Source organism: Neofelis nebulosa, chromosome 8 (genome assembly GCF_028018385.1).
Source record: "Neofelis nebulosa isolate mNeoNeb1 chromosome 8, mNeoNeb1.pri, whole genome shotgun sequence".
NCBI lineage: Eukaryota > Metazoa > Chordata > Mammalia > Carnivora > Felidae > Neofelis > Neofelis nebulosa.
The window spans coordinates 50,070,767-51,151,441 of NC_080789.1; the positions used below are offsets into that span (position 1 = coordinate 50,070,767).

General features: G+C 40.6%; 6 protein-coding genes, 4 long non-coding RNA genes, 2 other non-coding genes and 3 pseudogenes across 25 annotated transcripts; 9 read left to right on the forward strand and 6 right to left on the reverse strand.

Moving 5' to 3' along the window:
• Nucleotides 1-62,068: 62,068 nt before the first annotated feature.
• LOC131483805 (small ribosomal subunit protein eS24-like) lies at nucleotides 62,069-62,559 on the reverse strand (annotated as a pseudogene).
• Nucleotides 62,560-82,404: 19,845 nt separating this feature from the next.
• On the forward strand, nucleotides 82,405-767,176 carry GRIP1 (glutamate receptor interacting protein 1). 12 transcript variants are annotated; one of them, XM_058742097.1, is made up of 25 exons: nucleotides 360,512-360,869; nucleotides 579,581-579,661; nucleotides 612,455-612,590; nucleotides 615,461-615,606; nucleotides 622,896-622,979; nucleotides 627,691-627,766; nucleotides 629,940-630,085; nucleotides 664,189-664,336; nucleotides 666,444-666,613; nucleotides 672,110-672,265; nucleotides 672,940-673,095; nucleotides 681,751-681,937; nucleotides 682,520-682,665; nucleotides 695,357-695,437; nucleotides 708,193-708,262; nucleotides 710,272-710,417; nucleotides 723,533-723,677; nucleotides 725,788-725,927; nucleotides 726,082-726,276; nucleotides 739,861-740,017; nucleotides 740,987-741,098; nucleotides 741,220-741,264; nucleotides 745,732-745,965; nucleotides 763,243-763,389; nucleotides 765,379-767,176. In XM_058742097.1, the coding sequence occupies exons 1-25, from the start codon at nucleotides 360,737-360,739 to the stop codon at nucleotides 765,604-765,606; spliced, it is 3,465 nt and encodes a 1,154-aa protein (XP_058598080.1). In that variant the 5' UTR covers nucleotides 360,512-360,736; the 3' UTR covers nucleotides 765,607-767,176. The 12 variants fall into 12 exon arrangements, with proteins under 12 accessions (XP_058598088.1, XP_058598080.1, XP_058598087.1 ...); XM_058742100.1 differs by lacking the exon at nucleotides 360,512-360,869 and adding an exon at nucleotides 491,527-491,662; XM_058742105.1 differs by lacking the exons at nucleotides 360,512-360,869; nucleotides 579,581-579,661 and adding an exon at nucleotides 82,405-82,508.
• LOC131484119 (U6 spliceosomal RNA) lies at nucleotides 118,063-118,169 on the reverse strand. The gene has a single exon (XR_009248030.1). It is a non-coding gene; the product is annotated as a U6 spliceosomal RNA (small nuclear RNA).
• On the reverse strand, nucleotides 290,122-291,598 carry LOC131519253 (uncharacterized). Its single transcript, XR_009265557.1, has 2 exons — nucleotides 291,244-291,598; nucleotides 290,122-290,572 (listed from the first exon to the last, which is right to left on the reverse strand). It is a non-coding gene; the product is annotated as an uncharacterized LOC131519253 (long non-coding RNA).
• On the forward strand, nucleotides 308,527-309,359 carry LOC131519252 (large ribosomal subunit protein eL33-like; annotated as a pseudogene).
• On the forward strand, nucleotides 505,906-505,990 carry TRNAR-UCG (transfer RNA arginine (anticodon UCG)). The gene has a single exon. It is a non-coding gene; the product is annotated as a tRNA-Arg (tRNA).
• Nucleotides 674,921-677,676, forward strand: LOC131519254 (uncharacterized). Its single transcript, XR_009265558.1, has 2 exons — nucleotides 674,921-676,618; nucleotides 677,004-677,676. It is a non-coding gene; the product is annotated as an uncharacterized LOC131519254 (long non-coding RNA).
• A 3,357-nt stretch (nucleotides 767,177-770,533) lies between the features above and the next one.
• HELB (DNA helicase B) lies at nucleotides 770,534-802,604 on the reverse strand. 2 transcript variants are annotated; one of them, XM_058742109.1, is made up of 13 exons: nucleotides 802,340-802,604; nucleotides 800,461-800,871; nucleotides 799,377-799,546; nucleotides 796,202-797,080; nucleotides 792,356-792,533; nucleotides 791,033-791,174; nucleotides 788,392-788,546; nucleotides 784,690-784,771; nucleotides 784,137-784,196; nucleotides 781,611-781,839; nucleotides 780,682-780,825; nucleotides 774,479-774,964; nucleotides 770,534-770,868 (listed from the first exon to the last, which is right to left on the reverse strand). In XM_058742109.1, the coding sequence occupies exons 1-13, from the start codon at nucleotides 802,521-802,523 to the stop codon at nucleotides 770,764-770,766; spliced, it is 3,225 nt and encodes a 1,074-aa protein (XP_058598092.1). In that variant the 5' UTR covers nucleotides 802,524-802,604; the 3' UTR covers nucleotides 770,534-770,763. The 2 variants fall into 2 exon arrangements, with proteins under 2 accessions (XP_058598092.1, XP_058598093.1); XM_058742110.1 differs by having other exon boundaries at nucleotides 802,269-802,465.
• Nucleotides 802,605-802,669: 65 nt separating this feature from the next.
• On the forward strand, nucleotides 802,670-819,584 carry LOC131519257 (uncharacterized). The gene is made up of 3 exons (XR_009265559.1): nucleotides 802,670-803,062; nucleotides 804,693-804,775; nucleotides 819,454-819,584. It is a non-coding gene; the product is annotated as an uncharacterized LOC131519257 (long non-coding RNA).
• Nucleotides 819,585-833,749: 14,165 nt separating this feature from the next.
• On the reverse strand, nucleotides 833,750-896,606 carry IRAK3 (interleukin 1 receptor associated kinase 3). 2 transcript variants are annotated; one of them, XM_058742113.1, is made up of 13 exons: nucleotides 895,770-896,606; nucleotides 879,253-879,435; nucleotides 873,817-873,875; nucleotides 873,138-873,192; nucleotides 871,724-871,875; nucleotides 867,814-867,878; nucleotides 861,203-861,317; nucleotides 860,271-860,389; nucleotides 847,003-847,201; nucleotides 846,672-846,734; nucleotides 846,413-846,577; nucleotides 844,122-844,652; nucleotides 833,750-835,363 (listed from the first exon to the last, which is right to left on the reverse strand). In XM_058742113.1, exons 1-12 carry the CDS (start codon nucleotides 896,074-896,076, stop codon nucleotides 844,137-844,139), a joined length of 1,998 nt encoding a protein of 665 aa, XP_058598096.1. In that variant the 5' UTR covers nucleotides 896,077-896,606; the 3' UTR covers nucleotides 833,750-835,363; nucleotides 844,122-844,136. The 2 variants fall into 2 exon arrangements, with proteins under 2 accessions (XP_058598096.1, XP_058598094.1); XM_058742111.1 differs by lacking the exon at nucleotides 833,750-835,363 and having other exon boundaries at nucleotides 843,725-844,652; nucleotides 895,770-896,605.
• A 17-nt stretch (nucleotides 896,607-896,623) lies between these two features.
• Nucleotides 896,624-901,923, forward strand: LOC131519260 (uncharacterized). Its single transcript, XR_009265560.1, has 2 exons — nucleotides 896,624-900,212; nucleotides 900,398-901,923. It is a non-coding gene; the product is annotated as an uncharacterized LOC131519260 (long non-coding RNA).
• Nucleotides 901,924-908,755: 6,832 nt separating this feature from the next.
• Nucleotides 908,756-928,382, forward strand: TMBIM4 (transmembrane BAX inhibitor motif containing 4). Its single transcript, XM_058742114.1, has 7 exons — nucleotides 908,756-908,934; nucleotides 912,466-912,574; nucleotides 913,975-914,080; nucleotides 918,209-918,242; nucleotides 921,168-921,285; nucleotides 927,251-927,296; nucleotides 928,111-928,382. Exons 1-7 carry the CDS (start codon nucleotides 908,838-908,840, stop codon nucleotides 928,315-928,317), a joined length of 717 nt encoding a protein of 238 aa, XP_058598097.1. The 5' UTR covers nucleotides 908,756-908,837; the 3' UTR covers nucleotides 928,318-928,382.
• Nucleotides 928,383-936,054: 7,672 nt separating this feature from the next.
• Nucleotides 936,055-942,027, forward strand: LLPH (LLP homolog, long-term synaptic facilitation factor). The gene is made up of 2 exons (XM_058742115.1): nucleotides 936,055-936,300; nucleotides 941,410-942,027. The coding sequence occupies exons 1-2, from the start codon at nucleotides 936,096-936,098 to the stop codon at nucleotides 941,586-941,588; spliced, it is 384 nt and encodes a 127-aa protein (XP_058598098.1). The 5' UTR covers nucleotides 936,055-936,095; the 3' UTR covers nucleotides 941,589-942,027.
• Nucleotides 942,028-992,745: 50,718 nt separating this feature from the next.
• LOC131519262 (large ribosomal subunit protein uL22-like) lies at nucleotides 992,746-993,364 on the reverse strand. The gene has a single exon (XM_058742116.1). It carries the CDS (start codon nucleotides 993,333-993,335, stop codon nucleotides 992,781-992,783), a length of 555 nt encoding a protein of 184 aa, XP_058598099.1. The 5' UTR covers nucleotides 993,336-993,364; the 3' UTR covers nucleotides 992,746-992,780.
• A 49,374-nt stretch (nucleotides 993,365-1,042,738) lies between these two features.
• LOC131483806 (protein Dr1-like) lies at nucleotides 1,042,739-1,046,729 on the forward strand (annotated as a pseudogene).
• The last annotated feature ends 33,946 nt before the right edge of the window (nucleotides 1,046,730-1,080,675 follow it).

The window sequence follows — 1,080,675 nt, forward strand, 5'->3', positions numbered from 1 at the left end:
AGCCCAGGTGATCACTTGTGCTTCTGACCAACCGACTATACATTGAATGTTCCAATGACCCTCTCCTCAGGTTTGATTAATTTGCTAGAGTGGCTCATAGAAATCAGGCAAACATGTTTATCAGTTTATTGAATGATATGGTAAAGAATACAGATAAACAGCCAGATGAAGAGATACAGAGGGTCTGGTCTGGGAGGGTCCTGAGGATGGAGCTCCTGTCCTCATGGAGTTGGGGTGCATCACCCTTCCAGTGTGCATGATGTATTCACCCACCTGGAAACTCTCAAATCCAGGAGGATTTGGAGGCTTATAATGTAGGCATGATCAACCATTAATTCAATTTTCAGGCCTTTGTTCTCAAGAGAATGTGGCTGGAGGTGGCAGGGGAGGGGGCAGACTAAAAATTCCAAATTCTAATCATGGCTTGGTCTTTCTGGTGACCAGCCATCATCCAGGAGCCCTCTAGGAGCTCACCCAGAGTTGCCTCTTTAGAACAAAAGACAGTCCTATCATCCAGAAAATTACAAGGGTTTCAGGAGCACTGTGCCAGGAACCTGGGGCAGAGATGAATATATATTTTTTCTATTATCTCACACGTGGTATCCACCATATTTAAATAAGAGTAAGAGAAATTGGAGCAGAATGAAAGGGTATTCTAAAGCCAGGTTGGCACATGTCTTCTGGCATAGTCCAGCCTCAAGGACCTTGCAAATATGACCTCATCCTGAGCGCATGTTGGTATGTTGGAATTTATACTCCTTGATTTAAACCAATCACAGGGGCTTCTAGTAATAGGATATTGATCCATAGGTTGGGGGTAGGATTATCTCCATGGAGACCTCACTTGATGCACACCAGCAGAAGAAAGATATTTCTGAACAGGAGAATGCAATGGGCTTTAGAACCATGCACAACTGGGTTTGAATTCTAGCTGTACAATTGACTGGCTCTGTGACTCTGGGACTTCACAAATTTTGGTTTCTTCATCTGGCAAATGGAGATAATATTTATCTTGCAAAATTCTTGATAAGATTAGATGAATATATATACATACATACATACATATTAAAATAGACGAGAATATATTTAATCCTGGCATATTGGGTTGTCTACATCATTAGTTTGCCTTCAACTAGAAAATGAGAAGATTCAAATTCCCATGCTCTAATTTCTGCCACCATATCAGAGCAAAATGCTTAGTATACTTGCCAGGGTTAATAAAAATCATCATTATTTTAAAAGGGATACTTATATTTGGTTATTGGCTTTTATATTATTCCCTAGACATATGACTTCTTTCCAGTTAAGTCAAAATTGTTTGCTTTACCACTATAGTCTTGCTTAAGAGTTTTATTTCAAAGGAAAATTTTAGCTCTTGCAGATCCTAACAGAACAGAATAAATGTACCTAAAAATTTATTTCCAAGGACCTCTCTTCAAAAAAGTTTTTTTAAAAAAAGTAAAATGCTAAAAATACGCAATATAAAATGGATTGGCTACTTGAGTTTTACAAATACAATAGAATTTGCATCACTCGTGACACTCCTCCAGTTTGTTGCATGGACAAACCATTGCCTTTTACTTATAAAATTAGATTCAAGGAATAAAAATTTATCTATTCAGCAGAAATTCTAATTCACTGCTTGTGATAGTTGAACTTTATTCATTATAAATAATTTTCAGGTGTCTCAGTGTTGTGAATATTTTGGCACACATTTTCTACTTCCTTGCAAGGGGAGTCAAAACTGAATGAATATTCTCTTTAGTCTTATGAAGATAACCCAAAGACAGCTCCTGGTGGAGTTATCTCTGTAACATTTTCTGTGTTAGATGCGATTGCTCTCCTATGGATGTATTGCTATATTTGGGGAATTTTTCCCAACAATGTCAATTTCCTTCCGTACATTTCAGTTAGGAGGTTGCCAAAAGATTAAAAGAACATTGGGGTAAAAAAAAAAACAACTCACTAAGATAGAGGAGCTTTTGTGCTTTCTGGATTGAGGAAAGTATTGAGTTTTAAGCTCACTCAAACAATTATTTTCTCAAAACTCTGGTATAATTTCGCTTAAAAACTATTGTGTATTATTGCAGTTGATTGGATTATTTAATCTGTAACAGTGAATAAAAGACTTAAAAATGCAGTTCTTATTAGCTGGGTGATTTATAAATTCTTAATTTTGTAGGAGTAATGATCACTTTTTTTCTTTGTGGTCAATGTTGATTATTCCATTATAATATGTGATTCAGCAAGCATATTAACCATAATGATGTTTGATAGTTAATCAGTATCTTCCTCTTGGGGAAGGTTCCAACCACTCTATAAAGTTAAGAGAAGGGATAAACAAACCTCAGAGATCACAGCATTCACTCCTAAAATGTCTCCCCTAGGGTGAAATTGCCATTGCTTAATAGTGCAGAGTGATATTTCACGCTGTTTAGAGGAAGTAAGCAAGAAAGAAGAGGCCAAGTCCCATTTCCAGGCAACTGAATAAGAATTCCTTATATTTCAGTGACATATCCAAAATTTCTGGAGTATCTCAGGCTATGACTCAGGTTTCTATCCTTTGTGTCCAATTGAAATGTTATAGATATCAGAGCTGGTAGAATGTCAAACCTATATTAAAGCAAAGCTTTATCTAGGACATGAAAGATGAAATCTACTTTGAGCCCATTTCTAGACTGGTAGAGCCAAGATGGAGAAACCAATTCATTAGATGGACAGAAAAAAATTATTTGGATATTTTAGAACAAACTTCTTAGGTAAACATTATTTTCTTACTCTGTTAGTTTTGAAGAGAAAATAGTCTTCCAATGAAAATGAAATCACGATGCAATACCACAGTATATTCACTCTGGCTAACAAACTCTGAGATGACTCCCCATGATCCTAACCTCCGGGTGTTTACATCTTTGTATAACTCTTTCCCCTCGAGTGCAAACAGGACTTGTGATATGCTTCTAACTGATAGAATATGGCAAAGATGGTGGGATGTCATTCCTATCATGTTATATAAGACTCTGTATAGACATGCCTCATTTTATTGTTTCATTTTGTTGTGCCTTGCAGATAAAAATTGCATTTTTTTGCAAACCGAAGATTTGTGGTGACCCTGTATCAAGCGGGCCTATCAGCACTATTTTTCCAACAGCATTTACTCAATTTGTAACTTTGTGTCATGTTTTGATAATTCTCACAATATTTCAAACTTTTAAATTATTATTATATTTGTTATGGTGATCTGTGATCAGTGATCTTTCATGTTGCTATGTTGTAATTGTTATGAGGTGCCATGAACTGTGCCCAGATAAGATGGCAAACTTAGCTGATAAATGTTGTGTGTGTTCTATTTCACCAACCGGCCATTCCCGCACCTCTCCCCCTCTCCTTGGGCCTCCCTATTCCCTGAGACACAATAATTTTGAAATTAGGCCGAGTAAGAATCCTACAATGGCCTCTAAGTGCTCAAGGGAAGAGTTGCATGTCTCTCACTTTCAGTCAACATCTAGAAATGATTAAGCTTAGCGAGGAAGGCATGTTGAAAACTGAGCCTCTTGTGCCAGAGAGTTAGCCAAGTTGTGAATGCAAAGGAAAAAATCTTGAAGAAAATTGCAAGTGCTACTCTATGAACACACAAATGATAAAAAACCAAAGCAGTCTTACTGCTGATATGGAGAAAGTTTCAGTAGTCTGGATAGAAGATCAACCTCACCGCATCTCCTTAAGCTGAAGCCTATTCCAGAGCAAGGCGCTAACTCTCCTCAATTCTATGAAGGTTGTGAAAGGTAGGGAAACTGTAAAAGTTTGAAGCTAGCCAAGGTAGTTTCATGAGGTTTAAGGAAAGAAGCCATCTCCATAACATGAAAGTACAAGGTGAAGCTAATGTAATTCTACATTAGCTGGTGCTAATGTAGAAGCTGCAGCCAAGTTGTCCAGAAAATGTAGCTAAAATAATCAATGAAGGTAGCTACACTAGACAACAGATTTTCAATGTAGATGAAACAGCCTTCTGTTGGAAGAAGATTCCATCTAGGATCTTCATAGCTAGAGAGGAGAAGTCAATGCCTGGCTTCAAAGCTTCAAAGGACAGGCTGAGTCTCCTGTTAGGGGCTAATGCAGCTAGTGACTTTCAGTTGAAGTCAATGTTCATTTACCCTTCTGAAGATCCTACGGCTCTTAAGAATTAGGTTAAATTTATTATTTCTGGGGCGCCTGGGTGGCGCAGTCGGTTAAGCGTCCGACTTCAGCTCAGGTCACGATCTCCCGTGAGTTCGAGCCCCACGTCGGGCTCCGGGCCGACGGCTCGGAGCCTGGAGCCTGCTTCCGATTCTGTGTCTCCCTCTCTCTCTGCCCCTCCCCTGTTCATGCTCTGTCTCTCTCTGTCTCAAAAATAAATAAACGTTAAAAAAATTAAAAAAAAAATTTATTATTTCTGTGGTCTGTAAATGGAATAAAGCCTCAAGGACAGACATTATATATGTTTACAGCATGATTTATTGAATATTTTAAGACCACTGTTGAGACCTACTGCTCAGAAAAAGAGTTTGCTTTCAAAAGACCACTGCTCATTGATAATGCACCTGGTCACCCAAGAGCTCTGATGATGATGGAAATATGATTCATGCTGTTTTCATGTCTGCTAACACAACATCCATTTTGTAGCCCATAGACCAGGGAGTAATTCAACTTTCAGGTCTTATTGTTGAAGAAATACATTTAGTAAGGCTATGGCTGCCATAGGTAGTGACTCCTCTGATTGATCTGTACAAACTGGAAAACTTCTGGAAAAGATTAACCATTCTAGATGCCATTAAGAACATTTTTGATTCATGGGAAGAGGTCAAAATATCCACATTAACAAGAGTTTTGAAAGAGTTGATTCTGCCCTCATGGGTAATTTTGAAGAGTTCGAGACTTCAGTGGAAGAAGTAACTGCAGATTTGGTGGAAATAGCAGGTGAATTAGAATTAAGTGGAGCCTGAAGATGGGACTGAATTGCTACAATCTCATGATAGAACTTGAATGGATGAGGAGTTGTTTCTCATGGATTAGCAAAGAAAGTGGTTCCCTGAGTTGGAATCCATTCCTGGTGAAATCCTGTGAAGATTGTTGAAATGACAACAAACGATTTGGGATATTACATGAACTTAGTTGATAAAGCAAAGAAGGGTTTGAGAAGATTGACTCCCATTTTGAAAGAAGTTCTACAGTGGTAAAAATGCTATCAAACAGCATGACATGCTACAGAGAAATTGTTTGTGAAAGAGTCAATGGATGCGGCAAGCTTCATTATTGTCTTATGTTAAGAAATTTCCACAGCCATTCCAATCTTCAGCAACCTCCACCCTGATCAATCAACAGCCATCAACATTAAGGGAAGACCCTCTACCAGCAAAAAGATTATGACTCACTAAAAGCTCAGATGATGGTTAGCATGCTTTAGCAATAATTTTCTAATTAAGATTTGTATATTTTTTAGACCTAATGCTATTACACACTTAATAGACTACACTATGGTGCAAACATAACTTTTATATATACTGGGAAACCAAAGTTCATTTGACTCACTTTATTGCAATATTTGCTTTATTGCAGTGGTCTGGAACTGACCCTGCAATATCTCCAACATATGCCTGTATTAGCAGACCAGAAGTAATGTTGTGGGCTTAATAAAGTACGTAGCTGAGTTAGAGAAGCCTATGTAGCAAGGAACTGAGGGGGGACTTTCGTTATTGTGGACAACTTTAAGAACCTGAAAGCAGCCTCCAGACAGCAGCCAACAAAAAGCTAGGGCTCTCAGTCATACTGAGGGAAGGAAATGAATTCTTCCCACAAGTTGAATGAGATTGCAGGCAGATTCTGGTCCAGGCAAGCCTCCGGATGAGAATGCACCTTGGTTGCATTCTTGATTGCAACCTTGTGAGACTCTGAGCAGAGGACTCAGTTAAATTGCTCTCCTAATGCACAGAAACTGTGATAGAATAACTATGTATTGGGGGTTTTTTTTGTGTTTTTTTTAGTTTTTTTTTTAACGTTTATCTATTTTTGAGACAGAGACAGAGCATGAACAGGGGAGGGTCAGAGAGAGAGACACACACAGAATCTGAAACAGGCTCCAGACTCTGAGCTGTCAGCACAGAGACCGACGCGGGGCTCGAACTCACAGACCACGAGATCATGACCTGAGCCAAAGTCGGACACTTGACCAACTGACCCACCCTGGCGCCCCAACTATGTATTGGTTTAAGCTGCTAAGTTTGTGATACTTTGTTATGCAGTTATAGAAAAGTAACATACCCACCAAAATGGCAAGAAATGTAATGCAGAAAATACCAAGTGTTGACAAGGATTTGGCACAATTAAAATTTTCATATTCTACTGGAGAGAGTGGAAATTGATTCAGCTACTTCAGAATGGCAGCATCCTAAAACTGAGTATACACGAATCCTATGACTTGGCAGTTTCATTCCTAGATACATAACTGAAGTAAATGCATACACGTGTAACAAAAAACATGTCCAATAATGTCCTTAGTCACACTGTTTACAACAGTCTCAAACTGCAAACAATCTAAATATCTATGGCCAGGAAAATGAAAAAATAAATTGTTTATTCTTAAATAGAAGTCTATACAGCAATGAAAATAAATGAACTAAAAATACACACAATATGGAAATTACGAGAATAATGTGAAAAGAAAAAAAGCTGGTGGTTTATATAAAGTTCAAGAATAGGCAACACTAAACTATGCTGTTAGAAGCCAGTACAGTGATTATTCCGGTGGGGGTACGGACTGTAAGGGAACATGAGAGGAGCTCCTGGGTGCTAGTCATATTCTATTCCTTGATATGGAATCTATGATACATAAGTGTGTTCACTTTGTAATTCATTAAGTTACACATTATGTGTGTACTTTTTTTTCCCCCTGTATGAATGTTATACTTTAACTAAAATGTTCCCCTAAAGATAGTATTTCCTCTACATAGCCTCTCCAAACTTTTTATGGTTAGATTCAATTCACCTGTCCTTTTGTACTTAGGGTATAAAGGAAGAAAGTAATAGAGAAAAAATTAAAGCAACTAATTGGTGCTAAAACCAGAAAGCAAACCCATGTCCCACATTTGTCTAGTATAAGATGTCAGGCTTTTTTATATTTATAGGTCTGAGATATTAGAGTGTAGATTGTATACAGCATGCCTTTCTATCCCTACATACTCCCATGTGTTTTTTTTCTGAGACAATAGACTCTTACATAAACCACAGTATAGTTATCAAATTCTAGAAATTGAACATGAATGTAACACTTTTATGTAGCCACAGTCTGCCTTTTATCAATTTTCTTCATAATGGGCTTTACAGCATTTTCCTTCTCCTCCATTTATCTATTTACCTATTATCAGTATGAACTCTTGAGTTTCAGTGACTAATAATTCATTGTGATCCTTAATTATTTTCATGCCCAGTTTCCCCAGATTTGGCCAGTGGAAGTCCTTTCAAACTGCCATGTCTATTTGCTATGATCCGTAATTTTTGAGTACTTCCTTAACTTCTCACAAAAGATGTACTAGGCTTACATTATATTTTCCCTGCCTCAGACCTGAAATCAGGCTTTCTCCAAAGTACTTTGATTGCATTCAGTGGAAAGTAGTATTCGAAACCAAAATTTGGGTCTCAGGTGTGGTCATTGTTACTAGGGTGGTTTACTCCTACCCCTTTGGAGGAACAGATAAAGATGTATATACATACATATGTACACCTGTATGCACGCGCGCTCACACACACACACGCACACACACACACACACACGCACACACACACATCCATACATCCACAGACACTTGGAAGTGAGAGAGCATAACTGAATGAGCAAATAGGGCTTCCTGTCAGTTCTATTCCCTTTACTTCTGAATTCCGAATCTTGCCTCTAGTATATCCAGCTAGGTCCTTTCACCATACATAAATGCAATTATATAATACTTTGTAGTTTATGAGGCACTTTCATGGACATTACCTCCCTTGAGCCTCATAATCACCCTCTGATAGAGCCAGGGAAATATTATTGTCATTAACTTATAGATGAGAAAACTAAACCTCTTAAAAGTTAAGTGTCTGATTCAGATCACCTTGTTAATAAGGGCTAAAATCCCAAGTCTAGTGTTGTTTACTTTGCACATCTCTCTCCATACAGGAAAGTTCATTAGTCCTTGAACACGGCTAGACACTTCTTCAGCACAGGTAACATACAGAAAGTCAGGAGTTCCCTTCACATCTATGTGACTATTCAATTCCCAGCTTAACCCACACCTTTACATGTGATGTGGGAGAAAACAGCTGTTTCATCTCTAGGCTTGTATTGAATAATATAGCTTCTCTTCCTTACTTTTTGTCCAATATAATGTGGTAAGCAAGTAACATATTAAAATTCATCATTTTGAAGACTGTCAGAGCACCCTAAAGCTAATGAAAATATAGCATAAATGGGAATGCAGACAGTCTGCATCTTCACAAAGTTTTATCAGAAAGATTCCATGTTGAATCATTTATGAACTTAAGGAATTCCAGCCAAAAATCCAACTTGTGAAAATGTTAGTTTTTGGGAATAATCCCAGATATTTGGAAATAATAATTTTAGAGCATAGTGTTATTATAGAGAGCACATTTATCTATCAGACCTAATGTCCTTATCTCTACCCAAGTCATTTTGAATTTGGTCCTATATCCATGTTTACTTCTAGTTTTATAACCTTGATATGTACACGAAATAAAGAATTTTACATGACAAAATCATAACTTCTTATATTTGCATGACATTTCTCCTAAGAGGCAATCTCCCATGAGCATATGGGGCAACTACAAAATCCCTCAGAGCTTCTTATACAGAGTAGCTTAGCTAATAGGAGACTTACGGTTCTCCCCTGAAGGGGAAAGAAACACCTCATACCCTTTAAAATTGAGATAGCTACGGTATTTTAGGATTTCCTAGTTTATGATACTATGAGCCGTTGGCTATGATTACCCCATCTAGACTATAGGTAGTATGTATCACCACTTCCTGATTCCATGGCAGCCATTGTTAATCAGTTGTTTTTTCTGACTTTTTCCTACCTTCCGTCATCCTTTCCAAACACTCTCCCTCCACATTGTTAGTTCATATGCAGTCTCATAGTTCATAGAAGAGTATAGTTCAATAGGAAAAGCTTAGTATTGGGAGGCAGAAAACCTGGATCGTGTCTCCACTTTATCTAGAAATATCTGTGTCATGTTGAGCTAGTTCTCTGGGTTTCAGTTATCCTCTTCCACCACCATCATCCTGTTGTCATCATGATCTGAAGTTATTTAAGCTTCAAAATTTTGGTTTCTGTTTCAAACAGTATCAAACTAGTATAAAGGTATATACTAGTTTGAGGAATCAGTCCATTCTGCCTGATTCTGATAGGCATCTGTATACACATAAATATGCCCAAATAAAGCTGAATATTGTGATTCCCATTTAGGAACTAGGGCAGGGAGGCTAAGTGGGAACTTCATTCATTCATTCATCAAATATTTATTGAGATACCTCCATGAATCAGTTATTCTTCTAGGCATTGCAGATCCAACAGTGAATAAGAATGTTCAAGGACCCTGCTCTGTGGAAGATTTCATTATACAATGTGTAGACGGACAAACAATAAATACATAAAGATATTGAAGGAAAAATACAATTTCAAATGGTGAAAAATACTATGGAAGAACAAAAAAATCAGAAAAATGGGATGTAAAGAGCCAGGCATATAAGAAGGTACTTTAAAATGAATGCTCAAACAAGGCTTCTCTGGGGAGGTCACAGCTAAACTGAGCCCTCTGTCCCGTCATACAAAGATCCAGCTGCAAAGGAAGTAGCCTGTGTAAAGAAAGATTTTCCAAGATGGCTTAGTATGTTGGAGGAAAAGATTGAATGCCAGAATCATTGCAGTGTAATGAATGACGACTTATTGGACCTGAGGTAAGAGAGGTGAGCTGGGCAGATGAGGAAAGGAAAACACCTTTTCCACATGAGGCAGGAATGATGCTTGCAAGGCAGTGGTCTTTCTCCTTGGGAAAAGCCAAGAGTGTCACAAATGTGGCATCAAGTAACACCAGCTGTCAGACCAACAGAGTCAATCATTGATTTAGGACTGTTTTATAGAAATCCTAAATCCAATTGGAAGTCCAAAGGTAGAAATCCATGTTTCAATCTAAGACGTTCACTACATTTTTCCCCTGAAAATCCCATTATGCTCAGAAAAGGAAACTTCAACCTGTCCCTGAAAAGTAGGTCATGAAAATGAGAGATAGTAATTGGGGGAGAGAGAGAGAGACTACAATGACAGATGATGAAGAATTAAATCATGCAGCTCACTTGTTGGGAGGCTGGGAAAACACTTTACCTTTCTTGATGTCTGTTTTGACAACTGTCCAATGAAGGCCTTAGACAAGATATTCTTGAAGTCCCTTTCCCATTGTAAGGTGGAATTGTCTGTTTATAACTCTAAGATTTCTAAAATTGTTAATCACTTAAACAATTGCTATTTAAACAATCTCTGCTCTATCAGACTTAAAATTGAATAACAAACATCACTTTTTCTAAAGCATTTTGAAGTTTGTCTAGTCCCAATCCTGTACATAAGTAATTTATATTATTTAGGTGATTTATTTCCATTAGTACACATATTCTCATTAAATTTCATTATTTTAGCTTGCAACTCATATTTTGAACAGGATAAATTGAAGACTGAGTCCTATAGCAATCTACCAGAGATCAACATTTGGAGTCATTCAATAATAAGGGAATCTGCATATCTCCTTTATCATTATTGTATCATGAAAATTTGGGGTCACTCATTTAATCGGGTGGGAATCTATATACCTCCTTTATCACAAGTATAACGTGCAAATTCTACCTTTGTTTTCCCTTTTGTAAAACTCAAGGCAACATTTATCAGTTTTTTATCCAGAAACTCTCTTACTCTCCAAGATTTCTTAAAGATCAGCAATCTAATCCATCGTACTAGGACTTTGGCAATTAATTCAATAAGTCCCAAAAGGTTAAACTCATTTGAAAGTAAACTCTTGTAATTTCAGTAGGATTTAAATTGTTCCTACCAATGTTTAATCTACATTTTTGGTCTGGCATCAACCACCATCACAGAGTATATAAAGAAAGATCAATATATTCTTATTCTTCTCTTCAAGCTAGATCCTTTAAGAGTGCCCTTTATTACTTTCTATAAATTTCAATTCTTTCTGGACATTTATCTTTCTGATAATATCATAATTTGGTCTGTGCCATCCTTTAAGTGTCTTAAATTATGTGTTCTTCCTTTCATATTTTGTTTGCATTAAAATGTGACTTTATCTAGTAGGCAAAGGTTATCACATAGGCAGTTCACAAAAGGAGAAACATGGGAATACATGACGTATCTCACTATTAGTCAAAGTAATAAAATTGAAGCAATGAAAAGACATAATTTGTTCAACAAGTTGGGTAAGTTTAATAGCTAGTGTAGGTAAGGGTCAGGAGATATGGAAACTATCCTATTCTGGTGGTGGGAAAATAAATTTGCATAACTTTACCATAGGCAGCATTTGATATGTACTTTTGATGGGGCTCTTCCTTTTCAAATAATTTATCTTAAGGAAATAATCAGTTATGTGCACAAGACTATGTCCAAAAGGATTTTTTTTTTTTTTATGACAGGGCTGTTCATAATTCAAAGCAATCTAAATGTCCAACAGCAAGGATTATGAGTTGGGTTCCTCTCTCACTTGAGTCTTGAGTAAATTCTAAATTTAAGCCAATTCTGATCTCACAGTTCTCACCAGTGTGACTTAAGTAAAAGTATATGGGTATGTGTGGGAGTTACTTCTAAGAAAGTGGTTCTTTCTTTAAAGAATCACACTGGAAAAGATGAAAAAATAAAGGTCCTTTACTTTGACTGGATTTTATCTTTTTTGAATATGATACAGGATACCAGCCATTTGTGTCCATAAAAGAATGATTAACAATTTCCAGCCCTAGTCATTCTTTTGTGAAATTTGTGTTTCCGTCCATATTTTCCTTTTGTCTGAAGGACTTTAACATTTTTTATAGTGCATGTCTGCTGGAGATGAGATTTTTTAGCTTTTGTGTGTTTGAAAAGGTATTTATTTACATATATTTTTGCTGGGTATAGAATTCTAGATTGAAATGTTTTTCTCTCTGAAGATTTTTCTCCACTGTCTCCTAATATATGTTGTTTCCAACAAGAAATCTGTTGTTATCTTTATCTTTGTGCTCTGTACATAATATGTCTTTTCACTTAGGTTGCTTTTAAGATTTTTCTCTTTACACTGGTTTTGAGCAAATTACTTATGATGTGCCAGGGTATGGTTATCTTCATGTTTCTTGTGCTTGAGGCTCATTTATCTTCTTGCATTTATGGGTTTATACTTTTAAACAGTCTGAAATTTTTTGATCATTGTTTTTCCAAATATTTTTCTGTTCCCCCATCCCTTTCCTCTCCTTTGGAAAACTAGTGATATGCACATTAGGCTGCTTGAGGTTGTCCCATAGCTATTGGTGTTATGTTAATTTTAAAAAGTTTTCTTCTCTCTGTTTTTCATCTTTGATAGTTTCTATTGCTTTATGTTTAAAAGTCACTAAACTTTTCTTCTATAGTGTCTAATTTATCCTTAATCCTATCTAATATATTTTTCATCTCAGACACTACAGTTTGCATCTCTAGAAATTTTATTTGGTTCTTTTCTTTTTAATACCTTCCATGTCTCTACTTAACATTTTGAACTCATGGAATACAGTTATAATAACTCTTTTAATGTCCTTGTCTGCTAATTCTAATATCTGCATCAGTTCTAGGTCAATTTCAATTTATTGCTTTTTCTTCTAATCATGGGCCACATTTCCCTGCTTTTGCATGTCTGGTAATTATTTATCAGATGTCTGACATTGTGAACTCTACCTTGTTAGGCACTGGATATTTTTGTATCACCATAAATAATTTTGGGGACTTGTTCTCGGATGCAGTTAAGTTACTTGGAAAGACTTTGATCCTTTGGTTCTTGTTGTTAAAATTTGTTAGGCAACTCTGAACAGCATTTAGTCTAGGGGTAGTTATTCCTCGCTCTGAAAGCAAATTCCTTTGAGTACTCTACCAACGCCTTATGAATGACAAGTTTCTCCAGTCTGGCTGATGGTCACAGGCACTATTCCCACCTATGTGTTGGTAACGGTAATCATTCCCTCTAAGCCTTGTGAATGGTTCTTTCCTATCCTCAGGCAGTTTCCTCACACGTGTGTGCTGATCAGTACTCTGCTGGATACCAGCAGGGACTCTCTGTAGACCTCTGGAGTTTAATGTCTGCACTGATTTCTCCTCTCTGTTACTCTGTCTTGTAAATTCCAGCCACGTGAAGTCTGCCAAATCCTCACCTCAGTCTCCTCAATTCAGACTTTACCTGGGCTCCCCTTTCATGAACTGCTACCTGGAAATTCTCTCAAGGCAACCATCTGGGACAATCATAGGGCTTGGCTCATATTTTACCCATCTGTTGGGGATCACTGTCCGTAGTGGCCAGATGTCCAATTTCTTAAAAAAATTTTTTTAACGTTTATTTATTTTTGAGACAGAGAGAGACAGAGCATGAACGGGGGAGGGTCACAGAGAGAGGGAGACACAGAATCTGAAACAGGCTCCAGGCTCTGAGCTGTCAGCACAGAGCCTGACGCGGGGCTCGAACCCATGGACCGTGAGATCATGACCTGAGCCGAAGTAGGACGCTTAACCGACCGAGCCACCCAGGCGCCCCCAGATGTCCAATTTCTTAGAAAGAGCTTTTTCATATATTTTGTCCATTTGTTGGTTGTTTCAAGTAAGAGAACAATTTCAATCCTTGTTACTTCATCCTTTCATATTTTAAACATGTTCTCCAATAACTTATCAGAGACCTTTCTTTGTAGTCACACTGGTCTTTTAGATGCCTCGCACTTGTCTTCCTCATTTATAGTTAAATATTTCTGCAAATGCTCACTCTAACATTTAATGTAACTTCATTATAATTTTAGTATAATACCCTGAGATTAGAGGTGGCTGGGTGGCTCAGTCAGTTAAGTGTCTGACTCTTGGTTTTGGCTCAGGTCATGATCTCACAGTTTCATGGGTTTGAGCCTAGAGCCTCACATGGGGCTCTGTGCTGGCAGTGCAGAGCCTGCTTGGGATTCTCTCTCTGCCCCTCCCCTACTCGTGCTGTCTGTCTCTCTCAAAATAAATAAACTTAAAAAAATACCCAAGAGTATCTTCCATTTAATGTCATAGGTATCTTGACAGACATTTACTGTCTTCTGAATTTCCATTTGCTTGGCCACATATCTTTGTAGTTAGGGTGGACCATGAGACTACTAATAAATGGGTGACGAGTGGAAATGGCATATGTTGTTTCATGTCAAAGTTTTTAAAAGACTGAGTTCTCCATTCACCCTCTTCAATGGTACAGGGAAGGCTGAAATCACAAGTTGAGATAGCAGTACCAAGAAACAGTAGACATTCCATCATTCTAAGTTCTTGGAGTAGCTCCCTACCAAACTGCCATTCAACATGTAGTGTGACCAAGAATAAATGTTTGTTCTGTAAAACCACTAGGACCTGGGAGTTGATTTAGTAACACAGCAAACATGGCCTAATCTGCATAACACACTCAAAAATAATATACATCCTTTCTACAATCAAATATATCTCCTTTTTTTTTTTTAACGTTTATTTATTTTTGAGACAGAGACAGAGCATGAACAGGGGAGGGTCAGAGAGAGAGGGAGACACAGAATCGGAAGCAGGCTCCAGGCTCTGAGCCATCAGCCCAGAGCCCGACGCGGGGCTCGAACTCACAGACCGTGAGATCGTGACCTGAGCCGAAGTTGGACGCTCAACCAACTGAGCCACCCAGGCGCCCCTCAAATATATCTTCTTAATATCTAAGTTGTAGTAATGGAATTTCAAACAAATCTCAACTACTTGGAAATATTAATAATACATTTTTTAATCCCCTCCAAAATAATTTTGGAGCAAAGAAAATGCTATTTCAAACTACTTGGGAAATAATGACAATGAGAACACCTAATAAAACCTATATGCAAAGAATTATTATAGCTGATTGAATTTCATAGTAAAAAATGTACCATGACCAAATAAGCTAATTCAAAGCATGATTAATGTTAGAAAGTATAAAGCATCCACACCAAAAGGTTAAAGAAGAAAAATAATCTCCAAAGATGCTAAACAGAAAACTTTAATTTGATTTTAAAAGAAAAAAAAAAAACCTTTGAGCAAGTGAGAATTAGGAAGATGGTTCTTAAAAACTATAATGAAAAATATATCCCAAACCAACTACAAATATCATGCTTAATTACTAAACACAGAGATTTCTTATTTTGAAGTATGAAAGACAAAGACTTCCTCTATCAGCACTCTTACTTACCATTTTTCTGCAAATGTTGGCCATTATAAGACAATAAAAGCAAGAAAACAGAACTGTCAGAATCTGTTACCTAGAAAACTCAAGAGAATCAACTGAAAAGATTTTAGAAGCAATGAAAATGTTTAGCAATATGACTATAAGCAAATAAAAATTGGATTTTTTAATATGCCAGCAAAATCCAACTTTGAGCAAAGTCAGATTTCCAGAAAGCACACAAACAGGCCTCTGCAACAGTATTTATTGAGGAAACTCATAGAGATGGAAGCAGTAACATGGTCTGTGAGTTTAACATTGCTCTGCACATTCTGAAAAAGCGCAAAGAGATTTAGCAATGTCTGGGGTCAGATACTAAGAGAGGGTCTCTGGCCCTAGGAATATGAGTCTTAGAAATTGTTTGGGGGGAAACACCAGCCTCTCACCAAGCATGATCAAGATTCTGACAGAAGCTTATTCCTTATCACCACACTGCCACTTCAGCAGTTACTGTTTGGGAAGAATCAGTCCTCCCTTTGATATTATTTGGGGACTGTGGCAGATTCTGTTATCCAAAAATTGCCACAGCAATATTTCTGATCCCACATGCTCTTTTAGAGACTCGCTATATTCCATCAAGTATAGGGTCTATCTAGTATCTCCTTGAGCTAGAGTATACATGTGACTTCTCTGACCAATAGAATAAAGAGGAAGTGATACTATGTAACTTTCAAGGCTAGTGCAACAATAGGACACAGTTTCCAACTGGTGCTTTCTTTTTGAGAAGTTGCATTGGGGAAACCAGTCACTATGTTAGGAGAAAGCCCCAACTAGCCTATATGGAGAGACCACATGGAGAGGCCAATGTGGAGAAGAATGAGTCCCCCCCCCCCCGGCTCCCCCCACCCTGCAACCAACAGAAACGGGTGAGTTAACAAGCCTTCAGATAATTTCAGGTCCAACCTTCAAGTACTACAGCTGAGCCTCAGACATCAAGAGCAGAGAGACTGTACTCACTGTGTCCTGCCCAGATTTCTGATCCATGAATGCAGTAAGTGGTTGTCTCATGCTATTCAATGTCGGGATAATTTGTTATGAAACCTTAGTAACTCAAACAGCTACAAAAGTTTAAGTATTGCATTTGTAACTTATGTAACCGATGGCCTGATCCACCACCTCAATATTATGCCAGAATTGATTGCTTTCACACTTGACTTTATCCAGGTTTCATGGAGTTCTGTAGAAGGCCAGTTTTCTGGGAGACAAATCTCAGAGAATCAGTCAAGGTAACCATTACCTCTGAGCCAGATAGAAACTATAATGGAAAAAGGTCGCATTTATAATAACAGCAACAAAGTATCTAGAAAATAGCAAGATATTCGTAGGGCCTAAATAAAGAAAACAAATTTTCTTCTGAAAAACATAGAAGAGGGCTGGTTTATCTAGAAAGAAACGTTTAATGTTGAAAATATGTCAATTTTCATAGATTAATGTATAGTATTAATATAATCGTATTTGGAAAATCTAAAAGTGTTTTTTTCAACATTTTACATACGAATTCTAAAATTCATCTGGAAAAATACAAAAGAGGATTTATGAAATTTTTGAAAAAGAATGCTATCATTCAGGGTCCAATCAGGAGACAGAAGCAAAACAATAGTTAAAACAGGAACCATTAATGTTAAAAATTATTAACTATGAGGGAGAACTGGAGTAATGGGGGGTTAGCTAATAAGAAGTAAAAAGAGCTAAAGAATATAATAGCATATAGCCGCTAATTCCAGGGCTGCAGAAGAAAGAGCCTCTCCCAAGGGCTGAGATCTAGATTTTGTTGAAGGCACACCTGTGTCTCACTGAATGGCAAAAAAGTCACTATGGCATTGCACCCATGGAACTTGCTTGAAATTTGCTTTCTAACGTGCTGGAGAAAGCGGTTCACTGGAAGATGTCCTGCTGAAAGGATCTGCCCCAAAACTGCCAGAGGGAAGTGCTGGGGGCAGGTATCGGTTGTTGGGTACTCCAGACTGCTATGCCCTGCAGGAGTTAGGCACTAAAGAACCCACCCATGCCTGCTGCAGATTGGTAAGCAGCACCCCAGAACTGAGGATGGTCTCTTCCTCTTGCAATATCTCTCTACCGCCCCCTACTGACAAGGATTAATGTCGTGCCAGCTGGCAAAGGAAAATATTTAAAGGATTCGACTCCATTTTCCCGGAGCATTCAATGAAGGGTGAGTCTGGAGCTGAGAAGCAGTAAATTGATTACTGGCAGAAGGTGATTTGGATCGTCACTATCTGATATTAAAGTATACTTTAAAACTGTAATAATGAAAACAATATGAGAGTGGGACGGGACTAAGAAACTGACTAATGGGAGAGACTAAAAGAATAAAAAGCTCAGAAACAGGTATGTGTGTGTGTCTATATACATACACGTACAGATATGTGCATATACATAAATATATACAGTTAGCATATGAAAGAGGGAGCATTTCCAATCATTGAGGAAATTTGAGGAAATAAATTACTTGCTGAGAAAATAGCATAAGATTACCATTTCACACCGTACACAAAAATAAATTTCAGATGGACTAAAAAATTAAAGTTTGGAGAGCGTGGTCCTTTATGATTGCATCAATTCTTCCCGGTGCCACCAGACAGCTCACAGCACCATCTCACTTGCTGGCGTCTATGACAACAAGTAGGACTCTGATAGCGAGAAGAGTCTTGTTTCAATTCACTTGAAGGAGCTGAATCTGGACATCAAGAGCTCCACCAGAAGGAAGTTCAACAAGACACATCCAGGTTCGTGGGAAAACAATAAAGGTACACATAGGGTATGGAGGAGGATAACAATGATGCTGCTGGGCTAGAATATCATCATACAACCCCAGGAAAATAGGTGCCTTGTGGTTTATAATGATGCTAAACGTGTCATATATGAAAATATGGACTGGTGATCAAAAGAATGAAGAGGTTATGACAATAATATTTTTATGACATAACGCTTGTTAGGAACAGGAAGTATTTACTTCCTCTCCAGGCAGTCCCAAAAGATGAAACAAGAGGCTTCGCTGAAGAAAATCGTGTGTCATTCATTGAGACATCCACTTTAAATGGTACACAGGTAGAGTATTTACAGGCAATCCTTCCTGGGACATTCCATATTGTTTCTCAGAAATAAATGAAATAACCTTATAAACCTAAACAACTTTATAAACCTAATGATGTTTCACCAACCACTAACAAAAAGTTCAAAGGTACAATGAGATCATAACCTTCCCTTCTTGCCTAGTTATGATTTGACTTGCAGGTCATTTACAGTTGATCCTTGAACAACTTAGAGGGTGGGGGCACTGAAGTCCATGTGCAATTGAAAATCCACGTATAGGGGCGCCTGGGTGGCTCAGTCGGTTAAGCGGCCGACGTCGGCTCAGGTCATGATCTCGCGGTCCGTGAGTTCTAGCCCCGCGTTGGGCTCTGTGCTGACAGCTCAGAGCCCGGAGCCTGTTTCAGATTCTGTGTCACCCTCTCTCTGACCCTCCCCCGTTCATGCTCTGTCTCTCTCTGTCTCAAAAATAAATAAACGTTAAAAAAAAAAAAAAGAAAAGAAAATCCATGTATAACTGTTGACTTCTCCAAAACTGAACTACTAATAGGCTACTACTGACCAGAAGCCTTACTGGTAACATAAACAATTAACCACATATTTTGTATGTTATATGTGTTATATACTGTATTCTTAGAATACAATAAGCTAGAGAAAAGAAAATATTGAGAAAATCATAAGGAAGAGAAAATATGTTTATAATACTGTACTATATGTCTACCAAGAAAAATCCGTGTATAAGTGGACCCACACAGTTCAAACTTGTGTTCAAGGGTCCATAGTAGTTAAATATATGTAAGATTCACATAGCTAAAAAATGAGTTCAATTTTTAAAAGAAACTCTTTTAAAGTTGTTCAAAAATAAGGTTGAATATTTATCTGAATTCAGAGAGCACAGTGTCTTTCTGAACATAAATGCAAATAAAAAAAACAAAGAAAATATTTATATATTACCTAAAATTTTAAATCTAATAAAGACACCATGAGCAGAATTTTAAGGTCAAATTTTAGAAGAGAAATTTGAAAATTTCATGATAAATTTTGACTATCATTAATATGTAAAGAGTTCTTACAAATCAATAAGGAAATTTTAAAAGCCAGTAGAAATTATGCTAAAAATATTGTCAGGTATTTAAAAATAAGTCTAAGTAGCCATCAAGTTTATTACCTCATTAATAATCTAAGAAATATACATTTAAAGAAAAAAACGATTTTTCCTGCCAAATTGACATATTTTTAACTATATAATGTGTTAAAATTATTGTATACTCTTTCACTCAGCAATTTCATTTCTGTAACTTTTTCTTAAGGTAGTAAAAATAGATGTTCACAAAAATGTATGGTCAAAGTTGTTAAGGACATTATTTATAATATTTAAAAGTGTAAAACTTTTAGAAATCCAACACAAGGGGTGCCTGGGTAGCTCAGTCAATAAAGCATCTGACTTTGGCTCAGGTCATGATCTTGCAGTTCATGAGTTTGAGCCCTGCATCAGACTCTGTGCTGACAGCTTGGAGCCTACTTCAGATTCTCTCTCTCTCTCTCTCTCTCTCTCTCTCTCTCTGCCCCTCCCCTGCTCGCACTCTGTCTCTATCTCAAAAATAAATAAACACTTAAAAAAATTAGAAATCCAACAGTAGAAGATTGCGTTAAACTAATTTCTATAAATTCCTACAATAAGAGAAATACCATAATGTAGTAAAGGGCACAGACTAATTTTAAATTAGTGAGATTAAAATCTGAATTTTGTATTCTTAACTTTAGGGCCCTTGACAAGTTATTTATTTTACCTAAATCTCAGTATAAATGGGTAACCCTAAAAGTGCTTAACATAATTGAAATGATCATTAAATGAGGTAATCCAAAAATGCATCCTTTATGCAATGTTAGCACATAAAGCCAATGAAAATTAACTTGGTAATTTTTCTTAATAGAGTATCATGTAGATATTAAAATAACGTCTCAGTTGACCATGTAATAAAATAGAGATGAAATAAAATAGTGTTTATGATGTATTAACGAGAGAAAGAAGGAGTATAAAATTTTATATAAACTATATACAAATTGTATAACAAGAAAAGCATAACGGTTACTACATTATTTTCTCCTTGGTAAGTTTCTACATTTTCTGCATTCTTCTGCAATGAACACCTATTTTATAGTAAAAATAATAAGGGGTGCCTGGGTGGCTCAGTAGGTTAAGCATCCGACTTTGGCTCAGGTCATGATCTTGCGGTCCGTGAGTTCAAGCCCTGCGTCGGGCTCTGTGCTGACAGCTCAGAGCCGGGAGGCTGCTTCAGATTCTGTGCTTCCCTCTCTCTCTGCCCCTCCCCTGTTCTGCTCCCCCTCATCTCAAAAATAAACATTTAAAAAATTTTAATAATAAAAATATAATCAAATACATTGCTGAATACAGTCCAGCTTTTTTCTCCTTGACTATCACAAAATATTATGCAACGTCATTTTATTCTTCTAAAGTTCTAGCCCTTTTTCTTTATCAAGAAATTCTTTATTGTAGGCTAGGATTAGATTCAAAGCAGCATTTCCCCTTCACTGCTGTCCTTGTCATTTGGCAGATGGAATTATCAGGAATGCATGTCAAGAATGTATATTCCTGGTAATAGCTGATTTAACACTGGTGTCACATTTAAAGGGGTGTTTTAATTTTTTTTTCCCTTTGTACCCTGATAGGATTAAGGGTATAAAGATACTGTTGATATGCCAATATTCAGAAGAAATTTTTTTCATTTGTTAGAAATAAAGTCAATGCAGCACCCACTTGCACATTTTAATATAAGTGGCCTAAATAACAAATATAAAATGGTGCTGATAATAAAATGATAAGATTTTAAGTGCCAAGCACATAATATATGATCAACAAAAATTAAATAAAAGAAAACCAAAATAGGTATCAGCCACTGTGTACAAAGTATTCATATTGAACTTATTAAATTATTCTTAAATTTTAGAGATACTGTGTTGTTCACCATTTTTTTGGCAGAAGACTTCCATGAAACTTTTGCCTAGGGGACTTGGGAACCTATATTTTAATGCTGCCACTGGGTTAGTGCTAGCCAGGGCATGCTTGACAATAGCAGTTAGTGACATTCTTTTCTCCCCTTTATAATAAATGTCCCTGCGTTTTCTGTTCAACCTACAAAAGTCCCTGTTTCCACTGTTCATTCTCTTAGGCTTAATTCATACTCCTTATCACTGGTAGATTTCCTGTTCCTATCACTATCCACCTATATCAGCCAGGATTAGGTTTGGTCCAATATAACAGAAAACACAACACGAAGTAGCACTGGCTATTTTAGGAAAGTTTAGGTGAAGGAAATTAGAGATAGGCAGTCAGTGACCAGTAAGGGGGCTCCACAGTGTCTTCAAACGCTTCCACAAGGTTCGTTCAACTCAACATTCTGCCATCCCTGGAGGGTGTCTACTAGAAGGTGGAGAAGGGACAGTAAAGTGTTGTCTAGACCAGAAACCACTTTGAAACAGAAAAATGAAGAAAGCCACTCCATACCCTTTACACAGAGTTTTATGCGGGATAACTTACTGACAGAGGGGAGAGGGTGAGTGGAGGATCCAGGTGTTATGTAGCCATTCTCTGCCCTCCACATCAGGACCTTAATCCACAGCTTTTATAGAGTGGGGGGCGTTGTGGTGAGGTCAAAGGGTAGTTATTCAAAGTGGCACCATCTGTGGGACAGTTATCTCTACTAGCCACCTGAAGTGACCCCCCCTGTGTGCTACTTTAGGGAAAATCAGAACAAGCCTTCCCACATTCTAGTCAGGGCATACATTAACCTCTAAGGGCCCTTGGAGGGAACCCAGCGAGGGTCATTGCACGGGCATGAGCAAGAAGGAGGGCCCAAGATGGAGTCGGTGTTCTCAGCACTCCTAGAGAATCCTTGACTCCATGATCCAAGATAGCTGATGGAGCTCCCGCCAGCACAGGCATATTCCAGGCAGCATGACACATGATGGCTATGCTGCTTTATTTTAGGAGACTTTCTGTGCATACCTCGTGGCACTTCCTTAATACCTATTTTAGTTTTCTCTTGATGTGTAACAAATTATGCCAAAACTTAGCAGCTTTAAACAAAAAAATATGTGTTGTCTCAGAGTTTTTGTGGGTCAGGAATCCATGTGAAATTGAGCTGAGTACTTCTGGCTCAGGATTTCTCATGAGGTTGCAATCAAAGTGTTGTCTGGGTCTAAATCATCTGAAGGCTTACCTGGAAAAGATATGCTTCTAAGATCACTCATGAAGCTATTGACTGGGCTAGGGTCCTTTCTATGTGTTGGCTGGAGCCATCAGTTTCTTGCCATGAGTCTCTCTGTAGAGCTTCCCTCATAGCAAAAGGGTGTGAGAAGACACCACAAGATGGAAGCCATAGTCTCTTTCTAACCTGATCTTAGAAGAGACATTTCTTCACTTTTGTGCATACTCCATTCATTAGAAGACCCAGCTGATTCTCAAGAGAAGGCAATATCAAAAGGGATTTTTGGGAACCATTTTTTTAGAGGGAGGGTGCAAGTGAGAGAGGGGCAGAGAGAGAGAGAGGGAGAGAGAGAATGGGAGACAGAGAGGAAGAGAGAGAGAGAGGGAGAGAAAGAGAGAGAGAGAGAAAGAAGCGGGGCTCACCCGGCGTTCATGTTTTTACCTGAAGTGGGGCTCCAGCTCACCCAATGCGGGACTCGAACTCACCAGCTGTGAGATCATGACCTGAAGCAAAGTCAGATGCTTAATGAGTGAGCCACCCAAGTGCCTGGGAACCATTTTAAAAGCTGCCTACTACAAATCTCATTAAACAAAACATGGCCACATATACAGATCTTCCTCGATTTATGATGGGGCTATGACTGGGTAAGCATCACAGTTTAGCCTAGCCTACCTTAAATGTGCTCAAAACACTGACATTAGCCTAGAGTTGGGCAAAACCATCTAATACAAAGCCCATTTTATAATAAAGTGTTGAAGACCTCATGTAATCAATTGAATACTGTACTGAAAGAGAACAACAGAATGGTTGTATGGGTACAGAACAGTTTTAAGTGACCAGTTATTTACCCTTATGAAGGCTGGCTGACTGGGAGCTGCCCTGCATTACAAGACAGTATCCTGCCACATATTGCTAGCTTCAGAAAAGATCAAAATTGAAAATTTGAAGTACAGTTCCTACTGAATGTATATTACTTTCAGACCACTGTAAAGTAGAAAAAACATCGCAAGTCAAACCATCAAAAGTCAGAGACCAACTGTACCATAAGGTAATCTGGAAATGTAGTTTTTAGTCGGTTGCTAATAAGCTCAGATAAAATTCTGTTTCAAAAAGCAGACAGAATTGTTTGGCAACAATCATATTCTCTGCCACCTTCACTGATCCTTTGTTCTTCATCATATGATCTCCCTTTTTTTCTCCTTTCTCTTCTTCCATTAGTGTCAATCCTACACCATTTGTTCAACAGAGACCTCCATATTTGCTATTGAAAGGTAAGAATATTGGATGTAAAACACCATCTTCTTGACCCTTATTTATCAGGATGCTCAGGAATTAGCAATTTCACCCATTTACTCCATAAACCTCTCCTATAGATCTAACTAAGGTCAAAAAAACAAGCTCTTTCTTTGTAAAATCTCTCAGAGCCATGTCTTTCTTTTCATTCACACGGTAACTACCTTTACATGGTCGCTCAACATATTATATCTAAAGATAATTCCCTCCTTGCTTATAGTATCTCCTCCTTAAGTCCATCCTAAATGATCCTATAAGATGATAAAAAACTGAAGAAAGGCCTGATAGGAAGAGCTCTTAGATAGAATTTGGGGAACTTGGGATCTAGCCTTAGCATTGCTCCTCACATACTGTGTAACTTCACAAAACCTACAGACTCCTCTAAGATTGAGTTTCCTCCTCTGTGATTTTAAGACCAAGTCATAGTAGGAACACACTAAAGTTCCCCAGTGGTGGAAGGAATGGACATAGCATGCCTTGCAGCTTTCTCCTGCTCCCTTAGATCCCATACTCTTTTAAGTGATAACACAATTTATCTGGCTTGAATCCAGGTGAGATACATCCCTTGCCCAGCAGCTAGTGAAGGGGTAGGAGATGCCTCAATATTATAAAACCACTGTCTTCTTCTATATTAGAATGGTATGTATCTTGGAATCCCTTTCTCCTTCCTATTACTGAGTCATAGTCATTTCTAAGTAATATTTCAGACCTAGGGAGCTTTTCCTTCTAGGCTAGCAACAGAGTTTTGGGGCCATATTTTTCTGGGCTGATTTTATAACTGGTTTGTCTTTTTAAAACTCATTTCGAACTCTGCTGTTCAGTTACCACTGCACAGCAGTCTATAATCTACAAAATAACTTTCTGGGCTTGTTGTTCTAGTGTACAATCATTTGCTCCAAGGAAGTTCATCAACGGCCCCCTCAAGGATTCTGGGGATATTTGAAATCCAAAGAGAGAGAGAGAAGTATTCTGGAGACTTAGAAATGTATTCTAATAATAGCATCTAGGTCCCTTGTTGTAATGTCAGGCATGGGTGCATTAAATAGATTGAGTCCAACTGTGCCCAGTATGTACTTGTGCTTCACACCATTAATGATGGGCAAGAAATCAAACCAAGTATTTTCAGCAGCAACTCAACAAGCCATTCCACCAGGAAATCATTTCCTTCAGTCAATCAGGCACTGTGAAGTCATTTCAAGTATTTCTCTCACTCCTATTTCAGCCAAATGTTTCAAATTCTTCCAATAAACTCTTTCTGAAAAGATTTTAAGATACAAATTAGTATTTGAAGGATTAGACAGGACAGTGGTTGAACTCTGTGTTTAGCTTAGGTTCTACCAATCACTTGCTGCATGACTATCACAAGACACCCGACCACCCACACCTTAATGAATTAGAAATTAATGGCTTCAGGGAGGTATGTGCCTAAAAGAGTGTGAAATCCATGGAATGCTTTGAAGAGACTGTTATATAATTTAAGTTCATCACTACTCATATTAATCAGCCTCTTTTCTTGATGCATTATTCATGTCAACTAATTAATATAATTAGTAGGACTCAACTTTGTCTTTCACGGTGAACACAGCACTTCTTTTGTCTTTATTCTTTTTTTCTTATTTGCATTTAGCCTTTAACTTGGCAGTAATCAACCATATATACTTCACTTACCGAAAAAGCAACACATTAGTCATCACCAGTCATTAAATACATTCCTTTATTTTTGAGGGAACAATCCCTCCAGAACAATCCCTACTCTCTGCCATGTTTCAGTACCATGGATGTTGATCATTGTTCTTGCCACGTTTGCCCATAAAAAGCTGAGAATCTGAAAGCCAACGGCATGCAGTCACCTTTTTTTCTTTTCTTCTTCTCTTTTCTTTTTCTTTCTTTTCTTTTCTTTGAAACAGTGGAAGTGGGGAGAGGGGCAAAGAGAAAGAGAGAGAGAATCCCAAGCAGGCTCCACACTCAGCATGGAGCTCGATGCTAGGCTCAGTCCCATGACCCTGGGATCGTGACCTAAGCCAAAATCAAGACTCAGATGTTTAACTGACTGAGCCACCAAGACATCCCTCAGTCACATTTTTCAATCCTTATGCAACAGTTCTTTCGCCTTGAAAACACTAGGTTTGGCCTCAGTGATAAACTGAAAATTCTCTTCAGTGCAAGACTGAGGCACAGACATAGCCTTAGGCTGTTTCAGGTTTTGACTTGGAATTTACATCAAATGTTGGCATCACCACTTAGCTGGGAACTAGGGAAAGATTGGACCAAAAATCACATAGCGGGTAAAACCTTTGAATGCCACCCTTCTACCTCCTATTTTTATTCAATCTCAATAGTCTTATGCTGCCCATAGTTCCTGATTTATTCCCAGCTCTATGCCCCACTTGCTTTTTTCTCTTCCTCTGTGAAGGCTCTTCTATTCCAATATTACCTAGAATCTTAGAATCTTAGAATCTCAATGATAGAAAAGAACACAAACTTCTCTGGTTCAAACCTCTAGGCAGTGCATCAATCCTTTCTACAACATTTGTCAGAATATTTTCCAGTCTCTGCTTGAGATCTTCTGAAATGAGAAGGTAGCAGCCCCTTTCATTGTAAAAGATTACATTTTAATCTAATTGATTAAAAACAATTTTCCTACCAAACTAAAATCCTCAGTTAGTTTCTATTTACAGCATTGTATTCATTCATTTATATATTGAGGAGGGGAAAATTGGGAGAATTTTAAGGGCAACTCTTAAGGGTTTTCAGAAAAAGAGGGTGTCAACACCTCCAGGTGGATAGAGAAAGCAGAAAGAGCAGTAAGTGAAATATCACAGAAAACCTAGCTGCAAGCAGTTTGGGGATAGATGGCTTTATCATTTTTACCATATCCTTATATGTTTCTTTTTTCTTTTTTTAAAAATTTATTCATTTTTGAGAGAGAGAGAAAGAGAGAGAGAGACAGAGCATGAGCAGGGGAGGAGCAGAGAGAGAGAGGTAGACACAGAATCCAAAGCAGGCTCCAGGGCTTTGAATGACACGGGGCTTGAACTCATGAACCGAGAGATCATGACCTGAGCCGAAGTCGGATGCATAACCGACTGAGCCACCCAGGCGCCCTTGTTTCTTTTATGTCTTGAAGAATACTTCATCCTTTACCAACCACATTCTTCTCCAGGACCTTGTACTACCAGATATCATCTCTTTTTCTTTGGTGTCTTTGTCTCTCCTATATCCTTTCAATAATGTTTGAGTCTTTTCCAATATAAATGCCTTCCATTTATACTGCCTAGCCTCAAGTTTCTACCCTTCTTTTTCCTTCCAAGTAATCCATGATGAGAGTAGCCCAGTGTTCCTTAAGGTGTGGTTCATAAGCAATTCATACCAGAGTCACCCAAATCTTTGTTTAAAATGCAGCCTTCTGGGCTTTAACTCCAGAAGATGTGAATCAAAATCTGTGCAGCAATCTATTATTTTTTTTCTTTTTAAATAAAGCTACTCTAACATCCACAGAAATAGTCAATATTCCGTCTCCTCAGCACAATGTAAGCAAGCTCCCACCCCACTTTGCTACCAAAAATCTCAATAACCTCTGCAGCCATCACCTTCTTAAAAGTTCAATCTTCTTGTTTTCTGAAATCACCATCCTTTGGTGATTTCCTACTTTGCTTTTGTCTCCTCTTTCTCTGTCTTTTCCTCAGACTCTATTTGCTCATACTGTAAATGAAACTGTTTCTCAGTTGTTAATCCATGATCCTTTTCTCACTGCACATGTACTTCCTGAGTAACTCATGGCTCCAAGGACCACCTATATATGATCTCCAATACCTATGTCTGCTTTATCCCCATTTTAAACTTCCTAGTAGTTATAGAGAATCATCAAAATCAACATTTAAAAAGTAGAATTCTCTCCATAGTATCCCTCCCCTCAAACCTATGTCTTCATTTTGTAGTTAATATTAGTAAGGCTGCTTTCAACTTTAACTTACAGAAAACTCAGACTCAATTGGTTTGAATAAGAAGGAAAATGTATCGTTTCACATAAGGAGAATTCTAAAAATAGGTTAGTCTCTTGATTGGTTAACTCAGAGCTAAATGACATCAAGCAAGACCCAACTCCTTCTATTCTTACTTTTTCCCATTTTTAGCCCGTTGGCTTATCCTCAGGCTAGCCTCTCATTGAGATCACTGCAGCAGTGCCAGGCATCATATCAAGACAAATAATGTCTGTTGGAAGAACATAGGGACTATTTCTTTTCCTGTAGGTCTTCATATCAACAAAGAAAACCTTTCCCAAAAGCCCTTTAAGAGATTTCTCCACTTGGGAGGAGTTAAGGTGGTGGAGCAGTGAGGGGACCCTGAGCTTGTCTCTTCCCTAAAACATAGCTAAATCAGCATCAAACCCTTTTGTTTTTTTGTTGTTGCTTTTTTTTAAATTTTTTTAACGTTTCTTTATTTTTGAGACAGAGAGAGACAGAGCACGAACAGGGGAGGAGCAGAGAGAGAGGGAGGCACAGAATCGGAAGCAGGCTCCAGGCTCTGAGCCATCAGCCCAGAGCCCGACACGGGGCTCGAACTCACGGACCATGAGATCATGACCTGAGCCGAAGTCGGACGCTCAACCGACTAAGCCACCCAGGCGCCCCAGCATCAAACCCTTTTGAAAACCTAGGAAATTGATCTGAGGATTAACACAACAATCTGATTAATTTGAGTGAGAGATCTTGGCAGGTACACCATACGGTTCGGTACACCAAACTGGGGGAGAGAAAAGCCGCAGTGTGTCAGAGGTTAGGGAGCCATTTGTGCTGAAAGAGGACAGAGAGAGTGAAAGATAAAGGGGAGAGTGCAGCACGTCAGGATCATTCAAGATAAGCACTCCCCCTGAAAGTAGCTGTAGAAAAAGAGAGAGAAAGAGTAAAAACACTCAAGGGAGAATGGACAAGAAATCTGTTCCCCCAAAATCACTGATGGGGGGAAAGGAGACGGTTTAAATGCCAACAGGATTCTATAAACAGTGGAGCACAGAGTCTGAAGTTTTGGAGCTCAGCATCTGGTAGTGCTCCGACAAGGCCCAGGGTGCAGGCAGTGTGGTCTGAGAGGACTGGGTGCCCCACAGGAAGAAGCAGTTCCCTTGCTTCAAGTGCATTGGGTAGAGACGATACAGCCTCCCCACAGGCAAAAGTCCTAGTGGACCCTGGAGAGTTGCCATGTTTATTGATATTGGAACAAAGACACCAGAATGCAGCAAAACCTGGTGCTGGCTGTGTGTTGTGATTTACCACAAACTCTGAGCCTCTGCTGCTACCCGATCACACGAATATTTTCTGGGGCAAGCCAGCATCCAGCCATAGCACAACTAGACCCTCCCCAACAGGATCATCACAGTCCAAACTGCTTGGGTCTCTGAAGTGTGGGGTTTTGAAATACAGGCCCATCCGAGATAAAACTTTGGAGGAAGGTGCCACCTGGCAGATAGATAGCTTGGACACAGACAGGGTAAAGGCAGGGACTGAAGGAAGCCTAAGACAAAGGAGGGGTGATTGATGGCATGTCTTTGAGGGCATGAAATTCCTGTGCCACAGACTAGAGAGTGGGGTGAAGCCATTTTCACCTCTAGCACAATGACGCTAATTGACCCCAGTGAGCTAAGCAACACCACCTAGTGGAGAATGGAGCCATTACACCAATCCCCTCCAACCTCCTCCCTCCAGGCACATCCCACAGAGGACCAGCACAAATCCCTTTCACCTGCTTACTCTATGGACCATAGTGTGCTGCAAAGTTTCAGTTCCAGGAGAAATTGGATCTAGCTTCACTTGGGTTTCATTTTGTTTGTGTGTTCGTTTGTTCATTTCCTTTGCTTCTGTTTTTGTTTATGTTGTATTCTTTTTAATTTCTTCCTTTTATTTTGCTTTGTTGAATACAGAATTAGCAAATTTTGTATTGTACTTTATTTATTTTACTTTATCCTATCATTAACGTTTTTAACTTAAAAATTTTTTTAATTTTCTCTTTTTTAAAAATTTTTTAATATTTATTCATTTTTGAAAGGCAGAGTGAGACAGAGTGCGAATGGGGGAGGGGCAGAGAGAGCGGGAGACATAGAAACAGAAGCAGGCTCCAGGCTCTGAGCTATCAGCACAGAGCCTGATATGGGGCTCAAACTCATAGACCGCAAGATCATGACCTGAGCCGAAGTCGGCTACCTAACCGACTGAGCCACCCAGGTGCCCCTATTTTCTCTTTTTTTAATTTTCTATCACACTTCTCTCAATAAGCAGACCAAAATGGACCTAGGATCTAGCTTTATTTGATTTTTGTTTTGTTTTGTTTTTAGTTTTTTAATTTTAATTTTTTATTTTATTTTACTGATTTTTTTCCTTTCTCCAAAATGACAAGACAGAGGAATTCATCACAATAGAAAGAACAGGAAGAAATGACATCCAGGGATTTAATCAACACAGATATAAGTAACATGTTTGAACTAGAATTTAAAACCAGGATAATAGGAATAATAGCTGGGGTTGAAAACAGCATAGAAGACACCAGAGAATCTCTTTCTGCAGAGACAAAACAACTAAAATGTAGTCAAGCAAAAATTAAAAATTCTGTAACTGAGATGCTGTCTCAAATGGATACCATGATGATGAGGATGGATGATGCAGAGCAGCAAATTAGTGATATAGAAGATAAAATTATGGAAAATGATGAAGCAGAAAAAAAGAGGGAAACAAAGGAAAAGATCATGATACAAGACTTAGAGAACTCAACAACTTGCAATAAACCAGCCTTACAACAAAATTTTAAGGGGGACTCTTTGACTAAAGAAAAAACAAAACAAATGACCAAAAGCAACAAAGACTAGAAAGGACTAGAGAACGTCACCAGAAACACCAACTCTACAGACAACACAATGGCACGAAATTCATATCTTTCAGTAATCACTCTATATGTAAATGGACTAAATGGTCCAATCAAGATGTGTGGTATCAGAATAGACTTTAAAAAAACAAAAACAAAAACAAGATCCCATGGGGTACCTGGGTGGATTAGTTGGATAAGTCTCCAGCTTTTGATTTTGGCTCAGGTCATGATCTTACAGTTCATGGGATCAAGCTCTGCATTGGACTCTGCTCTGACAGCACAGAGCCTGCTTGGGATTCTCTCTCTACTTCTCTCTCTACCTCTCCCTTGCTTACCCTGTCTCTGTCTCTGTCTCTCTCTCTCTCTCTCAAAATAAATGAATGAACATTAAAAAAACAAGATCCATCTATATGCTGCCTACAAGAGACTTATTTTAGACCTAAAGACACCTGCACATTGAAAGTGAAGTGATGGAGAACGATTTATCACGCTCATGGACGTCAAAAGAAAGCTGGAGTAGCCATACTTATATCAGACAAACTAGATTTTAAAACAAAGACTAACAAGAGATGAAGAAGGGCATTATATCATAATTAAGGGGTCTATCCACTAAGAAGATCTAACAATTATAAATATGCCCCAATGTGGTGACACCCAAATATATAAATCAATTAATCACAAACATAAAGAAACCCATTGATAATAATACAATGATAGTAGGGGACTTTACCACCCCACTTACAACAATGGACAGATCATCTAAACAGAAAACCAACAAGGAAACAATGGCTTTGAAAGACACAATGGACTGGATGGAATTAACAGATATATTCAGAATATTTCATCCCAAAGCAGGAGAACACATTCTTTTTGAGTGCACATGGAACCTTTTCCAGAATAGATCACATACTGTGTCACAGATCATCCCTCAACAAGAAAAAAGACTGAGATCATACCACATGTACTTTCAGACCAAAATACTATTAAACTCAAAATCAACCACAATAAAAAATCTGGAAAGACCATAAGTACTTGGAAGTAAAAGAACATCCTACTAAAGAATGTAAGGGTTAACCAATAAATTAAAGAAGAAATAAAAAACTACATGGAAGCCAATGAAAATGAAAACATGACTGTCCAAAACCTTTGGAATGCAGCAAAGGCAGTCATAAGAAGAAAGTATATAGCAATCCAGGCTTTCGTAAAGAAGGAAGAAAGGTCTCAAATACACAACCGAACTTAATATCTAAAAGAGCTGGAAAAACAATCAGCAAATTAAGCCCAAAACCAGCAAAAGAAAGGAAATAATAAAGTTAAAGCAAAAGTCAATGATATTGAAATAAAAAAAAAAAACCAATAGAACAGATCAACGAAACTAGGAGATGGTTCTTTGAAAGGATTAACAAAATTGATAACCCCCTAGCCATATTTATCACAAAGAAAAAGGAAAGGACCCAAATAAATAAAATCAGAAAAGACAGAGGAGAGATCACAACCAGCACCGCAGAAATACAAACAATAATAAGAGGATATTACAAGTAATTCTATGCCAACAAGTTGGGCAATCTACAAGAAATGGATAAATTCTTAGAAAAATATAAACTACCAAAACTGAAACAGAAAGAAACAGAAAATTTGAAGAGACTCATAGCCAGAAAATAAATGGAATCAGAAATCAAAAATATCACAACAAACAAGAGTGCAGGGCTAGATGGCTTCCCAGGGGAATTCTACCAAACATTTAGAGAAGAGTTAACACTTTTTAAAAAATTTTTTTTAATCTTTATTTATTTTGAGAGAGAGACAGAATGTGAGCAGGGGAGGAGCTGAGGGGAGGGAAACAAAGAATCAGAAGCAGGCTCCAGGCCCTGAGCTGTCAGCACAGAGCCTGACGCAGGGCTCGAACTCACGAACCGTGAGATCATGACCTGAGCTGAAGTTGGACGCTCAACCGACTGAGCCACCCAGGGGCCCCACGTTAACACCTATTCTTTTGAAGCTGTGCCAAAAAATAGAAATGCAAGAAAAACTTCCAAACCCATTCTATGAGAGTAGCATTACTTTGATTCCAAGCCCAAAGACCCCACTAAAAAGGAAAATTACAGCTAATATCCCTGATGAAACTGGATGCAAAAATTCTCAACAAGATATTAGCAAACTGAATCCTGCAATACATTAGAAGAATTATTAACCACAATCAAGTGGGATTTATTCCTGGGCTGCAGTGGTAGTTCAGTATCTGCAAATCAATCAACATGATACACTATATTAATAATAAAAAAAAGGATAAGAGCCACATAATTCTCTCAATAGATGCAGAAAGAGCATTTAACAAAATACAGCCTCCTCTCTTAATAAAACCCTCAAGAAAGTAGGGATAGAAGGATCATATCTCAATATTATAAAAGCCATACATGAAAGACCCACATCTAATATAATCCTCAATGGTAAAAAACTGAGAGCTTTCCCCCTAAGGTCAGAAATATGTCTCTCACCACTGTTGTTCAACATAGTACTAGAAGTCCTAGCCTTAGCAATTAGACAACAAAAAGAAATAAAAGGCATGCAAATTGGCAAGAGAGAAATCAAACTTTCGCTCTTCACCAATGACATGATACTCTGTGTGAAAACCTGAAACACTCCACCAAAAAACTGCTAGAACTGATACATGAATTCAACAAAGTCACAGGATATAAAATCAATGTACAGAAATTGGTTGTACTTCTATACATCAATAATGAAGCAGCAGAAGGAGAAATCAAGGAACTGATCCCATTTGCAACTAAACCAAAAGCTGTAAGATACCTAGTAATAGACCTAACTAAAGAGGTAAAAGATCTCTGAGACTGCTGACAACTATAGAAAGCTTATGAAAGAAATTGAAGAAGATACAAAGAAAAGATAAAACATTCTATGCTGATGGATTGGAAGAACAAATTTTGTTAAAATGTCCATACTACCTAAAGCTATCTACACATTCAATGCAATCTCTATCAAAATAACACCAGCATTCTTCACAGAGCTAGAACAAAAAAATTCTAAAATTTATATGAAACCAGAAAAGACCTCAAATAGCCAAAGTAATGTTGAAAAAGAAAACCAAAGTGGAAGCATTACAATTCCGGATTTCAAGCTGTATCACAAAGCTGTAATCATCAAGACAGTATGGTACTGGGATAAAAACAGACACACAGATCAATGGAACAGGATAAAGAACCCATAAATGGACCCACAAATGTATGGCCAACTAATCTTCAACAAAGCAGGAAAGAATATCCAATGGAAAAAAGGACAGCCTCTTCAGCAAATGGTGCTGGGAAAACTGGACAGTGATATGCAGAAGAATGAAACTGGACCACTAACTCATACCATACACAAAAATAAACTCAAAATGCATGAAAGTCCTAAATGTTAGACAGGAAACCATCAAAATCCTAGAGGAGAAAATAGGCAACAACCTCTTTGATCTTGACTGCAGCAACTTCTTACTAGAAACATTTCCAGGGGCAAGGGAAACAAAAGCAAAAATGAACTAGTGGGACCTCATCAAAATAAAAACTTCTGCATGCTAAGGAGACAATCAACAATCTGTAAAACAACTGACAGAATGGGAGAAGATATTTGCAAATGACATATCAGATAAAGGGTTAGTTTTCAAACGTCTCTAAAGAACATATCAAGCTCAACACCCAAAAAGCAAATAATCTAGTGAAGAAATGGGCAGAAGACATGAATAGACACTTTTCCAGAGAAGACATCCAGATGGCTAACAGACACATGAAAAGATGCTCAACATCACTCATCATTAGGGAAATACAATCAAAACCACAATAAGATACCATCTCACACCTGTAAGAGTGGCTTAAATTAACAACTGAAAAAACAACAGATGTTGGCGAGGATGCAGAGAAAAGGATTTTTGCACTGCTGGTGGGAATGCAAACTGGTGCAGCCACTCTGGAGAACAGTATGGAGGTTCCATATACAAAATAGAACTACCATATAACCCAGCAATTGCACTACTAGGTACTTATCCAAAGGATACAAAAATGCTGATTCAAAAGAGCACATGCACCCCAAAGTTTTTACCAGCAATATGAACAATAGCCAAATTATGGCCCAAATTTCCATTGACTGATGAATGTATAAAGATGTGGTATATATACAATGGAATATTGCTCAGAGATCAAAAAGAATGAAATCTTGACATTTGCAACAATGTGGATGGAACTACAGTATATTTTGCTAAGCTAAATAAGTCAGTCAGAGAAAGACAAACATCATGTGATGGAATTTAAAAAACAAAACAGATGAACATAGGGGAAGGGAAGGAAAAATAAGAGAAAAACAGAGGGAGGCAGACCATAAGAGACTCGTAAATACAGAGAACAAACTGAGGGTTGCTGGAGGGAGGTGGATGGGGATTGGACTATATGGGTGATAAACATTAAAGAGGGTATTTATTGGGGGTTGCCTGGGTGGCTCAGCCTGTTAAGCTCTTGATTTTGGTTCAGGTCATGATCTCACAGTTCATGAGTTCAAACCCCACATCAGGCTCCACACTGACAGTGCAGCCTGCTTGGGATTCTCTCTCTTCCCCTCTCTCTCTGACCTTCCCAGGCACACTTTCTCTCTCTCTCTCTCTCTCTCAATCTCTCTCTCTCAAAATAAATAAATAAACTTAAAAAATATTTTTTAAAAAAGGAGGGCACTTGTTGGGATGAGCACTGGGTGTCATATGTAAATGATGAATCACTAGGTTCTACTCCTGAAACCAATGCTACACTATATGTTAACTAACTTGAATTTAAATTAAAACCAAAAAAAAGATTTCTCCTCTTCTCATTGGCCATAATTGTGCCACATACACTTTCCAAAATCATCTACTGTAAAATGGACAGAGAAGGGCCACGGTGGTAGGCCCACCTCTCTTGCACCATAATGTTACATTGAGGATGGTCAGTATGTGAGGAGAGTCAGGGTTCTGTTAGAAAAGAGAGAAGATAGTTGAATCAATCATAACTGGGTTTTTGGTTGCTGTTAACAAACACCCAAATTCAATAGTGGTTTAAATGTATAAAGAAATGCAGAGGCAGAAAATCCAGGACAGCTGTTTTAGTTCCATGAAGTTATGAGGGATCCATGCCCCCTCCAAGCTTTCTGCTCTTCGGTATGAGGTTGTCATGCTACAGTCCAGCCAATAGATCTCCAGTCTACACAGTAGTGTTCCAGAAATGAAAGAGAAGAACTCAGTCTCTATCTCCTTAAAGGAAACTTCCCAGATAAGATTTATTCTTAAATTGCAAGGCATCTGAGTGGCTCAGTTGGCTAAGCATCCGACTTCGGCTCAGGGCATGGTCTCATGGTCCATGGATATGAGCCCCCGGTCGGGCTCTGTGGTGGCAACTCAGAGCCTGGAGCCTGCTTTGGATTCTGTGTCTCCCTGCCCCTCCCCCACTCATGCTTTCTCTGTCTCTCAAAAATAAATAAATGTTAAAAAAAAATTTTTAAATAAATTGCAAAGGAAGACAATAAATGTCATTTTTAGCTTGATACACTGTCCAAGGCTTTGTTACTAAGGAAGGAGGAAGGTCTATTTGGAGGCATCCAGCAAAGCTGCTGTGGGGTGAGCATTCATGTGGGTAGCCAATTGTGTCTGGTGCTGTCACCATTTGTTCCCCCAAGCCATCGAAGCTGGAAACCAAGCATCTTCTTGCATTGTTTCCTATCATTTGACATATGATACGAACCCTGACGATTTTGTCTGCAATGGACTTAACAAACCTTGTCTTTTATCTCAATTCCCACTGCCCCTGCCTTTGATAAGAACTTCATAATATCTGGACTCTTGTAATAGCTTTCCTCCCCTCCTGTCTGTATCTAGACTTCTTATTTCAGTCTATTCCCCATGCTACCTTCAAATTCTTTCTTAAACACAACTGTAATTTACTAAAATAACTCCAATAACACTCTATTGCTTACTGAATAAAGTTAAATTGCTTAGTATGTCAGTCAAAACTCAACACAGTGACCCCAGACAATCTCCCACTACCCCCTGCACTTTTGTTACACAAGACCAAATCCTTTCAGGGCCATCCAGGTAACACTGATTCGTTTAGTGGTATTTGTTTTGCTAACAGATTACAACATGTGGTTAATATATATTTTTCATTTTTCCTCTTGCTCCCTAGGCTGCCAAATTCTTTCAGAAAATTATATCTCAGTGTGCTTTCCTAAGTTATTTTGTAGTGTGTATGGTTTATTTCATCATAGGCTCTCTGTCATCTATTTTCATAATCTAGCAATGAGTTGGGATCCATGATGGCTCACTAAAGGCACGCAAGTCACATTCTTGAACACATCATGATAGAGCAAAGGGAAAAATGACTATGGGAACTTAAAATGCAGGTTCCTTTTTGTTTGTTTGTTTGTTTTTCCAGTTTTATTGAGGGAAACTTGACAAACAAAAACTATATACATTTAAGGTATAAAATATGATATTTTGATATATGTATACATTATAAAATGATCACCATATTCAAGCTAATGAACATATCCATTACCTCACGTAGTTATTTTTTTGGTGAGAACACTTAAGATCTACTCTTTTAACAAATTTCAAGTATACAATGCAGTATTTTTTAAGGGGTACAATGTGATAATTTGATACAAGTATATATTACAAAATGATTATCACAATAAGGATAATTAACACATCCTTCACCTCACATAATTACTATATTTTGTTGTTATGCTGAGAATATTTGAGATCTCTCAGCAACATTCAAGTATACAACGCAATATTGTTAACTATAGTCACCTAGATTTACATTAAATTCCCAGAACTTACTCCCCTTATAATAGGAAACTTATACCCTTCGACCAAACTCTCCCCAGTTCCTTTACCCTCCAGTCACTGGTAACCACCAATCCACTATCTCTCTATGAGTTCAGTTCTTTAAGATTTCATATGTAAGTCAGATCATATAATATACATGCAGATTCCAAGACAGGGTCAAGACACCTTCAAAGAGATAATGAAAAAAAAAAGTAGCAATCCTCAGATAATTAGGAATTGATGAAAGTTCTCTGACATCTCAGAAGCACTATAATACTACTGCAGACCAGAAAGATTAACCATAACCATCTATTATTCAAGTGGGAAGATGCTTAGGTTGGCGACACGTCATGATTCCAGAGATTTGACAAAATAGCTGGTGGATGATACTGGAAAAACATTTTCCCAAATGTATGCGATGACATGATTTTGTTTTATTTTATTTTATTTTTTGAGACAGAGAGAGACTGGGGATGAGGCAGAAGGAGAGAGACAGAGAGAGAGAGAGAAGGAGAATGTTAAGCAGCCTCCACACCCAGCATGGAGCCCGACTTGGGGCTCCATCTCACAACTGTGAGATCATTACCCGAGCTGAAATCAAGAGTTGGGCACTTAACCGATTGACCCACCCAGGCTCCCCAACATGATTTTATTTCTAGGAATGCCTTTCATCTTCAGGTACTTATAAGTGAAAGCATATGTATTATGAAGCTGATAAAGCTTCAATATAAGGACCTCCACCAGTACAGGTCCTTTCTGAGGTTCCATGACAGGGCCATAGCTATACATTCATGTGGCTTCATGGGTATTTTTTAATAATTTAAAAATGACAGGAAAATTGCAAAAATAGATACATCACTATCATCCAGAGACCCAATTTGAGCTTTTCCAGTTGTCCCAATAAAGTGATTCAGTGTATGATTATGTATCGCACTAAACTCCTTCAGTCTGGAACTGTTCCTTAGTCTTTCCTTGACATTCATGACCTTGATGCTTTTGAAAATTATAGGCCAGCTATTTTGTAAAATGTCCCTCAGTTCAGGTTCATCTGATATTTCCTCGTAATTAGATTCAGCTTATACATCTTTAGCAAGAACATTACAGAAAGCTCTGTTCTTCTCATTGCGTCTCTTCAGGTAGTACATGATTTCCATCTGTCCAGTTAGTGGTGGTGTTAATTTCGATCATGACTCAGGTGGTATTTGCTGGATGTCTTTAAAGTTACTTTTCCCCTTTGTAATTAACTTATTTGAGGGAGGCTTTTTGAGACTTTGTGAATTTCACCCACTAGTTTTAGCATTCATTAATGACTTGAATTATTACTATAATGTTTGCCAAAAGATGATTTTCTAATTCCCTTATTCCTTCTACATTTATTAGTTGGTATTCTACTCTTTCTTCTCTCCATTTATTATTCACTAATTAATTTGTATTGATGTGAATTCATGACTGTTATTTTATTTAATGAGCAATAATCTGTTATTATCATATTTTATTTTGACCTCAAATTGTCCCTGATTTGGCCAGTGGGAACCCCTTCAAGCTGGCTTCTGTGAATTTTGACACATCGCCATTATTCTTTGAGTATCTCTTGCTTTCTAAAAGAGCAGTATTTCCAAGCTTATCTTACAATTTCCCTGCTCCAAACCTGCAATAGTATTGACAAACCAAGACCTGAGCATTAGGGGTGCTCACTACTTTGGGGTGTTGCCTTTCCCAAGCCTTCTCAGTGGAAGACCTAAGGAACATATACATATACACACGCTTACATCTATATTTATTTTTATATCTTCATATGTCAGTTCACACTGATCCCTCCTATTGCAGTCCAACACAAGGTTCACCTTAACTGTCTCCTTAGCGTATTTATAACTCTGTTCTCTGACAGTGAGAAACCTGGTTACCAAAACCTGGATTTATTTAACTATTGGAACAATTACCCGTTTCTCTTTCTGTAACCAATCTTCCCCCCAATCCCTGCCACATGGATGTCCCCCATCCCACCCCACACCACACTACCCCTGACCATGCACTGGCTTTCTCCTCATCCAAATAAGCCCTTCTCTAGGCTGCCTCTATCACCCAATCCTGCCTCACTCTGAGTTCAGATTCCCTCTTTACCACTATTGAACTCCAAAGTCCTCCATTGGCCTCATGGACAACCTCCTCATTCTTCTGGGGCGCCACCAGCCCACATCTACCCATTTCCAGCCCCACAGAAGATGCCATCTTCCTTCATCCCATTTGGTCTTTGATACATCATGCTGCTGTCATGACCACGACCGCTTCTAACAGGCACCTACTTCACTTGGTCCCAATTAGTGTTTTTTGGACTAAATTGTTTGGAAAATAAGGGTTGGAGGGAGGAAGGGTTTTAATGTTTTTATAAAATAAGGATATTTATGCTTTCATAAATTTGGAAAAGAAAGATATTTTTAACCACAATCAGTTAAGAGCACGGTCTCTTCCTATTGTAGCTTTTCTCCTGTCACATGACCCCTAGCGTCGAGCGGCACTGCAGTAGGCATAAGCATTTCTGGGATCTAGCTAATGAGAACTTGGCCTGGAGTTACGTTTTGTTTGGATATAGTGGAATATGTTTATGTGGAACAAATATTATATATTTATATTTAGCTTTATTTTGCCACCTGAAAAGAATTTATGTGTGACTTTATTTAACAAAGTGAAACAAATGTTTGATTATAACCTGCCACCAGGCAACATTTACAACCAAACATCATGACAACACAGCTGCTATAAAAGGTGAGCGAAAAGATCTCAATATTTATCATATTGATCACGTTTGCCCAATATGTGCCCTATGTAGCTCACTCCTTAATCGTGCTGTAATTAAAAAAAAAAAAAAAGTAACCCCACAGTTCCTGAGGTTGTTGATTGCTTTGATATTTGGCAAACGTTCAGTGTTTTCTGGTTCATCTCCCGGATATAGTATTTAAACCCACACACCAGGGGTGCCTGGGCGTCTCAGTCAGTTAAGCAACGGACTCTTGATTTCAGTTCAGGTCATGATCTCCCAGTTTGTGAGACCGAGCCCTGCGTTGGACTCTGCACTAACGGCACGGAGCCTGCTTGGGATTCTCTCTCCCTCTCTCTCTGCCCGTGCCCCGCACATGCTCACTTGCACATTCTCTCTTGTTCTCAAAATAAATGAATAAATTAAAAAATAAATAAACCCACATATCAATGTGGCTTTTTCTTTTTTTAACTTTTAGTCTAGATGTAACAACGTGATCTGCCCCTTATAAAGGTGTTCAAGACTTGCAACATGGACACAAATAAGACGCAAAAAGTTTATTTAAAAATGAGTAAAACTCAGGGCACCTGGTGGCTCAGTCAGTTAAGCATCTGACTTCAGCTCAGGTCACAATCTCACAGCTTGCGAGTTCAAGTCCCGCATCTGGCTCCATGCTGACAGCTCAGAGCCTGGAGCCTGTTTGGGATTCTGTGTCTCCCTCTCTCTCTGCCCCTCCCCTGCGCACACTGTGTTTCCCTCTAGTTCCCAAAAATAAATAGACATGAAAAAAAATTTTTTAAGTTAGTAAAACTCAAAAATACTCTTTATAATGCGGTAGCCATTTTATAAACACTTCAATAGAACAAGTGAGAAATTATAGATTCCTGATTTAAATGCATGTGAAGGGTACCTCCTTTTATTTTATTTTATTTTATTTAAGTTATGAAAGAAAAGATTGAGGTGAAATTAATAAAATGTGAAATGTGATAAAGATGAGTGATGAAATCTATAGAGATTGTTTTGACACCGAAAAGTCACTCAAAGGAAGAGATAAATTTTGAATAAAAGTAATAAAAAAGTCATGGATATTGTTTGATAATCCAATTAATGAAGAGTGAAGCATGTGACTACAGTTAAAAAAAAATGTTAAATTTCTTGCTGAATTGACATAAAATTACTGACATCAAGGAAGATAAAATAAAACCCACGATATACCACCATAATGAAAACATTAATGACAACAGGATGATAGTGTCATTAATTCAAAGAGAATTAAAGGCAAGTCACTGCCAAAAAGAAATTGAAACACCCTAAAATCTTATAGCATACATAAAAGAAACTCGACAGTATTTCCCCAAATTTGATAACAGCCCTAAAAAATTAACGTGGTATTAACAATAAAGACTTGTGAACTTGTAACATATTTTTTTCTCAGCTGGTAATAATAAAATTCAATGTTGGGAATGCAAGCTGGTGCAGCCACTCTGGAAAACAGTATGGAGGTTCCTCAAAAAACTAAAAATAGAACTACCCTAGGATCCAGCAATTGCACTACTAGGCATTTATCTAAGGGATACAGCTGTGCTGTTTCAAAGGGACACATGCACCCCCATGTTTATAGCGGCACTATCAACAATAGCCAAAGTACGGAAAGAGGCCAAATGTCCATCGATGGATGAAAGGATAAGGAAGATGTGGTGTATATATATATACATATATATATACATATATATATATATGTATATATATATATGTATATATATACGTATATATATATGTATATATATATATATATATATATATATATACATATATATATATATATAATGGAGTATTACTCGGCAATCAAAAAGAATGAACTCTTGCCATTTGCAGTCATGTGGATGGAACTGGAGGGTATTAGCTAAGTGAAATTAGTCAGAGAAAGACAAAAATCATATGACTTCACTCATATGAGGACTTTAAGACGCAAAACAGATGAATATAAGGGAAGGGAAACAAAAATAATATAAAAACAGGGAGGGGGACAAAACAGAAGAGACTCATAAATATGGAGAACAAACTGAGGGTTACAGGAGGGGTTGTGGGAGGGGGGAGGGGCTAAAGGGATAAGGGGCACTAAGGAATCTACTCCTGAAATCATTGTTGCACTATATGCTAACTAATTTGGATGTAAATCAAAAAAATAAAAAATAAAATTAAAAAAATAATAAAATTCAATGTTATCAAGCATCATAGAAAAATTATTAGCTTTCTTTTTTCCATACATACAATATTGTAAAGTTGTTGCTATATGAAGAGGCTACCAAAGAGTAGGAGAAGCACCCCATCCCCATTTCCACCAAATGATGGGGAGAGTATGGTAAGCAGTGAATTAATTATATTATTATCTTATTATTATAATATAATAACAAATTATATTATTTTTCCAGATTCCAGTGATATTTACCAGCTTTTACACTTATAATTTGTTGTCACTACTTTCTCATTCTAAATAAATCTTCATTTTAATATTTTATTTCATATTCATAATTTTTATTATCTTTATTAAAGAGGATTTCCAAATATATAATCTCCGGGCCTCACATAGTCTGGATCTTCCCCTCATAGAATTTATAGTATTCAAGCAGGGTTCTCAAGCCTTCCACTCATGCCGTTCCCAGTGCCTGGATCTGCCTCCGTCCATGTTTGTTACTTACTATTCAAGATTTAACTCACACATAGCCTTCTCTGTGAAACCTTTCAGCCTCCACTCCTACCCATCTCTCAAGCAGAGTGCTTTCAGAGAACATTTACATATCTTATTTGTAATAAGATAGATAATTATATCCTATGATAGAAAGGAGCTCTTTAAAGGCAAGGCAGGGCCACCTTGTCCCCAGCTCCCAGCCTTACACCTGTTACTCAAGAAGATATAGTAAACATTGGGTGACCAGTGACTTTATGAATGAGTTGCAATGTCACACAATATGGTAAAAATTTTAAGATGTACAGTTGCCAATAACCAGAGATAATATGGTGCTTCCTTTTTCATCTTGTTACTTCGATTTCTGGGCCTTTTCCTGAGCTCTTTGGTGCCTGTAATCCATCCAACTCTTATGGCAGGTCTTCTGGTGGTGGAGAAGCACTTTTATTTTTGTAAACTGTTGTTCAGGTGTCTTTTACAAACAAGTAACTTATTGGAGGGGAAAAGAAGACGAGAATGATGGGTCCATAACGCTCAGGGGGGACTTATCATTTCTTTGTATTGCGGACAAAGGAACAGAAGCCTCTGGAAAAAAAAATTCATTTCCTGATCTATTCAGCAATCTATTAACTTCCTTTCCCTCATACACAGTGAGCATTTTTTTTTTCTGCTTTTTTCCACTCCTTCCGTGGGCTATTTCATTTCCTCTCTAATATTTAGCACGTTAGCGCTTCTCAAAGTTTCAATTCTCTTGCACTGCTTAATATCAATGTGCTTAAATGCAGAACTCACTTCTCAGGCCTGCTTGCTGCTGTTTTTCCAATTTGTCCTCATCACTGGTTCATAGCCAAGGAGACTTGCACAAAGCCTTTGCTCAGGCCTTTGATGTATATTGTGTCTTAGAATGAATGCGCCACTAGGCCCAGAAGTTGCCTGCCTATCACCTTCTGCTGTGCATCGTAAAATTAGCTGGAGCCTCCATCACTCATAAACAACATGCTCCCCATGATATATGTCTCTGAACATTGTTTATTGAAATGAGGGCAGCCTATTATCATTGAGTGAGTTGTTTGATTATTGTCTTTCTGTTTGTACTTGGTATTCATTTATGCATTTATTTATTCAACAAACTATAATTGAGTGCTTCATGGGTATCAGGGACTATTAAGATATTGGTGGTACAAGTCCTAGAATTGGGTCTTTCCCCACCAACAGTTCTGTGTGAATTATAGAGTGACAGAAAGCAGAAGGGCTTTGAGTCAGAAAAGTTGGGTTTATATCCTGGCTCTGTCTCCAACTAGCTGTGAAGGGGTTTACCTGGAGTTCTTTAGTTTTTTCATATGTAAAACAGGGGAAACAATATCTTTGCTCTAGCGGTGTTATTTGCATCAAATGATACAATTTTCAAAGCTTCATTGAATAGTAGATTAGGGAAGGGAGGAAGAGGGCTAACATCCCAGGGTTTTCTCTGTTTTAGTTGGAAACACACCTCTTCCCCTTCAAAGGAAATGAAAGGGCTGGGGCTACTGGGCAGAAGCAGAGACAAGAGAAATGGTCCCAATGCCAGATCCCGGCCCAGCACTGGGAGGAAACACATTTCTGCTCCTTCCAAACCCTTCCCAACATCAGGCCCCGGGCCCAGAGCTACTAGTAGTGGCTGGCACTCAACAATGACCCTGACTGGGAGAAGCATCAAAGACAAAGAGGCTGTGAGAGCTGTCCCCAGCACCAGCACTCCTGACGACACCCAAGAAGTGGAGATTCTGAAGACAGGGCGGTATTCCTCAGATCCCAACGTCCAGCATTTAATGCAGTGAGCATGCCCTTGACATCAGCTCTTGACTGCTGCAGGTGGAGCCGATGACCTACCTCTTGATCCAGAAGGAGACACCGGGGTCTACGATTAGCGGTACAGGAGGATAGCTGGAGGCCAGAAGGATTCTTCTGGGCACTGTCAGGAACTGTTAGTATGACTGCACTCTTACATTCCCGATAACCAAACACCACTGTCTTTTCCCAATTTCATGGTTGAGGAGATGCCTGTCCCCGTGTCCAGAACCTCAATCCTGATGTATTGAATGCTTTCTATATGGCAGACACCTTATCAGATTTTCTGTACGTATTCCATCTTCACAACTCTTCGAGGTGAGTGTTATTCCCATTTTACAGGTGAGACACTCGAGTTCAGAGAGAAGATAAGTACCTTTTCCATAATCACACAGGGGAGAACTCGGGATTCTACCCGGGAGTCTGATGCACACGGCCAGACTGCTCCTGACTCCCACTTTGTAGGTGCTCGGCTTTATGGCATGAATTTTGAATGAAACTTGGGCCTGCCTCTCTCTTCACAGGGCTCAAGAGATTCAAATATAAGCACTTAAAGTTTTCATGGCTATTACTTACTTCATCATCTCCTGAGGAGGGCAATGGAACTGTGGATTATACCAGGGAGAATTGTTCACAGTGCTGCTCTATGACCTTGTTCCACTTCAGATAACTCCTTCTTAGTGTGTGTGTGTGTGTGTGTGTGTGTGTGTGTGTATACTATTGCCTGAACTAACATTGCACACAGGGGACTGGGATTTCACAATCATAAGTAGAAACAGCAAAATTCCTCGCCAGTGCCTTTATCGCCTCACTTCTTCCAAGAAACTTTTCCTGAGCGAAGCCACCAGGTCGTTCACTCCTGCGGCGGCGGTACGAAATGCTTTCTCTTAATTTGTTCTCCTTGTTTCATCCTGCTTCATTTTTAAAAAACATGTGGTGACTCCCAAACTAGATTAAAGTAAACATCGTTTCTCAGGTTTGCTCGTATCCACACTGAATGTTGCAGGTGCTCATTAAACGTCATCACTTCTGAAGCACTGTGCACGTGTCGAGGACGGCAGTGGGGAATGGAGGGGAGCAAGCAGTGAGAAGAGCGCACAGGTCACAGACATAACCTGTGTCTCCCCAGGTCCCACCAGCCTTGGGGATGCTAGCAAGGCAATAGGACCAAGAGATTTAAAAAGAAAATTGATGTTTATTTACTTTTGAGAGACAGAGCGTGAGTCGGGGGGAGGGGTGGGCAGAGAGAGAGAGGGAGACACAACATCTGAAGCAGGCTCCAGGCCCTGAACTGTCAGCACAGAGCCCGATGCGGGGCTCAAACTCACTAACTGTGAGATCACGACCTGGGCCGAGGTCAGATGCTTAACTGACTGAGCCACCTCGGGAGCCCCAGGATCAAGAGATTTTTCACCGAAGAGTATCTGCCTGGTCTTTCTAGATGAATCACAGGACGCTCCAGCCCCGTCTCAGGCCTCCTGGAGTGGCTAAGGAAATCCTTAGAAGTTGGGTCACCTCCTGGACTGCCAGATTTAATCCTCCTGGCTGTGACATGGGAGTCTTCTGCCGTCCTCTTCCCCAGTAGTTCTCACTTAGGTGTCGGTTGCTGTGCCCACATCCAGCAGCCAGGTGGCTGTGGTCCTGGCTCTTTCACTCATACAACATGGCCCAGGGGATTGTAGGTGGCTGCTGTGAATGACATCCCCAGCATGTAAGTGCTGTAACATGTGCCAACCGCCTTGAGGCTAAACTGAGGAATTTACCCCACCCTTCACTTGACTTATATTCTGTTACAGGCCACAGAGCCATGCTGCCCGACCTGTCTTTTACAATGATGCTGGTGATCAGCTTCTTATCAAATACTCTTCCTCCTGAGACTTGGGCACCGGTCTCGGGATGCAACGAGGGCCGGAAGGAAATATGAGCCACATAAACCTTGTAACCTCAGACTGCCCCTCCCCTCTGACAATGACCCATTGTCCTTGGACTGCGCTTACACACCTCTCCCTTCTTTGGGTGAATTCCTTCCCACAAGGCTCCATGGTTCCTCTTGTAAATAACTCCTTACCAGGCAGGCATGCCCGGCTGATCCTCCAGAACTGTTTGTGGAGTATCAGGATTTACAGCGGCTTCTCAGACCCCAGGTCTCACTCTGGAACTCTGCTAGGCGTTGGCTTCCTTTGGCCATTTTCAACGGTGAATTCTAAAGATGTCTGTGTGCCAAGGGTGCCGCACTCTCAAAGATCTCTCTTTGCTCCCTTCACCCACATCGGACTTGCCAGTGGGTTTGGAATTTTTTCAGGTTGTATCACAGGACTCGTGTTTACAAAACTATTTTGTTCCTAAAATTGTATTTCAAAAAGCAGCCCTTGAATTATTTAAGCAACTAATTCTTGATATTAAATTCATTGGACTTGCTTAACTATTTTATCCTAAATAGGTGTGAAATTAGATATTAGTAAGGGTTGTGCCATCTATGAAAAGAGTTGCTGAGAATTGGAAACTTGGCAGTCACCCAGGAGGGAACAGTACATTTCAGGTCTTTATTTTTTTCTTTTGCAATAGGGTCTAAACTCTGCAGAGTTCTCAAAAGTCTACTAAAAGGGATTAATGGTATTCCCATTGAGGCCAAGATGAGAATTGGAGAAGCATAATGATCTTTGAGAATTTTGAAAAAGTCTCCACTTTAGGAACACTACCAAAAGGAAAACTAAATTTCAATTGCTTCTCCTATAACTACAATATCCCTTCCCGTACTCCTACCCCCCAAAAAGAGAAAACTTATTTAGAACTATGTTTAATTGATTAAACCACTCTCACAACACACAAAACAATCACAAACACACAAGAAAACCTTTTTTTTTTCTTTTTTGTCTTAGTTTGGGAATTTTAAGGAGTTACCTTCAATTTCTGAAATATTTAAATTATGTAACTGGAATCTTGAATGTATAATCTTAGCTGTTATAATGTGGTTAATCTTGGTTAAGCTTGTAATGTGTTGCTTAGAAAAAGACAACTTAATCTTCTTATTTCTTATCCCCAAGGAGAAGTTTATGCATATGTAATCAGAATAATCCTGACTAATAATTAAACTAAGGGTCTTCAAGTTTCATGATATTGTGAACTTGTCCTAAATTGTTTCACTGTCTCAGGCAGTTCTCTTAATTTGGATCTTGTCTGTATGAAGTAAGTGTATACAAGTGAATCGTGTTACTTTGCATGAGTTTTTTCTTCAATTCGCAGGACTCATTTTATTGAACTAAATGAAGCAAAAAGAAAAATATACAGGTGACATATTTGTTTCAATAGCTTAGTAAAGGTAACCCTATTGAACAGTAAAAAAGGGCAAATGCCACGAGGTTGTAAACTCCGGTGGCTTTGTAAAACCACAGAAAACAGGCAGATGAAAGTCACCCTTTCAGAGAGACAGACAGAGAGAGGGAGGCACACTGATATTAGCTGATAGACACAAGACCTGAGGCTGATAGGTAGGCTGTCGTTACATTAAATAATTATTTGTAAGTAAGTTAGGCAAATTCAACTGCGTTTGCTTGGAACAGAGAGATGTTAAAATAGCACTTGCCTGCTGTCCCCTCAAGTGAACAGCCTCCCCAGAGCGGGACAAGAGACATGAATCTGCTATGACCTCGTCAACCTGAGTTCCCTTGTAATCCTCTCACCACGTTTAGACATTTCAGGTGGTGGCCCAACAGTGCAAATCTATTATTTTATCTGCTGCTCTACCAAGGACACAGAAAACTACTCTGATGCCAAAAGAAAACCTGGCAATGCCAAGTTCGTGAGAGTTGGTCTGCTGGTCTCCAATGGGCACTTTGCAGAGGAATTTTGTTTTGTTTTGTTTTTTTAACATTTTATTTTTGAGACAGAGAGAGACAGAGCATGAACGGGGGAGGAGCAGAGAGAGAGGGAGACACAGAATCGGAAGCAGGCTCCAGGCTCTGAGCCGTCAGCCCAGAGCCCGATGCGGGGCTCGAACTCACGGACCGCGAGATCGTGACCTGAGCCGAAGTCGGCCGCTTAACCGACTGAGCCACACAGGCGCCCCTGCAGAGGAATTTTCAAGGGTGATTTTCAACATTTCCATTAGGTCTTCAGCTGAAGGCAGAATGTCCCCTTTAAGTAATTTGTTCTTCCAGTGTATAATCATCTCTACCATTTACCCCCATCCCTGCTCCCATACCTTCTGGAAAAACCTGTGATTTCTCTTCTCTATTCCATACACACTTCTTTTTGGAGACGGAGTTGGAGGGAGATGGAGAGGGAATGGAATGTGATCTGTCTCCAGAACTCTCCTCAGCTAGGCCTTGACTCGTCAATGCCATCCAAACCTGGGCCATTGTTTAAAATGTCTATGCACTGTATTCTATGTGGTCCTGCTCAAGTTCGTCTAATGGAAACTCTGAATCCAGCTTCTTCAGGCTGAGACTCTGGTGCCACTTTTGCTGTGAGGCCTGCCCTGAGCAAGCTCTTTATTTATTTATGTATGTGTTAATGTTTACTTATTTTTGAGAGAGAGAGAGAAACTATGGGCACGAGTGGGGGAGGGGGAGAGAGAGGGAGACACAGAATCTGAAGCAGGCTCCAGGTTCTGAGCTGTCAGCACTAAGCCTGACGCAGGGCTCCAACTCACAAACCATAAGATCATGACCTGAGCCAAAGTCAGATGCTTAACCGACGGAGCCACCCAGGAGCCCCTTAGTAAGCTATTTAAAATGGTGATGTCACTTGTCAACATTCTCAGCACCTCTTGCCTGACTGTCCCTTTTCCTTTTTCTCGTGGCACTGTCACCTTCTCACTTTTTTTTTCTGGCTATTTTATCCTAACTTTTATTCTGATGCTTCTGACTCTCTTAATATCTTATTCTTCGTTTCCTGTCTACTGCTCCCCCCTCCTTCCCCGCCCCCCCCCCCCCCACCACTAGGAGTAAACTCTGCAAGGTAGGGATCAGTCTGTCCACTGATGCATCTCAACCATAGTGAACAGTGCCTGGCCCACAGTGTTTAATGAATACGCTGAATGAATATGTGAGGATTCTACATCTGAATTCCCTGGGCAGAAATAGTTTGATGGCCAGCTACTGGTTTAAAGCAGGTCTTACATCTGTGCTCCACTAAATTCTTTAATTTTATCACACTAAAAAGCAGCCATTGGTAATTAGCGAAATTTCCAGAAGCTGCTCATCAGTTACTTCATGCATGTGAAGACAGGTACAATGTCCAAAACAACTGACCATTTTTACAATATATCAAAATCCATTACTGCAAATATATTTGGAGCAGAAATTTGTATGACAGAAATGTCTAAATCTAGCCAGTGGCCCATTTATTTTAAATTAGGTTCTTATCCACAAAATCCTATTAGAGCAAAGTGATTTAAAGAGATTCTTCATCTTCTCTTTAATGTAACTTAACCTGGGTATTAAGAAGACTTCAATTAAATACTCTGATGAGGAGTCTACATTTTATAGACCATAAGAGTAATTTAAAACAAATGGCACTTTCTTAAACTCTGCTATTATGAAACTCTCAACAATGCCTGTCTCTTTCTGAAGTCTTTTTAGTTAGGGACACGGTCAAGACTTGACTGTTTACTTCCTCAATGTCCGTCTGCCTATGCCCTGCAAAGGTTTTAAAGGTTTGAAGAGTTACTTAAACACCGATCCACATTTTTCTCGACAACATTAGAAACATACCACTGCCTGCTCACTTTAGGTATAACCATGATCTATCTGATAGAATTAAATTAGTAAATCAATGAAGTGCTATTTCAGCACTGCTGGTCACAATTTTCTCTTTTTATTAAAAGTCTAGTTTGTCTAGACTCTCATTTTTTCATGTCCAGCCATTATAATGTGTACAGATGATTTGAGCTACAAATGGAGAGAGAGATCGAATTTTCTGAAACAAAAACATGCGGTAGCAATCCGGAAAATCAAACATACACTGGTTATTAGTCTGAATATACTACTCCCAGACTGGGCCTGACCATAAGTAGGTATGTTCTCTATCTATCCTCAGTTTCTTCATCCGTAAAATGAGTCTGTTCACACCCACTTTGCAGTATTACTAAAGTTAACCTTCCAGTAATATCTGGTACATGGAGGCTATGTGCCATGAATTGTAATTCTAATCATAATCATTCATTCATCTGACTTGACTATTTGAGAAATTTTATAAAGGCCTAAAACATAAATAAGTCTCTTTAAAGTATGTTTAACCAATTGTTTTCATTGAAAACATTGCAAGGAATCAGTGTTATCCTAAAAATCCAGGTCATGGAATCACTATCTTTATAGGTCCTGGTTCTCACGCAAGATCCTGGAAGTTAGTTCAACATTTTAGGAGGCCCTAACATCATTATGTGTCCCCGCAAAGGTGTGAGAGTTCTAAACCCCAACACCTGTCAATGTGACCTTATTTGGAGATAGAGCCTTTGCAGACAATCAAGTTAAGATGGGGTCATTAGGATAGGCCTAATTCAACATGACTGTATCCTTATAAAAGGAGGAAATTTGGACACAGAGACAGATGCACGCAGGGAGAACACCATGTGAGGATGAAGGCAGAGACCAGGGCGATGATTCTACAAGCCGAGGGAGCCAAGCCAAGTTACGCCGAGTATTGCCAACAAAATGCCGGAAGCCAGGGGAGAGGCCTGGAACAGTTTTCCCCTCATAGCCGAGAAGGTAACAACTCTACTGATACCTTGTTCTCAGACTTCTAGCCTCCAGAGCGCTGAGATACTACATTTCTGTTTTTTAAGCCACAGGTTTGGGGTACTTTGCAACAGCAACAAACTAACATAGCCCCCAAGCCACAGGGTGGCTGTTAAGGGAAGAGGGAAGCCGCATACCTGCCATTCTCGGCATTGTTGCTACTTGGGCGTGCTCACCTAGTTCTGAGAGGGTGAGCGGAGACTGGGGTGTCTATTTCACGGGGCAATCTAAACTTACCTTGTTGCCTGGCCCTGCGGCGGAGAGGGAGAGAAGTGAAGGGGGCAACCAGCAAGTTTGTTGAAATGTTGCCAAGAAGAAGGTAGTGACACAAAGGTCTTGAACGTTTTTCCTCGTCTCAGCCTCAGGCAGAGAAATCTGGCCACCATTAGGGTGGGGATTTTTTTTTTTTCTCTTTACCAAAAGAAAGAAAGCTTTAAGCATTCACCAGTTCCACAAGCTGTGTAAACTGAGCTTCACCAATAGCAGCTGAGCAATTGCTACAGGGCTATCCCTTATTGGCCAGTCTTAGCCTGCAAAGCACCAGCGGGGCTAGAAAGAGATGGAACACTTCGAATTTCCCCACCCCATTCAGGGCCCTTCTGTGGCTAATGTGCCTCTCAGAACCATCAGCTGTTGGTACTTTTCCTTAATCAACCAAAGTAGTGTTGGAAAGCATCCATCTGCCACACACACACACACACACACACACACCACACTTGGGATCTCTAAACAATGTAGTTACTAATAGTCATTGTTTATCAATTATGTAGTGTATGCTAAGACTATGCTAAGCATTTTGCACTCAGTATTTAGCAAACCTTCACTCAACAGTGGTGAAGAGACTACTATGTGCAAATCATTAAACTGGGTGCGGGACACAAAATGATGAATAAGACAGATACAATCACTGCCCATGGCAGACACTATTTTTTTGCTTACCAAATATACACTACACCTTTCCTCCCCAATTTAGACTATGCAAAATCTCACTGTCCTACCCTCCCTTGCAGCTTAGAGTTCTAAGCACCTAGTTATGGCCAAGCTCAAGAATGGAAAGTGTGCTTTCCTACTAAAATAACGCAGATGTGATTTTCGTCATTATTCTTCCTTTCTCCCAGCCTTGATTTGAATGTGATGGTTGGAGCTGTAGCAGCCATTTTGAACCACTGAAGTAAAGAGCTATCCTGCATTACCAACAATAACCAAATGTCCATCAACTGATAAATGGATAAAGAAGATGTGGCATATATATATATATATATATATATATATAAAAGAATATTATATATTATAATATATAATAGAATATATATAATATATATTCTATATATTATATATTCTATATATATACATATTCTATATATATTCTATATTTATAATATATCTATATATAATATATCTATCTATAATATATCTATATATTATATATATTCTATATAATATATATTCTATATATTATATATATAATAGAATATTACTCAGCCATCAAAAAGAATGAAATCTTGCCATTTATAATGATGTGGATGGAGCTAGAATGTATTATGCTAAGCAAAATAAGTTAGAGAAAGAAAAATGCCATATGATTTCACTCATATGTGGAATTTCAGAAACAAAACAGATGAACATATGGGACAGGGGTAAAGAGAAGTGAGAGAAACAAACCACAAGAGGTTTTTACTGATAGAGAACTGAGGGTTGATGGAGGGTGGTGAGTGGGAGATGGGCTAGAGAGGTGATAGGTATTAAGGAGAGCACTTGTGATGAGCACTGGGTCTTGTATGTAAGTGATGAGTCACTGAGTTCTACTCCTGAAACCAATATGTTAACAGACTAAAATTTAAATTTAAAAAATTGAGAGAGACCCTGATATAGTTAAGCCTTCAGAACATTACTAGCAGCTGCTACCTCTGTACTTCTTTTTACATGAAGAAGGTCAATCCCTATTTGTTAGGTTTTCTGTTACTTGTTGCTCAATGTGCTCCAAAACAGATACAACTTCCTTGATGAAGTTTATGCTCTATTTGGGGAAACAGACATAACCAATTTCCATCACGATAATTACTTAATTGGCATTGTGACAAGTGCTACGAAGAATTATAGGGCACCAAGAGCATGTATAACAGGTCTGTCCATTTCCAGAGTCTGTGCTTCCTGGGAATAGAATTGGGTACATTCCAGATTCTGCCACCTACTAGCTATATAACTTTAGGCAAATTACTTAACCTCCCTAAACCACAGTTACCTCTGTAATATGTCAAATTGTGAATATAATGTTCTCTCTCATAGGTTTGTTGTGAGGATTAAAGGATCAAATGCACATAAGCAGGTTTGTAAGATCCTAGAACATAGTACACATAATTATTATTATAAGTAACCATTATTGCATTATGTTATATGTCACATGTATGTCGATATTACATATGTATATTAAGTATAGAAAAATATATAATGTATATTAAAATCAAATTTTAAAATGCCCAAGATTCCCACTCCTTGACAGGCAAGACCTATAGAGACCCCTCCAGAGTCTGGACTGAACTTGTAGATCTCTGATATATCATTCCTGGGATTATATTATGGCCTTGATAACTAAAGGTTTTCAGGGTGGGCCTGACTTATTCAGATAAGCGCTTCTGTAGCAGAGCTTTCTCCAGATTGCAAACATCTGAGCAACAAGTCAGAAAGACATGCTCTTGACGGCCTGAGAGCAGCAGCAGCAGCAATTATGGTGCAAACTACCAATGGGGGCCATGTGGGAAGGAAGTGCTCACAGCCTCCAGGAGATGAGAGGGGTTGCTGGCCAACAGCCGACAGCCGGCAAGGAACTAGGGACCTCAGTCTAGAGCAGAAAGGACACGCATTCTGTCCATTACACATAGATGGGAAGGAGGGCCCTGAGGCCTGGATGAGACAGCAGTCCCAACTAATACCTTCATTTCATCTTGAAGAGCTGCTGAGCAGAGAGACTATCTAAGCGTGACCTGAAGACTGGTGACATCACAAACTTCTCTTGTTTATGGCACGAAATTGTTTTATGGCAATTTGTTATGTAACTGTAGAAAATGAACATGCATATATATATATATATATATTATCATATTATATTTTGTAGAAGGGTGTATTGCATAATATATTGCATCAGGACAAAGTAGAGGCCTTTTCCAATTGATCCAAAAGTACAGAATGTTTCTCTCATTCTGTTACCCTGACGATCCCCCAGAAAGAGCCCTGTCCTCATCAGAATCATCAAAGATGGGTCCTGGGCACATCTGGGAAGCGTTCAAGAGCCCAGGTCCAAAGCATCAATTTTAAGCAAATGATGCAGGTGGTATACTCACCACTTCCACTCACGTTCCATTTTTGAGAACTTAGTCCTGTGGCCACACTTAGTCTCAAGGGAGACTGGGAAATGCAGTCTTGAGGCTGGATGAGGATATGCACAAAAGAAAAGGAGAATGGAGTTTGGTCAGCAACGGAGAGTTTCTACCACAGATATGATAAAATAACAGTAATCACTATAATACACTGCCAAATTATTCTCCAGCCTTGCTCCTGCTGAGCACTTTGTTTTGATTACTTCTGAGAGAGCCAGATTTGATTGCAGAGGAGATACCTCACAGTTTTGTAATGCTGAATCACTCATTCGTGTGGCAACGTTGACCTCTGCCTGGAATAGCAGTAGCACTGACATTAACGACTGTGCTGCTCACCGCTCATTATTGCAATTCATAATCAAATGTACTTTTCTTGGTGCTTTGCAAACTGATACAGATACATTCCAATCGATAGGTTTTATCCACCTACCCATCCTCACCCGTGACATGGTGCTGGGCGGGGGGGGGGGGGGGGTGATAAAAAAAAGCAGAACACACATACCCCATGCAACAGCCTGGCATTTTCCCTACCCCTCATCTTTTCCCACTTTAGAGGATTACAGGAAGAAGAGTTCTACAAGATATGAGCCATTTTGCTGTCATTTAGTCAATGGGCTAAGAGGGTGTGTGCACTGCTGGATGGTTTTTTACTTGTGGTAAGAAAGGCCATGAAGGCAGCTTCAGATTTTCTTTTGAGGATTAGGCTGATCAAAACACCCTTTCTAGTGGGGTGCCTGGGTGGCTCAGTCAGTTAAGCATCCAACTTCGGCTCAGGTCATGATCTCATGGCTGTTGAGTTTGAGCCCATAGGGCTTTGTGCTGACAGCTAGAGGCCTGGAGCCTGGAGCCTGTTTTGCATTGTCTCCCTCTCTCTCTGTCCCTCCTCTACTCACGCTCTGTCTGTCGCTGTCTCAAAAATAAATAAACATTAAAAAAAATTTTTTTTAAATATCCCTTTCCTCAGATTCCTCCAGGGACTGCAAGAGAATGGGTGTTTTGCAGGCATGTGGAGAGAGTAAATTTTATTTGGTTGACTGAATAGACACACAATAAATGTTAATGATGCCAATCATAGTATATATACCAGTGTTATCCATTTTAAAGGAAAGGGGAAATTGTCTCACACATTTTCAGAATTCCTATCACAGAATCTTATTGATGGTTGATTTCCTTTTTTCTGAAGCTGGAGCTCAGCTTCAGAGTTATTTTTCAAAATATTGTGTATTTTGCTAACAGTATATAACTCCATATGTTATTTCATCCATAAAACTTGTTCCTAATGTTTTTTCCTGCGGGTTCTAGGTTGATGATACCACCAGGCCTTGAGGAAAAGTTAGCCTTCTGACAGGGCTGTTATCAACTAGCTAAAGTTCTAAGATTCTGATAACATCTTTTATGAAGGAACTCAAAGCATCTCCCCAAATGATAAGCCCCTTCTCTTATTCTGTTCTATGCTCCCACAGCAACCAGGCCATTTAGGTATTAGCAACATTTACATAGCAATATTTGGGGGTTTTTTTCTCCCAAGAATATTTCTCAGGTAGCAGAATCCATTTCACATCCTCACCCCAATTAATGGTCCAATTCTCCATACACTGAATTCAATCTGTGCAGAGGTAGAAAGCTGGACTTTGTAATTCCTGATTAGGACAGTCTTATATAAGAAGAAAGATCATGGACCTATGGGGTGACTCAAAGTATGGTTAATCCACTGCCAGAAAACCTAAGAAGAGGGCTGTGTAAGGCAGGATAAGGAGGAAGTAAGCAGTAGGACCCCTATTCCCATCTCTTTCCCAGCATTGCCCAGTTCCAAGGGCAAGGGATAGACTGCACTTTATTAAAATAATATGTAGGCACCTGGGTGGGCTCAGTTGGTTAAGATCCTGAGTCTTGATTTCAGTTCAGGTCATGATCTCACAATTTGTGAGTTCAAGCCCTGCATCGGGCTCTGCACTGACAGAGTGGAGGCTGCTTGGGGTTTTCTCTCTCCCTCTCTCTGCTCCTCCCCTTCTTGCGCTTGCTCTCTCTCTCTCAGAAAAAAAAAAAAAAAAAAAAAAAAAAAACTTAAAAAAATAAAATAATAGGCAATCATCCAGGTGAGGATATGGCTGCCAGCAGTGTTAGGTCTCTACTTGACCAGATACATAAAAAGAAGAAATGACTCTCTTTTCCTAATTCCTGCAAACACAAGCTGTGACAGGACATAGAAGGAGAACTCATTCCCATTATGGTTTGAGATTTCATCCAGCCCTCTGATGAGTTACTGAGGTAGGTCTGTTGGAGAACTGACTAACGATATCTTGAATTAGCATGGCCATTTGCAGTCTTCACATTTCACTTCTTTTGTCTCAGATGTTCCTCTTAGCAACTCACAGGAGTCAAAATAAAAGGAGCTCTATAATATAGAGCATTTACTGTGTGCCAAGTGTATATATTCCTGTTCATTGATTCTCCACAACACTCCTCAGAGTTAGGTTCTATTATGAATTTCATTTTACGGATGAGGCTTAGAGAGGTTGAGATTCCCAAGCTCAACCTTTGGTAAATGACAGGATCAGCTGCGTAAACCTAGGCAGTCTGGCTACCAGGTTCAGATGCTGAACCATGACACCATTGGCTTTACGGTTTTTAGAGAACTTAAGTGACCAGTAACCAGCAGCATTGGAACTAAGACCTACTTGTCTGCTTCTTTCTTATTTCAGCATTCTGCTGGTTTGGGGACCTCTGGGGTTTGTGCTCACTTAGATCCATTGTGGCTGTGTTTCCCAAACTCCCACCCCCCATGGCCACTCAAGGAATCAAACTTTTGTCTAAGGTCAAGTTTAGGATTTGAAACCTTTAATTTCCTTCCAGCTGACATTTTACCATTTCATAGTCCCCAAACCTCTTGCAGCTTATAAAGGAATGATTTCAGACATCTACTCCCCGCAGCTCTGAGAGCAATTCATTTTAATGTTGGGACATTGCCCAGAATTCAAGAAAACTAGCATGATCCTTCCAGTCTGGCTTTTCACTCTACCTGTTGTCTAAAACTCCGTTTATAGGCATAAACTACTAGGCTAGACATGGGGGAAAAAATTTTAGTGTTCCAGATGATAGTCTTAACTTTAACAAGAGGCCCAGATATTTGATGAGTTTCTTTATTCATTTGTATATTTGGGGGTCATGTAAGCAATGGAAAAAATATGTTCCATAAGGTTTTATCACCGTTTAAATAATAGTAGTAAAAAACCTTCCCCAATCTAATCATAATAAAAGTTGTTCAGCAGATCCAAAATAAGTCCATTGAGTCTAAGAAAAAGAAAAGTTTTAATTATCTGTGCCAGAGAATGGCTTTAGAAGATTAATGTTAGGGAAGGTTCTATAATGGTCTTTTGGGAACCCACAAGGACTTATAAAATGGAGACAACAAATACAGTGGAAATGTCTTCAGCAACTTAGCTTGAAATAAACAAAATTACAGCATTCTCCTAGAGAGTTGGTCTTGATTGGATGGCTATTGATCAAAAATGATGAAAACAATGTTAAAGGGGCTACTGAGTTAAACATTTATCTTTCCTGTTCCTTAAATTCTGTATCTTGGGGCACCTGGGTGGCTCAGTCAGTTGAGTGTCTGACTTCAGCCCAGGTAATGATCTCGCAGTTCATGAATTTGATCCCTGCATCAGGCTCTGTGCTGACAGCTCAGAGCCTGGAGCCTCTTCGGATTCTGTCTGTCTGTCTCTCTCTCAAAAATAAATAAACATTAAAAAAAAATTTTAATCTGTATTTTTACAATTGATGCCTTTTTAAAAAAGCCAAAATTTAGAGTTGTCAACAGCTAACCTAGTAAGATATTTAAAAGTAAATACAACAATGAACTTCTGTTCTATTAAACATTAGTCAAATGATCCTTTTAAAAATAAGCATAAAAGCCCATGACTCAAAGTCAATAACAATTCTAGATTGTGTGTCTAACTAGTCAGTTAAGTGTCCAACTTTTGGGGCGCCTGGGTGTCTCAGTCAGTTAAGCGTCCGACTTCAGCTCAGGTCATGATCTCTCGGTTTGTGAGTTCAAGCCCCGCATCAGGCTCTGTGATGACAGCTCAGAGCCTGGAGCCTGCTTCCGATTCTGTGTCTCCCTCCCTCCTTCTCTGCCACTCCCCCACTCATGTTCTCTCTCTCTCTCTCTCTCTCTCTCTCTCTCTCTCTCAAAAATAAACATTAAAAAAAAGTTTCAAATGATATCCTTGCCCTGCCCGAAGGAATCAACCTTTTGATATCACTTAGGTTTCTTGCTTCTTGGAGGTCCCATGCCCAATTGATTGGTAGTGTTGAAAATCATGGAAAAGCAAAAGATATAAATCTTTTGGACAAGACGGCATTGGTAGGAAACTCCCCTCCAGCTTTTATACCTCTGTGATGATGGGATGGGTTGCTCCTGGGAAGAGACTAGCCAAAGTATTGTAATATTTTGACTCATAAAATTTTCACAAAACAACTCTTTCCGAAACAAGTTGGACAGGTTGAGTATGTGACTTTCTTGGTATGGGGCTGCCACATGCTAATAAAACCTCCCAAGTGTCTGCTATCCTGCAGTCTATCTTATTTCCATTTATTCCAGGACCTCAAATGGTCAAAAACAGTTTTAAAAGGGAGAGTGGGGCTCCTGGCTTCTTTAATACTATATTTTATGGTCCATTTTAAATTTCATTTTCACAACAATTCTTCAAGATAGATAATATTCTGCTCATCTCACAGATGATAAAACAAGCACTAAAGGACAGGAAACTTGCCAGAGGCTAGTGAGCTGGAAAGAAATAAAACCAGGACTCAATCCAGGTGGGTTTGCCTCTAGAATCCCAAGCTTTCCCACGGACTCTTCCGTATTCCTCCTTTTGTATCCTGTTGGCTCTCCTCTACTGCTGCCTAAGCAGGGGATTGGCATTTAACAAGGGGTTGGGAGGGATGCCAAGACGAGAACGACACCAAGTGGATAGAACAGAACTGCTTGTTAGAGGCCTCTCCCTTATGCTCAGACTGTTAAATGAGCTGAGAGGCAGAGTGTGCAATGGTAAAACAACTGGTCTTGAGCTCAGACCGGGCTTCAAATTCCTTCTCCACCATTCCTGAATGATACCTACTGCCTGGGCTCAGTTACATGTGACACTAGACTCCTAGGAGACCACCTGACCAATGGACCCACAGCCTCTCCACTAAATCTGCTGTATCTCCCCGACCCTCCAAAGTATGTGTTCCTAACTCCTGGTCTCTGCTCCAATTCAACCTTACGGCTGAGCCTCTCCTGCTTACTAGGTTGGTTTCCAATGGGCTCTGACACCTCTTTTTAAGTCGTGCCGGGCCTGAGAAGTCTTTGTGGTGGCATCTTACACCCAAACTCCTGGTTTTCAGCCTTTAATCTTTAGCCAGAATTAGAATTGGACTTGTCATGGCTTGAACTTCCTGATTTAGGCTGTAGATTCCTCCCTAGGAATATGTCAGCCCCTTTGTTCTCAGTTTTCTCTAACTCTGTTCCTTTAGTGGCAGCTTTTTCTCTCCTCCCAGGAAAGGAACCATCAGCTACATGGCGGCGGCTGCCCAGATAATGCACTGGGCATTTAAGGGGACTTGCACTCACCTGGGACTTGCACAGATTGCCTCCAGTCTGGATCACCCCATTCCTTTCTACAGTAGTGAGGACAAAACAGAGATTCTCCATAACTAACGGATAAACCTGCCACTTCCCTAGTGAACACCATTCTTCCCACCCTCTAGTCACTCAATGTCTACATTTTAACAGACAGTAACATTTTCTGAAGCTTTTTGGAGGAAAAGGAGAAGAAAGTGGGTTAAGAGTATCACTATACTCCTACAGAATAGCTTCCATTTGATAGGCTATAATTTCTAGAATAAGCTTCTCTCTTGACACTGGAGTTCCTATGCATCTGCAGAGAAATGTATTATTTGCTGAATCTTTTGCTACTTTTTTATTATGAAAAATTTTAAGCATATACCAAAGTGTATAAAAATAGTATAATGAACTACCATCACCAGCTTCAAAACTTGTCAATTCATGGCCAATCTCCTTTCATCTTTACCCTATCCACATCTTCTGTCTTCTGGATTATTTTTACACAAATCCAAGAGTTTATATAACTATATCTATGAGTGTTTTATAATATATCTTATAAAGATAAGGATTCTTGGGGCACCTGGCTGGCTCAGTCAGTAGAGCAATGCGACTCTTGATCTTGGGGTTGTGAGTTCAGGCTCCATGTTGGGTGTGGATATTAATTTTAAAAAAATAAAATAAAAAAATAAAGAGAAGGATTCTTTCTAAAAAATAACCGCAATACCATTATTACACCTAAAATTTAATAAATAGTTCCCTAATACTAGCAAAAACCCAATCTTTGGATTTCTCTGACTGTTCCGTGAGAGATCTGTTGTTTACAATTGCTTTGCTTTGTTCAGATCAGGAGCCAAAATGTATACATTACACATTAATCTGTCTCCAAAGTTTTTGTAACATATGCGTATCCTTTGCTTTTTTGTTTTTCTTGTAATTTATTGAAGAAAGCAGATAATTTTCCCTGTAGAAATTTTCACATTCTGGATTTTACGGATTGCTTTTGTGATATCCTGTCTCCTGGATTTCCTAGACAACTGGCAGTTAGATCTAGAGGCCTTGATAAGAATCTCTTCCACTTTTTTATGAGAATATTTCACAGGGTTGTGTGTGTATATGTATATTACTGTGTGTATATGTTATTGTGTATTATATATGTACTGTGTATCTATATTATTGTGTATATATATTATTATCTATTAACAAACTCAGAGCGTTTATATATTTTACATATATAACACATTTCTATTTTACATATAAATGCTCTGGGTTTATTAATCTTCTCAAGAAAAATCTGCACAATCACCACAGATAGTCACTGCAGAGTCTTGACTCCTTCTTTTTGCCAATACCAGCAATGGCTTGTGCAGTCCCCCTGACTTTCTTCATTCTGGTCTTGCATTCCTTTGGCTGCTTCCTTGACGCCTTTTTCTTCTCATACAGGCCATGTCTTCCAAGTCTACATCTGGGTTCGTTTTTCATGACATAATCCGAGGGATCACGAATCATGCCAGAGCCAATTGTCTTGCCACCACCACAGTGAGTTCTGGATCCAAATATAAAGATGCCGTCTGGTGTAGTCTTATACATTTTGGCTAGCTTTTCCTGAATTTCTGTCGTAGGTACTGTTTGTTACCTTGCTGGGGTGAAGCATGTCAAGGACCGTGTGTTTCTGCTGATGTAGTCGGTTGGTCAGGAAACTCCTGGTCCAGATAGTTACTGTGTCGTCCATGATGGTGGCCAAGCTTCACGATGGTGGAAAAGCGCTGTCGTATAAGGAGACACAGAGTGTGTGGTTGTTTCTCTTTTTGTAATGTTAAACTAGATCTGTGGGTTTTGGTATCGTCAACTTGATCCGTTCTTTATAAAGCTCCCCATTAGTCTTTCACTTAATGGCCTAGAAGCTATTGATGGCCTTTGCCCAGATTCTTTATCTTGTTAGGGATTGCACAGTGGTGATGTTTAGATTCTATTGTCCTTTCTGCATTTATTAGCTGCAATTAAAACAAAACAAACAAACAAACTTTCCCTCATCAACTCTTTGGTTACTCTGAGATACAGTCCTTATGGGAAAAGCATGATAAATGCTTGATTCTGTCTGTCCCTCTCCATTTTGTTATCAGCTTCCAAGATGACTAATGAATACTTTTAAGTATTTTTTATAAACTCATGTATTCTCAACATATTTAATGCATTTCATCATGCTGAATGTTAGTTATTTCTAGATAGGTAATGTTCTTTAGACTGTAGGTATGGCATGCCATTACAGACCATGGAAAGGCAAGGGCTATATGCTAACCTCACTTGGGAAACTCTGAAAGTAATAAAAAGGACCATTAGCAGAAATGTGATCAAACTATGAAAAGTAGTCAACAACCACAAAAAGCCCTGAAAGAACTGAAGCAGAACAGACAGGACTATGTAGAGCCATCCCAGGAAGCAGGGACACTGGGTCAGGGAGCAGTGGGAATGTCACAGGGGAGGGGCAGACTGGAGAGAACGCAGAGCCACTGAGTCAGCATTCAGGGGGACGGCAGTGAGAATACTTTGAAACTGGAACTAAAGATGTAGAGCTGGGAGCCAGTGAGAGTCTTGAGTAAATGTGGGATAAAAGGGACGAATGTGAGCCAACAAACTCTGTAGGGAACCTTGAGAGGGAGTTTTTGAATAAGAGCAAAGGGGTTAAACTACAAAACCTCATTTAGGGTTAAACTACAAAACCTCATTTAAGTAAAAGCAACTGTGTATCTGTATATTGACCAACTGTATCTAGTATGTGAGCTCAGATGTGTTCATTTGTTATGCCCTCCTGCTGGGCCTGTGTCACTCCTTAGAGATATCAAAGCGGGGGGGCGGGGAGGGGGGGGCACAAAGAGGGGGAAGGGGATTCAAGAATAAAATCTTTGGAGTAGAAATTTTTCAGCGCTTCCTTTTTCTCAGGCAGCAACCCAAAGACACTCGGAAAGCTCCTTAGAGATTGCTTAGGATCTATATTCATCTCAATAGACGGCCATAGTTGACATAAATATTTTCATATTCTGCCCTAAGCTAATATAACAGTGAATTCTACTTAACAATTAGGATAAATATTTTTTACCTTTAATTTTAAGGGAAGTTATAATAAAATCATCAGAAATCATAGTTTAGGAAAGGATCTTAAAGGTCAGATAGTTGTAGTCCTAAATGAGAATACTAAGTCAAAATTCTCATTCCATAAAAAAAAACAAAAAACCAAAAAACAGTTGACATTTAGATGAACTAATTCAACAGAGAGCCAAGATCTTGCCTTCTGGGCATAGAAGAAATAACAGCTTTATGAAAGAGTTTTAATAATAAAAAGTAACAGGAAAAACAAACATAACTCTCAACTATTGTACATTTTTTTATAAAAGGTGTTCTCCTACTATATCAAAGTGCAGATTGCCTACTTGATTTCCTTTTTAGAACCAGTTCAAGCCAACCTGCAAAACATTAATATTGAATCCAAGATTCAGCATGAATACAAAAGTATTCTGAACTGAAATAGAAAATCAGATGTGAATTTGGGTAAGATTATAGCTACTTGATATTTGTCTTTTTATTAACCATAGCTTCAATAATCTACTTTTAACTAGAAGAGAGAAATTTTATGTTTTTAAAAAATGTTTGTTTTTTGGTCTTTTTAAATCTTTTATTGGAAATGCAATATTAAGGCCACTGAGAACCAAAGCTTACCAGACACAGTATATTTTCACATAAATATTGGGATCATTTGTAACATGTACTATGACAGAATGGTCATAGACTTAACTTTAGCCTGGTTCTTTTTGTTCCTACTTTTGAGCTGCTAAAGGAAGTATCTTTTACTTTCAAAATTGCCTCAAAAATTACTTTTAATGGTTAAAAAGCATAACTTTACTTTTGAAAGTACTTTCACTTTCTTAAAAAGGTAAATCCTCATTATTAATATTGAGTATTTTAGGGCAAGTTCACACATGAACTCACAGCTCTCTCTTTACCCACATTCCTCTCTAGATATGCAATCTATTGTTAAGGAAAGGCTAGAGGAATATCAATAAATGTATATATAAATCTGAAAATATGCATTTAAACATAACACATACTAATCAAAAGAATATATTTGGGGGGCGCCTGGGGGGCGCAGTCGGTCCTGGTCCGACTTCAGCCAGGTCACGATCTCGCAGTCCGTGAGTTCGAGCCCCGCGTCAGGCTCTGGGCTGATGGCTCGGAGCCTGGAGCCTGCTTCCGATTCTGTGTCTCCCTCTCTCACTGCCCCTCCCCCGTTCATGCTCTGTCTCTCTCTGTCCCAAAAATAAATAAATAAAAAGTTGAAAAAAAAATTAAAAAAAAAAGAATATATTTGGGACAACTATTTTAATGGATATCTCTTAAGGCAATATGACCTCTTCAAATTTTGTATATGTGTGTCTGTGTATGTGTATGTCCTCAGATGATACCAGAATAACCATTAAAATATTATGGGGTATTATTCTGAGAAAATAAATGAAGAATTCTGTAACTAGCCTCAACACAATTTAGAATTACTCTCCTCCCCTATAATAGTTCTAAAATACAATTTTAATTAGTCTCTGCATATACTTCTGAACTGAACTGAATGTTGCTCTTGCCTGTGTGTCAGACTAAGCCACAAATATTGAATGTTCTATTCAAATAGAAATGAGACAGCTTCTGAATGCCTCATTGTTCTTATTTTAACAGAAATCGTAATGTATTTTACCTACATCATGGGGATATTAAACCTCAGTAGCCAATGACTTTGAAGGAGTTTTCACATCTAGGTAAGACGTGACTTATTTATATATGAAATCTCTCTCTCTTTTTGTAAATGTTTATTTATTTATTTTGAGAGTGGGGGGAGGAGGAGCAGAGAGAAAGGAAGAGGGAGGATCCCATTATGACCTGAGCCAAAATCAAGAGTCAGACGCTCAACATACTGAGTCACCCAGGTGCCCCTAGATATGAAATCTCTTAAATGAGATATGACATATGTGTAGAAGATATGATTACAAAATAGTTACAAACTCCAACAGCCAAGCCTGAAAACATGTCTTATAATTGTCCTGGAGCTTTTTCTGAAGACCTGAGTTACTCTGTAACCACTGCCCACCTCCCAACACTGTTCTAACCAAAGAAGCTAGCATTCATTGGAAATTATTTGCTCTTGGGAATGATTCTTACACTCTTGGTTAAAGTAAAAAAAAGTTGTGTAAAAACTGACTGACCCAATTTAGATAAGAATTGATTCAAACTGCCCACTCTTCTTTACTTTTGTGGAGAGAAGCAAAATTTGTACGTATGTGTATGTGTGTGTGTTCCCGAAAGGTTACTTTAAACTGGAGATAAGGTTAGCGATTTTACAGAAAATAGCTCTGTGTTTTTCCACGGATCAGTGGTATGGTTATTTTTGACCTCTTGCGGCACAACTCAAATAATAAAAAATTCAAGTTCGATTTGCCATTCATTCTAAAGTTAAACTGACTTTCAGATCATTATCAGAAAAAAAAGCTCAGTAAACAAACTTTTGAACCATGAAACAAATAACTCCCAGGCGTGCCTCCTAGAGTCAGGCAATTCTAGCCTGCATTTTGGAAAAAAGAAAATGTTCCCATCGAAGCAAGCCTGTGTCAGCATCTCAGTTCTATCACCTCCTTTCCGTCTGCACTTTAGGAGTGTGCTATCCGAGTATTTGTTGGATGCCGGTAAAGCCTGGAAAACCCCCTTCCCTATGTTTATTGTTGTTTTAAGGTAGCCATAATCACTTCTAAATAGATATTGACTATCATCATGTAGCAATGTTTAGTTTGAGGGATGTGTAAGGAAGAGGGGCAGAGGAAATATTTTTTCCCTGCCTGCTTTATAGGGAGGTTTGGTCTAGTTGCACGTTTGAACTGTGAACCAGATTCTGGCTAGCAGAATCACCTTATCCCAACGTGCCTGTGCTTATTGGGTCTCCACCCAGCAATGGGGATTTAGCTGATACACAAAGCATGGAAACAAGCCCATCCCTTTCCGTCAGTATTCCCTGCAGTATGGGGATAGGTCTGCAAAATACCCATCGCAGACATTAAAGTGGTTCCCTACCGGCCCCTGCAAAGAAGATATAATCAGGAAATGTAAAATTGAAAGATGCTACTGTTTCACTGCAACTTCTGGCTTTATTTCATTGGCTACTCTATTTTATCACTACGTATAATTGTCTTGAGGCACTGGAAGATTAAGGACTATGTTACATGACTGATTTACATGTGATGCCATAATAATCTGTGCCCAGACTGATCTTTTAAATAAATACTGTAATGTTTTATTTACTAGTACTGCATATGTTTACTAATGATTACATATTCATAAGTTAGTCTTGTCTCCCCAACTTTGAGGTACATTACTTAAGGGAAAAGACTAGGGTTTATATGTCTTTTGTACTCATAAAGTCCCTGTCCCAGCACTGAATACTTTATAGTCATATCGTTCCTTGACTACAATTTATTTGTTTAGAAATTTTAGTGGTAACTGTCTCTATAATTATAATGTATAAAATCTTTATGTATCACAGAAGTAACTTCTAGTAGAATAATATTTAATTTTAAAAAGTGAGTATGAGCTGACTTACTATGTTCCAAGAAATACTGATATTATCCCCATTTTCCAGACAGAAAAACTGACGTTCAACAGGGTTTCACAAGTTCACACAGGTAGTAAGTGAGGGGCTGCAATCCAAAGCAGTTCTGTTGGATTCTATGCTGTTATTCACAATGCAATTCTTTCTTCCATGTTTACACATTTAATATGCTTCTAGTTTTCAACTTTAAGCTTTTCCAATTAAAACAAAATAAAGGATGAACTGTTGTGGGAAAGGGTTTCATAGGGGGAAGGAGTGAAATGGCTGTCAGTTGCTCTTGATCCCTTAAATTTAGCTGCTTAGGTTTGAAGTGTTTTCCACCTATGTGACTGCAATTTAAAGGAGCTTGTGAATATCAAGACTGCTCACCAGTGACGTCAGAGTGTACCAAGAAAGATCAGGTTGCAGACTTTTCAGCATGATCTGGGGCCCAGTACATACCAATGATTTTTATCAGATTAGAAGTCAGGCAGTCTACTGATATCTATATCAGAATTAAATGCAATTACCAACTTGTAAACAGCTGAAAAGAAAAAAAAAAACCCACGGAAATGTTATAAAGCTGTAGCTGATAATGTTTTGTCCTTTTTGCTGCAGACTTTGAATATTTTATTCAAAGAACTGATCCGAAAACAGTTGCCTCAGACAGATTGTGAGGAATGGGGTTAGTCTCTGTAGGGCCCTTGCAATATTAGCCGACCCTCCACTCTCTTGTTGGGTGGTACCCTCCGGCTGTCAGTTCAGGGACCTTCTCCAACCCTTCAGTGTAAGTTTGCTTACTGAAGAACAAACAATTCCATGTCTGCTTTCCTCTGTCTCCCTAGTCTCCTGGCAGTTTTTACCTGCTCGGCTGGTTGCTAGTTGGTGAAAATGCAATAAATCAATCTCTGATTGTGTCATGATTGATACTAATAAGGCATGTTTCAATGTGGATTTCATGGAGACCATGACTTGACCCAAAGATTCTCTTTCTAGGACTAGGAAGGGTAATCTCAGTAATAGAAAAAAGAATAACACTGCAGTGGTCTCACAGCCTGTGGGATTAAATTTAGTGGCAGAAAAAAAAAAAAAAGAATTACTGCTCAAAAAAGAGCACGGTTTGGTGCTTATGTCAAATGAGTGGGACCACTGAACAGCACCGGTGGAACGCAATAATAACACTTAAATTTCCTGACCCCAACTATACTTTCTTTAACAATTTCCCCCTTTAAAGACTAGAGCTATAGTGAATCTTTTGCAAGACTTTTTTCCCTTTTGGTATCTCAATAAGTCTGTGAGTATAGTATAATCACGAACAAAAAATTCTTACTCTTGGTTTAGAAGATGTAGCTTAATAAATTATATTCTTATGAGTACTCGTTGAAGCAGGAAAAATTCCTATTCTTCCATTCCAACTGAAAGCCTTCCCCTGAACAAGTTGTTAAGACACGTTCAGAGATGCCTATCATGGGAACATATACTAGGATAAATTGACTGTAGGAGAAGAAGGCAGAGATTAGTCACTCACAAGTTGGCAGCATAAAGACCAGGTAAAGAACTGCACACCAGCCTGACAATCAGGAGATAAACTGGCACCCTGCCCTGGTTTGGGTGGGCACTTACTTCTTAATGAATTAGTTAGTTTTCCATAGACTTTGTTAATGAAACTACAGAAGAAAGAAGTTTAAAATACATTTTAAGGGGCGCCTGAGTGACTCAGTCGGTTAAGCATCTGACTTTGGCTCAGGTCATGATCTCACGGTTCGTGAGTTCGAGCCCTGCATCAGACTCTGTGCTGACAGCTTGGAGCCTGGAGCCTGCTTCTGATTCTGTGTCTCCCTGTCTCTCTGTCCCTCCCCTGCTCTCTCTCTCTCTCTCTCTCTCTCAAAAATAAATAAACATTAAAAAATTAAAAATAAAAAGAAGTTTAAAATACAATTTAAAAAGAAAACTTAAAGAGTTTCTCCAGTCACAATGTATTCCTTAGGGATTATTAACTTCTTGACGAAGTAAACAATGATTTTTTTTTTTTAATTTTTTTTTTCCAACGTTTTTTATTTATTTTTGGGACAGAGAGAGACAGAGCATGAACGGGGGAGGGGCAGAGAGAGAGGGAGACACAGAATCGGAAACAGGCTCCAGGCTCTGAGCCATCGGCCCAGAGCCCGACGCGGGGCTCGAACTCACAGACCGCGAGATCGTGACCTGGCTGAAGTCGGACGCTTAACCGACTGCGCCACCCAGGCGCCCCAGTAAACAATGATTAACTCCTTTGGATGAAGTCTGAAACTATAGAAAGTGAACATGTCAGGTATCAAATGCAAACTTAATGGGCACAGCCTTGTTTCCTTATGCAATCGCTTCATTGCCTCAAAATACCTGGTCCAGAATAAATTCTTACTAGACAGCCATCCTGGTTTTCAAGCATCCGGTGATACCCAAGATAACCAATCTGCAACGTATAAGGCTACTTTATTTACTTAGCGTTTCTGAGATAAGAATTATGCTAGCAAATATTTGATCACTAACCCACCCCTGCTGGTGTGCCCATATCCCATGAATGTGACTGTGTGAGAGGATGGCGAGTTGCAAGTGATTTTAACTGCCCACGGAAGGAAAGGGTCAATCCGAGGCTGAAGGAGTTTGGAAGCCAGCACTAAATGAATGAATATTCAAAAAGGAAAATATTTCTTTCTGCAATACACATAGTGGAAGTGAATAAATGTGGAAGTGGGTATCCTTGAAATCCCCAATCGATTCAGTGTTTGCAAACACTGAACAATGCCAAACCTCCTCAGAATTATTGGTGTGTATATCGGGGGGGATATATTCAGAAGACTAAAGACAAATTACACAATGATCTTTTCTCTTGCCAGTCCTTTCTTTTTTTTCTCTCCTTAGCCTCGTTTAATCTGACAGAATGGGCTCCTAAATCTTACTTGGTGGCATCAGCCAGTACCCAATTCATTGTCCATTATGTCCACAAGGCTTGATGATTTTCTCCAGAATACATGTAAGCACAATATGGAACACAGAGGTATTTTCCATTGCCCCTAACACATACGCCCAATGACAAATTTCTCGTTAAAAGTCATTACAAAATACACAGACTTGTACGAATATGTTTGGTGTTTTGTTTTATGTCCGTAATGTTTTTTTTTGAAATCACCAGGAAAGAATGGATTCTAAAACGCAGTGGTTCGTCTCTCAGACCTCATTATTCTGTCCTCACAATGTGCATCACAATGAAATGACTGACTAAGGACTTTGAATACAAGTAAATATAGAAGCTCTATGTAAATAGGCTTGTCGAATCAGGAGAAAGAAAGAAAAGGCTCTGAGGAGTTGTTTATGCTTTCTTTCATCTGAAGTGCCATTTTCTCTGTACATCAGATAGCATATTGATTTTAGTGTACTTCAATTCTCAATTTTCCATAAACCATAAAAACCTTAATGGCTTCTCCAAAGCTCAAGTGAGAAACAATCAATTAATTTTCCCAGTAGTTCAACTCTGTCAAAATTAAAGTGCTATTTTAATGAATTTTTCAGACATTGAGGATCTACAGAGCAGCAGTTTAATGCCAAAAAGGCTTTCTTTTACTAAGGCAAGAAAAGTTTAAATATACACCAATTAAATAGAGAGTTCAAATGTTTTAACCTTTATTAAAGACATGAAAATGCAAGTCGCTTTTCCATGGCATTTTTCTAGGGTTTAACCTGACACTGAGTCCACAGCAGTTCTGAACAGAACTGTTGCAGAATCATCCATAACATAATAATCAAATGCATCAGCTACTACCCTGGGACACCATTCCTCTGTGTTGTGATTTGAAGAATAACAAAAGGGCTGTCCTACTTTCTCCCACAGGTCCGTATCAGACCTCAAATTCCCACTGCTAATACCACCTCTATGAAACAAGGCATTTTTTTTAAAGGCCACAGTAAAAATTCCTGGAAGGAGAAGAGGCTGGGGAACCAACATGCTTTCAGTTGCACAATAGTAAACGGATAGTCCATTAGCATAGATTCCTTTATCAGATTAGTTAACTGTCACATAGAAAGTGGAGATTACAATGGAGACAGGTGCAGTTTGGGAATGGTTGGTGAGGAGGTGGGCAGGTCTCTATCTTGAAATGACAATGTGGACAGCTCCCAGGAGACAGAAAACACATATTGATGATGGAAAAGAGGATGCTAAGAAGGGTCAGGATTTGAACAGGCTGTGGGCAGCCTCAAAGCAAAATTTCTTTCAGGCTGCTCTGAATAGGACGAAGAAGATAAAACACTAGAACAGTAATTGGAATGGTGAAATGAGTTGAAAAATAGACCTAAGTTACAGGCAGAGAGGACATCCTAGTCCATTTCACTAGTAGACTATGGACTGTACTTTGCTGAAGTAAAAGGTATGTGATGTTGATTGCTTGACAAAATTCAAATTCACTTTGTTTTGGATATGAGAGAATTTTCTGTGATCCTGAGAAGATGTCATCATGGTGTTTCATCTGGTGGCTGTTCAGGCTTTTTGTTCTGTTTTTGTTTTTCTTCCATATTTGATTGTTTCTTTTTTTTAATTGGGTTATAATGTAAAACTCATTTAATAACTTAATGAATTTAGGAAAGTTGTTTTGAGGAGTCTAACTTATTTTTTCATTTCTTTTTTTTAATTATTTTTAAAAATGTTTATTTATTCTTGAGAGACATAGAGAGACAGAGCATGAGCGGGGGAGGGACAGAGAGAGAGAGGAGACACAGAATCAGAAGCAGGCTCCAGGCTCTGAGCTGTCAGCACAGAGCTCGAAGCAGGACTCAAACTCATGAGCAGGGAGATCACCACCTGGGCCGAAGTCAGACGCTTAACGGGCTGAGCCACTCAGGTGCCCTGAGGAGTCTAACTTGTTTATAATTTCCTCCAAGACTGGATCTGTTACAGTTCCTTCACAAGAAGGAGGCACTTTCGTATACAACCATTAAACAGATTAATTTGCAATTTGGCCTATTTCCTGTTAGATTTCAGGGTGGCGGTAGATGGGCACATTTTTCGTTGCTCATCTAGTCTATTGTTTATTAAAATTTTGAAGTAATTCCCTTTTTCTACCTGTTAATCACCTATAGGCATTTCCACAGTACAGGTCTTTTCTGACTTCTTAGTGCTGGGGTAGCTTCTAAGTAAAGCCCCCGGGATTTCTGCTTCCCATTTACAGAAAGTGGGTTGGTATTTCTTCTTGGAAGCTGATCTGCCTCAGGGTTTCTAGGAGGGGCTACCTGTTGTCATTTTGAAGTAAGTAGAGTTATTTCTCTCCCACCTTCATTTCTAGCCACATAGTTTCTTAAAGCTTCAGCTACTGTGTGGGTGGGCAAATGGAAGGTGCTGATTATCTTTCAGGGCATAAATAAAAATCAGGAGGCAACCCAGTCACCGAGTGCAAGAAGGAAAATCACATCATAAATCTCAGAAGTTCTTTTCCATTTACATAACCAGTAGCAAATATCACTGTAGTGCTTAAATAATGTAAATATAAACTAGGAGTGACTTTATCCATGGATCTTAATGAAACATCGTGTATAATAAGTGCGGAATAAAAAGGCTCATTGAACAGATTTTTAAAAGTCAAAGAGAATATAAACAAATGCTCATACATGCATAATACATATGTGTCAGGCACTTTGTGCTCAATGCTATCTTAAGCTGGAAAAATAAATAGGCTTACAAATCCTTAAGGGACTTTTTTTTTTAAACCTTTTGGCACATTAGACAGAAACTGCTCTAAGGTTGGTGTTCCTGGGATTTCAATGGATTGGCTGGTCTGGGCCCCACAGCTAGTGTAGACATGAATGCTGGTTAATGATCGGTTAAAGGGGAGATAGACTTGTCTTCACAAAATGCGTTGTTCATGCTCTTCGCCGAAACTCTATGCAATTATGATATAATCTATTTATTTCATCCCAGATGTTCACTCACTGTTACTTCAAAGTAGGCAAGTGAGCATTATTTTATATTTCTTACACCTGGGAATATGAAAATTCTAGGAAACTCAAATCATTTGCAAATAGCTAAGGCTGGCAGAAGCAAGACTGAAACTCAAACTTCTCAAGTTCAATTTCTTAGCCTATTTACTTCACAATAGCTGATAGGTATTCCAACTCCAGAGAAGTTGGGGAACAAAAACCTCAAGTCTTCAAACATTTGTTTACACTATTGTTTTTAAAAACAATATTTATTAAGAAATTCCAATTAAAAATGTAATATTGCTTTTTACAGAAGTTGAAAAATACAAAAACGTATGAAAAGATGAGAATAAAATTCACAGATAATACCCAGAGAGAACATATGTTGATGTTTCTTTTCCTCTCTAAAAAAATTGGATTCATATTATATATATATGTTGTTTTTCATTAATCTAGTAAGTCATCTATATTAACATCTACCATAATTATATGTACTAGTAGGAAACAAGAAAAAAACCTGTCAATACTATGACACAATGCTTAACCACTTAGAATTATTAGTTTATACTTGTTGAAAGAAATTCCTTAAACATAGTTTTATCAAATATCTTGAGTTTATATAAATAAAAATGAAGTGAAATTAATTGGTTAGGTATTCCTAAATGTTTTCATATTTAAATTTCGACTCTTATGATTCACTCTGTGATTTAGACTTTTCAATGTGTGTGTTTTTTTACACAGTTATTTTCTGTCTCCACCAAGGTGTTGGTGATGTAGCATTTCTTGAAAGTATTATGCTTTTGTCTCTAGAACTTGCCTTAAAGCTGATGTCCCCCATCTGCAAGTTTTAATACGCATGTCCAGGCAATGAAACTACAAGGCATAGGACTTTAGATATGTAAAAATATGAAAAACTATGCCTCTTAGAATCTATGAAATATAGCATATATTTCAGGAAAAAAAATCCTTTTTTCCCTGAACTTTATATCATGAGAATTCACTGTTGTCTTTTAAATTCATGATTTTTAAAAAAAAATTTTTTTTTAACGTTTATTTATTTTTGAGACAGAGAGACAGAGCATGAACGGGGGAGGGTCAGAGAGAGGGAGACACAGAATCCGAAACAAGCTCCAGGCTCCGAGCTGTCAGCACAGGGCCCGACGCGGGGCTTGAACTCACCAACCGCGAGATCATGACCTGAGCCGAAGTCGGACGCTTAACCGACTGAGCCACCCAGGCACCCTGAAATTCATGATATTTAAGGCCTTTCAACAGTCAGTATAATTTATGTAAACAATTCCCTATTATTGGACATTTAAGACCTTTTCAATTTTTTGCCATCATAAAAAAAGATGTGACAAACATCTTTGAGTATGAACCTTTGCCTTCCTCTTTGATAATTTCCTTAAGAGAGAGTTCCAAAAATAGCATAACTAGGTAAAATGATATGTAGTTTGCACTTCCTATATATTGCCAAATTACTTTCCAAAATCGTGTATTAATCTGTAGGCTAACCAGTCGAATATGTGGGCACACAGGGTTACCTAATCAGTGGTTTTCACTATTCACTAACAGTACGTACAGGTTAAATCTTGCTTTTTGACCAACCTACCCTTTCCTTTCATTTCTTCCTTTATTTTTATTTATCACCTGCCAACATGATAAATAATTCCTTTCCGTTTTTAGTATTTATAACCTTTACTGATTCTATGAATCTCAACCAAAAAGTTCTTAGTCATTGCTTTGCCAATCTTAATTTTCCCTCTAAAGTCAGTTTCCTTAATCACTTCACTGCTCTAATTTTTTAGATACTCAAGGGGCTAAACCTGGATTCATTATTAGAAACTTTTTTTTACGAAGGTAGGAACCATCTATTTAATTTTCTTGATGAAATGCTTGTTTATGTCTAGAACTCTATTGAATTAGTCATTTTTGCTCTTGTCCATAATACTAATATTAATCCTAATAATAAAAATCACTGTTCTCTATCCTGACCTAAAAGGTTTCTTTTTGAAGAGTTGTCAAACCTTATTGAAATAAGCTAGGTAAAATTATCCAATGGTAGCACATTAATGGGCTCTGTCTTCATGATCATTGGATATTAATTTAGGAAGTGAAAACTATTTTTAATATTCATCTTCTCAGCAAGCCTCTATTGAGCACACACTATAACGTACAAATGCTTGATGCCTATGGTAATGCCAAGAAGCATAAGGCACATTCCTGGCCCTGCAATAATAATATGTAAAATCTATTAGATTCTCCCTGTGTGCCAGGCACTGGTCTGAGTCCTTGACATGTACCGACACATTTAATCCACTCGACAATGAATGATATGAGAGTAATCTTATTAATATCTGTATTTTATAGATAAGGGAACAAGGCTGGGAGAAGCAAGTGATTGTCCAGGATCATAGAGATGGATTTGAACTTGACTATTATACTTCAGAATTAATTGGCTTGTTTCACACATACTTTCCTATAAAAACTTACAGTATAGTAGGATAGACAGATTTACACATAAGTTACAATAAAATGCTGTAAATAAGATATGGTAGTGCCAAGGGTTGGGGAAATGAGAGAAACCAAGATGCAAAGAAGAGGTAGGATATGAATGGGCCTTGAAAGATGGAAACGGTATAGTTTGAGATAGAAATAAATTTAGCATGGGGTGGAAAGATGAACTCTAGACCCCAATACTCCTGGATTCAAATTCTGACTGCAGTCCATATTAGTTACAAGACAATTTCTCTTAGCTTCAGACACTCAACTGGTTTTGGTTCTAATGTGCAAAGTTATAAACATTTGGAAGTGTATGATATGTTGGGGGGTACTGGGGCAGCTCAAGGAACAAGGGAGGGAAGGAAGGGCAGGCATCTGTGGGGAGCAGTTGCAGCTGAAGACAAATGAAGTGGGTATGAGGAATTGTTAGATATCTGAGACAGAGGAAAGATAACTTGTCATCATGTTACGAAAATGGAAACAATAGCAATAAGGTTGGTTATGGTAAGGTTTGGAGCAAGGAGAGGCTGAAGAAGGGAACCCAGAAGAGGCTCACCTGGTTTGCCCAGGTGAAAGATAGCAAAGGCATGAATCAGGGCAAAGGAAGAAGAGAGATTCCAGAATACTTTCAAAGGTAGATTTGAAAGAATTGGGTAACCAATTGGGGATTTGGGATTGAGTCAAAATGTTCCTCAGATTTTCCTCCCAGGGGCCTGAAATGATGATAATGCCTTTCACAGAGAGAAATTGCAGTTAGTTTAGGAATGAATCAGAGTTGAAAACTTGGGTGTCAGCAGTATAGATGACTTTGCAAAGTTTGAATGTAAAGAGGAGAAGGTTGGAACTTTGAGTATCAGTAATCCTAAAGCTAATTTAGGAAGGTAAATCTCTTTTCGATTAATACTTTCTTTTATTCAGCAGAAAATATATATATATTTATTATGATGTCTTCTTTTCATTCTTATCAGGACCTTTTATTCTCTTTTTGGATTCTCTCAAAGGCATTCCTCTGAGAACTTACTGAAGACTATACACTTTCTTGTATCCCCAAGCGTGTATGTGCAGATATATGTGTGGAGGGAGGGAGGAATCATAAACATACATACACAATTTTGCATACAATTTTAGGGAGTTCTTGTATTTTTTGAGGCCAAGCCCATGAAACCCAAGAGTCTGCTCTGCATAATTTATTTTTTTTTACCAATGCATTAATATTTTCTCCAACTATAATTAACTACATGTCACTGTTGCACTAAGTGCCTTATCTATACCGGCTCATTTAATCCCCATCATATATCTCCATATAGGCATTACATTTCAAACAGGGGAGAACATAGAATTAGGTTAAATAAATTGCCCAGAATTATAAAGTTAGTATGTGGTAGAGGCAGGGTTTGGATAGGTCTCTATATGAGTCAGGTTTCTAGGAGAAACAGAACCAATAGGGTGTGTGTGTGTGTGTGTGTGTGTGTGTGTGTAAAGAGATTTATTCTAGTAACGTGGCTCATGTGATTATGGAAGCTGACAAGTCCCACGATTTGCAGTTAGGAGGCCGGTAACCTAGAAAGGTTGCTGTTTTAGTTCCAGTCTGAGTCTTAAGGCCTGAGACCCAGTGGTGTGGTTCCCATTCAAAGGCTGGCAGGCTTGAGACACAGGAAGAGGTGATGTTTCAGTTCGAGTCCAAAGGCAGGACAAAGCTGATGTCCTGGTTCAAAGGCAGCCAGGCAGGAGGAATTCTCTCTCAGTCTGAGAGGAGTCAGCCTTTTTCATACTATTTGGACCTTCAACTGGTTGGATGAGGACCACCCACATTAGGGAGAGCAATCTGCTTTACTCAGTCTACTGATTTAAATGTTAATCTCGTCTAAAAACACCCTCCCAGAAACACCTAGAATAATGTTTGACTAAATATCTGGGCACCCCTGTAGCCCAGTCAAACTGACACATAAAATTAACCATTGTTCTCTCTCTGACTCCAATTACTCTGCCCAGTACTGTCATTTTAAAACTTACTCTATTTTTCTTAGATGAACTTTTTTTTTTTTTGCTTTCACACAAGCTTTACTTAAATTATTCATGTTAGAGCTTCTTCTCCTATGTTTTCCCTTTCCGCAGTTACGTTCCCCTAACCAAAGATTTTAAAATAAAGAACACTTGGACTCATTCTGTTTGCTTTCTGCTCTTTCTCCCCCCAGAAGATAAACTATCCAAGGAAGCTTCTTCTTTCATTTTGAATGTTCAAAAAGGGTTTTGCAGCTAAAAGTGAGTTAACAACATCTAAAAGACTCCACGGGTACCCACTCCGAAGCGTCTATCAGGTGTGAAAAGAGTTTTCAAATGCACTGCATGCAATAGAAAGGATGTGTTAGGTTTGGTAGCAGTACAGAAACTTTCAGGTGGTTGCTTAGTATGCAGTGTGTGTGTTCGTGAAAGTCAATGCACGATTAAAAAAAATGTATTGTGGATGTTTTTAGGCCCTGGAGCAAATCCAGAAGAACAGCTGGGATTTTACATCTCCCCAGGGACTCCTCAAACTCATGAAATTCAGTCCCAAGAAGTCATAACACTCAGTTAGAGTGGAGGCCCCGGAGACTGGAGGCTCACTTGTCAGAGTACAAAGGTAATGAAAGGGAAGTTGCTCTTTGTGTCTGTCACACACATTGTCAATTCTTTAAGGGCCTGGGTGTGTCCACGTAAGCTGGAAAAGGCGATCAAACATGAAAAGTAAAGCTTTTGGTTTACAGGTTTTTCCTCCTTTTCTATCAGGTGAGGGAGGTTCTAGTAGCAAGAGGGCATGCCTTTTCTTCATTTTATTTTGAAGATGATAAATAGAAAAGTAGATAAAGTGAGGCTGCATTTAGGAATGTGTTCCATGGCCTGTGCAATCAGCTGTGCACAGTAACCAGTTAGGCAATGAAATGAAATGGAATTCTGTAAACGCAGACCGTGAAACCATTCAAACTGTACAAATAACTTGGCTGGACAAGTTTACGTTCAAAAAAGGAGCATAAATTCTTTTTTTTAAGTAGGCTCCATACCCAATGGGGGGCTTGAACTCAAGACTCTCAGATCAAGAGTCACATGTGCTACCAGCTGAGCCAGACAGGCACTCCCACAAATTCTTTTTTTTGAAATGTTTTTATTTGTTTTTGAGAAGGAGCATGTGAGCAGGGGAGGGATAGAGGATCTGAAGCAGGGTCTGTGCTGACAGTGAGCCCATGTGGGGCTTGAACTCACAAACCAAGAGACTGTGACCCGAGCCAAAGTCAGACACTCAACTGACTGAGCCACCCAGGTGCCCCCCCCTTTTAAAATTTATTTATTTATTTATTTATTTATTTATTTATTTATTTATTTAGAGCAAGAGGGAGTGTGAGTAGGGGAGGGGCAGAGAGAGAGGGAGAGAGAATCCCAAGCAGGCTCCATGCTCAGCACAGAGTCTGATGTGGGGCTCGAACCCACAAATTGTGAGATGACCTGAGCTGAAACCAAGAGTTCGACGCTTAACCAACTGAGCCACCCAGGCGCCCCCACTCCCAAAAATTCTTAATGTAAGTGAATTGATGTCTAGAAACAGACGTTGCATTGTAGTTGTAGTCTTTGAAAGGCACTGATTTTCATACTTGATGAAGGAGAAAAATACTGTATCATATCCTACTGGCTGGTAGATATCTTCCGTATGAAAGTCCCAGTAGCACTACAATTTCTTTGGAATAGATTTTTATATATAATGCTTGGAATATGAGATGACTTTAGACAATGGAACCAAATAAATATAACAGACTAAGTTTTAAATGATTTCGTTTTTTTTTTTTTTCCTGGTTTGATAGTAGCAAATGATCTCACAGTGTCATGAAAAGGATTCATTAGGGTCTGGGGTGATGTGCTAGGCATAGCTCAAGGGTGATTAAATACCACCATCATCAACCATCATCGACAAGTGCTTACTGTCCCTGGAATGGAGATGCAAAGAGGTAAGCCATATTTGCCCCTGACAGAGCTCAGGGCCTAACAGATGACTTACATGTACAATCAAAGATGATACCAGACACTGGATATTGATGAACAACTGTTTGGACAATAAGTACTTTGAAGAGTTTCTTTACCAGTCTCAGTTGTACAATCTGTAAAATAATATCTCACCCTAACACACAAATAGAATGTATTAAATTGATCTTCCACTTCTAAACTGTAATTTTCTTCTTGTATCTCTAGCCTTAGCCCAGAGTCTAACACATAGTAGGAATTTTGTCTCCCTGAGTTAAAATACTATTATTTTAACCGTTGTGAGCTGGAATTCCTTATCAACTGTAATCTGTTACTCAGCAGGACAAATGCACCACTGATTGTGATGTAACTATATGAGGATGATTCAATCCATACTTTAGCATACCGGTCTTCTGGGTTATGTTTGTTAGAGCAACCACACACTACATGGCTATTTAAGATGCCATTAAAACAAAAAGCAAGCACAGCCAATGTTGTGGTTATTTCTATGTTGTCAAAAGCTAGATCTCTGCCTACACACCAGCTGGCCTGGTTATGGCTGGGTTTGCCCTGTTCCTTTGGGGGGAATCAATGACAAATGCCTTTCTCTCCATAAGATTGGTGGTTCTAGATCTTGAAACAAGATTAAGACAAGACAAAAGTAAGCAAGGAGTCTTGTTTATTTCAGGATGGAGGGTGGACCATTTAAGAGTAACAGGTGCGACATTCGGATTGATTTTCTGGATTTTACTTCTCAAAGAGTCTGGAAAGAAGATTTAAGCAGCTCAGACGGGATTTCTACTGATAACCCCCTGGGATGGTTTGACGATGCCCTTCCTTTAGCTCTTCAATTCCTTTACCTTTGAAGCTCCTGGGCCTGAGCCTCTCCTTTGCTTAGGAGAGATAGCTGCTTGTCTTTGGCAGCTGGGCAGTTTTGTAATGACAGCTGGCCACCCAGCCAAGGGACAGTGGCAGGAGCAAACATCCCAGCCCGATAAGACTGCTTATGCAGAAGCAAGGGAGGGGGGGGGTGTATGTGGAAAAAAAGATCCTATCTTTACATTTTTTTTTTTTTTTTAAATTTGTGGTTCTCTGGCTGTAGGGTTATGTTTCCAAGAGAAGAGACAGACAAGGCTGGCAAGAACCAATGTCAGTTTGGGAGCGCGACCTGCAATTCCTTCAGAGGCCAAAATAAACTGCAGGACAGAGAGTCCTAACAGTGCAGTGGTTGGTCCCCAACAACCACAAACCAGTAGTTACAGCCTCAAGGGTGAAATTCTTCAGTCCACATCAGACACTCAGGAGGTGAAGACATAGGGATTATCTAGCCAGTCCCCCAGCTTTGAGGCAGATGGATGTCATCACCCCACAGGGCGGACAGTTGCCAAGTGTCATCTGGAAGACTGTCAGGAGCCCCTCCTAGCATTATGCTTTGAAATCACAAGCAAGCGCCCCCATGTCTGGGCAGAATCTTCCAGGCTCTACAGTAAGCTGTCCCCTCCCCCATATCCATTCTTACACCCATATTCTATAAGCCTATGACAAGGGAAAGAAACTAATCATAAAACCTGATCCTAAAAGCCTTCTGATACTTGCAGACAGCGATTACATATTCACTCAGCCAAGGTCTCCCTGCTCCATTTAAAACAAAAGAGGTTCTTCACTCACGCCCTTCCCACTCCACCAGAAGACGTATTTCTGGAACCAGCGCTGGCCATCCCGAAAGTTGCTATTTCCCTTAGTTGAGGGAGAAGTTAGCGAATCCGTAGCTACGAAGTCTCAACTCGGGGGAGGGGGCGACAGCCCGGGCGGGGGAGAGCGGCCAGGAGGAGGGACTAGAGGGAAGGACACTGCCCCCTACTTCAGCGAGGTCGCTGCCTAAGCCGCTGGAGCCGCCGGTCTGGGTTTTGGGAGGGAGGAGTGGCGGCCGTGGCGGAGCGGCGTGGACTCCGCACCCGCGGCTCGGTGCCAGTTCGGTACCTGGCGGGCCGGGCGCGCCTCGCAGGCCGGCCGCCCGGGGCGCGGAGGGTGTGAGCGCGCGCGCCCCCTCCGTGCCCGCTCAGCCTCGCGCGCGTCTCGGGGGAGGCTCCGCCGAGAGGCGCCGGGGGAGCCCGCAGCCTCAGTCCTGCCGCCGGCGGAGCTTTGTGCGGCGGCGGCGGCGGCGGCGGCGGCTCCGAGTCCCACCTGCTGGCGGCGGAGAGACAAGGAAGGGGAAGAAGAAGGAGGAGGAGGGGCAGGAGGCGGCGGCGCGAGCCCACTCCTCCCGCCGGCGCCCACCTCCCGGGGGCTCCGCAGTCCCCAGCTCTCGGCCTGCACGCGTCCCGCCCCCGGCCCGGCCCGGCCTCAGGTCCACGCCGCGGCGGCCGCTGCTGCAGCCCCGGCAGCCCGGCCCGGCCCGCCCGGCCCGGCCGCCGCCACCCGGAGCCGCCGGCGAGTTTGAGGCGAGCGCGGGGCGCCCGGCTCCGCCTCGATGTGCCCGGGAGCCGCCTCGGCGCCCCAGCCCCGCTGAGCAGCCCCCCAGCGCACAGCGGCCGGCCCGAGAGGGCGAGCGAGGAGGCGCGGCGAGCCCCGGAGAGAGGGGGCCAGCGAGAGAGGAAGAGCGAGCCCGAGAGCGAGCGCAGGGAGCAGACACCATGCCGGGCTGGAAGAAGAATATCCCCATCTGCTTGCAGGCGGAAGAGCAGGAGAGAGGTGAGTGAGGCGACGGGGCGGGGGAAGGCAGGGAAGGGGGGTCCGGGCCAGGGGCCGCCCCCGGTGCCTCCCTCTCCCCCAGCTCCCCCTGACCTGTCCACCCGCCGACGGGGGAGGGGCGCCGCGCCCTCCGGGGCTGCTGGCGGATAGAGGCGGCGCCGTGCGAACTCGGACCGATTTCTTCGGTGGGGGTGGGGGGGCGGTGCGGGAAGAAGGGGAAAGAGGGAGGGTGCGGTAGGCAGGGAACTTTTCGTTTGGGGAAAGATTTTTTCGAGGGGGGGGGCGTAGGGGGTACTGTAGCTTCTCCGGGGCCCGCTTGCACGTGGAACCCTGGGCGCCTGCCTGCGGGGTGGGCGCTGGTAGGGGGTCCTGCAGTGTTTTAAGTGACTTTTCAAACTTTCCTGCCTCTCCCGCGGCCGCCTTCGCGGTGTCCCTGCGTCTGGCTGGGCTCGATGGTGCTAGGAAGCCCAAAGTTGCTGGAGATTCAGGGACGAGGAGGAGGAGGAGGAGCAGGGGGAGGAAGAGCTTCGGGGCGGGAAGTGGGCGCTGCCGCAGGTCTCCGGAGGGGGGGAGGGGAGGAGGAGAATGCTGTCCCTAGGCTGGGGGTCTGGGGCTGGGAGCGATGCCTGGGAGATGAGTTATGCCCTAGCGCAGTCCCTGCTGTCAAGTTAATACCGCAGGACTGCGGGCTTTTCGTAATTACTGTCTATTTTCTTTTGTAAAGGCGACTGTCCGTGCCAGGTTGCTTGTAGACCTTTTGTTGCTTGACGAAGTGTGCTGGGCACGTTGCTTCCAAGTGACTTGAGAGGAAAGTTGAAGGGCCTTTGTACCTCAAAGGCTCGGTTCTGTTGAGGTCATTCCACGGTGGTTTGGATTGTGCAGAGGCTGGCCAGGGAGCTCAGCTCGGTAACCTGGATGTGATGTACTGAGTGCACCAGAATTTCCTATACAGGCCCCACGGGGCTAGAGAGGTGTGCGCCGTGACTCTGCTGGCATCCAGAGGGACCCTGGCTGGCAAGGTCCACCAGGGTTTATTCTCCTGCTCCTCCCACCCCTGCCGGCCTTGGCTTCGAGGAAAATGCTTTAGAATTGGATGTGCTTCCGGATGCTGGGTCCGCATGGGCTGTGGCAGCAGTCGGTGCTGAGGTTAAACGGTGCTGTGTGGGTGGGTGGGTGAGGAAAGCAGGGGGAGGCAAATCTGGTGCGTGGAGAAGGCAGAGTTGTCAGGAGAGCTTAACTCCGGCAGCTTGATGAGTTGGTATGGAGGGTGGTTTGGTTATTGGGCATGCCAAAAGTTTCAGGCTTTTGAAATAATGCTTACTTACTGAAGAGCCAATGTACGATTTCCAGTTTTTCTCTAGGTGGCACAACCTGTCTTTGGTTTATATCCTGTTTAATGACTCAGGGAATTCATCCCTTTTTAACCACTTCCTTATTAGATATGTGCATTCATTTTCCAGCACTCTTTCTGGCAGGGGACCTTATGTTTACCCATTCAAAAGGCACCCCTGCTTTAGAAATGCTCCTGGTTTTCCCTCTAGGAAATCATATCTTAAAAGTTGCAAATAGTGGTACTAATAATTTATAACCAGGTAAAAGCGCTAAATGAAAGCATTCTGTCAAGCATGGAGTGTCTGTCCTGTCCACTGAATGTCACGATGAACTTGGTGTTAAATGGATCTGTTTGCTAAAAACATCAAAAATCGTGGTACTTCTGACAAGTTTTATCAGAATGCTGAAATGGGTAGATTTTTGAATTGTGACAAAATGTACTTGTATGTCTTTTAGAAATGTATGGTAACTTTGAAAGATGATCACCTAATCTGCTTGGAGGAGATAAGACTGAATTTCCTCCAGAACATAAAAATCTGAGTCAGAAATGGGGTATTCTTTACCTTCTCCAATAGGAGAATACAGGCATGTTTGTTACTTGGTGTCTTTTTACACTTTAAAGATTTCTTCTTGCTTATATGATGCTTTTCTAATTAGCATTGTATCTGATTTGCTTGTGGCATTTCTTTTTGGGGTCCTGATTCACTGGGAATGCACAATTATATGTGTTTTGTTCTCTTTAAAACCTACCTGGTGTCTCTGTTTGAGTTGCGTGTGCGTGCACATATGTACATATATATTTAAATTAACTGCGCTGCCTGCATGATTTTTAATGCACATGTCAGAGGATACTGCTTGAAATTGCTTATTCTTTTGGAAGAATATTATTGGAACGAGTAGTTTTTTCTATATGCGTTTGTCATCGGCTTATATTTAGGGTTTTTTTCCCTTTGGAATTTACAATTTTAAATGATTCAAATAGTGTTGAATTAGTTCTTGTTAAACATAAACAAAAATGTTGAACTATCAGGTTGGTCAGGAAAATAATGAACATACAGGGAACAAATACATGTTACATTTTCTCTGGGGATAACATTGGACAAAATGCCATTTCTAATATCTTACCATTAAAGTCTGATGTTGGTTGTGCTCACATAACCATTGCTCTTTTCATATCCCCCCCCACCCCCCCCAACTCCAATTTATATTTAAACATTCTGAAACCCATCATGGAGACTACTCTAGCATAGCATTTTTTCATGCAGATTCTGTTTAGCTAAATCTCTTCCCGAAACTTAATGCAAATTAATACAGATTGCTAGCTTCTTTAAGGACTACTTATTTTTACAAGTATTTCTTAGCATTAATGTTTATAAAATATCCTAATCTCAACTCAAAGATTTAGGGAACCTGCCTTCTTGGTATGTATCACATACAAAGAGAGATTTGGCCAGTATGTCTAATTTCATGACATACCTATACACCATTCCTAACTTGGGTTCATCTTGAAGGCTTCTGTCAAGATGATATTGAGTGAACTATTGCTATTGCATGCAATGCTGAGCAGAGAAACTGTAGCATATGGGTTATTGCAGTTAATGCAGTTACTTCCAAAATGACATGTTAAGATTCACTCATGTACGATGACATACTATTAAAATTCAGGACACATTTCTCTACCTCCTCCCTCCTCCGATTTTCTGCCTGAGATGATAAACCCAATCCATTTAGAAGTCACCCAATACATTTTTGGCTAAATGTTTCAGGAGAAGAGAAAGGACTCTAAAAACTGTTAATTAACCCATTCAAATTAGATTAATATATTAGTTGTTTTAATCTGCTCATTAGTTTATCATGTGTAATAGAAATATAGTTGTTAAGGAAAATGTTAGTAATTAATGATGCTTCCTTTGGCTTGTAGCTTCCCTTCTGATTTCTGTGGCTTTGGTTAGTAAATATTCGTGTGTGTGTGTGTGTGTGTGTGTGTGTGTTTATTCACCAGGGGAAAATGTATGCATTTTGTATAGTTCCCTTTCTCCTGGTGTTTCTATTCTTCTCATGTGTTTTGGAGGTGTACAAATAAACTTGAGAACTTTCTTTTGGACTTCAGTAGGAATTATCATATCTGGGCTTTTGCTTCTGTTTTGTTGAATGAGAGTTTCTGGATCCCTTTGGATATAAAGACTTTAGTTTTTATAAAATATATGTGAGAAAGCACAGGGGGCTTAAGTAGTGTGCTTTATTATTGTCTTTGGTTTGTTTCATTTTCCACACCACAAGGAGATCTGTTGACCCTATTCTACACAGCCTGCTTATCAAAAATTCCAATTTGAAATTTGACTTTTGACTGGAGAGTGCTGTGGGGAAAAGAGAAGAAATCAAAACGCATGGAGAGTCTGCTATGTGTTGGGCATGGTGGTTGACACTTCACATGCATTATTTGGTACAATCCTTACCACATGCCCGTAAGGTAGGTATTATTATTTCCCCTGACAGATGAAGAAACTGATGCTCACAGAATGAAAAAAAATGCCTAAAGTTAAAAGGCCAAGACTTAGGGCACCAGTTTTTAAAGAGAGAATTCAAAAAAGAAGTTAAGTTGTATTTCTTGAGATGGAATTTTTAGCATTATACACATGCGTGCATGCGTGCGCGCGCGCACACACACACACACACACACACACACACACAAAACATGGATTTTTTGGACCTATTTAGTGGACACTAAATCTTTCATTAAGAATTTATAAAAAGAGTTTTTTAGTCATGGATAGTGGGACAAAGCTTCCAAAGTATATTTTGGGCTTTTGACAAATGACCAGATGGGTTTATTAACTCTAACAATAAGGATTGAAATGTCAACATATTTTTAAGTAGAATTATTTGGTTAAACTTAAAGACAGTCATTTAAGTGAATGGCTTTTCTCTAACTACTTGTTATAATTCCATAGTTTTCCTTGTTTTCAAAGAGTATTTGCCGTGAAGGCAAGAATTAATAAGAATTAAGTATTTTTCCTCACCGTGATGAACTGGGAAACTACTGTATCGTTAATAGCCATTGTGCATTTGCTCTTTTGCCAACATTTTATTTAATTAAAGCCATTCATCTGAACTCTCAGCCTAGCTATCTATCAGAAGGCCCAGTAGCCAAACAGATAATGCTTTCTTCTGTGGTAAGCTGATTGTTTTTGTTTTTTTTTTTCATGAAGAAAAAGAAGTACCAATTTAATTGGTAAAGAATATTGAGAATTGAATATCATAGTTTTTAAAACTGTTATATTAAATACTGCATGATGGCTGATGGCTTAAGGTTTTTAGGATTTGATCTGCTTACGTTCACTTAAGTTATAATAGTTTAGTAATATAAAAGTAATAGTAATACAAAGCAACATGTCCAACAGAGAACAATATTCAAATGCAAAAGCAAAACCTGACTTTGAATCTCTTGATTTATCTTTTGTTAAAGTCTATTTCTTCATAAATTCAAAGGTTACCTAAATATAAATATAAAAACTTATCAATACAAATTTCCTTATTTAAGAAACCTACTTGTTTAGGCATGTCAGTGACCAAAGGGTGCCGTCAGTTTTAAGGGAAAGTTAATTGTTCTTGAAATGTATCTGCTGAGGGGCACCTGGGTGGCTCAGTCCGTTGAGTGACCGACTTCGGCTCAGGTCATGATTTCACGGTTTGTGAGTTCGAGCCCCGCGTCGGGCTCTGTGCTGACAGCTCGGAGCCTGGAGCCTGCTTCCGATTCTGGGTCTCCCTCTCTCTCTGCCCCTCCCCCTCTCATGCTCTGTCTCTCTCTGTCTCAGAAATAAGTAAACATAAAAAAAAATAAATGTATCTGCTGATTAAAATGCACCTGATTGAATTTCTTACCGTCTTTCATTTCAACAGCGATTAAACTTTAAGCAGCAAATCAGGTGTTGAAAAGAATGTGAAAACGTGGTTAGTATTCTAGATAGATTCCTTAGCTCCACTCAGCACAGTGGTGGACAGCAAGATACTTAAAGTCAAACAACAGTGGGTTTAAATTCCATCAGCACTTCCTAGCTCTGTGCTCTTTTAAGTTCTCAAAGCCTTTGTATTCTCTTCTTGAAGATGAGGACAAATAACATCTACCTCTTGGGAGGAGTAAATGAAATTAACAAATGTGGAATTTATGATAGTACCTTTCATATAGTTCTGGCTCAGTAATAGCAACTCATTATTTTTATGATATCTTGATATAGATCTGTAAACTTAACACCTCAAGGTGTCCTGATGATAAAATGATAAATTTTTATTCTTTAAAAACTTTATAAGCCAGTAAAAAAAAGTCCAGGGTTTTGTGAAAAGCTATACTAAGCTGCAAAACTTTATGAGGTCATTGATAAAGTCGAGTCTAACTGTCACAAAGATGAAGAAAGTCCTAAGGCCACACTTTTTCATACATGCAGCAAACTTTTATTTACCACTAACTGCCATGATAGGTACCAGGGATGAGAAAATCATGGTTCCCATTTTCAAGAAGACTGTTATGGGTAGTTATAGAGTCATGGATGTGACAAATAACTCAGTACAGCCTCTCTTCTCCTGTAAAGATTAGTGCCAAGGGAGCAGAGAAGAGGGATTGACTGTATTGAAGAGGTGGCACAGAGGAAGTGTTAAGAGACTTGAAGGAAGGAGAAGAACTTAGAAGGTTGGATGGGGATGTGAGGATGGATATTTCAGGCAGCGGGCATGGTGTGCTCCAAAGCGTTGTAGAATAAATTATACCAGGAACCACTATTGGTTTCTTAAGGAGCCAAAGTGTAGAATAAGACCATGCATATGGAGTGTAGAATATGAATATTCATTTCCCCATGAGGTAGGAAAGCTGGTTGGAGAAGAGGAGCCTAGAGAGGGCCAGATTTGGAAGAACTTTAAATATGTCGGATGAAAGAGTTCAGATTGCATCCATCAGGTGTTGGGTGAATTGAAGGACTTCCGACAGAGAAGTGAAGGGATCAGATTTATATCTTGGAAAGGTCATCCTGGTAACAAGGAGAAAAGATTGGGGAAAGGGAGATTCTGGAGGGGTGGGGTCATGTAGGAGGCTACTGCCCTGTTTCAGGCCTGCAGAGATAGTCAGGAGGAGGACAGGTGAATGTAAGAAACATGGGGCATGTAGGTTTTTGGTTTAGACTGTGATTAGAATCAGACTGTGTCTTGAGACCCAGTGCCTTGATATAGACACTGGTATTTTTTCTACCTCATGTTGCCTTTCTTTATTTCCTCTTCATCAAGTTTATGTCGGGGAGGAGGAAGGGGGGGAATATAAACATGATCTGATAGAACAATGTGAAAATAGAAGGCCACCAAAGTGATTGGGTCATAGTGATAGCTTAATGTGCACAAGTTTTGTTTAGTTGTTTTTAATTATGTAAAATTCGTATACCGTCTAATCCTAAAGGAAAAATAATTATTATCCTGTGCATTAGTCTTCTATAACTAATTAGGAATTTTAAGTGATCCTTAAAAAAATTTATTTATTTATTTATTTATTTATTTATTTTTTAATTTACATTCAAGTTATCATATAGTGCAACAATGATTTCAGGAGTAGATTCCTTAATGCCCCTTACCCATTTAGCCCATCCCCCCTCCCACAACCCCTCCAGTAATCCTCAGTTTGTTCTCTATGTTTAAGAGTCTCTTATGTTTTTATATTATTTTTCCTTCCCTTCCCTTATTTTCACCTATTTTGTACCTTAAATTCCTCATATGAGTGAAGTCATACGATATTTGTATTTCTCTGACTAATTTCGCTTAGCGTAATACCCTTTAGTTCCATCCACGTGGTTGCAGATGGCAAGATTTCATTCTTTTTGATTGCTGAGTAATACTCCAGTGTGTGTGTGTGTGTGTGTGTGTGTGCGCGTGCGTGTGTGCGTGTGTGCATGTGTGTGTATCCATTCGTTTTTATCAATTCATCTGTTGGATATTTGGGCTCTTTCCATACTTTGGCTATTGTTGATAGCACTGCTATAAACATTGGGGTACATGTGCCGCTTCGAAACAGCATACCTGTATCCCTTGGATAAATACCTAGTAGTGCAATTGCTGGGTTGTAGGGTAGTTCTATTTTTACTTTTTTGAGGAACCTCCATACTGTTTTCCAGAGTGGCTGCACCAGCTTGCATTCCCACCAGCAGTGCAAAAAAGATCCTCTTTCTCTGCATCCTCGCCCACATCTGTTGTTGCCTGAGTTGTGAATATTTGCCATTCTGACAGGTGTGAGGTGGTATCTCATGGTTTTGATTTGTATTTTCCTGATGATGAGTGATGTTGAGCATTTTTTCACGTGTCAGTTGGCCATCTGGATGTCTTCTTTGGAAAAGTGTCTATTCGTGTCTTTTGCCCATTTGTTCCCTGGATTATTTGTTTTTTGGGTGTTGAGTTTGATAAGTTCTTTGTAGATTTTGGATACTAACCCTTTATCTGTTATGTCATTTGCAAGTATCTTCTCCCATTCCACTGGTTGCCTTTTAGTTTTGCTGATTGTTTCCTTTGCGGTGCAGAAGATTTTTATCTTGATGAGGTCCCAGTAGTTCATTTTTGCTTTTGTTTCCCTTGCCTTCGGAGACCTGTTGAGTAAGAAGTTGCTGTGGCCAAAGTCAAAGAGGTTTGTGCCGGCTTTCTCCTCGAGGATTTTGATGACTTCCTGTCTTATGTTTACACTTGATCTTAGCTAAAAGGCCGAGAAGTGATTCCCTGTCTTACGTTTAGATCTTTCATCCATTTTGAGTTTATTTTTGTGTATGGTGTAAGAAAGTGGTCCAGGTTCATTTTCTGCATGTCGCTGTCCAGTTTTCCCAGCACCATTTGCTGAAGAGACTGTTGTTATTCCATTGGATATTCTTTCCTGCTTTGTCAAAGATTAGTTGGTTATAAGTTTGTGGGCTCATTTTTGGGTTCTCTATTCTGTTCCATTGATCTGAGTGTCTGTTTTTGTGCCAGTACCATACTGTCTTGATGATTACAGCTTTGTAATACAGCTTGAAGTCTGGAATTATGATGCCTCCAGATTTGGTTTTCTTTTTCAGGATTGCTTTGGCTATTTGGGGTCTTTTCTGGTTCCATACAAATTTTAGGATTGTTTGTTCTAGCTCTGTGAAGAACGCTGGTGTTATTTTGGTACGGATTGCATTGAATATGTAGATTTCTTTGGGTAGTATTGACATTTTAACAATATTTGTTCTTCTAATCCAGGTATGTGATTTTCTTTTAATTGAAAGAGAAATATGGTAGTTATTATGTTGTGGAAATGTCTTTCCTACTAATAGAATAGGGTGGGGTTTTTAACATTATTATTTTCTGAAAACAACTAAATGCTCTGTGAATAATGTTTAAAAATAGTTCGTATATAGGACTCAAAATGACAAAACTGGGGTTCAAGTCCTCTCTCAGCCATCTTCCTGATCTTTTGGCCTAGTCATAGACTGCCCCCGTGAAACTCCGTTTTCTCATCTCTGAAATGAGGATGATTCTTGGCATACTGACCTCCTGGGATTATGTTATGGAGTGAAACCTGTTAATTTTACATGACAAAGGGGAGAAGTAAAAACCTTAATTCTCCGGGCACCCGGCTGGCTACTCTTGATCTTGGGGTTGTAAATTTGCAGCCCCCATTGGGTGTAGAGATTACTTAAAAACAGGAAAAAAATCTTCCAAAATGAAGTTCAGCTATGTTAGGCTCCCATTTGGTTGCAAAACAACTCAAATAATGCAACTAAATTACAATACATTCAAAGCTGCACCGGAAGACAGCCTCTTTCCTGGTTGTCCTTGGAAAAGTCCAGCTCAGACTAGGAGTCGACCTTGTCTCCTGCGCCCTGTTGTTCGGTTTCTTCTTCTCACCAGTCCAAGCTTCTGATCTCAACCCAATGTCCAAGGGACCATTACTTCTCAAATTGAAATCACGTATAGAACCTTTTTACAGGAGAAAAAATTTCTTGCAGATATCCACTGCTGACTTCATTTTTACTGTGCTGCTTAAATATGTACTAACATAAAACTAGGTGTAAATTCCTGATGCTTATAGCTCTCATACAATCACAGAACCACAACAGATTTTACAAGTGAAATACAAACAAAACTACTAAAAAATCAATAACTTTCAAATTAATGACATTTATTTCATGTGACTTGATATTGTTTGCCTGAAACTAAATCTCCTCTTGGAGCGTGAATATGGTACTTGCTGCTATGGAAAGTAACGTTGTCACATGCTGCTATGGAGAGTAATATTACCTTTTTCTTCCCCCCACTGGCTGAACTCCTTTGGAACCTTGGTTTTAACAATCTGTCGTTACTTGGTTGTTTTGGGCATGAACACATCATTTATATGTGAAGTCCTCCATTCTTTCTAAATTTTTTAATTTTTTTAACATTTATTTATTAGAGAGAGAGAGAGAGACAGACAGACAGACAGACAGAGCATGAGCATGGGAGGGGCAGAGAGAGGAGGAGACACCGAATCCGAAGCAGGCTCCAGGCTCTGAGCTGTCAGCACAGAACCCGACGTGGGTCTCGAACTCACGGAATGTGAGATCATGACCTGAGCCGAAGACAGACACCTAACCGACTGAGCCACCCAGACGGCCCTGAAGCCCTCCATTCTTACTGGTCTGCTTTATACCATGGTGATCCTAAATACAAAAGCCAGCATTGGCTTTGCAGCTGGTAGCAGCAGTGGGCTACATGCTGATCTATGTTAGTGCTTCTTAAACTATTCTGATGGAGGGCTCTTTTCATCCCAGTCTGGTAAGTGGTCCCATACAGCCCAGTGAGTGTACTAGGGCTCACCTGAGTTACCAGAGTCTGACCACATCTGTATATGTCTTTACCCTGTTCAGTGAGGTGAGCGCATTAATCCCAGACTGGGATGCTGGGGCGGTGACACATTGCTGTAGGAGTTTCTGAATGCCTGACTTCATTTTCAGTATTTATCTAACCATGGGCGAGTGATAAACAGTTTTCCTGACTGACACTGACCACAGACCACACTTTGGATAGTACTGGGTTAGAACATGTTTATGTGGCAGGGGTTAGGGAGGAAGGCTCGGGAGAAAGGTGTGTGTGTGTGTAAAAATGTACACAGTACGTTTGAGATATACAAATGAAACATAATTTGTTTTCTGTAGCTGCTTTCCCCTTGCCTTTGAGATCCCACTCATGTTGAAGATGGAAAACATCTGATCTTATTAATTAAGAGCATAGTAGTTTTCAGTTTAAACACTCTTTCTTTGGTGGTTGCTCTCTTTTCTCAAGGGTGTTCCTTCCCTCGTTCTCTGAAGGGGAAAGTTAGTATCTTCATGGCGCTGGGTGAAGGGCATTTGATTCACTGTGTGACCCTCACTTTGTCCCCTGCTCTGCACTTGGCATGCTTGGTGACTGGGCGCTGTGCCCTGGTCTCCACTGAAATGAGACTGTTCCCATTTGGTCTTTGAATGTCATCCTGGCAGCTGATTTGGACTTCCTGGACCTTGCCGTTGTGTCTACTTGTGAGATACTGTCGCCTGTGACCGTCTTGTCAAAACTATGCCTTTTTTGGGTACCAGTCCTGTCAGCATTTCTGTATCCCTCTTGGGCACTTAACTCTTTCCCTTGAATCATGGTGGAGTTTGTGGGATCTTGGGAGGTGCCCTCACCACCTCTGCAGATCTGGCACCTTCTGCAGATACTACCGCTGCTTTGCTCTCATGCCATGTTGAATGCTGTCTCTGCCAAATAACCATCATGCTGGGTGATGAGGATCACTCGTCAGAAAGTTCACTATTGCCCTTAAAGCTACACAGGTGTTTTTCTCTCTTTTTGCGCTTGTCAAGGAGTTTTAAATCCTTGCAGCATATTGGACACTTGTACCTGATTATTTGTCCCCCTGTCCCTTCCTGTTTTTCTCATTCTGTGCTGTATCAGATATCTAGAATGGCTTCAGTGACTTGAAAACTTAAAACTAGAAGGCACATGGGTCAAAAGGGTGAGTGAACACAAGGAACAGTCCTGTTTGCATCTTAGGTGGGTTCCTCTCCGTAAGATCGGAATGTCAGAGAAGAAAGAAAGAAATAACCTAGAGCTGACGTAGCCTGAAGCTGACTGATACCTTGTATTGCACACACACCTTTTTCACTTAATAGTTTTATTAGAAATCTGCCCTTTATATTTCATCAGCAGATGTGTGAACGTGAGAACTGACATAGTTCTCATGATTGGCAGTGTAATTGCAACGTGCATTAGCAATTAGATATTCATGTATTTTATTTATTTATTAAAAATTTTTTAACGTTTATTTATTTTTGAGAGACAGAGAGAGACAGAGCATGAGCAGGGGAGGGGCAGAAAGAGAGGGAGACACAGAATCCAAAGTAGGCTCCAGGCTCCGAGCTGTCAGCACAGAGCCCAATGTGGGGCTCGAACCCACAAACCATGAGATCATGACCTGAGCTGAAGTCGGGCGCTTAATCGACTGAGCCACCCAGGCACCTCAGATACTGATGTATTTTAAAGGTTTACTTTTTATTTTGAAGAAAGATGTTTAAAAGAGATCACTAGATATCCTTAAGACTTCTAGTATGAATTGATGCTAGAATTATTACTTTACTAGCCAAGTGTTAATTTAGTTTGTTTTCACAATTGTTGAATAGAGCAGACAGTATGAAAGTCTGATACAGAGTTTGACATCTTTTTATTAGCAGAGTCTACATCTTTTTAAGTACAGTTCATAATTTGAGAAAAAATTAAGGAAGATTGTTTTTACCTGTTAGTACATTAAACAGCAACACCAAAACAGTAGATAATAACATAGGTGAATAATCAGATAATAATGTAGTAGTATTTATTTGTTCATTTATTCTGATACATACTCTGTGAATAGTTTTCCTCCTTGATATCTTACGTTGTCAAGTATTTGTCTCTCCTATTACTGACCTTCTAAATGCCATTGACACAGACTGTGGAGTGTGCTAACGTGCTCACAAAGTCATACTTCGACAGTCAGGATTTCTCCGTTGCCCTCCTCAGAAGTGTCAGGATTGTTGACTAAAAGAGATTGGCATTAAAATTAGATTTTTCAGATGAATTCAAGTGTTTCTTTTTAAATGTATAATTTTCCAGTGTGTGCAGAGCACATTTTCATTAAATGAAAACCTTCAACAAGGCAATATAAATTTAGTTTCTTTGTTACTGTTTCACTTTTCTCCCCCCCCCCCCCCCCCATAATTTTAGTTAGGAGAATGAAAATTTGCCAGGCTAGAAGCCAACACCTGTAGTGCTGCATCTGCTGAGGAAGTACCTCATCTGGCTTTGGTCGTGCACTTGAATGCTGATGTATGTTTTATATCAGCTGATATATGGTGCTGGTGTGTGTGTGTGTGTGTGTGTGTGTGTGTGTGTGTGTGTGTGTGTAAAAGCCCTACCAATGAAGAGTAGTCTTACTTTCTCATCAAGAATCGATAATGTTATTGGGTGTGATCTGAGCCCTGCATTCAGTGACTACGTTTACTCAAAACCCCACCCTTCTTGCTTCGACTCATCATAGTGAAAAAGGAAGGAGAACGATGTATTAATTTTCTTGGGATTTCCTAACAAAGTACCACTGACTGGGTGGCCCAGACAACAAAAATTTATTTTCTCACAGTTCTGGAGGCTAGAAGTCCTTGATCAAGGTGTCATGTTAGTTTCTGGTGGGAGGTCTCTCCTTGGGCTGCCAACAGTTGCCTTCCCCACTGTGTGTGCTCACATGGCCTTTCCCTGGAATATGCATGAGGTGCAGGTGGAGAGAACTCTCTAGTGTGTCTTCATACAAGGACACTAATCCTGTGGGATCAGGGCCCCACCCCTGTGATGTCATTTAACTTTAATTACTTCCTGGAGGCCCCATCTCCAAATACAGCCATGCTGGGGGTAAGGGCTTCAACACAGGGACAGAAACATCCAGTCCATAACAGGCAGGAACAGAAAATCAGTCAATGGCATATATAATGTTTCTATACGTTTCATCTTTCAGCATCTGGAAACTGCTCCTTTTGCACAGAGGTTAATGTACTTAGAAGATGGTTTTAAAATACAGCCTCCAAATTTTTGTTTTTTGATAGTTTTCCCACCGAGTATCTGTGTCCCCTCCATTGGGATCTGGGCAGGCTTGTGGCTGCTTTAAGCAACAGGGTATGCTGGGACTGACGCTGTGTGACTTTTGGGGCTCAGGTACAACAGATGGTGTGGCTTCCCCCTTGTTAGCTGGAACACTCGGTTTGGAGCTCCGAGCCATCACTGGGCTCTCCTGCTTCTGGTGAGTCACCACACTGTGTGGAAGTCAGTTCACTTGGAGAGGCCCACATGCAGGTGCCCTGTTTGTCTATCCCAGCCTTCAGTCTTCCCAGCCTAGGTACCAGACGTGTGAGTGGATGAGCCTGTGGATAATTTCAGCCCTCAGCTGTTGAGTGCCCTGGCCTGTGACTCTTCCTAGCTGGGGCCGCAGACCATCATGGAATCGATACAAGCCACTGTGTCTGTCATGTCTGAATTCTTGACCTGTGGACTCTATTAGCATCACTAAATGGTTCATAAAAAGCAGCTACATTTCGGGGTAATTTGTTACATGGCAATGGTAAGTGAAACAGAGGCTGTATGGCCCCGTTTTGGATCCCTTATCTCCTGTTCTGTTGCACTCTCTGGAACTCGTTGTTTATCATCAGCAACATCCTTTATATCCTCAGCCTCCCCTGGAACTTCCCCTTCCCTTTCTCGATCTAACTGAAACATGGCTCTTCCATTGCTTCCTTTGTGTCCTCTCACGCGGTCCTACTCCTGGAGGAGGGACAGAAGGTCCTTTCTGTTCTTCTTTGCTGTTTCCAGTCAGTTTTCTTCCCCTCCTTTCTGAAAATTTGTAATTTTGAATCTCGTGCTATAGCACCCTACAAACCACTGCTCCTCTCTGTTGTGGTCACTTCTCTGCGGTATGTGACCATTTTAACTCCTGGCTCACTGCCACTTGTTCCAATGTGGCTTCTGTCATAGTTCTTATGACTTCAATATTCATATAAATGGTCCCTCCAGTTTCTTGGTTTGCTTCTCCATCCTGTGTCTTTCCGACTCTACCTCAGTTGCTCACTTCTGTGACCACATTCTACCCCAGCAGTTTTAAAAGTGAGGTCCAGTGGCCCCTTGGGGCTGCAAGCCATTTTCAGAGGGTCTATTAGGTCAAAACTATTGCCACAATAATACTAAGACATTATTTGCCTTTTTAATATCTTTGTCTTGGGAAAGCTTTCCAGAAAGCTGCGTGATGTGATGAACATCTTCATTCTGGCCACTAATGGAATACATACTTGTATATTCTGGTGTTTAAAAATTTTTGTTTTAATATTGATATTGTAAATATTAGTAGACGTACCTTGCATAACCAAACACTTTTTTAAGGTCCTCACTAGTGTCTGGGAATGTAAAGCCACGCTGAGACCAACGTGTTTGAGAATGGCTGCCCCGATACTTGTTACTAATGACTGCACCCTCCATTATCTCATTCTGCTCTCCAGTTGGCACCTGTCTTTCTGTAATCCTGACTCCAACGGACTTCAATTCCAGTAGGGCCTAAAATCCATCGGCTCTCCCCTCTTTATACGTACTGTCAACACTCCTCTCAGGTCTTCATTTCCCTTCTTTCCAGCTTGACTTTCCATTATATCATATAATCAGTCTTTTAGGAGGATTCTTAATTCGCTCATGCCTCTCTCATTTGGTAGGACTCATCTGGAAAACCCGGTGAAACTCCCTGCCACTCTAGTTTACTTCTGTAAAATTTAATGTGGTTGGAGAAAAACACTCAGCCAAGCTGACTGCTTTCACCTTAACTCTGTGATCACTGATCCCCAACGGGCCCTTAGTGCTGCTAGGTTATCAGGCTGCATTATCTTGGTCAATTCATTCATGCCTCTGCTCTCCCAGATGACTGATACCTCCCACTCTTCCCTGTTTCCTCGAACCTTCAACACCTCCTCTTCCATTCTCACCCTCAGCTGAAAACTCTGCTTCCTACTTCACTTAGAAAACAGAAGCAATTAGAAGAGCATTTCTGGGGGCGCCTGGGTGGCGCAGTCGGTTAAGCGTCCGACTTCAGCCAGGTCACGATCTCGCGCTCCGTGAGTTCGAGCCCCGCGTCAGGCTCTGGGCTGATGGCTCGGAGCCTGGAGCCTCTTTCCGATTCTGTGTCTCCCTCTCTCTCTGCCCCTCCCCCGTTCATGCTCTGTCTCTCTCTGTCCCAAAAATAAATAAAAAACGTTGAAAAAAAAATTTAAAAAAAAAAAAAAAAAAAGAAGAGCATTTCTGTTTGCCTCTCTGCCCATATATTTGGTCTTCACTCTTGTTACTGTGGTTGAAGTGTGTGCTCCTGTGCAAGGCCGGCTCTCTACTTGTACACACGATCCCATTCCCTCTTGCCCACTCCAGAACATGGCTCCAACATATTCTCCCCACCTCTCCAGCATCATCAGTCTCCCCCTCTGCTGGATTATTGCCATTATGCGTACATCCGTGGTATTATTTCACCTACTTTTTCACCTCTTTTGACTCTCAATCCCTCTGGTTACTGCTACAATTTTCTGTTCCCCTTACTACTGAAATCCCTTGAGAGATGTTCCTATGTTCACTCTGTAATATTTCTTTTTTTATTCTCTCTTGAACCTTGTCCAGTCCAATTTTTGTGCCCTGTTCTATCTTCTACCAAGAAAACCAATGACCTCCATATTGTTAAGCCTGGTGGCCGATTCTCAATCACCCATCTCCTGACCAGTCAACAGAATTTGACATCATTAACTACTCCCCTCTGGAAACACTTCATTCATGTGGTCACTGGTCCATCACATTGTCCTACTTTTCCTCGTCCCTCATCAGCTACTCCTCTTGGTCTCTTCTGTATTTTTTCCTTGGATCCCTGACATCTAAATATTGGAGTGCACTAGGTTTTGGTCCTTGTGCCTCCTGTTCTTTTGTGCTCCCCTCCAGTCTTACTGATAGGCTGGTGCTTCCCCCGTTTGTATCTCCAGCCTATTCCTTTCTTTTAATCCAAGGCTTCTGGATTCCTTGATTTTCAACAGTTCCATTTGACTGTCTGACAGGCAGGCATCTTACACCTAATATACCTCAAATCAAGTCCCTGACTTTCTCCCTCAAACCTATGCCTCATTTTGTTTCTGTCTTACTGCTTGTTCATGGCAAAGCCCCTGGTATCTTCCTGGATTCCTCTACTTCTTCATATCTCACCTCCACGGTGTTAGATCCTGGATCCTATGTGTGGAATCCTGTTGATTCCATCTTCAAAATATATCTAGAATCTGATTGTCATCACCTACCTCTACCACGTCCAATTCAGCTACCGGCATCTGTATTAGCTAGATCACCACATTTTCCTCCTAACTGGTTTTGTTTGTCCCCTTGTCCTTTGTTCTTACAACAGTTTTCTGTAGAACGGCCAGAGTGATCATTTAAAAACATGTCAGGTCTGCTCAAAACACTTTAATGTTGGCCCATCTCACCCAGAGTAAAAGCCAAAGTAGAAGGCCTTAATGACGAGGCCCTGTATAATCTCTGTTACCAATTTATTCTTATTTCTCTGTCCTAGCCCCCCTCATTGAATCTACTGCAGTCAGACTGGGCTTAGCAACACCCAGTTTACTCCTATCTCAGGGTCCTTCTTTGTACTCACTCTTCTCTTTGCTTGTAAGACTTCCTTCTCACCTTCTTCAAATTTTTGTGTAAATGTCACTTTCTTAGTGAGGTCTTCCCTTACTAGCTTATTTGAAATCACAACCTCCTCAACACTCTTTGTCTTTCTTGCTTTAACTTGTTCCTTAGGACCATATGACATACCACTTATTTTACTTATTTATTTGTATATTGTGTATGCCTAGTGTTTATTGTTACTGGAAGCACCCCGAGGGCAAGGATTTTTGTCTGATTTATTACTGCTATATCCCTAACACACAGAGAATACTTGGTTCATAGTAGGTTCTCAATTGAGTTTCCAAGTCAGTGTTACTCAGAGAGCAGGAGAAATGATTTTCGGATGATAGAGTAGTGAAGTTCACATGTAGGTTTCGTGTTGCTTTTCAGGGTTTATCTTTTGAACTTGAAGCATTTTGATTCTAGCAGAAGATTCTTCTTCCCCTGGATTTTCATACCGCCTCATTCCTGGTCTCCCCTATGGGGTTGAAGAATTGGGAGATCTAAATAGACTACTCCCACCTTAAGAAAGGTAGCTGGCAGGTGAGCAGGGAGTTTCTCTTCTATCACTGGCAATCCATGGACTGGCCTTTGAAAAAGTGCTCTTTCACGTTTAATACTACAAATATTTTCTGCTAAGATATACCTCTGTTGATGATATACTAGATGTGTTAAAGCGGAAAAATGATAGAGGAATGTTTTACAGTGGAAATCTTTTTCTTGATACTCTGAAATACGATGGTTACATCAGTGCCTGTGTGATAGTCTTATTTGTGTCCACCCTGCCCCCCATGGTGCAGGGCTCCATGTGGATACTTAATATTTTGTTAAATGAATGAGTAAAGGGAACAAGATGAGTTGACATTATGAAAAATCATGGTGGGAAAGAGATAGGCCTATCTTTCCCCCTCTATCTAGAGGCAAAAGCTACGTAAAAGTGAAGAGTACAGTGTATCACCACTTAGTATCTCTGAATTGTATCTCTCAATTGCTTTAAGTAAAACAAACAAGCAAACAAACAAAACAACCAAAACCAAACCGAAACAAAAAAAAAAACCACTTGTTTTTGATATTTGAAGAAGTTGTGCTAAAGACAAGATGATTTCTTTTATTATTAAACATATTAAACATTAATAGTAAACATTTTTACAATATTAATATTAATTACAAAAATAATATTTTACAATATTAATATTAAATAAAATATTAAACATATTAAAACAAATATGAATAGTTTATGTATTTCCTTATCTATGCTATTTTTTCTTTTCATTCTTGATTCTTAAAAAAGAACCGAAGGCAACGTCTTTCTAACGGCTTCTTTCTGGCCCTAGATGAGTCCAGTTGGTTTTGCTAGTATATAATAACATGCCAGTAAAATGAGGATTAGTGTATTTCGCCCTATTTTTTAAGCCAATTCATTGCACTCTAATGGAATGACGTAAAAAATGGCCTTTAATTGAATAATTTATTATGCCATTTGTTTTTTTCTTAAAATCAAATGCAGAAGTAGTACTTAATCAATTTCCTGCTTATTACTGCAACCAAAGGCTGCATAGTTATATGGCAGACCTATTAGGGAGTGTTTATATATTTTTTAGGGAAACATTTATAATGTTATTATATAACATTGTTCTTTGTTCTAAAGCTGCATTTCATATATACATGCATCCTAAACTACACCATTTTTTCTTTAGATACGGTTGATTGCGTGGTGGATAATCTCAAATTTCAGCATAATCATGAATCATACTTAGATTAAGGCAATTGGTTTAATGCAATAGTTTTTCTCCCCCAAAGCATCTCTTTAAACAACTAATTTTCCCAGGCTTCTGTTTCATGTAAACTGTCACTTGACTGTTTATCAATGCTTCTTTGTCTTCATAAGATCCGTACTCTATTTCTTCCTAAATTCCCAAGGTATCTGCTTGGTTTTCACCCTTATCCCCCAACAGTGGGATGTCAGAATAACAATCAATTCTGATACTCCATTGTGTTTTTTCGCAATGCCTAGCATGAGAAGTCTCAGGCATTCAATAAACACTTGTGGACTGATTGATCTAATCCCCAACTCCTCTCGGAGTTTAACCTAAGGAAGACTCTGAATGAATCAAAGGCCCCCCATGGATTCCTTATCCTGTCAGGTTTGGAGTGTATGCAGTAGGTGTGGTAAAAATATTCAGTGATCAAAAGAATACTTTCTATTATGGAAAAGCAATTTGGGAAACTTGGTTTTACTGCAGGATAATTAGAGATGTGAGCTCTTAGAATCATAAATGGATTTGAATGCTAACTCCTACCCCACTGGCTCTTTGGCTTGAGGCAAACTATTTGACCTCTAGGTTTCTTCCTTTGTAAAAGGACCCCATAATAACACCTACTCCTCAGGGTTATAGATTTTAAGAGTTATCTGTAAAAGTAACTGTCGGCTATATATAGAACTGTGATGGCAGCTATATATAGAAGTGTGAAATCCAGATGAGTGTAATAACTTACAAGATCCTATACAAGAGAGGTTGAGGTTTTCAGGTTGTTGGGGGATTTGCAGTTACCTGAGGACTGTTTTAGAGGGTGGGTTCCAGGATGTTTGGAAATCCCTGTATCTCATGAGAAGAGGGGACGTTCACACATTTCTCATGATAAAATAACTATTTGGTAATGTTAACAACTGGTTGCAAATATATTAAAAAAATAATTATGAACATAGCCTAGAAATTTACCTAGGCTAATTTGCATCAGCGTTAAGGGTCCCCAAACGCATAGAATTATACTATACCTAGATAAAAGGATTGATTATGAAATCACATGCTTCCGTTTATTTTGTGGCTGATACGTGGTTCAGACATCAAGCTCTTGAATAACAGTTTTTCATTTCTCTTCCTGTCAGTGACTTCATTTGAACAATAGCCTTGTGCAGCATACAGCTTTCAGTATATATTAAACCATGACAATCAAGTAAACATACCAACCAAACTACTGTCTTGCAGTGTAGGGAACCTGCAAAGATGTGATGATTTGGATTTTGTTTCAACACTTTTTCAATTAATGGCTTACAGATAAATACAGAACAAAACAAAGCAAAAAAAAACCAAAAAACAAAAAACCCACCTGGAGATGCTTTTTGACTTGAGGTTGTGTCAAACCTAACTTGGGATCTTGGGGATTCCTTTTGCCAGCTCAGTCCCCTTCTGCCACTGGAACCTTGCTTTATCTACAGCCACTCTGAGCTGCCTGGCTTCCCACGGATTACTAGATATACCTCTTTGACTCCACCTTGTTCAGTGTCTAGCCTAGTTCAGGTCTTCCAGGGGAACCCTTGCCTGGGGGAACTTGGTTTGTTATTAAAATCAGTGCTGATGGTTCCTCCCACTCTGTACTCAGTCCCAATCACAGGAGGTGTAAGGGATCTGCTGCGAGGGTACCAGTCCAAATGATGCTGCACATCACTGAAATAAATCAGGAATGTGGTGCAAGTTAACTCAGGCCTTCTATACCTCCTTCTATCCTAGTGGACAGACCCTCGAATGGAAATTTTTACAAGTTTCTCTGCAGGAATGTGCCCTGCCCCTAGTAAATGAATGTTGAATAACCAGGCTGCCTGGGAAGCAAATGATTGACATTCCTAGGAATCTCAGTGTATGTTGTGGTCCAGCCCAGCTCTTGGTGGTTGGGATTTACAGTATTGCCAAATCCTTTCACTCCATCTTCAGGCTCTGCCTGGGTTCCTGCTGCATGATGCTTATTTTTTACCCATACCACCACAAAGCCTAACTCCTGCCAATATCCCTGAACGACTCATGCCTGGTCCGTGTCTCCTCCACTCATTGGTCTTTTCCTGTGTCCTAAGTGTGTGCTTTGTCCAGGATCTTCCTAATCCCAGGATACTGATTTTAGCTTTTTACTAGGTCGGACCCAACATTTCCCTGGTTCCCTCCTTTCTGTCTGGGCACCCCAGAAAAACTCTGATCTTGATTTCCTCTCTGTATCCTTTGAAAACTGGTACCTGCAGAATTTCTAAGAATGTTCATGTATGCAGAAGTTCATTGTGCCTCTGGCGTGGGAGTGATTTGAGGAGAAGGGGTGAAGCTGTGTGCAGTGGTTGCTGAACTTGTTTGACTGTGGGACATTTGCTGTTGGAGCATCTTGGTGGTTGATAGTTCGTTCAGAACACACTCCGAGAAATGCTGCCAAGCATAGTAATTAGAAATATTTGGGGCTTGAAAAAAACGTTAAGAGCAGGTGCTATTCCCTCAACAACATAAGAATATCAGTGCTGTAGAGGGGCGCCTGGGTGGCGCAGTCGGTTAAGCGTCCGACTTCAGCCAGGTCACGATCTCGCGGTCTGTGAGTTCGAGCCCCGCGTCAGGCTCTGGGCTGATGGCTCGGAGCCTGGAGCCTGTTTCCAATTCTGTGTGTCTCCCTCTCTCTCTGCCCCTTCCCCGTTCATGCTCTGTCTCTCTCTGTCCCAAAAATAAATAAAAAAAAAAAAAAAAAAAGAATATCAGTGCTGTAGAATATTTGATTTTGAATTTTCTCGATGTTTTTTGTGTAGTACCGCAGCGTCACTCTAATTAAAAGCTTCCCTTTCAGTTTTGATGTTTGGTTACTGAGTTTGCCCTTACTGATTGCTCTTTTCTCTCTAACTGAGCAAATTCAGCATTTGTTGAGAACCTACTATGTACCATACGCTGTGCTAGTTGCCAGAAACGCAAATATAAGCTCTGCCCTTTAACAAACAAATTATAGTGTAAAATGAGCATTTTACAAAGCTAGTTCTACATTAAGCCAGTTATTTTGTTTTTCTTTATTTCAGGCCCAAGACTTATTTAACAAGGCTCTATTCTCTTTCCACTCCAGATGATAAAGGATCCCCTTAGGGTAGAAAAGGAATTTCTGAGCATGTTACAAAAAATAGAAAGTGGAATGAGTTGCATGAAAATTTAGTATTTCTATATGCCAAAACCTACCATAAACAAAATTCAGAGGCAAGACATTTGCAACGTAAAAGGCAGAAGTTTACCATCCTTAATAAAATGGGCACATAGTACTTTTTAATAAGTCATTGTTGAGTGAAGGAATGAATGAATGAGTGCATGAATTAAGTGAAAGCAGTAAGGGAAAAAAATCACCCATATAGAAATAGGAAAAAGATGTGAACAGTTGGCATAGTACAGGTCTCTCTCTCTCTCTCTCTCTCTCTCTCTCTCTCTCTCTCACACACACACACACACACACACACACACAGAAGTACAAATCCAAATATCAAAAATAAAGAACTGCAAATTAGAAGAAAATAACCTTTTAACCTATCCCTCATTAATTTGATAAATGCTTGTTAAGTACCTGTTATCACCATACTGTTAAAGTGCTTTGTAAGTTATATTATTTCATTTAATTTAAACAACAGTTCACCTGAAATAGGTATTATTATCTTCATTTTACCAATGAGCAAAGTTATGTCTTGTAACATAGTTAGGATTTTGGAGGCAACATTTGAACTCTTAGCTGTGTGTGACTGAAGTCCACACTCTTACTTACCAAAGTATTCTGTTGGCATTAATAATAATAATAGTAATAATAAAAAGCTATTTGAAGGTATGGAAAGTTGTTTATGAGAGAGCCTGGGTGGCTTAGTCGATTAAGCGGTTAAGTGTCTGACTTCAGCTCAGGTTATGATCTCATGGTTTGTGAATTTGAACCCCCATAGGGCTCTCTGCTGTCAGTGCAGAGCCCACGTCGGATCCTCTGTCTCCCTCTCTCTCTGCCTCTCCCTCACCTGCATGCACTCATGTGCTGTCTCTCTCTCTCTCTCTCAAAAAAAAAAAAACCCCACTTAAATAAAATATAGTTGTTTATGAAATAGAGTTAAGTAAAAAAATGATTACAAAACAGTTTGCACATATGATCCCACATATGTTCTTTTAAAAATGATATAGCACACAGCAAAACTTGGAAAGATATATACTAAAATGTGAACAGTGCTTATCTGGGACTTTTATTTTCTTCTTGCTTATACCTTTTAATTTTTCTATAATGTGTATATATTGTGTTATAAGCAACAATATTTAAAATTTTTTTTAAATATTTATTTTATTTTTGAGAGACAGAGAGTGAGTGGGGAAGGGGCAGAGAGAGAGGGAGACACAGAATCCGAAGCAGGCTCCAGGCTCTGAGCTGTCAGTGCAGAGCCCGACAGGGGTCTTGAACCCACAAACTGCGAGATCATGACCTGAGCCAAAGATGGACGCTTAACCAACTGAACCACCCAGGTGCCCCGTAAGCAACAATATTTTAAAAATCTTTCCAAATTTGTGTGTGTATGTGTGTGTCTGTGTGTGAACATGACAACATACTTGGAATTTTATAAGAAAGAGTTACTAGAACCAACTTTTTCCCCAAAAGAAGAATAAAGAGAAGGCACACCCAGGGAATAGAAGAGTGTGTGCTCCCCATGCAATACAGAGTGAATATGTACACTGATAAGTGATGTGACTAAACAGCTCAGAGAGTAGGAAGTACAAATGTCTGCTACATATTTGGAGAAATAGTCAATATTAGTAATCAAAGACCTGCGAGTGAAACCATGATGAGATCACTATTTTCATTGTAAGGGCAGGACAGCTTTTTTCAAAAGGACTGCAGAAACAGGTACTCCGAAGTTGCTGCTTTGGAGAAAGCAATTTGATGATAGCAGAAGCCTGAAAATTGTTTATATAAACCTTGACCCAGTCCGTAATCAACTCCTGGAATTTGATCTCAAGTAAATAATCCTAAATACTCAAAAATACTTGTGCACCAACATCTATGGCATTACCCATAATGGGGAAAAATGGGAAACAACCTAAATGTATAGCACTGCAGTCATGGGGTAATAAATGAGAGGATAAATCATGTATTGATTAATTTATTCAACAAATAACCATTGATTGCCTATCCTGTACCAGGCATTGTCTCAGTGCCAAGGTCACAGCAGTGAAGAGAGTCTTTTCCCCAAATAATTTTTATTTTTTTATGTAATTAAAAAGATTTTTTTATGTTTATTTATTCTTGAGAAACAGAGAGAGAGAGAGACAGAATGCGAGTGGGTTAGGGGCAGAGAGAGAGGGAGACACAGAATCTGAAGCAGGCTCCAGGCTCTGAGCTGTGAGCACAGAGCCCGACACAGGGCTCAAACTCAAGAACCGTGAGATCATGACCTGAGCCAAAGTCAGATGTTTAAGTGACTGAGCCACCCAGGTGCCCCATCCCCAAATATTTTTTAAAAAGAGGATTCCATAACATTTTGAGATAGTAGGTATAAAAAGTAAGATATTAAATTATAAGTGCATTGACTTCAATGGTGTGAAAAATAGAAAGGCCTGAAAGGAGGTACATGGAAATATTAACAGTTATTTTATAACTGGATTATGTATGAATTCTGAAAAATATTTTTCAGTATGTCCCAATATTTCTACAATAAAAACATATGTTTTTTTAAGTTAGCAAAATAAATGTGAAACTTAATTGCCATAATTTATTATATGTTTGCACTATCCTTTTTAAATAGGAAAAGAGGAACTCGTGTCTGAGCAATGATGGGAATTTAATAGATCTAATTAAAACTACCAGAATTTGTGATTTTATTGAGCTCCTAAAACATCTTTGGTTTTACTGATATGTTTAAAGCCTTTAAGATGCTACTTTCATTAAAGCACTTCTGTAGTAAATGGTAATTGTGTATTGAATAGATAAAAACTTACATTCAACAGATCAAAAAGTCCAATGCAATGTCAATTTGATTAGGTAAATGCAAATTTAACAGCCTAGTAATTCTTTAGTCTTCTTATTTTACATGCCATGAAGAGCGGGATAATATAATTAAAATTCTGAAAATGGCTGTTTAGGATAATGGTGTGTTTTTCCCTTTTCCTCTTTTAAAGTGAGATGAGGGAATTTACATTTCCACTCAAATGTTATTTCCTATAGTGAAGGATCCCACTACGGTGGTCTAAGTAAACTTTAATTATGTTCCATACTTATGTGTAAATTTATTTTTTATAATTGGTTTGTGTTTTGAAATGTTTTGGATAGATTCCCTTAAGTTTAGGAATTGTTTTTATACTTGGTGTTTGAAAATTGGTTTGAATTAAAAATAAAGATATTTTAAATTTAATTTAAATTGATGAAAGATGTCAGTAACAGCTTACAATCTTGAATATAGGTCAGAAAACTCTGAATTTTGGTTGTATCAGAATTTATTATGTCTTATGTAAATATACAGAAAGGTTTAAGATTCGGGGCTCAAAATTATGAAAATTAGCATGAAATTCAGACAGATGTAAAAGTTAGTGGTAAAGCAAAAACCCTTGCTAGGGGGTTAAGCCGGGTTAGGAGTCTTGGCAGATCGGATTTATCAGAATCGTTTCTGCACTTGAGAGTCCATCATGGAGACTCCCTCATGGAGACTCCATCCTTGGATTTTCTTAAGTCATGTGGCATGCAGAGGAGACAGCCTCTCTCCACAGCCACCGCTCCTTGCACTGTACCGCTCATGTGCCTGCCCCTTCTCGAGTGTGGCAGGAAGTGAAGCGTTCCTGGCTCTGATTTTGAGGCTGAACTCATTTGGGAAGTGGAGGTCAACTAGAGAGGGCACAAGTTGCTTTTTCTCCCCAGTTTTATGAGAAAACAAAATGGCAGCTGCCCCCTACCTGCATCTCTTCTCTGTGGAATGCTCTTCTCTCTGAAGAGCTTAGGAAAGACAGCCTCACCCCAGGGGTGTGCTTCAGACATCAAAATGTGTGTGTCCTGGAATTGCAAAGTTTTTTGTCTGTGTGTGAGGTTAACGTCCGCCTTCTAAGGAGCTCACCTACTCAGGCCTGGCCAGTGTGAGCACAGTCACGCCTGTGATTGGTGCAGGTCTGACTGCTGTCTTGACAGTGACCCATGTGCCAACAGCCCCGGAAGCTGTCACTAGCGCTGGACGGTGTTGGTGATCACCGTCCCAGCCCTCGGCTAGTGTGAGGTTCACACGCGCAAGCCCAGCCTCCAAACAGAGTGGTCTAGACTGCCCCACTGCCCCTATAGGCATCGTTTTGCCCTTTTTTTTTTTTAACTTAGGGACATCCGTGCGTTGCAACTTGAGACTAATTCCTTGGTATGCTTACAGTCCTGTTGGGTCTCACACTGGCTTCCTCAGATGCAGATTCCCCAGTGTAGACTTAGCCCTCCCCAGATCCAGACACATGCAGAATAGAATGGCCCACTCTTGCCCGTGTAGACACATCTTGATTTTTTTCTTTCCCCTGAAACAACAAGATTTTAAATCTCATCTCCTCTGTGCTGTTTGATTTCCTCCGTTGGCAGAGCAAAGGTGGGGTTGAGAGTCAGCCCCTGGAGATGGTCTGCTTCCATTCAAGTTCTGGCTCTGTCATTTGTTAGCTGTATGATCACAAGCAAGGCTTTTAATGCCTCTGTGCCTCAGTTTTCCTACCGGTTAAAATGGAGATAATAATGATACCTTTCTCACCTGCTTGTTGTGAGGATTAAATGAACTAACATACATAAAACACTTAGCACCTAGTAAGTACTCAGAAAGAATTATTGTGGTGCTGACCAACTCAGCATCTCCTTCTGGATTAATACAGTGCAAAATGTGTTTGAAAATGTGTCCTTAGGGCATAGGTTTTGTTGTTGACTTATTTGATTTTTTTTTCCTGTAGACTAGTATATATTACATGACTCTGGATTGGAATCTGTTTAAATTCTAACACAGAAACATTATGACAGTCACTAGAGGAGAATTAGAAGTAGCTAGTGTCAGCTTTTGCACGCAGCGGAATGAGATAAAGAGCAGTCGTGATACATAACACATCCTGGGAATCAACGGGAATTTTACAGTCATTATGATTATGACAACAGTTTTACTAGATTTTCACAGTAGCTTCTTATTTCAAAGATTTTCAGGGGAAATGTATAGCCGCTTAGGAAAATCTGTATGAGAAAAATGTTTAATCACTCTAATTTTGTATAGAAGGTGAATGTAAGCAAGAATATGGTTGAGTGGTTTCCCTGGGGAATAATACCAGATCGATCAGGGGTAAATCCAAGCAGCTTAATTTCTGATTTACTTCTTTAGTGTCTACAAATCCTAGTTCTCTCAAGATGGGAGCAATTTGCATGTGCAATTTAGGAGAAAAGTTCTTTGGATTAAATTCCTTAAAAGAATGTAACATGGTTTCCTTCAGCAAAGATATTTAACTGGTGGAAGAAATGTCCCCCCCCCCACTCCCTCCCTCCCCCCACAACCCCTCAGGAACGAACTGACTGAAATAGCTCTTGGGGAAATTTCCAGTTTTTTTTAGAGTTGAATATGCAGAATTTATAGGCAAATCCCTTAAGATTAAAACTCATTGCTCTATTATAAAGGATTCTCACAGGGTCAGTCTTACCCGTGGGTGGAGTGGGCCCTAAATAACTTGTTTCATTTCGGGCTGAGAAATGCCTTTGAATTCTCTCCAAATAGCTTATCTATTCAGTGTTTGAAATTCCACATTAGAGATTCTTCTATCTTTGCTTTTTTTCAGACTTCAAGTTTTCTATCTTCTGGAAATGCAGATATGGCAGGCATGTCTAAGTAATAACAGGCTCAGCCCCACAGTAGCATGTTTGTGAGTTTAGAAACTCTTTTCTGGGTTCTGTTTGACCGTGAATAAGAGTAAGGAGAGAGCATCGTGATTCTTGGTTGTTGGGGGAAAGGGTGGGAGAGTAAGACGGTGATGGCCCCACGGTGAAAATGGCGGTGGGGCACCATAGAAGAAGAGCTGGGTGACAGGAAGCCATATGTCACCTGCTTCCTCCTTTTGCTCTGGGTTAGGCCTTCTGTTTTGATCTTCGAGTAAACAAACAAAAATCTCTGATTTTATGCCTCAGTACTTTTAGTTGTATCTTTAAGAGGGGCTGATCTAGTTTGCTTTTTTTTTTTAGTTTTTATTTTAGAGAGAGTGTGCAAAAGGGGCAGAGGAAGAGAGAGAGAGAGAGAGAGAGAGAGAGAGAGAGAGAGAGAGAGAGAGAATCTGAAGCAGGCTCCACACGATCCTGGGATCATGACCTGAAATGAAATCAAGAGTGGGATGCTCAACCAACTGGGCCACCCAGGTGGCCTCCCCGCCCCCTTTTTTTTTTTGAGAGACAGAGGGAGCAAGTGAGCGGGGGCGGGGGAGAGATCGAGAGAGAGAGAGAGAGAGAGAGAGAGAGAGAGAGAGAGAGAGACGCACGCGCACACACACACACACACACACACACACACACCTCACCTGAAGTGGGGCTTGTGCTCACTGGAGGCAGGGCTCGAGCTCACCTGAAGTGGGACTCAAAATCATGAACCAAACTGTGAGATCCTGACCTGAGCCCCCCAGGTGCCTTAGTTTGCTTTTGATTAAGCACTTGGAATCACTTTCATCCTCTGAAAAGAAAGAAGATTTTTGGGGACTGAACAATTACAGTGTTAGGGAAAGTGGGAAGATTTTCAATTCTTTCCATGTTCTCGTTGCAGCTTTTGGGACTTTTTCCAGAGGTTAGCTATCCCTCCTTGCTGCAGGCTCCAGAAGATAACTCTATGGAATAAAAATGAATATGTAATTCTTGGCTTTTAAGAGGATGAAAACCAAAGGAAGAATCTATGCTTTATCAATTTCAATGATGGCAATGGAACTGCAAGGGCTCCCCAGAGGACCTCCCTCTCAGCTGCAGTCACCAGCACCTGCAGAGCCAGCCTTGGCCTCTGTCCGGGAACAGCACACACCTGCTAGCCTTTATCTACCCACACTGGTGAGGCCATTTAAAGCCAAGACAGCAGGCAGATGGCTCTGCCCTGGGATCCTCTGTCATTCCAAATTGTGCTGTCATGTGGACAAGTCCATTTGTCCCACGTGAGGCTCTTCCCTGACTGTTTCCTTGCAACTTGGCCGAAAGATGTATTCTGTTCCTGTCCAGGTTATTCCCCTGGACACTGACCCTTTCCTTCTTACTCATACTTAGAGTCTAACCCCATGTTCGCTCTGTCTCAGCCCCCATTTCTCTGGCTTCACTCACTCCTATGATTCACAGTCGTGATACACCTCTGCCCATCAGAACTGTCCCTCGAGTCTTCCAACCTGGTGCCTTCCTAATTGTTCTCACCATTAACTTGGCCTCTGTCCTGGACCCCCAAGCTCTTGCAACCTGCTCTCTCACAGACGTGTGTTTCTGATGATTAAAGAAGTAGAGGTATTTAAAGCCAAAAACCATATAGGAGACAGGCAATTTAGGACACACAACTATGAGAAATGAACAAGTAAAGAAATAAAATGCCTGGCAGAGGAATGAAGATATTTTTATGCTGTGAGTTGAAATAGAATGAAATTACAGGGTTTTGGGAAATCCTCTGACCCTCTGCTAAAGAAAAAATGTAAAAGGAGATTGTGAAAAATTTCATACTTCAAAGAAGTTTATAACCTTTCATAGACAAAGGGGTTTCATTTTATGATAGTTATATGAGCAAAACATAGGTCATAGAAGCCTTTGTCTACAAAATCAGTAGGCACTAAGTGAATAATCATGTTGTTAACATTACTGTTGTTTTGCTAGAAAGATGCAGGCATTGTATGTGCTCTTAAGGGGCTTACAGTGTAACATAAATACAATAGTAAAGCATATGAAACAATTTACTAATTGAAGATCTTTTGCCGTGGCTTTTCTTCTGTAAAATTTCTTATAAAAAAGAGAAACGGTAAAGTTGTCACCTTCACTTGCAAGTGGGTTTAAAGTGATGTTTCGGTACCAAGATACACTTGTATACTAGGTGAACTACTCTGGGACACATATTTAGAGATCTGGTTTTGCTGAGGATTATCCTATCCTTTCTTGATTTGAAGAAGTTTGAGGACATGATGCTTTTCTTCCTAGCTCCTTTGTAGCTGAAATTAGAGGATGTCCAGTGTATTTGATTTAATAGCATAATAATGATGGTGGTTATAAATAATTATAATAGTAACTGTATTATTAGTCAGGGTTTTCCATATATGTATGGAGAAGGAGAAAGAGAAAGAGAGAGAGAGGGAGGCAGGGAGATATATATATATATATATATATATAGAGAGAGAGAGAGAGAGAGAGAGAAAGAGAGAGAGAGAGACTGATTAGGTGGGGTGAGGGAGAGATTTTAAGGAACTGGGTTGTGAAATTTTGGAGGCATGGTGAGTCCAATGTTGTCTGGCAGGCTAGAGGCTCGGGGAGGTCTGCTGGCAGAACTTCCTCTTGCCTGCTGGGAGGTCAGTCTTTGTTGTCGTAAGATCTTCAACTGCTTGGATGAGGCCCGTGCACATTATTGAGGGCAATCTGCTTTACTTCAAATCCAATAATTTATTGTTTTCTCAGCCGAAGAAACAACTTACAGAAACATCCAGAATAACGTTTGACTGAATATCTGGGCACCATGGCCAAGCGAAGCTGACATGCAAAATTAATCATCACAGTGACCAACAACCTTTATTGAACACACTTAAAAAACATTGTTTGTTTATTTTGAGAGAGAGCATGCAAGCAGGGGAGAGGCAGAGAGAGAGGGAGAGAGAGAGAGAATCCCAGCCAGGCTCTGCACCATCGGTGCAGAGCCTGAGGCAGGGCTCGAACTCACAAACCATGAGATCATGACCCGAGCCAAAATTGAGTTGGACACTTAACCGACTGAGCCACCCAGGCACCCCTATTGAACACATTTTGAGTGCCACATCTCTCTGGACATTATCTCATTCAGGTCTTTTATTTATTATTCTTTATTATTATTAAAACAATTTTTTTAATGTTTATTTTTGAGAGAGAGACAGAGCATGAGTGGGGATGGGGAAAGGGCAGAGAAGCAGGCTCCAAGCTCTGAGCTGTCAGCACAGAGCCCGACGCAGGGCTCAAACTCACGGGCCGTGAGATCATGACCTGAGCCGAAGTCGGATGCTCAACCGATGAGACACCCAGGTGTCCCTCATTCAGGTCTTTCATAAACTCTGTCAGTTTGGTGTCTCCATTTCACATCTGAATACATACAATACATACAATAGTATGAATAGGGATGGAGTGGGTGAGTTACCTGCTCAGGGTCATCCAGGCAGTAAGTGAGGTTGACGGGGCTGACATTTCTTACCTTCCCTTTAAACATGAGAATGACTGGTGGGCTGAGAACTGCTGGGGGTCCTGTGAAGGGACATCAGAATTGCATTACAAAGAGTTCTTTATGCAAATTGTCTGTTCCCTTACAGGGATGGTGACTTGTTTCCACAATAGTGGGTGAAACAGGGATTTATGACTATGTGAAATGGAGCCTAGGGCAAGGCTCAGGAAGGTCTTTTGAAAATCTTATTGACAGACTAAGGAACAGAAGTTAGACAGGGTAGATTTTGTGTCCGAGGTTGAGGCAGATGCTTTCTCTAGTTATATTGAGTCAAGGATTATTTCAACTTGTTGAAGCAGGGACTGGCCATGTGCTACTGGAGCTCATGCATTATACCTTTCTGGAGATGGACAGTGTGTGGGATAGAATCCACATGGACTGTAATTACCTTGCAGGCATCTGGAACTTGGCTAGTAACCAGAGAGCATGCAAAAAATGCTCACAGATGCCATGAAAATCATGGATTGTAACCCGGGCCTTGAGTTGGCCTATTTGCTCTTACCTGAAATGTTGGTTTCTAAAGTTAGAGCAGTGCAAGAGGCTGTCTGTTAGAAGGAGGCAGGGAGAAGAGGTTCCACGGGGCAAACAGCTTGAGAGTAGGAAGAAACAAATAGCTGAAGAGAGAAGCTTCATGAAAGCAAACATAAACCTAAAATATACCACAACCAGGATCCAAGTGGCATAAATGAAAACATCCTTTTATACCAGAGGCCGTTGATATTAATTGGTGTTCATAGTGAGTCTCTAGGAGTTAATAGTGAGTCTCTAGGAGTTCAAAGTTCAGGTTTTCAACACTCAAGTTTAGAAGGCCTCAAAGTGTGCAGTGCATTCTAGAAGGATCCTTTGGAGAATTGGGAAGATGTTTTAGTGCTTGAAAGAGCAAGCCTTCAATTATCTGGAAAGAAGTTTCTCCATAATGTTTCACGCTCCTAGGGTTCTGGATAGCTATCTTCTTGAAATAATAATAAGCATTATGAGACTCCTTTGAATTCCTCCTATTGGTCCAGAACCAGTCAGTGTTGCAGTGCTTTTTTGGAGTTGGAGCCATCGGCTTTAATTGACTTTTGCCCGGCGCCCATGTTGGCTGTAGTTTAGGCAGAGTTAGAGAGCCCAGCTGTGCGGAATTCTTTTCCAGTGTTAGAACTCAAATTCCTACTGACTGTGCAGCAGCCTGACTGCCTTTTATCCTGTCTGAAACAAATTTATTTTTGTTTTATATGCTGTTAATAGAAAAGTCACTATTTAGAATTTATTATTTTTTTCTCCTGCCCATGTCTGGTAGAATGGAACATGTAAAAAAAAGACCAGGGCCTGCTTTCTTGTGTCTCAACATGTTTTTCAGATGTCTGAGAATAAACGTGATGTTTAAGCAATAATTGAATTGGAGTTGTGCTTTGGGAAACTTCCCAAACAGTTAAAAAAAAATATAGTATTCCACTCATCCCAAATATAAATCTTACCTAATTCTTGATTTTCAGTACGGTTGTTTATAACTTTAAATTTTCAGGACTTCTAGTTTTCATTTTAAAATTATTTTTGGGAATAAATGCCAAGAGTGTATATGTGCATATGTGGTTTGTGGCTTTTTCTTGTTATGTATTTATAGAGATTTGGGGTTGTGCATATTAAGGCCTTGCTTAGGACTTCAGGATATGTGTGTGGTATTGACTCATAGCAAGTGTAGAGCCATGCTACATTAAGGCATTGATCATCATATTTTTAAAAGTCAATAGTGGATCGTCTAAGGTAAAATGTGTATTTGTGGTAATTGAACTAATTCTGAGGTGGGGGGGGAATGCCCTTTTGATTTGTACAGAATTTGCCTTTGCTAAGATGGGATGGGTAGTTGCCTGTGTGATATTATTTCTGGGATTTCTTCCTCAAACCTTCCCTTTCACAACCGTATTTTGAGATTAAGTTTGAAATGCCTTGGTTGAGAAAACATACTGTATAAGTTTATACTAATATAGATATACATCATTGTTTTTCAAAATAGGTTCTGTGAGGCACTGGCTTGAAGGTTGTTAGTAGATAATGATGAAAAAAAGTTTTATGGGTGTACTAAGTTTCACAAATACTGCAGAGTTCTCTGATGCTTTATATTAATGTACATTGTGAAATTCTAAGGAGGGAGCATACTCTTTTAATAGTTAAAGATATTTATTCCAAGCCACAGACACCAACTGGAAATTAAATCTAAAAAAGACAGAGAATTTATTATAAGGACTCAGAGATGTCTCATGGAATGTGAAAGTGGGAAGGGAACTGGATCACAAGAATGGTCTGGAAAACCTTCAGGAGTTTCTCCCCATGTCCTTATATTTGCTTCTGTCAGTCCCTCTGCTCGATTTCTTCCCTGTCTCCATGTTAGCCTTTTGTAGTGACTCTCCTTAGAAATCCTTCTGCTTTTATTTTATTATTTTTTAAAGTTTATTTATTTATTTTGAGGGAGAGTAAGGGTGGGAGAGGGACAGAGGGAGGGAGAGAAAGAATCCCAAGCAGGCTCCATGCTGACAGCAGAGAGCCTGATGTGGGGCTCAAACTCACGAACCATGAGATCATGACCTGAGCTGAAGTCGGATACTTAACCAACTGAGTCACCCAGGTGCTCCGGAAGTCTTTCTGCTTTTAAAACAATGTAAGAAGATTTTAAAAGGTCATTGGTTAGTCTTTCATTAGCTAGGTTAGTACTGGGTAGTCAGGCAACAGTTACAGACAGATACAAGATGGCCAATGTGAATTGTATTGATGAGTTTATGTTTCTCATCAACTTATGTATTTAAAGTTGATAAGTGGCTTTTGCCAGTTTCAGTATATTTAGGATAGTACACACTTTAAAGTAGCTTTAGTAATATTAAATCCCCTCTTTGAAAGTTATTTAAAGAAAAACCTGTGTGAATTTGTAGATGACCTAATATTTAGCAATCTAGATCAGGTCAATATCCCACTGCCATGCTGAAATAGAATATGAAATCAAATTTATAATCTTAGCATTTTGTTTGAGAACAAAAGTTTGACTAAACTTTTCTGGTCATAACCCATGATAAATACAATTATACTTTAATGATTTAGGGCCTAGATTTAGTTTTTATACATAAATAAATGATAAATATCTAAAATATATTTAACTTTTTTTTTGTTTGGAATATAGCTCATTTTCTTTATATCTGCTTTTGCTTCATATGAAGAACATCATAATTCCTCTTTGTCACAATGCCATAAAGTTCCATTTATTCAGTATCCAAGAGCTCAAATAATCATATTTTCTTTCTGCAGCGATGTATGGAGAGAATCGATGTTCAAAGTAATGCCCTCCAGGCACTGCAAGAATTGGCTTCCGAATCTCCAAAAGCAGATTATTTGGTATAGCATCAGCATTAGAGTATTTTATTCTTATTCATAGAACATTGGTACAGTATTTAACTATGTGCTCATAGCCCCCAAACCATACTGGCTTACATGCTTGTCAAAGACTGCAGGGTTTTCATGCCTCCAGAAATAGATATAATGTTTATTTTGTGCATTAATATCTTTGGATTCATATTTCTGTGGAGTTTGGAAGAATATGGGAGGAGGTGGTAGGGAGATAACTTGGATATCTTGTTGAGAGGAGTGAAGGCTTCAGGGCTTGAAGTGATAAGTAGAAACGTTACTGGGAGCCTTGGACTAGATAGAGGCCTTGGATTGGAGGGTGTGGATTCAGAGGCCATCAGTTTATGAAAGAGATTTAATTATGATGCTGCAGCCGAGTGCTGCGAAGGTACAAAAGCGCTGACATCTTTATTCTCTATTATTGTGATTATACTCCTTTAGTAGAATATAAGGAAAGCGGGAGAGAACACTCATCATGATGGTTACTGCGACAGAACGAGAAAGTAGAAGTGTAAAGTTGGCTTCTAAATTTTTCACCGTAGTCCAGGCTAAATAATTACAAGCCTTTGGGCAAGTCACTTAGCCAACCCAAGTCTCCGGTTCCAGGGGTGGAGTGGAATTCGGTACCGTCCATAAATACTTAAATACTAAATGATTTTTATGAAAATTTTACATGAAGAAAAGTCATTTATACCAGGCTTTGTCACAGTGTATTGTCAAATGACAATTTCTGTCCATCTTTTTATTATTAATTTATTTAGTTTATTTATTTATTTATTTATTTATTTTTTAATATATGAAATTTACTGTCAAATTGGTTTCCATACAACACCCAGTGCTCATCCCAAAAGGTGCCCTCCTCAATACCCATCACCCACCCTGCCCTCCCTCCCACCCCCCATCAACCCTCAGTTTGTTCTCAGTTTTTAAAAAAATATGGAACGCTTCACGAATTTGCGTGTCATCCTTGCGCAGGGGCCATGCTAATCTTCTCTGTATCGTTCCAATTTTAGTATATGTGCTGCCGAAGCGAGCACTATTTAGTTTTTTAAATTGAAGTCTACTGGACACACAACTTCAGCAAATATTTTTTGAGAATCTGCCATGTGGAGAAAGGGGGCAGTGTTCTAGCATTGAGGATATAGCACCGTCCCTGCCGTCCGAGAACTTAACGTTCTATTGGCAAGGGAGGCACAGCACACACAAGTTTCAAAAACCTACTCGTATATATAATTTGTCAGGGTGAGAGAAGTGAGCTCTTTTAGACAAGGTGGTTAGGGAAGTCAGTAGGCAGTTTCCAGATGGAATTCAGTTTATTCACTCTCTCTTGTTTTTACGGTATTTTGATGTCCCCTTGGCAGCCTCGCGTCACTGCTAACCTCCCCACTCCATGGGATCACGTTTTCCGGCAAACACACCATGAGCACTTATTTAAATGCCTAATCACTGGCAGCAATGCAGCTGTGTTCATCATTGTCAATTCAGATTTGTATGATGTTCCCATCCAAACATACCTCAGGGTACATTTGCACATCTAATTACAACATTAAAACTAATAATAGCCTGATAAAATACTACTCAGACAAATGTCTAAGCAAACAGCTGGCTGTTTCATTGTGTCCTGAAGGACAGGCAGATTCAGACTTTGTTCCCTAACTTGAGGGCCTGAATTCCAAACTGCAAACCCTCCTCCAGAACACCCTGCTGAGGGAATGCTTAAGCAGGAAGTATCTAATTCAAAGGGATGTCCTTAGATAAAAGAGCCTGCATGAAGCCAGAGCTTTATGGAACTGCATGGAGGGGAAAAAGTGGCTTTCTTTCATTTCACCTGGGGAAGGACTGTGCCTACATTTCTTTTCTTTTTTTTAATTTATTTATTGTTTAATTTACATCCAAGTTAGCGTATGGTGCAACAATGACTTCAGGAGTAGATTCCTTAATGCCCCTTACCCATTTAGACCATCCCCTGTCCCACAACCCCTCCAGCAACCCTCCGTTCTCTGTGGCTTTCTTTCTATTCACCCAGGGAAGGACTGTGCCTAAATTAAAGTTGGACCAAAATACAACAGAATGTTGGAGAAAGTGTTATTCATGTGCCCACCTTTCTACAGACCTGGAAAGTTAATATTTAAAGTTTCCAAGAAAAGAAGGCTGAGGAATAATTTAATAATGCTTTTCAGATATTCACGGGAGTCATGCTGTTATCACATAGGAACCATGGCAAACTCCATTTTCCATGAGTGATTGGCTTTATGTCTGTTTCTGTTGAGAGAGAAGAAACCTGGTAATACTGTTTTTTATCTTACTGGCACAGGAAGCCTTCCTATTAGCCAAACCAAGTAAAGATGGAGTATTTAGGGGGCACCTGGATGGCTCAGTTGGTTAAGCACCCGACTTCGGCTCAGGTCATGATCTCATGGTTCTTGGGTTTGAGCCCCACATCAGGCTCTGTGTTGGCAGCTCACGGCTTGGAGCCTGCTTTGGATTCTGTGTCTCCCTCTCTCTCTGCCCCTCCCCTGCTCACTCTCTGTCTCTCTCTGTCTCAAAGATAAATAAACATTAAAAAAATTTATATATAAAAAAGGGTGGAGTATTTAGGACATAAAAATAAATCCTTCTTCCATGATGAGTTTCAGTGCAGGAAGCAGGTGAAGACCCTAGCCCCGTTAGGTAGTAGGGAATTCTTCCTCCAGGGCTGACATGTGTCCTTTGGCAGGTTCTGTTGGCCCGGGTGGATTGAAGCTAATAATTGAGCTCTTTTTTGGTTCTTGAAATGCTGACTGAAAAATGTAGACCTACAGGAAAACTTTTGGATTGTAAGAATTGTCCCTCATTGGAATGTATTGTTGAGAGAGGTCTTAAAATCTTTTCTTTAAAGCTGTTAAATAACAATTTAAAATTTCATCAGCCTTGGTAGATTAGGCATAATCCTCCTGAAGGGTAAGAATGGATTAAAATAAATCTCCACGTTGCTTCTTACCTTCTGATTCTATTATGTGCTACCCTTTTCAGATTCAACAGCATTTAGGATTGCAGGAACAAGGTGCCTGGTATTTTCACATATGTTCATTCATTTGAGGTAATTCTCACAAAAACACACAGAGTAGTTATCATTGTTTCTGTTGTAGATATAAAGAAAGCAGTGGTCCAAGAGGTGAAGCCACTCATTGAAAATTGCACATCTAGGAAAGGGTGGGGGAAGGGCTTGAAGACAGGACTCCAAACTTGGATTCTAGCTTTGACTTCCATTAATGAGCTCTGAGATCTCAAGCCAATTTCCAGTCCTGTCTAGATCCTAGTTTCTTTATTTGTGGAATGAAGGATTGGGATGAGAAGATTTGGAATAAGTTTGTCTCCCATCTCTATAATGTATGACCTGGGGGAAACGAGAGAGATCAATACTTAATGAACATGTTTTCGTGAACACTGTGAGAGCACCTTGTATAGGGCATATAGATACATGTTATATAATATTATAGATACTATTTCTGGGTTGGGAATTTGGGGTGTGGAGGGCATGAAGAAACTGGCATCTCTCTATGACCTAATGATTGAATGAGCTAGTGGAAGAGAATTCTCTTACAGCCATTTCTTGATTTTCCTTTTCTTTTTTCACATCTCCTTTCCCATCCCAAGTCCCCTATCATCTATCTCCTTTGAAATTTTCTGAGTTTATAACTGATCCTGAACTATGCTGCATTTGATTATAGCTATGAATAATTAGGAGACAAGAAAAGAGAAGATTTCTTTATTCTTGAAAAAGGAGTTCTCAGTGTAGAGAAAACTGTCTAGATCTGAGCTAACAGTAGTCACTATGGCTGTGAAGTAAATGAAGTGTGACTAGTCTGAACTAATGTGCTGTAAATATAAAATACATACTGGAGGTTGAAGACTAGGAGGAAAAAGAACGTCAAATATTTTAACAGTGACTTTTTTTATATTGGCCACGTGTTGCAGTGATAATATTTTGAATACATGGGGTTAAGCAAAATGTATTATGAAAACAAATTTAGTTTGTTTCTTTTTACTTTTAAGTATTGCTCCTAGAATATCTGAAATTACATACATAGTTTGCATTTGTAACTTTGATGATATTTCTGTATGATAGTACTGCTTGAGATTGGTGATTCTCAACCACAGGAAATCCTCCTACCATTCCTGCCCCGCCCCCCCCCCCACCCCCCCCCCCCCCCGCCAAGGTATGTTTAGTAATATTTAGAGACACTATTGGTTGTCACAGCTGGGCATGCTACTGCACCTAGTGAATAGTGGCCAGAGATACAGCTAAATATAGGACAGACCATCTTCTCACTCTCCAAAAAGGATTATCTGGTCCAGAATGTCAATAGTTGTTGGGGTTAAGAACCTCTAGTCTAGGAGGTTCAGAAAGGAGAAGTCGAAAAAAGAAAGACTGGGAACCAAAACTACTTTTAGGTTAATTTAATTTAAAATATTATGATGAATAAGTACTTAGCAGCATTAAAGAAGGACTGCTGTGGTAGAAAAGAGTAAGGAAGTTGGAAATGGCTAGAGGGTGAGCAGAAAAACAACAGGTTTTGGTAATTACTTCAACAAATATTAAGTGACTACTAGTTCTTTTGGGAACAAGAGGAGGGAAGATTCAATGCATGTATCCAGGCATATACAGATACCGAATTCTGATTGTATCCAAAGCTTCTACAGAGAAAATAAAGATAAATAAAGTTATGATTCCTGCCTTTAAAAAGCCTGTAGGTTAGTAGGAGATGGCATGAGAAGTACACTATCTTGCAAGGCGGCATCTGATGTTGGAAGAGAGATGGGAAAAACAGTAACAATAAAAATTACGGCTTCAAAGGAAAATGTTTTCCCATGTTCAGTTGGGGAAATCACGCAAAGGTTCATGGAAAGGGTTCTATTTGAAATGTACCCTCAATGAACAGGATAACAACCCATGGAGATGGTGGAAAGGCATACACAACAGAGGGAAGAGCATGGTCCATGACAAGGGGAAAGTGAAAGATGGGAGTGTGTTTGGGGAATATCCAATAGTCACCTTGGCTCAGAATCCCAGTGGGAAGTAGTTGAAAAATGAGGCTAGAAAATGAAAACCCCCAACAAAAGAAATAAATGCAAATGAGACTGAGGTCACATGTAACAGACTGGCAAGGTGAAAAAGCAAGAGAGTTGAGAGAGGCAAATAGAGGCAAATGTATTGGAGTAGGCAATTGACTGAGTGTAGGTTGGGGAGAGGGAGGAATCAAAGATGATCCTGGTGTTTTAAGCTTGGGTGTCTGGGGACATTGATTGGAATAGAGGTCAGGCGAATGGATTGGTTTAGCAAGAATGGAATGATGATGATGAGTTCAAAATTGTCTTGTTGAGTTTGGGGTAATAGTACATTATCTAGATGGTGGAGAGTTTGAGGAACCCCCTGGGAATCAGCTCTGGAGACAGAGAATAAAAATGTCTAGGAACAGAGATTTTAGAATCACCTCAAGTAAAGTGATCACTGAGGTTTTGAGAATGGATTTGAGCACTCAAGGAAGGGACTAGATAGTGTCCATCGAAAAGGACGTGACACACTCTTAGGTGTGACTGTTGTTTGGTGATGAAATGAAGAGAAGTCAGTGAAGGACATAAAAGATAAGGCAGAAGACACAAAAAAGGGATTTTGTATAATTTAGCATCGTAGAAGTTAAGAGAAACTTCACATGGGGATGTTCCACCATGTTGAATAGCTTGGCCCAGGATGGGAGGTGGAGCTGAAACAATATTTAGGACTTGGGTTTCACCATCAGAAGCCTGTCAGTGGCCTTCTAGTAATGGGGCCGGGGGCCGGGGAGCAGATGGGGTAGGATGAAGAAGTGAGTGGGCACATTGCTTTTGTGGGCCAGACTGTCCCAGAGCCTCTGGTGGGAGAAAGGCACATGCTAATTTTGTGACATGTTTTCTCTTAGGTCATTCATTCCCTCAGCAGATATTCAGTGAGCATATATTTATTATTTTACCTACCATGAGGAGTGGAATTGGGTATATATAAAGGGAATGAAGATATAATCTCTATCATCTCCACCTGTAGGACAGAGCTAACAGGGTCATTGCTTGGAAAAAATGATGGAAGGAAATTTTAGTAATTAGGCTCTTAAATCCCAGAACTTTGTAGTTGTCCATATTTCTTCTCTATAAAAGCTCTGAAGGCTCAGATATTGACATCCTAAGTAATGTCATGTCGAATTCTCCTTGCCCTTATTGCAGCTTTTGGCTAAGAACAATGTTTCTGATAAACAAACAAATTAGAAATGATCAGCCAGTGGAGGTGCGGGGGGCAGGGGTGGGAGAGGTTAAAAATAAATAAACTTAGCCCAGCATTGGTTGCCTTTTCATAGTTGGAAGTAATTTGAATTTTTAATTTTATCTGCTGTTTTCGGGTTTGGTGAAAGTGGAGGCCAGACTGCTCCATTGTAATATTTATTACTGAGAGGTTAGGGGAAATAGCTGAATAGATTTTTATGAATCAGAGAGAAAATAATAGTATAGTTCCAACTGGGAACTTTTTGCCATATTTCTATTAGAGGACACATGTTAGTTGGCTAATTTTGTTCTTTTCCGAATGAACCTCGTTGCTAGAGTTAAGGTAGTGCAACGAGATGGGTGTTTCTCAATCTGGGTTGGGTGGGGACGCTTTTATATCCTACCTTGAGGTTTGCATCCCTGCGTGTGCCCCAGCTGATGAAGCCTGTACTTCCCTGCAGCAATAATCTTTTAATGTCTTAAGAAAAGCTTATAGTAAAACTTCAGGTAAGATTTTGATTTTTTCCCATACTGTTTTAATTGGAAATAAGTGGGTGAAAACATGTAAGCAATTCACACTTGAAGAACTTGAATGTTTTAAAATATGAAAGTACAGAAAAACACAAAAATAGCAACACGATTGCTAGAAATTGCCAGCAGTATAAATAGTCAAGGTTTCAGTCAGCAGGACGGGTACACATCAGTTACTGCTTTTGAGGAACTTTTATTCAAAAAATAGATGGAAAAGTCAAAGCAATGTTATGTGGTTGCCAGAATTTCAGTTTGATAATCAAAATATATCCGCTTTCCTTCTGGATTTGCTAAAGGTTCATTATTAGGCCTTGATTAAATTTTATGTAAACCTATTTAATATTGAAGCCCAAGCTTCCATGTTTATAAAATGAGAATACCAGTGAATCTCATTACCAGCTCCCCAGTGATTAAGTCTACAGTGCTATCTTAGGAGCTACAAAAAAATAATTATGAAAATTTGAGAATTTCTATGACCAATGTTCTCCACAAATGGTATTGACTAATTAATTTGAAAAACTGATTTGTAAAGTATGGGTACTGTGAGATGTAAAAAAAATACATTTCCTAGGACTGTAGTGAACACTTACCGTAGGGATTACTCAGAGTACTCCTTGCTCTCTGCATTTGGGGTATATTACTTCTTAAATTATTGACATTAAAAACATGATATGGAGAAAAAGGAAGAGAGAGTCATGGCATTTAATCTTCTAAGTAAAAGATGTTGAAGAGGTAGAATCTATTGAATCAAAAGAGTTCTTGTAACAATACATGTATCAGCAAGGCAAAAAAAAGAGAGTCTTAAATGTTAGTCATAAATGTCTATCATACCTGCTAGCTGTACTCCGTGTGATAGCAGATAATAGGGACATGGGTGATGTTTCCTTTTTCAGCAACCTTTTCACAACAATTTCTACTTATATGAGAGCTGAAAATTGCTGATGTAATTACAACTATCCATTGGATCCAAAACATGCTTGTTAACAGACCACTAAAAATACATCTGTTTCAAAGTGGTTCTGTTCAAACACAGTTCTTTAACTGGCATGTTGAGTTTTTGGAAGGTAATAGTTGGAACCTCTGTGTTCGGTGGTTGGTGTAGACAGAGGCCCCAGTTCTCCCCAAATTCCTGGTGGAATGGTGGAAAGATAAAGAAATAGGGGGATCTCAGCATTAGCAAGAGAAACATGTAAAGGATACAGTTCCTGTGGTGGAAAGTAAGGCGAGTTTTTTGTTAGTGGTTCCTCGGAAGATCTGTATCGAAGGGTATCCCAGAGCCCCTTTCCCTCACTGGGTGACCTGAGTGATGGCAGTGTTCAGAGGTAAGGATGAGCTGAGGGTGTCTGGTGAACATGTGGCCACAGCCTCTTGTGATTGAAATGGCCTCTGCTTATCCCCCACATCCGTCTTGCCCTCTTCCAGTTTCTTCTTCTCACTCGACTTCTATGATCAAGAGGCAGGTCTGTCATATGATCCTTTGCTTAATTGCTTCCATGGGTTTGGACTATTTTTAGGATCAAGGCAGACATCCAGAATATGGACTTCTCCTGCCTCCCAGTCCCATGTCTACCGTGCTTTGGTGCGGTTGTCACACTGACCTCTTGGGATTCACTGGTCCTGGGGCCTTGCACTGGTCCTCAACTAGTTCCACTGCTTGGACATCCTTTTTGCTCCTCTTTCCTAGTTAATTCCCAATCACCCTTCAGACCTTGGCTCCATTGTTACTTCCTTAGGAGTCATGAGAGATCTTGCTTTCGTGGCACTTTGTGATTCTAATTGTGCATTTTCGTAATAATTCACTTAGTATTTGTCCTATTAGATTATGAGCTCCATGAGGGCATGAGTGGGATCTGGTTTCGTACACCGTTGTGTCTCTGGCATTTAACAAGCACTTGACACATATTTCTCAGTAAATATTTATAGAATGCAGGGTGCCTGGGTGGCTCAGTCCGTTGAGCATCTGACTGTTTGTTTCAGCTCAGGTCATGATCTCGCATTTCGTGGGTTCAAGCCCTGCATCAGGCTCCATGCTGGCAGTGTGGAGCCTGCTTGGGATTCTCTCTCTCTCTCTCTCTCTCTCTCTCTCTCTCTCTGTGCCCCTACCCCGCTTGCTCTGTCTCTCTTGAAGTGAATAAATAAACTTTAAAAATTTTTTAATATTTATCGAATGAATGAATGGATGGATGGATTGGTGGATGGTAACATTCAGATTTGAACAGCTACCCAGGATACCCCTGTCCTTTGCTCCCTATGTAGACTGTTGCCACAAGCAAAGGACCTGGAATAGTCATAGGAAAGCCCTGCTGGTTGCTCTTGTGGCTGTGACATCAGGCAGAGGTTCTAGAAAATGAGGTGTTTCCAAGGAATTGGATCCATGTTGGAGGTCCAGAGAGATATTCGCCTTATTGTCCCTTTACATGGGCTGTAACACTGTCTTCCTCTTCCTCTTCTATCTGCTCTAGACCATTTTCCTTCAATCCAGACAAACGTGTCTCTAAGAAAGATAAGAATAGGAATCCACACCAAATTTTGCCAGAAAGCAACTCCCCTCCTATTGGAAGATTATTTTATCAGAAAGTAAGGCTTTTCCATGGATTCTACTAAGAGACTGTTATTCAAAAGAAAGGAATCAGTGTTCCTAAGGCTTCAGAGAAATTGTTTTCTCAGTGGAGATATGAGACAGTCTTAGAAAAAATATATAAGTATTTTTTGCTTTCAACAACACTTGAGAGGATGCTGCATGTGTGAAACTATAGCTAAGCAGGCCATCAGGTAAAGGAAGAAGAGGAAGGATTACACAGAGTTGAAATATGTAAAAGCCAGCCTCCATAGAAATAATGACAAGAGCTAGTATTTATTGAGCACTTGCTAGGGGCCAGCCATTGTTCTAAGGGCCTACATGTTTTAGCTTGTTTAATCCTTGAGACAACCCTAGGAGTGATATACAGTTATTAACCCCATTTGGGAAGCCTTTGTAGAGGAATCGATAGAAAATGGGACGCTGAGAAATATCACAAGTGGTGAGGTAGAAAACAGACTTGAGAAAAAAAATTCAAACATAAGGGAAAAGGGATGAAAATGTAGAACTGGAGAACTGTGGGGACATGTGCAGTAGCTTCTAGTGGTATTATCTTTGGGTGGTGAGATTAGGGATTTTTTTTTTCTTTTAATTAGTTCACATACAGTGCAATATTGGTTTCAGGAGTAGAATTCAGTGATTCATCACTTACATACAACACCCAGTGCTCATCTCAAGTGCCCTCCTTAGTATCCATCGCCCATCTAGCCCATTCCCCACCCACCTCCCTCCCAACAACCCTCAGTTTGTTCTCTATAGTTAAGAGTCTCTTGTGGTTTTTTTCCCCCTCTTCTCTTTTTCAGGGTTGGGTTTTTTTTTGTTCTCCTTTATACTTTTCAGTATTTTTTAGCAGGAACTTTAAAAAAGACATTGTTCTTTTAATAGAGAGCAGAGTTGACAGAAAGCATCTGAGGTTTTCAATAAATAATCTTAAGTAATTCCAGGAAAATTAAATTGCGTTTGAGGTGGTGTCGAGGGAGTTGGGAAAGGGTGAAGCAGCCCAGGTAGGAAGTAAACCTCCTAATTGGGAGAAGGTGGAGAGATTCATGTTGCCCAGGAAGCACTGTGACTGTACACTCACATTCTCCCACCTGAACAAAAAAGGAGAAAAAAACAGCACTGGCCAGTTAAAAGAGTATTTTGAGAATTCAGATTAGAGTGCTGAGAAAGCACTGCTGTACGTGATAATTAGAAGCTAGTTATTAATTTATGCTTGCAATTTTAATAATTTATTTTTAAAAATAGAATGTGCATAATTGTCTGGATTATGTGTTTCTTCATTCATCCACACCTGGGGTACAAACCTAGCAGACTGACCCTTGCTGTCATGACCCAGGATACCACCTGGCGGCAGGTGTAGAAATTGCAAGGTGAAACCCGGGGGAGAAATAAATCTGTGAGGGTCCAGCCTTCGAAATTCCAATCTGTGAAGGGATCCTGAAGGTAATGAACATTTGAGAGTGCTAGGATTGTCTTATTTATTTATTCTATCCCATATTTGTATAGAAATAGAAGGCTAAAGTGTAAACCTGTCTAAAAGAATAAAATAATTATAACTGAAATAGATAATGGGACTTGGAATTCCTTACTTTCTCAGTTTCTCTTAGTAGTATTGTTTTTTGAATTGCAGACCTTTTTACCCTGGCCATGTGGTTGTTCTTTTTGCTCATTCTTCTAGAGGGGATTTTAGGCTTTCTAGTAGTCAAGTAGAAATGGTCTCTTTCAGAAATTGCCATGGGTTCTCAACTACATCTTTTGGAGGAATACCCTGGACTAAATTAAAGAAAAAAATGGCAGTGAGGAAAGTGCCATAATTTCTTTAACCTGAAATGAGTTTATGAATAGTGTTGGTAAGAGAACCATTGACTAAAAATAATTATGACAGACATTATTATAAAGATCTGTTGATTAAAATATATGTGTATGCATCAGTCATTTTATTTCTTTGATCGTCTCAGGAGTGAAGTCATATTAAATGTGGAAGAGTAGCCATTTGTATTTCTGATCTTCTGTAAGTCTCTAAGAGATACAGAGATCTTAAAAATTCCATATGTGAAGTGATCAGGGTCATAATACTTTTCCTCTCTACCATTTAGAATTTAGACTTTGCACTTAGGACACAAATTAAATAAGGGTGGTGAGAGATTTTCTTTCTAATGGCTGTTTTATTACAGAGGCAGCCCCTGACCTACAAATAAATCCTGTGTTGGTAAAGGCCTCTAGGAACAGTGCCCCAGTATGTCCTATTTCAGATATACTGCCTCTGCCAGGATTTCGTCCCTTTCTCCTTCACTTCCCCTTCATTGCTCTGGTTTAAAACACTCTTCCCTGTCTTCCCCTGTTCCTTTTGATGCTTTCCCCTCCTTAGTTTCTCTGGCTGTAGGTCTGTCCCTCTTCCTTCTGTTCTTTCTTGTGTTCGGACCAATGTTGCCTCAGCCAGAACTCCTTTGAGATGGTTTTCTCCTCAGAAATACACATGACTCTTCAGTTCTTTGGGCCATCACGGCTATCATTCTTTGTATTTCATCTTTTTCTAGAATTGTGGAAAGTGAAGAATGGGACAGTGATGAGTGATGGGAGGAAAATCCTATTTTTGATGATTTAATTTAGAAAGGACCCAAAGATCCCCAAATGTGGACATTCTCAAAAGGCCCTTTCAGGGGCCTGAGAGTTGGGAAGCTGTTGTGAACCTGGTTTCTGACCCTGGCTGGAAGGTACTGGTGTTAACAGTGGGAAGGGAAGCAGGGGAGCCAATCTATGGAAGGAATGAAGGGAGGGAGGGAGGAGGGAAGGAAGAGAAAAAGAGAAAAAAAATCAAAGAAAGGAAAGCAAAGAAAAAGGAGAGAAAAAGGCAGAAGAGGGAATTGGCTCTGGGCCCCTAAGGAGTCATACTAGTAGGAGCCACCTTACCTATCTGGTTGAATCTCCATCCCTCACCCTCTGGACCTAGTTTTGCACGGGTGGGAGGCTGGCAGGGAGGGAGGAAAGGATGAGAGTGGAAGTTCAGGATTCTACCACTTTAAATTACTTCTCTCTAGACCAAGCAATAGATTCAATGCAATTGCAATCAAAATCCTAGCAGATAGTTTTAAAAATAGAAATTGACAGACTGATTCTAAAATTCCTTTGGAAATGCATAGGACTTAGTATAGCCCGAAACAACCAAAAAATAAAAAAGAGTAAAGTTATATGATTAGCTAACTGAGTTTAGCATTAATTAAAAGGCTACACTAATCAAGGCAGTGTGATATTGGTATCAGGTTAGATGAATAAATCCATAGAAGAGAATGGAGAATCCAGAAATAGATCTACACGTATATGGATAGCTTCTTTTTGATGAAGATGCAAGGACAGTCATGTGCAGAAAAGAGTCTTCAACAAATAGGGCCTGAAAAATGGTTACCCATATGTAAAATAATGTGCTTCAGTCCGCACCTTATATCATAGTAAAAAAATGAATTCAAAGTGTGTCATAGTCCTAAGTGTAAAACCTAAAACTATAATACTTCTGTAAGAAAACATAGGGGAAAGCATTTATGACCTCGGGTTAAATAAAAATGTTTTAGATACATCACCAAAAGCACAATCTCCAAACAAGCCAATTGATACATTAAACTTTATAAAAAATGCCTGATCTTTGAAAGACATTGTTAGGACATGAAAAGACAGGCTACATACTGGGGGAAGTATTGGTGAGGTGTATATCTATCTTGTATCCAGAATATACAGAACTTTCAAAACTCATTAATAAGAAAACAACCCGGTTTTTAAAAATGGGCAAAAAATTTGAACACACAAAGAAGGTATATGGATTGCAATTAAGCACATAAAATGCTCAATATAATCGCTAGAGAAATGCAAATTAAACCCATGATGATTTATTCATATACACTTATTAGAATTGTTAAAATTAAGAAGACTGACCATACCAAGTGTGGGCAAGAAAGTAAAGGGGCTGGAACCTTCATACACTGCCGATGGAGTGTAAAATGGTATAATCACTGTTTTCACTGTGGAAAAGTTTGGCAGTTTCTTAAAAAGCTAAAATCTCACCTACTAAATACAACTCTCCAAGGTGTTTGCACAAGAGAAATAAAACCATGTGTACAGGCATACCTTGTTTATTGTGCTTCACTTTTTGTGTTTTCAGACACTGCAGTTTTTACAAAGTAAAAGGTTTGCAGTAACCCTGTGTTGAGAAAGCCTATGGGCGCCTTTTATCAAACAGCATTTGCTTAGTTCATTTCTCTGTTGTTACATTTAGGTAATTTTCTCAATATTTCAAACTTTTTCATTATCATTACATTTGTGGTTGTGATCTGTGATCAGTGAACTTTGAGGTTCCTATTGTAATTGTTTTGGGAGTCGCATACCATGCCTGTATGAGATGGCAAACTTAGCTGATACATGTTGCTTGTGTTCTGACTGCTCCATTGACTGGCCATTCCTCAATCTCTCTCCCTCTCCTTGGGCATCCCTATTCCCTGAGACGTAACATTATTGAAATTAGGTCAGGTGATAACCCTACAATAGCTTCTAAGCCTTCAAGTGAAGGGAAGGGTTGCATGTCTCTCACTTTCAATCAAAAGCTAGAAATAATTAAGCTTAGTAAAAAAGGCATTGAAAACTGAGATAGGCTGAAAGCTGGGGCTCTTCTGCTGAAGAGTTAAGTAGGTTGTGAATGCAAAGGAAAAGCTCCTGAAGGAAATTAAAAGTGCCACTCCAGTGAACACAGGAGTGACAAGAAAGCAAGACAGCCTTACTGGTGATTTGGAGAAAGTTTTAGTGGTCTAGATAGAAGATCAAACCAGCCACGACATTTCCTTAAGCCAAAGACCCCTTAAGCCAAAAACTAATCCAGACCAAGGCCCTGACTCTTCAATTCTGTGAAGGCTGACAAAGGTAAGGAAGATGCAGAAGAAAAGCTTGAAGCTAACAGAGTTTGGTTCATGAGGTTTAAGGAAAGAAGCAATTGCCGTAATGTAAAAATGCAAGATGAAGCAACGGTAAGTGCTGATGTAGAAGCTGCAGCAAGTTATCCAGAAGCTGTAGCTAAGATAATTAATGAAGGTGGCTACACTAAACAACAGATTTCAACGTAGGTGAAACAGCCTTGTATTAGAAGATTCCATCTAGGACCTTCATAGCTAGAGAGGAGAAGTCAATGCCTGGCTTCAGAGCTTCAAAGGACAGGCTGAGTCAGAGGCTAATGCAGCTGGCGACTTCCACTGGAAGCCAGTACTCATTTGCCCTGGACATCCCAGGACCCTTAAGAATTATGCTACATCTGTTCTGCCTGTGCTCTATAGATAGCAAAATCTGGATGACAGCACATCTGTTACAACACATTTTACTGAATATTTTAAGCCCACTGGTGAGACATATTGCTGAGAAAAAAAGGATTCTTTTCGAAAGATCTCTCCTCAGTGACAATGCTTCTGGTCACCCAAGAGCTCTGATGGAGATGGACAGTGAGATTCATGTTATTTTAATGCTTGCTGACACAAAATCCATTCTGTAGCTCATGGATCAAGGAATCAGTCAACTTTCAAGTTTTATGGTTTCGTAAGGCTATAGCTGCCATGGGTAGCAATTCCTCTGATGGGTCTGGGCAAAGTAAATTGAAAACCTTAGGAAAAGATTCACCACTCTAGATGCTATTGACATTCATGATTCATAGGAAGAGGTCAAAATATCCATATTAACAGGGCTTTGGAAGAAGTTGAGAGGAGCCCTCATGGATGACTTTGAGAGGTTCAAGACTTCAGTGGGGGAAGAAACTGCAGATGTGGTGGAAATAGCAAGAGAACTAGAATGAGAAGTGGAACCTAAAGATGGGACTGAATTGCTGCAATCTTATGATAAAACTTGAATGGATGAGAAGTTGCTTCTTATGGATGGATGAGCAAAGAAGGTGGTTCTTGAGATGAAATCTACTCCTGTTGAGGATACTGTGAAATCACAGCAAAGGATTTAGAACATTATATAAACTTAGTTGATGAAACAGTGGTAGGGTTTGAGAGGATGATTCCAATTAAAAAAATTCCTTAGTTGATTTCTTATCAGATTGAAAGGAAGAGTCAGTCAATCATTATTGTCTTATTTGAAGAGATTGCCACAGCCACCCCAACTTTTGGCAGCCAGTACCCTGATCAGTCAACAGCCATCATGATGGAAGCAAGACCCTCCATCAGCAGAAAGATTAGACTTGGTGAAAGCTCAGATGATGGCTAGTATGTTTTAGCAATAAAGTATTTTTTAATTAACGTATATACATTGTTTTTTTAGATCTAATGCCGTTGCGTACTTAATAGACTACAGTATAGTGTCGACATGGGTTTTGTATGCACTGGGAAACCAGAAAACTCATTAGACTTGCTTTATTTTGATATTTGCTTTATTGTGGTGTTCTGGAACTGAGCCCACAGTATCTCTGAAGTATGGCTGATTCAAAGACTTGTAACGTGAATGTTCACATGAGCTTTATTTAGAATAGTCAAGACTACAAACTACCTGAATGTCTGTCAGCACATGAATGGATAAATCGTGGTAGATCCATACAACAAACACTACTCAGCAATAAAAAGGAATACCCTGTTGATATGTGCATCTCAAAATAATTATGTTGAATAAAAGGAACCAGACACCCCTGCTTCTTTCCCTCCGAACGGTACATCCTATATGATGTCATTTGTAAAAATGCAAAAAGTGCAAGCAGACCATTATCTGCCTAGGGACGGGGAAAGGGAGGGACGGACGACAGGGTATAGTGGCAGGAAGCGACTAACGAAGTTAGGAGGAAACTTTTGGGGCGATGTTATTATGACTTTGGTGAAGATTTCTTGGATTTACACATAAGTCAAAACATATCAGATTGTGCATTTTAAATATATGCAGTTTATTATATGTCAGTTAAACTTCAGTAAAGTTGATTTAAAAAAAGAAAAAAAATATTAAGTTTAACCCACTAAGGTGGGTTTACTCTTACTGGTTTAAATGTGCTTTTTAAAAAGTTTCTGCTCTTAGGGTAATAACTTTCTGACAGTTTAAGTCGTTGACAATTCCTTTAGCATTAGTGATATTTAAATGTTTTTAGATGTTAAATGTTAGGCACAGGCTCAAAATAGCCAACATTGAAGGACTAAAGTTTCATGAGAGGAACTGTGAAATAAAGCAAGATGAATTACTTCTTAAATCACAACTTTCTCCATATAACATTGTAGAAAGTATAGTGTGATCAGTCCTCTAAGTTCCTCATGTTCATTTTACCCATAAAGTGCCAAAAAAGAGGTCACAAAAGAAGAGCTGACCCTAGGGGGGCTCTTCCCCAGTAGAGTGCTTGCAAAGGTGAGATTTAAGTACACATTCAAGTAAGCAACATGAAAGGACGATTTTCACTAAGATCAAGAGTAGGGTGGTTGACATTTGTTTCCTCTAATACTTCCCTTTTCAGGTATTGATTGAGAAACCAGGTTTCTTCTGCAGAAAATCATGACACTTTCTCATGTTTCAGATCTTTACATTAATCTTTCATGGGTATATATTTTACCATGAACCACCTGTCTATTTTAGTAAGTGGAGCTGAGGATCATAAGAGAATTTAACTCTACATTTATTTTCCTTTTTAATATATTTATCTAAGACCTGGCTTGAAAATTGCTCACGCTATTGCTGGCTTAGTCATTCTCATTGGAGACGAAACAGTAACATTCAGTGATATTAGCATTTTTTACAGACATTACTTCTTCAGTTGTGACGATTTTCCTTTTTTGATTCGTGTGAAGCTTGGAAACTGAAGGTACTTTCTGGAAAAGCATCTACCTCTTATCTTGCTCTTATTTTGAGTGGCTTTACGGTGACCACTTTTCGTGCTATACGTATGTCTTGAACACATTTCCCTTCTTTGCTTTGTATTTCGTTCCTTAGGGTCAGAAGAGGTGCTGAGCTGCTGTGTGCCTATCACTGGCCCCCAGGCAAGGTGGTTGAGAAGGAAGTGTCTGTATTCACATCTAGTCATCAGGCAGGGTCTCCTGAGGCGTCAACAATGGTTGCTTGCATTGTGCAATGACTAAGCAGGTTCTTGGCCTACCTGCTTCTCTGGGAGAGAGAAAAAGAGGCAGACAGACAGACAGACATATGTATGTATGCTAGCTGTGGGCAAAATTGTAAAGTAGAAAGTTTGTCTTTTTTGCCTGAACCATCATTTTTGAAATTATTTCTCTGTCCCCCATTCAGGGTCCCTTTTTACTTCTTTTCAGGCTCACAAGCTTTGTTATCATTAATACCTCTTGTAGGGGAAAAAAAAATCTATTATCAGTTCCATTTAATATAAATTTAAGTCAGCCTTCTCTTTTAACTATTTGCATTTTAAACTTTATCCCTGAGTATGATGTGCAAGTTTTGCTCTCCTGAGGATTTCAGGCTTTCGGGAACAAGTGGAGAGAAAGGTTTGGGGAAGAGACTGCCTGCTCGGTGCATCTGAAATTGGCTGGGGGTCAGTGGTTTTCCAAGTGTTTTTAGTTACACATCCCTTTCTGCTCAAGGTCAGTATATAAACTTGGTTTTTAAAAATGGAGCTGACTAGCCATAAAACAGAATGAAATCTTGCCATTTGCAACAACATGGATGGATCCAGAGGGTATAGTGCTAAGTGAAATAAGTTAGAGAAAGGCAGATACCATATGATTAGAGTCATATGTGGAATTTAAGAAACAAAAACAAACGAAGCAAGAAAACAAAGAGACAACTCCCAAAACAGACTCTTAACTGTAGAGAACAAACTGATGGTTACCTGAGGGGAGGTAGGTGGGAGGATGAGGATTAAGAGTACAATTATCTGGGGTGCCTGGGTGGCTCAGTCGGTTAAGCATCCGACTTCAGCTCAGGTCATGATCTCATGGTTTGTGGGTTCAAGCCCTGTGTGAAGCTCTGTGCTGACAGTGTGGAGGCCGGACCCTGCCTCAGATTCTGTGTCTCCCTTTCTCTTTACCCCTCCCCTGTTCGTGCTCTCTCTCTCTGTCAAAAATAAATAAACACTTAAAAAACTTTAAAAAAAGAGTACAGGTATCTGATGAGTACTGAGTAATGTATAGAATTGTTGAATCACTAAATTGTACGCCCGAAACTGATACAACCTTGTATGTTAACTATACTGGAATTTAAAATAAATGGAGCTGACTGGCTGAGACGGGAATGGAGGGTTCAGAGGCCTGTGTATTCACCTTCCCCTTTTCCTGGGTGCTGCCCTGAGACTCCTCTGTAGACTTTCCAGAAGTCACTGCATCACAATATAAAAAGCAACTAAGCACTTCTAACTTCTACCTGGTATGTAGAAACCTGACCCAGGAAGTAATATCCCAAATCATAACTTTTCTTAAGCCCATCAGAGAGCTGAGGTTGCAGGGCAACAGCTAGTATAAAATCTCCCAGGAGAGACTGAATGCAGACATTGGCTTATCTATTGTACAACTCAGGAGGCAAGAAGGAGGGTCTGCTATATAGAAGCAAGCAAACTGAATTCAGCTACACTTGTTAAATTTCAAGACGCTAAAGTGTGATAAGATAGAATCCCTGGAAGTCTTAGACACTCGGGGAGTTGGCACCCATTTTGAAGGCTCTCCTCCACGGGCCTCCCTGGGTGCTCATAACAAAGACTGAAGACCAGCCAGGAGATCTGAGAAGTCTCTTTTGGTGGTGTAGTCCTGGAGGTGGAGAAGAAACTGTCTTGGGCCAAAGACTTATAAGAGGTCTTTTACCACTGGAGGAGGGTCAGAATCATGGAGAAAGCCCACCTCTGAGACCCACGGACACAGAGCTTTCCTAAGATTGAGGCTGGACAGGACAACAGGCATCACCTACCTCAACAGCCACACCTTAGGCAAGTTTGAATTCCGATGTTTTAGTCACTCTGTTCCAGGTATCTGCTGCAGCATAGCAAACCATCTTAGAATTTATCAGCCTAACACATAAGCAATTTACTATCTCTGTAACCCAGGCAATAGGAGAAATTCTCTGTTCCACATGGGGTCTGCTGGCACTGAAATAACCACGATGGCTTTTGCATTCGTAAACTGGCACCTCTGTGGAGTTGTTGGAACTGCTACGGGTTGGTTTGAGAATGCCGTTTCCCCTTGCCTCTGTCTTTGGCTTTCTTGGTTGTTCTTTTCAAGAGCAAAAAACAGGAAGGTGCTCAGCCTCCTAAAGGCTAGGCCTGGATCTGGCACCTTGTTGCTTCCAGTGCATTCTAGTCGGGGCAAGTTAGGAGGGGAGCCAAGATTGAAGGGAAAGACAGGCCATCTGTTGATGGATAGAGCAGTATGCACATATAGGGAGGGAAAGAATCAATGGCAGCCAACTCAGCAGATTATACACTATACTAAATTTGCCATGTTTTTCTTTTCCTGCCTCTGTCTTTGGCTTCCTTGTTCCCTTCTTTCTATTAATATTCTCTTCCCATTAAAATATGCCCCATCCTTTAAGGTCCAGTCTAAGTTTCACTACCTTCTTGAAAAGGCTGATCATATAATCTGTCAAGCAAATTGGGGCACCTTTCAGAGGAAGAGGCCTCTAAAAGGACAACAGGCATAAACTGGGATTGTTCCTGGCAGACTGGGGTTTATAATAACTGTTCATGAGCCTCTTCTTGAATTTTCCATTCATGAATGATCTTTCCCTTCTGATGAATTTGTTTGTATCTCTGATGGGATACATTTCATTCTTCCTGGTATTTTGAGTGTGCAAATAAGTCTTAGTGCTCTCTTAAATTGTAAATTCCTAGAAAGTAGACTCACTGTCTTATTTATTTGGCTTTCCCAAAGCATTTGGCATAGCGTGTGCATATAGTAAGTACTCAGTTGTGAACTAAAGAAGAGAATGGAAGACAGAAAAATACCAACACTGATGTTATTAAGTCACTAAAAATGTCTTACAGAATTGAATAGCCACCATCAGATCGAATTTGTAGTAATTCCATACTCTTCACTAACCTTTCATATGTCCCTGGGCAAATGATTTAATATCTAAATATCTAAGTTTCTTCACCCCAAGAATGGGGGAAAGTATACCTGTGCTATATACTTTATGGGAATACTGTAAAATGCAAAGGAAATGATGTATGCAAAAGCACTTTGAAATACTATATGTGAAAGTATTCTTATTCCACTGTGTTTGTTTCTGATCGAGTGGTCCAGATAACCTCCTCATCAGCTGTTAAGTTCTTTCCAGTGGAAGTTCAGGTATTAATTCCTTTCCCCTCCCAAATTCTTAACTCCGGTTAAAATAAGGTTAAGGGGACAGTAGGTTAGCAGTAACCGGATACAATTTCCAGCCCAGCCATTTCCGTCTACTGTTGAGTGTGTGAGCAAGTCAGTCAGCTTCTTTGAGTCTGTTTCCATATCTTTAAAAATGAAATCATACCTACTCTGTCCAAGGGGACAGTGAGAGGCTCAAGTTAAATGTATGTGAAAGTCCTTCTGAAATAAGATAAAGGATCATAATATTAGTGATTGTTTCAGAATACTCCTTTGTTTTATGGCTTGCTGCCTTATGTTTGATTATCTATCTATCTATCTATCTATCTATCTATCTATCTGTCTATCTATCTTTCTCTCTAGCTAGCTCTCTTATCATTCTATATCTATCTATATTCTTTCTTTTTCTTTCTTTCTTTCTTTCTTTCTTTCTTTCTTTCTTTCTTTCTTTCTTTCTTTCTTTCTTTCTTTCTTTTTTTTCTTCTTCTTCTTCTTCTTCTTCTTCTTCTTCTTCTTCTTCTTCTTCTTCTTCTCTCTCTCTCTCTCTCTCTCTCTCTCTCTCTCTCTCATCTCCATCCATCCATTCATCCATCCATCCATCCATCCATCCATCCATCCATCCATCCTCCTATCCATCCTTATGTGTATATCTGTGAATTTGGAGTTACCAGATATTTGGAATTTTTGAGTGTCTTACATGCTTCAGTATCTGAAGTGTTTGGAATTTCTTCTATCTTTTTAGAGAAAGGAACCATTTTAACCTAATACCTTACATTTACACAATCACAAACTGAAGCAGAGTGTTATTTCCTCTCTCTCTTCAGGGATAGTCTCATGTGCCTCTTAAATAAATGCATTGACAATTAAAACTACTGTGATACAAGTTGGGTGGAGGACCTTAGCCCTTCCGGTAACCCAGAGTTGCATGGTTCCAGGTTTAAGTAATAAGTTGTTGTGCCCTTAATTCCTTACTTCAGCCTCTTGAGACACCCACAGAAGCAGAAGACATTAGCAGTGGTGCTTGGTGGTGGGCACACAGTGGTGAACCACAGCTGGGATTCCTGGTGGCCAGAACTCATTATAATGAACTATCAGGGTCATTTCTACTTCATGTCCTCATCTAATGGAACTTTGTTGTTGCCTCTCAGGTGGGAATGATACTGCTCCTGAGGCCCAGCATCAAATTTTCTGATTTTATGCTAAATGTTGTATTGTCAGCTGCTAACAGTTCTCCTCAAGGATGTATCATGATCCCTTCTCCTGTAGAAATTGAAGGGAAATTGCTCTCGGACCGTCACAGCTTGGTTGAAGCCCTTGGGCTGGATTGTTTACACTCAGCATTCATGGAGGATTATTTGTTTGCCTCCTTGCACGGCTTTGGGTATTTGATGCTCTAGTCAAGCCATGCATTCTCTTTCCGTTTTCACTCTCTCAATTTCATATGCCCAACATGGAATATCTGTCAGAAGTCTTTTTGGAGTGGTTCTTGAAAGCTCCGAGGACTTCCTGAATTATAAGAATTCACCAGGCTCAAGTGGTAGAGAAGATGCTGGTCTGTCTGCTGTAAGTAGGATTTATTTTAGGGCAACTCCAAAGCTTTTTGTTTTATTCTACTCAGAGTCAAGAGAACCCCTCTTGGGGACAGTGAAATATACTCTGTCACATTCCTCTTGAGCACATGTTTATATTTCAGCACGAAAGAGCCCCCTAAGCTGGCTAAGAATTTATCTAGCGAAGGTTGCAATTTCTCAAGTCCCTTGTAGAGTCATTCTGGTTGATATGACCTCTGGGATAATATACAACTTAAAGTGTTGGAGAATTTCAATCAGTTTACACATTTCTTGATCAGTGTAGAACTCTCTAGTCAGACATAATTACTGATGTGTGTGTGTGTGTGTGTGTGTGTGTGTGTGTGTGTGTGTTTTCATAGACTTTTTCTCTCCTGGGTAATAGGACCTGTACCCTTCAAAAAGCCATAGCACCTTAAAAGGTACTGTTTTAGTAATGTGCTAGAGATTCTGTTATTTACCATTCTTATTTAATTAGTCACTAGGAGAGGTGAGGTTTTTCCCATTTATTTATTCTTAAAATTTTAATCATTTTGGAAGGAAATCTTTCTAGAATATATTAAATACTTTTCACCTTTTAATTTTTTAAAATGTTTATTTATCTTTGAGAGAGAGAGCACAAGTGGGGGAGAGACAGAGAGAGAGGAGACACAGAATCTGGAGCAGACACCAGGCTCTGAGCTGTCAGCCCAGAGCCTGACGCAGGGCTCGTACCCACGAACCGTGAGATCATGACCTGAGCTGAAGTTGGACTCTTAACCAAGTGAGCCACCCAGGCGCCCCAATACTTTTCATCTTTTAAAATAAAAAACAGTACATGTAATTTGATGATTTATTTTTGGATGACTCAGATTCATTAATTTACTGACTATGGCTTTTCTCAAATTGGCGTCAGCAGAATAGTTATCTACTGCATATTAATAGGTATCTTAGAAAAACAATTCTCTGTGATCAGATAACTTGAGTAAATACTGGGTAAACAAAATAAGTAATTTTCTTTTTTTCAGGATGACTCTGAGCCCTTAGCACTTTCTTGTGTATTTTAAGTCTCCTAGGGAAGTTGTGGAATGGAGCTTTTCTCAATTATAGTGGACCAGAGAACCTCCTATATGTTACATTTGTTATAGTTCCTGGAGAATATATTTAGAACTTTTGGGGAAAATGATGTTTTAGTGTGATAGCCTCTAGAGCTTTCAATATATATGGGATTATTCGCCTTTACATCGAATGGCCCCAGACTGCTGCTATATTTTTATGTTTCCTTTTAAAAGACATTTACGTGCATTCTTATTTTTTTACTGTTAAAAGGTATCACTGTGAGTGTTTTGATCTCCCCTAACTGTCTAATATTCTCCCCTCATCCCACTTCAGTTATGATTTGGGTGCTCATATAATTGGTCATTCAAACCAGAACCAGGATACTTTGGGAAGTGAAAAGGAACTCTGCCAATAGTTCTACTGAGACAATAGCTGTAAACTACCAGGCAAACAAAGATTGTTATGACTAACTCAAAATCCAGTACATACTAATTTAGTTGAACAATAGAGGGTTTAATGGCTCATGTACCTGAAAACCTCAGAGATTGAGTTGGCCTCTGTGTGGCTCGATCAGAGATCTGGCTTCATTAACCTGGCTCTGTGTGTAAGGTTTATCCTTGGGCTGATCTGTATCATGGTGCAAAATAGTTGCAGTGTTTTTAGGTTTTGCATTTTGTCATTCACGTTGCAGTTTGCCATCAGAATAGAAGAACATCTTGGCTGAGAATTGTTAGAAATTCTGAGTTTTGCGTCGACTAGACAAACTCCTAAACCAATCCCCAAGGAATTTGAAGTGCTTATTGGTTTGGATATGATAACAGCAATTAGTGTGAAAGGGAGATGGGAATATTTTGATATTACCATGCTTATCAGAGAATATTCCTGGAGGTGGGACTCAGTCCAACGCAGGAAGAATGGCTTTCTCCCACTGGGGACCAGACAGAATGGACACTGGGGAGATAATCATGTTGTCTACTACATATCCCTTTTTGTTTCCCCAACTCTGTGAGAGATTTGGAAACCACCTCTCTGAGTTTATTAGAATTCCCTGTAAAATAATAAGAAGGGCTCAAAAGGTCCCCCTGTAATGAATGTGCATGAATACTGGACTCGTCACATCTATTTGGGCTGTTTAGAGGTTTGTTTGCCTTCTTCCTAATTCTCAGTTGTGTTCTGGGTAGATGAGGCCAAATAAATGAGTAATAGGTACATGGAGTAATTAAGAACGATTTGGTCAATAAAATTATGGAGAAAATATTAAGATAAACATCTCTTAATTGAATTGTTTTTGAACATTTTATTACACAAGTAATATATGTTCATCATTAAAAATATAGAAAAATAGAGAAGCAATTTGAAAATAATAAAGAGCATTTGTAATCCCACTGCTTTGACTTAAAAACAAGACTAGTTTTTGACCTCCTTCTGAAGTAAAAATTGCCTGTTTTTATATGAGCATTTGTATATGGGAATGGAAGGTCTATTCCATCTTTGAAAATCAGAAAAAGCAATATTTATTCTGTGATGTATCTGGTATTTTTTGCCCAACAAATATTGCCCAAATTATGTGATGTAGTAATTTATATTATTACCTAATATTTTAGCTATCTGTTTTCCCTTCTGTGAAGTGTAGGTTGAAAAATAATAGGTTTCTCACAAAGATGAAAATGTTTCTCTTAGACATAAATTATTTTCTATTTACAAAGCTGTTATATTTATTCAGCATATCTTAAAGGAAAATTGTTTTCAAAAATGACTTTCACGACACACATTTCTTTATCATTCCCTCCGAGCCCTATCATGAATTTGATGCAGACTACTTTTTGAGTGGCTTATCTTTTGGCTTTAAATATATAGGGACTTGTTAGGAATTACATGTTGTAGTTTGGGGGTGTAGGTATGGTGCTTGAGAAGGGACTGGTGTGGCCGGCGGGAGCTGTGGAGTGTGTGACATGAGCTCCTGGTCCTGGTACTGCCCCTTTACTTTCACATCTTTGAATCTCCGCTGCTTCTCAACAGCATGAGGATAATGCCACTTGAACCTGAAGGATTGTTTCAGGACTTAAATAAATCATGACACATAAAGCTCTTGTCACAAAGTCGGAACTTAGTAAATACATTGTTGCTCTTAATGAGCAGGTCCTGAGTGATGATTTAGACTCTTTAAGTTGGAAGGCATCTTAGAGGTCTTCTGGTCCAACCTCCTGTCAGTGCAAAAATCTGTCGTGGAGCACTCCTGATAAATGGGTCTTCAGGCTCTCATTAGATAACCCAAGGGCCCTGTTACCTCAGAAGGCAGCCTACACATGTTTCTGGACATCTCTAATAAGGGTAACAGCACACATTTTGTTTAGAATTTACAGAATGCTTTAATAACCATTATTTTAGCGAATCTTTATGGCAATTCTGTAACGTTGGTAGAAATTTTATTTTAAGAAGTTTTCCTTGGGGCGCCTGGGTGGCGCAGTCGGTTAAGCGTCCGACTTCAGCCAGGTCACGATCTCGCGGTCCGTGAGTTCGAGCCCCGCGTCAGGCTCTGGGCTGATGGCTCAGAGCCTGGAGCCTGTTTCCGATTCTGTGTCTCCCTCTCTCTCTGCCCCTACCCCGTTCGTGCTCTGTCTCTCTCTGTCCCAAAAATAAATAAAAAACTTTCGTTGAAAAAAAATTTTTAAAAAGAAGTTTTCCTTTACATTGAACCCAAATGTGCTGTCCTCTAACTTGTACTTACTGATCTGTAGAGCCCCATGGAGCAGACCTTATTGTGATATTCTTTCATATTGTGTCCATTATTTTTTTTTAATTTTTTTTAACGTTTATTTATTTTTGAGACAGGGAGAGACAGCAGGAACGGGGGAGGGTCAGAGAGAGAGGGAGACACAGAATCTGAAACAGGCTCCAGGCTCTGAGCGGTCAGCACAGAGCCTGATGCGGGGCTCCAACTCACGGACCGCGAGATCATGACCTGAGCCGAAGTCGGACGCCTAACCGACTGAGCCACCCAGGCGCTCCATTTTGTGTCCATTAAACAACTGTTTATTGCACAGCTGCTATATGCCAGGTACTTACTAGGCAAACAGAGATAGGGCAGTAAGAATAAAACAGTCGTATCTCTGCCTCCCTGGAAGTTATAGTTAGTGAGCGGTATCCAGCTACAGTCTTTAGTTCCAATCCAGCCCAAAGCCTATTTTCCGAAATAAAGTTCTATTGGAATACAGCCACGCCCGTTCTTTTACATATTGTCTCTGGCTGTTTTTGTGCTACAACAGCAAAGTTGAGAAGTTACAGCAGAGACCCTGTGGCCTGTAAATCCTAAAATATTTAGTTTTTTGGCACTTTATAGAAAAATTTTGCTGACTCCTGGCTTGGCAGATAAGGTATATATTATTCAGTTTTTGAATGTATCAATAAACATGTCATTTCAAATTTCTGCAGTGCAGGGTGCTATGTAAGAGCTAACAGGGAGAACCTAATTTCGGTTGGGCAGTAACTAAGGCCTCCCTGAGAAAGTGACATTTAAGCTGAGCCCTGGAGGATAAACAAAAGAGCTAGAAGATTATGAGGGTTTGAGGGACAAATAGGCAGAGAGACACCACGTATGAAGTCCTGAAGAAGGGAAAGAGGTTGGCATGTGTGAAGAACCGAAAGAAAGGCAGTGTGGCTGGAACCAAGTGAGGAGGGAAGGTAGGTGGTTTGAGGTCCAAAGAGAGAGGTAATCAGGAGCCAAGTCAGGCAGGACCTTTTAAACATGCTATTCTTTTCCTAAGGGCACTGGGGCATTACTGAAGGGTTTTAAATAGGTTTGCATTTTAAAGCAATTGGGTGAAGATGGAGAGAAATCATTGGATTAACTATTTGGCGAACCAGTTGCTTTGATGTGTGAAGGGGGCAGGGAATCTAGGGGTGACTCCTAGTCATCTAACTTAAACAACTGGTTGAATGCAGTTACCATTTATGGGGAACCCTGCAGGAGGAGCAGGCTTAGTGGGAGATATTGATGATTTGAGTTTGGGAGATGTTTACTTTTGAGATGCCATTGAAATACCTAAGTAGAAACGTCGAGAAGACAGTGGGATGTGCAAGTGTGGAGCTTTGAAGAAACGATGGGTGGTAGTGATAACTGGGAAGTCATTGGCATTTAGGGTTCCCTGAAGCCATGTTGGTGGGTGAGATTTCCTAGGGTGATGGGTACAGGGAGGAGAGTAGTGGATTCACTTTCTGAGGACTCTAACAATTTATAGTCTGGGTGGAGTTGGAGAGGGAGCCTCCTAGGGAATGCCGAGAAGGAGCAACTAGAGAAGTAGGAAGAAACCTAGAAGAATCGGTATTCTTATGCTTAGCAGGGAGTGTGTTTCAAAGAGGGTGGGTTTCATATGCCCCACGCTGCTGCTGCTGTAAGGTGAAGATTGAGTGTCCATTAAGATGGAAACATGAAGCGCACTGGTAAGCTTAGCAAGAGCAGCTTCAGTCTAGTGATGAGGGGAGAAACCAGATCAGGGTAGATCAAGAGGTACACGAGTAGGAATTAAGGATAAAGAGACATTTTTTCAAGTTGTTTGGCTGTGAAGGATAGGAGAGAAGGCAGCTGCTAGAGCAGGAGAGGAAAGGTAGAGAAGAAGTTTTGTTTGTTTTCAAGGTGTTGGGCCTCAATGGAAAGAGTAGGAAAGAATAGGGTGGGAGGAGTGAAGAGACAGGATTAAAGGATAATAGATGAAGTCTCTGATGTCACTAGTTAGGAGGGAACCTTGGGTCTACAGGGAAGGACTGGCTTTAGGTGGAAGGAAGCACACTGCCTCCATTATAACAGGATGGATACAGGTGCACATTGGTTTGCCTACGTGCTAGCAGAAGAAGGAGGATGTCCATGGGTGGCTTCTAGTTTCTCCTTGAAATATGAAACAAGGTCACCTGCTACAATTGGGAGGGGACAGATGTCAGGAAGGAAATAACATGACCATGCAGAACGTACGACATAGTTGTTACTTGTTGCTGAGAGAAGGAGAGCATGTTAGAGAAAGAAGTAGGATTGCTAGTTGTTTGGGGGTGACGATTATAACTTTATTGTGAATTAATCTGTGGTTTTGTGATTTTTCTGCAGGAGAGATCCATACTTGAGTTCATAAAAAGAGAAGCAAACAGGGAGGTTAGGCAGAAGGGTGAGATGGAAGGGCAAAGGGCAAGACAATTTATGGTGTCCCGAAGTGAGTTCACGTAATGATGGACTGTGGACCCTAATGTAGATAAGGAGGATAATGCATATACAAAGGGACACATGGGTAGGGATACAGGAGTCGGTGGGTTGAAGGTGCCCGTGAGATGTATGCATGCACATACATACACACACACACACTGTGTTGGTACTTGAGCTAGCAACCTGGAAGAATAGTTGACTACAGGCAGAGAATGAGATGTTTGGATTAGTGACTTTAATTTTGGTGATGGCGAGATCCAAGATTTGAGAGAAAAAAATGAAAAGGGGAGAGTCGATATGCAGTGGTTCAGACCAGACTCCCAACTCTGGTCCTAAAGCAAATAAGACTAGACAGCTGCAGCAGACCTGAATCTCCTGGAGATAGCCAGGTTTCTGCTCAGGTAAAGAGGTGAAGACAAGGAAGCAAAAACAATTGTTCAGAAAAGAGGCTAAGGATGTGGGTGATGCAGTGGTCTCTAGAGTTCCAGGGGCCATAGTTGAGAGCACAGGAGGGTGGGACAAGTGGTGGTTGGCATAGCAGAGAGCATTACTGTGAGTAGTGGGGGAAATGACAGCTGTGGTAGATTACACCATTAGTGGTCCCAATGAACCATGCCTCCCTGAATCATGTCCATGTACAATCCCCTTCCCTGGAATTTGCTCTGAGTCTGTGCCTTGCTTTAACCAATAGAACGTGGCAATAGTGAAGCAGCACCCATTCTAGAACTAAGCTTTTACTCTTTTGTAAGTCCTTAGATGCCATTAAAGAAGCCTGGGTACCCTGCTGGAGAGAGTACATGGAGAGTCCACATGGAGACAGCATGTGGAGAGGGAGATCACCTAACATGAGAGAGAGAGAGAAGGAGAGGGAGAGGGAGAGGGAGAGGGAGAGGGAGAGAGAGAGAGAGAGAGAGAGAGAGAGAGAGAGAGAGAGAACCCATCTCAGCTGAGCCCAGCCCTCAGGCATTCTGCCTGCTGAATGCAGCCACTGAATGATTGCTAGTAAGGTCAATAGAAGAATTGTCAGGCTGAGCTTAGCCCAAATTGCACAACCATGATTTTTAAAAAAGATTGTTTTAAGCCCTACATTTTTGGGGTGGGTTATTAATAACATCAGATAACTGGAGTAATATTTGGGAAGAGAGACCTGCATGGTGGGAGGTAACCAAGGAAAACAGAGAATGTAAGGCATCCTGGTGGATTTGGTTTTGACATTCCCCTAAAGTGGGTGGTTCCTAGGACATGAGATGATTCATCTGTGACCTGGACTGAAGGCTCAGGAGTTCTGGTTTGGGGCCCTATGTTCCCCATTTCTGCACTGAGCCCTCATTGACATTCTTGGGTTAACTACAATGAGGAGGCGAACATGTCACCACTGGCCTGTTCTTCCATCGTTTTTTCTTCTGGTTAATATCTTAATTTCCTTTAGTCCTTTTTTATATCTGGTTTTGGAACTCCTTAACTTTCTTATCACTTTCTGTAGGTGTGTTCCTGCTTGTCAGTGGCCTTAAATGTAGCACCCAGAACTGAACACATCAATTCGTGGTATGGTTGTAGCTGTTCATAATAGAAAAGGACGATTGTGTTTTCTTGCTTTAGGCACTGTTCTTTTTAAATTTAATTTCAGGTTGCTTTAGCTTTTTCAGGCAGCTGTAATACTATTGTCTCATATTTAGCTTGAAGGCAACTAAAATGCCTATATCCTTTTTTTTTTTTTTTTTTTAACACAAATTGCTATTAAGTCAAATCCTATACTTGTGGTGCAGTCAATTTTTTGAAACTAGGAATGGAGTGTTAAATTTAATCTCTATGTTTTGGTTCATTTATTTAATCTGTTGTCACCATTTTGAATCCTGTTTTTTTTCTTCTTTTGTATTATCTGTTAGGTTTGCATTATCTGCAGGTTTGATGAGTGTACATATATCTTTCTTCATCTGAATCACAGATGAAAACCATGGAAAAGAAGGTTTGGAGACAGTCCTGTGGTATACCCATGGAGATTTTGTCTAGCTGACACCAGACCATCAATAAACGCCCCATGAGGTGGGGATACATCTGCCTAGGACTACCTCCTTACCTTCCTTATACCTCTGCCTTTAGTAAAAACTCAGTGTGCAGATGTTATTTGAAAGTCAGGGGAAAAGTAATCACTCACTACCTGAGGGTATCATGAGAATGTGTTGAAATCCTGTTCCAAGTGATGGATCCTGAGATTTGTTCTTCAGCTACAGTTTCTTTAAGTTGGACCCAAAGTGTAGACTAAACTAATCAAAGGTGGCTTTCAGTTTTCCCCAGTTATAGACCCGCCATTTGTCTAGGTGCACATTCCAAATGTACAGGCTTCTCAGTAGGCTTCATTGAGTCTTATAATCTGTTTTGGATGAGGATTAATAGGTGGTAGTCCTTGTCAGTTAGATATTCACGACCAATGAAGGACTTTGACAAGATTGATCAATCTATCTGCGGTCAGTCTTTAATCCACAAGCAGAACTGTAATTCAGCATGAATTACAAGCTGTTAATTCTTCTAAAGAGTCTGTGTCATATAAAACCATTCTGAGAATGAGAGTGGGTAAGAATATTTGATCTTTGTAGATCAAATTCCAATCCTAAATAATATAAAGCAGAATTGTCTTTTAGCCATCTTGACTTCCAACAGCATTAAATAAGCCAGAGTAGCTTTTAGATGAGCTGTATGCATACCCTCCTGTCAAAGTTAATTGAAAGATAAGCATCTTCCTCCATGTTGTTAGCAAGGCAGGTAAAGGCAGTGGCTAATTACTCTCAAAAAGAAAGCTAAATAATCCTCTCTGTCAAAATCTTTAGCGATTAGATGTACAATATCAAGTAAATTACTTTTTTGTTTAATTCTCAGGGGAAACAGTTTCTAGCTAATTCAGTATGGGGACACAAGAGGATGCAGTTTTTAAAAATAGAAATCATAATTAAAGTAGCCAGCTGGTCGTTCCTGCTCTTAAAATATTCTAGACCAAAGTCATTGCTATCTGTTTTATGATGCAAAACTCTAGTGTCTCAATTGCTTAGGCCCTTGAAACAAATGCAAAATTACTTCCTGAATCACATTTTTCTCTTAGAGTTGCGGGTTTTCTTATTGGCCATCTTTGTGATAAGATGAAATGACTTTTTTCCTTGAGATGGGAAGGGGTCAGGTTCTTTAATTTTTGTACCTATATGGCATACACATTTGCGTCAGTGGAAGCATATAGATTTTTTCTTTTTTAAAATAGTTAATAAGGATGACGTGGCAGTTTGGAGAGTCCTTCTAACATCTTCTACTGTCATTACTAATTTCAAAATTAACAGGGTCTGTAGTTTTTTGAGCACTTATTATTTGAACCCAGCACTGTGCTGCCACTTTATTACATTATGTATGTTATTTTACATAGTCCCCTCAGAGGTAGGTATTATCATTCTAGTTTTACAGGTGAGAACATTGAGGACTGGGGGTGTGAAGTAACTTGCTCAAGGTCATACAGCTTGTAGTGGTCCCACACAAGTTGTAGTGGTCCCACCCTCTCTCTCTCCAGAGTCTGGGCTCATAACCACTGCACCAAACTGCTGTTTTTCCAGTCTTCGACATGACGTGCCTTTTATTGTACATTAAATCGAATTCCTTTTTGAAAGTAAGCAGAATGTAAATAATAATGTATTGAGTGGCCTTCTGTTAAAATAAACGTATAGCCTTAATTTGGGAAGTCCTGAAGACATATTTTTATACATAATATGGTGAATGAATGTGAGACTTGCTTTTCACACTCCACATTTTTCCTCAAAGGCGGCTACTTCTGCAGATTTTCTTTTACTTTTTAAATTTCGTGTGTGTGTGTGTGTGTGCGCGTGCGCGTGTAAAACTGTACTTTGAGCATTAAATCGGGCAGTACCCTTATCCTCCCCCGTCCCCTACCTCACATATGAAGAGGCAGTGGATGTTGTCAGCATTCAGACTGGCAATATCTTTTCAATGAATACAGAAGGATTTGATGATATTCTGTGGTTTGTCAAAAAAAAGTTTAAATACATGCTTATCATCCTGTGTCATAGAAGCCTTTATTATGATTGATTCTTTCTGAAGCCATATACTATGCAGATGTTTTATTCATGAATTGTTATTTCTGCAAAAAACTCTGTGGGTTCCTATTCATTTTCCTTGGCTGAATATGCCATGATTTGTTTTTTTTTGTTGTTTTTGTTTTTTTGTTAAATTTATCCTTATATAGGCAGTGTTATTTCTGAGATGTTAATGCACGTTGTAGCTAGAACACAGCTGTTTGTGAAACTTAATAATTGTTGACTGCGGTTTAGTCCCCATGAGTTTAAAGAATAGATATCAAAAAGATTGATTGTGCAAGAAAATCTCATCTGTGATTTTTGCGGCAAGACTGCTATTATACCATGACCCTAATTTCCCGTGGTGGCTGAGACGTTGGTGGGTATGGCATTGGAAATAAGAGGTGCCACTAGTAACAGTAACAAGAGGGATAAGGTATGTGAGTGAACTCATCTCTCTAATAAACTTTTAAATATTGTATATTTACATGTCTGAGTCTGCAAACCAATATCATATTTGCCCATCGTTCTTCTGTTGGTCATACTCTTCTTTTTTTGGGGTGGGGGAGGGATACGTCTTTGCGTTGCTTTCTGCTCATATAAGAAATGCAATGGATTATGAAAGATTTTGAAAGAAGAAGATAGGTTGCATCTGTTGGGCACACATATTTTGGATATTACTTTGCTGAATAAATGCTGAGTAGATTCCTTTACCTCTCTCATATGAATCTTGTTGCCCTGAATTTTGGCAGATGATCATATTGAACTCTGGTACAGAGTATCCTTGTGTGTGTGTGTGTGTGTGTGTGTGTGTGTGTGTGAGTGTGACAACAGGAAGAAAATCATAATTCAAGGCATTTTTTTCTTCTTCCAACCTATCACCACTGTGCTGTCTCCACTAAGTTCTGTTACCCATTCTAGACATTAAAGGGAAACTGACAAGGTGGTCAGTGGTTGCTCTAACTTGATCCCAGCTATGAATTCATAGAAACTAGAGGAAACATTTCCCTTGCATGTACTTGGCTTTACAAACCAAGGCAATGCGTTGTCTTTATGAAATTCTCATGGTAGATGAAAAAAAACAACACACACACACACACACACACACACACACACACACACACACACACCCTTTTTGGTTTACTTATTGCTTCTCTCTGCTTTGGACCAAATTATTTCCTCTGTCCCTCCATTTGGAGACTGCTCCCTTCGGTCTTTAGGTTTGTTCCAGCCAGCAGCTTCTTAAATGCACCTGAAAGTTGTTGTCTCAGGTGAAGGCTGGCATTGTGGCTTGTTTTTTTTCTTTTTGTAAATGTTGGTACCTACCTGACTGGATACAGGCAGCAGTGGGAAAGTGATTTTTGACTTGCTTTTGGTACTTGTATTTTTCCTGCCTTGTTTATGGATGCCTCTTTCTAGTCCTTTCCTCATATATACTTACTCCTAGAGTATCAAGTCATTAGAAAACCTGGCACTGTTTTTTCCCATTAAAATGTATTAAAAGTGATGATGCTACCCAATCCTTACCTTTGAAAGCTGAGGCATTGGCATCTGGATATTATGCACAGGAGTCCAGGGGGATGGATGTTTAAGGTAGTCAGCCCTCAATAGGCAGATTGGATGACTGAATTCCCTTTCTGTACTTTGTCAGAGAAAGTCTTATTAAATACAGCGTAGGTCACTAGCCTTTATTATTGGCATACTTGTCAAGGATACTTCCTTTTATATTTTCCTTACTGTGTTTAAATGCTGATCTACCTTTTACATAATGTTTTTGTGTGGCAGATTCCTTCACTGGGTTTAATAATGGGGACCTCCCTTCCAGGGAGTTTGGGAGACATGTCTTCATATTTGTGTAAGATGTCTTGGGCAGCGCCTGGCACACAGGAGACATTCAGTAAGTGATGGGTGCTGTTTATTGCACAGCCACAGCAGTCAATGAGAGTTCCACTCTGATTTAAACTCTCTGAGTTTGAATCCTAGCTCAGCTACTTTTGGTTTTGGAATCTTGACTTTCTTTTCCTTTGCTGTAAAATTTCCATGCAAATGGTACCCTCCTCATAGATTTTTTTTATGAGAACTTAAAGAAATCATCCAAGTTAAGTGCTTAGCACAGTGCTCGACTGGTCGCAAGCTATGAGTGAATGTCAGCTAATATTATCATTGTAATGAATTTCTGGTAATTCCCTTACTATCTTTATATTTCAGGGCTGTTACAGTTTTTGGGTTATCAACGCTATGTCTATGATGGCCGGAAGATGTTATCACCAGACTGCTTTCTCTCTAGGTTGCAGATTCAGATTAGATATAGAAGATGAAATGGAAGCATAGCTTCTGAAGTATTTGACTTTGTTTTCTGAGGTATTTGAATTTTGTGAAGGAGAGAGAGCAACAAATTATGTAAACATTCTAGGTGGTCTGAAGAATATCTCCCCATCTCCCACTTATGCTAAGACCACTTTAGCCAGATATTCATAAAAAATTAAAAATTCTTGCTCTCATACTTCCTTTCCAGAGTGATCAAAATAAATTGATAATTTGTCTTCCTTTAAAGTTTATGCAACAAGGCCAGCCTTTGACCTTTAAAAAATGCTCTCATGGTTTCACTTGAAGATGGCTTTTTTCCATTGCTTTTAATCCTTTGATGATAACTTAAATTCCTCTCTTCCCAGTATGCACACATTTCAAATGTCTACGATTTTTTCCTATCTTAGATGAAGCTTGACTAAATTAGTCATATACTCTGTCCAATTTTCTCAAAAATTAATTCCATTCCCAATTCTATTATACTTCTGTTCTTTCCCTTTAAGCTTAAAATGTTATTATTTGCTGTTATGCCGTGCTCAACATTTAACTCCTGGGTTTTCATGTGGTGTCCCAGATAGAATATTTTGTTGCTTCTTTTTCTTCATTCCCATCCAACTAGAGTGTCATAGGTGGATCGCATTTTAACATATTCTCCTCTCCATAGCCAGGTTTGTTGGTTTTGTAATAATAGAAAGTTACCTTATTCTTGGAGTGCCTTCTAAACTGGGGCTTCATCAAGTTCTGGGAGGAATAGTTTTATCCATTGAATGATTTCTTACTGTAGTCCAACTCTGCCATCCAGCTGCTTTTCCAGATCAAGAATCCTGAATCTTTTAGCTCCTAAAAGTGCTAGACTAAGGTTGACTGTTACAACTGGGGCTGGTTTAGTAAGAATGTAGTATTCACGATATCTGTATAATTGAAAGATAACGTGCCCTGGCTAATGGTTTTCAGCCAATGAAGATATTCTACATGTGGTACCATACTCAGAGTAGGTTGAATGATGGTCACCCAAAGAAATTTGGGTGTAATTTATACCTATTACTATATTTAGATGAAAGATCTTTGTAGATGTAGTCAAGGATCTCGAGATGGGGAGATTACCCTGGATCACCCAGGTAAACCCTGAACAACATCACAAGTGTCCGCATAAGAGAGGGTAGAGGGAGATCACATGAAAAGGGGAGAAGGCGGGCGGAAAGTAGAATGATGCAGCCACAGCCCAGGAACTCTGAGGCAGCCCCTAAGAGCTAGAAGAGGCAAGGAAGGCTTCTCACCTGGGCCCTGAGGACTAAGCATGGCCCTGCTGGATCCAGACTTCTGGCCTCCAGAACTGTGAGAGAATCCATGTTGTTTTAAGCTGCCCAGTTTGTGGTAACTTGTTATAGCAGCTTCAGGAAACTGATACACGTTTATTCTCTCTCTTGATAATTTAATGGTGAAAAGTGGGAAAGTGTGGCAGGAATTGTCATTTTTGAGCTGTCAGTATCTATTACAGAATTAGTAGCATAGAATTGCATATTCGAGAAGTTAATTGGAATAGTACCAGCACAGAAGACAAAACGCAGTACTCTAATTGCAACATATTTCTTTCTTCTTTTAGCAATAGTTTGCCACGGGGAATGTAAGACTGTTCAAGCAAATTGGCATCTTTGGGGTTAGGATGGAAAGGCAGCAGAAGAGGAAAAGAGGGTGATGTGATATGCAAATTACCAAGAGGTGGTGTTCCCAGTTACTATGGTACTTTTCTGTAAGTTGCAGGTTTCGGGTTGTAGCACATTTCTTTACAGGGGAACAAGGCAGGGTCTGCTTTTTCTGACCACGGCTACCCTTTCCTTCTGGGACATGGTGCTCAGAGAGGGAGAGAGTAGAAAGCAAGTGGTGTGGAGTTACCAAGGAGCTCATGGGCAGGTGGAGGCATGAGGGGTCACTGACTCTCTCCTCTTCAAATATTTTTTCCTGATGGCAGAAAGCCAACGGCAATGCCGATTTAATCCTAGTAGGGACAAAGGACGTTTTGCTTTAGAGATGTCTCTAAAAGTAAATATTAAAAGAAGAGGAAAAGAAAAAAGAGGAGGGCAAAGAAACTTAATAAAGAAAAGGAAAGTAGAAAACCATAATTCTGGTACAGTTCTACAGGCAAACGGTATGTCTGAGTTCTCTTAAAAATGACCACGTGACTAAAAATGAGAAGACAGGTACACGTACTGTGTCCTGAAATCATGAACCTAATTAATTATATGTGGTTGCTGTAATAAAATGGTTTCTTTAAACTGATTAGAGAATTTTTTTTTTAAGTTTATTTATTTAGAGAACGACAGAGACAGCGCAAGCAGGGTAGGGACAGAGAGAGATGGAGAGAGAGAGAATCCCCAGCAGGCTCTGCACTGTCACCACAGAGCCTGACATGGGACTTGAACCCACAAACCATGAGATCATGACCTGAGCTGAAACCAGGAGTCGAAGGCTTAACCGACTGAGCCACCCAGGTGCCTCTGATTAGAGAACTTTAATTTATTTTGTGGTACGAATTGCTTTGTGGTAAAAGCCGGTATCACCCCCTATTTAGCACTTCGGGGAACCAGAACCCTTGTGAGGTTGCAAGTCGAGGAAGTTTGCCACGGACACGTGAGACAATGCACTACCCCAGGATTGCGTTTCAGTCTGTTCAGTTTCCGGTGTGCAGTGCGCAACGATTGTTCTTTTGGTCGAATCTGTGGCACTGTCTCATTTACAGTCTTTGTGATATTTAGGTCAGTGAGTTTCAACCTGAAGGCTTGCTGATTTAAATGTTTTCCTTCAGGTTGTCTTCACCTTTTGCCAGATGGTACAATTCACGAACAGGAGATTTTGAGGAGGAAAATGAGTTGTGCTACCCTTCTTCTGAATGGGGCGTACTGGTCGCATTCACCGTTGCTCTAACGATAGGGCGAGTACTGCATCTGTGCCCGCTGAGTTTGAATCCAATACCGTTCACTTTATGTGCAGTACTGGCAGGATTTACGTTTCTTTCTGGCTTTATAACTTTGGTACCTATTTTCCTCAGGCTGTTTTTTCCTCATCTCATGTGCAAAACTCGATCTTGGGTTGAATTCAGATTTATTTTACGTCTGGGCAAACCTGGTCTTCTGTCCGGGCAGACATCGTACAAGGGACTAGTAGGCACAGTGCAAGGTTGGGACCTGCTAGGAGGGACATGCCTGAGTAGCTGTCTCTGCAGATGTGAAGTAGAAACTACAGTGGTTGGTCGTGTGGACATGTGAAAGGTGAGGGCTTGGCATGAGAGAGCATCCAATGCAGCCATGTGTCTGGTGGGATGCAGGTGAGACAGTGGGGGGAGGGGGGTGCGGGTAGGGTCTTTGGGGGTCTTGGGTACCTCTTCACTTCCAGTCTCTGGTTATCATCTAGCAAAGCAGGCTCAGAGTTGCTGGGTCCTTTTGTTTTTTTTTCAAGAGAAACCACAGAGAATTTTTAGGTAATATGCTGATTATTAAGTCTGGGTTATTGAAAATTCTAAAAAACTACCACAGAATCTTGAATATGCTGTCTACTTCTCCATGACTGAGGATGTATCTTTTTTTTTTTTTTTTTTTTTTTTTTAAATTTTAGTTAGCTGACATAAATATTGGTTTCAGGGGTAGAATTCAGCAATTCATCACTTATATACAACACCTAGTGTTCATCACAACACATGCCCTCCTTAATGCCCATCACTCATCTAGCCCCCCACCCCCACCCCCAATCAACCCTCACATTGTTCTTTATCGTTAAGAGTCTCTTATGGCTTGTTTCTGAGGATGTATCTTGATTATTTTTTTCCCTTTCTCTGCCCTGGATATCCTATACCTTCCTTCACTCATAATTATTCTCATGCCATTTTCATTTCAGGGCCCCAACTTTTTTCTTCACTCCCTCTCATTAAGTTTTTTCCAGATTGAAGAACTGAAAGATTTCTCTCCTTCTTTATTTCAAAGATTTGCTACAACTCACAGGCTCCTGGAGCCTGTGGAAGAGAATTTAGGCAGCTTATAAGTTTGCAGTATAATTTATGTTGGGAAACACTGGGAGAGACTTGGCTCTTTTAAAGCAAAGAGCTGAGCTAGAGCAAAGTCTGAAGAGATGATCAGAACTCATTTAAAAAAATCTCCAGTAGGAACAGAGCTAGTGCGAGCAGATACAGTAAGAGGGGGATAGATTGGATTAGCCAGGAAGCGTTTTACAAAACTACAGACCGGTTTAGGCAGTGCGACATCAATGGTAAGTGAAGATGGTTCCAGAAATACGGGAAGTCTGATTTCTGTCTTCTAGGGTAGAGTTGCCAGATAAAATACAGGACACCCAGTTAAATTTTAATTTTAGATAAACAGCAAATACTGCTTTTGTGTACATATGTCCTATGAAATATTTAAAAAGTATAAATAAGTGTGCCCCAAACACTGTAAGGGGCATCATTGTACTAAAATATTTGTTGTCGTTTTCTATAAAGTTCAAATTGAACCTGGCATCTTGTTTCTGTATTGTTTGTATTTGCTGCATCTGGTAACCCTACACTACAAGCCAGTGCAAAATTCAGTGTCTCGGCCAGAATATCCAAAATTCACAAGCTAGAATACAGTGAAAAATTGTAACAAATTCTCTCAACAGTATTTGGACTGATTGTCTGATGTTGAAGTGTCCTTATGAACTTGCTGGCTTTTAAAATGACCTTTACTAGGGACGATTCAGTTAAGCGTCTGACTTTGGCTCAGGTCATGATCTCACAGTTTGTGAGTTTGAGCCCCATGTCGAGCTCTGTGCTGACAGCTCAGAGCCTGGAACCTGCTTCGGATTCTGTGTCCCTCTCTCTCTTCTCCTCCCCCATGCATGCTCTGTCTCTTTCTCTCTCTGTCTCTCAAAAATAAATAAATATAAAAAAATTAATAAAATAACCTTTACTGGAACTGCTACAGGTGAGGAGGCAGACTGATCTATGCCTGTGTGGGGCTAACATGGAAATTTGGGGGAGAAAGCAGTTCAGATGTTTGGTCCATAATTGATCAAAGGTTCTCCAAAGGTGTGACATTTTTAATGATGCTTTGGAGGTTGATAGATATTTTTGGTCAGATTTATTAGCAGACACATAATGGGAAGTTACTAGATATTAGTAATGGCTAGTATTTAATTTCTATTATTTAGCTGCAAAAGAAATAAATCTGAGAAACATAGCTAATTCCTACACAACATATGTTCTGTAGAAACATGTATTCTTTTATTTTTTTATGATACTGTCATAGGTATTCGATAATTGAATATGTATGGTATTCTGCTTGCCTTCCACTATTTATCTAATTTATGTATAAAATACTGTGACAGGTCCTGAGGAGATAAGGAGATGTATGTGACAGAGTTGCACCCCCCCCCCCCAAATTTGGTCCCAGTTTAGTTTGAAGTAACAATAAACTTGGGAAAAGATCGAGTAATACATGATATAAATGTGTGCTGTAACATAGCTTGTTACCCTGTGAGTTGTAGCAAGTTTTTGAAATCAAGGAGAGAAATGTTTGAGTTCCTAAATCCAGAAAAACTCAATGGGAGGGAGGAGAAAAGAGTTGGGGCTTTAAAAAATTTTTTTTAATGTTTATTTATTTTTAAGAGAGAGAGAAAGTGAGAGAGAGCACTAACGAGGGAGGGGCCGAGAGAGGAAGACCCAGAATCTGAAGCAGGCTCCAGGCTTCGAGCTGTCAGCCTAGAGCTTGATGCTGGGCTCGAATTCACGAACCGTGAGATCATGACCTGGGCCGCAGTTGGATGCCCAACCCAGGCGCCCCTAAAAAGTGAGGGCTTTGAAATGACAACGGCGTGAGAACAGTTACGGGTGGAAGGAGGCATAGGACAGACATCCAGGGCAGTGAGTGTGCAGTGTAGCATGTGTGGTCACCTGTTACCAGAACACCTCACGTCACAACCAAAAATTAATAAGAATTGTGAGCAGATAGATCCATGATATCTGATTTTGTCTTGATTCTCTCTATATTTTTATTTTTTGCTGTTTTTACTACAAACTTTCTTTAGTATTTTTTTTTTCCTTTTAGCTTTCTCTTTTTGCTCCCATATGTGCCTTAATTATTTAGGCAATTCTGTACTATATTTTTCCTTACTGGTGGGTAATGCAATTTACCTTTATCTTATACCTTTTGTTATTTTCAAAGTTCACTTCCTTAATCTTCTTATTCTTGAATTATAATTTTGCTTTGTTTTGTTTTGTGATGCCTGGGCCAAAAACTTCATTCGGCAAACAAACAAAAGTATATTTGTATAGCTGTCAATATAGAGAGGCAGCATGGGCTCTGAGGAAAGCCTGCTTGGGCTTCAGCCTGGCTTTTCTACTTACCTCTGTGGCCTTGGGCAAGTGACATAACCTTCCTGGGCTTTAGTTTTCTGGACAATAAAATAAGGCATTAATAGTATGTTCCTCAAAGCTGTGAACATTGAATAAGAATTGTGTTTGGATCATGGCACACTAACTATTGTTATTTTATTATGGTTATTATTTGCTCCGCTGGAGATGTGGGGTATAAATCAGCAGACAAGGTCTGTAGAGATGGAACTGTTTTTTCTTCCTGATATAAAAGTGTTATGAAGAAAGCATCCTAACGTTATAGAGGGCATATGTGGGCATATGAGGTGTGGGTAGCTTTGCATAGGATGGCCGGCGAAGGGCACCTTGAGGAGAAATCATTTGATCGGAGACCTGATTGAAGAGGGAAGAAAAAAAGAGGTCATGTCTGGAGGGCACTTAGCGTCCAAACACTGTTTCTGTTCTTTTTCTTCTTCTTTTTTTTTTTACTTCAAAAAACCTGAAGTATATTTGACATACAACATTATATTAGTTTCAGGTGTGCAATATAATGATTCGATATTTGTATATATTGCAAAGTGATCACCTCAATGGCTAGTTAATGCTCGTCATCATACATAGGTACAGAATTTTTTTTCTGGTGATGAGAACTTTCTTTTACTCTCTTAGCAAGTCTCAGACATACAGTGTTATTAACTGTGGTCACCATGCTGTATGTTACATCTCTGAGACTTGTTTTATAACTGGAAGTTTGTACCTTGTGACCCCTTTACCCATTTTACTCACCCTCCAACCCCTGCCTCTGGCAACCACCAATTTGTTCTCTGTATATATGAGCTTGTAAACACCATTCGTTAAAAAGAAAGCTCTGGAGCCTATTTAAATGCTGGTGGGCAAGACCCAGTAGAGAAGAAGACATCAGTGCCGCTGGGGAGAGAGGAATAATGGCCTAAGTGCCATCTCTGAAGTGGACAGAGGGCCAAGGTACAGCTGAAGGGGTTGCACAGTCTTAGCCGCTGGGGCTCTTCGTCATTTGCAGAGGAACATGGACCAGATGCAGGTGGGTTCCTATGCAGTTGCTTTATTTTCTCTTTAAAAAAAATGTTATTTATTTATTTTGAGAAAGGGAGAGAGAGAGAGAGCACGTGTGAGCAGGGGTGGCGCAGAGAGAGAGGGACAGAGAGAGAAGCCCATGCTGGCTCTGCGCTGACAGCCCCAAGGCTGGGCTCAGACTCACGTACTGAACCGCGTGATCATGATCTGAGCCGAAATCAAGGGTCAGACGCTTAACCGACTGAGCCACCCAGGCGCCCCAGCTTTCTCTATGAAGAATGAGGTGATGTCTTTGGTTCAGAGGGACCTGCGGAGAGTGGGAGAAGAGAGGCGGGCAGGGAAGGGAGGGCTGAGTTTGAAAGAAGAATGTGTGAAGTGAACTTTTCCGGGATACAGAGCAGAATTCCAGGCAGTTCTTATTGTCCATTTGGGGTTTGTGGTTATGAATTTAAAATGAGACTGGTAAGCCAGGTTGTATGCATAGACAAGCCTTTTTCTCAGAAAGCTACAGGGACAGTATATTTTCTGAGATATGTAAAGGTCTAAAACATACTTTTGCTAACCTCAAACAGAAATTCCAACTTCTCCATGCAATTATTTGGTCAGGAACTTTTATTCAAAAGTTGATGGGCTAGCTTGATCAGTAGAACCTTCTGCAGTGATAGAAATAGTCTACATCTGTGCTGTCCACTATAGTGGCCAGTAGCCACGTGTGACTCTTGAACCCTTGAAATGTAGCTAGTGCCACTTGGGGACTAAAATTTGCATTTTATTTGCTTTCCATTAATTCAAATAGCCACATATGGCTGGTGGTTGCAGCATAGTTACAGACATTACTCCAATGTCTTCTGGCATTTATTATTACAGAGGAGAATCCAAACTCAGGCTTGCTTTCTTTGAGAAAACAAAGTTCATAAATGATTGATAAGGCTTTTAGATTTTCAATTTTTTTTTAACGTTTATTTATTTTTGAGACAGAGGGAGACAGAGCATGAACGGGGGAGGGGCAGAGAGAGAGGGAGACGCAGAATCGGAAGCAGGCTCCAGGCTCCGAGCCATCAGCCCAGAGCCCGACGCGGGGCTCGAACTCACAAACTGTGAGATCGTGACCTGAGCCGAAGTCGGACGCTTAACCGACTGAGCCACCCAGGCGCCCCTAGATTTTCATTAAAAAAAAATTTTTTTAAACATTTTCATTTATTTTTGAGAGACAGAGAGAGAGCACGAGTAGGGGAGGGACAGAGAGAGAGAGCGGCAGACACAAAAGCCAAAGCAGGCTCCAGGCTCCAGGCTCCGAGCTGTCAGCACAGAGCCCGACACGGGGCTCGAACCCACAAACTGTGAAATCATGACCTGAGCCGAAGTCAGACGTTCAACCGACTGAGCCACCCAGGCGCCCCAATAAGTCTTCTAGATTTTAAAAAACTGTTAACTTGCTGAGCACATGGCAATTGCTAGTCCTTTTTCAGGTTTTGAAAGTGTGACTGACAGTAACACACATTTAGGGGCCATACAGACCTGGGCTTGTATCCCAGCTGAAAATGCCTTAAGTTTTTTCAAAATTATTTTCCTGCAAGGTTAAAATAGACAAGTGTTTCATTTTCTCCCACTCCGATAAAATCATTTGCTTTGGTTTCTACTTCAAGAATACCTGTTATTCATAGGCAGGAATTCTGATCAGACTTTCCAAATGGTTACCCGTAGACTCATCCTTTTGCTCAACTTTGTTCTCCATCCTTACTCCGTTTTCTTTGGTGTCGAGCCTGTTTTATATTGCTTCTGGTTTGAATTTTACTTCCGCTGTACTTTTCATTTTACTGCTCGCTTTTCTTATTCTGCCTACTCTTATTTAATAGAAACGTCCTCTTGAATCTTGGTGGGAACAGCTCTGTGTATCGCATATGCTCTATGTATTACATGCCGGGTTGTAAAACCACTGAAGAGGAGGATTTTGCATTACATTCTTAGAGAAATGTCACTCTTGTGCTGCAGATTTTTTCAAAGTTTCCATTTTTAAAAGTTCTTGAGTAAAGGCAAAAACTCCAGTATTGGGAAAGAGTCAAGATTTAAGGATTCCCTCTTTTTGCTCGGTCAGTCTCTCTGTTCAGGAATTGCCAGGTGTATCTTCTTAGGTCTTCATGTGGAAGCTGTGTGGTGTATCTTCTTAGGTCTTCATGTGGAAGCTGTGTGGTGTATCTTCTTAGGTCTTCATGTGGAAGCTGTGTGGTGTATCTTCTTAGGTCTTCATGTGGAAGCTGTGTGGTGTATCTTCTTAGGTCTTCATGTGGAAGCTGTGTGGTGGAGCTAGAGCCACAATTCTTGGGACATGGCAGGTCAGTGCTGGTTCTTCCTTCTTCCTTTTACGTGGGCAGGTGTTAGTAGCTCTTTCTGGGAGTGAGGGTCTTTCTCAGGTTTGGAGTGAGCTGTGAGGGTGAGAGGGCCTCTGTCATTAGGCGGAATGTCACTCAAAGGAGTGGGAACGTGAGAGAAATCCACACAGTTCCAAAATCCAGAGAGGATAATACAAACAATGAGGTTATAACTTGTAGGGATTCCCTAATTTCACTCTGCTCTGTCTTCCAGCATGAGCTAATCTCTAGGTACCAGGAACTAACAGTTCCTGTACTTCATGCCATTTTTTTTTTTTTTCCACTCTGGTCAGGGGGAGGGAAATCAATAAATTTGGTCTGGGCTTTTCTATTCATGCATGTACCAAGGGAGTTATTGGTGAGGTGGCGGTGATGGTGGTGTGGAACGGATGATTCAGCAGGGCCACCCTCGTGACGCCAAGGCCATCAGGCAACATAGGCACCATCAGAGTATCTTAGCCGTACTGCTTTGGCTCAGGTGGTCGCTGGCCTCTAGAACTTTTGTATGTAGTCAGAGGTCTCATTTTTTTTTCCCATTGTGAACGAGTTTCAGATTGCTAATTCATATTTTAAGCTTTTTGAGGCATAATTTACATACACAATTCACCAGTTCACTCAAAGTGTACAATTCAGGAGCTTTAAGTATATTACAGAGTTCTGCAACTATCAACACAATCAGTTTTAGAACATTTTCATTACCCCCCCTCCTCAAAAAATCCCATCCTTATTAAGTCGTCAGTCCCCCATTGCCTCCCCACCAGGTTCTCAGCCCTTGGCATCCACTAATCTACTTTCTGTCTTTATAGATTTACCTGCTCTAGACACTTTATATAAATGGAGTCAGGCAGTATGTGGTCTTTTGTGACTGACTTCTTTGACTTGGCACAAGTTTTTCAAGGTTCATCCATAGTAGCATGTATTGACAGTTCATTCATTTTTATTGCCAAATAAAATACTCTATTGTTGGCATATACCACATTTTATTTACCCGGTCATCAGTTGATGGACATTTGGCTTGTTTCTACCTTTTAGCTATTATGAATAATGCTAGTATGGACATTTGTATACAAGTTTTTGTGTGTATTAACTCTTCCTTAAATATTTGGTAAAATTTACCGGTGAGGACATTTGGGCCTGAGCCTTCCTTTGGGGAGGTTTTAAAATTACTAATTCAGTCTTGTTATAAGTCTATACAAAATGTTTTTAAATTCTTGAATAAGTTTTGGTAGTTTGTATTATTTCTAAACAATTTGTTTCATCTAGATTTTCTAATTTGTTGGCATCCTGGTTTTTTGTAGTATTTCTTTATAATCTTGTTTATTTCGGTAAGGTTGTTAAGTAATGTCCTTGCTTTCATTCTTGATTTTAGTAATTTGAGTCTTCTCTCTCTTTTTTCTTGGTCAGGCTAGCAAAAGTTTGTAAATTATGTTGATCTTTTCAAAGATCCAACTTTTGGTTTTATTGATTTTCTGTGTCTTTTTTTTTTTAAATTATTTTTTATCTTACTGATTTCTGCTCTAATCTTTATTTCCTTCTTTCTGTTTGCTATTGGTGTGGTCTGTTTTTCTTTTTCCAGTGTCATAAAGTGAAAGGTTAGGTTATTGATTGGAGAGGATTCTTCTTTTTGATATAGATATTTCTAGCTATAAATGTCCTTCTATGCACTGTTTTTGCTGTACCCTGTAAATTTTGGTATGTTTCTTTTCTTTTCTTTTTTTTAAAGTTTATTTATTTTGAGAGAGTGAGAAAGAGTGCATGCATATATGCATGGGTGGGAGGGTCAGAGACAGGGGGAGAGAGAGAATCCCAAGTAGGCTCTGTGCTGACAGTGAGGGGCCTGATCCCACGAACCATAAGATCATGACCTAAGCCAAAGTCAAGAGTTGGTTGCTTAATGACTGAGCCACTCAGACACCCCTGGTATGTTTATTTTCCTTTTCTTTCATGTTAAAGTATTTTCTAATTTCTCTTGTGATTTCTTCTTTGATCCATTGGTTAATTGGAAGTTGTATTTTTTTAAAAAAAATTTCCACGTAATTTTGAATTTTCCAAATTTCTTTGTGTTACTGATTTTTACTTTCATTCTGTTGTGGGCAGAAAACATAGTTTGTATAATGTCTATTCCTTTAAAGATATTTGTAAGCTTGTTTTATGGCCTATCGTATGGTCTATTGTGGAGAATGTTTTCATGTGCACTCGAGAAGACTGTGGATTCTCTTGTGGGTGGAGTGCCCTATAGATGTGTGTTAGGTCTTGTTAGTTTACAGCACATGGTTTATCTTAAGCATTTGTGGAATAGATTTACCAGTCTTTTACTTGGGACTTATTGGTATTTAAATGTCTCTGAAAGAGCCAGCTGCCTGTTTGGTTGCACTTTCTTTCTGAGTTGACATATATCTGCATATACTGAAATTGAAATTGTCTTAAAAAGTTAAACAAAAGAAAGATGAAAAAAAAATTTACAATTACTGTTCTAGGATGCAGGCATTAGGCTTCCAGTGAGGTACATGGTTGCCAAATGCAGCCTGCTTATTCTTGTTCTATTACTGAATTATCTTAAAACTAATAGAATTACTGATTCTTTAAGAATTGTGCAACCCCAAGAATAAATTCACAGTTCTGGAGGAGGTTTGCAGGTTTCGATCAGCATGAATCATGCTGTAAGTTTTTGCACTCATTCCTGAATATCTGCATTAGCAGACCATGGCCCTTAGTGCATGGGATATTCAACTGAGTTCAATCTATGCCTAAGAAAACATACCCATAATATTCTTGGAAATGTGAAATTTCTGTTCATTTCAGTTCTATATTGAGTAATGTTTGAATGTATCCTGTTCAGTGGAAGCATGTTCTCTTTCAGGAAACTGCTAAAATTCAGGCCAAGAGCTCCCGTTACTGTTGTTAATTTGGAATCCAAATTGAGATGGGCTCTGGCTGAATACACCCCGGAGAGTCAAAAAAACAGCTCAGTTTGACAAATTCTAGTGTTCTTATTGATGTAGTTAGTATTGATTAAAATATACTTATTATTATCACTAAGTATACTTTGGGATGAATTGAATTGCTTTGTGCGGCTCTTATATCACCATTAAAAATCAAACTGGCTCTATTTCAACATTGCTATTAATATATCATTTGGCTCTCACAATATGACTTGTGAATATGCTGCCCATTATTGAAAAAGTTGGTTGTGCCCAAAGCTGTCTTTATGTTTTCCTTAGCCCTTTCATTCAGAAATAATAATTATTTACAGAAATGAGTATTTTAACTAATAATTCCATATTTTACTTTGACACTTGACATTATTACATATAACTCCTTGATTTCCCCTCACTCAGCTACATGGAAGAAATATTTCTTTCCTCCCCTACCTACCGTGACAATGCCACCTTCTCCCTAATTTGGAAATGAAGCCACATCTCTAATCATTACTGATCGATTTTTGTCTGTTGCAGATGTTTGTTGAGTCCACATAAATGAAAAAGCTGATTCTTCCTGAGCATAGTTTGTTTTACAAGCAACCCTTACCTTCCAGTCTGTTGTATATTGTATTTAGATATATTTGTTTGCGTAGTGGAAGGAACAGATAGAATGGTTTTAAATCCCAGCTTAACCACATTGCTACGTGAGCAAGGTACCCAATTTTTCTGAGCTTTGGTGAGTCCTGCATAAAATGGGGATAATGCTGGGAAAATGATGTAACATGGGAATAATTGTCCAAGTTGTTGTGAGTGTTTAATGAGTTCATGGCTACAAAGTGCCTCTTTTAATGCTTGATATACAGAATAGTCACACTTGTTAGCTTCCTTTTCCTTTGTTTCTCCTTTCCAGTAGTACATAAACTCCTTTATGTTGGTAGGCTTGTATTAATTTCCTCTGTGTTATTCAAACGTGGCCCAGAGCTGGAAACTTGGAAGTTTTAAATACTTTATTTTTACAACTTTAACAACATTTTCCCAGATATTCAAAACAAATCCATGTCTCCCTCTGTTTCTAACTGCACAACTTGAAGCGGTATTTCCCTCATCCTTGTTATGGGCCATGCTCTTTAATGAAATATATTTAACATATTACTAGTCAGGAACAGGCAGAATATAATGAGCTTAGAACTAGCAGAAATACTCTCATTTATTTTAATTCTATGAAAACTTACCAGAAAACATCTAACTGTACATTTGCAGTTTTATCATTTTCCCGTGGAATTTGTAGTTTCTTTTAAATCATTTGCACTTTTCTTCCCTGCCTCCCACATTGCCGCAATCAATAGAGTTGATTGTATTTACTTCTCTAGTTGTAACTAAAATTCTATGAAAGGCTTGGGTGCTGCCAGCCAGATCATGCTGGAGCCGGGGATCCCATTTCTCAGTAATCAACTAATATCTTCCATTATTTTTCCTTCTTATCCAAAGCAAACGTGAAGCTTAACTTTAGAAACATCGTATTTTAATTTGACCATATTAGACTTTAAAAAGTTCTCTAAGCGTGAGATAAAAAGGTTTTCTGTGTAATGATGATTAATAACCTATTTAGATGTATTCATCTGAGGAACTGAAGATAATTTTGCCATTAGGCCATTTGTATAAGGGCAGAAACAGATGGGTTTTATTCTCAACCCTGAAGGCAAACAGATCAGACACCCCTTTAATTGCTTGTTGCTTGGGGAAGATTTCCATGACCATGGCTCCCTCCCAAGGACACACTGATCTTCACTGTGACAACTCTCAAATTTGATAATTGTCAACAAGGCAAAAAACCTTACTGCATTTATTCAGTAAAAACTTCCTATGCTGTGCCACAACTGGGTACTCAGAGTAATAACAAAGAAGAGAGTCTCCAGTGAGTAAGTCTGCATTTTAATTGTGAAGCAGAAGCAAGTTTACATACAAGAATATCAGATTAACAAAAACTTAGAAATGTTAGAACATTGGTTAGAAATTGCTTATGACTCTTGGGAACGAGAGCTTTAAAGTCAGGAATTTATGATTCACAGTATAATTGTCTAAAACCTTTTGTGTCTTTTGTAATCTGTTCTATGGGACGAATAATACCTTTTTCAGAGGACTGTTTTGAAGGTGGGTTATAAAGCACTGATCCATAGTAAGTGCCCATCAAGCCATAGTTATGATGACATTCAGCTTATGGGTATATTTATAAATGAAGGTTCTGATCACCCCCTTGCTTGCCTAGCCATTACTGTAGTTCAGAGAGTTAAGCAAGTCTCAAAAACTGAGTATCTTCCATTATGAAGTAGTCAAATCAGTCATTCTTTATTGAGAGTTCATCAGTAATCACTTAGCTTTTTAACTGTCTCATGAATAACTAGATGCGTGAGCTAACCATGCAGTTTATCAGAATTTGGAACAAGAACCTACATTTCCAAACCATGGATGAAAACTCAAGGAGATATCATTCATAAATACAAGTTCTGGAATATCAGGGAAGCAGCACAAAACTTATGTATACAATAAGTGCCTAGTTATTTATTGGTCAAAGAAGTAAATGGCCATTAGATTACAAGACAGAGTTAACTAACGCCATTCTTTTACACTATCAGAAAGATTATTCTTTGGAGTGCCCTTGTTAATTACTTATTGATTCAAAGAATTTGCAACCTAGAAGAGACTATTAAGTTTATTTATTCTGACCTCTAGGGTTATGAATGAAGAAACAAAGATCCTGGGTGTTAAATGACCTGGCCATAGGTAGGTATCTAGTGACTGAGGCAGGCTTGGAAATCAGGATAGACTTACCAAGGGCATAAAGGACGAGAAAAAGCCCATCTGTGGCCTACCACATAGTTAGCGCTATTGACTGGGCATTTCTGAGAGCAGTAATGGTCATCAGGATGGGCAGAGAAAAGAGGAGCCGAAAGAAAGAGGAAGTTTCTAAGACTTTAAATGAAGGAAGAACCTCATTCTTACTAATTTGTAGTGGGTCCAGGGAAGAGCAGAAGATATGCAAGTATCACGCTTTGGTGACCACTCTGTGACCTTTTGACCTTGTAGAAGGCAAGTGAGCTTAAAAGACCAAGCTCCAGGTAATGCTCATTTCCAAAAGGAGCGGGGCTGCAAAGATGACCTGTTGTGTCGATGTGGACGAATTTCCTTTTGACAGATATTCCTTTACAGTGTCGTGGGGAGATGCAACTGTGTTCTTCAGCTCTCCAGGCAGGGAGAAGGTTAGCATCCTACTCTGGCTGAGGTTTGTAAAAAGGGAGAGAGATTGGGAGGTTGATAAGAAGACCCAGGTCTAAAGGACAGGGTCTACTCTCAAAGGAGTGAAAGCCTGGATTCCCATCTCTCATTGCATTGTATCTTGAGAATTACTACTATGTACTGATAAGGTTTTTTGGGGTGATAGTGGGGTTTGTGGGGTCTTGAGCCAATGGCCAAGAAAGAATTCTTGAAGATGTCTTTGGTGCAAAAGGTGGTTTTTTTTTTTTCTTTTTTTTCTTTTTTTTTTTTTTTTTTTAATTTTTTTTTTTTTCCCAACGTTTTTTTTTTTTTTTATTTATTTTTGGGACAGAGAGAGACAGAGCATGAACGGGGGAGGGGCAGAGAGAGAGGGAGACACAGAATCGGAAACAGGCTCCAGGCTCCGAGCCATCAGCCCAGAGCCTGACGCGGGGCTCGAACTCGCGGGGCTCGAACTCACGGACCGCGAGATCGTGACCTGGCTGAAGTCGGACGCTTAACCGACTGCGCCAACCAGGCGCCCCGATTTACAGTGCTTTTTAAAGGCAGGATGAAATGTTTCAGAGGTAGTAAGGTGTTACTGAAAATGAAATTTTATCTTGGAGAACCTCAGCGGCAGTGCTAATTTTTTCCAGTTTAACATGATGGAAAAATCCAAATCTTTCATGATATCAGTCGTCATTTCCCTGACTATTCCCATTAGAAAAGTGATTTAACCTCACATTTGGTCCCCAGGAAGTTGATATCACATACAATTAAGTTGTAAAATGAAATGGAGCTTTATAATGGAAATCTGAACAGTGAGCATTTTATTTTTAAAATAACTTATAAGGTGTTTAATTAGGACATTGTTGACATAACTTATTTTTTTATTTTTATTTTTATTTTTAGTTTTTGAGTTTTTATTTAAATTCCAGTTAGTTAACATTCAGGGGAATGTTAGTTTCAGGTGTACAATATAGTGATTCAGGACTTCCATACATTACCCTATGCTCATTACAACAAGTGCCTTCCTAAATCCTCATTACCTATTTCACCCATCTCCCCCCATCTCCCCCCCACCTCCCTTCTGGTAAGCATCACTTTATTCTCTATAGTTAAGAGTCTATTTCTTGGTTTGCCTCTCTTTTTTTTTTTTCTTTGTTGGTTTGTTTTTTTTTCCTTTAAATTCCACAGATGAGTGAAATCATATAGTATTTGTCTTTCCGTGATTGACTTGTTTCGCTTAGCATTATACTCTCCAGCTCCATCCATGTTGGTGCAAATGACAAGATTTCATTCTTTTTTTTATGGCTGAGTAATACTCCATTGTATTGTGGTATAAATACCACATTTTCTTTATCCATTCATTAGTCGATAGACACTTGGGCTGTCTATAATTTGGCTATTGTAGGTAATGCTGCTATAAACATTAGGGTGCATGTATCCCTTCAAATTAGTATTTTTGTATTCTTTGGGTAAATACCCATTAGTGAGATTGCTATATCATAGGGTGGTTCTATTTCTAACTTTAAAAAAAAATTTTTTTTAACATTTATTTATTTTTGAGACAGAGACAGAGCATGAAGGGGGGAGGGTCAGAGAGAGAGGGAGACCCAGAATCTGAAACAGGCTCCAGGCTCTGAGCTGTCAGCACAGAGCCTGACGTGGAGCTTGAACTCACGGACCGCAAGATCATGACCTGAGCCAAAGTCGGATGCTTAACCGACTGAGCCACCCAGGCGCCCCTATTTTTAACTTTTTGAGGAACCTCCATACTATTTACCACAGTGCCGCACCAGTTTGCATTCCCACCAACAGTACAAGAGGGTTCCCCTTTCTCATATCCTTGCCAACACCTGTTGTTTCTTGTGTTGTTGATTTTAGCCATTCTGACAGGTGTGAGGTGATATCTCATTGTAGTTTTGACTTGTATTATCCTGATGGTAAGTGATGTGCATCTGTTCATGTGTCTGTTGGCCATCTGTATCGTATTTATTGTATTTATCGTGTAGGCCCATCACATGTAGCTTTTGAAAAGCTATAATTCTGTTACCTTAGTGTGAATGATTATATTTTCCAAAGATGGCTGCCACGATATATCTCATATTGCAAGCTGTTGTTACATATGACATTGACACTCTTTCCATTGAGTGGTAGGATTCACGTCTCTTCTCTTTGAAGCTGAGCCAACTTTCTTATTGCCCTGACCAGTAGTTGGAAGTGATCCTATGTGACGTCTGAAGCTAAGTCATAGAAATGCCATGTATTATTCTGTTAGGATCCTTACTCTTAGAATCTAACTACCATGCTCTGAGGAGGCATGCCGATAGGTATGCTGGCTGACTGCTCAAGTTGAGGTCCTATGTGACAGCTGGTGATCAATTAAATGAGAGAGTGAGTTTTCAGATGATTCTGACCTGCAGGCATAGAGTCATGTTCCGCCCCAACAGCCTTTCAGCCACCTCAGTTGACACTGTGTGGAGCAGAGACATATCCTGCCCAGATTGCAGATTCCTGAGCAGCATAGAATGAATGATCGTTGTAATGTTAAGCCACTAAGTTTGGGATACTTTGAAATAGTCTATTCCTGGCAGTAGATAACCAGAATACATGGCTGGCCTTCCCAGACTTAAAAATAAGGCTTATTAATCAAATTTCTATCCAAGGGGCTGTTTACTTGGTTTACTCATGCTGGAGAATGATACCTTGATTCCAGCAGCCAGGTAGGGTCCAGGTGATCTAGCTAACAGATAACAACATCAATGTATTCTTAGTGTGGTGGCCTGAGGTAAGCCTATCTATATACAGCTCTATCCCCTCCTAGTTTATGGGAAGGTGGGCAGGTTACTTGATTTCTTTTCTTTTTTTAAAATTTCTTCATTTATTAATTTGGGACGATACTAATACACTTAACTCCTAGACGTTGTGAGGATTAAATGAATTCGTACACATAAAGCACTTAGAACAACACCTGGCGCTTAGTACTGTTAGCATCGTTATAATTCTGATAGTTTATGAGGACAATTCGAAGATTTGTTGAAAACAGTTGAACCTACAACTGATTATGACTATCTCATAATTTTCTAGATGTTCTTACATATGATAAATTGTACATGCCATATAATAGCTTTTGATATTAGTCCCTTCTTCTCCTTAGTACGGAGCCCTGGTGGGAGTCTATCACCACTGGGGACATGGAAATGATTTTGGTCCAGACTAGATCCCCCCTGTGCTTTTGCATCTGCTGAGATGCCTGCTTTCTGCTGTAGGCTCATTATAACTATCTTTCTCTTTTCTTATGGTCTTGCAATACAGTCTTTAAGTATAGGCTAGAGGCTTGATTTATCTTTGGATTTCTTAAGTGTGGCTTTGCTTCTCTTGAGTTTGCTCTGCAAATTGCTGGCTGTGGTCACATAATGCTGTATCTCTAACCTGAACATCCCCATCTGTGTTTTCTTTGCTGTAATCGATGTCTTCTGTGTGCTGCAAAGATAGAGGCGGGTTTTAAATCTCCCTTGGTGGGAAGAGGTGCTTCCTGCCTGGAGTCTGATTTGAAAATAGATACCCCATTGTGCAAAAACGCAGACACCATGAGACTTCCTGGGTAACACCATTAAGTATACCCTTGATGAGCAGCATCCAAGGGCAGTACTGTTTAAGTACTTCATGCACAATACCCTGTAAGTTGCATTGATGACACTGGCTGGTGAGGTATAGGTATTGAATTTAACTTGCTACTTATTGGGCTTATATTTCAGATCTTTTGTGAATTATTTAGAAAGCATAGACACGACCTCATCAAATCCATATATAGCATAAGGGAGAGATGTAAAACTTGGTGTTGGTTATATTATGGAGTTACATTAAATGAAACGTTTTATTATGATATAACTATTAAAATAATTACCTACAAATAATTTACTTTTTCAAAAGCTTATTAGTATGTTGATTTTTAAAATATTGCTGAGAGTTAAAATTAAATATTATCTATATGTTGTCAGTAATGTTCTACCTGGTATTGTCATTGCATATTAATATTTTCAATTCTTAAAAGTAATAATAATGCCTTATATTTATATTGCGTTTTATGAGAACAAAGCACTTCAATACACCTATCTAAAAAGGGGGAGATGTTATTCACCTCTGGTTTTATAGAGAAAACAGAAGATCCAGACAAAGCTGGAAAAGGCATAAATTAGAATCATATTTGACTCTAAATAACAATCAAATAAGGTTCTTTTTCTTTTGTAACAAAATGTCAAGGGGATGGCATCATAGAGATGCCCCAAGTTCTTTCCCTTTCTTCTCTGCTTTTCTTAGCATGTAGGTTTTGTGCTCCTGGTTACAAGATGATGGCTGCAACTTGGGGCATCACACCTACATTCCAAGAAGAAAGAAAGGGAAGGGAAAAGTGCCAAAAGCTCATGACAGCTGTTTGCTCCTTTCTATTAAGCACGAAGTAGTTTTTCCAGTAGTCCCATTCATTGGACTTCTACTTATATCTCAGAAGTCTTATAGTCCCTACCAGCTTCAAAGGAATGGTGTTAGTTGTCTATTGTTGCATAACACATTATCTTACCTTTGAAGCTGAAACCACAAATGTTTATTATCTCCTAGTTTCCGTGGCTCAGGGCAGAGGCTGAGCTGGCGGTCTCTGTCCTGACCCTTGCAAGGCTGCAATCAATGTATCAGTTGGGGCTGTGGTTTTGTATGAAGACTTGACTGGGGGAGGATCCACTCAAGCCCCCTCGTGATTGGTGGCAGGATTCAATCCCTAATGAATTGTTGGACTAATGGCCTTGGTTCCTTACTTTGATGACCAAAATTCCTCTGTTCCTTGCCATGAGAGCCTCTTCAGGGGTAGGGTTGCAACATGGCAGTTGACTGCCCTCAAGGTGAATGTGAGAAGAGAGAGGGTAGTCTAAAATAGAAGCCTCAGCCTTTTTAAACATAATTTTGTAAGTGACATCACTTCACCTTTGCCCTGTTCTACTTATTAGACGTGTCACTAGTTCCAGCTCACATCAAGTGGGAGAGGATTATTCAAGTACTGCAAGGTGAGAATCATGCAGAGCCATCCGAGAGCCTGAATGCTTTTAGTTGTGATCTTACTATAACACACAAAGTCAGGAGGAAGTGGAGAATGAATGTTGGGTAAGGCAGTTAGCTGTTGTTACGACAAAGAGTGGATAAAGGGTACCGAGTGTGCAGATAGAAAGAATTGGATTTGAGTCCTAAAACTGCCACTGATGAAATGAATTTATTAGCATCTTTGATCTGTTTCTTCCACAAAAGCACAGTATATCGTCCAAATAAAATGAGACAATATAGCTTAAAAGTGTGCTCTGTAAAATCTCAATGAGTATTAGCTCTTTTCTTTTACTATGTAGGGGCACTGGAACTAGAATCCGGTTTTTCCAAAGGTAAAAGGAGTGATAGCCCCCAATATAACACAATGCAGCCCAGACACACAAATGATAAGACTGAGAGTTAAGAAACCTAAAATATAGGCATTTTACTTATTTATTTATAGATTACCTTCTTTTTGAGTAGGCCATCTCACAGTCTAGGCAAATGTAAAGGACCTGTGTAAAGCCAAGCTGAGTCATGTCTGCCATTAGAGTACCTGCATCAATGTGTTTGTCTTTTTAAATAGAGTCTTTATTTTTTTAGCATGTCTTTGGGTTAGATAAAGGTAGCTCAAGACCTTGCTGCAAAGCTAAATTTTTGTCTTTTCTGCTTTTCAACCTTCAATCTAACTTACAGTTTTTATGATTAGATAGGAACCTGATTCTTTAGGTGAAATTCCTTTATATTGCTTTCCATGGATTGAATAATCAATTTATGTCTAGAATTCAGCATATTATTACAGTAGGATCACTTGCCTAATATCATGGCTGTTATATATTTATCTAGTTATTCATTCAGCAAATGTATTTTGAGCCCCTGCTTTATGCAAAGCACCAAGGAAATTGCTGTGGGGGAGACAGACATAAAATGTAGTTTTGACGTCAAGGAATTTGTAATGTAAAAAGGGAAGTGACACGTGAACACAAACAATTATAATAGAAAGTAGTTTCTGATAAACATCATAAACTAAAGCTTAAGGGGATTTAGAGAGAAGAAGGGACCACCTCCAGCTTGTGGATTTGGGAAAACCACTCTAGTGTACGGCCAGCTCCTGATTAGGCATTATGTACATTAGGCATTTGAAAGGAATACTCACGGACATTATCACCTTCTCTGCTTAAGTGCTTGAATGACATAAATAGGAGTTTTGTTTATTATAAATTCAATTGGAATAGCAGTCCTTTTAAATAAAAATACTTGGGGTGCCTGGGTGGCTTAGTCGGTTGAGCATCCGGCTTCAGCTCAGGTCATGATCTCACCTTTCGCGAGTTCGAGCCCTGCGTCGGGCTCTGTGCTGACAGCTCAGGGCCTGGAGCCTGCTTCAGATTCTGTGTCCCCTTGTCTCTCCGCCCCACCCCTGCTTGTGGTCTGTCTCTCTCTGTCTTTCAAGAATGAATAAACATAAAAAAATAAAAATAAAAATACTTAACCTCTCTGCCCTAGGAAAAGTAGGAAACTGCACATTTGCAGGAAGGGCTCAGCTCTGCTATGCGTAGGTCCTTTATACTGCCTAGTGGTAATTTGGCCAGTGCCCAAAATGGGGTAATGGAGAACAAGGCAGGAAGAATGGAGAAAGACAAAAGGCACTGAGTAGAAAGGGTAACGTGAATAAGCTAGGTAGTCACTTCATCCAGTGTGAACTTGTAGCAGGGACTCTTGCAAGCTGGCAAATGCTCTGGAGTCAGACTGTAGGGTGTCGAATTGTGGTTCTGCTGCTTTGTAACTATGGGACCTTGGGCAAGTGCATTTCTTTTTTGCCTCAGTTTCCTCATTGATGTAAGAAGGATAATAATACTACTATTTCATCGGGTTGTACTAATTAAATGAGGTAATACATATGAATTCTTAGAGGAGTGCCTGATGCATGGGAGACATTCAATATACGGTTGCCGTTATTGTTTGAAGTATGGCGAATGTGTAGAATGCCAGCCACTCACATTCAAATATAAGTACAAAATGCTTTGAAAAAGCAAATTAACTGTTTTCAGTATTGCATCTCATCATAAAGAACTGAGAATTGAGCACATTTAGTGCATGATAGTAGATGGTGACTCTTCTGATTGGAGTCTGGAGTCTTGTAAAACAAGGGGCACTTTAGAAGCTTTGCTGGCACTCTGCTTAATGTGCTCATCATACTGTATACTTGTTTCCTTGGGCTGCCACAACAAAGGACTACAAACCGGGTGGCTTAAAACAACATAAATAGGGGCACCTGGGTGGCTCAGTTGGTTAAGCACCAGACTTCAGCTCAGGTCATGATCTCACGGTTTGTGAGTGTGAGCCCCGCGCTGGGCTCTGTCCTGTCAGCGTGGAGCCTGTTTTGGATCCTCTGTCCCCCCCTCTCTCTGTCACTCTCCAGCTCTCTCGCTCTCTCTCTCTCTCTCTCTCTCTCTCAAAAATAAATAAAGATTTAAAAAACAAAGACAACATAAATGTATTCTCTTACAGTTCTGGGGGTTAGAATTCCAAAATCAAAGTGACAGCAGGGCCCCTGCCTCTGAGATTCTGGTAGAATCCTTTCTTGCCTCTTTCTAGCTTCTGATGTTGGCTGTCCATCCCTGGTGTTCCTTGGCTTGCACTGTCTTACTCTAGTCTCTGTCTTTGTGGTCACATGGCCATCCCTTTGTGTGTGTCTCCATTTTCATATGGCAATTTTCTTATATAAATCATATTGGGATAGGGCTTACCCTTATGACTTCATTCTAACTTGATTTACATCTGCGAAGACCTTGTTTCAAAATAAAGTCACAATGACATGCATAGGTACAGGTATATATCTTTTTGGGGACACAATTCAGCCCATAACACAGCATCTCTCAAAACTGAGGATTGCAGCCCTAGAACACATTGGGAGATGTTTTTATGAGTTCGTGAAGACAGGAGCTGTAGTGCTCTAACTTTTCAGTGCTGGTCATTACAGGCTCTTGCCACATAAACCAGGTTAGGAAGTCACTTTTACTCCTGGGTCCACTCATTGAGTTTCTTTCCAGCTTCCCAAAGTGTTTGAATTCATATCAAAGCAAAAGTAATTCCAGAATTATCTAGTGGTGATGGTACCTGCAAGATGACACATTTTTCTTTTGTTTTGCCCCCCCCCCCCGCCCCCACGCCGGTTTTTTAAATAGAAGAGAAGCTTTGGGGGTTTGGGGGTTTGGGGGTTTGTGCAAATCTTCAAGTGGTATAATGGGGATCAAAATGTTTGGGATTTATTGCTGTTTAGGGAGAGCAGTGCATTTTCTATTTAATTCCTTGGGAAGAGTCACACATGGGATCACAATGGGTTTAGTAAATCATGTATCTTGGGGCAGCAACCCAGATGGTGTAAAGCTACTGACCTAGCACAGACGAGTGGAGGCATGCGGCCGAAGGCATAAGGCTTGGCCGGCTTCTGCAGGCTGAGCTGTGGCCGTGTCACGGTCTACCACTTTGCCATTTGTCCCCGTGGATCCTGAAAACCGCAGATAAAATTTTCAAAGGCTTAGCTGCCTGTAATTTAAGAATGAACTTGGTTAGAAGTCAAATCAAGTTAAAGAAAATGAAAATGTCATTGCACAAGAGAAAAATGAGCAATCTGGCGGAAATGCAGTATTTTAAAAATAGAGGTGTTTGTTTTTCGTTAGTTGTTTTTGTTTATTTTTTATCTTAGCTTTTGAGGCAAATACTTTTCGGCTTTAATCTAGTAACGTTTAATGGTTGGGGAAAAATAGAAAACAGCTGGTCTGAGACAGATGCAAAAAGCAGTGCTGAAGTGTGATGCATGGAAGATGGAAACTCTTACAAAAGCATTGTGTCTTTGGGGAACATATGACCAGTTTGAGGAAGACTGGAGCTGTTAACATAATTACCCAAGGCAGAAGCTGATGCAGGACAAGGGGTGGTCATTTCAGATTACATAATCAAAAACAGTTAAATCAAAAAAAAAAAAGATGTGATTTTGATACACACGCATTGACCTATAATTTAGAAGTTTCTACAGTTCATTTCTGTAGAATTGCTTTTAAACCAAACTTTCAAGAGAACTTTAGAGAACAGGGCTTTATTGTTACTCTTTTTTTTTTTTTTTCAATGTTTATTGTTACTCTTTTTAAGGTAACGAAAGGTAGTTCCCTTTTTGTACGTGTGAATATGTACTTTACGCTATCAAAAAATCATCCTAACCCCTCCCCCTTCCCCACCTTTGAATCTGTTTATTAACTTCTGTTGAGATACTTACTGGATTGGAATTAAAAGTCTAAAATGTGAAACTTCATTGAAAAAAGAGCCCCACTGCCAAACTAACTATAGTGACTGAAGGAAGGCGTTCCTCGGTGATGTTTTACACAACTTGGGTGTTGGGGCTATTATTCTTTTTTTTTAAATTTTTTTTTTCAACTTTTTAAATTTATTTTTGGGACAGAGAGAGACAGAGCATGAACGGGGGAGGGGCAGAGAGAGAGGGAGACACAGAATCGGAAACAGGCTCCAGGCTCCGAGCCATCAGCCCAGAGCCTGACGCGGGGCTCGAACTCACGGACCGCGAGATCGTGACCTGGCTGAAGTCGGACGCTTAACCGACTGCGCCACCCAGGCGCCCCGGGGCTATTATTCTTATACGCAACAACATAACTAGGAGAAAAGGAAGCCTGATACAAAAAAAGTGTATATTGGATGATTCCCACTTATAGAAAGTTCACACATAGGCAAAACCAATCTATAGTGTTGAAACTAAGAATAGTGGTGTACTTTGGGGAGATGTAGTGGTGTGGGCTAGGCACAATGAGGGCTTCCCAGCTTCTGGTAGTGCTCTTGTCTCTTTAACTGGGGGTTGATGACCTAAGAGTGCTCATTCTGTGAAAATTCCTCAAGCTGAATATTATTCATTTTTGTATTTTTCTGCTACATTCATGTTACACTGTAAGTTAAAACGCTATGTTATAGAGCAATGGACTTTTCAGAACTTTTCTTAAGATAATTTTATCCTAAAGAAATTTAAATTTTGTAGGCTTGGTGATCTATCCTGATGAAAATCTGACCTGATCTGAAGCATGGGAGATTTGGGAATGCTAATGTTTATATTTTGTTTTTTCATAATTGCATCAAAATCGAGAAATCTTTCTCTGGGAGCTGTCCATTGATGTTCCTTGTAATTAGCAACCTGCTTCTGTTTCTGCAATTATATTTTCAGTCATCATCTAAGTGTATTCAAAGGCCCCAGTGGGGGGTCAGAATTAGCTACAATTTATGTTCAGCTCAAAACATAGAATTTGTTTCTCAAATTTCTCATTAGCTCACAGTTCATAAACTGCGAATGTATTTATATGTGTATGTGACTTTTAGGAATCTGAGGATTGGATGAAAGAGAAACATGAGAATATGGAGGAGGTTTGGGAGAGTTCAAGAAGAGTGGGGGTGAGTGGAAATAATGAAGACACAAGTCTTCTGATGTTCATTTAAAAACATGACAATGGGATGTGCTTTGGGCTGGACATACGATACATCCAGTGAGGCATTTGTATTTAACTCCTGTTGAGTGAATGAATTTAGCGGTTCAAACTATAGAAGTGGCAGTGGTTTAAGGAATTTAGATTTTGTTTTAAACACTGCTCATTTAAAATACTTTGGTTGAAGGGGAGTGAGAGGTACAGGCTTCCAGTCATGGGATGAATTGGTCATGGAAATTAAAGGTACAGCATAGGGAATGTAGTCAGTGACACTGTAATAGTGTTGAATGGTGACAGATGGTAGCTACACTTGTCGTGAGCATAGCATGACATACAGAGTTGTCACATCACTATGTTGTACACCTGAAACTAATGGAAGATTTTGTTTCAACTGCACTTCAATTAAAAAACAACAACTGTGGGTTCTTTCCTAGGTGAGGGGTATAAAATATATAATCTAATCTAATCTAATCTAATCTAATACAAAAGTCTGCTCATCAAAAACTTTTCCTGCCTATCAACAACTTATCTTTTAGTTGGAGAAACAAGGCATTTAGAGCTAAAACATTTAAATGAAATGTATGTGCAAGATAAGTCGTGTAAATACACATAGTAAGACTATTTGACCATGATAGAGCATTGTGTACCAACCAAGTGACAAAGACTCGTTTCTAATAGAAAAATGCAAAGGACTGGACCATCTATGTGGCAAACTTGAGTCAGTTTGGCTCCAGGACTTGGCTCACAACAGCTTTGCAGTGATTGGCTCAGGATGCATCACTGTATATGTCTGTTGACTGTTAACGACCAAAATGTTTTTGCAACTTTTTGCCCCCTCTCCTGCTGATATCCTGGCCTAAATCTCAGTCTTGTCTCTCTCAAATCATTGGCATGCCTCCTCTGTGTTTCACAATTGACCAGAATGTACAGATTATGTTTAGTAACATTTTTAGTAATTAATTTCCTGACATTTTTCTGTAATAATTTATTCCTTATATTATTTGGTTACTCTTTGATTGTCTTTTCATATGACACTGATTTTGTGTTATTTTCTACAAAAGCACAAGAAAGATAAAATTAAGTTTTCTAACATGGTAGATGGAAATTTCTTTCTATTAGTACTAGCTGGGATTCATAAAACTTAAGTTCACACACACATATATTTGCTATTTGTAGTACTACGATAGGTTTGTTGTATTTATAATTGAATGTACCCACATTACTGAATATATTCCAGACACAGGATTCCTTCCATTTAGTCTAGGCACTGATGAAAACTGAATTGAATCCTTCACTTACAATTTGAGACCCCTGATGATTGGAAGGATTTTCTACATATTCGTTTCTGGTTCTATAATTTCCTTCTTTCTTTTTCTTTTAAATGTTCATTTTTTTGAGAGAGAGAGAGTGAGCACAAGTGGGGTAGGGGCAGAGAGAGAGAGAGGGAGAGAGAGAATCCCAAGTAGGCTTCACACTCGGGGCAGAGCCTGACCTGGAGCTTGATCTCACAACCATGAGATAATGACCTGAGCTGGTATGAAGAGTGGGATACTTAACCGACTGAACCACCCAGGTGCCACGAGGTTCTATACATTTCAAGTCCTGTTTCTCCTCCACTACCCACATACTTCTGGTGCCAAGTTTAGCAAGAGGCATTCTTGTGCCATCACCTGTGTTGGGGGGAGGTGAGTTGGGATAATGGGCAGTAGGAATATTCCTGGGCATTTCTAGTCTGGAATAGCTATCACTGTCTTTGGAAGTGACCTCAAAGTCCATATATAAACTAAAGTAAACTAAAGTAGAATTCCCAACTCAGTTTGCCCTTATTGGCATCCAAAAATGCCCATGGCTATTTCAGAACCACTCAATACAAGGGGAAGTTGGATGAAAGGGAAACTGGAGTGGAAGTCAACAGCAGTCAGAACAGGTGCAGTTAAAGATCTGATTTTTACAAATTTTATAAAAACATATGGTCATGTGAATATAATTTGGGAACTCTTTTCATGTCTTGGAAGAGGCTCTAGTAAATGATGGGCCCTGAAGATTACACTTTCTTAGGGACTTAATATGCATATGTCTCTGTGATCAGCGATTGCACTTTTCAAGAATTTACCCTAAGTTAAGTTTGTGCTAAGAATCAATGATAGAAAACAATTGTTGAGTTCTTACAATGTACCGGACACTTTGTTAAGACTTCATTTTGATTTTTTATGATGAGCATTTTGACCAGCTTATAACAAAAAATTTTATTTCTATTTTTTAAAAATTCCAGAGAATAATACCAGGATTTAGAGGATTTGAATTTAGATGATGTTGAAATTATGATCATTTTTGCTTTACCCTTTCACTTTATCCTGTGTATGAACCCGTGCATTAGATTTATGTGCCAACGCCTTACTGAATGCTAAGCAATGTTCCAGGTCTTCAAATCTCTGCCTTTATGAAGCTTATATAAATAAGTCAACAAATAAGATGAATAAGTAAAGTCTCTAATATGTTAGATAGTGTTAAGTTCTAAAGAAAAACAGTATAGGAGGCAAGGAGGTAAGAAATGTACATGTGTTGGGGGTAAAGATTGACATTTAAATGAATCAGTGCATGGAGAAGGTGACATTTGAGTAAAGACTTGAAGGAATTAGGCAGCTTTGTGGGGCATAGTAAGGATTTTGGCTTCTTCTTTGATTGCATGGGAAGCATTTGGAACATGCTGAGGAATCACATGATCTTATTTTTGAAAGCATCTCTCTGGCTGCTGGGTTGAGAATAAAAGAGGTCAAGGGCAGAATAGGGAGATGGGTTAGCAGGTATTCTAGGGATCTGACAGAGTCATGAGCTGACAGGGATCTGACAGGGAGTCACGGAGATGTGGTCTAGGGAGGCAGTGCTATAGATGGTGAGATGAAACCAGATTTTGTGTTTGGTTTTTAATGGTAAAATAGACCTCCGAGTGGGGGATTCTAAGGCTGTCACAGCACAGTTCTTAAGAGCCAACTCCAGACTCCAGTGGTCAGACTGACTTTTCAGTTTCTTCCATTCAAGATGATTTAGAGGGAGTTTTGTACATGTCTCATGGTTATTTCTTTCTTTAGAACTGGAAAGACAAAAATAAATGTTCTAAAGTTTGTGTGGAAAGATCTAACTGCAAATAGATTCAAATTGTGCATGCTCTGTCTTCTAGTCAGTTGTTATTAAGAAGTAACCTGCAGGTATGGGGTGATGTCAGGATGGGGTATTCTTGTTTGTTTGTTCGTTTAGGATTTTTAAGGTTTATTTTATTTTGAGAGAGAGAGAGAGAGAGAGAGAGAGAGACAGTGCCAAGGAGAGGGAGAGAATCCTAAGCAGGTTCTGCACTGTCAGCACAGAGCCTGATGTGGGGCTTCAGCCCATGAACCGTGAGATCATGACTCGAACAAAATCAAGAGTTGGACACTTAGCTGACTGAGCCACCTGGGTGCCGCTAGAATTTTTATATTGTAGCCACTGCAGTTGCTTGTTTAATATTTAAACAAGAGACAAAAAGAAATTACGAGCAAGAAAAAAGAATGCCCTCAAACCCTGGAATCTGGGAAAACTGTAGACTTGAATATTCATTACACCATAGGATCTTCTTACATAATTTTAATGCTTAGGTTAAATTAGGATGATAGTAAAGAAAAGCCACAATGATCCAAGTAGATGATGTGCTTTTCCTTGATATATACCATTGGAAAAGGCAATAACACTATCTATAAAATTGTTTCAGTGTTATGTTACATGAGGTCTTTTATTGAATGGCATTAGAATGAATTGCCATTTAAGGTAACAGGATGACCTTTCCTGGAGTTCTTTAAAAATAGGATAAACACTGGCATAGCTGTGGTGTTTTGATTTAGGTCAATAGAGGTCAGATTACTTGACAGACCGTGGGTCCTTTGATTTAGTAAGATGAATTCTACAGAATTCAAAAATCTTTTCAAAATATACTCATCTAACATGGAGGCAGCAGGCTCTGAACCAAGGGAATTGCAGATGTCTTTAGCAAACTGCAAGAAAGGTTTTGAAGTGTGTTTTCCTTTTTTTTTTTTTTAAGTTGTCGTGTCAGTCAGAAAAATAAATAAATAAAATAAGTATCCCAAGACTCTCAATGAGCTAGAGAGTGTTTTTGTTTTTGTTTTTGTTTTTGTTTTTGTTTTTGCTGGTGGTGGTGTTAAAGGATGCCTTTAAAAAAATGCTTTCAACCATAGTTCTCCTGAAAATAACATAGTTTTACATGACACACAGATTTATAAAAATTACATGTTACTGTGTTTATGGAAGAAGAATGATGGGCTATTTTTTTAGAAAGAAAGTGAAGCAACTTTTTGTGAAAATACCACATAGGTGGTATTGAAATAGAAGTCAGACTTTAAGGGCTCTGGGGGTCCTAAGGTCTGCTTTCACTCAGTGTCTTAATAGTTATGTGATGCTTCAGAGCTAACTTTAATACTACCATTGTATCTCATTTTCTTTTATCTTCCCCTCTCACTCAAGCCCCCTTTTGGGGGGTCAGGGATTCCTCTGAGAATCTGAAGGCAGCCATGGAAACTCTCCCATCAAAAATGCACATACGTTCATAGCAGATTTTCATGTAAATTCAGGGGTGTTTCACGGTTTCTAGAGACCATCTGTGGACCTTAACCGAGTGTGAGTGAACTGGAATGTGTCAGTAAGAAGATGGGGCTACAAAATATGCCATGTGAGCAATGGTTAGAGCATCAATCACTGTGTGATTACCTAGAAAAAAAAGCTTCAGAGATAGGCCAACGATGGGCTATCACATGTATTTGAGGACCTGTCATGTGGAAGGAATATGTTTATTCTGGGTTGCTTTAGAGCTAGGCAGGCCAATACTGCAGCCACTGGCCACAGGTGGCCATTTAAATCACATCAAAATAAAACAAAAAATAAAAAGTTAAATAAAATAAAAAATTCAATTCTTCAGTCATGGCAGCCACATTTCAAGTGAGCAGTGGCTGCGTGTGGAGAGCGGCTACTGAATTGAGCAGTGCAGATACAGAATATTTCAACATCGCAGAAAGATGTGTTGGACAGAGCTGCTCACATTTTAAACAGAGTGGATTATGGAAAGGCAGATTTCAGCTCATTATGAACAAAAACATTCTATCAGTTTAACTCCCCAGTGCCCATTCTGTCGAACTAGCTGCCTCCAAGAACAGTGAGCTTCCTGTCACTTGACTCGTCCAGAGACTAGATTGCTACCTATTTGGAATGATGTAGAAGATTCCCATTCAGAACATTAAGGTGTTTAGATGGGAAGAGGACTCAGTGATTGAACTTTTTGGTTGGTTGGTTGGTTGGTTGGTTGGTTGGATGGTTTGTATTCCACTCACTAGTAAATGTTGTAACAACAGGGTCCTCACGGATCTTGTTGAACAACACATTTCTGATTTTGGTGTAAACCAACTTTTTTGCTGTTCTTTTGTACTACTGTGCATTGAAAACTACAGTGCAGCCAAGCTCATTGGAACATGGTCTTATATTGGATTGGTTGTGTTGGCACCTGTTCTCCTCACTACCACTTTCAAGTCTTTGCCATTGCTGTGTCCTTCATCAAAGTGACATTTCTTCACAACCTTAATTCTACTTGTTTCCTAACTTCTGCTCAAACCCCAGAATACTTTAACATATTGCCATTCCTTTTCTTTGCTGAATCACCTTATTACAGTGTACTCAGACATATACACTCTTTATGACTATTCCATTTTGTTTTGCCACTCTGATTAGCTTCTTAAAGGCTGAGGTTACTGGTTTTGTGTGTATGTACTTTTTCTCTCTAACTAGAGTATAAGTTCTCTGAGAGCTGAGGCCATAGCTTTCTTCATAACCATACCCCTACTGTTCAGTACATGGCCTACTATCATATAGGTGCTTAATAAATATTTGTTGAGTGAATGAATTTTTATCTTCCAGAGTACCTGGTACCATGTTATGTTTGTCATGAGTTTTCAATAGATATTTCCCAGCCAGACATTTATGTTCTCTAATAAAAATAAATATTAAAATATGAGTATGGAAAGACTGGAAGGAGCTCCAACATGTAAAGAGCTTGGAAGTCCTCACTCCTGTCCTTACAATCCTGGACGAACTGAGGTCAGTGACTTTTCTTAGACCCATCGGTAGTCACGGGACAAATGCCACTGAAATCTGGAGAAATGTAAATCCAGACAGTCACAAATAAGATTTGTTTGCCTGAGGCTGATGTAGAGAGAGCCACAACCTGGGACGGTCACTTAAATAGTGATTTTTGATGAGTTGCTGGAGGCTGAGTATAGTTTAGCTTGAGAGTGAGAAATTCCTGGTCATTGCAGTTTCAGAGAGATCTCACACCTAGATGGAGTTTGTTTCTAGGAATTCCATCAGCTTCTCACAGTGGAGAGCCAAGAAAGACAGTCTCTTGGCTCTGACAAAGGGAGGGAAAAAATAACCATTGTGAAATACTTCCTGAGCATTCTCTAGCATAAAGGTCTACTCTCCAGGGGACATGACTCTACCAGTCTTATACCACCTGGTGAAAGGACATTTCTCTGACTCAAACCGTTGCTAGCTTTTTTTGTGTCCCCTAAGGGTGAAGGGGAAAAAAAGCTAAGCAACACTTGTAAAGGTCCTAGCACAGCAACACAAGCCCACCAAAAGACAGATTTAATCGTGAGGTTATAGAATGCTTCCCCTTTCCCACCTCTTACCACTGTGCTAACAGAGCTCTCCTGTAACAGTAGGTTCCAGCTGAAAGAGCTGCAGAATGCACACTCTGTCCAAGGAGGGGGGTTCCTAGGAAAGCCCAAAGATAACAGGAGAGGCAACATTAGGACCCTAGAGGAGTTTTACTCTTCTCACACCTGTGTTTACAGCAAACATTCAACAGTCCGGCTCCTAGCCAGGTTACCATAAAAGGCTTATTTACCTCAGTTCCTATTCTCTAATATATCGTGTCTGCCTTCCAACACAAAATCACAAGCCATGCTAAAAGGCAAGGAAAAACACAGTCTAAAGAGACAAAGAAAGCATCAGAACTAGACTTAGATGTGACACAGATTTTGGAATGATCAGACAGGGAATTTAAAATAACTGTGATTCATAGGCTAAGGACTAATTTGTCTACAAATGCATGTTGTATACAACATGCAAGAACAGATGGATAATATAAGCAATACAAATACCAGAAAATCTATCCCTAAGTATATGATATTCAAACTACAGAAAACCAAAGACCAAGAGAAGATCTTGAAAGAAGCCACAGATCCAGGGCTGGGACAGGGGGACCTCACCTTCAGAAGAACAAGAATAAGAATGACAGTGGACCTCTCACTGGAAACCACACAAGAGGAAATATTTAAAATGTGGAAAGAGAAAAGCCCCACCAACCTTGAATTCTGTATCCAGAGAAATTATCCTTTAAAAACAAAAAAATACTTTCTCAGACAAGCAAAACTGAGGGACTTTATTACCAGCAGACCAGTCCTTCATGAAATGTTAAGTTTGTCAGAGAAAAGGAAGATAATATAGTTTGGGAACTTGAATCTACATAAAGAAGAGAAGTGCCTCACAGAAGGAAATAATGAAGGTAAAACAAAATCTTTTGTTATTGGGGCGCCTGGGTGGCTCACTTGGTTAAGCGTCTGATTCTTAATTTGGGCTCAGGTCATGATCTCATGGTTTGTGGGATCGAGCCCTGTTTCGGGCTATGCACTGACGGCAAGGAGCCTACTTGGGATTCTCTCTCCATCCCTCTTCTACACACTCTCTGTCAAAAAAAAAAACAACCAAAAAAAAGATCCTTTTTCTTGTTTTAAAAAAATCTTTTGTTACTAAAAATTCAGAAAACGATTTAATACCAGTAATGATGTATTAGATGGTTACAGCATATGGAGAAGTGAAAGGAATAGCAATGGTGTCACAGGGACAGGAGATGGTATGACAGTGCTTTATAATAAGGTCTAGGCACTGCACATGGAATGGTGTAGTGTTACTTAAAGGTGGGCTTGAATTAGTTTATTTTTTTTAATTTTTAAATTTTTTTAATGTTTTTATTTATTTTTGAAGGAGAGAGAGAGAGACAGAGCATGAGTGGGGGAGGAACAGAGAGAGAGGGAGACACAGAATTCAAAGCAGGCTCCAGGCTCTGAGCTGTCAGTGCACAGCCTGATGCGGGGCTCGAACCCACGAACAGTGAGATCATGACCTGAGCTGAAGTGGGATGCTTAACCGACTGAGCCACCCAGGCACCCCTGGGCTTGAATTAGTTTAAAATGTGCATCACAAACTCTAGGTCAACCACTATTAAAAAAAAGTTTAAAAAGAAGTATAATTGATATGCTGGGAGAGAGAGGAGATAAAATAGTATTATATAAAATACTCATTAAAATAATAGAAGGCAGGGGCGCCTGGGTGGCCCAGTTGGTTAAGCATCCTACTTCAGCTCAGGTCATGACCTCTTGGTTTGTGTGTTTAAGCTCCACATTGGGCTCTGTGCTGGCAGCTCAGTGCCTGGAGCCTGATTCAGATTCTGGGTCTCCCTCTCTCTCTGCCCTTCCCCCACTCATGCTCTGTCTCTGTCTCTCTATCAAAAATAAGTAAACATTTAAAAAAAATTAAAAAAAAGTAGAAGGCAGAATGGGGGAGGGGGGAACAAAGAGAAAAAATGTATAATGAATAGAAAGCAGAGAAAAACATGGCAGAAAAACATACAGATAATTCACCTGTATTATCAACTTTAAATGTGAATGGTCTCAATATACCAACTATCCAATTAAAAGACAGAGATTATCAGAGTAGATTAAAAAAAAAAAAAGACCCCACTCTCTGTTGCCTAAAAGAAAAAAATGTCTTTCAGCAGATAAATGGTTAACAAACTGTGGCACAGCCAACAAAAAATAAAATAATGGGGCAAAAGAGGCATTCTCCCCTGCAGAATTCCAAATATTTATGTAGATACTTTGCCACCAAGAAGGTGGTAGATACTTTACAGTCAATAATACTTTACCGACAAGAACAGAACTCTCCACTTCTTTTTTTTTTTTTTTTTTTAAAGAAGACATCATTTCTTTTTTTTTTAAATTTTTTTTTCAACGTTTTTTATTTATATTTGGGACAGAGAGAGACAGAGCATGAACGGGGGAGGGGCAGAGAGAGAGGGAGACACAGAATCGGAAACAGGCTCCAGGCTCCGAGCCATCAGCCCAGAGCCCGACGCGGGGCTCGAACTCACGGACCGCGAGATCGTGACCTGGCTGAAGTCGGACGCTTAACCGACTGCGCCACCCAGGCGCCCCAACTCTCCACTTCTTAAGGGTAGGCTGTGCATAGTGACTTTGTTCCAAAGAGTACATTATAGAAAGGAGGAAAAAGTAGCTTTACAGAGGTTTGGTAGTTAGAAACATACCTTAGCCAGGCGATCAAGATTGACAGTAGCAGTGATGAGTGTTGTTGATATTATGTACTCTTGACATGACGTGATGGAAATGCGCCTTACCCTATGGTCTTCCCGAACGTATAACCCCCATCTTAGCATTAGGCAAATCTTAGCATTAGGCATTATCTATAAAAACAAGGGAAGTCTAAGAAATTATTAGAGCCAAGAGGAGCCTGAGACATGACAATTAAATGAGATGTGTTATCTTGGTTGGAATCCTGGAACAGAAAAGGGTATTCGGCAAAAACAAAGAAAATCTGAATGAAGTAGGGACTTCATTTAATAATAATGTATTAATATTGGTTCATTAATTATAGCTAATACATGTGTAGGACTATAATAACCTGGGGTTCTAGAAACTCTCTTCACAACTTTTCTGTAAATCTAAACTGTTCTAAAAATACATTTTAGCTTAAAAAATATCAGTGCAAGCATACGTACACATGTTTCATTTGTAGAACTCTTACCCACAGCCATTTGTTCCTCCTTCAAGAGTTTCTGCTGATAAAAAACTCTTGGTATTTATGATATTCACTTTATTTCTGGGCTACAGCAGTTCTTTTATTTTCCCTTACAAACATTTGCAAGGAAAAAATTGTCTTTCAGCTGTTAACATCCCATGTCTTCCAAATGTTTTTCAGTGTTCATATTATTCATTGTCACTACACAGCTTACTATTTAGGGAGAAAATATGTAGCGTCACAAATGAAAAATAAAGTCCATTTCTTTCATCTATTCCTTATTTTATCATCACGTTATGGAGTGCCAGGATGGAGAAGGCATTGCTTTGAAAGCAGACTATGTGGCAGAAGCTGCATTTTGCAATGGTCTCATCCAAACTCTGGGGAGTCCTGTTATTCGGAAGTCTCCCTGGTTCATTCATGCATTAAGAGGATGAGCCTTGCCGCTTTCTCCTCCTGACAGAGGAGAATGTTGCCATGACAGCTGTTCGGAGAGTAGAGATGATGTAAAGAGCATCTGTAATGAAAAGAGAAAACAGTCTAGCTTCTTGGATCTCACTGATGATGCATGGAATAGCATGCATGGATTCTAAAAATGCACCCTGAAAATTTGTGAAATTCCATTTTAGGTATAGTATTTTATGGACACACGTGTGCACGTACACACATAGTTCATTTTTCAGTAGCTTAAAGCAGCATGTAGAAAAATTAAATCTCAATTAAGACCACCCATAGATAGTTCCTCCTCCATCACTAGAGTGTAGACTGAGAGCTACCATATTGAAGATTTCAAACGTGTTTGAAAATTTTTTTTTATTACTTTTATTTACTTTTGAGAGACAGAGAGAGACAGAGCATGAATGGGGAGGGGCAGGGAGAGAGGGAGACACAGAATCGGAAGCAGGCTCCAGGCTCTGAGCTGTCAGCACAGCCGACTGTGCCACCCAGGCACCCCAAACATTTGTTTTATAAACAATTTATTTTTATTTATTTTTTATTTATTTATTTTTTTCAATATATGAAGTTTATTGTTAAACAATTTATTTTAAGAGAAAACTTTTCGAAGAGGAGAGATTTTTTTTTAAAAATACTGTTGTTCTTCCAAATCTGAAAAGATGTTAGGACATAATCGGAGATCGAAGTAAGACTTAACTCTTTTGTTCCCAAGAGAAGGCTATATTGTCTTTATCTAAATACATTGAAGGGATATTTACTGATTAAAAGATATGATATCTTGAATTTACTTCAAAATAATAAAAGGGATTGGGGGGAGTGGCAAGGGCTATAGGCAACACAAGATTGGCCATGAGTTGATTATAGAATACTGTTGTAGGCTGAATTGTATCTCCCTCAAATTCATGTGTACCTCACAATATCACTATATTTGGAGATAGGAACCTTTGAAGAAGTGATTAAGTTAAAATGAGGCCATTAGGGTGAGTCCTAATCCCATTTAACTGGTGTTCTTATAATAAGAGGTAATTTGGACACGGACACGCAAAGAAACACCAGGGATGTGCACACAGAGGAAAGACCATAGGAAGGTATAGGAAGAAGGTGCTCATGTACAAGCCAAGGAGAGGCCTCAGAAGAAATCAAGGCAACTGACACTTTGGTCTTGAACATCTAGCCTCCAGCACTGTTGATTAAGCCACCGAGTCTGTGGTATTTTGTTATGGCAGATCTGACATCATCAGAGCACATGTTCTCTGCTCTGTGGCGCTTATAAAGTAGAAGGGAAGACAGATGAGTAACTTATGCAATACCAGTATAGTATAGCAAGTGTTAAACGGGCTTTGGGAGCCCTATGATGGGTGGCAAAACCAGAACTGGGGGGCCAGGGAAGACGTGCTAAAAGTAGGTAAAAGCCCAATGAATAGGGCAGGGGGAGAGAATTTTAAGTAGAACAGCACGTGCAGATGCCTGGGTATGGGAAATGGCATATTTGGGAAATCAAAAGTCGTTCTAAAGGGATGAAGTCTAGGGTGTGTGTAAATGAACGAGTGGTAAGATTTGGCCTCGGAGTAGTAAGCTTTTATCCAACAAACAAGAGCATGTGCACATGCGCGCGCGCACACACACACACACACGCACACACACGCTCTTATTTTGTTTTAATGTCAGCCAGTCTCTCCTCATTAGAATGTAAGCTCCATGATGCCTCTTGCTCACCATTGTATTTTCACTAGCTAGAATGGTGCACATAGAAGGTGTTTAGCAAAACTACTAAATAAGTGGATGAAAATCATGACTTGTTCTTTTAAAAAATCACTTTGGCAGCACAGTGGAGAATGTTTGTGGCCCCAAGTAGGGGTAACAGGAGGCTGTTGGAATGGTTCTGCCACAATGGATGGAGGAGGTGTGGACAGAAGATAGTTTGATAGGGGGGAGTTACTTCGGAGATGAATCAGAAGAACTTAAAATTCCTCAGGTCTTAAGGCTTGAGGAATAAGAGGGGAGTCCAAGGTCAGTCCCACGCTGCCTCCTTAGGCACTGAAAGCAAGACAGGGCCATTTCCTGAGGCAGGAAACAGAGGAAGAAAAGTAGATTGGGGGAGGGGGGTGCGGGTTGGTTGGAGGTACTGAGTTCAGTTTTTGGGTCTAGCTTTAGGGAGAAGAATGACATCCATATCAACATGTGTGCTTGCTTGTGTCTGTAGAGGAGGACTATCTGGGCTGGATGTAGAGTTAGAATCTTCAGCCGAGGGGTAAAACTAAAGCCATGGACCTGGATGCAATGATTTCAGAAGAGTGTCTAGACACTGAAGAGAAGAACACGGAGTATTGTGAGTGAAATGGGAACAGGCATGAAATGGCAACAGGAAATCAAAGCAAGCCGTGAGAAGCCAGTGCTCTTCCCAAACATTCGATGAAATCTTTCTTGTTATGTTTGTTGTTACTTTATAGAACTTTAAGAAGAATGCAGAGTCCAATTTCTAGCTCTGAAGGTACGTTACTTAACTACTTCCTGCCTTACTGTTCTTCATCTGTGGAATGAGCCCAAGGATGACACCTACCTCTATCCTAGGTTGTTGGGAAGATAGATAAGATATACTTATAGCCTCTATCGTATAATGTGTACTCAATAATTGTGAGCTCTTGTCAATATCATTGTTTAATTATATGATTATGTTTCCAGTTGTGAAACATCAGTGCCTACAGCCTCTAAGATTGATCACAGAAGATTTCTCGAGGTGGATTATTGTCTAGGTGGGATGTGATGGAGCACTCCTTTATGTTATGTTTGCAAATACGTGTGTATGTGAATAATTATTAAAATACACGGTCTACCAACTACTAATTACAAAGCGTGCGCTAAATGATGCGAAACTTAAAGCAACATGGAGTAAAATACAAACTCCAGAATAAAACTGAGCGTGTTATTGACTAAATCTTATTCACTGTTGTTTAATCTGGGCCTTACTGTTTTCTCCTTTTTGTTTTCAGATGGCCCTTTCTGTTAGTACCTTGAATATCTGAAAGTCCCGGAACCCTGTACATTTATTGGCTCACTAAAGTGTGTGTTAGCAGGTTTTTTAAAAAAAAAAAAAATCTGTTGTCTTCTTCAGTCGGCAACTTGATGGAGTGGCTTCCTTCGGGACACTCAGTTCTTCCTGCTTCCTGCTTGTTTTCTGTAGAGAAGCGGCTTTCATTCTCTAATATCATGCTTTGGTCTAAATGGCACCGTTCGGCTATAAGAAAAGCACGTTACAAAGGCCTCATGCTTGAGCTCAAGGTAGAATGCTCTCTGATGACTATCTTTCCCTAATCAGAGAAGTCCTCTCCACCTGACCCACTTTTCTTCTCTTAATTCCATTCCCCTTTGAAGTCCAGTGTGAAAGTTCCTCCGCATAAAGTTGTTTACAATAATACATTAATCCTGTTAGATTTCTTAACGTTTCAAAAACTTGCCTCTCCTGGAGATTTCCTTTTATTACTGAAGGGGTAGACTGTTGCGCCCTAAATTTTAACTGTCGGTTAGCTTCAGCTATGCTTGCATCACCACTTGCAGAGCCATGGCAAAAATAGTTGTTTTCGTACCTGAAAAGGAGGAGGGGGATAAAACTGTAAGTGTATGTACCATGTGAACAAGGCTGACCTCAAGGGGAAGTGCTCAGGCAGGCGGGCCTATTTCTGGGTGACCTTTCTGCATCAGAATACAATTCTTCACATTACCAGGCTATTTTCCGAAACATTTATATGGTAATTCTGCTTAAAAATTTACCCTTTTGAAATACGTTAGAGTAAATGATCATCATTTTAAAAACAAATACATTCATTCACTTGTTCATTATTCATTCTGTAATCAATTATTATTTTTGGGGAGCCAGGCAGTAATGGCATTTTCTTAGCCTGTAGCAGTGATTAGAGTAGACATGGTACCTGCTGTCATAGACTTAGCGTTGAGTGGGGGGACACAGACCCTAAAAAATAACTATGTAAGTTTTAAAAAAATACTTGGTGAGCAAATGAGCTTTTTAAAAAATTGGGATAGAGGGTGTTCCCAAGAAAGGAGAAGACGGATGAATTTATCCTAACCCTCCTGGGCCTCCTGAACTCCTGGCCTACAGGTTGGTCTTCATCAGCGTTAGCTGGTAACATAGGTGAAACAGTCTTGTAGTTTCCCCTTAAACTTCACTTCTCTAACATTGTGTCTGTGGGACAATAGGTGCAAGTTGCAAATAAAACTTGAAATGATCATTTGGAATGCTGCTTTTTTCCTGTGTAAAGTCATTCATCCTTTTCCTGATTCCCTGCCTCCTCCTTCCCTCCCTAATCTTGCTCCTTCTAACACAGTAGTCACTCCCTCCCTCCCCTGTGAGGTGAGCATCTGAGAAAAAGAGAAATTAGGAAGGTGACCAAGGTTGGGGGTTAATGAGAAGGGATGCAAAATTCCATTGCTCTTTCTAAAAATGTATGCCTAGTTTGTGGCCTGCTGAAAAATAATACAAATTTGAATGCACTTTAGGGGAAATTATTTTATAAATGTTTGTTATTTTGAGGGAGAGCGAGTGAGTGAGTGAGCGAGTGCAAGCAGCGGAGGGGCAGAGAGAGAGAGAGAGAGAGAGAGAGAGAATCCCAAGTAGGCTCCTCACTGTCAGCACAGAGCCCAGCATGGTGCTTCATCTCACAAACCCTGAGATCATGACCTGAGCTGAAATCAAGAGTCAGACGCTGAACCAGCTGAGCCACCCAAGTGCCCCTAGGGCAAATTATTTTAAAACTATTTTCTGTATGAATTAGACTCTGGACTAGTACAGTCCTTCATTTCTCAGTAGCAGCATCCTGCTCTGTTTGTTGCCCGTGTCTTTGAAAACTCCCTTGATGTTCCTGGCAGCAGGCACTCCTGGCGTTCCTCCTAGTTCTGCGAATGCTCCTTCTCAGGCTCTGTTCCCGACCCCTTTTCATCTTCAGGCAGTGTTCCTAAAAGCCCTCATTTCATCACACCGTATATCAGGGTTTCTCAGCCTTGGCACTCCTGGCATTTTGGTCTAGGTGACCTTTATTGTGGGGGCCTGTCTGGTGCATTGGGATGTGTACCAGCATCCCTGTCCTCACCAGATGCCCCATTTGTGACAACCAGAACTGTCGGCAGACATTTTCAAATATCTTTTCAGGGGCAAAATAATAATTCCCTTAACCCTGGTGGAGAACCACTGCTTTACATTCTTTCCCTAAACAACCCCACCAGCACACTTGTTCTTTCCCTAAATAACCCCAACCCCACACTTCAATTATGAGCAACATGTTAATCATGCTCATTATAGAACTTCAGTTCAGACCTTGTGTCGAGCTCCAGTGACAACATATGTCTTTTTAGATATATCAAAGAGATCGCAAAGATGGAAGTAAAAAATGCTGATCTTCTTACCACACTTCTCTCTTGGTGTTTCCTATCTCATGGTAAGGTAGGGCCATCCACCCATCTTCCTTATTTCCTGTTTCTAGTCAGTCAATAAGAGCTGTTGATTTCGCATTCCAACTCTACCCCAGATCCATTCCCTTCGCTCCATAGTTACCACCCCACTGCTGCACGTCAAGCCACCGTCATCTATTGCCCAGACCGCTGACGAGGCTCAACTCTGGACTCCAGGACTTTCTAGCTCCCTTCAACCCATCCTCTGTATTACTCGGAGGATGGAGTAAGAGGAAGACAATAAATTTGAATAAGTCACATGTGCTTTCACCTGCTTTCAGGTTGAGGACCCAAATCTCTAATAAGACTAGATGGCCTGTATGGTCTGCCCCTGCCTACCTTCCCTCCATTCCCTGAAGATACCATGTATCTTCCCATTGCTATGTCTCTGCATGTGACTAGAATATTCTCAGCCAGCTCCTCCTCAACCCCACCATTCTAATTCCTAATCTTAGGAGTGTGTGCATTTTTTCTCTCCTTTCACTAATGCTACGCTAAAGAAGATGGCTTCATCAGTTTCTTTTTCTTTACTTTTGGTATGTGCATGTTTCTTATATTCAGAAATTCGAACATGACATGAATGAATGTGACAACCTGACAACATGAATGTCTATGTTACATCTTTTTCTAAAAATGAGAAAAATGTATTTATAAAGATATGAAACTAGAGTGAGAGATAAGGAAGTGGAGATTGAATTCTATACACACATACACATATATACATGTATAAATACAGTTGACCCTTGAACCACATGGCAATTGGGGAGCTGACCCTCCACGCAGTCAAAAATTTGCATGTAACTTATGGTTTCCCCAGAATGTAACTACTAATAGCCTACTGTTGACCAGAAGCCGTACTGATAATCGTAGTCAGTTAACACATATTTTATGTGATATATGTGTTATAGGCTGTATCCTAACAATACAGTAAGCTGAGAAAAGAAAATATTAAGAAAATAATAAGGAAGAGAAAATACATTTATAGCACTATATACATACATGCATATACATGTTTATAAAATCAGTATTTAAATGGATCTGTACAGTTCAACCACATATTGTTTATGTTTCAACTGTATTTGGAACTGGTTTAAACAATGATGCTTCTTATTTATCACTTGTTGGTGTGTGTTTTCTGTTTTTTGTATTTATTTATTTATTTTTGTTAAATATTAAGATGTTTGAAAAAAATGCTCTGGTGAGAAAATGTGCTATATCATAAAGATTCAAAGGGAGATAATTTGTGGCTACTGAGCCAGAAATGTGTATGAGTCATAAATTAAACCTGACAAACCTGTCATAAAATGTAAGTTTTAATAGAAGCATAATCTGTGCTTTCATGACTATGTCAGAATCAATAATACATCATCAGCTCTTTTTTTAGATTGGCTCACAAAATGCAAAAATGTGAAAGTAAACACATTTTTTAAATGTCTGTCAGCCAAATTATAAAATGTAAGTGTGGCTTGGGGAAAAATCCATAAATTATTTGTTTATTTTAATGTTTATTTATTTTTGAGAGAGAGAGCACCAGTGGAGGAGGGGCAGAGAGAGGCGGGTACAGAGGATCTGAAACACTGACAGCATTGAGCCCCATATGGGGCTCGAACTCAGGAACCTCAAGATCATTTCCTGAGCCAAAGTTGGATGCTCAACCTACCAACCTACCCAGGCCCCCCTAGATATTAGTTTAAACTGTAGAATACGGAATATGGAAAGTTATTGTTTAAAAATAAGTAGGCCATAAACCAAATTAGAAGACAAATGACAAACTGTAAAAGATAGTAGTTAAATAATGCATGTATACAAAGGGTTAATTCCGTTAGTATACAAGCACTGTTGCATATTAAAGTTTTAGAAACCTATCCTAGTAGAAAAGTAGGCAATGTGCCTGAACAGAAAAAATAAATTTTGTAAGGGAATTCAAGTGGCAAATATTTGGTCATTTTAGTTGGGAATCAATATCAATTGACAAAGTAACTTTTATCCATTAAATAGGAAATGATAAAATAAAACAAATAACGATAGATACCCGATGTTGGAGAGTATGTGGGGGAAGGGCACTCATTTTCTGCAAGTGGGACTGTGGAAGACTTGTAATATGCATCAAAAGCCCTACACTCGCAATTTTAAATTTGAGGAATTTATCCTAAGGAAATAATTAGTCATAAGCATGCTGATTTTGATAGCAGAAAGTTTATTCCAGAAAGTTGATATCCAAACAGCTAGAAACAATACAAATATCCATCAGTAAATGATACTATGGTTTATTCTAACAGTGGAATATTATGCAGTTCAAAAAAATGATAATTTAAAGTGTTTATTCACATGGAAAATACTTATGATGAATTGTTGTGTCAAAAATGTAGGATACATCTAGCACCCAGATGTTGGTTCCTAATACCGCTCTCCAATAAGAGAAACCAGGGCTCCTTGGAGAAATGGCTGCTTCTAAGACTGTGTCAGCGAATGTACAAAATGGGCTGGGAGCATCCTGTAGTGGCAGAAAGTAAGGGAGTATTAAAACAAACAAACAAACAAACAAACAAACAAAACAACAGGTGTGCTTTGGTGGCTCAGTGGTTAAGGGTCTGACTCTTGGTTTCAGCTCAGGTCAAGATCTCATGGTTTGTGAGTTCGAGCCCTGTGTCAGGCTCTGTGCTGACAGTGTGGAGCCTGCTTGGGATTCTCTCTCTCCCTCTTTCTCCTCCCCTCCTGGTCTCTCTTTCTCTCTCTCTCTCAAACTAAATAAACTTTAAAAAAAAAGAAGACAAAACAAAAAAACGGAAAACCCTACCAAGATACCAAAAATAATCCCTGCAATGATCGAGTATTCACAAGAATACAAGAACCAACTGGAAGAGAGAGTTCCCAATAGCCAAAGCTGGGACAATTTGAGCAACAAAATAAAGAAGCATTGGATTATAATCCAAAGCATAAAGTAAATATTCATTAGTGTATGCTTATATAAATAAATTATAGAATAAGTCAGTAAATGGAGAACAAGTGAGAAATCTCCCATGCAGAAAAATTCCAGATGATTTACTTGACCCTCAAGGAGGTAGAGTGTAGCCCTCAAATCCTTAAGTGTGATCTATGCTTAGCGATTTCTTTCCAAAGAGTACTAGGAAGAGGGGAAAGAGTAGTTTACAATATAAGAAGTCCAAACTTCCAGTTATAAAAAAAAAATCTTGGGGATGTAAGGTACAGCACAGGGAATATAGTCAATAATATTGCAGTAACTTCGTAGGGAACAGATGGTAACTAGACTTATCATGGGGATCATTTCATAATCTATAAAAATATCAAATCACTGTGATGTACGCTCCAAACTGTTAGGATATTGTATGTCAATTATACTTCAATTAAAAAAAGAATAGGTTTACAGTGGAGAAATGTGGAAAGCATTACCTCAGCCATGTGGTCAAGGTAGATATCAGTAGTGATAAGTCATGTTGATGTATCCTTGATACAATGTGCTGAAAATGTACCTCTTTCATCTTTCTCCCTCAAACCCATAACCTCACTCTCATCATGAGCAAAACAACAGCCAAATCCCAATTTAAGGACATTCTACAACATACCTGATTAGTAGTCCTCAAAATTGTTGTGATCATCAAGAACAAGGGAAGTCTAAGAGACTCTCATAGCCAAGAGTGGCCTTAGGAGACATAATGGGTAAATGCAGTGTGTTCAACTGGATAGAATTCTCGAACAGCAAAAAGGACATTGGGGTCAAGCTAAGGAAATCTTAAAGTACAGATTTTACTTAATAATAATATATCGATATTGGGTATTTAATTGTAATAGCCAAAGTCTGAGATCAAGGTGTCAGCAGACTTGGTGACTTTTGGGGGCCGTACGGGAAGGGACTGTTCTAGACTTCACTCTGTGGCTTATGGATGGCTCTCTTCTTCCTGTGTCATCACATTGTCTTCCTTCAGTTTGGACCTGTGTCCAAATGCCCTCTGCTATTAAGGACACGAATTACGTTGGATTAGGGCCCACCCTAATGACCTTATTTTAATTCATTTAGTTACCTCATTGTAGTTACTTTTTAAAAGATCTCATCTCCAAATATGGTTTCAATCTGAAGTTTTGGGGTTAGGATTTCCACATATGAATTTTTGTGGGGATACAGTTCAGCCCACAACACCAGGTTTCTCACTGTCAGAGAGAGTTACGAAGAAGCAAAAGAGGAAGTCTAGAATGAACCTTGTGGTAACAGATTTGAATCAAAGATCTCAGTGGGAACTCATGTTCACTTTAATAAATATACATACAGATACAGAAATAAATATGGAAATATGTATATGCATATAGTAGTAGATTTGCATGTATCACATAGGTCATCTGCTGAGAGGTCCTGGAAGCAGTGACATTCCAGCAAAAACAAGCACTCCTGGCCCCCAGATAGCTTCTAAATACCGTTCTCTCATGAAGGAGAAATGGCCAGTTCTGGGACTGGGACAGGAAAAGTACAAGGTTAGTCTCAGAGAGAATTCAAGGAGACCTAGGGTATGTACATAGCTTCAAATTATGTCCTCACCCATATTTATTAACTGCTGTGGTAGTTTTAACGTATGTCCATCAACTCCCTTACATGCCTTCTTTCAAGAAGCGGAGCTCACTTCTCTTTCCCTGAAGTATGGACTCAGTGACTCACCTTTTGAATTCATGGAAAGAGAAGAACAGGAACTTCACGGTGGAGAAAGCTGGTGGACACAACCTTAACCAAGCCATCAAGTTCAGTATCAGCAGTGCTAAGTCCTGTTACTGTCACATACCACTGATAGGATGAAACAAGGAGGACACTTTGCCTCTGTCACATTCTTCCCCCAGATCCATACTTCTGGTTTATTCATGGGGGGAAAACCAGCAAAAAACTCCCACTAAAAGACATTCAACAAAATACCTGAGCAGTGTGCTTCAAAAGTGTCAAGGTCATGAGAAACAAGGAATGATGGAGAAACTGTCACAGACCAGAGGAGAGTAAACAGGCACCGTGACTAAATGCAGTCGGCTCATCTGGACTGGGAAAGAACATTTGTGGAAAAGCTGTGACATCTGAATGAAGTGTGCATGTTAGTTAATAGTACTGTACCAATGTTAATTTCTCAGTTTTGATAAGTATTATTTAAGATGTTATCATTAGGAGAAGCTGCTTGAAGAGTATATGGGAATTCTTTATGCTGTTTTCACAGCTCTTCTGTCAACCTTCTGTCAACGATGGGATAGTATTAATTCACACAAAAGCTATTTACTGAGTACTTAATACACGCCAGGTCGTCTTTCTATGTGCTAAGAATTCTACAGTGAATAAAATAGATCGTATCCTTGACCTTGTAGAGCTTTCATTTCATTACCAGTTGATCCTTTTTTATTTTTTTTAAAATTTTTTTTTCAATGTTTTTTATTTATTTTTTGGGACAGAGAGAGACAGAGCATGAATGGGGGAGGGTCAGAGAGAGAGGGAGACACAGAATCGGAAACAGGCTCCAGGCTCCGAGCCATCAGCCCAGAGCCTGACGCGGGGCTCGAACTCATGGACCGCGAGATCGTGACCTGGCTGAAGTCGGACGCTTAACCAACTGCGCCACCCAGGCGCCCCCAGTTGATCCTTTTTTAAAAAGAACTGCAGATTTGTTTACATATTTATAATCTATTCTATAATAGACATTTGCTCTTATGCTTCATTGGGATGGTAAACGGAAACATTGGGATGAAGGTGCTATTATTTGAACGAGGGACTCTGTAACAGAGACCAGAATGTGGGAGTTTGGAGACAGAGATGTTTTGCAGATCACCTTGTTCCTTGAAGTCAGTGGTTCTCCAGGTGTGCTCCAGGAACCAGTAGCATCGGCATGGCCTAAGAACTTGTTAGAAGTGCAGATTCTCAGGCTGGACCCCAGTCATACCAAATTGGAAACTTGGGTGATGAGGCTCAGCAGTCGTGCGTTTTAACAAGCCCTCCAGGTGATTGCGCTGCTCCAGACCACGGTATCCTTATCTGTAACGTGCAAACAATAGTCATACCCACCTCTTACAGTTTCACATGTAACTGGAGTGTGTAATGCAAGTCAGTTAGCCAATTTGCCCGGAATATTGTAAGCGTTTCCATAAAAGGTACCAATTAAAGCCAGGTATCACCACCCCTCCCCTCAAATACTTCATGGCTAACTCCTTTACCGCCTTTGGGGCTTTGCTTAAATGGCACTTTATCACGGAGGCCTTCTTTGTTCGCCCTCTTTATGATTGCAACCTACCTCTCCCTCTTGCCCCACTGCCTGGAACTCCCAGTCGTCTTTTCTCCTCCCCACCTTCCCCAACTCCCAGTAGCAGTTATCACCTTCTCATAAATTATGTAGTTTATACATTCATTATGTGCCTTTTAAAATATGTGTCTTACCATGCTCAACTGTAACTCCTCAAGGGCAGGAGACCTTTGTTCTCACTGATGCAGTCCAAGTGCTTAAATCAGTGCCTGGCACATAAGTAGGTACTTTCGCATGTTGGTAAAGTAGGTACTTTATTCTAATGAATGGTCAATATTGTTTTACGAAATGGGTCATCCAAACATTCTTCAAGCACTTTAGGTGTACTAAATGTTTGACTTGACTTATGAAAAGCTTCCATAATTAGGCTGTGCGTTTGGCACTGGTTGATGGTCTCCACACTCTGAAGCTACTTGGTGAGCTAGTGTGGTTGGGGCAGGAATAGGGTCCCGGTCCACTCGGCTGCCCCAGACACACATCCTTCCCCCAAGAGTCCTTGTGTGGCTGGATTCTGGAAGAAATTTCACTGGCAAGAGGACTGTGTAGCCTAAAGAGTTTGAAACTCCCTTCTCTATACCATTAAGTTAGAATGAGTTTGTGTTCCCAAGCACTGCTGAAATCTGCAGCCATTTTTTATTGGTTAAGAATGGCAGTTAAGAGCTACAAAGTTGTTCCTGGCAGAAGGAACTGAGATGTCATGAGGAAAGAATTAGGGGAAGGGAAGAAATAAGACAAAGGGGAGTTAGATGGACCAGGCAGATGTACAGATAGCGGTAAATAAAACTGGAGAGGTGATAAAGGCAAAGCCCACACGAGGAGGAAGCTGTGAAACCCAGTAAAAGAAATGTGAACTCTGTTCGCAGGAATCAGCAGAGACTTCTGAGAGAGAAGTGTTGTGAACAGCTGGAAATATGATGGGTTTGATAGCATTTTTTTCAACAGATTTGGGGGATGAGAAGACATATTGTACTCTGTTGAGCCACATTGTGAGTGCAAAGTTTTATCGTAGACGGTGAGAAGACCAGGTCCTCATTATTTAGGTTGTAGAGGATTGTGTGTGTGTCCTTCCCTCTCTTTGGTCTGTCATTTAGTAGCCGATGCAGGGTTACCCAGTGTTATTCAGTTTTGTTTACTTTTATTCCTGCTTCTCTATTTCCTTTTTACTTTTTTCCTAGTCTTTTATAGTACTGCCTCCTTCATCTGCCATTCTTGGAGAGAATAGAGCCTTCACAAGAAGCCATTGGTACCTGTGAGTACCAATGCAGTAACACAATCATAACTATGCCTTTAGTGGGGACATTTCTAAGAGCTTGCCTCCTCTCTTATTTTGCTGAGCAAGGCTTAAATTTTCTTGATGTCTCAGGATGACCATTGTGAGCATTGTAATTTATGCTACAAACAAACAAACAAACAAACAAACAAAAGCAAAATACCACTCTAAGTATTAGTATTCTTGTCTTAATGATATTACCACCCAATTCAGAGAATCGTTCTGAGGATCAAATGAGATCATCCTTATGGTGCTTCTAAAGGTTTGGCACAGTGGTAGGTCCTGAATCACCATTTTTCCAGTCCCCAAGTCTGAGTCCAATAACTCCACCTTCTTCCTAGTCCTTTCCTTCAGAGCCTTGACAACGAGTTGTAGTTTTCCTCACACACGGAGCATGTCTGTCTGTTCACACCTGTGGCCTAGTGCCCAACAAATGCTGGACACTCAATAAATATTGGCAAAATGAATCAATGAATACATGACTACTTGGGGTTTTTTTAAGATTAAAAAGCATTCTTAAAAAAAAAGTCATTTTCCATTTGTCGTTGGCTGAATGATTTCTTTTGAGATGTGGTATAATTTTTGTGCTTTGAAAATGTACTCCAGTAAACATTTCCTCTTCTGATTTGGGTTGCAGCTATGCTCAACCAACTTTGGAATTTAAATTTCTATGTGTGACATAGTTGAGCTATACAGAATATTTATAAAAGTCCTCATGTAACTCTAATCGTAAACTTGAATAAGTTTGCAAGTATGCACAATAAAAATGAACTAAAAATGGCATATGTTTGCTCATCAGAATCATGTTCCTTTCAGTATTCTAGGGTCTGGTTCATGTATGCAATTTATGAAATCATTCAGCCAGCAGCAAATGGAGAATGTTTTTAATGAGCTGTCAAATCAGATTGAATTGTGGTCATGAACGACGTTGAATATATTGAGTCAGAGAAATTTGAACTCTACTGAGATGAAACATAATGCTTTGTATTAAAATGAAAAAGTAAGTGTTTATCTGGCATTCATATTTTGTTTTTAAGTCCGATTTTACTATAACTAATGGCAGGAGGATGTGATCAATCGTGAAGAAAAAGATGAACAAATTTTGGTGTTGTTGTTTTTACTTTCGTTATAAAAAGGAGATTGGTGGTTGCCCTTTTATTGGGTCCCCATAATAGGCCATTGATAAATAATACTATATGTGATTTTCATTCATAATCTTGAGCTTTGAAACTCTCAATATTTATATAGGAGAAACTCTATTTTGTGATCACCAGGATCTCTGATGCCCTCAATGTCCAAGATCCTAGAATACTTTCCAGGCTCTTTTGTTTAATCTCTAAACAGTGTTCCAGCTGATGGCCACTCCCTCCTTAAACTGTCTCTTCCTTGGACTTTGGAGCATGGTTTTCCTTCAGATTTTCTGTGTTCTCCTTCTCTGTCTGCTCTTCCTGGCCGTTCATCCTGTGGGCTCAGTCAGTCCTGGTGCTTCTTCCATTCCTTTTTTTTCTCCCTGCCCCTCCCTTTCCCTCTCATCTCTTCTCATTTTATACTTTTTTCCCTAAATAATCTCATCTGTGGTCCTGTCTGTTGTCAACTTCCTGCAACTATGGTGTTGACTTAAAAATCGAATCTTTAGCCCATACCTTTCCTCTGAACCTCAGACCTCCCATCTAGACATCTCCCCTTTGCCTTTAGGGCATATCCATTGCTCAGTTTAAAATCGTCTTCCACATTGGTCTACATAAACAGGAGACCGAGGTCATATCCTGACAGTGCTTCTCTTTTCTTCACCCTCTCAAATCTACTCAGTCTACCTGGCTATTTTACCCTCTTAATAGTTTCTCTTCATCACAAGTGCACCTGGCCACTCTAGGCTAAGCCAGTAGAATCTTCCAGGTAGACTACACCAGGGATTGCTATTATAGGCTAGAATAATCTCCAGATTTGTTTTCTCACATCCATTCTTGTTCCTCACTTAAACTTTATTCACATTGCAGCCAGAGTAATCTTTTGAAAACAGAAATTTGATTATGTATTCTCTCCTTTGTTAAGATCAAAATCTTTAACAAGGCTGCTAGTTTCTGCATGGTCTTGCTCTCACTGACCTCTGCCATCTCATTTCACAAGATGCTTCCTGTTGTGGTCTCCACTATAGCCATTTTATCATTTTTTAGTAACTGCAAATGTGCCCTGCTGTCTCCTGCCACAGGACCTTTGTGCCTGCTATTTCCTTTGCCTGTAATGTTATTCTTGTTCCCCAACCCTCACTGTACACTACTTTATGTAGTTAATTACTTCCCATCCTTAAGAGCTCAGTTTGAATATCATTTCCTCAAGAAAGTTAATACCACTGAAATATTAATTAATATCAAATATTATAGTATTATAAGATAATCTTATAATATCATATTAATGATTTATATTATTTTTTCAACCAAGTGAGACTTACTCATTATCTTTTTTTGTTACTCTTCCTAGCATTTAACAGCTATACTTTTTTTTAAAGGTTTATTTATTTTTGAGAGAGAGCGAGACAGAGCCTGAGGGGTGGAGGGGCAGAGAGAGAGGGAGACACAGAATCCAAAGCAGGCTCCAGGCTCCGAGCTGTCAGCACAGAGCCCCAAGCGGGGCTCGAACTCATGAACCGCGAGATCGTGACTTGAGCCGAAGTTGGACGCTCAACCGACCGAGCCACCCAGATGCCCCTAACAGCTATAACTGTACCTTAACTGTGTGTTTATTTGATTAACATTTGCTAGACTGTAAGCCCCACGACAGCAGGGCTTATGACTTTTTTGCTCACCATTTTTCTCCCTGAGCCTATCATGGTGCCTTGATAAATTAATCTTAATTATTCCAGCACATTGTCAAGTGTTCAGCTGATCAGTCTTCAGCTTCAACATACTTAAGCAGTTTCTTTAGAAGCAGCTTCCTTCATCTTGCGGGATGAGCTAGTGGCCAACCTAGACGTTGCACATGGTCTCTAAGATACAGAGAGAATGTCTACTCGTCTACTTTTTCTAGAACAGTATTTTTCAAAATTTTTCGGCCACGACTCAGTTTATCCCATGATCTAGTACAGATGCACATGCACACACAAAACTGAAATAAAACCTCAGAAATCATTATTTTTTCTTGCTACCAGCAGTCTATTCTGTTAGTTTCTTTTCTGTTTTTTTTTTCTATTTTGTGCTACTCTATCTTATTTATTTATCAATATTAATTAAAACCAACTTAATTGATTTCACAGTTGGAAAAATTTTTTGAAGAACATTTTATTTTTAAAGCTGTGGCTTTAATATAAATATTAAAACTGAATAGTAAATTAAGGTTGGATACACATTTTCTTTTTCAGATTAAAAAAAATTTTTTAAGTAATCTCTGTGCCCAATATGGGGCTTGGATTTACAATCCCAAGATGAAGATATGCGTGCTCTACCAACTGAGGCAGCCAGGTACCCCTAATTCAAGAAAATTATTTTGAGTAAAGAAAAGAAAATGTTTTTGAGAGTTGAGGGCACTATCTCACTTAAAACATAGGAGAGTTAATATACCAAAATTGTTTTTCAGCTAGCACTTTGAAATACTAATTTTGAGAACTATTAGCTGTTTTGGAATTCCCTTTATTTTTGTATTTAAAACCATTTAGTGCAATATGGACATTAAATTTGGCTTTTAGTTCAGAAATCAGAATGATCAGGAAGTGTTTGATACATATTTTTTTAATTTTAGAGAGAGAGAGAGAGAGAGAACATGAGAGCAGGGGAGAGGGAAAGGGGAAGAGGAGGAGAGAGAGAGAACCCCAAGCAGGCGTGGAGTCCAATGCAGGGCTCAATCCTAGGACCCTGGGATCCTGACCTGAGCCAAAAAATCAAGAGTCAGTTGCTTAACTGACTGAGCCACCCAGGCACCCCAGAAAGGCTTTGATAATGTTTTGATGACATTTTGGATGGGAAAGACAAACATGAAAGAAAGAAAGTTTAAAGGAAATAGAATTCCTACATCTGTTATTAGTTCATGATCTTAGATTTGTAGTCAACTTTTAATACGTGGTTGATCGTAAGCCATGGCCAACCAGAAAAGTAAGGATGGTTGATGTCCTTTATGTCTACTTTTTAGAATAAGATACACAATTTGTCATTAAGATACTTTAACTTTAGTAAGACAAACATCCTTTTCAAAAAGTTTTTAAAAGAAAGAGAAAGGTACATCTTCCATTCATCTTTTCTTTATCAGTTCGCCATGACCGTTAGCAATTGGGCTTGCTAAGTCCCATCTTAATCAAGATTTACATTCATGTCAGGTAGGCTATCAGATATCAGGCTATCCACGTATTAATTGTACGTGGATCTCTCATTTGACTTCTCAGTCTAGTTGGTTAGAGTAAAACTGGAGGGAAATGGTTTATGATTCTTCTCCAATCAGAAGGATGTTTCTGTTTGTTTTGTTTTGTTTTTAGTTTCACTTTATAGAAAAGTCTCGGGAATTTTTTTCTAGGAACCAGGTACAACTAGGTTAATATTCATACTTTTTTTCCTAACAGTTTTTTAAAAAATAATCAATAACTTAAACCTATGGTATAGAGTGCCAATAATTATGTCTTAAATCATGTTCTAAAGAGCCAAAGTCCCCAAACAAAACATTTTCCACTAAATTTAAGCACTTGTTTTATGATGAGCTTAAGCTAATTTAATCAGATTATTCTGGTGAAAAAGTAGAAAATAATGTTGAATTGGAGGGAAAGGTCTTCTGTTTCCTTAATTTCCTCGCCCTTTCAGCTATATGCTTCTAGTTTATGCTTTTAAATGCCACGCATCTTCAGTAATTTATAAGAGGGATTCCCTAACATTGGCTAAAAATGGAAGTGAAAGTAGATATAGAAATCTACAATTCCAACTTTCTATGGTAGGAATTTAGGAATAGTCCTTGATGCAAATTGAAGAAAGGATAGAATCTGTATGAATATCTTTCCTTTCTCTTCTTCCATTTATGGATATATTCTTTGAAACCTAACTCAGACAAAGCCTCTGTTTGAAGCCTTTTTCATGCCCTAAGAAGTTCCTCTCTCCTTACCCACTATTTCCAGTGTGCTGTACTTAGTCAGCTGTTTGCACACCCTGTTTTACCGTAGTTTAGCTAGTGACATATCTGTCTCTCCCCCAGGACTGTGGGCTTCTTTAGGACGTGTACAATTACTTACTTGTCTTGGGTACCCCTTTGTGTATCACTGTCCTTAAGATGATGTTTATTGGATCTGCCCAATAAAGTTGGATGATTGCATAGTAAGTTTTGAATATCAAGAGTTCTTTACATAGTAATGCCCAGATCATTTTAGCTAAATGAAGTTTAGAGAAGAATGAAGAGAAGAAAGAACAAATGGATATCTAACAAACCTAGTATCTGAGAAATTGACTACTACCTAAGGACAAATCTAAAAGTCTGCCCTCCCCCTCTAAGGATATATGGTGGCAATTTAAAGTATTCAGGTACTTCAGGGGTGCCTGGGTGGCTCAGTCGGTTGAACAGTTGAGTTGAACTTAAGATTTCGGCTCAGGTCATGATCTCCTTGTTTGTAAGTTCGAGTGTCACGTTGGCTCGCTGATGTCAGCACCGAAGCTGTCACAGCAGAGTCCCTTTGGATCCTTTGTCCCCCTGTCTCTCTGCCCCTCCCACACTTGTGCTCTCTCTCTCTCTCTCTCTCTCAAAAATAAATATTTAAAGAATTAAAATATTTCTACTATATAAGAAACATCAATCTTATAAATCAGTTTTTTAATGTAAACCTTTAAACTCGGCCTTGAGAATAAACACATCATCAGATTTTAGTTTTAAGCTTTCTTTGCTACAGTGAGAGTGGTTTGTATATCTTGATGTGATCTGACACTGTGAAGTAAACTCATTTTACAGAGAGGTTTTGTTGGCCATTCTTTTGTAAACAATGAGGTCCTGCATCCTTAGAGATGACTCTGAAAATCACTAAATAAGTGACCAAGGAGACAGGAAAATGGGGGTAGGAACAACCCGACCCCTTCTACAGGGAACCACCAAGATGGTTTTTTGATTTCAGCTGCAAGTCTTGCTTACAGGGCCTACCACTGTGTGGCTTCATGTCTTATGCTTGGTTATTGATTAGGTTGGAAAATTCAGGGACTCCTGCAGGAATAGCCTGTCTCAGGAGGAATCTTACTGGTGAGAAAACACTGAATAGTTGACGCTGAACAGTGGCTAAAATTTTGGTTACAATTCTCATTCACAATGCTTTGTCACTGATGTCATGGGAGCAGCCATCGAATCAGAACATCAGTCCTTTCTACACTGGAAGTCACCCATCTGCCACCTGCTCAGAAGAGTAGGAAAACTATTGTCGCATCTAAAAGCTAAACATGAAGCATCGTATACCTTTTCGACTGCTTTCATCTTCAAATTCTCACTCTTTACACATTCTCCTCCGCCAGCACACAAGAGTCATCGGCAACAATCACAGTGATTTAGGGGAAAGTATGGTGATGGAAAATACGCATCATCTTTTCCCTTTTCCACGTTTATAATGTAAGTCCTGAGCATATCCTTCTGGCTGCTGTGATGACAGGGGCCTGGGAGGGATGATTAATATGCAGACCACACCAGCCTTTGTGCAGTAGATCTTACAGAAAATAGCATCCCGTGGGAACAGGATGATTCATCACCACGCGTGGGCTGAAAGGGGACAGGTGAAAGTATTTGCTACCTACACCTTCAGCAGCGAGCTCCAGCCATGATGTTAGCAAAAACACTCTATTATTCTTCCTGCCCTCCTCAGGCAGAGAAGATGAAAACTTCTGTTAAAGAAGCGGTTCTGAGAGGGACGGAGTATTAGTCATACCCGGACCACGTCTGAAATGCAGATTTCCAAACTTCCTGAAACCTGAGACCGTGGAGATGGGGACCCAACAATTTGTGTTTTACCAAGCCCTCCAGTTGATTCTGAAGCATGCTAATGTTTGAGGATAACTGTATTAAAGAATAATACACTCTTGATGTCGATTTCACAAGCCATGATAATACACTTTAGGCTAACTCTTGTTTAGAATTGATGTCCATCATCTAAAGCATATGTTTGAATATATTCATTAGGAAAATGTTATTATTTAAAACCATAACTACTATGAATTGCCAATCATTTTTATGGAAAGACTGTGATCTCAGGCTTTCTCCTGGGTTTGGATTATTCAAAGGTGGGCCTGGAATTAATTTATAGATAGAAGTGGAGAGGATTGAATTACTGTAAATAATAGAGAGGAAGCTTATGTAGACTTTTCGTGGGCATTGTGGGAAATGGGGAGAGAGGAGCAAGCAAAAGTGAGGAAACTAGATAGAATCGCCTTGGGGGAGAGGAAGTAGAAAGGTCTTTTAGGAAAAGGTTTAGTTGTTGACTCGGCAGTGCTATGCATAACACCTCCCCCTGACCCAGCATCTTTCTCCAAGTGTTCTGCTACATACAAGAATTCTATATGATTCCATGGCAGGAAGAAGGGTGGCATCCCGGGGAGTTCCACATCTGGGCCTCGTAGAGGTGGATGAAACGCAATGGTGCAAGGTGTCAAGCAATGGATGAGAATTCAGCTGAAGTGGAAAATCATGGCCAGAGCCCATAAGCCTCCAAAGCTTGCTGGAGAGATTATTTCATAGAATAATCGGAAATAATCTGATGGATTATCAATTGGTTAATTAATCTGTTAATCTGATGAATTAATCTGATGGATGTTTGAGCCAAACATTTTTGGATTTTAGAGGGTATCATGGTTGAGGATGGCATTTGGACTCCATTTCTATTTTAACAGTTAGATGAATGTTGCCGTAGTGAATCTTCTTATCCGTGAAAGAGAATTGACAACTCTATATTAAAAACCTCCTGCATTAATTTGACTTTGAAACTGTTGACAAGAAAAGAGTACAGAATGTCTCAGTGGCAGCTCTCTGAGTGACATCGGGCCCTGCAGTCCAGGAGAAAACACTTACCCTTCCCTTTCTGACCCTCAGAGCCACTCTCCTGTCATTTTGCCCCTCCCCCCGCCAGCTCTTCAGTTCTCCAGATTTACTTGCACATCTTGGGGTCCTCTAACTGTGTACTTCCTTTCAGAGTTTTGCCCCTTCTTTTTCTTCAGTTTGCAGAGTAGATACACTGGCCTCTGTTCAGCAAAGTGCCCCGTCCAAAGTGTTTGGTGCTCTCAGTAAAGTGAATCAGTACTCCACTTCATCGACGTGAATTTCCAGCTGTATGTCACATTTACTTAAAAAGACAGCATTTTACACAGGAAAGATAGCCTTTTTATAGTAGCCTCAGGGTCAGGCTCTCTGTCATCCTAAAACTCTATAAAGGAGAAAACTTGAGTCTTTCGCAATTCATAGAATCATAGCATTGGAGGCCCTTCGAGATTGTAGAGTCTAACCTGTTTATCTAACAGATCCAAAGCCTGAGGGGCAAATGAGTTGCCTGGGTTAAGGAGGGAGTGTTCTTCCACAGCACGGCAGCCTCTCTACATCCTTTCTGTCCATGACGTGGAGAAAGTCACCAGACCACCTCTGCCACCAAAGCTCCAGGTAGGAGAACCCACGGTAACATCACATCAACCCCTGAAAGCCTGGGGGTTGGAATTATTAGTCATCTCAGGGTATCAGAGGAAAGAATTGAAGAAGATAGATTTCAACAGTATTAATTTTTTCTTTCAGTTTACCTGGGTCAAAGTGAACCTTAATAAATACTTAACCTTTCAGGACATCAGATAGGACCCAGTTGCCTGCTTCAGATGGATACAAAGGAAGCTTAAAGACCAAGAATGTGTATATTGAAGTAGATTCTCCCACCGTTTCAGTAGATTTGTAGTTACGTGGCATTTTTAGGGACGAATGAAGATCCTTTTTAATTATAAAAAACAAAACACACAAACAAGAACACCTTGTAAATGTACCATGATCCAACATTTAAAAAGATGATTATGATATCTATCAAATGAAAATTCATGAGCAGAATGATCTGTAAATGTACTTACTGTAATGCTGCTTCTCTTTTAAAACCTTTAATGAGAGACATGCATACTGCTTTGCTTTTGCATTTGTCACAAACTGAAGGAATTTCACAGAAAAAGGAATATAGATAACATTAAACTCCAAATATTTGTAAAGCTGCCTTTTTAGTAAAGATGCTATAACACTTAATAGAAGAAATCAATTTATGGATATCAGTTGTGTGTGTGTGTGTGTGTGTGTGTACACACACACACACACACACACATATATATATGTATATATATATATATATATATATATATATAATATACACATATATATATGTATATAGTGATTCTTCATGTCGCTCAAAGATCTGCTCATCAGAAAGTTCTTCCCTGATCAGGCTTCCTCCCTTTCCTTTCCAACCTGGCACTTGTTCCTGGAATCCCCAGGACCTCTCCATCTTGGGGCCTTTGTATTTGCTGGGTACCCTCTACTCTGCCCTTCCCCTCTCCAGCTTAACCCTTAGTTGATCTTCAGATGGGGCATTGACCCAGGAAATCCAGGATTAGTTCATTTTAGATGTGCCAACAAGGAAGATGGAGAGATTCTGCGTAAGATTAGAAGACAAAATTATCGGCAAAGGAATCTTTGAAGTTTCACATTTGTGCCCTTCTTTACCAACCCACATGCTCCCGAAGCACCATCTGTAAAAGAAGACTTCAGCGTCACAACACACACTGCTGTTTCTGATCTGCCTTTCTTACCAACTGCAGATACTGCATCAAATGAAGGATGTCAGGCATGGTTAGTAACAGATGCTCTGAAATAACCCCCTCCCCCACTAATGTTTAAAATATACCTCACTGTTCAGTTCAAATGCCAAGTCACATCTGGAGTGCCCTTCTTCTGACCTTGGGGGCGTTTATGTACCTGGGAGAGGAACTGAGTCAAAGAAGGTAGGAGAAGTAGTAGTATTATGCTTGGTTATCTACGTAATGTAAATTTGTGACCGAAGAAGACCTCACATCACTTAGCATAGCAAAGATATTGGGGCAACCAGGAAATAACAGAAAAGCTGAAAGGAAAAATAAAAAAAGAAGGCAGGAACAAGAAAGAAACTATTTACTTTGAAATTCTTCCCTGAGGCCCTAGGGGCAGTGCTACTGACTAGGAGACCTTGGGTAAATTCCTCAACCTCTCTGGGACTTGGTTTCCTCATCGGGAAATAACACTCATTTGTTGGGTCACAAGGACCCACCTATGGTCCTTGTGAGGATTAAGTGAATTAATTCGTGTAAAGCATTTTGGACTGTGCTTGACACACAGTAAGTGCTCAATGAAAGTTATTTGATAATAATATTATTACCCCTTTTCAGTGTAGAAACTGTCTTATTGATTCTTCTATTGGTAGAGCTTGCCACAGAGCCTAGCTCAGGGCATGTTGTGTAGTTGGTGTTTTCTGTCTTTGAACGTAAGAGATGAAGAGGTTTGATAACTGTTGATCCTTACAGATCTAGATTATAAATAATTCTCTACTGAAGAGTGCCAGATATGTCAGGAAAATCACTAATTGAGGAAGGTCATGGTTATGTTACTGGTTTTCATTTAATTTTTTAAAATTTATCGGTCTAGTTTTGCTTCCCTTTTAAACACCCCAGGGTGGTATGAAATGAAAATCAAAAGGTGGGAAGAGATGGGAAGATAGAAATGAGCCACGGTTGGCAGACATGGTACCTGGATGATGCCCATAGTGGCACCTCATGGTGAAACCATATGGGTGGAAGGAACGTTTAGCTTTGAAGTCCAAAGAGCTTTGGGGACCAGCTCTTTTGTGGAAGGGGGATTAGATATGTGCTATAGCTCAGGACCAGAGGATAAAAATAACTGGGGAGAAGATATAGATTTATTATAAAGAAGACATTTCAGAAATGGCAACAGTGACCTTATAAAAGGAGACATTGGAATTACTAACCAGAGACCAAATAACCTTCATGGGGTATTCCAACACTAAGATTTTAAAGGTAGGCAAATGAATCAGCTGATTTGGCTTCTAGTTCACTTAGAAAGTGTGACTTTGGGTGAGTCGCTTACCCTCTCTGAGCCTCCTTGCCCACAAAGTTGGCTGGACTTGTCCTGAATGGATTTTTAAAAAACCATATGACTTCATGTACCTTCTTGTTGTAACATGTTGTTAGGTGTGCTTGCTTTCACTGTTTATTTGTCATTTGCTACACATTAAGTGCTCTATTCACTAGAGACTGTACTCAGCATTGTGCTTTATTTTAATCAAATGCATTATTGTTTTCCTTAGAAACTTTTTTTTTTGGTGGGAATTGTACTTATTCAAATAAAAAAAGGAGACTCTGATATCAAAAATGGAAAGTTTTACTAGATAAAAATAAATGTATGTCTTCTTTCCACAGAGGATTTAAGGCAAGTTATTTTCCCTGATAAAAACACATCCTCTTAGGGTTATTTTAAGACGTTATTCTTCTATTGAATTTTAGATTGTTGGAATTTAGTGGGTGAAGTTTATGAGTCTTTATTCATGTTGATAAGGAGAAGATTCTCATCACAACTTTCTATAATTTGCTTTTTAACTTTGTAGAAACCGAATCAATAGTCTGTGATGGCTGTGATGATTTCCCTGCTTTTCAAGGACTATTCAATTAGCTTGGATTAATTTTGCTAGAAAATCCTTAAGCAGTTAATTTTTAACAGAAATTAATGACATTTTTATTCTGAAACCATGTTCTTCCATTTTAATACACAAGATATGATTGACTGCTGTCACTGATGCACTGGCACCTTTAGGATAGCGATAATTATTATGCTGATTGATGTAATTTTGTCTTTCTTTGGGGGATAAATGGCCACAACTAAAAGGGAAAAGGAAAGGATTGGAGAACTAACACTTACCGAGCACCTACCATGTGCCAGAATGTTTGTCTAATTTTCATAGTCCTGGGGGTGTGCAGCACATTACCTCCATTATTTTAGTGATGGAATTTAAGTTCTGGGTAGTTGATTAACATTCCTAAGATTCTAAATTCAAGAAGCCATGGAGCTGAGGTTTGGATCTCGTTTTCTCTGATTCTGATGCCCAGTACGTCTCCTTCTAACCAGGATGAGCTCTAGAGGTGATCAGTGCTTGCCCCAGACATAAATGTGCAACTTGTGCACCCTGCCTTCTGTCCCCAGTACACACACACACACACACACACACACACACACACACACACTGGTTGTTAACCAGTGTTATCTTCACCTTTACTGTGGTGCTTTGAAGAAAATGAGAAGAACCAAAAAGGTATACACAGGCTGATTTGTGTCTACTAATGAGATTTTGCTGTTTCTTATTATACCTTTTGGAAGCTAACTGTACCAAACAAACTGTATGATAATTTTTGAAGGAAGTCAGGAAAAGGAAAGAAATATTACTCTCTTTTGTAACCGCCTGGCATCTTAAGATAGTGAAAGCAGGTAGCAGTTATATGCACATCCTGTTTTCTATAAAGATACCTAAAAATAATATTGCAGAATATAAGCTGGTATTTTTACAGTTTTTGAATAAAGTACAGTTATACTTTAAATGAGAGTGGAGTACATTTGTAAACTATCAGTTAATTTCCTTTGTGTTTGCAAAAATTTTATCTTTCCCCCAGACAAAAGCTTTAATGTTTTTAAGTAAAGAAGACATGACCCTTTTGTTGCTAGAGTTAAAATTGTGCTGAATGGACTATTTCTACAATCTTTGCCCTAGTTGAAATAACACACGGGACTTAAACTGTGTACATCTCATTCTTGGCTCTGAGCTCAAGGCCTAGTTTATACTCAGTTACTGCATTTGCCAGGGTATGTATTGGAATGTATCGATTTCTATATACCTGTCTCTCCTACTAGCCTGAGAACAATTTGAAGCCAGGAACTTATTCATTTTTTAAATCTCTGGAGTCCAGGTGTATTAATTCTTTAATAAATGTTTGTTGATTGACTGCGTTATAATTGGATGACTTATTCATCCACCCATCTCCCAAAGGGAACTCGAGGAAGTGCTCTTGACTTTGGAACCAGCATGGAATAGATGAACTTCAAAGTCTCTACCTCTCCTGTGATCTGATATGCCAATCTGCCTCTGACCCCTAAACTGTACCTTTTTTTATCTTTTTTAAATTGAGCTACAATGGACATATAACACTGTGTAAGGTGTACTGCATGTTAATTTGATGCATTTATGTATTGCAACATAATTATTGCCATAGTGTTAGCTAACATCTGTAACATGTCCTTTTTTTCAAATAATCATGTTATTTCCTCCCTGAGGTCATAACTGTGGTTTCCCTTGAAGATACCGCTTCTTTAGCAAACTTCTCTAATGGGTGGGGGGTGGGGGGGGTCATGCCTTCCCTCATTTCTCCGGATTCATGAGGCTGATATCATACCTGCAGAATTCTTCATATACCCCTTGGACACTTATAACTGTTGCTGTCAATAGACATATAATGCTAGCCTTCATATGTCATTTTAAATGTTCTCCTAGTCACACTAAAAAGGTTAAAAGAGGGGTGGCTGGATGGCTTAGCCAGTTAAACATCAAGCTCAGGTCATGATCTCACGGTTTGTAGGTTCCAGTCCCGACTCGGGCTCTGTGCTGACAGTGCAGAGCCTACTTAGTGTTCTCTGTCTCTGCCCCTCCCCCTTTCCTCTCTGTCTCTCAAAATAAATAAACTTAAAAAAAAAAGGTAAAAAGAAATAAGTGAAATTAATTTTAATTATATATTTTATTTAGTCCAATATGTCCAAAAGGTATCATTTTAGCATGTAGCTAACAACATTTTTAGTGATATGTGTTACTTTTCTTATTCACAATAAAGCTTTCAAATTTTTTAATTTTAAAAAGCATTTTATTTCAAAATTTTAAAAAGCATTCATTTTACACTTTTATGACATATCTCAATTTGGACTAGCCACATTTCAGGTGCTTAATAGCCTCTCTGTCTAGTGGCTACTGTACTGGGCAGTTTAAACTATTGTTCCCTTGAAATTTCTCAGTATTTCAGAACCTTTCTCTTATACCACCTGTTTTCCATAATCTTTTCAGAATTATAGCAGCATCAACTGCTATCCAGTTTCCCCCATTCCTTTCTGTGTTGTCATCTTTGAAGATTCTAAGTCTGTGATCTTACCCTGTCTCTCTCAATGTCTTATGTCATTTCCACATCACTCATCATCGTCATCTCTGTTCTTTGATCCTTATCATCACCCCCCAAATCTCTTAACCTCCAAAGCTCCTGTCTCTGACTAGGGTTCCTAGGGTTCTGTTATTACCTATCACCATTCCCTTGCTCCTGGTCATTCTGAATTGGGGCGGGGGGGGGGGGGGGCGGGGAATACTTTTTACAATTATTCCAGGTATGAGCATATAGATTACTTAATTAAGCTGCTGTGCCTACCTCATCTCAAAAAAGCTAATCATTGAGTCATCTGTGAAATATATAACTATATTTATTTGTGAGCTATTTATTTGTCATGCACTTCTCTGGATGTTGAAGGGAAAGCAGTGGACAAACAATAAACGTCCCTGCCCTCATGGAGCTTCCATCTACTGAAGAAATAGATGAGAAAGAAGTCATTACCTCATTTTGCTGCATCTATGGTGAAAATGAAGACCATCCTCAGAAATCAGAATCAGAAATTCCAGAAAATGTCAGTATCACTCTGCAGGGTCACACTGTTACTGTGAAGGGCCCCAGAGAAACCCTGCAAAGGGACTTCAGTCACATCAGTGTAGAACTCTTGTCTCCTTGGAAAGAAAAAGAAGAGACTCCGAGGTGACAAATGGTGGGAAAACAAGAACTAGAACAAGAACTGTTTGCACTGCTGTAGTCATGTACAGAGCATGGTCAAGGGTGTTACACTGGGTGTCTGTTATGAGATGAGGCCTGCTATGCTCACTTCCCCACCAACCTCGTAATTCAGGAGGATGGTTCTTTTGTTGATGTCCGAAATTGTGTGGGTGAAAAATACATCTGCAGGGTTCGGATGAGGCCAGATGTTGCTTGTTCAGTATCTCAAAACCAGAAAGGTAGGTTAATTTTTGGAGGAAATGACATGGAACTTGTATCAAACTCAGCTGCCTTGATTCAGCAAGCCACAACAGTTAAAAACAAGGATATCAGAAAAATTTGGGATGGTATTTATGTTTCTGAAAAAGGAACTGTTCAGCAGGCTGGATGAATAAGATCTAAGTTATCCAGCTACAGAAACAGCAAGATGTTGGATGATTTTTAGACTTATTTGTGATATTTTAAAGCTGCGTTGATGTGAGAAAAAAAAAGGAGCCATTGTCATATATAGTAAGTTAGTTTAATAATAAATGCCGTGGAGCAAAATAAAGCAGAAAAGGGAGTGGCCGAGTATCAGTGATGGGTTTTGAAATTACAGCCAACGTCGCCAGTGAGGATTAACAGGAAAATGGCAGTTGTGCAGGAAAGCCTTGGAGAAAGTTAGCAGTAAGGCATGCAGATATCTGGGAGTGGAATGTTCCAGGTGGAGGGAAGAGCAGGTGCAAAGGCCATAAACCCATCTGTAACATTGCTAATAAAAGAAGCCTATAGATGAAAATTATTCAGAGGCAAAAGTGATCATTGGCTTTTCCAGATTAAGGCCTACTGGGAGCAGTAGAAAGATGGGAAATGGCAAAAGCCATGGAGTCCAGCCCCCCTCATTTCCTGGTGGGAAAATTGACACTCAGAACAGTTATGTGGCTTGCTCAAGATCACAGGGCTGCTAAATGGCAAGTTTGACTCTGGACCCAGGTCCTCTGACATTTTTTATTAGTGATGAGTGAACATGGTGATTGTGTGGTTACCATAGTAGAATCGTGTATTACTGCAATACAGTTCTGATGCTAACCACCCCAAGGAGATTTCATAGCTCAAGGGCAGAATTCCCAACAAGAGTGCCCTCACTTCAGGTGTCAGCTGCAAATTTGGGGGTCCCCAGGCCACTGACACTTCTGACTAGCTGGCTATAACTTGAGAGTATCCCCAACTGCCTCAGGTTTGAGAATTCATTAGAACAACTCACAGAATACAGGAAAGCATTGTGCTTACAGTTACATTTTTATTATAAAGGGTACAAATCAGAACTAGCCAAATGAAAAGGAAAAATGAAAAGGGCAAGGTCTGGAAGGGTGCGGGACACAGAACTTTCATGTGCTCTCCCATTGGAATCGAGACACGTTGCTCTCCGGACACATCAATGTGGTCACCTACCCGGAAGCTTGTCAGAACCTTGGCTCAAAGTCCCAACCCTCCCATCACCTGGTTGGTCTTTCTAGCACACCAGCCCTCCTCCTGCAAATAGTCTAGGGGCCCACTGGAGCCAGTTAATTAGCATAAACTCTGAGGTGGTCTGAGGGCCTACCGTGAATAACAAAGGCATTCCTGTCTCTCAATTCTGAATTTAGAAACTCAGTCCCAGGAACCTGGGACAAAGACCAGACACATTCTTTATTATACAACAGACAGAAATTCGAAAACAATTTGGCCTATGAATCTTAACAATATACCTGACCCAGAGATAAGAAAAAAGCAGCCAACTGAGGTGAAAAACCTCCTAACTATAGAGGGGATATTCACAATCAAAGCTGAAGTTCATCTCTTTGTTAGAGGGGCATAAAGTAATGGTAAATGAAAACGTATTCAGCTCATCTCTTTCTTTGAGGCCTCTTCCGGAGGACAGGACACTGTAGATGGATTTAAATTGCTCAGGATAAAGTTGATGTCACCCACTCCTTGGCTTGAGGGCTTTGGCAATTCCCCTTTCATTACCTCATAGGTGAAGGAAGATCTTTGCTAATGAAGTTCTTTCTGGTGTCTCCTGGGCAGAGGGTAAATCTCATAACAAATATTTGTTCAGTTGCTTACTGTGTTTCCTCTATCAGCTTCCATGATCCCTGTAGGATTTTTCAAGTTTAAACATGCATTCACTTGTGTTTAATATCTAGTTGGAGCAAAATGCTACATAAATAGCTTATGTTGAAGAAAGAAGAAAAAGACTATAGATTTTACTCGCTGAAAGCTACTAAAAATGTTTTCTCTGCTCTTCTTCTGCACTAACAATAAAACTTTATTACGAATTACAAAAAGAAGAAGGAAAACAGAGCAAGTGAAGAAACATTCTTTGGTTTAGGGGAAACTTGGTAATTTCACAAGTTTTTGTCCCTTGCTGTTTTTTACTATATCCAAGTATGTTTTTTAAATACAGCTGAGTGTTTATTCGGTGAACATGTTTTTTGGTCTCTGCCATGTGGAGAGCACTATAAGAGACGCTGATCCACACACATGACCAGGACTTTATTTCCCCTTTCAGGTTTGCTGCCAGAAGATTACAATACAGTGTAAGTTGAATGACTGTCATTCTTTCTCATGTATTGTGCAAGCACAGAAGGGGAGAGCTGAAAGTTCCCTGAGGAGGGGAGTAGAGATGCAAAGGTCAGAGACAGTTTCTTAGAGGAGGCAGTGCCTGGACTAAGTATGAAAGGGTGAAGAAGTGCTCCGCCTGGCAAAGAGTGTGGTGCTGCTAGGCGGTGTGCAAAGCAGCAGCGAAGGCCTGGAGGTGAGAGGGACCTGCGGTTGAGAAACAAAAGCAATTCTGTGAAGTCTGAAGTGAGTTGGGGGAAATGACCTGGAAACATAGGAAGGGATCACGCTGTGTGCCACATGAAGTAGATCCTGGAGATCTCGTAGGAGATGAGCTCGAGGACAAGAAAGCACCATTCAGAGCAAGGTGGTCTTACGTGAGAAAGCAGACTGAACAAGGACATGGTGGTTCACTTTGGGACAATGAGTAACACTGCTGGGGGGAAGGGAGGCGGGGTGAAGAATGGAAAAACGAAGACAGTGTAGGCAAGGGAGCAACCTGCCGTAGGCAGAAAAAAAGCCCAAGGAGCATTATGGGAATCTGCTAAGATTTAGGTCTGGGCTAGAGTTTAATACTGTGCGGAACAAAAGTGGCTTAGTGGCACACTTAGCTCCCTGACACTGTTCCGATATTTCCAGATTTAAGAAGGGAAGCAGATTTCACTTTGATGAATAAACACTGCTGTACTACACCTGTATATGAAGGTGGTACATTGCTATATCCATCCAGTGAAGTGTGAGGTCTATGAGATCAGAGACTTCACTTTCTTCATTTCACCCATTACGGTGTCCTCAGAGCCTGTAACAGTGGCTGGTACATAGTAGGCCCTCAGTTAATTTTTGTTGAATGAACTGAATATGCAGAAATGAAGATGGATACCCTGTTGAGGCTGCATGAAGGAAGAAGTAAATAACAGATATTATGTGTTTAATACGATCAGTAAATTTTAAAATCAACCACATGCTAAGCTGAGCTAAGCTCTCCTAAGACTAGAGTTATGTTTGGGGAACATGTCAGCAGTCATTTCCATACAACATAAGACAATTTACTTTTAGTTTAATTACACACAGTGATCTCATCTTTTATGGTAGATTTCTCTGGAGAATTAACTATGTTGATGATCCTGAACCCTTGTGCAGCTCCTCTGGGAAGAGCTACTATCCCGATCATGCCTTTATGTTGGAGAAGTGGAGCCAGCCTCTGTCTGTATTGACTATTCAAGAAAAAGGTTAGGTCAGATCATCAAAAGTTAATTTGCTTTCGAAACTTATGCCCAGCCAGAAAGTCTAGTATCCAGAAGGAAAGTTAGACTAAAGGTTAAAAGATGTCACACATAGGAAAGATTATTCATAAAAATGAAAGCTGCTGCCTGTAGGAATAATATCATCCCTTGCTAGGCTCACTGCCACGAAACCACATGGATAATCTGTGAGTCTTTCCCTCCCTCTGATTTTAGCCGCTTGAGCTAATGTCTTGGATATTGTTTCTTTAGTATATATAATCTTTATTCTTCTGCTCACTTGACTTAAGAGATTCAATTCAGTGTCCAATTAAGTGACCTATTTGCTTAAGTCTCAGAGCTTGGTATATAGGAGTCCTCAATAAATACTTGTTTGAGTAAATCCCTTTTTAAAAGTGAAAATACTTAAGCAGTTGCTGGATGATTCTGATGTTTCCTTTCCAGGGTGGGAATTCGTTCTTAGAGTGGTACAGTTTCCAACTCGGTACCTTTCTCAAATGACCAATGAAGTAAAAACAATTAAGTACCAATAGATGGTTAGACTAACCAAAAGCTAGTTTGTGCTTTTGTTGCTCCTGGATGGATGGAATCTGCATGAGTCTCTCTCCAGGGTTGTAGATTATAAGTGAGACACATGATGCTCTTAGTTCTTGGGTTCCACTGCCCTTACCAAATTTGCTTGTGGCTAAGAGCCTTTATGTTTTCACTTAGTCTTGCTGGGTTGTGGTTGAAAAAGAATGGCTCTTTTATGCTTTCAGAATGTAAGATATGAAAAGAAATAATAAATGACTTTTTCTTACCTATAAAAACACATATATCCTCTAGTAATCTTCATATTCAGTGGGTGTGATAATGTTGAGACATCAAACTTTACAAATTCACTGTTTGATTTAGTTGTAAGAAGGCTTCGGAATTTGGCATATAACCTATAGTTGATATTGGGATCATGTAACAACAAAATATTAAAAAGAGAAGTCCAAAATCTCCATGATAATTTAGCAGAATTAAGGAAGAAATTTTGGGGTCCAGTGTTAGAAAACTCCCAGAGTCTTTCTTCACTGATATTTTATCTAAAATTCTCAGATTTCTAATTTCTGGAATTGAATTCTGCCCTCATCCCTCTTGTGCCGCTTTTAAAAAGGGTGTGCATAATGGTTATGCTCACTATTTCCTAAACCCTAGGTAGTCTTCCTAAATTCAAAAAAGGAAATGGTGATAATTACTTTTACTTAGAAATTTAAATAGTGCTTGCAGATTTTAACATCTTTCCTAAAATATTAATATCGATGACTACTACCTATTTTTCTGTATTTCACTGTCAGTCATCCTCCACAAGCATGTCCTGGTTTCCCTTTCTAAATCATTTTACTCATTGCTTAATCACCTGCCACAGTGATATTCTTTGTTATCCTTCTGAAAATTTCAAGGACATCAGCAGCCTCCTAATCATGCAGTATTCATTCATTTTTCTAGATGAAATCATTGACATTGGTGGTCACCGCTTTGCAGTATTTCAGCGCTCCCTCCTCCTCAAGTCATCTCTGTGGTTGTTGTTATCCCTAACCATATCGTTATACACGGTAATCATGGTTGTTGTTATCCCTAACTGTATCGTTATGCATGGTTATCGTTTAGTACTTGGAGTGTTTCTTCGTTCTCTCTCTTCTTCCAGTCCTTATTTAGCAATATTTAATGGTTTTTGGCCCCTTGCTTTTTCCTTTTGTTTTATTTACTGTTAAGAGACTTTAATTCTGTTCCCTCCACTTTCAATGTCGATTTGAAGGCAATGAATTCAGGAGACAACAGGGCAGAACATAGTCTAGAGGGAGCTGGGGGAAGAATGCATTGTATTTTAGGAAATCTTTTACCCTGTGCATGCTGGTGGTTGTGGTTTTTCCTACACTTCTGAACTCCATCATTTGACATAACTGGGAGGAGAGTCCACCGGGTCCACTAGAGCTGTTCTGAATTAGCCTAGACTCCTAGAGCCAGGATAGAGCTGGTGCACCAGTCTTTTCTTTGCTTTACATCTGGGATTAGACCTGCTCCCTGGCGGACTCTCTGAATTACCTATTTGGCCAATACAGGAGTCTGGATAGAACTCCCCTCCTTCTAGGCTGAAAACAGAGGAACTCCTACGTGTATAGCCCACAAAATAACAGTGCAGGTTAAAGGAAAGAAATATCAAGCTGAAGGATCAGAGGAGGAGAATATTTCTGAATATGATTTATTACAGGAAACATTATACTATTTTGAATAACTTAGGCCTTCTACATTGACCACAAAGAGGTAGAGTCTCAATGAAATAGCGTAAAGCCCAGCGGAAATAATGCTTTGAGGTAAAAAAAGAGAACCTGAATGACATGAGCAAAAGATGACAATGGAGAAAAAACAAATGACATGACAATTAAAATTTGTATTGGAGTGTTTAAGGAACAGAATTGGCATAAGGGAAAATATAGTCAATCACGAGTAGGATAACCTTACAATGAATGAATGGTCTTCTAGAACACAGAGAAAAAATGCACTGAGATAAGAAAGGCAAATGAACAGGTAACTGAAAGGAAGGACCGAGTTCACAGATCCAGCTTTGTTAGGATCTAGGAATACAGATGTGAATAAGGCAGGTTTCTGGTCCTCAATGTCCTCCGAAGCAAGTCAGGTAAATAGACTGAGGGGAGGCTTCCTGAAAGACGTAAGATTTGAGTTGTCCTTAGAATGGGTACTACTTGAGCAGGCAAATGTGAAGGAGGAAAGGCATTCTAGGGGAGTGGCAGCTTGGGTAAAGGTAGAGAGGAGAGTACCGGGTATTCATTTATTATTAAACAGTATCTTTCAAGCATCTTCTATGTGTGAATGCCCAATTGTGGTGTGAGCAATGAGCAAGACAGACAAGACAGAAAAGGTCTGTTCTTCTGTGGAGTTCATATTCAGAGGGAGGAAACCAGATAATGGACAAGGGAACAAATATGTAATATGATAATTTCATATTGTGATGTAGCCTATGAAGGAACCAAATCAGATTGATAAGGTAGAGCTTAACTGGGGGTGGGAGAACCAGTTTGGTAGGGTGGCTATGGAAAGCCTCTTCTCTAAAGTGGTAACATTTGAGCTGAGACAGGAATGCTGGGATGAAACAAGCCGTACAGAGAGCTGGAAGAGCCTTCTAGAGGAAAGGCATAGCAAATGCAAAGGCACTGAGGCTAGGCATGTTCAGGAAATAAGCTGTAGCCTCATGGATTTGATTCAAGCTGTAGCTGAACTTGTAATTTGGGTTGTTCTTATTTTTATACAAGGACTGGAAAAAGCACTTGGAAAGAGTACTGGTTTTGAGAGTTAAAATGAGCTTGATTCTGGGGGCACCTGGGTGGCTCAGTCTGTTAAGCATCCCACTTTGGCTCAGGTCATGATCTCACAGCTCATGAGTTCGAGCCCTGCGTCAGGCTCTGTCCTGACAGCTCAGAGCCTGGAGTCTGTGTCTCCGTCTCTCTCTGCCCCTACCCTGCTCATGCTCTGTCTCTGTCTCTCTCTCTCTCTCAAAAATAAATAAACATTAAAAAAATTAAAAACACAAAAAGAAGAATGAGCTTGATTCTGTTCTGAGCTCTGCCAATAACTATCTTCAGAACTTTGGGCAAGTTATTTAACCTCTCTTGGCCTCAGTTCTCTGATCTGTGACATGAGGGTAATGGTCAGTAGTCGTATGCTTGCACTTGGGTAAATTTACCATCTACCCCTGGAGATATACCATGGTGTATTAGTGAGGTCAACCCAAAGCCACAACATAGACACTGGACAATTTTCTGGGGTATTAATTTCACTAAGGGCTTGGGGAAAATTATATATAAATAATATTCTGCACTAGAACATAAAATTCCCTTACATTTTTTAAGATTAAAAAGTCAAATGTCAAAGATATTTCATGCTTTCGACAGGCCACTTTTGACTATTTCTATACTCATGAAAATGCTTCCATAATGGATTTCAGTGGAAAAGTTTGAAAAGCATTAGTCTAGACACTGAAGTTTTTCAGCTGCAATTCTGTGATCCACTATTCTTTTTAAAAGTTCTTCATTCTTGGGTTATTCATTGTTAACCTCCTTTCCTCTATAACTGAATGAATAATCCAACATAAATGGCTTTATATTGCTTTTAAGGGAGCTTCTTTCAATTCAGAGAAAGAACTTTAAAACCAAAGTATTTCTAAGAGTTCTGGAGGGTATTAAACATCAAGTTTGAGGGGGAGGGAAAGGCACCTTATAAACTATTAACTGTAAATACTCTTTTCACTTCACAACTATATTCACAGATGCCTTACTGCCCAGCTGGGTCTTGGAAGAAATATGTTGTCCTTATGATCAGAATTTACATTTAAAAATATATCATGTATTCAAAAGCATATTTTCTTCTCTCCTGATTTGGGGTTCAACCAGTAGCTTCTAGAGGATCATATCAGTGTATTTTTAATTATAAGTAACAGAAAACCTCACTTAAAACTGGCATAAACAATAAGCAGAGATATTATCACACATAACTGGAAGCCAGAAGTTGGCCCGTCTCCACTCCATTTTTCTAGGATCTCAGCTCTGCTCTCTTTCATGTGTCACCCTTTTTCTCAAGCTGGCTTCCACCGTGGTCACAAGATAATTGCTAATACTAGCAACAGTTGTCCCTAATTGTAGTGAAAGAAAGGACTTGTTCTCCAGCCATAGACTAAAAATTCTTTCCTGTAGTCTGATTGGCTAACTTAGGTCATGTGCTCACCCCTGAGCCCTTAATACCAAGGCTAATGAGATGATTGTGGGAATTGTAGGCTCTCTGGCCTCAACCTTGGATCTGGGGATAGGATCTGTTTCCCTTGATAACAATGACTGTCCTGAGAGGAGGAAAACCCTGACCTAAATCATTGCTCCATTAGGTAAGAGGAAGGAGAAGGATTGACAGTGGGTGGCAACCACTCCTATAAGGTTGGTGTCTGTAGAAATGACTCTAAAGACCTCTTAGTAATAAATTCTATTTGTTGTTTACTGTGGCAACCAAGTCCTAAGGAGCATCAGTTTCTTTCTTGTGGACAGAAAAAGAGATGGACTGAAATGTTTCATTTAGAAAATATTTACCGGATTCATACTGTGTTTCAAGAACTGAAACCTGCAAGGCGGTCACGTAGACAAGTAATAATAGTGACAGGAATGGTCAAGAGCACAGGGACATGTCTTATTGATCTTACTCACCTTTAATCAGTATCTACTCAATAATAAGCTCTCTGGGAGTGGGAAATTTCCCACTGCGTTCTTCCCTGCATACCTCCAACACCTAGCCCACTGCTTGACACATTGAGGATGCCACTGTTATTTATTGAAATAATGTTTCTTGGAGCCAAAACCATTGATGATTTCTGAAAGGAGAGTGGAAAAATAGAGCATGGACAACAGAAGCTCAGTCACATGCTTGAATGGTTGGAAGGTTCTGTAAGGTAAGAAGTCTGAGGAGGTAAATTAATTCTCTCGCTTGGAGGATGTTAGGGTATGGAGAAGGGCTTCTGATGCCAGCAAAGCTCTGAGACCTTGATGTAATATAACAAGTTGGGTGATGTCTCTGCAGAAGGAAGCTTTTTACTTAATAGGAATATTTGGCACAGCACCTAACACATAGTACATATTCAGTAAATAAATAATGAATGAATGATTGGTGAGCTTCTAATTAGATTTGGGGAGAATATCATGATTAGATTAAATAGTTCGTATCCAACTGTGCCTTCATACATTTGTTTTTTTCTTTGCTTCTAGTGGTGCGATTTGTGGTACTATTAGCTTTGTTATTTTAATGGGGTGCTGTATTTCTAATGGAAAAATGTAACCTAGTGAAATGTGCTTTGACTCTCCATTCCATGTCGAACAAAGTCTGGTTTTGTGGAGCACAGGGGCATATATTTTGCACCTTACAAAATTGCCTTCTCAGTGTCTGAAAGTAAATAACCTCAAGCCCTACCAACCAAGTATGCAAATTGATGTCTAAAACTATATATAATAGTTTGATGCCATATTTGGAAAGGAGTTGAAAGGCCATCTAATCCAGCTGTCCCATCTTGTAGATGGCAACCTTGAGACCAGACAAGCAGGGTGATGGCCTGCTATTTCAGTGCTGGTTAAGTGATAGAGGTAGAAATCGAACTCTGGTTTCTCGACTGAACTGCAGTACTTGGGCCATGTGAGGAAAGAAAGGATAATTGAGAGCAGCAGGCTGATTTTAAAAGTGTGATTTTAGGCAGGAGCTGGCTTTGAGCTGGAGGGGTGGGGGGTGGTCTTGCAAATCCTTAATAGACCTTTATTTTACTAATACGCCATTTGGAATAGGAGAAAAAAATGAAAGTAACAGTCTCCTAAGGTGGTGGAGAACATTATTACATGTAAAAGACTTCAGTTATTATCAGAGGAACTGGTAACACTGACCATAAAACACTGAGAAATTTAAACCGAAACTCCACAGTGACTCCCGAAGAACAGTGCGAGGTAATGATTTTGCTCATGTTGAGAGAGGAAGCAGTCCTTTGAGAATGCTGTTTTACTTCCTGTGTTGAGGAGAGTCTGTCAGGTCACCTCTATTGTCATTATTCCTGTATTAACATGTCTAATAAACTTAGTCTACTAATTTATCCTACTTCATACTTAATGCTATTTCTCTTTATTGCTCAGAAAGTTTCTTGGACGGGTTTGACTATAATACGATATGGTTGTTAGGGTATTTTCCGCGTTTAGAAATCCCTGACCTCCTGTATTCCCTCCATCTGACTTCAGACCAGTGAAAACAGAATATACGCTCATTCACTCTTCCATATAATGTGAGAAGGTATTGTACTGTACTTCTCATACTTAAGAATGTATTTTTACTTCCTTTTGCCTTTTTCAACAGACTTTTTCCGTTCCTGTGTATCATTACTGACCTAACTCATGGATGGTTTGGGTAGTTTACGTGCTGCTTGGCCATCTGCCCTAACCCCGTTTCATCGATACTTGCACTCTCGTCCACTTCTGGGCATCAGTGTGTATGTATAGATCTTTTCTTTGCCATTTTTTAAAAAAAAAATCTCTGACTTGGCTATTTAAAAATTCTTTGGCCATTGTTTCTTGAATTTATTTACTTATATCCCCTTCCTGGAAATCTCATCTGCCCCCAAACTGCCCAAAATCTGTTAAAAAATCAAGAATCTCATCATTTCTTTTAAAATAAAATGTCACCGGGGCACCTGGTGGCCCAGTCAGTTAAGTGTCCAACTTCAGCTCAGGTCGTGATCTCACAGTTAGTGGGTTCAAAGTCCCGCATCAGGCTCTGTGCTGACAGCTCAGAGCCTGGAGCCTGCTTGGGATTCTGTGTCTCCCTCTCTCTCTGTCCCTCCCCCACTCGCACTCTGTCTCTGTCTCTCAAAAATAAATTTAAAATAAATCCAATATCACGAATACTATAATTTATTTATATTTTGAATGAAAAAATTCTTATCTTGCTGTATTCATTTTTACCTGGCTACTCTCAATGAGCTAAGCATCTGTTTTGTGATACCTCTCAAAGTTCTCTCAATGAGTCAGTCCAATCACTGTTCAAATCAGCCAAATGCATTTCCATACCAAGTTGGTTCTTTTTTGTTGCCTAGTGAAGAGAAAAGGAATTCAGAGAATGCGATTCTGTCTGCTGATGATGCAACTCTGGATACGTTATGCAGACACATCTATATCTCTCTACCTTCAACATGGGCTCGATTTATTTTTCAGGGATTTTCACTAACTTTAAATGGAATTTGCTTAACGTATAGTGCATTCAGCAAATATATATTATGTGTCTTGTGTGTCAGACTCTTTGCACCATGGTGATTGTGACAGATGTGGTATAGACTTAATTATGATATGAACTAGCATTGTTTTTCAGTGTCTTCTATGTCCCAGGCATTGCAGTAAAGTATGCTAAAAATGTATCTCATTTGATTAACCTTTCAAAAGCTTGTGAGGTTCATATACAATAATTACTTACATTTTCTGGATGAGGAATCGAAACTTAGGGTCAGGGATCTGCCCAAGATTTCTCAACAAGTGGATGAGGTTCCAGCTAGGTCTCTCTGAATCCAGAGTCTGGGCTTTTAACCTGTATGGACTCATAAATGGAGATTTGAAGCTTTGGTGGAAGGAGCAGTGATGGCCCTTACCTGATAATTTTTACTCTTTTTCCTGAAGTGGATTATGAGATGTGCTGAGTGTGGAGTAGGGTTAGGAAGAGGATAGGGGTTTGTGGAGATCTGGGGAGACTTGGAAGAACTCTCATTGAGTAGGCAAGTGAGGTGATGGTGGACACTGAGCTAGAGTGGCAGGCATTCCCAAGAAAACAGCTGATGCTGTGGCCCATGAATTAGCGGTGCTCTCAATGTGTCAAATCATGTGCAGTGTTGCAATACAGATTTTTAAAAAGGGAGTCAAACAACCTAATAATACTTGTATCGTTTAGGATTAGTTTTAGCTGCTAGTAACAGAAACCTGAGATACTAGGCATAAGACAGATTCATTTTTCTTTCATGCAGAATAAATCTTAAGGTAGGTCGTCAAGGGCTTGTATGATATCTACACAGTCATCAGTGGCTCACCTGTTTCTGTGTTTCTGCTCCACTCTTCCTAGGCTAGGCTCTCCATCCTCAACATTACCTCCTATTCACAAGATAACTGCTGGCAGTCTGGCCATCATGACTATATTCCAGATAGGAGGAAGGGCAAAGGCTGTCAGCTGAGTCAGCTCCATTGTAGCATTGCCCCAGAAGCCTGTCAATCACTTCTGCTCAAAATTTAGATTCTCTTAAAATCAAGGGAGTTTGGAAATTATAGTGTTTTGTTTTGTTGTTTTGTTTTAAATCCAGGCACATTGCCTCCTGTAACAATGGAGGGATCTGCTTTTAAAGAAAAAATAAAACTGAATGTTGAATAGACAATTTCAGTCTCTGCAACACCTTTCTATACTCAAATCCTCAGCATTTGGAAATTTTAGATGAAAATTAGACATCCGATAGTACATTGTGGCTTTCTCTCACAAGGTTAGAATGTAAATAGCCACCATTATTTTCTACTTTAAGATGACTCTAGAACGTGGAGTCATGATTTTAAAGAGGGGGAAAAAAGCAAAAAATGACACTTCCTTTTTTCCCCCAGGGCAAGCCTTGTGCCATGTAAATTGTTTTGGGGTTACTGATGTGTTCTAGAGGCAGAAAGCTGGTTATATTAAAAAAGTGTTTACTGTTGATTGTTTTGTGTACTTATTAATTGGTTTTCTTCATTCTTTCCCAAAGAGATTTCACAGTTGTTGGTTCTTCTTATAAACAGTTGGTTTCTAAATGAAATATAAATCAGCTACATCCTTTATAAAATGATAAAGTAGAAGAAATGCTTTTGAAACAAACACAATTTGTTTCATATTAATAATTTTCTGTATTTCTGTTCTTGGAAGCAGTGGTGCTTTTTTCCAATTCTCTTTCCTTTCAGATGGTAAACAAGTGGAGAAATTATCAAGAGCCTCTGTAGCTACTTTATGGCAACAAAAGGAAGAAATTAAAGATGGCCTAAAATTATAAGGATCCATAGAAGAGGAAATTTCAGAGCCTAGCAAAAGATAATACCTTCAGATCTATAGAATTGATTCTTCCAACATTCAAGTGCCTCCAGATCAAGCTTCCAATTTCTCTGCTTGGTTTTAAGCAGATTCAGATTAATGATTTGTGTTTTCAGTTCTGGTCCTTTGTTGGTTGATGTTTGACTCAGTGTTACATCCTGCCCCTAGAGTGCAAACGAGTGGGGGCATGTATGAAGGTCCACAGTGTGCTGAACTCAATAACAGGGGTCTGCAGCACAGGGATGGGGGATGGGATGGTAGGTTCAGCTGGGAATTAGAAATAAAGAACAAGGTGCAAGAATTGCTCCGGAGACTGGCTGGAAGGCAGCTCAGATGCCTTCAGATGATCCAGGTGGTTGTTTTGTTCTTACGCATTGATATGTCAATACCTGGGAGCCAGGAGCGATCCCCTTTCTCGGTACTTTGGAGTTTTGCATGGGGGTGCAAGCAACTGACACATCTTGGGCTTATGGAGAAGAGTTTTCTTGGATATTTCATTTGTCTCTTAGCATGGCATATCAGGTCAGGGGCTATCATAGCATTTTCTTTGCTATTATAAACTGTCCTCTGAGCTGAAAGGCTTCTGAGCTCATCTGTTATTTCTCTCTGGATGGGAAGTGATGTCTCATGATTGGTAACAAAGGCTCATGTATCACCTGCCTTTAATGGTAACATCAGGGCATCTCATTTCCCAGTAGGGTGACTTTAATTTCCTGTCATCTGGATAGCTGTATTCAGAGGCTGGGTTGTGCCATCCCAAATGAAAGGGAGTGACAGGAAGTATCCTCTCCTCCTGTTACAGTTTGCCAGAAGGTACTCAGAAGTCCTTTTATGCTTAACTCAAAATGAATGGATTTCACTGTTGCATTGTCATTATTTGGTGGCAAGATAGGGGTGCTGGGGAGGTACAGACTGTTACATTCAAAATAAGTGGGACTGTCAGCAGGGCAGCAGATATGGTCCTCAAGAACACTAATAAGGTATGGAGAAAAGTTGAATGGATCAGAATGCCCAAAAGTTAATGCTCAAGTAAGGAAAAGACGAGGAAGAAGCTGAATAGAGATCTTCTAAGGTTATGTGAAATTCTAAGGAGAGCCTTTTGTGGTCTGGACCTGACTAAGGCTCACCATGTCCACTAGTAACTAAAATATATATGAATTACATAATTTCTTTTTCTAGAATCATGGACATTTGACTATGAGTGATAAATGATAGGGAATTAATTCTGAACCAGATACTAACATGTCTCCCTAATCCCTGGGTTTCTTCCATCATTGCCCTGATGGTACTTTGCACTCTGGATAGCTTCTCTTGGTACCTTTGAGAATCACTGGGTGGGGCTCTTTTGAGCTTTTTGGGACACAGATATAATGAACGTGTGATTTATCATTGTGAGTGTGGGATTTTCATTGTTGTTGTTTAAGCTAAATTTAACTGCTTGGGGGAGATAGAGAGAAGGCACATGTTTGGGTATAATCAGGTGGTTATGCTGTTGAAGGAGAAGGACCAGGGATGGGGCAAAAGAGTAGTTACAGTAGTAGCCATGAGCCATGAAGCTGAGTAAGCAGGAGGATGACAATGTGAGGGAGGTGATAAGCAAGGCTTGACCTACTGTGTTAGTGTAGCTGGAAGAGAACACTGTTCAACAATGCCAGATGAGGGAGATTTTAATATTTAATGCAGGTGCATCAAATTCTGTCATTTTTCATAGCTTATCTTTTTTCTTGCCTTATCCTAATTATTGATCATCTTTATGGGCTTTATGATGCAAATTGATTTATAATTGCCAAAAATAGCTGCATCAACTATTCTTTATATAAATATTCATGATATACCTATAAAATATCATCTCCTTTGTATTTATATTATTGATAATTTTTACTTTTCTAGCATTTCTAGTTAATCTCCCTTTCCTGAAGGAACTTCTGTATCATATTCAATATAAAAATAAATATTCCCACCTAGAAATATTTTACCTTTAATTAGGTAAAAACTTACTTAAGGTAAAGTTTTTGTATGTAAGACTTGCAAAAGAACCTGTAATGTCTTCTTAACACATTGACAGCTCTTTTCTTTATTCAAATGTCTACTGTATTCTACTTTAATGGAGGGGTGAGTCAACATCATACACTGTGACACACGTTTCTGGCTTATTTCACTTCCTTATGCCCCTCATTGGAATGGTTAATTGAGGTAATTATTTGGGGGCAGTTCAAGCCCCAAACCAAATTCTTGCTTCATTTCACTGGTGTCATTGAGGTGCCTCCCTTTATGTCATTAGGAAACAGACAACAGTCTATTATGTAAGCTAAAATAAAAGAGAATGATGTAATGATAAGTGCAAAGAAGTTCCTGTGTAGTCTGGAAAAGAAAAGGGAGTTGCAGAGAAAGAATTTACAATTTTTCTCCAGCACTGCTCAGAGGGCAGGTGTTCTGATTGTTAATGAATCATCTTGCTCTTTATACAAAAATATCCCCAAGGTAGAGAAGGGTAGCTCATTGGGCTACACCATTCAGATTCCCTAAGGAGTTTCACAATCTTTGCTCTCTTCTGTTGTCACCAAGCCAGCTGCCAATTGCTAACTTTGCTTCCATGTGAACACCCTCCCTTCTACCACCCCTGCCAACCCCCAAGAAGGACATTCTTTATAGACGTGTCCCTAGTTCTTGGGTCACATAAAATCTTCCACTTAAAAAATTGATGATTTAGGATTTAAATAGGTTTCTTTTTCAGTAAATTATTGTGAATCTGTTCCATCATACCTGTTAAAGCCTGGGAGAACCAAATAGAACTGCTGTTCTGAAACTGCACAAAAGTCGGACCCTGAATTATGGTGATGACCAAGGCACTGCCCTCTGTGAACCTGAAGCTCCAGTGACCTTCTGGCCTCACCCATTTCTGAACTATTCATGGTAGATGTTCAATATTTGTGTGTTATTTTTCATACACGTTTTAAGGTTATTCCAAAAACCTTAAAGAAAATTTGAATAACATTTTGTGACATTTGTATTAATCGATTCATGTATTCTTACTTCTCACTTTACATTTCTATAAAATGTCTTTACCTCGTAGCACTAATGATATTTTGTGAATTTGAGGGAGAAGTTGCCAAATGAAGACTGATATTTGAATTGAGGCTTAGCATTTTCTTTTAGTTTATCTTGGTGATAGCACTCTTTTATTGGGAAAGCTAATATAAGTATGCAACTCTTACAAAATATGAGAAAGTATCATTTTTCTGCTTAAGAAGAAAACTTATTCCTGCTGATTAGGTTTTTCTGAATAATTTAAATTATAATTGTTTGGAAATATATTAATCCTCTAAAACTCTGGAATTTGAGAGAATTAGGGGAAAGTATAGAATAAAAGGGAGTATATTTGGCAACATCATTGGTTGATGTGATGGTTAATTTTATTTGGGCCATGAGATGCCCAGGTATTTGGCCAAGCATTATACTAGATGATTCTGTGAGGATGTTTTGGATGATATCAACATTTAAATTAGTAGACAGAGTAAAGCAATCTGCTTTACCTAATGTGGGTGGGCCTCAATCAATTCAGTTGAAGGCCTAAATAGAATAAAAAGCCTGACCCTTACAGGAGAAAGAGGGAAGTCTTTCCATCTGACTGCCTTTGAAGTGGAACAGTGGCTTTTTTCTGCCTTCAGACTCAAACAGAAACTTCAGTTCTTCCTAGGTCTTGAGCCTTCTGGCCTTTGGGCTGTAATATCCCATCAGTTCTCCCAGTTGTCAGGCCTCTGAACTTGGACTAGATGTATACCATATGCTCTCTTGGGTTTCCACTTTCCCAGTCCACCCCGCAGATCTTGGGAATTGTCCATAATTGTGTGACCTGGTTCCTTATAATAAATCTTTTTCTTTCAAGACTTCTCGGGGAGATGGCAGAGTAGGAGGATCACCTTGCCCCATGATACAACTAGATAATACCCACATCAGTGTAAATAACCCAGAAAATTACCTGAAGACTGGCAGAACAGATTCTCCACAGCTAAATGTAGAGAAGAGGCTGTATTGAAGAGGGTGGGAAGGACAGAGATGTGGTTGGGAGCCAAGTGTACCTGCAGGACTGTCATGGGAGAGCAGTACTGGCTGGCATGGAGAGGAGAGAGGGGCATATCCCCACAACAGCCACCTCAGGCATGGGGGACCCACACAGGGAGGACAGATCCCCTTTGAAAACCAGTGGAGCCTAACAATCAATGGGGCTTAACACCTGGAACTTTAAAACTCAGAGGCCTGGGCTCTGGGAGAGGCTGGAGGGTCGAGTCCTTGCCCTTGAAGAGATCACACAACAAACAACCCTGCTGAGAAACAGCATGGAAGCAGCAGCTGGAAAAACATGGGAAAGAAATTTATTTACTAACTTCAGAGCATGGGCTATGGAGGCAGGGATCTTTGAGAGACCTCTCCAAGAACAAAAGGGCTGGCAGGTGCCATTTCCCTCTGCTGACTCCAACCCTAGATACATAGACCCTGTGGGAACCAGCTCAGCATCAAGACTGTCTAGTTCACTAACAGTGTGCCCTTCCTCCAACCCCTTCTGTAGATTTGCCCCCTTCCACCTAGCTGGCTTTGGCAGGAGTCTTCCCCGGCATGGCTACAGATCCCCTCCCGAAGTGGACTGGAATGGATGTTGATGGCACTTTGAACCCTCTCCCTGCATTCTACAGATCTGCCCCCTCTAATACACCCTTGGCTGGAGTCCATCCAAAGCAGTGCTGGCAGCCTGGCAGTGTGTAAGCAGCCCCAACAGGGATCAGCACCACTCCTGTTCTGGGGAGATGAAAGATAACCACAAAGTCCAGTCCAACTGTGACTCCAGCAGTGGGACTAAGGGCAGACGTTGAGTCTGACTGCAGGCCCTGCCCACAAATGGACGCTTCTCAGGGGACAACACAGGGAAAGTACTCTGCAGTTCAGTGCTACTGCATCTCTGGCAAGCACCTGGTCTAACCCAACTCAAGCCCAGTGTGGCTCCCAACTGACCCATTAATGACACAGGGACCAAATCCTGCCAATAGCAGGCAGAGAACCATTGCAGATAACTGGACTAAGGGCAAACATGGCATAGCCACAGTAGTAGGGCACATGCAACACACATGGGTGACACCCCTGAAGTCCCAGGTTCTGGTGAACAGGGGACACTGCGCTGCAGGGTACTATAGGACCTCTTCTTCATAAGGCCACTCCTTTCAAGAGCAGGACATGTAGCTGACTTTCCTAACACATAGAAACAGACACAGAAAGTTAGACAAAATGAAGAGTCAGATGACGAGGTCCCAAAGAAAGAACAGGACAAAATCACGCCAAGAGAGCTAGATGAGATAGAATTAAGTAATATGCCTGATAGAGAATTTAAAGTAATGGTCATAAAGATATTCACTGGACTTGAGAAAAGAATAGAGGAGTTTAGCAAGACCCTCAACAAGGAGATGGAAAACATAAAAAGGAACCAATTAGAGATGAAGAACTCAATAACTGTAATTTAAAATACACTGGATGGAATAAATAGTAGACTAGAAGAAGCAGAAGAAAAGATCAGTGACCTGGAGGACAGAGTAGTGCAAAGCAATCCAGCTGAACAGGAGAGACGAAAAAAAAAAAAAAAGACGAGGAAATTTATATATATATATATATATATAGAACAATGGAACTCGGCAATGCCATCAAGTGTAATAACATTTGCATTGTAGGGATGCCAGAAGGAGAAGAGAGAGAAAAGGGGGCAGAAAATTTATTTGAGGAAATAATAGCTGAAAAGTTTTTGAATCTGGGAAGGAAACAGAAATCCAGATCCAGAAGGTCTAGTGTGGCCCCAGCGAAATCAACAAAAGCAGATCCACAGATACATAGTAATTAAAATGGCAAAAAGTAGTGATAAAGAGAAATTTTAAAGCAGCAAGAGAAAAGAAAATAGTGCATACAAAGGAAACCCCATAAGGCTATCAGCTGATTTTTCAACAGAAACTTTGTAGGCCAGAAGGGAATAGCATGATATATTCAATGTGCTGCAACAAAAAAAAACTCTGTCAAGGATGACAAAAAGTAGTCAAGGATGCTCTATCCAGCAAAACTATCATTCAGAATAGAAGGAGAGATAAAGAGTTTCCTGACCAAAAAAAAAAAAAAAAAAAAGAGTTAAAGGAATTCATGATCACTTAACCAGCCCTACAAGAAATGTTAAAGGGAACTCTTTGAGTGGAAAGAAAAGACCATAAGTAGGAGTAAAAAAAGGAAGCATAAAAGCAGTAAAATGAAGTATATCTATAAAAAAAATCAGTCAAGGGATTCACAAAACAAAAGGATGTTAAGTATGACACCATATACCTAAAACATGAGGGGGGGGGAGAAGAATAAAGAATGGGTTCAAATTTAAGTGACCATCAACTTACTTTAGACTGCTATATGCATAAGATGTTATATATAAATCTAATAGTAACCACAAATCAAAGACTGGTAATAGATATGCAAAAAATAAAGAGAAAAGAATACAAATATGTCACTAAAGAAAGACAGCAAACCATGAAAGAAAGCAAGTGAAGAAAGGAACAGAGAAGAACTACAAAAACAACCACAAAGCAAATAACAAAATGGCAGTAAGTACGTATCTATCAATACTTTGGATTAAATGGGCTAAATGCTCCAATCAAAACACAGGGTGATGGCGTGGATAGCCAGACCCATCTATATACCACATACAACAGACTCATTTCAGACCTAAAGATACATGCAGATTAAAAATGAAGGGATGGAAAAGCATTTATCATGCATATAGAAGTGGAAAGCCAGAGTAGCAATAGTTGTATCTGACAAAAATAGACTTTAAAGCAAAGACTGTAACAAGAGACAAGGAAAAACACTACATAATCATAAAGGGACCAATCCAACAAGAAGATAAAACAGTTGTAAATATTTATGTACCCAAGATGGGAGCGCTAATAACAAACAAGGAAGTAATTGATAGTAACACAATAATAGGGGACTTTAACACCCCATTTATATCAGTGGATAGGTCATCCAAACCGAAAATCAATAGGGAAACAGTGGCTTTGAATGGCACATTTGACCAGATGGATCTAACATATATTCAGAACATTCCATCCTAAAACAGCAGAACACACATTCCTTTCAATGCACATGGAACATTCTCCAGAATAGATCACATGTTAAGCCAGAAAACAAGTCTCAACAAATTCAAAAAGATTGAAGTCATACCAGGCATCTTTTTTGACCACAATTCTATGAAACTTGGAAATCAACCACTAGAAAAAATCTGGAAAGAACATAAGTACATGGAGATTAAATAACATGCTACTATTAAACAATGAATAGGTCAACCAAGAAATCAAAGAAGAAATAAAAAATAAAGGGAGACAAATGAAAATGAAAACACGGTGATCCAAAATCCTTAGGATGCAGTAAAAGTTGTTTTAAGATGGAAGTTTATAGCAATACAGGGCTACTCAAGGAGAAAGAAAAATCTCAAGTAAACAACCTAACCTTACACCTAAAAAAGCTAGAAAAAGTAGAACAAACAAAACCCAAAACCAGGAGAAGAAAAGGAATAATGAATATTAAAGCAGAAATAAATGAAACAAACAAACAAAACCGATGTAACAGATCAGTGAAACCAGTAGCTGTTTCTTTGAAAAGATCACAAAATTGGTGAACGTTTTAGCCAGGCTCATCTGAAAAAAATAGAAGACTCAAAAAAAAAACAAAATCAGAAATGAAAGAGGAGAAATATAAAGGACTTTAAGAGAATATTATGAAAAATTATATGCCAACAAACTGGACAACCTAAATGAAATGGATAAATTTCTGGAAACATATAATCTCCCCAAACTGAATCAGGAAGAAGTAGAAAATTTGAACAGACCAATTACCAGCAGCAAAATTGAATTAGTAATCAAAAAACTTCTGATAAACAAAAGTCCAGGATCAGATGGCTTTACAGGTGAATTCTACCAAACATTTAAAGAAGAGTAAATACGTGTCCTTCTCGAACTATTCCAAAAAAGAGAAGAGGAAGGAAAGCTTCCAAATTCATTCTGTGAGGCCCAGATCAGACAAAGACACTACAGAAAAGAGGACTATAGACCAATATCTCTGATGAACAGAGATGCAAAAATCCTCAACCAAACACCCAGCAGTACATTTAAAACATCATTCACCTCAATTGAGTGGGGTTTCTTCCTGGGATGCAAGAGTGGTTCAGTATTCATAAATCAATTAATATGATACATCACATCAATAAGAGAAAGAATACAAACCATATGATCATTTCAGTAAATGCAGAAAAAGCATTTGACAAAATGCAGCATCCATTCATGGTAAAAACTCTCAATAAGGTAGAAGGAACATACCTCAACATAGTAAAGGCTATATATGTAAAACCCACAGCTAACATACTAAATGGTAAAAACCTGAGAGCTTTTCCCTTAAGATCGGGAACAAGACAAAGGCATCTACTCTCACCACTATTATTCAACATAGTATTGAAAGTCCTAGCCACAGCAATCAGATAAGAAAAAGGAAACAAAAAGACATCCAGATTGGTAAGGAAGAAGTCAAACTTGTCACTATTTGCAGATGACATGATACTATTCATAGAAAACCTCAAATACTCCACCTAAATACTAGAAGAATTGATAAATGATTGCAGTTAGATCACAGGATACAAAATCAATATACAGAAATCCATTACATTTCTGTACACTAATGATGAAGTAGCAGAAAGAGAAATTAAGAAAACAATTCCATTTCCAGTTGCATTCAAAATAATGAAATACCTAGGAATAAACAACCACAGAGGTGAAAGACCTGTATTCTGGGAACTATGAAATGTTAATGAAAGCAACTGAAGACACCATAAACAAATGGAAAAACATTCCATGCTCTTGTTTGGGAGAACGAATATTGTTAAAATGTTCATACTACCCAAAGCATTCTACAGATACAAGGCAATCCCTATGAAAATGTCAATGGCATTTTTCACAGAACCATAACAAATAATCCTAAAATTTGTATGGAACCACAAAAGACCCCAAATGGCCAAAATTATCATGAAAGAGAAGAATAAAATTAGAGGTATCACAATCCCAGGTATTAAGAAGTACTACAAAGCTAGTAATCAAAACAGTATGGTACTGATACAAAACTGGAAAGAATAGAGAGCCCAGAAATAAACCCACTATTGTACGGCCAATTAATCTCCAACAAAGGAGGCAAAAATATGTGACGGGAAAAAGTCTCTTCAACAAATGGTGTTGGGAAAACTGGACAGCTACATGCCAAAGAATGAAACTGGACCACCTCACACCATACACAAAAATAAATTCAAAATGGATTAAAGACCTACGTGTGAGATCTGAAACCATAAAAATCCTAGAAGAGAGCACAGGCTGTAATTTCTCTGACGTTGGCCATAGCAACATCTTTCTAGATATGTCTTCTGAGGCTTGGGAAAAATAAGCTGTTGGGACTACATTAAAATAAAAAGCTTCTGCACAGCAAAGGAAACCACCCACAAAACTAAAAGACCTACTGAATGGAAAGATATTTGCAAATGACATATCTGATAAAAGGTTAGCATGCAAAATATATAAAGAACTTCTGCAACTCAACATCCCCAAAGCAAGTAATCCCATTACAAAATGGACAGGCGACATGAACAGGTATTTTTCCAGACAAGACATACAGATGGGCAACAGACACATGAGAAGATGGTCAACATCACTTATCATCAGGGAAATGCAAATTAAAAACACAATGAGATATCACCTCACATGTATCAGAATGGCTAGTATCAAAAACACAAGAAACAACAGATGTTGGCAAAGATGTGGAGAAAAAGGAACCCTTGTGCACTGTTGGTTGAATGCAGACTGTTGCAGCCACTGTGGAAAACAGTGGAGGTTCCTCAAAAAATTAAAAACAAAATTACCAAATGATTTGGTAATTCCTTTATTGAATATTTACCCAAATAATATGGAAACACTAATTCAAAATGATACATGTACCCCTATATTTATTAAGTATTATTTATAATAGCCAAATTATGGAGGCAGCCCATGTCCATTAATTGATGAATGGATAAAGAAGGTGTATACACACACACACACACACACACACACACACACACACACACACGCATAGGAATATTATATTATTTAGCCATAATAAGAATGAAATTTTGCCATTTGCAACAACATGGATGGATCTAGAGGGTATAATGCTAAGTGAAAGAAGTCGGTCAGAGAAAGACAAACACCATATGACTTCATTCATATGAGGAATTTAAGAAACGAAACAAATTAACAAAAAAAATAGACAAAAAACCAAACCCTTAGCTATAGCGAACAAATTGATGGTTACTGGAGGGGAGGTAGGTTGGGGAAGGGGGAAATAGGTGGAAGGAGATTAAGAGTTTGCTTATGATGAGCGCTGAGTAATGTATACAACTGTTGAATCACTATATTGTATACCTGAAACTAATATGACACTGTATGTAAACTGTACTGGAATTAAAATTCAAAAATATCTTTTTGCCTCTATCTAGAGGTCCTGTCTGCTTATCTATCTATCTATTTACCTGTTTATCCACATCCTATTGGTCCTATTTTTCTGGAGAACCGTAACTAATGCATTTGGACTAAGTGGTTTTGATTCATAGATATAAACAGAGAGATGATGGAATGTAATTATTTTGAAAATTACAAACACCAGAGGGAACATTATACAAAATGACTTAATTTGTCCAGTTTCATAGTTTTCTAAAATATCTGATCTAAAAAAGAAATGATGCTGAGACAACAGGGAAAATTGAAATAATGTTTTAAAAGTGGTTGAGGACATTCCTTAAAATGTCTAGTGTTTGAAATGACTGCAGTAAATTTCCCTTCTGGTATATTTTAGGTATGGGATAAATAATGATTAAAATGAAGCAGTACACTTGGCATGTGATGAAAGGAAATCACGCCTCTGCCTTGTGATTATCAATTAATTCATGCTTTAATTATATTTTCATGAAACCATACAGTTATAAGCCCTAATTTGTGCTTGATATACATCGTGGCATTGTTTTACCATAAAAAAGCAAAGAATAGGTCCTCTTTGATAAGATTTTTTGGCCTCCCTAGTTGTTCTGTTACTCCTCAGTGCATTTCTGGATTAGAGAAAGTGGTTTCACCACGTTTAGAAAACACTTAGCTATGCAGGATGGACCGTATTTGAAACACTGTTTTAGAAAAGTGTAGATAGAGATCATTGGTCACGGGTTTTGTGGTTTTTGTTATTGATTGAGAGGTAACATTAAGTAAAGATGTTCTAAATTAGGACTAGGAATGATAAAAAATAGAGAAAAGTTAAAAATAAGCATAGATAAAACACAAGATGAAGAACTTGAAAATATTCCTTAAATGTATGGGATAAATTTAAGATTCTCTTTAGAATGTCAGGCCTCCACGTAAAATCGATGGCTTTTGATCCTGGGTAATAGGGCATAGTATAACCAACCATAATTATTTCAAGATTTTTTTTTCTATGCAAATCTTCAGTTTCTAGATTTTCTTGACTGTTTTGCCTGATGCTGGCTCCCCTAACAGTTGAACAAAAGGAAAAACCAAGACTTAAATACTTTGTTTTAATCCCCTAAGAAACTTGTTGAAATGTGAGGTTTTGAAGTATATGCATTTTACTTGTTTAAAAAACATAATGCTTCTAATACTTTGTATTTGAAGGGGTGTTGTTGGTGTTTTTTTAAACATGAAAGGCACTTTATGGTACATTGGCAGCCTCTGAAGGGGGTTGCTGGAGGGCGCAGGGCTGAGACTGTTGTCTGCACAAAATCAGGACTTCCCAGGAGAGTGGAGCTGTACATGCCTAAACCTGAATAGTTATAAATTGTGTGGGGGTGGAGGGGAGCACGAACACAAGGGTTCTGTCTCCCTCAGATTCTCCAAACAAGACAATCTGAGTCCCTGAGAGCCCCCCGCTGTGGACTCTAGCCTGAGAGAACAGATTACACAGATCCCTCCTTGTCAGCTATGTAAGGCCCCAACCTTAAATGCCGCGCAGGATGCTTTGTCTTTTAATTGTGAATTTGAATGGTCATTTCATTTTCCGTTTTCCTGTTTTCTAGGCTTTCTTACAAAAATCATTTTGTATTAGAGAGCAGAGGTGGGTGTACTTAGGGCCCATAAGGGCCACACTGCACCGTCCTGAGTGTGCATGTAAGTGCAAGCATGCACGTGCTTAATGCGCCATTGTATTCAGCCAAAGCTCAGTGGGCCCATAACCCCCCCACTCTTGCCCTGCAGAAGGTGCCTCTGGTATGATCATGTGGTCACAGACGGCTCCTGTGAGAAGTGTTCTGAACCCTTCCCCTCTCACTTTGCTTCTGATGTTGATGGAATGTTCCTAAGTACAGAGCCACTTGAAGGTAGGACTGTGTTTTCTTCTTTGTCTCACCCCAGTGTCTAGCCCAATGCCTGGCCCACTTATTTGTCTAGTGAGCATCAGGAAACAATCCTGAGGAAAGACAAGGCTTGAAGCCTGGTGGGATACAAGACCTAGGCCCCACCCCAATTCAGCCCACTTGATACAATATTCTTTCTCATTAACTGAAAGCTCTACCATGGAGAAGCTTCCCAGTTGGGAGATCTGTACCACCCCCAGAACCTTCTTGGCTAAGGCTCACAGTGACTGAAGACAGACAGCAGCCTCCATTCTGTACCACTGTCAACGTCTGCTGAGAACCCGGACTCCGTGTGATTCTTACTCTTTCTGTCTTACTCGCCGTTGTCACAACATACTCTTTTCCTTTTCTAAAGCTAGCTGTCTCCTTGTCTAGACAACTCCCCCTCCCTTCCGTCTGCAGATGGCTTTGTCTGGAAAGCCCACAGACTTTCTCTCTACCAAGAACTTCCCCAGGATGCATAGGCAATTAAGCTAGTCTGACTCTCGAGGTGTTACTCCTGTTAGTAGGCATTTGCCAAATAAGTAAGCCTTTGCCAAAAAGAAAGTGACAGCATTTTTCCTCTCTTAGTGAATTATTTGGGATGTTTATTCCTTTCAGTGGTTAAGGAACACATCAGGATGAGCATCTCAAAAGCAAGGTTCTGGTTGGCCAAGGTTCCTTTCAGATTTTTTTGGTCATTTGCATCCAGGGGCCCTGGATTTTAGGAAACAAATTTCCTCAAGATCAGGTAAAATTGAGAGGTACAAAACTGGGCCATCCAGATGCGTGATTCATGTCTCATAAAATTGGAAAGCTTATTTCTTTCTCAGCTTTAGTCTGATTTTAATTCAGCTTTCTGATTAGACCCTCCTGCAGTGCCTTTGTGTTTGTCTTTCTCCTGCCAAGGTGCGTATAGAGTCTTTGGTTGCCAGGTCTCAGAGTCGCGATCTTTATTTACTCTGTGCCCCCCCCCCCCAAACCTCTTATTAGAGAAAAATTGAACTGGACAGGCCTCTCCCAAGGGCAGTTTTTAATACAGCCTCTTCTTACATACTATGACATGATAGACTAATCAATCAGTTGTGTGGTATTCTGGATACACTAACAAATCCCCAGATTTGCAAATGATTTCCTCTTTCATGTAGTTTAAAGCAGATTCTGATTTATTCCAATAATCCTGCTCATTGCTTTATGATATCCTTTCTTAGGTGGAAGAACACTATGAATAGCCAGTCTGCTGCGGTCATTGCTGATGTGCTAGTGAAAGTTTTGATAATTGCCAGTTATATTCGTATCTACACCACAGCCATTAGCAAATCAGCAGAAAAGATGATGATGCACATAAAACTTGCAATAACATGATTCATGTTTATTACAATTAAAAAATCTATAAATACTGTGTACTGTGACTTGAAACAACACACTAACATATTCTTATGCTTGTTCCTCAATAATGCGTGTCTTATGCTTAATTAACTTTACCTGTGTAATAGCATTTGGGAAGAGACTCACATTTAGAATTTTTTTTGAGGTAAAAGCAACTATATTTATTCAGTTTTTTCCACATAAAATGACAAAACTTGGAGAACTTACAAATTGCGACTTCCTGACCCATGTACCTATGAAATACTTTTATAAATACCATGGCAAAAATTCAACCACATTCTCGGTTTATTTCATCACTATTTGGATTTGTCAAAACCAGGTTGGGTTTTACAGTATGTTCTATGTGAATCTCATCGGTCGTTGGTTAAACAGGGATGGCCATAATACCAATCTCATGGGACTGCTATAAGAAGGTAATAACCTTAGTATACCATGACCTACAGCACAGTACGTATTGGCTGTTACCATTATCGAGCCCAACCTAGTGATGATTCTTCAAAATCAGTATTTTAATATATTTTTTGATGACAGGAATGAAAAGCAATTATCTACTAATAGATTAGATTTTAATATCAAATGTCATAAGCAGTATAAAATTTAAATGTCCTTCCCGTGTAATTTATCTTACTATTACAACTTTCCGATTTATTATTTCAGTGACCTCCTGACGCAATCGAATAGAAAAACATTCCTCTTTAGGCCGACGACATTGAATTTCCATCTCCAGCCCTAGAAGGTGGTTCATCTTGTTGTCATGTTATTCTCTAAAGGAGCAGCTTTATATAATCTGTGCGGAAGCTATTGTTATTTCGTTAATAACTCTCCAACAATGATAAGCAGTGCTTTCCTGAAACCTGTTTTGTTCACTTGCTTGGGGGCATACTTTAAGATTAATTTCGTGTGGGAGGTCTTTGAAGAGTCGGTGCTGATGAAAAACCAAACATATTACTGGAACAGCACTGAGGGTCTTTGTGGGGGGAGGAGGGGCTGAGGTGGGGATACCTGTTTCCTAAAGTGGGGCTTCTGGCATTTCTGGTGGTATTTGCCAGACTGTTCTATAATTGGTCTTGGAAGATTCTCTGGGAAATGGTATCACAGTAGTCAGATAAGTTTATTGCTCATTCTGTGCCCACTTTGGGAGGTCCACACTGCATGTTAGCTAATTAAAAGCTCTGAGAAGTCTTGGAGCAAAGAAACGCTCGGAGAAACAATTTTCTTTGGTACAGTACTGTGGAATTTTAAACAAGCAGTTTTTTCAAGTACTTGAGCCTCTCCAAAGCTGTGTCTTGAGGCCAGTTTTGGCCCTAGATGCTGCTATGACTGACTTGTGTGGCAATGGGAGGTGACCCTTGAGCCAGGCAAGGATTAGAAATAGTTTTTCAGCTTCTATAATGGAATGTGAACTCTGTGCTCTCATGTTTGATATCCTGAGTTCTTCCTTTGGGCACGAACACAAGGTACCTACCCTGCAGGCTTTATCCTTAGAGTTTAAACTTGAGATAGCTTCCATCTATATCAGTCTGTAGCAGTGGCATTGGGGGAAGAGGAATACAGAAAATAATCGTCGTCTCTTTTCTATTAATTCAAGTTTCATTCATGAATTAATGATCGCAGTTCACAAAAGAGCTACATTCCTTGGTTTATTCAGGATAGTTCTCCATAAAAACACCCTTACTAAATTACATTAACCCTGTACCCTCGAATTCTATAGAAAATATGTAATATATAATATTGGGATCGTTTTCTAGCCTTCTGCATATCTTTGTTGAAGAGATGGGTGTTGCTATATGTCCTTTGTTTAAATTTCCTTGACTAGTACTTCTTGATACATTCTGTTTTGAATTCAGTAGTAAAAATGTTTATTGTTTTCCTTAAAAACACTGACAGTGGTTATTTTATCTTCTCAGATGTATCAAATATAATTACTATTCTGTCATGTTTTCCTTTTTGCCTAGGCTTCCAGGAAGATCAAAGTCAAATTTAATATACACCACAGTGATATCTGTACATGCTTTTCTTTAAAAAATAGGCTTATAGAGGGGAGGGACAAGATGGTGGCGTAGGAGGACGCTGGGCTCACCGCGTCCTGCTGATCACTTAGATTCCATCTACACCTGCCTAAATAACCCAGAAAACCTCCAGAAGACTAGCAGAATGGAGTCTCTGGAGCCAAGCGCAGATGAGAGACCCACGAAGAGGGTAGGAAGGGAAGAGAGGCAGTGTGGGCTACACGGACTGGCAGGAGGGAGCCAGGGTGGAGGGGCGGCCCGCCAGCCAAGCAGAGCCCCTGAGTTTGGCTTGCAAAAGTGGAGGGGCCAGACGGAGTGTGTTCAGACAGCAAGCGGGACTTAACATCTGATAGGTTATAAGCTAACAGCTCTGCTCTGAGAACAGGAGGGCTGGAGGACAACGGGAGGGAGAGTTGTTGGGCCCTGGACGACAGAGCGCAGCTTGGCGGGGAACAAAGGCGCTCGCCAGCGCCATCTCCCTCGCCCATCCCCCAGCCAAAATCCCAAAGGGAACCGGTTCCTGTCAGGGAACTTGTTTGCACCATGCAAACACCCAACGCTGTACTTCTGTGGCTCCATCCCTACGGCAGCGGGTCTGATTCCCTCCCGGTGCTGCAGGGCCCCTCCTGAAGCGGATCTCTGAAGGAAAAGTAAGCTGAGCCTGCCCCTCCCGCCCCCGTGCACCTTGCCAATCCACCCCAGCTAATACGCCAGATCCCCAGCACCGCAAGCCTGGCAGTATGCAAGTAGCCCAGACGGGCCACGCCACCCCACAGTGAACCTCTAGGAGAGGGGAAGAGAAGGCACACACCAGTCTCACTGTGGCCCCAGCGGTAGGCTGGAGCAGACATCAGGTCTGACTGCAGCCCCACCCACCAGCGCAAGTTATTCAAGACAGCACAGGGGAAGTGCCCTGCAGTTCTATCCAAAATGACAAAATGGAAGAATTCCCCTCAAAAGAATCTCCAGGAAATAACGACAGCTAACAAACTGATCAAAAAGGATTTAAACAATATAACAGAAAGTGAATTTAGAATAATAGTCATAAAATTAATCGCTGGCTTGAAAACAGTATAGAGGACAGCAGAGAATCTATTGCTACAGAGATCGAGGGACTAAGGAACAGCCAGAAGGAGCTAAAAAATGCTATCAACGAGCTGCAAAATAAAATGGAGACAACCACGGCTCGCATTGAAGAGGCAGAGGAAAGAATAGGGGAACTAGAAGATAAAATTGTGGAAAAAGAGGAAGCTGAGAAAAAGAGAGATAAAAAAATCCAGGAGTATGAGAGGAAAATTAGAGAACTAAGTGATGCACTAAAGAGAAATAATCTATGCATAATTGGTATTCCAGAGGAGGAAGAGAGAGGGAAAGGTGCTGAAGGTGTACTTGAAGAAATAATAGCTGAGAACTTCCCTGATCTGGGGAAGGAAAAAGGCATTGAAATCCAAGAGGCACAGAGAACTCCCTTCAGATGTAACTTGAATCGATCTTCTGCATGACATATCATAGTGAAACTGGCAAAATACAAGGATAAAGAGAAAATTCTGAAAGCAACTAGGGATAAATGTGCTCCAACATACAAAGGGAGACCGATAAGACTCATGACGGATCTGTCTACTGAAACTTGGCAGGCCAGAAAGGCATGGCAGGAAATCTTCAATGTGATGAACAGAAAAAAAAATATGCAGCCGAGAATCCTTTATCCAGCAAGTCTGTCATTTAGAATAGAAGGAGAGATAAAGGTCTTCCCAAACAAACAAAAACTGAAGGAATTTGTCACCACTAAACCAGCCCTACAAGAGATCCTAAGGGGGATCCTGTGAGACAAAGTACCAGAGACATCGCTACAAGCATGAAACCTATGGACATCACAATGACTCTAAACCCATGTCTTTCTATAACACTGAATGTAAATGGACTAAATGCACCAACCAAAAGACATAGGGTATCAGAATGGATAAAAAAAACAAGACCCATCTATTTGCTGTCTACAAGAGACTCATTTTAGACCTGAGGACACCTTCAGATTGAGAGTGAGGGGATGGAGAACTATTTATCATGCCACTGGAAGTCAAAAGAAAGCTGGAGTAGCCATACTTATATCAGACAAACTAGACTTTAAATTAAAGTCTGTAACAAGAGATGAAGAAGGGCATTATATAATGATCATAGGGTCTATCCATCAGGAAGAGCTAACAATTATAAATGTCTATGCGCCGAATACGGGAGCCCCCAAATATATAAAACAATTACAAACAACCCTATTGATAAGAATGTGGTAATTGCAGGGGACTTTAACACTCCACTTACAGAAATGGATAGATCATCTAGACACACGGTCAATAAAGAAACAAGGGCCCTGAATGATACATTGGATCAGATGGACTTGACAGATATATTTAGAACTCTGCATCCCATAGCAACAGAATATACTTTCTTCTCGAGTGCACATGGAACATTCTCCAAGATAGATCACATACTGGGTCACAAAACAGCCCTTCATAAGTATACAAGAACTGAGATCATGCCATGCATACTTTCAGACCACAATGCTACGAAGCTTGAAATCAACCACAGGAAAAAGTCTGGAAAATCTCCAAAAGCATGGAGGTTAAAGAACACCCTACCAAAGAATGAATGGGTCAACCAGGTAATTAGAGAAGAAATGAAAAAATATATGGAAACAAACGAAAATGAAAATACAACAATCCAAATGCTTTGGGATGCAGTGAAGGCAGTCCTGAGAGGAAAATACATTGCAATCCAGGCCTATCTCAAGAAACAAGAAAAATCCCAAATACAAAATCTAACAGCACACCTAAAGGAAATAGAAGCAGAACAGCAAAGACACCCTAAACCCAGCAGAAGAAGAGAAATAATAAAGATCAGAGCAGAAATAAACAATATAGAATCTAAAAAAACTGTAGAGCAGATCAACAAAACCAAGAGTTGGTTTTTTGAAAAAATAAACAAAATTGATAGACCTCTAGCCAGGCTTCTCAAAAAGAAAAGGGAGATGACCCAAATAGATAAAATCATGAATGAAAATGGAATTATTACAACCAATCCCTCGGAGATACAAGCAATTATCAGGGAATACTATGAAAAATTATATGCCAACAAACTGGACAACCTGGAAGAAATGGACAAATTCCTAAACACCCACACACTTCCAAAACTCAATCAGGAGGAAATAGAAAGCTTGAACAGACCCATAACCAGCGAGGAAATTGAATCAGTTATCAAAAATCTCCCAACAAATAAGAGTCCAGGACCAGATGGCTTCCCAGGGGAGTTCTACCAGACATTTAAAGCAGAGATAATACCTATCCTTCTCAAGCTATTCCAAAAAATAGAAAGGGAAGGAAAACTTCCAGACTCATTCTATGAAGCCAGTATTACTTTGATTCCTAAACCAGACAGAGACCCAGTAAAAAGAGAACTATAGGCCAATATCCCTGATGAATATGGATTTAAAAATTCTCAATAAGATACTAGCAAATCAAATTCAACAGCATATAAAAAGAATTATTCACCATGATCAAACGGGATTCATTCCTGGGATGCAGGGCTGGTTCAACATTCGCAAATCAATCAACGTGATACGTCACATTAATAAAAGAAAAGATAAGAACCATATTATCCTGTCAGTTGATGCAGAAAAAGCATTTGACAAAATTCAGCATCCTTTCTTAATAAAAACCCTTGGGAAAGTCGGGATAGAAGGAACATACTTAAACATCATAAAAGCCATTTATGAAGAGCCCACAGCTAACATCATCCTCAGTGGGGAAAAACTGAGAGCTTTTTCCTTGAGATCAGGAACACGACAGGGATGTCCACTCTCGCCACTTTTGTTTAACATAGTGTTGGAAGTTCTAGCATCAGCAGACAACAAAAGGAAATCAAAGGCATAAAAATTGGCAAAGATGAAGTTAAGCTTTCACTTTTTGCAGATGACATGATATTATACATGGAAAATCCGATAGACTCCACCAAAAATCTGCTAGAACTGATACATGAATTTAGCAAAGTTGCAGGATACAGAATAAATGTACAGAAATCAGTTGCATTCTTATACACTAATAATGAAGCAACAGAAAGACAAATAAAGAAACTGATCCCGTTCACAATTGCACCAAGAAGCATAAAATACCTAGGGATAGATCTAACCAAAGATGTAAAAGATCTGTATGCTGAAAACTATAGAAAGGTTATGAAGGAAATTGAAGAAGACATAAAGAAATGGAAAAACATTCCGTGCTCATGGGTTGGAAGAATAAATATTGCCAAAATGTCAATACTACCCAAAGCTATCTATACATTCAATGCAATCCCAATCAAAACTGCACCAGCATTCTTCTCGAAGCTAGAACAAGCAATCCTAAAATTCATATGGAACCACAAAAGGCCCTGAATAGCCAAAGTAATTTTGAAGAAGACCAAAGCAGGAGGCATCACAATCCCAGACTTTAGCCTCTACTACAAAGCTGTCATCATCCAGACAGCGTGGTATTGGCAGAAAAACAGACACATAGACCAATGGAATAGAATAGAAACCCCAGAACTAGACCCATAAACGTATGGACAACTCATCTTTGACAAAGCAGGAAAGAACATCCAATGGGAAAAAGACAGTCTCTTTAACAAATGGTGCTGGGAGAACTGGACAGCAACATGCAGAAGGTTGAAACTAGACCACTTTCTCACACCATTCACAAAAATAAACTCAAAATGGATAAAGGACCTGAATGTGAGACAGGAAACCATCAAAACCCTAGAGGAGAAAGAAGGAAAAGACCTCTCTGACCTCAGCCGTAGCAATTTCTTACTTGACACATCCCCAAAGGCAAGGGAATTAAAAGCAAAAATGAACTACTGGGACCTCATGAAGATAAAAAGCTTCTGCATAGCAAAGGAAACAATCAACAAAACTAAAAGGCAACCAACGGAATGGGAAAAGATATTTGCAAATGACATATTGGACAAAGGGCTAGTATCCAAAATCTATAAAGAGCTCACCAAACTCCACACCTGAAAAACAAATAATCCAGTGAAGAAATGGCAGAAAACATGAATAGACACTTCTCTAAAGAAGACATCCGGATGGCCAACAGGTACATGAAAAGATGCTCAACATTGCTTCTCATCAGGGAAATACAAATGAAAACCACACTCAGACATCACCTCACGCCAGTCAGAGTGGCCAAAATGAACAAATCAGGAGACTATAGATGCTGGAGAGGATGTTGAGAAATGGGAACCCTCTTGCACTGTTGGTGGGAATGCAAATTGGTGCAGCCGCTCTGGAAAACAGTGTGGAGGTTCCTCAAAAAATTGAAAATAGACCTACCCTACCCTGTCAGAATTCGGTGAATTCTGCTGAATTCCTAACAGCAATAGCACTGTTAGGAATTTACCCAAGGGATACAGGAGTACTGATGCATAGGGGCACTTATACCCCAATGTTTATAGCAGCACTCTCAACAATAGCCAAATTATGGAAAGAGCCTAAATGTCCATCAAGTGATGAATGGATAAAGAAATTGTGGTTTATATACACAATGGAGTACTACGTGGCAATGAGAAAGAGTGAAATATGGCCCTTTGTAGCAACGTGGATGGAACTGGAGAGGTTATGCCAAGTGAAATAAGCCACACAGGGAACGACAGATACCATATGTTTTCACTCTTATGTGGATCCTGAGAAACTTAACAGAAACCCATGGGAGCGGGGAAGGAAAAAAAAAAGAGGTTAGAGTGGGAGAGAGCCAAAGCATAAGAGACTCTTAAAAACTGAGAACAAACTGAGGGTTGATGGGGGATGGGAGGGAGGGGAGGGTGGGTGATGGGCATTGAGGAGGGCACCTTTTGGGATGAGCACTGGGTGTTGTATGGAAATCAATTTGACAATAAATTTCATATATTGAAAATAATAAAAAAGGCTTATAAAAATAAATTAAAAACAACCTATAGATTACTTCAGTTCCCTTGGAAGGAGATGGTACTTAAATTTTATATTAATAGTGAAATGTACTTTTTATGCAAAGCCTGTGCTCAGAAAATTTACCTTCAAATCATCTTAACTGATAATTTTTTCATAAAGATAAATGTATATGTGTATTAGGTTTCACACCAGCTTTTAAAGCTCCTTAATTCATTATATAGCAAAATTCTTGTGTATAGAAATTGTGGTTAAAAAAATACTGAAATGCTTTATACAATTAGGCCTATTAAACATTTTAGAATATTACTTAAGCACAATAATTTTCTAAAGGTTTTCAGTAGTTAAAAAGTACCCAATAAGTGAAACACTAAAATGTAATGAAAAGTAGATGTTGGCCATGAAATCTATAAATATAGGTAATATTAATTTTTTAAAATTAATCTTCCTTGTGGCACCTGGGTGGCTCAGTCAGCTAAGCCTCTGACTTTAGCTCAAATCATGACCTCATGATCTCACGGCTTATGAATTCAAGCTCACATCAGGCTCTTTGCTGACAGCTCAGAGCCCGGAGCCTGCTTCAGATTCTGTGTCTCCCTCTCTTTCTCCCCCTCCCCCACTCACACTTTATCTCTCTGTCTCTGAAAAAATAAATAAACATTAAAAAAAATTTAAAATTACTCTTCCTTGATTACTTCTAGAACATGCTAAAGGTGCAGGTGTAGCCAGTGGAAATCTGAGGTACTGTCTCTCAGGCAACATTTCTTAGATGTTTGTGCAGGCATTGATGGGAACTGTTAGTACACTGGTTTCATTCTAATTTTGAATATTGTGTTGAACTATGCGTTTTAATGAGGGGCAACACATTGAGCATGTCATGTGTTGTAATGTAACAGCAGTAAGTCATTTTTATGTATGTTCTTGTATGATTTTGACCACCCTCTAGACTTCCATTAATTTCGAATGTTAATAATGAAGAAAAATGAGCTTTAAGGATCTGTAGTCACATTTTATTATGTCTAATTTCATTTACATATTTTTCTTGATTCCAGGAGAGCCCAGGACTGTTTTTACAATTATCCCAAATAGGAGCCATTTCTTTAATTCTCTATTCTCAAACAATTCTCTCCCTTTTTGTCTTGGTTACAGGAATTCATAATATAATTGGTATAAATAAAGGCTGTATGCCTAAGGGAGTAGAAAGTCAGTCAGGGAGTAGAAAGGGAAGGGAATGATGACTTAACTCAAATCTTAAAATGCAATCTTTTGGAAAAGGCTAGTGGGCCTAGCCTGGGTAGACTTAGAGACAGAACTAGAGCCAATGGATTGAAGCCACAAGAACGTAGACATCAGCCCTAAAAAGAAAAACTTCTTAAAATTACACGTGTTAAAAATAGAATCAACTACCTTGTAGAATTACTGGATATGTTTAAGCAGAGCTTCTAAGCCAATTTACAGATGTTAAAACATCTGTTTCATGGAATCACAAAGCTCCCTATTCTTCACACTGTACTATGTGCTTTGTGTCATTTATCTGTTTCCCCGTCTGCAGGAAGAACCCCTTGAGGGCAGCACCTGTGTATTCCTCATTTTTGCACCTCCATCCCATAGCACAGTGCTTGGCACATAGTAGATGTTCAACAAATGTTTGTTGAATGGCTGGAGTTTGATATAATGATGTTTAAACTTTTTTTTTTTTTTAACCTGTCCTCCAAACTGAAGTCTGACATGGAGGTCTAGTATGTGAAAGAGATAAAAATGGAACTATGCGGGTTAAGTGGAGTGCTAGGGTTCTAGAGACCTACCCTTAAACACCTCTGAAGAACACAGGTTAAGAACCACTGATGTATAAACTTGAACTTGGAAGAATTCTTTAGTTTACTTTTTGCTCTTTAGGTCTTTGATTCTTAATCTTTTTATTTCACATTTTCTGTGTTTCGTTTTAAGACTTTTTCTTGCCCTCAGCATGTTTTCTGAGGTGAAGAGCCATATGCTAAATAGAAGAGGCATGGGCTTGGATCTACCTCCAGATACAATTTCATAGGTTCTTAAGCTGGAAAGGCTATACGATACATTCCCCAGTTCTTGCCGAAGTATTTTCACTATGGGCTTTTAGTTTCCATACATTGTGGGTGGTGATACCGTGTCCTCCATGTTCTGGCACCTGGCGCTGCCTGTGGATTAGGTGGGAGCTTGGTAAGCCCGTAGTCGTTAGCCAAACGTGAAATTACATTTCATAGAAGCCAGGGAAATAAAGGGAAGGGGAGGCCCAAGACTGCAGATGGAAATGGGGGTCTAAATGACCGCAGCCTTGCTTCTTTCTTTGCACTTGGGCAGAGAGGGGATGAGGACTGGAGACTCATGCTAGTGATGAGTTCTGTCAGCAAACTGGCCAAGGAGGCAGAGGAAAGGGGGAGAACGAATGGCTAGAAGAGATGGGAGAGATGGGTCCGTGGCCTGGGTGTTGCTTCCAAGCAAGGGATTTTCATAATCCAAGTGCTTCTATGTCTGGAATTCCGTGTGTGACCTGTACTAGTCATCCTAGTGATAACGCTTTCCAACCTTGAGTATCTGTTAAAAGAAGACTTTGATTAAATGCACTGACCAGAGATAGGAGAATACTGGGATTGATTATGCTTTGCTTAGATGAAGTAAGGAATTGAAGTGATGGGGATGAGATATTTTTGATGCTATCAGTTTGGAGATCTTTGACCCTATTTTTAAGAGCTCTGACACCATGATGGAAATAAACTGGAGCCATTTTATTGTGTTTGGTCAGCTAACTAGAGATTAGATATATTAGAAGAGAACTAGTCTGGGGTAGAGGGAAAGAGAAGGTAGAGGAGAGGCTAAAGAGAAATAAAGGGAGCCAGAAAGTATTTGGAAGAACATCATAAACCTTGTTCACATGCACCCTATAGCCACCTTCATCTAGCAGCTTTCATATATAATTACTTGGATGAACAAGTGAATGGATTCAGTAGGCCCTCAGCAAATCCTAGTTGGGTTGAAGTAGGAAAGAAGTAAAAGACATAACTGACTACCGGCAACAAGGTTGGGGATGATAAGGGGCCTTAAAATGACCTTGTGGGCTGACAATGAAACATCCCTGTTGAAATGTTCTGTAAGCAGGTTTTAGGTTGAAACTGGTTTTGCATATGGAACAATTTTCAAAATCCTTATCAGTACCAAACAGGTGAGTAACTTATTTGTCTGAACCATTCTCCATTTAGCATTTACCACAAGCTGTGTGCTCCACGTCACTTCCCCGTCCCTCAGCAGATGACCTTCTCCCAGACTTCACAGAGGAGAACATAGGAAGGGTATGGTGGCTGGTGTTGGAGAGGCCATTTGAGATGGAGGACGGAAGTACCAGAAGCTAATACATCATAACGCGCTAATAGGGCAAAATAATAAAACAGAGAAAGTTAATGATAACAAGGGCAGAAAAAAGGAAGGAGATAAAGAAGATTTAAAACACTTTAGTGAGAAAAAAAATGTAAAGTAAGCCAGTAAAGGGGCGCCTGGGTGGCTCAGTCAGTTAAGCGTCTGACTCTTGATCTCAGCTCAGGTCATGATCTCACAGTTTGTGAGATCAAGCCCTGTGTCAGGCTCTGTGTTGACAGCGGGGAGCATGCTTGGGATTCTCTCTCTCCCCCTCTCTGCCTCTTCCTTTCTCTCACTGTCTCTCTCTCTCTCTCTCTCTCTCTCTCTCTCTCAAAAATAAACACTAACAAATAAATAAAATAAGACAATGAACAGTATTAGCCATAGAAATAAAAATAAAATAAAGGAAAATCGCAAAATTATCAAGAAATGTGCTAAAAAGGAAGAAGGGTATTTAGTCCTACTAAGTTAGCATCTCCATTGTGGGGCAGAATTACCGTTGTCTGAGGCATGTCTTGGGGGCTACTGCAGGCTTCCCTTGGGTCCTCTTAAACCGGGGGTTGTTTGGGGGGCAGAAGTCCCCGACTAGGGGACCCCTGCAGATGTACAGACCTTTTCCAGGAAAGCAAGAATCTTCCAGCTCACTCCTCCCTTTGGTCTAGGAATGTACTGCCCTCCATAAAAATATCTCCTCCATCCTGCATTCAGTGTACTCTTGCTTCATGCTTTGCCTCATAGACAAAGTCTCTGGAAGACAGTTTTCAATATAGAGCACTGTTTCTTCAGGTCACATTCACTCCTCAGCTTGTTTCAATATAGTGTCCACGCCGTGACTCTTTGAAAGTATTCTAACAAAGGTCACCCGTGACACCTGCTTGCTAAGGGTCAGATTACAGGAATCATTTCAGTGCTCCTCTGGCCTCACCGCTCTGTGGGAGGGCATGCTTCCTCACAGTTCTCTCTTTCCTTAATTCCTGTAACCACATTTCCCCTAGACCTTTCACTCCTCTCTGCTTCAGATCTTCCTAGGCTCCCAGTCTGCCCCTCACACTCTCTGTGTCAGCCTTCCACCACCTTTTTGCCAGCTGTGGTCCACACTCATTCCTCTATCTTGCGTTTCAATAGTAAGTGTCATCAGAATCTGTAGTTTCAGCCCAAACCAGGAATCTTAGAAGCCAGAAACTCTAAAATGATATCTTCTATGTGATATGATTCAAATAAGGATACTCCTGAGCTATTAAAATAAAGATACTCCTGAGCTATTAAAATAAGTTTAAAAGTCTAACAGAGTTCTTACACTTTCCATGATATTGATGCTCTTTTGGGAAGACAATAAATCTCTTTATTTTTCAAAATTTTATTCCATGCTTTTGGTACCCTAACTTTGCTGATGTCCTAACCTTCATCATCTTGAAGGGAAATCCAACATCTTTCTTGTCCTCGGGTATCTCTGGATGCTTTGTGTATGTTCTTCTTACATTGGCGTGACCTTTCTCCCTCCTCTTTGCTCCAGCCATCCTTTTTCCAAATAACGCAGAAAGTTCCTCTCTCTCCAAGCCATCTAGCCTCTCTTCTTTATACCACCCCCTCCATCATATGTTCCAGTGATGCAGCATTTGAAGTTCTCGGAATCTGACAAGTGCTCTTGACTCCAGGCATCTGCAGATGCTGTTCCCCCTTTCTGAACTCTCTTGTCCTCCCTTCACCTGACGAATCCCTGGTTAGATTTCAGTTTACTGCCATTTCCTCCAGGGAATCTCCCCTCACCTTCCGGGTGAAGTAAAATCCATTTGCCGAATTTGACCCCAGGTCTTCTTACCTCCTCTTTGTAACTGTCAATGTATTTGTCAAGACCTATTTAATACCTCCATAAGATGTGTAAGAGCAGAGACTGTTTTTGTCTTGAGGGTACAATCACAATGCCTACTATTCTTCTCATTACTAGAAATATATGTTAAAATGAACAGATGAGATATAAATAATAAGTTGGCAAAGTCCCACTTCATTTTTCCAGACCCATTTCAAATGTCATCTTACCATGAAGCCACCCCATCTCCAGGCAAAAAAAAACCCATAGCATCCTCATGGAATTCACACTTCCCATTATGATTGTTCAGAAGTCAACTAGCAGAGAGGTCAGAGTCAAAGTCAAGGGGAGACTGAGGAATTGTCAGAGAATGCAGCACACTAAAGAGGCACGATGATTAAATACCACGTAGGACTGCATAGTGGATGCCGAAACAACAGCCATTAGTGCAAATACTGGTGAAATACGAATAAAGCATGTAGGTTAGGTAATCATATTCTATCAGGGTCAGTTGTTTAGTTTTGATGATTGGCCTGAAGATTGTGCAAGATATGGACATGAGGGCACAAGCTGGGTGAAAGGTGTATGAGAAACCTTTGTACAAATTTTTAATAAAAAATGATCTCAAAATAAAAAAAGTTAAGGGAAAAATCAACGAGAAGGTTTCCATAGACAGAAACTGTGTCTTAATATTTAGATTCCCAGCTCCTAACATTGCACAGCCTAGTAGATGCTCAGTAAACACCAAATTAGTTTACCATTACTTGCTCCTACTTAGGTTATTTGCAGTCTGTGTCTTCTCTTTGCCCTTCCTGCTTTACCTAGCAACAGCTTGGTGCCTTTAGGGAGGACGTGGTCCCAGAGCGCATGTGCTTGAGAGGCCAGAAGCCTGCCTTTTGGTGGCAATGCTATTGTACTACCTACATCCTGTGTGTTGGTAATTGGCTTCCAGCAGGACTGAGGGTAATAAGAGTTGTGCTGGAGAAAAACAAAATAAAAATGGGGAATCTGGTCTCTTTATACTTTGATCTTAAATTGTATATATTTTACCTGTGAATTTAAAATCGTTCATATCGAATATCAAGATACTCCAGTAAGATTCCCAACTGAGCTTTCTTTTCTTTTCTTTTTTTTTCTCTTTCTTTTATTATTTAGTACATTTTTATTTTACTTTACACTTTGGGGACTGACTGCCTTTTCACTAATAGCGTCCCCTCTCAAGCCTTCGTGAAGAAAACGTTCCTCTAAAATGTTTGAAACCTACTACAAAAGAATATATTTATGCCGATTCATTGTGATAGAAATCCAAATACTACAGTTACTAACTTGTAAAGGTTGACAAAATAAGTTTCACACCTCAGATGTGAAAACATCCTGGAGCATTCCCAAAAGCACCTAAACTTAGTCCCTTACTTTAAAATGATTGTATAGTAGCACGTGTAATTAATAAAAGCTATAATATGACCTAATCAGCTGGAAATTAAGAAGGATTTTCTAAAGACTGGATTGCTTCTAGAAATGTAGGGTCGTTCTGTAGTTATTTTCCTCCTGCCTGTAAAGCTTTGGACTTTCAGTCATTCCTGTTGAAAACACATGGTGTTCCATTTCGACCATAACTGAACTGCCATTTGCTCTCATACACCACGCACTTCTAACCGCGGAGCTGAGGTTGTTGTAGCAAAGTCCCTCTTGTCTGTTTCTGGGCATCCTCCCCTAGGGCTTTCTGCTTTCCACAGCTGCCTACCTGTGTGTTTCTGCGGCATCTACCATCCCTGTATCTAGGCACTCCACCTCACAAACACAAACATCCGCAGATGGAAAGTGTGGGGCTTGGAACAGAGGCTTCCTATAGCAAACTTTTTTTTTTTTTTTTTTTTTTTTTTTTTTTTTTTACAGTGCAATGGAGCAACTTGTCCCATACTTGTTCCTTTAGCATAAAAGCCTGGTAACTGAGTAGGGGGCAATGTCAACTAGACAGAATTCAAAATTAAAAATGGAACAGTCCCAGTTTTCATATGCATGACAATTCTGGGAACATTTACTGAATACTTGAATGCTGTGCACTTTGTGAGGTATCACAAATGCCCCTAGGGGGTCAACGCGTGTAGAGATGCAGCGACATTTGCTGTAGCTAAGGACCCTCATCTCATGGTGGTGGCATTGCCATTCTTGAGTACGCTACACATGTGGCCTACCTTCTAAGCTCACTTTTGCTTTTCCATTAAAAAGATGAACAAAACCCAGTATTTCACATTTTACATCTTTATGATCTGTTACATGTTAACAAGTTTTCTGTATCTAAAGGTGTGGGGCTTCCTTACACAAGACCTAAGTATATGATGAAATCCTTAATTAAGTATATTTTCACATACAATTTTCTGATTTAAATTCCCAGCGTTTCATACAGTTCCTTATTTAAAAAAAATTTTTTTTAATGTTTATTTATTTTTGAGACAATGCAAGAAACAGAGTGTAAGCAGCGGAGGAGCGGACAGAGGGAGACACAGAATCTGAAGCGGGCTCCAGGCTCTGAGCTGTCAGCCCAGAGCCTGATGCAGGGCTCGAACTCACGAACCGTGAGATCATGGCCTGAGTCGGACGCTTAACCGACCGAGCCACTCAGGCGCCCCATATAGTTCCTTATTTTTATTGTTCTAATTCATAATATCAGTCAGCACTCAGATTAACTGGTTTTCCATCTGAAATCCTGAGATCCTTGCTCCTTATTAGGACTGACTTTTTTTTTCATGACTTCCATTTTTTTCCATGCCATTTCATACAACAAGAAAAGAAAATAGGCTGAAATATTCAAATATAAACTGCTGCTCACTTCAGGATTGTATCACTGTCCAAATTTATGTGTTGGCCACCATGCAGTGGCTTGAAGTACTTGTTCCATATCTGATGTCCAAAAGTCTGGGTTATACAAAGGTTGAAGACATACCTACTGAGATTATACCACAGTGCCCTCTAGCCTATATAGCAGGAAGAAAAATGTTTCCCCTCGCTACTGTTCCTTTCTGGAGCAACATTAGTTAGCAACAACCTTTAACTATAGGCAGGCTAAATATATTTGTTATATAAAGGATATTAACCTTCTATTAAGTACTTCCTAAAATTTTTTGTAGCAGACGTCACGTCACTTTCTTGAAGAGCCACTGCCTTCTTGCAGAAGTATCCAGTATCCTAAAGTATCAACAGGTGCAAAACATAGAACTACTGTATCTAGGGGCTCTATCGATAGAGCCCTTTGCTCGATTGAGTAAGAGCACAGGAGGCTCCAAGTTCCACCTTTCCTCCTGTCCCTCATGGGAAAACAACAATCAATACACCGTAGCCTTGAGCATGGCAAAGACTGACATCCTCAGTGGTCCGACATCCTCAGTGGTATCTGATTATCATTGATCCCGAACTCATTATTACCTATTACCCACATTCTCCTCCTTCATACTATTTTGGGAAAGAAAAAGAAATGTGTAAATTTAAGCCTCCCTGTCTATGTCGATTTAAGTTCAATAAATAGACTTTAAAGAGAAAATGTAGTATTTCCTAGAATCTCTCTTTGATTACTTGTTTTCTATGGTTTTCTTCACCACCTCCCCTTCAAGGAGAAACCTTGACAATCTAAAACTTTAACCCTAAGAATTTCATAAAGTAAGGCCCAAAATACATATTTTCTTAAGATTTTTAAAATAAAGGATCTTAATCTTCAAAATCTCTAACTTGTAGAAGTAGGTGAACAGTAGAACATAATTTATTCTGCTCTGTCACGAAATAACCTTGGCATTTTTCTAGAAAGGCAGTCTCTTCTGATTATAGAAAATATTTAATGGGAAAAAGCACTCATGAGGTTTGCAGTACATATACTTTTTAACTTAAAAAAATAAATCGTAGCACATTTACACTCTGCCATAAAGTACTATAATGAATAATTAAAATAGAACTGGGATTGTCAAAATAAATGGTAACTGTGGATTGTGGTATGGTGCTCTTAAATTTTTTGCACGCTTTTTTTTTTTTTTTTTTTGCTTGTTGATTTGCATAGCATAGTAATAGGCAAAGGACTCCCCAGTCATTAAATGTGAATTAACAAGGAAAGCTTTTCATGGGTATTTTGGTCTCATCTCAGATTTTAGCTAGTTATTTCATTGTCTACTTTTCTCTTGCATTTGCTCTGAAAAACAACTTAGTTATTTGTATAAATAATGAGTGTTTAAAGGTAAACAGATGAGAACTCCATGACTGGAAAAATAAAATTTAGCAATTAATTTTTTACATAGACAGGAAGCTTTCCCTAGTGCTCGATTGTGAGCATTGAAGAAATGAGCAATTCAGACAGAGCGTGTATCTCTACTCTTAAATAATTCAAAAGCAGTAAAAACAGTATACGTTTAGGGTCTTTATATTTCATTTTGATATATAAGCTCTTAAAACACCAACACTATTCCTGTGTCTATATCCAAATATATTAAATGATTTCTAAATGAATTTTCCCAGAAGACTGTCACTACTTCCTACGTTAGGTCGCTGGTGCCCAAAACTCCAGTTCACTCTCCTTTCTGCCTGCATCTCTTTTGCAATATTCCCAAATACCCTTACCTGGTGACTTCAACTTTGAGCTAATAAATGGAACTGGCAGTTTTTACATGTGGTTGCCTAGTCCTAGAGCAAAAGACTGGGCAGAGGATGAAGATCCCTGAATGATGTCTGGGAGCCTGCTCATGTGGCGTTCCCGTATTTCTGTACCTTCCTAGAGTCCTTGCTGAGATCATTGCTGAAGCCAGCTGCTTCTTGGAGGTCTGTGCCTAATGTCACATTGCGAGGGAGAAGTTTTTATCCATGGCTGTACTGTTACTGGCATCCTCATTGAACCTCACAGTGTATTATCGTGATCAAATTGTGCTAAATATGTGAACCTAAATGCAAAACAATGAGTTGTTGAGAGTGGGTAAAGGGATGGGGTGGGGAGGTAGGAGAGAGGGAGAGATTCTAGCATTTGTTGAATACCTATTAAGTATCAGGTGGGGGCTTAATATGCATCATCTCATTGAATCACTGAAGCATCAGTGTAAGGAAGTAAGGAACTGGTTTCCCAGTTTTGTGTGTGAAAAGTATTCGTTGCTTTCCTGGTGTTACTCTTGCCCAGTGAATCACAGATCTTGGATTGCCAACCAGGTATCTGTGGCTCTAAATCTCATGTTTTCCCCACATATGCACTTGCTCAGGGGAGGGGGGGGGTGGGGTTCCTCAGGGAGAAATACTTACTTTTGTTGCTGTTGAATGCACTACAAGGTTGAAAAGACTTTGTATATAGCAGAGATCCCCAGACATTACAGTACAATTGTGGAACATTACAAGGACCTTTGGTTCACTACTGCAGTGATTAAGTAACAAGGAAATAAGCAGAGCAGATCTTTGCCTTTCTGCTGTTCCCTATGTCTTGTCAGATACTGGCTTTCCCTCTGGCCGGCTATGAGGCTTGGACCTGTGGCTTGGGTGTTATTGGCAGGGCAATTACTGCTCAGGGGGAAGAGTCTCTGTTGCAGGTTTTAAAGGTCAGTCCAAGTTTATTAAGTCTAGCATACATCCCAGCGGTCTTCAAATAGCTCTGAATTCGGGGGCTTTTATTCTTTGCCCTAAAAGCAATCTCTTAACTGTGCATCATCTTAGCTTTGTGAGGCTATCCTTATAGCTTGACGCAAAAGAAAAAAGTCCTCTGTCAAACCATGTAGCCTGATTTTTCCACTGAGAGATTGTTTACTGTAATCACAGGGTCTCAGGAAGCATAAAAGACAACTGAGTGAAACACTTGAGACCTCCTTTCTCCCCACCCCCCACCATGTGTCACACCCATGGCTGAGTGAAGCCATTCCTCTTGTCAGCAAGAATGACAAGTCTTAGCCTCCATTTTGCTTCCACTTTTTTTTTGTTTTTGGTCTATTGCTTAAAATAACTGAGCTTTATATTATTTTCCCTCATCATGTGAAATTGCAGATGTTTACTGGTTTCATTCCTTTGTTGAACTAACTCCCCCTCTGATGGATGTTTTTTATTTTCAAAACAAAGCTCTACATTTCAATTTGAATAGCTCCCTCTGACGATAAAGTTCGGTTGTTTTACTTATATAATCAAGCTTTCCATTCATTTTAACGTTAAAAATGACCTAAAAGATACGAGTGACAAGTTTTCATGCATCAGATTTAAAAATCCTGGTCTGTTTTCATCCCCTGTCTCTCCACTGCCCCCGGGGGGGAAAGCGTGTCCTCCCTGCCCTTAAAACACATGCAGGGTTTTGAGAACCACAACCGAAAGTATTGTGTCTTAGCTTTTAGTGTGGAAACTGCTAGTTATCTACCCAGTATCCATTCTACTTTACTTCCAGAAAGTTCTTCCCTTCTTCCTCCTCTTTCTGCCTGAAACGCAGTGTCTGGAGCTGCACAGACACCTTGGGCCTCAAGGATGAAGGCCACGTGGAAAGGTCAGACGCAGAGCTCCGGCGGGGTTTGGAGCTGCCGTCGCAGCATGTCCCGCCTACATCCGTGCTTCCTTTATCCGGACAGGAAATCGACTTCTGTCTCTGTTAAGTCAGGGACTCGGGCTTTCGGTTACATGTAGACAAGCGAGTCCTGGCTGATAACCGCTTTCTTTAGCTTTTCCATCGCCGTCGTGCAGAAACATCTGTTCCCACTCCACCAGTGCCTTCTCCCAACTCTCAGCCCCTTTGTTTTCACGTATTACTAGCATTTAAGAGGACATTTTCAGACAGGAAGTGCCTCTCTGAAAATCGTGCAGGCCGGTCCTGCCCCAGAACGGGCGCGCAGCTCTTTCTGCTGTTCCTTTGTTCTCCTTTCAACACAAAGATTTCAGAGCAACACAGAGACTTTACACAGCAGCACTCAGGGCAGTAGCTGTGGGGTGGGGTGTGCGGGAAGGGGCAGTTGTTTTGCCGCATGAGTCATTGAAGTCTAGAGTCTACTCTGTAACAAAGGGGAAATGGACAGGATTACTGTCTCCCATGGGACAGGAACACAGTTTCTTTCCAATGATGTCTGCAGGAAGTAGAGTCTGTCCTGCCAGCCGCACTTTACTGGGGGAGGGCTTCATGGACTAGTGCATGGGACAGCCCCCTTTAAGCCTTCCCTGATCGGGGGTCTCGTACCTGCCTTCCTACAGCTTTCTGTGAGATGGCTCATGTGGAGCAAACTAGAGGTCATAAGCAGCCTGGGGTAGGGAGTGATTCGGTGAAAAGAAAAGAAAACCTCGTGAAGAAGCAGGATGGACATAAGTTGGGAAGATGGAGCAAGTTTCTCAGGCACAAACACGAAGGGAGGGCAGGGATGCACCAAAGAGAAACGGGACAACCCCACCCCTTTCTATGCCACATACCCCTGCTGGAAGGGTGATGCTGTCACACGCATGGCATGTCATATTGCTGTCTCCTCCTGCCACTGTCAGGATGGTGCTGGGGCCTCACACGAGCTTCCTTTCTCAGGGACCAGTCCCTGTAAGCACAGTCTGTTTCCCCTCCAGGCACCAAAGCACTTGGCATGCTTGTAGAGAGTAATTTCAAGGTAGATTATTATTGTTGATAATAAACACACTACATTGGGCACAAGCTGGACTAGGAAAGGGTATCATAAAAAGAAATCTGTGATGATAATGGATTGTAAGTGGATAATGAGTATCCTAACAAGATAAGGCTTTTATTAAAATCATGAGTCTCTCTCTCTCTCATATAAAAGAACTAGAGGCGGGGATTATGTTGGCTTTACTTGGCATAGACTCTACATTACAAGAGGGGTGTGTATATGTAATATATATGCATTTGGAAGGCAACAACAAGAGCTTGCAAGAGGCCCGGAGAAGAGTGGATGCAGTTACCAAAAAATCAGAACTTGAAACAAAAGGTTGAAGGAGTAGGATGCATTTAGCCTGGAGTAGAGGTGATTTAATAATTGTTAAAGAACTGTTATTAAGGAAGTGGCTGACCCACACACTCTCTTCCCATTGAGAACATAAATAAAAGGAATTGCTTAAAATAGAGGAGAAGAGAGGGATTTAGATGAAGTACTGGGAAGCATTTCTTGAAAGTGAACATCGTTAAAAGAAAAAATGTCACAAACGATAACCAGTTATTGAGGAAGGTTGGGGAATCTTTCTCAAGAGGTCAGTGTCGTGCACATAGCACACAGGCTCTGAATTCAGAACTGGTTTTGAATCTCAGTTCTTTGCTTTAGCTAACACGAATAAGATGATCTTTCTCCACTTTATGGAATTTGGGGGGCATTGTGGAATATCGTATATGGACGAGCATGTAGGTGACAAAGGTGATAAATAAACATTATTTTTCCCCCTTATCTTCTGAACTATTATTTGTTTTTTACAGCACAAGGGTTAGGCAATGTGCTCATGTCAGTATTGATTATTTTTCTGGCTTTTAGAGAAAAATGGGTCCTAGCATTTTGTGGCAGGTGATTACTATTACTTGTTTTTACAAAGCCTTAGCTGATATGTGTGTGTGTGTGTGTGTGTGTGTGTGTGTGTGTGTGTGTGTGTTTGGATTCATACCTACACCATGAACAAAGCAATATAAGAAAGGTATTTCAAAAGCAATGTCAGGAAGAATTAAGTATTATAAGTCTCACAAAGAAATCACTGGTCTAAAATAAACACTACATGCCTGAGGCTCAGTATTCATTTACCGTGTTTTGCCATACTAGATCTGTTCACATTACGAGGTTTATTGTCACTTTGTGAACTCCTGGTGAAAGTCTCTGTGGAGAGGAAGCACTGTTCTGATCTCACATGCCACCATCGCTGACTCCCTCCTATTCATGTGTATCATTGAGGCAAGCCTTCTGAAGCTGCTGATTGCCTGCCTTGGCTATAGTCTCTGGGTCTTAGTGGAACAGAGTGTATTTTTCTTACTTAAATGATATTTAAGCCTGTGCAGATGCAAAATTAGTGTCAATTTTCTGTATTGCTGGAGGCTAATAAAGAAGCAGCAGAAACTCCAGAAGTTGCTGTGCCTTGACCCTGACCTCCATGGAAAGCTAAAAGAGTCCTAGACTGTGACCCTCATTTTTCTCGCTAAGTTGCAGGGCATGATTCCTAGCTCTGAGGGCAGGGCTTTAGAGTACTTTCCGTGAGCTGTTTCTTTTATATAATAGAGAAAAACACCTACTGAGTGTCTTCTAGGTACCAGGTGTCAATCTAAATGTTTTACGTGTATTAATTCATGTTATCTTCCCTACAACGCTGTGAATCTGTGCTAGTGATTGTTGTTCACATTTTATAGATAAGAAAACGGAGACAAGAGAATACAGGTTGCATGCCAGGATCTCAAAGCTGGCAAATGACTGAGCCAGCACTTGGATTTAAGTAAGCCAGCTCTCGTGCCTGCATACTTACCCACCATGCCACACTGCCTCTCAGTTTGAGCAGCTCCCAATTGCTGTGAAAGCAGGACTTTGGGAGAGTGTTTGAAAAATGCCTTGATACATTCTAATTATTTGTTCCCTCATTGTGGGAATGTTTTTGAAATTCTCCAACCAGAAAACTGCCAAGCTACCTTCCTAATCCTTGTTTCATGACACTTAACTTAGAATACAGAATTTATTATGGCTGGTTAACTTGGAGCACTCTGGATTCTAAAAACAGCCTCCAGACTTATTCTTCAGTCTGCTGAAGTTGTTCTTCATGGCAGTCTTTTAAACCCTTCCTACCTTTCTTTATGTCACCAGGACTTCAGCTTATTCCACAACCACCTGTTTGAGAAGGAGTGTCCATTCACACGCAGAAGATATTCCAGATGGCATTGTAGGAGCCTTCCTTCATTAGGATTCACAAAACACTGAGTTAGCTCTCTCTTCTGTATGTTGTGGGGAATCCAGGCCCACCAAAGACTTTTTGGGGTGAGGCAAGTTCCTGAGAGGTAATATTCTCCCAGTCACTTCTGGTTTTGAGCTTTAATTCCCACTGAAGTCTCCGTCTCTCTTGGCATTTTCTTCCCTCTGCTCCATGTTAACCTATACCTGGCTTTTCACCTTTAGATTTCCCTCATTCCTCATACATGGCATTTTTAGGTGTCAGAGACTTTAACTGAATGTTTGGAGGACGACGGGGGATGTTAGTAGTGATGTCATCACAACACAAATAACCTAGAATTGAATTTAGACAGCCCTTTCCCTGCGTGTGCCTCAGCTACTCCATCCCAGAGAATTTTCTCACCAGTCACCCTTGTAGAAGGCTCCAGACTCTTGCTCAGCCTGATGGCACTCCAGTTCTCTGCACACTTCAAATTCAGTTTCCCTCATTTTCTAGGCAGCATTGTCTAGCCACGGCCCATTCTTCAGCTCCATGCCTATCTTTGCCTGAGGGATTCATTACTATCTCGTTAAACAAAATGGCCATCAGTCCTTACCAGTATAGGAGAACTGGCAGTGACCTTGGCGTTTCAGCATTGACTCTCCCTTCTCTGTCCCATCTCTTCACTTCTGCTCATTTTCTGAGTGTGGACAAGATCAGAGGAGAAAACTTATTTTTTTTTCAATGATATGCATTTTGACTTTCCCATTAGATGGCAGAGGTTGACTATAGTCAGTTTCAGTTTTTAAATACATTTATTCTTTGGACTAAACTAGTCACAAAGACTGCTAATATTATAGCTAAGACACATAATAGGAACCACAGGGTACTCTAAGCTGTGTGTAACCTCCCTTCCTTCTGATAAATGAACATTAATGTGAAAGGAAACCAGTAGCCTGATTACATTAACTGTAGGAGGTAGTGGCAGGTCTGGGGCTACCTGTACCTTTGAGAACAAATCCTTGACTAAGGCAGTGGTTGATAATCGAATCTCATTTTCACTTATTAATGCTGCTCAGTAGAGCGTGCGGTGAGCTTGAGACCTACAGGTCTCAGGCAGAAACAGGAGAGAATGGAGTCAGACCAAATGAGGCTGTGACATTGAGTGCTGGACGGGCATCTGAGCAATCTGAAGAGGTGTCCAAAGAATGCGTGTATTTAGGCAGGCAGTCCATGGTCCTAGAGGTCTATAGTCTGGCAGCTGAAGTACACTAGGAGCTCCAAGGGACAACAGAGGACAAAGTCAGGCATGGCTGAGCCACATCTGAAGACCCTGTTCCTTCACAGTAGGATTACAGCCATGGACTGGAGGATAAGGGGAAGGAGTTCTAGAGCATGCAGTATCTAAGCCCAGTGGCTAAGGTTCCAGTCCTAGTGGGAGCCTTGGTTATTGGTCAGTATAACCAAGATGATTATGGAAAAAATTGTCTCAACACAGTAGCTAGAAAAATTGCCACTGGGAGGCTTCTTGGATGCATACTGCTCATCCCTTGTGAGGCCTGATAGACAGTATAATTATATTCCCAGGTCTGTCTGGGAGGCTGTCTGTGTCTTCTGATCCAACTCTTGCCATTTTCATGATTGGCTCAGGAATCAGGACAGGCTTGGGCCTTTGAGGACCTGGGAGGGCAAAGGACAGGGAAAGGTGGCAGGGCTGGTGATCACAGAACACCATTTAGAGCACCTTGTAGGAAACAGAAGAACCTGGCTTCCTTGCTGATATGTAGGCAGCTGGAAAGATCTTTGTTCCCGTCCCTGCAGCGAAAAAATTGAAAAGCATGTTGAACTGCAAGATCTTGCATTTCCCCAAACTTCTCCCTAGAGGGGTAGCAGAAATTGGGGAAGTACACACTCTCTTAATGGGTTTTGCCCAAGAGCTCTAATGGATATTCACAGAAAAGCTTAGAGAAAGAATCTTAGGAGTATACGTTCTGGATAACATAAAGCAGGAAAGGGAGGTACTGTAATTTTAAAGACTGGGCTTTGGAAACGAGGAAGGCACAAGGACTTCTGAGGGATGGGCTGTCGGGACAGCAGATATAAAGGCCCTGAACTGGGAGTGGCGTGGTTGGTGAGCAAATAGAGAGGAGGCTAGTGTGGCCAGAGCAGAATGAGCAAGTAGTTAAGTAATGAGAGGTGAGGTTAGAGAGGTAACCAGGGGGTGCAGCTTGTTTAAGGTCAAGCAAGGCTTTTGACTTTTACTAGAGTAAAACAAGAAGAAGCCACCAGCGGGTTTTGAGAGAGAAGTAACATAACATGACCTTTGGTTTAAAATGATCCTGAAGGGGCACCAGGATGACACAGTTAAGTGTCTGACTCTTGATCTTGGCTCAGGTCATGATCTTGCAGTTCATGAGTTCCAGCCCTGCATCAGGCTCTGCACTGATGGTGCAGAGCATGCTTGGGATTCTGTCTCTCCTTCTCCCTGACCCTCCTTTGCTTGTGTGCTCTTTCTCTCTCTCTCTCTCTCCCCCAAAATAAATAAATAAACCTAAAATTATTTTTTAAATAAAAAATAAATAAAGTGATCCTGAAAATAGTTTGGCAATTCCCAGTAAAATTCAATATACACTTAACCATATAACCCTGCAGTCACACTCCCGAGTGTTTATCCTAGAGAGGTGGGAACTTACGTGTGTGCAAAATCCTGTGCATCAGTATTCATAGCAGCTTTATTTGTAAAAGTCAAAAACTGGAAACAGCCCACATGTCCCTCATTGCTCAGTGGGTGAATGGGAAAACAAACTTTTGCACATCCAGATAATGAAATACTACTCTAAGATTAAAAAGAAAGAACTATGAAACACACCTAAAACAACTTGGATGGAGCTCAAGGACATTACCCTGAAAAAAGCTAACCTCAAAAGGTTTTAAACTATGCAATTCCATTTACATAACATGTTTAGAATGGCAGAATTATGGACGTGGAGAACAGATGAGTGGTTGTCAGGGGTGAGGGTTGGGGAGGCTGTGACTACAAGCAGTAGCACAGGGAGTTGCTCTGTGGTGATGGAACAGTTTTGTATCTTGATTGTGATGGTGTTTGCACACCACTGTACATGTGATAATATTTCCTAGAACTCTACAGTAAAAAATGAGTAAAACAAAGAACACGGTGAAATTCTAATGAGGTCTGTAGCTGAATTAATAGTATTGCAATGTCAACTTTTCTTGTTTGATAGTATAGTATAGATATATAAGATGTTATTATTAGAAGAGTTGGGTGAAAGTACACAGAGTCTCTCTGTACTATTTTTTGCCATGTTCTTGTGAGTCAAAAACTATTTCTAAATAAAGTTAAAAAAGGGCTTCCCCAGCAGTTATGTTGAGTCAACACTGAAGGAAGAGGAGGGGCAACAAGAAAACCATCTACATGAGATGATGGTGGCCAGGGCCAGGGTGGGATTGATGATGGAAATGTCCTTTCTGAGCTGTGCAGTGGAGCAACTTTCAGAAAAGTGCCAGACACCCTGCCTGTCACCACCCTGTTGCCATCTCTGCTATCCCCTCTGGATCCAGTTGTTTACTTCTTGCTGATCCTAGCACTACTTTCTGCCCCTGTGCCTGAAATTTGAGCATCACAGCCAGGGTGAGTGCCACTGCCCACATGATGCTATGGACTCTTGTCTCATTGTGCCAGAATTGCCTGGGCCTTCCCAGGTCCCTGACTTTTATTGTCCCTGACTTTTATTGTCCAAGCTATATTTTCTCAGTTTGTCTGCTAAGAAGGAGACCATAACCTGCCCCATGTGGTTTGAACTGGACAGTTTCCCACTGGAGGTGGATCATATTCTGCTCTCCCCACTCTCTCGTTGACAGGAAGCTTCTAATTCCTTTTCCACGTCCATGGGGAAGAGTTCACCTTGGGTATATTTTCCAGTGAGGTGTCCACATCTCTCAGCTCTTTCTCAAGACACATTCCCAAGTGAGAGAAGGAGGGAAAACCTCTGTGGTAAAGCATTTTCCTTCTTACTGATCTCGTTTTATGGTATGTGTCGTCTCTTAGGATTATGGCTGACTCAGTGATCTGAGGATTAGGGCTAGCTCAGTGATCTGCAGAGGCTAAGTCATCCCAATTTTCATCCCTAGGATATGCAGGATTTTCATCCCTATGATATGCCACTTCTATTTTTGGCAACCAATCCTTCAGATGTCATTCTAATATCAGTACACTGCCCAGAACCTTCTAGCGCATCTTTCCGGTGGGAGATAAATTCCTTCTCGTTGTTTCTGGCTGCAGCTGGGCACTCCACCTCCTCAGCCTCCTAGAACCATATGCTGGAAGTTTTGTGACCACTCAGATATGAACACTGTTCTAGGGCTGACAGTCCTGCCAGGTCTTTGATACACAAAATTTACATCAAGTCCTTGAGCAGTTCTGGACCACTGAATCATAGCCACAACCTATTTCTTAGTAAGGTTATGGGAAGCCTTGTATGAATTTTGAATCATCATTGACATTATCTCAAAAAAAAAAAAAAAGATTGGGACTTTTCCCAGTTGTTTTCCAAACATAGACTCAACCTTTATGCAGAAATATAAAAGCTTAAGTTGCTTTGAGACCCATCAACTTTTATTCCAATAAAACAAACTCTTTATCAAAATAGGCATGAATTCTAGGTACCTTAAAACAATCATGAAATTGCTACTAGAAAACCAACTATATAATCTTTAGAGCAAAAATAAAATGTAGCAATACTTTACATGTTCCTCCACTTCCCTTTGAAATCCATATGTTCCCTGTGATATTATTTAAGTCTCTAAGAAACACATAATAAAATCACTGAGCATCCACCAGTATCCTACCAGATGAAAGACCCACAGTGTTAGTTCCAATCCCCACACTGATGCAATTCTTTCTTATGTAGCACATCTGTTACTGTTCCATTCCCTGCCCTCCTGCTAAAATTTACCTTTAGTCAGATAATCTGTTTTTCAGATGGAAAGATGGTTGACCCATTAACATGTAAAATAAACTTATTTGTATTCCAGTTATAATCACCTGGATTATTTGCATTAAAATTTTTTTTTTTCTGCGCCTGTTTTTCTTATTTTATATTCCCTGGTGCTCACTCTCAGGCACAGAGCAGATAATAGTATTTAGTTACAGGTGTGTCCCTTCTGAACCCTGTGTCATCTTTCTCTGTCACTCAGACTAATAAGGAGAGTCTTTAACATTATTACATTCAGGTTTTATCAATGTTAATCTTCATTGTTATCAGTGTTTTCTCAAACAATTAAGAGTTTTTCAACCTGAATTATACCTAAACTCAATTCTACCCCAAATTTTAATGTAATTTTACATTCAGCAAAATTAAACTTTGAGCGGTCTCAAAGTAATTATTTTAAGGTGGTATAAATTTGTGGATCAAGCATTGTTGGCTTGCTATCAAAAGTGGTCTGCATTGGAATCCTTACTTTGCCATCAAATGGCTGCACTTGTGAGCACCTTGAGTTCTCTAAGCCTCAGTTTACACATCTATGAAATTTATGTAATAATCTTAAAGTCTGTATATGTAAAACATTTAATACAATGAATAGGCACTCAATAAGTAGCAATTATTATTGTTATAATAGCATTATATCAATGTATTACTGTTATTGTTGCAAATGTGGTTCCAAATCCCATGACGTGAAATGTAGTAGGTTAGCACATTGCCATCATTCTCTATCTAGGAACATAGCCCAGGCTATAACATAACATAACATAACATAACATAACATAACATAACATAACATAACATAACATAACATAACATAAATGCTTAAAATATTAGGCAAATGGTATAAAATAAAATTGAGAAAATTAGTATTATACAACTTTAAGTTTGGAAGTCAGTTAACTATATCCATTCTGATCAGAAGCAAAGGATATATTTTAGCTTACATCACTGACCATTTAGCATAATCACTTTGACTTTTATGGATATATTTTTAAATATTCAACCTATGTAATGTAGAATAGGTAACACTTACTACTGGATCATAATTCTTCAAAATGTGACATTGTAAAAAAAAAAAAGTTCTTGTGTGCATGCGGAGAAACCATTAGACTTATAATAGAAAAAGTGTGGCAGGATTGGAAGAAACAGGTTTGATAGCAGAGTCTGCTGCTGGCTTTATTCCCTTGAACAAATCGTGTTCCTTCCTAGAGCTTCACTTTTCTCTAGATCAGCTGTGTTTTCTAGCACTATTTCTTCATTAACATCCCACTGTGGTTATACAAGACTAGATTGTTTATTCAAATGTCATCTTCAAAGCTTTTTGGGTACTATTCCTTGGATCAAAATATGGCTTGATTTGTTTAAATGTGGCTTTTAAAGTCTGATGAGAACAACTGTGTTGTTCAGTAGAAAAACAGTACAGAAACAAAATTTTCATTCCTATTAGCAAAACAGAACTGGGAAATCTAATTTTGATCCATGGTTCTCATTCTTATAACCTGACTAGGCTTCAAAAGTTTTCAGTTTGTGGGCTCCACCCTTGACCAGTAGAAGCAGAATCACCAGGGGTGGGACTTGGGTTCTGTATTTATTAAAAGCTTAGGGAATATAGTCAGTAATATTGTAATAACTTTGTGTTGTGACAGATGGTAACAACTACTTGTGGATGACCATTTCATAACTTATATAAATGTCAAATCAGTGTGTTATACATCTGAAACTAATATAATTGTATGTCAACTACATTTCAATTAAAAAAAAAAAACAAACAAACTCTACAGACCCCAGATGATTCTGATGTACACAGGGGACTGAGGGCTGTGGATTTAGGCCTATCCTTATCGAAATTAAATTTACTTTTAATTAAAGTAGGATTTGGTGTTTTTTTTTTTTTGATAGGCATTTATGAACTAATACCTTCACAGTCTTACTGGAAAAATCTTTGGTTCAGGGGAAGCACTGAACCTGAGCTGTCAGCACAGTGCCTGATGTGGGGCTCGAAGTCACGAACCACGAGATCATGACCTGAGCCCAAGTCGGACGCTCAACCGTCTGAGCCACCCAGGTGCCCCATAGGTACCATCATCTTGAGGGTTAGGATTTCAGTGTATAAATTTTGGGGGAACACAAACATTCCATCTATGGCAATGTACGTATATAGAATTTTGAAGTTAGTTAAAAGGCAACTAAATATCAGCTATAAATATCCTTGACACCTAGAAAAAAAACAATAACCTATAGTTTCTTATTCTATCATTAGAATCATGGGCTACTAACTAACATTAATGGGCTCCTGGTGTGCCAGACAGTATCCCAAGCACCTTAGGGCAAGATCTCACTCAGTCCTCATAACAATCTTTGAAGTAGGTACCATTTTAACCACATTTTACCCATGAGAACGTTGAGACCACAGTGAGCAATTTTATAAATAGTATGTAAATATTATCATTTAGTAATTACAATTGGAATTCTAAGCCTTCTTTCTCAAAAATGTCTATACTTTAGCAGTCCTTATTATTTCTGACTATTGCTAGATTTGAAATGGCAACCTTTATTAAAATATGTTTTACTCCTAAGGCAAAGTCTTAAAAGTGGTTTCTTCTCCTATGCCGCCGTAGTTAACAAAGCCAGAGAAACAAAGGGTAAGGTCAAGTGGTTCATACACCACACTTTTAATTGCTTTGCTTTCTCAGTTCCCCAACTTTCAAGGTTTGAAATCCATTTCATATCTAGTGAGTGATAGTGGGTGATAGTAGGGGTGTGATCTTGCAAAACTCCCTGAACCTGTTGAGACTTCATATGCATACTGTCAAACAGGGAGAAGTAGTAGGAACAGCAGTAATTAACAATGACAACATATCTACTGTGGCTCTTCACAGTATTATTGTCATGGATGACATTCTTTGTCAAGGAGCGCTCTGGGGCTATATGATGATATCCAGATATTAGTTTTTCTTATTATTGTTACTTTATTGTAACTATTATTATCTTATTACTTTTGTTTATTATTGCCACATACTCCAATGGTCCTGCCTTTCTAAAGTAGATGGAGGGTAGGATGAATGAGTGCCAAGGACAGGCATCTACCCTTATAAGACCTTGTAAGACCGTTGGGAGCTTTTAAATTTAGGAACGTGAACGTATTTTCAGTAGGGAAGTCTCTTAGTTAGCTTTGCCTTCGAAAAAGAGAATTTTTACTGCAGGGGAGGTAGAGAATGGGAGGAGGTTGTAATTGGACTTGAGGAGTAAGCAGAAATTGAAAACTAGAAGTCATTCCAGATATTGATCATTGTTAATTTGTCAGTCCAAATGCACATTGTTTCACTTTTAAAGGCAGTAATTTTATTCTGTTTATTATGAGCATTGTTACTGTAAAAGCCTCCATTTATATGATTTAAGGATAATCTTTTGTCTTTCCAAAATTATTCTATATCAAGGCCCATATTCAGTTATGAAATCAGCTCTCAGCTTCATTTACTTCTTTAACAAATTGTCTTAAGTTTATTTATTTATTTTGAGATAGTGACAATGCAGGTGGGAGAGGGGCAGAGAGAAAGGAGACAGAAAATCCAGGCAGAAAATCCAATCCATGCTGCCAACACAGAGCCCAATCGGGACTTGAGCCCACGACATCATGAGATCATGACCTGAGCCAAAATCAGGAGTCAGACACTTAACCGACTGAGCCACCCAAGCACCCCTTACTTGAGTTTGAAATAATCCACACTCAAATATTAATAATATGTTGGGTGTACACACACACACACACACACACACACACTCAATATTTGCATAGAGGAGGTAGCAAACAAACTCTAAACCTTGCAAATAAGAATAATCTCACTTCCGATATTGCTTCATTATCATTCAGAAAGGTCCATTTTTCGGTATTACGAGATCCAAATTAGTGTCAGGCATGTGTAGAGTGCATATGGTGAAGCACAAGCCAGAATTCTGTTCCTCAGCCTCCTCCCCCCTAATTTTCACGTGCTGACATAAGAAAGAGAGCCTGGCCTTCGGGAGTCAGGGACAGCCGGGTTTGAATCCCAGTTTTGCCACCTGTCAGCTGTGTGACCTTGTAAAAGTTCCTTCGCCTCTGTGACCCTTGGACTTTTTCATGTCGTGTCAGGAGGTTGTTGGGCGCATTAAATACCCAGGGTTCTGTCTCCCAACTTTTCTGACAGTGTCCTTCTTGCTTTAAAATGGAGACCCCCTTTCCCAGGGAGTTAGGAGGAAGTAAAAATTGCTCTGGGTTGGAACTCAAGTCATCTTCTCAGGATTCACTTTGGTAACAAAAATGCTATCAGGCGAATTTTGCATAGATTTGACACATAACGTACTGGGGGGATTTTAAATTTAGAGTCTCATACCATAGCTTTAATTTTCTCTAACCAGGGCACTTAAGTCTCCATTTCCCCACTTCCTCGTAATTTTGTCCACTCCAGATAATAGGGTCAGTTCCATGTTAACTCACCGTTCATCCACTTAAAGTGTTAGTCTTTCAGAGTTTTTCTCCTTTTCTCTGCAGTGGAGCCCGGGTGGCAGAGTGGGACGTAGATTATGCAACCTTGAAGGTTTGAGGGGAGGCGGTGGCTGGCTTATCAGCTGTCTTCTCCTTCTCCCTGCCTTCTCTGAGACGTCTTGTCCTACCTGCTCTTTGGGCACTAGCTTCTACTCTCACTTCATCTGCTACTGAAGTGTCCCTGATCTTAGCACAATCCGTACCTGGAGGTCTTTTTCTGCTGACTTGGCCATCACTTTGGCTTTTTCCTTGCTATTTTCTCTCTCAGATTCAGCCCCACCGACATAAAATCCTGGCTTTGGTTTATCCACAGACTTCGCTACAGGTTCTTATTGTCTGGGGCCACACATGTAGGAGAACACATTTGCTGGCAATTCATAGCCACCCTCTATGCCCCTTTCAAGGGCCCATGGGGATTTTCCAGCTCTTCTCCATCCCCCGTTGGTGCCAAGAGGAACTGGTATGGAGGGAAGGTGGGGGGGCTAGTCGTCTCTGTAGAAATGTGCCCACTGACATTTCTCTGTCGCAGCCTTCTTGAGTGGTGTGGGTACCATTGAAAGTTTTAGTTGAAAACGGACCATGAGTGTCTTCTGCTTTGGGATGCTCAGTTTCTCTGAAGAGTTCCTGGGGTTTTGATCTCAGTGGGCAGATCTGTTGGCTCATTGTAGAATTTTATACTCAATTCCGTAAGCTAACCTTGATATTTAAAACATATCTTTGGAGTCCAGGGAAAACCCCTAAGTACCCAGATTTTACAAGGGAAAATCAAGGTGTTCATGCTCTGTTTTAAAACAGGTCGACTTTGAAATCCAAGAATGGCAGTGGCTTCTTTTTACTACTTCCTGGTCCTGCCCTCTACTTTATACTCTTCGAAGAATAGAGGACTTTGAGGCAACAAGAATTGCTACGAGTGATGCCTATTTTAGAAGATACTTCAAAATCTTATTCTTCCACCTGCACAAGTTGTATTTTACTTTTTGTCCTTTTATTTTCTGTCTTGTATTTCATTTTTTTCCCTCTCCTTTCCTCTTTGGTTTAAGAAATTGTGCATCAGATATTCATTGGGTAGTGTAGAATTCATTGAATTCAAGACTAAGCTTGATCTATCTCTTTTTATAATCCATTTATAATTCTTGTGTCTTAAGGCTTTTGTTTCTTACAACTTTTGCATTTCATGATCATCCATTTCCAATTGGTGTCAACTCTGCTGAATAATAATATGTTAAGCTGCATTAACCTCTCTTCTTATTTCTATGTATTTTGATTCTAATTCTTCTAAAAGACATTTATCACTTATCGTAAGACAATTCTAGAAAGCAGGGGTCTTTCTTTCTAGTCTTAGCCTTCTTTACCAATTACAGATCCTCACTGATATGCTTTATGTTATTATTAGAGGCTAGAGAGAGGCAATTTCTCAAACAGCTCTCTATTCCCTTGTGGCTGACAAGAGTTCTGATACATCAGTGGGAGGTGCGGATCTCTGCTCCCTCTTGTAAGCAAAAGCGCTAAGTGGTCTCACTTAAATTATTAACAAAATACATAGGTCAAGCATGCAGCTTTTTGTCCTGCTTTTCCCCATTTCTCTACTCTGAAAAGGGCTATTGTAATGTTGCACAAAAGGCATTCATACATGGTTTGAGTTAAAAACCTGATCGGTTTGTTGCCAGAATGTGTTGTAGAGTTAACGTAATTGTATATATATGTTTTTCTGTTCACACAGGTACATTTGAGTGATCAACATCAGTGATAATAATAGTGGCCACCATCTGTGCACCGTGCCAGGCATTATGCCGATGACTTTGCATGCTTTGTCTTGTTCGACATTCACAATCCAGTGAGGTAGATATCCATTTTGTAGATGGAGAATGGGAAATTTAGAGGAGTTGGCCGAGGTCACAAAGCTGGAAGGTGACCGAGCTCACACCCAGTCTGCCCTTTTTCCCACCATGTAATACAGTATATGAACTGGGACATCTTTCAAAGTTACATGGGTCACTGTTGCTGTTTACATTGGATGACAGTTACAAACCAGTTTTTCCATGCAGACAGGACAAATGTTTACCCTAACTGTAAACTCTCTTGGTGGAGAGCTTTGAATCATTGAGACAGTAAAGGGAGACTCTGGAACCTTTTCCAACCTCCTTCCCCCAAAGTGGGAAAGTGCTTGATCCTAAGCAGACTCAGTTTTTGCTCAAAGGAGGCCCATTTCCATGCATGTGCCCACTAATGATGCAAACCATGTAAATACGGTCAGGGCGGTGCCCCTGTCCCGCTATGTTTGCATTAATAGAGTTTCAGTTTCTGTGTGCAGCATACATTTGTTGAGCACTTAACATGGGTGGGGTATTTTGATGGGTAGTGAGAAAATGATACTGTCCATGGCCTTAGGGAATTTGTAACCTAGCGTGGAGACAAAAGCCAACAACTGTGGAATACGGTGAGCAGAGCCGTGAGGGGAAGGAGGAGAGCACTCATGCAGTGGGACTGAGACTGGAGGAGTCCATTTGGAGTAGATGAGGAGAGCCCCTGGAGGAGAATGGTGTGATGGGTTTTCATGTGGAGAATGCTGTGAGGGGCAGAGACAGAAGAGACAGGATGAACAGTAAATGGTGGTTTCAGTCATCCAAGGGCCAGGTGAGAAAGGCCAGGCCAGTGAGGATGGGATGGAGAAAAGAGAAATGAAGGACACCGTGGGGGCGGCGGGGGGGTGGGGGGGGCGGGGGGTGGTGGTGGTGGTGGTGGAAGGGGAAATGAAGGACACAAATAATATGGCGATTGGTGGGATGGAAGGGGAGAGAGGAAAAGATCCTTCCTCCCAGCTTTTGCTTCTTCCCTTGCTTATGTGTTTGTCTCCACTGTAGGAGTTTCCTTAGTTATGACCCTGGCAGAGGACGACAGAGTAGAACAGTATTTAAAATGGCCTTAGATTCCTTGTCAGTGAAATAGAGATAATTATCCTTCCAGCCCATGTGGCTGTTGGGAAGCCCAAATGAGAGCGTGAGGAGGGTGCGTTTGATACTGAAAAGCAAAATATAAAATAAGAAGGATATTATTGTGATTAGTATTGATGATTCTAATATTCATTCTGGGTTTATCTTGAAAAATAAAATGATGGTAGTGGTCGTGCTGGTAATAGCAGTTACTATTTTCCTTGGCACTTAATACATTCCTGACACTGTTCCCAATGCTTTCGTAGACACATAGGCTAAGTAATTCTCATAATAACTTTACAGACCCGAACGGAGGCCCAGAGAAGTTAGGCAGTTACTCAAGGTCACAGCTGTTCAGTAACCTAAAATGGGTTTGGGTTGAGATCTACCTGCTCCTCTTACTTTTTCTCCTGTGCCACTGTTGTCAGACCCGGAGCACAGTGTAGACCTTCATTTGCATGCAGGTTTTCTCTGGTGACTTTGAGGTTTCCTGCCAGTGGACACTGCCCGGCCTGCCAGTTTCCAGGTGTAGTTCCCTTTTCCACTTACTATTAACACACCGCCGGCTCAGGCTCTCTAATGTCAGCACTGCCAGCAGAGTGGCCTTGTAAGCGATGGCAGAGTATGTTTCCACACGGGGTGCAGGCCATAGGGCCCAAGGTTCAGGTCTTTGATGAGTGTTTGGTGATGAGGCTCAATGCCTGTTCTTTCTGGGTGCCTCCAGAGGAAATTAAAGTGCTTATGCATGCAATGGAAGGCATGAGGAGGAGGGGGGGGGGGGGAAGCAGGAGGAGGAGGGAGAAAAGGGGGCAAAGGAGGCAAGTATACATAGGAAAAGTAAAAACAGACAGAGGAAGAGAAGCAAAAAGTGAATTAATAGAGACTGGAAATCAGAATTAGATACTCCTTGACTGTTCGAGTGGATGAATGAGTGAAAGGACCTCTTTGAGAACCTGCTGTGTATCAAGCACCCTGTTAGGCTTTCTCGTGATCAATTATCTCAGTTACTCCCGACGACTACTCCAGCCTTTGTTGAACAAAATGCCGGTGTCTGACCATTTTGTTATAGCCGTGTTCTTATACGCCTTTTATGTCCAACAGCCATCAGCCACACATTGCAATGTCAAGTTTTTCTTCTTGCTGGGTCCAAGAGTTTTTGAGGAGACAACTATGTTGGGGATTTTTCAAGCTGCTCAGTCTTCCACAGCTTTGTGCTTGACCCTTTTTCCCTGCTTTGTAAAAATGTCTGTGGCTTTTCATTTCTGCCATCCTTTGGATTCTTTTAACAAGACTTCGAAAGTTGTAAAGCTCGATGGTGCGTGTGATGGATGGTCCAGGAAAGGTAGTAAAAAAAAAAGTTCTCTATCGATGCAGACTTCCAGTTAGGAAATGAATAAGTCCCAGGAATAAAAGGCATAGTGTAGGGAATATAGTCTGTGATTTTGTAATAGCGTTGTATGGTAACAGATGATATCTGCCCTTGTGATGAGCATAGCATAGCCTATAGAGATGTTGAATCACGATGCTGTATACCTGAAACTAAAGTAACATTGTGTGTCAACTATACTCAAAAAAAATAAATAAGTGAATACAGATATGTCGTACGCTTGTAATATCTATAATATCGTATGTCTACTTTACTTCAATAATAAAGAGGTGAATATAGAAGGAAAAAAGTTACCCATCCATACCAGGTCCTATGAAGGAAAAAGTGAATAATGGGTTAAGTGGAGCTCTCAAGTTATAAAAGTCACAATTATATATGCGTGTAATTTTTAGCATAGAGATTTATTAATTTGCATTCAGATCATTAGAGCTAATTAGCAGCTTCAGCTTCTCCAACTATGCTTTAAGAAGTTTACCCTTTACTTTCCTTGTGAGCCCCAGAGCACATCTTTACAGACTAAGGCTTAAAACTGACTGCTGGTATTAGCGTTCAGAAAAAGGGAGTTCTGTGCCGTGGCTCTCTTGCCCCACTACCATACACAAGAGCCTCTGCTTCTTCTTCTTTTTTTTTTTTTTTTCTACTCATTGGGTTCTTTTTTGTTTTTGTTTTTGTTTTTTTAAAGGAAGTCTTTTTGCTATTCATCAGATAGCCCATTTGGAGTAATATCTGCAGGAATTAGTAAATGAAGGGAAGAGAAATGAAATGGTCTTCCGTTTCCCACTTACATGTTATTTGCAGGAAAGGAAAAGAACAGAAGAAGAGCAGGAATAATGCTTGAAAACCTGACTTCTCGTACTAGGCTACAGGTGAGAATTGGAGATGTTCTTCTCATTCCCCTCACCTCTTACTTGGAAATCGTGCCTGTAGGGAACACATATTGAGTGAACCTTAAGAAACATCAACGAAAATCTATTTAATTTTTAAGGTACAGTCAGTTAATCAGCACAACGTTCTTTTGAGATTCATTTGGCTAATCTTTGGCTCCTACAAATTAGTTACATGTATTCTGCCATGTTCCCACTACTTATTGTCCATGGCTGGCATTTTCTTCCTGTTACTTCTGCTCAATTCTAATTATCATATAAACTCTTTGAGTTGGAAGCAATATAGCCTATGTTCTTTATTACTACTAGCATTGAATCCATACAAAGAATTTAAAAATTAGTCTGGAATCCATCATGCCCACCGTGGTTGTCATTATTCCCTGGTTATTCCTGCAACCTCTTTGCTTCCGTTCCTAAATGGTCGAGAATGGATCGGAATCTCCCAACTGTGATGTTGATCGACGTGTGCGCTGACCGATAAACTCAACGTCAAGGCACTTTACCTTCACTACATCCTCCGTTTTGTCAGGATGCATTTATGTTGGATCCCCTGTTAATTTCCTGTCAGTTTAATTAATGTGAATATTTCTGATGTTCTCTGTCCTAAAGCTTTCATCTGCCCCCACCTCCCCTTCTCTTAGCAGATGATGTTATATCCACAATTTTAGAAAATGTGAGGTTCTTAGGCTTCATCTGCCCCATCTCTTGCACACTGAATTTGCTCTCAATTTCATCCATCCTTAGCTCCTTCCTTACGTTTGCATGGCTGACCACGCCCTTCAGAAGCTGGCCTCTGCTAACTGCTCCAGCTTCATCTTTTGCAAATACTTACAGTCCCTTCTTCTCTCCATATGAACCATTTATTTGCATTTCTTCAAGCGAGCCATGGTTAAACATCTCCGATACTGCAAATAGACACCTCAGCCTCTGCTCAATCAGTTTCCCTCTTCGTCTCTGAAGTTGTCTCTGAAGTCTGCGTTTTAGACAGGCCCTCTACAGGTTCCCATGCCCTGTGTGTATGTCTTTATTAGAGTACTAATCGCACCGTATTCCAATTACCCGTAAGCTGTCTTATCTACTCTTATAATGCAACATCTGGAATGAAACCTGGCACATAAGCTTCAAGAAGTATGCTTTGAAAGTTGAACATTGAAAAAAATGAATGAATGAATGAGTGAGTGAGTGAATCTTATAACTAGTTGCTGTTCAGTCCATTTTGCCTTGACACCGCCTCTTAACTCTGTTGCTATCTTTCTCAGCCTTCCTTCATGTTCAGTTTTCTCCAGCTCAAGCTTTTATTTGTTGTTGGAGAGGCAGTTTTGTTCACTGGTTTTGAGTAGAGTCTTTGGAACTTGGCTGCCTTGGTTTGGAGACTGTATGGGTTGGTTTGCTAGCTGTATGGCCTCGTCCAAATTACCTAGCCTCTGTGTCCCATTTATGTTTTGTTACCCGTAAGTGGAAGATAGTAACAAGACCATCTTCCACAGGGTGGGTGTATGGATTGGTTGAGGTAGTTCCTGTGTATCACATAGTGCCTGGTACATAGCAAATGGCAATCATAATAATGTAATTACACAGGAATTACTTTAATTATTCCTAGTGTCCACATTCACAATGGTCTTATTTTTTGTGAATTATTTCAGACTGCAAATAGGAATAGAGATCAATATAGCAAACTCACTACTGGTTTAAAAAAGAAAACAAAGAGGGACACCTGGGTGGCTCAGTCGGTTGAGCGTCTGACTGCAGCTCAGGTCATGATCTCATGGTTCATGGGTTCGAGCCCTGCATCAGGCTCTGTCTGACAGCCTGGAGCCTGCATAAGATTCTGTGTCTCCCTCTCTCTCTGCCCCTCCCCTGCTTGTGTTCTGTCTCTCTCAAAAATAAATAAATACATATTTTTTAAAAAAGAAGGAAAAAAAAGATAGTAAAATCCACTTGAAGACCCTTTCCTACATCACCTTCCTTCTTGCTTCCTTCCTTTTCTCTCTTCTTCCATCTCAAAGGTAACCACTGACATATATTTGCCATTTGGCATTTGTAGGCATGGTTTTATACATTGCTATATAGCTAGAAATCATGAACACTATATGATGTGCAATGCAATCTGCTGCTTCTTTAGTTACCCACTCCTCAGTGCACTCCTAAATCGGTAATCCATATTGTTTCTGGAGTTATCACCCCAAAATGTAAATCCGATTCCGTAAATTGTTCACAGTCTCTCTCCTTTAAGGGACTTTTTCAAGAACAGTTTTATTTTACAACCAAATTGAGAGGAAGGTACAGAGATTTCCCATATACTTCTTGCTCCCACCCATGCAGAGCCTTGCCCATTATCAACATCACTCACCAGAACGGTCCATTCTTACCAAAACAATGAACCTACATTTAGTATCATAATCACCTAAAGTCCATAGGTTACCTTAGAGTAACTACGCTTGGCACATACTATGGGCTTGGACAAATGTCTAATGACATATATCGATCATTATAATATCCTACAGAATCTTTTCACCGCTCTAAAAATCCTCTGTACTCTGCCTATTCCTCTCTCGTCCTCCACCCCCACCAGCAACCACAGATCTCTTTACTGTCTCCATAGTTCTGCCTTTTCCATTATGTCATGTAGTTGGAATCCTACAGTCGGTAGCCTTTTCCAGTTGGCTTCTTTCACTTAGTAATACACACGGAAGGTAACTTTATGTCTTCTCATGGCTTAGTAGCTCGTTTCTTTATGGTGCTGAATAATGTTCCATTATCTGATGCGTGACGATTTATTTATGCATGCAGCTACTGAATAAAGGGTGCCTTAGTTGCTTTCAAATTTTGGCGACTATGAATAAAGCTGCTATAAACATCTGTGAATGGGTTTTTGTGTGGACATAAGTTTTTATTCCTATGGGTAAATACCAAGGAGTGTGATTGTTGGATCATATGGTTAACAGTATGTATGGTTTTGTGAGAAACTGCCAAACCGTCTTCCAAAGTGGCTGTACCATTTTGCATTCCCAACAACAACAGTTCCCATTGCTCCACATCCTTGTCAGCATTTGGTGTTGCCGGGGTTCCAGATTTTGGCCATTCTTTTTTTTTTTTTTTTCAACGTTTATTTATTTTTGGGACAGAGAGAGACAGAACATGAACGGGGGAAGGGGCAGAGAGAGAGGGAGACACAGAATCGGAAACAGGCTCCAGGCTCCGAGCCGTCAGCCCAGAGCCCGACGCGGGGCTCGAACTCACGGACCGCGAGATCGTGACCTGGCTGAAGTCGGACGCTTAACCGACTGCGCCACCCAGGCGCCCCGATTTTGGCCATTCTAATTGGAGTGTGGTAGTCATGATCTGTTCTTGAGTCCCCATTCCATATATTCTCACCTCCTACAAGCCGCTGTTGGAGCACCACCTTCTCAGTGAGGCCTGGACCTTCTGAACTGGAAGTTCCCAAGTCCTCTTCCCTTCTTCCTTTGTCTCCACGATACTTCTCAGCCTCTGACTTACTATATATTCTTTATTATTTTTCTCTAACTAAGTATGTAATCTCCGTGAGGTTTTCATCTGCCTTGCTCTCTAAAACGGAGTCAGATACATAGAAGGTGCTCCGTAATGTTTGTTTAATGAATGTTGAATGTACAGAATCCTCAACCTGGATTTCAAAGATAGCTTTATTTTGGCCCTCTCCAGTGTCCCTTTTCGACCATAATACCATCACTCCATTGTGCCCTATGCCTTCTCCTCTCCCAGGCCTTGGTTCAAGCTGTGTCCTGTGTCTGGGCTCCCTCCCCACTCCTGCTCATTTCTGCTTATCGAAGCTTTTCTTCTCCCTAAAGCTCAGTTCAAATCCTACCCCGTCCAAGAAGCCTTCTCAGATTCCTCCAGCTGAAATGAATTTTTTCCTCTCGTGGGCTCCTTTAGCACTTTGTGCTTCTCGTAACTGTTTTTTGTCTTCCTCACTTCAGATTTATTTATATGTGTGTGTCCGGCAGGAATGTGGAATGTAGGAATCTCCTCATTTCCATCGCCCTCCCTCGCACCCAGCGCAGTGCTCCGCCCATCTGTTCAGCGGGTGCTCAGTAAATGTTTAGTCAGCTGAACCTGAAGGTGAGAAGGGACCTCAGAAAGGCCATTCATATCCCTCTGAAAATAGTTCTGAAGTCTTGTTTAATGATTGTTTGACTAAGGGAACTTTCCAGATGGCAAGGCACTGAGGAAACTTTAAACTCTTCTTCATTTACAATGTGATACTTCATTGTAATCCTCTGAGTATTTCCATAATGTTGGCCCACAGTGCAGAGTAATCAAATTACTTTAATTCCACATCATTTCTCTCATTTGCCATTCATTGTTTCTGTTGCTATTCTGTTCACTCACTCTTTCACATGTTTTTTTGATTTAAAATCATTTTATGAGCATAGTCTCATTTCATTTTCTAATCTGACTGACTCTGCCAGGTATGATTTTGTGTGGGTTAAGAGGAAAGGCTGGATATGCAGGAGTGGATGTGGAATGCCATTTTCTGCCACCTAGACTAAGAAAGGCAGTTCCCCTTATATAAATTTGCAAATCAGAGAATTTCCAGAAATATAAAGTGTGTGTCCTTTGAGCAGTAATGCTAAGTAAGAGGGAGTGTGCAGTTCACTTTTGATTTTGACTGTAGTCACGTTTGTAGAGGAAATCACTGCTTATGGCTTTATTTAATAGGATGAAGTAGAATTTTAAGTAGAATTTATCGAGGTGGGACCCTAGATACCACTCAGTCCAGAATTTCTGCAGGCTGTCACCACCACTGTACCCTTTTTTGGCAAAAATTTAGTAACAACAATTTTGTGACTTAAAATCAATTTCACCAACCATATTATCAACTCAAATATATTTTTAAAAAATCAATATCACACCCTGACTGAAATGTAAAGGAAAAATAAAAAGAGTAATTAATTATGTATGTATATAAAATTAAATGTATGTATATAAAGTTATATACGTGTACTTAAAGTTTATATAATTTATATACAAATTGTGTTTATGATGTATAAAAATTACATATGCCTTAGTATCAATATATAAACACTTGAGCATGACTTCTCTGGAAGACATATAGAAGTAGTCAGATGCTTGCACCTGTTTCATAGAATCATCATAAATGGAACAGCCACACATGCTGTCAGATACAGGTGTGTTGTATTGGCAACTCAAATACCATAATTGGCTTCATGTCGATGGTATAATTTTCCTAGATGGTGTACCATTATTGATAAAGTTCAAAACGAAGCAAGATTCACTCACACATACCCAGTCACCCACACATACATACATGGTAGCTGCATTCCTGGAAAATTCATTGTGTATTAAAATAGTAAAATACTTGGTGTTTACGTGTGAAAAAAGAGTTAATGTACAGATTCAAAGAGTTATAAAAAGGGTTTATCTAACATCTGAATGTCTGTTGGAGCATTTGCAAGATCAAGCAGAACATAAGACAGTTTTCCTGTTGTGGAATTGCCCACTCATTACAACCCCAGTGACTGACTCTTGCACACCAAATGCCCAGAAGAGTGGTCTGCAATCATTGTGCTCTCACCTCCCCGTAAATGTCCAGGTTTTTCCCCTGAACAGTTGGTGCCAACCAGTTGCAAATCTCTAGGTTAGTCCTGCCACCAGTGAGGCATTTGAGAACCAGGAAGTTTCATTTACCTGAAACGAGTCACATAATACCTTGTTAAGCTTCATGTAGCCCATGAGCTGCCTTGCAGCTTTGCTCTGTTGGTAGCTCCTGTGTCCATCATACATAGTGTCAGAAATATCTAGACAGATGATCATTATGAGGGAATGTGAAATCAGACTGTTGGGAGTTTGAACCTACCACTTACAAGGCTTAGGCAAATAATTTGTGCTAGTTAACCTGTTTTGGCCTCACTTTCTTCAAGAGTCGACCATAGGCAATAATAAAACTTAACTCAGAGTTGTTTTGAGGAATAAATTAGAAAATGTATATAAGATACTTGTATGTAAGATAAGAGTAGCCATTTGGTAAAGAATAGCTGTGGTGGTGGTGGGGGGTTGGTGGTGACGACGATGTTGATAATGACAACAATGATGACAACAGGGACAGTGATAAAGAATTACACGTGATATAAAAATGTTCTTTATCCTTGATTTTCTTTCTAACTTAACTAGATTTTTTTCTAAATAAGCTAGATAGCTTATTTTTTTTATTTTAGCTGATGCTTATGATCCCTTTTGTAGATTTCTTTGTTTTAAGTTAAATGTCATCCTTTTCCTTTGAGCTAATAATATAATTTAAATTGCGTAGCCATTGAAATCTTTTCTTCACTGAGATTTGCATCTGTGACTTTAAATGAAGTTACACTAATAAAATCCTTTTTTGCATTAGTAGAGAATAAATATCTAATCTTACTGCACCACTATTTTTGAAAAAAGATCTTTCCCTTCACTTTAGCAGAGGCCATATTCCCAGAACTTAGCTGCTGTAATGATTTCTTTAGTAGCACACAAATTCTGTATTAATCTCTCAGCAGTTTTCTCAGTTAAGTGCATTTTTATGCTTGGCAGCATTAGGGTAGTCTAGGAAAATTAGTTTTCTTTTCTTATTACTTTTTCTGTTTAATTTGTAACCGGTTAAAATACCACAATATGATGGATGATTGATCCTAGTAAAACTGCAAAGTTAAGGGATAATTGGCAGACTTTGGTTAAACAATGAAGTCTTCTACTACCTTTCAAGAGCCTTTAAGACAACCTCATTATTAAAATGTACATTCCAGCAAAATTCTGGATGTGCATAGAATTTAATTACTGACTAACAACAATGCCAGGGTTTTATTTTTGTGGTGAATGTGTTAATGTTTATAATGCAGCCTGTGAAATGGGTGAGCCCTTGCAATCATAGAGAACTTGTATAAAAATGGAATTTTGCAGTTACATGACTACATTCTGGTCACTTCCTGTTCTTTTAACACATCAGTGCAACACTTCTGATTGATCAGACCAATCAAGAACCATTCCTGGAAATCTAGCTCAATTTACATAGTTTGCTGGTAGAAATTAAATCCTTTCTGGTGATGGCAATTTAGGATTTGAGCCAATTATTTTCTAAAGAAGCTGAGGTCCCATTTTGTAACAATGTGGATATTACCATCTTTATTTTTAGGATGAGATTGATTCATGAGATAATGAATGAACAAGACAAGGAGACCTAAGATCCAAACCTATCCTAGCATTCTTTCATTTATTCAATCAATCATTGTATCATTTTACAAATGTTTATTGAATGCTACTCTGTATGAGGCACTATGTTAGGTGCAGGAAATATATAGTATAGGCATGGTTCCTGTCTTCATGGATTTGACTTTGTAGCATAGAGACAAGGTATGTATGCATGAAGTGTAATACCTTAAAATATGAATATGATGATTATCTCATGGAATGTCAGCCATCAGAAGTTAAAAATTGAAGATCCTAGCCAAATATTTAAAAAGTCAGTATTGTAGTATGAACTATATGTACATGGAAGTAATGTGCAATCATAAAATTCTTGCCTATAGGCAGTTGTTGAACAAACACTACATAAATGTACTGAACTGGGCATCAATGGGTAAGACTTAAGCCCTAGACTTCAGGAACAAATACACATGACATTTTAAAAATGGTGGATATATTTTCTTCTGGAAAGGTTTGATACATCAAGAGTAATAGCTCTCAGGTGTTGTCTTTGCAATCAGACAGTCAAGGCTTTTACATTTACCGAGAGAATAACTGATGAGCCTGTATCTTGAATCAGCATAGTTCTCCCCCAGAATACATACTGACAAGGAGAAATGTCCTTCAAGAATCTTAAGAGACTCTTTGTGGCAGAACATTTTTTTTTTTTTTTTTTTTTTTTGTCTAAAAGGGAGTTAGGAAAGATTTCAGGGCATCCTTTGGCAGTGGTGTTAAAATGTAGAGAAATGTAATTGAATTTTTCAGTGAAAAACTCAGTTGCAATGATCTGCTCAGTGAGTCTGATATAAATTATCATGCCATTATCAACACCATCTTCCATCTATAAAACTAAAGGAAATACATGAGCATCATAAAATTCCTTTTATCATCAAAAGGACTTTATATTCATGACATTTCTGTGAAAGCAAAACAAGATTTTTCAAGGGATCTTTAACTGTTTTGCAGAGGAACCATAGCACCAGGGACTTATGATAAGCTGGAAGAAAACACAAACTATATATGAATTTGGACTACTTAGATATTTTAGTATTCAGAATATAGGTAGTCACCAGATTCTTCCAGACAAGTATTCCATACTCAAATTATGTACTGATGGGTGAAAAATAGAAAGCAAAATTAAGAAAGTCAACTTATCCTTTTGGGATCTATACCAGATAAAGAGTATTAAAATGACATCAAACCTCAAAGTACCCCAGCAGTTTAAATGTCTGATTGTGACTCCTAGACATCCTTTAATCAACACTTAGATTCTAAATCCATTTTCCCAACATCACCGTGGCAGAATTTATTTTCCAAAAACGGATGCAACAACACTTCTTATCCCACATGCTCTTCTATGGTGTGGCTTTGCCACTTCCCCATTAGGAGGTGGAGTCTAATTCTCCTCCCCTTGATTCTGGGCAGGCTCGTGACTGCTTTGGCCAATGGAGTATGCTGGAATTAACAACAGGGTATGCATCTTCCAAGATGGGCCATGAAAGACAATGTACCATCATCCCCTTTGTTTATAATTCCACTGACAAGTGACAAGTCTGATTACCCTGAGGCAGTATTTTGTGAGGGAGCAAAGACCTCCAGTCAGTAGTCCTAGTCCTTGCCTAGGTCAGGCTAAGCAACAGAGATGATCAAGGAAAAGGGGGTCTCCAGAGGATTCCAACTCCCAGTCATGAGTCACTCTTCAGTTCTTCCTAGCAGAGGCTCCAGATCTTGGAAGAGAAAGGAGACGTCTCCTCTGAGCCCTTTCCAAATTCTTGACCCACTGTATCTGTGAGCATAGCAAAACTGTTGTTGTTTTAAGACACGAAATTTTGAGGTAGTTTATTTTGTAGTATAATTAGAAAAATCATTGATAAGGTAAACTTGACATTACAATGGCAAAGCATTATTGTCCATTGCAAAGGCCTAAACAAAGTCTTTCTGTCTCTGTAGAAACAATATTTATTGAAAAATATGGAGAAGAAATTTGTACATTTAGGGTCGACATAATTGTATCAACTGCCATTTTTAAATAACATTTATTATGTTTATATTTATAACATTATTCTTAAGTAACATTTAAATAACAAATATAAATGACATTTATATTTTAAATATATAAAAATATATATTTTTAAATTTTATATACATATATATGTATATATATATGTATATTATATATATATGTATATATACATATATATATAATATACATATATATATATATATATATATATATCTCCTCTTATTTACTTTACTCATAGATATAGCTGAAAGCAACACAAACCAACTTCGGTTGATCAACCGGAAAAGGATTTTATGATAAAAATATTACGTAGCTCACAGAATTGTGAGGAGAGCTGGAATCCAAACATACAACCATAGTTGAGTCTGAACTTACGGGAACCATCTAAAGCATGCATCAGAACCGGCCCGATGAGCAAACTGTAACTTCTGCTGCTCACTGAGCACCGGAGGAAATCCCTAGGCGAGCTGCTCCTGATTACTGGATGCCTCTGCTCCCATCAAAACAAACAAAATGGACTCCTCCCAAAGCTTGTTTCCTTAAGTAGCTTGTTTTTAAACCAGAGTCAGGAGCACGTGACTCGTTGGCAAAATGTAGTCCCAGCGCTTGTATCTTAGCTGCAAGGAAGTCTGGGGATTTGAGTTTTCTGGATTCTGCTCTGATGAAGCCAGGTCCATGTGGCTGCCAATTTCTGAAACATCCTGAGAGTATTTGGAAGGTGCTGGGTAGCTTGAAAACATGACAGTTACACATAGCTGGGATACATTAAAAGAAGATAAACAGAAGTCCTGCTGACCACAGCTCAGAACATTGCATCATTCTGGTGGTGCCAGAAGGCAAAACTAGACAGCGGATGGCGTATTCAAGTGTACCAGCAGGCTAGGTGTTAAATTTCGTACCAGTGCAAATAGTTCAAGAAAAATCCCCTGCCCCAGCACAACATTGCTCAATCTTATTTAAATTTCAAGTCTCTCAGCAAAACCCCTACAGGCATAATATGGAGATAAGGGGTTTATGATGAGAGGAGATGAAATAAATAAGCTTAACTCTGCGATCTTTACACTGTAGGCTGGGGATGGGGGTCCCCTGCCCACCAGTTCCTGTCTCTTGGCAGAGTGCGATCCTGAAGACAAATAATGATAATGATGCTGCTGATGATACTGATACTTCCTGTTAGTTAGTATGTGCCACTTTTTAAAACACTTTACATGTATTAGTTATTTGAAATCTTTACAACAACCCTATGAGGTAGATAATATTACTCTCTGATTTTACGGTTGAAGAAACTGGCACAAAGCGGCCACATAGCTAATAAGTACAGTGCTGGCGTGGGGACTCAGGTATCCTGCCCCTAGATCTGCTTTCCTAAGTATTGACAGATGGGGATTTCACTCGGTGTCTAGGTGGTTGTGATTGCTGCTGTTTGAGTGAATTCCAGGAATATATAGCACTTATACATTAACTAGGGGGAAAAGTGAAAAGTGTTCTGAAACAATTATCACAGGTTTTCCTAAGATGATTCCGTCTGAAAAAAAAAAAAAAAAGAAATGGGTGAGAAACTGCAACACTGTCTAATTTTTTAGGAGTCTGCACTCTGGACCCTGATTCCCAGGAAATCCTTCTTCCTGTACTTACAACAATTCCAGTGGTAGCTTTCCAAGCTGTTGCCTCTTTAATGCTCACCTCAGTGCGGAGAGGTTGGTCATTTTTACACATGAGAAAATGAGTGTCAAGGTTATGTTGTGGTCAAGATCACATAGACCATCGATGGTAAAAATCTAGGCTTTGAATGCAAATTCCACATTCTCATCTACTGTGTAAGCTATACAGTGAAGGTTCTCAGTGAAATGCAATATAGTGAAATGCAATATATGAAATGCAATGTCGTTCTTCCTTATCTGTGGGGGATACATTCCAAGACCCTCAGTGGATGCCTGAAACCACGGATAGTACTGAACCCTAATATGCTATGTTTTTTCTTATACATACCATACCTATGGTAAAGTTTCATTTATAAATTAAGTACAGTGAGAGATTAACAACAATAACTAATGATCAAATAGAACAATTATAACAATATACTGTAATTAAAGTTACGTGATTGTGGTCTCTCTCAAAATATTTATTGTACCGTACTCACCCTTCTTCTTGCGATGATGTGAGGTGATATAATGCCTATGTGACGAGATGAGATGAGGTGAGGTAAATGACTCAGGCATTGTGACTTGGTGTTAGGCTACCATTGACCTTCTGATGATACAGAAGAAGGAGAATCATCTGATTCCACACCGCAGTTGACCACGGGTAACTGACACCATGGAAAACAAAATCCCAGATAAGTGGAGATTACTGTTTCACACAGCAAGACAAGGCCAGAAAACCGCAGTGACAAGGAGACCAGATTGGTGTATAGTCTTTGGAAATGGCATGGCTGTTTATGAAATGGCGGCATACAAAGTCCATGACTTTAAATTCTAGTATGTATGACCAGTTTACATCCTGTTGGTCATGTAGCAATCTTTCCAGTCTCATAGCGCTTGCCAGGAATCCTATCAAGAAGCATGAACTCAAATGCTCTTCTTTTTTTATTTTTAAATGTCCATTTATTTATTTTGAGAGAAAGAAAGAGAGCGCACGCACACGTTCAAGTGGGGGCAGATAGAAAGGGAGACAGAGAATGCCACGCGGGTTCCATGCTGTCAGCTGTCAGCATAGAGCCCTGCGTGGGGCTCCGTCTCGCCTGTGAGATCATGACGCGAGTCAAAATCAAGAGTCAGGCACTGGACTGACTGAGCCACCCAGGCACCTCTCAAGTGCTTATCCATGCCCAAATTTGGCTGACCTTACATAAGAAATAACTTCTGCAGTTAGACGAGATGCATTTGGTGAAACCCAGAAATAATTGGAAAAAAAAATACTTCAAAATCAGAACTGCAGAATATAGCTAATTTCAGCCTGGTATTTGTAAACCTTTGTATTAGACTACACAGATGTGCTTTTTATTGCACTAAGAAATGTTTTGTGGAGGAACAACATTGCCCTGTAAAAGATTAACATGAAAAAAGATGTGGGGTCTATCTGCACATGGCTTTGCCAAACATTCCTTCAACCTAATTTTTTCAACCGGGTCCACTTCCTACGGTGAAATTCCCAAGCCTGCATCCTGTTTATTAATCCTTCTATGATTTAAAAGGCACCTTAGAAGTGCCTCCCTTTGAGGAGACTGGGTGGCTCAGTCAGTTGAGCATCTGACTCTTGATTTCAATTCAGGTCATGATCTCACGGTTTGTGAGTTCTGACCTCCTGGAGCCTGCTTAGGATTCTCTGTCTCCCTCTCTCTGTGCCCCTCCCTCACTTGCTCTCTCCAAAAAATAAACATTAAAAAAAAAAGTGCCTCCCTCAACCACATCCAGAGTCCTGGAATTTGGTAAACATATACCTATTTGCACCAACTCTCTCGCGGAATGTTTATTTCTGTCATATGCTTATCAGATTTTATCTGTCGCCAGGGAGTTTCTTGATCACTTTAGAGTAGTGGTTCTTAAACCAGACAGGTTGGCCCCCAGGAGACATTTGATAATGTCTGGATATATTTTTGGTTGTCATAACTGGGAGTGTGCTGCCGGCATCTAGTGGGTAGAGGGCAGGGATGATGCTGAACAGTCTGCAGTGCCCTGGACAGCACCCCACAACGAAGAATTATCCACCTACGGTGTTGCCGTTGAGAACCCTGCTCTCTGTATGTCTGTCCTTAGGCACAGCTACAGAATCCAGCTTTGGTGCAAAAGGAAAACTATACCTTTTGGTTTTCCAAATCCTGCCTGATAATACTTGGAAATTTGGGGTCTGTGTGTTTAGAAAATGCCCGAGTGTAGGGGCTTTTTTACTTTCCTAAATTGTTACTAATGGCTCAGAGTCTGTCATTTTATATGATACTTTTGTATTTTAATCATTAATTTGTACTTGTCTTCAATGGAGCACATCTGTCACTTTTCGTTACACTCAACTCTTTGCCGATTTCTTTGCCATTTATGTTCATTAGCTTGACTTCTTATCTGCAATCTGGAACATTTTATAGCTTCATCAGCCAGATGATTTATATTTTTTAACATGTTAATTAAGGTCAGCTGCAACAGACTCTTTGTGGCTAGGGCCTTCTCATTTAGAGAAATTATATATTTATCCTTCCTTTTTGTTTATAGTTTTGAACCGGTTTTCTTCCCTTGACACAGCAGTCTCCCAATTACCACGCAATTCAGTTGGAAAAGTATATCCACGAGTTCTTCTTAGCTACAAACTGATGTCAGTTTCTTAACAAATTCTAGTAAATCAGTGGCATAGTATTTTCCCCAACAGAAACCACAGTTACTTGTCCACCCAGCTTCCTGATGTGGGCAGGGGTGGATTCAACCAAATATTGAGTGTCTATTAAGTACAGGTTAGTATGCCAGGCTATCAGGGCATAGAAAACGAATCAGAAATAGCCCTTGCTACAAGCTAGAAACCTCGTTAGGGGGGTAAGATATGTACATAAATAACTGTAGAAAGAGGTATGTGAGGGATGTGCCTTCTGTGGGGTGTCTGAAGCATCAGACTTAGAGAGTCCACCTGCCAGTCATGCATGAAAGTTCAAGTTACTGATCTAGACCTCCGGAACCCATATTCTGTAGTAGAATTATGCTGGCAGACTTCCAGACTCCTCGCATAAGGATAATTTTATAAGTGACAAGTTGTACATTTTGGCCCAGTGTTGCACTGTTTCATCCTGAAGTTCCTTGAAACCTCTAAAGTGTATTACAACCACTCCTGGTGATTTATTTATGTCTGGTGTGTCAATTAGACTCAGAACATCGTGTATTCTTAACATTAGTTTGACCTCTCTGCTTCAAAAGATGATTTTAGCTTTCAGATCTTCCTAATAACTACTGCAATAAGGACTCAAAAATTTTGTTTAACTTCTGTACTCTTTAGTTTTACCATTTTTGAAATAGATGATGGCCCTCTCTTCCTTCACCCCAACGATGTTTCGTAGACTTTTCTATTCTTGGGATGGCATAGTAGAAACATTATAAGCTTTGGGTCAAATATATGTGGATTTACATCCTTGCTATAACTTTGTGTCTTTTGATGTAACTTTTCTACTTCACAAAACTAGAATTTCCTCATCTGTATGGACAGGATTAATAACATTTACATTTCATCGGTTGGAGATTATTGAGGTGACACATCAAATGCTTCCCAAAGATGCCACAGTGAGCTCTCTCCCAACGTTCATCTTCCTCACTTCCCTAATATTTCTAAAGGGAACTCTCCTTCCTTGTCCTCTATGTCAGTGGTGGCTTCTGTTGTTTTCATTGTTTACCAGCACAGATGTTCCCCCCACATCACTTCCTGATCATTCTCATCAACAACATAACCAACATCCCTCCCCCCAAATACACCTACAAAAACGAGGTGTATTTAATGCGAAATTCTAAGTAATTCCATATCGTACCATTGCTATTGTCTGAATATTGGTGTCTCCCAAAGTTCCCATGCTGGAATCCTAACTTCGAAGGTGGTGGTATTGGATGGCAGGGCCTTTAGGAGGTGCTTAAGTCATGAAGGGTGGAGCCTTTATGGATGGGATTAGTGCCCTTGTGAAAGTTGTCTTAAAGAGCTCCCTTGCCCCCTTCCACTGTGTGATCACACACAGAGAAGTCTGCAGTTTGCAACCTGGAGGAGGGCTCTCATCAGACCCAGAGCATTTCTGGACTTTTAGGTTCTAAAGCTGTCAGAAATAATTTTGTGTTGTTTACAAGCCACCCTGTCTGTGGCGTCTTGTTATAGCAGCTGAAATGGACTAAGACAACCATAGTTTCCTTTGTTTAAGTGAACCACAGGTTGGATTTTTAAGCGGTTTGCCTTTTGTTGCACATATGCTGAGATTGATTACGTGATATTTATTGTTATCCCATCTTTTACTAATCATCGCTTCCTTTTTTCTATTCCTATTATTTTTTCTATTCCTTTATTGTATTAAAATAAAGAATCATAGTCAGTAGAGCATGTGACTCTTGATCTCAGGGTAGTGAGTTCAAGCCCCACGTTGGGCATATAGCTTGCTTTAAAAAAACCAAAAAAATAAAGAATCATGTTTTTCTTTTCATATGGAGTTGAAAATTAAGTGTTGGTTAATACCAACTTCCGCATGTCTTTCTATAGAAGGTTTCTGTTTGCTGTTTAGCAGTCTGTATTTGACTTCAAGGACCTTCACTGAACACATGCTGTGTATGAAGCAATGTATTAAGTGCTTTTATATTCATTATTTCACAACTTTACAAAAAGTTGTGAGGCATCTTTATCATATGAAGTATCTTTAGTACCACATGTGGTTTTCTGGTGGATTTATTTTTATTTAAAAGTGTACACCTACAGAGAATAAGTGTTGTTTCTGCCATTTTCTAAACAGATAACATTATAAATCATAATTCTTTTCAAAGGATGGGCTTTAATAATTTTGTTTTTGTTATATATTGAAGGTAGACAAGATAATTATAATGGATGTATAAAAAATAAAATAACATTGTGTATCCACCAACCAGTTTAAAAAACAAACATACGTACGTTTGAAAGCTCTTTGCTCCTTGCCTACCCTTTGTGGGTTCCAGCCCTGTTCAAAGATAATCTTTAATTTTTTTTTTAGCATTTACTTATTTTTGAGAGACAGAGACAGAGCATGAGGAGGGGAGGGGGAGAGAGAAAGAGGGAGACACAGATCTGAAGCAGGCTCCAGGCTCTGAGCTGTCGGCAGGGAGAGTGATGCGGGGCTTGAACTCACGGACTGCGAGATCATGACCTGAGCCGAAGTCAGACACTTAACCGACTAAGCCACCCAGGCACCCCATCAAAGATAATCTCTAAATGCTTAAGCTTTATATTTTATAATGTGTAGTGAAAACAGTGATGCATATTGAGGACTTCAAGCTTCCATGGGATCAAATCAGTTCACCAGTGTTTGCGTAGGAAAATCAGATTTTGCTCATGGGTTTTTCAGTGCATAATATGAAGTCACTGCTTTTTATTTTTAAAATCATTTAAGAGTGGGTCTTTCTCTTATTTCTTTTAGGCTTTTCATAGAGTTGTAGGTTATTTCATGTGTTTTCTCTGGGCAAAATATCAGCACAAAAGCCACTGAGTTAGAAGTCTGTTGGGAGTAGCAAGTAAAGTCATAAGCCCAGGAGGGGGTCCAGAGAGAATACCAGGCAAAGGAAGGCCTTGGTTCTTTGTTCTTTGCTTGCTTTACGTAGACCCCTGAGCAAAAGTTATGAGTCATGTAAATTTTCTTCTGCAGATTGACAGAAAGAGATGCAGAGTTACATAGAGAAGAAAAGGATTAAATTTAGGAAATGGAAAAAAGTGGGTTGGGGACAAAGGTAGAAATAGGAAAATTGCTGAAGGAGGATGATTAACCAGGAATAAAGGAAAATAACCATAAAGATATGTCTAGTGCTTAGTTTTAAATCTTGCAATTTTGAGGAAAAATATTTTTATTTCACTCAAGTTTACAAAAGGGAGAGAGAAATTGATACATGGATCTATAGAGAGAGATCTATGTGGGTGAGTGGATGGGTGGGCAGATGGATGGATGATAGATCAACAGAGAGATGTGCATCATAATGCACAGGATGGATGAATGATGGGTAATGAATAGATTGTATTACTGACTGCTGTGGATTGAATGCTTGTGAATTCCCAAAATTCGCATGTTGAAATCCTAACCCCCAAGGTGATGGTATTAAGAGGTGGGGCCTTTGGTATGTAATTAACTCATTAGGTGGAGCCTTCATATGTGTGATCAGCACCCTAATAAATGAGGCCCCAGAGAGATCCCTCATCCCTTCTGCCATGTGAGGACACAGAAAAAAGATGCCATTTATCAACCAGGAAGTGGGATCTTTGTAGACACCAAGTCTGCCTGTGCCTTAATCTTAGGCTTTGTAGTCTCCAAAACTGTGAGAAATAAATTTTTATTGTTTATAGGCCACCAATTCATGGTATTTTATTATAGCAGCCTGAAAGGACTAAGACCTTTTAAACCATGTGTCAAATTAAGAAGGTGCCTTGGCAGCTAGAAATGAGCTTATTTCTGTCCATGCAATAAAGCTATAGCAAAGCCCTCCTGCTCTATTTAGGTAGTCCTTCTTACTGCCTACCTACTCTTAAGAGATTTTCCTCTTTTGTAGAGGAGAACGTTCTCATTTTGAGAAGAATAATGTCATTCTGTGATTAGAAAGAAGTGTTCTGTTTTGTTTTGTTTTTAGCCAAGAATTTCATCCCAAATCATGATTCAGTCCAAAGACACAAACACTGAAGATTGTGCAGCCAAAAATGTGTTTCTGCTAGTAAAACTAAAGTTAGAATCACCATGAACTTTTTCATGTTGGATTTTAGAGCAATAATCTGCTTTCCATGCTTCTCTGGGCTAAAACATTGAAAGCTAAATTTTCAACTTGCTGCTGGGTTTTTATCTTACAGTTCCCTAATCCAGATGTTTAATTATTCTCTTACTCATTTAACATAGCAGATCATTACTTCCGATTTGAAAATTAACTGTAGGTCTGGGACATATACAAACAGTGCTGTTTCTTGGTCACTGATTTTTTCAGGGAGGTTTGGAATTCCTCAGCTTTACAGGTCAAACTTGCATTAGAACATATTTCATTAGAAAAGAGATCTATATAGCACTAAAATTGTAACAAGTTCCAGCCAATGGGCCATGTTTTTCAAGAAATATGCTATAGACAAAAGATTACAACTACAAAAGTTTTATCCAGTAATAATTTTCTGGATTTGATCTGTAGAGTAACAGGGAGCTTGAAAAATGTCAGCACTTTCCCCAAATGCTATAAACAGGCCTTTAAATAACTGTTTTATATACTCATATCATATTATTGATGACCGATCTTTATAGATCTAGTTTAGAACTCAATTCAAGAGCATGTATTGAGTGTCAGGTTAGCATAATAAGTATAAGATTTATGAAATAGTCTCTGATATCTAGGAGTTTACAGACTGGAGAGATGTGACATGTACTCAAAAAACCATAATATAGTGTAGATGGATGCCATGAAGACTATACCACAAAAAGAGAAAGATTTTCACTGACAGTGGTTGCTTTCAGTGGGAGTGGAGGAGGAGCCCTGAGATCAGGTCAGGATGAAAGAATGTGAAGTGCTTGGAGGCCTGCTGGCTGAAGGATTCTCTGTAAATAGTGAATATAGTTCATGTAACTGAGCGAGATCTTGCCCATGGTGGTGAGGGAAGAGCATTTCAGTCCAAAGGATCAAAGGTCTCTCTTCTCGTGGTGGTGCAGTGCCCTCAGGATGAAATTCACAAGGCTGGCCCTGGCCTCCCTGACCCCATCTCAGTGCTGTCCAGTGTGGCCCCTGGGTCGCCGCTGGTCTGAGAAGGGCCAGGGGTCTCTGAGGAGATCAATCTAGAAGCTTTCAGAGCAGTAGATATTACTGTGACATTTATTTTTATTATTTTTTTTAATAATTGATCTGCAGTGGATTGTGAAGAACAGAGAAGTGGTTCTCTATCACAGAGTATTTGAGGAGCGCCGTGTGATATGGTCTTCCCGCTGGCGTGTCAGTGGGGTTTCTCATTGTTCCCTGAATGTGCCAAGCAAAAGCCTCTCACCCTTGCTTTTCCCTCTGCCGGAATGCACTTCCTCTATATCAATATACCTGTCTGTCCTCGCTTCCTCCGGACCTCTGTTCAGATGTCACCTTATCAGAAATGCTTTCCCTGATGACTTAAACAAACCTGCCTTGTCACTCTGGCTCCTAACCTGGCTTATCTCTCTTCCTGTAAGTGCTTAATCCCTCCTATACAGTTATTGGTTTGTTTACTTACTGTCTGTCTTGCCCTACTAGAAGTCAACAGCACAAGAACAGGGACTCATTTATCCTTGGACAGCACTTCCCCCCCATCTGCGGTTTCACTTTCCTGTGGTTTCAGTTACCGAGTCAACCACAGTCGGGAAGCAGATGATCCTTCTTCTGACATGTTGTGGGAAGGTCAGCAGTAGCCTAACGTTACGTCGTTCGCCTCGCATCCTTAGAGGAAGGGGGGCATACGTTGCAGTAAGATATTTTGAGAGAACCCACATTCCCATAATCTTTATCGCAGTATTGTTATAATTGTTTTATTTTGATATTAGTTATTTTAATCTCTTACTGTGTCTCATTTATGAATTAGGCTGCCTCGGTTTGTATGTCTGGGGGAAAATAAGCCCTGATATATACAGGGTTTGGTACTATCTGCGATTTTGGGCATCCACTGGGGGGTCTTGGAATGATGTCCCTGCACATGAGGAGGGACTACTACAGTGTGCATCACCATATGCTTACCACCTAGGTGAGACATAGTTGGCCTTGGTAAATATTTGCCATTTGGACGGATGCCAGGAACAATTGCAGTTGGGCTCGCAATTGCAGGTGTACTTTAGGGAACAGTCAGTAATTTAATTTGGCTAGAAAAGGGGAGAAGAGAAATAGAATTTCAGTCGGCTCTGGTTTCAGTTCAAGTGATTAGAGTCATATTTTGGTTCTAGACTGCAGCACGTGTAATCAAAGAACATTCTTCTTTTCCTGAGCCGACCAGGTGCCGTCTTGCCATCAAGGATCCTCTTCCTAACCAACTCTAGAGGTGTTTGTTTTGTTTTGGTATTTCAATCTTGGTACCTCCTATTTTAATTTCCATCATCTTACCGTGTAAGTGTTTCCTCACAAAACTCCGGTTTAGCTCCCCCCGAAAGTGCAGCATATTTGAAGTTCTTGTGGACCCAGAAGAGGGGAGAAATGCTACCCTTATCATTTGTGGAGATGGCGTGCAGGGCCCTTTCCAGCAGGGCTGGGCCCCTCAGGCACTGCTTCTAGCCCATGCAGATTTACAGCTGGGACTCCCCCCCCCCCCCACCCTCCCGGCCCCATGGAGGGTGATGAGGGCCTGTGGTAGGGGTTCGGTGAGGTTTCACAGTTGGAAGGAAAGGTCAGCTCTCTTGGGCCACTGAGGGGATCCTCCAAGATGAGATAAGACAGGCGGATGAGAAATCTGTGCCCCACCTGTGTTCCTGGCCCTTTTGGCATGGCAGCTTTTTCCTTCCAAGAGCCTTGCAGTGCACCTCGGTATCACTAAGAGGAAAGCAATCCATTTATGACTAGCAGGGAAGACATTTTCTGCTTTCAGAGTGGCCTGGCGTACAGATAGCATACATAATTAATATGCCCCAGAAAGCCATTTAAATTAATTATGGGATTGTCCCCCAAGAAGTATGCCATGGAAGGCTGTGCTTTAGGATTTTTAAGCGGGTTCCGGGAGTCCCAGGTTGTTTTTTCCCTCACCATTAGGACTTAGTGACCTCAGGCAATTCACTTAATGTTCTCTAAAGTACGGGTAAGGTATTTTATTGATCCATATTTTATTCATACTTTTCACTCCTGAACCTTAGAAAACCTCCGTAGAGCCATTCTAAGGGTCATTGAGTGAAAGCCGGCACGATAGCACTATCCTTTGAGATCCTTCATAGAAAATTGCTTAAAAGGGCCTGGTTACATATATATTTTTTAACATCCCAAAGTAGATATTTCATAGCACTAATTATTCTTCATTAAAATGTCTAGTTAAACGTGCACATCTGCTTAATTCTTTAAAATCTATGACTGCCCAAGACGTAAGTGATCAGCTCTTGCAACTGGACTGAGTGCATATTCAGGTAGGAAGTTGTTAAATTACTGTCAGAATTATACCACCTCTGTGATAGAGCAAGTTGCATTTTCCTTGAAGGAAGAGTGCTAGGAAGGTCTTACATAAGCCGTACGTTTTTCTCACTTATTCTGTTCTTGCCATTTGCACTAAAGAATTATGACTAATTTTAGGGTTCAAGAGGAACTGTGTTCAGAAGTGAATGAGATTAGGAATTTGTATTTTCTACTTAGCTATATCTATTTTTTGTTTGTTTGTTTGTTTGCAAGAGATGCTGCAAAGTATTGTGCACTAACATTTTATGGATTAAGACTCATGTGAACTCCATTAGTGTCCAAGATACCAGGTTTTTTCTTGGGAGAAAGAAACAGTTTCTTTTCTTTTTTTTTTTTTTCCCTCTGTGGCTGGTATGGAATTTCTGTGTTGAGCTTTTAGTCCTGCATCAATATGCTTATCTCTATAAAACTGTTCTACTTTTCTAAGCAAAAAGGGCATAGACACTATACAATATTCTCTTCAAATAAGCCAGTGCCGAACTATAGGAAGTTGCCTTAGTTTGCATAAATCTTTTTGAAAAACTGCAAAAAAATTTCATGTTATTATTCCCGACGGGTTTCCTGCATTTTTCTGCTGTTTAGCAGCTGTCCAGCAGATGGCACTGTGAAGTAACTAGATGACAGCTTTTTTTTTTTGTAAATGTGGCTGTGTGCATTTCTACCATATCTATATTTATAAACACTCATTCTGTTAACATTACAGTAGACAGTATGACACATTTTTGAAACACAAGTGTCTGCGATTTGTAAATTTGTGTCTTGTACTGGCACATTATTATGTAGCATTTCCTGATACAAATATAATAAAACTGTTCATTGTTCCTTAAGGAGCTTTTCATCTTTCTGGTTATTAACATTAGAGTTCACTTAAAAGCTTGTGCCAATAGGGTAGAGATACATCAGCAAATAATCCCCATACTTATATCATCCTGGGTGCCCCTGCCCTGTGTTTGATTCGAGGAAGGGGTGTGGTTGGGCTAAGGGTAACAGCCCTCAAAGAGTTGCTCACAAACAGCTCACTTCATGGAGTATTGTGGCCAAAAAGGAAGGAAACAAAAGGAAACTAGCACCCGTTACTCTCAGTGTGGCCTAGAAGCCACATGGGTCTACTTGGGTGCTTGTCAGAAATGCAGTGTCTTAGGGCTTACCCTAGATGTAATGCATCTGAATTGTTTTTTAACAAGATTCCCAGATGAATCATATGCACATCAAAGTTTGAGAAACATTGACTATTAAGTGCTTCCTCTTAGCTCAGGGTTGATGGGGGGTGGAAGGGAGGGGAGGGTGGGTGATGGGTATTGAAGAGGGCATTTTGGGGGATGAGCACTGGGTGTTGTATGGAAACCAATTTGACAATAAATTTCATATAAAAAAATAAGTGCTTCCTCTTTGAATGTACAGCAGATGTTGAGAGCCTACAATGTGTCAAGCAGTGCATCCTGGGCTTGGGTTGCAGAGATGGCCAAGTCAGGATACTGGCCATCAGGGGATAAGCGGCATATTAAACAAATAATCGTAAACAACAAAGCCAATACAGCAATGTAGGTGCTAACAGGTATGTCCTAGTTGCAAGTGTATGTTTGGTAGGCGTTGGGCTGAGGTTCACATTTAATCTTTTGTTTTGGTTAAGTTTATTCATTCACTTTTGAGAGAGAGAAAGAGGGAGGGAGGGGGAAAGAGAGCGTGCACAAGTGGGGGAGGGGCAGAGAGAGAATCCCAAGCAGGCTCCACACTGTCAATGCAGAGCTTGAAGTCATGCATCGTGAGATCATGACCGGAGCTGAAATCAAAAGTCGGGTGCTTCACCAGCTGAACCACCCAGGTGCCCCTCACATTTAGTCTTTATAACAACTCTGAGAGATGGAAATTGCTGTCCTGGAAGAGGTAACTATGAAAAGTCATTCAACAGCCAGTCAACGATGAGCTAACACTTGAACCCAGCTCTTTCAGGCTCCAAAGCCCAAGCTTTTTCAATAAACTATATCTTAGAAACCCAGCTTTTTCAGTAAATGAGCTATCTGTGTAATCCCTGTTATAGATAACAAAGGAAGGTGTTGCTTTCCAGACCAAGGATCTGAGGACTTTGCATTAAAAGGTAATTTTGGAAAGGTTATAAGTTAAGCACTTATGAGTGATTTCCCCGATGAGCGCGGTGGTCACCTAATACCTTGCACGTGGGTCATCTCAGTTCCTCTACGGGGACGTCTGGAGATCCAATGCAGCCCTGCCATCAGGAGGAGGAAGGGGCTGACTGCAGATGGGCGGTCCTAGGGGACTTTTAGATGGAGAATTTGTAACAGAATGGGATTATATTTGCTGAGCTCAGGAGAAGTAAGAATCTGGGTATTCTCTCCCACAACCAGTCAGGTACTGCTTGTAAGTCAGCGGTCCTCCGGATGGTGGTAACACTGAGCCCTGCAGAGGCCACAGAACACGGTTTTTAGGAATTGCCCCAGACTGACACTCATCTCTTCAAAACCATTCTCAGGGATTAATATGGTTTTAATTACCTACACTTATATGAGCCTGGCTGTTTTATCTAAGTTCATTGATGAGTCTCCCACAGAGAATGGAATTAGACATCTCAATAAGATAAGGAAATTATATCTATTTTTTGTCACTGTAAGTGGGAGGATTGTGGTTGGGTCTGAGAAAATTATTTCCTTCAGGGCCTTTTATCCTTTTGTATTATCATTTATTATTTCACATATTATATCCACCTGTAAGCAAAACTGAATATTAAATTTGAATTACGGTTTAGAAACATACATACGTAGTTGGCAAAAATAATACCTGCCTCTTGTGAAGAACCTACGGGTCAAGAAATGATGCTAAAGGAACTGACTGCCCTATAGGCCTTTGATGGCTAATGTTGGTATTTTTCAGAAAGTGCTGGGAATATTTATCCTGATCTTTTAAGCCCCATCTTGTTATTTCCAGGCAATTTGTAGCATTTAGTACCCTAGAGTCAAAAATGGTTTTGCTTCTATCTTTGGCTAACAGTGGCGAATGCATATTCCAAATATGGCTCATATTCCCAAAAACAAAGCGGCGTGGGATGTTGTAGAAGTTGTTAGGGGGAAAAAGCGTGTGTACAAATTCACAGGGATTGGGAGTAGCGACTAGGTCAAAATGGTCAGCCATGATGGCTATAGTGATGATTTGTCAAGGAGCACTGTTGCCTCATTCTTTAAAAGAATAACTTTGATATGCCAAAATTTCTATATAACCAACAACAAAAAAGACTCTGGCTTAATGCTATCTTATTGTCCAAGGGTGAGCTTTTCTTCCATTTCATTGGAACCGCCCTCAAATGCTCATCCACACCACTAGCTCATGTTTCATTCTCAATCTTGCTTCAACTCCGTGTCTTCTTGGAGTAGAGTATTTTATTTTAAATGTAAAAAGGAAAAAGGTGAGGTGACGGCATCTCTGAGAGAAGCCTGCTAAGAATTTTGTCTGGTTACTGTCTCCACTTTTCTAAAGCGGCCTCTTGACCATGTCATTTTGCCCTCACCTGTCTCCATAAGAAAATGAAGTGTTGTCTGGAAAAACAGTGGACATTGTTACCTAATAAGCTATAGTAGTTACGATATGCAAAAGAGGAAAAAGATACCAAAGAAAACAAGTCAACTTGAGGGATTTTTAAGAGTATTTTATGCATACATATATATTATTTAACATTTATTCATTTTTGAGAGACAGAACGTGAGTGGGGGAGGAGCACAGAGCCCGATGTGGGGGCTCGAACTCACGAACCCTGAGATCATGACCTGAGCCGAAGTCGGAGGCTTAACCGACTGAGCCACCCACGCACCCCTTTTTTATGCTTATATTTTTAAGACTAGTTCTGGAGTATGTCATAAAGTCAATTCATATTTACCTTAATTTCTTAAACATACAAAGCTCAGAGTTAACGTAATATGTCATGGGGTGCTAGCAAATTATCACAAAGAAGCAATATGAATGCCATCTGTATTATAAAATGTGTTGGCCTTTGTTTTAGTCAAGAGTAGCACACGGGCCATTGTGAAAATTAGAATCAAAATGATCTCTCGTGTATATAGTAATCCTCTACTAGCCATATTATTCAATTAAACAGAACATGCATTCCTTTTCCAATGTAAATAACTAAATGGTACTGAAATGGTACTTAAACAAACAAAAAACATAGTGAAGATTGTTGGGAGGGTTGCCCTGGAAAATATAATCAAAGAAAAGGTGATAAGTGTCTTTTCCATACTTCCCTGCTCCAGCCAAGCTTTGTTAGTGACAGCCCCTTGAGCATGCTGTGCTATTAACCTGTAATGCCACCTCTCTGCACACGTGACGAACTCGGGCGTGTCCTTCAAGACTCCGGTGGAGTACCCTCTGATCTTTGAAGCTCGCTCCTCTGATCACTGTTTGTCTCCTCTTTCTGTTAGGGCCTCCTATTTTTGCTCTTGTCTCACGATGTTGAAATTTTATGAGCCTCGCCCTCCTCCCACCCCCAGATGAGCCCCTTGAAATCAGGAACCACACTTCATTCATTTATGTATCTTCAGTGCCTAGTTCATGTATGAAAAATGTGAGGTACGTGTGCCTTCAGTCTTCAGTTCCCGCGTCTGTGACAGATCCTGCAAATCAATCATGGCACTTTCTGTCTCTCGGAGACTAGGCCTAGCTCCCTAGTACTTTGAATGCCACACTTGAAAGCTGCTGCTTACCAGACAGGTTCATTGTGATTGACATGCTGGTTTCAGCTGCCTTGTGACCACTGGCCTAGCAGAACACCTAGCTCATAGTAAGCAGGCATTGTTATTTTTAGGTGAAAAATGATATTAAATGGAAATCATATGAAACCTTTGTGGCTTTTGGCTTAAGCTTTGTTTGTGGCTTTTGGCTTAAGTATTCTGATGGAGTTGAATCTAGCAATGTTTTAAAACTTGCTGATACCTCCAATCACTGAGATTCAAACATGGTGTTGTTTCACTTTCATTATTTTGAAACACTCTGAGTTAAATAAAGTTAAACAGCCTCCTTTACATTGCAAAACCTACCCTTTTGTGCCAGAGTACATCAAGAATCTGCATGAAGAGAATAAAATATTTAGTGTTTCTCAGACTGTTGGAACAACAAAGGAGGGTTTTATGGAGCTACTGTTCCCCAGGACCCACTCTGTAGCAGATTCTAGATACTTCTGCCCATGTCTTCCCCACACTGTGTTATTTATGTATTTATAGTTAGTATTGGGAAAATGAGAACAACAGACTTCCTTTCTTCTGGTTTTGGAATATAATCTAGAATATTCTTTTAGAAGTATGTGACAGTGATTGCTTCTTCCTCTAATTTCCTGCTGGTTTCTCTAAGTGCATTGACCTTTGAAAATATATTATTAATTTTTCTTTCCGAAGCATGAAGTTAAAGTAGTAAATGATATGAGTCAACAGACTTGGATTCAAAGACCCCAAGGCCGACATTCACAAACGCCATAGGAGTGCAGTTCTCATTTCTCTTCATGACCCTTAGTTTTCTCACCTATAAAGTGGGGATATTGAATCCCCGAAGTGTCAACACAGGCACAGAACAAACAAACAATGCAGAGATGTGTGTTTGCTCCCTGTCTGATTCCAGATGTAACTAACACTCTTTTTTTTTTTTTTAACGTTTATTTATTTTTGAGACAGAGAGAGACAGGGCATGAACAGGGGAGGGTCACAGAGAGAAGGAGACACAGAATCTGAAACAGGCTCCAGGCTCTGAGCTGTCAGCACAGAGCCCGACGCGGGGCTTGAACCCACGGACTGTGAGATCATGACCTGAGCCGAAGTCGGACGCTTAACCGACTGAGCCACCCAGGCGCCCCGTAACTAACACTCTTAAGGATGTGTTTTTAAATCAGTTTGCTTAGAGAGCAGTTTCATTTCCAGAAGCTAGAGATGACTTGAAAGTGACTTGTGACACCTGACCAGTTAATAACGCATCTTATGTGTGCAGTAGGAGCTGGTAAAACCCAATGTCTCTGACTCAGCCTTAATGATGTAGTAACATAGTTTGGGATATTTGTTGCCAGTGTAGTTTCTCCCCAGATCCCCCTTCTGCCCTCAACACCCCCTCCCCCCCCAAAAAAAAGCAGATGGGAGAGGAAGAATAGACAGAAGACATCACTTCAAATAGGGATGATGTTGACAAAGGTTGGCACTGTGTTTTAAGAATAAGTAATTGCTCAGAATAAAGTGCCATGGGGGAGGGGAGCTGCTGCTGCTGAACTTTGGGTCCAAATAAGTGGGGCCTACTAGGAACAGGACTCCTAAAATGACAAAGATGTCTGGGAGGGTGTGGTCCGGAGCCATTTTTGCTGGCTATAAGCAGGGTCTCTGGAGCCAGAGGGAGCGCACAGCTCTTTTTAAAATTGAAGGAGTTTATGCTCGAGAGGAAACTGAACTCTGTCTAGGCAAAAGATATGCTCATATGTACAAAGCAAAGAGCAACACAGTGACTCCTGGTGGCAAACTGAACAAAACCAGAGTACTCTGGGAAAAAGTAACTTGTGCTCATGGAAACAGTGGCATGGTTCATGCCAAACAAATTCCAAAGCAACCTTCCTGCTAAAGCCATTGGCCGCAGAATCTGTGTGATGCTGTATCCCTCAGGGGTTTAAACTAACTGAAAAGTAAATAAATAAAGGTGTAGATTTGAAAGGAAGGAAGGAAGGGAGGGAGGGGGAGGGAGGGAGGATCATGGGAAACGAAGTCCATAGTGAAAGCATTTGGGAGTTTCTCCGTTATCTGCCTTATTGGGTAGTATGGATAGTAACGTTCCTGTCCCGGGGCTCATTTCACAGATTCCCCTCTCGCATCAACACTATAACATTCTGTTTTAACTTGTAACAGTACCCATGTATTTATGCTTAGGCTGCACCTAGATTGTTCCTGTTTCCTTTTGTATTTTGTGCAACATGTTGATGTTGTTGGGAAAACTGGGGATTGCGTATCGGGCAGCATTTTAATTCCAGTCTTACCACTTACCGCCTGCGTGATCTTGCCAAAGCATTTAACTTCTCTTGGTCTCCCGTCCTCTGCTGTGAAATGGAGATAATGATGTCTAGGATTCTTGTGAGGATTCAGTGATACTAAAAGTAAAGAACCTGGTGGGGCATAGCTGCTTCCTAAATGCTGGTTCCCCCAAAGCCCTCCTCCACGTCACTCCGAGAATAACCAGTATAAAATGTTAATCTGAATTTGTCTGTTTCAAATTTATCAGTGGTTCCCAGTGCTCCCAGGATCAGATCAAGGCTCCCTGCTGAGTCACTCAAGGCTCGCCCGCTCCCCCATGAACTGGCTTGTTTCCAAACCCATTTCCCATCATTCTCATCTCCACATGTTATGACCAGTCACCCTAAACTTCTCTGCTTTCCTCTGACCATTATGGTTTTGCTTGTTGTGTCATGCACTTCCTTTCCTCCCTAGGAGGTCTTTCCTGGCCACCCCTTGCCCCACCTGTCCAGAATGAGTGTCTCTCTTCTGTGCTGTTTATCTTGTGACACTTTTTCATTTCAATACGATCTGCTTATCTTTCCCTCACAAGATGGCACATGAAGGGTGCAACTTGTATCTTATTTATATTTATATTCCCAGGGTACAACATCTGACCTTCAGCAAGTGCTCAAGAAAGCTCTGTTTCCTGGATTCTGTCTCACCTTATTTGTCCCCCATGCCTGTCAACCCCAAAAGACCCATTATTATTATTCCTAGCAGAGCAAGACATATTTTAGTGACTTTGTGAACCCCCCAAATAACTTATTTTTAGTGTCTATTTAGAAAAAAAGAGATACATATGTAAGTGTATTAAAAAACAACAACAACAACAACAATAAACCACTCTAGGATCACCTGGGTTGCTCGGTCGGTTAGGTGTCCGACTCTTGGTTTCCACTCAGGTCATGATCTCACGGTCCGTGAGTTTGAACCCCACGTCAGGCTCCATGCTGGCGGTGAGGAGCCTGCTCTGGATTCTTCTCTCCCTCTCTGCCCCTGCCCTACTGACGCACACTCACACTCTCTCTCTCTCTCAAAATAAATAAACTTAAACCCTCTAATGACAGGAACCAATCATATTCATGAATTCTCAAATTATATTCTTACAGAATTAAGGTAATCAAACTGCAGATACTTCCGTCTTTTCAGCATCTTGTCTGCCGTCAGCGTCAGTGATTCGGGCAGAGTTCTGCTGCTAGAATGCCCGCCGGTCACTGTGGGCTCAGGTATCAGGGAAAGGTACGCACTTCGGTCTTAACTTTGGCCCGTGATTTATAAATGTCTGGATGGCAAAAAGACGTTTCAGAAGTTTATTTCTTCCAAGATGTGGTGTTAGAGCTGCTGAAAGAAAGTCGGATTTGTTAGAATTGGGCTGACATTTATAAAGACATAAAACCTCTGTGTGGCAGCAGCTTTAATTATTACTTAAGAGCAGAGTTGTTAAAATGGCTTCCCCAGATACTTGAGCTTTTGATTATGTAAGGAGGAAAAAAGAAAAAAAAAAAAAAAGATAAATTTCAAAATTGAAGCTCAAACAGTTCGCACTGCCAGTTACTCGATAATTCATTTTGGGGACGGCTTCTATGTGTGGTCTAGGAATGAAGCCAAATATCAAATGCATCACTGGCTGCTGACAGGTAATGATAAAGTGTTAAGGAAAAAACAAAACAAAACGGAACAAATCACAACTTGCCTCCATCAGAAAGATATGGGGATATTTACTGAAGTATTTGAGTATCTTCAATGTACATGAGCTCCACAGCAACCTGTAAGATTTAAAATCTTCTTTTCCAGGGGTGCCTGGGTGCTCAGTCGGTTAAGCCTCCAACTTTGGCTCAGGTCGTGATCTCACAGTTCGTGAGTTCGAGCCCCGCATCGGGTTCTGTGCTGACAGCTAGCTCAGAGCCTGGAGCCTGTCTTCAGATTCTGTGTCTCCCTCTCTCTCTGTCCCTCCCCTGCTTGCACTGTCTCTCTCTCTCTCTCTCTCTCTCTCTCAAAAATAAATGAAGAAAACATAAAAAAATTTAAAATCTCCTTTCCTGGTATTCATATAAAGAACTCTTTCATGGTTACTTTGAGATTTCTCCAAATCAGAAGAAAAAGCCCCCCACGTTCGATCCTTGAGACGTGAACTCTAAGCTAATAGTGTCTTAGTTGTCTGTTACTTTTCATATTTATCAAGGGAAACTTTAACAAGGAGGGTAGTATCCTTGGAGGGTTAAGATGCGTTCTGCTAGTATGGCATGTTTTACTTACTCTTATGCTTGCAATAAATGGAGGTTCGCCTGTGTTAGGATATGAGGCTATTCTCCAAAGACATGTATGCTGATAGCACTAATGATTTGCAATATTTAACAGTAAAACTGTTTTACTTGCAGTGACTCCAGGCTTTGAATTATAAATGGAATCATTTTATATCTTTTGGCATTAGTTGAAATACATGGGAATTGGCCCAGATTTCCCATTAATAATGTAGCAAGTAAACGTTTCAAAATCATTAGAGCTGATATCTCTATTTAATTGGTATTTGGAAGATACATTTTATTTATCAAAATATACATTCATAAAATTTATATAAATTTATACTGATTTGAAAAAAAATCTAAGTTTATTTTATTTTTTTTTAAATTTTTTTTAACGTTTATTTATTTCTGAGACAGAGAGAGACAGAGCATGAACAGGGGAGGGGCAGAGACAGAGGGAGACACAGAATCTGAAACAGGTTCCAGGCTCTGAGCTGTCAGCACAGAGCCCGACGCGGGGCTCGAACTCACGGACCGTGAGATCATGACCTGAGCCGAAGTCGGATGCTTAACCGACCGAGCCACCCAGCCGCCCCTAAGTTTATTTTAAAAGATATGATACTACATGTGTACTATGTTATGTTTATCTGTATGTATAAGCATTTTTTGTTTATTGTTTGGGCTGATTAAAAATCACAACTGAACTCAGGGGGTACTAAGAGGTGATTTTCTGCTTGTGATCTCATTCTAAGTGACATTTCTTTTTTATTTTAAGTTTATTTATTTATTTTGAGAGAGAGAGAGAGAGAGCAAGCAAGCAGGGAAGGGGCAGAGAGTGAGGGAGAGAGAGAATCCAAAGCAGGCTCCGTGCTGTCAGTGCAAAAGGCCCAACATGGGGCTTGATCCTGTGAACTGTGAGATCATGACCTGAGTTGAGGTCAAGGTTGGACACTTAAACAACTGAGCTACCCAGGCACCCCACGTTTCTTTTTATTTGACCTCAATTTACCTGCCGGGGAGGACTGCTAACTTATCACAGTGGGTAAATCTTACTGATTTAAGGCAAATCATATGCAATTTGGGGAAGGCATCGAATCACTTTTGAAAGAGAAATTCCCTGGCATGGCTAATGTAAGATATAACTTTCATGACTAAAGTAGGTACAGGAAGGTGTCCAAAAATGGGAGAATGAATTTGTGTCTGCACCGACAGCCCTTTTCACAGTCTTGACCCAGTCCTTCTCTCCTGAATTTACTGGCTCTATTTACAGAAGACTTTAAGTGCAATCGAGTTTTTATTTGAAATTGTACACCCTCTATTTATAGATTATGACTTTAATTCATGATGACGTGATGAGGAAAAGGAATACTAATCGTGGCAAAGTCAGAATTGTTAATGATGTGAACTGGCATGCTAGGTAGGTTTTTGATAAAGTTTTACGATTATGAATGTATGTATCTGTAATGACAGAGCTAACCTAAAATTGCAAATGATTAGGGATTGGAGAAAGAATGCTCAGTCTTTTAACACTTTGCTTGTTTAATGTGAAAAACTTTATAAGGAGACATACAATTCAGAGAACAAAGGGGGAGGATACCACACCTTGCTCAGCTGGGTACTATGGGAGGTTTGGTGAAGTTACCCACTTTCCATGGCTGGGAAGGTAGAATTGTGGGGTTTTAGAACTGGAAGGGGATTTCAGCTAGCCCATATTACAGATAGAGAAACCGAGTCCAGAGAGGTGAAGTTGGTATGCTTTACCCAGCATACCAATTTCAGCTTCATAGTCACTTGATTTCCAGTGGATCATAGTCACTTCTGGAAAGGCCCAGCTGGTAAAATCTTTCAGGACGGCTGTGAAGCCGGAATGATGAAGAGTTGGTTGGTGTTTTCAGTGTACAAAGGCTGTATAAATTTCAAACGTAATTATAATAAAACCCTGTATTTTGGCTTTGGGCTGCTGAGCTCTCAGAGGAACACCTGTTCTAGTCACAAAAACATCCTCCCGCCTATAACTTCTTTTATCGTAGACAGACGCTTGCCTTTGTCCCTGCTTTCCTTGGATAGCCTCCTGTTTCCACTTCTAGATGTCCTGTGTCTTGTGAAAGAGTGTCATTCTTTCAGATGCGGAAGCTTTTTTTTTTTTTTTTTAATTTTTTTTTTTCAACTTTTTTTTTTTAATTTATTTTTGGGACAGAGAGAGAGACAGAGCATGAACAGGGGAGGGGCAGAGAGAGAGGGAGACACAGAATCAGAAACAGGCTCCAGGCTCCGAGCCATCAGCCCAGAGCCTGACACGGGGCTCGAACTCACGGACCGCGAGATCGTGACCTGGCTGAAGTCGGACGCTTAACCGACTGCGCCACCCAGGCGCCCCTGGATGCGGAAGCTTTTTAAAAAAGATTGACCATTATCACTTACTAATATTTTACGTCCATAGCCTCTATTCCTAAACTTCTCTTGATTTTCAGTTAATCCTTCCCTCTTAAGAAAACCAGGGGTAATTTAAATAGAGAAAAGAGAAGAAAACTAACATTTATTCAGCACCTACTATTTGCCAAGTATTCTCTTTAAATTGCTTTTGGAATGAGGTCAGTATGAATAAATAAATCAATAAAAGATCCTATCCTGCTAAGATACCTTGCCTACATTATTAATTGCTGAATAAATCAAGGCTCAGAGATGTTAAATAAGCCAGAGAGAGGAATTAAAAAGCCAGTAAGTCTAAAAGGAGAGACATCTCCAAGAGAGAGGTCACATTTCCCTTTCCTCATTAATAAAAAGAGTGCTAAACAAAAATAGAGGAAGAAAAGGAAGGAAGGAATGTATTTGGTTACATGTTGGGTGCTACCTATCTGAAAATAATAAACAAATATATCTATATAATTTTTGTAACAGAAATAAGTACTTTTGAGAAAATGTGCCCTGAATTTCTTTGCCTGTTACCTCCATGCAGGTAACTCTTGTGGGAGTATCACTGATGTCTTAGGCATCCATGAGGCATGTCCAGGTGTTCCCGAGATATCCCTGAAATGTTGGGTTCATTTTTATTGCGTCCCTTTCCTGCTCCAGGCTAATGTTGCATCCAGATCAATGATTCCAAGATAGAAAGTTTGAAATCCATTCTCACGAAGCATTAAAACACGAGCAAACAAGAACAGCAACCAAAACAAAATAAAACCTTTGCACTCTGCAAATACAGTCGGGTGATAGTTCCCTAAGTCTTATAATACAGTTTCATCATTTGATAGAGCCGTTCCAAGGGCTTGAAAAGTGTCCAGGCACCTCAGGACCCCAGATCTGTGTTTGTAAGGCTCTAAGAAAGAATGAAAGTTTGAATTGCTTGATGGTTGACTGGTGTTGTGAGCTGTCTCCCTAGAGAGATGAAGTGTTCAGACGATAGGCTGTTGCCTCACCCGCACAACGGTTTTACGTGCTTTTTTTTTTTAATTGAATTTGTAATCTAATTCATCTCCTCTCTTGTCTCAGACTCCCTTACATTGAGCAGTGCCTCCCCGTGTAACCAGGTACCCCTCTGCTTATCGGTGTGTCCCCACAAATCTGAGACTGAAAAGGGACTTTAAATACTATCTGGACCAATCTCCTCCATTTTGTAGGTGAGAAAACTGTGGCACAGAGAGACTGAAAAATGAGGTTAGAGTTAGCCAGCGGGAGACCAGCTGAGCCACAAACTGAGCTTGGAATTCTGGGCTTCCAGTCCAGTGCTTTTTCCACTGGGCTGTGTCTGCTAGCTGAGAGATGTCTGGTCCTTGGAAAGGAATGAGAGAGGTAGACTGAAGAGGTAGGAATGTTTTCTTTCTTATTCTAGGACTAGCACACGTGCCTTTTGGGAAGTAGGTAAAAATCTATGTCTCTCTCTTTTTTTTTATTCAATTCAGTACGTAGTATGGGCTTAATACTACCACGGAAGGAGGTAAGGAGGGGAGATAAATAAAAGGATTTAAGAGCTAAAAAATTTCACAGTATCATTAGGTAAATAAAAATAACACAGATTGCAGTGTTGGGTAATCAAAAGGGGATTTCAGATAAGTGGTGTGGTAAATGTTCAGAGAGAGAGGAGACAGGGAAGGCTGGAGTGATCTGGGGAGGTTTCACAGAGAAGGCTAGAAAGTGAGCTTCCTGGGCCATATGAGCTTCCTGGGCCATAGAAGAAATGATCAGAGCAGAGAGGAGGCCGAGGGCTCTTTAGCAGGGAGGAACAGCTAAGAGGGATCCCAGCATCGGGTATGCATTGTAACCTGCTCAGGGTGGAGGGCTCATCCTGGGGAGATAAGGTGGGACTGGTAACGGAGGTGAGATGAGATGTTATCTTGAGGGCCACTAATACCAGGGAGGCAGAGAACTGGCATAAAGCAGCGCTTTCGGAAGCCAAATCTGGTGACAGTGTGCAGGATGGATTGGCGTTGAGGGGAGCTAGGCGGGCAAGAGAGAAGAGATAATGGAGACCCAGACTAGGAAGGCTCAGACACCGATAATGAGAATCCCGGCCTGGAAGGAGTTTATCAAGTGCCATCCCCTAGTTTATAGATTTGGGGTGAGGCCTTGGAAGTTGAGGTGACTTCCTCAGGATGACAGAGGTTAGTGAAGGAATTGGGTATAGCCAGAATGCGTATAGTTAGACTTTCAGTCAGCGCTCTTTCTATTTAAATTGAAATTTCACTGGAATGTCCCTCTGGCTGATTGTTTTATGCTGTAGTTTAGATGCCGCTTCCTCCAGAAAGCATTCCGCGATCCGTGGGTTCAGGTTATTCCTTTTCCTACATGCTTTTATAGCACGCCACACTCACCTCCCACAGGGTAGGTCACATGCTGGGTTATGACTGCCTAATGGCTGGTTACTTCTTCGGACTGTGAGCTTCCCAGTGACAGGACTATCTTCTGTCCTGTCTACTGTTTGATCCTTAGGGCCTGCTGTAGTGTCTGCCATATAGAAAGTGCTCAGTAAGTTCTAGGGAAATAGCTGAAACACAGAATCGTGTTAGGAGAGAGAGGGGGGAGGTCAAATCACTTATGTCTGATGCACCACCTATAAAACGAAGAAACAGTTTCAAGTTGGGGGTGGTGCCTGGGTAGCTCAGTCAGTTAAGCGTCCGACTCTTGATTTCTGCTCAGGTCATGATCTCACAGTTGGGGAGTTTGAGCCCCGCATTTGGTTCAGCACTTGACAGTGTGGAGCCTGCTTGGGATTCCGCCTCTCTCTCTGCCCCTCCCCTGCTTGCTTACACACACACACACACACACACACACACACACTCTCTCTCTCTCTCTCTCTCTCTCTCTCTCTCTCTCAAAAGAAATAAATAAACTTAAAAAAAATTCAAGTCAGGGAAATTATGACAAATCCGAGGATCAAATAAACTTACTTCTACCTCAAAAACATTTTTTATTTAAAATGATGATAATGCATCATTAAAAGAGAAATTAAAACACATTCTCATATCCTATTTCCGCAATCTAAATGCGGTAGGAAAAATTTCATCTTGAAATGATTTTCTAAATGAGTTTTTAACATGTTACCATTAGATCTTGAGGATGTTTATGAGTCTGATGGAATTGTCGGGCACATTCTAAAGCAAAATTTGTGGCTATGTTAGCTCATAAAGTTCCCTGAAACAAGGATTGTCTGATTAGAACATTTTCATTGGAAGACTCAACAACCAGATTTAAGATGTCTATCTGAAAGCTACTCTTTATGTGGAAATAAATTCAGCCCTTTTAACTTCAGGGTTTATATTAATGGTGCAGATAAATACGTATAATGGAGAGCACCATCTGATTAATCAAAGTTAAATAACATTACATAATTTGCCAAATAAAGATAAATCCTGTAAATGGTTTTAATTTAAGATGTCCATCAGAATTCTTGCAACTGATATATTCTCAGCAGGAAGTACCTTTTTGTGGAACAAATGACAGATTGTATATACAAGTAGACAAGAATGAATATATAGTTACAGGAAGCAAAGTGCAACTGAACCTGAGAAATAAACAGGGACCAGAGTATTCAGGGGTTCACAAGCTATATTAGCAAATTCTGTCTTTTTTCTAAGGAAATAGGAAAACTGAAGGCTTCTAGGAGAGAGAGAGAAGGAGTTACAGGTAGAAGATCGTGACTGACAGAGACCATTATGAAGCTACTAAAATAAACAGCCCAGGTGATGGGGCACCTGGCTGGCTTAGTGGGTTGAGCGTCTGACTTCAGCTCACATCATGATCTCATGATTTGTGGGTTTGAGCCCCGCACCGGGCTCTGTGCTGACAGCTCAGAGCCTGAAGTCTGCTTCGGATTCTGTCTCTCTCTCTTTGCCCCTCCCCCACTCATGCTGTATCTCTTTCTCAAAAAATGAATAAACATTAAAAAAAAAAAAAGAATGGTTTTAAAAAAGAAAGAAAGAAAGAAAAAAAAAAAAACCCAGCCCAGGTGAGATGTTTGTAATACAGTTATTTAAATACTGTCTTGACTCTGTTTTGAGGCCTTGGCTGGAGGCCAGTCATTTCCTCTTCTGGAATAGCTGACTAAGTCCTCATCACCAACCATCTCCTTTATTGGGCTTTCACAGGCTGGGCCACTATTCACCTGCTTGAACCAGGGCCAGATAGCAGACAACTAGGGACAGCCCCTATTCCCCAGAGCCCACTGAAATTATTCAAACCAGCCAATCCTAAACCGGTTTACCCAGCCTTGCCCATTCCTTCCCATGAAGACCTCAATAAAGATTCTTGCCCACAGTTCCTCCCTGCCTCTCTGCCTCCTCACAGACCCCTGTGAATCCCGGGATGCAAACCCCCCCCCGCCCCTCCGCTGTGACACGCACTTCCTCCCTTAGGAATTGTGAGTAGAATAAACTGCCTTTTCAATGGCATTGTCTTCTGATCTGTTGGCCTTATCATTCCTAAATAACAATCAAACCCATTACATCTGTGCTAGTCTAGGTCAGTGGTAGAGGCAGCAAGAAGCTAGTGAATGCAGAGATATTTAAGGGATAACATTAACAGAATTCTGAGATAGGTGCATGTGGAGGATGGGAGGAGAGAAGGCAATGAAGATGAGTCATAGATTTCTGGCTTGTGTAGTAGGGGCCCTTCATCAAGACTGGAAAAGGCTCTGATTGTGGGATAGTCTTGAGTTCAGTTTGGGGTATTTTGATATTGGGGTAACTTTGAGATGTTCAAGTGGAAAAGTCAAGGAGACAAGCAGACATACAGTTTCGAAGTGGTGACTAGAGCTCATTGAGAAAGGATAATACATGCGTAATAGACTTTTAAAAAATCCCAGCAAGTGACAATTACAGATAGTAGCACCAACAGCAAAGATGGCAGTCGCCAAAGGCTATTCATGAGGAATCTCTTCCTACAGGGACTGAGATGTCGGCATTGTTGGACTGCGGTGAAAGAATGCTAAGCAGGAGAAATAAATAGTGTGAACAAAGGTTCAGAAGCAGTGTTGCAAATTTGAACAATGAATAGTCCAGCTTAACAAGAGCAGATGATTTGTATGGGGTGGGGGGAGTAGGAGCAAAGGTGTAGAGTATCTGGATACTGAATCATTCAGCCCTTGAAGGCCTTGGAGGTGGGGGGTTTATGAAGTGCCAGTAGTCCTCTGGGTACTTCATTAAGAGAATTAAATAGAGTTCCTTTTGTTCAGGCTTTTCTGTCTTTTAGAATAGATGTTCCTGCAGGATAGAGTTTCTCCTTTGCCTGCTGATCATGCTCAGCTCATGTAGAGAGTATTAATGTTTGAGGCTCAAAAGAAGATTAGCCAAACATTATTATGTTAATTTCATTTCAGTTAACTACCGAAGATGATTATAAGTCTGCTGTGTACCCAAAATCATGGGATCTAGCCCATGATCCTGTGGAAATTAGAGTTATGTTGGGGAGACAGAACTTATCCTTTTTAAAGGATATCCTTTTCAAAAGAGATTTTAAAAAGAGAGAAGTGGAACCTAAAAATTAATGCAAGAAAGAATATATCATGAAATATTCCTGTATTTATCCTTAAACATTTTTATCATGGATTTATTTTTGATTGTGGTAAAATATACAAAATGTACATTTTGCTGTCTGAACCTTTTTCAAGTATACGGTTTAGTAGTGTTAAGTACATTCACATTGTTGTGCAACCCTCTCCAGAATTCTCTTCATCTTGCAAAACTGACATTCTACACCCATTAAACAATAACTGTCCATCCCCACCTTCCCTCTCTAGTCCATGCCATGGACTCTAGTCTCTTTTCTGTCTCTATAATTTAACTACTCTCAGTACCTCATGTAAGTGGAAGCACCCGGTATTTGGGTTTTTGTGACTGGCTTATTTCACTTAATATAACATCCTCAGGGTTCATCCATGTTGTAATACAGCTCAGAATTTCCTTTACTTTATGGCCAAATAATATTCCATTATATGTAGGTACCGCATTTTGCTTATCCATTCATCTATTGGGGGACACAGGTTGCTTCCATCTTTTGGCTATTGTAAACAATGCTGCTGTGAACATGAGTGTACAGATATCTCTTGAAGATCCTGTTTTCAATTATTTTGGACATATGCCTGTAATGGAATTGCTGGATCATGTGGCAATTCTATTTTTAATTTTTTTGAGGAACCTCCATATTGTCTTCCATCCTGGCTGCATCATTTTACATTCCCATTAACAGTGCAAAAGCGTTCCCAGTTTCTCTGCATCCTAAACAACAGTTGCTATCTTTGTTCTTCTTCTTTTTTAAAATATATAGTAGCCATTCTAATGGGCATGAGATGTATTTAAAGTTTCTTTTTCTGTAGTGTGCATGTATTTTCATTGTTAGGAAAAGAGTGTTTAAAATATGCCTCTTCACAATAAGTGGACTAATATCAAAGCATTTGAAGTTAAACTCCATGTTCGTAGTGGCATAGCATAGACACAACATTAGAGAAATCATTGCTGGTCTTACTTTGGAAAAAATAATCTATGTAGATTATAGAAGATTTTGGTCCTGGGGTACCTGGGTGGCTCAGTCTGTTAAATGTCTGGCTCTGTTTTTTAAATTTTTTAATGTTTATTTATGTTTGAGAGAGAGAGAGACAGAGAGAGAGAGAGAGAGAGAAAAACAGAGTGTGAGCAAGGGAGGGGCAGAGACAGAGGGAGACACAATCTGAAGCAGGCTCCAGGCTCTGAGCCGTCAGCACAGAGCCCGATGTGGGACTCGAACCCACAAACTATGAGATCATGACCTGAGCTGAAGTTGGACACTTAACTGACTGAGCCACCCAGGTGCCCCAGATGTCTGGCTCTTGATTTCAGCTGAAGTCATGATCTCATGGTGCATGGGATCAAGCCCCACACTGGGCTCTCCACTGACGGCACAGAGCTTGCTTGGGATTCTCTCTCTCTGCCCCTCCCCTGCTTGTGCTCTCTGTTTCTTTGTTTCTCTTTCAAAATAAATAACATTTTTAAAAAAGAACACGCATGTAACTAGATTTGCTCTCTATTTCTGTAGGAAGTTGCTCCTAGTTTCCTCTTTGGCACGAGCATATGCCATATTTTCTTATATGACTTTGCTTTTGGTTGATGCTCACTGAGGACAGGAAAATAAACCTCTTGGTATTCCTTTAACGCCTAGCAGAGGAGCAAAAATAGATAGGAAGGAGGAAAGGAGGAAGGAACAAAAACATGGGAAACATCCACTATATGTCAATCATTCAGATCTTTGGTTTTGGTTCCTTTTTGCCTCCTACCCTGATGATTTCCCTTATATCACTGCAAGCTCATCTGTAATAGATTTTACAAATAAAATACAGGATGCTCAGTTAAACTTGAATTTCAGAAGAGCAGCAAATACTTTTTTAAATGGAAGTATATCCCATGCAGTGTTGAGATATACTGAAAAAAATATTCATTGCTGTCTGATATTAAAATTTAAATGGCCGTCCTATATTTTACCTGGCAACTCATTTGAATTTTAAAAAGATTAAAAAATATATATTTTAGCTAGTTAGAAAAAAGTAACTGAACAACCAGCCAGTTAAAATTTTAAAAGACTCATTGGGCTTGTCTGTTCACATTTGACATTAGGGTTTTGATCAGGCACTGGAGGACCAGAAACTGATACAACCCCTACCCTGTGTAATACCTCTCAGGCAGCCCAAAGGACCAGTTAGAGGGTTTCGGGACTCTTGTTCTATGAAGTTTGGCACATAATAGGTCAGTATGTTTCCATTTAAACAATACATTGTTCAGGGGCGCCTGGGTGGCTCAGTTGGTTAAGCCTCCGAGTTTGGCTCAGGTCATGATCTCACAGTTTGTGAGTTTCAGCCCCGCCTGGGGCTCTGTGCTGACAGTTCAGAGCCTGGAGCCTGCTTCGGATTCTGTGTCTCCTTCTATCTCTGTCCCTCCGTGCTATGTCTCTCTCTGTCTCTCAAAAATAAATAAATGTAAAACAAAAGAAATAAACAATAGATTGTTCGGTAGTATGAAAAATCTTGGATGTTTCAGAGTTAATTCTCTGTCCTGATGTTGTAAAATGACTTCACTTTGCAAGGTGAATATTAGCATCATTGGCAAGAAAAATGTCAGCCAATCAGGTAGGAAAAATTTTACATACGCCTCATTAACAGGCAGCCCTCACTGTTGTTGTCTAATGATCTTGTTCCTTCCCTGCTCTTGTCTAGGACAAACATTCTGCTTTTAAAGCTGCCTTGTACGTTGTTTTCTAGTCATTTTCCTGGTAGATTAACATTAAGAAAATGTTAAGTTTTTGCCATTTCATTAGTGATTAAAAGCCACCACCCCAAACTTGTAGCTTGTTATTGTCTCTTGGTAAGAATAATCCCTATTGCTTTATACTTGAAATAATAGCATGAGATTAAAAGCCCCTCAAGGTTGTTTTAGTTGACGGTCAATACCAGCAGCCTATTATTATGACTATCACTATTATTATTATTATTATTATTATTATTATTATATTATTTTAAATTCCCAAGTAATAGAGATTTTCCTTTAATTACACATTGAAGGGCCATTTTGACCTTGTGCTTGGGGTTGCCAAAGATTGAGGCATTTATGGGCTTGATTGGGAAAGAATTCGTATGCCTAAACTATAAAATAGCAGTGTGGGACCAAAGCCTGGAAATACCAATATTTAAATCAAAGTAATTTCCCATTTTGGTCCTGGATTAAATTGTATTGAATTTGTAGCTTCATGGATTATATTTGCTAGCTAGAGTATCTATTGAACACATCGTCAAATATAAGTGGTGATAATATAGGGGAAGGGAGGAGACTGGTACAGGGGACCAACGAATGAACACCTGTTGAGGTGAGCTCCAAGTCCCCCTCCCGGTCTCACCAGGTGGGATACCCATTCTCCCAAGTAAGCTGTCACTTACCTATCTATACTGCTTTAGGAATCCATTGTGCCATGAATTCTTGTTTTCTTTTTGGCCTTTGAAGCCCAAGCTTGTCCCTTTGGGGATACAGCTCTTCGCTTTTCATGCTACACAGCTGCTGAAACTGAATTGACAGAGTTGAATTTTTCAGATGTTTTTTTCTGGGGCTGTGAGTCTTCATATAGTCTCATACATATATGCATAGATGGAGGTATTCGTGTGTGTATGCAAATATATATTTAAAACAAACTCACACATGAATATTACATGCAATTAGCTTGCAGAATTAAACTCTTTTGAAAATTCTCATCCCACAGAATTGTGTCTATTACTGTTTGACTTCATAAACAAGTGACATGGGAGAGAGTCATCTGGGCCTCTGTACTTGTATTATTTGCCCACAATGGTTTTTAATAGGTTCATTAGGGACTGACTCTAGAATTAGATTTGGCAATTTCCACTTGTCCATTATTTACCAGCAGTGAATCAGAGGATTCTTTCTGTTCATTAAATTCAAGTTTTTTCCACTTTTCTCTGTATTTCTTTTTGTATTTTTACCTCAAACATTGGGAATTAAATCCAAATTAGTCTACTTTTCTCTTTTAGCAATAATCATTTTACAGTAATGCTCATTATTGCATTGGCCAGCACTTAGCGTCTAGATTTCACTGCTCTTTGCTATAAAATGCTCTCATCTGTGGTAGAGTTCTTGTAATATTGGGACCGAGGCAGCTCATCGTTTCTGTCTCTGCTCTGATTTGCCCTTTAAAATGTCTTATTCACTGCTAAGTTTAAAATTGGCCTTTATATATAGGAAGTTGCCCTTATCTATGACCCCAATATTTTACTCTGACAATTCTGTTATCCTGTGCCTCTTCTGTCATCCTTTCTTATTTAGTGGGTTTCTCTCTCTCTCTCTCTCTTTCTGTATTAACCTCTTCTATTTTTTCATTTACCCAATCACTGCTATTACCAAACCAGAAAGAATCACCTGACTCGCTCACTTATTTTTATCAATCCAAACCAAAGTACTCAGAGTCTGGAGCCTGTTTCAGATTCTGTGTCTCCCTCTCTCTCTCTGCCCCTTCCCACCCCTTATCAGGTGACATTATTCTGTCCTTGTGCTTCCCTTTTCTGGTATTTTAACCCAGTCACTGATCCCAAACATTCCTAATCAAATTCTTTGGCTTTATGATGTCTAAGATGATTTGTCCCCATGCATGAGTAACTGTGTCACACCTCTGCTTCTGGCAGGATTCTTGTCTGATCAGAGTTTTGCATCTCCTGTGTTTGCTCTAGGCAAACAGTCCTATGTCATCAATGCAATTCCTTTTTTTTTTTTTTTAATTTTTAAATATTTATTTATTTTTGAAAGGGAGAGAGACAGAGTGTGAGCAGGGAAGGGGCAGAGAGAGAGAGGGAGACACAGAATCTGAAACAGGCTCCAGACTCTGAGCTGTCAGCACAGAGCCTGACACAGGGCTCGAACCCAGCCCCAGGTCATTGAGGACTCAGCCTCAGGTCAGTGAGATCTTGACTTCAGCTGAAGTCAGACACTTAACCAACTGAGTCACCCACACGCCCCTCATTAATGCAATTCTAATGTTCCTACCTCATCTCTCTGTTAATGATTCTACCTATTGCTACTAAGCTTTCTCACTCTGAAATACTTGAAGTATTTTTTAACGTTTTTAGAATTAGTGCTTTAAAATACATGGAAGCATAAATGGTACCCAGTAACAGATTAAGGGGTGAAGAAGAATATTTCTTATACCTTATCTGTTGCTGTTACGGAGAGGATGAACTCATTGCCTTTCTCTCCGAACCTACTGGATTCTATATCCCCTTTTTCAAAGAACCCAAGCTTGAAACTGGATGCTCATCCCTGACGCTTTCCTTTTTATTCTGTTTCTAAGTCTTAAACATTCGCCCTTTCTTCTTTACCCCTCTGCTACTGCCATGGTTCACACCCCCACCTCCCCTCGCCTGGACCGTTACAATGAGCTTCTAACCGTCACCCTACCACCCTTCTTCCCGTCCACTCTCTAATGGCAACATGATGAGTTTTCTAAAACTCAAATCAGTTTGTGGCCATTCATTGCTTACAAGATCGAATATTAACTCTTTAATATGCCCTTCCATTGCTTTGTCCTTGCCAACTACTCCACCGTCACCTCATTTTTTCTGCACACATACCGCACTGAACTAGTTACAGCAGATCTCTGGGCATTGGTGCTGGTTGCTGCTGCTGCGGCAGGAATGCATTTCTTTTCTGGAAGTATACCAGGTGCACATTGGTGATTGGCTCAGACATCTCCCTTCTGAAGCCTTGCTTGACCCACCCAAGTAGGGTGATCACTTGCTTGTTCGTTCTATGTTTTAGATAGCTTTGTTAATGCAACTCCTGTCTAAATCTCTCTCTCCCTTACTCCAGTGTGAGATTTTAAAATTAAAAAGGATGTTTTAAATTGAAGGTTAGTTGACATATTAAGTTTCGGGTGTACAACACAGTGATTCAATATTTATGTATATTACGAAGTGATCACCATGCTACATATATCTGCCATCTGTCACCACACAAAGTTATTGCATATTAACTATTTTCCCTGTGCTACACATTATATCCTTGTGTCTTATTTCTTTTATAACTGGAAGTTTGTACCTTTTAATCTCCTTCGTCTATTTCCCCCTTTCCCCCAACCCCCTTCCCTCAGGCAGCCACCAGATTGTTTTCTGTATCTGTGAGTCTGTTTCTCTTTATTCCTTTGTTTTGTTTTTCAGATTCCACATATAAGTGAAATCATGCTATTTGTCTCTCTGTGACTGTCTTATTTTGTGCAGCATGATATACTCTAGGTCCATCCACGTTGCTTCAAATGGCAAAATCTCATCCCCTTTTATAGCTGAGTAATATTCCATTGTATAGATAGGTAGGTAGATAGACAGACATACTATATAGAGTACACCATTTTTCACTCCTCCTAACAGTGCACAAGGGCTCTCTTTTCTCCACATCCTTGCCGACAGTTGTTATTTCTTGTCCTTTTTAGTCTAGTCATTCTGACAAGTGTGAGGTGATACCTCATTATGGTTTGATTTGCATTATGTCCATGATTAATGATGATGAGCATCTTTTCATATATCTGTTGGTCATCTGTATATCTTCTTTGGAAAAATGTCTATTCAGGTCCTCTGCCCATTTTTAAATTAGATTTTTTTTTGATATTGTATTATGTGAGTTCTTTATATATGTTGGATATTAACCTCTTATTGGTTATATCATTTGCACTTATTTTCTCCCGTTCAGTAGGTTGCTTTTTCATTTTGTTGATGGATTCCTTCACAGTGCAAAAACTTTTTAGTGTTGTGTGCACCAGTTGTTCAGTTGCTTTTATTTCTCTTGCCTGAGAAGACAGATCCAGAAAAATATTGCTAAGAGTGATATCCAAGAGCTTCCTGCCCATGTGTTCTTCTAGGGCTTTCATGGTTTCTGGTCTTACATTTAAGTGTTGAGTCCATTTTGAATTCATTTTTGCGTATGGTCTCATTTCATTCTTTTGCTTGTTACTGTCCAGTTTTCCCAGCACCACTTATTGAAGAGACTGTCTTTTCCCCATTGTATGTTCTTGCCTCCTTTGTTGAAGATTAATGACTGTACAAGTGTGGGTTTATTTCTGGACTCTCTCTTCTGTTCTGTTGATCTATGTGTCCATTTTTGTGCCAGTACCATATGTTTTGATTACCATACTTTGTACTGGGGTTTGAAATAAGGGAGCACGATACCTTCAGCTTTGTTCTTTCTCAATATCGCTTTTGCTATTGGGGATCTTTTGTGGTTCCATACAAATTTTAGGATTATTCTAGTTCTATAAAAAGTGCCATTGGTATTTTGATAGGGATTGTCTTGAACCTGTAGATTTCTTTGGGTAGTATGGACATTTTAACAAGATTCATTTTCCCATTTTCTTTCATTAGTGTCTATACTTTTCAGTCTACAGGTCTTTCACCTTCTTGGTTAAATTTATTCCCAGGTATCTTTTTTTCTTTTTGCTGCAATTATAAATGGAATTGTTTTCCTATTTACTTTTCTCGCTGTTTATTATTAGTATATAGAAACTCAATAGATTTATGCATATTAATTTGTATTCTGCAACTTGACTGAATTCATTTTTACTTCTAATAGTTTTTGGTAGAGTCTTTAAGGTTTCCTGTTTATAGTATCATGTCATCTGCAAATAGTGACAACTTTACTTCTTCTTTTCTAATTCCGATGTCTTTTCTTTCTTTTCTTGTCTGATTGCTGTGGCTAGGTGTTCTAATGATATATTGAATGAAAGTGCTGAGAGTGGGCATCATGGTCGTGTTTCTGATCTTAAAGGAAGAACTTTCAGCTTTTTACCTAGTGTAAGATTTTAAAGATTAGAACAATGTCTAATTTACCTTTGTATCCTGGTGGCCTGATGTGGCTCATAGTAAATACTCAGTAAATATGTGTTAAATTAATTTGAGTGACAGAATAAAGACATTACTAACCTTTTCTTGGAAAGAGAAAAGCCGTGAGCAGTGATTCTAGGGAAATAAATGGAAGTGACAGACTCAATGATTCAGTGCACAGTGGAAATTATTTTATACTAGGTTGTTTGACAGCAATGATCATTTGGATAAAAGTATACACTTCCTCCTCCATAACCCCCGTTTGGAAGATGGGCTTTGAAGAGAAAAGCAACACGAATGCACCCTTTCTTTTTTTGCAAAAGCCGCATGCTGTTTTGACGGTTGAGCTTCCCAACTGTGAGCAATAAACATCCTCCTCTTCAGATGAACTAATCATCACTCATACTTCTGGTGGGGCAACCTGCTGCCAGCCTGCAAATGAGGCCTCTTAATGATACTACTAATTTCAAGTCTGTAAATGTAAACACAAGGGAGGGAGGACCCCAAGTATTGCTGTCGGCCATTAATCCATGTTATTAATGGAGGCATTTTTATCAATGCCAGTCTCTCATCCTTCTAATGAAAGGGTTCTCGTTATTTTGTTGTTTAGAAATTAAAAGGTATGCGTGCTTATAAATAGAGATTCATGAGCAGAAACAAAAATATTATCCTTGCTGTATTTTCTCTCCATATTTCGTGAAATCAATCTGGGGAAGGGTGGTTGTGGGGATCCTGCTAATGACATTTCTATTCCAAGAGCTATGGCCTACTTTAAAAGATGTATTGAAGAGTACGCTGATGTGATTGCCATTGTGTCACTGCCTGAAAACTCCTATTAACTAGTAGCAGGCTTATATAAAAGGGCTGTGAATAAAGGCTGAGGAGGTCTGGCTTAGGGGAGGTGGACATCTTCTGGGAGGAAGTGAGGTTTGGGGCTTCTGGGCCTAGGCTCTTGCAAGCATTTAGAAAGGTTGAGTTGTGTGTGACATTGTTATCTATAAGAAAAACTTACTCATGTTATCCTAGATGGATACAGAGATCTGAGACACGTCAGGATGGTAAAACAGTCATGTGATTTTTGCTATTTCCTTGAGAGCCTTAACTCCTTATTAATAGTAGTAGCAGGCTTAGATAATGGGCTATTTTTACCCATACATACAGTGCAGCCAATTGCACACTTCTACTAAAAAGATATAAATCATCTATAAGCCTCAAATACTTTTGGGGGGCAAATGCAATGGAGAACAAGATATAAAGAATATTGGTTGCTAATTTGGCTGTCACTAATTGCTATTTAACTAAACCTTAGTTTTTCCTTGATCCTAAGGAAGATCTTTAATTTCATTTTCCCCTTGGGATAATAAGGCCTTATCTTGATTTATCTTGTATCTGTAATAATTCAGAGTCGCTGTTTCCTCATGCATGTACAAAACTGTCAGGAAAGAGTAAAAGGCCACCGCATAATTATTTCACAATGGCAGTGCAGTGTAAGGGTTTGAATCCTGGCTCTGCCTGACTCTGTAGCAGGTATGATATAACCTCTCAGAGGCTCAGTGTAATCATTTGTTGAATGCAGCTAATAAGAATAATACCTAATTCACTGGCCTATATGGAGGAGTAAATGATAAATAAATAAAATAAAAATGATTAAACCTGTTTTTTGATGCCTGGCATACAGTAAACCCTTGACACATTTTGTCTATTATCAACTATTAAGGCTTTTCTCTCTACTCCTGATTCTTGAGCTTGCATTTTTTCAAATCTAAGATATAGAAAAATAATGTGACTTGTTTTACCCAGCTGCACACAGTGTCCAGCTTCAGGATGGTCTTTAAATTGTGATGATGATGGCAGGAAACAAGCCACGGTTTAAGTTTGATTGTAGAGGTACAGGTTTGGGTCAGGGAGGGTAGAAATCTACAGGTTACGAGTGAACTAGGGGACAATGCTGGTAAAGGAGGAGAAGGATGGGAGGGGAGACAGGAGAAGCTTGTGTCCAGAGACACAGGGGAGAGGCCTGTTTTCCCTGGAGAAGGGCAGACCATGTGGTAGAGCCCATACAGTGGAGAAAAGATAAAGATTTTGTGGGTCTCACTTGGGGCCCAGGGAAAAATGTGTGACAACATGTTTCTACCTTCAGAAGAAAAGGAAAACAGCCCCACTCTTGTGCCACAATAAAGAGGGGTGGCAACAGTTGAATATTCTAGATGGACTGCCATGGAGTGCACCCCCTACCTCGGAGCTAGGGGCCCCTGTGAAAACGACAGCTTTTACCCCACCCTAGACCAATTCAAGAACGCTGCCTTCACACCAGTGCTTGTGGCAGCCTCCAGGAAAGTTGGCTGCATTGTGTACCAATTGACGCCAGGTTTCAGGAGGAAACTGGCTTTGTGACACTGGGAATTCCAGGATCAAATTCTGCCGAGTTGACTGAGTTCCGTCTCTGTGTCTCTGAAAGCACTTACCCAGAGAGCCGCCAGGAGGAACACATATCAAAGCAAACCCCATTCTGCAGGGGCGGAAATAACTCAGAAAGTTGCTGGTGCCTCTCATCATGCCTATCATCATTGTGGGTCAGAGATATGAACTTGGGTGGCATCAAATGTCTTCCCCTGGGAACCACCTGTTACACAGTCACTGATGCACTTTACTTAACGTGGTCTCACTTGATTGTCACAGCATGCCTGCAATATAAACAGGGTCGTTGCCATCATACCCTTTTTATGCTGGGTTTGCCTGAGAGCAGATAAGCAGCAAATAAAAGGCTTGTATAGAATCTGTTTCTCCTTATTTCCAGTCTAAACATCTTCTGAGGCACTCACTACAACCAGTTAAGTACTCACTGCCCCTGGCCCCAGCTTGCTCTATTACCAGAGCTCAGTTTGCAGTGCATTGCCTCCTTACTAAATTCTGCAGTTCTATAAGGAAAATAAACATTTTTTCCATAAACAGATGATACAGTTTTTTTTTTTAAATTGGTTCCAAAGAAAGATGGAAGGAAGAACGCATGAAGTGTGAATCTGGAAGGAAGGATATCAGCTAAAGTTCAAGAAACCTTTGTAAAATAGCACAGGTCTCTGTAGGAAATTCTAGACTACATTTTATGTATTCCTGACCTCGAGCCCAAAGTGAAACATGAGGCACTGTGCTCATGACTTTGGGTCTATCCGTGTCTGACATTTGAATCAATTACCACAGGAAGCTATAAAATCTCTTTCTCTGGAGGTATTTCAAACTGAAGTGAATAATTTCAGAAGGGACCAGGCCACAGCTTGAAGATGAACTCAGTGACCTCTTGATATTTTCTAAGCATGAAACTAATTCGGTAGGAATGTATAGGTCTTAAGTGTACACAAAGCAAGTCTCTGAGGTAACTTGTTTCAGTTCGCAACTTGTCCTGATTTTTTGCAGAGGCTAAAATTTCTCCAGATATGACTCCACGTAAAACAAGGTGTGTAGTGTGGAATGATTGAGGAAAGTCTAACTTACAACTCAAATGTATTAATAAGTAATAATAATGGTTTAGAATATGTACTTTATCTCAGGGACTTTGCCAAGCAGTAGACATGTATTAACTCATTTCCTTTTCACTGTGGTGTCTGTGATAGGTGTTACTGTCCTGGTTTCACAGGTAAGGAAACTGAGGCGTTGGGAGGTTAAGTAACTTGACAAGTAAGAGATAAATATGGAATTATAGCATACTTCTTCTGAGGGCAACGGATCCTCCTTGGTGTGAAATCTAGAAAGAGCGTATGTCTTGGAGATAGATTGGCTTGGGTGCAGACTCCAGTACGGCCATTTTCCAGCTGTGTGACCTCAGGAAAGTTATTTGACTTCTCTGAATCTCAGTTTCTGAAACTGTAAACGGAGAATGAAATACTTGCTTTGAAGTGCTGTTCTTAAGGACACACATAGAGCATAAACTCTTAGCCATTACTATTTTGAAATATTTCCAGGGAACCTGGTTTGTTGGGTCAACGTATGACATTTTGAAAGGACCTTGACTGGTTCTACCTTTAAACTTGGGGTGACCGAGTCAACTCATTCTTTCTCTTATCATTCTTGAGAGAAATTGCTAATATAAGATATCTTACAGTCTTTGAAAATATCAATAACATTAACATAATGCTAATGTGAATAAATCAACATGAACTAATCAGCATTCCTGGAAAATCAGAGCCAAGTGTCACCTTGTAGAGGTAAAACAGCAACGTACCGTGCATGTGTGAATCTGATTAGGTGGCCAGCTCTTAAGTAGTTGGTGGGAATGAGATTCAGAAGTCACTTCCCGGGAGAGAGAGTTTCAGGTGATTCTCAAGGCTTCTGAAGGGGGATTCAGGAGCGGGGGTAGAGGGCAAGCAGGAAAGCAGGCTACACTTGCTCCCACCTCCCACCCCCAATATCTTTCCACCGGACAAAATTCTTTGATTTCTTTCATACAGTGATGATTCCATGTAAGATTTTGAAAAATAGTTATAATTTTTTTTGAGTTTGAAAATCATGCTTTGGAATATATGCTGGCCCAAATGGCTTTAGAGTATGAATAAAGTATTTCAAATAGTTTTGTAAAATGAGTGCTAGGAGCTAGTGGTGAAAAAAGGTGGCCATTTTTTTTTTTTTTTTTTAGCATACTGAAGAAGTACAGGGAGAGTAAGGGGAAGCCCACTTTGAAATGGTAAAGATCTTTCTTTTTTTGGTTTTAAGTTTATTTAGGTTTAGTTTTGAGAGAGAGTGTGTGTGCAACCAGGGGAGGGGCAGAGAGAGAGGGAGAGAGAATCCCAAGCAGGCCTTGCACGGTCAGCATAGAGCCCCGCTCCGGGCTCGAGCTCATGAACCGTGGCAACGTGACCTGAGTTGAGATCGAGAGCCCAGTGCTCAACCAACTGAGCCACCCACGCACCCCTGGTAAAGATCTTTCAAACAGTGGCTAAATGTCAGACCGTTGGTACCCTTTGTTGAATACTTCCAGGAGCAACAACACTTTTCTGATGCATTATAGGAGCAACCCCAAACACAATTAAAAACAGGTGAAATGCCTTTCCTTGATGAGGTTCCCATGTAGCCAATGAAATACAAGACACACTTCAGAACAACCAAAACTTCCGAGGAGGAGACAATATAACACAGAGATGTTCCGGGCGGAGAAGCACATAAAGGTGGAAGGAGGCACTGGCAGAGGGAGAAGGCTCTCTTAGAAGGCTTCCTCACCCGAGGAATAGTTGGAGCTGAGTTTTGAAAAAGTGTTAGTATAATTCTCATTGCAAAAGAGAGGTAAAACTCATGATATGTACCGGAAGTTAGACTTTTAAAAAGAGGTGTGTGTGGCTGGGGCTGTAAATCATAATTCCATTTTTACTTATCTGAAATGATATAATAGTTATGAATATGTTTTGAAAATGTAAAGGCTATGGGGATGTGACGTGTCGGTTCTTTTTTTTTTTTAATTCTTTTTTTTTAATGTTTATTTATTTTTGAGACAGAGAGAGACAGAGCATGAACGAGGGAGGGTCACAGAGAGAGGGAGACACAATCTGAAGCAGGCTCCAGGCTCTGAGCTATCACCACAGAGCCCGACGCGGGGCTTGAACTCACGGACTGTGAGATCATGACCTGAGCCGAAGTGGGTCGCTTAACCGACTGAGCCACCCAGGCGCCCCACGTGTTGGTTCTTAATAATGCTGGTCATCTCCAAATCATATTGTTTAAGTACTGTACATCAGTAGGCTAGAAAGTGGATGGTGTGGCCTTACATTTTGAAGAGTGAAGTAATGTCCAGAATTCCAAGTATCATGCTTACCTATTAGTTTTGTTTTTTGTTTTTGTTTTTTGTTTGTTTTTTTTTTGTTGTTTTTAGTATAGCCTTTGGTGATCTTTTTAAGTTTCTACTATCCCATATGGCATTATCCATAATTGTGATTATGTCATCTATAATTCTCAAGGACTGTTTTCAATTTATTAAAGCCTATAGAAAGAGTGGTGTTGCATTCATGTTAAACTAAAATGAAAGATTGTCTCAACACAATGCTGGTAAATTATGTCATCTTGGACAGATATTTGGTCCATTTTGGACTCTGGGGCATGGGAATGCCAGATGCAGGGCAAGCCAAGTGATCCTTGGGGATGTCTCTGCTTCCCGGTCCAGGCTGAAGTGTTGTCCAGTGAAACATCCATGAAAAGACTGTGTAATACATTTTCCTTCTCAGCAGCCTCCAGCCACTGAAGAAACACTGAGAAAAATAGAACCCTAAGCTCTGGGAAAAGTAGAACCTGACACATTTATTCCATAATCAGTCAAATAAGCAAGATATGTTTTTATGAAAAGGAATCTTTTGAAGTTTGACTATTTAAGCTAATGTATGGCTACTTTTCATAATCATTTCAAAATAAGACCTCAGGAGAACAAGTACTCAGTTATTGAGGGAGGACAATAAAGGGCAATGTGGAATGGAGAATGGACTTTTTTTCAGGCTTTTAAAATCAAGATGGTCATTCTTCCACTGAAGATGAATCTTTGAATAGGAATTTAAATACATGAGTGTGGCAGGCACTCTTAAAGTGGCCTCCATGTCCCTTGCCTCTTGGTATTCATGCCCTTGTGAGATTCCCACCCTTTGGGTGTGGACAAGACCTGTGACTTGCCTCCAACCAATAGAACAGGGCAACAAAGATGGGATATACGTGATTACATGCATATAACTATGTGATTATGTTACATAAGATCTCAGTGTCTGTTTTCTGGGGTCTCCCAACCCCTCTCCCTCTCCCTATCTCTCCCCTTTGCTGGTTCCTTAAGGAACCTGATGTGGGAAGGATGTGCAGGCAGCCTCTACAAGCCGAAGGCAGCCATCAGCTGATAGCCAGGAAACAATGGACACTCTCAGTCATACAATGGCAAGGAACTGAATTCTGCCAACAACTTGAATGAGCCTGAAGTGGACCCTTCTCCAATTGGTTTTCAGATGAGAACCCAGCCGTGTTGGTTGCAGCCTTACGAGACCCTAAGCAGAGGACCCAGCTAAGTCTTGCTAAAATTCCCGACCCTCAGAAACTGAGAGACAGTAAATGTGTGTTATTATAAGCTACTAAGTTCCGGTAATCTTGTTATATAACAACAGATGCTAATACAATGGATTTAGATTTTTCTCTACATCCAAAAGTTTACCTCCAGGAGGAGAGAGAGGAGTCCAGGCCATAGGCATTAAATAAGCTGATAACCATTTTGGAAAGTATAAAATATATTTAGGATATTGATTTCCCTCTACTCATACTCTTTTGTGCGTTTTCAAAAAAACAGACACCATAGCCTGTGAATATTTTGAAAGGAGGACAAGCACAGATGGTGTATATGATCAGAACATGAGAATTCTCCCCACCATCACCCCAATTTTAATTTAATTATAGCATTTCGGGTTTTGAACTTGGGAGGAAAATCATTTCTTTCTCACTTTTATTTTTTGTTGTTGTTGTTGGCCATAATTTACTACTTTAGTATTTTTTCTTATCAGTGACTTTATTTTCATCTAACAGGTGTAGGGCAGAGATTTTTCTGGATGGCATTTTATTTTATTTTAGTTTAGTTTAGTTTAGTTTTTAACGTTTATTTGTTTTTGAGACAGAGAGACAGAGCATGAACGGGGGAGGGGCAGAGAGAGAGGGAGACACAGAACCGGAAGCAGGCTCCAGGCTCTGAGCCATCAGCCCAGAGCCCGACGCAGGGCTCGAACTCACGGACCGCGAGATTGTGACCTGAACTGAAGTCGGACGTTCAACTGACTGAGCCACCCAGGCGCCCCTGGATGGCATTTTAAATCCTCAACCCCAGTGGCTTCAGCTAAGTTTTCATTTCAATCAGCCTCATTCTCTACAAGTGCTTTGGGATCATAAAAGCCCTGAATGTTAGTGGAAGGTTTAATTCCTTAATTCCTGATCAAGATTTTTATTCCATAGAGACAGGATGCTTTTTCACATCTTAAAATATAGTTTTGTTCCTTGAACATGGAAAAAGATTTCTGAGTCATTCAGAAGGCCTCCTCATCACTTTATTATAACAGCAGCAGCAGGAAGAGTGACAGCTGACATGTACTGAATGCTGGCTACTTGCAATAATCCTCACAGGCAGCTGGGGATGTAGGTGCTGGTATTATGCCTGTTTTGCAGATGAGGAGACTGTGGGATAAAGGTGGCAAATGCCTCCCCTCAGGTCTCAGAGGTAGCAATTGGAAGGGTGGAATAGCAACCAGACTGACGCCAGAACCTAAGATCGTCCTACTTAGTAATCCCTAAAAATAAGAATGGAGCCATTTCTCTAGCAAGCTAGCTCCCTCATGAGAGAGGGCAGCGAATGCCCTTTGTAGTCAATAGTATGATCGTGCATATTACAAACAGACTCTGTATTTAACTACAGAGAAAGGCAATAGCTATCTTATAAAAATCTTTAAATTGAGTCTCCTGGGTAGCTCAGTCGGTAAGCGTCCCACTTCGGCTCAGGTCATGATCTCACAATTCGTGGGTTCGAGCCCCACATCGGGCTCTGTGCTGACAGCTCAGAGCCTGGAGCCTGCTTCAGATTCTGTGTCTCCCTCTCTCTCTCTCTCTCTCTCTGTCCCTCCCCCACTCAAGCTCACTCACTCTCCCTCTCTCAAAAACGAACATTAAAAAAATTAAAAACCTTTAAGTGATTTATATAGCAAAAACTGTTATAACATAAAAAAAATTCACTTATGAACTGATCACCTTAAAATTTGTCCTTAGGAGAACATTCTTCCTGTATTTACTGTCTACCCTTGTCTCTAGTCTTTTTCAGTCAGCCTCCCTTCCTTTTTAAGAGATCCACAAATATGTGCGGTTACCGATGACCCTTCCTGACAATGAAGAATAATGTAAATTGAAAATCTTGCTTAAAAACTCAGAGTTTCTTGAGACTGCTAAGGGGATGTGGACAGATGACTCAGATCTAAAGATAGAATTGGACTAGTTAAAAATTGAATATGAAAAATGGACAATAGTGGTAACGTGGGCACTTATAAAGAGAACAATTTGTGTTTCAAGGGATTAAGAAAGGCCTTTGGGAAAATTAATAAGGGTCTTGAAAACTTTTACAAAAATGACCTTCTTTTTAAGACGAGGCCGTGAAAGTCCAGTTGGAAGTGAAGGATGTTAAATTTTGTTGTCATAAAATTTCCAGCAAAATGTTTTATATTATGCACTCTCCCAAAAGTATAAAAATCAATACTTGACTCTTTTTTTTTCTTGGCTCATTTTTCTAGCCTTCTTGGTTTGTGCTCTATACGATGAAATTTAGCTTCTGTTTTAAGTGGGTTCTCTTTGAGTGGCCTTTTCTTGGTACCAATTATCCTTGAATAACGAGTCCCCTTGTGCTTCCTGTAGACAAAGCATAGTTATTTTATTCTGATGAATTGAAGGAGAAATGGGACAACCATTTGTCCAGATTATGCAGAGGGGATTCAACCTGGTGGGGAGGAGATGGTGTCTGGACTTAATGCCCTGTAAGGCTACTTGCAATGCCAAAGCCTTGTGAAATCCTCTGAGGTCGATCAAACCAAAAAGAGTCAGCAAAAACCTGAAGGCGCCTGCTTGGTGCCATTCATAGGAAGCACGCCTTGTGTTGTAGAGGCTGGAGCTTCAACGGCACATACTATGTCTTTATTCACCTTTCTTTTCCCTATCTCACATCACCTTTTCACAACCCCAAAACGGCTTCTGTGAGAGCACCTTTCAACCGGTAACGCTTGATTCTTTATTCTCCACCTTGAGTGTGTGTGTGCATGCGTGTGCACGTGCGTGTGTGTGTGTGTGTGTGTGTGTGTGTGTCTCATTTTCTGATTGATGATTAAAAAGACCTTATTCTTGAATCTCAGCATTTAGGAATTGTGCCCCACCCACCTCTTTAAAAATCCTGGCAGACTCAGGGCACCTCTGCCATGGTTACACTATGGAAATTATTGCTAATGTTATTAACATTTGAAAACTTGTCAGGCTTGCACACAGAATGAAACATTAGGTTCTTATGACAGCTGGAGCCCACTTTTATCTACTCTCCTGGAAAGGACAGACCTATTAGCAGAAGTAGAACTGGTTGTATCTGGGAATCATCAGATCCCCTGTTTCACAGTTAAGGATGGTAGTACATTTTCTTGTTTACGTCTTATCCAACTGACGAGAAATTTAGTTCACACATGGCAGTAAAAGCACTCGAAGGCCAGGAAGGGAGGGAGGCTTGTGCTATCTCCCCCAAATCCTTTCAGAACCCCTTTGCCATGAGTCTGGCACCCCATGAGAGCTGCAAGTTAGTGCCATGGTTCTCAGGTGCAGGAAAGCATTTGTACGGAGAGATGGTTCCCTACAAGTGGTGTTCACTCAGTAAATACTTGATTTGCACTGCTGTTGTTTTCAAAGGTCTCTCATTTTTTGGTCAAAGTACACAATTTTAATTTGTCTGCTGACCAGATAGATACATATGGTTGTTAGGTGCCAGAGTATGTACTAAAAACTAATGAAAGAGAAAAATGAATCTTAATGGAGGTATAATTTTCATATAAACCAATACTTTATCAAGAGAAGCCTTTAATGATCATTGATCATTTTTATCGTGAAAACGTTAATGTGCAAAGCACTTTACTAGACATTATTGGGTAATTAACCAAATAGAAATCAAGAGATCTCATTCCTCAAGGAATTTTAATCACCCCAAACAAAACCAAAGGCAACAACTTGAGGACGATTTACCAAGGAACACGTAATTATAAAAAAAATAGTTCTTTGCAACACTATCTTAATTTCCTAGGAAATTTTGATATTTGAGATATTTACAGGTCTGAGGGTATATAATCGGATAGTTGTAGAATTTTACAGCAAGCAAACAGGTAAGCTATCTTATTGTTCAGTCCCCTCATTTTACAGATAAGAAAACAAGTCTAGAGAGGTGAAGTCGTTTGCCCAAGGTCATGCAGTTAGTTGGCAGGTTCTGTGGAACTAGTAACCAGGTCTGTTATCAAGAAGAGACCTCTCTCTGCATCACTAGCTTTGGCTTTATAAGTGAAATGGTTACTGACCTTTGGAACCTTTCACAGGTATGCTGAATAAGGGGAAAGTTTTGTTAGCGTTAAAACACTATGGGTGAAAATAAGAACACAGGTATGTTGCAGTATGGCTTCTGGGCTTTTGTTAAGTCACTTACAGTCAGATTAATTTCTTCCTAGCCCACCTACATGTTTCAACTGTACGATGCTTTCTGAATGCCAAGTATTTAAAAAGAAAAGGAGGCACATTAATTGGATGCTGTGTACATATACACAAAAGACAGAAGTGGCACCATCACTTAGCCACGGTTCTATCTGCAAGGTAAAAAGGGGTCATCATCTAGGACTTCTTCCTGGGGTGGATGTAGTTGGCCAAGGATGTGACGGTTCACAACCCCTCTTAGATCGCAATGGTTAACAGCAGAGCCTCCACGTTTTGTTTCTTGATGGGATATACACAGAAGTTCCCCTCATTCTGAGGGGCATCCAAGTCTCAGATTCAGTGTCACCCATTTCCATGAGGAGCCATCTATTTCCACAAGACTACTCTGGAAGGGGGTGGGGGTGGGAATTAACGATCTCAGCGGCTTGTTTCCCAAACCAAGAAGAGTATGTATAAGAGATTTTTCTAATTACTATTGGCTCCATTTCCCTAGGGAGACTATTTAGCACCGCTAAAAATTAAAACATGACGTCAGCTAAATTGTATTGACAAGGATAGTATTTTTACTTCTGTAGGCTGACATTTGTTTAACTTTTTTTCAACCTGAGTTAGAAAATTATAAACGTAATCTAAACAAATATTGTTTCTTATGTCAGAAAGCAAGAAGTCAAGGGAGAACCACATTAATTCATGCCATGGTGCTTCTGAATTGAGGGCTCATAGTATCCATAAACAAAAAAATATCATTGACCTTTATTCACCTATAACCTTCTATCTTTTGGCTGAGATGCAAAATTTTTAGCACTGTTACAGAATTCATTATCTTATGATAAATTTTAATAACAATGTCAAGTAAAAGTCCATTTTACTCACCTCTAGCAGGCTCATAATTTTAGCCGTAAATGCTAGAATAAGATTAGGTTGAATTTTGACAGTGAATATTAAAGATTATCAGTTTAATCTGACAACTGTTGCATATAAATCTCAGAAACTACCTTACACTGGCATTATAAAGAATAGTTTCAATGTAGCACTGTATGTTATTTAAAAGCTTCCTTTACTAAATGTTTTGCAGTGCCCAGCCCAATTCCTGGTATATAAGAGTAATTTAACCAATATTTATTAACTGTTGAGTGAATGGTTTAATTCATGTGTTTTTACTGTAATTGCTCTATGAAACAAATAACCTTAGAATAATATAGTATAATTACTTAAAGGAAGCATTTCACAGGTTGATTACTTAACATTTTAAAATACTGATGTTTCTGGGGCGCCTGGGTGGCTCAGTCGGTTAAGCGGCCGACTTCGGCTCAGGTCACGATCTCGCGATCCGTGAGTTCGAGCCCTGCGTCGGGCTCTGTGCTGACCGCTCAGAGCCTGGAGCCTGTTTCAGATTCTGTGTCTCCCTCTCTCTCCGGCCCTCCCCTGTTCATGCTCTGTCTCTCTCTGTCTCAAAAATAAAATAAACGTTAAAAAATTTTTAAAAAAATAAAAATAAAATATTGATGTTTCTTATTATAATTTGACAGAATTACCACCTTATGCTATACATTGCTCTTGTTGATTTTTGTAAAAACTTTCACCAGCTAAGCTCATTGACTGAAAGGATTACTTTTGTAATCCTAGCTCTAAATCCTAGCTCTAAAAAACAACACAGTTTTGTTATATACACAACAGTTTGGATATTACCTACCAAAAAAAAAAAAAAAAAAAAACCTGGTGAAGGCAGATGTGATGACTGAGATAGTCAAGCCTAGGGCTTCCTCTACTGATCCATCTGGAAACAGTTGCAGACAGAAATTTTAACTTAAAAATTTATTCTTTCAAATGCACTGAACAAAATTTTTGGAAGAGAATTTAACTAAGTTGCTAGCATTTATACCTCTGAAATTACTAAAGCTTGAAACTGCGCTAAGATTTTTGAGAAACCCTTTGTTAGGACTTGGAGCAAATAACAGAGGACTGAGGCTCTTGTGTGTTTTCACTCAGCAGTGATTTTGTGTAGTAGGGTTACCCAGTGATAGATGACATCTTTAATGATTTAGCATCAAGGCAGTGGCACCAAAGTGGACCAGTAGCCATTTATATTCTTCACTACCAAACACTTGCAATTAAAAGCAAAAAATAGGTTTCATTTAAGAATATCTTTGGTAAGATAATAAACATCATTTTAATATTCTATGTTATGAAATAGGAAGTACTCTTAAAGCACTTCCACTGCATCCCAAAGTACTCTGATGGTCATGCAGTTGAGAAATGTGTAATTTTGAGGGTGCCTGGGTGGCTCAGTCGGTCAAACGTCCAACTTTGGCTCAGGTCATGATCTCACAGTTTGTGAGTTCAAGCCCTGTGTCGGGCTCTGTGCTGACAGCTCACAGCCGGGAGCCTGCTTCGGATTCTGTGTCTCCCTCTCTCTCTGCCCCTCCCCTGCTTGCACTTTGTCTCTCTCCTTCTCAAAAGTAAATAGACATTAAAAAACTAAAAAAAAAAAAAAAAGAAACTGTAATTTTAACTTGGTGTTTCTCAAACTCTAAGATGAAATCCTATTTGTTTTCTGAGGAAGGTATGTTTGAGGAATAATACTTTGCAAACATCGCTTCAGTTACATCTTGCTTTGAAGATGCAGTGCCTTGCATAGGTTAAGATGTTATTATATTGCAGGATTTCATCCATTTTTAAGGCTGAATAATATTATATTGTATGAATACACTGCATTCTCTTTTTCCACTTACTCATCAATGGACATTTAGGTTGTTTCCACATCTTGGCTATTGTAAATAGTACTGCGGTGAATATAGTAATATCTCGTTGGGATCCCCATGCCATTTCTTTTGGATAAAGACCCAGAAGGGGGATTGCTGGATCATATGGTAGTTTTATTTTTAACTTCTTTGAGGAACCTCCGTACTGTTTCCCATAGCAGCAGCACTGTTTTTCATTCCCACCAAGTTTTAGTCATGCAAGATGAATGAGTTGTGGAGATCTGCTGCATAACGTTGTGTCTCTAGTTAACAATATTGTATTGTACAGTTACGAACGTGTTACGAGGGCAGATTACATGTTAAGTGATTTTTCCACACTAAAATAAAAAATTTAAAAAGTTAATATAAGCCCTATAGCTTTCTCACGTGGAATAGACAGGTTGACAACCTTAATCACGAGGCAAATGATAACACAATATTTAATGAGCCCGAGTGGCTGAGGATCTAGTTTTTGCCTTATTCCAAATGTTTTCAGGGCTCTGTAAGAAGTTCAGTCTTTACCATCAGAACTCTTGCTTCTTGTTATTCAGAAAATTTACATGAATATAGGGAAAAAATAAGGCTGTTAATATTAAAATATTATCTGAAAATTCTAACACGTGTCTGATGGAAGATTTTAAGGCTACATTTTAAAATAGTAGCCTCAGTTTTTGGTGTGTACTTAAAGTATATCAGCATGATTTGTTGTAAGAACAAGGGATTTGAGGAGTCATACAGATTTGTTTCAAATACCGGATCCATAATTTATTGAAACTTCAATCAGTAAGTTTATAAATATCAGCACCTATAAAATGAAATTACTACACCTATATCACTAGGTTGTTGTACAAACAAAATGAAATTTTGATAGAACCCATAGTAGAGTCAATACACAGGAACTGAGGATCCACTAGCGGCAAAGCTTTCTTCTAGGTACCAGGAAAACAAAAATGATTACAACACTGGCTCTTTGCTGAACAGACCTTGAGATCAGCCCCAAGGAAAACCAGATAATGTCTCAATTACAACCGAGAATAATGTTACAATTAAGTAAGTGAGGGGAAACAAATTGGTTATTCTTCAATACTTACCCACCCATCTTTAGTAATAGAAAGTTCTGTGTTTTAGCTAGACATCTGGCCACCCAGCTAGAGAAACCATATTTCCCTTCCTTGATGATAGTAAGGAGTGGCCATGTAACAATGGTATCAAGTGGAAGTAATATGTACAACTTACGGCCAAGTTCTTACAATGAAACTTTACTATTTTCCTCTTCCTTCAGGCTAGAACTTGGCCATAGTGGTGGTGGGTCACACTCACAAGTCTAAGAACAACACGTCAAGGTATAACGTTTCAGAGAGCAGGAACCCGGATCCTTGGATAACTATATAGCAGCACCACCTACTCTCTCCCGACCTCGACACACCAGATTACCAGCTCAGACCTTCACGTGCAAAAGAAATAAACCTCTCTTCTTGATTAAGCACATTCACTGAATTGTTAAAGCACCTTAACCAGTATCCTAACTAGTAGGGTAAGTTCAGGATACTGTAATTCCCAAGCCTAGGATCTTTGGAAGGGATGGGGGAAGTGAGCATCAGGCAAGGTTTGTTGTAGGAAGGAGTCCCTGACCTGCATTTTGAAAAATCATTGTGAGTTGGAAAAACCCCCTTCCCAGGTGATTCTGCCACTACCCTCTTAATAGTCTCTCCCCATGAGTCATTGATGTGATGTCTTATAATGAGATTTGCCTTTTCCATTGTTAGTAATCCCACTGGAAGATTGAATTAAATAATAATTGCTTCATTCTTTAAACAAATTTATATGGAGCACTTACTGTATGCATGTAAATAAAGGAAATAAATATCCAATATAGGCCCAAGGTCCTTCTTACTGATTTTCTCTATTTATTTACTTTTTTTTTTTTTTACTTTTTTTTTTAACATTTATTTATTTTTGAGACAGAGAGAGACAGAGCATGAACGGGGGAGGGGCAGAGAGAGAGGGAGACACAGAATCAGAAGCAGGCTCCAGGCTCTGAGCGATCAGCCCAGAGCCCGACGCGGGGCTCAAACTCACGGACCGTGAGATCGTGACCTGAGCTGAAGTCGGACGCTCAACCGACTGAGCCACCCAGGTGCCCCTTTATTTACTTTTTCTATAAACTATCATTCCCCTCTATGCAGAATATAAGCTTCATTAAAATATGATTATCGTCTCCTTTTTGTTTTTTTATGGGATTACTAGTACCCAATGAAGCTGGTCACATAGTAAGCATTCAATAAATTCTTTGTTGAAAGAACCAATGAATAAAGGGGAAATTGTACACTTAGACATTCAGCCTCCAACAATAAAAAGGACAGTTTTGCTTTTGAATTCCCAGTTAAGAAAGAAGATGATGAGGCTGTATAAAGAGCAGCTATAATAAAGTTAATGAATATATTCTGTGAGTTAAACTTTGACAGTCATTACTGCACAAAAATAAGTGAATTTTATTTCTTCAACATGCATTACATGCACTTGAACAGTGCAATTTTAACAACATCCCTAAAATACCTACATCACTTGAGCACCAGGTGTTGTATGAAGTGATGAATTGAATTCTTCTCCTGAAAACAAGATTGCACTGTATATTAAGTAACTAGAATTTAAATAAAAATTAAAAAAGAAACTACGTCATTTCTTGAGAGTTTGAAATCACTGGGGTACTAATTACAGCGAGAAATTTACTAAAGAAAGAAAAGAGTGAAAGAATGAGAGAAAGAGAGCGAGAGAGAGAGAGGGAGAGGGAGAAAGAAAGAAAGAAAGAAAAAAAGAAAGAAAGAGAAAGGAAGAAAGAAAATGAGAAAGAAAGAAATTTACTCAGTGATGTACCAGTGATATAAAAGAGAAAGTCAATATGGATGTGGATAAATGACTTACATTGCCCTCTAGGATTTGATGCAAATCATGACTAATGCTAGCATCTCAGGCTGTACAGGATAAAGCTTCCCTATTGGAGAATAGCATGTACTACAACTTTAATGAAAATGTCTTTGGTTCATATCTGCCAGTATTAATGTTCGATTAGTCAAAGAGATATTCACTGATGTAAAATCTGCGTCAGTAACCTGCCTTTCTAAAATTTGGAATTGGAGGTTGATACTGTGTAACAGTTTTTAAAGTGAATAAATCAGGGGCGCCTGGGTGGCGCAGTCGGTTAAGCGTCCGACTTCAGCCAGGTCACGATCTCGCGGTCTGTGAGTTCGAGCCCCGCGTCAGGCTCTGGGCTGATGGCCTGGAGCCTGGAGCCTGTTTCCGATTCTGTGTCTCCCTCTCTCTCTGCCCCTCCCCCGTTCATGCTCTGTCTCTCCCTGTCCCAAAAATAAATAAAAAACGTTGAAAAAAAAATTAAAAAAAAAATAAAGTGAATAAATCAAAATTGAACAGAAAGTCTCACATATGGGATTTTGGTATAAAAAATATGAAGTATATTATGAGAGTTTTTTTTTTCCTGAGTATGTTCATGTTGTATCTTTATTACATTTATTGCATAACTGATAAATGCAGAATGACAAATGAATTGGCAGTATTACAAAACCAACATGTTTAAGAAAGCTTCCTCTTTATATCTATCTAAAACTGCAGGTAAATAACTGATGCATAAGAAGTTACCCAGCACTCTATAGCACTCACTCTTTAGTTTCCCAAACCCCTGTGTAATTTGATGATTTCTTCAATGAATGTACTTTCCTGCTTTCATTGAAATGGATACAAACTGTTTAAAGAAATTTGCCATTAAGAAATGAAAGTGGCATCAAGTTTCTAAAGAAATGTGAACGCAGAAAAAATACAGAGAAAGACAGATACCACATGTCTTCACTCTTATGTGGATCCTGAGAAACTTACCAGAAGACCATGGGGGAGAGGAAAGAAAAAAAAAAAAGAAAGAAAGGTTAGAGAGGGAGGGAACCAAAACATAAGAGACTCTTAAAAACTGAGAACAAACTGAGGGTTGGTGGGGGTGGGAGGGAGGAGAGGGTGGGTGATGGGCATTGAGGAGGGCACCTGTTGGGATGAGCACTGGGTGTTGTATGGAAACCAATTTGACAATAAATGTCATATTTAAAAAAAATAAATAAAGAACCAAGATTCATAAACTTTAAAAAAAATAAGTATTATTTTCAGAAGAATTTTTCCCTGAATAATTCTTAATTGGGCTTCTAACTTGATTCTGTCTGATCACTAGTTATTTGTGTTGTACATTAAATACAGTATAGAGACACCTGCCTGAGCAGTAATACATATAGCTTAAGTTGGCTAGTCTGCAAGTTGATGAATAAACCAAGCCAATTCATCCATCTGTGAAATATTTCAAGGTCGACCATCCATTGGCTACAAGATTTTGAGTTAAAAAGACAGTGGAGGACAGTGCTTATAGTTTGATAATGTTTGCTTACTGAGCGTGAAATGAAATTTAACTGTGGCGTGTCTGCATTTGTAAATTTATCGTAGTTGTTTACGCTTCTTGCAAAATGAAATGTCAGGCAGTCCTTCTGAGAGTCCAAATATATCAGGCTTCAAAGGGCTTGAAGAGGTGAGATTATTCTTTCAGTTTTTAAAGATATTTTCTGATTTTTTCAACCGCATCAAATTAATATATTCAGTCAGTAACTATGTGTGGAATGAGCATAGGTGAGTCAAAAGTAAAAACAAAAATAACTTCCAAATTTGAAATGCTAAGTGTACCATCGGAATGTTACAGGGGTTTGAAAAACATGGAAAGTATCACACTTCATATTTTCCCTGAAGATGCATCCTAGCTAGAAAGATTTAGATTGGAAAGTCTCTTCCAGCTGTAAGAGGTTATTATTTTTGTGTAGCTAGATGCTTTCAAGTGATAGTAAAAAAGAGTGCTGATTATGAAGTTCTTTTAGATAACTGTGGGACTTCACAGGAATCATTTAAGCTCCTTATTGATGGTTCTGAACAGCCTGCTACCTAACGGTTCCATTGCCTGGGAATTTATTCATACTTCTTCCTCTCCTCCCTCCCCTTTCCTCCCCCTATCCTGTTGTCCTTCCACACTACTAGAGGGCAAGAAGTCTATTTTGAAATGGCACACATTTATTTGTTTATGTTTCTTGATTGGTTGATTCATTTTACCAAAGCACTGCATTTCAGAAAGCTTAGTGGTTTGTTTGTTTGTTTGGTTTTTTGTTTGTTTTTAATTGACTCATTTGGCTACAGGAACCTTTGGTTGGTATTTAAAATAGTTTCTTATAGTCTCACTTCTTTTTCAAGTTGTGGTGACTAGTTTAATTTAAATTTCTCTTCTTTTCCTTCCTCTAAGTGCTTTGCCATATTATTCATCTTACCTTCTTAACCTTTTTCTCTCAAAGCCATTTCTTAGACCCCAGTTCTTGCTTTCAGGCACTTTCAGGCACACTTGTCTGGTTTGCTGTCAAAGAACTTATGAGTTTTTTTTTTTTAAAAACTCTTTATCTAATTTGGATTAAATTATGTTCTTGGCTCTCTGCTTCTATTATTGAACTTTAATTGGTTCACTCATTTGTTTATGCATTTATTTAAACTCATTTCTCCCCCACCTACATACTGAACACTCAATATGTATGAAGCAGTGGGTATATACCAGGAGGGGGTGGGGATTCTGAGCCAGGTAATTTCTACTTGATATTAACTTCAGTTACAACTTTCGTGAAGACTTTAAAACCATTAGCTTGAAAAGGTTTTAGGATGTCTGTAGCTTTAAAGAATCATTTATTCACTCTATGAAATGTATTTAGCACCTGTGATATACTACATACTAGCTGCTTACTCCATGCCCACTTTTAGAACTGACCAATCATTTTTTTTTTTTTTTTTTTTTTTTTTTTTTAAGAATCTGATCAACCGTTGGAAGCTTTAGAACTGGTCCTATCTCTTATCCTTGCTGGCTGATTTTGATGCTTGATATACTTTTTAGGAAGGAAACTTTAAAGACCCTTGTGTAATTTAAGTGGTATGTTTAAATAAACCACGAACAATATGTGCTTACATACACTCAATCTCATTCATTCATTCATTCATTCAGCAAGTGCTTATTATTTGCCTGTATTGCCGAGCACTGTTCTTGGCCCAGAGTTAGAGCAGTGTACATGAAGGTAAAGGTTCCAACTCTCACGGAAGTCATATTCTAGAAGAGAAGAAACAGGTAACATACAAATAAGCACATTATCCAACAGTAATTTCTGGCAGTGGTAAGTGACAGGGAGATATGATGCCAGGTGATTGTGAGGCTATATTATTGGGGGGGGGGCGTCTGGAAAGGCCTCAACAGAAGGAGGCAAAATTTAAATTGAGACCTAAATAATACAATAAGATCCATCCATGCAAAGATTTGGGGACAGTACATTTGGTGCAGAGTGAACAGGAAGGGCAAAGACTCTGAGCTTGATAAGGACAAGAAGAAGGTCATTGTGGGGAGTCAAACGAGAAGAAGCAAAAGAGGTGAGCAGAGACCAGCTCAACTTGGGCTTTAAAGGTCCTGATAAGGATTGTGAAACACATAGACCTCATTTCAGAGTTAAAGCAGGGAAATGATGTTACCCGATGTATGTTTCATATGATCATTCTGGTTGTTGTATGGGAAATAGAACGAGAGTAGAAACGGGGTGCTTAGTTAGAAGACTGGCTTTGGGGGTAACAGTGGAGCATAGAAAAGTGGGTAGGTTAGGAGTTTATTTCAAAGGTATAGCCAATAAATTGGGTGTGGGTAATCTAAAGGAAAGGAATCAAGGTTTGTTTTGAGTAATGGTGAGGATAATGCTGTGTACTGAGCTGGGAACTCTGGGGGGAGGTTTGAGGACTGTGCTGGAGTGTCTGACCTGGCTATCTTGGAGAGGCCTGTTATGTATTTTAACAGGAAGCTGGATGTGGGTATGTGAATCTGGAGCTCCTAGGGGCATTAGTATACGGGTGAGAATAGAAACCGATAGCATTCTTTCCTTTAAATACATAGTTCCAATTATACATTGGATTAAACTGCTTCTCTATGTTTTTTTAAATATTTATCTATGTTTGAGAGAAAAAGAGCAGGGAAGTGGGGAGGGGGGGGGAGAGAGAGAGAGAGAGAGAGAGAGAGAGAGAGAGAGAGAGAGACCCAAGCAGGCTCTGCACAATCAGCACAGAGCCCAACGTGGGGCTCTATCTCTTGACTGTGAGATCATGACCTCAGCTGAAACCGTCAGATGTTTAACCGACTGAACTACCCAGGTGCCCCACTATCTCTCTGTGTTTATTTAGCCTTCTATCATCAAAGTATCAATGAAATATTTACAAAGAATTATGTACTATTTACCTGTGTAATATATAGTATGCTCACTTGTCAGATAAGTACATGAAAAAATATAATATAGGCAGATATTAGATATTAGGCACATTTGTAAAACTAATGTGGATAGGTTGTTTTAATGTTTATTTTTCACAGAGAGAGAGAGAGCATGAATGAGGGAGGGGCAGAGAGAGAGGGAGACAGAAGCCGGATGTGGGGCTCAAACCCGTGAACCACGAGATCATGACTCGAGCCGAAGTCAGACACTTAACTGACTGAGCCAGCCACCCAAGCACCCCCCCCATATGGATATTTTGAAAGACTTAGCAATAAACTCCATACTTCATGTCATTCTTCTTGAAAAAAAAATAATCCATTAGTTTAGATTCTTTTTTTCAGGTATATTTAATCATGGTACAAAAAGAATAATAAAGGTTAAAAGTTGACCAACTGAGGATAACTCTCCAAATTCAAGTCTTTCCCATTAATATTTTACATTTTGTTCATGTTACAATTAGTCATGAGACTAAATTTCCTAATGAAGTGATTAGTTAGAATTAATGAAACTTGAATTAGGTAGACCAGATTGTCTTTCTTTGGTTTGTCCTTTGGGCTAAATGGGTTATTGAGTTATTCTCCCATAACCCAGGATTCTGGAAACATCCAATTTCAAAAACCTCTACCCAGGGGTTAAAAACAAATAACATAGAGAAAGGCAGAAATGGGGTTTTCAATGTCCAAAGAAAGTAAGGAGTTGGGTTTTTCCCCCTTAAGAGTTAAGGACAAGCCTAATTTAGATTTTCTAACAGGTAGCCATTACTGAACCTCAGACTAAACAGAATCTTTTACATCCTGGTCTCAGTTTCCGGAGGACCCAGCTAGAATCCTCTTCCTAGGTCCATTAGTGTGTCAAGTTGCACATTTTTAGAACAATAGGAACAGTGATCAGTGCCAGTCATGTTCTGGGACTATTTCCTACATATTTCCTAGGTAGTCACTAGTCTCTTTTTGAGGCTCCCCCAGTGTATATTTGGACCTACTCAGTACCTGGGGCTGGGTGCTCGAGTGGTTGCAATTAAAATTGAAAGAAGCCTCAGAAATTGTATAATGCTTTATTCTTTCATCCATTCATTCCATCCTTAAACACGTAACATCTACTCTGAGTTCAGTACTGTGCCAGAGACCAAAGACCTTAAAATCAGTAAGCTATGGCTCTTATTCTATGCACTTCCCAGTCTAGTCAGATAGACAGCTAAAAAAACACCAGACCTTTGTAATCCGGCGTGAACTGTACCAGACAAGTATGAGTGGTACCTTAACCAGCATATACGAATGCAGCTGCGTTATGAGCCACTCCTGAAATCTGGTGCTTTGCAGCAAAAGTCATTTCTTTTTCTTATTTAAAAAAAATTTTTTTTAAACGTTTATTTATTTTTGAGACAGAGAGAGACAGAGCATGAACAGGGGAGAGGCAGAGAGAGAGGGAGACACAGAATCTGAAACAGGCTCCAGGCTCTGAGCGGTCAGCACAGAGCCCGACGCGGGGCTCGAACTCACGGACTGTGAGATCATGACCTGAGCCGAAGTCGGACGCTTAACCGACCGAGCCACCCAGGCGACCCGCAACAGTCATTTCTATTCTCGCACCCACTGTTCTGCAGGGAGTTTCCATTTGGGCTAATCAAGGCAGGCCTCATGCTAGAAGCCCCGCTTCAGGCTGCAAGACATGTGGGCTTGGCTATAGGCGGTTGGTTTAGGTCTGCTCCATGTATCTCCTTCAGGGACCTCTCCACTTAAAGTGTGGTGTGGTCTTTTGGACCATCGTAGCCTCATCTTGTGTTTTCTGTGTCTTCTCGCACGTTCCTGTCTTCTCCGTGACCTGTTAGCCTAGTGGGACAGGATGCAGCTGTATTTCCATTATGTGATAGCTCTCCCCGTCCTAGCAATCTTACACAGATCTTGTCTCTTCAGCCATCATTCAATCAGTTATTCACTCGTGCGTTTATTCACTCTTCAGTCCATCTTTCCGCCCATCAGATATTGAGTGTGTAGCATGCCATCCCAGCCAAGGCTACAAAGGTGACAAGGAACCACCACCACATTCAGGCAGTGGTCTCAAAATGTTTTGCCTTCTGGGAATTTGAAAAGCAAAGGCATTCCGAAAAGCAAAGGCATTCCCCTCACAGATTTTTAACTTCACGTCTGAAGTTTTTCATCATACTTTTCATCATTTATGTATTTGCCAAATATATCATTTCTAGCATAGTATACATTTTAAATAAATCTATTAGATCACTCATTTGAATGTATAGAGCACCTAGACCGCAAGTTTTTATAATCGTCACTTTAAAAATCCTGCTAAAGAATAACTCTTGAGAGGCAGCTTAGCATCGATGATTAGGAGCAAACTGCCTGGTTCGTTATAGGAGGTCAGATGTATTTTAAATTATATACATGCAGGTTATATCATCTATGGATTGCATTTCAGACCAGTAAAGGTGCCGCTCTTCACTGTGTGGATTATTGCCAAGTTACTTAACTGTTTCTATCTCTTCATCTACAAATGAAGATGAATGATAGTACCAACTTCATAGGATTGCTGTCAAGATTAAATGAGTACACAAAGCTCTTGAAGACAGAGGCATAGCAAGAAATATTTAACTTTGCTGTCATTATTGTTATCGTAGGTCCACTAACTGAAAAGAGCCTGGTAGGAAAAAATGCCAAAGAGAGTTAAAGGTCGTAAGTATATGAAGTGTGTATTTATCATTTTCCCTGAAATAAAACAAAGACAGTACATCAAATAAAAATATGCATGCCATTTACATATCTCAAATTAGTGATAATGGCTACTGTACATGAACTAACTAGATGTTTGAGTCAAGGGGCACTATGATGGGGAGAAGAGTTATTATTGTAAAGGAGGCAGAAGCAAAGTACCATGAGTGTGCCTGGGAAAAGTCCGTTCTGCTCCAGAGTAGAGCCAGGAAGTGTCAAGTGGAGATCGCACTAGGGCTGGGACTTGTGGGATTGCTAGTGTAAATGTGGTGAGAACCCAGGCTTTGCGTGTTGGTGGAGAGAGGGGAATACACAGACTGAGAACCATCTCTGAAATCTTTTCTAATATCAGTATTTTGTGAATCTGATTTCTTAAAAATGCCATTAGATTTTATCTGTTTTGTTAACTAAGATATCTTGGCATTGTATCATATGAATGCAAAATAACCAAAAAAAAAAAAGAATTAATGAGCACTAATCTCTGCCAGGGACAATGGATACCTGTCTCTGTATGGATATGTTTACTTACCTGCAGGTAGTGTGCCTGGGGAGAATTTAGAAAGATATACTTTTAATTGAAAGTATCGTACTTCGGGCTCTGATGAGCCCAGTTTGGACCCTGGGCTATTGTTTTACTTTTTTTTTAACAATGAAAATAAGTGTTTTTATTACTTAAATAAATGTAAGAATTGGAGCATTTGTTGATTGCAAATTTGTTGATTTGTTGATTGGTGACTCTTTCTAAAACGACTTAATTCTAGTATACCCACAGTGTTTTCCTTCTAGTAGGTCGAGGTGACGTTACTGGCAGAACAATAATTTTAAATGCCTTGGACTTGGTGTGAAGCACTTACGTTTAATTTGAAGCATTTATTTTGCGATTTAGTTTCCCTTAGATTTTGTGCAAATTCATGAAGAGCAAGAAGATAGAAAATATGAGCATTATATAATTCAAATTCTTGGGATATTACCTGTTTTTGACTATCAACTGCTGAAAGAGCTGAGTAATACCATTGGTCTTTACCCTACAAAGTATCTAAAACAAGGAGAACAAAGAGGGGTGAGGAGGTATGAAAGTACAAGAGGAAGAATTGCAGGGATAAGGGAGCATTTGCTTGGTTAATTTAGCTCTGGGGTCATCAGCTGGAACAGCCCTAAATGCCTCTATTAGACATTTATAGGGCCATTATGGATTACCACAACGCTAGGTAAGGCGGAAGGGAAAGGGGGCCTGCCAGCATGTGGTGGAAGGGGGCCTGGGCTGCTAGAAATACTGAGATGAGGGAGAAACTCTTAAAAAGCTGAAAATTTCTCTTGCGTTTGTACAGCTTTTGAATATCTACATGAATAAATATTCCTGTAAGTGAGCACTTATTTATAATGATTTGAGCCTAGAAGCTAATACTGTTATACACGGAAACATAGAGTATTTTTTAATGGACTCCATTTTTTAGTGCAGTTTTAGGTTCACAGCAAAAATTGAGCAGAAGGTACAAAGATTTCCCACATAGCCTCTACCCCTACACATAAGAGGCTCTTCCATTATCGATGTCTCCCGCCAGAATGGTACATTTGTTACAACCCATGAACCTACAGTAATACATCACTATCAGAATCCTTAGTTTACATTAGGGTTCACTTTTGCTGTTCTGCATTCTGTGAGTTTGGACAAATGTGTAATTGACACGTATCCATTATAGTATCATACAGAGTGGTTTTACTGCCCTAAAAACCCGGTGTGCTCGCTCTCTCTCATCTTTCACTCCTCCCTAACTCCTTGTCAACCATTGGTCTTTTTACTAGCTCCATAGTTTTGCATTTTCCAGAATGGTATAGTTGGAATCATACAGTATGTGTCCTCTTCATATTGGCTTCTTCACTTAATAACATGAGTTTAATTTCCTTCTGTGTCTTTTCAGGCTTGATATCTCACTTCTCTTTAGTGATAAATAATACTCCGTTATCTGGATGGACCACAGCTTATCAATTCACATTCTGAAGGATATGTTGGTTGCTTCCAAATTTTGGCAGTTATGAATAAAGCTACCATAAATATCCAAATGCAGGCTTTTGTGTGGACATAAGTTTTCAACAACTTTGAAGAGTGTGATTGATTAATTATATGGTAATAGTATGTTTCGTTTTGTGACAAATTGCCCAGCTGTCCTCCAAAGCGGCTGTACCATTTTGTATTCCCACCAGCAATGAATGAAAGTTCCTGTTGTCATTGCTCTGGATTTTGGCCATTCTTACAGGTGTGTAGTGTTATCTCATTGTTGCTTCAGTTTACATTTCCCTGATGACATATGATGTGGAACGTCTTTTTGTATGCTTGTCCGCCGCCTATGTATCTTCTTTGATGAAGTATCTGTTCAAGTCTGTGGCCCATTTTTTAATCAGGTAGTTTATTTTCTTATTGTTGAATTTTAGCAGGTTTTTTTTTGATAATAGTTATGTATCAGGTGGATGTTTGTAAATATTCTCTCAAATCTGTCTTCATTCTCTTGACATGAAATATTTTTCACAGTTTTACTATACAGCAAACATACTAATTTTTACTGTGGTGTCCACCTTTGACTCTACTCTTTTATTTTCAGTACATTGTATGGGATGGCTTCTGATTGTCTCCTAAATTTAAAATTGTTCATTAGAAGTAGGTGCAAGAAGGAAGGAAACCATGAACAAAATGAAAAGCAGCCTACTGAATGGGAGAAGACATTTGCAAGTGATATAACCAATAAGGGGTTAGTATGCAAATATATGAAGAAGTTACATAACTTAACACACACACACACACACACACACACACACACACACACACACACCAATTAAAAATGGACAAAGAATCTGAATAGACATTTTTCCAAAGACGTACAAATGTCCCACAGACACATGAAAAAAATGCTTAACGGCACTGGTCAGGGAAATACACATCAAGACCGCAATGAAATATCACCTTACACCTGTCAGAATGGCTAGAATCACAAAGGTGAGAAGTTGCAAACTGCTGGTGAGGATGTGGAGGTAAAGGAGCCCTTGTACACTGTTGGTGGGAATGTTGCAACTACTGTGGGATACAGTATGGGCATTTCTCATAAAATTAACAATAGAATTACCATGTGATCCAATAATTCCACTACTGGATATTTACCCAAAGAAAGCAAAAACAGTAATTGAAAAAGATTTATGCACCCCTGTGTTTACCGTAGCATTACCATTCCGAGATATGGAAGCAACCCATGTGTCCATGAGTAGGTAAATGAATAAAGAAGATGTGGTGAGGCATGCACACACACACACACACACACACACACACACACACACACGCACACACACACACATTATTCAGCCATAACAAAGGATGAGGTTTGTTTTTTAAATTTTATTTTAATTCCAGTGTAGTTAGCATATAGAGTTTTATATTCAATTCCAGTGTTTCACAGTTTCATAGTGATTCAACAATTCCATAGATGACTCAGACAAGATGAGATCTTGACATTTGCAACAACATGGATGGACCCAGAAGGTATTGTGGTGAGTAAAGAAGTCAGACAGAGAAAGACAAATACCAGATTATTTCATTTATATGTGAGTCTAAAAAAACCAAAATAAATAAAAAGCAGAAACAGACTCAAACACAGAGACCAAACTGATGGTTGCCAGAAGGCCAGTGGGGGGTTGGGGGGAAGAATGAAATAGGTGAAGGAGACGAAAAGGTACAAACCTCCAGTTATAAAACAAGACACAGGAATATAATGTGCAGCACGGAATATAAGTAATAGTACGTAACAACTTTGTATGGCAACAGATGGTCACTACACTTGCGGTGAGCATAGCGTAATTTATAAACTTGTGGAATCACTATGTTGTACACCAGAAACTAATGTAACATTGTGTGTTAAGTATACTTCAGTTAAAAAAAAAAAAGAAGTAGGTCCAAGGATCTAACTATATCTGGTGTGGTTGTATCCTCAGATTTATTCATTTGAGTACATATTATTAAACATATATTTAAATATATGATGATGTTGGGGCACCTGGGTGGCTCAGTCATTTGAGGGTCTGCCTCTTGCTTTCGGCTCAGGTCATGATCTCGTGGTTTCACGGGTTTGAGTCCCCTCATCAGGCTCTGTGCTGCCAGCACAGGGGGATTCTCTCTCTCTTCCCCTCCGTCTGCCCCTCCCCCACTCACACTGTCTCTTTCTCAAAAAGTAAATAAACTTTAAAAATAAATATATATGATGATGTTATTATATGTTTACATGATGTATGCTTGCATCACATGATATGTGAATTTCATTTAGACTAGTAAAGGGGGATATTATCAATCATTTGCTACAACACAGTGGCGTTGGGTCTGATAGGGTCTGATTAAGAATATGAGCGGCCATTCCCGGGTGCCAGAGTGTTTTCCCTATGGTCACAGGGAGACTGCCATAGTTGTTGGCATTGTCTGCAAACACCACGGTATCTAAAAAGGCCAGACTGATTTAATGTCCCAAAGATTTCCTTGAGACCAGACCAGATTTTCCATTGTGCAACTCAGAAAATACTGTAACCAGTACTCAGTCTAAATAAACACAGAAATGTACTGCTTCATCAGTGATCTAGGGAAGGTAGTAAATGGAAGATTTAATCTCAATCATTGGCCTATTCCTCCTTTCCTAAAAGGGGATGGAGAATCTAATTCAGAAGAGTATGGAAGCCGTGCAGTTGCTGTCCAGGCAATTGCCTGTTTCCCGGGGGGAAAAAAAAAAAGAATTAGCTTTTTTCCCCCCATGACATATATTTGCTATTGTTGGTTGAAGTAAATTTTGTTGAATAATTCAACCTGCTTTATCTTCTCTTGTGAACAGTTTTTTCTAAGAATTTTAATTTTATGGTTTAGTGGACATTTAGCTCAACTAAAAGCAATTGGTGATAATGGTCTACTTTCTTTATGTGAAAATATTGGGGAGCTGCAATGTAAAGAAATTAGCATTTTGGAGCTGGCTAGTGAGGATTGTACCTCAAACAAGCTTCATAAGCAGAAATGCCTATAGGGGTCAGGTGGTAACTGAATGAGAGAATTGGGCCCAGGGGAGGAGACTGTGGCCAGGTGGAAAGCACACATTTATTAATGGATGACAGCCACCATTCAGCTCTAATCAATAGTTGCCATGTTGGAACTGGGCCTAGAGTTGCCAGATCATTTGAGTTTTCATGAAGAAAAAATAAAATGGCTGATTTATTTGTGCAATTCCTGACTTTTAGATATTGGCCACGTTGAAAAAAAAAAAAACCAAAAAATAAACAAAAACATACACCTATGTGAGCCAAACAAAACCATTTGTGGGAGATATTTATTCTGTGCACTGCCATTTTCAATTTTTAAACTATCCCATCTGTTTAAACTATGGAGTGCAGCAGTTGGTGAATAGCACCTCTTACCAGTGTTTGTGCTATGGAGCGAGTGGGTGTAATTCTCCACGGAAACAGTCGTACACCTAACTGAATGGACTTGAACTTCACCCCACTAATTTGTCACTTGTGGTAGGGTGTGAACTTACTGTTTCATAACAAGTCCTTAAGAGATTTCAGGTTGGTCCTCCGTTGCTAACCATGGAGAAGTTAGAAGACTAGAAAAATTCAGAGGTTGGACCCAGGAAGCTTGAGGAAAGTATCCTGTGCACCTGCACCATCCCTCCCGTGGTCCATTGCTAAATTCTTTCATTCTTTGTGATCCAAGTACACCTGCTTTAAATAGCAGATCCCCTATTCCTGCTTCCTCAGCATCTATGATTATTTTAATAGGGCTGTTACTTCCTCTGCCATACCCCTCCAAGTGTATGGCTAAACTATAAACTTTCCCTACGACCACCAAACCTCAGCTTTGATACACATTTTATTACTATAATCAGATGCCAAAATGCTAACCTCCCAAATAAATTCCTCTGAAACTATGAAAATAATAGAAAGGTACATAAGCCTAAGTTCTGTTTGGTATGTAGGTAATTTTACTTTGCATTGGTTCTTGGTCAAAAATGATTGCTTACCACTGCTTGAGAAAATCTGTCTCTTTAAATCATTTTATTTATTTATTTATTTAGAGAGAAAGAGCGTGAGCAGGGGAGGGGCAGAGAGGGAGAGAGAGAGAATCCCAAGCAGGCTCCACACTGTCTGCACAGAGCCTAACGTGGGGCTTGATCCCAGAAACTATGAGATCATGACCTGAGCTGAAATCAAGAGTCGGACGCTTAACTGACTGAGCCACCCAGATGCCCCAAAAGTCTGTCTTCGTAAATACTAAAATTAAAAATCAGTAAACTGTACTGGAGTGTTTCAAGTTAGTCTATGCAAAAAGGATCTTCTATTAAAATATCATCTGCCCTATAACATCAGTCCCTTTAGATTCAACTAGGAGCTTATAACTACAAAACTTAAATAATGTGGACTCCACCAACTTAGGAGTTATAATAGTTCAGGAATAGTTGGGTAAAATTTGTTGCCTGAATAATCTCTGAGGGACAAGTGTACTCAACGAAGTAGTCCCATATAAATCAGGACATCTGTTTGGCCCAATTAAAAATGAAAATCAACAACTATGTGGTGCCTGGGTGGTTCAGTCGGTTTAACATCTGCCTTTCGCTCAGGTCTTGATCTCAAGGTTTCTTGAATCTGAGCCCCACCTCTGGCTCTCTGCTTCAGATCCTCTGTCCCCCTCTCTCAGTGCCCCCCCCAACTCATGCTCTCCCTCTGTCTCTCAAATATAAATTAATAAAAACTTAAAAACATTTGAAAGCCAACAACTATTTTCAATAGCAAACTGACACAGAAAACAATGAATCACTGAATGCAAATAATTCTTAGATAGACAAGATAATCTCTGAATTCGTATGAAAAAAATACATAGCACTAAGTAGTACTTGGCAGTGTGACTTTTGTGACCTTGGCCAAACCACTAAAACATATTTGAACCTTCTCTCCTCACTCATGGGGGTATTACCTCATTATAAATGCTGTTAGGAGGATTAAATGAACAGATTGTGTGTAATTATTATCATTGGTTTAGTGACCTCTTCAAGGTCTGGACTCTAGATATTCAAATTTCTAGTTCATTGTTGTTTTTTTTTTAACTGTTCTAGTTTATTTTGGTTGAGGGATTCAGAATAATAAAGAAAGGAATTGGAACCTAAGGACAAGTGATTTTTTTGTTTAAAGATCTTCATAAAACATTTTATGGTATCTTTTTGTCAGCATCATTAAGTTTGTGTTTCTCTTCACAAACTCATTCATAAAAGCATAAAAAGTGGGAAGACTCTAGGAACAGGGAAAATTCATGTAACCATTGAATCTCACTTTACACATTTTAGAGCTGAAATGTTATTGGTTGATGAATGTTTACCCCTGTGAGTAAATGTCTCCCACTCCATCCTTAGCAATTAATATCTGCAAATAGAGAACTATTTAAATCTAGAGGAGAGACACATTCCCTTGAATCTAACAACAGATAATGCAGAGTGCAATCACCTTCCTCTAGGATGGTCCTACAAACTGGTATTACATAGATATTGAATTATATACAGCAAAAAAGCTTTTAAAAATTACATTTCTGGGAATAAGGAGCTGCAGAATATTCTTAGTTTCATAGGTGATATGCTGACATGTTTATTAATTATATTGTAAACAAATTGAATTTTTCCTGGTGTTAAACATTCACATTCATTTAGAGACCCGAAGAAAAAAGCTAGAGAGAAAAAGATCATCCATGATTAATGCTGACCTGTCTAGACTTTAGAGTACCTCTTTAGTCTAGTCTGAAGTGTTTCTGATTGTCGTACTCAAAAAAAGGAAAAAGGTTGTGATTTTAGAGACAAAGAATGAACAGGGTGTGGGCATTTTTTAAAACTTCCCCACCTCTCTCCGTCTTCACCAAGAAAAACTAAATTTTATTTGCTGTTTAGTCCCTTTCTTTTCATGTGTGTTTTTTTTAAAAGTGTAACAACTCAAATTTATATTTGAGTTCAGTGGGATTGTTTGTGTTTCTTTTCCCAAAAAAACCATGCAGTTTCTTTTATTTGCCAATTATGGTATGCTGCTACTAAGCCTATGAGAAGTCTCTCTGTGAAGTGCATTTTAATATTTAGATCAAACAGTGATTGGAATACATTAATGCCCAGTGGGTAAATGTGTCATTTGAAAGCAGCTGCCGAGCCTTCTCCCTGCTGCTCCAATTAACACATACAGCACACTTTTGTCAGCAAGAGGCAGTGCATATGGATGAAACCACTTTAGTGCTCATTAATATGATATGCACGAGAGCACAAAGGGTTAATCAATCTGCTCATTGCAAAACAATAGCTTTCTGGGAAGTTTCCCAAGCATGTGCTTTTGTGATCAAGGGTGCTAGGATTAGGGGGTGGGATTAGCAGGTAAGAAATAGCCGGTTCAGTCTCCAGCTTTGGTTCAGTCCATTGACTAACGTGTTTCCCCGCCCCTCTCATCTCCTACACCGCCCCCCGCCCCTGATGATGGAGATGTTGGAGAGTGAAATTGTAGTGCCGGGACTCCTCGGGCTTCAGCTGAATCTCTTGTTGAACTTTGTTGCTTTGTTTTGAAGCTGTTTGAAGTCCAGAGCTTTGCAGTTTATTTTTTTTTCCTCTTAGTCTTTCGTTATTTTACTTTCTCTCTCTTTTCCTTTATTGTTTTTTTTTTTAATTGCACATTTGATAGTTTATTGAGCAAAGTAAGAAATCTTGTCAAGGTAAACCCATATCGCTGCTATTTTTTTTCACCTCCCATGGCTAAAGTCTCGGCGTTGATGGTAGCACAGAAGCCGATGGAAGGGTAGCGCGTCCCCAATCCCCAGGTTTGGTGTTGGGCGTTCATGCGCCACCAGGTCCCGGAGCAGCTGGGCTGTTGCTCCTCTCTGGTGCTGGCTGAACCAGGCTGCACGGTGAGTGAGAGATGGACCGCTTCCTGGGTTTTGTCAAGCAGATAAGAAGATCTAGGAGAAGAAAGGGGAAAAAGTACCGACCAGAAGAGGATTACCACGAGGGCTATGAGGATGTCTATTATTACGCCTCAGAGCATTTTCGAAGTAAGCACTTCCCTCCACCCTCCGGTTCCTTCTAGCACGCTGGGCTAACAATAAACCTTGTATGGAGCTTTAATGTTACATGCAAAAGGTTTCCCAGATGGTGTTCTCTGTGAGCAGTCTGTAAGTACTGAAGTGCTACATTTTGCTTGATTTGTTGCAAGAACAGCTATCAGATAGCATCTAGACAGTATAACCCGTCCAGTACTATGCCTGGTTAATATTTTAGGTGCAATTAGTTGGTTATGTTATTGTTGTAACGAACCATTCAGAAAAGTATCTTGTAAGCCAATGTGGTAGTTAGAATATGTTCTGTTGTAGTTGTTTTTAAATAACAGGTTTTTTTTTTTCTTTCCAAATAGAGAAGGCTAGCTTATTAGGAACAAATAATTGTTCATGTTCAAGCTGATGTTGATTAATGTTCCTGATACAGACTTCTAGATAGTTACCTGTGATTAACCTGAGGTATTGCTTGTAGAAGGAAGTCCAAATTATTTTCTCTGATGCATGTTCATCATTTTATTATTAAATTAAGGGAACACTTATTTGCTGTCAACTAGAAGCAGTGATACCTTTAGAATCCATATTAAGACATTTGTAAATTAGCTTATAAATAGCAGAGCAGAGACCTAGAGTCTTTCTTGTACTTATCAGTGCTTTAAGTTCCTGGTGAGGTTTAGACTCATCCCCATAGATTTATAATGCCCAGAAATGCCTAAAGGTACAGAGAGAAAGCAGCTACATGCAGAAATCACTGGGTTTATGAAGTGCCCTAAATGTGGGAGACTGACAGTTACATATACTCTATACTGACAACACTAAAAGTTATTTTTTTTATCTTCTTGAATAAGGATCTTTCTAAACTCGTATTTCAGTTGTAATTCAGTTCTAATTCTTTCTGGCCTTTTGATGTCTAATCATGAATATATCCTATTTACAACCTCTGAGCGGTGACTAATAAATAATTTAGATTCTATTTCTGTGATATTGAAATGCATGAGAATTAGCGTTAATGCCAGAAATTCTGTTGTCATTGATGAAAGTTGAAGGTTGAAGAATCATGTGGTGGTAATAACATAATAATGAAAAATTTTAACTCTTTGACACTTGCTCAAATAAAATGGCTATGTTGCTTTTACAATCTCTGAGTTGTAGAGATGTTTCTCTTTTATAATGCTTTTACATTAATAATTTGTTCTAATGTGGTGACAGTATATGTTTACTAACCTAGTTTCCACAATATACTTAAAAAATTAACCGAGATTTGCGTGACATCAAAAAATACTATCTGCTTGCATGCACAATTCTGAAAACCTGGAGGTTGAAAAAAAAGAGAAGCTTAGGAACTTTCATTACATTGGTGTCCATTGTACAGATTTCTCACAAGCAATATGTGTTGAGTCAAATTCACACCTTCTCGGGTTTGTGCTCTATGTGCTTGTACAAATAGAATCAAATTCTCTCTCTCTGAAATATGCCTGCATCCTAATAGGTTTAGTAAGAATTTAGAAAACAAAATAAATACTTTAAAAGTTTACAAAATATGACTGTGCAGAGAAATATTTATGAAAGTGTCTAAGAAATATCCTCGAATTAGAGTTAGGGCAATGATATATAGCTATGGCATTAGTCTTTATACATCAAGTGCAGTAACTTAGAAGCCTGTCTTCACTTATCTGATTTGTGAAGGTCATGCTGAGGATACGATACTAAACATCAAAAGTCACTTGCTTTGGGTATATAACTGGCATGTTTTCCCCTCGCTTTATCCGAAAACACCAATTTACTTTGTGGAGTTAGATGCATGTTGAGTCCTCCAACTTCCAACTGCTGCATAATAAACAGAATGTGTCTCAGTGGAGTCAGACACTTGGGATTTGACATTTCGTCAAATGTCAAAGTGCCAGGGCTTTTAAAGAAGACATGTCATATAATATAATGACCTCTCAGTGCACCTTTTGGCTTCGGTTTCAGGGCCTATTTGAATTGGGTAGGGAAGACATCCACTTATATTTTACGGCTATAGAAATGTATTGAAGGGTGAGACATCCTTAAAAGTAATCCTCTCAAATGGGTAATATGGTTGGATTCAATTACATCTACAGTGTATCTATTTTAATTAGCCTTTGGCGTAATTTGAAAGTGTGTGCCCTGTGTTTCCCTAGATAGCTTAGAAAAACTGTTTACATTAAGGCTCAAAACTTGGTGGACTTTACGGAGGATATTCACATCTTAGTTAATGGTGCTATTGATAAACCAGAAGTGTCATTCTTATTTTTTTCTCCCTGTAGTTTTTTTTTTTTTCCTCGAAATAAACTTAACTCTCTGTCTTGTCAGTTTATTTAGTGGTTCAGGTTACCACAAGGATTCTATGCATATGATAGTGAAAGATGGAGCTAGAAAAACCTTCCCAGAAAACTCTCCAGTAAGTCTGCTTTTCCCTTAATACATTCTCAAGTGCTTGCTGATATTTAACTTTATCCTGAACAATGTCTCTTCTGCTGTGGGCTCGGATTAGGATGTCTCCATCCTTTTCCTTCATCTTAACTATAACACACTTTATAATCTCATGAAATGTCAAAGCCTGAATCAAAATGTCATAGGGTCTGATGCTACGGAAGAGAAGTTGTTCTAAAAATGGATAATTTTTCTGTAACCATCAAAACTGAGTTTTAGCAATGATGACAGTAATGATAGACTGATTTTATGCCTTCCCTGATTTTATATGGACTTGATGTATGTCACGGTGCTTGGGATGACCGTATTTGATTTTTTTAATTCTGCTTTCATTGCTTGTCTGTCTTTTCAGAATTCTAGACTTAGAGTTTAAATAAAGTAGACAGATGCTTTGGGCAAATCACCAAACTTTCCTGGGTTGTTTCCTAAAATATAACAAGAGATATCTTTATTTCTTAGGATGCTTCAAGTTCTATAACTATATGATCTTAAGCTTTATCTCTGAAATAATTTACATAAAGGTATTGGCTGAAGGATTTTAACTGCAATTTAAACCAAAAAAAATTCACCTGAATATCCTGAGGGAATTTTTTTCCTGGAAGGAATTGTCAGTATGGAGATTCCTATTCCTTTAAGATAGTAATCTATCATTGAGCCTGAGGCAGTTTTGGAGAGTGTTTATACCTATGAAATTCTGAACATATTGGTAAATCCTAGACTTCATTTTTTACTTTATCTTATCTGCCAAGAAGCACCATTTGCTCTGAAAATCTCACATAGATGACTCATTTGGTATTTTTTCCTCAAGGGAAACTTGCATTGATTACAAAACTGATTCATAAACCTGAATGTAACAAAAAGTTAGAAAAGATCCTGAAATTCAATTTTATTGTGTTTTGTGCTTGTATTTGTTTTTCACTAAATACTGTGTTATGGCAATTCCCCTTTAAAGGCTTTGGCATCTATTTTGATTAATCTGTCAGGCAATAAATAAACCCTCTGGCCCTATCAAATGTATATTTTTATTTAAACACACCAGATAATATTCAAGTGGTAAAACATAATGTACATTTTATAAGCATTCTCTTAACACTGTTCATCTTCATGATAGAAATCCTGACCTGCCGTGGGCCATGCAGGACAGGGTTATTGAATTGTTTGAAAAGGAGAAATTTGTTTTGCTCTTACGCATATGAAAGTTATGAGTCACTTTCCCTTATGACCCTACCACCTTTTGCACATGGGTAATGGCATTGAATTAGGCAAGGAGTTCCTCCATGGTAACCACTCTTCTCTGTTTTCATTCACTCTCCTAGGCAGGAGAAAAGCTATGCAGGGAAGCTGTTCAGGGAAGACATATTGATTCACTCAAGTTTCCTACTGAGGTCAGTTCAGAGAAACTAGAGAAAAGGGGGGAACAAGAATATGGTTTAGATCTTTTGAGAAAAGGTCATCTGTATTTACAAACTTATTTATTTTATTTTATTTTATTTTATTTTATTTTGTTTTGTTTTATTTTATTTCATTTCATTTCATTTCATTTCATTTCATTTTATTTTATTTTATTTCATTTCATTTCATTTCATTTCATTTCATTTCATTTTATTTTATTTTATATTTTTTGCCCTATTCTAGTAGATATTTAGCAAAAATCATGACGTGGTTATGTAAAAATGTTGTTAGCTAAGTGACTTTATTAAACAATATGTGCATCTAAAATCCCTAGCTAGGCAATTCAGGCTTTCAAGTGCCTAGATGTTCAAACTGTATTTTAAGAGGGGTGCTTACTTTTTTAACTTCTTTAAAAAATGCCCTTCATGGTTCTTCTTGGAGAAAAAAATGTTGGTAGTGGGTGTGTTTGTAGTAGGAGAATTTTTAGGAATTGGTGTAGGTAATTAGTACAGGTAATTTTTTCTCACTAGTTCCTTTGTTTAGATTTTTTTAAAATAAGTGTGCCAGAGGATAGAGTGAGAATTTTTACAGGTACTTCAGAAAGATAGCTGATCCCTGCTGGCATTCCTGTGGAAGCTGAACACATAATCAAAGGGGAAGTTGCCTTGCTCAGCCAAGGGAGGAGAGAAGAGCTGGGGAAGGGAAAGGGGAAGGAGAGAATGCAGCATATTTCATAGGTTATCCTTACCTTTCCAAAGTTTACAAACATAAAAACCATTCATTTCTATGTTTAAAACAGTCATCAGCAAGCTGACAGGTCTTGGATGTGAGATACTGATGATTCAAACCTTAGCTGCACTTAGTTTGACTCAAGAAATCCCCAATGAATTGGAAGAAACATCGATTATATAGAAACAGGGCAAACTTGCTTGTTTTATGACTCTACTGCTTATTTTTCTTTCCTAAGAATTGCTTTCCATCTCCAGTAGAGTTGTTTTGTTGAAAATTGATTGGCTACCATGCTCCATTTGTCTGGAGTATTCTGTGTCATCAGCTTTATTATCTCAAGCTGTATTTTTTCCCACATGGAATAATTTGAAGGAATAAAAGTTGAAAGGGACTTTAGAATGCACTTTGTCCACCTTGAGTATTTTTTTAGATGAATAACTAGGATACAAACGTGTTACATGATTTATGCCAGCCCCGCTGATCCTTCAGAAGTGGGACTAGAAGGCCTACCTGTTGGTAAGGTCTGGTCCTCCTTCCGTTATTCCACACCCATCTTTTAGTTCCCGGATGACTCTTCCCCTGATACTTGAGGGCTGGAATTCATCTGCATATGAATTAGAACTGTTAATTTCCTTTGTAGGTAGATTTGTTCTTTGGAGCAATGGGTCACCTTATCTTAAACTAAACTCCTGAACAAAAACTAACTGCCAATACAGTACTGCCAGTCAAATTAACATGGTGGCTTTTTTATAAATGATGTTGATGACAGTGATTGTCAGTGATTCAAAAACCAAAGTACAGTATATTCTGTATCACCTCCCATTTTCTCTGTGGTTTGCAAATACAGCCACTTTTACCAGTAATTATCCCTTTGGGGGATTTAAAATGGCATAACTCTATCAGAAAATATTAGAGGAATCTTGAAGTTCTGTTAGGAAAGCCTACCGTTCAATATAGCAAGTCCTTTCGCACCATCCCTACTGTGTGGATATCCAGCTTTTGTTTAAATCATTCTGGTGTGAACACATTCACTTCCAAAGAAGGCAAGTCACTGAATAAGCCTATGTCTCTTTTACACAAGTTCTGAATTATACGTTGAGTTGTTTGCGTATCCCAACGAATACAATATATGGTCAAAATTGTATCTTGACCCAAATAAGTATAGATTCTACTAGATTTAATGTGCAGTAAGATTTCACGCATCTTCTCTATTCATATTAGTCTTTTATCGATGTAACATATGGTATGTGGAGGTGAGTAATTTCTTCAGTGCTATTTTTGTTTTAACTATACAAACCCAGAAGAGCTCTGTATTGGGCTCACTTCCATGTAAGTTTTCTCTTTTTCTTCTTTCTCTTTCTTTTTCTTTCTTTCTTTCTTTCTTTCTTTCTTTCTTTCTTTCTTTCTTTCTTTCCTTTCTTTGTGTGTATTACTAAAATGTCACTAAACCTGCCATTCATTTAATGAAAACACAGTCTAGTGTTTTCTGTTCGCATGATGTAGTAGACATTATTTGTATGCCCTGAAACTCTTCTTTTTTCCCTGGGAAGAGCAATCCTCATATTTAATATACTCCTGTTCCACTCCAATTCGGTCATTATTGATTGATTAAAACTGACATATTATACCATTTCCTTGGCTGTGGTGATTGGGGTGACAATGGACATAGAAACCAAGCCGGCTGGATCAGTGCTTCTCTGGGAGTTTGCAAATCCAAGACGGTGCCCTCTACCACGTAAAAAAGAGTCGGGAATAGGAGAGAATCAAGTCAAGATGGCAAAGAAATGGGGATGAAAGACCAAGAGACCCTCCGAGTTCTGAGGTTACCACTCCCAGTCCTCGAGGTCTGTAGCGCTGCCTGAATCAAAGGTCACATAGCTAGAAGGGATCAGAACGAAGATCGAAACTCAGATGGGCTAGTTTCTAGTTTGATAGTCTGGGTAATTTTTTTAAATTTGGAAAATTCGTTTACTTGGGTGTTTTTATTTGACAGAAATGAGTGCCAGAGACAGAAACTAGATTTCTTTTTTTTAAATTAAAGTTGCTACCCTCCAAAAAAATGTAATTTTCTAAATGGGGCTAAGGAGTTATGTGACTTCAGGTGAATCATTTCGATCCCTATGCTTCTGCGGTTTCTTATTTTTAAAATGAGAGATTACACGCCAGTGCTGAATGCTGAAGATCCCAACAGAGGAATCAATGACAGGTCTAGTCAGTAGAGCTGTAGCTCTCCTGCAGTGCACAGCCAAAGCTGGGGGTGGGGTTGGGGGGGGGGTGGGGAGAAAGAGCCTGCAGGCAAATTTGAGCAGATTTCTTAGCAACATAACCACTGTGTATTTAACACTTTCCACCCTCACTTTCAGTTCAGAATTTAATCTTGTTTGGGGGATTCACATAACCTCCCCATCCACACCTCACCAGAGTTTTTCCACCAGTATCCACAGCTGCATAAAAGGGGATTTGGATACATACAAGACGATTCTTTCTTATGAGCATGTGCCTGAAACTAGGCGCTTTAGAGTAGGAAGTAGAGGACAGTGAGACCCCCAGAAGGTTAACAGGTATGTGTGTTCATGTGTGGATACACGTGTGCGTGCACAGACATGCGCATAGCACTTACACAGTTCTGTGTGAGATCAAGAAGAACACCCTTTCTTTACTCTGAGGTGATACCTGTTTCTACAGAGACAGCTGTATCCTGCTGGTTAAGGATGGGGGACCTGGATGAGAATACCTCAGTTGGAATCCTCTCAGTTGGAATCCTGGCTCTCTCTCTTAATAGATATGTGACCTTGACGAGTAAATCGGTCTGGGCCTGAGTTTCCTCATCTGTGAAATTGAGTCAATAACTACCCACCTCTTAGGGTTATTGTGAATTAAATGACATAATACAGCACTTAGTGCTTGACACCTAGTGAGCACTTAGGACATGTTAGTGGAAGAAAGCCTTATTCATAAAGATATTAAGCAAAGCGTGTTGGATAGTTATGAATGGCAGACTAAGAAGCTTAAATTCATTGTGTAGCGCTGGGGCACTCTTGTAGGCTTTTTAGTGGAGGTGTAACCACGGAAGGGCTGCACTTTTGGAAGATTAGGTGGCATTAGTGTATAAAAGGGATTAGAGAGAGAGAGACATAAATACAAGGGCAGATATAGCAGTTGTGGGAAAACATCGGGAGGAGCAGAAGGAATATATTCCACGTCCTGAGTTTGAGTTGCCAAGAAGATGTCTGAGGAAAATTCTTAGGGGGTAGCTTGAAATGAGGAAGTTGGGGTTATGCAGAGGGGGTAGGGCTTAAGAGACATGCAAGATGTGTGTAGGTCTGATGGCTGAATCATGGGACTAGGTGAACTTGGTAAGAAAAGAGAGGTCTCTTGACTCAGCTTAATGCTGATTGTTCTTGGGGCCAAACCAGGAAAACTGATTAAACATATGATTCTGATGGTGTAAGAGAGTTTCAACAGATAGAGGATACCTTAAGAGAATTTGCAATGAGTACTGAATGGATCAGACATTTGATAAATTTCTCATAATGATAATATAGAAGGCTAAATGAAAGTTGATCATGCAAAGGGAAATGAAGCTCAGAATAAGTGTTAGGATTCAAAAGGTGGATTTTTATTAGTGTATGTTCAGATTATGCTATTTCTAAATGAGTTTAGAAAGATAGGAGACTTGGGGCACCTGGGTGGCTCAGTTGGTCAAATGTCCAACTTTTGATTTCAGCTCAGGTCATGATCCTTGGGTCGTGGGATCGAGTCCCATGTCAGGCTTGGGCTGAGCGTGGAGCCTGCTTGATATTTCTCTCTCTCTTTCTCTCTGTCTGTCTTTCCCTGCCTCTGCTCCTCCTGTGCCCCACTGGTCTCGCTCTCTCTGAAAAAAAAAGATAGACTAGTTTATGGTACAACATAGAAGAACCTCAAAAATGTGCTAAATGAAAAAAGCTAGACTCTGTAGACCATATATTGATGCAAATGGGCACAAGGTTTCTTTATGGGATGATGAAAACTTTCTGAAGATTAATTAGACTGTGGTGATGGTTGTGTAAGTATAATCTTTTAAAAAATCATTAATATGGGACACCTGGGTAGTTCAGTCGGTTGAGCAGTGGACTTCAGCTCAGGTCATGATCTCGCAGTTTGTGAGTTCGAGCCCTGCGTTCGGCTCTGTGCTGACAGCTCAGAGCCTGGAGCCTGTTTCAGATTCTGTGTCTCCCTCTCTCTCTCTCTCTCTTCCCTTCCTCTGCTTGAGCTCTGTCTCTCTCTCTCTCTCCCTTTCTCTCTCTCTCAAAAATAAATAAACATTAATTTTTTTTAAAAAAATCATTAATATTTTTAATATAGAGGGATATGAATACATGTAAAATTTTGTTGTTGTTTAACAGCTCCCAAACTGGCAATCAGAGGTTTTTTTCTTCATTATGGGACATTAGCTCAGTCATGAAGTATTTAAGTACCTATTCAGGAAAAAAAGAGTTAAATAAAAAGTACAATACAGAGTGATTCACCATAATGCCACAGGGAAGTACTCCCGTTGGTGTTTTAGAATACATACTAGAACTGATTATATGCTTTTTAAATTTGAAGTGTTAGCGTTCTACCCCAGTATCTCAACTGTTATTACATAAGCTTAGTCAAAAGACATTTCTGAAACATTGAACCATAGAACTGAGTTTCTTGGATATGTGGGTTTAAATTAGATATTAGCAGTTAGGTCTACAGATGTGTAGAAATTGATGTGAATTTCAGTTAACATTCTAAACTTTTGAAGATCTCTCTTCTGGAAACTGTTGGAATAAAATATAAGATATAATATAATGCTCAAATTTTCTTTATTTTTCTACCTTGTCAATAATAGGAAGATTCAGAGGCACCTGGGTGGCTCAGCTGGTTAAGTGTCTGACTTCAGCTCAGGTCATGATCTCACATTTCGTGGGTTTGATCCCCGCATCGGGCTGTGTGCTGAATGCTTGCTCAGAGCCTGGAGCCTACTTCGGATTCTGTGTCTCCTTCTCTTTCTGCCTCTCCCCTGCTTGCACTCTGTCTCACTCTGTCTCTCAAAAATAAATAAATACAATAACTTTTTTTTTTAATAATAGGAAGATTCAGTTTATCCTAAGCATTTCACAGTTTTTATTCATTCAGCAAATACTTGAGGATACCCACCACATATCATTCTAGGTGCTGGAGATACAGTGTTACAGAAGATACAGAAGGTCTTTGCCCTGTTGTAACCAGCAATCTAACAGGGAAATAGAAAATAAGAAATAATGATAAGGGCCATGAAGAAAATCAGATCAAATTTACAGGACAGAGTAGGGAGATAATGAGAGCGGTGAGTTTTCATGAAAGTGATCCCTCTTGAGAATTAGATGTTTGAGCTGCCCCTGATCCTGATCGAAGAGATGGAGCCACTGTGTGATGATCTGGGAAGGAGGCTGGGGCATGAAACTCTCTGGAGCTAAAAATATCCTTATTCTTTTTAATATAATACTTGTATTGACATCTTCTGAATGGGCTGTTTCCTGAAAGTTCACTTGCAAAATCTGCTATTTGGGATTCCAGATGCATTTCTTTTTGGGAAAATGTGGGTTTCAAGCCAGACCTGAACATCAAGGCCTGTGTGATATTTCACTAATAGGTAAAATATGACTGTGGCCAAAGGGGGCATGGTTATTGGAGAAAACCTTTATTTTGCTGAAAAAGATAGAGAGGTAGTTGCTGTTCATATATAGGTCTCTTCTCTGTCCAATATTGCCAAGGGTTGCCTGAAGTAGCAGTGGTGTTTTGGAGGAACGAGAAAATGGTTTATTTTTCCTTTAGGATAGTACAAGTATGTGATGGTCTTCTTTACATTTGGTTTCTAAATATCCCTTGAGCGAGCTCTTAAGCTAAAAACGTGCTTGCGTTGTAATCAGAAGATACTTAAATGTATGATTGATTTGTAGCTTAAAAATTTTTTTAATGTTTGTTTTATTTTTGAAAGAGAGAGAGAGAGAGATGAGTGGGTGGGGAGGGGGAGGAGGGGAGGGAGCAGAGAAAGAGAGACACAGAATCTGAAGCAGGCTCCAGGCTCCGAGCTGTCAGCACAGAGCCCCATGTGGGGCTCGAACCCATGAACGGTGAGATCATGACCTAAGCCAAAGTCAGAAGCTTAACTGACTGAGCCACCCAGGTGCCCCTGTTTCATAGCTTTTCGTTCATTCTCTGAAAGACAAAATTATACTTTGAAAATCACTACATTATAGAAACTCTCAATGGCTTGTGCATTTGGGGGGAAAGATGACATATCAAAGACATTCTTCTCCAGAGAGTGAACAAAGTTGTACAGGATCTTTCAGGTTACAGCCCACAGCATTGCCGTTCTCTGTGCTTTATAGAGAATTGGACCCCTTAGGTTTCTGTTGTTTATTATTTTACTAGCAATAGATGACCAGAGACTTTACATTGCTTGTTGGAATATTCAACTATGTTCTAGATCAGTTACTGTATGTTAAATATGATTCACAGTATTATTTTTTCATATTTAGACATAAATTCAGTGTGAGACTAAAAATCTTTCTGCTTTCTGATAAATGTCTGAACTGCTTTTCAGGAGATGCAGCTAACTAGTAAACTTTTAAAATGTGTGCCTAATTTCAGGACAGTGGCTTGCGTTTTGTAAAAACAGGTGCTTCTGATTACTGCTGAGTTGGTCTTAGTTTTCATGTTGCTCTTTGGCTGGTGGTGTTATGTGATTCATGATTTTGCAGGTGTGGAAAATAACATTTGACTTGTGAAGCCTCATTTTTGAGACAAAACTAGGCACATGTCAAATGTAACCTGTTCTAGAATGTGAAGCCAAGAGTGGCCATCTTGTGGATTCTAAAAATTGGATGTAGATTAACAAATAGCTGCAGTGAAGAGTTTTAGTAACAATTACAGTTGGGGTTAACACTTGTTTTTGGAAACAGTGCTTGACATGTGTTAAAACTCATTTCTGCAAGTACTTTGAAGACATAAATACAACCTTATACTTTGAAAATACTTTGCTCAGTACATGTCACCCTGCCTACAATCATGATGACTTCTTAAGGGAGCAGCTGTCAAAATTTAGGGTGAGAAATACTGGTATTCAGCAGTTGGTTATAAATGTCCATTTTATAGATTTACAGTGGTCTTTCATTGTTGACATAGAGTTGGGGAATTCCCAGCACCTGAGAACTGTTGTTTGTGGCTGGTTTTATCTGTCAGTACCAAGTTTTCATGATTTACAGGGGCAAATACCTCTTTCATTCTTAAAAATCCCAAGCTTTTGTATAATGGTGGTTTAGGACCATTTGGAAGATGATCAGGCATAAAGAATCTTACAGCTAAGAAAAACTATTGGGATCTTTCAATCCAGCTTTTTTAAAAACTGTTTTATTTACTTTTGAGAGAGAGATTGGCTGTGAGTGGGGGCGGGGGCAGAGAGAGAGGGAGACGCAGAATCCATAGCAGACTCCAGGCTCGAGCCGTCAGCACAGAGCCGGATGCGGGGCTCGAACTCATGAACCGTGAGGTCGTGACCTGAGCCGAAGTCGGACACCCAACCGGCTGAGCCACCCAGGCGCCCCGATTCAGCTTTTTGCTTTTACATATGATTATTACCCTTAACAACATAGTAATTTGGCCTTAAGAGAAAAAAAATCTGATTTAGGATTACAGTCAGCTAAGAATACAGGCATAAAAGTATTTAACTCTCTAAACTTGGTCTATTTTTAATCTTACATTCCCTCAAACCCTTCTCATTGCTTCAAAGACTGCCTCCATGTGAAGCTTTCCACCCTCTACCCCAGTCCCAAGGGGTGCTTTGTATATGAATGATGTCTCACTTACTCTCCTGTTTTGTAATGACTTTTATGTCTGTCTCTCCTGTTAGTGCTGTGTAGGCATGTTTATATTCCAGCACCTAGGACAGTGCCTGGCTGCCTTAATACACTGGGCCATGCATAGATGTTTCGTCCTTGAAAATCTGTGGAGACTGACCACAGATCAGTGGGTCTTATGACCCACTCACAGAAACCTACTCATTCCTTTATAGCCACCATTCACATATTTAAAATGAGAAGGAAGTTTAGCAAATAGTAATCTTTGGCTCTAAGAATTTGAGTTTGCAGTATCCATAATTCTGATACTGTCCCTCTCCCTTCTCCTACCCCAGTAGCATTAAGAGAACACAGCTCTGACAACAGACTTTTTAGAGAATCTGAGTGCAAAGAAAATAGAAGTGGAATGGAAGTGTTTATGTTTTATAATATTGTATAGACCTACCTCTTCTGAGTTTAGTGCATGCTGGAATCTATGCTAAGTACTTTACATGCATTAGCTCTAAGTACTTTACATACATTAGCTCTAAGAACTTTATATGCACTAGCTCATTTAATTCTCACAACTCTGTAGGACAGATATTATCCTTATTTTCTATAAAACTGGGGCCAAACAAGCTTAATTGATTTTCCCAGTGTCATACAATTATCTGAGCTGTTAGATCTTGCTACCAAATATTCATTAAGCACATACTATATTCTGAGAGCTTTAAGTGCATCGTATCTCCCATCTGCAATGCTGTGTGCCTTCCTCTCTCACTTTGCTGTTCAAGGATGTTGTCAGGAAGTGGACCTCAGCCCTCTTGACAGGTTGATAGACTCATGAGTCATCTTGGCTATAATTCCTTGTCTCTCATGGTAGGAAAAACATCAAAAGCAACTGCTATTATGACTAACCATTTTTGTAATGAGATAAATTTTCTTCTTCAACGTCTTCATTCAATTATGTTCAGTTCAATTGTGCTTTGAACAGGACAATTTGCTTTACATTCTGGTGTAACTTTGTGGTATGTGTGTGTGTGTGTGTTTCCCCACTAAATTTGAAATTAGGAACTGATGTATATAATTCACAGCATATTTGGATTGGAAGAATATTTATTATCACCAAGATGAGCAATACATCTGGTGTAGGACAGGGACCTCGATCAAGCCTTGTTCACAGTCCTTCAGCAACACAGAAGCAGAGCAGGAAGAATGTGAGTATCTGGCCATCTTAATATATGAATGTGAATGCATGTTGTGTCTCAAATTAATAAAATTAGGCAGTATAGAACCAATGCAGCTATATGAACAAAAATGTGAATACAGGCATAAATCTGTCATAAAATCTGAGTTCTCTTTGAGGTTCCACATAAATCCTTGAATTCATGAGAATTGGAAAATGATATAGGAATTAGTTTTATTTATGTTCTCTATTACCAAGTCACACATGAATCATATCCCCCCTGACAAATAAAATAATTGGTTGATGGGAAATATTTCTCAAGTAGAGTGAAATTATTTACCGTAAAGTATAAATTTTAAGACTGAATATTATTCTGTTTCTTGACAGCAGTGATCAAGGAGCTCTTAGTGTCAGGCTATGTCTTTTATATTATCCAGTTTGAACTTGACTTTGTCAAAGTGTCTTACTTGGGGTTTTGTAATTGTCTCAGATGATTAGCTCTTTATTCTTTTCATTTGGAAAGTTTCTGTTTTTCATTTTTAATTTCTTTTCCTTCTTAAAATTGCATGTTTCCCAAATAGCTAGAAATTACAATATTTTATTAACCTGACAGGGGTCTCTTGATTTGAAATGTGATGTCAAGCCTCAGAAATGACCTGATACTACTTGGAATTAAGTAATGTTAAGAGCAAAGTATATATTTTAAGTCATGTAGAGAAGAATAGCGAAGTGTATCATTTTTAAAGTGTAGAATCAGTTCTCTTGCTCTGTTAAGCCATGTGGTAATATTTATTTTTAGCAGGTTTTCTTATTTTTTCAGGTTATTTATTTTGAGAGAGAGAGAGAGAGGTGGGGGGAGTAAGTGAGGGAGGGGTGAGAGAGAGAGAGAGAGAGAGAGAGAGAGAGAGAGAATACTAAGTAGGTTCTGTGTTCAGCACAGAGTCCAATGAGGGACTTGATCTCAGGAACCATGAGATCGTGACCTGAGCTGAAACCAAGAGTCAATTGCTTAACTGACTGAGCCACCCAGGTGCTCCTCTCTCTTTTTACTGTTCTATTTCTTTTTTTATTTAGTTTTATATCTTTTTCTTGTCAGAAATCTCATAAAATTCCATTTTTTCAACCTCTCCCTCATTATCACATCTGAATGTTAAACTCACCATGGCCTTCAGTTCCTGTGTCCTCTCCACTTGTCAGAACGTTGCTGACTTTTCATCCTGTCATGCAGTGTCCAGTTCCCTGCTTAATCTCCAGGCCCCTCAAGTGCTTGTCTCCCCTGGACTTTGGCCTCACGCGCCTGCCAGGGCTTGGCCTTTGTGCCACTAAACCATCTGTTGTCTCCTGCTCTCTGGCTCCTAACATTCCTGGAAGAAAAAGACCAGACAACCATGGAGGTTGGCTGTGTTACAAACTTAGGAGTTCCAGCCTCAGCTGGGCTTTCAAAAACTAGTCATCAGTCTTTGCCTTTATCTGGAGTCAATCCCTTTTCCTCTCCTGGCGCAGTTATTCCCAAATTGTGCCTGTCTTCTGAATTTGAACCTGCTCTTCCCCTCCCTAAACACACTCTCAGCTGAAGATATAGACTCATTCCAAGTTCTCTACTTCTCCTCATCCCCTCCCAAATATCTCTTATAAAAAATTCTATATATACAGGCAGCATGTTCCCATCCCAAAGTACAAAGAAGGTTCTCAGTTAATATTAGACTGGTGGAATGATGCCTTGTTGTCCTCCAATTCCACACCAGCCACTCCACTGAAAGTGATACAACAAAGATCACCAGTGACCTAATGAGTGTAAATTTAGTTGTCTTTAAAATGTTGTTAACATTTTTGAGCTTTGTGTGAAATTGGTCATCATTTGGTTTTTGAATCTTTCCTGACTTGGCTTCTATGACTTGTCTTCTAAGAGAGAAAGGGAGAGAGAGAGCAAGCAAGGGAGGGGCAGAGAGAGGGGGAGAGAAGGAGAATCCCAAGCAGGCTTAGCACTGTCACATGGAGCTGGATGTGAGGCTCAGTCCCACGAACCATGAGATCATGATCTGAGCTGAAACCAAGCTTCAGAAGCTTAACCAGCTGAGCCACTCAGGTACCCCTTTGATCCATCTTCTACCTGGCCCTTCTCTCCCTCTCTGGTCACCTTCTCCTTCTTCCCCTTTTATTCTGGAACTGCCCAGAGTTCAGTCCTGGCTGTTTTGCGCTCTCCGTCTGTAAATTCATCCTGGGAAATAATCTGGCTGGCTCCTTCTTTTTTGTAGTTTATATGTCACAAATGAGCTCTAGATCCATATTGCCAACTCTCATCTGGATGTTCTGTCATCTCAGATTTCAGCGTTTCCTAAACTGAACTCAGTACCTTATCTCCTGCCCCAAACAGGTTTGCTCTGCCTTCTCTCTTTTCAAGACATTGTCCTCTAAAAAGCTGTCCAAAATAAGAAGCTCAAAATCATTCCTCATTCGAGCTTGTCTTGAGTTTTTCAATTATATTTTATATACTTCATCTACTTGGTATTCCCTCTCCACTTAGGCTAGTTCATGGTTGGAGCTTAATAAATGTTTAATTTTGTTTTATTTCACATCAAACTGTAGACAACTAGAACAGTGGATTCCAGGGGACGTATCTGTCTTCAACTTTGATGTATATATTCATCTTTAGGCCTACTGGAAAGATACTTGGCAGTTTATGATGCCTCGAGGCTAAAATTTTTCTGAGGTAAAGTATTCTATTAGTGTCACAGTATTTTCAATTGATGATTTTCACCTTGTTCATTAAAAGCAAAGTGGGCAGCTCAAGTCTCAAGGACCTGGGTATCTGGAAATATTAGCTTGGGGTCTAGAATTCAATAACCATTGATTGCTCCGTCCAAAGTAGTTTATTGTTGATATCTTTTCCCTAAAATGGAATCAATTATTCTTGCCTATGCATTTTTATTAATGGACTGGCTATTTGGATTAGAATAATGAATTGAAGTACAGTGGCATATTGAAAATATGAAAAATAAAGTGTTTTTCACTTTAAAATGTTGATCTAATAAATCACAAAGTATATCAGAGGAAGTTTAATGAAGAAAGGCAACAGAGGTAATGAGAACATTTAATTGATTCTAAATGGTAGCTCTAAACATTGTTTAAATTTAACATCAAAGAAGATTCTTTCTCTTTTTTATAGAACAAAAACTTTTTTGCTTACAACAGCTATTAATTGACCAAAATGATTACAATTTTTGTGTTCTTTGTAATTTTCATTGTTTTTCTTTAAACCATTACAATAACTATTTTCTCACAGAAAATAAAATTATGAGAGATTTAAATTCAGAGAAGTAATTTGGATTGCTTGGTGTTGAAGAGATAATCGAGACTGACCAACTTTTGGAGTACAAATTTCAAACTTAAGGACATGTTTAAATAGTTAAAAGAAAAGAAATGTCACATGCCAGTAAACAGCAAATTAATTATGAGTCATTCTTAGCTATTTCTATAGTACAGCCTGTATATTATGGTTTGATGATAAGCATTGCAATAATTATAGCTTTATTTTATTTTAGAATTTTATAATGCTTTTATACACATTTTACTTTGTGGTCCTTCTACCAGCTTATAAGTTGATAAATCAGCTGTTATTATTGTTATTCCCCATTTTATAGATGAAGAAAAAAAGCACTGGAAAATTAAATGGCTTGTTCATTGTCATACAAATAATGAATAGTGGCTCCTCTTGATTCAGCTGTTTCCAAATCTTTTAGGCCTTTTTACTTTCCTGAATGGACTTGAGCTCTTTGCAACAGGCTACCCCGTGCCATTTATCTTCGTGTGCCTGGAACATAGCAGGTGCACAGTGTATTTGTTGAATAGATTAGCCTATACTAGAATAGAATTTCAACTATCAGTCCCTTAAAGAATCTTCCTACTCAAATACAGTATTGTATCAACTTAATAGAATTATGTTGTGCACTTGAAAATATTAACACTGCATTTTTAATATCCTGTAAATGAATAGCACTTTTTATAAATTGGAAGTCATCATGGGAAACAGCAAAGAGGCAAAGGATAAGTATTTTATTGTTAATCTGTCTGGGGTTAATTCCATTCTAGTAGTTATCTATTGCCACATGACAAATTACCCCCAAATATAGCAGCTTACAACAGCAAACACTTATTATATTATAGTTCCTGTGAGTTGGAAGTTTTGGAGCAGCTTAGCTCAGTGCTTGGGCTCACTGTGTCTCATAAGGCTGCAGTCAACGTTTAGACTGGGGCTGTAGTCATCTCAAGGCTGGGTGGAGGGAGGACCCCCTTCCAAGCTTACTTATGTGACTGTGGTCTCAGGTCCTTGCTGACTATCGGTTGAGGCATCAGTTTTTCCCACGTGGGTCTCCCCACTAGGTAGCTCAAACACGGCAGCTGGTTTCACTCACAGCAAGTGAACCAAAAGAGAATGAGAAAGGGCAAGTAAGACACAAGCCAGTCTCATTGTAACTTCATTTTGGAACTAACAACCCATCACTCATGCTTTCTGTTCATTAGAAAAGAGTCACTGGGTCAACCCAAACCCAAGAGGATGGGATTACAGTAGATTGTGAATACTAAGAGGTCAGAATCATTGGGGCCATCTTAAGACTGGGATGACATTTATATTAAATGCTGTTGCTCACACAGAATAAATCAGAAGAAATAAAATTCCAATAGACTGACCTCCACCTTGTCCAGACTTTTTAAGGAAAAAAATTATAGAAACCCAACTCAAACTGGCTGTAGTCATTTCCCCTTCAAAATAAGGTAATTTATTTTTTTACTTAAAAGTATCTCAGGGGCACCTGGGTGGTTCAGTCGGTTGAGTGTCCGACTTCAGCTCAGGTCATGATATCACAGTTCATGGGTTTGAGCCCCATGTCGGGCTCTGTGCTGGCAACTCAGAGCCTGGAGCCTGCTTTGGATTCTGTGTCTCCCTCTCGCTCTGTACCTCCCCCACTCATGCTGTCTCTCAAAAATAAATAAGCGTTAAAATTTTTTAAAAAAATATATCTCATAGTTGTTCTGAATTTTGATCCAGCAAGGTTCTCTTCTGTCCTCTCTCTTTCAACTCTGCTTTCGTTTTTGTTTTGGCTTTTCTTTTCTTTTTTTTTTTTTTTTTAAGTTTTTATTTTAATTCCAGTTAGTTAACATACAGTCTTATGTTAGTTTCAGGTGTACAATGTAGTGCTTCTATCCTTCCATATATCACCCTGTGCTCATTACAACAAGAGCACTCCTTAATCCCCATCACCTATTTAACCCTACCCACCTCCCCTCTGGTAACCTTCAGTTTGTTCTCTCTAGTTAAGAGACTGTTTCTTGATTTCTCTCTCATTTTCGCTTTGCTCATTTTTTCCTTTAAATTCCACACATGAATGAAATCATATGGTATTGTCTTTCTCTGACTTATTTCACTTAGCATAATACTCTCTAGCTCCATCCACGTCATTGCAAATGGCAAGATTTAATTCTTTTTTGTGGCTGAATAATATTCATATTATTCATAATACACACACACACACAAACACACACACACACACACACACACACACACACACCCCACATCTTCTTTATCCATTCATCAGTCCATGGACACTTGGGCTATTTCCATATCTAGGCTATTGTAAATAATGCTGCTGTATAAACATAGGAGTGCATGTATCCCTCTGAATTAGTGTTTTTGTATTCTTTGTGTAAATACTCAGTGTAATTGTGGACCATAAAGTAGTTCTATTTTTAACTTTTTGAGGAACCGCCATACTGTTTTCCACAGTGGCTACACCTGTTTGCATCGCCACCGACAGTGTAAGAGGGTTCCTTTTTCTCTGCATCCTTGACAACACTAGTTGTTTCTTGTGTTTTTGATTTTAGCCATGCTGACAGGTGTGAATTGGTATCTCATTGTAGTTTTATTTGCATTTCCCTGATGGTAAATGATGTTGAACATCTCTTCATGTGTCTGTTGGCCATCTGTATGTCTTCTTTGGAGAAATGTCTGTTCATGTCTCCTGCCTATTTTTTAATTGGGTTGTTTTTTGGAGTGTTGAGTGTTTATAGGTTCTTTATATATTTTGGATACTAACTCTTTATTGGATATGTCATTGGCAAATGTCTTCTCCCATTCAGTAGGCTGCCTTGTAGTTTTGTTCGTTGTTGCCTTTGCCGTGCAACAGCTTTTTATTTTAATGTAGTCCCAATAGATTATTTTTGCTTTTATTTCCCTGGCCTCAGGAGACATGTCTAGAAAAAAGTTGCTATGGCTGATGTCAAAGAAGTAACTGCCTGTTTTCTTTTCTAGAATTGTTATGGTTTCAGGTCTTTAATCCAGTTTGAATTTATTTTTGTGTACAGTATAAGAAAGTGGTCTAGTTTCTTTCTTCTGCATGTTGCTGTCCAGTTTTCCTGACACCATTTGTTGGGGAGACTGTCTTCTTCCCAACGGATATTCTTTCCTGCTTTGTCGAAGATGAATTGACCATACAGTTGTGGGTTCAACTTTGCTTTCTTGAATAGCTCTGAATGGGTTCTTTTGATCTGTCTTGTGCTTCATTCCCATCCCGATGGTCAGGGGGAATGGAACTCTCCAGTTGACTCGTCTTGGGTCACCTTCCCCTTCCTGGAACCTGGGGAAAGTGACAAGAGCAGAAATCTAAATCATATGAACTGAGAGTGGGGGGAAAGAAAAATTGAGGTGCTGTTGCTACAGTAGGGAATACTGGCTAATGGGCAGGCAAATCACTATTGCCTAGTGCACTCATCTGTTCCTCTTGCACCATAATCTGTTTTCATTCATGCAGTTTACTGTGCTTGTGGTGAACCTAAAGATGTGTAGGATGACATACCTTGTTTTGGTAGCAGGAATGAGAACTACCCTCTGGAACAAAAGAGTTCATCCTCAGTAATTGTTTAAAACCAACAACAGAAGGTAATCCATAGTTTGGCAGTGCATGTTCTGTGGAAGCAAAATGTTTCCCAAAGCTTTTGTGTAACCTTCAACTGTTAATAGAGTACATGCTTGGGACTGAATCCAGTTCATCTATCTAGATGTTTTAGCATGAATATAAAGCCTTATTAATGTGTTGACTCACAGAAAACACAAGTGTACCCAGATAGTAATTAGGCTCACCTGGGGCCATTTAGGGGTCAAATACTAGGTGTCCAAGGTCACTGGTGTGTAAAATCAAACATAATAAGCTGTTGTCACAGTTTTATAGTTGCTTGTTGTCTTTTGTTTGCTTGTTTTGGGCTCCCCCCCCCGCCACTTTTAGGTATCTAAAAGATTCGACCTGAGAAGTCAGCTATAGCTCTTTTTCAGAGAGAAAACAGAATTATTAGACTGTCATTGTGATCACATTCAAGTGTATGAGGTCGATCGCAAAACTAAAGCTCATTTGTCAGACTTGGTGCAGTTTCCACCTGTGGTTCCATGAAAACGGGGCCCTGCTCAGCATAAGCATGACTGTAGGCTTCTCCTCTTCCTACACCCAGGAGGACCCCTGAAGTCTGTATGTCCTGGAGAGCCAGCCAACTAAGGCTCTCACCACTCTCCTTCTGGTGGCAGCACCTTACAGGCTAGACATTTGGTGGGGAGACTGTTCAGCAACATTCGTTCCTGAGTGCTCATTTCTAGACATTGTATGAGGCTCTGGGGATGCCGAGAAAAACAGAGTATTGTCCATGGTCCATGTAAATGACATCTGCACTTGGGTTTTGAGGGAGAAGAAAGCAGCAGCTTAACTGGTCCTGGGTTGAACAACCACGAGGGTGAACTTGGCTTGTGAAACCATCCACAGCCCTCCTGCTGCCTGCTGGTTGCCACATGGCTCACATGGTGATGTTTTTCCTGCCCATCAACCAAGTACTTACGGCCTCCATGTGTCTCGGGCATTTTGGTCACTGTGCCAGTTCAAAATCCTCTGCCCTCTGTTCATCCATTTCTACTGACTTCTATTTTGCAAAACATGGTTATCGTATTCATCCTCCAGAATGGATTTTGGTTTTCCCTGCCTAATACACATTCATCCCCAAATTCCCGGCTTTCTTCATTTTCTTCCCAACTCATGTCCTGGTCAAAAAGTTACCATCTCAATTCCAAAACTTAGGTCATTTGCTAAACCAAATTAGTTCCTTTTTAAAACTCACAAGATGGGTGATTGGTAACTCACATTATTATGGATGAGTTTTTGTTTTGTTTTTGCTTGTTAACCACAATAAACCTTTAAATGATGAGACTTCAGGCAAAGTAGGAGAGAATATTTTAGACTGGATCACTTTTGCTCTATTTGGCTTCTAAGCATATTCTATTTAGATAAGACATTTCAGGGCGCCTGGGTGGCTCAGTCCGTTAAGCATCCGACTTCGGCTCAGGAAATGATCTCACAGCTCATGAGTTCAAATCTGCATCGGGCTCTGTGCTGACAGTTCAGAGCCTGGAGCCTGTTTCAGATTCTGTGTCTCCCTGGTTCTCTGTCCCTCCCCCTGCTCATGCGCGTGCGTGCGCGTTCTCTCTCTCTCAAAAATAAATAACCGTTAAAAAATTAAAGAAAGATAAAAAGACATTTTGATATGCGGATTTGCAGCCTCTCCTATCAGAAATAGTCCCATTTCCTAAACCTTCTTCTACCAGCAGTTAGCTTTCTTCTACTTTCCTTTTCTCATCCAGTTTCTTCTTCTTTGGAGTCTGAGGCCTGTGCTGACTTAGTAAGATATTAAATGGTCATCATAAGTCAATAGAGATATGAAATTGGCTTTAAAATCAGTCTTCAGATGTGATAATAAAGACAGCCAGAACATGAAAGGTACAGATAGCCCCAACGTACTCTGGGCTGGTCAGAGCTCACTGGAGAGAGATACGGGCAAACTGAAGCCCTGCCAGAGAAGAATGACTGGATGGAGACATGAATGGCGTGTACAGACTGACTAAAAGAATAGAATGTGTTCACCTTAGTCAAGAAGAGACTTCTCAGAAAAAGAGCAGAAAGTAGGTTAGAGGTACAGTAGTGCACATGGTGATGTGCAACCCACGAATTTCCTCTGTACGGCCTTTAATCAAAACAAGGCTAAAATCAATGAGTAGCTTTGAGGGTGTTTTTCTTTTTCTGAGAACAATAGCATTTCTTTTCTGTGACCGCTGTTAGCAACGTGATGGAAGGAGTGCGTGCATAGAGAAGCAGGATGGAAAATAGCTCATATGTTATGTGCTAACTCCCGTCAGTTGGCAGAATATGGTTGTAATAGTGAAGTCATTGTGAGCAGAGACCTGGGAGTAAAATGAACCTGGCTTTGAACGTAAGCTCAGTCCCTTCCAACACTGTGACTTAACATCTAATTCTCAGTGTCTACATCTCTAAAAGGGGGAAAATGGTAGTATCTATCTCACTGGGGATATTGTGAGGAGATAAAGCATGTAAAGCCTTCGGTACAGTGCCTTACACATGGTAAGTGATAAATGTTAGCATTGAGAAAGGTTGTGAGGTCAAAGGAAGATTATAAGATCATGTTAGGTGGGAAAGCAAATGTGATCAATTAGTGATGTCCATCATGGAAATGAAGGAAAGTAGGCCATATATTTATCATCTTTGGGGTATAGTTGAATGAAATGATCACTTATATTCAGTCCTTTTATTTTTTCATGTTACGTAGCTATTTACATACTGCTTAAATAATAAAGTAGATGGAACATTAGCTTAATCAGGGAGTTTCTGCCATGCATCTTTCTTTCCTTTCATCTTGTCTTATTATATCTTAAGTTTAAACATACGACAATTATATGGAAAGAAAATACCTTGTTTTTCTACCATTCCGTTGACCTTGCTAGTCTTGCAATGTGAATGAAGTGGAAGGAAATACACTTTACAATGCACAATGAATGAGCCTGTGCTTCATAAATGTCTTTGTTCTACTATCCATTAGATATTTGGAAAGAATGTGAGGAAAATCAAATGCTAAAAAGCAAGCTATCTTTTGGCAAATCAAATATATCTTATCTGAATATACTTTTCATATATTTGTATTGAACTCATACTAGGGTTTCGTGCACATTTTAGGATATGAATAATTACCTAGACTCTACTGGGAGTACCTTATCTATCCACAGATACTTAAGAAGACAACTGTAAAATTGGTGTGTTGACCATGAATCTTTCACACTACCTATTGTATGTTGTCAAGAACATTGCTAAGGAAATAAAGATGTGTCATTAAAAGAGGTAATGTTCCAAGGTTAGCTTCCTGGGTGTTGAATAACTCCTAGAAAGCTAAGCACACCCACTTTATGTATAGATGGTTGCCAAGAGGAAACTGTTAGTGCTACTGAAGATGCTATTGGTCCAGTGGATGGCTGTGTTTTGCCAAGACATAAGTGAGAATAGCTGGATTACAAGATAGAAATAAATTACTCGCTTTTTTTCCCATGACATAATGATCAAGAAACCACACGTGTATTTTACTTACTTACCTTCAACTTAGAAACATGGCAAGGTACTATCAACTCAAAGAAGTTGTGTTGTCCTTTGGCCACATCTTAGACTCTAGAGTGAGAACCAGTCAGAAACCTGGATCCTCTGCTTAATTGAGTTTTAACCTTGTCAAAGTATATGAGTTTTTCTAATCATCTCTAGTTGCTCCCTCCGTAAAATGGGGACAACTGTTCCCCCATGGATACTTTTTAAGTATCCATGGATAGATAAGATAAGGTACTCCCAGTAGAGTCTAGGTAATTATTCATATCCTAAAATGTGCACGAAACCCTAGTATGAGTTCAATACAAATATATGAAAAGCATATTCAGATAAGATATATTTGATTTGCCAAAAGATAGCTTGCTTTTTAGCATTTGATTTTCCTCACATTCTTTCCAAATATCTAATGGATAGTAGAACGAAGACATTTATGAAGCACAGGCTCATTCATTGTGCATTGTAAAGTGTATTTCCTTCCACTTCATTCACATTGCAAGACTAGCAAGGTCAACGGAATGGTAGAAAAACAAGGTATTTTCTTTCCATATAATTGTCATATGTTTAAACTTAAGATATAATAAGACAACCTGTTCTCTTTTGTGGGGATTCCACTAGATGAATAGGAATGCTGTTATCATAGAGTCTGCTGCATGGGAAGCGATAAGAGTAACCATCATTATTAATAGTTATAATGGTTGATGAGTCAAGACCCTGGGTTCTGAACTCATCTTTAAATTTTTTTTTTTAACGTTTATTTATTTTTGAGACAGAGAGAGACAGAGCATGAACGGGGGAGGGTCAGAGAGAGGGAGACACAGAATCTGAAACAGGCTCCAGGTTCTGAGCTGTCAGCACAGAGCCCGACGCGGGGCTCGAACTCACGGACCGCGAGATCATGACCTGAGCCGAAGTCAGCCGCTTAACCGACTGAGCCACCCAGGCGCCCCTGAACTCATCTTTAATACTAACTAGCTGTGTAGTTTTGGGAAACTTTTATTAATTCTCTGGACCTCAACTTCCTTAACTGTAAAGTTAAAGAAATTGAATTATTTTGAATATTACTTCTAATTCTAAAGTACTATCCTGGTTAGCAGAAGCGCTTAAAAATTCAAAGTAAAAAAGCCTCCACTATTCCTAAGTGGTGGTTAATTTTCCCATCTTAAACATTTCCTTTTATAAGGGAACGACCTTTTGCTTTTTCCCACCTCTGTTTTCCCTAGGAATTTCATTGCCTCTAGTTTAAAGGAAAGGTGTTAAATGGAAAATTTAACGCCTTGTTGCCGTGTGAACACTAAATGCTCTTAATTACTCGCTTTAAAATAGCTCACTGTTAATGGGCTTGGAAATCCTGTCTCAATCCAGATTCTTAATATTCCTCTTGCAAACAGAAACCTCTCCATTCATGTAGAAAAGTGCACCAATTGAAAATGCTGAACTTGCTAAATTTTTATGAAGTGAACACACCCATGTAACTGGCACCTGGATCAAGAAACAACATTACCAGCACCTTAAAACCTCCCTCATGTGCCCTCTCCAATCACTAAGTCCTGCCTGACATTAACCACTATCCTGATCTGTACCTTTATGAATTACTTTTGCATGTTCTTGAAGTTGACGTAAGTGAAATCAAATGGCAAGTACTCATTTCTATTGAGTACATAGTTCGGAGTGGAACTACTTAATACGTAGTGTCCACGTATGTTCAGCTTTAACAGATCATGCCAGTCTTCCGAGTGGTCCCACTAATTTATACGCTTGGCCCCTAACCCCTGCCCCAGCAAGAAATGAGAATTCCACTTCTGATTATCTGTCTCATTTAAAGGCACATTTCTTGGGACGCCTGGGTGGCTCAGTCGGTTAGGCGTCCGACTTCGGCTCAGGTCACGATCTCATGGTTCGTGGGTTCGAGCCCCACGTCGGGCTCTATGCTGACAGCTCGGAGCCTGGAGCCTGCTTCGGATTCTCCCTCTCTCTCTGTTCCTCCCCTGCTCTCTCTCTCTCTCTCTCTCTCTCTCTCTCTCTCTCTCAAAAATAAGTAACAAAGATTAAAAAAAAATTTTAAAGCCACATTTCTTAAAGCAGGCCACTGTTTTGAATTGGGTGATACATATTACTTTCTAACATCTGTACCCTCTACTTCAAGTGATGGGAGACTCTGGTTTTCCCTGGACAGACCCTGGAGGTACCAACTTGATACCTGTTGTCTTTGAGTGCTTATTATTAATGCTCCCTTTACTTTCAAATTGCTTAGGGTTCTGGAGGGATAAAAATGTTCTAAAACTAAATGTAATGATGGCTGCAGAACCCTGTGACTGTAATTAAAAAAAAAATGATTGAATTGTAACATTTATATAGACAGATTTTTATGGCATGTGAATTATATCTTCAATAAAGGACTCTTGAAAAATTGCCCCAGTTTGCATGGTAAATTATGTGGTCATCCTGCTTGACCCCGTTTCTGCCATTTGTAAACAAGTTTTTAAAAAGAGAGAGGAAAAACAAAACAAAACAAAACAAAACAGAATGAGTCTAGCTACTTCTTTTCAAAAAAAACAAACCTCCCTAACATGAGTTTTGAAGCATTTGCTACAGAGATGCCATCTAAAGCAAAGGAAAATGGATTAGGTTACACCAATCCATTAAGCTGCTCTTTTGAAAGGGGAATCCCTACCACTGGTATTGAGTTTGTTTTATAATTTATCAAAAATAAAGGAGACCTAGATAAAGAAGATGTGGTTTATATATACAATGGAATACTACTTGGTCGTGAGAAAGAATGGAATCTGGCCATTTGTAGCAATGTGGATGGAACTGGAGAGTGTTATGCTAAGTGAAATAAGTCAGGCAGAGAAAGACAGATACCATATGTTTTCACTCATATGTGGATTCTGAGAAACCCAACAGAAAACCAGTGGGGGAGAGGAAGGGAGGGAAAAAGTTACAGAGAGGGAAGGAGGCAAACCCTAAAAGACTCTTAAATACTGAGAACAAACTGAGGGTTGATGGGCGGGGGGGGGGGGGAGAGAAGGGAAAGTGGGTGATGAGCATTGAGGAGGGCACCTGTTGGGATGAGCACTGGGTGTTGTATGGAAAACAACTTGACAATAAATTTCATTAAAAAAAATAAAGGAGACTTTTTAAATAAACATGTCTCATAAGCTTTTCCATGAGATAAAAATTGTTAATGAAAACTATGGCATGGCTGTCACTAGCTGAGTGACAAACCACCCTAGGAGTTAGCAGTAAGAATAACCACTTCACTATGCTCGTAGATTCTGTGGGTCAGGGATTCAGATGTAGCACAGCAGAGGTGGCTTGTATGCTCCACTTTCTGAGGCCTCAGCTCATTGTTGGCTGGGACCTCTCAGCTCAGCTGTCAACTAGAATGCATATACATGGCCTCTCCCTCTAGGTGAATTTGGGCTTTCTCATAGCGTAGAAGCCGGGTTCCAAGAGGGCAAGGTGGAAGTGAATGGCATTGTTATGATTTGGTCTGAGAAGTCGCCTAGAGTCACTTTTGCTATACTCTGTTGATGAAGTTTGTCACAAAATTCTGTCCAGATTCCAAGGGGAGGAGATAAAGACCTAATCACCTGATGGGAGGGGCGCTGTATTTATTAAGAACAATGTATTTATTAAGAACATGGAGAATGGGAGATACTGTGGGGTGCAGCTTCGGAAGATATGCTCCCCCTTTATCTGGCTCTTCTCTTTCCTTTACCTCAGTTGTTCCTGTCTTGCTCAACTTTGATTTCACCCCCAGTAGTTTCTCCTCAGAATGGGGTCCTGTCCAGGAAGGGAGGCCTGATTGGATCGGATGCAAAAGTTCACAGGGCCTAGACAGAGTCTGACTGTCTAGGCCTTGCCATGGGCCCCTTGCCCTCACTGGCTTTTGGATTAGGCAGCTGCAGCCCCTGTTATTACCTGGCCTGCAATATTCTCTAGTGAATACCTTATGTTGGCTCTTTGTGGGTTCTCTTGTTCTCTGATTCGTCAGAGACCTGCTTCTCTCTGCTTCTGCACAGACGCTAATGCTGTGCCTCTTGGTCATTTGTCACCAGCTTGGAATCTGGAGTTTTTGAGCTACCTTGTTTCCTAATTTTGTGTAAATATCGTCCCTAGAGTTTTGACTTGGATGCTAGTTACTCTGTCTGTTTTGATGTAGGGATTTGGGAAGATCCAAAACTGTGCTGCCGTATAACTACCATTTTACCAGAACTCACTCAGAATGATCTTTTAAAAATGTGAAACTGCTGCACAAAACCCTTCAAAGGCATCCCTGCAACCAGAATAAAATGCAGATACCTCACTTTGTGCGCTCGGCACATCAGGATGTCGCTGCTGCCTCCGTCTTGTCCTCCATTGCCTGTGCTTGGGAATGGCTAATCCAGGTTCCCTGATGATGTGGTAACGATCGTGACGATGTCTGAGCTGCTTGTCTTGTGGGCCTCAGTTTACTGAAAAGCCTTCCCATCTCTAATAGTCTTTGATACAGTAAACCTGTGACATTCATGAGGAATATGTCCAGGGGGCCTCCTTGTTTCCACAAATTCACGAATATTATAGCATAAAATTTCTTCCATAAAATGCAGTAAAGTGTAACCGAAAAATTTAAGTGACCTCTTAATGTTTCTTTGAATACAGCACTAAAATCATTTCTGAACCTTCAAAATAAATTCAGCCACTAACAGAAATGCTGCACAACATTGCACAAGCTTTTTATATTCAAGAGGCCCTGTTATTCCCCTTGCTGCCTTGTGGTCACATATAGCACTTCATCTTTATTGCACAAGTGTTCGGGTTTCTCCCTCTTCTCCTCTATGAATTCCTTTGTTTTGGGAGACCTGCTCCCAAAGCAACACGGTCAGTTGATGTGTTCACCTCTGAACCTCATGAATTGTTCCTCATGTTCCCAACCTGACTCTTTCTGGAGGTGAGGTCGGCAGAGACCCTGCCCTCACATCTTCTTGATGGTGTTGGTACACACTCTACAGCTGTCCACCGATCTCATTTCCTTTTCTTCTGCCTACTAAAGTTTCTACTGGTGGGTGAGCAATTTGGCATCTACTGAATACCGTGAAACTACGTAAAAATATGGTAGCACCCCCGCACTGAAAATTCAGCGCTTTGTTCCTTCATTTATTTCCTGCTTATGTTTTTCTGCGTAAGGTTCATATCTTTATTGGGTGAGTTTACTTTCTTTTCCTTTCTCATAGGTAATACAATCTGCATGACAATTTAGAAAAATGATACTGCCCCATTGCTAGGTGGTAAGGCTCATGGTTCCTTATTAGCCTTATGAACTATTTTCCTCTGGAAAGAAAACTACATTTTATGGCACACTTCTGTGTGCCAAGTACCTTGCATACGTTGGTCTCGTTTAATTTCCACATTAGCCTGGATCATATCCCATTTTGCTGGCAAAGGAAACTAAGGCCCAGAAAAGTTAAGTAAAAACAAAATTGTTTTATTCCAGGTTTTTTTGTCTATCTCTAAGCTTCTTTACCATTCTTTTTTTTTTTAATTTTTTTTTTAACGTTTATTTATTTTTGAGACAGAGAGAGACAGAGCATGAACAGGGGAGAGTCAGAGAGAGGGAGACACAGAATCTGAAACAGGCTCCAGGCTCTGAGCTGTCAGCACAGAGCCCGATGTGGGGCTCGAACTCACGGACCGTGAGATCATGACCTGAGCCGAAGTCGGACGCTCAACCGACTGAGCCACCCACGCACCCCGCTTCTTTACCATTCTTGTTAGTGTGTGTTAGTGTGCATGTGTGTGTGTGTGTGGGGGGTGTTTATTTATCTATCTGATTTATTTTTGGGCAGAGAGCAGCACTTTTAATGGAATGTAAATGCAAGTCATATACATGATTTTATATTTCATTGTAGCCACATTTTTATTTTTATATTTATTTACTTAAAAATCTTTTAAATGTTTATTCTTGAGAGAGAGAGGTGCGGGAAGGACAGAGAGAGAGAGGACAGACACAGAATCTGATGCAGGCTCCAGGCTCCGAGCTGTCAGCACAGAGCCCAGTGTGGGGCTCAAACCATGGACCACGAGATCATGACCTGAGCCAAAGTCAGCTGCTTAACCAACTGAGCCACCCAGGCACCCCTGTAGCCACATGTTTAAAAGCCAAAAGAAACAGGTAAAAATAACTGTAATGATATATTTTATTAAATCAATATATTCAAAATAGTACCATTTCAACATGCAATCGGTATAAAAATTGTTAATGAGCTATTTTCCATTCTGTTTGGGGGACAGTTCAATTAAATTTGGTATGTATTTTTTCACTGACAATGTATTACGATGTAGACTAGTCACATTTCAAGTGCCCACTAGCGATCAGTGGCTAGTGCCTACTGTATTCTGTTGTACAGAGAGGAAGGGAGGGAGGAAGAAAGTAATAATGTATAAAATGGTATATGTAGGGGCGCCTGGGTGGCTCAGTCGGTTAAGCCTCCGACTTCAGCTCAGGTCATGATCTGACAGTTCGTGGGTTCGAGCCCCGCGTCGGGCTCTGTGCTGACCGCTCAGAGCCTGGAGCCTGTTTCAGATTCTGTGTCTCCCTCTCTCTCTGCCCCTTCCCTGCTCATGCTGTGTCTCTCTCTGTCTCAAAAATAAACATTAAAAAAAAAATAAAATGGTATATGTAGTGTGAAACAAGACTCGCTACACTTCTGATTCTCAATTCCTCAGTCTTCCTCCTCAAAGGCAAACATAATTTCTGATGTACTAGTCAGTTATTCTATACATCAAGTGTATTTTTCCTTATTTTTTTATGTAAACAGAGACAAACTGTACACACTTTTATATGTTAGCACTTTGTTTTTTCCCTGAACACCATCATTTGGAGATTTCTCCTTAGTGGTTCAAGTGTGTTTGGTTATGTATGTGTGTAGGTATACACGTATATGTGTGTTCAACTACATTTAGCAAATATTGCTGACAACCTACTGTGATCTACACACTTTGCTAGGCACGTGGATTACATCAGTGGACAAAACTGATATAGACCCCTGCCTTCGGATTTTCCATTTTAGAGGAGTAAGAGAGACAACAAATGCTTAAGCGAACTATATAGCATGTTAGAAGGTAACGTGTCTGTTATGTATGGAAAGAAAGAAAACAAAAAAAATGGTGGGGGCAGGAGTTTCCATTTCAAATGGAGTGCTTAGGGTACCTACACCTCATTAAGATCTTTGTTCAGGACCTTGAGAGAAGTGGGTAAATTTGTGGGTAAACTTGGGGGGGAGGGTGTTCCAAGCAAGGTGGTACATTTGAGGAGCTGTGAGGAAGCCATTGGGGCCGGGGTGAAGCGAGAGAGAGGCACATAGACGTGGGGGAGGTTATATTGGGAGGGCAGTAGATCTTGTCTGCTTTGTAGGCCACTGTAACCACTGGGACTCTTGCTGTGAGTGTGGGGACGCCTGTCATGCTTCCCGTTAGCAGCCACCAAGTATTCTAATATACGGATGTACCATAGATTATTTACCACTGTCCCTATGGAGAGGGACACTCGGGTTGTTTCTGGTCTGTTCTTTATTCTAAACAATGACATAGTGTATGTCCCAGAATCTATGTCTCTTTGCTCATGTAGAATAAATTCCTAGTATTGGAATAGCTAGATGAGGGAATGCTTATTTTTAATTTTCCCAGACATTGCCGAACCACCCTCCAAAGAGATTGTACAAATTTATACTCCTCTCCATTATAGGTGAGACTGCTTGTTTTCTTGTTAACACATAGCAGTTGATCAACAATTTTATTTTTGCCAATTCTATAAGTGAAAGTGTTCTGTTACTGGCATAATTTTGGGGTGATCTGTCCTCCACTCTAAATCATATAATAATGTGGATTCTATTCCAGTCCTCTTTCTTTTCTCAGGGTTCCTAAACTGCTTTGCACTTGACATCTATTATAGTGCACAGTGCTTTGTATTTGAATTGTTTATGTCCTTGTATTTCCCTCTTTATTATAAGCTTCTCAAGAGCAGAGCTAACCTCTAATTTTTTTACCCTCCCCCAGTGACTAGAACTTTGCTCAATACATAAGAAGCAGTTGTATCTTTGTTGGTTAATAAGTAAATGACTTAATTCTGTTTGAATTATGCAGCATAATCTTATACTTATGTTATCAATGTATTAATAATTAAAATGACAGTGATAACTGTCACTGAAGCTCTTGGATTTATTGGATTACATGTTTTTGACTGCTAGCCGAGAACAGTATTCTCTCTGTAGCCTTCAGTGTGGAAATAGTCCATTTGTTACCTTATTTCTAATCCCTAAGGTAGGCATTTCTTTAAATATACAAAAACCTGAGTAGGACTGAATTGGATACCTATGTAAGTGATGGTAAATACAGTTTAGCCAGGTTCCTGTAGCTTTGTCTGCTTCTGTCTGGTTTGCCATCTTGAAACTAAGCAGCAATTTCTGGCTTGTAGCCTTGGGCGTCTGGCTGCTGAGGTCATTAGGCCAATGGCTACACCGTTGCTTAGTTTTGAGAATCTTGGAAATGTGATTTGAAGATGGATTTGGACAGAGGAATATGTTCTGGGTCAGGAAGATGAGCAGCATTTCCTGGGCTGGTTTCTCTGTACACTAGGGTCCCTGGAGAGAATAACAAATGTTCCATTTGGGAAATGTTATACTGAGTCTTCCCTCTCCATGCACATAAGCATATTAAGGGTTCTGAGAAACCCTGCCGTAAAGAAACCTCTTTATCCTAGAGTCTCTCAGATTGATTTGATCCCAGAAAACTATTCTTTTTTTAAACTAGCACCACCTGTCAACGTATCACAGAATACCAGTTTTCTAGAGCAATTGTTTTTCTTTGTGTACCGAGAGAGGTAACTATATAAATTTAGAAAGAACTGTTAGGTATATATATTTTAAGTTCCTCGCATGCATTGATGAAATGAAGAGATGCTTATCTACTATGTGCTGGTTTCTAGTCAGTCGATCACAGAAATAGGCCACAGATGAATTGAACATTTTAATTCAATGATCTGTTTTTTTAACAGACTCCATCCCAGGATTCATTAGAAACATTAAAGCTAACCTGAGAGTTCAGGGAACATGTTTAAGTCTGAAAATTGATATATTGAAGAAAGGGATGATTTCAATAAAGAAACCTAGCTATTCATTTCCCCAAATTACGTAATATTTTTAGATACCTGAAACGTTGTCAGAGGAATGCTTCTAAAACTTCTGTCTGTGTTGTCAAAGATACCAACCGATAACTGTTCTTACTTGGATTTTAAATTGCGAAGATTTATTTAACAGGCACTCGGAACTTTGATCTGTGCCTAGAAATTGCTAAATGCCCCTCCCCACTCCTTTTGTGACAGCCTGTGTGTTTCTCGCTCTCTAATGTACTCACCTTGCTTCTTCCTCTTCTCGTTTCTCCCCCTTCCCTCTCTGTGCTGCTTAAAAACATCTACTAGGCTGGCAATTAGGGGCTGAGCACAGATGCATCCTTTAATTTAATTTCACATTCCATCATCTGAAACATGACCGAGTGTGTGCTGCTCATGGCCTTCAGAGTGCTGGGAAATCAATATGTTAATTTAGCTCCATCTTTTCAAATCATCTTTGAGTGAGAGCAAGCACTTCCTGTGAAATGTGAGGCTCACAGCCAGGAGGGAGGTGGCTCTGTGTGTGAGACGTGGCCCCAAGTGCTTGTGCTCTCATGCCCCACCCCGGTTTGTGAATGACTTGTGTTCCAAAGTGTATTTCTAAATCGACGGCTTCGAACTTTGAACATTTTTCCCCCTTCTATTGAAAAATACTGTTCATGATAGTTATGATCCTAGACCAGCCCTTAAAAGCCCATTAACCCCCCGTGCATCTAAGTCAGGCTACAAATAGTTAAATCATGGAGGCTGCAATGGTATGAGTGCATTTCCAGTTGAAGAGAAATAACAGTCCTACTGTATTCTACTAGAGTGGTATTTCCATTAGTGCAGCTTAGGGATGTTAAAGATCCAGATCTTATTGGTGACTTATATTCAGCTTATGGTAAGATGAAACTTCCAAGGCTTTTCAAATACTTCAAGGTAAGGGCTGTACCTCCCCACTTTTTACACCTGTGCAGTTAAAATGTTTTATATTTTTTTTAAGTTTTTGTTTGTTTAGCGACCATAAGCAGGACAGGGGTCGGGCAGCTAGGGAGAGAGGGAGAGAGAGAGAGAAAGGGAGAGAATCCCAAGCAGGTTCCATGCTGTTGGGGCAGAACCCAATGTGGCGCTCTAGCCCACAAACCCTGAGATCATGACCCAAATCAAGAATTGGACACTTAACTGACTGAGCCACCCAGGCACCCCAAAAATGTTTTCATATTAATGAAAGTGTATGCCTATTACATTCTATCTCATTTGGGTTTGTCTCGCTGTTCCTGTAAGTGGAGTGCTTTATTAATCGTCACTTAGTCGCTATTAAACACATTAGCTTTAACTTAGTCATGTCACTTTCATATTGGGTTAATTTCTTTTCTCTATGTTTGTACAAAATGTACATAGAAACATGGGGCATCACAGCTTCAAGAGCTTCAGTTTTCAGAGGGTTTTCACAGGAAACATTATTCCAGCTGAGGATCCCTCAAACTGGGACTCAGCCATTGATCTTGAAGCTTTCCATTTCTGTTGATGACAAAACAGAGGCAACAGGGTTATGAGTGAATGATGACTCTGAACCAAACTCTAAGCATTTAGTTTTGTCATTTTTCTACAACATGACAATATCTCACTGTGTTTGTTTTCAAATACACTGTTCTCTTTTGAACTTTGACATATATTCTTTTTTACCCCCACCTTCCAACATAATTCAAGTTTCCCAAGACTGCAGAGATTAACCGCAGTAGTGCTTGGGTCACTGACCCAATAATTCTTGGATTCAAGAGCTACTGTGGCTCATCTCTGCATAGTCATGGTAAACTTGAATGTACCACAAATGCAAAAAAAGAAGAAAAAAAAAAGCTCAGGACTTCTGTTTGTTTTAACATAACTCCAACCAAAACATCTCACCATCAAGAACAAAAACAATGACCTACAATGAGTTAGTCCCATTCTTTGTCCTGTTCAAGATCAGACCTAATATAACTGATCTCAGCTTCTGAAGGTCCTACTGACCTGAGGATAAATGAGTAACTATTAAAAGGTCATTTCTTGCCTCTGCTTCTCACCATTGAGTATCCCCCACCTCCACCATGAACAAAATTGCAGGAATTCCTTCTCCTCTTCAATCTTTTCAACATATCATCTCTCCAACCTATTTTGGAAGTCTTTTTTGTTCACTTGGTCTAGGAAGTTCTGTTTTCCCAGCTGCCATGTGTTGAGGTTGCCTCTCTTATGGCTTTATGGGTCTGATCCCACTCCTAATGCCCTGAGGCATGGCTCCTTGCCCAGTAGTGCTCAGGCCCCATTTGAGTCTCCAGTGGGCTTCCAAGAATCAACTCTAATGGGAAAACTCCTTTCCCTCTCACTCATGCTACACTTTGTCACATGGACCTTAGAGCTGGCTGCTCTGTGCTCTCCGAAGCCTAAGGGGCTTTAAAGAAACAGTGTTTTTCCATCTTAAGTCCCCAGAGCTCTGACACAAGCCTAGGGGGTGGGGGAACATACACTAATGACTGGGAATTAGGCACCCCTCTAACTTGATGCCATTATCCTTTTAGACCAAGCTCTCATATGGCAGCAGCAGACCTCTCTCATAGGATTTATTATTCCCTTAGTGGTTTCTCACTTTTCTGTTCAAAGATATATCCCATTAGTCCTTCATGCTGTCCAGCTGTGGCTGAAGCTTGGCGCTAACAGGATTTGTGCTCTTAATCTTAAATTCCATCAATAAAATGTTTGTGTGTGTGTGTCATTTCCAGTAATATAACGAAAGATCTGGCTTATTTGGAGTTTTAGCTCATGCTGTCCTTTGGGATCACCCTTTAGTATTCTTTCTTGACTATGTGCCCATTTTTCCATGTTGTATAATTTCCCATTTAAGATCTAAAACAATTGAGGAGTTCTCTGCTCAATGCTCTGTATTGAGAGGCAGACTGGGGTAGGGCTGAGGGCTTCAGCTCTGGAGATCACAGGCTTAGGTATACATGCTGGCTCTGAACATGATTTGGGGCAACTTACTCAATATCACTAAGCCACAGTTCTCTAAATTATAACATGGGAATGATATGGTACCTATCTCATGGGGCTGTTAGAACATCAAGTAAGATAATCATGTAAAATGTCTACCCATATCTAGAATTTGTTAAGCTCTCAATAATTATTCGTCATGTTTATTATAATTTTTCTCATGCCATTCATTTTTGTGTGTCACCTGTATGTGTAGGACCGTTTTAGTAAATTGAAGATTCTTTCGTCAGTTGTGGCATTTGCAGTGTGCCTCCATAGATTTACCTTCCATAGTAGATCCTAGACTTGGGTGTATGTGACCCAAATCCAAGAACTTAGGCTCTTTCCAGAGCTAATGAAGTAGTTTTTCTTATTTACTTCAGGCTTAAAGGGATTACTTTTTTTCAAAACCAACACAAGGAGACTCTCTGGCCTTGAAGTGGTCTTTGTTCACAACAAACCCTTCAGAAACCAGGTCAGTTGTTTAACCTTCTAAACAAATTCAGTATATCTTAGAATTGACCTGTTCTGAATTTATCCAAAGGCTACACAAAGGCTGATTCAAAGGGACACGTGCATCCCAATGTTTATAGCAATGCTATCAACAATAACCAAATTATGGAAAAAGCCCAAATTTCCATCGACCAATGAATGGATTCAGAAGATGTGGTGTAAGTATAGAATGGACTACTACTTGGCAATGAAAAAGAATGAAATCTTGCCATTTGCAACAATGTGGATGGAACTGGAGTGTATTATGCTAAGTAAAATAAGTCAGTCAGAGAAAAACATATCACATGATTTTACTCATGTGGAATTAGAGAAACTTACCAAATGATCATAGGAGAAGGGAAGGAAAAAAAAGGTCAAAACAGAGAGGGAGGCAAACCTTAAGAGACTCTAAACGTAGAGAACAAACTGAGCGTTGATGGGGGTGGGGAAAAATGGGTGATGGGCATTAAGGAGGGAACTTGTTTGGATGAGCACTGGGTGTTATATGTAAGTAGTGAATCACTGGGTTCTACTTCTGAAGCTAAGACTACACTGTAGGTTAACTAACTTGAGAATAAAAAAAAAAAGAATAAAAGGAAAGAGAAAGAAAGAAAGAAAGAAAGAAAGAAAGAAAGAAAGAAAGAAAGAAAGAAAGAAAGAAAGAAGAAAGAAAAAGGGAGGGAGGAAGGAAGGGAAAGAAAGAATGATCTGTTCTTTGGGAACCCTTTAGCCTGGGATTGGCTAAAGGCAGATTGACTCTAAGGCTAATCTTTAGACCAGAGTGAACCCAAAATTTAATTTAGCCTTCACATACACTCCATGTATCTGTAGCAATAGAAAATAAATGGGCCTTATTTTATGATGTACTCTATGGTTTGATTATATGTGTGGATAGGAGTATCAGCATCTATGTGTGTTGTATGTGTATATGATCTTATATGCTTATGATTCAATATATATATGTAAATATAATTGAAACGTAATGGTGCATTGTGTTAGTGTATTACCTTTGAGTATAAGTTTGGGAAAATGTAATGACGGGAATAAATGTATTGTCACTAAAAATGAATTTCCTTTAAATAAAGTATTTTCTGAATTTAAGTGGGAGATTAGGATTCCAAAAGATGAAATGGTCTGTGGTGTTAAGTTTTTGGCATGTCTCTGAATAATAAAACACGACACGTAGGCCCACTGCTGAGTTTTTATTGTGGGTTTAACTGATAAAGTTAAATTGGAATTGCTGGTACCATGAGATATAGGGAGTATGACTTGTTATATTTAGCCATATGAATGGGAGAAAATCTATAATACATAGTAAAATTTAAAAAGATTCCTCATCTATCCAGCTCACCCTTTCAAGCTTCCTTGCCCATATGTTCCTTAGTCCCCTGCTTCTTTTTGGCCTTCTGATGGCCCTCATCTTTTGCCCTGCCTCAGTTTCCCGGTGGGTCAGCCTCAGGGCTTTACCTCCAGCCCTACTAGCTGTCATTCTGTGCTGGTTAACTGTCTGCCCCGTTACATACAAGGCCTGGGTCCCTCTTCTTTTTCTTGGCAAAAGTAACTTTCACAGCAAGTTGGGCCTGACTCAGCTGTAAAAAATAAATTTCATATAACTTTTGTTAATGAACTTCATACAGAATCATACTCTCTGTCCAGGTACTCTGAAATTATAGATGCCCTGAGCAATAGCGTAGTCTAAACTTGGAGTCTGACAGACCTAAAGGACAGCCTTTCCTGTTGTTTATTTGGTTAGACATTTGTTAATTCATTTATTCCATGCTTTCCTCAGTATTCACAGAATGGCCCTTTTGTCATAATAAAAACAAAAGCTCACCTTTACTGAACACTTACTATGCCCTGGGTGCTATGCTCGGTGTTTTATATGGTTTAGTTCATTTCAAGACCTCTGTGAGTAGGCATTATTATTACCTCAGTTTTACAGGCAAGGAACTGGAAGCATGGAGAGTTAAATAATACCCCCACTGCCACCAGCTGGTGAGTGGCAGACCTGAGATATAATCCCATATTCGAATGGTTCCAACACCTAATCTTCCAACAAGTTACCAGAATAGTTTTAAACTGTAAACAATTAAACTATTCTATTGTCCAGTTCCCTTATTCTTCAGAGAAAATAACCAGAGAATGTTAGCAAGGTGGAATGGGGAAGAAAATATTCTTCTTTCCTAATACTCTTATTTTTTGTGAGCTCAGGAGTGGACACAGAGATAGGGATGCACGAAGCCAGAAAGAAAGTGATATTGCGCGCACGCGCGCGCGCACACACACACACACACACACACACCATTGGTTGTTACAGAGAACTTTCTGGAAAGGAAGATTTTTTTTTCCTCTCACATTCAGAGGGTTTGCAGCAATAAGAAAGATAATGAAGAGTGTGTGCTCAGCACACTGGAGACTTTTCTCTACAACACAGTCAGTTTCTCAGACACAGTGTTCTGAAAATTGCACTTGTGTCCTTGACCCCTGCCCCGTAGAATAACGCAGTGAAGACGCTGCACCATAGGCAATTCACTCTTTCCTGCTTCTCAGGGTGGGGGCGGTGGCCTTTTCATGCTGGAGTAATTTTGGTGATTAGGGGAGAACTGTTTCAAACACCTACAGAAAGCAGAAGTAAAGAAGTGGTTCTTAAACTTGTTGGTACATAATCACAAGTGTGGGGATAGTAAAATAAAAAAGGGCCCCCATCCCTAGTGATTCTGAAATAGCACATCTGCTGTGGGGACTGAGATTCTGCATTTTTAGTAGGCATACCAGGGAGTGGTAATGCCAGTAGTTGGAAAACCATACCCTCAAAAAGGCCAACAGTAAAGAACATTTCTAGTCAGAGAAGCATTCATGCAGCTGAATACACTTGATTGAGGCAGTGATCCTCAGTCCTCAAAGTTGGTTCCTGGACAGCCTCAGCATCACCTGGGAACTTGTTAGAAATGCCAGTTTAGACATACTGAGCCAGAAACTCTGGAGGTGGGTCCCAGCAATCTGTGTTTTAACAAGGGCTTCGGGGGATTCTGGGGCACACTCAGGAGCGAGGCCAGGTGGCCAGGGCAAGTAGAGTGTCGTAGTGGATTCCCACTCCATTGGTTCTCGGATGCAGCCGCCCATTAGAATTACCTGGGGATGTTTAGAAACTGGGTCACATTGCCAGAGATTCTGATTGAGTTGGTCTGAGATGTAGGGTGAGTATTGGGATTTTTTCAAAAGTCGCCATGCTACTCAGATATGCAGCAAAGTTGAAGACCACTGTCTTCTAGCTTTGGTTACCTGAGTTGTCTTGTTTTTGTTTTTGTTTTTGTTTTTTCTCACTCTGTAATGTGAAAATTTTCATGTAAGCGTTGTCTTTGTCCTCAGTCACCAATAATGAAATGCCACTATCAAGTAAAGGATGAATGTAATGTGTAAACAGTGTCCAGCTGACATGTTTATTCTCCATAATATGCCTTTACACTATCACCTGTGTAGGGAAAAGGTCAATACCTTCCTCCAAGCCATTGGTAAATCAGAGGTAAGGTGAGATGAGAACACAGTGTTTCCGCTTTCACTCCCATGGCCTGTTGGCCAGTCCAGTGGGCCATACCAACTCTCACATCACTAATATCCTCACTTACCTCAAGTATGTCATCCCCTGTGCTGGCAAATTCTCATCTTTATTGCCATAGAAGCAATTGGCAAGGTCGCAAGTCCCAGCCAACAAGACCTGTAGCATCGCCAGCTGTATGTGAGCTTCCGTTTATAGACAAACACATCAGTGACTGGCGATAGTAGGCAATGCAATTTGGGGAAGTAGGTGCCTGCTAAACCGAGGTTATATAGAATATTAATTCCAGTGATGTTCATCAGATAATGCCCACAATCTGCAAATGGCATCCCGGGATTCCTTACCTAGCTTTCTCAATGTTGCCCCTCTAAGTACTAGCAAGCAATATTAATGTGCCACCCCACCTCCACCTTCAATAAAAAATATAGCAAATAGAGCATTTAATCAGTGTCACTGGATGCATAGTTCTGTGACTCTAGCATTTCTCAAAGTGCTTCTTCAAGGACGCAGAAGTTATTAGTCATTGCCGAAGTGAATTGATTCTACCTTTTATAAGCCTGCAGGATACCAACATTTGACAGGAATTGTGTTGATTCTGAACCCTCTCTTCTTCCTGTCAGGAGCTCTGTGGTTGTTTTCACAAGGTACATCACGAATGAGTCCTTGGACCTCAACATTGTTGCAAAGGGGGAAAACTCAAGGCTATTACCTTGTTAAAGACATTACCTCACCATGGCACCAAAACATGTATGTTATGTCTCTGGTGGATAAAGCCGAGGAGAGGCAAACTGACATCCTGGCAGGGCTGCTCTGTCTCAATTGACTCATGTATAAATTATTTGCTTGTCTTCCGCTTCAGCGATTATGTAATTTTCCCTCATGTTAGCTGCAATTTTTCAGCCTACTGTGAGAAATCGTGCCCGGTAGCCTATTAATCCTGTCAAAGGTCAGTTATACTGATTAAAGCTATTTTTTTTTTTTTTTAACATAGAGACAGCCACTTGCTGGGAAGGCAAAAATGATGATGTATATAGCATTCTTCTTTAGCTTCTACTGTTTAATTAGATGTATCAGAAAACTCCAGTGCCTTTAATCCTGTCCCAGACCTTTCAGTTGAAATAACTCTTTCAACATCTAAGCATAGAGGGTATAAATAATGAAAGTAGTTTTGTTTGTTTGTTTTCCTCGGCCCGTTATCCTTAGATGCTTCTGAGAATTCCCTCTCTTTTCCCATTTTCTTCTCCTTCTCTCCTCATCCCCAAAGGTGATTGGCTTTTTCTGACTGGGAGTGTTTCTTCAGACAGCTTGTTCATTTGAGGTATTTTTAATGTGAAAGCAGTCTGGAATTTAAAGGCATCTCTAAGTAGCAAAAAGAGTGTTTCAAACTGAATTTTAAAAGTAAATCAAATTATAGCATTGACTTTCAGAAGCTATACAGTGACCTGAGATTTGAAATTGGTTAGATTGGTATAGCAGGATTAAAGAAATCAATCCAGAAAATTATGGATCCTTTTGCAAACCTCTGCTTTGCGTAACGAATATTACCTAGGAACACAAAAAAAGTTTTAGTGAGGATGTATACGCAAGCACACCTCAGGCAGCTGCTTACTAACTGTATCACCTAATAATTTATTTTGTCAAAATATTCCCTATTTCATAGATGAAGGAATTTAGGTAAAGATGTGTTTTGACCTGCCTTTGAACCAGGGATTTCTAAGTTACGGTTTTGTTTCGAGCTTCTTTATTCCTTGAGGAATATAGACTAACTTGTTAGCTTTGCTTTTATAGATGTGCTTCTCATGATGTCATTCTATTAAAACTCAGCATTCCTTTCAATATGGGAAGTGTGCTTGCTGTAATTAGTGTCTTGTACCACTGATTATATAATTATAGAAAAATATTTTGGGTTCTTATTGTTAGATAAACTTATGCATTTCAAGCATTATTTGCATTTTAAATAATTATTTTATTTTTTGTCAAGTTTGGGGCAAGTATTAAAAAGATCTCATTCCTGGCTCAGTCAGTTAAGCATCTGACTTCAGCTCAGGTCATGATCTCGCAGCCTGTGAGTTCAAGCCCTGCGTCGGGCTCTGTGCTGACAGTTTGGAGCCTGAAACCTGCTTTGTATTCTCTGTCTCCCTCTCTGTCTGTCCCACCCCCTCCACCACGTGCATGCTGTCTCTCTCTCCCTCTGTCTCTGTCTCTGTCTCTCTCTCAAAAATAAAACATTTAAAAAAAATTAAAAAGCTCTTATTCCATTTCTCCACTATTACCTAAGCATAAACATGCTAAATTGACTTTCAGTCTTTAGTAGTTGAGTATTTGCTAGTCATGTTTTGGGCAATTACCAGAGCAATTAGGTCACATGATCTACTGCTCTTTCATCAGGCCTGCCTTTGTCTAGTTAATGATATCTGGTCCACCTTGAAGTCATTTCAGTTTTTATTCAAATGCCTAAGACTCAACCATTGAACTATAGTTTTGAGTCTTCTCTCACTTAAAGATGACTAAACTCGACCTATTTTTAAAGGGTAGCAAATCCCAGAGGAAAAGGGGAAGTCAGAGTGATTTCCCTATCCACTTACTTATTCTCTGTTCATCCACAGTTGATGCCACAGTGGTAAGTTCCTCAGTTGGTATTACTCAAAAGTTCGGTTGATCAGTTCTTCAGTGGGTATTACTCAAAATTTCAGTGGCTGAGAGTATGCTTGCATTAACATTGAATTAGAAAGAACAAATTGGGACTCCATTAAATACAAATCACAAGCATGCCATTAGCAAGCTTATAATTTAATGAAATGATTCACAGGCTTGGCCTTGTTACCTGTAAGTCAAGGTCTTGTCAATACCTGGAGAACCTCCTGTATCACCACCGACTGCATGTCCCTAAATATAAGACTGCCCCAGGCAGAAGTGTTCCCTGTGTGTTGGATTCCTCACAGGGCAGCCATTTGAGAGGAACGGGTGACCGTGCAGGTGTGATACAAAACACCGAGAATATAAAAATAACCAAGAGGGGCGCCTGGGTGGCTCAGTTGGTTAAGCGTCCGACTTCAGCTCAGGTCACGATCTTGCGGTCCGCGAGTTCGAGCCCCGCGTCGGGCTCTGGGCTGATGGCTCAGAGCCTGGAGCCTGCTTGCGATTCTGTGTCTCCCTCTCTCTCTGCCCCTCCCCCGTTCATGCTCTGTCTCTCTCAGTCTCAAAAATAAATAAACGTTAAAAAAAAAAAATTAAAAAAAAAAAATAACCAAGATACAGTGTCTGTCCTCAAGGAGCTCACGGTCTAGTGGAAAAGACAGACATGTGAACTCAGTTAAAGTACAATAGGGCAGATGCTTTCCTGGAGGTGTGTGTGCTGTGTATTTGAAAAGCTTATAGAAGGGAATGCCAACTTTGCCTGGCTCACCAGCCACCTTCTCCAAAGAGGTGCCATGTGCAGAGATCTGAAAACCCTGATGAGCTTTGATACAAAGTCCAAGGGGGAGCTCCAGGAATGAGGCTGGTCCTTGAAAGGCCCATCGACCCCTCCCCCCCACAATATCTCTGCCAGGTGCTGAGTGATACTCTAAGTTCAAGACGTAGAGCTCCAGCCCTCTAATATAAAATTTTAATTCCTGTTAAAAATATACTTTTGATGATGCTAATATCAAGTTGTCTGCCATTTACATTCATTGTGGCTGAGCTTCAGGTGTGTTTTGTTTGGTTTTCCTGAGTTTTTTGTTTTCATAGTTAAAAAAAAAAAATCAGTGCCACAGTGTAGGGAGTCCTGGAAAAGGATGGAGAAAGGGGCTCAGAAAGATGCATGGTGGTATCCGTACCAGAAGAACTGTCCAGGGTGGTCTGAAAGTCTGAAGACAGCTCTTCTCCTAAGGATGGCCTCTATCTGCAGCCATTTCCTCCTCCTTGTTCCTCCTCCTCTTCCCCCATACCCTCTTATCTCACCCTTTTACCCTCCTCCTCTTTCTTCAAATCTAATGTATAATTCTTTCACAGAAATAGAGTTTCCATACCATTTTTAAGAGAAAAAAACTGGTGGGGCGCCTGGGTGGCTCAGTTGGTTAAGCAGCCGACTTCGGCTCAGGTCATGATCTCGCGGTCCGTGAGTTCGAGCCCCGCGTCGGGCTCTGTGCTGACAGCTCGGAGCAACAGCTTGGAGCCTGGAGCCTGTTTCGGATTCTGTGTCTCCCTCTCTCTGACCTTCCCCTGTTCATGCTCTGTCCCTCCCTGTCTCAAAAATAAATCGTTAAAAAAAATTAAAAAAAAAAAAAAAGAGAAAAAACTGGCTTCAGCTTCACTCATCAAGAACTTCCCACTCAATATAATTTTTACATATTATTGGTTTCTAGTGTGTTTTCATGAAGGCAATGTGAAGGAGTCTTAGCACTTTCAAAGGTGGGGAAGCTGGATGAAGCCACTAGGGGTTTGAAACAAGAAGTGTGACAACCAGGAATGAGATCAAATCTCCCAATGCACAGATGGGGACCAGCCTCCTTCATTTCCTCATGTAGAGTTCTGTAATATCACACTCTTGATTTTAGCTAATATCCATTAAACAAACAAACTACAACATGGTTCCTGACCATTTCACTCACATAGGGTAACACTGAAAAGGACAAAATACTTGACTGACTGAAAAAAGACCCATTTCAAAGACTGTCATGAAGTGTGATTCCACATGAGAGCTTTGGCACTGGGAACTTCCCATCAACAAAACAGGTTGGAGGTGTTCAGATGATGGCCAGAAATACATTCAGAAAGGATGCTTCCTGCAGTAAGTTGAAACATAGCTGTAAATGATTTCAAGGTCTTTTTTTATCTTTGAAACTATTTGAGTCTATAAAATATCATTAGTGGAACAGATGGGCAGGCTGTGCCAGTGACCTGTCCCATCAGCAAGAAAGACCAAATGTACTTTCAGTGAAAGGTATGTATTTAGTAAGATAAGTTATGTTATAATTGTGTATTCTGTATTTAGTGCTATGTTCTACATTTAGTAAGATAAGTTCTAGTTATGTACTCTAATGAAGTTGCAGGAGGGTAGCTTTCTTTATGAGAAAATATGAAATGTCTAACATAAATACATATATCTCCATTTCCTTATATATCAAATAAAGGTTATACTCGAACGTCATAAGGTTTTGTAAGGCTTAGATCAATCACCTCACATAATCACTTAGAGAGCAATGTCTGGACCACAGGAAACCCTAAATAAGCTGCTATTAGTAATATTGTTGATATTGTTACGGTTTGCAGTCTACGTGAAGTGCCATCCGTCTCTTAGATAGGGAAACATAGTAATGGCTCTATAGACCAGGCAGCTGACAGAGGGCTTTGCTCAAGTTTTCTTATGCCTGGCTGTACTTTATCCTAAAAGAGAACAGTATAGTGAAAAGACAAAGAAAACAGAGTTATCTTTTCCATCCCTCATCCTGTTAGATAACTGAGTGTTAATAGGCTTTAATAAATGTATAAGCCTTCTAGAATGTATTCATGACTAGATGGGGCTTTAGTAATTATAACCCTTTCATTTGCTGTCAAGTGTAGGTGGACTTCTTTTTATGAAATGAAGCGTATCCCCGAGAAGTTGAGCTTAAATTAAATCTTGGTCAAGGATTTCAGTATAAATAAAGTAATAACTAGTAGCAACATTTCTTTTGTCATTTATTACATTCTCCTAAAGCATACCTTGAGATTTCAGTAGGCTGATGTATTATGATGCTCTAGCCAACCACATTAAGACTGCTAATTAATAGTGAAATGACTATAGCCAAGAGCCAAGATAAAGAAATTCTAACCCCTTTCATCTTTGATGCTCAACCTAGATCTTGCATTCTTTTTTTTTTTTTTTTTTTTTTAAATTTATTTATTTATTTTTGGGACAGAGAGAGACAGAGCATGAACAGGGGAGGGGCAGAGAGAGAGGGAGACACAGACTCGGAAACAGGCTCCAGGCTCCGAGCCGTCAGCCCAGAGCCTGACGCGGGGCTCGAACTCACGGACCGCGAGATCGTGACCTGGCTGAAGTCGGACGCTTAACCGACTGCGCCACCCAGGCGCCCCTAGATCTTGCATTCTTTATATTGGTCAGCTATTGGCCTCAGATTCTTTCCCATTTAATTTTTACTCTCTGTCCCATTTTTCGGGGGCCAGAAATACAAATGGAACCTATTTTCCAGATGATTGTTTATATCCAGTTTTGATTCGGACAGCCAAATGGCCTCTCTGCATGGTCCACAGCACTCTTGTCTTGCTTATTCACAGCTGCACAGTCCTCTTGGCACGTTCAATGGTATGGGGAAACATGATGTCCCATTGCTGTCCATGGCAGGCTGCGTTTGCCTTGTTAGGCAATGTAAATGCCTGCTGCACCGCTTTGTAATTTGTGTCACTTGAATACAAGTGGGAAGACTTTGAGAGAATTTTCAGAGAAAAATATAAAACAAACTCTTTGAAAATGTGAGAACATAATACATGCTTAGCAGAGAGCATTGTCACTGGTGATTTGTATATAATTATTACTCAGTTTTAGGTGGTACTTAAGCCCTTTGTCCAGGATGAGAAGATTCATTTGTATACATCATCATTATCCCTCCTGACGTGTGCTTTGGTGACACTAATCTGTGTTTTATTTCCTGCAGCAGTAATGACGGGGTTGTCTTCTGTGGCTTTATTATGTTGTCATGTTTTTTCAGTGATCGCCCTCATAGTACAAAAGAAATCTCTCATGTGGGGATAAACTCCAGAATAGCTGACATTTAGCAGTCATGCTGGCAAGCATCTAGTTTTCTTCCACTTCATTCTTTTTCCTTGTCAGGCTGAGTCCCGGGGAATTATCATCGACTGTGGTCAGACCGATAGTCGTCGTAATTTTAGGTCAGATCACATTTCTGAGGTGGAGCTTGTTTCTAAAGACTAGATAGCTTGCCCAGGGGTAGGCTGGACAGGACATCCATGCAGGCCTGCAGATGACAAGCCGATTGGCAGGAAGCTTGGGAAAAAAAAGGGCGGGTCACCAGGGTGGCTGATTTGGAGGAGCCACCCATAGTCACAGTTGTCAGTGGCCTTCCTAGCTCAGGGGCCAACTTCTAAATCTGACACAGGAAGCACCAAGAGAAACAAATGCACCAGGGCCTGTTGGGAGGATACTGAGAGTTAGTTTAGCAGTGGAGATCTAATGAATCATCTAATTTTGAAGCGACAATGTTCCTTTAAAGTACGTCGTATCCCTTGTATTTGCATTTTGCAGTAACAGAACAAACTGTGGGGGCGCAGCTTCTGTAAACAGACTATTCAAGAGTATGATGATAGTGACTATTCTCTGTACTTCAGCTCAATAGCCCCTGGTAACAGCCTCATACACAAAACACGGTAAACACAGGGAATGATGAAATGAAATCGACTAGTATCGCTTATTAATTTGTTAGCTGTTTAAATAAAGCCAATCCCCAGGGCAGAATCAATCTGTGCAGCCACTCTGCACGGTCTATGCTCCTGTCAAGGCATGTCACACATTACCTTATAGCTGTGTGTTTGCATTCTGTCTCCTTCAAATAAATGTGAGCTCCCGGAGGGTGAGGACCTTGCCTCGTTTTTCTTGGATTCACCAGCAGAAGCCCAGCGCCTAGCACAGAATGGTCCTAGTGGTGTTCAGGGAATTAAATTGAACCAAATACCAAACTAAATACTGCATCTATTTGCTGGAAGATTTCAGCATATGTTTAGGTACACATTTGAAGTTGTACAGCCATATTTGGAAATAAGCATAGTGGGGATTAAGAAGGGTATTGACAATGGGGCACAGGAAAATGCAACTGGGAGAGGAAGAGTGTAGACATGCTCCCAGCCCCCCGGCCCCTTTGCTTCACCACCAGCAATGTGGGCTGAGGGGCCAGGGTTTGCCTCCTCTGACCAGAGGGAAATGAGCCTGTTGACATCCACCGTTGTGTAGCAGAAAGCTTCCTCCAGGCCAGCTAAGTTGCCTGCAGTCTAGAATCTCCTTGTTGACAATTCTGCCTGCCTTGACATTTAGTGTTAAGTAAAGCTCACACTAAGTAAGCATACATTGCCACAAAGTTTCTCCAAGTTCACAAGACCGTTGTCTCAAAATAGAAGGTGGCTATGATGGAAGGAGCAAAAACATGGAGATCCAGTTTAATATTCTTTTTATTTATTATGTGTCAGGCACTGCGCTGAGTGCCATACAAATATTAGCTCGTTTATTTTACTTAATAACCCTCAGCTTAGAAAATGTAATGATCCTTCTTTTATAGATGAGGAAACTGAGGCAGAGGACAATAAAGTAACCTGTCAAGGTCACATCAGAGCTAGTAGGTGGCAGAGCCAGGCCTCGACCCCAGGCAGTCCAGCTATGGCTCATGCTTCTCCTTGCTACACCAAGTTGCCTCACCCTTGTTCAGTTGTGTGATGAGACACAAAGACTGGAAGAATCTGCAGTCGGAATCTTCTAGTTCTGAGGTTCCTTCACAGCTCAGCTTACAAACACCAACAGCCCTTGGGGTTGATGCCTTAAATTTCCTGTTTCCATTAAAAACATATTTAATGAGCTTTGCTGTGTGCTACCTTCCAAAGGAAAAGCCAAGATATATATGGCATACCTTTCCGTAAGAAAACTTTTAGTTGAGTAGGGAGATGATACATGGTAGAGTTAATGGGGTGACCCAGGTGATGCCCGGCCCCAGTGTGGTGGGGATCAAAGAAAAGAAGCGATCACATGGAGCTGAGAAGGTAGGAGGCTAGAATGTTGGAGAAGGATTCCGAAGGATTACTATAGGCTTGAGGTGAGGCTGTAGGCACTTCATTTTCAGTGCAAAGATAGACACGAGGAAACAGCAGAAAACACAGTGGAGGTGCCAAAGAGCATGCACCCAGCTCTGGCTACAGAACATGGCCGGTGTGGCCATGGGGGACAGTTGAAACCGTAGGTGCTTACTTTGGAAGGAAAAAAGGAGAGTGTGGACATTTGGGGCTAGGGAGATGACTTGTGCTTCAGAAAAATGTATCTGCAGTGATGCTTAGGATGCTGCAAAGGCAGGATCTGTGTAAGGGTCCGTCACGTGGTATCAAACAGGAAGAAATGGGGTGGGGGCAACTGGAAAGAAAGGAATGAAAGCAAGCGATCATTTGCACTCCTGGAAGACGGCGGCGGGACAGGATCGGTCTTTTTGCCAAGTCGGTTGAAGAGTGGGGACAATTCTGAAGCGATTCGAGTTGGCCTACCATCTCTTCTTGCTCTAATTCATAGAGCTCCAAGCTGTCGCTGTCATTGCATTATGCTTTCTTCTGGTATCCCGAATCATGGTAACTGACAAAATAGTCTGGGGCACTACTTCTGGGGAGGAGAAAACGATGCTCGCTAACAGGATGGGGCACTAACACTGCAACAGGTTCCAGATCAAGTTAAGGATGTACAAAATATTGATAGTGTTCAGCCTTCATTGCATATGCATTTTTATCACAAATTAATTTCACAGTACTTCTTTGTTTTCAGAAATATTTTTTTTAATTTCCTGAACTAACTAGATTTTGTAAATATGTATTTTTTTTTCACAGATTTCCTACATTTCCTGTTTTATTCCTCTAATAAAATACAGAGGAAAGCTTTATTTTCTTCCTAGATTTGTTTGGGGAAAAATAATGGAGAAAAATGTGTGGATCAATGAGGCTTTTTCATTTCATGGAATCATTTTTGGGGATTTAACAACAGGAAAGAGATGCATGTAAAGCACTAGCGAAGTTCCTGGCACATAAAAGGACTCAGGTTGATTTGACTATTTGAAAGAGAGGCAGAATCTATAGCACACATGGTTAAGGGCCAGGCTCTGAGGGCAGAAAGGCTTCAATTCAAACTGTAGTCCTGCCACTTACTGGCTCTGTGGCCCAAGACACGTTCTCAGTTCATCCTGTTAACCTCAGTTCTTTATCTGTCATATGATGAGATGATGAGACTTCTAGCACATAGGATTAAATGAGATGGTACATAGTACCCAGCCAGAGGTGCTCAGTAATGGTTAACTATCTCTACTACCACACACCATGGCTAACACCCTGTCACCACCATTGTTGGGGCTCTTGCAGCCGGTTTAATATCTATAATATAAGTTAGGATAAAACCTAGGTGCTTACCAGAAAGGGTACTTATGACATGAAGTTTATTATATGATACAAGTTCCTAAACTAGTCCTGATAGGCAAACCAGGGGTCTCCTTTCAAGAGACAGGGTTTTCTGCTCCAATGAGTGAAATCTCATTTATGCAGAACACTGTGTTCTAGCCAGAATTTTCTAGAGACTAACCTGAGGCAAGGATCGAAGTACTTGCTTGGGAAGTACTTGATTTGGGATATACAAATCCAGGACAGTGAGGTGAAGGAAAAGGAAGTCACCAAAAGACCAATGAGGTATGTAAAGCCGCCACATCCCTAGAAACGAAGCAGAATGGTGGTTGCAGGGCCTGGAGGGCATGGGCGGTGAGGAGGGAAATGGGGAGCTGTTCAGTGGGTAATGTGTTTCAGATAAGAGGTGAAAGAGTTCTAGAGATCTGTTGCACAAGGATGTGAATATACTTAATGTTGCTAGATGGTCAGTTTTATGTCCTGTGTTTTTTACCTCACTTTTTAATTTAATTTAATTTAATTTAATTTAATTTAATTTAATTTTATTTTATTTTATTTTATTTATTTTATTTTATATTTATTTTTAATTTTTTAAGGTTTATTTATTTATTTTGAGAGATCGAAGGCAAGTGGGGAGGGGCAGAGAGGGAGGGAGCGAGAGAATCCCAAGCAGGCTCCACACTGTCAGCGCAGAGCCTGATGCAGGACTTGAGCTCATGAACCGTGAGATCATGACCTGAGCTGAAACCGAGGGTCGGAAACTCAACTGACTGAGCCACCCAGGTGCCCTTATCCCAATTTTTAAAGTGGGGAAGGGGAGGGAGGCAAACTCATGTGACAGTCAACTAGATAAAAGAGTGTTAAATGAGGGCTGCCTTTATCGTTACTTTTCTTTATTTTCATAATTATGTATTATTAGAGATCACATGAGAGGAAGGCCTTATGCGTGCAGTGACCGTAGGAATATCTTGCATCCTCTTTTTCTTTCTTGAATGTTAGGGAATTCCTTCTAGGGAAAAATTAAAAACTGAAGCTTTCATTCTCAGCTTGATCTTTGGCCTCATTAGGGGATTCATAATGTAAAGAACCCCCATAGAATAAAGGTGGGCTGCTTTAGAATCAGAGTGAAGATTTAGATGATTTATTAGGCCAACTCCAGGAGATGGGCTTCTAAAAATGTGGAATGTAGTTATTTTTAGTGGCATTTGAGCTTTTCACCCTCCACTTGCTTTCTACCCTCACTTTCCCATCGCCCCTCTATGAAGATGGGGACTCTCCTAGGCCGAGGTTCATTTGAGCATCAAGAGAACTCCATGCTAGTCATACTCCCTTCTGGAATAATGATATAATAATAATATAAGGCTCCGGTTTAGGAAGAATTGTGCTCTCAGATTCTGTGAGACCCTAGGCTGGATGAGCAGTGAAGAGACAGTTCTCTGCTGTTACTAAGAGTACTGAGGGCCAGTAGAAGCTGCATGGAGATGATATTATGTTTCTTCATTAATTAAATGAGGGATTCAGTCCAGATGTATTGTGCGTGTGCACATGTTTGAATATGCACATACGGTTGGTCCATCCCATCTATAATCCCCAAGATACCCTATAATGTGGTAATGCAGCCTGGGAAGAGAAGCAGGCACATAATACTTATGAAACTCAGAAGTGTATGGGTTTGCTTTTAGTTTCTGATATTATAGACTACAATCAAACCTTTGCATATTTTCGGTTTTATATAAACATTTGTTTTTCACACTCTTTTTAATTATTTCTGGCTAGGTTATTCTTGAATGAATACCAAAGGTATCCTTCCATCAGTCTGTATTTTTTTTTTTTTTTGTCGACAAAGAAGAATAAAACTATTCTAAACTTCACAACAGATCATAATTATTTACCAGCATGTCGTCACTTAAACCCTAAGGGCTATTAAGAGTCAGAGTAAGAGGAAATGCATTTATGGTAGTTGAGTTTGATGATTCACATTGCTAAGCATCATAGAGGGGAAAAATAAATGAACCATGTGTATCCAAAGAAATGTTACTGTTTAAGCATGGCATTTAAGTGTAAGTTGAATGCACTGCTGAATCCAAAGTAGTATTTTGTCACGAATTAAAAGAGAAAAAGAAAAGTGTTTTCTCTTGTGTTCTAAATCAGATTCATGTGTAAGCATTCTATTAAATTAATACAGCTTTCTCAGATACCATCAGTCATTCAAGAATGTTCACTAAACATTCATTGACTACCTACTATGGGCTAGGTTATGGATTTTCAGAAGAATAAAACTGAATCTACCCTCAGGGAGCTCTCAAGCTAGTTGATGAACCAGCTAGCAATAAATTGTAAATATGTGTAATAAATGCTCTGGGAACACAGTGCAGTAAGTGATTAATTCTGCCTGAGGGGGTGGAAAAGACTTTGCAGGGGAGGAATCTTTGATCTATGACTAAAAGACAGGTAGGTGTATGGGTTAAGGCTAATAATGCCATCTGCCATGGCATCAACTCTTACATCTCACTCATATCTCAGGCCAGCAGCCTAAAGTGGATCAGCAGTCATGGAAGGAGGCTTTGGCCACAGGGTGATTTGGGAACCATGGATCATTCCCACTTGCTGCTTTCCCTTCCTTCTTCCAGAACGTTGGAATGAGAGGTTTGCAGATGGAAGTTATTATGGGCAAGACCAAGAAGGAACCCCCCATCACTTCTGTTCACACTCTGTTTCTTGGGACTCAGACGTATGTGGCCACATGTAACTGCAAGGAAGATGGAAATCTACTTTAGACATTAGAAAGTAGTAGTAATCTTGCTACTGTGAGGGGTTGTTTTTAGATTTGCTAGAAGGGTGGATAGCAATATAAATAGAAGAGAAGAGCATGAGAAACAGAGTAACATGAAAGAGGAAGGAATATTCTATTTTGGCTAGGGTGCAAGCACAGAGGCAGGGAAGGCTCAGGGAGAAAGACAAAGTTTCCACTAGTTTTAGAGTTCTCCATTGTTGTTCTAATGTAAGCAAATATTAATTGACCGATTTACTGTGCTGAAATTTACTTTTTTTAAAAATATAATTTACTGTCAAATTGGTTTCCATACAACACCCAGTGCTCATCCCAACAAGTGCCCTTCCCAATGCCCATCACCCACTTTCCCCCCTCCCCCACCCTGCATCAACCCTCTTTTTGTTCTCTGTATTTAAGAGTCTCTTATGGTCTGTTTGTAACTTTTTTCCCCCCTTCCCTTCCCCCATGGTCTCCTCTTAAGTTTCTCCAGATCCACATATGAGTGAAAACATATGGTATCTGTCTTTGTCTGCCTGACTTATTTCACTTAGCATAAAACCCTCCAGTTCCATCCTCATTTCCTCAAATGGCCAGATTTCATTCTTTCTCATTGCCAAGCAGTATTCCATTGTATATATAAACGACATCTTTATCTATTCAACAGTTGATGGGCATTTAGGCTCTTTCCATAATTTGGCTATTGTTGAAAGTGCTGCTATAAACATTGGGGTACAAGTGCCCCTATGCATCAGCACTCCTGTATCCCTTGGGTAAATTCCTAGCAGTGCTATTGCTGGGTCATAGGGTAGTTTTATTTTTAATTTTCTGAGGAACCTCCACAGTTTTCCAGAGTGGCTGCATCAGTTTGCATTCCCACCAACAGTGCAAGAGGGTTCCCATTTCTCCACATCCCCGCCAGCTACTATAGTCTCCCAATTTGTTCATTTTAGCCACTCTGACCAGCGTGAGGTAGTGTCTCAGTGTGGCTTTGATTTGTATTTTCCTGATGATGAGTGATATTGAGCATCGTTTCATTCTGTTGGCCATCTGGATGTCTTCTTTGGAAAAGTGTCTAATCATGTCTTGTGCCCATTTCTTCACTGGATTATTTGTTTTTCGGGTGTGGAATTTGGTGAGTTCTTTATGGATTTTGGATACTAGCCCTTTATCTGATATGTCATTTGCAAATATCTTTTCCCATTCCATCAGTTGCCTTTTAGTTTTGTTGATTGTTTCCTTTGCAGTGCAGAAGCTTTTTATCTTGATGAGGCCCCAATGGTTCAATTTTGTGAAATTTACTTTTGAAATAGTTGTTATATTTATCACATCAAATCTGAGGCATAATATTTTGATAATGCATTTTTTTAATTTAAGTTTTGTTTTTCAACAAGATTATAATCTTCTTGTAGGTAAGGGCCCCATTTATACTTCATATATTTCCCTATAGTTTCCCAAGACCACTGAGATACAAAAGTAGTTAGTCAGTGTTTAATTAATTAGCTTATCGTTTAATAACAGCTTCACAGATATGACTTTTATTTAAAGAGGTATAAAAAAAACAGTGTCACTAACCATGATACTATATCTAAATAATCCAGGAGTTCATACTTACTAGCAACTAAGGGGCATCTGTGTTGTATCATTAAATCAAATATTTTAATTGCCCATTGTGTATAGGGCTTTGGACATATTAGTTAGGACAAGTACTTGTTTTCTAGGTATTTAACTCTTCAATAACTTTCAACTTGAAAAACATGTATGATTGTCGTTAGAAAATCTTTATGATATTTAAAGGAGTACACTAGTCCTATATCAAAATGTGTTTGGTTTTATTTACTATAAAACTAAATGTCATTTTCTTTCAAACTGAAAAACATTTCAGATAGACATTTGAATTCAGTCTCCCTGAAAATAGTAGATTAGTGGGACTCTCACATGAAGGACTATGCAAGTATTTGATGAAAATATTCTGCACTCCAACCAATTCACTTTGTTCATTCTGTGCCATGGTCCTTAAAATCATAGTCCCTGTTGTCTCTTCTGTTTTGTTTTGTTTTGTTTTGTTTTGTTTTTTGAGAGAGAGACAGAGATAGAGACAGAGCATGAGTGGGGGAGGGGCAGAGAAAGAGAGGGAGACACAGAATCCGAAGCAGGCTCCAGACTCTGAGCTGTCTGCACAGAGCCCGACACCTCGAACTCACAGACTGCGAGATCATGACCTGAGCTGAAATCAGATGCTTAACCGACTGAGCCACCCAGGTGCCCCCCTGTTGTCTCTTAAATTGAAGCTTCTAACCATAATAAATTCTAACATCAGACTTTGTTATGGTTTATAATATGGATAAATATTTCCACTCTATGAGAAGCATTTTCATTAGTAATGTGTTGAAAAATTGAGGTCCTGCCCACGAGAATGATAATCTAATGTTCTCGTTCTGTGTGCCTATCTCATCGGTCTCTTGGATTTGTGGCATGCGTATGTTATTGATAGTTACTCATTGTGGCTCTGTGCTTTGCTCTTATCTGAAATTGCAGCAGGGTCATTTAAGTCACTTTAGGTTTCATTTGCCATCATTGGATCATGATGTAGACTTTGAACTGGTGACACATGTTGTCAGCACTTTTAGATGATATGTGAAACTTAAAAGCATATTTGCCAAGTCTATAAGTGAGGGAAACTTGGTACGAAATCTAAATCTATTCATTTTAACTAAACAAACTGTGAATTGTTTCTCATTGGGGTTAATGAAAGTACCACTCTAAATCTACAGTCTTATATAATTGAAGCCTTCCTCTGTGGAGCATCTGCCAAAGAGCCCATTATGAATACCAAGGAGAGCTCCTAACTCCTCTCCTGTGGGGAGAGAAGACCTCAGGGAGGAAGTAACCTTTGAGCCAGGTTGGAATTAAAGTACACAGAACCAGGCACTCAGCAGTTGCTGCGCGGGCTGCACCCTGCTCTTATGGAAGATAATCCTGCATATTCCTTTACTTTTGATTTTTGAAGTGTGTGGACTAGGTTGGGAAGTTTGCGAGGTACAGGATGCAGACTGTGGGGCAGGGGGGAGAGAATAGTTTCCCGGTTATTCCGTCTACTTTTTCTGTTCATATTTCTGGGCATCCATAGATAGTCACACCTCTCCTCGTTCCTTACTTACCTTACTTTTCTGCATTAGTTTTCTTAATCTTTCATTTGAAAGTTCTCCTTTTTGTATCCATTGGCTGCTAGAGCCAATAGAGGCAAATTCTTGCATGATGGAATTCACAGTGCTGTTAGGGGCAGCCATTCCAGTGTTCCTACCTTGAAGTCGAGTAACAAGAATTCTGGAGGGTTCCTCAAGCTGCATCTATAATTCTTTGCCAATTTCTCACCTAGATGGTATTTCTATTTTAACTTAAAACCTTTTTTTTAACCACTGCTGTCCCCCCCCAAAAGCAGACTACTATAGTAAGTATCTGAAAATGAAAGAGAATAAAGTTATAGCAAACTTAGAATATTTTAGTCTTTATTGATTTAAATCAATCTTCCAATTACTTTAGAAGCATTACAAGTTCATTGCCTATGCTCTTTTAATGGTCACATGTAAAGAATTTATTCAAAATTCCCTTTGTATCTATAGTTAGGTGACTTAACCCCTATTTCGCAAGTCTTTTGCTTATTCTATGAACTTCTATTGCTGTTAGTATGGATCATTTAAGACTGATTTTAAGATTATATTCCCTTTACTATCTGTAGGTATCTGGACAGTCTGATATGATACAACAGACTTATTTAAAGTTGTTATTCAGAAGCAGCTATATGCCCTTAGAATTGGACAGGGAGTGTCAGACCCAGGATGACTCAGTTGACTCGGGGTTCACTGGATAATAAGGCAGCTAGGACATCGTAGAGGAGGGGCTGCCTTCTTCTCCCAGGGAGTGAGGTTACACCTAAGCTCGCTTTTCTATAGGATCTGTGGCTTCATCCCCTTGAAGGGTGGACTGTGGCATCCAGGTGTTCAGTTTTCTCTGGCTGTTCCTACAGGTAGCTGGCATCCTACATTGTGGCTTCTCGGCACTGAACACTGATGGGGCTGCTTCTGATTCTTGCCTTACACCATGGAGACACAGGAGTGAGATTCCTCCACTGGCACTCTCAAACAGTGCCAACAGCACCCTGCCCCATAATAAATAGTTTAATCTTCACTAGTCCGCTTAGCTTGTCATCACCATCATTTCCATAACTCAGACGAATATAGTCTAATTTATTGTAACGCTGTTTGGCCCATAAGTGGATTCTAATAATTTATTGTTCTGCTAGCGGTAGTCTGTAGCAGGCAGGGACAATACAGACCTGGAAGCCTTCCCAGCTCCAAAATCACTCTTTCCTGTAGACTACCAATTAGAAATCCATTTGGATTAACAGATACCCTTTAAAATGTCAATACGCGCTGAGGATGTTAATCCAATCAGCCTTTTACACCTTAGCATGATATTACTTTGATGAGTTCATCATATTCTTTTTCTTTTAGTGCCTAATTAAGCTCAGCCACAGTGGTGTAGGCATACAGGTAATGTAGGCATTCCAGGGAAACGGCTGATAGACCTGCAGGATTTGAAATTGAGAACGCCGCAAGAGGGCGCTGAGGGCCAGGGGTGGAGAAGGGCATGTTTCTGCCGAGTGCCTTAGCGGTAGCTGCCCTGCCCTCATTGTAGCATGGACAATTTCCCCAGTTCTGTAGAGTAATGATTCTCAAATGTCAATGTTGCCTATGATTCATATAGGGATCTTAATGAACTACAGATTCTGGTTCTATGGATCTGAGTGCAGCCTAAGATTCTGCATCCCTTAACAAGCTTCCAGATGCTACCGATGCTGCTGGTCCTGAGAACCACATTTTGAGTAGCAAGTCTGCAGAATACCCAATGTATCCTGGAAAGCAATAGAAATAAGTGTTTGTCCATTTCCAAATTTTTTTCTGGCTTTTCTTACAGAGATTCCTTTCTCTTCTAACCCCTCTTCCCAGCAGTACTATTTGTTTTTCAAGCAAGAAGATTTCTGGTGTTTCCATCCCTTTTATCTTTGTTCAAAACTTGTAGATGGGACAGCTGGCAAATCCTACCAGTGCAGAATGTGTCTTTTCTTCTGGCTGGACCAGTCCTTTGCATGATGTTTGTGAGATATTCTAAGCTCACACATTTAAGAATGAACTTCAAGTGAATAAATTTATCCTTCTTAAATTTTAAGCGTTCAGTTTACTCCACAGCGGCAAAGTACCCCGTCTCTGGTTAGGGGGTGATTAGGTGACAGAGCCTGGCATCGCAGTGGCCCAGCTTTGCTGCTGCTGACCGTGCTGCCCACACTGTGATCACTGAGCATCTCTCCTCTTGGGCTCCTGGGATGCCTCTGTGTCCTGCTCCTAACCGGTCCTTTCCAATGCACTTTATTACCTCTACCTCCTTCCTTTGGTGTTTCAGCCTTTCTTATACTTTGAAATGTCCCTGTACCTCTGCATGTCAAGTCTTACTCATTTTTAAGATACGTCCGAGCTGGGTGGCTCAGTCGGTTGGGCGTCTGACTTCGACTCAGGTCACGATCTCATGGCTCATGGGTTCGAGCCCCGCGTCGAGCTCTGTGCTGACAGCTCGGCGCCTGGAGCCTGCCTTGGATTCTGTGTCTCCCTCTCTCTCTGCCCCTCCCTGGCTTGTGCTCTGACTCTCTCTCCTTCAAAAATAAATAAACATTTAAAAAAAGATATGTTCGAAGGTTGCTTCCACTTGCTCCGTGCGTTTAGCCCTTTCTCTCTGCTCTGTAAGGACTTTGCATAATTCTACTACCATTGCACTTACCATCTATTACAGTGTTTTATTTATGTGTTTGTCTTAGCATTGGGATATGAGCTTCTTAAGAAGAAAAACATCATCTTGTTCATTTTTATTTCTGTAACTCCTATTGCAATATCTGGGACCTACTGGGCACAGAATACATGTCAAATGAATGCATTTATTGATCAGCCTGTTTTTCCTTCTCATTCACTCTGTATAATTCCTGAGTTATCATTTACCCCCGCGTAACTTGCCTTTCCTCAGCTTTGATTTATCTGTGGTCCTGGCCAAACCAACAAGGTCTTTCTGTTCTCTCTATAAATCACCTGTAAGTCATTTGTATATTTTCTGCTGGGTTTTACTGACTATTCCTGAATGCTGATTTGGTAAAACTGCAATCCTTTTTACAGACTAGTTTATATATGTTCTGGTCAGACTTCCTGTAGAGGTAATTTGGTAGCTTTGCCACCTGGGAGCAATAGAAGGTTTTGATGTTCCTCACTATCTATGGATCTCGTGATGGAGCGATCCTTTCAGATACAGCTGTCAGGCGATGCATGAAATGCTTTGTCCCTGACATTGAACTGGTCCCTGCAATGCAGTGCTTCCTACTTTTGCCTTTTGTGGGACCAAAATGACTTTGTTAGAACTGGAAGCCCAATTCCTTAATCTCCTGCTGGTGATATATAGCCATACAGTACTATGAATTTAGTAATTGTCAGCAGCACTAATAGAACTGTTTATAATGTAATTGGGTAGGATTTCTGTGTATGAAACTAAATTATGATGGATGTGTTACTCAAGGGTGAGGGAAAATAACCTTCAGATAGTGTCAGAGTCTGGGTGGGACTGAGTTGTCTACACAGAAGGAGGTGCTGAGGCAAAAACAGGAGATGCATAGGATGGGGGTGTCAGGCCTCCTCTGGGGCAGGGGGGCTGGGAAGGAAGGGTCAACATCGATGACCTTAAACATCAATGAGCTTAACAATCCAGAGCAGACTGCTTCACAATCGGGGACCCTCATTCAGACACATCTTGGACGTCAGAATGTACGGTAGGACCCAAAACCAAGAAGACAAATAAAATGGCAAGAATCCCCTGAGCAATCTAGGAGCAAGAAGAACCAGAAACTCAAAGCGATTGTGTATAAGGCAGAAATGGGGCCCCATGCTCTTTATTATCTTTTCAGGCACCAGTCCGCAAGAAGGGGTAGGCTATGTATTGCAGAAAGAATTAAATGGCTGGAAAAGGAGTAAAGAGGCAGGGGAAGGCTATTCTTATAGGACTGGACCTTCCCCCCACCCCCCCCCGCCCCGAAATAAAGGACCATCTTGATAAATGCATTGGTGAGAAATGAAGGGGAAAGAGGGACTTGAGGAAAGAATGGAACTAATCAGTGTTTATTTCATTTCAAATGTTTTTGTGCATTTGTTCCTATATTAATTTACAGTGCTGCTTACTTTGGTAGCTTTCCACTGTCACACCTGGAAGAACAGGAGTTTGGTGGATCTCTAGGGAGCATGCTTAGGAAATGAAGATAATATTTTAATTATGACATAGACCGCAATGGGAAAGCACTAAAGGCACCTGAGAAAGAAATGGTTATTATCATAGGTAAGGGCAAGAACGTCTATACAGCTCTAGTATCTCTATTTTTTACTGCAAGGTAAAGTTACTACTGGTAATGAGAATTTGCCTCCTTCCACTTAAGCGTGTAGTGTAGAAAAGGCCCTCCACAATGATTTCAGTCTTTTCATACCTGTGGCCCTTGTGCCGTAAGCCACTGGGAACTGACGATTTTGAATAGAAGATAGATTAATTTGTTAACACACTAATTTTACCACTGTTTATCTTGTCTGGTTTTATTACAGATTGTTAACTTTCTTTCCCCTCCCTGTTATCCCATTCTTTGGGGTTGGGGGGCGGTTTACACAAAATCCTAGACTCTTCAGGACAGGCTCCTCCTGAGTCCTGGTAAAGGTCAAGGGCCTGGTTTAAAAAAAAAAAAAAAAGTCTACATTATGGGTATCATTTACTCCACTTGCCCCTATGAAGCATGGCCACTGTTCTGCACTGGCTGATCTATTGACTTCTTCCAGGTCCCTGGCTCCTGATCCACAGATCTAGTCATATCGGTCATACCTGGGCTTTTGATAGAGTTCCTCCTCATGACTTCTACTCTAACCCCTACTCTTTTGATAAAGTTGTTTTGTTTTGTTTTGATAACTCCACCAGCTCAGATAATAGCAGGACTCATGTTGCTTCTGAGTCTTAACCCTTCCACTTTGGAGGAAACTGACACTAAGCCAGTGGTTCTCAACATTTTTTCTACCCCAACATGCTTGGGGATAGAAATATACTTAGTATTAACCTACAGCTGAAGCCATTGCCCCCAAATATTTTTAACAGATATTTAATGAGTACCTGCTGTGTGCCAGGCATTACACTGAGCCCGAGGGTGAATATTAGGTGGATAAGTGCAGTCCCTGCATTCTGGCTTCAGACCAGTTCTCTTTTTTTAATTTTTTTCGTACGGTGTGTTTTCGAGGGCTGCTTGTTTGCCAGAGAAGTAGACATCTCTTATTGGCCTATTTATCTGCAAACTGTGATCGGGGGAAGGCTGCTAACGCAGTGGTACCTGGCAAAGCTTCTTCATCACCTAGACATTAACCATTCTGTTCATAGAAAGGTGGATACTGCTCTTTTCTCAACCTGAATTTAATTCTTAAGTTGACTGTTTTACCGCCTACTTCTGCTAGTCATTAACTGCCTTGATTTAACTATCCTTTTGAATTGTCAAAATACAGATAATAAATAGGGCTGACATTCCCTTTTTATTTTTTTATTGCCTCGTCGTGTTTCCCTTGCCCTTTTCGTCTCTCAGCCTGCAGTCTCCTCCGATTATCATCTGGGGGAGAGCAGCCATTTCTTCCCGTGTTACTGTTTTCTGTTTCCCACGCCATCTCTCATTTATGATGTAATGTTTTTGTATTTTTCTGGGTCAGATGTGTATGGTGTGAAACATCAGACACGACCACAGATCTGTCTTATCCAAACAGTGTAAATCTGTTTAGCACCTCGTTTGCAGTTAACCTTTCTTCAGTGTGATCTTGGAAATGCTATGGTTGTTTTTTCTTGACTTTCTAATTATCTTCCCGTAATAACGTATTCTCCTTGCAGAGGGGTTGGTGGTTTGGTCGGGACACCTTCTGGACAGCAGAGCTCCGTTAGGCAACGTCGTACCAGTGCCTTGATGATTACAAGCAAACGTGTCTGTCTGGTGCCCATTATTTCCTTGGAAATACTGTTCCCTGTCTCTTTCTGTCACCCCCACCACTGCAGAAACGATTTCATTAGCAGTTTGTTTGGAACAAACATCCCAACTTCTTGGAAAGAGCAGATGAGTTGAGGAGGCTTCCAGAAAAAATGCAAATGGACACAGTTCATATCAGAAGGAGGTCACCCCTCTCCTGGAGGAAACTCTGTGTGGATTTTCACTAGTAAGCCTGTAAAAAACTGGCAGCCCTGATAAATCAGAAGCAAGACAGGTGAAAATAAAATAATACAAGAGCAGGGAAATAACCTAGGTACTGTATAAGCAGAGGGAAAGAGGTATGATGGTATATAATTTCTTCTGTATGGTGATCTGTTGACAGAAAATCATTTTTTCTCGTGTGAATTGAGTGAAGAATTGATAGAGAGGATGGGAAGCAACGAAAAGGGAAAAGTGCCAGGAGAGAAAAGGATGAGGAGGGAGCTAGCTATTCTCTGAAGATGGGAAGCCATGATGTTTTGGAAACTGGAAGAATATTCAGATTCGTGACATTGTAGCTCTTTGTTGTCTGATAACATAGAGCCACTGGCCACAAGAGGCTATATAGTACCTGCAAGGTGGTCAGTCCAGATTGAGTTGTGCTGTAAGTAAAGAATACATACCAGATTCCAAGTCTTAGCGTATATATAACATACAAATGATATATTGTATTGTATTATATTATATTATATTATATTTTATTATATATGTAATTTTAATGATATTTAACAAGATGTGAAATATCTTATCAGTAACTCTTGGCTTGATTACACGTTGAATGGATAACTTTGTGATATTGGACTAAGTAAAATGTTATTAAAATTAATTTCTGTCATTTAAAATTTATTTTAAATATGACTACAGAATATTTAAAATTACATGTGTGGCCCACATTTCTATCGGCTAGTGCTAGTCTAGTCTAGCCCTACGCTGTGTTAGTATGACTATCTTGTATCTTTGGCATTTTAACCATGGTTAACTTTCTTGTGTGATTGATTTTACTTTCTCCTCACATTTTCCTGTGAGTATGTTAATTTTCAGGTAGTTGTTTCATTTGTTTTGGAGTTGTATTTTTAAAATAAGAAATAGATATGAATAAAGAGAATGAACAACATAATCAGAGAATTATTTTTATGAACAGGCTCAGGAGACATTCCTCTGAAATAAAGGATTTTTAAGTACTTCTTAAGTAAACAGTCTTGTCAAATTTTCATTATTGGTAGATATACTACACAAAAAAGGACCTAAGAGAATAAATTGATTCAGAATAATCCTCTTTTATTCCTATTAGAGGAGCCGATGTTGCATCATCTTAAAAAAAAAAAGAGAGAGAGAGAGAGAGAGAGAGCCATGAGCAGTTTAGCAAGAGAGGGGAGCTGTTTTTCTGAGCATTATTCTTTATCACCAAACCTTTTTCTTACAGATTCGAGAAGGCTTGGTCAAATTTGGACTTTAAAAAAAATTCTTTGCATTTCTAGCTTTGAAATTTAAACCTGTATACACAATTTTTTTCCAAGTTTTTATTTAAGTTCTAGTTAGTTAACATATAGTGTAATATTGGTTTCAGGAGTAGAATTTAGTGATTCATCACTTACATATAACACCCACTGCTCATCACAAGTGCCCTTCTTTATACCCATCACCCATCTAGCCAATCCCCCACCCATCTCCCTCCATCAACTCTCACTTTGTTGTCTATCGTTAAGAGTCTCTTGTGGTTTCTTTCTCTCTCTCCTCTCCCCTCCTTCCTGTATGTTCATCTGTTTTGTTTCTTAAGTCCCACATGTGAGTGAAATCATATGGTATTTATCTTTCTCTGATGTATTTTGCTTAAAATAATACACTCTAGCTCCATCCACATCATTGCAAATGGCAAGATTGTGTTCTTTTTTTTTTTAATTTTTTTTTTAACGTTTTATTTATTTTTGAGACAGAGAGAGAGACACACAGCATGAACGGGGGAGGGGCAGAGAGAGAGGGAGACACAGAATCGGAAGCAGGCTCCAGGCTCTGGGCCATCAGTCCAGAGCCCGACGCGGGGCTGGAACTCACGGATCGTGAGATCGTGACCTGAGCCGAAGTCAGATGCCCAACCGACTGAGCCACCCAGGCGCCCCAAGATTGTGTTCTTTTTGATGGCTGAGTAATATTCCATCATATATACATACCACATCCTCTTTATCCATTTATCAGTTGAAGGACATCTGAGCTCTTTCCCTAATTTGTCTATTGTTGATAATGCTGCTATAAATATTGGGATGCATATGTCCCTTCAAATCAGTACTTTTGTACCCTTTGGGTAAATACCTAGTAGTGCAATTGCTGGGTCGTAGGGTAGTTCTATTTTTAACTTTTTGAGAAACTAAATTTGCATACAGTTAAGGCATACGTGCCCATATCCATGTCTTTAGTGAATCTGGTTCTGCTGAGAGGAATATATGAGCCCTTCCACCAGGTTCTGGCTGGCTCCTAAAGTTCATCCCTGTCGACGTTCTTGATTTTAGGCAAGTTAGTTCATCTCTCCAAGCCCAATTTGTCTCATGTAACATCAAGATAATTATAATAGCTAGTCATTGTATTCTTGTGAGAATTAAATGAGATAATTATCCAAGGCATTTAGCACAGTGTCTGACACATTAGTGCTCAATACATATTAATGGATCTTAGAGGTATAACTTTGATTGTGGAAATAGCGTCCTCATTTACCTCCCCTTATTTTGGCCCTATATTCTTCTAATGGGATGCATCAACAGAAGGCTAAGTGATTTTTCCAACATCTTTAATGAGTTGAAAGCACTCTTGGCTTTAGAACTCAAGTTTCAGTCCTTCTATGTTCTGGGCCAGGAGCCAGAAATTATTGCTGGCTACAGTTCAGATTCTGGGAGAGAAGCAGGGTGACTACAGTCCTGACAAGGACTTTTGTGGAAGTCAAGAACCTTACATGGATCCTGACACTGTTATTTGTATCACTTATGTTTCATAGGCACTGACAGGGCTAGGGATGACCCAGTTAAACTCAGATAGCTAAAGCAAACTGAGCGAAACATGGCCTGGGATTAGATTTTTCCAGCTATAGGGTGGTAGTGGGGATAGGAAGGGCAAGCAGAACACACATCAGAGGTTATGGCAACAAACGTACTCATCACTGGGGTCCAACATGAGTGACATCGTAACAAGAACATCTGACCGCCTGGCTGTGCACAGCCACAGGTTCTCTTCACGTGGCAATGTTTGAGGATCTACTCAATTCACATCTGGGGCATCTGTTGGAAGAGCCTAGATAACATGCCAGGACTCAGGACTGCAGAGGAAAGCTCAAGAAGATAGGATCACAGTCCTAGAAATACTGGGCGCTCTACTAGGATAGAAGCTCAGGAAAGAATCTGTCAAAGAGTTCATGCATGAAGAGCAGGGGACTCCAATAACAGGTAGAGGCTAGTTCCTGAGAACGGAGCCTCAGCAGATTTGTGGTAAGATTAGCTTGATGCTAATTTTCCTTGAAGAACAAAACCAATCCAATATTGTTCCTTAAATCTCTCTTGCCTGAGTTCTAGAAGGCGATGGGGCTGGGTTTATAGACTGGGAAATGGGAATTAGTGACTATTCAATGACCCCTTACTGAGGAAGAGAAGTAGTCAAGTTATGATAATCCGAACAGTCAGTTTGACAAATATGGGTACCACCGAGACTGTGGGAAATCTCAGTAATACCCCTAACTGGTATATGGGACTTGGAGCCTCTGATTCCTTTAGAAGATCAAGCCTCTTTTTTTCCTTTTTATAATTTAATTAATTAATTAATTAATGTATTTATTTATTATAATTAATTGTCAAATTGGCTTACATACAACACCCAGTGCTCATCCCAACAAGTGCCCTTCCTCAATACCTATCACCCACTTTGCCCTCTCCCCCACTCCCTATCAGCCCTCAGTTTGTTCTCTGTATTTAAGAGTCTTTAATGGTTTGCCTCCTTCCCTCTCTGTTTGTAACTATTTTTTACCCTTCCCTTCCCCCATGGTCTTCTGTTAAGTTTCTCAAGAGCCACATATGAGTGAAAACGTATAATCAAGCCTCTTCTTGTGAGATGTTTAGTACCTTAGATAGGTAAGTTAGTGGAAGAGTCACACTCTTGGCCCCACCATTCATTGTTTCTTGGTGCAAATTACTTTGCTTTTCTGAGCCTCAGTCTATACAATGGAGATAAATTACAGGACCCACCTCATAGGATTTCTTTGAGGCTTAAATTAGATAATCAACCTAGGATATTTGGCATATCTCTAAGTACTCAATAGATGTTAATAGTAATTATTATTATCTAGTTACTAATCTTAGTTTTCCTTTTGGCAAGTGTTACAGTAGACAGTGTAGTGTGCTTCTCTGATAACTTCAATATCATGATCTTTTTAGCCCAGAAATTTATCGTGACCCAAGCAAATTGTAGACCCTGTATCTGTGGTCACTAGGACGGATACTGACTTACTAATCATGTCAGTCTGTGAACAAATATCTAAAGCTCTTTTGGTCAAGGATCAAAGTTCCTGAGGAACTTCTGGGCAAAATAAAGGAGGGAAGAATACTGAATAAGTAAAGGAGGAATTGGGCAGGGTAGGTTCCTAGCAGGAATGGAGAAGGCAACTTGGGAAAGTAAGGTTCCATCCTGACCATTTAACACTTTCATGTTATTGCAGTAGGAGACACATCAAAGGCATTTGTTAGGCGTCTTATTTGCATAATTAATGTAGCTCACTCCCACCAATTCCCATTCATTCCCGCTGCTAGCACCGTGCACTTACCACCATGACCTCCTAGTGGTCTCCCTGTTCCCCTCTTCCTAATTCTGATCCATCTTCTTCAGGTCACAGGAATGACCTTTCTCAAAATATACAATGGACCTTTTCCTCTTGAACTTGCAAGGCTCTCAAGTTCTGCCCCCTGCCTGCCTCACGGCTCTTCTCTCGCTCTGCTCCCTCTCAGTCCATCTCTGTACTTCTTTCCAGTCCTCCAATATCTGTGCTTGTCTCTGCCATGAGACATTGCAGTCAAGGGCACCAGACATGGATTTCCCTGAAAACCCTTCCCTTCCCCTTCCTGAAACTGGTCAGCTCCCATTGTTAGGAGCCATCTTTGCAACCTGCCCTTCTCTTTTCTACTATGCCATCACAACTTTATGAAATAGTCACCTGTTTGGTGTCTGCCTTCTCAACTAGAATTTAAAACATCAAGAGGACATTAAAAAATCAGTCTGCCTAACATGGCACCTGATACATGGTGGGTGACGATTAGATATTTGTTAAAGGATGGACAAAAGAGTAAAGAAATAGGTCCAAGACAGAACAAAGAGATGTGGCAATATTGTTAGCTTTTAAAAATAATCTCAAAAGGGATACTAGGTTGACAGGAGAGGAAGAGGGAGCTAGAAATTATGCTGGAAAGACTAGAGAGATAAGAAGTAATGAGGTGATTTTATGAGGTGAAAGTGTGTAAAAGAAACAGACAGTGAGTATCCTGGGAATTGCTAGAGGTGAAATAGAGGACGACTGGCAGAACCTAGAAAAAAAAACAGTCACAGTGAACTGCAACCGAAGCAGAGAAGCACCTTGTGCAGCGGAGGGTAATGACTTAGTAACCTTCAGGTACCAGAGGGAAGGAAAGTGACCATTGTTTAGCTCTGTGCTTTATTTCACTGACAGAGGTGCACACATGACCACGGTCAGCTCTTCCAAGATAAGTCTTCCTTGCTGCTTTGCAGCTCTACCTGAACATTCCTGATGAACAGTTGTCACTTTGCAAGGCTCCATGAATGCTAGGCTGTATTTTAACAACAAGAAGAAGATTCGCGAACCAACCGAATGCCAAAGCAAGCACTGTTGTATATTCGATGCGAAGACTTCTTTCCCAGGAAATGCCATAGTGAATCTTGTCTAATTTCGACTCATGACACCAGTGCATCTACCTAACAAACCTCTTTCCCAGATCTCTTTAAATTTTTCACTTAAAGCTTTTTTTTTTTTCCCCAGGAATTTTTAGCAGCAGAGAAGAATCAACTCACATACTTAGAATATATATGTTCACCTTCTCTGTCCTTTTCCTGGATGTCGCATCGCATGTGTGTCTCAAGATTCCTCTTCTGATTTAACTGTGTCATATCCTAAGGGCCATCTTTGCTTACTGGTAAGCAAGGAATGGAGGGGAAGCCTGGACTTGCTGTTTAACGCTGGAGCATATTCCCCGGGGGATGGATTCATGCTAAAATTGATAAGAAACAGGATTAGGAAAAGATTTGTCTTGGTAATGACAGCTTTTGTATCTGGAAGTCCCGCCACTTAGAATTGATGGCCCCTCTCTTTCTGCAGCCTGCCTTCGCTGGCCTATTTTCTCAGACAGCTTCTTGATGGTTTCCTTCCCCTGACACCTTCCTTTCACCCTTCCTGCCACCTTTGTTCTTAGGATTTCTTCACTCTTGTCACCTCTGTTCCTTTCTGTTTCTCCTGCTGTCACTTAAACTTTTTATCTTTCTACCAAGTTGGATCAGATTTTCCCTTTTGTCATAAAGGAGCCTTAGAATGACTCCAGGCAATATGGAGTGAGTCCGAAATTTATGTGTGGACTCTGGCCTAGGTATCCCGGCAGGCTCCTCTGGCACCATGGCCACGGGGCAACTTACTGCAAGTTTTTATTACTGCCTCCGTGGTCTCTTTCAGGCAGTTGGTTTCCATAACTTTTCTTTACACCGGAGTTCGGTCTCCTTCCCAATCTTTCCTCTATGCCTCGGAAAATTCTTCTTATCAGTTCAACATTACAAACCTAAGGTTTAATTTCTGCCTGAGCACCTTGAAACCTGCTTATCATCTTCTTTCAGGAAAGCCACGGAAATCGGTTATGGTAAAGCTTCCTGTCGAACAGATTTGCACAGCAGCCAGGGCAAAGCCTTTAAAGAGCGTACCAAGAAGAACGCAGGACGCTCTGCCTCCTACTGCCCATCACATTTCTTGGCTCCCGTGTCCACATCTGTGAAATGGGGATAACAAAAGTACCCACCTCGTAGGATTGTCATTAGTGTTAAATGAGTTCATGCATGTTAAAAAGTTATCAACGGGCCTGTCCATAGTTAATGCTCGATAAATGTTAGTCATGATATTAATTATATTTGTTATTATTATAACTGACGTTTGACATAATATGCAGCCTTTATTTTTTTAATATTAAAAAAAATTTTAATGTTTACGTTTATTTTTGAGACAGAGAGAGAGCATGAGCGGGGGAGGGGCAGAGAGAGAGGGAGACATAGAATCCGAAGCAGGCTCCAGGGTCTGAGGCATCAGCACAGAGCCCGATGCGGGGCTCGAACTCGCCGACGGCGAGATCATGACCTGAGCCCAAGTCGGACACTCAACCGACTGAGCCACCCAGGCGCCCCTTAATATTTTTTATGTTTATTTATTATTTTTGAGAGAGAGGCAGAGCGCAAGTGGGGGAGAAGCAGAGAGAGACACACACACAGAATCCAAAGCAGCTCCAGGCCCCGAGCTGTCAGCAGAGCCCAACGCGAGGCTTGAACCCGCGAACTGCAAGATCATGACCTGAGGTTTAGTCAGTTGCTTAACCCACTGAGCCACCCGGGCACCCCAATATGCAGCCTTTAAATACGTTATCAATCTAATAAGGAGATTTCTACTCTTCTTTAAGCCTCAATTCTTTCACTGGTACTTCTTTCTAATAACAGATCTTCTAATATTGCCTCCTTGCTGAGTTTTTATAACTCTCTTCCCACTATTCACAGAACTTAGGTGTTTATTCCCATCCATCTTTGGAGAGTTCCTTATCTGAAGTAATTTTATTCTCATAGTAATCTGAGTCGATCTCTTTAAATCTCTTGCCTGTTTTGTTCCCTGCAAATCATTCCATCTATGTGCCAAGAAAATTAACACTTCTATATCCTGACTCTGGTTCCCCTCTTTAACGTACAGTTCAGAGAGGTGATTTTAATTTTTAAGCACTAATCATTTTGAGCCTTTGTTACCGTAGAAACCACAGTTCTCATCCTGAAACATGACAGCAGCGATCACCCCTGACAGTTCACAGACCTGAATTTCAGACAATCAAAGGCAAAGTAATTTGGAGGTGTGTTCGTTTAGAATTTTCTCTTTCACAATTCCAAGGGAGCACAGCTCAGGCTCTCTTCCAATTTGTCAGCAGCAAGAAAAGGCATGTAGATAGAGAGCCGAATACCACCTTTCAGGCCAAGGTATCAGCCCCAAACACATTTTTATTATTCTCTGGAAAATAAGGTTGTAAAAAAAGTAATTGCTGACATCACCTTAATGATAGCACTTTAAGTATGCTGCTGTAATTAAAATAGGAATTTTATTACACTAGACCTCTGAGAGCCTAGCGTATATACCATTCAGATCTCAGGATTTACAGAGCAAGCAACTTTGATTCCTGCTGTTTTTGCTGCGTGGGCCACACGTTTCCTTTGTGCCTCACCTAGTTGCAGCTTATGTAGAAAACCACCTCTCTCCTTCCGAACAACAATAAGCATCTGTGTTTAGAATGATGCCCTGCAGTGATGGTGCCAAGGCTTTCAACAAACTGAAATGTCACAAAAGGAAGTCCTCTACCCCCTTGGGTTTCTTCTAGAATAAAATGTATACATCTTGTGCAGTGAGGTTAGAATCCTGCAAGACAGTTTGGTTAAAATTTGAAAAGGGCTCTCTTCTCTTGGTGGGACGTCCTACCCATTTTATTTCTATTACCTGATCCGTTAGTTAGAAATCGTATACACCTGCTAGTTATAAAGACCCTCTTTTTTAAGGTGTCGGCCTTTTTTTTTTAAGGCGTTTTCCTCAGAAGTCCCATCCAAAAACTTCTATCCACACCTTGTTAGCCAGAAATTAGTCACCTGGAAAGTATATAACTTATCAGCTGAATATATTGCCTTCTGTCCAAAAAATCAGTGTTCTGTATTAAGGAAAAAGGAAAGAAGGGATATTGGTTTGGCAGTTAGTAGCCTTCACCCCAAAGGACAAAGTATAAAAACAAGTATTAACAGCAGATTCCTGTCTTCCATACTCTCTCTCTTGAATTGTTTTTTTTTTTTAATTTTTTTAACCTTTATTTATTTTTGAGACAGAGAGAGACAGAGCATGAACAGGGGAGGGGCAGAGAGAGAGGGAGACACAGAATCGGAAGCAGGCTCCAGGCTCTGAGCCATCAGCCCAGAGCCCGACGCGGGGCTCGAACTCATGCACCGCGAGATCGTGACCTGAGCTGAAGTTGGACGCTTAACCGACTGAGCCACCCAGGCGCCCCTCTCTCTTGAATTGTTTATCCACAGAAAAATACTTATTTATTCAGCATATAAATATTCAGAAATATTTTTCTGTTGACAGAAAAATTACTCTTAATCACAATAAAATTGAATATCAGCCCGATCCTTAATGACTTTTCTGAATCAGCAAAGTTCTATTTTTTCAGTATCGTTTTCATGCAACTTGAGTGTTTTAAATTATTTGAGAGTGGGCCATTTGGATGTGACACGTTGGGTCCCAGATGAAAAGAATGTTTCATTCTCATCCATATTACACTTCTCAATCCTTTGAACTAAAGCAAGTTTCTTATAATCCTAAAATCCAGTACATAGTTTTCAGAAGTTAAAAGTCGGTCCCTGACACCCTTCCTGTACTAGTACGGATAGGTCCTGCCTCCATTATTAGTCCACTGTAGTCCATTTGATGTACTTCGATACGAATAATTCTCTCAAGATTGTTTTGTAAGTGGTAGTAAAATATACATAAAACGTAAGCATGTACATAACATAAAATTTGCCATTTTACCTATTTCTAAGTGTACAGTTCAGTATCATGAGGTATATTCACGTTGTTGTGGAACTCCCCATCTTGTTTTTATGTCATTATTTTGACCTAATCATTTTCTTGTCTACTATAGTCTCTGGCACGAAGTAGTGCTCTGCCACTGTTCGTGCAGGTGAATTTTTCTTTTAATATTTATTTACATTTCAGAGAGAGAGACAGAGTGTGAGCAGGGGAGGGGCGGAGAAAGAGGGAGACACAGAATCGGAAGGAGGCTCCAGGCTCCGAGCTGTCAGCACAGAGTCCGATGCAGGGCTCGAACCCGTGAACCGCGAGATCATGACCTGAACCAAAGTCACACGTTTAACTGACTGAGCCACCCAGGTGCCCCTATCTAGGTGAATTTTTGAGTAGTCATGTTCCTACCATATTTGTTTGGCATTCCAGTGATTAAACAAGGCAAGTTCTTTGTAAACAGCCATAAGCCGGTCTAATTGGGCAATGTACTATTTAGCAATGAACTTTCTATCCAAAACACTGCACAGGTGATTTTGTGCAGTACAGTATCATCATGTCACAGTCCCTAAAACTAAATGTAAGACATTTAAAGCTCCAAACGGCTCCGATAATTTTATGACATGAGTAAAGTCTCTGAGTCCAGTGTGTTACAATACCAGCTTAATGGTAGTCCAAAAAGGTTTCTCATTTTTAGTATTTTAATGATGATTATAAGAAAGTTCTCTTTTGGTTTTATATTGTTTCATTCTGTTTTGCTTTAATCTATAGAACTTATTCTTTTCTTCTTTGACAATTCAGTGGTTCTCCTTAAAATAATGAAATCTACCAGCAGGGAAAATACCTAATGAGATCTCTCCAAAGGTGCGAGTGAGAACTGACCAAAGAGTTTCAGGGGGACTCTAGTATATTCCAGAGTCAGACCTAAGCTCCAGGCATGCCTGAAGATGTTTTCCTACTCTGACATCCCAAATTTTTGTTCACACATTGCATTCACAGTGCTCCGCCCATCAGACACAGTTGTTCCCATTTTCCAGTCTCCAAGAGCATTGTAACTCGAATGCAGGAAGATAGCTCTATATTTTAATAACACATAAACATTTGAGCATTGTTATTTCTTGCATCCCTTCTTGTGAGTCCTAGACTTTTTTTTTCAATTTTAATTGGATTTTGTTTTGAAACTTTGCTTCTATATGAACACTCAGAGGAAAAGTACTTACTTCTTGCCAGTTATCTATGAACAAAGAATCCTTTGATTTGTAGTTTTAAAGATTAACCCTCTGGGTTCTCTTCACAACTGCCTTGACATTTTGGGTTCTGTTAATTTTATTTTGCTTTTTTTTTTTTTTCACTTTTGCATTTGAGACCATTAAATTTGATTTTGTTGCTCAGGAAAAAAATAATATGTGTATAGAAGATCTCATGGGCTCTTTATGACCCCAGAGCAAGAAGAGAGAAGAGTGGGCTTACAGTCCTTCTTTATTATTTAACCAGCAGAGATTAAAATGACTTGAGTTTTATCATTAATAATAATGCTTTTCACACCAAGTTAGTGCTTTTTATTCCCAAGAGTACCGAATATTGTATTTTGACACAACCCAAGGGACGTAGAGAAATGGAAGTTATATATACATTTTCAAAAAAATTTTTATAAAAATTTATTTATAAAAATAAAAAAAAATTATTTAAAAAAAAATTTTTTTTCAACGTTTTTTATTTATTTTTGGGACAGAGAGAGACAGAGCATGAATGGGGGAGGGGCAGAGAGAGAGGGAGACACAGAATCGGAAACAGGCTCCAGGCTCCGAGCCATCAGCCCAGAGCCTGACGCGGGGCTCGAACTCACGGACCGCGAGATCGTGACCTGGCTGAAGTCGGACGCTTAACCGACTGCGCCACCCAGGCGCCCCAAAAAATTTATTATTTTTGAGAGAGAGACAGAGAGAGAGACAGAGCATGAGTGGGGGAGGGGCAGAGAAAGAGGGAGACACAGAATCCAAAGCAGGCCCCAGGCTCTGAGCTGCCAACACAGAGCCTGATGTGGGGCTTGAACTCACAGACTGCGAGATCGTGACCTGAGCTGAAGTCAGCCACTCAACCGACTGAGACACCCAGGCACCCCTATATACATTTTTTGAAAATTTGAAATAAGCCACTTCCTTTGCATACCAGATCAATGCTGTGTTCAGATGCCTTTCCCCCATGCATAGTGGACATGGGAGGTACAACATCCAAGGTAGGTTTTTCTTTGTTGATGATTGTTCTCGCATCTTATTCTTGGGCTAGCATCCAGTTAAGGTCTGGGCCTTGCTGTTAAGAACAAGCATATTTTAGCAGCATCTGGGTGGCTCGGTTGGTTGAGGGTCTGACTCTTACTTCATCTCAGGTCATGATCGCAGGGTCGTGGGATTGAGCCCTGTGTCAGGCTCTACTACTGAGCATGGAGCCTGCTTGAGACCCTGTCTCTCTCTGTCTCTGTCTCTATCTCTCTCTCCCTCAACCCCTACCCCCTCCTCTTTCTATAAAATTAAAAAAAAAATTTAAGGAACAAAAATATTTTAGGTTACAATTTATATCTTCTTTGGGTAACCTGCTTTTGAGAAAGGATGTGTAAGTCACATAAATTTTTGAAATTTGAGCCCTTTTTTTTTTGAACAGATAATAATATTGAAAATCAGGAGATGGCTGTTGATCTTTAAGTTAGTAAAAGAAATTTAAATATATTCATAAGCAATAATAATGCATTTCCCAATCATTGTTTCTGGTCCAGAATGTTTCAGTAAAACTCCTAGTTCTGATATTAAGATATTTACATTAAAACTACTTATGAAACTATTTACAGTATTCTAAAACTTCTACTAGCTATTAGTGATGGATGATATTTTATAATAAAAATTCAGACTGGTGAAATTGTGTATGATGTGGGAAATAAGTGTTATGGTAAAACAAAAATGCTAATATGGCATATATGTATTGGAAAGTCAATGGAAAAAGAGCTACTAATAAGTGTAATCATTTCACATTTCACTGAGCGGCTATTATATATACATCACTCTGCTGGACACTGATTTTGTGATGAATCAGAGATAGAATTTTCTGAATATTCATTTACCTAGGAGACGATGATAAGCCAAAGAGGAAGTACAAAAATGAAAGCAAATATGTAATTATCTAGTTATCTCCAAAGCATGTGCCGTTTCCCTTAAGATAATGTGCTGCAGCAAAGCAGTAGGTAAGCTTGAGCCTTATCAGAAAGACTTAAATTTGTATCCTGGTTTCATCTTCCCTCATTGAGTAATATGTGACTGTGAGCTAATTACCCATTTTGAGTTTCTATTCTGTGATTTGGAAGATACAATAGTCTGTCCTTCTAGGTTTATTTTTGAAAAAGGAGTGAAAAGAAACGAGTAATTCAGGTGCATAGTATGGTGCCTGGCACATAACAAGGGTTGACTGTATGCTCACTATTTATCTTGTCAGTACAGAGAAGCCATATACATTTAATTAGAAAAATATGCACATAATATACATACATAATTATGCACATTCAAAATACATATTATATATGCAGGAAAAGGTTAATGTCAACACGCTTCATCTTAATATTAACCAAACCTCTGAGGTAAAGTTAAATATCAGCAGGAAAATGACAGTATGCTTCTTTTCACCAAATTTAGGTCATTAACGCCAGTGATGAAGATTAACATGTTTTGCCTAAAATAAGCTCCCTTAATCCACTGAACCCACCAACACTTTTTGACCTAACTGGTACGGGTGTTTGGGATGATGTTGAAGATTACTGCATTTTGGATTTTAATCAGCAACAAGGAAAGAAGGAAGGAGAAGGAAGGAAGGAAAGAAGGAAGGAAGGAGAAGGAAGGAAGGAAGGAAGGAAGGAAGGAAGGAAGGAAGGAAGGAAGGAAGGGAAGAAGGAAAGAAGGGAGGGAGGGAGGGAAGGAGGGAGGGAGGAAGGAAGAGGGAAAGTTTACAGATTTCCTCTTAGTTAAGTATATGCTGGGATTCTGTGAGTTAATGTTGTTAGTGTCATTTAACTTTTGCAGTGAAATGCTACCGCCCTCTGTGTGCTTCTCATCTTGTTTGCCAAGGGCAGGCTGTTGAAGGACTGCTTGTTTCTTGCTTACATGTTGTACTCTCAACACAGTAAAAATAGTAGTGGAGGCTACTGACCTTCTATATCCATTACTCCCTATTTCTTTAATAATAGAACCCCCATTTTTCTCAACTGGGTGCATTCCTTTAAAGCTACCTGTGAATCTACATTGTGGGTAATACGATAAAAGCTAAAATGTCACATGGGATATCTGGGAAGCGTCCTACAAAGAAGGGGCATGACTTCCTTTATCTTTTCCTCTGTTCTACTTCTTTTTTTTTTTTTTTAATTTTTTTAAACGTTTATTTATTTTTGAGACAGAGAGAGACACAGCATGAATGGGGGAGGGGCAGAGAGAGAGGGAGACACAGAATCTGAAACAGGCTCCAGGCTCTGAGCTGTCAGCAGAGAGCCCGACGCGGGGCTCGAACTCACGGACCGCAAGATCGTGACCCGAGCTGAAGTCGGACGCTCAACCGACTGAGCCACCCAGGCGCCCCACTGTTCTACTTCTTTAGTGTGGATCTGATGGCTGGAGATCAGGAAGCCATCTGAGAGCCGAAAGGGGCACCTGTGTGTTGAGACTATGGAGCAAGCAAATGGAAAGATCCTGGGTCTGCAGCATAGCGATGAGCCATTCCAACCCTGTAGATTTTGCCCTGGAACATTTTCTGTAAGAGAGAATAAATCCTACTATGTCTAAGCCATTATTAATTTAGATTATCTGTCACACCTAGCCAAGCCTATTCCTAAAAATTAAAAGTAACATAAAGAAATTTGTATAGATTGTAGAATTTGTACTACATTAAATTCTGAATTAACTTCTTCCATTTGCTTGTCATAACATATCAGCCTTCAAGGTGGAACTTTTGTCTTGGCAGTGTCTCTGTTATATTTTTCTCTTTCGAGTGCCTTGTCTCTTCTGTAAAATCTGTTAAATATTAATTAGCCTTTCTGAATTTGAAAACTTAACTTAGGTCAAGATTTAGCATCATCAAGGACAATGCTGTTTAAAAAATTGAGATTTTTCTTACCCATTTTCGTGTGCAAGCTAAAATCCTTCTCCTTATATAGAATTTTTCCAGCTTTCTCTCAGTATATCAGCAGCTCCTAAGACTTTATATGGGTACATTTATACCCATTTAATCTATTGCAGCTTCTCCATTGTATTTTATAGATCCTCATAGGACAACCATCCTTCCTTTCCATGGCATTTCTTTCTATTCTTTTCCTACTTTCTTTCAAGAGGCTTTGTGTTTAAAGAGGGAGAATTTATAGAAGTAATTTTGTAAATAAATAAAAGAAAAAAGAGTCTGCTTCTGTGTTTTCCTCATTTGTATCAGTTAGGTTTTCCCCATTAACACAGCATAGTTGACCACCCCAAATGTCAGTGCTTACAACAATCTCCATTTATTTCTTTTTCTTTCCTGGGTCTATGGGATGGCTGGGTCAGCTTTGTCTCTAATGTGGATTGGGTTCAGACCTGCCCCATGTGTCTCTCATTCTGTAACTGACAGCCGCATGCCATATTCTTCTCCTGGCAGGTGGTGGGACAGCAAGAGGACTGAGTCTCTTAAGACATCACCTCGGGACTATCACTCTGTCACTTCTGTTAGATTCCATTGGCTCTAATTAGTGAGGCAGGGGGATATCTACTCCACCTGTTCCTTGGAGAAGCATTGCAAAGTTATAGGGCAAAGGGTGGAAATCTGTAATCTTATTACAGCAAACTGAAATATTTGAAGCAATACTTAATTCTAGCATACAGCTACAAATGAATGTATGCCTTCACTTGATACTCAATGTCTACACATTTGCAGACACACATGCACGTGAGCACACACACACATACACACAAGCGCAGAATCATCTAATTCTGGCTTTAAGGTCTAGATGGAGTAAAGTCCAAAAAGGTGAAAGGAATTCATGTCCTTTGGGAGGTGTGAGCTGTATGTTAGAGAACTCTTTATATTCATCATCTTTAGAGAGAGTTTTTCCATTTTCTCGTATTAAAATATAAATGGAGGGGCACCTGGGTGGCTCAGTCGGTTAAGCGTCCGACTTCGGCTCAGGTCACGATCTCGCGGTCCGCGAGTTCGAGCCCCGCGTCGGGCTCTGGGCTGATGGCTCAGAGCCTGGAGCCTGCTTCCGATTCTGTGTTTCCCTCTCTCTCTGCCCCTCCCCCGTTCATGCTGTGTCTCTCTCTGTCTCAAAAATAAATAAACGTTAAAAAAAAAATTAAAAAAATAAAAATAAAATATAAATGGATTGGTAAGTTAACCACACTGTATACTGTATTGTTTACATGTATTTATTTTTGAGAAACAGAGTGAGACAAAGCATGAGCAGGGGAGGGGCAGAGAGAGAAGCAGACACAGAACCTGAAGCAGGCTCCAGGCTCTGAGCAAATGGTCAGCACAGAGCCTGATGCGGGGCTCGAACCCACAAACTGTGAGATCATGACCTGAGCCGGTCAGATGCTCTACCGACTGAGCCACCCAGGTGCCCCTGTATTATTTAATTCTAAATGCCAAAGCTATCAGCCAATATCCTGAGAGGCACATCGGGTCTCTTGAGGAAACTTGCTTTTGCTTCTGATAACTGGTGTCACTTCATTTTAGAATCCAGCTGATTTTACTTAATGGACAAAATGAAGATAGTGGCTAACTTTACTGCCTCAAATTCTTCCAGCTCAGTGGTGCTTTGAGAACTGTGCTAAAAATACCCTGCTCGACAGAGTGTAGTTTCTATATACGATTGTAATATACTTTGGGGCCTCTACGGACATAAAATATTATAGCTCCATGACAGGCTGCTTCATTGGTTGTTAGAGGTCGGACCAATTACAATAGGTGCTTAGGCTTTCAAAAATTTATTGTTCATGCCCCCACATCACAATTTGAAAAACAGAAACACTAATCATGATGATAGGTTGGACACTACAGTTTTATACTACTAAAGTTGAAGAATATGCACTAATCAGGCTCATTATAGTTAGTCGGTTTCTAACTATTTGGGTATAATTCCCTGAGGAAGGAGAGACATTTACTGCTCACGGAATATACCTATGCCCCTCTACCTTTCATGGCTCCCTTTGCATCTAGGCAGGGGCCAGTGGCTCGATTTAGACAATGACCTGGGAGTCAATATTACTGTTAAGCTGCTGGGTCAGTGCGTTTAAGAGCCATCATGTCACCCTCTGGCTCTTTTTCTCCTGCTGTCCTGGCCTGGGAGGCACAACTGGTGATGGTGGTACCACAAGATTGAAGCAGCCAGGGTCATGTTGGTACCAGCCTGGACTCTCCCTCAGCCTGCAGTGGAATTGGCAAACCAAGAGATAAAAGTTTTTTGGAGTTATATCCTACATTTTTTCGAGTGTAGTCATTTCCATTTTAGGGATAAAGAAAGTAACTGAAGTTCATAAAGTCCAGATCTTCTGCCAACCCAGATTGATAATCTCATATACTCTACAGTGGTGTGGCTTAAACTTATCTAACTTACCGACTCGTATCTGCAATAGCTTGGTCTTTAATCAGTTGACCGGACCTGCTGGCCTTAGAACGTTACAAAACCATGTGAGGAAATTAACTCATGAATCATAAATTAGCTATTATTTAATTTTATTTTCCCCCATGGAAAATGTTGAGCATTTTCCTCCATATCTTGGGGTGGTGTGTGCAGCACACGCACACACATACACACACACACACACACACACACACACACACACACACACGCTCCTCTGTCTACCAGATCTAATCCTGGTTTTGACAATACCATTCATTGCGTGATCTTAAGAAATCACATACTTTCTCTGAGCCTAGTTTTCTTCTTCTTAAAAGAAGAGATTTCATGAGATGAATTTTTTTTTTCAAACTGTGGCTCCCAACCCATTCGTGATTTATAAATCCACAGAAGATGTCTACCAGCATTTTTTCGAGACTTTATTTTTTTAGACCAGTTTTAGGTTCACAGAGAAGTTAAGAGGAAGGTACAGAGACATCTCATATCCTGCCTTCCCCCATCCCCTACACAGAACCTCCCTCCTTATCAATAATCCCACGCCAGAGTGGCACTTTTGTTAAAATTGATGAACCTTCATTGACACATTGTACTCATCCAGAGTCCATAGTTTACATTAGAGTTCATTTTCGGTGATTACATTTTATTTGGGTGCATCTGGTTTGGACCAATGCACAATGCCATGAATCCATCATTATAATAGCATGATTTAACTACCCTAAAAATCCTCTGTGCTCTGCTTTTTCATCCCTTTCCCACCCAACCCCTAGCAACCACTGATCTTTTTACTATTTCCATAGCTTTGCCTTTTCCAGAACGTTATAGTTGGAATCATATTGTATGTAGCCTTTTCAGGCTGGCTTCTTTCACTTAGTAATATGCATTTAGGGTTCATCTGTGTTTCTTCATTGCTTGATACGTTTTTTTCTTTCTAGTGCTGAAGAATATCCCACTGTCTGGATGTACCATGGTTTATTTATCTCTTCACCTACTGAAAGCTATCTTAGTTAGTTCCAAGTTTTGGCAGGATGAATAAAGCTGCTGTGAACATCTGAGTGCAGATTTTTGTGTGGACGTAAATTTTTACTCCTTTCAGTAAATACCAAGGAGTGCTGGGTCTAAGCTAAATTTCTGGATCATATGGTAAGTTCAGTTTTGTAAGAATCTGCCAAACTGTCTTCCAAAGTGGCTGTACCATTTTGCATCCCACCAGCAATGAATGAGAGTTCCTGTAGCTCCACATCCTTGCCAGTATTTGATATTGTCAGTGGCACTTTTAAAATATAATAAAAGGAAATTGGAAATTAGTAGAGTGCTTCTTATAGTAAGGGTGAGTGTTGTTACATGAAACTCTTGTTTCTGTGTGTGTGTGTGTGTGTGTGTGTGTGTGTGTATGACAAATATGAATGTGTGTGCTGAGTTGCAATACAAAATATATTTTTAGTGTGGGATTGTAGTCAAAGTCTGAATAGATGGTGTCTTAAATCTTTTCCAGCTCTAATATTCTTTGGTTCTATGAATTTTCACACATACATACAACTTAGCAACTTTTAAAGATCTTCATAATATCCTAAGGGAAAAACATCTCATTTTGTAAAAGCAGTACATACACATAAATTTTATGTGTGCATATATACAGTCTAAAATATGTATATATGTGTGTACGCACACACATATAATAGAAAAATTATAAAGTTAATACCAAGATTAGCTCTAGATTTGTTAGTTTGCCTTTACATTATGTAATGTTTATGTATTTTACTTTTTTAAACTTTTTTAAGTTTATTTGTTTATTCTGAAAGAGAGACAGCGTGAGCAGGGGAGGGGTAGGGAGAACAGGAGAGAGAGAGAGAATCCCAAGAAGGCTCCATGCTGCCAGCGCAGAGACTGATGCGGGGCTCGAACCCACAAAACTGCGAGATGATGACCTGAGTAAAAACTGAGTCGGATGCCCAACCGATTGAGCCACCCAGGCACCCCCTATGTGTTTTACTTTTTTAAACGTACTTTGAGGGGTGCCTGAGTGGCTCAGCTGGTTAAGCATCCGACTTTGGCTCAGGTCACGATCTCACAGTTTGTAGGTTCAAGCCCCACATCGGGCTCTGTGCTGACAGCTTGGATCCTGGAGCCTGCTTCGGATACTGTGTCTCCTTCTCTCTCTGCCTCTGCTTCTGCTATGTCCATCTCTCTCTCAAAAACAAACATAAAAAAAATTCTTTAAAAAAATGTACTTCGAAAAGATTCTTTAGTTTGAAAAATAATCCTTAAGTGGTGAGCTTTTCATTTGGGTAACAAAGTGGAGAGTAGTAAGTGCTGTAGGGGGAAAACATCGTTCAAATCAGGGGCTTGGACATGCCTCCTGTCACACAGCATTTCTGACACGGGGTCCGCTCTCAAACAGCCTCTGCTTTGACAATGCCCCTTCCACTTCTGAAGGCAGAAGGTCTCTAAAGTCCTTGGATTTTTTCCTTTGGAGCAGCAAATAGTGAGGTGAGAATCCCAGGGTAGCAATAGCTTTATTTGTCCATCCAGTACAGGAAATAACTTCTAAAGGAAAGGTTCTAGGGTACAGAACAGCAGTTAGTCACCAGTCACGTGAGGCTATGTTGTTAGCATGGTCTCTGGAGTCCATTTTGGACATCTGATGACAAAAGCCCCCTGAGAGAATCAAGAGGTCAGTTTTTAAGGTAAACAGAGCCAAAGGCTGGCCGACTTTTCACCGAGATGTTCTATGCTCTAATGGGGAGTGTGATGTTGAACAATTGAGAGAGAAGGAGCTGTGATGCACTCAGTTCCCTCTACCTCAGTTACAAAGACACAGGGCATAATGCTCGGTGCCACTTAGCACCTCTGAACCTGCTGCCTAGGCTTCTGAGAGAAAGTCACACTAAGTGTTCTATTCCTTTGGGTAGCAGGGACACCGCATTTGCTCCCGTTTCCTAAGAGTGTCATACAGGCAGTTTGCTGAAAATGCTGCGATGTGTCCAGAAATGACTGCCAGCACCCTGTTCTGATATGTCAGAAACCTCTCACTGCACGAGAATCAGAACAAGCTTTTTAAAAAGCTCTTACCAACCTCACAGAGCCACATACAGCCATCTTCTCTCACTGTTCAAGTGTGATTCCCAGAGTCCCCTGAGTCACTACATGCTAATTCAGCTTCCAGACTCTGGTTTTGGACTAGAGGAATACCAGGGTGTTACAGCTTGAGGGCTTGATGCTTCCCTGCCCTATCACTTCTCTAAAGCACCATTCTGTGTTTTACTTTGTTTTTATGTCCTAACTAACCCATCTTTTTTCCTACCGCTTCATGACTTAATCGATAAGCCATTGACCTAATTAAAGAAATGTTCATTTCATTGAACCACTGTGTTTTATTCATCAGGTGTGTGTTTGAAAAATGACCTCCCAGTTTGGCACTTGTGCTTGAATTCTTCGTCTTGGGCTACCTCTGATCATTCTAATTCTCTGTTTCTCCTACCTGCCCCCCTTTGTGTGTATGTGTGGGTGTGGTATGAAGCACCTCAGATTGTTTTGCACATAGACACCTTGCAGTTGTGTGGTTTTATCAGACCTTAGGAAACTCCATGGTGAAGCCAGCTGTGTGTACAGAACTCCTTGTCTGCATTCTCAAGCCAAGAAGAAAATTTTTAATGAAGATAGAGGGAACTCAGCACCTTCCAATGCCTGAAAATTCATCTTAATTTGTTAATATATGCTATTTTCTTGTACGAGAATAAGTAAGAGAATTTTAACTTTTTGTACGTGTCCTACTCAGATTCATACCTACGTTATTATTTCAACTATGCTTCTAACTTATTATGTGATTTGGGGGCAATATGCATTGTATCTCTAGGCCTGTGTCCTTATGAGGAAATGAACAAACCAAATTAGAATGACCTGCAAGGTTCCTTACTCTCTACAGTTTGTTGATCTGCAAATTGTATCTAAGTCTGAGCTTACCAGTCCTTTAGTTTTAACAGCACTGCCCCTGGGAATTTTCAGAGCATTAATTTTTACATAAATGCAATGACCTTTTTGAGACCAAGGGCTCATGGCAAAGTATTCAGTGAGGTTTAAGTTGTGTGAAACTGAGTTACTCAAGTTTGATCATCTTTCATTTGTTCTGTAGTGTATTCCTCATATGCCTTTAGGCAAATGGTTAATTGGAAAAAGTTGGATTATAAGACATTTTGAGTTCTCCCTTGAAACAATCACATTTAGTTGAAGTGCAATACTGTCTCAGGACTTTGTAATAAGTTCCTCTTATAGTCAAATCATAGAATCATAAAAATATGAGTTGTTTCTTAGAAATAATGTACTCCTAGCTCCTCTGGCATCCCTCACTGGTCAACATCTAACCTGTGTCTGAATACCTCTTGAGAGGGAGGGAGGAGCCACATCCTCCTAACAGAATCCATTCCCTTTGTGGACAGATTAAATTGCTAGAAAGTTCTTTTTATATTGTGTAAAAATCTTCCACCATGCAATTTCTCCCTCGTATTATTATTGTTGTTGTTGTTTTTATTATTGTCCAGAGCAACACAGAATAATGTTCATCCTTTTGTATCTTATAGCACTCAAGTAGAGGATCAGTATTATGACTGCCTTTTTCTATTATTGTTAACCCTCAAAATGTTTTGTTCTGTTCTATGCTTCCATGTGGTGACCATAGAACCATCCAGGACAGTCCCAATTTACGCCTGTTTTCCTAGCAGAAATAGTAATGGCATCTCTTTGACTCTCAAATTTTTCCTAACAGGACAGTAAACTCTATCCCTCCATGGTAGTGTCTACCAAATTTATTCTGCCGATTTCTAGATCCTAAAGGTGCTCTGTGAGAAAAGAGAAAAAATATTTAGGGAATGCTCTCCCTACAGATTGGCAAAAAACATGAGTAAAAATTTCTGTAGGAAGGAAATCTGCTTTACTTTATTTCCCCTACTGTTTCCAAAACTTACTTAATCATGAAAGTACCTATTATTCCAAGAAATACAGCTTGAAATTCCCTCTTTTAGAAAAATAGCTTAGGTAAATTTTAACATTAATTCCAATTATTTTAAACGTTTTTTTCCCAAATTTTTAGAAAGATTATCCTGAATATTAACCACAGGGCCCTTTCTTTTCTGTCTGTAAACTGAGGGAATTGGAGTGAGCTCTGAGGTTCCACAAATGGGAAAAAAAAAATTGGGAACCTTCTTTGAAGAATCTCCCTCATATTTCTCAGCGTTGAGAAATCACGGTAACTCAGAATCAGCAAGGCATTGGGGATGGTAGGGATCTTTTGGCATTCATGAAGGATATCACTGCAGCCTGGGAGGACTGACTAGCCATTGGGTGAATGGTAGCTGGAAGAATCTGCATCTGGAAACTCATCAGGGGATCTGAAGAAAATTGAAGCCCGATCACCAAAGTATGATGTCAGAGACAGATCTCCATGGAAACTGTGTTGTGATGACCCCACTAGCACTGCAACCTCTAGAAATACATCTTCCCAGGATACAGGGTGTCCTCCACCAGCTCTCTCCACACAGAGAAATACAGATGTGTTATCATCTAGTCCAAGAATAGCTGTGTTGACCAAAGCACGAAAATGGGAGAGACTTTTTAAAGTCCACTAACGTAATTTTGTCAACCGTGTACATTGGATTTAAGGGCAGTATCATGTATACTTTAAAAAAAAAAGACCAATACAATTACTATTCAATATGCATCACCATTGTAAGGCATAGGCAGTCATAGAGAGTCAGTTTTAAAATGATCTGCTGAAGATTACGTTTTTAAGTGTCTTTCAACTGCACTAATATAAATCACTTGGGCAATACATTTATTGGATTTGCATAATGACAGAGCATGACAAGATCAGTTATCATTTTTAACTACTGAGTTTTCTGGCGTGATGCTTTTTACCATATCTGTGTGTATACCCTTTCCAAAGCCGGGGCAACATCGCATGCATACATTTTCTGAACCAAAGAAGTAAACACCTTCCTGCATCCTTTTTTTTTTAATAGTGAGCAAAAATGCCAGCCCACTATAAATGACTAAGCAGTATTTTCAAGTTTAAAACGACCATGACGCAAAGATGCTTAAAGAGCATTTTCTGTAAAATCGGCACATAAGCTTTTGCTTGTACAGTTGCCTTGTGCATGCTGCCCTCTGTCTACAAAATGTAAGAAAAATAAATTTTTGTCATAAGTTGTCTGGTAATAAGAACAGGCTATTCTGAATATGTGTAGTCTGTAACATTTCTCTCGAGGGTAACAGAAACAATTTCTGATCTAAGAGTAGGTTGTGTTTCTAAAGATCACTTGTGACTCAGGTCTTTGGAACTGGGAACATGATCTGACATAAAGACAGAGTTACATAAATAGTAATCAGGTTCCTAGCAATTTTATCTATTTCTTGCCTTGGCTGTATTTGGTTGTTGAACCGTCAGGAAAAGAGATTGTTAAAATAGCTGAATTAGAATATCCAGGGCAAGTCTGGGTTTCCTATTTTGAGAGTTGGGGCTGTGGAGTTTCTGAGGCTGTCATGTTTCTTCCACTCTTAAATGCTCCTTATCTGTGGCATTGCTCCCATCAAGCTCCCAGGATTGCAGAGGCCAGAAGTTGGGGAGGTACGTTTAGCATCTAGATTCTCCATCAGTCTGTCCGGAGCCCAAATGTCTGTGTTCTTAACACAGGATTCCACACTGAGGAACACCTTCTTTTTTTAAAAATATTTTTAATGTTTATTTATTTTGGGGAGACAGAGAGACAGAGTGCAAGCTGGGGAGGGGCAGAGCTAGAGGAGACACAGAATCTGAAGCAGGCTCCAAGCTCCGAGCTGTCAGCACAGAGCCCGATGCAGGGCTCCAACACACGAAGCTCAGGATCATGACCTGGGCTGAAGTAGGATGCTTAACCAACTGACCTACCCAGGCACCCCCTGAGGAATACCTCCTCCTCCTCCTCCTCCTCCTCCTCCTCCTCCTCCTTCTTCTTCTTTTTTTTTTAGCATTTATTCATTTTTGAGAGACAGAGAGAAACAGAGTGTGAGTGGGGGAGGGGCAGAGAGAGGGAGACACAGAATCTGAAGCAGGCTCCAGGCTCTGAGCTGTCAGCACAGAGCCTGATGCGGTGTTGAACTCATGGACCGCAAGATTATGACCTGAGCTGAAGTCAGACGCTTAACCAACTGAGCCACGCAGCTGCCCCTGAGGAACACCTTAAAGGTTATATACCTAAAACAGTGATTTTCAACCTAGCTGACTATTGGAGTTCTCGAGGAAACTTTTGTGAATGTGCAGATTCCCAGGTTTCTCTCCTGGAGCTCCTGACTTCTCAGAGGTGGGCTGGGGCATTGGTACATCCCAGGAGCCTCCAGTGAACAGGGAACCAGTAATCCAAACAATCTAAATCCCTTGCCTCTTAATCAAAAATCCTGTTTCCACAAGTCAGTTAAACTTGACTAAGGAAAAAATACAAATTAAATGAATTCTCATCAACTGAGGATAGAAAGTTAAATTTATTTCATTTTCCAATATTTCTAAATGTAGTTTCACTTCATTATGTTTGAACTTTGTAACAGAGAAAAGGGGAAGGTTATCATTTTTAGATCAGGAAACTGCCCTTGTACATCAGCAACGGCGAGTCCTCCTTAGCACAAAATGGGTATAAATAAACCTCAGAAGCATTTCCAGTGAGAGGAATTTTAGATGAGCAAATGAAATCTTCATGCCAGGTGAGGAAGGCTTCTTCTGATCCAGGGGCGCCCAGAGACTGGCTGAGCCGGATTGAAAGTTCCTTTCTGGGAAAACTCTCTGAAGTTGTTCCAGATCGTCACTGTTTCCTTCTTCTTAAAGTTCTAGATCAAAAGTGTTTTCATCAAAGTCCCCACAGCAGAATTAGTGAGAGAAACAAAGAGTGGTGGGTAAGGGAGGCAGCAGCAATTCTTGTATCCTAATTACTTTGCCCATATTCCCACCTCCTGCATGCTTTAATGTTTTTATCATTTCTGGCATGGTTCTGAGCAGGACCCATCTTAGCGTAGGCGAAGTAGACAACTATCCATTTATTCAACTATTCACTATGAACGTACATAGTAGCTATCTTTCTGATGCTAGGCACTCCTCCGGTCATGGGGGCAACAAAGATGAACAGAAGAACTCCTATTCACAAGGAGTTTATTCTGGAGGGGAGACACACACAAAGCCAACCAACCAAAAACTATAATCAGAATGTTTCTATGGTGAAACTATGCCTAAGCTCAGATCTAATGGACAAAATGGGAGTTTGTGAGTCCAATAAGGGAGGAGAAGGTTCTAGAGACAGGGACGGAATGAGCACTGTCTAAGGAGACCCCATGACAAGTTCCAGAAAGTGTAAGCAGTATAGCAAGTGTTGTCTGAGGGCCAAATTTGTATTTAGCTTGGGAGACAGATCATGAATGTCATGTGTACCTTGCTCAAGATTTCAGAGTGTGGTGTCCTTGGCCATAGAAGATAATTGAAGATTGTTCAGCTTGGAAGTTACAAAGATCACCGTCTACATGTAAGAAAGGAGGAAGGAAAACAGAATTGAAGGCCTGCACTAGAGCTGCAGAAGTGGACACAGAAAAGAGGAAGGAGCTATAAGAGACAAGTATGGAGTGCAATCTATGGAATCTTGATTTGACCAGTGGATGGACAAATGGATGGATGGTTGTATGAATGGATGAGGGAGAAGAATCTAGGCTGATTTCCCATTTTCTGGCTTGTCCATCTAGAAGACTGGGAATAACATCTACCAAGTGTATAGAAGGGGTAACACTGTTGAAGAAGTCATGTCAACAAGGGCTTATCAAATAAGACAGAATGACATGCAATTTTTTGGTAGTATACTGAATAAGATGACGTTCTTTGTAAACCATGCATGAAAAATTCAGTGATTAGTTAATAATTATTTTTTGATAGTTCAAAACTATAAAAGTCAACATTTTATGCTAATCTCCTTTAAAGAGATTACTTACCTTAGTTACATACAAATTAAGATTATGTGATATATTTATTTTAGGTAGATCCTGATACAAAGTTTTATAGCAACAATAGGAAATGAAAGATTGAGAGGGTACATTTCACAATAAAATTGATGATTAAGTCCGTTCATATTCACTGAATCTTCTGTGCTTCAGTGAATATCACTTCACTGTGATCTTCTGTGCTTGTATATTTCCCTTCCTTCTTGTAGTTTCTTGTGTTCATTGTATTTTAAAGAGTTCCTTTATTATTTTCAGTGAAATACAGTGTGAATAGAAAATAGAAAACATTTACTTCAGATATTTCACTTGAACACACCAAATCCTTTTTATGAATTAGGTCTAAGAAGAGTCTTCATTATATAAATCAGGCTTTCAAACAGAACTGACAGGTAGATTTAGAGATTAAAACAAAGGTATTTTTTCAAGTTGGTTTAGAATTCTAAGTCCCAAAGTTTGAAATTACAACTGGAGACATCTGGTAGGAAATTTCAAAATAATAATAAAATTCTATGTCTTGTGAAAACAATTCTGCAGTTTGGGAATTAGATTGTGTTGGGTCACTGAACATGCAACGGGATGAATTTAAATGAATTTTTTACCCCTCTAGCTATCTCTGACTAAGGAAATTCTCAACTTTATCAGGGAACTTTAAATTTTTTTTTATTTATGATTTAGCAAATTTTTCCTGACCATCCTCCACATACAGGCTCTGTGTAGGTACCAAGATGCAGAGGTGAATGGGGGGGAGTTTCTGCTGACAGAGTCCCTGACCAGGAAGGGAAGTAGACATAAACCAATCAACTACACAACAGCATATACCATTGTCATTGGTAGAAATGAGTGCAAGGTAAACAGAGAAAGAAGGAATTAATTCTGTAACTGTGGGAGAGGGAGCATCAGGCGAGGTTCCTACAGGAGGTAGCTTTGGAGTGGAACTTGAAGGTGAGCAGGGAGGGTAATGATGAATAGAGAATAGTTCAGATGAGTAGCAGAGACTGGGCAATGCTCTGAGAGTGGGGGGCTCAGGAGACAAGTCTTCTGGCTTCTGGGCCTGATATCCAGAAATTCCAGGTCCATTACTCTGGGGGAAAACCCAGGAGGCTGTGGTGTGTGTGTGTGTGTGTGTGTGTGTGTGTGTGTGTGTGTTGAAGTTATTTATTTCAAGAGAGAGAGAAAGCACAGGGGAGGGGTAGAGAAGGAGGGAGAGACAGAGAATCCCAAGCAGTCTTCTCACTGTCAGCACAGAGCCCAACACGGGGCTCGATCCCGTGAACCGTGAGATCGTGACCTGAGCAGAAATCAACAGTCGGGCGCTTAACCAATTGAACAACCCAGGAACTGCCCCCCCCCTTTTAAAGTGTATTTGTTTAAGAATAAATATGTTTTGACAAGTACTCTCAGATGTGCTCAGGCAGACTACAGTTCATCTTAGTGCAATCATTCTTAAATGTTAAATTCCATGAATAGAGATTGCTTTACTTATCATTGTATCCTCAGTACCTAGCACACTACCTGGCACATAGTAGATGATCAATGATTGTGTTTTGAGGAACAGGACCACTTGCTAGACATTGGAATCATTAGAAGTAATTCCTGCTCTCCATTTCTTAGCTATTTTCTGCATTGGCTGTGAGTAGATCTACTGCCCCATCCCACTTTAAGGAAGTTAAAGGGCGGACTGTGACAAAGACAAATATTAGGGAAGGAAATTTCCGACAGAAGGGCATTAGGTTATGTCATTGGAAGATAAAATAAGCTGCTGCTTTATTTTCTGTCTTTTCTGCCTCAAAAGCTTACTATAAAGATAAGAGAAGCAGTCTGTGAAAGTACTTTCAACTTTTTGAAGAGGCAGTGATCACTCATCGTGCTTTAGCCACCATTTTTTTTGGACATAACTAATCTGCTGATAGAGTCCTAGGAATGTATAGAGAGAGATGAAGAAGACTGCCCTCAGTGAGCACTGGACATAGAAGTTAAGACAAGCAAAACTCAGACTCATGTTGGTAAGTGGCAGGACCGCAAAATGAGTGCTGAGTATGCGGTCAAGGACTTTTCATATGTTATCATCTGATTTAATCCTAAGAACTGTATCAGAAAGATATTTTACAGATGATGCAACTGTGTTTTAGGAGTTAAGTGATTTACCCCAGCTCACCTAATAGCAAGGGGTGAAACTGTAATTGGAACTCATTGTCTGTAAAAGCACGTTATTGTAACTCACTGCATTTCTCAATCACTTTACTGTCCTTTTGCCTATGCTTGGCGCTATTTGTTCATGCCTAAATAATCGTGAAGCATAATTGAGCTGTATATATATCTTCGGTTCTCTCAAAATTAAATTTCAAAATTGAAAGGTATCCCAGAAGAATTTATTTATTAAATTTAATTGCATAAAATTTCAAGGTTTCAATGCACCCACGTTAAAAATAAAAAAAAAAAAAACGTAAAAAATATTTGCCACTAACATAAAAGGTAAACTACAATTCCAAGATAACTGAATTCAGCTGATATTTCACTGATATGGCAATTTCCCATGAAAATGAATCTTTAAATATGATACTAGTCCTAAACCACTTGGGAGTCTTTCTGATCATGCCAGATAGTGGGCCAGGTTTGATTTACCCGTTGAGGATCTATGGCTCAGTGTTCTGCACAGCTCAGTGCATAACCATGTTATTCAAACTCGGTCTATAAACTAGCAACGCTATTAGTCGTGCATTCTCACATATAATGCATCGTGGCAGACCTAAACAGGCCAATTCTAAGTTCCAAAAGGATATTTTTGGCAGGTGGATTTTTATTTTAGCCAAGATTTGTGTTTTCGTGCCCTTGGATTTATAGTTGTTCAGTTTATAAGACGCATCAATTTACCAAGGTCTGGATCAGTGTGAACTCAATTATTCTACCAAGAAAAATCTCAGTGTTGAATATAAATATGTGTTATGCCTACCATATTTTTAGGCTTTTTAATATCTAAGAGCATAGTGAATTGTGTTTTATCAGTATATTTCAAGACGTAGGCAAAATTTAATTTTCTTGATGTCAAGACCCTTTGTTGATCTCCAGTGAGGTAAAATTTACCATTCTCAGAAATCTTTCTTGATGATTTAATGATAGCAATCTCTAGATTTTTTGTATGAACATTTACAAAATTATATATCCCAGACACGTGTATTTAATGACAACTGAGATGCATCAATGTTAAATCCATTTTTAGAGAGTTTGCTTTTCATTTCTAAATGGAAGCTTTTAGGAATACCCTTTATTAAAATCCTGTGTTCTCATTATTTTCCTATTAAATACATTTTTAACCAAACATTTTGAAAATACTGTTCCTTAAAGCAGGAATCAGAGCAAACATGCTCCCAAGCAGGTTACCCATCCGAGCCCTAAATCAGTTCCCAAGGCTATTTCTATATTGGTCTAGTAAATTACATCGCTGTGTTTGAAGAATGAAGGGAAAGATATCCTCTATGAAGTCACGACAGATTACTTGAAGACGAATGTACCATATCTGAGCTAAACATACCGTATTATCTCGTATTTTCAGAAACACTTGTGCTTTGTACTACCATCATAAAACATGCTGCATTGATCCAGAAAGGTGGAAACGTATGGAAGATTCTTCCATAGATTCATTTCAAAGATATTCAGAAATATTCACGTATTGTATTCCTTCCCCTTCAGAAGACTCCATCTGAATTGCAATTTGTGGTTTTATTCTTTAAAAGAATGGCATGAATATTTTAAATGCAATTTGGTGAACTATGTTATTGATCGTGCATTATTTATGTTAAGATTCTCTTTAATCATAAGGTCTTGCAAAGTGTATGACAGAGGGACTGGGTTGAATTTCTTCTTTGTGTTTGGGGTCATTAACTCAGGGGTTATAGCAACAGTAAATTTTCAAGGTAAGCGCATTGGTTTCTCTCCATCTTGTTTATAGATGTGAGGAAGTTGATACAAAGGTTTGGAAACCAATTGATAGGATTTAGAAGTAACACTCCCGTGTGCCTTGGTAATATGTTTTAACAAATAAATATTAACTTCCTTCAAGAATAAGATAGATTTACAAAAGACGAGAAAAGCAGAATAGCTGACCTATGTGTTTCGCATGAAAAGGAAAATCATAGTCCTTCTTAGCTGGAAAAGTCTTAGTAAAGCTCCACTATTTCCTTAAGAGACTATTTATTATTCTAAGAGTTCCCACAGCTAGTTTATAATCTCCCAAAGAGCAGACTGCATTTTGTTTATCTATTTCTTTTCTCTCTTAAGACATAACTCTACTCTCTTTTCCTTTTAAAAACACTCTAGAGGTGGAACATAACTCCCACTCCTTAAGTGTGGCCTACTTACAGTGACTGCTTTCCAAAGACCGCAGTATGGCAAGGAGGGAAAAAGAGTAAGTTCATGGCCGAGAAAGCTGACAGATACTACCTCAGTCACATGATGATCCGCATTGACAAGTCATGTTACTAGTATGCATCCTTCACGTGATATACTGATATGATATGCTTTGATCTTCCTCCCGCTAATATAGAACCCCAATCTAATTGTGAGAAAAACATCAGAGAAGTCCCAGTCAAGGGATATTCTATAAAATACCTGACCAGTACTCCTCGAAACTATCAAGTTTATCAAAACCAAGGAAAGTCAGAGAAAAGTGTCACAACCAAGAGATGCCTAAGGAGACATGACCACTAAATGCAATATGTTATCCTGGATGAGGTCTTGGAACAGTAAAAGGACATCAGGTAGAAACTACAGAAGTCCGACTAAAACCCCCTTGAGTTAATAATAGCGTATCAGTATTTACTCACTAATTCTGACAAACATACCACATTCATGGTTAAATGTTATTAAAAGGGGAAAGAGTGGGTGTGGAGTATATTGAAATCTCTGTACTATCTTTATCATTTTTTAATAAATCTAAAACTATTCTAAAATTAAAATATTATACAAAAAAAAAAAACCCTAGAAAGTTGTGTACATGAATGATCTGCATTATAACCATTATATACCCAGAACAATCATCATATCTGTCTTAGGTTTATTGGATTTTTCTCTCATTTTTAAAGAGCCATGTCTAGTTGTAACTGTTCAGAATTAGTACTCTGTCTAACAGGTTCATCTTTAGATGGCGATGCTGTCATTTCTGAGCCCTGGGTTATCCAAATTTATATTTACAGACCAAGAGGTAAAATCTGAGGACTCAACTCTACTTCTACTGTGGACTCAGGTACGAACAAGCCCTTCTGTGGTACACGAAGAAATGATACTATGTGCGCGTTCTGAGGCAAGATTTTTTTTTTTTTTAACTCAAATGCAATGTGCTGTATAGCGAGTCTGAGTAACCATGATGTATCAGTCGTTTACATAGTCTCAACCAGCCTGTGTTGAACATCCATTCTGAGGCAGCACAGGCCTAGAGACTGAAGCTAAAAGAATCCTTGCTGTAAAGAGCTCACCCTAGTGGTAGCAGACAAAGTAAAGAGTTACACAATGCTGTCTGGAAGGTAGGCAAGTAATTAACTAGTGGGCCGGCCCTTGCAGGGCCCAGACTCCCCACTAGGACTCCTCGTTTCTTTCAGCTCATCCGTTCATCCCCCAGATATTTACCGAATAACGACTCTTTAACGGGCGGTGTTCTGGTCACTTAGGTACATGGATGAACAACACAGACCAATACCCCTGCCTTTGTGAAGCTCATAGTGTCTGAAAATTACAAAAGTCCTCCTTCTCTGGAGCGAAAATCTGAATCCCTTTCACTCCCATTAGGAAAAAAGTTGTTTTTTTTCCACATAAAAGTCTCATATTTGAGGATAGCCATTGTGCCTCTAATTCCCACTCCCCACTCTAAGCCCAACAGATACTGTTTCCTGGCAGCACTTTCCCAACTCCTGACAATATCCTCAACATGATTTAGATTTAAGTCCCTTCCCTGTCCTGTCCTGGGTGGCGGTGTAGTTATAACGGTGCTACTTTCAAAGTCAGGAAGAAATGGAGCCAACTCCCGGTCCTGCCATGTAATAGCTGTGGTGTTGGCATACGTCATTTGGCCACGCTTAGCCTCAGATTCTCATTTATAAAATGGGAGTAATATTTTTATTTTACAAAACTATTGCAAAATTAGAGATGCTTTATATAAAATGACTAACAAAGGGCTGGGCAAGCAGCACGTATTCAAAATATAGCAGCTCAGGGGCGCCTGGGTGGCGCAGTCGGTTAAGCGTCCGACTTCAGCCAGGTCACGATCTCGCGTTCCGTGAGTTCGAGCCCCGCGTCAGGCTCTGGGCTGATGGCTCGGAGCCTGGAGCCTGTTTCCGATTCTGTGTCTCCCTCTCTCTCTGCCCCTCCCCCGTTCATGCTCTGTCTCTCTCTGTCCCAAAAGTAAAAAAAATAAAAATAAATTAAAAAAAAATATATATATATAGCAGCTCACTATAAAGTAGCCCGTCTCCTTTTATTAAATATGCTGTTAAATCTTTATTACATCTCCTGCATTCATGCCATTGAATTTTTGGTTCCACATGCATACTGGCATTTACCCCTTTTAGTTTACTTTTGTCGTAGTTTCACAGTCCCTTATTGGAAATCCGTAAACCAGATGTGTTTTTGAACTATCAGCCTTTAGAAGGTAATGCAATAGCCTCTGTATTACCTGTAAGTTACAAAATAGGCCCACTGCCCCGCCCGGGATTATCCTGGAACAGCTTCTGGTTATCAAACATACTAATGTAATGCTTCTGCAGTGAAAAGTATGGATATTCACACCAAGTGGGGCTGATAAAGATTTTTGTAACCTCCTGTTAGCTCAGGTCTGATTTTGCCATCAAAAGGGCAGAATCAGCAACTTTCCTTTTTCAGTGCTTTTTAGTTCGGGGACTATAGATAAACAGTTAACTTTAGTCAACGGTACCACCCTGTAAGGTTCATTTTGAGTTCTGAGTCTGTTCACCAACAGTACATGAGTGTTTTCTCCGCCTTCTGAGTTATTGACAATTTTATAAATATACTTGAAAAACCTTTCAAATCATTGATTAAAAACACAGTGAACAAAAAATATTTTCCTCACAGATCTGATCAGATCCTGATATGGTTTCTTTTTCAATCATTGAAAAAAAGTTATTTGTCCTTCAATATGATTATCAGATATTTGGATAAAAACTTGTTTCAAAATACTTTGAGTGTTTCCCTTTCTTTATAGTAAATGTCCTGGGAATTTTTTTCTTATTTTTCATTTTGTTCTAATTCATGATGGTATGTTATCTTTATTTTATATTAACTTCCCTCTGGTTAAAAAAATCATGTTGCATGGTCATGTTGTGAATTTGTCAGATTCTGCAAATCGTGGTTATTTCATATGTCAAAATCTTGACAAACATGTTTTCACAAAAAGTAGGGGCGCCTGGGTGGCGCAGTCGGTTAAGCGTCTGACTTCAGCCAGGTCACGATCTCGCGGTCCTTGAGTTCAAGCCCCGCGTCAGGCTCTGGGCTGATGGCTCGGAGCCTGGAGCCTGTTTCCGATTCTGTGTCTCCCTCTCTCTCTGCCCCTCCCCCGTTCATGCTCTGTCTCTCTCTGTCCCAAAAATAAATAAAAAACGTTGAAAAAAAAAAAATTAAAAAAAGTATCCTTTTTAGCCAGTAGAGGGAGTCAACTACAACTAAATGTAGTTTATGACATTCAAAAAAAAAGTATAGACTTTAATTAAAAATATATATATACTTTTATTTTAAAATGCATAACAATATATTTTTATGTACATAATCATATATTTTAAGTATATACGTATGATCTACACATAAATATAACTTAACTTCATGTATTTTCATTGTGGACAGACCACACGTTTATTTGTCTTTTCATTTCTATAAACATATTCATCTATATTCTTCTGTTCTTCTACCTGACATATTGTTTTAATTCTCTTTTAATGCAAAGTATTAAAAGGATATTAATATTATTTGAATATCTAAGACAGGTGTTTATATCTATAAAAACTAATATCTCTTAATATTTTAAAGAAGTAAAAATATATTCCTAAATTATAATTATGTCAAATTATATCTTTGAACCTGTGATGTACCATTAGCAAAGGAACTTTTAAGACTGTTACAAAATCTTGGGGCACCTGGGTGGCTCAGTCGATTGGGCATCTGACTTTTCAGCCCAGGTCATGATCTCGCACTTCACAAGTTCAAGCCCTGCATCGGGCTCCATGCTGACAGCTCAGAGCCTGGTGCCTGCTTTGGATTCTGTGCCCCCCTCTCTCTCTGCTCCTCCCCACTCATTCTTTGTCTCTCTCTCTGTGTCTCTGTCTCTCTCTCACACAAATAAATAAACATTATTTAAAAAAAATTAACTGTTACAAAATCTTAAGGTGAAAGAGTATGTTACCATCATCTTCCTGAAACACCGGTCATGAACCCTACGTAGACCGTGTGTGGTAACCACAGGCTGCTCCAGGAAGCCCCTGCCTACTAAATCTCATTGGTGAGAAAAGCTGGCCCCTCTGCAGCATTTTCTCACTGCTCCTTGTCTCCCCTCCTTTCTACCTTGTCACATCATGGCCCTCCTTAAGATGAGTTTCTTTTACTTTGCTGCATTGATGGGGAGATAAATGTATCCCTTTCCTTGGCAAATCTGGTGATCAGGAAGGTCTAGGGACACACCCCTAATCCAGTGTCAAAAGTCTGTCCATTCCACAGGATTGTACAAAAGGAACACTATTAAATATGTGTTCCAGTGCCCACTTTCTCCATCTCTTGATTGTTCGGTGTGGTTGGGCCCACCCAACCAGAGGCTGCTATTCTCCCTGACATACTTTTTAAATTGGGGTGACTATTGTCTGTTTAGTTTTGAGGAGAAAAAGAAGACTAAGACCTTTCCTCAGTGAGAGAGCACTGAAGGGTTGGTCTTATTTTTCATTCTATTTTTAAAATAATTTATTTGATCATCACTTGGGAACACTGGATGAACATTGATCTCCCTGATCCTGAACTAAGAATATAAGCGTTACACATCAAAACTTCCTAAAAGAACGTAGGTGAACTAACAAATCAACTCTGGTGTTGCAAACCTTTAGAATCACCTTGATTTAGTCTGAAAGACACTCCTTTCATTACAGATACCCAAAATGTAAACAAATAAAATTTTAGACAGGTTAGATCGTTTCTCTTTTTTTAAAAAACTACTTTAATTTGCCACATTCGACTCTGCGAGGAAGTTGTGCTTAATTCTGTTTATCGAGTACTGATGTCAAAGACCATTATGAACACCGTCGTTACCTTCTTCCCACGGGGTGCATGCGCTGTGCGTGCTGAATGTCCCAAGACAGGTCCCAGTGCTGCTGCTGGATAGGAGACTTTATGACCAGCTCACTTTGAATATTCAAAAGATAGTAACAAGGTAACTTGTAAATATGCCCTTTTAGACTTAACAGCATTCTTAGAATAGGGACTGTCATACAAACACACATTGTTTTTCTCTGTTTCTTTTTTAAAAAATTGTTAATAACCTCTCTCAGGCAAGATAGACCCTCAATTAACATTCAATATTACACATAATTAGTAGTCCAGACTAATTAAAAAAAGAAACCAAAATCTCGCATAGTACACTAAGTTACTTTTAATGACACTAGCACTCTCTTTTTAGGTTTTATTTAAATTCCAGTTAACATACAGTGTAATATTAGTTTCAGATGTGCAATTTAGTGATTCAGCACTTGCAAATAACGGCCGGTGCTCATCAAAACAAGTGCCGTCTTTAATCCCCGTCACCTATGTCACCCACCCACCCCCACTCCCCTCTGGTAACCATGGGTTTGTTTTCTAGAGTTAAGAGTCTGTTTCTTGGTTTGCCTCCCTCTTTTCTCCCCTATGATTGTTTACTTTCTTAAATCCCACATATGAGTGAAATCATACGGTGTTTGTCTTTCTCTAAACCGACTTTTTTCACTTAACATGATATTCTGTAGTATAACATTAATGTGTAACATGTTAAAACTGATAGAGCACTGTTTTAGCAAAAATGCGTGGGTTTTTAATTTTCAGTAAAATTAGCATTACAGGGCACTGAAAGGAATTTTAGGAGTGGTTGGGTTATGGGGACATTCACCAGGTTCCGACTTTGTGAAGGAGGAATAAGCAGGAAAAAGGTGGAAGGAGGGGGTCACCACCGTCTCTCCCGCCACTTTCAAGAAAGCCCTCTCTCTTTTTATTTATTTATTTTTTAAAAAAAAATTTTTTTAATGTTTATTTATTTTTGAGACAGAGAGAGACAGAGCATGAACAGGGGAGGGGCAGAGAGAGAGGGAGACACAGAATCTGAAACAGGATCCAGGCTCTGAGCTGTCAGCACAGAGCCCGACACGGGGCTCGAACTCACAGACTGTGAGATCATGACCTGAGCTGAAGTCGGACGCTTAACCAACCAAGCCATCCAGGCGCCCCAAGAAAGCCCTCTCTCTTTTTAAAAGAAGTTGTGTGGGAAGTGCTCAGAGAGGGTCAGGACCTCTAAATAGACCAGTAAATTCACCACTTTTTTTTTTTTTTTTTTAAATCAGTGATTGGTTCAGGCAGTAAAATCACCAGGCCTATCGCTACTGCTCAGAGAAGAAGGATAGTGTTTACTATTTTTAATCAGACTTCAGAGACAGAGTATAAGCACTTTTTTTTTTTATCCACATTGCTTATTTACAGGGTGTGTTTTAACCTGTCAGAGTGTGTGTACTTCAGTAGTAATAAAGAATTCCTTAGATCTCACAATCCAAGAGTCACATCCAGGAAATTCTCAGAGCGGCAGCTACGGCCTGGAAGCTATAGCATGAAGGTTCTAAGGTTGGACATTCCTAAGAACCTGTGGATTCTGGGGACAGAGTAAAGGTCACAGAGTAGACACAACTTGAACTGCTTATTTCATGGGAAGCCAGCTCACAAGCTGCAAGGTGGTTGAATTTGTTTTCATTTTTCCCCTATGGAAAAATTAAGAACAAGTATGAAGCAGATGTTTTTATTAGTTTTAAATCCTATGCAGTATTTCACAGTTGATTTATAGAGTATTGACCTATAAGGTACTAGGTGAACTGTATGAAAGGATGCTGTTTTAAATAACTTTGATTGTAGTTATTTGGAATTAAAAAGTCACATAAGGGGCACCTGGGTGGCTCAGTCAGTTAAGCATCTGACTCTGGAATTTGGCTCAAGTAGTGATCCCAGGGTTATGGGATTGAGCCCTGGGTTGGCGTCCGTACTGAGTGTAGAGCCTGCTTGGGATTCTCTCGCTCTCACTCTCGCTCTTTCTCTCTCCCTCTCCCTCTCCCTCTGCCTCTTCCTCTCTCCCTTTCTTTCATCCTGCTCATGTTCTCTCTCTCTCTCTCTCTCTCTCTCTCTCTCTCTCTCTCTCTCTCTCTCTCCAAAAAGAAAAAATAAAAAGTCACATAAGATAATTGTGGACTCTTAGGGAGAAAAGAAAAGTAAAATTGGTTACAGTCTATTTCTCAGTAATCATTCATTCACTCATGCATTCATTCAACAAATACTATGTATTTGCATTTGGGGCTCTGTTGGGTGATGGATATATCAGAGAGAAGAAGACCTTCATGGAACTTATCATCGAGACAAGACATCCAGACGGAGGGCAACAATACCAGCATAATGAGTGACATCAAGAGGGGGGCTGCAGGATCCTAAGTTAATGTAGAGAAGGGATAGCAGTGTGCTCAGGGCTCAAGGACACCTGAAGGAAAAGAAGGAATTATATAGAGGAATAATGGGGAAAAGTGTCACAAATGAAAGAATTATCGACAAGTTCTTTATCTTTAAGCCGGTAAAAGAAGAGAGAGACTGTGATGATATGCAAAAATCTTGGCTGCATTTCCAAATATTTCTTTACGTGCAATCTCAACAATGCAATTACTGGATCAAGGGTTTGGAACATGTTTAAGGCTCTTGCTACAAGTCACCAGGGAGCTCCCTGGAAAAGCAGTACTCAATTGATCTCCTGCCTATGGAACCTAGGCACGTACATGTTCTGCAGAGTGCTTGTGAGCATTGGTCAGCTCTTAATTTAATATGGGAATCACATCTCATTGCTCTGTTCTGCAGTTCTGTGATTATGTGTGATGCTGAAAAGTTTTTCATATATTTCTGGGATATTTATATTTGTTCCTTACTGTGCTATTCCATCACATCTTTTGTCTATTTTTTTAATTTGGATCTTAGTGACCTTTTTATTGATTTCTATGTGTTCTTCATGGAATAATATTAACTTTTTTCGTATTCATGTCAAATCCGTTACAGTTCTGACTTATATTTGAATTCTTTTAACATTAACTCTTTTTGAACATGAAAATTTGTTGATATTTTTCTTGATAATTCTTTCTCATGATAAACATTTCTTTATAATTTCTTTCTTCCATTGCTTTTATGCTTTGAAAGTTCTTTCCTATCCATAGATCCATATTCACATAAAATGGTTTTATAGGTATTTTATGCTCATTATTTACGTGTTATGCTTATCAAACTAGAGTTCATTTTGATGTTTGTGCAATGTATCTACATTGAATTTTTCAAAGGAGTTAGCTAATTTCACCCTGTGTCACTTCGGTAGATATACCCTTCCTTTGTCTCCTGGATTCTTCCATATACCGGGATCTGCTTTAAATCTGTCTGTTCCTTTTCATTGACATACATGTGCTCCCCACACCTTTGTTACGTGGTGGCTGGGTTTTTTAATCATTCTAACCATTTTTTAAAATTATTTTACTGTTTATTTATTTTTGAGAGAGACAGAGACAGAATGCGAGTGGGTTAGGGGCAGAGAGAAAGGGAGACACAGAAGCAGAAGCAGGCTCCAGCTGTCAGCACAGAGCCCGATGGGTGGCTCGAACTCACGAGCGGTGAGATCATGACCTGAGCTGAAGTCGGACGCTCAACCGACGGAGCCACCCTGGCACTCCGGTCGTTCTAACCATTTTTAAGTGTACATTTCAGGACATTCACAATATTGTCCAGCCATCACCATTGTCCTTTCCCAGGTCTTTTTATTATCTCACATAGAAACTCTGTACCTGTTAAACACCAACTCCTCATTTCCTCTCTCCCCGATACATGGTTCTAATTAGTATAGATTTGTAATACACTTTAATGTCTGATAGGCAGAAAGTCACCCAGCCCGTTCTTCTTTAAAGAAGATGCTCTTCATTTTGCTCATGTGTAGTATCGCTCGACATGCTCCTCCTGGTTTATCTCCTCTCCTGTGAGTGGCTCCATCCTCCCCCCGGACATGAGATCTGGGAGTCATCTTGGGTTCTTCTTTCCTCCTCGCTCCTCATATTCATCAGTCACTGGGCCGGTTGGTCCTCTATCGTTAACATTCCTCAGATGTTCACTCCCTTTCTCCCCCGCATTGGCCCTCCCCTCATTCTGAGCCCCGTCACCTACCACGGGGGCTCACCTACCACGTCATCCTCTACACTGGTGCCTCCTGGTTGTCTTTAAGGCAAATGCCATCATGCCACTGTGCTGGCTTAGAGGCTTTCTGAAGTTCCTGACTTCCAGATTCTTTGAGGGATTGACGGATCTTTGCAAGCCGATAGACATCCCCTACTGTTCACGCCAGCTGTGCTTGCCTGCTGTGTACACATACCCACACCCTCACGCCCACATAGGCTCACACGGCCAGCAAGTTTCAGCCTCACTACATTGCATTCGTGAGACAGCCTGTTCCTCTTTCTCCTGCCTCCCTCTCTCTTCGACTCCCACCACTACCTCCGGCTATTAGATCTCCTCCGCTGACTTTTAAGCACTTTGCCGGCTCTGCTCTGGAGGTCGCACCACGGCAACGTAATCAGGTGTCTACTCCCCAAAGGTTCCATGAAGGCAGGACCCCCGTCCTTCAGCAGCACAATAGTATTTACGGAACCAAAACATGGGTATGAGTGTGTGCCTGTGCTCACTTGCGCTTCATTCGTCTCCCGGTGTTGCTTTTAAAACGGATTAAAGTTGGTAAGAACTGTCTGGAATAATTTTTCACAAGGTGGCTGAGAGTTGTTTTACTCCTTGAATTCTAACTACTGCTTTTTACCCATCTCAGCAGAGACCCTCACCCTTTCCTACTTTACCTCCTGTGAAATAGAGTGATTCATGAACTTGCACATGAAAGGAACTTCATGTTTCTACCACCCACTCTTGTATTTAGCTTCTGAATAAGCCATTAATGTGCATCGCATTGTGTCTCTTTTTCGCTTTGCTGTGTGACTTTTAATTGAGGCTGTCTTTATTACACCACCTCTTATGGCCACTTTGTTGTAACTCATTTCCTAGTAATTGGATATGTACCTTCTCTGAAATGTAATTTTCTTTGGGCTTGTAAAATGCACAGGGCAAGGCATTCACTTGAACCCTTTCATAGAATTTTTGCTGTCACTAAAAATAAGTATCAAAAATTACTACCCTGAAAGCAGACTCTAAACCATGACTGGAAACTGTCAAGAGAACAAAAGAAGGGAATTTAGCAGAAGAGATCCCAAATTAGGGGAGGAAATTGTAGTTTTAGAGCATTATTCAATGCGAACAGCATTGAGTCACAGGGAAAAGAAGCAACTGGTCTTTCCTTGACAGATTATCTGAGATCCGTTCCCTTGAAGAGTAGGTAAGTGAGCCTGGTGGTCTCCTTTGAATGCAATATCGTGAATGTAATGGAGCCAACATCTAAAATTTAAAATTTAGTCTGAGTGTGTAGCCAAGAGTAAATGGGTAGACATGGCAGAAATAATACCCCTGTTGGGGCACCGCAGGAGGAATCTGTACTCCCTTTTCCCCAATATTGACAACCCAGGCTTCTCAGAGTGGAATTGAAATTTGTGTTGCATGACTACCTCTGTGATACTTGAGTGTCTTGAGATTTAGGTTTTTAAATGACTGCATTCACCGTAATGTCATCATCCATAATAATTTTTTTTTTTCTGGCTACTTGTACTTGGAGTTCTAAAAAGAGATTGATGACCAATTAAGTAGATAGCTATTGCAAAAGTAACCATGTAAAAAGCTTGTGAATGGGTTCTATTAAAGGTTCGCATGAAATACACCATTTAAGCTAGCGTGAAGTTAATTCGAGGAGGTTTAATTAATCAGCAGGTATTTATTGAACAACTACTGTGTGTCTAACATTCTGATGTGTGTGTAACAGCCATTGCCCTCAAGGAGACAGGGCTAATATGTATGAAACAACTTGAGGTTAATTGTATGCTAAAGTCCGGGGCACTGCTCTGTGGATAAATAGGAGGAATCCAGAGGAAGAAGACAGCAGCGAACACAGGAGTTGGAGAAAGCTTCCCATGGGCAGCCTGAAGGGCATGCATCTATTTATGGTTCTATATGTCTTATATATCTTTTCAGAAGCATTTCACAAATTGGTAACAGTAGCTGCTCCTGGAGAAAGGACCTAGAAGAGTACTTGCTTTTTATTGTATTTTAATGAAGTGTTTGAATTCCTTACCTTGTATGTATATTTCCTATTCACAAAATAAAATGTGTGCTGTTGAATAAAGTGGGTAGCTCAAGGAGGTGCTCAATGGAAAAGCATCCGAGTAGGCAATGCCAGGAGGCAGCTGTGAAAAAGGAGGATGGGGTGGGGCGAGGCAGAGGAGACCAGGGAGGGCACTTTGGTACCTGGAGGACCTGGGGGAATATCAGCAGTAGAGGAGGACAGTATGAATGAGTGTAGAAAGGGGGAGAGGAGAGTCATTTTGGTTAATTGCACAGGTTTTGGAATTAGACTGCCTAGATGTGAATTCCTCCTACTCACTGGGTCTTATTAGACCTAACCTCACTGATTCTCAGTGACCTCTTCTGCCAAACAGGAGTTATTAACACTCACGTCATGAAGGTCAATCATGTGGTATAGTGCCTGGCACATAGCGGGACCATACACAGCCTGTGGAAGATTTAAAATGGTTTGGAAAAAAAGGATGGCTTGGAGACAGAAGGACTCAGGCAGCAGCAAAGCATTTCCTAAGCTTTGTCGGTGATCCTTCCAAAATATTTCCCAAGTCCATCTTTTCTTGGGCCCTGACGGCATTATCTTACCTCAGGCTCCAGGAAGTATTTGAATACCCTCAGAACTGATCTGATGTCTCCCCCTCCAATCCATCCTCAACAACCACCACAGTTTGTCTAAAACACCAGTCCGACTATGTCAGACCTTGACGGAAAGCCTTCGGTGGCTCCTATTACCCATGATGAAGTCGACTCCCCTTAACATGCCAGCCAGGGCCCTCCCCAGCCCAGCCCCGTCCTGCCTACCTCCCAGGCTGGCCTTGCCGTAACTCCTGCTTGTTCTCTGAAATGAAACTCCTCCAGGAGTTTTGCTCTGGTTTCCTCTAAGCCCCCCGCACAGCCTGGGTGATGTCCTCACTGCCACTGCCATTGCAGTACTCTGCGGGTCTCTAATATTTCTCGCGCAGGAGGTGGGAAGCTTCTGCCCCCTCGCTGCATGGCTCTCCCCCAGCTTGCTTCCTCACGGGAGGCCGGCTAGTGGGTCTGGTTAGTTGGAGTAGGAAATTGAGCATGCTCTCTTAAACTCCTCCCTCTCCCCTCTCTTGGGGAACCAGTGCTCCTTGACTTCTACCCACCTTACATTCTTCAGGCACAGGCCTCCTGCAGGGGGCTCTCATTAGCTGTGTTTGCGACATTGACAGTGTAAGTTGGTCTGACTCACAGCGTGCTAGCCAGCCGTTTGGATTCTCACACTAAGCCACGTTCTCCAGGATCAGGTTTATCGGTTACAGTGGCGGTGCTTTGCTTTCCATCCACCTGACTCTTGCACATCTCTCTTGCGTCTGACCTTGGGAAGGGGAAGGGAAGTATTAGTTACTGAACCGCCCAGGGCTCACCAGAACCAGCTTACCGCATTTTTACTTCAATCGTCTATATGTGTCTATCTTGGACACTAGACTTATCTTTGTAAGACTAAGGACTTGCTCATCTTATCTTTGTATGCACAGCGCCCAGTATTCGTGGTGCCAGCGGACATGGTCATTGAGCACTTGTTTGTTGAATGCTTGTGGTAATCCGATGTGAAGTGGGCATACGCACTGGGACTGACTGGTGAAAATGGAGAACGATGGATGCTGATGACGACGACGACGAGGACGACAACGACAGTTGGCATTTATTTAGCCTGTCTTGGACCCCCTGAGCAACCAAATAAGTTCAACAGGCTCCTCCTACCAAACCCCTGGAGGGGAGAGGGTGGAGGACTGACCTGGAATCAACGAGACGGCTGGGGAGTAGGAGGAAGACGACAGTCATCTTCACTGAACACATGAGGAAAGGGAGACTCAGACGTTAAGTGAATTCCCTCCCGATACAAATCTAGTATTTTCTTTCTGTGCTTCTAGTGATGGCAGAGTCCCAGAGGATGGAGGCAAGAAAAGAGAGAACGTTTCTGCCTAGATGTCTAGCTGAGGAGACGAGGGAAGCTGGTCAAACTGACAGAAAGGAGATAGTAAAATGGACCTATCTTGGGGAGAATTAGTTAAGTTCTGCTCTGCATCTGTGGAATTGAGAGAATCATGGAGATGTCAAGTTTTGATGGCCTGTGTGTAGTTGAAAATATGGCACGAGTACAATCGTTACTGTTCAATAATGATTTGTTTAAAAATATCAGGCATTCTCATAAAGAATATGATGCTGTGGACAAGTAAAATTGTCTTTTTAAATCCCTTGCAATTAATTCTGGTCCTAATTATGTTTGCTCACTCCTGGTTCTATTTTTGATGTGTTGATCCTTTCCAGTGCATATGCAAATACACGTGTGTATTGATAACATGGTGACTGAGAAGAGTTTTGAGACGGATCTCACGAGCCTGCATAACTGAGGGTAGTTAGTAATAAGTTTCATTTAGCAGAGAAGTCCCGTTTAGTAATGAGCTGCATTCTTTCCCAAGCTTCTAATCTCTCATTATTTTACATATTGTAGAAACCATTGCTGTTGATACTCTTTTCTCAATTTAATTCTATGCACTGAATTTTTTTTTTCTTGTTCTGGGATCCAGATGAACTTAGATGTATGGGCCAGATCAATAATAAGGAGATCAATAAGCTTTTATTTTTATTCCACTTCCCTATACTGAAAGGTTCTTGATTTGCATCTGCTGATGAGATCAATTCTTCCACAATGTTGACATGAGAAATGTAGCTTGAATAGGGTCAGTACTTTCCATTAAAAAAAATAAAAATAAACCGTTGAAATATCTTCAAATCCCCTGTTTTTCATCTTTACCCTTACTCTCCTGGAATTTAGTTGAAAATCAGGGCTTTCAGTGCACAGAGAAAGGTGCATTTACTTCATCATTGCCTCCCACCAGTCCAGTGCCAGTGAGCACACTCACCAGCCCTTTACTACACAACCGCAGGTAAGGGCTTATGTTTGTGATCGCCCCCAAACCGAGCCCCATGTGAGTTCGAGGCTGAGGACCAGGTAGGTTTATTTTGTCGGCAGTTTTCCCTATTGCCACACAGCCCCGTCCCTCTTCTAACTGAAGGCATCTGAGATCTCATCAAAAATGGTTTGTTTGAAGACGTGAGAGGTATGTTTTCACAAGAAGCTCATAATGATGAGGTTAATACCAGTAGTGCCCCTCTCCGGTGAACTCCAGAAGCTTCGCACGTATTAACATATTTATCTTCGGGGCGCCTGGGTGGCTCAGTTGGTTGAGCGTCTGACTTCGGCTCAGGTCATGATCTCTCACTCTGTGAGTTCGAGCCCCGCGTCAGGCTCTGTGCTGACAGCTCAGAGCCTGGAGCCTGCTTCTGATTCTGTGTCTCCCTCTCTCTCTGCCCCTCCCCCACTCATGCTCTGTCTCTCTCTCTCTATATCAAAAATAAATAAACATAAAAAAAACATATTTATCTTCCCCACCTCCCTCTGAAGTGAGGAAAAGGTCATTTTTCTGCTTCTCTTGATCCAAGAAAAGTAAGGTATGGCAAAGGTGAGGTTGGAGGTGGGTCAGTAGAGAATGAAATTCAGTCTTTATCTTCTTCATTTAGACTTTACTCTCTTGTTTCGGGATTAGCAGTGTTCAAACAGCTCCGTCCTTCTATTTATTAAAGTATTTGCTTATCCCTTCATTTGTTGACTGTCAGATATTCATAAAGCACCTGTTGTCAGGTACCAGGCCAAACTTGTCTACAGAGAAGCTTAAACCTTCATTACTGTACAGAGATTACTTTGGGGTTTACAGACCCAGCGCCACCTCTGGGATGAACTGTTTCTTTTTTTTTTTTATTTTTTTTTATTTTACATTTATGTATTTTTTAGAGACAGAGAGAGACAAAGCATGAGCAGGGGAGTGTCAGAGAGAGAGGGAGACACAGAATCCAAAGCAGGCTCCAGGCTCCGAGCTGTCAGCACAGAGCCTGACACAAGGCTCGAACTCACGAACCGTGAGATCGTGATCTGAGCCGAAGTCGGACGCTTAACTGACTGAGCCACCCAGGCTCCCCATAGGATGAACTGTGTCTGAACCACTGAATAGAATAATTATTCAATCATTCATTTCACAAGTGTTTTCTGAGCATCTGCCATGTTCTATTAGGGCAGGCTGCCTAACATCGCCCCTGGATCTAAATTTTTATAACTGTAATTATTTTTAAATGTTGTTTTCGTATTGGAGTCTATTCTACACTGCTCTAAGTTACGTTATTTTTGGCCTCTGACCTTTGTGACTATTGGGAATAAAGAGCTTGTAGAATTTCTTCTTTATTACTCCATCCATAATAATGTTTAGATTAGTGTTCCACTTTAGGCTGGTGCCTTACTCACCAGAAAACAAATTTTAAAAACGACAAGGAGCATGCAAAGTTAGAGCTTTCTGTAGATTTAAAAAGCAGAATGGGTTGACTTGTGCTTCTGTATGCTCACGGGGTCGAGGGACCATTCCTGAGAGGGGAAGTACCCTGTATTTGTTAAGAACCCCACATTTGGGAAGTGTTGTGATGTGCTGTCTTCATAAGAAAATGGTGTTTTGAGATAATAGTAACTTTGCGCATTGTTAGCTTCCCCCAAATTCATTAGGCTAAATTTTAATTTGGTTTTCTCTTCACTTAGTTCTTTCCATTTCTTTCAAGCTCTGTTCCCATCTGCCCCATGCTGCATGCTGTTTCTCTTCTCTGGAATATTTGCCTTCTCCTCCCTCCATGGATAAGCTCCTGCTTTGCCTTCAAGATCAAGCTTCAGGGCTGTCTCCTCTGGAAAAGCTACCCACAGTGTCCTCACTCCCTAACCTACCCACTCACCCCACTATTTTTCTCCTTTTTTTTTTTTTTGCTTCTACAGCATTCTGTTGATAATCCTAATATGACATATATCCCAATGAATTATTGTTCCTTGTTTAAAGTGATCCTGCCTATGTAAATTACATTCCAGAAAAGTAACCGTTTAATGGTATTTCCACTCCATTCTGTCATAGTCATTAACCCCCAACAAGCTCCCTAAGCTCCCTAAAGACAAGGATCATCGTGTAGATTTTGTATCTCCCGTCCCCTACCCGATGCTTGAAACGTTTGCTTTTAGACTAGTAACTGCACATGGTAGCAGTTTGGGATAGAATAACCTCCCACGTGCCTAGCAAGGCCCTTCAGATTTATGCCCGGGGATCAATCCCATTAGTAGTGGACATGGACTAGAGCCAAGAGGAGAAGCAGAGCCAACCGCTGACAAGGTGGCAGGATTTCCTCCCTACGTGTGGCCCCAAGCCCATGCTGTGTATGCCAACCTCGGGCTAATCAGTCCATTTTTAGAACAGGTGTTCTCTGTCCTCGATACTGTTGCTGAGAGCAGAGGGGAAGAGTTTGCCACCTGGTCAGAATTTATATAAACAGATGCCGTAACGAAAAAGCTTGCATTACGTGCTGTGTTAGCAGTGTGGGAGTAGTTGGAGCAAAGTGTCTTCACTTCTAAGTGTAAGACTACTCCTCACACATGCCCTACCCCCCTTCCTCCATGCCTAAACATCAGAGCCTATTCGAGGAACCAAGATCTTTTATACTGCTTGTTTCTCAGGTTGAGAATCTAACACGCCTCATTGGGAGCCTGATGGTCCCTATGCCTTGGATAGGGACAGATGACTTGGGAGTGGGAACAGAAAGCCCTTTTCCCTTATTTTAAAAAGGAGCTGCTTTTCTTGTATGAAATTAAAACAACAATAACAACAACCAGTAAGACTTCGGTGGTCCAGAGAGGTGCCGACTCTCAGAAAAGATAACAAAAATAGAAGGTCTCCATTAGTCACATCCTCCTCCTGGAGCTGGTTCTGCCCTTAGCTCCTGGGATGCCTAGTGTGGTCATCCAGGATGGTCATCAACACCCACCTCCTGAGATATGAGCATCTTATTACTAGTGATTACTGGGAAACTGGGATGACAGAATACCAGCTAAGTGGTCGCGGGAAGCATTAAACCACAGAAATTATAACAGCGGTTAATATCACCACCGATATCAACAAAAACTAATGTCACTCCATGGTGCTTAATTTACACGTAATTTAATATAGTGCTTACACTCAGTATTTTTATTATCTTCACTTACAGGTAAGAGGAGCCATGTTAGCAGAAGATAGCAACAACATGTAATACATATTGAGCATTTCCTGTGTGCTGGCACTGTGCCCATCTGCCAGGATCTGGGCAGAATCATGATTAAAACCCTGGTTTCCATGGTTATAAAGTCGAAACTCCTGGAGGAGTCTGAGTAAGGGATATGTGGAAACTCCCTTCTATCTTTGTAGCTTTTCATGAAGTCTAAGGGTAGTTCAAATAGAAAGTTTTTTTAAAAACTCAACAGGACAAAGCTTGCAAGCACTGCTCTCTTTGCCTCACTAGATAGCAGCCTTCTGTCATGATGGTCAGTCCATGCCAGGGATGCTTACAATCCCGATCATGCTGGAAAGTCTCTTGCAGCTGTGTACTACTCAAGGACCCCATGTCAAGGGGGGCACCGTTCTCCTCTTGGACATGATGACTGGATGTACTTCGTATGGCATCTTCCTGCCAGCAGATGGCAGTAAGATGTCTTGAGAAAGGGATGCCTTTCTCTAATGCTTACTGTGGTACCTTGTGGGGTAGCAGTTGCCCCTGGCAGTGAGATGTGGAGAAAATGTGCAGGAGTCGAGAAATGTTTAGGAAGCGAGATGAGACAGCAAACCCATATGATACTTGCATTTTAAAGATGTAAAATTGAACTGAAACCAAATCAACCACGAAATTTGTCCCTTCAAAGCATTTCATCTCCATATGCCTTGTCCTTCAGTTTCTGCTTCTGTATAACTTACCTTATTTTCATCATGTTCTCCCCATGGAGATTGTTAGAATTTTCTTGTCCATGAATAAACCCTTAAACCTGGGAATTTCTCCAGGAGTGGGCTTCTTTAGGGGTTCCATAGTCCCCCTAGAATTAGCAGTGTTGTAAGCATCTGAACTTGTGTGTATTTTACCAGGGAGACTTTCCCTAACATCCATCAGAATTTCAGTCGAGGTCGGGGCCATTCAAAACACATTCTGTCTGAGGGCATATCACCCAAGGAGGCCTAGACTAGATTCAGGGTGTGGTGGGGAGAGCAAACACAACAACCTCCAGAGGCTGGGCAGATTACATAGTGAATGGACATAATGTGGTGAGGAGTAGAGTCAGCTGCGTAAGGTGTGCCCCAGCTATCTGGAGGCAGCCACATTGCTCGGCCCCAGGCCCCGAGTGGCATGACCAATGGAGTTGTTGTTTTGTTTTTCTTTTTGCTTAGTTTCTTTATTTATTTTGAGAGACAGAGAGCATGAGCAAGGGAAGAGAGAGATGGAGAGAGAGAATCCCAAGCAGACTCCACACTGTCCGCGCAGAGCCCAGTGCAGGGCTCAAACTCACAAACCATGAGATCACGACCTGAGCAGAAATCAAGATTCGTGGACACTTAACTGACTGAGCCACCCAGGCGTCCCTACCTCTGAGCTTGTTAGAAGAACTTGCAAGTCCGTAATTTTAAATGAACTTCAGAAATTTCTGAAGGGTACAACTAACACTTTTAAACAGCTCAGGCAAAATGAGTGGACCTATAGTCCACGTGTGACTCTTGAGCTGTCAGTTTGACAAACTGAGTTAAGACATCAGCCTGTGATGGCATGCCTGGGTGGCTCAGTCAGTTAAGCATCTGACTCTTGATCTCAGCTCAGGTCGTGATCTCGCGGTTCATGAGTTTGAGCCCTGAGTAGAGCCCCACGTGGAGCCCCGCAGGGAGCCTCACATCAGCCTCTGCACTGACAGCGTGGGGCCTGCTTGGGATTTTTTTCTTTCCCTCTCTCTCCTCCTCCCCACCTGTTCTCTCTCTCTCTCTCTCCCTCTCTCAAAATAAATAAATCAACCTATAAAAAAAAAGACCATAGCTTGGAATTAATAAGCTCAAGACCTGGCTCTCTTGGGAGGGGGACACATACCCTACTGGGGAATCCTAGTACTACCATTACTAAGAACTATTGTTGTTATTGTAATAACAACATTCGTAATAGCACTGGCTGACACTCAGCACCTACTGCCTACCACGCACTATTCTGAATATTCACAGTAACTCCTTTGAGCATGTCAACAACCCCCTGTGGGAAGTTATTACTGGTTTTGTAGGCATTTCTGTAACATTCGCCGTGTGTCGGATGCTGTTCTGGGAGCTTCTGGGCACACGTCTTAACTCATTTAATCCTTATGACAATCTTATGAAGCGCTAGGGACACTGAGGCACAGAGTTGTTTGGTAACTTGCCTTAGCCCATATCCTATATGCAAACGCAGGCGAGCCTGCGCTCTCAACTCCTGTGCCGTTCTGACTGTTTTGTGGTGCGCTGGGTACCGACCACTCTTCAAATACCCCGTAGTGGTCTCGGACAAACCCTGTCGAGACTGGCATCGCGGTGTGGCATTTCTGACTGAGTGTAGTCAGCCCCAGGTCTTCTGAGAAATCCGTCTCATTTTCATGCATCACCAGACATGCTTTATTCAGCCTTTGGTATTTTTTTTAATCTCCTCTGAAATGAGCAGATCATAAATCCTTTGCGAGATGAGATTTCCAAATAATGGTGATAGATGGCCTTGTCTCCTGTCTCTCAACAAGTTTGGCCACGACGTCATCAAAGCCATCAAAGGCTTTGTATCAGAATAAGACGGTAGGGGTGATAAAGAGAGTGACCTCTTGGTTCTCCACTCAAATTCCCGTTCCATCTGAGCCACCTCAAATGAGTGAGGCTTCCTAAAGGTTTGCACAAAATAAACTCCTGAAATAAGTGAAAAATTACGGTTGCAATGGCAGAGAATTGACTTTAAGTGTAGCAGCAACAGGGAATCTTGTGTCTGATGAACGAGGACGGAATTACAACATGGGAGCATGGAGTGATTTGCAGAACGCACTTGTTTCCAATTCCACCTACTGGTGCCAATGCTGACATCTAAACCCTGCTGAGAGATTGATAATGAAAAACCGAGAGAAGGAGTAAGGAAAAGGACAGGGTGTGAATTTACTCCACAGCTGTCCTATGCCATGAATTATATCAAATGGTCCCCTAATTTCCTACTTCGAAGATGCCCCTTATTTGAAAAACGAAATGTGGATTTGGCTACTGCTTTACAGCTTTGCATTTCTAGCAGCTAACCAGTTTATGATGCTTCCTGTAAGCAGTGGGTCGTAGCTGTCAGTGCACTTCGATTAGCATATGCCTCTGCAAAATATTTCATCCTTTCGGGACTCCCTTTTGATCAATTAAGCGCCTGAATCTCCCTCCCTAAACAAGTGCAGAGAAGATTTGTGGAAGACCTCTCTTCCTGGGGACTAGTTTTAATGTCAGTCCTGAAAATAAAACATTAGATATGAAGCCAAATGAAAGATAGCTTTGGAATAAAAAATGCCTGTAAAGAGAACTTTTTTATTGACCACTGAGACTCACAACCAAAAATATGGAAGGATGAGTGACCAAGGGCATTGTGGAGCATTGTAGAATTCCAGGCTTGATAATATAGCCAGCCATTAAAAAACACTTAAAGAACTATACAATGGGAAAAGCAAAAGTTGATGGAGTGAACTACTTTTTAAAAAGTATATGCACTTTTTAATATTCCTTAAAACTTGAAAGTAAACTTTTCTTTTTTTAAATTTTTTTAATGTTTATTTTTGAAAGAGAGAGAGAGAGGGAGAGAGAGGACAGAGTATGAGCAGGGAAAGGGCAGAGAGAGAGGGAGACACAGAATCTGAAGCAGGCTCCAGGCTCCGAGCTCTCAGCAGAGCCCAACGCGGGGCTTAAACTCACAAACCGCAGGATCATGACCTGAGCCAAAGTCGGACGCTTAACTGACTGAGCCACCCAGGCTCTTTTTTGTTTTTAATTCAATGTTTTGACTTTTTTTTTCTGGTACTATGGAAGAAAATTTGGGTATGTCCATTTCATAGTTTTCCTTATTGGCCCAAACATACATCACAGGATTTGCACAAATGTTATGTTTCTAATGGTTTGTACTCTTGTCCTCAGTGAAGACCACGGATGTCAATGACTGAAGAAACATTGCTTAAAGAACATTCTTACTGTGAGAAATGACATCATCAGAACTGATTCAGAAAGTCTGTGAATTTAGTAGCACTAGAGCGTGTGGAGGGTAATTCTAAAGTTAAGTGAATCAAAATCTCATAAAGTCAAAATTATCCTTGACTAATCCTTGTATATCTTAGGTTAAGCAGATAAAACAGCTGGCCAAAATATAGGGGCTGAGTCATATGCAAATATAGAATCATATTCAATGAGGTAGACTGCTCACCTAATGACTGAGAACGCTTGTGGAATATGAAAAGACAGAGAATTTGATACATGAAATATGGCATATTATGTGTGTGTGTGTGTCTGTGTGTGTGTGTGTGTGTGTGTGTGTGTGTGTATAAATAGTGAGAGAAGAGAGAAAGACCCAAAGTGGCTGAAATCACATAAGTTAAAGGTGCATAGTTTGACCGCTACTTTGCATTTTTGACCCAGAATGTGATGATGTGTTTTTTTCTTACCACAAATCCAAGTTTTGCTCTTTCTTCCAAGGCTTACTTCTTCCATGAAGGCTGCCTAAAAGACCGGAACCTCCAATCACATTTTCTTCACTCTGAATGACCACAGCACCTATACTGCTGAGACCTATTTCATGATTCATTTATTTGGGTACTTTGTCAACTAGAGCTTAAGCCCCTCAAGGCAGGTACCCATGTGTCCCTTCTCATATCTGTCACAGTATCCGAAACATGCTCATCACAAGGCAATATGTGCCTTGAATGAATTCCTTTATACGGCTGTATACTACCTTAGTTTGGCATGCATGTAAAGCTACCCCTATCTCTTGCCTTAATTAATATTTTCATGTAAACCAGATTCGGTATCTGAAAACTTCTCACTGACTTATAATTCACAGTTTACAGCTGAGAATTATCTTGAGAAATCTCTTGACCTGAAGAAAATGATCTGTAACAGATAAATATTTCAGATTGTTAATGCTTCTTATAACTGGTATTGACTAACTTTATTGACAAAATCTGAGCCTTTTGGGGAAGCATTGGGGAGGAAGGGAATGGCTTGAGAGATTTACCTAGATAGATATATGGAGATATAGATATAGATTAGATATAGATATAGATATAGGTAGATAGATATCTCACATACGTACATATAGATATAGATATAGATATATATAACTGTTTTAGACATTAATACATATAAATTGTAAATATTTTGTAAATTTTATATATGATAATCTATGTAACAGTTTTTACAAGCCTGTGAAGTTGGCAGGGCAGTATTACAATTCACATTTTATAGGTGAAGGATCTTAGGTTTGGAAAGGTTAAGTGACTTCTCTGAGGCTGTGTAGCTAGAAATTGATGAAGTCACATCTCAGACTAAGGACTTTTGAATTTTACTATTTATTCATCCATTCATTCATCAAGTGCCTTCAGTGTTCCAGTTACATGTTCAGTGTTATAGATTCAAGGACAAAGACCCATCTCTTCCTTAGGGAGCTCCCAGCCCAGTAGAAGAGATTAATAGGTAAGTAGTAAGCACATTTCACAGAATCCCAGGCAAGGGTGGTATGGCAGGTGAAAGCATGGATTTTGGAGTAGACGGTGTATTCTGGATGTTTCTTGTCATTCTGTATGGCTGGATCCTTACAAATAGGATTGGTGAAACTGGAGAAGCAGGTAGGGACCACTTCACAAAGATCCTTGAAGGCATCACTACAGAGATGGAAGGGTTTCAGGAGTAATTGATCTTATTTTAACGTTTATTTATTTTTGAGAAAGACAGAGAGCTTGAGCAGGGAAGGAGCAGAGAGAGGGGGACAGAGGATCCCAAGTGGGCTTCATGCTGACGGACCATTTTGGCCAGAGAGAGCTCTTAAAAATATCCCGAGAGACACTGGGAAGGTAGCTTCACATATGAAGCACAAGGGGGAGATTCTGTGGTGTATGCTCCCAAATCCTTGCTGCCTGAAGCCTTTTTATTTTATTTTATTTTATTTTATTTTATTTTATTTTATTTTATTTTATTTTTAATTTACATCCAAATTAGTTAGCATATAGTGCAACAATGATTTCAGGAGTAGATTCCTTAATGCCCCTTACCCATTTAGCCCATCCCCCCTCCCACAACCCCTCCAGTAACCCTCTGTTTGTTCCCCATATTTAGGAGTCTCTTATGTTTTGTCCCCCTCCCTGTTTTTATATTATTTTTGTTTCCCTTCCCATATGTTCATCTGTTTTGTCCTTAAAGTCCTCATATGAGTGAAGTCATATGATATTTGTCTTTCTCTGACTAATTTCGCTTAGCATAATACCCTCCACTTCCATCCACGTAGGTGCAAATGGCAAGATTTCATTCTTCTTGATTGCCAAGTAATACTCCATTGTGTATATATATATACACACATATGTATATACATATATATATACATATATACATATATATATATATATATATATGTATATATATATACACACCATGTCTTCTTTATCCATTCACCCATCAATGGACATTTGAGCTCTTTCCATACTTTGGCTATTGTTGATAGTGCTGCCCAAAGCCTTTTAAACACCTATTATCTACTGATTTTTAAGGCAGTGTTATCCAATGTAAATATAATTCAGGCTACAAATGCAAGACCATGTTTAACTTATTTTTTCTTTAATATAAGTATTTTTAACGTTTTTAATTTATTTTTGAGAGAGAGAGAGAGAGAGAGAGCGTGAGCATGAGCAGGGGAGGGGCAGAGAGAGAGGGAGACACAGAATCCAAAGAAGGCTCCAGGCTCTGAGCTTGTCAGCACAGAGCCCAATGCGGGGCTCAAACTCACGAACTGCGAGATCATGAACTGAACTGAAGTCAGATGCTTAAAGACCTAGCCATGTAGGCCCCTGCCTTGAGGTACTTCTGCTGTATATTCTGAAGCCAGGGAGTTTCTAAAACTTTCTAAGAAAACTCCCAAGAGACTTGGATCATACGGCCAAGATGTATGCTTGGGGAGAAGCAGGAGATACAAGGGAGGCTCTGGGAGCCCAGAGAAGATTCAGAAATGGAAACAGAGGCCCTAAGCCTGACACTACTTACTAGAGCTCTCTTAGCCAAGGTCCCCCCACATGGTCCTGAAGCATCCAGACCCCATAGGTGACCTTACACCTGAAACCCCACCCTATTCCAGAATACTTATGCCAGACACTGGGAGTGCCTACTTCTGGATTTTGGAGTAGACTGGTGTTTTCTGGGTGTTTCTTGTCATTCTGTATGGCTGGATCCTTACAAATAGGATTGGTGAGACTGGAGAAGCAGGTGCCTGCTTATACCAGGCACTGGGAGTGCCTACTCCCAGCCCTTGGTTAATATAATGCTTCCTAAAATGTCTATTTATTCAGCTTCTCTTCTGCAAGAAAAGACCTAAGGAAGAAAAAATCCAGAGGTAGTAAGGACTTCCTGCAAGTGAAAGCTGTTGCAGAACCCCACTACCTGGAGCTGAGATGCCTCCATTAGGGCTACTCTCCGGGCGTACCAGTCTGAGAGGTGCCGCTCTTGGGTGGTTAGTCCCCAGTCTTTTACATCCCAATGTATACTGACTAGACCCTTTGAAATAGGGCATTCTTGTTCACCTGGTCCTTTCTTCTTGTAGTGGCCCCCTTCATTCATTCTTTTTTTCATTCAACAACAACAAAAAAGCTTAAGAACCTACTGTTCTCCCAGCCGTTGTCCCTGAGACCCTCAAAATGAAAAGACTGCCTGTGTCCTCCAGAAGCTTTCAGTCCCCTGGAGAGTTGACCGTGCAAATTTACAATCGTTGCTCCAAAGTGCAGTGGGCAAATAGGAGGAGGAACTCCCTCAACTGCAAAATGGGGGTAATAATTTCACCTGCATAGACTTTTTGTGAGGATTTGCTGAGGAAATAAATGTCAAGGCTTAGACCATGCCTGGCACCTGGAGAGCTCCACGCAAGTGCTAGCCATGCCGTTGCTGCTGCTGGCAATGACAATGACGATGGAAAACCTGAAAACAGTCATCACAACCCACGGACCTCATGGGTTCCCTCAGTTCTAATCAAAACTCAGGTCCCTCCGACCTCCTCTCCACCTCTCCTTGACTTTGACTCTTGGCTTTCCCCTACACTGCTGATTTCCTAGTGCCTCTCTACCTGTGCTCCTGTTGTGGATACTCAGGTGAGTCCTTGCATTGCCATGGACACAGATTGGTCATAAGCCATATAAGAATTCTGAGGGGCCCTCTGCAAGTTAACCCTCCCTGTCCTATAATGGGAAGCTGGACTTAGTCTTGCAGTCACCTGGTGTGTCCCTGGACCTACCTGAGCCCTGTGCTCCCGCTTCTGATACTTTGCTGCCCTCTAATAGCTGTCCACCCCATTGCATAGCAAGAACACAGAACCTGCTTTGCTCTTGCTGGATGGCAGGGGCTTACCTACCTGGATCTTAAGAAGATGCCTCATGACATTAAAGGGGGACACTTGTAGGGATGAACACAGGGTGATATACATAGGGATGAATCACTGGAATCTGTTCCTGAAATCATTATAGCACTGTATGCTAAGTAACTTGGATGTAAATTATAAATACATACATACATACATACATACATACATACATACATACATACAACCTTGAAAGTGGAAAAAGGAACACAAACTTAGGAATAGATCCTCAGCTTCCCTAAAGGCCAAGTAAATACAAATTTTTCATTAGATTAACAAGAGAATGATCTTTTGCAGAATTGGTGATGGTCATTAGAAATGGACATGTTCCTATATTGTTGGTGGAAGTCTAATTAGAACAATGTTTGGGAAAAGCAATATGGAATGTCTATTGAAGTTTTAACATCAAGCTGTGTAGATTGAATATCTATAGCTTTTTGCATGCCAATCACTCCCCAGTAAAGGGGTTAAATTTGGAAAAAAAAAAAAAAAAAGGAGGGGGAGGAGGAGGAGGAGTCTCATCAGAAAAAGAGACCCAATGTAGAATATCCCTCCACACCAACTTGTTTTCATTTATTCCTCATTTCTGCACTCCTTCCATCTTTATAAAGGCTTACCCCCACTTTAGGCATTATTACAAGGTTGGTCCTCTTTTTCTTTCAGAGGAAAATAAAAGAAACACCTTGACATTTTTTTCCCCTCAGAATCAGTGATTCGTGATTGAAAGCATTTGCAAAACATCCCCAAGGAGACCTTAGTATTATTTTTATTGGGGGGGGGGAGTGAAAAATAATGAGCAATATTTTTTTTAACTGAGAGAAAAGGGCCCTTCTTGGGTGGAGTAATGAACTTAGGAACACAGCTTAGGTAATGGTTAGTAGAAACCTTTGAGATTTGATAAAATGTGGATTTCCTATGAGGGAAGCGCAGAAAGAGCAAGACCTTTCTTGTCCTTGTTTTCTGAATCTGTGCTTCTTACATAACTATATTATTACAAACGGTGTGCACTCTGGAACCTCCTAACTTGTTTTTCAACACACATACATACACACTCACTTGCATGTATATATACATATATATGTGTGTATATACATACATACACACACACATATATATATGTATATATACATGCAAGTGAGTGTGTATATATATACATACACACACATATATTTAAATTTGAATATTATCATTTTCAGAAACCCTCCTATCCTTTGTAGAGCACTTTAAAATCAACAAAGCGCCTTCCTCTTCGTTATCTCATCTGATCACCGCAGCAACCTTATAAGATAGCTGAATAAGATAAGATAGTATTATAACAGAAGGGCAGAACTGTAGGGGATTTTAGAGAGACAACCTTATTTTGCAGGTCAAGAATCTGTAGCTGAGAAAGAGTAGCAGTCAAGGCACTTCTGATCCCAAGTAACAGAAACCCAATTCAAGCTGGATTAACAAATGGGGGATAATATTGGCAAATATAACCCAAAAGTCCAGGCTGTTAGGCCTTCGGGAATGGATTGATCTCAATATTCCAGCAACATCTTCAGGAATCCATCACTTTCCATCTCTTGACTGTTTTTCTCTGTCTTGGCATGGATCAAGGGTCACGTCTCCCACAGTGGTGTTAAGATGGCAGTTCTTGCGGAAAGAAGCATATCTCCCTTACAGTCTTTCTAGCAAATGTCCTAGGATTGCATCTCATCAGGCAGCCTTGTCTGACTGCCTATTTCTGGACCAATCCATGTGATTAAGTGGACCATGTGCTTACTTAGTCAGACCTAATGGCCTGGAGGGGCAGTTAGAGGGAGTGCCCACCCCGCCCACACCATATGGACTGAGAGTGAGTCCTCAGAAGAAAATTGAAGTGTTGTTCTTCTTTAAAGGGAAGGCGAGTCTCGATGCTGCCCGGACATAAGCAGTTTATAAGGCTCTATGTCATTTTATGTAAAGTGGTTCTATAGTTTGTTGTTTAGAATCCTGGTGTGTAATATATATTGTTCTGAGTTGACGTTTCCCCCGCTATGTACTTTTTCAGCACCAAGTACATGGTCTTTTTCACCTTTGTACTTGCAGGGCCCATGGTGGTGGCCAGCATAAAGGAGGTGCTCAGGAACTTTCCCCCAAGAGCACACGGCCAGTCTGTACCACATCCAAACTTTAACCTGAGACTGTCTCCTTAGGACGCCTTTCAGTCCTACCATCCTATTTCTCATGTGTAATTTTCCATTTTCATACTTTCTATCATCATTTCAGTGTTATTTGATCAAAATATTAGAGTGGGTGGTGGCATTGGCCCTCCAATTGCATGTGTCTTACAGGTGGCTTGAAGGAGTGAAGGAGTTATCCATTTCATTGTATCAAATATGATAAGAAAATCAAGATTTACTTTTCCCTCATTGCATTCAAATTCTTTAGATTGCCATATATCTACAGGATACATACCCTTCAACTTTATTTGAATGAGCAAAGTATCCTAGAACTGAGGTGGCTGTGAGGTGTCGTCTGTTTTTAATGCATGGGTTCTTACCATGGAAAGGGTAACTTCTATATCAACAAAATGAAAACTGTCAAAATAGCAGCTAAAACAGCAACAAGGTTAGTTTGCAGGTTAACTGTTATATAGTACAAAGCCCTGTTGAAGACGGAATTACCAAGTTATTTAGCTGTGTGCTCCTGGATATGGAAACTTTTAAACACAGACACATCTGTTATCTTAGGGATACATTATATCCTTGACAGCCCACAATTAGGAGCGTTAGACCAGACTCGACTCTCAAGATGAGCTGTCCTTGCTACCTTTCTCTTTCTGCTGCCAAGCCAGAGAGAATCCTTTTCAATTTTAGCATCTTTTACTTTGGATTTTTCTTTGTTGCTCCTCCTGCTACTGACTTCAGTGAAAAACTAGGGTTGCTTCTTCATATTTCGAGAACAACAGGGTCCTTATGAATCATCTTGTCAGAAGCACCAGGAATAAATCTGAGGTGTACTCTGGAAAGGAGGGTACATGGCATGTCTCTTTTTTTTCCCCCTCCTCAAACAGGCAGCCTTCAAGAAACATATTATTCAGAAGAATTTGCTCTTAAAGAGGCAGAGATTCCCACCCCCTCCCCCAAAGTTGTCAACTTCATCTTTTACAGAAGAGCTTTAGAAACAGTATTGCTTATAAAAGAAGTCCACTAGAAAGGAAACCCTCCCAAATTATTCAACAAAAATTTTATGAAATAGTGTCCATGTGCTGGGTGCAGTCCTAGGCAATGAACACAGACAAGAAATCCTGTTCTCATTTGAAAAAAAAGAAAAAAGGGTTGGGGGGGGGGGGGTGGGGAAGCTCCAGGCTGCAGAAGGGCAAACAGTAAACAGATAATGAAAATAGTGTATTAGATGGTATTTAGTGATCTGGGAAAATAATAAATCCACAGGTTGTAATAGGCTGGGTATGGAGGGCAATATTGGAATAAGCACTTCATGCAAACCTCGTTGGGAAATCCCATGTCTTCCCTTGATCTAATATCGCTTCCGTGCACACACCATCACTCCTTATGGTTGGACTTTTGATTTAGTTCTGTGTCTCGCCTTCTTAGTAGCACAGAAAATCCCTGCACACATCCTGGGAGTGTGGAAAATGAACAGTGCTTTAAGTCAGCATTAGTCCATGCCCCTACAGTTAGTCTTTTTAATAATGAGAGAACCTCTCCTGTTGGACTTCCTTTTTTTTTTTTTAATTGAGGTATAATTGACATGTAACATTGTATTCATTTTATGTGTACAATATAATGAATTCAATATTTGCATATATTGCAAAATGACCACCATATTGATACCAATAACTCTTGTTAACGTCAGTCACCATACATAGTTAACAGAATTTTCGTGTGTGTGATGAGTATTAAGAGCTATTCTCCTAACAACAAAAAGAAATTAAAAAAAAAAAAGAGAGAAAGAAAAGATTTATACTCTTAGCAACTTTCAAATAAATGCTGTAGTAGTCACTATGCTGTACATTATATCCCCAGGATTTATTTATCTTATAACTGGAGGTTCGTACCTGTTGACCTGTTCACCCATTTCACTCACTCACCATCACTTGCCTCATCTGTTTTCTATACTTATGAGATTCGTTTTGTTTTGTTTTTTAGATTCCGCATGTAAGTAAGATCATACATATATGTCTTTCTCTGTCTGACTTATTTCACTTAGTATAATGCCTTCAAGGTCCATTCCATGTTGTCACAAATGGCAAGATTTCAGTCTTTTTTGTGGCTGAATAATGTTCCAATATATGCATATATGTATATAATCCTACACACACACATACATATATATGCATATATACATATATGCACATGTATATGCATATATACATATATGCATATATATATATTTCTTTGTTCATATATCCATTGATGGACACTTAGGTTGTTTCCTTCTCTTGGCTATTGTAAATAATGCTGCATGAACCTGGAGGTGCAAATTTATTTTCAAATTAGTGGGTTTTTTTTTTCAGATAAATACCCAGAAGTAGAATTGCTGTATCATATGATAGTTCTATTTTTAATTTTTTGAGGAATCTCCGTACTGTTTTCCATAGTCACTGCACCAATTTATGTTTCTACCAACAGTGTGCAAGGGTTCCCTTTTTATTCACGTCCTCGTCAACGCTTGTAATTTCTTGTCTTTTTTCAATAATAGCCATTCTAACAGGTGTGAGGTAATATCTCACTGTAGACTTGATTGTCATTTTCCTGATGATTGGTGATGTTGTCTTGTATTTGTTTGTTATATGTATGTCTTCTTTAGAAAAATGTCTATTTGGGTCCTGTACCTATTTTTAGTCAGGTTTTTTAATTTAAGTTTAATTTGAATTCTAGTTAAAATACTGTGCAATATTGGTTTCAGGAGTAGAATTAAGTGATTCATCACTTACATACAACACCCAGTGCTCATCATAACAAGTGCCCACTTTAATACCCATCCCCCATCTAGCCCATCCCCCACCCACCTCCCTCCATCAACCCATAGTTTGTTCTCTATCATTAAGGGTCTCTTGGTTTGCTTTTCTTCTCTTCCCCCCACTTCCCTTATATTCATGTTTTGTTTCTTAAATTCCACATGTGAATGAAATCATATGGCATTTGTCTTTTTCTGATTGACTTACTTCGCTTGGATTACATTCTAGCTCCATCCATGTCATTGCAAATGGCAAGATTTCATTCTTTTTGATGGCTGAGTAATATTCCATTGTGTGTGTGTGTGTGTGTGTGTGTGTGTGTGTGTGTATACCACATCAATTGACGGACATTTGGACTCTCTCCATAGTTTGGCTATTCTTGATAATACTACTGTAACTATTGGGGTACATGTGCCCCTTCAAATCAGTCATATTTTTTTTGCTATTGAGTTGTAAGAGTTCTTTATATATTCTGAGTATTAGCCCCTTATCAGATATATGATTTGCAAATATTTTTTCCCATTCAGTGGGTTGCCTTCTCATTTTCCTGATGGTTTTCTTTGTTGTGCAGATGTTTTTTTACTTGATGTAGTCCACTTTTCTTCATTCTTGAAATAACATACTACCTCCAGGTGATCTGCAAATTGTTGGTCAAGGTATTTGGCATAACCTGGGCAATCTGTTGTCATAATACATGAGATTATTTACATAAAGTACCCTCTAATTTTGCCCTAAAAAAAAAGTTTGACTAATACTGCAAAATTTGAAAAGTCATGCTGCCCCCAAGACCTACTCAGATATTAATAAAAATTTTAAAAACTGTTGGCCACTGATTCTAGGATGAGTTCACTGGCATACCTAGTATGGGGCCCAATGCCCCAATGTCTAGAACAGAACAGTCAATAAATGTTTGCAAGAGAAGACTTCTGTGTATAGTGACTATGCAGGTTTCAACCAGATGCTGGCACTCAGAAGGGGAGAATGTTGAGAGGGGTTTTACTGGTGGATTTGAAAGGAATGACTATAAAGGAAGAGGGTGGTGATTAGCGGGTTCATGGAAGAGGAGAAGCCATCCTGTTGGGGACAAAATGAGGGGTGAGATTGGATTCCAGGATAATCTGAGATGTCTATGCAGGGTGCCACAGATCTGGGAATCAAGGATCCGGGAATGAGGTTTGGAATGAGAGCAAGATTGAGTTGAAGGCCAAGCTTTGGGAGTCAAAGTAGAGAGGTGACCGCTGGAGTCTGGAGTAGATACAATGCTGCAGATGGGGTAAGGCACTCTGACCGAATTTGGGGAAATGCCATCGTTCAGGAGTGGGAGAAGGAGGAGAGATGAGGGCAGGAAACAGGAGTTGAAGGGCGATTACTTCATGCCACTGCAATCATGGAAGACTTCACAGAAAAGGGATCATTTTAGTTGTTATTAACCCCAGCCCTACCTCAAGAGCCTGAGCTCTGTAACCAAATGCCAAATTTTATCATTGTATTCCCTACCAAATACATAAAAACTAATCAATTTTTTTACCATTCTCTGTTCTAGGCACTTTACGTAAATAGCTCAATGAATTATTAAAACAAGCTGGGAAATGATTTTCACCATTTGAGAAATGAAAAACGAGAGGTTCCCTCACTCGCTGTATGTCACCCGGCCATTTAGTGGTAAAGCACAACTCGAAGCCGGTTTGATTCTAAAGCCTGGGCTTTTGGCCATCTTCTGTCTTCATGGTGCCCCAGTAAATATTTGATTTAACCTGGTCTTTTGTGGGGTTGATTTCTGGCCGGTTTCCTCTTGTGCTGCATTTCTCATTCTCTACATATTCCATTCTTTAACATTTCCAACCAGATACTTTTAACTGAAAAATCTCTAAAGTTCTTACCTTTATGGGGGCTTTCCTGGCCTTCTCATGTTAACTGCAGGCAACCTTCTTCCCCTGGCCCCGTGAAGAGCTTCAGAGCCCTAACGAGATAAGCAAATAACACATAAAGTGTGCATTATACCCTCCCTTTTATAGCATGGCACACCAGGGGCTCAGAGCCACTAAGTGCTTTTTAATCACCCCAGATTTGCCAGAGTATGTCCTCATGACACTTCCTAAAGGGCATCATTACTGCTACACAAATGTTTTCTCATAAAATATTTGTTAAAAAATGCCTTTTAAATCCTGTCTTGGGCAATTACACCAAATCTTCACACCCTTAGAACCTCTATCAGCAAATTAAGTCTTGCTTTTCCTATTTCTCAGTAGTCCTCAGCTGCAGCTTGGCGATGACAGGTTGTGTCTGGAGTCCAGTCTAAATGTTTGGTCTCACACTGACACACTCCGTGAACTGAGTGGCAGACAGTGGTCACGAGAATTAGAATATGTGTGAGGATCATAGTTACTCTCAACATCTTTGAGAAGGAAACTAAAAACGACTGGTTATAATAAGCTGTGGATGAGTCAACAAGATTGCCGGTAAGTAGCTGAAAAAGACGTCCTGGTCACATTTTGAGACCTCCGAGAACACTGTGTTCTAAAATGCTCTAAAGATTTGGGAGATGCCTAACAGCTGCCAAGTGTGAGGGGGGAAAAATCAGTATACTGATTCAATACTAGCTGATTCAAGATATCGTGTGCTGTCTAAATAATGGCCTGACCATGTTAAACAATTTCAATCAATTGCATCCAAAGAAAAAGAAAGGTAATAGCTAAATAAATCAAACAAGTAGGATCTATGAAATGTATTTGTGACAGACTTACAAAATCAGTTGAAATGAAGAGGAAAGTACACAGTATGTGTGTACTTTAATCAAGTTGATTCTAGTAATATAAAGTAGTGGGGTATTTGTTTGTGGAGTTGACCCCATTGTTGTTGTTGTTTTTTTTAATGAATTTCCCAGGTAGAAGTATATGGCAGGAAACTTGTGACTTATGATTTATTAAGAATCAGAAGAACTGGGGCACTTGGGTGGCTCAGTCGGTTAAGTGTCAACTCCGGCTCAGGTCATGATCTCGCAGTTCATGAGTTTGAGCCCCGCTGGGCTCTGAGCTGACAGCTCAGAGCCTGGAGCCTGCCTCGGATCTTGTGTCTCCTCTCTCTCTCTTCCCCTTCCCCGCTCACGGTCTGTCTGTCTCTCTCTCTCTCTCTCAAAAATAAAAAAAGTAAACATAAAAAAATTTAATAATCAGAAGAATCTGCAAACAGCAGTGTTTATTTTGGGGGGTGGAGATTTTACACAGAAGAAAGGTAAGAATCAAGGAGATGAGAAAAAGTAGCAGGATAAGGTAATTTGTACCATACTGTCACTGACAGTGATACTAAAATATTTACATTAATTTTTTTTTTTAAAAGGGGGGTGGCACCTGGGTGGTTCATTCGGTTAGGCGTCTGACTTTAGCTCAGGTCATGATCTCAGCGTTCGTGAGGTCGAGCCCCGTGTCAGGCTCTGTGCTGATAGCTCGCAGCCTGGAGCCTACTTCCGATTCCGTCTCCCTCTCTCTCTGCCCCTCCCCCACTCACTCTGTCTCTCCCTCTCTCAAAAAAAAAAAATAAAAAAAATTTAAAAATAAAATATTTAAACACAAGTATGACAAAGATACCACTCTGGTCCCTGGAGGAACCTGTCTTAACTGCCTCCAGTTTCTGCGTCCTTTTGGTCACTGTGGTTGTAGCTACACTGGCTGCACCTCAGCGGGGCATGGGTGAGGGCAGAGAAGAAGGGGTGGTTGAAACGGTAGACTCTAGATTTGCCTCCTATCATAAAACGTAACTGCATAGAAATGGTCTTTGTTAATGGGATTTTCCCCCTGTAATCAGGATTACGTTTTCTGTCCGTGGGAAAGAGGCATAGTAAAAAAGTAAAGAGTAGAAAGAATATTCAGCCAGGGTGAGAAGCCTTGGATTCTTTCTAGTTCTTTGCAACTTAGTAGCTGAGTGACTTTGATGAAAAATGCTCTGAGAACCAGGTTCCTTATCAGGAACAAAAACCCATAAGGGAGTCATTCCAGTGATGCATTGTGTGTGAAAGTGCTTTATAAACACACACACACACACACACACACACACACACACACACACACTCTCTCTCTCTATCTCTCTCTCTCTCTCTCTCTCTCTCAAGAAAACTAATATTTGAAAGAAACCCTAAAATAAAAATTATCATTTTAAGGGAATAATCAACCTTAAATCCAGCAAGCACATGTTTTCATATATTGAGGGTATTTTTAAGAAAAGAGGAGTACACTTCATCAGCTGTTTTCCAGATCACTTTGGAGCTTAATCGGATATGTGTATTATACCATTTTGCCTGCTTGTATCTCTACAGTTCCCACATGGTGACCCTCAAAGAGCATGCTGTTAAGTTTGAGCTGGCGAGACAGCTGGGCCATCGTAATTGTCGCAGTTGATTATAGGATTCCAAAGACACATACTTCTATTAAACTGGTGGCTGGGAAAGGCAGGTTACTCTGCCCAGTGGTAGCTTATGTTAGGAGACCGTGGTCTTGCCCACTTGAGACCTTTGTCCGACAGGCCAGTAAGTTTTGGGATAGAAAAACTTGCCTGCTGGAAGCTGTTCTGCGAGCATTAGAGTCCAGGATGTGAGGCTAGGCTGGAATTAGGTGAAGGGCTTAGGATAAGAAGGCAGAGCTGGGAATGGCTCCCAGGGAAATCTCTGAGGACCAGAGAGGCCAAAAATGGAAGAAGGTAGACACACGTGGCAGATTCCTTCATTTCCTAGAAAAGGGTCAGTCCGGGATGCCTCTATTTCTGTAAGATTCCTGGAGCTGAGCCTGAGCTATTTAATAGGATATATGTGGATTGGCAGCCATAATTTCCAAAGAGAAAAAAAAAAATCCCCTAATTTGAGCCTCCAGGAACCTTTTCAAAGGGCTCCAGGATAGGGTTTTTTTCTCCTGCCAGAAAAGTAGATATTTTAGTAGTTCTGAGGATCTTTTTTAGGACCAGAAGACAGAGCTTTTAAAAAGCAATTGAGCATTCTAGTAAAAGAGGAAATATTTGATCACTTTAGCCTTAAGGAAGAAGCAAATTAGATCTGAGTAAGCATAACAGGAGGGGGCAAGAGATTCCTGTATGATTCTGAGTTTTATTTGAATAGATATTAATAAAATGGGCTGGAGTGGTGATACTCCCCAGGCAAGATTTTACTAATGCTATTTGACAGCTGCATATTCCGAGTACCTAGATTTCAAGAAAGCTGTTAGTTTTGGGGAAGGATCTTTGAAAGACCTAACTATAAATATTTATCTCACTTTCGCTAATAACCCAATTCTCTAGCACTAAGGTACATTTCTATCAAAGCAAAAAAAAAAAAAAAAAAATCAAGAAGGCTAACATATTACTAGGGATGACCTAATAAAGATGAAAATGAGATGGGTTGAAATGCAAAAACAGATTTATGCTAATTGAAACAGTTATAAAAATTTGATTCTGCAATACAATCCATTTAATGTACTTTCCTATTGATTAGTAGTAGCTGACTGGTTTAGCTAGACCATCTTTGGTCAGGGAATTCTGTTCTTTTCAAAAACCTTTAAAGTAGATGCTTACGATATTCAGTTATTTTTCACACAGAAATTATTTTTCTATTGGACCCCAAATAACATATGCTTTTCAATATTGGCAGATTGAAATTGTTTGACTTAATCTGGAATTTATGAATGAAGAGGAGAAAGTTTTATCGCTAAATTTGGAATATTGGATGTTATTTTAGAAACCAGCTTGGAAGGTTTTTTTTACAGCCTTAGAGTAGAGAATAAGACCATTTGAATAATTCATATAGTCCTAGAAATATTAATCAAATAGTTTGGACAGTGATATATCTTTTCATTTTGACTAACTGCTAATTTTTTTAAGTTCCTGACCAACTGTGATTTTTTTTTTTTGGGGGGGGGGCTCTGAATGTTTGTGTTAACTCCTGTGGGAGATTCTTGGGTTTTGATTAAAATTCCATACCAAATGTTAGTTTGTATTGACTCAATGGTGAGTAGGCCGGTGCAAACAGTTGAAGAAATGTGCCCCTCCTTCCTGTCATTTTGTGAATGGATTGTGAGGGGTTTGTTAATTTCCTCTTCACTCCACTGGAGCAGATACTCATGAATATCTGCAGTGTCGCAAGACTGTTTTATTTGCATAATGAGAAGAATGGCTTGGTGGAGAGTTGTTTGGGAAATAGGATGATAAAGTACATTAAAAATAGAAATACTTGGCCTTGTTTGCATTTATTCCTGGTATCTTTAGAAACAGTCTTCATTGTGTTGCTCTCCAGCCAATTTTTTTTTTTTTTTTTTTTTTTGGAAAGGGTAATTAAGGGGGCTGGGACTCCATCTGCCTGATGGCCCCCTTGCCTGAGCCCTTTCCCTTAGCCCTTGCTGCATTTCTTCTCCAAAGCTAGACTGCCTTGCCCCCACAGATTTGCAAAGTGCCAAATAGGTCTTTCTGACTCTGTTATAGGGCCCTTTCCCTCCTGTTTTCTACTGAATCCCGAAGATAAACTGCCTCCCTCCTTTGCCTTCCATTCTTAAGAAAAGATGGTATATGATACATGCATTTCTTTGTAAAGTGAGAGTGCGAGCATCTCAGTAACATTTCTAGTGAAATGAGACACGTAAAGCACCCTGACTTCATGCTGAGACGGAAGGGAGCGGGGGTAGCTGAATCGGCTGGAATACATAGCCCTTTGCCTAAAACTGAATGCATCGCTCAGTGCTTAGTATTAGATTTATGGAATGGCTCCTCTCCCAGCCTTATCCCTGCTTTCCACAATTTGGTGCTTTGTTGCTATCGAAACAGCCTTACTTTCTAAGCTATTGTGATTGTGCAGGGGGAGGAGGCTGGGGCGGGCGGGCAGGGCTAGTAGTAGTGAATGACACAGCTTTGCCAGATGACACGGAGCGGACCTCTGCATCAGCCAAGAGGAATTAAGCTTTGTCACTCCCCACTGGGACTACCTTTCTCCTGGTATGTGCACAAGGAATTCATATGCTGCTGCTGCAGCCACCAGAGCAGAGCCCTGAGTACACTTTGCCACAGAAGGCAGTGAGCAAGAATGATAGCTGTCTCTTTTAAATGCCGTTGTCAGATTCTGAGGCGACTTGCGAAAGGTACCGTGATTTCCTTGTTATTCGCTCAGCCAGTCTGGTGCAGTAGCCTGTAAACACAGTGTAACGGTTTTTACTTTCAAATAGGACTGCCTTTACAATTTATTGTCAGGCAACAAAGAACTCAGTGAGATGTGTACAGACATATACGTACAGGTGGAGTCGGCTTTGCTTTTCATCCTTACGTCCCGGTTGTGTTCATGCTGAAATTAGGGGGAGAAAATGTGGCTTGTGCGATTGCCTTTCCTTTTCGTAACGACTTCTTCGTTCGTTGCTGAAAAGAAAATGTGTTTGGGTCCGGTGCTGAAGTTAATATGAGAAACCGTCATTTTGCATACTGATTAACTGGTCAAGAGGAATCAAGTGTGTGTTACCGTCCTTTGCATGATACATGTACTAAATGCAGCTGGCAGCTTCAGGACGCGCACAGCTGGTGAATCTACAGAACCGTTGTTTATTCTATTAATTTCTAACATCTCATGAGCTTTCTCCAAGGACAGCTTTCTGGTTTTTTCCCTACGTGTTAGAATTGCATGTTCAGAAATGTAGGTAATTTGAAATGCTCGGGTCCTGTGTGATATTTGAAGAAGTTTATTTGCAAGTAAAAACCGTTGCTCTGTATCTTATCGTCAAGAATTACTGGCTTGAGATTGTCTTTCTTAGAACTCTAAGATATCAATCACATCTCTCTGTAATATTCACATTATGCTTTTCTTTGAAATCACTCTATGTCATCTGATTTTACTTTGTGTGCATTCTGTCCCAAAGTTAGTGAATCGTTGCTTTAAAATTCTGTCCTGGCTACGTACAGATAGACATGTGAGCCCTTTTGCTTTCTTTCCTTGAGATAGAACATTCTTTAGTGATAATTTATTATTAAAAAAAGAACACTTTACCATTTGTGTACCTGCAAATGTCTTTCTTTTTTAGCCTGTAATATAGACTACTATCAAGTAATTAATGGGTGTAATTATGCACTAGAAGCTCTGAACCTATAAATATGTTAATGGATTCTATTTCTATCAGTTTAGCTTGACATATCAGAGTTCTTTGATCACCAGCAGTGCAGCTAAAAATGCAATTAATATTTTATTTGGCAGAAGAATGAGCACAAAGCAAACAGTGAGAAATAGATCTTGAGTCAATAATAGGAAAGAGAATAAATACTGTAGCCCAACTTACCGAATGCATTTGCAAGTTGTTTGGATAACAGAACAAGTCTTTTTAAAAGGTACTTTGGGGGAAATATAGGAAAGACTATCCATTTTAAATGAGGCTGTTAGCACAAGATGGTAAATTCTGTTTTGACTTTATCCTCTGTAATTGGTATAAACATAGAATTTCTGTTTGTGAATCACTATTAAAAAATATCCTGTATGTTATGGTTTTGGCTAAGACTTTTAAAGACAGGACTCTTAACCTAAAAAGTTCTTTTCTTAACTGATTTTAGCATCTTCTTGTCTCGATGTTGAGAAGTTGATGCTCCTCTTATGTTATAATCATGAAGCAATCATTTTTAGTCATGTGTATCAGAACTTCTTTTTTAAATCCTACCTACTGGAACCAGAGTGAACCCAAGCAATGTTGTTACAAACATTTTGTTTTTAACTATTACCAGTTTTTGGAGTCCTCTGGAAGCATTGGTCCCCTGCAGTGGAAGGAGATTTAAATGTTTACTAAGAGAGTTGTGAAAAACCTTGATAAATGAGTTAAGTATTGATACCTTCTCTGTAGTTGCCATTTCACTTTTCCCCCCCAAAATCTTTACATCTGCTGTTTTCTGTTTGGTACTTAGCTTAGCTGCCAATTAATGACTCAAATAAAATCTATATGTAGAAAGTTTGCCATAATTTGACTTCTCTTGTGTCTGACTGCATGTGAATCATTGGCAGGGATGTGAAACATTGTGTCTGAGTAGTGCAGCACCTTACCTTGCGGTCCACTCCCAGCTCTGTCAACCAGGTTCAAGGCTCACCAATACTACTGTTCATTGAGTTCTTTGAACCCCACCCCTCTCTGTGGTGCTGTTGTTCTTAGACTGTAATAATAAAACCAAGAAATACAAGTTAAGCGGTAGACAGGAAACCACCAAAATCCTAGAGGGCAAAACAGGTAATTACAATCTTAATGCTCCTTCTTTGTTTTTGGTTTCTTTTTTTTTTGGGAGGTGGGGGGGGCGCGAGGGAGGGGATGATGGGTGGATTTGCACCAGGATGAAGTTCCTTTCTTTCTTGTCTCATCCTCCTCACCACACAGTTTCCGCACCCTCACTCGCACCCCCCAAACACACGTATTTTTTTGTACTCACTGAGGACGGCAACTACTATACCTTCCCCAGATATTTAGCACAGTGCCCTGCATGTGGTAGGCTCAGAGTAATTGTTTGGCAAAATGAACAGGATTTGCATAGTTGGAATTGGTAGGACTGTTGAATTCTCCGGGAGCTCTTAGCAAATGCTCCAAGTTCTTAACTAGACCCCCGGTGGCTAGAACCTTATCCAGACCTTGGGCCGAGGGGAGGGGAGATGTGCTTCATGTCTCCGAAACTGCCTTGCTATTATATGTCCTTGATGTCTTCCCGAAATCATAGGGCAATAGCACTGTCTTTTTATGTCTCTTAAGGAGAAAAGAGTGCAAGTAAAGGAAAACATTTTCTACACATACCCACACTCTTAGTAGTTTGTTTGGGTCGTTAGGTTCTTCATCCGTCTCTCTCTTGTCCATTTAACAGTTAAACTATTGAGTACCTACTGTGTGTTCCAGGCACTACCATTTTTTGCACTAGAATCCTGGGCTGGGCTTTTTTATAGGCATATCAAGCATTTTTTAATCAATGTGTTTTTAACAGTAAATAAATGGTTCTTTATCTGAGAATAATTTTAAATTTTTTTAAATGTTTATTTAATTTTTGAGAGGGAGAGACAGAGTGCGAGGGGGGAGGGGCAGAGAGAGAGCGAGGGAGACCCAGAATCCGAAGCAGGCTCCAGGCTCTGAGCCGTCAGCACAGAGCCGGAGGCGGGGCTCGAACTCACGAACAGTGGGATCATGACCCGAGCTGAAGTGGGCTGCTTAACCGACTGAGCCACCCAGGCGCCCCTATCTGAGAATAATTTTAAAGGATCATCCCACACAGAAGCGTGGCCCACAGTATTGCAGCAGAATGTGTTTTAGGTGAACCTAACACTTGTCAGATTTGGGAATCGAGTGTTTTTCTTATTAAGGCTTCAGGGGACTGTTTCAATTTGTTTGCCTTATTGGTCCTCTACCAAGGTAGAGCCAGAAGAAAATAACCTTCACCCGAAAGGCCTGTCCCTACCAGTAGGAAAGGCCTGTCCCTACCAGTATGAGGGGAACTTTGGGCCAACAATAGACCAAACACCATCAGAAACATTCTTTTACCCCTGGTATTGAAATACCACATCCCTGCCAGACAGAAGAGAGGCTGTCTTCTGCCCCTGCTCCTTTCCCCATCCTTCATAATGAGACTGCCTGTGATTACCTGGCCTTGGAGCCAAAGTTAAAAATAACATTGTCCCAGCTTTCTTGCCACATCTCTCGAAGGAGTTTTCTTGAGCGAGTAAAGCAAGACTCTTGGCCCGCTTGACCACCACTACCTCTGCGAGTCCTGCCTTCTCTGCCTGGGGCTACGGTACCTCAAGAGAAGTGAACAGACTCTCTGAGAAGGGAATGTATTTTCACAGCTTCAACAGGCTTTGTTCGTTCTCTCTTGTCAGGATTTCGCCATTTCTTTTTCCTTGAGACTGATTGGCCTCTTGCGCGTAGCGTCGTTGTCCATGGTGATAACTGTGTGTGACTTGACTTCTTTCTCAGATGCCACCGCTTGGGGTCCACAGGTCTGAACTGTCATACCCCATTGGCGATGGCATTTTCCTCTCCCAGGCTTTACTCTGTCTACCAAAGTCAACATCAGCCAATAAGTATTTACTGACGTTCCACGGGGAGCCTGGCCCCCGGCACCTTTTATCTTTTGTCGCCACTCATTTTAATCTTCCTGTCTTCTCTCTACTGCCTCAAAACTTGGGTCCAAACATCTCTTCTTTCGTTTTACTTTCGATTCCCAAATCGTAGCTGGCCTAAGTGTCATTTTGCTTTCTACTTGCCTTCCCTTCCTCTCTCTTCCCAAGCACACATATGGCCTGAATTAGAATTAACTATCTCGGCCCCTGTCCCGTTAGCTTACTATACAGGCAGCCCTGTTGACCTGCATCTCAATGAGGTGTCTGAGTGAGGCGTTCGTGGCTGGCATCCAACCGCTCCCTGCTGGGCTTCTTTTCTTTCTGTCTGCCCCTTTCTCCTTCCTGATCTCCCTCCTCCAAACCTTGCCACCCTTTCTCTTCTTCCTCTTGAGCATGCCTGGGCATTACTGTATCCGCTGGCACTGAGCAGGACTAACAGACTTTGTTCCGATCACATCCACATTCTCTTCCCTTCAGTCTTTGCTCCTTACACTTCCCCCAATCACAGACTCGTCATGCTTGAAACGGAAGGTCAGACATTAATCTAGGACCTGTCTCCTGAGAGAACTGCAACTCAACTATCTTGGACAGCCAGCAATCTCATTCTTAATTCTCCCCAACAAGAACAATCTCACAACGTGTCTGATAATCTTCCAAAGGATTATTCAAGTGACCTCTGAGTCCCTCTAAACTCTGAGGTTCTTTGATTGACACTCATCCAATGTTTAATTTTTTTCTACTCAGAAATTCATTTCCTAGGTGCAATCTCAACCCACTGCAACAATACACTTAATCTTTTGTGTCTTAACGGAGGAGGAAAAATACTTCTTAGCCCTTCCCTTTCTGCTACATTCTTTTAATCCAAGGAACTCTGTATCAGTCATTGAGCTCGTGTCATTGTTCTGCACATGATTGTTCCTCTTCTGATAGCCTCAAATTTTCTGTTTAGGTCCCTCCTCACTTCCCCATCTGTCTGCGTCTGGTCTCCCGGGTCCTCCAGCGTTCCTTTCTAATGGCTCCTTATCCACTCTGTGATGTGATTCAGAATTGATTATCATCTAGGTTGAGAATGCCCTCTCTCTGCTGGACCCCATTCTCCCATCTCCCCATCCTCATTCCTTTTGCTAACCCTCGCTGGCCTCCTCTGTCAGACCCTGCCATCTGGAACAGTTTGACTGTATCTCTCCACCTCATTAACTTTCCATCCCTTTTCAAACCTCACCTGAAACATATCCTTTCTCCTTTGCCTCTACCGCTTAACTTCATCCTACCAAAACCAGCTTATCATTCCAGCCTATAACCTTTTTAAAATACCATGCACTTAAACGTTGTCTCAGAAAATAAGATTGATTGGATTGGATTGGAGTTTGAACTGTTGTCAGGGCATGGACATATTTCTGTCATAAATATGGAGAGTTGAGAATTCTGCAACCAGATCTCGGGCATGTCTTGCTGTTCTCCCCCAAGTACTACTGATGGTGGGGACAGCGATGGAGTTCCTGCTGTGCTCCTAGTCCAGTGCTCTGGAGGGTTTACAGTGAGTGACTTGGACCATATTACTCCTAGTGGGTCTGAAGGTTTTCTTTTGTAAACTGGCTAGACTTCTCATAGCTACAGGTTTATTTCTCCCCTCTCCACCCCCCATCTTCTGCATAGGACTTGCATACTAGAAATGCTTTATCTCCTTGCAGGAGGCACCTGTCCTACTGAGGGCCTATTTGGCTGTCCCTCACATAACCTCCTATGAACAAGAAGGAGTCCAGGGGCGCCTGGGTGGCTCAGTCGGTTGGGCGGCCGACTTCAGCTCAGGTCACGATCTCTCGGTCCGTGAGTTCGAGCCCCGCGTCAGGCTCTGGGCTGACGGCTCAGAGCCTGGAGCCTGCTTCCGATTCTGTGTCTCCCTCTCTCTCTGACCCTCCCCCGTTCATGCTCTGTCTCTCTCTGTCTCAAAAATAAATAAAACGTTAAAAAAAAAAAAAAATTAAAAAAAAAAAAGAAGGAGTCCATACCCTTCTGATGTAACTGTGGCTGATCAGGAAGGAAAAGCTGGTTTGTTACTGGGAAAAGGAAGGCCAATTTAGGATGGTCATTCTAATGTGTTAACTTGGGCATTTGGGGAAAATGAGCCCCAGTGTTTCATTTTTGCCACATTTTCTAGAATAGGAGAAGGGAATGGGGACTGTATACCTGTCCACCTAGAATATTAGAATCAACCAAGGCAGTGTATCTCTAATTCCTTAGCATTCCACACAGTATTGGGGGAAATAGAATTGACTTGAAAGTGAGAAGATATGTGATCCTGTCCCAGCTTTTCTTTTTTTTACCTGTGTGACAGGGGGAAAAAAAAGAAGAAGAACTGAACCTCCTCCTTGAATCTCAGTTTCCCCATCTATAAATTAAAAGCCATATGTTTATGCTCATGTTAGCAATAGCAAAATAGTTTAATTTTAATTTACTATTGCAGTTGATTTATTCAAGTTTTTTATCTTAGTAAAGCCCACTTGTTCTGGCAGAAAACATATTTTTAGTAATTTCCCACCATTCGAGAGAAGGCAATATATGGTATTCTGAAAACTTGTAGGAATATAGGGAGCAATCAATGTTTAGATCCTTCTCTCTCTTATATTAAGTCTCTTGGCACTATTTTGTACATATGCATGAGAGTTGTGCATTGAACTAAATATTAATAATCTATGCATTATGAATCTACAGAAGAAAATTTTCTGCACAGTTTCTTTTGTAATTACTTTATTAAAGTTCCAATACCACATATATTCGAAACAAAAGCAATGAACCAGATGTTTATTACAATTAGCTTCTTGAAGGATGTTGCTTCACCTTTCAAAGGGGAAGAGACACTTTGACCTTGCCATTACAAAAGCAGTAAAAACAAAAATGGTCTCATATTTCTCAGTCAGTGGTGACCACCTAAGTTCAGACGAAGCTTTGGAACAATTAGAAAGTGGCAAAAAGCTTCTCATTAATAATTCAAACTCAGTTATTAAAAAGCACAATAATTGAAATTTGTACCACCAAATTCTGTTTGATTTTCAAAACAAAACTGAATTTGTTTCAAGAGAAGTTCGAATCTAATGTCACGTCACTAACAGTATGTTGCCAGTGTTACATTGGAAACCTTGGAGAGGGGACAACTTGATTACAACTTATTCTGTGTGCTTTTTAATAAGACTTGAAGTTTTATTGTAGGTGCAATACATACTTTTCCCCTACATTTTCTTCTTAAAATTCTACCCATTTGTGCATGTCAGCACACAGTTGTTTTAGGAAAATTTATTGTCGATAGTATTCTGTTATGTGGATTTCCATAATTAGCATATCTCCCTAATTTGTTTTCAGACTTTCATTCTAAGAAGTGGTGGTGTTGAGTATCTTCAAAGAATTTCTATTGTGTTCTAAAGTGTTGCCTTAGTGTATTTTGACTTTCAAGTCTCGTGATAGATATTTCCTGAGAAATGTGTTTAGGATACATATCCATTTTGTCCAAGGCTTACAAAGGTAGCAGAAAGAAAAGCAATGAGGGAAGGAGCATTGGATGCCATAATATCCAAAAAACAAAGCAAGGACAGTATTTCAAAAAGGGGACAGAGAGCAGCCTTCAGTGAGAAAGAGAGGGAAAGAAACAGCCATTTGCTTTTGTAAGTGGGTCATTGCTGACCTCTGAGAGAACAGTTTCAGCAGAATAGTGATGTCCACAGGCAGATGATAAGGCTGTGAGCACAGAGTCCTCTTCTAAGGTGGACAGTAGAGGTGAGGCCAGCTGGGCAGTAGCCCCTGGGAGTGGAGGGTGGGGCCACAGGGAATGGGGAAGGGTATTATGGGATAGGAGAGATCTGAGCATATTTTCTTTACTTCTCCAGGAAAGAGCCAGCAGAGAGATGAACTTCAAGATGCAAAGAAGAGAAGGGATGATTTCTGGGAGCCAGGCAAGGCAGGGCGAGAGGGAGAGAACAGAATGCAGATAGAGGATACAGATGGTTGCTAGCCTGGGCAAACAGAGGGACGTTCTGTCACAGAGATGGGAAAGCATAGGAAGAAAGATTTTTGAGGTGGGCATTAGGGAAATTAACCTAACCTGACTATCTTAGTAAATTAGAAGGAGATTCTAAAACCTCATATTCTTATGAGCTCCTCATCCAGGGGTTTCTACATTTGTCTCTGCATTGGAATCACCCTGGGGAGCTTAAAAAAAAAAAATAGTGACACCTGCATCACTATGCAGAGATTGTGATTTAATTGACTGGGGTGTGGTCTATGCTTTAGAATTTTACAAAAAGTCCCCGGTGATTGTATTGTGCAGATGAGTTTGGGAGCCAGGGACCTAACCATTTAGGCAGCTTCATAGAGATACCACGCTAGTCCTTTGGAATCAGACATGTTTTGGCCAGAGACAAGCCCAGGAATTTTATTCAACTGCTGGAGAAGTTGAGCAGATTAGCCTTCCTGTGACTTTGAAGGCAGAGCCCATCTGAAAGTGGAAATGGAGCCAAAAGAAAGAGACACCATGTCCCGGTGGCGTTACTTGAGCCTCTGGTCAAGAACTACCTTAAGTGAGCTTGAGCTCCCCCTCTAGGCTTCTTCAGTTATATTAGCTAATAATTTTCCCCAACATCTAAACTAAGCTAAAGACGGGTTTTCTGTCAGTTGCAATCAAAAGAAACCTGATATGGATTATCACACGTTTGAGTATATACATTTTGGTAAGATTTTTTTAAAATGTAGCTAAAATGACAATTAACTCAACTACTTTTGGACTCCTGGATCACTCATATTCTGCAGAACACCATCATAGTCTCAACAAATCTTGGCCCCCCAGCTCTGCGTTGAGTAATGAGCACCACCACCAACTTACAATTTTCACTTGGCCATTTTGTTTAGTGAACCACTGATCGAGTGAACCCACCGCTGCCCCCTTGGGAGTCCACATCATCATAAACTAGACGGAATGTCCAGACAGGGATGGAAAAGCAGTGTTTTGTTTCCATGTTATTTTCCTGCCCTTACTATTCTAGGACCTGAGGGCCAGTTGACTCCTCCCGACCTCTCTCTCCCTGCTAAGCAAAAGGTGACTGTTTAACAAGAGCGGACTTCAAAAAGCAGGGTTGTAAACTGTGTTGCTTTGGCTCTGTGGAGTGCACTGGTTTTCTGGGCGTGATCAGCTCTTCTCCCTGATCCCTCTTCCCTTTTGTTACCTTTCTCCTTCCAAGTTTGATGGACATTAACCTGCTTATGATAAAGGGTTTTATCCTCATTGGTATCTTGCAGGATGTCTTTCGCCCCGTCCCCCAGTTACAGGTAGCTGTCTGCTGAAGCCAGCTTGTACTGGCGTAAGAACCTACAGCCAAATTTTTACGAGTTTTGTGGGCTGGTTGTGAAACACATCTATTATTAAACATTGTTTTATATTAACGTATAGTGAAATAAATTGTATTAAAAACGAATGTAATAAATACTGAAAATTCATCACTCTCCAATTATTACCTACGTGTTGCTTCACTAGATTTGATTACTTGTCCTCTTAACGTATGGTGTAGCAGTGTGGCCAAAATATCATACGATGGTGTGCTGCCGCACGTCAACTTGAAACTGGCTGTGGTTTGAGTGTTTACACGAGGGAAATTGGCAAAGCCTGACCCCAGAAAGCCAGGGGTTAAACATTTGCCAACGCACCATCGAATAGATACCTCTGGTCTCTCTGTTCATAAAACCTCTGTAGATGTTTTTCATTATGCTGTCTAAATGGGGATAGTGATTGATTATATGTCAATCTGTATGCAACCATCAGACTATGAATTCTATGAGGTTAATATATATGCTTTACTTATCATTATATCACCAGCAAGTACCCACACTATTTGGTGCAGAGAAAACCATATTGAATGGATAGGGTTAATTTCTAATGATCTCCTGGATTAATCAATCTCCCATGTTTATTTGGACTTAGAATGTTTCAGGTAACTCCTTTCATTTCACCAGAGCTCTTGACTTTTAAAGTATTTTTCACATTTTCATATTACATCAGGAAGTAAGCCCCAGGACTATTCCAAGGAGGTGCAACATCCTCTCTCACCTGCTCATTTCCCAATTTCCTTTTTAACTGGAGGGGTGTTCCATGCCCTCCTTCTTTTCCTCCTCCTCCCGAAGCCCTCTTAGAGCAGTCTAGGGAAGATACTGGCAGGAGTCCAGGAATAGCACCCGGGAGCTGGAGGCTGAAGGACAAGACTGTTGTTAAATTCTGCATGACAGAATTCCCAGTTGAATTCAATCTGGGGAATATCTAGGACCCCACAGAGTTTCTGATTGAATTGAGTCTTTCCCATTCTCTAAAGCTAGGTGACCTCATAAAGATCAAAAATGAATTTCATTTATTGCCTTTGTTTTCTAAATGGTTTGTTAGTAAATTTGGTTCATAAACTGAAGATTTAGTTATAAAGTCTCAGAATCAAGACAGTTTCCAAGAGTATTAATTGCTAACGATATTCTTATGTAGATGATATTTGTTTTAAATGTAAGCCTCCCAAATGTTAAATTCTGTATAAGAATTAGGGGCTCAAGGCACACTGACCAAAAAATATTTCCCTCAGCTGCATCCCAAATGTTAGCATGAAACTAAACAGTTCCAAAAATGGGAGGAATGATATCAAGAGACCAGAGATTTTCAGAAATTTCTGAAAGATGGAAAATGGATAAATTAAAGCAGACATTGCCGTCCAGAGCAAATATAAGAACAGTAGAAGGGGGAGGTCATACTTCCTGGCAATGGAGCACAGAAAGGCTCCAACCTTGTGTTGGTTCCTAATGTTTGGGACATTAGGAAGAAGAAGGGGGTTGGAAAATAAGGTGATTGTTTGAAGGATGGAGCAGCTGGGAAATTATAACATGATCGATGTAAATTCCTGAAATTAAAGAATATTTTCAGATTGAAAGGGCCCATTGAGCCCTAAGCAGCATGACTGAAAAAAAGATCTAGACAAATTCTCGTGAAATTCTAGGACATTATGAAAAAGAAAAGATCCTAAGAGCTTGTCATGATAAATAAAAACAGACTTCCTATAAAAGAATAAGAATCAATTTGGTATCAGACTTTTTAAGACACTAGATCCTATCCCTTTTGCACTGCTGGTGGGAATGCAAGCTGGTGCAGCCACTCTGGAAAACAGTATGGAGGTTCCTCAAAAAATTAAAAATAGAACTACCCTATGACCCAGCAATTGCACTACTAGGTATTTATCCAAGGGATACAGGTATGCTGTTTCGAAGGGGCACATGTACCCCCATGTTTATAGCAGCATTATCAACAATAGCCAAAATATGGAAAGAGCCCAAATGTCCATCGATGGATGATGAATGGATAAAGAAGATGTGGTATATATATACAATGGAGTATTACTGGACAATCAAAAAGAATGAAATCTTGCCATTTACAACTACATGGATGGAACTGAAGTATGATGCAAGCGAAATGAGTCAGAGAAAGACAAATATCTCACTCATATGAAGACTTTAAGACACAGAAGAGATGAACACAAGGGAAGGGAAGCAAAAATAATATAAAAACAGGGAGGGGGCGCCTGGGTGGCTCGGTCGGTTAAGCGTCCGACTTCGGCTCAGGTCATGATCTCACGGTCCGTGGGTTCGAGCCCCGCGTCGTGCTCTGTGCTGACAGCTCAGAGCCTGGAGCCTGTTTCAGATTCTGTGTCTCCCTCTCTCTGTGACCCTCCCCCGTTCATGCTCTGTCTCTCTCTGTCTCAAAAATAAATAAATGTTAAAAAAAAAATTAAAAAAAAAAAATATAAAAACAGGGAGGGGAACAAAACAGAAGAGACTCTTACATATAGAGAACAAACAGGTTTACCGGAGGGGTTGTGGGAGGGGGGATGGGCTAAATAGGTAAGGGGCACTAAGGAATCTACCCCTGAAATCATTGTTGCACCATGGATGTAAATTTAAAAAAAAAGAAAAAAAAAGACACTAGATCCTAGAAAAAGCATACTTCGATGCTTTCAAAGTTCTGTTTTTAAACCTTTGTGCCTTTAAATCAAAGGTGAGCATAAAATAAAGACATCTTTAGGCATATAATGATTCAGTTTATATCCAACATACACTTTTAGAAAAAAACTACCTGAGGATATACTTAAGCAAATTATATATATATATATATATATATATATATATATATATATATATATACATACATACACACACACACACACACACACGTGCCTGGGTGACTCAGTCAGTTAAGCATCTGACTTCTGATTTCAGCTCAGGTCATGATCTCTCCATTCATGAGACTGGGCCCTGCATCAGGCTCTGTGCTGACATCGTGGAGCCTGCTTGGGATTCTCTCTTTCCCTGTCTCTCAGCCCCACCTCCACTAGCACTCTGTCTCTCTCAAAATAAATAACAACAAATTTTATATATATATATATATATATATATACATATATATATATATATATACACACACACACACACACACATATATATGTGTACATATACATATATATGTGTGTGTGTGTGTGTGTGTGTATATATATATATACACACACACACACACACACACACACACACACACACCCATAATCTAGATGAGAGGAGAAGTGTGAAATTCAGCAAGCAATGGATATAAGAGAGCAGTGAAAAGATATCCCAGAATGGTAGTTATGTAGTGGGAGAACAGTCGATCCAAATTAGAACATATGACCAGAGTCAGAAGAATATCTTCCAAAGAACATGGATGTCTTACAACAATTAATGAATAAATTGGATCTATTAATAATGAAGTAGAGATGTAAGTACTCTTTTGCCAACAAGAAAAAGAAAGGCAGTCAGAAACCTTAAGAAGTATTAAAGCTGGACAAAAAAGTAAAAATTAAATATAAAGCAATATAAAATGTATCATGTTTTTGAACAGTTGTTCGAGAATGAACTTGACCTTTATTCTTGGAAAATTCTCGGGGTGCCTGGGTGGCTCAGTCAGTTAAGCATCTGACTTCGGCTCAGGTCATGATCTCATGGTTCTTGAGTTTGAGCCCCTCATACATAGGTCTCTGTTCTGACAGCCTGGAGTCTGTTTCAGATTCTGTGTGTCTCCCTCTCTGTCTCTCTCTCTGTCTCTCTCTGTCTCTCTCTCTCTCTCTCGCTGCCCCTCCCCAACTCATGCTCTGTGTCTTTCTCTCAAAAAAAAAATTATATTTGGAAAATTCTCCATTGAGTAGCACAGATCTAGTGACATAGAATTGCCTCTCCTGCTTTAGGAATTCTATCACATTATTTTATTTTGCAATGAATAATATTTATATAATCATAATTTTGTAGTTGTCATTTATTGGATTTTTCATTTTTATAGTCTATCTGTACAGAGAAAGCATAAAACTAAATTATAATTAGAGAAGAGAATGCACATGTTATAAACTTTTATAATATAAATATAACTATATACCTGATAAGCTTGGAGGCTTTATGGAGGAAAGTATTGGGCTACTAATGTCCTCAATTTTTGTGTAATATATTTTAAGGTACTATGTGAAGTTGACACATTAGAAGAAAACACCACAGTTAAAAAGACTGATACTATCAAATGTTGGCCTGGATACTGAAACTTTTATACGCTCTCATGGAAGTATTATTTGGAACTACTACTTTTGGAAAACTGTTATTGATACGTAACATATACATATCATATGACTCAGCTTTATAGCCAACAAAAATGCATAGTACATGACCCAAAAGATTTGTACAAGAATGGTTGTTGCAACACTATTCCTACTAACATGAGACTGGAAACAACACAAGTATCCCTTAACAAGTGAATGGATATAAATACGTAATGGCATTTAATGGCATACTGTGTGGAATTAAAAAGAGCATGCAATAAAATAGATGAATATCACAAACATAATGTTGAATGAAAGGAGCTAAATATAAAAAAGTATACAATTGATTGGTTAAAAAGTTCAAAAACGTTCATCAAGTGGAGACAGGCAGGAGATTTATGGGATGCTGGCACTGGTCTGTTTTTCTGAGCTGTGGTTCCACGAGTGTGTTTATTATTTTGTGAAGACTCATCTAGCTATTCCTTTTGATCGGTGCACTTTCTGTGTATGCACTATATTCCAATAAAAAGCTTATCTAAAAAACTAAAGTGTTAAGTACATTATTTACATTTCATAAGCATGACTTATCAAAGAACTAATGATAACTATCAAAATAGAGAGGAGGAGAAAGAAAAGTGAAGACTGACGGGGCGCCTGGGTGGCTCAGTCGGTTGAGTGTCTGACTTCGGCTCAGGTCATGATCTCACGGTCCGTGGGTTCGAGCCCCACGTCGGGCTCTGTGCTGACAGCTCAGAGCCTGGACCCCATTTCAGATTCTGTGTCTCCCTCTCTCACTGCCCCTCCCCCATTCATGCTCTGTCTCTCTCTCTGTCTCAAAAATAAATAAATATTAAAAAAAAAAAAAAACTTAAAAAAAAAAGTGAAGACTGTCTAAGTGAAACAAATGTCCCTCTTTCATAGATGGCATTGACCAATACTGCTCAAAATTGACAAGAGAAGAAATGATAACATTTATTTTGGCATTTTCAGAAATTTGGAGACTGAAACTGTAAAAAAAAAGAAATGTTCCCTATTGAGGCATAGGAATGAGAGTGAGAAATAAGGAAGGAAGCTTTTACTTTTCATCTTTTACTTTTCTTCACCATTAACATTAAAAAGAGGAAGACAAAACAAAACTAATATTAACATTGTTAATAATAACACTGCCATTTATTTCATGCTTACCATTACTGAAATACTGAAGCAGATGTTCCACTTAACTTATTTCAATTACATTTTCACACTTGATGTTCTTCACCACATTTATTAGGGTGAATTTATTAACCCAGTTATAATGATACAGGCTAAACACCAAAATACCCAATTATAATACAAAAGACATAAAACATTCAGAAAGAAAAATGTTCAGCTACTGAAAATATGTTTGTTATATTAAGGCACACTTGCATTTGAGCTCCCTAGCAGTCAAGGAGAAAAAAATAAGTTTTTATTGTGTTTATAAATCTCACTTCCTATTAAAAACTTTTGAGAGATAATCAGTACTTGGCAACAAATTCTAGCAAAAATGTACATTTTAAATGTTTATTTAACATATATTAGATACTGGGGCATCTGGATGGCTCAGCCGGTTAAGCGTCCCACTCTTGGTTTTGGGTCAGGTCATGATCTCACAGTTCGTGAGTTCGAGGCCTGAATCAGGCTCCGTGCTGTCAGTATGGAGACTGCTTCAGATTCTCTCTCTCCCCCTCTCCCTCTCTCTCTCTCTCTCTCTCTCTCTCTCCCTCTCCCTCTCCCTCTCCCTCTCTCTGTGGCCCTCCCCTGCTTGTAGTCTCTCTCTCTCAAAATAAATAAGTAAACTTAAAAAAAATTTAAATATATATTAGATACTATAATTATGTTATGGCAAAAAGAGAGTAGTTACTTTAAAAACTCATTCCTTTACTGACTCACTGTAAAACCCAAAGTCCTGATATGACATAATAATGCAGGGAAATAATTTCTTCAGGAAATGCGGGTAGTAGAATCTGGACATATTGATTTGGGGAGCATTTCCCAACCTTTATTATTCAGAAAATTAATTATGCTACATATTAATAGTTATTCCATCAAAAATAGGTTCAAGAAATGGAAAATGCAACAAACTGTAACCTCCCTTTTGTAGATCCAAAACTATATTAGCATATTAAAGACCCTTAGAAGTCCAGTAAGAAATAAAGCTAATTAATTTTGTTTAACCCAGTATTTTCCCAATTTGATAATGGGGCCTTTTTTCATTTAATACTAACACTGCAGAAACCAGAGTTTGGAAAACATTAGTTTAACTCAATACGGATTGGAACATAGTCAACATAGAAGCACCAGTCATTAGTAAGTCCCTAGACAGTAGCTTCCAAAACTCGCTGTTTCAAATATAGTCTTGGCAAGTACTAAAAGGTGAATTCTCCGAGAATTGCTTCAAGTGCCAGTATTCTCTGGTATTGTTTATAAAATTAGAGTCCTATGGTTTAGAGTTTAGAAATGCAGAAAGCATAGTTTGTGTCCTATTACAAAAAGTTAGGAGTCTGACAAATTCTGTCCTAGACATACGCCTCCCACTTTCACACAAAAATAACTACAGGGATGTCTACAGCTAGATTAAATTCCCTCCCCCACCCCAGAACCTGTCATTTCAAATAAATTCTGTGTAACCTCTAAATTCTGTGCCATGAAGCACAAAAAAGATTATTTGAATTCCTAACATTTAAAAAGCCGCTGTTACGAACTGACCGACCTAGACTCTCATACGCTGTCTAGTTTTCAATATAAGTACTTCCTGAGGAGCCTGGAAAGTTGCGTCCTCTGCAAAGTAGGCACCCCTTCCCTGGGTAGCTGAATGAGTAAATTTTGTGTATGTGGGATGGGGAGAGGTTCAGTTTTTCATTTGTATATTAGAGAATATCTGCCAAGAATACACACGTGATCATAAGGATATATTGTGTGGAATTCTTTATCTCAATAATTAATCAATACATCCTGATAATAAAACAGTGGAATGCAGTCATCTTTCAATTTGTTAGAACCTATGGGCATAATTCCAGTTGAGCACAAAACATCATCAAGTTATCTTGATAAAGGTTAACACGAAAGGGGATGCTGCACCATTTAGAATTAGAACTTGATCTGTCAAACAAGCATTCTTATCCACACTGATTCTGACAGTACGATTATGGCATACCCTTTGAAAACGTGTTAATAGCCTGGGCTTTAATCCAAGACTGTACAGCTTGACTTACAGATAGTTCCTGTTTATAGAATCAAAGGCAAAAAAGATCAATGAACATGACAAAAAGTCTTCCCTCGTCTTAGCGTGATAAAGCGAGGGTAGAACAGTAATTAACAGTGGAAACCCGGTTCCTTGATGTAAGAGAGTAGATTGAGGGACCCCGACATAGTTTTTCTTTCCTTTTTTTTTTTTAATAAATAAAATGAGTCATAGTTTTGCACTTTGGATGAAATGTAACATGGTGTCCCCACTTTGAAAGGAGAGCCCACCGTGAAGGAATGATGCCGAAGAAAGTCATTACAGAAACGGGCCTGGCAGAAGAGCTGCAGCCACATGGGACAGAAACTTAGTAATTCTTGGAGGGAAGGGTATTCTCCTGAGATTTTTTAGAATATTTAGGTAAGAGATAACAAAATTTTAAAGGGTTTTTTGGGTTTTTGTTTGTTGGTTTGGTTTTCAGTAGGCCATAAAATGTGGGAAAAGCATCATGAAGTAATTGACCTAGTCATCTAAAGAGACGTGTGCGTCTGCTCTTCCTCCTGGAGACCTCTTTGCTCAGGTTACGGGGCACAAGAATCGTGTCAGCCAGAGGTTGCTTGCAGCAATTTATTAGAACCCTTCCCCTGCCCCAAAGGAATACGTTACTCTGAAAAGATTTGAAGTTAAAGTGGTTTATGTGTGATTTCCTCCATACCTTGTTTAACTTGTATAGACTTTTGGCGGGAGAGTAGATGGGGAAATGGGGAGGGAACCTAGAAAGAAAGAGGGAGAGGAAGAAAGCGGGACTCCTGGCTCCAGCAGACTGTGAAATGGAAAAGAACAGCAAGATTAGTAGGGGCACCTGGGTGGCTCAGTCGGTTAAGCGTGCGACTTCAGCTCAGGTCACGATCTCGCGGTCAGTGACTTCGAGCCCCGCGTCGGGCTCTGGACTGATGGCTCGGAGCCTGGAGCCTGCTTCCGATTCTGTGTCTCCCTCTCTCTCTGCCCCTCCCCCGTTCATGCTCTGTCTCTCTCTGTCCCAAAAAAATAAATAAACGTTAAAAAAAAAAAAAAAAAAAGATTAGTAGATACCAGTTAGCCCTAGTTGGAGGGGAAACCGCCCCAGAAGGACATTTTGAATAGAATAAATCCAGATCTTTTCCAGCCTGGTGCCGAATTTGAAACACAGAGCAATGAACATGTTTTGGGTGATTGTTTTCTTAAATCTCCCAAGGGGATATGCAATTAATGTCATTCTACATGCATAAGAGTGTGACTGTCTTAGAATATTAGGTCTTGGGGCGCCTGGGTGGCTCGGTCGGTTAAGCATCCGACTTCGGCTCAGGTCATGATCTCGCGGTCCGTGAGTTCGAGTCCCGCATCGGGCTCTGTGCTGACAGTTCAGAGTCTGGAGCCTGTTTACGATTCTGTGTCTCCCTCTCTCTCTGCCCCTCCCCTGTTAATGCTCTGTCTCTCTCTGTCTCAAAAATAAATAAACGTTAAAAAAAATTTTTTTTAATTAAAAAAAAAAGAAAGAATATTAGGTCTTAAATCTCTTACTGAACCCAGAGTGAGAAAGGTACATTGCGACTTATGGGAAGGAAAAGATCCTTGCTTTATCTGAATATTATTTGGCCGAAATTCCACTGTTCAACTGACAGGTGTGGCGACATCTTAGAAGAGTTATATGACATGCTAAAGATTAATTTTGGGTTGAATTTTATTTAAGTTATCTCAAGGGCAGAGATGGAGAGAAAAAGAGCTTGGTAGTTATAGACATAGGATACTGGCCATTGTAAAGGCTTGAGTTGGTACTTGAGTAATGCTTAATGTAAATCCAAACGGGAACTCAGAAAGATAATAGTTTGGAAGGAAGAAAATGTATAGATGATCTCATCTTTTTTATTTTTTTTATTTTTAGAGGTGGGGACGGGTGAGGGAGAGAGAGAGAATCCCATGCAGTCTCCACACCCAGCACAGAGCCTGATGCAGGGCTCAACCTCATGACCGTGAGATTATGACCTGAGCCACAATCAAGAGCTGGACACTTAACCGATTGAGCCACGCAGGTGCCCCTATGATCTCACCTTTTCTATAACTTTAGTGAAATTTTAGACAAAACTGTGTGTAAAATATATGTTATGTAGTATCTGGTATTGAAATAAAGTTTGTCTGAGGTTCTGATGAAGATGATGATGAATTTATTCTAGACTGGGCTGTCCCTAAGTCAGTTGTAAACAGTATTAGATACGGTTTGTTTTGGTTTCTTTCCCACCTCTCCTATTTTTTCCAGAGGCTGACCAGGGTTTCATTTGCACAAGACGTTGCTCTCAGAGCTAGTGGGGTTTTCCTTGTGATGGTGGTGGTTGTTTTTGAGAGAAGTAGTTTCTGCTTTGAGAAATCAGTTCCTAGGGACTTTAATTGTTTCACTGTTCCAGGACTTGACCTTTTACACTGGGAATTTCAAATGAGTAAAATCTCCTCAAGATTCGTATCTCCAGAGGCAGATCTTTAAACTCTGGCCAGCTGATACTGGGTACAGGAAGTTCAAATCAGCTACATAGTTTGCTTCCTACTCTTAAGGGCAATTCAGCTTTCAGATTACCATATAGAGGCCACTTTTCCCCCAAATATTACTCAATTTCTGTAAGTCATGAATTTTTCATCACAGCTATAAACTTGAACATATTTCTATGTTTCTACAGATCTGCATATTAAACTTTTATTTTCCTAAAAGTTATAGCATCCATCTCAACTTCAATATTTATGTATGTTCAGAGTATAACTAGTGACTTATGTAGGGAGATCAGATGAGGTACATATGTATAATCTATAATATATACATATATACATATATATATGCATATAATACATATATAGTACATATAATACATGTGTATATAATTTTGCATATTGATGGATACACATACATACACACAAAACATGTACACACAAATATATTGGACACTCTGAAAAAATACATTTACTTTCTCTGTACCTAAACAGCCATTACTATAAAGGGCATGGCCCATACCTTGCTCCTCTCAGTAACCCCAGCACCTAGCCAAATGCCTACAAGATATCAAGCAATCAATAAATGTAAATATATAAATAAATAAAATTGAATTTATAATAAATTAATAACAGCTCTATTCACACATCTTCCCGAAAACAGAAATGTGTTAGAACGTGTTACCATATGAAATAGTGGGCTGAAAATGGCTTGAGAAATGTATGTGAAAGAGCTTTGTAAAATTTTATATAAATATTGTATAGTGTTAATGTTCCTATAAAATATAAACATCTGAAGGGTTATAATTGTAATTTTTACTAATAGACCCTGGATTAATAATCAGCAGTTGGTACTAGTTGTTAGCAAGGAATAAGTTCTAGATTTAAAATACCAGTGAGGGCGCCTGGGTGGCTCAGTCAGTTGAGCATCCAACTTCGGCTCAGGTCGTGATCTCGCGGTTTGTGAGTTCGAGCCCCATGTCGGGCTCTGTGCTGACAGCTCGGAGCCTGGAGCCTGCTTCTGAATCTGCATCTCCCTCTCTTTCAGCTCCCCCCCCTCCGTTCACGCTCTGTCTCTCCTTCTCTCTCTCTCAAAAGTAAATAAACATTAAAAAAAATTTTTTTAATCAATGAGAAAAAGCCTGGATAGCTCAGTCGGTAGACCATCAGACTTTTAAAATATCAATAAGGATAATGCATAGATTTAATTATTTTTCTTTCTTGCCTCAGACAGCATTAAATGTTTATCTGTGACTGAGGAAGAATTTGATAAATATTCTAAGACTAGGATGTTGCCATTATTTTGAATATGTAGGCACAGCATTATAAGAGGTGGTGCGGTATGTTATGGTATTGATCTCATTTTAGGGTATGAAGGCTAGAGATCATTTTAGTAGAGTTAAGGGTTGAAGATATATGAGGATAATTCTAATGAGGACACAGTATCGACTCCTTAGCCTCAAAGACGGCCAACAGTTCACCAGGGCTGAGGCTACTGAATCCTATGCAGCTTAGGCACCAGCATGGCAATCATAAAAAAACATCAGATAATTTATTCCCTCCCCACCTCTTCCCCCACCACCCCCCCGCCCCCACCGGAGCAGCATGAACATTGATTTACTTTTACAGCAAACAGAATCATTTTAGTAGAAAAACAATCCTTTGTTTATTTTATGTGTAGAACCTGTGTGTTAACTTGAGATATATTTGGGGAGTTTATACTAGGGAAGACCATTTTTCTGGGCTAAAAGCAAGGTAGAGCTTTGTTTTCTTTTTCACTAGAGAGATTTTACAGGAGAATTGCATGCCAACAATTCACCAAGAGTTAACAGTTATTGAGCCTCTAGTGAGTACATGGAACAAAGCTGGGTCCTTCAAGGAATATATCTTTTAAATATCCATGTTTAGAGCACATACTGGATACACTGTCAGAATGAACAACCATTTGAAAAGAGAAATAATTGCTTTCTTAGATTGAATTCAGTGTACGTATATAGTTTATATCAAATTAGAATCTATACAGAGACTGGTACATGTGTTCTTTTTTAGCAGCTTATAAAATGAAAATAGTACATTAATATTCACATCCTCAAGGATTGTGTGGCACTGTATTACACACATGGGGAAATGTAGCTTTTAAAATGCTTTGTTTTGAAGGACATAAAGCAAAGTTGTTTTTAAAATGTTGGGGTGCCTGGGTGACTCAGTCGGTTAAGCATCTGACTCTTGATTTTGGCCCAGGTCATGATCTGATGGTTCGTGGGTTCAAGTTCCCCATCTGGCTCCGTGCTGACAGTGCAGAGCCTACTTGGGATTCTCTCTCTCCCTCTCCTTCTCTGTCCCACCTCTCTCTCTCTCTCTCTCTCCCTCCCTCAAAATAAATAAAATTTTTAAAAAGTAATGTACAATGGCAGCTTCATTCGTTCATTCACAAGTATTTATTGAGCATCTGCTAAATGTGAGATAAAATTCTGGTTGGTGGGAGTTTACACAGCAGTGAACATCACAAGTGTTGTCCTTGCATCAGTGGAGCTTAACTTCTCATGGTAGAGTCAGACAATAAACAAATGCACAAATAAATGCATACTCTTAGTGTTATGCAGAAAGTTAGAGGAGGATGTGGGGTTCGAGAGTGAAGGAAAAGGCCCTATTTGAGGTAGGATTGTCAGGGATGGCCTGTCTGATGACATTATATTTGAAAGCCAAGAACTGAAAGCCATGGGAATATCTATCCAGGGGAAGAGTGTTCTACATAGAGGGAACAGCAAATGCAAAAGCCCCTAAGTTGGAATGACCTTGGTGTATATGTTTCATCAAGGGAACAATATTGTTAGAGCACAGTAAGCAAAGCACAGAGTTCAGGAGCTCTTTTTTACATGAGGGATTTTAAGTTAATTATTTATCATATGCATATGTAGTCACACTTCCAAAATACTCCACAGAGGCATAAATTACAAGAATACAAGACTACACGTTTATTTAGTACCATACTTACCGGGCATTTCTTCACATATACAAGGACCATTTCTTTTTTCTTACTTTTTTTTTTTTTTTTGAGAGAGAGAAAGAGGGAGAGAGAGACAGAGAAAGAGCACAAGCGGGGAGGGGCAGAGAGAGGGAGAGAGAGAATCCCAAGCAGGCTCCATGCTGCCAGTGCAGAGCCTGATATGGGGCTCGAACTCACAAACTGTGAAATCATGACTTGAACCAAAACCAAGAGTTGGAGGCTTAACCAACTGAGCCACCCAAATGCCCCTATAAGGGCCATTTCTAGCTGCAAAGAGAGCCTTCACCCAGATCCACTGTCAACATAGAGTTTATTTTCAGGAGAGGGAGTGCGGTGGGATAGGGGCAGACAGAGAGGGGGACAAAGATCCAAGTGGGCTCCAGGCTGACAACAGCAAGCCCAATGTGAGGCTTGGATCTCACAAATCGTGAGATCATGGCCTGAGCCGAAGTCGGATGCTCAACCGACCAAGCCACCCAGGCACCCTGGCTGCATTAAGTTCTCAAAGCAATTTGCTAATTGATAGTGTCAACAATGCATGTGCATTGTTTCCATTGTTCTTCTTAATATCTTTTGTATCTACCTTTCTGGGGGGGTTTCTGTATTAATATGCCAATCAAAAATTCCTCATCATATACATTAACTATTGAAATAATTATGTACCATTCATTTCATCAGTAAGTACCTTTTAAAATCAAGAATTTGCCATCCTAGGAGTTTAGTGGGAAGGAATCCCCTTACTAGGGTGAGAGAAGACGGAAAACTATTCACTTATAAAATTGAAGATATCTTTTGTTTCTGTAAGAACCAAAATTTAAGTTGAATCCCAAAAACAAGTTCCTTTTTAAAAATATTTAAGAGTAAACCTTACAATCACCGAAAACAGAGTTCCCCCTGGTTTCTCAATGATGTGGCTATCTGCTGTTTTATCCAAGTATGAAGATTTTATTAGTTTATTTTGAAATGTTTATTGACTTTTGAGAGAGAATGAGAGGGGTGGGGACAGAGAGAGGGAGACAGAGGATCTGAAGCAGGTTCTATACTGACAGCAGAGAGCCCGAAACAGGGCTAAAACTCTCGAACCCTGAGATCATGACCCAAAGTCGGGCACTTACCTGACTGAGCCACCCAGGTGCCCCAAGATTTTACTAATTTTCATGGCAGTTTGGCACATGTGAAATACGGCAAGATATCTTTAAAATGCAGTGAAAGAAACTGTTAAGGCTGGAAATAAACCCATATAAACATGGGATGAGGGATGTACAGCTTTTAGAATCTGCTTCTCCTCCACTTCTAAGCTTGGAAAAAAATTACTCTCTAATCAAAGACCATTTTTCCTTAATAAGAATAACCATCTATTGATGTAAAGGGACCTGAAAGGACTTAATTCATTTGAGCAGAAGATTGGAGTAAAGCTCAAATAAAGTATCATTTTCAGCCACAAGGACTCCCCACTTAGCACCTTATAACTCCTGGTCCCCACCACCTTTTCTAATGCTGTACTCTGTCCAGCTTTGAGGATTGGGTACCAAGGTGACTCCCAAGGACAGAAGTGTTCTGCTTCTCTGGGAGTCCTCCTGAAGTCCGAGAGTGACTTTTCCTGGGGATCACACCCTATGCTGCCTTTGACTGAGAAATTGTTATTAGAGAATCGTCTCACATCATTAAAGATGGCAATGTGATGAGGGGAGTCTGCCATAGCTAGCGTTAAAATGAACCACTCCCAGGGCGCCTGGGTGGCTCAGTCAGTTAAGCATCCGACTTCGGCTCAGGTCATGATCTCGCGGTCCGTGAGTTCGAGCCCTGCGTCGGGCTCTGTGCTGACAGCTCAGAGCCTGGAGCCTGTTTCAGATTCTGTGACTCCCTCTCTCTGACCCTTCCCCGTTCATGCTCTGTCTCCCTCTGTCTCAAAAATAAATAAATGTTAAAAAAAAGAAAAAAGATTAAAAAAAAAATGAACCACTCCCATATTTTCTTATTTAAATCAAAATCATACAAATTTCAGTTTTTAGAATTAACATATGTGCTGATAACAAGCTCTGTTAGAGTCATGACTGCTCCTGTTGGGCAGTCTAACAGAGAAAATGGAAATTAAGAGGGTTTCCTGGAACCCTCTTTTAATTTTTTAATGGAAATTAAGAGGGTGGACTGACTTCCATTCAGGTCCTGATCTCATGGTTTGTGAGTTGTAGGAGCCCCATGTCAGGCTCTCTGCTGTCAGTGCAGAGCCCGTTTCAGATCCTCCGTCTCTCTCTGCCCCTCCCCTGCTTGTGCTCTTTGTCTCAAAAATAAACACAACATAAAAAGAAGAAGAAGAAGAAGAAGAAGAAGAAGAAGAAGAAGAAGAGGAGGAGGAGGAGGAGGAGGAGGAGGAGGAGGAGGAGGAGGAGGAGGAGGAGGAGGAAGGAGAAGGTTTCCAGGTTATTAGGGAGGCTTTTCTATTGGGATGAACACTGTGTGAAAATAAATACTGAAAAGCTGAAGCTCCTTTCTTTATAGTTCATGTAAAAAATATTATATTCTAAAAGTATCTGAGGAGGGAGGGTTGGATTGCTCACCAAAATGTCAATAGAATCGACGTATTTAATATTTATGTAATAAATAAATACGTGCCGTTCCCCGTGACCTAGACTGCCTGACCAGGAGACGCTGTTTGTGTGCACCATTATGTGTTGAACATCTAAGGATATGTAGTCTTCACTTTTGCAAAGAAATGTGTTCTCTCCAGCTTTGTGTGAAGCACTGGGCCCTGTCAGTCCCTCTCTGTTTTTTCCTCTTTCTTAGAGGCTAGAATACACTGAAATATTTCCTACCGTATGAAAAACAACCGTGCAAGCAATAATCCGTCGTAACTGACAATTGGCCTGGGGGTCAGAACTGCAGGGGGAGGTGTTGGTATCATGCTGGAAACATACGGCCCATTTAAAGGTTACTGCAGCCACTCACCTCGATTGTTGCCAGGAAGAAGTACAAGCCAGGCGTTGTGCAAGCCAGTACAAGAAGTACAAGCCAGGTACTTAGATGTTGCAATAAGAGCAAGGTATCTGTTTTGTGTTGTTTTTTTTTAATTGGGAAATCTCACAATCTAAAAATGTTGGTTCTATGAAAAAAAAATACCGTGCTAGTTAATAAAGTTCACTTATAGTTTAAATTCACCTGTGGTTTCCTTTTTCCAAGCCGTGCATTGCAGACTTTACAGCAAGAAAAGGGCAGGGGGGAAGAAAGCTGCATTCATTCATTTAGCCAACGTTCATGGAGTATCGCATCATGATTGGTGCTACGGTACTTTCAAAGATAAGTAACACAGGGTCATTGTACTCAAGACCTCAGGGTCTAGGGGATGCCTTGTCCTTCCTGGAAAATAAAGCTGTGCTCACAGTTCAGTTATTCTCTGTATGTTTATAGGCTTCAAATCAGCACCTCTAGTTTTAATCTCTCGCCTGACCTTCAGTATATCTAACCTCCCTCAAATATGATATATCAATAAACTAGGTCTACCTGTATCCACATCAGTATGTGTTCAAAGCATAATAGTGAGGGAAAAGAAGAAATAAAAAGATGGCAAGAAATATGCCGAAGGATTTTATGTGAATTGGTAAGGCACGGAAAACAGTAGTATATATTATAGGAGCATCCAATTAAAGGAAAAGTATAAAAACCTCCACAGCTGAAGGATAACAACACCCAGTTGAGGATAGTGGTTGCCTCTGGGGGAAGAAAGAGGGAAATGAGATAGAGATGTTGGTCTGGAGTTGCATCTGGAACACTTTATTTCTTTAAAAATATCTGATGCAATTTTGCTAAAATGTAAGCGTTTGTTAAATCTTGATGATGGGTAGTAAGGCATCCCATGTTTTCTTCATCTTCCTGCTTATAGTAAAATAAAATGAGAATGCTTAAAAATAAAATAAGAATGTGAAATACCAGCATCACTAAATTAGATTTTTTTTTTCTTCATTCCCGAGGGAATGCCTTTTCTCATTTTCACCATTGCTTTAGTGGCACCAGCCTCCCAGACTTGAGATATTTAAATTTTCCCTCTTGTTTATCCCCAGTGGCTAACCCAATCTGTTACTTATGGAATCTACCTTAAACCGTCTCTTTCCATTTTTCTTGAATCATTATGGCACAAACATCATTCTGTAACATCTTAACTACCCTCAACACCTCCTGAAATGTCTGGCGACTACCCCATTCCCTCTCTATTCCTTCCTGCACAATGCTGCCACCTCTTTCATCACAGCTTCGCCTGCTCCCGTTGTTCACAAGTCACATTAACTTCTCTTCCTGGCCCTAGGGCGTCACCATAGTTTGGCCCCATCTCAATATATAAAGCATGTCTCCCTTTCCCACAATTTCCAACCTCTCTCATCAACCCTCCAATAACTCCTAGAAAGCCAGGACCATTCCACATTGAATCACTTCCATGATTTCGCCTATGTGGTTCTTCCTCACGAAATGCCCCTTCCCTTTCTACTTTCCCAGAATGTCTTCCCACAAGTCCGATTCAAATTCCACCTCTTCTTTAGGATTGGACCTATGTCTTTGTCCTTATCGTATTTTTGGCGTGGATTGTTTTCACTGTGGTATGATATTACGCTTCTTGTTTGCAAGTTCATCTCAGGTGGAAGTTTTCCTTTGGTTATTGTTGTTTTGCTTGTTTTGCTTGTTGATTTTTTTTTCCCCTTTCCTCAAGGTCGCCTCTCCTTGTCCCAACTTCTTGTAGTTGTCTTTTTTTGTCCTCCTGGGTCCAACCATTGAGAAGCTGGTTTTTATGGGACTGTTAGGGATTCTTTTCCCGTGTTTGAGAGAGTTTAAATCTAGAGCCGAGGTTTGGTAGCTATGCTCCTTCCCTCCTCCCCAGCCAACTAGCGATCACAGTCCTGGGCAGTGGTCGAAGCATTTTCAGCCTCTGCTCACTGGCAGGGATGCCAGCTCGCTGTCGCAGGTGATGATCCTACATCCATAGGCATCCTGCATCCATGGACTTTTAGTCTCCATTCTCTCTGATTCTGTGTGTACAGTCTGGGTCCACTCCTGAACTCAGTGGGCCACCCCTATATCTACCCAGTGGTGTACATTTCAGTTCAAAGTGTCATTCAAAGAGATACTTGTCTAAGTGTGGCTGTGCTCCCTTAGCTTTGCTTTAAATTTTCATTGCCATGTGTCAGGTATGAGCGGGAGAAACAATCCTCTTGGAAAGGGCTTACGATAAATCTGCCACATCCTTTTTTTTTAATGTTTATTTTTTAATTTATTTTGAGAGTGAGAGAGAGAGAGAAGGAGGGAGAGAACAAACAGGGTAGGAGCAGAGAGAGAGGAAGAGAGAATCCCATGCTGTCAGCATGGAGCGCAACGTGAGACTCAACTTCACAAACCGTGAGTTCATGACCTGAGCCGAAATCAGGAGTCGGTCACTTAACCCACTGAACCGCACAGGCGCCCCAAATCTGCCACATTCTTATAGCAAATAGTTTCTTCCTTTAGGTCAAGCATGGGTCAATAACTTCCTGGGTTCGATACACTCTCCGTGACATAAATGCTGACATGCCAAGGTGTGGAAGGAACTGCAGAAAAGGATAAAGCTTCTACTACATCAGATTAATAAATGGAGGAACTGCTAATCCAGAGATGATAGATTGTTCACTGATTCTGTTTCCCGAATTAGTATTCACTCTAGGTGATACTTTTAGGAGATAGGCGGGCCAGTACAAAATCGTTAAATCCTCTGTGAAAACATTAACTGTTCAGCTTATGGGGTACCTAAAGTTTGTAAAGTTTAGTAGCTTGCTGTTTGGCCACACAGATGCTTGGAAAATTATAATAGGGTAGTGGTTGGATTCATTATGCTAATACTTTGAGGAAGGAGATTTGTGGGGGCTTTTAATTCCCTTTTCAATTGGGAAACTCTGTGAAAATTATATGTGCAAACAGAACCTGTGATCTAGAAACACTGTCAAGGAATCCAGGGACCCAGCTCGTTCCAAGAGCAGCAAAGCCATCACACAGGTACTAGCTACAACTCATCGGGCCCAATATAATTGTGAGCACAAAAAATTATCCAAGAACAACCAAATGAAAACACGCCAGGTTTTGTTTTGTTTTGTTTTGTTTAAATACTCTTCTTTGCCTCTGGAATCTTTCAAGTAAAGCAACTGGCATTTCTACTTCACAGATCAAACAAACTAGAGACGAAAAGCGTGTGGCCTGTTTTATAACCCTCATCTACGCCTTTCTCCCATGTGTGAGGCAGACCTAGGCCCCAAAGAAAGTTCCAGGTAACAGCCTCTGAAGTGGAAATCTCTCACCAGATTCTAAGAGGAAAGGCTAGACGTCTCATTAGTCACATCAGGCCACACAGGGCAGAAGCCCGTGGGGAGAGAGGGACACATCAGCTTGCCGGCGACATACTTTGCCCAGCACCCTGTGTCCAGTGCCACCTGTGGAATCTCAAACTCACGTTTCTCTCTACCATACATTAGAATCTCCGTGCAGTCAAAGGCATCCCCGACATTTCCTCGTTTTTCTCTATAGGGCTTGCGTCTAGGAGTATTTTAATAACAATTTATCTCACCTCCTTTGATTTTGTGTTAAGAAATGTCTTCCATTTTTCCCGAAAGGTGGAACACTTCTCTTCTCTTCACTGGAAACATACGACCCGGAACCCCCCCTTCCTAATTTCCAGGTGCCACCACCACGGCTGAGAAAACCCTTAAAATACAGAGTGCGGCATAGGGCTCCCTTCCTGATTCTAGTATTTTTTTTCCTTAATAACAACAATGTATTCAGAGGCGATGGATGATATTATTTAGCTCAGAAAGCATGAGTAGAAACTCCCCTTTGCTCCTCCTTACAGTTACGTCCATAGAGATTTCCAGCAAGCAAAGGAATTTTTTCCTCATTACCCAATATAGTAACATTTCACTTAATGGGTTGCCAGTGTGCCGGTGAATGGTTACAGGCCTACAGACACAATCCTAATGTGGTTGTTTGCTGTTTTCCCCCAATTAGTCATGGTGTATTAAAGTGAATAAAATCTTTTAAAGTCTTTTTGGCAGCTATTTTTGCAGAAGCTCTCACATCCACATTAAGAGAACAATAATCGTGACTATTCTGATTTGGAAATAAAGAGAAATTGAAAACGGGTTTTTTTGCGGGGGGGGGGGGGGTTGCAAACCACTAAGTGACAGAGGGAGAAAAGCAATCCCTAGAGCGGAACGTAAAAACTCTTAAAGCTTAAGATTTAGGAAATAATTTAAATTTTGCTGATGCCTCTCCTCCAGCCTCAGGCTTCCTAGGCTCTACAGAAGATTCTAGGATGTGGAATGAATCAAGTATCGATCCTGCTTTGGGATAATCCTTTCATCTATGGGATGTGAATGTAAGGAGATTAATGGTTACAATGAATGAAATTCTAGGTTTCTCATTTTGGAGCTTATTATTCTAAAGTTGCTACACGACTGCTTGACTGGGCAGGGTACAGTCCCCTAAAATCACAAAATTACAGGCATCCCAATGGGAAATGGATGTTCTGGCAGGAGGACCTATCACACTTAGGTGATCTATACTAACACACACTAGGCAATCACAATGATACCAACAGCAGACTGTTTAATGAGCAACTTCCATGTGTATTAGGCATTTTTTTAAGTGTTACCCATAGTATCCCCTTTAATCATTATATCAGGGCTGGCAACTGGTTATTACCATTTTAGAGATGAGGACGTTTGGGGACAGAGAAGTTAAATTGTTTGCCCAAAGTCGTGCTGCTTGATGTGAAACTGGTGAGTGTGGTTCCTTATGTATATAGGGGTTACCAGGTGGGTTTGTAAAAGAATGTGACACAAACCCGCAATAAGCTGTTAGTCTGAAATATTACATACCCCAAACTACAAAACACACGAGGAGCACCAGTTTATGGTTTCGCTCATCGGTTACCATCTACCAGATTACTAGCAGACAACCCTCGAAGAGAGTATTCTTGATCTGTAAGGTCCCGTGTGTTGCAAACGCTGGTGTCTTCTCCAGTCCTTTCTCAGTAATTAAGATCAGCCTGGATTTTAGAATCTGAATAGTTAATAATAGTGACCCTATGTGCAAGCTAGGCTTCAAAGAAGGTATTACTTGTCACAGTATCTGGTGCTTAAGGGAATGTATGAAGTGTTTCCATTGGGTGCTTTGTACTGAGAAAACTTAAGGTGCATTGCAGTGACTATTCTACTAAAATTCAAATTCTGAAGCATAGCATGTTTTACAGCTTGATCTTTGAGGGCTCAAAGTTTCATCAGAATCAGACTGACACCAGAGAAGATAATCTCTCTCTAGTAAAATACGTTTTGTTTGCTTACTAAATTTCTTGGACAAAGCTCGTAAGATTCAGGAGTATTTCTGTCCCGATGCTTCCTGTCTCCCTCAAGCATCCTGTGATATAGCTAGCATAGATGGACGCTGGCTAGTAAGGTATCCCATTGGCCAGATGACCCAAGTAGATTTTCAAAAGCACGAGTGCCTCAGGGACTTCAGCTGGGGTACAGATTTCTGGTGGCTGCAAAGGCGAGGTCAGATACTGTCCATTGGATTTGGAGCTAACCGCCATGATGCAGAAGGAAGGAGTGGCCAGGAGAGTCTGTGTTTTACTCAGCCGTTCTTGGGGGAAGATAGGCCCGTGGTAGACATGCGGATGTGGCGGAAGGAATATGAGCTTTGAAGCTTTAAGTCTCAGATCTGTTACTCACTAGATCTATTCCCTCAGAGCACTCGAAAAGCTCTCTGTGGCTCAATTTTCCTTTTCTGTAAAATAGCCCCAATACCTGGCCCTGAAGCTCTCATCCCTTTGGCCATACGGCAGAGAATATAGTATTTCCATCCTCTTCTCTCACTGCCTGACCACCCACAAAAATTAGATATATTCCTTCCTCTCTACATGCATACAGGTTTTTTCTATTTCAGTATCTTTAATTATGTTGTTCCTTCCTTCTAAAATATCTGTTTTCCTCATTTCTGTGTGTCTGAATGCTACCTCTTTTGCAAGTCCTGGTTTAAATATTCTGTCTGAAATGAGACTTTCCCCAATTCTTTCAAACATAAGCGATTTCTCTCTTCTCTGTATTCCAGCCACTCTTGGGGGTGCTTGATGGCATTAGCATGTCCTTTCTTGGGCTGCTCTCATTTATATGCTGCCTTTGTCTTTCCTACTGGACTGTAGGCTTCTTGTGAGGGAAATCAAGTCCAGTCCGTCCCTGTATCCCTATGCGGTGCTTAGCACGGTTCCTTACACATTGGCAGTCAATAATTGTGTGTTTGATTGAATTGAATGAAAGAGGGAAACTGAACTTTGTGCAAATCTCTGGACCTTTCTCCCTGCCCAGGACTGAGGGCCTCAGCTTCTTGGACTGAGCCTGATATAACCTGAAGTGATAAGGGAAACAGAGCTAATGATTTTCTCTAGTCCTACTTATCATCTTCTATATGCTTCAGGAATCTGTTGCCCCCTGGTAGATAGATGTACTCTGAGGTTTTATAGATTGAATACATTTTTTAAAACACTATCAAAGAGAATGGAGCCAGACCAACTTCAAACATGAAATTGCCAGGGGAAAAATATACAGACAATCTCCATTTTGTTTGATTTATAGTTAGGAAATTATTGATTCTTTTTTCCTCTCTTAGTTATTGCATATGGTCATCTCGCCTTTTTAAACTACCAGAGTATTCATTCGTTTCTTTGCTGAGCCTCTATGAGTGAGAAATAGGTGAAAAACCAAGAGAATGAATTTGCACATTGCCATGTGTATGATAAAATGGAAGCCACAATCAGCTGAAGTTTGTAACTGGTGCTCACTCACCAGGATTATCAACACATCTTACACATTGATTTTTCCCTCTCTGTTGTTTTAGAAATATGTGATTAGCAAGTTTCCTTTACAGTGTTATTCGTGCAATTAGGTGACATAGAAAATGTCTTTAAGGGGCGCCTGGGTGGCTCAGTCGGTTAAGCGTCCGACTTCAGCTCAGGTCACGATCTCGCGGTCCGTGAGTTCCAGCCCGGAGTCGGGCTCTGGGCTGATGGCTCGGAGCCTGGAGCCTGTTTCCGATTCTGTGTCTCCCTCTCTCTCTGCCCCTCCCCCGTTCATGCTCTGTCTCTCTCTGTCTCAAAAATTAAAATAAACGTTAAAAAAAAATTTAAAAATAATAAAAAAAAAAAGAAAAAAGAAAATGCCTTTAAATCTCCAGTTAAGGAGAGTGTGATGCTAAGTGAAATAAGCCATACAGAGAAAGACAGATACCATATGTTTTCACTTTTATGTGGATCCTGAGAAACTTAACAGAAACCCATGGGGGAGGGGAAGGAAAAAAAAAAAAAAGAGGTTAGAGTGGGAGAGAGCCAAAGCATAAGAGACTCTTAAAAACTGAGAACAAGCTGAGGGTTGATGGGGGGTGGGAGGGAAGGGAGGGTGGGTGATGGGTACTGAGGAGGGCACCTTTTGGGATGAGCACTGGGTGTTGTATGGAAACCAATTTGACAAATTTCATATATTAAAAAAAATAAAAATAAATTAAAAAAAATAACTAAATCTCCAGTTAAAACTGGACTTCCCTCTGTAGATGCACATAGGACAGTCTGGTGCTAAAGATTTGCTATAAGTGAACCTCAAAGCCAGTGTCACCACGGATAATAATCTTACCAACTCCCTCATCAGCTTCTTGCTCTCTGCATTCAACCCTTCTCTCATTAAATCCTTGATTTAATACATTATCCTATTTGCCTAGTTTGTGACTTCTCAGCAGCTACGAGTAAACCCAAAGGACTTGATCTTCCGGAACATTTTCATGACTGCAGTAATCACGCTGGAATACTTTATAGTAAAAGGAATATTTTGACAAATTCAACACACACTTGTCGAGCAACTGCCATGGGCTGGAAAGCTTGGGATACCCACCCGTCCCTGATTTTGTTTGAACTTAGAGAGGGAAAAAGACTCACACCCAGCTATCATGTAGGTCAAGCCATAATAAGTATGAATAGGGGCAGGCAAAGTACCTAAGGATGGGGAAAGGAAAAACATTGACACTTACTGAATACCGTATCTTCTCAGGGATGGTATTCAAGACACTTAGCAATCTGTCTGGCTAGGCACTGGACAGTCAGAAGGGACATCAACCATAACTTATGGGAAGGTCTGGGGGCTTCTGGGTGCACTGGTCAGGGCTGGGGTTGCAAGAAGGTGTGTGTGTGTGTGTGTGTGTGTGTGTGTGTGTGTGTGTTGGAGGAGGTTCATCTGAAGGGTAGCAGGCTTTGCCAGCTGTTTTGAAAATATTTCAATATTTACCCCTGCTGTGACCATTCTGGTACAAAGCAGCAGAAGATCAAACATAGCCACTCTATGAGCGAAGTATTATTAAGCAGAATTTAGAATGAGGACATCACGTATTAAGGATAGGATAGAGACACAGAGTTAGTAAAAGGTAGAACTGAGTTTAACCTACTTCTCCCTTAGTTCTAAAGCCCAGTGTCTGTAATAGTAACTAATTCATCCTTACAAATTCAGAGAAGAAGAAGGAAGATGACCGTGATTGTGATTTACAAAGAAAGTGCCTATTGAGCTGAGCCTTTAAAATATCAAAAAATACTTTCTCATCTCATTTGAAGAGTGTGTGATGTCAGGTTCGTTCCATTCCTGGCAAGAATCTTACTGTCCCTTTCCTAGTTAACCTTCTTTCCCTTTCTTTCTTCACACATCTATCACTTCCTTTAGATAAAAAGTCTTAATCTATGGTTCAGATGCAAGGGGACTATGAATGGGCTTCCAGAATCTTAGAACCCATTGTGTTTGTGTCTGCCATCGTGCATTTTTGTGGGAAGATGATCCATAGTTTTCTCCAGGTTCTTCGAGGCCTCTGCATAACTCCATTACATTAGAGGAAATTAAATGACATTCCACAGATGGTAATTTAGGGCATTATGATGTCATGGAATGTAACATTCTGAAAATACAGCATATCCACTTGAATTTCAAAGGACTGGAAGTGAGTACTCTCTCTTTGGCATTACTTATGTTGTTATCAAATAAATGGCATTTCCCCTTGCACATACCAGTAAATACTCTTTAAGTGTTTTAGAGAAATGAGAGACCATGGAACCCAGGCACCCTGGCTTGGCAGACATTTCCAGCATGTTACCGGTGGCTGACATTTAGAAATCACAGCTCATACTGGCAGTTCCAGCACACATGCGAAAGTGGACCAGAGGTCTAGTGCAGTGGTTAAGTTCAAGCTCAGATCCAGCCACTGGGGTTCAACCTTGGCTGTGTGCTTCCCTACGCAATACCTTCAGACAAGCTACTTAATCCTCATGTGCCACCATATTCCTACCTCAAAAATGAGGTTACTGATAACACCTATTTTTTATAGTTGCTATGGAGAGTAAGTGGTCGATACAAGGTGGCACTACAGAGGCTCACAGCTGCTGAACTCTTGCACCAAGGTCAGAATGCCAGAAGATCAGAGGACCCAATGGCCCCCCACTAAATCTGCTCCTTTCCGCACTCACCTCATCTTGCTCCCTAGTCTCTATTTGCCATCATTTCTGTGCCAGGGTCCCCTATTCCTGTCTTCTTGTCTTCAGACATGGCTTCCCCTGTCCTATCAATGGAGTGGGGACAGATGTAGGGAATAAAAGCTATGACATAATTCTGGAGGCTTGTCTGTTTTAATGTAGCAAATAAAAATATCTCAAGACTCCAGAATTACTTATCCAATCCAGTAAAACTAAAACCGAAGGAGAGCCGGGACGCCGGGATGGCTCAATCAGTTGGGCGTCCGACTTTGGCTCAGGTTATACGCTCACGGTTCACGAGTTCAAGCCCTGCATTGGGCTTTGTTCTGACAGCTCAGAGCCTGGAGCCAGCCTGCTTTGGAGTCTCTCTCTGCCCCTCCCCCGCGCATGCTCTGTCTCTCCAAAATGAATGAACATTGAAAAACAATTTTTAATAAAATTAAAAAAAAAAATAAAACCAAAAGAGAGCAACACCTGTATTTTATGTTTTTCCTGGCAAAGTTCATCTTCTTAGTTCCCTAATATGTTTCTACAGTATAGCTTATGCTTATGCTCAATAAAGCTGTCAATCAATGCAGGGCTTGAGAGCTCAATATACTTACAGCGTAAAAGGGGATAAAAAGCAATTGCGTTGTAAAACAGAAATACAGGTGATGCAAAGATTAGCAAGGATTCTGTATCATCACCCATTCCTATTTAACTGAAATCTTGTCTACCTTCGTTTGTGTTTAAGGTTTTTTGAAAGATGAATGGACATTGCAGCCCAGTTTGAGAAAGCCATGGCAAAGTCAGTTAAGAAACTTCAATTTAGCACTTCCAACCCTTCTCTTCCAGCAAATTTAGTCCTCAACAGGATCTCCTTTAATGTTGATGGTTCCATCCAATATAAAGAAAAGCCATATTTCTCTGCCTCCAAAGCCCTAGATGCTTACATTGACGATTTTTACTTAAGCTGTAAGCTGCCTGATATTAATGATACAAAGGTTAACCTGCATCAGAGCCCTCTCGAGTTTCTTGCTAAACTAAACAGTGGTAAGCTTTCATTATTCTCTGAGTTCAATTTTCAATTATCTATAGGAAGTTGATGCTTTGAGATCTGTGATCAAAAGGACTTTTTCTTGGAAAATAATGGTCTTACAATCTGTGAATCTTTTTATGAGATTGTTATATAATTTTAAGGCTCCAAAACTTTTTCAGCATTGGATCCCTTTGAACTGAAGAGTTACTTATAGCAAACACACCCCCGCCTTGATTTCAGAGTGGAAAAGCTCTTACCTTTGGCTATAAAGCCTTGGGCCGTATGGCTCAAAGTGTTACAAAGTCACTTAAATTCTCCCAAATGAGAATAACAATATTAACACCTCACAGGGTTGTTGTGGGAACTAAATGTATGTTGAAATGCTCTATGAGTTGTCATGGTCGTAGGGGCTCAGGTTCTCTGTGCAGCATGATGAACGCTCTAACGGAGGAGGTAGGCGACTTGAGGTCTGGCTCCCATTCTGCTAATGAGGAGAGTCACTCACTCAGTCTCCCTGGGTTTTAGTTTCCTTTTCAGTAAGATGAGGAGACTGAACTTTATGAGTTCCATAATCTTAAAATTCTATATTGTGTAGATTACACAAAGATAAAATTGTTCAACTCCAGTATTTCTCATGTAAAAACTCTTATTTGTAGAAGCTGAAAAAAAAAAATATGTCAGCATGAAAACAAAACTATGTATGATTCTGAATCTGTGACCGATGGACTCTGAAACCCTTGGGGATATAATCTCCTCTGATAGTAACTTCTTTTATGTGTATAAGCAGGAATAAGAGTAATGATACTAATATAGTAAGAATGCCTTGCCTGTTCCTTCACTAAACATGGGAAGCTATACATCACAAAAGGAAGGTGGCATCTATTGTTACTGATTTTGAATTATTATGAAGACAACATTTACATATTAAGGCATGCTATGATTGATAGGCAACGTTGGGGGGTCTGCCAAACAGCTTTTTGTTGTTTGCTAAGTGAAAAAACAGAGAGTGGCATGAGATTTCATGCAAACGTGACCTCCACAAGGGAAGACTATGACTCTTTAACCTAAGTTGTACTATATAAAATTTGACGGGATTTGATCAGTTGGCAGGCATGATACGGGGATTGAGTGTAAAAAATGTGGTTCTAGTGTCTGTCTTACCTGCGCGACCGAAGTGCAAAATGTATTGTAATTTAGTCAGTCACCCCGCTGGCTCTCCTGACAAGGATTTGTATTCTTTTTTTTTTTTTTTTTTTTTCTTGCGGTTCAGTGTAGAAAGTCTTCCTGCGTCTGGTTTTCTCCTTGAATCCAGAGAAGAAACGGTACAGCAGGCGCTTGTTAATGACTTGGAATGTGATGCAGGCGCTTTGCTCTTTCTGCATCCTCTTGAGTTATCAACCCCACCACCGCTATATTCTTGACACTTCTTTGTAAAGGGAAATAGAGGTTTTACTTTTCTTTTCTTTTCTTTTTTTCAATTATAAAAGCAGTCACGGCAATAAAATTGTAGAGAACGCATGAGAAAACAGAGATCAATTATAATCTCATGGAGAAAACTACCATCAATAGTTCTGCGTAAACTCCCCCTTTTATTTTCAATGCAAATACATATGATAGTGTTGTACTGCCTACTCTGTCCCAGACTCTTGTTTATTCACCTACCAATAAATCGTGAATATCTTTCCATGTCGTTAAACTAGTTCTGCATCTTCACGTTGAATGGCTCCACAGTACTTCCTTGTCTCTGTCAGGACATTTTCGTTGTCCCTATTTACAATCGTGTTTACTATTCAGTGTTTACTATTCAAAATATTGCACTTGCCTCTATCGTACATACTGTGTTGAGGTTGCTGTCCAGTTATTTCCTTAGGATGCATTCCTAGGTGTGAGGTTTCTAAAGGTTTGATTTACATTATTAAACTGTCTTCCAGAAAAGGACATACCAATTTTATATTCTCACCAAGGGAGTGGACGTGCCCTGATTCTCCTAGAACCTCACTGTCCAGGAATATTATCCTTGTACATCCCTGCCAACCCCCTGCATAAAAACTGCCATTTGTGTTTGCTGAGTATTTGCTCTCCTTCTTTTGAGAACTGCCTGGCACTGGTTTTCACCTGTTTTTATTTTGTACCTTGAAATCTTCGCTCCATCTAGAATTTATTTTATTGTTATGGGCAGAGCCTCATGACTTTTTAAAACAATTCCACTTGCCCCTTTGTCACGACCTAAATTCCCATCTATACTTAGGCTTATTTCTTGACTTTTTGTTCCAATCAGCCGTCTGCGCCATTTCTGCTCTGCTGTCACTCTATTTTAATGACAGTCGTTTTACAACGAATTCGATGTCTTGGCTAGGACAGAGGATGGAGAGCTTGGAAGGCGTCACGTCCATTCTCACTCATTTATTCTTCCAAGTGGACTTGAAAATTATTCTAAATAATCTCCAAATGCTGGTCTTTGGAGTACTTAGATTATATTTCTAATTGCCTTCCTGGGCCCTACACATTCCCTGTCCTCTACCCCGCAGCTGGAGGGATCTTTATGAAGCACATATCTGCTCCTGTCATCTGTGTGCTTCAGGCTCTGTACTTGTCCCCCAATAGCCTGAAAATAAGGCTTAACGGCTTGTTCTTCTGTCCTTGTTCTATAAGGAACTTTCCCCCCGACTGGGGTTTGCAGACTATTTCCAGGCAATATTTTGTCTGTTTTTGCCTTGAAATACAAGTGATTTTTCTTGGCATGGAAAATGTGCTTTGGGAGAACCAGAGAGTAGATTCTCTTGAAAGATTGTGGCAAAATCCTGTATGGCTTTTACTTGAAACATTAATCCCTTGAATACTCCTTACTTTTAGTTTTTATGCTCATGTGTGGGGAAAATGATCCAGCAATGCTATAAGAGCCTATTTTGTGGATGAGAGAGTTCTTCTTTCACAATAATGAAAAATCATAACTATTGGTTTGAAGGTGGACTGATCTGGAAACCAAAGCAGAGTTTCAATGGACGTGAGAGAGAAAAAATTCATATTTATACCACCGCCCAAAGCAACTTTGAGAGACACTGTGTGAGACTTCCATCCTGCTTTGGATACCTCTGGGGCATTTTTCCATGTTATCTATTTGTAGTTTTTCGGGTAGCGAAATCAGAAATCTGTTTTAAGGTCGTTATTCTCAGGGTGATACATTTATTTTTCATTTTGTGCTCGCCTGATGTTAACAAACTACATGCAATTATCTAGTGTCAAGTATGTGCTAAGTAATGTGTGTTATTAGGAATATAAAGTCATGCGGGATCTCTGTTCTGAATAACCATGGTCCCTACCTTTGATGACCTCATAGTTTATTGCAAATAAATATAACACCAACAATTATAGTACAGTATGATGTAATATAATTGCTAAGATGGGAGTATGCCTGAGGTCTGGGAGCAAAAGGATGTGTCTCTAAAGCAGATTGGAGTATCGGAGAAGGCTCCCAGAGAAAATGACCCTTCCATTACATTTTGAAGGCCAAGTAGAAGATATCAGACCGAAAGGAGAAAAAAAGGGGAGCATTCTAGAGGCAAGCATGACAACGTGGAAAGGTACATCATGCATTCAAGAGGTTAGGTTACTGGTAGTTCAGAATAGACAAAAAGAAGAATGATGTCGTTTTAATTCTATTTCCTTCAAGTTTGTCTCAACCTCAATTTTAATCCTACTACTGTAACTGTGCTTGCACTAAATTCATCCAGCTCCTTATATGTGTCATGAGAAAATAGATTTCTCTCATTCTCATGTGTGGCAGTTTTTAATAGAAAAATGGCAATGAAGGGGGGCCTGGGTAGCTCAGTTTGTTAAGTGTCCAGCTCTTGATTTTGGCTCAGGTCATAATCTCACAATTCGTGAGTTCAAGCCCCACGTCGGGCTCTGTGCTGACAAGCACAGAGCGTGCTTGGGATTCTCTCTCTCTCTCTCTCTCTCTCTCTCTCTCTCTGCCCCTCCCTGCTTGTGCTCTCTCTATCTCAAAATTAAGTAAACATTTAAAAACGAAAGAAAAGACAGAAAAAAGAAAAATGGCAATGAGGATATTTGATGCAGATGGTTTCTACAACTTTTACCTCTGAAATTTTTTATTTTCGTACTAGAAAATGCAAACATTTGTAAAGCAAGACTTTGATCACAGTTCAAGTGGACATTTTATGCTGGGTTATTTATCAGTCTTTTCCATGGTTCTTTCCAGCTCCTAGAACAATTAATCTCTTCACAGCCTGCGTGCCTGGAAGAGTCAGTTTCTACTTGCTGTCCGGTCCCTGTGGTCTACCTCAATGTGATCTCCTCTCCAACTACTACACTGTAACTGGCCCCTTGACGCTGATGTTCTGCCCCACCAGTCCACCCTGGACATCGTGCTATTTCATGCTGTGTGATTTCACACGTGCCGTTCCCTCATCCTGAAATACTCTCGCTCCCCAGAACACATATCATCTTCATACATCTGACTCCTGCTTACCCTTCAAAACCCACCTCAAGCTCAGCCTCTGCCAGAACGTCATCCTAATCCTTTTCTGCCCCGATGCCTTGCCTCTGTGCCCCTGCCCCCTCGCCCCTTGACACCTAAGTGTACTAATAGTAATATGCTGTGCTATTAGTATACTATAGTACTAATAGTAATATCTAACATTTATTAGTGCATAGAATACATACATATGTGTGTATGTGTATTTGCTGCTCATGATAATGCCAGTATTTATCAAGCGCTTATTATCTGTCAGGAACTATTAAATGCTTTACGTGCATTCTGTTATTTAATTCTCACAACCAAACTATGAGATATTATCCTCATTTTACAAAAATGCTAAGACACAGAGAGGTGATGCAAGCTGCTCAAGGGCACAGAGCTGTAAGTGTTGCCTCTGGATTTATACCCAGGCACTCTCACTCCAAAGCCCCCACTCTGGACCAACACTGTACCATATGCACTTCACAGGTGCCATAAATAAAGCTGTAGAATATAAGGCTGAGCCAAAAAGAAAACAGGAAACAAGAAATCCTAAGACTCATCTTAGACTCGATGATCTGAATTTTGTTCATTTGCTAATTGTTTTTATTGCAGTTGACATACAATGTGATATTAGTTTCAGCTGTACAACATAATGATCTAACCATTCTAAACATTACACAGTGCTCATCACACTGAGTCTAATTGCCATCTGTCACCATACAAAGTTATTATAATATTATTGACTGTATGTAATCCTTATGCTGTACTTTTCATCCTATGACTCATTTATGACTGGAAGTTTGTACCTCTCAATCCCCTTTACCTATTTGCTGTCATTTTAAAAAACAATTTTTAAGGCAGTCATAAAGAAATAGTATAGGGGCGCCTGGGTGGCTCAGTCGGTTGAGCATCCGACTTCGGCTCAGGTCATGATCTCACGGCTCGTGAGTTCAAGCCCCACGTAGGGCTCTGTGCTGACAGCTCAGAGCCTGGAGCCTGCTTCGGATTCTGTGTCTCCCTCTCTCTCTGCCCCTAACCCACTCACATTCTGTCTCTGTCTCTCTCAAAAATAAATAAACAAACAAACAAAAAAAAGAAACAGTATAGTGGCCAAAGTTCTTACTTTGAGTAAGCACTAGGTTTGAATTCCATCAGTCTCGTTTTACCTACACTCAACCCTGGGCAAGGTATTTAATCTGTCTCTCTCTTCATTTATAAAATGGGAAAAGTCATTCCTATCAAGGATGATATATTGAGGATTAAATAAAATGGTAAATGTGAATGGACCTGAAACAGTTATGTGTCACATCATCAGTGCCTCCGGAATAATTTGTTTACCCTGGTGGGATAAAATATAAGATATAGCACTTCTTTGTGGTTTCAACACTTTTTTTGTTAACTCTTTGCACTCATTGTTTCTAACATCTCACTCCTACCTCTAGCTATAACAAAACAAAAACAAAACCAAAACAGTATATGCTTTCACATGGACAATGACGTTCTCACCCTGAAGGGGGAGTTGATCTGGATGATTGTGTGTATAAGCCGTGGCATATCTCTAAGTGGCCCTTGGACTTTACATATATGATGTGGAGTCTTGGTTGACAACATACAGAAGACCTTTTACTGTTCCTGATGCCTTTTGGTAGCCGGCACAGATTGTGCAGCCCTTTTGGTAAAATTGTGATGAGTTACGTAGCCAGCTCTTTCAGGCAGTTCAAGTAGCTTATTCAATCAGAATTTAGCTTGCTTTGTTATCTGTCCCAGTTATGCCCTGAAACTGGAAGTTTTATACTCTATTTATTTATGACCTTCCATTTCTCGCTCTCTCCTGAATTATTATATGACAGACACTTAATGCCGAGAAGTTGTATAACACGCCTAAGCAAGACCAGGACGGCTATGAGATCAGTATGATTTTAATGGAAGATTGGTTCCCAGGACACTCAGGTTTTTGTTGTTGTTGTTGTTGATGATGATGATGATGTTTACTTATTTATTTTGGAGAGAGCACAAGAGAGGGAGACACAGAATTTGAAGCAGGTTCCAGGCTCTGAGCTGTCAGCACAGAGCCTGACGTGGGGCTGGAACCCACGAACCATGAGATCATGATCTGAGCTGAAGTCAGACACTTAACCGACTGAGCCACCCAGGTGCCCCAGATGCTCAGGTTTTTTTTTTTTTTTTTTTCAGTATATGAAGTTTATTGTCAAATTGGTTTCCATACAACACCCAGTGCTCATCCCAAAAGGTGCCCTCCTCAATACCCATCACCCACCCACCCTTCCCTCCCACCCCCCATCAACCCTCAGTTTGTTCTCAGTTTTTAAGAGTCTCTTATGCTTTGACTCTCTTCCACTCTAACCTCTTTTTTTTTTTTCCTTCCCCTCCCCCGTGGGTTTCTGTTAAGTTTCTCAGGATCCACATAAGAGTGAAACCATATGGTACTGTCTTTCTCTATATGGCTTACTTCACTTAGCATCACACTCTCCAGTTCCATCCGTGTTGCTACAAAGGGCCATATTTCATTCTTTCTCATTGCCACGTAGTACTCCATTGTGTATATAAACCACAATTTCTTTATCCATTCATCAGTTGATGGACATTTAGGCTCTTTCCATAATGTGGCTATTGTTGAGAGTGCTGCTATAAACATTGGGGTACAAGTGCCCCTATGCATCAGTACTCCTGTATCCCTTGGGTAAATTCCTAGCAGTGCTACTGCTGGGTCATAGGGTAGGTCTATTTTTAACTTTTTGAGGAACCTCCACAATGTTTTCCAGAGCGGCTGCACCAATTTGCATTCCGACCAACAGTGCAAGAGGTTTCCCGTTTCTCCACCTCCTCTCCAGCATCTATAGTCTCCTGATTTGTTCATTTTGGCCACTCTGACTGGCGTGAGGTGATATCTGAGTGTGGTTTTGATGTGTATTTCCCTGATGAGGAGCAACGTTGAGCATCTTTTCATGTGCCTGTTGGCCATCTGGATGTCTTCTTTAGAGAAGTGTCTATTCATGCTTTCTGCCCATTTCTTCACTGGGTTATTTGTTTTTCGGGTGTGGAGTTTGGTGAGCTCTTTATAGATTTTGGATACTAGCCCTTTGTCCGATATGTCATTTGCAAATATCTTTTCCCATTCCGTTGGTTGCCTTTTAGTTTTGTTGGTTGTTTCCTTTGCTGTGCAGAAGCTTTTTATCTTCATGAGGTCCCAGTAGATCATTTTTGCTTTTAATTCCCTTGCCTTTGGGGATGTGTCAAGTAAGAAATTGCTACGGCTGAGGTCAGAGAGGTCTTTTCCTGCTTTCTCCTCTAGGGTTTTGATGGTTTCCTGTCTCACATTCAGGTCCTTTATCCATTTTGAGTTTATTTTTGTGAATGGTGTGACAAAGTGATCTAGTTTCAACCTTCTGCATGTTGCTGTCCAGTTCTCCCAGCACCATTTGTTAAAGAGACTGTCTTTGTTCCATTGGATGTTCTTTCCTGCTTTGTGAAAGATGAGTTGGCCATACGTTAGTGGGTCTAGTTCTGGGGTTTCTATTCTATTCCATTGGTCTATGTGTCTGTTTTTGTGCCAATACCATGCTGTCTTGATGATGACAGCTTTGTAGTAGAGGCTAAAGTCTGGGATCGTGATGCCTCCTGCTTTGGTCTTCTTCTTCAAAATTACCTTGGCTGTTCGGGGCCTTTTGTGGTTCCATATGAATTTTCGGATTGCTTGTTCTAGCTTCGCCAGATGCTCAGTTTTTAATGGATAAAATGAAAAGTTGAGATCTTTAAATTGAGTACAGTTACTTTCCTTAACTCTTTATTATCTTTTGTAAATAAAAAACACAAGAACCTAGCAAGGGAAGAGAAATGTAATTGTTATCAAAAGTCTTGGACCGAGATGAATCAAATGTAGTTAGGTTATGCCTTTGATAATGCATATTGTCATTGATTTCATTTATTTCATTGTTAATAAATATTCTGTATATGTAAAATAAAAGTATGGTAAGACATCCACATGCCTACCGCCCAGCTTAAAATTGATGAGTGCACTCCCCTCAAGGATGCCATTGTTCTTTATCTCCCCAGATGTGATACCATCCTGTGTTTTTCAATTTCCTATTCACCTATTTTTCTTTATAGTTTCTCTTTTCCTCTCAGTGTATATTTTGGGTGTTTGCAGATTTTGCTAACACAAAAGCTGTCCCGGTTAACGTCCATGTACTTAATCTGTTGCTCACATGCTGGAGTTTCTCTGGACACACCAGACAGCGGAGTTGCTGGGGCTAGGGGTGCTCACCTCTTCAGGTTGGCTAGACCAGACCAGTCTGTTCCCACATACGCCGCTGTCAGCTGCTTGTGAGTTCCCATTTCTCCACCATTACTTAGTCGGTTTGGGCTTCCTTAGCAGAATACCATAGACTGGTTGACTCAACAGAAATTTATTTTCTCACTCTTCTGGAGCCCGTAAAGTCCAAGATTGGGGTCAGTTACTGGTGAGAGCTCTTTTCCTGGCTTGTAGATGGCTGCCTTCTTGCTGTGTCCTTCAGCGAGAGAAGGAGAAAGCTCTCTGGTAACTCTTCCTTTTCACAAGGGCGTGAGTTTGATAGGATCAGAGCTCCACCCTCATGACCTTATTTAACTTTAACTAACTCCTGAAAGGCCTTGTCTCCCATACGATCACCTGGGGCAGTCAGAGCTTCAATAAATGAATTTTCTGGGGACACAATTCAGTGCATAGTAATTATAAATACTTGGTATTGTCAGAAGTTTAGGGGTCTTTTGGTTTGTGCTTTGTCCATCAGTGGATATAAACTGGTGTCTTACTGTGGTTTCTTTCTTTGTCTATCATGGGAAAACATATACAACATAAAATATACCATTTTACCTATCTTAAGTGGACGGTTCAGGGATATTAAGTCCATTCTTATTGTTGTACAACTATTATTACCATAATTCATTCCCAGAACTTTTTCATTTTCTCAAAACGAAAACTCCATACCCATTAAACAATAACTCTTCATCCCTACTTCCTGCCAGCCCCTGGCAAACACCATTCTACTACTTTCTGTCTCCGTGAATCTGACTCCTCTTTGTACCTCATGTAAGTGAAATCATACGGTATTTGTCTTTCCGTGCCTGGCTTATTTCACTTAACATACATGCCTTCAAGTTTCATCCATGTTGTCGCATCTGTCAGAATTTCCTTCCTTTTAAAGGCTGAGTAATTTTCCATTTTAAGTATTCCATTTGTAAACAAAACACATTTTCTTTCTCCACTCATGTGGGTTTTTTTAAATTTTTTTTTTTAAATGTTTATTCATTTTTGAGAGAGCAGCGTGCGCGCGCAAGAGAGAGCACGAGCGGGGGGAGGGGCAGAGAGAGAGGGAGACGCAGAATCCAAAGCAGGCTCCAGGCTCTGAGCTGTCAGCACAGAGCCCATGGCGGGGCTTGAACTCACAAACCGTGAGGTCATGACCAGAACCGAAGTCAGACGCCTAACCCACTGAGCCACCTAGGCGCCCCCTCTCCGCTCATTTGTGGATGGACACTTGGGTTGCTGTCACCTTTTGGCTATTGGGACTAATGCTGCTATGAACACGGATGTACAAATAAGTGTACAAATACTGGTGTACTCTTTGAGTCACTGCCTTCAATTCTTTCAAGTATATGTCACTGTGGTTTTTAATTTCTATGTCCCTGCTTACTAAAGAGGTTGAATATCCATCTTATTGGCCATTATTAGCCACGCAGGTTTTCTTTTCTTTACAATATACATTCATATCTTTTATCTTTTTTCTTATCTAATGGGTAACTTGGATTTATTTTCCTTTTTGATTCCTAGGAGTGATTTGTGTATTCTTGATACTAATCTTTGGTTGCTTATATGTTTGGCAGTTTTCTTCTCTTGGTTTGTGACTCTGATTTACAATCTCTTTATGGTAGTTTTTGGTGAATTAGAACCCCCTAATTTTAATATAGCATAATTGATTACATTCTCCTTTTCTTATTTAAGAAGTCTTTTCTTTTCTCATTTAAGAAGTCTTTTACCTTGAGGGCATTAAGATGTTTAATTTTTTAAAATTCTAGTTAAGGCAAACATGGGAATTTTAGGAAAGAACGTGTAAACTATGGGGGAGTGTTTAACGTTAAATCTGAGACTTCATTTATCAAGTATTTATTGAGTCACGCTATGTGACACCCTCTTAGAGGCCACAGATTCTTTGCCCTCATGGAGCTTCTGTTCTTTGGAGGAAAAAGACAATAGCCAAATGAATATGGACCACATGCCAGGTTGTCATAAATACTATGAAGAAAGGCTCAAAGAAATTCCTGTCATTAGGGCCATAGAACCTTCACACCCACGTGAGCTATGTGAAAAGCTTAGGAAGAAGGGTACAATGGCAGCCCATACACAGGACTTCTAGTGCTGGTTCTCTCACTCTATAAATTGGGTGAAACTTATCTTATTTGTCAATTCAATGTGTGGACTGGATCAGATAACCTGCACAAAACCTTTCAGCTTGAAAACTTTTCTATGATTCTGAACATCTAAAAGGTTTTTGCTTTATTAAACCCCTTTGGGAAAAACTGTTTAGAAGGAAGTGTGATAAGTTTAAGTGTTTCTAAAGATAAAAGAGTGTAGCTCACTTCCAATCCTGATTCTTAATTCTATGTCCCAGAAAGAGTAATTTTTCATCATTTCCAATAAAACCAATATGAGATTTCAGCCGAAGCACTGTAAAATGGGGAACCATTTGTGAAGGGATTTCCCTATAATTAAGATGACTCTGCAGAGAAAGCTATAAAAGCAAGTCTTCCATGATTGGCTGCAAAAAGGAAGGCACTAAAATTGCTAAGTAATACTATAGATTTCAAAATGTATATGTATCTTTGGAGCCAGTCTCATAAAAGGAATGATTATTTAACAGTCTAAATTCCTGAAAATGGTTTTCATAGTGGAAAAAAAATGTAACACATACCGCTATACTTTTTTATCTGTGGACATTAAAATGTAAATTTCACTTTGGGGCTTGTGGAAAATCTTTTCATGGGATGAATGCTAAATTAAGTGTGACAGGTGATTGTGATTAATCACTTCTTATTAGCAGCAGTGGAAGAAATGAAGCCTTTGTTGCCTAATGGAATATAACACAACGCAAAAGAAAACGCAGAGATGGATCTTTTCGAAGGAAAACATCAACTGTTTTACACCTCTTTGAAAACCTGAATGAAAGCGTACGAATCCCATGCATATGAATCTTCCCATTTATCTGAGGGTTACCCTGGACTCTGACTTTCTTGAACTTAAGGTTCAGAGTTCCTTCGAGATCATACTCCCAGGTGTGCTTACAGTATGTTATTTGATCGCCATTGACAACTTCAGTTTAAGACTTTGCCAGTAAAGATGGATGAAGCCAGAGACTGCTTAGGCTGTGGCCAGACGTCAGATAGCACAGTGGGTAATAGCACAGCCTCTGGAATACAACTTCCTCATTCAGATTCTAGTTCTGTCACTTATAGCTAAGAAACCTTGGGTAGGTTATTGCACTTCAGGTAATTTCTACTCTCCAGTAAAATGGGGATAGTAGTAATTTAACCCATGTCTTTAAGGATGAAAAGAAAAAAGTTGTGGTCATCTTTAAGTATTCAAAAGTTTTTTGTTTTTTTTTTTAATTTTTTTTTAACGTTTATTTATTATTGAGAGACAGAGAGACAAAGAGCGTGAGCAGGAGAGGTATAGAGAGAGGGGGAGACACAGAATCTGAAGCAGGCTCCAGGCTCTGAGCTGTCAGCACAGAACCCGACGCGGGGCTCGAACTCACAAACTTCTAGATCATGACCTGAGCCGAAGTTGGTCGCTTAACCAACTGAGCCACCCAGGCACCCCTAAGTAGTCAAAAGTTTTAAAACACCCATTTCCCTCTTTTTCCACTTTACCCTTTTTGATCTTTGGAATTTGGGATGAAGTCTTCATTTATATAACTCATCGTAAAAAGTACAGACATTCTGGAGTGCCTGGCTGTTTCGGTCCACAGAGCATGTGACTCTTGATCTCAGGGTCATGAGTTCAAGCCCCACACTGGGCATAGAGCTTACTTAAAAAAAAAAAAAAAAAAATTACATTCTTATATCTGCTATAGAGACAGATACACTTCTTATCCTGCCCTTTACCATCCCTTGAGCAAATCACTTACCCTCCCTGAGCTTTACCTTTCTTATTTGTTAAATGGAGTTGATACCTAATGCGTGTTTGTGTTTGTGTATTTGCCTTTTGAGGCCGACCTTTGGGACACATTCAGTGCTAATACATGTTCATTCCATTTTTGTCCTAGTTCTGTCACCTTAATACATCTTGTAACAACCTTCTGCTTACATAGGAACTTTTGTATCAAGTGGCTCACATGGTGGGACCATATAATTTGTTACCCGTCTCCATCAAAATGACAAGGATAGTATCATTCACCCTTTCCCCTTTGTTACATAGAAAGTCAGATGGCCACAGAGGATTGCATTGTATGAAGACAGAATAAACTCTTCTTCCTAATGCTTACTAAATGGAGAAAAACGTCAGCAAAAACTGATACACTACATATGTCTTTAGTGTTGTTGTTATGGTGATTTTTAAAAAAGGTTGAGGGGTGCCTGGGTGGCTCAGTCGGTTAAGCGGCCGACTTCGGCCCAGGTCATGATCTCACGGTCCGTGAGTTCGAGCCCCACGTCGGGCTCTGTGCTGACAGCTCAGAGCCTGGAGCCTGTTTCCGATTCTGTGTCTCCCTCTCTCTGACCCTCCCCCGTTCATGCTCTGTCTCTCTCTGTCTCAAAAATAAATACACATTAAAAAAAAATTTTTTTTAAATAAATAAAAAAGGTTGAGTATAAGTAGTGTTTATTTTTCTTCTTAGTAAGTTTTCATGTCCTATTTGAATACCACAGTTAATATTCCTTTTATCCAAACAGTAAACAAAGTCAACGAACAAATACTTATTAAGCACCTATAATATACAAGATACTGTGTCGGGACAAAAATGAATAAAAAATGGCCCAGCTCCAGTGATTTTCTTATCAGGTCTGTGACCAAGGAAATATAGCTTTTCCAATTATCTTACTATCATTACAGTAGTAGGAAGCTTTACTTTCCTCATTTACTAGTCCCAACTATCACCGTAAATGCAGCCATCATAGATGGAAATTTGATTTAGCAGGAATGGTTTCTGGTCTTTTGTCTCTGTAGGTCAATTCCAACAAAATCCTAAGGATAGACGTTTCTCCTTCCATAGTGACTTTCATCTTTTGGAGAACATCTTTTACTACACTAAAAGTGTGCAGAAACAGATGTTACTCTCTGATTCATAAAATGTTCCTGATCCATTCTAAAAGTTTCTGCTCCCTGCCCTCATGGGCTTTGTAGTTCCATCATAGAACACTTAAGTCATGAATATATGGCCTGAAAAGATGCAGGTTGACATCCTGTATTTTAAGATCCTTTCAACTAACTTCTCGAAGCCTTACTTTACTCCCCTGTCAAATGAGATCCATTCTTTCACTCAAAAATGTCTTTTTTGCGCAAATTGAGCCCTAAAGCCTACATTTCTCTGCCTCACAAGAGTTTAAGCACCTTGAGGACAGAGAGCAGAAGAAAACAAATCAGGGGAGGCTTGCAGCTGGTATCTGAAGATAAGGATTCTGGAATTTTTTACATCTTCTTCAATACCTAGCCGAAAGGGCCTTGTATACTGTAGCTCCCAAAGACAAAAACAGAAAAGGTGCCTAAAGGCCCTAAAAGCCATGACCTGTATTTGGCAGAGTGACTACCAGTGACTTGACATTTTTCAGGGGAAAAACTCATTTTTTTATAGTCAAAATTAAGCTTGTATTATTTGAAACTACAATCTTGAATCATTCTTTCCATACAGAATTTCAACAGGGAAATATAAAAGATGAATGGTTTAGCATGCTTTCAAATGAAGGTTCTGTGTATATTTAAATAATTCATTGCCTCTTGGAGAAGGTAAACATCCCTGGATGAAAATAGGTGCAGTGTGTGTTTGCAACGTGCTTTTAAGGAGAGTGTCATTTATAAACTAGTTTCTTTTTGATTTTTATAAGGTAGTGTAAGTATATTGTTTTAGATCCAGTTTCATAATTAACCTAGTCCTTTTCCAAATGTTTTTACATTGTAGCTCTTCCAGAAATTGACTTTCATATAAAAATCACATTTGAATGTTCACTTTGAGTTGAAGCTTTGAAGCCAATATTATGACTCAAGATTATAATTAGAGGGTTTAGAACTACCAGTCATTGAAGACAAAGCTGAATAGAATCCAAGTTTATTGTTACCAGGGAGCAGTTATGAAGTATAGGAATCTGTATTATCATCTACTTCAGGAATATTTTGATGATGCCAGTCTGCTAACTCTGTGACAGGCCGGTCATCATGCACGTTAGGCTGCCCGCTATTTGTGTCATTGAGGCTTGCGAGTTCTGTGTGCTGCGAAGTATAAAGCATCACTGCAGCCAGAGCCATACCTTTTATGCGTCTTGTCAACCTCCCAAGAATTTCCTAATAATTCAAAACAAATATTGTCATATGGGATATTTTCATTTTGGAACGGAGCCTCCTCAATTAGACCAAAATACAGCCATGCATGCGACCGACAACTTTTGTTTCTAGGAAATGGTACATGAGTAGAGAGAATTTAATTGTGCATGCTAATATACACACTTGCCATAAAGGATAAATCACTTGCATACTGTATTCTGCTTCAGAGAGTAGATTAAACATTTCTTTAAAGACCGTATTCAGCGGGGCGCCTGGGTGGCTCAGTTGGTTAAGCATCCGACTTCGGCTCAGGTCATGATCTCACGGTCCGTGAGTTCGAGCCCCGCGTAGGGCTCTGTGCTGACAGCTCTGGAGCCTGCTTCAGATACTGTGTCTCCCTCTCTCTCTGCTCCTCCCCTGTTCATGCTCTGTCTCTCTCTGTCTCAAAAATAAATAAACGTTAAAAAAAAAATTAAAAAAAAAAAATAAAGACCGTATTCAGCAAATGATTGTTGAGTCCCTACTACCTGTGAGTCTTTGGTAATATTATGGTACAAAGCAGATTTAGTTCCTACCTACCCTTTTGGAACTTACTGTTTAGCAGGGAAAAATACAGGAATCACCTAACGACAAAAGGAGATCAATAGTTCTAAACTGTGATGATTTATGTCAGAGTTTCACAAGCTACTGTCATTTTGGGCCAGATAATTCTTTGTTGTGGGGAGCCATCTTGTATTTTGGGAGTTGTTCAGCGGCATCCCTGTCCTTTATCTGCCAACAGCAACCCGCCTCACAATAGTAACAATCAAAAGTGTCTCCAGCTGTTGTCATATGTCCTCAGGAAGGGGGAGCAAAATCACCCCAGTTGAGAAGAACTCCTTTATACAAAGGAGAAATGCAAGGTATTTTGAGAACAGGTAACAGGGAAACTGGCAAGGCTTTCTGAGAAGTGACATGGTAACATTTGTACTAAACTCTGATGGGGCATTAACTAGACTAGAGCATGGAGACAGAAAAGGACATGGAGAGGAGGGGGAAATGAGAAATCGAACAAGTGATTTTAGGGTTCTTTCTGAAGTCCAGTTCTCTGTACATGTTAGTTATCCTGGCAAGTTCCTCAAGGGAAGGGCCACCATTCTGCTCCTGTCTGAACCCCCTGCATTCACTCAGGGCTGGGTACATAGAGGCATTCAAGGAATTTTTGTTGAAGTCATACTCTGTACCAATCTAACAGGCACAATGCTAAGCACTAGGAGATATAAATATGACCAAGCCATGCTCTCTGGTATCTGTGACCTCACAAGCTATTAAGAGCAGAGTAATGAAGCAAGTAATCCTTCTGGAATGGGGATGGGGGGAGGTGAGGCGGGGAGGGGCTGGGGGAAGGAGAGAGAGCCTTCCCTAAAGAGGTGGCATTTAAAGAATAGTGGAGAACAGTCAGGTGCCAGGTGGAAATGCATTTTCCCAGCTGCTCCAGGGAGAGCTGGCTGCTTCCTCCTCAGTACTCATTTTGTGGTTTGTCAGTGTTTCCATCATTGGCCTTAGAGCTTCAGAGCACAACTAGATCTAAATGGGCAAATGTTGGAATAGATAGATAGATAGATAGATAGATAGATAGATAAGATGTCTATATGTATATCTATGTCTATTTATCTACGTATCTATCAGGAGGTGCTAATAAAGGGAGAAATGTCTGCTAATTAGGCAAAAACATCACTTGTTCCCTGTAGTAACAGGATCCATCCCTCTCTGACTACCGTGGAGTCCTGATACAGTCACTTTGACACTGAGAAGACATGTGCTTGACACATGCAAGATATTCAGTAGATTTTGTGGCCGTTTCTTGAACAATAAGCAATTGAACTGATATTTTCATTTTGTTCTACATATAGAGATCTGATGATTGAAGAAGAGTCAGGAAAACCAGTTAGGAGTCTGTTAGTTCAAGAGAGAGATTTGGTGGACTTGGTCGTTGTGCTAAATTTCTGGGTTGCAGTCTCCTTCCTAGTACAGAAACATAACGTCCTAAAGATTAGACACTGATCTCTGCCACAAAGAAACCATCTGATGAAGACCAAAAGTGATACAGTGTCAGGTGTCAAGCTGTCCTAAGTGATGACAAAGAACATCTAAGTTATTCTTTATCAAAGGAAAGAGTTCAGCTGTCCTAATGTTCTGTAAGACAGATAATGGCTTAGCAGCCAGTGGCAGGTTGAGCAAGAGCCTGATCTGGAAGCACCTGTGGTTAGAAAAGGGGAAGGCACAGTGTGCAATGACATTTGGAGCTTAATGTCCACGCACATGAATTACTTGGACCAGGCAGAGACGGTCAGAGAGTGCAAGGGTATGAATCCTGGCAAAACAGCATCCATGCCAATTCCCTGGGTATCCCGGTTCAGTGCCCTTTCTTTTTGCCACCTGCAGAGTCACCTCCGTAGAAAAAAGCAGTGCACTCTCTTATCAGGATTCTGTGCTCATTTCCAGAACTGCGAAACATGGATTTGTGACACTTTTTAATTGAAACAGTGGGCTTTCTCAGCTTCCGCAGCTCGCCAGAGAGAGAGCTAGCACGTGAGACACTGGCAGAAAGGACAACAGAAATAGGGACAAGGCAGATTTATTAGGACAAACTGTAACCAAATATTTTGAGGTTAGGGGCTATCCAGCTATTCCTAGCTTCTGCTGGCTTATATTCAAAATATTTAAGAAATTTACTTTTGATTTTCTTTATAAAAAATTATTTATTTATGTATACATATTTGGTATACATCTCTGTAGGTATAAGTGTACATATGTATATGTATAACATATAAGTATAACATATATTTTGTCCGAACACAATATAGATGCACTTTAGAGATACATTAATTTGTTATTGAACTTCTGACTCTTAGCCTTTGGTTTTAAAGATAAATACACTTTTAACGTGCTCTTGAGACTGATGTGCCTGCCCTTTGTCTTTGTCTGGAGCCACCGTCCCCAGAGATAGGGCCGGTTCCAGGTCTTCATTTGAATCCCAGCATGTGTGACCTTTGCCTCCCCAGAGAGGCATTCCCTCCCCCATGGTGCCTCCTTCCTTCCACTCAGGACTCCCAGTATCTGAAATCTTTAGTAGGCATGAAATAAATATTTGTTGAACCCGATATGGAAGATACTTGCAAATCTCTCTACATACTCTTTATGCTACTTATATATATGGCAAACTTCTTATCTATATAATCCCTGACTCCTCAAATTTGATAGGTTATCTTAAAATTATTCCCTTTTAGAAACTCCATTTAAAATATATGTTTGCAAAACTTGTCCACCTCAGTGACTTTTTCCGTTAAACCCTAACAGTTATAAAACTATATATTGCCTCAAACTCCAAGGTTAACTCCATCCTTTTGAATTTCTTCACTTTATGCATATTGTCAGCAGGTAATTGTATAAAAAAATCACTAATACCAATTATGGTTTCTTTACATAATAGTTCAAATGAATGCATGTCAATCTAAATTTATAAATATTTGTATTACTTTATTGAGTCCCTTTGAAAAGTAGTGATTTGTAACATTATAAATGCACAAAAACAATTTCATTAGACCTACTGGTCATCAGTTCATATGGGAAAGCACATATGTGAAAATCTGTTTATTTGTAAATAAGATGCATGAGCCAGATCAGAGAGTCAGTTCAGTTTGGGCAAAACATAATGTAAGCTATCTGTAGTGAGAAGCTAATAGAAATATAAAAGCCAGGATTTGAACTATATTGGTTAACAAAAAATGAAGCTAATATAATATATGTGATTTAGAGATGACCACGCATCTGGTCATTTGAAAGCCTATCTTCAAATGGCAGATTAGTAAGTATAGGGTCATGACAGATGTTAACATGTGCCCTCTCCTCCCTGGGACCTTCCTGCCTGTGTGTTAAAGAATAACATCACAGGGGCGCCTGGGTGGCGCAGTCGGTTGAGCGTCCGACTTCAGCCAGGTCACGATCTCGCGGTCCGTGAGTTCGAGCCCCGCGTCAGGCTCTGGGCTGATGGCTCGGAGCCTGGAGCCTGTTTCCGATTCTGTGTCTCCCTCTCTCTCTGCCCCTCCCCCGTTCATGCTCTGTCTCTCTCTGTTCCAAAAATAAATTAAAAAAAAAAAAATGACATCACAAGTTACCACCTACACCAAACTTAGTTTTCTGGAAAAGGAACTGAAATACGTGATCCAAAAGTAAAATGTAGTCTTGCCTGGGTTTTCATTTGCATTTGGCTTTTAAACATGGCAAAAACCAATAATGGGTTTTCACTTTGAGCTATTTCTAAATGTTATATTGGAAATTAGCTGCAAATGTTACATTCTCTGGAACAAGTTAAATTGGAAATGCTGTCCATGGTAAATGAAATATACCCCCAAGCATTCTTAACTATGAATGAGAATCCTGGAAGAAAAATGTACTTCTCATGTAACTTTTAAAGATTTACTGCATTATATGAGAAATTTCACATGGGGAAATCCAAATAATAACTGCTGTCTTTCCTTACAGATATATTAAAAAGGGCAAGAGGTATAAAAATGGATGTGTGTGCTATTAACCATCAGCCTAGTACTTGCTGCAGAGAATAATTTTGATTCTTTACTGTATGTCCTTACCATAAATGATTATTTTACATGCTTTATTTCTCTAATACATTCAGAGAGAATCAATAAATTATATTTATTATTCAGATGCAAGAGACGTTTTGCAGTCTATCCAGTGGTAAATTTCTAATATATCCATCTTTCCTTAAAATGTTACTTTACTTCTAATTTTTTTCTCTCTTTTAAGGAGATTAACTCTTAGCTTTAACTTTATGCACTTTATGTACTTTAAGTTAAAGTTGTAAGTCATCTTGTTGTATATTTTTGTACTTTCTGGAATGAGATGTTTTGTTTAATTATTCAAATGAAGGTAATGGTACTGACCTCTGTGCAACTGTAGCCCGATGAGTGAGCAAATATGAATACAGAAAAAGAGGAGCCATTTTAATAATTTATTTTCTTACAAAATATTTTTACTATCCCAAATCAAAGAATGATTTAACTTGCATGGTATTGAACAAATCTTTAAAATTTTTTTTTATTTTTTTATTACATTTATTTATTTTTGAGAGAGAGAGTGAGACAAAGTGAGAATGGGCAAGGGGCAGAGAGAGAGGGAGACACAGAACCCGAAGCAGGCTCCAGGCTCTGAGCTGTCAACATTGAGCCCGACATGGGGCTTGAACCCACGAACCGTGAGATCATGACCTGAGCCAAAGTAGGACACCTAACTGACTGAGCCACACAGATGCCCCTAAAAAAATGTGATGTTATATTTGAGAGAGAGAAAGAAAGAGCGCAAGCAGGGGAGGGGCAGAGAGATGGAGACAGAATCTGAAGCAGGCTCCAGGCTCCTAGCTGTCAGCACAGGGCCCAACGCAGGGCTCCAACTCAAAAGCAGTGAGATCATGACCTGAGCCGAAGTCGGACGCCCAACCAACTGAGCCACCCAGGCGCCCCAGTATTAAACAAATTTTTTATTTTTTTTTAATTTTTTTTTAACGTTTATTTATTTTTGAGACAGAGAGAGACAGAGCATGAATGGGGGAGGGTCAGAGAGAGGGAGACACAGAATCTGAAACAGGCTCCAGGCTCTGAGCTGTCAGCACAGAGCCTGACGCGGGGCTCGAACTCACGGACCGCGAGATCATGACCTGAACCGAAGTCGGCCGCTTAACTGACTGAGCCACCCAGGCGCCCCTGAACAAACTTTTTTAAATGGGAAAAACATTGGCTTCTTAAGGATAAAAGTTATATTTCTATTATCTAACACAGCGTCTGGCACCTTGAAAGCGCATTTGAATAAATAGTTGAACAAATGAATGAATGAAGGAGGGAGGGAGGGAGGGAGGGAGGAAGGAAGGAAGGAAGGAAGGAAGGAAGGAAGGAAGGGGAGGACAGAAAGACAGAGGAGCTCTGTTTAAAGAGATACCTTGCTGCATAATAATAATAATAATGTGGCTGAAGATTAGTTTTACTCAAGACAACCAAAAGATAAGAAAATAGTTCAAATATCCCTCTAAGTGGTAAGCAGTGGTACTACCTACCAGCTGAAGTTCAAAAAAGAATATAAAGGTCACTTTAGCTAGTTATTTGAATACCTTGATAAAATTAAAAACAAAGAGGTATCAGAAACCAGGTAAGAAATTTTGTTTTTAGTCCTGAAAATAATATGGTTCTTCTGTGCTTCTGCTTCCAGCAGCTGAGCCTCCAGAAGGGATGAGGAAGTGAGCTCAGGTTCTGAGAGACGGAGTAAAAGGAGTGAAGGGTTGATGGGTACATGAACACCAGTTAGGAAACTTGGGGCTCCTACAAGGTACATCGGACCGTAAGTCTGAGGAGACCACGAGCCAAGTTTAGAATACTATAAATATCATGAACTTGACCATCCTTCTAAGTCTGAAATGCTCCAGTGTATATTGTTTTACGTTTACTTGGAACTTGTCACAACCAAGAGATGGCACAGGCTGACCAACTCTAAATGGACTCGGGTCCAGTTAGTAGCTGTGTGACCCAGGGCAAGTTACTTAACGTCTCTCTGCTCTTACTTCATTCCCTGAAAACAGCAGATAATACCTACCTCATCAGGCTATTGGAAAGGTTAAATGAATTAATATTTGTAAAGTACTTAGAACAGTGCCTTGATTAAAGGTTTGTTTTAGATAAACTTCAAAGAGAAGAAATTGTTGAGAAAAACAGGGAAATTTATGGTATATCTTTGAATTTGATACCTCCTCATGAAAAGATTTCTTTACTGCTAGAAACAGAACACTGGGTTGGCAAAGCTGTTGGTCTGGCTTATTCTTTCATTCATCAGATATTTACTGAGCATCTACTGTTTGCCAGGAATTACTCTAGGTACTAAGGATATAATGATCCAAATGAATTTTAGATATCGTCACCGTCTTCAGGGAATTTATGATCTAGAGGGTGAGTGAGCTAAATAAATAATAATTCTGTATAGTAAACCCTGTGATAAACACCATATGGGGTGCCGTAGGATCTCAAAGCTAACACATCAACCCCCTGGCCAGATGGATACTGGTAGGAAAAGGGGGCAGAACATGGGATAGCTCCTAGAAGAAGTGGTGACTGGGTTAAGACTTGAAGGATGAGTAGAAGTGAGACAGGTAAGAGGACCTATATAGAATATTCCAGAGCACAGGGAGTTCAGGATTACTAAAGTTAGATGGTAAGGGTGAGATGAGGCTAAAGAAGGAGGCAGGGATCAGATCATGAAGGAAAACCAGTGCCATGCAGTTTGAACCTTAAAGGCAATTGGGAGCCAATATGAAGTCACCCATACATCTTTTGCCTTTTCTTTCTTTAGAATTTATGTGGGAATCAATAAATAAATAAACTTACTGTAGGTGACCTGTAGAAGAATACCGCTGAAAAGGGTATCAGAGACTAATAATCAGATGGAATCACTGCAATGATTTCTTGGGTATGCCATCAAAAGCAACAGACCTCAAAAGCAAAATAGATAAATTAGACTTCATCAAAGTTAAAACCTTTTGTGCATCAGAGGACACTGTAACAGAGTGATAGGCAACCCACAGAATGGGAGAAAATGTTTGCAAATCATATACTGATAAAAGATTAATATATCCAAAATATGGAAAGAGTTCCTATAACTCAAGAACAATAACAATAAAAACCAAACCAATTCCAAAATGGACAAAGGGTCTGAATGGATATGTCTCCAAAGAAAATACACAAATGGTCAAAAGCATAAGAAAAGATACTCAACATTAGTAATCATTAGGGAAATGATATTAAAAGTACAATGAGATATCACCTCATACCCATTAGGATGGCTATTATTCAAAACCAAAAACAAAAAAAAAAAACAATGGAAATTATAAGTTTCAAATATTGGCAAGGATGTGGAGGAATTGGAAGTCTTTTGCATTATTAGTGGGAATACAAAATGGTATAGTCACTGTGGAGAATACTTTGAGTTCCTCAAAAAGCGAAACAGAGAATTACCATATGATCCAGCAATTTCACTCCTAGGTGTATATCCAAAAGAATTGAAAACAAGAACTTGAAAAGATACTTGTACATGAATGTTAATAGCAGTGTTATTCACAATAAGAAACAGGTGGACACAGCCCAAATGTCCATCAACAGATGACCAGATAAACAAAATGCAGTATATATGTACAAGGAAGTATTATTCAACTGCAAGAAGGAATGAAATTAGGACAATATGGTTTTTGTGGGGTTTTTTTTAACGTTTATTTATTTTTGAGACACAGAGAGACAAAGCATGAATGGGGGAGGGTCAGAGAGAAGGAGACACAGAATCTGAAACAGGCTCGAGGCTGTCAGCACAGAGCCTGATGCAGGGCTCGAACTCACAGACTGCGAGATCATGACCTGAGCCGAAGTTGGCTGCTTAACCAACTGAGCCACCCAGGCGCCCCAGGACAATATGTTAAAACACAGGTGAACCATGAAGACATTATGCTAAGTGACATAAGCCAGACATAAAGGGACAAATATTGTGTGATTCCACTTATCTGAGGTACACAGAGTAGGCAAATTCATAAAGACAGAAAGTAGAATGGAGGTCACTAAGGGCTGAGGGAAGAGTAGAATGGGAAGGTAGTGTTTAATGTGTTACAGACTTTCAGTTTTACAAGACGAAAAGAGTTATGGACAGGGATGGTGGTGTTAGTTGTTCCACATTATAAATGTATTTAAGACCACTAAACTGTATACTGAAAAATGAGTAAGGTGGTAAATTTCATGTTATGTGTATTTTACGACAATATCAAAAAACCTTTAATGGGATGGCTAATGCCTGCAATTTATAAAACGTTTTCCCAAAGACAGAACTTTTCTAAATACAATAACCTCTTTGAATTTTTATATCACTCACTATCCACTCGCTACCTTTGGTACTTTTGGAGTGTGTAAATTTGAGCCAGTTAGAGATGTTTTGAGTGAATAACTTCATGTTCTAGCTCCCAAACTTCAAAGGAACATCTACAACCCAACTCTTAATTTGTGGTGAGGAAGAAGCCCCTTATGCCACTCTCCCCAGCCGTAGAGTCAAAGAAGCTTTAGGTGAGTGGTGGCGGAAGGCAGTCGGGGAAAGACCAAAAAGTTTTGAAAGCTCTGGTCTGCAACATCATGACGGTCTTATTGTTGTTCTCGCGCTTAAGAAAGACACAATATCCTCACAGAGCAATTACCTAGAGTATGAGATCAATCTTGCTGGCTTCTTAATTGTTTATTGTTCTTTGAACATCTCTAATTGTTAACATCTGTCTGATGTTGAGGTGCAATGTCCAGAAGGTTAGAGCGAAGCTTTCCCAGCTTTTCAGGGTAGCCTTCCCAGGAATTTGAATCAAAGGAAAATCAATTCCTTGCTCAACTCATGGTTCAAAATTATATTGGCCTTTTGGGTACAGGGAATTGAGGATCCTGGGTGGTGACAATGAATCAATGTGTCTTTGTAACTAACACTGAACCTATTTTTGAGAGCTCCCTCAGCACACCATTGGCATAGACTGTCAAAATACCCTTAGTCCCTGGGTGGTTACTCTACAGGGGAACTGAATGCCTCATTTTTGTAAAGACTAGTAGGGCACCATTACGTGCAGATATCCTTGAGGCTCTGTGGAGCATAGAGCTCAGAATTTGTGCAGTCATGAACTGGGTTTGAGTCCCTGCTCCACTATCTGTGCAAACTTGAGCAGGTAGCTAAATGCCTTTGAGCTTTGATCTCTATATACTGTATATACTACAGGGATAATAATACCAGCTAATCAAATGGAAAAATGGATGTAAAGTTGCACTAAAATTGTAACGCACTTTCTAAATAAGAGTTGTTTCTATTAGCAGTTTTGTAAGAGGCACTAATGTCAACCCCAAACAATGAATTACTTTTATTTCTCTTTCAACAACCAAAACTGTATAGGAGTAAGCTAGTATTATTTAATCTCATTCTTTTCTCCCCCCCACCCCCCACATGTAGATTTCTCTCCAGATGTTTGCTTTTTCATTGGAGGATAAAATCAGGCAGACAGTTTGTAGTCACCTGCTTTTTGTAACCATTTTGAGAGGGTTGTGGCTTCATAATTATCCTCAAATCTTTTTTGTTTTAATCTTCTTTTGGTTTTCTTGGACAAAGCAGGTAAAAATGAAAAAGTTTAATGTTTTGGCCATTTTATAGTCTTTATTGATTTCGCTGTCAGTGTTCATTTATTGCTCTTCTATTAGTCGATACGTGGCAAACGTTAGAAGCTTGCTCCCTCTTCTTTTTGAAGTGGGTGTTGAGTACAAATACTGTGAACTGCTATTTTTGTCAAAGATGCCACCAGGAAGAAAGCAAAGGACCCTTGATGTGTACTCTTGATTCAGGGAGATCAAGGAAAACCACCCATAATGGCTCTCTACTTATATCTGCTTTCTCCTAGTCCTCAGTGTGTCCTTTCTTTTTCTCATTTCATTTGTTTTGTAATTTAAATTTTAGTTAAAATGCCGTGCAATATTGGTTTCAGGAGTAGAATTCAGCGGTTCATCACTTACGTACAAAACCCAGTGCCCATCACAAGTGCCCTCCACCCATCACCCATCTAGCCCATCCCCCCACCCATGTCTGTCCATTAACCCTCAACTTGTTCTCTTGCAGTTTGTTTCCCTCTCATTTTCCCCCCTTCCCATATGTCCATCTGTTTTGTTTCTTAAACTCCACATATGAGTGAAATCATATGGTATTTGTCTTTCTCTGACTTATTTTGCTTAGCATAACACATTCTAGTTCCATCCACGTCATTGCAAACGCAAGGTTTCATTCTTCTTAATGGCTGGATAATATATATACATATGATTGAATATATCACATCTTCTCTCGATGCGTCATTTTAAAATTGTGAATTGTGAACATTATAAGTCCATTTAAACATACGTTATGTAAGTAAGCTTTTGGTTGCTTTTTAAAAGAGAAATATGACTCTTACATATTAGTACTGCTTGTCCTATGGCTTCTGAACTGTTTCTCTATTCACAGTGTTTCCTTTCATTTTAAGTGTGCATTTTAGTTTATGTTACTGTCTTCTATCTTGATATGGAAACCTTGGGTTCTTTCTGTATGTTAATTATCCAGGCAAGGCCTCAAATAACTGCAATAACAACAGACTTGGAGGAAATGCCCTTTATCCTTATATCTGAGTATTTTAAATATCACTTGGTCATACCTGCCTGAACATTGTTTTTCAGAGTAATAGAGTAATAGGAGTTTTAACTTCATAGTATTAGAACCCTGTAATAAAAATAAAATAAGTAGATTTTTAACTTACCTTACCAAAATGATATGTGGTAGCTACAGAACATCACATTTTTGTCTTCTACTCCAGATGATGGTGGTGCTTGTCTTTTTTCAGCTGGTCTCCATCTAATAAGTTTTAGTCCCTAATTGTTTTACAAGTATGACATTTAATCAATGCTAATTCTCAAGAAACTTAATTCGCTAATGCATTAGTGGATCTTTAGAAGTGTTTCATTATGCACATGCATTCATGAAATGTCTTTAATGCTTATCTTCTGGAATTTATTAGACTCTTCCTTGGCAAAGAAAGCTGCCAGAGAAAAATTTAAGTGTATTCAATAATATAGACACAATATGTTCTAGAAAACCAGAAATTGTAACATTTTAATCAATTATAATTTTGTGTTTTGGTTGCTTTTTTTTTTTTTTTGAAGAGGTAAATAGGTAGATTCTGGTTTAACCAGATGACTTGAAATACAAAACATAAAAAAGGCGTGTAATGAAAAACTTCACTCTCTTCCATGCCCTCCAACCAACCAGGTCCCACCACTACATACACAAAATGAAAATCATGCTTATTGGCTTCTTAGAATTCCTCCAGATGTTCTTTATGCAAATACAAGCAAATATAAATTCATATTCATAACTTTCCTTTTTAAAACAAAATATAGCATTCTGTGCACACTGTTCTGTATGCTGCTTTTTTCACTGAAAAAAGATATCTTGGAGATCTTTCCGTATTTATCATTCTTTATAGCTCCATGACAGTTTTTTGTATGGCTACACCCTGCTTTATTTAACCATTCCCTCATTTGTAAATATGTAAGTTGTTTCCAGTCTTTATTTATGAACATTTTAATTGTTTCCAATATTTTGCTATTATGAAATTACTATAATGAATATCCCTTTACATATATTATTTTATCCATGTGTAAGTGTATCTGTAAGATAAATCACATTAATGGAAATCGGGGTCAGAGGGTATATGCATTTATAATGTTGATATATATTGTCAAATTGACCTCTTCAAAGGTTATACCGATTCATATTTCCACCTACAGTGTGTGACAGTTTCTGTTTCCCCACAGCCTCACCAATATGTATGTTATCCAACTTCGAGGATTTTGCTAATCTGGGAAGTGAAAAATATGGTATTGCCTATGGCTTTAATTTGCATTTCTTATGAGTAAGTTTGAACATCTTTTACTATACTTTATGTATACTTATGTATACTTTAAGTATACTTGTGTATACTTACTATACATCTTTTACTTTTACTATATCCTTTTCTGTGAATTTCTGTTAATATCACAGGCCCATTTTTCTACTGGCTTTTGGTTATAGGGTGTTAAAATCAAATGTATGTAAATATCCCAGATTTGGGCAAATCTTAGACACTGATCTCTAACCAAAACCAATCTATCTGTGGCCTGTCACACTTGGAATATGTCTGCTCTGAGTAGAAAAGTGGGATAGCCAAGTCATCCCTGGAACTTCCATTTTCTTTGGGAAATGATTCTAATTAATATTGACAGAAATAAAAAGAGAATGTGATGAAGCATTCATATTGCTCAATTAATTCATGTGATGATTCAAGTACCCTGATGTCATTAGCTTTGATTAAACATCATTGTAAAAACAGCTAAGAACTAAAGCTTATTAGATGGCTAATGTCATTTAAAAAAGATGAATAGAGGGGCGCCTGGGTGGCGCAGTCGGTTAAGCGTCCGACTTCAGCCAGGTCACGATCTCGCGGTCCGTGAGTTCGAGCCCCGCGTCAGGCTCTGGGCTGATGGCTCGGAGCCTGGAGCCTGTTTCTGATTCTGTGTCTCCCTCTCTCTCTGCCCCTCCCCCGTTCATGCTCTGTCTCTCTCTGTCCCAAAAATAAATTAAAAATGTTGGAAAAAAAAAAAAAAAAGATGAATAGAATCACCAATGTAGCAATTTACAAGCATTTTTTTCTCTCTGGCTAGGTGAAGGAAAGAGCCAGATCTGAGATGGGGTCTCCTTGAATAATTAAGCAGACTTATCTCTCAGTTCCACTGTAGAGCTGGTTTCTGAAGTTGGAAGGCACCTCAGACTGTACATCCCTACCCTGTCCCCCCCCACCCCACACACACACCCTCCTACCTATTGCTTATCAAATTGTTCCCTAACTCTTGAGGAGACAACTCTGGTTTCATTTCTCCTCTGACTTACTCTTCAGCACCCAGTAGACCTTTCAAAACACCCATACAGCCACTCACTTTCCCCCTGAGAATCAGAGAGTGAGTGGGTTGAGAGAGATGCAGACAGTCACATAGGGTACTTTTACCTGTTTGCTGGGTTGGTTTTCAAGTTCTGCGATACAAATGTTCCATCCTTCCTTCACTTTTTGTACACCTGATTTTAGCTGCCTTTTGAGGATAATGTCCCCCCGACCCCGCCATCTTGTTACTCGTTTCCTGGATTGTTCTTCAAGTTCTGAGACACAAACTTTCCATCCTTCTTTCACTTTTTGTACACCTGATTTTAGCCATCTTTTGAGGATAATGTCTCCCCCAACCCCCGCCATCCTCTCCCCACACCTCTTGCTTACGGTTGAAGTGAAGAGTAGAAAGAAAAGAAAATCAGATATACAAGGCCTGTCATAGGTACGAAGAAGGCCACTCGGCTCAGGTCTCACATTTATAAAGAACCTCAAATTTAGATTTTTGCCATTATTTGCATATACGTGTCCCAGAGATTCATGGGCAACATTGCAAGGAGTAGGTGTTCCTCGTACAGTTTTACAATGTATGTCCCTGCAGTAGATCACAGAGCTCTAAATGCATGAAGGATAAACATATTTCATAAATCCTATAACTATGTGGCACTCTTTGGAGTTTAATATGTCAATTTGTTCAATATAAATATTTTAAATATTCCATAATTTGAGTAACCTTATTTCATAATTTTATTACTGGGAAAAAAAAACCCAATTGTCTCAAAAATTTAAAGTAGTATAGGCCTCTCTCAACTTCTGTGAAATCCCCAGGCACTCAAAAGGGCTGAATTATATACATCATTGTGTCTCGTAACTAAAGCCACCCAGATAATGAGATGCAGCTATAAGGATTTTTGGAAGTGATGTTTATGGACATTTATGGAGAGAAACTAAGTGTCTTCTGGCCATATTTCTAGAAATGTGTCATTTAGTGGTCCCTGAAAAAGGTGTCCTAAATTCTAATGCAAGCATGCTTTTAATTAAAAGGTTACCATTTATTATGAACTCTAGTATATTCACTTAAGATCAATCAAATTTATGATTCAAAGTCATACTTTTACTGGTGCATAGTGGGTGTGCATTTTGATGCTGAACTTGGGTTTCTTTGTGTTTTCAGTGAGTTCTGTACAATTGCTCATGTGTAATATGTAAGGAACAGCCCGCTGTATTTGATGCTCCAGTGGTGACCTGGCCAGGCCCGACTCACCCTCTCTCTTAGTTTGTGAACTGTTAGTGGCTCACCGCCCCTCTCTGATCCTCAGAACATTGTAAAACAAGGAGGTGGCCCTTTAATTTCTAAGGTCCTTCCCAGGTCTTGAACCCTATGGCCAGGAGCATGGTTTCGTTATTTTAAATTTTTATAAAGGATTTTAGTTGCTATGTGTGACTTTATTATATAGTATATCTATACATCAGTACATATGTATGTTGGTCAGGAATGTAGTCAAAATATTCATTCAACAAATACCTACTGTGTGCTAAGACATATAGACAGTATATACAAGGCTCCTGCTCACACGTGGTTCATAGTCTGGGGGAGGACACAGACACTAGACAAGTAAATATAGCCATTGCTAATAGTTTTAGGTGTTGGAAAGGAAATAAAAATAAGTTAATGGATAGACCGTGGCTTGGGAAGAGAGGGCCAAATTGGGAAAGGATGCCCAAGGATGAGGAGATGGCATTTTAGCAAGATCAGAATAATAAGGCTGGTTGTACAAAGGCCTGGGCAAATAATGTTCCAGGTAGAAGGAACGGCAAGAGTGAAAGCTCTAAGGTGAGAATGACCTTACCGTGGTCAAGGAGCCTGAGGAAGGCCGTTGTGGCCGGAGTGCAGTGAATGGAGAGGAGAAAGATATAGGATGGGGTAAGAGAGATGAGCAGGGCTAGGTGATACCTGGTACCGTGGCTGGGTGTCTGCATATCACCCTAGGGATAATGGAAAGTCTCTGAAGAACTTTAAGCCAAAGAGTATTGTGATTTTTTAAATTATTTTATGAGATAATTCTGCAAGCCACGTGGGCAATAAGTGGGCAAATTTTGGAGTCTGTTTCAATAGTGCAGAGAGATGATAGTGACTTAGTTGCTGTGTAGGTGGTGGTAAGTGAATGGATTGGATGAATATTCCAAGGAAGAGCTGGCAGAATGTGCTTATGGATTCAAAGTAGAATGTAAGGGCAAGACAGAATCCAAGATAACTAAGAGTGTCTGGCTGTAGTAACTGCTTGAATGGGGGTGTCATGGAGTGCTGGTGGGGGGGGGGGAATCAATCACTCCATTTTGGACACGTTAAGATTGAAATGCCTTTTCAATATTCAAGCAGAGATGATAGATAGACAGCTGTATATCCTGAGTCCAGAGTTCAGGGAGAGGCCATGGCTGCAAATATAAATATAAGAGTCATTAGCATTTAAAGGCACGGAACAGTTTGAGACGGTAGGGGATAGCAAAGAACAGGCATATCCATATTTACAGGCTGAAAGAGGGAGGGGAGGAGGGAGAGGAGGCATCAACTAGTGGAGGCTGAAAAAAGATGTGGTTGGTGAGGTTAGTGGGGACCTAGGACCATCTGGTATACCTAAACCCAAGCAGACAGAGATTGACTCCTATGATGCTGCTCAAATGTCAAGAATGAAGAAATCAAAGAATAGTTTTAAAGTAACATTGATGATGAGAGAACCTTCTGATCAAAAGTCAGTGCTACCTATACTGCATTTTAAGTGTGTACTATTTTTATAGTTTTAAACTCCAGAATACAGAAGCATTTTTTTTTAATGCTTGCACAGAATAAACTTCAACCCAATGAAAAGTAATTGCCCCCTAATAGTGATTCAGGAAAAGAGAACAAATCGGTGTGCCCTGGGCAGCCTTCCAACGGATCTCTCTTCCTACGACCTAGGAGATGATTTATAACACCCAAGAGTACTTGCCTTTCGCCATATTTCACTTTTTAAAATAAAATTTTATAGAAAGAAATTAAAAAGTTCTTTTTTTCAGAGTTGTTGCCAAACTGGATAATGATACCACCCTGTCCTTTGTCATCATTTATCATGTAAAGCACGGATACTAGTGGATCCTCATTATTTTAAGAGCTGTGGCGGCCTTGTTATTTGGTTGTTTCTCTTTTATTTAATTAAAATTCTGAACTGAATTGTAACGTAAAAAGCATCCCATGTGTAGACACAGTGTACATCCTAGCGTTGGGCTGTAAACGAAACAGTGTCACTGAAGATCTTCAAGGAACAAATACAAACAAGATTTGTGCAATTAGTGAAAATTATACATAAAGGATCAGATGAGCAAGCCGTCTTTCTCAGTGTAACTTAAACCTTTACGAGGAGCAGTAGTTCTGGGGCCACCAGGGCACTATAAAAGAAGTAATTTAATAAATGATATTCTAGTACCATCAAAGAATTGGCATTCGCCCACCTGATGTGTCTGGGGTTGGGGACTGAGTTGTGCCTCTGGGAGGATTTACCATATTATTTTTTAAAGATATGTTTTATATTTAATAGGTTTCATGTGTATTTTTAGGATTATTTAACTGTGTTTTTAAGGAGCCATTTTTAGCCTTCTCAGAACTCATCTCTAAGTAATTCAATTATGTGTGAACAGCAATGTCTTTGTTCTCAGTTGTCAGGGTTCTGACAATCCCTCAAAATAAAATAAAAACATGAAAAAGAAAAAGTCTAGGCCCTTAAAAATCCCCCTTTGCATGATTTTTATTTCTGCTAAATATGATCAGTTAACATTTGTCAAACGTGTAAGACCTCCTTGAATCCTTACCAGGCCCACGTTGCACAAAGCAGCTCGTATTATTGGGCCTGGGCTATATGCTGAGGTCTTCGCATGCATTCTCCCAGTTAATTCTCACAAGTTTGATATTCTCACAAAATAGATATTGTTATCCCTATTTGAGAGATGAGAAAATTAAGGCTTAAAGGATTTATGTTATGCACCCAAAGTAAATGGAGACACCAAGTTTCAAACATTTTATGAACATAAAGCCTGTGTGCCTTGCACATTACTATGTTCACTTTATTTTTTTTTTTTTTAGTTTTTTTTTTAAATGTTTATTTACTTTTGAGAGAGACCAAGAGAGACAGAGTGTGAGCAGGGGAGGGGCAGAGGGAGAGGGAGACATGGAATCCGAAGCAGGCTCCAGGCTCCGAGCTGTCAGCACAGAACCCCACGTGGGGATCGAACCCACAAACCACGAGATCATGACCTGAGCTGAAGTCGGCCGCTTCACCAACTGTGTCACCCAGGCACCTCACTATGTTCATATTCTACAAAAGAACCCCCATTTCTATGTTTGAATTGTTTGCAGTCATATTAGCTGAGAAACATTAGGCATTAGGTGAATATAATATAAAAATAGTGTGCACATGCACTCTGTTGCTGTAAGCCTTAAGAAGAAAATTTCTGTAATAAAAAAAAAAAATTTTAAATGAACAGAGAACGCTAGTAAATGTATTTCCAAAGAAGACATGCAGATGGCCAACAGACAAATGAAAATATGCTCAACATCAATAATCATCAGGAAGATGCAGATTAAAACCACAATGAACTATCACCTCACACCTGTCATCAGCTGTTATGAAAAAGCCATAAAATAAGGGTGGGTGAAGATGTAGAGAAAAGAGAACTCTCCTACGTTGTTGGTAGAAAGGTAAGTTGGTGTAGCCACTCTGGAAAACAGCATGGAGGTTCCTCAAAAAATTAAAACTAGATCTACCCCGTGACCCAGCAATTCTACCTCTGGGTATTTATCCAAAGAAAACAAAAACACCCATCCAAAGAGATATATGCACCCCTATGTTTACTGCAGCATTATTTACCACAGCCAAATATGGAAGCGATTGTCCATCCATAGATGAATGAGTAAACAAGAGGTAGTTCATAATACGAGGGAATGTTACCAAGCCATAAAAAAGATGGAAATCTTACCACTTGTAACAATGTGAATGGGCCTAGAGGGTATTGTGCTAATTAAAAGAGACAGAGAAAGACAAATACGATATGATTTCACTTACATGTGGAATCTAAAAAGCAAAATAAATGAGCAAACAAAATAAAACAGAAACAGGCTCATAGACACAGGAAACAAAGTATGGGTTACCAGAGTGGGGGTTGCAATAGGTCCTGGGGATGTAATGTACAGCATGGGGAATGTTGTCAATAGTATTGTAATAACTTTGTGTGATGGAGAACTAGACTTGTGGGGATCATTTTGTAGTGTATAAAAAATATCAAGTGACTTTGAGGTACACCTGCAACAAACAGGATATTCTAGGTCAATTGTAAAAAAAATTCTAGGTCATTGTAATATTGTAAATTGTAATTTTGTAATTACATTGTAATTACAATATTACATTATTACATTGTAATTATGTATTTGTAAAAACAATGTATTTGTAATTACATTGTAATTATTACATTGTAATATTGTAAATAAATATTGTAATATTGTAAAAAATATTCTAGGTCAATTAACAAAAAAAAGGAGGGGCCCCTGGGTGGGTCAGTCAGTTAAGTGTCCAACTTTGGTTCAGGATGTGATCTTGCAGCTCGTGAGTTTGAGCCCCTCATTGGGCTCTGTGTTGTCAGTGCAGAGCCTACTTCAGATCCTCTGTTTCCCTCTCTCTGCCCCTCCCCTGCTTGCTCTCTCTCTCTCTCTCTCTCTCTCTCTCTCAAAGATAAACGTTAAAAAAAATAAAAATAAATAAATAAAATTTTTTAAAGGAGAGAGGGTGCCTGGCTGGCTCCGTCGGTGGAACATGCGACTCTTAATCTCGGGGTTGTGGTTTCAAGCCCCACGTTGGGTGTAGAGATAGAAAATAAAATCTTAAGAAAAATAAAATTCAGTTTTTTAGAAAAGGAGAAAACTAAAGGAGAAAAGGAGAAAACTAAAAAGACTTTCCTTCTCTCACCTACTTCCAAGTGGCTTATCTTTGCTGATGGCAGAAAAAAAAACAAATGTGGTAAATGTTTGTGGCCCTTCTGCTTATGAAATTTGCAATAGGCCTATGTGATTTTGCAATCTAGATGAGAAGAGATCATTTAGTGGATGGACATCCAGTTCTTTTTTTTTTTTTTAATTTTCTTTTACATTTATTTACTTTTGATAGGCGGAGAGAGACCGAGCACAAGTGGGGGAGGGGCAGAGAGAGAGAAGGAAACACAGAATCCAAAGCAGGCTCCAGGCTCTGAGCTGTCAGCACAGAGCCCGACGCGGGGCTCGAACTCACAAACTCGAGATAATGACCTGAGCCAAAGTAGGACGCTTAACCGACTGAGCCACCCAGGTGCCCCGGACATCCAGTTCTTAACTGTGAGAGTTGTCACTCACCAACCAGGTCACCCTCAACTGAGCCTGGGGGCCTGTGAGATGAGGTCCACCCTTTGTATCAAGTTCCATCTCAGTTACATGCAAATATGCGAAGCAAGAGCTTTTGGGGTCAAATGGAAAAAAGATAAAGGAAATGGAAAAAGATGATTTAATTATGCAGGTTGCTTGAGGCTTTCTGGTATCTCTTCACCAAATTTAACATCTTTTTTTTTTTTCAATTAAGTTTGTAGGTATTTAAGAAAGGTGGTAAAGTTTTCTACTTGGTTGAACAAAGAATTGTGTGACCTAATGGATTTTTAGCTAAAATCTCCCATAATTGCAATTTAAAAAGTATCCCTTGAATTCGTTTCCTGGAGGGAAGATACTGATGGGAGCAGAGTGTGAGCGGTGCTTTCATATTTCAGTTTTATGATCTCTGTTTACATAAATGTGACGTTTTTCAGATAATGCACAAACGCTTGAACTTATTTCAAGCAATACATCCCTAATTGTCAAAGAAGCAAATATCTGAGCTTTATCGTACCGAACATAGCCATTCTGTGTTGTTTACTCCATCACAATAAATGGCAAATGTTTTGTTAAACTTGTCTTAAGCAAAATAGAAGCCAATAAAAGCTGCATGTATACAGTGAAGAAACACAAAGCCAGACTATACTTAAAATCAGTACCCAGATTGTTCAATGGATCTACACTCGCATGCATAACCTTTATGCAGTATATGTGTAGACAGCACGCGTCAAATGGTAACCATGCCCACCTCTACGATATCTGCTATGCTGTGAATATTCACTCTAGACCCCTGAGAAAAACGGACTTCTCACATAGTTGCTGTTCTTCTATACGCTGTGCATCTGCACTACGTATTTGTAGACGGTCTCCAAGCTAAATTGCAATTTCTCTGAAAGCATCTCTTGATATAATGTGGCAACCCCAAACATAGAATTCCGAAGTCTATGAATTTATATAAATTAAAGCACAAATTTGCATGTATTTTCTAAAAGGTGACGTCTCTGGAATATTATAGGAGCTCTGTACCCTCTTGATTCTTGCCATTAGCTCTAAGCTCTTGCTCATTTTACTCTAGGGCTCAAGAAGAAGTCACTGGGATAAAGGTGATGGCCTCCAACTTCTGCCCATTGTATTTTCCCTGTAGAATAGGAGAGGAGGGATATTTGGGGGTTGGAAGATCCTTTTAGATCTCCTGTTCATATGCATAATTTTTCCTACCAGTACTCATAAATAGATACATATGTATGGATACCTACATCTATCAAATGCATATGCATGTATTTATGTATGTGTGTATGTAGATATACGGATACAGATATATAGTTATACAGATATAGATACAGACCTTCCTGGTTGCCTCATATGGCATTGATATACACTGATCTGGAAAATTGAAACAATGTTTATATTGGAAAATACTTAGCAATTTGCTTCTTAACATTGGATTTCATAAAAATCTCTGTTTCAAAATATACTGTGGCTCCGCGTTAAGTGCCTCGAAGTGCCCTTCTGAAGCTTTGACAGTGTGATTTTAAAATACCTTAAGGCAAATTACATGATAGATGAGAGTGAGTCAGAGAAAGTTTTAGTTATCATAGATGAACCTCCTCTAAGGTATTATTGCTAATACAACCCAATGTAGTTTTCCATGATTTCTTTCATGATTGAAGTGTCCCAAAGCAGACCCCAATTCAATAATGAAACTGACAACAGTGATGGAAGAAAAGGTTTCTTTTATTCTGGATGTTTGTACATGTCAGTAACTTGTTAATTGGAAAATTGGAAGGGTCCTACCGAGTCTAATGCTACAAAATCGGTTCAAAATTAAACATTCACATTTTGTGTAGTTGAATTGCATTTTCCTTGTTTGTCCTCATTAACTACAAAAGCTGAATCTTTGTTCAGGCAAGATTTATGGGAAAAAATAGTGAAATTGATGAAGTAGACACAACCCAAGGAGAGTTAGACAAGCAAGTAATTCGTGAGGAAACTGTACGTCTGAATAATTTGTCTCAGAAGCAAATGAAGATAATTTGATCATCTTTGGACTATTAAATCTAGGTACCTGGGTTTTAATTTTTATTTTGCCACTGACAAATTGAATCAGAATAGACTGTTTAATGAATGTCAGTGAGTTTCTCCAACTGAAAACTCAGCAAACGGTAGCCCAGAGCTTTGAAAAGAATGATGTGCCAACTATCTGCCTCTTCATTAAGATAGAAAATGGAAGGGGGCGCCTGGGTGGCTCAGTCGGTTAAGCGTCCGACTTCAGCTCAGGTCACCATCTCGCGGTCCGCGAGTTCGAGCCCCGCGTCGGGCTCTGGGCTGATGGCTCAGGGCCTGGAGCCTGCTTCCGATTCTGTGTCTCCCTCTCTCTCTGCCCCTCCCCCGTTCATGCTGTGTCTCTCTCTGTCTCAAAAATAAATAAACGTTAAAAAAAAAATTTTTTTTTTAAAGATAGAAAATGGAAGGACAGGTTGGACAATGGTCATATTGGTTTACGTTAGTCAGATAACACACTTCTGTCTCCACTACAGGTTGTTTAAACTCTATTGAGGCAGTGCAGCGATACTAGGGAAAGAATGGTCTTTGATGTCAGGCACCCTGGGTTCGATTCGTGGCACTTATTAGCTGTTTAGGCTGAGACAGATTTTTAGCTTCCCGGAGATTTAATTTTCTCATCTGTAAAAATGGGGAAACCAGTGTCTATGACTGTCAAAGTAAATCCCCAGTCAAAGGAGTTCATGTGGTGGTGAAAAGCAGGTCGACGATTATAAGGTGGTGTGATAAGGGCTCTCATGAAAACATAGATTTGTTGCTGGGGGCTCTTTTGTTGCTGCTGGCTCTTGTGTCTCATTCAGCTTCCTCACTCACCGGGTAGAGGGATGGGGAACCATCACCTTTGGTACTCAGATCAGTCCCGGTGCTTTATTTACACTGTTTATTCAATCCTCACAGCAATCCTAAGAGGTAGGTACAGTACTGTTTCCACTGTAGAGGTGAGGAGACTGGCGCTCCAAGAGAATAAGTAACTTGTCCCTGGTCACGCAATAACTAGCAAAGCCGTCCAAACCGTGAAAGCTGCAATGCAGTAAAACTCTGGTGCATTAAAATGGGTTTAATGTTTTGCATCCAAAAATTGTTTCCGGTCCAACACCCTTGCAAGGTTTCATCTGTATAATCACTGCCTCTCACTGTAAAACCAGAGAGTATCCAAAGTAGGGCTTTAAATAACAAACCTCACAGACTCCCTGGATTCTGACAGCCATGATAAATCCTGCTTTAATCACGCATGAAAAACACATGTCATCTGTTTGATAAGCAGTCATCTGCTGTTGCTTGACCTGGCGATGAATTAATAAAGCAAAACATGTGGCAACTCAAGGCATACATATGAAATCTATTATTCCCAAAGCATCCAAATGTGATTCTTACCCTTCACCTAACGGGCAGAAAGGTGTTGGCTCTAAAATGGCATATAGCGACACTAGCCCGCACTTACAAATTGAGCTGACACCTGGGAATTTTTAAAACTAAAAGCCATTAAAGAAAGCGAGTTCGGAGAATAGGCCCTGAAAGGAGCCAAGGCCAGAAGAGATGGCAGTCTGGGAAAGAATGGCTAATTAGGTGTTAGTCACCGGGCTTCATAGGCTCCCTGTGAAATTATTAGGGGCAGCAAAGAGTCTGCACCTGTCTGTTCTGTTACTCCGCTGCACAGAACCACTCCTGAGTCTGTAAACTCCCTACTCTGGAGCCTGGATCTTTGCAGAGATGGGCTGGGGGAGCCAGAGGAGGAGGAAAGACAGACTTCAATGATCTCCTTTGCCAACCGCATGAGGCATACCACCATTTTCTTTGTCGTCTTGCTGGGGGTGGCCTGGTCCGAGATTTATTTTCCCCCTCCAGCTGCATGAACACTAAAGAAAGGCTTAAAATATTGTAAGCAGCAGGCTATGAACGTGGTGTCTGGAATACTAGAGGAGAAAAGAGAGTGTCCCACAATGTATTCATTGTAAGATGATAAACCACTTGTAGGAACCAGTTCATAAATGCTCTATCAGTAGAGAACGGTTGGCATAGAGGAAGAGTTAGAGAGAGAAATTCAGCCAGATTTCATCTCCTAAAATACTTGGAGCTTCTTGGCTAAAAGGCATTCTTTCAAGTGATTTGTTTGTGTGCCAGAAAAAAAAAAAAAAAAAACTTGAATCTTATATCGTAAATTAAGCTAAGAATTCATGACAAGGAAGTGAGTTCTGAAAACTGGGAGATGATATTTTCTTTTCTAAATTCAAATTCCGGGAAATCAAATGCAGCCCCAAGTCTCTGTCCTCTATCAATATATGTAGTCAGCGAGAACACACCCAGACGTGACTGCTCTCTGAAAATGTGCCTCTTTTTCGTACACACACACACAGAGAAATTATAAAAATGGATGTGAATCAAATTTTGGTAAATAACACATCATTGTGGTGAACAGCCGACTCTATAAAGATGTGTAAGTTAAAGCTTCATTTCTGCACTTGGTTTCCTGGGAGCATTTAGGCATCTTATTTCATTTCTATAAGCTTCTATCTCCTCATATGTCAAGTAGTATAATTGTACCTGAACAATTATATTGTTGTGAACATTGATTATGTCTTAAGGTATTAAGAACAATGCTAGGCATGTAGTATACCCACACTGCTTTTGATTTTTTTAAAAAAAATTTTAATGTTTATTTATTTTTGAGAGAGAGAGACAGATCACAAGCGGGAAGGAGCAGAGAGAGAGGAGACACAGAATCTGAAGCAGGCTCCAGGCTCTGAGCTGTCAGCACAGAGCTGGACGCAGGGCTCGAACCCATGAACCTCAAAATCATGACCTGAGCTGAAGTTGGACGCTTAACCAACTGAGCCACCCAGGTGCCCCACTCTCAATTTTAATATCATAGTAGTTGTATTAAATTCACCATGGAATACTATTTAGGATGAGCAATGGCACATTCTTCCTTAAAACTAGAACTCCTTTTGTAAAATGAATTTATCTCTCTCTCTCTCTCTCTCTCTTTTTTTTTTTTTTTTTTTTTTGCTATTCTAAGTGTTATTGAGTTGTGAGGATAAGATTATACACATAAAGGACTTAGATTCATACTGTCATACCATGAGTGTTCAGTATTAGCTGTAATTGTTATAGTATGGTCAGTATTATTTACATCTTAAAATGTCTTATGGTTGGGCACCTGGGTGGCTCAGTTGGTTGAGTGTTCGACTCTTGATTTTGGCTCAGGTCATGATCTCATGGTTTGTGAGATTAAATCCTATGAAAGTCTCTGCTCTGACAGCGTGGAGTCTGCTATTCTCTCTCTTCCTCTATCTCTCTCTCTCTCTCTCTGTCTCTCTCTCTCTCTGCCCCTCCCATTATCTCTCTCTCAGAATAAATAAACATTTAAAAGGATAGTAAATAAAATGTCTTATGGTTGACCCAAGTAGTTTGAACTACTTATTAAAGAGAGCACGAAGTCTGGGGCACCTGGGGGGCTCAGTCAGTTAAGCCTCTGACTTCGGCTGAAGTCATGATTTCACTGTTTATGGGTTCGAGCCCCCTGATGGACTCTCATTTCAGGGAGACATTCTTTGTCTCCCTCTTTCTCTGTCCCTCCCCTTGCTCGCACTCTGTCTCTTTCTCAAAAATAAATAAACAAAAGAGAGAGAGAGAAAGAAAGAGAGAGAGCACAAAGTCAGAAGTAAAGGTCTGTAAGAAAGTATTTAGAATACTTGTAGAGGAAACCCACGGCATTGATGTATAATGAAAGAAGTATCTAAAAAATCTTACATGATGACAATCAAACCCTAATTTTTCTTCATGTAACTAATATCTTTCACATATAGCCAGGGAATTCAACCTGAGGTTCACTTTTCCTTGTTTACTTTGCTCTCCAAAAAATTCTGGTTTAATCCTCTTTCCCCGTTACCATAAAGTCTCATCTCCTCTTTCACTGTTTGGATTATTAATGACAGTAGACCCTTGGAAAAAGTTTTGGTTTTTCTGGCATATTGGAAACATCCTTTGGAGTATTGTTTCTGAGGACCCACTTGAGCCATGAAGGAGGGAGCTGGGAGTCACACAATGAGGTTGGCTCATATGATCCTTGTGGTTTGGTCAGATCAATGACCCTGGCAAAACAGTCTGTGCTCCTAGCTGCAAAATGTTACTCAAGGTTAAAATATATACTACTTATTTTTCCCCATTCTTTTTCTCCAGGATGCTAGATACAGAGACAGATTTTTCAGCTTATGTGTTAGAAACTAAGTCTGAATGGTGGTGGTTATCCTTTTTCGGTTTCGTTTAGCAATTTGTCAGCAGTAGTGACTAGCTGATCATTTATTTGTATAAAGTCGTTCGCCAGCAGTTGGCATTTGTTTTAGCTTACACTATACTTGGTTAATAAGAAAAAGGGAAAAAAAGAAAAAGAAAAAATACTAAGTCACTGAACCAGATTGGAAAGTTGCCTTAGTTGTAAAATTGCATAATGTCACTGATTGCTGGAGCAACAGGTGAGGGCTTTAAAGGTTATTTTCTCAATAATCAAACCTATACCAGAATGCTCCCCCCATAGCTATAAGTGAATCCTTCTTTTATCTAATGATATCCAGTGTTTCTTCCCTCACTGGCACAAGATTTAGACCTCTTTTTTTTTTTTTTTTTTAGTTTTTTTTTAATGTTTATTTCTGAGAGAGAGAGTTAGAGAGAGAGAGACAGAGTGGGAGTGGGAGAGGGACAGAGAGAGAGGGAGACACAGAATCTGAAGCAGGCTCCAGGCTCCAAGCTGTCAGCACAGAGCCCGTCGCCAGGCTCGAACTCGTCAACCGCAAGATCATGACCTGAGCTGAGGTCGAACGCTGAACTGACTGAGCCACCAGGCACGCCCCAAGATTTAGATCTCTTAAAATAAAGTCGCCCTGATTGCATTTTCCTTCCTCTAATTTTTTTCCGTAAACTTTGACCTCTTTCTTGTAACTGAAATTTCATACTGAAATGTTCTAAATATGGAAAGCTTTGCAGTAAGATCACGTAAAAGAAGAGTTCTTGAAGAGCCCTGATTTTACAAAAAGCTCCATCTTTTTCTCTACGAGTTATGCTAGATATGCAAAAAGTGTCCCAGACAAAGGGGCAAAAAAACCTAAGTGATTTAAATAATCAAGAGATACAACCGTTTAAATGATCCACTTTTGACGCCGTGACCATTGTTATTGGGACGTTAAAAAAAAAAATCTCAGTCTTTTCAATGGAGACATGTTTAACATTTTGTTCCACGAGTTCGCTTGGGAAGATCTATGTACTCGTAAAAGTTTTTCTCTAAAAGTGACTCCAGTTGAAATTGTGATCAATATGTGTCAAAGTAACTCCTTTTTTAAAAATTGTTTTTTATTCAGCTAGAATTAGCATACGGTGTTATATTCATTTCAGATGTACAGTGTAGTGATTCAGCAGTCCTGTCCATCTCTCAGTGCTCACCAAGACAAAGACACTCTTCATCCCCTTTATCGGTTTCACCCGTTTCCTCACCCCCATCAACCACCAGTTTGTTCTCTGTATTAATCAAAGTAACTTCTTCATTTCATCTTATTTATTGGTCAAAAATTGGGGGAACCTTAGTTACTCCAAATGTTTTATTTCTATTGATCCTCCCACCAAGCTCCAGTTCTATTATGTATAATCATATGAACCCCCCGCCCAAGAATACTCAGATATGTTCTAGCCTATTGATACCCACATACTTCTTCCTGAATAATGGTGCACTTTTTTTTTTACATATTTATTTATTTATTTTTATTTTATTTATTTATTTTTTTTTTTTGAGACAGAGAGAGACAGAGCATGAACGGGGGAGGGGCAGAGAGAGAGGGAGACACAGAATTGGAAGCAGGCTCCACGCTCTGAGCCATCAGCCCAGAGCCCGACGCAGGGCTCGAACTCACGGACTGTGAGATTGTGACCTGAGCTGAAGTCGGACGCTTAACCGACTGAGCCACCCAGGCGCCCACATGTTTATTTATTTTTGAGAAAGAGAAAGAGAAAGAGAGAGAGAGAGAATGAGCAGGGGGAGGGGCAGAGAAAGAGAGAGAGAGAGAGAATGAGCAGGAGGAGGGGCAGAGAGAGAGAGACAGACAGACAGAATCCAAAACAGGCTCCAGGCTCTGAGCTGTCAGCACAAAGCCCAATGCAGGGCTCGAACCCCTGAACTGTAAGATCATAATCTGAGCCAAAGTCAGATGCTTAACCAACTGAGCCACCCAGGCACCCCAGTGATGCACTTTTTAAATAAGAATTAGTAAATGTGGCTTTAGATACCCAATGCTCATTACCCTGAAGTAACTCATATTTTTCACCACATTCTTAGTCTAATGCTAAGCACCTGTGGAGCCTACACAGTTTCATAATGTTAAGATACCGAGAATATCAGCTGCCATAATCTGGTGGTTAAATCAAAGAATTAAAGTGTATACTCTCCTTACATAGAAGCTGTACTGACTTTAACTTTTTAAAGTTTTTAGTTGGGGGGGCGCCTGGGTGGCTCAGTCGGTTGAGCGTCCGACTTCGGCTCAGGTCACGATCTCACGGTCCGTGGGTTCGAGCCCCGCGTCGGGCTCTGGGCTGATGGCTCAGAGCCTGGAGCCTGCTTCCGATTCTGTGTCTCCCTCTCTCTCTGCCCCTCCCCTGTTCGTGCTCTGTCTCTGTCTCAAAAATAAATAAAACGTTAAAAAAAAAAATTTTAAGTTTTTAGTTGGGATCTGTTATGGTAATGAAAATAGGCTTCATGGCATTGTGTCCATCCCTCTAGAAATACTGATTCCTTGGTGAGGAGGCCAGCCTGTGACTGTTGTGACTCTTGTTCATCTGTTCCTGCTAGAAACAGTACTTAAGAAGAAGCATAGGGGTTATCATTTATGATTCAGACACATGAGCAAGAGGAATGCCAGAGGCAGAAAATGTGCAATTTCATGCTCATTAATTTCAGAGAGGATTTGCAAATTAACCTGGCCCGAGATATTACTCTTCGAAACAACCTGTAGGCATCACCAAGAGGCACAGTTATTGCAGACCATTTCCACAAGGTTGACCAGATGCTTGGGGGCTGCAGTGGTCCTATGTATCCCCCCATGAAGATCATAGGCCAGTTTCTGGGCCGGAGACCTCCCCGGTTCCAAGAGAACTGTGCACATGCGTCAAGGGAGTAACTGTGTGTCTGAAGAAAGAGAGTTTAAGGAGAGAGTACCACAGAAGATTCTCTCCCCCATGTCCCCACCATGACGCAGGACATAACTTTACATTTTCAGTCGACTTTTATTGGCTAGGGGGTAATCACACCATACTATTTCCTGTCTCCATCTTAATCCATCCACTGCTGTAGGTAATCTAACCTTAGATGTATCCAGTTACCCCCATGAACTAGCCATTTTAGGATTGTAAAGGGGTGTAAAGTGGATCGGGAGAAGATGAAATTCACTCAGAATCATAACACTGCCCCAGTTTCATTTCCATTTGAGGAAATAATTCTATAAGTAATTTGATAATTATCATATTTAAGAACTGGGAATACCATTGAAGCCATTCTGCCAGCTTCTTTGTGGGCTGCCACTGACACTATCAGGTGACGAATAGGACAGATGCATCGTCACTACCCGTGCTGTTGCTGTTGGGTCAGATCAACTGGAACAGGGCTTCCCAACCTTTAATGCACATACAAATCACATGGAGATTTTGTTAAATCCGATTCCATAGGTCTGGGCAGGGGCCTGAGATCCTGCATTTCTGACAAGCTCCCAGGCAATGCCCAATGCCACTTGTCTATGGACCACATTTTGAGTAGCAAGGAGTTAGTTAACGGGGCAGTGAGGGAGAAAAATGGTCTTATACGACCGGCCTGCAGCAATCTGAGATCTGTGGTTGGCATGGTGGTTAGCTGTAAATATGTAATCCCCGAATTGGTTATGTGATTGTGATATAATTTTAGAGGACATTCTATCATTGTGACAAAACCACTGTACCTTTCTTTTTAAAATGAAGTCATTCTCTGTTTGGATGATTTTTTTATTCGATGTTCAAAAGTCAAAGACTTGGTCCCATTTAAGAATGTAAAGCACATCTGTGTCTGATCTATAAAACTATACAGAAACCTGCAGAGCCAAGGATAGACAACAATGCCACGCACATGCAAAACAAAGAACACAAGAGAGGAGGGAAAGACAGTTGGAGAGGGGAAAACCATCTCTTAATAGGAAGAAGACCGTCCAGGAGCAGCACACCGCCTCTGCCGCCTGCCATCAAGCTCAGATCATTCCTCCTTTCTTCTGGTTTAAATCTAGTGTGTGGACTATTGTATCCCATTGGGCAAGGAGATGAAATTAATTCATGCTCATGATCAGCTGTAAGCAGGTATCCAACCTGCTCCCATACACCAAAGCAATAGAACTGAAGCCCATGTAAGACTCAGAAGTTTCTGACTCTGGAAAAGATTGAGGTGCATTTTTTGTTTGGTCCTAGGGGAAAAAATATTATTTTATCAAAGATTAGGAACCATTTGGGATTGAAGAGGAGTATTGTGCTGTATCTTTGTGCTTTTCTTTAAATTATTCAGGGAGGGGCGCCTGGGTGGCTCGGTCAGTTAAGCGTCCAACTTCAGCTCAGGTCATGATCTCACGGTCCGTGAGTTCGAGCCCCGCGTCGGGCTCTGTGCTGACAGCTCAGAGCCTGGAGCCTGTTTCAGATTCTGTGTCTCCCTCTCTCTCTGCCCCTCCCCTGTTCATGCTCTGTCTCTCTCTGTCTCAAAAATAAATAAACGTTAAAAAAATTAAAAAAAAATAAATTATGCAGGGAATGGTGCTTGTATTTATACATTATTTTAATAAGGATAAGACATAACTAAGTTCTATTGTCAAAACCCTTTGACAGCTATCCTTGTGGACATCTTGCTTAAATTTTAGAATGTGCCCCAAACTGCCAAGGCAGCAAATGAAACTGGAGGTCTAGTATCTAAAAAAGAGAAACAGGGGCGCCTGGGTGGCGCAGTCGGTTAAGCGTCCGACTTCAGCCAGGTCACGATCTCGCGGTCCATGAGTTCGAGCCCCGCATCGGGCTCTGGGCTGATGGCTCGGAGCCTGGAGCCTGTTTCCGATTCTGTGTCTCCCTCTCTCTCTGCCCCTCCCCTGTTCATGCTCTGTCTCTCTCTGTCCCAAAAATAAATTTAAAAAAAACGTTGAAAAAAAAATTTTTAAAAAGAGAAACGGCCGACTTACAGCACATTCATGCTGGGCTGGGATGAAATGAAAAGATTATGGTCCCACGTCACACAAAACTTCCATGTTAGCTGAAAACTAAAATGGCCCATTTCTTGATTTTTCTGCTTGCAGAGCTCTGGATAAGTTCATTTCAGTGACTCTCCCTTTCTCTTCCCATGCCCCTCCCCACCAGCACCCTAAGCCCATGCTCATTTCTCCCATCAGCTAATGAAGCACATGTTCCAGTCTCAAACCCATGAAGCAATAAGGATTCCTCAATCACCATTCCACTTAAAGTTTTATTATCTTTTATCCACTTTGATTCTTAGTTTGCACACAGTAGGCACTAAAATTTCTGGGATGTAATTGAATTCAAGAGGCAGATCATTCCCTTCACAATGGATTTCATTTTGTTCCATTCATGAAAACAGTTTTCTTCAGAGTTGGTAATGACGTGCATGAACATTGTGGCATGAGCTGCCTATCTCCCCGCTGCTAGGAAGTGGTCCTAATGTTTAATTGCACAAAATGCCTCCCCGCCCCCCCATTCAAGAAGTTAAGAGATCTGCTGGCTTAGCTGGCGCCTCAATTGTGCATAATTAGTTGCTAGGCATTGTTTAGCATAGGCTGATTAGTCTCAGCCAAAGGAAATTAATTTTTTTTTTCTTCAACAAAGCCATGAACACAGCTCGAGATTCTTGAAACCATAGTCATATCCTGTCCCGCTGGGAATCCCAGACACTGGGACTAGGGGAGGCAGGAGATGGAGAGACAAGAAGCAGCCTGATTACACATGGATGCTATTTGATATCAAGCAACTATTCAAGGTTGTGAGAACATGAAGGGACCTGAGTCCATTCCTCAAGATGTGGTTTTCTCAGCCCCAGCATGGGCTTTGGTTGTGATGCAGAACGAAGGCGCCTGTGTTTGCTTTCCAAGTTTACAAAAACCAGCTTCACTCAGAATATGTAATCAAAACAAATGATTTGTGTTTGCCACTCCTGTGTTTGGCACATGGGGAGACTGACCAAACTTGGGGGAATGAGAGGGACAGATGGTCTTCCCATTGTTCCACTTCTGTTGTAAGTATATGCTTGGCTAAGCCCTTTCTGTGCCTCTGTCACAGTGTCGATTCTCCATTTAATGGAGGGCATTTTCCCTCGCCTCATGGGATGTCACTCTAAAGGGGACCTATGCTCTTCCTTGTTATAACCAATACATAGCCCCTATGACAGTGGGCGGCCATCATGTGTGACAGTGATTATTTAGCTGCTAAGATGTCATTAGAGAAGGTTGACAGTTCTGACACCCTATGGTGCCCTTAATGATTACTTACAGCATTCACTTCAGTGAACAGTAGCTCACCAGTTGAATGTCTGCTTTGCCCCTATGGTGACTTTCAATAAGGATCCCTTTTTATGTGATCTATCATCAAAGTCAAGGCTGGAAGTCCTGTGTGAAAATCAGAATTCTTTTGCTTAGAGGCATTATCCTAAAGGACGTTTGATAAATCTTTCTGTAGTCTGAATTAAAATTAAAGGAAATGTATTTTTTATTTTAAAAATATTCTTTTGGGGCGCCTGGGTGGCGCAGTCGGTTAAGCGTCCGACTTCAGCCAGGTCACGATCTTGCGGTCCGTGAGTTCGAGCCCCGCGAGTTCGAGCCCCGCGTCAGGCTCTGGGCTGATGGCTCGGAGCCTGGAGCCTGTTTCCGATTCTGTGTCTCCCTCTCTCTCTGCCCCTCCCCCGTTCGTGCTCTGTCTCTTTCTGTCCCAAAAATAAATAAAAAACGTTGAAAAAAAAATTTTTTTTAAATAAAAATATTCTTTTAACATTTATTCATTTTTGAGAGACAGAGAGAGACAGAGCACGAGCTGGGGAGGGACAGAGAGAGAGGGGGACACAGAATCCAAAGCATGCTCCAGGCTCCGAGCTGTCAGCACAGAGCCCGACGCAAGGCTTGAACCCACGAACCCGCGAGACCATGACCTGAGCTGAAGTCGGACACTTAACCGACTGAGCCACCAGGTGCCCCAAGGAAATATATTTCAATATTAGTTTTTATAAAGAGTCACAAATTTTTTAAATACATATTAAGTCAGTACTTAAGAGCTATTGGAGGATGATGTGACATTAAAAGGACTTGGCTATAAACCTAGAAAAAGAAAATCAGAGGTAGGAAGAAGGATGGTCCATAACAAATATTTGACTTTCTTCAGGTTGCTTATTTATAATTAATTTATAATAAATCTATATAAATGCCCTAGGTTGAAAAGTTGAATATAATTCAATCATCTATTAGCAAATGTCTAATGAATACATGTTATGTGTCAGGCACTGTTCTAGAGATATTATCTACTGATTGATTCCTTTCCTTATTATTTTACCTATTTTTTTAACTCACCTGTGTAATTGAATGGAACTTGGAAGTCTGTTTAGTGTCTCCCTGATAAAATAAAGAAGCATTAACACGGGTCTTATATTCAGGGAACCTTTTAAGACCTTAACTGAGGAACAGTGAATTGTACTGGCATGTATTTTAAATTTTTATCTTCCAAAAAGTGAACTTACAAGGATGGATTGATACTATGGTACAACTTAAATACACTTCATGTTAGGCAAACAAATATATGGAGGAGGGGGAAATGAGATTTCTATACACACAAAAGAAATTAGCTCTGATCGCTCATTTTCATAGCCTTCTCCATAGGAATTCAACTTACGTTTTGCAAGCTGGTGGCTGGAGTGTTGTGTTCATTCGCTTACCTGTATGATACAGAAACATGCAAATAAGAACCTATCAGAGCTCGTTGTTCATGCAAGAGGAAGTGGCATAAGGAGGAAAGAGCATGAGAATAAAAATAAACGAAATTCAGTCCAGACTCACTCTAGATGTGTGTTCTTCTATAAATTTACCTCTCTGGACTTTAAGTCCTGACTGTAAAATGAAAAGACTAGCCTACATTATTCCTTATAACATGAAATTCTGATGCTATGTCAACCAATCTCCATTAAGGAACACATGAGAAAACTACAATAGAAGACTCCATAGCTCTCCATGACTTTCCGCTTAAGGATTAAAAAGGTGCCCCGACCTTCTTGTCCTTTAGTATCCTGCTCTAGAGCCATCAGCCACTGATTTATTCAGTGTCTTTCCTCCATTCTACTTTCAAGCAAAGTTTGAATCACTCACAACACTTGCTTCAAAGTCAAAGAGTTGACTTTGAGTAGATCACATCAAGAGTTGATGTCCATTCTGTAATGGGCAGCTTTTCATAAAAGGCCCATGATGCCTCCTAGAGGTTTAAAATAAACAGATGTTCTTAGAATATCTTAGAATGTATTCTTAAAAGCAAATGTGAGATGGTGCCACACTGCTGTGTTGCTGTGCTCGGCTTACTTCTCATGATAAACGTTGCCAGGATTCTGACTTGCTTTCCATTAGGAATTATTGCTTTCACCTTGATTGACTTTGGCAAGCTATTCTTAGATAATGTCAAGTTTACTTCAGTCTGGAACTTTGACCAATACAACTTGGGCTTCTAGATGATTGTTTACTTTTGTTTATGCTCAGTAAGGACACTCTTAATACTGGGAGAAGGAGCGGGAGACTGGGGAATGGATATGTAGAGGCTGGCCGGGTGGCCATCTGTAATGTGGTGTCAACCTTTTAGGATGTGCATAGCTAGACTATGTCAGCTCAAAATCAAGGAAACTGTTTTCAAATATAAATGAGAAAACAACTTCACCAAAGTTGTCTACTTTTGTAGTGCAAAGTGGTAAATTTCTAGAGAAATAGCTCCTTAAAATAGAACATTGAGTGCAAAAAACCCCAGAGTCTCCTGGGTAAATCTCTTATTGCCCTTTAAGAAAATCCAACACTGGATTCAACCCAAGACTTTAATTGGCTGGACTCTTGACAAACTGAAAATGGAAGAAAGCTTTTAGGCTTCCAAGATGCTATTCCTAAAACTAGTTGTTATGATCCATATCTCCTTGACTCAGCGCTCTGTACTCATACAGTTTCAAAGATTTGGATTATAAAGGGAAATATATTTTTAGTTGGTTTTATAAAGAATCCAAATTTTCATATATAGTAAGTTTGTTTTAATAGGTGCTGTATAAAACACATTGCCTGGTTATTAAATCAATACTGTGAGAAAAACACTCATATACTCAAGTGGAAATGATGGGGCAAATAGAGACTTTTGTAGTGCAATGTTTACATTTTGTCTTGTGGTTTCTGATTATACTCAAAATTGCATCTGCATCGAGAAGAGTCAAAGATCCAGGATACTATATTATAAGCAAAAATGATGCTGTTGATTATATTGGTATCTGAAAGTTGGTACATTATATCTGTGGTTGGCAGAACATAAAGAATTGTGTGACAAATGGAATATAAACATGAAACAGCGTGATTTCCATTTTTTAAGTTAATTGCAGCTTACAACAGTGTCAATCTTTGCTTTTTGTCATTGCTTCTAAAGGCCTTGTTAGTTTTATGAAGAAATCATGAATCATTTCAACCAGAAGTACATCCTAGAAAGGAATTGAGTCCCCAATTTTGAAACACAAACCACTTAGTTGGGAGAATTAATGTTTTCAGATGATAAAGCCTACTTGCCGAATTAATTCCTTGTTATATTTAATAGTTTGTGTTGTACAATACAGTTCTTTTTAATCATCTAGTGATTTCCTATTACAACAACACCCACGACAAACTTACCTTATAGTATGGCCAGAAGTACCATTTGGGTCATCTAGCTTGACTCGATATGCTAGATAATTATTTTACATTATGTCCGCTATGGCCATACATATCTTATTCTTGAAAATGTTTAAGACTGTCACTCAGACATCTCTTACTTTATACAAATGCCCCATGCAAATTAGGAAGAATTCTTCCTTTCTTTTTTAACCCTAACATTTGCCATCCTAGTTCATCACTCCTGTATTCCAAGCCAGATTAAATCCTTTTCTATATTTAAATAAAACCACTTTACTTAGAATTTCATAGATCCATCACCTCTATGATCTTGTCACCTAGTGTTTTGCTCATCTAGCTTCTTGCCTGTCACAGATATGCTGAGCTTTGGTCCTTCTGTCTTTTCAGTTGTTCTCTTTATGGTTCTGCAGGTTATTTTTATCTCTTTCTAAAAGAGGGCAGATCAGCCCATTGCAATATACGTCCTCTTTTGCCAAACCATCATTCCTTTCCTGTTCTCAGCATAGCTTCTCTGGTCTTACTCTAAATGTCCATGTCCCTCCATATATCTGGATGCCATTTTGCACTTCCAAGAGGAACCCACTAATTTAGTGTGTCTTTATTTTCCTGCAATACTAATGCCCTGTCATCTGAAATATAACATTTCGTTTCATTTCCTTTGTTCTTCTACCTGATTATTCTTAGTGCCCACTGAGCCATTTTATTCCTTCTTTGTCTTCCTCTTATTGATATTCACTGATACTTATTTCTCAATGCATGTAGGTGACAGGCAAATAATTTGTATGCTGTATTGCATAGTTCTTACCATGTTATGCCTTCAGGTACACGACAGCTTGATCCTGACAGTCCTAAGAGGTAGATGAGAAAGTATCTCTCTCCCTCTTTTATAGGGGAGAAAACCAATGCTCAGTGCATTTTAAATGACTTGCCCCACAGCTAAGCCAAGGTTAACACTCCGATCTCCTGACTCTTTCTACCATACCGTACCATATCACCTCTCTCTGGCAGAAGGATTGCAGTCCATTAAAAAATCTTCACTGCATTAGAAACTGGATGGAAATTAACCAAACGCTTCATTGTACCTTTGCAGATGAGAGCCCCTACACTAAATCCGCCAGCCAGACAAAGCCGCCTGATGGAGCGTTGGCTGTGAGGAGACAGAGCATCCCAGGTTAGACCAGACTGTTGGATTTTTCAGCTGTTTTACTTTTGAACCCTGTTATTTGGTGATCCTAAACAGTTCCAACTTGGTAATAAAAATCAATGATATTTCATAGGGTATAGACTGCATTCCACCCAACTTGTTCGAAGGATATTCATAAAAACTAGACTTTGGAAAAGCTTGCCAACTTGTGAGAAATCATCCAATGTGCAACTCCTTGGTAAAATGACTTGGAGTTATGTCAGCTCTCTCATTTACTTACTCTCTTCTCTGTTTTCAGGGGGTGACTTTCACGGCAGCATCTATTTCTTTATTGAGACGTACAAGGCAGAACAAAGGGTTCAAAATTGCTGTGGCCGAACGTATATATATTCTGAATAACAAATTACTCCTTTCTTCTTATCTCCTTGAACCTGGATTTACTTCCACTGGGCAACTCTTGTAAAATTCTGGGGCTTTGTATCGTTAGGAAGCTGCTATTAGGATTCCTATGACACAATAAGTGATACCTGTTTTTTCAAAAAAACCATTTTGGACAAATATCTTAAAAGCCTTACCCCAACACTTCAATGTTTTTGAAGCTTTGAATTTGAGAATGACACAAAAGTTGTAAAAGAGGGAAAAAAATTCAAAATATTACTCAAAATTTATAAAGCTAGTTGATTTGTGAAAAACCTCTTATGGAAGTAACTATACTTAAAAGAAGGGTTAAAATCATTAATACACTTAGACATTTATAAAAATAATGCCTTTGTATATTTTGTACAAGTGAATTGAGCACAGCTAAATCTTAGCTATGGGATTTTAGAGCATAGCATAGTAGTTTAAAAATTCAGGAGAAAGAAAGCAGTGTTTTCCAGTATTTCAGTTGAATGGTTTGGCAAATCTGTCAGTGAATAGGGGAATTTTTCCACCTGAATAAGAGCAATATGAGTCCAGTTTCTGAGCAACCCTGTTCATGATTATTATTTACTTTTATAAGAATGACATGTGGTTATTTTTATTCTTGCTGTGAAGGCTTAGATTCATTATGAAAGTACATGGCTTGTAAAGAGCCATATTGTGAACATGCTATATACATCCTTGTCTGGGTGTTTTGAAGATTCTAAAGTAATTTGACTTCTATAATTAGATGGCATCACCCAGTGTGGAGATTTCTTCTATTCCATCCCATAAACCCATCATTCTTAGTGCTGATCACATTTAGAAAAACTACTGTAGTCAGCGATGGGCTGTGTTCTCTGCTTTCTCCTTGTCAGCAGTAAGGAAGTACCCAAAGTTTGAAGTTCAAGAATGCCAGTTATCCATCAATTCCTTCTTGGCTTGTCTACATTAGCCAGTATGCAATACTCTTCTCATGGGAAGAGTGAAGGGACTTCCTAGTGTCCTCTCCCCTTTATGTGATATTAAACAAAAGCACTGACTATAATTATGTTTTCTTTTCATGGGTTCTCTAGTGTTACTAAATTATAACATGTTTGAGGGTCAAACTTTTCCCCAAAGTCATTAAGTAGTTTTTTAAGTTACGCGCTAGGTACAAAGAAGTCATTCATCATAATCCTTAGCTCATGACATATAGTGATTCTTCATTACAGAACTTTTTCCTTTAGCCCTCCTTATATCAATTTAATTAGAATCAATTTAATTAGAATCATGAACCTATTTTGTAGGCTTCATGGGTTATTTTCTTGGGGTTTCAACATGGACAGACACCTTTTTGTTGTTCTTTAATGAGGTAGCAGCCAGAAGGGTTGGGGATCCTGAAAATTTTCTTATTTAGAATAGCCCAAGAAGAAAGTCGTCACCACCCAGAGGACCAAGAAACCAAAGTGGTTAATAGCTGATTATTACTATTATCGCAAGGAGAAAATTAAGGAACTTCTTAGAAACTGTTTCCTGACTGACTTCTAATACTTGGAATTCTGAACCTGTACTTACTTGACTTTTCTGTCTTACTACTTACAAGAACCTATTCTTGTCCTGGGGGGGGGTAGAAGGTTGTGGGGGGCATCCTCCCTTGATCTTAGGCCAAGAGGTCACTTAAGGAGAGATCTAACCCAGCATCCAGAAGTCTTAACCAGTCACCTACTATGTTTACCACCTTTACCCCATTACCCCTACCCCATGAGAAAGAGATACACAGAAGAAGAGGCAGGGGGAAATGCATGGCCTTTATTCATTGCTGGAGCTTTAGCTGAGAAATCCTGAAATGTTCTCTGGATGAACTCCATTGAACCACACGGAGCATAAGAGCAAAATGCAGGTTTACAGCATTTTGTGCTCCCCTGTGCTCCCCTGCCAATCTTACTTTCCTCAAAGGTGTTTTACCACCTTGGTAGCAAGGACAGATGTGTCTAGAGAAAAATGCAGCAAGGAACTGCAATGAGGCCTAAACAAGAGCTTGGCTAATCCAGCAGACCCCGGATCTTCTCAGCGCAAAGGTAACTCTTAGGGCAGACATAGCCTTATCCCTAGGGCCATTTCGCTGCCCCGGGCACTATAAGCAAACACAAGGAAACTGGAACCTTCAAGGAGCTATGGCTTTCCTCACATCTACCCCCAGACTTCACTCTCAACCATCCAGTGATGGTGATGATCACTCACGTGAGCACTTTCTCTGATAGAAGGGGTGAGAGGTAGTGGAGGAAAAGGGTAAGGTAGGGAAAGCCATCTTAAACTTCTCTATCCAACTTTTATGAAAGCTCCATTCTTTGAAACTTATCCTACAAGTGTAGACCTGGGGCTTCCTGGAGTAAATATTTATATACCTATACATAGATGAGATTTCTTAACGTGGGCTCCACTGTTTTCATGGCATAATAAAGAGTAATGTGTAATAATTCTGTCCCAAAGAAATAACCTTGAATGTTAACAGAAATATAATTTGCTTTTTATTCATATTAAGATCCACCACCCTGTCTAAACTCAATATTACTACAGCAATTATTTTATACTTCACAAGTCAAATATGTATCTTTTGTGAAGTGACAGTTCGAACTGTAAATCCTTTCATTCCTTTCCTTGTCCTCCATTTCTCTTCCAAAAAACAACAACAAAAAAAGAGGGAACGGATTAAACATCCTTTAGGAGCAATGTACACTTGCTTCGGATAAAGGGGAAATGCATTATTCATGTTATTTGGAAACTTGTCATTTTAGCCATCTCTCTTATGACACTAAATGTGTAGGAACAAAAAAGATTTTTTGGCCTTTCATGAGGCTTTTTAAAATTTTAATAATGATGACAGTAAAAAAATGACATGAGTGTCTACGACCCTGAAGTTTAAATTTAGATGAAAGATCTGTTAAGTCTATTAAGAAATATTAAGGAGGCATATCTTCAGACTCATTTATGCCCATTTTTTTTTTATCAAAGAGAAGATGATTTCCAAGTACAAAGATATTTTGAAGTAACAGGTTCTCTCACACATCTGTTTATTAAAAACAATCTGTTGATCTGTTCCCCTCTGTCTGACAGGTTACTGGTAAAGTTTACCACTTGAAGGTTGTGTCCAAATTATTAAAGGAAATCTGTACTGATTCTTAGTTTAACACATTGTGCAATAATTTATGGTTTTACCCACTTAGAGATGAGGCATTTAATTATGTATGTCCAACATGAATGACGGAAAAAGATAGAATACTGCTATAGACCTCAAGGCTTAGAGTTAGTGTGTTATTTATTCGACATGCTTCTTCTTTCCAAGTAGGATAGCTTTCTTTTATTATGCTAGTCTTCACAAAGATTCCTGGGCAATTCACAAATACAAGAAGCTGTCAAGCGTTTCACATCTATTGTATTTGCAAACTTGGTGCCCTGGGAAAATGATCTTAACTCTGTAGCCAGAATGAGCTACAAAAGTTTGTGTAAGATATCTGTTTTTGCTCCTAGAATATAAAAAAGACACTTATCAACTTGGCCATAATGGAATGAAGTCTATATCAGTCATTCTTGCTTCTCCCGTTTGGGTGTTTGCTGCGGGAGTAAAAACATGGAGCTGAGTCTGAAATGTCCATTAGCCTCAGACGTATACACCCAAGCTGTTTAGAATACATCCAGGGAGGGTCAACACCTACTGGAAAATCAGTCTGGTAAATCATACAGGGCCATTGGCACCATGGAGAAGCTGTCAACCTTGAATTAAGAAGGAAAGGACAAGAATTTTAAAGGTTCTGCCCTCTCTGTTCAGCATTTCCCTGCCTTTGTTAACACACAATTTGACACTTCATTGGTCAAAATCTTCATTATGACAGCATATATAGTGTGACATTTACACAGGATTTTACAGCTATGACATTGCTCAGGTGTATGAAGGGCATTTACTCTGGTTGGGGCTGGTTCTCCTTTCTTCCTTTTGGTTCCACCCTTGAGTTCCTCCAAAAAAGTGGGCAAGTCTGGTAAACTAAACTACCACCTGGGCAAGGTGGTAAACTAAAGTCAGCTGAATCAAGCACATATGAGGCATCACACAAAAAAAGGCGCTGCACAACGTATCCATATATCAAATCATCACATTGTTCAGTTAACTTGTCAATTACATCTCAATAAAGCTGGGAGGGGAGAGGTAAAGGACCATTATATTTCCAGTGTATTCTCATATGATTCAGAAAAGAAAAAATGATCTGTGTGTGTGTGTGTGTGTGTGTGTGTGTGAAAGAGTATTTCATAGTGGTCCTGCAACTCTCCTATAATTTTCAAATTATTTCAAAGATAAAAAGTCAAAAAAAAAAAAAAAAGAAGAAGAAGAAAAAGAAAGGAATGGTAGCCTGGTGCACTAATACTGCCCAAAGATACTGAGTCAGACTCTGGCGTTAGTGAGCTAGTGACCCGTGCGGTAAAATACCAAGACAAGCACCTTTGCTACTCAGTCAGGCTGTCCCTGTGTCCTCAAAACATCCAGCAGGGCCAAGGTAAGGACCAGGGGACTTAGGTCCGGGGTGTGCCCTACCAGAGCCCCTCAGAGTCCACAGTAAGAACACAAAACAACAGGGTTTACCAGCATTCTAATTGTTGCATTTTTAAGAAATTAGCAGAACTATATCACGTCTTTAGAGGTAAATGGCTAAGGTGGTAAAGTCAAGAGTCTTGGGAGCTGCACATGTGTCTGAGATCCTGTCCACACCCCCACCTTTGTTTTGTCCATGGTACTGTATCTACCATTCTCTGAAATTAACTGCTCAATTTATTGTTTTTTCTGCTTTCTCAATCCCTCACTAAAACGTAAGCGACTGGAGGGCAGTTGCTGTATATGTCTTGTTCACCAGCGTGTGTCCACTGCATAGAGCTAACAACGCTAGGCAAGTGGTAGGTATCCAGTCAATACTTGTGGAATGAATGAGCAGGCAGAGATCAGCAGGCACGTTTTCTCTGTGTGGTCTGTTCCCTCGTGACTAATACGCTTCCTTTACAAAACGAGTGTAACAATCTCTGTTTACCGTATATTTCCTGACTCCTTGAATATGCTGTTCAGGCGGGCCCTGAGGCTGCTCCAAATATGGCATTTCTAAGGAAATCGTCTGCTGCCCAAGACTAATGAATGGAATATAGGTCAGCTAGAAGCTAGAGAATTTTAAAGGCCAGAGGTCTCCCTCCAGCCTTATGTGTTTCTGTCTGAGCAGACAATATCTGTGCAGTTCTGGAACATTGAAAGTTTGAGCAGAATTTAACAATACAAGTGGCAAGATGAGAATGATTCGTTCAAGTGTTCTGCTGTAGCGAAAAGGCTAAAAATGACGTGAAAATAGCCAGAGTCTATAAATAGAGTGGTGCAAGGCAGAACTTATTACTTAATATGGCAGGTACACATTAAATATTTCTCCCAGAGAACCGATCCACTTGGCCATGTGGCTGGTTGTACATACTGACTTCTCAAATAACACTGGGCAAAGCCAGCCAGCCTGATTTGTGTTCTCAATGCTGCCGCCTTCATTAGCAATTCAAAAAATGGCAGTCTATTACGTTTGAACTCCTCTCACACCTTAGTAAACATGGATGAAATATAATGAAGTGGTACATATGCAGCAAACAATTTTTAAATAATAATTCTCCCAGCGTGCAATTTAGGGGGAAATCATTTGTCGCGAGTTAGTACTGTGCCTCGATACTTCCCGAGTCCCCCTGTGCTATAGGAGTGGTGGCATTTAGTCAATGTCACGCCCTGGGTACACACAGTAAGCTCACGGAGTGACCGCGTGACCGTGATGGCCAGCACAGCCTCCCAGGGTCTGAAGAACATTTTACAAAGAGGCTCAAGGACATGTGTGCGGGAACTGCGAGGAGCGAGTCTTTTCCCTCTACCCCTTTTGCAGCGAAGAAAAATTAATTCTCCCAGTTTCCAAGTTAAGAAGGCCTTCAATCAGGGTTTTTAAATTAAATGACTTTAGAGAATTAGGCTGGGTGAAAGTTGTATTGATTGATTGGTGCTAGGAAAAGCCAAGAACCGTCTTACACAATTTACTGTAGAATAGGGCAGTTGGGCCCATCAATACTCCTTTCTTATGGTTCAGGCTTACCTGACTTAGAATAGCTTCCCAAATTTCTGCCGCTCCCATGTTCCCCTCATGATGTTTATTATATATCTGTGTTCTACCTGTACTATAATTCATGTGCTTTTCAGTAAATTTAAATTGATTTTTTTTCTTAGCCTTATCCAAACCTTTGTTATCTGTGCCTTGAAATACTAATGGTATTTTTCTAACATAAATTTTTTTAATGTCTAGTTCTGAAATGGTTTTAAAGGCATCTGTGTCCTCTCAAATACACCCATTAATGTTTACATATACCATACTTGGAGAAGCACCAGCTTGGAATGAGAGTCTCCTCAGAAGAAATGACTCCAAGAACCCTAGTGCTGTGTACTTTGTTGGTAGATTGATAAGTAGTCGGAGATTCAATGTGCAGAAACAGGTCATCTGAATGGGAGTGGAAGGCATTTGGGGCTTTTGCTATAAAGTGAGAAGAAATACTGAAAGAGAAAGATGAGGTTGAACAGTATTAATCCAAAGTGTAGGGAAAGACAGGAATGAAATGATCATAAGAGTAACCTAATCTAGAAAGATAAAGTGAGGGAAACTATAGATAATTTTAAGAATACTAGTTGCCGTTCACTTCATGCTATGCTTCAAGTATTAGACTAACCATGTTGATAAATATTGGTTTTTTTCTTCCTCCCAGTTTACTTCAGGAAGTAAGTTTTATTTATTCCTCTCTAACAGACGAGCAAACTTAAGTTTAGAAAGCTAAAAAGACTTGCCCAGCATCACAGGGTCTGGAAAATAGTGGAACTTGGGTAAAGCCTAAATAAAATCAAGTTCAACCAGTGTCCTGAGCAGTGTGTAAAAGGAGAAGGTGGTGGACGGGACACCTGGGTGGCTCAGTTGGTTAAGCATCTGACTCTCAATTTTGGCTCAGGTCATGATCTCACAGTTTGTAAGTTTTGAGCCCCACGTTGGGCTCTGTGCTGACAGCACAAAGCTTGCTTGGGATTTTTTCTCTCCCTCTCTCTGCCTCTCTCTCTCTCAAAATAAATAAATATTTTTTTAAAAAAGAGAAGGTGATGGAGAAAGCCCATAATGAATATGAGGTGTAAAGACTTTGACTTCTGCAGGCCAACTGAGCCTCTGCTCGGAGTATCCCAGAAAACGTAAGGTGTCCTTCTCAGTCATGACTGACTGGCGCCCTTCATTAGATGGAGGTCAGTGAGTAAAGGCTGAAGTCATGGGGATCATACCATTATTTCTCTAAGTAACAAAGGGCCAGGAGAAACTGAGGAAGAAAACTGGCAGTGCCTTCAAGCTGTGCTATAATTTCTTCTATATACTTGTGGTTTTCAGGGCTTCCAATTCAAAGGAAAAAATCAAAATTGGCCAAGAAGTCTTTAATATAATTGTTCTTAAACTGGCAACTCCATTACTCTATAACTTCATGTTTCCCTTTTAAGACTTTGGAACAACACTGAATAAATGGAAGCAATCACTTTTATCTGTAGCAGAGCATATAACCTCGCAAAGAGGTTTCTAAAATCAGTACATATATATCCCCCATTATCAGATTAAATGCTTAAAGACTGACTCCAAGCAATGTGCTCCCTCTCTCTCTATAGATAGATAGATGATAGATAGATAGATAGATAGATAGATAGATAGATAGATAGATACACACACACATATATATACATACACACACACACACACACACTTTAAATTCTTTTAAAATTAGACATTCTTACACATTCCTAAAGCCTATTACTGAATTAGCTGTTAAACTGATGTTATAAGATTTCTCCTTCATAATTTTGGGGGGAAATACTTTATAACACCTGCCAAATCTCTTTTTTTTAGGAGTTTGATTGCACCTCTGGTGCTTTCCTGTTTTCTGCATAGGATGTAAACTGTTGGCACATGCTTTTTACCCTTACGTACTTGCATACGTGCATTGCTTTTTTGGTTTTCTCCAGCTAAGCTTTTATTTGCTCGCTAAATCCATTATAATTAAAGTGATCTCTCATGTCTTTATTTTGAGTTTTTATCAAAACTGACTCTTATACAGTCATTCAACATTTAATCATTCAACAACTTGTTGGGCACCTCCTATGTGCCTATTACTGTTGCTGGTGCTAGGAGTATCCTACAAGCCTCTGTCCTCCTGGAGTTGGCTTCCTGGTGGAAAAGACATATATTCAACAACTGCCTAACATAAGGTCACACAATGCTAAGTACAATAAAGTGAAATAAACTCGTATAAGGAGTAGAGAGTGGTGGGGGCAAAAAGATATGGGCTGTGCATTTGAAAGGCAAGTCAAAGATGTCCTCCTGGAGGCAGTAACATTTGAGGGAGCCTAAAATGAGGAGCAAACCACATAATGGTTTGGAGGAAGTAGACCAAAAAAATAGCAAGTGCAAAGGCCCTGAGGTCAAAACTAGTTTGGCTAGTTAAAGAAACTGTAAGAAATGAGGTCAGGGGTGCCTGGCTGGCTTAGATGGTAGACCATGAAACTCTTGATTTCAGGGTTGTAGATTCGAGCCCCACATTGGGTGTAGAGATTACTTAAAAATAAAATCTTCTTTAAAATAAAGAAAGAAATGAAGTTGGAGAGAGAGAGACAAAAGTAGGTTCTGTAGAGCTTGTAGCCAAGGTAGGAGTTTGGAACTTATCCTTAGTGTGACAGGAAGCCATGGCAGGGGCTGAACAGTTGAGATTTTCTTTAGAAAATCTGTCTGGCTTCTATATGGAAAATAGACTTTAAGAAGACAAGAGCAAAAGCAGGGAGATCAGTTGTCATTGCAGTGTGTCAGACAAGAAATGGCGGTGACTTGGGCCAGGATGATGAAGGTGTAGGTATTAGAAAATGGGCAAGTTTTGAAGAAAGACCTCAAAGAACCCGCTGAGAAATTAGATGGGGAATGTGAGAAGAAAAGATGTGTCTAGGATGAGTCAAAGGTTTCTGCTCTTCATTGGATAAACAGCGGTGCCATTTACTGAGACAGAGAGCCACTGAGGAAGAACTAAATCAGCGGGAGGGGGAGTAGAGAACTCAAAGGAGAGGAGAGGCCAGTGGAGATAGAAATTTTAGACTCAGCAGTCGTGTTTACATCCCTGGGGATGAGTGATGGCTTTTAGGTGGTGCAGATAGGTTAAGGTGGGGTCCAAGGCTTGAGGCTACAGCACACCAGCCTTCAGAGGTCAGTAGTGAAGGGAGTTTCCACAGAAGACATGGAGAAACAGATGCGGTAAGAAGAGAACCAGGCAAATATGCTGTCCTGGAATCCAAGCCAAGAACCCCATGTCATTGAGGGGGAAGAAACAAACTGGGCCAAATATTGATGAAAAGGTGAATAAGATGATGGCTGAGAATTGACCGTAAGATTCCTCAAGAAGAAAGTTTTTAGTGACTCTGACTGGCTTTCATAAAACAGTGTGAGCCAAAAGCCGATCTGAGTGGGTTGAGGTGAGAATAGGATTTAAGTAAACAAAGGCAGAGAATGTCGCCAATTCTTTCAGCCTTTCCAAAGAAGCTATCAAGAGGAGTAGAAGCATGGGACAGTAGCTGGAGAGAGCATACGGTCCTGGGAGTGCAGGGGCTCCTTTTTCAAAAACTATGGGAGAGGAAACTGTGCGTTTGTGGGCTGATATGGTTGATCCAGTGGAGTGGGAGAAACTGACACAGGAGGGAGAAGGGATAAAAGCAAACACAAAGTCTTTGAAGAGGCTAGAGGGAGCCCATCAGCATGTAGTGGAGGTGTTAGCAGGAAGCAAGGCCAACAGAGTCCAAGGGCACAAAGGGAGGAGGATGGTAGGTTTCCTGCTGAGAGGATGCTCGAGTCCTCTTCTGACGACTATTTTCTTAGTGAAAGAGGAGGGGAGGTCATCACAGAGAGTAAGGAAGGGAGAGGAATGCTATAGGCTGGTAGAGAGAGGAGGTGTCATTTCAAAGCTTGGGAGGAGTGGATTGCCTAGGGCAGTTTCCAAGGATTACCATGCAGTCCTGTAGATCTCCAACGAAACAGAACCTTCTCTCTTACAATCCCTGCCTCCTCAAATCAAAACAGGCTAAAATGAACTTACCCACCTAATGCTGATACCCCCCTGTTGTCAGCTTTTATAGTCCATTTCCCCCCGGGGAGCTCTCCTCCAACTTCTTCCTTCCACGATCATTTCTTTTTATGAACACCCAGAGCATTATGTGTTTTTATTGAACTTTTTGGCAGTTTAGCTCATCCTGTTTCAAGCTGCTCTCAATTATTTTTCTGGATTCCAGACTTATCTCTAATTTGAGATTAGAGCCCCTTAGATTCAAGAAAATGTTTCTTTATTAAAATTGCCTCCACACTGTTTTGCCCAACAGGATTCATAGCTCAGTGGAGTCCATGTTGGTTGTGTTAAAGACTCCTTGCATCACTTACCTTAGGATCTGATCGCTATTATACATCAAACATTACAAAATAATGAGATGCAATGATGAGTACAGCTCATTATACTCTTACTGCTCTTTCTCTAATAAACACTTACACCTACCACACTCACTTGCACACACACCTTTTTTTCTCTTTTCCTCTTTCAATACAGGAAACTAACTTCTGCTCCAATATTGATAGAAACAGGAAACTTACTATCTTAAAAGGTAGACCCACTTTTTTATATCTCTACTTGTTAGGAAGTATTGCTTATGCCAACGAACTGAAGTTTCCCACCTCGTACCTCTTCCCATTGGCTCTTCTAATTCTCCCGAACATCCTCAGGTTTTCAAGTATGTTCACGTACCTGGTCATCTCTCCTTTGAGTTGGTGTTGTTTGCCCAGGGAAAGCATGTTCGTTCCTCCAGCCCTGTCTTCTGTGACATGTTTGCCACACCCTGGTAGTCTTTCTCACGTTTGTCAATGCCCTTTACCATTTGTGGCCCAAACTGAACCTTCTCAAGCTGAAGAGAACAGAGTGTAAGAAAATCATTCCCTTCCCGATCTGGATACTCTACTGGATTAATGTAGATTAAGATTGTATTTTTAAATGAAATAGTGATGTTTGTTTATACTGGACTTGCAATTGTTCTCATAAATTGACCCTATGAGTTAGGCTTTCTCCCTTGAGAAGCAGCACTCTGTGTAATGCAGGGCAACACTGTACCCTTCATTCAGTTGTCTGTACATTTACTTCTATTACATTCAGCTAGTAAGATTTGAGAAGAGGAGTGTGGGAAGGGTACTAACAATTGTTGGGCATCTATCAGGTACCAGTCTTATTTATTCAAAACAGATAGCTCATTATCTCAATATTACAGAGGAAGAAATTAAGGCTCACAGAGGCTTGTGACTTGCCCAAGTTTATCCAACAACAAAGCAGGTATTTGAATTTAAAATTACCTTAATCCAGGGCCCCTCATCTTTCAGGTACATACTCAGCTCTCAAATGATTCAGCTCATCTTCGCAACATGATGCAAATAGTCTCTCTTCCTGCTCGTCACACATATTTACCACTCTTCTTAGCAGTGAATTAACCACAAATTTGATAAGCATCTAACAATGTTAAAATTCGGGGGCATAGCAGTACCACGGACAGAACTCTGAAACACCCCACCAGAAACATTGACCTTCCCCCATTAATACTGATTTGCAGGCTTTGAGTAACCTGTTCAGTGAGCTTCAAAACCACAGGCTTTGAGTTCACAGTACTCTGTTCTGTCCACAGGTGATCATGAGAGATCTTTCTCAAAGCCCACTGACAGGCTCAAGTATGTATTTACATTATATTATTTTTTTTAATTTTTTAATGTTTTTATTTATTTTTGAGACAGAGAGAGACAGAAAATGAGCAGGGGAGGGTCAGAGAGAGAGAGAGAGACACAGAATCTGAAGCAGGCTCCAGGCTCTGAGCTGTCAGCACAGAGCCCGATGCGGGGCTCGAACTCATGGACTGTGAGACCATGACCTGAGCCAAAGTCGGACACCCAACCGACTGAGCCACCCAGGTGCCCCTACATTATATTATTTTTATGTATATATGTTGATTTGTATGCCTCACTTTTCAGTGGTGTAGTAACCCTTTCTAAAATTTTGCTAGGACATCCCTTAATCCTAGACGTCTATGATTTCCAGAGCTCTTCAGTGTAGGAATTGAGATGCTCACTCGTTCCTAGTCTTTTTGGCATATCTTTGATTTTTATCTTCATTTCATTATCACATCTGCACATTCTTTCAATTCTGGGGGAGGTAATATATCTGACTCTATGAAGCTGCTTACAATATATTTTTAAAAGCTAAGGAATTGTTTTAATATCACTTCACCCACCTTTGGCGTAAGTTTTCTCGTACATTAATTTTAAATTCGATCTTTTTTAGTTTAAGACCATTCTAGAAGCCGCTGGAGATGCATCATTGGAATTGAGTAGCTCAGCATTTCACCATGCCAAAAGTAACATTAGACCAGCTTCTACCAGAAGTAGACTTCTTCCCCATGTTCTTGTTCTGGCCTGGAGAACTTGGAAAAATTCTTCCAGTTTGTCTGTAACACTTCCTATAGTTCTCACATGATACAATTGTCCATATTACAATAAAGCATATCCAGAACTATTCTTTCTAGAAGCCCACATGAAGGTGGTAGTGATTCTGGTGGCAAGAACCCCTATTCTGCTCTCAGGAGCAAAAAAACAAAGGGAAAAGATATTAGGAGTTTACAAAAAAGAAAAAAAAAGGGAAATGGCAAATACTTAAGTTGTATACAGTGCCAACAGGATACAGGAAAATAGAATTATATATTGTTGGTAGGAATATAAATTTCTTAGAAGACACATTGGTAGCATCAATCAAAATGTTTAAAAATATATCTGGGGTGCCTGGGTGGCTCAGTCAGTTAAGTGTCCAACTCTTCATTTTGGCTCAGATCATGACCTCACAGTTCATGGGATCAAGCCCTGTCAGGCTCCACATTGATAGTACAGAGCCCTTTTGGGATTCTGTCTCTCCTTCTCTCTCTGCCCGCCTGCTTGTGCTTGTGCTCTTTCTTTCAAAATTAATAAATATTTAAAAAATTAAAAATATATATCCACTTTTCCCACCATTTCTGGGAATATATCCTACAGCAATCCTCATCCTTGTGCACAAATATGTAACCATAAAGTTGCCTACCTATAAGATGTGGTAACTTTTGAGAATTATCCCAATTCTATAAAGAAATGTTTTGAAAAAATGTCAGTGGCCTCCCAACAACCACTGTCACTATCACTCACTGCCTTTGAGATAGAGAATCATTAACATTGGAGGAGGGTGACTCTGGGGATAGTAAGGGACCTCTCCCAATTCTGATGCCTCACTGTTGAAAAGTGGGAACTGAGACTCCCTTCAGTCAGCCATGAGTGGACAGGTGATGTGTGGTTGAAAATGGGCAGGACTGGAAATAATGAATAGCAAATCAGTATGTACAGAGATGTTCACTGAAGCGTTGCTTATAGTGAAATATTGGAAACAACCTAAAATACCTATCAATTAAAGAATGGTCAAACAAATTAGGGCATAGCCATTCTAAGAAAAATTACAAAACTGCTAAAAATATGAAGTAGACCTATAGGCCATATCATGAAAAGATCTCCAAGATATAGTGTTATGTTGAAAACAGAAAGTTATGGTGTTGATTATTCCAGTTTAGGTTAAATGTTAGTGTCTGAAAAGAGAATGGAAGTTTCGACATAAATGTTGACAGTGGTCTCCTTTGAGATGAAAGGAGGAATAGAAGGCACCCTCACTCAGGCTTTGCTCCATATGCTTATGTATCACTTGACTCTTATGCTAGAATATGTAATAACCTGGGTAATTGTTGTAAGTACTGTAATGACGAGCATTGTGTGGATTACAGCTACCTGGCAGAACTATATCTGGGTAGGCACACCAGACCCAACCCTGCAGATGGAGAAGAGAAGGAGGGATCTCTGACAGCTGACACTGCAGAGTCAAGAACCTTCTAAGTATTTATACATGTGTCAAGGAGACCATCGGCAAAAGAGAACAACAAAAATGTGAGGTTGTCACCATTCATATAAGTAGGAGAAAATCAAAGATATGAAACAAAAATGATCACTGGTTTCAAATATTTTATTCCTGTAGAAAAGGGGTCAATATGTTCTTCATGATCTCAGAGGCATAACTGGAGCTCCTATGTTGGAGGTCACCAACCAGCATCACCCCATTGGCTCAGGGAAGCCTATAGACGCATTTCTTCAGCCAGCAAATACCATGAGGCAATGACTGTTGCTCTTCAGTGTATTTCATGCCCACACCACACCCTCCCACCCAGGTTGCCACAGCCTGTTTCATTCATTTATTGTATCTAGTTAGCACCTGCATTTGGAGTTTTGACCTCTTCTATGAGGGTAGGTTACAGGAAATCAGATTTGGAAGCAACTTAAGGTAGAGCGTAAGTTTAGAAAAGCAATATACATTATTGCTGGTTAGGAACACAGGCTCTGGAGTTCACGTGTCCTGTTTAAATTCCAGCCCTGCCACCTACTGCTATGTGGACTTTGCCAGGTTATTTAAGTGTCATGCTTATGTATCAGTTTTCCCATCGTATGAAATGGGAGAGTAATGAAGACTAACAAAGTTAATGCATAGAGAGTGTCTATATTGGTTTTTTATTGCTAGGTAACAGTATTACCACAGACTTAGCAACTTAAAATTTTCTGTGGGTCAGTGGGGCTCCTGGGTGGCTCAGTCAGTTAGGTGTCTGACACTTGGTTTCAGCTCAGGTTACATGGTTTGTGAGACTGAGCCCTGCATCAAGCTCTGTGCTAATAGTGTGGAGCCTGGTTGGGATTCTCTGTCTCCCTCTCTCTCTCTCTGCCCCTTCTTCCCTCTCTCTCTCTCTCTGAAAAATTAATAAAAATTTTAAATTTTTTATGTGGGTCAATAATCTAGGTACAGCTTCTTTGGTCTTCTCATAAAGCTGCAATCAAGGTGTTAGCCAGGGCTGCAGTCTCATATGGGACTCGACTGGGGAAGGATCTGCTTCCAAACTCACTCAGGGTGTTGGCTGAATTCCATTCAAGGCTTCAGTTTCTTGCTGGCTGTCAGCCAAAGACCACCTTCAGCCCAACATGGCTGTCTGCTTCCTCAAAGCTCATAAGGGTATGAAAGCCTCCAGGTAGATGGGCACTAGTCTTACATACAAAATCACATACGTGTAATAGCATACATGCTGGCACCTTTGCCATATTCTACTGGTTAGGTACGAGTCGTAGGTCACATGCACATTCAGGAAAAAGAGCAACACAAGGGCTCATGATCAGGAGTTAGGGATCATAGAGGACCACCCTGTAATCTGTCTGCCACAGCATACTAAATTAAGCTTAGTCCCTATAAGATCTTTGATAAATGTAGTGTTTACTCACTCATTGAAACTGTCTGAAGAAGACATAGGTAGCTTTCTGAGAAGATTAGTTTCTCACACTGGGAGTATTCAGACAGGTGCTCAATGCTGATTATAGGCACATAGTGAAGATAACCAAATGGATGTCGGTCTTGAACTTGCAGATCATCTGTGATGTAATTCAGTCACCAGGCAAGGTGAAGAACGGCCCTCCTCCTTCATGGTCTCCTCCAGCATCTTCCTGGGTTCATTGCTGCTTTTGTTTTTACATGCTAGCTTTTTCATTTTTACTTGTCTTCACCTGTATACAAATGGGAACTAGAGCATCCTGTATCATTTTCTCTGGGAATTCTGAGTGGCTTTGGTCCCTCTTCAACAGTCAGTCTTTAGGAATGGGGTAGGGAGAAGAGAAAGAAATATGTTTTATCTTTACTAAGATTGGTAGACTCTCAGGCCCTATATTCAGCTTCTCTCAAAACTCCGAACAGGTTTGTATACCTATACTTCACAGTAAAGGCTGTATAACATTCCTGGGTGTTTCCCAGAAGAGAGAAAGATGACAGATTGGATTTCCAGGTTCTCTCTAGATCTTGCTGCTGACAAACAAGGGTTTCGACTTGTCTGATTCACTCCCCAGCTCAGTCACATGCCTCTGTTCTTTGTATAGAAGGCTTGTTAAATGTGAACGTCCCACGTGGTAGCCCAGCTTTGGAAGAGAAAAGATAAGGCAGTTCCACTGTGGTAGCACAGAATTCAGAAATGTGTGTTTTGTTTTGTTTTGTTTTGTTTTGTTTTGTTTTGTTCTGTTTTGTTTTTATGCCTGAGAAGTTACTGATCTAAGACATATAGAGCCTTTCATGTTGATTTCATTAGTGCATCTACCAATCCTATTTCTGCACTGAGTCTCTGAAGAATGAAATGACTGAAGTATCATATGTGCCATACATGCAGACATCCAAACACACCCCGAGTCATGTACACACCAGCTCTTGACCCTGTTGTGATGGGGAGAGTGGATGGGAGTGATTGAGGCACTCTCCAGCCATGCTAGTAACTAAATATTAGAAATACGATAACCATAAAGCATCCCTGTTATTTCCTTAATTTAAGCAATTTCCCAGTAGAGTGTTGAGGCGCTAATTGCTTCTGCACTTCTTTAGTTGACAGATATGTCCTTTTTCACCTGGGTAAGAGAAGCAATTATTGTAATGCTCTCCTGGGCTTGGTGAGATATTCTTTAATGGATTTTAAAGGCGTTGGTAGGGCACTGTGCTTTTAAAAAGAAACTGTCCTTTGCTCTGTTCATACTTGATAACATGGGTGGGTATTGTATTCAGCCCACATGATGAATCTGTTAAAGGAAAGTATGCAATGGGGCAAAACGGAGGCTCGTAATATTTTTTTAGGAAATATGTATCCAGATTTCAGACATGAGAAAAACACATTCGTATGTGTGTGTATATATCACTGGTTGAACAAAAATTAAAACAACCCAAAAAGAGTAGGCCTTTCCTTTAGATATTCAGCAGGGCATATTTCTCAAGGATTTTAACACAAGGTTGTTATTTTCTGCAACCGGTGTGGCCTTCCAAATGAGGAGTTGGCAGGTCCCTAACTCAATACAAACCAGTGAATATTCTTTCACCTGTCAGGTGAAAGTGACTTTCACACTCTTTGAACTACAGTTTGTTTTACTGTTTCATACTTACATTCAAGAAGAAAAAGAAGAATAGTCTTAGCACGTTTTTGTTAGAATTTGGAACTTTTTTTGCCACGTGTCACTTTGGCACCTCGTCAAGCCAAGACTGCACAAGTGAACCAAAGCGATGTAGTAGAAAGAAGGGAATTTAAGGTTAGAGCACCTGGTTTTAAGTTCTAGCAAATGATTTGCCTGATAGGGTATCCTTAGGCCAGTCACCTAATCTTGGAAGCTTCTGTGTTTTCATCCCTAAGACCCTAGGTTTCCGTGAGAATCAAATGAGAAAATGTGTGCACCTCTATGAGGCAACCCTTTAGGTGCTATTTGGATGTGAGGTGGTGTTATCCTAGGAAGACCTAGGTTTTTTGGCACCTGAAGCTTGTGCAGTTCGAGGGGAGACAACTCTAAGGAAAAGAATCCAAAACTATCCTTTTCAAATTTTACACAACCGTGCAACCATGGGAACTCAAGGAACCAACTGCAGATATGTTTCAAGCAGTTGTTTCCTAATTAGCCCCGGACGAGAACCCTTCCCCTTCGTCTTGCTAATTATTCCTAATCATACTGGTTATGATTTTTCGTTGTGTAGGGTCTGAATTTCTTACTGGAATATAAATTCTTTGAGGGCAGGGACCAAGTCTGTCTTGTTTATTGCTAGAAGGCAAGGTGCCTAGCATTTAGCAAATTGTCAATAAATATGCAATGGAAGGATGGAGGGAGGGAGAGTGGGAGGGATAGACAGGACTAAAACATTTCATATTCGGAGTGAAGCTACAAGACAGTGGGGTGAGGTTGTGTTCCCTATGGTGATTGAGGTACTAATATAAAGGACTGAACAGAGAAGAAACAGTAATGACTCTGGTTTGTCTGTTCATTCCCTGCTGCTCACCATAACGGGAAGCCTTTAACCTTGGGACAAGAATATAGTTGTTTCCCATGTGGGGCAGAAGAAAGAGTTGGACCAGGAGGGGGGCTAGGAGAGCAGTCTGTTGTCCTTGTCAGAGTGGAGGAAGCCAAAGGTAGGATGTGGGAGCTGTCCTTGATGTGGGCAGCACAGCCTCCTTCTGTTCTGAATTGCAATGAGGACTCAAGAGGGTTCCAGTAAAACTCAAATTCACTGTAGCCCTGCTTCCTAGCTTCTCCATGGAGAGTCTACGGGGCTCCCTTGATGCCTTGCTTCTTGGTTATCTGCAGTGAGTGCACTATTAGTTTTCCATCTGGTCCTTTATTTGAAATGGATCAAGTCTTATAAAACCAAAGAAAGCCAAATAAGTGCCTATGACATCTGTAACAAAATGAGAGGGACTGATTCACTGGCTTACTGTTATTCTGGTGGCGTGGTGTCTGCCTCAGGATGGCCTTATTTTTCAGCCCTTTTCTCAGTAGTATTTCATTACCTTCTTGTATCCATTGCTTATCAATTACTTTATGATGAGTCTGAGCATTTCTAGCATTCAGTTATATGAGGAGGCAATTGTCGTGTATCGAAAACAGATACAAAGTTCTGCATAACAAACTAATTTTCAAATTTCCATTTCCTAATCTATAAAATCTATAAAATCCTATCCTCTTCACAGAGTTGTACTAAAGGTTAAATGAGATTGTGGATATGAGAACATTTTGAAAAGTATTAGCTGCTTTAAAAGGATGGGTAATCTTAGAAGGTGTCAGAAATATTTTCTTATTTTAATTTCACTATGCAGTCAGGTTGTCTAGCTCGTGCTGGAGTCGTGGGTACAGAGGTATCCATGGAAGGAGGAGGCCATGCAAGCATAGCTCTAAGTCCCACTTTGCCCTGATTATTTAAGAAGTCTAATTTCTTGTTGAAGTTTTATCATCCGTCCGTTTCCTTTTCACACTGAATGAGACCCCAGTTGTCTTTGAACCAGCTCCAGTGCCTAAGCAGCGTTTAGCATCCCCATCCTGGGCATTGACTAAGCTACCTAAGCCATTTATGACTAGCTCTCGCTAGCTGCCTGTGCAGCCTCACCTGACATCTGTCTGTCTCAGATGTCCTTCCTTCCCGGAATGCTTCTTTCTTGTCACCCCTCAGCTGGACAAGACCTATCTCTCATACCTTTTGTTCAGCTAGACTCCCAGACCAGGCCAACTGATCACTCTAAGCCAATCCTACACAGTAGCTCTGGCTTTTTAGATCTAAACAGCTATGCAACATAAAACACTGGTCAAAAGGACGTCTAGAAAGACACGCAAAAACCCAGCCATATCTTATTAATCTGCTAAGCAATTTTTGATACCTCTATATCTCCAACCATAAGATGGAAATGATAGTAATATCACAAGAAAATCACCTGCAGGATGAACTTCAACCTCCAACTACACATCTGTAACCTGCAGGAAGCTTTCCTAGGAGCACACGTTGAACCGTTATTCCTCCGGCTCCCAGGCCATTCTGTGGACCAAAAACACTTAATTGAAATAATTAGTGTAGACATTCACCCCTTAGACATGTAGAATGTGAGCTGCAGAAAGGTGAAGGCGGTGATTATTGGTCGTTGAAATGCCAGCACAGTCTGGCAATAGTGGATGCTCAAAAATATTTTTGAACCAAAGTGGCCCACGAGTAGCTACAAGAATGCAGTTAACTTCTCTAGGAAACCAGTGAAAATCAAGGTAATTTCAAAATTAGCTGCGCCAGTTGTTTAACTTGTAGAATCCAGTTTTCAACTGTGTCAACAACTTTGAAAATGTGATGACAACCGCCTACAAGTAAAAAGTCACAGATGGAGAGTTTTTCCCAAAGAAAAACTGCCAGGAGCTCTTAAGACAAGGGCATTTACCGCATCTTCTGCACAGTCCCTCTTGCTGGTCCTTATGGATTCTCAGATATAAATGTCTACCACATAGGCCATCCTGCTCAGGAAGAGAGGAAGTTTCACTGAGGTGAGTCACTTCCTGTTTTTGGTATTTTGCATATGGTTTCATTTCAATTATTAAATGACCACAAAGGAACATATGAATGATAGGTTTGGGCATTATGTGCTATTTCATGACCCCTCCCTGATATGGGCACAGATTGTGAAATATCAGCCTAGCAGATATTCTGTGATTTTCCTATGGCTCAAATATGATGCAGCTTAAGATCCTCATGGTCTCTTGAGTACAGGAATGTGGTCCAGAGTGATGTGCCCATGAATTCCCCTAAAATTGTATACCAATTTTTTTCTTTCTTTTTTTTTTTTTTTTTTAGTGTTTATTCATTTTTGAGGCACGGAGGGGCAGAGAGAGAGACAGGGACGGGGGATTTGAAGTAGGCTTTTCGCTGGTAAGCTGACAGCAGCAAGCCGGATGTGGGGCTTGAACTCTCAAACCGTGAGATCGTGACCTGAGCCAAAGTTGGACTTGCAACTGACTGAGCCACTCAGGTGCCCTAAGCAAAACTTTTCTGGGGAGGAGGCCCATGGATTTCATTAGATTCTCAAAGGAATATATGACTTAACAAATGGTTAAATACCACTGCTAATTATCTTGTCTTCTATTCATAACAATCAAAATACAGTAGAAGACTGGTAATCTGCATACCTGTAATTTTTTTATATCCTACTAATAACAACAATAATAATAGTAATACTATGACTAACATATGTATTGAACACTAAATATGTGGCAGGTACTATATTAAATATAATAATTATTATTAATCTAATGTATATTAGGTCATGTGTGACATACTATATTTGTGCCAGTTTCTATAATAAAATAATATCATAAATTCCTTATAAGAATTTTATCACAATTGTCACAACACCCTAAGGGTAAGTACTCTTATTACCCCTATTTTAGAGATAAGGAAGCTAAGACCGAGAAAAATTCAATAATTTGTTAATAAGTTGCAACACTGGGAAACTTAATAACACATTTTGACAAACCATTGATTTTGAAGAAGTGGGGAACTGAAAGAATTCTAGTTCTGCCATATTTTAAAATCAAGGATATTTTTTTCTTGATGCTTTAGGAGACATGTGGCATCTGAATCAGTTACACCAGAATCCACATCTCAGCTTTATCTATTTTTAAATCCTGATCTATTCATCACATAATTTCAGGGGGCTCAGATTTTTATATTCGGTACTACATATTAATATATTCTCTTTCTCTTGAGGTGCTCTAAGAAACATACAGATATTAATCCAGCTGTCCCCATCACTGTGTAAGATAAATACCAATCATAATTTTGTTTCACATGAATATTTGTGCTGGGTAATATTTATGTGCCGTACATCCCTGTCACTAATCTAACTTATGCTCAGATTCCCAGGGGATGAAAGAAATTCTGGTACATCCTTCATGTCACCACACAGAGGTGGAAAGTGCCAGAAGACCTTTCTCTGCAAGTCTGGGTGGCAGGAACCGAGACTGAAAATGCAGCCATTCATCACAGAAACCCAGCTTTGATCCCAGCAGCTTTGCTGAACCAGGGGTTGTTAGGAGGAAACTTGAAATGAGTATTGGAAAAAGCATCTGCTTATTTCCTGAGGGGGATAAACTTCCAAGTGGCACCACTAAAAGTAATATATAGATAAAACTGTAGTGTGAGCAATAATTTTCTCTCCAGAAGCAATACATAGATATAGCTGTGGTATTATGGTGTGGGCCTCAATCCACCTTATTAAAGAAATGGTTAAATAAATAAATAAATAAATAAAATAATGATGATGATGATCACCCATGTAAGCTTAGGGAAATAACCCTGTCTACTCCTGTTCGAATTCTGCTCCTTTCTCATTTTGCTTCTGCACTATCCAGCAATAATTCTGTTTGCTACAAGCCAGTGCTCATTGCCGGGTCATCATCCCTCTGTTGGGATTGGGGGATTCATTCATTCATTCATTCATTCATTCAGCAGTTACCAGGAAGTACCTACTAATGTGCCAGGCACCATTCTAAGCACCGGACATACAGAGGAGGAAAAACACTCTCTCTGTCATTAGCATTTGGAAATTTATGACTCGTTGCATAGAGTTTTCATCAATAGTATTTCCATTTCACTGTTTATGATCTCTTTTTAAAATTCAACGTAGCTAATAGAACTGCAAGAAGTAAAGGGTTTTGCCAATGCTTATCTTGCTGGATGTGCCTATGGTGGTTGCTTTTAAAATGCCTTTTCTGGGGGCGCCTGGGTGGTTCAGTCGGTTAAGCGGCCGACTTCAGCTCAGGTCACGATCTCGCGGTCCGTGAGTTTGAGCCCCGCGTCGGGCTCTGGGTTGATGGCTCAGAGCCTGGAGCCTGCTTCCGATTCTGTGTCTCCCTCTCTCTCTGGCCCTCCCCCGTTCATGCTCTGTCTCTCTCTGTCTCAAAAATAAATAAACGTTAAAAAAAAAAATTTTTTTTTTAAAAAAGCCTTTTTTATTTTTATGTTACAGCTATAGGGTGGGGGTCTTACAGACTACCCACTTTGCTTAAGGTTATGATGAAAACTATACTAACACTAGGTGTTTCCCTGATATTTAAATCACATTTTACTTCTCTCTCTGTGACATTATATCATGTGACTACCCCCTCCCCGATGAGGCACAACAACACAAACTTTGTCTCATTTTCCAGATTCCCCTTCTTACGGACAGACTTCAATATCCCACCAAAAAAGTTGGAATCCTTGAGGTCCCCTTGTTCCTCACAGATCCTTGCTCCCCACACACTGATTTGCCTCCCACTCAGGGCAGTTCTTCCTCAATATATCTGGAGCCCGTGCCATCCATACAGCTACGGATGGATTTCAGTCTCTCAGGTGTTTCCTACCTGTTTCTAAAAACCCACCCCACCTTTATTGTTTTGGCGTCTGTCTACACTCCAATTCTTAGCCTCCCTGATACTTAGGTGCGGACATGAAACAAGTTCTTGCCACTGGACTATGAACAGAAGTAGGCCATTTTGGCTTTTGAGAAAGCCCTTTTGCCCCTTCAACCGAGTGAATGGAGACAAGATAGAGTCCTGGGGCAAGAGTTTCTAAATTTTCTCCGTTGACAGCCCTTAGTGCCTCGGTAATTTTTTCATAGCGGCTCTAGGTGAAATGAAATATCTATAGTTCCATTTATTAGGTAGTGACGTCCAAACGGTATAGTACATATTGCATCCTAACCACTTAATAGACATTTGAAAAACAATACGTATAAACTGGAAGAACCCGAATACTTAGTAGTGGTACGTGTGTGGTTACTGGGCATCGCACAGCTTCTCAAACTTCCAAATCAAAGAGTGGCAGCCTCATTTCCTGTTCCATATTGATTTTCACGCGGAACTCCCTTTTTCTAAAACCCAAAACCTAACTTTGGAAAGATAGGACATCAACAAAAGCGATATAATATGAGCCAATGTTGAGCAACACTGCTTAGCTGGTACATAGTGTTGTGTCTGAAAGATGTCAAGTGTGGCTCTATGCTCCTCAGAAATTTACAATAGTCCATGGTGCTCCTGTGAGTTCACTAGGGAACCTTGAGGCACCTTAGTGCGCAGTTTGGAAACCAGAGCCCTAGAAGATGACAGAGGCATAAAATTGAAAAGAGCGGAGATCCCTGAACCATCACGTGGAGAGGAGCTGACTAAGGATCAGGAACACCCACCTTAGACTGGTGTATGAGTCTCTGTTGTGGTCGAGCAATTACTCATTTTTCACTTTGTTCACACAGCAAAGCCTATCTTAATTAATGTATCACTGAGGTGGCTTCTAGCGGTTCTCCTTGACTCAAATCTAGTGACTTTCTCCCCGGTGCTTCATGCCATCATTACCAAGTCCACTGCTTCACAGTAAATAACAGGCTTACCTTTCCTAGAACGTAAATCTGAACACTTCCTTTGTTTGCTTCCCAGTCTGTTTTCTACCAATTTTCCTCATGCACCGAACCCTAAATCAGTGTCTCTTAATCTTGAATACATGTTAGAATCACCTGGGAGCTTTAAGAAAAAAAATGCCTATGTCCAGTTCCCCACCTGCAAGGATTTGCATCCAAGTGAAATGGACCAATTCCTTGAAAAGCACAAATGACCACAACTCATCACAATACGACATAGTTAATTTAAATAGTCCCGTAACTATTAAGGAAATTTAGTTTGTAATTTAAAACGTCCAAAAAGAAAAATGTTCAGATTTAAATGGCTTCCTTGGAAAATTATACCAAATGTTTAAAAAAATAGACGTCAATTCCACATAAACTCTTCCATAAAATAGGAAAGAAAGAAATGTATTCCAATTCATGTTATGAAGCTAGCATTATTATCCTGATACCAAAACCAAAGATAGTACAGAAATAAAATTACACACTATATCTCTCATGAATATAGATGCAAAATAAATCCTTACCAAAATATTAGTAATAGAATCCATCAATACATAAAATGAATAGTATATAATTAGCAAGTGAGATTTATTTCAGGGTTGCAAGATTGGTTTAATATTAGAAAATCAGTGCAATCCAGTGCATTATCACATTAAAGAAGAAAAATCACATGATCAATTAATCAGTGCAAAAAAAATTGATAAAATTCCTACTCATCATGATAAAAACCCTCAGAAAAATAGGAATAGAGGGACACTTCCTCAACTTGACAAAGAGTATCTACGAAAACCCACAGCTAACATAATGCTTAATGATGAAATATTTAATGTCGTCCCCCTAAGATAGGGAAGAAGGAAGGATATCCACTCTCACTACTCCTATTCACCATTGTGCTGAAAGTGCTACCTCATGCTTTAGGTAGAAAAGGAAGATAAAAAGTATACAGTTTGGAAACAAATAAAATTGTCCTTTTTTGCAGATGACATGATGGGCTACATAGAAAACCCTAAGGAATCCACAAAAACAAAAACAAAACAACAACAACAAGAACTCCTTGAACTGTTAAGTGAGTTCAGCAAGACTACAAGATACAAGATAAATATACAAAAATCAATTACATATTTGTATACTAGAAATGAACAGATGTACATCAAAATTAATAACATAATATCATTTGCAGTTTTCCCCCCAACAATGAAATAATTAGGTGTAAAACCAACAAAACATGTATAGGACTTGTATGCTGAAAACTACAAAATGCTGATGAATTAAATCAAGGAAGGTCTGCCTGATTGGAGAGACATAACATGCTCATGGATTAGAAGACTCAACATAGTAAAGATGTTTATTCTTTCCAAATTGACATACTGGCTTAAATACAAGTCCTTTCAAATACCAGGAAAATTTTTGTAGATAAAGATAAGAGTATTCCAAAATTTATATGGAAAGGCAAAGGAACTAGACTAGCTAGAACAATAAAGTAGGAGGAATCAACCTACCCAATTTCAAGAGTTATTATATAGTTACAGTAATAAAGTCTGTGTGGTATCTGTGGAGGAATAAATACATCAGTGGAACAACATAAAGAATCCAGGAATTGACTTATTTTTGGAAAGATGCGAAAGCAATTCAGTGGAGTAAAGATAGCTTGTTCAACAAATGGTTACCGAAGCAATTGGTCATCTATAGCCCTTTGCCCTCAAATAATATATGAATCTTTGACTAAGTCTCACACTTTATGCAAAATTTAATTGAAAATTGCTCAGAGACTTAAATGTAAACCATAATATTATAGAACTTTTAGAAACTGTAGAAGAAGTATAGGAGAAAATGTTCAGGATCTAGGGCTCAGCCAAGAGTTCTTAGACTCACTAACAGCATGACCTGTAAAAGGAAAAATGACTGATTGGACTTCATCAAAATTAAAAATGTTTGTTCTGAAGAAGACCTTATTAAAAGGATGAAAAGAAAGTCTAAGACTGGGAGAAAATATTTGCAAATCTCATAATCAACAAGGGGTTAGTATCTCGAATATATAAGCAACTCTCAAAACTCAACAGTAAAAAAGTGAACGACCTAATTAGAAAATGGGCAAAAGACATAAAGAGACATTTCACCAAAGCAAATATGCATATGGAAAATAAGGACACACACACACACACAAATGTTCAACATTTCCCATTAGGGAAAGGACTCAAATTATGCAAAAATAAAAACCACAATTAGATATTACTGATACACCTATCTGCATAGCTAAAATAAAAAAACAGTCACAACATCAAGTACTGGACAGGATGTAGAAAAACTGATATTTCATACACTGCTGTCAGAAATATAAAATGGTATGGCTACCTTGGAAAACGACTTAGCCGTTTTTTAGAAGATAAGTGGACAACTAGCATATGACCCAGCAATTTTACTCCTGGACATTTATTCCAGAGAAATGAATAATTGTGTCCACACAAAAACCTGTGCCTGAATGTTTATAGCAGCTTTATTCACAATAGCCCTACACTAGCAGCAACCAACACATCTTTCAAGACTTAAATGGTTAAACAGACTGTGGTATATCTATGCCATGGACTCCTACTTGGCAATAAAAAGGAACCAACTATTGTTACGGTATGGAAAATTATACTGAATGTAGAAAGTCAACCACAAAGTGTTCATACTGTGTAATTAAATTTACTTAGCATTCTTTAAATGACAAAGTTATAAGCATAGAAAATAGGTCAGGGGTTGCCAAGGGTTCAGGAAGGTGTCCAGGGAGGAGACCAATGAGTATGGCTATACCAGGTAATATGAGGGAACTTGTGATACTGTATCTTGACTGCATCAATGTCAATAAACTGCTTGTGATATTGTATTACAGTTTTGCATGATGTTACCACAGGGGAGAACCAGACAAAGGGTCCAAGGGATCTCTCTACAGTATTTCTTAAACCTACGTGAGAGTCTACCGTTACCTCAAAATTAAAAGTTTAATTTAAAACGTTCCCATCGGGGGGTATTCTGATGATTTGTTCTTGGTGGATCCCAGGCATTGCTATTTGAAAAGCTCCCCAACTGATTCTACCACGCAGCCAGAATTGACAAATTCTGCGAATTCTGCAAATTGAATTGATGGATCTCCTCTCCCCAGAACCCGTGTTCTGTGCCTCTAACACCTTCCCTCCTCCATTCGCTGGACTGAGGCTGTCTTATAAGTCTCTAAGGAATTTGGAAGCAGGGCTGATAATTCTTCCAGGGAGCCATTCAGAGCACTACTTGCTCAGCCTGATCAGGGGGTTCTCCCAGGTTGCACCTTTATTTACTTTTGTCATAGCCCTTGTCACTCTTTGTTGTCATCATCATTTTTTGTTCCCCCACTTTCAGCAACTGTTGAAATTGTGCACTTTGTGATTCCCTGTTCATTTAGCCCCTAAAATGTAGGGACTTGCCGACAATTAGAGTTGACTCTCTTTTTCTGGTCTAAGCCTATTTTTCTTTTTTTAAACAAGCAATGAAGCAAAAGTGTCCAGGCACCAAGAGTTTTACAGAACAAAATAAGATTCTTATGCCATACTTTTATTTCATGCAAACCAGTATTACAAAACTCTAAGACCGTCTAATGATGGGTTCTGAATGCCATATGTCTATGCTACTTCTTTTCTTTTTTCTTTGTCTTCCTTTCTCTCTTCCCTCCCCTCCTCTCCCCTCCCCTCCCCTCCCCTCCCCTCCCCTCCCCTCCTCTCTTCTCTTCTCTTCTCTTCTCTTCTCTTCTCTTCTCTTCTCTTCTCTTGTCTTCTCTTCTCTTCTCTTGTCTTCTCTTGTCTTCTCTTTCCTTTGGTATAGCCAAGCAGATCCAGACTCTGACCAATGCCTGGGAGGCAGAGAAAAACAGAAAAAATTCTGTTTTCACCAGGCATCATTGTTACTTTTCTTAAAACCTTCTGGAGTTTAGCAATTAAGAGTATTGAATTATAAATCCAAGGAAAAACAGCAAACAACTAAATCCTACACTGGCAGTGTGATTCTCGTTGGTTATGTTGAGTGAGTACTCCTACAGAAGTAAACCTGCAATTTCTTTGCTAAGATCACTAAATCTGGTGATTAAGGAAGATGCCAACTCCAGAACCATCTCACTCCTTGCCAGCTGGGCATCATCTATTCCCTGTGCTGCTTACTAATTTGGGGATACTGCAGTCTTCGCTACATTCTTCTTAATTTGGGGAGGGATGTTTGCAGTTTAAATCATGAAGAAATTGTCACGATGTATTGACTTGTCCAAGTTCCAGTGTTTCACTGCAGAGTGTTGTTAAGTAATCTTTGATAAATAAGTGAACTCATGCAAATGAATGCATCGTTCATCATTTCTCTTTACTATTACATCATTATGCAAACATTAAACACCAAAAGATACATAAAATGATTGATTCATCTAATGCAGAGTACAGGTTAGCAGAAAGTAAACTCCAGAAGCATGTTCCTCCCTCTTCTGACTGCTTCTTTTCTCCTGTTCCCTTCAAAACACCAGGAAAAGATTTCGTCAATCCTTCAGGGTATAGAGATACCTGCTTGGCAGTTAACATTCTTGTGATTCAGCGCATTTTCTTGCAACAATATTCTGTCTTTACTCCTGAGTTTTGCCTAATTTAGATTCCTCCTTAGTCTGTTCTGCTTAGCTAATCCTGATCGATAAATACAGACAGATTAGACAGGAGACAAAATTGTGAAATAGATGTTGCATTTGGAATGCTGAGCCTTCACTCTCTATTGCAGCCAGGACCTTCTCTTCTATGCCCCCCTTAGCCCAAACCACACTCTGGCATGCTGGTCTGTGACTCCTTTGCCTCTGTGACTGGGCTGTAAGCATCTCTAACTTTTCTCGTCTTTTGAGTTTCATCGTCTGGCTCTTCGTAGGCACTCAGTAAATACTTGAATCAATGAATGTACAAATTACTCAATTAACTGGTACGTCAGTATTTTCTTTCTTTCATGTTATTAAAACTGGCTCTTGGGGAAAGATTTGAAACATTTTAAAATTAAAGGGTAATTGTGGCGCCTGGGTGGCTCAGTTGGTTAAGCGTCTGACTTTGGCTCAGGTCATGATCTCATGGGTTCGTGGGTTTGAGCCACCTATCAGGCTCTGTGCTGCTGGCTCAGAGCCTAGAACCTGCTTCGGATTCTGTGTCTCCCTCTCTCTCTGCCCCTCCCCCAATCGTGCTCTGTCTCTCTCTCTCTCTCAAAAAATAAATAAACATTAAAAAAATTCGTTTTCATTAGAGGGGAATTGACCAGTTCACAAGGAAACCCAGATGGGTTTATATTTTAACACAGATTAAATTAAAGGAATTAAGCTTTTTCTAGGGGCTGCCTGGGTGGCTCTATTGGTTAAGCATCAGAGTCTTGGTTTCGGCTCAGGCCGTGATCTCCTGGTTCGTGAGTTCAAGCCCTGCATCGAACCCCATGCACAGTGCAGAATTTGCTTGGGATTCTCACTCTCTCCCTCTCACTCTGCCCCTCCCCTGCTCCCCACCCCCCCCCCCAATAAATAAATAAATTAAAAAAAAAAAAACAGGAGTTAAGGTTTTTCTAGATTTTCAGGATTCAGCCAGAAGTCTGGTAAGGACCTCGGTTCCTTCTGGAGAAAACTACATTGTGCACATCCCATAAAGCTGCACCTGTGCACTGGTAGCCCATTTTATGCAGAAAGCATGTTCTTGAAAACCTGAGTAGAAATGAAAATTTTATTAGTTAAGATTTATTTTTACCTTGCCTGGTATTACTGTTTCATCATTGATTCTTTGCACATTTCTGATTGACCTTTGAGATTTGACCTTGAGATGGGCCCTTAAAGAACTATGCTTCTAATTCTTCACATACAGACCTATAACCAAATGCTCAAATGATCAACGTACATATTTAGACAAAATGCGAAGAGTTCTTTTGTTGGGCAGAATCGTTAAGCACATTATGTCTCTGTAATGTGAACAGTCCTCATCTGTTATGTAGTTCTCATTACTTTAATTACCTAACCTGATTTTTAAAATAATTTATACCTACCCTTCTGCCAAGAAGGACTTATAGCAGTTGTTAGGTTTACCTCTTTAAATACCAGTTGGGCCTATGTATGTTTTTATGGGATGTAGAAGGGGTTGTTTTATTCTGTTTTAAAAGGGCACAGGTTAAATGCACCCAATGATGGAATTTTGTTTCAAATGCGTCTGTTAAGTGATATAAAAGGCCCTGTGCTTTTACGCACATGACAAGAATTTTGATTATTGAATTTCAATCATTATTTGGTCTCTCATACGAAATGTAATGAATGAAGCTGACAGCATTCACACTCTTCCTTGGCTTTTACTTTATTTTTTTTTTTTAATTTTTTTTTCAACGTTTTTTATTTATTTTTGGGACAGAGAGAGACAGAGCATGAACGGGGGAGGGGCAGAGAGAGAGGGAGACACAGAATCGGAAACAGGCTCCAGGCTCCGAGTCATCAGCCCAGAGCCTGACGCGGGGCTCGAACTCACGGACCGCGAGATCGTGACCTGGCCGAAGTCGGACGCTTAACCGACTGCGCCACCCAGGCGCCCCTTGGCTTTTACTTTAAAAAGCAATAACAGCTCATGTATGCAGGGTCATGAGTCTGTCATGGAAAAGGGTGTTTTTGCGTGCTAAGGTCACAGGACCTGGGAATCTTGAAAGCCTTGCCTAGAATGGTACTCAGTACATTGCTGAGGAAATCAGTGTCCTGCCCCCCTCCCATTCCTTCCTGGAGTACTCTGTTCTCCGTCCAAGATCCGATGAGTGATCATTCCTTTTATTAACATGATTTGATTTTTTTCATCAGCTAGTGGGATAGTATACCGGCAGCAACAATTTAAGAACTTTTATGATAAGCGTTCATATAGATTTTTGAAATGATAATTAACTCTATTATGTGTAATTAAGGAAGGGGAAGAGGTATGCCAATAACCTTTTTGGTTTCTTAACTTCGAAGAAGAAAGTCCATTCTTGCATTTTTTTAAAATTTTTTTTAATGTTTTTATTTATTTTTGAGACAGAGAGAGACAGATTATGAACAGGGGAGGAGCAGAGAAAGAGAGGGAGACACAGAATCTGAAGCAGGCTCCAGGCTCTGAGCCGTCAGCACAGAGCCCGACGTGGGGCTCGAACTCATGGACTGTGAGATCATGACCTGAGCCGAAGTCGGCCGCTTAACCGACGGAGCCACTCAGGCGCCCCCATTCTTGCATTTTAATATGAGACTCTTTGATGTCCTAGAAGTTGATAACTCCCGAAATTCATAATGTGAGTCGGGAGGAATTAGAAAGCTTGAGTTTCCCGTCCCTACCCAGAAAGTGTGTATGCAGAGGGGGAATAATATAACAGAGAATTTGAAAACAGTGCTGATCAGAATTGGCGTCTGGATAGGTAAACGTTGACTCGACTCATTTTTACTTCTGAAAGAAAGGGTATTCTTAAAGGTTTCTCACTTTCTGTTGTGCCTAAAATCAGAAGACTTGGGTTCCCTCTTGGTGCATAGACATTGTCTGGATAAGATCTGTGAGATGAGGGATTTATGGCAATTATCTGGAGTTTCTGAGGACCAACACCACCTTACCATATTGTGACACATTTTGGTAAGAAGTGATGTGAGTTGTTACGTGAAGCCATTGTACTTTGTTTTCTGAAAGATAGAAAACAATGGAGTCAGTAATATTTTTTGTTGAATCTGTAGAAAGCTCTCTTCTCTTGTGCCCATTGGCTTATTCAGCTGAAATGTACCAGGAACTTGAGGTCTGCTGCTGCATGATATGTATTACTATTTAAAATTATTTTGGGAGCCCTTGGGTGGCTCAGTTGATTAAGCGTCCGACTCATGGTTTCGGCTCAGGTCATGGTCTCACGGTTTGTGATATCAAGCCGGGCCTTGGGCTCTGTGCTGACGGTGTGGAGCCTGCTTGGGACTGTCTCTCTCCCCCCTCTCTCTGCTCCTACCCCACTCGCATGCTGTCTCTCTCCAAATAAATAAACTTCAATAAATAAATAAGTAGATTATTTTTTGTTGTATTATTATTTGAAATTCTGTTCTGGGCCCTTATGTTACAACTCTCTATTGCTCCCTTTGGAGTTACAAGGAGAGAAACCAGAGAAAGTCCCTTGAGAATGGCAGAAAACAAAGGGCAAATATCATTGTTTGTATCTAACCCATGTCAGTCTCTCTGTTGTGAACCTAGAGTGGATTACCCCACTGGTACCCATTTTAATAACCTATAACGGGATGTCTGCGTCGACTTTACCTGCACACACGTCTTTACGAGACACGCTGCAAACTGCAAGGGAAAAGAGGCCACAGACCTTTTCTCGTCCAAGAGAAAGTGGAAAGAGTTTATGGGAAGGAGTCCCTTCGCCATGCGCAACTGCGCCTCGTACTTCTCTCTTTAATAAGGCAAATGCTTTTCTCTTAACAGAGGAATTCAAGGGCTCCACCGTGGTTGAGCTGATGAAGAAGGAAGGCACTACCCTCGGGCTGACGGTATCGGGCGGAATTGACAAGGACGGCAAGCCACGCGTGTCTAACCTGCGGCAAGGGGGAATTGCTGCCAGGTAACTCCCTCTCAGGGAAACGTGGGAAAGGGAACACAGGGTGTGACTAATCCAAAAACCGAAGCTCCATCAGAAACGGTCACTAATAAATAAATGACAGCTGCCATCTGCCGGGCAGAAGCACACCCGGGCATGTTTGTAGAAGCTTTTCTGGCCCGTGCCAAGTCACCGGGGAGCCGCCTGGCCCTCATAAGACTTTAATTTTAAAACGTCTTTGTGGCTCCAGTCCCCAACTATGCCGCTGGACAGCAGACGGGCTGTAGTGGGACTGATGCACTCCGATCATGTAAATGGAACAGATGGCCCATATCATGCGTATGCAGGGAGCGCCCGTGCAGGGATGTGGTAAGCCTACAGGAGTAGGGAAACCCAGCTCTGAGTTTGTAAGTGACGATTTTGCTTGTCTCCCATCTTCTCTGCTTTTCTACTTGTGACATTTCCCTTTTCATCAAGACAAAGATGAGGTTTCCAAAAGGATAGGAAGCTTAGATAGGGAGGTGTTGTTCTGTCCTCGTGCGATGGGCTGCAGACTGCACTCGCTCTTGCCAAAGGCAGAATGTCCTGCGTGCTGGGTCCAGGCGGGCTTGCCTTATAGACAGATTCAAAATTTACTTCAGATGCGATGGTCAGGTTTCGTTAAAAGTGAGGTTAATGTATCTTAAGTCCTGGACACCAATAGTCTTGTCCATGTAATCGCGAAAATAGTTGGGCCTTCTTAACCTTACAAAGTATCATCAAAAATAGTGATTACTTTTGGTGATCAACCCATCTGTACAATGTATAAGCTTAAGCCAACTGACTGCTTCATAATCTGAGGTACTGTTTATGAAATAGGCTGATGTCAACACAGGCACCGTCATCTCCTTTTTTCACGAGGAAAGAGATTTCTTTCCACACCGACAGCTTCCTTTATTTTATAACAGTCATGGCCAATCTCCGATGCTAGGGTCTCATATGTCTCCAGAACTTTTTCATAGGTAGGCCCTGTAGCACGGGTAAATAGGGTGAAGATCTTCAGTTGTATTGATGCCATAATTAAAAGTATTGTTGGGGCGCCTGGGTGGCTCAGTCGGTTAAGCGGCCGACTTCGGCTCAGGTCATGATCTCGCGGTCTGTGAGTTCGAGCCCCGCATCGGGCTCTGTGCTGACCCCTCGGAGCCTGGAGCCTGTTTCAGATTCTGTGTCTCCCTCTCTCTCTGACCCTCCCCCGTTCATGCTCTGTCTCTCTCTGTCTCAAAAATAAATAAACGTTAAAAAAAATTTTTAAAGTATTGTTGGCATTGTCAACTGTGGAGACTGCCCACATGTCCACCGATGGATGAATGGATAAAGAAGATGTGGTATATATATCACAATGCAATGGAGTATTACTCGGCCATCAAAAAGAAGGAAATCTTTCCGATTGCAATGATGTGGATGGAGCTAGAGTGCATTATGCTGAGCAAAATAAGTTAATCAGAGAAAGACAAATAGCATATGATTTCATTCATATGTGGACCTTAAGAAAGAAAACAGATGAACATATGGGAAGGGGCGGGGGGGAGAGAAGAGACAGAAACAAACCACACGAGACCCTTAATGGTAGAGAACAAACTGAGGGTTGTTGGAGGGAGGTGTCTGGGGGAATGGGCTAGATGGGGGATGGGCATTGAGGAGGGCGCTTGTGATGAGCACTGGGCGTTGTATGTAAGTGATGAATCACTGAATTCTACTCCTGAAACCAGTGTTGCACTGTCTGCTAACTAACTGGAATTCAAATAAAATTTGGAGAAATAAAAAAAAAAAAAAAGTAATGCTGTGCTGGTTATATTATCAATGACCAAATTAGTCATTGTTTAAGGCACTACCATTTTATAAGTAGTAAAGGAAAATAATTAAAGATAAGAATTCTGCCCTAAGGGGGCTGATAATTTACTAGAGAAAATGGGTATGAACGACACGAAAAGTTTGGGAACAATAACAGCATTGCCACAACGTGAGCATCGTCACAGAGCATTGGGTGGTAACGTTGCCCAGTGAGTTAGTGAACCCAAGGGAGGAAGGACAGCATGGACCGCAGGCTGGCACAGACGAGGAAAGCTTGCGAAAGAGGAATGATTCAGGCCGGACTTAGGTAAAATAAATGCACACACGTTTCTGTTTGGGGAGAAGGTATTATTGAAGGTCCTTATCCGTGACGCGAATTTTAAGTACTGTCTTTGGTCTCATTGCTTGCTCTTGCCTTAGAAGTAAAGTCTCCCTAAACCCCCAAAGTAGCCATGGTTCTTCTATGGTGTTGAAGAGAGGCGAGACTGGCACTGAAACCCAATGTTTTCATTGTAATTTGTTCTTTTTTTATCAGCCCAGCTGTAAGCATTCAATAGCAGAACAAGCGGACCCTCTCCTTAGCCCTCAACAAACTCCCAGTGCAGATACTGAGAGCTAGGAAATGTCCAGGAGGCAGGCAGCAAAAATGAGAGAGAATGAAAGGAAAGAAAAAGTCTGGGCATGCCAAGATCTGGATCATCTGTTTCTAGAGAACCAAACTCTTTATGGACAGAACAACAACAACAACAACAAAAAAAAAAAAAAAAAAAAAAAAAAAAAAAACCACCACAACAACAAAACAAAACAAAAAACCCAAAACCTCTTTATTTTATTTCATGTGCTCTTTAAAAACAAAAGAGGGAAAGGGTTAGGGAAAAAAATGAGAGACCGTAGCAGATCCAATAGAGGGATATTTCAAAGTATCCCTCCGTATCCTAGGAGGCAGGGGCTCCTGCCAGGCAGGCCTCCCGGGCTTACGTGCATTTGCAGGAAGGGAAAGTGGAAAACAGGGGCAGGCCTGGGGAGAGGACGGGTCCACTGAAGCCACCTTGCCTATTTTGCAGAAGCGATCAGCTGGATGTGGGTGACTACATCAAAGCAGTGAATGGGATCAACCTGGCCAAGTTCCGCCATGATGAGATCATCAGCTTGCTGAAGAACGTTGGGGAAAGAGTGGTTCTTGAAGTTGAGTATGAGCTGCCGCCAGTCTGTAAGTAATCACAATTCAGGGGCGGGACAGCTACGCCACCCCTCTGCCTAAAACAATTCGTTCTCCGTGTTTTCCCTTTTGGCATCGTTGTCTCATTACAGGAGTGATAGAACACTGTTTCTGGATATTTAGAAATTATTTAAATTGATACACCTATAGCCCACTCCGGAAGAATCAAAAAGAGCTCAGAGAACAATAAAATTATACAGGACTCGTGTTCCATTAAGGTCATCTGTGTATATCACCGTTTGTAAGGTCTGCACATTAAGTTCGATCCAAGCTCTGCACAGAGGGACTAGGGTTAGGAAAAGCATGTGTAATGTGTTCTGTGTTGATTCTTGTATAGTTATGTTAATTTCTGAAGCATGAAAATTGATTCAAAGCACATTCTTACCAAGTAAAAATAATAGTAATGTAACCAGAGTAGCCAACACATTTCCAGAGCTTACTAAATGTCCGGCTTTATAAGGAACCTGACCTGCATGGATACGCTTCATTCTCACCATAAGGAGTGTCAGCCTAGCAGAGCTGGACTTGGATGTCAAAGAGCCAGGTTCAGATCCCAGCTTCACCTTTAACTGCGTGCCCTTGAGGAAGTTGCTCAAGCTTTCTGTGTCTCAGTTTCCACATCTGGGAAATGGGCGTAATGTTAGTTCCTGCTTGTATAGCTGTTGTGAGGATTAAATGAGTTAGTATTTGTTGGACAGTTAGAACAGTAGCTGGCACAATAAAAATTTTTGATAAATAATGCATACATTAGCACTATAAGAGAGGCATTATTATCATTATATTTCTCATTTACAGAGGCTTGAGTGAAGTATCTTCCCCAAATAAGTAGGCAGCAGAATCAGTATGTGAAGCCAGGCTCCCTGACTCCAAAGTCCATATGCTTATTTGTTGTGACATATACTTATGCTGTGTGTTACTGCGGGCCTGCATTTAAGCCATGCTCTGCTAACACCACGTCTCCTATTATTAAGCTGTCAACGTAGATGCCAGCCTGACAAAGCCCTTTGCTTTTCTATGCCAGTGAGAACTCAGACTGAATATTAATCATTGATAATAAGTCATTTGTTCAGCAATGACTTGTTGAGCATTTGTTACATTGCGGCCGCCGCGTTGTATACCGGTGGAGTTTACATTTAGACAAGGGAAGACGGATAACAAAACAAGACCCCAGTAGATAAGTAAACTGGACAGCATGAATGCTAGGGGTCATGAATGCTAGGAGAAAAAAGAAAGAGCCAGGAGAGGGATTGGGAAGGTGGGGAGAGGTGTGGGATTGCAGTTTGAAATCGGGTGGCTCGGAAAAGCCTCACTGAGGCTGTGTCGGTGACTTGAAGGCAGTGAGAAAGTTGGTCGTGTGGATTTCTGGGGAAAGAGAACTGCAGAGAGAACAGCCAGGGCTAAGATCAAAGGCAGGCATACACTGGGGTTGTTGGAGAGACGTTAAGAAGGGTAATTTGGCAGGAGCAGAGTGAGCGTGAAGAGAAGTAGAAGAGGAGGTCAAAAATGTAACGGATGAGGTATATTTGGAGGCCATTGGAAGGACCTTAAGTTTGGCTCCGGGTGATAGAGGATGGCATTGTATGAGTTCGGGCAGGAGGCACAGGGTCTAATTCCTGTTTTCAAAGGGTCCCTCAGGCTGTTGTGTTGAGAACAGACTGCGGTGGCTAGGGTGGAAGCTGGGAGACCAGCTGGGGGGCTGTTGTCGTGATCCAGGTGAGAGACGGTGGTGAGGATAGCGAAAAGCAGTTACCTTCTTGATCTGTTTTGAGGGTAGAGCCATCAGGACCTCCTGACAGATCGGATGTGGGTTGTACAGAAATAGAGGAGTCAAAGACCCCCTGAGATTTTGGGCCTGAGCAACCGGACGGGCAGGGTTGCCATTCATGGGGTTGGGCAAGAATGTGGGCAGGGCTCATCTGTGAGGGGGCCATCAGAAGACGTTCATTGTTTGAAATGCTACAGTGGACGTGTCTCTTTGATGTGCAGAGAAGAAATGTCAAGAAAAGCACTAGAGATGGGGTTAGGAGTTTGGGAGAAAGATCTGGGCTGGAAATGTACATTTAGAGTAATGGGAATATAGAGGGTGTTTGAAGCTTTGGGACCAAACGTGAGCACTCAGGGAGTGAGCGTATATGACCAGTCGTGAGTTCTTATTCTGAACATAAAATCCAACACCAAAAATATAATGGTGTTTTTATAACAAAATCAATTGAGGTCTGTGTTCAAAAACCTCCCTGTAACGTTTTTCATTTTCAGCAAGAGTAGACAGTAAAATCGAGCGCTGAGAGCTTGGACTGTGTCACTAGTTAAATATCAGTTTCTCCCCCTGTCCAGCTGTGTGACCTTGGGCATGTTATTTAAGTTCTCTGAGCCTTAGGTTTCTCATCTGTAAAATGGCTATAATAGTGTAGAATTTTTGTCAGAATTCAAGGCTATAATCATGTGAAATATTTGGATCATCGTCATGTACTCAGTAAGATATAGTGCCTGTTAGTCATTATTACATTATTATTATTCCACTGAAAGTACTGTGTTTTCTTTTACTTTAAAGGAGTGCATTTGTTTTGAAATCACTATCTCAAAGCATCACCAAGGAGTTAAGAGAATCCAGATATCTAGAGCTAATGCTCTTGGATTAACCATTTTGATTCCACTAGGGAAATAAATATCAACAAAACACACCCTCTTTCTAAAACAAACTCTTAGTACAGCTTTCCAGGGGTAAGGCCAGTAGTGGAGATTTGCCAAATTATGTGTGAACTACCCAGCAAGGAGTTTGAGAAGCTTTGAAGGAGGTTATGCAGATCCAGGAAGAAGAGGAACATTTTGGGCAGAGGGGAGAGCAAGGAAGGAAGAACTTAGCCCAGTGCACAGGTTTGAACCACAAACGGACTATTGTTGTTGAGGCACAAAAGGAAAGAGAGGACCTGGAGGGAGATAAAGCCAGTGAGGTGGACAGGAACAAAATGATGGAAGCCACACTGGTGGAGCCTGGATAAATCAGGTGGGCAGCAAGAAGCCTTTAAAGGCTTTTAAAGCCAACGAACATCATCAACAGATTTGAGTTTTTAGAGTTCTCATTTTAGGAAGCCAAATGGAGAATAGATAAGAGGCTATCAGCCGCCTGAAGGCTGTTACAGTTTTCCAAAAGAGAGGTGACATCCTGAACAAATATAGCATTAGTAAGGTTAAAGAGTAGAGTGGATATCAGACATATACAGGAGTTAAAACCTATCATGACTTGGTGATTATACCACCTTTTCCTTCCTCGTGCATTAAAGCTGATGAAGAAGAGGAAAAATATTTTTTAAAACAAAAGTGTGAATTCGATGGTAGAAATCAGATAGAAGAGATCTATTCTCCAGGGATTATCTCTGTCTCTATTATGTTTGGATAAATTAATAAGATCTTTGAGTTCAGGGAGGTTGAAGGGATTAATAAACATCCCCTTCACTGAGCTCAGACTGCTAGAGCTGGACCAAGCCGCTGCAGTGAGGCCCTAGGGAGAGAGCAGATTGCTGAAAAATAAGCTGCCCAAGGCCAAGGCCGAGACAGGTAACTCTCAAGAATCACATAATTTGAGGCTCAGCCACCCCCAGAGTCCAGAAAGAAGTGGAGGAAGGATATTCGTTGCATGTCTGTGTGTATGTGATCTGATAGAGAAGGAGTGGAATTCTGACCTTGCTCAAACCACTTACCTTTTGTAAGACTCAGATTCTTTATGAAAATGGAGTGGTTGATCTACATGAGCTCTAAAGTTCTTTTTGACTTTAGAATTACATTGTAGTTTTGAGACTGTATTTAGAGAGAATATTTCCAAACTGTATCTCAGATATTTATGTATTAAAAGTTGGTCTATGGGTACCTGGGTGGCTCAGTTAGTTGAGTGTCCAGCTCTTGGTTTTGGCTCAGGTCATGATCCTGGCGTCATGGGATCGAGCCCCATGTCAAGCTCTGCACTGAGTGTGGAGTCTGCTGGGGATTCTCTCTCTCTGTCTCTCTCCCCTGCATGCTCTCTCTCTCTAAAATTAAAAATTAAAAGTTGGTCTAGAGCAATGCCTTCATGTTTTGTGGTGACATAATCCCTAAAGAATTTTGAAACCATAATCCTCATTTATTTTTTAGTAAGCCACCTAACATTCTTTATTATAAGCTTAAATCATTGGAAAGGGTATAATTTCTGGCATGCTGTTCATTTTATATACCTTTAAGTGAATTTTCCATTCAGACCTTAGAGCTACGTATTTGCCTCATTTATTTTATGGAAAATGTCTGCTACAGAATCTGATTGGCAAAGGCAATCCTCACTGTTAAACCGTCGGCTAAATCAGATTAGCTTTCTATCAGACCGAGTTCTTTAATTCAAAAAGATGTGTTAAAGTGTGTCCCTGTGATTGTCTCTTACTTCTCAATTCCAATTCTATGAGAGATAGACAGGTGACAGATGATGATGATGATGATGATGATGATGATGATGATGGCAATGGGAGGCGGGGGGGAGCAGTCTCAGGTCTCCTCCACGTATTTCCTTCCAGGATTCAGTCTGAAGGAGCAGAAGCCACCCAGAGAAAGCTCTTCCTGTGGCCATAGCAGAGGAAAAGCAGGATAATCCCAACTACCTGAGCACATTTCCAACCAAGTGCTTATTGTATCACTTAACATCCCATTGGCCAAAGCGAGTCACATGGAGAAGCCCGACATATTGAGGAGGGAAAGTATACAACCCTTATCATGCTATGGAGGTAGGAGTTGAGGAGTCAGGGAAATAGTATATAATGTAGAAAAATCTAATCTGCCATAGTAAAATAATATGGATAGCAGTACACGCATATTCACATATAGAAACAAGGGACAGCAGCACCACTAAAATACTGAGGAGAAGTATTTTTGCGTTGCAATATTCATTTCAACTTAACCCTTCTGTGTACTGCATTTGATTCTCTGGGGAAGCTCCTTATGTGGATCCATTATGTCCACATACACAAATGTGAAGTAATGAATAAAATGCACATGGCAATAGCAGGGGTCCTGCTATTGGATATGAAAACCCAGTCACCAAGATCCAGTCATGCAAATGAAAATTATGAAGACCAAATCTATTTCATTAAGTATCAAAATGTAGTTAACATTCACATTTATTTTTGTGAAGGATAAACAGCAAGAGTGTGGATAATCCAAAGCTGTAGATAATCCTAAAAGTCTTTCTATTGACTCTAGATTGGAATGTAGGAGTTTGTGGTCCACAAGATTGAGCTCAAGCAAAATTCAAACTACGGTGAACTATGGTGCCTTTTTTAAAAAATTTTTTTGAGGTTTATTTATTTATTTTGATTGAGAGAGAGAGAGAGAGAGAGCGAGCAGAAGAGGGGCACAGAGAAAGGGAGACGAGAATCCCAAGCAGGCATCACGCTGTCAGCACAGGGCCCGATGTGGGGCTCAGATTCACCAACGGTAAGATCCATGACCTGAGCTGAAGTCGGACACTTAACCGACTGAGCCACCAAACTACAGTGCCTTTCATTCCCAGAACAGACACCTGGCCAACAAGGACAGGTGGCCCCGAATTAGAATTTGGTTGTATAGAATTAAAAGTTGATTTAATGTTTAAATGAAACAGTATTTGTAAACCACTTTGCAGATTTCCTGGCACACAGTGGACGCTCATTAATTCTTTCTCCCTGTATCTTTTCCTTTCCTTTCTATTTGTTTCATTAGAACAAAAAGATCATGTTCTCAACCAATTACCTCAAGTGGCTTGTTTGTCATGAAAATAAGAAAACGTTTGATTTGAACTCAGTTTCTTTCATTTAATTAAAACTGTACCTCAACACTTTCAGCTATTTGTGTACTGTTCCTAGCTGATTAAAATGAACTGAAATTCCCTTGCTAGCAAGAATATGACATTTAATTAAATCAGCAGTATACCAAAACATTTGTTCAGCTGTAGGGTTATGTTGTTTTTCAGCAGATCCAAGTTCGTGACGTACTTTACATCCCAGCCAGATATGCGCAGTTTTGTGAATTTATCTGTGTGCTTTTCATAATCATGTCTATTCCTTTGAGGATTCAGAATTTCTGATAATTAAAAATAATCGTAATCAATGCTACATTAAAATTACTTCCTATTTCTGTAAATGGCAAGAAATGTTCTTTTAATAGATGCAATTAAATTCTATCTTTAGAATCTATACCTATATTCCATCATATATTTCTTATTGATAAATGTTTCATGCAATAAAGTTTTCAAAATCTAATCGCAATGTTAAAAATATGCCATTGATAAGGACCACAGCATTAAGTAATTAGATATCATTGTACAAATTCACTTAAGGATCTAAGACCATCAGATTCTATACTTGCAAATTCTTTTCTCTCTCTGAATAAAAACATCCCTGTATCCATAATGATGAAATATTAATTTGTGGAAATTTGGTTGTTGTTGTTTTTTAATTCAGCAATAGTGTACTATCTAAGCAGAATTACCCACCACTTGCCTGGAAACAGTCTCACAGAAGAGTTTAGTTACTATACCTTCATACAACCTACACCCCGTATTACACACATATACTGTATGTGATATTAATTAGAGATATCAACTTGGCCATGCAGTTTTATTTTGTGAAGTAAGAGCAGTAAGCAGGCAAACATAACATAAGCATGATAGTATCAAATGAAGTCAAGTAAATATTTTATTAGACAGCAGTAACATTTTGAATGTACAGAAATATTTTTGCCCTCCAGGTTTGATTTGGGTTGCTGATGTCTTTGTTAGTTGCTGTGCATCGTGTCAGAAAATCTGTCTTCATCGCCTAATCTATTAGTGGTAATTTGAGAGTAATACTTTTTCTTCCTGCATTTCCTCCAAAAATAAATGTAAATGCATTAATTATTTCAAGGTTTACAAAAATCATATTGCTTTTGCATTTCACAAAGGGAAAATAATTCTGTTGATTACATGAAGAGTGTCTCTCCTGGTATATAGAGTTCTAACGATGTGAATATTACACTCTAGCTAGAAGCTGGCTACATAAGAAGAAAGGAAGTGCCTATGATTTTGATTCCACTCGTGTCTAAGCCTAAGTCCCTAATGCAGACAACTATTTTATGGTATTTGTATGTATTTTTTTTTAACATTTTCTTTGAAAAGAAGTTATCACCCTTGTATTTTTCATAACAAGAATTATTTGCAAGGGGGATCTGTAGTGTTTTATGCCACATTAAAAAAAACTGGAAATGTTGTTATGATTTAATATATTTCTCTCTCTCTTTCCTGCATTCAGCTGTTCAAGGATCGAGTGTTATTTTCCGAACGGTGGAGGTCACATTACATAAAGAAGGCAATACCTTTGGTTTTGTAATCCGAGGTAGGTGGTGGCTAGAAAACATGAACCATCAGATATTCTTAGAGAATTTGTCAATGAAATATTGGGAGTGAACTAGAAAGTCATCCTGAAAACAACAGCAACAACAGATGTTCCCAATGCGTAAAGTCCCCTTATAATATTTGCACCCATTCTTTTAAAAAATAAAGCAATGAGTAGGAACCAAAGTGGAATCCAAATGACCTAGATCTGCTTTCAGTCCATACAGAGCAAGAAGTCACTGTTTGTAAACCTTGTCAATTCATTCATCCTGCTGATTTGCCACTTTTCTACGTGTCTTTTGCTTTCCCCTTTATACTTTTCTGTATCTCTGAGTCAAAAATGTTGATGAATATGGCTTGGTTTGACTTAATACACTAGGATTAAACAACTTTGTTTAAATTATTTTCTCCTGAAATACATTTTGTTATTGTAGCTTTCTAAAAATGGATTGAAGATAATCTGATCCCTTGGGAACCTATGTGCATCAGCTTAACTTATTTTATTATGGGATGACATTAATAATAAAGATTTCAGGTGACTCCAACTTGGCTATAAAACCATGAATTCTGAGCTGTAATTCTGACTTTTAATATTTTATTTTTCATATTAGCAGTTTCACCCCTCAAAGACTATACATAAACAACTCATAATTCTGCGTATGACAGTAAAGTTCAATAGGGAACTATGTATGCATCAGAAATGTTTTTAACATTTCACATTTCGTGATTTTTTTTTGCTTTTACCTATTATATTCTATACTTCACCAGGGTCTAAAATTTATCCAAATTATTAAAACATTAATTAAAATTAACTAAGCATCTTGGGGCGCCTAGGTGGCTTAGTCGGTTAAGTGTCCAACTTCAGCTCAGGTCATGATCTTGTGGTTCATGAGTTCGAGCCCTGCATTGGACTCTGTGCTGATAGCCCAGAGCCTGGAGCCTGACTTGGATTCTATGTCTCCCTCTCTGCCCTCCCCAGCTCATGCTCTGTCTATCTGTCTGTCTGTCTCTCTCTCTCTCTCAAAAATAAACATTAAAATTTTTTTTTAATTAACTAAACACCTTAATAAATGCACATGCATCAAGGAATAAAAGAAATACATTCATTTATACAGATTTGTCTTAAATCACTAAGCCTTAGATTCCATTCTGTACCAATCATTTAGCAAATCAATCAGTCAGGTATTTATTAAGGACAGGTCAACATGTCAGCATAGGGCCAAGTATTAGAGAGTCATAGGACAGGACCCTATCTGCAGGGAATTATAGTCCAGTGAATTTAAGACAAAGTGCCTGAGTGAGCAGTAGAGAAAATGGAAAACGAGGAATTCACTGAGTGGTTTAGACCAGCAATTATTACCCTTTTCTGACCAGCTCCTTTTTTTAGGTGGTGCAAACAGGATCATTTTACTTTCATCATTTACCTTAACCATTCCCAAATTTCTGTGTAAAAGAACTAGATGAATATAGTAAAAAGTCAATATACAAGTAATTTTGGCTCAGAGGGTGGTATATACAAATCCGTTTTTGCAGTGCAGTATGATAGAAAGGCACTCTTGAATCACATGCATACAAGCCTAATTACTGAAAAGCTGCAGTAAAAAATACTGCTGGGTGCAAATATTCCTTACTAGTTGTTGTGTGGTTAATCAATAGTAAATCAAATTGCTAATGAAAGAACTAAAACAACAGTAATTTATCATTAGGAACAGAAAAAAACGGAAGCATTTGAAATCTACAACCACCACAAGACAGCTGATGATATAATGTTAGCAAAATGCTTATCTTGCCATTTGCAGGAATTCCAAATATCTGTATGTGCATGAGTAATAAGAATTTTATAATATGAGCCTAGGATACTATCTGGTACATCGTAGGCCCTTAACAAATAAATGAATAAGTAATTGAATGTTGCCTAGATTTGTGCAGACATCAGACTTCTTAGTGCTATAGTGATTTTAGTTTAGGGGCACCATATTTTGGTCGGCTTTAAAAACTCACTTAGTATATTAGTTGAACGTAAAAGTTTGTGAAATTTTGCGCAATTTCTCATAAGAATCACATAAAGAACTTAATGTTTAGATTAGTTTGAGGCCTATCTGAAGGCTCTTCCTTGCTCAAAAGGTGACCCCCACCCATTGCTTCAGAATCTTGATTAGTCACAAAAAGAGTTGCAGAATGAGAAAATACTGTGGGCAAGTGTTATCATGGCCAAGAAGACATTATGGCATAGATGGAATTTGAGCTCAACTTATTTTGGTGAGAACACCAGGACTTTCAGGAAGAAGGAGGACAATATTACAGATGGGGCATATTCATTTAGTACTGGTGAATTTCTTCTTAACCAATTAGAATGGGTCGTAGAACAATAATACAGGCTTTTACCTGATGAATGGAATTGCATTTCCAGCGCTACATGTCATAGGTTCTAGCACCCTGACTCGCCGAACAGTAGAACCTGGCACCTTTAGAATGAAAACTGATGTTCTGGCCTAAATCTTGCCAGAGTTAAATTTCAGTTAATTCCCTCGCCGCCAAGCTAAGGCAAACAGCTTGGGACAATAGGGAAAGCACTCTGCCACTAAGTTCTCTTTCACTTTGGGCAAGGAAAATTTACCTATCGATCATTCTCAACTCTAAAATTATAGATAGGTCTACTCATCTGCTAGATGGAGCCCAATGTTCAGATTTGGTCTGCGTTGTGTCTCTGGCATTGATACTTTTAAAAAGCATTCCAGGGGACTGATGCCAACAGGCAGCCAGGATTGAGAAATACCACTGGGCTCTGTGTGTCTCAGTTGCTTTGCAGTTCCAAACTTGTAAAATGTAAGTGAATCGCAAGCTACATCTGGTTCATTATTTCAAATAATGGTAAAATGTCACATATCGAGAAATTTAGAGCCGTCTCACACTTTGCCATGCATTCACTGTTACAGATTTAAATGTGGACCTCCAAATCAAAATTATGGAAGCTTGTATGGCCGTCAGCCCCCATCCTTTTCTAAATCAATATCCCTTCAGGAGAAAACAAACCTACCTTTTTATGATCGCCTTGCAAAAGAGAAATTACATAGTAGTATTTATATAAATATGGGTAAGCATGTGCTGTAATTTATTGTCATGGTTTCATTTTAAAATCCTTTTCCAAGGAAGTGGTGAATTTCCTATTGTAAACAAGGAGGAATTTCAAAAGAAACCATCAAACTGAGTGGAAGAGTGAGGTACTGAAAGGGAGCTTTTATCAATCAGCCAGACTGAATAAATCATTGGTAATAGAAGTAAGCAGAAAGGAAGCATTTGCCTCCATCAGGAGCAGTGAATGCCTTTTGATTTGTCTTTTAGGTTAGATTCTTTAAGTTGACCTCTCTACCCGTTCCAAGTTTGGGAAATGCCAGTCTGTTCTACCAGGAAGGCGTTAGGGAAGGAATATCTGACGATAACATTCGTATTTATCAGATACTGGCAGGTATCTGGTGGGTAGCCAGGATGGTGAGGTATACGGAAATCAGGTCAGATGCAGAATAGTTAAGAAAGTGGAAATGTCCAGCCTAAAGAAGATGAGACTTAGCAGGTGTATAATCACTGTTTTCAACTTTCAGAAAAAGTTTCTTGTAGTAGAAAGCATACATTTTTGTTTCACTGCTCCAAATAATAGAATAAGAACAAGTAGGTGAAAATTGAAGGAAGTTAGATATCAGATGAATAATTAGGAAGAAGCTTCTAACACCCCTACACATCCAAATGTGAAATGGGCTGCCTCAAACCTAATTAGTAGGCCATCTTGTGGGTCTCAAGAAAAGACTGGGGGAGCACAGACTATGGACGTTCTACAAAAGGGTCCTGGATTTAGAAGAGAGTTTATAATAAATTACCTTCCATCTAAAAGCTTTTATGTTTCCAAGAATTCTTGAGCAGAAGTTTTCCGTATATGGAAATAAAATCTCCATTTAAGCATTGCAGTTGTCTTGAAATTATCTGTCCATTTTTTGAACACCCCAACTTTAATGGAACCCATCTCAGCCACTTGAAGTTTTTTCTTTCTTGTTTTATATACTTACATATTTTCCCCCCTCTCCAGTTTTTGCTTCCTTTATGCCAGGTTGTAGACCTATTCACCTGTATTATAGCCCAGGTTAATTGGCAACAGGTATACCCACCTGCACTTTGTTGATAACTGGCTATTGTCATAATTAGGCTAGTACTTGTTAAGTAGTTTATGTTCTTTTTTTTTTAATTTTTTTTTAATGTTTATTTATTTTTGAGACAGAGAGAGACAGAGCATGAACGGGGGAGGGTCAGAGAGAGAGGGAGACACAGAGTCTGAAGCAGGATCCAGGCTCTGAGCTGTCAGCACAGAGCCCTACATGGGGCTCGAACTCACGGACCGTGAGCTCATGACCTGAGCCGAAGTCGGACGCTTAACCGACTGAGCCACCCAGGCGCCCCAGTAGTTTATATTCTTACGACGCTGGGTGTTAAATATTTTATATATCGCCCCTGAATACAGCCATGTATTTATTGAGAGGTGGAGACATCATGACTTCAAAAACATATTCTATATAAAATGAATAAGATTTTTGGAAAAATTTTACTTGTTTTCCTCCATACATCAACAAAATGTACTTTAGTTTCTCAGCTGCCATTTTGTAAGTGAATTTTTTTTTTTTTTTTTAATGAAGGCACTTATAAGCTATATTTCTTTTGTTTGCCAGGAGGGGCACATGACGATAGAAATAAATCTCGTCCAGTTGTAATAACGTGTGTTCGTCCTGGAGGACCTGCTGACAGGTAAACTTCCTCTGTCTGTGTCACTATCCAAACAGATTCAACAAAGCTGGGCACTTTGGCATAGAGTTGAGGAATTAGAAATTTCATAGTGAAAGATAGATATTAAGCAAACGTGTTGGAATGTGAATACTGAAATTGTTGGGCTGCCAAATCAGAAGAAAGAAGGTTTGACTCCAGGCTCAACACTCACTACCCTATGTGTTTGGCAAGTGACTTACCAGTTCTAAGCTCAGTTTCCTCCACTGTGAAATGTCGATAATAATACCTACCTGACAAGTCTTCAGTTTTATCAGAGACTGGCTGGGGCCTTGCAGGGGACCTTTCATGCAGTAGATACTTAATAAAAGGTAGCTGGCTTTTTAAAGGCACGTACTTTAAACACATCGTCTCCCATTGCTAACCTCCTACCCTGGAAAGATAGGTGGTGATGTTCTGACTGTTACTATTAATCAACGTCCTTCTGGTTATTATTATCTGTTGATGATGATTATGTATGTGAGAATGGAAGTGATTTCAATAAAAGGGAAGGAGCGTTTTCAGTACCTAGAGCTATCTCTTCGGGACTAATTTGAGTATCTGAAGAGGCAGCTCCTTCATCTCTCATATCACAAATATTAGAGGAGGTCGTACGTAAATGCACAACTTAGCTGTCTCAGGAGATGCTTGTCTTTGTATTAATTTCCCATCGCAAACGTCAATTCCATAAAGGCAGGGGACCACAACTCCGGCCATTCTCTGTGGTTGAAGGGTGGGAGAAAAATGCCCTGGTTACCCCTGACTCTGCACTATGTTTCAAACCGGGATATAATGTTTAAACCTTTTCTTATGCAATAGAAATAGTAATAATAAATACAATTGATTGAGCACCGAGCCATGTGCTAGGAAATGTACTATGTGTTTAGCAGACACTATTTTATTTGTCCTCACAACTGCCTACTAAGTACTTTTTAGCCACACTTACAGTGATAAAACTGAGGCTCCGTGTGGGTACATGACTTACCAGCTAGTACACGGAAGAGCCAGGCTAGGAATTCAGGTTCATTCTCCTTCAAAATCCATACTGTTAGCTCACTTTTCTAAAAAGTTTGTGTTTAATATAAAATAAGAGAATATGAAGATACTGATTTCTCACCTGCACCATAGTATGTTTGCCTTTGCAGAGGACAACACAAAGTCAGAATTTGCACAGAAATCTTGCCTTTTTTCCCCTCTCCTGCTTCTCTTGTGAATTATTCTTCCTGCAGTAAATGAGAATATTTCCGTTCCTTATTAACATTTACCTTGGGGTTAACAAAAATGTCAGAAGCAAGCTACTAGTTTCTGAGCAACATATTATCAAATTAACTTAGGATGAAATGGAATCTAAAAGTTTAAGATAAAAATTTAGAGTCAAAGTTCTTAGAGAATTATCTAGGCGAAGGATATTTAAGAGATCACTCTTATCCTTTCCAAATCCTCAACTTGTAATCCTCCCACCCCAGTTTGATTTCTCATATCATGACCCTCCCTGAGGCAGGAGGGTTATAATTTGGAAGCCTCCTGGCTATATTTTAGTGGAGTCTCCAATGTCCTCAGGCATCTTCTTCCAGTGCCTTGAGTGTCTATGGTCACAGCAGAAAGAATAGTATTTCCCTGTCTCTTCCAAGGAATATGAGACTGAATCAATTTAATGATTGCCAAAATGGCCTTATAAATCAATAGGGAAATTTCTAGACTAGGGAAATTTTTCACCAGTGCTCCCAGTCCTGCTTGGGTTCACTGATAATAAATGGAATGGAATCAGCAGGCTTTCTTGATGCTTAAGACGAAGCGCAAATAGGATGGATGGGGGAAGGTGTGAAATACCCGCTTTTGCTGAGCGACTCTTTTTTTTTTTTTTTTTAATTTTTTTTTTTTAACGTTTATTTATTTTTGAGACAGAGAGAGACAGAGCATGAACGGGGGAGGGTCAGAGAGAGAGGGAGACACAGAATGCGAAACAGGCTCCAGGCTCTGAGCCATCAGCACAGAGCCCGACGCGGGGCTCGAACTCACGAACCGTGAGATCATGACCCGAGCCGAAGTTGGACGCTCAACCGACTGAGCCACCCAGGTGCCCCTTGGCTGAACGACTCTTAATGCTAACCCCCATTAAGTTACATTAATGAAGACTGTTTCTGTGTTCTCCCTTCAGAGAGGGCACCATCAAACCTGGCGACAGGTTGCTCAGTGTGGATGGAATTCGGCTTCTTGGAACCACGCATGCCGAAGCCATGAGTATTCTTAAACAGTGTGGACAAGAAGCAACGCTGCTGATAGAATATGACGTCTCAGTGATGGGTATGTCGGAGTCCTGAGGTTGTGCTCGCTAAGCTCTGGGTCATGTCATTGTGCATCCCTGATAAACCACTCTGGGTTAAGAATGAACTGTGCTGTCCTCCTGCGGCAGACAGAATTTCATCAATACTCCATCATTACTCTGTTGGGTTCAGGAAGAGGTGAGTGGTGCTTTTCAGCGATTTAGAGTTCTTGTGTCAATAGCTTCTATAATAAGGTCTCATTCCATCAGAACGTTTCACCTGGCAGTCAGTTCTATGTGGATTATACTTTGGCAGCAAAGTATTTTCCCCTCCAAATCGCAAGAATAGTATTATTAACTAAAGGGCTGGTACTTTTTCTTTTACTACACGGAGACTGAGAAAAATAGGAGATTTCTTTCCTTCTTGTAACTTCACAGCATGAGGCCAGCGAATCAGAATGAATGGAAATGACCAATCATTGTATCCTAAGATTTAGGAATAAAGAGAGGAAGGGGACCATATAGTATCAGTGGTTAAAATGAGAAGTTGAGGGGCTCCTGGGTGGCTCAGTCGGTTGAGCGTCCGACTTCGGCTCAGGTCATGATCTCGCGGTCTGTGAGTTCGAGCCCGGCGTCAGGCTCTGAGCTGACAGCTCAGAGCCTGGAGCCTGCTTCCGATTCTGTGTCTCCCTCTCTCTCTGACCCTCCCCCGTTCATGCTGTGTCTCTCTCTGTCTCAAAAATAAATAAAAACGTTAAAAAATTTTTTTTTTAAATAAAATGAGAAGTTGAGTACAGTATCCTTTTTTTTTTCTTTTAATGTAGTTGACCCACGATGTTACATTTGTTTCAGGTGTACAACATAGTGATTCGACAAGTGTGTGTGTTTTGCCATGTTCACCACAAGTATAACTACCATCTGTCACCATGCGACACCATTACAATACCTTTGACTGTATTCCCTTTGCTGTACCTTTCATTTCCATGATTTACTCATTCCATAACGGGAAACCTGTGTCTCCCACTCCCTTTCACCCATTTTGCCCGTTCCCCCACGCTTTTCCCCTCTGGCAGCCATCAGTTTGTTCCCTGTGTTTAAACGTCTGAGTCTGCTTTTTGTTTGTTTATTCACTTATTTGGATTTTTTCCAGTTCCACATATGAGTGAAATCGTATGGTAGTCGTCTTTCTCAGTCTGATTTATTTCACTTAGCATAATACCTAATACCTAGGTATTACCATAGTACCATATTACCATAATACCTAGGTCCATCCATTTTGTCTGAAATGGCACTATCTTGTCCTTTTCTATGGCTGCATAATATGTGTATACATCACATCTTCCTTACCTATTCATCTATCAGTGGACACTTCGGTTGCTTCCATATCTTACCTATTATAAATAATGCTGCGATAAACATAAGGTGCATATATCTTTTTGAGTCAGTGTTTTGGTTTTCTTTGGGTAAATACCCAGTGGTGGAATTATTGGACCATATGGTATTTGCTGTTTTTAATTTTTTGAAGAAACTCCATACTGAAGCACCAATTCACATCCCTACCAACAGTGCACGAGGGTTCCTTTTCCACATCCTCACCAACACTTGTTATTTTTTGTCTTTTTTTTTTAAATATTTATTTATTTTTGAGAGACACAGAGACAGAATGCGAGTGTGTTAGGGGCAGAGAGAGAGGGAGACACAGAATCTGAAGCAGACTCCGGGCTCTGAGCTGTCAGCATAGAGCCTGACACGGGGCTCGAACTCACAAGCTGTGAGATCATGACCTGAGCCGAAGTCGGACGTTCAACTGATTGAGCCACCCAGGCTTTCCAGGCGCCCCATTTCTTGTCTTTTTTATTTTTTTTAAGCCATTCTGGAAGGTATAAGGTGATACCTCATTGTGGTTTTGATTTGCATTTCCTTGGTGTTTAGTGGTGTCCAGAATCTTTTCATGTCTCTGTTTGCCATTTGAATATCTTCTGTAGGAAAATGTCTGTTTAATTCTTCTGCCCATTTTTAATTGGATTATTTGTTTTTTTGGTGTTGAGTTATAGAAGTTCTTCCTTTATATATTTGGGATATTAAACCTTTATCAGACATATCATCTGCAAGTCCTCTTACATTTAATAGGTAACCTTTTTGTTTTGTTGATGGTTTCTTTTGCTGTGCAAATGCTTTTTATTTTGACATAGTCCCAATAGTTTATTTCTGCTTTGTTTCCCTTGCCTTAGGAGACATATCTAGCAAAATGTGGTGTAGTATTATTTCTTCCAATAATGATTACAATAGAAATTAATTATATTTCTGCCCTTACAACTATGGTAAAACTTGGAAGGTATCCTCATCTGGCTTTTAAATGTTAAGAGAGAGCCCAGTTTTGTGTAATGTTGACAAAGGCAGAAAAATTATGAAATAATGAATTGGAACTTGAAATTGAAACTAAATCATGTTATATACACTTCTTAACAATTGTCAGACATGATTATTTGACCTGATTTTACCAGTAAGTTTTGTGCTGGTGAAATGTAGCAGTGAAAAGAGGCTTACTCTATTAACTGCAAACTCCTTTCTCCTTTATTTCCCACCCTGTGTGATTCATGTAGAACAGTGTTGCTTAAAAAATATTAATATGTCTATTGGCCTGAAATGTTTTAAAAGGTATGAGGTTTCTAAAAAAAATTTTAAGTATGAGATTTAAGGAGTTCTTAGCGGAATAAGCAGTACGGTATGCTCTTGACATGGAAAGTTCGAAAATGAATGAACTTCCCACCCTCCTCTACCCTTCTCTTGTATTCTCTCCCACCCTCTTTTCTTTTTCTTTCTCTTTGGTTATATAGGTTTTAAGTTAGATTTGGAGTTAGGTGATTTGGGTCCTGTTCTCACTCTACTGATTTCTAGCTATTAAGGTGGACCATGTCTCTTATTTCCCTGTGCCTTAGTTACCTCATTTCTCAAATGGGGACTTGCTTACTGTTTCTCAACTTTTTCTCTCTCACTCTGTTCCTCACTGTCTGTCTTCCATTCTTCCTCCTTTCCCTTCCAGTCACCCAATTCTTCTTTGATATTCTGCTCTCCATTTCTCGCTATGAGTACTACTCTATTCTAACTGTGTCCTACTCAGCTTTTTTTCTAGTATTCCCTATAGCCATCCTCCTTTTTCTCTGTTTGTGTTTCTTGCTTTTTTCCATTCCTGTTTTCCTAATTTGGGTTAAGATAGGATTAGGTACCATAAGCTCAAATAATTTTTTTTTATTTTTTTAACATTATTTATTTTTGAGAGAGACAGAGACAGAGTGTGAGCGGGGGAGGAGCAGAGAGAGAGGGAGACACAGAATCCAAAGCAGGCTCCAGGCTCTGAGCTGTCAGCACAGAGCCCGACGCGGGGCTTGAATTCACGAGTCATGAGATCATGACCTGAGCTGAAGTCGGACACCCAACCGACGGAGCCACCCAGGCACCCCATATAAGCTCAAATAATTGAGAATGACAATTGGAGGAGAGAGAAGTACAAATGGTGTCCTAGAATATGAGATACTTTCAATTAGAATTATTCATCAAATATGAACTGATACTTTCTATAGCAAAAAACACATTTTCCTTTTTTCTTGTAATACTTTTTCTTTTGCAACTTTTGGAGCTCTTCTTTCTCAACAGGAATAAAATGAGCTCTTATGCAACACAGCCTGGGAAAATGATGAGCAATAATAGCTCAACCGTATACAAGGACAGCATCAAGTACAAATAGCAGAAACCCAATGTAGACTAGCTTCAAGAGGGAATATGTTAGCCTACAAAAGCTTGGAGTCCAGGGTGTAGCCTGGCTTCAAACATAAGTTCAGTAATGTCATAGGCATTCTGTCTCTCCGATCTTCTTGCCTAGGAAAGCCGCTCCTTATGTTATGACAAGATGGCCCCAGCAGCCACATGCCTACATCATCTTGAGAGTTTATGATACCAGGAAGAAATGAGAATGGATCTCCTGTAAAAGATTCTCAGTGACTTAGCTTGGAGCAAATGCTGACCATTACCCTAATCACTGTGTCCGGGGATATAATGCACTCTTTGCTCCTTTGGTAGGAGAGGCAGAGTGTATGTTGAACAGCCCCAGCAGAATGAAACAGAGAAATGGCACTTCCCCAAAGCAGATGGTGTTGAGTTGATGAAAGCAATAGATGCCCTTTTGAGAACATATTTTGATGTTAAATATTACATTCCCACTCGCAGGAGTTATATTCCCTCTAATCTGAGAGTTTTCCTTGCTTCACATCCTCACCAGCACTTGGTATTCCCAGTCTGGTTCATGCTAACTATTCTGATGGATGTTAAGTGATATCCCATCTTAAGCTTAATGTATATTGTCTCCATGAATAACCACGTGGGACACCTTTTCATTTCCCAGCAGGACATACTTGCTGCATTGACTTTACATTTAAGACTTTCATTTATTTATATACTATTGAAACTATGACACATTATATCTTAGAAGTATGTATACATCTGTAATCATAGATATAAATATTGATTTTAATTACTTATATACCCTTAAAAGTACACAGATTATTTCTTAGGAAGTGTGTGTGTGTGTGTGTGTGTGTGTGTGCATGTGTACACATCCAACCATAAATCTCAACCCTGGAATCAGATGTATTTTTCAGTAAGTCTCAAAATATAAATGTCAGCAAAGTCAGCAGTCTATTTAGGAAAGCTGTTGACACTATAGATTTTATTAATTAAAGTTGAATTTAATCTATGTTAAAATTTTAAGGAAAATGTATTGAGATAAGGAAGACTGTAAGAGGAATAGGTTTAGGGGAAAATTAAGAGCTCAGTTTGGGGTATGTTATGTTTGAGATGTCTCTCTACCATTCAAGTGACATGTGACATACCCACCTGTGTACAGTTGGGTATTTAAGCCTGGATTTCACTGCAGAAGTGAGGGCAGGTGATGTAAATTTTTAACTCAACAGCACAAAGATGGATCTTAAAACCATGAGGCACCTGAGGGGGGTGAGACAGAGGACTGAGCTCTGGGGCTCTCCAAAAGTGACAAGTCACAAGTCAGGAAGGTGAAGAGGAACCTGCAAAATAAATTGAGTGATGGAGACAGAGAACCGAGGCAGAGTGTTGAGGCAAGGAGGACAGATTTTTCCTTTGTAAATGGTGGTAATTATACCACCACACTCACAAGTTGCTGTGAGAAGCGAAAGAATTAATACACATGCAGTGTTTGGCACATAACACGTGCATAGTAAATATGAACTAATCATTTAGAATGTTAACGAACATTCTGACTTCGGCAAAATGTAGTGCCTCTTGAAGTCAAAAAAACTTGATCGAGTCTTGGTTCTCTGTTGACCTTGGACGAGTTATTGAGCCTCTCCAAGCTTCGACCTTCCCATCTCTAAAATAGGGATGATAATAACACTTCTATAAAGGATTGATGGAAAGACTGAGTGAATGTATATAAAGTGCTTACCATAACTAAACTGACCCATTATTGAATACCAGGGAATTAAAGTTGACTGTTTCCATGCCCCACTTCCCTAAAATGAACCTCACATCACCTTTACCCTTTACCACATCATTATTACCCTGGATGAAGAAGGAGCTGAATCTTCATTCTGTGACAATACTAAGTCATTGGTAGAAAGGATATTTGAGTGATAACGTGTTCTGGATTGTTTTATTTTCTAAAATTCACTGAAATACTTATTTTGCTTAGAACTTTGCTGAAAATATTTCTAAAGTATGTTTCCTAGAATGTATATTAAATTAAAGATACTTGAGTCCTTGATAGAGCACATGGAAACAGTCCCCCAAGATAGAGGGCGTTGTTCTGAACGTCAGTCTTTACGCCAGTGCCACAGAGTCAAGAGGTTTAGAGATTATGCTAAATCTGTACTGATTTATAATTTATTCCAGAGTTTTAAAAAATTACAAGATCCTCTAATATTAGTTATTTTATAACTTTCCTCTTTCTTCCATGGAAAGAGCTGTGGAAAGCCATCAGTCAATATGGATTTCTTGTCGGTTATATTAAACAAGGCTCACTGTAGTGTAATTTAAATAAGCTTTCTCACCAAGAAACAGTAATCATAGTCACTTAGTAGATGTCAAATGTAAACAGCAAATTATTGTAGTTGCAAATAAAGATGGAAAGACAACTAAAATGTTTCTCAAAAACTGTGAAATACAGTGAAATTTTCCACTGTCATCCCTAATATTTACTATCCCCATGCATAGACCTTTCAAAAATATACTCTCTCCCTCCCTCCCTTCTGTGCATATATGCCCAAGTCAAATCCACCTCCTTCCCTGATCCTACTCTTCTTTGGTTCAGTCAGTCTCTCATTTTCTCTCCCTTTTGAACCCCACTGGCGCTCCCTTGGCAACTCTGGAGGGCATTTACATTTTGTCTTGCCTAAGTTATCTGTGAGTTTTCCTGTTGTGCCTTTAGGTTCCATAGACTCCTTGGGGACAGTAATTGAGTCATCTTTTTTGCTGATTTCTATTGCATCTCACATGAAGTCTTCAGATATACACAGGAGGCTCTTAATGATAACTGTGGATTGAACAATGCAGTCACCTATAGATGAGCTGTTTTTATGACTGATCATCATGAAGTGGATGCGTATAGAATATAGCAAAACGTCAATGTTTATGTGGTAGGTTTAAAATGAAGTTACTTCATGATATCATCTTACATTTCAGAATGACATCACGAATCTTTATGTTTTTATAATTAGATTATAAAATTAGATATAATTAGATTATAAAATTAGATATAATTAATTCAATTTATAATTGAAATTTATTGTCAAATTGGTTTCCATACAGCACCCAGTGCTCATCCCAGCAGGTGCCCTCCTCAGTGCCCATTATGAATCTTTAAATCACAAAACCTCTTCATCTACCTACGGTGTTTTTCTGTGTTCCTGTAATCCTCTGACTCTTCTCTTAACTATTTCTCTGCTCAGCTTCAAATATTTCCTTTCATTTATCTGGACTAAGCCAGCATGCAAAACCAAGAATGCTGAAAAAAATGTTACCCTTTCCTTTGAAATGCCCATGCCTATTCTATCTTTGCCCAGATGTGTGGATAGTCCTTACTTCTATTCAATCCTTAGTAATTTTCAAGTAATTGTTTTAACAGATATTGATTTGAATGTTATGAGTCTTCGGAAAAGATGACTAACTCCTTTGCAATCAAAAGTATAGGTTTGTGTGGCACCTGGGTGGCCCAGTTGCTTAAGCATCCGACTCTTGATTTTAGCTCAGGTCATTATCTCACAGTTCATGAGTTCAAACCCCACATGGGGCTCTGCGCTGACAGTGCAGAGCCTGCTTGGGATTCTGTCTTCCTTTCTCTCTCTGCCCCTCCCCTGCCCACTCTCTATCTCTCTCTCCATTTCTCTCATAAATAAATAAATAAATAAATAAATAAATAAATAAATAAATATATTTTTTTAAAGAGTATAGGTTTATTGGTGTCATCACAACTGTATCTTGGCCATGCTTTGCATTTCATTTTTTCGGAATATCAAGATCAAGATGTAACACCTTCCACCAGTGACTTCTGAGTCACAGGTTCCAAGAGTAAATTGGCCACTATCTGTGTTCTCTAATAAATTTCTTCTAGACGATCTCAATGTACTGGAAATTTTTTCCACCGAATTTTTCAAGGGAATTTTTCATGTGTGTCATAAATACTTCTAGAAGGGCTCCTAGAAGTATTTATGACACACATGCTTCTTTATGGGTCACCAGCATAACCTCCCCTTCACAGAAAATTTCATAAATGGAAGACCAGAAAGTTTTCCACTTAAAAAAAGTCTAATTTTCAAATGGCACCAGCCATTTACTTGGAATATTATTTTTCTAAGATAAAAGGCAGATCTCCTTAAAACTTCTCCTTTTGATCTAAAAAATGATTTTGTGCAGAATACTCTTGTTCTTAGTCATCTAGTTCTCTTTTATGTATTCAAACTAGAGCCACTAAACATATGTTTATGGACACAAAAGAAATGGGTGAGGAGAAAGTTACCTTAAATTAAAAAAGGTATATTTTTTATTTTATATTACTAGATTATAACAGAGGGGTTTTAAAATTCACTTTTAGGGGCGCCTGGGTGGCTCAGTCGGTTGAGTGTCCGACTTCGGCTCAGGTCATGATCTCACACTCCGTGAGTTCGAGCCCCGCGTCAGGCTCTGTGCTGACAGCTCAGAGCCAGAAGCCTGCTTCGGATTCTGTGTCTCCCTCTCTCTCTGCCCCCACCCACCCACCCCCCCCCCCGTTCATGCTCTGTCTCTCTCTGTCTCAAAAATAAATAAAAAACATTAAAAAAATTTTTTAATTAAAAAAATAAAATTCATTTTTACATTATAGTACAAGATGCAAGTAGGAAAGTGCTGAAATCTTATTTGTACACATTTTTGAAATGCCACTTGCATATTCCCCACCCAGGTCACGAAACAGAACAGAACCATTATCGCCAAAACCCCAATGTCTCCACCCAATCGCTACCCCATCGCTTTCCACAGTGTAACCCCCATCTTGACTGACTAAACCATAAATGTGTTTTCCTGATTTTGGAACTGTTTATAAACGGAACCACATAGCCTGTTTCTTTGGTACTGGGCTCCTCTTGTCCAACAGTCTGTTTGTGAGATCCACTCCTACCGTTACCTGCAGCAGTAATTCATTCTTTTTGTTATTATAGCATCCCATTATAGCAATAGATCACAATTTAGCCTTTCCCATTGATGATAATTTATATATTTTGCAGTGTGAGGCTCTTACAAATAATGCTACTGTGAACATCCTGGTGTATGTCTTGTGGTAAACATATATATGCATTTCTGTTAGGTTATGCCTAGGAGTGGAATCGCCAGGCCACATGTTACATGCATGCTCAGCTTTAGTAGATAGTGCCAAACAGTTTTTCCAAGTGGCGGTACCAATTTGCATTCCTGCTGACTGTTTTTGCTTCCTTCCCACCCTCACCAGCACTTGGTATCATCGGTCTGTTTCATTTTAACCATTCTGAGAGTGTCGAGTGTTAGCTTTTTGTGGCTTTAGTGTGTATTTCCAGATGAATAAGGATGCTGGGCACCTTTTCATTATTTGTCATCCGGATATTCTCCGTTGCAAGACGTTTGTTCAAGTCTTTCGGTCCATTTTTTTTTTGTTTTGTTTTCCGTTAGGCAACCGTATCATTATAGATTTATATGAGGTCTTTGTACATTGTATATGCAAGCCCTATTGTATTTATATATGTTACAAATTAACCCTAACTACTGTCTGGAAAAGAAATGCCAAAATTGGTAGATTTCAGCTAATCCATAACATTCCAATAAACTGCTTGGTTGCCTTTTGGGAATGTCCTGAGATTCTGACAAACAGAAGCCTGGAAGAGGATGTAAAATTCCATCTAGTTTGTTCTACCGTCTTCAGGTAGATGTTGCCATTGGAGTTTAGTACTACATCAGTATTAGCTATTGCTGTGTAGCTAAATATTAGTATTAACTCTTCCTAGGGAGCAAAATATCACAAACGAGTGACTTTAAACTACACCCATTTATCACCTCACAGTTCTAGAAGTCCCAAGTCCAGGCGAGCTCTTCTGGATTCTTTGCTTAGCATCTCTCAAGGCCCAAGTCAGTGTGTCACCTGAGCTAAGGTTTTATCTAAAGGCTCTGGGAAAGAATCCACTTCCAAGCTTATTCACATTATTGGCCGGTTCTTTGACGCTGCAGATCTGAGGTCCCCGTTTCCAACTGGGAACTGTTTCTTGCCCTTAGAGATGCCCACATTCCTTCTCACATGGCCTCCTCCATCTACAGCCAGCAATGTAGTGTTGGCTCCCCCTCACATTTTAAATCCCTGACTTCTCCTTCTACCAACAGTCAGAGAGAGTTCTGCACTTTTAAGGACTCATTTGATCCCGTGAGGCTTACCCAGATAATCTCTCTTTTTAAGGTTGCCTGGGTCGAACGATACAACACAGTCATGGGAGTGATACATTATCTCATTCAGAGGGTCTGGGGATTAGCACATGATGGGAGAGGGACACCATGGTTTCAGATATTCCGTCTACCACAAAATCAAAGAGAGACAGGAACAGATTAGAAGAGAAATGCCAGCACTTAGAGATCGAAACACCTGTAGAGAGGTGATCGGCTAGACCAACATCGGTGCCTACTTTGAAGTAATTCTCAACATGTTTTGCATGAATGAGTACCTTGGAGATTCTGTTTTATGCTGTTACATTATATCACCTTTCTCTGAATGTTCTTGTACAAATAAACGGACACAGTATCCCCAAACTATAGTTCAACTAGAATGGGAAGAATCAGTAATTTTCCAGGTTTTTTTAATGCCATCTCTGATTAACAGGTGGTGGTTGTCTGAACCACTGTGGTAAGAAGGAGCTTGAAGTTTCCAAGCTCAATGGGAAAGACAGTGATCACTCACACCATGTACTGAGTGCTGCAGGTACCTATGAGTGCAAATGCAGTCTTGTTACCACCCCTTGCCCACTCAGAGGTGCAAGGGACACTAGCCACTGGACCTGCGAACTAGTCCAAAGTTGAATCAATTTTAGAGACTCTCTGTGTGATAAATCTGAATAATACAGCACTTCGTATCATTGTCTTCTCACCATAACTGGAGGCTTGTCTGTTTTTTTCTACAACCACGTACGATAATCCACATTTTTTACGCTCTTGAGAAGCAGCAAACTGGAAGGCATGGAGCATGCATCCTTTGGTCTGCACCGTGAGTTTGAAAAGTTAGAATTGGTTTTGAACATTTAGAAATAAGAATTTCTCATTTAAAGTAGATCTAAATATCCGACTGCCCTTAACAGTTTAACAGCACTAGGTTGGCCTGCCCATATGGAACCACGGGCTTAAGCTGAGTCTCAGGCTGTCTCTTTGGATAAGGGATATTCTCTCCCATTTGTCCAAATTGTTTCCCTGACACCCAAGCCTTGCAGCAAGTCTGCTCCCCGCAGGCATTTGGGTTTGTGATCCTTGCTCTGCACTGCGTGACCTTTCTGTTCAGCCAGCGTAGCTCCAAGACAGGATTGGGCAGGCTCGCAGAAAAAAGGTCCCTACCAGCAGTTTCTGTCCTAAGTGGTCCACATCCTTGTCTGTCTAACCTCGCATTTCCCCAAACAGGTATTTGATGACTCCTGGGGGTGATGTGAAGAGTTTGGCAGACTGGTAGAGATGGGAGCCGAGATGCTCAGCCTAACTCAGCCCACTGTCGATCCCTCTCATCTGAGCCACCACGGTTCCCCATTCTGCTCCCTACTGGGCCGGCTTCCTCATGCTTATTACACCCTGATTCTCTCCTTGGGCTTGGGGGGTAGATACGTATCTTGAAAGCTCATCCCAAGTAAGTTAGTTTCTGGGTCTCTAAAGCGATGCGGATAGACTGGTTTTAGCGTGAGACATATTCATTAACCTTTTTAATTAACTCAGTAACATTAATGGAAGAAAATAAAATACCGTAGCAGATCATTCAGGAATTCACACCTTCTAAAAGTTTCCTGTTATATGAGGTACTGAGGAGATGAGCGAGGTATCAGAGTAGGAGTAAGATAGAATAGTAATTTAATCTCTGCCTTTTTGTTAAGAGCCCATTTGACTATATTTTAGGTGATGTCCATTGTGATAGAATCAGAAGGGTCTTTTAAATCTTTTGGACCACTGTTCCTCACTTGTGGCATGAGGGGACTAGACCACACCATCCCAGAGGTTCTTCCAACTCTAATATTCTGTCTCTTTGAATTTGATAACTTCTCATGAAAGATTTTATTTAAAAAAATTTTTTTAACGTTTATTTATTTTTGAGACAGAGAGTGACAGAGCATGAACGGGGGAGGGTCAGAGAGAGAGGGAGACACAGAATCTGAAGCAGGCTCCAGGCTCTGAGCTGTCAGCACAGAGCCCGACGCGGGGCTCGAACTCACCGACCTCGAGATCACGACCTGAGCCGAAGTTGGGCACTTAACCAACTGAGCCACCCAGGCGCCCCTCATGAAAGATTTTAAAAGCTATCACCTCTTCTGTTCTCATTGATGTAATTCTAAAGCAAAATACTATAAATAAAAATAGCTTTAAATAATATTTAACTATAGTTCAAACTGAATTAAAAGGGTTACGGTTAAAACCACTATCTAAAAAAGGAAAGTTGGGAGTGCCTAGGTGACTCAATTGATTAAGTCTCCAGCTCTTGATTTTAGCTCAGGTCATGATCTCACGGTTAGTGAGATTGAGCCCCACGTTGGGCTCTGTAGCACAGAGCCCATTTGAGATTCTTTCTCTCTTGCTCTCTGCCCCTCCCTCGCTTGTGCACACATGCATGTGCACACTCTCTCTCTCCCGCAAAGGAAAGAAACTTTAAAAATAAAAAATAGAAAGGAAAGTTGGTCACTTCCCTTGTTAATCACAACAAACCCAGCAATCTCATTTCCCAGAGATTTCTTCCCAGCATTTCCATAATAGGCATAAGGCCAAGTTGCTGCTACGAAGCCACTATCTGCAAAGATCTTGATCTTGGCATTCTGAGACATTAACAAATTAATGGAAAATGGGTTAAAATTCCCTCATTTTCAGATTGAATATTATGCTTCTAAAATTAAACATGTCCCTTAAGGGGAAAACTGGTCCTTTAATTGTAGTCTATTTTAGACAAATGAAAAACTGCCTAAACTCTGTCAGAGGAAACCTCTTTGCATGGTAAGTTTCAGTAAAGTCACATACATGTATTAGGTAGACCAGAATTGCATTTCCTTTTAAGAAGGGTAACAGGTAAGCACTTTTATCGATCACAAGGTCAGTTCTTGGACATTTTTTAGAGTACTACCCAAGTGCTAATCAAGATTACTTTTCTCGGTGATTGGATACTAATTCTATAATTCCTTGCTGTCAATTGGGCAAGGAAAAGTAAAGTAAGTAACTAAGAAAAGTAAAGTAGGATACCAAAATATCTTTTCCTGGGGAAAAATCATCGTTCTTTATCTCTTTGTATCTTCCGTCAACCATTATGAATAACTGCAGGCTATACCTTCCAAAGAAACAGAAGACCACAAGCTCCCTGTGAGGCATGAAACTCTTCTTTTTTTTTTTTTTTAATTTTTTTTTTAACGTTTATTTATTTTTGAGACAGAGAGAGACAGAGCACGAACGGGGGAGGGTCAGAGAGAGGGAGACACAGAATCCGAAGCAGGCTCCAGGCTCCGAGCTGTCAGCACAGAGCCTGATGCAGGGCTCGAACTCACGGACCGTGAGATCATGACCTGAGCCGAAGTCCGACGCTCAACCGACTGAGCCACCCAGGCGCCCCAGCATGAAACTCTTCCAACTCTTTTCTCCATATTTTAGTTATCCTTGTTCAACAGCATCCACTTCAGTTCCTGTATACAGTAAAATTAGTATTTTTAGCATTGTTTATAATATACTAATAGGTAGTAAAGGATCAGGTTGACTCCCAACAGTCATAATACCAAGGGAACAAACTATCTTTCTACTTGTGTCTGCAGCTGTGTTACTGAATGTGGCTCCCAGACCCACTGTCTTATCACTCATGAGGGTGCCTTTACTCTACATGATAGCACCCACTGTATTCCCCTGCCTCTTGGATTTTCCATATGATCCACAATTATAATGGTAGAAACTGCCCTGAATCTGTCTCCATGAATTCAGGAGGTCAGAGCCGTTTTGTAAGGATCCTCGGGTTTACTTTAAGATAAATGGAAATTTTTCTACTGTGAATTCTCAGAAGCAGACTGCGATCAAACTTTTCATACGGACATCCTTGAGAATACACCAACACCCAGCATCCTCCCTCTGTAGCATCTGGTTCTCATCCCCTGAAGGTATTGTGTTGAGAGTAAAATAAGAAATGGAAAAGCCAGCAGGTTTTCGCCCGATCTCTGCGAGGGCAGTACTACACGGCATTAATCTCGCTCAGAATCCCTGTAGCATTTAATGGAGTCATTCACAAGAAACAGCAAATGACTGCTAAACGGACCACACCACCTCCTGCAGAATTATTTTATTTTAAAACAAGTAAAATGCAAAGAGCCATTCCGTAATTCTTCCCTCGACTTCTTTACTTTTTCTGTCTCTGAACATACTGTCTCACAATGTTATCATCTATTCCGACAACTACCACCATCTTTATTTGGACCTCTGCCCACCCGTTAGCTATAAAATAAAGTCCAAAGTCTTTAGTCTGACACTCAGGCTGTACCCAAGCTTTTCCTAACCTACCTTTCTAGGTTTGTTTTTTGTTATATCCCTGGAAAACCCTGGGCTTCATTGAGCCACACTGGACATCTAATGATTTGTGAATGAGGTTTTACCATGTTTGTGTGTTTCCTCATGGCTTTCATCCTACCTGGACAGCGTAGTGACTTAGTGATTAACAGGACCCAGGTTGGATTCCTGGCTCTGCAACTTACTAGGTATGCGACCTTTCTAAGTCTCAGTTTCCCCAACTGTAAAATGGGAATCCATCACAGCAGCTCCTGCCTATGGTTCGTGGTGGCTAAAGTTGTCAATACATTTAAAGCAGTTGGCATATTCCTGGCACGCATAGAAACTTAAAAATCTGCTTTTATTATTGTCATTATTATTATTGTTGCTATGTGAGCTTTCTCACTCTCGTATTACAGCCTGTCAACTTGACTTCTATTTCCTGAAGCTAGACCTAGCAAATCCAACTGGTAGCAATCCCTCTGTCGTCTTAACTCCTGTGGTGGCTTTTTTAGACACCTCTTTATAGTCTTTACCCCCGAGTATAGTAGTGTGGTTTTCTCTGTGTGTGACCATGCTCCTCTATGAGATTAGAAACTCCCCGAGGACAGGCACTATTTCATGCCCATATGTATCCTCTGCTGTGCCCTATACATGGAAGATACTATCTCTTGGTTGACTGGGCAAATGAATGAACAAATAAGCAAGGATTAATTCAAAATAAGCCTGTCTTTACCCTAAATTTAATAATATTCAAAATAACTTCTCATGTATTTAGAACACTTTTAGTCTACGGGACACTTCACAATCACTATCCTACCTTATCCGTACATTACCTCTATAGACCATGCTTCCTCTTGTGTTTTGAGAGAGCCTGAAAGAATTATGTGGACCCTGGGAGGCTGACACTTTCTGATCCATAGTACAAGGATCTACATGATTTCTACAGCAACAGGTCAGTTCACATTAAGCTTGTGAATGCATTTGCACTTTAAGGGAACAAATCAAAACATACGCTTCATGACCATCACACAGGTAATGTTTACTGTCGAAGGTTACATTTCTAGAATATTCAGTAAGAACTTTGTAGTTCATATTTGCATATCTTGGGCAACTTTCTGTTCCTTCTCAGGGAACACATGTGAGACAGACCTTAAATAAGGTCTTCCCCCAAATCACTGCTCTCTTCACGGTGCCATTTTTTACAGAGTTCCTGGAGCCACCCACTGAATATTCCTAATCTTCTCTTCCCTGTGGTAGAAAAAAAGATCCTTCATTCCAGGTTCCTCACCAGTGGCAACTCTGTTCCATCTATCAGTGGCAACTCTGGGCTCAAGGCTAAATCAGTGATGTTGGAGTTATCATTATTGTTTTTATATACCTAATGAGGTAGGAAAGGGAGGATTTCGACTGTTCTAAAAATTAGAAATCTAAGGTACATTATTTGCCTTGATGACACGGTTTATAAATGTCAAAGTGAAAATTCAGCCTTTTTGCTAACATAATATGTTGCTATTAGCAAACTATAGTAGTAGTAACTGCCATTTACAAAGTCTATTCTGTGCAAAGGCATTTTATAAACATTATCTCCCTGTGATCTTACCCTCAGAGGTAGGTGCGTGCGTATTCCCATTTCAGGAAACAGAGAAAATAAAACAACTTGCCTGGGTAGGATATAACAGAGCCAGAATTCAAACTGTTATGTCTGATTCCAGAACCTTTGCTTCCAGCAATTTAACCACTGGAGCAGTCTTAATGCAACATTTATAGGATACTTCCTAAAGCTAAATGTTGAGAACTGAACTTGAACCTTCCCCTTGGTCTGTTCTCCCATCTTCCCCATCTCAGGTGGTGATGCCTCCCTCTGAGCAGTTCTCAAACCAGAGCTCTGGGTCATCCTTCATCTTCCCTCACCCTGCTTATACTAAGCTGCCACTTCCTGCGGTCACCGGCTCGGTCCACGTTAGCCTTCCATGCACCTGTCCTTGCCTCTCACTCACAGATGCAGCCCTCTCTCTCCCAGTCACCTCCCGGCTTGCCCGTCTTCTCTTCACCTCCCCTTCCCATTCAAATCTGTGCTCCCACAGAAGCCCCAGAGAGGAACCCATGGCATCGCATCATCCTTCCTCAATGTTGCCCCACTAAATTCCAATCAAGTTCAGTTCTGTGCTGTGCCTATGAATCCCTGCATGCTCTGTTCCAGAGCCTTCCCCCCATCTCCACTTTCCATGGTCTCCCAGAAGCTCTCTTCTCTTTGAAACCCTGGGCTTTTTTTTTTTTTGGCCCCTCCCCCATACCAGTCTCCCATCCTCAGAGACTTTGCAAGTTCTGTTCCCACTGCTTCAGAAGTGATTCTCCATCCATTGCACATGAACAAACCCATTCTTTACCCAGCTATTTGGTACATGTCCTTTAATGTCTCAGCCTCAGTGTCACTTCTTCAGAGAGAACTTTCCTGACACCTTGTTTAAATTAGGTCTCCCCATTTTACTTACCCAGGGAATCCTGACCGAAGCGTTCATGATAATTATCACCACGATAATGCTCATTTGTTGCTGAGCCAACCTGCTGTCTCCACAATGCTGTAAGCACCAACAGGGCTGGGACAGGAACAGTATATATTTTTTACCAATGTATGTGTGAAGCACAAAAAAAAGTACACATTAAATATTTGTTGGATGACTGAAATGCAAACAGCTTAAGGACAGTACCTCTACTGTATTTCACTAAATTGAGAATAAATGTTTACTCATTTCTGAAGAACTCCAAAGGTAGTAGGAAAGGATGCAATAAAGTCCTAAGTAACCAATTCATATTCCTATTCTGATATTCTTATTCGTTCTTCTCTTCCCTCTCATCTCCTCCCTTTCCCCTTTTGTCCCCCTCATTTTCCCCCTCCCCTCCACCTCCCTGCCCTCCCCTTCCCTCACCACCATCCTCCCTTTCCTTCCCTTCCCTTAAAGAAGCATTTCCTCCAGGTAACAGACAAAAGCATCAGGGTGCCTAAATCCCGGAGAGCCACTTGGCAGGATTTGGGGTGACTCATAGCCCATGCCCACAGTTGATTTCTTGCCCAAATTTTCATTAGCTATTTTCAGTGATTCCAGAACACCATAGTGCCAGAATCTAACAGTACTCTGTTAGGGACTATACCAGACCCTCCTCGAATTAGAGGTACTGGTGTACAAACAACAAATTATTTCTCTCCAGTTCTTTGAAGATTGAGAAGTACTGGGATCAGAGTACAAAGTGACCAGTTATCACCCTGTGACCAGCCCTCCAATTTCAGAAGACCCTTGTTTGAACAGAATAGCAAAGATGAGTCTTCATGATCAAAGTTCCTAATGCCATAGCTTCTGAGAGTTGACCTGCTATGGTGTCTTAGCTGGTTGAAAACTTGGTATTCTGCATTTGAGGTCATTTGAGGATCCTCGGTCTCTCCTTAATTATAACGGTTGCTATTAGTTGGGAATATAAGTCTATTGTATCATCCATACTCGTTGTCCAACCTCTGGTGTATTCCATACCTTTCACCAACATTATGGTTACTGGTAAAAGAGAAAATTCTTAGACACTCCTAAGTGTGATTCCAGATAAACATCATATACTTGAACAAGCTAGATTTTGAGACCTGACATGTTGGGTTCATTAGAGACTTTCATCCTGGCATATTTAAGTTTGTGGCTATCAAAAGGTTAAAAAAAAAAAAAACTACTAAGCTACACACATACTCTCTCTCTCCCCCCAAAGGGAGGGAGGAATGGTTGTCATTAATTCACAAGAACTGGGTGAAATATTCAAGCAGTATTTTAGCAGCACACATAGAAAATCTCACTGGCTTTTTGCCCTAAGCACTTTCATTCATAATGTTGGTTGCCTGCTTCACAGCACCTCTTTGAAATTTTGCTACAGACTCTATCTGCAATGTCTCACGCTGAAGACATGCTTTGGGCTACTCTGGGACCTCTTACTTCTCAGAGATGACCTCTATAACTTGAATGCCTCTGCTGAGTTCTTTAAAAGATAATTTTGCGGAGGGGCACCTAGGTGGCTCAGTTGGTTAAGCATCCCACTCTTGGTTTTGGCTCACCCATGAGCTCATGGTTCCTGAGTGAGTTCGAGCCCCGCGTCAGGCTCTACGTTGGCAGCTCAGAGCCCGCTTGGGATTCTGTCTCCCTCTCTCTCTGCCCCTCCCCCACATCCCCCCCCCCCAGATAAATAAAAATAAACTTAGAAAAAAGATAGTTTTGTGCTGAGTGGTACATTTACCGTGCAGAATCTGCTTCACTGGAGCCTTCCTATACAAACAGAATTGCAATAGAAGTTTGGCAGCCTTACTAGCAGAATTCTTCCACTCAGAAGGGCATTTGGGGTCATAAGGTAGGTTTTAGTGTGGTCAGTCGAGCTGAAGATGCTATTTGGCAGATTTATTAAATATCCCATCTGTGGAAAAAATGAAAATTAACTTAATTTTCATAATTGTACAGTTCAGAGGCTCCATGTGTAGGTGTTTCTTGAGTGCATTGTCCAAGATAAGGATTCATTAGTTATAGATTATAAAACTAAATTCATAGCGGGGTAGATCATCTGAAATTGCAGGCAGAGTAATATTGAAATCATTTACAGCACTTAAAGCTAAGTAAGTGGAAAGGTACATGGAAATCTAACTAATGAGGGGTGTCTGGGTGGCTCAGTCAGTTAAGCATCTGACTTCAGCTCAGGCCATGATCTCATGATTCGTGGGTTCGAGCCCCACATCGGGCTCATTGCTATCAGCCTATCAGTGCGGAGCGGGGAGGCTGTTTCAGATTCTGTGTCTCCCTCTCTCTCTGCCCCTCCCCTACTCGCACTCTTTCTGTGTCTCAAAAACAAATAAATGTTAAATTTTTTTTTTAAAAAAAGGAAGGGGCGCCTGGGTGGCTCAGTCGGTTAAGTGTCCGACTTCCGCTCGGGTCATGATCTCAAGGTCCGTGAGTTCGAGCCCCACATCTGGCTCCGTGCTGACAGCTCGGAGCCTGGAGCCTGTTTCGGATTCTGTGTCTCCCTCTTTCTCTCTCCTCCCCCGCTCATGCTCTGCCTCTCTCTTCTCAAAAATAAATAAACGTTAAAAAATTTTTTAAAAATAAAAAAAAAATGAATAAATGAATAAATAAATAAATAAATAAATAAATAAATAAATAAATAAAAAGGAAATCTACCTAATTAATGATATGCTAGAATACTATCCACCTCTTCCATCCTGCCCCTCGTTTCTCTTTCTGTTAAAACTTTGTCTTAATGACAACGTCACTGCATCTTGCAGTAGGCAAACACTCACAGTTCTGGGGACACATACATAATAACTTAATTTTTTGACTTAAGAGTTTTTATCTTTCTGTGGCTAGGTAAAGAAAATAATCCTTCACATCAGCTAGGAAGTTAATTAAGCAGCACAGATGAAATCAGCATGTCCTGGGTTTATCCCAGGAAGTAGAGAAGGAGAGAAGTAACAATTTGTGTGGTTCATTTCTGCCAAGCAATATGCAAAGTACTTTACCTGTTTTATCAATCCTAATTATCATAGCAATCCTGTGACATACACTGTTATCCTTATTTTTCATAAATGAATTGTCTTCAAGAGACATCACTACATTAACTGCCCAAGATCACACAGATAATATTGTGGTAAACCTGGGATTAAACCCGATTGACTTCACAGATCTGATTATGTGCCCACAGAAGATTGACAGTCGTTATAGCCAATGTCTGCAACAGTAAATATTAAAAAAAAAAAAAGAAACATATATTTTAAGTATGGATGAAAGCTTTGAAAGCAACAGAGAAAATAATGAAATATGTCTTTGTATATTCCAAACCTAAAATTCTGAAATTGAAATGTAAGACTCAGTTCATATTCTTTCAAAACTAAATGTCTTACAGAGAATGTTTAAAAATAAAAGTGAAATCTTATGATTTGAAATATAATCATTTTAGGCCTGGGTGCATTACTGAGAAAAAAAATCGAGAAAATCCCAGAACATCAAATATTTAACATCAAGCACCTAAGAGAGTTCTGAACAACAGGAAGAAAGTGAGACAGTGAATTAATTATCTACTAGTGTTTAATCATTCAGGCATTTTTATTGATATGAATTATGGTAAAGCTACTCAGACTAAGGGAGTGAGGCATCGGAATCCAGGAACCCTTTTACCTGTTTTTATTTTGGTCTCTTAACATCTCATGTGTGCCCAGAGACATCTTCCCAGATTCCTGAGCACTGCATCTACAGCTCACATTTCCATAAGAAACAGAAGTGTTAGGATCTAGCTGGTCTCCAAAGACAAGAAAGAAATAGATAGTTCAGGAAAAGGAACACAAGTATAGTCCCAAAGTAGGGTCTGTGTCCACTTCCTAACCTAGTGAAGAAATCATGAGTGATATTATAGCACCATCATCTAAGTCAGGGTTCCATAATGAAGGATTTAAAATGGAACAGTTTGCTAGCTCTTGCCCTTTGGCAAAGGCTCTCGCCTTCTTTAATTCTATAATCATGTGCAAAATGTACTTGGACTCCATAGATTCTCAAGTTCCCCACAGAACTACTTGGCTCTTCTTTCTGCTGTGTGTACGGGTTTAGGGAAGTTTTCTACTTTCATCTTTTGATGTATTTCAGGAGTGGTTCCAATTTCTTCTTTATTTTGTAAGGTTTATTTATTTTAAGTAATCTCTACGTCCGACACGGGGCTTGAACTCATTACCCCGAGATCAAAAGTCACACACTCCTCTGACTGAGCCAGACAGATACCCCCACTTTCTCCTAAGAGTAGTGTATCTTAGAGTGACGTAGAAGGCTATTTGTCACTTATGAATGCCCTCTCTGGTCAAGAAACAGATGCCTCCAGAGGAGCCATCTAACTGTGTAAGTGAAAAGATGACGTTCAAAACATACTTCTGAAGGGATATAAGGCTCCCTGGAGATGGTATCCTCTAAATTAAGACACCACGGTTAAATCTCAGCATCATCTGCTCAGAGTACTCTCCAATGCCGGAATCCCTTCAGGACCTTCCCTACCAAGCTCTATTTGAACACCTCTGATAACAAACACCTTCCTGCCAACCAACTCCACAGCCGAAACCAAGAGTCCTTCACCTTCAGTGCACAATGGGATTACCTGGAGAACATTGAAAATGTCCATCCCATCCCAGAGGGTTGTCGTGACAAAAAGAACATGATGATATATATGAAAGCACTTTGTAAACTACAACTCACAGTAAAAATGGAAGGCATATCATCATTTACCCTATTAAATCATAATCATTATTAAATAATAATGTAATAACCCTACTAAATAACATTCATCCATCATTCCACCCTGCCTAAACTTTTTTAGATCTGACATCCAACTTATTTTCTGTCTTTTTCAGCTATCTCAAACTTTTCTAATTAGGATTTTTGTTTATTTATCATTAATGAATAAGTATTTATTGGGGACTTACCAGATTCAAAACACTAGACTCTGTGCTTATCATTCCTATCTAATGGTCACCATTGGCCCAAGCTGGGAGGCCTCTTAGTGCCTTTGCATTGTTGATGCCCTGGTCAACTTCCTTTGCTTCTTCATTGATAAGGCATTGTGGTTTTTTGTTTTTGTTTTCATATGGTAGTTCTATTTTTACCTTTTTTTTAAATATAATTTATTGTCAAATTAGCTAACATGCAGTGTATACAGTGTGCTCTTGGTTTCAGGCATAGATTCCCATGATACATTCCTTACATACAACATCCAGTGCTCATCCCAACAAGCACCCTCCTCAATGCCCATCACCCATTTTCCCCTCCCCCCACTCCCCCATCAACCCTCAGTTTGTTCTCTGTATTTAAGGGTCTCTTATGGGTTTGCCTCCCTTTCTGTTCTATTTTTTCCCCTTCCCTTCCCCCATGGTCTTCTGTTAAGTTTATCAAGTTCCCCATATGAGTGAAAACATAGGCATCGTGGTTTTAACGCATGGTGGTCAAGTTGTTTTTCCTTCTTTTTTCTAGCCATATCTTTAGATCTGTACATTTGCCCGGTATGGCTTTCTTTAAATACTGTCTTTACCTCCTGTAAAAACCCAAGGTCAGCCAGAAATATAGACACTTTAAATATCTCTAAGTATATTTTTGGCAATTTGCAAGTAAATCGGCTTTTAGGATGTCTGTGTGGTTGGGATTCACTTGTCTTATTTCAGATCCGGTTCCTGGTGAAAAGGATACTTTTTTTTAAACTGTATGTATAAAACCAAATCTAGCACAGGATGCCAGAGAGAGTCTGTCTGTATCTTGCTGTTGAGCCATTCACCCTTCTTGACTGAGTGTTCCTCTTAGTCTTTGGAGGTTAAGAATCCTGAGTAGTAGGAATTCTCTCTCAGGCTGGCAGACACTTATTCCTACTTAAGTAGTTTCTCTGCCTCAGCAGAATCTAATAGAAATTCATCCTTTTTTTTTTTTTTCTTTTTTTTGGATCACTTATCCAGCTCAGAAAACCTGACAGTGACTATTTTTAGACTGAGGAGGAATCAGAGTTTCTGGAAAATGATGATAAGGAATATGATGATTACACAATAGCCATGTATAAATGCCAAATCTTTGTAACGGTCAGGGCAAAGGGTTTTTCACTTTGTGGCAAATATTTCTACTTTCCCATTGACATTGGTCACTTAAAGCCCTGATTCATTTGGCTGTTCACACTTTTTAAAGCAAATAGGACATAAATTTTTTGAGTTTCCTGAAAGCTTGCTCCTAGTAGACAGAATTATGCCCTTTTTTTTAAAAAGTCATCACATTAGTACTGACTGTGGGAATGGAAGCTTCTGGAGCTTGTGCAGTAAAGAGACATGGCATTGTCTACAATGTGTGCCCCAAGTCACTATGTCTGAACTCATAAATTCCTTTAAGAAATTTTGGGACCTGACTTTTGTCATCCTCTCTTTTAAAAGTTTAATAACTCTTTATTACTTATCTATATGGGACAAGAATGGAGCCAGAGTAATTAAAGTTGGAAGACTTTTATTAGTATCCTACGAAACATGCTTAAGTATCTATAAGTACTATCTGTCAGTCTATAAAATTTAATACTGAGCCCAGCCATGTAAATCCTAACATGATTATTTTATGTATTGTTATTCCCTTAGCCAGGGGCCTAAACTCCTTCATTTGTTTAGTTACTGGGTTCTGGTTTCCACGGTGAACTAGCTCCACGGTGAAACATCACTCTACAAAAGGCCAAGAAAAGCCAAGGCAGCCTGGAAGAAGTACAGCAGACTCAGAGAACTTGTATTACCATATGTTAAGATCTGTTAAAAAGCTAAAGTGGTTAAGACAGTATGGTACTGGCATCAGAACAAATTGACCAATGCGACAGAAAACAGTGTCCAGAAACAGACCTATACATATATAGTCCTCTCTTTTATGATACAGGTGACGTTGCAATGCAGTGAGGAAAGAATGTTTTTTTTTTTTCCAGTAATGATGATGGGTCACTTATATCCACGTGGAAAAATATACATCATGACCCTGCCCCGCGCCATGCATAGAAATCAATGCAGATGGATTATCTATCTAAATGTGAAAATTAAATAATAAAGCCTGTAAGCAGAGATTTTTTTTTTTCAGTTTTAACATTTATTCATTTTTGAGAGACAGAACAGGAGCAGGGGAGGGGCAGAGAGAAAGGGAGACACAGAATCTGAAGCAGGCTCCAGGCTCTGAGCTGTTAGCACAGAGCCCGACTCTGGGCTCAAACCCACGAACCGTGAGATCATGACCTGAGCCAAAGTCGGGCACTTAACCAACTGAGCCACCCAGGCGCCCCAGTAAGCAGAGATTTCTTAAAGAGAACAATAAAGTACCATAGAAGAAAAAAAGAATAAGAACTTCTCTTCATTAAAAGACACCATTAAGAGTCTGAAATGGTAAACCAGAGAGGTGAAAATCGTATTTGCAAACCATATATCCGATACAGGACTCCTATCAGCGTATGTTATTTTTAAATTCCCACAAATCAATAAGCCAGACAACGTAATGGAAAGTTGGGAGGCAAGACTTGGGCAGACACTTTATGAAAAACAGCTATCCAAGTGGCCCATTACCCGGGAAAGATTGCTCAACACCTTAGTCATCAGGGAATGCGAAGGGAAACCCCAGCGTAATACCACTGCACACCTACCTGAATGGCGTAAGTGGAAGAGACTGACCACAGCAAGAGGTGACAAGCATGTGGAACCACTGGAACTCTCATTCCCTGCAGGTGACAAGATAAATGTATACAACTCCTCTGGTTGAACACACCCCACAGCCCAACAGGTCAGTCCTAGTTATGACTCCCACAGACATGCATTCCTGTGTTCACCAAACAACATACTAGAATGCTCATGGAAGCAATATGTGTAATAGCCAAAAACTGGAAAATACCTAAATAGTAGCATGGATCAATTATGGCATATTCACCGAATGGAATAGTATATAGCAAGGAGAATGAATGACCTAAAGTTACTCCCCAAAATGTGCGTGAATCTAACGTATTATCGAGCAGAAAAGCCAGAATCAGAAGAGTAAAACATGGGTGTATTTTCTTAAAAGTCCAAAAATAAGCAATGCCAACCTATGCTGGTAGAAGCCAAGATAGTGGTGACCTGTGGGACCACAGGGCGTGATTTAAAGGAATATAAAAGCGGGAGCATTCTTTAATGCTGGTACCGTTCTATTTCTGGGTCTGGCTATGGATACACAGATGTGTTCAGTTTATGAACATATATCAAGCTGCTAACTCATGATTTATGCATTTCTCTATATGTTTATTATACTTCAATAAAAAGTTTAAAAAACGCTATAACCCAATAAGCAAGGTATAAAAAATAACAGTAGCAATCATGTAAAATACAGGGAGGGGGCCAAGATATTCCAAAGTTAGTAAAATTACCAGGGTGAGCTGCTGTAGAGAACGAAAGTCAGTCATCAACCATGCTTTAGCCAAACCTAAGGGACATGGGACATACTACTGAGTTTCACTGACTTTGGACTCTTCTTACAAGGCAGTAACTATGCAAATTGTCTCCTTTAACTCCCTAAGAAAAACAGGGCTTAAGATACAGTTCATTTGAACATGGAAGGTACGCTCTGTTGTACTGGGAATATTTCCCAAGCAGTGTATTTTAAGAAGCAAAAATAAATTGGCAATTTTTGTTGAAAGTTAAAAAAAAAAATTTATTAGAGTTTAGCTCATCTGAAAGAGACTGAAATTATTAGTAGCATGATTTGAATAGGCTATCACTAATAAAAATACTTTTAACTAATGGGTACATTGAAAAGCACCCCAAAGGTACTTTTTATCTGAATGAATGTAAGGCAGGCAGAGCTAATAATACCGTGTAGTCTTTCTGCCACCCGGGGAGGTTCTAATCAAGTCTTGTGCTCTGATTGAAATGCAGAGCTCAGAGTGGGAAAACTGATTAACAAAATAAAAAATCCGGAGTGTTTCCCATGCAAACAGTCATCAGCGTATCTTATGTAATTATGTAGGCCATAAATCAACACAGCGTGCAAGGGCTTCAGCCATAGTGTAAATATCTTAATGGCTGAGACGTCTTTAGCCATGAATAATTTATATCTACATGATCCATTTTTCTCAACCATGCTTCACTTAGGCAGGACAGACTAATCTGCTGTCAGGGGATGGGCTCTTGATTACTTCTTCCTGATTTTTCTTCTGTTTATTTTTCTCATTTTGACACACTCCATTTTTCCCTCTCGCACTTTCTTAAATAAGGGTGCCTCATTCATCCACCCTGTCTGCTTGCTTTTACTTTTGCTATGCATCTTATTAGACATCTTGGAATAAAGCCAGGGCTTTTGGACTTCTACTTTTCATAAGGCCCTCTGTAAATGGAATGAGGTGGCAACTAGGGAAATAGGCTTAATACCACAAGGCAGTATGAGCTTCTTGATGTTGTTGTGGGGAAACATTTATTATGGAAAGCAATTGCCAGAAAAGGCTAATGATCAATTAAACGTTAGCATTTGTAGATCCCCTTCTGTGATGCGGAAAGTAACTGCCACATGGGTAATGCTGGAGAGCTTACTTGCTAAAATAGTTTTGTTGTTTTCTTAGAGCCCATTAAAATAAAGACAGCAGAGAAACATTCAGATCAAATTCTATGTTACCTAAAACGCAGACAGACAGTCCTTATGGACAGGGAACTTTGGTCACCTGTGGATCAAATGACAAACTTGAGTAATTTTCCTAGAAACCTGGAAATCACATCCTGTTTGACAGCTCATTATTTTTTATAAGGACATTGACTCTACCATATTAAAGATTTCATTAGAGGGGAAAATTGCCAGCATTATACGGCCTGCGGTTAAAAAAAAAACAAAACTAGAAACGTCTTGAGGTTCAGCAGAATCATTTTCCATTGTGGAATCCACTAGTTTTCCTATCCTATACCCCCATCTTCTTGGCAAGAGATCCCTAGGGGTTACTAGAAGGAAGGGACAGTACACTATCATCTCTGAGTCCCCAGTACCTTCTGATGTTCCTGGCATATAGTTAGCACTCAATAAATGTATTTTTAAAGTTCATTTTGTTGCAAGAATGGTGACTTACCCTGCAGATTTAGAAAGCTCAGTTCTGTGGGAAGTGAGGTAGGTGATCTTCTAACCTGGCAAGAATCTGGTTAGTCTTCTCATCTCCTGATAGTACATCAATCCTGTAACTGATTTATCCGATGTCCAAAGCAAATGGATCTGGTCTCAGTCACTTATATAAAATGCCAACATACTAAGGTCTTCTTGCAGAGAACCATCTTGAATCATCTAATAGCCAACTTCTGTTGGAAACCCAAGTGAGGGAGAAGACTGATATCTAGGAAAGATCCCCAGAGAGACATCCCATCTGTCTAAGCTAGGATCTGCCTTTAGATCAAGTTGACTACCACATTAGCTTATTCCATTATGGAGACACTATCATTGATTTGCTTTTTAATTTTATTCCTCAACATTGATGAAGGAACAGCCATTGGAAACTACCTCTGTGTCCTATTATAAAAATGTGTTAAGGGGCACCTAGGTGGTTCAGTTAAGCACCTAACTCTTGATTTCAGCTCATGTCATGATCTCATGTTCATGGGATTGAGCCCCATGGCGGCCTCTTCCCCAAGCCCGCTCACACTCTCTCTCTGTCTCTCAAAATAAATAAACATTTTTAAAAAGGTATTGAGGATACTCCCATTATATCAGCACGATAGACAGACAGATAGATAGATCTATATCTAGATAGATAGATAGATAGATAGATAGATCTGTATATAGATATAGATTATAAAACCCCATGGGAGAGAGATCTTTTAAAGCTTCCCGCTAGGAGAACCTTTATTTCCACTGCAAGGACTAGAAGACTTCCCCCTTTCCAATGGTGATAACTGCATAATTGACCATGTTTCCTTTATTGTCCGAATTTCCAGGAATCTCAGAGTAATATTTTTTTTTTTTCACTGAAGCAAAAGTCGCTAGGTGGCTCAGTCAGTTAAGTGTCCAGCTTTTGATTTCAGCTCAGGTCATGATCTCACGGTTTGTGGGTTCCAGCACCACATCGGACACTGCACTGACAGCAAGAAGCCTGCTTGTTATTCTGTCTCTTCTCCCTTTCTCTCTCTCTCTCTCCCTGTGCCCCGCCCCCACTCACGCTCTATCTCTCAAAATAAATAAACTTAAAAAAAATAAAGTGTAGACCATCACCTCTGTGTAGTTGCAAAACTTAAGCAGTCACTTCCTATTCCCCTCTGCCTCCACACCCTGGCAACCACCAATCAACTTTCTGTTTCCTTGAATTTACCTATAGTTCAGAGTCATTTTTGCAATTCATTCAGACCATTTCTATTAACCCCTGTGGGCCAGGCACTTGTAGGCTCTTTTTCTTCTTCCTGATTCTTTCTTTATATCACATATTTCGTTTAAAGCAAGCAGCCTCCAGACTTTGTGGAAAGAAGTTGCATGGAGATATATACAAACAAGGATATCCTCCTTTTTACCTCTAGAGCCACTCACCACCCCTCTCCGTGCCACTGTGTGCTGTGACCTATATGGCCCACATAATGGGCTCTCATGTCCCCTGGCTCCAGTTGGGTTTAGCTAATAGGGAATCATGGCAGAAGATGAGAGGGAGGGAAAACAGTGATGGAGGGTGTTACTCCCGAGCTTCCTCCCTATGGATTCACTGGGGATGGCTATGTCCTTTGACTCAAGGTCCCAGCTCCTGTCAGGTAGCCCTTTCCACACAGACCTTTCTGAATCCGCATTTCACTAAGAGTTCTAGCCTTTGCTTCTTCAGGACAGTGTAGCAAAACGCTCTTTGGTTCTGGCCCCACAGTATTACATCATCCTGGTGGTTTCCCTCTAAGTTGCCCACAGCTTTCTAAATATTTCTTTTATTAAACTTTCATCAAATTATCCTGATTTGAGTGTGTCATCTGTTTCTTGCAAGGACCCTGACTCAAACAAGCATATTCTACTCTGTGGTTCTGTTTAGCTGTAGGTCAACCTGATACGCTCAGAGTCCTCTGCAGAGAAGCTGGTCTGGCAGATTTTCCTAGGGCCAGAGAATTCTTCTCAAAGACACCCAAAGCATTCACATCTCTTCATGGTTTTAAGGCGCAGGACCTTTGTGTCAATCCCTAAATGGTAACAGTCTGTTTTAAGAGCTCATAATCCTGGAGGTGGTTTCTTTACTTGACCGTTTTCAGTCGCTATAATACCCACTTACGGAGCTGGAATGATCAATGAGCTCAAGTCCCATCTGAAAGAAGGTGGGTTCCCTTTCTGCCAATGCATTGTTCCCTAATTCTTTCATTCTTAGATAAACTCAAACACTTCTCAGTCTGATATTGTGAGACATTAGATGGAATTCATTATAGCAGGCTTAGAATTTAGACAAGAGAAGAATCTTCCTCATCGTCAACATTACCTATGTCATGCATATGCAGCCTGTTACAAGAAGAGCCATTGAAAGGATTTAAGCATAGGGTGAACATGATCCCAGCTACACTAAGAACTACTTCAAACAAAAAAATATGATTTAAATTTCTGTATCATCAATATAGTTCGCATAACACCTTAAACAAAATGATAGGTGTGTATGCTTTCTCTCGTTCCGCCAATATCACTGAGCACCTACTGTGTACGTAGATATTGTAGACTGTGGAGTCACAGTCATGAGGAGGGCATTCACAGTCATGAAGAGCTGCACGGAGCTTACACTTTTAATTGAAGAACTATTAGGGGCACCTGGGTGGCTCAGTGGGTTGAGCGTCTGACTTTTGATTTCGGCTCAGGTCATGATCTCATGGTTTGTGAGATTGAGCCCCGCATTGGACTCTGTGCTGACAGCGTGGAACCTGCTTGGGATTCTCTCTCTCTCCCTCTCTCTCTCTGGCCCACCTCTGCTCTCTCTCTCTCTCTCAAAATAAATAAATAAACTTTAAAAAATAAAGAACAATTGGATAAACAGCTAATTAAACAACTAATTGTGGAATTACATTTATTAGAAGTCCTGCAAAGGAAAAAAGCAGGGTTCTATAAACACATTTCACAGGCAGGTTGACATGGTTTTCAGATCAGGGCAGGAATCCCTGAGGAAGTTACATTTAGCAAGGCAGTGGTGAAGTAGGTGAAGGAGAAACTGGGCGGGGGGTGGGGGGGGGGGCGGTTTGGAACATTCCAGGTAGACAGAACCATATATATAAGGGACCAGAGGCAGGAAGACGCAAGGCATTTTTAAAAAATTGAAGGAGAAGTAGGGGGTAGAGCAGAGAGAACAAGAGCAGAATGATGGAAATAAAGCTGTTGAAGTGAGCAGGAGCCAGGTGTAGGTCCTTGTAGACCATGTTAAAATGTTTTACCCCACGAGAACAGTCATTGAAAGGATTTATGCATGGTGTTCACATGATGAGATCTATGTGTGTGTTTTTTTAAATCACTGGAAGGTGGAGGCCATTCGAGGATAAAGGGATATCAGATGATGGTAACTTGGACTGAAAGAGTGATTGTGGAGATGGAAAGAAATGGTGAAGTTGAGAGCTATTTAGGAACAAGAGGCATTTGGGAGGATGCGGGAGATGATGGAGTTGAGATGACTCCTAGGTTTCTGGCTTGCATGATGGAATATAACAGGCGTCATTCACTGGGAGAAGGAAACATGGATGGGAACCAATGGACTGTGGTGAGCTCGCTATCAGTTTTACACGCATTGTGTTTGTTGTGCTCATGAAACATCCAAGAATTGTTCGAGGTGGCGGGGGTGGCAGTGGAAGCTCAGAGGAAGGGTATGTGCTGGACACATAGATTTAAGAGTGATGGTGGTCAAGTGAAACTGGGCTCCTAAGGAGAAAGAATAGAAGGCTGAGCTCATATTCAATAAACTGTTGTCAACAATTCCGGATCGTCTTTACATGAGATAAGCACCTTCCTTCCTGTGCCATCTTTATTTTCTCTGGGTAAGTTAGGACCTCATTGTGACACAGTCCTGCTAGAAACTTAAACTTGTGCCCTGGAAACCCCTTAATGTGAAATCTTTATATTATATAATGAGAGTACAAGGGTGGGAGACCATCCCTCAAACTCAGTCTTTAAAGGATGTTACTGTTGTTATCAAAATATTTAACAGTCTGATGTCTTGCATATCATCTTGGTAAACACCAGCTGTATACAGTCACTTTATATCCAGCAGCTCACCTCTTCTACTCATTAGTAGGATATTGGAATTTAAATTTAGCTATTGCATATCTTTATAAAGTTTATTGACCTTCTCTAGTTTTCTGATCCCCACGAGGCTCTTCCTTACCTGACATTGCTATCTCTCTGTAGAGTCACAGATTATCAGGGTTAGAGAGCTTTTTATTGAAGTCCTCTAATTTTTCAAAAGAAGAAAATGAGGTCAAAGGGAGACGATGGCTTGAGCCACATGGTAAGTTGGTAGCCTAGCCAGGCATCACCCTCCGAGCCTCCAGCCCTGAGCCCAGCTTAGAAGTACACTGTTTCTTCCCTTAACCATGACTTTAAATGTCTCTTCTCAGAATTCTGAAGCTTTGTAAAGTTTAAAAGAAACTCATTAATTGCACATTAGGCTCTCCCAAAAGGATATACTGCACTCGTTCCTTTGAAGCCTTACTGGGGAAAGTACTACTTAGAGAGAACCTGTTATTGTAGTTCCCATTCACAGAGGGGCACCAGAGCAGCTGTGGGTCTGATCGCTCTTCTCTTCTAAATTAATGGCGGCAGAAGATCTGGTTCCCTTTTTCTATGCTTCTTTCCTCCACCCCCCCATAAATCACTTTAATTGTGTGCACATCATATACTTCAGAGTCTAAGGGGACCTGATACTTGTTCTAGACTCACTCCATTCTCATCAGTCTAATACCAAAACCCCTCTCCAAATGGAAAGATCCATTATTCAGTGACAGCAGGACACTGACAGGCACTTACGAAGCTAAAAGGATGACGGGAGCAAAGGTCTCCCATTACCTCCTTAAACCTTTTTTGTCAGCTACTCATATGCATTTAATGTGTAGCACTTCGCTTGTGAATTTTGGTTTGCCTCCTTTCCTACCAACGATTTCTCCTAATTGTCCCATTCTTCTAAGACACTACAACCTGATATATAGCACCTTTGCCTTCCTCTCAAAATGTTCTGAAAGACTAATTAGATCCTTAAAGAACAAAAAGTTAAAAGCTTTTTGTGAGTAATCAATTCCCTGCAAGTTTGCTAATATTTTTCTGTTTCTTGGTAACATGTTCCACAACATAGGCTGATAATCTCTTTAAAAACTCTGATCCTTAATCGTGATGTAATGTTTTAAGAAAAATGCGTACATAGCATGTACTAGATAATGGTTGATTATGGTTTTGTTAAAAATTTACACCTGCAAATACCTAGTTATAAATAGCTGCCCCTTAGAATTCAAGAAAGGTACATTGGAGGGATAGACTCCAGTGAAAAGCCCTATCAGGATCCAGATTTAGCTTTTAACAAAGACCCAAACTTAAAATATTAGCTTCAACATGATAGAAGGTTATTTATCGGGAGATCTCCAATCTCTGGATATAGGGTTTCAGAAACTTAAGCTTCCTGTGTGGCTTCCTGCTCTTGTCTACATGGTTGAAGATGGGTCACCAGTTCTGGGCCCACACTGCAACAGCAACAAGGAGGAAATGAGCTAGAGGAAAGCACAACCATCATTTTGAAGAGCACATTCAGAAGGGCTCACTTCCCATTGGCTGGTACGAGGTCACATGGCTGCACCTCCCAGCAAAGGAGGCCAGGAAATGTCCTTAGCTGGGCAGGACATTTGCTCAGCTAAAACTTGGAAAGCTTATTACTGAAGAAAGAAGGGAGTGTGGGATACCAAGGAACAACTCTCAGCTTCTGTCATTCGTAAGAGATTAAGTTGTAAGTAACAGAGAAAATTTATTACTTTCATTTGTTAAGCCAAGGAAATTTATTCGACATGGAAAAAAAAGTGGAAGAATATCTGTGATCGTCACCTCCCAAAGCTTTCTATTAAAATCCAGCCGAGTCTGTGGGAAGTGATTTTGGAAATTAGTCCTTCTAAAATTATTCCTTCTATTCTTGGGATGATCATTTCACTGTGTATACGAATATCAAATCCTTACATTGTTCACCTGAAACTAATGTAATATGCCAAACTATACCTAATTAATTAATTAAGTCCTTCTGGAGTTCTATAAAGATAATGGGAGAGAAGGCCCTGCTGGACCAGAGCTCACATGAGGGTCAACCTTGCTAGGGAGCATGCTCAAGGAAGGGGAGGACAGCAGACCTCAGGGGGTGAAGCTTGAGGCACCAGATTATGTGCGTTTGCCTTAGCCACAGAACTTTGACTATCAGAGTTGAGAAGCGAGCAGAATCGTCTCCCCTAGTGAAGGAAGGACAAGTAAAACAGGGGTAACAAGGCCTGACAACTATTTATTGCACACCTCCTATGTGCCAGTCATTATGCCAGGCACTGAGGATGTTGCGATCAATAAGATGTCATCTCTGCCTTCCCAGCAAGCTTGCAGTCTGGCAAAGGACAGAAGCATGTAATCCACACTGGCCACTATGAAACAGTGAGGCGTGTGCCACAACTGAAGGCATCTAGCAGGCTATAGGAGCACGTGAGAAAGTGATCTCCCAAATCATGAGTCAGGAGAGGCTTCTCAGAAGAATTGATGTTTACACGGAGTCCCCAAGTAGGAGTTGAAGGAATAAAGAGTGTTCCAAGCCAAAAGGAAAGCATGTGCGGTGCAAAGTCACTCCTGAGGGTGAGGTGACCCTAGATCAGGTCTGGGATAAAGAAAGATCCAAAGGATTTACAAATTCAACTTAGTGTATGCATCCCCAGTATTTGGCTATTTAGAGACACATCATCTCTTCATCCTTCTCTCCCATCCATCCATCCATCCATCCACAGTAGATGCTGAGATGTTTGAATTAATTAATTTTTAAAACTGTTACTGAGAAACCTAGTTTTGCCAGGCACTGTGCCAAGTGATAAAGAGGGCATAAAGATACACAAAACATTATCCCCAGTGATGTGAAGCTTAAATTTTAATTGAAGAGATAAATCTGTGCACATATTACTAGATACGCAAGCTGAATAGAACATGCCTAAAACGCGTCCTAAAACATGCCCTAAGAAGTTACCACTGGCAGGGGTCATGTTACCTGGAGGGCAATGTAAGTTTCAGTGCTAACGTTACCAGACCAACATCAGACTGAACACTCTCCACATTTCTCATGTGTCTGTGTTTGCTTATTGGGTTTCTGTTTTGTTTTGTTTTGTTTTCTGATATTTGTTCTTCCATAGATTCTGTGGCAACAGCGTCCGGGCCACTGCTAGTTGAAGTTGCCAAAACTCCTGGTGCCAGCCTTGGGGTTGCCCTGACTACCTCGATGTGCTGTAACAAACAGGTCATTGTCATAGACAAAATCAAATCTGCAAGTATTGCGGACAGGTGAGTGTTGTAGAAAGTGCCTACGTTTCAAAACTGCATGAGTGTTAAAATATATATCTACATATATTTCCACACGCATATACACACGTGTCATACATACACATATACACATGCCTTCACACACGTGCATATCTGATTTTAAAAAGAGCTCTTCTGCCCATCTCTACAAGATTCATCAAGAAAACAAGTTACGGTTCTAGGGCTTAAAAATTAGCCCACCTGTCAGCCACCCCAGATGTTATGTTGCCTCATCCAGACATTTGGTGTGGCCTTTAGAAATAGGAAAAAAAGGAAGTCAAGCAACTGAACAAGTTTCCCTGCCATGTTCTAGGGTGATAGATTGGTTTTGCTGTGAGGTAGCTAAGTATATCTTTTGCGTGCTCCATTTAGAGAAGTCATGGGTTTTCGTGAACTGTTAACAGTTAAATCTTGCCACCATAAAATCTGATTCCTTTTTTCTTAAATAAGTAAGACAAGGGGCGCCTGGGTGGCGCAGTCGGTTAAGCGTCCGACTTCAGCCAGGTCACGATCTCGCGGTCCGTGAGTTCGAGCCCCGCGTCAGGCTCTGGGCTGATGGCTCGGAGCCTGGAGCCTCCTTCCGATTCTGTGTCTCCCTCTCTCTCTGCCCCTCCCCCGTTCATGCTCTGTCTCTCTCTCTGTTTCAAAAATAAATAAACGTTAAAAAAAAAAAATAAGTAAGACAATATTTTTGAAATAATGCAGTCTTTAAAGAGAGGTCTTATGCTGTCACGGAATGTTAATCTTAGGGTTTCACAATCTTCAAGGGCCCCTGAAAACATCATTCATTCCTATGACACAATAAAAACAAAAGCCCTTTTTCCTGAGTTCTTTTTGCGAATTAATATTTTAGACTTACAAGGTGAGAAGGGGGGGAAGAAAGACTACCTCACCCCCTAATAAGTTATTTCACAGCTCCTGATAGGAACGCCCCCTCCCACCTTCACAGCTGAAGCTCTTTAAGTGCTCCCACTTGAACTTTTTTTTTTAGACAGAAGGGATGAGTTGAAATGCTTTTTTGTCTTGAGAAGTAGACTGCTTTCACTGTGGAAGTCTCTAGACATACTCCAAAAGGCCCAGCCTCCCTTGCATGTTCCCAGCCTCTTTTTCATATGCCCTCGCCTTACCTGGGAAACCTCCAACTCAGACGCAGTAACCCGCAGCAACCCCTGTCTTGGTCAGTCTACAGCTCCACTGTGGTCTTACCCTACATTCAGCCCTTTAACAGTGACGGCCATTGATCCAGGGGTGTTCTCCAGTTCAATGGTGCAGGATGCTTTAATTTTCTCCCTCTGTTTTTTTCTCCCGTTCCGCAGGGGGTAACCAGTTTAAGGAGCTGTCCACTTGACTGGTACGTCGGGATGCTGACTGCTGTGTTTGCTTTTCTCAACTCATGCAGTAGCCAGTCTCTTGAGTTCAGCAAGGTGTAGCTCTAGCCCCCGCTTTCCCTTCACTCACCACGCAGGCCTCCTTTATGGCTCTTTTGACTCCTGCATAATTTCCATCGCCATCGAGAGCTTTTGTACTAATCGATGTTTAACTCGAAAATAACAAAATATAATACAGTAGTAAAGAACTGGTGATTTGGCAGCTTGTGTGAGAGAGTTCTGAAAAAAGCATTAGCTGAATCTCCCCAAGTTATTCCCATTCACACATAAACTAGTTGTAAATGATCCTGTTCCAATTATGTGAGTCACATCTTGACATCCTGAACATTGACCAGCTTATATTTATAGATATACAAACCAACAAGGAAAAATCACGGAAGAATGTCAAGGGGAAAAACATTCCTGTTCTTCTCTTCCCTCCCACACACTTCCCTTCAACTTCTGGCACCACCACCCTGAAATAATATGATTTCTTAAGAGGCACAAGAGAAGAACATTTCCTTGAGTTTTTCTGTATCTCCCACATTCCTCTTCATACGCAAGGTGCTTCACATTTGACAGATGGTGTTTCCTATAACACTCAGAGTTTTCCTTTTTTAAGTAAATGCAAACCGCGTGAAATGTTAAGACTACGAAGGACATGAAAGTCATGTTCCAAAGACGAGAGCACTCATCGCACTGAGTATTTCTCCTTTCCGTAGATGTGGCGCCCTTCACGTGGGAGATCACATCCTGTCCATCGACGGAACCAGCATGGAGTACTGTACATTGGCAGAAGCCACCCAGTTCCTGGCCAACACCACTGACCAGGTCAAGCTTGAGATTCTTCCCCATCATCAGACCCGCCTGGCCCTGAAGGGACCTGAGCATGGTGAGAAGGATCCATCTGGATAAATCTCTTTATCTTGCTTTTACAGTTATTGCTTCTCTCCCAGAATTAGAAGCAGAAAGACACAGAGGCTAATTCTGGCTTTATCATTTCTTTCAGAGCAGCGGGTTATCTTTTGTTTACTTTCTTTCGTCTCCCAGATCCTTTTTCCTGAGCCAAATGTAATTTATTTGAAACCTCAAAATTGAGGAAAGAAACATTGTTTGAAATAGAAATTTCAGGCTTGTACTATTTGATATTTAAAAAAAAAAAAAAGGAGGAGAAGAAGAAGAAGAAGCCTTTGTTGCAAATTGAGTGTGAAGAGAAGGGGAATAATTTGACTTCCTGTTACGCAGAGTGAATGTCCACTCTACCTCAAGGACGATGAAGGCAAATTATAAAATTCTCACTTTTTAAAAATAATTATAAAATGGGTATTAATGGCAGTCACTTCAAATTTGGGGAGGAGAAAACAGTTGTGTGAAAGGTTGACTTTCTCTACAGTTTGTCTGTTTGCCAGAATGGCTTTTACCTTAGCCCTTCCATAAAGGAACGACCTGTATGATGAAATATCTTTCCTGGGCGTGTCAGAATATTTGACTGCTTTTATTCAGTAACAAGTGTCAGCTGAGGGGACCTACATTTTCACTGCCTGAAGCTCACAGGTACATTTGCTAAGTGTTTGTACACCATCCACCTAAGCATCTTTAAACGAAACCCAGTACAAGAGAAAGGACTTGGAGCCCAAAATCACATTGAAGAAAGACTCTTCAAGGGGGTTCTTTGTTCCATCTCCTCTCTCCTTTCCCTTAAGTCAAGTGCCCCCCTTTTTTATTCCCTGAAATCGATTCCTTGAAGCTTCACTAGTGCTGTCAGGGGGCCCTAATGGAGAAGAGCACTTTTTTTTGTATGTTTAGAGAAAGAGAACAATTTTCTCCGGAATTGAAATTTTGTTTGTGAAGAGATCATTTGTATTATGTGTCTCCCACCTTCTGAAAGACACCGCGCTTTTCCACAGTTTGAAGAAAAAACAGAGGGACCGGTTAATTTTCATACTGAATGAGTCAGCTGGATGCAACCTTTTTTAATTAAATGGAGCTTAGACAGCCCTGGAGCTAATGAAAATCTCTAGTACAGCATTACCTTTATCAGATTTTAATTTTACACAATGGAGCCGAGAAGTGATGCAGTATAGGCAGGTTATGAAAAGAAATTCTGCCTCATTTGCCTAGAAGTGGGAAGGGGCTCCAGGAGGTACAGGTCATGGGAATGCACACCGTTCCGGTCAGGAGACCCCTTGGGACACCCTGGCAGAGGGGAGAGGTTTCTCAAACTCAGTTTCTTCTAAATTAATCTGAAGCCGTCACTGGATTTGGAGCACAGGAGGTATAAGGATATACACTGTGTAGTGCTTTCTCAGCATGAGATTTGGCTTGGTAAATCCTGCTATCGGTGAATCAGAAATATGGAGCAGACCCTTGCAAGATGTCATTATCTTCAGCAACCTCATTTTCCCCTTTTTATTTGCCCTGTATATAAATCATAAATAGTCCAAATAGTTTCCAACTCGTGAAATATTAAATATTTTTACCTGTCAAGACAATTTGAGAGGATGAATGTATATACTAAAATGCACGAAGACCAAGAACAATTTTTTTTTTTTTTTTAATATGGAAGCCCTGTTGTCATTGTGACTTTTCAGAAGGGTGCAGGGTCGGGGCTGGTAATTTAAATAATTCAAGCTTCCATTTCTGACCCCATCATCTACACTTTGGCTAAAAGTTGCTCATCATCTTTCTTCTCTAGCCTACAGGCATCTCCCTACAGTTTACATTAAAATCAGACTTGCATTTCCAAGAAGGCAAAAGTATTAGCTCCTAAACATAATTAAATCACAGTTAAGAATAGGGGGGAGTGCCCCCCCCCAAATTATGTTGTTTATAACTCTCAAACTTATGTTTTTCTATGTGGTAGAGTGGTTTTACATAGTTTTCCCCTTTTTCCACAAGAGAGTTCTGGCTATCTTTTCAGGAAGCCTGATCCCTGAACACTTATGTCTCATCCCATGGTAGATGGAAATATATTTCCCACATTTTGTTTCACAAGAAAGCATCCACCATAGTGTTTTCAGAGAAATAAACGGGCACATCAGCTAGGAAAAAAAGAGATTAACTGTGCCTTTTGCTGGTAAATAGCATTAATGGGGCACCTGGGTGGCTCAGACAGTTAAGCGTCCAACTTCGGCTCAGGTCATGATCTCACGGTCCGTGGGTTCAAGCCCCGCATCAGGCTCTGTGCTGACAGCTCAGAGCCTGGAGGCTGCTTCAGATTCTGTGTCTCCTTCTCTCTCTGCCCCTCCCCCACTCAAGCTCTGTCTCTCTTTCTCTTTCAAAAATAAATAAATATTGAAAAAATTTTTAAATAGCGTTAAAAGTGCTTACAAGAATGAGTTCTCAATAAGATTAGAAATTGTTCCTACTGAGGGCATTTGGAGACATAATCATGATTGAAGTTCATGAGACTTTGAAAGAGAAAATGGGAGCAGAATCGCAAGGCTCAATAGAGTCAGGGCCCAGAAGACCTTCCATTTTTGAGTTCCAGGAGCAACGACAAAAGCAGCTGTTGCCTATGCCCCTCAGACATCCCAGACAGGGCAAGAGGGTACAGTTAGAAGAGAGAACAAACCAAAGGACCCTCCACGTCAGATACTTCTTAAGACTCCAACAGTGATGTCATCATGGAAGATGTAAAAAGTATTCTATTTTAACTTGCTGTTTATGTATCTGTATCAAATCTCGGAACGCCCGCAGGAGGCAGTGTAGTGTGGGTGGGCTGAAGGCAGGGATTCTTGAATCAGATTTCCAAACTTAACTGGGTGCTACCATCCTTAAATATGCCCGGTAATGTCCAAAGTCCTTCTTAACCAACTGGGTCAGAGAGTGTGGATTTCTAAAGTCCATTCACTATACCCTGCCCTCATTTGAAACGCAGACCATACTTTGTAAAAAGGACATCGGAGTGGCTGTTGGGGTCAATGAGCCAGACCCAGCAATGATTGCGTCTTGGTAAAAAAGTCATCTTACACTCCCCAAAAGAGAATGAGGATGGGGAAAGATAACCCATCATGAACTTCCCCTGCAACACTCTTTATCGCGAGGAAAATGCTGCCGCAGTGTAGACATGCACACTCTGGCTGATTCCTATTCACTTATGCATTCATTGATTCATCAGTCATCATGGACTAGGCACTATTCTAGGTGCTATAAGACATCTAGTGAGGGAGACAAAGTAGATTCCCATCCTCGTGGAATTTCAGTATAGAGAGACAAATATTTAAAATATGTTAAATAAATAAAGCCACTCCAGACTGTAATAAGTACTATGAAGAACATAAAATACTAATGGGGTAGCATGGAGTCGGGCATATTCAGCCTGGGCTAGGGGGTGGTCAGAACAACTCTGAGGAGGTGGTGGCCCCTTAGCTGAGACCCGAAGGAGAAGAAGGAGTCAAGCGAACTGCAACCACGCAGTCAACTGGGAGAAGAATACACGAGGCAGAAAGAATAGCAAGGGCAAATGCCCTGAGGCAGGAAAGCAGCCTGGCTTGTTCTAAGAACGGCAGTAAGACCAGTGGTGGCTGAAACAGTCAATGATGGAGAGAGGGATAGGGGATAAGACTGCAGAGATAAGTAGGGGTCACATTTGATTCTCTTTGTAATTGTACCCCATTGAAGTAGCTTAAATGGGAGTGACATGATCCACCTTATATATTTAAAGGATTACCAGGTCGTACAGATACTGGGAGGTAAGTATGCAGTTGATGAAGTGGGGAGCCAAGTCTGTAGGTGTTGCAGAGGTTAGGTAGAGGAGGTGATGGCTTGGAACTAGAATGGTGGAGAGGCAGATGGAACCCAAACCAGAAACAGCAGCGGCACAGGAGGAACCGGCTGGGCCGCCTAGGGCTATAGAATTATGGTGGCCATGCAAGTGATACTCTCTCAACCTAAGTGTCCAGTGAGTGAGATTTGTTGAGTGAGAGATACGTATTTCCTTCAAAAGATACTTTATTTGTTGGCAAGTAGAGCGAAAGTAGGCAGAATCAATATTATCCGTAAGAGTTCATCTGTTTTTATCGAGTGTACCGGCACCGTGCAAGCACCTTGCATATAGACCCGTGGGCATAATTCTCACGGTGGTCCTGCGGGGGCGATGCTTTCGTGGTCTCCATTTGACATGTGGGGAAACTGAGGCTAAGGGAGGCTGAGTAACTAGCCATGGTCCTATAGAGAGGAAGGGCTGGAGCCAGAACTGAAACCCAGGCCTGCCTCAGCCCACAGTGCTCTTTCATTGCCAGGGCTCTGGTTCCACGGGTAGCCTTACCCCAGAAAGGCTGTGAAGTGGCCAATGATGCTGACATCACAGAGGTACAACTTAAGCCCTTGTCTAAATGAGCTTCCTTTAAGTACTTACGGAGCATTTGATTCTCTGCATGAATAAATACCGTCAAATAACTCACATGTAAGGCACCTCACATTAGAATCATGATACTAAAAGGAGGTACGAGTTCATTTGTTATTTTTCACTCTTGTTCAGTGAAAAACTCCGGATCGGACATAGTAATGAACATGACCTTGCTCATCTTTCAGAACACCTGGTAGAAAAAAGTCTAAATAATATTGAAATTAGAATGGAAACGCACTACACATTTTTTTTTCAATAAAGGGGACACAAAAAATTTTGAAATAGCTTTACTAAAATGTTGTGGCGTCTTAAGAAAATATAAGAACACGTGAAATCTTTTGAGAATTAACCGTTTCTTTCAAATGTAAACATATCTTTTTTCAAAGATACAAAAAGTATAAAATCTATTGAGACCTTTACTTGTTAGGATACAAATATGATTCTGATATTGATAGATGATTAAGAGTGGGTTTTTTTTTTTTTGAGAAAAATCAAGTCCAAGTGATGGATCAGACTGTAATTAAAATGTCAGAACAGTAAATTGTGATATGTGACTGGTAAAGCACTTGAATCATGAGCCAGCATGATTTATTATTGTTCCTTCTATTCTTTTTCTCAAAACAAGTGCTACTAACTGACCAAGATGTGCAAATCTTTAATTACTAATCACGTGCCATAGATCTTTATGGCGTTGACTTTTAAGTTTAAAAAAAAAAATGTTTTTAATCTGGTCTGTGAAGCGCAGGGGGAGATTAGAAATTGATTCAATAGTCATTTTAAAAGAAGAAAAAATGGGCTGGCGAACGACATGCATTATTCTTGGGAAGATGGAAGGCTTCCATTCGTGATGTTAATCATCTGTTCTGCTGACCACTGAGAAAGGGCAAAGCCAGTAGATTTTCTTTTTCTTTGCAAGCAGCTTTCATTTTTTGTTACACTTTTTATTTGTACAGTTCAGTTACTTTTTCTTTTGTTTTGTTTTGTTTTTGGTTCTTTGTTTGTTTGTTCTTATTTGTCATCATCACCTCATGTGGGCAGTGAAAATTCAGAGGAGCGACAGGCAACTTGCGTGGGATTCCTGGGCCAGCGACCACTGCAGCCTTCACACCTACCAATACCCTAATGCGTCCCACCCCGACCGTTGCAGAGCTCCGGCCCTGCCAGCCCCAAAGGCGCCTCCTCCCAACAGCCCTCGTAATGTTCCAGACTTTCTCCTCCTGGTCTTTTGTGAAAATTATATTCTGCCTCTTCCTCATCTGATTCATACCATATTTGGCTTCATGGGTGCTATGTGCTTTTTTTGTAATAGCAACTTATCGTTTCTGACATCTTTCTGAGTCTCTTCCCCTCCCGCCCCCCCCCCCCAATCAGAAAGCATTTGTCATTAGAGAAGGATGTAAATGTTCCTAATGCTTTATATGTGGTCCGGAAATTAACAGTCCAAAATATGATATAGAATACGATGTGCTCAGAACTTCCTTGTGTGCTTGGAACCACTGTGAAATTCACGTCAGAAAAGATCTACGAACGATGCGTGTCTGTACTGGATGCACGGAGTTGTTGTTTATGCAGAAACGCGGTTTCATGTTTATCTCTGTGTGTGTCTAGAGCAAAATTCATAGAGCCTCCCTCTGGGTTGCATTGTGCTCAGGAGGATCGTGCTGCCCCTCAGGCAGCGGTGGGCTCTTGTAACTTTGAGATTCTACAGTGCCGTATCCATGGCTTCTGAGACCTGGTCTCTGCCCGGTCGGGGCACTGACTAGCCATTGCTGCCGTGTGTGTCTCTCGGGGTTGTCCCTGGCTGGCAAGGGTAGCAGGCTCACACCCCACCTGAGAATGCTCTGTGCCAAGTCTCCACTCTCTTACAGCAGCTTTGGTGTCTTCACCCTTCTCTCCTACCTCCATGAGTGCATACAGCCTGAGTTCCCTGAACATGGGGACTTTACCTCGAAGCCTCTACTCCACTAGCCCTCGCGGGACCATGATGAGGAGGAGACTGAAAAAGAAAGACTTCAAAAGCTCACGTAAGTGAAACAGTCACCGTTGTCTCATGGGCTGGAGAAGATGGGCGGGCTGGTTGGAGTCTGTGGGAAGAGTGTTTTCTGGTGCCTAAATGATCAGGTGGATGCTAAGGGCCTCCCAGCTCTATGCCAGGGGTCCCTGAAATGCTATCTAGTATCTACATGATACTGATTGCCCAGAACAATTTCAGACTGAATTAGTTAGTTTGTACTATCTTTGCCGACAACTTTTTGTTTGAAATTTCTTTTCTTGCTCTTTGGATCTGATATGGTAACCAAAGAGGTGATTTTTTTCCCTTAAAGACTCCTTCCTTATATTCTGGGTGACTTTGGACATGAAACATTTGTTCTCAGTTCCTTACTCACTCCAAATCAATGATTTGAAAACTATGTCTCCCTCCTGATAAATATAAGAAAGAACCCCATGCATCTGTTTAATATGATTATAACATGTAATCACTTCTCTTTCCAACCAGATCGAATCATAGTCTAGAGAGGTGGGAATATTTCCTGTCCTATATGTCCCCTTTGGTGGCTGTAGTTGTGATTCCTATAGAGAAACTCAAAGAAGATGGGGTCTCTTCCTGTACTTACCATAAAAATAAAATAAGGAACACCCTTAAGTTACCTAAGTAAAATGAAACCCAGACTCTTCAAGGCTGGAAGTGAAGAGAATGTTAGGAGAAGGGATGTTTGGACCTATTGGCTTTTCAGCCTGTTTGTCAGAGATTCATCTTCACAAGAAGACCCACCATGCCACCATCACAGAGACCAGCCATCACCCACCCTGGGAAATGGTCTCTTCATGTTACAGGAAGCTGAAGGTTTCCTTACAAAGAAAACCACTGCAAAAGATAGGGTCACACCGTGGTATAGTCATGATTTTGCCTTGTATATCCCTTCAAATATAAGGGGATTTTTTCATCTTTAGTGTATGTGCAGGACAGTAAATTTAAAAATGGGAAAATAGAAGGAAGATTGAGTTTAGTTAAAATGAGAATAAATGGCTTCTGGAGTCTCAGATCTTTCTCAGCTGACACGAAAGTAAATTATTCAGTCTTGGAAGAAACCATTTGAAGGCAGTAGACTGAAGTGGTTATAAGCATAGATGTGGAAACCAGGCTGCCCGTGCTCTCATCCCAGCATCATTGCTATAGGACCTTGAGCAAAGCACCTAAGTTCTCTATGCCTCGGCCTCCTTAGCTACAAAACAGGGATTAATTACTTACTTCATTGGGTAATTGGGAAGATTATATGAAAGAATATATATATTCACACCACCAAAAGGGACATATGGGACAAGAAATACACTCTGTGAGGAGAATATATATTATTAAGTACATATTATGCATATTATTTTAAAATTATATATATTGGGGCACCTGGGTGGCTCAGTCAGTTAAGCATCCAACTTCGGCTCAGGTCATGATCTCATGATTCATGGGTTCGAGCCCTGTGTCAGGCTCTGTGCTGACAGCTCAGAGCCTGAAGCCTGCTTCAGATTCTGTGTCTGCCTCTCTCTTTGCCCTTCCCCCACTTGCACTCTGTGTCTCTTTCCTTCAGAAATAAATAAACTTAAAAATACATATATACATACATACATACATACAATAATATGTGTTAATACATGTACATATATGTATATACATATTATACATATAGTTTATGTATGTGTTATACATATATAATTTTCTCAATTATATACTATATACAATACACTATATACAATAAATACTACATATATTATATACATATGCTAGAACAACACCTGGTAAATGGTAAACACTATTTAATTGTTAGCCATTTGAATAGTTTAAGTGTTAGTTAGTATGCCTTGAATCTAAATTGTCATGTGTGAAAATCTGTTGACACTGTTCCCAACTTTAGGCATTTTTCACAGTGACTACTTTGGCATAATACATAGGTTCTGGGTCTTCTATGCAATGCCATCAGGGCTTGTGGTGGATTTTTGTATATGAAATTTTTTACATATAATGCCTTTGGGTGCAGCGTCCCTCACCGACAGCAACAGTCTAACAGCCCTCATCAGGGAAGAGCAATTAAAATGAATTCATTAATGTTTGTACTTCTGCTTGAATGGCTACACATTTGTTTGTGTTAGGTAAGACTCACTGTGTTGACTAAAGGAATTAGTGACTCCAAATGAGTGATAATATGCTTGGCTATCTCAGGTTGATATTTACATAGCTTGAATTTTACAGTAGGAAACAAAGCTGAGATCATGCTGTCACTGATCCCCATAATCAACTCAAATTCTCTTTTGAATCAGAAAGTTATTCTCCAACATAGTAGAAACAGACAGACATGTGGCTCCAGAAATTGCAAGCTATTTGTGTTTTTTGGAGACATCGGCCACCAGGGCACCACTGACCGTATGCCTACCAGAATGTTTATGAAAGTGTCTCAGGAGATCCCACATTTTATATTGTAATCAAACAACAAGGTCCAAAACTTTGATTCGTACTCCAAAAAGGCCTACAAAAATAGCATTCCAAAGCCAGAAAAAAGTAATTGCTGTTTTTGTTCTTTCGTTTTTCTTAAGTTTCTCTTCTCTTCTCTCTCTCTCTCTCTCTCTCTCTCTCTCTTTGCTTCTGGTCACATTCGATGTAAGGGTTTTCCCAAATAACTGATAATAAAAGTTTTATTATGCTCTCACTATACCATGGTTTATTTCCACCACTTTATTTATGTCTTTATTCTATGCCACCGTTTGCTGCCCCCTTTCTAATACTTACGTTTCCATGGCAACCAGGCCATTTGTATGGACGATGAATCATGGCAAAGTCACAACAAATACAATAAAAAGTCTCTTCGCTGTAGTGGTGATGAGGTGAGGCCAGAGCCTACAAAACAGAAAAAATTCTCACATATGTTTCTGGTACAAAAGGACATGCCAGAAAAGAATTGAAGTCTTCTCATAAATATTGAAAGATTCTGTATCATTGACCAGAGGGGCGAATACAGGAAGTCTGTAACACCATGTTACAAGAATTAAAGCAGGAAAGTGCCGTGTTTGTTTCACAGGGAGAAGGATGAGTATCCCCGGCACCAGGCTGGGAGGAGTGTCACAAAGCCCTGGAAGGATTGCAGAGCTGTGTCACAGAGGGAACCCTCTTGTCAGCTCTTCTGGAATCTTACTGACCTTTGCCCCACAGCCTGGGCTGTCCCTTTTTCTGCCTCAGAGGCTAAGGCTCTTTCCAGAACCCCGTCATCCCCCTGTGATGGCAGCATGACTGAGCAGTGGACCCGGTTCCTTCCCCCTGCTTCCTGCTTCTGCACACACAGCCAGCGTAGGCTCTGCCTGTTCTCAGTCCACCTGAATTGCAGACAAGCGTAGAAGTTAGATGACATTCCCAGAATAGTCTTTGCCTCTTTTGCCATCACCGTGTACTACTAGGGAGGCCAACATGGAAAAGAGTTGAAAGGAAGAGAATGAAAAAACCTAACAAGTTTTGTCCCTGCCACCAACCGCTGAAAAAAGATCGGAGGACAAAGGCAGCTAATGGTGAGCTTTTATAAGTGAGCATGCAGGGAGCCCTTCAGGGAACAGCCTAAGAGCTGCCCGCCCCACAAGCTGACCCCCATCTGGAGAAGGGAGCTGTTGGACACCCACACCGTGCGCCTGAACTGGATCACACGGTACACAGTGGGCTGGATCCCCAGCAGGCTGACTGTAAGGGGAAATACTTGAGTGACACAGAGGTCTTGAGTTACAGGATCAAATAATGGTGAACACCATATATGGATAAACGTTTGCAATCCATTGCTCCCTATACTTTTTAAATGCTTTTCCTATCTGACAGTTAACCTCACAGCCTTCTAAGAAGGCAGATTTTTAAGCTTTAGAAGCTAACAAGTTGTTTCTGGTTTTCCTCCCTTCCTTACACTAGAAAAGACAAGAATTGACAAAAACCACAGGGTCATTTCCTGCAAACCTGAAGGGTTGCGAACAGAACCCTCCAAACGTGAACAGGAGCAGGACAGAGCAGATGCGGATCGTGAACACAACCGTGGGGCCCACACCATTTAGCAGTGTTCACAGCATGTCAGTGATTTAGTCCTTTCCTTCCTCGCCTGTGGGTAGAAGAAATGGGCGCACTTCAGTTCAGAGCCAGGACCTTGCAGGAGTCTCTACTACCGGAGAGAGAATTCATCATACAAATTTTTAAATTACGGCATTATAATTCATAATAATTCACCTTTGTGAATGGTTGACCACATTAATGAAGCAGGATAATCAAGCGCATCTTTTTTTCCTCTGAGTAATATTGGTTGTCTTTCTTCTTCTGGCTCATCATCTTTAAATCTACCGTTTATCTTTTTCATGTCTGGTTATAATTTGCAAGACTTTAATTTGTGTGAGTAATCAGTACGTACAATTCCAAATGAAATTTTACTGTTTCAAAGAACATTTCAGTGTATCAAAGGACTTTCAGAGTTAACTATAAAATCCTAGATTATTTAATATAATCCTACATTTATTAGATACATTGTAAACTTTTATAATTATAAAACCAATATTTAACATAATTTTAATCCTAAATTAAAGGTCCTAATAATTTCTGTTGTCTCAACTTGACTCCAGATGACGCTTACAAATTTAATGATGCCCACAGTGAGCACTTAGATCTATTTGCAAAACCTTCTAGAGAAGTCCGTTTCTGAACTATCTTCTCCAACTGTTGCAAGAATGCAGCAAGTCTCTCCTTCGAGAAGATCTTTACTATATCTAGCCTAATTCCTCCTATTATGATTGACCCATTTCTTCTTAATCCTCTCTTAGTGGAAATGGCATTTAGCTGACTTAAAGTTTCAAAAGTGGTTTTTAACTCCAGTTAAGTTGTCCAAAAATCTATACCAAACTGAGGTCTCCGATGAAAAAACTGTGTATATTAATGTGAACCTATAGAAAAATTCACAGAAAGTATTCCTATTGAAGTCCAAAGCTCATAACTTAGAAGATAGAATGGAAGTAATCTGCCAAATAGGGGATGTCCTAATATTATATTCCTGCCTGCTATGAGAACAGACTGGAAAGAAATGCAACTCTCCAGATCCATACTAACCACTCCTGGTGGTTCTGTGCCATCAGGAACAAAATGTGTAATCTGGAGAGCAGGTAAAGTACAGTTGACATCAACAAAGCACACTAGAAAGTGTGATCTGAATGAATATAGTCCATGTGTCGGATCTTGGAATCGTAGGCCACCAGCTGTAAAAGGCTCAGGGTTGGAAGCTACCTTTACCCCCTACTTCAGGCTACTTTAATCTCATTGATATGAATTTTGTTGTGAGAACTACGATGATGTTTCTTAAGAAGAAGTAGATTTTCCTTCCTTCTAGACAAATGATCTATCGCATCTTCCTCTGCCATGTCAGCTACAATGTTGGGATGAACTACATAGTGGAAAAACTGGGGTCCTGAGGGACAACCTTCTAGTTCCTTAACTCAGCAGAACCTGCATGAAATGTTGGTTCCAAAAAGAAAAATGTGGATAATATCACAAAACTCAATTCGTTCTTCCTTTATTTAGTGTTCATTGAATGTTCCGGGCATTGGAATTTCAAAGAGGAAAAGATCTGTGTTCCAATCTTTAAAAACAAGGATGCTGAATGCTGAAGTAGGACCATGTATTAGAAATGTGGAGATGTAGACAGGGGAGTACCTAACTCTGCCTGGAGAAAGCAGGGAAAGGGACATTGAAAGCCCAGGGGAAGAGCTAAAGGGACAGAGGGATGTAAGCAGGGCTGCAGCATATAGGCAGGAGACTGGATAGGCAGGGGCCATGAACTTATGAAGGTTCCCACGAGCTCTGTTAGCACTGGGGTTGTTGTTCTATAGAAAATAGGGAGGCGTTGAAAGAGTCTAAATGGGAGGATGACCTCTGCACATTAGATAAGCCACTCTGGCAGCAATTGGGAGGCTGTTCGCATAAGACAAGAGGCAAGGACATGGTTCTAAGTCTATATAGTGATCTGTATTAGCAATGATGAGGCCCTACTTTAGAGAATAGATACATTGGGGGCCTCATCATGAAGAGAAAGTTAACCTAGCAAGTTGATATGTAGAAAACGTTGGGCAGGAAAGGACCAGAAACATCCATATTCACATATTTGAAATAAACTAAACATCTGAAATACAAATAATAAAAGCCTGGACTGAAGCGTTAACAATAAGAAGGGAAAAGAGGATTTATAGAAGTTAGATTTCAGTGGTCATCCTGAAAGGACTTAGCCATTGTCTTGATTGAATTTGAGACAATGGGGATGTTCTGAGTCAAAGGCTACTTTGAGATTTCAGGCCTGGTGGACTCTAAGCATGATGGTCCCATTCATAGAAACAGTAGGGGGAATGCAAAAGAGAGGATGACTAACTCAATTTTTAAAATGTTGAGTTTTGAGGAGTCAGTGAGACCTTCTTGTGGATGGGATATCCACGTCAGGAAATTCATCACTGGAGCTTGAGAGAAACTGGGGAGGTAGATTTGAGAAGATACATGCAGAGGTCATATTACAGAAGCAGTAGAAGTAAATGAGGGAAAGGAGAGTAGAGAAGGCTTAGAAGAGAACCACAGGGAAGTCTATGTTTGCCGTGTAGACTAAGCAAAGGAACTGGGAGGGGCTGAAAAAAGTCAGAAACTAAGAACGAACCTTCACTGAAACCAAGAGAGCAATTTCAGAAAGAAAAGGATAGTTCCCAAGCCACTTGCTGCAGAGTAGTTAGAGCAGAAGATGGCCATTGATTCTGGCAGTCAGGAAGTCATCAGTGAGAGTAGTTTCAGTAAAGGGTGAAAGGAGAGGCCAAGTTTTAAGCAGGCCCAGAATCAGTACAAACCCATAGGGAGAGGTCAGAAAGCTAGGGGAGTGAGCAGGAAAGTTGGAAAAAGCAAGAGAGAAGTATTTATGACACAAAATCACAGGGAGCCGAAATGGATAGGACCAGAAAGGAGGAGGTAGCCTTGAAATGGAAAGAAGGATACATCCTCCTGGGAAAAAGAAGGAAGTTAGAATAGATGATACAGAGAAATCGAAGTTGAAAAGAATGCTTTTAAGGAACTCTTGTCAAATGGCTGGATCTTTTCAGTCTGGTAGGAAATGAAGTAAGGAGTCAAGTTTGATCCTTATAATGGTGGAAATGTTTGAGACAGATCCCGTGAGAAATCAAATAAGGAGTCAAAGTATTACACAACAGAAAATTCCAGGGCCCCATAGAGAATTGTGTGAATGTGTAGTGACTTTCTCTAGCACCCATCAGCAACTTAGTAAGAGCAGGGGAGTGGAGTGGGCATTACCAAAGAATATTGAGTATTAGACTATAGAAAATGTCATGAGCTTTCAGCATCTCTGATTCCAGCAGCTGCATCGTTGAAGTGGTCACCAGGGATCCAGGGGGAGTATGGAGGGAAATGATGCTAGTAAAAGGCAATACATAAAAATGGTCGCTTTCAAACTGGATTCCCCAGATTCCCACAGGAGGGATGGGAAGGCCCCCTCTGGGGTCTCCCATTCCTACCTCAGTATCTTCAGCAGCTCTGTTTTTATCTGAAATACAAAGACATCCCTTACATGCTTTCATTTGAAGGGGGGTCAGGGGGAATCTGTTGCTAACCAGTTTGAAAACCACTAGACGGGGAAGACAGGTGAGAGAGAGTGGGGCTAGAAGTCATCAAGGAGGGAAAATGAGGTCAGAAGGACTGGGGGGAGATGGCTATTAAGATTGTGTGGTCAACAAAGAGGATTCAGATATGAAGATCCCAGAGCTCTCTCCAGGTTAAAGGATGGTGGGGTCCAGCACAGGGTTCTGCTGATAGAGAGCTGAAGTCCGGTGGAATTGCTAATAATCAGCACTGAGAGACCTAAAGAAGCACAAAGCCAGGCGCTCAATTATTGCCATGATGTCAAAGATACTGAGGACATGGAAAAGCAACAGACTAGAAGGGGCAAATTAAGAGCTGAGTCTGAAGTCAGTGAGGAAACGGGGGGAAACAGGAAAAGTAGAACGTCATGGGTTTGAAGAGGAGACAAAGCAGAAATAAGTACATAATATAGAACTTCAAAATAGGAGTGGGTTAAGGTAAAAAGCACTGCATGTGTGGGGCACGGAAGGTTCTAACCCTTTCTCTGTCCTTGTCCCCTGCAGGGAGAGTGAAAGAAAATAGCTTCTGGGTGGAGGGGTTTCTGAGGTATATGGTGTCAGCAGATGTCAATTGCAGTAAGGAGGCCAGACTCTTTTGGAGGAAGTGACAGTCCCACATGGGACCCTGCAGAGAGCTTGCTCACAGAAAGCAAAGGAGGCGCAGGTCCCAGTGGGCATCAATGAGAGAAAGGCATCGGGGAGTGGAGTGGCCTTTTCATGACCCGCCAGAGATCCAGTGGGAAAGAACAAAGGCTAAAGAGCCAAAATTTGGGGATAGGAGAAATAGAAAGTTTAAGCGACTCCATCAAGCCAACCCAATGCTAGATTAAGGTTGACGACCAGCACGAACTTATTTCAAGGAGACCAAAATATCCCACCATTACCAATGAGCTTTTTTTTCATTTTTCCTTCTTTCAGAGACATAATCTGCGTCAGCAAGGCCGGCGTCTCTGGTGCTTGCTCCAACCTAACGTCATTCTTTTTCGTGTTTGTTCCTCCAGTGTCTTTAGCCTCGAGCACAGTGGGCCTGGCTGGGCAGGTCGTTCACACAGAAACCACAGAAGTTGTGCTGACAGCCGATCCCGTCACAGGATTTGGGATCCAACTGCAGGGCAGTGTGTTTGCCACGGAGACGCTCTCTTCCCCACCTCTGATTTCCTATATTGAAGCTGACAGCCCAGCCGAGAGGTAAGACACTCCTTGACAGCGTCCTTTTCTGTTTATTTCTTGTGCCCGGTATCTTTGAATAGCTAATAAATTAGGGAACAGGGCTCAATGCAGGAAATGCAGGATGTGATGAACTCTCCGTTCCGACAGTAAAATTTTGCGTTCTTGATAAGGTTTGAGAAGAAAAACGAGCGTGGATGCCTTTATCTAGCAGATTGTTGTCTGGCAGGGACTGGAGGCTGTATTAATTAAAAAGGAAAATATCTCTGAAGTTCCAACTTTACTATAATAATTCCTCTGCTGTGGGGAGCTGTACATTCATCACTACTATATATTGGTTCAGATCAGATTAAAACAATGCCATAGTTTTAAATTATTAGTTCCTTCTCTGGGGTACATCAACATTGCCTGGCTCACATCTGGATCCATCAAACAGAAGAGTGCAAGACCTTGCAGTTGACCTAATACGATGCCCACAGCATTGAATAAACAAGACCGAATGGTTACGCTATTTCACAAGGATCAAACAATATAGATTTGGCAACTTCAACTTGATAATTACTTACTCTGGCTACAGTCTCTAACATGTGGTTCTAAATATAGATGTGGGGTGCTACAGATTGGAGACAGAGTGATAGCCATTAATGGGATTCCAACTGAAGACAGCACCTTTGAGGAAGCCAACCAGCTCCTCCGAGACTCTTCAATCACGAGCAAGGTCACACTGGAAATTGAGTTTGATGTTGCAGGTATGGTCATATAATCGCGAGTCAGCTGCAGAGTCAGGAGTGGACCGCATGTGAATTATATGGATTGTGTGGCAGATGGGGGAGCTATTTTTTTTTTACCTACTGAACATGTTTTTGTTTAGGAGATTTGGGGTGTCATTTTGTATTGAGCATTACTTTTGTGCTATTCGTTAAAATGTCCCCATAAGTATTAGCTGATATAAAGGTGATTTTAAAAAATCACGTAGCATTTATTCTTCCTGATTTTCCCCTATATGCTCGAGAAACCATATTCTTCTGTCACATGGATGAGAAAAGCCTGTCTTTGACCCTTCCCACTGCAAAGAACATGTGGAAGTTTGGTAGGGAACAATGAAAATGCATTAGGTGAATTTATACAAGCCCAGCAGGTAAATAATTCATTCTCTAGTGTGAAAAAGAAATTGCACCGGACACTTGTTAAAAACAAGGAAGACTTTATTCAAGACTATTTCAAGAGAGATCAAGAGTTGGAATAGGGAAGAGAGACTAACTCAGTCCCAAAGACAGTATGGGCAGCTGGGAATTTATGGCCACCAAGCAAGGTGAGGGTAGGGAGTCATGGAATGAAAAATTACTAACAGGAACTTGATTAGATATCAAGGGGGTGAGAATGAGGAATTTGATTGTAGATTCCATGGTGGGGGGATTCTCAACAACCTGAGTTAGCTGGATTCTCACTAAAACTGGGCTCAGCAAGTCACAGACAAGGCCAAAGATAAGGCCTCGTTGAAAAGAGGACCCAGAGGAGCCTAACTTGAGTTTGATCAGGAAGGGAATCCTTGTCAATAGCTAACAGGTGTGTGGATTTTAGAGGTCGCTGCTAGTTTCCATTTAATGAAATGGTCTTCATACAGTGATATACCACTTCATAGAGCCAACAATCTTTACCAACTGGTAAAGATGTGCCTTTGGACGTAGGGACTGCATCTTCCCAGCAAATGCTGGCTGAGTGTTTACTGTGGGCCAGCTGGAGATGCAGCAGTAGACATGGAAGAAAAAATAACTCCTGGGGCGCCTGGGTGGCTCAGTCGGTTAAGCGTCCGACTTCAACTCAGGTCACGATCTCGCGGTCCGTGAGTTCGAGCCCCGCGTTGGGCTCTGGGCTGATGGCTCTGAGCCTGGAGCCTGCTTCCGATTCTGTGTCTCCCTCTCTCTCTGCCCCTCCCCCGTTCATGCTCTGTCTCTGTCTCAAAAATAAATAAACGTTAAAAAAATTTAAAAAAAAAAATAACTCCTTCGTTCATGAAGCATATAGTATTACAGCAAGTTGATTTTTAAGTTAACGAATATAACTTTAGACAGTAATAAGTGCTCTGGGGAAAAGAAAGCAGGATGTGGATGAGAGAATGGCTGTGGGGAGCTATTTTCATGGGATGATTCTCTGAGGAAGTGACATTTGAGCAGAGATTTGAAGGTTGGGAAGGAGCCAGCTACGTCCTGGGAGGAGGGTATTCCAGGTAGAAGGAACAGCCAGCGTAAAAGACATGGGCCAGATTAGTAAGATGGATGGATTTGAGAACCAACGGAAAGGGTTCTCACTACAGCATAAGGAAGTTGGGGGTGACGATCACATTTGGAATTGGAGATGGGGTAATAAGAAGGATTGGAAGGGGCCAACTTAAGATGTGGCTTGAAGCAGGACTAGCAGAACTTGTTTATGGAATGGATATGGAAAATGAGAGAAAGGGAAAATCATGGATGACTCCTGAGGTGTAAGAGTCAGCAATCAAGTAAAGAGTGATGGCTTTAAGGGAGAGGAAGATTTGAGGAATGGAAATTTGAGGATAACAACAAGTTCTGTTTTATGCGAGTGGGCTAGGGGCAGAGAGAGAGGGAGACACAGAATCCGAAGCAGGCTCCGGGCTCTGAACTGTCAGCACAGAGCCCGACGCTGGGCTCTAACTCACAAACCGTGAGGTCATGACCTGAGCCGAAGTCGGTCACTCAACCAACTGAGCCACCCAGGCACCCCGAACAAGTTCTATTTTAGACATGACTAGGCAAATCCACTGCCAGTTCTAGGGGGAAAGGGACAAGCACATCCATTCCTTAGTTCAGAAGACAATTATCGAGCACCAGTTACTCAGTGCTAGGCACTGTGCTATGTTCAGATCATTTAAAGGGAAAATAAAAAGGATTAATATCTTCAAAGAGCTCAGAGCCAATTAGACAAGAGCAAGATCTGCTAAAAGATAAGAATAGACTTACTGAATGTGTGTTGCCACTGGAATATGAAAGGAAGTGCCCGATGGGGGATCTGGGCCAGAGAGCAGCCTTGAGGAGGAACCACCATGTCAGTGACTGGTGAAGTCACTGAAATACAGGAGACCACTAAGGAACGAGTGGCAGGAAGGAGGGGATGCTGCCTGAGGAATTCTAAGATGGAAAGGGGAAGGATGCTAGCCAAGGAAATAATGTAGGTGGATTATGAGAAGTGAAAGGAGAACCCAAAAAAGGTAGCATTTTGGAAACCAAAACAAGAACTTCAAGGTCGTGGTCAATAGCATAAAGGGGCTTCAGAGAATTCAAGTAATATAAGGCAAGAAAGGTCCATTGGATTTGGCAATTCAGAAAAAAAGACATTGCAGAGTATATTCAGGGAGTTGGGGGACAGGAGTCAGACCACAGAAAGCTGAGGAGTGAGGAATGGGCAGAGAAATACAGGCAGGCTATGCTTGCTTTCTGCCAATGAACTGGGTTTTGAAAGAGGGTAACTAGAAAAATGCAGTGAATGGATAAAAAGGACAGAGGCCATTGTGGCCTCTTCTTGTTTGAAAACTTCGACAGCATTTAATTACATACTGGACACTCTATTTTATCCTCTAATCAGTGGTTCTCAGTCAAGATCAGTTTTGTCCTGTGGGACATTTGGCAATGGTAAGAAATTTCGCTGTGGGTGAGAAAAAGATGGGGTAAAAGATAAAAGATTCGGAGTTCAGAGGGGAGTTATTTGTTTTGCTGTTTTGTTTTGTTGAGATTGGAGAGATCTGAACATATCTGAGGGCTGAAGTGAATGAGGGAGAAAAAAGATAATTGATGGATATAGGTCCCTAAAGGGATGAGCAGAGAAGTTGTCTAGAACACAGGTAGATAACTAGTCTAAGACAAAAGGTTGATGGCCGCCTCTTGTGAGTTTGAAGAGAAGGATGTGAGAATATAACTATTGAGACATTCATGTAAGAACTGTCAAGCAAAGGTAAAAAGGATCAGCATCTTGGGGAGTTGAAAAGAATGATGGTTTAGAATAGCTAATGGGGAAATGACTGAGAAAGCTAACCAGACCCATGTACAGGGATTTTCTAGCTGGGTGGTGGACCATGCAAAGTCCAGAAGCTCTAAGTTAATAGCACTGTCAACCTGCACGGCCAAGTAGTTTTTTGTCAGGTGGCCTCAGCTACTGAGGAGTAACAGCAGAGGTGCTAGGTGGTTAGACTGAACCAGAGATTGAGATTTCCAGAGAAGGTTCAACAGAAAGAAAACTAAAGTCACAGCAGTTCAAATTGTTGCAGGAAGAACAGATGAATAACTATAGTAATAACATCAAAATCATGGTAATACTACGAAATGCTTACTCTATGGCATGTCACTCTTCTAAGCACTGCATGTGCATTAGCTCACTTATAACAGCAATGGAGGTTACTATTATTTTGTCGCCAGAAAACTGAAGCCCATGGAGTTAATGGTAGGGCTGGGATTTTCACCCAGACGGTCTGGCTCCTAAGGCCATGCTCTAACCACTACACATACTGCCTTGAGGGAATCTAGGCTACAGATGGATGGAAGTCAATAATGGATCAGCATGGTAGACTGGGAAGAAAGAGAGGACTCGAGGGCTTAGGAGTATTCAGGAAGAAAAATGGGCGTAGTAAGAGAAAGTTGAGGAGGGAGCTAATGGTGGGAGACTGAGGTCAAAGTGGCATATTAGAGCTTAGCATTTCAGAGAAGGTCAAGTAGGGCTCAGGGTAGTGAGCTGCTGAAGTGAAGTAGAAGGGAGGCGAATATTATTCAACCAGAGGTCTGGGAAATTGGAATGCAGTGTGATGGAAAGAGCATCCACACAGTGGAATCTCCCAGAAGGAGGGCAGGACTTGGAATGAGGGAGTATGAACTAGCTGCTGTTGACATGCTGAACACAAGCCCATCAGAGGATCTCTGCAGTTTCCCCTGCCTGAGTAGCTCTTCCCTCCCACATTCAGGTGGTTTGCTTACTTCATTCAGGTCTTTGCTCAAATATCACTCGTTCAGGGAATCATTCCCTCACCATAACACTCTGTTCCTGTGCCCAGATTTATGGTTCTTCTTAGCCTTACTCGTGCTCTGATGTTATATTGTGGATGTACTTATTGTCTCATCTTCTCCACTGGAAAAATATCTATGATGTCAAGGACTTTGTGCCTTTTGTTCACTAATGTATCCCAGCACCCAGAATAGTGCTTGGAATACAAGAGCCTCTCAGCCAATACTTGGTGAATGAATGAATGAATGAATGAATGAAGTGCATTTGTCTCTCCTGAGGGACTGGATCCAGGAACCTCAGTTTGCATCAAGAACTGATTTCAGGGGTGCATGGGTGGCTCAGTCACTTACCGTTCTGACTCTTGGTTTTGGCTCAAGTCATGATCTCACAGTTCGTGGGTTTGAGCCCCACATCAAGCTCTGTGCTCACAGCCCAGAGCCCGCTTGGGATTCTCTCTCTCACTCTCTCTCTCAAAATAAATAAATAAACTTTAAAAAAAAAGAACTGATTTCATATCCACTATTTCTCTGGAGTTCCTGGTCTCTCAGTGTTGTTTGTCTCTGCATATCTGCTCCATTTGTCTCTCTACAAGTTTTTTCTGGCTTTTGATTGTACTTGATTGCCCCATCTTTGCTGAAGGGCCCAGCCAGTGCCAGCCAGTTCAAGTTTCTAATTCTCAGATTTGTTAGCTTCCCTTTCTTGTCAGCTGTGACCAAGCAGGAATCTGGTAGAAGGACCCTGTAAGGATCAGTCAGATGTTGATGAGGGTGTGCTTTTCAAAGAAGGCCGTCCAGCAGCCCCAGAATGTATTACTACAATCACAGAACATTAGTGGTGAAGGGACTCTTACAATCCAATACCTTCATTTATTTATAAATGGAGAAACTGAAGTTTGGGCGGGGAAACTCAAGGTCATAGAGCAAAGTAGACTGTTGACTTGCGCCTGTCTTTTTCATATCATATTACACTGCCTGTTCAGGAGATGTGGGGGTTTCCAGCACGAAAGCGCAGGATTTCTGAATTTCTGCGTATTGTCGTTGTGTGTTGAGGGGAGATGGCTATCCTGTGCATTGTAGGATGTAACACAGCATATTCTTGAAACCCCCCTGTAGTGGAATGGCCAGCACAATTTGACCTCTGCCATAAGCAGAATCCAAGCATTTACTTGTGCTATCAATACATGTTTATTTTATGTGTATCCTCAATGTTTTTTCATTGTTTAATCCATACTTAATGTATATGTATAGCTTAATATTTGCTGATTAACTATTTGAATATCCTTGGTTTAAGCTCCTCTAAGAAATAGAAACTTGTCTATTAAACTCACTCTGTTCAGTGCCAAGTTTGCTTGAATAAGAGACAGGGGAAAAGGGACCAAAGGTCTTTCCCCCCTGCCCAATTGTTCCAGAAATCAACATGTTTCAAATGGATAGAAATGATGTAGAATAAGGCCAGAAAAAAAATATGCTCCCATCCTGTCATTCTCTCCTCCCTTGCTCATGGCCAACATCACTAATTGATTTCAGTATTCTCTTGCTGAGCCCAGACACAACATCAGAATCTCCAATAAAACACTTTAGTTAGTCATTACCAATCTACTGGAATCTGCTGGAAACTGCTGGGGTCAGAAAGCTCTCTTGTAGCCAATTGAGATCTTGGAACATTGGTATAGGAAATCTCTGGACATGAGCTAATTCAAGACTAGTCCTATCCTGGATTCACTCCTAATTGCCCGAATGTGGGCCACCCATTTCCAAAATTCTTCCTCAGAAACATACCAAGATATTAATTCCCAAACTATTGGGTCTCAGAGATAAGCCATCTCTATTTTAAGTAACACAGAGTTTAAAAAGCTTTCTTGTCAGTGAAAGACAGATACCATATGTTTTCATTCATATGTGGATCCTGAAAAGCTTAACAGAAAACCATGGGGGAGGGGATGGGGGAAAAAAAGTTACAGAGAAGGAGGGAGGCAAACTATAAGAGACAAATGCTGAGAACAAACTGAGGGTTGATGGGGGGTAGGGGAGAGGGGAAAGTGGGTGATGGGATTGAGGAGGACACCTGTTGGGATGAGCACTGGGTGTTGTATGGAAACCAACTTGACAATCAATTATATTTAATTAAAAAAAAAAAAAAAGCTTGGGGCGCCTAGGTGGCTGGGTCGGTTGAGCGTCTGACTTCGGCTCAGGTCATGATCTCACAGTCTGTGAGTTCGAGCCCCGCATCAGGCTCTGTGCTGATGGCTCAGAGCCTGGAGCCTGCTTCCGATTCGGTGCCTCCCTCTCTCTCTGCCCCTTCCCCGCTCATGCTCTGTCTCTGTCTCTCAAAAATGAATAAACATTAAAAAAAATTAAAAAAAAAAAAAAAAGCTTGCCTGTGAGTGCACTCTTGCCTAAATCTATCTCTTTTTTTTTTTTTTTTTTTTATTTATTTTTTTTTTTTGGACAGAGAGAGACAGAGCATGAACGGGGGAGGGGCAGAGAGAGAGGGAGACACAGAATCGGAAACAGGCTCCAGGCTCCGAGCCATCAGCCCAGAGCCTGACGTGGGGCTCGAACTCACGGACCGCGAGATCGTGACCTGGCTGAAGTCGGACGCTTAACCGACTGCGCCACCCAGGCGCCCCATAAATCTATCTCTTTTAACGGGCACCACTGTATAAACAACATTGTAGTGACATTGATGGGATTCTTTTTAAAGCTGAAATTATTCACAGCCTCATCACTTTAATAAAAGTTTTTTTTATATTTCTTTACAACGTCGTTTATCATGTATATAATTTTATAAAGCTATATTCATAATATATGCACAACTTACATTTTGCCTTTTTCAATACTGTCTTTTAAATACCAGTCTACAAAATTGTGAACACTTGAAGATTCTGCTTTGACTATAAAGTTATTTTGTCAGAAAAAAAAAAAAAAATACGGCTTTGTTCTGGAAAGAAGTCCCAGTGAAAATCCTATCAAATGATGTTTGCCATCATTGCGGGAGCCCCCGTGCTTTCCTCTGAGTGGTTGGGGGTTAAGCATCTACGTTTCCCCGCTCCCTCTCAGAACTCCTTACTTTTTCAAGTCTCACAAGGGTGTGCAGGTTGATGAATTATGATGGGGTGATTATCTTACTGTGCCAACAACGAATGCTTCAGGCAGGAAAAGCAGGCCAATTGGAAAGAAGGGAGCCTTCGTTTACCCAAATGTGTTTTTAATTACAGTATTAACAAAGATAAGGCAAAACAAGAGAAGCACAAAATAATCACATGGGAGTCTAACAAAGTAAACATTCCAGCTGTTTGTTCTAAACCTATGATTTCTCCAAGTATCTTTTCCTCTCCAATAGTAGTTCTTTAAGAAACACCAATGTAGGGGCGCCTGGGTGGCGCAGTCGGTTAAGCATCCGACTTCAGCCAGGTCACGATCTCGCGGTCTGTGAGTTCGAGCCCCGCGTCAGGCTCTGGGCTGATGGCTCGGAGCCTGGAGCCTGTTTCCGATTCTGTGTCTCCCTCTCTCTCTGCCCCTCCCCCATTCATGCTCTGTCTCTCTCTGTCCCAAAAATAAATAAAAAACGTTGAAAAAAAATAAAAAAAAAACAAAAAGAAACACCAATGTAAATAGGCCTTTGCTTCAACCACCAAATAACCGTGTGGGCAAAAACAAAACAAAGAAACAAAAAAAAACTTACCAAGTATAAAATAAATCATGTTAGCATTTAAAGATTAAAATGAGGGGCGCCTGGGTGGCGCAGTCGGTTAAGCGTCCGACTTCAGCCAGGTCACGATCTCGCGGTCCGTGAGTTCGAGCCCCGCGTCAGGCTCTGGGCTGATGGCTCGGAGCCTGGAGCCTGTTTCCGATTCTGTGTCTCCCTCTCTCTCTGCCCCTCCCCCGTTCATGCTCTGTCTCTCTCTGTCCCAAAAATAAATAAAAAATGTTGAAAAAAAAAAATTAAAAAAAAAAAATAAAAAATAAAAAAAAAAAATAAAATGAAGCCACGGCTGATCAAAGAGATTCATTTGTTGATATTTCTTCATCATTATGAATATTTCAAATCTCGTGTAGTCAAACATGATTCATTACTATTTTCCAGAAAGTGGTAATATCTCCTCCAGTGTCATTAACAATGTTAATCTCGGTCAAGGTTCCCTGCATTAAAAATTTATAAAAGCAAAATGTTGCTATAGTAACAATTCTAGATCAATGATTCCCGGCCCGTAGGGTTCCAAGACCTCATTTGTATAGTAGCATCATGGACAAGCTGTTATATATATACGTGAATACATGTATACATACATACGAGCATACCATATGCTCCCCTCCCCTTTCACAGAGAATTTTTGTAAAAAACACAGAACACTTGGGGCGCCTGGGTGGCTCAGTTGGTTAAGCGTCCGACTTCAGCTCAGGTCACGATCTCACGGTCCGTGAGTTCGAGCCCCGCATCGGGCTCTGGGCTGATGGCTCAGAGCCTGGAGCCTGCTTCCGATTCTGTGTCTCCCTTTCTCTCTGCCCCTCCCCCGTTCATGCTCTGTCTCTCTCTGTCTCAAAAATAAATAAACGTTAAAAAAAAAAAATTAAAAAAAAAAAAAAAACACAGAACACTAAAACAAACATACATCAAGTGAGTTCCAGAATTAGCAAAGCCGTTTCTGCCTCTAAAGCTTCTTATGCGTGTACTCACGGACCACTTGCAAGCCTTATCTGGGTAATGAAATTCCTACCACACCCAGAACACTTCTGTGAAGGCTTTCTGCTTAGCTCCCATCCCATTTCCTCTACCAGCTCAATGTGTTCATCAGGGATCTTTCCGTTGCAAGCAGCAGAAATGCACAGGAGCTAATTCAGACAGAGACGGGGCATTTACTGGAAGCACACAGGTGTTTCACAGCCCTGGAGGACAGGAAATGCAGACAGCCCCAGGAAGCTCTCGAATGAGACAAAAGGGCTGTCAAGGCCAAGCACAGGCTTTCCAAGACCTCGTGCAGGCTCCTCATGTGCACTCGCTTCTCTCTGCAGACTGGCTGTTGGTGCAGATAGAAAATGTGGTCGAATCAAATGCCCTGTCAGCCCCCAGTCTGCATGCTAATTCCCCACTCTTAACTGTCACTTTGGGAGTGAGAAGAAGGTGGCAATTAGTCTTCCATTTTTGGAACAGGGAATGTAGAGGACTTAGGGAAGAGATGGAAGAAAGGCACAGATTTGAGAAATGTTTGGGAAGTAAATATTTATACCTGCAGCATCCAAAGCCAGGAAGTAAAGCACACCTATATACTGTTACTTACCTCTTTTCTTTTTCTCCCCCAGTGTATCAAACCTAGCCAGTCTTTTTGAAATCTGTTAGGGAAAATAATTTTATCTATCTCAAGACCTATTGGGAAATGGGAAGGGTACAAATTCTTTTTTTTTTTTTTTTTTTATGTTAGAGAGAGACAGAGTGCACATAAGAAAGGGGCAGAGACAGAGGGAGAGAGAGAGAATCCCAAATAGGCTGTACTGTCAGTGCAGAGCCCAATGCAGGGCCCGAACCCAAAAACTATGAGATCATGACCTGAGCCAAAATCAAGAGTCAGATGCCCAACCGACTGAGCCACCCAGGTGCCCCAAGGGTACAGATTCTTTATGAATAAACAAATAAATATATATGGGTCCTTTCTGGTACATCAATGTGTTAGTTGAGGACAACAGCAAAGCCAAAGACATCCACTCACAGTCTGTGACACTCATCGAAGAGTTAAGAAGAGTAGGAGGGTGCTAAGCAAAATAAGTCAGAGAACGACAAATACCATATTATCTCATTCATATGTGGAATTTAAGAAACACAAAAAAAGAAAATAGGGAAAAAGTCTGAGAGAGACAGGAGAGAGAGAGATTGGCAGACCAAGAAATAGACTCCTAACTGTAGAAAACAAATTCGTGGTTACGGGGCGGGGGCAGAGGGATGGAGGAAATAAGTGATGGGGATTGGGGAGGGCACTTGTGATGAGCACTGGGTGTTGTATGGAGGTGTTGAATCCCTAAATTGCACACCTGAAACTAATATTGTGGTGTATGTTAACTCACCAGAATTTAAGTAAAAACTTTAAAAAAACAAACAACCAAAGACCAGTGGGAGGGACTGGGAGAAGCAGCAGCCTCCCTAGCTTCCCTGGAAAGTGTGCACAGCACCGAAAGAAAAGAAAGGGCCCCAAAGGGTAGACTTGCCTTCACTTGGCCCAACAGCCAGGACTGTGAGAAGCAGCTTGGGGATCCTTTTTTCACAGGTGGCATTCTAGAAGCCCGGAGGGCCCAGAGAAATCAAATTTTTATTGTGTTTTCCAGTTGAACAGCCTGTGGATATCTTCTGTTTTGGAAGATCAGATTCTTGTCTTATAAAAGGTTCACTGGCCTAAATTCCACCTAGAAAAGTCCAAAAGGCCTGAACAGGCAAGTTAAGGCTGAGGAAGGGAGTCTCCAGCTGTTTTCATGAGACCATCCCCACTTCCACCTAAGCTTGGCAGAGACAAAATGTGTTCAGTATGTGATTAACAAATTGAACCCAGGGCCTCATGGTTGTGGTGGAGTCTTTGTGTGCGGGTTAAGCACTGAGCAAAATCAAGCAGTAAAAATGGTTTAGTTCTGCCATTCCACAAGCCCCCACTTAGGCTAATGCTTCCCTTCACGGGCGCCTTCCACCCCTTTCCAAAACCTTCAAGAAAGGATTATAGTCAGCAGCTTAGGGTGAATAGATGTTATCTCCTCAGAGGATATTTTCTTGCTTTCTTGCTTTCTTTTCTTAATGTTTGTTTTTGAGAAAGAGAGAGACAGAGAGAGCATGAGCAGGGGAGGGGCAGGTAGAGAGGGAGACACAGAATCTGAAGCAGGCTCCAGGTTCTGAGCTGTCAGCACAGAGCCCGATGTGGGACTCGAACTCACGAACCTCAAGATCATGACCTGAGCTGAAGTCAGAAGCTTAACCGGACATTTAACGTATTTTCTTTTTAGCCTTAACTCTAACTGAAGGTCTCCCAGACTGTTAAAGGAATTTTAAGAAGAGTCTATTTAAGAATATGTAGCAGTTCCCTCTTTTCTCCAATACTAGTCAGGCCCTGGTGAATCAACTGAGTTCTATCCAGGGTTGAGATTCAGCCAGCTCCACTGGTTCTCTCTGTTGCTACAGTGTCACCTTACCTCTGTACCGGTTGGACAGGATCTGAGCCAACCTGCACCCTGTCCCAGTGCCCCCTGCCCTTCCGTTCCTCCCCGGGACCTCCCAGAGCTCCCCATGATCCAGACACCTAAGCACAATCCTTGATGCAGTTGGGTCCTCCGGGGACCCTCTGTTCCAACCTAGCAGTCAGCGTCCAGTCTGACTGGTTGTGGCCAGTACCCTTCTGGCTGCAAAATATTTTGAGAATCACTCTTGCTTCTACCTCTTGAGGGGTACTTTTCACTGTTTATATTACAAATTAAGGCACCTCCTATCCCCCACCCCCAGCCCCTATCAACAACCATCGCATCAAACTAAAATTTCTCTTAAAACCTATTCCCCTAGCTACCTTCAAGAAACAGTTGAAAAAAAGAATTGTTGACTAGGTAATTCTGGAAAAATATGGTTGAAGAGGAAAAAAAAAAGATATATATATATATGTATATATATATATATATATATACATATATATATATGTAAAACCAGACCTATGATTAAACTTTAGTATGCCTAAGAATTACCTGGAGAGTGGGGCACCTGGAGCCTGCTTCAAATTCTATGTCTCCCTCCCTCTCCCCTTCCCTGCTCACTCTCTGTCTCTCTCAAAATAGACATTAAAGGGGCACCTGGGTGGCTCAGTCGGTTGAGCCTCTGACTTCAGCTCAGGTCATGATCTCACAGTTTGTGGGTTCGAGCCCCGCGTCAGGCTCTGTGCTGACAGCTCGGAGCCTGGAGCCTGCTTCAGATTCTGTGCCTTCCTTTCTCTCTCTGCCCCTCCCCTGCTCACACTCTGTCAATCTCTCTCTCAAAAAATAAAAAAACATTAAAAAAAATTTTTTTAATAAACATTTTAAAAAATCTGTTAAAAAAATCACCTGGAGAATATGTTTAAAATGTAGACGTCTAGGCTTTATCTTCAGAAACTCTGATTCCATAGATCCCGGATGATTCAGGAATCTGTTTGTAACTTGCCTTCCAGGCAAATTCGATGCAAATGTTGCCTGAATAACACTTAAGAAATACTGAACTCAGCTGTTGCTGTGAAATGCACACAGTTGCCTCCGAGCAGGGCATCCACTCTTAACCAGGAATGCAATTTATCAGGATTTTATAGACATTCATTTACTTCAATTCCTACAACTTGAACTTCAGACGATTATGATACAAGAATCCCTGATGCATTTCCATTGATTGGTGCTCCATTCTTCCTGGTCACCTACAAACATACTCTTCTTTGTTTTGAAATTACAGAGTCTGTCATCCCAAGTAGTGGAACGTTTCATGTAAAGCTCCCTAAGAAGCATAATGTGGAACTTGGAATAACCATCAGTTGTAAGTAAAAGTGACTTTTTTTTTAATGCAGCATTTAAAAAAGACATTAGGAAATTGTATTGTCAAATGGCTTACAGGTGTGAAAAATGTTTTAAGTGTCATTGCCAAGTTTCTTTGTAATGTTACAAACATACAGAGCCACTCACACCTCTAGCACTTAACCAGCGGTGTGAATGGGGCATTTACTTAAACTGTCTCCAGTCTTATGTTTCTTCATCTGTCAAATGGAAATAAGGATATCTACAAAATATAGGATTGTTTATACTCTGGTTTCTCTTCAGATCACATAAATCTTTCGCCTTTTACAAAATATAGAATTGTTTGAAGTATTATGTAAAATAACATATTTATATACCTAGTATATAGGTATATAACATATTTATATACCTAGTATATAGGTATATAACATATTTATATACCTAGTATATAGGTATATAACATATTTATATACCTAGTATATAGGTATATAACATATTTATACCTAGTGCAGTCCCTGGCAAGTAATAAGTGCCCAATAAATGTGTCTCACCCCCACCATGAATAATTAAATGAGCATATAAATGCATATGGGTTCCCTACATTTTATTATATTGTGATTAAGTCTTCACAATAATCCATTTCACTAACAAAAGTCGCATTTATTTCCTTTTAAAACTATCCTCCTATCTGCCCACTATGCATCTATAAGCCATTTTACAACACTGAAATATTATCTCTTAATTTAGTAACTTTCTGAATTCCTGCATGGTCCAAGATGTCTGGGTAACCAAACCAAAAAGAAAAGCAGAACTATAAATGTGTTTAATTCCCTCCTTTCCTCGGGCTCTAGATGAAAAACTGCTTTGGTAAAACAGCTTTGAAAATTTCAGCCCCTGTTTATAGAATGGGAATTGAAGTTTTTATGCTGTTAATATCCATAAACTAGGTTCATCCACAAGTGCCCCAAGAAAATGAAGCAAACGATTAATACATGAAGACCAAAGAGGCAATGTTTGTGATCAAGGAGTGGTCCCTTCAAGAAAGAGTGATGAGGTTACATCAAGGCACTTTATGCCATGCCTCGCTACACTCTGTTGGATCGCATTTATGTCAGCGGTTAAGGCAAAAATAGTTCTCAACTGGGCAGTGTGAAATGGGGGCTGTCCACTGCCACTTTGACAATATAAACGCAACACTGAAAATGAAATTTCAGTTATAACCAATACATCAGACAGATCTGGCGCAACACTAAAAATAGTGGACCTACAACACAGAATCAGTGTTAAGGACAAGAAGCTATGTGTATGAGAGAGCGCCTGTACCCACCTCCTGAACGCCAGTGTGGCCTCCTGGGAGAAGAGTAGGACCGAGGTGTCTACATGCCTCCCTATGATATGTAGAAAGGTGAGGTGGGATTTGGAAGACTCTGGACCTCTTCTAGATACTACCGAAGTCACTTATGCCTTTAACTGGGTCGCTTAGCCTCTCAGTCTGTTCATCATGAAACGGGATGCGGTCATTCTCTCAACAGCGCTGGTTACTGAAATTAAGGGAGAGCTCATCAGAACTTACTATTCTAAAAATGTTTGGGGCTCAACGTGGCTGCTGCAACCCCCATGTAGCTTCAAAGCTGCTCTCTATTCTGTTTATTCCATTCCATTTATTTATTCCTTCAGGATTGGCTATGAAAACGGCCTCTCTTGGAGTAGGACATAAACTGCTGGCTTCTCACAGAGGCGCACTGTCCACTCCGTTCTTTCTTCCCTTTGCCTTCGTTAAATAAATGCGTCCTGAGCGCCTACCATGCCTAGGCCCTCTGCTAGGTTTTGAAAATGCACTCCCTGTCCTTAGAGATGTGTATTGCTTGTGCGCAGGCCAAAAACACCCACTGCTCAGAAGCTTCTATTGCCACATAGTCATTTTACTTCCAAATTTTAAGTGGGAAAATTGTCTTTATGGTTTTTCATACAATCGATTTAGTCTTTTTTTTTTTTAAGTTTATTTATTTATTTTGAGAGAGAGAGAGCACGAGCAGGGGAGGGGGCAGAGAGAAAGCGGGGGAGAGACAGAGAATCCCAAGCAGGCTCTGCACTAACAGTGCAGAGCCTGACATGGGGCTCGAACCCACCAACTGAGAGATCACGACCTGAGCCAAAACCAAGAGTTGGATGCTTAACCGACTGAGCCACCCAGGCGCCCCTGCAATAGACTTATTCTTAAAAGTTGATATACATAAGGGAGGAGAGTAGGGAGATGGACAAAATGGGTGAAGGGGAGTGGGCGATACAGGCTTCCATTATGGAATGAGTAAGTCACGGGAACAAAAGGGACAGCATAGAGGATATAGTCGATGGTATTGTAACAGCATTGCATGGTGACAGGTGGTGGGTGGCCGCACTTGTGGTGAGCATAGCATAACAAATAGACCTGTCGAACCACTGTATTTTACACTTAAACTAATGTAACGCTGTGTGTCAACTATACCTCCGTTTTTAAAAATTTAAAGAAAAAAATTGATATACACAAAAGTGTAGTTTAACTATAAAGGAGAGTATCCATTTAGAAACTAATCCTATGATATATTCTTTTTTTTTAAAGTTGGCACTTAGCTGCTTAATCTTTGAATACACTTTGAATACACTTCGAAGTGTATTCAGGTACACACAAGTACAACATATTTTATTCATATGAAGAGTCATTTAAAATTATGCTTTTTGATGGTGTTATACATGTATTAAGCATTACATTTAATACCAACAATGGAAACTACCCCAAAACCCCCACAAGAATGGCCTGACTTTTAGCCAGCGGTAAGCTGAAGTGGTTTATGGAAGCTACCAGTATGATGCTATTCCTGGATGAAGACGGAGATATGACACATAAGCTTGTCAGACATGCTTGTCAGCCCGTCTATGGAGCTACAGCTCCATTTATACAACTTATCGCCATACTGAGTTTGTGTCTCCTCATGGAAAATACTCATATTTTCCCAAATGAGAAAACAGAATTTACTTTAAAGAAAAAAAAAAAAAGGCCAGGGGCACCTGAGTGGCTTAGTTGGTTAAGCACCTGACTGCATGAGTTTGAGCCCCACATTAGGCTCTGTGCTGCCTGCCAGCTTGGAGCCTGCTTTGGATTCTATGCCACCCTGTCTCTGCTCCTCCTTCTGCTCGTGCTCTCTCTCTCAAAAATAAATAAGAATTTTTAAAAAGGCCAGAATCCGTGTTTATTGTTATGAAATAGTAAACTCCTGAGGCCTCACACAGTTCCTGGTGCATACAAGGTGCTTATTTTTTTTTTATTTTTTTATTTTTATTTTTTTTTTTTTGAGAGAGAGAGGGAGAGAGCAGGGAAGGGGCAGAGAGAGACAAAGAGAGAGAATCCCAAGCAGACTCTGCTCTCCAAGTGCAGAGCCCAATGCGGGGCTCAATCCCACCAACTGTGAGCTCGTGACCTGCACCAAAATCAAGAGTTAGAGGCTTAACCGACTGAGCCACCCAGGTGCCCCTACACGGTGCTTATTTAATCCCTCTCTTTGTTGAGTGAATGAATAAGGAGTCCATCAGAAACAATCTTCTACTAACTATCTTCTACTAACCACTGTTCACTCCAGAAAATGAGCCTTTGAAGGAGACAGTGAATATAGATGTTTAAGCAAAGGCCTTTGTGTGAGCCAAAGATACACTAACTTGAAAAATGATTAAGAGCAAGCCTCAGAGCCTAGACCACCCCACTCCTCGATTCTCTTGACCTCTCTGTACCATGTTCTTATCTATTAAATGGTGCACTCGCTCCCTTCTTGATAGCATGGTTGACAAGATTAAACGAGTTGGTATACGCAGAGTGCCTAGAACCGATTATGAACCCTAACAAGTGTTCGTTATTATGATGATTGCTATTTATCTTACATATAGAGCCTCATGAAATATTTTAACTCAAGCTGTACTGCACACAATTACGGCACTTGGGTAGGAAACCAAGGGATGCTGTTCTCAAACACACGCAGGTACTGTTAGTGAAACTGAGGCAATGCAGGGCTTTATTGACGTATCTCACTATCTTTATACAAAGTCCTCATCCGTCTTCTTCACCTTGTGAAAACCTGAGTGCTAAGAGGCAGGCCCTCATCTCGGGACGCATTCCACCGGCGCCTTTTATACTTGGCTTAAGCCTCACTCTTCATACCTAATTGACTGAGAAATGAGCCTCTCTGACTTTGGATGTGGTGAGCAGTTTTAGACTAATTTTCTTCAGTTCCTGATGAGACATTCATAGCACATTAGCATCAGGCATTACTTTTATTGATGTTATTGCTATAACATGGAGCAATTTATTATAGCAAATAAAGTGGAACAGCCTCGCAGAAGGATGGGGTATAGGACAACATCCTAAAACTTTGACAGCTCAGCCAATCAGATGCCAGAGCGCAAACCTTCTAACACGGCCCGGCTGCCTTCCAAGCCAGAGAGCCCCGGCTGCCTGTCATGCGCGGTTGTCAGTCAAGTGACGTTGATATGGGTGTTTTCTTTTGCTGTTTTACTACAGTTTGTATCTGCTTTGTACCAGGCATGGAGATAAACAATTTATGTGTGTTCTTACATTATTAATCCTCAAAGTGGCCCTGTGGCGTCCATGCCCATTTTCTAGAATAGAAAGGCTCAGCTGGGTAACCTGCCCAAGACCCAGAACTCCTCAGGGCCACACGGGATTCAAACCCATTCTGTCTGACTTCACATGGGTTTTGCTGCCACACCGCCACCCATCACTGCCTCCACCTGATTGATGACCCTTCCCGCATCCTATATCAGAAACGCAAAAGACAGCATTTTGTGAGTGGAGTTAATTTGTTGGCTTTCTTTTTTAGTTGAGACTGAATTGTTTTCAGGAACAAAGGCTTGCTTTTTTTATTTATAAAATCGTAAAGCAGCCTTTATGACAAGCACAACAAATCTGTCATTTTCCCCTTAAGTCTTAAACGTATTTAAAGAGAATGGCTCAAGTTTTTTGCCAACTTTGCAATAAAAATTCTACTCACTGCTCCATTTCAAATCAAATAACTTGTTTTACTTGCCAGGTATCATATATACAGTTGCAAGTAAAGCTGAATGAGTGTGTGTGTGTGTGTGTGTGTGTGTGTGTGTGTCCAGTGTAGTTTGGACACGTTTCTAGTCCCTTTGAGCAAAGTACCTTAACTAGCAGAGTAAGATCCATGAATAGCTAGTTATTATAGAATGTTCTTGGGATGCTTTGTTGAGTCATATTTAATTAGCTCCAGAATTCAGAAGATTTTACCTGTCTTCTAATACAGACAAAAATTTTTAAACAAAAGACAGCGTCATTTTCTACCTCTTCCGACAACTGTTTGAGAAGCAAAGAATACGTATTCACTTTAAGAGTCAGTTCTGATAGTGAAGGATGACTAGTGGGTTTAAATCTTCAGAGGTCAAAAGATGATAGCTTGAACGCCAGCATTTAGCTCCATTCCCACCCCATACCATTTTTAAATGACAGTATAAGATTTTTCAAAAGGTACAAACCCAAAAGGAGAAGGGGAAAATAGTTAACGGCAACCAAATTTGTTTTTTGGGTTTTTAAATATACTTTTTAATGTTTGTTTATCTTTGAGAGGGAGAGAGAGAGAGACAGAGCATGAGTGGCAGAAGGGCAGAGAGAGAGAGACACACAGAATCCAAAGCAGGCTCCAGGCTCTGAGCTGTCAGCACAGAGCCGGAAGTCAGATGCTCAACGGACTGAGCCACCCAGGCGCCCCAACAGCAACCAAATTTGGAAGTGGCAGAGAAGATGGAGCAAGGTGAATTTATAGAAGCAGAAGGGAAAGCTGACAGGGAACCCGGTTTGCATTCGAAACTCCCAACAAAAGCAAGACTTAGTGGAGTCGGGAACTTCCAGCAGTGAGAGTGATGGTAGAGGGGAGACAGGAGGAATGGTGGGAAGTCTGTTAATTATTCCTAGATGCCTTCCCCCAGCCAGCACAGCCAGAACCTAGGTCCATTCTCTGGAAAGCATGACATAGAGGGTCTCCGGACAAGAGAGCCCAGCTGAGTGTAGCAGTACCACTCTAAAAACAGGTGAGGGGAAAGTGTATATACCGAATATATATAGGGAAACTGTATATACCGAATATATATAGGGAAAATGTATATACCTAAGACTGCCAGCCTTCTTCCCCTCCGAAGGCTCAAACAAGCCAGGTGGCCAGGCTTAATACCCTCAAAGCGGCAGAAAGAATCAGAGCCATCTGACCCAAAGAAACAGCCTGGCCTGAACTATCCAGGGAAGACCACAGGTACACCCAGCTTTCAAACAGCCTATTAGGGGTGCTCTCCTTAATGTGAACAGACAGCTACGAAAAAACAGACACCTGAGGAAAGAATCTAATATGCAAGACTGTAACCAGAAACAAAAAAGGAAAACAGAAGCCGCACATTCAGGAAGGAGAAAACTTTAACAAGGAAAAAGCTTTCATTAACATTAGTGACAACCTGTGATGTTGTATCTGTGGGAGGCAGGAGACGACTGCTAATATAACATAACATACTGAGGGGGACAAAGAGCTCTCGGAGCATAATGTGGCAGAAATTAAAATATTGGAAAATGAAGCTGAGGGAAAAGTCCAGAAATGAGAACAAAACAAATAAATGAGGAATCTAGACTAGAGAAGAATTATTCAGGCTGAGTCCAAACGACACAAAATCCAAAGAATAGCCATTACAGAATGAAAGAGGAGAGAAGTAAACTAAGTGTTATTAGTTTACTAATGTCATTAGTGTTAAGAAATAAACTAACGCACGTTAAACATTTTAAGCGTTTATTTGAGCAAAAATAGATTCAAGTCAGGGAGTGCCAAACTGGAAGTGGTTAGGGGCACTCTACCCACAGGAGCCTGGGGAGGACACGTAAAGGAAGTGCAGATACAGAGAAAGGAGATTATTGGTTGGATGTAGCCGAAAGCCCAGTTGGCTGTTTGTGATTGGTTTTCCTTAGCTTTTTGATTGTGTAACCTTAAGACATTGACAGGCTGAGATTTTGGTTTGCTTCTATAGGCCAGCACAACATTAGAGCCACCTCAGTCTAATGGCCTCCATGTTTAATAAGTGTAACAAAAGTCAAGAGAACATCTATCTGGGTTCGCAGGGTCTGTGGGAAGGAAGTTCCCAAGATCTGGGTAGCAACCCTATGAAGCAAACAGCCCAGACAGGTTGTGAACCTTTGCTAGAATCCCTCATCTGATTATATAGTATATATAGTATATAGTATATATATATATATATATATATATATATATATATATAGTATATAGTATATATATATTATATATATACACATATATATGTAGTATATATAATATATAGTGTATATATAGTATATATAGTATATATAGTATATAGCATGTATATATAGTATATATAATATATAGTATATATATAGTATATATAGTATATAGTATACAGTATACATAGTATACTATATATACATAGTATATATGTACTATACATATATAGTATATATAGTATATATATTGTATAATATATATAGTATATATATATATACAGTGTGTGTGTGTATATATATATGTATATATATATATATATGTTTAGTTGTTTAATGTTTATTTGTTTTTGAGAGAGAGAGAGACAAGAACATGAGCAGGGGAAGGGCAGAGAGAGGGGGACACAGAATCCGAAGCAGGCTCCAGGCTCCGAGCTGTCAGCCCAGAGCCTGATGCAGGGCTCGAACCCACAAACCGTGAGATCATGACCTGAGCCGAAGTCTGATGCTTAAACGACTAAACCACCCACGTGCCCCTGATTTTACATATTAAGAGGAGCTTTATATAATCTGGGAAATCTGAGGAGTTGGATTCATGATAAAGCCAAGAAAACTAAGCAAACAAAGACACCAAGACAACAGATGACTACAGGGAAAACGTGTCCTATGAAAAGGCATGGTATGCGACATGACTTGTCTGTGAGTACTGTTTACATAGTCTGAGGAAAATATTGATCTTATGAAAAATTAAGACAAAACTGTGTTGGAAGAATGGGGGGAGCCCACAGGATAAGCAACATATATGAGTGTGGTGTTGGTATAGAGCGGGAGAGAACGAACTCCCCATCTTTCGTAATAGAAGGTCAATGACTAGCACTGAAACATAATGAAATAGTAACAGTTGTATGTTACTTACCAACAGAGCAACAGCCAAAAGTTGCACCTGGGGAAGTCGGAAGTAAAGGGCTGCTCTTGCAGAAATCTGACATGTATAATTTTGATATAAAAAGTAAAAAATAGAAATGCAGATTTTGAGAAGCAGTAGAGTAGGTAGTGTCCTCTTGAGGATCAAGAATGTACGTCTGTGGGCAGCATGGAAATGTCGATCATTGTGATGTTACACAAACAGGTACTTGTGATTTAGGATAAAATTTCTAGGGACCTCCTCTTGTTGGATTGCGAAACAGCTGTCATTGCTGTCTCTTGTCAACTGGATTTTGAAACAGCTGTCATTGCCTCTTTTGTCCTAGGCTTTCAGTTCTGCACATGTGACCAATTGATATTGAGATTTCAAGCACTTGTGAAAGCATTTTGGTTTTTTCAGAACTTTAATAACCATGCATTACCCTTCTGTGCTAGACCACACCCCTGACCCATTTAGTGTAACCTCCCCACCATATGATGTGCTTGTATGGCCTTCCCAGTTGGAATCACTTGGCGGAAAAGAGAGCTTCATGCCTAAGAACTTCATGAGATTTAACCGGCCCTGCCTCTCCTTGCGATCCAACTTCTCTGGGGTTTCATGGCCAGTGGCCAGAGCAGAGCTATCTAACTCAGAGTTGGTGTTCAATAAGTATGTTTTAAACAAATGATTCTGTGGAGATCTCCAATCAAATGTGAAGCACTGAGTGCTGGTGTATTCTCATTCAAAGGGTCACAAATTCCGAAGCCCTCAGGAGTGAGGCAAGTCAGTGAATGAGACCCATCCAAGTGAGGACAGTGACAAATGGGAAATTGAAGGCTCCATCCAAGGGAGGAGTTGGAACATGTCCAGTGTTGATAGATAATCATTAGAGTGAATGCTCACGTACACTTGCTTATGCACTGGTCCAGTCGCTTTAATGTAAAAACTCAATCCTTGTTAAAAAAAAAACAAAAAACAAAAAAACACCCTCTAGGTAAGTACTGTTATTATTCGTCATCACCATTTGGACATGAGAATACTAAGGTACCTAAAGACTATGTCCTCAACTGCACATGGCTAATAAGTGGTAGGGCCAGGATTTTGAACCCAAGCATCTGGCTGCCAACTCCTGGCTCTTAATCACTATACCATATTGCCTCCCTAATGTTTTTTAAATTTTTTAAAATATTTATTTTTTTAAGTAATCTCTACACCCAACATGTGGCTCAAACGCATAACCCCGAGATCGAGAGTCACACGCTCTTCTGACTGAGCCTGCCAGGTGCTCTGCCTTCCTAATTTTTTAAAAGAAGTTACACATGAAATCTACTAACTTTTAAATGCTGGCAACTAATCTAGCTTTTTAAAGCATCACAAGGCAAGCAAAGGATGCTTGGTTTGTGACTTCTTCTCAAAGAGTGGAGAATTAAAACATGGTACAGTAAAACCTTGGTTTGTGAGCATAATTCATTCCGGAAACATGCTTGTAATCCAAAGCACTTGTATATCAAAGCGAGTTTTCCCATAAGAAATAATGGAAACTCAGATGATTCGTTCCACAACCCCAAAATATTCATATAAAAATGACTACAATACTGTAATATAATACCAAATAGTAAAGAAAATACAAAATATAAAGAAAAATAAATTAACCTGCAATTACCTTTGAAAACCTTCGTGGCTGGTGTGAGGGGAGACAAGAGAGAGGAGAGTTATTGTGTAGGACGACTTTCACTATCACTAACAGAATCATTGCTATCTGTTGGGTCAATGGGACATTTTTCTTTCCATGCAACTTTAACAAGGAACCTATCCGATGACCTAGAATGAAGCAAAACATTCCTAAGCTTACTCTTGAATGGGAAAGTAAAGGACTGTCCATAGTTGCTTTGAAATGACAAAAAAATACACTCGTGCCAGTTTTGGGCACCTTCCAGCGTTCTGAAAAATCACTGCTATCTGCCAAACACCGCAGCCTGAGACCAAGCATCCGAGCATGGGAGGTGATCACCCATAATCCTGCAGCAAGAGAGAGAGAGAGAGAGAGAACCACCATTGGCTCACTTGTGATCACCTGACGTTCGGTGTCACATCCTACTCGAATTGTGACACATCGCCCGTTTATCAAGTTAAAACGTATTAGAAATGTGTGCTCGTCTTGCAGAACACTCGCGGAACAAGTTACTCACACTCCAAGGTTTTACTATACTAGGGTGTGCAAACAATGACTGGGCTCCCAGAGCCACATTCATTTAATATGCCTGCTAGGCATGGTAGTGACGGTGACAGGAGCTCGTACAGATTTGGACCCACTTCTGGGTTCGGCTTTATGACTCCAGTGAGCCTCTACCCTGATGAATTTTGCAAGCCTCAGCTATGGTCTTGGTTAAAAGAAAAAGAGAAGAATCTAGTAAACGTGAGAATGGCCGCCATATGTGCCTACACACCATGATGACTGTCAAGCCTCTCTGCAAAGCTGTGTGGGTTTGTCCAGGAGGCCCCAGTGCTAGTTTCCTCTGCTGCAATGATGACAGAGATGGGTTTGGTGTAGTTTGTTGTCTCCATTATTATTTCATATCAGACCATTTCAGTGGAACATGGATTTTATTAAAAACCAAGGGAGGGCGCCTGGGTGGCGCAGTCGGTTAGGCGTCCGACTTCAGCCAGGTCACGATCTCGCGGTCCGTGAGTTCGAGCCCCGCGTCGGGCTCCGGGCTGACGGCTCGGAGCCTGGAGCCTGCTTCCGATTCTGTGTCTCCCTCTCTCTCTGCCCCTCCCCCGTTCATGCTCTGTCTCTCTCTGTCCCAAAAATAAATTAAAAAAAAAAAAACGTTGAAAAAAAAAACCAAGGGAAACATTGAATGCTCTACGATGTTACTACGGCTCAGCAAAATACAGTGTAAATTCATCGGCAGATGCTAGAGAAGTTGTATTTTCTGGCGATAACAAAGTTTTTGTTTTTGTGCCCTATGCCCAAAACAATTTGCGGTTGTGAAATATGACGTGTGTAAAAATGCTCAATGTTTCTATTTCTCTAGCGGAATTATATCAGATCATTGAGTGGAGGTTTAAATTATGAATTAATTGTAGTGAATAGAATGTTTTGCATACTTTGCTAGAAGCTAAGAATCACGATTGAATGAAGTCCCATTAACGTTTACTATGGACTAATTTAGACAGCGGGTAAGGTATTGGTATATGTGTTTGCTTTTTTTTCAATGTTGTGTTGAGATATTAAACCATCTGTTCCTGAGTATAAACATTTTCCTGGGATTCAGATGGGATTATGGGATATGATATGGTTCTATGATTATTATGGGGTGATCAGCCTGTTTATAATAAAATCTTACTTTAGGGGCCTTTTAATGATCCTTAAAAGGAAATCACAACATACTTCAAACTGGTAAAACCTCTTCTCTCGGAGGCGAATTGTTTTTTTTATAAATGTCGTTATGGGTTATTTTAATTATCAGTCTCCTACATTAAATGCAAACCTTCTAGATCGAGATGGTATTTTTGTACTTACGTGAGCTGTAGTTCATTTTCAGGATTAAATCTAAGGTAGACTCAATACCAAATGTATTGAGCCTCATCAAATGGAAACATCCCTAAGAGAAGTTATAAAGCCCAAAACTGACCACTGTGCAGGATAATGGAATAATCTGTAAACTCGATAAAAGTTACATGTATATATTTAGAATATGCATATGTATAAACATGTAATTAAGTCACACCAAATATTTACTATTCTCAGTAAAACAAAATAGTCACATTCCAGAACATTTCAGAGCATTCTAGGGGTGAATGTGTGAGCAAAATTTTAAGATTTACTGTCTATCTAGCAAAAGATTTCCTTCTGAAAAAAAGAACTTTAAATCAGTGAATCTCATCCACTTTCCAGCCCTATCCCCTTGAGTAACGTGGCATGGTCCCATAAAAAGTGCTGTCTCCTCACCAAAAAGAAGGGAAGGGAGAAGGGAGCACATGTGAATACCCCGAAGGGGAGCCCCCAGTTGTGTCTGATACTCTCCAGTTGGGGTGTTCACCTTTCACCTTTCTCTTGGGAATCACAGGTTGAAATAGATTTAAACCTGATGGGAAGTTCTGCAGTCGCTTTCTCCAACTGCAAATTTAAAATGACTTTGTTTTGGGGCTGCTGGGTGGCTCAGTTGGTTAAGCGTCCAACTTTGGCTCAGATCATGATCTCACGGGTCATGAGTTCAAGCCCCGTGTTGGGCTCTGTGCTGACAAGCCCAGAGCCTAGAGCCTGCAATGGATTCCATGTCTCCGTCTCTCTGCCCCTTCCCCAGCCCACACTCTGTCTCTCTCTCTGTCGCTCTCAAAAATAAACAGTAAAAAAAATTTTTAATGACTGGGCTTTTGTTTTTAAGTTTGTAAATACTTCAACACAAATATCTTTATATCAAGAAGGTGTAATGTGCACATTTTCTAATCTGTTTGCTGAGCATCTTTGCTTTGCATACAAACTGTACCTGCATTAACCATTGCTACAAACTGGAAATGTACAGTGTGGGTGAATCATGGGTATAAAGATGTGACTATTCTAACTTCGCTATTACAGCACCATCCAGCAGAAAACCAGGAGATCCCCTTGTCATATCAGATATCAAGAAAGGCAGTGTGGCACATAGGTAAGGAAAATGAATTTTCTGGTTCATTCCAAGGCATTTCTTTTTTTTTTTTTTCTTTTTTCTCTTTTTTAAGTAAACTCTATCCCCAGTGTGGGGCTCGAACTCATGACCCCAAGATCAAGAGTCACATGCTGTAACGACTGAGGCAGCTGGGTGTAAGGCTTCCTTAATTAAAGTAGAAGTGACCCTTTCCACACCCAAGGTAGACCTTCCTAATGAATCATTTTCCAGACAGCCACTACTAATTGATTATATTCAACATTTCTCATGCAATGACTGTGTAGCTCTCCCACCTTATTTATTTATTTTTGTACCCACCGTAGATAATAATCACCTGAAAATATTTGTTAGGGTCCTTCCCGAATCTATCATAGGTTCTCCTTCACTGACTCTCTTCATTTTCCAGCTAAGAAACTGGAAGTGGTCCTACTTATGGTCCCAATTATGAAACACCCCACATAGAGATAATAGCTTGTGGGAGAGCTTTGCGAGATGCCCGAATGTCCTCCCTAGCCAAGCCAGATCCCTGAGCCTAGAACAATGTCCTATTTGGCCCATATACCATTAAACTCAGGGAGTCTCAAACTTTCAGTGTCACAGATCGAAATATTTTTATTTTTTTTATTTTTTTTTTATTTTTTTTTTCAACGTTTTTTATTTATTTTTGGGACAGAGAGAGACAGAGCATGAACGGGGGAGGGGCAGAGAGAGAGGGAGACACAGAATCGGAAACAGGTTCCAGGCTCCGAGCCATCAGCCCAGAGCCTGACGCGGGGCTCGAACTCACGGACCGCGAGATCGTGACCTGGCTGAAGTCGGACGCTTAACCGACTGTGCCACCCAGGCGCCCCAGATCGAAATATTTTTAAATGTTTGGGAATACTTATGTAAGACTTAACTTTCTATTGTCCAATTAAGACTTAAAAAAAGAAAAGAAAAAGAAACCCTTCTATTATCACAGTCATTTCATTAAAGAAATACTCTAATGCTCAAAAAGCAGGAAGGACATTGTATGGGTTTAGGTATATCGGGATAGGCTCAGATGCCATGACAGGGAGGCTCATAAACAGACTGGGTCAGACAAGACTGCACTGTATCTCATGTGACAGCTGGGAGGCAGGCAGGCAGTGCAGGACTAGGGCAGCAATCCTGCCATCCTCACCCGCTTGCTCCCGTCATTGTGGTTTTCTAGCCATGAAAGGGAAGTGAGAGTGGTGTCGAGGGAGTCTGGGACATGCATCTTCAAGGAGCGACCCAGAAGAAGAGAGAGGAAATTAGATGCAGGAAAGCAGTTAGCAATCTCTGCCACAGACATAATGCATGAAAGATAGTCCTTCCCAAAACATAACCTTCCTTACAAATATGTATGTGTGTGCATATATGCACAAACACGTATCCATTCTCATTATTTTTCTTATTTCATGATGGACCTTGAATATTTTCAACAGACCTGCAGAGGTCCGTGGCCAGTGTGAGACTCTCAGGGGCCACCTCGCAGATAGGTAGCATCAGATTCACCCTTTCTCCCTATGGCAGCCACAGTGTGTTTCCCGGGACAGGTGGAAAGGGCAGGGACACCACGACTCTGACATCCACTAAGTCTCGCCCACCGTCTCTCAGCCCTCTCCTAGTACCTGGAATTGCCCAGGAAGAAAAGGAGTGCACCGATGCGGAGAAGCATGAGGACTCCCAGTGTCTGTAAACCCTGCCCCTTCACCTCCCTTCCTGGGAAACTTAGAATTCCTGAGTGAAGCTTATATAGCTGTCCTCGACGACTTGAAGAAACCAGTTAAAAAAAAATGTTTTTAATACTCTGAAATTTGGTGTCATGGCAGCCATCCAAAACAAGACTGGAAAAAAAGGGATTTGTTCATAAAATGCAATTTAAAAATAGCTGGAGGACGTCTTTCCCTCTAAAGACTGCCATTACTGCCACACTATTCTTAATGCCTCTTAAATGACCAGGGTGAGTGCTCATTCATCATGTGTCGCTGTGCATTTACTAACAGGACTGGCACCCTGGAACTGGGAGATAAATTACTTGCGATAGATAACATCCGGCTGGACAACTGTTCTATGGAAGATGCGGTTCAGATCCTCCAGCAATGTGAAGACTTGGTGAAGCTCAAAATCCGCAAAGATGAAGATAATTCAGGTATTGATAGCCTTCTTAGTTAAGACTGATTTCTCTAACTGCCGTCTGTCACAAAAGATATGACATCTTGATGTTTTACATGCGACAGCTGGCTAGTGACTTTGCAGCAGAGTCTTACATAGTTAAAGGGGTCTTTAAATTGTGTGTTAAGAGGGTACTATGAATTTTCAATAGGGGTGCTTTTAAATTGTACAGTTAAGATTTTTACTATACAACATTATTGCAACTGTATCAAAGCAGTGTTTAAAAGTGAAAACTAAAGCATCACCCAATACTACCCTAACACAATGGAACTAGTCATTTTCTAGTTGATATTTGTATTACATAATCAGTGTGTGTTACACCTTCATAAGCACATTACCCACTTTTCAAACACTTAATATCTACCATTGTCTGTCTGTAATTTATCATTTTTCTCTTCTTACTTAGATGGCTTCCAGTTATTGTAGATAGTACAATCACAGACATCTTTACGTATGGATATCTTTACTCAACTCTTCTTCTTCTTTTGAATTATTCCCTTAGGAAATAGTTTTAGAAGTAGAACTGCTGAGTAAGAGTAAAAAGGAACTTCTCATGATTCCTGATGAGTCTTGTATTGTTTTCTTTTTTTTCTTTAATTATTTTTAATTCTCAAGTTACTTAACATACAGTGTAGTCTTGGCTTCAAGAGTAGAACCCAGTGATTCATCTCTTACATATAACACCCAGTGTTCATCTCAACAAGCACCCTCCTTATTGCCCATCACCCACTTACCCCACCCCACCCCCAACAACCCTCAGTTTGTTCTCTGTATTTAAGAATCTCTTATAAGGGCGCCTGGGTGGCTCAGTCAGTTAAGCATCAGACTTCGGCTCAGGTCATGATCTCACAGTTCATGGACTCGAGCTCCACGTCGAGGTCTGTGCTGACAGCTCAAAGCCTGGAGCCTGCTTTGGATTCTGTGTCTCCCTCTCTCACTCCCCCCCCCCACACACACACTCTGTCTCTGTCTCCAAAGAATAAAAATAAAAATAAAACATTTAAAAAAATTTTTTCCATGAGGTAGAGACTTAAAAAAAAGTAAAGAGTCTCTTATGGTTTGCCTCCCTCTCTGTTTCTATCTTATTTTTTCCTTCCTTCCCCTATGATCATCTGTTAAGTTTCTCAGATTCCACATATGAGTGAAATCATATATCTTTCACTATAGAAAGCTTATGAAAGACATTGAAGAAGACACAAAGAAATGGAAAAATTTTCCATGCTCATGGATTGGAAGTATCCTGTTGTTTTCTAAAAGGGCTGTATTCATTGGTAGTGTTTCCAGTAATGGAGGAACACAATGGGACAGGGCTTCTCAAACTTTAAGGGCCTCAGAATCACCTGAAGAGCTTGTTAGAACACAGTTCCTGGATATTACACCCAGATGAGGCCCAAGACTCTGCATTTCTAGCAGCCTTCCTACTGTGGTCTAAGGAACACAATCTGAGCAGCAGTAGAGGGTCTTTTATCTGATTATGATAAGAACCTAGAGCTGATTGAAAAAAGTCCATAATTGAACGACGCAGTTAATGTGGGGAATTAACAGAAAATGATAGCTATGGGTAGCATAAACATTTAACTTAAAATTTTACCAATCTCGGGGGTGAAGCCAACTTCTTTGCTATGAATATCATTCTGCTGATCACAGTTACAAGTCTTTTTACTTGTTTGGTTTCCTAAGCCATACATATAATATACAGTTCATGATTTCCAGTTTTGTTTTTGTTTTAACATAGTGAAAATTTAAAGAATTTAATCTGAATGTTTACTCCATTTAGATTTTTTTACTTGCCCAATATTTTCAAGTTTTTCTTCTACAGAATTAACAGTAGATTTTTGCCTAACAACCTCCCTTATTGAATCTTTCCAAAGAATTCGATTTTGTTTTCATAGAACCACTGTACTCATGTTTCATAGGTTATGTGAGATTCATCAGATTACATAGTTACAAAAACTAGTAAAACTAACATCAACAAGCTTGGGAATAAACAAAATTGACTAAATTTTTAAGCTTACAACACAATTGTTAGCAGGAACAGAGATTCACAGAGGTACTAGAGAGAGAGACCTATTACACTAGAGCATTCGATGGCATTGTAAGGTACATTTTAGGGGCACCTGGGTGCCTCAGTCTTAAGCCTCTGACTTCAGCTCAGGTCATGATTTCGCAGTCTGTGAGTTCGAGCCCCATGTCAGGCTCTGTGCTGACAGCTCAGAGCCTGGAGCCTGCTTTGGATTCTGTGTCTCCCTCTCTCTCTGCCCTTCTGCCACTCATGCTCTCTCTCTCTCTCTCTCTCTCTCTCTCTCTCTCTCTCTCTCTCTCCCTCAAAAAATAAATAAACATTCAAAAAATTCAAAAAAAAAAGAAAGGTACATTTTACAAAGAGGATGGAGAATCAGTTAATCCAGTAATGGTTACAGAGAGAGTGGTTAAGAGAGCTTCGTTCCAACCAAAGATGAGTTATTGTCAGTGCTCTAGAATCTTCTATAATTAAGCCATCTAGATCTAGAGTTTGTGGTCATGTGATTTTGATTCCTATCCAAAGCTAAAACAAACTGGTAGTTGCATCCATCAGCAGAGCTGGTAAGGATGATTGTCTTCAAATATATTTTATAACCAATGTTTAAAATTTTCCACTCATTATTTCTCAAGCAACTGATTTTCTGTACCAACGTTTGCATTCTTCTCTTTACAAGCATCCTTCAATTGCACTTTCTTTGGGGGATTTATTTCCAAAAAGGATAAAGCCTCAAGCATCAGTCTGGGCTGTGTCCTAGTGAAGAGGCAACACTCTGTGGAGAAACCCATTTTGTATGATTTGCCAAGCTAAGCAGATCTCAGCCACCTTCCTTGCAGAGTAAAAAACCCAAGCCAGAGATGAATATGTATAGTGCTCACAGTTGGCGGTGTTCCCAGTTCCAACACCAGGCTGTGCAGACATGTCAGGCAGGAGGAGTTCCAGAAACAATAACTGAGCATTTGGAGAGTCAGATCTTACTTTCAATTGCTTCTTTCCTTCAGTTCATCTTTCCCCCCTTTCCCCTTTCACCCTACAATCCCTCTGCCTAGTATTATGGTAATTATCATGTTTATTAAGTTTTTTTAAATTTTTTTAGGAGGTCGTATTTTTATTTAATTTTTTAATTGTTTAAATTTATTTTTGAGAGAGATTGAGAGGGAGAGAGAGAGAGAGAACAAGCGGGGCAGGGACATAGAGAGAGGGAGACGCAGAATCCGAAGCAGGCTCCCTCCGGGCTCTGAGCTGTCAGCACAGAGCCCGACGTGGGGCTCTAAACTCATGAACTGCGAGATCATGACTTGAGCCGAAGTCAGATGCTTAACTGACTGAGCCACCCAGGTGCACCAAGGAGGTCCTATTTTTAAAATTCTAAATCCTTCCGTTGAAAACTGTGCACCTACCCAAAATAAGACTGTAAGTATAGATGTGAGAGACATATTTACCCAAACCAGATTTTCTCGAATTGGCATATGAAAATATATACTCATTCAGACATGTTTTTATAACAGACCACTATTTGAAAATTACCATCTGATCATTGATTTGGAAGAATTTAAGTGTTTCTATATCCTCTTCCAACATGAGGATGTAAAGTACTGTGTAATTTGAGTAGCTGACTACTCTTACTCAGAACAGAGCAAGGAGTGGGGGAGGAAATGATTCAAAATGAGTTAGTCCAAGGCAGACTATGTGGTCCTAAAGAGCACAATGCTTTAAGATCAGGCCTGAGTTTAAAGTCCAGTTCCACCACATTTGAGCTATGTGAGTTTGGGCAAGCTACTGAACCAACCTGAGATTCCGCTGTATTTTCAGTAATGTACAGACAGCAATACTCGCCTTACGGAGCAGTTGTCACTTAGTAATAGAAATATTTACTGGCACAGTTGGTGTTCAATACATGGGGACTATTTTTATGGCTACTGCTTCCTAAAATGCCGTTCTCCACCTTTGTTCTTATCATTCAGCAAGATTTAAATGAATGGGAAGTAAGCATTAATCATAACAAGTCACTGATTTGGGAAGTTTGATGCTGTGCTTAATCTGAAATTAAACTGGTGATGTGAATTATTACCATCCTTGGTCTCAATGTTTTAAAATGGCAAAATTCAGCATATAGTCTCCACTCCCTAAAATGTTGCTCATATTCATGTTGGACTTTCTGTACTCTGGGAGTCTTCCAGTGCTTTCCTTGACCCTGCCCCCTCAATCCTTGTTGCTCTCATCAGTTGCAGAAAGTTTATAACCACACGTGATAGAACTTCTTTTCCTAAGCTAGCAATACTGCAGTTGGATTTAATAGCTGTGGCTTCAAAATGTGGGCACGTCTTCCCGTTACACTAATTTTATTGCTCTGCCTTGTACCTTACCCAAGCAGATGGTAGACCTACTCTCAAAATTGTTAAAGTCTTTGTTTTCCATTCAATCATGCCATCGGCATGTATTTGATGTGTATGAGGTGTTAGGGTCAGCCAGTTCTTAGATTAAAAAAGACACAATCGGGGCGCCTGGCTGGCTCAGGTGGCTGGGTGTCCAACGTCGGCTCAGGTCATGATCTCAGAGTTCATGGGTTCGAGCCCCACGTCGGGCTCTGTGCTGACGTCTGGGAGCCTGGAGCCTGCTTCGGATTCTCCCTCTCTGTCTGCCCCTCCCCTGCTCATGCCCTGTCTCTCTCAGTCTCAAAAATAAATAAAACATTAAAAAAAAAAAAAAGACACAATCCCTGCCCCCAAATCAGTCACCACCTTATATGAGACACAGAAGAAAATAATTGATAGTATGATGAATGGGCTAGGTGTAAGCACAAAATGTTAAGAGAATATGGAGGCATCCATTTGAGCCTGGGGAGCTCAAGGATTTCTAACCACTTTGGTCTTGAAAGGGTTTGGGAGGTGTTGTTAGAATTAACCAGAAGACAGTGAGCCAAAGCAGGAGATCAGAAAGCATGACACATCCTAGTAACAGATGTAGCCGGTGCACAAATGATGTGTAAGGACTCAGTAGTTGGCAAGTAGAAAGATATACTGAAGCCAGACCATTACAGTCCTAACCCATGTTAAGAAATTCAAACCTTACTCCAGAAGCCAATGGGAGCCATTAAAAGACTTAAAGCAGGGGAGTGAGGCCATAGTATTTGGTCAGTGATGACCTGATTGCCATTGTTTAGTGAAGAATGGGGCACACTCAAGGGTCTGAATCAACTCTTGTTTCTAGTCCAGCCTTGGGGAGCAAGAGAGTGAAATGACTAAGAGCTCTAGGCTAGCTTCACAACTGACAAGCTGGGAAACGGGAAAATTAAATTCTCTGAGCATCCGTTTCTTCATCCGTACACGTCCATTTAATGCCTATTTCCCATGGCTGTTTTCAAGGATCTAAGGAGGTGATACATGTAAGCGTGCAGCAGTGATGTGTGGTGCCTACTAGGGCTCAATGAATCCTAACTACCAGCTGCCAGTATTAGGATGCTTTTACGTTAATCTTAGCTCTATTTTACGGTGTCCAAATCTTTTGGAACCCTTGGAATTGTAGGGATTTGCCTCCCTCCCTCCCCACGATGTTCAGTGACCATCCTGCCTTCAGGAGCTTTTGTGTTTGTCATCTTTCATTACCACAGGAGGATAAGCCAAGTAGAGCCAGATGGCTCTTGCCTGGGTCCAAGGCTCCAAAACAAGGGCTGTTACCCAATCCTTAGGTCCCCAAAGATGCAAATAACCCTCTTGAAATAAAATCTATTGTCTTTTTTTGATGGTGTCTAGATCCAATGTAAATGAAGAGAGGGAGAGTGGCTAGCCGAGAAGCAGCCCTGAAGCAAAACAGTTGAGAATTTGGGGACTTGAAGGAAGAAATAGGTGGAGACTTGCAAATGTGTGCCAAATAATTCCTAAGGGCCTGTGTGCTCTGTATTACTGCCTTTGTGCCAATCAAATTTATAGCTGTTAGCGATTTCTCTCTTGATCTGCAGATCAAGAGACCTCTCTTATAATATAGAGCATGTTTTTAGAGACCATAAATGCAATATTTTACCTCCATGGGCTCTAATTTATATAGAGAAACATTTCCAGGCTACAATTTGTCCCATCAAAAGCAAATTACCTTTATGCCTTTCCAAACAGAGCCTTGTGCACAGATAGCTTTAGTACCAGTGAAATCTGCCCTTCAAAGATTGGAGCTTTCATTTTTTTTTTTTTCAGTAATTTCCCCTCGCTTTTCTCCCCCTCAAATCTAGACTGAAGTAGCATAAAGTCCCCATTACAAGCAAGCAAGAATGATCCTTGCTGTGCTAGGAGCAGTGGTTAAGGGGTGGTTTTGGCAAAAGACTGGCTTCAAGAAAGAACCTATAATAGATTTTTAAAAAGGGGGGCGGGGGGGGGGTATCTTCCCTTTTTTCATGCTTGATCTCAGAGTAATGGTTTTCTTTTTTTTTTAATATTTATTTATTTGGGGGAGAGTGCAAGCAGGAGAGAGGTAGAGAGAGGGGACAGAGGATCCAAAGTGGGCTCTTCGCTGACAGGCTTACATCAGAGAGTGCAATGTGGGGCTTGAATTCATGACCCGAGCCAAAGTGTGATGTTCAACCAACTAAGCCACCCAGGTGCCCCTCAGAGTACTGGTTCTCAAACTCTAGTCAGAATCACCTAGAAGTCTTGTTAAAACACAGGTGACTGGGTTCCTCCCCCCAGACTTGGGGATTCCTATAGGTCTGAGGTGAAGAGAATGTGTATTTACAACAAGTTCTTAGATAATGCTGAAGCTCCTAGTCCCCAGACTACACTTTGAGAAGCACAGTCACAAAGCAGCGTAATGTGGAGATGTGTATGTATGTACATATATGTATATGTATATGTGTATGTATATATTATATATACATATATAATTATCATAACAAAAGAAATTCAAATTCTCCTCTCTGACACTCAGCAACTCCTTGGAGCTCCGTTGGTACACTATTTAGTGGCCAGATAAAATGACCACACAAGAGTAGGAAGCTGTAAGGGGTGTTGTTCTAAATGGTTTATTTTCTCTGTCCTGTCCTCCAAGAAACATAGCCATACTCCGTGAAATGAATTCTGTCGCTTTTAGTTGAAATGAACTTTGACTGACCTGTACGTTTATGCATTCCAAGGGCTCTCTCCCAAATCCAGGCCCCCCGTTTGGTCACAGAGGCAGCTGCCATTATGGATTCAAGCCGGATAGTGTTCATTTGGTTAAATAGTCAACACTCAAGACGCCCGAAAATAACATTGTAGATAAGTAACGCTGCAATTTTGCATCTGTTCTGTGGTCCCATTAATTTTCTTAACTAGAGCCGAGCAGAACAAACAAGTAGGCCGGCCCCCTTTCATGTCTTTCGCTAATAGTTGTAAACCTTCTGTTGCGATATAAAAGCTTCTTATAATATCATTAACATCTGTTTGGGCTCACTTTGAAACTTACTGGCGATCCTGCATTGTTTTCTTCTCAGAAAGTTTTTGTTCTGGCTAAACACTCCCGTTGCTCCTTTCTAAGCTGGAGCAGCCTCAAGGAGAGAGGGTCTTGGAATGCTTCCACCTCCAAAATGGCCTGAGCATCAATGGTGGTTATCACCCTCCTAAGCTGTAGGACCTTACAACTGCCAGTTGGGCTAAAGCCCAAGAAGACAGATGGAGTGGGAAGTGTAGCCTGAAGCTGACTCAGACACTCTCAGCGCTGTGGAGGGAGGATGCTCTAGGTTTGCTGGTCCCCACGGTGGCAGCCCGGGTCTTACTGTCACTCTTTGAGTGAGCCATAGTTGGGTTTACATCACCTTGCGGAAGAAAACTAGACCTCAGAGTCACCGGGACAGTGACTCACGAGGCTCTCTTAGAGACTGCGTCCCTCGGAACTGTGACTCGGGCTAACAACATCCACTTATCCTCTCGCTCATTTGTCCAGCCGTTTACCAAAGACCCCGAGGTGCCAGACATTGTTCTGGGGATATGAAGACAACATGTCTATTTTCAAGGTGATCCTATTCGAATGGCGGAGACAAGTAGAGAAATCATTCAAACATAGAGTGAAAAGTATATACTAGAACATGCATGCATTCTTGATGGGGGCAAATATTGGTTCTCAGGGAGCAAAGAATCTTAGACGTTATATTAGAATGGTTTGTGGCCCTTCAAAGCTCCACCTTACCTGACTGAATCCATTCTTCAGATTTCATTTCTCTTGTTACAGAGAATTTAAATTGAATTGAATGTTTCTCCTTGAGGAGGGGAACAAGAATGAAGAGGAGTTGAGAACACTGGTAGAATACACAGGAGCTATGGGATCCCCTGGAAAAGCTGCTGGCCGCGGCCGGGTAACCAGGAAGCCTTCCTGAAAGACGAGACACATGAGCCAAGTCTCAAAGGAAGGGTAGAAATTCTCCGGAGAAAGAAATGCGTTTGTGCGTAGGGAGTAACACATGCCAGGTTGAAGATGTTAGAAAAGCACTTTTCTAACTACGCTTTAAGGAGCTACGGCTGGTTCAGTGAGGAGAGAAGTTAGGAGATGGGACTGCGGTGGGAGAGGGGGCAGGCATGACCCTCTGGGGACTCAGAGGCTCCAGCTCAGCTCATACAAAGTGGTTGTATTTTATTCTCAAAAGAACTGAGGAACTACAGGAAAGCTTCAAGTAAGACAGTAACATATTCAGATTTATGCCTTAAAAATATTCTGGGAAGAAAAGAGGAGGAATTGTCTATTGGCAGCACTGGTGAAAATAGATGTGGGGGAGGGGCAAAGGCAGGAGCCCAACCAGGACAACAATTTAGGAAGAAACTGTGAAAAACAGGGCAGAGCTGAGGTGGGGGCCTCTTCTAGAGCGAGTGTCGGTGGGAAGTTCTGGGAACGTCGCCTGGTGGACAGATGGCTCATAAGGGTCTGGATGAGACAGTGTGCGTGCAGCCACCACCGTCTATGAAAGTAAGGAAGCCAGACTAATTAAATAATCGTTTACTCAAGGCATCCATGAGTGTTTTCTAAGGAAATTTCTATCTTTTTTTTTTTTTTAAGTTTGTTTAAGTAACCTCTACACCTGAGGTAGGACTGGAACTCGGGACTCTGAGATCAAGAGTCGCATGCTCCTCCAACTGAGCCAGCCAGATGTCCCGATATTTTTACAGTTTTAGGGGCGCCTGGGTGGCTCAGTCGGTTAAGCATCCGACTTAGGCTCGGGTCATGATCTCGCGGTCCGTGAGTTCGAGCCCCGCGTCCGGCTCTGTGCTGACAGCTCAGAGCCTGGAGCCTGCTTCGGATTCTGTGTCTCCCTCTCTCTCTGCCCCTCCCCTGCTCACACTCTGTCTTTCTCACTCTGAAAAATAAACATAAAAATATTTTTAAATAAATAAATAATAAAAAAACCAATTTTATTACGAAAACTTCAAATGTATTTTGTAAATGGAGAAGAATGGTGGCATGGACCATCCAACACCACCAAGCATCAACAACTGTTAACTTAGGATCCATCTTGCTATACAGCTCCACTCTTATCCTGATTTCCCCACTCCACCCACACACTGAATTACATTGAACAAATTCTAGACACCTATCACCCCACCTTATAAATACTATTAATGTATCTATAAATGATATTCTTTTAAAGGATTTCTAAAAGATGTAGCTCCATATCATCACAGTTTAAAATATTAGCAATAGGGGCGCCTGGGTGGCTTGGTCGGTTGAGTGTCCAACTTCGGCTCAGGTCATGATCTCAAAGTCCGTGAGTTCGAGCCCCGTGTCGGGCTCTGTGCTGACAGCTCAGAGCCTGGAGCCTGTTTCAGATTCTGTGTCTCCCTCTCTCTGTGACCCTCCCCCATTCATGCTCTGTCTCTCTGTGTCTCAAAAATAAATAAAAACGTTTAAAAAAAATTTTTTAATGTTAGCAATAATTCCTAATACCATCCAATATTCATTCAGTGTGCCATTTCCTTGATTTACATATATGTGTGTGTGTGTGTGTGTGTGTATCATTAGTTATGTAGGTAGAGATAGATAGATAAACTGATAGATTGATTTAAAAAAAAAAAAACAGTTGGTGGGGTGCCTGCGTGGCTCAATCGGTTAAGTGTCCGACTTCGGCTCAGGTCACGATCTCATGGTCCGTGAGTTTGAGCCCCGCGTCGGGCTCTGTGCTGGCAGCTCGGAGCCTGGAGCCTGCTTCAGATTCTGTGTCTCCCTCTCTCTGACCCTCCCCTGTTCATGCTCTGTCTCTCTCTGTCTCAAAAATAAACATTTACAAAAAATTTTTTGAATAAAAAAAACAGTTGGTTTTAATTTGGTACAAAAAATCTACTTCATTGTTTTTGGTTGAAATTTCTCTTAAATATTCCCTTTCCGGTCTTTGTTCCTGACAATTTACTTAATGAAGAATTCAGAAATAAGCTTCTATTTCTGTCATAATCTAACACAGCCTCACTTCTTCCTGTTTCCATCCCAACGTGACAGATAACAGGAGTGTGTCCTTCCTCACTAAAATACTGCCATTTTTTTAATTGGCATCCCTGTCACAATTTAAACTCATCGAGTGCCTTAAGAATTGACAGCTTGTTATTGTGAGGCCTCAGCTGCCTACTTTAAAAATATCCCTACATAAAGTGGCCTGTCCTAAACCCATTCACTCTATTCTGGTGTTATTTTGTCATCTTTGTGATGCAAGTTGCAAAACTGTCAAAAACAAAAAACAAAAAAACAAAAACACAAAAACAACAACAACAACAAAAACCACCCAGGGCACTCACTCTGGATCGCCTAAAGAAGAAGTGAAATAGAACCAGCTTTTCCACCCTTTCCCAGCTAGTGGGACTGCACCCAAGCCCAGCTTCCTATAGACCAGTGGTTATTTTCATCTGGACTGAAGTTTTAACTGAAACTTCCCACAGGTTGCTGGGTTTCACTGCTGGACAGCTGTCATTTCCCACAACTCCCATCAAGCACCGGTGGCCAAGTCCAGACTATTTGGTGTCCATTGACAAAGCGGTGTTCCTGCTTGCCCTATAAGGCAGAACAATAAGGGTCAGGGTCTTTCCACTGGCATAAACACCCGCACTGAATGACCAGTAGAGTGAGTGCCCCGGGGGTGACTAATATTTAATAATGCCAAGGTCTACTAATCAAATGACTCACCTAGAATTCTATCCCGAATATAGTTGGTAGCACAGTCTACGAAGTACATGTAATCTATCCAATAATACCCTATTCCTTTGTGTCAAAGCCAGCTCTGAAGGATGATGACGTATCATAGTGTCGAAAAGTTAGACTTTTGACCTCTGCCTCCACACGGTACTGTATCCTCCTGCTGCCTTCAGCAGCTCCCTAGCACGTGATCACCACCTTGTTGGCCACTTGGGGAGAAGCCTGTAAGTAGTTTGTGAGCCGTCAAACTAAAGCTCTTGACACTGGATGTGGAGGCTTCTTGTCTGCCAATACAGATTTGAGTGTAATATTGGATATTTTTATATCGTAAGAGGTTGATTTAAGCATTGCCATGTGTGGTAGACGGTCTTGAATTCTCTGTGCATGGAGCTTATTAGGAGTAGAGTACCGAGGAAGTGGAGGGGATGGGTACATTCCAGAAGTCCCAGTCTATGGCAAGAATGAAGTAAACGCTGGCAGGAGAGAACATATCACTTCCTACGCTACTCTACAGACCTTTCATTTTATGCTCGTTGTAAGTGTTCACTGTACACACAGATAATTGAGTCGTTAATTCAGGCTCTTCTTTTCCTCCTTATTTCAGGGTTTCATGTCATAAATGAACAGCTGCTCCTTGCAGAAATGTGACTGTGGTAATGCTTAACTAGGATACAGTCTGACTGTAAAACTGACTGTGTTAAAGTAGCTCCAGGACCATTTCACTGTATCCTTGGGTACAGAAATGAAACAGCTCCTTAGCCATTCGCAGCTCCGGGGCACAAGGAATAGAACGAGAAATGCCCAAGGACTTGAAGCATGTCACGAGCAAAGAAAAACACTTTGAAATCTGAGACTGCATATTTGTAACCCTGACATACTGAAAACCCCCAACAATGTTAAAGGTGTCCCGTGACATCTTGCAGGCCAGTGCTGTGGGAAGACCGCATTAACAGAGGATTTCCTTCATACCAATGTTAAATAGTGAAAGTTAGTTCATGACCGTGGCAGCCTGGTATATGCTACTGAAACGTGATTTGCATGGCTCTTTTTTTAAAAAAATTTTTTTTAATTTTTTTTTAACGTTTTTATTTATTTTTGAGACAGAGAGAGACAGAGCATGAACGGGGGAGGGGCAGGGAGAGAGGGAGACACAGAATCGGAAGCAGGCTCCAGGCTCTGAGCCATCAGCCCAGAGCCCGACGCGGGGCTCGAACTCATGGACCGCGAGATCATGACCTGAGCCGAAGTCGGCCGCTTAACCGACTGAGCCACCCAGGCGCCCCTGCATGGCTCTTAATCTCTAGAACAGAGGAGAGAGAACCATTCAAACCACGACTTTAATACCTGTGAATTTATCCGTAGGATTGACGTTTTAAGATACAATCAGTGGAATGACGTGTAAGGGATTTTAGATTTCTAAGCCACCTCATCCGAGCCCCGCTTAGCCATGTATATGCTAACGTTTGCTCCAACCCTGAGTAAAATCTTCTCATACTGGAAGTTAGCTTGCTTGGAAAGTCCTGGAAATAGGAGTGGCCTGGCCGGGTCTCTGTCACTGCATGACTCTCTCTCTCCTGCTTCAGTTCCTCCTCAGCCATGCGCTCATGCCTCAGGTATTTGTGGCACACAAGTGCTGGGCAAGCCCTGTACTAGGTATGGACACCATCCCAAGGGCCTGTGGTGCCAGCTCGGTGGCTCACTCACTGATTTCAAACATAGGTCATTAGGCAGTGAACCCCTTCCCGGACACTAAGGTCACCACATCCCTGTATTAGAATGTGATATATCCTAAGGAGATTCTACTTCCCCAGATAATGATTTCCTGAGACGTAATGTTTTCACGATGATGTTTCGAGTTTCTTATTTTGTGCATGAATATATGTGTCTTCTTACTTCGCTTTTTTCCAAAGAAACCAATTATGACTCCTTGGCGTTTATTGCAGATGAGCAAGAAAGTTCCGGAGCAATTATTTACACTGTGGAGCTTAAGCGCTATGGGGGACCCCTTGGCATCACAATTTCAGGAACTGAAGAGCCGTTTGATCCTATAATCATTTCAAGCCTCACTAAAGGGGGATTAGCTGAAAGGTAAAATTTCAAGAAAATGCTACAATTACCTGTGTCTGAGATGGGTTGCTGTCCTCACAAGCCGCATAGAAATATGCTCCCCTCTCCTGCTTGGTTAGCTGTTGACTTTTTCAGATCCGCACAAAGAATTGATTTTAGAGCTTGAGAACTCTCAGGCAGAGCTCCGACTTGACTTTGAGGGGCATCTTACGGGCAGTAACAGATACCATGGGCTTAGCCTTGATATTACTCTCCGGAAATGTATACACTTGACCACAGTCAACTGGAGGTGGGTTTATATTGTGTCCATTTTGAGAGGAGACTGAAGTTCAGGGAGGTTAAAAAGGCTTGTCCAGTTCAATTCTGCAAACATTTACTGAGGCTCTGTTACCTGACAGGTACTGGGTTTGGCCGCTGTGTTTTCCAGAGAGGATGACCCAGGCTTTGTCTTCAAAGATTTGGGGAAACAAAGTGTAGCGACCCATCTTCATAACGTCTTGTAACTTAGAAGGTCCATCTGCTGTGTTGGCAATGATGCACACACACACCCAAGCCCCGCTAAACTGCTTTTCTTTCTGAGACGTGATATGGTATGTCTTCCAAACCCCATAACCAGATCTTTCCTCTGGTAGGCTTGCTCAGGGAAGCACACACGTCATTCATGCCGACACGAATAATGGTTGAATTTTGGAGCTTCCAGGCACCTTGGAAGTCAGCTCCCCCAACATCTTCATCTGGGAGATGTGGGCACTGAGACAGCTCAGAAAGGTTCACCCTGTAGGAATGTCACAGTCCGATATTAACAGAGATGCCGACGCTGTGGTATTCTTCAGATATTCTCTTTTCCTAGCTTCCCCTGCTAGAGAGACAGTCCCACATATCTCTGTTAGGGAGACAACAAGAAAAGATTAACATTGATCTGATTCAGCCACCTACCGGTCAAGTGTTCTATGGTTTACAACACAGATCTTTCATAAACTGGAGATCCTTTATGAATGAATTAAGTGATCTTTTTTTTTCCCCCCTAAGAAAAAATTTGCTTGAGAGTAGATGCATCGGTAGACTCGTTAAGCGTGCTCTCATAACCTGTGTGACCGCATGTCACCTCTGTTACCCCAGTTGCTGCTGCCCAGCGCCCCGGAAGCAAGCTGTGGTCAGAACGCTCAGCCTCAAGCAGCCTGTGAGCTGGGCCACTTCCTTCCCTCAGCGTGCTTACAGTGAGCCAGTACAATAGGAGGCTAGCGCTTGGAGAGATCTGAGTGTTTATACCATCCCTGAGCTTGAAAGCTTATGACCCTACTCCTTCCCCACCCAGTGCTTCCAAATATGGATATGGTGAACATCAGAATTATGAATTCCAACCTGCCTGCTCAGAATTGGGTGAGGACGGAAAGAGAAGAGAAAAGGCCAAAGGTTTATTAGTTCATCGATCAATAAATTTTCTTTATCCATCTTTCAAGCAGCAGGCTGAGCCCTTTACATGAGATTCCCCGTTTAATCCTCAGGGCTCCCCTGAGAGATGATTATCCCCATTATGCCCCCTGAGACGTGAGGAAACTGACACCCAGAGAGCTTAAATGAAGGTACCCGGGCCACACAACTGGGAAGTTGGATTACAATGTAACATTAATTGATTCCTGAATGGAGCCTTTTCTATCCTTGGAATTACCAACAGAGGGACCCCGACGCACCAGGGTCTGGTGTAGGTGCCCACCTCTCTGAGCCTCACTTCCCGTGAGCTGCAGGAGCGATTGTGTTCAGCCTTTCAAATCTGTCACAAGAAGGAATGCCCCATACTAAACATCGCTGCGTTTATTGTCCAACATTGTTTCTTTCCTCGGGATCTTTAAGAGGTTACCAAATGACCCAGCGTTTTTTTGGAATGTAAAAAGCACACGAGTCCATTCGAAATGCTAATTAAAACAGTTTTTCTGATTTTATTTGAAACTAAAAAGTGATTCCCAGCAGATGCAGTTATCTTGTACCATTGCCCAGGAGAAAGCTAGAAGTGGCTTCTAGAGACCCTTGCCAAATCTTTATTACTATGAATATATAAAGTATGGTGGGGAATTGATACTCAGCAGCACACAGGGATTATTTCTACCTTTCCTATTACCATGTGGTGTTTCAGAACCGGCGCAATCCACATAGGAGACCGAATCCTGGCCATCAACAGCAGCAGCTTGAAAGGGAAGCCTCTGAGTGAGGCCATCCATTTGCTACAGATGGCAGGAGAGACCGTCACCTTGAAGATTAAGAAACAGACAGATGGTGAGTGGGTCGAGAGCCACAGTGAAGGGTTTTCAGTGCATTTCTTTCCCTGCGTGTGTGTGTTTCTAAGGAAATGACTCTCCTGAGGGAGTATGTCAGTATCTTTTTATTTAAATGGACACTTAGACTTCAAACTCCTTCTCTGTCTTTAAAGCCCAGGCAGCATCAAGTCCCAAGAAATTCCCCATCGCTAGCCACCTGAGTGACCTGGGAGATGTGGAGGAGGACCCCTCTCTGGCACAGAAGCCAGGCAAGCTCACTGACACGTACCCCTCCACCGTGCCCAGTGTGGACAGCGCAGTAGATTCGTGGGACGGCTCTGGAATAGAGAGCGGCTATGGGAATCAAGGTATGTCCTAGCCTCAGGGAGCAGAGGACTGGCTGTTGGAGCCCGTGTGCCTCCAAGATCCACCTTCTGCTTTCTGAAAAGAAACACCTTCATTTATTTTGCTTGCCTCTACTTCAGCATAACCAGATTGAACACACTGAATATGGCGGCCTTGCATTTTCTCCTTAACACCCGTAAGTCACGAGCATTTATCAAACACTTGCGAGGCCCTCACTAGATCTACTGATGTCTAACTGTTCTATCCAGAGCTTGCCCTTCATACGTAGATTAATATGAAGCAACCCATACAATAAAGCGGTTCACTGAAGACAGGCCCCATTCTTACCTTTTAAGCAGGCTTTCCACAAAGACGGATCGGGAGCGCTGAAGGTGTGTGCTTCAAGAGATGAGTCAGTGACTTGTGACCCCATTTATTCCTGCCTCCTCCTGACTTTTAATAGAAACTTATCCGGGTTTCCCAAACACTCACTATTAGAGAGCTGTAACCACGATATAGGAGAGTGGAGAGCAGATTTTTCTCCACAAGCATCATCCTCATGTGAAGAAGGGTAACCTCCGTTAAAAATTAAACCTCACTGACAATGTGAACGTACAAAAAGTGTTAGGCTGAATGCGGACTATAAACTAAAAGCTTCTTGTCTCTTCCCTTCGACTCTTTCCTTCGAATGATACATAGCATCAAAAGAGAAATGTGTCAAAACTTCTTTGTATTTCTCCCACATGGGATTGAGACGTGACTGCCCCCATCTGGATCTCTGGTGAAAATGCCCCTCGAGGAAAGGATGTTCCAGATTGCCCCTGTGGTGCCTAGAGAATATTTGAATTGGAGGTTAAGCCACATCTGCTCAACTACCTAAAGGTGGACAGACTGGCCACCAGCGGGGACTGGGGTGTCCTGGCCATCTTCACATGTGCTGAAAGCTGTAGGTGGGACACTGGCCACACAGAGGAGTTGGTTTGAAAGCAAGATACAACAGATACACTTAAAAGACCACGGCAGAAGGCCTCACAAATGCTCCTAATCTCTTAGACCTTGCAATTTCATTTCTGGGACTCTGTCCTAAGGAAATAATTTTACGAGTCAGAGATACAAAGACATTGTTTTAGGCACTGTTTACAATGTGTAAGTATTAGTGAAACAAAAATGTCAACGGACAGGGAAGTAAATAAATGTTTGGTGTATCTATTCCAAACAAAAACTAAAGCTAAAACTTCACCTTCTCTTTTTTGCCTTGTATAAATTCCAGCCTTCACATCCCTTTTCTGCTCTGATTTAACTCGGTCAGAGAATAAAACACATAAGCCAAGAGTCTGGAGTCCCACGCTCACTTGGGTGTGGGAGTTGGTTTGTAACTTATTTAGCTACTTTTTAGGAGACTGTATCCAGTTTGCTCTCTTCCTGGTTCTGCTAGTTTTCTCCCAAGTCCCATGAAGAGTAGAGGACAAGGAAAAGGAATGATATTTCAAAAGTTCTCAAGTCGTTACTTGTCAGAGAGGATACTGGAGTTCGGTGGAGAAAATATTCTGAAGACCCAAAATAGAATCGGAGGTTTTATTTATCTGCCAATTCATTTTTCCACGTCATAATTGCTTGTGACGGCTTAGCTATCCCATCAAATAACTGCTCTTCTCATTGCCTGTGAGTTGATGAGTCACCAGAGGTCTCAGATAAAGGACAGAAGTCAAATTCTCTCAGCGTAGACCCTGAGGTTTATTTATTAATGTACTTGCTTCTTTATTGTTTGTTAATGTGGAGACTTTCATGTTACACAGATTGTTTGTAAGGATGTTCTTGATTTTAATGATGTCCACCCATAAGGTAACGTGTAAGAACTTAGCTACTCTCAGGGCCACCTGGCTGGCTCAGTCAGCGGACCAAGCGACTCTTGATCTTGGGGTCGTGAGTTTGAGCCCCACTTTGGGTGTAGAGATTACTTAAAATGAATAAACAAATTTTAAAACTTAAAAAAAATTAAAAGAGAAAGAACTTAGGTACCCTGCCCCTTTATACCATAGGATGAGGACTGTGATTAGCATACTAAATATAGGGCCTTTCCCAAAGTAATAAAAAATGAAGAACCACTTACTATTCATGAAGCTTTTGGAAATGTGAATTCCTAGACGGAGAATTGTGATCATAATAATATTAAATTTGACATTAGTAAGTTAGAAACCTTTATGAGGTTAGAGAGATGATGAAAACATAGTAACACCTTATATTTGTGAAACTCTAATCTCAATTCTCATAAGGAACATGAAGTTCCTCAGCGTGAGGGGAGAATTTAGGAGGCAGCTCTCCCACATCCTCGCCGGGAGCTCTGATGGCCCGAAGTTCTCACCCGTACGGAGCTGAAATGTGTCTGCCCGTGGCCCCTGCCTGTCGGTCTCAGTTGTGCCCTCCAGGTCATTCAGAACTAGAATGAAGTGTCTTCTACTCAACAGCCCTTCAGATACTCAAAGTCGGCTATCGTGCCTCTTTGGAGTCTTTCCTTCTCCAAGCAAAATCGCCCCAGGTCCTTAACTGTTCCTCGCATAAAACTTACTTTTGAGTGTTTTTATCATCCTGAGGGCCTCTCTTCTGAGTATGTTCAAGTTTAACTTTATACTTCTTGAAGTCTATCTCTCAGAAAGGAAGGTTATACAACAGCCTGACAGTCCAGAGCAACTCAAGCCTGTCACCTTCATCACTGAAAATTTTAGAGCCTGTGAACACAGCCTATCTTACCTCAGCATAAGAATTTTGGTGGTCAGATCCTGTCTGTCACTCATTTTGAGCTGATTGTTTGCCAAGATCTCAAAGTATGTTTTTTTTTTTTTTCCTTTTCCTTGTGTTATTAGGTTAAACCCAGTCTCTCCAGATTGTGCTTGTGCAGTTGACTTTTTTTTAAAAGTAAGGCATAGAATCATATTCCTTTTCCCTGGTAAATACTGTGTTGTGAGATACAGATGATCTTCAACGTACTCCTCCAGCCTCTCAGCAGACCTTCTACCATATCCCGGGAAGACCTTGCACATTCTGACTGTACCCTGCAGTCCACAATAGCTGTCCCATTCCCAATAAGATGTCACACCTCCATGATGCACATCTTCCTCCTTGGGGCCAATGTCTCTGCAGCCACATTCCTTACTGTTCTCTGCTTCTTCTCCAAAGTGTCAAACTTGTCCCTGTCATTCATTCAACAAATATGTAATGGCTGGCACACTAAAAGGCCAGCATACATGGATACACATGATGGGCCAGAGAGTTGGGGTCCCTACTCGTGGAAGGGGTAATGCACTTGAAGGGCCAATTAACAAGCTCCTACAGTGCAAAGTATTAATTAGTTAACACAGAAAGAAGTAGGATGGAGTCATCAAAGCTGTGGGGAAAGGAGTGTGTTTAAAGAAGTCTTGGGGCGCCTGGGTGGCTTAGTTGGTTAAATGTCCAGCTTCGGCTCAGGTCATGATCTCACAGTCTGTGAGTTTGAGCCCCGCGTCGGGCTCTGTGCTGACAGCTCAGAGCCTGGAGCCTGCTTCGGATTCTGTGTCTCCCTCTCTCTCTGCCCTTTCCCTGCTTGCACTTTCTCTCTCTCTCTCTCTCTCTCTCTCTCAAAAATAAACATTAAAAAAATTTTTTTAATGAAGTCTTACAATGGGATGACTCTCAATTCTATTGTGCAACTCTAGGATGCAGACTTTTTCTAGTCTGCCTCTGGGTCACCTTCTTCTGTTTCCCATTCTCTTGACCCTTATGTTCATACCCTCCTGCCTTATCGAAATCTTATGCTTTGGCCCCCTTGTCTTATTTATGCCTCTAACTCAAAAAACCCTTTCCTTGGATTTAGCAAAGGATGGACTGACAAATTGCTTGTACCTGGACTCTCATTCTCCTGGATGGCATAGCTCTTTTGTTGTCTGTAATTCTTGACTCTCAACTCAGATAGCTTTGTTTCTGTCTTATCCTATCCTAATCTTTAGATATTTCTTTCTTTTGCGTTCATCTTTTTCAGCTTTATTGAGATATAATTGGCCAATAAAATTGTATATATTTAAAGTATACAATGTGATGATTTTGATGTACAAACATATTGTGAAATGATTACCATCAAGTTGATTGACACATCCATCATCTTACGTTGTTACCATTTGTGTGTGTGTGTGTGTGTGTGTGTGTGTGTGTGGTGAGAATGCTTAAGGTATACTTTCTTAGCATATTTCAAGTATACAATATTTTTCACTGTAGTCACATACTGTAAATGGTGTAAAGTTAATCAAACTCTGTAAATCCCCAGAACTTATCATGTCTCCATTTCTCCCACTCCCCGGCCCCTGGCAAGCACATTCTACTGTCTGTTTCCATGAGTTTGACGTTTTGTTTTGTTTGTTTGTTTTTAATTTAGGCTTTACATATAAGTGAGCTAGTAGTATTTGTTTTCTCGCTCACTTATTTTACTTAGCATAATATACTCCAGATTCATCCATATTGTTGCAAATAGGATTTCCTTCATTTTTATGGGTGAATAATTTTCTGTTGTGTATATACATTACATTTCTTTATTCATTCATCTGTCAGTGGACACTTAGGTTGTTTCTGTATCTTGACTATTGTGGATAATGCTGTTATTATATTCTATCTCTTCAAGATACCTACTATATTTCCTTCTGGACATATACCCAGATGTGGGATTGGTGGATCCATTTTGAGGTCATTTGTATCATTTGTATTTTCTCAGAAAAAAAAAAATCTGTGTCACACAGGTTTTTAAATGTATTTGTGGACAATTAAGGAATTTCTTGTTTGATTCTTTTTATTTTCTTGGTTTCTATAATTATTTCCCCAATATTGTCCCATATTTGGTATATTTGTGTTTTTATTCTTTTTTCCCATGAGCATGCTGGTAATGATTTATTTTTATTTAGTAGTTTTCTGAAGAACTGACTCTTGCATTTATTTATTAGTTCTGTTCTTATTTTTTAAAATACATTTTCCTTTGAGTTTGATTAACTTTACTCCATTCTTCTTAGGTTTTCTGTTTATGACTAGAATTGGGTACCTGATTCGTTTATTTCCATGCTTCCTTGTACTTTTCATAAAGATATTGATGACTGAGAAAAGACATCAACATTATGAAAGTGTTGAATCACTATGTCATACACGTGAAACTACGAGTACACTGTAGGTTACTAAGTGGAATTTAAATAAAAACTTAAAAAAAGAGAGAGACGCCAACAGGTACAGTCAGAGAGCCCAAGCTCCCTTTAATATAGTTAGGGAACACAACATAGTACATGAAGAGAGTAGCCAGAGCAGAAGACTGAGCAGTATTCTCCCCATTGGGAGGGCTTTTCTTTTTCTCTTCCATATCTCTTCTGACCTCTACAAGCTCATGTTTTATCTCCTTCTATCATGTGGCCTTGCCCAATTTTCCTTGAGTTCTGCTATCTGTGCTCTGACCTCTTGCTTTATAGAGGGGGCGGTTTCAGTGTGCATCTTTTAAATATCGTGATGATGTATTTGGTCATACGTATTGTTAGCTCCATGGCAGCCTTGTACTCATGAGTATCCTTCATCTGCTATTGCTTTGTTTTTCTGTTTCTTTTCCCCCTTGTTTGTTTGGTTTTTTTTAATATTAACTTGGTATACATCTTATGACAGTTCCTTTTTAATTATTGCTCATCTGTGGATGAGATGACTTCTTTCTAAGTTGGAAGTTTGAAAGAGGGTCTCTTTCAAAGAAGAGCCCAAGTTGTGCTCCAGGCTAGGAAAAATGACCCCCCCATTCACAGTGACCTGTGATGAGTGCCTTCTTCCCCAGCCCACAGAGATGGCAACCGTAGGCTGCCAGCAGTGCAGAATTCCTTCCTGCTCGCCTGATAGATTGCTTCCTGCAGGTGGTGGCCTATCTGTAGGTATGGTCCTTCAGCCCGCCTCCCTGGCTTGCCCTGGTGCCAGACTGGGTCCAAGGCACTTCCTGCCACCAGCATGTGCAATCCATTCTAGTCTTCCAAACAAAGGACTGTTGTTTTGCTTTATGCCATGGCCCCTGCTTTGGAAGCGTGGGCCCTCTCTGAAATCGCTGGCCATAGGTGTCTCCTCATGGCTCCTTAATACCGCTTCTCACTCCCTGTTTGACTCAGGGAGTTTGGTAACTTTTTTTGTGTATTTATGGTTTGAGATTCTAGTTTTGCTGAAGATGAAGTTTATGTTGTTTGCCAACGCTTTTTGTCTTGAGATGATTTCTGGAAAAGGTAGAGAACTATTTTGCTCTGCCATTTTAAGACCACATTCCCATCTAAACACCTTGAATATCTCTTGGCTAGAACAATTACAAGTAGTTACACAAATGTATGATTTGATTTTCTCATTCTTAACAAAACTCGATTTTTACGAAACAAATTTTGGCAGGGAATTATCTGGCTCACTTGACTATACTAAAATTGGCTTCCAAAAATGAAAGTAACGGCAGGAGCTACAGCCCCAAAATTGCACAGTGGAAGACTGCATTTCAAAACTGCTCTCTGATTTCAAATTTTATGAATACGAACCAACATTGTTGAGTTCGCTTTTTAAAATTAATACTCAGTGTGAATTAAGAACTATAAATGTAACATATTAATCTGCACAGTATTGTGGTACTGAAAACCAAATAGTACAGTATTGGAGTATCAGAATTTTACAGGTATCTGAAGTGTAGTTACCTTAAAAATAAAAATCATTATACCAAGATTGCCAACATTTGTACAGACCTATTTTCCATTACGCTAATGAATAAAACTAAACATTACTCTCAGTGAAAGGAATCTAGACTGAATTTTTTTCACGTTTATTTATTTTGAGAGAGAGAGAGAGAGTGTGTGCGTGCACACAAGCGGAGGAGGGGCAGAGAGAGAAGGAGAGAGGGAGATTCCCAAGCAGGCCTCACACTGTCAGCGCAGAACCTGACGTGGGACTCGAACCCACGGACTGCAAGAGCCAAAACCAAGAGCCAGATGCTTACCTGACTGAGCCATCCAGGTGCCCCTAGACTGGATTTTATGCCTTGTATCAGTTTGCCTGGGCTGCTATAACAAAATACCACCGACTGGGGAGCTTAAACAATAGAAATTCATTTTCCAGTGTTCAGGAGGCTAGAAATCCGAGATCAAGGTGCCAGGTTTGGTTTCTCCCCGTCTCTTTCCTCGGCTTCCAGATGGTTGTCTTCTCACTGCGTCTTCACATGGCCTTTCTTATGTGTGAGCTCATCCTTGGTATCTCGTGTGTGTGTGTGTGTGTGTGTGTGTGTGTGTGTCTAAATAGTCTCTTACAAGGACTCCAATCAGAGTAAACTATGGCCTCACCTTTTGACTTCACTTAACCCGAATTACCTCTTTACAGATCTTTAAATGCAATCCCATTGATGGCGAGGGCATCAACATACGAATTTAGGTGCAAATACAAGTCAGTCCATAACATACCTCGCGTTATGTTATCAAGGATAAGACCAGATACTGAAACGTAGATGGGAAGGAAGGAAAGAAGGAAGGAGGAAGGGAGAGAGAGGGAAAAACAAAGAAAGGTTTCCAATTCTACATAAAAAGAGTAATGACTTAGGAAATGCATTTCTTAAAAATTACATCTGTCTTTCCATGGATTTATCAATTTTGAATTTAAAATCTAGTTTCCAATATCATACCTGCTTGTTAATTTTAGGTGCTCACACCATCATTCAATAAAAACAAAGTCTAATTGTATTTCTGGCCGTTGATTTTTCTTACACCTGGGCCGCCTCACTGATTCCGTCCCTCCTGTGGCGTTTAAGTCCGACTCCCCTTGTAAAGGGATGTTCCTCAGGGCTGCTAACTTCTCGACTATGGCAACCAGCCTGTCTTTAAGCTTAATTTCCGTCAGATATTCCCTATGTTCAATTATGCTCCCATCCTCCACCTGCATTCGTTAGGGATCGAGTTCACGTACATATGAGAGAAAACACAAAGGACGGCGTTTAAGCAAGTGAGTTATTTTTCTCCCGCTGTAGTAGAGCCTGGAGGAGGCAGGTAGCCCCGCGGTGTCGTGGACCAGCATCTTCTACTTCCTCCCGGCTTCGCATGTCTCCCGTCTCTCCATTCATTGCCTTTTCTTATAAAACCTTCATCATGCCTGAACTATACCTCTTCACCGGCTCCTTACTTTGAGTATATCACCATCAATGATCCTTAAGAAACAAACAAACAAACAAAAACACCTAAATCTAACCTTGCCCCTCCCTTAAAAACAAAATAACAAAAGCCCTCTTGGTGGTTTTCTGTTGTTATAGGGTAACCTCGCAGGTCCTTAGCTTAAAGCACAGAGCTCTTTGTAATGTAGGTACAACTGCCTCATCAACCTATCTCCTGACTTTTCCCTGCAGGACCTTTAACCCTATACATCCTGAACTCCTTTCTCACTATTCTCCGAGCAAGCTTTGCTCTTTAGTACTTTATAGCACTAGGTATTTTGATCCGTTAATCAATCCCTGCCTTGATCTATCCTAAATCAGTGGAGAAGTAGAAATGGGGACACTTGGGTGGCTCAGTCTCAGCTCAGGTCATGATCTCACAGTTCATGAGTTCGAGTCCCTCATTGGACTCAACTGTTGTCAGTGCAGAGCCCCGTTTGGATCTTCTGTCTCTCTCTCCCTGCCCCTCCCCCGCTTGCATGCTCACTGGCTCGCTCTCTAAAAAAAAAAAAAAAAAAAAAAAGTAGAAATGGAGTCAGCTATGGATTAAAAATTAACTATTTTTGGTTTTTTGGAGAGGAGGCATTTTGTTTTGTTTTGCTAGAAAAGCTGAGTTGAACATGCAGCCAGAGAATCAAGATTGTTATTTCCCAGGTGCCTGGGTGGCTCAGTCGGTTGAGCATCTGACTTTGGCTTAGGTCATGATCTCACAACTCAGCTCCTGAGTTCCAGCCCTGCATTGGGCTGTGTGCTGACAACTCAGAGCCTGGAGCCTGCTTCGAATTCTGTGTCTCCCTCTCTCTTTGCCTCTCCCCTGCTCATGCTCTGTATGTCTCTCTCAAAAATGAATAAACATAAAAAAAATTTTTTTAATATTGTTATATCCCTACCCCTAACCCAAATCTAGATGTTGGGACATAAATGAGGGGGAAGTCAGACCAGCAAAGCAAACTGTTGGATTTGGTTTAGCTAAATAGAACTGAATACCCTAATGTTACAGTGGCTTAAATCATTTTTTTTTTTTTAAGTAGGCATTTCAGAGCTGGTATATAATTCTACAGTGTTGTCAAGGAACCACACTCTTAAATATTTCTTCTCTATTGTGCTTAGCCCTTGGCTTCCGTCTTTGGGTTTACCACATGATCCAAGGTGGTTACCAGGGTGCCAGCTATTTCATCTACATTCCAGGCAGCAGGAGAGTGTTGTAAAGAGCCTTTCTGGAAGTTCTATTTACATGTCATTGGCCAGAATGTTTTACATAGTTTCCGTAGTCAACACTTAACATCAAGGGAGACCTAGGAAATACAGTCTTATCCTGAGCACTAATATGCCCACCCCCAAAACTGGTATTCTGGTAAAAGGATAAAGAGAAGAATGGATGTTTGGATAGGCAGCTGGTAGCCTGCCACAGTCAGCTCACTGCACAGTCTTGGCCTTGCTGTCCCTTGGGAGCTCATTGAGCCCCAACAGTGGGACCCAGTTGTGCTTGCCTTACAGCACAGCAGCAGTGGAAGAGAATGAGTCCAGAGGGAGCCAAGAAGAGACCGAGGGTCTCAACAACCCCCCGTTTTCTTCCAGAACTCGACAGTTAGGTAACTCCTTGCTCTTCCTGTGGGGAGGCATAAGCCCAGATGGTAAGAGGGACCAGAGTGTTTCTGGAACACTGTTCCCTCCTTCAGAACCCCACTGATGGAACATGAGGACAGGGCTCACCACGACTGCACGTTTACCAGCCTCTCCTGTGAGGCCTGCACCGTCTTGCCCAAGGAAATGCCACCTCACCCTCTAGCTCTAAGCTTAGAGGGCACCTTCCCTTTGCACCTTTCGTGACCCACATTCTGACCCCCAAGCAGGTCTTGGTTCTTGCACATCAGTGTGTTCAGACTAAAAGGACAGCACTCCTCAGATGCAGTTGGAAATGTCCCTTTCTATGCCTGTTTCTCCTCCTCTCTGTTCCAGACAATGCGAAAGTGTGCAGTGTTTGAGGATAGGAGCCTAGTACTGTAATCTTTGCATTTCAGCTCCTCACATGTTACTGAACACTTAAGAAGCACCAAATGTTCACTTAGTGGTGCTGAAGCTTTCCTCCTTTCCTGCTCCCCCTGTTTCATAGATCTTGAGAAGTTGAATGGCTTAGCACGTAGTAAAAGTAATGGGCATCTGTACTTATTAAACCCTCATTATGTTTGAGAGTCTGTGTGTATTATTCTCAACCCTCTCATTAACCTGGTGAGACACATGCATATCATTATCCCTATTTTACCCTGAGACGAGTTGGCCAAGGTTACAGAGCAAGGAAGTGGCGAAGCTGGGATTTGAATCTAGATCTCTTTCTGAGTCCCTGTGCCAGCACAGTGTGGTCCAGACCCAGTTCTTTTGAGTCTATGCCTAATCCAAAGATACTTGAATTTTATCCCCTTTTCCTGCCCTGCTTTGTTGTAATTCAATAATCTTTTAATGCTGCTTATTAAGACGAGGCATCCTTGGTGTAGACAGACATGCTTCTCAAAAGAGGCATTTCCCCAGTAAGGAACAATGCTGCACCTCTGCTCAAGGCCTGCCTGCATCTGGCCCAAGTCACCAAGAACTACTTACAGACAACATTTGGAAGGAAAATCAGAAAGTTAATCTGTCCAGTTTAAAACCTGCTGGAATTTGGGGCGTCTGGGTGGCTCAGGTGGTTAAGCGTGCAACTCTTGATGTCGGTCGGCTCGAGTCATGAGCTCACGGTTCATGGGATCAAGCCCCACGTCAGGCCTCTGCACTGACAGCATGAAGCCGGCTTGGGATTTGGCTGTTAACAGGTTTACAGCTAATTAAGGCCAGGGAGGTGCAGGCTCCCCCTAGTTTTTTTGTATCACAAAAAGTGAGACTTCACATGTTTAGGGAGTTGGTTTATCTCGTTGGGAAGGAGAAAATGGATAGCCTGTCACCGGGATCCAGGAGAAATGCAGTGGTGCACAGAGTCACTGCCCTTCAAGAAGAGATTCATGCGTGTTCCCTTAATTCACCACTTTTGACAGAAGGCAGTGCATCCGTCACACAAAATTTCTTCCCAAACGGCTAGCCACATTTCTGTAGTTACCCAAGAAGAAAATGAGATATTGAACTGTAAATATTTGCTCTGCACCGTGGACTCCTAATGCTTGGTATCCTAAAGCAGAAGGTTCATAGAAGGTTCTTGCAGCCATGGGCGTCCCCCCTGCGTTCTTGAGATCAAATCCTTTTGATCAGAGCGTTATCCTTTGGGACATCCTGCTCCCCCTGCTCTCTCCTCGTAAGGATGGCATTATAGGCTCCAGCAGGTTAAGGCACAGTGAGTTAAGACGAGCAGGGATGGCATGCAGACAGTCATGTGATCCCATCATTTCATTGTATGTGAGAATGGGGGCCTCAGCCTGTTTACTGTAGTAACTGTTTTTAAATGCAGTCGGAAATACGTATTACATTGCAACCCAGTATATACATGTAAACACCTACAGAGACACACGCATGCACACACGTAGCACACACAACCTGAAATGGTGGGTGAAGCCGTGCATCATGATCACAGCACAAGCTCGAAAGTCTGAACTGCCAACAAGCCCTTGCTCTCCTCTTTAAACCTCCCGAAAGAATTTTGAAAAACCACATACCCCATCACAATTTAAAGTTGTCGTCTAATGTTTTTCTCCCCAAATTTAAATACTTGCAAAGACCACAACTTCCAGTTTGCCGTTAGTATGCCTTAAATATGTTTTGTCAAACTCTGGAGCCATGGATTTGGCTCAAATTTATGGAAGAGGTCCATTGTATAACCCAACGGCCAAAGCCGTTCCTCACTGCCTCGCCTATCAAGCTAATCAGACTTAACTCCCTGTCAGAAGCGAAGTCAGTCTTCATTTTGCAATTCAAATAAAACAATAATGTGCCCACCTCCCAACCGACAACTGTTTTGAATTCTAACTCTGAGACGCAGAGAGACAGGTGAATGAGAGAGGGGGGAAAGCCTTGCCAGGAGTCCATGCCTGGTTGAAATAAGGCACTATTCCCGAGAGACCTTCTCTCAGGAGCGAGGCTTTCCCAAAGTATCCCTTGATTTAATGACTGGGGGTTTTTGCAGCCCAGGGCCAATCTCCTGGAAAGGTTTGAGATGGATAAGACATGTGTCTTTCATTGGTAAAGTGGCAGAAGACCAACTGTGACGGTGGACGTGAGAAGGGAGAATCAACAGATCTCAGATCTCTGGTCCTTTTCAGTAGGGTCAGTGTGGGGAAGACGTGCTTAACGGTTTGTGAGTTCGAGCCCTGCATTCAGGCCCGCTGCTGTCAGCATAGAGCCCACTTTAGATTCTCTGTCTCTTTCTCTCTCTCTCTCTCTCTCTGTCTGTCTCTCTCTCAAAATAAATCAACTTTAAAAAAAAATAAATAAATGCGGAACTGATTCTTCTAAGGTTACGACTGGAACCCCCAGGAGAGTTCGCAGATACCCCTAGGTACTTGAGCCACTGTTCTAAGCCCTTAGTACCCTCAGATGTAAAGTGCACACAGTAAAAGTACCTACGTTCAAAGACGGTTCTGGAGAATGAATGAGGTCATTTAACAAGTCATTCCTCATCGGACCAAGTCATCCCTGACATGAGTGGGTCCTGGCCCCACCTAGCCAACTCCGTCCACACTCGGCAACCAGCAGCCTCTTGGCCGTCCCTTGGGCCTGGAACCCCCATCTGGTGGCAAATTTCAATCGCAAAAGGACAGACTTGGGTAAGAAGCTCTCACACACCCTGGAAGTGATCACAGGTTTGCCTGGGCAGGAAATGTAGACGCCTCACTTTCTAGAACTTGCTCTAGAGGGGGTTGGATACAGGTCTGGTAGGCACCTCCCCCTGATCCAGTCGATTTCCTGCCCAGACAGAACAGGGCAGGAGCCCTCATAAAAACAGGTCCAGCACCGTGGGCCCGCCTGCTTAGATCTGACGGTCTTACCTCAGGGTTGTTGGAATCAGTTGACATAACGTGCGAATGTGTTTCAAATATAAGACCTGGGGATTATCTTGATGGCCTTCAGAATCCCGAATTCAGTTAAGGTCAGCTGCCTTTTTTTTAAATTTTTTTTAAAGTTTATTTATTTTTGAGACAGAGAGAGACAGAGCATGAACGGGGGAGGGTCAGAGAGAGAGGGAGACACAGAATCCAAAGCAGGCTCCAGGCTCTGAGCTGTCAGCACAGAGCCTGATGCGGGGCTCGAACCCACGGACCGTGAGATCATGACCTGAGCCAAAGTCGGACGCTTAACTGACTGAGCCACCCAGGCGCCCCTAAGGTCAGCTGCCTTAAACAAACTAACGGGAACCGCAGAAAAAGGCAAGTTCCCGAACAGACCTCCCGAATCTTTCTCAGAAACAGAAGATGACACTTTGTTTTTGTTCCAGGCTCTGGCTTTCAGGCGTCAGGCTACAGTTTCAACACTTACGAGTGGAGGGGTCCGAAACAGAGAGGTAGCCTGTCCCCAGTCACGAAGCCACGAAGCCAGACCTACCCAGACGTGGGGCTGAGTAATGAAGACTGGGACCGGTCCACAGTCAGTGGGTAAGGTTTTCGTCAACTGCTGCTTTGTGGCCGTTAGCCCAGATCCGAATCGCTCCACTTCCGATGGCACATAACGGCTAGCGTGGGAAGGAGCCACTGTCATCATGCCGGCCCCATGGCAGGGCTCAGAGACCTGTGCCTGCCTGGCTGGATCCCGGGACCACCCCACGGCCGGACAAGAGCTCATTTTCCCCTGATAAAAACAATAGCATGTGGGAAAAACTACATCTGTAAACCCTGTCCTCACTCTCTGACTTGTCTCCTGTCCTTACATTTAAAAGGTTGCTTCACCAAAGCATAAGAGACTCTTCAAAAACTGAGAACAAACTGAGGGTTGATGGGGGGATGGGAGGGCGGGGAGGGTGGGTGATGGGTGTTGAAGAGGGCATCTTTTGGGATGAGCACTGGGGGTTGTATGGAAACCAATTTGACAATTTCATATATTAAAAAAAAAAACTCTAATAAATAAATAAAAGGTTGCTTCATGTCAGCTTATGTTAAAAAAAAAAAAAGGTACATCGAGGATCCCATAGTTTGAATTGAGATGTATTTTAGCATTTTGTTCCTTACCAAAGTATTTTAAGGAAATTCACAAAAACCTATAGCACGTGAATGATCTCTACTGACATTTATAAGTGGGAAAACATGTTTCTCTTAAAGGGAAGCTTGATTTCTCTTGCACTAGACAGATCAGTTGAAAGATAGGCCCACACGGTGCCATGTTGATGCAATTCACCCTGCAGGAGCCACGAACACCCTAAAATTCAGTTAATAGGACCGTGTTCCTTCCCTCCCTCCATTCTCTGAGATACTCTGCATTTCCTAGAGCACCCTGACTTGGTGGTTACAGTTGGAAGAAGGCCAGATCCCAAAAAGAATCTCCATTTTTTTTACACGTGAGATGAAAGAGAGAGATTCCGAATTATGCCTTGGCGAGTTGTCAACCCAGACTGTGCTTTTTGACGACAGTTTTACAGGGGCTCCTGACAGTACGGAGGCTGAACAAGAGGAGAACTTCTGGTCCCAAGCGCTGGAGGACTTGGAAACCTGTGGACAGTCGGGAATTCTGAGAGAACTCGAGGTAGCCTCGGTCCTGCTACTTGTATTGTTTCTACATTCATTTTTTTTTTTTTTTTTTTTGGTCCTTTTGAGTTTGCATTTATCACATCAGTTCATTTAAAAGCTTTAACCCCTTTCCACAGGAGAAAGCTGACAGGCGTGTGTCTTTGAGAAACATGACTCTCTTGGTAGCTACCCTTTATGTTTATATTTTTGCTTGTGAAGCTGCCTTCCCTGCCCCCTTGCCTCCTGGACAGCAATTTGATTTTATTCAGTGCAGTTGAAAGTATTTATTTCCCCATTTCCACCCCCACCCCGAGCTTTCTGACTTGTGGCTTCTGCCATTGCTCCCTGCTAACCCTGACTGTACCTGTTTGCCACCGAATCGCTGGGGAGGGAGCTAAGCCCCCCAGCAGTGGCGCATCTCACTCTCTGAGTTGCTTTAGAAAGGTTTCTTTGGCATGTTTTCATTTGTACCCGGTATAGCAATTGATTTGATCGTGAAGAGGAACATAAGAGGAAATTTTATTTTATTTCATTTCATTTTGCCCTTGAAGTAGATGACAAAGGCAGCTGGTGAAAATGGCCAGTCTGTGTGAAAAAGCAGCCAAAATATTGCACAGTACTTTGCTGTTAATTGCAAATCCTGATTCCGTATCAACTTAGTGTGAATTCTAGGAGTTGTGGCAAGATGGAACACAATAGCTGGACTCCCGGTGAGTTCTTTAATCAAAGCCATGAATTTGCTGACGATATTCACACTGTGGTCTAGGAGGTCCTGGACTGTTTCCTTTTATGTTCTTTTTAAATTTTCTGAGCTGTAAAAAGTAAAGTGGCAAAAGTCTCATTTTTATTTTGATGTCATCTGAGGTCCCCAAGTCACCATAAGGAATGTGAATGGCATAACTGGGTGAAACTGCAATTCTAAAACGAATACTCATCTTTATATCGTTTTGCTTCTCGGTTGCATGTGTGGATATTTTTATGTGATTCTAATGTTTGTGAATCTGCAAAGAGAATTATAAAGAAAAATAGTAGTTTGAATTTATAAATATAGTATTACCTGGCATGAATTGAAACTTCAGAGCACAGTTAAAGGGCCTGGAGGTGGATAATACTATAAAACTTAAATAAATTAAGACATTGGCCATTGATTCCTTTTTAGGCACCTTTCAAAAAGAGTAAAATGCTTAAGTCTCAGCTGGCTTATTTAAACTTTTACCACTTCCTGGGTGTAGAATGATTAGCAGAAGGGGTCCAAAGTGGATACTGAGCTCAATTCACAATTCTTGAACATACGCCTGCTTCTGAAAGTGCGCTTGGCCTATATGCCTTTTCCACTTTGCATTCTGATACTTCTCTTTTAAAGAAACAACTATTCTTCTAATAACATCTTTGACAGCAAGTAAAACAAGGACGATGTAAAAAGTGGCACAATGAAATTGGGTTTTCACTCATTTCACTCAATACTCTAGTCATTGTCCCCATTAGCTAGCAAATTGATTTATCTAATGAAAACAAACATCTATGAGCATAGAAATTATGTTGCAATAAATAAATAAATAAATAAATAAGAAATTATGTTGCAAAAGCCTATAAATATAAACTTTTTCTAACATAGCTTCAGGCAGGTGTGGCCCTTGAAATTATAAATGCAGAAAGGAAATGGGTTGAGTGTGTAAGCCAAAAGGAAGTTGAAGTCCTCAATGAGGAAGAATGATTGGCAAATCTAAAGAGTCTTCTTTATACTTTTATCAAAAAGAGTATTCATTCACTAGTTTAAATGAACTCTGATCGTGTGATTGTAAATGTTACTGTGCAAAAAATATTATGGGAGCTAGTTCCCTGTGTATGAAATTTACATCCAGCATTAAAAGTTACAGCATATTATAACCATAATAAATGTAAAAGATTAGCTAACATGAAAAATGATTACAATTGAAATGGAAATGAAAATTATACTAGTCATTCTTCCCATTAGCTGGCAATAATTTATGTTCAACTTTAGCACTGAAAAATGTTAAAACAGAAGAAAAAATTTCAGACTAAGACTTAGGACAAGTTACTTAATCTCTTTTACCAGATATTTATTCTTCTGTAAAATAAGGGGATTATAATGACTAATGCTTATATGGCACTTAACACAGAACATAACACTTGGTAATTATTCAGTAGAAGTTATTATTTTTGCCATTTTTATTAATTAACAGTGCCTTAACTATTTTCTGTTTAGTATAATATATGAAAAAATTTTAACTAGATATCAGGTAGAAAACTCTTGAACATACCCCTCTAAGTTATATGTATCTCAGTTATCTCATTGAGAACTTGGGAGGTTATAAATTGTGCAAAATGGAAACAGGCAATAGATATTCTTGAAGTGAAAACAAATCCTAGATAACTTAAAATAATAATTTTTAAACTTTATTTTAGTTTTTATATTTGTACTTTAATTTTTATATTCCTTCATAGTAATTCAACTGAAGTCCACTTTAAACAAAGCAATCAAGCTGTGCTTTGGAAACTTGGTTCCATCAGAACTCCATTTAGATCAGTTTGGAACTTCCGTAGTGGCTTAAGGTTCAGCCAAGCAGAATTGTGATTAAGTATTTTACTTCCGACGTGTTTCCTACAGGTCCCCTGAAAAATGAATATAAAACATAGATGTTAACAAAGCAAATAATGTGTCTAAGTAGGTAAAAACAATAGAGGGGTGGTCAGCACAGCAAGAAAATAATCACTGGGTTCTGTCATCAACAGTAGACAAAAAAATGTTGTATGTGGGTTAAGTGCCATAAAATAAAGGATGTCCCATGACACCAACAAAGCTTTCAATTTTAAAAAGGGATTTAACTGAAATAAAGCAATAATATGGTTAATCCACATTTGTTTCAATATTAATCTCCGAAAAAGTCAATTTTATATGCTTCAACCTAATACTTGACTGGGAAGCAATACAGCCTGGTGGTCAAGGATAAGGTTTCTAGAGTCAGAGTGTGAGGGCTATAATCCCAGACTCTTGGGCAACTTGCTCAATTTATCTGGGCATCCCTTTCCATAACTGAAATGGGGAAGTATGATGACTGTAATACCTATCAGAAACTTACCATAATAACATGTTAAAGGTCAACGGCCAGTAAGGTTTTTTTTTTTTTTTCTTTTTCAAAATTATCAGTAAGATAACCGATCCAGTCTGGATATCGATAAATGGTTGTGTTTTTTGTGGTTTTTGTTTTGTTTTGTTTTTGTCCAAGAGTTGTAGATATGCCTACATGTGCTCCAATACTGGGCTGCCATTCGAAGATCATGTTAGTGGTGCGTGTGTAGTCGAACGCCAGGTGAATCTTAGAGTCACAAAATCTTAGGGAGATAACAAATGAAAGCTCTATCACTTGGCAGTGTTCCCTTCTAACCACCCATTTTAGACGGTGCCCTTGGCTCCATCTATGTGATGGAGCCCTACATGACCTTGAGTAAGTCAGCCTCTTTGTGCCTCAGTTTCTGCACCTACAAATTAGGAGCAATAACAGTGTCTGTTTCACAAAGTTGTTGTGAGGCTTAAATAGGGGAATACAAAGACTCAGCAAAGTACGGTTACTGTTAGCATTAGCGTTCACGTAAACCACCAGTCGCATTGTAGCCGGCACACGGCACGTGGGGCTTGCTCTTTTTCCCATGACTTCGGGCACGTTCACCAATGCTAGTTTACCACCATCCAGCCATCCTATCAAGGAGGACGGAGCTGGCTCCAGGCACAATTTTGAAATTTTGGCATTTCCGAACCATGAAAAATGAACATTCTCAACAGGACATTGGTTTCAGATGCTTAAGTAGTTTCACTTCTAAGATTCAGTCAATTTGGGATCTAATCTCGCCTTTCCTTGTGTATGAACATATTTGAAACTGAACAGACTTCCCTGTTCACCGGTAAAATCCAATCTAAGTTTCCCAGCTTTTGAGCAAAGGGTTGAGTCCGGTAGCACAATATAGGATCCCTCTTTAAACTCTCTGGGCATCTCACACAAAGGCCGTTTCTAAGACAGGTTGACCCATGCTAAATACACGGAGACCTCGCTGGTCTACACATTTCTGGGGCAGGTCACATGGCCCAAGGAGAGACCATATGCTATGGTAGGCAGGAGGCTTTGGGTAGAAGCCCTTGCCTTTGTAGCAATAGCCCTGTTTCAGCCCATTGTTACCTCCAGGTGGAGCTACAGGCAGCATTGCAAATAGATGCCACCTGGTCCCGTTGAAAAGTTCTTCGTCCATTTCTGTAAGATATATTGAAGCTGCTTCACGAATCCCATCTTTAGAGCCCACTCAGTGGAAAGTTAATGGCTAAAATGTAGTTTACAGTAAGCAAATGTTATCGCTTTTCAATTTGCCTCAAAACTGCCAGGGGTGGTATCTGATTAAATAAACTCAATGGCTTAAGTACTTAAATTGGATTTGAGATGTGCATTATAAATGGCACTTGCAAAGCATTTTGCCAGACTTTCATAGTTCAATTAGTACGTCCATTCTCCAGCCTTTGGTTATGCCCCGAAGAGACTGTATCTTGACTGGGCAGAAGGAGAGATGTGCTTACTGTTGAGCAACCGAACCCTTTTCTTAGTCCATGGCTTAATCGTGTCTGAAAATTGTCAATGCCACAGGCAACGATCATGTCGGGGAGCACGATGAGTTTGAATCATGAGGCCCCAACACCTCGCAGTCAGCTGGGGCGACAAGCCAGCTTCCAGGAACGGAGCAGCTCGCGGCCGCATTATAGCCAAACAACGCGGAGCAACACCCTGCCCTCCGACGTGGGCAGGAAGTCTGTCACCCTGAGGAAAATGAAACAAGAAATAAAGGAGATCATGTCCCCAACTCCTGTGGAGCTGCACAAGGTCAGCATGCTTTCTTCCCTCCCCTTGGTCACATTCAGTAGCCATTCGGCTGCGCGTGAGCACCCTGATGCAAGCATAATGATGACACTGTACTGTCGGCTCAGCCAGGGAGAGAAGCCAGAGCTTAAAGGCAGAGCATTAGAGATTCTGTGCTCAAAATGCGATCTTTGGGAGGGTATCCTGTAAAATCGGGAAAATTCGCTTTGGAGCAATGAATTTCCTAATGATGCATTTATGGCCAAAATCTTCTTGCAAAAGTTAGAGGCTCTCACATCCCATGGAGTTGCGATGAATTGGTCTGTCATTCCAACTTCTTTGGAAATGGGAGAAGGATTTTCTTAAAAAAATTTTTTTTTCGACGTGTATTTATTTTCAGAGAGAGAGAGAGAGCGTGCGCATGTGAGCAAGGTAGGGGCAGAGAGAGAAAGACACAGAATCCAAAGCAGGTTCCAGGCTCTGAGCTGTCAGCACATAGCCCGATGCGGGGCTCAAACTCATGGGCTGCAAAATCATGACCTGAGCCGTAGTCGGAAGCGTAACCAACTGAGCCACCCAGGTGCCCTATGGATTTTCTCTTTTATTTTTTTATTTTTTTTTTAATGTTTATTTATTTTTGAGACAGAGAGAGACAGAGCATGAGCAGGGGAGGGGCAGAGAGAGAGGGAGACACAGAACCCAGAGCAGGCTCCAGGCTCTGAGCTGTCAGCACAGAGCCCGACACGGGGTTTGAACTTGTCAACTGCGAGATCGTGACCTGAGCCTAAGTCAGACACTCAACCGACTGAGCCACCCAGGTGCCCTGTGGATTTTCTAAGTATCATACACTCATAGCTTCATTGAAAATGAGCTTCAGGTGTAGTGTAGGAATGCTTACTCTTTAATTGCAGGCTTATCAGTAGAGGGTTATATTATGCAGAAGACATGAAGTTCTCTTCCAGACATAATTTAGATGTCTTTGGGTCAGGACAGGGCAAGGCCTCATATGTTCCGTCTCAGCCTGTGATGGTTGCCTCAGTTGACTTCATGGAAGAAAGCCCACTATGGCACCCAGAGCTGAATTTGAGTTGCTGGCAGAGTTTAAGCAAGGCATATGTAAGAGACACTGTTTGCAGAACCCAGGGAAGGAGAGCAGTAGTAAGGAGGTGTCTCTGATTTTCTTTCGTAGAACTAACGCTTTATTTTTACTTAATACATAAAGATGTATAGACAATAATAATCTGTCCCACTTTTCTTGAGAACCAAGACCCTCTCTGCAGTCAATAACCTATTAACTAGAAATTAGTTGTTCGTCTTACCCAGAAAAACAAGTAAATGTTGGACTGAGAGGAGTTAACAGGCCAGACAGTCCCTTTTTCCGCTAAAGACGTCCATTTCCCCAAGCACCCTATAAAAGATATTTTATACGTTTTGGAGCTATTTACTTTGAAGCTGACAAAGGATGTGATGAAAGAGAGACATAGAATGGGAAGTTGAGTTCTGAACTTGGTGCTCCAATCCCCAGGTTGATTCATTTCCCACTCATTCACTCATTTCATACATGTACCGTGCATGCATTCACTTAACTAGTGTGTCGCAAATCATCAGCGGGCACACGGTGTAATGGGGAGACAGTCTGGGAAACAGGGGGGAGATGGTGAGGTGAGTACAATGAGAGAGGCAAGACTAGGCTGCCTTGGGGGGGGGGGCAGAGGGTGGACCCTCACCCACTACAGAAAGAGACAGGAAAGGCTTGTTAGAAGTAGGTACCGATTCTGCAGGAAGGTGGAGGTTGAAGGAAGGAAGGAAGCTTGTGCAAAGGGATGTGAAAGATTGTGGTAAATGGAGGGAGTGGTAATACCCCGAAGTGATCAAAGCCTTGGCTTGGAGCCTTGTGCGTTAAGAGGAATTGCAGACGTACAGAAAAGCAGAGAAGTTTTGGATATTTTAGGGCGGCAACCCAGGTTAGCCCCATGCCACAAGTTAGCTTGTGTGTCCAACTACCCTGAATTGATGCGTCTGTTTGGTAGACACAGTCTTCACTGCCTGTCAAACGTCCTGATATGCTAATTGACAAACACCATTAGGAGGCTGTAAGGTCCCCTATGGTCGTTAAATAGCAGGAGCTATATAGTCTGTGCTCATTCAACTGTACTAAGAAAAAGTTAGCCTAACCTGATTCCCTCAGGTGTCTTAAGAATCCTGCCTTCTCTTCTCAAAAGTTCTCCTGCCCAGGCAGAGAAGAGATTACGTGATAACCCATCCTCCTCCAGCCCCAAAGGCAAAAGATACCAACATGTATTGAGTTCCTATTATATGCGATACTCTGTATTTTTAGCCCTTACGATAGCCCTTCTGAGCAGGTATTTATTATCCCCATCTACAGGATAGGGAAATAGCAAGTATAAAATAGACTCATTTTTCCTTCTAGAGGGAAGCACTTTCCTCAAAAGATTATTGATAGTGCACCCGTGCAAAGACCTGTCTCCCCATCCTTCCTGCACTGAAAGCATTTAGCAAAGATAATGACGATGAATGGGGTGAGCAAGTTGTTACCGCTGAGGTTTGAAACAAGTGACAATGCCGAAAATCGATCTTATTTTTTGAAAAGGCAGCATCCGCTTGCCAGCCTGATGAGTGGCAGTGTGTGGCCTATCGCTGGAACATCTGTGTGAAAGGGTGTGAACCTGGAGGCCACAGGATCACACACACGGATGGACCTTTTCCCCTCAGTGGTGGCAATAAGGGCATCGTCTGAATTGATCCCAAATAAAATAGGACTCTCTTAAGTGGATGGTGTGCTGGGCATTATAAGGCACACAAAAAGACGTAGTTAAGTGAAAAGGTAGCCAGGGAGGCTGCAGGCTGACCGTGGGGAATCTGGGAGCGGTGTATGCTCACAGCCCGGGTAGCCTTTATTTTTTAAGTGAGTTCGGTTATTCGTTAGGCCATCCAGTGTTTGCTGTTAAGTGCGTTCTCCAGTCTTGAAGTGCGTGAGAAGAAAAGCCGCTCAGCCCGTGGCTGTGCTTGTATGTTGTACGTGGGGTGTCCTTTGAACGCTGCGAGATTGCCTGACACCATGAAAAAGCACAGTGACTTGTTGATGGGATTGAGTTATCCTCCCAGTGGGGGGCTGCCAGCCTGTACTAATCCTTTGTAAAAATGAGAAAAGGCACTCTTTTGGGTGGTGGCCGTGGAATTAGAAAAACGTTCCTTCTTCAAGTTGAAGATAACCCCAAGCTGGATACACAGCTTGACAAGTGGAATGAGGGCTGGCTTTCAGTTCCCTGAGCCCCCTTGCTGGACTTTTCCAAATGGATCTGGTAGAGGAGTTCCCAAGGGGCGGCAAAGAGGAGAGCGAAGAGGCTGGACGAGGTACATGGCAAGCCATCCTGAACGGGCTTGGCGTCATTTTCCGTCGCCATCTTTCTTGTGGCTGTTTGCTACTTGATGAAATCTGCGTCCTTGAGGACGGGTTACAGCTCTGGTTTCGTCCAAGCCAGCACCTACAAACCGATACTGTGTTCGCTAGGAGCTAGGTCAAGAGGATACGGATGAGTGAGCAAGTATCCATCCTCATTTCTGGGAAGAAAAAACATAAAGCAAAAACAGCTCCAACTCTGCATGGCGGGTTACTAACGTCACCTTCATACAGAGAGAAGACAGCGTGGGCTTATCTTCCAATTTCTTGGGTTTCAGCTTCTTTCCATTATTTGCCTATGATTTTCCAACCAGTCCTCCTTGCCATTCCTTCTCTTCCTTCAGACCTCCAGAAAATCCTAAGCTCAGGTCAGGGTCAATATGGCTTTCTCTCATTTCACACCATCCGATATGTCTGAAGCTCTTCCGGGTTTGACAAAGTCTTCCTTCAAGCTGTCTACATTCATTCCTCAGCCCCGTAAGCTACTTGTCCTTCATGACATTTAGAACAAACATAAGAAATGCAGCCCCACTTCCTTTGTTGGCCGTGTGAATGGGGGAGGAAATTAGAGCTGACATGATGATTTGATATTTGGTACGGTGTGGGGGACAGTGAGAGGGGTCACAGGGAGATAATACTCAAGTCCCCGGAGGCCCCTACCTCTCAGACTGTGTTGGCCGAGACGATCCAAAATACATTTGACTTCACGATTCAGGACGTGCATACATCCATGCTCATATAGGAATGAGTCCAAAACTTGACTGCACGGTTTACAGTAACATTTTCTGTTTTTTATTTTTTTTTCAGACGTACTCTCATATTAAGCCGATTGTGAAATTCATTGGAGTCTCAACCAAAAGTTTGCCTAAAAATTTTGGCCTAAAAAGTTTGGCCTAAAAGTCTCTGATGATCTTTACCATGATTACATGGGATGCTTGTTAAAGTTCAGTTTCCTAAACCCCACCCAGACTTACCCGGTCAGCACTTTCTGGGAGTACAGCCTATAAGAAGCTGCATTTTAGCAACCTCCTTAGTGGGTTCTTTCACACCAGAAAGATTGAGAATCACTTCTTAAGGTTTTGCTACTGGAGGTGATTTCTCTGTTTCAGGGAGATCATTGGCAAGAGCTGGGTGGCAAGGTAAAAGGGAAATGAGGCTTCATCTTCAGCCCCAGCCCTAGCCTTCTGGGTTTTATCTTTAAAATGAATTCCGGTTTGTACTATATAGCTTACCACAGATTGATTCTCTTTGCAGATAAGGAGCCTGTGATCTTAGCTACGGTTCATTGATAGCCCTTTCCCTTCTGATGCTTAAATATCCTTTACGTCCACTTATTGTCTATTTCTGAGACAAATTCTAGCTTCACTTCTTTGCATACTTGAAAGCAAAAAGATTATTTTTCTGCAAAATAGAAAGTTACCCCACATTCAGAACATTTGGGGTCTTTTTTTTTTTTTTTTTAAGTCTATTTATTTGAGAGAGACAGAGACAGCAGAAGTGGGGAGGGGCAGAGAGGAAAGGAGACAGAGAATTGGAAACAGGCTCCCTGCTGCCAGGGGCTTGAACTCACAAAACCATGAGGTCATGACCTGGACCAAAATCAAGAGTCAGACGCTTAACCGACTGAGCCAGCCAGGCGCCCCTGGACTTTTTAAAATTTTTAAAATTTTTTGAAAGTTCATTTCTTTATTTTGACAGAGAGGGAGAGCATGAGTGGGTGGGGCAGAGAGAGAGGGAGAGAGGATTTCAAGCAGGCTCCCCTCTGACACAGCACAGAGCCCGATGTAAGGCTCGAACTCACGAACTGTGAGAGCGTGACCTGAGCCAAAACCAAGAGTCGGACACTTAAGCGACTGACCCACTCAGGCGCCCCATCCCTGCACTTTTTTTTTTTAATCATAATTGACATTTCCTTTGCCTTGTCGTTTGTGTTTTTAAATAAAATTGTATTCCTGAATTGTATGCAGCTATTTTGTATTTATCATCTTATGGAAAAGTTTTAAAAATACTTTTTCAGCATCTACTTTTATTTATGGCTGCTGGTGGCATGACCCTGGAACATTCAAGTCATCTGTCGGGAACCTCTTTATTTCTTACGGCCTTTGCCACCATCAACTTTTTTCCCAGCCCAAGTTCACTTTGCGTTTTCCATATATCTGAATGTTTTCAGAGGGGATCTTTGTTTTTCTTGATATGATAAAGCTGTTTTTCCCCTTGTAAGGAGTGTCGTTTTCAGTGCCTAGTGGCAGCTGATTTTGCAATATTCTTCCTGAGTCAGGAAAAGAGGCTCAGCCCTAGGAGGTAATATGAAATGCAAAAACATATCTTATTCAGACACACGCCTCTTTCTTCACCAAATATTTGGAGTTGGTACTCAAGATGAAGTGAGTCCTCATGGCAGGTGCAGACCTTCTCCAAATAGCTAGTATAGAATTGTCTTACTATGGAAGTCACTAGAAGCTAAAAATGACAAACTGAATATATGAACCTTTTGCTTTTGTCTACCCCTCTTTGCTAGCTGCGGTTTCTGTTTCTCCAGGCAAGGGGTGATCTGTTAGAGAGAATACAGACTTCGTCGTCAGGCAGACCGAGGTTTGGTCACAGTCTGACAGTCATTAGCCATGTCACTTGTCTACACCTTAGTTTTCTCATTTAGCAAAGGAGGGGGCAGGATCCTGCTCAGGAAAGGAGCCTTCACAAATAGCGTTTTCCCTGAGGAAGCCACCGTCATTCAGAGTCTTGCCTTAGCCATGCAATGTCAGTAACCCAGAAAATCAGATCTCCGCAGAGTCCCAGCCTGAAAAGAAGATTCAGCCGCTGCCTTAGAGCCCCCGAGAGGAGATGTAAACCAGAATGAGAATCTGTTTACAAAGACAAATGGATGAGTGTCTAGTTACTACTAGTCACTATCTCAGTCTGACAGACATATTCTCTCCCTGTAAAACCAGGGGCAGCTGATAATCAGAACACTGTTGGAGGGACGTGGATGTGTAGAATAAGGGTTGGAGGTTGCATTGTATGTTTTCAATGAGTAATGGCATTCAGCCCTGACAGTCCTCCGGAGGGATCATTCCCTCAGCTTTGTTTAAGTATTCTATGATACTTTTCAAAATGTCAAAAATGTAATTCTTTTTTTTCAGGATTTTGGGGTTATTTTTAAATTTTTTTTATGTTTATTTTTGAGAGAGAGAGAGAGACAGAGGTGAGTGGGAGAGGGGCAAAGAGAGAGCGAGACAGAATCCAAAGCAAGCTCCAGCCTCTGAGCTGTCAGCACAGAGCCCGACATGGGGCTCGAACTCATGAACCACAAGATCATGACCCGAGCAGCAGTCAGCTTAACCAACTGAGCCACCCAGGCGTTTGGGTTTTTGGTTTTTTTTTTAAAGTTTATTTATTTTGGAGAAAGAGAGAGAGCACACACAAGTGGGGGAGGGGCAGAGAGAGAGGAAGAGAGAATCCCAAGCAGGCTTCTCACTGTCAGCTCAGATGTGGGGCTCAAACTCACAAAAGATGAGATCATGACCTGAGCCACAACCAAGAGTCAGATGCTTAAATGACTGAGCCACCCAGGCACCCCATAAAAAACATAGTTCTTATAAAAATGATAGGCTCGGGGCGCCTGGGTGGCGCAGTCGGTTAAGCGTCCGACTTCAGCCAGGTCACGATCTCGCGGTCCGTGAGTTCGAGCCCCGCGTCAGGCTCTGGGCCGATGGCTCGGAGCCTGGAGCCTGTTTCCGATTCCGTGTCTCCCTCTCTCTCTGCCCCTCCCCCGTTCATGCTCTGTCTCTCTCTGTCCCAAAAATAAATAAAAAATGTTGAAAAAAAAAATTTTTTTTAATAAATAAATAAATAAAAATAAAAATGATAGGCTCATCTCAAAAATGAACGTATTTTTTTTTTAACTCGTTAATGATGAGTGGGACGACAAAGTTTTTTCAAAGGGGGATAAAGACACTTTCTGTATGTCTCAGTCAGTGTGGGAGGGGGAAGCAATAACGCTAGAATGAGATTTCCAAGTTAGGATTAAAGCCGCCCTGCGACTTATAGGGGGGGAAAAGCAGAGCCTTTAAGGTTATCTTTTCATTTGCAACCCTACGTGGCAGAGCCCATTCTGCATCTTACTATTCTCCAGCAAGTTACCATCCGCCTTTGCAGAGTCTGAGCTCTGAGCCATAGAAATGTTAAGTCCAACAGACTGGCCGAGGATCCTTTGTCTCTTCCTGATGTTTCTATGTCTCTCTGTTGTGATCAAATATGTTCATTTATAGGTTGTAAGATATTGTATTCTCTATAGGATGTTCGGTTATGGATGGCGTAGCTCTCTGAGGGTCACTCTGTTCCCCTGATGTCCTGGTCCTTGGAGACAGGTCCCGCAGAACCTCTTCCTTCACCAGTGTTCTGTCCTCTTACTTGTCTGGCTATAGTAAGGATTACTCCGACAATGGTCTTGCCCAGGGCTCGTCTCTTTCTTTGCCTTAGACAGATAAGAGCTCTCGCCTTGTTCTGAGGAACTTTGTAGTGTCCGACTTCCTGAATGACAGTGAGCCTGGCCCTGAATTCCCACAAGCCCAGAGGGTGAGCGGAAGTCATGCCTCCTGGCTAGAGATGCGGGTGGCCCTTGAAGCGAGGAGGCCCACAGAGACTTAAGGAGATTGGAGGTCAGTAGGTTACAGAGGGAAATGGGAAGGCTCAGCAGCTGGAGAAGAGCCAGGCCAGGGCAGACCTGGGAGCCAGAAAGCAGAGGCAGGAGCAGAGGGAGCAGGTGTGGACCAGGCTGTCCTGAGAAAAACCCTGGAACAGAGACTCTAACTTAGTGGTGGCGGCAGCAAGGGAAGAGGCTGGTGGCAGTGTTGCTGGGTGAACCGGGGAGACCCTGTGCCCTGGGGCCTCGGCTCAGTTCATCCCAAAGATGTCGCTGAAGGTTCTTAGTCCCCTTATGGGAAAGAATTCAAGGATAGACACACAACATAGTGGACACACACAGCACAAGCAGGAACGTTTATTAAAGTGGAAGTATACTCTTGAGATGTGAGATTGGGCAAATGAGAGAAAGAGAGAGAGAGATGTGCACCCTGGGGTTTGGGTTTTCTGTCTTTTCTTGACAGTTGTCAACAAGGAGGTGGAACACTCATTACTTGGGGAGGAGATGCAGGATTTCGAGCCTCTTCTTCCTTACTTGGTCAGGGGTTTCCTGTCGTGACACCCGCCATCTTAGGCCTTTCTGGTTTGATCCAGCTTCCTGCCAGGACAGGATAGCTGGGCCGGCCTTTCTCATTGCCGGCCTCCGGGCATCCTGTTAGAACCCAACTGACTGCCTACCCTGACAACAGAGCCCATGACAACAGGTGACCAAGGTGCCCATGGCTTGGTCTGATCTCCCAGAGAATTTGGAGACTGATCTGGCTCTTTTCCCTTTGATGTGGCATGAAGTGATGGAGGTGAAGTTGCTCTGACATGAACTGGGAAAGCAGCACATAAATCCATCTCAGATCTTAAAAACTGTGATGCTCTCCTTGGTTAGGACTCCCTTCTCCAAGGGCCAAGTCAGCCCTGACGTGCTCATACTTAGAGCCAGAATCCAAGCTACGGAATCTCTTGTTGTCGAGCCCCTACTTCCCAAGCCTGTGGTGCCACACACTTGCCAGGAAGCAGCAGGAGGCAGTGTTTGAAGCAGCTGTCCCTTTCTCTCCCCTGCCAAGGAGGATCCCCAGACAGGGCAGCAGCTGTCTTTCCTGACCCAGTTTGTCTTGAAGCCCAGTCTGAGTGGCATAAACTGAAATCGCTTCCTCCTGGGCTGGAAGAATGCAGTCGGGAGGCCATACCTTTGTTTCTTCCAGCCTCACAAGTAGTCATAAGATTATCCTCCAAGCCAGCATTACTTGAATTATCGGGTTTAAAGGCAGAGAGCTACGCCAGTAATGTCTGCAAGAATAAACCCAACTGCCTGGTGATTTATGGGCAAAGGAGTACAATCTCTGTGAAGTAGGTGTCGATTTGGCCCTTAAGGCCATCAGGCAAGGGGCTGAATGATAGGAAGCCTGCCAGGGCTTCAGAAGTGCTTCTGGGATAACTGTCACTTGCCGTGACTTGCTCAAGACAGCAGACACAATGGCCCTTAAAACCCAAGTGTGGAGAATTGCCTCTGCCCGCTTAAAGACTTCCACATGTGTCAAAACCGAAACCAGAAACAGTAGGTTTCTATTCTTTGCCTTGAGGACATTGTTCAGACATGTGAATAGACTTGCTTAGAAATAAAAAAACAAGGCCCAAGTTGAATTGTGGTGAACCCTTCTGCCTCCTGTTAAAGCTTCTGTTCTCGGGAGGGTCAGAAACAATCTCAGCATGTGCGGACGAATAGTTAAGATTGAACTGAGCTTTGTAAAACCACGTTCTGGCCCGGAGTTATGTTTCAAGAGGCTCATTGGCCCTTTTAGGACAGAAAAGTGTAGCCTGGTGTTCATAGTCCAGGTTCCCCGGCTGCATCCTGGGGGTCAGCACAGAATAGAGACGCCATAAGAAAACTTCGTTCCCAGGAGCCAGAGGGGAACATGAAGAGCTCAAGGAGCAGAAGTTCAGGCAGATGTTCATGGAAAGCCACGGCGGGGCTCTGATGAAAAGAAATACAGCAGACATGATAAATTGTTCATCTTTCGCTTGTTGGGCGGTTGGAAATGGATAAAGGCTGCCTGACCAGCTAGATTATATGTCGGGGTGGGGGGCGGGGGGGTGGGAATCATGATTTAGTGGAAGGAACACGGCAAATGAGGTCAGATATTCAAGTACTGAATCCCAGAGCTTATGCATTGTAACTGGACAGGTACGTCCATCAACTTCTTGAAGATCAGTGTTCTCATTAGCAGGAAGGGAATAATTCTGCTACACAAGATTGCTAGGCGTTCAAAAGCAATCTTATGTAAGAAAGTGCCTGCGTAAGGAATTCATCTGTGGCAAAATAAAAAAAAAGGGTGGGGGGACTGAAACCTTGGAATCCTTAGAATTCTTTTTGGACGGGAAATAAATCAGAAGTAACCACCACCAGTCTCCATGCCAGCAGGAGGGAGGCAGCTACGTGGCACAATTTATTGTTGCTGCTTTGAGAGCAGCCGGCTGTGCTCCCCATTTTTGTGAATTATTGATTCCTGGAATCTTCTCCTTTGTGTCACTTTAAAATAATTTCATTTTTGTTATTGGCTATCTCCATGAGAACCATAGAGTTAGCTCTTAAAATCCCTTTTCCTCTAAACTTAGGTAATCATTCTAGCGAAACAGATTAGTTTCAACTTTTTTCTTTTCAGATTAGTTTCAATTTTAAACCATTGGTTTGCCTCTTATCTTGAAGAGTTTTCCATCAAGTCTGAGGCTCAGAAAAACCAAGCCTCTTGGCCAACAACTCTGACCTTAAAGTTAATGAGCTAATCTGTTAACCTGCTCCGGTTGACATCCAACTCGAATATTTTGGTTAATGTATTACTCCTGACTGGTGTTGGCATTATTTGGTGCCCCTCCCAGGTTCTGGCTATGGAGCTGACATCCAAGAATCACAGGCCAACTGAGCAATGAAGAACTTCACTGTTATTCTAGGCCACACCAAATGCTGCCTCCAACGCAAGAATACTGGTCCATGTGTTGGAAAACATGCCTTAGATCTAAGACAGAAGTGGGCTTCTCCATGTCCATTGCATGTATAGGCTTTGCAACCCTCACATCTGGGTGCACCTCAAGAGTGTGGCTGGGCCTGCAGAGCAGATGCCCCACTACCCATCCAGCAAGAAGCACAGGGTCTCCAGGACCCTCACCCACACCGAGCTGTAAGTGGAGCAGAAAGAACTAGGATGCACTGCCCTCTAGGAGTCGTGGGGACGTCCCTCCCTAGGAGCACTACTTGTCACATGGTGGGAACATGACTAGAAACAAAGGGGCAAAAGGATACAAAATCCCACAGACAAGGCACAGACAAAGCCAAAGAGAGGCACAGAAGCAGGGACCTTGAATAAAGAGGATCATCTACTAAGAAGCAGGGCCCAAAGAATGGCAGAATATCACCAGTCCTATTAGCCATCTGCTTTCTCCTCCTCATTCTCATCCACGTCCTCCTCCTCCTCCTCCTCCTCCTCCTCCTTGTCTTTGGCCTTCTGCCCCCATTCCTCCTCTTCCTTCCTCTGATAAAGGAGCATGAGGATGGGAGGAAAGGAGCTAGAATATAAAAATGTTTCCTCCAGTCAAGTCACCTTGGAGGAGTGGCTGATTCCAGATTGGGAACAGGAAATATTCATGATGAGTCATGATATCTTGGAGCCAGAAAACAAAGAAGTTACCAAAACAAATGGGTCATGTCAAAAGGACATCGAAGTCAACATGAAAGAGTCCCCTTAGCCAAAGATGAGAGCATTTGAGCACCCAAAAGAGTAATGATGAAATTAATTGAAATCCATTTATCTATATATAAACCCAGAGGTTCACAGGGATACTTTACTTACCAGAAGTCATCCCCCCCACCAAAAAAAAAAACAAACAAACAAAAAAAAAAACCCTTTTTGGGACACCATTGGAAGTGTTTAGTGTACCAATTCCCTACACTAAAAATGAAAGCATTAGAATTCATTCAGCCTTTCTGGTACGAGCTGCACTTCAGGGTAACCAAACAGCACTAACTGATGAAAGGAGACTTCTTTACAAAAGAATTCTAGCTGGAGCACCTGAGTAGCTCAGTCAGCTAAGCGGCTGACTTTCGGTTCAGGTCATGATCTCATGAGTTCGAGCCCACGTGGGACCATCTGCTGTCAGCACAGAGCCTTCTTCAGAACCTCTCTCTCTCTCTCTCTCTCTCTCTCTCCCTTCCTCTCTCTCCCTCCCCTGCTCATGCTCACTCTCTTTCTCTCTCTCAAAAAAAAAAAAAAAATTCTAGCTAACAAATATGGAAGCTATTGTAGGATTAGAAAAAGAGCATCACTCTGAAGCCCCTAATGAAGTTAATTGATTCAGACAGTGGTCACCATCGGTCAAAATTTACATTTAGAAGAGAGGTTGATGGGAAGCCTTACAGTGGAGGAATGAAGCTGTCCCCACCTGGACACGCGCCCCCCCCCCCCCCGAAAGTGGGACGAGTAGACATTGAATGACGTGACGTCATAGGAAGCACACCCTTCCCCACAAAGCTGACCCTGACTCCAATCAAGGATCCCGAGGTAACTTCCATTTACAGGGAAATGGGCTCTAGAAGAGTGCACTGAGGGACAAAAGGTGCTGTTCCCACAGTAAGGGAGCAGCAGGGGGCATGTTCCAGATGAGAGGACACATAAGACACCTTACATTCCGGTGTAGACCTTGTTGGGATCCTGATTTGAACAAACTGACTCTAAAAACCACTTTTGAGACAATGAGGGAAATTTTGTCACAGACTAGGTATTGGAGTGTGTCAAGGAATAAGGGTAGTTTGTGAATGAATTAATGACCTTGAGGTTATGTAAAAAGAATGATCATGTCCCCCCCCCCCCCCCCGAGATTCATCCTGAGGTATGTAGGAGTGAAATGACTTAAGGATTGGCATTCACCTTAAAATAATCCCCCAAAGAAGGAAAAAGAAGGGTGGATGAAGCAAGTGTGGCCTGTCCTGAAGGGTTGTAGGATCCGAGTGATGAGTCTATGAGGATTCATTGTTCTAGCCTCTCTACTCTTGAATCTGAAATTTTTTGTTAAAAAATAGCTTTCTCCTAACTCAACTTATGGTGGTAATGATTTTGCAATATATGTACGTGAAGTCCCTTAACTTATACAGAGCTGGATGTCAATTATATCTCCACAAAACTGGGAATTAAAAAAGTTTTTTAATACCGTTCTCCAATAACTCCCCTCCCCACCTTAGGAAAGGGGCAGACCTCACCTGAACATGGCCTGAGGCCAATCATAATTATAGAGGGGCCTAGGGGCCCTGGGTGGCTCGGTCGGTGAACCACCCTGCTCTTGGTTTCAGCTCAGGTCATGATCTCACGGTTTCGTGTGAGTTCGAACTCATGTGAGTTTGAGCCCCACATCTGGCTCCGCGCTGACATTGCAGAGCCTGCTTGGGATTCTCTCTCTCCCTCTCTTTTTCTGCCCCTCCTCTGTTCACTTTCTCTCTCTTTCTCAAAATAAATAAACTGTAAATTAAAAAAAAAATTATAGAGAGGCCTAAAAATTCTTCTTTGTAATGAGTATTCATTAAACAACCACACGCTAGCTAAGGAGACAGTGTGCCTTGAAAAGATCTCAGCTTCGCAGTCAGAACCTCTTGGGTTTGAACCACTTCTCTGTGTTGCTCGCTATTTTACTGTGGACACGTTTCTAACTCTCTGAGCTTGAATTCAATTCCCCGTCTGTATGGTCTTCTCCACAGACATGGTAGAGTCAGTAACATCCTGTTTGCTTTTCAATCTGCTCATTCAAGGCTCAGGCTTCATCTCTTATTAGCAAGAAATCTGGTATTTCCTGCTGGAGGACGCTCCATCCTACCTCCCTGCCCTGCCCAAGAATGGGGGTGCTTCCTTAGCTCTTAGGGCAGGCCTGGCTTCAACGTCAGAGGTTGTCTCACCTCTCACGTCCACACGGTGTCGCCATTGAGCTTCATCCTGCCCTGGCCCCAGCCTCCTAGCCACCCAGCCACCCTGCAGCTGCAGCTTTGAGAATTCCCAGCAGAGCCCTGGGGCGGGAGAGGGAGCGGGGAGCACGGCTTGAATTAAATGCCTCTTAGTTCACGTGCACAGCACCTCTTGGCCAGTTTTGACTGGCTTCCATAGTCAACCACTCGGTATGTCAGAACCAGTCCTTTCATTTATTTGACAAAACACTAACCCTACTATGTGGCAGACACCGTATTAGGGGTTTGAGATATATCAGTGAACAAAAAACAGATTCTTTCCCCCACTCAGTGAGCTTGATGGGTGTGGGGGAGGGTGAATCTTCCATATTCTCTCCAAGGCCACCTGAGCCCGGGTCACCAACAAAGACTTCTCCTCACCTCCTAATGAGCTTTGGTCTGGAAGGAAGTTTCTCACTCGTGTAGAGACCTACTTCTCCCTGTGCATCATCAGGGTGCACGTCAGATGGGGGCTGGATTTTACTAAGCTACGCACACGCATGTAGTCACACACACACACACACACACACACACACACACCTTCCATAGTGCTTCCATAGTGCAGTAAGTCTTTCTACTTTTATACCTGTACAACTAACTGAGTGCCATGAAAGTGATCCTTCCTTGGGAGTCAAGTCATTTCAGATTTTAAAACTTCATATACACTACCTCATTTAAAACTAAGACTCCTGGGGCATCTGGGTGGCTCAGTCGGTTGAGCATCCAACTCTTGATTTTGGCTCAAGTCTTAATCCCAGGGTCATGGGATTGAGCCCTGCGTCGGGCTCCATGCTGAACGTGGAGCCTGCTTGGGATTCTCTCTCTCTCAGTCCCTCCGTCACTCGCACTCTCTCTCTAAAAAATTTAAAGATAAGTAAATAAATAAAAAACCTGAAACCCTTACCCATCTCTAAGGATTGTTACGAGGATTAAATCAGATATCTTCACTGGTGATAAACTCAAGAAGGCTATGTTTTGCTCACTGCTGTATCTTTTTATTGTTTAAGTGCTGTGCCCTTAGTCCTTAAAACAGTGCCTGGCACATAGTAGGGTGCATGCATGCACACACACACACACACACACACACATACATTCACATGCACACAATGATAGAATGAGCCTGCAAAGGCTATCATTCCATTAAACTTTGGTTCCCTCGATTCTTTTCCAAACATGTGATAGCCCCTCTTGTGTGTGGAGTACCACGTGGAACAATTCTAATGTGCACAGGAATCACCAGGGATCTGCAGGTGCCAGTTCGCTGGGGCTGAGATTCTGCATTTGGAACATGCTCCTGAGAGGTGTGGATGCTTCCGTTCTGGAACTCACTTCAAAGCGCATTTTTTTTTCTCTCTCTCTTAAAGCAAAGTTGCAACAAAATCCTTCCAGTGTACTTGTAGGAAAGAGCCAGGTAGGGGTAGAATGTTTATATATCTTAATTCATAGGATCTAGGTAAGATCCATCTATTATGAAACTCACCTGATTTCAGAGAGTTAAAAATATATATATATATATATATATATATATATATATATATATATGCCTATCTTAGAATCTATGAAATAAGGCATAAGTGTGCAGTGTCTGGAATCAGACAGACAGGGCCCTGCTATTCATTACCTTTGTGACCTTGGGAGAATTACTTAACCTCTATAAAACTGAATTTCCTCACCTCTGATATGGCAATAACCATGAGGGCTGTCTGGTGAATAGTACTGACTCAGCCAGCTTGATATTTTAGCGCTCTGCCCAGTGAAGTAAAAAAACACAAACACCACTTTTTGTAGTTCTTTCAATATTCTCTACTTCTCTGAAATAAATTAAGTGGGTATAAAAAATAGACCTGTGTCATCTTTACTTTTTGCCCCGTACAGCTCTGAATTTTCTACTGTTTTACAGGAACATATTCATGTATTACTTGCATGAAAACAAAAGACAAGAAAATATTTTTTTAAAAATAATTAGCATAAGACAGAAAGCCCAGATCACTGCTTGAAGAGTGCATCAGTTTGTATGGAGGGCATCGGGCAAATCTTAGCGGTATCAGTGGCCAGCTTAAAACATTAGGTGAGCACAAAGTGCTCAGTATGTCACCTGGCAGGGTCCAGGACAGCATATGCTCAGTAAATGTTACGCATAAATGTGCTTAGAAGGCAGCCTCCTCTCTCGTTCACCGCTGTTTCCCAGAACCCAGCACCATGTTTAGAACATCATAGAGACTCAGTACACATTTGGTGAAATGTATGAATGACTGGATGAATGTATGAACCTCAGAGTAACTCTTGCAGGTGGTCAGATGGGAGGCATGAGGATCATGGGAAGCTTTAACCGACAGGTGGCTGCAGGTGCAGAGGGAACCAGTGAGGCCCCTAGCTGAGAAGGGGCAGTGCCTGGAGTTGCTAAAACCAAAGCCTGGTTGCTCTTCAGGCTGGACCCCAGAATGTGTCAGTTACAAGAAAACTTTCAGGTCTTTTAACTCATTTTTGCTCTCAGTATGGACGTTCTGATTGGGCTACCATACCATTGGCGTCCATGGAGCTTGCTCAAAGGAAAATGATATACTGAGTGCTTACCTGGCACAGCATCAGACTCGGTGGGCAGGAAGGAAAGGCCTTTGGCTTGGTCCTGATATCCAGCAGCTGCAAAGGCTGCTACTGGCTACCCCCAACACCCGGGTGCTGCTCCAGGAAAATAGAGAAGTCAGCCTGCCCTGGGAAAATGCTCACCTAGACCCATCCGAGGACTGTGATTAACAACAACGATGACAACAAAAAGACCAGGACTCTCCAGTAGTTCCCTTCTCCTTCCTTTTCAGTTCTGAGTGGGACTTTACAGATTCCAAGGATGTTCTTGGAGAAGGGGAAAGCAGCAGGGGGATGGGGAGCTCCCTAATGTATTACAAATCTATGATGCTAAATTTGTTTATTTAATTTGTTTGACAGATTGTCAGACAATTGTGGCACGAGAAGTTTCACAAACAAAAGTCTCCAGGGGCGCCTGGGTGGCTTGGTCGGTTAAGCGTCTGACTTCGGCTCAGGTCATGATCTCACGCTCCGTGAGTTTGAGCCCCATGTCGGGCTCTGTGCTGACAGCTCAGAGCCTGGAGCCTGTTTCAGATTCTGTGTCTCCCTCTCTCTCTGCCCCTCCCCTGTTCATGCTCTGTCTCTCTCTGTCTCAAAAATAAATAAACATTAAAAAAAAATTAAAAAAAAAAACAAAAGTCTCCAGCCAAGCTAAATGTCCCCTTCACATTTTCTCACTTTGCAGGTGACCTTGTACAAGAGCTCCGATGTGGAAGATTTTGGGTTCAGCGTAGCAGATGGCTTGCTGGAGAAAGGAGTATATGTCAAAAATATTCGCCCAGCTGGGCCAGGAGACCTTGGTGGCTTAAAACCCTATGACCGACTCTTACAGGTAAGACCTGTAAGGTGAAATTCTAATTTCACCTTCTAGAATTTCAGGTGAAATTCTAATTTAACTTTCCAAAGTCTTACCTGACCGATGCCTACCCATCTTTCTTTGCCTCAACACTAGATTGGGGCCCCTCCTATATGGGATAAAAACCTTTCCCTTTGGTAAAATTTACCAGTCATTGAAATTGGTTCCCTGTGTATATTCCCCAGCAGCTTAGAAACAGCTTGAGAACAGAGCTGGTACATTACTCTCCCTTCTCCCGGTATACAATACACGATATCTCAGCACCTCACACAATTATCTGAAAGCAAGAAGCCAAACCTTGTTTACCGAGTGGAATACCATCATGGTCATGTATAGTTTCAGTGAGCTAAGCAAATTCCTGACTTGACGTATACTTGTTAGGAATAGCATTTTGTAGGAAGAAGAGAGGGTTGACATCAGTCTTGAAAGTGTATCTAACTGGAATGAGTCTGGCACCAAAGAGCTGACTTTCAAAGCATGAGGCTATACTGATCGGTTGGCCTTCAGACACGCGTTCACCAGAGCAAGTTGTCGTTGATCAATTACGGTTTTAAAACCAGTTCTGGCGATCGTTGTTACCATAGCAATGGAACAATTAGTCTTATGCTGGCAGGATGGGACACTTTTATTTTCCACAGATACTCTAATATTTGTTGAAAGAATAACTGTGGTTACTTAACTTCTATGTGGCTCTTCCTAATGTATAAATTGGGGCTGCACTGTACCTGCTTTCAGGGAAGTTGAGGCTACAAAGGTAGACTGGGTTCAGACTGTGAAGGGCCTTGAACGCCACGGTAAATCTCTTGGACTTTGCTCTCAAGCATATTAATTTCTTAAGCAGAAAAGTGACATAATTTGTTAATTTAGAAAGACAACGGAATAATACCATACGTGGATTGGTGTAGAATGGGGAAGGGGAAGACCACAGGGAAGGAGACGAGGTAGGTGTGGGTCAGATACCTCTATCTGACCTGAGACCTTAATGCCTTCAGTACTTCCGGGTAGAGCAGTCTGGGAGGCAACTGGCAGTTTGGACTTGTTGCTCCGAAGAGATGTCAGAGCCAGATTTAGGAGATTAGGTTACTGAAGGCATGGGTTTGGATGAAGTGACCTCTGGTGGGCTTATAGTAAGAAAGAGAACAGAATCAAGGAGAGAATCCTAAGAAAAACGAATGTAAAGGACAGGAAGAAATAAAGGTAGGCAAGAACTGAAATCAAGTTAAAATGGATCCAAACTGGTGTCATAGAGAGCCAAGGAAGGAGAGTTTTAGGGATGTGTGGCTGTCAGGCACAGCCAGTGCTAAAGGCCAAAGCAGATGAGACCCGGAAACACCGTATCTGTATTAGACAGTTGGGGTCATTTGTACACTGTGTCAGGTTCCAGATGTGACAAGATTGAGAATGGAAAGTCAAAGAGTGGAAGCAGGCATGTAGATGGTTTAGAAACCCTTGCCGGTGAAGAACAAGGAGAAATAAAAGATGAGTACATGCAAAAGCTGAGGAGGGGATGGGCTCACTTCTGAGAGGTAGTTCAACATCACGGCCAAGAGCACAGCTCTGGGTTCAGCCAGACTGCCTGGGATCACATCCTATCTGGACCGCTTACCAAGTGCTGATCTAAGGCAAATCTCTGAACCACTCTGTGCCTCACCTACCTCATCTGGAAATTATAGGGATAATGTTCGGCACTAGGACCACATGCCATGTGCGAGGCAATCTGCTCAGCGTGGGGATGTTGGGACGTGTCCCTGTTCCAAGCTCTCAAGGGCCTTACAATTTAATAGCAACGAATAAGTCAGCCAATGACCACCTTCTAGGGTGGTCAGAGAAAGGACAGACCTCTCTGCGTACAGGGCTCACTTAAGCATCAGCAGACACCTGTTAACATGGCAAGTGTTACTCTGGGTTTTGAGAATTATCTCAGACCATGACAATAATTCAAAGTGGCTCTTCTTGATTTTTCAGGTTAATCACGTCCGAACGAGAGACTTTGACTGCTGCCTTGTTGTGCCCCTCATAGCAGAATCTGGTAATAAGCTGGACTTGGTTATTAGTAGAAACCCACTGGCCTCACAGAAGTCTATAGAACAGACTCTACCAGGAGGAGAATGGAGTGAACAGAACAGCGCTTTTTTCCAACAGCCTAGTCATGGTAGTAATTTGGAGATACGAGAACCCACTAACACATTATAGCAACGCTTTTTATAAAGCAGGACAAAAGACAATATCTACATGGTGCTAAAATATCCCTTTCAGATTTCTGTGGCATTTAAAGCACAGATAATCACGTGGCATTAACCGCAAGCACAGGGGTCTTTCAAATCTCTCTCATGGCTCATGTTCACTTCCCCTTTCAAGTTGAAGAGGTTTCTTTCTTGGTGACCACTATGGTATATGGCAGCCAATTCCCTGCCGAGCCCAATGGTAGAGAAAAAGCAAAGCAGACAGGCTATCCCTCCCCCCAGTTAACATCAGAGGAAATTTTTTACAAGGTCATCTTCCAATCACTTTTTAAAAAGAGAAATGTCTGTTTGAAACTGTTCTCTATGACAATTTCCTTAATTCACTTTGAAATCAGTTTTCTTACCGTGAAGTCGTTAATGTTAAGAACTTGACCAAGTCTTTCCACAAAGCTGGCTCTCCTAGGGGAACTCGAGTTTGAGATGTGGCCGGGGACTGCTGCCATGGGAGGGGTACAGGTGTAACATTAAAGTTCTCTTAAAACGTTTCAGCGATGATGCACGTAGGAGACCATAATAGGTGGTGGTAAATGTTTTGCCCCAATATAGGAATGATCTTAACTAAGATGTATGCTATTCCCTATGCAACAAACAGGATATGTCTTGTGACCTGTTTTTTTGTTTTTGTTTTTGTTTTTTTTAAGGACACATTTTTAATAGCTGCAAATCTCTGATAATGAATTAGAGTGCTTAGGAACACTGAGAATGAGTTATCTTATTTTTAAAATTCAGGACTAAGAACTTAAGAGAGAATGAAGAGTCTATTAAAATGAGGTTTATCTTAATGATAGGCAAATCAAACTCATCTTGCTTGACATGTTTGGAAAACTGTTTATAGAGGGGTGTACAGGACACGTACTTTAAAATGACACTGGACTATCTTTTGTTCTGAGCCATGCCACTTCTCGAAATTGTAAATACATCTTTCACAAAATGCATTGCCAATTATTACCATCCCTCAAAGCAATAAATTGTGACAGTTGCTTTTAATGTTTGTCAGCAACTGTTCTCATTCATTCAGATATTTTGAATAGTTACACTAATAACTGTTATTTGGTGAATATTGAAAAAAAGATAGATCTGTATATGGATTGTAGAATCTCCATATTGAAATGATTATTTTGCAAACATCTTCATTTTGGTCAATAATTCAAACAACTGCTTAGGTAAAGCATTTGAACACTGTGTCCTTTGTTTAAGGAAAAAGTTCACCTTTCTTTTTGTGCAAAGAAATATATTATTTCAATCATATGTCACAACCCGCCAGGGCAAGAAAGTATAAAGCAGAATCATGTTAAGAAAAAAAAAGAAAAAAAAAGATCATGAGTCACTTAAATATGTATTTTTATTTGTAACAAACAAGTATTAAGCTGTAAAGTATTTTTGTACAAATTTAATACTTTAATAGCATGGTATTTATCGTCTATGTATGGTTTTGGGGAATTCAAAATTGTTGCAAATATTTGTATGGAAAAAAAAACCCTCTACCAAATGGAATAAAAAGTGATTTTGAAAAGCCAAAATTATGATATACATTTTTTTGGTGCTTTGAATATATTTTATTCTAGATGACCCCTACACAATGCTTAATGCTGTAGAATTTTCTTTTTTTTAATGTTTATTTATCTTTGAGAGAGAGAGAGAGAGAGAGAGAGATGGAGTGTTGAGTGGGGAAGGGGCAGAGAGAGAGGGAGACACAAAATCTGAAGCAGGCTCCAGGCTCTGAGCTGTCAGCATGGAGCCCAACGTGGGGCTCAAACTCACAGAGTGTGAGATCATTACCTGAGCCGAAGTCAGACACTCAACCAACTGAGCCACCTAGGCACCCCTAGGATTTTCTAAAGGGGAAAGGTTTTGCCATAAGCTTGAAAAGCAGCACTGGAAGAATGGAAGAATATGAGTTTTAAAATCAGATCTGGGTTTCAATTCTAGCTCTGGTACTTACTGGTGGTACAAAATTTAGTTACTGTGAGTCAGTTTCCCTACCTGTGATACTGAAGGTCATAACTGTACTCCAGGACCATTGTAAGGACAAGATGTAAAACATACAAAGTTTAAGTCCTAAAACAGCCTGCAGACAGAAATACCCCAGACTAATTATACAACTATTTTAGGTGACAAAGACAGATTTTAACTCAACAATGATAATAACATCTGCCCTCAGAGAACAGTACATGTATTCATGAAATACACTTATTATATATACTAAGATGTACCAATTTTAATGCATGCTATGCTACTTAAAACTTACACTTATAGTCCCAACATTTTCATTTTTGCAGACTGTCTTGCAGGCCTTGTAAATTCATAGGAACAAGGTAAGGATGTCCATTCTCACCATTTGTATCTAGCAATGTATTAAAGGCTCTAGCCAGAGCATTAAGACAAGAAAATGAAATAAAAGGCATCCAGATTGGAAAGAAAGAAAACAGTCTCTATCTATATATATGATATAACCTCATATATAGAAAATCCTCACTAAGGAATCCACTAAAAACCTATTAAAACTAATAAGTGAGGTTAGCAAGGTTGCAAGGTACAAGATCAGTTGTATTTCTAAACAGCAGCAATGAACAACATCAACATCATGGGAAATTTTTTTTTTGCAAACAGTAGTTCTAACAAGGGACTTGCATGTCAAATATATAAAGCACTCATACCTCAATAAAAAGAAAAATAACAATTTATAAATGGGTAGGGGCACCCGGGTGTTTAGTCGGTTAAGTGTCTGACTTTGGCTCAGGCCACGGTCTCACGGTTCGTTGAGTTCAAGCCCCGCATCAGGCTGTCTGCTGTGAGCACAGAGCCTGCTTCGATTCCTCTGTCCCTCTCTCTCTCCCTGCCCCTCCCTCATGTGTGCTCTCTCTCTCTCTCAAAAATAATAAAATAAAATAAAATAACTTTATTTTAAAAAATGGGTAAAAGATCTGAATAGACATTTCTCTGAAGAGGTCATACAAATGACCAATAAGCACATGAGACGATAATTAACATCATTCCCCGTAAGGGAAATGCAAATGAAAACCACACCGAAACAGCACTTCACACCTACTAAAATGGCTATAATCAGTAAGTCAGATAATAGCAAGTACTAGAACGTGGAGAAACGGGAACCCTCACACACTCCCCAAGTATAAATACAAAATGGTACAGCTGCTTTAGAAAACAATCTGGCAGTTCCTCAAATGGCTAAATAGAGTTACCATAGGACCCAACAATTCCACGCCTAGAAATATAATGAAAAGAAATCAGGGGCACCTGGGTGGCTCAGTTGGCTAAGCCTCCAACACTTGATTTCAGCTTGGGTCATAATCTCACGGTTTGTGAGATCAAGCCTCAAGTCGGGTTCCTGGGCTGACAGCACAGAGCCTGCTTGGGATTCTCTCTCTCCCTCTCTCTCTGCCCCTCCCCCACCCGCCCCCCAAAATAAGTAAAAAGAAACTTAAAAAAAAAAAGAAATTAAAATCCATGTCCACAGAAAGCTTGTACGCCAACGCATTCTATAATAGCCAAAAAGTGGAAACAACGCAAATGTCCATCAACTGATGAACCGAGAAATTCAATGTGCTATATCCATACAACAGAATACTATTTGGTAATAAAAGGAGATAGAGGCCTTTTGTCTCACTGCACTATTGGAAGCAAGATAGGTCACCTGCAGCTCTACTGGAAGCACCCACAAAAATTCAGCCAGGGTTCCTGGTTTTGTCTCATTGGCTCAAACCAACATGGTGTGATCCAGAAATACAGCCTCCATATATGCTGCCATATTTTCCATCAATGCACCAAGGATATGAGGCTTCATCTGGTTAGACTGAGTGATTCCCCTTGAATGGACTATCCAAGACATCCACCCAATAAAAGGAACAATGCTAGCTCTTGGTACATATTTGTTAATCTTTGATAAAAAGACAGATACGAGAGGCGCCACAACATGAAGTCTGAAATCATTGTGCTAAGTTAAAGAAGTCAGTAACAAGGAACCACATATTGTACGATTCCATTTGTATGAAATGTCTGCAACAGGCAAATCAATGGAGACAAAGTAAATTAGTGTTGCCCAGAGCTGGAGGGGACGAGGGGGTCAGAACTACGAGGTACAGGTACTAAGAGGCACATCTTGGAGAAGATGATGCAAGTGTTCAAAAATCCATTGTGGTGTCAGTGGCACAACTCCATGAATGTACTCAAAGCCACTCCGTTTTACCCCTTTAACGGGTGAATTGTATGTGAATTATAGCTCATTAAGGTTCTTTTTCAAATACTGGAATCACGGGTACATTTTTTTTTTCTTAACCTTTTCTTTCACCGGTTAACAATAAATAGAGCTCTAAAAAAAAAAAAAAAATCACTGAGAGAAAATAATTTTCCGGCGGTAGAATACCTTCAAAACAATGTATTCATAAAAGAAATAACAGTCATGTGCCATGATGGAGGCATTAGCTAATGCTACAGTAGAAATCATATTGACGATATAAATGTATCAATTCAACACACTGTACACTTTCAAGGTACGCAGTGGTAACATATGTCAATGGTATCTCAAATACAGAAAAAGAAATGTACTCCCAAATCAGAAGGAATTTCCAGGTGAAGTGGGTCCGGCCGGCCGTGATGGAGCAAGGAGCCTTGCCAGATGAACACTTGGCAGAAGACCCAACATCCTGAAAAATGTGTGTCAGTTAATAATACGAGAGGCATAATTACAGTCTGTCGTGACCATGGCTTCACAGTATGGGCAAAGACCACCCAACATGATCATGGAAGTTGATAAAGCCATTATTGCAAAAATAAAACACTTTTTAAAGTACAAACTTTAAAATATATATATATATATATATATATATATATATATATATATATATAACAAATTTTTCCTGCGTTTATGTCCAGTGCTATCAGTTCTCATGATGACAGATGTTGAACTCATTATGGTTTTCTATGATCAAACGGATTTAAAATATCTGCTAACACAAACACCTTAAAATAAAACCCCAGTTACACATATCCTGTTTTGTATCTTAATATTTTCAAGCTACGATGTTCATTTGTGTTAAACAGAAAAAAGAGAGAGAGAGAGAGAAGTTACTTTGCGCAATCTGAAATCAAATTAAGTTTCTTGATTACTTGTGGGTATGAAAAGTTGCCGGGGGGTTAAACTATTCAGTCTCAAATTCCGAAGTTTCAAAGACACTTGCGGAGATGATTCTTCCACCTGTTAGGACAGCAATAAAAATGAGATTAATTTCGTGAAAATACACACAATTTGCCCTACGTACTTCTGTTTCCTCTACTTCTGCGGGAGACATAATATCTTCCCCACCCCTTGGAAGACCTGAGCAGTCCACAGCAATCAGCTGTCGGCAACTTGTGGGATCATACCTGCTTTGGCTCACTGTGGTATCCCTAGCACCCAGCTCTGGGATGGGCATGAAGAAGTGACTATTTGTGAATGAATGTGTATATATATATATATATATATATATATATATATATGTGTGTGTGTGTATGTATTATATATATGTACTATATATATGTATTCACACTATATATATGTATTATATATATATACACACTATATATATATATGTATTATATATACACGCTATATATATACATAATATATATACACACTATATATATACACTATATATACATTATATATACACTATATATATATATACATAATATATATATATACACACACTATATACACACACACACACACACACACACACACACATACTTTCTACAGGTATGGCCACTACATAATTTGGCAGCTCAGTTCAAAATGAAAATGTGGGCCCTTTGTTCACGGTTAAGAACTTCAAGATGGTTAAGTGCAGAACATTAAAGCAAGCATGGGGTAGTTTTAAGCACAAAGCTCTGAATGACTGACTACTGCTCAGCTGCACATCCGTGACACCGGCCTTGGGTATAAGACGAAACACTGCAATACCAGTACTCTTGGTGCTGTTCGTGACTCCCAAGCACAAGGCAAGGGATCAGTACGGTCATGAGAAAGTTTCACCGCCATAGGGAAATGAGAAAAATAAGCACAATCAATCTTTTCACAATGCTAAACCTGTTCAATTTAGAGGACTATACTGGTTAACTTTATGTATCAACCTGACTATGCCATGGTACCCAGATATTTGGTCAAATATTATTCTAGATGTTTCTGTGAACCTATTTTTACATGAGGTTAACATTTTAAAAAAAATTTTTTAAGGTTTATTTATTTTTCAGAGACAAAGACAGACGGTGGGGTGGGGGGTGGGGGGCGGGCAGAGAGAGGGGAAGACACAGGATCTGAAGCAGGCTCCAGGCTCTGAGCTGTCAGCACAGAGCCTGATGTGGGGCTCAAACTCACGGACCGTGAGATCATGACCTGAGCTCAAGTCGGATGCTTAACCGATTGAGCCACCCAGGTGCCCCAACATTTAAATCAGTAGACTATGAATAAAGCAGATCACCCTCCATAATGTAGGTGGCCCTCATTTGATCACCTGAAGGCCTTAAGAGAAAACTTAAAAGAAAAAAGATTGCCTCCCAGAAAGAAAGAATTCTGCCTGCCCTTGGATGCAAACTGCAATGTCAATTCTTCTTTGGGTCTCCAGTCTGCAGGACTACCCTGGAGATTTTGGACTTGTCAGCCTCTACGATCATGAGCCAATTCCTTAAATAAATCTAGACAGATAGATGACAGGTAGGTAGGTAAATAGGGACATAGACACAGGCTACTGGTTCAGGAGAACCCTGACTAATAGAACTATCTTTATTTAGGGATTTTGTGATTACTCCCTTTCTAGATTTTTTTTTTTAATAATAAAATGTCATTTTCTTTCAAAAAAAATTCTGGAAATCACTGCTTTATATGATAAAATTTTAAATATTGATGCATATGCTTTTATTTAAAGGGAAATTTCTGTTTTGCACCCCCCCCCCTTTTTTGGTTGTGGGACACAAGGCAAAAAAAGCAACAAAACAAAACAAAACCAAGCAAAACAAACAAACAAAATCAGGACAATATTTTAAGCTTTTTTTTTTCAAAACCCAAAGCTATTAATCCACAGAAAAGCCAAAGCTTTCATGTAGGAGAGGCTCAGCCATCAGTACTTGCAGAATTAAAATGCTGATGTGGTTCTTATGCAGCCATCTGTATAGGAAAGAAAGATATGAGGGCAGCCCCTGTCAGTGAATTTGAGCTTCTAGAAATCACATATCTCACAATTATGGAAGACACAGAAGTCCCTAATTTATCACTCGCGAGCCTTTGAATTCTTAGTTTCCTCATTTCCAGGGATTTCTGTAGATGTCACATGTTTTTGGCAAGGCTTGCGAGAAAACTGACCCTCTGTGGCCAGCGCTGGACTCTCCGTGTTCACAGACCAGAGCTTAAAAACTTTGGCAAGCTCGGCAGCAAAGATGGGTAATGCTGTCATTGTCTCTTTGTACCATCCCAGAAGCCAGAAGCCACCCATCCCACGCTGGCGTGAAGAAACATAAAGCAAGAAACTTTTAGGCAAAGACTTTTTGTTTGGAATTTTCTGTTCCAGGTCCAAAGCCTTATTACTCCAGGGTCTTTGTAAGAGGTGATACAGTCAATTTCAGGAAAAGATGTTTTGCTGATATGGTAATTCCATATCAAAGAGTTGACGTGGAGCACAGAATGAAGCTTAGAATCGGCAGGGACCCTACTACTTCCAAGAAGGTAGAAAAAGAAACTTTGGGTTTTTTTTTTAACTATGCCTCCTCTTGTCACTTTCCGTACAAAACCTGTCCCTCAGCCTCATTTCCCAATCCTAATGTAGCTGGATCCCCCCGGGAAGCCCAAGCCGGAGCCTAAGAGTCCTGCTCGGGCCCAACCCCACCCACATATAACCGGCCATCAAGGCCCGTGCACCCCCTGTCCCTAAGCATCTCTTTTCCAACCCCATCACTACCACCTGACTTCAGAACCTAATCATTTTGTTCAAGCCGTTGAAATCATCTTTGTGCTAGGAACTCATCCCCTATGGCCTCCCAAAACACTACTCAACTCCGAAGTGACCTTCCAAAACTTCAGTGCACCGGGCTCTTAAAATGCCTCTAGCGTTCTCCGCCGTGTTCAGAAGAGCGTTCAGCCTCTTGGGAAGAGCCTGTGTCTTACGACTCTTCCAGGGTCTTCAGCTCAGCCTCCGATGGCGTGCGTACTCCAGCCACACTACTCTATACTTGCGATGGCCCAACAGGCCAAGACGTCACATGCCGCATTTGCCGGCAGCATCTCAGAGGACGGTTTCACTCTCCCCTATCCATGTGAGGTCAGAGGCTATCTCTATCCTCCTTTCAGAACTCTGCTTGGTACTGACAGCTCACATTAGCACTTTCCCCTCGGGGCTCCCACCCTGGCCCCTTTCAAGGTCATGGCCTTGAAAGCCTACGGACCCCAGCACGTGAAGCGACTCAAACTTCTACTGGAACTTCATTTGTTCCAAGAATGTTGATAATTACCTGGCCGCTTTCACGGACAGTGGGGATAAAAGTGAGACTGTGGCCTACAAAGGGGAAGGGGAGGGTGACAAGGAAGCTATGCTTGGAAAGACGGTGCAGGATGACAAGGTCTCTCGGCACGCCACCTGTGCCAACCTCATGCCAGGCGACAAAGCGCGCTAGGATCGACCAGGCATAGGGGAGAGGACACGTGGCAGAGGGGAGAGAACACTTGTTTTTAGGTCCGATAGCACAATGTAACACTAATGAAAAATCCACAGCCACGTATCAGCACCCTGAAGTCAACACGACTTAAATACAGCGGGAGCACACGGGAACGTCACTCTTACCATCAGGACTTTGCTTGGACTTTCAGCATCACTCATGCCACAGGCTCTTTTGGACCCACGGGGTTTTGATGGATCTTCATCTGTATCCACCTCATCGGGTGAAGAGAATTTCCACGCTCCGGCCAAGGGGAACGCCCTGTCATCAGCTGCGGAGGCCTTGCTTCTGGGTGTCACGGTGCTGGCTGTGACTGCAAGGTGTGACGGTGTTGACGGCTGTGTGCCGGGCCTGCTGCTGTCTCCAGAGCTCTCCGATGGGGATGCGGAATCCGCCAGAGACACACAGCTCTTGGAGAGCTTGTTTTGCAAAAAATGTTTCAAACGGGTTTTTCTAGGGGCACTGCTTTTCATAATTGCACTCCGGAGGTGAGACTCTTCTGCGATGACATACACTCTGCCACGGCCCCTGGTCACTGCCGTATAAACGTGCTGCCAGTGCTGTCGGCCCGCCTTCCCAACCACGTACACAACCGTCTGCTCCTCAGACCCCTGGGGGAGGAGAATGCGGTGGGAAGGGTTAGTTTTGCACAGGGGGCTCTTGTCTTCACACGGTCCACCAAGATAGAAAACAGACAAGTCCTAAAAGGGATCTCTGCTAGTCGGCCAGAATATTCACTTAAATCCACCTTACGCTTCCGGTTTATTCATTATCCGAGACCTCATGATTCCTAACTGTGCTGTTAAGTTCAGGTCTGACGGATCCACAGCTGGCTTGTAGAAACCCAGCAAAAGCTTGAAAGACTGCATGCGATGCCAAATCTTCCCTCATAAAAAGAATGTTCAATGATCGTGTAGGCTCTACGGATAAATGTGTTACCCTACTTGTACCTACATAGCAAAAAATTAGACACCTTAAATATTCAATGACAGGAGAATAGATAAGTTCGTTTGTTTATATTCATATCAAGTATCTGTATATAGACATTTGAAATATTATTCTGCAAATGGCAAAGGCGCTTTAAAACTTAACAAAATTTTAAAAACAACTGGATACTTTCGGGGCAGCTGGGTGGCTCAGTTGGTTAAGGGTCGGACTCTTGACTTTGGCTCAGGTCATGTTCTCGTGGTTGGTGAGTTCAAGCCCTACGTTGGGCTCCACACTGGAACCTGCTTGGGATTCTCTCTCTCCCTCTATCTCTGCCCCTCCCCTGTCTCCCTCCCTCCCCGCCCCTCAAAATAAATAAATAAATTCTAAAAAAATAAAAAAACAAAAACTGGATACTTCTACATAAAGAGTGATCACAACTATGTAACACAAAATAAAATTACTCTGACCCAAAAACGTACACACAAATGAACACAAATACCTAACAAAATGAGTCACACAAAAAAAGAAGGAAATCCTATCAAAAATTTAACTAGTCTATCTCCAAAATGGAGGCCCTGTGGATTATTTTTTTTCTCCTACTTTTCTGTATTCTCCCATTGTTGAACATTTATTACTTTCATCAAGGTGAACAAAACAAAAGAGAACAATGAACTTGTGCTTTTTTTTTTTTTTTTTAATTTTTTTTTTCAACATTTTTTATTTATTTTTGGGACAGAGAGAGACAGAGCATGAACGGGGGAAGGGCAGAGAGAGAGGGAGACACAGAATCGGAAACAGGCTCCAGGCTCCGAGCCATCAGCCCGGAGCCTGACGCGGGGCTCGAACTCACGGACCGCGAGATCGTGACCTGGCTGAAGTCGGACGCTTAACCGACTGCGCCACCCAGGCGCCCCGAACTTGTGCTTTTTAAGTTTAGCAAGAAGAATTACATAGGCAAGGAAAATGCCCAATGTCACCATGTAACTGTGAGCAAACAATTTCAAGTTTTGGGACTATTCAGAGTCCCTATTATTTTCAGGGCCGACATAAACTAAGAAGTGCTTTGAACCATTCTCTCTCCCAATGTCCCCATACTCCCCCCACCAAAGGAACTGTGGGAAGACAAATGAGAAGACGAGACAGGTAGGAAACACAGATCCCCAGTTAAAACCCTCTTCCACAGCAAGCCCTTCTGTCTTACCTAGACACAGAAAATTGGAACCAACGCTTCAGATTATCAAAGTGTGACAAATACTTCCTTCTGGTGCTGCTGAGTCTCAGAAATGTACTTCAATGACACCTGATTATGCAAACGCCAAATCCATTGTATAGACGCACAGCACCATTTGTCCCTCTGGACTTCATATTGGGTACTCCTAAACTGGTAAACGTCTAACCTAAACTTAGTTCACCGAGCTCCTAATCAAGGATCACAGAAAAACCCAACAGCTTCATAGTCCGTCTCCCTCGCACTCACATGTGCTGCAAATCACGGCCCTCACAGCATCTATAGGGATACGCATAAAAAGCAAATCCAATCACATCCGACTCCACTTAAAGCCACAGCTCCCGAGCTCTCAAAGCAAAGTCCTAACTCCTTACTATGGCTCGTCTGGCCCTTCAGAAGCCAGCCCTGGACCTGCTCCCTTCCCTCCTCCTCTCCTCTCCTCCTTTCCATGCACAAGCCACGCTCCATCCAGCACCACGAACCTCTTTGTGGTGCTGCCAGTGCCAGCCCCCTTCTGGATCAGCTGTCCCATCTATGCACATTCCAGAGCCCCGGACTCCCTCTGCCACAGAACATTTACTGAGCTGGAATGTAACTGTCTGCCGCCTTCACTGTATTCCTCCTTGCTGGACTGTAAGCTCTGCAAAGGCAGGGCCGCGTCTTTCTTGTTCACTGCTCTTTACCCAGTGTCTAATGAATAATTATAAAAATTAAACAGCCATGCCAAAGGTGTGCTTAAAAAGCAGGACATGGACATCTGACGTCACGGCAATAACCTGCTATAAATTATTCGTCCATTTTTCATATCTTCCTTGAATCATGAGAGCTTTCAAACTTCTTAAAGGAGGCAGGTTTCCTACACTGACTTTTAAATTATGTATACGTCCGTTCTCTAAATGTGTTCTAAAACTCTACATCTGTATGAATAAACACAAACCATTGATTCCTTTCATGATGTTATAGGCTCAGAATCTGAAAATATACAGACCTTAGAATAGGGGTTAAAACACTCTCTCTGCAAACGGTCGAAAAATAAATACTTTAAGTTTTGCAGGCCAGCTGTTCTCTATGGCAACCACTCAATTCTTCCTTTGTAATGCAAAAGCGGTCAGAGCCAATACGTAAATGAACAAGTGCTGCTGTGTTCCAATAAAACTTTCTTTACAAAAACTGGTAGTAGGCCAGATATGGATACCATATTAAACCATACAGTCCTAGAAGGTCTTAGGAGGTGATCTGGCCCCCAATCCTTCTACCCTCCCTTATCCCCCCTTACTTCTCTGACCTCGTCTCTTGTCACTCTCCCACACTGGCCACCTTGCTGTTCCTGTTCTTCAAATGACAGACAGCCTGCCACCTAAGAACTGTGGCCTTGGCTATTCCGTCAACCTAGAATGCTCTTCTCTCGGATACCCACATGGTTAACTTCTTTACCTCCTTCAAGTGTTTGCTCAAATGCCACGTTCTCAATGAGGCCTACACTGACTACTATTTAACGTTACAACTGCATCCCACACCTATCCCTGCCCTTTTTCCATAGTATTTGCCACTTTCTACCATAATATGTACAGTTGACCCTTGAACAACATGGGTTTAAACTGCACAGGCCCACTTACACAGGGATTTTTTAAATAATAAATACAGGGCAGTCCTGTAAATGTATTTTCTCTTCATAATAATTTTCTTTTTTTAATGAATATTTTTTGAGGTTTATTTATTTTGAGAGAGAGAGCACGAGTAGGGGAGGGGCAGAGAGAGAGAGAGAGGGAGAAAGAGAATCCCAAGCAGGCTCTACGCTGTCAGCGCAAAGTCGAATGTGGGGCTCTATCTCATGAAATGTGAGATCATGACCTGAGCTGAAATCAAGAGTCAACTGTTTAACCTACTGAGTCTCCCAGGAGCCCCTTATTTATAATTTTTTAAATATTTTCTTTACTGCAGCTTACTTTTCTAAGATTTTATTTTAAAGTAATCTCTATGCCCAGTGTGGGGCTGAACCTTACAACCCCAGATCAACAGTCACACACTCTAATTCTTGAGGCAGCCAGGTACCCCTAGCTTACTTTATTGTAAAATAACGTATATATTATTAATGTATAACATACAAGATACGTGTTAATTGATGACCATTAAGGCTTCCAATCAATGGCAGGCTATTAGTAGTTAAGTTTTCAGGGAATCAAAAGTATACATAGATTTCTGACTGCAATGGGGGGTTGGTGCCTCGAGCCTCCACAATGTTCAAGGGTCAACTATAGTTCACTTGTTTTACGGTTGGATCTGTCTCTTTCCTCCTCCCCAGCAAATGTAATCTTCACAATGGCAGGTATCTTTCTTTGTTTCATGGACTGATCTAAACCAAGCACCAAGGACAGTCTGACTCAATAAATATTTGTTGAACTGAACATGGAAGAAACAAACTACACTGATACAAGATAATAATCACGAGATGTTCTTTGAGGTAAGAGATGCTCTTTCAACCACAAAATGACAGATTCAATAAAAGGAACAACTAGAGATATTTACTCCAACCTTAACAAAGTAATAAAAAGACCCCTTCAAACTTCATTTGTCCAGAAACGTAACAGAAGACTGGATTATAAATTTGAGGAAATCTCTTAGGAAAAAAAAAAAAAAAAACAGCAAAATAATAATGAGATGGAAAACAGGAGAGAGGTAAGAAATTCAGACAATCATTTCTGGAGGCCCAACATAATAGAGATTCTAGAAAGACAAAACACAGAAAACACAGGGCAAGAAACTTAAGGAAATTATTCAAGAAAATTTCCCCAAACTGAATGATACGAGTTTCTGGAATTACAGAGAGTCCATCATAAAGATCCAAGGGAGAAATTTTGCCAGAACCTGCAGCCAGGAATATGTGTACTTCTTAACAACTGGCTGTTTTGGGTTTTTTTTTACCCAACAGACACAGTCCACTGACTGCTTCTCTCTTATTTTGAAAACAAAGCCAAATCTTCAGCCTACATTAGCAAGCAAATAGGTCAGTGTGCATATCCGCATCCCAACCCTCCCTTGGCAGGAATGCTTTTACCACCCTTACCTTGATCTTCTGCATGACATCATTTCTTTATCTTTTAAAAGGAAAGGCTGAATTGTGGCCATTTTTTTGAAAGCCATTTCAACTTCTATTTGGAACTGAGATGGAGTAGGTTAATAAATAAAACACCATCCATTAAAAAAAACCACACACGCAAAAAACAGAACTCATGTGCTAATTAGTTTGCCTACCAGTAGAGGATACAGGCTAACCTAAATTTTCCCACATGCAAACGTAGGCTGATGCAGCTTCATGATTAAAGCAACATACCAACATCAAAGAGGGGCACGCAAAACAACGAGTTAAATAACAGAACCACAAATAGCTTATGAGAAGTCAAGAGTATTAAAATGAGCTTAAAAGCAAATTGCACTAAATGCAATGTTGTGTCCAGGATTAGACCCTGGAACAGAAAAAGGATATTCTTGGGAAGCTGGTGAAATCCAAATAAAGTGTGGAGCTTCGTTAATAGTAATTCTTCCAACGGTAATTTCTTAGTTTTAACACAAACACCATAGTTATGTAAGATGTTGACATGAGGGAAAGTCAGATGAAGGGTATATGGGAAGAGTCTCTGCTATCTTTCGAACTCTTCTATAAAACTAAAATTATTCCCGGGGCGCCTGGGTGGCTCAATTTCAGCTCATGTCATAATCCCAGGGTTGTGGAAATCAAGCCTTGTGTCAGGCTCCACGCTGAGCTTGAAGCCTGCTTAAGATTTTCTTTCTCTCTCCCTATGCCCCTCTCCCCAGCTCATGCTCTAAAATTAAAAAAAAAAAAACAAAAAAAAAAACCCTAAAATTAAAATTATTCCCAAGTAGAGAGTAGTTGCCTCAGAAGAACAGAGGAAAGGGATGTATTTGTCAAAACCCATCCAACTTGATAAATTTAAATATGCATGCAAATTATACCCCACTAAAGCTGATTATACAATAATAAAAAAGCAAGCTGCAAAAATACATAAACATCAGGAAGCCATTTATGTAAACGTTGGTAACCTTGTTCCTTTTTACAAAATAAAGGCAACAAAATTAAGAAGAAAATCTTTGAAGGTACTACTCCATGGCTTCGAAACCAGTTCAAATCACTTCATAAATGTCCACTGTTACCTGAAAAGTGTGAATAGTTCTTGCCCAGGCATGTTTTATATGACAATATTTCATCAGTTTTTCAAAGTCCACAGTTATTTCCAAGCCAGCCATATTATTAATGGTCAAAGATCTTCTCTTTCCAAAAGTTACATCAGTTACATCCTATGATCAAAACAAAGAATTATTCTGTATGTTTTCAAATAGACACACTGTAAATATAGTCTATTTTTGTGCGGAATATTAAATGCAGACTCAAGTAAAATAACATGTATATTCACAATTGTTAAGAACTTTCAAAAGGCTTAAAATCTACACTTGAGCACAAACTAAATATATATACACCCAAATTTGAAAAAATTTGAAACTTAACCTTAATCTGATTCTATGGAGAATAGTCTGTGTGCCTGACTTATTCTGAAGTCTATACATTTCACTTCTCGCACTATGTAAGTCTGCACATAGTCTTTACAAAAAGTTTATATTTCCTCACATTCTCACTGCTTGTAAAGAATAAGTTTCTATGTTTAAGACGGTATTTATACAATGAGAACAAATTCAAAGAAACCTCAATGGTTTCTGTATTTAAGCAGCAACCAAAGAAATGATGTTTTGCAAAATATATTAAGTATGTCACTTGTCCCTTATTTTTTCTTACTTGAGCCCTCCGAACTTAATAAAAATGTTTCTTAACAAAGTCTTCCAGAAAATATGAGAAACCTATTCCACCTCATTTTATGAAGCCAGTTTTACTCTGAAACCAAAACCAGACAAGACATTACTAGAAAACTACAAACCAATATTCCTCATAAACGTGAATGCAAAACTCCTTAACAAAAAATTATGGAAGAATGTCAACAATTCCGATATGATTAGGTTCTGAATCAAACCTAGGGCAATTAAAAAAAAATCTACCTCTAATAAGGTACTATTTTTCTGTTGTCACCTACCTTTGTTATAAAAAATATTTCTCCATTGCAGAGTCGAATACCACTTTCAAAGTCTTGCTTATTTTTAGCAAAACCACGAAGAGTACCATTAAAGTCTTCACCACTGGCCTCTTGTTCATTACTCTCCTGACTGGGAGAGGTATCTTGAGGGAGTAGCTCCGAGAGATACACATTCCTGGTACAACAAATTTTATCACCAACTCCAAACTGAAGTCTATTCCGATGGTCTCTGAGTTAGAAAATGAGAATACGTCATCAAGGTTTGGGAAGCCTCAATTTCATTTTGTTTAGGCATTAACCCCCACTCAGATCTGATCCAATTCTCAAAATAATTTCCAAACTCTCTCTCCTTCAATTTTGTTCTCCAAATGTCAACAAGAAATCAGGCTCCCACAATCATGGTCTGATTACCTATCCTGTCTGTGGCACCTCAAACTCAATGACATTTCACCAGCCAGATGTTTTCAAGTTAGAAATCTTGGCATAAATGCTGATGTCTCTCTTTCCCTCTATAGATTCTAAAAGTTATCCAAATTTCTTACTTGACACATCTCCAAAGGCAAGGGAATTAAAAGCAAAAATGAACTATTAGGACCTCATGAAGATAAAAAGCTTCTGCACAGCAAAGGAAACAACCAACAAAACTAAAAGGCAACCAACGGAATGGGAAAAGATATTTGCCAATGACATATCGGACAAACAGCTAGTATCCAAAATCTATAAAGAACTCACCAAACTCCACACCCGAAAAACAAATAATCCAGTGAAGAAATGGACAGAAAACATGAACAGACACTTCTCTAAAGAAGACATCCAGATGGCCAACAGGCACATGAAAAGATGCTCAACGTCACTCCTCATCAGGGAAATACAAATCAAAACCACACTGAGATACCACCTCATGCCAGTCAGAGTGGCCAAAATGAACAAATCAGGAGACTATAGATGATGGCAAGGATGTGGAGAAACGGGAGCCCTCTTGCACTGTTGGTGGGTATGCAAATTGGTGCAGCCGCTCTCGAAAACACGGTGGAGGTTCCTCAAAAAATTAAAAATAGATCTACCCTATGACCCAGCAATAGCACTGCTAGGAATCTACCCAAGGGATACAGGAGTGCTGATGCGTAGGGCCACTTGTACCCCTATGTTTATAGAAAACATGTTTATATGGCTTCAACAAGAGCTAAATTATGGAAAGAACCTAAATGTCCATCAACTGATGAATGGATAAAGAAATTGTGGTTTATATACACAATGGAATACTACATGGCAATGAGAAAGAATGAAATATGGCCTTTTGTAGCAACATGGATGGAACTGGAGAGTGTGATGCTAAGTGAAATAAGTCCTACAGAGAAAGACAGATACCCTATGTTTTCACTCTTATGTGGATCCTGAGAAACTTAACAGGAGACCAAGGGGGAGAGGAAGGAAAAAAAAAGTGAGAGGGAGGGAGCCAAACCATAAGAGACTCTTAAAAACTGAGAATAAACTGAGGGTTGATGGGGGGGTGGGGGGTGGGGGGGGGAGGGGTGATAGGCATTGAGGAGGGCGCCTGTTGGGATGAGCACTGGGTGTTGTATGGAAACCAATTTGACAATAAATTTCATATTAAAAATAAATAAAATAAAAAAATAAAAGTTATCCAAAGTCTTATGGATTCTGCCTTTTAAATTCATCTTCTCCTCTCCAATCTCTCCTACCCCTGCCCTATATCACATCTTATCCCACGTACACATATTTCTATTCTTGTAACTATGATGTTATATCGGAATAACAGCAGCAAATTGAATAAATGCTGGTGATGTACCAGTTACCGTGACAAGTGACTTAGAGATATTATTTCATCCCATCCTCACTACAACTCTGTGAGGGAAATTCTGCATCGGTATCCTATTTTTACACATATGGACGAGTTAAACTACCTGCCTGAGATCACAGTCACTGGGACACAGACTGGGTGACCCACCGCTGGTGCTTTCTAACCCTTTGTTAGGCTACTAAAGTGGGTTTCTTTTGTGGGTCATCCCTCAACAGACTGGGAGTTCCTCCTGCAACTTCCACATCTTTACATTCTCTGCACTTAACAAACAGTACAGTGTTGATAAATGCAAGAGAAGTGAGTTAATTTTTCCTGTGTGTAAACACAGTGGCTTTTCTACACTGCTATTTCTCTGATAGATGTCCCCTGGGGTGCTCTCTATGGGCATCCTGTTGCTAAGGGTCTTGGACATGCCTACACACATATTGTATTTGAAAAAAAATTCTCCTGAATTCCCCACACTCATCTCCGAGAAGCTGGAAGTTGCCAACTTGAAAACCACAAGAAATACTGTATTCCTTATTTTTCTTATTACACTGATTACCGAAACAGTTCCCAAGGAGACATATTTAATTGAAGAGATCATTCCACTTCACAAATGAGAATAAAAAAGATTTTTGAGTATGTGGCTACAGTGATAAATGTCAAATAAAAGAACAGCAAAGGAAGGGCTATCCTCAAGCATTCAGATCCCTTGTGCTCACTTGATCAGGCGGCCCGTGTAGTGCTTACAACAGCAGGCGTTGATTAAGTCACAGTCTTGCCTGAAACACACAAACAAGCAAGGGTCACCTTAACGATATCTGCTTTGTGCTCACTTCTGTTACCAACAATTACAATGTACTACACGCTATACAAAGTTTCCAGGAGTCTCACCAGAGAAAAGCATTTTGTAATTTTCATCTTTTTTAAAAAGATTTTATTTTTAAGTAATCTCCACACCCAATGTGGGGCTCGAACTCACAACCCTGAGATCGAGCATCATATGCTCTCCTGACCGAGCCAGCCAGGTGCCCCCAATAATTTTTATCTTAACATAAACCGTTTCCATTCAGATTTCCTGGGAGTTTCCAAATATAATATTTGGTAGAAAGAGTCCTGTTTAAAAACTTCCCTCTGCCATATCTAACAAAGAAAGACCTCAAAATTAGAGACAGAATTAGCAATGAGAGTCTCCCATTCATACAGTACCTGTATTGATAAGTTACGAGATTTAAATGCTACACTAAGCACACTAAAATACTGCAAATGCTTTACCTTCTAAATGCAATGAATTGTGACATTTGTGCATCCTGTAGGTCATTTTCTTTGAGCAAGGTTCCAACTGCAGAATATAAATCTAATACAAGAATATAAGAGAAAAAAAGTTAACAAGGAAAAGCACCAAATTACAACATTGTTTCAATGGAGAAACTAATGCAAACAGAACACAAGTTCTCTATGGGAACATCAACCTCATTTGCTACAGCAGCCAGAGCAACACAAGAGAGAATGGAGATAAGGGTTCCAGATACCCCATCCTCAACAGAGAGGTCAACCACTAGCCATTAGAACGGCTCCTAATCTAGAACACAACCCCTCATCACTGATGGCTTGTGAAAGCTGAATTTAAAATATGAGCAAGAAGACAAAATATGTAATAGAATTACAGCAACGTAAGACTTCTTTCTGTCTTAAGTTCTGGTGGGAATGAGACATAATTTGAGACTCTATACGCTTTGCATCTGTCATTTCACTTTTAATCTTTACAACATGTACAGGAAGCTGTTGTTATTATTATATCCAAGGTTGATATTTAGTAGAAAATATTAAGATACTTCCACAAAGGATGGCAAACAGCTACTGCCCAAACACTGCAACGCCCCACCCCCCCACCCCAACCGTGTGTTTCCTACCTACCCCCAGAACCCCCAAACCTCCCCATGGTCCAGCAACTAAAAGGTTAACCCCGGCACAGCAGAGGCATCCATTCTAAGAGTGACCATACCTCAGCTATTACATAGTTTGACCACAAACACTGATTACAGTCTAGATATAATGTGGAGCTGGGGCTCTTGGAAGTAAAAGCAATTTTCCAAAAGGGGTATGGTGCCTGGCCTCCCTCTTTCAGACTTCAAATCATTGGCAATGATGACATCCACTTCCAACCTCCCTCAAAGCAGAGAAGTAGGCTTCCTCCAATCTGTCTTACCAATAGTACAAAACAGTGAACATTTCTCATGAGAGACAGATGTAACAATTTGGGTAAGAACATTCTAGGCTTTCGTGCCTTCCCCTCACAGCAGATGAATCCCAGGGGAATGAAAAAAAACAGCCCAGGCCTTGTGATGCCCTGCTCGAGGAAGCCTAAATTAGTTGCTTACGGAGCCCTTCCTGGTTCAGATGAAGGGAAGATTATCACTAAAAAATGGCCAACGCTCAGCTCGCCCCCCCAGCCAAGCCCTGGGCTGCCCGAGCAGGAATTTCCAAAGGTCTCACAGGGTATTGTTTTCCTTTATATGTACAGGATCGTGTTGTTCTGCTCCTTGCTTTTTTCACTCTCCCTACACCTTACAGATCAATACGTACACCATATTTCATTGATTCTAAGATATACATTTTTCTCCCACTTTAGCATCTCTGAAATTCCAGCCCAGCTCTGAAGCCTGTCTTAGGCCCCTGTACTTTGGAATATAATGGAGTCATGTACTCAGTGATTTCATTATCAGTGAAAGTGTACTATATGCCTCTCTCTAAGGAATATTTACTCAGTTCTTTTAAGGAAGGGACTAATTTCACAGCTGAAGTTTGCGACTGAGATAGAAAAACAGCATCAGCTGAGGGCTCTGCTGCCATTCTGAAACAGAGCACTTTTTTTTTAAGTACATTCTCATTAACATAAAGAAGGGGTGTCAGAAGGAAAACCAACTGTATTTCAGGTAAATCTACAAGGAGTGGCAAGGAGGGCAAGTTATTTAACTGCCTAAGTCTTATTGTATTTCATAATTATTAGCACCTACTCTTAACTAAACTGTCGTGAGAATAAATATTACCTATTAATTCTTCATAATACATGTAATAAAAAACATCACAAAACGATGCGGCTTATAATCCCATGTATGTAAAACGGAAATAAATTATACATGCTTGTGTATGGATATCATAAGGTTTAAAGGATGAACACCTAAGTCTTACTACAGAGCAGGAGTGGTGGGCGAGTAATAGTGATAGTATGTGACTTTTCGGGGTTGCCTGAGAGGAAATCAAGAGGAAGAGTACAAGGAAATATTCATTTTTACTTCAAACACTTCTGTATTTTTGACCCTTTTTAAGGAATATAAATTATTTCTATGATCAAAAAAAAAAAATCAGGGACATCTAAGCGGCTAGTTGGTTGAGCATCGGACTCTTCATTTCGGCTCAGGTCATGATCTCACGGTTTTGGGATCAAGCCCCGCATCCGGTTCTGCGTTGGGTGCGGAGCCTGTTTAAGCTACTCTCTCCCTCTCTCTGCCCCTACTCCCACTCTCTCCCTCTCAAAAAACAAAACAAGACAAAACAAAAACCGAAAGGGCATTTAGAGAATACTACATATCATATGATCCCATTCCAAAAGAAAAAAAACATTACTGTAACACATGAATGGACACGAAACCAAGGGAACCACATATGCGACACACAAAGCAGGAAATGCTTACATGTAAAGCCGTGCGTCACCTGCTTCACATACGAGCGAAAGTAGCTCAGTAGTTAGGGCACACCCGTAACAACGATGGCAACTACAATAAATTCCCAGCAGTGATCATTTAAATCCTCACTAATTCAATTTTGAGTAAACCATCACACTATTTTTTTTAAAAAAAGTTTGCTAAGTTTAGAATACAAATAACGATCAAAAGGTTTACTCTACTTGAATTAACTTGTAATAGTTCATTTAAGATCTATTATTTACAAAAAAAACTAACAGTGCCTCAAAACTGAAGAATGCCCTCAACCCTCCTAACAGCCCCACAGGCAGTGCCACTATGATTCCCAGTTTACAGATGCTTAAGTAATGTGACCTGCGTCGGGAGCCTGTGCTCTTTTTGACCTTGTTGTGTTGTCATCCTAACACCCACAATCAGAAGCAATGCTTGTCATTTTGTAAGAAACTGTAAGAACTAGTAGGAACTCCAGTTGGCAAGAGTTTCACAACCACTACCTCTGGTTCACAAATGTACCCAAAGCAACAAATGTATTTACTTTCCCAACTGTTATAAAAGAAAATCTTCATTAATTAGGATATGCTTTCTCCTGAATGAACTTGGATTCCTGGAGCTTTGCTTCATTTTAAACTAATCATCTATATCCAATTATTCATTCAACAGATATTTACTGAGCCCTTAGTGTGTTATGTGTCAAAAGCTTACTTCTTGTGTGTGTGTGTGTGTGTGTGTGTGTGTGCGTGTGCGTGCATGTGTGTATCGTTAGTCCTTCCAAATTCCTTCCAGCATGAGCTGTTACAGATAAGACCTGTTAAGGCAGGTTTGGTCACATATGTTGGGCTAGGAAAGCTTACTTCTTTACAAAATTCTAAGGTACTCTGCTTTTGATGATTAATAAATTAGTTTATGGTTTTTTTAAAATTTTTTTACTGTTTATTTATTTTTGAGAGAAAGAGAGAGAGAGAGAGTGAAAGTGGGGAAGGGGCAGAGAGAAAGGGAGACACAGAATCCGAAACAGGCTCTAGGCTCTGAGTTATCGGCACAGAGCCTGATGCAGGGCTTGAGCTCTCAAACTGTGAGATCATGACCTGAGCCTAAGTTGGATGCTTAACCAACTGAACCACCCAGGCGCCCCGTAGTTTATTCATTTTCGGTGCCTAAATTTTTTACTAGCAACATTTATCTTCACCGTCAAATAAAATTATAACTAGTCATTTAATAGGTACATTGCAAAACTGAAACCATAACCCTACACAATACAGAGGCTTACACTTACAAGAGCGATGATCACTTTTTGGGAACTGAGAACTGGCATCCTCTTCTGGGAGTCGGATAAAAATAAATGTTTTATCTCGTATTGAGACAGGGAATGTTGGATTATCAGAGATATTCAGCTCTGCATCAAATATTGGAAACTGGCGTCTTGAGATTCTTAAGTGAAGATAAAATAACACACCAAGAACATGAGTATCCAAAAAAGTGTCTTCGTATATCATCAGAGATAATGTCAACACTATAACTAAAATCTGCTAATAGATAATAAATAGGGTGAAAAGGCTTCCCATATATGCATGGTAAATAGTAAATGAGTTTTACAATAGACTTAGCAAGACCATAATGTTACATTTATCAATCGGTCCCCTGCTTCTAGCAAATTAAAAGCATTAGAGAAAAATGTCAGGGAATTTACCATTCTGGGAAGTTGACCTACCTTCCTCCAGACCACAAAAGAACTATACGAGGTAGGAATTAGCCTCATTTCACAGGTGAGCCGCATGAGGCCCATGGCCAGAGGGAGAAAGCAGAGGAGCTAGGAGGCAAATCCGGGCCCTTCTGGCTCCATAGCCCTTCCTATTTACATTAATGTGGACTCTTTGGGGCCTTTTCCAAATGCTTACATCACACTCTTTTTCTCCTTTTTTCTGTGTATAGCATTTACGTGGCCTCATTTTCTCAGCGGAACCAAATATCCACATCTTCTCTTTGCTTCTATTCCCTCATCCTTCTTTTGTTCTTAGTTTCCCAAGACTAGCAAATCATACCAGAAAGCAGAGTCCCTATGCTACAAGCAGGTGCCTTGTCACAACAGAGTCTCTCCTTGGTTATCTGGAAGAAGGTGGATTCCCTGACAAGACCCAACATCAGCCTGGCTATCAGAGCTAGTGGTACCCTACTGTCACCTTCAACCCTCCCCAACAGGGTTGAAAGGGAGAAAAGGGAAGGAGGCCACCCTGCTGAAATATCCCTGCAGATATAATTTTGGGAGTGCTGACAATCACCATGGATTTCAGGTTTTGCTTCTGACCCAGAACATGAAACATAACTTCTATCTCTAGGAGTCCTTCCCTGGTATCATTGGGATCCTTTTGACATTAAATATTTGGTGATGATGATTAGGAAGAAATGATAAAGGCAGCACAGCCCAAATGACATCAAAAGCATTACTAAGAGGAATTCCTAAGTTTCAGATAAAACTGAGTTCTAAGAAATCTAACGTGCATTGGGTTCTTCCAAGATTTTCAGATTTTAAAGTGACCAATCATCTACCAACCTCCCCAAAGTAAGGTGGCCTTTGGGTAGGAGCAGAAGGGTTATACGAAAAGGGTCTAACTGCGTTCTTTTGCTTAATGTCTTAATATGAACCTACAAAATCCTACCCTATCCCTGTCAATTCTTCCTATAGTCCTACCCAGGGCAGACAGGGGCATTAGAGAAGGTCGGTTCTAAATTCTAATTTCTGCTGACATCCAATGAAGAAAATGCTCAAGCAACAAAAACAGCATTTTATAAGAATGTCAATCAAAAACAAAAATAAATTTTGGCCCAATGAATAAAATGGTCTCTTAGTATTCTGAGATCCCATTCCATCTATTAGAGGATCACTCTAAAGGCTTATGAGAAGACTAAGGAAAGAAAAGGATTCTTTTCTACACTAAGGGGAGTAAGATGCTATGGGGGCCACCAGTACTCATCAAGGAGTACAATAGTGTGTTCTTTTTTTTTTTTTTTTTTTTTTTGGCTTGGGGCTCCCCTTACAAAAATTGGAGCTAATTCTTCCCCACTCTCCTTTGAACTCTAATGAACTCATTTCCAAGTCTCTGTTCCCCTTGGGCTTATTCTAGTCTCTAAGGTTGATAATAACTTTATTCACATATATACTTTTTAAATCAGGAAGATACATTTCTTTTTTTTTTTAAGTTTACTTATTTATTTTGAGAGAGAGTGAGTTAGAGCATGCAGGGAAGGGGCACGGAGAGGGAGAAAGAGAGCGAACGAGAACAAAAGAGAGAGAGAGACAGAGAGAGAGAGAGAATTCCAAGCAGGCTCCATGCTACCAGCTCAGAGCCCAATGTGGGGCTCAAACCCACAAACCGTGAGATCATGCCCTGAGCCGAAATCAAGAGTCAGTCACTTAACTGACTGAGCCACCCAGACACCCCCAAAAAAAGTCATTCTTTTTTTTTTTTAACGTTTATTTATTTTTGAGACAGAAAGAGACAGAGCATGAACGGGGGAAGGTCAGAGAGAGAAGGAGACACAGAATCTGAAACAGGCTCCAGGCTCTGAGCTGTCAGCACAAAGCCCGATGCGGGGCTCGAACTCACGGACCGCGAGATGATGACCTGAGCCAAAGTCGGATGCCCAACTGACTGAGCCACCCAGGCACCCCCAAAAAAAGCCATTCTTAAATTTCAATAATAATTCATGCTAGACCAGTAATGAAAAATATTACCTTTGTTTTTCTAACTGTGGGTCAAAAAGTATATATATACCTGAAGGCTAGAATAGGTTCGCTAAAAAAGCACAGTAAATGTACTGCACTGAATTGCACTAATTCAAAAGCTAATATGTATTTTTTTTAACCTTTGATTTCTAATACAACAGAGAGAAAATGCAAAATTTTAGTTATATTGTACCTCGTAGCATTGTTCACAATTAGCTCAGATTCTGCTCTGTGGTTTGTCTTTAGTTCAATAGCACAATTTCTTGACTTAAGAGTCTCAAAAAGATCTCTCAGCAAATTACCAGGTTCAATGCTGGGTAACTGTCTAATATCACCTAAAAGGGGAACAAAAAGGATACAGTTGGTTCTAAGTAACGGGGGTCCTGAAATTTAGAAGTTGTTTTTATTTCTCCCTACTGACATATGTTATAATTATAAACACTTACTCTAAGAAAAAAAAAAGCCCCAAACATCTTTGTTTAAAATTACTTAAGAACATGAACTCTTTAAAAATATTTAACAACAACAAAGCACTGAAAGTAAACAATATGAAATATAAAAAAGCAATAACACAATAAGGTAAAATCTGAATTGAATTCCTTTCAGACCTATAACCCCAAGCAAACTGTGCAGGGGTGTATATTTTAGCCAACATGTGAAGAGAAAAACAGGCCTTAGATCCTTAGATATATGGTATTTAGTCCCCTATTCAATCTTGCTCAATGTCTTAGTAGACCTGGAAGAATCTACAGACTCAAATAAACAAACTAAACACATGAAATACAAGATAAACAAACCCAACATATTTGATAATAAATTTCAGTAATATAGTGATAATGTTTGGCTCTATTAAAATTCTCTTTAAACAAACAAAACTTGGAGTTAAAAAAAAAACAACTATTTTTTCAGCGCAAACTGGGGAAATGCTTAAGCCATTAACAGAATCAACTGCTCAGAACACATCCTCAAAGACCTAACAGAATTATTTATATACAATTTGATTCTCACAACGCGATTCTATTTTTTCTCCATGAAATCATACAGTCTACAGACCAGAGGTACCCAACAGAATCTAACTAAATCTCACCAGAACGGGAAAGAATTTAAGAGGCTAGTGAGGTCTAATTTGGGTTATTAGCTGAAAATCATAAATTTACTCCTAAGTGGTCTGTAATTCAGACTTTGTATTATTCCCAAATGATCCACATCGTTATTTCCTCTGAGTGTGTGACATTTTTACTACCTGAACGGTCATCATTTAGGTGATTAGCAATAACCCCTAACAACTCTATTTTATTTCACCACCCGGCCTGCTAATATCCTGGCCCAAATGAAGAACCACCCAAGCTAATAGAGGGAGTAGTCAGACTGAACTCAGGGTAGCTGGAGTGTGGACTCTGAGAACTGGCTTCCCACCTGCAGGATATGGATATCAACACCACCAAACGGTATAAGCAACCTATTAACTGCAATGCTTTGAGTAAACAAATTAGGATTCCAACAATATTTCACTTACCAAGGATAATAAGCTTAGAAAGTTTGGAGTGCTCGCACAATAAATTTAAAACTGACTTGAAGATCTTGACAGATACCAAACTCCCTTCATCTACAACCAGAACTCTAACAGAGGAAAACTTCCATGGGCTGTTCTTGGCTGGGTTTTTTTTCTTCCAGTAATAGAAACTATAATTGACCTATAAGCAAAGCATGGCATTTTAAAATTCAGGTTATAATAAATTTTACGAAACAAAATTTTAACATGTTATTTAAAAAAAAAATTTTTTTTTTTAAAGTTTATCCATTATTGAAAGAGACAGAGCACATGGGACGGGGGGAGAGAGAGAGAGAGGGAGAGAGAGAATCACAAGCAGACTCTTGTGGTGTCTGTCTCACCACCAGCCAGAGCCCGATATGGGGCTTGAACCCAAAACTCTTGGGGCGCCTGGGGGCTCAGTCGGGTAGGTGTCCAACTTTTGGTTTCAGCTCAGGTCATGATCTCCAGTCCGTGAGTTCAAGCCCCACGTCGGGCTCTGTGCTGACAGCTCAGAGCCTGGAGCCTGCTTCAGATTCTGTGTCTCCCTCTCTCTCTGCCCTTCCCCCCACTCACACTCTGTCGCTCTGTCTCTGTCTCTCTCTCAAAAATAAATAAATATTTAAAAAAAACTTGTTTAACAAAGTTCTTAAATGAGGGGCAGGGGGATGTACATAGAGTCACATAGGGAAACAGGCTAAAGAAATAGAGAACACAAAAGTTTTAGGGCTCGATACACAGAAAATATAGATCAAATAAATTTAAAAAGAAAAGATCAAATAGTTCAAAAAATTGCTTCCTGATAAGTACTATGTGTGTTTAACAAGCTTTGCACACAGCACTATTCTAACGCAAAATCTCCACCTCTCTCTTACTGCTCTTGATTAAAGAGCTCCCTATTCTTTTCCAACCTTTTCTCGGACTTCTGAGATGGTCCTGTCACTTTGGCTCACCCCCTCTCCCCACTGGAATACTCCATTTTAGAAATAAAAGGCTGCCTTCCCAACCTATGAAAATACTATTTTTCTTCTAATATTCTAAGCTCTCTTCCTTACCACTTAAATGTTTATTTTATTTATTTTTGAGAGAGAGAGAGGAAGATGTAGGATCCAAAGCAGGCTCCGAACTGTCAGCACAGAGCCTGACGCAGGGCTCAAACCCACAATCTGTGAGATCATGACCTGAGCTGAAGTCGGACGCTCAACCGACCGACCCAGCCACCCCTTACTTCCCAACGTTTAAAAACATACCACCAAGGCTGACAGCTCAGAGCCTGGAGGTTGCTTCAGATTCTGTCTCCCTCCCTCTCTGCCCCTCCCCCACTCACACTCTGTCTCTCTCTCAAAAATAAACATTAAAAAAAAAAGTAAAAAAAAAAAACTACCACCACCAACAACAAAACAACTAAAAGAACTATTTATTAAAGATGTAATGGGGCGCCTGGGTGGCTCAGTTAGTTAAGCATCCGACTTCAGCTCAGGTCATGATCTCACAGTCCCTGAGTTCGAGCCCCGCATCAGGCTCAGTGCTGACAACTCAGAGCCTGGAGCCTGCTTCCGATTCTGTGTCTCCCTCTCTCTCTTCCCCTCCCCTGCTCATGCTCTGTCTCTCTCTGTCTCAAAAATAAATAAAAACATTAAAAAATTTTTTTAATAAATAAATAAAAAATAAAGATGTAATAATATTTACTATTTTAAAAATATAGATGAGGAGAAAAATTTAGAAAATACAACCAGAGAACATTAAATATTTTGGTATACATCATTCCCAAAATGTTTCTACATTGTCACTATATATATAATATACATACATGGATTTTTAAAAAATGGTATTGTATCTTTATTTAATGTTTCTACTGCAGCTAGATTCAACGTATATCTATTAAGGAAAAGCCTTCATATTTTCCACATGAATGCATCAATTCCCTTCAATAACACCCTCATTCTCTCAGTGGCCTTGTCTCACAATAGAATGTTTGGAATCACTGCTAATTTGATTTTACGTATTCAATCAGTTATCTTAGAAATGCCTGGTTGACATTTTCCACTATACTTTTATTGCTACCAATTCAATACAGGACCTATCTATGAGCCTAGATTACTCCCTTACACACTAACTCAAAATGAAATTGCCTGATGAAATATAGGACACCTAGCTAAAACTGAATTTCAAATAAACAATAAATGACATTTTAGTACAAGTATGTGTGATGCAATATTTGGTACATCTTATACTAAAGACTTGTTTTTATTTTTATCTGCTCCATCTGGTAACCCTAGCCCAAGGATGATAAATAAATGGTACAAGTGCCCCATCAGTGCCTTTCCTATGGTCCTACACTCTCTCCTGCCCCTAAATGTGGCTTCAGAAATACCCTCCCAGCGTTCCAAGCAGATATTAAGACACTGCCAATTTCATTCTAAATGAAATTCAAAATGATCTCACTCTGGCTCTCCTCTTCTAATCCAACCCTTAGACTCATCAGACGTGAAGGCGTAAGGGAAAAAAATCATAAGCTGATCAGAAGACCCTTCCATCAATGAGCTACACTGAACCTCTCTAGGACTATGTTCACCCTCATGACAAATAAAGGTAATAGGTAACATCACTTCTGGGGTGGCTCATGGCTCTGTGATTCTATACAGTCTTCCCTAAAACTGCTTTCTTCATTTCACTCTCTTGCTTAGGAACCTAAATAGCTCCCCAGTAAACCAAGTCCAAGCTTCTCTGTTAGGTCTATAATAAATGAGGAAAGTATGGCACCACCGGAGGAATAATAAGCAGGGAGGTGAGAAATCTGAATCCAGGTGCTAGGTGCACTCCTGGTTAAGATGATGGGCAAATCCTTTAATGCCCCCAAATTTCAACCGGCTCTTCTACAAAATGACTCACGTCACTGATTTATCAAGGATTTAATGAGATGGCAAAATACTTTGCAAACTTTAGAGCTCAAATTCCCAGTCGAAACCAAATTCAATTTCCATTATTTTGCAATACGTGGAATTCATTCCAATCAATGCAGTCACCTCAAAACCCATTATGATCGTTTTCCTTAATGCCTGTGGAAAGACCTGCCCCCTAAATAAAATGTCCTTCTCCTCACCTGAGGCTCTCTGTCCTTTAGAGTCCAATTCAATGATCATTTCCTTCAGAAATCTTCCAAGTTCCTGGATCTATAAAATGACAGGTCAGAGCTAGAAAAATCTCTCCAGCTCTTTACAAGTTTGAAATCTATGACTTCTAACTACAGCCAAAACTCTGTTTTTCAACTATGTTAATTCATTTGAAAATTTCATTACGTGTGACTATTTGCCAGGCATTGTTGTGGGTGACAAAGATAAAGAACTAAGCTAGATGTTCAAAGTCTTCCCTTTTATGGACCTTTCCTTCTGTAAAATAGAATAAAACCTTTCCCTTCCAATACAAATGCTTCTCAAAATAAGGCCTGTGGACTGTAACATGTTTGTAACCAGTCCCAGCAGAATAAAGCTGGTGTGAGAATCTAAACTTAACTACATCATTAAGCATACGCTTCAGTTTAGCTGCCTTTTATTTTTCTATAGTAGTAAGACTTCCTCAGTGTAGGGAGCAGTGTACGGATTTACTGTCCAGCATTAGCTCCTGCCTCACGCAAACCAGTAACAGTTTACAGCCTGGATGTTCTGAGTGGCACTGACCTCACTGTTCAGCTGCTACAAAGCGCGGATCCGTAAAACATTCAAGAAATACCTACTGATTGTCATCAGGAAGAAATAAAACATCAGCTGATTCAACAAAGCTTATCTTTAAGGCAAATGTTTTATCTGCAGAGAAAAATGTAAAAAGCTTTACCTGACACAGTGTATAAGCGTTAAAACCAGTCTTCTGTTGCAATAAGCCAGCTGCTTTTCCTGTTGGTGCTGTTAATAACACGTCTATAGCCTTGTCGGCCTTCAGTAGACTTTGCTCGGTAAAGGTAATCCATTCGTCTGGTACATCCCGGTCTTGTTCAAAATCTTCACAAGCTTTTTTTACTTCTTTTTCTTCCAACTGCTCCATATGCTTAAAAAGACGGCTAACAATCGTGGTCTTCCCACAACCGCCTTTCCCACTTATGACTGTCACAGCATTGGAACAAATCATTTCCAAAGCAGCCACCTGATCCTGATCCAGCAGAGAGTCACTGATTTCTGCGTTAACCTCATGTTCACCATTGTTCCAAATATGGTCACCACTGTCCTGGCTCTCCAGAATGTCCACAGAAGTTTCTAAATTGCTCTCATCAGGCTGACTTTCGTCCAGTGCATCATCGCTTCGTGAGTTCTCCGGTTGTGCGGTGTGAATAGACGCAAGCACCCTTTTGACGTCGACATGTAAATGCCATGGGGGCCTTGTCATCAGGTCACATATCGAAGAGGCAATGTCTTTCTCAGCCTGGTAAAGGTCATAAAGAAAGATGCAGCCCTTCTGGTAGGTCACCACACCAATATCCTTCAAAAACCTCAGAGACTGCCAAGCATCATGGAAAGACATATGGTCTGACAACTGAGAAGTGAAGTCAGCTTCTTCAACACACGTGTGCCCTTGGTCTCTACATATATGTTTCAGTTTAGAATATATTATTAATGCATTCTGCTCCAAAGCAGTCATCAACTGGAGGAGAGACTTGCACTGACAAAATGATGTCCAACTTGCCTCACACTGCAAAAGCTTCAGTTCTGTGTAGGTTATCTTTAAGAAAACAGAGTTCAAGTTGCTTTATAAAAATTATAAATGTCGATGAATCTTATTAGAAATACAGTAAAAACTATGTAATTTGTCAATAATTGCTTAAGTCCCAGAAGACATGTATATCAAGTTGGAGGAAAAAACTCTGTACCTAATACATCACCAAGTTTTTACTGTCCTGTGATTAAAGATCTATATACAGGGCACCTGGGTGACTCAGTCGGTTAAGCGTCCGACTTCGGCTTAGGTGATGGTTTCATGGTTTGTGGGTTAGAGCCCTCAGAGCCTGGAGCCTGCTTCCTATTCTGTGTCTCCCTCTCTCTCTGCCCCTCTCCCACTCTCTGTCTCTCTCAGCCTCTCAAAAATAAATAAAGGTTAAAAAAAATTTTTTTAAAGATCTATGTACATTTTTAATTAAAATTCTATTTTCTCAAAACAATACATACATAGTTTCGAAAGTCAAATAACACCATGAAGCTTATCAAAAGACAGGAATCCCCTGCCTTACTCTTTCCATGCTGACAAAGTCAACACTACCAACACTTTCAGTTATTTATTCCAGAATTTACTCCACATTTCCAAGTACTGTTTACACTATCCTTTGTGGGGTTTTTTTTGTTTTTTGTTTTTTGTTTTTTTTTAGATTTTCGATATTTAGTATGAACTCCCTACTATGGAAAGTCTTTCTCTGGGGAAGCTCTCTCTTATACCATCACCTCCATACCTTCTTCTCCTCCTCCCATCTTTGAACAAAAGTTATAGTATACATTTTGTTAATCAGTTTTGGTTACATTGATGTTAAATAAGATTCACAGCTGAGCAACATGATATACCACGATTACATGCACTTTTGTGTCAAACTCTTGTGTGTATGATGACTGCTTCACTTTCTTGGCGTGTTTAGGTGTCTATGTGCCTCTCAACCATTCTGCCCCAACTCTACTGAAGAGGCAGAGAACTTCCTTCACCATGATCCACTCAGCAAGTTCTCCACCAGCTCCATTTTTTTTCATGGAGACATCCCTGCTAGAACCCTCCTTATATCTTATGGGCTGAAATGTGTCCCCCCCCCCCCCCCCAAATTAATATGTTGAAATCCCAACCTCCTAGTATTCCAAACTTGGCCATATTTGGAGATAGGGTCTTTAAAGTGGTAATTCAGTTAAAATGAGGTCACTGGGGTAGGCCCGAATCCAGTACGACTGGTGTCCTTATTAGGAGAGAAGATTACAACAGACAGGCACAGAAGGAAAATCATGTGAAGACACAGGGAGAAGTGTCTTCTCATGACCATGTACAAGCTTAGGAGAGAGGACTCAGAAGAAGCCAACCAGACCAACACTTTGATTTTGGACTTCAAGCTTCCTGAACCATGAGAAAATAAATTTCCATTGTTTAAGCCACCCGAACTATGGTATGAAGCACAGATTTAGATGGTCAGCAGCCCCAGCAATCTTAACCCCAGTAATGGTCTTTATTCTTGATGGCAGTTCACACACTGAGCAATGGACTTCAAGCCTCCTTCCCCCACTTGAGTCCCAGAATATGCATTGCTCTGCCTCTCTTCTCTACTCGGTAAATACATGCAATAATCAAATGTTCCAGAATCTCATTTTGCAAAACGTACTGAAACCATCATCATTTTACATAGGGAACAAATTCATTGTTCCAGTATTACTCAAATTGTGGGGGGAGGGGGTTCTAGGAACATTCCTGGAGATCCAAGAATTATCTCAGATTTTTTAAACTGTATTTTCAATTGGAAAACCGCCCATAACCAAGTCCTGCAACATTTAAGGGCCACATTTGGTTCCCAACACCCCTGAAGCCTCATAGCGTCACTCCTACTTTTGGTCTATAATGGTAAGAACAGAAGTGGGTTCATACGTAAATGATATTATTGTGCCAAATAATAGAAGTTTTCAAAAGTTCGAACAGGAAAGGGAGGGACTGAAATGAACTTGCCAAATTCATAACAACTGGTGCCTTCAATGAGATCTGTATTCAAGTTGCAAATGGCCATTTAGTTACCAAAACATGTTTCCTGTTAAATTATATAATGAAATTATTGACAATATGAATGTCATCAGTTTTGTTATTTTGTTTTCCTTTATAAATTTACTGTGTATGAGCTACAGGTGTAAGAACTTTATAGTTGGTTCTAACACTAAACGAAAAATAAATCAACATTGCAGTCCAATACAAATTTTTTTCCTTTGAAAGAGATGTAAAAATTGTCAAGTTTGAGACCTCCCCCCGCCCCCCATACAAGATGCTGCTGAGTAAACATCTTACTTACTTTACCAAATCCAAGTTTCCACGGATGTGTACTTAACATCTCTTCTATGGCTCCCAACACCTCCTTAGAACCTGAACTTATGAGCCGTTTAAAGTGTCGAGGCAGAAGAACTGGAAGGAATTCCATTATTTTTGGAAACTGCAAAGCTGTCATTACACTTATAAATGGAACTATAGGATAATAGAAAAGAACACATCAAACATACAAATGAGCTCACAGAACAATTGATTTGATGGACTTTCTCACCCAGCACAACTAGTTTAAGAAATCCTAATCAAAGAGAGATCAATAAGTGTATTTTAACCAGCAAGAAAATTGATTGTATTATAACAATTGATTTTGTACTAAGGTGGTTTTCACTGTGTTTAACTCCAAAATTTATGTTCCTCAAATGCTTAGACAACTGCTTCTCGGCCTTCTGTTTCCTTCTAGTTACAATATAATCAGTAAAATTTGTGACTCTGTGATACAAAGATAAATTTAAAACTAAGCGCAAAAATAACTCATTACATTTTAACCTTTATAATCATTTTTCTGACTGTAATCATGATTCTTTTGTCACTGAAGTCATTCAATGCTGTCCTGCCAAATTTATTTGATATAATTAAGAAATGAAATATTCCACTCATGCGGATGTCCAGATAGCAAGTCATAATATATAATTATTTTATACCATTTTGGGCTGAAATTTTTCCAAAAGGGAATACTCAAGAATATGAGTATCTTTCTCCTCTGCCTTCTTAAACAGAATCATAACTAGAACCGAATAACTAACAACTGAACTTTTTCTTAATGACTCAAGGAAATCCCATGGACACAAAAGTTAGAGACAAAGACAGAACCACAGTGTTAGAACTGGGGAGGAACTGAAAGGAGCTTAAAGATCATCTTACCCAACTCTCCACATTCATGACGAGGAAACTTGAATGACAATGACACATCCCAAAGCGATAGAAACACATTTTCAAAAACACATTTTAAAAAAGAATACTAAGCCAAGATACTATAGGGGTAATGTCTTAAACACACTATAGTCATTAAGTATTTCCATTACACTAAAAGTGGATGATAAAATCACACCTACTTGTGTTTTCCAGAGGAAGGCACATCTCATTTTCTGGTAGAGACTCTTCCCGTACATTCTGTTTTGACTGTTTTTGACGATTCCTTTCAATTTCCTTTTGGAAAGTTCTTAATGTTTCCCTAAGATTTTCAAAGTTGAGGTTTTTATAACTTGATACAGCATTTACCCATGCTAAAAATTTATTTATATGATCACTGGAGACATTACAGTCTTTAAGAAACAGGGAACAGATATTTTTTTGATTGGGTGGTGACATATCAGACTGTAAAAAGTAAGATGGAAATCCTTGAACTTGATAGCTCCTCAGTCCCAAAGGTTTCACCTGTACTTTCACTCGCCACCAAGGACCCGTTACTGGAAAACGTCCAAACACTTGACATTGCTCTTGAGTGTTTTCATCAGGAATTACAACTTTAAAAAAAAAAGTTAATTTAAGATATTTAAAACCCCTTTTTCAATATTTTACCAAATCTACCACTCTCCTTAATCGCCCCACAGCACCCTGTACAGATAGATGTCTATGAGGGAATCCACATTCCACTTACCTGTTTATCTGTCACCCTCTACTACACAGAAAGCTCTCTAGAATAACAATGTTTCACTTGTCCTTGTATTCCAAGAGCTGAGTATGGTATAGGGCAAAAGTCTGCTGTTTCTCTTCTAAAAACAGTCATCTCTACTATACACTGACCCATGCCAATAATGACCTTCATGCCATTTCTAAAAACTGGCATGGCCCCTCCCACCACAGGACCTTTGCATAAGCTGTTCCACCTGTTTCAAATGTTCTCTTCCTTACTGTTTACCCCATTTGCTACAGACCTCAGCTTAATTGTCACTTCCTCAAGAAAGCCTTCCCTGAATCTCAAGAATATAACCTCTCCTAGCACTACTTACTATTCCTTCTATGCACTAAATAATAGTATAGTTACTTCTGTAATTATTTAAAGAATGTCTGTTTAATTTACCAAAGGATAAGCCCCATTAAGACAGAAATTTCATTATCTTATCCCTCCTGGGTACACCTGCAACAAATACCACCTTGCTTGGAACAAGATAGCCAGTCACTAACACTTTTAGGATAAATGACTACACCCTCCACAAACACTTGAAAACTTTCTGTGGAAACTTGTGCTGGCCACTCACAGGTAACTCTTCAAATTCAATTAATTAAAATTAAATAATATTTAAAATTCAGCTCAATAGCACAAGCTGCACTTCAAGGTTCTTAATAGTCACATATGGCTGGTGGCTATTGTACCGGACAGAGCAAATACTGAAAAATGCCATCAGCACAGAAAATTCTACTGGTCTTTGGTTACCACCAAAATATTCTTAAATAAAATATTCTTAAATATCAGTCACAATGTACACATAACAGGTATAATTTATAGCACAGGAAACTACACAAGGTAAACAAACCCCCATCGCAACACTATTAACACAAGGTTAATGAATCAACAACGCCTTGAGATGTTTCTTGCGTACGTGCGTCTATTTTCGAAGTAGCTGAAAAATAAATACACATTTGATTCCAGGCAGGACAGGAAAATAGTCTGAAAGTCTGATTCCGGGTGTGAATACAGGCTGGACATTCAACTGTTTCCTCGACTATAAAATTACCTCAAAGAGTTGTGAATATTAAATGAGATAATACACACAGAACACAAGCTTCACGCATAGTATTTACTCAAGTCACTGTTATTATTATTATTATTATTATTATTATTATTATTATCTTATCCTAAGTAGGATGAAAACAGCGAGGCCGTCCTAAATAAAAGTCTGTTAGCAATGCGGCGCCTTACTTAGGACAACACCAGAACGGGAAACACTTCAGCCTCCAATCCCATCCCCTTGGGGCAGGGGGCTTCCTCACCGCGGAGGAGTCCGGGGAGGGCGCCAGCCTTTACGCCCCCACTGCACAGCTCCTCGGCGTCGACAAACACCAGATCTTCAGTCTCCTCCGCTTCCTCCTGATAGTCATCGTCCTCCTCCACCAAGTCCTTCGGTGGGAGCAGAGGTCCCTGCAGTTCGCGCAAGTGCTGGGTCAACCAGGCCATGGCGATCCCCCCCGAGCCTCTCCCCACATTCCGGAAAACCCCGGCAGGTACACGGCCATGATCAGCCAATCAGCTTCGCGACGTCCGGCCTGAGCGCGCGCAGGGGGCGGGGCAGCGGCGAAGCTCCGCCCCAAGTCTCCCGCGGGAGGCGGGGATAAGACGCAGACGCCGGGGAAGGGGCGAAGGGCGGGGTGAAGAAGAGAGGGCAAGCCGGTAAGCGTACTCGAGTGTCCGCGGGATGCCTGGACCAACCCCGCTGGCTGGACAGCGTCGGGGGGGGGGGGGCACTTGCAGAACTTATAGCACCTCCGGAGAGAGAAAAGTGAGGGAAGCCCAGGTCTAGTGAGCCAAAAAGCCCGGAAAAGCAAGCCATCCCCAGCACCCTAAAACGAAAACCCAGATGCCCTTCAGGACAATCGGTCATCACCCAAAGCACAGAGCAGCGAATCTCCAGTCGAAAGACCCGTTTATTCATGGCTGCTTTGGTCCTCCGCTTTCTTAAGGAGTTAAATTCATATCATCAAAGGCTCTTATTCAAGGTACAGTTCTCTACGCCCCGTTCCAGACGCAGAGTATAGGGATCTAGGGCAGGGACCCAGGATTCTGTCTTTTTCATGCACGTGCCAGGTTATCTATTTCGATGCTCAGCCGGGTTTGGAAACTACTGGATTAGATGACATTCAAAGTCTGTTTCCTCTTTTCCTCTGTGAGTGCACACTGGTCTCCCAAGCTCCTTGCAGCTGGACTACCTACCTGCTAACAGTGGGGCAAAACAGCCTCTACTTATAGCCAAGAGTATGGACAGGGACTGGGGAAAGGAAGTAGAAGAGAAAGCAAAGAGGCTTAAAAAGTTATTCCGGAGCCATGGTTCCCATACGGGATACTGTTTGAAAGTCATGGTACTCTTTGAGGAACACCATAAAACATATGATTACCTTACTATTTTTATACTATTTGTTATGAAATTACTCTATTAATAATAAACCTAAAATACCTAAACATGTGCTGTTTGCTAAATCCCAAAGCATTTTATGATAGATTTTAATATACATTAACAACAGCCAGCACCAAAGTTTTAAGAAAAATCTATGGGAGAAAATACTAAAATTGATTTTTCCCTTTGGATACAAATCTCTCTTCTTGTTGCTTTTAGAAAAACTATGTTGGGGCGCCTGGGTGGCTCAGTCGGTTAAGCATCCGACTTCGGCTCAGGTCATGATCTCGTGGTCCGTGGGTTCGAGCCCCACATCAGGCTCTGTGCTGACTGCTCAGAGCCTGGAGCCTGTTTCAGATTCTGTGTCTCCCTCTCTCTCTCTGACCCTCCCCCGTTCATGCTCTGTCTCTCTCTGTCTCAAAAATAAATAAACATTTAAAAAAATTAAAAAAAAAAAAAAGAAAAACTCTGTTGTAGCTGACAAAACACCAGGTGTTTCCAAGATTTCCAAGGATCATCTGTGTGAGGTTGAATTCCTTGCTTAACACTCAATAAAGGCTACTGTTCCCACCACAGTATTAAACCTGGTCTGCCACAGTCCTGGTCTCTTGGATGGAAATCAGTGGATACCTTCTTGCCTTTGTCTTACCTCACCTCTCAACCTTTGACACTGGTAACTGTTATCTCCTTGTAACACTTTGTTCCCTGGGCTTTCCGTGACCTGTGTTCTCAGGGCTTCCTCCTACTTCTCTAGCCATGTATAGTTTCCTTGGGCTCCTCTACTGCCCTCTTAAGTACTAATATTACCCAGAGGTCCATCCTAAGCACCTTCTCACTCTGTAACCCTCCCCTCGAGCATCTTTCACCTACTCTGGCATCTACACTCAATGACTCCTAACCTCATCTCCAAACCTGTGCAAAAAACCACCTAGTAGATGCCACTGCTGGATGTACCTCAGCTACTTCAGACTCAGCGTATCTAAACTGAAAGTTATCTGCTGCCCAAATCTTGGTCACTTATGTGTGTCCGGATAGTATATTCTTGTTACCGACGTGGTGATTAGAGGACAAGACTCCAGAGGTTAAGCTACTGTTTATATAACTCAATTGCATTCCTCGAGGTAAAGTGACGATTTGGGATGGTGCGAACTTTGCTTCCCTACCTGTTGTTTCTTCGTTTTAAAAATGTTAACTATTCAAGGTTTCTGAATACCATTTTTACCCTTTTTACACAGTAAGCAACAATACTCCAATCTGGCTATGCATGAAAATCACTTGGGATGTTTCTAAAAGTGAGATTCCTGGATCTACCCTGAAGGTACGTGTCCACAAACACAGGCATGGAGTTATTTGCTCTGTAATTGTTGTAGTAGCAAGTAAGTGGAAATAGCAGAAATGTGTCTAAGTAAGAGACTTACTGAATTATGATACATCCATCCAATGGAATATTCTCCAGTGACTTTAAAAAAGAAAGGAAAATCTCTATGAACTGATAATGAGTGGTTTTCAAGATATTCAATTAAATAAGAAAAAGCAAAAGCCATGCATATAGTTTTATTTATGTGTATATGGGTATGCTTGTTTGGGGGAGAAAGAAGGAAGGAGGGGGGATAGGAAGCCAGGAAGACCAGGAGAGGTAAACCCAGAAATTAATGAAAATAGTTACCTACAGGTAGGATAGAAAGAAGGTAGAGGAAACAAGACTGGGAACAAGATCTCTGAGCGTAACTTTTTATAATGGTTTTAACTTCTGAACTGTGTGAATGTTTCACTTATTCAAAAATAAATGAACCAAAAGCAAACCTGAATTGGACACAAACAGAAACAAATGAAAGTGTCTATCAAACATATGCTATAACCTTGCAGGGAAAATAATTACTTCAAGTTACTTTTGAATACTTTGAATAAATACTTTTAAGTTACTCTGACCATAGACCCTTAACAGGATATATGCTGAGGACAAAAGATCTACAAAGTAATCTTAAACTTCACCACACACTATGGGTAATGCTAGTTTTAATAATGTTATGATAATTTTGAAATTATGTATCATAGGATAAAGCAGATAAGTAAATGCCTTTATGTTTTTATCAAATGAAGGTTTTTAATGGATATGAAAAGAAAACAAATGGAATGAGAAAACTCCTACAATATTAAACTTGCATTAGCAATGTCAATATGAGCTGTGGTTTCTTAAAATATATTTTCTAGTTCTGTCTATTGAGAGGACCTGAAAAGAATGTCATCCCAGTAACTCTGATCACATCTACCACCCTAACTCTTGGTTTTGGAATACCATTTTGTCATTCAAAGAAATGGAGGCTTCTTAAGGAGTGGCTGTTTCTACCTCTGAAACAAGGAAAATAGAAGGCAGACCTGGGACTTGTTGTACCAGATGGCAAGGAAGCCCTCAAAAAACAATGGGGTGATGATAAAAGGATTCAGGTGCCCCCTTGAAGGGACTTCCATTAGCCAAATTTCGGGAAGCTTGAGAATCAGAAAATCACTGCACTTGATTGTAACACACTGAGTATGTAAAAAGTGATGTGTCCATTGTGATACTTCCTAAAAACAAAAACAAAACAAAACAAAACAAAACACCTTTTAAGGAAGAAGGAAAGGGGAAAAAAAAGGAAAAGAAGAAAAGAATGTCAGGTAAGAAATTTAAAAAGAAATTCTAAAAATATAAAACACCATTTTGCAATCCGCAACGTAATAACGGATTCAAGCAAGGGTCACGAAAGGATTAAAAAAAAAAAAAAAAAAAAAAAATTGAGTGAAAAGTCAATGGGAAACCGTGGCTCAGTAGTCTCACGGCTATAATAGATTACAAACTGCAAAGGGGAAAATGTATTTTTACAATGAAGATTCTTGTCAGTCACCCCTTTATCAAGTTTTCAAACTTCACGCCATTAATGAGACAAACTGATGTGTGTCTCATGGTAGGATGCAGTACAATGTACAGAAGATCAGCTGTGAAGTATTTTTGCCAAAAACATTTAACCTGGTTTTAATTAAGGCTGCAGACCACATTGTTCAATGAAAATATGTGAACTACATATGTAATTTAAAACTTTCTAGTAGCCACATTAAAAAAAGAAACAGGTACCATTAATTGTAATGATGCATTTTATTTAATCAAATATATCCAAAATATTTTTATTTCAACAGGGTAATCGACATAAAAATCACTCATGAAAAATTTATGCTCTTTTTTTTCATGCTAATTCTTTGAAATCTGGGGTATATTTTACCCTTATAGCACATCTTAACTTGGACTAGCTATATTTCAAGTACCCAATAGCTACATGTGCCTGCTGGCTACTATATTGGATAGCACATTTCCAGATCTAATTTCCAACTTGCCTACAATCCAAGGAACTGAGGTATAAACTAAATAATGCCACGAGGAAACAGAAAGATCTAAAATAGAAGTCAGAATACAGTTTTCATAAAGGGCCAGATAATAAATATTTCAGGTTTTGCAGGCCCTGTGGTCTCCATCACATAATTCTCCTGCCTCCTCCTCCGGCTCTTCCTCCTCCTTCTCCTTCTCCTCCCTTTCCTTCTTTCTCTTCTTTTTTTACAACCCTTTAAAAATGTAAAAGCTGTTTTTAGCTCTAGTGCTGTTCAGAAACAGGCCATAATATATGCAACTTGACCTAGCATGTGTGACATTCTACAAGACAACTGACCTGGATTTTCTGAAAAGCCAGCGTCATGGGGGAAAAGGTAGGAAAGAACAAGAGGGATTTCGGGATTGACCTAAGTCCAGTCACTGAAGCCAAAGAGTATCAGGAATGGGTACAAGGTGAGGCTAGAGAGGTGGGCTACAGCCAAACATGCCGTGCCTTGGGAGGCCTCAGTAAGGTTAGTGAGGAACCACTGAAGGCTCTAAACAGCTTAACCATTTTCTCCTGAAACCGTGGCTATTCATCTCACACAAAATCAAGCTCTCGTGTCAATGTCTGCTTGAAATCTATCCTAGGAAATTTGTTAAATAAATCAATCTGAATCATGAAGCAAAGAATTTTCAGTATCTCATTCATGTTGCTTCTCATGCAGAAGTTTTTTTTCCCTATGTTATCTATAATGTGTCTTCTGGTTATTTTGGAAATGTATTTGTTTTAGAATGCCTGGAGGGGATCAAGGCAGGTAGCCCACTGTGAAGTTGTCATTAGTAAAGCCTAAACATTTTATTGGGAGAGCAGGGAGGGAATAAGGTTTAGTGACCTGTTTAATTAATGTAATGAAGTAAAGCACACGGTTAAGGTGTAGTCACGATAATGACGGTTTCACAGTTACACGAAAGCACTTCAGATTAATTTATCCTGATGAGTGTTTGAATTAGTATTTTGTCTGTTTTGTTTGTTAAAGTAATGTCTGGAAGGAAATGGTAGAATCAAAACAAGAAATGGGTTAGGGGCGCCTCAGGGACTCAGTCGGTTGAGCGTCCAACTTCGGCTCAGGTCATGATCTCATGGGGGTTGGCTTGTGAGTTTAAGCCCTGTGTCAAACTCTGTGCTGGCAGCTCAGAGCCTGGAGCCTGCTTCAGATTCTGTCTCCACCTCTTTACCTCTGCCCCTCCCCTGCTCACGCTCTGTCTCTCTCTCAAACATAAATATTAAAAAAATTTTTTTGAAAAAGAAATGGGTTCAATAATAGGACTGCAAAAAGATTGGTAATTACATACAGAGCAGAAATTATAATCAAAATGTGTTCAATTTCATTTAGTCAACAGATATACCTATGTGTGGCAGGTAGTACTGTTGTCAGCAGATGCCTAGTTCCCCTCTCATCCTAAGCACATAGGACTTTACTTCCCCACCTATTTGAAGTCAGTCATGGCCATCTGACTTGCTTTGGTCGATGAAACGAGAGCAACGTGTCACTTCAAGGTGGAAGTATTTAATTGTGGGTGCTCCGCTCTCTGTCCCTAATTATTCCTTACCTTGATGATTGTGGGAGTGTGAGGTACAACGACGATCCATCATATGATGGACAACTGCCCTGGAGAGTTCTAGAGACCTGCAGGAAACTTTGAGTCAATGAGAATAAATCTTGGTTGGGTTAACCCACTAAGATTACGGAGTTGTTTGTCTTGTCAGCCGAACCTAGCCTATCCTTCCTGACATAAGGCTGATCACATACTAGGTGGTTGTGTTGGTGGGTACAGTGAGAGACCTAAGGAAACAATTATAAACCTTGCCACAAAGTTCCTATAAAATAATTAAGGTATGTACATTGGGAGTTAATGGGATGAGGGGCTGGAAAACCGTACTAAGGGCTGATTCAGCAGAGTTTTGAATGCTAAAACACTGGGATAGCATTGTGCGGTAGGAAAATGGATTAAAGAAGTATAAAGCCTTACCCACAAAGAGTGGATATCTAGTTTCATAAGTCTCCAACCAGAAATCTGGACTCCTAGTAGTTCAGTAGTGATAGACCAAAAAGGGAAAAAAGACGGAAGAAAAAAGTCCTTTGGGAGTGCCTAGTTGACTCATGATGTTATTTAATACGTAAAGTATGTCTTTATAGTGTTTTTAAAAAATGATATGTAAGATGACAAACTGATATGGATTTTTAAGGTGAAAGAGAAAAGTAATGTCACCTCTGAGGAGACAGGTTGGGTAGTAAATACCACGAGATCCCATGAAGCCTTCGTGGCCTCTTCTTTACCACCTGGGTGCCCCCGTAGAAATATTGATCTCAGTAATTGCCATTGATGTTACGCCCCTGTCTCTAAATGTTACAAAGTAATGGCCCCAGTTATCTCAATTACAATTGAATTTAGTCTGCATTATTATGTAAGTTTTTACTCAAGGTATAATAACGTGAAGGGCTAACTCCATGCCCTTCTATTTCTATTTCAGCATATACGTCTTTAAGTTCTAGGAGAGTATGTTGATGAAAGAACTATTGCTTTCTTAAATATGCTTTCTAGAGGCTCCTTTCCTAACATGTATGCCATGATTGAAGTAAGCACAGAAGCGAAAGCACAACAACTCTGCTACCCCAGAGGTACGGTGCTGCAGACAGATCCCTCGTTGGCCATCTTGGTCTTCAGTTGTTAGGCAGTTTATGAAAATTATTGATCTCACAGAATAAGTGGGGAAAAAAGCAGCAGAAGTTTGGAAAGTATTAGTGAGAAGAAGCAAATGGTTACAACCCATTTATTCAGTCAGTACGTATTTCGGGACAGTTACTGGGCACTAGAGAAGGATAGTGAACAAAACAAGTCCCTGCAGATTCTAGGGGAAGGAGATAGACAAAGATCAAGGAAATACAAATAGCAAGTGGTGCTAAGTACTACGGGCTACACTGAGATTAAGGGGAGAGAGGATGACGGGAGTGGAGGCTTCTTATTTCAGATAATGGTGATCGATAGAAATAGAGACAGAGATAGTATTAAACTGACATTGATAAGATAGTGTGCTATGTTGGCTCTGGGATGAATTATTGAACAGAAGAAGTGCACATCGAGGAACAGGTGAAAAATGTAATAGTTATGCAATCCATAATCAGTAATAGAGGAAGAAGACTGACGTCATGGAACAGAAATATATTTGGGCATTCCACAGGGTCAGCCTGGTTGCAGAAGTCAAAGTGCCTTCAGATTACCAGCTGTGTTTTCCTGGGCTCATTGTAAGTGGCTGGAAAATTCCCTCCATCTGTGCGAAGATTCTACCTATGGCACATACCTCTGGTCAAAGACAAAAAAAAAAAAAAAAAAAAAAAGTCGCCCAGCTCATGAAGCATTGAAGAAAAATAAGATACAAAGAACTAGGGTGGAATGATAAGGAGCAAAAAGGGAAGGAATGTGGGGCGCCTGGGTGGCGCAGTCGGTTAAGCGTCCGACTTCAGCCAGGTCACGATCTCGCGGTCCGTGAGTTCGAGCCCCGCGTCAGGCTCTGGGCTGATGGCTCGGAGCCTGGAGCCTGTTTCCGATTCTGTGTCTCCCTCTCTCTCTGCCCCTCCCCCGTTCATGCTCTGTCTCTCTCTGTCCCAAAAATAAATTAAAAACGTTGAAAAAAAAATTAAAAAAAAAAAAAGGGAAGGAATGAGTGAAAGACAAGTAACATGCAGAAAGAGAATTACACTGAGGATAAAGCCATTATATGCAGGGCAGTAGAAAAAAGAATTTGAAAATTCTCAAAAAAAAAAAAAAAAAAAGCCATAAAGCTATAACAACAGTTCATTTTACCCAATGGCTTATTTCATTAAGGAAGATAAAATCTGTGAAATTCCACTTTTCATAGACGAAAACAGAATTTGGAGAGGGCACAGAAAGATTCTTTCACACCCAGAAAAATAGAACATTTATGTATTTTTTATCTTCCTTTATTTATAAACAAGAAAAGTAGCTAATTTTGAGTGCTTATGATGTGTCGGCCATCAAGTGCTTTTAGTGAATTAGCTCCTTTACTCTTCCCAACAGCCCCAGGAAGTAGGTACCAGTAAAATATCCATTTTACTTCTGAGGAAACTCTTGTGAAAAGGTTAAATAACTTGCTTAAGGTTGGAAGCGGCCGAGCCGGGATTTGAACCCAGGGAGTCTGGCGCCAGCGCCTGTGTTCTTTGCTGCTGCGTGTCCAAGCACAGCTCTGTGTTCTCAGCATCTGTGCACAGAGCCAAGAACACTGGGGCTGTGTGGAGACAAATATTGCTGCAAAAGAAAACTCCTTGATTTTCTGCCTTCGCTTATTTGTTTGAGATTTGTAAAACATACACACGTTCCTTTGAGATCCTCAAGTAGGTGTAAAACAGTTATAAAGACAGCCACAACATGATGTCATCTGTGAGTGATCCATAACTCAAATTGCACGGAGGTTACTTTTCACGCAGCTGCTGGATCAACCTGTAAGAACTCCCTGCTCCGCGGTTTCAGATCAATAGTGCATGTGGGAGAAATGAATGTTCCTTACCTCTTTCCTGGCTAGCTCTGTTTTGGAAAGATTATTTTTGGCTGACACCTTCCCCATAACATTTGACCACTACTCCACATTTTGAGAAAAAACGCTTCCTTACAGCTCCCACACTGCTCTTTAAAAAACTCCACCTATTATCTCTTTGCTAAGTTGTATCATTGCCAAATAATAAGGGGAAGTACAAGGTTTGAACTATTTCTTTGCGGGGGGGGGCGGGGGGCGGGATTCACTTAAGAAGATGATGCTCAGATATCCGGACATCTAATTAATCCCTAAATTGCATCTATTCTCCTTTTCCTCTAAAATGTCTCTTCGATTGCCCCTTCATTACTATGTTTCACTCAGGGCCCTTCCTAGGGTGTGTGGAGCCATGGGCAAATATTTTTTGCAGCGCTCCTGTCTGTATGAACGATTTAGGCCACCCTAAATCAACATGGCAGTGCCATTCTGGCAGCCCAATCTCATGCTCACACAATCCTAAAACAAAAACAAAAACCTGCATTGCCCAGTAGGTGCAATTAGCTTGCCGGGTCACCCTCCCGGAACCAAGACCTGGCCACAGAACCCCAGGATGATAGCATAGTCGAGAACCACAGAGCAACTTGGGATGTCTGATCAAGGCCACTCATTGGACAGGCAATGGAAGATCGTCCACAAACAGAGAAACTGGTACTGAGCCCACATGGGGCCCCGGTTCTGGTTGGAAGCGCCCCACCCAGATGGACACCAATCCATTCTCAGCTGGTCCCAGGTACCAGAGAGGGTCTGAGGAGATTTAAGGAAGTCACTTCAAAGAGTGAGACCCCCTGATGTCTGGGGCCCTCATTAGGAGCCCTGAGTTACAAGTCTGAAAGTTATACCAACACCTTATTCTGTACCTTCTCACCTAACTTAGTACAACTCTGTCCTGGCTGGCCTCACAACCTCCATTTTCCTTCTTTTTGTGGTCATTGTTCTCCTGGTGCAAACATATTATTTCACTGTCTTATTTTGTGCCCTGTTGCCTCTTACTGATTTTATCAAATACCAAGCCCTCAGTTGTAGTCCTCATTTACATTATGGTCTAGATCCTAGCCCCTCTCCCAGTGCCTGGGTGGCTCAGTCAGTTAAGTATCTGACCTCAGCTCAGGTCATGATCTCACGGTTCGTGGGTTCAAGCCCCATGTTGGGCTCTGCTGATAGCTCAGAGCCTGGAGCCTGCTTCAGATTCTGTGTCTCTTCTCTCTGACCCTTCCCTGCTCTCACTCTGTCTCTCTCTCAAAAATAAAGTGATATCTAGATAGATAGATAGATTGATCCTAGCCCCTCTCATCTGCTCAAGATCATTCACTCCAGCAACCCTTCCCTGGTTAAGTGTCTGTTTCTTGATCTCAGCTCAGGTCTTGATCTCAAGGTCCAGTTGGTTGTGAGGTCAGGCCCCAGGTTGGCTGTGAAGCCTACTTAAAAAAAAAAAAAATTCATTTCTCTGTCCTCACTTCCCCCACCAGTCACCAACCCATTTCTTAGCTCTCCTGCACCAAAATCACTTAATAGGATTGTCTATATTTATTTATCCTCAATTCCTCTCCTCCAGGGCTAACTTGTGCTCTGCCCAAAGGCATTTGATAGAGGAGGTGCTGGTAAAGGCTGAAATCTAATTCATTCTTTGCTTGCCAAGCAAAATGCCTGAAACAGGACTTTGTCATTTTTGAGGAACAACATTTGAAATTGATCTACCTCGAGGCATCACCGTTTCCAATTGGCCAGCCAGAAACAGGCTTTAAAAAAAATTTTTTTTTTAAATGTATATTTATTTTTGAAAGAGACAGAACACAAGCAGGGGGAAGGGCAGAGAGAGAGGGAGACGCAGAATCCGAAGCAGGCTCCAGGCTCTGAGCTGTCAGCACAGAGCCCGATGTGGGACTCAACCCCACGAAATGTGAGATCATGATCTGAGCCAAAGTCAGACACTTAACTGACTGAGCCACGCAGGTGCCCCCAGAAACAGGCTTTTTTTTTTATTGATTTTGCACAAAGGTCCTGCACGTTCTCCTGGTCTTCGTTAGCCCACTTCAGTCAGACTTCTACTCCCATCATTCTCCTGAAACTCCTCTGCTCCAAGGCCATCATGTGGCCACGAACACAGGACACTCACATCACTATACCCCATGGTTGGGGTACTTGTTTCCTATTGCTGCTATGACAAAGTACCACAAACTTAGTTACTTAAAACAACACAAGTTTATTATCACACGGTTCCAGAGGTCAGAAGTTCAAAATGGGTCCGCAGGATGCCTTCCTTCTGAGGCCCTAGGGGACAGTGCGCCCCTTGCCACATCACTCCAAACTCTGCTTCCATTGCCCCATTGCCTCTGCCTCTGACTCCAAACCTCTTGCCTCCCCCTTCTAAGGACACTTGTGATCACATTGTTCCCACCCTAACAATCCAGAACAATCTCCCCATTTCCAGTTTATTAACATGATCCCATCTACAAAGTCCCTTTTGCCATGGAAGGTAATGTATTCACAGGTTCTGGGGAGTAGGATGTGACTGTCTTTGGGGTCCCTTGCTCAGTCTATCAGCTCTCAGCTGTCCTCTTACATGACTTATCAGAGCCACATTGGACGCACCTCATCTCTCCTTCTGCCTTCATACATTTTGGGCCCCTGGTTTCAGGGACACCACTATCTCTTGATTGTCTCCCTTTCTCGTGTCTGCTGCTTCCGAGTAGTTGCCTTTTCTGGTCTTCCCTGTTCTCCCTGACCACTTGGTCTTTGCTCTTCTCTCTACACTCTATTTGGTCTCATGTCTTTAAATAGCATCTATATGCCATGATTCTTTTTTTTTTTTTTTTTTTTAATTTTAGAGAGAGAGATTGAGAGCACAAGCTGGTGAAAGGGACAGAGAGAGAGAGAAAGAGAATCCCAAGCATGCTCCACATGCAGCAGAGACTGATGTGGGGCTCAATCCCATGACCCTGGGGTCACGACCTGAGCTAAAATCAAGAGTCAGACACAACCGACTGAGCCACCCAGCAGCCTCGTTATGCTGTGATTCTTAAGTTTGTATTGCTGTGTGTTCCTCTCTTTTGAACTATAAGCTTGTATTTCCAACTGCCTGCCAAAAAACCCCATTTAGATCAGTAATACACATGTAAAACTTAATATGGCCAAATATGAATCCCTGATCTTTTCCCCTCAGATCTGTTCCACCTACAGTCTTCCCCATCCCACAGTGATGGCAACTTTATCCTCGTGGTTGCTCTAGCCAAACTCTCTGGATTCATCCCTGACTCCTTTCTGTCTCCTCCATCCCATAACCAACCCATCAGCAAGTTCCACTGACTCTACCTTCAGAACAAGCCCAGAATCTGACAGATCTCACCATCCCCACTGCTTATACACTAGTCCCCCCTCTGCCTTCCTTTCTGTGCTAGCTTATCGCAGCAACCTCCTACCTGGTCTCCTGCGCCCAGTGCTCTCCCAGATAGAGCATTTCTCAATGTAACAGCCGTAGTGATCCTTTTAAAACAGGTCTTAGTATATTACTCCCTTGCTCAAAACCCAGCGATGGCTCCTTATCACACTCATGGTAAAAGCAAAAACCTAAATGGTTCTACAGGCTCTGCCCTACCATCAGTCTCACTGACAGTATCTCCTCCTGTTCTGCCCTTGGATCATTCTGCTTTGGCTGCACTGGCCTCTTTCTTGTTCCTTGAACGCATCAGTCTCAGGGCACTTCCCCGGTGTGTTCCCCCTGTCCGGAAATGTCTTGCCCAGGGATCTGTGTGTCTAGCTCATTCACCATCTTTGAGTCTTTGTTCATATATCATCTTCTCAGTGGGACCTTCCCTGTTCACTCTGCCAAAGGCACCTGGTTGGGAATGTGAATTGTTAGAACCCTTTGAAAGTGATTGTGAAGTGTCTTTTAAAACATATTAACACATCCTTTAATATAGTGATTCCATTTTGGGGGATCTCTCTCACAGAAATAGAAGGCGTGGAAGAGCCCTGTATAAGTTTATGGGGATATTTATTGTACATCTTTCTTAAACCAAAAAGAAGCCAGGAACAATCTGATTGTTAGTCAATAGGAAAGTGGTTGGATTAATTATAGTAATCATATTAAAGAGCATTATGCAGCTATTAAAAAGAATGAAGTTTCTTGGGGCACTAGGGTCGTTCAGTCTGTTAAGCAACCGACCCTTGATTTCAGTTCAGTTCATGATCTCAAGGACATGAGATTGAGCCCCCGAGGTGGGCTCTACACAGAGCATGGAGCCCGCTTGGGATTCTCTCCTTCCCTCCTCTCTGTCTTATAAGAAATCAACATTAGGGGCGCCTGGGTGGCTCAGTCGGTTAAGCGGCTGACTTCAGCTTAGGTCACAATCTCGCGGTCCGTGAGTTCGAGCCCCGCGTCGGGCTCTGTGCTGACCTCTCAGAGCCTGGAGCCTGTTTCAGATTCTGTGTCTCCCTTTCTCTCTGACCCTCCCCCGTTCATGCTCTGTCTCTCTCTGTCTCAAAAATAAATAAACGTTAAAAAAAAGAAAAGAGGGGTGCCTGGGTGGCTCAGTCGGTTGGGCAGCTGGCTTCAGCTCGGGTCATGATCTTGCGGTCCGTGGGTTCGAGCCCCGCGTTGGGCTCTGTGCTGACAGCTCAGAGCCTGGGGCCTGTTTCAGATTCTGTGTCTCCCTCTCTCTGACCCTCCCCCGTTCATGCTCCGTCTCTCTCTGTCTCAAAAATAAATAAACGTTAGGGGCGCCTGGGTGGCTCAGTCGGTTGGGCGTCCAACTTCGGCTCAGGTCACGATCTCGCGGTCCGTGAGTTCGAGCCCCGCGTCGGGCTCTGGGCTGATGACTCAGAGCCTGGAGCCTGCTTCCAATTCTGTGTCTCCCTCTCTCTCTGCCCCTCCCCCGTTCATGCTTTGTCTCTCTCTGTCTCAAAAATAAATTAAAAAAAAAAAAAAAGTTAAAAAAATAAAATAAAATAAACGTTAAAAAAAATTAAAAAAAAGAAAAGAAATCTACATTAAAAAAAAAAGAATATCTAACTTAGTAACTAACTTAATTACTAAGCCAAAGGATGGCAATACTGGATAATTAAGCGAAAACAGCACATTGCAGACTAATGTGTAAAGTATGGTTACATTTTTGAAAAACAAAAACAAAACAGAAATTCACATAACTGTCTTAAGATCACACAGAAAATGTAGCTGGATAAACACTACACTGTTAGTATCAATTTCCTGTAGGGTATGGGAACAGAGAAGGAAAATAATTGACTTTTTCTTGAAATACTTTTGTGTCACTTTATTCACTAAAAGGTGCGCATAACAATTCAGGAGTTGCAATTATTTTTTAAGGTTAAACGGCACACCACTCAACAACAACCTCATAATCCATTTCCGTTCACTTAAGTGTTTGCTGATCACCTACTGTGTTTCAGGCACTGTGCTAGATGCAGGACGATGGGATGGGTCAGGCACAGCAGTGCTGGTGGCAGTGGGGGGACAGGTATGCTTGTTTTCCATCCAATATCTGAGGGTTTTTTAAATTAAATTATTTGCCCCACTTAAAAATCAGAATATTTTGCATTAAAACTTTAGGCTTCCAAATTTAGTATATCTGGCAATACTGGGCCTGCATTCTCTCTTAGAAAAAATTGACATAAACTACATACTTTGTCTCCTCTTTACATGAGGCCCATTGTCTCTAGTTGGTCATAGTTCTTACTGCCCCCTATTAAAGGCACATGTCCCTTCTCACTTGCTTTCCTCCTGTATGCATTTGAATCTGTAACTCCTGACCTAACGAAGGCAGGGTTGTGTGGATGCAGAGGAAGTAATGGGTAAAGAGGTGTGAAGGGCATAGACTTGAGAGGGCTTGGTGACCAATTTGTGGGGGGGACGGGGTGGGGACAAGGAGACTTGCGTGGATAATTACGTCACTATCTAAAACACGGAATACAAGAAGAGAGCCCAACTTGGGGGAGGCTAAGAAAAAAGATAAGCATTCTGTTTTGGACAGTTGGAGATGTCTGTGGAATATCTAGATAACAGTTGAACATATGGATCCTAGGGAAATCATCAGAATAAGAGAGAAAAATTGGGGAGTTGAAGGGGTAGTTTTTACACTGACTAAAACAATGATAGTTGATGAAATTGTGCAGAGGGTGGTGGGAGAAGGAACTCTAAAGAACATTCCTTGTAGACTAGAGTAGAGGAAGGCACTAGCAAAGGAGTCAGAAATGAGCATCCAGGAGACAGAGGAAAATCTAAAATCATCATAGAAGCCAGGGACTTAAGGAAGTTTCCCAGGAGGGGCTCCTGGGTGGCTCAGTCAGTTAAGCATCTGACTCTTGATTTTGGCCCAGGTCATGATCTCCAGCCCCAAGTCGGGCTCTGCTCTGGGTGCGGAGCCTGCTTAAGATTCTCTCTCTCCCTCTCCCTCTGCCCTTCCCCCACTCCCTCTCTACCCCTCCTTCTCCCCTCTGCCCCTCTCCCTTCCTTATTCCCCTCTGCTCCTACCTCTCCTAGCATGGGTGAGTCCACACTCTCTCTCAAAAAAAAAAAAAAAACTTTCCCAGGAGAAAATGGTTACTACCCAAATGTCACTGGACGTCATATCTAGTCTTTCAGAACCTAATCTTAAACACAGATGGGAGTCTTGAGCTCTGTCCCAACCCTGTCTCAAGCTTGGAGAGGGAACTTACACAAGTCTTTAAAAATTTGGGGGCCTCAGATACCACATCTGTAAGTAAGGAAATTGGACCAGATGATTGATCCCTAAGGTCTTTGAAGTACTAACATTCTAGGATCGTTAGAAGCTGCCTTCTCCAGCCAGCTATCACTAGTACCTGTTGTTCTTGAATCCATGCAGCTGTACGAGTGTGTGTGTGTGTGTGTGTGTGTGTGTGTGTGTGTGTGTGTGTTTCAATTGCTTCTATATACAGAAGGATGACTGAGGCTAGATTTGGTCAGTTCTACCTAATGAAAAGAGGAAGCAAGTAACTGCTCCTTGAGAAACAACTTAAAGAAGCCTCTACTGTAGCTTTCCCAATTCCCATAGATCAGTTATAACATACACATGAATTTTCTTACCCTGAAGTTACTTCCAAAAGTAAATTCGTAGGAATATGAGAACTGTGATTTACAAGGAACCAGTTGTTCTCTCCACCCCAGATCAATCACTTCTTACGGGGGGGAGTTTCCCTTCTGGTTTCTAATGTTTTTGTTAACTATGTTATGAGTTTCTTAATGGTGACAGCTTTCTCCTACATAGTAGGCCCTCAATAAGTGTGTGTTGAAACAAATGTGTTTCTCAGCTTATTCAGTGTTTATGTTTATCAATTAGATTAAGAATGGGTATCTCCACTTAGAGAAAGGTACGTTTAAGAAGCGTAATTTCAGGGGGTGCGTGGGTGGCTCAGTTGGCTGAGCGTCTGACTCTTGGTTTCCACTCAGGTCATGATCTCATGGTTTTGTGGTTCAGGTGGAGTCTGACTCTGACCATGCCCAGAGTCTACTTGGGATTCTCTGTCTCCTCTCTCTCTGCCCCTCCTCCACTTGCTTTCTATCTCTCTCTTTCAAAATAAATAAATAAACATTAAAAAAAAAAAGCAGCATAATTTTAGGAGGTCCTTAAAAAGAAAATGAACCTTGGGGAAAGGAAGCATCATAAGAAAAACCTGTGGAAAATGGCAGATTCTGGAATAAAGAGAATTGGTTGTGATTCAAGTTGAAAGATGCCAAGATCAAGGAGGAGGGTGGATACAAGTTATAGCTGTCACAGTGCGTGGAGTTAAACTATTATTGCTCAGTCTATGCCCACATACAGAGATGTTGCATATCCTCTTTCAACGGTAACTATCTGTTGCACTGCATGCAAGGGCAGTCTCGTTTCCTGCAGGAAGGGGTAGAGGAGGGATCTGCCATCCTGAGTACTCCAGGTGCTATTACAGTTTTCTCCTGCAGGGCGGATTTTGACATCGGCTGAGCTAACACCGTTAGTCAATCCCCTCTGTGATGAACGTGCACATTTGATTTTTGTAACCTCACCATACACCTTCCCCATTAAATTCCTTCCAACAGGATCCTGATAAGGACCAAAGCCACTTCTTGAGCGTGAGGCTCATGTGCAATGGCACTTGTTAGAGTTGCCAGGTGAAACACAGGGCACCCAGATAATTTGAATTTCTGATAGACAACGAAAAATCTCTAATGTAAGTATTCCCAGAGTTTACTGGGGTTTTCGTTTTTGTTTTTGTTTTTGTCTAACCTGACAGCCCTGCATTCTGTATTCCATGAAGTTTCTGTTACTGATGTTTCTGATTGACTTGGTTACAAGACTTCAGCCATCCCCTCCAGGGTGCTTTTGTACCTCTGCTGCCCTCTAATGGTCACGGTTGGTCACTGGCACCAGAAAGGCTGGATCACTCCAGTCTAGAAGAATTTTGAGGGAATGGGGATGAAAGCATGTCCATTCAGCAAACATTCCTGGAGCGCGATCTTGCTTTGCTCCAGGCATTGTGCTGAGCTAGCTAGCAATTCCACACCCTCAAGAAGTCCCAGGCCAAAAGACTAGAGAGATTTGTTTGTTTCTAATGTTTCTCTATTTCCGAGAGAGAGGCAGAGCACGAGCAGGGGAGAGGCAGAGAGAGAGGGGGAGACACAGAATCAGAAGCAGGCTCCAGGCTCTGAGATGCCAGCACAGAGCCTCGCGCAGGGCTCAAACCCATGAACTGTGAGATCATGACCCAAGCCAAAGTCAGACACCCAACTGACTGAGCCACCCAGGCGCCCCCAAGATGAGAGATTTGTACAGAAAGCATACTGGAATCAAGGTCAGATGTCTCAGAAAAAGATGTTCTGTTCTAAAATCTGTCACTGACAGTGCTGTGCACTTAGATTTGGGAGCTTCTGTTTTCTCTTCAAAATAGAGTACAGACAGCAGGAGGGAAATAATTACTATTTGAAAAGTGCAGCAGAGTTCATCTAGAGAAAACAGCTTTGGGCAAATGCTTGGCCATGCAAAGCCAGGACACGGAGTCTAGCAAGGATGAGAAAAATTAAACATAAGTAAATAAAACTGATAAAACTGCTATAGATAAAGTGGAAAAGGGCATTATCCTTAGATGACTTATGTGGATGATCACTGATTTGGGAAATGGGCTGGAGACAAAGGATTGGGGTCTTAAAGAACAGGCAAGAGAAGAACCAGGCGAAGACACCTATTGTAAATGAGAGCATGCACGTCTAGTAGGACAGCAGCTGGCCAGCCCACGGGGCAGTCTGAAATCTGAGTCTAAAGTTCCTTAATTTGCTCAGTAATCTTCCTCGATTCCTTGCAGTCTTTTATAAAGCAAGTTACAGGCAACAGCGTTGGGTCCCTAGGTCCTAGAAATGAAAGCCTGGGGCTCTGGGGCCAAGTTAGAGCGAAGGAATTGAGACAGAGCCAGAGCATGAAGGGGAGGCAAGGAAGTAGCAGTAAGAGGGGATTAAGGAGAAATGGAGCCTTGCTGGTTCCCGATGACAATAGGCCATGCAAACATCCTCCTGGAAATACCTAGAAATAGTTGGGTATTGACTATATTTCCTACAGTTACAAAGCATAGGTACCTGAGATATTTTACTTGTATAGGAGGGCCCCAGGAGGCTGGAGAGTTTTGTGATTCTTAAAGCTCATATATGATGAGGTTGTTGCTAATCTGTGCGATCCAGTACTGTTCCAACAGTCTGTGGTTCTTACGTGGATTCCAATCGAAAGAGAAATGATATACTAAAGGAGCACAGAGAAATGGGTGATAAAGGTCAGCTGCTGGGACCGTGGAGCGATTCCATGACACGTGTATCACACCTGGCCTTCCTCCACTAGCTCCTCGAATGCTACTCTCCTCTTGCTGACTGCCCGAGCTAGAACCCTAGAGGCATCCTCCACTTCTGGCTCTCTCCGCCCTCCCTACCCCTGCAGCTCTTCACCAAATTCTATAAATTCCACCTCCTAAAAATATGCTTACTCTGTCCGCTTATCTCTATCTCCTCTGGACCACCCCCGTGCAGGCCACCATTATGTCTTCCCGAACAACCTCCTAAAAGGTCTTGCTGACTCAAGTCATCCTAAAAATGAACCCATCAATAGCTTCTCATTGCTCATAGCATGAAACGTGATGAAAAGTTTCTTTCTGAGCCGGCTGGTACCAGCCAACTACTGAGATCACTCAGATAACTGCTGAGTTTATCTTCTCCCCACCACCGCCCTCTTTCATCCTAAGCTCCAGCCATCCTGAATTTTGTGCAGTTCGTCGGTACGTTGGGCTCTCTCTTGCTTCAGATCTTTGTACAAGTACGACTTCCTCAAGGGAGTCTTTCCTGACCCTCCCTAGAGGGAAAGTTTCTCATTCTGTGTGGCCAGTTCTCCTAGAGATAATAATGGTAATGTTAGAAATTATAGTGTCCACTGCAAGCCAGGCATATCAAGATGATTAGTAGGAATACACCATTATTTTTGCAACAGAGTAAATAAGAATAAAGAAATAAAGCTTTAGACAATTGGTCTTTGGGATAAACTATAAACATACTTGAAATAAACTAATTAAATACTAATATCCTTATCAAAGGATATTAACCTTAAAAATATGGGGGCGCCTGGGTGGCGCAGTCGGTTAAGCGTCCGACTTCAGCCAGGTCACGATCTCGCAGTCCGTGAGTTCGAGCCCCGCGTCAGGCTCTGGGCTGACGGCTCGGAGCCTGGAGCCTGTTTCCGATTCTGTGTCTCCCTCTCTCTCTGCCCCTCTCCCGTTCATGCTCTGTCTCTCTCTGTCCCAAAAATAAATAAAAAACGTTGAAAAAAAAAAAATTTAAAAAAAAAAAAAAAAAAAAAAAAATATGGAAGAAACTTGCACATAAATTCAGTGATCTGAATTCTTAATGTGCAAAATTAAAAGCCACGTTCAGTTTTGGGTTTTATCCAAACGTGAATTTTGACATTATCCATAAAACCAGAAAGAGATGCAGATCACATAGTGCTGTGAGGCTTGTACGACATGGCAGAATTTCAGTTTCCATTAAATAAACAATAAATGACTTTAAAAATTAAACACAAAGTTAAATTTTTCATAAAGAATTGATTTACTAAGTGCCTGCACTGTTCCTTCCTAAAATGTAAAGAAAGCGACCCCTGGTGGAATGCTGATGAAGCGTTTCTCTAGTGTTTTGAATTTATCGACTCAACCACTGTAGGGGTAATAAAGGTCTGTGTGCCAGGCATTGTGCTAGGCTCTGGAGACAAAGACAGGACTGAAAAGCGAAGTTCAGAAGGTTGAGAGGCAATGATTTTTAGAAAAAGCCGATCATAGCTGCAGGGGTTAGAGTGGAAGTAATGAATTTGGTAAGGGACTGTGGGAGAGATGGTCAGGGGTGGCTGTACAGAGTAGGGTAGCAATAGAGACAGGCTATTTGGACATGGTACCTTCCGGAAATTGTCAGTGGTTTCATTTGGTGGTGCATGAGCACTTACGGGACAGTGGAAAAGTAGGCAAGCACCTAGCCTTTATCCTATTACATTGTGCCTGTCAAATGGTCTTTGCTGGATATGAACAGAGTTGTAATAAATCCTGCACAAAAATACATTGAGTGGGCGCCTGGGTGGCTCAGTGGGTTAAGCATCCGACTTCAGCTCAAGTCATGATCTCACAGTTCGTGGGTTTGAGCTCCATGTTGGACTTCGTGCTGACAGCCCAGAGCCTGGAGCCTGCTTCGGATTCTGTGTCTCCCTCTCTCTCTGCCCCTCCCCTGCTTGCACTCTCTCTCTCCCCCCTCTCTCTCTGTCTCTCAACAATAAATAAACACTTAAAAAAGTTAAAAAATAAATAAATATCAAGGCAATGAGCAACAGCAGGGTCGCTACAGTTTATTGAGGCATTTATATGTGCCAGCAGCTTTTTCTGCATTATTTTAATCCTCACAACAACCCCATAAGCTATGTGTTGTTAGTCTCACTGTCCGGTGGAAGAGGCTAAAACTTGCATAGGTTAATGATTTGCACCGGTCATTTAGCCAGTAAGCTGTGTGGCTAAGCAATGTGACGGCCACTGTGCTACTCTGGTCCGGTGGGCCTGGACCCCAGCACTGGGTCGTCAGAAAAGATAGGGTGGATAAAGCCACGAGGACAAATGAATTCATCAAGGGAGGCTTGAGAGGGAAAGAGAAGGGGGAAGGGTGGAAGCCGAGAGAACAGCAACAGTGGAGGGAGCAGCAGAGAAGGCGAAAAGGAGAAGGCAAAGAAAACGGAGAGAGAGACCACCTAAAGGAATTAGAATTCCAGAGTTCCTTTTCAGAAGGAAGTAGAATTCAACCATGTCAGACACTGCAGAGAAATGAGGTGTGATCAAGTTTAGATGTTGATCACAGATGGGCAGTTAGGAGCCCACTGAGTGTCTCAGAGAGACAGATGTCCCTGGAATGGAGGACAGCCTTCTATCAAGGGAGCTGAGGAGCTGTCAGAAGTGGAAGAAGGGAGCGAGCCAGCACGGTAGGCTTTATCAAAGGGCCTGGCTGATGAGATGGAAGGGTTTCCCCGTAAATTAAATATTGAAGAAGGTATCATTCGGAGGAGGGGCAGACATGGAGAACAAGAGGTTGACGGTAAAGTAGAAAGAATGACTGACCAAGTTGGGAAGCAACAGAGGACCCAGAGTGTAGAGGAAAACAGGCAAGAAGAGAGATACGCAGGAAGAGGGGGAAGGAGGGAGGCCCCACATACAGGGGTCTGTCTGTAAGCAGAACAGGGAAGGCAGAGTCAAGCCCAAGGCCTGCTTTTTACCTCTGGAGTCGAAACCGGGGACAGTGGCTCAGAGTCAGAGGATAGGAAAGGACAGGAGGCTCGAAGAGAAGCCTTCTCACAACCACTGTGGGGTATGGAGGTTATGGATGAGCCGAGACCAGCAGGAAGGGGCTGGCTGGAGTCGGCAGGCACACGCCAGCACAGCAGGGTCTCAGTCTGGGAGCAGAGAAAGCAGATCACAGGAAACTAGAGAGGAACTAGGTAAATTTTTACGGGGCAGATATTTTGCAGGTCAGCTATGGCAGAAAAGAAACGAGAATCCTGCCAGGAGTTGAAAAAATAGGGGGTAGGGTAGGGAGTGAAGCCTGGGGATGGACAAGGGTGTCATGATAGACTGACATAAAAGGGGGAGATTGAGAGTGGAGATCTTAGTGTTGGATGCCAGTTTGGTGGGGACCAGAGGGTGGGAGCACAAGGGTAGGAAATTGTGACCCAAGGGGAAAATGCTAGGCTTTTAGTGAGAAGGCCTATCTGTGTGCCAGGCATCATGCTAAGCACATCATATAGATAGATAGATAGATAGATAGATAGATAGATAGATAGATAGATATGATTTTGCTTAACCTTACAGCAAACCTACAAAGTAAACATTACTCTTCTCTTTTACAAGTTGATTTGCCACATGGCGTGTGCACTAAATCACAATGCTAAGGTTGAGAGGTGGAGCAGTTGGGTGATGAAAGACGAGGGTGGGTCACAAGAGGGAATTGTTCTCCTAGATTGGATTTGAAGGTTGGGGAAACAGGGAGCTGGATGTGGCTAAGTCTGACACTCCGGGAATGGCCACCACACCATGATGGCCAGGAGCAGGGATAAAGATACGAGCTAAAGGAGTAAATTATAAGCACAGAAGCAAGGGTACTGAGGAGACAGGATGAAATACCCGGATTGTATGAGCTCTAAAAGTAGTAACCTTAAGGTATGGGGCTGGCCTGGGCAGGGCTGGCGACATAATTTATAGAGCTCAGTGCCAAATGAAAATATGAGGGCCTCCATTTAAATAGAGCGCTGTTGGGGTGCCTGGGTGGCTCAGTCAGTTAAGTGTCCGAATCTTGGTTTCTGCTCAGGTCACAATCCCGTGGTTTGTGGGTTCAAGCCCCGCATCGGGCTCCTTGGTGAGGGTGCAGAGCCTGCTTGGAATTCTCTGTCTCCCTCTCTCTCTGCCCCTCCTCTGCTCACACTCTGTCTCAAAATAAATTAATTTTAAAAATTATATATAATGCTGCTCAAGTTACTAAAATATAGAAAACTCTTTCCTTTTTTTCTGCGGTCTCTTGGCCTGTCATGGTGTTTTTACTTGTAATTGCATGTTGTGGTCCCTTGGACATAGGGATACTTGCAGAGCGAGTGCAGACCCTCACAGGTGCCCCGTGGGGGCTCTGTCCCATGACTCAGTGCAAGGCCCATTGGCTTCCGATTTCTACCTCCCTGATGTGCTGCACCTGAGCTGAATGGAAATAAGTCGGTCTCTCCTTCCATAGCCCACCATTCCAACCAGAGCAGAAGGGCAGCCGTGAAGGAACCACAATTCCTGGATCGGGGTGGGCAAGAGGCTAGCCCTTGCCGAGGATCCACCAGACACAGTGGTGCTGCCAGCTGTGTCTGAGAACAGAGATGGTCCTGACGTGCCCTACCTAAATGCGTCATAGGGAATGTTCACTCAGCCTCAGCCCTACCTGTGCCCGCATCCAGTCCCCAGCCAGGGCCAGGGAGCAATGATGGGACACAGGTGCACTTGCTCTGCCGACATGGCCCACTCACTACCCCAGGGAGGGGACAGGAAGGGACAGAGTGGGCATCACTCCAACTGCTGGGGGTGTAGGAATTGAGGGGAAGTGTAGGAAGCCAAGAATCTGACCAGGGAAGGTGGGGAGACAGTGGGAGGTGGGACTAATGAACTGTGGCTCCAAGCCTCTTGAGTACTGTTCCTTCACACTTCACGCACAAAACATAAATTAAAAGGTAAAATTGTTATATTAGATTGCTAGGGCTGCTGTAGTGAAGTACCACAGACTGGGTGGCTTAAAAAGCAGAAATGTATTTCCTCACTTGTTTGGAAGCTAGAAGCCCTACATCAAGATGTCCCTTACAAGTTGGTTTCATCTGAGGCCCTTCTCCTTGGCTTGTAAACAGCCATCTTGTTTCTCTTCCTTTACCACGTCTTTCCACTGTGTCTGTGTCCTAATCTCTTCTTTGTACAAGAGAACAAGTCATATTGGATTAAGGCTTACCCCAGTGACGTCATTCAACCGTGTCTTTAAAGACACCATGTTCAAAATCTTTTTTTTTTTAACGTTTATTTATTTTCGAGAGAGAGAGAGAAGCAAAGTGTGAGTGAGGGAGGGGCAGAGAGAGAGAGAGAGGGAGACACAGAATATGAAGCAGGCTCTAGGCTCTAAGCTGTCAGCACAGAGCCTGACATGGGACTGGAACTCCTGAACCATGAGATGACCTGAGCTGAAGCCAGACGCTTAACCAACTGAGCCACCCAGGCACCCCTAAGGACCCCATGTTCAAATATGGTCCCATTCTGAGCTACTAAGTATTAGATATTCAACATAGGAGTTTTGAGAGACACAATTCAGCCCATAACAATTGTTAAGAGTTTCAAGACAACACTATAGAGCATTAAGCCCCAAGCAGGGGTATTTCTGTGCACGGACGCTGTGTGACTACACCGGACACATGCCCCTGAAGCCAGCCCTGGGCTGGGAGACAGCAGCGTGCAGCTGGAAGCATTGGACTGGCCCCTCCCAGACCTAGAGGCATCAGGTTCACAGCAGAATGAGCACCCTTCCGTGGACAGAATTGTAAATGAAGCAAAGCAGTGCACTTAATGAGAGCCAGGTTTCCTTGAGATGATAGGATGAAAATGCCTTTGAGCAGGTTGAGAATAAAGAAAAGTTTCTTTGCAAGCAAATGAACATCCCACTGCACAGAGCAGAAATGTCCAAGAGGGAGGTCAGCAGTGAGCAAATGAACTCTGGAGGGAGTGTAAAGTGTGGATGGGAGTATAAAGAGGATACATACTGGAGGACCTGACATTTCATTACTTTTCCGTTACACGGGTCTTAAATTCCCAGAATTTTTAAATTAAATTAAAATTGAATTGAATTCTGATCAAATATTAACATTTCTTGATCCAACCGCTATGGTACTTGCTATACAAATACGTAGTGTTAACTGATTGACCAGTGGAAAAGTGTTTCATGCCGATCTACCCTTGCTCTCTCGTGGCATCCGTTCCAATCAATGCAATATTTACAGAGGATGGATTATGAACAGGTACCTACTGTAGCCCTAGTATACAGCCCACTCTCCCACACTGGAGACAAAATCATAATTGTTATCACAACACGGTAGTGCTCTAACAAATTAAGCTTAGTCCCTTGTATATTTGCTTGGGAGTCATTATCCTCGTTCTTATATTAGTCTCTTCCAGAGAACAACGAAAAAGACTTGTCTGCAATTATATGGATAAAAATACAAGCAATTAATAAATTTAAAGAGCTTCTCTATAGTGGAATGTCACTATAGGAAATTAATAGCACATGAAATAGATAAAAGCATTTTTCTTACACAGAAAGCTACCAATACTGACATATGGTGCATATGACTTTTGTTTTTTCTTTAAATCCCATCAACTAAGATTACAAAAATAATTTTAAAACTACTCAAATAATGACAATTATTTTAAAAATTAAAGTAATACATGTTCCTTGCAGAAAAAATTTTAAATATAGATAAGCAGAAAAGAAAGGTGGCATCATTATAATCCTAACACCCACTTACTTTTAGATGCTTTTGTTTATTTTTTCTAGTCCTTTTTCTATAATTATAGACCCATTCACTTCCTTGTTGCAAAAAGTAGAATCCTGTTTACATAGTGTTTAGTAATCTGCCTTTTACCACTAACAATGTAAGATGAACATTCTTGTAGAACATTGTGTTAATGATTACATTTAGTTATAATTTATTTTTTAAATTTCCTATTATTGGACACTTACATTGATTTCTGTTATTTACTATTATACGTAATGTAGAAATGTGCATCCTTCCAGCTATAATTTTTTGCACCAATACGATTATTTCCATGGGATAGATTCATACACGTCAATAATGTTGCAAAGTGGGAGATGGAAAAAGGGGAACCCTCTTACATTGTCGGCAAGAATGCAAACTGGTGCAGCCACTCTGGAAAACAGTGTGGAGGTTCCTCAAAAAGTTAAAAATAAAACTACCTTATGATTCAGCAATTGCACTACTAGATTTTGTAAGATTTTATTTTTAAGTAATCTCTACACCCAACTTGGAGCTCGAAATTACAACCCCAGGATCAGGGGTCACATGCCCCACTGACTGAGCCCTCCCGCACTACTAGGAATTTACAAAATACAAATACTAAATAATAATACAAAAATAACTCAAAAATACTAATTCGAAGGGATGCATGAACCCTGATGTTTATAGCAGCATTATCTACAATAGCCATTATGGAAAGAGCTCAAATGTCCATCTACGGATGAATGGATAAAGAAGATGTGGTATATTTATACAATAGAATATTAGTCATAAAAAAGAATGAAATCTTGCCATTTTTGCAATGATTTGGGTGGAGGTAGAGTGAGCTTAGAGTGTGCTAAGTGAAATAAGTCAAAGAAAGACAAATAACATGATTTTACTCGTGGAATTTAAAAAACAAAACAAATGATCATAGGGAAAAAAGAGAGGTAAACCAAGAAACAAGACATTTAACTATATAGAACAAACCGATGGTTGCCGGAGGGGCGGTGGGTGGGGGGATGGGGACTAAATAGTGTACTTGTCATTAGCACCAGGTATTATATGTAGGTGTTGAATCACTAAATTAATTGGACTCCTCAGGGCTCCTCAGTGGCTCAGTTGGTTAAGCATCTGACTCTGAATTTTGGCTCAGGTCAAGATCTCACGGTTTATGGAATCGAGCCCCGACTCTCTCTGGGCCTCTTCCCCTGCTCTCACTCTCTCTCTCTCTCAAAATAAATAAATAAACATTTAAAAAATTGTACACCTGAAACTAACATATGCTGTATGTTAACTAACTGGAACTTAAACAAAAACTTAAGGGGGCGCCTGGGTGGCTCAGTCGGTTAAACTTCGGACTTTGGCTCAGGTCATGATCTCATGGTCTGTGAGTTCAAGCTCCGCATCTGTGCTGACAGCTCAGAGCCTGGAGTCTGCTTCGGATTCTGTGTCTCCCTCTCTCTCTACCCCTCCCCTGCTGACATTCTCCCTCTCTCACTCTCTCAAAAATAAACATTAAAAAGAAATTTTAGGGGCGCCTGGGTGGCTCAGTCGGTTAGGCGGCCGACTTCGGCTCAGGTCATGATCTTGCAGTCCGTGAGTTCTAGCCCCGCGTCGGGCTCTGTGCTGACAGCTCAGAGCCTGGAGCCTGCTTCGGATTCTGTGTGTCCCTCTCTCTGACCCTCCCCTGTTCATGCTCTCTCCCTGTCTCAAAAATAAATAAACGTTAAAAAAAAATTTTTTTTTTAAATAAATTTTTTAAAAAACTTAAGAAAAAAGTCTCATGGGGCGCCTGGGTGGCTCAGTCGGTTAAGCGTCCGGCTTCAACTCAGGTCACAATCTCACGGTCCGTGAGTTCAAGCCCTGCGTCGGGCTCTGGGCTGATGGCTCAGAGCCTGGAGCCTGCTTCCGATTCTGTGTCTCCCTCTCTCTCTGCCCCTCCCCCGTTCATGCTCTGTCTCTCTCTGTCTCGAAAATAAATAAACGTTAAAAAAAAAAATTAAAAAAAAAAAAGAAAAAAAAAAAAAGAAAAAAGTCTCAAAGTATATGCATGTTTTTAAGCCTTTTAAAGAAAAATACCTTTAATCAGGAAGAAAAGGTTAAGAACTCATCTGCTTGTACAATTATTAGGTATTTCCACTTAGAGAAGTATAGTGAAAAGCATACCAGATTAAAGCAATAAGATCAAGGTTGAATTTTTGCCTTGTCCATTGACAAACTGCAAGACCTTGATTCATTACTCAACCCTTTTAGGTCTTGTTGTCATTAGAGTTGACAATGAGTCAACAATACAGTTGTGCTTGAAGTTAAATTAGTTAGATCCACACACAGTAAATATGAACAGGAACAAACCAGGAGAATATCCATGAATATATAAATGGGAAGAATGGGAACTCAAATACAAATGTAATTTAGTCACCAGGCATTCAGTGACATTTCTTTAGGTCCTGTTTGGGCAAAGACATGTTGGTTGACCGTAGCTACACAAGAAATGGATGGCAAGCTGCCAAGCTGAAGGTGATCCCCCAGGCCCTGCCCAGGGAGTGGCAGCCTTGGCTAGGCAACCTCAAACATCATAGTGACCTTGAAGGCACTGTTTCCCTAGTGCATGAGATGGTCTCAAGCTTCCTTCACCAAGAAATACTTACAATCAATCAGTCCCCCTGTACCATATCATACTGCTTCATATATAGCTTGCCTATAAGGAGATAATACACTAATATGTTGACGTGAGAATTCAATTCTCTGGACAGTTAGGCTTTTCATTATAAAGTAGAAAATCAGTATGCTGATTTTTATCAACCTCTGTGAACTTGATCACTTCAGATCTGCCATTGAGAGATAAGTCCATTCCAAGGAGACTGAAGAATTCTAGCCTCTGAGATGGCAGGGCTAAGATGGATTCCCCAATATTCACCAAGGTCAGTGCCACTCTGGTGGAAGCCGATCTGGGGTATCAGTCACTCCTATTGGGTGTGAATTGCTTTCTTTAAACTCCAAAAAGTAATGGATAAAATATTTTGTTAAGTGTTTCATTTGTTTAATAGACATCAGTGAGTAATTTCATACCCTGGAGGAGGTCACAGTCTTAACTCCGAAAAGAGACATAAACAATATGATAATGATTACAAACAATAAGCAAAATGCAAAAGTTTATAAATCTAAATTACTGAGAGAGAACAGAGGAGATGATTATATCAGGGAAGTTTGAGAAGGATTCATGGAGGAAGTAATATTTATGATAGCTCATGAATGGTGTATAAGGATATACCTAGCTGAAGGTGGGGTGAGGAGAGGCAAGCATTCCAGATAGTTGGAACAGCATGTGCTAAGGCATGGAAATGAGAAGGGACATGGTGTGCTTTAGGAATCATAACAAATTTAGTGGGACTAGAACAAAAAATACAAAATCTATGGAAAGGAACAAGAAAGAGGTAGTGATGGGATTTAATACTAGAAAGATAGTTTGGGACCAGCTTATGAAGGTCATTTTATGCTATTTAAAGGAGCTTGGATCATATCTTGTAGTCAAGATAGAGAAACATGTTGCAAAAGTGAGATAAAGTCAGAGTTGACTGGATTTTTTCCTAAAGATTTTTTAATTACTGGAAAGACATTAACCTGAAGGAGGATACTTGGTGAAGTGCCACATGGTTCTGAAGTTGACTCTATCCTGTAGAATACTTTTTATCAACAATTTTGTGGATAGAGAAAGTAACTTCATCAAACTGTCCAATCATGCAAGCCTGGAAAAAAAATGCTAAAATGTTGAATGATTGAATTAAAAATTTGAAAGACTACACTATCAACAATAGCCAAAGTATGGAAAGAGCCCAAATGTCCACCGAAGGGTGAATGGATAAAGAAGATGTGGTGTACACACACACACACACACACACACACACACACACACACACACACAATGGAGGATTACTTGGCAATCAAAAAGAATGAAATCTTGCCATTTGCAACTACATAGAGGGAACTTGAGGGTATTATGCTAAGTGAAATTAGTCAGAGAAAGACAAATATCCTATAATTTCACTCATATGAGGACTTTAAGATACAAAACAGATGAACATAAGGGAAGGGAAGCAAAAATAATATAAAAACAGGGAGGAGGACAAAACATAAGAGACTCTTAAATATGGAGAACAAACAGAGGGGTTGTGGGAGGGGGGATGGGCTAAATGGGTAAGGGGCATTAAGGAATCTACTCCTTAAATCATTGTTGCACTATATGCTAACTTGGATGTAAATTAAAAAATAAATTAATTAATGGGGCGCCTGGGTGGCGCAGTCGGTTAAGCGTCCGACTTCAGCCAGGTCACGATCTCGCGGTCCGTGAGTTCGAGCCCCGCGTCGGGCTCTGGGCTGATGGCTCAGAGCCTGGAGCCTGTTTCCGATTCTGTGTCTCCCTCTCTCTCTGCCCCTTCCCCGTTCATGCTCTGTCTCTCTCTGTCCCAAAAATAAATAAAAAACGTTGAAAAAAATTTAAAAAAAAAAATAAATTAATTTAAAAAATTTGAAAGACTCTTCTAAAAATGTTTATTGAGCATCTATTATGTCTCAGGAAATTTTCTAAGTGCTGGGGATCCAGTCATGACCATGTGAAAGTCCTTGGCTTCATAGAGTTTGTATTCTAGGGAAGAAGACTGATGATAAACAAATAGATAGGTATATAAAACAGCGTCATGCACTGACACATGAATTGAAGGAAACTGGTACATTGTAAAAGAGGATAGGGAGTAAGAGCAGAGAGAGAAATTCTGGAGGAAGAGAGTTCCAGGCAGGGGAACAGCAAGTGCAAAGTCCTGAGATGGAAACAAGGTTGGCATGCAAGAAGGCTAGAGTGGCTGCAACTGACTTATGATGGGGAGCATGATAAGAGATGAGAGTGGTAAGAAATGGAGTGAGGGGCTGCCTCAAAATGTTGGGTCAGTGATTCCAAATAAACAAGATAGCAGTGAACCACAATGTGTATTAAGTCATTCAGAACTAGTTGGATGGTGTTAAGGCGATAAACGTATAATAAGCTCTGGGTTTTATTTTGTGAAAATCAATTACACAAGGAAAAGATGAAGGAGATCTATGCTATCGGCTGTTTATGTGAAAAAGATCTCAAGGCCGTGGTAGATCCCCAGGCTAGTAGGAGCTCGTATGAAATGATGGCTTTGACAGACACACATACCGACACTTAACACAAACTCAGACTAGATTCACAGAAACATAGCCCAGTTAAGTAACAGAATAAACTAATACTCTTTTTACATACAATATTTAAAGTATTACGTTTGATTTGGTATGATAAATTTTAAGAGAGCTGTTGATTTAAAATGTTTCCCATTATTCAATGACAAGGATGCTGAGAAAAGTAAACACATCCACTCATACATATTTTTCTCAGCTTCCCATCATTTCGGAGCTCTGCTTATTTACATATTTACGTATGTATATATTTACTCACTGTACGCCCAACAAGGTGTTCAGACTCACAACCCTGAGATCAAGAGTGGCGTTGGGGCGCCTGGGTGGTGCAGTCGGTTAAGCGTCCGACTTCAGCCAGGTCACGATCTCGCGTTCCGTGAGTTCGAGCCCCGCATCAGGCTCTGGGCTGATGGCTCAGAGCCTGGAGCCTGTTTCTGATTCTGTGTCTCCCTCTCTCTGCCCCTCCCCCGTTCATGCTCTGTCTCTCTCTGTCCCAAAAATAAATTAAAAAACGTTGAAAAAAAAAAAAATTAAAAAAAAAAAAAAAAAAAGAGTGGCGTGCTCCCCCGACTAAGCCCACCAGGTGCCCCGTGAGCTCTGCTAGTGTAGAGCTCTTAGATCTCAAGTGAGAAACGATCCCATGCGGACGCAAGCATGATTTTACAGACTGGGAAGTGGAGGCTGTCATTTTGGGCTCTTCAAGCCACTGAACCAAGGAGAAAGATGTAGCTTATGACACAGGTTCTGGGTATTGATTGCCGCTGTCAAGGGGGAGATGAGATTGGGGAGCACAAGGAGGACAGGAAGGCTTTGAGACTGAAATCCGGGGAACTCCGCTTACTAACAGTTCCATCTCCAGCGATGAAAGTTAATGTCAATTCCAGCACCAATAAAGACCACTGAGGGCTCACACCCTTTAGCAGTGAAGGTTTGGCACACACCATCAGGGAAGGAAACCGAGAGACCCAAAGTGCCGGCCGAGGCCAAGGGAGCATGGAAGGAGAGTGAAATTGCATCCTGGTGACAAATCACAGAAACAAAGACAATAGCAGCCGCGCAGGCTTTCTTTGTTTTGTATGTATTTGTGTCTATTCACCACTTACTTTCCCTCTCTTTTCTCCTATATTGTATAAGAATTGTTGGAGATGATTACCTCTATTTTTAGAAAATTTAGGCAGAAGATATATTAAAATCACCTGGAGACAGATATAATGACTGATGAGAGCCTGTACATCTTTTGAAAGAGTGATAGCACTTTCGATTATTGACGAATATTTGCATGATATTGTTATTGTTACCGGAAATTGAAACAGAAGGTAGAAAGGCGAGAATAAATGCTGAATAGCCACAGGGTAGGATTTGTCTGTTCTTGCCCTTCTGTGCTTTCCTATGTAGTTTAAAGAAAACTGCATCTCCTAGATGCCCTTGACAGCTGACTCCTCATTATAGAACCCAGAAGAACTAGAGGAGCCTTTTCTTTCTCTGCTTCTTATTGGGCCCCTGGCAGTAACATAGGAGCTGCACAGGTGGTGGTCGGTCCACGTTCCCGCTTTCCTCCATGGAAATGCATCAGCATTGCACGCATCAGGAGCAAGCTCTCTGTGGCCTCAGCAGAACAGTGGTCATGGCTCTTAGGTACACCTCTTCTCTTTTTCTCCTTCATGCACAACAGTGAAAATGGCTTCCTGTAGTTCTTAATCTCTGGATAGCTACACATTTTCCTTTTCTTTTTTTTTTTTTTTTTTTTTTTCCTATTCTGGCCTTTCCAAGTCTTTGATAACCAACTCCCAATATTAAATTCCATCTGTTTGAAATAACTAGCAGGGGTTCTAGTTTTCCATAAGGACAAATACTGACACAGATGAACCCATGGCCCAACCTCTGCAAAGAAACCATGGAGTAGATGGGGAGGAAAAGGATGGTCATTGACAGGCCAGGAAAAAAAAATGGGGAGATCAGATAACAAGATGTCTTTATAAAGTCCAGGATAGCATATTGTGATTTCTGATGTGTAGCAGTTTCAGGTAAGAATGGAGTCCAGAGGGTGTGGCCTTGGAAATAGTGGCTGAAGTAAAGGAGAGGTGTAGCTTCACTGTGATTGATGAGATCTGTGATGCAGCGATGCTACTTGGGTCACTCAAATGGCCATTGAAACAAGGACAAACGATGCTGGGATTATGACATAGGGAGAAAGATGAGAACATGTTAGATTATGTCTTGTAAAATACGGTAATAATTTTTTTTTAGAGAAATACATTTTAATGGCCAAGACAGAATATTAGAAATCATATGAATTATTTCCCCCTCTTCAAACTGCTAAACAAATGCATAATGATTGCTCTGCCTCTTGTCTCAAGCCTTAGAGCTACTGGCAGTGACTTAATACAAACATGCACACTTGGCTTTGTAAGCATACTGGAATCTCACATTTTCCTCCAGGGCACATAAAGTAAAAATAATAAAAGTCACAGATTTATATTTGCCCTTGGCTGAGATCACTGCAGCTCTTTTCTTAAAAAAAAAAAAAAAAAAAATCCTGAAAGAAAAATCCCGTGTTACAAACATAAAATAAAAAGATATATCAGAAGATCCAATGTTTAATGGTCCAGCAAGTGCACTGTAATTAGCTAATATGCTTTCAGAATGACATGAAATTATCGTTAGTGAATAATGGGATTAAGAAGACTACTGGAAGTTATGCATACTTCACCCCAATGTGCTGTCAGAGTGACTTCATTTTACACTCTATTTGCGTACTAGATTCCTTAACCTCTCTTTTGCTGAAATCTCTGCAGTGATGATACAGTTAATATTACCCAGCATTTCTCTTCCAGGAAACACAAAAATAGCACCAACACGTTAATTTGGTATCAAGAGAACAAAATTTGTGGCAGGGTCATGCTCCTAAAAAGCCAGCACAAATTTATCTTTTAGCTAGATTTGCCTGTGTTTTTATCATATTTACTGTCCCCTGTAACTTATGCCCACAAAACAGTCCCTCCAGGATAGAGCTCATTAGAATTGGTATTTTACCCTGGAGTACACTTTGCTATTTCCCGTTATAATTAATGTATTGTGGGCCCCATTAGCATTGTTACATAGGCTCCATCTCTACCTGCTAGAGAAAAACACTGTATTCTGTCACACTTTCTCTGCACTGTGGCAAGTTTTATCTTCAACTCATAACTACAGCCCCGAGTCTACTAAATTCAGCAGGTTAAAAGTCGTATGTAGGTTAAAAAGGGATAATGGGACCTAAGTCTGAGGAAGGGATAATTTATGGTTAAAAAATTTTTCTCTCCAAAGATCTTTTAATTTTTTTTTTTTTTAATTTAGCTGTAGGCTATTCCTTGCAGTGCTAATTTGTAAGGATAGAGCTTAAGGGTAATTTTTAAATATTTTACCAAAATCAACTGTAATTACAAAGCATTGTGCACTGTGATCTGTTCTCCACTCTTCTGTATTTTAGCTGGTCTGGTTTTTGCATCTTGGCTTGCTTTTTTAATTTGTTACCTTTTTAAATTTTAATTAGGCTCCACACCCAATATGGGGCTTGAACTCATGACCCTGAGATCAAGATTGCACAGTTCAGGGGCGCCTGGGTGGCTCAGTCGGTTAAGCATCTGACTCCGGCTCAGGTCATGATCTCGCGGCCCGTGAGTTTGAGCCCCGCGTCAGGCTCTGTGCTGACAGCTCAGAGCCTGGAGCCTGTTTCAGATTCTGTGTCTCCCTCTCTCTCTGACCCTCCCCCATTCGTGCTGTCTCTCCCTGTCTCAAAAATAAACAAACATTAAAAAAAATTAAAAAAAAAAAAAAAGAATTGCACAGTTCACCCACTGAGCTAGCCAGGCACCCATTGGATTGCCTTTTTATAAGTCCTCTCAAAACTTGTTATTCAGGAGATACAAGATAGATCTATGTGGGAGCTTCAGTCGCTGAGGCTGTACGATAGAAATAAGGGCAATGGAACAGAAATATTATTGGTGGTTGACAGTTGTTATCAAGGGCACAGCTAAGCAAAGAGGTAAATATCGACATGTATAGAATATTTTTTTCCAACATAAAAATACCTTTATTATTTTCTGGTAATAAAAATGATACATGCTCATTATACAAGTTTTAAATACATAAAAGTCAAAAGAAAGTAAAGATCACCCAAATCCTATAGCCCAGAGAAAGACATCATTTTTGGCAAAGATCTCTGTATGAAACATATATTATTTTAAAATATCCAGTGTTAGAAATGGGCCCATATTAAACATATTATTCTATATCTTGCTTTTTCACTCCATAATATTTCAGGGACAGATTTCCATAGCAATAAATGCAATCTAAATAATATTTAATGACAGTTGTATATGACTCAATAGTATATATGTGCTAGAATTTATGTAACCCATTTTCTGTTGAAGGATATTTAGGCCATTTCCAAAGTTTTAATATCATGAATATCATAAAGTACATCTTTGCCCTCATGTTTACATACTTGTGTAGTTTTTATTCTTTAGGACAAATTGTAAACAAATTGCTGGGTAAAAGTGTATCATTTAAATGTTTGGTATATATTACCAAATTTGATACATACTGTCTCTAGAAAAGTTGTACCAGTCTTCACCCCTGCCAACAGTGAACAAGAATGTCCCTTTGTTCATATTTTGTCAATTACTTTGATATTTGCCAATCTTGGAGAATACAATTAATACAAATAAGATAAACACATATGTTATTACTGTTTTTATTTTCAAATAGGGTATGCCTTTAATTTTTTAAAGTTTACTTTTTTATTTTTGAGGGAGAGAGAGAGTGCATGTGGCACATGTGCACAAGCAGGGAAGAGGCAGAGAGAGAGGGAGAGAGAGAATCCCAAATAGGCTCTGTCAGGGCAGAGCCCAATGTGGGCATCAAACCCCGCAACCATGAGATCATGACCTGAGCCAAAATCAAGAGTCAGACACTTGACTGACTGAGCCACCTAGGTGCCCCAGGAATACCTAATTTTTAAGTTATCCGTTTTCAGAGCAAATATTTCCTGGATTTGAATAAAGAGTTTTCAATTTGTGTCCATACTTCACTATCAGCGTGACTTGGGATAAGAGTCAACTTTCTTGATATCATTTTCCTTGCTATTATAGTAACAGAACCCAGCTCAGTTGGCATTCAGAGTGTAGGTAATGAAAGCACTTATCACACTATTAGACACCTCAGTGTTAACTGAGTCTGAATCTCCTGCACGTAAGTTCTTTCTACCTGCTTACTCTCCATTGCAATCAATGTTGGTCTGTAAGAAATTTTAAAATTAAGGAGCCAATACAAAACTTTGGAAATATTCACTTGCTATTTGTAGAGATTGCCACAAAGTTTTCAACAAGACAGATGACATTAATAAGAAGGCTCTAAAGTGAAGGCTTGGTAAGCAGTGTAGATCTTTGGAATAAAAATGCCTTCTAAGAAAATACTTGCATGTCAAGTTCAATGGACCATCAAATATATACAAATAATTTGACAGAAATATGGAAACAAAATACCACAAGTATCAGTTTATCCCCTATCAAATGTTGGTTTATCATTGCTTACAAATGGTTTGGGAATATTTTCTACCATGAATCATATCTATAAACAATGTATACACAATGTCTAATTCCTCCTTTCAAAGATATCTCAGATTTAATACTTAATATTAATAACTTTTCTCTGAGAACAGTGGGATGGAACCATCTAAGCAAATGAATAATGGTAGTATGGGTATTAGAAAGATGCACTTTAGGGGCGTCTGGCTGGCTCAGTCAAAAGAGCATGTGACTTTTTTTTTTAATGTTACTTATTTTTGAAAGAGTGTGAGTGGGGAAGGGTAAGAGAGAGAGGGACAGAGACTTAGGATCTGGAGTGAGCTCTGTGTTGTCAGCAGAGAGCCCGATGTGGAGCTAGAATTCACAAACTGCAAGATCATGACCTGAGCCAAAGCTGGTCGTCGCTCAACCAACTGAGCCACCCAGGTGTTCCATGAAGAACATGCAACTCTTGATCTCAGGGTCACAAGTTGAAGCCCCACGTTGGGTGTAGAGATTACTAAAATAAATAAAACTTTAAAAAAGAGAAAAGAAGGGTGCCTGGGTGGCTCAGTCAGTTGAGCGACCGACTTCTGCTCAGGTCACGATCTCGCAGTCTGTGAGTTCGAGCCCCGCGTCAGGCTCTGTGCTGATGGCTCAGAGCCTGCAGCCTGCCTCGGATTCTGTGTCTCCCTCTCTCTCTGCCCTTCCCCTGCTCATGCTCTGTCTCTCTCTGTCTCTCAAAAATGAATAAACGTTAAACAAAAAGAGAGAGAGAGAAAAGAAAGATGCACTTTGGGTGCAATGTAGATGACAGTCGTGATATACTAGATACCAATGATTTTGAAGATATTCTAAATGACTATTTGGTTCATTCATTTTATTTTATTTTTTATTTTATTTTTTTTTTTTTTAAATTTTTTTTTTTCAACGTTTTTAATTTATTTTTGGGACAGAGAAAGACAGAGCATGAACGGGGGAGGGGCAGATAGAGAGGGAGACACAGAATCGGAAACAGGCTCCAGGCTCCGAGCCATCAGCCCAGAGCCTGACGCGGGGCTCGAACTCACGGACCGCGAGATCGTGACCTGGCTGAAGTCGGACGCTTAACCGACTGCGCCACCCAGGCGCCCTGGTTCATTCATTTTATAAATATTGATCAGGCCATATTATGCACCAGGTACCATACTCACTGTTACAGACACAAAAATGAGCAGGATATAGTCCCCGTCCTCAAGAAGTTTCAGTTTTGTGGAGAAGAGAGAAGTCAACAGACAATTACATTGTGGAGTGACAGGGAAGTGAGGCATGTGTAGGTGCTTCAGAGTCCTTAGGAGCAGCCAGTTGAAGGTGTCTTTGGTAGCTAGATGAATGTCCTGGACAAATCATAGGTCAATGGAAGAATCGGACCTGTCATGATTGCCATATATCACAGACTGCCTGGTGCACACTAATAGCAAAGCAACCAGTTACCATGGAGACATCAGCTGTACCATAGGGTGAGGGGAAACCTCTGTGAATCCCTACGGAAGGGCTGGCAGAGAAGCTGGAGTCTAAGTCCAGACAACACTCAGAGATGGCTCAGTGAGGCTGGTCTCCTGGAGAGCCACCAGTTAGCATTAGAATCGAGATTACAACTTTCCTATGTTGTTTCCTTTCATCCATCTGCTCATTTACTGACTAGAACATAAGCTCCATGAGGGCAGAGATCTTTGTTGGGTGTGATTTTTTAAAAAAAAAAAATTCTTAATGCTTATTTACTTTTGAGAGAGATAGAGAGCAGGAGGGGTGAACAGAGAGGGAGACACAGAATCCAAAGCAGGCTCCAGGCACTGAGCTGTCCGCACAGACCCCCACACAGGGCCCAAACCCACGAACTTCTCAAGATCATGACCTGAGCTGAAGTCGGACGCTTAACCAGCTGAGCCACCCAGGCGCCCTCAGTTGGGTGTGATCTTCACTGTGTCCCCAGCTCCCAGAACAATGCCTCACATAAAGGAGGCTGTTGATAAATATTTGTTCAGTGAATGAATGGTTAGATCAATGAATTCATTTAACTTACATCTAATGACTAAAGAGGTGGGTAACTGTTAACAGAGGAACAGGATAGTGAAAAAAGGCAGAAGACATGGCAAGCCTTGTGTGCTTACTGAAAACCTGTTGGAATCAACAAATGAGCTCTCACCTCTATCCTTTTCTATAAAAGCTTGAATCTGTGGGGGCTTCTGTATGCAATGTGGAATACAAGAAAGAGTGTGGGTTTTGATATCAGACAGCTGTGCTTTAAAATCCTGGCTCTTCCAGTTCTGGGAAAACCCCAGGCTCGTTATTTAACCTCTCTAAGTCAGTTTTCTCATCATAAAATGGGATTTGTACCTTCAGTGTGGCTGTGAAGGCTTAACAGGAAAAAGCATGAAATGCTTTGGACCGAGCTCCCTTTGCCCTCACCCATCCTTCCAGCCCCAGAGCTGGGGTTCTGCAGAGCTCTGGTAGAGCTCTGGGCCCCCAAATCCCTGGATGTCCATCCTGGGACTCCTTTTCTATTTCTCTTCCTCCCTTCTCTCTCTCCAACAAGTTTCTCCAAAAAGCCTTCCTTCCCCTCTAGAAAATGCATAGTAATCTCTGCCTCCTCCTCCTCCCACTTTTACTTTCAGTTCCACTGGTTTGTGGTTCAAATACCAGATGTCACCCAACTCTTCACTGGGGTGGTTGCCTTTTCTTCCACACTCAGTGTCCTATTGGAGTCAATACAGTGCCTTGATTCTGGCAGGTGCTTAATAACACATGCAAAGAACAGATGGGTAAGATGGCTGGCCCCTGAGGACCAGCCTGAGCATGACCTCTCCCAACTGCTTACCTGGGCCTTTATGTGGCCTGTCAATCAGACTAAGGCTTATTGTGTTCTGAACCTCACCATGAGACCATTTTTCCCAGAATTGTAGCTTCATGTTCCTGGCCTTGGTCTGTTAACCTGACCCTGATTCCTGATGACTTCCGTCTTCTTTTTTTTTTTTTTTTAAGTTTATTTATTTTGAGAGAGAGAGAGAGCACGAGCAGGGGAGAGACAGAGGGCAAGGGATAGAGAAATAACCCCAAGCAGGCCCCGCACAGTGTGGAGCCCGACGTAAGGCTCAATCTCATGAACCACGAGATCATGACTTGAGTTGAAATCAAGAATCAGACGCTTAACTGACTGAGCCACGCAGGCGCACCTCCCAACCTATTTTTTTTTTTTTTTTTTTTTTTAAGATGACTCCCTGGGGCACTCCCTGGTGGTTCAGTCGGTTAAACTTCCGACTTAGACTCAGGTCATGATCTCCCGGTTCCTGAGTTAGAGCCCCATGTCAGGCTCTGTACTGACAGCTCAGTCTGGATCCTGCTTTGGATTCTGTGTCTCCCTCTCTCTCTGCCCCTCCCCAGCTCACACTCTGTCTCTGTCTCTCTCAAAAATAAACAAAAACATTTAAAAAAAATTTTTAAGATGACTTCCTTTTTTAAATAATTTGTTCTTAAATCTGGACTCCAATCTGACCAATTAACCCAAACATACTAACTCACAAAAAAAAAAAAAAAAGCAAGAGCCTATTCCTTGGATGCACAGCAGGCTAGAGGTCTACCCTTTCATCATACATGTTCTAGAGAGGGAAATTCCATTAATCTTGTGGAAATGGTTTTCTTGGAGTGTTTCTATCCATCATCAGAAAGACAGTCCTAATCCCCACTTTACTCAGCAATCTTTTTATTATGTGGGTTCTTAGAACTTAATTCAACTTAACTTGTAAGGAAACAGCTCTGTATAGGATAACATGCTAGGCCTTGAAGAGATGGCCCCTGCACACTCAGGGAATGTGATAGAGTAAGGCCCCCAGTTCCCCAGGGACATCCATGTCCTAATTCCAGAAGTCTGTGAATTACTTCTGTGAATGAGTTACGGGTCTTGCGATGCATAGATATCCTTGGATTATCTGAGTGGGCCCAATGCAATAATGAGGATCCGTAGGAGGCAGGAGGGCAAAGGAAGAGAAAGAGGTGATGAACAAAAGTCCAAAGAGAAAAAGAAAGAGAAATCTAGATTCAAAAATGCCACAATGCTGGCTTTGAGGATGGAGGGGAAGAGGCCATGAGTCAAAGAATGCAGGCAGTCTCTAGAAGCTAGAAAAGGCAGGGGAATGAATTCTCCCCTAGGGCCTCCAGAAAGAATGCCAAGGACTTCTGACCTCCAGAATTGTAAAATAATTAACTTTTTTTTTTTTTTTTTAAGTAATTTCTACACCCAAATGGGACTTGAACTCATGACCCTGAGATCGGGAGCTGGATGCTCTACTGACTGAGCCAGACAGGCACCCCAACTTACATTGTTTTAACCCACAAAGTGCCTTATAATTTGTTCTAGCAACAATAGGAAATTAATACAGGTAGTTTACAATCTAGTAAGAGAGAAAATATGGCACAGGCAACATCGGTACAATTGAGAAAATAACAAGTATGAAACAAACACAAAAACAGTGCTATAGAAATGCTAAGGAAGTGAGTACTTCTGGCTGGACAGATTAAGGAAGCTTCCTGGAAGAGGTAGTTCTGCTGGGCCTTGAAGGCCTGGGTAGGATTTCAACAGGGGGAGACCCAGTGAACAGCAAGAGTAAAGGCACAGAGTTGGAAGGTACAGGATCAAAGAAAAAGGTAACATAAGCCCTTGTGACCAGCCATTTTCTCAGAAACAAAAACTACTTGATTAAAATTTCACACATTCTACTCAGGATATAATGGTCTCTAGGTTTGTAAAAAAAAAAAAAAAAAAAAAATGCAATAATAGCCAAAACTGTATGATATGTGATAAACTATCCTAAGGGTTTAAATACAGAAATACAGATCTTGGGCAAGAATCCCCTCTCTACACAGAACATGTCAACAGCCAAGGGTAAATCTGGCTCATTTTCAAACAGACAGGCTTGACAGGGAGGAACAGAAAAATACTAAAGGTTAATTAAGATAAACACAAAGGTAATTCTTTAAAAAGGCACCTGTTAACATTTACAAATTAGACACTTCTTACAACCTTCACAAGCAAGCCAAACTGAATAATGCAATCTAACTGAACTGAATGTACTTAGCAGACTGGTGGCACAGGGGCTCATGTTGATGATGATGGAGAAGACCGTAGAATCTAGTCCCTCTTTGGTAGGTTTTGTTTGTCTAAAGCCACAGCTCATGATCTTAAGTAATTTTGGATGGCTCTCATATAGCCTAGGTTTGAGCCACTCTGTTTTCAGAGTTGGGAAGGAAGGAGTAGAATTGTCCAGAGTAGATCCGCATCACCCAAACTCACCATCCATAGTCCTTTTCGCATTACTTATGGTAACAATGTTTTCCCAAGATGATACCTGTACTCAGAGGCCTTAGCAATACTTGCTTTCTTCTTTATCTTCTGGTGAAATTGATTCCTTTTTGTACTGCTCACATTCGTTCCAGGAAGATTCAGAGGAACAGCTAGTCTCCACTGGCTTGCTCCTGTAAGAAGGGTCTGGAGCTTCTGCAGAAGGGTCCAGATCTGCACCACAGGCCCCTGAGTCCTGCAATAGAGCTGAATGCTTTGCAGACCAACTTTCTTTACAAGAAGAACTGGGCGTGTTGCATGCATCCTCTTTTCTCTCACCCCCTGTCTTTCTGTGAAAGCCCAGAAATGTAACCTCAGACTGGCTGCATTCAAATGGAACTTTCGGAGTCACTCCATCTTTTCTCAAACCTTGATCATGAGGGTGTGAACGATTATTCTGGTTTTCATCATCTTCCACTGGAATACTTGGTACATTATCCAAGAATAGAGGAGAAGGACACCTGAAGGACTTTAGTGAAGTGGGAGGGTCCTCAGCAAAATATAAGCAGGCTTGAGTACTTTCAAGAGTAGTTAGGACCTAGGTAACCAAGAAACAAACATTGAGTTAAGTTTGAATAACCTCTCCTTTCACCTTTTTTTCTGCCTACTTATTAAGGAACAGCCTCTTGTTTTCATGAAATAAGTTCAACAATAGAGTTTTGAATGAGAAGCTATTAAAGATTAGCTAGACCCTTTCTTTCACAGACTTGAACCAAAGTATAAAAGATAGGGGCCCAGGAATCTGTATTTTAAAAGCTTCCCAGTTGATCCAGATATGCAGCCCACATTGAGAGCTGTTGACCTGATTTAAAAGAGCATGTAACTGGGGCGCCTGGGTGGCGCAGTCGGTTAAGCGTCCGACTTCAGCCAGGTCACGATCTCGCGGTCCGTGAGTTCGAGCCCCGCGTCGGGCTCTGGGCTGATGGCTCGGAGCCTGGAGCCTGTTTCCGATTCTGTGTCTCCCTCTCTCTCTGCCCCTCCCCCGTTCATGCTATGTCTCTCTCTGTCCCAAAAATAAATAAAAAACGTTGAAAAAAAAAAAATTTAAAAGAGCATGTAACATATCTTTACACACACACACGTACTTTTAAAAAATGTACTTAGAGAGTTTTACTATTTACAAAGTGTTTTCACACCCATTCCCCCTTTTAATCTGTACAAACAATATTATTATTCTCATTTTACAGATAATAAAGCTGAGGCTCAAAAAGGGAATAAATATCACTAGCCAGTAAGGAACAGATCTGTTGCTTGACCTCAGATCTGGCTCCCAGTCCCATTATTCTTCCATGGTACCTCTCATAGCTCCTTTTGGGCCCAAGATTTCAGGTCATATAGCTCTTACTGGTGGTGTCAGGCCTCGAATATACCTCTGCTGCCTCCCAGGCCAGTGTTCTTTATATTCTGATTATGTTGACCTCTTGTTTAAAATCCCCTCCTGCTTCCACAATAGACTCAGGATTAAACCCAGACTACCACAATGGATTCATGTCCGTCCATCATCTAGAACTTCCTATTATTTTGAGCACTCCAGCTTTTCCCTTATGACATCCCACTTCTCTGAACTACCTGCAGTATTAGTGCCATGGAATCCATCACCTCTGAGCTTTGCATGTATAGATTCTCGCTGACTGAAGTGTCCTCCTATTCTTACTGTTGCCTCAATTCACCCTATTCTGCCAACCATAGCACAGCCGTCACTTCCATCAAGAAGCTTCCTTGACTTGCATAGGCTGGTGTGTATTCTGAGCCTACGCTCCCATACTGACCTGGGCTTCTACCCACCCTGATGCCATGTTTACTGATCTGACTCACTCTGGACTGTGAGCCTGAAGGCAGCAACCGTATCTTGATTACTGTTGTGCCCTCAGCACCCAGTACAAAGTCTGGCACGTGCAAAGTAAGCGCTAGCTAAATATTTGTTGAACAAATAAACAAATAACTGACTGGATGATTAAACTGATGACTAAATTAAAAAACCAGTAGGGGAAATAAGTGCTACATTCTTAATGGACCAGATCTCTTAATGAAGGCTGAATACAATTCTCTCCAAATTACTCACTTATGTCATTTCATTAAATTTTTTGTGGTGCCCTGATCCCACCCAATAATGACCTCTACCAGAGTACCAAAGAATGTGACTTGGTGACTTGGAAAAACTATCTATTAGGTTAGAATTCTGTGTTAGGGGCTGGATTTGCCTCATTGATAAAGAATTTACTTAGACACACAATGTATCCAATTTAGATTTTCCATGGTTCTGTGGGCTTGGTTTTGAATAAAACCATGTGTACGTACTTCATCCATTGATGGTCTTAACTTTGCCCGCGTGGTAGCACACTGGCCCGCCAAAGAGAATAGCTTGGCAGAAAAATTCCGAGGACAGGGATGCACTTTCTTATCTAGAAACGAAAGGCATGAATCGAGTCCTCTCTTCTCCATCAACTCCATAAGGAGATCCCTCTAGGAAGAGAAGAAGATAAGGTATCTTTGTCTTTTAGAACTCTATCCAAAAAAATGACCAAGAAATGGGTGCAGAGATGAAGACAGTTCTTACCAGCTGGATATGCTTTGGATCATCTAACACCACTTTACAACCTGTCAGAACTTCCATGATTACCTATAGGGAATATAGAGAAAGTCAGCTACATATGTTAAATATATACATATAATTAGGTCAACAGTTAACCTTGACAATGGACATAGTTAATTCTAATCAATGACTGTATATTTTATTATTTGACAGATTGCATGAGATTAATGTATAAGACATTGGGTAACAGGAAGTCAGTAGGTCTAAAAGTTAAAGCCCTTAAAAAAATTCTTAGAATCTAGAACATTCCTGGTGATAAACTCTCCTTCTTTGTTGACTGGTACTTGGTACTTACAATTCCAAAGCTATAGACGTCCGTTTTAATGGAAAGTTTGCCCTGTCTGATATACTCTTCAGGCATATACCACAGATGTTTAGTGCTGCTGCTAGCCATGCTTATGGTAGAGCTCTGATGTTCCGGATGGGGTCGGAAGTGCGCCATGCCAAAGTCCGTCAGTTTGGGTTCAAACCGATCATCCAAAAGTATGTTCGCACTGAAATTGTAGCCAAGGACAAACGAGACCAAAACATCATAAAGGCATTCGAGCAAAAAACAAAATGGCAAGCGTACCCTCATATCTGGTTAATTCCAAACAATGACAACACAAACGCGTACAGAATTTTCCGTGAGGGTATTTTCCCATTTTTCTTAAAATATAAATACAAGGATTATATAAAACTCAAAGATGAAAACCTGGCCTAGGGACAGTGGGCTTTTCAAATTTATAGATACATGGAGTTGGTAGATAAAGCTGATGATTTGCCAATAGGAGGAACTAAAATGAACCAAAGCAGCTTTCCTTATGCTCTTCTGATATGCGGTGAGCACACTAACTGGGTTTTAGTCAGCTAACAATCAAGTACCTGTTATGTACAGAGCTGTGCTGCGGAATGCCCAGCTTCTCAGCAGAGAGCCACTAACCTGCAGCGATGTGAAGGATCTTTGGTAGCCCCTGCCTTAAGGATAGCCCTTCTCTATTGTCCCATCTCTATGACTTTCTACGTACTGAAGTCAAAAATATCTTTGAGCCTTATTTAAAATATAGATATCTGCTGAGGTAAAGACAAAGTGCTTAGAGTCAATTTTAGCTACTTGTCGCATAAAATCCTAAATAATCACTTAACATCTTGTCTGACAGTAAGCCTCAGCTTACATTTACCTTCAAAAGGCTGTCACAGCAGGGATGGAAAAGGCTAAGCCCATGCATTTCACATGGCCCACACCTGGGGTGAGTCCCAGCTCTGCCTTTCCCTGGCTCTGTGACTGTTGATGGGTTACTTCACCCCATAAGTCCCAATGTCGTTTTCCTCACATGTGAAATGAGGCAAACAACAGAACTCACAGAACTGATAAGGAGAACAGAAATAGCCTACTATCTGGCACACAGGAAACGGTTGATAAATGGTAGGTAAGATGAAAATTACTAATTAATCATAAGAGAGCAGAAGGATATTGATAAAAGAGGTGGGTGGGCCAAGAAAAAGTAACCCATTTCTCAGTTTTGCTCCGGGCTATTCAGAGCTTGCTCTTTGTCCCCTGAAACTAAAGCTTCCAAAATGCCAAGTGGTATATTTGAAGTACTACACATTGTTATTAAAAGTGGTAATAGGGGCACCTGGGTGACTCAGTCAGTTGAGTGTCCAACTTTGGCTCAAGTCATGATCTCACAGTTCGTGAGTTCGAGTCCCACGTCGGGCTCTGTGCCGATGGCTCAGAGCCTAGAGCCTGCTTTAGATTCTGTGTCTCCCTCTCTCTCTGCCCTTCCCCTGCTTGTGTGCTCGCTCTCTCTCTCTCTCAAAAATTAAAAAAAAAAAAAAAAAAAAAAGTAAGTGGTAATAGCCAGAGGAGAAAAATAAGAAATTCTTAATCCTCAACAAATATTGAATCTTACAAAAGTTCCAGAAGTCCTTGCTGTCCCTGTACGAGTGGGCCGACAGGCAGACCCTAGTTTCATGGGTCTGAATTGCAGGTGTTGTAATAATTCAGAGTATTCAGACTCCTAGTTCTGTTTCGAGGATTCAGAGCTGAGGCCTTTAAGAATTCTAACCCAGACTCTGTCTAGAACTAAGCTGACAACAGACAGAATGAAGAGATTCTCCGGGGCCCTTTAAGGGTAGAGAAGAACATGTCCTATACCTGACGTCACCCTCTATCCTTTAAGGGTGGCAGGAGAATTGCAAAATCCAAAGAGCCCGCTGCCTCATGTTATCCGTCCTAGGGCCATTCCCCGTGGTGTGATCCTTGCACTTACGAGGAGAAACTCAGAGAAGGCCTAGCCCTCCACACTTGAATCAACGATCACGGTTCTCATTTTTCTCCTTGCCTTGTCTTTTCTCTCCGTTGATTTCAAACCCGGCAGCTTCTAAGGCCGGCCTGGGGCTCACACATCTGTGTCACTCATCATCTGTCTCACTTGGGACACAGTGCTGACCACCCTGACAAGCCTCTGAAGACGAGGGATCCCCTAGAGCCAGATCGTACCTTCTCCCCAGCTCTAGGTGAGAACAGACAACTTGGTTTGTAATTACTTCTTCCACAGGTGGATCCCCTGATCATTTTGGAGTGCCGGGTATTTGGCGCAGGAGTTTGCGAAGTGTGCCAGGAGGTGAGATGGGCAGAGAGGTTCGTTAGGTCCCGTTACCAGGCCCCAAACTCCTGCCCCTCCAGCTCCTGTTGCACCGACAGCCTAGCTGTCTTCTGCATACACCCCCAACCCCCACACGCACACCCTTTATTTCAGCCAAGGGGGGCGCAAGAGCTCTGAATGCCAGAGTTCCAATGGCACACGTCTAGCCCTCTCCTTCCTCCACTCAGCTCTGAAGACAGTATCAAATCATAACTTAAAACGTCAGACCTGGGGCACCTGGGTGGGTCAGTCGGTGGAGCAGTTGCGCGTCTGACTTTGACTTGGGGTCCGATCACCATCTAGCAGTTTGTGAGTTCGAGCCCCACACTGAGCTTGCTTCTGTTGGTGTGGCACAGAGCCCACTTCAGATCCTCTGCCCTCACCCTCTGACCCTCTCCTGCTCGCGCTTGCTCTCTCTCTCAAAAATAAATAAACATTAAAAACATGTTAAATGCTATACCCATGAGGATGCAAAAAGCTGAATTTGCAAAACACTTAGATTTCCTGAAGAATGGGTCTTTTCTAAGCACAAAAGAAGAAAAAATAACGAGCAACAAAAACCAAACCCATACTCTCATGCCTTTATTTGAGCCTCAGCAAAACTAGTGGCAAGCTTTCAGCAATTGGTGACTCATGCTTCTGAAAGACTTAGGGAGAGCAAGTAACCACAATGTGTGACACAATAAATCCCACAGAGGACTTTGGGTCAGCGAGAGGCCATCAGTGAGAACGTGAAATTGCCCCAGGGCACTGCATTGACACTTTTCATGACGATAATCTGGTGAAGAGACCAGTTGTTTACCCGCAGACTAGCATGAATTTTACTAGCATGAATTTTACGTCCAGTGATTTACTTACTCTGTTCTAAATAAGTTAATAATAGCTGAGGAAGAAGAATGTTCTATTTTAATAAAACAGTAACTGCAAAAGCCCCTTGAACAATGAGTTCCACCCTAGTTCTTTCCCCTGCTACAGCCTTCAACAGAATGTTCATACACTGCCTTCAACTATCATGCAGGTCAAGGGAGTATGTTTATCTTAGGGGGGTAAAACCAGGCTAATAAAATAGAGAACATAAAAGAACTACAATCAGATACCAATATAGTGAAACAAAAGGGCAGCTTGCTAACCATGGCGCTTACCAAAGAGACAGACAAGAAACCTGTCACGGCCCACACCTTCAGCTTCGTGTTTCTACAAGCCATTTCTTCTGTTCTTTCCCACAGAGCCACTTACTGTAACACAGACCATCACCTCTCTAGATAATTCTTTTAGTAGCAGGATCAGTGGAGGTACACTGAGGAGATGGCGAAAATCCTATTACACAAGGCGGTCGATTTGTATCCTGACTCTGGGGAGTAACATGCTCTCTCTCTTTTTGTGCCAGCGATCTCCAGGACAATTCTTTTTGGGGCCTGAACCTCCTCCCAAAGGCTACAAGGATTGCTTTCTCTGCCCACCAGTTTTTTTTCCTGATTTAGCCAAAGCCCTTGGGCCTAAAATATAAACAGAGAGTGCAAGGACACACCTAGACTATAATGCAGAATTTGGATTTAAGTAAAAATAAACGTCTGACCTGTAAGCATACGATTGGTTTTTAAAAATACCTATTTTTAAAGGATTTTAGGGAGAGTATTATTGGTGTCTAGTAACCCAGTCTGGAGTACCTGGCAATTCTCTGGGAAAGTCCAGACTCCAACCAATTGGCTCCAGAGAAAAAGACGACCCGCTGGCCTCTTCCTGACAGCCTGAGGCAACAGGACATCTCACTGTCTGTGTCACTACTGTTGCAACACCAAGATACCCCTCACCAGATGAGGCAAGATGCAGCTTCTCAGGGAACCTACAGGTTACTGGAAAAGGGCACACACGCCCCCTCCCCCCACTTCAACATGCAGTACATCTGACGAAGTTGAGGCCCTTTATTCCGCCTCAGACTGTACAGCCTTCTCTTTCTTTTCCACTGAACCCAGGCAGGACCCAGAGACAGTATTAAAGCTTGTTACTGCTTTATTGATGACTTGTGAGTCTTAGGCTCTCTGTGTCAAAGGCCCAGCCAATAAGGAGTATTCGTGCTTTAAATGTGAAATTTCATCTCTAACCAAACTAGCACAACTTCCCTAAGGCTCAGTTTCCTTGCGGGTAAGAGGAAATGAGAATGCTTACCTCTTAGGGTCGTTACAAGGATTAAATGAGAAAATGTAATCAGAGTGCCGGATACACAGGGAGGGCCTCGAAATATACTCTGAAGGATGTAGGCTGGCCTTTGTCCATCCTATACCCACCTTAAAATCCCAAGAAATTTGGGTGGGTATGTCTAGAAGTTCAAGGCACCAATCTGAAGGAACAAAGGTACAGGAAGTTGCAGGATGACCCTGGAGATCTGAGGATCATCGGGTTAATCATTTTCAGGGCATCCGTTGAGTTTCAAAATAGTTCCAGAGAAGTTCTGGAAAAGCCTGAGTAACGTAACATTTCCAGATACTCTAAAATCATGGAGACAGAAAAAGAATTGTTTGGTATATATATGTGCATGCATGTAGGTACCCAGGTGTATAAATAAATGAATGTTGGGGTTTAGAGACTGTGATGGTAAAATTAATAGGAGAAATTTTAATTTATGCAACATTTAATTGTGCCAGCATCCCTTAGAAATGATGAACTTATTTGGAAATTTTAGAAGAAGGGAGACATGGCTGCGGGGAGAGGAAAATCTGGGGGAAAAGAATTATTTACATCTGAAACACTTCTGAAAAGAAAAGTAGGTTTTTACGGGGAGGGGGTTGGGGGTTGGGTAGAGAGGAGACTTGTTAATTAACCAACCAACCAGTCAAACAAACAGACTTTGCATTCCCTTCAGGCTCTGCATCCCTACTAAATGCTAAGCGGGAGTCCTAGCCACACACAGCAGGTCTGGTGGGGGGGGGGGGGGGGAGGTGGGGTAAAGGAAGGTGGAGCTTGGGTCCTCAGGCAAGGGTGTTACGGTGGGAGGAAGGGTGATCAGTGGCTTCCTAGCCTCCCTCCAAACCACTCAGTGTTTCTAGTCCCTCACAAACGAAATTCTCCACACACTCAACTACCACCATCTCTGATCAATTTCCCTCTTCTAAAAATTCATTTTTAAGCATATGGCTTTTTTCCTTCCTTTCCTTCCTAGACCACCTCCCTTGTATGAAAATCTGTTTCACTTGGCAGGAGACACATGGCAATACCGATGAGAGAACATGATCTTATAGGAAACATTAGAAATGTTCACTGAGATTATCTCGGCTTTGGAAACATTAACAGGAATGAATGCCTGGGATGAAAAATGCTGAGGATAAAATGCACTTCAATGTAAAATCGTTCATAAATGTGAAAACAATTAAGCTGGCTAAGGGATAGGATGGAAATAACAAGAAGGTTTACTGCTTTCAGATGCTTTTATGTGATCCTGTAACTCAAAAACATCTTCGTTTCCCAAATAAAAATGTGAGGGTCTTTTGCCAAGAACAGAGACTTCAACTCTTCAAGATTCTTTTCTTTAAATCCTTTTCCTCCTTAAATTCCACCATCTGGAAATGAATTTTGTTTTTCTAATATTCTCTTTGAAGAGTTCAAATTACTAAGACATATTTGGGCTAACTAAACCACCAGACTTCTTGAAAATACCTTTGAAATGTGGGCTTGGCTTCCTCCTTGGGTATTCAAGCTGCGTCCTTGACAGTGTCTCCTTAGAAGACTCTTTATTCTCACTGCTTGAACAAGACCAAGATTCCCAATGCAGACCTCCAGGCCTAATCTCCCCTCAGAGTCTGCTGCCTACTGCCATTTTCACTAAGGGTCCAATGTCAAAATTTCCCAATTTGCACATACTAGTTAGTTATGTTCTCTTCTCCTGCCCAATTTCTCCGTCTTTGCCCATGAAACCAACATGCTCCCAGGAATCCAGGCTAGGAACCCTCAATTGCCTGATAAGACCATGATTGTTGGACCCACACAAACATGGAACCCCACCACCTTCCCCATCTACAGACATGGACAGAGGCAGATCACAAACTTTAGTAAGTTAGCTTTCTCCTCTGCCACACTGAGGTAAGACCAATGATACACAAACTCAGGGAGTTTGTGTTGGGAGGAGTAAGTTATTCATTGGGCTTTGGAGTCAGGTCTTCAGTCAGGCTGGCTATCACAGAACTCCTCATTCTGTCCGCAGCCTCGGCTTCCCCGAATGCACTAGCACTTACCAGTGCTGTGCGGATAGATGGCGCTTATTAGTGTTTTGGGACTTTGTTTATACTGTTCCCCTGACCTGCAAAGTACTCCTCCCTCCCTTATTTTCATTTCAACCCTCAATGCAGCCTAAGATTCACTCCCTCCATGAAGTTTTCACCCCACTGCTCTGAATTCCAGTGATACTCACTCCCTTCTCCACGTTCCCACTGTGCAGCCCGCACCATACCATTTGGTACTTCCTCAGAGAGACCAGCTTGTGTTGTTTACACAAGCATAATGTTGAGTCTATAGAAGATACCAAGCAAACATTTGTTGATATAATCAACGTGTTAATTAAGAGAATTTGAAACCATAAGTGGACCCAGACCACTCTGCATATGGCAAATATACGGCCCAAATGCTGCCAAAGCAGCTTCCCATTTTCTTGGCAGACATCACTAATTGAGTTCAGAACGCACCCACCCCAGGTTCTCTTTCAACACTGCAGGTGGGAAGTCATTACCAATCAATCAACGATGGAATGTGAGCTGTAACTGATTTGCCATCGGTGCTATAGTACAATCACTTCCTTTTCAGATGAGGTAAATGAGCCCTGCATGGTTGTAATGACTTGTCTTTTTGCAAAACAGCTTGTTAATGGCAGAGTCAGGACTACAGTCTAACCCTCCTTTTTCAGTTTGCTACTCTTGCAATTTACTACAGTTAACCGAAAGAAACATCTTTTTATTCAGCTACTCATAAAAGATTAAGAAACTGTTGATGACAAAGCAGAAGTAAAATGGAGTTTCTCTCTAATTCAGGTACGTAGAGATAATTGTAGGGGCACAATGATGGTTAACGGGTGAGTCACAGGAAGCCAGATTTTAGCTCAAAATAAATGACATCCTAATCGTTAGAGCTTCACCCAAATGGAGTGCTAACAACACGCTGTGCAAGGGTCCGAGGACAGGCTGGATGAGACACTTGGAGGCAGAAGGAAGAGTCCCCATGAGGTGGGATGAATTACAGCTTATTTCCAAGTCTTGGGCTGTGCTTTACATACGTTATCTCACTTCATGTCCACAGCCCTAGGAGAAGATTCAGTAGTCACCTGCCTGGTTCCAGACAAGGACTTTTCTCTTAAGAGTAGAACATAATCCTTAAATAAAAATGTTTGAAGCATGATATAGAAATAAAAAGAAAACATGGGGCGCCTGGGTGGCGCAGTCGGTTAAGCGTCCGACTTCAGCCAGGTCACGATCTCGCGGTCCGTGAGTTCGAGCCCCGCGTCAGGCTCTGGGCTGATGGCTCGGAGCCTGGAGCCTGTTTCCGATTCTGTGTCTCCCTCTCTCTCTGCCCCTCCCCCGTTCATGCTCTGTCTCTCTCTGTCCCAAAAATAAATTAAAAAAAAACGTTGAAAAAAAAAGAAATAAAAAGAAAACATTAAATAAAAAGCTATAGTCTCCATCTAAATGAAGCCTCATTGATATTTTGGTATGTTTTAATCTTTTTTTTTAATTCATGAATTTGTAGTTCTAAAAGTTATAACTGTACCATATACTAGTTCAATTTGGCCTTTTTAAAAAAATTGTTTTAATGTTTATTTATTTTTGAGAGAGACAGAGTGCGAGCAGGGGAGGGGCAGAGAGAGAGGGAGACACAGAATCCGAAGTAGGCTCCAGGCTCTGAGCTGTCAGCACAGAGCCCGATGTGGGGCTCGAACCCACAAGCCATGAGATCATGACCTGAGCCAGTCGGACCCTTAACTGACTGAGCCACCCAGGTGCCCTCAATTTGGACTTTTCCCTTTAATCTCACTTTATATACATTGTTCCATATTATTTCATACTATTAAAAACATTATTTAATAGTGTCAAATGATGTATGACAAACTCTCCTGTGATTCATCAGTCTGAGGTCCAGAAAAGAAAATAAAGGTAACAATATCTTCCATTTCTTATTCCATCAAAAACAGAGCCCTGACTCAGTCACAGAAAAGGTCGCTATTGAACATATTTTGAAATGTCCTTTTTTGAGCCAATTATCAGGGCCATGAAATAAAGTGACACTTCCCCTAAAAGCTGCCTTACAGAGAATGGAAAATTAATATGATGCAGGCAGAAGAACAGGAATCTCAGACCTTCCTGAAAGCACTAGGCTGTGCAAACAGGAACCAAGAATCAGGGAGGCCCAAGTTTAGAGCAAAGTGAAGAATTCATTTAAAAGATTTGGGAGGGTGACCTGCGTCAGCCAATTCACATTTGGTCAAGCCTGCTGGAGGCTGAATGTCATTACCATCAGATGTTCAGTGCCCTGAATGAAATGAGTTGGTTTCATTCCAGTTTCTAGAGAACAGGTGCACACATCACCAAAGGAAAGGGGAGGAATCTACTGTTATAGCTGGTACTAATTAACATCTTTGCTGGCAGGCTCAGCAAAAAGGCCAAGAGTTCACTGGCTGTAGAAGGGCTGATATGCTCTGGAACAGGCAGGGACACACTGATGAGCCCTATGAAACCACAATCTCAAAGAAATGCCCACAGCCCTGGAACTCTACACCCTGACTCGTGCCCGGGCAAGCATAGTCTACAGATGGTTATGTTTGAGTCCTCGAACCCTTTGGAAAAGCCAAAAAGGCAACAATCAGCAGCAGCCCCGTCACCAACTAAAAAAATTAATACATTGTTAGCACATTTCCAGTTTAAATCCTGCCTCTTCCGTGAAATTCTCCATCTCTGACCAGATCTCTCTTGGTGCTCTTTATCTGTAATACTGTTTGGCACTCTGTCTCGCAGTGTTGCTGAAATGATTTTATAGTTGGCCCCATCCAGACAAGTACCTAAGATACTGGCCTGGAAGAAATGGCCTCCTTCCGAGTGTGAGACCTCCTAAGAGACTCCAGAACCTTTCTGTTCCCACCTATGTCCCCAGAAAAGCCTCAGAGTCCCTCGTAAGAGCCTCATTTATCCTACCCAGGTCCTCAGGCTGGTTGGCATGCAAGCCCATTGCACCCCTGCCCACCATGTTCCTCACTCTTCCCAGGAGCCCTTTCCTTCTTCTCCAGTCTTGTTCCTTCCTCTCCAGCTAACCCATTTGTCTTGCTTTCATTATACACTTGGTAACTGTTTACTTGACTCTTTCCCTTGAACAAATTATTGCCTCCACTAGGACTATTCTCCCCCCTTCTTTCAACCAATCCACTGCCATGACCCATCTCCTCAAAGACTGGGCTTGGAACTCTGTAATTAGAGCGAGCCTCCTCAGAGCAGGCAACCACTGAACATCTTTAGTGTTGCACCATATATCTTCTGGGTTTGTGTTATCCCTCTGATCAGCAGGTTGAACCTTCAAGGACAAGACTATGATCACCCACATCTACCCCACGTGGTCTAATACAATGCTCTGCATACAACAGGTGTTCCGTAAATATTTATTAACTCAAATAAACATGATTTGCCAAATGTGCAATAACCATATGTTAACACAGAAGTGATCTGTCTTAAAACAGAGCTTAGTTTGGAGGTCTACTTTTCGAACACAATAAATTGATGATAGAAGTAAGTGCTGTGGACACAATGTTTGGGTCCCCCTCCAAATTCACGTACTGAAATCCTACCCCCCCCCCCAATGAGATGGTATGTGGAGGTGAGACATTTGGGAGGTGATTAGGTCAAGAGGGCAGAGCCCTCGTGACTGGGATTAGTACCCCTGTAAAAGAAGCCCCAGAGAGATCCCCTTCTACCCTGTGAGGACACAGAGAAAAGATGGGCATCAATGAGTCGGAAAGTGGGCCCTCACTAGACACAGAATCAGCTGGGGCCATGGTCTTGGACTTCCAGCCTTCAGAACCGTGAGAAATAAATGTGTTGTTTATAAGCCACCCACTTTCTAGTCTTTTGGTTATGGTTATTTATCCTGAATGGACTAAGACAGTAAGTAAGTTCAAAGACTGGCTGGCCATCATCATCTCTTAGCCTCTGCCCCTGCTATTCCTGCCACGTTTTCACCAATTATAACATACTCTCTGCCAAGCACCATATATATTTTATGTCATTTAATCCTAAGAGATAGATGCTATTATTCTTTTGTTAGCATTTTGCAGAGGGAAAAACTGAGGCTTACAGAAACTAAGCAATTTGCTCAGAATCCCATGTTAAGAAGAACATCACCGGCTTCTTAAATCAGATGTCTGACACATTAGGGGAAGTGAGCTGAGACGAAAGGATGGGAAGAAGGTGGAGAGGAAAGTATGAAAAAGAAAAATCATTTGGTCACATTTTGCAGAGCGTTAGCCAGTCAGATCCCCCTCCGGAACTGTGGTGGCCACCGTGGTATGGTCCAGATCCCTCCTACAGGAGGACCCAGGGACACAACGGTGGTTCCCCAGCCAGGGGAGGGGTGGCTGTGGATAGCCCACAGCTGTTGATGCCATTGGTGGGAGGGGGCTGCCTTGCCGTCAGGATATTTTCAAAGGGCCACCCCAACACCAGTGCTCCCCGTGGCATCGGAAGGGCCTCTACTACGATATCCCAGCTCAACTTCTCCAATTGCCCGATTCTGCCTTCCTCCTTCCCTCCCTTACTTCTGTTGTTCCTGACAGCACCCTAAAAAACCTGCTGCAGGCAAATCTCTCCCCTGAGCCTATTTCCTAGGACCCTGCCTTGAAGACACCTATCCAGAACGAGAAAGCGGGTTATCAGGACCACAGCCTGAGCTCTATCTAACCAGATCCCTGGAGACAGATGCTGGCAGGGCACATCCAAAGCTGAGGAAAACCTTGGACACAAGGCAGAGGCTGGATCTGTATCCCTCCACCACTACCACCCATTGCCCCCCACCATGCTCCCAGGTGGTGGTCTTCCCTTGTCCCCCAGGCCCATCAAGTATCAGAACCTTGAGAGTCTCTCGCTTCTCACTGCTCTCTCCTAATCAAGTTCTGCTTCCAGGAAAGGATTTGACGGACTCAGTCACACAAAAGGGAAATTAATAACATTGATGTATTACTACTGCTTGGGACAGAAAACAAGCGATACTCGCGTTGACTTTACACCAAAGGAAGAATATATACAGCAAAATTCCAGATATTTATTTATTTCCTCAGATAAAATATCTTTGAGCACCTACTGTGCTGAGCTGGTGGTAAGGTAGGGGGAAGAAGGATTCCTTCGGGTTGGGGGTGGCCACTTCAGCTCTTCGAAACAGACTCCTGACACCTTCACTGTGTATATCTTTGTCCCAGGTCCCGTGAGGGAGCACCCACTTTGTGCTGATTCTATGGGGCCACCAGAGTTGATGAATTACCATTACCACACTGCCACAGGAGCAGACATCTATGGGTGGTTCCCCTATGAGCCCCAGGGCTAAGTAAAAATCTAGTCTTGTTATATGGAGTTCATTTCACCAGAAAAACAAGGAAGTCAGCAAGCAATCGGCTCCTCTTTTGCTCAGCTCGAAAGCACATCAGAAGCTTTTTCAAGATACCAGGAGATGGTTCAGAAAAGGCAGCAGCCTTTTAAATTCAGTCATCCCTGCTACTCAACAAAGGTGTGTTTACCCACTGTTGAACAGATTCAAGATGAAGGGCACACAGGAAAAATTCACCAGGGGGATTTTGTTACAGCGTACCTACTCTCTGAAAGATTCTTTAGGTCTACTGAAGAAAAAGAAAGACGGAAGATGCTGCCTCTCATTTCCTCCTGTCTCAAAAATGCACACCGGAGTTACTGCTTGGCTTGTCACTGATGTAAAGCTAGGAGGCTGCAGGCTGCTTGCTAGAATCAGCAAGACACCGGGGACTCGGGGACAAAGAATTTTAATCACCGTCTACTGTCTACTGCGGTTATCTTGCTGGGAATCTCCGTACAGGTCACTTAACCTTTCCTTAAACTTCACTCGAGAAGAAAAAAGTGAGATTAATACAGGTTCGCCTCAAAGTTTAGTATCAACTACGCAAAACTGTCTACCCTACGTTGTTCGTTAGTAATTCCCAAAGATAATATAAACTCTCCCTTTGGCAATATAAATGTAGCTTCTTAAATTGGGTAGACACATTCTCATTAATAAAAAATAAATAAATAAAATCACTAGAAGGTACACCTGAAACGAATTGGATATTGTGTGTCAGTTATACTGCACTAAAAAAGTAAGATTTGGGGGGCACCGGGTGGCTCAGTTGGTTAAGTGTCTGACTCTCGATTTTGGCTCAGGTCATGATTTCATGGTTTGTGAGTTCAAGCCCTGCCTCGGGCTCTGCGCTAGCATTGCAGAGCCTGCTTGGGAATTTCTCTCTCTCTTCTTCTCTCTCTGCCCTTCCCTTGCTCTCTCTCTCTCTCTCTCTCAAAATAAAAATAAAATTATATTTTAAAAAGTAAGATTTTTAAATACTTAGATGAGCACTCTTTTTTTAATTTTGTTTTACACTTATTTATTTTTGATAGAGACAGAGCACAAGTGGGGCAGGGACAGAGAGAAGGAGACACAGAGTCGGAAGCAGGCTCCAGGCTCCGAGCTGTCAGCACAGAGCCCGACGTGGGGCTCAAACCCACAAACCGCGAGATCATGACCTGAGCCGAAGTCGGACGCTTAACGGACTGAGCCACCCAGGCGCCCCAGGTGAGCACTCTTAATCCTTAAACACACGTACATATCAGGGAAACTGCAGGTAGAAAAGAGTGTGAGGCATGACTCCCCTGTGATGCTGAAAGGGGCTGTCAGGTGCAAGCCAAGCTCTGAGACAACTTACCTGGATACACTGCCACAGATGACCGAGCACGGCTCCGTGTTGTGCAAATACTGAATGGCTCTGGAGGTTCCTATTAAAACACTGATCCGAATGTGCCAAGACAGTGGGGCTGTGTTACCCTAAAAAGACAACGGTAGTTGGTCTGGGAGCAAAACACACGGGTGCGCATTACATAGAAGTATGCCAGAAGAGAGGCAGATGGTGAGGCGGGGTAAGGTGGGTGAATGAACCTTTTGGTTTCCCATAACCTATTTGTGACTCAAGATGGGTTTTCCACTACCAGTGATTCTAGTCCTCTTTACAGCTTTCCATTGGTAATGGAAATACCCAATAATTTGAACCTTAGCTTAGTCAAAATATGGTTAGGAAGGTAACTATGTTTGTAAGTTCATTAAGTAAGATTTTAAAAGTATTTGTGGCATAATAGTGTGGGTAACGGAAAACAATCTGTTTTTATTCTGACCCTAACTGAAACATCACCTGTTCAGAATGACTTGTTAAACTTATCTTTCACAAATACGGGGAATCAAGGCATTAATTCAACCTTCTTCTCTTTAAGGAGTCTGCATTGCCTTTATGCCTACCCTATGTATTGAATGGTATTTTGTGTAAAGTTATGCAAATAAAAATTATGTAAGAAACAAGAGTAGTTCATGTAAACTCATTGAAGATATGGAATCAATAAGAAGTAAGGATCCAGCAAATCTTTTGGCCACCATGTTGCACAACACACAATAACTCAGGTATTTATGCAGTTGTTTTTAAGAGTAAAATATTAATTCATGGAAGAGTCCTCTACTTCCTTGGGAAACCCATTGTTGGCTATCCCCTCCTGTGAACACATGTTGGCTCCTGGATCTCAGGAGATTTCAGCAGCTCCCTCAGGGTTTCAGGGGGTCGGAGAGTTGGGGAGAGCAATAGGTCCGACTTACTACACACTGCAATCTGTCAAAAAGTGATCCATTTCTCATATATGGATAAACAAGGCAGAACTTCTCACTCTCTGTAAAATACGCAGTCAACTCCAGTATGTTTGGATGATGGAACCTTGAAACAAAAGATTTTTAAATCCATCAAATTGTTCATTCAAATAGGAAATGAACAGTGCTGTGGTTTGGGGGTGATAAGGTGGGAATGGGGAATAGGTCTAAAGCAAAATGTAAATTTGGCCAAGGGAAAAGTAATCTCACTGGACACATGACATGACACAGATCTGTTTTCCAAATTGGTCTAAAGCGTTCTGACAAATACTAGACATTCTTTGATTAGTTGTGATCATGCAACTATAAATAAAATATCCAACTATAAGACAGAAAAGTTAAGAAAGTGACGATTCCTTAAGATTTGGGAGTCTTGGGAACTTTAGAAGAAATAGACAATACTCTCTAATATAATAAACTATGTTTATCAATATGAAAGCCGATGTAACTTATTTATTAAATAAAGATAATACAACTGAGACTATTCATTTCATTGCTTGAAGTATACTGTCTAAATCACCAAAATAGAAGAGTACAGGAGACTATTTTTCATTCATTTAGTTCGTTCATTTAGTGAGTATTACTATGTCAGATTCTGTGCTAGGCACCAGTCACACGACTAGAGACGACATCCAGGATCTTCATAAAGCTTTATAGTTACCTAAAATCCATGTGGTTAGTAAAGTCTGATGTTGAAGAACATATCACTGATTTTTATTGTATGCATGTATTTATTCATTATTGAAGATTTCTTAAAATGTTTATTCATTTTGAGAGAGAGTGTGTGCACACATGAGTGGAGGAGGGACAGAGAGAGAGGGGAGGGAGTGTCCCAAGCAGGCTCTGCACTGTCAGCACAGAGCCCACCATGTGGCTCCACCCCACTTACCTTGAGATCATGCATGACCTGAGCTGCAATCAAGAGTCAGACGCCCAACAGATTGAGCCATCCAGGAGCCCCTAACGAGTTTATTTTTAAGTAATCTCTACATCAAACGTGGGGCTTGAACTCACAATCCCAAGATCAAGAGTCACATGCTCCACCAACTGGGCCAGCCAGGTGCCCCAAATATATCACTGATTTTTAAATGACAGAGTTCTGGGGCGCCTGGGTGGCTCCGTTGTTTAAGCATCCAACTTCAGTTCGGGTCATGGGTTTGAGCCCCATGTCGGGCTCTGTGCTGACAGCTCAGAGCCTGGAGCCTGCTTCAGATTCTGTGTCTTCCTGTCTCTCGGCTCTTCCCCCACTTGCACTCTGTCTCTCTCTCTCTCTCAACAATAAACATTAAAAAAAAGATTTTAAATGACAGAGTTCTATGTCAGTGTAGCCTACATTTTCAGCCTCTTTTCCTTTAAAACCCTGTTTCTTGAATGCCTGTATCATCACTGTGAAAACCAATGGAACTCAGGTAACAAACATGAAACATAAAATGTGAAATTCACCTGTGATCTCAGTTCAATTATTTATTGACTACCTACTATGTTCTAGGCATGCTTGGGGATATTAAAATAAGGTTGGTTGGGGTGCCTGGGTGGCTCAGTCGGTTGAGCGGCCGACTTCGGCTCAGGTCATGATCTCGCGATCCGTGAGTTCGAGCCCCACGTCGGGCTCTGTGCTGACAGCTCAGAGCCTGGAGCCTGTTTCGGATTCTGTGTCTCCCTCTCTCTCTGACCCTCCCCCATTCATGCTGTGTCTCTCTCTGTCTCAAAAATAAATAAACATTAAATTAAAAAAAAAAATAAGGTTGGTTTTTTGTAAGATTCTATTTACAAAGGCCTCTTATTTAGTTTCTTCAATAGCAAAACCTTCCTATAAAACACACACACACACACACACACACTCACACATGGCTTCAGATTTCTTTTATTCCTCCTATCATAAAGAAGGAAGTTTTGTGTGTATGTGTGTGTACAAGATCCCTACCCCTATTACAATTCAGACCATATCTATAAAATGCAACACAATGGACTGAAAAGGAACGGAGCTGGTATATTTGGCTGCCTAAAAAACTCATCTATACCACTACCTGGTAACCTTAAAATAATTTAAAGAGATAAAAAATCTTTTGGAAAGCAGCTAGCAGACCTTGTACAGACACAGTCATGGCCCTGGTTCTCTGCTCTCTCGCTCACAGGGCAGAAATGACCATTTGCTTATTTTTAGATATTGCCAATCTAGCAGTAAAATGGACACTGTATAAGTTTGTGAGGTATGGAACATGGCACAGCCATAAACACTGCTGGTTTTGCATCTATAGACCCTTCTCATCCACCTTTCACTACAAATTTTTAAGTCAGTGGGATTTTAGATTATATAGGTCTGAAGGTCAGCAGATACAATACCTTTTATTAAATGTTTATGTATTTGGGGGGGCAGGGGGGACACACACACAGAATCTGAAACAAGCTCTAGGCTCTGAGCTGTCAGCACAGACCCAACACAGGACTCAAACTCGGGACCAGTGAGATCATGACCTGAGCCAAAGTCAGATGCTTAACCAACTGAGCTACCCAGGTGCCCCTGATACAACACCTTGAAAATCAATTCAATCAGCATTTGTGAGTGTCAGATAAACACAGTGTGAGGCACCACCATGTGGCAGACTGGACAGACTTGAACGACAGACAAACCTGGGTTTGAATCTCTGGGCTTCTTTTCATCAGCTGTGTGAACTTGGGCAAGTCATTTAATCTCTGTGAGACTCTTTCTTTGCTATGGTCTGAATTGTGTCTCTCCCCCCACTGGCTACCCCCTGACCCAGTTCACCTGTTAAAGCCCTAACTTCCAATGTAAAGGTGCTTGGAGATGAGGCCTGCGGGAGGTAGTCGGGGTTAGGGTTGGATCTCTCATGATGGGATGATGGGATGAGTGCCCTTATTAGAAGAAACACTGGAGAGTCAGCTCCCTCCCTCTCCACCATGTCAGGACAGAATTAGAAGGCAGTTGTCTACATGCGAGGAAGAGCGCCCTCATCAAGAACCAAATCTGCCTTGATCTTGGATTTCTCAGCCTCCAGAACTGTGAGAAATAAATTTCTTTTGTGTAAGTCACCCTGTCTCTTTTGTGACAGAAGCCCCAGCAGACTAATATTCTTCAACTCTACACAATAATTAAAATGTCACTTCCCAAGGTCCTCATGAAAATTAAATGAAAAGTTAACTGTTTAGCCAGGTGTTAGGTCCTGAAAAATTATTAGCTCCCTTCCCTCCCCTTGGGAAAGGAGGGAAAAAAGGAATCAGAAGCCACATCCCAAGGACTTCACAATTCTGTTTAAGGGACAGGGGTTACACACTTCCTTACTATTGAACTTAAAAAACTCACCCTCAGGTCTCAGCCTAGATGTTACTTTTTCCGAGAAGTCTATACTGCTGCCCCCCCCCCCCCGCCCCGGGCTACCATTTTCTCCACCCTCAGTGCTCTGTACTTGCCCATCCTATCACTTAGTTTACTGAAATTGCCTGTTTACTTATGTGCGTCCCTCCTAATCCCACTTCAGCCAGCATGTTCTGAGAGGAGAGGGCTACATCTGATTTATTCATTAATAAATATCTGAGAAGGAGAAGATTGAAAGTGATTTAGGAAATGAGTTGGGCCTTCTCCAAAAGGTAGGATCTACCTCAGTTTCCCCATCTGTACGATGGGGATAATGGCAGTATTTACCTCACAGGATTGCTGTGAGGACTGCAGAATTAATACGTGTAATGTATTTGGTATTAAGCCTAAAAATAAATATTTATTAGCAGTATAAAGAATAAAAATATCACACCAAGAATATTCAACATCATGGAGCTGTTAATTCTCTTAAAAGTCATATATAAACACCTCACCAGGATAAATCCAAATGGCTAAGAGATATAAATGTAAAAAGTGAAATCATAAAAGTACTTGGCAAAACCATGGTAGAATTATTTGATAACCTTTCACTGGGGAAGGTCTTAGAAACTGTGATATAAAACCCAGAATCCATAAAAGAAAGAACAGATTAAATTCAACTACATTAAAACCATTTCCACATAGCAAAGACTAGAATAGGCAAAGACAAATGTCAATCTGGTAAAAAATTTGTATTTCATAACATAAGACTAAGGCTAATTTTCTCTAATATATAAAATGCTTCTACAAGTCATGAAGAAAAATAACAGCCTAACTGTTAAAAAAATGGGCAAAGAATAGCATCAGGTATTTCACAGAAAAGGAAATATGTCTCTTAACATGTGAAAAGATTCACTCATAATAAAAAAAAGAAATTTAAAGCACATTAAGAAACCATTTTCACCTAGCACATTGGCAAAAATTAAAAGTTAAGAATAAACGGTTTGTAGGGCGCCTGGGTGGCTCAATGAGTTGAGTCTCCAACTTAGGCTCAGATCATGAGTTTGCGGGTTTGAGCCTCACATCGGGCTCTCTGCAGTCAGTGCAGGGCCTGCTTCAGATCCTGTGTCTCCTTCTCTCTCTGCCCCTTCCCCACTCACCCTCTCTCTCAAAAATAAACATTAAAAAAAATACTATGTTGGCAAAAATATGGTGAATGAGGCATTCATATATGCCTAGTGTAGGTATAAATTTTTATAACTTCTTTTGGAAGACAATTTGGTATTATGTAATGCGTGTAACCATTTGACCCTGTAATTTTATTTATGGGAACTTAGATCTACTCAAACAGTTACAAAATAACATATATACAAGCTTTTCTGGGGTGCCTGACTGGCTTAGTCAGTAGAACATGTGACTCTTGATCTTGGAGTCGTGATGCCCCACAGTGGGTGTGGAGCCTTAAAAAATAAATTAAATATTTAAAAAATAAATTAAAAAAAATAAGCTTTTCATGTTGCAGCATTCTTTTTTTTTTTTTAATGTTTATTTATTTTTGAGAGAAGACAGAGACAGAGACAGAGTGCTAGCAGGGGAGGGGCAGAGAGAAAGGGAGACACAGAATTTGAAGCAGGCTCCAGGCTCTGAGCGGTTAGCACAGAGCCTGACGTGGGGCTCGAACTCATGAACCGTGAGATCGTGACCTGAGCCGAAGTCAGATACTTAACCGACTGAGCCACCCAGGTGCCCCTGCAGCATTATTTTCTAACATTAAAAGATTAGAAAAAAATCTAAAACTCTGTTAATATAAGAATGGTTATTCAAATTACAGTACAGGAACACAACAGAATACTAAAATAAGCAACGTGAACAGTATATTTATGCTACCTCTGATGGGAAAATAAGAAAACAAAATACAGAGGCACCTGGGCAGCTCAGTCAGTTAAATGTCCGAGTCTTGATTTTGGCTCAGGTCATATCTCACGGTTTGAGCCTTGCACTGGGCTCTGTACTGACAGTGCAGAGCCTTCTTGGAATTCTCTCTCTCCCTCTCTCTCTCTGCCCCTCCCCTGCTCCTGCACACACACATGCATGTGCTCCCACGCTCTCTCTCTCTCTCAAAAGAAATTAAAAAAAAGGAGAGAAAAAAATACATATATACTTATTTGATGTAAATGCATATAAACCTTTTTCCGGGAAGAGGATCTTAAGCTTTCATCAGATTTTCAAAAACCCGTTAACTCCCAAACAGATTTCTAACCACCGCTCTTGAGTTAGAAGTTTCTCGTGCACTGTATTATGTTGCCATATTTTAGATCTCTGGGAAGATCTACAAAAAACTGATGACTACTGCCTCGGGACAATCAGCTGGGTGGTTAAAGACAATAGTGGAAAACTCCTTTTCTTGGTTTACCCTTTGGCACTTTTGGAATTCTGAAATATTTCAATGTGTTACTTGTTCATCAGCAAATAAATACAGCTTAAATGTAGAAATCTACGATTACAATGTTGGCTTTAGTTTCTTGTTGACTAAATGGTATGCATTAAGTTTTTCTGATTAGAACTCTAATGTTTTGATTGCTGGCCCAGGGTACAAAAGCAGGATTTAGCACAATGACTCCTCTTCCACCACCATTTCACATATTGGTTTAGAAAACATCTGAAAAGAACATTTCTTTTCACAAAGGGTGCCGAGTGAAGTCTGTAGGGTTAAGGACCTCCGATGAGCCGGCTGGACAGCCGCACAGCTGCAGTTATGAATATATATGAAAATGAAGTCATTTTAGCTTGTCTCTGAGGACTCCTGGGCTCATGAATGAAATCCCAGAAAACAATACGCACATCAAAAGCACTTGATTTCTCTGTCTAAACGCTCTTCCCGAAGACGGTTATACTGACAGAAGTTTCTTGACTAAAGTGTCTCTAAGGAAGGGGGGAATGGTAAAATAGATACAATTCTAACGTTCGAGGAGTTATTTTACATTCAGCCATGTTAGTCACACATGATTTAATCCACTTCCTTGTGACAGTTCCTTGTTAAAATATGTTCAAGTGAATTATGTGAATGGTCTATTTTAAAATGTGTTCTGAAGAATATACTAAAGCAGATGTCAAAAATTTACCCAAAGTCCTAAGATCCAACCCACCTTTATTACATGCCCACCATGCCAAGCACTGTGTTATAGAATCAAAGATGCACAAAGATGAAAACCAGGCACAGAGGCAGAAATTCCAGACCAAATATACTCACAGTAGTAAAACTTCAAGCTCAGATAAAAACTGCTTCCATTGTTTCTTACATTGCATTTTTTTCTCCTAAATATCATGGAGAAAAATAAGAAAATAAAATTAAGGAAAGGATCTCTGTTTCTGGGATTTGTAAACCAGGGTCTACAGTCTTCCTGAAACCAGCTGAGCTTTTTGATGTAAATGCATATAATTCTTTTACCGGGGAGAGGATCCTTAGCTTTCATCAGATTTTCAAAAACCCATTAACTCCCAAACAGATTTCTAACCACTGCTCTTGAGTTAGAAGTTTTTCCTGCACTGTATTATGTTGCCATATTTTACATTTGAACCCTTTTACCATATTTTGTACACATTTACATACATTTAAAAATATTATATGTATTCAAAGAAAATCCCATGACAGAAATGCCCTACTTGGTCTCACAAAGGATCCAGTTTGTGATAGCTGTATTCTGGTTAGAAGGGGATTTCACCAATTTGGTATTTATGATTTGGGTCATTTGGATATGTCGATTCAGGTTTACCTTTATATTAATTTTGAAATGGTGGACTTACTAAGAAATTGAAAAATGTAACTCCTTACTTCAAAGAATCTTCAGAAGCTAGCCCAGTGCCTGACACAGGAATATTTATTGAATACATTAATGAATTCAGTAATATTGTATGAGCGCCTACTCTGTCCCTGGTATTGTTCGTGATGGCTTTAGTTTATAAACCTTATGTCGCTGCGCGTCTCTGTATCTCAAGATCCTAACTTCCACCACGAAAGAGTTAAGTACATTGTTAGGCTCCATCAGCTGTAAGTTTCTATCATTTGTAAATTGCAAGACAGGGCAGGGTTTTTAGAGCTCTGTTCTCAGGAAGAAAGGGAGAGAAATCCAACAGGAATTCTGGAAGCTATTTTCCAAGTTAATCCAGGAAGTCAGAAACAATAAACGAGGCTAACAAATCATTTTCGCGGACCACTTTATGAGAATTTACATTTTAAAATACCATTGTCCTGGGAGCCAGGTGGATTTGGTCTCAGTCTTATTTCTAACACGCAATATTTGTGACTTTTTGTCACTTAACCTCCCTGAGATCGTTGTTTTCTTAATCTGAAAAATGAAGGGGTTAGTTTTTGTGTTCATGCTAACCTAGCTTAACTCTCAAAGTTTGGGTCTGTGCACAAGGAACATCAGCTTCACGGGGAGCTGGTAAGAAATGCTGACTCTCAGGTCCCTGCCCAGGTGTGCTCAACCAGAATCTGTATTGTAAGGTCTCCAGGCGATCTGGTCGCACCCATCTAAGGCATCTTGTACACTTTCCCACTTCAGTCCCTCCAGGAAAGGTTACTGAAGTTAATGTTCCAATTTTACAAAACCACGTTTCTTTAGAAACAAATGCTCTATGGCTAAGACTTCATTAAATTTCCCATCTTTCCCCGGTGTGTGTGTGTGTGTGTGTGTGTGTGTGTGTGTGTGTGTGTGTGTGTTTGTGTGCATGCACGCACACACAGGCACACACTTAGGACTTTGTATGGTGTCTAGGCCTTTGGTAACTTTGTTACTTCCTGTCCTTTTACTCCTAGAGATCAGCAACTAAATTCACGAAAAGGACATACACACATGCTTCATTCAATTCACCTAACGAACATTTACTGAGCAACTTCCATGGGCCAGGCTCTGTAATAAGGCTCCGGGATACAAAGATAAATAAGATCTTTAAAAACCATCATCTAGTCCATTGGGAGAGGTGCATGAAGAAACCAGTATTAGGAGGTATTGCTATGGTGCTGTGGCTGCACATTGGAGGGTCACCAAAACTATACCAGAAGGGTCGGAGGCAATCAAGGAAATGATCATTGTCCCTAGGACAGGAGGGAAAGGAGATCTAAAGGCAATGACATTCCATTCTGAAGCCAGACTCCTGGAATAAAAAATAAATAAACAAAAAACCCCAAACCTCCCCAAACCTTCCAAAAACCTCACAAAAACTCCCAGTGTGAGTTGGTGGCAGCCATGGAGAGAAGAGGAAAGTAGAGAGAGGGCTGGAACCTTTTGGGGAGGTGGCCGTGGGGCTCAACCCCAAGAGAACCTACAAATGGGACTGGGACACACTGGCCCTAGGAAACAGGCTTCAGTTAGACCACCTCTAGATAACCACATTCTCTTTGTTGAATGGTGTTTCATTTCTTTATTAGACCGTTTGTCTCCTCAGGAATCTTGAGACGTCCGTATAAAATCAGTGGGTATAAAATGCTATGTAAGGACTGGAGAAATCAGGTTAATAATTAAAGAAAAAAAAGGGCCCCATAATCTAAGCTGCAGAGGAGGAATCGCCCAAGATCCATCCTCTCCCCCATTTGCCCAGCCCTATCTCACCGATCGTGAGATTTGGTCCATTTCACCTCCTGGCTTAGACATACCTTCTCCTTGCCTCTGCCCTAGCTCAGAGCGGGGCTTCTCAACGCTGGCTACACATCCGAACCACATGGGGAGCTTTGAAAAAATACGGATGCCTGCCACCACTATGCTGACCTAACCTGATGCTGAGGGATCATTTCAAAAAAGCTCCTGAGGTGACTCTAATGTTAGGCTTGAGAACATGGGTTTAAGTCCCATCCATCTCTTCACTACCCATCTAAAACCCCCTCTATCCACCTCCAGCCTAGTCCTTGCCATCTCTGCTCTAATGCCTCTGCCGACTTCCAGCCCATGACCTAACCTGTGCTCAGAGTTACATCTCAAAAACACAAACCTAATCCTTTCACTCTCCCACTTAAAACCCACCCACCGACTTGAGCCATCTTTCCCGTGTCATCTGCCATTACCCTCCCACCCCCTGCTCTACGTTCCCTCCACCCAATGATCTGTTATTAGTAAGGCATATGTTTGCACACACGCACCTCCAGGCTGTTACACCTGCTATTTCTTCCACCCAGAGAGCACTTCCCATGCCTCGTTCCCCGCCAAAATTCTACTGGGCTTTCAAAATCCAGCTGAGAGGTCACTTCCTTTCGTTCGCTTTTCCCATTTGTCTATTGCAGAAATGTTTATCAAGTACTTCCTCTGTGCCAGGCTCTCTTCTGGGTGCTGGATCTGCCCCTGCCCTGGCTGTCTTTTCTGTGCTGCCATGACCTCTTGTGCAAATCTGGGCTCAACTACTTCTCACGCCATAGCTTAATCTTTGCTTTCTTTACCTGACCGTTTGCCCCACAGGACTGAGCTCCCGGAGGATGGAATGATGCCTTATTCATCCTTGCCCAGCACCCATTTCACAGAGAGAGTTGAATGAATGTTTATTGACTGCTGACTAACGATGAAGAACAGCAGAGCAGTTCTCCTGGGTGTATGTGTGCCTACCTGTCTCTTCCTGACTCCTGGGTGTGATACCCCAACACCCTTTCTGCTTTACTGGCTGCAGTCACTCAGCTTTCTCCTAAACTCCAACTCTGATCATTGCCTCGCTCCTTCTATTTGAAGCCTCCCCTTTCCCACCCTCTTGAACTGTGATAAACGATAATTTATAAAGTAGCACCAAAGACCAATCTGGGGCTTAGCCTGTGAAGCTGCCTGGAGGAGACACGGCCCATCCTAAAAACAAAACCAAAAACAAAACAAAACAACACAAGAAAACTGGAGCAGACCAGCACAGGCAAAGTGCCAAGCTCCTACACAGCTCTTCAGAAAAGCCTTTCTCCTTCGACACATCTGGGGATGGGAAGAATTTCACTTCCACATTCCTGCGAGTCAGGCATTCATTTCATGGTCTTTTCTCCAGTCACCTGAGGTCATATATCTTATTTCCATTTATTAAATTTTATTTTCGAGTATATCTCCTTTCAATGTTGATGAAAAATGACACATTCTAGCATGAAATATGAGCAAATAAATGGAACTGATATCCTGTGATAGTAATTCTTTCCATACCTGTTTAAATAATTTAATGGCATATGTTCGGTTTTGGATCTCCGCTCTGTATACCTCAAAAATCTCCCCTTCTCCAATTAGGAAGTCTTTGTGGAAATTTTTGGTTCCATCTCTGATGTTTTGAAAGCTGATGGAGGATTTAAACAATATTCCTTAGGACAGAAAGTAGGGAGAAGATAAGTTACTTTTTCTTTTTTTTCTTTTTTTCTTTTTTTAAGAATCAACATCATCATTAAAAAAGAACCATAAGTTCCATATTAGAAATACTTCAGAGCCCAGCAGAGAGCCAGGAGCAGAAGGCCCAGGAACCAAAACTGAAGCCCATCTCCGCACATTTACTTGGGTCTGGCTCCCACCATTCCACAGAACAAATGCCTTTTTAGATATCTGAATAATAGTTCTGTGATTCTATCACCCTTCCAAAGAGGTCAGCCAAAGAACTCAGTTGAGGAAAGTTTTCCAGGACTCCACTTCTTTGTCATTAGATCAATGGATTGCTTTTGACTCACTATGAACCTAAAATCATTAAAAATAAAAAAAACCTATGGAAGTAGAAACTTTGTTATGACTAAACAATATTCTCCAAGTATGACTGATAGAATCATTTTTCATGAGCCAAATCCTCTAAATCTCTAACTTACTTCCTCAGAGTAAATTAGGAAGATGCTTCAGCTTTTTAAAAAATCATCTAAAGCAGAGATTGGGAGAAAACATTTAAAAGGTAATCAAATACATATCCAAGGGGAAAAGCTTAACTAAATCCTTCAGAGCCCAATTTTGGCTATATTTCCACATTTGCTGTTTGATTTACATCTTATTGTTAAATCTTAAAGGACCAAAATTTTATCCAACTTCTCTAATTCTCTTTTGAACCAAGGAAGGTACAGATCTGGTGGTAAAGACGAGGCAAAGCAGCCTTAACTAGCCATTAACATTGATCAGAATGATTCCCAGGTAGAATTAAATTATTCTCCCTGCTAATAAAGTAATAAAAGTGATATGGAAATAATGAGACTTTCATAGTGACCTTCGGCATTGCTCTACAAACGTCTCTAAAGATCTCTGCAAGGGCTATCACAATTTCTAACACTATATAAAACCCAATGTAATTTTTAAATGTTTTCCTACGACACATAAAAATGCAAATTTCACTAACAGAAAGTGTGAAAACCCCCCCAGGGAAGAGACCACAATTATGTTCTCCATTGGCCAGTGGATTTTTAATATAACAATAATATATTATCCATCAGAACTTAGTGTCAGTCAAAACTGCAAGTATTTCAACATCCATGAAAATTTTACCCTAAACCTGCATATTAATGAAGAGTTAATGTGTTCATTGGATATTTGTCTCTGTAAGTTAACTTAAAGCAAAGCATGATTTAAAGTAAAAAAAAAAAATTTTTTTTTTTACCTTTTTCATTATGTTCAGGAATAAGAACATTATCCACTGTGACATTGGCTATTTCCTAAGAGAGGAAATACATACTGAAGTAATTCCATTTCATAAGCCTAGAAAGAACAGAACCTTAACAGAAATCCAAAGCTCCCCCTGGACTATACAGTGCAATAGAGCAGAATCTAATTTAGAAGAAAGCTAGTAGAAAGCGAAGTTACTTTATTTAATTCAACAGTATTCATTGCCTTATGCATTTAAAGCTTCCATACTAACTACAAAAACTCAAGTATCAATGTCATAGTTACAGTCAATTTTAAATGACTTCTAGTGCTATAAAAAATGATCGCTGCCAATTTATTTGTTCCCATAAAAACCAGCAGCAACATGCAAAATGCCAAGTAGAACAGGAAAATTAAAAGCTGAATTAAGACAAATGCGTAACTCACAGCACTCTTACCAGTTCTAAGCCTTATCTATGACAGATCACTGAGAGGAGAAAGCTCTTCACTCTTTTCCCACAAATCTCTAGTTTCCTGAATCCCCAACTAAACAAAGCAACGAGAAAGCTAAAGCTTTACTGGTTTTAAAAAAGTACTTGCAAACCATCATTTTTCTGTCTGATAATTTCATCCCCCATGCTCAATTATATATGCAACAGAGTTCAAGGTTCATTATCTCTGCACATACACTCTACCTTGGGTAACATGTTTGGAAATCTATCTCCATGATGACTCTGACTCTTCAAGGGTGCTCCTGAAAAGAAAGAAAGGGAGGTAGATACAGATAAAAGTTTATGTCTCTAATAAGCATGTTTTTTTTTCCTTTCTTAGACTGTGAAAATAAACACCTTGCTAGTAGTGTTAATTTCTAAAGTTCAGTTGCATTCCCTTTGAATGGTTACAAATTAACATATGTAAATAGCTTTGTAATGATCAAATATTATTCATACATGTTTTTGTTTACCTAACGTATAATACCTACCTTACATTATTGATAGACATCATTAAAAATATTAAAGTAGAAAGTAGAAAATTGAAAGGAAAAAAGCAACATTGAATCAGCTTTTTGCCCATATATTTTAAAAAAAAAAATTTTTTTTAATGTTTATTTATTTTTGAGACAGAGAGAGACAGAGCATGAACAGGGGAGGGTCAGAGAGACGGAGACACAGAATCTGAAACAGGCTCCAGGCTCTGAGCTGTCAGCACAGAGCCTGATGCGGAGCTTGAACTCACGGACCGCGAGATCATGACCTGAGCCAAAGTCGGCCACTTAACCAACTGAGCCACCCAGGCACCCCTGCCCATATATTTTAAAGTTGTATAATTATGGGATTATATCTCCTTAGGTTAGTTTATTTTGTATCCCGTCTTGTGCCGTAAGATATTAGAGGGGTGTGTGTGTGTGTGTGTGTGTGTGTGTGTGTGTGTGTGTGTGTAATCAGCCACAAACACCTATCACCCCTCCCCAAATATACACCTTAACTTCTGTATGTTCTATTTGAATTGAGGTAGTCTATGTAGCTTCCTGCAAAAGATGAAAACCCTGAAGTATCTTGCTGTCACATCTGACATTTTGATTCAGACTTCAGAAAAATTTTATTTCATCTTCTAGTTTTTCTTTGACTGTATTCTAATGTTTTAAAAAACTACTTTGCTTAGAGGACCAGCAACAAAACATAACCAATTAATAACAGACCTCCTTGAGCAAACTACAAGCCTAGATCTAGCAGACATTCTCTAGAATATTCCATCCAAAAACAAAAGAATATACAAATACTTCACAAGAGCATGTTGAACAGTCTCCAGGATAGACCATATCTTGAGCAATAAAATGAGCCTCAATAAATTTGGAAGGACTGAAATCATACAAAGCATATTCTCTGACCACAATGCAATTAAAATAGAAATCAGTAATGGAAGGAAATTTGGGAAATTCACAAATACATGAAAATTGAACAACAAGTCCATAAATAACCAATGAATCCAAGAAGAAATCACAAGGGAAATTATAAACTACTTTCAGATGAATGAAAGTGAAAACACAACATACCAAAACTTATGGGATGTAGCAAAAAGAGCACTTAAAGGGAAATTTATAGCTGTAAATGCCTACCTTAAAAAAGAAAAGGGATCTTAAATCAATAACCTGAATTTTCACCAAAGGAACTAGAAAAGAAAGTGCTAAATTGAAGGAAGCAAAGGAAGGAAAGAATTAAGATTACAGTGGAAATAAATAAAATAGGTAATATAAAAACAAAAGAGAAAATCAATGAAACCAAAGGGGTTCTTTGGAATAATCACAAAACTGATTTAGCTAGACTAACCAAGAAAGAGAGGAGACTCAAATTACTAAAACCAAAAACAAAGAGGAGACACACTACCAACCCTATAGAAATAAAACGAATTGTAAGAGAATATGATGAACATTTGCATGTAAAAAATTAGATAACTAAGGGGCACCTGGGTGGCTCAGTCAGTTAAGTGACTCTTGATTTCAGCTCAGGTCATGATCTTGAGGTTCGTGGGTTTGAGCCCTGCATCCAGCTCTGTACAGGTGCAGAGCCTGCTTGGGATGCTTTCTCTCTCCCTCTCTCTGCTCCTTCCCCACTTGCGTGCTCTCTCAAAATAAATAAATAAACTTAAAAAAAAATTAGATAACTGAAATGGCACAGACAGATTCCTAGAAAGACACAAACTGCCATAACTAACTCAAGAAGAAATAAACAATCTGAATGGACCTATTGCAAGGAAAGAGACTGAATTAATAATTTAAGATTTCCTACACACAAAACCCCAGGCCTGAATGGATTCACAGGTGAATTCTATCAAATATTTAAACAAAATTTAACATCAGTTCTTTACAAATTTTTCCAAAATAGAAGAGGAGGAAACAATTCCCAAATCATTCTATGAGACCCAATATTATCCTAATACCAATGCCAGGTAAAACTTCACAGGAAAACGATAGTCCAATATCTCTTATGAACATAGATGCAGAAGTCTTCAACAACAACAACAAGTCCTCAATGAAATATTAGCAAAGTAAATCCAGAAACATGTAAGATTATATGCCATGATCAAGTGGGATTCATTCGGGAATCCAAGATTGGCTTACAATATGAAAATCAACCAATGTAATACACCACATTAATAGAATGAAGAACTAAACCCATGAAATCCACTAACCTAACGTAAAAACCCAAGGAATAGAAGAGAATTCCCTCAATTTAATAAAGGGTATCTGTGAAAAGCCCACAAATAATGTCATACATCATTATGAAAAACTGAATGCTTTCCCCTTTACATCAGGAACAAGAAAAAAATGTCTGATCTTGCCACTTCTATTCAACCTTATACCAGAGGTTCTAGCCAGGGCAATTAGGCAAGAAAAAGAAATAAACATCATGGGGAAGTATCGTGTAGAATAAAATTTGAACTAAGGGCACTAAAAGTCATTGTCCTTTTGTTGCCCATAAAAAGGAAGGCAATATTCATTGTCATATAAAATTGAAGATTCAAAATGGCTCTCCTAAGAAGCCTGCAGAAAACTGGATTTTATGTCAAAAGTAGAAAACAATTATGACCATTGAAATATAAATGCAAAATGTGATATGTAAGAGCAGGCATACCAGAAATATAATGAAAGCAGGTAAGGATTCTCGTTTCTTGAACAGCTAGGCTATGTCTGAGATATGAGGGAATGCTTTATGGATGTGAAAACACCTAATGGCAGCCACCTGAATCGCAGGAATAGTGACTGGGAGGAAATACAAGACTTTTCTCAGGAGGGCTTGTAAGAAATTCCAAATCCACAAAGTGATCTCTCCTCTAAAATGAAAACCATCCCACCAAACTGACAATTTCAAGGGAAGGGAGGCAAAAATGGATATTTGAGCAAATAATGGATTATTTGGATAACTGGTAAGTCTGTCCATGGGAGCAACAAACAACAACTAAATCTTTTTTTTTTTTTCAACTTTTTTTTTTTTTGTTTTTTTTATTTTTTATTTTTTATTTTTGGGACAGAGAGAGACAGAGCATGAACGGAGGAGGGGCAGAGAGAGAGGGAGACACAGAATCGGAAACAGGCTCCAGGCTCCGAGCCATCAGCCCAGAGCCTGACGCGGGGCTTGAACTCACGGACCGCGAGATTGTGACCTGGCTGAAGTCGGACGCTTAACCGACTGCGCCACCCAGGCGCCCCAACGACTAAATCTTTTTATGCACTTTCAGTTAGGAACTCTAACTTCTAATTCATTGAGTAGCTATCATAGGAGACACGTGTTCATTAGGCTCACTTAACGGTTTCCATGAATCATCACGCTGCTTCTTTGAACAAGCTAAACAACTAACATTTTAAAGATTTAGTTTCAAAGCATCCACTCAACAAGTTGCAATTAAATAATGCTATTTTCTCAGCAAAGGACTCAGACCAAAATGCTATCCTCCTCTTCATCTCAGATTTACCTATCTCCTGATACTAGGGCAGTAAATAATTGTCTTTCCACCAATCAGCGAATCTCCTATGTTTAAAAATGAAATCAATTTTGCACGTGCAACAGGAGTCAAGCAAGGATGTGAAATTTTCGTCTACTCACAGTCCACATCATTCTCTGCTGTGTAAATAAACAACACAGAGAGTGAAAAGGTATCCTGAAATCTATTCCGGAATCTGTAAATGTAAAACATAACCCTGCGTCCTATCAGATTGGTGTGAGTTTATATTGTGAACGATAAGTTGTGTGGGTGGTTTCAGCAGCTGGAAAAGGCTCAGAGAATGAAAAGGCAGTGCATTTACAGTGTCCAGGGAGTCACTGTACTTTACTTGGTCAGTCAGCTTCGTAGTGAAGCAGTCCATGGGACTAAACCAAGTGAGGAAACAGTGACAAAAGAGATGAGCCACGTTTTACGGGAAATACCGTAGTGGGAGCCTATTGGGAACTGTCTAATATCCCATTAAACGTAAAAAGCATATAAAAGTCAATCTGAAGGTACAGTGTTCTGGTACAAATTTCGCAGGATTTTTTCTAGGTAGGGGTGATAAGGTAGAGGTATATTTGCATGCAAATATACGGAACTAAAAATACCTCTGGATAAAAGAGCCAAAAGAACAAGGATGCTGATTCAAAAGAATTTTCAGCCTAAGAGCCCTGAGTCTGTAACGTAAGACCCAAGATCACTCAGGATCATTCTTGTTGAAGTGAATAAATCTAAAGTGGAGTAAACAGAACAGGGGACACTAGGAACTTATTTTATTGATAAAGAATGAACAGAAAAAGTTTCATGAGCTTTCCTTATCAGGTTGCTTTTAAGTGTAAGTCATGACACAGCATCAGAAACACATAAGACAAATAGAGGGAGGTATTAGGCCACTGTGAAATGAGACTTGTAAGACAGAGTTAGAGACCCTGGCATAAAAACACCACTGAAGATAAAAGATAAGCCCCAGACATCATTTGCACTAAAATACAAGGGCGGGGAAAGAGAAAATCCAATTATATTTTGACGTATATGACAAAGCTAATTATAAAAGTATTTATGTTTTACTCAAACACTGTGATTCTGTTTACGATTCAAATAGTATCAGAGTTTTGGATGGAAAACTGATTCTCTTAGCTAAGAATGAAACGTTTAAAAAAATGTAATTTAGAGGTACCTGGGTGGCTCAGTCAGTTAAGCATCTGATTTCGGCTCAGGTCATGATCTCACCGCTTGTGAGTTCGAGCCCTGCGTGGGGCTCTGTGCTGACAGCTCCAGCAAAGTCTGGAGCCTGCTTCGGATTCTGTGTCTCCCTCGCTTTCTGCCCCTCCCCTGCTCATACTCTGTCTCTGTCTCTATCTCAAAAATAAATATTTTTTAAAAAATTTTAATGTGTAGTTTACAAGTAAAAAATTTTAAAAACCTAAACACGTGGTAGAAAGGACTGTGTTGGATAACACAGGCAATAAGAAAAGAAAGTGTCGCCCAAAAGAAGTGATAAAAGCCTTCAGATAAAGCCTCAGGTAAGGAATCCTTGACATATTGTATAACCAGTCATGGTCTTGAACAAAATGCAATATTTACATTTATAAATTGCAAACTCTATAAAATAGACAGAGAGCCACATCATAAGAATCATAAATGTTTACCATGATTCACAATTAAATGGATAGCTCGATGATGCCCCATCTCCTGGAGGATCTGTAACAAGTCACCGATGGTCTTGTTTTTCTGTGCCCAGGACCAGAGTAGTTCTCTTGTTCCACTTTTACCTTGGTCAACATATTTTTCGATGTGACGAACATCCAGCCAGCTGTTTGAAAGTCGCTCCGCTGTAGAAATCGCAACAGGAAGAACCCAAAAATAGTTTACTTTTATTGGAATACATGTGTAGGGATACTTTATATGTTTTAGTTCACATTATTTATAATTTTTATTTTTTTAATTATTTTTTTTAATGTTTATTTATTTTGAGAGAGAGAAAATGTGAGCACAAGCAGGGCAGGGGCAGAGAGAGAGGAAGAGAGAAAATCCCAAGCAGTGTTCTAGCCGTCAGCACAGAGCCCGATACGGGGGTCGACACAGAACTCAATCCCATGAGCCATGGGATCGTGACCTGAGCTGAAATCAAGAGTTGGTCACTTAACTGACTGAGTCACCCAGACACCCTGTCTCATACCTTTATCTTCTGGAAAGTCTAAAAAATTTAAAAAGCCAGATACACATGGATGGATAAAATCCAATTGTCATCTGAGTGTGGTCGTGGGGACCCTCAACACGTCACCATAACTGGCTATGGAAATCAGCCTTTTCTTCTGCCACACACAAATCTGGAAGCTTCTCTCCAGCAGTAACCAAGGTAACCTCATTGGAGGACACCCCTATCCCCCAGTGATACTCTCCAAAGGTTGATGTCCTTCTAAAAGACGAACAGGGGCTCAGACCTGAGAAGTATAATAAGCCCCCTACAGAACTATCTCTATTCAGTTTATTTCAGACTCTAAAAGACTCTAAAGTTTTAAAAAATTTCTTAGGGAGCTACTACACTAGTTATAGTACTTGAATTTTTTTTAACATTTATTTATTTTTGAGAGAGAGAGAGCACGCACCCACGAGTGGGAGAGGGGCAGAGAGAGGGAGACACAGAATCCAAAGCAGGCTCCAGGTTCCAAGCTGTCAGCACAGAGGCTGATGTGGGGCTCGAACTCACGAACCGTGTGATCAGCACCTGAGCAGAAGTCAGACACTTAACCCACTGAGCCACCCAGGTACCCCAATAGCTGCGGTATTTGAATCAAGACATCAGAAAGACAAACATCTTTTGATTTCATATGGCATCCCTTCTCCCCACATTTTCAGTCCTTCAAGGGTTTGCTAGACTATTCAGTTTCCTTCAACTTTCTGTTTTTGCTGAGAGCATAAGTATATCCTGAAAGTTGACAGAGATTACAATATGCAACCATAACTGCCCCCCTCTTCCTGTGGACCAAAAGTGGACTCGGTAGATATTACCAGTGCTCACCAATATTTCCAATCTTCTGCCCCTTCAGAGAGGATTACATCTTCCTGCCCTGGGTTAGTTATGCCTATGTGTCCCTTTCAGCCAGGAACACTGAAGAGCCAGGGGGCAATTCACCAGGCACCCATGCTCGCCACCAGGTATAAGCACATGTTGATACGGGGGTGCTTCAAGATCAAAGCCACCTGGAATGCGGGGCCACCTCATGAGGTCAGCTGTTTTGGACTCTCAGTGCTGTTCCCACAAGCAAAAAGCAAACTTCGGTTATGTTAACCACTGGCAGTGATTTGGGCAGTGCTTGTTACTGCATAAAACTTAGTCTATCCTGGTCAATACCCACAAAGTTTCATCTTTCAGTCACATCTTGTATCAGAAAAGAGTGAAAGGAAGTGGCATTTCCAGTAAAGGATGATGAAGTTGAGACATTCAACTGGAATGTATGCTTAGGCTGTAAAGGAAAAAACAGCTACAATAACATATCTGACATCATTAAGTTGGACTGTTTTTGCCTTTCCTCCATATTTTAAGTTCTGGCAAGAATATCTTTATTATCTATTTCTTGGAAGAGATGATGTCTCATGAAGAGGCAAGGACTATCCAACTGTCAATATATGTTTTAGATAGCTTCACACTACAAAATAGAAGGGGACCTTCAAAGCAAAAATATTTATCAAGACGTAGTAACTCTCTATTTTTTTTAAATTAAGTTTGCTTTAATGTTTGTTTTTGAGAGACAGAGCGGGAGAGGAACAGAGAGAGAGAGAGAGAGAGAGGGAGACAGAATCTGAAGCAGGCTCCAGGCTCTGAGCTGTCAGCACAGAGCCCGACGCGGGGCTCGAACCCACAGACTGAAAGATCATGACCTGAGCTGAAGTCAGATGCTCAACCGACTAAGCCAGCTGGCACCCCAGTAACTTAATTTTTAATGTATTTCTTTTGATGATGTGATCTACCTATTTGGTTGAGGCACACTTTTCATAAACACTTTAACTATTTCTAAAAGCTCTTAGGGGAAATAGTGCAAATCGGTACAATTTGTCAACAGGCCCAAAATGGCGTCACTTAGGCCAAGTCACCAAACGGGGCTAAATACCTAATCCAGTACTGTAGTTTCAACCTGCATCAGAAATATAAATCTTACCCAGTTAGTCAGGAATTTTCTGATCAGTTCCTTTGAAGTAATCTGTTACATGGGCCCTCTGTATCCCCAGAGGAAGATGAGGTAATCTGCATGATAAGACCCCCTGCTCTTCTCCCTAAGGGAAAGAATCTTGCCAGGAACAATACTTTTTTTTTTTTTTTTTTCCTTTAAGTTTTTGTTTATTTATTTTGAGGGGAGGGGGCGGGGGAGGGGCAGAGAGTGAAGGAGAGAAAATCCCAAGCAGCTTCTCTGCTGAACTGGGGCTGAAACCTATGAACCGTGAGGTCATGACCTAAGCAGAACAATACTTTTCTTTTGCTAATAATTTTCTTGCCCACCATCCTTCCTGGAAAATAACCTTCCATTTTGTACAACTCCCCGGAACTCCCTTCTACTTGCTAGGCGGAATACTGACTGATTCGTGAATTATTAAATAAAGCCAATTAAAATCTTCAGATTTACTTGGTTGAATTTCACTTTTTAACAAGTTCAAACATTTGTTGACTGTGCTAGTAGTATAGTAATTGCATACGTCAAGTGTATGTGCAGCAAGAAGAGGGGTCCCTAACTAAAAATGGGGGCCTCATGGAGGTGCCTGGCTGGCCCAGTCGGGGGAGTGTGCAACTCTTGATCTTGGGATTGTGGGTTCAAGCCCCATGTTGGGTGTAGAGATTACTTAAAAATAAAATCTTTAAAAATAGGCGGGGGGGCACCTGGGTGGCTCAGTCGGTTGAGCGACCCACTCTTGATTTCGCCGCCCAGGTCATGATCTCACGTTTCATGAGATGGAGCCCTGCATCGGGCTCTGCACTAACAGCACAGAGTCGGCTTGGGACTCTATCCCTCTCTATCCCTCTCAAAAAGATAAGGGCATCATGGAAAGCTTCCTAGAGGAATGGTTTCTGGAGCCTGAGCCAAGTTTAAAATTATGCATACTTCTAAAGAGAGGCCAATACTCAAGGAATTATTGGAATTAATATACTATACTGGGGAGAAAAAAAAATCATGGGAATTTCAGTCGGGAAACAAAATAAAGGAATGAACTGTGAACCCCAAAAGTAGACTACATTGTCTTCAAAAGGGAAGTCTCCATCAAGACAGAGGACCCTTGTGGCCACCTGGGTATACGCATGAAAATGTGTGTTTATTCGTGGCTCTGCCATTCGCCTGCGGTGCAACTCTAGGCAAGTCACTGAGCAATTTCAAACTTCTCATCAGTAAACATCCTCTGCAGTCCATTTGAAGTCCCTCCCAAAACAGACACTAAACTTGGTTGCCCCTCTCTGGTCTGCTGATTATAGGAGCACTGACCTTAAAATACCTCTTCCGGCCTTTGGAACACTTCCCAGTCTCCAGATTAACATTCCAACAGGGGAACACTAAATATCAAATCTCAGCAAAGTGAAAGTTTAGGTTTCTACTTTTTCTATTAGTAGATTACTTGGCTGAAATTTATAGAGTATCAGGCATAATGTACCATATAAATTAGTAATACGTATACAACATACGGCAAGCTTTTATAAAAAAAATAAAATAAAACAGCTCTGTCTCAGGGCACCTGGCTGACTCAGTTGGAAGAGCATGTGACTCTTGGTCTTGGGGTCATGAGTTCAAGCCCCACGCTGGTGTAGAGATTACTTAAAAAAATTAGTTAAAAAAAAAGCAAACAGTTCCCTCTCTACTTTAAAACTCTGGATAAGACATGACATGATTTTGGGATGAGACATGAAGGGAGATGACAGCCTTGCGGGCTACCAGTCAGGGAGGAGTATGAGGGTGTGACATTGTCACCAGCTAGACCCCAGGACCTGGCCTTTACTATCCACCTGCTACACTCATTAACTTTTGTCTTACATTTTTCCCTAAGCTCTACCTTCTGGCTTTTCCCTTAACTCAGACAAATGAAACCCAAAACCACCCCCTCCCCCCAACAACCCCAGGTGATGGCGACTGCCTTGACAAGACCTCCTGCTGGCCCAGACCACCCAGATCATTTATGCTAAACCAGCCTGGAGCTTGTGCGGCTGGACCATGGAGTGAGCTGTGGAATAACTTATGATTATCTTTATCTCATTATAATACTAAAATCTCCACCCAAGGAGGAGCTTCAGTGTCATTTACATAACACACGATGTCATATTGTCATGTTTCCTTAAGGTGCATGTGTGATGTTATGCTCACCTCTACACAGGAAGACAAGGCTTCCCAATCTAAATATTCATCCTAACACTGAACAAAAGGAACCCATTCACCCTCTCTCAGGCAGTCATGGCTTTGGAAGCCAGTCCCCATGATCTTATTTGCCGCATACAAAAGTTTTCTTTGTGGGAAAACGCAACCTGGTGCAGTTTCTGACTCACCAAGGCACCAACTCATGTTTGTCCAGTTATGACATCAGCTCACTTTACAACAGGGTTGAATTGGGACAAAACAGAAGAGCCTGTCAGATGGGGAATTGTTCCAGAAATGAAGGAAAGGGCCTGAGAGGGCAAAGAAGAGGCCAGTATGCTTAGAGCAGAGGGTTCACGTTAAAGAAAAGGTGAACAAGCCCCATGGGGTCTCCCTGTTACCTTTGTAGGTACGCACTTGGCACATAGTAGATGTTCAATACGTATTTGCTGAGTGACAGAGGCCCTGGGTGTTAGCACACAAACTTAAACTCTATTCTGAAAGTAAACAAGGCCAAAGATTTCTGAGAAGGCAGTGCAAAGATGGAAGCTTTAGTTTTGGGAGGATCCATCTGGCCGCAGGAGTACCAGGAGTCTCATATACCATATTTGCACATAAAAAGGTAAAAACATTTTAGGGCCCACAATTCTCACAGTAGAAAAGGAATAGTTTAGGGGCACCTGGGTGGCATCCAACTCTCGGTTTCAGCTTAGGTCATGATTTCACAGTTTGTGAGTTCAAGCCCTGCGTCGCATCAGGCTCTTTGCTGACAGTGCAGAGCCTGCTTGGGATTCTCTCTCTCCCTCTCTCTCTCCCTGCCCCCTCCCCTACTCATGCTCTCTAAATAAATACACAAACAAACAAACAAACTTAAAATTAAAAAAGGAATAGTTTATAACCCCAAAGGAGATCTAGAGTTAACTTTTCAAGTCCCAGGGAATATCGGATTTCCCACATCATTCTAGTCCCCAGTTTTCTTTTTCTTTGTTCAGTTTCTGAATTTCCCTTTTAAGAGTGCAACAGGCCATGATTCTGTGCTCTCCCACCTTGTGACTTGAGACACAACAGATACCAAAAGAGCTGAGGTTTTACTTCCCTAACACTGACCAGGATCAAAGGGTTCACAGTTTGCACCAGGTCTATGGAAAGCAAAGGCATTTTTCTAGTAGCAACAGTTCATGGAGTAAAACTGACCCAGGCTCAGTTGAAATGGATACCGCATGCATGGGTTGCTTCCAGGATAAGAAACGAAATACATTTTCTCTTTCTCTAACTGGTGATTCATAGTACAAACCTTAATAGCTTTTCTTCAATGATGATGCATTCTGCATAGAAACACCACTAACGAGCATTATCAGCATCCATAAAGTGTATAATTCATTTAGGTCAAATTCTAGACAAGAGCTTCAATGTGATGATACAGGAAGGCAAACTCTTGACATGTTTATTAGTCAGATCCTTCCATATTCATAGTTTTCTCTAATCCTTTCCTGTTTTCTTCCAGAACATAGATCTTTGTTTATTCATGGCACTAAACAAATAAAGAGTAAAGTTCTCAATGACTAATTGTGTTGTTAAACTTAAGAGCATTCTAAATGAAAAGATAAATTAAGAAAAATACGCTGTTGGGGCTTCTGGGAGGCTCAGTCCGTTGAGCGTCCAACTTCGGCTCAAGTCATGATCTCCTCGTTCCCAAGTTCCAGGCCTGCATCGGGCTCTGTACTGACAGCTCAGAGCTTGGAATCTGTTTCAGATTCTGTGTCTCCCTCTCTCTCTCTCTGTCCCTCCCCTGTTCTCTCTCTCTCTCTCTCTCAAAAATAAACATTAAAAAAATTTTTTTTAAGAAAAATATGCTATAGTTAAGTATTGTTTAAAAAAATTTTTTTGGAAGGCAAATCTTTTCTTTGAAAGGCATCTTGGCATAATAGAAGCCAAAAAGTCCACCTGAACAGTTCAGATTAGTTTATCTGAAGATACTGATTGCTTAATACTCATTTGACGCTCAAAGGTCCTTTTGGGCTCTGTTTGAGAGAGCAAGACTATCTAGGTAATGCTAACCACTGGGGAATTCAACTGCAGAAAGCACTCTCCACATGCAAATATGTCTCTGAAGGGGTTTTTTAGACTAATGCAACACACCCTTGTTTGGAATCTTTGTATTTGCATATAACCACAAGTCAAAACCCCTAGTAACTTAAGACTGCACTCTTGCAAAGCTTGTTTTGAGACAATATAATGGGAAAAGGAAAAGAAGTCTCTCTTCCTACAAAGCACACAATGCAATTAGGCATTCTTTTAAAATAACATTTAAGATTGAAGATATTTTTAATTCCAAAAGAAATAATACAAGTCAAATGTGTCAGTTAGCTCAACTCCTCTTACCAGACTATAGCATTAACACCCACTAGCTAAACATAGGGGAAGGGAAGGAAAAATAAGATAAAAAGAGAGAGGGAGGCAAACCATAAGAGACTCTTAAACACAGAGAACAAACAGAGGGTTGCTGGAGGGGAGGTGGTGGTGGGGGGGATGGGCTAAACAGGGGATGGGCATTAAGGAGGACACTTGTTGGGATGAGCACTGGGTGTTGTATATAAGTGATGAATCACTAAATTCTACTCCTGAAATCATTATTACACTATATGCTAACTAACTTGATTTAAATAAAATTAAAAAAAAAACCCACTAGGTAACAAATTTTACAAGAAGTAATTCTTATCCATACTTAAGCTTATGTTTACTTTTTACCCATACCTGAGCAGGACTCATATTCCATGGAAGGGCTATGCATGATTTTTCACGTATCCTTCTGCCCTACTCCCTCCTCAATCCCAGACTCAGGTAAGGACCTAACATTAACTACCTCTGGGAGAAAATTTTACAACAGTTCACCCTGAACACCAGCATTTCAGTCTGAAGCAGAGCTGTGTAATTCCTTACCCAGGTTATGATCAATACTATCTCCCCATGTTTTCTTCCTTTGTTAAACTTCTTTATAAAATGTGTATAGGCCGGGGCACCTGGGTGGCTCAGTCGGTGAAGCGTCCGACTTCTGCTCAGGTCATGATCTCATGGTTTGTGGGTTCAAGTCCCGTGTCGGGCTCTGTGCTGACAGCTCAGAGCCTGGAGCCTGCTTCGGATTGTGTGTCTCCTTCTCTCTCTGCCCCTCCCCGACTTGCAGTCTGCTTCTCTCTCTCAAAAATAAATAAATGTGTAAAAAAAAAAAAATGTGCATAGGCCTGTTGCCTACCTTAAATTGGAAAATCCCTAAAAGCAGGGACCATGACTTGTATCAGGTACAACGCTTTGTTTGATATTTTGCCCAAGAAGGTTTTGGATATTTAACAAACATCTGTTCATTATTCATTCAATCACAGATATTTATTGAATGCCTACACTGTACTACATACACTTTCAGATGCTAAAGGAGTAAGCAGGACATAAGGCAAACAAAAAATTCCCTGCCTGTGAGAAATAAGCCCACTGACCCAGTCAAAGGAGGGATGTTGAGACTCAGAGCACAGTGAAGCGAAGCTTTAATCAACGTTCTTGCAAGAGCGGGGTGTCTAATGGACAGGCAAACTGGGGGAAGTCACAGCAGACAACTTATCTCCTAGTATGTAAGCCCCTCCCCTGGTTCCTCTTTGGCTGAGTACTATAGCAGTGACAGCTTACCTGGATGTTGCCTGTCCCCATGTAAGGCAAAAAGTAGTCTGATTGGCACAAATGTACATTCCCTGAGGTGACACAGAGACCTTCAGTCCCTTTTCCCTCTGTTCTTTGGCGCATGTTCATTGCAAAGCCCACAAAAATAAGCACAGGAAAGAGAGAGGGGAAGAACCAGGAAGCGAAGTGTCTAAGGGTTTGGGACTCCACTATGGGGTGAAGGGGCTCATACATATTCCCAGTAGGTTGCAAACTTATCGTTAGGCAGCACAGCTTTATTTGGTATTTCTAAAAATGACTCCTCTCGCTTACTTCTCACACTGTCCCCTTGAAGCTTACTTCTAGATTGGCAAAAAAACAAATAAAAATTTACAAAATATTTGAAAGATGATAAATGATGGAGAGAAAAAGGAAGCAGGAAAGGGGCATAAGGAGGAGGAGAGTGTCTATTTTATTTTATTTTATTTTATTTTATTTTGAGAGACAGAGACAGTGTGAGCAGGAAAGGGGCAGAGAGAGAGGCAGAGAGAATCCCAAGCACTGTTGGGCAGTGCAGAGCCCAACAATGAGGCTTGAACTTGCAGAGCTCCAACTCACAGACTGTGAGATCGAGACCTGAGCCTAAACCAAGAGTCAGAAGCTCAACTGACTAGGCCACCCAGGCGCCCTGGGTGGTGGTGGGGGGGGGGGGGTTGATTTTAAAAGAGTGATCAGGAGAGATAATAGTTCATCAAAAACACAAAGCACAAAGGAGGTAAGGAAATGAGCCTCAAGGCTACCTGCAGGAAAATGTTCCTTGCTTGTCCGAGGAGGCCAATGGAGCTGGAGTGGAGCAAACCAGAAGGAAGTGAGAAAAGGCATGTAGGACTTTGGTGTTTACCGGGAGGTGGGAAGCTACTGAAGGGTTCTGAACAGGACAATGATATAATATCCCCTGCATATATACTTTAGTTCACCGGTCGGTGGCTGTGCTGAAAAGAGACTCGAGGAGGGCCAGGGTGGTAGCAGCAGGGAGCCCAGTTAAGAGGCCGCTGAAATTAGCCAGTGGGATCTCACGGTGGTTTGGACCAGGAGGGCTGTGGAGGCTGTGGTAAGAAGTGATCAGATTATTAGATAGATCCTGAAGGCAGAGTTACCAGTATACACTGAGAGACAGGATGTGGCTTGTGAGAGAAAGCTAGAAGTCACAGAAGACTAATATTTTCGGCTTGAACAAATGAAGGATGGGGTTGTCATTAGCCAAGATGGGGAAAAACTTTGGGGGAGGGAAGCATTTCTGGGCTGTTAAGTTGGAAATATCTGTCAAGTAGGCAAACAGAGAGATGGTACTGATGTTAAGAGGGAGACCTAGGCTAGAAATGTGGCATTATTACCATACAGATGCAATTGACAAGATAGTGGGTAAAGTAGATAAATGGAAAAGAGGGCCATGGACTAATCCCAGGGGCATTCGAGGAGGTCAGAGAGATAAAGAGGAACCTGTAAGAAGACAAGAAAATGAAGAGAGTGTGAATTCTAGAAGTAAAGAAAGTGCTTCATGGAGGAAGGAGTGATCAACTATGTCAAATAAAAAGAGACTGAGAACTGACCATTGAGTTTAGCTGCTGTGACCTTGGATGAGAGGAATTTTAATGGAGCAGTGGGGCATGAAACCCTGATTAGAGCAGGTTCAAGGGAAAATGGAGGGCCTGGAATATAATACACAGAATTTTGTCTTAAAGGGAACAGAGAAATGGGGTGGTAACTCAGAGTAGAAGTGAGATCTAGAGAGAACACTGCAAGATCAGAGAAATTACATGGTGGTCAAGAGAACACAGGCTCTATTCCACTTTCAGGGAGGGGAAGCATAACTCTCTCTTCCTTAACTGTGGGCTGCACATGGTGACTTTCTTCCAAAGAGTATGCCAAGAGGGAGAAGTATCAGTGTAGAAAACAGACAGACACTACCTCAGCTATGGTTAACAGCAACAGCGCTAAGTCATGTAAACAGTGGGCACCCTTGATATGATGTAATGAAAATAGCACTTTACCTCTGCCTCTCAAAAATCCATAACTTCAGTCTAGTCATGAGTAACACATCAGTCAAATCTTAGTCAAGGGACATTTTACAAAACTGTAGACCAGTGCTCCTCAAAACTGTCAAGGTCATCAAACACTAGAAAAGTCAGAGAAACGATCATGGCAAAGAGGAGCCTAAGGATACATGATGGCTAACTAACCTCTGGATGGGATCCTGGAAGAGAGAAGGGGCGTTAGGTAAAAATGAAAGAAATCCCAATAAGATATGGACTTTAACAATAACATATCAATATTGTAACAAATGTACCAGACTGTGGGGGATAAGCTTAGGAATCCCCCAGGGCCTACACCAATGGGTTAACAGGGCATAAAGAAACACAAAGTCATAAAATGCTCACACCCGAGTTTGGGTAAACAGATTGGCACTTTAAGGATAGGGAGGCACAAAGGTGCCAAGAATAGAGAGGTGCAAAGGCACCCCAAAACAGGGAAGGGGTGCTGAACCCCTAGATATACATACAGAGAGGCAAAGGCCTGAAATAGAATCGGCACAAAGGTGCCCAATACATAGGAATAACAAGATTAGATATTCAGGGTGAAAGCACCCCAAGTTTAGTACTACAGCAGAAAGCTGCTTTCATAGGAGAATAGGGACAGGTTAGGTAAATTGGTGAATTGGACTCTGGACCTCTGCACTGCAGGCAAAGCAGCCGGAGCGGAGATGGTTAACGAAAGAAAAGGTGTCTTGTTAACCCTGAGGTTATTCCCCCTGTCTGTCTCATCCCCTAGGCTGGCAAAGATAAATAGACACGGTGCCTCCTGTCTGCCGTTAACAAACATCTACCCATCTGCCCGGTGCCTGGATTTTGTTTTATATTGACCCAAACCCCAAACACTGTATATCTTCAAAATTCCCTTTTCCCCCTCACATCCACAAGTTAATGTTCCGAGTTTCTTTGTCTCTTTGTACACACCCATCACGTTTGCAAGCCTTCTGATCTGAATAAATACTAGGCAAGGTCCCTTATTCGATGTTCTTATCTCTCCCCCCCCACCACATTAGCCATCTCTCGTTTTAATCCTGCGTCTGCTCTTTTGCTAGACAAAAGAGAACTTTAGGCTTAGAGCCTACAACACCAGATTAGTGTAAGATGTTAATAATGGGGAAATTGAGTGCAGAGTATGTGAGAAAGACATTAAATATATGAGAATTCTTTTAACTTGTCTGTAAATTTAAAACTGTTCTAAACAATAAAGTCTACTTAAACATTTGTAAAATTTTTTAAATCTATTTTGAGACACAGAGAGAGGGTGAGTGTGTGTGTGCATGTGTGCACAAGCAGGGGAGAGGCAGAGGGAGAGGGAGAGAATCCCAAGCAGGCTCTGTGCTGTTAGTGTAGATTCTGTCACAGGGCTCGATCCCACGAATGAACTGGGAGATCATAACATGAGCCAAAATCAAGAGTTGGACACTTAACCGACTGAGCCCCCCAGGCACCCCTAAACATTTTTTTAAAAAGAACATAGGCTCTGGAGTCTGACCATCTGATTAGAAACCTAGTCTGTGCTTTACAAGACCATGACTTGAGGTAATTTGCTTATATTCTCCGAGAGTCAGTTTCCCTACCTATAAATGGGAATAGGAAAAGTGCCTACCTCACAGGATTTTTGTGATCAAGGACACACTCCATAAAGTGCTTAGCACAGAGTATCTGGCAAAGAGTAAACAGTAGATGGCAGCTACTATCGTTATTATTCCTATTATTTTAAGTCTTTAATATTCAAATACATATTTAATGTAATTTTAAATTTAATGATGAATTAAATTAAAATGATGAATAATAACTGCTCTGATAATTTCTTTTTTTTAAGAAGAGGAAATCTAAATACAACCATTATAGACTATCTGTAAAAGGGTCTCCTTCTCAATGTATCATAAGCATTGAAAGGTTTCAATTTAATTCGAATAACACTCAATAACCCTCTACCGTAAAATAATGAAATGACTTGCCACCAAGTACACATGTTCCCATGTCTGTAAGATAGTATAAAATAAATAACATTTTCAATTTGGGCTCCTACTTTCATTGCGAAGCCATAAAATCATCACCAACCAGAGAATGTTAACCTAGTGATTACACTATTCTTAATAATAATACATGATAAAAGTGACTTGAAGAATAATATGCAGAATACGTTTAAAGATAAAGAAAATTAAGGGGCACCTGGGTGGCTCAGTCAGTTGAGCGTCTGACTTTGACTCAGGTCATGATCTCGTGGTTTGTGAGTTCGAGCCCCGCGTCGGGCTCTGTGCTGACAGCTCAGAGCCTGGAGCCTGCTTCAGATTCTGTGTCTCCCTCTCTCTCTGCCCCTCCCCCACTCATGTGCTGTCTCTGTCTCAAAAATAAACATTAAAAAAATAATAATAAAATTAAAAAAAATAAAATAAAGATAAAGAAAATTAAGTGGAGGAGCACCTGGGTGGCTCAGTTGGTTAAGCATCCAACTTCGGCTCAGGTCATAATATCACGTTCATGAGTCCAAGCCCTGTGTTGGGCTCTGTGCTGACAGCTCAAAGATTCTGAGAAGCAGACAGCCTGCTTCAGATTCTGTGTCTCCCTCTCTCTCTGCCCCTCCCCTGCTCGTGCTCTGTCTCTCTCTCAAAAGTAAGTAAACAAAAAAAGAGAAAAAAAAGAAAATTAAGTGGAGAAGTGAAAGAGTGTGGTAAAATAACTGTTATGTGTATATATATTTTAAATATTTATTCATTTTGAGAGAGTGCATGTGCCTGCATAAGCAAGGGAGGGGGAGAGAGAGGAGGGGAAGAAAGAGAGAGAGGGAGAGAGGGAGAGAATCCCAAGCAGGCCCCGTGCTCAGCACAGAGCCTGACGCAGGCATCAAGCTCATGACCGTGAGATCATGACCTGAGCCGAAATCAAGGGATGGACACTCAACTGACAGAGCCACCCAGGCGCCCCCAAAATATCTATTAAGATGCCACTAAAGAAGAGAATTTGGCCTAAGCAAAGGCTCCCAAACCAGGCTGTGCTTCAGACTCACCTATAGGGCTCAGCAAAAAACCAGAAAGATGCAGGATCCTCAAAGCAGACCTACTGAATTGACAGCTCTGAGCCATCTGTCTTTAAAAGGTTGCACAGATGATTCCGGCTTGTGAATGACTAGGCGGCCATATGATCTATCTGTGGTGGAGCTGCCTTTGCAAATATAGTCTGATGTTCACCATCATCAAGAAAAAACACAATCGGCTTGAGACAGTCTTACCTATTACGGTTGTTCTCTATATGGAATCTTGACACTGTATCTTTAGGCTCTCCACTGTCCTGAGCATAAATAGGGCTGTCTCCTTGATTCAGTCCCCTAACACTCTCCTCCCTCTACCCTCTAAGGTCAAGTTTTCCCTCCCTGCACCTCTTCCCCTCTTTCTCCTTTCACTGTGCCAATAGGGAAACGGCATACTTAACATGGGCAGTTGCCCTCAACCACCCTGAACTGAGCCAGGCTTCCTTTCTTGCTGAGCCAATAATGCATGAGGCAGCTGGTCTGTTCTAGATCTCCTTTCAGAGCTATGTGGTCCAGCTATGTGCATAATAAATTATAGCTAGGGAATCAAGGGCTAGGCATTTTAGATTCTTCTCCTATGAAAGAATATACAAAGGGACAATGGCCAGACTATATATAAAAATAGAACTGTGACCCACAAGATGCATCAAGCAGCCCAGGATGCCAATCTACTACCTAGGGTGACTAGTCTGGGAAGTTGTATTAGCATCTGTAGCAACTAGTCCAGGAAGCCAAACAATAATCGCTATAGCAATCAGCCCCAAATAGTCAGGACTTGATCAACAAGGGACAGCTTTCCTAATTTTTGCCCCTGCTTCCAGTTTAGGGCCATCTGGAAAGAGTCAAATATGCTCCCTAAACAATCACATAGAATGCTCTCCTGCTAGTTAGCTTGTCCATAGCTTCTCCATGTCAACTGCCTCCAATAAGGACAGACCTGAAGCCTTCCCCTTTTTTCCAACATAAAGCTTTTCCACTCCTCAGCTTGCCTTTGGGTCTCTGTCAGATGCGAGTGATGGTGGCTGACTCCCTTGCTTTGAATAAACAGCCCGAGCTTGTTCTCATTTGGGTGGTCTGATTTCCACAACTAGAAAAATGGGGCTGCATGTGTGAAATGGCTCACTGAATTGTTCTTTCATGGCTGAAATGACTACACTTTAGAGAGGCTGTGAGATACAGCGGAAAAGAGCACAGAAGTCAGGACTCACGACCCTGAGGAAGTCAGGGTCGGGAAGTGTAGAGTGGCTGTAGGTTAAGGGCACAAGCAGTGGATCCCAACTGCCATGGTTCGAATCCTGGCTCTGCCGCTCCTTAGCAATGTCAATTTGGGCAAGTAACTTAATGCATATGTACCATGATTTCCTCCCCTATTGAAACAGTGTGATGATAATCGCACCTACCTCCCAAGGGCAATTGGAAGTGTTATATGAGACAGCCCAGGTAAAGCACGAATATCTGTATTTCAGTGCTGAGAGAGAGAGAGAGTCCAGCAATTCTGGGCTGGACTTCCTGAAAAGTGGCAGTGACCTGGGACTGAGGACTAACTGCCCCTTTCAGATGGGACATATGTTTTTCATTTCCAGTCTTCAACCTGCCTTACTCATTTATGATAGCTGCCTGGCCCTATTCATTACCTGTGGGTTGGACTAAAAAAGTTTCTTTCACAAATGTAGTAATTCCAGGACACCAATGGGTGCTAAAACTGCCCATGTCATTATCCATTTCAAAAAGATCTGGTGTGGAAAGGATCTTACCCCTCAAACGCATACTGGAACTCTCTATGCTTTCCAGAAGCCAAAGAGTCAAGCACCCTTTTCTGAGATGTTTACATCAGGGTCATACTTTGAAAGTGACAGAGCTTATAATATAATTTACATTAACTCAAAGCCCAATGCCACATTCCAGAATGTGTGACCATATTGCTCATCAACACAAAACTTTTTTCTCATAGGTCTTCTGCTGTTGTTTAAAATAAATAAGGCAATTTCAGAGAATCAAGGCTAAGTTATTTTGACATGACTGTGTTTATTTTCAATCATATTAAATGTGGCCTCATGGAAGCTCAAATCTAACAAAAACACCTGTACTTATCAAAACAAAGGATTTTTGTCCGAATTCTGGTGAAGACACTCAACACTTGCCAAAAGCAGTCGGTTGCCCAACTTCCCAATGGCTGCATAAAATGGGAGTCTTAAAAGCCAATTTTCGGGGCGCCTGGGTGGCGCAGTCGGTTAAGCGTCCGACTTCAGCCAGGTCACGATCTCGCGGTCCGTGAGTTCGAGCCCCGCGTCAGGCTCTGGGCTGATGGCTCGGAGCCTGGAGCCTGTTTCCGATTCTGTGTCTCCCTCTCTCTCTGCCCCTCCCCCGTTCATGCTCTGTCTCTCTCTGTCCAAAAATAAATAAAAAACGTTGAAAAAAAATTTTAATAAAAAGCCAATTTTCTAGATTAAAATAAAAAGCCAGCATCTAGCATAAACTTTCATGCCACAAATTGGGTAAATAAGCCAGAAATACTTAATGAGGAAAACTGGGAGCCACATTAATTACAAATCGTATTCTACTTTAGCATTTCACCTGAAATTTAAGGAAGGTGGGGGTACTTGGAAGTGGGCTGAAAACACCAAAGGGTACACTGAAAGGCACAAAAATGTTTTAATATGAAGATTATATTCTGGGGTAATTTTGCAGGAAGAGGACATCACACAGGCGTTCTGATCGAAAATACTCGGAACCAAGCAAAGGAGGCACAGTTGATAAATATTAGATGGTTTCACGCGGGTTGCCGCTTTTCCCAAGCCTCCGCTCACTTAACCTTGCAGAGACACCCCAGGTGTCTTTGAAAGAGAGGGGGGAGCTCTCCTTCGGGCCTCGGGGCGTGTTTGCCTCCTTCCCGGGGCGAGGAAAGGGCAGCCGCCCCGTCGGAAGACCCCGGAGGCCGCGCGGCCCCCTGCGGGCCGGACCGCGGGCAGCCCGGCCGCGAAGCCGGCGGGCCCGGCTGAGCATGCGCGCCGCGTCCCCGCCGCCCCCCTCCCCGCCCCGCCCGCACCGCCACAGCGGCGGGCCGCGCTCACCGAGGCCGCGCCAGCCTAGCGCGCCGTCGCAGCTGTCCAGGACCGCGCACAGCTCGCCCAGCAGCGCCGGCGGGAGGTCGAACAGGAGCGTGTGCGCCGAGAGCGTACCGCGGGCCCCGCCGCTCGCCGCCGCCGCCGTCCAGGCCATGGCTCGGCCGCCGGAGACCAGGGGCCAGTCCGAGGAGGGATGCGGAGCCCAGGCCTCTCCGCGCCCGCGAGGTGCTATTACACAACCGCGGAAATCCTGCTTCCACGACGGCCAAGGCTGCAGAACTTGCCGAGCCCCACCAGGGGGCGGGCCCCACATGACGCAAGGCGCTGCCCGGCAGTGATGCCCCTGGGGACGCCCGGCCTGGCGGCGGGGTCTCCCCTGCGTCTGCGTGGCCCTCCTCACTGGCTTTTACGTTCTGAGCAGGCCTTTCGTCCCTCCGGGTTTGGGACGTGACTGGAGAGGCAAAGAGCGAGAGCCGGGGGAAGACCAGGAGGGCAGGACTAATGGAGGAGAGTCTACATCCCACTCTGCCTGCCCTGGCATGGGCTGTCTCCTGGCGTGGATGGACGGAAGACCGGTCAATAGTTCTTTTAAAGACGCGTTTTGTTTTACCCTGTCAGAAAGCGATACATGTGTCCCGAGGAACTCTTGGGAAATCCAGAAAAACTGACAGGAGAAGATAGTCACTGAGCTGAAGACAACCATCCGAAACGTTTGGCGCATTTCCCTCCCAACTTTTACTGAAGTCGAACAGGTAAATGTGCACATACGAAGTGATTGCTGGAAGAGACCAGAGAAGATGCCAACAACAGGAACGCAAAAGAGAGAACAAAGCAGAAGAAAATTGTGCTCGTTTTCTTCCAGACGCTGCCCATTCTCCACGTTGCTACTTGGTTTTTCTACATTCTTTTGTCTCTGGGCTTTCTTGATAAAACATTGTTCCGCTACTTTTCCTACTTCAAAGTGTGTCACAGACTGTTTTGCTTTCAACAGGGAGTTTAAGTAAACTTGGCTGTTGTTTTGAAATATTCTGTCACGGTATGCTGTACCCACCGCAAGCATGATACGAATGCTACTGACAAAAAAGAGGAGATGCTTTGAAAGTGCTGAGAAAAATCCCAGCCTTAATGACTGGAGTGGACAATGGCCATCAACCGAACAGTATCAACCCTGTTGAAACCTTTCAGATTTGTACTCTTTGGCAATGGCGCCCCCTAGAGACCAACAGTTGATGATACACCATCGTTTATTACCCCTGACGCTACCTGAATCCCAAGTCGTTCTCAGCTAAAGTATACCACAAAATATACTTGAAAATTGGTGAAACCAATACCGGTTGGGCAAAGGTTTCTATATGCCTTTGTTCAAATAGCTGAAATTTTGTCTATCTGTACACGCTTAAGAAACTCGATACCTTTCAAAGGTACTACCTGAGTAAACAGCAACAGGCAGGATACAAGTATTTGGTAGCTATTGGATTGGTGAATTAGTACAATGAGAGATCCAAACTCAGTTACGCAGAGGATCCAGGAATCACGGTTGCTGAGTGAAGCAGTCAACAAGGCCTGCTTTTCCAGATCTTCTGATCTACAGGGAAGCAAGAATTTTATGTGAACACCATAGTATTTAAAATGTATATGGATTATGTGAAATTCTTGTATTTTTAATGTTGGCAGTTAGTATCAGACCATGCTCTCTCTGTATTCCTTAAAACTGCCTTTGACTTCTGAATTTTATATCATCAGATTATATCGCTCACTGTTCTTCACCATTGCTGTCATCCACTGCTCTCCCCCACCTTAATTCTTCCCTCTCATTTTTAGACTATATAGCTCCTGCTCACTGCAATTCTCTCCAATACTAGCCCTATCTTATTTGATGATTTGAAATCTATGTAGAGTAGATGATGATCTTTCCAATACCCTGTCCTGTGAGTTCTTTGACCGATCCTCCTCCAGTAATCTTATTCTCCACCCTATTTCAGCCACTCACTCCCATGATCATTCCCTAGAACTTGTCATTATCGACTGTGCCCCTTCTGTAATTTCTATTTCATGAATCCACTCTCAGACCACATCTCCTGTCCTTCCAGTGCATTCCCTGTAGTGCTCTGACCCCAACAATTCTTCCCCCCGCCCCACCTTCCCACCCCCGTAGTTTACCAAATCCAAAATCTTGCCACCTCTTCTCTGGCCCCACCCTCTTAATGTCCTTACTTCTCTCTTTATCCATAAAATCCACACTCAATTTTTCTAATCCCTCTCACATATGCTCTCCATTCTCTTGCTCCTCTTTGGCTTTGTTGAGCTGCCTTGGCAAATCTACCCTCCTGATCAGATACAATTTTCTAATTTTTGGCTCTGCCTCCCCTGCACCAGAATGTAGCTGGAGGTGGAGTGGGGAATAAAAACCCTGTTAATTGGACCCAATTTAAAATCAAAGCCATGACTTTCAAATGGGTCCTTTATGCTTCCAGGTTGTCACACTAAGTGCCCTTTGTTCACTTACTCTTCGGGTCCCCTTGACAACTATTCTATGCCTTCTCTTTTCCCAACTCCGTTTACCTTCTTCTCCACCCTTCTGCGCAGCCAATGATCTTGAGAGTATTTAGTGAAAGTACTGAAGTATCAGAAAAAAACATCCACAGACTCTCAGCACCATCAGCAGCACCACATTTATCTGCCCACCAGCATCTGTAGGGACATACACGCCCTCCCTCCTTTTCCATTAGTCAATTAGTAGGCTCCTATCTAAGTCTAATCCCTTCACTAGTGCATCTGATCTGATCTCCCGTCTCCTATTCAAAGATGTCAGGGCAGCCGTTCTCGCTCGCAGCTACACCATCAATTTCTCACTCTTTGCTGGATTAATTCCATCGGCATACAAATATGATGTTATTTTTCCATCTTAAACCAAAAAAATTTGATATGATTTCCCCCCTTTGATGCCATAATTACCCCCATTTCTTTACTCCTTTTTGTAGTAAAGAGTTGAATCTTCTACCTCCAACTTTTCTCCTCTAATCTTCTCTTAAACCAACTCCTAAGCCACTCCTCCTACCTTACTCCACTGAAATGGCTCTCAGGGTCATCTATGTCCACATCATTGCTAAATATAACAGTCAATTTTCAGGCCTCATCTTACTCAACCTATCAGTAGTTTTTCTGTTTTTGGTTTTTTTACATTTATTTTGAGAGAAAGAGTGAACACGTAAGCAGGGGAGGGGCAGAGGAAGAGGGAGGGAGAGAATCCTAAGCAGCCCCACATGTGGGGCTCAATCTCACCAAACCGTGAGATCACAACCTGAGCCAAAATCAAGAGTCAGATTAACCAACTAAGCCACCCAGGTGCCCCAACCTATCAGTAGTTTTTGACAAAGGTGATCCCTCCCCTCCTTCTTGGACACTTTCTTTGTTTTCCAAATTCTCTTTTTAGCCTACTTCACTGGTCACTCTTCAGCTTCCTGTGCTGTCCCTTCTCTTCTTCCTTAACTCTTAATGTTGGAGTGCCCCAGGGTTCAGTTCATAGTTCTCTCTATGTACACCTACTCCGTTGATGATCTCAACCAGTTTCGAGGCTTTAAATACCATCTATCTACCAAGGACTGCCAAATGTATATGGTTAGCCCAGACCTCTCCCTTAAACCTAAGACTCATGTCCAAAATTGAACGCTTGATCCTGTCTCCCGAACCTGTTCTTCAACATTCTTCCCCATCCAGGTCACTCTATCCTTCCAGCTGCTTGAACCAAAAGCTAGAGAGTCATCCTCGACTCCCCTATTTCTTCACAGCCCATGTTCAACCCACTAGCAAACCCTGTTGACTCTATTCAAAATATATTTAGAATCACACTTTTCTCCACCTCCACAACTGCCAGCCTGGTTTGAGCCATCATCATATCCTGTTTGGTTTACTGCAGTTGTCTTCTAACTAAAGTAGCTTCCACTGTTACAATCTATAGACTGTCCTCAACACTGCAGCCAGATTCATCCTTTTAAATCAAATCTGACTATCTGATTATTTGACTATGTCAACTAAATCTATTTAGAAGCCAACAATGGCATCTAATTTGGGTCAGACTAAAAGTCAGACTCTTTGTATGATCTGCACTCTCTCTCCTCCCACTCTGCTGTCACCTCTGGTCTTATTCCCTTGTTCATTCTGCACTACCACACTGCCTTCTTGTCGGTCTGTGAACACACTAGGCAGAGTCCCACATCGGAACCTTTGCGCTTGCTATCCCCTTGCCTACTATGCTCTTCCCATCTTGCTGCAGTCTACCCTGCCCTCTGTATTTGAAATTGCACTCAGACTCAGGCTGGCGTGTGACTGCAACAGCCAATAACATATGGCTTGGGGTACCAGATCTCATTCAGATTTCTCCTTCTGGATCTGAACAGGAACATGTGGCAGCTCTGGCCATTTCTGGAACCATTTTGCAACCACATGGAGGTAAATATTAGAATGAAGTGAGCCTTGGGGGTGGTCTCGGGAGAGAAAAAAACAGATCCTTCATAATGTCATTAAGCAGCTCTTTTGTTCTCTCCATGGAGAATGTCCTGCTTATGGGCTTATAAATGCTATCACATAAATTCCTTACTAAGTAGGTTTATAAACTAGGAATCTTGTGTTTGCAGCCAAATGCATCCTGATACACTGAACAGACATTTGGTGATACTTCCTATTTTGTTGATGGCCCGTAAAACTGTGGGAAGAAAACTGACCTCTGTCCAAAACTGGAGTTCAAATGTATACAGCTATATCTGTGAAATGTCAGATGGGCATGGAAACTGGACGGTAGAGGGAGACAACCGGGCCCCTGAGAGAAAGTAAGTGTTGGTAGAGAACGGTTCCGACGGCACAGACAGAAGCAGTATGAAGTTCCAGAAGCCCATGACACTAACACTGAAATCCACACAAACCCAGACCCTGAACTGCACCCTGCCCACCCACTCCCAGCATACGTGCTTCTGGCAAAGAGAGGGCTGCGGTTAAACCTAAAACTGTCTCACTGTGTGACTTCATCTTTTGCCACGGGAACTTTTGCCTCCCCAACTCTGCCCCCCACCCCCCTGCCCCCGTATTTCATATACTAGAAGAAGAGCTTCCTTCCTAGCTGGAGGTAAGAGAGTAATGAACTACACAGATTACGAAATGGAGATGCCGAGGAAACCCTAAAGGCTATGGCCCAGATGGCACCATAGCACAGATACACAGTATTATCGGTGGCAAAGTCCCAGCTAAGCACAGGCATCAAAGCCTAAGATAAAAAATCAGGTGAGGAGGAAACTAGAGGAGTCAGATAACAGCTCTTTGTATACATGGAAAACTTTTCTTGGTGGCAGTTACTTACCCAGCATCCCTAAGGATGAATGTGCAAAGGACACCCAGCTTGTGGAACATAGATTTTCTGGTTTGGGAAATAATTTTCAAAACAAAGATCACTAGCGTATTCCCTCTTTGAGCCTTATCCCATCCCCAGGCCATAGAGGGTCCTAGGTACATTGGAGTTCAGGGGTGAGGTAAAGATCAGTAATGGGGCGAGAACATTTGTGGTGCATATTACTTGGTAATTCTATGAAGGAAAAGTTGGGTGGTTTTAGGCCTTCATCAAAATGACCTAATACTAATAACATGCAATAATTATTCCTCCAGTTCAGTGTGGATTTTTAAAGATTAGGTTTGCATTGTCTTATAACTCAACCCTTCCCCATTTAAGATACCAAAACCAGTGTTCTAAAAATCCATTACTTTGCAACATGATCTATATTAAAATTTTAGCAATTATCCTTTTAGGGTTGAAGGAAGGATAACCGGTGATTTTATTTTCTTACTCTGTGTCTTCCAAACTTTCTAAAGTCAACAGCTATTGTCTATTAGAAAACCCTCAACTATAGAAAGTAATTTCTTCCAACATTTTCATGCTTCATCTCATTTCACTATTTTCTTCTTAAATCATTTTCCTAGTATTTCTCACCTCGAAGTGTGTGGCTATAATAACTTTTGCCTAGTCAGCACTGCCTTCTAAAATCTGATTTTTATAATTGAATAGTTTTCCGTCAAGGGCTTTCAATATTAGCTAAAGCTCTATTTTTGAAGCAAACATTTATTTACTTCTAGAAGAACCCCAAACATGTGAAATAAATCTGAGATTATGGCGGAATGTTTTCTTTTGCAGTCAAGTATCTACTCAGACTGTTTGCAATTTGATAATGGAAAATGGCTTAGACATCCTAATCCAACTTCTGCACTTCACAGATGGCAAAACTGCTGCTGGCTAGGAGAACTCTGGAGGCAATGTTTGTTGGAAAAATAGATGAAAAAAAATCTCATTCAGGATTTCCAAAGTTTCCTTGTCAAGTTATAAGCACAAATCTTGTGCATTTTCCATCTCAAGGATTTGGCCCTCCTTTCCTTGTTATTTAGTAAATCCCCAAAATAAATCCTGTCTGTTCAGGCTGGCATTGAAAATGTCACAGACTGCGTGGTTTAAATAAGAGAAATTTATTTTTTTTTCCACAGCTCTGGAGACTACAAATCCCAAGATCAAGGTGTTCACAGGGTTCAATTTCTGGTAAAATCTCTTCTGGCTTGTAGATGGCCTTTCCTGGATGTGGGCACACGCACACAGACACAGGCACACGCACACATACATTCAGAGAGAGAGAGAGAGCGAGAACACAGGAGCACACAGGCCAGCATTCTGGTGTGTTTCCACTTATCTAATCTGATCCTATCTAGTGTCTCATCTCCTCTTATCTGATCTGATCCTATCTGATCTGACCCTACTCTTATGACCTCATTTAATCTTAATGAATTCCTTCTAAGCCCTTTCTCCAAATCCAGCAACAATGGGAGTTAGAGCTTCAACATACAAATGGGGGGCACACAAACATTCAGTCCATAACAAGCCCTTTGCACATCAAGAAATGATGTCACATCATTGGGTTTCAGAGGACGCATTCTAAAAACACTTGGTAATTTAGTTATCCACATCTTCTGGCCTGTCATGGCCATCATAGTTCTTCTTGTTCCTACTGATTTTGTTTCATTGTTCTGAACCTTTGAAACAAAAATAAAGGCTTGGATTTTGAATCCGGCACTGTTGATAATGAAGACAATACCAAGTCTGTATATGAAAATATCCAGCATATTTGGATTTAAAAATACTAGTAATTTCAGATCAAATGGCCTTTCCTCAGGGCTCACTCTGACAGTTCCATAGCATTGGTCCCTCATCACACCACCTTTTGTGAATTTTTGCCTTTTTTTGTCTTTTATGACGATACTCAGTGTTTTCCTACACTCCTGATGGTTTCTTCTGTTTTCTGAACTGACTCTTCCTTTGGCTTATACCATGCACTCACAGGTGGAATTCTAGTGATCATTTTATTCCAGGTCTTGAAGATTTCATATAATCTCATTGTTCATCTGTTACCTCTATGTGGACCATGCTCATATTTGTGCCTTTAGTCCTAAGCTGTCCTATAGATTCCCTTCTCACTCCCCACCTCCAGTGTTTACTGAACAATTTCATTTGATTTCTTTCTTTCATCTCAATTCAGCATGCTCCAAACTGATCATTTCCTAGAAAATCAGCTTTCTTGTTCTGGTCACATGGGCCAAAAGAACTCTTAGTAATTTTGATTGACTGACTGATCAACTGATATAGTCAGAAGAACTTACTAAGCACCTGCTATGTCAGACATTACACTTGGTGGTGCTTATATCCAATAAATCACCAAATGTTATTCTTCTGTAATGTCTCTCATAAGTGTCTGGGTCTTTTCCAATTTGTACTAGTTATTTCATATTTGGATTTTTTAAAGTATCTCCTACCTGATGAACCCCTAATTATTTTTTAAGATGCTATTGAAAAGTCACCACCTCTGTGATGTAGTTTGACTTGTGGGCTCCCATAAAATACAGGTAAGTCTTAACCACTGATATCTTTGAATGTGACCTCAACTGGAAATGTAGGCATACATGGAACATATTGCAGATTTGGTTCTAGACTGCTGCAATAAAGCAAATATCGCAATAAAGCGAGTCGAACTAATTTCTGGTTTCCATATAAAAGTTTACACTACACTGTATTACACTAAACTGTAGTGTATTAAGTGTGTAATAGCATTATGTCTAGGAAAAAAGCATACACCTTAATTTTAAAATATTGCTAAAAATGCTAACTATCATCTGAGCTTTTAGAGGGTCATAATCACTAATCAGATCACCATAAAAACATTATAATAATGAAAAAGTTTGAAATATTGTGGAAATTACTAAAATGTGACAGAGACATGAAGTGAGAAAATGCTGCTGGAAAAATGATACCAATAGACTTGCTCAATGCAGCAAGTGGCTCAATGCCATAAAACTTGTTTTTTTTTTTAGTGTTTATTTATTTATGTTGAGAGAGAGAGCGCGTGCAAGCAGGGGAGGGGGAGAGAGAGAGAGAGAGAGAGCGAGAATCCCAAGCAGGATCCACCCTGTCAGCACAGAGCCCAGCACAGGGCTGGATCCCACTACCTGTTAGATCATGACCTGAGCCAAAATCAAGAGCTGGACGCTTAACTGACTGAGCCACCAAGGTGCCCCCTATAAACCTTCAATTTGTAGGAAAAAACACAGTATCTTCAAAGCACAGTAAAGTGAAGCACAATAATACAAGGTATGCCTGGAAAGTCTCCGCAGATGTAATCAAGTTAAGATGAGGCCATAGTGGATTAGGACTGGTGTCCATAAAAAGAGGGAAATTTGGACATGGAAACAGAGGAAAGAAGGCCTGGTGCTGATGATGGCAGAGATTGGAGTGATGCAGCCACAAGCCGAGGAAATCCAAGGATTGCCAACACCAGAAGCCACTAGAGCATGGAACAGATTATCCCTGAGAGCCTCTGTAAGAAACTAACCCTGCTGACAACCTAATTTCAGACTGGTGGCCTCCAGAACCGTGAATGAAGAAATGTCTGTTGTTTTAAGCTACTAGTTTGTGGTAATGTTTTACAGCAGCCCTAGTAAACTAAAACACTCTGTGAAACCGCTTATAATCTCCCCCAGAGCTCTCATTTCTTTTGCAGTTTCTTTACTTGCCGTGATTTTTTTTTTTAACTTTCTATTTACTGTCCTTTAAGTAAAGGGGAAAATATCACTTAAAACTATTAGCACAAGCTTTATAATTGATCTTTATATTGTGCAACAGCAGTTTATTTTTTAATATATATATTTTTAATGTTTATTTATTTTAAAACTTTTTAAATGTTTATTGTTTATTTTTGAGAGACAGAGACAGAGCCAAATGGGGGAGGAGAAGACATAGGGAGACACAGAATCCGAAGCAGGCTACAGGCTCTGAGCTGTCAGCACAGGGCCCAAGGCGGGGCTGGAACTCACAAACCTTCAGATCATGACCTGAGCTGAAGTTGATGCCCGACTGACTGAGCCATCTAGGCGCCCTTGTGCAATAACTGATTTAAAATGCAAACTCCTATGTGGATCATCCAAATTACAGTTTGCATTTCATGGCCTATATATGCATATGTATTTCATTCTTACTAGAACTGTGAAAAAACTGCATAAAACTAATTCATATATATTTTTTAAGCTTATTTCTTTTTGGGAGAGCAAGAGAGAGAGAGAGAGAGAGGCAGAGAGACAGGGAGAGCGAGAATCCCAAGCAGGCTCTGCACCGTCGATGCAAGACTCGAACCCACAAACTATGAGATCATGACCTGAACCGAAATCAAGAGTTGGACACTTAACCGACTGAGTCACCCAGGACCCCCACTCATATATTTTTATTTCACTTCTCTCTACCTTCAGCTTACATGTAAGGAAAAGAAACTATAGTTGTCCCTCTTACCCTTTCCTACAACATCTTCATTTTTAGTGTTAGTGGCTGGCTAATACTGGGAACTGACACAAGTCAAAAAGGATGTGATAGGATTCCTTGGTCATTTATGCTTCTTAGAATACCATTGCCTTCTTTCTGCATTCACAGTAAGTTCACAGCCCTTGGCACAGTCTGTGCCCTCCTTTTCCTTCCCTTTACTAAATTGTATGTATAATACACTTACCTTGTACTGATTTTGTATCTACTCTAACTTCCATTCTTTGTAGTTTCAATAGAATTCTGTGCTCACGGGGCATCTTGAATGCTAAATGCAAATGGTTGGCAAAGAATGGACACTCATATATTGTGTGTGCCTCTTCTGCTCATGCTCATGCTGCATTGTGCCTCCACTCATACAACAAAAGTTCAAAGGCAAAATTATTAAGTATTTCAAAATGGTGACAACTGAGCATGAAGCCAAATGCAAGGTCCTTCTGAGAGCAGGGCTTTGTGCAGTTGCACATGTTGCATGTCAAGGAAGCCAGCTCTAGTTTAAGAGTCCCAGTTAATCCACAACCTTTTTAATACTTGGTATTGTCCACCTCTTAATTTTAGCCATCTGTGTGGAGATATTGTGACATTTATTTGCATTTCTCTGATCATTAATGATGGCAAGCATCTTTTTATTAGCCATTTGGCATATGTGTGTGTGTGTGTGAGAGAGAGAGAGAGAGAGAGGTAGAGAGAGTGTGTGGTGTGCTTGTTTGAGCCTTTGCCTATTTTTCTGTTGGCTGCCTGTCTCTTTTTTTCTTCTTGATTTGTAACAGTTGTTTTTATATTCTGGAAAGGAGCATTATGTAGATTTCATGTGTAGCAAATATCTTCACCCATTTTGTGACTTGGTTTTCATTCTTATATTTTGATTACTAGAAGTTCAAATTTTTTAAAATTGTTTTAATTTAAATTATTTTTAAAATTTACACCCAAGTTAGTTAGCATATAGTGCAACAAAGATTTCAGGAGTAGATTCCTTAGTGCTCCTTACCCATTTAGCCCATCCCCCCTCCCACAACCCCTCGGGTAACCCTCAGTTTGGTCTCCATATTTATGAGTCTCTTCTGTTTTGTCCCCCTCCCTGTTTTTACATTATTTTTGCTTCCCTTCCCTTATGCTCATCTGTTTTGCGTAAGATTTTATTTTTAAATAATCTTTACACCCAATGTGGGGCTCCAACCCAAAACCTAAGACCAAGAGTTGCACGCTCCACTGACTGAGCCAGGCAGGCACCCCTTAAAATTCTAATATAGTTTGTCAACATTTTCCTTCAAAGTTAACTGCTAGTTTGTATCTGGTTTCAGAAATCTTTGCTTTTCTCCAAATCATAAAGATATTCTCCTATATTATCTTCTTAAAATTTTATTGTTTTGTCTTGCACATTTAGATCCATAATCCATCTGGAATTTATTTTTTTTGCAACTGGAAAGAGGTAGGGGATTAAATTCTACAAATGCTGCTTTTAGTTAATAAAAAGATGGATTGGCAGCACAACTCCAGTTTGTCCCATTTAGCAACTCCTTTTATGATTTTATATTAAAATGGGTAATATGGGGGTGCCTGGGTGGCTCAGTCGGTTAAGCTTCCCACTCTTGATCTTGGCTCAGGTCATGATCTAATGAGTAGTGGAATCGAGCCCCGCGTGGGCCACTGCGCGGAGAGTGTGGAGTGTGCTTGGGATTCTCTCCCTCCCTCTCTTTCTCTGTCCTTCCCCATTTGCACGTGCATACACACTCTCTCTCAAAATAAACTTAAAAAAATTAGTAATATGCTTATAAAATGAAAATCATAAAAGGTAAGGTTTTGTTTTGTTTTGTTTTTGGCTCATCTTTTTGGAAGTGAGTTTAGTTCTTTTGACAAAAGCTTCCAATAACATCAAATTGAAGGATTTTGTTTCAGAATAGACAGTTCCACAGCTATTCTGAGCTCCACTTACTAAGTCTTTTGAGTGTTTACGGTTAAAGTGGAGACTAGGTGAATTTGAGTGGATCAAATCAAACTCATCAAAAAATTCCAAGGACCCCTGGGATGGTGTTACTCTGGGAATACCTACATCTCATATTTGCATTTGAATGACAGCAATACCATGAGTATTCACTCTGATCCATCGAATTTGCCTTCATCATTTGTTTTAGATTAAACCAATATTCCCTTTTTCCTGCCTTTGGTCATGACTCTCTCCAATGTATTCTGCACCTGGCACACAGTGAGCTGGCCTTTATTTATCTATCTAGTCTCATTTTCTTAAAATTTTTAAATGCTTATTTTTGAGAGGGGGGAGAGAGAAGAAGGAGAAGGAGGAGGAGGAGGAGGAGAAGGAGGAGAAGGAGGAGAAGGAGGAGAAGGAGAAGAAGGAGAAGGAGAAGAAGAAGAAGAAGGGGCAGAGAGAAGGAGACACAGAATCTGAAGGAGGCTCCAGGATCTGAGCTGTCAGCACTGAATGGACACGGGGCTTGAACTCACGAACCCTGAGATCATGACCTGAGCTGAAGTTGGTGAACCCTGGGATCATGACCTGAACCGAAGTAGGACGCTTAACCAACTGAGCTACCCAGGTGCCCCTATCTAGTCTCATTCTTTGTCATTTGTATCTAACCTTAACTGAGCTTTGTTCCCCATCTCCCCACCCCTTGCAGATGCTGGTCTCTTGAGAACCTACCTACCTGCATCAGCCCACTCTTCTCTGGTTGGCTCTTGTCTTCCAGGATTAAGCATCATCTCATTCAGAAACCCTTTAGAGAAAGTGCTCAAGAAACTTAGGGATTATTAGTAACATTAAAAAATATATAATTAAAATAGTGTCTCCCGTGTGGACTATGGACGGAATATGTGAATGAGAGATTTGTTGAAAGGATGGATGGATGGGGCCTCGGTTCTATAGCTTTCAGCAACTCTCCTGGCGAGAGGATCTAAAACACCTTGTTGAGAAAACTCTGAGAAAAGTTTCACTTCGGATGATGCGAACAACGTCATTCGTTTTTTTCTCCCTCCCCAACTTGAAGCAATCTCCTTTTCCCCCAGCCGAACTGAAGCGCTGAGGTGAGCGCATCGATGAGCGTGTGCTGCGCATCGATGGGAGCGGCGACTCGGCTAGTTGGGGCTGGATTGCTTCATCCCGGAAGTGGGTCGAAGGCCGTTGAGCCCGAGTACTGGGCCTAGCTGGGCGGGGTGGCTGGGGTTCTGCTACCGACATGGCCGACCCCGACCCCCGGTACCCCTGCTCCTCGATCGAGGATGACTTCAACTATGGCAGCTGCGTGGCCTCTGCCAGTGTGCACATCCGAATGGGTACGTCTCCCCCCGCCCCTTCGGGCCGCCCTGCGTGGGGCTGCTGCGCTGTCGTCGGCCTCTGGGGGCGGCTTTCGGCCTCCGGGGACAACGCCTCCCGGGCAGGGCTGGCAGGCCAGCGCGGGTCTCCAGGAGTTCAGAGCGGAAGCCCTGCTTCCAGCTCGCCTCCCCCAGGCCCCGGGCTCCTAGGAAGAGCGCCCTCCCCCGGGAGTTGGGGGGAAGTGTCGCTTCCGCTCCGCCAGGGCGCCCAGGGAGAGCACGGCTCTAGGGAGGTGTGGTGGTCCCCTGGCTGTGCGACCGAGAACCGGAACAGCAGCCCGTCCCACTTTAATCCTTTCCCTCCTCTGCGTAGAAAGGGTAGATGAAAACCTCAGCAGCCTTAATTTGGCGTCTTTATATTAAAAGAAACTAAAGGTTACTTTTTAAGGTGAAAATAAGTTTATTATGCGATCATGGTGACGTCCGCCTGAATGCAGTTACTTGCCGGCACGTCTTTGGTGTAGGGGATGTGATCGCGTTTCAGGTTTCTGTTTACTTGTCTGCCTCCTTTACTGGATTGTAGGATCTGTGAGGGCAGGGACCATTATCTCTTGTTCACTAGTCTCTGCAACACCTGGAACGCAACCTAAGTTTGAGGATTCGCTGACGCAGTTGCTGGAAATGGAAGCTTTAGAGGTCAATCAAAATGCAATATTCGTTTTAAGGAATTATACAGTATTTAATGGGCAGAAATTATGTTGAATTTAAAATGCTTTAAAAAAATAAAATGCTTACCTTCATATAAGTGGAATTCATTGCCCGCTCTAGTTCAGCCAATTGATTACAGAAGTTGCCCCAGATTTTCAGGCTATCCCTGTGGCTGGAATTTGTTCCGCAAAAGGAATTGTGAAGATCTGATGCATTAAGAATCTCGATCCCTACCATCGTTATTCTTGGAATGGAATTTTGGAATGGTTTTGGCCAATGAGCGTAGTTTTTTAAATTAAGATTTAAAAAAAAAAATTTTTTTTTTAATGTTTATTTATTTTTGAGACAGAGAGAGACAGAGCATGAACGGGGGAGGGGCAGAGAGAGAGGGAGACACAGAATCGGAAACAGGCCCCAGGCTCCTAGCCATCAGCCCAGAGCCTGACATGGGGCTCGAACTCACGGACCGTGAGATCGTGACCTGAGCCGAAGTCGGACGCTTAACCGGCTGAGCCACCCAGGCGCCCCTTTAAATTAAGATTTTAATGTGGTGAAACACAGCCCATTAAAAATGTACCATCACCATTTTTCAGTTCAGTAGTGCGAAGTATATTCACTTTGTTGTGCAATCAATCTCCATGACCTTTTAATCTTGCAACACCGAAACTATACCATCAAGCAACTCCCTATCTTCCCCTCCCCCAGAGCCTGGCAGCTACCATTCTACTTTCTGTTTTATGAATTTGGCTACTCTAGATACCTCATATAAGTGAATCATGAAGTATGTGTCTTTTTGTAACTGGCTTATTTCAGTTAGCAGGTGTTCACGGTGTATCCATTTTGTAGCGTGTGTCAGACGGCACTTTTTTAGGATGAATAATTTTCCATTGTGCAAATAAACTACATTTTGTTAATCCCTTTATCTGTTGGTAGACGCTTGGGTAGCTTCCACCTGCTGTGAATGATGCTGTTATAAACATGTGGCACAGTACCCCCTTGAGATCCTGCTTGGAGTTCTTTTATGTACATACCCCAAAGTGGAATCGCTGGATCATATGTGTTTTAGTGACAAACTTGCTTTTCCCCCTTGAGTAGGGAAAAAACCCAGTTTGTCCTCCTGTGTTTCTCTTCGCTGCTCACACAGAACACTTCAGTTCTGACACTTCTGGTCACCAAAGTGTGGTTTTTAAATTTCTTTTTTCTACACCAAGCAATTCTCCATGACGCCAACTGTGGGTCCTACAATTGAACTCAATTCTGACACCGTCTCCTAGTAGATAGTAACAGATCCCCCAGGTTAAGGGCTCAGTCCCATAAGAATACTCCCACCCCACTTCAGATGCCAATTGTAAGTAATAGGTCCCCAGGTTACCCTTAACTTGTTAGACTTGGCTGTAAGTTGAAGGTTCCCATGACTCCCTCCTTGGGTTTGATTAATTTGCCAGAGCAGCTCACAGAACTCAAGGAGACACTTTTACCAGTTTACCAAAAGATATAGGTAAACAGCCAGATGAAGAGATATATTGGAAGGTCTGGCTCCTGTAGCATTCACTCTCAGTGGGACAATATCGCCTCCAAGGGGGCGGAAATTTGTTCTTGAGGTGGAGGGCAAAAAAAATCTCAAATTTTACGATAATATTAGCCTTCCAAAGACCCGTGGTACATAAACAGATGTATGCGGCATTAAAATTTTATCGGCAGACTATTAGGAAAGTAATGTCCAGAAGGCTCCTTAGGTTCACAATAATGAAAAAAGGAAGGTTGAGCAACAGTTCCCTAGAGTGAGTCCTCTAAGAAAGAGCAAGTGGGTGGCTGTATTACTTTTTTTTTAACTAAGGTATAAAAAATTACCTGTTATGACTTAGCATTAGGCATAACATACATTGTCACTTCTGCCTTATTTTTGTTGTTAGAAGTGAATCTCTTGAACGGAGTGTCAAAAAATTGTGGCTGTTTTAAACCACCATTCCATCTAAAGAAGGATAAAGGCATTCCAGGCAGGGGAAATAGCAAGGGCAAAGGCCCAGACATAGGAAGGAGTTGGCATGCTTGGGGAACAGAAAGGTGGCTAGCGTGGGTAAAGCATAGTGAGGAAGGGAAGAGTGGTGCATGGCTTGGAAATTAAGATTTCTTTTTAAAATTTGTATCTAACCATATGCTTTCTATTCTAGCTTTTCAGTTTCAAGATTTGTTGTTTGGAAATGTTCTGTTTGTAATCTTTTGCTTTGTTTATGCTGCTGTGTACAAACAGTGTTTTATACTTTCTTTTCCTTTTGATGAAAACATTTTCTTTTCTTCCTTCCTTCCTTCCTTCCTTCCTTCCTTCCTTCCTTCCTCTTTCTTTCTTTCTTTCTTTCTCTCTTTCTCTCTTTCTTCCTTCCTTCCTTCCTTCCTTCCTTCCTTCCTTCCTTCCTTCCTTCCTTCCTTCCTTCCTTTCTTTCTTTCTTTCTTTCTTTCTTTCTTTCTTTCTTTCTTTCTTTCTTTCTTTCTTTCTTTCTTTCCTTCCTTCCCCAACATGGGGATCGAAATTAAAAAAAAAACTCTGAGATCAAGAGTCACATACTCTACCTACTGAACCAACCAGGCCACCCATGGTTGAAAACATTTTTATTCTGGCCTATTAATTTTTTTTAGACTCCTGCTTCTTGAAGGATAGTTATCATTTACAGTTTGTGATTTCTTTGGAAGTGTTTTTGTTTTTAGTTTAAGTTACAGACTACATTATTTGCATTAAGATTTACAGATTATATATAAAAATTTAATGTTTCTAAGAACATATTTGTTCCTGATGTTCTGTGATAAATGCTTAAGAATACTGTCATGTGTAATTATTTTCTTTTTCAGGCTTTCTAAGAAAAGTCTACAGCATCCTTTCTCTGCAAGTTCTCTTAACTACAGTGACATCTTCTTTTTTTTTATACTTTGAGTCTATACGGACATTTGTACATGAGAGGTAAGGTGATAAGATGCTTTTGAGTCATTTTCTGCTGCTGCTTATGATCAAAAGGGCATATTATAAGCAAAGTTCGCTTTTTCCTCTATTAACTTCTGAGGTTAGAATGTAAAAAAGGTTCATTATTAACTCTTATGAGTAAGACTAGTTCTGATAAAGAAAAGGTTCTGCAACATGGTACTTACCTCTGAACTTTTTAGCTGACAGTTTTGTAGGGTTAAATTTTCATCTTCTGATGAAATTAAGAATTTTTACTATATGCAGGTTTTTTTAAGTTTATTTATTTATTTTGAGAGAGAGAGAGAGAGAGCATGAGCAGGGGAGGGTCAGCAAGAGAGAGGGAGAGAGAATCCCAAGTAGGCTCCACACTGTCATCAGCACAGCCTGATGCGGGGCTCGAACCAATGAACCATGAGATCTTGACCTAAACCAAAATCAAGAGTTGGTCGCTTAACCGACCCAGCTACCCAGGCATCCCTACTGTATGCAGTTTTGAATTTTAATTTTTTTGCTTTTATTATACTTATGCCCAGTCCTCAAAGCCTAAGACAGTGCTTGAATAAGCACTAATAACCGTGTGTTTAACTTTTCTTGGTGTTGGCTCATGACTAGGATAATTTCACTGAGAAATTTCCAAAGGAGCTTCATATGGTTCATCCCTAATTTGTTTAAGATTTGACCTCCAAAATAATTATTTCCATAGCTAAAAGTTATATAGATTTTTTTGTATTAAAGGAAAAATATGGGCACCTGCGTGGCTCAGTTGGTTAAGCGTCCAACTTCAGCTCAGGTCATGATCTCACCGTTCATGAGTTCGAGCCCCGCACCAAACTCTGTGCTGACAGCTCGCATCCTGCTTCGGGTTCTGTGTCTCTCTCTTTGCCCCTCCCCTGCTCATACACTGTGTCTCTCTCCAAAATAAATCAAACGTTAAGAAAGGAAAAAGAAAGAATGAATATTTTCTTGGAAGTAGACAATTTCTATCATCACTTCCCCTACAAAAAAATTAGTGTGCTATTTGAGGTAAAGTCCTTTAATTTAAATGATAGCTACATAGTAGATGTATATAAAATTTGTTTATTATTTCATAGCTATTCTTTATGTCAGTTTTAAAAAGCAGTATGCTAATTGCAAAAATATTCAAATACGCTAAAAGTTACTGAAGTAAAAAGGAAAAGTACTCCCCATTTATTATGGGCTCTTTTCTTTGTCCTGCTGCTCTTTCCCAGCTCACACTCCTCAAATTCCCTGAATGGAAAAATAGTTTCTTTTGACAGCTTGGTGTGGTTCCTTCCACACCACAAATACACACAAATACAACAGACTGATTTTATTCTATTGGTTAATACTATTTATACTGTTCTTAAGCTTAAAAATGCTTTTAATTTTATGTCTTTTAGTCCTGCCTTAATTTTGGTGTTTGCCCTTGGATCTTTGGGTTTGATTTTAGCATTGACTGTAAACAGACATAAGCATCCCCTTAACCTGTACCTGCTTTTTGGATTTGTGAGTATTTTGGCAGTATCTGTTACTTTAACGTTTTATTCTTGTGTTTTAACTTTCTTTATTTCATTGAGTGCAAGTACATATGTAATAAGTAGTAGCAAAACAAAAGTAATGAGTTTTTAATAAATTCAAATATCTTAGGAAATTACTTGTAACTTTCTAGTCTTTTAAAATCAACCTTTGTCAGTTTCAAAGTTTTTTTTTTTTTTTCTGTCGATATTATGACATAGTGGAAAAGAATAATGAATTGGACTCTCATGACTTGGCTTTGCCACCATCTGGTTATGTGACATTTGGCAGGGTGTTTAGCCTTTCTGTACCTAGTTAGTTCATATGTAAAATGAAAATGTTAGAGTAGGTTATCCCTGTGATACTTTGTATCCCTAATATTCTGTGATTTCCTTGAGAAAAAAATTATAGCCTTAATTTCATAGACCTTAAATTCAAATCTTTATGATTAACTCCTCAGTGTTACTTAATTTTTAATTTCTTTCCAATGTTTATTTTTGAGAGAGAGAGAAGGAAAAAGAGCAAGTGTGAGTTGGGGAAGGGCAGAGGAGGAGACACAGAATCCAAAGCAGGCTCCAGGCTCCAAGCTGTCAGCACAGAGCCCCACGTGTGGGGCTCAAACGCATGAATTGTGAAATCATGACCTGAGCCAAAATCAGACACTCAACCGACTGAGCCACTCAGACACCCCCTCAGTGTTATTTTTATGTTAGTACTCTGTTCTTTTAAAGGACCATTTTGCTCACTTGATGTGCTCTACTAATTTGTTTTAAAATCATCATTGGGGAGGGGAGCCTGGGTGGCTTAGTCAGTTAAGTGTCTGACTCTGGATTTCAGCCTAGGTCATGATCTCATAGATTCATGAGTTCAAGCCCAGCATTGGGCTCATGGAGCCCGCTTGGGATTCTCTTTCTCTCACACTCTCTTTGCCCCTCCCCTGCTTGTGCTCTCTCTTGCTAAATAAATAAATAAATAAATATATAAATAAATAAAATCATAATTGGGGAACTTAACTTTAGGTCATGTTTGTTTAGATGTTTGTGAGAATTAAAACCCAAACTACTACCTATTAAAACCCAATCCTATAATATGACCAGAATGAGTTGTAAGGCTCAAGTTATATATCTTTTAAATTATTTTTCTTGTTCTCATATCCAGTATGACTTTGGGTTCTAACCTAAAAATTTACTTCAAAACATTTCAAACTAATGCTAATTTTATAGTCAAATAAGAGTGAAAATGCTATTTACCAGATTAAAATGCTTTAAACTAAAGAAAGTTTGTGAATTCTGGTAACAAGTTTATGTTAATATGATGAAACAAAAGCTCATGACTTTAGAAATTTCAATTATAGGACAGGTTATTCATTTAAATCTTAGGTTCTTTTGTTTGCCAGCTATCAGAACCCTAACCCAAGTTATCTCAAGTAATGTGAAGTTTATAAGAGCTTGGGAACCCCCCAAGAAGGGGCCTTAAGAACTAGACAAGGAACACTAGAGGAAGCTTCCAGGAATGATGCTATTGTAGGGAATCCGAAGCAAGAATTGGGAGTCTCTTCCCCCTTCTGTAACATCTCTTTTCTACCTTACAGTTGTCCTTACACATAGTTTTCCTCTTTGCTGTCTTTAGTTATTTTTTTTTAAGTTTATTTATTTATTTTTAAGAGAGAGAGCAAGTGGGATAAGGGCAGAGAGAGAGAGAAGAAAGAAAGCATCTCAGGCAGGCTCTGCACTGTCAGCTGCACCGTAAGCACGGAGCCTGATGAGGGGCTCTAACTCACACACTGAGATCATGACCTGAGCTGAGATCAAGAGTCAGAAGCTTAACCAACTGAGCCACCCAGGTGCCCCTGCTATCTTTAGTTTTTATATGGTGCATTGTGGGCCGTCATATGGTTCGTTAACCTTTAGCTTTAGCTCCTGCTGCCATAACTTCATTCTCTAAGTTTAGATTCCCAAGTGAGAAAGAATCTGATTGGCACTGCTTATTATTGGCACAGGTCACATTGTAGGTTGTTAACCAATACACGGGTTGGTAGTCCTAGGGTTAGATACCAACTCCTGCCCCAGTCATCTTTGTCCTAGGAGAGAGAGGGGGTCATAAAAACAAACTGTCATATGGAGTTCCTCTTCAACTCTATATAATGCCAACCTCCTTTCAAAAAGACTGTGGTTGATTTCTCTCTGGTGTGGACTGACTTCTGTCCAGCAGAGAGAGAACCTACTAGAAAAGCATTAGCCAAATGCTTGTGGGCAAGGTGATCACTTATTCCTATACCCATAGCTAAAAATGGGTGAACAACTAAGGAAGCATGTAAAATACATTTCAGATTATTCAGAGACCTCTGATACGAGGTTACTTTGTCCTGCTCTACCAAAGTAAGCAAGGAGGTGGATCTTATCTTGTTTTAGAAGGGTGTGTGTGTGTGTGTGTGTGTGTGTGTGTGTGTGTGTTCACATACTTAAAAGAGGGCATTATTTTGGGGTGGTGGTATGTTTTCCTAGTCTTATCTTTTCTCCTGTTCATCCTGTCCCGTTTCCTTTGGATACTTGAGTAGGGGGTAGGATTTCTTACCTCAAGTCATGTCACAAGTATCAGGAAAGTGGTGTGATCATATTTGCCCGGAAAAAAAAAATCTTTCTATCATCTTTTGCTACCACTTCCCTGATGCTGCCAACAGCATTATGACAAAATGGGGTGGTGGCTTCATTGCCTCCATGTGTGTGTCCATTTCTAATGCCATTTTTGCTCTAGTTCTGTTAGATTTCTTGATTTCAGGTGGGGAGAGTTACAAGGAGGGCTTCTCCCAGGACTATGAGTATACAGCCACTGCCGTTACTTCTGGCTTGGCTTTGTGATACGGTCTAATCAGATAGTTGGTAAAATCTAACTAGAGTAAGCATGTCAGACGAAACAAAGGCATGTAGTTAAGGAGAAAGAGAAGCTGGAGGATTAAGACTCAATGTCCCTAAATCTTGTATTAGGATATGAGTTCAGCTACATGTGACATGGGGGAAGCAAGATGGCTTACTTCTCGTTCATGTAAAAATCTGCATGACTGTTTAGTGAAGTTGTCAGGGGCACAGACACTTGCTGAAGTTCAAGTACTCCTTAAGCATTGTGTGGCATAAGTTAGCTCACCGCCAATATCCACATTCCATCCAGTTATTTAAAAAAAAAAAAAAAAAAAAATGAGAGGGGCGCTTGGGTGGCTCAGTTCTCACAGTTCGTGAGTTCGAGCCCTGCGTCGGGCTCTGTGCTGACAGCTCCGAGCCTGGAGCCCGCTTCAGATTCTGTGTCTCCCTCTCTCTCTGCCCCTTCCCCGCTCATGCTCTGTCTCTCTCAAAAGTGAATAAACGTTAAAATTTTTTTTTTTTTAAATGAGAAGATAAAGGGAAGAGCAAGCCCCTTTGTTTTTAGTAGTTGTACACCTCTCCACCCACATTCTATTAGCTACAATAAAGTCCTGTGACCAGATCTAGCTGCAGGGGAAGCTGAGAAATGTAATGTTTAACCTGAACACCTGTGTGTCCAGGTAAAAGTTCTGTTACTAGGGAAGAAGGAGAGAATACTGAGAGACGGTTTCAGGACTGCCACACCAAAGTGCTACCTAAATATTTTATTCTTCTTAGGTGTGTGTGCCACTAGAAGTTTTTACGGATGGGCATATCATTTGTAATTTCTTTTTACTTACAGAGAGTATGAAAAATGGAATTTCCCATACTATTTCTGTTCCTGTTACAGATATGAAAACTCTAGTTAGAGTTTAAGGATCACTATTAGAATCTAAATACTCCTACTCAATACTTTGAGGTCTCATTTTCTTTTTGCTTTTTTGTAAAGCTTTATTTATTTAAGTAATCTCCCCAATGTGGGGCTCGAATTCACGACCCCAACATCACGAGTCATGTGTTCTTCCAGCTGAGCCAGCCAGGTGCCCTTGAGGTCTCATTTTCATTATGGTGGGCTTACCAAATGTCCCGTGTAATTCAAAGGCTGCTCTGAAGCTAAAATGAGATCATAAACATGGAATCACATTGAACTCTTAGTAATTAGAATATGTACATGATTTAGTGTAAATTTTATGTGCATCTGTGTGATTTTAGTTTCTTTTTTTAGACACTATTCGAAGCTCTGACTGTGGCCTTTGTTGGTAAGCCGTAATTCTGCTTCTCTTATGTTACACTAACTTTTTAATGTGGATAAATCTTTTGTGTAAATAGGTGTTTGGGACTAAAGCTTAACTTCATGAAATGTCATATTTCAAATATATAGCATAGGATGAAGAATTCCTAAAATATAAGCAAAATTAAATGTTTATACTTTATGTAGTTCAACTAAGCTTAGAGGAAGTGGAAAAGAGTTAAGAAAACAGCAGAATGGAGAACAGTATTCATGTGTGTTTATCCATTTATAAAAAACAAGACAGCTAATGTTTTCCCGATTTAAAGGGGCCTTGGAGGAACTGATAAAATATATTTTGAGCCATACATTTTCATCACATGAGCTGAGCCTCTCAAATTGGTACACTGAACTGTGCTTCATTATTACATCATATTTTATTGAATGGCACTATAAGAAACTTGGTAATTCTGTTTTATTTTTGGTGTTAAATATGTATTTGAAAGAAGTGTCTGTTTAAAAAAAAAGAAAAGAAATGAATTGTCATAATTATTTGATGTATCATATGTAATGCGTCAAGTAAAAATTTTCATGACTCACTGTTTTTTTAAAAATTTTTTTTTAATGTTTATTTATTTTTGAGAGAGACAGAGCACAAGCAGGGGAGCGGCAGAGAGAGAGGGAGACAGAATCCGAAGCAGGCTCCAGGCTCTGAGCTGTCAGCACAGAGCCCGGTGTGGGGCTTGAACGCATGAACTGTGAGATCATGACCTGAGCCGAAGTCGGGCGTCCAAACGCACCCAGGCGTCCCCATGACTTAATGTTAATAAAAATTTAGTCTCAAAATGATTAACGTAGGGTACCAAAAAAGTTAGAATTAACTATTACAATAATAGTTAATTGTTAATCATTATGTTTAACATATTGGTCTTTTCCTATTTTGTCATTGTTGCTTTTAACCTAAGCCAGTTTTATTGAATCTACATATTGTTTGGTAACCACTTCTTTCTTTTATAAAGGAATCAATATAAGTCAATAATAATAACTACTAAAATAAATAGGATTGAAATTTCTCAACGTAGAAAGGAAGTATTATTAACATTTACTTAATATTTATTTTTGGTAGAACCTTTCCTTTTTCTAAATTATTTTTCAATTTTTTATATTTTGAGAGAGAGAGAGCGTGCACACACACACACATGAGTGAGCAGGGGTGGGGTGGAGGGAGAGGAGACAGGACCTTAAGCAGGCTCCCTATTTAGCGCAGAGCCCGAGGTGGGGCTGAGTCTCCTGACTGTGAGATATGACCTGAGCCGAAATCAAGACTTGGACAGTTAATTGAGCCACCTAGGCGCCCCAATTATTTATTATTATTAACATTATTATTAATGTTACTATCTATTCATGTTATTATCAAGTCCATCTCTGTCTTCCCTGGCTCCCACCATGTGTAATGGATATAGGAGAAAGATTTGCTATTTCAGGGTTATTGGAATAGGGGTGGACATACACAGATGGGATAATCTGAGAACTCTATTTTCCTCCTTAATTATAATATCCTTTCCACCTAATCTCATTCTAAAATTGTTGACAAGATAACTTCATGTTTTTCCTTCTCTGCATTCACCTTCCTGATCCTATAACAATAGAAATAGAGAAATTCTTTTTTTTTTAATTTTTTAAAAATGTTTTTATCTATTTTTGAGACAGAGAGAGACAGAGCATGAGCAGGGGAGGGGCAGAGAGAGAGGGAGACACAGAATCGGAAGCAGGCACCAGGCCCTGAGCTGTCAGCACAGAGCCTGATGTGGGGCTCGAACTCATAGACCGTGAGATCATGACCTGAGCTGAAGTTGGACACTTAACCAACTGAGCCACCCAGGCGCCCCAGAAATAGAGAAATTTTATATGTAGTATTTAAGAATAGAAATTAATCCCTGAAAAATTAAAAATTACTTAAATGGTTTTGGTTGAAAGTACTTAACCTCCTTTAAAGAGGTTACAATTTAGCATTTTGTTAAAATGTTAAGCAGTTGTGTTATAATTACAATAGCCATGGTCAATTCAGATGTTCATTTAAAATTTCAGAAGGGAATTTGGTATGTATTCAGGAAACCCCCATTTCTGTATTCCAAGATGATGCAGGTATGGATATAACGCAGTTAGTGGCTGGTTCCTATTGTCTACAGGGTTGATGAATGGCAGACAATCCCAGACAGTGCCAGTATTTTTTCTTGCCTAGTTTCTTTGATTTGGGCTGATGGGCTGGGTTATGCAATGAAGCAGCTGATTGCTAGAATTGCTGCTACTGCCCAGTGATTCCCAGTCAGCCACAGGACCCCATTCATCCCTACGGATACTTAAGTCATAAAGGACAGTCACCACAGATCGTCATAAAACTCAGCTGGGACAGAGATGGTGGGAGTCATCCCACCGTATCCCCCAAATCGTAAACCACCTGGCTGTGTCATATCTCTCCAGTCATCTCTTTAACTTCATAATGACGTGACCCCTTTATTTTGTATGAATGAGTATTTTGGAGCCTGTTTATTGCAGTGTGGGTGTGGTTTTACCTTCCAAGGCTGGATAAAGAGTCTTCTATTTTTATTGGCAAGTAGTACCGAAGAAAATACAGCATTTCTGCTAAATGCCAGGGGAAAACGCTGTTTAAAATTGAGTATGTTTGGCGCGCCTGGGTGGCTCAGTCGGTTAAGCGGCCGACTTCGGCTCAGGTCATGATCTCACGGTCCGTGAGTTCGAGGCCCGCATCGGGCTCTGTGCTGACAGCTCAGAGCCTGGAGCCCGTTTCAGATTCTGTGTCTCCCTCTCTGACCCTCCTCTGCTCATGCTCTGTCTCTGTCTCAAAAATAAATAAACGTTTAAAAAAAAAATTAAAAATAAAATAAAATTGAGTATGTTTAAGTGCATTTTTAATCAGTGTTTTTTAATTTTACAGTTTCTTTCTATGATATATATATTATTCTGCAAGCATTTATACTGACTACTGCCGTATTTCTTGGTTTGACTGCATATACTCTACAATCTAAGAGAGATTTCAGCAAATTTGGAGCAGGGTAAGTTATATATTCATGACTATGATAGATAAATATCCTTAACATTATAGGTTGTCCTAAGATAAGTGCTATATTGTTAGCTTTGGATACTGCCTTCTAAAATGGAGGGGGATGAGAGGTCATCTCTCTGAGTGTTAAGGCCGGGCTCTACTCCCAGAACATACAGGGAGATGGAAAGTGGCTTTGAGTCATTTGCTTCCGCTCTATATTGAAAGGAACGGGAATGTCAAAAAACAAACAAACCCAGTTTTCTAGAGAGGCTAGGCTTGTATGCTCTATGAATGCTATGGAACTTACTAAATTATTCAGGCATTTATTATTCAGGCAATTATTCAGGAATTTACTAAATTATTCTTAACATCATTGTTACCAAGACTATTCACTCTCTTCTTTGTGGGAGAAACCCAGGTGTTGGTGATACCTGCATGAACTTTAAAGCCTTTTTGACCTATCTAGATTAACCTGTATCTTTCTTCAAACTAATAAATATATGGAATGATACTTTTTATATAGGATAATGGTACAGTGTTGCCCTCAGCTGGTAAGAATGCATATATTCTTTTCTAAGCTCATAATGGCTTCCTGTTGGCATATCATCACCCGAGCATCGTCTGTCCTTTTTCCTGTTACAACGTTAAAATTTTACAAAAGTCTACTGTGGCAAAACATTCTTTCATCCCCTTCTTTCCTCCTGGAAATCCAGGTTACCAGAAATCTCTGTTGGGATAAGATACAACTAGTCATCCAACTCTGACAATTGTGCAAGATGCTTAAATCATTGTATTAGAATGGAGTTTGATTTACAGGCAATATTTTTTCCATTTCCTGCTTTTAGTGCTGTGGTGTGGATACATACTCATGTGATACATACGGAGAAAGATTTGCTCTCTGCTTCTTTTCATGCCAGTCTCCATGTGCTCCCTGTCTCCCATCCGTTCTAGTATAGTCTCTAGAAATCCAGTTCTGGTAAATAATCTTACTTTATGTTTCAGCCTCTTCATAATATATTATTCTTATTTCAGCTGAAACTTGATTCCTCCTTGAGAACATTGTTCTCTAGCTGCTCATTCACACACACCCTATGTAGTTTGGGTAAGGGGTTAGTAGTGCCAACTGCTTCCGTCCCCTAGTGCTACTCTCGTTATTTCTTTAGTGTGCTAGAAATCCATTGCTCTAAGGTGTATGTTGTCCGGCTCTATACTTCCTAATCATCCTCATTATTGCCACTGATTCCCTTTGTTCAGGCCTTCCTCGTTCTTTTTATTTTTTGTCATTGTAGTTATCGCCACACCCAGCGTTGGGCTCGGACCCACAACCCCGAGATCAAGAGTCGCATGCTGTACCATGAGCCAGCCAGGCACCCCAAGCTTTCCTCATTGTTTAAAGACTCTAGCATCGAACCACATGTTAGGCCCATCTATCACCTTAGCTTCTCAGTGTGTCTGGCCCTCTTCTTCAGCAACTTTTCATCTCCCTGCCATGGCTACACCGCGGACTTTGTGGTCACTAGGGATTGTTCCACTGAAGAAATCTTAAATGCCAGTGTCGCACTTTCTTTCTTCAGCCTTCTACTAGCTCTCTTATTTCTCTGCTCTGACAACACCAATCTACTGTGCTTGTTCTTTAACAACTGCTATTTCCGTAATAAACTCCTTTGTATCAGACCTAGGGCTCTCATGTTTTCTTTCTACGGGCATCCATGAAACTGTGCCAGACTACCTCATTATTAGCTTGTGAGTAGAGTAAAACCTCAGATGCTTTCTTAATGCCACCTTCCCCATACTCCTTGGTGCAGAAGCTTTGGAGTTTTCCTAAGGTTTAAGTGTGGAAAAGCAAGTTCTGAGTCCATTTCAGTCCTGAAGGATCTATACTATGTGTTGTTATGATACGTCATTCTAACTTCGGTCTTCCAGATGTCTCAGTAGAAATTTTGTGGCTATTCCAGCAAGGGAATTGAGAGCTGGAATCTCACTATGCCCTCAATTCACCACACTGGGTTATGATACTATTATATACTTAATTTCTGATTTTATTTTGTTGTTAAATAACATATTTTGCATGATTTCAGTCCTTAGGTATTTATTGAGAGTCATTTTACAATACTTAGTAAATACTAAAAGAGAATGTATGTTTTGTTGCTGTTGGATCAGTGTTTGATGAATGTCAGTTAAGTCAGGTTCATTGATATAGTGTTGTTTAAGTGTTCTGTGTGCTTAACCAGTCTTTTCTGTGTGCTCATTCTATCAATTAATGTCAAAGTAGTAGTGAAATCTCCAACTACAAGTACGGATTAGTGTATGATTCTCTCATCATATCTGTAAGTTTTGCTGCATATTACTTTGAAGTTCTGTTTTTAGTTGCATAAACATTTAGGATTGTTATGTCCTCTTGATGATCCTTTTATTACTCTGTAGTAGTTATCTCTGGTAATATTTGTGCCCTAAAGTACTTTTTTGATACACTTACCTCAGCTTGCTTGCTTGCTTGCTTGCTTTCTTTTTTTTTTTTTTTTAACATTTATTCATTTTTTGAGAGACAGAGAGCACAAGCAGGGGAGGGGCAGAGAGAGGGGGAGACACAAAATCTGAAACAAGCTCCAGGCTCTGAGCTGTCAGCACAGAGCCCGATGCGGGGCTTGAACTCATGAAACGCAAGATCATGACCTGAGCCGAAGTCAGACGCTTAACCGACTGAACCACCCAGGCGCCCCATACCTCAGCTTTCTTTTAATTATGTTAGCATGGTAAACCATTTTCCATCCTTTAATTGTTAGCTGATTTGTGGCTTTATAGTTAAAATACTTTTCTTACAGGCAGCATATGGTTGGCTCTCGCTTTTTTTTTTTTTCCTAAATTCAATATGACCATCTCTGCTATTAATTGGAGTAGACTACTAACATTTAATGTGATTATTGATCTGATTGAATTTAAGCCTACTATCTCAGCATTTGTTTTCTTGCTGTTTGTCCTGTCTGTTCTTTGTACCTTTTCCCCTCTTTTCCTTCCTTCGGATTGTTTATCTCCTTTATTAGTTATTAGCTATAGCTCTTTTAAGTAGGGGTTGCTCTAGGTTTTACTGTTTATTTATTTGTTTGTTTTCTTCTTACTCCACATTTTTAAAATTTATTTAAGTAATCTCTACACCTAGCGTGGGGTTTGAACTCACAACCCCAAGATCAAGAGTCTCATGCTTTACCCCCTGAGCCAGTCAGAACCCCCTACAGTACACATCTTTAAATTATCCTCATCTACCTCTAAGTCATATACCATTTCCTGTATAGCAAACTTACATGTCCTCTCCCCTGCCTTCGTGCTATTGTTACTGTAACTTTTAATTCCACATATGTTACACACCTCGTAAAATATTATTATCTTTGTTCAAAACATTAAATTATCCTTTAAGGAGACTTAAAAATACATGAAATCTTTTATGTTCACCCACATATTTGTCATTTCTGTTCTTCATTTCTTTGTGTGGATCCAAATTTCCATCTTATATTTTCCTTCTGCCTGCGGGCTTTCTTTTTAATATTTCTTACAGTGCTGGTCTCTTGATCTCAACTGTTGCATGTCTGAAAAAATATCTTTCGCCTTTGTTTTTAAATGTTATTTTTATGGAGTGTAGGATTCTAGGTTTGGGTGATTTTTTTTTTTTTTTCCTGTTTTCCATATTTTATAAGATATCATTCCATAGTATTTTGGTTCAGGTAGTTCTTGACAAGAAGTCTTCTGTCTTTCTTATCTTTGTTCCTCTGTACATAATGTCTTTTATCCTCCATCTACCTTTAATATTTTCTCAGTAATTTTCAGTAATTTGATTAACATTTTTAGTAATTTGATTATGATACTCCTTGGTGTAGTTTTCTCATGTTTCTTCTGCTTGGATTGTCAGTTTAAAATTTCCATCATGTTTGGAACATTTTCAGGAACTGTTACTTGAAACATTTTTAGGTTTTGCCTTCTCTGTTGAGATCAGCATATACGTTAGGCTTCTTGATGTTGTCCAACAGTTCATGGATACTCGGTTTATTTATTTATTTTTTTCTCCTCGGTTTTCTCTCTGTGATTCATTTTGGTTCATTTCTGTTGCTACTTTTAATTTGGTAATGTGTTCTTCTTTAGTGTCTAATCTGCTGTTAATTCCAACCAGAATATTTTTCTTTTGACATATTTTTCATTTATGGAAATTCAGTTGAGTTTGCGTCTTAAAAATATATATCTTCCCCTTATCTTCTCATGGTGATGCTTTCCTCTAACTCCTTGAACATATGGAATATATTTTTTAATGTCATTTACTAATTCTATCATTGTGTCATTTCTGAATTTATTTATATTGATTGATTTTTCTCATTGTTATAGGTCATATTTCCTGGTTCTTTTGCATGCCTTTTAATTTTTTATTAGATGCTTGTCATTGTAAATTTTATATTGTTGGGTGTTGATTTTTTTCTTTCCTTTAAATACTTTGGTTTTATTCTTCTCTTAAGCTGTTAAGTTCCTTGGAAACTGCCTGAACCTTTTGATGCTTGTTTTTAAGCACTGTTAGGTGGGTCCAGAACAGTGTTTAGGTTAGGGCCAATTTGGTCCCACTGTTGAGACAGTATCTTTCTAAGAATTATTCAAACCCCACGTCTTAGGAGGTCTTTCCACTTTGGTTAGGGCGAACTTATTCCTGTTCCCATTTGGGCTCTGAGGATTGTTCTGCCTGCTTCTCTTTCCCCAGCCTTTGTCACTTCCTCACGAGTATGCATTGATCTGTGCTCAGCTAAAGACTTAAAGGGGACTCTCTGCATATCACCAGAGCCAACTAGCTCTCTGTATAGCTCTCTCCTTTCTGGAACTTTGCTCTGCGAATTCTAGCCATGTGGGCCTCTCTGACTTCTGAATTCTCACCTCCTCAATTCAGGGAGACCAGAGGGCTTCATATGGGTTCTTGTCCCTACACTGTGGTCCAGAAACTCTTTTCCAGCTGCGTCACTTATAGAGCTTACCTCTTCTGTTTCCCTTATCTCAGGAACTACTGTGCCATGCTGTTTGCTGTTCAGGGACTGAAAACGGTTATTTCATGTTTTGTGTGTTTTTTACTTAAGGAAGAAGGGTACATTTGACCCCAGTACTTCCTTGTGACCTAAAGCAGCAGATGTGTATTCACATCGCATATCTGATAACAAAGGACTGACTGCTTAGATGTCCTGTGTCGTATGTTTATACTTTATAATACCTCATTATACATCATATATAATATGTATGAGTGGTAACTCATGAAATTATAGCAGTGGTAAATTTATGTGCATAAAGTAAGTTCTATAATACATTAGAATAAAATAGTACATTGGGAACTTTGATAGATATGCATATTCACAGACTAATTTGACACTGTTATTTGGTTTAAAAATAGTTATGTTTCATTTGTTCATTGTTCTAAAAGTTTTATCGATTTCTGGCTTAAAATGCTTCTAATGATATTTCTGCTTGTATCAGTGTTTTTTTGGTGTTCCAGTTGAAAACCTTAAAAATGGTACTTTAATCTAGTTTTGTTCACCATAAAAACAAATGTTGAATCGATAGCTGGTTTTTCGATTTCTGAGTATTCTACAGTATTCATTGTATGTTTATGAACTCTTTTTTAAGTTTATTTATTTTGGGAGAGAGAGAGTGCACCAGGGCACAAGTTAGGGGGGAGAGAGAGACAGAATCCCAAGCAGAATCTGTGCTGTTAGTGCAGAACCCGACGAGGGGCTCGATCGCACAAACTGTGAGATCGTGATCTGAGCTGAAATCAAGAGTTGGACGCTTAACCAACTGAGCCACTCAGGTGCCCCTGTTTATGAACTCTTATAGTTCACTTATTCTTTGGCAAATGTCAGGATGGATGTTTTTTTTTTTTTTCAGAAAATGTTGCATCAATTTACATAGTTTTTTGGTAGGGAACAATATTCTAAATCACTAATATTTTGTTTTTATAGACTGTTTGCTGTTTTGTGGATTTTGTGCTTGTCTGGAATCTTGAAGGTAAGTTGTTTTAAAATGCTAACTTGAAATTTACTTCTGGCCATGTCAATGTAAATAATCTTGAAAAGCTTGAGGTACTCTTGTGATAGGATACTTGGTTATAATTTTTTGGAACACTTGTATGTAGAATGACTTAAAAATTACCTTTTAAAAAACTAGGGTCTTATGTTAATCAGTATTATGGATTGAAAGAAAGATGAACATATCAGTTAAATTACATAGAAAGAGGCCCTCACTTGTAATTGCTCACCTCCAAGTGACACGTATAATTCTGAAAAAGAAATCTACTTTGAAATGATTTATATTTGGAATGCTACTGTTCAAAGTCAGGTGGGTAATTTAATAGAAGGGAGGATATCCATCGATTCATCCATTCATCCTTTCATCCAACAGAGATGACGATGGACTTGCCTGGCCTTTTTCTATGTTTAACATTTGTATTTAAAGTTGTGAAGCATTATTAAATATGTACATATCGGGGCGCCTGGGTGGCGCAGTCGGTTAAGCGTCCGACTTCAGCCAGGTCACGATCTCGCGGTCCGTGAGTTCGAGCCCCGCGTCAGGCTCTGGGCTGATGGCTCGGAGCCTGGAGCCTGTTTCCGATTCTGTGTCTCCCTCTCTCTCTGCCCCTCCCCCGTTCATGCTCTGTCTCTCTCTGTCCCAAAAAAAATAAAAAAATAAAAAAAATTAAAAAACGTTGAAAAAAAAATTAAAAAAAAAAAATATGTACATATCATGTGTAACTTCACAGCAAGTAACTCAAGTATTCTTAATATCGTTCTTAAATACAAACTTATTAATATCTTGCCTGTAGTTATTTTTCTATAACGAAACAGTGGAGTTGGTCTTGGCTGCTGTGGGAGCCCTTCTTTTCTGCGGCTTCATCATCTATGACACACACTCCCTGATGCATAGGCTGTCACCTGAAGAGTATGTATTAGCTGCCATCAGCCTCTACTTGGATGTCATCAATCTATTCCTGCATCTGTTGCGGTTTTTGGAAGCAGTTAATAAAAAGTGATTGAGAGCAGTGTTTGGAAACTGATTCATTAAGTAATAAAGTTTGAGATATAATTGACTAGTAAATACTTTTGTGACTTTATGTATATGCTATGGACTTCTGAGCCATTGCTATAATATAGTATAATATTATACTATGGTATAGTATAATATATATAGAATATTATAGTACAGTATTATACTATAGTATAATAGCAATCTCTGTATTACTGTTATATAGTAGTAATTATAATAGTAATTATAATTATATGCATATATATGATAAATATATAATTACTAGATTATATTCTAGTACTATAAATCTTAACTATTCTTTATGATATCTCATTTCTAAATCCTTGATTTAGAATCTCAGGAAAGAGATAGCAAAATTCTCTTTTTCAGTTTTTTCAATCCTAAACTTGCCATATATAGATTGTTTATCTGCAATTCAAAAATAATTTCATGAGTAGATAAGAGTATCAATTGATCTTCTAGTGACTTTATCTGAATTTTTCCTTAATTAACATTAGAATTGATTTTGATTTTAAAGTACTTGTGTCCTCACCATTATAAAGTATAAGTTTCCTTTCACTAGGAAATTTTAATCTGACTTAGAAAGGAAAAAGCAAAAAAGATAAATTCTGCAGAATTATTCCACATTATATTAAAATTAAAGTGTTAATGACATTTCATTTATAAAGTATACTAAAAGTTAGATGTCTTCTTGAAAGTCAGACTTTTAACATAAAATTTGACATTAAGTACAGGTTTCATTTAAAAATTACAGCAGTGTACCAGTGGCCAAGCAAACTCTGGCAGGTTCCTTCACTGTACTAGTTTGCTAGGGTGTCATAACAAAGTACCACAGACTGGGTGGCTTAAAAAGAAAATAATTTTCTCCCAGTTCTGGAAGCTAGAAGTCTGAGATCATGGATCGGTTTCTTCTGGGGTCTCTCTCTTGGCTGGTAGATGGCCATCGTCTCCTTGTGTTTTTACATGGTTTTCTCTCTCTCTACTTGTCTGTGTCCAAATTTCTTCTTCTTACAAGGACACAGTCAATATTGGATTAGGGCCCACCCTAATGACCCCATTTTACCTTAATACCTCTTTAAAGACCCTGTCTCCAAATGTGGTCCCATTCTGAGGTACTAGGGGTGAGTACCTTGTAGTAATTTAGAATGTTCGTGCCCTCCCCACCCTCCATTCACAGTTTGAAACTTAATGCCCAGTGTGATGATATGAGGAGGTAGGGTTTCTGGGACATGCTTAGGTCATGAGAATGGTGCTTTCGTGAAGGGGATTAGTACTCTTACAAAAGTGACCCCACACAGATTCCTCACCCTTTCTGTCACATGAGGTAGCAGTGAAAAGACACAATCAATGAACCAGGGAGAGGGCCTTTAACTAGATACTGAATCTGCCAGCACCTTGATCTGGGACTTCCCAGCCTCCAGACTGTGAAAAATAAATTTCTGTTGTTTATAACTACCCAGTCTCTAGTATTTTGTTATGGCAGCTCAGGTAGACTAAGGGAGATATGAATTTTGGGGGACACAACTTGGCCCATAACCTTCACGAAGCATCATTTCCCAGCTATTAAAGTTGAAATAAATTAGTAATATAGATTTAGCTTCGGGTGAGTTTTCGGTGTAAATTTGACTCCATCATTATCAGTTAGTTGTTGAATACCCAATTGTATGGTGCTCTACTCAAGTTTAACATAGTATAGGGGGTAAGAGCACTGAAATTGGAATCCTTGCTATGCAACCAACTGATTATGTGATTTTTGACAAGTTAGTTATCCTTTCTTATCTAGGTCCTTGTCTCGTCTTTCTAATGGGAGTAATATCTACCTTATTGGGCTGTTACAAGGTTTAAATGAGATGGATATATCATATAAGTGTTAGTTGCTGTCAGCTACTATTGTTAATTATTATTGGCCATCCAAAGGCAGAATGTACTGAATTGTAACTAAAGATACTAAATAAGCAAAAACAGATTTGACATTTAAAAAAATGGAAAACAATGCTGTTCTTTTCAGTAGTTTATTTTAAATAAACATAATGTAGACATGTAATTCATATATCTTTTTTAAATGACAAATAAGTGTAAGAAATTGTTTTAATTTCTGATATGACAAATGTTGAATTTCTAAGAGTGTGAAGAGATCACAAGACCAAGAAGTTTGAAAAACACTGATGTAGGCTATATTTCATAAATGAACTATAGTTATTCATACATTCTTCTGTCAAACATTTTTATATGGTTCCTTCTTTTTTACTGGCACAATCAGTGCTGCTACGTGTGTCCCTGTATATCTCCCAGGGTGCATAGATAGGAGTTTGCCAAGATAGGGAAATATACTTAGAAGCGGAATTGCTGGATAAAAGGGTGCATGCAACTTCCCATTTTTCATAACAAACAAAGGTGAAAATATGCAGACTCCAGAAATACTTTAAAAAATGGAATTAGCAGGACTTGGACAGAGTGACCAGCAACTTCACACGCAAGGTGCAAAGTACAGCCAGAGGCAGGAGGAAAATGGGGAGAGAGCAGTATCTGAGAGCTGTTTCTATTGAATGTATTCTTGGGAAAGGTGCGGTGGGCCCTGTCTGCCTGCCCACATTTTTTTTTTTCTGCAGGTCTCACCCCAGGCTTTGATCCACTTGATGCACTTCTGGGGACTAGTGGTATCAGCAGCCAGCTGTGGGCCTTTTTGGAACAGCTGGGAACTCAGGCTCTTTTTGCCTGTTCATCTTTGTAGAGCTTTGCCTTGAAGTCCCCATCACCTGGGGTCTGGGCAACATGGCGTCACTGTCTGAATCCCAGAAGGCTTTGCAGTCCTCACCGAGTGATTGGTCAGACTGGGAGTTCCATGGGAGACGCCTGGCTGCAGAGGGCCTACTGGCTGGTGCTTGTTTGGCATGCCTTTAAGAAGGAGAACTGGTCCACTTCCTAGCCTGTATTCAGTGCTACACACGTACCTCCATTCCAGGGGGCTCCTTCCGGCTCTGGGAGGGAGCTGAAGCAGTGTTCAGTTCGACCTGTAAGCCTTGTCCCTCCATCAGAGCCTAAAGTTTCCTGAAGCTGGTAGTTTAGTTTCAGTCATCTTCATATACCCAACATAGAGCCTGTCACGGAGTGCATACTCAAATGTATGAATGAGGGAATTAATTATAGATTTTTAAATATACTAAGGTCACTTATTTATTGTTAGAACTGCTTTCATACAAACCGGTGAGGAACATAAATTTACAAGTTTTTTTCTTTTTTCCAGTAACGCAGTTCACGAGTCAGCTTTTTTAAAGTATTAGTACTGCAGAATTTTGGCACATACTTAACACCATGACATTTTCACAATAGGTAAATTTTTCTCTCTTCTGGTGCCAGGCGTCTTCAAGTCTTGGCCTGGTTTGTTATTTAAAAACTTTTTTTTTTGTATATTTACACATTTTTGAAAGAGACACAGCATGAGTGGGGGAGGGGCTCAGAGCGAGGGGGACACTGAATCTGATGCAGGCTCCAGGCTCTGAGCTGTCAGCACAGAGCCCGACAGGGGGCTCAAACTCACAAACTGCGAGATCATGACCTGAGCTGAAGTTGGAGACGCTTAACCTACTGAGCCACACAGGCACTCCTTGGCCTGGTTTATTAAGAGAGATGCAGATAATTAGGACTGTCCATGAGCTTTCTCTAAAATGCAATGTGAACGTGTATTTTTGGGAGAGGCAGCTAAGATCTATGGTTAACTTGTAAAATACAAATTCACTTGCTTTGTAAAGGCTTACTCTTATTTAAAGAAAGCAGGTTGGTTTTTTTTTTTTTAAACTTTTTTGATGTTTATTTATTTTTTTTAAATTTTTTTTTCAACGTTTTTTATTTATTTTTGGGACAGAGAGAGACAGAGCATGAACGGGGGAGGGGCAGAGAGAGCGGGAGACACAGAATCGGAAACAGGCTCCAGGATCCGAGCCATCGGCCCAGAGCCTGACGCGGGGCTCGAACTCACGGACCGCGAGATCGTGACCTGGCTGAAGTCGGACGCTTAACCGACTGCGCCACCCAGGCGCCCCAATGTTTATTTATTTTTGAGAGAGAGAGACAGAGTGTGAGTGGGGGAAGGGCAGAAAGAGAGAGGGAGACACAGAATCAGAAGCCACTGAGTCACCCAGGTGCCCCAGAAAGCAGGTTTCTAATGTGTGCTGCCTTTTTATATATCACATGTTAAGAGTTTGTCAGCCACTTAAAAAAGCCTACTATATTCTGAGTGTACTACTTTCCATATGTTGCAGGGTTTCTTCGGGGACACAAATTTAAAGAAAGAAGGTACACACAAATTTTCTCAGAACTTTCCTTTTCTAGCAACCAGATAGGAATTTACTAGACATCATTAAAGACAATTTCCTGGGTTTTTTTTTTTTTTTTTTTTTTTTGGCATATGTTATAAATCTCTGGAAAATAACAGTTTAGAAACTACTGTGGGACCCCTGGGTGGCTCGGTTGGTTGAGCAACCAATTCTTGATTTCGGCTCAGGTCATGATTTCAGTTTGTGAGATTGAGCCCTGCTTCTGGCTCTGTGCTGAAAGCCCGGACCCTGCTTGGGATTCTCCTCCCTCTCTGCCCCTCTCACTTGCTCGCTCTCAGAATAAATAAACAAGAAACGGTACTGTGCATGTTTGAGATTATGTAAAAATTATAAAAGCTACCATTTGTTGAGCTCTATATCACCTACCTAGGATCAACTGGGTTGTATGTATTAGCTGGAGTCTATGGATAAGGCATTCCGGGCTCTGAGATACTTACTTTTATTACTCACAAGGAAGTGTTGGAACCAAAAATGCAACACAAGACATGTCTGGTTCCAAAGCCTATGCTATTAGTAGCATATGTAAAATAATAATAATAATAATAATAATAATAATAAAAACTGGTGTTTGTGACCATCACCTAAGACTTATGTCTGGTTTACATTAAATTATTGTTAGCCAGGTAAAAATTGGTTGAACTGAATCAGTTTGATCATTTTACCTTTTGAATTTGTCTTTGGGATGGGAAAGGGTTTTTGGTTAAAAAAAAATTGAGGTATAACGGACATACAATAAATCGCACATTTAACGTGTACAATAGGGAAGTTTTGACAAATGTGTACAAACGTGAGATCATCACCCGTGATGGGAAAACGTAAGGGCTGCAAATAAAGATTTCAGTTTCCCTTCTAGAAGAACACGTGTCTGAACGATTCAGTCTAAGGAAATCCAAGAGTATCGTGTGAATGGTGATGTGGGACCTGAGATGTAAAGGGAGACTCTGGGCTCACTACTGGGCAGGCAGGGTCACCTGGCCAGGATCACTGTGTTAGCGTGTCGGAGATAACCCGGTCACGATCGGGAAACTGGTCTAGCTGGCGCCCCAACAGCCATCCGGATTTTCCGCAATGTCCAAATCCCTCTTGGGAACCCACAGAGGAGGAGCCAAGCTCCTAAAACCGCACTCCCACGAGAGGGAGGAAGTGCGTCAGCGCCAGACTCCAGAAGGCCCCGCCCCTCGAGGCCTTCCGGGGGCATCGTGGCTCCCGGCGTGCAGCGCGCCCGTCCGGGGCTCCTGGGAGTGCGTGGAAGGCGCCGGCAGGAAGGCGGAAGTGTGGAGGCTTCCGGTCAGCGTGGTCTGTGTGCCATCTGCGGGTTTCTGACTTGCGTGGTGAGTTCTCTGCTTTCCGGGTCCAGTGGGGCCTGGGACTTGGGAGTCTAACCCGCCGCCCGTAGAGAGTCTCATCTCAAGCCCGGTCCCTCTCTGGGCAAAGTTGAGCCCGGCCCGAGACGCAGCCCTCCGTCAGGAACGAGAGTCTCCTGTGGTGTTGGTGGTGGCCCTCGGGCTTCCCCGTGCTCTGCGAGGTGGAGCCCTCCTTTGTCGGTAGTCTCGCTCGGGTTAACCTGGGCCTTCAAAGTTGTTTACCGCAACTCCTCTGTTCTTGCCCCTCGCAGGCTTGGATTGTTGTAGGCAGGGGGACCGTGAGTTGGTGGTTGCTGGTTGTGGTCCCCAAACTGTTAAACTGTTAGTTATCCATTCAACAAATGCGCCGTGCGGTGAACGAGACCCATTTAGTTAGCGCCTGCCTTCGGGGTCCCCGAAGTCCCCCGGGATGACAGAAAATAAACTAAATTTCAGAATGTAATACGTATTTAAAAGGAAAGAAAAGGATGGTGTGGTGGAGAGTAGGAGGGAAGCTTATGAGGCGGGGTTGTGGGGGGGGTGGGGGAGGTCGTCAGAGAAACCCTTTCTGTGGTACTTAAGTGAAGGAGCAAGCTTTGGGAAGGTCATTCCCAGGCATGGAAGCAGCAAATTGTTAAGGTGCTAAAGTGGAGATAGTTTGGACTTTGAAAATTTTTTTTCTTTCTTTTTTTTTCTTCAAAATCACGTCTTAACGTTTTATTTAACTGCTTGATTGATGTACAATCTGTTAAATTGCACATGTTTATAGTGTGTAATATAAGTTTTTTTTTTTTTTTTAATGGTTATTTGAGAGAGGGAAAGAGAGAGAGCAGGGGGAGGACAGAGAGAGAGGGAGACAGAATCCCAAGCAAGCTTTCGCTGTTAGTCCAGAGCCCATGGAGGTTGAGGGGACTGGAACTCACCAACCATGAGGTCATTACCTGAGCCGAAATCAAGAGTCGATGTTCAACTGACTGAGCCACCTAGGCATCCCAGTGTAAGTTTTGATATATGTATACAAACATCCATCAGTGCAATCAAGATTGTGTTATAAATCACTCTCAAAAGCCTTCCTCCAAACCCTTTATAATACCTAGAATTCGTTCCTCCCCATTCCCTCTCACCTCCCCATACTGTGCCTGGGTTGTCACTGATTGAGCTTTTTCTCCGATGTAATTGGTACTTGGGGATGGGGTGGAGCTTGGAGCCTGAGATGAAATAGAGTTGAAAGTCACAAATAGTCTTGTAGATCTTGAATATGAGGTGGGATATCATTAAAGAATTCCATGAAAGACTATGGAAAGCTCTAAGTTTTTAAAAGCTCACACTAACTGCCTTTTGGAGGATTTAGGGCTGGGGCTAACAGATGAACAGCAAGAGTGGATATGGACAAGTTTAAAATAGCTAAATTGAAGGGCACTTGGGTGGCTCAGTCGGTTAAGCATCCACCTTTGGCTCCTGTCACGAAGTCACGGTTTGTGGGTTTGAGCCCCGCATCAGGCTCTCTGCTGTCAGCACAGAGCCTATTAGGGATCCTCTGTCTCCCTCTCTCTGCCCCTCCCATGCACATGCTTACTCTCTCTCAAAAATAAACAAACAGTTAAAAAAAAATTAGGTAGATTGAATTGAGGGGAGCATAATGAGGAAGACTGGGGTAAGGTGTCCTATAAGCTCACAGGCAGTCAAGTTAAAAGATACCTATAAAAACATTTTGTAATTTGTAAGTTGTTGCATAAATGTAAGGTGATGATGCTCTTTGCATTTTGGGGGAAATTCAGTTTCTGCATCTTGTATGGAAACTCCAGGAGCTTTCAGAATTGGCTTGACTTACAGTTTGCCAGTGACCACAGGGAGTTTGATTTGGTGCTCTTGTTATTTAGTGGCTGTATATGCAGTGTTGATTCTCCCATAATTTGTGCATTATGCCATCATAAATCATGAACAGAGTGAAGTGTGTTACCTTTCGTTTGTTCATGTTTTGTAGAGATACCTTTTGACCTGGTTTTCCAAGGATTTGCTCTTCTTTTTTTAAAAGTATAAATTTTTGCTTTTGTGTATGTATTTCTGTCAGCTTTTCCAGGTAAAATATGGCTAAAAGCTTACGGAGTAAGTGGAAAAGGAAGATGCGTGCCGAAAAGAGAAAAAAGAATGCCCCAAAGGAACTCAGCAGACTTAAAAGTATTCTTAAAATAGATAGTGATGTTTTAATGAAAGATGTTCAAGAGATAGCAACTGTGGTGGTGCCTAAACATTGTCCAGAGAAAACTGAATGTGTGGTACAAGATGAAAAAGGTGAGTTTAAGTGCTTTGTTTAAAAAATAATAATAGGGACGCATGGGTGGCTCACTAGGTTAAGCGTCTGACTTCAGCTCAGGTCATGATCTTACGGTTTGTGAGTTCGAGCCCTGCATCGGGCTCTGCACTGACATGGCAGAGCCTGCTTGGGATTGTCTCTCTCTCTGTCTCTCTGTGTCTCTCTGTTTCTCTCTCTCTGCCCCTCCTCCGCTCTTTCTCTCAAAATAAATAAACAAAAAAATTAATAATAATTCTATCATTTTCCTCTTGTGACTCTTTTTCCCTTTTTGACTGTCCTCCACTCTTTCCTGCACATGCTTCCCTACAAACCTCCTGCCATGCCCATTTGATTCTTTGAAGGCTTGTAGTGCTGCTAGAGATGCTATGCTAAACTATTTTAAAGGCGCTTCATGTGAATAGGCATGTTTTGGATTATTCAGGGTATTTAGGCTTATACAATAGCCTAAGTGTGTCAGAAATACAGCATAACAGGAGTTGACGAACAATGTAGACCCATCCTTGTTGGAAGAGTATATCATTCAGTCAGGGACTAGGCAAGATAGCAGATCGTTTTCCATTTTATCCTTTGTAAGATCTATTCCCGTTCAAAGAATCGTTATATGCCGTGATATTATTTTCCTAAAACAAATCAAAGTTTCCTGTATTTGATTTTGACAGATTCTAGGTACCTGTTTTAATCACAGTCTAAAGTTAGAGGCTGTGTATATTACTAGCTTCAGCACAGGAAAGGACTCCTTGGTTTTCACATCCTCATATAACAGTTTGGCAGCAAACTGAAATAAGCACTCGTAATACTCAGGCTCTTAAAATAGAAGTGAATTTATGTGGTGTCCAGTGGTCAAGGAAGAGAGCAGTGATCCTCAGCCTTCCAGTCCTAGAAGTTTTCCCTCTTGCTAATATTACTCTCTCAAAGGCCTGTATCTCCGCTTGTGTTCTGAATCCTCTCCAATCTCAAGGGCTATACGCCTGCATCCTGCTTATCAGTCTGTCTTCTTCACGGGGTCATTCCAACAGGATAAATATGTTCTAGGAAACAAAGAAAAATCCTTCCCTCGATGTCCCGTTTCTCTCAATCCGCTGTTTCAGCTCTCCTTGAAACAAGAATTCTTAACACTTGCTGTCTCTTTTTCCTCGTATGTACTGCCTCTGCCCATTTGCTCTTTTTTTGTCTTTAAGGTACAATTCACATAATATAAAATTAACTACCTTAAAGTGTGGAATTCAGTATCATTTAGTACGTTGGTGATGTTGTCCAACATCACCTCTTTTTCCAAAACATTTTCATCACCGTAAAAGGAAACCTTATACACATAAAACAGTCTCCCTCTTCCTCCCTTCACGAGTCTCTGGCAACCACTGATGTGTTTTCTGTATCTATGGATTATCTCTTCTGGATATTTCATATAATTGAAATCCTGTAACATATGACCTTTTGTGTCTGACTTCTTTCACTGAGCTTAATGTTTTTAAGGTCCATCCATGTTGTAGCATGTATCAGTACTTCCTTTTCAAGGCTGAGGAATACACCGTTTTATGTACATACCACACATTGTTTATCCATTTGTTGGTTGATGGGCATTTTGGGTTGCTTTCTTTCACCTTCTGGCTGTTGTGAATAGTGCTGCTGTGAACGTTCGTGTACACATCTTTGTTTGAATACATGTTTTCATTTCTTTTGGATTTGTACTTATGGATGGAATTGGTTGGGTCGGTTGATAATTCTGTTTACTGTTTTCTGTATCAGGCAGCCATTTTCCCCTTTTTCCTTCTCTTTTTAGAATTGCCTCATCCTACTGGGTGTGAAGTGGTGTGGCATTGTGGTTTTGATTTGCATTTCTTCAGTCATTTAATGCTGTTGAACATGTTTTCATATGCGTGTTGGCCATTTGCATATCATCTTCGCAGAAGGATCTTTTCAAGTCCTTTGCTCATTTTTGTTTTCACCCTGGCAAGCCGGTAAGGGACAGGGAGAGGGAGGAGAATCTTAAGCAGGCTTCATGCTGGGGCTGATGTCTCATGACCCTGAGATCATGACCTGAGCTGAAATCAAGAGTCAGGACTCTTTCAAATTGGATTGTCCTTTTGTTAAATTGTAAGTGTTCCTTATATGTTTTGGATGGTAGATGCCTATTTGCTTTTTGAGTGTTTGCTTTTGAGTCTGTTTAATGTATTCTGTAGTTTTCTCTCCTGTTTTCTGTTTTTCTCTTATACTTTCATAACTTTATTGTTTATTTCTTATTTTGAGTTGTTTAGTTTTGCTATTATATTTTTAATTTCTGAGTTCTTTTTTCTCTTTTACTCTTTCTTTGTTATAGCCTGAGGTTCTTAATGGATATATGTTCTCTAATCTCATTGCGGATTTTCATTATAGTTTGAAAATTTTTGATCTACTCTGCATTGTCTATTTTCTTGAATTCTTTTTTCCCTCTACCCCCTGCATTCCTTTATTTTTCGTCTTTCTCTTTCACAATGAAGGCTTTCTCCAAAGCCTAGTAATGAATGGTTGTTTATATTTAAAAGTAAAGCACTAAAATGATGAATGGACACTATTCACAGCACTATTCACAACAGCCAGGGGAGGTGGGGACAAGGTGTGGGGGAGGACTTATCAACTGTTAGACTTGGAGTATGATTGGGTTGAACCTACAGGGTTCTGTTGTGGAGGATGTATGTCAGAACCTAGGTCTTTTCTCGCATCATTCTTAGAGAGGGATCCTCTCATCTGCCTGCAGCAGTGTCCAGCTACCCTCCTTGGAATATTTCAGGAACTAAATGGGGATAGAACTGAGAGTGGGGGAGTCTTTCCATTTAGTAATCTGCCTGGTTTCAGTGTGGTTGCTCATCTCTGCCCTCAGGTTTGTGTTTCCCCTTTGTTTCCTTCAACTTAAGCCACAAACCTAGTAGTCACCTTGATCCCTTTTTCCTTTATTTCTCACCTCTAAAACATTAGCACATCTTGAATATCTCCAAAATATAGCAGGAATCTATCCATTTTCCTCCTCCTTTCATGTTATCACTTTAAAATGACTATTGTTTCTTGCCTAAACCAAGATGGTAGCCTGTTTTACTTCTCTCTTCAGCATTTGCTCCCTTTTGATTTTTTTTTTTTCTTTCCAATTTGAGAGAGGAGAGCACATGCAAGGGAGGACAGGCAGAGGGAGAGAGAGAATCTTAAGGAAGATCCACGTTCATTGTGGATACCGATGTGGCACTGGATCCCAGGACCCTGGGATCAGGATCTGAGCCAAAATTAAGAGCCAGATGCTCAACTGACTGAGCCACCCAGACACTCCCTTTTGATTCATTTTTGACATATCAAACAGTATGATTGATTGATTGATTGATTGATTAAATGTTTATTTTTTTTGAGATGGAAAGAGAGACACACACACAGAGTGCAAGTGGGGGAAGGCCGGAGAGAGAGGGAGACACAGAATCTGAAGCAGGCTCCAGGCTCTGAGCTGTCAGCACAGAGCCCGACGTGGGGCTTGAACTCACAAACCGCGAGATCATGATCTGAGCCGAAGTCAGACGCTCAACCGACTGAGCCACTCAGGCGCCCCAGTATGATCTTTTTAGAATAAATAAGGCAAATTATTGTCATTCACATCGTTAAAACATCTCATTGTCTTTCCGTGTGCTCATCAGAGCCTGCTGGGTCTTACTTAGTGTGGTTCTGGTGCTTCTCTTAAAAAAGCCACTTAACACAGGCTGCGGTTTGCTTTGTTATTCTCCCTTCAACAGAATATTGTAAGCTCCATGACAGCAAGGAGTGTATTTGGACCACCATATCCCCAGAACCTAGAACGGCACCTAAAACAATCATTCAAAAACTAGTTATTGAATGGCTAGTATACAGAAGGCACTATTCTAGGTACTGAGGAAATAATGATGCATACCAGAAATTGCTTCCATCCGGATGGGATTTACATTGTATTGGAGGAGACTGAAAGTAAGCCAGATAAACGAATTAATACAGTGTCAGGTGGTAGTGATCATGCACGACCTTGTATACCCTGGTAAGTTCCCATGGGAGGACATTCTGGGCCTGTCCTTCACAGTAGATAAGGTTGGTGATAGATGTACCACAGCATGGTTGCACTGAGCTTCGTGTCAGGGAGATTGCTGGTCTCTGGGTGTTACCTGAATAAGAGTGTCAGCCCCAGTGTACATCCAGGCTTTTCTTTCTTTCATTTTTCTTTCTTTTTTTTTTTTTCTTTTAATACACTTTTTTTTCCTTAAGTAAACTCTACCCCCAACGTGGGGCTCAAACTCAGGACCCCAAGGTCAAGAATTGTGTGCATTACCAACTGAGCCAGCCAGGCAACCTTATATCCAAGTTTTTCTTTTCTTTTCTTTTTTTTTTTTTCCCTTTCTTTCTTTAAGTAACCTCTACACCCAACGCGGGGCTTGAACTCACACGAGCCTGAGATTGAGAGTTGCATGCTCTACTGACTGAGCCAGGCAGGTGCCCCCATCCTGATTTTCCTTTGTCGTCTGCCTGTCACAAGCTTGTTGCTTACTACTCCGCCTCTTCTGAGTACACTTCATTAGAAGTGGCCAGCCATTCTTCATAGTTCATTTACTTTTAAGGCCTGTCCATTAAAAGTGTGGGTACACTTAATAGGCTCAACTGTCGTAGTTAGCTCAAGAAAGCACTTAATCTGAGAAATGTTCTTGTAACCCACTTCTGCTCCCAGCCATATACTTACCCTTCTTGCAGTAACTCAAACCCATACATCCTAAATGACTGCTGTTTAACTTTTACTAATGCAAAGGACAGTCATGACAACATTCTTCAGAAAGTCTCTTAGTGACTAAATAGAAGACATGTCTCATTCCTCACCAGTACTTTTTATGTCTTTCATGGTTGTAGGAACCCATGAGAGCATGTCTGAGTCCATTGAATGCGCTGTGAGGAGTTTTCAGTGTTAGTCAAAGAGCATTCCATAGAAAAAGGGATTTTTTTTTTTCTTTTGTAGTCTCAGACCACTTTCAGTTCTGATGTTCTCATTGCATTAACATGGTTTTTCACAAGATTGTTTCTTTATTCATGAGCGTTAATAGTTTTCGTTTTTTATTCAGATGACATGAAGATGGAGACTGATATTAAGAGAAACAAAAAGAGTCTTCTAGACCAGCATGGACAGTACCCCATATGGATGAACCAGAGACAAAGGAAAAGGCTGAAGGCAAAGCGAGAAAAAGGGAAGGGGAAAAGCAAAGCAAAAGCAGTAAAGGCAGCAAAGGGTTTGGCCTGGTAGACTCTTTAAAAATTTGAAAAATCCTACATGGGACAGGTCTTCGATTAGAATGTATACGTGGATTTCAGCTTTCACCAAATGAAAACTGTGTTTCCAGATTTAACTTGGCCTTTCTCTTCAAACCCAACTTAACTCCTCAAATTTGTTTTGGGAGCTTGATAAAATATTTTCTTTGATAAATGAAAGCGACACTGTTATTTTAATTGGATGCTGTCCAATGTGCAGGGGTTCTCAGACTTCAAAATTCTATTAAGTGTTACTGTGGTTGTAATTGTTTGGTCTCCATAAAGATAAAAGAAGATATTATACTGACACATTTCAGCTAATTCAGGTTTAAAGAAAACTTACACAACTAAAAATATGTCAGTGGATCTTATAAGCACTACTTGTTTAGAGTTTTGATTTTGTTTAATTCAGAATAAAAGATATTTTGTCTAGATCTTGAAGTGCTTTTCTTTCATGTGTCCTTAAGGTTTTCTAGTAGGAGAGAAGAACATCTTCAATTAAATTCTTAAAAAATCTCTAGGTTTTTAGGTAGAATATTAACATCTACAAATTAATAGCCTCCATCTTTTTAGGAGATAGAACAACCTGGGAACTAGTTAATGTCAGTTTTTATATTATGTAGCCTAATACAACACAACATTCCTCACACAATGTTTCTTAGAATCAGTTTTTCTGGGGGTGCCTGGGTGGCTCAGCCGGTTAAGTGTCCGACTTCGGCTCAGGTCATGATCTCACGGTTTGTGAGTTTGAGCCCTGCGTTGGACTCTGTGCTGACAGCTCAAGACCCTGGAGCCCGTTTCAGAGGCTGTGTCTCCCCCTCTCTCTGCCCCTCCCCCACTCATAATCCGTTTCTCCCTCTCTAAATAAACATTAACACATTTTTTTAAAAAATCAGTTTTTCTACATGTGTGGTGAAAAATATATTTCATAGTCACATCAGTTTGGGAACTACCACATACCTGGACATTCACAAAAAGTGTTTAGCTTAGTATGGTCTTGCAGAGATCTAACAAAGAAACCTATTTAACTTTGACTCTTTCAAACTATTGTTCTGAAGGCTCTACTGTTGGAAATCCTGGTAAATGAAATCATTTTTGTGAAGTCTGTTTTGCTACAGTTTACTAATTTCACTCTTCTTTTAAGTTTACTTTTAGTTAAGCAGTTTATTTATTTTTTTTAATGTTTATTTTTGAGAGAGACAGAATACAAGCAGGGGAGGGGCAGAGGGAGAGGAAGACAGAATCTGAAGCAGGCTCCAGGCTCCGAGCTGTCAGCACAGAGCCCAGTGGAAGGCTTGAACCCACGGAACTGTGAGATCGTGACCTGAGCCGAAGTTGAACACTCAGCTGACTGAGCCACCCAGGTGCCCCTATATTGAGTTAAAAAAAAAAACCCTGCATTATTTTGATGGTTGCTCTGACAATTGATGCCATTTTTTAATTACTGTTTTTAATGTTTATATTTTTTACTGTTTTTAATGTTTATATATATTTTTTGAGAGAGAGAGTGCAAGCAGGGGAGGGGCAGAGGGAGAGGGAGACAACAGAATCCAAAGCAGGCTGTAGGCTCTGAGCTGTCACCACAGAGCTCAATTTGGGGCTCAAACCCATGAATCGTGAGATATGACCTGAGCCGAAGTCAGATGCTTAACTGACTGAGCCACCCAGGTGCCCCTAGTTAAGCAATTTAAACTTTGTATTCCCTCTGGAATTTTACAGTAGTCCTCTTGACCATCCTTACATGTTCACTGGAACAACAAATATTTTTTGAGTGCCTACTATGTGCTGGGAACTTTTCCAGGTGCTGGGGACACGGGGAGGGAGACTTAGGAAGTTTTGACCTTATGAGCCTCTGCTCCAAAGAGGCTGTTAGCTTCCGAGGAACACCCAAGTTAAAAGTGAAATCTATTGGGACGCCTGGGTGGCTCAGTCGGTTAAACGTCCGACTTCGGCTCAGGTCACGATCTCGCGGTCCGTGAGTTTGAGCCCCACATCGGGCTCTGGGCTGATGGCTCAGAGCCTGGAGCCTGCTTCCAATTCTGTGTCTCCCTCTCTCTCTGCCCCTCCCCCGTTCATGCTCTGTCTCTCTCTGTCTCAAAAATAAATAAAACGTTAAAAAAAATTTTTTTTTAAATAAAAAAAAAAAAGTGAAATCTATTATGTTGGGATGAGCATTGGGTGTTGCAAGTAAGCAATGAACTGCGGGAATCTACCCCCAAAACCAAGAGCACACTTTATTTTCCAACTATTTTCTATTAGCTTCTTTTGAGAAAATGTATTCTAAGTATTTAAATATTATCCATTAACCTTTCAGTTAATTATCCATTAATCACTGAGTAAATTGAGAAAAGTCTAGTATATAAAACCACCTTAAGATTTTCCTGTCATTAAATTTTAAAGATTCAAATCTCCTCCTCCTTTTTGCCTTTTGGTATAGTTAGGAACAACAAATAGTTTACGAGGAAAAAGTAAATACATAAATGTTTATCCTTGAAATAAAAAGTTGCTAATGTTTTCCAATTAAGCCGCTGACAATATCAGCCTAAATACACTAGCTATTTACCTTTTTTTTTTTTTTTTTTTTTTTGTAAGTAATCTCTACACCCAACTTGGGGCTTGAGTTTACAGCACCAAGATCAAGAGTCGTGTACTCCAGCGACTGAGCCAGCCAGGTGCCCCAAGTTGTTTACCTTTCATTCCATCATAGCAATTGACTGCATCACTGATGTTGCACACTTAGTGCTTATATAAAATTTAACACCATGGTCAAGTATTTTAGAGCTGGGTTTTCTTTAAGTTGAGGTCAGAGGCCAATGTCAAGAGATATGTTCATGTTTTCTGCAGCTGATGACTTCTTTTTTATTTATTTAAAATTTTTTTCTTTTAACGTTTTATTTATTTTTGAGACAGAGAGAGACAGAGCATGAACGGGGGAGGGGCAGAGAGAGAGGGAGACACAGAATCGGAAGCAGGCTCCAGGCTCTGAGCCACCAGCCCAGAGCCCGATGCGGGGCTCGAACTCACGGACCGCGAGATCGTGACCTGAGCTGAAGTTGGACGCTTAACCGACTGAGCCACCCAGGCGCCCCTGCAGCTGATGACTTCTAATTTGACTCCAGTGGTAGGAGCTTAGAGCTCTCATCCAGGGCCTCTCGATGTCAGGATGTTCACTTCAGTTTGTCCGGTCAATGAAATTTGTCTCTTCAGAATTTAGCTTAAAAGTTAACGATAAGAAACCAAAACACCACCGGTGAAAGGTGGCTGTTAGAAAGGGTTTGGCACTCAGGTGTGACTGGGGCTTCTAAGACATCCTGAGCTGCACCTCCAGCAACATTGTTCCCACCTCTCAAGTGTGGCGGGAAATTTAGACCGAGGTTCCAAAACGAGTGCAGGAGTACAGTCACTTCTTGCTTTATTCATAAAGGGCATCAGTTAAGTATAGCACGGTCCCTTAATCTTTTAGATGATTAGCTAATCTTTTTTAGAATCTGTCATTTATTTAACTCGTGTTTTCCAGAGAATTGCTGTAAAACCACCAGATGGAGCTCAAGGTAAACATCAAGTCATTTTTGGAATTAGCGTGGGCTAAGTCACAGTAGGAACGGAATGTAACATTTTATTTTTGTTGTTTTTTTTAATGCTTAAAAATGTTTTATTTATTTTTGAGAGAGAGAGAGAGACACACACACACAGTGCAAGCAGCGAAGAGGCAGAGCAAGAGGGAGGCACAGAATCCAAAGCAGGCTCCCGGCTCCGAGCTGTCGGCACAGCCCGACGTGGGGCTCGAACTCACGAACCATGAGATCATGACCTGAGCTGAAGTCAGACGCCCAACCAACTGAGCCACCCAGGTGCCTCTTTTATTTTTGTTTTCTAAGAAATTAAAATAAGGAGAATCAAAGTGGTTTTCATCTATTTGTTATTGGTCAAATAGACCTTGGGCGAAATGACTTAATCCTAAACTCTCCAGTCTAAGTATTAACTCAGTTAATCCTCCTAGCAATACCTATGTTGGGTTCAGTCCATTTTGCAGGCTCAGGGTTTATAGACCCCTTCTCAAATCTCAGCCTAACCCAGACTGGAATTCTCTAGGTAGTGCTTCTGTGGAATGGGCTGACCCAGTTCTAAAGGTGTGGCCCACAGTCTGTGGTACCAAGGCTCTCAGGGCAGTCAAGTGAACTGTAGCTGAAGCTCAAAGGCAGGCTCAAGTAGTGGTTTTCAGCACATCTTTTTTTTGTTTTTGTTTTTCCTAGTGTCACATTCATTGCAGGTACAGTTTTTTCCTCCACTAGTCCACATACTGCCGAGAATAAATATGCAGCAGAATATATTTGCTTATGAGGGAATTTGGGTGTTTTCAAAATTTAGATTTACGTATCTGGGATATGAGTTTTGAGAGGTGGAGAATGAAAAATAACTGGCTATAAGTGCCTTGGTTTAAATATCTGAAATGGATTATTTGTGACCTTGAGGGTTAGGGGTGTGTAGTTTAGATCAGTGAACGCTAGCCACAAAGTAAATGGGAGGAATCCAAAGACATGAAGGAATTCCCAAATTTATAAATACTGCAATTGAGAAGCAGATGTTGGGCTGTTGACTAAGCTTACTAGCTAAGTGACTAACTTCTGATGCCACCTGGCAGAGCAGTTGAAATTCATGCTAGCCACAAGATGGAATTCTTTTTCCCCGCAAATGCCATGGTAGCAGACATGTATGAATATTACAAGGAAATGTTGGGTGTGGAGGGAGGTGGATGGAGAGCTGTTAAGCACTCATGTCAGGTCAAAGGCCCCTCTGCTGCTCCCAGAGCCCTCAGGCAGCAGGGGGGCCAGGGCGAGATTTGTGCCTACCTACCCAAAACCTTAAATTTGATAGCGTTGAATGCCAGAGGTCTTCACCTATTTTTAGAGCAGGAGAAAAATGTGATATCACATACGACTCTTTTGGCAGAATAATAGTCATGATAACAACCCACGTTTAAGGAATGCCGAGTTAAGTGCTTTACCTATATTATTTAATCCTTAAAACGATGCTGTGGGATCACTACTCTTACCCCAGTTTTCAGATGAGGGAACAGCTTGGAAGAGGCCAGTGTATTTGCTCACAGTTAGGCACCTAATCAGTTGCAAGCAAGGCTGCAAGCAAGGCTGTAGAATGAATGCCTCTGATGGGACGCTTCAGAGAGACAGACTTTGAGTCAATCCAAGGAAGAACCTTCTGACCAAAGTGTTGGAAGTTGGAACAGGCAGCCTTGGGAGTACTATTCTGTCACGCTAGGGGTAGACAGGCACTTGGTTGGAACACAGCAGAATGGATTCAAACACTGTACTTAGAAATTGGGTTGAAAGCTGCTATCATCGTTTTAGCTAAGAAATGCCTTGTGGGAAGTTGCCCTGTCTGAAATGTGGTATGCTTATTTCACCCTTGATAGTCTTTTGGTGCTGCACAATTACAGACTTAAGTATCCTTTTTGGTGGAAATAACAAAATCCAAAATCTTAAATTTGTTAATGTACGTTAAGTCTGGTATTTATTCCAGTAAGTTCCACTTTAAAGTATGGACGAAGGTTACAAACATCTGCTTTAAACAATGAATGGGGTACAGTTCTTTGCATTTTAATTTAAAGAATGGCACAGTTTTCTAATACACTGAGTTTATAATATGCAGAGTGGATTTAATTTCCTAAAGCAATGACTTGTCTTGGCATTATGCTATCTTATGAAACACTCTCTCACTCTCACATTGTGTCTTTATAGTTTTCAATATCAGCAAAACCTTTACATAGTCTGACTTGGGCGTTGTGTATCATTGTACAGTAACTGCTAGTACATATGGTATTTCTGATCCGTGTAATAAAGTACATTTGTCATGTATCTGTGATCTGCATACCTTTCAGCTGTTACTTCATAAATCTGTTCCATCGGAGAACTGCTTTGTACAGCAATGGTCGAAGCTGCTTTTAATAAACTAATATTTTGTGTCTTTTATATGTAATCAACAGGGAGTATTATAGACTTGTGCCTCTGTGGAAAAACATTCCACTAAACTTCTTTTCTCTTGACAATAATGGAAAAAAATAGCTTGGGAAAAGCACAGATGTTCAAGAACATATGTTGTTTGCTCCTAAGAGTCAGCTGAAGATCTTTTGTATTGCTCCAGGTTTTCTTTTCTTTTTTCTTTTTTCTTTTTTTTTTTTTAATGCTTTAGAGAAGAAACAGTTTGAGATATGTGATGGCAGGGGTGGGGGCAGAGTTACAAATTTAAGTGAGAGACCAACGTTGGGTGCTATTTGTCAAAATTCTGAAGTGCCTTGAAGCAGTGATACTCTTGAGCAGAGCGGTAGGCAGTTGGCCAAAGATTGGTCGTTCCACATGCTTCCCTACTCAGACGTAAGCATTCTGCCCTACTTTTAGTCTTTGTTCTGTCCCAAATTTCAACCTAACAGTGTCTTCGCAAAAGCAGAGGTATTTAATAATTCAGGTAATCCCTTGAGTAATCAGATAGGCGCTATTGTCTTTCTTTGTAGAAATTTGCTCAACGAGTCAGCTCTCCACAGACTAGGCAATTATTAGTAACTGCTTAGGAAAATATTCTAGGAAAATGCTAGAGAAAAGGAAGCTGTATGCCGTAGGTGAAGTTGGTAGGGACGTCCTGTGTAAGCCTATGAATCTTTAAGAAGAGTTGCCATAAAGAGAATGGGAACCAGCTGTTCCAAATCTCCACTGACGAAACGGGTTTTAACTGTAGCAGAAGGGATTTGGGTTAAATGTAAAGAAGAACTTCCTGAATGTGAGTGTTATTTAAAGCCAAGTATGGCTTGAAAACAGGCTGTTGAATTGTCTCTGGAGGAGAGAGCATGCTAGAGAAAGAAATGGAAGGGGGCCGAGAGTGGGAGATCCCCACTTAATCGAGATGGTTTAAATGTAATTCTGCCCAGTAGGTATGAAGGCTTTATTCTCTTCTCACTCACATCTCAGGTTATGAGGTTTGAAGTTAGACCTGAAAGGTAGACTTTAGTCATTAGAACTAAAATGCCAGAGGATTCCTAGGTCTGGAGGTCCTTTTGGTACAATTCTTGATTAGAAAGAAACGCTAAGGTGTGACCAATGGATGAGGAAGGTGACCCATGGCTGATTTTCCACCCTTGTCATTAAAGACTGGTGTACACACTGAGTTCACGGTGTGCCGGGGAGGAATTTGACACAGCGATTTCCGGAAAGACAAGTGCATGATAGGCTGAGACCACTGACCTTGGGATGGGTTGGACGCCTGGGGAGTGGGTACGCCTACCACGTCACGGCAGGGCATATGCCAGGTGGATGTTTTTACCGGGAAGTCTCCAGCAAGACCAGAGGGTTTCAGATCTAACTTGGCACTTAGAATTCCAGAGAGAAGAGACGAAGGTCAGGGAAAATTGACCTTTTTTTTCTTACCTGCTGGCTGTCACCACCCTACCCGTGTCCCCACTTGGTGTTCCCTTTTGCACCTCCCTTTTCTTTACATACCTCTGCTTTTAGTCTTTCTCCTTCAGTCTGTTTTTCTTGCGTGTTACTTTTTTTTTTTAATTGTTTTATTAAATAAAAGCTTAAAGCTGTGAGTCAAACAGTTTTTATTTAACTTTTAGGGGAAAAAAATGCTACTAAGCTTAGTTATAAGTGCTCTTTGTTTATAAATGACCCCTGGTGTTTTTCTCTGTGACCCTGTAATGATAGTAGAAATTTTCCTATTTCTGTGCTGTTTCTTTCCATCGCTTGGTCTTTCTCTCTCCCTCTATGCCCCCCCACATTTTTTTCCCTATTTCTATTCTGCCCTCTTCTTCTGTGTGGATATTATTTTAATTTCCTCTTCAGGCTCAAATCACCCCCTTCTTGCATCCTCTTTCCCCCTCCACACTTGGTTCTTCCCCTTTATCTCAATCTTCCTGCTCGTTATGTTTTTCCTCCTCTTCCTTTTCACCCACATCTCTTAACCTTAACTGGATGCATGAATAGAAAATAGGCTCTACAACAGGGGCAAACAGGCTGGCCATTTCTTTTTATAAATAAAGTTTTATTGGAACATAACTACACACACACATTCATGATTGCCTGGGATTGTTTTGTACTACAAAGGCAGAGTTTAAGAGTTATGAATGAGACCCTCTCTTCTGGCCTGCAAAGCCTAAAATACTATCTGGCCTTTCAAGAAGTTTGCTGAATTTTGCTTTAAAATATTTCTGTATTAAGTGAAGGCTTAATTTATTCTTTATTTAGAAATTCAGGTGATTTGGATCAGTTTTAGGTCTCCCATCTCTAACTAATGAATTTAAGTCACCTTTTATATTTGCATGTTCCTGTAAATTTCTTACTTGAAGGCAATGTATCCAAAAGAAAAAGGAGAAGCTCATCCTGACTATAAAGCAAGGTGGGTCACACCAAAGGGTTGTTGTTTGTAGTGTGTTTGTGTTGAGATGTATTTCCCGCCTTCCACCTCTGACTGGACTCTTTATAGCCTTTGGACCAAAAAATAAATATTCCATTGAAAATATTTGAGAAATTTGACAACTAAGTTTTCTTTTATTTTTTTAATTAAACATTTAAAAAAAATGTTTATTCATTTTTGAGAGAGAGAGCATGAGCAGGGGAGGAGCAGAGAGAGAGGGAGACCCAGAATCTGAAGCAGGCTCCAGGCTCCGAGCTGTCAGCACAGAGCCGGACATGGGGCTCAAATCCACGAACCGCGAGATTATGACCTGACCGAAGTTGGAGCCTTAACCGACTGAGCCTCTCAGGCGCCTCAAATAGCTAAGTTTTCTTTTAACTCTATGAATCGTTTTTTGGAAATGTTAGATGCTAGCGAAAAGACTTTTAATTTAACAAAACACCTCGAATACTGACACAAAGAAAAGCACTCCAATTTAGTTTGCTGCGGTAGGTGGTCTAGTTGAGCATTTTTAACACAAATACACTTACAGGTCGATTTCATTAACATGCAATTAATATGGATTAAAATAGCCATAAGGTTTAAGGCTGAAAAACATTTTAGAGATCACCTGTTTTCCGCCCTGTGCTTTTCAACAGATGAGGAAACTGAGCTCCTGATTTTCCCAAGATAGTAGGAGTTCATGACAGAGTCCAAGTCTCTTTATTCTCAGGCCAGGCTTTTTCTAAACCATAACACAGTGACAACTAGCTGCTCAAGTGTAACCTTCTGACTAATGTCAAGATTCATTCTATTCCTTTCCTTTCTCTAAAGAGAGGGGGGCCGCTAAATGAAGCTATGGTGTGTGACTGGTAGTCTTTTCTGCAGGTCCACTTCTGCAATGGTTGGTAATCAAACCTTTTCCATTGGTGGCTGGGCCTCTTTGCCTCACAGTTGGTGCAACATCTTTTAGATGAAACAGAACAAAATAATAACAAACCATCCTCTTCCCCTGTGCCTCCCCTGAAAGCCTGTATTTTGTGTGTGTGTGTGTGTGTGTGTATGTCTACTCTTGTAATTCAACTTGTGTGGCTCCCAATTTTATTTTCTTTTTGTAACTTTTATTATTTTCGTAACTTCTATTGTCTATTACAATTTTTATTGTTTTTTCATCTACCTGAAAGTAACATGTATATGTTGTAGAAAATTAGAAAACCCAGGAAAGTCTCGGTGAAATACAATCATTCACAGTCCAAGCACACAGAGAATATATGTCGGTGTGTATATTTTCATAATTGTCTTAACCCTACATAACTTTATATTCTGCTTTCTTAACTTCATATCATGAGGATTTTTCCCATGCCACCAAAAATTCTTGAAGTGTTTGAAAAGTTCCCTCATATTCTATCTTGTGGGTAAACTGTACGTTTTCTTGTTTGCCTATGTTTAGACACTTAAATTTTTTCAGAAAATTTCTTTTGCACCCGAAATATCTCCCAGTAATATTAATGGTCTCACTAATCCTTATCTGATTATATTCTTATCGAAGAGTTCTAGAAGAGAATGAAACTTTCTTTTTCTTTTCTTTCCTTTTTTTTTTTTTTTTTTTAGGATGAATTTTTCTTAGTAAGACTCCCAATCCATATCACCAAACCGCTTTCCCAAAAGGCTGAAACAATTAAAAATTCTTCCAGAAGTAGTGCGTCTGGCTACCTGTCTGAGGCACACTTGACGAGCTCTTATTAAGCCTTTTAAAACATTCCTTTAAATATGTCACTCCCCAGTTAGGAAACTTCCCATGGCTGCAAGATCAGATCTAAACTTCTTGGTGAACACTCTTCCATTTCTTCACTTGCAACTGATTTCAACCACTGCAATCTGGCATCTGCCCCCCGCTGTCTGCCTGGAGACATCAAAGAAACAGCCCTGGACTGGACAAAGCGTCAGGAAATTAGGGTTCAAATCCCAGTGCTGCCACTTCGTAGGATGTGACCTTGGGCAAGTAACTTAATTTCTTTGAGCCCGTGTCCTCAGCTTCAAAATGGAAATAATAAAACAGACCTTGATTTGTGGGGCTCCTGTGAGATAATATAGGCAAGAAATGTTTTTAATCTGTAATTGTTAGGGGGTATATTGTTATTGAAACTACTCTTGGGGATAGTGTGGTAGTTATTAGTGCCGTTCACCAAATATTTCTGATTTCATGTAGGCTTATGGTAGAATTTCACTTCCCTGCCCTCCTTAATTTGGATGTGGCCACATGACTGACTTTTGCCAATGCAATATGAGTGGAAGTGATATATGCACTTACACTCAAAATCTTAGTGGCCCTTAGCCAGTCGCTCTCCCTCTCCCATGACAAAGGGCACTTCTGGAGGTGGTTGCTCCATGAGCCTGGGTCCTCGACAGAGAACGTCAGCGTGGAGAGGAATCCCCGGCCAACCAGTGATGGACCTGTATCTTGAGCAAGAGTTAGACTTAGCTTTTCTAAAGCCTGGCATTGGGGGTTGTTTGCTATCGCGCTCTGATCTACTAGTATGAGCCCACTCTTGGTCCTTCTTCTGCTGTAGCATTTGCTATTGTTGAAGTTCTTGAAGCCCTCTTTTGTTTTACCTTGGTGCCATTAACACTCCTGGTGTTTTCCCCCATCTCTAACATTATCCTCCATCTCCAATGTGTTCTTTTTCTTCATTTTCCACTTAAATATGGATGTTAAATGAACTTCCGACCTCATCATCTCCTTTCGGTACCTGTTTCCCCTGCCAACTTTGTTTTGCTTACAGTTTCAGTATATGTGTCTTTTAACCCTGTATGCTTGAAAAAGTTTTCCAGTTTGAGAATCACTGGCTCTACTCTTTTTTTTGGTTTGTTTGTTTATGCCTTGAGGGCTGGGATCCTAGACTGGAACCAGATGGCCAGCTGGCTCTTCTACTTATCTACCTGTGAAAGACTTAATCCCTCCGTGCCTCTGTTTCTGCATCTATCACATGGGAATAATTGTAGTTCCTACCTCATAGGTAATTTTGTGGATTAAATAAAATACATATAAAACACTTCCAGTGCTTACCTAGTATACAGGAAGCTTTTTATACATGCCGGTGGTTGTTTTATTGTTATAGATCTTACCTCCCTCCTTCACTCCTCAAGTTCTGCCTCCAGTTTCTGGCAAGACGTGCTTAGAAGTAGAAACCCTATAGCAAGTATTTGTTGTAGGTCCAACATCACATTAATGTCCAATATCCAGAGTGAAAATTTGGTACCCTTCCCCTAAAGGTATTTGCATTGCGTGTGCTTTGTGTTTTAGTTGAATTATTGCCTTTAGGCGGGTCGGGCACTTCTAGGTTCTTACAGTAATCCTTACTCCATACTGTTTTATACACAGTTAATTGACTGACCCTGGGAGGAAATTTGCCTTCAGCAAACTTGCTTTGCCAACACTCACTCATCTTTGCATGTTCCAGGCCTATCACTGCCAGGGCACGTTGGTTTCCACTGTCTTCTCTCATGACTATGTATTTAAAAAATATTTTTTATTATGGCAAATATACATAACATAAAATTTACCATTTTAACCAGTGTTAAGTATAGAATTCAGAGGCATTAAGTACATTCATAATAATGTGCAACCATCACCACTGTCGGTTTCCAGAACTTTTTCACCATCTCAAACAGAAATTTTGTCCCACTGAACTATAACTTCCCATTCCATCCTTCCTTTAGTGTCTGGTAACCATTGTTCTATTTTGGCTCCATGAATTTGCCTATTCTAAGTATACCTCATACAAGTGGAATTATACCATATTTCCCCTTCTGTGTCTGGATTCTTTCACTTAGCATAATGTTTTCAAGGTTCATACGTATTGTGACATGTGTTAGAATTTCATTCATTTTAATGGCTGAATAATATTCTCTTGTATGGATATACCACATGTTGTTTTTCCATTAAAACGTCAGTGGACACTTGAGTTATTCTACTGAGAGTATCTCGAGGCTTAATATGGTGCCAGCTCATCCAAGTTCTCCATTCTCAAACAACCTCCCCTCCTTGAAACTCCTTTGTCTGAACCCTTTGTATGCCTCATAGTCATATACTGAGTGATGAAAATATTGGGGAAGGAGATCAGGAGGGAACAGAGGGAGAGTTCAGAGGCTATTTAAATGTATTTTTTTAATGTTTATTTATTTATTTTGAGAGGGAGAGAGACAGAGAAAGAGAGAGAGAGAGAGAGAGTGAGTGAGTGAGCAGGGGAGGGACACAGGTAGCGAAAGAATCCCAGGCAGGTTCTGAGCTGTCAGTGTGGAGCCCAACCGTGAAATCATGCCCTGAGCCGAAATCAAGAGTCGGACACTTAACTGACTGAACCACGCAGGTGCCCCAAACTATATCAATGTGATAGTGATAGATTTTTATTTCTTTTTCAAAAAGGGTGTAATTTTAAAAACTACTGAGGTTAACACTCACAATCATGTTGTAGGTTTCATATTTTTGGTAGATGATTTGATGTGTTTTTTTCCCCAATACTTTTTGGCTGCTATGAATAGCTTTTTTTTCTTGTTTGGAAAGTTGGTGGTGGGAGATACACAGAACCTCTCAATGTTGTACTTACGCTAACTTGTGACATTTATTATTTTGTTTGGTGATTTAACTTCTGAATTTGGGAGGTTGGATACCTCATGTCTTTGGCACTATGTTTCAAGTTTCTCCAGGGAGGAGACGATTCTGTAATTTGGTATATCCAGATAAAGAACATACATCTCTTAAACGACTTGATGCATATTTGGCTCTCCTTAAAACGTTTCCTTTTACTTTCTGTTTCTTCCAGAAACATCCAAAACAATAGTATGCATTTAGTAGGCATGCTATGGTGTACTATTTAGCAAATTGGTTAGTCTATTGTTTCCAGCTTTTCAGAGTACCTGGTTTTTTTGTTTTTTTTTTTTTTTAATTTGACACTAGAATATTTGAAATATCCATTTTCCCTTATAAGCACTGACATTCTTATTAGGATACATTCCGTACTGATCTTGAGCTGTAATACAAAGTTATCGGTTTATATCAGCCCTACCAATAGAAAAAAAAAATTTTAGGGGCAAAGGATGAAGTTTTTCCTTGCTAAATTTTATCTTTCTCTGTGGGCCTGTGTTAGTTAGCATCCCTGGTTTATGTAGTAAAATATTTTAGTGCTTATTATAGTATCTTAACTCCCTGAGATTTACCAAGGACAAATGTGATCTTAGTATTATATTGTATTTCATTTCACAGGTTTGTTTCATAACCTCAGTAGTTATTTCTATTTGCAATTCTGTTTCCTTTCTAAATGTGCTAATAAAATGCTTGCATTAAGATTGGCTTGACTCCAGAATTTGATATGGTCATTCTTCAAGTAAGTGGTAAAACTCGTGACAATATAGCACTTGGAGATCTTTGGATGCATCCTAACTATACAAGTGGGGAAACTCTTAGTTCCTTATAGAGTTAAATTAAGGTCAGACCTGGTTTCCGACACGAAGTTCAGATGTATTGGCAGATCCCCATGCTTGCATTTATTATACTGTAATTTGGGGCTTAAAGAGTTATATTCAGTCCATCCCCAACATCTGGATAGTGTTTATAACGATCACATTTGATCCTAATGTAATTTTGTTGGGGAATTCACTAGAATTCCTCTGTTGGCTACGTTACAACTGAACATGAGATCTGCTAAAATATTACCAAAAACTAGTGAATATCCATAGAGAATACAAGAATAGATAGATTTCATCCCCCATCGCACCCCCCTGCATCATGTTCATCTATCTGGGCTTCCTTGTCTCCATTGATAAAAATAGGGGTGACACTTTAACAGCAGCCAACATTTGTCAAGGGTTTTGAACCCTGAGAAGCAGAGCAGGCACAAAAATCTTTCAAGGATGATTATTGTACACGTGCAACCACAATGGCAGCATCATAGACTCAACAGATATGGATGACATGAGCTTGATGGGGATTTTTCCTTTCATTTTCATTTTGATTTAGATGCTGTTCCTTAGGGTTAGGAAAACATCACTGGGAAAGTAGGGCCAAAAGATTGGTTTTAACCAACCCCCCCATCAATGGGAGCCCCAAAATGAATCAAGTTGGACCTTTTAAGGGCTGTAAAGGGAGCCTTTAATTATGTGAGGGAGACATGGGGGAGGGCACGTGGGAAGTTTGGCCATGCAGTTTCAAGACCTCCCAGCCCTGCCAGCAGGAAGATTATTAGCATATTTCATGTGATTTGTGCATAGCTCTGTACCCTCCCCATGAAATAATTTTAACATTAAAAAAGAGACAGATGGGAAAAGAAAAAGACAGATAGGGAAGGACAGAAACTGTAACAGTCTTTAGAGAGGGAAAATTATTTCATTAAATCTAAGCAGCGTATGCTTTTCTGATGTATAGCATATGCAAGTCTATGCAAATTATTTAATAGCAGTGCGCTCAGAGTAATTTCCATTTCCTCCCTCGCTTGTGATGGGAATATTCCTTTTAATCAGATTAGATGACATCCTCTGCAAACTTTTGGGGGTTTCAACTTAATTTACCATGCTAAGTAGTTAGGGTAATTTGAAATAAAGCAATCAGCGGGCTGAAATGAAGCCAAACCTCATTTGTGTCTTTGAGATGAGGAGCTGACCGGCTGTGAGAGCCCCACAGGACTGCTTTCCCCTCTTCTCCTCTCCCACTCCCCAGTACGCGAGACCTCGGCAGAGTTTCCAATGGCCAGTTGCCTTGTTTTGATGGCACCTAGTCAGATCTGTTTTCCATCTGCCAAGCTTGCATGCCAATGCTGCATTCCCTTCCATGTCCCTTGGCTGTCACAACGGTGGTGCTGCCTCAGGCAATGATGGAAGGATGAATTCACACGCCTTAAAAACTCCTTCACCTGGGGAGGTTGTGGGCTCCTGAAGGGTCTTTGAAATGGTCTGGAGGGGACCTACAGATATCCCATCCTAGAGGTTCTGGGGAAAGGGGGAAACATTGAGTCCAGTACTGTGGGTGAGCAAGGAGAAGAGTCCTTGCAGGCACAAATTCCTGTGGGATGCACCCCTGAAGGTGACAGCTACTTATCAATGATGCCTGTGCTCCAGGAGTAGTGCCAGCCCTTGGCAAAACTGTGAAGCTTGTCTGGGGGCATTTGTTCAGATTGTGCGGGCTTTGTGTTGCGCAGTTCCAAAGAGTGCCATCCTCTGGCAGGCATGGGGGCATCTGTATAGCTGATACCTTCAGCTCTCCAGCAGATGGTGGTAAAGGGTCTTGAGGAGAAGGTTCCTTCTAAAATCTACCAAGCTGCAGTTTGGACTAGACTGGAGGCTGGTGGGCCCGGCCTTTCGTAGTCCTCTTTTACGGGTGGTGATGCATGGAGAAGGGCAAGATTTTAATTGCTTAAATGAATTCCCTGCAAAGTGTTAGCAGATGAGGTTTTGTTTTTTTTTTTTTTAATTTTTTTTTCAACGTTTTTAATTTATTTTTGGGACAGAGAGAGACAGAGCATGAACGGGGGAGGGGCAGAGAGAGAGGGAGACACAGAATCGGAAACAGGCTCCAGGCTCCGAGCCATCAGCCCAGAGCCTGACGCGGGGCTCGAACTCACGGACCGTGAGATCGTGACCTGGCTGAAGTCGGACGCTTAACCGACTGCGCCACCCAGGCGCCCCAGTAGATGAGGTTTAAATATCGTCTATACTGAGGCCACTAGAGATTTACTGGCTATAAGAGGGAGAAATTTAATGATGAAGTTTCATGTACCAAGACAAGTAGTAAAGTTTCTTTCCCTGTTTTTTCTTCAACATCATCTTCCGCTCAAGGCAGTGGGATCTTGGTTTTGAGGCACCGAGAACTACTCCCTGTGGCAGAGCCAGGCGCTTCTTACTAAAGGTTTGTTCACGCCCTTTGGATGTGACAGATGGAAAAGAACAGGCTGCAATCAATTAACTCTTTAAAAATCTTGAAGGACATCATGTAGCCAAAGCAGGCCCCTTCCAACAGGCAGAGAGGAAATCAGGGCTACTGTGTTTTTCCATTCATTGCTTTTGTTGATCCCCAAGGCCATCATTTACAGTAGTTATCATCTCCCCCATTTCGTAGAGAAGAGGGCTTCAGGCAAGTTCAGAGACTGGCAGGAAGTCTCACAGTTAGCCTGTAGATTCAAATCTTTTTATTTTTTTTAATTTTAATGTTTATTTTTGAGAGAGACAGAGCACGAGACGGGGGTGGGGGGTAGGAGGGGTGTGGGGGAGTGGGAGCAGAGAGAGAGGGAGACACAGAATACGAAGCAGGCTTCAGGAACTGAGCTGTCAGCACAGAGCCCAACATGGGGCTCGAACTCACGGACTGCAAGATTATGACCTGAACTGAAGTCAGAGGCTTAACCGACTGAGCCACCCAGGTGCCCCACATGGATTCAAATCTTAACCTGGCTGACCCCAAAGCCCAACCTCATGTCAGTAGAACAATCTACCACATGGCTCCTAAAAATGGGACCAAGGGGGACATTTTCTATGATTTTGCTTTTTTTGTTGAAGAGGTAAAATACTTGCATGATAAATTCAAGTACACAGTCACATATAGGTTTCTGTCCTTCCTGCCTCCTCCCATAGCTGCACTCCCATTGGCTACCGTAGTTAAAGTTTCCTGTGTATTCTTTCAGATATATTTTGAGCTTTTATAAACATATACATATATATTCTTTCCTCCCCTTATATAAATGCTAGCACATTCTAGACACCGCTGCATCTTTTTTTCCACTTAATAATGTGTCTTGGAGGTAAGCTAAATAATTATTTTTAACAGCTACAGGGTGGCAAATACTTCCCATTGTATGTATGCACCGTAATTTTATGTAGTTGAATTGATTTATTTAACTGAATTTGATGAATCTAACAGAAATTTTACTGTCACATGACAATATTCCCATCGATGCAGCAAGCCTTTAAAAACTTCTTGATGAACAAATCAAGACATGGCTTCCCAGAGTCATTAAATAGTAAGTATGTTTTTGAAGAAAAGTTTTTTTGTGTGTTTTTAAAAAATATAGTGCTGTCTCTAGTAGGTGTGCCTACACACACACACACACACACACACACACACACAGGAAGTAGAATTAAAGATTCCCAAGAAAGCCACTAAAGATGATCAAGAAAAGTGATCAGTGCTCTCAGGATCCTTATGCTTCTTTCAGAGTAGTTGAACAACAAAATGTAGCCTGTGGGTTGTCTAAATCTCAGCTCTTTCTCTGGGATGGGGTGAAATGGATCAGTAAGAAAACTGTAGGAATAGAGCATCCCTCCAGGAAAGAAAGAAGGAAATAACAAAAGAAGGAATTTTACAATCTCTAAAGATAAAGAGGGAAATTCCTTTCTAATCCAGTAAACCTTCAGTCTCTTTGGATAGAAAAAATTCTTTTGGGGCTGATGTAAATACTGGTCTGCTTTCTATGTTGACACCTTATTAAGATGAATTACAACTTTAAAAGTCCTTGAGAGTTCCCCGAAAGGTGGAATTTATCTCTTATTAATTTTGTATGCTCTCTAGAAGTTACAGGGAACTTATTTAAAGAGAGAAAGAGAGCTTAAGAGAGAGAGAGAGAGAGAGAGAGAGAGAGAGAAACCATACCAGTTATTTTCCTAATATCCACCTACATTTAAGGTCAGGCCCTGTCTAGGAATTTCCAGGATATAAGCGGAACATCTGTGATGATGGGACTTTCAAACATTCCATGTAGTTTCATTTTTCCTCTTAGGTTTTCTGTTCACATGGCAAATCTAGGACTCTATTAAGTGTTACTGTTGATCCAGTGTTTCTAGTATGGTCCTTTGATTTCCACATTTGTGCTCTTAAAGGAATTTTGCCCTGTTTCCAGGACCCCTTCCAGTCTATTGCAAGCAGCCATTTGATCTGAGAGTCCAGGAGTCTGGAAGCTGGTATCTATCTGGGAGATCAACTGTCTCCACGACTCCTCTCCACACCACACAGGAGCTACACCACCTGCTGCCCCATCTCTATATTCATCTCCTCCCCCATCTACAGGCTGTGATACATGACTCTGGAAGGTGGAGGCCTCTCGTATTTGCTAGTTGCAAGAGACCTCAGAAGTAATGATACTAAAGCACAGGGACAGAGAGTGACCTCCATTTGACTTAAAGCAGGAACTACCAGAAGGAAGGAGCTACATGTGACACAGGCAAAACATAGAGTGGGTTGGATTATGTAGAATCATGATGTTTTAGATTTGGAAGAACCCTTTGGAGGTCATCTAGTCTACCGGTTTCTGAGCCCGGTCGTAAGCATCAGTGGAGAAATATTACACACACACACACACACACACACACACACACACACTGGCAGGAGTGAACTTACACCACATCCTGCAGGTGCAAGAAGTGTCACATCATTTATCTAAATCAAATGAAGGTGGTTGTGACCAAGAAGGGGGAAGTCCCTTTCTCTTTGGGTTGTATAAATGTTCCTGGGGACTTTTGTGTGGTTATAATAGTCAGCGATCGCTGCAATCATGTTTGTATCACAAGCTCAGTGGCTTATAGGAATAAATTTATTTCTTATGCTCACAGGTATGCAGGTTAGATGGGGCAGATCTGCTTAGGCTATAGGTTGGGTTCTGGTGTGTTCCATGAGTCTTTCCTTTTCCTTCAATCAGCAGCTACTTAGGACATATTCTTCTCATGGAAAATGCCAGGGATGCAAGAGATAAGACAAACCATGCAAGTCCACCTCAGGCCTCTGTTGTATTCACGCCTACCAAAGTTATTCATGTGTCCAAGCACACAGCAAGTGGGGGAACTATCCCCATCACCGTGGGAAGGCACTAGAAAGTTACATGGCAAATGGTTTGGATGTAGAGTCCCATTACAGGCAAGTGAAGAATTGGACCAGTGATTCCTGTCTTCATCTGGCATCCGAGACATTGTACTCATGTTTTTTTGTCTGCTTCACTGGTTATTCCTGCTAAATTGCTTTTGTGGATCCTTCTCTCCCCAAGCATTCAACACTGTAGATTCCCAGGGCTCATTTCTTTGCATTCGTTTCTATTTGCTTGTATTCCCTTGTTCATCACACTGTGGGTTCATGGCTATAAATACTGAGGACACATTTCCATCTCCACCAGTTCTGAGGTCCAGATGCATATATCCTTTTGGATGCCTTACAGACATCTCAAACTCAGTATGTATGTCCCACTGCTCTCCCTACAACCTTCTCTCTTTCAGTGATTGGACAATCCATCTTCCAATCATCCAACTCAGCAACCTTGGATTTATCATTGAGTCTTACCTTTCTCTCACAATGTTATCCAATGTCTAGGCATATCCAATTGGTTTTACCTTCGAAACAGAACCAGAACCTTATTTCTTAACCACCCTCTGAGCATCCTCTTTGTCTGGGCCAGTCACTTCTCACGTGGACCACCAAGATAGCCTCCTGACCCCTCTCCCCACTTCCACTTTTGGCACGTACAGTCTATTCAGAGTAATCCTTTCAAAATGTACTTCAGGGTGAGTTACTCCTCTGCTCAAAACCCCATTTCTCCCAAACTAAAAGTCCAGATCCTTAAGACGAATGCTCTGTAATACCATACATCATCTATTCCCCACCCTTACTGCTCTGACAGTCCTCTCCAACCATTCCCCTCCTCATTTACTCTGCTGCAGCCATTCTGGCCTTCCTATTGCTCCTTGGACACACCATACTCCTGCCTTAGTGACTTGGCTCTTGCTCAAATACTCTTCCCCCAGGTATCTGCTTTTCTCAGACATCTGCCCCAGATATTTCTTTACCTCCGTGTAGTCTTTGCTTAAATGTTACCTTTCAGTGGAACCAACTCTGGTCAATATATTTAATATTGAACCTGATGCCTCTCCCCAATCCTGACTTGGTACTCCTGATTACCCTTAACTTGGTCTACTTTCTCCTTTTCCATAACACTTACCACTTTCTCAGAGTATATCGTTTATTAATTTATCATGCTTATTATTTATAGTAGAATAATTTGTCTGACAGATGGAGGTAAGATGTCTTGAGGACAGAACATCTTTTTTGTATTAACATAAGGGTTCCATTTTTGCTGGCAATAACCTTCACTTGGCACAAATTCATAAATTACTTTTCGAATCCACTTCTTTTTCTCATTAGCTCATGATAACAAAAGTCGGACTATTTGGTTTCTAAGCACCATTGTAAATTTGGGCTCTGAAATTTTGAAAACAATTGCAAATACGGACACTGTAGTCGCGCAGTTAAATATGATCATGCTGGTGAGATTATATTAATTGTTATTTTAATTTAAATGAAAACACACAAAACTTGCTTCAGAAAACTCTCTGGACCTCCAAGAATAGATCTGTGGACCCCAATTTTGGAATCACTGCCCTGTGGAATGATAGTTTCTTAGCAGATTATAAAGTCACCCAAAGGAAAACATTGAGCTTGGAGCTTCAGGGATGTTTCTTACGATGTTACTTGTTCACCTTGTGAAGCAAAGCATAAATCATATCGTTCCTTCCAACCCCTTCTCCCCACCAGTAGATCACGTTCAAAGTATTAGGTTGATTTTGGCTCAGGTTGAAAAGGAAAAGGAAACTAGCCTTTACTGGATCTCTAATAAACACCAGTGTATGTACCATCTCATTTATTTTCCCATCAAAACTACCGAATTATTTCCCTACTTTTACAGAACAAAAAACAAACTTGGAAGTTCAATGACCTGCCCGAGATCACATAGAAAGTGAAAGTTGAATTCCTTAAACAATACTGTTTATTTGACACATTAGAGACTTAAAGAAAATTTGCAAGATTAGTACCAGGAAATCTACATTCTTCACCCAGACACCCCATTTAAAATTGGTCAATTCTCCCAATTATGTCCTTTACAGCAAAGAATCCAAATCAAGGACACATGTTGCACTCAATTGTGTTTTCAGTCTTTTTATTCTGGAGCAGATCCTCAGTCTTTTCATGATCTTGGCACTTTTGAAGATTATGCACCCATCATTTGTGGAATATCCCTTAGTTTGTGTTTCTTTTTCTTTCTTTTTTTTTTGAGAGAGAGAGAGAATGAATGGGAGAGAGGCAGAGGGAGCAGGAGAGAGAAAATCTCAAGCAGGCTTCACACCCAGCATGGAGCCTGAGGCAGGGCTCAGTCTCATGACTGTGAGATCATGACCTGAGCCAAAATCAAGAGTTGGACATTTAACCGACCGAGCCACCCAGGCACCCCTCATAATCTTTTTTGTGACATCTTACAGAAAACCATGTGGTGTCTTTCCTGTTGCTGGCAGTATTAACTTTGACCTCTTGATTAAGACTGTGGTGTCTGCGGTGTCTCTCTACTGAAAAGTTATTTTCCCCCTTGTTATTAACAAGCATTTTGTGGGTAGATCCTTTGAGACTATAAAATCTCACTCCCTACTCCATGTTCACCTAAGACTTTTGGCATCCATCGACGTTTCTTGCAAGAGTTAATTATTACTATAGTAATTGCCACCTGGGTGGTCTTCCAATTCCATCATTTTTCCTGTATTTCTTGTCTGGCTTTCTGCTTTAAGGAAGAGGTTTCTCTTCTTTTCACTCACTCATTCATTCATTCATACATACATACATTCATTGATATCAGTGTGGGCACATGAATTGCTACTTACAAGTGGATTAAAATCTGTTACTGTCATTATTTATTTTGATGCTCAAATTGTCCCAGATTTGGACAGGGGGAGCCCCTTCAAATTGGTTTCAAATCCGTGTTTTCTAGATCTGGAATTTCTTTCATTATAGCCTTTATGTTACATTAAACAGAGATAGAGGGAAAAAATAAATGTAAAATTGGAAAAGGAATCAATAGGAATGATCCATGGCACAGGTTAAATAGCCAGGCCTGAAGTCATCAAAATCTTGGTTAAAATCCTGGTCTGGTCTTGTCTTGGTTGAATGATATTGAGCAAGTTCTTTGCCTTACCATGCCCTCATTTGCTCATTTGTAAAGTGGAGAGGATAAGAATTAAGTTACTAGGTTAGTAGGTTGTAAGAATTACAAAAGATCATGTATTGTATTACGAGATGTGACACAGTGCTTAGTACACAATTGGTATACAATAAATGGTAGTGATTATAAATAATTACAAGCCACATTCTTCTTACCTTTAAAAACTGGATATGGACAAAAAAAATCTATCTCACAGAATCATTCCAAAGGTATGAAGCAGCATATGTAAAATCATTGAGCACATGTAAGATTTTAAAAATGTAACTATTATTATTGATATTATTATTTTCTGGGCTTCCACCTCCTCACCGTTAAGAGGTCAACACTATCCACGTCACAGATTTGTTGTGCGTATCAAACTAAGTTACGTACGTAACACTCTCAGCCCAGTGCTGGGTACTTAGAACACACACTGTAAATAAGAAGTGTGGTTATTGCAAAGCAGATTTAAGAACATCTGGAGAAGTTTTAGGGAAGGAAAATGCCACTTCACCTGAGGAAAATCATGCATGCTCTTGCGTGCGTGTGTGTGTGTGTGTGTGTGTGAGAGAGAGAGAGAGAGACAGAGACAGAGACAGAGACAGAGAGACAGAAAGGCCGACGACTACTGCTTACACTCAGAGTTTGAGTCTCTCTTTTCCTGGATCACTGCTCACTCCTCTGGATTGAAGGAGAAAGCTGACTTAAACGTAATTGGTTTGGTCAAGTGCAGTGATTTAGAGATGCACTCACATTCCCTAATCTCATTTTTATCCACTTGCGTCTAGCACAGATTCTAATCAGCCTCCCCACTGGTTCACTTCACTTCCGGCAATGACAGAGCTCTCAGCAGTGACATGAAAGACGCGGAGGCAGTCACTGAGGGATCAGCACCTTGGCTGAAATGGATATAAAGAAGGCTGTTTTAATAGGAAAAGCAACAGATCAGCATTAATGCTTGCAAGTTAATATAAGTCATGCCTTGGTTTAAATTTTCCGTTTTCATTCAAAACAAATAGCATTCAGTAGGTCTGCAGCCAAGCAAGCCAAATGCCAAATTAAGTTTATCTTTCATAACTAAGACTGGAGACATTGGAAATTTAGATCCCCTCAAATAGGTAAGGAGTGCTTGGAAAAATCCCGCCAGGTGGTTGCCTCGGAGAGACAGCCTCGTACTATCCCTCTTCATTCATTCATAGTAAATGCCCAAGGCATTTCATAATCAAGTATTTTACACAAATGAAATGCAGTCAGTTCAAGGCTTTAAGCACAGCTGGGTGGCGCTGAAGCTCAGTTTGGCAAGGAATCCCCAAATCTTTCGCGTATGGTGCGCTGGGCGCAGCAGTCAACGCATGCCACGGATTATTTTATTTAATTCTCACAACAGTGTTGGACGGTAAATACTGTGCTTGTTCAACTTACGGACTAGGACATCGAGGTAAAGAGAAGGCTTTTCTAAGGTCACAGGGCAGTGGCTCGGTGAGGTCTCACACGGAGGCAGCCTGACCCTGGAGTTCAAGCTCGCATCCTCCTCTCAATACCAGAGGGATTTGAGTTTTGTTAGTACTGCTCCTTTGTTTTTGATACTTCTCTTTGCGGAGCTGTCACTTGCCCTGGGAATTCACCTTGAGCTGAGTAATGACATCAGACGACACCAAATTCTCTCTGGATGAGCCTGGATGACCCGGGGCCCGGTCCCATTTCTCAGACGAGCCCTCCCGCCACCTGCCTAAGGTTTTGTTGTGGAAGGGCTAACTGCTCCTTCGTTGTGACTTTTATTCCGACGGTGATATCTAGCTACGCGACTTCTGTTTGATTATTTCACCTTCCCGGCCTCTATTTCTGAATCTGTACTCTGAAGGGTTGGAGGAGATGTTCCATAATATTCCTTCCAGCTCAGACCTGCTGAGTTTCTAAATGGCTGGGTAACTAGTTTATTACCTCCCTTCCTCAACCTCTTCAGGAATCCAGCCCCACAGGGGAGCCCTTCCTTGGCTTTTAAATCCCTCCTTGTAACTTTGTCTCCCCTTCTCTCTTTTTCCATCCTTTCTCTTGCTTTTCCCCTCTCATCACCTTTCTTATGCCCTCCTGCCCTCCCTGTCATCTTATTTCCTTCCTCCCTTCTTTGATTTCCTTTCTCTGCCCCCTTCACTCTCTTGCTCTCTCCCTGCCCATCACCTCTTGTCTCTCCTCCCTCTCTCTATTTTGTATCTCCCTTTTCTGGGAATATTCTCTTCTCTCCCTCTCTTCCTCACACTTTTCTTTTTCTTTCATTGAATTAAACCCACCTTGTTTTTCCTTTGCTGCGCTGTTTAGATACCAGTAGATCCTTGGAAATTACCAGAAGGATTGATCAAAGGAAATCCGGAATGGGTGGTACATTTCTTTCAAAAAAGAGGAACGAACACTTAAGGAAGTTGGAAGTTTGGGCACTGAAAGTATAAGAGTTTCTCTGTGCTGAATGGATAATCTCATTGGTGTCATTGCAAATATGATTGAGGTTTTAATTCAATGGAATGTTTTTTTCTTGGAAGTTATGTGTTGTTGGTGCCTTTCTAGAATAATCTGGGTTCTTTCCTACAATAAAAATAACACCTACAAATTGAAAGTTTTCTTTAGAAAACTTGAAACAAAGGAGTGATCCTCAAAAGACCCAAACTGAAACTTAACACTTCTGTTAGCATATCAAGTTGAAAATTCACAGATTATATCAGCTGAATAGACTCAGTCCATGATGTCAATATTTTATCTTGTATCTTTCTCTGTGCTTCACTAATCTATTTTGTATCCCTTCATTTCTAGTTAAATTATTAAGGACTTACCCTTTTCTTTCTTTTTTTTTTTTAAACATTTTATTTATTTTTGAGACAGGGAGAGATAGAGCATGAACAGGGGAGGGTCAGAGAGAGGGAGACACAGAATCTGAAACAGGCTCCAGGCTCCGAGCTGTCAGCACAGAGCCCGACGCGGGGCTTGAACTCACGGACCGCGAGATCATGACTTGAGCCAAAGTCGGCCGCCTAACCGACTGAGCCACCCAGGTGCCCCAGGACTTACCCTTTTCTAAAAGGCTTCTTATATAGAAAAACTTCTTCTATAGAACAAAACTTCTGTTTTGTTTCTTATAATGAATCTTCTGTTTACCTACGGACACACACACATCAGTTGGATTTTAGCAGTGTCTTTAGAGTTGCACGATCTTTCAGGAAACAAGTAATTTTTTTCTAGGCCTCTTTTCTGTGCCAACTGAAGTGAAACAGGCCTTTTTAAAAAATAAAACAATGTGGGGTGGTGGGGAGGCATCTGGGTGATTCAGTTGGTTAAGCGTCAGACCCTTGATTTAGGCTCAGGTTGTAATCTCCTGGTTCATGATACAGAGCCCCGTGTCAGGCTTTGTGCTGACAGCGTGGAACCTGCTTGGGATTTGCTCTCTCCCTCTCTCTCTCTCTCTCTGCCCCTCCCCAGGTTGTGCACACATGTGTTCTCTCTCTCTCTCTCTCAAAATAAATAAATAAACATTCAGAAAAAGTAAAATAAAACAATGGTTAAGTCAACTTTGATTTTAAAAATCACTCATGCTTATAGAACTTGTTTAAAATATTTGTTGTGATCTGGGACTTTATACCGTTTGCTCCTGTAAACACATAGATCTTTTCCAATTCTTTCTTTCTTTCTTTTAACATGTATTTATTTTTGAGAGACAGAACGAGACAGAGCACGAGTGGGGGAGGGGCAGAGGTCGGGGGGCTTGGGGGACACAGCCAAAGCAGGCTTCATGCTCTGAGCTGTCAGCACAGAGCCCAACGTGGGGCTCGAACTCACGGACCGCGAGATCATGACCTGAGCTGAGGTCGGACGCTTAACCGACTGAGCCACCCAGGCGCCCCAACCATAGCATTTGAAGAGGTTAGGTTGATATTTGGTTCAAGAAGGACTCTACCCGCTTGAGTCTTGGATTCTCGCCTTGAAATATACGTCAGGTTTGGAACTTAATTTAATTCTTGGAAAATAGTTTCTTCGTAGATTTTTTTTAATAAAAAAGAGACTTCAGAAGGCTGATCAGGTGGTCTCCACACAGGGGCCTACAGACCACTTTCTGATTTGTGCGTGACCTCTTGCGTAAGAGGACCCTGGCTGCTCGGTCAACCGGCTTAACCAACAGCTCGGGTGGCTCTGAAGCCTTTCCGCTGTGGCTGATGTGGGCTTATGTTCTAAAGTGTCCAGGCCCGTGAGAGCTCCAAACTCAGGGTAGCTCCACGGGAGTTCAGGCAGGATAATAAATGGGCTCATTAGTGATGCGTAGAATATCCATAGAGGCCTTTTGTACCCGAGACACAGAAAATATTACAGAGGAGAACAAGCCACAGAAAGAGCCTGCATTCAGTGGGGAGGTAACGAAGGAAGAAGACATTGGGCTGGCTCTCCAGGAATGGACCTCAAGAGAGAACCTGCTCAGAAAGTTGCTGGTGAAGGTGAGCCCTCTCCTGGAGCCTGCCATGATCTTATGACTTGTGAGGGGATACTGAGGGGGGACAGGCCTGTCAACTCCTGCCTTTACAGAGGAATGATCCTTTTAGCACCAACACCCGATACCTCCCCCATTTTTCCACAGCTTCACCCTACTGGGCACATTCTGTGCTCCTAAGATGGTGTTTCCATGAAGACTCAGCTGGCCAAGAGTGCTCTCCCCGCCTCGTTCTGATACATAGGCACAGCAGGACATCTCACTGCAGTTGAGCTGTGGGTTCCTAGTGCACAGTGTAGCTTAGGCTTTTTATTGTCGGAAACGTTGCCGCTCAGAATGAGACGCCTTATAATTCCGATAACGCTCAACAATTTGGATATCCTTTTATGAAAAAAGAAAGTCAACACAGTTGACATTGTCTTAAAATTGGGCTACCTTTGGAGCCGTGGTTATACGGCAACATGGAGTTTGCTTTGTGCCGAAAACACAATTTTCCAAATCCAGGTCTCCCAATCGAGTCATGTAACAAACGGCCGGTAGATGGCACCATGAGCACCTTATATCAGATCCAAGGCTGAGAACGTTTATCTTCTCAAAGCTCTTCTCAAAATATTAAGCAAAACTTTGACTGAAACGCAACCGTATTTGGACAAGCAGGTTTATTTTACTTTAGTGCTTTGTTATTAGAAACATACATATGTGTGTGTATATATTTTACTATCAAACCCTAAAGTTATGGAAAGTATCCTTGATGGTTAGGATGGACTGTAAACTTTTACAGTATTATTTGCAGGCAGATTTTTCAATTTCTTATTTAAGCTAACTTTTTCCTAATATGAGGTTTAGTGGTTATGTGTCATACCATTGCCCAGTAAAACTCAGGAGAATATTTTTTATGATCTAAGTACCCCTGTAAAAGAAACTCATTCATATAGGAAGAAGCAGAAATGCAGTATAACATATTGTGTGCTTTTGAAAAGAGCAACATGAATAAATGTCTTTATTCCAATGACTGCATCTGTACCGAGATATGTACACAAACACGTAACATAAACAATAGCTCTTTGGCCAAGACGAACACATATTAGATACAATTTAGTGTAGTACGCCATCCCTATTTTAGACTCCACTCCACTTCCAGACCTGAAGATTTATTTCCGAGTAGGAAATGACTCTTAGAATTCAGTTGTAGATACAGCCTTTGGAAGAGAAGCTATTCTTTAACTAGACAAACCATTGCCTTGGGTGGAAGTCTGAACAAAACCTTCAGCTGCCTCTTTGCAGATATTCCCCTTGCTGGATAAGCAGTCAAATGAGACTTGGTGGAGAATAAGCAAAAGTATAGGACAGATCAGAGGGTGAAAAACTGAAGTCTCATGCCCACACTGCATTTGGAATAGAAGCAAAGTCAGAGACAGTTATCAGAAAGGTGTTAATGAGAGACACTAAAGGGCCAGAGGTATATAGAAAAGGAGAAACTGTGGGAACATTCAAGACTCCAGATGAAACGTGCACGCACGTGATGACTAGCACTTGTGAGCAGGAGCACAAAGGTAGCTTCCTGGGATGAACATCGTCTGCTTATAATTTCATTCCATCTGAAGGAGCAAGATCTGCCTTCAAGGAAGCCTCTTTGCCCTTCTCGATGGCACTCACCACCTCCCCTTTTTTTTTTTTGGTACACAGTATTTGGCAGACTTACTGACCTCTTTTTAATCCCAAATATTGACTCTATCATTAATCCTGAGGTTTTTTTTAAATTTCTAGCTTTAACGCAGAGTTGTATCTTGTAGCAAATAACATAATTATTCTTTGAGGTAACCTGGCATCAAAGGGGAGGAGTCTTGGGAATGTCCAGAGAGGGTGAGCTGGTGTTGGGTTTCTATGGGAATTTCAGTCATCGGGGTTGCAAGTTGGTTTGAGGAAATCCTTCAGGAAGTTGAGTGGGAGAGGAGGGTGGCAGGAACTGCAGGAAGAGAGAATTCCTGGTCAGTGCCACCCATGCCCAAGGCCTGATGTTAGCGATCATGAGGTCGTTGGTGTCCCCAGGAGCACTGATCTATTGGGGGGAAATGCTTGTGCATGTGGCATTTGGAAGCAGATTCAAACGTAGTCGGCTTTAGGGGTCTTTGTTTCACCCTTCCTCGAGACAGGTACGTTTATGAGCTCATTGACCTTGATGCACAAAGATGAAAACAGTAAAAGGGAGGCAAGAGCAAAGCCATGTTGACTTCAGTTGAATTTGAAACATGCAGAGAAAGAAATATTAGAGTTTCCCAAATGGAAACAGAGACTAGTCTGTGGGAAAAGCCGTTTTGTTTTCAGTCTTCCAAGTAGATATTTCAAATGGCAAACCATAAAAAGTAATATGAAGATTATTGCGGAATTGCCTGAAACACACAGAAAGGGACCAGGCCATTGTTCCAACAAACAGGTAATCATAGGAGCAATATTGCTTTAGTGTCCACAGGAATGTTTCAGACGTTTAAGGGGAGAGAGCACAGAGAGCAAATATACCTAATTGCTTCTAAATGGCTAAAATAAGCTAAGTCTGATGCTTTCTACTTCCCAGGGGAGCCAGCAATATTGGCAAGTGTGGGAATTTATTCGGTTCATTCAACAAAGCAGTATTATTGCACAGTTTGTATAGTTCTAGTCTTGGTATGAGGTCTGGTTTTGAGTTGATGCTCTAACACATGGTAATGTGTGATAGTCAGCAAGTTCCTTAACTTCTCAGAGTTAAGACAATCATACCCACTTTAAAGACTAAATAAAAGCATGTTCTAATGAATATAGAAATATTATCATTCATACTGATACTTACTGAATGCCTACTATAGCCTCAACCCAGATGATCAATTACACTTTTTTTTTTCATAATTATTTATGCCCTAGATGCTGGTTTAGGACTTTGTGTCATGGGGGAGAGTTTCCCCCAAAGACTGAAAAAGCTAATGTCCAGGAGCTAATTTTGCAAGGCCTTCTGAAGACAGAACATATTCTCCCTTAGTAAAAGCATGGGAAAGGAAAGGATTATTACTATCATTTTATTTTATTTAGTATTTTAAAGTTTATTTATTTATTTTGAAAGGTGGGGGGAGAGGGGCAGTGAGAGAGAGAGAGAATCCCAAGGAGGCTTTGCACTGTCAACGTGGAGCCTGACGCAGGGTTTGAACCCATGAACAGTGAGATCATGACCTGAGCTGAAATCAAGCGTCGGATGTTTAACCGACTGAGCCACCTAGGAGCCCCAAGGATTATTACTATCATTTATTTTAAAGAGAAAGAAACAATGAGATGTATTATTGGATTTCCCCAGTGCATTTTCATTGTTATTATCTGAAACCAAGAGTCAGATGCCCAACCAACTGAGCCACCCAGGCTCCCCAATAATTCCATCTTTAAATGAGTCAAAGAGAGAGAGAGAAATTCAAACTAAAGTAAGCTAACGTGCTCCTACTCACTCAACAAAGTACATTCTGTATTTGTACATAAGCAGTTCTCTCATGAACTTGGCTGTACACCACCTGTCAGTGATAGCTAGAAGTATTCAATGAATTCTCTTAACTGCAAGAATTATTCCTGCAGAAGTTTGTTAATCTGGAGGAAGAGTAGTACCAAAATCTGTCCTGCATCTGATACAGATAGTTCCTTCGGTTTGTCTAATATCTTGATTTTGTCTATTATTCCTACTGTATTCCTAATTTATAGAATTTTTATTTGGTTCATTTTCAAATCTGCTCTGTTACTTTTTATGGTGTCCAGTTCTCCAATGAAATTTTCAGGCTTCACTTTTCTTTGTAAAATGTAGCATAATTGTTTTGTAGTCTTCATCCGTTAATTTCAATCTCTCAAATGTTTATGTGTCTGCTATCTGTTATTTCTTACAGTTGTCATTTCAAGTGTCTTGCTTTTTGGTGTGCCTGATTATTTCTGTCTATGTGTTGGACACCGCACTTAGGGCTACTTTGAGGCCTAAAAAGCCTATCTTCTAAAGCATATTATCTTGCTTCAACGAGGAGCCTGGGAACACTACCAATCTGGGAATATCTTAATCTCCTTTTAAGGCTTAAAGTTTCCTGAACAACCCAGATGAAGCTAGATGTAAATCCATGTGAAGACTGGGTTATTTTCAGTTCATCCTTCTACTTCTACTTCTCTCTCAAGGGAGAGTTTACCAGAGTCTTTGCCTTTGGCAAACCCTAGGCTTTTACCTTCATCCTTTTGATCCTTTGAAGTCCCCTCAAAGTACAGTTAAGGTTCAACATTGTTTCTCACACATCAGCAAATGCTCGCAAGAGCAAAGCAACTTTGAATCCCGGGTTTACCTCTCTGGGGTCTTGTTTTCATCTGGATTTTGGCCCGGTGATTCTTCACTATTTTGTTAGCTCTTTTAAGAAGATACTTCTGCTCTTTTAGTTTTCTTCGGTGGAAAGCCATTTAGTCTCAGTTCTGCCATGTTTGGAGGATTGCTAATGCTGTGGTTTATAAATAATGGAATTCTGAAATGGGGTATGAAAATGTGCTCAATTCAGAAAATGATGTCTGTAAAATGAAAACTAAATACAAATGAAAAGCGATAGAAGCATCACTACAGAAGGGAGCGTGAAGCCTGATTCTTCTCCTACATATAGATTCTCAACAGCGCGGAATTTTAGATTTTGGTTTTGTTTTGTTTGTTTGTTTGTTTGTTTTAAATAGAGTTTGAAAGCACCGTATTTAAAAAACCAAGAAGTCTATGATTTTACTAGGCAGTAACCAGCCACAGTATATCAAGTGGCTTACAGCGATAAGCATGCAACGCTTGCATGGGTCTATGTGTTGTCTAGCGTATAGGTGGAATTCACATCTTATTCTATCACCCAGACAGGAAGAATGGCAGCTCTCATGGCAGAAGTCAGAAGGTTCCCAAGAGATGAGGGAATATAAGGGATGACTTTTAAGGCCTCTGCTAGGAATTGTTGCTCTGTCAGTTCAGCCCACATTCCACTGACCAAAGCAAATCATATTTCCAAGCCCAATGTTGGTGAGATGAAGAGGGCATCTGAAAAACAATCTAATGTTACATAAGTATGTGTCCCAGTGAACTTCCAGATGCTAGGAAGTATTGATGTCTACAAATTAGCAAGTATTTGGTACAGATTTGGTGATGTGAAGTCATACTTTCAAGTACTAAAATTCGATGACCTTGTTTTTGTAAGTTTTCTTTTTTCTTTTTTTTAATGTTTATTTGTTTTTTAGAGACAGTGCTAGAGTGTGAGCAGGGGAGGGACAGAGAGAGAGGGAGACACAGAACCCGAGGCAGGCTCCAGGCTCTGAGTTGTCAGCACAGAGCCCGATGCGGGGCTCGAACCCATGCACCGTGAGATCATGACTTGAGCCGAAGCTGTACACTTAACCGACTGAGCCACCCAGGTGCCCCTGTTTCTGTATGTTTTCTTAAGGCCCAATGGTAATTGGGCACTCAGAGCTTTTGCACATTTGTTCCTACTTAATAACAAGCATCGAAAAATGACTGGATAGCAATTAATAAATGTTTTCAAAGTATTTCATATCCTTTTTAAAAAATTTTATTTATTTATTTTGAGAGAGGGAGAGAGAGAGCAGGGGAGGAGCAGAGAGAGAGGGAGAATCTCAAGTGGGCTCTTCGCTGTCAATGCAGAGCCTGACATCAGGCTTGAACTCACGAAACTGTGAGATCATGACCTGCACTGAAATCAAGAGTTGAACACTTAGCCGGCTCAGAGCCACCCAGGTGCCCCAAAGTATTTTATATCCTAATAGACACAGCAAATAGTGAATATGATCTTAATAATGTTGAAACAATTTTTAAAATACAATTTGATTCTTTCAATTTTGTTTTTATTTCTGCTATTATATATTTTAATATACAAGATCTCCTTTTTAGTCTCTGAATACTCTATATTCCTTATTAAAAGAGTAAATTCCTATTCTTATGTCATGAATGCTTGATCTTTCTTAGGATATCAGTGACTATCTGACATTGTTTTCTTATAGCACAGTCATTTACTCTACTTTTTTTTCCTCTTCGTTGGATTGGACCCCTCTCTTTTACATAAGAAGATGTGCTCAAATGCCTGGTGATCCGTATTGTCTGCTCATATTTAATATTTGAGCTATAAAAAGATGATTGGAACTTTGTGCATATGGGAGGGGCTTGGAGTATGTGGATTGTTAGCCGGCTGGGTGGTTTGTTTGAGGATTGTCCCCTTAGGCCAATCATATGACCTAGAGAAGACTCTTCTAAACTTCTGCCCAGATATCAGGATTCTGGAAGCACCATGGGGAAGAAGACTTAGTGGTTTCAACGTAAAGAATGTCACTTTCCACTTAATCGTTATTTTCAGCATGACACCTTTGCCTTCGACTTAGCCTGATAGCCTCCAGTCTGAATGCCCTCCATGTCCCGCTCCGAAGAGAAGGAGTCTCCTGGCTTCTGCTGGGGTAGAAGAAGGGCAGTTGATCAACTGCATGGAGTAGGACAGAGGCATCTGGGGAAGAGTTCGCTATTTCTCAAGCAGACTTCCAACAGATCCTTCTGTTTTGAGTCCATCTTCACCCCTGCAACCAGAGATATTGTACCATAAATATTTGAACCTTTGTGAGTCCCCAGTGTAATTCAAGCTGCTTGTCAGTATTCTTAGTTGTTAGCTTCAGATGTAGCTCTTGAGTCTGCTAAATGCATTTCCATTTGCCCATTAGCCTGTTAGCTTTCAAAGTGTTGTTGTTTTCTCTCTCTTTCTCTTTATACCTGTGGGTATACACTTAAATTTTTTTTTTAATGTTGATTTATTATTGAGAGACAGAGAGAGACAGAGCATGAGCATTGGAGGGGCGGAGAGGGAGGGAGACACAGAATCCGAAGCAGGCTCCAGGCTCTGAGCTGTCAGCACAGAGCCCGACGCGGGGCTCGAACTCACAAACCACAAGATCATGACCTGAGCCGAAGCTGGACACTTAACCAACTGAGCCACCCAGGCGCCCCCCCCCCCACCCCTTTAAAATTTTTTCTTGGCTGTTGCTTTTATTGAGTTTGGGGAGAGAGCAGAGGCTATTGCCATCTTTAACCAGAAGCCTACTTTACTTTTCTAGATAAAGTTTATTCTGCTTCAACCCAATGGCCTGTTTAAATGGCCATGGACTTGTTCTCACTTAGGAGGGTTCTTTCATGCTATATGATCAGGACTCCTGGTTTTAGGTAAAAACCAAAGACAGGAGTTGGCAGGAGCCCGGGAGCCCTCCATCTTTACCGTCACCCACTGTGCTGCCCAGTGCCATTGTTTTGTGCTAGTCTCTGCCCTCTGTCTCTTCAGCCCAGTGCTCTGGCCAAGCTTAGAGATGCCTTTCCTAGTAATCCTCCCCGGAGCTCAGAATCAACATCTCACAGCTCTCTCTTTATATAAAGGGTTGCTCCTCCTGCTACTTTGTCCTCCATCTGTTACCCGGTCTCAGACTCCCCTAACAGTTCAACTCCATCGCTTTCACCTCAAGGTCTACCCAGTTTAATCTTCAATGTGTGTAATCTACACAAGTTATTACTTACTCCACATCCTGAGTGAAGGCTGGTGGTAGTAATGATGGGGGGTAGATGTCAGGGTTCTAAGCCTTATTGATTAGCTCAGAAACTCAATATAAGTTTCTCTTTCTGGGCTGGTGATGGCCCAAGAAGATGCCAACGCTACGTACTTTTTTCCCCCAGTATCTCACGCTCTTGGCTTAGAAACCCTCTGCCTCCCTCTTCCCATGGGCTTCTCTTCTCCCACTTCTTGCTTATTCCACTGGGCTTTTAATTTACTGAATCCTCTCCTCTGTCTTATCTGGGCTTGAAACACTGACTCTATGTGAAGAGAGGCGCTCTGAGACTGGGGCCGTCCGTGGTCCTGTGTGGTTGAAGTCCATTTCTATCACTGGGTCAGGGAAGAAATGGGAAAATCAATCAATCTGTCACCAAGTGTTAATGAGCTTTCAGTTTCCCACTGCACCACATCACCGTCCTCTCCATCACTCTGGTACCTAATCACTTGCTGGTTTTCACTGCAGGTATGGGGGTAGGGAGTAGGATTAAGCCTCTGTACCGATGAGAATTAGAGCAAGTATGTTTTGAGGTCCCATTTGAGGGGAATCTGCTCTGCTCATACCCATACCTTATAGCTTGTTTCTTAGCCCTCCAGCCTTATAGATGGTGCAATCTCATCTTCACAGGTAGAAAAACAAGGCTGATGACAATTGTGAGTATTGGTATATTGAAACTTTAATGCGGTTAAATATATGTTTATTTACATTGGTGATTCTTAATTGAATGAGATAAATCACCTGAGAGATTTATTTATTTATTTATTTATTTATTTATTTATTCAGACCCTCTCTTTTCCAATTCTAGTATAACTTCCAAGGGCTATGGTCTCCAGATGGAAAAATCTGCCATAAAAGGTCACTGTTATTGATGAAGTACATTATATCCCTCAGGTTTTTTAGGTTAGAAAAATCTTGAGAGCCACTAATTGTAAGTGACTCACTTACTGAGGTTTGAGATGATAGTGTCCTCTTAGTTGAGAACCACCCGGTTTTGAAAATACATGGAGAAAGTGTACTCATTTAAGTTTTCAGAACTTCCAATTAAAATAGCCCCGTAGTACTAAATTGGTAAATTATAAAATTTACAAATATGTATTGCAAATACAATAAAGCTGAGTAAATTTCGGTGCAGATTAGTAAAATGTCTTAGGAAACTATGATACTGTATCATCAAGAAACTTAGGGCAATAATTCCACCACTAACTATCATTTAAACAAAATTTTTTAAATGTTTATTCATTTTTTTGAGAGCCAGAGAGCCTGAACATGAGTGGGGGAGGGGCAGAGAGAGAGGAAGACACAGAATCCGGAACAGGTTCTAGTATCTGAGCTGTCAGAACAGAGCCCCACTCGGGGCTCGAACTCACAAACCATCAGATCATGACCTGAGCCAAAGGGAGATGCTTAGTGGGCTGAGCCTCTAGGCACCCCTTAACTATCATGTTAGTAGTGTTTGCTGTGTGCCATATATTGTTTTAAAAAAAAATTTTTTTTAACCTTTATTTATTTTTGAGACAGAGAGAGACAGAGCATGAACGGGGGAGGGGCAGAGAGAGGGAGACACAGAATCGGAAGCAGGCTCCAGACTCTGAGCTGTCAGCACAGAGCCCGATGCGGGGCTGGAACCTATGGACCGTGAGATCGTGACCTGAGCTGAAGTTGTACACTTAACCGACTGACCCACCCAGGCGCCCTATTTGCCATATATTGTGCTAAATACTTTATGTAAATGATTCCATATGATCCTCTCAACATCACTAAAACACTAGGTATCTTCATGCCTATTTAACAGGTAAGAAAGGGAAATCCAGAAAGGCTGAGTCCCGTGTCTCAGATCACATACTAAGTGATAGAGCTGGGATTTGAACTCCGGGATCCCTGACTTCAAATCCCATGTTTTTAACCCTCTTTGCATATTTAATCTTTCTGTCACGGTAATGTTACTCTAGGAAGTATCACCTAAGGATGCAGTTCTTAAAAAAACAAAGAAAAAGTGGCACCCGAGTGGCTCCGTCGGTTAAGCGTCCGACTTCGGCTCAGGTCATGATCTTACGGTTTGTGGGTTCGAGCCCCGCGTCGGACTCTGTGCTGACAGCTCGGAGCCCGGAGCTTGCTTGGGGTTCTGTGTCTCCCTCTCTCTTTGCCCCTCCCCTGCTCGTGCTCTGTCTCTCTCTCTCTCTCTCTCAAAAATAAACATTAGAACAAGAAACAAAAACAAGAAATTAAAAACAAGAAACAAAAAAAAAAACAACCAAAAAGCCCCACTACCTAGACACAGATAGATGTGTATTGCAGTGGATTGTATTTAGCAAAAATTGGAAACTACCTACATCTGTCATAATAAGAGAGTGGCTGAGGAAACCATAAGAGATTTGCTCCATGCAATATCATGCAATCACTGAACCAGATTATTAGGTTATTTTGAAAATATATAGGAAATATTTATAATTATATAACTTTAAAAAGACTGAATGCAAAATGTTTACCATCAAGATTTGACCACGATAATATATGCATACAAGCAAAGACCTAAGGTTACAAAACAAGAAAACAGTTTTCAGGCATGGGATTAGGTTTATCCCCCCTCCCTCCCCCCCCCCCCCCAGATAAGACAATTTCTTGTTATTGAATTAGCCATGAACCAGTTTTAGTTTTTCTGCCTCAACCAGCAGAAATGCATAAAAATGGCAGTGACATAAAATAAATTCTTGTTCATAATTATTGCACAGATGTATTTCTTTGGGAAATATAAGAACTCCAAGATTTCACAAGTTTGGTATTTGTGTATTCATCTGTATAGCTCGCTCACAAGATTTTGGCTTTGGGAACAAGGGGAGTCTGATCTCTGTAGCGGATTTCTGTTTCAGTTTCCCACACTCAACATGTATCCCCCCTTTTCTTTTCTTTTTTTTTTTTTTTTTTTTTAAATTTTTTTTTTCAACGTTTTTATTTATTTTTGGGACAGAGAGAGACAGAGCATGAACGGGGGAGGGGCAGAGAGAGAGGGAGACGCAGAATCAGAAACAGGCTCCAGGCTCCGAGCCATCGGCCCAGAGCCTGACGCGGGGCTCGAACTCACGGACCGCGAGATCGTGACCTGGCTGAAGTCGGACGCTTAACCGACTGCGCCACCCAGGCGCCCCTCCCCCCTTTTCTTCATAACAAGAACCTCCATTCTTATGCCAGGTAGGTGGTGGGGAACTGGTTTCAGGGACGGGCAAGTCGTCCAGACCCAACCAATCACAACACGGCATCACTTCCGTCATTGTGAATACCGCAACTGGGGACGTGGAACCCAATCAGACCTGTAAGCCTCAATTTCAGAATTTTAACCAAAGCAGCTTTAAGAGAAAAATCTCCCGTTCTGCTGGGGTGGTAGAAAAGATGGAGATGTAAGCTTGGAGTGCCGGCAGCTGTCTTGCCACCAAGAGGGAATAATTTGCACAAGAATAGAGATAACTCTGAGGAAAACAGAGTCAAAAGATAGAACAAATCCTAATGATATCATCAGAGTTCCTGGACTCCTGTGTGTCTGATAATTGAAGACTCTTCACTTGTATACGCCAGTTGAATGGCTTTTCTTTTTCTTCAACGTTTTTTTGTTTTTTGTTTTTTGTTTTTTTTTTTTTAATTTATTTTTGGGACAGAGAGAGACATAGCATGAACGGGGGAGGGGCAGAGAGAGAGGGAGACACAGAATCGGAAACAGGCTCCAGGCTCTGAGCCATCAGCCCAGAGCCTGGCGCGGGGCTCGAACTCACGGACCGCGAGATCGTGACCTGGCTGAAGTCGGATGCTTAACCGACTGCGCCACCCAGGCGCCCCAAGGCTTTTCTTTTTCTTAAACTGATTTGAGTTTCTGTCTTTTGCACCTCAGAGATTATACAATATCATTCATCACATTTCCTTTCAGGGAAAAAGGGGAAAGTGCAAGATGGGGAAAGGTGGAGCAGAGGCTTGAAGCTAGGGTGTAATCATGACGTTGGAAAGGTGTATTGGGGCCACATTCTGGAATGGTTTGAAGGTCAAGCTATGGCTAGGGTATCTAGCATCAAACGGCCAATGCGATGTCTCAGAGGCTTAGCCTTTCAATCAGGTTCACCGCAAAGAACCCCTGGGAAACCAGTGACCTGCGGCTAGTAACCTAAGAGAGCTTTCTCAGAACCAAAGTTTACCAGGTTGCCAATAGTTTTGGTTCTTTTGGAACTTGCCCTACATTTGAATTAAATGGTAAATCAAGTAACCACTAATACACTGAATTGAAGGTCATCCTTCTAAAGATCTTAGCTTAATAGGTCTTGGGCAGACAGTAAAAGAATGGCAGTCCATTACAACCCAACCTCAGCGGAAGCAAAGGAGGGGCATCCATGTGGCAAAAGCAGGAGTGGAAGACAATTCCTCAAGGCAGGGAAATCGGAAGTGAAAACTTTCCCACCTGGGGTACGCTGTGTTACACCATTTACTCAACATTTAGAGAAATTCAGTTTCTTTTTCTCGAAGGCAGATTAGTTTTGTCCTTCTACACTATGGCTTTTGTCTTTTTTGTTTTCCCTTTCAAATTTTTGTTTAAACTGTAGTTAGTTGACATACGGTGCCATATTGGCTTCAGGTGATTTTGTCTTTTTTGGATGCAGTGACTGGATACTACTGGCAAGAGGGGTACTTAATTAAAAATAGCTCAAATATCTTAGAAAGAATGTCAACGCATTCACCATTAAAATAATTTTTTTTAATGTTTATTTATTATTGAGAAAGAGAGACAGAGCATGAGCACGGGATGGGGAGAGAGAGAAGGTGAGACACAGAATCCGAAGCAGGCTCCAGGCTCTGAGCTGTCAGCACAGAGCCCCACATGGGGCTCAGACCCACGAACCGCAAGGTCATGACCTGAGCTGAAGTTGGACGCTCAACCAACTGAGCCACCCAGGCAACCCACACCATTTAAATTTAAACCCAAGAGGTATTAAATATTTGCTTCAACTCATCAATAAGGCATTTTCTCCCTTTGCTCTAACCCCCCAAGTCGTATTTCCTCTGATTCCTCTGTGAGCGTATCTACAGAGTAAATACGCTGTAAGTAAATACGCTGGAAGTGAAATTGTTGTGTCCGAAAACAGGCATGGCAGTTCCAACAGTAATGTTTTATTTTTACTTTTGTCCTTTAGAAACCATCTGTGTGATTGGGTGAGTTAATTAAATAATCTGAATTTGACTTTCTCTGTCAGAAACCCTCTGACTTTTTCTAAGAAAGATCCAAGGCAGTAATAATAATAGTGAGAGTACAAACTTTGAAATCCATTTTTTTTTCTAGAGGACAAATTAGAAACATTATGAAAGTATTTCTGATATTTAAAAAATATATATCACTTAAGGACAGTTGATTGGGATTTCAGTGAAATAAATCAGAAAGAATTCTGTAACCATATGTTAGCTGGGGAAGAAAGAGGTCATGAGGTGAGACCTTCCTGGTTTATGCCTCCTCTCTCCAATGCCAGGACCATGTGGGAGGATCGTGTTGATATTAATGGCCGGATATATGTTTGTGTGGGAAGAAAGAAATGCTTGGAGCATTATTATCAGTTTCAGAAGTTTTGTGTTGTTCTCCTTTGCAACTAGCATCGATACATGTAGATCCCATAATAAAATTTTCCTTTTTTTTTTTTTTTTTTTTTTGATGCAAAGGCTAACTAATGATTTGCATTGCTAGATGGAAACATAACCTTAATGCCAGGATCGTGTTTCTAGTTAGGGAGGCAGGGGCTCCTAAATCTTTGTTTATTTCAGATCTCAATTATGAGGTTAAATTGCAAGTTTGATAGTGTCTAATCCATAATTAGTACTCACGAAGTATTTGTTAAAAGAATGAATGGGTGTATTAATTACAGAGTGCATTGCAATGTATCTTTTCATTAAAAACAATTTGTATCACTTTGAAGAAAATATTCCTTGTCATTGCCTTTGTGTTCTCAATTAGAAAGAAAGATAACCTCCATGATCAAGTAGGAAAATTTATAGAATTTCTGGGTTCAACTTCTTTTTCAAAAATAGCAGAAGATACCTCAGCTGTTTTTTGAATGAAATATTATACCTCCATTTTCAAGGAGAACAAAGTATCTTTGGCATGGCCAAGTAAGGGAAGGAAGAGCCTTGATCTAGCAGGGGAAGGTGGAATTGGATGGAGTCCCCTCTGTCCACCTTTCCCTCATCCGTGGATCTGATTTGTGGGTCACTTTGGAGAATGGTTTTGTGGTACCAAGATGGGAAGAGATGAGAAGAATTAGAAGTAATAGCCACTTGATGATAAGGCATGTGAAGACCTTCACATGGTTCAAGATGTGAGCCTTTTTCTTTCTTTCTTTCTTTCTTTCCTTCTTTCTTTCTTTCTTTCTTTCTTTCTTTCTTTCTTTCTTTCTTTCCTTCTTTCTCTCTTTTTCTTTCTTTCCTTTCTTTCTTTCTCTCTTTCTCTTTCTTTCTTTCTTTTCTTTCTCTCTCTTTTTCTTTCTTTCTTTCTCTTTCTCTTTCTTTCCTTTCTTTTCTTTCTTTCTTTCTTTCTTTCTTTCTTTCTCTCTCTTATTCTTCTTTCTTTCTTTCTCTTTCTTTCCTTCCTTCCTTCCTTCCTTCCTTCCTTTCTTTCTTTCCTTCCTTCGTTCTTTCTCTTTTTCTTTCTTTCTTTCTTTCTTTCCTTCTTTCTTTCTTTCTCTCTTTTTCTTTCTTTCTTTTCTTTCTTTCTTTCTTCCTTTTCTTTCTTTCTTTCTTTCTTTTCTTTCTTTCTCTCTCTCTCTCTTTCTTTCTTTCTTTTCCTTCTTTCTCTCTCTTTCTTTCTCTTTCTCTTTCTTTCCTTTCTTTTTCTTTCTTTCTCTCTCTCTTTTTCTGTCTTCTTTCTTTCCTTTTTCTTTCTTTCTTTCTTTCTTTCTTTCTTTCTTTCTTTCTTGCCATTTCTGAAGTAGAAGTACAAATGGAATTCTAACATGTAAATGCAGAAATCCACACGGGGGGGGGGGGGGAAATGTGTTGTGACTGAATGACAGAACAACAACAGCAACAACTAGGCTTGGAAGTCACATACATGTGAGCTTCACATTTTACAAGTTGTGTGACTTTAGGCAAACAGGTTTCCTCATCTTTGCAACAAGGCGATGCTAAGAGACTGAAGTAAGATAAGACAGTTTGCAAATCCTAATATCTTCTTTCCGCTAGCATTGAATACTTTCCCGTGTTCAAGGATCCAGGAAAGGAATGGATTTAAAAAAATTTTTTTTTTAATGCTTATTTATTTTTGAGACAGAGAGAGACAGAGTATGAACGAGGGAGGGTCAGAGAGAGAGGGAGACACAGAATCTGAAACAGGCTCCAGGCTCTGAGCTGTCAGCACAGAGCCTGACGCGGGGCTCGAACTCACGGACCGTGAGATTATGACCTGAGCAGAAGTCGGACACTTAACTGACTGAGCCATCCAGGTGCCCCAGGAATGGATTTTTATGTAGTGGTGCCTCTTGTGTTAGAGTTTGTAGTTTGTCGATCAACAAAATGTAGATTCAGGGAACCAATCCTCAGGACTATAGAGGTTGTCTATACATTTATTTATAGACTAATTTATTTCTTAAAATGGGACTTAAGAAAACTTCTCGCTTAGTTTTAATGTTTCTCACCTGTAAAGTGAAGGTGTTGGTATGATGGGAACTTCCAGCTTGCCTTTGACTAAGAGGAAGCTGACAGCTGGTCACGTTTGAATGCTGGTACAAGACAGATTACAACTTTGGGTTATTTTTTCTCCTGGTCTTGAGCCCTCTTTGAAGGACCCCTATTCTGTGTCCCCACTCTCTCTTCCCTCGGTAAGACATTTACTCCTAGTGTATCTTTGGACTATCTGCAAACTCCTGAAAACACGGGAGCTGCAGAAACATAGCTCTAGGATTTAGAAACAATAAGTTGCCACATCATTGGGGGAAGTCACAACTTAAGTCAAAAAAGTAGAAAAACTTGTTGATTTCATTAAATGTAAACAAATATTTTATTTTTATTTATTTATTTTTTTGCCTTGGTGTTGGAAATGAAATCTAAAGAAAGACTGCAAGGCTGGTAAAATGTTAGGATTTTTTTTTTTAATTTTTTTTTAACGTTTATTTATTTTTGAGACAGAGAGAGACACAGCATGAACGGGGGAGGGGCAGAGAGAGAGGGAGACACAGAATCGGAAGCAGGCTCCAGGCTCTGAGCCATCAGCCCAGAGCCCGACACGGGGCTCGAACTCGCGGACCGCGAGATCGTGACCTGAGCTGAAGTCGGCCGCTTAACCGACTGAGCCACCCAGGCGCCCCAGGATTTTTTTTTTTTAATGTTTATTTATTCTTGAGAGAGAGAGAGTGGGGGAGGGGCAGAGAGAGAGAGGGAGAAGGGGGGAGACACAGAATCCGAAGCAGGCTCCAGGCTCAGAGCTGTCAGCACAGAGCCCCACGCAGAGTCCGACGCAGGGCCCAACGCAGGGCTCGAACGCAGGGCTCGGACTCACAAACCGTGAGATCATGACCTGAGCGGAAGTCAGACACTTAACCAACTGAGCCACCTAGGCGTCCCTGTTGGGACTTATTTTTAAGGCAAAATATACTGTGGTCTCCTTAAAGTGCAGCAAAGAGCTAAATTCCTACCCACCGGATGTAGAGACAGCACTGTTGGCAAAGGGAAAGTCAAGTCTCTGGGCCCAAGAGAACCACAAAATGCAGGGACTGGGATTCCCCACCCTGCACTGATTTCCTCCTTCTTCTCTATTCTTAGGCTGTAACTGTCTCTAACCGGCTGGCTACTTATGTTCTTTCTTCACCAAATTCCCCGAGGAAATGGTCCTGCGGAATGACTTGTAGCTAAGGTGTTCCACGGAGAAAAGAGAAATCTTGGAGGCAGGCCCAGCAGCTCAAGAGTGAATCCACTTCCCTCAGCACACGCACCTCATCCCTCTTTGGATACGGTCCCTCAACTATTAATCTGAGCTTCTGCCGTGGGTTCTAGGGACAGAGAGATAAAGTGCTGGAAAATTCACCACGACTTGGTAGGGTTGAGACTCATGACCCTTAACTGTCCCCCTGAGTGTAACCACACAGTTGTCCTGTGGAGGAGAAAGTAATCAGGGCAAGCCTCTCACAGAAGGTCAGGATGGTGACACCGTGGGAAAGGGATACACTAGAGAGCTGCAGATTGGCGTAGGTTAAAGCGAACATGGCAACGTGGGGAAATCCATTTATGGGGTGCTTACCTTGAGCCGAGGGCATGGATTATTTTATTCAATTCTCGTAACAACCCTGTGGGGTAGGTTGCCACTCCCATTTTACAGGATAGGAAACTGAGGCTTAGAGGTTGAGGACGACCTTGCTAGTAGGTGGTGGAGTCTGGGTCTGATCATCAGACCCTTACCTCATCATCAACGTGAATGTTTCCCATCTGCTCACTTTGAACAGTCCCTCAGAGATACACTCCCTCCGTCTCCATCCCCTTCACACCTCCCCGTGGTGCTGGGCAGCTGTCCGTGTCCCTACCACTCCCTCCTTCTTATTTCTACTTAACCTGACCATGTGGCCAGGTTCACCACCAGCCTCATTAGATTCCATCTGAGGGACTCAATTTCCCGTTGCCCTTGCCATTGACCTGTACTCCCTGGTTCCACAACCATCAAATCCCCACCCAGATCAACCTTCACGTACTGACTTCTCAGTGCACCTGTTAAGAAAAACCACAAGCCAGTGTTTGTACAGTATTTTTTGGTCACTCATCATTATTCAACATTACCAAACCCATCTATTGTCGATTCTGGTTTTTATCATATGCTTCACGGAAGCTTTTCTAAGTCGCCTGGAACTCAAATATTTATTGTATTCATTCCCATTCCTACTTTCCTCTGAGATGTACGGAATCCTTGAAGGTTACCAATGACCTTCTTCTAATAATCAAGTCATGTGCCATTTTCTCATGTCTGGCCTCTGCAGCCGACGGTCTGGCAGACCACCTCTCCTTTTCGAGAATTTTAGTTTTGTAAACACTCTATACCTTGTCGATGGAGGCAATACATCTACCGCTGTGTATTTTTTCCTGGGAAGCAGTATTCCGTTTCCAACTGCATGCTAGAAGTCTTCATCTGGATTCAGCACAAGCCCCTGAACTTAACATATAAAAAGCAAAACTAATCATTTTCCCATGGAAACCAAGCCCTTCTCCTGAGTTCTTTTCTTTTCTTTTTTTCTTTTCTTTTTTCTTTTCTTTTCTTTTCTTTTCTCTCTTTTCTTTTTTACCCCTTCCCTTCCCTTCTCTTCCTTTCCTTTCCTTTTGCTTTTTTTTTTTTTTTTTTTTTTTTTTAAATCTGGTTTCCATCCTGGAGATCTCCTTTCACATCCCCAGGGCAAACTTGAAGTTCTGTGCAATCAGTCTTCTCCATTTCCTCTGACACCCCCTCTGAGCACCTCTTCAACACCTTGGTTAGACCTGCAATTACCTTAATCTGGACTCCAGGCTTCAGCTCTATCGTATCAGCATCCTAACGCACATGTCTCATGTTAATAGTCTCCCTACTGAAAACAAAGATAAAATCTTTCAAGGGCAGCTGGGTGGCTCAGTTGGTTAAGTGTCTGACGTTTGGTTCGGCTCAGGTCCTTATCTTACGGTTCGTGCGTTTGAGTCCCATATCAGGCTCTATGCTGCCAGTGTGGAGCCTACTTGGGATTCTGTCTGGCTCCCCCTCCACTCCTGCTCTCTCTCTTTCTCTCTCAAAATAAGTAAATAAACTTAAAACGTTTAAGAAAAGGTTTGAGGGGCGCCTGGGTGGCGCAGTCGGTTAAGCGTCCGACTTCAGCCAGGTCGCGATCTCGCGGTCCGTGAGTTCCAGCCCGGAGTCGGGCTCTGGGCTGATGGCTCGGAGCCTGGAGCCTGTTTCCGATTCTGTGTCTCCCTCTCTCTCTGCCCCTCCCCCGTTCATGCTCTGTCTCTCTCTGTCCCAAAAATAAAAATTAAAAACGTTGAAAAAAAAATTAAAAAAAAAAAAGAAAAGGTTTGAAAAAATCTTTCACTGCCAGCTGTTAATTGCTGGAGTAAGGACTATTATCTCAGGGTCCTCCAAAATAGATTTCCAAGTGGCCTTTTCTTGCGTTTCCTGCTCTTCCCTAACTTATTCCTCTACTTCAAGAAACGTCTTTACATAGCTCCAGGAAATTACTTTACGTTTTCCCACTTGTGAGGCTTTGCTTTTAAGGGTCCTTCCCTGTAAAATGTCTCCCATTGGCACTCTGACCTATGGAAAGGCATTCTTTCTTCAAGGACGACCACAGGTACCATTTCTTCACGAAAATCTTTCCCGAACCTTCCAATTTGATGGGGTTCTTTTTTCCTCTTACGTATTTATTTTAAAAATAATTTATGGCATATAGTGGGAGGTCACCTTTGAGGGTAAGTTTGTCCTTTTTCATTTTTGTTTTTTTGAGGGTAAGTTTGTCTTTGTACATCTTTGTACAAAGTTCATCTTTGTACACTTAGCACATGTGTGATGGTCTGCTAATGAATAGCTCTCATGAAGAACTGAGTTGAATGTGCTTTGCTTACCGCTACCGCAGATGCGGGGAGATATGATGCATGGCTCCTCCTCTGATGAAGCTTAGAGACATATCGATGAGAACAGATAGGCAGAATTAATGAGTTATCTGTGGAGAGCTTTTGATTAGTGCTACCGACAGTAAGTACCGAGTGAGTTGGACATGAGATAAGTTCTTGGTGGAATGCGCTTCGTCTGGCAATAGACTCGAATTTACTCTTCAAGAAAGGCTAAGAGTCGAATTGATGCCCCGGGGGTGGTGGGTAAAGATATTCTAGTCTGGGCCTGGGAGGGAGAGCTTTATTCTGCCGCTCTGTCATCTCAACCCACCGGTCCTGGTTCTGTTCTGTGAGGCTCCTAAGTCTGTTTGCTCTTCAAATTTCAGTTCTTCCTTTCTCTCCTTCCCTCCCTCCCTCCCCTCCCACACCCCCACACCTACCTCCTGTTCTTCTTCTCTTCCCTCCCTCCCTTCCTTTCTTTCTTTTTGGTTAAACATCCCCAGTTCCTGTAGGCCTGTCCCTCATATGACAGCATTTCTAGACCCTTCATCCTTTCTGGTGGTCTCTTCAGACCTACTGCACTTAGATGAGGCTCCTCGTTTAAATGCACCTCCAGAACTGGATACACTACGTCACAGACGGCATTTCCAGGTCAGAGAGCGGTGGGATTCGAATTCTACCTCTCTGTCCTGAGTTTGTACTTCCATTAGAGCAGTCTAATAGCACATCGACCGCTGGCTCTTAGGGACAAATGAACACGTGAACATTCCTGCCCCTTCGCATACCTCGAACACTTTTAAACGGAGGTTCTCCACATGCTTTTACGAGCACTAATTAATTAAGCATCGCCACACCTCGGTGAGGACTAGGGACTCACTGCTTTCAGTGCGGAACTGTGGGCTCCGTCTACGTGGAATGCTAACCGCTATGCCCAGCAATGCTGTGAGATGGAGGGCCGAGACCATTGCAGTCAATGGAAACTGCAGGGGGAATTTTAGGGAGGCAGAATGTAATTACTTTAGTTGGACTCGGGCCAGGATTCTGGAGTTAACACAACTGCTCTTAGAAAGTCTGCCATAAGATCTCTGGTGACCACAAATGGCTAGGTCTGTGGTTTTAGGTTTCATCCAAAAGGTAAACAGCTCAGTGCACAGTGCCCCCAACACCACGCAGGGCATCGATTCACACGGACCCGGAGAGGAGAGGCCACCTACTGAAAGAGAAACACCATTTCCTGAAGTACCTACTTGTTCCTGGGAGGTCTCTGATCCTCGCCCCAAAGCAGACCAGCCCTTACTCAGCTAGTAAGAACTGACAGGCTCACCAGCACAAAGTGGTGGGGCTGCCGGACTAAATGATGTGCTTGTCATTTTCCCCCGTGTTGTCCAAGATTCCAGCAACAAAACAGTAGGGAACTCCCCATACACATTTTTGCTCAAAACACATTCGTTTCTCCTCTCTGTAAAGTGCCTGGATCCCACAGTCCAAGTTAAACACAACTGGAATTTCCCTATAAGTCAAAAACAATATTAATTCTGAGCCCACATATTTTTCTTCTTGTAGGGTATGTACACATTTACACACAGCACATGTTGCAATCTGCAAATGGTAGAAAGCTCTGGAGGAAAAAACAAAAAGGGAGAAATGCAAGGGAACATATTTTTAACAAGAGAGCAGAGGAGATTTGGTGGGGTGTCTGACCCGGCAATGAGAATTTTCCTCTGTGGTCTGTCGCAGGAAGAGCAGAGTCTGGCATCCTGCCGTGGGCAGACGGTTGGAGGTTTCTCTACCGCACAAATCTTCAATGAGGGTTGCTTCTCGGTGGGAAGCAAAGAGATTCTTGTAGAATATGAGCGCGGCACACAGCTGAACTCATGTGTCCCTGACTCAGGCTGTACAGGAGACACCGAAGTCTCAAGTCTCAAGATTACCATAGTCATCTTTTTCAAATTAAAATGGCAATGTAAAGTTTTGTAAATGTTAGTTCTTCTAATTGACAGTGGCTTGTGTCATGAAAATAAAGGCACTAATATTTTCTCTTGGTTTCTTTTCTATCACTGAAAGTTCATTTTTCACTAACTCAGACGAGGTCTTCATTTTTATGAAGACCCATGCTGACCCCTAAAAATCTGATTTTTTTTTTCAGTTAATGTTTGTGCCCATCTGGTTTGAATTTAGCATTCTTATGAGTCATTTCACTGTGATAGGAACACTCTGCTATAGAAAACTTCTGTTAATATTTTAACATTTTAAATCAAACACCACAGAGAACATTACCTAAGTCTCCATGCAATTATGGAAAACCGTGCCCTCTATTTGTTCATGGTTCCTGCCTTCACGTTTATTTTCTTTAAATTGAACATCGTACATGGTAAATAAGTGCCTACTCCATATGTGCGTTCAAATACTTCACCAGCTTGGGCCAACATATCCCCTTGCAGCTCAAGAGCCTTTCGGAGGCAGCGTTTGCCCGAGGAAGGATGAATAATCCTCTAGGAAGTCCAATGGTCTTCTCAGGGCTGACGCTTAACCTGTTTAAAAGAGCTTGGTTTATTTTCCGATCAACATTGACTTAATAACTTACATTTTTACTACCCAAATTTCCTGATTTTGAAGCTTGAACTCATTTTCCTTTTACCGCTGGGCAACATTTCTCAAGGTAGTCTTTAAGGCGAAGTGAAGGAGGAAAAAAAATGCCAGGAATCTCTTTAAGAAAATACAGCAGTGTCTCCTCTACCTTCTTCGGCAAATGGATGGTTCCCAGGGAAGCTAGATTTGGTTGTGTACTTAGTCAGAAAATTGAATCTGCACATGGGGTGGACATAATTTAACTTAAAAAAATAAAAAGAGGATTTTGAAGTATTATTTGTCTATATTAAAAGTGAAGTGAGCACGCCTTAACAAGCCAACCCATTTTGTCCTTTATTTGTTGTATTTAAAATATTTCATCTTGATTTGGGAAGGAAAAAAAAACAGCAGTGGTTTAAATCAAGTGTTTCAGTAAGGAGCAGGCCGTTTTTAAGGTATGTATGAGTTCCACACTTCAACAAAGATACAAATGAACTCCAGCCCTGAATGAATAATAGGGTTTCACTCCCCTGTTCCCCCATTAACGTTTCTTGAGTTTATTTCCTAATCTGCAGGACTAAAGCTTAACAAAACAAAGCGCCTTACCTGGGCTCTGGGCACCAATTTCTTAAGATAACTTCATCCTAATTCTCATTACATTTTAGTTCACTGATGGCGCTTGGAGAGGCTTAAATCAAAATGGGAAAAATAATAACCGTTGACTCACAGAGGTGGGGCCCAGTTACTTAGTCTTTGTTCAGGCAAAACATGTGTTGGAGGCTATGAAAGTTTTGCAAAATCCAAAAATGGGGATTTTAGCTGCCACATGCCCTAACTGCAGATCCCAGGCTAGGCATGACGAATACGTTTGTACTTCCCATTAGCCATATTGTTGTGACTGAATAAAAAATGTAGTCTTTTTCACACAATTTAATTAGAAGTACCAGATGTGGTGTTGTATGACTGATGTCAAAATACGACACTTTTATGTAAACACTTTAACTTAATCAATCAAGTAAATAGCGCTCACTATTTTAAGGCATTTCAAATCTGCTTGGTACAAATACATTATTTTTGTGTTATGCTAAAGAGATCACGGCCAGCTGCAGCATCATTAAGAGATTAGGGGAATAAAGTTAGATTTTACTATATTATTTTTCAAGGGCCGGCCTTTACAATTTCCTCCTCTGGGAAAGACGGGAAGAAGACAGGGTTAGAAAATCCTTTAATTTCGTGGTGCCAAAGTTCTCCTTGAAGAAAAGCGCATGTTCCACCCCCAACAAATATTATTATTAAAATGTATCTTCGCATTTCCAACCCTTCCGGCAGGGGGTGGGGATGGGGTTGGGAGGTGGAGCGTTTCTCTGGGGTTCCGCATGGGAGCACAGCCATTAGTTCCCGAGCACCTTTCCCTGGCCTGCCTGGGTTGAATCCTTGGTGAAGTTCAGGTTGCCCTGGATCACAAAGGTCAATGGAACTTCATCAGTAAACGTCGTGCCTCTGCCCAGAGATGTTCCCCTTTGAAGAGCAAAAGCTTCGGGGAAATCTCAAACTAAGTGATGCGAGAAGCTCAGGGTCTCAACTTCGAAGTGAGCTACGGTCCGCCGGTGGAAAAGACTGCATTTTTTTAAAAAAAATTTTTATCGTTTATTTATTTTTGAGACAGAGAGAGACAGAGCATGAACGGCAGAGGGTCAGAGAGAGGGAGACAGAATCCGAAACAGGCTCCAGGCTCTGAGCTGTCAGCACAGAGCCCGACGCGGGGCTCGAACTCACAAACCCCGAGATCATGACCCGAGCCGAAGTCGGCCGCCCAACCGACTGAGCCACCCAGGCACCCAAAGACTGCATTTTTAAAAAGATGCAGAGAAGGAATAGATTTTAGACTTCCTCGGGGCAAGAGCGGCTCAGCAGGGTGACTGAATGCGCATTTCTCATAAACTGGGTTCTCCCTCGGCCCTGCTTCCCCAGTCCTCTTTTTCTTCCCTCCCAACAGGACGTTTGTGACAAAAAGAGGCATCATTCTGGAGAGAGAGTGGTTGGGAGAAGCAGTGTGTAAAGGGAGAAGCCGATGGACATCTCGCTAATGTTCTAGAATATTCTGGGAACGGAATATTCTGCGGAACAGTTCTTCCACGTTGGGCCACTCACACTACGGTTTACGAAAATTCGGTGCTTCCTGAAGTGGGGCGACTTGGTAGCTTGGCTTCATGTCTCGTGGAAACTGAGGGAGGCCGAATGAAAGAAAATGAGACTGTCACCCAGCAGCCTCTAACTTTTCCCGCTTTGCGAACTATGGACGGAGAAGAATTCTGCCAAAGGGAGAACTTGATCTGTCTCTGTATTTTGTATATATTTATATATTTAAAATGTTTCATTTATACGTATAATATCTTTTTTTTTTTTTTTTTTCCTTTCAGGTAACATTTATTTAGTTTGCTCGCATCAAAACGTGTTTTGTTTGGTTCGGACAAGGAGATGGCTTTAAAACTCAAAACGGAACGAAAGATGAGCTTTACCAGCACCTAGGTTGTCAGAATTCACTTTTTTTTTTTTTTTTTTTTTTTCTGTTTTTACTTTTATTTGCATGTATTTCATGCAGAATTTACTCCCGGGCCATAAGTTTTTGTTTCTTCAGTTTCTTCTGGGATATCTTTTTCTTCTGTGCAACCTCCTCTTCTGGTTTAGGAACAATCTGCTCTTTTTCAGTAAGGATCATCTCAATGTGGCAGGGAGAGCTCATGTATGGGTTTATCCGACCATGAGCCCTGTAAGTTCTACGCCGCATTTTGGGGGCTTTGTTCACCTGGATGTGCTCAATGACCAGAGAATCTACATCTAAACCCTTAAGTTCAGCATTACTCTCTGCATTTTTAAGCATGTGCAGTAAAAATTCGGCACTCTTTTTGGGCCACCGACCCTGTGTCCAGCCCCACTGTTTGGCCTGGGCACACCTACCAACTCCACCATTGTAGCGTCGGAATGGCACACATTGCTTCTGCAAAGTGACATCTTTCAGATACTTGGTGGCTTTTCGGATATGCATACCCTTGATGGCCTGGGCAGTTTCCCGTGTGTTCTTAAAGTGAACACAAAGATTTGAACCTCTTGATTTGCATGATTTTGTCGGGTTTTCCGGGTCAAGTGAATATCGAACCATTTTCAGAGATCACCTCAGGCCGCTTACGGGAAGAGCAGAATTCACTTTTAAAAGCGAGTCAAGAACCGTGAATGGTTCTGCGCAGAGAGGTGGGCAAGATTAAATTCCTGTCTGGCCTCTTGAAAAAGGTTTGAGATTGTTGAAAAGCTTGTGTGTGCCGGGAGGCACTTACACCGTTTCCGTGCCAAATCGGAACTGGTTTAGTCGGAGTGGTCTCCAGGGATTCAAAATTGGGAAAATGCTGAGGAACCGGTGACTGAGTTTTCTATGAACTTCTAAGAACGCCCTTAGCAACTCTTAGCTCTCTGCTGCGCCACCCGTATCATGAGAGCACATGGACGCGTCTGCTCAGACTTTTCCTTGGGTCCCAGGATAGTGGAGGCTCTCCTGCCCCCCCTCGGCCCTCCTGCTACCCTCCCCCCTCCCATCCAGGTTTCCTGTACTTTATCAAGGGCGACTTACTTTACTGATCTTACTTAGGTTGCAGGCATTACCTGGGAGAAAACAATAAGTGAGGAAACCGAATGAACTTGCAAAGAAGAGGTGTGGGCTTTGTCCTCCTACTGGATTGATTTTCTGGACCACACAGCATGAATGCAATCAGTTGGTGGGTCTGCTTTTTATGCCACTTAAGCTGGGTGAGCGGGTTGTTGTGTACTTTGAAAAGCTACAGGAGTCCGGCCGGCACACGGATAGTTTTGCTGTACGAATCCCAAAGTGCCAGAAGCCCTGAAGGGATTTATTTTCTTCGTTCTCTCCATTTCACTCTTCATATTCTTTTTTCTTTCTTTCTTTCTAAGGCATCTCTGTTTACTTTGGCAGATGTTTAAGTCTAAGTTAAAGGTGGGTGGAGGCATTCAGGGAAGGAAGTGTGTGGGGGGAAGAAAATGGAAATGCGGTGGGGCCGGCTGCCACCCTGTTTTGCTTTGCTGGAAGACCTGAATAAGCATCAGACCAGTGTTTTGGAAGAAGTTCTTCTGCAGGAATCTCGTTCTGTCTCTCTCGTGCTGATTGTGCATGGTGGGAGAGGGGGCAGACGGGCCTGAGATCTTCTGGTTCACTCATGAACACTTCAGAGGTTGCTCCCAGAGCAAACGGTTCCAAAGAATCTCCTACACCAAGGCCAGTGGCCCGGCTGTTTACGGTTGGAATACTTTCCTTGGTCTGTCTTGTAGTGTCCTATTTTCTAGTGCTCAGCTTACATGGCAGTTTCTAGAAACTACTGCTCTGTTGCCAACCAATGAAGTGTTAATTATTGAATAATTAAAATCAATATCCATACTGCATCCAGCTCCTTCCTGCCTCAGGGTCTACACATGCTGTCCTAGGCTGTCCCAGGATGTTCTCCCTGCTTGGGACATTCTTACCTGTTAGTCACCCCCAGCAAACTTCCATTCATTTTACACATTTTCTATTCGGGTCTCAGCTTAAAAACGTCATTAGTGACATCTTCATTGTCCCCTTGCAGGCTGGGCAAGTACCACGGCTCCATCCCTCACAGATGATGCATCTGTCCCTCATAGCGTGTATCTTGATGGTAATTTGCTAGCTATTTGGGCAATTATTTGTTTCACATTAGGCTTCGATGCTGGACTATGAGATCCTGGGAGCAAGACTGTGTCTGGCTCACCACCGTATCCCCAGAGCCCGCCCTGTGATAGATGCTCCATGCTTATTTGTAGAATGAATGAACCAGCAGGTGAAGGTTGCTGCTCACTGGTGCTGCTGGAGGAGGGAGGCAGTTGCTACCATTTATTGGAGACCAATAAACTATTAGCTCCAAACAAAACAGCAGCAATAATGATCGCGGTTATTCAGAACAGTTAAAAGCCAGTTTCAGCATATTCACGGGAAATCTGATTTCAAACAAAGATAATGAGGAGGAGGGTGTGTGGTGATCGCTGTGTTTCTCTGCAGTATGTAGTAATGCTTCTTCCCAATTGCGTTAAGCAATCTTCATAATTTTCCAAGTTTCTCACCCATTGTCTTGGTGTCCTTTCCCTTCAGTCCTGGTAATATGTGCACGTTTAGTGAATTTGCATGCTGGGAAAGTAGACTCCTACTTTGAAATGCTTTCACTTCACTTTTTTCCTTCAAGTGCGTATTGGGTCTTGATTACAGAAGTCACAGTTGCCAGCAGGTGACATCGGGTAAAATGCTTCACCTCTGTGCCTCAGGTCGCTTAAATGTAGCAGAGGGTTCTTGGGATTAAATGAGATGATACTTGTAGGAAAGCGTTGAGCACAGTGCCTGGCATACAGTGAGTTTTTGATTGATGTTAGCGATTATCACTAACAATGTTAGTGATTGTCATTATTTTTCTATGTCAGGAACCGTGTGACACAGGTCATCCGAGCTTAAAAAGAGGCGAGTTTCTCTCTCGTGAGTTCATGGCTTGTGAATAACTGGCACAGACATGCTTGAGAGTGTATTTCCCTTTCTACAACCAGCCAAGTTGACAAAATGGCCGTCAATGAGGGTTTCTCCCTGCACTCACTGGGCGTGATGGCCCATAGCTCTTCAAGTGTTCTGGCAAAGCTGAAGGATGTTAATGGTGCCCCACTTCCGGGGGCATTCCCACACCCTGCACCCTCCAGGCCACCCGCCACCCCCCCTCCCCCAGTCCCCCGCCACGCAATGGGGTAGTGTCCCGTGGAGTCCACGGAGTCCTCTACTCCATACCCCCAGGGCATTTGAAGGGCAGGGCATGGTGGTAGTGTGTTGGCCATCGGCTGTCGTGCTTGGATTATATTGAGCCTGGGTGCTGCTGGATACGTGGTTGAAGGTTCAGAGAAAATTGTTCACAATCTGTGAAGCATGTGAATTATATTCCTGTGACATTTAAAAATTCTTGGCAGAGGGAGAAGTGTTGAGTGAAAGGTAATAATCCACTGTTACCTTCCCCTTTATTTGACTGCTGTAATAGCTGTTGGAAAGGCCTTTGAGAAATCTGTTGAATGAGACTCGTCATTGTGCTTCCCATTCGTTAGATAAGCCTCCTTATTCTTCGTACCGTTTCCCACTGGTGGTGTGCAATTAAAAATACCTTTTCCATCGACATGCAATTGATGTTCAGTCCCCAAGAGATTCACTTCTTAACACAATGGGTTCTAAGTGAAATTGAGGACAAGCTTTGGCCATTACTTTTATAGGTGAAAATGTTTCACAAGTGACTGCTGTTTCTTTAAAAATGCTATCTCAAAAAAAAAAAAAAATGCTATCTCAGCCTTGTGGGAAACTGGCGTTTGTTTTTGGCAAAGTTTGGATGATAATATAGAAGTCTCCAGTCCTATTTCCTGGAGATTTTCGCCCGGATGTAAGAGAAAAGAAAATTCCAAAACTGCATAACTTAGCACCATGAGTGCATTTGCATATAATTTCTAATTTTTCTGAAACAATGTTTACAATACAGTTTGGCAGTTGTTCTTTTGTTTTCTTTTAAGATTTTATTTTTAAGTTATCTCTATACCTAATGTGGGGCTAGAACTCACAATCCTGAGATCAAGAGCCACATACTCCACCTACTGAGCCAACCAGGCACCCTAATTTTTCTTCCTGGTTGATTTCTCTCTCATTCGTAGCTTCGCACTGACTGTATTTGTGAATATAGTTAATACAGACAATTTACTCTGTACTGAGTATTGCTCTAAGAACTTTACACGGATTAGCTTTATATATGCCTTACAACAATCTTAGGATAGAGTAGCAGTATTGTGCTCCTCTAGAGGGAAGGAAACAGAAGCAGAAAAGAACTAAAAGGAGTCAGCTAAGGTAAGCTAGTAAGTAGGGGAGCTGGGATTTGAACCCAAGCAGTCTGGCCAGGGTGATGCTCCATTGCCATTTAAGTCTTAGTCTGTGCAAAGTGAACCACGGGGAGGGCCTATATAGCTCAAACCCAATGACTGTGGAAGTTATGGAAGAAACTTGCAAGGCAACCAGTAGCCTCTGGGTCTCGATGCTGGAGAACAATGTGCACGTGGGCCCTTCACTGGAGGACATTCATTACTTTCCTTCTTAAAGTATGGAACCCCTAAGGATCAATTCAGTCTTTATGACCAAAAGGTTGTTTACAGAATAAAATAATAAGAAAACTTTCTTTTCAGTGATGATTCCATTGAAGAAAATTATCCCTTGGTTGTATTTAAAACATATAGTCTCTTTTTGGGCTTACAGATACGGACCCTATAAATAACACCAGACAGTTGCATGCTTCTTTCTCCTTTGTTCTGCTTGGCATGATTTTAAAATATGATGTGTCTGAAACTTTGTTTTCAGTATGAAATACTGCCTCTAAGAGGACACATAAGAATAAAGGCGATTTCTGTGATGAGTCCACTCAGGCTGAGCCTGGAATTAGCCCGTTCTATCATTCGTCTTTCCCTGTTTGTTTGCCTTCTCATGTTTGTTTTAATGAATTCAATTTCGTATACTCCTCTTTGGTCCAGTGGGATCAAGTGTTAGACATAGACTGAGTTTATTGACTTCAACATCTGTTTTCAGAAATCTCAGCACTTCTCACCTTAAGTTGGAAGCTGCTGAGTTCTACCCCAAGAACGAGGTACACTTTGAGCAGTTAGGGTGAAGAGTTTACCAGGCCCTCTTAAACGTTCATACCTTTTATGCCTTCCTGAACAGAGCTCTAGGGATGGAGCAATGTGGTCTCGGCTATTAAAGATAGTGGCCAGGAACACCTGGTCACAATAAATATAGGCTCCTTCTTTCAGCCTTCTCTGTGGTCTTAAAATGAATCTACAAATTTTAAAATTTGTCATTTCCAGGATTATGATAATCCTAGGTAATGAGACATTTTCACAAGTCCCACATTGTAAATCCGATGCTTGCCTATTTAAAAGGCCATCTCCAAAGGAGATGGAATTTTGTTAATTGCAGTTTCCTGGATTCGGCTCGTACCAACACCAGATAGACTTAAAAATCAAGAATATTCACAAGGTATCTAATTATAAAATCATTAAAGCAAATGAATTCCTTGAGTGCTATTTTAAGAAATTGTCCACCACACTGAAAGTAGTTGAGCAAATTCCTGTAGTGTAGAAATAAATTTGGGCAAAGCCTAAATATTTGCGGGCTTCAGTGAGTCTAAAATCTTTTTTCAAATAATAACATTTATTGGTATGTTTCTAATTATGAAAGTTATTCATGCTTATTTTAGAAAACTTGAAAGGAAAAAAGAAGAAAACAAAACCATCTTCGATCTCACTCATGCCTGAAATCTTGACATCCAAGAAAAAAACAATTGTATATTCCACTGAGGATCCTCTTTCAAAGCAACTATATTTTGATTTTAATATGCACTTGAATTTAAAATACAAACAAGAAGATATCTGGTAACAGCACCAATTACAATGACTCTGTACCCTGTTTTCTACTGGTAGGGCACCCCAATTTAAGATACACTTTTCCTCACTCTTTTTCTTAGTTACTTCATTCAATGATGAAAGTAACATTTAATTATGGGAAATTTGGAGGACATAAAAAAAAATCACTCTCAATTAGCCCTACTTCTCCTGTAGATATGCACCAATATTGATATATTTTCACTCAGTCCTAAAGCTTTTCTTTCTCAGCTCAGCAGGTGCTTTCTTAGGGATGGATTGGCATAGGTTTGCTTAGAAAGGCAGGCAAATTTGACAATGTCAGGCCATGAACCAGGGTCAAGAACTGTGTAAGGGAGGAGTTTCCGATAACTGTGCTCTCCGGGTAGAAATCTGTGGGTCGGGTGTCTAGGAAGGGAAATGAAAATGATCTGTTCCATAAAAGCAAATTCAAATGTATTGGGTGCCGAATGATCTGTCAATCCACAGCTCAGATTTGCTAACAGTGATTCTTTGATAGGGAAAAGTGGCGCTAGGTCCTTATTCCAACGTGTGCTCCACCACGATGTGGTTTTTATTTCCCTATCAACTTGGGAGAATAACCAACCCAGCAAATAGAATTGAGCACGTAGTAGGTCCTGGATAAATGCTTATTGAGCACAACTGAAGAGATAAAACTTACCATCTGGAATGCAACCTCACTTAATACCAAATTGTTTTTGTGAACGACCTATAACTGAACTTTGTAAAAGGATGTATCTAGTAAGTGAATGTGGACATAACTTAATATGCACTGAATGGGGCGGCGATAACAGTTGAAAAAGAGGAAATATGAAGACCGGGAAGAATTATTCATTCAACAAACCATTATTCTTATCTCAGTAAATATCTGTAAGTATATATCTCTAAGTGCATAGGTACAAATAAAATTTTCTACCAAAATGTCATGGGCTGTGGTGCCGATGGTCCTATTTTTAGAAAAAAATAAGAGGAGCTGAAAATGTGAAAAAATAGACAATGTCAGAGACCAAGAAATATGCACAAGAAATGCACCCAGCGACGCCTGGGTGGTTCAGTGGGTTAAGCATCTGACTTCGGCTCAGGTCACGATCTCGTGGTTTGTGTATTCAAGCCCTGTGTCAGGCTCTGTGCTGACAGCTCAGAGCCTGGAGCCTGCTTAAGATTCTTTGTCTTCCTTCTCTCTCTGCCCCTCCCTTGCTCGTGCTCTGTCTCTCTCTGTCCCTTAAGAGTAAATAAATGTTAAAAACAAAAAAGAAATCGAAAACCATAATGAGAAAAATGTTACATTTGTACATTAGCAGGATTCTTATTTTTGCTTTCACGACTTTTACAGTTGCATTGGCTTGACTCAACCAATTTCATTAGCGTGTCATTTTGGCTTAGGACTGTAAACGATATGCAAATAACCTATCTAAAATAAGGGCCAGTAACCCACATGTTTGGAGAATTTTTTTTTTTTTATTCCTTGGAAAATTCCTTTAATGTTTGGAAAGTGTCAGTTGTGGATACTGTCTACTCAGCAGAGAAAATAGAATCAGTGAACGTTCCTCTGCTTTCACAGATGCTCATCACAATCTCTGAGGTTCTGAGACTCAGAGGGTCCGTATTTCTGGAAGGGTGGCCCATACACCACCTCTGGCAGAATCACCTAGGGGATGATTAACATGCGGATTCCTGGGTCCCAATCCCGATCTTGTGGAAGAGAATATTTACGTATGGGGCCCCAGAAATCCAGGTGACATTTATGTACACCAGCGTTTGGAAACTTGGGGTAAGGTAAATGGTTGGAGGTTTTTGTTTCAAGATGTAGGTCAGCCCAGAAGAGAACGGACGAACTTCATCGGTTCTCTCACCAATAGGGGTCACTCACTCTTTAGTCTTTTTTTTTTTTAATTTTTTTTTTCAACATTTTTTATTTATTTTTGGGACAGAGAGAGACAGAGCATGAACGGGGGAGGGGCAGAGAGAGAGGGAGACACAGAATCGGAAACAGGCTCCAGGCTCTGAGCCATCAGCCCAGAGCCTGACGCGGGGCTCGAACTCACGGACCGCGAGATCGTGACCTGGCTGAAGTCGGACGCTTAACCGACTGCGCCACCCAGGCGCCCCACTCACTCTTTAGTCTTAAACTTGGTTCTAACTGGCTAAGAGACAGATAACAAAATCCACATGAGTAGGGTGAACTGGTATTCGACAGAGGAGAAAACTAGAGGTCTCTTCTCCAATGGGGAAATCAATTTTGGGGGCATCATAGTAATGATAGTAATGATAAATGCCATCTTTTGATTACTTCTTTCTGGTTCAGCACTTTTCACGTGCAGCTGTGAGGGCTCCCATTCGATCGTCCCAGTAACTTCGTGAGATTGACACATCTTTGCTTTGTTGATGAGGTCTCTGAGGCTCAGAGGTTACATTTCCTGGACCGGGCCTTCTTTCTAGTAAGTTATGGAGATTTCTGATTCAGAAACTGGGGCTTAGCCTCCCAAACCACAGTATTTCCACAACTTTCATAAGCCTCAGCTTTGAGGGCAACTCCCACAGAAAGCTTTAATGGAAGCAACCCTTCCTTGGATCCAGCTTGAGCAGTTGGGGTCACACATGCCATGTTGGGACCCAGTAGCCCTGTCAAAAGCTACAAGCAGAGAGAACTCAACACAATTATCATTCTCTATTGCTTTCCGGATTCGGAGATTTGCTGTTCTTGCTCAAATCATGACATGGAGTGAGATCTAAATGCCCACCGTGGGTGAAGATACATTGTTAAGTTAAAAATTTGTAGGGGCGCCTGGGTGGTTCAGTCAGTTAAGCGTCCGACTTCGGCTCCGGTCATGATCTCGATGCTCGTGGGTTTGAGCCCCACGTCGGGCTCTGTGCTGACAGTTCAGAGCCTGGAGTCGGCTTCGGATTCTGTGTCTCCCTCTCTCTCTGCCCCACCCCTGCTCATGCTCTGTCTCTGGCTCTCTCTAAGTAAATAAATAAATATTTTTTAAAAAAGAAAAAACTTTGTTAAGAGTGCTAAGAATTTTCTGCTTCTTGATCTGGGCACTTGTTCAATGATTAAATCCAACCGGTGAAAATTCAGCAAACTGTACACTCGTGAACTACGCCCTTTCCTATTTGTACATTACACATCGTTAACAAAAAATAAAGCTGTAGTCTTACTTTGAATTATGTAACTTACCTGCTGAAACTCACCTCCTCTCTGCCATCTTCCCTTGGTCCCTACTCCCCCTTTCACTTCCAAGTCAACACGCAGTTTCTGGTGAGAAAATGGTAAAGCAATTGCTCCAACAACTGCATGTAGAATTATTTGTCAGACCAAAGATTCAGAGTAGGAGTTAACCCTGGTGGAGGAAATGGTCTGTTTCCTTGTTGAATCCTTTTCATCTCTCGGTTGCAGTAATCTTAAAAGTTTAGCACATTTTCCTATTATGTTAACACATTGTGTACTGATCAGGCAGACCCAAAGCATCTTGAATGTGCTTTAAAATTTTTGCTTAAGTAACCTCGCAAGACTCCCACATTCTTCACTTCTGCCTGTATTGAGAATCAGCGGTTACTTTTAAGTTTTAATAAGTTTCATATGTCTTGTAGTGAAACTGTGTTTGGTTAATTCCAGCCTTTAATTAGTAGCCTCTGGATTGGTGTATACCAGACACGGGGATGTTATTAGCATGAACTGAAAGCTATGTGTGTTACTCTATAACAGATCAAAACAAACCTTGTGTGCTCTGACAGCATTAAACCCCACTGAGGCCTGACCAGGATATGGTTTTCAGTTGTAAAAGAAAATTGTAATTCACAAGTCCTTGCCAGATGTCGTACCCCAATACCTTAGCTTCATTACATCTACCCCAGAGTAGGTGGTCATAGGAGGTTCAGCCAAAGGGACTTGGTTTTTTAATCACTTAAAAGTTAGATTTAGTCAAAATAGTTAAATAGGCATATTGGTGCATCTTGGGGTTTTTATTTTTGAGCTTTTTAGTTTTTAAAAAAAACATTTGGGATGTAAATAATACTTTCCAATTTAGGGGCAGCTCCTAAACCCTCACATGTAACAGAAGGCCTGGCTCTTGACAGTGTTAAATCAAGAAGAAAACTTTCCTCTGTGAAATGTAAATGAAGCAAAACAAGACAAACAAACAAGCAAAAAACCGCTATTTTAAGATAAAATAACTGGAAATGAGCACACCCGGATGAAAACACAGATTTAGCAGCTGGTGTCTGTTTTAACGAGGAAACAAATGAGTTCTAAGATATTCCTTATCACAAAGCCTTCCAGCACTGTGGATGTCATCAAGGGCAAAACCATAAAAAAAACTTTCAGTAGGTTGACCGAGAAAAAGAAAAAAAGAACCAGTGTATTTTTGAAAACTAGTTTGATTGGCAGTGGCCTCTGAAGTGTTGAAAGGTATTAGATAAAGTTCCAACGCTAATGCAAGGGTGTATTTACAAGTGACTCACGTGGTGATGCCAGGACAGAGATTTTTCTCATGTCACAGTCCAACACAGGACTCTGAACTCCTGGACTTCTGGGCAATTTGCACACTCTTTTCCTAACCATTGTGTTATATGACTTTAGCAAAATACACATTTTGTAACTTACATTTCTCATATCCTTTTTTAAACTGTTAGATTTGTGAGTGTTTTCTTTGGGTAGATAATTGGTCTTATTCTAACTTGTTTCAATATAACTTCAATATAATTTCACAGTAATATCTAATGCAGGTGGTAGGGTATAGTAGTAGCTTTCACCTTACAAGCAAATCATATTTTGTCTGGCTATAACTATAAAAAATTATTCTCGAGGGAATGTTGCAGCAAGATTTTTTTTTTCCAAATGAGATTTTACTGTAGTAAAGGTCACTGCTGAGTTCCAATGGTTTAAAAAGTAAATTATTTTATATATATATATATACACACACACATATATATACATATATGTGTGTGTGTATATATATATATATAAATACACATATATATACATATACACATATATACATATATATGTGTATTTATATATATATATATAAATTTTTTTTCCTATAAAGGAATAACTATAGAAAGCAACTCCAAGGTATTCTGGTTATATACATAATTTGACACTAAGTTCCCTGTTGACTAATTTGAAAGATACCATTATGTTTCTTTGCTTTTAGAAGCCCCTGATTGCCTATCATTGACGAAGGAGCAACATTTTAAAACGCGATAGAAGGAAGTTCTTTTAAAGAGATCCCCCTCTCTCTTTTCACACATCTTGAACTTGTGAGGAACCAAATAATCACATTTTTGAGAAAGGGTGTTTTCTTTCATCAACACCAGGAGCAAAAGATTTTTTTTTTTTTTTTAAGCTGGCTTTTAGGATCTCCAATGCTAATTTGTGTGTGTGAACTAAGCAATAAAACCACACAGGCAAACCTGAACTAGGCTCTGAGGTTGGAGAATAAATTTGAACCTTCTTTGGAATTTTTCTTTTTTGGCTTGTTTTCCTCTCCAGATACAAACCACAGAAGCGGAATCTGTTGCTCTTCATGCTGTGTATAAATTGTTGTTGGCACCGGCTTTTTGAATGATATTATCCTCTAAGCATCCTTCGGAGGGCTAAAGTTTTACTCTTTTCTCTCCATTTTCAATGTGAAAATTTCAAGAAGCAACAAGAGCCAAAGGTATTTTAAATCATCATCTTTTCAGAATTTTCATTAACAATTCATTTTGGAAAAATTTTCCCTTTTTCGCGTTAAAACAGGTAGATAGGGAGTTAGTTCTCTCTCTCTCTTTCTCTCTTTTGCCTACAGTGAGAAGGACTTAAAATCATTGTCTATGATTAAACATTTTTTTAATTGTTTATTTTTTTAAATGTTTATTTATTTTTGAGAGAGAGAGAGCGTGTGAGAGAGCGCGCACAAAGGGGCAGAGAGAGAGGGGAGAGAGAGAATCCAAAGCAGGCTCCATGTGCAAAGCGCTATGTGGGGCTTGAACCCATGAACTGTGAGATCATGACCTGATCCAAAGTCGGCCGCTCAACCAACTGAGACACCCAGGGGCCCTTTTATTGTTTATTTTTTGATAGAGAGAGAGAGAGAGAGAGACAAAATGCAAACAGGGGAGGGGCAGAGAGAGAGGGAGACGTAGAATCCAAAGCAGGCTCCAGGCTCTGAGCTGTCAGCATAGAGTCCGACGTGGGGCTTGAACTCACAAACCTGGAGATCATGACCTGAGCTGACGTCAGATGTCCAATCGCCTGAGTCATCCAGGCACCTCTTATTGTCTATAATTGTAATAGGTCTCCATCTTTGAAAGGTTATTAATTAAACAATCTAAGAAAAAGTAAAATATTTTATAATTAGTAAAATCTTATTTCATAAGGATTGAAAAATACCTGATTCTCGACCTTTATTGTTAGGATTGTTAGAAGTTTTAATTGCCACTAAGTTTTTGTAAAAAAATAAAAATTGATGTGTTGTATTTTGAATTATCATTTTATTCATACAAAAAGATATAGGAATGCCTCCTAATTTGTTGAGTGTGTGTGTATACATGCGTAGAACAAACTTTCTATTACTTCACTTTCTACCTATTTGGAATAAAAATGGCAATAATAATTATAGCAGAGGGTTTAAAGTGGAAAGACCTGTTTTCAGTCTTCATTCTGCCTCATGACTTTAGGTAAGTTCTTTAATTTCTTTGAGCCTCATGTACTCAGCTCTAAAAAGGAGGAATTAATAATACCAACCTCAAAGATTATTGTTAGAGAATATTACCATAGATAAGTATCTCTATAAGTTGCTCTCCTAAGACATTGGTGGTAAGTAAATTGCCTAAAACGATGAAAAGATAGTGGTTAAGAGACAAATCTTTGGAATTAGTTTCAGAGTTCAAAACTTAGCTCTGTGTGTTATTATTAGCTTTGACAAACTTTGACCAATTTCTTTATTTTTCTGATTCAGATTCCTCACCTATAAAAAAGGGGATAACAAACTTAACTCAAGGGGTCACCAACAGGATTAAATGAGGTAATATATACATTGAGTGCTTAGCATAGTCCCTTGTACTTAGTAATCACTCAATTGCAGAGTAATGTAATATTATTACGTTTTTGTCTTTGCCAGTGGTAATCACTGTCGGTTCTTCTTGGGTAATCATAATCATGACTTCTTTTAAAGATGGCATGTCAAGCATTTATATCTGAAAGCATCTACACAAATGAAGTAACTCAGTTGAGTGGATATACATAACCTTCGCCAATACAGAATTTTAAAAGAGTACTTTGTATTACTAGCAAATGCTCGGTCTTTCAAAAATATTTTCATAGGACAGTTATCAATCAAGGCCTATCTACATAAGCTTTCAATGATTATGTCACCGTGAAACTTCAAACAAAGATACCTGTAACTGTTCTTTGTTCAAGGACTTGAGCTTAAGATGCTTTGGCCACAACATAATTATCTTTCTACAGTGTTTTCCCTTGCTATTGATGTCAAAACCCAATGCTTGCTGTAGGGACTTCTCTTAGGACTCAAGAAATTCAGCAGGAGTCCAGCTGTCCGCCAACTTCAGAGACCAGCTAAAAATGCTGTTCGCTGAAAAACACTGTGAAAGAACATTTTGACAGTCATGTTAATTTTCCACACACACGCGCACGCACGCGGCACACCCACACACAATCTCGATGTTCTGGGGAATAGATCGAACTGGAAAACAGTCCAGGAAACATTCCCCGAATCTAATCGCCCTCGTCTGTTTTCTTTTGTCGCCACAAGAAGTAACAGTAGCTGAGAATAGACTTCACTGCAACCAATTGTGTGCATAAGTGTCAACAGTGAGATCGCCCAAGGGTAAACAACAGAAGGAAGAGGTCTTGGAGACGCGGCTCATGCTATGCCTCGGAATTTTCACTATAGGATACAGTTGGAGGGAGCTCTTGCATGGGCCTGACAAAGACGAGGACACCACCACCCAAGGCCCATTGCAGCTTCTCCGGGATGCTCACTGGCGGAGCTCGAGGTCTTTTTTCACGTGCTTGAGAAGTCAGATTTGGACCCTACCTTTGTGCGACAAAAGAAGGGGAGCTGGGAGAGCAGTTAGGGGTGCCTCGGAGACGGTGGGTACGGGGGTGGGGGAGCAGACGCTGGCGGCAGATTTCATCAGCAGAAGCGGTCTGGTGTCTGACTCAGCTCGCCGTGCAAAGCCCCCTGCCGACGCCGCCCCACCTCTCAACCTTCCCAGGAGGTGTTCTTTTGATCGGGAGACCCCCAGAGACTCCCAAATCATGCCATTTTGCCTTTGCACATGCTTCTCCTTTGGCCTGGAAAAGTCCTCATCCTCCTCTTGGGGGACCTGCTGTTTCAGAATTGCTCGAACATCGCTTCCTCCATAAAGCAAGCCTGCCTCCGCTAGCCCCCCGCCCCCCTGCACCGCACGTGGTATGGGCCGCTCTCTGCTCGCTGCTCCTCGTACATCGCAGCTAAGTCAACCCGCCCTCACCTTACTGGACTGCAGTCACCGCTTTATGTCTCTCTCCCATTGTACCCCTGAGTCAGGCTCCTGTTGGATTCCTTTCTGCTCAGCGCACAGCGCAGCACCTGGCAGGAGGGAGTCCCCCTCCTCCGTTTAACCTGAAATAAGGGAATGTAAACGTGACTGAAGCAACCTTTGTTTGCATTTTAATTCCGTGATTGCTTTTACAAGGGAGCTTAAATGCGATGACCTCTTAGGAAGTTTTTCATCCTGAATATTGATTGGGAGGTGAATAAATTAATTTTCAGGTGTGAAGAACTGATTATAGTGGTATCACTGGGTGCTTTTGGGAAGAAAAAAAGTTTTTCAGGATTCAACAAGTTAAAGAAATGGGGGATTCAGCCAAATTTAGAATAACATACGTAAAATTCCAGGTTTCATCAGAACCTAGCGTATTGTGTTTTGTTGCCTTGCCTACATTTTAAATTCCTTAGGGGAGGAGGGAATGTTTTGATTCTGTTTCCCAATAAGTAAGCACAATGCTTGCTAGGTAGTTAATGCTCAGTAAATGCCTAGTTGACACGACCCACACGCGCAGTCCACATCTTGAAAACCGGTGGAAAGCCCGGTACGGTGTTTGGTTAAGACACATGTAAAAAAGACATCAGCTTTTCACTGAATGGCCTAAAATACATAGTTAATTCATGAATACTAGAATAGGTGGTGTAATCCGTGCATGACTTGGGGTCCTCCCAAATCCCTCGTCGCCCAGTGACTACAAGGAAAGAAACGCAGCCTCAAGGGCGTTTTTCCAATGTGGAGCTTACTTACATTTATGTGTATTGTGTATTTTAGAAATTCTGTATCCGCTACTGTACCCAAAAGCTGGCGTGATGTGAATGTGCCTCTAGTTGCACGAAAGATTCCAGCCGTGAGAACTTCCCCGGACAACCTGTTTTCTCTATTTGCGTGAGGGAGAGAGAGCAAATACAAGAATTTCTCCCGTGCGGTACTGACTTCCTTTGAGGCCCCAGAGAAGCCATTTGAACACTCTTCCTTAGTTCCTCCAGCTGTAAAATGGAACTAATAGTGACTAATAATGTATTTCACGAGGTAACTGTGCGCATGAAGTAGTCATTGTCTCGCGGTGATACACCCTGAGTATGAAATTCTGGTGACCCTGTTTTTTTCCTGCCTGAACATTAATGTTTTCGATCGCCTTGGTTTTGCAAATCCCCGAAGTTCATTTAAATACCCAAATCCAGTAACTTGCCAGAGAGAGGGTTTAGTTCTATATTAAGAGCTCCATTTCCGGGCAGAGGCCTTTCTAGAGAACAACGGCACTTACCATTGAGGTAAACAATGTGAATTCCTCGCCCAGCTATATTGCAAGCGTGGGCAGGTCCCTAAATGTCTTGGCTCCTCTGCTTTCTTTCAGGTCCTAAAGCAAAGCATCTGGGCCCCCACTTACAGGATTGCGAGAGGAAAGGGGTGACACACGGGCGAGGTGTTTCCAGCTCTGTGGTACAGGTCCCAGAGAGCGCTATTTCACAGACGCAAACGCTGAGTCTCCAGAGAAGCAAACAGGCTTGCCTTAAATCATGTGACAAGTGTCGTCAGGAATAATACTCCATGCATGCCCTGGATCGCAACCGGGCATTTTGGCCTTATCGCTCTCTGAGGAATCAAGTGCCTACAGAGGGAGGGTTTTCTCTCAGAGAAACCATCCTTCCCACTTTGATGGGAGTCGACTTTCTTTCACCTGTTAAGCTAGTTTTAGCCTCCTGCTAAAAACGAAGCACATTTCTTTTGCCGGTCGTTTCTCTTCCGCCGCAGGAGAGGAGAGGAGGCGAGGCTGCTAGAGCTTGAGGCTGAGCAGAAGAGCCTCGTTAGAACATCCCATTGAAGACTTACTGGCTGCAGACAACACTGTTACGTGGCTTGTAGAAATCAAATAAAGTCTTGAGAGGAGGCCAGAAAGTCAAAAAAATGCTGTTAAGTCTCTAGTCCTGTAACGATGCAGAATAAGTAAAGGGAAAATATAGGGTGTAAATTGAGTTGTAATTCCAACTAAGTCAATGCAGTCAGTTGTGATGGCCAAACAACAGAGGCATAAGGGCTTAAGGACCCCAAATGTTACAGACTCTGGCTGCTACCCAAACACCCTTGCAGCTGAAATAAAAAGAGTCCTGTATTCTTGCAGAGACAAAGCTTTAAAGACAAAGCAGCAGACCCTCTTGACTAGAAGGGTTTGCAATGGATATATTGCTAGGAATCTTACGCCCGCTCGGCAGAGACTGGGCAGGCTGGGGAAGCAAACAGGTTTTGTAGAACGCCGGGTTTTGTGTAATGCCTACCGTGTTCTTGGCACCCAGTAGCCTCATTGTTATTCCTGTGCATATTGGTTTGTAGAACAACAGTATACGGACACAGGACTCCCTGGGTGGGGAAGAAAGGGACCTAGCATGATTTCTTCAAGGCGTCTCTGCGAGTTCTGTCTCTTTGGGTCTGGGCTGAAAAGCGAAGGAGAGAAAGACAAAAAAGAATAGCTGGCATTTCCAATTGCCTTTAATCTCCCAGGCCCCATGCCAAGTATACGTACCGTATCTCATTTAACTAACACGCTAAATCCATGAGGTTTGTAACCTACGTCTGGTAAGTAAAGAGGACCAGAGCTGGTCTAGGTGAGCGATGGTGTAGTCATTAGAAGCTGGGGCTCTGGAGCCAGACCAGCTGGATTTGAACCCCAGGTCCTCCACTTCCGAGCTGCATGACTTTGGACAAGTGAGTTCACCACTGTCTCATTTACAAAGTGGTGTGAGAATAGTGCCCCCCACCACTGTGATGATTCACCAAGGCTTTAAGAAGAGTACCTGACATGTAATAAGTACTCTACCAATGTTATTCGTTCTTATTACTGCCCAAGCTCATAACCCCCCCCACCCCCCCATAACCGGGGTCGTGGCAGAGCAACACCCAGAACTCAGGGCTTTCTGAAGCTCGAAGTGACTTTTCCCCTCACCCTATCACTCCACCGCCTACGTAAGAAGAGAGGATGTGGCCAGAGAAGGCAGAAACAATGTCCTGAAGCAGTTTCTAGCTGCTTCTACACTCCGCCCCCAGCCATTCTCACCACCACCAACTGTGTTTATTTTATTTTTATTATTTCCGATTGCTGCCACTGACGGCCAACAATCAGAGGAGTACGGCAGCTCGTGTTTACTTTTGTGGTGTCTCACTGATGTTGTCTTCTAGTAGTGTGTCCCCTGTGCTGACTCCTGCCTGTCCTTGGCATGCAATGCTTCTTGCAAACAAGAGAAAAGAGAGACGGTTTTCCTGGTGTTCCTTGTGAACTTAGAACAAATAGCTTTGGCGGGGGGGGGGGGAAATCATCAATTCTATTCCGTGTTTAAAAGGCACGGGTGTTTAGATGTTGAAAGGGCACTGTCTGATGTGATTTCCTTGACATAACCCTTTGGACTTGGCTTCAGTTTTGACGAAACACACAGGAAAGCTCTCATCATCGGCTTGGACACTTACCGCTCCCCTCAGAGCCCTGCAAAGCTTTCTGCACAGGGAGGGGAGGACGGATTGCATTCTCTTATGCTAGCAGCTGGCGGTCCTGCTCTAGTGGCCTCAAAGTCCAAGGCTTTCTCTGCAGGGTCTAGTTAGATCTCAAGTAGGATCTGGAGGTCTTGACTGTGACCAAATGAGGTGTACAACTCATGCTACCAGTTTAGAAGAAGACAGCAGGGGTTAGGTGTTTTTTTTTTTTTAATGTTTATTTATTTTTGAGACAGAGAGGGACAGAGTGCAAATGGGGGAGGGGCAGAGAGAGAGGGAGACACAGAATCTGAAACAGGCTCCAGGCCCTGAGCGGTCAGCACAGAGCCCGACGCGGGGCTCGAACCCACGGACCGTGAGATCACGACCTGAACCAAAGTCGGACGCTTAACCGACCGAGGCACCCAGGCACCCCATGGTTTTTTTAATTTTAATCATGATTTTAATTTTTCAAAACTTAGAACTAGATGAAGATGTCCACGTGACTGTATTCAGAGGGTTTGCACGTCATAATCTGGAAAATTTGAATCAGTTTGGTCCTGCCGGCAGGCCTTTCTGATTCTCCAATAGGTGAGAAACAGCACGGTGGCAGACCGGCTGTTAAAATGGTGCAGGACGGCAGGGACCTGTCAGCAGCCGATGGGGACATCTTCCCCGGGGTCTACGGTGTCACTGTGTTCTACGGTAGGTGGCCATCGCTTTGCCACGGACTCCATACATTAGAGTCCCAGCAAAGATCTACCCCCTCGTTGGGTGGGACACCAGGATTCAAAGATTTGAGTTATGTATTGAAGGCATTGCTGCCCCAGTGGAGCCCAGGAACTTGGCCTTTGCCAGCAGACCCAGCACTAAGAGACGCTGCAGCAGTCTCTGGGGGTATTTAGACCCCTTTGCCCACCTGCCCCCCTGGCTCCGAGTATTTACTGGAACGCACCAAGGGCTGCGCGCTGTTTTCACTTCGGAAGGAACGAGCCCACCTCCGGCTGTCCCGGGGAACCCTTGTTGAAGAATTGCAGCGGCTCTAGCTCAGGGTAGGCTCACCTCTGTTCTTGGATGGATGCGTTCATCTGCAGATTGAGCATGTGCTAGCCAACACCCAGAATCCTTTAGTCTGAACTCGGCTCAATGGAGAAATATCCCTTCTACAACACTGACACTGAATATGCCCTCGGGTAGAGCACTCACCACTTTCAGGGTTCGATACAACAGATAGTGTTCACACTGGGTCAGAAAGTCTTCAGCAAAAGATGATAGAGTTGTCAGGTTGATCCGCTCTTAATTCTGGGCGAATAGCTCCCTTGCTGTGGTGTTGGGTCTGGCTTCTCTTTCTGCTGGTCCTGTTATCTCCTCCACCTTGGAGCTGGGAGTATGTGTGGAATGATAGGTTAATTTTCGTGTTTTGTAGGATCGGCGATCAAAGAGTTTTGCTTGATTGTTTGAGAGAAATCGCAACTCAGCTTTAAGGGAAACAATGGAGACACCTCTGCTTTTTTCTTATGCACACTGGCCTCACTGCCAATCTTGCTGGGGAAGGGGTGGATATCTATGGTTGGAGGTGACTAGGAAAGCAACTTGTCCTCTCATCTCTTTTTTCCGAGGAGGGTGAAGAGTCACTTCATATGGGGGGCAAAATGCCTATCTGTCTCCTGGACAAGTTCACCAAAGGCCGTTCCCTGCTGGAGAATCGGGACTTGTCCCAGGTAAAACTGCTGTCTGTAAAACATGTTGCTTCCTATCAGAGACCTCCATTAAGGGACACACTTGAGCTCAGGGACTTCTTACCTCCCCAGACCTTTGAAGAACTCATCTCTGAGTTAGATGCTGCTGATTCCCGTACCGAAAGGAAATGTTTTGAACTTGTTTTGCTTATGAAGGAGTGATACATCACGCAGCCCCTTTAGCCGTGGAAACAATGCGGTTAGTCACAGTTTCGCTTCGTTCCAGGTTTTTCACGTTAACGTGGTCTGCGTAGTAAAAGCCTTGCCAGTGAAGGGAGAGCCAGATTTGTGGCACGGCCCATAACACACGTACATTACTGAGACCACACACAGATTAAAAAGATAAAGGAATGCATTGCTTTTGAGCAATGACCCGCGTGCCAAAAATGAAGTTTCACCCACAATAGACCAGAAGAATGCAAGAGTTTGGTCTCAGGATAGCAAGAGTTTCCTTTTCTGTTGTAGTCTACCTTTTAAAAGGATGGCAGGGACAACATTTTACAATTCTTTTGATTATGCTAGTTTCACAGTTTATGGCTGAAAAGGCAGTCAAGACCACCTCCCTTCCACCGGCAACCATTGCAAGGAAGCAGCCAGACAAGTCAGGGTTCAGACCTTTGGCTCTGGAACTAGACTGCCTGGCCCCCTTTCTGGGTGACCCACTGTGTAACTTTGGGCCTCAGTTTCCTGTAAAATGGAAATAATCACTGTATTGTTGTGTGAATTAACTGAGGTAATACAGGTAGGGTGCTCAGCTAGACCCCAGTAAGGTTTCAGTTGTCTGCTGTGAGTACAGTAAAATCTTGCCCTAAGTCCAACGATGTGCTCCCAAAATCAAGTTGCATAAAATATGGATCAATTTACTCCAACATTATTAATATATCTTTGGTCGATCTGTACTGTTGCAAAAAGCACGGAGGAGACAAGGTAGTACAACTGACCATTCACCAAACCAAGAAGGTTGTTGAAGAGGACCCTTCTTGAATGCATCCTCTTCCAGAAAATGAAAGTTTTCTTCTATCCTTCTATCTCTCAGTCCTTTATAGAGCTGGGCTACAGTGTAGTATAATCACAATATGTCTGAATTGGTATAACAGGGCAGGGGAAACATAGAAAGTGTTGCTTATTATTAGCTAGGTGTCTCGGACCTGCTTTTAGCCTTTTTAACCGACAGCTGTTGGTTCTGGAAGCACATTAGAATCACCCAAGGACCTTTAAGGACTTATTGATTCCTGGTCCCAGGACAGAAGGAGCAAAACGTAGTCACCAAGACTTCAGATCCTGTCTCCATCATTTTTAGCCTATAGGACCTTTAACAAGCTATTAGCTTCTCTTTTTCCTCATCTGTGAGATGGGATTGTTGTAAGGATTCAAGATAATGCATTTAAAACTCTGAGCCTATATCTCAGCATGTGGTAAGTGATCAATAAATACTATTTGTTAATAACCTATTTTCTCTAAAAAATCCCAGGCTGCAGTGTCCTCTACCTCTACTGAGCTCAATTATAGAAATTTTGCCTTCAAATATGGTCTTGGGTAAGAACTGGTGAAGGTCTCTTGTTTTACAAATGAGAAAACTAAAGCACAAAAAATTGCTCAAGGCTACACAGCCCGTTATTAGCGGTGTAAAACTCAAACCAAGTCTCCTCTTTGTCTGTTGCTTTTCTTCTTATTCTACAGTTCTGAATCACATGACCTCTGACGTCCCAAATTCTGGCATTGGACACCAACTCCCGATTCACATTTTCCTGGTGCCTTCTTGCCTTTACTCTATGGTGCAGCAACACCAAATTGTTACTTCCTGATACTCATGATCACTGTTTCTCACCTAATTCTTTTGGCTCATGTGATCATTCTTGCTCAAAATGCTCTTATTGTCTTCATTTTCTACTGACTACACTAACTCCTGCTTCTGCTCATGAATGATTATTACAGCAATTGCCATCTCACTGTAAACAATAATCCAGTAAAGAAATGGGCATAAGACGTGATAGACACTTTTCCAAAGAAGACATCCACATGGCTGACACATGAAAAGATGCTCAACATCACTCATCATCAGAGAAATACAAATCAAAACCACAATGAGGTACCAGCTCACACCTGTCAGAATGGCTAAGCTTAACAACACAGGAAACAACAGATGTTGGTAAGGATGTGAAGAAAGGGGAACCCTTTTGCACTGTTGGTGGAATGCAAAATGGTGCAGCCACTATGGAGGTTCCTAAAGAAATTGAAAATAGAACTACCCTATGAACAGCAATTGTACTACTAAGTATTTATCCAGAGGATACAAAAATGCTGATTTGAAGGGGCACATGCACCCCAATGTTTATAGCAGCACTATCAACAATAGCCAAATCATGGAAAAAACCCAAATGTTCATCTGTTGATGAGTGGATAAAGAAGACATGGTATACATACAAAGGAATATTATTCAGCAATCAAAAAGAATGAAATCTTGCCTTTTGCAACAGTGTGTATGAAACTAGAGTGTATTATGCTAAGCAAAATAAGTCCATCAGAGAAAGACAAATATCATGTGGTTTCACTCACATGTGGAATTAAGAAACACGACAGGTGAACATAGGGGAAGGAAAGGAAAAATAAGATAAAAACAGAGAGGGAGGCAAAACCATAGGAGACTCTTAAATACAGAGAACAAACTGAGGGTGCTAGAGGGGTGGTGGGTGGGAGGAGTGGCTAAATGGATGATGGGCATTAAGGAGAGCACCGGTTGGGATGAGCACTGGGTGTTATATGTAGGTGATGAATCACTGGGTTCTACTCCTGAAACCATTACTGCATTGTATGTTAACTAACTTGGATTTAAAATAAAAAAAATAATGGGGCGCCTGGGTGGCGCAGTCGGTTAAGCGTCCGACTTCAGCCAGGTCACGATCTCGCGGTCCGTGAGTTCGAGCCCCGCGTCAGGCTCTGGGCTGATGGCTCGGAGCCTGGAGCCTGTTTCCGATTCTGTGTCTCCCTCTCTCTCAGACCCTCCCCCGTTCATGCTCTGTCTCTCTCTGTCTCAAAAATAAATAAACGTTAAAAAAAAAATTTAAAAAAAAAAAAAATAAAGGAAGACAATAAAATCCAGCACCCAATGAAATAAAATTCACAATATGTCAAATTCCAAAAGTAATTGCTAGAAATGCCAAGAAGTGTGAAAATGTGATGCATAACAAGAGAAATATTTATCAATAGAAACAGATTCAGAAATGATAGAGATAGTAGACAAGGACCTTACAAATACCATTATAAAGCTTATTCTTATGCATGAAGATATAAACAAAAACACACATATGATGAAAGAAGAATAAAAGATACAAAAGAGACCTAAATGTAACTTGTAGGGATGAAAATTTATGGGCAAAAAAATAGAATGGTTAAGATTACCAGCATATTGTATCATGCAAAAGAAAAGATCATCATGCCTGAAGACACAGTAACAGAAACTATCCAAAATGAAGCATAGAAAAATAAAAAGACTAAAAATAAAACCAGAACAAATGCACACACACAAACAGAGCCTCAGTGAACTCTGGGATTATATTAAGCCATGTCATATATGTGTGATTGGAGTTCTAGAAATGTATTTCAGGGAAATGAAAATACTGTTTGAAGAAAGCAATGCCTGAAAATTATCCAAATTTTATGAAAAATATAAACCCACAGAGCCAAGAATCTCAACAAACTACAAATAGAAGTAACATAACAAAAACCACACCAAGACACATCATAATTAAATTTTAAAACCAAGGCCAATGGGGCGCCTGGGTGGCTCAGTCAGTTAAGCGTCCGACTTCGGCTCAGGTCACGATCTCACCATCCGCGGGTTCGGGCCCCGCGTCGGGCTCTGGGCTGATGGCTCAGAGCCTGGAGCCTACTTCCGATTCTGTGTTTCCCTCTCTCTCTGCCCCTCCCCCGTTCATGCTGTGTCTCTCTCTGTCTGAAAAATAAATAAACGTTAAAAAAAAAATAAAAATAAATAAAACCAAGGCCAGGCACAAAATTTAAATAGCAACTGGAGGAGAAAAAAAACATATTATGTACAGAGGAAGGAAGATAATCTCAGCAGACTTCTCATCATATACCATGCAGGTCTAAAGACAATAGAATGCTATCTTTTAAGTGCTGAAAGAAAAACCTGCAAACTTAGAATTCTATACCCAGCAAAGATACTTTTCAAAAATGTAGGCAATGTAGGGGCACCTGGCTGGCTCAGTTAAACACCAGACTGTTGATTTCAGCTCAGGTCATGATCTCATGGTTTGTGAAACTGATCCCGCATCGGGCTCTATGCTTACAGCATGGAGTCTGCTTGGGATTCTCTCTTTCCCTTTCTCTCTGCCCCTGTCCCGCTCACATGCTCTCTCTCTCTCAAAATAAATAAATAAACATTTTAAAAAATGTAGGCAATATAAAAACCTTTCAGGTCAATAAAAGGTAAGAGAACTTCACTGTAAGAAATGTTAAAATTTCTTTCAGCAGGAGGAAAATGATACCAGATGGGAATCTGGATCTATAGAAAGAGATAAAGAGCAATCCAAATGGTAAATATGTGGGCAAATGATATTTAAAAAAAGGGGTTTTTTTGCGTAATTTTTTCATCTCTTTTACCTATATCCATTTCCCTAAGGAAGAAATTCTATACTTCTTTATCATCCTTCATTGAGCCAAACTCAACACCTTATATAGTTTAGGCTGATAAGGTAAATGAATGAAACCTGTTGATAATTAGGTCAATAGTGAAGACAGTGGTAAACTAGACCATGAATATCTCATCCAAAAGGAACATCCTTTACTAGCTTCAACTGATTGTTTCTGGAAAGAAATTGAGTACAACTCTTCCTTTATTTTAATGTTGTCAACTAATTAGACTCAACCCAAACCAAAAGTCCCTATATATATTTTATACCTATGGGCTATATTTGGCCTTTGGATCATCAGGATACAGCTACTGTTTTAGATATTCTTCACTTGTACTCTCATAATACTCAGTTGGTATCTTTGTTATATTTACTAAAATGTATTATATATTTTTTTGTTGATATGTATGTCTCCCCAACTAGATTAATGCTGGTTATGGGAAAGAAAGAACAATGTCTTATTTATTTTTGTATTCTAAATGATTAGTATATAGCATGGCATGGGAAGTGCTTAACATATATTTGTTTTTTTTATGTTTAAAAAAATTTTGTTTATTTATTTTTTGAGAGACGGAGCATGAGCAGGGGAGGGGTAGAGAGAGAGGGAGTCACAGAATCCGAAGCAGGCTCCAGGCTCTGAGCTGGCAGCACAGAGCCTGATGTGGGGCTCGGACTCGTGAACTGCAAGATCATGACCTGAGCTGAAGTTGGACACTTAACTGACTGAGCCACCTAGGTGCCCCAACACATGCTTGTTAAATAGGAAGTCATTGTAATATATTATTTACACAAATGAGCTCATCCTATTTGCAGCTCAAACCACAGGGAAAAGGTTAAGGAGTTAAGTACTTGACTAAAATTTCAGTAAAGTTCTCTGGGAATGCATCACAGTAATTTAGTTTACTTGTTTTATTCGGTTGATAAGTCCGTGCTATCCCTATGGTGGAAATGTTTGTGAGAATCACAAGTATGAGAGTTAAAGGATATGGTATTTTGGTAGCTGCAGTCTGACTTCAATGCCTTTACTTTTTTGGGGGGTGGGGAAGAAACCACAAAGCGTGTCCTTTATCTTCTTCTAATACCTACTCATACTTTTCCTAATGTAATGTCACAGAGATGCATTTGTCACTGGGCTAGTGTCTAAGCATGAATGGGAGTATAGGTGGGATCTCTCCTTTTATTCATCGCCAGGTTTTCTTTTTAGCCCACCTTCTGGACCCACCCAGCCCACCCTTTGACACACATACATTTCACCTTATTATGCACACTTTGGTCTCACTATTAAAAAACCAAGTTGACAATGGGCATCAGTTTTTGGAAGCTGCTCCAATACTCTGAGCAGTAAAAATAAACTGTTGATGGCAGTCAGCATATCGGGTTCTTATCATGTACCATGTAGATGAAAACACGCCGTTTAATGCTCACAGTAATCCTACATGATAGTACTTGATGTCTCTTTCACAGGTAAGAAGACTGAAGCCCAAGGTTTCACAGCTCATATATTCAGAAATTAGATTTCGTGTTCTTACTTTCTATATTTTGTTTCCTCCAAGCATCAGCACGTTAATGTCTGTTACAAAGGTCGCACTTCAGGTACCACTCTCGACCTACTAAGTCAGAATTTGTGTTTTAGCACTATCCCGGGTGATTCGTATGCCTATTAAGGTTTGAGAAACGCAGGTCTACACGATACCACTTTGTGTTGGGTACACACTTCCTGAGAGTGCCCATACTCTCTGTGGCTGGAAGCCCCAACACACTTCCCAATGTGTGCAACCTTCCTTCAGGAGTGACTTCAGCAGCAAAACTTTTGCTAGTAGAATTCCGTGCCATGCATACTCACCCCAATATCTCTCTCCTGTCTTCTCATCCATCGTGTTTCACTTTCCACTTTTGGACACAGCTCAAAGATGTGAAAAAGGAGAGAGGGGAGGTTTGCAGAGAAATGTATGAAACATGGGGCTGGCTTGTGACACTGGTACCCTAAACAACGTTTGGTCCTAACTTCTCATTGACTCTGGGGGGCCACCTGAGTCATAATTTCTCCCGATGGCTGCTTCTGTCACTGTGCAGTCAATTGGGAAGTCCTACAGATGGGAGGGCAGAGGAGCCTTCACAGGAAACACCCATCAAGCAAGAGTCTTGGCAGAAGCGGAGGCATGGAAGTGGTTATGGGTACAGAGGTACATGGATGCTAATAACTTTATTAAAGCTTATTTTTACATTGATACCTTTCACAAACAAAAGTCTAACCACTGCATACACATTTGATGGGGCCCAAGAGACTGTAGAACTGATTTATTATAGAAGTGGGCTCTCAAAATATTTCATGAGGTCAAAGTTGCTGGGTTGCCAATGAAAAATAATTTTTCTAGTTAAAGTGTCTCATACACATTTGCTTTGGCATGGTACTGATGACAAAGGATGCTTTTTATGACATTCTTCTAAGGTCCATTGTGATGTTAATAAATAAATTATTTATTTCCTTCTTTTCAAGAGCTAGGGTGTCTCAAGCTTTTTGTTTGCCAGTTCTGTCTTTGGAAATCTTTTGTCTTCATCACCACCCATCTGTGGGGGTCTGGGTTGAGCAGAATGGGCTGCTGGGGAGTGATAGGAGGAATTCTTCCCCCCCACCCCTTAGACATGTGGTTGGGGCAGAATACTGGGACAGAGGCCAAGTTTTCTACCAACAGTGTATAGCTTGAAACTGTAGTATACTCATTCATGTTGTGGTAGCTTTGTTTTCCACACGAAACGAACAGAAACATCTCATAGAAATAAGGCTGTTTTACAGAGGTAGCATGGCATAGCAGACCAGAGCTCCATCTCTGGGCACTCATCTATCTGGGTAGCGAAGGGACATTGTTCACAGGGTTCCTGCATTCACAGGATTAGAAAGTTATGGGAATAACTCTATCATAGAATCAAAGTGCTAAAAGGGGGTGCTGTGAGATCATTTCATATATTTTCTTTTTCAAAGAAAGGCAGATAGCCAAATTTTTAGAGATGAGAGGCAGTGAGATATAATGAAAAGAACAAGGGTGTAGGTTGAGGCAAATGTTGGAAGTAATCTCAATTCTGTTATTTATTAACATGACTTTGAGGGAATTGTTCAACTCTGATTTTTATTTTTCTCATATTAAAAAATGAGGAAATAGGCACTTTTGTACTTTTGATCCTGAAGACATGGCCCCAAGTTGATTGTAAGAGAGTGAAACAATGGAATCAGTGGGGAGAGATCCAGTTTTTGTGTAAGTTCTGCTTTTTAGACACAATATTTGAATGATCGAAACTTTAGAATCTCATCAGTGTTCTTTAATTTTATTTTTCTTTGCAATTGAACTTACAGTCAACTTAAGTGAGACTCTGACTGAAGTTAAAAATTTATGCACAAATATTGAACTTCATTTGGGTTGCTTTATCTATTGAAGTTATTTATTGGGGTAGCTACTGTTAGCTGTTGTTACAGAGACTCTCCAAAACTCAGGAGCTTGGTTTATTTCTTTGCTCACACAGAATCCAAAGGGGCTGATCTTGCCTGGGTAACTCTTTTCCAAGATGGGACTCAGGGGTTCTGGCATCTTCCCTGGCATCTTTGCCATCCACTAGGATGGCCCTTCCAAGGAGACCCCTGCTGAATCCACTAAATTCAACTAGCTGATGAGCAAAGACAAAGGATGAGGAGAATCTCATGGGTCTTTTTAAGGGCCAGGCCTGTAGGTATGTACATTACATCTGCTCACATTCCACTCGCCATAAATTGGTACAAGATCCCATCTAGATGCAAGAAAACTGAGAGATGTGGTTTTCCTGTTTGCCCAGGAGAGAAACCACATGGTTTTGTGAACCTATCACATTATCTTTGGCTGACAGCATTGCTCTCCACACTAAATTATAGCTGTCAGACAGCTACCAGGGGTCTCTCAGAAACTTTGCTCATCAACTGATGTACAGAAGGGTGGTTTGGGGGTATAGGAAGCAGTTTATAGCTGTCCACACATGATATATGAAAGTTAAATGTATGAAAGTTGAGGAATATCTGTTTGTCTATCTCTCAGAATTGCACGGACTTCAGAGTTGTTACAAAGAGTCAGTGAGATAGTTATGTGACAATGCCTAGCAGAGAGTTAGTATTGACCGGTGGTTCTCAGAGTGTGGCAACCGGACGAACATCAATGACTTCACCTTGGAACTTGTCAGAAATACAAATTCTAGGGTTTTACCCTAGACCTACTGAACCAGAAACTCTAGGGGTGGGGCCGACAATCTGTGTTTTAAAAACATGGGTAACAACATGATGCAACACATTGGGTTGTAATGGGGGTTGAAAGCTACCAGCATAGATCTTGATTTTCTTCTTTTCCTTCAAGGAAGGGGAATATTCTTTTCTTTTTTTAAAAAAATTATTATTAAAAAATTTTAAATATTCAAAAAAAGTTGTTTTACATTTATTTATTTTTGAGAGACAGAGAGACAGAGCACAAGTGGGGAGGGGCAGAGAGAGAGAGAAGGAGACAGAATCCGAAGCAGTCTCCAGGCTCCAAGCTGTCAGCACAGAGCCCGATGCAGGGCTCGAACCCAGGAACCATGAGATCATGACCTGAGCTGAAGTCGGATGCTTAACCGACTGAGTCACCCAAGCACCCCAAGGAAGGGGAATATTCTTTTCAAATAGAATAGATTCTTCCACCGTTTCCTTTAGTAAGCTTTTGCAGTGGTGAATGGGTTCCAGCTAGTCTGAAATTTCTTATATGTTGCCAAGTTTGATTCTTCTGCAGTTTAATCATATTAATTTTGGATTATCCTCATTGAAATAGTAAAACATCGGATCATCACTCTTCCCATGTTTCCCTATCAATGTCAAGACCATTCGGCCATCTGTAAGTCTTTTTTTCTTTTGGCTTACTTGGAAGTTTTTTTGATATGTCTACCAGTTTTTACACATGACTTAAAACATATCAACTGCTATTTTCCTGTGGCATTTTGTATGTGAAAAATGGAGCATTATAATCATTTCATACCTGAGAAAGTTTCCATTGACTTTTATTTCCCATTGAAAAATGGAGGTTCATTTATCCAATGCTTTTTGTAGGGTAAGCATTGTGTATTATGTGAGAATACCTCAAGAAAATAAGGATTTTTCTTACAAAATTCAGAATATTAATTGATTCCAATGACCTACTATATCTGAAAGTTATCAGCCATACCATCACAACCATTATTTTCTACAAAAACATATGAGAAACACTTGCTATTATGAGCATTCTTTACATCAGTAAATTTTAAAAAGAAGTAAATTCCAATGAGTTTAATAACTTGAAAGGTATTGGACTTGAATGTAAAACAGTAAGTCATACAATGGGCTACAATTATTTAACCAGCTCAAAGATGAGTAGCTGTTCTTCTAGACTGATAGTGAGATCTTCTTTCCTTTCTGCATCTGGTGGAGAGAAAAGAGAGAATGCTTTCAAGAGTGCATTTATAGAAGGCACTTAAAAAAGAGTAGAATAGAAATATAACCACAAAAAAGATGGCTTGGAACACTGGTTTGGGTGTAGGGCAGACACTCTGGGAAAATCCTGCCAAGATGTGTCTCTTATCCTTTCCTTCAATTTCGTCTGCATCTCCTAAGCAGAACTTTCCAAAACCTACCATCTTCCGAGAACAAGTCAGAATTTGTCCTGGGCCTGCCTTCCTGATGTGTCTGTGGGATTCAGAACATCGTGAATGTTCAGCCACCACATAATGTGGGCACTCAAGAATGGAACAGGAACCGCGTTCTCCCTGGTCTGATTTGAATTTAGAAGTACTGACTTGCCCAGTGGTATAAGTGTGGTGACTTAGAGACCCGGGGCCATGTTTCCCTGCTTCCTTACCAATCCACTTATTACTTTACTGCCAGACTGACTTCTTTTGCTTAGTAGATGACTGGTTATTTTCACTTATTAATGTTAAGAATGGCTTTCAGATGAATTACTCATTTACACATTCAAATTAGGGCCTTCATTTGTCAATTTTTGTCACAGCTGGCATAATGAAGGATGTCAAGTTTTTAAAACTATATTGTGACAACATTTAAACTTGTTCTGTTTTTGCCTGTGGATGTAATTAAGACAGTGTGTTTGGTATCAGTTTATTCTTAAAAAGCAAAGTAAAAGCAGATGAGGTGTATTTATAGACTCATCAGCCAATGAATGGATGAAAGAGAAAAAGAAATTAATGGGGAAACGTCAGCCAGAATGGAGGAGGGACCCACTGCGAAGTTCATTTCCAGACCAACTATTTAGAATTTATTCCAAAGACAGCTGTCTCTTGAATTACAGTAGGGGGGAAAAAAATGACGTTGTAAGACTATCGGGCCTCAAGTTACGAAGCAGGCAAAAAGAGTAACATACTTCAAATAAACCTCTGCAGTTGGGGTGGGGGCCCAGGCACAAAACTTACAGTCAGAGCCCTACCTTGAGTCATGCCCTCCTACAAAGACTGGGGCTTAGGAAAATCTGGGAAAGAAGGAAAATCTCTAGGAAACGTAGGAGCTTTGGAACTTGGTCTTGGCCACTTGAAAGCTGTTTTGATTTGGAGCCAAAGACCCCATGGGGGAGGGGTGGAGCAGAGAAAAGGGCAGAAGACAAAATTGTAGCATAAAACTCCAACCCAGGGAGTTCAGTTTTCAGGACAGACAAAGAAGAAAAATGAATTGCAAAGCTTAAGGGATATAGATTAATTTCTCTGTTTTCTCCCGAGCCTGGGCAGTACATTTCCTTGATTGTGAAATGAAACACAAAAGTTGTCAGAGATTCTTGGGCATGTGTCTAACATTAGACACAGGTGAGGCAGAACAAATCCGCATTGTCTTGAGTACATATAAAGAGGTAGCGTAGTGGGAAGAAATATGGCTATTTTGGCATCCTATTTTTAACCATCCATATTTCAGAGATAGAAGAAATGACTCGGACCCCGTCAAAGTCCTGTGGTCTGGTGATGTTAAGCTGGGTTGAAGGAGCAAGCAGCAGGGGAAATGGCTTCACCAATTCTCTTCCCAAAAGAGTCTAAAGGAATGTTCATTAATGACTTAGAAGAAATTTCTTTGGATTTTCATGGGTAAACAACCAAGAAGAGTTCTTCTTCAGATTAAAAAATGACTTTTCTAGACAATTAAAACGTTACTAAAAAGTGACTTCATTTAGGAATCCCCTGGGGGATTCCCGAAGGAATGCTTCTTTTGTTTGTTGTGGATGCTTTTCTCTAGATCCTACTGCAATTGCAAACTTCCCATCCAGAGTTTTGTGTCTCCATATATCCCTATGTTCCTTTTTCTCCTTCCCCCACCTCAGTGAATTTTATTGATGTATTTTATTGACATGTGTGACAGGGCTTCACATATTTTTATTAAAAGTTTTTCATGTTTATTTATTTTTGAGAGAGAGAGAGAGAGAGCATGAGCAGGGGAGGGGCAGAGAGAGAGGGAGACACAGAATCCAAAGCAGGCTCCAGACTCTGAGCTGTCAGGACAGAACCCAACACAGGGCTTGAACTCACGAACTGCAAGATTATGACCTGAGTGGGTTGCTCAACCAACTGAGCCACCCAAGCGCCCCTTGGTTTCATGTTTTAAAGAGAGGGAAGAAGATGATGCTATCATTACATAGAAAAGAAAGAAGGGAAGGAGGGAGGGAGGAAAGAAAGAAGAAAAAGGATCAAGGCATAACAAGTCCAATTGTTTCAATCACGTAATTAAAGCATTTCTATTTCTGAACAATCTCTTCAGCCGTGGCACATCTGGGGAGACTGAAGAAATGAATGCACCGACCTTCAACCTTTGTTTTTGCAGAGTTAACTGTTCTGTTTTGTAGATAAGGCCTGCATGTGTATTTCTAAAAATCATAAGTATATATGTACACACAGATATATATATATATATATATATATATATATATATATATATGATGCTGTACATTTAATTCAAAAGACAGTTACCTGACTATCCAGATGACTTTGTAGTTTATACCAACGCTTCTCAAACTACTGGTGGCAAAGGCCCAGTTTTAAAAGGTCCAATTGGACATGGCTGATATTTTTGTAAAATGTGACAAAAACGAATCACAAGAAAAATTAAATTAAAAGATAACCCAAGTCATGCAGAAAGCAAGCCTCAAATATTTAATATTAGATTTAACAGGCAAAAATTACCTGCCGAATTGCCATAAACAGTTTCTAAATGTGTATTCTCAATTTCTGGACTTAACTCGTTGCTGTGGGTGACTGTCGGTCCAGAGGCAAGCAGCACTGTTGTTCAACTACCGTTTGAGTAATGCTAGTTTAGATGGGTCTCTGTGCTGAGGAACGAAAGGAAAAGGATAACAGATTAAGTTTAGAGCCATTCAAGCACTATTGAAGTATAGAGAGAGAAATTCTGGTAGTTTTCAAATAATGTGATTTTATTATATAATTATGTATTATTTCCTTTTGAAAGAAAATATGTAATTGCCTGGGCACTGTTGATTTCTAGAAATCACTGAAGTGTTTGCTTAAGTAAAATAAACTATATACATGGAGTATCTCCGGTATCACATGGGCCCAGCTTGTACTCAAACACTGGAAGAATGAATCTATGTTTCGTACTGAAGTTGTCTTTAGAAAAATAAAACGACTTCTAAAATGTAAATAAGGGTACGGTGTTCTGAAATACATATACAGCTAACTGACATGATATACACATTCATGGACGCCATGTTATTTTTTTCAATTGATCTTTCTTTACCCAAATATAATGAATGAATGTAGACCATCGCCCAATCCGCTGCTGACTGAAGTAGTATTACATTGGGCTGAGATGGCCAGGAAGATGGTGGAGGGCTAAAAAGATTCTAAAGTGAACTGTATGTTGGGGCGCCTGGGTGGCGCAGTCGGTTAAGCGTCCGACTTCAGCCAGGTCACGATCTCGCGGTCCGTGAGTTCGAGCCCCGCGTCGGGCTCTGGGCTGATGGCTCGGAGCCTGGAGCCTGTTTCCGATTCTGTGTCTCCCTCTCTCTCTGCCCCTCCCCCGTTCATGCTCTGTCTCTCTCTGTCCCAAAAAAAAAAAAAAAAAATTTTTAAAGTGAACTGTATGTTTTCCTTCTAAACTGGGAGGCATTTACCAATTCCCACTGGTCCCAGGTTGCCAGGTCACCCTCACAAACTTTCCACATGTAGGCTCATAGAATTTACGTCTAGAAAGGCAGTAAGTTAAAGAAGCGGAGGCTTGAGTCACAAAGACATTGTCTTGCTATAAATTTATTATTTGCGAGGAAGAATTTCCTATTTAACAAAAAATGCAGAGCAGAACTATTGTTTATCATCCCCACATGGAACAGGTGCTGAAAGAGCTTTGGTGTCATAGAAGTCGTATTTATTGTTAGCGTATGTTTTCCTTAGCTGTGGCTATCAGAGAGAACCTTTTGGGGAGGGTATCACTTACAGTGCCCTATTGTTTAACGTCCAACTTTATGATTCTGTTTCAATAATAGTTTATTACCATCACATCTTTTTTTTTTTTTTTTTCTTCATCGATTTAACTGTAGCAAAATATCTCACCCGAGTAAGGGGATTTTAAGAATGACTCAGTATTCGAGGGGCACCTGGGTGGCTCAGCGGGTTGAGCGTCCGACTTCGGCTCAGGTCAGGATCTCACAGTTCATGATTTCGAGCCCTGCCTCAGGCTGTGTGCTGACAGTTTGGAGCCTGGAGCCTGTTTCGGATTCTGTGTCTCCCTCTCTCTCTGCCCCTCCCCAACTCGCACTCTCTCTCTCAAAAAAAAAAAAAAAAAAAAAAAGGTAAAAAAAGAAAGAAAGAAATCGTCTCCCTGTTTTTTTCAGCAGAAGTTGAGCTCAGACTTAAAAAAAAAAAAAAAAAAAAAAAAAAAAAAGAATTACTCAGTATGAGAACCATCTGAATTCAATGGTTTATAAGCTTGGAATCCTAAAAAAATTGCTAAGTAAATTTTGGGTGATGGGCATGAGAAGAGTTCATATAAATATGTAACTTAAAAGTGGAACTAAGGGCGCCTGGGTGGCTCATTTGGTGAAGTGTCTCACTTGGACTCAGATGATGATCTCGCAGTCCAGGAGTTCAAGCCCCGCGTGGGGCTCTGTGCTGACAGCTCAGAGCCTGGAGCCTGCTTCAGATTCTGTCTCCCTCTCTCTTTGCCCCGAACCCCTGCTCACACTCTGTCTCTCTCTCCTTCAAAAATAAATAAGCATAAAAATAAAAGAAAAAAATAAAAAATAAAAACAAAAGGGGAACTAAAATTCAGTAAGTGGCAGCAAACCTACATGAATTGACTTCGTTGTGGCTGAGAGGAAGGAGCTGGCTCTTTTAAGGTTGAATTAGAGGCGGGACAGAATGGCAGAGCTTGGGTGGGAGTTTTTGTGGGTCCAGGTGCACTAAGGTGTAGGTGTGACTTCTGATTGCACTTTGGTTGCCTCAGGATGCTAAAACCTCTTTTTGGTTTTGGGGTTTTTTTCCCCCCTATTTAAATTGTTTGCCTCCCGTATGGGGCCCTTCCAGTGTTCCTGGGTGGCAGGAACCATCCATAAATCTGAGGCATTCTGTGTTCTGAGAGGGGATGCTTCCTGGACAAGACCATCATTCTCTCTGTCCCTCGGTCGGATCCATTTTTGACCCCAGGGCATGATTTGTCATCCTTTTGCCTGTTCTGGGTCTCTGTCTTCTGTTTCTGTTCCCACCCCTGTACTTGTAAATATACAGCCCTAGCTGGTTGCTCTCTTAGTGTCATTCAGGAGCCCCATTTCCACAGGATGATGTTGGCTGATTTGGTTTTAGGAACTGTCAGAAATAGCCACTAACCAAGAGAAAGAGAGTTAGGACCAGTCCCGAGTAATTGGTAAACGATACTGGTTTTGTTGGCTTTGTTTTTCTTTGCCTCCTGGAAAACACAGATCTACAAAGTGAATCCTGTGAGCAGGTCGGCATAGCAGAATCTAGAAGGACTGTTGTGAATTTTGTTGCTTCACCTTCTCTCTCTTCAGACCCAACATTAGCATTTAAAAAAAAATTTTTTTTTTAACGTTTTATTTATTTTTGAGACAGAGAGAGACAGAGCATGAACGGGGGAGGGGCAGAGAGAGAGGGAGACACAGAATCGGAAGCAGGCTCCAGGCTCTGAGCCATCAGCCCAGAGCCCGACGCGGGGCTTGATCGTGACCTGAGCTGAAGTCAGATGCTTAACCGACTGAGCCACCCAGGCGCCCCAACATTAGCATTTTTTTAGGAGACTTGGGATCAGGTCATGTATGTTCTCTGAGTCTGGTCTGTTCTACAAATGGAAAAACAAGGGGAGAAGGGGTCCCATTATATGTCTTCATACTTTCTTATAAGGTATTAAGGAACGTTGTTTTGGACCACTTTGAAGACGATGAAAAAAATCCATTTTTCAAGGCCAGCAGGGCTGGTTGCTTATGAGCAGGCCTACGTCAGCACATAAGACTTTGCTCTGCTTCTCCTGTGAAGCTTCCACATGAAACCTTTCCCATAATCAGAAGGTAGTTGCTGAGGAAAGAAGGGTCACTGGATGAAGGACATGATGGTTATGGCAACAATGACCCATCTGTTCATAAAGTACTTCTAGAACCTCTCCTTTGTGACAAGTCCTCCGCCTGGTGGTGGGGAGTAGAACCTCTTTGTTGCATTCTGAACTCTTGAAGCTATTTGTTGTTATTTTATTACATTTTATGACTATTTATAAGTCAAAATGTAAGGAACTTGTTTAAAGAACTCAATAAATCTCGATCTAACGATTCACTTCCGGGGTGTGTCTGCCTGTCTTTGTCTTCTCTCTCTTTCCCACCACCCACCCACTCCTCATCCTAAATATTTATTGAGGTCGCAGTGAGGGAGACGATATTATGGCTACCCTGTTCCTTGAATGAATTTTAAATTATTATTTGCAAGGCCTCTTCCAGTCGTGTCCAGACAACCGGAGATGTTTCCATCCAGACTTGGTTGAAGAAATGTTTCAAGGTGGGAAATATTGGTTGTTCGTTTCAGAGGGAGTAACAAGTAGCACACTGTGTTTTCTTGCTGAGGTGTGTAAGAGGTAAAATTAACGAAATCCAAAGAAGGAAATATCTTTACAGGAAGCTCTCCATGGAAACCTATCAAGCCACGAATTTGCAGAGCGCGAAGCAGCTTCTGGCAAAGGCACATCGTCGGAAAGGTTTATCAGTGAACAACGTTAGCACACGGAATGCTATAACTCTAGGGTAACTGCAGCCAGCAACTCCTAACTTTCCTAGACAACTACACAAATGTTTTCTTTTAGTGCGATCTTTAAGGTATTCTGTCTTAATTCTGAAGGTTTTCCTCATGCCTCCACATCTGAAACAATTCAATGCTGTCTTGATTTGAACTCCCTCCTGGTTAGTGAGCTGGCTGTTGGTGATGTATCACATACAGTGGTTTCTATGATGTGGTTTGCTGATCATGGCAAGATGAATGAAGATCACAGTCACATTAAGTTGAGGACTATGGTCAGACTTAAGCCATTATCCTCGAGGTGTATGGCTGTTGATGTATCAATGTCCTCATGTTTAAGAATGGAATCTTCTCAAGGTTGTCATACACTCTGTGGATGCATGTCAAACGAAGTAAAATATTGTATTCTCTCATAACTTCATAAATAAGAATGTCTTGCTTTGAGGATGGAATAAAATGACAAGCTCCATTTGGCATCTAAATAATAAAAAGGTCATGAAGAGATTGATGATTCTTGGCAGCTGGTCAAATTTCTTTGATGTCCACTATTTTTTTTTTTTTTTGCTAGAATACTGCATTTGTCACTCCCCGAACAAGTTGCCCACACATTTATGTACATAAATTATGGTGCCTTTATTACATCACTTCCAACCTATCTGGATAAAAGCATGGTGGAATTTTTTTCCCTGTGTGCAATTTCCATTTTGGTGGCCTTTCTGCTTCCTAATAAATTCCAGACAAAATATATACTCGAAGCCTGTTTTTTATGTATTTCAGCTTTCTGTGTTCAGCCACACTTTGTTTGGGAGATGTCCTGCAGGAATTCACTTAGATTTATGAATATTTGGAGAGTAATCTGCAGAAATGGGGGTCTGGAGATTCATATAATCCCATTGTATGTTGTGTCTTTTCTTTTTTTTAACTCTATATTTCAATTTTTGGTAATTTGGATGTGATACTTAATGTATCAGCTTAATTTACTTATAGTTTCTCTCTCTAAAATATTATCCGAAAGATGTAAAAAAAATTCCAACCTCCTGGATTCATATGGTTTTCTGTCGCCAAAGACAGGCTAACTTTTTAACTTGCGCCATTTCACTAGCATGAGATAGAAAGATGCCCAAATGCCCTCAAGTGGTCTCAACCTACACTCACTCCTGCTGCTCCTTTTCCTCACTTCTCTGCACTCTAGATGTAGACGTTGACTTTTCCTGTTACTTAAAACCAACATTTATTTAAAAAAAATTTTTTTTAATGTTTTTATTTATTTTTGAGACAGAGAGAGACAGAGTATGAGCAGGGGAGGGGCAGACAGAGAGGGAGACACAGGACCCGAGGCAGGCTCCAGGCTCTGAGCTGTCAGCACAGAGCCTGATGCAGAGCTTGAACCCACGGACCATGAGATGGTGACCTGAGCCGAAGTTGGATGCTTAACCGACTGAGCCACCCAGGCGCCCCTTAGAACCAACATTTAAAGGACAAGTGTTTATATATATTTATTTTGGTTTTCTTTTCTTTTCTTTTCTTTTCTTTCTTTCTTTCTTTCTTTCTTCTTTCTTTCTTTAAATGTTTTATTGATTTTTGAGAGACAGAGTGTGAGTGGGGAGGGGCAGAAAGATGGAGACACAGAATTGGAAGCAGGGTCCCAGCTCGAGCTGTCAGCACAGAGCCCGCTGCTGGGCTTGAACTCGCAAACAATGAGACCATGATCTGAGCCCTAGTTGGACGCTTAACCGACTGAGCCACCCAGGTGACCCTTATTTTGGTTTTCTAATGTTTTAATATTGGCACTACTGAATAAATGTTTACGGGGGGGGGGAATTCAAACACCAAATTGATAAAATCGGTTTATTGATTTTTTTCTTAAACAACACATAGAAAAAGAAACACCTTAAAGTCTAAACCTGCAATCTGTCAAGATAAAGAACATAAACTTGTTATATTCTTCATGTTGAAGAATTAGTAATACAACTCTATTAGGTTTACTGAGAAATCAGTCTATCCTTTGCAAAGACGTACGTAAGCATATGGCTCAGTTATCCAGATCAGTGGGTTAGGGTCCCAGGTTCATGGGAATCTACAGAAAAATATGAGAATATGGTATTTCTGATAGTAGTGTTGACTGCCAACTCCATGTACTCTTTGCTCGCCTGGAATTGGGTTGACTGGTTGCATTGCTTTATGGTGGAGACGCTTAGGAGTAGAGTCAGAGGCTAGCAGTGGATAGGATTTAGAGATAGGATAAGGGTACAAAAAGCCCTTAAATGAACAGGCAATTATCTGGAAACTGACTATGAAGTATGCAACAAAGTCTATTCTAATATTTAACTTTGTACTTTAAGAAAAATCACTTGACATATCATCTCATACCTGTTAGAAAGGCTAGTATCAAAAAGAGAAGAGATTGCAAGTGTTGGTAAGGATGTGGAGAACAGGGATCCCTTATGCACTGTTGGTGGGAATATAAATTGGTACGACCACCGTAGAAAACAGTATGGAGGGTCCTCAAAAAACTCAAAACAAAACTACCGTAGGAGCCCGTGATTCCACTCCTGGGTATTTATCTGAAGGAAATGAAATCACTAACTCAAAAAGATACCTTCACCCCCACATTCATTGCAGCATTTTTACAGAAAACAAGATGTGGAAACGGCGTAAGTGTCCATCAGTGGATGAATGGGTAAACAAAATGTGGTGTATATATTCAATGGTATGTTATTCAGCCATAAAATATAAGGAAATCCCGATATTTGTGACAACATGGATGGATCTTGAGGGCAGTGTGCTTAGTGAAATAAGTCAGACAGGAAAAGACAGATACTGTGTGGAATTTTTAAAAATGTGGAATCTAAAAAATCCCCCCAAACTCATAGATACAGAAAAACAGATTGGTGGTTGCCAGAGGTGGGGGAGGGAAGGTGGGCAAAATGGCTGAGGTGGCCAAAAGATACAATCTTCCAGTTATAAGATAAATAACTCCCGGGGATGTAATATGGAACAAGATGACTGTATTAACAATACTGTATTTTATATTTGAAAGTTGCTCAGAGAGTAGGTCTTTAAAGTTCTCATCACACACACAAATTTGTAACTCTAGTAGGGCGGTGGCTATTAACTAAGCTTATTGAAGTGACCATTTGGCAATAAATATATCAAATCATTATGTTGTACGCCTAAAACTAATACATCATATGCCAATTTTAACTCAATTAAAAGAAAGAGAAAATCACCTAAAATAGCAGCAATAAAAAAATAAGCCAACAACAATAACAAAAAGGAAACATTTCCCCAATCCTCAGGATTAAGTAGGGGATGATTATTTGCATATAGGTTTTTTTTCTTTTTTTTTTACACAAACTCTTTCTCAATCTTCTTGTTGCTATTTAACTCAGTAATCTCGATTGCATTAGAAAATAGTTTCACTTTCCAAAATATATAAAGAACTTACACAACTCAATACCAAAAAGCCCCAAATACTCCAGTTAAAAAATGGACAGAAGACATGAACAGACATTTCTCCAAAGAAGACATGCAGATGGCCAACAAACACATGAAAAGATGCTCAACATTACTCACCACCAGGAAAATGCAAATGAAAACTGTACTGAGATATCACCTTACGCTTGTCAGAAGGCTGAAATCAAAAACACAAGAAACAGCAAGTATTGGCGAAGATGTGGGAAAAAAAAGGAACCCTTGTGCACTGTTGGAAGGAATGCAAACTGATAGAGTCACTGTGGAAAACAGTATGGAGGTTCCTGAAAAAATTAAAAATAGAATTACCATATGATCCAGTAATTCCACTACTGAGTATTTACCCAAAGAATATGAAAACATTAAGTTGAAAAAAATATATGTACCATTCTGGTTACTGCAGATTGTTTACAATAGCTAAAGTATGGAAGCAGCCCAAATGTCCATCAAGGGATGAATGGATAAAGAAGATGTGGTATGTTTATACAATGGAAGACTACTTAGCCACAAAAAAGAATGAAATCTTGCCATTTGCAACAACATGGGATGTGGTATACATACCACATCTTCTTTATCCATTCATCTCTTGATGGACATTTGGGCTGCTGGAAGTCCAAGATCAAGGTGTCGTCACGGGATGGAGCTAGAGAGTATTGGGCTAAGTGAAATGAGTCAGTCAGAGAAAGATAAATGCCGTATGATTTCCTTCCTATGTGAAATTTAAGAAACAAAACAAATGAACAAAGAAAAAGGGAGACAAACCAAAAACTGGACACTTAACTATAGAGAACTAATGGTTACCAGAGGGGAGGTGGGTGGGGGGTGGGCGAAATAGGTGAAGGGGATTGAGAATACACTTATCTTGATGAGCACTGAGCTACATATACAACTGCTGAATCACTATATTGTACACCAGAAACGAATATACCACTGTATGTTGACTGTACTGGAATTGGAAATTTTAAGACTAGTTCACTATATAAAGCTGGGGGCAAAAAAGAAAATCCAAAAAATAAAATTAAATGAAAAATCTCAAAAAAAAAAAAAAGTTCACTTAAAAAGTTAAGTTTTAGGGGTGCCTGAGTGGCTCAGTCGGTTGAGCCTCCGACTTCAGCTCAGGTCACGATCTCGCGGTTTGTGAGTTCGAGCCCCGCGTCGGGCTCTGGGCTGATGGCTCAGAGCCTGGAGCCTGCTTCCGATTCTGTGTCTCCCTCTCTCTCTGCCCCTCCCCCGTTCATGCTCTGTCTCTCTCTGTCTCAAAAATAAATAAAACGTTAAAAAAAAATTAAAAAAAAAAAAGAACTCAATAGAATTTCCCCAAGAGGCACAATCTTGATCCGACTGATGATCCTCTCTCTCTCTCTCTCTCTCTCTCTCTCTCTGCCCCTTTCTGTCTCTTTCTCTCTCCTCTCTCTCATGCCCACACACTCCCCATTCTATCCCCATCTGGCAGCATACAAAACAGCTAGCCATCCCTACCCTCATGGAGATTACCCAACAATGTGAAGAAAGAGGCAATATGCCATTATAAATATGTCCGTTATCTATCATATTGGCAAGTGATGAGTCTCTGAGGGTAAGTGAAGCAGGGAAATGCAATGAACCATGAGGGAAGGGTAATTTTATAAGTTTAAATGAAGGTGGTCAGAGAAGGTCTCGTTGTGAAGAGACATTTGAGCAAAACCCTAAAGGAGGAGGGGGAGAAAGCCATGTGGATGTTTGGGGTGGGGGAGGTTTCATGTACAAGGAACAGTGAGGATACCCACATGGTCGGGATGAAATGGGAGAAGGGAGGTCTACAGGAGATGAGGAGGGAAGTGAGGTGAGCAGATGGTGAATATCCATGCCGCAGTGAGCTTGGGCTGCCATAACATGATCGCAGAGGCCGGTGGCTGAAACAACAGACATTTTCTCACAGAAAATTTCTCACATTATTGCAAATGGCAAGATTTCATTCTTTTTTGTGGCTAAGTCGTCTTCCATTGTATATACATACCACATCTTCTTTATCCATTCATCCATTGATGGACATTTGGGCTGCTGGAAGTCCAAGATCAAGGTGTCGTCACGGTTGGTTTCTGGTGAGACCTCTCTTCCTGGGTGTTCAGGGATGGCCTCACTATAACTTCACATAGCTTTTCCTCTGTGAATGCTTAGGGTGTTGGGAGGGGGGAGAGAGAGGCGGAAGGGAGAGAGAGAGAGAGAGAGAGAGAGATCTGGTTTCTGTCTCTTCTTTTTTTTTTTTAACTTTTTAAAAATGTTTTATTTATTATTTTAAGAGATAGGGAGTGAGCGGGAATGGGACAGAGGGAGAGGGAGATACAGAATCTGAAGCAGTCTCCAGGCTCCAAGCTGTCAGCACAGAGCCCGATGTGGGGCTCAAACTCGGGAATGGTGAGATCATGACATCAGCCAAAGTCAGATGCGTAACCGACTGAGCTGCCCAGGCCCCCCTGATTTCTGTCTCTTCTTCTAAGGACACTAGTCCTATTGGATCAGGGTCCCACCTTTCTGACCTCATTTAACTTTAATTATCTCCTTGAAGGCCCTATCTTCTAATACAGTCTCATTGGGAGTTAGAGTTTCAAAATGAGAGTTTGGGGGCAGCATGATTCAGTCCATGACCATCTACAGTTGCAGATAGTTGTAAGTCAGACGCAGGTAAGCCGTGGAGAGACATGCTCAGACTTTGTTTCTGAAAAAAATCACCTTGGTTGCTGAGAAGCTGGGAGACCAGCTAGGAGGGTCCTACAATAAAATGGGAAGAGATGGTGACAACGGTAAACCATAGAGAGTAGGATCTGCTGTGCAAATGAATTTGAGGATAATCTGGATGTGACGTTTGTCATGCCATTGAGCTCTTCTATGAACCTTCCAATTTCTTTGTATATGAACCTCTCTGATATAAGACACTGCTGTGTCTTAATCTGTTGTGAAATGTGTAAGGAATTCCATATTGATGCAAATTAATGTTAATAATAGTCAAAGTATCAAAACTTACTAACAAAAGTTTGAAATTCAGAATATTTTGCCTTTTTCTTAGTAGGATGACACTTTCACTCCCTTGCAATTTGAAAAGTTATCTTGGGTGGAAAAAAGAAACCAGGTTAAAGAAAGCATTACTGGGGAAGTCTACAGGTGTGTGTTTGGGTTGAGAAATCTGCTTTCCTCCAATCTTCACTTGGCTGGCTTTTCTTGGCATACAGGCTTCACCTCAAAAGACTTCTCGCCTAAGAGACCTTCTCCGACTGCTCCATCAAAGGTGTTTCCTGCAGTCACTTTCCATGTTATCATGCTGCTTTATTTTCCATGGCACTTGGATGCTTTGATATTTTCCTATTTGGGTGTTCATTGTTCACGGTTGGTCTGCCCCTCCTAGAATCTGCACTCCAGGAGAACAAGGTCTTTGTCTTGTTCACCAAACATTCCCAGCGTCTAGAACAGTGCCTGGCGTGTAGTAAGCCCTCAATAAATATTTGTCAAGTGGATGCAAGGATAAAAAAAGAAAGCACGGAGACCCAGCTCACCAAGACTCGCAAAGTGTGTAAGGGGAAAGAAATCCCTTCTGTGTAGTGCAATGTTGAGGTTGACAGGGGACCACACAGTAGACAAAGGGCTGGGCACATTTCAGGGCTAGAAGCTTTGTATTTTTGAAGGTTTATGTGCGGATCTGGGAGTCAAGAGATTGGGGGTTCACATCTGCTCTATCTCCAACTCACTGTGTGACTACGGTACAAATCATTAACTTCTGCAAGCATTAGTTTCTCCATCTGGGTGGTGTTACGGGCTAGTTTAAACATTTAGAAACCTTCATTGGCATATATGACTCTATTTATGCTGTTTCTTTCAGGAGATTGAGTGCTTTGTGGAATCGAGCCCTGTTTTTCCCTTTGGTTTCTGAACTGCATTTCCTTGGCAGGCGAGGTGATTAATTGCCTTGAATTCCTCTTCTCCTGCTCCATTTCCCAGCTTTTCCCAGAGAGTGTCTTCATTCAGACTGCATGACTTTGATGGGAAGGACAAGGCCTTGATCATCTGAAGATATGCCTTGGGTTGTCATTCCCCACCTTTATTCCTCTTTCTTTGCTTACTCTAGCTAGGTGAATCCCCCAGCTTTCCGCCACCCAGATATGCAGGCCTGGCCCAGTACGAGAGGGACACATATAGCTGTTAGTCATCTCCCAGTAGACAGAGTACAGAAATTAAGACTTGGGCTCAGATCCAGAAGGCCGTCCATGCCTCTCTCCTTTATTCTCCCTTGCCAGCCAGACATTCTCTGCTAGGAGGAGGCCTCAGTCCTGTAAACAGCTGTTGGGTGACTTCCTTCTTCACTTCACTGCATTCTCACCTCCAAAGAATCCAGCTTCTCTTTAGATCTGCCTCGGGCTTCTATCCTCTGGCCCTACCTAATCGTGAAGCAAGGGATGCTAACCTTGCCTAATCATGGCAAGGTATGCCATGCCATACCTAACGTGGCATGGCAGTGAATGGCATAAGCTTGGGATTCTGCCAGACTTGGGTTAAAATCTAGCAATATGACTAACTCCGTGAGCTTGGGCAAGTTACTAAATCTCTCTGGGTCTCAATTTCTCCGGTAAAATGAAGACGAGGAGGGATGGTAAGAATGAAACGAAATGACGTGAGTCAAGAATTCAGTGTAGCGCCTGGAATGCATGCAAGTGTGGTAGTTCCTGCTCTCTTCACCAAGCCGAGGGAACTCACCTGATGACATTATGCCCACTCTTTTTCCTTAGTTTCAAGGGTTGTTGCTGAAGGTTTCAAACTTTTGGTTTGAAAAGTTAATCTCCACCTTTCTGAGACCTCTAATTTGTACAAGGAGATGATCAAATGATCTTCGCCATGGGTATTATCTACTCATCAGCTTGGCTCTGATGATTAGGGTTTCTGGTGCTCAGAAACATCTCATTTCATCCTTTAAATAATTATCCTGTAAAACAAGAAAGCTGCTGTGTCAACACAATGCTACGTCGACACAGACAAAATCAGACAGAAGTTCACAGAGTTTCCCAGAGAAGAGGAACCTAGATATAGGCCATCTAGGTGATTCCAACTGGATAAGAACATGTTGATATCTTATGGACTACTTAACTCTTCTTCAAATGTTTGATGTTAGCAATATTTTTTTAAAAAAATAGTTGTATTCTGAAGCCAACCTAATCTTTTCCATGCAGTGGATGGTGCATTGGCTTCCTAGATAGCCTGGACTGATGAAGTATTTGCTTAGTGCCATGGATGGAATTTGTTTTCTCTAAAAAAGGAAATATCTCAACAGGGCATTTAGTATACATGTGCCAACTTCTCAAGTGGCACAGTAGGCTTTCTTTTTTTTAAAAATTTTTTTTTTTGACGTTTATTTATTTTTGAGACAGAGAGAGACAGAGCATGAAGGGGGGAGGGGCAGAGAGAGAGGGAGACACAGAATCGGAAGCAGGCTCCAGGCTCCGAGCCATCAGCCCAGAGCCCGACGCGGGGCTCGAACTCACGGACCGCGAGATCGTGACCTGAGCTGAATCGGACACTTAACCGACTGCGCCACCCAGGCGCCCCTTAAGTGGCACAGTAGGCTTTCTTGAGGGGCATGTAATGTTTTCTGGTTTTAAGTTCTAACTTATCCTATAGGTTACAGCAATGAAGTGGAGCAGAATCTGTTGGTGTTAAGAAGTCTTAGTGCTAGAAGAAAGAAAAAGAAAGAGAGAGAGAGAGAGAGAGAAACAACAAACAATGGAAGCATTGTAAGAAGTATTTATAAGTCAAATGTTACAGAGAAAAACTCCAAACCAAAACCTATTTCAAAAAATGTTGGAGGAAATGGTATATCTTTTATGTGCTTAAGAAAACAGTTAAAAAGAACTTCACAGCATTGGGTCTATTAAGTACATTTATTCCAGTGATTTCCCAGATATTTCCAAGTTCCATTTAAAACAGAAGTCTCCTATCAAGAAATCCTTTGAAATTATTTACTCTTTTATGGTTGTAAAGTATGGAAACATAATACTTTTAATGGAAACTCTAATAAACGGCACATGCTATGAAGTGTCTACTGATGTGCTTTATAGGTTAGGGCTCTTACGTCACACGAACTTGCCAGTCTACGCTTCTGATCCCCGTAAATGCCCCAGTGATGTGGAAGAGGACAACTGGAAGGGCAAGGCCGTGCAAGAATGGCCTGGATCATTCATCCTCAGCAGAAAGATACGGCAGCCGCAGTCCTTCTGACAGGAAGCAAATTTGGCCAGCAGGCGGAAACAGAATTATGTGGATTAAGGACTTTGTTGTGCTTGAGGGATGGTGACTTGGTGGTCACCATAACTTGAAAAAAGGTTTTTCTTATATTCAATATAAAGGAATGTTTTGTATAAGCCTGGTTGTGAATCCCCAGAATAAAATAGTATGTAACATTTTTAGCACGTATTTAATTGGCAACAGAAAAATGAAAACCACTTGACTTATAATGTTGAAATGGTATTCTGGTTAAAATCAACTCCCATACAAGACAATTTAATGTGCTTCACCAAATGCATATTTTCATGCAAAATAAATGTATTTTAAAGTTATATATCCTTAATTTTATGCTGAAATGGTACTTGCAGTCCACAGATGCATTCCCCTCCCCCACCCCAGCAAATTAATTTTCAGTGAAATGTTTTCAAAGCATTTTTACTTGTATATGCTTCAAATTAACAATTTGAAGCAAATAGTAATTGATTTATTGACATCTGATGGATTCGTGCTTGTGTTCCTTGGTTTGAAAATCTTGTTAAAATGTTGTTAATAATCTATGGATATACATTTTAAACAACTGTCATTAAATTTAGAATAACTGTCATTAAATAAGGAGAAGTAAATTTCATAGTGTAGTTGCCATATATTTAAATACCAGTGGATGATTGGAAGCAGATTTATTGAGGGTTTAATCAAGGCTGGATAGATTCATGCCTTTTCAGCAACTATATTCATTTTATATTCTTTTGTTTCATTTTTCTATTTTAAAATGAATGGTTTGTAGGTATGTGAACTAGTCTCATATCAAAAGCTGAAGCATCAATTAATTAGTACCAAAATATATAGGATGTGCTATACTGCTCAAGATAATTCAAGACTGTATATTAATCCTTAGTGAACCTGGTACAGTCTTTCCCGAAAGACCCAGAGAAGCCCAGAGAGGAATGGCCGTTAGGAAGAGAGAAGAAATTCACCTGATTTTGTTCATATTTGCCACTTGGTAAAACAGTTCTCTAACCTCTTTTAAAATGCCTTTGATTCTATGGCTAAAATATCAAAGACTGATACTTTTAACAACATGGTTCAGAAATGTCAGTTTGATACACTTGGACTATCCTGTTTTAGTTTCATTTTATTTTGAAAGAACAAGACATATCTTCCAAACTATCTGGAGAGGTTGGTTTCTTTTTGCCAGGCTTCAGCCCACCCTATCCCGAGTTTGAAGCATTTTGTTAGATGCCTTTGATCTTCTGTTTGACTTCTGCTTCATGGAAAAATGCTCATAAACCTTCAGAGAATGGCTTTCTTTACTTTTAGCTTTATTCAAGTATTATAAACAGTGGACAGATCTATAGCAAAACGATTTTAAGAGCACTTAGGACCCACATGCTAATTTATTTGCTCACCACCAAAAAGGCTTGCTTGGTAAAAAGAAGTTTAAAAAGTTCAACTTGGCTTCGTGAAAAAAACAAAAAAAACAAAAAAAACTCCACTTTTAAGTGGCTAAAAGGATTGCATTTCGGGTTTTTTTTTCCTTTTTGAAATATTAAGATCTCTAAAGCAACAATCTTTAAAGATGTTATGCACAAGGATTGGCATGACGTTTGAAATGGCTTCAAGAGTTCCTGTTACTCTTGACATGCTGGCAAACACTTCACAGATGTGCTTTCTCACTGCAGCCCCGTCAAGAGAGAATACAAAATCCACGACTACAAACAAGTCCCCGCATGTCTTAATGCTAGGGCAAGAGTGGGCTGGAAGATGTCAGGGTGAGATGTCCTCTAATCCATCATTACTCCAGCCTCATTGTTGCCTCTCCACAAATGATGGGATCTACCAATTGAGCTCCACGTTCTTGGATGTTGGATAACAATTGTGGTTTCAGATAAAACAAACAAACAAACAAACAAACAAACAAAATTAGAAATCTTTGCCATTTGGCATTTTGCAATTCTGAAGACGTCTTTCGGTATAAAATGTGGGAAAGGTTTAGAGATCGTTTGTGCTATAGCTTTTTATTTTTTTTATTTTTTAAATTATTTTAAATTTTTTTCTAACATTTATTCATCTTTGAGAGACGGAGTGTGAGTGGGGGAGGGGCAGAGAGAGAGAGAGAGAGAGAGAGGGAGACACAGAGTCTGAAGCCGGCTCCAGGCTCTGAGCTGTCAGCACAGAGCCTGATTCGGGGCTCGAACTCACAGACCGCGAGATCATGACCTGAGCCGAAGTCAGATGCTTCACCGACTGAGCCACCCAGGTGCCCCTATGCTATAACTTTTTAAAAATGGAGTCTTCTAGAGCTCTACAGGAGTTGCAAACTGATGTGTCCTATGCTGAATCAGTACTGATGAGGGACTTTATTTGGACAACCGCTTAATTTCATGTTAAGATTCAGATTTCAGCTTCAGCTCTAGCAACACTGGCATTTTCTCCAGCAACACCAATTGGAAATAGTAGCGGCTGCACATTTCATAGGGACTGTTTAATTTTTTAAAGAATTTTCTCCACTTTTAACCATGACACTGGGCTTCTTGGCTCATTTACCCATGGTCTTTAGGTGGCATTTGGGTCTGTGACTCCTGTAGCGTAATATCACTCTAAAATACTAATGATGTTACTGCTGTGTCTGTATGAGGGAGTCTGAAAAATTTAAGTTCTGTTCTCAGGAGATACCCATTATGCAAAACTGATCCTTGTTCTTTAGCAGGACATTATGTTGATGCAGAAGTTGCTTGGGAAATCTACAAACCATTCTCTCAATGGATCTGACTCAGTGGTCTTAGTCATTGATGGTGGAACTTCAGGGTGGTAAGGAGTTCTATTCTGGGCTCAGTGGGAGAACCATCTCTCGCCATGTGGGTGGCATATAATATGCAAACCCCCCAAAGAATGCCAGTTCCGGGAGGACGACTCCTTGTCAAATTCTGTGTACCTGGAAAAGTGTTTGGCATGCCCGCGAATATTCTGGAATGAACTAGATGGATTATTTATGGAACGTTCAAACTTAACTTGAACAGGAAATAGTTTAAGAATGGCCATTATTATTATTACTGATCACTGAATGCCTTCTATGTGTTAGGTAGCTTACAAGCACCATTTGATTTATTTCTCACCGCAATTCCACAGGAGAGGTGTTGTTTACCTGTTACATATGGGAACACTGAGAATCAGATTTTTAATGTCTGGTCATATGCCTAGAAACACCAGTGGTAAAGGCAGAGGCGCGGGCAGCTGCAGGTGGCGCTCTGGCTCCTTAGAGCCATGCCCGCTGGGCGTCTGCCTGGTAACCTCGGTGAGGCCAGGGCCCCTAGATCTTGCCTCTCCTCCGGCGTGTTGGGGACAGGTTAGGCAACAGCACCCGCTCCTCTGAGGAGACACAAAGGTGGTTCTCCAGTGCTCAAATTTCTGGACCACCTTTCCTTTCTCCTCTCCGACGTTGGGCAGTCTTGTCCCCATTCTCTTTAGCCCCCCCCCAGAATTTCTCGCCCTAAATCTCCCCCACATGGGTGCTCCCCACCTTCATAAACCACCTCTTCCCCCACTCCCCTCATTTTCTTCATCCTCTTCGCGCTCCTGGGATCACACTTTGAGGGCAGCCTTTGAAAAACGGAATAGTGGACCAGAGCGGGGTGGGGGTGGGGTGGGGTGGGGGGTTAATAGTCCGGGGGCGTGCCAGGGAGGGAGATACGATGGCTTCCTCATCTGGCAACGAGGACGCTTTCACGATACCTAGAGCTGCTATCAATAAGATGATCAAAGAGACTCTCCCCAAGTCTGGTGGCCAACGATGCCCGGGAGCTGGTGGTGAACTACTGCACTGAATTCATTCACCTCGTATCTTCTGAAGCCAATGAGATTTGCAACAAATCTGAAAAGAAGACCATCTCACCTGAGCATGTCATACAAGCACTAGAAAGTTTGGGCTCTGGCTCTTATATCAGTCAAGTAAAAGAAGTCTTACAAGAATGCAAGACTGTAGCATTGAAAAGAAGAAAGACCAGCTCTTGTTTGGAAAACCTTGGCACTCCTGAAGAAGAGTTATTGAGACAGCAGGCAAGAATTATTTGCAAAAGCCAGACAGCAACAAGCAGCACTGGACCAGCAGGAATGGCTTCAAGTCTGCTTGACTCCAAAATATATGTTCTTTCTTGGGGTGCCAGGGTGGCTCAGTTGGGTGAGCATCCGACCCTTGATTGCAGCTCAGATCATGGGATCGAGCCCCGGGTCAGGCTGAATATGGAGCCTGCTCAAGATTCTCTCTCTCTTTCCCTCTGCTTCTCCCCTGCTCACTTTCTCTCTCAAAACAAAACAAAATATGTGTTCTTTCTGCTATTCTTTGTTTCCTTTTATTTATTTATTTATTAAAAATTTTTTTTTTTAACGTTTATTTATTTTTTAGACAGGGACAGAGCATGAACGGGGGAGGGTCAGAGAGAGAGGGAGACACAGAATCCGAAACAGGCTCCAGGCTCTGAGCTGTCAGCACAGAGCCTGACGCGGGGCTCGAACTCACAGAGTGTGAGATCGTGACCTGAGCCGAAGTCGGCCGCTTAACCAACTGAGCCACCCAGGCGCCCCTCTTTGTTTCCTTTTAAATAGAAGATCATATTTGGAAACATTAAGTGAAGTGATGATGGAAAGGTTCTATCTAAAAGACACCAAAACATCTGACAAATTGCTGACATCATGAATTTAGTCAATTGGCTTGGCTATTTATTCCACAAAATCAGCAGTTTGTGAGTTTACTGATCAGTTGTGGACCTTGTAGGGGAGCTGGGAGAATGGAGCACGCAAGAGTTAATCTGTGAAGTGGGATCAGAAAGGTTACAAGACTGCCCACATTGAATTGGTTATTCAGCCTTAGACCCTCTCCTCTCACCTGGCAAGTGGCCTTCCTGACCCCATCCTTTTTCATCCAGAGCCTAAAGGGTTGAATTTTCTCAGGGTGTCCCCTTTACCTCTGATTTGTCCCACTATGGCTTAAAAAGGTGGCCAAACTCCCAAAGCTTTTGGCCTTCCTTGCTTCATGTTGACCTGTCTGCTTTATCTCAGATCTCCATCTTGGTACATCTACCTCTGGCCTGGTAATCTTGCTCCAACCTCTGATTTCTCCCCTAGCCTGGAAGTTTGGTGTTATGTATTTTTGACCTTGAACAGTAGCCAGATCCAGTTAATCCAACGATAGGAGTGTAGCACACAAGACTCAAGGCAACTGACTTTAGTTGGACTGATCTGAACGGGTCAATGTAGCATGAGTCTTGGAAAGTTGTTTAACTTCTGTGGCTCATGATTACATTTTCCTCTCTTCTTCATAGAGTTGTGGGAACAGCTTTAATGGTGCTTATAAAGTTGTTAATTGAAAACGCTCATGGGGGCACCTGGGTGGCTCAGTCAGTTAAATGTCCAACTTCAGCTCAGGTCATGATCTCATGGTTTGTGGGTTTGAGCCTCAAATCAGGCTCTGTGCTGACAGAGTGGAGCCTGCTTGGGATTTTTTCTCTCTCTGCCACTTGCACTTTCTCTTTCTCTCAAAATAAACTTTTTACAAAATTAAAAATTAAAAAAAAAAGAAAATGTTCATGAATTCAAGGTAGTATATTAGTAACATTTTAAATCAAGTTTCTATTAATTTATATCTAAAAATAATTACATAGGTATAGTACAAAAATAGTTTTCAAATACAAAAATCAAATAATTATGAAATCCAAAACAGAGAATCAAAACTGAAGCAATGTATAAAATGATAACCATCAAGGGAAAATAATGAACAACTTATTTGACTTTTTTAGATAAAATTTTCTTAGATAACATTTTTATCTGTATCTCTCACCATAATTTTTTCATTAAAAAATAGTATAGTTTAGGTATAGTAAAATTCACCCTCTTTAGTAGAAAGTTCTATGAGTTATGTCAAATGCATAGTCACATAACTACCACCATATTAAAAATATACAATAGTTCCATCACACCAAAATATTTTCTTTGCATCTTGGTAGTCAGATTCTACCCTCAACCCCAGTCCCTTATAATCAGGGACAGCCAATATAAAATATTTGGATTCCCTAACCATTTGCAGATATCATCTGGCTCTTTTCACACTGCCCTGTGGGAATTGGGGTTAGAGTTATCAGCACAAGAAAATACTGATATTCTGGTGATTGCTATCACTATAAGTAATGAAATACTTTCCTATGATGCAAGAATCTTGTGCCCTCTGCCAGCATCCATGAAAACAGGGCAGGTTAACTTGTTTATTTGCAAGTATGGTAAAATTTGAGGCCATTTATATGATTCTCGACTAGCTTATTTATTCCTTTCCAATATATATGTCTTATTTTTTTTTTCTTGCCTTGTTGCATTGGCTAAAAATTCTAGTATGATGTTGAAAAGGAATTGTAGGAGGGACACCTTTGGATTGCTCCCAATCTTGAGGAAGGTGGGACATCCAGTTTCTCACTGTTAAGTATGACACAAGGTGTTGGTTTTGGTAGATGACTTGTGTCAGTTTTAGATGTTCCCTTTTATTCCTTGTTTGCTCAGTTTTTGCTGAGGATTTTTTTCATCTTTGTTCAAGATGGATATTGGTTTGTACTTTTATTATAGCATCTTTGTTTTGATTTTGGCATCAGAATAATGCTGGCATAATTAAATAAATTGAGAATTGTTCCCACCTTTTCTATATACAAACTCTGGAAGAGTTTGTACAAAGTGGTGATTATTTCTTTCTTAAACATTTGGTAGAACTTACAATGAAGTCATCTGGGCCTGGAATTTTCTTTTCTGAAAGGCTTTAAATTAGAAATTCAATATCTTTAAAAGATATAGGACTAGTCAAGCTATTTATGTCTTCTTGAAGGATCTTTTTTTAGGATGCTTAAGATCACTGGTTGATAGTTCCAACATCTGTCATGTTTAAGCATGATTCTGTTGATTGCTTTGTCTCTTAGGAGTGTGTTATTTTTATTTGCTGCTTTGTATGTCTTGCAATTGTTGATTGAAAGCTGTACATCTTATGTAGAACAGTACAGACTGAGGTTGATAATGGGCATGACTTTTATTTTGCTAGGCCTTTAATGTGTGGGAAATCGTTCAAGACAGTAGGGGTGGGTTTGGGTTATTTTCCTGCTATGTTTACAGTCACTACCACAAGCTTCAACTTCTAGCATTACCTTGTGTTTAGGGTAAGGAGTGGTTTGCCAGAAGGTTTTTCTTAATATCTTCTTCACTCTCAGATTTAAGTCTTCCCATTAGGCCTGTTCCTCACAAAGGGCTCTCTCCATACTTTTGAGGACTGGATACCTGTTTCTTGAGTTTGCTAGCCTGGTGTTGGGAATGGACTGGAGGTGTGTTTTATTGTTCTGTTTCAGTCCCAGTCTTAGATAGGTGCTCCATTCTGTGTCTTAGAGGTGGGGCCTTTGCAACAATTCTTCTCACCCAGAGGTTGGCAATCTCTAATGATCTGAGCCTAGATGTATTCCTCCCTGTCCTCAGAGGGTTTTGTCTGCTCCTTTTCTCACCTGAAATGTGTCTTCATCTGTACCTTGAGGGTAACAGGGTTTAATGCCCTTCCTCCAATGGGATAAGGCTTTTATTCTGTAGGAGACATATGAGAGGATATGGGAAGATCTTCATGCCTTCATCTCAGTGGATGCTCTTTCTTTCTCCAGGGATGTACCCTAAGAGATGCTTCTTCAGATTTTCATTCTATGTCCAGTTTTTCATGCACACTCAGTGAGGTCTGTGAGAGGGCCCTATAGGGGAGTGTGAATTTCTCTATCTCTGTGGCTCTCGGCAGTTCTGTGCTTTCACTCTAAACTTTATACCATATACTCTCACACTTGACCTTTAAATGTTCGTTAACAATTTCAGCAAAATTTTTAATTTTCCCAAACTGGCAGAGCAGGAGGTGTCAGTATGGAAGTTGACATTTGCCACAACAAAGACTGAAAGGTTTGGTGCAAAGAGCCCAAGGACCAGGGCATCTACCTGAGACCGTTGGTCACGTTGTATGGGTTTCTGGCCAGATGAACCGACTCTACCATTAGCCAAGTTGTGTTGAAGAAGTTGTTCAAGAATTGCACCAACCGGCCACCTCTGTCCCTCTCCTGGATGATCTGTAAGATGAAGCTGCCTGGCAAGGAAGACAAAACAGCTGTGGCTGTAGGGACTAGAACTGATGATGTGTGTGTCAGGAGGTGCCCAAACTGAAGGTGGACGTGCTGCAAGTGAGCAGCCATGCCCAGAGCTGCACCCTCAAAGCTGGGGGCGAGATCCTTGCCTTTGACCTGTTGGCCCCAGACTTCCCCAAGGACTGTGGCACCATCTTGCTCTCTAGTCCATGCAAGCGCTGAGAGGTATACAGGTATTTCAGCAAGGTCCCAGGAACCCTGCACAGCCACACCAAATCCTACATGTAATTCAAGGGCCAGAAGTTGGAGTGGCCCAGAGGCTTCAGGGTGAGCCTTGGCTACTAAAATGAACCCCACATCCTGCCTTGTTATTGAAAAGATTTTGGATGCTAAAAAATCCCCCCAACTTTAGCCAAATTTTTCTTACCAGCTTGTATAGCCTCTGGTGTTTGCTGCAGCTAAGTAGGTGCTCTTCCTGGAGGCATCTTTGTTTGCATTTCTTAAATTAACTATTTGCCCTGAGACCACAGGTCTGTGATAGATTCAATAAAAGTTGGATTTTTGTAAATTATCTAGTCTTTTTTTTTTTTTTATCACAAGTATGGTGTGATGTTCTTTCCTGTTTCCTACATCCCATAGTGAAGCCAGAAACCCTATTTCTTGACCTATAAGAAAATTTGTTTCTAGGTTTTCAAACCATCTATGAGTAAATTGTATTTTACAGACCAAATGTCAGTTAGGTCATTTTGGACCTCAAGTAAAGAAAATCCAATCCAAAATACATAAACCAAAAGTTTGTATTATCTCAATGGGAGAGGTTTAGTTAAATCAAGTCAACAATTTTGTTAGGGTTCTAGGTTCTTTCTCTTTTCCACTGTGCTAGTCTCAGGACATTGTTGTGTCCTTTAGAGTAACTTCCTCCAGTGTCCCAAGTGGGCTACCAAAGTTCTGGACATCACATCACAGAGGTAAAAACAAACAAGCCACATATAAAAATATAAATAAAATCAATGGCCAATTGATATCTTTTTTTAAAAGTAGTCTTCATGCCCAGCATGGAGCCCAATGCAAAGCTTGAACACACGACCCTGAGATGAAGACCTAAGCTGAGATCAAGAGTTAGACACTCAACTGACTGAGCCATCCAGTGCCCCCACATCATTATTTTTTAAGGGAAAGGAAAATGTCGCAAGAGGCTTCCTATCAAATTTGCCAAATGTCTTATTGAACACATACCCATTGCTCAATTGTTGCTAGAATAGGAATGGAGCTACCCTATTTGATTTAACATCAAGATTTGCCTCTGGGCTAGAAAGGGAACAAATTCCACTGAAGAGCATGGCCACCTGATAGCTGAGAAAAATCAAGATTCTATGAGCAAAGAAGAATATGGGGGAATGGTTGTGACTAGTGGTTCATGACTGTTAGAGTTCATAAGGCATAAAGAGGACAAGCTTTGCAGTCAGGTGTATCTAGGTTCAAATCCTAGATTTGTACTTTGGAAAGTACAAAGGGGATAATATTTTGTAAATACTAAGTAGTTAACTATTTCTCTCTTTCTTTCATGAAATCATGTTCCTTGGCATTCATTTTGATCTTATAGCTCAGGAAGGGGCCATGGATAATGCCACCTCATGAAAGTAGAGGAGATGATTTTAAATATGGTAAATTCAGAATATAGTAGCTATTGTTATCCCACAACAATATTATAAATTGTTATAATATATTTAGCTGATAGTTTTTTCTAATTAAAGGCTCTTTATTATGGCTGCATGTTCTACTTTGAGAGAAGATAGAGAAGTATTTTCTAGCTCAAATGCAGAGTGAGAGGCCTTTGGTTGATCTCCCCTTCTGTGATAACAAGGGACAGGGTCATATGGCCAAAATGGCAATTTAAGGCTTTTCCATTATAGAGGAGGGGCCTGTATTCCTTTTGTTTTTTATTAAAAAAATTTTTTTAATGTTTTTTATTTATTTTTGAGAGAGAGACAGAGTATGAGCTGGTCAGGGGCAGAGAGAGAGGGAGACAGAATCCACAAAGCAGACTCCAGGCTCTGAGCTGTCAGCATAGAGTCTGACACGGGTCTTGAACCCATGAACCACGGGATCATGACCTGAGCTGAAGTTGGACACCCAACCACAGCTGTGAAGTATACAGGGCCAAAGAGGTACAATGGAAGAAAGAGAGAGCTTGAGGAAACAGTGTTTGTCTTTTTGTTCACAGCTATGGGACTCTGCAATGAAAAAGAAAAGAGCTCTGGACAGGTAAAAAATAGTTTTGACAAGTTTAGAAAGACTGTTATTTACCTTTTACCATAACATAAAGATAAGACACTGTTCAGGTTAAAGTGCAGTGCATCTAGAAGAGAATCAAAAAGGCAAATGAGCCTTTTTTTGTATATCCCTCATCAAAGAAGTTATTTTGCTTTGGTTTTTAAAATTTTTTTTTCAACGTTTTTTATTTATTTTTGGGACAGACAGAGACATAGCATGAACGGGGGAGGGGCAGAGAGAGAGGGAGACACAGATCGGAAACAGGCTCCAGGCTCTGAGCCATCAGCCCAGAGCCTGACGCGGGGCTCGAACTCACGGACCGCGAGATCGTGACCTGGCTGAAGTCGGACGCTTAACCGACTGCGCCACCCAGGCGCCCCTGCTTTGGTTTTTTAAAAAAATTTATGCCTAGCCTTCTTAATCTCTCAGCATATTTATTTCCCTAAGGCCCTTGATCATATTAGTTCCTGGAGTAGTCTTTCCAAATTGAAAGTGTTATATCCATGCTGTAAGAATAGGATGGGCCTCCACCCATAATTTGATTTCAGTGTAAGAGACATCCCAAGAGCATATGAAAATACAGGGTTAGTTTCCTGAGAGCCTCTGGTCACAACATTTTTATCAACCTATCAACACATAATTTTGTTTTATGTGTGTGTCTGTTTAAAAACATCTTATTTAATATATATTGTTGATTCACTAACAATGAACTCACAGAAACATCACTATAACTCATGCTCTAACACATGCTCTGTCAGACTTCTTAAGTGTTGCCAGAAAACTTCACACAGATCGCTGTCTCACTTTTGTTTCATTTTTATTTTCTTAATTACCAGGGAAGGGGGAAATCTTTGTGTGTGGCTATTTGCCATTTGGTTTCCCTTTGCTGTGAGTTGCCTGTTCAGATCATTTACCCGCTTTTCTTTTTGATGGCCCCTTTCCCATTAATTTATAGATTTTTAAAATGTACATTTTGTATGCTAATATTTTCTTGAATGTATGTTCTATATTGTCTTCTAATAGTGTGTCTTTACATTTTGTGTAGATGGCCTTTGTCATACAGAAAATTTTAATTGCTTTCATGAGGTAAATTTTGTGTTTTCTTTAATAAATTCTTCTTTTTAAAAAAAATTTTTTTTAACGTTTATTTATTTTTGAGACAGAGAGAGACAGAGCATGAACGGGGGAGGGGCAGAGAGAGAGGGAGACACAGAATCTGAAACAGGCTCCAGGCTCTGAGCTGTCAGCACAGAGCCCGACGCGGGGCTCGGACTCACGGACCGCGAGATCATGACCTGAGCCGAAGTTGGACGCTTAACCGACCAAGCCACCCAGGCGCCCCTAAGAAATTCTTCTATACCATAAGGTCATAAAGATATTTCCTCTATATTGACACTCTCCACACTGTCTTCTCATAACTTTAAAGTTTTGCATTTCGCAGACCTTTAATCAACACAGAATTCATTTTTATATATGAGGTCTGTAGGGATTTGTTTTTAAACTATAAGGATATAGTCAGTTTTCTCTACCTCACTTACTAGATAGATCTTTCTTTCTCCACTATTTATTCTGTCACTGTCATGCACCGCCCCTCCCTCCCCACCCCCCCCACCCCCTGTCCCAGCCCTCCCTCCCAAGCACCAGAAGTACGTATACCAAGTTCTCTGTATGTGTATGTCTGGCTGGGGTCTTCTATCTTGTTCTATTAGTTCATCTAGTTATCCTCAAACTAATATCACATTGTTTATTTTATTAAAAAAATTTTTTAAACGTTTATTTATTATTATTATTTTTTTTTTTTTTTAATTTTTTTTTTCAACGTTTTTTATTTATTTTTGGGACAGAGAGAGACAGAGCATGAACGGGGGAGGGGCAGAGAGAGAGGGAGACACAGAATTGGAAACAGGCTCCAGGCTCCGAGCCATCAGCCCAGAGCCTGACGCGGGGCTCGAACTCACGGACCGCGAGATCGTGACCTGGCTGACGTCGGACGCTTAACCGACTGCGCCACCCAGGCGCCCCTAAACGTTTATTTATTATTGACAGACAGAGAGACACAGAGAGTGAGCAGGAGAGGGGCAGAGAGAGAAGGAGACACAGAATCCAAAACAGGCTCCAGGCTCTGAGCCATCAGTACAGAGCCCGACGCGGGGCTCGAACTCACAAACTGCAAGATCATGACCTGAACCAAAGTCTGTCACCCAACCGAGCCACCCAGGTGCCCCTATATCACATTGGTTAAAGACCAAAGCTTCATAATCAATCTTGATATTTGGAAGGGCAAGATGCTCCCCTCTTTATTCTTATTTTTTGAAATTATCTTGATTGCTCTTGATCCTTTACTCTTCCATATGCATATTAGGATCAGTTTGTCAAATTCAGTCAAAAGCCCTGTTAAACTTTGAATTAGAGTGGCAATAAATTCATAGACTACTTTGAGAAAAATTGTCATTCTTACAACACTGAGTGTTTTCATCTGTTAACATTCTGTACATTTTCATGTCCTAAAACACTTTTTTTTTTTTTTTAAGTAGACTCCATGCCCAGCATGGAGTCCAACACGGGGCTTGAACTCACAACCCTTAAATCAAGGTCTGAGCTGAGATCAAGTGTTGAGCGCTCAATTTTCAATTTTATATGTAGAAAATCACATTATTGGTTAATACTGACCATACCGTTTTGCTCATTCTTTGAGTTCTTCTCTCTGTCTTTGTTTCTGTTTCTGGACTTCTATCCTGAATCTAAGCAGGAAAAGTGAGCATTTTTGCCTTCTCCCTGATTTTGAACATAAAACTAATATAATGCTATGTGTCAATTATATCTCAACTAAAAAATAATGCTTCTAATGTTTCATGTTTAGAATGACATTTGCTTTAGGTTGTTGGTGGTACCTACATCAGGTTAAGAAAATTTCTTTTTGTTCCAAATTTACTACATCTTTCTATCTTCCTTTTTTCTTCCTCCCTTCCTCTCTTTTCTCTTTCTCTTCCTCACTTCCTTTTGTAAAAGGTTAATAAATATTAAATTTTACTAAAAGTTTGTGCATCTATGTTTATAACTATGTTTAACATATAATTTTTCTCCTAGTATATTGTCCTTGTGGAAGTTTATTTTTATTTATTTGTGTGTACTTTGTGGAATTTTCTTTTACATAAATCTTTTTTCTAAAGGTTTGTTCGTTTTTGAGAGAGGGAGAGAGAGACAGAGTGCTAGCAGGGGAGGAGCAGAGAGAGGGGGACACAGAATCCGAAGCAGGCTCCAGGCTCTGAGCTGTCAGCAGAGAGCCTGATGCGGGGATTGAACCCATGAATCATGAGATCATGACCTAAGCCAAAGTCGGGTGCTTAACCGACTGAGTCACCCAGGCAACCTGCCTTGTGGAATTTTAATAGCAATGTTTCGCTAGCTTCATAAAAGAAACTGGGGGGCTACTCCTGTTTTTTAGTCTCAAGAACTCTTGTGTAATGTAGGAATTATATGTTCCTTGAAGGCTGGGTGGTATCCGATCCAATACCTTTTTTGTATATTAGGTCGAATGTGCACCTAATAACTCTAATGTTAATAATCATTAAATTACTATTTGTAATTATATTAATAAGTTATGTTAACATAAAATAATATTTAATTCAATTATTAAATTAATATACTAATAATATAACTTAATATATAAATTAAGTTAATACATTTCATATGTTACATGAATATAATTTAATATGTAATATTTTCTTCTTACCTCACAGTTGAGGCAGCAGCTGTATTCCAGCTACTCCAATAATGCCCTGGTTTTCTTTTTTGGAACCTTTTGAGCGTATCCTCTTTCTCTGGGAATTGAAAAAACTCCCGGGTGATCTGAGTGTGTTGAGTAACACAGGCCTAGCCTTCTTTTTTTTTTTTTTTAAATTTTTTTTAACGTTTATTTATTTTTGAGACAGAGAGAGACAGAGCATGAACGGGGGAGGGTCAGAGAGAGGGGGAGACACAGAATCGGAAGCAGGCTCCAGGCTCTGAGCCATCAGCCCAGAGCCCGACGCAGGGCTCAAACTCACGGACCGTGAGATCATGACCTGAGCTGAAGTCAGACGCTTAACCGACTGAGCCACCCAGGCGCCCCCACAGGCCTAGCTTTCTGACGGATTCTCAGAGGAACTTTCTCCTTGGCTTCTCCTGTCTCTCCAATGCTCACTGAGGTGACCTGCAAATTGCCTGACTGTGGTGTTAGGATCTTATTTCAAACACTGAGAGGAACGAGGCTGTGTGTGAAAACAAGCTTTTATACCTTTCCAGTTGACTCCAACCCATTCCTAGAGTGGTCTCTTAAAAAACCTTATGCATATCTCAAATTCAAGGGAAGTTAGTTCTGGTTTTAATAAAGCACTGTCAAGCAATATTATGAGGCATTAATCCATTCTAAAATAAGAAAGTGGAGGAGATATCGCAAGATCAGTCATGTACCATTTGAGGGCTCCTTGCAGATGTTTAGGCCACCATAGGCTTTTTTTTTTTTTTTTTTTTTTTTTTTTTTTAATTTTTTTTTTTTTTTTCAACGTTTATTTATTTTTGGGACAGAGAGAGACAGAGCATGAACGGGGGAGGGACAGAGAGAGAGGGAGACACAGAATCGGAAACAGGCTCCAGGCTCTGAGCCATCAGCCCAGAGCCTGACGCGGGGCTCGAACTCACGGACCGTGAGATCGTGACCTGGCTGAAGTCGGACGCTTAACCGACTGCGCCACCCAGGCGCCCCCACCATAGGCTTTCAAGAGAACAGGCCGCATGGTCAAGGCCAGTTCTTCCCTTCCCTTGGTGAGATCTGGAACGAACCATGACATCTCTGACCCTCTTAGCTGCCCTTTCTTCCAGCTGGGTACCTGAGAACTCCTTTTATGTTCTAGATATGAAGCCAACCTGGACAGCACAATCTCAAAATCCCAACACCGGATCTTCTTTCTATCGATTTGCGGATAATGGGCTTAATCAGGCCATTGAAAAGGAAAGGCACTTGATCCTTCGTTTTCATTTCTGAGCTTTATTTTCCCTTCACTTTCACCTTTATTCCCTGAAATCAGTATTGCCTAGAAATTCTTCCTACCACAATTATGTTGCTTTCCCAGAAACTCTGGAGCCTTCCCAGCCCACACCCAGGCCCCTGCATGCCACCATTCTTACTCACAGCTCCTGCGGGTTTTTCCAAGACAGAGAAGATTCAAAACACACTCTTTGAGGCAAAATGGCCCCAGGAGGAGATTCACGCTAACATAACAGAGTCTGACAAGGAGTGTAGCTTATTCCGACCCCTCTCCCATATCAGGATACATATTTGAGAAGAATTGCCAAGTATTAAATAAAAAAAGCACACAACTTCATTCTTGTGGTTTTTGTACCCCATTTCAGACAGGCTTGGACAAATTCTACTAATTCTATTGTAAGTGATGGCTCTGAAAACATTTCCAACAACTTGAAGGAGAAAAGAGACAAGCAGGGAGGAAGGGTGGGTAAGATAAGCCTGATCGGCTCCAGAGGGGCCACCCAATCTGCTGTGGGAAGCTGCTGCCACTCACCTTTCAAACTTTTTGAAAATTTGCTCCTATGGAGGAATAGATTGGTGGAGGTGAGGGGACACACAAGTGAAGAAGAAAGAAGGTGTATCCCCTCCTGAAAAGGGAGGTTAGCTTGGTTCTGCAGTCCTGTGTGGAACGGCTGTTGTGTATAGAAACGAGCAATGACCACCTGCTGGCTGAACCAAAAGATAGGACCTGGCATGGGTGGTTGTCCAGGTACTGGGATTGATCAAAACAGACCTAAGATTGTAAGTGTGTGGTGTTCAAAGCAACGCCTGGGGCTGGAAACATGAATGGATTTAAAACATGAAGCCCAAAGCGGATCACAAGGAGTAAAACCAAGAGCTGGAGGAAGAGTGAGCAACTGGGCCCAGAACAGGTGTAGGAGGTGAGGCCTAGAAAAATCCTTCAGAGAATGCCTTTGAAGGAGGCATCACAGTAACCTTACAGTGCAGAGAAAGCTGTACCGGGCCCAGCCCGATCAGAGAAGTGAATCACAAAGTTTCATCCTCAAGAATGGACATACCGGAAGAGGAGACGGCCACAAAAACAGGTAAATGTACACCGTATCATAGCTGTAATCATGTCTGTAATCTCTGTAATGCTAAAGTAAAAAATAGAGGAGCCTTAGTGGGTCTGTTGTGGGGTCAGTGCTATGGGAAGTTTTGCAGAAGAGGCCATGATTAAGCAGGAGCGATGCTGGCAGATAAAGAGAACAGCATGCGCGAAGATACAGAGCCATAACACAACATGGTGTGGAAGGAGCCATAGCAGCGAGATCATTCTGGAGGGGAGGGAGGAGGGGTAAGCGTGAACGTCAAGACTGGAAAAGAGGATCTATGAGCTGGCATAATGACGGAGGGCCTCAAATTCCATGCTAAGGAGTTGGGTCTGTTTAGTTTTCATTCGGGAGTATGGAGCCACTGATGTGTTATCACCTGGGCTGTGTGACTTCATCAGTTTTGAGTTTCTGAAGAATGCATTCCTGGAGGGAGTGGCTATAGCACAGAACACTCCTCTGGGCTACAAAAACAAAAGGACTTGACCAGTTAGAAATCTATTGCCATGATTCACGTCAAGGCTAAAAAGAGGAACCAAAGCAGTGGCAGGGGGGCTGGGCTGGGGCTTGGGAAACAGATTCCAGATATAATTAAGACTTGATCACGAATTAGAGATAAGAGGTGAGGTAAAGGTAAGAGTCAAAGATGACCAGCTCAAATGCCACCCACCCTTCCATCTCTAACTTTACATTGTACTTGATCTTTACATATAATACATGCCGATCACAAAAGCCCTCCTCCTCTTGCAATCCCCCACTAACCTTTCCAAATTTACTTCTTACCACTCTCCTCTTGCTCATTGTGCTTCAGCCCCATTGGCCACATCAAACACTCCAAATATGCTCCTTTTCCAGGACCTTTGCACTTGCCTGTTCCATCTGCCTGTGAGGCTCTTTGCCCAGATGCCTTCATGGGCACCATTCTGATTTCTTTCAGGTCTCTGACCAAATATCAATTTATCAGAGAGGACGTCAAAACCCACTCTGTCTGAAATAGAATCTGCTTCTTCCTGTATCATTTTTTTTTTATACGCTTAATCATGCTCGACTTACCCCCAGGACACTTAGCCACCCCTTCTTTTCAGAGAAGTTTTGGCTATTCTGTCGTAACCAATAGTCTCCAAATGTTAGCGGCTAAACACAGCAAAATGTGGCTTGCTCATGCAACGTGTCCACTGCAGGCCAGCAGGAGGCTGTACTTGTGGTCCTCACTTAGGGTCTCAAAGGGACAAGGCCTCATTTAACATGTTGCTTCCACAGTTACTGCAGCGATGGTAAGGGAGGATGGAAGCTTGCACATTGGCTCTTAAAGGTTCTGCGGGCAGGGGACACAAGTAATTTCTGCTTCTGTGTCATTGGCCACAACAAGTCACATGACCGCGCCTAGCTTTCAAAGGGTCAGAGCGAAGTGATGTTACATATGCACAGCAGACAGCCAGCCAGCAGTATTTGTGGAACAGCACTAAATAGGCACTGTGATGGAAGACACATTATATAGTTTTTTGTTGTCAATCTCCGTTCTCCACAATATAAGCCCAATAGCAATGCCTTTGCTTCCTCCCTATTGTTTAGAATGTGGTTCGCATACAATAAGCACTTAACGAATATTTGTTGAATGACTGAACACATATCTAAGGTCTTCCTCTAGACAGAAATTCCTTCGGGGCACACGTTTATCTTCGTATCTGGACGACTAAACGTTTATTAAACATATTCCCAGTGGGAAAAAAACAACAACCATGCCTATTTTTTCAGAACTCAACAATAAATTTTTTTTTTTTTTTTTTTAGCTAAGAGAATCCTGGAAACCAAATGGGGTAATGAAGGGAGAGAGAGAGAAAGAAGAGCGGGGCAAAAGCTTTCAGGGTAGGTATAGTCTGCTAGGTCCTGTGTTAGGCAATTCCAGAACTCCCAGAGATCATGGGGATTAACTGAGTAGATTAGTTAAAATAAATGATACTTGTTACCTGCCTTTTATTCTGACCCACTTTTTTCCCCCACAGAAGAGTTTAACTCTTCTAATTTTTAGCTGGAAAATTATAAAACTTAGAAAGTTGCATGATTCTCCGAGACTAGATCTGATCAGCAGACAGTGACCCATTTTTTAAATTGCTGTTTTCTTTGTCACTTGGATTGAAGTTTATCAATTAGTTGAAGATTTCTTTATAGTGGAAAATTATAGCTGTGGCATTCCAGGCACAAGCCTTAGTGGGAAAGTGAACCAAATGAATCACCACGAGGCATGTGAGGTTGTGGTTGAGAGACAAATGCTATTTGTGATACAGGCAATTGACTCAGGTTATGACTTGTTGGTCCCTGGATATCTGGTGTCAACCCCTCTGAAACGCAGAATAAGTAGACGAAGCCTTGCTCAGAAGAGGAGCATTTAGATGAGCACATTTGTCCTAGATTTCTAATTTATGAATACAAACATTGTAAACATACCCACAAAGAGACATGTCTGGACCAAGACATAAAGATCTTTGAGGCCTTTTCAAAAATGAAAACTATGAACATTCCCTCCTACTTTTACCTGTCCAAGAAAAAGCTGGATATAGACATAGCAGTGAGTATTGTGGTTGCAGGATAGCTGGGTTTGTTTGTTTGGTGTCAGTCCCCCGAAAGAGGAAAAGAACAGTATGTTTGTGGTACAAGAACAGTGCTGATGGAAACACATAGCCTAGCAGGGAGCCCTAAAGGGGCTGAAGAGACGAGATGTGCATCTTGGCCCTGAGGACCTTGTCATCTGGGTGCCTGTGCTCCAGTGTGGCACGGGGAGGTGGCACCAGCCACGCGAGAACGGTTCCTTAGTGCTAGCAGGCTTCTTGGAAACAAAAGCAGGATTTCTGCAAAGTGAAAATGATGCTCAAAACCAAGGTCCTTTGCAAGGTCTCTTTCCCTGGCTAGAGGCTACAGCCTGATCCTGGCATGAAGCTTCAGCTTGTGCCTTGGAAGCTGAGAATACCCACCTGCTTCAGAAATGCTTAATCGTCAGAATAACACCGTGAGGTCGCAAACATTTATTATTGTTGTTGTTGTTGTTATTGTTAGTATTATTTTATTTTAGAGAGACAAAGAGGACAAGCGAGCAGCGGAGAAGGGTTGAGGGAGAGCGAGACACAGGCCTGACACAGGTCTCGACCCCACGACTCTGGGATCATGACCTGAATCGAAATCAAGAGTCAGAAGCTCAACAGACTGAGCCACCCATACATCCTTCGTTATTATTATTATTATTATTTTATATTTGAGTATAGTGGACACACGGTGTTACCTTAGTTTCAGGTGTCCAACATAGTGATTTGCCAAGTTTATACATTATGCTATGTTCACAAATGTAGCTACCACCGCCTGTCCCCTTATATTGCCATTCAGTGCCCTTGACTGTGTTTCCCGTGCTGCATTTTTTATTCCAGTGACTTACTCGTTCCGTAATTGGAAGCCTGTGTCTCCCACTCTTCTTCACCCTTTTTGCCCATTCCCCCACACCCTCCCCTCTGTCAACCATCAGTTTGTTTTCTGTATTTGTAAGTCTGATTCTGCTTTTTGTTTGATAAATTCACTTTTATATGCAAGAAGTGATGACAGAACTTGCCCAAGGAAGCAGAGCTAGTACGTGGAGGGGAGGGTATTTAAATCTTTTCTGACTCCCTCTACAACAGCTCTGTCCAAGGTAAGTATCATGCAGGCCGCATATGTTATTTTATTACTTTATTTTATTTTTGGGGTAAAATTGGTATATAACATTATATTAGTTCCAGGTGTACAACATTATAATTTGATATTTGCATACACCTCAAAGTGATCACCGTAATAAGTCTAGTTACCATACTCACCATAAAATTGACCCTTTTCGGGGCGCCTGGGTGGCTCAGTCGGTTGAGCGTCCAACTTCGGCTCAGGTCACGATCTCACGGTTCGTGAGTTCGAGCCCCGCGTCGGGCTCTGGGCTGATGGCTCGGAGCCTGGAGCCTGCTTCCGATTCTGTGTCTCCCTCTCTCTCTGTCCCTCCCCCATTCATGCTCCGTCTCTCTCTGTCTCAAAAATAAATAAACATTAAAAAAAAAATTAAAAAAAAAATTGACCCTTTTCACCCTTTTGGCCCATCCCCGAAACCTCTTCCCCTCTGATAACCACGAATCTGCTCCCATTATCTATTAGTTTTGTTTTATTTGGTTTGGCTTGTTCATTTGTTTTGTTTTTTAGATTTTACATAGAAGTGAAATCATATGGTATTTGGCTTTCTCTGTTTGGCTGAGTTCCGTTAGCACAATACCCTCTATCTGGTTCCGTCCGTGTTGTCACAAATGGCAAGATTTCCTTCTTTTTTATGGCTAAGTAGTATTCCATTCGTTGTATATGTATATACACATCTACAGATGTATATATATATCACATCTTTATCCATTCAGCCATTGATAGACACTTAGATTGTTCCCACATCTTAGCTATTGTCAATAAGGCTACAATGAACACAGAGGTTCAGATATCTCTCATAATTAGTGTTTTTGTATTCTTCAGATAAAATACCCAGTAGTGGAATTGCTGGATCACGTGGTAGTTCCTGTAGTGGCCACCCCAATTTACGCTCCCGGCGGCAGTGTACGAGGGTTCTCTTTTCCCCACAGCATTTCTAACACTTGTTATTTCTTATCTTTTTGATTGTATCCATTCTAATGGGCATAAGGTGATATCTCATTGTGGTTTTGATTTGCACTTCCCTGATGATTCGTGATGTTGAGCATTTTTTCATGTGCCTATTGGCCATTTGTATACTGTCTTTAAAAAAGGTCTATTCAGATGTTCTTCCCATTTTTAAACGAATTGTTTGATTTTTTTTCATTATATATTTTGATATTAGCCCTTCATCAGATATATCATTTGCAAAAATTTTCTCCCATTTAGAAGGTTGCCTTTTTATTTTGTTAATAGTTTCCTTCAATGTGAGGTAACCTTTTAGCTTGATGTAGTGGTGATGAACTCCTTTAGCTTTTGCTTATCTGGAAAACTTTTTCTCTCTCCTTCAATTCTGAATTTTAGCCTTTCTGGGTAGAGTATTCTTGGTTGGAAGTTCTTTCCTTTCAGCACTTTGACTATATTACTCCATTCCCTTCTGATCTACAGAGTTCCTGCTGAAAAGTCATCTGAAAGCCTTATGGGGGTTTTGTCATACATAACAAGTTGTTTTTCTTACGTGCAGCTTTTAAGATGCTTTATTTTTAACTTTTGACATTTTAATTATAATGTGTTTTGGTGTGAATCTCTTTGGGTTCATTTGCTTTGCTTCTTGGACCTGGGCGTCTGTTTCCCAGGTTAGGGAAGTTTTCAGCCATTATCCCTTTAAATAATTTTTCCGTTCTTTCTCTCTCCCTTCTCCTTCAGGGACCCTTATAATGTGAATTTTATTCTCCTTGATGTTGTCCCATAAGCTTCTTAAGCTATCTTCACTTTTAAAAATTCATTTTTCCTTTCACTGTTCTGAGTGGGTGAGTTCTACTGTCCTCTCTTCAAGTCACTGATCCATTTTTCTGCTTCGTTTAAGTTTGCTAGTGGTCCCCTTCTAGTTTTGAGTGCAGGTAGTTTATTTTTTCAGCCCTGAGACTTTCTTGTATTTTCTATCTCTTTCAAAAATTCGTATTGTGTTCATTTATTCTTCTCTCAAGTTTGGTGAACATTTTTATGACCATTACTTTGAACTCTTTATTAGATAGATCATTTATCTCTGTTTCATTAAGGTCTTTTTCTGAGGTTTTTCTTGTTCTTGCATTTGGAATATATTCCTCTGTTTTCTCATTTTGCTTGACTCTCTGTGTTTGTTTGACTCTCTACGAATTTGATGAAACACCTATTTTTCCCAGTCTTGAAACAGTGGCCTTGTGTACGTGATGATCCTTCTTGTTCAACCTTGCCCTAGCTCTTGGTTGTCTCTCAAACCTTTGCATGGCTCTATATAGCCTGATTTATTCTTTTTTTTTTTCTTTTTTTCTTTTTAATCTGGTATAGTTAACAGTGTTAAATTAGTTTCAGGTGTACAATATAGTGATTCAACAATTCTGTACATTCCTCAGTACTCAAGATAAGTGTACTCCTCTTCACCTGTTTCACCCATCCCCTTACTCACCTCCAGTCTGTTAACCATAAGTTTGTTCTCTATAGTTAGGAATCTGTTTTTTGTTTTGCCTCTCTCTTTGTTTCCTTTTTCTTTTTGTTTTGTTTGGTTTCTTAAATTCCATACATATGGTATTTGTTTTTCTCTGACTGACATATTTTGCTCAGCATTATACTTTCTAGATCCAACCATGTTTTGCGAATGGCAAGATTTCATTCTCTTTTATGGCTGAGTAATATTTCATTGTGTATACATATATACCTATATTCTTCTTCTTCCTCTTCTTCTTCTTCTTCTTCTTCAGGAAGAGAGAAAGTATGAGTGGGGGAGGAGGGCAGAGAGAGAGAGAGAGAGAGAGAGAGAGAACCTCAAGCAGGCTCTATGCTCAGTGCAGAGCTCAACACAGGGTTTGATCCCATAATGCTGGGGCCATGACCTGAGCCAAAATTAAGAGTTGGACACTCAACTGACTGAGCCACCTGGGTGCCTCAGTATACCACATCTTCTTTATCCATTTATTTATTGATGGACATTTGGGCTTCTTCCATATTTTTAGCTTGATTGATTCTTTTTAAAAAGTATTGATGTATTTTGAGAAAGAGAGAGAGAAAGAGTGCGTGCATGAGCACGGAAGGGGCAGAGAGAGAGGGAGAGAGAGAATCCCAAGCAGGCTCTGCACCATCCGTGCAGAGCCCACTAAGGCTCAATCCCACAAACCGCAAGATCATGACCTGAGACAAAAATCAAGAGTCGGCTGCTTAACTGACTGAGCCACGTGGGTGCCCCAGCTTGATTTATTCTTGATAGGTCCCAGTGGTTGAGGGGGTGCCAGGACCTGTCAGTGACCCAAAGGGAGAGATGTCAGTCAGCACCTAGATTCAGGCTGATTGCCTGATCCTCAGGCAGCAGCTTTTTAAGGTCTCCAAATATACACAGTCCTGTGGGGCTGCAGTTTTAGACCATGCTGACCTTCAGACTAAGAGATCTGAAGGTGTGCCTTGGGTGGCCATCGCAAGAATTGAGGCTTCAGATGAGTGTATGAGATCCTTTCTGGGAAGTAGGAGCAAGCTGTGGCAAGGAGAGCACATAGATTGTGTCTCTCTGCCTATGTTTCCCAAGAGCCCCTCTGCAGCCTTTATACGTGCAGCAAACTCAAAGCTTATCCCTCAGGTTGAGGCTCCAGGACCATTAAATGAGCCTTTTTCACATGCGGACTTGGGGTGTATGTCAGTCTGCCGTCTGTGCAGTGCCCTGGGTGTGGTGTTCTGCCCAGAACTGTCCTTATTGTTCCAGTCCCATGGGGCCCAGGAACCCAAGACCCTCTGGCCCACAGAGATGGGCAATCAAGAAGCATTCCCTGTGTGGACTGCAGTTGTCCACCAGCTTAACTGCTGGAGAGTGGTGGGGGGGACTGTGGTTTTGACAAGGCCAGGAGCAAGCACCAGGAGCTGGGCAGGCCCATGGTTTTGTGAGGCTGGAGAAGTGCATTGGGAGTGGGGCAGGCCTTCAGGCTGAGCTAGTTGTGTCCATATGCGCCTGCCTGTTCTAGCAGGGTTGTGAGAGAGTGCAAACATTGGCACTCTTCAGCACTTCCATTCCTGGGGAAAATCCCAACTAATTCCTGCCCCTCCAGCAGACACTTTAAGATTAGCAAATGAATCACCTTCACATATAATCCTGTTACCTCTGAAACTGCTGCCTTTGTGCTCTTCCCAGGATGAGCTTCCCAGGATGTGCTCTTCCCACATGCAAGCCTCTCCCACAGTCCCCTGGATCTTCTGGATGTAAGGATCCTCTGTTGGTTTCCAAAGACAGACGTTTGGGGGGCCTTGTCTCTTTGGCACAGGCCCTAAGGGTTGGGGTGACCGGTGTTTTGAAGAAACCCTTCAAAACTCAGGGAAAGGCTCTGGGCCTGTGAGATCCCTCCCTTTTGTGGGTTGCTGTGCCAGGGGTGGGGTTTTGGGTAAGGTCACATTTTTGCCTCTCCTGTCCATCTCAGCGTGGCCCTTTTGTCCCTCATGGAGGAAGCTGTCCAGCTTAGCTCTCTCTTCTTTTCCAGTGGGAATTATTCCATATGTAGTTACAGACTTGATGTGTCCATGGGAGGAGGTGAGGTGGGGTCTTCCTATGTCACTGTCTAGGACCACTCGCCCACCCCAAATATGGAATTAAAATTGTTTTTAAGTTTATTTCTTTTGAAAGAGAAATACTGTGTGTGTATGAGCAGGAGAATTGCAGAGAGAGAGAGAGAGAGAGAGAGAGAGAGAGAGAGAGAGAGAATCCTAAGTAGGCTCTGTGCTGTCAGCACAGAGCCCGATGTGGGGCTTGACCCCGGAACTGAGCCGGGAGTCGGAGTGGTAGCAATCCAGAGCTGGAGCCTACTACTCCATATAGTCTCCCCAATGCTCCAAAGTGTGTGAGGGATTTGGAAGAGTGGGGCCGAATACCTGGTGTCACCACTAACACCCTTAAAATGGAAGGAAGCTATAGACGCAAATTCGAACCCAGTTCTCCTTCGGGGCAGTTATGGCCTGCACCACTGTGCTTGATTTGGCAAGCAGAGCGTTGGCTGAATTTGAGTCTCACTCGCCTCCTTTGACAGGAGCCCTTGTGCGGTGAGCAACGTACACAGCCACACGAGATGGCCCAGCTCCTTGTCTTTCTTCGGCAAACTCTCCCCTCATCTTCTGGCCCTTAGTGACTAAGATTCAGCTGTGGAGACATCTCTTCATCAAGCTCTTGTATGCTGAGAAGTAATTCTTCCCCTTCTCTTAATATTTGCATTCTTCTAAACATTTTTGATGGAAGCAAATGCTTCTAATTAAACAACAACAACAACAACAACTGTGTCTCTCAATTGATTCCTTGATGAGGCAGTAGATTCTCACTAACAGGACTTGGAATCCTGCAAAAGAAACCCTTGTCTCTCAGCAACATCGGTTGAGTAACTGTGTTTCCATATTGGCTGGAGAACCCTTTCACTCACCACAGAAACCCCAGGACCAATCCACTGAGATGAGCATGTTTTAGAGATGCGCCAGATGGAAAGAGTCCACACTCCATCTGTTTATCATATAGATGTGGCCATTGTCCAAATCTTATAAAATCGCCAGGAGAGAAAAAAACCACAAGGCGGTGCATTTTGAGGGTGATCACAGCTCTTTGGACTATTTTAAAAGCACTGTCTGTTCCATATATATGCGTGTGTGTGTGAGTGTGTGTGTGTGTGTGTGTGTGTGTGTGTGTGTTAAGGGACACTGCAGATACAGTCAGATTGGGGTTTGAACTTCTGGTCTGTCACTTGCTGGTTGTATCAGGGCAGGTTAATTCATTTTGCTGCCCCCCAGTATCTTCATCTGTGTTGTAGAGTTGGTCTAAGAATGAAAAGGCCATAGAGATCATTCATAGAGAGCACTTAAGACAAAGATCAGAGAATAGTAAGTGACTGATAAATGGCAGCTCTTATTATTGGTTGTAATGATTTGTTATTATTTTAACATTTACAATATTTTGTTGTTTGTAAGTCTTCAACTCTCTCACAGCATTTCTCATTAGCTAGTGGATTCCAGACATCCCTCAAATCTGAGACCTTGGGAAATAATTCACAAATGTGTTTCCTGCAATGTAGCATAAAGAATAAATTCAAATATAAATATTAAATATTTTTTAAAAAGAATACATCCAAATATTCCAGCAGTGATCTCTTTTTTTCACTTCAATTCAGCAAATATTTCACGGAGAGTAAGTCATCGGGTTTCAGATCCTAGGCTGGGTAGAATTGCAAAGATCCTACACCAGGATCCCTCACTCAAGGTGCTTCCTGAGACGCAAAGCTTTCTGCATGCACAGTGACTTTCATAACACATTCCCCCACTGGACTCCCTCTACCTAACTCCTGGAGAGCAAAAACAGTGCCTGGGTGGTAGTTGTGGTGCATAATAAGTTCTCAAAAAGATATTTCTGCACGAATAAAAGCCATAGATGGTGAGTAACAACAAGAGGTATGTGCATCAGTTCTGGATGTCTTTCTCGGAGTCCCGTCTCTACCTCTGTGTCCATCCATTCCCTTGTCCTCACACAGCTTTATGTCCGGCCACGTCAGGTTGACTGCATTTCACAGTGCTTGACTACTCAGCTTTGCACATGCTGTTCCCACTCTCTGGATGCCCTTCTTCCTTTGCCCGTTGAGCTCCTAACTATCCGTCATGTACATGTCCTCAGCAGAACCTTTCCTGACCCCCCAGAATTAATCACGCTCTTCGGGTGTTCTGTTGGTATTTTGAACAAAGCTGCCCCTGACATTTAGAGGGCCCAGGCAAGCGCGTGAATGGAGGCCTGCATACCACATGGCAAAATGTTTAAGGAATTTTAAATCAAGCTAATCAATAAAATAAAATATATTCTATCCTCCTCCCTTGTCAAATATACCATAATCTATATATAAAAATATAAGAAAATATTATTTTTGTACGGCTGAAAGTTGGCAAAATACTGCAGATGGATGAATTTAATTTAACAATGATTATTAAGCATTCTTTAATTTATAGGCTGGAAACATTTGGATGAGTAATAGAAAAGATATACATAATGTGCACATTATTATATATTACCGTGTGTATTTTTACATAGTTTTTCTACAAAGTAGATTTTTCTTGGCTTCAGGAAAATCATTTATTATGTTATAATAAATATTTGTATTTCATTTGTGCTGTGTTGGCAGTTATGATCTACTGGATTAAAACAACAAAACATAGTATTCAGTGGATTCAAAATTGACTCTCTTAAGTTTATATATCACAATTAAACATAAAAATTGTTTTTATTTTCAAGAAAGTTATTTCTTTCAAGTGTTTTAAATTGCTTACAAAATTAGAAGGTAAAAGATATAAGATAAGTAATGCATATCAAAAATTTTAAGTCAAAATTATTCAAATAAAACTGGTCCATATCCAAAAAATGTTCATACCAATGCATTGGTGCTGAGATACCCATCATGGGTTGACCATGGAAAAGGCAATAAGGCCGATCAATTTACAGAGCAAAGTTCAAGTCTTGCCCTTGCAGGGCTCTGCTCTGCCTTCATCTTCTAACGTTCATCTATTTAAATTTATTAGTTTGAAAAGTTCATTAGATCTTCTTAAATGTTTTTATAGAAGTATTTGCAAATCTAGACTTTGATATGCGTCTAATTACCCGTGTAAATAGTCAGCATTACATTTCTTACATTAGTTACATCTAGGTCTTCGTGTATAAATAGAAGAGTATTTTGAATTTTTTCAATGTTGCAAATTGTTTTCTTCAGAAGACATGCACCACAGCTTTGAATAATGAGCAATTAAAGAATATCTCCCAGGCCACAAATTGGAATATCAAGAGAAGCAGGAAAATTGATACTCGGTACTGCTGGGAAATGATGCTATTTATGCAAGAGGAAAGATGTGGCAACTTCATTTCTCTTTCTCTCTTACCTAAGTCCTTGCACTGCTCAAGTCCCCTTCTCGGTGTTTCACAGATGAAAGCAGTGTGTCATCTCCAGCACTGGCAATGGCACAATCTGGATACCTTCAGGACAGCCATATGCTTACAGTTCAAGGATATGAGGCGAGAGAGCGAGAGAGCGAGAGAGCAAGAGAGAGAGAGAGAGAGAAGTGTTTCCCCAGGGGCCTGAATGATGTTAGTCTTGAGGGTGATGTTTAGGATTACCAGACATATGCAGGCACTGAGTGCCAGATCCTAAGTAACAGAGTTCATGGGCTCTTTAATAAAATGTGTGTGTACGTGTGAATGTGTGTTGTGACATGCAGCCATTATTTTTTACATACTGTATCTAAATGGGACCCTTAGTTTCTCTAGCATGAAGCCTTGAAATCATCCTGGCCTGGTGTCTTTCGCTCTCATCCTCTCTCCAATCCGTCTTCTACCCTATCGGCATTAACTTTGCAGATGATTCTTGAATCTGACCACGAATCCAACTTCCGCCACCACCGTTGCAGGCCAGCTGCCGTTACCTTTCATCTCTTGTTGGTGCCCCATGCCTCGTAACTCTTCTGTTTCCTCTCTCTGCCTCCCCTGATGCCTCCTAACGTCTGTAACAGTAGGCAGCCTTCTTCCTAGAACATAAGTAACCTCATGTCAATCTTGTGCTCAAATTACGTCATTACCTTCCTGTCGTGTTTAGAATAAAATCTACCTTTGCTGTGGTCTACAAGGCTGTTCCTAATTTACATCCTGTGTCCCTCTTTCTTCATCTCCTACCAACTCTTGCTTTCTGTACTTCAGCCATGTGGGCCTGACCCTGGTTGTCAGATACTCTCAGCACAAGCCACCCTCAGAGTCTTTGCATTTGTCATTCCCCATATCCAAACACTCTCCACCAGCTCCTAACACTCGTTCCCTGCTGACATTTTCTAAAAACAAACAAACAAACAAACAAACAAACACCAAACCAAAACAAGCCGCCCCCCCCCCCCCAAAAACATAAAACAAAAAACCACCACCTGTTCTCCTCTCCCTTTACTTGGTTATATTTTTATTCAGAAGATTTGTCAATACTTGATATAATATTACACATCTATTGTTTTAATGCTATGTGCCTGTCATCCATATTTGTCATTTCAGATTTGGTCTATGTGTTTCAAGGAATTGACTTAGTCTCCTGGATCTGGAGAGGGACGTTTTACCCAGGTGTGGACTTGCCTGGCCATGGTGATTGCTCTGGGGTTAGACAAGCAAAGCAAGTAAGTATCTGCCTAGTACTGTCACCGAAACATTTTGGAAACAAGTTCTGATTTTGTTGGGGTTGCTAAATTAGAGCCTCGCGTGGCCATTCCACCAGTGTATGGGAGAGCCTGCTTAAGAATAAAGACAACATGGAGAAAAATAGCAGTAGAAGAAAAAAGAGAGTTCCTTGAATATATAGTTTGAGCACTTGGATTTTCAGTTCAATGATCCAATGAATTCATCTTTTCACTCAAGCCAATGCAATTGTTAGCAATTGAGAGATTCTGATGAATGTTTTTATTCTGTATTACTTCTTTAGTTGCCTCAACATTCCCATACATGGATGTATACCGATAAGTCAGATTTTACTAAAGGTTTGGTGCATCTAAAGAGAATTACCGCATGGAGGGTTGTAGTAGTAACATGATACGATATACTGACAATATTATTTTTTAACTTTTTTGGGTGTTTATTTTTGAGAGACGGAGACGCAAAGTGTGAGCAGGGGAAGACAGAGAAAGAGGGAGACACAGAATCTGAAACAGGCTCCAGGCTCTGAGCTGGCAGCACAGAGCCCCATGAGGGGCTCAAACTCACAAAGCGCGAGACCATGACCTGAGCTGAAGTTGGATGCTTAACCGACTGAGCCACCCAGGCGCCCCAGACATGTGCCTCTCTTAAAAAGTGCCTCTTCTTTCTAAATTCTCCTGGGAGAAATTCTACCTGCCCCCCTTTTGGGAAATGCTACTGAGGGTGAAATTGAAGTGAGGGAGAGTGGTGTGGAGAGGCAGCCCCAACGGGTCCATCTGAGATGACCTCTGGCATTGCAAGTGCCTCAGTAAGCAACCCAAGGTGAACATGCATATTCAAAATCCAGGCTGGTTGTTTTTTTTTTAAGGTCTTCCCTCTAGTGTGAGTTACAGACACGCCGTCCAACAAGCGTTTCCCCTTGTCCAGCAGTCAGTTGTAGGATCACGCACATATAAGCACTAACGCTTTTCAAAGACCATGGCAGGTAAGCTCATATGATAGAAATGTTTCCTAAATGTACTCCCGGAGTCTTGCAGAGTATTATTAGTCCTTTTCCTTGACCCTAACCTTAACTTTTGTCATGAAATATTTTCTCTTAGACATGATGTAAATATGAGAAGATCTTCATAGTGCGTCATAATGTAGTTGCTGATTAAATTTATAGCCCAGGGATCATTCTCCTTCCCAGTGACTTGGATGAGGGGAGTTGAGATGGGGAGTTGTCTATAGAGGAGAGAATTTCATTCTTTTAGTTACAATATCTTTCTCTGGGTCGGGGCTTCTTGAAAAATCTTAGGTCTCTCAACCAAAGTTGTCGATAAATAGGTGTTGAATTAACAAGTGAAGCTCGTCATGGTTATATTTATGGATTCATCACTCATGAGTCGGGTAATTGACTTGATTGATATGCATTACTAAATAGAAATGGATTGGGAGACTTTATTTGGGGCCAAACTCTTTGTTTTCCGAAGTTGTTGATTAAGATAAAGATTGGAGAAAGAAAATAAATTAGTCCTTAAGGACCCATTAAAATAGAACTGGTTCTCATATTGGCCAGAAGAGGGCAGGATCCCTGTGGGAATGTGACAGGATAGTATTTCGATGTTGCAGAAAGGTTTCAGAGCATGTGGCCCCGCCTAGGGAAGGTAGGAGTAAATGGTAAAGATAGTCCGAAGGGAGTAGGATAAGAGATCTTTAAAATTTTTACTTTATCCAAACTCATCATTAATTTATTAATTTATTCCTTCATCAAACACTACTACGTGCTGGGCACTGTGCATGGGACTAATGTAGAGATGAACACAGCAGACATGATCTCAGGCGCAGGCTGCTTACAGACTAGTAAAGATTACAGAAATTAACAGATAAGTACATGGATAATTACAGATTTGGATAAGAATGTTGTAAGAAAATAACAGGACGTTATGAGAACTTTAAGTTGAGGAGATCTCTGATAAGATGGACCCTGAAAGATGAAAAGTCACATAGAAACTTAGGAGAAATATGCTCCAGGCAGAAGGAATAGGATGTCTGAAGACCCTGAGGTTGGAAGGAGGTTGGAATGTTCAAGGAAGTATACGAAGGTCAACGTAGCCACAGTTTTCCAGAAAACAGTGAAGGAATAGTTTCATGAGATAGATTTGAAAAAATGCAGGAGGATCATGCAGGGCTTTTTAAGTCATCTCAAGGGTCTTGATTTTCTTGTGTGACCAAAGGGAACCATTAAAGGGTTTTAAGCAGAGGAGCGAGATTATCTCATTCATGTTTAAGAAGATCACTTTGGCTGCTATGTGGAGAATGAGCTGGAGGGGCCCTGAGGGGAGCGACACAGGAGGAGGTTGTCAATGTAGTCTAGGGAAGAGATGATGTCATCTTGGACTAGGTGGAGCCTAGAGGTGGTGAGAATTGGGTTCGAGTTGTCTTTGAAAGAGAGACTTGGCGAGACTTGGTAATTGGAGGTTGAGGAAAGTTGTCACGTTTTCTGTCTAGTTTCTGCCATGAGCGATCGGGGAAGTCTGCAGAAAGGCAGGCTGGCGATGTGAGCATGGAAAGTAGGGAGTAGAAAAATCAAGAGTTCAGTGTTGGACACTTCAAGTTTGAGACATCCAAATGGAGATATTCCGGAGTGGAGCCCTGAAGGAAGGGTACGTGAGAGATGCAAACTCGTGAATCATCCACATATACAAATAGCATCCAAAGCCATGAGTGCAAATGATGATACAGAGGCAGGGAGGAGAGAAGAGTGAGAAGATGTCCCAGGACTAAATCCTAAGAAGCTGTGACAAAGGCAGGAATCACAATCATTTAATACTGAGGCTTTCATGGGTTGATGGAAAGACTTTCAGAAATTAATCTAGTTGATGGCCATGCAGTTTTTCCTCTTGTAGGTTCGTTTTATGTATCCGTTTCCAATGGCACTGTAACAAATTGCCACAAACTCAGTGCCTTAAAGCAACAGAAATTTATTTTCTTCAGTTTCTGAAGGTCAGAAGTCCAAATGGGTCCCACTGGGCTAACATCAAGGCCGCATTCCTTCTGAGGCTTAAGGGAGAACCTGTTTTCTTGCACTTTTCTGGCTTCTAGAGGCTGCCCACATTCCTTGACTTGTGCTCTCTTTCCATCTTCAAAGCCAGCAAATGACAGGTCAAGTACTTCTCATGCTGCCTCACTCTGACACTGACTCTCCTCTCTCTCTCTTTTATTTTTAAAGACCCCTCATGATTCCACTGGGCGCACCTGCGTAATTGAGAATCCTGTCCCTATCTCAAGGTCGACTGAATAGCAACCTTAATTCCAACTGCAACACTAATTCTGCCTTAGTGGGGAATATAACATAGTCACAGATTTAGTAGATTAGGTTATCTCCATATCTTTGGGAGTCATTATTCTGCCTACTAAGCCTTATAAATCTTGCTTATTCCCCTTTGGAAAAGTATAAAAGAGTACACACCACACCTCCAGCCCTAGAAAGAAGTCCTCTCTGAGGGCCCCAAAGGGTGGCACTTGACGAAAGTGATGAGATTTATTTATGTGTCTGTTCATGCACTCATCCCTGTATTTGAGCAATACACCTTGTTGGACAAGGGAGAAAAACAACCGGCAAAGTCATTGGTTAGAGACTTGTTTACACTTCCCTTGTCGACTAGAATAGCTGTTTATTTGAACGGGGATCCTCAGGTTGTTATCATAGCTAATGTGTCTGTCTTGGTCCGTTTGTCCTGCTGTAGCACAATACTATAGACCGGGTAGCTTATAAACAACAGACATGTATTTCTTACCATTGCGAAGGTGGGGAAGTTTGCAAGATCAAGGTGCTGGTAGATTCGGGGTGTGTGATGAGAACCCACTTCCTGGTTTATGAATGTCTGTCTTCTTGCCACGAACTCACACGGTGCAGGAGGTGAAGGATCTCCTTGAGGTCTCTTTTATAAGAGCACTCATCCATTCATGAGGACACCACCTGCATGACCTAGTTATCTCCAAAGACCTCAACTCCAGATATCATCACATTGGGGGGTTAGTATCTCAACATATGAACCGGGGGCGGGGGGTCTCTAAGAAATGGAATATCACTCAACGCCTATTATAGTGATGCACACATCTGAAATCACACCAAATAACCCCCCTACCCCAACAACGCCAAGTGCTTGCGAGATTTAGAGCAACTGGAACTCTCATGCATTGCTGGTGGGAAGGCAAATGGTGCAGCCACTGTGGAAAGGGGTCTGACAGCAACTCAGAGGGTTAACCATAGTGCAACCCTACTTCGACACATTTGAGAAATGAAGACCTATGTTCACAAAGAAACCTGCATGTGACTGTTACATTGGTTTTATTTGTTATCATCAAAATTTGTAACCAATCCAAGTATCCCTTCCCTGGGGAATGGATAAACAAATGGTACTTTCATACAGTGGAATTCTACTCAGGAATTAAAGAAGAATGGAGTACTAGGGGCATCTGGGTGGCTCAGTTGGTTAAGCATCCGACTCTTGATTTCAACGGCTCAGGTCATGATCTCACAGTTCATGAGTTCAAGCCTCACATCAGCCTCCGTGCTGTCAGAGCCTGCTTGGGATTCTCTCTCTTTCTCTGGCCTTCTCCTGCTTGTATTCTCCCTCTCTCTCAAAATAAATAAATAAACTTAAAAAAAACAGGTGTCTTTAAAAACAAACAAACAGGGGCGCCTGGGTGGCTCAGTCGGTTAAGCGGCTGACTTCGGCTCGGGTCATGATCTCGCGGTCCGTGAGTTCGAGCCCCGCGTCAGGCTCTGTGCTGACAGCTCAGAGCCTGGAGCCTGTTTCAGATTCTGTGTCTCCCTCTCTCTGACCCTCCCCCGTTCATGCTCTGTCTCTCTCTGTCTCAAAAATAAATAAATGTTAAAAAAATTAAAACAAACAAACAAAGGAGTACTGAAAATGCAACAACATGGATGAAACTCTAATCCACTATGCCACGAGGAGGAAGCCAAACTCAAAGATTACATACTATAGGCCATTTTGTGATATTCTGAAAAAGATGCAATTATAGGGAGAGAAAGTAGACCAGCAGTTACCAAGGACTGGGAGTGGGGGAAGGAATTAACTGCAAAGTGACCCAGGAGCATTTTCTGAGCAGCGGGACTGTTCTAGATCTTGATTGCTGTGATGGTAACATGACGGCAAGTGTTTGTCAAGATTCACAAAACTACACTAGCAAGAGTAGAATTTTTACTCTCTGTACATTATATATTCATTTTTAACAAAGGATGTGCACAAATTCTACAGGTCTTTTTGTTCCCCACAAAAAGGCCCCATCCAAAGTCTGTATTGTTATAGAGTGTTAATTCTTCTACTGTCTTAAGGGACAGTTAAGCAAACCTGTGTCCCACGTAAGCTAATAAAATAAAGGTCTTTTAGGAGAGATCTCCAAGTGGCATCTCTGCTGAAACACGTCTCTGGAAAAACAGCAAACAAGGAAGTCAGGAAATCAAGGTTCCAAGACCACATAGTCACTAGCTAGTCTTGTGATTTTAGACAAAGCACTTGAGCTTTCTAGGACTCCGCTGCCCTATCTGTAAAATGAGAATAAGGTCTGATCAAAACTCCCTAAGGGAGGGTTATGAATATCAAATGCCAAATGACCTTCATTTTATTAGCGTAAGGAGGACACAGGCTCACTTTATGTACACTGAGGTGCTTATCAAGATGAAACATTCTCTTCACTGTGAAGTATTACTATTCTCTTTTCTAATTTTTTAAATTGCATTTTATTTTTTTAACGTAATCTCTACACCCAACGTGGGGCTCAAACTCACAGCCCCAAGATCAAGAGTTGCATGCTCTACTGACTGAGCCAATCAGGTGCCCCTCTTTTCTAATGCTCACAATTTACTATTTGTGAAGAGTTTTATTGCTGGGCAACAAAGGATGCACTAGGTATGTAGTAACTTGTAATCATCACAACAATTTTTTGCGGCTGGGACCCGCGTTGCAGCAACTGTCACTTACAGAGAAGGGGACTGAAGTGCTCAGTGGTTGCACACGGGTGCTGAAGTCACCCAGCCAACGTAAGATGAAGTGGAAACGGAATTCAGTGCCGTCTGACCAGAGGCCATGGTCTTTTTCATCCCTTCATCTTGCTTCTCTCAGAGCTGGTTTCTATTTAGAGGCAAAACGTCCAAGTTAGACTCTGATATATGCACACAGAGAATCATGTTGCATATACGTGAAGATATTGCACATACATAATTTATACGAGAAGGTCAGACTATGAACTCACTGAAATTTCTGATCAATACAGACATAAAAAAGACAAAGAGTGTGTAGTGAAGAAAATCATCACTTAAAAAAATTTTTTTTAAATGTGTATTTTATTTTTGAGAGAAAGAGAGCACGAGCAGGGTAGGGGCAGAGACAGAGGGAGACACAGAATCCGAAGCAGGCTCCAGGCTCTGAGCTGCCAGCACAGAATCCGATGTGGGGTTCGAACTCACAAGCCGTGAGATGATGACCTGAGCTGAAGTCAGAGGCTTAACCGACTGAGCCACCCAGGCGCCCCTAAAATCTCCATTTTTATTAGTTGGCTAATAAAAACTTTACTTGGAACTAATAGGTGTTTGTTTATTTACCTAATGATCCCATTTTTTTATTGTGGTAAAACATGTCCAAATGATTTTTATATAGAAAAAGGATGAGGCCTTACTTTGATGTCTACCTTTCTTTGAATTATTTAAAACTTTCTTGAAGTAAATGCTTATTCACTTCAATACTCTTTTAAAGAAGTATTTGAGGCAGTAAATTTATATCTAAGGATCATTTTAACTGTACCCCATAATTCTGATACGTAGTACTTTTATGCTTGCTTAGGTTTAAATATTTTGTAATTTTCATTGTCATTTCCTCTTTAGTTCATGAACTCTTTGGAGATACATTTCATCAAAATGTGCTGTTCCTCTCTTTCTATAGTGTTGTTGATGATATCTTCCTTAGTGATCATGTGGTTGAAGTAATGCAATCCTTGTGACGTCCGATTTTGGAAAAATTTTGACTCGTCCTTGGCGACCTAGTACGTGGTCAATTGTGATAAGCTTTTTATGTGAGCTTCAATAGAACGTGTACCTTTGATTTGGGGAGTACAGAGTTTCATGTATCTGTAATCCGTGCACTGAATCCATAATGCGTGGACTACAACAAAAATGCAATTTTAAATTTACTCGGCGGGCATCAGCTTCCTCTGCCTCTGGATGTAAACGCTGGGAAAGGCGAGGTCTTTTCTGTGAACCCTCAAATGATCATCCCGTTCTCACTTTGGTCCCGAATCCCCACATCTGGTTAGGGGTCCTGCAGCGAAAGTCAAACAGTGCTTCCCTCTGTGTTCAGATGAGATTGCCTCTCCCTCCATGCTAAGATCTGCAGTTGGCTGTGTCTTACTTTGGTGGGTGTCACCGGCTTCTGGATCCTTGTTTCTTCTCTTTCCATTCAGCAGTTCCTTCTTCACCTGCTTCTCCTTCTTGGCACTAGCCTGCCAAGTTCTGTCCCAGAACCGGGAATTATCCCGGACTCCTCTTCCTATGTCCACCCCGATTTCTAATAAACATCAAGACTCATCAGTTCTACTTCCCAAATATCTCTCACATTGGTCCACTCGCCAATCTCGGCTGCCGCTGTCTCTGTTCAGGCCACCGTTATCTTTTGCTTGCGTTGCTGTGATAGCCTCGGATTGATCCTTATGTATTTTACCCCCTACTGACCTCTTTCCGCTCTAGTCGGTGATTTTTCTAAAATAGAAGTCTGATTACATCATTCTCTGTTCAACTCATTCAGTGCTTCTCCGTAGATCATAAAACAAACTTCAGTCTTCCTAACCTTACTTGCATGACCCTTCAGGATCTAAACTCATTTTTTAAGGTTTCTCTGCAGTGTCTTCTGTGATTATTTCTCTCTTCCCAAAATGAAGCTATCTATTCTTCCAGTTTCTAAAATAGGCTAAGCCCCCTCATCTTGAGACATAATGTGAAGAACTTTATGTCTTTGAGATTGATGATATTTCTTGAGTTTACATATCTTAACTCCAAAAGAGTGGGATGATGGAAAAAAGATTATACACTCTCTCTCTCTCACACACACACACACACACACACTCATATATTTACACAAATACATATATACTCACACATATACACTCACATATACACTCATATATAATCACACACATACATACACTACATATATATATACATACTCACATATGCGCATGTGTAATAAATGATATAAATATATGGAAAATGTATATATATATATATCAATACATATATATATGATGGAAAGTATAACAATCAATAAATGCTTTTAAAAATTGTGCACGGATGTTCAGGTATAGATGGTAGATTAACCAACATACTAATTTCCTTGTCTTCTCTAGGTTCCATTAGAATCTTAGTAAAATTATATAAAAGGTAGAGATCCATGAGGACAAAAGAATGGAATTGGAGTCAGTAGCAGATAAGAGATTTCTACACATTTCTGGAATACAGATTTAGCAAACTTAGCAGACCAAGGAAAGCTACCTTTTCGACTATACACAGAGAGAAACAGAAACAAAAGAAATCAGATTTCCGCAGAGGAATCCTAGAAGGACTAAGCATTCTGGAATGCCAGGCAGGGTAGAGAGTGGTATTAGGCTTGGGGTTGAAACAGAGAGATATTTTCGGTCAGTTGACTGCCATCCATTTCTTTGGACTTACATATCAATAGCCTTGGTTCTGTACCGAGCCAAAAAGTCAGAGGTAGCTTCCCAGGAGACCTTAAGAATCTCAGAAAAGAATAACTTTCACATACCTGATGTATAAAGCATTAAAAAGGTAAAAATCAAGAAAATTTCCTATAAAACAGAACAAAATGGTAAAGACAGAAAAAATATATGAAAGAAAACCCTACCACGGGCGCCTGGGTGGCTCAGTCGGTTCAGCCTCCGACTTCGGCCCAGGGCATGATCTCACAGTTCGTGAGTTCGAGCCCCGTGTCGGGCTCTATGCTGACAGCTGAGAGCCTGGAGCCTGCTTCGGATTCTGTGTCTCCCTCTCTCTCTGCCCCTCCCCAGCTCATGCTCGCACTCTGGGTCTGTCAAAAATAAATAAACTTAAAAAAAAGTTTTTTTTTAAAAAAAAGAAAAAAAGAAAACCCTACCAGGGTAAAGGATTAAACCAGCAGGATCAACGTCTGACCAGTGGGTACTCCAAAAGATAGAAGAGAGAAAATGAAGGTGAAGAGAGTATCAAGGAAAAGATAAGAAAATCTCCCAAGGTCAGAGTCTGTTCAAATAATGAACTTCTCAGCGAGGCATTCCCTGGTCCACCTGTTGGAACCGCAGCCCCTCCATCCAACGCTCTGGGTTCTCCCTCCCTATTCACTTCTTCTCCATCGAACTTGTAACCACCTGACATACTATATCTTGCACTTGTTTATCTAACTTCTGTCTTCCCCACCAGAATGCCAAATCCCCAAGGCAAGGAGCTCTGTTGGTTTTATCCACAGTGGCATCCTCAGCCCCTCGCTAATGCTCGGCACAAGGGGTGTTCAGTAATTATTTGTTTCGTGAAGACGGAAGTCAATGATGCATGAGATCTAGACCCTCACCTGCCATGGAAAGACGTCAATGGATCATGCCTCAGATTGGTTCATCAATAAGAGATACAAAGCCTATAATTGAGAAATATGAGGCAACCACCTGCAGACACAACCAATGGGGTTCAAGGCACTGAGCTGCATCTGAGGGATGGATGGACGAACAGGAGTGGGAGCAGGCAAAGTCGCTGTTGTTTCCCACACGTTTTTGTGAACTATTTGCTTTTTTCCACCGTGTGCTTGAACTGTTTACCTTTTTTTATTTTTATTTTATTTTATTTTATTTTATTATTTTAATTTTTTTTCAACGTTTTTAGTTTATTTTTGGGACAGAGAGAGACAGAGCATGAATGGGGGAGGGGCAGAGAGAGAGGGAGACACAGAATCGGAAACAGGCTCCAGGCTCCGAGCCATCGGCCCAGAGCCTGACGCGGGGCTCGAACTCACAGACCGCGAGATCGTGACCTGGCTGAAGTCGGACGCTTAACCGACTGTGCCACCCAGGCGCCCCTGTTTACCTTTTTTTAAAGTGTGTATGTCTTAGAAAGCATTTTGTGTTTATTTACTATAAATATGTCATATCAACAATAATAATAGCTAAAATTTATTGAGCACTTATTACATGCCAGGCGTGGTGCTAAGATTCAAGATGGATTATTGGAGAATGTATTACATATCTGTTGTCATTTTGTACGGATTGAAAACATCTGGAGTTAACCTAGAAATAGAACAAAACCCTCAGTCCAAAAATATAAATACTTAGTAACCTAAACTCAGTTGAATAAATTCTGCTTATCAATCCTCATAACGAAGATATAAATTTGATATGCCTCCTCACGTCCTTAAAATGCAAGAAAAAAAAAAGCGTCACACAAATAGTTTTCAAATAAAGTTTTTATTTCCTAGGAAATCCTTGTAGAACCACACACACGCCTGCCAACGGGATCTGTTGCAACAGGAACTGTAGAAAGTGAAGGGAAAATCGTGTGTAAGCTCTTCTGGAAACATCTGTCAGTGTCATCTGCTTCTTTTCCCGCCACTCTTCTCTCCACTCCCCATTTCTCTTTCAGTCTGTTCATCTGGAGTGTAAGTGACCTTTGTTTCGGGAAATTTATGAGATTTTCACAACATGAAATGACTTCTGACAGAGTCATTTTTGGGCCTCAGCTCTGATCTGCTTCCTCCTGTCTGGGCCTGGAATTTCTGCTGTGCCACCATCCATCAGTCGTTCAGGAACACACTGAGCCAGTCACCGCTGCAAATCATTCTTCGGTCATTCATTCTTTCAGTCAGAGCTGAAATTTAACACTGATAGTCGTTTAAAAAAACAAAACAAAACATTTTAGCACCATTTTTGTTTGTTTGTTTGTTTGTTTGTTTAGATGCTTCTGGTGTTTCGACTGTGCTATGGATGTGTTGGGAGCTCCCGTCTCCTTCCCTTTTCCCTTGTTGCTTGGACAAACTCCTTCCCAGCTCTCGGTCTTCAACTTAGACGTGCCCTCCCTGCAGGAGCCTTTCTCGAGCACGACACAACCTGAATGGGAATATCCTTCACCTCCGGAAGCTTCTGGAACGTCCCTCTGACATTGCACTTCGTATACAGCATTGTCACTGCCATTTGTTTTTCAACTCCTCTGCTGGCCCTGTTGCTCCCTGGGTGCAGAAGCTGAACCGTTTGCCTTGCTGGCTCTAGGACATGGCGTGGAACCCTGGTACAGAGTAGGGGTTCAGCAAACACTCGTGGCATGAATGAATAGTCGAACGAATGAATGCACAAATGAATAAATGAAAGCAAGTATATAGTCACTGTATACAGTTTCACTGTAGTCTGCATATTCTGAGTACATGTCAAAAATAACAACCAAAACAACGGCACAGCTGTGCTTAGCAATTGCTAAGCCAAAGGCTAATGAGTTAAAAATATTGGCTTAGATCCCAAAGTCAAAGGAAAAAGAGATAAAGAGAAGGCTGTGCCTATTTCCTGTGCTTGGTAGGAAAAGAATATTTCCCAAACTCTTTTTCTCCGGCAATTTCTTAAGTAAATTGAGGATGCATCATGGCATTTATAGTCCTGTGAAAGAAGGAAGTAAAATACTTTCAAAATGGTTTGCTCCTCATGCTATCTAGCCTCTTCTTTCTGGCTTGACAAACAGGTGAGGAAAAGTTCTATTTTTCTGTTTCTTCAGAGCCTTTGAATAATAGCAAAGACCACTTTGAAAACTGAACTTGCCGGAGCGCCTGGGTGGCTCAGTCGGTTAAGCGTCCGACTTCAGCCAGGTCACAATCTCACGGTCCGTGAGTTCGAGCCCCGAGTCGGGCTCTGGGCTGATGGCTCAGAGCCTGGAGCCTGCTTCTGATTCTGTGTTTCCCTCTCTCTCTGCCCCTCCCCCATTCACACTCTGTCTCTCTCAGTCTCAAAAATAAATAAACATTTAAAAAAAAAAAAAAAGAAAACTGAACTTGCCTCATCACTCATGAGGTCAGGTTCTGGATTACGTGAAGGGAGATGTTTTCAAGGCAGCCCCCTCCCCCCACCCATTCCCCACCCACTCAGCTGGGTCATGAGGTACCCTAGAAGCATCGTCTTGACTTCATGCTTTTTCTATTGCTCTTCATCAGACCAGAGCTAATGTGCACTGAAT

Coding starts and splice junctions, on each gene's coding strand:
- GRIP1 (XM_058742096.1), top strand. CDS start 527,279: ATGGACATTGCAGCCCAGTTTGAGAAAGCCATGGCAAAGTCAGTTAAG. Junction 695,438..708,192: donor ACTTGGAATAACCATCAGTT/GTAAGTAAAAGT, acceptor TCGCTATTACAG/CACCATCCAGCAGAAAACCA. Junction 763,390..765,378: donor CCTATGACCGACTCTTACAG/GTAAGACCTGTA, acceptor TTGATTTTTCAG/GTTAATCACGTCCGAACGAG.
- HELB (XM_058742109.1), bottom strand. CDS start 802,523: ATGGCCTGGTTGACCCAGCACTTGCGCGAACTGCAGGGACCTCTGCTC. Junction 792,534..796,201: donor ACGCTTATACACTGTGTCAG/GTAAAGCTTTTT, acceptor CTTTGCTTATAG/GTCAATTATAGTTTCTATTA. Junction 774,965..780,681: donor GAACTATTCACACTTTTCAG/GTAACAGTGGAC, acceptor CTCCTCCCCCAG/GGGTCTGAGGAGCAGACGGT.
- IRAK3 (XM_058742113.1), bottom strand. CDS start 896,076: ATGTGGGGCCCGCCCCCTGGTGGGGCTCGGCAAGTTCTGCAGCCTTGG. Junction 861,318..867,813: donor GAGCTTGAAGTTTTACTACT/GTGAGTATATTT, acceptor TTTTGTTTCAAG/GTTCCATCATCCAAACATAC. Junction 846,735..847,002: donor ACGTCTATAGCTTTGGAATT/GTAAGTACCAAG, acceptor TATTCCCTATAG/GTAATCATGGAAGTTCTGAC.
- TMBIM4 (XM_058742114.1), top strand. CDS start 908,838: ATGGCCGACCCCGACCCCCGGTACCCCTGCTCCTCGATCGAGGATGAC. Junction 908,935..912,465: donor CAGTGTGCACATCCGAATGG/GTACGTCTCCCC, acceptor TTTCTTTTTCAG/GCTTTCTAAGAAAAGTCTAC. Junction 912,575..913,974: donor CGGACATTTGTACATGAGAG/GTAAGGTGATAA, acceptor TATGTCTTTTAG/TCCTGCCTTAATTTTGGTGT.
- LLPH (XM_058742115.1), top strand. CDS start 936,096: ATGGCTAAAAGCTTACGGAGTAAGTGGAAAAGGAAGATGCGTGCCGAA. Junction 936,301..941,409: donor TGTGGTACAAGATGAAAAAG/GTGAGTTTAAGT, acceptor TTTTTTATTCAG/ATGACATGAAGATGGAGACT.
- LOC131519262 (XM_058742116.1), bottom strand. CDS start 993,335: ATGGTTCGATATTCACTTGACCCGGAAAACCCGACAAAATCATGCAAA.